The following is a 1,153,433-nucleotide window of genomic DNA, read 5'->3' on the forward strand; positions in this document are numbered from 1 at the left end:
CTACGTTCCACTTAACGTCTGTGATATAAGCAAACCCGACAATTAAACGGATCAGTGGTAATTGAAATTGGAGAGTGATCTTTGTAATATTATAAAAGTGATATCCCTTAAACAGGGATGCATCAAATCCATATCAATCTCATTAATAACGCGTATGTGTATTTGAATTACACAGATTGCGTTAAAAGGTTTGATTTACGACGGAGGTAATAGGAGCTGCTATAGTCGCAAATAAGTCTAAAAGACTATATATTACATCTTCAAAGCACGTCCAATGTTACATACATTCATGATTAAATAATCGACTGCACAAAAGTTTTCAAATCAGGTTTATGGCAACCCAATCAAATTCGTCTTGATTTAGGAAGATCTCTCTGCGTTCTTCGAAACGTAACTTGATAACAGATAACTGATTACATGGACTTGCTAACACTCGTATGTGGGAGCAGAATGAAGAAGCTCAAATTTAATAGAAAGATATGGAGATGAAGCTTTGATTTCTGTCGGAGTTTAAAAGTAGATTTAGTTAACGTGAGGGTGGTTAGAGCCAACTAATAAACTTTTTTTTTTTTTAATTTAAGACGTTTTCGTAATCTAGAATAAATGCCTCTTTGCTCTCAATTGATATGTCTTCATGGTACATATAATTTGCTCAATAAATTTTCAAACGCCGTAAAATATGTAACGAATAATTCTAATTCGAACTTACCTCCCCAAGCATTTGTGGCTGAGCACGAAACTCTACAGAACCACCTGATGAACGTCTTGGTTTGCTGATATCCAAGCGCAATATACCAGGAGGACGTTTGCGGCGAATTCCGTCTATGAGCTGTGTTGAAGGTCGCGGTGGTGGATACGATGAAGATGTTGGCGGTAATGCGTGCGATGATGGCGTTGCATTGTCCATATCTGCGGCATTGTGAATAACTGCAGTCGAAAGTGGAGCAGTGGAGGGGAATGATAGGGTAGCAGTTGTAGCGGGTACTGTGGTGCTCATGGTAATAGCACTGATGTTGGCTGGCGAATTCATTGCAATTGTTGAGTAGTGAGTTTGTGTGGTTTCATAGCACGTGCTTGTTATCATTCCAGAGTTGTTAGCAGTAGCTGGTGTGTCAATGTTGTTAGGCAATATTGAATTGGCATCATCACAATTTTCTGCAGCCTTTTGGCGTTTCATGCTTAATTAAATTCAGTAATTGAATGGTTTTAACTATCTCTATTTAAAATGTGAATGCTTAGAGCGACTTCGCACAAACTTGCTAAATTTAAAAGTTGACGAATCAGTTTTTATCAGTTTATTTGGCTGCAGAGCACTCAAAAATTGAACACGTCCGTTATGCACCGTATTCACGAACAAACTATGGCACTGCTACTAATTACCAGAATGTAGTCAACTGGAAAATAAGCGTCTACGAACATGTGGTTACTGGTCCCTTTTACTCATTTTCAAACTAAGTGCAAACAACATGCTCATACACACATTTATAACCGTTTTTATGTATTTAAAGCCGTCGACAAATTGTTGCTTCCCTTGCGCTACTGTGTCAGTGGCCCATCTACCAGGGGCGTAAGTAGATAAAAAGTCAAAGGGCGTTCGTCTTTGAGTTTGATTAAAAAATTCCTTCATTTGTAGCGGTAAGGTTAGATATTTCAATAGCCTGCCAGTTTACCTGTTGAATAAAGAAATAAGCCCCCATTACTGATACTTAGCATAGACTTGACTTGACTTGGCGTAAACTTGGCAACTTAGACACGATTATACTCCACTTGGCGCATAAAATCTGGCATCATAATCAGCGTTGAAATTTATTTTTAAATAAATGTCAATTTGTATGACAAAATGTCAAAATGAAATGGAAGCAAACAAATGGCATCTCAAAATGTAAACGTCACTTAGAACTTACATAGAAAATCAAAATTCAACAGACTTCTAAGTCAAGTTAAGTTTTGAGTAATCAGTAACATGCAATGTTCATTTAACAGAACTGTAAGTGACAGTTCGCAAGCCAAGTCAAGTCTATGCTAAGTATCAGTAATGGAGCCTATAATTTCACACGCATAGAGAGCTACAGCGGCACTATCAATAATTTCATTGCTATCTTGTGCGCTGTCAAGGCGTCAAAGCGAAGCAACGCTACCAAAATATTTGTGTAAATCTGCCTGGAGCGAATTATTTTGCTATTACAGTGACGATGCCAAAAACGCATCCAACTCTAAAGCTTGACCTCGTGGTACTCTAGCCTACGTTTTTATACTCAACTGAGCAGAGCTCACAGATTGTACTACTTTTGTTATCATAACGGTACCCCGTAACGACATAAACTAATCGAGATAGATATAGACTTCTATATATCAAAATGATCTGGGCGAAAAAAGAAATTCATTTAGCCATGTCTGTCCGTCGGTCCGTCCGTGAACACGATAACTTGAGTAAGTTTTGAGGTATCTTAATGAAATTTGGTATGTAATTTCCTGGTCATCTCAGATCGCTATTTAAAATGAACGAAATCGGACCACGCCCACTTTTTCGATATAGAAAATTTCGAAAAACCAAAAAAGTGCGATAATTCATTACCAAAGAAGGATAAAGCTATGAAACTTTGTAGGAGGGTTGACCTTATGACGCAGAATATAAAATTAGTAAAATTTTGGACAATGGGCGTGGCACAACCCACTTTTAAAAGAAGGTAATTTAAAAGTTTTGCAAGCTGTCATTTGGCAGCTGAGTATGTGATGTTCGGTTACACCCGAACTTAGCCTTTCTTCCTTGTTGAATTTGGTATATTCTTACTTAAAAGAAAATAAATAAGAAAGTCTAAGTTCGGGAGAAACTGTTTTTGTTTGCTGTTTTTGAGCCTACCACTTATGAACTTGAACGGGTAAAAATGTAGCTTAACAGTTGTAGCTGTGAAGCTAATATTTATTCCAAATTTCATTAGGATTGGGAGACTTTTGTTCCACTTATGACTTTAAAATTAATTTGGAAAGAGTGACAACAAAGGGGCATGTTACGCCCATTTTCAAGATTTGCTTCGAACAAGCAAACAGAAATCTCCAGCTTTTCTCATACAAGTTATCCTGTGTAAGCTATCGAATACAAGCTCTACTTTTTAATGATTTGCTTTCAACTCGCCGCCTTTGGGTCGCCTCTGTGTGCAGAAACGCGTTATTGACAAGAATTGCAAAATTTGAATGTGAACTTAGACTTGAAAACTCGGCAGCTAAAGCTATTTTAGAACTAAGATATGCCCCTCTTTAACATGTTCATATTCATATTCAGTTTATTCAATCTATGATTTACATCTTACAGACTAGATATAGAAATTATACAAAACAAAAAAATAGTAAAAAATTATAATATGCATTGATAATAGAAAAAAGTTAAATTAAATATCTAAATGTGAATGCAAAAGTATTTGGGACTTGAAAACATCCCTCGACTGAGAGAAATCAATATTTAGCCATCTCGAAAGTTTATTGAATTCTGCTAGAGAGCGAAGAATAGGATCGAAAAGGACATAGTTCATTCTGAAAGAGGCCACATAAAAAGGTAGGGAAAAACGAAGTGATCTACTGGGCACATTGAACGTGATTTTCCCGAGCAGGTCAGGGCAGTTTACCAAACCTGCCACGAGATCAAACACGAATATAAGCCCGTGCAGGGTTCTTCTAGAGTGCAGGGGTTATGGGTTAATCAACGTACACCGAGATACATAAGAAGGCAGCGGATCCAAGAAATGAAGAGATCCAAGCCCAAAACCGAACAAATTTCCTTTGAACCCTTTCAATTCTAGCCGCATGGCAGCAGTAAATAGGGTTCCAAATAATAGAAGCATACTCGAGCTTTGAGCGAACTAAGGAAATATATAAAGTCTTCCTGGTATAGGGATCCTTAAAGTCCTTAGCATAACGACGCAGGAAAGCAAGGTTTCTATAAGCTTTCGGAAGAACATAACAGATATGATTAACAACAGAAAAATTAGTATCAAATACAACACCAAGATCAACAAATTCGTTGACTGCATTCAAGAGACTGCTTTCTAAATAGAAATGTGAAACAAAATTATTACTGGACTTCGAGAAAGACATGCATGTGAAAACATTTTTTAACGTTTAGGTAGAGCATGTTAGTATTACACCAGTCAACTAGATTATTCAGGTCACGCTGCAAAAGGAAACCAGCTGATGGACTATCAATCCTACGAAAGATCTTCAGGTCATCAACATAAAGTAGAAAATTGGAAAACTGAACGCAGGCACCAATGTCATTGATAAAGAGAACGAACAAGAGCGGCCCAAGGATACTACCCTGAGGAACCCCAGAGGTTGCCACAAAAGTGTGCGACTTACAATTCTCAATATCAACACAAAGGGATCTATTAGACAGATAAGACTTCAACCAACTCAAGAATACCGAATGGAAACCAATGAACTCCAATTTCTTCAGTAGAAGCTGATGAGACACCTTGTCAAATGCCTTGGAAAAGTCTGTATATATGGTATCCACCTGCGAACCGACTTTAAAGACTGATATGCAAAAGTTCGAAAAAGAAGCCAAATTAGTGACTGTAGGGCGACCAGAAACAAACCCATGCTGGCGCGGATCTATAATGCTCTTAACAACAAAGAAAAATGTTTCCTTAATAATTATTTCGAAAAGCTTAGAGCAAACTGAAAGCTTAGCAATGGGTCTGTAATTAGAGACATCATTCTTATTTCCAGACTTAAAGATCGGCGTGATTGACGCAGACTTCCACCTGTCAATAAATAATCCAGAAGATAGAGAAAAATTAAATATGTAGCAAAGCGGAATGCATAAAGTTGAGCTACAATGCTTCAGAACAAATGCACAAAGTCCATCAGGATCACATTTTAGCGAGGGCTTTAACATGCACATAGCTTTACTGACATCCTGCACAGATAAAGACAGTGAACCGAAATCTATGCGTTCAAATAAGTATGAGCTAGAGTGGAGGGTATCGTGAATAGTAACTTCATCTTCGAAATTAGATTTGAAAAATTCTGCAAAAAATTCAACAGTATCATTTAGAGACTGTGAGCAATTGTCATTGTACTTCATGCAAATAGGAATATTGGAAGAACCACGCTTGGACCGAATAAAATCCCAAAATGCTTTTGGATTTTCTTTCAACTCCGATTCTACCTTACTCATATACTGATTATATAAATATTTATCAAGAACATTGAACTCCTTGACACTGTATAAATACTGATCTCTAAGAGCGGAATTCGAAGAATCAGCCTTGTACAATTTTTCATATTTATTACGTTTGTTTTTCAACTTTTTGAGAGTAATATTGTACCAGGGTAATTTATGTATTTTGGGGACTCGCCGAGGTACCTTAACAGAAAAAACCTGAGCCAACGTCCCAAGAAAATCTCGGAACAGACACTAACATCAGTATACTGCAAAATAGTTTCCCAGGGTATAACACCAAAAGTATTATTTAGTTCACTAAAGTCAGTTGACCGAAAATTAAAAGAATGGTTACTTAGATCCGAAGAGGTCGGGATGGAATCAATATTAAAAAGGGTAATGACGAGCGGAACATGATGCCTATCAGGTTGCCACAACGGAAAAATGCTTTCAGAGAGGCTAAAAATCGAATTCTCATCAACAAAAACAAGATCCAAAAGCTTAGCAAGTGCATTAAATACATTATTAATTTGAATGAGATTACAACTTAAGAGGCTATCTATAAAATTTATATAAAGAGTACGCGTAACATTATCCGGAAACATAATACCATTATTTTGGAGATCTAACCAAGTAAAATCGGTGAATAGCATTAGTAACGCGGTAAGCTCAGACAGCTTTGTTTCTCAACATGCGGCCGCGATGGGGCATCGCTCCCCACTTACTTCCCATTACATGCTCAGTGTACTTTCTGTCCATTGCCATTTTTGCCTTGCTTTGATCCTAAATAACACGTTTGCTACATTTCACTTGGTTCTCTCTTTTTTATTTTTTGTTACTTTTTTTCTGCTCCTTGCCGCTTAACTTGAACTTTTTTGTAAGCTAACAACGAACGCTTATCCGAGTCATTCATTGTCATTCATTTAAAAGTGCAAACAATAAGGCGCATAGCACTTGGAAATGAGTGATGTGTATCTACTGCCCCTTGTGGGCGGAATGTAAGTGAGAATGCGACTTAGACTTCAGATGTCATGTGTTTTCGTTTCGTAGGTGTGTTTGAGGTCATAAATAGGCGTTAACATGGCATAAATGCGTCGTACCCACTTACTACTGGAATTCACTGCTCACTTTGCAAAGTAACAAGTGAGTAAGTAAAAGTAAGTAAGTTAATGGAACGTAGGTGAAAATAAACAAAAATGGCTTATGCAAATAAATGTATGTATGTGTTTGTTTAAAATGTGTTGACGTGTGTGTGAACATTTGGAAGTTTGTTAATTTGTTTTGTGTGAAATCGCGTGCATAAACTTTGTACTCAGTGAAATTACTGTTTGGTAGAAACGTTAAAGAATGGCCCTGTCGGACATAAAGCAGGTGATTAAGTTTATGCATTGAAATTTACAAAAATACAAAACAAAATAGAGAACCAAGATAAAAAGGAAATAAAACAGAGAAAAGAGGTTAGAGAACCAAAAGGAAAATGGAAAGTAACGTAATAAACTTGTTAGAGAAAAAAGACGAAAATTATTCCAGTCAGACGTATTAGTTTGTGCGTTCATGGATGGAAAATAAACTGTTTTTCTCCCCAGTCCATGGCGGAACGATACAAGGTGGTAGCATGGTGGCAAACATACAAACATACTTAAAAGTTCCATGTACTTTGTTTTTGTAAACTTGATGTACAAATGTCAAAATCGTACTGCGCCTGAAGTTGATGTATCCAATCAAATAAAACAAGTTTATAATCAGCTGTTCCGTTCTGTCACCTTGTATCGTTACGCCATGCCCCAGTCATTGAATATTCATAAATGTATGTATGTAAAAATATCTTACATTGTGCCATATCTGTTTTGCCTCTGTAACTGTCACTGCCTCCGATATTGGTATAATGCTCTACATGAAATTGTCATTAAAATAATTGAGACATTTAAAGGTGGCACTTATAGCCAGCAAATGTCCTCATTTTAAACTGTCTTGTAGGTCGAATGTGTGCTATAATGAGAATATTGTACACTTACCACGGCTAGTATAAATAAGTTGGAGAATGACTAAATTTCTTAATTTTTTCAAAAAATGTTTCAAATTTACCACAGTAAGTAAGCTAAAGTGGCAACATTGTTCATAATAGAGTATAATCTCAACAAACGAAGATGAAGCCGACGGACACTCGGTCTCTTGTTGAGCCTACCCAGTGTATATTTTTATAAGGGAAAATTTTCGGAAAACGATGTCTTGGGAAATCAATTGCAACAAAAAACAAGTAAGGAAGGCTAAGTTCGGGGGTAACCGAACATTACATACTCAGCTGAGAGCTTTGGAGACAAAATAAGAGAAAATCACCATGTACGAAAATGGACCTAGGGTAACCCTGGAATGTGTTTGTATGACATTGGTTTCAAATGGAAGGTAATAAAAGGTATTTTAAAAGGTAGTGGGCCATTGTTCTAGAATGTGTTTGTACGATATGGGAATAAAATGAAAAGTATTAATGAGGGTTTTAAATGGGAGTGGCCCTTAGTTGTATATGTGAAGGCGTTTTCGAGATATCGACCAAAATGTGGACCAGGGGACCCAGAACATCATCTGTCGGGTACCGCTAATTTATTTATATATGTAGTACCACGAACAGTATTCCTGCAAAGATTCCAAGGGCTTTTGATTTCGCCCTGCAGAACTTTTTCATTTTCTTCTACTTAATATGGTAGGTGTCACACCCATTTTACAAGGTTTTTTCTAAAGTTATATTTTGCGTCAAATAAACCAATCCAATCACCACGTTTCATCCCTTTTTTCGTATTTGGAATAGAATTATGGCATTTTTTTAATTTTTTCGTAATTTTCGATATCGAAAAAGTGGGCGTGGTCATAGTCGTATTTCGGCCATTTTTTATACCAATACAAAGTGAGTTCAGATAAGTACGTGAACTAAGTTTAGTAAAGATATATCGATTTTTGCTCAAGTTATCGTGTTAAGGGCCGAGCGGAAGGACAGACGGTCGACTGTGTATAAAAGCTGGGTGTGGCTTCAACCGATTTCGCCCTTTTTCACAGAAAACTGTTACCGTCCTAGAATCTAAGCCCCTACCAAATTTCGCACGGATTGGTAAATTTTTGTTCGACTTTTGGCATTAAAATTATCCTAGACGAATTAAATGAAAAAGGGCGGAGTTACGCCCATTTTGAAATTTTATTATATTTTTGTATTTTGTTGCACCATATCATTACTGGAGTTGAATGTTGACATAATTTACTTATATACTGTAAAGATATTAACTTTTTTGTTAAAATTTGACTTAAAATAATTTTTTTTTAAAAGTGGGCGTGGTCGTTCTCCGATTTTTCTAATTTTATTAAGCATATATACAGTAACAGGAGTAACGTTCCTGCCAAATTTCATCGTGATATCTTCAACGACTGCCAAATTACAGCTTGCAAACTTTTAAATTACCTTCCTTTAAAAGTAGGCGTTGCCACGCCCATTGTCCAAAATTTTACTACTTTTCTATTGTCCGTCCTAAGTTCAACTCACGTACCAAACTTTATCGCTTTATCCGTCTTTGGCAATGAATTATCGCACTTTTTCGGTTTTTCGAAATTTTCGATATCAAAAAAGTGGCCGTGGTTATAGTCCGGTTCCGTTCATTTTAAACAGCGATCTGAGATGAGTGCCCAGGAACCTACGTACCAAATTTCATCAAGATACCTCAAAATTTACTCAAGTTATCGTGTTAACGGACAGACGGACGGACGGACGGACATGGCTCAATCAAATTTTTTTTCGATACTGATGATTTTGATATATGGAAGTCTATATCTATCTCGATTCCTTTATACCTGTACAACCAACCGTTATCCAATCAGAGTTAGTATACTCTCTGAGCTCTGCTCAACTGAGTATAACAAAGTTACCCAAAATGAAGAAAAACATTTTTCCTTTGAATTGCGCAAAATTTCAATGTTATGAGTAAGGATTTCTTCAGGGCTACCTGGACACTGTGCCCGGGAAAAACCTTACTGGGTCTTTTTACAAGGAGATCTAAGATGCCCGCTTTCAGATCTTAATCGATTGATAGGGGATACCGTTGGTACCTTTTGATATGGTGAAATATTTAAGGATTATTTTGTATAAGAAACTGTTCTGGTGATCAAATGTGGAAGATAGGGCCAGGAAGGACTCGGTTGCTTGTAACTGGTGCAGGGGGGGGGGGGAGCATCGGCAAGATTTGGTGACTCTCACCAAGAGCAGTACACTGCATCTGTAAGATGTTAGTCAAACCGATTCTGTCCTGGGTGCTAGTTTGGTGGAATACACTGGACAATTCACCAAAATATTAATGCCAGTACAACGGACGGTGCCACCTTGGCATTTAATTTCATGCTGAACATTAATGCAGTAGATATTGCGAGAAAGGCGACCGCGACCCGGTCGTGGATCAGGCTTCGTAATATGGGCTATGTGCCTGCTGACTTCAGCTTTCTTACCAGGTTCGACTTTATCTCCGACAGGACGGACTATTGTGTGCCGATAACTGCTCCCTGTACAACCTTTAGCCAATTCATTCCCCGACAGAGGAATTTGGAAGGGGACTATCCGGAGCAGGGGACCAGTTAACTTGTGCACGGATGGGTCGACATTGGACGGAAATTTTGGTAGGGGAGCGAGGGAGGTGGGGTCTTTTGTCATGATCTAAATGTAGGCCGCAAGTTGAAGTTGGCTGATTACTGTAGCGTCTTCCTAGCGAAAGTTGGCGTGATAAAGGATGCGGTGGATGAAATGCTATCCACTGCTACTACTTTTAAGGAATTTAACATTTACTGGGATAGCCAAGCGGCTATCAATGCCTTGAGTTCAACAAAAGTGCGAACAAATGTGGTCTGGGAGTGCCTGGCCTCACTTACGATTGCATCAAACTATTTTATAATTAAGATTTACTGGGTCTTGTGCCAAAATGATATCCCAGGAAACGTCAAGCGTATCTCTTAGCCCGCATCGCATTTTGAGAATCCTCTGACAACCTGTAGTCTGCCCTTGCATAGATGGGCCTCGAATCAGCTCAGCAAGCGTTGGGTGGACAATACCTCTTCTAGGGTAGCAAGATCCTTCTGGTCGGAAGTGGATGAAAGGAGCTCTGCCAAAATGATTGGGTTCGCCTATCATCATCTATCAATTATCATTCGGGTTTTTACAGGACTCTGTTCAATGGAATTCTATGGGATACGTCTCAATATACAGGAAACCTCATCCTGCTGTAGCTGTTGATAAGGTGGAATCATGGATTATGTTTGATTGCTCAGGTTTTGCCAGAACTAAGCGAAAGTACTTCGGTCGCAACTCACCTCGGTTTCCGGAAGATAAATCCAAGGTTGAGTGTGGTCTCATTCGAAACTATATCTTTGCTTTGCAACGAATCCCTTAGTAACAAAATTTACGTCATTTATACAATATTCTCAATTTTTAAAAAAGTTTTTCCTACAACCATTGTCAATTCATACAAGTGAAAAATCTTTCCATTCCTCCATTGCCATACCTACCTGTCAAATAATTACCACTTGTATTAACTCGCAATTACGTGGCTAGATTAATGAAGCGTTTGTATGGCGCAAAATCAATCCCATTTTTCTTCGTTTTCATGAATTTTAAGGAGTTTTTTAGTGCATTAAGTTTAAAACTTTTTGGCCATGCCATTATATATCAAGGAGTTTTTCATCATTACTAATATGGGCTTAATCTTTTAACCAATTAAGGCTGTTTCTTAATGAGTCACATCAGCTATCCCTGTTTTGCGATAGCAGAAGCTGATTGGAGCTACAAACGGAGATCAAGTCTTCCTCCACCTTCCACTCTTTACTACACAGAATACAGAGTTTCTTACTTTAGAAAAATATTGTGATTTTACATTATAATTCCAATGTAGTTCTCTAATGCATCTCTAATCGAAAACTAGGCTCGAGAGCTAGAGTAGAATTCGATAAGAGTCACTAGAAATGCGATTTTGCCACAGTTATCGATTATTTGTACGGCACGATCACTCATCTTTAAGTCTTAAGGAAAAGAAATAAAAATCGAGAAAAGTTGTGCGAAAATATAGGTATTTACAAAATCAGCTTTTCACTTGTAATAATTAAAATTATTAAGTAAAAATGAATAAAAAAAACTTAAAGAGGGAACTGGAATCATGAAGAAATCGTACCCTCATCCATACCTTAAATCAACGCAGAGCTAGATTGAACTCGCCGGTTCATAAGGACCTCACAAAGGCTGAATGAGTGCCTAGTGTTCAATACAGTGTTAATACTGAATAGAGATTTCGATTTATCGAACTTGTTCGAAAAGAGATTTCTCGCGAGTCTTGGCTTATCGCGAGATTCTCGAATCTCGAAATACTCGTAAAGCGAGCTTCTCGAAATTCCATGTAATCCATGCACTGGCTGTTTTATATAGAGCTTACGATTTCTTCTAAAGCATAATCGGGAATTTCTACAGCACCACATTAAAAAACAATCGAAATTCATAGAATTCTGTCAAAGCAGCAATTTAATTGAATGTCGAGAAGCTCGCCAGCATTTCGATTATTTCGAGATTAGATAATCTTGCGAGAAGCCGAGTTCTCGTTTTCTCGATAAAAGAAATTTGAATATTTTGAATAAAATTATATACTAAACTAGCAGACCCGGCAGACGTTGTTCTGCCCTAAATTCAGCCTATCTGCATACATTTTAAAAAGCTTTTTCCGGCTAACTCTGCCCTCGCCCCTCTATACTTTTTCCTAATCTTTGTATTCACTCCTCCCTCCCTATTTTTTGCTTCATCTATCTCCATCTTCGTCTCATTATATCTCTTTCTCAGTCCCCTTCTCCTACTCTCTTTTCTCTTCTCTAAAGTTTTTCTCATTCTTCTTCATATCTTATTGCCAGTCCCAGAGGGTGGTATGTATTTTGTTCCAGTGCCTTTCCGAGTCTCAGTCCCAGTCCCACTCCGAGCCTCAGTCTCAGTCCCAGCCGTAGTCCTAATCACAGTCGCAGTCCGTTTCTGGTCTACTTCCCGGAAAAAAGCATCGTAAATGCTATTATAGGCAAATTTATATACAAAAATTCAAGCAAATCGAATAGGACGTACGTAAATAGGTATGTGGGTATTATTAACTCTTGTCTTTATTTCGGCTTCGCATGCATATTTATCAGTTTTGCCAGGTTGATGCGACTAAATCGAATATCACAATGAACTTTAGAGCTCTCAGCAACAGCTTTCATTTGATATCCATAATACACACACATTTTAGGGGTATCCGGGTCCATGTTTTGGCCTATATCTCGAGGCCCTAGTCACTCAGCGGTTTAAAATTTACCCTGTATTATAGCATACATCAACATCTTCAATTTGATACCCAGAATATAAAAACACATTCTACGTGTATCCGGGTCCACGTTTTGTGCTATATCTCGAGACCTTAGCCTCCCAGTTGTATGAAAATTATCCTGTACTATAGCACTCATCAGCAGCTTTCATTTGACATGCATATTGTATAAACACATTCTAGGTTTATCCGGGTCCATGTTTTGGCCTATATATCGAGAATGTAGGCACACAGCGGTGTAAAACTTACTCTGTACTAAAGCATACATCAACAGCTTCAATTTGATATCCATAATGTAAAAACACATTCTACGTGCATCCGGGTCCACGTTTTGTGCTATATCTCGAGACCTTAGCCTCCCAGTTGTATGAAAATTATCCTGTACTATAGCACTCATCAACAGCTTTCATTTGATATCCATATTGTATAAACACATTCTAGGAGTACCCGGGTCCACGCTTTGGGCTATATCTCGAGACCCTAGCCTCCCAGTTTTATGCAAATTATCCTGTACTATAGCACTCATCAACAGCTTTCATTTGACATCCATATTGTATAAGCACATTCTAGGTGTATCCGGGTCCACGTTTTGGCCTATATCTTGAGACCCTAGTCACCCAGGGGTATTAAAATTATCCTGTACTATAGCACTCATCAACAGCTTTCATTTGATATCCATATTGTATAAACACATTCTAGGGGTACCCGGGTCCACGTTTTGATCTCAAGACCCTACACACGTAGGGAAAAAAAATTAGACGTTGGCCGATTCTCAGACCTACCCAATATGCTCACAAAATTTCATGAGAATCGGTTCAGCCGTTTCGGAAGAGTTTAGCCTCTAAAACTGTGACAGAAGAATTTTATATATTAGATGTATATATGAGTGAAATATCATTGAAAAGGAAAAATAATTAACAAAAAGCCACAAGCAAAAATTAAACAGTGTATAAATATTGCCAATATAGCGACTAAATTTAATGTCGCGTAGCTCGCGAAATTCACGAGTATTTCGAGATACGAGAATCTCGCGAGAAAACGAGTTCTCGATTTCGAAATTCTCGCTTGTGGTCGAGAAGAAATCTTATGCTCTAATACTGAATGAAGAAATGGCAGCAAAAGTTTTATTTTAGTTAGGTTTTTTAGTTTTTATAAGAAGCTTTTGGATTATATTCATGTTAAGTATATAAGATTATTTATTACACATTAAAAGCATTTGGCATAATTAAACAACGAAAATTGCGTTGGTTTTAAATAACTGAACTTTATTGCTCTTCAACTAAAAAGTCACATTGGAAACCCAATTAGAAATTGACGTTAGAATGCGATTAGAACTCACACACTTTTCTCGATATCGCGAACAAAGTTCCCTTATTAAAGCGTTCTCGACACCTCCCCAAATCGTCCTCTAACCTTCTACTTAGAGAAATACATTAGAATTCGATTCGTTTTCTAATCGTTCTCTAACACAAATGCTTGTTGGGTAAGTGGGGGTTACTCCCTTCACACGCTTCTAAATACGGATCTCGATTGAAATATTTTCTTGGTTAGAGCGTCTTCGTCCATGAGACACTGCTCTTTGGTTTTAATAATGACAGAAACAGATACATTTTTTTAGGAACAAGAATAAGATGCACGAAATACAGTAATTTTGCTTATTTAAAGCTTTCTTATTTATCACCAGAGCGCAAACGCTCACACAGTTTTACTCATATAAGAAATTGTTTGGTAATATTTGTCATCTATAAATCTTATAAAATAAAGTCGCTAAATGACATGTATGCACATAACTTCACACAGAATGCTCCGATTGAAAAACGGTTTTTTGCATTTGAAAGCCTAGCTACGTGAGATGGCACAGTTAATATAATTTGAAGATATATATTATAGGGGCGTGGCAAATTGCCAAAATGTAGTAAAAAATCATAAAATTTTTGTTTACACACCTATAACTCATAAACGGATGGATGGATTTAAAAAATTCTACTTTTCGGTAAAACTTTGAAATATTTGACTTCGATCTGCATCAAAAAAAGTACTTGATTCCTTTCTTATATCAGCCAAATTGTTTAAAAAAAAGTAACATTTTTACCAAAAAATGTGTTTGTGTGGTTGCTCGCTGTGAACTGTGCGCCCTAATTGCTTTTGAGTGAGGCATGACACATATATACGTACATATATAGCATTCGCTGCGTTATTTAATTTCGGGCGTAGGTTTATAGGTATGTATGGATGTACATCACTACATCGTATAAAACAAAGTCGCTTTTTCTGTCCCTATGTCCCTTTGAATGCTTAATTTTGATGCGCTTTTTTAAATAGATAAAGAGTGATTGAAGAGGAAGGAAAGGATGAACATATTGGGCTGAAAATTGGTGAAGGGGTAGCTTAGAACCAGGAGACATACATAGGGTAATTTTTATCCCGTTCTCGCTAGGGTGTTGAGATCAAAACGTGGGCCTGGGTAATCCTGGGATATGTTTGTACAATATGGGTATTAAATGGAAGCTGTTTATGAGTATTTTGATACGGGGTATTTTTCGTACCCGCGGGTAACTAGGGTCTCAATATATAAGTGAAAACGTGGACCCGGGTACTCATAGAATGTGTTTATACAATATGGATAACAAATGAAAACTGTTCATGAGTGCTTTAGTAGAGGGTAATTTGCATACCCTGGGTGAGTAGGTTCTCGAGATATAGGCCAAAACTTGGGCCCGTGTACCCCTAGACAGAGTTTATACAATATGGGTATGAAATGAAAGCTGTTTCTGAGAGCTTTAAAGTAATTTTCATTGTTATATTCGATATAGTCGCATCAACCTGTCAAAACTGATAAATATGCATGCGAAACGGAAATAAAGACATGAATTAATAATACCCACATACCTATTTACATACACACTATTCGATTTGTCTGAATTTTGGTATATAAATTTGCCTATATTAGTATTTACGATCCTTTTTTCCGGGAAGTAGACAAGAGACGGACTGGGACTGAGACCCGGAGTGGGATTGGGACTCGGAATGGGACTGGAACAAAATAGATACCATCCTCTTGGACTGGCAATAAATGATGAAGAAGAATGAGAAAAAATTGTGATAAGAGAAAAGAGGGAAGGAGAAGGAGACTGAGAAAGAGATAGAGTGAGACGAAGATAGAGATAGATGAAGTGAAAAAGACGGAGGAAGGAGTGAATAAAAGGATTAAGATAAAGTGAAGAGGGGGGAGGGCGAGTTAGATGGAAAAAGATTATTAAAATTTATGCAGATAGACCAAATTTAGGGCAGAACAATGTCTGCCGGGTCTGCTAGTTTATTTATTTTTCAACATAAAAAATCTCAAGTTAGTTACATCAAAAATAAAATAAAACCATTTATAAGTATATATGTATGCATTCTAAATATATATCAATTTATTTAAATATACTATATTGTATGTACTTGACAGTTAATTAATTTTAAATGCTAAATTTAAGTAAAAAACATTTTCGTGGGTTTTAATGCCTTGGCGCTAATGAGTTTCTTAATTTTTAGAACCAGACTTGCCAAATAATAAAAAAGAACTTCAGTCTTAATATTTAAATGGCGTCGAAATATGTTATAAATAATTGATAAAATAAAAATTAGTTTTTAATAATTTCTTTAAAATTTATTCGACTTTTTTTGCTTATTTTATATTTCCTAAACGCATACAAAATATTTACTTAAGAAATTATCCCTCAAACTCATAAGTATGCGAAAAGTTGCCAATGACTTTTGGCTTTTTTTTGTGTTTTTCTCATGCTAAGCTTATCTTAAAATACAAAATGCAGCATGATATTTCTCACTATAAAAAAAATTCGCACATTTAAATGAAATGAGAATTATTTTTGAGTCTTTTACTTGCTTAAATGTATGCATGTGTGTATTTCTACTTTTAATGTTATTTGTAGGGAAAGCGCTGAAAGTGTGGTTCTAACTCCTGTTAAAGTAATCGTAGAAGATAATCATCTTTCATCATCATCATTAACATTTCTTAACAAGTTACGCCAGCTATCCCTGTTTCACCATAACTAATGACAATTGGGAGCACCGAGCGAGGGAGGTCAAGCCACTCCTAACTCTCGCCGGTCTCGCCCTCCTCTGCTTTCAAATTGTAGTGTTGACTGAAGTAGTTTCTTGGCCGGAGCGTCGTCGTTCATTCGGATAACATAACTTAGCAAGCGAAGCCTTTGAGACTTTGTTCGCTGCACTATCACCGTCGGCATCACGGACAGGACCGTAAATCTTGCTGAGAAGTTTCCTCTCTAACACCCCAAGAGCCACCAAATCTTCTCCCATCACCGTCCAAGATTCCAGGCCAGGCATCAGTTATGATGAGCGACTTGTAGAGCATGATTTTTTTTCGTTGAGAGGGGACTTTACTTTTCAAATGCCTATTCAGTCCAAAGTAGCACTTTTTGGCGAGAGTTATTCTACGTCTGATTTCTAAGCTGACATTGTTTTTGCTGTTAATGCTGTTACCCAAATAAATGAAATTCTTCACAGTTTCGAATTTATATCCAACAACAGTGACATTGCTGCCAAGGTGCGAATACGTCGATTATTTCTTGAATAACAGCAAGTAATTTGAATTGCAGTTGAGAATAAATGGAAAAATACAAAAAAAATTTAATACAAATTTAGCTAAATTAAATATTATAAAAATTGCTGTGATGATTGCAATTGTTAAAGTAACTGTAATTTAAGGCTATAATCATACCTAAGCTAGAGAGCAATTCCCCTCGTCGTATAGACCAATAAGCTTCAATTTGTTTATCCTCAAAGGAATGGGTACAACTTTGGATGAGTATAACAACCTAAACCCACTCCCTCTGTGTAGCGATCAATTTGGCAATTCGTCAGCAAAATCCACTGGGACGGCTATTCATAGCCTCACGGAAAAAAAACTTAAAAGGCTTTGAAGTCAAAAAATATAGCCCTCTGCGCTTTTGTTGACATTTCAGGGGATTTCGATAACACGAAACATCCAGCTATCGAGCGAGCTATGACTAGCAAAGATATTAGGACAATGATAATTCGGTGAATGTTATCAAAAATTAGTCTTGAATTTGGAGGGACAACTGCATCAGTTGTGGCCGCTACGGGATGCCTTGAAGGGGGTGTACTCTTTCTCTACACTTGTCTTATATATAAACTCCTTCAGTTACTGAAATCCAATGTATATACGAGGAAACAATATCAAATCGCATGGAACAAGCCATGCGCACCATAGAAATGTGGTGTGATACCAAAGGAATTTTCATCAATTCCAAAAAAACTTTCCTAGTGCCTTTACCAAAAGAAGAAAATTATTCATGCCAGAATCATCTCTCGGTGGGACCAAAATGCCTAGGAGTTCACGTTGAATGCTCATCTATTCGCTGCCTTAAACAAAGCAGCATTAGCTTTCTTCTCCTATGGAAAATGGGAACAATCTCCCAACGTGATATCAAAAAACATAAAAAAAAAAATTAATTTAGAAATCTGCATTAACTTGTTTGTATTGGCTTCGCGAGTGCGATAAGAGCTTCCTTATTCTAATAGCAAAAGCTGACAGCTGCACTAAGGCTTCAAAATATTTCTGAGCTAAAGGTCAGAAACATGATAGGCCGTATAAAAATAATACTAAAATTCATAAAAAGTTCCATATTTCAACTACAAGATGCAATGGCCCCTACGTCAGCCATAACCTGACAGAATATCTAGAGAGAGGCTTATCCTCATTATGTCAGACAGACAGGCTACCTAGCACGCCTTGCAGTCTTACACAACTACTCATAGGCTATTGGATAAATGCAGGCAAATTATCTAGCCAAATAGGGTGCTGTAGCAGCATTCTATGGTCTAGAGCCCTTCTATGGACTAACAAAGATACCCACTAGGGAACCATAAGTAACTGTGAAACAAAGCAGTTTAAATAACACAAGTTTGAATGTCCAGGGTTAAGGCAGGCTAAAATGTTTACACGAACTCTCCCTGGGCAAAATTACACTACAGTTTGCGATATCACCTAAGTAAGTTAAATCTATCGGATACGCAAATATGTCGCTTTTGTGAGGTGGAGGATGATACGCTGCTTCAAATTCTCTGCGAATGTTGCTTTCTGGAGAGGCAGGGAATCTCCCATTTTGGTGGCCGGACTCTTGATCCATTCAAGATATGGAAGAGGAACTTTAATAAAATAAAACCCTCCACATGCAGTAATAGGATCTAAATAAAGTTCGCAGTGCATCGAGGTAAATAATAATAATTAAAATAATAATATTGATTGTTGATTTCAATGAACTTTCTATGATTTGTCTAAAGTATTCATTTATTTAGCCGGCTCAAGGTCAATTTTAATAAAACTCTAGTTTGTTTTTATTCCCAATATATTTCGATTTCCTTCGGATATCGTCATCAGGGGCTACAACAACAATGTAAGTTAGCTTAAATCTACAAATTTTCATTTCGTACATTCAATTCTTCATACGTACATTATTTTGTTCTTGGCCAAACTACATACGATCGTCCTGTTGCAGCTTTGAACTAATTTTCCCAATTATCTAGTAGGCGTTTGTAGTTGTGTGAGCAGTTTGCAATGTCTCTTTTGTAATTGAGCCTTTTATTTGTTGGTACGTTTGCTATGTGGAGCATCTCTAACGTGAAGCGTTTCTTATAATGCTGCTCTTGCTGCAATACCCTCACAGCATCAAAATCTGCTTTATGCCCACTCTCTGCACAGTGGGCTGCGAGTGCTGTTTTCTGTGCCCTTCCTGATATTATATTTTTCATATCCTATCGATGTCCCGTGCTCTAGGAGTCTTCTTGGACATTGCGGGGGCTTTAAATAATGCTTCTAAATGGGCGATTTTGGATGGACTTAATTACATTAAAGTACATCCCGCCTTAATCAGATGGATCGGCTGCATGTTAAATTGCAGGAAGATTACATCACAATGGGGATTGTACGAGGCCACGAAATCAGTGGACAGGGGAACGCCGCAGGGAGGGGTGCTGTCACCTATGCTGTGGACGCTGGTCATCAACCAACTGCTCAGGCAATTCGATGAGGGACCCGTAAAACTTACGGCTTACGCAGATGACGTTGCAATTGTCATAAGTGGAAAGTGCCTTCCAACGATTAGTTCTTTGATGGATCGGGCGCTTCGGGATATTCATACCTTGGCATCTAATGTCGGGTTGAAGTCAATGCGGAGAAGACGGATATGGTTTTGTTTACAAAGAGGTACAAGGTCCCAAATTGGACCAGGCCTAAGTTAGGGTCTAAATAGGCTGACCTTACAGGAAAACCCTTGCACAAAATATTTAGGAATCATCCTAGACAGTAAGCTGTCATGGAAGCTCAACGTGGAGGAGAGGGTGAAGAAGACTTCAACGGCACTTTATGCATGTAAAAGAATGCTGGGGTGTACGTGGGCCTTATCGCCCTCTCTTTCTCATTGAGTTTTTACAGCGATTGTGAGCCCTATTCTATACTATGGAGTTCTTGTTTGTTGCAAAGCTACACAAAAATCAACATACCTGAAAAAATTAGAGGGGGTATGCAGACTATCAATGCTTAGCATCACGGGAGGCCTGAAAACAACCCCGACGGCTGCACTGTATGCCATTCTGCATACTCCACCTGTAGACCTGCTAGCAAAGAACATAGCATTAACAACTGCAACCAGGATCGGTACCTCGGGGCAGCTTGAGCGCCGACCTTATGGCCATAGTAGTACAGCGTCATCAATCACAAGACGAAAAGACTACCTGATTCCCTATCTGCGCTTCGAGGGAGATCTTAAGGCCACAGTAGAGGTGGACGGTTGGCGCAAGGATGCGCAAATGGCGGACGAGGCGATAAATGTGTACCCAGATGGTTCCAAAGTAGTGGAAGGAGTAGGGTCTGCGGTATGCTGTGCTAATCCGGGAATAAACAGATCATACGGGCTGCTGTAGCGTTTTCCAAGCGGAAATATTAGCCGTAACCAAAGCAGTAGAAACCCTGGAAGAAAATAGCTTAAGCTGCAACCGTGTTAACTTTTCTATTAACAGTCAAGCAGCAATTAAGGCAATAATCTCGCATAGCACAGCATCTAAATGCGTGTTAGAGTGTAAGCAGGCTCTGGAGAGAATCGGGACAGGGAGAAGCATACATCTATCTTGGGTCCCAGGGCATATGGGAATAGTTGGGAATGAAAAAGCGGACGAACTAGCTAAAAAGGGTGCATCCCTTGAAGCTTGCTCCGTAGACGTCCCAATTAGACTGGGCGAGATTAAGCGAAGGGGAGAAGTGCACATGATCGACCAAGCGGGAAAGGCGTGGGTTCAAGCGCGGGGCTGTAAAGTGTCGAAGATTATATGTAGGTCTTACAACCTTAGACTAACAAAGTTACTTCTATCATTAAAAAGAGAGGATTGTAGACTCATGACGGATATTCTGACTGGACACTGCCTTCTGGCGTCACATGCCTTTAAATTAGGCTTGGTCAGGGATAGCAGATGTAGGAAGTGCGGGTTGGAGGAGGAAACGATGGAGCGCGTTCTGTGCTCGTGCCCTGTACTTGCCAGGCTAAGACTCCAGCTATTAGGAGTGATACAGCTATCATATCTAAAAGCAGCAAGTGGCTTAAGTCCTAGGAAGCTTATATTTTATAACATAGGTTCTGGTTTTTGATAGGGTTTTTAAGTTTGGTCGTTAAAATAAACTTCTGGTAACACTACGGACTTAATCGGTCTATGTGAGGTCCTCATGGACCGGCCAGTTCAACCTAACCTAACCTATCGATGTCCCGATATCCTCGTTTTTAGCTTATTCTTCGTGGACACGACATATTCCATATTACATTTCGTGTTTCCGTCGCCAGCACATGGAATCCTGTATATTACGTTATTCTTGTCCATGGTTCCTATTATACTTTTCATACTGCTGAAGAATTTATTCGTTGTGTGAGTCGGTTTATGTGCTATTTTTATACTTTCCTTTATGTGTGTATCAGAGCCCTTTAACCTTTCCGAAAAACGGGGTATATATACCATCGACTTTTATATTTTTGTGTCCACTTCTACGTTTTTTGGGTCTTTGCGTTCGTTGTGTGTGGTTTTATCATCATCTGTATTATTCTTGGATGTAATTCATTCATTTTCAAAACTATGTGTAATTCGTTTTTTGTTTAGGGAGTTTAAGTTTTTCTTACCGTCGCAACACCGTCTGAGACGTACCAGCTTCTTCCATTCAAACTTTCCTATATTTTGTATATTTATAAATGCCTGCAGCTCATGAAGACCCTCATTTAACTTCTTTCAATACACAAAACGGCTATCAACGACGGCACCATAATTTTTTCATAAAACGCATGCAAATTCATTTGATCTATAACAAAATAAGAATTTGCCAACTCGAATATATTTCCTATGTTTAAAGATATTTTTTGTATACATACATACATACATACATATTTGATGTTGAAACACATTTTATTTATTCAATAAGTTTTTCATATGAATAAAATATGAAACCCCCAATTTGATGCACGAGCCCGCCAATTTTCTCGGCTGCCATCAAAAATCAAAATCTGTCTGAGTGTGTGTCAGATTATTGTGGTAAAAATCGTTTTTTTTTTTTAACTCATTATTCAATGGGGATTTGTGACAATGTTCATTCTGTTAGAAAAATGTTTCCTGTAGCTTTCTGCGAATATTCATGAAAATATTTATGAATGGTTTTGTCTATGTAGTGAAAATATTTTTATGTATATATGTATGAGTATATCGAGTGTCTCTTGTTACAATCATCATCATCAATTTTCATTTTGTTGCATATTTCGTTTTTATATAAATTTTGCATATTTGCTGTTTATGTTAAATAACGAATACATACATACATAAATGCGATAGCTATTTGTAACATGAATTTATGGTGGGATGACATGGCGTATGAGTAACATAAATTTTCCAGTAATAATGTACTGCTTATTCATACTTTATTTGCGTCGATAATGACGTTTTTTATGCTAATGATTGCTAAAATTGTTGCTTGACTGTTTGATATCATTAAATATATAAACCTAAGCTTTTTTTGTATTGTTTTTTTTTTTTTAGTTAGCCAACTAACAACTTTAGTTGTTGATTTAAGTTATCATACATGGTGGTAGCGTGCTTCGCCTACCACACCGAAGATCCTGAGCTCGAGCTATGGGCAGAGCAGCATCAAAAAAAATTAAGAATCAGGTTTTTAAATTAGAAAAAAGTTTTTCTATAAAGCTTCTAATTGATATTAGAGAAAAATTGTAAGTTTACAAACGGCGATGGTTACTAGGACATGTTTCTGAATTTCACTTCTTCATCAGCTAGCTTGTTCGGGAGCTGAGCGTTGAACTCGAATCTCCAACATTCATATCAGTGCAAGCCTTTAGCTGCTACGCCATATGAATGTTCCATTGTTCGCTGTACAATTGGTCTCTAAGAGTTGCCTTTTTGTTTATATTCCTTTTGATCACCATGTCATATCATATCCACACCATTAGGAATAAACTACATACAGAGTGTATGTGCCTACATGGTGATCAAAAGGAATATAAACAAAAAGGCAACTCTTAGAGACCAATTGTACAGCGAACAACGGAACATTCATATGGCGTAGCAGCTAAAGGCTTGCACTGATATGAATGTTGGAGATTCGAGTACAACGCTCAGCTCCCGAAAAGCTAGCTGATGAAGAAGTGAAATTCAGAAACATGTCCTAGTAACCATCGCCGTTTGTAAACTTACAATTTTTCTCTAATATCAATTACAAAAACCATTGTATAAAGCAATATGAGCAAAGCTCGCTAATTAAATAAATATGATCATAAAGCTTCTAAGTTAAAACTCATATGCCTTGAAGTTGCCGTTCGGAGTCGGCATAAAAAATGGGGCCTACTCCGCAAATTTATAGGCAAAATAAAAAAAACGAGCACGGCGCATATTGGAGAAGAAGCACGCCCCAAAATCTCTTCTTAGGTTATCGTGTCTTGTCTTTGTTTTTATTTTATTTTAACCTAACAAAGTGTACAGTAAGCCTGGATCCGAGTTTATAAAAAAAAGTTTACCTTAAAAATAGGGGCAGCTTATGGTATAAGAACGAAGGTAGATTATGCTTTTTCATCCTGTCATCTCAACTAGTTATAAAAAATCTTTCATATTTAATTGGTTTGAAAAATTAATGAAATGTTTACACCCGCCTGGAAATGCGGAAATATTGCAGGGAAAATATGTAGTATAAAGCAATTTATCAGTTGCTTATTTCGCCATCAGAAACCTTCAAAAAATAGAACCTAACTTTGTACTATTTTCTTCAAACATCTCGGTCGCAAAGCTGCATATTATGCCAATATATCATGGGAAACTGACTTTTCTGCAGACATGGGAGTTTAGCATATTGGCTTGAAAACCGAACTTAACTAAATGAGTAATATTGGCCGACATCTTTCTTCTTGTCCAATTAAAGAAAACCTAGAATAGTTAACGTTTAGATGGAAGGGGTATATGGCCTCAACCACAGCGACCCTGTCAAAATATTGTTGGTAGCGCTCGACTTTGAGATATTTTCAAAAATACCCAAAATATCGCTTTGCTTGAAAATATCCGAGGCTTCACTTCAGACTGAAAACAGTACCTCCACGTGGTTTTATGTTTTCATGCCATTATCATAGGCTTTGACGCATTGAAGCCACTTATCATCAAATGTCTGGTAAATATTAGATTCAGTCAAAAGTGGATCAAGCATATATTTTTCCGAATTGGGAGCATTATTTGAAGAGCTATGTACATTCACAAATCAAATGTTCTTGCCGCCCCATCTTTATCAAAAAGTAAGCTAAAGTTCAAGGCAACATCGCCGAGCATCCACAATTCTTTAAAACCGCTGGTAGCACTTGGTAAGATTAAAATACTACTCGAGTAGCCTTATAAGGCATGCAGCTGACAAGTTTCGAAGCTGCCAGCGCCGTGCTCTCAACACAGTTCGCTAGACATATATGGGACCGCTTCGATATGCTGCTGAAGTTATATGTTAGGGTTTCGTGAAATGGGTGTCCCACTGTCACAAATGACTCAAAAGCTGTCAAATTCAATTTATAAATTTTTACATGTTTTTTTTTAAATTTCGTATTCGTCGATACAGTGTTAAGGCCCTAGAATTGTATTTTTCTATATCAACATCACAACAAGTACAGCTGCGGTCAAAATCTTAGTAGTGGGCATACTTAAACATAATAGATTAAAACGGGTATCGCTTCATTTAAAAAAATAAAAATAGTACCTCCAAATATCTAAAAAATCAAGTCGTAGAACAATTTCAACTTTCAACTTATTTTAGAAAGATAAAAAATATTTAGAAAAACTGAAGCAAATTTTGCCAGGTCGAATACTTTCAAGTGCAACAAATTGTAAGTAAAATGTTGAAATACCCTTCATGTGATGGTTTATTCTTTAGAATTGTAGCACAGTGATGTGGCATTGAGTCAACAAGTTTTTAGCATCTTTCAACTGAGATCGTCCCCCATGCTCTTTTTAAAGCTTCCCATTGTTGCGTATTTGATGCTGCTTTGCGTTGGGAAACTGCCTCCTTGATATCAACCCCCAAATTTTCAATAGGGTTAATGTATAGTAACTGTGGCGGTCATTTTAGGTCTTTGTCTTGCTGGAGAGTCCAAGAAAATGGCATTTTGTCGCTGGCATACAGCAGCACGATGTCCTTGAGTATATCAACATATGAAGCGCAAGTTATAATTTCCCTGACCCAATAGATGGGTGCCACACCTAGCCAAGAAAAGCATGCCCAGACCATAATACTGGAACCTCCATACTTTACGGTTTTTGTAGTATAATTCAGATGGTATTCAGGTGGTCGACTTAGATATTGGCGTGCTCCCTTTCAACCATGCATTACAATCTTCGACTCGGTCGACCATAAAATATTGCAAATCGAAGTATCTTTTGTACATGCCTTTTAGTGAACAACGGTCCCTTTTTTTAACGGTGCGCATCCAGGTCATGCTCACGCAAACGTCTGGGATCACTGTCAACGCTTAAAGACACTTCTAGGGCATCTTTGATCTCAGTAGCAGCCGCAAATAGAAACTGCATTGGGTATTTGATGACGGGCTTAACTTCTCTTACCGACATTGCTGACTTTCTTTTACGCTTTTTGTCACTTGGTTAGTACTTGATGACATTACGTACCATTTTTGGTGAGCAACCAATGAAATTTGGCACTTCCACGTAAGATTTGCTATTAGAATAAATTTTTTTTGAGAGGGCGCGCGGCTCAGGTGTGAAATTTCTCTTTCTTTCACACACTAATAAGATGTCCACTGACCAAAAAGCCGTTGGAACTTAAATTTTATACAAATTAACAAAACCAACCGGTTAATCCTAAAACATGATTCCATATTTCTTAATCTAATATATTTTACAATCGATACCGAAAAACTGTTGTGATAAAAAAAAAATATGTTCACTAAAATGAGATGAGCCATAAGCACTACTAAGATTTTGATTGCATCTGTATATACTAACGCCTTTTATCTTATCTTTTAACAAAATAAGAATGTCAAAACAAAGTTCTAAAGACACAATATGCTTCTAGGATAAACTTTTTGTAAAAAATACTTGATATTATCTTTAAAATAAACCAAGGACTACCAATGGGACCACCAACATCCCCAGTGATTGCGGATATTATAATGGAGGAACTCTTAGAAAAAACGATAACAGGATTACGACGTCCCCCAAGACTACTGACCAAATATTTTGACGACTTATTTGCCATAGTTAACGAAAACGAAGTACAAGACACACTGAGTGCACTAAATTCGTTAGACAAGCATATAAAATTCACGATAGAGCTCGAAGAAAACGGAAAATTAGCTTATCTTGATTCAGTTATCATCAGAAGACAAAATCAATCAAAATTAAAGTGTTACCAAAAGCCAACCTCATCTGGACGAATCATCAGCTTCAATTCAAAGTACCCCAAAACGATGATAATGAATAGAGCAATGGCCTATATACAACGAATGCTACAAATATCTGACGAAATATACTACAAAGAGATAAAAGCAGAGATAAGATCAATACTAAAAGACAATGATTTCCCGAAATCAGTTATAAATTCTCTATTAAGGCGATCTTCAACAAAAACCCATCAAAATAGCTCAGAAAAGGCGAAAATATTCAAATCATTAATATATGTACCTGAATTGCCAGAACGTGTAGTGAGATCTGATTGTTATAATAAAGAAAAAGTGAGAATAGCTCATAAACCAATAACTACTTTAAAGAATATATTTAATAGAACTAAACAGAGAATTCCAACACCCGAACAAAGTAACGTAGTTTACAAAATTCCATGTAACGGTAAAACGGATGAGCCATGTAATAGCATATATGTGGATACAACAAAAGGAAAGTTAAAAACCAGACTGTCACAACACAGGTCTGACTACAAACAGTCCCACAGCGCAAACTTTCATAAAACAGCCCTTATGTCTCACTGTAAAAGTACCGGGCATTCTCCTAACTTTAACAGGGCAAATATACTTGTACAAGAACAACACTACAGAAAACGTTTTACATTGGAAATGCTTCACATAATCAACGTACCTACTAACATACTAATGTACTATAAAACGGATATAGACCACAGCGCATTGTACAGGTATTTGTTAGAGAGCAAGCGACAACAATAGACACATTAGACGGATCAGATATTTATCATGTATGTGATTTTTTGTTTACAAAATTTTTATGTTGTACATTGTTTTATATTGTGATGTTGTTAATAGTGTCCTGAGGATGGTTACCGAAGTGTAACCGAAATATATTGACAAAAAAGATGAAACGTTTGTGTTTTAATTTGGACCTTGAGCCGGCAAAAAACATAGATTTAAAATAAACCTCTCCTATACGTATTGGATTGGGTAATGCTGTTCCTCATTTTGATGTCATGAGAAACTTCAATCTGTTTTTTAATCAAAAATGGCAACCTCATAATGACAATCGAATTACATTCTTTCTTATAACGAGGGCAGCTCAGTTATGGATTATATACGAAACTGATTTAAATATGCTTTAAAAAATGAGTATAAGTATTTCAAAATAAATATTTTGTATTTTCTAGTTAGCATACTTTTAGTTCGAGATTGTAAAAAAATGTAAATGTATGCATGCAACTTAAAGTAGAAACTAAAACAATAAAATTAATATAATACTTGCTAAATATTCTCAGCCTGGCTTTTATTATAATGTCGTGTTAATTTTTTAAAAAAACATTTAAATTTGTTCGTGTCTAATACCCATTTCACACAGAAATTTAATGGAGTAATAATTCTGTTTAATTTAATAATAATTTTTTTTGTTTTTTATGCTTCATTTACGAACATCTTTCAGCATGATTTAATCACTAGAGATTTGTTCCTTAATGTCAGCAGAGCTTTGACACTCCCAAATTAAAGTATCAGGACGCGAGTTGCTTTTACGAGGCAAAAAAAGCGGGAAATAATTCTATCCCCCTCCAACGTCCAATATTCCACGTCGCAAAACGGAGTGGCCGTGGATTTGATCGGCTAGGTTGAGATAATTTGCAGTTCAAATTTTTATACAAAGGGGAATGGGTGAACCTTCTGTATCTTGTAGTGGAGTGCCGTGGTTGACTGTACTATTATAGTGCTATGCATTTTGTGGAAACCATGCTGATGATTGGCTAGGCGAAGATTCGCAGCAAACTGACGGAGCTGGAAGGTTTCCAATGTCTTCGCTACTGGCGAATGTGGTGATACCGTTCGTTATGACTCACCTTCGTTGACTGGTTTTTGAGGCTTGAAAACGTGCTTCAGGTAGCTTACTCCCTCAGCGCCAAGGTGTTTTAGCATGGGCATGGCCCAGGTACAAGTACAAATATGGAACTGTGAGGAGGTGGAAAAGCAAATATCCCGACATAAAAACAATGAGGCACAGAAGAACATCCGACTTTTAAACAAGGAGGCGAAACGATGCATCATTTTTACGGCAAACTTTTAAATATAAATAAGCTTTTGGCATTGACAAATGCAGTTTCACCTGGTGCCGCTATAACTTAGTTACACTTCACTTCAAACGTTTCTCAGGTTTTATACGGACGACTCTTTGTCATTGTCTGCTCTAGTATTATTTATTACAATATGGTTCAGTGGAGGCGACTATGGATGCTATCAAAAGATCAAGAACACGAGACAAAATTTTCGCGAACATTAATGGTGTTTCCGTTATATTTACCAACTGAATGTATCAAAGAAAATTAAAAAGTATGCTGTTTTCCTATAGTCACCACCCTTGATAGCGGAGGAAGGAAAGGAAATGCCCTTACTTAGCTGGGAACTTTAAGAGGATAGTGGTTTGTTATTCATTGGTGTTTCCAAATGCCTTCGGTTACCATTCACAAGAAAAATCTGAAGAAATAATGAAAAGTATGATCCGAAAAGTCACCCCCTTCAACCGGAGTAAGTTCTTATACACAGACTAACTTGAAGCTTTTCAATTAGTTTCGCAATTCCTTTGAGGAATGGAATGGGAAATTTCGATTACATTTCCCATTCCTTTCGAAACTACTGGGAAAGAAATTAAAATTGCGCAAAGTATTTTTTTTCCATTACAAACAAAAAATTTTTTGTAATTGATCCTCAAAAAACGGAATTACTTTTGATGTTTTTTTTTTTGGGGGGAATTGAAATGTAATCAATTCCTTTGCTGTGAAGAACGGGAATTGATTACTTTTTCCAAATACTGAGGAATGTAAGCCATCATCCGGTGGCAAAGAGCTGAGCATGTAATGTAAATGCAACAACAACGATTTGAGCCAGATAATTTGTTAGTTACTTGTCTTTAGTTTGGCAACCCTGCCTTTAATAAACCTACTTTTTCAAAAATATACGTCGCTGCTTAGCCTTTCGCCGTATGAGTTGAATGAAAAACAGCGGCGACATCTGCCTATCACATTTCACGTGTGCGAAAATATCACGACATCTGCGTCTCAAGTCTCTCAATGATCCAGAGCATTCCCGTGAGAATTGGACGTGAGCCGGAGCTGTAAAACTCACTGAATGACGGCAGTAATGGTCAATGTAATGGAATTGAATTTACCCAGCTGGGTATGTACATATATACTACCTAATGTTTGCGCTTAAGAAGATTTAATGTATCAATCTCTATATCTATAAAGAAGAATGTATGTTTGTATGCAGCTTATGAACTGCGAAGCCACTCCTCCGATTTTCTTCATGTAGATTTTAATATTTAATATACTGTTTTTCGGGAATTGGACCAGGTACCGATCTATTCGAAAAAATTTTCTTCATGGTTCGATGTGCTTGAAATTTTATATATATACATACGTAGGTGGTCCATTGCCTAGATTGGTATTGCTGACATATTTTTTCAGGAAATGGATAAGGGACTGACTGGGACAGCGAGCAGGACTGGGACTGGCAAGGAGAAAAGTGGGCTTTTGCCAAGATTAGTATTGCCAACACTTTTTTCCGGGAAATGGACAAGGGACCGACTGGGGCTGGGAACAGAACTGGGACCGGGAAGGAGAAAAAACTAAGAAAGAAATGTAGTTAGACAAAGATAGAGAGATAGGGATATTTTGAGCGGAGTATAAGTGAGGGAAAATGTGGATAGGGAGAAAGATACACATGTAAAGAGAAAAGCAGAGATAGTAGTGAATAAAAGAACAAGGAAAAAACGAGAAAGAGGGGGGAGGGAGATTAAGAGCTAAAAACTTCTTAAAACTTATGCAGATAGACGCAAGTTAGGACAGAACAACGTCTGCCGGGTCTACTAGTATTAAATAAATTTTCCAAAAAATCAGAAAAGTAATACTAAGAGTTTATGTAGTTCAGTACCTATCTGGCCAGTGTTAATTGTTTAGCTCCTATATCTGCTACAAATATTTTTCATTATTATTTGGGAGCAAGATGCCTGCAATTGTCGAAAATTTTGTCAACCGAGGAAAGCTCTTGCGTTAAATCATGATCTTACAGCAACGAAATATGTGCCTATTTTATTATTTTGCGTTAATTATTAAACACAATATATTTTTGGTTGTCATTTGTTACATTGACAGTAAAATCCGACATACAACACAAAATGGAGTCGATTTTTCACTCCATAAGCCATTGTGGATAAGACAAGTGTGATATGTTCTGCATAGACGTCAAAATTCAAATAGAATGGATCACGTGATTTTTAAATTGACTATCGTGATCTCATCCTGTATCCCTTTCTATCACCCACTGAAGTTAGCCGACCGCGTGCGTCGCCACATTGAATATCCTGTCAAAATGCTGCCTAAACGCTAAAAAGTAGTCATTTTGAACATCCTGTCAGGCAGTTGACGGATAAGATATCACACTTGTTTTGTCCACAATGCCATAGGCTTTCAATAAAGCAAAAATGAGAAAAATAAGAAATTTTATTTAGTATGGAAGATTGAGCTCAATAAGGGCTGCCATGTAGAAAACTTGACTAATTCATTAAGCCTCCGTGTGAAATTGGCATAATACATATTGGTATAATTTCATCATAAAAAATTACTAACTTCTTAGAAAATATCTTAACTATTCTTACTCATACGTTTTCATATTATTTTTCTAAATTGTAAATTGACTTAATTCGTTTGATAATTTCGTTTTGTGTCTTATTTTTCATTTCGCAGTTTTTCTTCTCGTAATCTATTATATCTAATGCCATGACTTTAACACCATTCATTGTATTTATGCATGCATTTAATTTCTTAAAATATTCTTAAAATGTCGTTACTTTGCCTAAACGCATGCCGAGCAATTTGCGTTGCTTCTTTGCGCTTAATTTTGTCCAAATCGTGCTGCTGCCTTCGACAAGCAGAAATTCATCACATAAATCATCCGGCTGCTTAACGTACGTAAATTCTTCACAATGGAATTTCTCTGAACGTGAATCGCCTGAAACGAAGCCGCTTTCGGGGCGTGACAATGATGTCGTATGCCAAGGTAATTGCTGAAACCAGCGTGCCACTTTTGCTGTCGATGATAGCTGCATTAAATATAAATCAAATAAAAAAGAATTTAATTTATTGAGTGAAAATAAGAATATTAAGTAGGCAATAAACAGTAAATGACTCTAAGGAAATCACGCGTAATGTACTTAAATCGATGATATTAACTGAGCGCTAAACAGGAGGGAAGTTTTAAGATATGTTTAGGCTGACGGCAGAGTGGTCGCTATAAGTTATGCTATGTGAGGAGTGATTTTTATTTCCATATACTTTACAAGCTCGAAACGTTTTTGGCACCGTGACAACTTTTACAATTTTACATAAAAAATCATTTTCATAGCTTTCTATCTTTTGTTATAGCAACGCTTCTCGCTTCCACTCTGTCTCAGCCTTAGAGTAACATGATGTCCCGACGGGATCTTAAAGGTGGCTCGTAATGCGGAGACTAAGTTGTTCACTCGTAATTCATTTTGACATAAGAAACCCACTTAAAGGCCTGCAAACTAAGCGGCGCAACATGTAGCGGTGGCCGCGCTAGACCTTTTGCCGGTTTGTATTAGTTTCTCTAAAAGAATACATGCAAAGAATATTTTGTCGCGTTATGTAGTGCCATTATGCGTGCCATTACCTTCAATAATATTTTATTATTCAAAATTTTTTTAATCTCTTAAATTTTTAAAAACTCGAGGAGTCGAAAAATATGATTCGCATTTACAACTTCTCTGCAGCGAATAACACCATTTCCGCAATAGCGCAGAATTATCTTATTGGGAGACGTTACTTGTTCTAATTCTGTCCCCTCGCTGAGCTTTCAACTGTGATGTCCCACAAAATGCCAATTGTCCCCCTGTTCAGACCTTTTGAACGCATTTTTAACTGGTTCAGCCGTAGGTTGCTCTAAATAGTCGCTGTCTTTACCGTCATAAACACCTAATTGGTTTGTGTCATCGGTAGGTATCTGTTTGAAAACAAACCGATGAGATGTCTATAATAATTGGTCGGTAACAAATTTTTAATATTCAAAAAATAAATTGACCACTCTCTGATAACAAATTGTTAATTTTTATACCCAGCTGTACTTATACACAGGGTATTATAACTTTGATTTGATAACGGTTTGTTGTACAGCTATAAAGGAATCGAGATAGATATAAATAAATAAATGTAAGGCACGATAACCTCCGAAGAGATTTAAGGCCGAGCTTCTCTTCCAATTTGCGTCGAGCTCCTCTTGATTTTCCCTACAAATTGGACGGACGGGACCTACATGTTTTATGCCGACTCCGAACGGCAACTGGTTGGCAGATGAGTTTTCACTGAGAGCTTTTCATGGCAGAAATACACACGGAGCGCTTGCCAAACACTGCCGAGGGGTGACCCCGCTTAGAAAGATAGAGAGATATATACATCCATACATCAAAATCATCAGTATCGAAAAAAAAAAATTGATTGAGCCATGTCCGTTCGTCCGCCCTCCGTCTGTCCGTCCGTCCGTCTGTCCGTTAACATGTAACTTGAGTAAATATTGAGATATCTTCACCAAATTTGGTACACGAGCTTATATGGACCCAGAGTAGATTGGTATTGAAAATCAGCGAAATCGGATGATAACCACGCCCACTTTTTATATATAAAACATTTTGGAAAACACAAAAAACCTGATTATTTAGCCAATAATATACATTTGACGTGTGGACTGATATTATGACTCTTGATAAAAATTTTAAAAAAATTTGTAATGGGGCGTGGCACCGCCCACTTGTGATAAAATCAATTTTACAAATATTATTAATCATAAATCTAAAATCGTTAAACCTATCGTAACAAAATTCGGCAGAGAGGTTGCCTTTACTATGAGGAATGCTTTGAAGAAAAATTAGCGAAATCGGTCAAGGACCACGCCCACTTTTATATAAAAGATAAAAGTGTCATGGACGAATAAAATAAGCTATATCTTTGCAAAAAAGAACTTTACATCAATGGTATTTTATTTCCCATGCGGATTTATAACAATAAATAGGGAAAACTTCAAATTTTAAAATATGGTCGTGGCACCGCCCCTTTTATGACTAAGCAATTTTCTATGTTTCGGGAGCCATAACTCGAAGAAAAATTTGTTCAGAATAGAACAATATGTATATGTATGATTGCGCAGCCTTGCAACATTATTAAGCACACAAAACAAACAACAACAGTATTTCAAGTATACAGCTGGGTATATAATGTTCGGTTTCACCAGAACTTAGACTTCCTTACTTGTTTCATAACAACTTGATCATTTTTCGATAACAAACTTGTCGATAAAAAATCTTTAGCGCGCGGATAAAAAATTTGTTGCACTACGCTAACAAATAAGCAACATTCCCATAACAAATAAGTAACCCTCCGATAACAAGTTCATACATTTTTGATAACGTATTCATAACTTTTCGATAACAAATCGATAGCTTTTCGATAAAAATCAATACATCGTCGATAAAAAATCGATAAAATTTTCCTTTTCTTTTCTTTACTTGACTTTCTTTATCGTAACCGTAACGATTTTATGTTATCAAAGCACCCGAATCATTTTAGGGATACCAGAAATCTAGTCGGGTCTGCATATTTTGACGATGTGCGCCACCTAGCGAAATGGGAGAATTTTAATTTTTAGAATAGGAATTTCCAAACTAATCGATTGCAAGTTTTCTCATGTTCTACATGAATATCTCGATCCCAGTCCCTTATTGAAACTTTTGTATTAAAACTTCATAGTGACTTAAGCTAAGTTCAAATTGGGCCCTAAGCTAGATACGTTTGAAGTTTGGGTTATCGAAAAAAAGTTTCAAAATTCGTGCGATTTTTTTTATGTCATGATCTCTAATCGACCTAGGAGAGGGGACAGGATGGCCCTGAAAGTTCAATATAATCGTAGTTCGTTCCCAAAATGGGCGGGCTTGTACCTTAATGGTGCTTGTTACAGGATTTATATACGGTCCACGATAACACTACCCAAAATCTTCGGGGAGTGTCCTTATCGCTACAATAACAACAACATTGGCACTAGATTTAGTACTACGACCATACAGAGCAGTGATTGGAAACGCTCTATCTAGCAGCAGATTTGTACATATATAGCATTGTTAATGCAACATTTTTGTGGCTACAAACCATAACAGGCAAACGCATTTTTCATAGCTTTTCAGTACTTGAAATCAGGGAAATGATATGAATATGAAATTCATTCGATAGATATAAGGAAAAAAATTCGAATTCAGAGCTTTGTGCATTTGGCCAAGGAGGTTGAAATACTCGCTGGACGGCGGATAGACGTCCAAAACGCTTTGGGAGAAATACAAGGAGACTGCAGTTGCACATACTCCGTCAAGCAGGAAAGACGTAGACGAAAGCACTGGGCTGCACAATTTCTAAGATAAGGTGCAAAGCTACGATATTAGACTCAAAAAGTGGCTCATTTCTCCGAAGAGAGAGGGTTTAAGGCACACGATGGACATACTAACTGTACACTGCTTTCTGGCGTCACATATTTATATGTTAGGCCTCTTCAATTACAGCAGGTGTAGAAAGTGCGAGCTGCAGGGAGAAACGGTTGAGCGTTTGCAGCTTTCTGCAATCCACGTGAATTTTAACGGACCTTAGACCTTTTGAATATTGAGTAAAATCATAATTTCCCACAACACTTGCATTTATTAAACTTTGCATTTCACGACTACCTACAAAACTTAACTCAAACACTTACTGAAAATTAAGTAATTTTTTTTTACCTTTCGTGAACATGAAATGGTATATTAAATTTGGTTCGATGTTTGTAACGTTGAGAAATATAGAAGATAGACTCACCATTAAGTATACCGAATTGATCGGGGCGACGAACTGAGTTGATATAACCATGTCCGTCTGTCCGTCCGCCCCTCTGCCCGTCCGTCTGTCTTTTTGAACGCAAACTAGTCCCTCAAATTTTGAGATATCTCAATGAAATTTGGCACAAGGATGTATTTTTGTAATATATTAGAAATTTGTCGAATCCGGTAGGATCGGACCACTATAACATATATCTCCAATGCAACCGATTGTTCAGATAAGACGATTTTGGTCATTCCTGCTGTAATTAATGAAGTATAAACGTGAAACTCGGTGATATATATTTTAATATATCATAGAAGGTTCTCTGAAAAAATCACTTTGATCGGAGCTATATATAGTATATATCCCATACAACCGATCGTTCAGATAGAAAGATTTTTGGCAATTTCTCCCTTATTTCCAATATAAAAACGTGAAACTTGGTGATATATATTCTAATATATCATAGAAGATTTCCTGTAAAACTAATTTCGATCGCAGTTATATATAATATATCCCATACAACCGATCATTCAGATACGGGGGTTTTTTGGCATTTTCTTATATTTATCTTAAAATCGTTTAGGTATTTACATCTGTTCACTATATATTTCTTATCTTATATAGCGCATTATTTGGAGATTACGAATGGTATAAGATTATTTTTCAGCCCCATTCATGAAAGGTATGAAGTCTTCGGCACAGCCGAAGACAGTCCCGTCCTTACTTGTTTAATATTAATTTGCAACAACTTTAAAAAAGTAGATGTATATTCCGCCGTGGTGTGATGGTATCGTGCTCCGCCTACAACACCGAAGATTCTGGGTTCACGACCCTGGCAAAGTAAGATACAAATTTAAGAAACAAATTTTTTCAATTAGAAGCAAATTTTTCTAAGCGGGCTCGCCCATCGGCAGTGTTTGGCAAGCACTCCGAGTGTATTTCTGCCATGAAAAGATCTCAGTGAAAACTCATCTGCCATGCAGATGCCGTTCGGGGTCGGCATTAAACAAGTTGGCCCCGTCTTGCCTATTTGCAGGAACAACGCAAATTGGAAGAGAAGCTCAGCTTAAAAATCACTTCGGAAGTTAACGCGCCTTACTTATTTTTTATATTTATATTTGAACAGAACAGCATACTGGGGAAACCACGTTAAAACAAGTAAGGAAGGTTAAGTTCGGGTGTAACCGAAAATTACATACTTAGTTGAGAGCTATGGTGACAACATAAGGGAAAATAACCATGTAGGAAAATGAACCGAGGGAAACCCTGGAATGTGTTTTTATGACATGTCTATCAAATGAAAGCCACTAAAGAGTATTTTAAAAGGGAGTAATCCCTAGCTCCATAGGTGGACGCCGTTTCGAGATATCGCAATAAAGGTGGACCAGGGGTGACCCTAGAATTTGTTTGTACAATATGGGTATCAAAATAAAGGTGTTAATGAGTATTTTAAAGGGAGTGATCCTTAGTTCCATAGGTGGACGCCGTTTCGAGATATCGCCATAAAGGTGGACCAGGGGTGACTCTAGAATTTGTTTGTACGATATGGGTATCAAATTAAAGGTATTAATGAGAGTTTTAAAAGGGAGTGGTGGTAGCTGTATAGGTGGTCGCCTTTTCAGAGATATCGCTATAAAGGTGGACCAGGGGTTACTCTAGAATGCGTTTGTACAATATGGGTATCAGAGGAAAGGTGTTAATGAGTATTTTAAAAGGGAGTGGGCCTTAGTTCTATAGGTGGAAGCCGTTTCGAAATATCGCCATAAAGGTGGACCAGGGGTGACTCTAGAATGTGTTTGTACGATATGGGTATAAAATTAAAGGTATTAATGAGGGTTTTTAAAGGGAGTGGTGGTAGTTGTATAGGTGGTCGCCTTTTCCAGATATCGCCATAAAGGTGGACCAGGGGTGACTCTTGAATGCGTTTGTACAATTTTGGTATCTAATTAAAGGTATTAATGAGGGTTTTAAAAGGGAGTGGCCCTTAGTTGTATATGTGAAGGCGTTTTCCAGATATCGCCATAAAGGTGGACCAGGGGTTACCCTAGAATTTTTTGTACGATGTGGACCAGGGTGACCCAGAACATCATCTGTTGGATACCGCTATTTTATTTATATATGTAATACCTGCCAAGATTTCAAGGGTTCTTTATTTCGCCCTGCAGAACTTTTTCATTTTCTTCTACTTAATATGGTAGGTGTCACAACCGGTTTACAAAGTTTTTTCTAAAGTTATATTTCGCGTCAATAAACCAATCCAATTACCATGTTTCATCCCTTTTTTCTTATTTGGTATAGAATTATGGATTTCGTTCATTTTTTATACCAAGATAAAGTGAGTTCAGATAAGTACGTGAACTAAGTTCAGTAAAGATATGTCGATTTTTGCTCAAGTTATCGTGTTGAGGGCCATGCGGAAAGACAGGCGGACGACTGTGTATAAAAACTGGGCGCTGCTTCAACCGATTTCCCCCATTTTCACAAAAAACAGTTAACGTCATAAAATCTATGCCCCTACCAAATTTCAAAAGGATTGGTAAATTTTTGTTCGACTTATTGCGTTAAAAGTATTCTAGACAAATTAAATGAAAAAGGGCAGAGCCACGCCCATTTTGAAATTTTCTTATATTTTTGTATTTTGTTGCACCATATCATTACTGGAGTTGAATGTTAACATAATTTACTTATATACTGTAAATATATTAAATTTTTTGTTAAAATTTTACTATAAAAAATTTTTTTTTTTAAAGTGGGCGTGGTCCTTCTCCGATTTTGCTCATTTTTATTAAGCACACATATAGTAATAGGAGTAACGTTGCTGCCAAATTTCATCATGATATCTTCAACGACTGCCAAATTACAGCATGCAAAACTTTCAAATTACCTTCTTTTAAAAGTGGACGGTGCCACGCCCATTATTCAAAATTTTACTAATTTTATATTCTGCGTCATAAGTTCAACTCACCTGCCAAGTTTCATCGCTTTATCTATCTTTGGTAATGAATTATCGCACTTTTTCTGTTTTTCGAAATTTTCGATATCGAAAAAGTGGGCGTGGTTATAGTCCGATATCGTTCATTTTTAACAGCGATCTGAGATGAGTGCTCAGGAACCTACATACCAAATTTCATCAAGATAATTTACTCAAGTCATCGTGTTAACGGGCGGACGGACGGACATGGCTCAATCAAATTTTTTTTCGATCCTGATGATTTCGATATATGGACGTCTATATCTATCTCGATTCCTTTATACCTGTACATCCAACCGTTATCCAATCAAACTTAATATACTCTGTGAGCTCATCTCAACTGAGTATAAAAAGGGCCGAGTATACTATATCACAGGTTGTGTGGAAATGTATGAACGGTGGTACTCCCAGAAAACATTTTGAGAACCATTTTTGTAGACAATCGAGATCTATAACTTTTGCTGAGTGATTTTTTGATAAAACTTACCGTTTTCGAGAAAAACTCAATAACCTAAAATTTTGAATTTTTACCTCGAATAGCTTTTTTTAGCTCAAATGTAATAGGTGGGGATTTTAAAATTTTTATTTTTTATGTTAAAGTAAAGGTCATCACCAAAATTTGGCTTTGTCGTGATTTGTAATATTTGTATGTCTAAATTAACCGTACTATACAGAGTTAAAAAAATTAGTACAGTTTTTGATGTTGCGTATTTGCAATGACGTAGCAAATACAATTGGGTATATTTTGTTAGTGCATTGTACAAATAGTCCACACTAGTTTGCAAATGCAATGATGCTAAACCGTTTGCACAAAATACCGAACTCCCTTATGTTGTATTTTAGTTCACTACTTGATATTCAGATTTATATTAATTTATAGGCAGTTTGACTTTTTTCGCAAAATATTTGCTTATAATATTGTTGTTGTATTTGTGGTTGCTAATTTTTTTCTTCTTTATAACATTACGTTGATTATGAATGTTATGGCTTGCAGCCACTTTTAACAGTGGATTTCAACTGTAAGCGGGAGCGTTTGCATAGCCTCTGCTGTATCACAATCTGGGACATCTGGTGTTATTCAGTCGCAGTTTTAGTAACTTGCTCATTGGTTCATGGCATATCAGCGCATAGTTTATGTGACTACGACGAGAGCTATATTTGAGTCTGTGAGTGCTATTATTGGTAAGCGTGATTGGGAATGGGAATCAGATGATATCACGGTTAGTAGTCAGTCATGGTTAATCCTTGCAAGCTGTGCCTGAAAGTTGCTGTGATCTTTCAGTAGCTGTGGCAAAATCATAGGTACGGGAATATTTGGCAACTCTATTTCCGTTATTGAAACGAGTTCAAAAACTGTAATGTTTATTAAAGTAAGACAAGATACCTCTTTCACACTGTGCTACGCCTTAGCTGTTGACATTGGATGTATTGGTAAATAAAAGAATTTAAAAAATTTTAAGTTAAACGGTTTTATTGAAAACAATACTTACATGAAGTAATACTAAAAGCTGTAAAATAATTAGGTAGGTCCTAGGTACTAGTCATCACACTACTCATCAATCTAGGGCGTTGATCAGACAATTAAATAAAAGCGTTGGGCGCGTAAAATTTCTAAAAAATATGAGGCGTAGCATAACCGGATTAAGGTTCAGTTGGTCTTACTTATGACTATCAATAGAAATTTGGCGCGTCCAACGCTTTTATTTAATTGTCTGATCAACGCCTTAGATTGATAAGGAGTGTGATGACTAGTACCTAGGACCTACCTAATTATTTTATAGCTTTTAGTATTATTATTATTTCATGTAAGTATTGTTTCCAATAACACCGTTTAACTGAAACATTGTTTTTTAATTATTTTATTTTCAAGTTTTTATTCTTTATTTAATTGCCTATTATTTCTCATTCTATTTAGTTCATTTAGTGACTCATTATTAAAAGGACTCTTTCCTGACAATTTGTTACAATCTAAGTCCTCAATACATAATCCTTCCAAAGACTTTACTCGACTCTACGCCAGGAGGGAAAAGCTTCCTCGAACTCCAAAATATTTTGATGTCACTTCTACCGGACTATATGTAATATTTGTTCCAGATATGAGCCAAATCGGACATCATAGGTCGCTTTCTATTCATGTATGTATTATGTGTTCCAAATATGAGCCATATCGGACCACAAATACGATTTTTTTGAATATCTCGATCCTTGCGCCACCTAGCGGCGATTTTTTTCATAGGTCGCTTTCTATTCGTGTATGTATTATGTGTTCCAAATATGAAAAAAATGGACCACAAATACGATTTTTCGAAATATTTCGATTCATGCGCCACTTATCGGAGTTTTTTCTTCTTATTATTGCATTGTCATCGGGTTCTGAAGTATTTTCCAAATTTCAAGCTTGTAGCTTATCGGGAAGTTACTTAAATTTCAATTACAAAATTCGTGCCAGCCAGCCTGTCAAGTCAAGCTAAATAAAACCGTTTTTTGTTGTCTTCCTGTTGTTATGTTGGCAGTTTTTCAAACACTGGGGAACTATGAATGTGAAGTGCCGTGTGGACATCATATAGCACCGTATTTTAAGAAACATTTACTGCGTACGTGTCGTTTGTTAATTAAATTGGCTTACAAAGGCAAATTTTTAAATATTTAACGTTTGAATAGGTTTATTGTAATTTTTGTACTTCCATCATTCTTTACCCTTTTACGTCCATGCAAAAAAAAAAAACCCATCTCCCATTGTGTCATTGTTTGTCTTCGCTTATACTCTGTACGCTCGTGGGTTTACTCAGATACTTAATTCTTTGGTTTATGATGTTCAAGGGCATTACTTACTCTTTATTTCCACGCTACCCTAAAAGAATGCTGCGCTGCACAAGAAGTAATAAATTACATCAAAACTCTTAGTGTAAGAAAGCATAAAATCGTAAAGGCTGTAATTGAATATTTTGAAATATTTAAGAACGTGACTACGCATGGTGTGATGAATGTTTTGAGGCCCATCAACAGAGTTTTATATGCGGTCGTAAATATTTCATTATCATATTTCAATTACGAAGCCTTAACGGCTTACACTTTATTTGCGCTGCCGTCATTAAACAATTTGCCTTTAATTAAGTGTGAAAATATATTGAGTCGCAAGTATGATGCATAACCTTTTGTATGTTGAGGTGGTTCGATCTCCGTACTTACTAATTAAAAACGCGTAGCATGTAATAACTGCTGTCAATTGCCCCACCTGTTCTTTTCAATGGAGTCTGATAACAGTTTGGGAAACCAATGACAATCAAGGGATTTCCTGTAAAGTAAAAGCTTCTCTCATATGTTATTAGAAATAGATGATTCCTCGTTCTAATAGATGGTTCGTAAAGGTGTGGAGCCTGTAGTAAGGTAGCACTTTATAAGCGTTCTAACTCAGCCGCTTACTGGGTCAGTTTTTGCTCTGTTGACATCCCATCGGTATAGTATTTCTCATTTTTTTTAGCGTCAGTTGGACAAATCGGACGACGGGCGAAAAAAGAGATAGATTTTAAATAATTCGTTCAGCAGAAAAGTTTTCCACCACTTTAAGCAGACTTACGTCTATGCTTTATCCTGCAAGAACCAGGTAATGCGGATAAAATAGCGATCCTATATCCATGAGTTAGCATGCAGTTCAAGTATTGGGGTCGGCTAAACTGATTGAAGTCATATAAATCTTAAACGGTTAGTGATACTAGAGAAGAACATATGGTAGCAGAGGACGATGGTGGCCCCATTCCGCTTGAAGGACCAGGAGGAAAAGATTTCAATTCCCTTGACGTGACCAATTGATGCTAGTTGGCTGAGCGAAGAAGGTTAGTGGGGTTTTGGTTAAAATCAGCGTATTTATGAATCTGAACATTGAGACTTTTTTCTGTTTAGTTTCAGTAGTGACGACATATCAATTGTTTGTCTGCAGAATGTAAATAAGAAGTTTTCGCTACGTGTACAAAATGATCTTTCAAGGCCGCTCCCATCACACATATGTATGATAAGTGAAAGGAGAAATTTATTCCACGATAGCGCGCACCATGCGTCAGAAAAATTGAATGCAAAGAACTGTTTGGTCTAGCTCTGCCTCCAAGAGGGATAAGGAAACATCTCCATTAGCACTATGATGAGATCCCGCACCTGCTCACGCAGCTATTTGATCCAGAGATATATTACGAGGCCCTAAGCCAAATCCACGCAAAACCGGTAAACGCCTTTTCTAGGTCGCGCCCGGTGAACCTCGGTTATCAATATGCACTATCTTCCCTTGCATTAGCAGAAAGAAGACTACCATGGAGAAACCAATCAACCTGGCTCAAATTTTTTCTTATGTGTCCAAAATCAACCCTGAAAAACGTAGTGTATATTCTGCATGCGATGTGTCCTCACGTGACATCTATGGTCCACCATCCTATAGTCCAATCCTGTTAAAACTGCTAGTTTCCTTGGACTCCACTTTGATTGCAATTTGTGAGTTCTTGAACCCATTGAATGGGTCGAGGCACTTCCAGGCACAACAACAACAGATTGCGTCATGGAAAAGTTTGGATATGAACACAAAGTAAGCCTTATTTTGCCTTTAATTTAAATTAAGACTTTGTGTTGGTAACAGAGGTCGCCTCATTTTTTACTGTTAAGGGGAGGTCTTACACTTAAGCTGCTTGTTGTATTCGAATATTCATTTGATTCACTCACCCAATCTCATGCATATAAAGTTTTATTTTAATAGAACGGAACAGCCAACTGGTACCTGTGTTATATTAAAAAGGCTGATTCCGCGATAGTTGGCGCAGTTTGCATGATCCCCTTTCTTGTGGACGGGGCAAAGAATGCTTAAATTCCAATCGTCGGACAAGTACTTGTCCGACCATATTTTGCAACAAAGAAGCTGATGAATGCGCCTTACCAACTCATCGCTGCCGTATTTGAATAGCTCCGCAGGCAATCCATTAGCGCCCGCGGCCTTGTTGTTTTTTATCTGGTTATTGCTTCCTCATAATCGGATGGGGGTAAATTGACTCTATCATCATCGATTGCGGGGTCGGGTTCATAATGCCTGTGCGGTACAACCCAGTATCCATACTCCCTACATTGTTACCTATTTGATATGTCCACGTAGAATAAACATGCAGGCAAAAGAGTTGAAGTGAACTGGTAACAGCAGTATATCGCCATTTAATATCGGTCAAACGGAATATATGGTCCGATGCCTGAGCTTCGAAGGCGATCTTGGGGCCACAATTGTGTCGGTTACAAATTAGTGGAAGGGGTAGGGTCTGATGTTTACTGTGCCGATCCAGAAATAAGTAGTCCAACAGACTGCCAGATTACTGCAGCGTTTTCAGGCGGAAATTATAGCAGTGAGAAAGCAGCAGAAATTCGAGAGGAAGCGTGCTTGAGCTGTAATCGCGACAATATATATATTGATAGTCAGGCTGCGATTAAGGCAATAATCTCACACAGTACTTCCTCAAGAAGTGTTCTGGAATGAAAAGAAGCATTAGAGAAACTTCGCTCAGGCCGGCCCATACATCTTTACTGTGTTTCTGGTCACAGAAAGTAACGAAAAGGCCAATGAGTTGGCAAAGGAGGGTGCAACACTCACTGAGTCGACGATAGACGTCCCAATCCGTTTGGGAGAAATCAAAACGAGACAGTAGTTGCATATGACCCATCAAGCAGGAAATGCGTGGACAAAAGCACTGGGCTGCACAATTTCTAAGATCATGTGCAAAGCCTACGATATTATACTCACAAAGTGGCTCATACCTCTGAAGAGAGAAGACTTGAGGCTCCAGATGGGCATACTAACTGGACACTGCCTTCTGGCATCACATGCTTATAAGTTAGTCTTCGTCAGTAACAGAAAGTGCAGGAAGTTTGGGATGCAGGAAGAAAAGATTGAGCACGTTCGGTGTTCGTGTCGTTCGCTCGCCAGGTCAAGGTTACAGCTATAAGGAGCGGCAGAGCTGCCAGATCTCGAAGCACTAATTAAGCTGGGTCCTAGAAAACTGCCAGTATTTTCCAAGAGGGCGCTACCTGATTGGGGATCTTCCGTTTGGTCGTCAAACAAGCTCTGTTAACACTATGGACACATTCAGTCTATGTGAGGTCTTTATTGACCGGCCAGTGCAACATAACCTAACTGGGGAAGCTTGCACACTAATAAACACAACTATAAAGTACATTTTTGTGACGGACACGGCTATTCAAAGGTATTTAGTTTTGCCCAAGTAGTGTCAGAGTATTCACACTTTTTCTGTGGCATATATGTACCTCGTTAATTTAAATATAAACCATAAGTTTAAAATAACCACAAATATTTAAAACTTAATACTTTATTACTATATCTGTTATTTTATAAGTTTACAACAGTAATTATTTATTATATTATTTATTTTATTTTATTTCAAGTAAATTTAACCGAACTAAATTAATTATTTTATAAAATATGCATGACTTTTTTTTAGTTCACTATTTTTTACTATTTACAAGACTTTGAAGAGTGATATGTATGAGTGTGATAAAATATGGACTGAGTATTAAACTATTTTTTAGTTAAGTGTTTATCGTTAATGTTTTGCAAAACCTTCCAAGTTCCACCATATGCCAATTGGTCAACCCCGATATTCTGTATATCATAGATACCATCAGGGAGACTGTTGTACAATTATCCTATAAGGAGTTTTGCAAAACAGTGACTATATTGTATATGTGTATATTCAATATATATGCGAATCAGACCTGTAAAGTACTGAGTACATACTTGTGCTAGTACCAAATAAGTACAAGTACTCCAGTACTTAAAATCTAAGTACAAAGCATAAGTACTACAGTACTTGTACTTCGAATCCGAAAGTACAAGTAGATATACTTACGATTAACTTGCCAGTACACGAAAGTACTTTTTCTGATAAAATATGTCAGTTTGAGCATATTGAAATCTGTTCATGTATCATTAAAACACCATAAAACTCTTCTTCAGCCATTTTGGCAAAGTTAGGTGATCGTAAGGGTGCTGGTTGACCCGCTTCAAAACCTTCCAATACTTATCAAAGTACTTCGAAAGTACTTACAAGTACTTTACTTGTACTTCAACAATTCAAGTACAAGTACCTCCATACTTATACTTGTACTAATTTTTCGAAGTAAAAAGGTACTGATACTTGTACTTGTACTGGTACTTTTTCTTTGCAGGTATGATGCGAATATATATGTTCTAATCAAATAACTGCTTATATTAATTGAGCTTTGTTTGCAATTCTTTTTTGTTTTTTATTATTATTAGATTCAAAGTTTTTTGTATACCGTCGGCTTATATTCAATACTTTCCATCAGCAATGTTAACGAAAACCAGTTTTAGGTGGCAAAATTATCTCTGACTCACCTTTCATATACGACATTAATTCCAGGCTCAAACATTAGATCAAAAGGTATTTATTCATATTTTAAAAATTTCACTATCAGCAATGAAATATACACATTTCCAAATGCAAAACTCTATATCAGCATACATTTTAATATTTTTATATCCATATCCATATCATTATTAAGTCAATGTCAACAACAAAGGGAACAGTTATATTGCTCGGAGTCAAATCCACATTACGTAACTTAATATCGCAGTCTGGATCTTCTAGATATCCGATTAAACTCTTCAAGCTCTCTAATGAAGAGCGGCCAATTTAAGATAATTAGATCTCCGAAATTCAATGTAAAATTTATCATAAGAGCGGAGAGTTCTATTTGCAATTTTTAAACATATTTGTATTAGAAGAACTGCACAATCAATTGCACGAGCGATAATGTTGACGACAAACGTTAAATTCGTTCGCAAAATGTTGATAAGCAGCACCTAGCAGAATAGGGTGGTAAGGGGTTCCCCAAACATGAAGGTTGAAGAGCAAATCGAATGAATTTAAGTGGAACTCTTTCAAATATTGCCGAGCGTATGCAGCAGATGGGGTTCCAAATGACAGATCCATACTGTAACTTAGATTGTACTAAAGAACTATACACAACTTTTCTAGTCATCCACATCCAAACTTCTTGGCGCTTCGCCGTAAGATAGCTAAAAAAGCAAGAGCTACACATGAGCTATAGTATGTAGCTGAAAGAGTACTCACAAATTTCAATTTATCGTTAACATCTGGAATTTTCTTAGATGAATGGAAAACTAGTTTTATTCTATATATAAGAGCGGTAATAAAAATGATGCTAAGTTGGAATCACTAAACTGTTGAATAAATAACACCACTATTCAATAATGCAAAATGGTCTTTATTGAATTACTTCACAATAAATAACTCCACTATTGCTCGACATATAGCATGCTTATTCAATACTGATTGTAGCGCCTCTACTATTGCTGCCTTTTGTACTCTTTGATTTCCTCGTTGCATCTTTTAGGCGCTTCTGTTCTAGAATCTACTAGTTGGTTATCTGTTATAATTATAACTACAGATGTACGTGTATAGCTCTCATATGCGCGTGTGTTTGTGAGCGACACTTCCAGAATTATAATTTCATATCTCAGATAAGATATCTGCATGTGTTTGTGCGTTGCTTCTCCGCTGCGTGTACGTACATATGTGTAGACCTAATGATTGAATTATTGATTGCAACAAGTCACTGCTTAGCATCGGCTTAGAGATGGCAGTACCCCTTGGTGTTGCTAATATTCGTAACAATATTTATTTACGATATTATTATTGGCTATATCGATTGTCCCATGATTTTGGAGCCTTTGAACTTTTGTGTTTAATCGCGGAATTTGCGGTAACATAACATGTTTCCTGTTGATCAGTTTAAGTCTAATTATGCTCTAAATGGGCCGATCGCACGCACCCTAATTGCCATCAACTCATTAGACAATGATCATTACATTGATTTTTCCGTATCCCCTTTTGTTTTAAAAATTTGCTATTCTTGCTATTATGTTAATTTTTTAACACTTTTTACTTACGTCTAAGAAACTTTTGTTAATCTAGTCTGCAAGATTATCGTAAATCATAGACTGAATAAAGAAATATGAAATATGATATTTAGAAAACATGGCATGCTAGCAATTTACCACATTTTACACTACATCCGAAAAACTAATATTTTCTTTGCTCTGCGAAAAGCTCCATCAGCTATATTTTTCTAAAAATAATTTTCACTCGTATAGCAAAAAGCACTAACTAACATATAACCTTAACTAAATTGTGTTGATAACAAAAAACTGTTCTGAATACACGGCGGGATTTCTCATAACCCAATGCGAGACTTCGTATTAAAAGTTTACAATATAGCTGTCAAACCGGGTTTTTTTCTCTCCTGTAAAGCTGGGTTTTTGCTGTAAGAGGGTACTGAATATAAGCCGACGATACGTAGAAATTATTCTGTAAAGTTTATTAATACAAGTTTCATTAGATTTTAGAAAATTATCACTAAGCTTGCTGAAGGAATATCTCTATATAAAACGTTTTAGAAAGTACCTTTTTGCATCCAACACTTGAATTGTAATATCTTGATAAGCTTTATAGTAAGCATATATCGGTTGCTGAGAGAAATATCACCCTGTCTTGGATGCCGTTTCGAAAACACCCTGTCTCAGAAAACGTTTGAATTGAATTTGTTTCAAAAACTCCCTATATGTGTACAAATGCAATACATTTTCACCAAAGTTGTGGTGTTTATGAAAAACATTTTGAAATAGGGCAATTTTCTACCGAATTCTAATAAAGGGCGCTATTCAAACGTTTTCTGAGAAAGGATGTTTTCTAAACAGCATTAGAGATAGAGTGATATTACACTCAACCATCGATATAAAAAGAACTAATTAGTTATGTATATGTGGATTGGTTCATGTTGCTTAGCTTAGAAGATATTAACTATTCTAAAAAGGTAGATTATATGTTTAACAATTTGTTATAAGATATGTAAATTTATTTTATTACAGGTAACTTTTTTGAATTGTTTTTTTCTTTTGGAAAAAAGTGGAGGAAATTATTTTGATAACAGAGACCGACACGTTTTAGACCCAGAACTTTTCTGAAGGCCGTCGATATGCTCAATGTGATTCCGGCAGCAGATTTTTTAAATTTATTTCCGTTTTGCGAGATATCTATATTGCAAAGTGCCTAAACGCGTTTTCCAACTACAATAAACCCTTCACTTACTTACTTACTTATTTGGCGCCCAACCGTTTAAACGGCCATGCTCGTCGTTATTATGCATCCCGATAGAAAACTAAAAAAATTTTGAAATTGCTACTTACATCCTATTTAAATGCGTAAGTGTGTTTTCTTTACAAGATCAGCAGTTTCAGGCTAGTTAAATAAGGCTATACATTTTTTAATTTTTTTTGACATATACAATTTTGCAATGTGACCATGTTATTAAAAAGGGCGTCCATTTACGAGTGCGTTAAGACTTTTCTAGACCTGCTTTAAGATTATATTTCCGGCTGGTAAAGACCGTGGTGTGTTAGTTGCGTGCGCCTACCAGACTGAAGATCCTGTGCTAACGCCCCAGGCAGAACTACATCAAAATTGTAGCAACAAGTTTTTTTCAATTAGAAGCAAATTTTTATAAGCGGGGTTGCCCCTCGGCTCAAAATCGCGCCATGTTTTTATTTATTTTTTTTATACTCAGCTGAGCAGAGCTCGCAGAGCATATTAATTTTGTTCGCATAACGGTAATCCGTAACGGCATAAACTAATCGAGATAGATATAGACTTCTATATATCAAAATGATCTGGGCGAAAAAAGAAATTCATTTAGCCATGTCTGTCCGTCCGTAAACACGATAAATTGAGTAAATGTTGAGGTATCTTAATGAAATTTGGGCACTCATCTCAGATCGCTATTTAAAATGAACGAAACCGGACACTGCTACGAAATCGGACTACAACCACGCCCACTTTTCCGATATCGAAAATTTCGAAAAACCGAAAAAGTGCGATAATTCATTACCAAAGACGGATAAAGCGATGAAACTTGGTAGGTGGGTTGACCTTATGATGCAAAATAGGAAATTAGTAAAATTTTGGACAATGGGCGTGGCACCGCCCACTTTTAAAAGAAGATAATTTAAACGTTTTGCAAGCTGTAATTTGGCAATCGTTGAAGATATCATGTTGCCATTTGGCAGGAACGTTACTCCTGTTCCTATATGTGTGCTAAATAAAAATTTGCAAAATCGCATGACGAGCACGCGCACCTTTTACAAAAAAAATTTCTTAAGTAAAATTTTAACATAAAATTAAATATCTTTACAATATATAAGTAAGTTATGTCAATATCCAACTCCAGTAATGATATGTTGCAACAAAATACACCAATAAAAGAAAATTTCAAAATGGGCGTGGCTCTGCCCTTTTTCGTTTAATTTGTCTAGAATACTTTTAATGCCATAAGTCGAACAAAAATTTACATAGATTCTATAACGATCACTGTTTTCTGTGAAAATGGGCGAAATCGGTTGAAGCCACGACCAGCTTTTATACACAGTCGACCGTCTGTCCTTCCGCTCGGCCGTTAACACGATAACTTGAGCAAAAATCGATATGTCTTTACAAAGCTTAGTTCACGTACTTATCTGAACTTACTTTATCTTGGTATAAAAAATGGTGGAAATCCGACTATGACCACGCCCACTTTTTCGATATCGAAAATCACGAAAACTGAAAAGATGCTATAATTTTATACCAAATACGAAAAAGGGATGAAACATGGTAATTGGATTGGTTTATTGACGCAAAATATGACTTAAAAAAAAAACTTTGTAAAATGGGTGTGAAACCTACCATATTAAGTAGAAGAAAATGAAAAAGTTCTGCAGGGGGAAATCAATAGCCCTTGGAATCATGTCAGGAATACTGTTCGTGGTATTACATATATAAATAAGTTAGCGGTACCTGACAGATGATGTTCTGGGTCACCCTGGTCCACATTTTGGTCGGTATCTCGGAAACTCCTTCACATATACAACTAAGGGCCACTCCCTTTTAAGACCTCATTAATACCTTTAATTTGATACCCATATCGTACAAACACATTATAGAGTCACCCCTGCTCCACCTTTATGATGATAATCCCCTTTAATACCTTCGATTTGATACCCATGTCATACAAACACATTACAGGGTTAGCTTTATTTTTTCTGGGTGATTTTCTATTAAATTATGTCCAAAGCTCTTAGCTGAGTATGTAATGTTCGGTTGCACCCGAACTAAGCCTTCCTTATTTGTTTTTTTTTTTATTATATTAACTCGGCCCTCCGAAATAAGTGTGCGATTGCAAGTTTTTAGCTTAAGTAAAAGTTCCACATGTCTTTTAGCGCAAACTTCCACCAAGTGGTACAAAATTTCTAAATATCTCGACCCGAACGCCACCTATTGGAATTTTTCCCCTATTTTATAATCGGGTTCTCAACTACTCATGAAATATGAAGACTGTAGTTCACTCTTTTCTTTTTTCCAACTGATATGTCACTAGCCCAACGGGAAAGTACTTAGAATCCGATCCTAAAATTCCGAATCTAATATGAATTTTCTAATTATCTCGACACGGGAGCAACCTAGCGGAATTTCTTTCCAGCACCAGCAAACGGAACTTTGCAAATAATAAATGTTGGCATTTTTGCATGAAACTTCAAATGCGTCGGTCTATTACATTGTTACCAGATAACAAGTAAGAACGGGACTGTCTTCGGCTGTGCCGAAGACTTCATACCTTTCATGAATGGGGCTGAACAATAATCTGATCCCGTTCGTAATCTCCGAATAATCGGATGTATAAGATAAGAAATATATAGTGAACAGATCTACATACCTTAACGATTTTTAAGATAAATATAAAATAAACAAGTAAGGAAGGCTAAGTTCGGGTGTAACTGAACAAAACATACTCAGTTGAGAGCTATGGAGACAAAATAAGGAAAATCAATCTGGGGTAACCCTGGAATGTGGTTGTATAACATGTGTATCAAATGAAAGTTATTAAAGAGTATTTTAAGAGAGAGTAGGCCATAGTTCTATGGATGAACGCCATTTAGGGATATCGCCATAAAGGTAGACCAGGGCTGCCTCTAGAATTTGTTTGTACGATATGGGTATCAAATGAAAGGTGTTACTGAGCATTTTAAGAGGGAGTGGGCCTTAGGTCTATCGGTGGACGCCTTTTCGAGGTGTCCCCATTAAGGTGGACCAGGGGTGATTCTATAATGTGTTTGTACGATATGGGTATCAAATGAAAGCTGTTAATGAGTATTTTGAAAAGGAGTGATCCTTAGTTCCATAGGTGGACGCCGTTTCGAGATATCGCCATAAAGGTGGACCAGGGGTGTCTCTAGAATGTGTTTGTACGATATGGAAATCAAATGAAAGGTGTTACTGAGCATTTTAAGAGGGAGTGGGCATTAGGTCTATAGGTGGACGCCTTTTCGAGATATCGCCATTAGGGTGGGCCAGGGGTGACTCTAGAATGTTTGTACGGTATGGGTATCAAACGAAAGGTGTTACTGAGCATTTTAAGAGGGAGTGGGCATGAGGTCTATAGGTGGACGCCTTTTCGAGATATCGTCATTAGGGTGGGCCAGGGGTGACTCTAGAATGTGTTTGTACGATATGTGCATCAAACGAAAGGTGTTACTGAGCATTTTAAGAGGGAGTGGGCATTAGGTCTATAGGTGGACGCCCTTTCGAGATATCGCCATTAGGGTGGGCCAGGGGTGACTCTAGAATGTTTGTACGATATGGGTATCAAACGAAAGGTGTTACTGAGCATTTTAAGAGGGAGTGGGCATTAGGTCTATAGGTGGACGCCTTTTCGAGATATCGCCATTAGGGTGGGCCAGGGGTGACTCTAGAATGTGTTTGTACGATATGGGTATCAAATGAAAGGTGGTAAGGAGTATTTTAAAAGGGAGTAATCCTTAGTTCTATAGATTGACGCCTTTTCGAGATATCGCCATAAAGGTGGACCAAGGGTGACTCTAGAATGTTTGTACGATATGGGTATCAAACGAAAGGTGTTACTGAGCATTTTAAGAGGGAGTGGGCATTAGGTCTATAGGTGGACGCCTTTTCGAGATATCGCCATTAGGGTGGGCCAGGGTGACTCTAGAATGTGTTTGTACGATATGGGTATCAAATGAAAGGTGGTAATGAGTCTTTTAAAAGGGAGTAATCCTTAGTTCTATAGGTGGACGCCTTTTCGAGATATCGCCATAAAGCTGGACCAAGGGTGACTCTAGAATGTTTGTACGGTATGGGTATCAAACGAAAGGTGTTACTGAGCATTTTAAGAGGGTGTGGGCATTAGGTCTATAGGTGGACGCCTTTTCGAGATATCCCCATTAGGGTGGGCCAGGGTGACTCTAGAATGTGTTTGTACGTTATGGGTATCAAATGAAAGGTGGTAATGAGTATTTTAAAAGGGAGTAATCCTTAGTTCTATAGATGGACGCCTTTTCGAGATATCGCCATTAGGGTGGGCCAGGTGTGACTCTAGAATGTTTGTACGATATGGGTATCAAACGAGAGGTGTTACTGAGCATTTTAAGAGGGAGTGGGCATTAGGTCTATAGGTGGACGCCTTTTCATGATATCGCCATTAGGGTGGGACAGGGGTGACTCTAGAATGTTTGTACGATATGGGTATCAAACGAAAGGTGTTACTGAGCATTTTAAGAGGGAGTGGACATTAGGTCTATAGGTGGACGCCTTTTCGAGATATCGCCATTAGGGTGGGCCAGGGGTGACTCTAGAATGTTTGTACGATATGGGTATCAAACGAAAGGTGTTACTGAGCATTTTAAGAGGGAGTGGACATTAGGTCTATAGGTGGACGCCTTTTCGAGATATCGCCATTAGGGTGGGCCAGGGTGACTCTAGAATGTGTTTGTACGATATGGGTATCAAATGAAAGGTGGTAATGAGTATTTTAAAAGGGAGTAATCCTTAGTTCTATAGGTGGACGCCTTTTCGAAATATCGCCATTAGGGTGGGCCAGGTGTGACTCTAGAATGTTTGTACGATATGGGTATCAAACGAAAGCTGTTACTGAGCATTTTAAGAGGGAGTGGGCATTAGGTCTATAGGTGGACGCCTTTTCGAGATATCGCCATTAGGGTGGGCCAGGGGTGACTCTAGAATGTTTGTACGATATGGGTATCAAACGAAAGGTGTTACTGAGCATTTTAAGAGGGAGTGGACACTAGGTGTATAGGTGGACGCCTTTTCGAGATATCGCCATCAGGGTGGGCCAGGGGTGACTCTAGAATGTTTGTACGATATGGGTATCAAACGAAAGGTGTTACTGAGCATTTTAAGAGGGAGGGGGCATTAGGTCTATAGGTGGACGCCTTTTCGAGATATCGCCATTAGGGTGGGACAGGGGTGACTCTGGTATGTTTTTGTACGATATGGATATCAAATTAAAGGTATTAATGAGGGTTTTAAAAGCCAGTGGCCCTTAGATGTATATGTGAAGGCGTTCTCGCGATATCGACCAAAATGTGGACCAGGTGATCCAGAAAATCATCTGTCGGGTACTGCTAATTTATTTATATATGAAATACCACTAACAGTATTCCTGCCAAGATTCCAGGGGCTGTTGATTTCGCCTTGTAGAACTTTTTCATTTTCTTCTACTTAATATGGTAGGTGTCACACCCATTTTACAAAGTTTTTTCCAAAGTTATATTTTGCGTCAATAAACCAATCCAGTTACCATGTTTCATCCCTTTTTTCGTATTTGGTATAGGATTATGGCATTTTTTTCATTTTTTGTAATTTTCGATATCGACAAAGTGGGCGTGGTTATGGTCAGATTTCGCCCATTTTTTATACCAAGAAAAATGAGCTCAGGTAAGTACGTGGGCTAAGTTTAGTAAAGATATATCGGATTTTGCTCAAGTTATTGTGTTAATGGCCGAGCGGAAGGACAGACGGTGGACTGTGTATAAAAACTGGGCGTGGCTTCCACCGATTTCGCCCATTTTCACAGAGAACAGTTACCGTCATAGAATCTATGCTCCTACCAAATTTGAGAAGGATTGGTAAATTTTTGTTCGACTTATGGCAATAAAAGTATTCTAGACAAACTAAATGAAAATGGGCGGAGCCACGCCCATTTTGAAATTTTCTTTTATTTTTGTATTTTGTTGCATCATTAGAGTAATAGTAGTAACGTTCCTACCAAATTTCATCATGATATCTTCAACGACTGCCAAATTACAGCTTGCAAAACTTTTAAATTACCTTCTTGTAAAAGTGGGCGGTGCCACGCCCATTGTCCAAAATCTTACTAATTTTCTGCGTCATAACGTGAACCCATCTACCAAGTTTCGTCGCTTTATCTGTCTTTTGTAATGAGTTATCGCACTTTTTCGGTTTTTCGAAATTTTCGGGCGTCCGATATCGTTCATTTTAAATAGCGATCTGAGATGAGTGCTCAGGAACCTACATACCAAATTTCATCAAGATACCTCAAAATTTACTCAAGTTATCGTGTTAACGGACGGACGGACGGACGGACGGACGGACGGACGGACATGGCTCAATTAAATTTTTTTTCGATCCTGATTATTTTGATATATGGAAGTCTATATCTATCTCGATTCCTTTATATATGTACAACCAACCGTTATCCAATCAAACTTAATATACTCTGTGAGCTCTGCTCAACTGAGTATAAAAACAGGTAGGTAATTTGTGTGAGGATGCAAAGCTTCACGTTTTTTGTGGTCTGCATGTAAAAACTATGACTACGAATCACGTATTTCAAAAATATATGACGTAAACGTAACTATTTGATGAAATTTGATGAATTTTGAAGCTTCTAGCCGTAAAAAAGGGGTCAAAATGACAGTTTATAGGGGGTATATACTATATATACCACCGATCTCTATAATTTTTTCAGACAAAAATATATGCTATATACGTAAGTATTCTGTGAAATTTGAAGCTTCTAGCTGTTAAAATGGGGCTAAAATTTGCAAAAAAATATATATATATATATATATACTATATATATATACTATATATACCACCGATCTTTATGATTTTTTCAGACAACAATATATGCTATATACGTAAGCATTCGTTGAAATTTGAAGCCTCTAGCTCTTAAAATAGGGCAGTAATTACGAAAAGTTCCTTATCTGAACAATCGGTTGTATGGGATATATACTATATATACGACCGATCTCATCAATTTTTTCAGGCAACAATACGTGCAATATACGAAAGTATATGGTGAAGTTTGAAGCTTCAATCTGTTAAATTGGGTAAGATATTACAAAAATCCTCTTTTTCTGAAAAATCGGTTGTATGGAGGATATATGCTATAGTGGTCCGATCCGGTCGGTTCCGACAAATGTCTAATCGGACACACAAATACACCCGCTCACCAAATTTTATCAAGATATCTCAAAAATTGAGGGACTAGTTTGCATACAAACAGACAGACGGACAGACGGACAGACGGACATGGCTAAATCAACTCAGCTCTTCAACCTGATTATTTCGGTATACTTAATGGTGGGTCTATCTATTTTCCTTTAAGGACTTACAATTTTCGGTTTCGTGACGAAATTAATATACCATTTCATTTTCATGAAAGGTATAAAAATTTGTAAGTGTTATGACTACCCTGCAAAAATCGCGGTAACTCCATGCATGCATGTATGGAGTACTCGCTATGGACCAAGCGAGAGCTCCAAAATTAACTACAATTCATACAAAAAATATGGTCCAATTAACATTGCGATGTCCTAGGACCGGACTATATACTCCAGCTCCGAATTACATCAGAGTAATCCATGGAGTACCCACAGTCCAATAAACATCGTGTAGTGATTACAATCGTTAAAAACGAGCAATGATCGGCTTACAACATGTTCGTGTAGAAACATGAGTTGGTCCATCGCTGCATTACAGTGGAGTAGAATGGTAATTACTCCAGTGGACCACATGGTCCAACGATTTTTGCAGGGTAATAATGAAACTAACAATTATAATATGAATTCGAAAAGGGTTTAAAATATATTGATAATTAAGGGGCAAATTATGTATAACGCAAAATGTAATTTTTGCTCTTGTGAACCAAAATTGCTATGATATAAGGGCATTCTTTCACTTCAGTGAGTGACAATAAACCTGAATTTCTTTCTAAAATTGTTGTTATTATATAGAGGTAATTGTATATGTGAGTGACAGTGACGAACGGCTTCATACATAATCTGGCCCTTAGTGATTTTGACCAAATTTCGTTTATTATGAATCGCACGGACTAACTTAAATTAACAGATATGAAGTTCCTTCGCGATAGTTACATTTTTATGTTAACTATTTTTTAATACTCTCTTAAAGAATGTACTAATACCTACATACATATGCTAATATATAATTCTATACATATGTTTGTAGTATATAAATAAATTCCTAATTTAAACTTAGCTTATAGCATAATCGGCAAATTTGTGCTGCTTTGATTTTCCTTGGCCAGACCACACTTGAAGAACCGCTTAAAATTGCGCCAACTAAATCTCTATTAAGTTCTCATCTTTCATAGGATAACTTTTGCTGTAACCGCCTCCACCTTTATCTATAACCTCCTGTTATTTGGTGGTGTGACGCGCCCAAGCTGTACGCTGCACCTGACTCATAATTTGGCTGCGATTTGGCACTTTTTCGCTCGTACTGCGTTGTATAAAACTAGGAGTGGCAGAGATCTTGCGCTGATTTGTAACATTGCCCGCTTCATCGGTGACCTTGAGTGTCACCGTATTAAAGCGTTGCTCATTATTACCGCTGCGCATGCGTGGTGATGATGGTGACGTTGAATCTAACGTCGATGAAGAACGGCTAGATTCACGTGTAACCGTTGGACTGCTTGTTGCTATATTACCATTTGATGTCGCTGTTAATACGGGACCACTTAGTGGCTTCATTAGTTGTTCGTCCATTAAATTATTTAGATTCTGATCAATACTACTTAAGCGTAGCGCTTCTACATCCTGCTGCTGGCGATGCTGCAGCTGTGGACTATGTGTGTAAGAGCTGCGCGTGAGTGTGCTCATTGGTGATGGCGTCAATTGGCCTGAGAGTGTACCCGGCGAACTAAGGAAATTGAAATTACTGGCTGTATTGTTGTTGTTTGCTGGACTACATGACATCGGATTGACAAAGAAGAATGAATTACGTGGCGATGGCGTTTGTTGTTGTACATTACCCAGCGTTTGTGTATTAAGCGTTAGTGCATTTGAGCTACCAGCGCCAAGATTTAGCGCTTGCAAACGATTCAAAAGCTCTTGATTAACTTGAAAAAGATCTTTTGATAGCGCATCCTGTTGGGAGTGTGCAGCTTGCGCATTGAGTTGTTGTAATTGATTACTAATGCTTTGCAATTGATTCATTGTAGGGAATGGACTGCTACTGCCACAAATACTGTTATTGTTGCTGTTGCTATTTGTAGAGTTCGCCGTTGTGGCAATATTCAATTGTAGCTGTGATTGCGGCAGTGAGGCGCTAGTACTGGGTGGCGTTAGTTGTTGTTGTTGTGCAAGTGAGACTGGCGGTGATGAGTGCTGGTGCTGCTGCTGCTGTTGTTGTTGTTGCGCAGCATTGATATTTTGGAAATTCTGTATATTCTGAGTTTGTTGATTCAGCCCACTCAGCTGATGACTGAGCGATGTCAGTTGTTGGTTGATGGAACCAAGGCTATTTATTTGTTGAGTGATGGTGGCCAAATTGTTGTTGTTGCCAGTAGCTTGCAGTAGCATTTGCAGCTATATTTTTAAGGGTAAAGAGTTAATTTTTAAATAATTTTTTTTTTGGTTACATGTATTTATATTTTTCACAAAACTCAACAACACAAGACACTGATAATTGAGCAAAGCAAAACAAATATCAAATTAATCGCAAAAAATAAGAGCACAAAAAAAACTTACGCAGACATATTTTCAGCAATTAAAAATTTTACAAAACACTTTGAAAAAAGTTAAAAGAATCATGCGGCATGCATAGTAATATCAAATCTTACGACGATTGCAGGGTTGGGCAGCGTTCAAACGGCGTGCGCTTTTGTGTACTAACCTTCACAATAAAGCGATGGCTTTCTCCTTATAAAAGCAATTGATTCAAAGCGAAATACAAGTCCGTGTATTATACGAGCGAACTAGTGTAGCGAATGTGCCCATCCCTGCTTAAGTGCTAGTGACGGCAGTTATAAAGCAATAAGTCATTCCAAAAATTAACGAAACGCAGTACTTTAACTTAAAATAACAAGAACAACAAAAGCGTTTATTTATAGAATAAGTACCTGTGGTGCCATGCCAATGTTGGCCGATGTTAGGCCAGCAGCCTGCTGTTCACTGTAAGCTCCCAATGATGCCAAATGCTCGAGCAATTCACGGTTCTGCTGCAAAAGTTGCTGTGTGCGTGCCTAAATAAAAAAGTAAAAAAAAATAAAAATTTTTTTTATAAACATTTAAAGTTTAAGCAAGAAAGAAAGTCTTTATTCGGATGAGAATGACGAGACTTTTTTATTATGTTTCAGAGCTCAACACAAGTGTATATTTCAATAAATAGCTTTCTGAGTATGACGCATGTAGCGCTGAAACGCGTTGAAGAAAATTAAACAAAAACAAATTTTGCATATTTAGACGACCAATTAGCTCAACCCAGCAAACCACAAGTGTTTTTTGTTGGAAATTTCTTTCATGTGGGGTTTTCTTTCCGGTGGTAAAACAAGCTGGAAATGTTTCGTTCTGGTACTCTAGTTATATTTCACGTCTGGCTTCTGACATATGTAACAATAATATCTTGACGCAATGTACCTCAGAGTAGATTAAAGCCAAGCTCTTCATCCAATTTGCATCGTGATACTTTTTGGTTCTTGCCACAAATCGGCCGCATGATATCTAAATGGTTTTAGCCCACTCTGGAAGGCATATGCAAGGCAGATGCATTTTTGCTTAGAAGATTTCCTGACCAAAATGCACTCGTAGGGTTTCCAAACCACAACCGAGGGCAGAAACTAATTTTAAGGGGCTTGAGCCGCAGACTTTTGGTGTGGAAAGCGAGCATAGTACTACCACACAACCGCCAAGCGACCACCGAATTAGTGCTTCTAAAAAGTCTTTGGGATAAAGTTAGCTTAGATTAAAGAGGTCGATGTCCAAAACCCTGGAGTTGGTAGCCATTTTCCGTTGGATTGTCTCTAGATTTAATTTTGGGCATTAGCTTGCATGTTGCAAAGGGCATACCTAATAGTCATTTGTCAGAGAGAATCTGCATGGTCGCACACTGCTTAGCAAGTTCGTCTGCAATACAGTTTTCCCAAAATATTCCTGTGTCGTAGAACCCATGTGAGGTGAACACGGTTCTGTCGGGTCGGGTTTAGTGATAGTTCAGAATGGGCAAATGTAAAGGGATATCATGGCCGCTTGTATGTCGCTTACAGATAGGGTGTATCACTACATTGATCTGCTAATCTGAAAGAGAGAGCTGCAACTCTACCATTTACCTTCGGTGGGTATGGAAATGCTCCCCTTAGCAGCTAGGCCTCTATCGGACTCAAATATCTAGTGGAAATGTTCACCATAAAGTTTGGTATCCGCAGCTGTTGTGGTTGCACAGCGGCCTATACTTGGAGTAAGAAAACTGTAATTATTTAGTATGCTATAGTTTAAGTACTCCAACTGGACGACTCTCTTAAATGCAGGGATGACGTATCCGATATTCGCTATCCTACAAGATCCAAGGGAAGGATGTAAAAAATGATCTCAAGAGCATTGCTTGGCGTTGTTTTTAAAGAAGCGGTATTCATTCCCTCGCTGCGTATGTAATAGGGCAATCACTATTAATTTTAAGATACACATGTCTTAGAGCACCAATTCTGCTGATCATACTTCACAGATCTGTATACTTTATCCAACAAGTTATAATTTTATGCTTTGCTTAGGGCTGCTGATCATACGAAAATACGAGGGCTAGTGTCCAATTATGGTCAATGGTTCTTGCACATAAATAATTCAATGTACGCCTTTTTTTGACGCTGAATGTCGTTACCATTCCAGTAAAGCTTTTTGTCCAGAACGATGCCTAGGAATTCGGGCTTATCGGTCCGTTTAAAGCGCACACCATTGTGTTATGGTGAGTTTAACGGTGGTATATTGCACAGCTAAATATATAAGACAAGATAAACTTTTTCGTTAATTGACGCCCAGTCGCTATCGGGGGGATCAAAAAGGAAAAATATCGCAATGCTACATGCATCAAGTTACACAAAGTTTAATCGCATATGCCACAATATTCCCGTTCCACACACTTATATGTCTTAATAAGTTTGTGATGAACTTTATAATATTATTGAAACGTCAACATAGGTTTAGTAGGTTGGAGTCAATATGAGGAGAGGAAGAAACTGGGACCATAAAACATGAGGTTTTATGTTAATATAGTTTTAGCGAATAACGCGTATTTCTTCTCTTCACAAGGAAATTAACAGAATTTGTGCTTACCTGAGCTTCGATGCGCGCATTTGTTTCGGATATGAGCTGCTCGCGCACCAACATCAATTGCGCCAATGCTTGACGCGTTTGTATGGCCTGTTGTTCTAATTGATCCTTTAGCTTGCTTATCTCATGACTGGGTGATGGGGGTGAAGTTGGTGATTTATCTTCATCAGCCATCTGTAAGTAAAAAGAAAAATTTTCTCCTTATAATGAAATTTTGCGCCCAAGTGTGTCGTATCAATGTGAAGTTTTGATCTTTAAGTTGTACCCATTGTTTCCAATATACTACGAATAAGAGACCTTATGAATTGCCTACTTAAAATAAGTTCGATGTAACTGATTGAGAACAACGTAATTAATAACTGTGTAAGAAAAGAGGGAACTAGAGGTTACAGAGTACCAAAACAAAGCTGTCTCCAGTATTAATTTAAAATCTACATATTGCAGCTATGACGATGAACCTCTCATCCAGGATATTTATAATATAAAAATGAGTCGCGGAATGCGCTGCTAAGCGCAAAGCTCGATAACGATTGAAACGATTTCGCTAATTCATTTTTTTAGAATATTCCTTGAAGTACGAAGATGGTTATTACATGGACTTGGGCTGCGACTGCAACTAGAACTGGTATTGGGACTGGGAATAAGGGATGGAGAAGAACTAGAGAAAAGAGAAGTGAGGAAGAGAGACTGAGAAAGAGATAAAGTTTGACGAAGTAAGAGAAATAGGGATAAATGGAGGGGAAAAGAAGTGAGGGAAAAGACGGAGAGAGAGAAAGAGCAGCAGAAAAACAGAAGAGCAAAGATGAGAGTGAATAAAATGATAAAGAAAATGGGGAGAGAGGGTGAGGGAGAGCAAGAGATAAGAACAACGTCTGCCAGGGCTGCTATTATATTATAAATACGATCGACCTTGACGTTTTTGTCAACCTCACTTACGCGAGGAGAATCCTGTTACAAATATGAATGTATTATACACATATTAAGCAGGTGAGGCTTAGGCAACCCCAAGCTCCTCATTGAACTAGGTGCTGGGAGGCGGGTTGGCCTAGAATGTTTAATGTGGTCATATAAATCGTTCCCGAGATTGTGGGGCTAGTACTTTTATGATGCTTTGTTACCGGAACGTAAAGGATCTCTATCCGGCAAAGGGCCATCAACGTCGATAACCAAAACCTTCGGGGAGTGTCTTTTTCGTTAATACAACAACAACACAACTACTAAGGCATGACATGGCTGCATGCGTTTGTAACACTTCAACCATCGTAGGAGTGCGGGTTCAAATCCCACTCCCGGGAGAAAAGGCTTTGGAGAGATTTACAAGGTATAATCGAAACAGATGCCGCCTTGTTGGTCCTGATGTTACGTTGTTTAAATTTTTCCAAAATTATTAAATAAAATTATAAATTAAGAATTGTTTCAAATAAATGTTTTCATATATTTAAAAGCAATGATGCCAGTCCTCGCTTATTTCATACAAACCAATATCAAGAAACAGTTTGGTGAACTTTCAATTTTGTAGTTAAAATGGGGAAGGCTTCTTATCTGAATAATCCGTTGTATGAAATAAATATGCATTCATAGTCCGATCCGCTGGTTCCGACTTACTCATTCACGCATTTTCATAAAAATTTCTCATAAATTTAGGGACTAGTTTGCGTCCAAACCGAAAAACGGACATGAATAAATCAGCTGAGCTCGTCAACGTGATGATTTCGATATATCTATTCGTGGTTCTATCTCCTCTATTCAGTTTTCAAGAATCCGAACAAATTTAATATACTTTTTCATTTTCCAGAAATTTATAAAAAAGGAAAAAGCTTTGCTTTTTTAGTACTGCTCTTAATTTCAAAAGAAATATAGCAACTCGAGCTAAAAGTAAGCTTAGAAACTAATTTTGTACCACTTTCTCTTTCCCTTAATATGTATATCTCATTAAAAAGGAGAAGGTTGAACTGGCCGGTCCATGAGGACCAACAAAAAGGAGACACGAATTAAAGATCGAGTGTTTCTCCAGGAAGCAAACACGCGGTCTTGTAGTAAATGTGATGAAGGGAACACACACCCATTTAAAAATTGTTTTTGGGAATTAATTAAGTATCCAGATGCTTCAAGCGACTTTAGCTGGGAATATTTGTGCTTTATTTCTTTCTTGTACATAAGCATATAGTTTGCGTAAGGTGTTACTGAACATTCGTGAGGCATAGGAGAAGTTATGGGGAGCTTTAGTTTTCTTATGAGGTATTCTAGAAACTTGACAGCAGCAGTAGAATGAAAACGTGCCTAATTCTGTGGTCATTAGCAATAATCGCCTAGGTCCCCTGTAAAACGATAGGACCGCTTGGGCGATTATTCCTTGTGACAACAAAATTTATCACTTTTCGGTTTCCCAGACAACTCCTTTGAAAGGATTCTAGCCTTCCTCGCTCAATGAACTATTATTCTTAGATTCGCTAGAAGTCTCTTGGCGGTCGCCTACCAACCCAAAAATCGTGGGTTCAATTCCCGGTCGAAGTAACATCGAAAATTTAGAAAAACTCTCCGGGTGTATTTCTGCCATGGAAAGCTTCTCAGCGAAAACTCATCTGCTTTGCAGATGCCGTTCGGAGTTATCATAGAACATTTAGGTCCCGTCCCGCCAATTGAAAGAGAAATTTGGTCTAAAATCTCTTCGGAGGTTATCGCGCCTTGCATTTATTTTTTTAGATGTCTCTATGATACAAAAATATTTGCACTGTTGTTAGATTCAAATAAATAAATAAATAAAAAATATTTGTAATGTACACAGCAATACAAAAATAAGATAAGTATGCACCAAACCGTAATCTACGCATATATGTATACATACATGTATGTAAAGTTAAGCAAGAACATTCAAGGAAAAAATATCGAGTTTATGAACGTACTTAATTATCTGTTTATTGCGTTTCTGTATTTGGAAAACATGCAAATAAAAATTAATGCGCTTGCATAAACAAACAACAAAATCAAAAAAGTAAAAGTAATTATTATTTACAAGCTTAAAATATGTACACTAGGGCGGGTCGATTTAAAAATCGCTCATTGCTCTGTGAAAATCGTATTCCAGGGATCAAAATAAGAAACTTTGCCGAAGGAACCATACCTCTAAAAGGAATTCTGGTGTCCCCCAATTTGGGTCGAACTTTTGGGTAGGGGCAAATTTTGAAAAATCCCACTTTGATCCATTTAGAGTGCACCAATCGAGTCCAAATGTATGACCGACCCCCACTAACTTTGGAGGCCCGACCCACCGATGCCAGTGGCACACCCCCTGCAACCTCCTGGGAGTTCACCATACAAACATTTCAAATTATTTTATTGCAAATTTTTTTATTTGTTTATACGTAATAATAAAATGTTACGTATACGCAGTGGTACACCTATTTTCAGTTGGTATGGATATGTGTGTGCTGATTTTTTCATGTAAAGTGCAAAACCGGCGATTTTTTGAAATATTTGTATGGTGAACCCCCGGGGGGGTTCCAGGGGGTGTGCCACTGGCATCGGTGGGTCGGGCCTCGAAAGTTAGTGGGGATCGGTCATACATTTGGACTCGATTGGAGCACTCTAAATGGATCAAAGTGGGATTTTTCAAAATTTGCCCTTACCCAAAAGTTCGACCCAAATTGGGGGACACCAGAATTCGTTTTAGAGGTATGGTTCCTTCGGCAAAGTTTCTTATTTTGATCCCTAGAATATGATTTTCACAGAGCAATGGGTGATTTTTTTGCCTCCCCACAAATCGACCCGGCCTAATGTACACACACATAAACACAGTACATATTTACACTGCAGTGGTGCGTTTTACATTCAATAAAATCGAGCCGCCACTGCGTATACGTAACTTTGAGTTTATGAACTTATTGCGTTTAACCTTTATTTTCACCGTGGCATTTGGTATAAAAATTTAGTAGAAGTGGTGGAATGAGCAATTTGGCCAAAAGAAAGTAGCGTTAAATGAAAATTCCAAAACGAATTGCGATTTTGCGGCCAAATACATCATACAAATTTCAACAGCTCGTATAATAATCGAAATTATTTTGCAATGTTTGCAATTCATCATTCCGCTACGCCAAAACTTACACACGTGTGAATGATGAGCGCATAAGCTAATGCAACATACATATGTCTACTAAAATAGTTCGCTTTTCTTTTTTTATGTTTTTATAAAAATACGTTCTTATTTTGGCGCCGTCTGCTTCTTAAAGTAAATATTTAAACAAAAATTCTCATTTATGATGAATGCAATTAACTTTTAGTAGTTTGAGGAGGGTATAAAAGAGCGGTGCAAAACCAAAGTGTTTTTAAGTTAAAATTACATAAATATGAGAAAGCAAAATAAACAAAAATTCTTAATGACGTGTACAGAAATCTTTATTTATCGAAAGAGTTGGTCAGCGATTTATAGAATGGTGCAGTTGTAAGCTCACAAGTAAGGACGGAACTATCATTGGCTATGCCGAAGGCAACATACTTTCATGAATGAAGCTGAACGATATTGTGTTGAAATTTCAAAAATTCATAAAGTCTAAACAGCCAGTTACATAGACGACCGATTTTTCCAGACAGCAATTTCAAGCTTCTAGCTGTTAAAATGAGGAAGGAGTTACGTTTAACCTTTCATCTGAAAAATCTTTTATATCGTATATATAATATATATATGACCGATCTTAATGATTTTTGGAGGCAAAAACTTATGCCGAATTTGTAAGCATCTTGTGAAACTTCAATTTTTCTAGGAATAAATGACAAATACCTTGTTTTTCAAAACGTAGTTTGTATGAGGGATATATGCTGTAGTGGTCGGGTCGGTTCCGACAAATGATCAGTCGGACACCCAAATTTATCAGCTCACCAAATTTCAGCAAGATTATCTCAAAAATTGAGGGATGAGTTTGCGTTCAAGCAAACAAAAGGGCAGTCAGGCCGACAGACGAACATGCCCAAATCAACTTAACTCGTCATCCTGATCATTTTGGTATATTTATTGGTAAACCCACTTTTCTCCTTTAGAGACTTACACATTCAAGGTTCCAGACAAAATTAATATACCATTTAATTTTCATGAAAGGTATAAAAAGTCTTCCTACATTTCTAGATACAGGAATATTCTTCATTTCACACAAGATTTCAGGAATGATCAAAATAAGGGTCTCGAGTGTATGGAATTTTCGCGAAGAAAAAGCAAAGAAAGTGCGTTTCCTTTGCTCATAAAACCGTGAAGTAATGATAAATGCTGAAACCAAGTAAGATGCATTATTAGCTTGCATTGCGTAAATCGAGATCTACAGTAAGACGCAATCCAGCAGTTGTTAGGGAGCTCTGTGCAGTGCACACCAGTATACTCGCGTAGAAAAAGGGCACCTATTTTAATGATAGAGTTGTCCCTTTAGATACATATGAGGAGGAAGCAAAGCACAACAGCATCGGTGGACCTATCATGGATCCCTTTGGAAGCTAACACAATGGAATACGATGTGGAAAACGAGGGATTGAACGTTTTTTTTCTTAGCGCAGAACAAAGCTTTATAGCTTAAGAGCTTCCGTAACCCTCCGACGACCCCAAGTTCCTCATTGAACTAGAAAGTTGGGGGCGGGATAACAGAGATGGTTTGATGATGGATTGATTATATTAATAGTTCCCGAAATGGACATGAACATAATAAGACTTAATTATTTGTGTCAATTAAGGATAAAGGAAAAAAACTTTGTTACTCCTGAGGAAAGGCATATTGAAATTTTTTCAGAGGGAGCCTCATACACTTCTTGGCGTTGAGAAGCTACTCACGTTTTCCAAGCTACTCAGTGAGAGCAATCGTCGAGTTAATCATGTTACTGAGCATGATAGGGTTGCGTTAACATTACCAAAGGAGGAGAGTGTCACGCCTGGTTAAAAAGACAGAAATATATGACCTAGCAATGCAAGAACGGGTAACTTTAAACTTGATATGAGTAATTGCCAATTTTTTTTTAAATTTGGTGGATGACAAAGAAACAGCCGAGTTGTTCGATTATGGATGCAAAAAGTTGATAAAGAACATTCATCAACCCGTATGCAAGATATGGTTAGATCTCAAGTGTGCAAGGCACGCACATACATATATTTCTCAAGAAATGCAATCCCGAAAGCTGTGGGAAGCAGCAGGAAGCTTTATGGGATTCGTTATTTCCGACAACTATGAAAAAATAATTATTATTTAAAATGAGCTTTCTTTATCCTGATGTTGAAGGAGATAGCTCCAGCAGCAGATTTTTACCGCAATGGTACTATCATTAAAGCAGCGTGTAAATTCTGGCATATACTGCTGGGGGTAAAGGTTCGCTCTTGAGGTGAAGCGGAAGAAGATGAAATATAAGCTGCCAGTAACTAAAGGATCATCGAATTAGCGACTTAACCATCGCTTTCTACTTAAGAAATATAAAATCGAAACTGTAAGTGAATTTTTTAAACTAGAAACCTAGATTAAATAACAGCGACGATTTAGTCGCCAAAGAAATTCTACGGAGAATCGCGCTTGCTGACTGGGTAGATAATTAGGTTAGGGTGGGGCCTTTATTATGTTGGCAAATGACTTGGCGAAAACTTTGGTCTTCTTTATTGCACACCAACTGGCGCCAGTTAACTGGTAGTATGAAGACGCAAGTAAGCTATACGGCTATGTACCCAAAATTCGATTCAAAATCGCGAAAACCATCGACAGGTACAACGATGGGGCTCTCCCTAGTGGAGATACATATATACTAACGACCATTAAAACTTTAAAAATAACTAATTTGCTACTTACCATCAAACTTGGCGATTTACGCATATTTGAACTGGTCTGCGGTACTAATTCCAAATGGTTTGGTCTTTGTGGAGGCTTGATGTCTGTCACCGCGGTTAAAGACTCTGAAAGAAAAAACACATTGTATTTGTATTTCAGTTTTGGGCTGTTGGCACTCATTGCGTAAATAGTTTGTAATATTAACGTAGGTTTAAAATCATTCGCGAAATCATTTTTATAAAAATAAATTTATTTCTTTTGTTTTATTTATTCGAAATAACTTTTTGTATATACAAAAATTATAAAATTATAACAGGGCGATGTCTGTACATTGAACATATTTCAGAAAATTGATAGGAGAGGTCCATATTGGCCCCCTGCATTCAAGCAGAACAATTTAAAATTTTTTTTATGTCTATATGTTTTTACTCACATCAATCAGAAATCTCTGATTAGGATTGAGGTCTTACTAAAATCTTGGGATACATTTTAGACTCCAATATCTCGAGGGTCTTGAAAGCCAAAACATGGACCCGGTTATTATAACTTTCATGAACATGAAATGGTATATTAACTTTGGTCCGATGTTTGTAACGTTGAGAAATATAGAAGAGAGACTCACCATTAGGTATACAGAATTGATCAGGGCGACGAACTGAGTTGATATAGCCATGTCCGTCTGTTCGTCCGTCCGTCCGTATGTCTGTTTGAACGCAAACTAGTCCTTCAAATTTTGAGATATCTCACTGAAATTTGCCACAAGGATGTATTTTTGTATTATATTAGATACTTGTCGGATCCGGTAGGATCGGACCACTATAACATATATCTCCCATACAACCGATCGTTCAGGTAAGACGATTTTGGTCATTCCTGTCGCAATTTAAAAAGTATAAACGTGAAACTGGGTGGTATATATTCCAATATATCATAGAAGATGTCCTGAAAAAATCACTTTGATCGGAGCTATATATAGTATATATCCCATACAACTGATCGATCAGATAAGGGAGTTTTTTGCCATTTTTTATTTTATATTTATCTTAAAAATCGTTTAGGTATGTACATCTATATATTTCTTATCTTATACATCCGATTATTTGGAGATTACGAACCGGATAAGATTACCCTCCATAGCCCCATTCATGAAATGTATTAAGTCTTCGGCACTGTTGATTATGGCTTTAACAATTTTTTTTTAAATTTTCGAGACTACTCAACCCGCTTCCGAGATATAGACCAAAATATGGTTCAGGTATTTTGTTATAAATAAAACTATAATTCAGGTCATATGAGTACCATCCGTTTCGATATTACTTGGCTTTCGTGTCTACCAACAACATTTTTTGGTAATGCATTTATGAAGCATATTTCAACTTCGACCTGGAGTATATTTTGATGATAAAAGCATAAGACAAGATATTATAGATCCTAGCTAGCACAATTTATAGTACTTCGGAAAAAGTTTAAAGGGAGGAGGTAGTTTACGCAATGGTACAAGTCTTGAATGGACAAAGCTTCGAAATATTGTCAGAGAAGCAAAAGTGTTAATAAATTGTGGAGCCTTTATAACAGACACAACCATACTCCCAGGCAAAGTTCCTACATGTGAGAAGTTTACCGTGATCACCGGTTACTAGGTTAGAAATTTTCTTTGTAGTTTGCAGTGTTGAATATAAAAGTGGTTTTAGGCAACCCAAAACTAAAGTAAGGATTCCTTATTTCAAAGTACGCACGCAAAGTAGCGGGCGACAGATAGCATCGTGACGAATATTAGCATCACTAAGCTCCTACTAAATAAATGCACAAGAACAATAGAGCAGCCAGTATTATGTATATAATGTATGTCGTCATCAGCCGAAGTAGTTACACACACATATACACGCATATGGCTATGGGAGAAGCGTGGACTACAGATATACATGTATATAACTGGTAACTAACCACGTATGCGCTACAACTGTTCGCGAAATTACTAGGCCTTTGGAGAAATGGGTAAACGAGGAAACCGAGAGTATAAAAGCAGCGCAAGCTGAGTAATAACGAATCGGTTTTGATTTAAACACGCTATTGGTTTTAAGTATAATTGTGAAGTACTACCAAAGCAATCTAAATAAAGACCAGTTTGCAATACTGAACACTGGAGTGATTTATTCAACAGTTTAGCGATTCGAACGTTAGCAGAATGTTTCAAATAAGCGGAATTTCGCAGAATTCGTTACAGTATTAAAAAATGTTGATTTGAGTACTTCTTGCTACATTTAATGTTGCGTTATACATATTTCTAATCGTACAAGGTCTAATATTTGCTCATTAAAAATAATGTTAAACATATAAAATTTTACTACTTACACTACATAAATACATAAAAGTACCACGAAAAATATATTTACATATATTCGGCAATAAAATTTTGTTTACTTTTTCAATTAAACAAATCTCGTGCGGATAGGGGTAGTTTATCTTGAAAGCGAATTAAGTCGATTTTAAGAATTTGTTGCATAAATAAAGCAAGTAAAAAATATTAAGTAAATACACTGTACAACAGGAGGTTTGCTACAAAGTAACCATAATATTTTCTGGAAGGTGGCATCCATCTCACAGATAAATTTTTCTAAACAAACTTTTAGTCCAGCTTGTGTAGTATCGAATATGTTTTTTCTAATTGCTGTTTTTATGTGCAGGTCCCTTTTTCGCTCGTATTTGGAATACAAGATTCGTGCTATTAGCGAGCTTTGGGTATTATTGGTCTTAGTGCTTTTGTTTAGCTACATTTTGTTAAAATAATCTGTTAAAAATAAACAATTGTGAGCACACAAAGAAATATATTTGTACTATGCCACTATTGTGAATATTTGATTAGAATTAATACTGCATTACCGGCAGTTGCTAACATTCGCCAGATGGCAGCGGAAGCGCATATAAGTTTTTATTGATAGATGATTGATTGACTGAGACTGGGGATTTTGAATTTTGTTGCGCAAGATGCACACGTGCCCGGCTAACTTGTACTATAAATTTGAGTTTAGAGTTTAAACTTGGTACAAGGTATCCTTCTGCCATGTGTGCGGAATCCTAAAGGGATGAGGCTCTAGTTCCTAATAAATATTGTAACTCTTACAGATATCTTACGTCTTGATAAAAGACCATTCGTCATCCCCATAATCTTTAAATGGAAATATAAAATAACTCAGAAGTGCTGCATTATAAGTAGGAGTAGTAGTAGTGATTTATTTATTTTCTTTCAACTAGTAATTACAAAAGTAAAGCAAAATGAATTAAAACTATAAATATATAAAAAAAATTAAGATCCCAGACAACAACAATAAATTTTGTGTGTCTTAATATCACTTATAACTAAACAACCCATTTAGGAAAATTCCTTGACAATAAGTTCTCTACACTTAAGGCAATTTCTTATATAAACAAAGAGTGAGTTATAGTTACAATCCTTAAGAATATTCACCACCTTCTGCAGATCTAAAACTTTATCACCAAAACAATTTAAGCGTATGTCTTTATATATAGGGCATATCCTAATGAAGTGATGGGTGTCTTCAGCTGCACATAAATTGCAGATAGAAAAGTTTTTGGAAAAAACATTTTTAAAACATCGAGCATTAAGCTATAGCAAGCCACCACTTGCTCGGAAAATCAGACTTATGGCGTACCCAGAATACTCATCGCTAAAATAGGTAGAGTACATAGGGAGCAAGTCGGAGTAAAGATCATGTGACGACTGAAAGGGACTATCGGCATAGTCTGCAAACTCCTTTTGAATTAATTTCTCTAGTAAAATTGCTATGCTAATATTAAGCGAGGCGGAAGAAAAGTCAGACAGAGGCACCATGTCGACACTTTTATAAACATTTCTCCACTTTTTGACCCAGTACTACCCCTGTCCCACTGTCTCCTCTGCTATAACTCGGGGCAGTCTATTTGCTGCCAAACTTAAACAGCGCGCAATACAAAGCATGTGAATGCGTAAGGTGTTACTGAATAGCGACGATAAACCTGATACAAGGTGTAACATATAGTTTTGTGTATTAGCTGGTAAAAAAATTAACTTTTTTAAAAAGAAGCGAAAAAGTTTCTCTACACATTCAAACTTATCAACACCGCAGACTTGCGCACCATAAAACATAATGGACCTACATGCTGCCTCGAAAATTTTGATCTTATTTGAGATACAAATGCGAGAGCTATTTAAGTATTTTGACAAGGTAGCATTTATCGCTGTTTTAACCTCAGCTAGTTTTGCCTCGAGGTGCTTTGTAAAAGATAGTTTGTAATTCAAGAGAACTCCCAGATATTTGTACTCATTTACAATCTCAATAAACTCGCTACCATAAGACCAACGAAAAGGAGGACACCTGCTACATTCCCTGAACACTAATATTTTAGATTTGGCCAGGTTGTATTATAAGTATGTTCAGCGAAATTGATGTGTACGAATTCCGCTTTACGAAAAGTACCATTCGTGCGCCACTTAAGAAAAACTTCTAACTTTTTTGCACTGTGTAATTGGGAATATGCAAACATACAGACACTTGAAGTATTCTTTTGATACAATTCACAAAGGTGATACAGCCCAAATTACATTCAATTCTTTTAAAAAATAGCCAGCAGAAAAGTGAATAGAAATATACCACCTCATGCATAAAAAGTGATAATTTTTTTTTCTTTATATTTAAGTTATTTCGCGCGTGTATAATAAAACCGAATAAAGACCGAATAAGATTTGAATTATTTGGCCTGTTGGGAAGCTAAAACGCCAACGTCTATTTGTTCAGTGCGCTTTGATAAATATAGTTTCAATTTACTAAATTACGCGAATTCTCCCTTATTTTAATGTCTATATGTACATATTGTAATAAATATTAGCAGCACTAAGGGATACTATCATCTCTAAGCTGATGCTAAGCAGTGACTTGTATGCACATCAATAATTCAATCATTATGTCTACACATATGAACATACACGCAGCGGAGAAGCAACGCACAGCCACATGCATAAATCTGAAATACTCCCGAAAGTATGCAATGGTTGTGCAAGTGTCGCTCACACATACATGCGCATGGGGTTTGAGAGAAGCTATAAAATCATGCACCTGTAGTTACAGCTGAGTAATTTTATAGCTGATAACTAACTAATAAGTTCTGGAAATAGAAAAGCCTAGAAATATGCAACGAGGAAATCAGACAGTATAAAAGGCAGGAACAGTAGAGGTACGAATCAGTTTGTTTTAAACACGCTATCAGTTTCAAAGTGAAGTTTTATTGTGCAGTACTTTCAAAGCAGTCTAATAAAGACCATTTTGTAATACAGAATATTGGAGTGTTTTATTTAACAGTTAGTGATACGAACGTTTGTAGAAGGTTACAAATAAGCCGAATTGCAGTAAATTCGGAACAATATGTTTTAGTTTCAATATGTGGCGTGTTGCCATGTGTTTTTCGTGTCCCGTTGCGTTCCATTCTATTTGTTCCGTTAGTTCGCGTTACTTCAATCTTTGTTTCACGGTTATATGGTGTCACACCATTTCAATTTACAACACTTCCTGTTGGGAGTGCAAAAACTCTACCTAAATCCAGTTTAGGGAAGCATTGCACGTCTCAACTCCACCAATTCGCTAGAATGGAGTTTAAGTGCCACTTTTTAGTTCCATTTTAATTTTCGACTCAACCAAGTCACGCCCGAAAATGTTTTGATTGAGCTGAAGCTGGCACTGCCCGTCCACTTTGACGAAAGGACAAGAACGGAAAAGGAAGCGAAAATTTGTTCAGAAAAGATCTTTTAAAGCAAAAGTTGCCTTGTTATTTTTTTTTTGAGCAAGAAAACATCAATTTTTAACTTAGAAGCTCGAGTTTGAGCATGTTTTACGTATGAGGCGCACAATTTCTGAATTTTCTTCCCTCTGCGGCGCCCGAATCATAACATAATGCCCGACGCTGTACGCTCTCGCGTTTATGGGCTGGTAATAACAACAGAGAGATCCCATATGAAGTATCGTTGTTTTCTTTCATATGCAAGTGGCTATATTAAATTTCATATACCCTTTATCTTCTACAAAATAGAACGTTACAAATTTCAAAAGCAAAATTCCTATCTGAAATATATAATTCCTACTTCATTCCGCTTACTTAAAATCTTTTAAAATAATTTTAATTATAGCATTACAAATTATTGTGAGGGCAGAAATATTCGCAGGTGATTTAAATTTTTTGTATAATACATGAGCACAGGTGAGCGGCTATTAAGCATCAAAAATTTAAGAATTTTGTAAATATTTTCCATTTAGTTAATTGAGTGTTCGGCCATGCACATAATTGCACGATTACGGCATTTAATATTATTAAGTGGCGCATTGAAAATGTTATAATTGAATAACTATAATAATTAAGTTAGTACTTATACAATTCGCAAGGGATTAACATCAATGTCATTGGTAAGTGTGCTTTTAAGTGGATTACATGTACATATGCCTGATTTCATTAACATCAAGCGAGTTGTATAGTTCATTATATAAAATACTAGCGGTCTTGTCCGCAAGAAGAAAATAAAATATATGAGATATTCACTTTAATCTGCTTATCAAGTTATTTCTTTGAAATAAAATTGTGTGTCTGATATATTTAATTTTTGTAATATATTAAAAAAAAAGGCCCAAAAAGTCCCGACATAACAACGAGGCGATTCTAGACTTATCCAGAGAACTACACAGAAATGATCCCTGAAGGGTACCCAAATGATCCCAAAATAGTCTCGGGAAGGTTCCGAAATTACCCTGACGGGCGCCCGGATGGATCCCAAGCACCATCCGTGAAAGGTCCCTAAATTATCCCGAAAAGTTCCGACATGACCCCGGCATGATCCCGGACAGATCCCGAAAACCATCCAGAAATGATCCCGGAAGGTCACGAAATGAACCCGAAATAGTCCCGAAGAAGTTCCGAAATGACCATATCCGGATCCCTGATGGATCACGCAAATCATCCTGAACGGATCCCTAAAATCATTCAGAAATGATGCCAGAATACTCCCAAAATGATGCCGAAAAAGTCCCGAAATAACCCTCACCGGATCCAGGATGGACCCCGAAAACTATCCAGAAATGATTCCGGAAGGGATCCTGAAATAGCCTCTAAATGACCCTGACGGGATCCAGCAATGATCCCGGAAGGATACCGGAAAAGTCCCGAAATAACCCCGACGGGATACCAGATGGATCCCGAAAACCATCCAGAAATTATCCCGGAGGGATCCCGGAAGGATTCTCGAATGACCCTGATATAGTCCGGAAAAAGTACCAAAATAGCCCTGGTGGGATTCCGGACGGATCGCAAAACTATACAGAATTGTTCCCCGATGAGTCCTAAAATGATTTCGAAATAGTCCCGAAATGACCCCAACGGGATCCCGGATCTCGAAAACAATTCGGACGGGATAAAAAGTATCCTATGTCCATCTCCTGGTTCTAAGCTCCCTCCCCACTAATTTTCAATAAAATCGATTCATCCGTTTTTGAGTTATAAATAGTTTAACTAACACCACTTTCTTTTATATATGTATGTATATTAAGCTGGGTCGATTTATTAGCCGATATCGCGCCATCGATTTTTCGATAGGTTTTGAACTCAGGAAAAAAAGCTCCACTACGCATGCCCAAGAAAAGAATTTCCGAGCCTGCAAAATTTAATTTTTTTGACTTTTTTTCTTTGATTTTTAAGGTTTTCTTCATGACCTATTTAAAAAATCTTTTAGAATATACTTATTGGTGGGTCTAACGGAAACGTATGCATAAAAAATGATTTGGAACCTTGAAAATGAAAAAAAAATCGATTTCGACCAAAAAAAGTCCCAAAAACCTAAAAAAATTTTTTTTTTAAATACTGTTAATGCCAACATTTTTACCGCATAATTTTAAGTGGGATAGAAGCTATGACACAAATTCATTTTCATCGGCAACACTTTTGCACGTTTCTGAAGAAACCCTTAAAAAAAATTGCGAAAAATAAATTTGTTCACCAAAACACTCCTCAAAACCCAAAAACATATTTTTTTTTAAAACTGTTATAGCCATAGTTTTTAGCGGACAATTTTGAGTTGGACAGGGTATACATGAAAATCTTAAAATCAAATGAAAATTTTTTAAGTAGGTTATGAAGAAAACCTTAAAAATCAAAGAAAAAAAGTCAAAAAGCTGAAATTTTGCAGGCTCGACATTTTTTTTTTGGGTATGCTTAGTGGAACTTTTTTCCTGAGCCCAAAACCTATCGAAAAATCGATGGCGCGATATAGGTTAATAAATCGACCCAGCTTAATATACATAGATTAGAAAACTAATCCCTTAGCAATTGTGTTGGGGCATCCACTTTTTTAATTCATTCCTACGTCTATAATTTTTCTAAATTAGAAATTTGGTTGTGAGAAAGGGAGTGATAGTGGAAGTTAGAAGATAAGTGGGAACGAAGTTGAAGCAGTAGTAAGGAACCGAGATGGTGAGTGAGAGGAGGAGAAGTAAGAGTAAGAAATGTAAAGTGAAAGAAAGGAGAAAAAGACAGAGATAAGGAATTAAATTTTAGGGCAGACCAACGTCTACCAGGTATTTCGATTACCATATAAAGGTGTAACTGCAAGAACTTAATTTTCGAATCCAGTACCTTTCCTGCAGCGAATCGCACTCGTTCCGAAATAGCGCAGAACTGTCGCCTTTAGGGGCCATACCAATTCTAGCTCTGTCCTCATTGATACTTTTAACATTGTGACGAATGCTTTTTAAACGAATTCTTAATTAGTTCAGTCGTAGGTGGTTCTGAAATAGTGGCATGATTTTTTAGTTTTTATACTCAGTTGAGCAGAGCTCACAGAGTATATTAAGTTTGATTGGATAACGGTTGGTTGTACATATATAAAGGAATCGAGATAGATATAGACTTCCATATATCAAAATAATCAGGATCGAAAAAAATTTGATTGAGCCATGTCCGTCCGTCCGTCCGTTAACACGATAACTTGAGTAAATTTTGAGGTATCTTGATGAAATTTGGTATGTATGTTCCTGAGCACTCATCTCAGATCGCTATTTAAAATGAACGATATCGGACTATAACCACGCCCACTTTTTCGATATCGAAAATTTCGAAAAACCGAAAAATGCGATAATTCATTACAAAAGACAGATAAAGCGACGAAACTTGGTAGATGAGTTGAACTTATGACGCAGAATAGAAAATTAGTAAAATTTTGGACAAGGGGCGTGGTACCGCCCACTTTTAAAAGAAGGTAATTTAAAACTTTTGCAAGCTGTAATTTGGCATTCGTTGAAGATACCATGATGAAATTTGGCAGGAACGTTACTCCTATTACTATGTGTACGCTTAACAAAAATTAGCAAAATCGGAGAAGGACCACGCCCACTTAAAAAAAAATTTTTTTTTTTAAGTAAAATTTTAACAAAAAATTTAATATCTTTACATTATATAAGTAAATTATGTCAACATTCAACTCCAGTAATGATATGGTGCAATGAAATACAAAAATAAAAGAAAATTTCAAAATGGGCGTGGCTCCGCCCTTTTTCATATAATTTGTCTAGGATACTTTTAACGCCATAAGTCGAACAAAAATTAACCAATCCTTTTGAAATTTGGTACGGGCATAGATTTTATGATGTTAATTGTTTTCTGTGAAAATGGACGAAATCGGTTGAGGCCACGCCCAGTTTTATACACAGTCGACCGTCTGTCCTTCCGTTCGGCCGTTAACACGATAACTTGAGCAAAAATCGACATATCTTTAATGAACTTAGTTCACGTGCTTACTTGAACTCACTTTATCTTGGTATGGAAAACGAACGAAATCCGACTATGACCACGCCCACTTTTTCGATATCGAAAATTACGAAAAATGAAAAAAATGCCATAATTCTATACCAAATACGAAAAAAGGGATGAAACATGGTAAGGTAATTGGATTGTTTTATTGACGCGAAATATAACTTTAGAAAAAACTTTATAAAACGGATGAGACACCTACCATATTAAGTAGAAGAAAATGAAAAAGTTCTGCAGGGCGAAATAAAAAACCCTTAAAATCTTGGCAGGTATTACATATATAAATAAATTAGCGGTATCCAACAGATGATGTTCTGGGTCACCCTGGTCCACATTTTGGTCGATATCGGGAAAACGCCTTCACATATACAACTACCACCACTCCCTTTTAAAACTATCATTGATGCCTTTAATTTGATACCCATATCGTACAAACTCATTCTAGAGTCACCCCTGGTCCACCTTTATGGCGATATCTCGAAAAGGCGTCCACCTATAGAACTAAGCCCCACGCCCTTTTAAAATACTCATTAACACCTTTCATTTGGTACCCATATCGTACAAACATATTCTAAAGTCACCCCTGTTCCACCTTTATGGCGATATCTCGAAAAGGCGTCCACCTATAGAACTAAGGCCCACTCCCTTTTAATATACTCATTAACTCCTTTCGTTTGATACCCATATTGCACAAACGAATTCTAGAGTCACCCCTGGCCCACCTTTATGGCGATATATCGAAACGGCGTCCACCTATGGAACTAAGGATTACTCCCTTTTAAAAAACTCATTAACACCTTTCTTTTGATACCCATATTGTACAAACAAATTCTAGGGTCACCCCTGCTCCACCTTTATGGCGATATCTCGAAACGGCGCCCACCTATGGAACTAAGGATTACTCCCTTTTAAAATACTCATTAACACCTTTCTTTTGATACCCATATTGTACAAACAAATTCTAGGGTCGCCCCTGGTCCACCTTTATGGCGATATCTCGAAAATGCGACCACCTATACAACAACCACCACTCCCTTTTAAAACCCTCATTAATACCTTTAATTTGATACCCATATTGTACAAACAAATTCTAGGGTCACCCCTGCTCCACCTTTATGGCGATATCTCGAAACGGCGTCCACCTATGGAACTAAGGATTACTCCCTTTTAAAAAACTCATTAACACCTTTCTTTTGATACCCATATCGTACAAACACATTCTAGAGTCACCCCTGGTCCACGTTTGTGGCGATATTTCGAAACGGCGTCCACCTATAGAACTAAGGCCCACTCCTTTTTAAAATACTCATTAACACCTTTCGTTTGATGTCCATATTGTACAAACATATTCTAGGGTTACCCCTGGTCCACCTCAATGGCGATATCTCGAAACGGCATCCACCTATGGAACTAAGGATTACTCCCTCATAAAATACTCTTTAATGCCTTTCATTTGATACGCAAGTCATACAAACACATTCCAGGGTTTCCCTCGGTTCATTTTCCCTTATGTTGTCACCATAGCTCTCAACTGAGTATGTAATGTTCGGTTACACCCGAACTTAACCTTCCTTACTTGTTTTTCTTCAGTTTTAATACATTATTTAGCTCAGACTATACATTTTTGTATTCCCTTTTGCAACACTGCATCCAAATAGCCCCATTTTGGTGGTAGTCATCAAATCTGAATTTCGAAACTATCGCTTTGCGTGACTGTCTTTCAATTTATATTACTTGCTGTGTTGAAAATCTTAGCTGGCGGTATGGGGAATTCCTGAATGTTAGCGTAAGTTGAGTGTAAGCGTAATGTCTGGAAGAGGTTGATGTATGCAGTAATAAGAACGTAGATGTAAGCCTAAAATGTGAGAATATAATATTGTAGGAGGTCTACAGAATATGAGAGTATAGAGTGTTAGGAAGAAAGAAAAGGAAAGGCGGGGGAGTAAGAGAAAAAAAGGAGATGAAAAAAAAATTAGAAACCAAAGCACTGGGCGCTATGAAATCGAATTTTTATCGAAGTGTAGTCTGCCGATAACAACCGAGCTATAGTATTTTTATCGACGGGTTAGGGATGTGCTATCCTATTCTTTAAGACAAGTTATCGGCTTGTTATCCATTTGTTATCGGTTTTTTGTTGATGGGATTTCGATTTTTTGTCAGGTAATTATCGTTTGTATTAGATTTTTTTACAGAAAATCTGCTCTATTCCCTACATTTCAGTGCATGTTTCGCAGGTTTCAGTAAACAGAGCAAATATTGTTCGGTTTCGCACAACGTACTAAGCAATATAAAAGAGTTGCGGCAAATTTGGGTTAGGTTGAAGTGGCTGCAGTGCAGGCACTCATAGGAAAGTGCCAGGAAGTCCAATTTAATACCATAAAAAGGCACCTATCTTTTTCGAACCATTTCGGGAATTTCATAAAGGCTACCCAACCAAAGATGTTGTAATGCACTATATGGCATATATTCTTCATAGAGGGAGCTCATCGGCAAATATCTCATAGTTTGATGCCGGGGAGTTTCACAAGAGGTGAACTACCGTTTACTTCTCTTCGTCATTTTTACAACTCCTACAGCACCGACGATGGCCTTTATAGCCTTTTTGCATACCTTCCAAGAAGGCAGCATCTATGTGGTACTCTATACAAGTGTGGACATTTTATCCCTGATTTGGTTTTGAACGGGATATCATAAGATCACGCTTTATCCAGGTTAGCTTATATGTTCGAAAACTTCGTGTTTGTAGCCATCTAACATTGGCTTGTCTGTAGCTGTACTCTTTCAACATTAGCTTGCATATGGCAAAGAAAAAACCTAAGCGCTCTATGCCAGAGAGAATTTGCTTTTTTTTTTACCCTGTATTGCGATATTTTATGCAATATAGTTAATCTCAATGTTCTTGTGTCCTGTGACCCATGTGATATGTACACGGTTCCGTTGGCCCATCTCGTGAAGAAATATGCAACAGAGTAATGTTCATTTAGAATTGACTCAAGAGCCAAATGATTTGAAAGTCGCTTGGCTGTCGCTAAAATAAATATTTCCTTGTCGATAGTGTATTTTGCTATTCAAACTACGGCTTTCAAGATAGCTGATATTTTTTTCTGAAAGACAGTACAACGATCACAATGATGACAGTCTGAAAGAGAGTTGGAGTTCTCGGTCCTTTGAAAAGACCCCACTTTCAGCCCTACTATATGACTGAGAACCATCGATGCATATAGAAATACTGTCGTCAGCAGCAAAGCAACCATCCGAAAGTTCCCAATTATCCCTCCTGGGAATTTTTATCATCAAGCTCTTGTCAGAAACTGTTGAGAGTCTGTGCTTCTAGGAAGAAAACTATATTTGATGTATATTGGCAGGATTTTCCGTTATCCCTTGTCCAATTTGCTTTGGCGTCAAACCAGTTTCGGCGTCTTTCCATCTTCAGGAGAACGAAAAATGACACTAAAGAGGGAACAACACCAAAACCGATTTGTCACCAAATCAAATCAGATAAGGATTGACGGAAAATCGTTACAATACTCATGAACTATCCACCCTAAGTAAAAATCAACAAAACAAAATGAATCAAAACTATGCTTGTTTAGCATGCTAGAGTTTCCTATGCTTTCAGTACTCCAACTGGAGGTTTTTTTAAGCGCACGGCTGACGTTGCCTACTAGGGCCTACTGCGAAAATTATGTATAACGCAACGAGTAACTTTTTCCTTCCTTTTTCTTTTAAGGCATTGATAAGCGCAATACAAAGCTTTGTAGCTTCAAAGCTTCCACAATCCAATTGTCAGCCTCACCTACGCGACGGGAATCCTGTTACGAATATGAATGTATAATACACATATTTAGCAGGCGAGGTTCTGGCGACCCCAACTTCCTTAAGAAACTAGGGGTGGGGGCGGGATAGATTAGAAGGTTTAATGTGGTCATATTAATCGTTTCCGAGATGGTCGCGATAGTACCTTAATGGTGCTTTGTTACCGGAATGTACCGGATCTTTATCCGGCAAAGGACCGTCAACACCGCTAACACTCCCAAAAACCTTCGGGGAGTGTCTTTGTCGTTAATACAACAACAAGTAATTTTTTCTCGTGTAAGTAAACACGTGACAGTAAACTTAAATGCATTTATGAAATTTATGTGTTAAATAGTGTATATTGCAAACGATTTTCCATCATCCCTTATCAAATTTGGTTTCGAGACAAACCGGTTTCGTCGTTGTGCCATCATCAGTGCCGATCTTCGTTCTGATCTGTTTGACCGCCTTTGTGGGTTTGTTGTTTTGGTGCGTTTATTGTTTTGCGTTTATTTGTTGTTGTGTGTTTGTCTGTTGTACCTGTGTGATTGCTTTGTTTCTTGTGAACATGTTTTAAAGGCTTAAATATTGTGTCAGAAATTGTGTTTATCTGTTCGTTTATTATTCAACCGTCGAATGTTTTCTGTTTGTAGATTTCCATGTTTTCTACTAGGTTGAGACCGCGACCTTTTGCTTGATGTGAAGAACCCTAACTGTTTTATTGATGTTTGCTGGGGAACATTCATTTTGGAACATGTGATTCGGTATAATGTTTGAATGTCATATTTTTTTGTTGTAATCTCGAATGTGTTCTCTGAAACTCGTTCTTATTTGCCGTCCTGTTTGTCCTATGTAACGGTGTTGGCATCCGCAGGTAAGCTTGTATACGCCGTGGCTCCTAAACGGGTCCTCTGAGTTAGTGTTAGTTCTTAGTTTTCGCCCTAGATTGTTCGAAGTTTTGAACGCTGTGTCGATGTTGTATTTTTTAAAGAAGTTTGCCAGTTTATATTTCGCTTTTCCAGTATATGTTATAGTCGTCCAGGTGTAATTTTTTTCCTTTTCATTATTTCCTTTTGGTTCTCCATGCGTATTATATAGTGGTGACTGTGAGTGACTGCGACGGAAAGTGTCACGGCGTCATGCATAATCTGGCCTAAATTTTGTACCGTGAGTTATACTAAAGCGATTAACTTAATTGCTTCGTTTTGTTTGGATGCACACTCTGTTTCTGGTTAAGTTACCTCTGACGAGTACTTAGCTCACGCTGTTTTTGCAAAGAAATTTCCATATAAAAAATTTTAATAGTGTTGCAATTCACATAAGACGTTGATATATAGACACATCTTAGTTACAAATAGAATTTTTTTTAAATCAAAATTTTGTCTTTTTAATTTTATGATTTCAAATATAAAAAAAAAATATGTAAGGGCGGTCGTTCCACTTTCACATTCTCACATGAACTCAGTTTACCTATAGGCTGACCATACTTAAGTATGTGAGTGTGATGCCAGTCTAGCCCCATCCACTTGCGTCATCTGTGTGCGTGTACTGAAGTGAACCCTAATAATGAACTTTGAAGCATGCAAGTCAAGTCCTTTGTAAGGTAATTTAAACTCACAACTATTTCTTTATGTCTTCTAAATAGTAAACAAAAATTATTATTTCAATTATTATTTCAATTTTAAGTCCAATTTGCAAAATAAATGAAAAGATACTAAAAATAAAATATAAACTAGAAATACGTAAAAATATTATTCAACACGTCCAACTGACAGTTTACGGTTGCTCCAATTTCCTCATTCTAGACAAAATTTGGCTAACAAATTCATAAATTCAATTTTAATTAGCCGCAAGCGGCAGTCAACATTTCAACACTATGCGGGGAAAATTTTGTGGTTTCAAAATAATTTTTTTTTTGCAATTATCTTAAGTTAAAACCAAAAAAAGATGAGCTCATTTCTCATCCAGTTATGACGTGTCATTGTGATTGTGGTAGGTGGTCGAAAAGCGTGGCGGTGGCGGTGGGAGATGTGATTAGTGACATGTGCGAGACCATCTGTGCCAATCAAAGAAAAAGTTATTGTGTAAACATTTTTAAATTTATTTTTTTTTATTTTATTTTACTTAGTTCATTTCTGATAAATCACACTTTTCAACATTATATATAAAATAAATTTGCATATATATCGCTCAGTTACTTCAATAGTGTCATAACTCAAAAAACACAATTTTCCAGGAGAGCCATCCAAAGATTTTAATTGCCACATGTTGCGCATATAAAGGCATATTTTCATTTTTATAACAAGTGCTAAATTTTTAACTGATCACGAAGATTTTTTTATACAACATAGATCATGATATTGGGTACGTTTATATATTATTAACTCAAAAGTCGTGTTTTTTGAGTTATGACAGTATTGAAGTAAATGAGCGATATATTTTTGTTAAAACTTTTCGTTTTTTGTTCATCCGAATTTATTTATGGGCATTTGTAGCACTTATCAGCGCTGTTGCGGCTGCTTTTCAGATCGTTTTCTTTTTTGGTTTTTTCTATTGTTTATCTGTCATCTCCTCAGCCATAAATAAGCTTTTGTAGTAATATAAAAAATGTATGAGACTAACGAGTACTAAGATTTGTGAGCTCAGGTGGCATTAAGTGTTGATGATGGAACTAAGTGTTATTGAAGTAAATGATTTTATGCGTAATGATGTCATGGTTGTGATGCTTGCTTGTCAATTTAAATGGCTGTGTTTTTTATCTTAAAGCACTGCACAGTGGGACGAAATAACAGCTAAGTGAAAGTAACAGTGAAAAGTAAAGCATCACTCGTTATTATTGGAATGCGTTTTATGAAAAACCAAGTGAAAGTGTCTTAATTTGGGCGAAACTCACAAGTATATACCCCGATGGGGTGAGGTCTAGAGTTGTTCGAAAACGATATAAACCACGTCGGTACACTCGTTCAATTATGTGCCAGTGAAATGCTTAATATAACGGCTAGGGAGTGAGGTGTGTGAATTATTTTTCACTTGATTTTTTTTCTAATATTTGGTGCATAGTGAAAATTTGGTCGATTGTAGGTTTATCAAATTTGTAGCCGTCCAATAAAGCCAAAAATGGGTCTTTCAAACTTTTGTTCGAGTGCTGCATTCTTAAGTATAATACACTGAAAGAAATGGTGCTAGTAAAATCAACAATATGGTTCTGTTGTTCTTGACTTAATGGAGATTCGGTGAAATTGATCGAATTACGGTTAATTGGACCGAGTTCTTTAATTAGTTTAGTAATTTCAACAGAAGAGGAATTGTCGCTCTTAAGTTAACAATATTTTGTAAAATTGACAGATTCCTAAACAGTCAAACTGCATTTTCTGTTAACACAACTGATCTTACAGGTCATTTCAACGGCGATCATCTGTCAATACATGATCAAATTTCGAAGAGCATTTTACGCTCACTGCGCTCTCTAACTTGTACTTATGAAAATGGTGCCACTTGCTAAAAAACACCAAAAAACGAAAACCACCAAATCGAAAAAACACTCAAAATGGGAAAACAACAAAAAACTAGTTTTTCAGATATCAATACAAACCCCTTTTTTGAATTTACTGTGCAAAAAATTATGAGATACCGGGACACCTATTTATCGGGTATAATTTTACAACTTCTCGCCCTAGCGAAATGCAAAATTGCGCCCTCTCGTTGCAAAAGTTTTGCTTGAACGAACATGATTTTTCCAAAGTTAGTAACATTTTGTTCAAGTCTTTTATGAATTTTCACTCACGCCAACGTATCTAATAAGATTATAAAAAACATCCTTTTTTAATGTTGATGTTTCAGACAACATAAAAGTTTAAGTTGTTTTGGAATCGTTTCAACTTAAAGTGTTACGAAAATTAAACTTGCCGAATTACATGTAAAGTTACTCCAGTGGTGAATTACCTTCCTGCTATATGATTCTTTACTTTTCTATAACTTACAAGTTCTCTTTTTACAATGTTACGTCAAACATTTATACTAAAAGTTTTGTTCGAAGCAATCAAGTGTGGCAACTACATGCGAGAGAAGAAATTGAGAATGAGCTGAGCTGCAACGGAAGGAATTGAGAAACAGTTTTGTGACTACTATTTTCATTTCTATATTCATATGTATGTATATGTAGCAAGCATGTGTATTTATGTATTCACATATTTAGGTATTTATATGGCGGCCGCCGTGGTGTGATGGTAGCGTGCTCCGCCTACCACACCGAAGACCCTGAGTTCACACCTCGGGCAAAACAACATAAAAATTTTAGAAACAAGCTTTTTCAATTAGAATAAAAAATTTCTAAGCGGAGTTAACCCTCGGCAGTGTTCGGCAAGCACTCCGAGTGTATTTCTGCCATGAAATGCTCTCAGTGAAAACTCATATGCCTTGCAGATACCGTTCGGAGTCGGCATAAAACAAGTAGGTCACGTCCCGCCAATTTGTAGGAAAAATTAAAAAGGAGCACGACGCAAATTGGAAGAGAAGTTCGGCCTAAAGCTGTCGAAACACCTTTTTCTTGTTCAGTTGACTACTAAAACGGTCAATTACGAATCAACGATTTGTGCACAGTTGATTCAACATCTTGTTGCGATGGATAAAAATTGACAGAAATTTCGGTTGAATTGACCCGTATTTCGGTTGATTTTACCAGTATTTTTCTTTCAGTGTATGCTTGAGAGGAGCTTTTATATGAAACTACGAATGCTGATTCTATGAAAGCTGGAGTATTTTACAAAATGTTTTTTGTGGACTTTGCAAAGAAAACTTCGATACAACAAAGCAAAGGTATATAGGTCCATAATTGAGCCATACTTCATATATTGTTCTACTATTTTCTTTATCTTAAAGGATTCGCAAATCGATAAACTACAAGAAATGCAGAATAAAGCTATATTAGGTAAATGTTTTGATACCCCCATTAAAGATATGCTATAAAGTTTGAATTGGATGAGCGTAAAACAGCAAATATTTTTCCACAGTATGAAGTTTATATACAACATAAAAACCGGAAATTTGCCTGATTATCTAAAAACAAGTATTAAATTTAACTGCGAGGTTCATGACAGAAATACGAGGCAGAGAAATGATTTTAAATTACCTTATTACAAAACGCAGTCGGAAAGAGATAGTCTGTTTTAAAATAAATAAATGTAAGGCGCGATAACCTATTTGTTTGTTTTATGCCGACTCCGAACGGTATCTGCGAGGCAGATGAGATTTCACTGAGAGCTTTTCATGGCAGAAATACACTCGGAGTGCCTGCCAAACACTGCCGAGGGACGACCCCGCTTAGAAAATTTTTTTTCTAATTGAAAAACCTTATTTCTAAAACGTTGATGTTGCTTTGTCCGGAGTGTGAACCGCATTCGGTGTGGTAGGCGGAGCACGCTACTATCACATCACGGTGGCTGCCAATAGTCTTTTTTACAAAGGGTTAAAATGCGTCAACGAATTTCCTGCAAATATCAAATACTAATTTAAGTTCAATTTCATACATAGTACATATTGTTAATTAATGCAATAATACTGTTAAGTGTTGATCTAGGCTCTAAGAGTCGTAATAAATAAATAATTATAAATAAATAACCGTCAAGCATGCGCTCGTCCTTACAAACCCATCCCCATCGTATTTGAATAGCTTCGCAGGCAACTCATAAGCACCTCTTTATAGTAGAAGGGTGAGGGTGCAGTAATTTTACTGTATTCGATTGTGAAGGTTCGAGTGCATCAATGTACATGAGTCAAAGCGAAATTTAACCAGCACCCCATACTCGCTTTCTTTGGCCCCAATTGATGATGCTAATGGACACATCATCACCTTGGTGGGGTTGGAGGCCTATCTAAAACCTCCAACTCCACATTCCAATTAAACAATTATTTCGCATTTGAATATCAACAACAGCCAACATGATGTCCCGAAGGTCCTATCCAAGTGAGCGGAATGGGAGCAAGCCCTGCGGGAAATCTGCTCCCATAGTACCAATTACCAGCTGAAGCTACTTCCAGCTGAATTTTCGCCTACTCCAAATCGGCTGTCGAATATGTAAACATCGATTATCAGGTCGACAAAACCTTCGGGTAGTGTCTTTATCATTAATGCAACATTTTTCGCTTGCCCTTTTCAAACAGTGCCGAAAATTCATTTCCGATTTTCAATCGTGTTAACGTTGCCGCATTATGCCCGCGGCGTTTGTTCTCAACGTGGGTTTAAAGCGGCGTTTTTACTTTTAATCTTACTAGGAGCTGTTTCGTGATCGCCGGTAAAAAACTCCTTTCCGACGACGGTACGAAGTGCTATAGATATGTGCTCCATTTGCCTCCGCGAAACTCCAATTACACTTCTAAAACCCTGGAGTAATGCGGGCTCTCTATTGCAACGTGGTAGATTTACTATCATGACATCTGTGACTCAACGTCCTTCTCCTCTGTCATCCTCACTTTTCCTGGCTTTTTTTCTACACTTCGACCATCGCATCTCTTCGATGGCAGTGATGTCAACTTATGGCTACACAAGCCCGAGAATTAGTCGATCCAGTAATCCAACGTAGGCGCTATATCTTCTGAGTCAAAGTGTGGGAAATACTAATGAGGAAACCCAAGGAATGACGAGAACGCAAATTCGACTCATCGACCACTTTTTGGATCCCATTCAGCAAAAATCTGTTCGACATATCACGATTCACAGCGAGGAGCAAACCCAGATCGAACGTTTCAAAACGACAAACTGAGGGGCTAATTGCTGCTATTGACATATATCAACTTCAAGATCTCAACTTCACGAGTCCTGGGTTTTTATTGGAGCTGTCATTGTAAGTGTAAAACAGAAATACAATAATTTCACGGCAACTAATAAAATGGCGGAAAAAGATCGTCTATTGGTAGACAAAAGAAACAGAAGAGGCAATACAACACTACTAGTAGGCTCAGGAGCATGGGGCAAGCCATTGTCAAAGTAGGTGCATAAACAAAAAGAAAATCACAGTTCAGAGCCGCTTTAACGAAATGAGAGTTATAGGGTCTGGGATACAAGTTATTACTGACAAAGATTGGGATTCTAAACTCGCAGTTTGATACAAGCATAATGGATAATATACAAAATGGACATTTGCTCACAAATCAGTACGGTAAATATCAAACAGAGCGACTTTAGGCCTATAAAATGCACTCGATATGCAATCGAAGGCGCCTTACAGCATTCAGAAAGGTAACATCAAATCTATATGAGTTGTCCCGCTATTAACCTTGGACGTAAGATACACTTTAAATATCATATATTCTGACCACATTAAAGCAGCAATTCTAAATCCTATCTATAGCACTCTAGCTGATGCTGTTTTGGATATGCATCCGTTGTAAAGAAAGTATTTTTAACGTCCATTAACTCGAGATATTTACAAAACTTTTTCGTTTTTTATAATTTCACTCTGCCCTTGCTCCATTATACTCTGCTGGCCCAAACTCGCAGCACTAATTTTTGTGGTTAAAAAACATGTTTTTTGTAGCTTTTGCGCTAATCTTTCTATTTTTTGACTTTTTTTGTTTAATATGTTTTTTAAAACTTTCGCTGGTGAACAAATAACGCAACATCTGTTATGACTTTTTACTTTTGCTGCTTTTTTTTCTCGATCCGCAATGAAAAATTTAAATTTTTTGTTAGCTTATGACGTCAAACTACCACCTCCATGCTTTTTATCAGCTTTTTGTGTCATTGCTTTGTTGTAAAGGATTTTTTTTAGAATTGTGTGTTTGGGCTACAATTTAAAAAAATGTTTTCAATGGCGAACCACAATTCGCATGATGTAGCAAATTTTTTGTTTGATTGCTTTAAATTATGATGGGTGATATAGCAACGAATTAGTCGTGGCAAACTTGTGGTACTAAAAGTAGCTCAAGATGGTTTATGCAATGAATTGTAAGCCAGAAAAATACTTCGATTTTACAGAAAACTTATGAAGAAATTTTTGAAAAAGTTGTATTATTGGAAAAAACTTTTTAACAAGGTTTGCCTACACTCCAAAACAATGGTACACTCCCAATCGACAGTTCTGCATTATTTTTATACTCAGCTGAGCAGAGCTCACAGAGTGTATTAACTTTGTTCGCATAACGGTAATCCGTATCGGCATAAACTAATCGAGATAGATATAGACTACTATATATCAAAATGATTTGGGCGAAAAAAGAAATTCATTTAGCCATGTCTGTTCTTCTGTCCGTTCTTCTGTCTTAATAACACTTGGTATGTAAGTTCCTGGGCACTCATCTCAGATCGCTATTTAAAATGAACGAAATCGGACTATAACCACGTCCACTTTTTCGATATCGAAAATTTCTAAAAACGGAAAAAGTGCGATAATTCATTACCAAAGACGGCTAACGCGATGAAACTTGGTAGGTGGGTTAACCTTATGACGTAGAATAGAAAATTAGTAAAGTTTTGGACAATGGGCATGGCACCACCCACTTTTGAAAGAAGGTAATTTGAAAGTTTTGCAAGCCGTAATTTGGCAGTCGTTGAAGATATCATGATGAAATTTGGCAGGAGCGTTACCTCTATTCCTGTATGTTTGGTAAGTACAAATTAGCAAAATCGAATGACGAACACGCCCACTTAAAAAAAAAAAAAAAGTTTTTAAGTCAAATTATAACAAAAAATTTAATATATTTACAGTATATAAATAAATTATGTCAACATTCAACTTCAGTAATTATATGGTGCAACAAAATACAAAAATAAAAGAAAATTTCAAAATGGGCGTGGCTCCGCCCTTTTTAATTTAATTTATCTAGAATACTTTTAATGCCATAAGTCGAACAAAAATTAACCAATCCTTGTGAAATTTGGTGGGGGCATAGATTCTATGACGATAATTGTTTTCTGTGAAAATGGGCGAAATAGGATGAAGCCACGCCCAACCGTCTGTCCTTCCGCTCGGCCGTTAACACGATAAATTGATCAAAAATCGATATATCTTTACTAAACTTAGTTCACGTACTTATCTGAAGTCACTTTATCTTGGTATAAAAAATGGCCGAAATCCGACTATGACCACGCCCACTTTTTCGATATCGAAAATTACGAAATATAAAAAAAATGCCATAGTTCTATACCAAATATGAAAAAGGGATGAAACGCGGTAACTGGATTGGTATATTGACGCAAAGTATAACTTTGGAAAAAACTTTGGAAAATGGGTGTGACACCTTCCACATTAATTAGAATAAAATGAAAAAGCTCTGCAGGGCGAAATCAAAAGCCCTTGGAATCTCGGCAGGAATACTGTTCACGGTATTACATATATAAATAAATTAGAGGTACCCGACAGATGATGTTCTGCGTCACCCTGGTCCACATTTTGGTTGATATCTCGAAAACGCTTTCATATATACAACTAAGGGCCACTCCCTTTTAAAATACTCATTAACAACATTCATTTGGTACCCATATCGTACAAAGAAATGCTGGAGTCACCCCTGGTCCACCGTTATGGCGATATCCCGAAATGGCGTCCACCTATAAAGCTATGGCCCACTTCCTTTTAAAATAATCTTTAATACCTTCCATTTGATACCCATGTCATACAAACACATTCCAGGGTTACCCTAGGTTCATTTTCCTACATGTTGATTCTCCCTTATTTTGTCTCCAAAACTCTCAGCTGAGTATTTAATGTTCGATTACACCCGAACTTAGCCTTCCTTACTTGTTTCACCATACTAACATCGAGATACACCTCGAAGGCGGTAGTGCATTTTCAAAAGCAGCGAACCATTTTTGGTGTTGGACAAATCATTTGAGGTGATTCCAATTTTTTAGAGAAATTAGCAGTGCATTATTCTCATTATTATTAAATAAATAAATTATAACGAAATAAAATGAAGCGAGCTGAAATTCGTTGTATACGTACATATATAAAATGAATTTCGTTCATATAAGCATATATTTAAATGACCAATATACCAGGGATAAAAGCACTTGTAATATTAATAATAGAGTTTTTATATTATGCATTTATATAGTTAACGCATGTTTTTGTTATCAAATTGAACAGGTACTAATGCACTACATTTTAGTGTGCCATACAGAATGTTTTCTGCTAGTTTAAATAATGAAACAGCAAAACCGTATCCTTTTAATCATCATAGCAAAGAAAAAATCAGCGAGTAAAAATTTTTCCTCGAAGTCTAGCGAATATAACAATAATCTTAGCCATATCAAATCTTAGAAAATTTAGTACGTTAGCTAATAGCGGGCCATAACTTGCATGCAGTGTATACCTACCTACTTGCATTTCTAAAATTTTGGAAAGAAACATGGTTAACTCAATAATTTATTTAGCAGTCGAGAATACCTCAATGAGTTCCACAAATCAAGATCTAGATTTCAGTTTATTTTTTTCAAGTGTGATTAGTAGAGAGAACCGTTCAGATAGAGAGCGTGTAGGAGATGAATTGCAAAGGTATTGCTTGTGTAAAGTAAATCCTGATATAAATTTTGAGCCATTGAAATGGTGGGATCACTATTCATCAGAATATCCCAGCCTATCAAAATTTGCAAGAATGATTTTGTGCATTCCTGCAAGCAGTGCCCCATCTGAAAGAGTTTTTTCACTCGCGGGAAATATTATGACTGACAGAAGGAATCACTTAGGGCCAAAAAGCTTAAATAATTTATTATTCTTAAATTCTTTAAGTAATTTTAAAAATAATATTAACTAAATATATAATTAGATATATATGCATTTTTTTGTATCAAGAAAACTCATTCAACTTAATTTTAAGATTTTGTACTTTTGTACGTGGAACTATTATAGTTTTAGAATAAAATTATTTAAAATATATTAAATTTTGTTTTCAATCAAGACATAAGTTTGATAGGAAGAATTGGTTTTTATTGATAAAATATGAGAATACTATTTTAGTAACCATTTTCAGTATATGAACGAAAATTTCTGTGTGTGCGTGAAAAACTCGGAAAGGTATGCAATATTTTTTCGTTGTATTATACAGGTTGGTTTCACCACTTTAACATCGTCATACATCTCGAATGACATTGCTGCCTTCTAAAAAGCAGCGAATCATTTGAGGTGATTCCAATTTTCAGAAGAGTTTAACAGGGGATTTATGCTTACTTTTTTTTAAATAAAGTAAGAAAAAAAGATAAGACAAAAACATAAAACATAAATTTGCCTGATGATGATTACGTTGGCGGTTTTCGAAATGGTTCCATCGCAATATGCCAGTAAATGTTTCTTTCTTTTCAGTTTCTCTTAGAAAACATAATAACTGAAATTCAATTATTATAAGCCGGTGTTAAGCTCATGAATTCTTAAATATAATTATGAAAAAAATTAAATAAAAATCCCTGAATGATTACTTTTATTTAAATTTAATTTTGCCCTTGTGAATCAGCTGGTAAAACATTCCTACAAAATGAACAAAAATAAAATTAAAGAAAAAAGAACTTTTTTAAAAATAAGCTTTTATTATTGGTTAATAAAATTAACTAAAAAGTAAAAAATAAAATTAAAGAAAAAAAACTTTTTTAAAAATAAGCTTTTATTATTGGTTAATAAAATTAACTAAAAAGTAAATAAAATTAAAGAAAAAAAAAATTTATAAATAAGCTTTTATTATTGATTAATAAAATTAACTAAGAAGTAAAAAATAAATTGACTGTAAAGATATATAATACTTTATAAGTTCATTGTAACTTTTAAAGATAATTAGGCTTCTTCGTCTGAGACAAAAAAATTCCATATTGTAAAGTATTGTTAAATCTTAAAGTTTATATCACAGTCCTAATTGTTCTAATAAAGCGTGTTAAATTTTGATTGTATAATTAATAACATTTAGGACCTCCTTTTCTTGCTATCCCAATGTAACACGCTTTTATTAGAACAATTAGGACTGTGAAATAAACTGTAAGATTTAATAATTTAGGTGTAAAGTTTTAATGTTATAAATATATAATTATATACAATATGGAATTTTTTTGTCGCAGACGAAGAAGCCTAATTATCTTTAAAGGTTACAATGAACTTACAAAGTGTTATATTTCTTCACAGTCAATTTATTTTTTACCTCTTAGTTAATTTTATTAACCATTAATAAAAGCTTATTTTTAAAAAAGTTTTTCTTCTTTAATTTAATTTTTTACTTTTTAGTTAATTTTATTAACCAATAATAAAGGTTTATTTTTAAAAAAGTTCTTTTTTCTTTAATTTTATTTTTGTTCACTTTATTCCGCCGAGTATAGGACAAAAACGGTCAATCCCCCAGAGATCCATTGTAGAGGGATAAGGGCTTCAGTACAACAAGGTTCGCCCTGGTACTCTGAGGCGCAACGTTAGCGATATGAAATTTTCATACACCCTCATATCATTCAGCCCTAGGCACGTGCTCACCTTGGCATTGGGTAATATCCCACAAATCTTCTCTGTGGCAGAGATCGGCATCAGGTAAGTTTTTTGATACTCTAATAGCAGCTAGCCTGATCTAATCGTTTACATACAAAAATTGATCTGTAAGTATAAGCTATGATGCATATGGATACAAGCGACAACGGTCTCTCACGAACTATTTTCCGTTTGGCCTGCTTTTGTATGAAATTTTAATTGAAGTAAAAGGCAAAAGTTTGCTTCGATGGGTGAATTTCAAAGCGCAACTGTTAGCTCAGCTAATCAGTTATCAGCTGAGTGAAAGAAATTGTGCTTTTGAAACGATACGTTGAGCCAACTGTCAACAACCAATCGATAAAAACGTTGAGTGAATGGAGCGGAAAATTTTTATGCTCACTGATTTGTCGTAAAGTTGCAACTGTGCGTTCCAAGAAGTTATCACTAATCAACTTCGCCGGCAGTTGTGCTTTTGGATGTATTTGATAAAAGGTGTTTCACTTCGGATATCAGCATCTTCGGTTGTCAGATATTTCACGTTCAACACTAACGCGCTCAGGATGAAAAAGACTCTCAACCGAATTACTGATACGAATCGCTACGTTTAAATAACTCTGACTGAATATGAGTACACGATTTTTTATATCATGATCCGAATATATTGTGGCATATTCATAATCGAAATAAAATGTGACTAAGTTAGTTGAAGCATTTTTGACAGAGAGCACATATAAAATTGTGTCAAACAGTGTTAACTAACTTAAAATCATATTTTAATGTGACTTTGCCTACGACGCGTTCAGTTTACAACTCCTCATTGCAGATCTCTTCTCTGTTTTAAAATAAAATTCCAACTTTCGCTTAGCTAAAATTCCATCGCCAAAAATTTGTAAAACAAAATCAAGTGCGCAGAAAAGTATGCAACATTCAGCGATAACAACCTAAATTCTACGTTCGTTGTATACACAAACAAAGCGAAGTTACCTGCGTTCTTGAGGACTTAGGCTTTTATTATCGCCAAAAATCTCTAAAACAAAATCAAGTGCACAGAAAAGTATGCAATATTTAGCAATAACAGCCTAACTTCTACTTTCGTTGTATACACAAACAAAGCGAAGTTACCTGCGTTCTTGAGGACTTAGGCTTTTATGTCAAGGTGAGCACAAATCTTTACCGGAACTTAGGTTATCGATTATTTTATCGAGTTTCGCAAAGTAATATTGCATTGTCATCGGAGTTATTCATGCGCGCAAAATTTCAGCTCAATCGGACACCGGGAAGTGTATCAAATTTAACTTGCAAGATTTGATTACAAACAACGGCCAAGTGAAACTAAATAAAAGCTTATAATAATGAAAAAGACGTATCTGAGACATTATGTTAATAAGACCGTATCTGAACGAAGTCGTTAATAAAGTCGTAATAAGGTCGAGATATGAACTAAATTTAGTTCAATTTCTTTTGAAAGTTGGTTAAATGCTAAATTGCTAAACTATACTATAGAAGACACAAAATCAATATTCTGGATTACCAATTTATGTCTTTTGTACATTGTGAATAGGAAATAAAGTTAAATTCGAAACTGTTTAGACAAAGAAAAAAATTACTTTCTCAGTTGCGACCTCTTTAAAACCTGAGGAACGACTTTATTAACGACTTCGCTCAGATACGGTCTTATTAACATCACTTTTAAGTTACGACCCTTCTACTAAAATAGGTCAATAAGTATACATGTATATTTCAATGCATAAATATATAGTTAAAAATCATACTAGCGGTCTATATAACGTTTAAACGTGGTTCAACCATTTTTTTTTTACATTAATTGTGTAGCTTCATGAAAGAGGCTTCAAGTAATCGTCAAAGGCATAGGTGCATATAATACCAATCGCGCATACTAGTAAAGTATTCGCTGCATTAAAGCAAATTCACCACAGGCAGTACATGCTTTGACATCAACAGTCACCAACACCACGCTACGTGAATCATGTCTTAAATCCCACTCGCATTTTTGGTGCACAGTGCTGATTCACCAATCGTTTTTTTTGCGAGTGGCTCATTTTGGATTTTGATTGCAATCATGCAAATCACGGCTAAGGACGATAGTATAGACCAAATTATTAAAAATCTACCTTTTTTATCCAGCTCGTCTTCGCTCAGCTGCAGTTCCGATACACGTTCTATATCAAGCAGCTCCGATGAAACATCTGAGCGTTCGTCGTTGTGATCCAAGGAATTCTTATGAAGATTGAACTTATGACATACTTCAAAAGCTTGACCGACTGTACGTACAATACGCATCGCCTGTGACTGAAAAGTTAAAGAAAAAATAACGTTGATTTAAATTTTTAAATTGAACTACATATATGCATATGTGGAAGAGATGTTACGAAACTAAGTTTACCGAAAAAATGATCGGAAACGGATTTTACAAATTAGCTCTCATTGGTTAGAGTACAATTAAATTATTTTAAATTTTAAGCAATTTTAAGTATTAATAAACTAAATAGAAATAAAAAATTCTAACTCAAACAAAAGCTGAGATGTTTCGGTATCGAAATTAACGTTTCGTAACATCCTTTGCCTTAAGTATTAAATAAACATGTAATATGTCCGTGCTTTGCTTAGTGTTATTTTTCATATGTTTTCAATTAGGAAATAAATTCGAAAGCTTTGACGACAACAGCCAAGGACCAACTTCTTTTCGAATCACTTTTCAAAAAGCCTTTAAATTTATAATATCACCTGCCCTGACAACACCGCCGATGACCTGAAGTATAGGATGCAAGTAGGCAAGTACACCACCATACCTCATTACAAATTAGGAAGTTAAGAAATAGCAATTTGTGTCACTTGGAGCTCTTCGGCTACAATATTCCGTAGAACTAAGAATACATCACTCTAACAAACAAATATACTACATAACCTTTAGCAACACTTTATCTCACCTCAAAATTCAATGGTAAATTCGCATTATCGACATAATAGCATCCTGTTGCATCCATGATTGCTTGATTACTAATTTGTGCAGGATAATTGCGGTTATCAGTCGAGGATAATGCCATTAGAGCTGCACAACTGCTGCTGCTGCTGCTGCTATTGCTATTGTTGCCGGCACTCAAATTACCACACATCACTTGGTTCGCATTCCCATTTGTAATTACATCATTGTCGACAATAAGACAGTTGCTGAGCTCCTTTGTTGTACCGTCAGCTTCCACCATTTCTAACGCAGCATTCACTACTCTATTATCAATAGGATCAACACTGTTTGGACGCTTTGCGGGTGAGCTGCGACGACGTATACGCCCTCTGTCGGCCACTGGTTCACGGAATGAGAGTTTTTTGCGAGGTTTCTCAGCGCGCGTTTGCTCACTGTTTGCTGTCGACGCGCCAACTGCACTACCACCCGCAACGCTTCCTGCACCGCTTGTCATACTGCTGCTCGAACTACAATTACCTAATTGCGCGTTGTCATAGTCTGTAAATGATTTACGACGTTGTATTTGTGTACGCTGTTCGCTGCGTTGAAATAGTTGATGATGGCGTCGTCGATTTTCTGGACTATCGTAGTGCAGTGTAGTATTATAATCACTTCCACCGTTCATATTTACATCTCTAGCAAGGCTCATTAGAGCTTGCGAAGTGTTTTGCTTTTGTAGTATATCACGTTTGCTTACATCGTCAGCGTGCGAGTGATTTTCTATGACGCAACTTGACGTATCGTAATTGCGCGCATTCATTTGTCCATAATCGTAATCTTCGGTGTAATTGTTATGATTGTAATACTGATTACCATTGAGTTTTTGCGCAGACGTTGATCTACGGTCTGGTAGAGGTGTTGCATCTGGCGTTAGCTTCTTAAACTTTAAACGTGCTCTCACTATACTTTCACTGCGCTCATGGCGATCACGACTGCGCTCACGATCTCTGTCGCGCTCACGTTCTCTATGCTGATGATTACTTTTTTGCTGATGCTCCTTCTCACTCAAATGGTTTGCAGATACTTTACGCTTTGCTTTGCTCAGTTCTCGTTTAACTGGCAGCTCTTTCTTTATCAGATAAACAGTATCCTCATCGTTGAAGAGAATATGTCGTGTTGGCACATACGCAGCATTGCCGCCGCTTGAGGCTGTACAATGCAATCGCTCATCGCTAGCTTGCTGTGATCTTTGTTGACCGACTTCATAGTGATTGGCTTCATCTTCGTCAACTCCATCCACGAAGTCATCGGGCGTGTCTTTGTTTTCTTGCTGGTAGGCTTCCTTGGCGCGCATTATATTTTCTATGAACGTATCATCCATGAAACGAGTACGCCCATTTTTCTTCTTATCGCCACTCAATTCATTCTCAACTTTGTTTATGAGCTCATGCAAGTCCAAACTTTTGTTGCGTGCTACTACCTGTTTGGGGTTTTTGCGTTGATTCAACTTTTTCAGCGCCGTCTCCCCCGGCGTCTTCTCTTTATTTAACTTATCGCCGCCGAGTATATCGCGTATAAGTCCACCGCCACTACGAAAGATGTTCCTATGATAATGAATGTTTGCGTCTTTGTCAGCTGTTTTTGTACCAGAGTTTGACTTAGTTTTTGGATTTGTGGCTTCGTCTGCGTTCGTTGACTTTCCTTGCGTTAACTTTTGCTGCTGATCCTCTTTTCGCTGGTGAATCAGTTGTGAACTTTGTACTTTATCGGCAGGTTTTTTGCTGCGACCCCAAGGTAGAAAATCTAATGCTTTTGTAATGGGACTGCGTATGCCATCTGGCGCCTCCGACGCACTACGATTACGCCAAATGCCGCGCTTCAATGACGTGTTACCCGTAGCTTCCAATGCTGTATGTGGGCCTCCAATTGGTAATGGTTTGCTGCTTGTCTCATGCTTCATCATTTCGTGTTCGTTTATTACCGCCACTTCGCAACACTGAAATTTCGGTATACCAATTTACATTTATTGCGTAAACTTTGCTGTTAGTGTGTTTGTATGTTCTCACACTCTCGTGCTTTATAAAATAAATTTTTGTTTTTGTATCGAAAATGATATATTTATTTTAAAACAGACACTTAATGTTTGTCATTTGTTGTTTATTCGTTGTCAAAGTGTGCCAGTTGTTGTTTTTGATGTGTTTAATTTTCGCGAGCGCCAAGTTCACACACACCAACACACTTACGCATAAAATAGTATTTAAATTATAAAATTTTCAATGGCGTTTTTTCGCACAAAATAAGCAAATTTTGAAAGGCTGAGCAGGCACCTTCACGTAGTTTATTAACTTTTTATTTTCATCTTTGAGTTAAGCTATTTTTACTTTATTGCTTTTTTTCGTATTTTAATATTTGTGGAAATTTTGCATTATTTTTCTGGGAATTCTCACGTTCTAAGTATGTTGCCAAAAATTTTTTCAAATTCCTGCAAATCATCACAAATGTTATAAATATTTAGGTTGTTCCGTAAGTTTTTTAGTATTTTTAATTGTTTTCAAATGTTTTCTTGCCGTTAGTATTTGTAGGCCAATGTGTTCTGTTCTTATGTAGTTTTTTGGATATGCCATAGTAAAACTCGCGGACGCGCAGAGGTTATTCTGATCGAACTCTACTCATAACATTCCCATATTTTCCATAGTGTCAGAGACACACACTTACTCGAGTACATATACTAAATCCGCTTCAACCAAGTGAGGATTTAAGATCTTCTTGACACAAGCCAGTGGCATATCACTATTAATTTATCCCCCTCACTCACTCAGTGTTGGTGGAGTGGCTTTCCCAGTGAAAAAGTTCCCGGCTCAAAAAAAAGTACACCGTTAAAAAAGGTTCGCCGGTTTAAAAAACTATGTTCTTGTTTCTAAAAGGTTCCCGGTTTTGAATAGAAATTGGTTGTGAAAACTTTCTCGATTCTCAATAAGTTCTAAACAAGTTTCCTCTAATAATTACCTGGTTCTAAAAAAGTTCCCGACTTCAAAAAAAGTCCCCTACTTTATAAAATAATCTTGTTTGATCCATGGGCTGAAGAGGATTGCACCTTGAAGGGACAGCGGTAGCCCCTTTAGCTGACGAATCGGTCTACGGCTGGAGCCAGGGCTGAGGGGAAAGAAGTAGTCGGTTGGCCGTACGGCAGCAAGCCCCCTTCTCTTTGCTTGGTCACGGACGTGATAACCTTGAAAGCGGTGTCCATTGACCCTGCGGCACCCCCTTTCCATGCTCGCTGGAGATCACCATCCCGTGTTAGCAAACTAGATTAAGGTTCCGGGGAGCGGTGCACAAGCTCTGCACTTGCCGATATGTAGGCTGCGAGGTAGATCTGGGTCCGAAGGCACCAACGCTTCGCAGTTGTGGAACCGGGCCGGCTGGAGTAATGGCTGAGAGGAAGGGGTGGGATGTAAATAAGGCGGCGAGCATCCCCCCTCTCGCTTCTGAATGAGTACCCGGTTCTAAAAAAGTATACGCTAATAAGTTCCTGGTTCTAAAAAGGCACGTGGTTGTAAAAAGTACCCGGCTTAATAAAATCAACCTGTTCGAAACACTACCCGGTTTTAAAAAGCTTTATTTGAGATTTATTCTGGATCACTTCACGATGATTTTAAGGATTATTTGGTGGTCCTCACGGCTTCTTTCGAAGATCACTGTGGGGTCTAGTTCAGAGTCCTTCCAGGGTAATTTCGGGATCATCGGCGAGCCATTTAAGGATCACTTCGAGGTTTACTGGATTCTTTTGGGGTTGATTTTGGGGACTACTTTAGGGCCCTGCCGGGACCATTACAGTAACAAATTTATAAATATGTTTTGATCCCGAAATGACCCTGAAGAAAGCCTCCAAACAGCACTAGAAGACCCCAAATATACCCCAAAGTGATCCCGAAATTACCCCTATATGACCATATATGAGAAACCCTGGAATAGGAGCAAAAATCTTCCGGAAATGAACCCCAAACACCCCAAATGATTCAGAAAAGCATTTGTAAGCCTATAGAAACCCTCGAAAGTGTTCCCAATATCATGGAAAAATTACTTCAAGTTTATTCCATAAGGACTCCAAATATATCTTGATGCGATCCCAAAAAAAGAGCTAAATAAACCCTATAGGAAACCGAAATCATTCCGAAACAGATTCCAGAACCATCCCTAAATCAACCTCGGCTACAAATAATCGCCTACTGGAAACTCTGAAATCTTAGAGTGATTCACAGATATCGTGTACTGGATAAAGACTGTGAATACCATAACCTACAATATCGCCGTTTCAAATTCATCAGTTGTCTGCGTGAGAAGAAGAGAAGAAGTCATGCACTTGTGTTTAAAGATTTATTTTACATCATTTTACTCATATGAGTGTTTGCGAACCTATGCGCAGTACATATACCTACATACATATTCAAGGAAATGCATTTAGAACGTCAGCGTTTGTAGACGTATATCAAAAATGAATCAAATGTTAATGATGATGAGGTTGCTACATGCAGAATACCTATTTTTGCTGAAATACTCAATTTATTAATTAAGTTCTATCAAAAATATCTAGAATACGGATGAGTCATTAATGGGTCGCATTACAGTACAAGGGTTAAGCATTTAAAATTTTCATCAAATACATTTCACTTTGTTGTTGGTGTTTATTGTTTAAATCCGTTACGTGTGACTATAAGCAGCAGCAGAGTATCCCATTAATTTTGTCAGCACGATAGAATTTTGAATAAATATTTATTGATGTGCTATTATCAATGAAATAATTTTAATTAAGTTCATTACTCAAGAACACAAAATTTGAGATAAAGTGCAAACTTGAATTTGTTTAAGTTTAAATAATTTTCTATTTATAAAATAAAATAATCCACAGGCCATACATTTGAAAAGTCATTCGGTGAAACATTGTAGTAGAGTTTTGTGAATACGAATTCTACCTTAAACAACGCAACCAAAAGCTTTCTTCGATTGCACCCAACTCTATAGGACATTATGGGGGCTATCTGCCAAAACGGTATTCTGGACAATTAATACTCTTGTGGAGCTAGTAGTCACCTATGCTTTCTTGATTTGGTGTCCGCAGATCACATAAAGTAGAGCAATAACAAAACTAAGCAAACTGCTCGACTAGTTTTTGTTGGCATATCCATGCGATGAGCACGTCACCTGCTGATGCACTTAGTGCCTTAGTGGGAGTACTTGCCTTTCCTATCCCAATAGCATAAAGGCATAATTTTCTGCACTAAACTTCAAACTATCTCCTACTAAAGAGTGATAATCTGACCCATACTGTTGTACGGGTTAATTTATGGTAGCCAACCTTGATTAAGGCGTCAAACTTAAAATTGATGGGTAAAGTCTACAGATCTAGTAGAATAAGCACAGGTGGAGCTCTTAAAACTACGCTTTGCGAAGCTCAACAGATCATTCATGACATCCTTCCATTGAATCTAGCAGCTTATCGAGCAGCGACGACATCAGCCCGCGACAAAGAGAGTTGTCTAATTGGAACAATAAAACCAAAGGACACTCTAACATACTAAACAAATACAGTTTTCTACCTCCCTCAGAGTAATGTTTTCTAGGCTGCAGTATGAACCTTCATGACGGCCGCAGTTAGGAAAAGGACAAATAATATCGGCAACGAAATCTTTATTTCAGCGACCGACATGCTGTTATGAAATGCGTTCGTTTATGAACTAACACTAAACTATCGCCGATATCTTTAGGAGACGGCCCAACATAACCCTGTACACATAAAGTGGGTTCGGGTGCACAGGGACATCGATGGAATTCAGATGAACTCGCCAGGCAGGGTACGACCATGCAGATTCTTTCTGCCCAAGAACGCTTAAACATGCCCCTTGCCACATGAAAGCAAGTTTTAAAGGAGCCACCGTCAATATTCCTCATTTTGTAAGTATATTTTCTAAATATCTCTTAATATATTGACCTAAGTCCTATCTAAAGACTCTTTTATCCTAAATATAACACCTTAATAGAGCCAAAATCTTCAATCAACTTTTATATCTCTGAGTTAATGGGAAGTTTCTTAAACTCGAAGGCAAAATTTCCAAGTTCTGAGGTTTTTTCTCAATCCTTGGACCTCCTAGAAAAGTTTTTTTGCCTCACCTTAAATGGCAATTGGGTTCTAATGTGTGTTACAAGTTTTAAGGCCCTAGATTCCCGCGAAGTTACTCAAAAATGGATTGCAAGATTCTCAAATTTTGTATGGAAATTGGCTGAAAAACGTCAGACGAGGCTAATGTAATGTAATTAAAAATCAAAAATTTTCCATTTTGTTAACCATTTTGTCATTTTACCCTTAGAATGCTTTGTTGCTGAAATACAACACCGAGCAAATACGCTTTACCGTCGTGTCCTATATTTTCATTTGGATTGAAACGGTATGTTGCAGAAATGCAACAAGTCGCCGCAAAGGGTTAAGATTTTCTTATATATTCTTATTCTGAGTGTTTACAAAGCAAACAATCTTCGAAATTCCAGTGGGCTTAATTAAAATTTATAGTTTTTTTGATCGCTTATTATTGTTTTACCTATTCATTAAGAATTAAAAATTTATGATTTATTTTAAAGTAGTTAGAATAAAATTCAATAAATCTTTTATAAATATCCACTAATGTGACGCAAGTAAACTTATGATGTAATGCATTTACACAATACTAAAACAAATTAATTTTAAAATATTGAAGCAAAAGCTCATTGACAGTTTAAACAGCTGAAAATAAAATTCAAGGCTTTCTATTTTGTATTTACTACTAAAAATCAGCATAGTGGGGGACCAAAAAATATTTACGGTAAATGCAAGTAAAATTCAAAAATGTTTAATTGCCAAAAATTTAATATGCGTAGTAAAAGCTATGGCGTCACCGGGTCTATTCTGCATGAGCAACTCTTGTGGCTATTAAGTTAGAACTGAAATAGTCGTATTCTATGTTGCTGTTGTTGTATTAACGATGAAGACACTCTCCGAAGGTTTTTGGGAGTGCTATCGATGTTGATGGCCCTTTGCCGGATATAGATCCGGTACGCTTCGGTAACAAAGCACCATTAAAGTACTAGCCCGACCATCGCGGGAACGATTTATATGGCCACATTAAACCTTCAAGGCCATAGCTCCCTCCCCACCCCAGTTCCGTGAGGAGCTTGGGATCGCCAGAGCCTCATCTGTTAATGAAACAGGATTCGCCGTGGGTAGGTGAAGTTGACAATTAGGTTGGAGAAGCTATATATTGCGCTGGTAACCTCTTGAGGGGGTTGAAGATCTTTAATTGATAATTATCAACAAGTTAAAATTTGCCAACACTTTCAGACTAATAAATGCTATTATAGTAGACAAAAATGTGTTGGTGATACAAAAGTTCAACAAAGCAAAATCTACTAATATCTTTCATAACTTCTTTCATACGAGATGGTCGGGCTAGTACTTTAGTGGTGCTTGTTACCGGAATGTACCGAATATGCATCCAAGAAAGGACCGTCAACATCAATAATACTCCCCAAAACCTTGGGGATTGTCCATATCGCTACAACAACAACAAGAAAAACAAATAGCTTTTTTATCAGTTTGGTTTTTTTTTATCGATGATGTTATTGCGCTCTCTTAACCACCTTCGGCCTATCTTTTCATCGCCTTCCCTATTAATGGCGCTAAAAAAAAAAAACAATAAAATTGGATCCATTGCAGTTATTTACTTTATTTTTTTATATTTTTGGCAACCAATTTAATAGTTCAGAATCTATTGTCAGCTAAAAATACAATCCAACCTAACGTGGATCGTAAAATTCATTGTTTGTTTCATTTGCTATCGTATTATAACGAATTTAGTGCAATTCCGCTTATTTTCAACCTTCTACTAACGTCCGTATCGCTAAACTGTTGAATAAATAACTCCAATATTTAATAATGCAAAATGGTCTTTATTAGACTACTTTGAAAATACTTCACAATAACACGTATACTTCGCAACTGATAGCATGACTAAATCAAATTGATTGATTCTTACTCAACTTTCGCTCCTTTTATACTCTCTGCTGTCTCGTTCGCATACTTCTATGCGTTTCTACTTCTAGAATTTACTACTTAGTTAGCAGCTATAAATTTACTAGCTATAAACTACAGATGCACGTTTATAGCTTCTCGCATAGCCATATGCGCGTGTATATGTGAGTAATACCTCCACCGGTTATTGCATAATTTTGTGAGTATCTCAGATATATGCATGTGTTTGTGCGAGAACTACTTTGCTGATGATTGCATACTTTTGTGAGTATCTCTCCGCTGCTGTATGTACATATGTGTAGACATAATGATTGATTTGTTTATGTAGATACAAGTGACTGCTTAGTATCGGCTTAGAGATGATAGTATCCCTTAGTGTTGCTAATATTCATCACACTATGTTATAATCACATTTTGTTTATACGTAAGGTTGCCTATCCGTGATCGCATGTTACGATTCCAGCCCAGATTAAAAAACAACAAAACCCCGCGCCCTAATGGATTGCCTGCGGAGCTATTCAAATGCGACGGTGAGGAGTTAGTAAAGCACATGCATCAGCTTCTTAGCCAAACATGGTCGGACGAGTGCATGTCCGACGATTGGAATCTAATTGTTCTTTTCCCAGTCCACAAGAAAGGGGATCCTTCAAACTGCACCAACTATCGTGGAATCATCCTACCTAATATCGCAAATAAGGTGCTGCCAAGTGTATTGTGCGAAAAATTGAAGACTATTGCGAATGGGCTGATTAGACCTTATCAGTGCGGCTTCAGGCCCGGAATTGACACACATCACCTCTTCCCTTATTTTAAAGCCGCCTTCGACAACACGAAAAGTAGCTGCCTACATGCCGCTATGTCTAAATTTCGCTTCCTACCAAAAATAAGTATGTTTTGTTCCTTTTAGTTTTTCCATCAAAATAAAAATAAAATAATTTAATAAAAGATTACAAATTATTGTGAATACGTCTCAAACTCATTAGATTTACAAATGTTTTTTTTTTTATTGAAACCATTTTTCTTAATTAAATTTAAAATTCGTCTACATCAAACGTTCGGGAGTTGTTTGACGAATTTCAAATATCCAATAAAATGCTGAACAGAGCTCACAGAGTACATCAATTTTGTCCGTATACCCCGTAACGGCATAACCAAATCGAGATAGATATAGACTTTTATATATCAAAATGATCTGGGCGAAAAAAGAAATTCATTTAGCCATGTCCGTCCGTCCGTCCGTCTGTCCGTAAGCACGATAACTTGAGTAAATTTTGAGGTATCTTAATGAAATTTGGTTCCTGAGCACTCATCTCAGATCGCTATTTAAAATGAACTAAATCGGATTATAAACGCGCCCACTTTTTCGATATCGAAAATTTCGGAAAGCCGAAAAATTGCGATAATAAAAACGGATAAAAGGATAAGACTTGGTAGGTGGGTTGACCTTATGACGCAGAACAGAAAATTAGTAAAATTTTGGGCAATGGGCGTGGTACTTCCCACTTTTAAAAATAGGTAATTTAAAAGTTTAGCAAGCTGTAATTTGGCAGTTGAGTATGTAATGTTCGGTTACACCCGAGATTAGTTTGTTGTTATTTTCGTGCACAAAGATATACCGGCATATCACTTAATACATATCACGACTGCGCATTCAATACAAAACCGTTGACATATTTATTATAATTTGACGACAGATTTTCACATTTGGAAATAACACACATACATACATTTTACAAATTAAATATGCACAAGCTGTAACATAAACACAAATATAAAAATATACTAAATTAAGGTAATATAAATAAATAAAATTGTACGTTAATATTAATTAAAACTGCTCACATAGCTATAAAAAGTAACAAAGATCCAAATTTTGTTCTTGCGTTCAGTTGGAAATATTTGTGAAATTGCATTGCTGAATGTATGAAATTTTTGAAATATTAAATTAAGGCTTTCGGCGGCCACCGTGGTGTGATGGTAGCGTGCTCCGCCTATCACACCGTATGCCCTGGGTTCAACTCCCGGGCAAAGCAACATCAACATTTTAGAAATAAGATTTTTCAATTAGAAGAAAATTTTTCTAAGCGGGGTCGCCCCTCGGCAGTGTCTGGCAAGCGCTCCGATTGTATTTCTGCCATGAAAAGCTCTCAGTGAAAACTCATCTGCCTTGCAGATGCCGTTCGGAGTCGGCATAAAACATGTAGGTCCCGTCCGGCCAATTTGTAGGGAAAAATCAAGAGGAGCACGACGCAAATTGGAAGAGAAGCTCGGCCTTAGATCTCTTCGGAGGTTATCGCGCCTTACATTTATTTTTTTTTTCTTTCGGTATTTCTGTTGCTTATTGAAATGTGATGTTCTTAGTAAAAACTTTTAAAGCTGTTGGTGTCTTATTCTGCCTTCAAGTGCTAGGCCGTAGAGAGAAAATCCGGGCCCGGGACTAAACAATTTACGGCTATAAAAAAACCACTAATACATTTGATTAACTTGAATTAATGGCGTCTCATTCATAAATCATTATTGATGGTTTACAGCAAAAAAAATTTTTGCCACATCACTAAATGTTTTTGGACTAAGAGCTGAAACTAAAATTAACTAAAATTAATATTTACTATTTATACTATTTTATTGTAACGTAGAAATAAAATCCTCTTTTAACAGCCACATATTGTTTCAAATAATCTTTTCTAGTTATATATTTGGTAATATTTTAGAACATTTCTGATAAATTTAATGATGATTATAAATTTTAATTACTCAATATAGAAGGTTCGGATATCAAAGAGTGGCTTTATTTGCTGCAAATTTTTTTATAATAATATCAAAATTTAACTGTCTTGCCAAAACGGATTCAACACAAAGCGTCCTGAAACTCGCTCTTGAGATGAACGCAATCTAGGCAAGTTTTTGATTCTTGAAAAGACGCTGAAGGAACGTTCTGCACTAGCTACAGTGACAGGTATAGTGCAAAATATATGTAAAGCAACACAAATGTTGGGGAAAATCGGATAAAGATTTTGAACATATGTAGATGGCATTTAGCAATTCCAATAGTGACAGACCTTTATCAAAATTTGCTTCGTAAAAGTGTTTCAAGTGAATTATTTCGCATTCTAAGCTTTGAGAAACGTCCGACTTGTATTTTTCGACAAATTTTGCTGCGCTCGCCCGTACCGTAGTTTCATCCATGTCTTCAAACTGCCACAAAAAGGAAATCATCTTGCTCAAATTTCTCATAGCTGCCAATCGTTCAGTATTGTTTTTAAAATCAGACTCTGGATAATCCTTAATCATCTCATTTCCATTATCTTCAAAACGTCTTTTGGGTTTTCTCTTTCGAATGTCCTGAAACTTTGGCGAGATATTAAATTGAATAGCAACTGCTTTGCATTGGTTTAAAATTGTTTCCCATTGGTTCCTGATCAACTTCAAATCAGCTTATAAGGCATCTAGATGTCATCTTTTTCAAACGAATTTACAAAATTAAAAAAAAAAACGAAGTCTATATCTTATCTGCGTTTCCGATATGGCTCACCTCCAGCTGAAAATTGCTGCAGTTTTGTTTCTGTTATTGCATGTTCTTTTTTATATTTTTCACCTTTATATTAAGTCGCTTTCATGTTTGTGCCCTCATTTCCATACGAATTTTTGACCCACGGAAAAGTCTTTTTCGGTAACTTCCAGTTGAGCTAGACGCTTGATACTTAGAACATAGTTTAGATCTGAGAGACATTACAATGCAAGTGAAAAAAAATCCGCTAGGTGGCGCACGGATTGAGATATACAGAAAATGGAAATTTTGCGATTGACTTTTAACTAATTTTCGGTGATCCAGAGACTTGAAACTTAGCAGATAGTTTGCGAGTCGATGGCACTACAATTCGTGGAAAACAAAATGCCGCCAGGCGGAAGACTAATCGAAATAAACGAAAATCCCTGAAAAAACGCAGGAAATCTTGCAATCGATTTTTGAGTAGCTTCCCAGTGAGCTGGAGATATGAAACTTGAGCCGTAAGTCAGAACCCGGTGACAATGCAATATTTTATCAAAAAATTCCGCTAGGTGGCGCATGGATCGAGATATTAGGAAAATTAATTTTAATTTGAGAATCTTTCAATCCATTTTTAACTAACTTCCCGGTTAACAAGAGACTTGTAACTTAGCACATAGCTCGAGACCCGGTGACAATACAATTTGTAGAAAACAAAGTTCTGCTAGGTGGCCTGCTAATTGAGATAACTGCAAATCCCTGAAAAAACGAGGGGAATCTTGCGATCGATTTTTGAGTAACTTGTCGGTGAGCTAGAGACTTGAAAGTTGAGCCGTAAGTCAGAACCCGGTGACAATATAATCTTTTATCAAAAAAAAAAAAAAAAAAATCCGCTATGTGGCGCATGGCTCGAGATATTAGGAAAATTTGTTTTAATTTGGGAATCTTTCAATCCATTTTAAACTAACTTCCTGGTTACCTAGAGACTTGAAAATTGGCACTTAGTTAGAGGCCTTGTGACAATAAGAAAGTGTCCCTAATTTCGTGGTACTAAGGATTTTTCTGACTTTCTACCTCTCTTGCGTTAAAACAAATGCAGGAAAGCTAAAAGCTAAATTTTTCCCATTTAGTTGGTCAATTAAGATAAGTTTCCACATACTTTCAAATAAAACTAACAAATGTTTTAATATATGTAAATCAAAATGTGTGAGTACCTCAAATGTACCTAATTTCGTGGCAAACATTTTTTTGATGTACCTAATTCCGTGGTATTAATTAAACTCTAATTTTATCGAAAAAAAAATAGTTAAATAGTTAGTTAGTTAGCACAAATTGATTTACTGAAATTCATATTCAGAAATTTTAAATTTAAAACTATTTTTTTTTTTTTGTAAGTTTGTTTAATGGTGTGTTCAGTTTATACTTATATTTAAGAATTCATGAGCTTAACACCGGCATATAATAATTGAATTTCAATTATTATATTTTTTCTAAGAGAAACTGAAAAGAAAGAAACATTTACTGGCATATTGCGATGGACCATTTCGAAAACCGCCAACGTAATCATCATCAAGCAATTTTGTAATGTTATCAAAGGTTTTACCGGGATTCGAACCGTGAATCACATGGTGAAGGCTACTGCAGTTTCACCATGTGATTCACGGTTCGAATCCCGGTAAAACCTTTGATAACATTACAAAAAAAATTGCCTGATGATGATTACGTTGGCGGTTTTCTAAATGGTCCATCGCAATATGCCACCAAATGTTTCTTTCTTTTCAGTTTCTCTTAGAAAAAAACATAATAATTGAAATTCAATTATTATAAGCCGGTGTTAAGCTCATATTTTTTTTTATTGTTATTTTATTTATGAAAAGAAAGAGTTTCAAGACCAAAATGAATAAGAAAAAAAAAATTAGCTTAATGTACGTACTTTTCAAAAACTTTTTATTTTTATTTTTTTGTTGTTGTTTTCTTTTTGATTTTTTTTTTATATTTTTTTTTGTATTTTTTCATTAAATCTAAGATTTCTTAGAACTTTAGACATTATTGATATGAAATAAGTAACATTAAATGAAAAAGGTTTAAAACAAAAATAAATAATAAAAAAAAAAAATGTATTCAATTGATGTAAATTATTACTTTTCTAAAAATTACTTTTATATATTATTACTAAAAATGTTTTATTTTTATTTTTGTTTTTTTCATTAGTGACATCATTAAGCGTTTCTGTCAAATCTTCTTTTGTGTAACGAGCTTTTGTCACTTTTTGTATAAAATTAAGTTATTAACCCAATAATCAGCGAATAGAGGTCGAATTAAGTTTGAGCCAGTTTTCTTAAATTCATTTGAAAAAAAAAAAAATAAAAAATGCGCGCATAAATAGCTCTACTCCAAAGATTCGTGCTTTCCTGCTGAAATGTAAATGCGCAGTATGCCACGAAATTAGGGGCATGCTCAAAATTTGGTGTACGTAAATTCGTGGTATCGCTTTAAGCGGTAATTTGAAATTTATATTCAAATTTTTTTTTCTATTTGATATTGTAAAGTTTTTCCCAAAACAAAAAAAAACAACAACAAATACCAAGTGTCTCTTCAAACCGCCTTACAAACAGGCATAACTTCAACACATAACTAAATACGACTTATGTGATGTGTGGAAGATAATATATGCCAAAAGAAGGCAATTGGGAAAAACTTTACAACAACTAAGGCATGACGTAGCTGAATGCGTTTATAACCATTTCAACTATCGTAGGAGTGCGGGTTCGACTCCCACTCCCGGGAGAAAAGGCTTTGAAGAGATTTACAAGGTATAATCGAAACAGCTGCCGCCTTGTCCGTCCTGATGTCACGTTGTTTAAATTTTTCCCCAATTATTAAATAAATTATAAAATTAAAAATTGTTTGAAATAAATGTTTTCATACATTTGAAGCGGGCAATTCCCGGCTAACTCATATAAATGAAAAATTATTGAATAAACAAAAGTTCTATAACGCCATTATTTCGTTAAAATGTTGTGCCTTTTGATTAAAATATTGATGAATAGATTAATATAAGTGTGCCACGAAATTACATGAAAATCTTCCTCGGGGGTATATTTAATAACTAAAATACTTAAAAAAAAATAGGGTTTCTTATGAAATGTTAAAGAAAATATGAAAAACATAAACTATTATATTACCCTAATTTCGTGGGTTAGAAATATTAAAAAAAAAGTTCAAAAAATTATTGCAATGAGTTTTGCAGTAATAGAAACGTTTAAGAAATGTTCACAAAATACCAAAAAATTATCATCATAAAAAAAAAATTTGACCGATACAATTTTTATAGGCTTAACAAAATACAATGGTAAGGAGTCCATTTTACTTAAGAGGCCTCTTTACAACAGCCTCATTTTCCGAGCTTCCAACTTTATATTGCTTGATATTTAATATTAGGTTTAATATTAAAAATTAGTAAAATATCAATTATTATACCGTAAAAACGAATCTTCATTATGAAATTTTCACTTTAAAGAAACACTCCCCAATTCCTTGTTTGGAAGAAAAAATCGAAATGCCATGAAATAACGTACTATCACGAAATTAGGGACACTTACCTTACAAATTATAGAAAACAAAGTTCTGCTGGGTGGCACGTTAGTCAAAATAACTACAAATCCTTTAAAAACGGGGGAATCTTGCGATCGATTTTCGAGTAACTTCCCGATGAGCTAGAGACATGTAATTAGGGTCGTAAGTCAGAATCCGGCGACAATGCAATATTTTATGAAAAAATTCCGCTAGATGGCGCATGGATCGAGATATTGAGAAAACTAGTTTTAAATTGGGAATCTTGCAATCGATTTTTAACTAACTTCCTGGATATCTAGAGACTTGAAACCTGAAATATAATTTAAAACTCGGTGACATTGCAATGTTTGATCAAAAAGTTTGAGTTACGTAACGCACAAGTCGAACTATTTAGAAGATTGGGCCATACCTTCATGGCTAGCCTCCTGAGCGTTGTAGGCGTTGTAGAATTCCACCTCGTTGAAGGCCCAACTCAATGCACGTCCTTGCATACTTTTAGGCGTACGCGACTTTCACCACGATTCTTTTAGACTTTCAGGCGTATGCGAATTTCACCACCATTTTTGGCTGTGTAAATTAAGTAGCTGGCAAACGAGGTGGAATTCTCTTGTTATGATGATTCACCAGCAATGAAAATTCACTACATCATAATTGTGATTATATTCACCAACAACGATTGCGTTGCACTATTCGGCTTCGCCAATTATTAGAATAATCGCCAACAAGAATCATTCACCAAATTCATCCCCTTTGTCCAACTCACCCTCTCCACAAATATCAAGAACATCGAAGGGCTATAATAATTCACCGTATATTTATACATAGCACACATACATCCTTCTACAGTCACCTAAGCGGAGTATAGATATAGACGTAGTACGTCCGAGCAACGCCAAAGAACGGGTAGCTGTTTTGAACAAATAAATAAAGATAAGAATTTTCACTTAGGAATTACTTAAATTACTAATGCTTTTTTGTAGGCAGTATTAAAAAAATTGAATATAAAAAGATGATAAAAAAATTTTAAGGACTACCTTTATACAAATGGACCAAAAATAGAAGGCGATTTTTCCTTTAATACAGACATAGTCTTGTTGAATTTTGACTAAAAAACTTTAACAATAGCTCTTGTAAAACAGTTTTGGGATTCAAAGTTATAAAGGCAGAGCGCGTGTTTAATTTTTAAGTAATCAATTAGTTAATCCCAAGTACATGGTTTGCTTTAAATTGAAAGACTGCACTCCACCTTTATAGTTTTGAATCCCAAAATTCTTTTACAAGAGCTATTATTAAAGTTTTTTAGTTAAAATTCAACAAGACTATGTCTGTATTAAAGGAAAAATTGCATTCTATTTTTTAGTCTATTTACATAAAGGTAGTCTTTAACATTTTTTTATCATTTTTTTTTTTTTTTTATGAAATTAAATATTGTAACGAATTTGTTGCAATTCCCCTTATTCGCAATCTTCTGCTAACGTTCAAATCGCTAACCTGTTGAATAAATAACTCCAATATTGAATAATGGAAAAATGGTCTTTATTAAAGTACTTCACAATAACACTTATACTTTGCAACGAATAGCTAGCTCAATTAAACCAAACTGATTGATAGCTCAAATGAAACTGATCTATTTCCCGATAGATTGCGTGCTTAATCAAAAACTGCTTGTAGCGCCTCTACCGCTGGTGCTTTTATACTCTGCGGTTTCCTCGTGGCATCTTCTAGGCGCTTCCAGAATTTACTTAGTAACCGCCATATAATTATAACTACAGATGCACATATATAGCTTCTCATATGCTTGTATTATTGAGCGACACTTCCACAATTACAATTGCATACTTTTGGGAGCATCTCAGATATCTGCATGTGTTTGTGCATCTCTTCTCTGCTGCCTGTACGTACATATGTGTAGACATAATGATTTATTCGTTTATGTAGATACAAGTGACTGTCTGCTTTATTGCTGTTGTTACTTCATTTACTTAGCATCAGACTAGCGATATGAGTATCACTTAGTGTCACTCATATTCATCACAATATGTTAGGGTATGTCCCAAACGCACTTCGGATTACTTTGTGCCACTTTTAGCTATGATTATTTGTACGGATTTCACCCAATTTGGTGATATTATAGATATTCCATAATTCGAATGGATATGACGCCTTCTTTCGACGTTGCTGTGTTCCAGGCTGAACAAAATTTCAGAAGTCAAAATTCAGAATGTAATCAGACAGCAAAAAACATAAAATTTTGCGCAAAATTTGATTCCTTAATTTTGACTTCTGAATATTAATTTCTGAATTTTTGTTTCCGGATTTTTGATTTCTGAATTTTGGCTTTCTGAAAAAAAGGGTTCTGACTGATGTTTTCTGAACAAATGTGTCTACGAATTTTTGTTTTCTGAATTTATGGCGGGAACTAGATTCGGACCTCAACATCTATGGTGGCGTCTCTAGCTTGGAGTACTACGTTTATTTCATTAATGGTAGGCAGTATTTTGAACCAAATTGAGGACAGCAAGATACACTCGAAATTGTTGATGTACTTGAGAATGCCGGTAATATCTCCGTATGCTTGTGCAGTATAATTCAGCTTAAGTAATGCGTTTAGTGCTTGTGGTAAACTTGGCACATGGTTTGCGAATGGTCTAATTGCCTCAATTCTAGCCGACCACCTAGTGTCTGAAAGACTGCGATGAGAGCTCGGTAAATTTTTTTTTTTGAGGATGTTCCATCGTTGTGGACTGCTGCTGAAAATAGTAAAACATTTTTGTACAACTCCGAAGAAAGTAATTGCAGCCGCACAACATTCTGCAGCATAAACACCACATAAATTGATACTATGGGTTGCACAGGGCGAGTAATCAGCATTAGAGTTTTTGTCGAGAATGTGATGTAGTGCTCCGTGGTAAGCTGCTTTCATATTGGCGCCGTTATCGTACCCTTGTGCATGACAATCTTTTAATGGGATTTCATGTTTACTTAGAGTATGGCAAATTATATCAGCGATTTTCTGACCATTTTTTTTGGTTACAATTCACGAAAGCCAAAACCCGTTATTGAATTGTAAAATTAGTTGCTTTCGAATTGAAATGGAGTTAGCGCAAAATGAACGTAGTTAACGTGACTAGCATCAGGCATACCATCAAAGATAATAGCAAAATACTTGGCTTTCTTGACTTGATCTAATATAGTTTCCCTCATGTGCTTTGCACAAATTTCTATAACTCGTTCTGAATGTCTAGGGAAAGATAGTGAACTTGTAAACGTTTGTGCTGCTGTTGTGAAATCCTAACCTTCTCCAAATGATCTCTAAGTATCGGATCATAATGGCTTATTAGATTTTAGATGCCCAAATATATCCATTGTTTCGTTCACCAAGATATATGCTTTCGCCTTTGCCCTCTTTCATCCAAAAATAAAATAGTGTCCAAAATTCTATATACAATTTCTTTCCACTTTTGAGTTTCAGTGATTAGCTGTTTATTGATAACTGTATCAATTGTAGCCTCCTTTTGAATTAGATTTTGTACAGATTTTGAGTATTTTCGTGTGATGGCAGTTTATCGTATAGCTTCTTCCATACCTGGAATTTCGAATATCCGCCAGGTCGATTTAAAGTATTGGTGCTTAACAGACGATATTGTAGGCAATAAAAAGCATTGCTACTGGCACTCCACACTAACCAGTCACGCTCAACTTTCTCTCCATTTGGCAAACTTCTGTTTAACAACGAGGTAGGAAATGCCTCGGCATCACGATCACGTGGAAAAATAACAGGACACTTTTGATGACCTCGACGAAATATTTCGTTAACTTCTTCAGATCGCAAACAGTCATTATTCACCGTACCGATATCGAAGTCGTTTAAATAATATGAACTTTGATACAGAGTTTGTGTTATTGTTGGAAGACTTTTTGAAGATGAACCTTCATCAGTGTCACCACAAAAACTTTACGATTTCGGATTCATGTAAATATACATTTTTGTTTGATGTTTTTATTGTCTCGTCACTGTTCGAAGTCCCAGGCAAAAAATCATTATCAATATTCGTTGCTTTTGAAATTCGGCTTAAAATTTGCACATGGAACAATTGAAAACTCTCCTGAATTAAAAAAATGTCTTAGTACCTCTAAATCGCGGGCTCCCTGAGAAACCCCGGGCCCGGGGGAATCCCCCTCCATTCCCTCTCCCCTCCCGTCGGGCCTGTTCAGGTGACGTATGATGAAGAATTAGCTTATCGGCATTTGGTGTGCATATTCAGCTCAGAGAGGAGAAAGCCTAAATTCAAACCATACACTATTTGATTCTTATAAATTAGATTTATTTAAAAAAAACATGCAAAGTTTTGTTTAGTAAATTTGTAAAATCTATTTGGCTGCAATATTTAAAATTTTCACAACAAAGGATTCACATTCGTAACAAAACAATTCAAGTAAATATGTAAATGATGCTCAATTTATTTATTTTTCTCCGCTACGTTAACATGATTTGAATTATGTTTTGTTTATTTGTGTACACCAACTTAACATTTTCATGCATTTAGTTTTGGAACGCTTTTATCGTAAGTGCATATGTACATATATTCATATGTGTTGATGTTTGTACAACTATTTACATTACTAGTGATCAACAAGCAATAATCAAATCAGCCGACATCGGTTTAACGGTGGCGCCCACTGCACGAACGCTGTGTGATTACTATTTTCGTCCAGTTTTGGCCACTTGGAATGGAAAAAATTAGAGAGACATATGTACATATCAACGGCGTACTGCATTCATGTAGTATATAGCACAAAATAATCTTCCAGATAATTTCAGACTATATAAAGCAATGCATGGATTGTGGGAGTATGGAGGTACAGGGGACGATACTTGGTAAAGGTGAACAGTTTCCACAATAAGACAAAATTTATAAATATGAAGGTACTTCGGACTTTGGCTTTTGAAGTTTTTTTGTTTACCCATTCACATACAAAATTTCGCGAAACACTGCTACAAACATTTACCCTATACAACAAAAATACTTGCTAATATATTTTGTGTCATATTCATTTGTTATAATATTGCAGTTTTTAATTGCGAAAAATGTTACTAAAAAGTTACCAACAAGTGAGCCAATTAATTTCACTTGCAAAGTGTGCCAGCACCCTTAACCAAAGCAAATGTCAAATTCTTCTTCTTGTGCTTTGCTTGCAGCAAAAATTGCAAGTATGTCAGATGGCGCCAGTTTCGCTCAATCTACCGTTCTCCATAAAAACACGTGCAATCTACTTGCATAAGATTGAGTAAAACGCTTATGAGCTATTGAGAAAAACTGCTTATGTGACGGGGCTTTGACATTAAAAAGTGTGAAAATATGCACAATAATGGGTTTTTATAAACGATATTACAAAAAACTAGATAAGGTTGCCACATTTCGTAAAAATTCTTCAAACTGAATCCTGTTACAAGTAGCTGTACCAAATTGGCCTTTTCAAGTCTAAACTACTCGTTTTTTGTCCCTACTTTACTCCGAAGTTAGTTGAACTAATTTGCAAAAAAGTAGTAAGTTGGTACTGAGAAAATTGGAAATGTAAACATATTGTAACGAATTTAGTGAAACTCCGCTTATTTTACACCTACTAACGTTCGTAACGCTAAACTGTTGAATAAATAACTCCAATATTTAATAATGCCAAATGGCCTTTATTAAAGTACTTCACAATAACACAGATACTTCACAATCAATAGCTTGCTTAAATGAAACTGATTGTCGTGCTTCTACTGTTGCTGCCTTTTATACTCTGTGATTTCTCGTTCGCATCTTCTAGGCGCTTTCATTTCCAGAATCTACTAGTTGGCCATCAGCTATAAAATTACTACGTTTATAACTTCTCATACGCGCGTGTATGTGTGAGCACAATTTTAATTGCATACTTTTGGGAGTATCTCAGATAAGATATCTGCATGTGTTTGTGCGTCTCTTCTCCGCTGCGTGTACGTACATATGTATGTGTAGACATAATGATTGATCTATTGCTGTGCATACAAGTCACTGCTTAGCATCCCTTAGAGATGACAGTACCCTTTAGTATTGCTAATATTCGTAACAATATTAATTATACCTGCTGGTTTCTGTCTCGGTTTTTATTTGGGTTCTTGTTTTTATTCCTATTTCGGTTCAGCATTTAGTTTCAGATTAGATTTTGGATTCGGTTCTGATATTGATTCTAGTTATGAATTCGTATTCAGATACAGATCAGATTTTGGTTACATGTTTGACTCCACTTTTTTTGCTTTCGGTTTCAATCCAGTTTAAGTTTTGGTTCCCGTTTCGGTTTTATTTCAAGTTCCAGATCCGTTCCTGCTTCCGGATTTGACTCCGGTTTTGTTTCCCAGTGTGGTTCCCCTTTCCGCGGTTTAGATTTCTGCTCAGTTTAGTTCTGAATTTGGTTTCGGCTGGGATTTCAAATCCGATTGCTGTTTAGTTTTAGTTTCAGATCCGGTTTAAGCGCCGATTTTGGTTTGTGTTCAGATTCTGTTCCAGATTTGATTCATCTATGGTTTCTATTGCAAGTGTGATTCTGGTTTCCTCGGTTTCAGCTTCTATTCAGATTTAGTTCAGATTTGGTTTCGAATTATGTTTCGGCTGTAATTTTTGTTCTGGTTTCGATTATTGTTTGGGTTCATCATCTATATCGACATTATTATTATCTGGTACGGTTCCAGCATCATTTATTATTTATTCTTCGGTTTTGAGGCATTTCTGTGATGTGTAAATATTTTGCCACATAAGTCTTCCACGTTCATTCACGTAACGATTCCATGGTGTAACGGAAGGTAAAGTAGGTTATCTATAACTAAAATCCACAAGAGAGACGAGAGTTGACCCTTTAGGGCTGTCTTCCTTAACTGCAGATTGGTTATTCTTCTCTTTCAGAAGGCCAACATCCAGAGATTAAGGAATCAGTTTTTATCCCTGCCAACCATATCTCGTTTGCAGCCTGATTTGTCATAAAAATTTAGCTCCTAGTATAAATGAAGGCGCAGATGGGTATATTGATGTGTAAACAGCTTTATCTACTGTATAGGGAGAGTGTTAAATAAACATATGGGAATTGTAGGCGTAATGTGTGGGATCGGTGGGAGGAAAATAAAGATGATATAGGAAACTAAAATCGAAACCGCAGACGTAACAGGACACTTGGTTATCAATGATTTCTTAATGAAATGTTAATGGTTTGTTATCCATTTATTATCGGATTGTTATTGGCGAGCTGTACGCGAATTATCGATTTGTTATAAATTGTTTTTAGCGTGTTATAAATATGTTATAGATAACAAACATCATCGATGAATGAACAAAAATAACCGATTCGTTATAGAAATAGTTAACGATTTCTCAACGAAAGTTTATCGAACTATTAGTAGGTTTTTATCGAAAAATGTTGAATTGCAATCGAAATTTCATCGATTTTTTATCAGAAATTTTGGTACTCGTTATCGAAAAATATATATTTGTCATATTATTTCATAAAATTCCTGTGAATACAGCAAGGCCTGAACGATCATTTTCAAAACCAAAATTGGAAAAAACCTATTTAAGAAACTCTATGAGACAGGATAGGTTATGTAATTTGGCTACTCTGTCTATGGAAAATTCTATGGCCCGATCTTTAGATTTCACGGAACCGAAATCTCGAAAAAGATTTTTTCTAAAAAATATCTTATTAAAGTTAAATTTTTAATTGTAAATGCACGCAGGTTTCCTTATGATGTTGTTCCTTCGACGAAAAAGCTAGCGAATAAATGATTAATGCATTGAGATATTATGTTCTATGGATGAATGTGAAGTCTTCAATACACTTTGGGCTAGAATTGACTGCAGACCACTCTCTCTTGTCTAAGAGAGGAGGCCTATGGCCATTAGTGTGACATATACAACGTGTAATTGAATACGCTGAGAATCTCGAAGTTTATTAAAATTAACTGAGTACAACATGAGGATTTTTATTGATAGAGTCCCATCAAAAGAATACGCCACGCGCCCCAGATGGTATAGTTACTCCACTGAATATAAATAAGGCCAAGTCGTCGATAGACAAAGGCAGATGTTGCAACCCCCCCCCCCCCCCCCTTCCGGCATGAAAATGTGTTTAACCTCTGTCAAGTTGTTTGGAATGTAGTCCATTCTGATGAAATTAAGTGATATTAAAACTATTTTGTAAAATGTCTGGTATATACTAAAATCAAATTTTATTTGATACGATTCGCATATTCACGATAGTATTAAACACAAATTTCATATAAAACCAAAGTTAAGTCAGTGTTGGCCCTATACGTTGTTGTAGATTTAAACGTGTACATTCAAACTAAACATGAAACAAATAAGGAGGGCTAAGTTCGGGTGCAACCCAACATTAAATATTAAGCTGCCAAATTACAGCTTGCAAAACTTTTAAATTACGTTCTTTTAAAAGTGGGCGGTGCCACGCCCATTGTCCAAAAGTTGACTAGTTTTCTATTCTGTGTCATAAGGTCAACCCACCTACCAAGTTTCATCGCTTTATCCGTCTTTGGTTATGAGTTATCGCACTTTTTCGGTATTTCGAAATTTTTGATATCGAAAAAGTGGGCGTGGTTATAGTCCCATTTCGTTAATTTTAAATAGCTATCTGAGATGACTGCCCCGGAACTTACATACCATGTGTTATTAAGATATCTCAAAATTTACTCAAATTTTCGTGTTTACGGACAGAAGAACGGACGGACGGACGGACATGGCTAAATGAATTTCCTTTTTCGCCCAGATCATTTTGATATATAGAAGTTTATATCTATCTCGATTAGCTTAAGCCGTTACGGGGTACCGTTATGCGAACAATATTAGTATACTCTGTGAGCTCTGCTCAGCTGAGTATAATGAGAAAATTAATAAAGCAAAATATTTCGATACATCAAAGAAAAAAGTAAAATAATACAAAATCACAATTTCCGCCACGAGCATGCGAATGTTACGCATACGCCATGGACACCCCCATTACCACATATACATAAATTCCATGTTTTTCTTTAAATTTATGTTATTACTTTTACATTTATAAATTACATTATTTACATTGTTTTTTTTAAATAAAAACTCATCCTTTTGGCCAACATTTTGCCCTTCCATTAAAATTTATTCAGCACACTTAACACACGCGTATATTTGCCCTCTTACCTGCACCAGATCTTCATATTTCCTTTGTATACTCTGTATATACTTTGCCGTTGGGAAGCTCATTTAGCTTTATTTATGAACCATTGACATAAATACGAATAGAAGATATGTGTGTGTCATGTTTTTCCACCTCTTTGCATATTTCACATATAATAATTGGCGATATATGAATTTGGATTTTCTGTTTACTTTTTTCTTCTTTTATTCAATTCATTTTATAGTGAAATTTCTGTGCTATTTACGTAGAATTTTGAAAAATAATTACAGTGAGTGACCATAACTATTAATAGACAGTAAGTATAAATGTATTGTACTCTTACATACCTATATTTACAATACACACAGATATACATAATGAGACTAATTAAGTTTGTCGGGACAGTTTTTAAATACTTTTGTGTGTATTTACATACATATGTGAATGGGTTATTCCAAGCATATTTTTTGTTTATATATTGTAACGTTGCATTAAAAAAGTACGACACCCACTAAGCTTTACATACACCTTACAACATACTACAAAAAATTACCACAACAAACACAGACCAGCTGAGCAACAGGCAGCGAGCAGCAGCTGATCAAATAACAACTGATTTTCACCAGCTAATGGCATGGGAAATATAATTCAATACTATATATAAAGCCAATAATATTTTGGCGAATATTGACATCACTAGGCTGTTAGTAAATAATAACGCAACAACAAAAACATGAAGCAACCACACTTGTGTACATGAATACATCAATCTATAAATTAATACGCTAACAAAATTTCCATACAATCAATTGACAGCCTGTTTCGCATAGTTAGCGTACGTAAAACCACATAATGGTTATATGAATCGATTCGTATGGATCAGCCGCAGTGTATAGGCCTATTTTTTTTTAAAAAATATTACTCTATTTGTTTATAATTAATAGAAAAATTTTTTATAAATTCGAACAATCTGTGCAAATATCGAAATTGCCATCTATAGGACCCATTATGTTAGTGCTCTAAGACACAAACCCCGCTGAATTGGAAATTCCAAAAGCTGCATTGTCGCGTTGCTCAAATGTTTCACCTACATATGTACATATTCGTATGCGCCAAACGGTGAGAGAACTACTGCCTCACTCTTTTTCAGTTCAAATAAAATATTGTTTCCCATTGTTGCCACTTACCTACATTGGTCTGTACCAAAATCCTTAAACAATTGTTCTAAAATAATTGTTAGCATACAAAAAACTTTAAAGAGAAGTAATAACTTAACCGGCCCATTTTTTTGGACAAATTTTACTTAGACATAAATGCAGAGGTCTTTATTTAACAAATTCTTTGTTTTTTATATTATGTGCTTTCAAAAAAACATGAAATCACGAATAATGAGTCAACTTTTGTTCAAGTTCACTAAATTTATTTATTTATAACAATTAATTGCAAATTTGACCAAAATGTTTTTGCATTTCCAGATTTTATGCTTATTTTAGATATAGCAAGTCTCATACTGAACAAAAAATAAATAAATTACAACAAAGATATTAAATTAAAATTTTTATATTGTCTTTTATGCTAATTTATTTTGATATTTCTTATTTTATTTTATTATATTATCTTTTATTTCAACTTAGTTTATTATTATTTAAATGCAACAAAAGTTATATAAATCGATTCATATGGATCAGCCGCAGTACATAGGCCTATTTTTATTGACAATTATTACTCTATTTGTTTATAATTAATCGAAAAAGTGTTTGGTAAATTCGAACAATCCTCCAAATATCGAAATTTACTGTCGTGCACAAAAGCGCGCCATCTGTAGGATCAAGTATGTAAGTGCTCCAAAACACAAACCAACATATCATTTAGCCCCACCCAATTCGAAAATTGGAAAAGCGACTACGCAGTGTTGCTCAAATGTTTCACCTACATACATAAGCGTACATGCCAGACGATGAAAGAATAAACCATGGTTTCCCTTTGTTGGCACTTACCTATAGTGGCCTCTTCTACCAAAATCGTAAAAAAAATTTCCAAAATAATTTGTAGCGTACAAACAAAATCTTAAATAGAATTAATTTTTGACCGGCCCATTTTTTGTGGCAAATTTCACTTACACAAAAATACATTGGTCTTTATTTAACATATTCTTTGTTTTTGTTGTTTCAAAAAAACATGAAATCACAAATAGTGAGTTAACTTTATTTATAACAATTAATGGCAAATTTGCCCGAAAATGTTTTTGCATTTCCAGATTTTATGTTCATTTTAGATATAGCACGTCTTATACTGAATAAAAAAAAAATAAATTTGCTACAAAAATATAACATTAATTTTTTAGATTGTCTTTTATGCTAATTTATTTTATTTCTTATTTTATTTTATTATATATTCTTTTATTTCAACTTAGTTTATTATTATTTAAATGCAACTTGACTGAATCGAAAAAATACTAATTGGTCGATTTTCGACCACAGGCGGTACTAGTCATCATTAATAGACATACATAGAAGGCGACGAAGAGATAACTCACTCACACACATGTAGTCATCAGCGGAAGTTATTTCTCACACATACACACGCATATAGCTCAATTACCAAGCAGGAGATACAAGAGTTCTAGAAGGCGAAACTTCTAGACCTTAGCAGAAATATGCGGACGAGGCAACAGAGAGTATAAAAGCAGCGCACGCTGAGGAATGATTAATCAGTTTTGATTTAAACACGCGATTGGTTTTGAAGTATAATTGTGAAGTACTACTCCCAAAGTAATCTAACTAAAGACCAGTTTGCAATACTGTATATTGGAGTGATTCATTCAACAGTTTAGCGATTCGAACGTTAGCAGAAGGTTTCAAATAAGCGGAATTTCGTAAATTCGTTACACGGGAGCTGGGGCAGTGCATAGCAGACGAAGGCTTTGGTGATAGCGGAGAGTGCAGGAGGTCGACGTTTTGGCATACCGTATTCTTCCCACTCGGTACTAACCTTAACTGGCAGATGATTTGTGTGTCTGGGAAAATGGCAAGTAGGCTTTGAACGCAACCGCTCCTCTCATCCAACAAAATTTGGTACAGCAACTTCATTGTCTTGACACCAACGATTCTGTTATGTGAAACCAGCTGAGGCGGAGTTGTTCAAGGAAGATTTGCTAATTCTAAAATAGAGCGCGAGTGTCTACTTAGTGGCTCCAGCTTAGAGCGTATACTAGCGCGTATAACTGCAACATCATTTGGAATAGCTACCAGGTTGGTTTGAGTAGGGGATTGTGTTTATCGGTAGAGCCAGCTTATAAGATGAGTCTGCTTAGTGTCGTCTTAAGTGAGTGCCCTACTTGAATAACTTGTCGACCGCCAAAAAGGAGTACTGAACGAAGGACACTTTCCCCAGTAAGAGTCTCATAGTTCGTTTCCACTGTGACCGTGGATCGCTGGGCAGTTGCCGGCCGCTAACATACCGACGTCCAGCTCCTGGCTTAAGTATAACTCAGACCATATTACTCTCTCACACCCTATTTTGCTTTTTGTGAGTATGTGTATGGGAAATTTACACATACATAAGTACTGTGATTTTATTTAATAGGTGTTTATGGAACCAAATTCTAACCCTGAATTGAGAACTTTGAACAAAAAATTTTTTCTCGACACTTTTTATGGCTAAAATGATGGAATGCAGACACTGGTAATTACGAAATATTAGAAAGTGAAATCAGAAAATATATTTGTTTACATATTTTTTTGTATGACGGCCGCAGTGGTGTGATGGTAGCGTGCTCCGCCTACCACACCGAAGATCCTGGGTTTAGGTGCTGGGCAAAGCAGCATCAAAAGTTTTTATAAGCGGGATGATCGGCAATGGTTTGGCAAACAGTCCGAGTGTATTTCTGCCATGACTTGCAGATACCGTTCAGAGTCGTAAAACATGTAAGCTCCATCCCGTAAAATTTGTAGGAAAAATTTGAAAGGATCACGGCGCAAGTTGGAAGATCTCTAGAGGGGGTATACCACGCCTTGTATTTAACATTTTTTTATATCATATTCCTTTTGAGAGTGTGGATTTATTTTTATAAGTTTTAAAAATTTTATAAAAACATAGCTTTAAACTCTTAATTACGGAGCGAAACAGGAACACTTTAGGGATTTCCGAAATTTCTGTTCTAACGTGGAAATCATTACAGTTTAATATGTTTACTTTTTTTTAGCAAAGTTGATTTATATTTAGTATAATTGATTCAAGTCATTGCTCAACTTTACATGGAATGACCCATGTAACACAATTGTGCTTCTTAGCCGTTTTACTTAGTTTTTGCGTCAAATTTGGCATCCATCAGCACATTTTTAATGTCGTCAACAAAAGACAAACAAATACACACAAACACACATACAAATTCAGTTATAAGTAAATTGCTAATCAGCAGACCAAATTTACGTTTATTACTTTGAACGAAAATTAAAATTTCATGGTTTTAACGATCGAGGAAAAATATATTCACATGTCAAATTTTGGAAGTATGACTTTGATGGCGAGACAAAATTTTTCGCGTAAATCGCAAAAGTTTTGATTAAATTGCAAAAATGTTAGCAATTTAATATTTTCACTTTTAGTAAGATTTGCGTATTATTTGTTGACACACCTGCGCCCATTTATAATCACTGATGTGTTTCGAAGCAAACATTAAATTTTATTTGAATATCAAAAATATTTAATAATATTTTTTATTGCTTTTGCCTTTTTTATGGGTTTTTTCTTATGCTCAGAATTGATATCAGATCGAGGTTGTTGCCTTAGTGGCACAGCTGCAATTTGTTCAGTTTTCCTCCAGTATACCTGCTGCTTTGAATACGGCTACCAATTTCGTCTGAACTACAAAATAGTGACAAGCCATATTGTAGGATCGGCTTATTACCAGATCAGTAAACTACAAGCCAGGCTCTAACCTCTCCATGCAGCGTATCATACCGTACTTCCACACACTTAGCAAAAGTTTTTGTTGTTGTTGTAGCGATAAGGTTGCTCCCCGAAGGCTTTGGGGAGTGTTATCGGTGTGATGGTCCTTTGCCGGATACAGATCCGGTACGCTCCGGTACCACAGCACCATTAAGGTGCTAGCCCGACAATCTCGGGAACGATTTATGTGGCCACATTAAACCTTCAGGCAATTCCCTCCTTCCCTCAAGAAACTTGGGGTCCCCAGAGCCTCGTGTGTTAGTGAAACAAAATTCGCCGCGGATAGGTGTGGTTGACAATTGGGTTTGGAGAAGCTATATATTGCGCTGGCAACCTGAAGGGTTGCGCTACACAGCCACTTGAATCTGGTATTTTAGTCGCCTCTTACGACAGCCATACCTACCGCGGGTATATTCTGATCCCCTAACCCGCTGGGGGTAGCGAAAGTTCCTCGTCTGTAGAGAAGCTCTGATCTCCATAGAAGCTTTAGTACGGGATCAGGCGATGTTGTGGTTGTTGTAGTAGCGATAAGGCACTCCCCGTAGGCCTTGGGGGTGCTATTGATGTTGTTGATCCTGATGCAGTTTCGGTACGTTGCGTTAACAAGCACCATAAAGGTACTACCCCGACCATCGCGGGGACGTTTTGGTATGACCACATGGAACTTTCTAGGCCATACCGCCCTCACCCCTGGATCCATCTGGAGTTAGGGGTCGCCACAGTCTCGGCTGTTAATGAAGCAGGATTCGCCTGGGGTAGGTAAGGTTAACAATTGGGTTGGAGAAGCTATATATTGCGTTGGTATGTTCTAAGCCCCCTAACCCCCTGGGGTGGGATCAGACGATCTTCTTAAATAATGTGAGTTTTCTCTATATTTTTATCTGCACTCAATTCGCACCGAAGCTTTAAAAATGGCTTATTATCTACTTATGGGGCGGTTTTTCAAAGCCCCGCTATAATGGAAATTGAAAAAGTGGTAACCGGGAGTATATAAAATATGATGAAAGGATATAATACCTCTTTTAAAATAAAAGAAGGTTAGTATTTGGACCGGATTGACCTTATTCATATATCCAATATATAAAACAGTTTGCAGGTTTGAAAAACTTGGGAAGTAATAAGTGGATGGACGTATAGAAAAAGGGGATTAAGATAAATAGCAAGAGGAAGTCGAAGGTAAAGTGAGTGGGAGGAGAGAGAAAATGAATTTAAGTTAAAAGAAGGAAACAAGAAGGGCGGAAAACGGGAAGAAATACCAAAGTGGAAAGGGAAAAAGAAACAATGATTGAGAGAGGGGGAGACATTAGAAGAAGATTGGGAAGGTAAAAGAGAATGAAAAAGATATTGGAAAACGGAATGAAGGAAAAGGGAGTGCAAGAGAAGAAAAAGAGAAAAAAATAAGAGAAAACCAAAAAATCGTGAAAAGAGCTGTCTATATCTACATCAAAATTACTGAATTGACACGAGTGATCATTGTTAATAAAACTAAGCACAAGTCAACATCAAGTCTATGTGCCTAAATGTTTGTGCAAAGTTTCTGGAAAGGTGGTAGTGTACCGCGATATTTGCAATATCAAGAGCCACATATCCAGATTATAATGAGAGAAGGACATAGGATCTACTTAGTAGATCTACAGCCGCACCCATAAACTTAAAGCTTTCTGCGCCGGCCAATCAGCTTTAGGCATGCACGCGGAAAGGTGGGCTATTTGGATTATTACCACGATTATTAAATTATAAAGTGGTAGCTACTGAAGATACTGTTAACCACATACTACGTGGAAAATCTCTGTACGAGGTATCTAAAGCTGAGTTTCTCTTTCAATTTGCATCATGATATTTTTTAATTTTGCTACAAATTTGCGGGACGGGACCTATAAGTTTTATGCCGTCTCAGGAAGACAATGGCAAGCAAATAAATTTTCACTGAGAAACCTTTCATGGCAAAAATACGCTCGGGACATTTGCCAACTACTATCAAGGGGTGACCCCGATGAGACACTTTTTTATACCGCTTGTCGTTTTTTTGTACATCTCGAAGTTCCTTCTCTTGGAGAAGGAGTTAACATTTTTTCCTATGCCGAATACTTCACGATAATAACACGATTCAATGACACTCAGGTATACAAAATTAATGAGCGTGCCAATTGTATCACGGGTTTCATGCCGCCCACAAATTCGGTCTGGATTTTTAAAAATGGACACGTTTAGACAAACCACCGTCAACGTTTAGACTATCCACCTGGCTCTCCTCTGGCTAACCATTTTCATCTTCTTTTATTTCCTCTCCATTCTACATTTTATAGTTTACTTTAATCGGGTCTTTTAATTTCCCTTTCATTCTTCCATAAATCTTTTCGTTTTTTCTCTTACTTTTCTTACATCCAAGTTTTATTATCACTCTACTCCTAATCTTATCCTGATATTATTCTTAGTCTTCATGTACACCTCTTTTCACTAATTTATCTGAAACAATTACCCTTATTCTCACTTTTACTTTGCCTCTTCCTCTTGGTCTCTGTAGCTTTCCCACATCCCTTCAACTTCCTCTACTTTTTTTTTTGCTATTGCCTCGGTTCTCTCATCACTTCTCTGTCATGTTTCCGTTTCCAATGAGTGAGATATATCGAGTTTGACTTGACCTTTGTGTCGATCTATTGTGCATAACCTTTCAGCATAATTTTTGTACGTGAAGACTTTTAATGTATCTAAGTACCTCTTCGTGCTTTTTATTTCATATCACATTGGGATTGAGAGTCAAACCACTTAGCTGGGAGAGCCTCTGCCTTGCCAGAGCGATGCATTCGCAGAGAATGTGAACCGGCGTTTCATCCTCCAGCCTCACAGAAACAAAAAAATTGAGTATCGAATAGATTTAGCTTACTTAAGTGATATCGTAGACCACAGTTCTCCGTATAGTACCCAGTAAGAGTTCGTAGGTCCTCCCTGCTTAGATTAATGAGTTTGACTGATACTTTCGTTGCCGGAAGTATAAACAGTTTGGCCTGACGTCTGAATTGTTTTGTTTCCCAGCTACTTATGGTTTTCCTGGTGTGTGCTTTTGTGAGTCCACCCTGTTTCGCTAGGTAATCTATATGCGCATTGCCTTCATGTTCCGATGTCCGGGAACCCATCCTAACAAAACCTTGTTTTTGCCTCCCAGGCTACACATTACATTGCTAAAGTACTAAAAGAGTAACAAAATAGTACCAAAAATTTTCCCTTCCTACTACTTTAAAACTCATGACTGGATTATTAGGGACGTACAATTTTTTTTGTTGTACTACTGAAATTACCTGCCTGGTTTTATAGCGTCATGTAGTTAACTGTCACCTGTTTGGAAGAAAAAATTCCGGCAATGTATTTTTTGTTTGTTTTTGAAATGAACTAGACCTTACGATTTCTTCTCGAACACAAGCGAGATTTTCGAGACCCGAGAAATCGAGAATTCGGCTTCTCGCGAGATTCTAGTGTCTCGAAGTACTCGCAAATATCGCGAGCTTCTCTACATTCTTATTTAATCGCTGTATGGACAATATTTATACACTTGGTATTTTTTACTTGTGACTTTTTTGTTGTACATATTGCTTGAATGGCATTTTTATTATACATATAATTTTGTTCGCAATATATTGCGATGAATATTAGCAACACTAAGGGATACTATCATCTCTAAGCCGATGCTAAGCAGTGACTTGTACGCACATCATTCAATCAATCATTATGTCTACCCATATGTCCATACGAGCAGCGGAGAAGAGACGCGACGCACAAACACGTGCATATATATTTTCTGAGATTCTCACAAAAGAAGGCAATAATTTGTGCAAGTATTACTCACGTATACACGCGCATATGAGAAGCTATAAACGTTGTTGTGACTGGTGATTTTGTTGCTGATAATTAAATAATAAATTCTAGAATATAAAAGCCTAGAAGTATGCAACGAGGAAACCAGACAGTATAAAAGGCAGCAACAGTAGAGGCACGAATCAGTTTGATTTAAGCATTCCATCTGTCGAGCAGTAGAAATGTTATTTTGAAAGTAGTCTAATAAAGACCATTTTGCATTATCGAATATTGTAGTTATTTTATTCAACAGTTTAGTGATTCGAACGTTAGCAAAAGGTTGCAAATAAGAGGAATTTCAGTAAATTCGTTGCAATATTATTTTTCAACGAGACATCAAGAACACGGCTTCTCGCTAGATTCTCGAATTTCGAATTACTCATAAGGCTCGCGAGATTCTTGAATCTCGAATTACTCGTAATTTTCGTAATTTAATTTAATTTAATTTTAATTTAATTTAATTTAAATTTCGTAAAATTACTCATAATAATCGCGGTATTATTGACTTTAAATTCAGTCGCTGCATTGACAATTTTCTATACATTTCGGCGGTTTTTACTTGTGGTTTTGCGGTCATTTAGGCTTGTGTTCCAGAAGAAATCGAAAGCTCTATATAAAACAGCCAATGAATCGATTAAGTTGAATGTCGAGATGCTCGCGCGCCTTACGAGTAATTCGGGAGTCGAGAGTTTCGCGAGCCTTATGAGTAATTCGGGATTCGAGAAGATCGAGAGCTTTACGAGAAATTCGAGATTCGAGAATTTCGCGAGAAGGCGAAACTCGCGAGAAATCTCTTCTCGAACATATTCGAACTAAAATGAAACTTAAATAGCCTTGGTAAATGCAAAACGTATCGTATTTGTTACTCCTTGGTGATAGACTATAAAATTATATGAAAATTGCTGGCAGCGTATAATGTTTTTTATTGCATAGTTTAAGCGATTATGCGACCATTAACCGATAAATATAGTCGTTTTATGATAATCTTTTTTTCTTTTGGTAGTGATGAAGTTGGCTGCAGTCTTCTCTTGTTCACACTTAAGATCTGTTGATTTTATTCTTAACGTGCTTATATAAGCTTCTACCACATAAAAAAGCGTTACTTATACGCACCGGTACTCGTTTTTGAAGGTGGTATGGCTATATTTGCGCGTGAAACTTTGGTTTTTGAAAACAAAAAAAATCAGCTTATTTAGCTTTTGTCAAAGAAAACAAACATTTTCTTACGAATTCAACAAATTTTTGTCAACATTGCCCGCATTTATTTTGTTTCAACTTCACAATTTCTGTGCGTTGTTTTTCGATTGCGAAATGAAACGATTCACTTAAATACATTTTTTTCTAACAATAATTTTTTTACTGGGTTTTAGTTTGCTATTTAAAGTTGCAAACGTACAATTAAAGGTTTGAATACTTTGTGATTTTTTTAAAACCAACAACGACTTTCAAAGTTTTAATTTAATTACATTAGAAAACTTTTTATTTTCTTTATTTTTAAGTTTTGTTTTCAATCGCGAAGTTTTCAGAGCAATTTCTTTTGCTTATTTAATTTTCATTTTGTTTCTTTGCAACAAAAACATTTTTTTGTACTTTTCATACTTTCTTTCCAAAAATCATCAAAACATTTCTATAAAGAATTTCACTTCACTCCAGCTGCATTTTCTGCTGCCCGCGTTTTTCACTGTTTAGCCGCATTGTTAAACTTTTCCTTTGTATTTACCACAAAATACTAAATTCGGATAATCGCGCTAATTGCCCGTCTGTGTGCGCTCCGTATTTTGGTGTTCGTTCCGCGATATCCACTGTTCAGCTTTAGCGTTGGATCGAGACACGCATCGTTAATTTTCTAAATTTCCATTGGTGATGTTTGCATATGTAAAGCTCTAAAAGCTTTTCCATTTCAATATTCTACTTTCCTCGCATAAACAATCTCTTTTTTAAATGCTTTTCCCTCTCCCTCTCTCTATCTCTCCAGCGCGTGTTTCTTTCACTGCACGGTGGGTTAATGTATCTAAAAATTCTGCACAATTTTCGTTTTTATATTCAGCAGATCAGTGTTCGAAGATATGCTTATAGTTTGAGCAGCATTTGCATTGCGGTTCCATCAACAACAATAACAGCGACAATGGGAACAGTCGTTCATGGTTAGATACAATAGTGCCTTATTTCACATGTGTATACATCTAAATTTGTGGGTAAAACAAGTAGTGCTAATTTTCTGCGCCACAATTTCATGAGTGTAGTTAAAGTTATGCACTTAGAAGTCCATATAAAGATTAAGTGCATATGTGTATACATGTAAAAAAAAACACAGCTAATAGTACATTATGAACCTAAGTTAAAAGTTCAAGTTAATCTTCCTGCCAGAATTGTTTCTCAACAGTAAAATTGAAGTTGATAACAAAGATTTTTGATTATATTTGAATGCTTCGATAATTCCACATTGGCCATCGAAATTTTTTCTTGAGCTCATTTGTGTTAATTAAAATTAATTTTTTATTTGTTAAAGGCTCATCCAATTTCAAGACACCCGGTCCGCGCAGGACATGATTTTTGATTTCGATGAAATTTAAATATGTTGTTCTTTGGTTAAAATAATGAAACTCGTGTTTTTTTTGCCTCAAAAAAGTGTTTTGTCAGATTGATCGGCAATTGAATTCGGTAAAATGCAATTGATATTTTATTCACCTATTTTTTCAACTGTCAATAACTTTGTCAAAAATTAACCGATTCTCATGGGTTTTTCTTTGAAATGTTCGCTATTACATTTACTTTAAAAATTTTTATAAACAATAGTATATAATTTAAAACAAATTTTTTTTTGTAGTATTTATGACCTTTTTCAAAAATTAATTTCTAAAAAAGTTATCATTTTTTTGTTTAAACTTTTTCTATATCGAAGGAACAGTTCATATTTCTACTTGGCCAAATGCCTATTAGCCAAAATTCGTTGTTTTCGAGATATGAATTTTTGAATATTAAACATTCCCCCCACCCCCAAGCCCCCCCTATATTGATGCAATGCATAACAGCATACAATTCAAAAATCAAAAATTAGCTGATTCTCATGATTTTTTCTTTGACATGTTCGTTATTACTTTTAATCTTAATATTTAAAGATCACTTGTCACTATGTTTGGCGCCAATGGACTCCTAAACTACTGCACCGATTTTGAATTTGTTTTGCACCCCGTGTGTAGTTTGATCTACCTTGAAATATAGGATAGGTTATATCTGAGTTTATAGTTGCAATATTATTTTATTGCAATTTTTTTTATTTGTTTATACGTAATAACAAAATGTTACGTATACGCACCGGCACTCACATTTTCAGGGGTGCGGATATACTTCCGTGTAATTGGTTGGAGTTTAATTAAACAACGTGCTTATCAATAAAGAATATTATAGCGAATGATATCAAGTATAGCACATCACCAGGCCCGCCGAGAGGGTGGGGTTTCTAAGGGGGCCCGCGATTTAGAGGTACTACGACATTTTTTTTAATTCAGGAGAGTCTTTAGTTGTTCCATGTGCAATTTTTAAGCCGAATTTCAAAAGCAACAAAAATCTGCATTTCGTTTTAATATTATAGTGAAGTGTGAAAAATAAAAATCTATATATAAAAGGAAATTCTAAAATGTGTGTTAGATGGTCGCCGGTGTTTGAGGAGATGCGTCCCGTCGATCGATTTTGTTCAAACTTTCACACAAGTTGCGTAAACCTCACGCGGTGATTACTACATAGGTTTGGTTGCGATCGAAGTACAGGGTCTCGAGATATAGGCCGAAACGTGGACCCGAGTTCCCCTAGAATGTGTTTATAGAATATGGATATCAAATGAAAGCTGTTGATGAGTGCTTTAGTACAGAGTAATATATTATCCATAGACGGACTGGGACTGGGATTAGGACTAGGACTGGGACTGAGACTCGAAGTGGGACTGGGACTGGGACTGGGAATGGGACTCGGACTGGGACTGGGACTGGGACTGGGACTGGGACTGGGACTGGGACTGGGACTGGGACTGGGACTGGGACTGGGACTAGGAATGGGACTGCGAATAAAATACATACCACCCTCTGGGGCAGCAATAAGGGATGCAGAAGAATAAGAAGAGAAGAGAAAAGAGAGAAGGTGATTGAGAAAGAGATAGACTGAGACGGAGATGGAGATAGATAAAGCGAAAAATACGGAGGGAGGGGTGAATAAAAGGATTAGGAAAAAGTGAAGAGGGGGGAGGGCAGAGTCAGAGGGAAAAAGCTTATAAAAATGTATGCAGATAGGCCAAATTTAGGGCAGGACAACGTCTGCCAGGTCTTCTAGTTTTAATATAAATTAATAATCAATAGCATATAGTAAAAAAAAAATATTTTTTTTTGGTATTTATTAAAAATTTATGACTTTTTTCAAAAATTAATATTTCAAAAAAAGAAAATTTTTTTTATGTCTAATTTTTTTTCTGTTACGAGTGAACAGTTTATGTTTCAACTTGGGTAAATATCTATTAGCCAAAACTCGTTGTTTTCGAAATGTGAATTTTTGAATTTTAAACTTTTCGCCATATATTGAAGCAATACATACAGCATAAAGGGCGATCAATGCCAAATGCTTAAAATTAATTAAAATATCACATTTATTATTGAAAACATTCATTGGGTTGGTGCCGTGTTGCAGAAATGGCAGAACATGCTAACCACGTATATAGGGATGGTTGCAAATTAATGGAAAGAGTTGGGTCTGCTGTTTACTGTGTCGAACCAGAAATAAGTAGATGCTACAGGCCGCCAGATTACTGCAGCGTTTTTCAAGGGGAAATTATAGCAGCGAAAAAACCAGCAGAAATGGAAGGCGTGGAGGAAGCGTGCTTAATCTGCAGTCGCGCCAATTTATATACTGATAGTCAGGCTCCCATCTCACACAGTATCTCACCAAGTAGTGTTCTGGAATGCAAAGAAGCATTGGAAAAACTTCGCTCAGGCCGGACCATACATCTTTACTGGGTTCTCGGTCATAAAGGGATAGATGGTAACGAAAAAGCCGATGAGTTGGCAAAGGAGGGTGCAATACTCGCTGAGTCGACAATAGACGTCCCAATCCATTTGGGAGAAATCAAAAGGAGACAGGAGTTGCATATGATTTATCAAGCAGGAAAGGCGTGGACAAAAGCGCAGGGCCGTAAAATTTCAAACATCGTGTGCAAAGCTTGCGATATTATACTCACAAAGTGGCTCATATCTCTGAAGAGAGAAGACTTAAGGCTCTCGATGGGCATACTGACTGGACACTGCCTTCTGGCGTCGCACGCTTATAAGTTAGGCCTCGTCAGTAACAACAAGTTTAGAAAGTGTGAGCTGCAGGAAGAAACGGTTGAGCACGTTCTGTGTTCATGTCCTGCGCTTGCCAGGTCAAGGCTCCAGCTAGTAGGGGCGGCAGAGTCGCCAGATCTTGAGGCAGCTATTAATCTGGGTCCTAGAAAACTGCTAGTACTTGCCAAGAGGACGGAGTTTTTCTATAACATATGTCCTGCCACCTGATTGGTGTTCTTTCGTTTGGGCGTCAAACTAATTCTGGTAACACTATGGACATATTCAGTCTATGTGACGTCTTTATTTACCGGTCAGTTCAACACAGTAGCAACACAATATGACTAGCTTGGATTCTGGGCCACAAATGGCAATGAAAGTGAACAAGAAAGGGGCATGGCCGGAAAAGTAAATGGTTTAAGTTTCATAGGAACTAAATTTCTTAAGGCAACAGGAATTTTAAGTGTCTATCAATTCCTCTAATCATTTTCGTATCCGATGACATGAACACTCATTATCCTCGGCTCATAAGAAGTGAGAACGTGCGCACATATTAGCATTCCATGAATATGAATATTATAACCGATTTCGGCGATAACCGATGGTACCCGGCATAGATGAGGCATATGATCAAAGTTATACTTAGAAAGGGTGGAGCTGCCGATCACACAGATTCAATTGATATCAACAAAATAATCAGATTTGAAAAGCGATTTTATCACCGGCCTAATATCCATACATACATATGGAGTATTCCATCCCATTTCGACCAATTTTGAACCCGACCCCTTTAGAACTGGCTGAAAGTTTTTCTTCTTTTTCTAGCTTACGAAAGACGTTTTTCAGAAGTTTTTCAAATTCTTTCATCCAACTAAAAAAAGTTATGAATTTAAAAAAACACCGTTTTTGTTTTCAAAATGCTATAACTTTTTCAAAAATTGACCGTTTGGGATCTTTTTTTTTAATTTGTTTTTAAATGTGCTTTTCGGAAAAAATTCAAAAAAATTTTTAAAGTTTTTTTTTGTAATTTTTCAGTTTTTCGAGATTTTTCGAATTTCGCCCTTTTTTTCTCATAAAAAACTTCAATCAATTCTGCAATCATCCCCACTAATCCCGGAGTAGGCCGAGAATTTTTTTTTTCAACTAAATAAAAAAAAAAATCTCGGCCACTCCGGGATTAGTGGGGATGATTGCAGAATTGATTGAAGTTTTTTATGAGAAAAAAAAAAAGAAAAAAGGGCGAAATTCGAAAAATCTCGAAAAAAATTGCTCGAAATGGGATGGAATACCCCATATGTATCCACATATAAGAAGGCGCACACGCTTCTGGGAGTTCACTTATATGTAGTGACGTGATAATTTCTTTGTTCTCCTCAATGTTTCTAAAATTTGTGTGTGCCTTTTTTATTTTTCCTCGTCATTTCTGGATTTTTGTTTTAGCTACACGAAAACGTTACTTGCTTTATGAGTGTTCCTGTGATAGATTGGTGATCTAATTGTTGATTCTCAAAAATAGATTTTCTTTTGAAATATGCATTTTTTCTTCAAAAATAAATAAAAGCAATCCATTAGCGTTCTGATTGTTAGTGATTTGTTTTTATTATAGTCGCTGGTGGCTGCCATAGCTATTTATAACTGAAAAAAAAAAAAAAAATGTGTTTATTGTTATTGTTTTATTAAGTTGTTCCGTCGGCATGTTACCACATCAGCTTTTAAATCCATATGTTGGAGTATTTATGTCTGCATTTACCTTTACAGGTATTGAGTTAGATGTGTAAAATTTCAACGATTGCCTTTGTAAACATTTGCAGTTACACTTTGTTGCACAAATAATATTAGGGTTATTCGATTTTTAGGTTTTGTTAGCAAAACTATGTTTATATATTGCAGTATTATGATTTTTTCAGGCCAATTCAATATGTTTTTTGATGACTTTAATTTTTATTATACTCAGCGTGCTTTGAACACAGAGTATATTAACTTTGATTGGCTAACGGTTGGTTGTCAGGTATAAAGGAATCGAGATAGATATATACAGATATATACTTCCATATATCAAAATCATCAGTATCGGAAAAAATGTTGATTGAGCCATGTCCGTCCGTCCTTCCGTTAGCACGACAACTTGAGTAAATATTGAAATATCTTCACTAAATTTGGTACACGACCTTATCTGGTCCCAGAATTGTATTGAAAATGAGCAAAATCGGATGATAACCGCGCCCACTTTTTATATATATAACATTTTGGAAAACACAAAAAACCTGCTTATTTGCTGCCTGAACATGTTCTACTACATCTAAAGACCCTAAAAGAATCCTTCAAATACGGTCCCGATTTGATCCCAACATGTTTTCTTAAAAAATGTGCGGAATACATTTACCAGCCCCTTACTGATCTGTTTAACCTCTCTTTAAAAAATGGCATTTTCCCGACGGCTTGGAAGGAATCTTTTCTTATCCCACTCCATAAAAAAGGAAGCAAGTCGTCTATTGAAAACTAACGTGGAATAGCAAAGCTCTCCGCTATCCCTAAGCTTTTCGAAGCAATCGTTACTAATCACCTTACATTTTCGATTTCCACATTGATAGATAGTTCTCAGCATGGCTTTTGTAGAGCGAAATCAACCACAACCAATTTGCTTTAATTTACAACTCACGTCTTAATGGGTTTAGAAACAATCGGTTGAAGAACGTTCTATACTCCAGGCGGATTTAAATCGTTTAGCTACTTGGTATAATGCGAATTTTATGCCTCTCAACATAGAAAAATGTAAATCCATGTGTTTTTCACGTGGGAAAATACAGCCAGCTTCCTACACAATTAATGGCCAAACTCTGGAAAGCGTTGATGTTTTTGTCGACTTGGGAGTTACAATGAATTGCAAACTTAGTTTCAACCCTCATATTAATGCCACAGTCAATAAAGCGAGAGGAGTTTTAGCATTTGTGAAAAGATGGGCAAAGGAGTTTAGTGATCCTTACGTCACAAAAACCCTTTTTACATCATTGGTGAGGCCGATATTAGAATATGGATCGATAATTTGGAATCCGCGTTATCAAGTTCATGTGGATAGACTAGAAACAATTAAAAAACAGTTTTTACTCTTCGCCTTGAGAAATCTTTAATGCGACTCTCCGTATAATCTTCCTCATTACACTAATCGATTAAAACTAATAAATCTTCCTACAGTTTCAAGTCGTAGAGAAATGCTAGGTGTACTATTTATGGCTAGACTTTTAAATGGATCGATCTCAAGCCCATTTCTTTTGAACGAAGTAAACTTGAATGTTCCATGCCGAGTTTCAAGGCATTATAAACCTATAATTCTTAAACAATGCAGAAGCAATTTCCAACTACACGAACCTTTTCTATGTTTGTGTGAAGATTATAACCCGGGGTGGGCGTGAGCTTAGCACCTGCTAAGCGACCACATATGTATACGATAAGCGAGAGCACAATGGCTACTTCGTCAAAATCAACGACAGCTCTTTTAGTTTGATTTCGGTGGTCGTACAGTGAGGAAGTTTTGCACGCGCGCTTAAAACAGAGTACCAAAGAGTGCGTGTGACACGTGTTCACCGTTCAAGCATTGAAATCAAACTAAATAAATAAATGATTTTGCTTTCGTGCTCGCTACGCGTTCGTGTTTACTAACACATTCTCAATTTGATAACTGTGTAAATGTAGTGGTGCCCACCGCTGATTATAACTCTCACTCGAGAATAATTGATGTTTCGGACTCGCTCTTTGCCATAAAAAAGACGGTTCTATCTTCTCTTAATAATTAAAAAATTATATTTATACTTTGAGTCTATTGTATTTTGTGAATCTATATTTCTCAGCTGATGAGTTTCTCTGTAGCTGAGCGGTATCTCGGCGCTAAAGAAGCCACTGCCTCTCAAAGACTCGGTAACAAAAAAATTATAAATAACACATAAATAAGAATTACGATACAAAAAAAAAAAAACAGGATTGGCCTGGTTTCATCGGGCCACTTGAGGGCAGTGCGCTGCCACAACGTCCGAAAAAAAAAATACACCAAGAATGTTGAAATTTGACATGTGGACTGAAATTTTTTTAAAATGGGCGTGGCACCGCCCACTTGTGATAAAATGAATTTCACAAATATTATTAATCATAAATCAAACATCGGTAAACCTATCGCATCAAAATTCGGGAGAGGTTGCTTTTACTATAAGGAAAGTTTTGAAGAAAACTAACGAAATCGGTTAAGAACTACGCCCAATTTTATATAAAAGATTTTTAACAGGGTCGTGGACGAATAAAATAAGCTATATCTTTGCAAAAAAGAGCTTTGTGTCAATGGTATTTCATTTCCCAAGTGGATTTATAATAATAAAAAGGAAAACCCTCAAATCTAAAAAAATGGGCGTGACACCGCCCCTTTTATGACTAAGCAATTTTCTATGTTTCGGGAGCCATAACTCGAAGAAAAATTAACGGATCGTAATAAAATTGGGCATACAAATTTTCCCTATAGTACTAAATATTTCTAGAAAAAATGGACGAGATCGGTTAAAGACCACGGCAACTTAGATATAAAACAAGCTTAAAAGGGACGTAGACTAGAATAATAAGCTATAACTTAGCAAAAAATAGTTTTGAATCAATGATATTTCACTAATCAAATTTTATTGTAAGAGGAAATGGGGAGACATTTTTTTTTAAACGGGCGGTGCCACGTGTTATGTAGAAAAGTAATTTATCTGAAATGAAATGTACATTTGAAGCTCATGCTGAGTATATAATGTTCGGTTACACCCGAACTTAGACACCCTTACCTGTTTGTTCTTTGCTTTTGTTTTGTATGGCCCAAAGAACTAATAATTTGCAGATGTACTTATAGACTTGCCTCATCTCAAAATTGACGTCATTACTTTCCACTCAATTGTGCACGTATAAACAAACATATACATATGTGTATACTTTATAGCTTCTGTTTAAGAGTTTTTTAATGGTGATTTTCCTTCGAAACTGCTTTCTCAAAACCGTGCCGCATTTGCGGAATAATACGTAAGTACTTTATTAAAAAAAATAATTAATAAATGTGAGGCGCGATAACCCCTCAAGAGATTTAAGGCCGAGCTTCTCTTTCGATTTGCGTCGTGCTCCTTTTTAATTTTTTCTACAAATTGGCGGGACGGACTGGTTTTATGCCGACTTCGAACGGCATCTGCAAGGCAGTTGTGTTTTCACGGATAGCTTTTCATGGCAGAAATATACTCCAAGTGTTTGCCCTGCTTAGAAAATTTTTGTTTAAATTGAAAAAAACTTGTTTCTAAAATTTTGATATTGCTTTGCCCAGCGGCGCGTGAGCACAAGATCATCAGTGTGGTAAGCGCAGCACGCTACCATCACACCACGGCGGCCGCCAATTTATTTTATAATTCCTATTATTTTTAGACTTGACGTCATAAATCAATATTTCAACATCTTGCCTAATATCTAAAGCAATTATAATTGTGTGCAGTGATGGGAGTGATTATTTGCAGAAATGTTTGCTTCTTTTGTGGTCAAATGATTGAAAGTCGAAATGAACTTTGTTATCATCTAGACCCGTGCGCCACTTAGCGGAATTTGTTTTTTTTCATTTATTGCATTATCCTGCTCCCTTAACTGCAGCAATGTTGCATGAAAAAGAGCAACACACTATCAAAATCGTAAAGATATGTTAAGGAACCTACGTATTGAAAGATTATTTACAAAACGTATATTTGTAGGTTTCCAAATCATACATAAACTTAATTTATAAAGACTTAAACATTGCCTCAAAAACTTTAAATTTGTTACAGTGTCCTATTACCGATGTGACTCAAAATAGAGCCAGGATACATTTCTTACCTCATGTAGAGCTTGCAATTCCTTTAAACTGTGTATAGGAGTTGATGTGAAGCACTCGATATGAGCGAAATATTTAGTAGGGTATCCATTATTTTTGCTATTGCTTGTTGCTGAGAAGAATTAGCAGCACGTTTTTATTTCTCAAATATCTGACTGCGAGAGTGACTGTAATAACTGCTCATCCATTTTCCGTCACTTAAAGGTTTGCCGACTGTAGCATTTAGCACAAACGTTTTATGTTGTTTAACAGAACGAGTCCTTTTCTCGCTTTTCTCGCTAACTCATGAGTACTTATGATACTCTGAACATCGTAACGTGGTTTGACTTAAAATCCCGTTATATATAGCAGTGCATTCCTCATACATTCAATACAAGTTATGTGGTTTGCGCGAATCATACCTAAACTATTATGGTCCTATCGCTGCGTTTTGTGATTTAAAAAGTGTTCTAAAGAAGGGTTTAAAGGATCTTCGCTTTCACTTCGTCTCATCAAAAAAGCCGTTACAGAAAAACTGTATTTTTAGAGGGTAAAACAGATTTTACAGATAGGTATCCAAGCAATCAAGAGCAAATTTGGAGACTAAAAAAGAGCGCATGCCTGCCAAATCCTATCAAAAACAAGTAAGGAAGGATAAGTTGGCGTGTAACCGAATATTACATACTCAGTTGAGAGCTATGGAGACAAAATAAGGGAAAATCACCTCGTAGTAAAATGAACCTAGGATAACCCTGGAATGTGTTTGTATGACATGTGTATCAAATGGAAGGTATTAACGAGTATTTTAAGAGGGAGTGGGCCATTGTTCTATAGATGGACACCATTTGGGGATATCGCCATAACGGTGGCCCAGGGCTGACTCTAGAATTTGTTTGTTTGATATGGGTATCAAATGAAAGGTGTTAATGAGTATTTTAAAAGGGAGTGGGCCTAAGTTCTATAGGTGGATGCCTTTTCGAGATATCGCCATGAAGGTGGACCATGGATGACTCTAGAATTTGTTTGTACGATATGGGTATCAAATGAAAGGTGTTAATGAGTATTTTAAAAGGGAGTGGGCCCTAGTTCTATAGGTGGATGCCTTTTCGAGATATCGCCATAAAGGTGGGCCAGGGGTGACTCTAGAATTTTTTTGTACGATATGGATATCAAATGAAAGGTGTTAATGAGTATTTTAAAAAGGAGTGGACCTTAGTTCTATATGTGGACGCCTTTTCGAGATATCGCAATAAACGTGGACCAGGGGTGACTCTAGAATGTCTTTGTACGATATGAGTATCAAATTAAAGGTATTAATTAGACTTTTAAAAGGGAGCGGCCCTTAGTTGTATATGTGAAGGCGTTTTCAAGATATCGACCAAAATGTGGACCAGGGTGATCCAGAACATCATCTGTCGGGTACCGCCAATTTATTTATATATGTAATACCACAAACAGTATTCCTTCCAAGATTCCAAGGGCTTTTGATTTCGCCCTGCAAAATTTTTTTTCTACTTAATATGGTAGGTGTCACACCCATTTTACCAAGTTTTTTTCTACAGTTATATTTTGCGTCAATAGACCAATACAATTACCATGTTTCATCCCTTTTTTCATATTTGGTATATAATTATGGCATTTTTTTCATTTTTCGTAATTTTCGATATCGAAAAAGTGGGCGTGGTCATAGTCGGATTTCGGCCATTTTTTACACCAATACAAAGTGAGTTCAGATAAGTACGTGAACTGAGTTTAGTAAAGATATATCGATTTTTGCTCAAGTTATCATGTTAACGGCCGAGCGGAAGGACAGACGGTTGACTGTGTATAAAAACTGGGCGTAGCTTCAACCGATTTCGCCCTTTTTCACAGAAAACAGTTACCGTCCTAGAATCTAAGCCTCTACCAAATTTCACAAGGATTGGTAAATTTTTGTTCGAATTATGGCATTAAAAGTATCCTAGACAAATTAAATGAAAAAGGGCGGAGCCACGTCCATTTTGAAATTTTCTTTTATTTTTGTATTTTGTTGCAACATATCATTACTGGAATTGAATGTTGATATAATTTACTTATATACTGTAAAGATACTAACTTCTCTTTTAAAATTTTAATTTAAAAAATTTTTTTTTAAAAAGTGGGCGTGGTCGTTCTCCGATTTTGCTAATTTTTATTAAACAGACATATAGTAATAAGAGTAACGTTCGTGCCAAATTTCATCATGATATCTTCAACGACTGCCAAATTACAGCTTGCAAAACTTCTAAATTACATTCTTTTAAAAGTGGGCGGTGCCACGCCCATTGTCCAAAATTATACTAGTTTTCTATTCTGCGTCATAACTTCAACTCACCTACCAAGTTTCATCGCTTAATCCGTATTTGGTAATGAATTATCGCACTTTTTCGATTTTTCGAAATTTTCGATATCGAAAAAGTGGGCGTGGTTATTGTCCGATATCGTTCATTTTAAATAGCGATCTGAGATGAGTGCCCAGGAATCAACGTACCAAATTTAATCAAGATACCTCAAAATTTACTGAAGTTATCGTGTTAACGGACAGACGGACGGACGGACATGGCTCAATCGAATTTTTTTTCGATACTGATGATTTTGATATATGGAAGTCTATATCTATCTCGATTCCTTTATACCTGTACAACCAACCGTTATCCAATCAAAGTTAATATACTCTGTGAGCTCTGCTCAACTTAGTATAACTAGTGGATTAGAGGTCAAGGTATTGCTCAGAAGCTGGCAGAAAAAAGTGGATAGTTGAGCATATTGTGGCGAATATTAGCATCACTTCTACGCTGTTAGCAAATAATCACAACAAAAAAACAGCAAACAGCCACTCTTATGTACATGTACACATTAAGGCAAGCGACGCTTACGTACATAGAAGGCGACGAAGAATATCTCACAAACACATATTTAGTCATTAGCTAAGAGAAGAAGTAGTTACTCATACATACACATGCATTTGGCTAGAATAATATCTTAAACTACAAATATATGGCGGGGTAAGCAAGCATTAGGTGCAGCTGTTCTAGAACACAGGTTCCTGAAACGACTAGACCTTAGGAGAATTGGCGAACGAGGTAACCGAGAGTACAAAAGCAACGCAAGCTGAGGAATCAGCTATTCAGTTTGATTAATACTCGCTTTTTTCTGAAGTACGTGATATTGAAGTATAATTGCACTATTCCCAAAGTAGTCTAAATAAAGACCATTTTGCAATACTGAATATTGGAGTTATATATTCGACAGTTCAGCGATTCGAACGTTAGTAGAAGGTGCATAGTTAATAGGAACTTCTCAGAAATCTTTACAATATATTGAGCTAAAACTAATTATATTTTGTCCAATTCATATGAAATTTTTATGAAAACTCAAATACGCATGCCACAGGACATGATGACTTAAGTTAAAAATTGCAGCTAGCTATATTTTATTTCCCAGCAACAATGGGATACTTCCATAAATTTTTAAATATCGGGATTACGATTTGAGCTTTATATATCCAATTAAGTTGATAATATTCAATCCATGTATCTTGCCAACCTATTAAAATAAGCAAAATTTAATTCACCGTTTGCTCCATATCATAAAACATCATTGTATGTGTGAGGTTTAAAGCTACAGCTCAAAGGGAAGTTTCTTGAAACTAGATCCCAAGATTTCCTGTTTCTAAATATGTATACCACCCGGACGCAAACTTTTGGCGTTTTCCCCTATATTTGAAACTTTTATTATCTGCTCATCAACTAGAAGTGAGGTCATTCGCTTTACAACTCATTAGGAAGTATCTCAAAAATTGGTCGCAAGATTGCATCCAATCCATAAAATTTTGCTTAATATCTAGATCTGTACGGAAAACAGCGGATATGTTTTTATACTCAGCTGAGCAGAGCTCACAGAGAGTATTAATTTTGTTTGTTTTGTCCGTCCGTCCGTCCGTCCGTAAACACGATAACTTGAGCAAATTTTGAGGTATCTTGATGAAATTTGGTATGTAGGTTTCTGGGCGCTCATCTCAGATCGCTATTTAAAATGAACGAAATCGGACCATAATCACGCCCACTTTTTCGATATCGAAAATTTCGAAAAACCGAAAAAGTGCGATAATTCATTACCACAGACGGCTAAAGCGATGAAACTTGGTAGGTGGGTTGAATTTATGACGCGGAATAGAAAATTAGTAAAATTTTGGTCAATGAGCGTGGCACCGCCCACTTTTAAAAGAAGGTAATTTCAAAGTTTTGCAAGCTGTAATTTGGCAGTCGTTGAAGATTTCACGAAGAAATATGGCAGAAACGTTACTCCTATTAGTATATATGTGGTAAATAAAAATTAATAAAATCGGATGAAGAACACGCCCACTTTAAAAAAAAATTTTTATACACAGTCTACCGACTATCCTTCCGCTCGGCCGTTAACACGATAACGTGCGCAAAAAACGATATATCTTAACTAAACTTAATTCACGTACTTATCTGAAGTCACTTTATCTTGGTATAAAATATAGCCGAAATCCGACTATGACCACGCCCACTCTTTCGATATCGAAAATTATGAAAAATTAAAAAAATGCCATAATTCGATACCAAATATGAAAAAATGGATAAAACATGGTAATTGGATTGGTTTGTTGGCGCAAAATATAACTTTGGAAAATACTTTGTAAAATGGGTGTCACGCCTACCATATTAAGTAGAAGAAAATGAAAAAGTTGTGCTGGGCGAAGTCAAAAGCCCTTGCAATCTTGGCAGGAATACTGTTCACAGTATTACATATATAAATAAATTAGCGGTACTCGACAGATGATGTTCTGGTCCTGGTCCACATTTTGGTCGATATCTCGAAAAGGCCTTCACATATACAACTAAGGGCCACTCCCTTTTAAAATCCTCATTAGTACATTTAAATTGATACCCTTTTCGTACAAACACATTCTAGAGTCACCCCTGGTCACCCTTTATTACGATATCTCGAAAAGGCATCCACCTATAGAACTATGGTTCACCTTCCATTTGATACCTATGTCATACAAACACATTCCAGGGTTACCCTAGGTTCATTTTCCTACATGTTGATTTTCCCTTATTTTGTCTCCAAAACTCTCAGCTGAGTATGTACTGTTCGGTTACACCCGAACATAGCCTTCCTTACTTGTTTTCCCTTTTTTTGTCAAGGAGCTATGTTACAAATGTAAGGATTCAAGCCTTCAACTCAATGAGAAGTTACTGAAAAATCCACCGCAAGACTACAAGCTATGAAGAGATTTTCCAAAAATCTTTAAATATCTCGATCTTTGTCCCATCTAGAAAATGTTGTATCTTTTTACTTAAATATATTCGTAGATCATCTTATTATTAAAATTAAATATCACTAGAAAACTTGAAACTTGACAGCAAAATTTCCAAATATAAAAATATCACTATTACTGCGCCAGTTGGCAACAGTTTTCATTTTCGTGAAATTGCATTGTCATCGCGTTCTGAAGTAAGTTTCTAGTTTCAAGCAATTACTCAAAAACCCACTGCACGATTCTTCAATTTTGTACTGAAATTTGCGTACAAACATGAAATACAAATTTCGAACTCTTTAGGATTTTTGTTTTAACACTTCTAGAATTGCCTTCCCTGAACGTGTATTAAGATTTAAAAACGGTGTTCTCCGGGCAATTCCGGCATAGATGTCTGACGCCACGTTGTGGATATCACTGAAGACCCCTTTGTATTCTTCTGCTACATGCGACTGCGATCTAAGGTGCCGTATTTCTTCATTATGTTTGCGGAGGCACTCACCCTCCGAGGCAAGGTCTCTTCAGTCAGATGTCTGTTGGATTTCTGTGTATTCAACAGAAATTGTTTGTTCAGCATTCCATTTATCTTCTTAATGGGGAGTACTCTGGCTTCACTGTGCAGGTGGTGTTCTGGAGACATAAGAAGACAGCTCGTTGCGGTTTTGAGAGCGGTGTTTGCACAGGCCTGTATTTTGTTTCAGTGAGTAACTTTTAGGGTCGGCGACACTATCGGAGATTAGTAGCATGCAAGCGGCCCGCTAATTACTTAGTAAGTGGTAATGAGCATCTATTTATCTTTACTTCATGTGATGGTAGCAAGAGATTTGTAGATTTTATTACGGCTATGGATTTTAGGTACAAGTGCGCATTCACGCTCGCTGAAATTTAGATACAGATCGAATTTGTCTTTGTCTCAAAACCAACAGTTAGGTTCAGTTAGAATAGTTCATCCAATCAATCTGTACAAAGCAATGTAATTATAAGGCTTATACAGCACCAAGTGTAATGGTAATGTGCCGGCCTATCCTTTCAAAGTTCGCTCATATCTAACGAAAGGAGTGCATTAACAACTGTACAGTAAAGTCATATTTCTCTAATTACCCTGTCCTCTTATCTAAACCGGCCAAGTACATGACTCGGGAATACGAAGAGTAACGCTTCCCGCAGAAGCGTTTGTATTCCCGTGGTGTTTCTAATATTGTTTTTATAATTACTGTATTTATCGGAATCTTTCAAAAGCTTTAGCGTAATTTAAGAAAATTTTGTTATAAAAGAGGCACTTTCTTCGACTTAAATAGCCAACCCTCGTACACTTAAAAAATATTGTTATTATCAGGCATTGCGGTACATTTATTTTTAAAATATTTTCAGTTATTTTTCAGCGCAAAAATTACTTTGACTTACTTTTAAATTTTGGCAAAAAGCCAAGGAGGAATGTATGTACGTGCGTTAAGGTGTTTCGTTTTATGACGACATTTCTTCTTTTATAGACCTTACTAAAAATATTTCTTTTTTATAGAACTGATAAAATTATACCATTTAAAATACTTTGTTATGATAGGATTTTCTTTAAAAAAAAAAAAAAAAAGATAGGGTCTGCCAATTTTGCGATACATAAAATTTTATAATAAAACTAGCAGATCCGGCAGACTTTGTTCTGCCCTAAATTTGATCTATCTGCATACATTTTAATAAGCTTTTTCCGTCTAACTCTGCCCTCGCCCATCTACACTATTTCCGAATCTTTGTATTCACTCCTCCCTCCGTATTTTTCGCTTCATCTATCTCAATCTTCGTCTCATTCTATCTCTTTCGAAGTCTCCTTCTCTCTCTTCTCTTCTTTCAAGTTTTTCTCATTCTTCTTAATATCTGATTACCAGTCCCAAAGGGTGGTATTTATTTTGTTCCAGTCCCATTCCGAGTATCAATCCCAGTCCCAGTCCCACTCCGAGTCTCAGTCTCAGTCCCAGTCCTAGTTCTAATCACAGTCCCAGTCCGTCTCTGGTATACTTCGCGGAAAAAAGCATCGTAAATACTAATATAGGCAAATTTATATACCAAATATCAGGCAAATCGAATAGGACGTACGTAAATAGTTATGTGGGTATTATTAATTCATTTCTTTAATTCGGCTTCGCACGCATATTTATCAGTTTTGCCAGGTTGATGCGACTAAACCGAATATCACAATGAAAATTACTTTAAAGCTCTCAGCAACAGCTTTCATTTGATATCCATAATACACACACATTCTAGGGGTATCCGGGTCCATGTTTTGCCTATATCTCGAAACCCTATTAACAAAGCGGTGTAAAACTTTCTCTGTACTAAAGCACACATTAACAGCTTCAATTTGATATCCATAATTTAAAAACAGATCCCAGTGTTACCCTGATGCACGTTTTGGCCTATATCTCGCGACCCTAGTCACCAATAGGTATGAAAACCACTCATCAACAGCTTTCATTTGATATCCATATTTTATAAACACATTCGAGAGGTGCCTGGGTCCATGTTTTGGCCTATATCTCGAGACCCTAGTCACCAATAGGTATGAAAACTACCCTGCCCTAAAGCACTCATCAACAGCTTTCATTTGATATCATATTGTATAAACACATTCTAGGGGTGCCCGGGTCCACGTTTTGGCCTAAATCTCGAGACCCTAGTCACCCAGGGGTACGAAAATAACCCAGTAACAAAGAACTCATAATAAACAGCTTCCATTTGATACCCATATTGCACAAACACATCCGAGGATTACCCAGGTCCACGTTTTGATCTCAAGACACTAGCGAGAACGGGATAAAAAGTATCATATGTCTGTTCTAAGCTACCTCTCCACCAATTTTCAATCAAATCGGTTCATCCGTTCTTGAGTTATGCGCAGTGTAACTAACACCACTTTCTTTTATATATATAGATTTTGAATTTTTTCTAAAAAAAAAATCATAACTCAAGAATGGCTAAACCGATTTGGGATTTCAATATCGACTAACCATCATCTCTATTTACTGTATCTTTCCTAAAAATTTCATGGTATTCTGTCCAGCCGTTCTCGAGTTATGGAGTGACAATCAAAATGTACACTTCCTTTTATATATAGACAAGTAAAGTTGTCTAAGTTCGGATGTAACCGAACATTATATACTCAGCGTGAGCTTCAATTGTACATTTCATTTCAGATAAATTACTTTTCTATATAACACGTGGCACCGCCCGTTTAAAAAAAAATGTCTCCCCATTTCCTCTTACAATAAAACTTGATAAGTGAAATATCATTGATTCAAAACTATTTTTTTGTCAAGTTATAGGTTATTATTCTAGTCTACGACCCTTTTAAACCTTTTAAACTTGTTTTATAGCTAAGTTGCTGTGGTCTTTAACCGAACCCATCCATTTTTACTTGAAATATTTTCTGCTATAGGGAAAATTTGTGTACCCAATTTTTTTACGATCCGTTAATTTTTCTTGCAGTTATGGCTCCCGAAACATAGAAAATTGCTTAGACAAAAAAAGGGGCGGTGCCACGCCCATTTTCAAAAATTTTAGTGTTTTCCAATTTAATGTTATAATTCAATTAAGAAAGTAAAATAATATTGTCATAAAGCTCTTTTTCGCTAAGATATAGCTTGTTATTTACGTCTACAACCCTTTTAAAAATCTTTTATATAGAAGTGGGCGTGGTCTTTAACCGATCTCGTCCATTTTTCCTAGATATATTTCCTGCTATAGGGAAAATTTGTGTACCCAATTTTATAACCATCCGTTAATTTTTCTTCGAGTTATGGCTCCCGAAACATAGAATATTTCTTAGTCATAAAAGGGGCGGTGCCACGCCCATTTTCTCAAATTTGAAGTTTTTACTGTTTATTGTTATAAATCCATTTGGGAAATGAAATACCATTGATATAAAGCTATTTTTTGCAAAGATATAGGTTATTTGTAAAATTTATTTTATCACAAGTGGGCGGCGTCACTTCCAATTTAAAAATGTTTTTCAAATTTTTATCAGTCCACATGGCAAAATTCAACATTCTAGGTGTATTATTTACTAAATTATCAGATTTTTTGTGTTTTCCAAAATTGTATATATATAAAAAGTGGGCGTGGTTATCATACGATTTCGGTCATTTTCAATACCATACTATTATGGGTCCAGATAAGCTAGTGTACCAAATTTGGTGAAGAGATCTCAATATTTACTCAAGTTATTGTGCTTACGGACGGGCGGACGGACGGACGGACATGGCTCAATCAAATTTGTTTTCGATACTGATGATTCTGATATATGGAAGTCTACATCTATCTCGATTCCTTTATACCTGTACAACCAACCGTTATTCAATCAAAGCTAACGTGCAAAGCACGGTGAATATAAAAATATAGAACCGAATTAAGATACCTTTTTACTATAGAGTACCTTTAAAAATTAAAGGATAACAAATTCTAAAGTTGAAATCCTGAAGGTTTTGCTTATATCACATTTTTTTAGCAGAAAGTTTTTCACGCACAGTGCTTTACCAATTGAAGTTGTAAATGATTTTTTAAGAATTTTTGTTTTTTTATAAAAAATTTCAGCTGAAGCTGGGAAAAATTTGTTCTTATGTGAAAGGATGTGCTATTGGTCCTATTTCAGCTTTTTTATCATTCAGAATGAAATAAAATTAAGAAAAATTACAAACTAAGGAAAAGATGCATTAATAAAATTTTCGAAAATTATTTTACTTTACATTCCAGAACAAGAAGAGATATATCCACCAATAGGTTTACGTAGGTTAGGTTAAACTGGCTGGTCAATAAAGACCTCAATACACGCCATACACGAACATAGCACGTGCTCAGCCATTTCTTTTTGCTGTATGCACTTCCTACATCTGCTGTTATTGACGAGAACTACCCAGTTAGTATGCGCATCGTGAAATTTAAGTCTTCTCTCTTCAGAGATATGAGCCAATATGTGAGTCTAATATCGTAGGCTTTGCACGTGATCTTAGAAATTTTGCAGTCCCTCGGTTTTGACCACGCCTTTCGTGCTTGATGAATCACATGCAACTCCTGTCTCCTTTTTTATTTCTCCTACACAGATCGGGACGTCCACCATCGATTCAGCATGTGAGGCATGAAGCACTGTATGAGATAGTAGCGTCTTTGTCCATTCGCATAACATGAGCCATTTCATCTTTTCTCGACAGAGTCCATAATTCCGAGCCATACATCAGGACAGTTATTAGAGCATGACGATATTATTGAACAGCAAAATAAAATGGTGAAGAGCCATTTTCGGTTAAATCGCCATAAGCCAAGCCATCCCAAAGATAAGTGTTCACAATCCGGCAATACACAGCAAAACCGGAACTCAGTGGCAACTTCTATACGAAATAATCTAATTGTTTGAATTTTTACTTTTCTATACCTAAGCCCGATGTACGTTTTGGAAGTGTCTCCGTACTAAACGTACTATATTTTCAACTATACTATATTTTCAATAGTAGTTTTATTGATGATCCCACCTTTTCCAAGGAGCAGGCTTCCTTGGATTTCGATGAGGTTATTATCATAACTTTGGGGTCGTAACTTGGGTGGACAAGTCTTTTGGTTAGGGCGAAGTAATTCTAATTTTAAAACAACAACATCGAATTACAGAGCCTTCTTTTGTTAGCGACCGAAATCCAGAGTAGGGCTAGGAATCTTCCCATGTGCCGTGCCGCAACACCGTTTTCCTTAATACTGTCGTGCATGCTCAAGGAGCTGCGAAAGAGCGGTCTTGGCCTTAGTCTATGTCCATAAAACATGATGACTAGTTCAATGGATTCTTCACTCGTTTGTATAGATCAGAGGTGCACAACGCCAACATAGCTTCGTATATAAAAGTAAAAGTCTTTGTAGTAGTATGTGTGTTTGTGCATAGACTTTACGAGTGCGAAGTTTACTACTTGAGCTACAAGCGAAAACTGGCTCACTTGCATATACTGCTGAATCTAAATAGTTTTAAGATACATTACGAAGCTCTTGAGAATACCTCAGATATAATATTTTCCAAGCGGATGTATTAGCCGTAACCAAAGCAAGACGGGGAAAACTATACAGCTATATTGGGTCATGGGAATGAAAAAGCGTTAAAAAGGACGCGTCCCTTGAAACTTTTTCCGTAGATATTCCAATTAGATTGGGCGAGGTTAAGAGAAGTCGAGAGGTGCATATGATCGGCCAAGCAGGAAAACCATGAGTCCAAGCGCGGGACTGTAAAGTGTCGAAGATTATGTGTAGGTCTTACAACCTTGGACTAACTAAGTTGCTTCTATCATTAAAAAGAGAGGACTGTAGACTCATGATGGATATTCTGGCTGGACACTGCCTTCTGGCGTCACATGCCTTTAAATTAGGCTTGGCCAGTGATATCAGATATAGAAAGTTCTGTTTGGAGGAGGAAACGATCGAGCAAGTTTTGTTCTCGTGCCCTTGCATTTGCCAAGCTAGGAATCCAGGTAACTGGAGTGATACAACTGAAAGATCTAGAAGCAGCAAGTGGCATAGGTCCTAGAAAGCTTCTAGTATTTGAAAAGAGAACGAAGTGCAGTCCCCATGGACCGGCCAGTTCAACCTAACCCAACCTCAGATATATGTAGCTCTTACTCGCGTAGAATAGCGGAATTGCATATCCGGTATAACTTAGCTACAAAGCAAATCGAACTTAAGTTTGAAAAGAAAAATTTTAAATCGGCTTTTTGAGCCAGCCTAATGTACTAACTATGACAGTATGTATATGAAAATTTTCATGTTTGGGTTTTTTAAATTGAAAAACTGCAGCAGAAATAATACAAATATATACATTAGACTGGGTCGATTTGTTAACCGATATCGCGTCATCGATTTTTCGTAAGGATTTGGGCTCAGGAAAAAAAGTTCCACTACGCATACCCAAACAAATAATTTTCGAGCCTACAAAATTTTATTTTTTCTGGCTTTTTTCGACTTTGATTTTTAAGGTTTTTTTCATGACCTACTAAAAACATTTCATATGTATACGCTGTCCGACCCAAAAATGTTCGCTAAAAACGTGATGGCGAAAGTAAGTGATAAGCTGACTAACAATTTCAATCCTATGGAATATGAGGTAATCGAGAGGAAAGGCAATGATGTTTTAGTACTTGGGCAGAATAAAACGCGTAGAAGGAACATTATTCATTTGAAGAAAATTCCGAGTGATGATACCGAAAGAGATGATTTTGCTGAATGACACGAAGCAGCTGCTTCTGGGCAGGCAGACGTTTCCGATGCTGCTAAACCACTATTAGTGCTGAAGCTTAAAAATATTGGAGGGATGTGGAGATTTTGTAGTTTTGGAAGCGATGGCAATCAAGTTGGCGATGATGAAATAAAATAATATTTTGAAAATTGGAATTGTTGAAAAAGATATTATATGTGTTTGATATCTAGAAGAGGGAAGTTTGTTTGAGCATTTAAATAAACATTAAAATATAATTTGTTTTTGGTGAAAATCGGTGAGTATTACAATTACAACCATGGCGCGATGTCGGTTAACTTTCGTCCATACAAATCGACCCAGGTTAATATAAATAAATGTTTATGTAGGGGGTAAGGTAAACGTCCAAAGCTGTCATCAAAATGTGTATTAAGTATTGCAAAAAAGCGGCATTGCAAAATAAAAATAAGCACATCAAATCTGCTTAAGAAATTTAGCAAACACGGACATATCTATTTAGCTTTAAGGTTATGACTTGTGATACGCACCTTTTTATGACTTTTAAAAACTGAACATTTGAATGTGTCTGTGCTGGCATCTCGTGCAATATAACTGAATATCTTGAGATCGCTGCTATCGTGGGACACATAAAAAATTCTATAAATGGGATGATTGAGTAATTCGATTTCTTCCGCATCATTTGTCCAATTCTTTTTCTGTAACAAAGAAAAGCATTAACTTGTGATGTTTTTGAAAGGTAGTAACATTTGTTCGGATATTTACAGTATTTGTTTTTAATACTTCCGCTGTTACTATTATATCAATATGATCATATGTATTTAATTAGCGAGCTTTGCTCATATTGCTTTATACAATGGTTTTTGTAATTGATATTAGAGAAAAATTGTAAGTTTACAAACGGCGATGGTTACTAGGACATGTTTCTGAATTTCACTTCTTCATCAGCTAGCTTTTCGGGAGCTGAGCGTTGAACTCGAGTCTCCAACATTCATATCAGTGCAAGCCTTTTTAGCTTCTACGCCATATGAATGTTCCGTTGTTCGCTGTACAATTGGTCTCTAAGAGTTGCCTTTTTTGTTTATATTCCTTTTGATCACCATGTAGGCACATACACTCTGTATGTAGTTTATTCCTAATGGTTTGGATATGATTTTTAGGCGTGCTTTTTGAAAGGTAGTAACATTTGTTCGGATATTTACAGTATTTGTTTTTAATACTTCCGCTGTTACTATTATATCAATATGATCATATGTATTTAATTAGCGAGCTTTGCTCATATTGCTTTATACAATGGTTTTTGTAATTGATATTAGAGAAAAATTGTAAGTTTACAAACGGCGATGGTTACTAGGACATGTTTCTGAATTTCACTTCTTCATCAGCTAGCTTTTCGGGAGCTGAGCGTTGAACTCGAGTCTCCAACATTCATATCAGTGCAAGCCTTTTTAGCTTCTACGCCATATGAATGTTCCGTTGTTCGCTGTACAATTGGTCTCTAAGAGTTGCCTTTTTTGTTTATATTCCTTTTGATCACCATGTAGGCACATACACTCTGTATGTAGTTTATTCCTAATGGTTTGGATATGATTTTTAGGCGTGCTTTTTGAAAGGTAGTAACATTTGTTCGGATATTTACAGTATTTGTTTTTAATACTTCCGCTGTTACTATTATATCAATATGATCATATGTATTTAATTAGCGAGCTTTGCTCATATTGCTTTATACAATGGTTTTTGTAATTGATATTAGAGAAAAATTGTAAGTTTACAAACGGCGATGGTTACTAGGACATGTTTCTGAATTTCACTTCTTCATCAGCTAGCTTTTCGGGAGCTGAGCGTTGAACTCGAGTCTCCAACATTCATATCAGTGCAAGCCTTTTTAGCTTCTACGCCATATGAATGTTCCGTTGTTCGCTGTACAATTGGTCTCTAAGAGTTGCCTTTTTTGTTTATATTCCTTTTGATCACCATGTAGGCACATACACTCTGTATGTAGTTTATTCCTAATGGTTTGGATATGATTTTTAGGCGTGCTTTTTGAAAGGTAGTAACATTTGTTCGGATATTTACAGTATTTGTTTTTAATACTTCCGCTGTTACTATTATATCAATATGATCATATGTATTTAATTAGCGAGCTTTGCTCATATTGCTTTATACAATGGTTTTTGTAATTGATATTAGAGAAAAATTGTAAGTTTACAAACGGCGATGGTTACTAGGACATGTTTCTGAATTTCACTTCTTCATCAGCTAGCTTTTCGGGAGCTGAGCGTTGAACTCGAGTCTCCAACATTCATATCAGTGCAAGCCTTTTTAGCTTCTACGCCATATGAATGTTCCGTTGTTCGCTGTACAATTGGTCTCTAAGAGTTGCCTTTTTTGTTTATATTCCTTTTGATCACCATGTAGGCACATACACTCTGTATGTAGTTTATTCCTAATGGTTTGGATATGATTTTTAGGCGTGCTTTTTGAAAGGTAGTAACATTTGTTCGGATATTTACAGTATTTGTTTTTAATACTTCCGCTGTTACTATTATATCAATATGATCATATGTATTTAATTAGCGAGCTTTGCTCATATTGCTTTATACAATGGTTTTTGTAATTGATATTAGAGAAAAATTGTAAGTTTACAAACGGCGATGGTTACTAGGACATGTTTCTGAATTTCACTTCTTCATCAGCTAGCTTTTCGGGAGCTGAGCGTTGAACTCGAGTCTCCAACATTCATATCAGTGCAAGCCTTTTTAGCTTCTACGCCATATGAATGTTCCGTTGTTCGCTGTACAATTGGTCTCTAAGAGTTGCCTTTTTTGTTTATATTCCTTTTGATCACCATGTAGGCACATACACTCTGTATGTAGTTTATTCCTAATGGTTTGGATATGATTTTTAGGCGTGCTTTTTGAAAGGTAGTAACATTTGTTCGGATATTTACAGTATTTGTTTTTAATACTTCCGCTGTTACTATTATATCAATATGATCATATGTATTTAATTAGCGAGCTTTGCTCATATTGCTTTATACAATGGTTTTTGTAATTGATATTAGAGAAAAATTGTAAGTTTACAAACGGCGATGGTTACTAGGACATGTTTCTGAATTTCACTTCTTCATCAGCTAGCTTTTCGGGAGCTGAGCGTTGAACTCGAGTCTCCAACATTCATATCAGTGCAAGCCTTTTTAGCTTCTACGCCATATGAATGTTCCGTTGTTCGCTGTACAATTGGTCTCTAAGAGTTGCCTTTTTTGTTTATATTCCTTTTGATCACCATGTAGGCACATACACTCTGTATGTAGTTTATTCCTAATGGTTTGGATATGATTTTTAGGCGTGATGTTTTTATTATGGATTTTCACTTACTTTTCTTCTGCGTTTTTTCAGTACCACTCTTACGCCATTCACCGAAACATTAATGGTGACTTTACGCTTTTTCAGGTTTTGTACCTTGCATTCGTACTGAAATGAAAATAAGAAAAATTTGTTAACATAGTTTACAAAAAGAACACGTAAAAAGCAATATTTATGTGATCGTTAACTTTGCAAACTTTTCCTCAGTCACCACTGAAAGTAAAGTCATCACTCTTCCCAACAAATCCCTAAATCAATTGGAGCTTTCATAATGACATTTCTAAAGTTTATCTAGATTTTAAATTGACGTTTTAACTTAATTTCATTATTCAAGTCTTCATATCAAACTAAGCAAAGCATGATCTATCTAATATATCCTCATATACATATATGTACATATACATATACATACAAAAATTTAATATAAAATGACTGTCAGCGTGACAAAGGACTAACTACTCAACTGTAAAGGATTTGGGTTATTTCAAATCGGATTTGGTTTGCATATTAAATAGGCATTAATGACAGCGTTGCAATCGCTTAGCTTACAGTTGGTACCGGCACTTCTTATGTGTTTGTTGCTTTGTTAGTTATGTATGTATGTATATGAGATAATTTATGTAAATTCATTTCTGCTATCTATCACTATTGATTGATGGTTATGTAAAGAAAGGAAAGCTTTCATTTACGGCAAATAAGCGCAAAAAACTGAAAGTCCCCGATAGCGTGAAAATTGTATTTTAAGATAATTCTAGATTTCTAAAGACTGATATGAATAAAAACAGGGCAATACAAGTAAGGGCGTACTGTCTTCAACGGGGTGTAGTCTTACAACTATCTTGAATAAAGTGGAAAATTTCAACGCTCAATGCACAATAACTCACAACAGCAACGGAAGCCATTTCAATTATACCGATATGTGTACGCTGACGAAACAGCTTTTTAAAATAACAGACCGGCTTTGCAGAGAAAGGGAAATTCACAGGACCAATGCTTTTGTATGGAGGTCATGTATTAGTTTAAGCTGAACTAGCCGGTCAATAAAGACCTCACATATTGACTGTGCATGGTGTTGCCAGTATTTGTTGTTGTTTGTATCGACGAAATTTTTCAGCGTCACTGCCACGAGTTTCCTTGATGAATAATATCCGTGTGTCCCTTTGACATCTCCTAAATGGATTGGGACGTCTACTGTCAATTCATCAAGTGGTGCACCCTATTTTGCCAACTCATAGACCCTTTCATTACCCTTTAATCACTTTATGACCAGGAACCCAGTAAGTGCTTATAGTCCATCCTTGGGCCAGTCTCCAATCTTCTTTGCATACCAGGACACTTCTTGATAAAAAAGTGTGCTGGACTATTGCCGACTACAGCGTGAGCAGGCTTCCTCCAGAATTTTCTGTTTTTTCATCGGGGCTTTATCTCTAGTTATTTGATATATAATATATATAAATTTTCCTAATATATACTTTAATATATAAAAAACACGCGTCACTATGTTTGGCGCAAATGGACTCCTAAACTACTGACCCGATTTTGAATTTGTTTTGCACTCCGTGTGTAGTTTGATCTATCTTGAAATATAGGATAGGCTATATATCAGTTCATAGTCGCAATATTATTTAATTGCAAATTTTTTTATTTTTTTATATTAAAATTTTTTTATAATAAAATGTTAGGCATACGCACCGGTACTCACATTTTCAGTGCGGATATACTTCCGTGTAATTGGTTGGTGTTTAATTAAACAACGTGCTTATCAATAAAAAATATTATAGCGAATGATATCAAGTATAGCACATCACCAGGCCCGCCGAGAGGGTGAGGGGGGCGGGGGGCTTCTAAGGGGGCCAGCGATTTAGAGGTACTATGATATTGTTTTTAATTCAGGAGAGTCTCTAGTTGTTCCATGTGCAATTTTTAAGCCGAATTTCAAAAGCAACGAAAATCTGCATTTCGTTTTAATATTATAGTGATGTGTAAAAAATAAAAATCTATATATATAAAAAGAAAGGCTAAAATGTGTGTTAGTTGGTCGCCGGTGTTCGAAGAGATGCGTCGGTCCATTTTGTTCAAACTTTCACACAAGTTGCGTAAATCTCACGCGGTGGTTACTACATAGGTTTGGTTGTGATCGACGTACAGGGTCTCGAGATCGAGGCGGAACGTGGACCCGAGTTCCCCTAGAATGTGTTTATAGAATATGGATAACAAATGAAAGTTGTTGATGTGTGCTATAGTAGAGCTTTGGAGCTTTGGAGATTGGAGCTTTGGAGACAAAATAAGGGAAAATCATCATTTAGCAAAGTGAACCTAGGGTAACCCTGGAATGTGTTTGTATGACATGTGTATCAAATGAAAGGTGTTAATGATTATTTAAAACGTAGTGGGCCTTAGTTCTATAGGTGGACCAGGGGTGACTCTATAACGTGTTTGCACGAAAAGGGTATCAAATTAAATGTACTAATGAGTGTTTTAAAAGGGAGTGGCCCTTAGTGGTATACGCGAAGGCGTTTTCGAGATATCGACCAAAATGTGGACCAGGGTGACCCTGAACATCTTCTGTCGGGTACCGCTAATTTATTTATATATGCCATACCACGAATAATATTCCTGGCAAGATTCCAAGGGCTTTTGATTTCGCCCTGCAGAACTTTTTCATTTTCTTCTACTTAATATGGTAGGTGTCACACCTATTTTACAAAGTTTTTCTAAAGTTATATTTTGCGTCAATAAACCAGTCCAATTACCATGTTTTATCTCTCTTTTCATATTTGGTACAAAATTATGGCATTTTTTTCATTTTTCGTAATTTTAGATATCGGAAAAGTGGGCGTGGTCATAGTCGGATTTCGGCCATATTTTATACCAAGATAAAGTGAGTTCAGATAAGTACGTGAACTAAGTTTACTTAAGATATATCATTTTTTGCGCAAGTTATCGTGTTAACGGCCGAGCGGAAGGACAGACGGTCGACTGTGTATAAAAACTGGGCGTGGCTTCAACCGATTTCGCCCATTTTCACAGAAAACAGTTATCATAATAGAATCTAGAATTTCACAAGGATTGGTAAATTTTTGTTCGAATTATGGCATTAAAAATATTCTAGACGAATTAAATGAAAAAGGGCGGAGTTACGCCCATTTTGAAATTTTCTTTTATCTTTGTATTTTGTTGCACTATATCATTACTGGAGTCGAATGTTGACATAATTTACTTTTATACTGTAAAGATATTAAATTTTTTGTTTAAATTTGACTTAAAAAATTTTTTTTTTTTTAAATGTGGGCTTGTTCGTCATCCGATTTGGCAAATTTTTATTTAGCACATATAGAGTAATAGGGGTAACGTGCCTACCAAATTTCATCGCTTTATGCGTCTTTGGTAATGAATTATCGCACTTTTTTGGTTTTTCGAAATTTTCGATATTGAAAAAGTGGGCGTGGTTGTAGTCCCATTTCGTTCATTTTAAATAGCGATCTGAGATGAGCGTCCAGAAACCTACATACCAAATCTCGTCAAGATAACTCAAAATTTACCCAAGTTATCGTGTTTACAGACGGACGGACGGACGGACGGTCGGACATGGCTAAATAAATTTCTTTTTTCACCCAGATCATTTTGATATATAGAAGTCTATATCTATCTCGATTAGTTTATGCCGTTACGGATTACTGTTATGCGAACAAAGTTAATATACTCTGTGAGCTCTGCTCAGCTGTGTATAAAAATGAAAGCTGTTGATGAGTACTTTAGTATAGAGAAAAATATTATCCAGAGACGGACTGGGACTGGGATTAGGACTAGGACTGGGACTGAGACTCGGAGTGGGACTGGGGCTGGGGTTGGAATAAAATACATACCACCCTCTGGGACAGGCAAAAAGGGATGCATGAGAAGGAATTGAGAGAAGAGAAAAGAGAGAAGGAGATTGAGAAAGAGATAGAATGAGACGAAGATGGAGATAGATGAAGCGAAAAAGACGGAGGGAGGAGTGAATAAAAGGATTAGGAAAAAGTGAAGAAGGGGGGAGGGCAGAGTCAGACGGAAAAAGCTTATTAAAATGTATGCAGATAGGCCAAATTTAGGGCAGGACAACGTCTGCTGGGTCTTTTAGTATGTATATATAATGAAATGAAATAATTTAAAATGAAATAAATGAAACAAAATAAAGGTATACAACAAAATAATATAAATTAAAATAAAATAAGATGTATAATGTATAGCCCGAAGTGGAGCTTAAGGAAAAATAAGACAAAAAAAAATTTAACAAAATTTATAAAATAAAATAAAATAAAATAAAATAAAATAAAATAGAACATAAAAAAATTTGTTCGAATAAAATAAAATGAAGTAAATAACAAAATAAAATAAAATTAAGAAATTGAAAAACAAATAAAGTGAAATAATTTATTTAATAACTTGGGGAAAATTTTAAACAACGTGACATCAGGACGGACAATGCGACAGCTATTTCGGTTATACCTTGTAAATTTCTTCAAAACCTTTTCTCCAGGGAGTGGGATTTGAACCCGCACTCCTACGATGGTTGAAGTGTTACAAACGCATCAGCCATCAGTCATGCCTAAGTTGTTGTAAATAAGTTGTTGTAAATAATAGAAATTGTTGTAAATAATTATAAATTAACAAGTAAGGAAGGTTAAGTTCGGGTGTAACCGAACATTGCATACTCAGTTGAGAGCTATGGTGACAACATAAGGGAAAATAACCATGTAGGAAAATGAACCGAGGGAAACCCTGGAATGTGTATCAAATGAAAGGCGTTAAAGAGTATTTTATGAGGGAGTGGGCCATAGTTCTATAGGTGGATGCCATTTAGGGATATAGCCATAAAGGTGGATCAGGGTTGACTCTAGAATGCGTTTGTACGATATGGGTTTCAAATGAAAGGTGTTAATGAGTATTTTAAAAGGGAGTACTCCTTAGTTCCATAGGTGGACGCCATTTCGAGATATCGCCACAAAGGTGGACCAGGGGTGACCCTAGAATTTGTTTGTACAATATGGGTATTAAAAAAAAGGTGTTAATGAGTATTTTAAAAGGGAGTAATCCTTAGTTCCATAGGTGGACGCCATTTCGAGATATCGCCATAAAGGTGGACCAGGGGTAACCCTAGAATTTGTTTGTACAATATGGGTATCAAAAGAAAGGTGTTTATGAGTATTTTAAAAGGGAGTAATCCTTAGTTCCATATGTGGACGCCGTTTCGAGATATCGCCATAAAGGTGGAGCAGGGGTGACCCTAGAATTTGTTTGTACAATATGGGTATCAAAAGAAAGGTGTTAATGAGTGTTTTAAAAGGGAGTGGGCCTTCGTTCTATAGGTGTTCGCCTTTTCGAGATATCGCCATAAAGGTGGACCAGGGGTGACTTTAGAATATGTTTTTACGATATGGGTATCAAATGAAAGGTGTTAATGAGTATTTTAAAAGGGCGTGGGGCTTAGTTCTATAGGTGGACGCCTTTTCGAGATATCGCCATAAAGGTGGACCAGGGGTGACTCTAGAATGAGTTTGTACGATATGGGTATCAAATTAAAGGTATTAATGAGAGTTTTAAAAGGGAGTGGTGTGAAGGCGTTTTCCAGATATCGACCAAAATGTGGACTAGGTTGACCCAGAACATCATCTGTTGGATACAGCTAATTTATTTATATATGTAATACCTGCCAAGATTTTAAGGGTTTTTTATTTCGCCCTGTAGAACTTTTTCATTTTCTTCTACTTAATATGGTAGGTGTCACAACCATTTTATAAAGTTTTTTCTAAAGTTATATTTCGCGTCAATAAAACAATCCAATTACCTTACCATGTTTCATGCTTTTTTTCGTATTTGGTATAGAATTATGGCATTTTTTAATTTTTCGTAATTTTCGATATCGAAAAAGTGGGCGTGGTCATAGTCGGATTTCGTTCATTTTTCATACCAAGATAAAGTGAGTTCAAGTAAGCACGTGAACTAAGTTCATTAAAGATATGTCGATTTTTGCCCAAGTTATCGTGTTAACGGCCATGCGGAAGGACAGACGGACGCCTGTGTATAAAAACTGGGCGTGGCATCAACCGATTTCGCCCATTTTCACAGAAAACAGTTAATGTCATAAAATCTATGCCCCTACCAAATTTCAAAAGGATTGGTTAATTTTTGTTCGACTTATGGCGTTAAAAGTATCCTAGACAAATTAAATGAAAAAGGGCGGAGCCACGCCCATTTTGAAATTTTCTTTTATTTTTGTATTTTGTTGCACCATATCATTACTGGAGTTGAATGTTGACATAATTTACTTATATACTGTAAAGATATTAAATTTTTTGTTAAAATTTTACTTTAAAAAAATTTTTTTTTTAAAAGTGGGCGTGGTCCTTCTCCGATTTTACTAATTTTTATTAGGCGTACATATAGTAATAGAAGTAACGTTCCTGCCAAATTTCATCAATATATCTTCAACGACTGCCAAATTACAGCTTGCAAAACTTTTAAATTACCTTCTTTTAAAAGTGGGCGGTGCCACGCCCATTGTCCAAAATTTTACTAATTTTCTATTCTGCGTCATAAGTTCAACTCATCTACCAAGTTTCGTCACTTTAGCTGTCTTTTGTAATGAATTATCGCACTTTTTCGGTTTTTCGAAATTTTCGATATCGAAAAAGTGGGCGTGGTTATAGTCCGATATCGTTCATTTTAAATAGCGATCTGAGATGTGTACTCAGGAACCTGCATACCAAATTTCATCAAGATACCTCAAAATTTACTCAAGTTATCGTGTTAACGGACGGACGGACGGACGGACGGACGGACGGACGGACATGGCTCAATCAAATTTTTTTTCGATCCTGATTATTTTGATATATAGAAGTCTATATCTATCTCGATTCCTTTATATATGTACAACCAACCGTTATCCAATCAAACTTAATATACTCTGTGAGCTCTGCTCAACTGAGTATAAAAATTGCTTCAAATATGTAAATGTTTTCATACATTTAAAGCAGTAAATGCTTAAAACTCATATAAAGTTAAAACTATTACTAGTGATGAATTAAGCACTATTTTAGGCAGCTTTCAAGGTTATTTTAACTAACAAATTCGTGAAACGAACTGATAAAAATCAATAGAAAATCCGCAAATCTTAATTTCTTAACAATGTCGCCAAAAATGGGTGTAACAGAATTTGCTAGGTCCAGACAACGTAATCCCTCCTATGCTACAAGGAGTTTGTTAAACAGTTATAAAAAAAATTATTTCTAGCATGAAATAGAAATACGTACCGTGCCATGGATAACGGTTAAAATAGTTTGCATACCAAATGATGGATGCCTCAAACTTACGTCGTATGAGTATAAACTTTCATTAATCATACTAAGTATGCTCTCAGACCATATCTGTAAAATACCATGTATAAATATATTGTGACGAATTTACTGAAATTCCACTTATTCCAAATCTTCTGCTAACGTTCGAATCACTAAACTGTTGAATAAATAACTCCAATATTGAATAGTGCAAAAATGGCCTTCATTAAAGTACTTTCAAAATAATACTTCTATTGCCCGACAGCTAGCGTGCTTAAATCAAACTGATTGTCGTGCCTCTACTCTTGCTGCCTTTTATACTGTCTGGTTTCCTCGTTGGATATTTCTAGGCTTTTCTATTCTAGAATTTATTAGTTAGTTATCAGCTATGTTATTACCAGCTATAATTACGTTTATAGCTTCTCATATGCGCGTAAATATGTGAGTAATACTTGCACAAATTATTGCCTTCTTTTGTGAGCATCTCAGATAAGATATAAGCATGTGTTTGTGCGTCTCTTCTCCGCTGCTCGTATGGACATATGGGTAGACATAATGATTGATTTGTTAATCATACATACGAGTCACTGCTTAGCATCGGCTTAGAGATGATAGTATCCCTTAGTGTTGCTAATATTCGTCACAGTATGACGCAACAAGCGTAGAAGTGGACGGGGCTCAGGAAAAACACATCACAAATATCTAGTAATCATACTAGGTAGTAAATTCTCGTTGAACTTCTTGTAGAGCAGAAGTCGATAAGAGCTTCCAAAAAACACTCAAAGAGAGCAAATCTCATGTCCAAATATTAAACACACAAAGTATTCATAGATTTTACAATTCTAACTACTTTAAGGACAACAATAGAACCTTTTATATAACAATTCGAAAACAAAGCGCGTTGTTAGTGGCTGCCTTCATCTTGTTTGCCAAAACTCCTTCCGAAACCTGTGACAAAATACTTTGCATAAAAACAATATAAATAAAATTTCTATTGGAAAAAGTGTAAAAATTAGTCACCTACTGTGGGATTTTAACTTCGATACTCTTTCACTTTATGTTTTATTCAATTTAAATGTGTTAGAATCTTGCGGGCATGCAATTTCTTGAACTTCTGAACATAAAAAATTGTGTGACAAAAGACTACAGCTACGTTTATTTACATACCCAATGAATGTTTTTCTATTTCAACTTAAGAAACTTTTTGTAAGTTTTGCTTATTTCCAATTTCTACTTTTTCTTTTATTTCACTTTGGGCTTCATTAGGCTTCTAAGACGCACACGGGTAGAATGTACAATACAAAAGCAACATTCATTATTGTGTACTTCAGCATGCTGTGCTTACCTTTCTGTTTGCCCTTTCTGCCCACAAACGTCATACAAAACTTAGTTTTAGTAAAATTTAACAATTGTTGGTTTGTGAATATGAAACCAACCAACAACTAAATAACTAGATTTTTTTTGTCTATTCTCTTTCTTTATCGAAGAAAATCTCTACGGTTTCATTGAATTTGGCGTGCCATAAAAAGTTTTCAGGTATCTTCATGTTGAATGCCAAGGGCGTGTTAGTTCATGACATTACTATTCGTGTTGTATTCCTAAAAGTTGTAAAGTGAATCTATTTTCGTATTACCTAAAGGTAGCCATTTATATAACTTAGTACATGGAAACACTTACATATGTATGTACGTATGTATCTGCTAGCTACTTTTATGCTGCCTTAGTAAAAGTGAAAAAGAACTACTCTTACATATGCAAAGGATTTAACTTGAATTGTAGAGATTTCATATGATGGCTTACCAGCTTCATAAATTTGGATTTTATTTATCTATGTCGAGAAATGAATTGCGCAACATCATCGTTCTAAATTTTGTATGCTGCTCGTTTATACACATACATACATGCGGCTTAAAAGAAGAATAGAACCACGTATGCACATATCCATTCATCTGCATATAAATGTATGTAGCAGAGGTGCCAATAGCGGTTAAGAATAAGAAGGATTACGGATATTTTGATCTTAGTTTCGTGGAATCCGATTGTTGCCGGAATTGGATTTGAAAATGAATATTGCTGCATTGAATTCAAAACACTTTGGTTTGGTAAAACAAGTAAATTGTTTTTTGGTCTATAAATCGAGTTTCAATATCAAAGCGAAAATTTCCCAATCCGTGGCAGATTCTGATTCCAATAACAATTGAATTCCATCACACCCCTGGATAACTGATTTTTGATCTTCTAGTATTTTCTAAGAGAACGAGTTTTTTATAATATAAGCCCTTGTGCCTAATTTAGGTTTTTCGGTTTGGTCGTCAAACAAAATGGGGTAACACTATGGACACATTAAGTATATGTGATATAATTTTTTACCGGCCAGTCTCCCTTATATTAAATGAGATAAAAAAGCATAAAATTTGCAGAGTTCTTCTACGCGTTTCAACGTTTTAAATCCATCCTCAAGTAGCCTATTTATCTGGCTGTAAAATTAACGCTCGGATTAGCGGTGAATAAATTCAACACATCTTAGCGTTGTCGTCTGGCCAGACGAAATTTGACACTCTAAATTTTATCCACAAATATTAAAATCTTGAAGAAATCTCTTCGCATACTGTGATTACCAAGAAATAAATTTGAATTTTTATTGATAAATTTTGAGGTTTTATAGGCTTAAAAATATGTTCGTCTAGCCCGACGACAACGCTAAAATGTTACATAATCAACTTTGGTACAAAAAAAAAGATAAAATAAAAAGAAATAATATCGTTTTTCGAATTATTATAAAGACCGCCTCTAAACTTAAAAAGTCACTAAAGCATTTCATGATTCACGAAAATAAAACCTCCTCGGCCAGACGCCACAATATATCGGAGGGTTAAACATTAACTACAATTTCTCACAATAATTTTTTGTTGGCGTAATCTTTTGTAAATATAATTGTGAGTAATTATAGTTAATGTTTAATTTTACAGCCAAATAAATAGGCTATCTGAGGATTGTATCCTTTTTATCGCATTTAATAAAAAAGGCGTGAGTATCAAACACTCGTTAAGTTCATTTTATAAGGTTAGGTAAGGTTGAGCTGACCGCTCTCAAATGTCATGACATATTCAAAATGTGTCCATAGTGTCACCAGAATTTGTTTGAGGACCAAACAAAAAAATCCCAATAAGGCACCAGTACTTATTTTACAAAACAACTCCGTTCTCTTAGAATATACTAGAAGTTTTCTGAGACCTGCTTAATAGCTGCGTCGATATCGAGAAACTCTGCCGCGCCTATTAGCAGTAGTCTTAATCTCGTGATCGCTTTATACGAACAAAACACGTGCTCAAATGTTTATTCCTGCAGCTCTCACTTCCTACACCTGCTGTTACTGACGAGGCATAGTTTATTAAAATCTGACGACAGAAGGCAGTGTCCGGTTAGTATGCCCATTATGAGCCTGAAGTCTGCTCTCTTTAGAGATGTGAGCAACTTTGTAAGTTTTATATCGATTACAATCGGTAGCTCTTTAATAAGAAATCGATAGCTTTTTGATAAAACAAAATTGGTGGATTTTTTATAAGAAATCAATAACTTTTCTATAACTAATCGATTATTAATCGATAAATTTTTGACTAAATATTGTTGAAATTTCGATCAATGATCGACAAATTTTGGATGAATAATCAAAAATTTCCAAATTGCAAATCGATAATTTTTTTATAGCATATCCACGGGTTTTTGATGAGCAATCGATAATTTTTTGATTAGAAATTGATAGCTTTTCGATAACCAGTCGATAACACGCCGATAACAAGCTAGTATAACTCCGGTGAAAAATCGATAACGATAAAATATATATTTACGAAATACTGATAAATGAGCAATAACTTTTGTTTTTGATAATTAGTCAATATACTACCATAACCAGGGTTAGGATTTTAAGGCATTTGCCTATTTTGTCTGCTTGGCCCTATCTGTAAATGAAATTAAGAATTACGCGTTTGACATCTTTTTATTAGAAATATAAATTCTTGTTTTGCCTTTTTTGTGCTTTTTTTGATTTTATCGCCTTTCTAGGTGCTTTGCCTTTTTCTAGCATTTTTATATTAACCATGCATTGCCTTACGGGCTATTTATATAAAATCGTTTTAATTTCAATATTTTCAAGTGCAGAACACATTTTTATTTCAGAACAATTTTAAATTACTTAAAAGTTGGATTTTAGGATATAGATTTATGCCGATTTTCTCTTTTAAATAATAAATGCCTTTTTTTTTGCCTTTTTTGAAAACTCATTTTGCCTATTTGCAAATTTTTGTTGCCTTTAAATCCTAACCCTGACCATAACGAATCGATCGTTTTTTTGATAACATGTCTACAAATTTCAATAGCCAGTCTATACCTTTTTGAAAACAAATTGATAGCTTTTTGATCAGAAATCGATTTTATGCCGATAGCAAATCGGTTATACCTCGATACAAATAGAAACTATTATACCGATATTTCTTAAGTAAATAATCGAAAACTTTTTGTTAATATAGAAATAACTTTTCGATACCAAACCGTAAACTGGTCGATAATAAATAGATATGTCAACGATGGAATTTTTATCGATAGCAAGTTTATTAAACTTCGATAACAAATCGATAACTGGCACATAAGACAAAACACCTATAACAAACTGATAACTTGCCGAAAAGAAATGGATAGATAACCCGTCGATAAAAATCCGATAACTCCTTGGCAACAAATCGTTAACAATTCGAAACCAAATTGATAAAGTCCAATGCGATTTGGGTTCGACTTCAGTTTTCACTTCTGATATTTCCTTTCCTCGCCCCACCTTTCTCTTTCCTTATCCTTACTTTAATTTCTTTTCCTTGACTTCCTGCCTGATTTCGCTCATATCAACTCTACCACGTATTTCCATTTACCCACTTCTTAAAAACTAAAATAAGTGGGAGCCCCGCAAAGGCATCCTCAGTAAATAACAACTACATAGAAAGACCTGGCATCCTGGAGTATAAATTGGAGGCATTCTGGTAAAAACATTCTGAGTGACGTGATTCAGGCAGACCCTTTTCTCCACAACAGCCAATTGGGAACACCAAGCTTATCTTCTCCTGTTCCTCACAAATCAATTAAAGATTCACCTTTCTCTGATTCGCAATATGAGTGCCGATATGAATACTTTCTGAGGCGAAGCGTCTTCTTTCATAATCAAAATATCTCCGAACCAGTGAAGCCTTCTGGCAACACGAACAGAAGCATACATCTTCTGGACAAGTTTTCTCTGCAATACTCAACGGCCATCTCTGCTTTGTTTATGACTTCGAGCCTTGAAGAAAAGCTTTGATGACAGACTTGAAAAGTGTGTTTTTTTTCAGCGAGGACTTTGCTTTTCAATACAAAGTTTCTATCGTCCACTTCTCACATATAAAAAGTACTTACACAGCAGATAAACAAAATGATACGTGAAATATGGAAGGCATTAAAACAATTTTTCTTACGTTTAAACAAGGGCGGCTTTAAACTCAAAATTAAATTGAATTGAATATAGTCTTGATGGGAAACAACGCAAAACCATATGACGTATGCGGCCGTCTTGGTGTGGTGGTAGCGTGCTTCGGGCAAAATAACATCAAAATTTTAGAAATAAGTTTTTGCTATTAGAAGAAACATTTTCTAAACGCGGTCGCCCCTCGGCAGTAGTTTGACAAGCACTCCGAGTGTATTTTTACCGTTTTCCTTCTCCGTGAAAACTCATCTGCCTTACAGATGCCGTGCGGAGTAGGCATAAAGCAAGTAGGTCCCGTCCTGCCAATTTGTAGGAAAAATCAAGAGGAGCACGACTCATATTGGAAGGAAGCTCGGCCTAGAATCTCTTCGGAGGTTATCGCGCCTTACATTTTTTTGTTTATATAACGTTTTTTAGCTGTTTTCTGTTTTTTCCATGGAAGTAGTAACTTTTTTTGGAAAAGCCTCCTATATGACTCAGAAGTCATATAATATTCCAAGATTTAAGTACTATAAACCCGTCAAACCTCACAGAAATTTAATTTTTTTACAAAAAATTGGAAATGAAGTAATTCAAAAAAGTTTTTGTTTGTTTTTTGCATTCTTTGAAAGCATAAAATTAAGGGACCAATCATCACGGCTATAAATCTATAAAAGCCTACCTATGTAGGGAGTTTTGAAAGCGCACATATGTGCTTATGAGCAAAAAACGCATATATCATAAAATGGTAGAGTTATTAGAAGCAGATGTTAGCAAACAATTTTCAACACAAAATTCATAAAAAAGAAATAATCTTTCAGTCTTCTTAAGTTTGAACCCGAAGCTGTAATACATTTCATATGCTTCAAATGTACACCTACCTACATATGTGGCAACAACCTTACCGTCATAAAATGTATATGTATAGAAACATATGTATGTATGTTCATAGAAAATATGCATATAAAGAAGTAAATAGAGTTAAAGTAGCGCAGACAAATTTATTCCAGCTTTTTCGTACCCTACAGGGAACCAATAGCAAGGAAAATGGTTCTGGGCGAGAGCTGGTTCATTGATAAATTATGGATTGAACCTAGAATTCAACAACCGAAGAATACTCGCAGCAATAGACCTGTCAAAAGATTTTGAGACATTCAATAACGGCACGTCATGGCAAGACTGGGAAATATCTTCCTTTCCACCTAGTCTTAAAAGGTGTACCGCAAACTTCTTGAGTGGTCAGCAGGCATCGATTCAGTTTAGGGACCAAAAAATTCAAGCAAAGCAGAACTAAACAATGATATGTCCTAACCGCACTTTTGTTTAATTTCTACAACTCGTAGCTGCCCTCGCCAGCAGAAAAAAATATGATTGTTTCCTACGCCGATGACTGCACGATATTGCCAGCAGGACAAAACTCTTCAATGGTTAGATATTGCTTTAGGATTAAAACTTTCTCCTTACCCTTCTTATTTCTTGATCTCACGTAACTTGGCAATACCAACAACCAAGATGTCAGCGACATTATTCGCGGCGTAGCAAATAATGTCGTGGCAATATTGAATATCCATTCAAATGGCATTAGTCCAGCGACTGTTCGACACCCAAAAATACTGAGTGTGACTGTCGATAACGCACTCAAGATTGAACCTGAAATTCAAAGTTAAAAAAATTCTCAAGTCCGTTGCTGGAAGCGTTAAGAGCATTAACACAAAGAAATATAGAGCAACTTATATAGCAATTGAGCAGCCGCTTGTGCGTAACGAATCTCCGATATGAGCCTTAAGGAATCATTCTGGGGAAAGCAAATTACTTACTTACTTAATTGGCTCTTAATCGTTTAAACGGTTATGGCCGTCCAACAAGGCGCGCCAGTCGCGTCTTCTCTCTGCCCATTGGTCATACCAAGGGAATTTATATCGTTTTCCTCCTGGTCCTTCCAACGGACTGGGAGCCGCCTTCTTCCTCTACTTCCATAGACGTGTTCCGATAAAATACTTTCTTAGCCGGCACGTCATCTTTCATTCGCATAATATGACCTAGCCAGCGCAACTGCAGAGTTTTAATTCGCTGGACTATGTTAATCTGCGTAAAGCTCGAACAGCTTATCATTAAATCTTCTTCGGTATTCGCCAACGCCAACGCGTAGAGGTCCGTAAATTATTCGCAGGACTTTTCTCTCGAAAGCTCCCAGAGCCGCTTCATCTGATGTTGTCATAGTCATGCTTAAGCACCGTATAGCAGCACGGGTACGATTAGAGGCTTATAGAGCATGACTTTCGTTTGCCAGAAGAGGACTTTACTTCTAAATTGCCTACATAGTCCATAATAGCATCTATTAGCAAAGAGTGATTCTTTGCTGAGTTTCAGAGCTGGCGTTGCTGTTTGTGTTATAGCTGTTCCCCAAATACACGAAGTCTTTTACTATTTCGAAATTATGGCTGTCAACAGTAGCGTGGTTGCTAAGGCGTAATTGGGCTGACTCTTTTCTAGAAAATGAGCAATGAGGCTGGAATTCTCCCCAAATCCTGGGCATCTCAATAGATATGTGACCTTGCCTCCCAGGGATATAAGGAATTATCTCAGCAAGCACTACTTAGAGATCTTGCACTAAAAAATTCAGCGGTGAAACACAAAAATCTCACGAAGGCCCGCAGCTTCATCCATAATAAGCCGGCAATCTCTCAGTCTAATACAGACTAATCGCAGTGTAGGAAAGCAGGTTTCGTAGGAAACCGTGCTTCAATCTGTCTCAACTTAGATCTGTATTCTGCAACAGGACAAAGTCTAACTTATCCAACGTCGACTTAAGTAGTCTTATGTCCTGCAATCGCTTAGACAAATTTGCGCAACAAATTCACGCCAACCATCTTTTCAATTGAAATGTGGAACCAACGCCTCTAACAGCCACATCTCTCTACTTTGTTGGAACTTTAGCTTTATAGGACCATCGTTGTATGGGTGCAAGAAGAAGTAGCTAAATGAGGGAAGATCGGATCTCCTTTTGTGCTTTAAATTTTCGTCAGCTATCGGAAACAGCACTGACTGGCGTGAGTTGCTATGAATCGGCCGAGTAGCCTAGGCGGTTGTGTGTCAATTAAGGATGATAATGATAATCACTCTTCTCATGCAAGGCCACTTCATTGTAAACATCTGACTTTCAGGTATTTAGTTCAACTATTTACAGGTAAATTTTTATTTCCAATTATAAATTTGTCTGTAACCTCAATCAAACTCTTATAAGATTAATGGAGACAAAGTAAAGTGGGTTATATTCAGTTAAATTACTTACGCTTTCTTAAATAAGTCATGGCTACGTTATGTAGATACAAGTAGTAATAAGAGTATGCATATAGAGAGGTGTTCTTATTAGCGGTGTAGTAAGCAATCTAGTAAAAGAGGACAGATCTGTTAGCTATCCCTCAATAGTTTACTACTTTAGTCAGATTGTCTTTAGTTTTAAACAATTAATATGTATATCATTGTCTGATGAACTGTCTGGGTATACAAATTTCCATAAATTGTTTCTTCCGTAGCTGGAAGGATGAGGATAAAACAGGCAGACTCGAAGAGCTTACAGGCGAAAGCAAAAATACGCAACAGGCTTAACTGTAACTGTGCACCCTTTGTGTAGCCAGATTCACTGGACTAAAAAAAGTAGCCACAGGCTTTAGCAAAAAAAGAATGCACTGTTTAATAAGAAAAAAAGGCGAGACATGTCCAAAAATCTACAATATTTTAATTAACAATAGCGTTCTATCAAAAACTATAAAGAATAATAACAGATCGAAAAGTGCAACTGGTCACCTTCAAACGAATGAACTCAAATTTTTAGCAGTGCCACTGTTTTGTACTTCCTAAACAAAGCCGTTTCATGCAAACTAATTCTACAATATATATTTCCTGCAGGGTATGTACATAGATATAGGCAAAAATAGAAAAAAGTATGTTCACATGTATGCTTCTAAGTTATTTTTGTCTTCATCCCTATGCTACAATTTTCCCATTATTTTACTCCACATGTTTTCATACTCAGCTGAGCAGAGCTCACAGAGTAAATTAACTTTGATTGGATAACAGTTGGTTGTACAGGCATAAAAGAATCGAGATAGATATAGACTTCCGTATATCAAAATCATCAGGATCCAAAAAAAATTTTATTGAGCCATGTCCGTCCGTCCGTCCGTCCGTCAACACGATAACTTGAGTAAATTTTGAGGTATCTTGATGAAATTTGTTATGTAGGTTCCTGAGTACTTATCTCAGATCGCTATTTAAAATGAACGATATCGGACTATAACCACGCCCACTTTTTCGATATCGAAAATTTCGAAAAATCAAAAAAGTGCGATAATTCATTACCAAAGACGGATAAAGCGATGAAACTTGGTAGGTGGGTTGAACTTATGACGCAGAATAGAAAATTAGTAAAATTTTTTAAAAGAAGGTAATTTAGAAGTTTTGCAAGCTGTAATTTGGCAGTTGTTGAAGATATCATGACGAAATTTGGCAGGAACGTTACTTGTATTACTATATGTATGCTTAATAAAAATTAGCAAAATCGGAGAACGACCACGCCCACTTTAAAAAAATTTTTTTTTAAAGTGAAATTTTTACAAAAAATTTAATATCTTTACAGTATATAAGTAAATTATGTCAACATTCAACTCAAGTAATGATATGGTGCAACAAAATACAAAAACAAAAGAAAATTTCAAAATGGGCGTGGCTCAGCCCTTTTTCATTTAATTTGTCTAGGATACATTTAATGCCATAAGTCGAACAAATATTTACCAATCCTTGTGAAATTTGGTAGGCGCTTAGATTCTAGGACGATAACTGTTTTCTGTGAAAAGGCCGATATCGGTTGAAGCCACGCTAAGTTTTTATACACAGTAGATCGTCTGTCCTTCCGCTCGGGCGTTAACACGATAACTTGAGCAAAAATCGATATATCTTTACTAAACTCAGTTCACGTAATTATCTGAACACACTTTGTATTGGTATAAAAAATGGCCGAAATCCGACTATGACCACGCCCACTTTTTCGATTTCGAAAATTACGAAAAATGAAAAAAAAATGCCATAATTCTATACCAAATACGAAAAAAGGCATAAAACATGGTAATTGCATTGGTTTATTGACGCAAAATATAACTTTAGAAAAAAACTTTGTAAAATGGGTGTTACACCTACCATATTAAGTAGAAGAAAATGAAAAAGTTCTGCAGGGCGAAATCGAAAACCCTTGCAATCATGGCAGGAATACTGTTCGTGGTATTACATATATAAATAAATTAGGGGTACCCGACAGATGATGTTCTGGGTCACCCTGGTCCACATTTTGGTCGAAATCTCGAAAACGCTTTCACATATACAACTACCACAACTCCCTTTTAAAATACTCATTAACACCTTTCGTTTCATACCCACATCGTACAAACAAATTCTAGATTCACCCCTGGTCCACCTTTATGGCAATATCCCGAAAGGGCGTCCACCCATAGAACTAAAACCCACTCCTTTTTAAAATGCTCATTAACACCTTTCGTTTGACGCCCATATTGTACAAACGCATCCTTTATAACGATATCCCGAAAAGGCGTCCACCTAAATAGCTAAGGCCCACTCCCTTTTAAAATATTCATTAACAGCTTTCATTTGATACCCATATCGTACAAACAACACATTCCAGGGTTACCCTAGGTTCATTTCCCTACATGGTGATTTTCCCTTATTTTGTCTCCTAGCTCTCAGCTGAGTATGTAATGTTCGGTTACACCAGAACTTAGCCTTCCTTGCTTGTTAAATTAGCTTTTGAAGTAAGCAATTTCAAGTTAATATTGGTTTTTAGCCATACAGAACGACGAGCTAAAAAGTGTGCATGCTCTCTAATATTCCAATATATTTTTTGCTCATTTAAGCATGTGCCATAAAAAGTGTAACGAACAATAAGTTTGCTATTGACTACCGTTGACAGTGACCTCAATTTGAAGGAGTAACGAAATAACAACAACTACGAAACAAATGTGAGTTTGTCGTGACAGACAAAATCGATTTACCTTTTTTTATTGGTATTTTTTGTTTGTGTTTTTTTTTTTGTTGCTATAACTTGTTATTACGAGTTTTATGAGGCGCATAATGCGTGAAATATACGGATATATGTGATTGCAACATCCTTTGAGCCCCCAGAAGGATGTTGCAATCAACCAAACTGAAATTTTCCATAAAGGGGAAAAAAATATTTTTAGCCATTTACACAAGAAAATTTGATTGGGTTTTTTGTTATTTCAGTTTGGAAGTATTCAAAAAAGAATACGGCATATTAAAATAAATATGTTGCTTTTAAGCGAGGTGTTCCATACCAACATGCAAAGCAATGCTCTGAATTTAACTATTATGTTATAGCTAAACTTATTTTTTTATTATTATTATTTTGAGCTAATTATTTATGGTAAATTATTCGAGCTTCACTTACTGTAACATAAACTATTTGTGATTAAACATTATTTTCTAATTGCATGGTTTTAAAGTTATTTCTAACCTTTATTTATTTAAAATTTTTTAGTTATTGTTTTTGTGCTGGTCAAAATAGTCACATGGTCAAACGGAAATTTCCAAAACGGCCACTACACCGAATTTTGAAAACCCACAAAGCCAGTTGGCCTAATAGCGAAACGACCTTATGACCAATTCATATACCCGCAAGCAAAGTTCGTCTTATGTCCGTTGGCTTTATGTCACCCCAAGGTCAAATTATTGCATAGGTCCACTATACATGTGCAAAGTTTCTATAGAGCTTATGGCAATTTTAAACGACCATAAGGTCAGCTGATCTTATGCCCCTTAACTTTTTGACACTCCGGCTTAATTAGTGCCTTTTCATTGGTCCTTGACATAAGTGTAAAGTCTCGACTGACCCAAATGCCATTAGAAGTATTCATGAAGTCAATTGACCCTATTATGTCCGCCGAATTTAGGTCACCTCACCATCAAATTATTTTATTGTCATCGGTCAGTGATACGTCAGCGATACGTGACCACCTAAAATGGCCATAAGATCAATTGACCTTGTGTCCGTTGACGTTATGTCACCCCACCATCAAATTATTGCATTGCTTTCCGTATTTGATAAGTGTGCAAATTCTGAGTGAAATCTGTCCGTTTAAAGTGTCCCATACGGGTCAGTTACATACAAACATACAGCTGAAGTTAAAATTAGGGTGCTAAAAAGGCCTATGTACTAAGTGGTTAGTCTAGAAAGCTGTTTTCTTTACTAGAAAAATTTCAATTTTGGCTATTTGGGAAGAACTTCGTTAACATCTAAGCGGTAAAAACCGGTAACGACAAATAATTCTCTTACTATCGGCTTATTATCGAGGTCAAGTAATTGGTTAATTATTGGCATGTTATCGGCGCATCATTGGCTTTTTGTTGGTTTCTTATCGGCTTGTAGTCGACGGGTTACAAGCTGGGTAATACTCCGATAACAATTTGAAAACATTTTCGGTAAAAATCGAAAACTTTTCTGTAAAAAATCGAAAACACGCCGATAATAAAAGACAATTTTTCGTTAACAAGCCGACACGTCTTTAACTTTGCGATAAATTGTCGAAAGTATATCGATAAAAACTGATATTTCGGCGATAAAAAAATCAATAGCTCTTCGTAACGTCGTTAGGATCATCGTTTATAATATTGCAATAGCAAATCGATAACTCATCGATAAGAAATATGCAATACCCCTATATCCCATGGAAAACAGACTGATAGCTCATCGATACCAAACCGCTAACAATTCTATAACAACTTGATAACATGTCAACCCGTTTCGCTTCCGCCTTGGGCTTTGACTTTTAATTCTTCCTTTCTTTTCTTTCATTTCCTTTCTTTTAATTTCTTTTCTTTAGTTTCCTTTTCTTTGCTTTCTTTTCTTTACTTTACTTTACTTTACTTGTCTTTTATATTCTTTTCTTTTTTTTTCTTTTCTTTTCTTTTCTTTTCTTTTCTTTTCTTTTCTTTTTTTTCTTTTCTTTTCTTTTCTTTTCTTTTCTTTTCTTTTCTTTTCTTTTCTTTTCTTTTCTTTTCTTTTCTTTTCTTTTCTTTTCTTTTCTTTTCCTTTCTTTTCATTTCTTGACTTTTTATTTCCCATTTTAGGGGTTTTTGGACAAAATTAATATGCATCTATTAATATATTAAATATTTATATATATATAAATATTTATTGATCTTTATAGTATATCTCTTAATTATAATGAATAGAACATAATTTTTAAATAAAATGTCATGTATATAAAATAATTGAAGGAAAAGTGTCTATTTCGGTATAAAGAAAATTAATTAGTAACAAAATTTTAAAAATTTTTTTAAAAATTTCGAATTTTTTTCCCTTTCCTTTCCTCACCATGGTGAGACCTGTTATGCTCATCAGGCTCAAAAGGCTGAAGTCGGATCTCTTCGTATCTAACTCAACTAAGCGACATTTCTGAGTTAAAAGACATGGAGAAGATAAAATTTGGTATCACAAATTCTAACATACAACCTTTATAAAAAATCTACCAGTTACTATTCTGCAAACTTTTAAAAATATTATTTGAAACCGCTTTAGTGTTCAAATCAATTTACAGAATGTGGAGTTCCTTATTATCATTTCTAAGCTCCTCCAGCGTCTGCAAACGATCCCAAAAGATTGTAAATCCAATTCGAAAAAGTTTGGAAGAAAAAAAGTGGTGCGCAGCACTTAAATGGATATAGAGTTTTTGAAGAGCTTACTGCTTTATGTTTGATAATAATGATATTGTTGGCCCCTAGTTTTGACAAATTTTGCACAAAAGCATGCAAAGGCATAGTAAATATAAACTCACAGTAATTGTTAATCAACGCCTTAAGTAAAATGTTTGAAATATTCATAGTTGTGAGAACAACAAATGTTTAATGCCTTAATAGCTGTATAGCCTGCGCTTTTATTCGTCGACATTTGTTTACGCACATATGTACACACATATGTATACTAGGCTGAATAAAAAATTAAATTTTTTAGGGCCGCTTTCTTAAGTAAACTTTAAGGTTTATCTGTACGATTAAAATATTTTTTCTGATCAAAACCTTAATTTTTAATAGCATACTGTGTCTTGATCAGCTTATGAATGAATCAAAGGTATGAATTGAGTTAATTCTATTCGAAATATTCATATCCGTAAAGTAGATATGGTCCTTGCATAGTTGGTTTGAAGACTTTTTGTTTAGGGTGCAAAATATCAAGTGTGATTTTCTGTACACTTGTAAGTAATCTCAGGTAATATTAGCCAACGTGAATGATATGCTGTACCCCGAAAATCTGTTCATCTGAGAAACCCAACAAATCTAAATTGGTGTTTATCTCTACCCTGTTTGAATTAATATTTCAGAATGGAGACTGCACTAGGAATGATCGCACCATGATGACCTGTCGTACACTCAGCTTATCAGGTTGTGCGTGAGCAGCTGCGCCTATCGGGTTGAAATTGAAGCCAGTTCTTTCCTCTTTGTAAGAAGTCCCGAAAAGACAAAATTTAGACTGGCCCAAATAACGTTATGTAAGTTACGTTAGGTTGAACTGGCCGGTCCATGAGGACCTCATATAGACTGATTGAGTCCGTAGTATTACCAGAAGTTTGTTTTAACGACCAAAGTGAAAAACCCTATCAAAAACCAGGACCTATGTTATAAAATAGAAGCTTCCTAGGACTTAAGCCACTTGCTGCTTTTAGATATGATAGCTGTATCACTCCTAATAGCTGGAATCTTAGCCTGGCAAGTACAGGGCACGAGCACAGAACGCGCTCCATCGTTTCCTCCTCCAACCCGTACTTCTTATATCTGCTATCACCGACCAAGCCTAATTTAAAGGCATGCGACGCCAGAAGGCAGTGTCCAGTCAGAATACCCGTCATGAGTCTACAGTCCTCTATTTTTAATGACAGAAGCAACCTTGTTTAGTCGAAGGTTGTAAGACCTACACATAATCTTCGACACTTTACAGCCCCGCGCTTGAACCTACGCCTTTCCCGCTTGGTCGATCATATGCACCTGTCACCTTCGCTTAGTCTCGCCCAGTTTAATTGGGACTTCTACGGAGCAAGCTTCAAGGGTTGCACCCTTTTTAGCCAGTTTATCCGCTTTTTCATTCCCATCTATTCCCATATGCCCTGGACCCGAATGTAAATGTATGCTTCCCCCTATCCCGATTCTCTCCAGAGACTGCTTACACCCTAACACGCATTTAGATGCTGTGCTATGCAAGATTATTGCCTTAATTGCTGCTTGACTGTCAATATAAAAGTTAACACGCTTGCAGGCTAAGCTATTCTCTTCCAGGGTTTCTACTGCTTTGGTTACGGCTAATATTTGCGCTTGGAAAACGCTACAGTAATCCGGCAGCCTATAGGATCTGCTTACTTCCGCACAGTACACCGCAGACCTTACTCCTTCCACTACCTTGGAACCATCTGTGTACACATGTATCGGCTCGTCCGCCATTTGCGCACCCTTGCGCCAACCATCCACCTCTATTGTGGCCTTAAGATCTCCCTCGAAGCGCAGATAGGAAATCAGGTAGTCTGTTCGTCTTGTGATTGATGACGCTATACTACTATGGCCATGTGGTCGGCGCTCAAGCTGCCCCGAGGCACCGAGACTGCTTGCAGTTGTTAATGCTATGTTCTTTGCTACCAGGTCTACAGGTGAAATGTGCAGAATTTCATACAGTGCACCCGTCGGGGTTGTTTTCAGGGCTCCCGCAATGCTAAGCATCGATAGCCCGTCTAATTTTTTGAGGTATGTTGTTTTTTGTGTGGCTTTCCACCAAACAAAAACTCCATAGTATAGAATAGGGCTTACAATCGCTGTAAAACCCCAATGAGAAAGGGAGGGCAATAAGCCCCACGTACACCCCAGCATTCTTTTACACGATAGAGTGCTGTTGAGTCCTTTTTCACCCTCTCCTCCACGTTGAGCTTCCATGACAGCTTATAGTCTACGATGATGAAAAGTAATCGGAGAAATATGTATGGAAGAGAATGAATGGTCTCTGACTACGTTTTTGGGCTTTAAATAGCAGTAGTCAATGTACCGAAGATACGTACTGTAGTCCTTCATCCATCATCAAACTAATGTTCCAAAAATAAACAATTTTAAAGTCTGCTGATTTTTTTACAGAAACGCTTATAAGAGCGCGACGTTCAATATGTGAGTATGCAGGTGTTTTACTTAGATAACACGAGCTCGCCCAGGGGTTGAAGCTAAACGACAATAGACGTAACTTAAACAGAAATAAATAATTTCAGGGTTTTTGAAAAGAGCTTCGCCAACTTATTATCATTAACATTTGATACCGTGAAGTAATTGTTCTACAATCGGCTAACTATCGATAGAGGATTATTTTCGTTCATTCATTGTTTTGTTATCGGTTAGTTATCGCCGAGTCATCGACTTTTTATTGGCTTCTTATCGGCTGGTTATTGAGAGAGGTAGGAGATGTGTCATCGATTTTGTTTGAAATTTAATCGTCCTAAACAAATCGATAACATTAATATTGAAACTTGGGGATCCGCCGATAAGAATCAAACCGATAAACTTTCAGTAACTCTTCGGTAACAAATCTATAAAAAGCGGTCAACAAATGGGTAGCACTCCGATACTAACTTACTACGATAACTTTTAAATAGAAAATAGACAACTTTTGCATAATAAATCGATAACATACTAACGACTTTTATTTAGATTAACAATCGATACCTTTTCAATAATAAGTCTTTAACCTTTCAATAAAATATGAATAACTTTTTGATAACGAATCGCCAAATAATCATAAACTATTCGATAATAAATCTAAAGCGTTTTGATAACAAGCCAACAACCCGTCAATACAAAATCGATAACTCAACGAAAACCTTTGTTTTCGATTGCAAAATGTTTAATGCTTGGATAGCAAATCAATAACTCATCTATAAGTCGTTCGTAGCACACTTTTAACAAACCAATAACCAAATGATAACACGCTGTTAGGTTTCGGCTTTTTTTCTTTAGTTTTAGCTTCTTATTTTTCGCTTCCTCTCCTGTCGTTGTTTTCTTTCTTTGCTTTACTTTACTTCACTTTACTGGCCTTGGTTTACTGTCTGATCGCGCTCATATCAACTCGACCACGTACGATGTTGCCATTTCTTCTTATTTTTGTTTAAACGATTAGAAAAAAGTGTTGCTACATTGTATCTACTACACTAACGGTTACATTCTGTACTCCCCCATACTGAATGCCAGTGCAACACACTGTGCCTACACTTACATTTTACATTCTGGATGCCACTATATTGTAGGAAAAGCTGTTTTCACAAGAATAGTTGTTGAACCACCCTAATGTGCATGTATACACATATGTGTAAATTTTACCACATGCGGCCAACATGTACATATACGCATAAAAATGTATGTGAAATCAGTGCCCGAAATCCTTGTATGTATAGATATGGTTGAGTGGCTGCATAACCTTTCGTTCAACCTGACAAAGACATGCATATAAAACTATTACAATACTCAAATCTCACCTACACACAAAGGACTCTTGCCTTCGGTCATACAGATTGTAATGCATACTAACAATATAAACACGCACTCACATACACACCCACAGACGCCAACTTGCACAGCATACAAATCTGTGTTGTCTTTCTGCTTGATTTATGATACGAACTGCCTGAAATCGTCAGCATTCTTTTGAATAACGAGACCACTACTATCATTTAACGAAACTTCCTTCAATTCAAAAAAGGAAATCTGCTTAGGAATAATTTCATAGTGTGCAATTTATATATGTAGTGTGTACGTAATGGTATTTCACTAATAGCATACTTTCCTGCATTGTGGTTGTTTTCGTTATTGTCTTTTGTTTTGTGTGAACTTGTGGCTGTAGGGCACGTCTAGTCATTGCTGTTGCCACTACTGTAAAGAGCTGTTAATACTGATTTTGTTGCTTCACTTAGGTCCTTTTTACATAAACAAAAGCATATCCTTTTCATTTAACTATATGCTCAATCTGTCATGCCTGTGTAGGAGTGTGCGTAGTTAGCTTAGCGTAAACACAATATTCCCCAAGCACGTTTTGACGAAGCAGTGGGAAAATGTTTGGTACGTCACAAATACCATGGCGTATGAGCAACATTAATATTAATTTAAACGCATTTTGTTTACATTTTCTTTAACGCTCTAAAGATTTCATATCATCATTTTGCAAATGATGAACATTATAAAAATTTATGAAAAGTTATTCAAGGTGATAAGTGTAGCAAGATTACGCTTACACCCCGTAAGATATTAAAGCAAAAGGACAAGTGAAATTAAATGCCAATGAAGTCACCATTTGATTCCCATTAATTTCAATCCGTAGTAAATAATATGCGTGGCATAGATATTGCGTTCTGTTGGCGCACTCAGTTTTTGTACAAAAAACTTGGTATACAGAAGATAAGGGGTGCAGAATTGACGATATTAGGGGCAAATTTGGCAGGCCAAGTTTTGAAGGAAATGCAAACTCGTTTTACAGCGTTCTAGCCCCTGTTCCCCGACGATGAGGACTGGCAGATTGTAGAGAAACTCTAGAAGAGGTAATGTACTCTAGAAGGGTGATGCACGCATAAAACCAGAAGACAAACGTGGATATCAGATATAGAAATGAGAAATAAATAAACAGTTGTTACAGAACGTTGTTCGTGAAAAGTCCAGAACCTAGGAGAAATAGGCGAACGAGGCAACTGAGATTGCAAAAGCAGCGCAAGCTGAGGAATAATCAATCAGTATATTTTAAAACGTTGAAATTGTAGTACGTCAGTAATGTTATTAAAAATCTATTTTGAATTAACCACAATGCGATCAATTTTACCGTACGCCACCAGCTTAATTTCTTTTGTGTGGTATTTCTGCTGTAAATGTAGGGCTCTTATTTAAGTGGGTATTATTTTCTGCTCTACAACATTGAAATAGTGAACTATATCGCAGTTTCAGTTTATATATACATAAGTAAATATGTTACTTTGTATTATCTTTCTTTTTATTTCATAGACTTATTTATAGACTTATTTATATAGATTTTATTTATTTTTATTTCGGCATAGACTCAGCGCCTCGTACTCAAGTTATAATGAAACTGCAATGCCTATTGCTTAATATCACAAGCTTTGAGTAATTATAGTTGTTAATTTGTCAAGTTTTTTATTCAACCAGATCTTAAAATTTCCCCTAAGAATACAAAATGATTAGTTTATACTCACTCGAATCCGACGCATGGCCTGTACGATTTCGGCGCGAGTATTTGGACGCGAAACCTCCTCCCAGCCGACAAACTGCAAGAAACAAGGACAAAAATTAGCAAATCAATTATTTATGAGCAAAAATAAATCACTGTATATATAGGTAGTAATGTTGTATAAATAGGATATCATTGTATGTCGTAGCCAAAAGTAAGGCTTGCTTAGACAAATACCAAACTTAAATCTTTATGATATTTCAAGAAGAGCAATGCGAAAAGGGAATATATTTTATATAATATTTGTGTATCCCCCAGACTTTGTTCTGCCCGAAAATTGGTTTGCTTAGATTTGAATGTTGAGCCTTTCTTCTCGTCTTCATACTTATTCCTTTCGCTTCTAATCCAACTTCCATGTTTTTTACAATTCTTGTCTATTCCCTACCTCATTTGTCTTCCTTCCACTCCTACCTCCAAACCGATTGCAACTCCTTTATCCACTCCTACTTCCACTAAACTTCACATTCCCATTTCTACTTCCAGTCCTAGCCTAACTCCCATTCCCACTCCCCCCGTCCCGTCAATTTTCTCATACATGGAAACTCTATACCATATACCGAATACCTGCTTCACCTCGCCGACCAATTTTAATACTTTCGTTTGTATAAACCTTTATAAAACTTTTGAAACTAACGCAATTTTTAAAATGGAATAAATTTTTTAAATGAGATAAAGACAGATAATGGACCAATTAACCTACCCTATAATATTCCTCCCTGCAATTTTATTACACTAGTAGTAAACCGATGTATTTGTTATATTGTAGCTTTTCCAAAAAAAAAAAAAATTCTTTCCTGCCTTTCCCCTCTTCTCTATATATTTAATCCCTGTCTCTCCTTCGCAATTTCTTCCTTTTACATTCTCGATTTTTTTGTCTTCTACTCCCACTTCCTTTCTCCTACTTCAACCTTCCTCTATTCTTCTTCATCTTCTTCCTTGCACATGCTTCCTCTTCTTCCCATCTTCCACTCGAATTTTCTTAATTTTTTCCTCCCTCTTCTCCTCACACTCACACCTTCTTCCTAACCTGGCCTTCTCTTTCTTTCCCTCTTGTATTACCACTCTTACCTTTTATTTTCCTCTTTCGAAAGGCTGCCTCAACAATGCATTTAAAATTTCAAACAAATCTCACTTTAACTAACATTTTTTGGAATAAATCGTTACCTGGTCCAATCCCTGAAAGAAAAGTTTCTCAAATAGTGACAAAGTCACGGAAGTACCCCCATACTAAATTTCAAGCAAATCGCGCCATACACTATTTTATTTAGAATACGTCAGCCCATCGTTTAAGTGAGTTTTCCAATTGGAACAATAAAACCAGAGGGCACTCTAAGATACTAAGCAAATACAGTTTTCTTCCTTTTAGCACGGATCGCTGTGCGACCACAAAAGTTGTGGAAAGTAACTTTATTGTCAACATTCCCAGTAGGGCTGATTGGTCTGCATTTCCATACATACCGTTCAAGACGCCTCGACGTATAAGGCAGAATGGAATCCCTTGTTAGGATAAGGACACACAATATCGAATGATGTTCTCTCGAGATAGCGAAAATCGACACTGGTGATGGCACAACGCCGAAACCGGTTTGTCTTGAAACCAAACTTGACAAGGGATGACAGAAAATCGTCCCAATATACATCATTTATCCTCACTGTCGGAAAATCAACAAAACAAAATAAGTCACACACAATATTAGCAACGAAATCTTTACTTCAATCGATAGTCAGGCTGTTATCAAACCTCTTACTCATTCAACTCTAAACCAACATTAAACGTGCGCTGATCTTGCCAAGAGATGGCCCGAGAGACCCGCGTGTACCTTACATAAATTCCGCTGGCCAAGAACATCGAGGAAAACTGCACTGCAGACAAACACGCCAGGCAGGGTACGACAGCAGATCCTTCCTGACCACGAACGCTTGGATATGCTCCTTTTCACATGCAATCTAATGCTGAAGTAGCACATCCACCGTGAACCCGACGAAAGATAGTTACAAAGACCGAAGTGTCGGACATTGAAAGAAACCTGGCCAAAATGGCATCCTAAAAGATCACAATTTACATCCATAAAACTTCCAAACTTATAGAAGTACACTGGACACTGCCTTATAGGTTGGCATGCACAAAGGTGAGAAGCACCTTATCGTCGCTGTTGCAGCAGTTGCAAACCCGACAAAGAGGATAAAACAGCAGTTCACCTCATCTGCAACTTCCCATGCGCTGAGTGGCGCAAGGTAGCGTATCCTTGGAGGTCCCCTTCTGGATAATCTGAGTCAGAACAAGAAGTTCGAGATCAAGGACTTGGTAGCTTTTATCAGATACTCAAAATGGTTCGAAGAGGAAAGGTATTGGTGTCCTTTCGTCGGTTAACAATGGGTCAAAGTTTACTATCCTTAACGAGCCCTCGGATAACCGCTTCAACCTAACCAAACTTAACACGCTATTTACTCTCACAGTTTTCAGAAGGGTGACCCCTTATCATGCAATTTCTTTAACTTGATGATGGAGAAAATTATACTCGCTTCAGAACTTAACCGCACTGGAACAATATTCTCTAAAATCGTATAATTACTGGTATATGCTGATGACATTGATATCATCGGCCTAAACACCCGCGCTGTTAGTTATGCTTACTCCAAACTGGAAAAAGAAGCGGTAAAGATGGGTTTGATGGTGAATGAGGACAAAACGAAGTAAATGCTGTCATCGAGCAAAGAGTCAGCGCATACGAACCTTGGCAACCACGCTACTGTTGGCAATGCTACTTTGGACTAGGTAGGCAATTGAAAAGTAAAGTCCTCTCTCAGCGAACGAAAATCATACTCTACAAGTCACTTATCGTACCCGTCCTGCTATATGGGGCAGAAGCATTGATCATGACAACAGCAGATAAAGCGGCATTGGGAGTGTTCGAGAGAAAAGTTTTTCGAAAGATTTATGGACCTCTACGCGTTGGCGATGGCGAGTACCGAAGAAGATTTAATGATGAGCTGTACGAGCTATACACAGACATCAACATAGTCCAGCGAATTAAAACGCAGCGCTGCGCTGGCTAGGCCATGTTATGTGAATGAAAGATGATGTTCCGGCCAACTAAGTGTTTCTATCGGAACCCGCCTATGGAAGCAGAGGTAGAGGGCGGCCCCCACTCCGTTGGAAGGACCAGGTGGAAAATGATTTAAACTCCCTTGGTGTGACCAATTGTCGCCGGTTGGCGGAGCGAAGGAGCGACTGGCGCGCCTTGTTCGACGGCCATAACCGTTTAGACTGTTAAGCGCCAATTAAGTAAGTAAGTAAGTAAGTACTCTCACTTAAGTTTTCCAACTGTTCCATGAAACGCTATCAAAAACTGCAGCCGACTTAAACAAGAAGTCAAAATAATGTAATGTTCATGACACATGAGTTTAAGCCTAGCTGTGTGATTTGAAATAAGAAGTAAATAAGATGGCAAAACTTTTGAAAGTGACTAAATTAATATGTAGATAAGCAACAAAAACGCTGTTCAACAAATAACCCCAAGCAACTTCTGTGTATGAATGTAAGACAAATGTAACAAATGCCTAAGGTGGAATGTCAAGGCACCAAAGTTAAGTTTGACCTTAAAGAACATTTAACAAGAAACAAATACTGAAGAAGACCTTTTGCGGTCAAACACTTTTGTTTAACAAAATTAATTTTTGGGTAAAAATGAAAATAAGAAAGTAGAAAGAGATGCGAATAGAAAATTAACCCACAAAACACAAATTCAATATAAATTGACATAGGAATGACAAGCTGTTAATTTAGAAAATTAAGAAAAGTAAGAGTTTTGTCAGTGTATAAGTATACTGTCAGTAGTAATGTGTGTGCCCGGATATTAAATTATTATAAAAGTTAAGCAGTTGGGAAGGATTTTGCATTGGTAAGCAGTTGCAATGGATTTAAAAAAATGCTTTACTTCTTCATATAGATGTCTGGATTGGCACATGGCGTGAAGCCAAAGGGAGAGCGGGCCTAACCACTCACCACCCTTGCAATACAACCTATCCCTGGTATATTTACATACAACTTTCAATAAAATATCTTAAATTACAGAGGAACAGAGAGACAAAAAACAGTTTACAATTATTTTTGTTTTATTGGCCCATTGATAAAGGATTCCAGGTCCGATTCGGGCTCGAAGCCTATGACAATAATTAATATGATTATTATTTAATTTAATTTATTATACTCAGTTGAGCAGAGCTCACAAAGTATTATAACTTTGATTGGATAACGGTTGGTTGTACGGATATAAAGGAATCGAGATATATATAGACTTCCATGTATCAAAATCATCAGGATCGAAAAAAAAATTTGACTGAGCCATGTCCGTCCGTCCGCCCGTCCGTCCGTTAACACGATAACTTGAGTAAATTTTGAGGTATCTTGATGAAATTTGTATGTAAGTTCCTGGGCACTCATCTCAAGTCACTATTTAAAATGAACGAAATCGGACTATAACCACGCCCATTCTGGACAATGGGGGTGGCACCGCCCACTTTTAAAAGAAGGTAATTTAAAAATTTTGCAAGCTGTAATTTGGTAGTCGTTCAAGATATCATGATGAAATTTGGCAGGAACGTTATTCCTATTACTATATGTATGCTTAATAAAAATTAGTAAAATCGGAGGACGACCACGCCCACTTAAAACAAATTTTTTTAAGTCAAATTTTAACAAAAAATTTAATATCTTTACAGTATATAAGTAAATTATGTCAACATTCAACTCCAGTAATGATATGGTGCAACAAAATACAAAAATAAAAGAAAATTTCAAAATAGGCGTGGCTCCGCCCTTTTTTATTTAATTTGTCTAGGATACTTTTAGTGCCATAAGTCGAATAAAAATTTACCAATCCTTGTGAAATTTTGTAGGGGCTTAGATTCTAGGACGATAACTGTTTTCTGTGAAAAGGGCGAAATCGGTTGAAGCCACGCCCAGTTTTTATACACAGTCGACCGCCTGTCCTTCCGCTCGGCCGTTAACTCGATAACTTGAGCACAAATCGATATATCTTTACTAAACTTAGTTCACGTACTTATCTGAACTCACTTTGTATTGGTATAAAAAATTGCCGAAATCCGACTATGACCACGCCCACTTTTTCGATTCCGAAATTACGAAAAATTAAATAATGCCATAATTCTATACCAAATACGAAAAAGGGATGAAACATGGTAGTTGGATTGGTTTGTTGACGCAAAATATAACTTTAGAAAAAAACTTTGTAAAATGGGTGTGACCCCTACCATATTAAGTAGAAGAAAATGAAAAAGTTCTGCAGGGCGAAATCACAAGCCCTTGGAATCACGGCAGGAATACTGTTCGTGATATTACATATATAAATAAATTAGCGGTACCCGACAGATAATGTTCTGGGTCACCCTGGTCCACATTTTGGTCGATATCTCGAAAACGCTTTCACATATACAATTACCACCACTCCCTATTAAAACCCCCATTAATACCTTTAATTTGATACCCATATCGTACAAACGCATTCTAGAGTCACCCCTGTTCCACCTTTATGGCGATATCCCGAAATGGCGTCCACCTATAGAACTATGGCCCACACCCTTTTAAAATACTCTTTAATAGCTTCCATTTGATACACATTCCAGTGATACCCTAGGTTCATTTTCCTACATCGTGATTTTCGCTCATTTTGTCTCCATAGCTCTCAGCTGAGTATGTAATGTTCGGTTCCTTCTTTTTTCTATTTCACCTCCGAATTTCGTGTGATGGGCAATGGTGTTGCTCTTTATATTCAGTACAAAGTTACTTAAAATAATTGGAAAGTGTACATCGAAAAGCGGGTACGGAAGGCCTGCATCGCCGTCTAGGCCTGCAAATCAATGTTTGGTAAGAAATGTGAATTTAAATTTAATGGTACTTTGGATGTACGAGGCGGTGGTGCGACCGGTGCTTACCTATGGTTCCATAGTCTGGTGGGAAGCTCTAAGTAAGAGCTACAATCTCACCAGTTTACAAAAAGTCCAGCGCGCTGCGTGTGTTGGTGCCATAGGGGCCGGACGCACTTGCCCCACAACTGCTTTAGACCCCATTTTGCACCTGCTTCCGATCGGCCTGCATATACTTTGTAAATCGTCACAAACCGCACTGAGACTCAGGAAGTCTGGGTGTTGGGGGGATACTCAATAAGGGCATAGCAGTATCCTAAATAAACTTCCGGATGGTACATGTAGTACGGAGATAGATTACTACCCTCGCAAACTGAAGTTTGAGTACGGCTTTAATACCGCCATTCCAAGCAGGAAGGAGTAGAAGAGAAACCCGGGCATAAGGGTCGACGACACCCAAATCTACACTGACGGCTCCAAGATGGAATCAGTAGTGGGGGTCGGAGTCTTCTCTGAGTCCCTAGATTTGTCTGCATCATTCAGACTCCCATCGCACTGCAGCGTGTCTCAAGCATAATTCCTTGCGATTTGGCAAGCCGGCAAATCACTGAAGAGCTTGAATATAGCTGGTAAAGTTTGCAACTTGTCGGATAGCCAAGCAGCCATAAAAGCGCTTTCCTCGCCTCACATTAATATAGGGGGATAGAGGGTAACGAGAAGACCGACGAGCTAGCACGCAGGGGCTCATCGGGATGAACGAGGAAATAACCAGTGTCGAAATAGGCATACCCTTAGCAGTAGCCAAGGGGAATATCCAAAGCTTCGACTTGAAGAAAGAACAAACAAATTGGAATAACATTACCACCTGCGCAATATCAAAATCCATTTGGCCAAACTATAATGGAAAGAGGACGAGAAGTCATCTGAACAAATCCGGGGCTAACACACGCAAACTGATAGCAGCCTGCACCGGTCATTGGGCAGTAGGTACGCATGCGGAAAAGATGGGCATTCCGTATAACGAATATTGGCTAGAGCTCGGCCAAGGTTCCTTGGAGCACCATTTCTAGAAGACCTCAGAGGGTTATCGGTGACAGCAATCCCAAATATTCTTAATTTTATCAACAACTCTGGCTGTTTGTAATACATTGACCGTAACATTCCGTAGGTTTTTAGACGAGTTACATGGCATCAAAACGGCTTTAAATAGCAATTGGGCGACCAGGGTCGCAGCCATTTCACCTACCTACCTACCTACTTAAAATAAATTACAAGAGTTTTCACAAAGTTTTTTTTTTGCACTATTTCTAATTTCCGTAACTTTAAAATATACATTAAAAACTTTAGGTAAGCTTCACATCATGCGGTCCGGCCACATATGTATGTACCTGTATAAGTATGTGTTGGCCAAGGTTGCATTACCATGTTTTCATTTGGGACCAAAATTTATCGAAAAAAGCACCAAATCTCAAAAAAGGACCACATTTTTGAGTTATTTTATTGGTACACTAACAATTCTGCAATTTACTAGAGTGTCGCATTAGTTGTAAAATATAAAAATTTTAGGATGTTTCCTTGGTTTCCTATATAAAATTTTAATAAATATAGCGAAAAGAAGAAAATTGGCTCTAATTTAAACAGCACAAAAGCAAATAATGTGTACCTTTTTTTAATAGATGTTTTGACACCGCTCTCAAGTGGCCCAATGAAACCAAGCTTATTCTGTACAATTTTTTTTCTTTTTTTTTTTTTTTTTGAAATTGTGAAATATGAATATTTATAATTTTTAATCTTAGATTTTTCTCTCTTTTCTTTGATGGGCAGTGATTTGTCAAGCGTCGTAATCCAAAACTGCTCAACTAAATAGAAAAGAAATATTAGAAACCCACAAACACTATATTAGTTATTTGGGTATAACATTTTCACATTTCTAGGATAAGTCTAAGTCTGTGCAATATCGGAACCGGATTATGTGTAATAAGGTACGAGAAACTATTTAGTAGTCTTGTTATTGAAGTTTATGGTGTTCTGCAAGCAACTGCAGGAATAATTTTACACAAAACACTTCTCCCGAAATCAAATATTTTTTGCATTTACTTCAAAAGCTGAATGTAAAATAAAATTTTTTAATCGCAATTCGTTGTACATTTATAAAGTTAACGCTTTCGAAAAGTATTTCTGTCATACTTTTACCTAAAGGACATATTTATTTTGCAAAGAAACTTAGTTTTCAAATATATTGTTGGTTACTGTTCTAACTAGAAAAAGCGAAATAATTAAAGACATTATTTTTCTCAGGAATGTTGTAGCTTTAATTTTGAAATTCATAGATATCAGATTAAAAAAAAACAGTCAAAGATCTTCATTGATATCATAAATTAGCTATAACAAGTAAGGAAAGTTAAGTTCGGGTGCAACCGAACATTACGTATTCAGCTGAGAGCTTTGGAAACAAAATTAGGGAAAATCACCAAGTTGGAAAATGAACCGAGGGTAACCCTGAAATGTGTTTGTATGACATGTGTATGTACTAAAGAGTATTTTATGAAGGAGTGGGCCATATTTCTATAGGTGAACGCCATTTAGGGATATCGCCATAAAGGTGGACCAGGGGTGACACCAGAATTTGTTTGTACGATATGGGTCTCAAATGAAAGGGGTTAATGAGTATTTTAAAAGGGATTAAGTCTTAATTCTATAGTTGGATGCCTTTTCGAGATATCGCCATAAAGAATGTGTTTGTAGCAAACGAAAGGTGATAATGAGTATTTAAAATTAAAGGTATTAATGAGGGTTTTAAATGGGAGTGGTGGTAGTTGTATATGTGAAAACGTTTTAGAGATATCGACCAAAATTTTGACCAGGGTGACGCAGAACATCAACTGTCGGGTACCGCTAATTTATTTATATATATAATACCACGAACAGTTATCCTTCCAAGATTCCCAGGGGTTTTGATTTCGCCCTGCAAAACTTTTTCGTTTTCTTCTACTTAATATGGTAGGTGTCACACCCATTTTACAAAGTTTTTCCTAAAGTTATATTTTGCGTCAATAGACCAATCCAATTACCATGTTTCATCTCTTTTTTCATATTTGGTACAGAATTATGACATTTTTTTCATTTTTCGTAATTTTCGATATCGGAAAAGTGGGCGTGGTCATAGTCGGGGTTCGGCCATATTTTATACCAAGATAAAGTGACGTCAGATAAGTACGTGAACAAAGTTTAGTTAAGATATATCGTTATTTGCGCAAGTTATCGTGTTAACGGCCGAGCGGAAGGACAGACGGCCGACTGTGTATAAAACTGGGCGTGGCTTCAACCGATTTCGCCCATTTTCACAGAAAACAGTTATCGTCATAGAATCTATGTCCTTACAAAATTTCACAAGGATTGGTAAATTTTTGTTCGGCTTATGGCATTAAAAGTATTCTAGACAAATTTAATGAAAAAGGCCGGAGTTACGCCCATTTTGAAATTTTCTTTTATCTTTGTATTTTATTGCACCATATCATTACTGGAGTTGAATGTTGACATAATTTACTTTTATACTGTAAAGATATTGAATTTTTTGTTAAAATTTGATTTAAAAAAAATTTTTTTTTTTTAAAAGTGGGCATGTTCGTCATCCGATTTCGCCAATTTTTATTTAGCACACATATAGTAATAGGAGTAACGTGCCTACTAAATTTCATCATGATATCTTCAACGACTGCCAAATTACAGCCTGCAAAACTTTTAAATTACCTTCTTTTAAAAGTGGGCGGTGCCACGCCCATTGTTCAAAATTTTTCTAATTTCTAAGTTAATATACTCTGTGAGCTCTGCTCAGCTGAGTATAAAAATTGTGACACAAACACAAATAAGATATTTCAGAGATGATATTCAGTTGCTAAAATCTCGAAAAGAAATAAGGAAATCATCAAAATTAGCTGCTCTTGCTTCATTTTTAGACGAAAATGATATTCTTAGAGTAGGAGGTAGAATTCAAAATTCTTCGGTTCCATTTGAAGCCAAACACCCTATATTATTACCGTAAAATGATCCAATAACAGCACTTATTATGACGGAAATACACACAAACACATTTGCATGTAAGTCCAAAAGTCTTGTTAGCTTTAACGCGACAAAAATATTGACCCTTGCGTGGGAAACAAATAGCCTCTAAAATTGTAAATTCTTGCTATAAGTGGTTTAGGATTAATCCTCGTTCCATACTTCAGTTTATGAGGAGACTGTCAAAAGAAAGGGTAACAGAAACGCGAGCTTTTGAAAATATTGGCATTGACTTCCTTGATCCAATAACAATTCATCACAAATTAATAGGATCTAGAACAGGTAAAGGCTATGCGTGTATTTTTATTTGTTTCGCTAGTAAAGCGGTTCATTTAGAAGTAGTTAGTAATTTATCAACCGCCGCATTTTTAGGAGCTCTAATGAGGTTTACAGCGCGTAGAGGAAGTCCTATAAAAATTTACTCTGATAACGCGATTAATTTTATAGGGGCGGAAAACAGTTTGAATGATGTTTATAAACTTTTTAAAGAAAAATATCACATTAAGCAAACAGATGAGTTTTGCTCAAAGAACGATATAAAATGGCAGACGATACCAACAAGATCGTCTCATGTAGGATGGTTATGGGAAGCAGGTGTTAAAGTGGTGAAAAAACATTTTAAATCAATTGAAGATTATAATTTTACTTTTGAGCAACTGTCAACAGTGACAGAAAGAGAAGCTATCATGAATTCACTAACTTTAACATCTCTCTCCGATGACCCAAATGATTTACAGGTTTAAACACCATCACACTTTTTAATAGGACCATATCAAAACATTTTGATAGATAATAAAAATAATACTACGTATAAAAACTATAGAGATGGGTGGAGAGATGTTCAGAAATTTATTATTGAGATGTGGGAAAGATGATCCAAAGATATTTAGGAAAACTGCAAGAACGATATAAGTGGCAGTACCCAAAAACAAATATAATGCCAGGAAGGTTAGTGTTATTAAAGGAAGATAATGTGACACCTCTTAATTGTAAAAGTGGTAGAGTAATTGACGAGAAATTAGGTCCAGATAATTTAGTCAGGCTGCTAACTATTAAAACGGCTCTGGGGTTAACTTAGAGGGCCGTACAAACCATATGCCCATTTCCTGCAGATTCATTTAAAAGAGAGGAAAATGAAATTGACGCTAGCATTAAGAAATCAAATGTAGTATGTGCGAATTCAGCACTAGTTAAACAAAATAAATTAAATATATATTGTGTGGCTTTTCACCACAATAGTCTCGGAAATTCTTGAACCCATTGAGCTACTATGAGCTGGAGAGAAGTAACACTTTCCAAATTTTTGTCAAAAATTTTAAAGGTGTTATCTTTTGTTTGATTGGTTGTCTTCTATACAATCTCAATATCTCTCGGTATGCACGAATATAAATTAAGGGAGTGGCAAGTACACTTAATAAAAACAAATAAGTCTCATTATTTTAATTATTTTTCAGTCATTGTCATATTTCTTAGAGACACACGTGTATTTGAAATATATTCTTATAACTCGACTAATGACAAAAATCTATTACGAAGAGTGTTTGATAACCGATCGAAATATCTAGCCACTAAAAGAAGACTTTCTTTTCCACAAGTCCGTTGTTTCTTCAAAAATTAATGACAATGTGTTTCGACAAAGATCCAACCTTTCTCTTTTTAATTACTCACCTAAATTATATCCTAGGTGAAATGTTATTATTCTGCTACATTTTATTGGCTGAGACATTTTTGTGGTAAGAATCCCATTGAAGTAAATTAAAAATTATATGTGGGTTAACGTAAGTGTGGCAAATTTTGTGAGCAGCATTTTGAATTTTTGCCTCAGTGAAAAAGAAAGAAAAGTACCAAAATCGTGGCTACTGCCTAAAAAGTACAAGAATTGAAAAAAGGGACTAGCGGACCAAATGTGGTTGCAAGGGACCATTTTTTGTCCAAATGGACCAAAGTGGCAACCGTTGTACTGGCGTATGATCTCTATTAAGGTGCAAATATATATGGGTGTGTAGAACAGAGATGCATAACGCCAGCAGAACTTCAAACACAAATTCAACTTTTGTATTAGCACATGTGTGCCAGGTGAACCTAGCAAAAAATTTGAACCTTATATAAGCTTATGGACCAAACCACATAAGATTTACACTATGCCTTATCATAAGATAGTGCTTGCGACTTAAAATTAGTCTTACACAAGGCGTTATAATAAGGTAATACATGAAGTACAATAACCTGGGTACGTATTACGTTTTCGGTAAAAGTCTAGACAGAGGGTCAACTGCTAATACGCGTCCAAAAATATTCGGAGAGGTAAGGTGTATGATGTACTTTTTTTGCCTTATTCTGAGGTTTATCTATCAGGAGTGAAACCAGTATTACTTATTGCTTACCACCGCTTATGCCAGTTTTTGCTGAGAAAGTTTACTGTTTGGAGTACAAGCGAAAGCTTGCTTTGCTGAATCTACATTGACGCACTTACACGGCAATAAGGTGAAAGCTGAATAGTTTTCCGAAGCTCTCGAGGTCATAACTGGTGTAGCGTCGAATCAAACATCGTTGGTTCAAGGGATTCATTTATGTGATATTGGGATAACTAACTCAATGGTCTTATGTCATATAGGAGAGGACTAGTTTTTATTTGCCTAAAGTATTAAAATGTTTTCCATTAGAAATAGTTTTATACGCGTTCAAGTGTTTTCGTACTTGTCCATGTTAGTGTTTAATTACGACCATGTGCAAAAGTTATTAACGAAAAATACAGTAAAACATCTAAGCCATAAACTCGCGTAAATAAAAGGGTCTTAGTTCTGAAAAAGAGCAACAAGCGATTTACATTACTCACTCTATTTTTTGCAATTTGATAAAAGGTCGACGTATTTTACTACTTTTATGAATATTTTGTATCTTTTCGTGTGGCTTGATAACATAAAAGGATTTATCGCATGCGCGTGTTTGAAAGTTGATAAATTCTTCAAGTATAAAAAAAGAAAATAAAAAATTTTAAGCATTTCCTTTATACAAATGGACAAAATCAGCGAAAAATGTATCCTTATATTAAAACATATTCTTGGTGAACTTTGGCTTTAAAATTTTGACATAGAAATTGTAAAAATATTGTAAGGAATTTAATGCAATTCCCCTTATTTGCAATCTTCTACTAAAGTTCGAATCACTAAACTGTTGAATAAATAACACCACTATTCAGTAATGCAAAATGGTCTTTATTAGACTACTTTCAAAATAACACTTCTATTGCTCGACAGATAGCGTGCTTAATCAAAACTGATTCTCGCGCCACTACTGTTGTCGCCTTTTATACTGTCTGGTTTCCTCGTTTCATGCTTCTAGGCTTTTCCATTCCAGAACTTACTAGTTAGTTATCAGCTACAAAATCACCAGCCACAACTACGTTTATAGCTTCTCATATGCGCGTGAGTAATACTTGCACAAATTATTGCCCTCTCTTGTGAGCACCTCAGATAAGATATATGCAGGTGTTTGTGCGTTGCTTCTCCGCTGCGTGTACGTACATATGTGCAGACATAATGATTGAATTATTGATGTGCATCAAGTCACTGCTTAGCATCGGCTTGGAGATGACAGTACCCCTTAGTGTTGCTAATATTCGTAACAATATTTATGAGAATTAAAAACACAAAAGTGGAGCGCATATTACTTGGCTTGGAAAGTTGGCAGACAAGGAGTCAACTTATCAATATATATAGTCAACTAATTGCGCTCCACCTTTATATTTTTATTTCTCATACATATTTTTACAATTTCTATGTCAACATTTTAAAACCAAAGTTCAGCAAGAATGTGTCTTTATATAAGGATACATTTTTCGCTGATTTTGTCCATTTATATAAGGGAAGTAATGTATGTCCTGCGAGCGATGTGTCTCCATATGATACTGACAATCCTTTCAGTTTTAATGTGTAACCTGCGCCTTCCTTGGGTTCGACCGTGTTGAAACTGCCAGTTTACTTGGACTCCCGTTAGAGGTCTTTGATGACAATTTTTAAGTGGTCGTGCTCACTCAATGGGGCGAAACACTGTTAACACAACAACAACAACAGCATAATCACTCAACAGACCGCACTTAGTCTCTTGGGTAAGGCAACATCATACCCGTGCAAATTTCCTCGAGTACCCTATATTCGGTTTGATTGTCACCAATGTCTGCTCTCTGAAAAAGTTGCAATTTAACGCAAAAAAACTAAAAATTTTAAATTCTTTAGTCTGAAGACCATTGGAAAATCGTTCGCGTGCACATATACATTTTTATACTCAGCTGAGCATAGCTCACGGAGCATATTAATTTTGTTCGCATAACGGTTATCCGTAACGGCATAAACTGATCGAGATAGATATAGACTTCTATATATAAAAATGATCTGGGCGAAAAAATAAATTCATTTAACCATGTCCGTCCGCCCGTCCGTCCATCCGTTCGTAAACACGATAACTTGAGTAAATATTGCGGTATCTTAAGGAAATTTGGTATGTGAGTCCCTGGGCACTCATCTCAGATCGCTATTTATAATGAACGAAATCGGACTACAACCACGCCCCGAAAATTTCGAAAAAACGAAAAAGTGCGATACTGCATTACCAAATACGGATAAAGCGATGAAACTTGTTAGGTAAGTAGACCTTATGCCGCAGAATAGAAAATTAAGAAAATGTTGGAAAATGGGCGTGGCACCGCCCACTTTTAAAAGAAGGCAATTTAAAAGTTAAGCAAGCTATAATTTGGAAGTCTTTAAAGGTATCCTGATGAAATTTGAAACGTTACTCCTATTGCTGAATGTGTGCTAAATAAAAATTAACAAAAATTAGAAAAAATGTTTAAAGTAAAATTTTATTAAAAAATTTAATATCTTTACAGTATATAAGTAAATTATGTCAACATTCAACTCCAGTAATGATATGGTGCAACAAAATACAAAAATAAAAGAAAGTTTCAAAATGGGCGTGACTCCAACCATTTTCATTTAATTTGTCTAGCATACTTTTAATGCCTTAAGTCGAACGAAAATCTACCAATCCTTGTGAAATTTGGTAAAGGCATATCTTCTATGCCTGTAACTGTTTTCTGTGAAAATCGGCGAAATCGGTTGAAGCCGCGCCCAGTTTTTATACATAGTCGACCGTCTGTCCTTCCGCTCGGCCCTTAAGACGATAACTTGAGCAAAAATCGATATATCTCTACTAAACTTAGTTCACGTACTTATTTGAACTCACTTTATCTTGGTATTAAAAATTGTCGAAATCCGACTATGACCACGCCCACTTTTTCGATATCGAAAATTTCAAAAAAATTTAAAAAATCCCATAATTCTACACCAAATTCGAAAAAAGGGATGAAACATAGTGATGGGATTGGTTTTTTGACGCAAATATAACTTTAGAAAAAACTTTGTAAAATGGGTGTGATACCTACCATATTAACTAGAAGAAAATGAAAAAGTTCTGCATCGCGAAATCAAAAGCCCTTGGAATCATGACAGTAATACTGTTCGAGGTATTACATATATAAATAAGTTAGCGGTACCCGAAAGATGATGTTCTGGGTCACCCTGGTCCACATTTTGGTCGATATCTCGAAAGCGCCTTCACATATACAACTTAGGGCCGCTCCCTTTTAAAACCCTCATTAAAAACTTTAATGTGATACCCGTATCGTATAAACACATTATAGAGTCATCCCTGGTCCACCCTTATTGCGATATCTCGAAACTATAGACTTATGACCCACTACCTTCTGAAACACTCTTTAATACCTTCCATTTGATACACATGTCATACAAACACATTCCAGGGTTCATTTTCCTACATGTTGACTTTGCCTTATTTTGTCTCCGAAGCACTCAGCTGAGTATGTAATGTTTGGTTACACCCAAACTTAGCCTTCCTTACTTGGTTTTTTTTTTTTTTTTTTGATAAACGATAAATGAAATGGAAAAACTTAAATTCGATTTGTTTGTTTATAAAGCTTTTTTTGGCCGAGTCAGCGATGCAACATGTGCGTCACAAACCAAATAAAATTCTAAACAATGCTAAAATTAGAAATCCTGCACTTTTATGAGTTTGGTTAAAAAAGCAAAAGCACGAACGAAATCATTACTAGAAGGTACATAAATATTGCATAAAAGTTGCGTATACGCACTGCTGGCCACAAACAAATGAACACTTTTTATACCGTTCATGAAAATGAAATAGTATATTAAGCTTGTCACGAATCTGAAAATTGTAAGTCCTTAAAGGAAAAAAGATGGACCCACCAATAAGTATACCGAAGTAAAAAAGATGGACCCACCAATACGTATACCGAAATGATCAGGATAAAGGGTTGAGTTGATTTAGCCATGTCCGTCTGCCCCTCTGTCTGTTTGTATGCTAACTAGTCGCGCAATTTTTGGGGTATCTTGATAAAATTTGGTGAGCGGGTATATTTAGGTATCTGATTAGACAGTTGTCGGAACCGGCCGGATCGGACCACTACAGCATATATTCTCCTTACAACCGATTTTTCCGAAAAGAGGATTTTTGTCATATCTTCCTCAATTTATCACACTGAAGCTTCAAACTTCACCATATGCTTTCGTATATTGTACGCATTGTTGTCTGGAAAAATGAATGAGATTATATGGGGTATATAATTTATATAACACCGATCTCTATGATTTTTTCAGACAACAATGTATGCTATATACGTTAGAATTTGGTGAAAATTGAAGCTTTTAGCTGTTAAAATGGGGAAGAAATTACGAAAAGTTTCTAATCTGAACAATCGGTTGTGGGCTATATGCTATATGGATATGCTATATATACGACCGAATTGTAATTTCTACCTCCTTACGTTACGTTTACGTTATTTATTTATTTAATTCATTCATGCATTCGTACATGCTTTCTTACAGACAAGTTAAATATAGGAAACAATTCAAGCTTAAGCTTATATAAGCTGTTATAAAAATTAAGAACATTACTGAATCTATTTGCTAGATGTATAGTCCTAGTTATAGGTTCATTCATAGCATAATTCGTTTTATGAGTTATTGCGACGAATAATCTATTTTTCCGAAGATCACGCAGTGGAATATATGGAATGAACAAATTAGATAAATCGGAGCAATTTATGCTCAAGTTTATTACATTAGAAGAAAATTTTTCTAAGCGGGGTCGCCCCTCGGCAGTGTTTGGCAAGCGCTCCGGGTGTATTTCTGCCATGAAAAGCTCTCAGTGAAAACTCATCTGCCTTGCAGATGCCGTTCGGAGTCGGCATAAAACATGTAGGTCCCGTCCGGCCAATTTGTAGGGAAAATCAAGAGGAGCACGATGCAAATTGGAAGAGAAGCTCGGCCTTAGATCTCTTCGGAGGTTATCGCGCCTTACATTTATTTTTTATTTTATTTTTTTTTATTACATTACAGGCAAGCATTAGTGAGATACAAGTTCTTCTGTCGTATAAAGCCTGAAGACCAAGCAATTTGCGCCTGTTGGTATACGATGGGAGACCGTCTGGCCAGTGACGCATCCGTAAAGCAATTTTCGTAAAAACTTTTTGAACTCTTTCAATTTTATAGGAATTAGATTCATAAAGAGGTTTCTATATTATTGAACAATATTTAAGGCGACTTCTGACCAAGGAGATATAAAGTGCCTTCGACGTCATAGGGTCCTTAAAGTCACTGGTGTTTCGTCTAATGAACCCAATCATTGCAAAGCACCTTTCAACAATGAAGTCAATATGACTGGAAAAAGAGAGTTTGGAGTCAGAAATGACACCCAAATCTTTAATCTTTTGACAACGGTTAAGAGATTTAGCATTTAGTTTGAAGTTAAAATATGTCGCAGTTGTCTTTTTGGAATAAGACACAACGCAGCATTTGTTTGTATTTAAAAATGAATTATTGTCTGCGCACCAACCGGCAAAAGAGTCCAGATCAGATTGCAAGTTAGTGCAGTCAGAGCTATTACGATCGTCAGAAATAGTTTGACATCGTCCGCAAACATCAAACATTTTGCGAATTTGAATTTCTGGGCCAAATCATTTATGAAAATTAAGAATAATAGAGAACCACAATGGGTACCCTGCGGAATACCTGACCAGGCATTTATATACAGAGATGACTTGTCAGCTTCAGTTGCACATAGAGCTTTCTGTTCGATAGAAAACTCGTGAAGAATTTCAACAAGTTTCCATTGATTTCATACATGGCTAACTTACGTACTAGGATAGTATGATCCACCTTGTCAAATGCTTTCGAGAAATCAGTGTATATGACGTCAAGTTGCTCAGAGTTCTCTAAAGCACCCACAAATTGATTAGTAACTAAAGCTAAATTTGTGGAAGTAGACCTACCTGAGAAAAATCCATGCTGACACTCCACTATAGCCTTGCCTACGTAATCGAACAATTTTCGTTGAAGTACGTGGTCGAATATTTTTTCCAGAGTACTCTCTTTGAGATAAGTTATTCATTTTCCTAACTATTTCATGCAGACAACAAAAAACGTGAAACTTCGCATCCTCACACAAAGTAGCTTCCTAGTTTTTATTTTATATTTATCTTAAAAATCCCTTAGGTATGTACATCTGTGCACTATATATTTCTTATTTTATATAACCTATTATTTGGATATTACGACTGGGATAAGATTATTGTTCAGCTCCAGGCAGTCCCGTCCTTACTTGTTTTATTTCATTTTAAGTGCAAATTTTATACTTCTATTTATGCATTTATATTTTTAGCTTTATGTATTTTAATAAATGGATCAACTCAATTCGGTTCTAAACATTTGTTATTATCAAAATATATTTTCGCACCTCTTTTGTAAGTATGTTGTTATGGATATTTATTTTTACGATTTTATTTCGCAGCCTATAATGCCAACGCATGAGCACAGCGGTCGTAAATATCAGCCTAAATAAGATTGGATACTATATAAATATAACTTTACGATGTAAAGGCAAAATTAAAATGAAATTCAGGCGAGTGCGAAAGTATTTTTAAATTAAAGAGGTTTTCATTTGCGAAGAAATGAAAATTGGTCGACCTACATTAAATAAAAAAAAAAAGCCTCCTTGCTAACTTATTGTGTGCTCTGGTGTGTAGGCGATTGTATGAATGACTTAAAATACTTGGTACTAAATATTTGCAACCGTAGCCGAAGCCATAACTGCTACCGTACACATAATCGTAACGGTAGCAGTCAGCTTTAGCATCACCGCAACCGTAACTGCTGCGATAGCTATAAATGGCATGTTTTCTCTTCATCTTCCTTTCGACCTTCTTGTGCTTTTCCTTTTGCCTCCCCAACTCCTTTACTTTTTTATGTCTAAACATCTTTGCTTTGCTGGTATGGGCGAGTCCAGAATGTAAGCGTAAGTGTTGTTATATGTAGACAAACGAAGGTAAGGCAATGTAAGACAAGGCAAGGAAAAGCAAAGCAAGGCCAGGATAGGCAAAGCAAGGCAAGGCATGGAAAGAAAAGGAGAGATTTATTAAAGGTGTGTTATCGACGATTTACAAAGAAGTTTTCGGTTTGTAGTCGAAGTGTTATCAATATGCTTTCACTTACAAAGATTCTCGATGAGCTTTTGTTTTTTTTTTATTGACGACTTTTCGGTTTGATATCGAAAAGCTGGCGACAATTCGTCGGAAAGTTTTCGATATGTTATCAAAAAGTTATGGAGTGGTTACCAAAACATTATCGGTTTGATGATGGTGCGTTGTCGATTTATTATCGATATGTTTTCAAAAAGTTTATGATTTGTTATCGAAAATCTTTCGATTTTTTATTAAAAATGTATCGACTTGCTTTCCAAAAATTATACATTTGTAATGGAAATGTTATCGAGTCAAGTTTTCGATCTGTTATTGGGTTGTTACCAATTTGTTATCGGCTTGTTGTCGATTTGTTAAAGATGAGTACGAAATCGAAAAATCCGATAAGAAATCAATAGGGATTAACTTCATTCTTTGAGTAAGCTCTAGTATGTTTACACAACGAACTTCACGAGTACTTGGCACTCACGCCTTTTTTATCTTCTCATAAATTGATTGTCGGCCGCCTTAAAACAATTATTTTTCATTAGATAGGTGTGGTTTGTCAAACCTACCGAGTGTAAAATTCATCTGCTTGTAAACTGCCAATTTGTCGAAAATGTTAGACGAAAACTTTCTAGAGAAGCTTGGACTAAATCTCTTCGGAGGTATATACCGTTTGCATTTATTTTGTTTCATCATTGAAAATGGTGTCAGGGCTCCCGCGTCTTCTTGGTTAGGCAAATGTCAAGCTTTATTTCGGTTTCGTGTCGTTTTTAGACATCAAGGAACTATTTACGGGTCTTTGTTAGAATCACTTTACGAATGAATTCAAGATTTTTTGCGGGATAACTTTGGGGTTATTAAAGTATGATTCAGGCTCGATTTGTTGTGATAACTTGAGGACTATCTCTAGGTATCTTCGGGATTGCTGTCGGTAACAATACCTGTTTCTTTTCGGTATCTCTTCTGGGCTATTTCAAGATAATTCCGATACTATTTTCAAGTTTATTTCAGGAATAAGTATCGATTTGGCCTTTGTATTTTTTCGTCTTCATGAAGGCGAATCTACTTTTTAATACTGCAATCTATAACTTTGAGTGACTGAGTGACTGTATATCGGTGGCGGCGCTGGAAATCTAATTTTAGTCAAAACTAATCCCTCCTGTCTTGCTCAAACTGTACGAATTTTTAAATTTGAACAGAGGTATTTTCTAAGCTCTTAAAGAGAGGGTATTTAAGCAAGGTTTCGTCACACATTACACCTCTAGTAGGTCGGTATTTTTTCACTTTGCATTAACGAGGAAAACAACTTCAAAAGCGCAACTTCCAATTGAAAAAACAAATTATTTAGATGTAAGAGAAGTCAGATTTCTGCTTTAAGTCAAATTTTTTGGTAGAATGAAGCTGCTTATTCAGTCAACCTCAATCTGACTAATCTAAAGTGGTCCTATTCAATCTCGCTATGTATATGTAGTGGTTGAAGATACCACATAGTAGGGATTTAGCGTGGTCATGCTACCGCTAAACTACACCGAATTAAACTACAAATTTGAACGCACCAAGGCGAACCAATTTACCACATTTCCCAATAATATAAAACACAAATTTTAGCCCATTGACTATATTTTGAAATAATTTGTCTTCGTTTTTTGTTTTTGTAGCATAATACAAAACAATACTCACTTTCATCATGGTCTTTACCCGATATTTACTCAACCCAACATTAAACAAAACTAAATATTTATTAATGAACTTCCAAGTGTTGGGGCCGTACCTTCGTATGCGCGCTCCGTGTATGGGTCAGAAAATTTGTGCAATATTTTTTTTTTTCATCCACCTTACCCTGTTTGAGGAAAGCGCACATTTTTTATTTTTTTTGCTTACATTTTCTTTTACTTGCTTTGTTTTGTTTTCTTTTGGCAGCGGATTTCAATATTTGTGTTGAAAAAAAAACGCAAATAAAATTAAAAGAAAATGAAAAAAAAAAGATTCGCTTTTGTTGCAAAATAAAATTACTTGCGGCTAATTTGCATATAAAGTGGCACGAGCACGTTTTTAACTGAAGTGCTTTCCATTTTGGCTATCTAACCCTTTTAAATTTAATTTAAAAAATAATTATCATCCATTTGTAAGCAAAGTTGTAAGGGAAAGAATACAAAGCAAATACATTTTATTTTTTGTTAGAGATTGGAAAAAAGTAAAAAAGTTGGAAAATAAAAGCAAAAATGCCATGCAAACTAAATAAAGCCATTCAGCGTTTCACTTTGCTTTATCTTTAAAAAGCTGCTGCGCGAGACGAGTAATTAGGACGTTAAAAGTTTCCATTAACTCGCTGAAGTAAAATTAATAAATCGATGTTCAACGTAAGTAATACTAATTACCTAAGGTATTAAGCCTTTTACTCTTGCCTACACAACAAAATGTGCATATGTTGTATTTGCTTATTTTAGTGTTAACACATAGAATACTCTCTATTTGTTTAAGCAAATTTTTAGTTAAATGGAATATTTGTAAACGTGCTATACTACTAAACTTGTATCAGTACCACTATCACAGAAACTGCTCAATCGATAGCGTACTATATTAAAATTATCTATCAAGTCTTGAATATACTTTTGCCACTTTACGTAATGCAATACGCGATTATCTAACCTCAGAGGTAGCATATAATTTATTTTTTTTACATTCCGGCATTACTTGTCCTGTAAAAAATCCAGACACAAATCGTATAAGGATGGATTGGATACATTAACTCTGCAACCTAGAACATTAAAAGGAAACAAGACAGTAATGTGTTGATTCAAATCTGGTGCAATCCAACAACGTTGAAACCATGCTTTCTCATGAGATACTGACCGTAATTGGTCAGGCATCGAGTTGATTGGAATCCGTACACTGAAAGAAAACTGCTGGTAAAACCAACCGAAATACGGGTCAATTCAACCGAAATTTCTGTCACTTTTTATCCATCGCAATAAGATGTTGAATCAACTGCGCACAAATCGTTGATTCATAATTGACCGTTTTAGTAGTCAAATGAACAAAAAAGTTGTTTTGACAGCTTTGTACGAAAGTGCCTATGTTGCCATATATATAAATAAATAAATAAATGTAAGGCGCGATAACCTCCGGAGAGATTATAGGCCGAGCTTCTCTTCCAATTTGCGTCGTGCTCCTTTTTTTTAATTTTTCCTACAAATTGGCTGGACGGTACCTACTTGCTTTATGCCGACACCGAACGGCAACTGCGAGGCAGATGAGTTTTCACTGAGAGCTTTTCATGGCAGATATATACTCGGAGTGCTTGCCAAACACTGCCGAAGGGCGTCCCCGCTTAGATAAATTTTCTTCTAATTGAAAAACCTTATTTCTAAAATTTTGATATTGTTCTGCCCGGGGCATTCGGTGTGGTAGGCGGAGTACGATACCAACACACCACGGTGGCCATATACATACATACGTAAATATGCGAATACATAAATACGCATGCTAGCTACATATACATACATATGTACGCACTTACTAAACGAACTTCAATTGGACGTACATCAAATATGCTGGCACACATTAAACATTACACACTTTATTATTTTGTTTTAATAAACGCACTTTCATCACATTTTATATTTTATAATTTATTTAATTTATAGTTTTGAACTTCGCTTTGCAAATAGAAATGCAAATAGTAGTTACAAAACTGATTCTCAATTCTTTCAGTTGCAGCTCAGCTCATTTTCAATTTCTTCTCTCACATCTAGTTGCCACACTTGATTGTTTCGAACAAAACCTGTAGTATAAATGTTTGACATAACATTTTAAATAGATAACTTGTAAGTTATAGAAAAGTAAAGAATCAAATCGCATGAAGGTAGTTCACCACTGAAGTAACTTTACATGTAATTCGGCAAGTTTAATTCTCGTAACACTTTAAGTTGAAACGATTCCAAAACAACTCAAACTTTTATGTTGTTGGAAACATCAACATTAAAAAAGGATGTTTTTTATTAACTTATTAAATTCGTTCTTCCTAAAAACTTGAACAAAATGTTACTAGCTTTGGAAAAATCCTGTTCGTTCAAACAAGCAAGAGGGCGCAATTTTGCATTTCGCTTGGAGGTGAAGTTGCAAAATTGTACCCGATAAATAGGTGTCCCGGTATCTCATAATTTTTGCACAGTTAATTCAAACAAGGGTTTTTTGTTTTGTATTGATAACTGAAAAACTATTTTTTTTTGTTGTTTTCCCATTTTGTGTGTTTTTTCGATTTGGTGGTTTTCTTATTTTGGTGTTTTTTTTTTAACAAGTGGCACCAGCGCCATAAGTACTAAGTAGAGAGCGCGTGAGCGTAAAATTCTCTTTGAAATTTGCTCATGTATTGACTGTTGATCGCTGTTGAAATGACCAGTGATATCAGTTGTGTTAACAGAAAAATAAATTAGATTGATTAGGAAACTGCAAATTTTACAGAATTTTGTTAACTTAAGAGCAACAATTTCTCTTCTGTTGAAATGGCTAAACTAATTTGTTCTCTTGACAAATAACTCGGTCGAATTTACCATAATTCGATCAATTTCACCGAATCTCCGTTAAGTCAAGAACAACAGAACCGATTTGTTGATTTCACTTTCAGTGTAGCATTCCAACAGCGCAAGTCATGTTGCTTTTTTTTTTTTGTGACAGCATACAACACTATACTAACGGAGTTCTGCCGCATTCCGAAGACATGCTGATTGGAATCTTGTTTGCATTCCCACGGGAAACCGATCGGAAGTCTGTGCACTCCGAATGCTTGCTGAGCGGAATGTGATGCGTTCCGCCAGCATAAGATTGTCTTTTTTCTATTATTTCTATATATTCAGAAATTCGATTGTATTGTTATATATATTATTTGTTCTACTATATCATTGTTGAAATTTCGATATATTTAAATTTTAGCGTTTGAACTGCATACATATTAGGGTGGGTCGATTTGTATGGACGAAAGTTAACTGATATCGCGCCATCGATTTTTCGTTAGGATTTGGCCTCAGGAAAAAAAGTTCCATCACGCATACCCAAAAAATAGTTTTCGATACTGCGAAATTTTATTTTTTTTTATTTTTTTTCGACTTTGATTTTTAAGGTTTTTTTCATGACCTACTAAAAAAAATTTCATATGTATACCCTGTCCGGACATTTTTGGGGCGGACAGGGTATACATGAAAATTTTACAATCAAATGAAAATTTTTTAGTAGGTCATGAAAAAAACTTTAAAAATCAAAATCGAAAAAAAGTAAAAAAAAAATGAAATTTCGCAGACTCGAAAATTATTTTTTTGGGTATACGTAGTGGAACTCTTTTTCCTGAGCCCAAATCCTATCGAAAAATTGATGGCGCGATATCGGTTAATAAATCGACCCAGTCTAATACATATGTATATTTTTATCACGTAGTCGACCATTTTACGTATGTTGTTGATTTTAAATAAATAAATAAATTTGGAAAATAAATAAGGGATAGCACAGTTGCCAGACCTCGCGGCAGCAATTAAGTTGGGTCCTAGAAAACTTCTGGTATTTGGCAAGAGGACGGAGTTATTTCATAACATAAGTCTTGGTATCTGATTGGGGTTCTTATGTTTGGTCGTTAAACAAATTCTGGTAACACTATGGCCACATTCAGTCTATGCGAGTAAAATTTAAAAAATTATTAATATAAAAATTATTTATTTATTATTTGGAATTGTTGAACGCTAACCTAACTAAACTGTTGAATAAAACACTCCAATATTCTGTATTACAAAATGGTCTTTATTAGACTGCTTTGAAAGTACTGCCCAATTAAACTTCACTTCGCAACTGATAGCGTGTTTAAAACAAACTGAATGCCCATGCTACAGCTGGCGCTACTTTTATACTCTTCGGTTTCCTCGTTTGCATATTTCTGGGCGTTTCTACAATTTACTACTTGTTTACCAGCTATAAACTACAGAAGCACGTTTATAGGTTTTTATATGCGCGTGTATATGTGAGTGATACTTGCACAAATGGTTGCCTATTTTTGTGAGCATCTCAGATATATGCATGTGTATGTGTGAGAAATACTTTGCTGATGATTGCATACTCTTGTAAGCATCTCTTCGCTGCTGGCATGCACATATGTGTAGACATAATGACGAATTTGTTTATGTACATAAAAGTCACTGCTTAGTATCGGCTTAGAGATGATAGTATCCCTTAGTGTTGCTAATATTCGTCACAATATTTTTCTCGTGAAATGAACTACACAACCATCTGCCTTTCTTTTTTTTTTTTTGGAAGTAGACCAGATCAGAACGATTAATTCAAAAATAAGTGGCGTTCTAGAAAGAAAGGCTGAGGAAATGCAAACCGGTTGGAAAGGAGCAAAATAAAAACAAGTAAAGGTGTCTAAGTTCGGGTGTAACCAAACGTTATATACTCAGCGTGAGCTTTAGTTGCACATTTCATTTCAGATAAATTACTTTTCTACATAACACTTGGCACCGCCCGTTTAAAAAAAAATATCTCCCCATTTTCTCTTACAATAAAACTTGATAAGTGAAATATCATTGATTCAAAACTATTTTTTGCTAAGTTATAACTTATTATTCTAGTCTGCGACCTTTTTAAACTAGTTTTATATCTAAGCTGCCGTGGTCTTTAATTGATCCAGTCAAAAAATGGACACGCTTTTATTAGCTTGGCCTGTATGTAGCGGAATCTTTGAGCTTAATTTTCACCGGTTTCTAGAGGTCTGATTAATTTGAAACTTTGCATACGTATCAAGGACCGATGACAATGAATTAATGTGATGGTGTGGTGACATAAGGTCAACGGCCATAAGGTCAAATTGGCCTTATAACCACTTTTAATGACCATAAGTTTGATTGAAACTTTGCACACATATCACGGCTCGATGACAATGCATTAATATAATGGTGTGTTGACATAAGGTCAACGGCCATAAGGTCAATTGGCTTTATTACCACTTTGAATGGCCATAAGTTTGATTGAAACTTTGCACACGTATCAAGGGTCGATGACAATGCATTAATGTGATGGTGGGTTGACATAAGGTTAACGGACAAAAGGTTAATTGGCCTTATTACCACTTTGAATGGTCATAAGTTTGATTGAAACTTTGCACACGTATCAAGGCTCGATGACAATGCAATAATGTGATGGTGGGTTGATATAAGGTTAACGGACATAAGGTCAATTGAACTTATGGTCACCCCAAATGGCCATAGATTTGAAACCTTTGCACACAATGCGAAAATCGCATTCCGCATCTACGAAAGAGCATACTGAAGCCCTTTTTAACACGCTTTTATTAGCTTGGCCTATATGTAGCGGAATCTTTAAGCTTAATTTTCACCGGTTTCTAGAAGTCTGATCAATTTAAAACTTTGCATACGTATCAAGGACCGATGACAATGCATTAATGTGATGGTGTGGTGACATAAGGTCAACGGCCATTAAGTCAATTGGCCTTATTACCACTTTGAATGGCCATAAGTTTGATTGAAACTTTGCACACATATCAAGGCTCGATGACAATGCAATAATATGATGGTGTGTTGACATAAGGTCAACGCCCATAAGGTCAATTGAACTTATGACCACCCCAAATGGCCATAGATTTTAAACCTTGCACATAATGCGAAAAACCCATTCCTTTATAATGATAGAAGTGGGTACATGGCACATCTACGAAAGAGCATAACACGCTTTTATTAGCTTGGCCTGTATGTAACGGAATTTTTGAGCTTAATTTTCACCGGTTTCTAGAAGTCTGATTAATTTGAAACTTTGCGTACGTATCAAGGATCGATGACAATGCATTAATGTGGTGGTGTGGTGACATAAGGTCAACGGTCATAAGGTCAATTGGCCTTATTACCACTTTGAATGGACATAAGTTTGATTGAAACTTTGCACTCGTATCAAGGCTCGATGACAATACATTAATGTGATGGTGCGGTGACATAAGGTCAACGGCCTTAAGGTCAATTGGCCTTACTACCACTTTGAACGGCCACAAGTTTGATTGAAAATTTGCACTCGTATCAAGGCTCGATGACAATGCATGAGTGTGATGGTGCGGTGACATAAGGTCAACGGCCATAAGGTCAATTGGCGTTATTACCACTTTGAATGGCCACATGTTTGATTGAAACTTTGCACGCGTATTAAGGCTCGATGACAATGCATTAATGTGATGGTGCGGTGACATAAGGTCGACGGCGCTAAGGTCAATTGGCCTTATTACCACTTTGAATGGCCATAAGTTTGATTACAGCTTTGCACACGTATCAAGGCTCGATGACAATGCATTAGTGGGATGGTGTGGTGACATAAGGTCAATGGCCGTAAGGTCAGTTTGCCTTATTACCACTTTGAATGGCCATAAGTTTGATTGAAACTTTGCACACGTATCAAGGCTCGATGACAATGCAATAATGTGATGGTGGGGTGACATAAGGTTAACGGACATAAGGTCAATTGAACTTATGACCACCCAAATGACCATAGATTTTAAGCCTTGCACATAATGCGAAAAACGAATTTATTTATTAATGATAGAAGTGGATGCATGGCACATCTACGAAAAAGCATACTGGAGCCCTTTTTAACACGCTTTTATTAGCTTGGCCTGTATCTATCTATGTATCCATGTATGTATGTAACGGAATCTGGAGTAGAGCCGAGAGCCCCGGTAATGCAGAGCTACGAACTCCGTTGCACCTTTTGATGCATTTTAAGATAGGTACTTTTAGCTAGTGCAGGCCACCAGACCAAGGCACGATAAAGAAGAATCGGGCGCACAATAGCTGTGTAAATCCAGTAGGTCACCTTAGGGGAGAATCCCCAGGAGGTGCCAATTGCCCTCTTGCAGGTGAACAGCTCTGCTGCTGCCTTCTTGAATCGCTCCACTATATGGTCACTCCATAATAGCTTCCTATCCAGAATGACTCCCAAATACTTGACTTGATCGCTAAACGCTAAGAAAGTAACCCCAATTCTTGGCGGTGTAAGATTTGGTACTTCGTACACCCTCGTGAAGAGGAAAAGCTCGGTTTTATCCGGGTTGACTTCCAAACCTGTGGCGGGTTGTACTCCTGGAGCAGCTCCAGGATGTCAGCTGGGTCCGTTGGCGTCTCTGGAACCCAGGCTCTAGCCATTGGTCGTGAGGGGATATCACGCTCCTCCAATACATTGAGGTGCGCGCCCGGATATACCACCCCTATCAGCGTGACGGCGGCCCTATAGAGGTTTATTGACCTGGCGTCGTCACAGGCAATTAGCTTGACATTACCCTGGAACAACCCTGCATCGGTGTAAGATGGCGGTGGACCAGGGTTGTCTTTCTTAACCTTAACGGCCACCGTAGCGAGCGCGGCCTCCATCCACTTCCACTGTTGTTTCGGGATCCTGCCATCTTCGCTGCTCTCGTCTATAATGCCAATGATCTGCCGACCCTTGGCAATTTCGGCGGAAGACCGCGTCCAGCCTCCCTGAGTCTTGGCCCTTTTCGGTGCCGTGGGGTTGGATTCATCCATGGACGCTGACGTTTCGAGGTTTCATCACTCTCGACTAAAATTTTTAAAATTACTTGAAGTAAAAAATCAAAAATAAATAATTGTTTAAAACAACAAAAAGAAAACACGTTTTTATAGCTAATTTTCAATTGAAAAGAGTTTATATAACAGTAGTAGAAGGTCAAACAGTCGTTTATAGTTATTCACCTCAAAATAAAATTATAATAAAATTTAAAATATTAACAGAATAATTTAATTCACAGTAAAAAGCGTGGGGTGCTTGATATTGAATGTTACAATCATTTTATTGGCAACTATCTGAGTGGAAAGATATGAAATGTAGTCAAATACACCCCACGCTTTTTAATCTGAATTAAATTATTCCGTTAATAACTTAAATTCAATTATAATTTTATTTTGAGGTTATTAACTATAAACGATTGTTTGACCTTCTACTACTGTTATATAAACTCTTTTCTATTGAAAATTATTTTCTATATTTTAGTTCGGTTAGCTATAAAAGCGTGTTTTTTTTAGTTTTTTTTAACTACTGTTTATACTAGAAATATTTTCTGCTATAAGGAAAATATGTGTACACGATATGTAAATTTTTCTTCGAGTTACGGCTCCCGAACCATAGAAAATAGCGTAGTCATAGAAGGGGTGGTGCCACACCCATTTTAAAAAATTTTAGTGTTTTCCAACTTAATGTTATAAATCCACCAGGGAAATGAAATACCATTGATATAAAGCTCTTTTTTGCAAAGATGTAGCTTATTTTATTCGTCCACGACCCTCTTAAAAATCTTTTATATTAAAGTGGGCGTGGTCCTTAACCGATTTCGTTAAGTTTTCTTCAAATGCTTCGTTATAGTAAAGGAAACCTCTCTGCCGAATTTTGTTACGATAGGTTTAACGATTTTTCATTTATGATTAATAATATTAATGAAATTGATTTTATCACAAGTGGGCGGTGTCACAACCATTTTAAACAATTCTTTCAAATTTTTATCAGGAGTCTCAATATCAGACCACACCCAAAATTTTAAGAATTGGACGTTGTGGCCCCGAAGTGGCTCAATGACGACAGGCTAATCCTGCTCATTATTTTTTATTTATTAATTTTATATGAGTCGGTATCAAGACCTCGAAGAGCGCACACATCCGGAGCATTGAATCGAGTTCTTGTACGAGGAGAGAGCCGTGTTGCTGATGTGCCTTTTTATTCGGGAACCTATGTAGTTGTACTGCATATGGTCATATTTAAAGCAGCCGCAAAGCCAATTAGCCTCAAGCCTTCAAGGAATGTTTTGGAGGATACATTTTTCGACCCTTTTCTTGCCTACACTGGTGTGGAAACGCCAAGCACGGTTTTAATATTATGGCGTCAGCAGACATCGTATGTATTTTCTAGTAGCTATTCAAATAAGGGTAATATGAGGAAAATCTTATTATCTAGCAACAGGATCTTAGCGGTTCGAAATATGCGCAATTGCTCGAAATTTTTCACACACCCGAGCATTTCTGAATATGTAAATATCTATTTACTTACAAACAAATATGTATTTGCTTACTTATGTACATTAGGGTGGTTTTATCTCATAGGGTAAAACATGTCAGAATTTGTTTGGGGGCACGCCCTAAATTGTTTCATTTTGTTGGATTTTAAGATTGCCAAAGTTTTAGCAAAGATGTTAAGCCGTGCCACTGGGGCCTCAAAGTTTTGAAAATCTCGATTTTTTGGCAGTTTGGCTACTTCTGCGACCCATATCTCTGGAACGGCTAAAGCTATTTGGCCGTGTCATACATCAAATTAAAGGCGATACTGTTGGTAATATTTTATATGTAATACAAAATTACGTATATAGTACTCAATTCGAGATACTGAAGCCAGTGTCCCTAAAAACATGGCTAAGTACCTGGTACCCCGTAGAGCGAAGACGCGTTATTTGTATTATTATTGCTTTTTATGGACAAATATTTGTATTTTGGTATCACATTTCATTTAAATATGTTTGCTATGTTATACCGGTTATTTTTTGCTCATACTGTGTCACTGCTGCCCTAAGCTTTGAGGCCCCAGTGGCACGGGTTAACATCTTCCAATTGTGATCAAACTTTGGCAATCTGAAAATGTAACAAAATGAAATATTTTAGGCGAGTGCCCCCAAAAAAAAAATCCGACATTGATTTTTTAAAACCACTCTAATGTACAACAATGAAACCATAAATCACTAAGTTTTTCACTTGGCAACTTTTTAGCAGCGCATCGACTGTCCAACGCTTCACTTCACTCCGCTTGCAATGCGATAACCGCAAGTTTAACTTGCTGAAATCAATTTCCTGTCATGTTGCAATAACTACTTTACAACAAAAAGAACATGTTTCCCCTGAAGGATTTCAACAGATGGTGTTAAATAACAAAAATGAAACGAAACAAGTAAGGACGGGATTGTCTTCGGCTGTGCCGAAGACTTCATACCTTTCATGAAAGGGGCTGAACAATAATCTTATCCCGTTCGTAATCTCCAAATAATCGGATGTATAAGATAAGAAATATATAGTGAACAGACATACATACCTAAACGATTTTTAAGATAAATATAAAATAGAAAATGGCAAAAAACCCCCTTACCTGAACGAACGGTTGTATGGGATATATATTATATATAGCTCCGATCGAAATGATTTTTACAGGAAAATCTTCTATGATATATTATTTATTTATTTATTATTTATTTATTTATTTATTTATTCATATTATAGTCTAGGAAAATCAGAACCTCCTTATAGATTATTTACTAATATATCTTAACTAATAAATATTAAATATTCAAATTATTTCATTCAATAGCAGTTTAAACCTAAATTTATTTAATGCAAAATCAATATCTATATAATACAGCAAATTAAACTCCCTCATTGCCCTATCAATTGGAAAATTGGAAGCATAAGTCGTTCTAAATCTACCTAACCAGAAAAAATCGTGACATCGAAGGGTTCGCGATGGTACATTGAACCGTATACGTTCTAAAAGATAGGGCAAGTCAACCGTCCCATTGATGATATCATATAAAAATGTCAATGAAAGTATTAATCTTCTACTCACTAAAGATTTAAGGCTAACTAAAAGACACCTAGAACTGTATGTTGGAACAGGATCGTGAAAACGCAAAGACCGGAGGGCAAATCGCAAAAATATTTTTTGAATACGCTCAAGTCGGTCTATATGGCAGGCATGGTACGGCCTCCAAATGAAAACAGCATATTCTAGTTTAGACCGCACCAGGGTTGTAAATAAAAGTTTTAAAGTATAAGGATCACTAAAATCCATACTGAAACGGCGAATGAACGCGAATGTGGGATAAGACTTCGCAATGACATAATTAAACTGACTGTGAAATAGAAACTTCGCATCAAAGACTACACCAAGATCTGATATTCCATCAACAACCCTCAGCGTAGAGTCCCCAATATGATAAGAAACAGGAAGAACATTTCGAGTTTTAGCAAAGGTAATACTAAAACATTTACTTATATTTAAAAGCAGACGATTCCGTCTACACCAGTCCATTACGTTATCAAGTTCAGCTTGGAGCATAGTGGACTCAGATTGAGTCGTGATTGATGCAAAAATTTTCAAGTCATCAGCAAACAATAAGAATTCAGCATAACTGAAACAATGACGTATGTCATTAATAAAAATAACAAATAATAAGGGACCCAACACACTCCTTTGGGGTACACCAGAAGTAGCAGTAAACGATCGCGAACAAATACCATCTACCACAACAACACAGCTACGATCTGCCAAGTAAGACCTCACCCAAGATAGCATACTAGAATGGAAGCCCAAGCCAGCAAGTTTAGATATTAGTAATGAATGGTTGACTTTGTCAAAAGCCTTCCAAAAATCGGTATAGATAGTATAAACTTGTGCCCTCCTATTAAATGAAGAAATATAGAATTCAGAAAATACTGCTAGATTAGTTACAGTTGATCTGCCAGGCATGAATCCGTGCTGATTAGGTGAAATCAATGTCTTTACTGCGAAGAATATTTTATCCTGAACTACAATTTCAAACAATTTCGAAACAGTTGAAAGTTTAGAAATAGGACGAAAGTTGGCAACATTGCTTTTATTACCACTCTTGAATATCGGGGTAATAGACGTTACCTTCCAAGCGTTTATGAAGTCTCCATTCCTGAGAGATTTATTAAAAATTAAAAAGATTGGATAGGCAACTGCTGCAATACTTTTAAACAAAAAAGAACAGAACCCATCTACATCCATTTGCACTGACGACTTGATCACCGAAATGCAACAAACGACATCTTCAAGAGTCAGGGACAATTGACCAAAATTAATAGGGGTGCCATTTTATATACTGTCTATTTTATTCGAATATATATTACCAAGTTTCACGTTTTTATATTGGAAACTAAGGGAGAAATGGCCAAAAATCTTTCTATTTGAACGATCGGTTGTATGGGATAGGTATATACTATATACATATAGCTCCGATCAAAGTGATTTTTTCAGGAAATCTTCTGTGATATATTAGAATAAATATAACCATGTTTAACCTTTTTATATTGGAAATTAAGTGAGAAATGGCTAAAAATCTTTCTATCTGAAAGATCGGTTGTATGGAATATATATTATATATAGCTCCGATTGAAATGATTTTTCATGAAATCTTCTATGATATATTAGAACAAGTATCACCAAGTTTATCGTTTTTATATTGGAAATTAATGGAGAAATTGCCAAAAATCTTTCTGTCTGAACGATCGGTTGTATGGGATATATACTATATACAGCTCCGATCAAAGTGATTTTTTCAGAAAATCTTCTATGATATATTGGTGTGATGGTAGCGTGCTCCGCCTATCACACCGTGTGCCCTGGGTTCAACTCCCGGGCAAAGCAACGTCAAAATTTTAGAAATAAGATTTTTCAATTAGAACAAAATTTGTCTAAGCGGGGTCGCCCCTCGGCAGTGTCTGGCAAGCGCTCCGATTGTATTTCTGCCATGAAAAGCTCTCAGTGAAAACTCATCTGCCTTGCAGATGCCGTTCGGAGTCGGCATAAAACATGTAGGTCCCGTCCGGCCAATTTGTAGGGAAAAATCAAGAGGAGCACGACGCAAATTGGAAGAGAAGCTCGGCTTTAGATCTCTTCGGAGGTTATCGCGCCTTACATTTATTTTTTTTTATATCACAGAGTTTCACGTTTATACTTTCTAAACTAAGGGAGAAATGGCCAAAAATCTCTCTATCTGAACGATCGGTTGTAAGGGATATAACTATGTATAGCTCCGATCAAAGTGATTTTTTCAAGATATCTTCTATGATATATAAGAATATATATCATCCAGTTTCACGTTTATACTTTCTTAATTGCGGCAGGAATGACCAAAATTGTTTTATCTGAACGATCGGTTGTATGGGTGATATATGTTATAGTGGTCCGATCCTACCGACAAATGTCCAATGTAATACAAAAATACATCCTTGTGCCAAATTTCATTGAGATATTTCAAAATGTGAGGGACTAGTTTGCGTTAAAACAGACAGACGGAAGGACGAACAGACGGACATGGTTATATCAACTCAGTTCGTCGCCCTGATCAATTCGGTATACTTAATGGTGAGTCTATCTTCTATATTTCTCAACGTTACAAACATCGGACCAAAGGTAATGTACCATTTAATGTTCATGAAAGGTATAAAAAGAATTTAAATGAAAATTGTTTGAGTTACTTTAATTACGATTAAGAAAGTGTGAAAATTACATGCCATAAAAAGGGAAATTAATGAAATACGTCATATTTGATGGTACGGAACAGCTGTGAATTGCAATAATTACAAAGTTCAAACGATTTTAATGAGCCGCCATGGCGTATACGCGACTATAAAAAAGGTGAAACAAATGGTAATTTGTTTGTAAATAATTCATTCTCGTTGTACCAATGCACACCAACGCAATTATTTTTAACAACAAATAATAACAAGGGGTCAAGTGAACTTTTTAAACAAACTTTTTAAATTAAAAAAAAGGGTTCACATCAAAAAAGGCGCATCAGAAAATTAATAACTCTGTAGAGATTTCTGATTAGCATACTCTATAATACAAAAATATGAAAATAAAGTAATCATTAAATTGCTTATTCCTTTTGTTAAAAAAACAGTTGAGACATAGATTAGTTTATTTATAAGACTGTGGTTTTCTTTTTCATTAGAATAAAATGATGGTTTCATTTGTGGTAATATAAGTTTTGTGTAAAAAAAAAATATTGAAATGGGACGAAAGTGAAAACATTTGCAGTACAGTCGGAAAGTATTAGAACAAAATGAAAAATGTTGTTTTTGTCGGTTTATCGTATCATTTATTAAAATATTATTCACATATACGCAATAGTTTTGTACATTTCGGCTGCATGTTAAATTGCAGGAAGATTATATCACAATTGGGATAGTACGAGGCTACGAAATCAGTGGAGAGGGGCACGCTGCAGGGAGGGGTGTTATCACGTCTGCTGTGGACGCTGGTCATCAATCAACTGCTCAGGCGATTCTATGAGGGACCCGTAAAACATACGGCTTACGCAGATGGCGTTGAAATTGTCATAAGTGGAAAGTGCCCTCCAAAGATTAGTTCTTTGATGGATCGGGCGCTTCGGGATATTCATAACTGGGCATCTAATGTTGGTTTGAAAGTCAGTGCGGAGAAGACGAATATGGTCTTGTTTACAAAGAGGTACAAGGTCCCAAATTGACCAGGCCTAAGTTAGGAGGGGTGACCTTACATGAAAAACCTTGACCAAAATATCTAGGAATCATCCTAGACGGTAAACTGTCATGGAACCTCAAGGTGGAGGAGAGGGTCAAGAAGGCCTCAACGGCAATCTATGCATGTAAAAGAATGCTGGGGTGTACGTGGGGCTTATCGACCTCTCTTTCTCATTGAGTTTTATAGCGATTGTAAGTCCCATTCTATACTATGGAGTTCTTGTTTGGTGGAAAGCCACACAAAAAACAATATGCCTCAAAAAATTAGAGAGGGTATGCAGACCCTCGATGCTTAGCATTGCGGGAGCCCTGAAAACAACCCCGACGGTTGCACTTTATGCCATTCGGCACATTCCACCTGTAGACCTGATAGCAAAGAACACAGCATTAACAACTGCAACCAGGCTCGGTGCCTGCGGGCAGCTTGAGCGCCGACCATATGGCCATAGTAGTATAGCGTCATCAATCACAAGACGAACAGACTACCTGATTCCCTACCTGCACTTCGAGGGAGATCGTAAGGCCACAAAAGAGGTGGACGGTTGGCGCAAGGATGCTCAAATGGCGGACGATGCGATACATGTGTACGCAGATGGTTCCAAAGTAGTCGAAGGAGTAGGGTCTGCGGTATACTGTGCTGATCCGGAAATACGCAGATCCTACAGGCTGCCGGATTACTGTAGCGTTTTGCAAACGGAAGTAGTGGCCGTAACCAAAGCAGTAAAAACCCTGGAAGAACATAGCCCAAGCTGCAATCGTGTTAATTTTTATATTGACAGTGAATCAGTAATTAAGCCAATAATCTCGCATAGCACAGCAACTAAATGCGTGTTAGAGTGTAAGCACTCCCTGGAGAGAATCGTGACAAGGAGAAGCATACATCTATATTGGGTTCCAGGGCATATGGAAATAGATGGGATTGAAAACGCGGACGAACTAGCTAAAAAGGGCGCATGCCTTGAAGCTTGCTCTGTAGATGCCCAATTAGACTGGGAGAGATTAAGCGAAGACGAAAGGTGCACTTGATCGACCAAGCGGGAAATGTGTAAGTCTTACAACCTTAGACTAACAAGGTTGCCTCTATCATTAAAAATAGAGGACTGTAGACTCATGGCGGGTATTCTGAATGGACACTGCCTTCTGGCATCACATGCCTTTAAATTAAGCTTGGTCAGTGGTAGCAGATATAGGAAGTGCGGGTTGGAGGAGGAAACGATCGAGCACGTTCTGTGCTCGTGCCCTGCACTTACCACGCTAAGTCTCCAGCTATTAGGCGTGATACAGCTGTCAGATCAAGAAGCAGCAAGTGGCTTAAGTCCTAGAAAGCTTCTAGTATTTGCCAAGTATTTGGGGGACACTCCATTGTATAAAGGTCACCTGCGATTTTTTTTCGTTCTAAATAAGAAGTACAGAGTATTGATATATGTTTCAGATCGTTATCTTGTTGGTAAATGAATCCACGACCAACCAAATTAATGCCAAATGGTATTGCATGGCGTTGGAGTATATTGCGATAAAGCTCTTTTTTTATAATTCCTTCAATTTTTTTTAGTTAACAAACGCTAGCGTAGCTGAAACAGCCCCAAACCATCACTGAGCCACCGCCATGTTTCACAGGAGGCACAATGCATACTGGAAACTGCTATGAATCTTTCACTGACGTTTCTGCGAACATATTGACGCCTATGGCTACCGAAAAGTTCGAATTTGATTCGTCTGACCATAAAACTGATTTCCACTGGTTAATCGTCCAGTCAATATGTTCTTGAGCGAATTCCAGTCTTTTCAGTTTATTTACTGGCCGTAGAAGTGGCTTTCTGACGGAAATGTGTCCAATCATACCTTTTTCTTTAAGCCGGCCTCTGATTGTCGTGAGCGATATTGGTGAATCCAAGTATTTATTTTGTCCAGTATTTTGTTGCCGATTCTTTGATTTGTCTTTTTTGGTCGACAAAATCGTTTTCTGTTAGTATTTTGTCCAGTTTCCCGATATCTTCTAATGGCCGTATGAACTCAACACAGAAATATTTTCAAAACTTAGGCTATTTCTCGATAGTGTTTCCCTGTTTTTTTGCAAAATAATAACGTGGGCTCGATTTCGACGGAGGTTTCCTTTCGCGTGGCCATTTTCAATCTGGAAAGATACAATTCAGAGGCTATTTCAACATCAACACCTTTTTTTATCTTGTTCTAATACTTTCCGGCTGTACTGTATGTTACTAACTTAACCGGCAAAGGCAGTCCAACAAGGCGCTTCTTCATTACGCTAACAGACGAAAATTATTGACACAACGAAAATTTAAATCGTTTTTTACCTGGTCTTACCAGCGAAGGTAGCGCTGCAATCTTTCTCTGATTCCATTGACGTATTCCGATAAAAATACTTTCTCGCCCGGAGCATAATTTTTCATTCACAAAACTTGGCCTAGCCAGCGTAACCCCTGTATCTTAATTCGCTGAACTAAGTTGGTGTCTTCCTTAAGCTCGTACAGCTAATCATTAGATCTTCCTCGAAACTCGCCGTTGCCGACGCGTAGTTCTTTCGAAGAACTTTGCTATCCAATACTCTTGACGTCGTCATGGTCTATGTATCTGCATCATATAGCAGGACAGGTACATTAAGGGACATGTAGACCATGATCGATGTTTACTGTTTACTTTTAAATTGCCTACCTAGTCCAAAATAATATTTATTTGGCAAGATAACCTCACCGCTAGATTTCTAGACTGACAAAGTCCTTTACTGTTTTGCAATTATGGCTTCCAACAGTGGCGTGGTCGTCAAGGCGCAAATGCGATGACTCGTTGCTCGTTGAAAACAGTTACTTCTTTTTGTCCTCATTCACCATCAAGCCCATCTTTTCCGCTTCGTTTTTCAGTATGCAGAACTTACGGCGCGGCTGTTAAGGCTGATGATATCAATGTTGTCAGCAAACGTCAGTAATAACGGTTAAGTTCTGCAGCTAACACTCAATTTTTTTCAGCATTAATTAAAGAAATCGTACAAAAGATGATCACCCTGTCTGGCATCTCGTTTAGTTTCGATCGGCCTTACCCAATTCTGACCAGGCTGATGGTGTTGTTTGCACAGCCGTATAAGTTTTTTGGGGGAACCAAATTCAGATAATATAGTGACATATATGCTGTAGAGAAGTGATGTGTATCAATTTTTCTCAGTTTTTTTCAAGATTTGGCGCATTGTGGAAATCTGGCCGATGCTAGTTTTATCAGGTATGAAGCCGCACTGCTAAGGCCCAATCAGCCCCTTTCATGGTGGGCTTAAATATTTCGCACAACGCGCTTGACACAACCTTATATTCAATACTAAGAAGACTGTTTCCACGATAGGTTGCGCAATATGCAGTATTCCACATCTTGTGGACTGGGCAGAAAACATTTAGATTCCAATCGTCGTGCTGATACATACGCCTTACCAACTCCTCATAGCCGTATTTGAATAGCTCGGCAGGAAATCCATAAGCGCCGGCGGCCTTTGTTGTTTGTTAATGTTTTGTTGCTATTCTGACTTCGTCATAATCGGGTGGGGAGAAATTCCATCAACATCGATTTCGGGATTGGGTTCATCAGCCCTGTGCGATACATCCCTCGTAAAATGTTCAAGCATATGTTAAGTCATCACTGATCTATAGGGAAAATTCCAGGCTTATAAAAAATAAGAAGGTGTATTTTAACGCATTTCTTCCCGTTACTCAAAGTCAAGCAATCAGTATATAAGATCTTTTTCAAAATGTATCTCCCAATTTTTCTCTCTCTTACCCTTCCTAATTTCCTTATATCCCCCTCTTCTTTTTTACACCCTCTACCTCTTTCCTTCTTTTTTCTTAGATCCCTAATTCCTCTAATTAATTATTCTTTGCTATATTTTTAAAATTTTATTCTGTCACACACAATTCATCTCATAACTTAATCAAAATATTTTAGCTGCACAATTTTTGTCTATCATCTCATATAGATTGCTACTTTTATAATGGAATGCTTGAATTTGATAAAAACTTTTAAATCACTCAATGCAATCGCTTTAACTTTTTGTGAATTCAATGCTATGACCAAACAAAAGTTCTGCACTTAAGTATGTACATGGCGTATGAGTAACTTTTGCCGACATACAAAATTTGTCGCACTACCCATTGGCGCACGTGAAATTGAAAAAAAAAATAAAATTGTATTTAAAATTCTTAGTTCTGAAATATCAAAAACCTTCCTCTTGATCGAAGAAACCTATAACCAAAATTTGGTGATGATAGAAGTGTGGGGAATGCATTTCCATAGGGAACACACACACACACAGATAGATAGATTTATTATCTCAGAAAATAAATTGAAATTTAAAAATACTCCCCTGAAAAATTATAAAATTTGATTTTATTTATGAAACTTTGGCGCAAACTGGAAACAAAATGTGCCTAAAATGTCTAGTACGTGCTCAAATGATATGTTCTACGAATATTTGACAAACTCTTACGCACATTTCAGCTCAAAGGCAGCGATAATACAACGTGACCGTCATTTCAAACCTCCACGTAATGACCTGCTGATTACATATGTGATAAAGAGAGAGACAGAGACAATTTAAAACTTCATTTCATTAACATACAAACCCATTTACAAATGTGTATGTATGTATGTATGCATGTATGTACCTAAGCACGTAAGTACACATTAAACAATCAGCAAGTTCAGATAGTCAAAATTATCAGGCTAATGAGATTGTAAAAAAGTTATATATGTAAAATAAAACGCTTCAATGATAATTTGTTTTAATTAGTGCCTGTTGACGACTTCTGATACGTGCACACATACACACGAACGAAAAAAGCGGATATTAAAATAAATATGGTTGTGTATTTTTACCAGGACCCAAAAAATAGTTGAAAGCAACCTTCCCTGCAAAAAATACGATTAGTCTGGGATAAGTCCGTGATGAGTCGCAAAGGAGTATGCCAGTTTTGATCTCTTTGTATGCGTTGAACTGTTACCTTTTGTTCGAGCATGTCCTCTGAAGAGACTGAAAGAGATAGATAGGAACAATCGAATGGTTTACCTGGACACCAAATCTACGCCCGCTTTTAAAAACGTAACACAAAATATTATCCGAAAATTTTATCCTAACTCCGGCGTAGTCGTTAAGTCCTGATAATTTAGGTTCCCTATAGGGCCCTGCGTTTCTCTTAAATAATTCGATTCAATCATCTGTAATATTTTTTATTTTATTCCTAGCTGTTTTTTTTTTTTTAATATTTCTTAAAGTGGGCTACATAGATATCAAACAGACTAATCCCAACTGCACCAAAAAGGGACTAAAGAGGATCAATTATACCCAAATTTAGACAAAAGAATTCAATTGGAGACCAATCCCTTTAGGCATTAATCTCACAATTTTTTGCATGGTATCTATAGTTTCGTGTTTTCATAAGAACTTTTAAAGTTTTACATACATACATACACACTAAGTAGCATTAATACAAGCTAATGAGTTGGGAACATCATAATTTTTTGTGGAGCAAGAAATTAAAAATTAAGTTAATTAAATTCCCGACAAGCGCATATACGCATTCACATACAACAAGTTTAAACTAAACGGAAATTGTGCTTTTATTGGTACTATTGCATACTTTTAGGCAGCAGGTTAAATAGTTTACGAATTGTATTGAGTATATCCCCCCCTTTCTAAGATTTTATATGAATGAAACTTCTGTTTAGGCGTAACCACCCTGCAGTCAAAAACTAAAGTAGTCAGCAAGCATTCTTGTTCGTTGATTACAATTTTGTGGGGCTATTCATACTAGTAAGTATTTTATTTGGATTTTGTCTGTCGAACTCGATGAAATGCGCTAATGCTTTCTGCCGACAATTTGCAATACATGTTTCAGTTAACAAGGCAAACACGCGCACATACAACGTCACCGTTATTTCTGCAGATTGAAGAAGCCATTAAAAGGGCCAAGCCATTCATATCGATAGGCCCAGACGCAATAGCTATCCTGATGCTAGAACACCTTGGGCATAAGGGCATCAACTACCTAACGTATGTTTTCTACTTGCCATTTCAGAATAATAAAGAAGGGCAAAGATAATCCCAATACTAAAGACCGGAGTCGTATCTACCGATGTCATTCATTTAAAGACAAATATTCTATTACCCAGCCATCAGCATGGCATCCATAAAATGCATATCACTAACACCGCGTCAAATACCATTAACATTAATTTAATATTGGGGACTGCAACAACCAAACCTCCAGCATGGGATGGCGCTCGTGGCACTTGACCAGTCAAAAGCTTTTGACACAGTCAACCACCACGCACTACTCCAAGAGAAACAAGTAGACATCTCCGTAAGCACTATGATGAGATACGGTACCTTCTAACTCAATAACTAAACCAGTTCATCCGGACTAACAAAAGGAGGTCCTAATCCACACTAAGTCGGGAATTGGCATGCCCAGAGCGCTCTGGTATCAATATACCCTTGGTTAAACTAATTAGTATGTCAATTGGTATAATATTGATGTTTACAATAATTAGTATGCCATCTGGAATAGCTCCTGCGAGAGGCTGACTAGTGTATTAATAGGTATGACCCTGTTGCATATACTGACTAGTATGTCGTCTGGTAAGATTCTGGTGCATGTAATGACTAGTTTATCAACAGGTGTGATGCTGATGCAGACTGGCAATTGCTATTTCGTGGGATTTCGCCTTGTTAAAAATACTAGTTGCTAACATGGAAAAAAGACGGAAATTTGAAATTTTTGGTAAACTAGTATTCTTCTGGTATACAACTAGTTGGTTCGATTTCAGGGCATTAGATGTATTTATGGTAGGCTTTCAAAATAAATTTAAAACATTTGGAGCTGGGATACCGGTTTATTTAAGAAGGAAAAATGTTTGAATTTCCTTAAAAATCGATATCAATCTAGCAGGCTAAATGTATATGTGAATGAATATCACACAGCACACCGTAGATCAACTTAATTTCAGAACAAAGTAAAAGCAGTTTAAGGGCTACTTCGTAAACGTGTTAAACCTACCAAAATTTCGCAAATTTTAGATCCTAGCACTTCTACACTGGTGGAATGCACTGGATTCCCCGAGCACCACCGAAATGTTATTGTCAGTGCAACGGAAGGCGCTGGTCGGTATCAGCGGTGCTCTTAGAACAACACCTACCTTGGCATTGAATGGTATGCTGGACATAAATCCAGTAGATAATGCACGAAGAGTGGCCGCGGCTCGGTCGTTGGTCAGGCTTCGTGATATGGGCTATAGGCTTTCTGACTTCGGACACTCTAGCCTTCTTACCAGATTCGACTTTATCCCTGACAGGACTTTATCCCTGACCGTATCTGCTCCCTATACAACCTTCACCGCAGTAATTCCCACGAGAGATGATTGAGTAAGAGCATTCATCTGGGGCAGTGGACCATTTAAATTGCTCACGGATGGATCGACGTTGGACGGAAAGCTTGTGGGGGGCTCTTTGGGCAAGAGCTAAGTGCACGCAAGTTGGCTGATCACTGCAGCGTCTTCAAAGCGGAAGTTGCTGCGATTAAGGATGCGGTGGATGAAATGCTATCCATTGCTACTACGGTTAGGAAATTTAACAACTACTCTGGTCTGGAAATGCCTGACTTCGCTTGCGAATGCGTCGAACTATTATATAATTAAGATTAAGATACTAAGACTCAACTATCAATGGTCATTGGGGGTTTGACAGGGTACTGCCCCATGGGAATCCGTGCGGTACATCTCAATATACTGGAAACCACACCTTGCTGTAAATGTATGGAGGATGATGAGGTGGAATCATCGCATGACTTTATGCTTGATTGCGCAGCGTTTGCCAGAACTAGGCGAAAGTACTTCGGTCGCGACTCGCTTGGATCTCCGGAGGATTTATCTAAAGTTGAGATCGGTATCATTTGTAACTTTATCGATTCTCTAAGTAGCTATAGCTACGTCAACGTTATTTTATTGTATGTGGTATCACAACGGACCTTCATGTTGTCCAAGTGAGATTCCCCTATCAGGGCAGCTATCATCTAACCTAACTTATATCGAAGTGACGCTTTCGCATTTAATATTGACTATTCTCATTTTCATATGACGTTGTTGCATTGACAATTGAGTAATATTATTGACATATTTTTTTCCAACTGACGTTTTCTCATTTCCATATAACAAGTTCTCATTTACAATTTCCTGTACTTCCCTTCAAGTGACGCTTTCTCATTATACTCAGCTGAGCAGAGCTCACAGAGTATATTACCTTTGTTCGCATAACGTTAATCCGTAACGGCATAAACTAATTGAAATAGATATAGACTTCTATATATCAAAATGATCTGGGCGAAAAAAGAAATTCATTTTGCCATATCCGTCCGTCCGTTCGTAAACACGATAACTTGAGTAATCTGATGAGGATTGAGGTATCTTGATGAAATTTGGTATGTAGGTTCCTGGGTGCTCATCTGAGATCGCTATTTAAAATGAACGAAATCGGACTATTACCACGCCCACTTTTTCGATATCGAAAATTTCGAAAAACCGAAAAAGTGCTATAATTCAATACCAAAGACGGATAAAGTGATGAAACTTGATAGGTGCATTGACCTTATGACGCAAAATAGAAAATCAGTAAAATTTTGGACAATGGGCATGGCACCGCCCACTTTTAAAAGAAGGTAATTTAAAAGTTTTGCAAGATGTAATTTCGCATTTGTTGAAGATATCATGATGAAATTTGGCAGGCACGTTACTCCTATTACTAAATGTGTCCTAACTAAAAATTAGCAACATCGGATGACGAACACGCCCACTTAAAAAAAAAATTTTTTTTTAAGTCAAATTTGAACAAAAAATTTAATATCTTTACAGTATATAAGTAAATTATGTCAAAATTCAACTCAAGTAATGATATGGTGCAACAAAATACAAAAATAAAAGAAAATTTCAAAATCGGCGTGCCTCCGCCCTTTTTCATTTAATTCGTCTAGAATACTTTTAAGGCCATAAGCCGAACAAAAATTTACCAATCCTTGTGAAATTTTGTAGGTGCATAGATCCTATTACGATAACTGCTTCCTGTGAAAATGGGCGAAATCGGTTGAAGCCGCGAGTTACCATTCAAATCGATTTCCTTGAAGAGGCCAACAAGCCGTTGGCGATAATTTTTCGGACTTTGTTAAAAATAAACAAGTGAACGGCGCGATAACTTCCGAGGATATTTAAGGCTGAGGTTCTCTTCCATCTTGACTCGTTAATTTTTCCTACAAATTCGCGGGATGGGACCTACTTGTTTTATGCCGACTCCGAACGGCATCTGCAAGGCAGATGAGTTTTCACTGAGAAGATTTTCGTGGCAGAAATATACTCCGAGTGCTTGCCAACCACTGCCGAGGGCGACCCCGCTTAGAAGAGGCGTGAACCCAGGATCTTGGGTGTGATAGGCGGAGCACGCTACCATCACACCATGGCGGCCGTCGGACTTTAAGTAAGGATTAAATAATGTCTAAAAGCAGAATAGATTGCATCTAGCAGGCCTAAAAATACTACTTTGGCAGTAGTACAATTACAATACTCGCGTACTTTGTTAAAGCGTGTTAAAATCAAACTAATTAGATATTCCTCATCTTGTGCTGCTTTAATGCTCTCTGTTGCATCGTTCCCATATTTCCCCTAAGGTCTAGACTTTTCACGAACGTGGAACAATTTATCGCATACTTGGTTATTTAGCTATTTGCGTGTGTATGTGCGAGTAACATCTTCTGCGATTAGCTTATGACTACATGTGTGTATGTGAGATATCTGTTCACTTCGAGCTGCGGTTATGTGTGTAAAATAATCTTCGTTGCCTTGTACATAAGTGTGGCTGCTTGCTATTATTGTTGCTGTGATTATTTACTAACAGCATAGTGATGTCAACATCCGTTCTTAAGTAGCTGCTGTTTCGAAAGGAGCCAATCTTTTGAAAACCACCCAACGTTTATTAAAATTTGATTGAAGAAAGTGGAACTCCAGTACCGTATGCCGAAATACGCTCGAAGGGCGTGGTAAATGATTGCCGAAGGGCGGTGCCATTTTAAAATAATTTTTATTCTGTATTTTGATGTTAATGCTTAATTTTTCAAGCACACTACCTCTACATTACAGCGGCCGCGGTGGAATAACGTTTCATAATTTGTGCATGTGTCCTTTTCTAACCACCCCAATGCTCATATGTAAACATTTTAGAGTCAATATACATAATGCACAAAGGTACTTAAAGTGTTGAAAATGAAAAACTACAATTGTGTACTTAAGTGCATTTCAATGGCAGAGAAAGAAGTCGTGTCGAGTGTGCAAATTCATTTTTTTCTTGTTTTGACTTCCAATGGCATTTCAATTTCTTATTGCCGCCTTGAGGGTACTTAAGAATGCATAAAAGTGTTTTGCGTTGCGCAATAGAGGACGACAATAAGGAAATGAGCAGCAGGATGGTGGAAAAATGCGGATGCTGAATGGTGTCGAATGAATATAAAAATGTTTCGAAAAAATAAATATATAAAACATATAAATAAATACACACACATATACAACTTGTTCTTAAATTACTTAAAGTTTGCAGCAAATTCTTTAGAGTTATCCTTTCATTATAACAAAGCGTATATGTACAACTTAACATACGAGTATGTCCTTGCATTAAAACTTGCAAACTGAAATCTTAGTTACGATTTAATCATTTCATAAGTAAATTTTTCCGGCTATAAAATACAAAAGCAATCAAGGAATATTTTGAATGTTAGGATTTTCAAGTAACGACTGGTTTAAAGTAATTAAAAACTAAAGTTTTCGCAGACAGTTTGGTAGATTACAGAAACCGCTAAAGGAGCATATGTATTGACTATCACATAATCGACTTAAAGACAAGACGGTGAGCTTAAGTGGCGAAGATGAAGTCTCCTGGCAATAGAAAACTCGGAAGTGCATGCTAAAGTTGCTCAGGGCTGGCGGTGAAAAGTTTGGAAAGCAGATACATAATTTTACCCCGGCGTTTGTTAACGGCTATTAAAACCCAGGATACGTATAATAATAGTCCCAACGGATTAATGCCTCCTAAATACGTCAAACCGATATCAGGGGCGCATCCACATGACGCACAGATTTTGCTTTTGCCGAGTTCTTGATAGGCAGAGATTTGTTAAGCGTCGAGGTCTAAACGGATTTTTTATACTCAGCTGAGCAGAGCTCACAGAGTATATTAACTTTGTTCGCATAACGGTAATCCGTAACAGCAAAAACTAATCGAAATAGATATAGACTTCTATATATCAAAATGATCTGTGCGCAAAAAGAAATTCATTTAGCCATGTCCGTCCGTCCGTCCGTCCGTCTGCCCTTAAACACGATAACTTGAGTAAATTTTGAGGTATCTTAATGAAATTTGGTATGACCGCTCATCTCAGATCACTATTTAAAATTACCGAAATTGGACTACAACCACGCCCACTTTTTCGATATCGAAAATTTCGAAAAACCGAAAAAAGTGCGATAATTCATTACCAAAAATGGATAAAGCGATGAAACTTGGTAGGTGCGTTAAACTTATGACGCAAATAGAAAATTAGTAAAATTTTGGACAATGGGCGTGGCACCGCCCACTTTTAAAAGAAGGTATTTTAAAAGTTTTGCAAGCTGTAATTTTGCAGTCGTTGAAGATATCATGATGACATTTGGCAGGCACGTTAATCCTATTACTGAGTGTGCGGTAAATAAAAATTAGCAAAATCGGATGACGAATACGCCCACATTAAAAAAAAAACTTTTTTTTAAGTCAAATTTTAACAAAAAATTTAATATCTTTACAACATATAAGTAAATTATGTCAATATTCAACTCCAATAAAGATATAGTGCAACAAAATACACAAATAAAATAAAATTTCAAAATGGACGTGGCGCCGCCCTTTATCATTTAATTCGTCTAGAATGCTTTTAAGGCCATAAGTCGAACAAAAATTTACCAATCCTTGTAAAATTTGGTCGGTGCATAGATTTTATGACGGTAACTAGTTTCTGTGAAAATGGGCGAAATCGGTTGTAGCCACGCCCAGTTTTTATACACAGTCGACCGTCTGCCCTTCCCCTCGGCCCTTAACACGATAACTTGAGCAAAAATCGATATATCTTTACTAAACTCAGTTCACGTACTTATCTGAACCCACTTTATATTGGTATAAAAAATAGCCGAAATCCGACAATAACCACGCCCAATTTTTCGATATCGAAAAATTACAAAAAATGAAAATAATGCCATAATTTTGTACTAAATATGAAAAAAGAGATGAAACGTGGTAATTGGATTGGTTTATTAACGCAAGATATAACTTTAGAAAACACTTTGTAAAATGGTTGTGACACCTACCATATTAAGTAGAAGAAAATGAAAAAGTTCTGCAGGACGAAATCAAAAGCCCTTGGAATCTTGGCAGGAATACTGTTCATGGTATTACATATATAAATAAATTACCGGTACCCGACAGATGATGGTCTGGGTCACCCTGGTCCACAGTTTGGTCGATGTCTCGAAAACGACTTCACATATACAACTAAGGGCCACTCCCTTTTAAAACCCTCATTAATACATTTAATTTGATACCCATATCGTACAACACACATTCTAGAGTCACCCCTGGTCCACCTTTATGGCGATATCCCGAAATGGCGTCCACCTATAGAGCTGAAATACTCTTTAATACCTTCCATTTGAAACAAACACATTCCAGGGTTACTCTCTGTTCATTTTGCTATATGGTGATTTTTCCTTATTTGGTCTCCAAAGCTGTCAGCTGAGTATGTAATGTTCGGTTACACCCGAACTAAACCTTCCTTACTTGTTAATTTTTATTTTCTATTAACATACCCGAAAGGTATTATTATGCCCTAAATTTGGTCTATCCGCATACATTTTAATAAGCTTTTTCCGTCTAAATCTGCCCTCCCCCTCTTCATTTTTTCTTAATTCTTTTATTCACTCCTCCCTCCGTCTTATGCGCTGCATCTATCTCTATCTTCGTCTCACACTATCTCTTTCTCAGTCTCCTTCTCCTTCCCTCTTTTCTCTTCTCTCAAGTTCTTCTTATTATGCTTCATCCCTTATTGCCAGTCAAAACGAATAGGACGTATGTAAATAGGTATGTAGGTATTATTAATTCATGTCTCTATTTCGGCTTCGCATGCATATATATCAGTTTTGCTAGGTTGATGCGACTAAATCGAATCTCACAATAAAAATTACTTTAAAGCTCTCAGCAACAGCTTTCATTTGATAACCATAATACACACATATTCAAAGGGTACTCGCGTCCACGTTTTGGCGTATATCTCGAGACCCTAGTCACCCAGGGGTACGAGGAATACCCCTTATTAAAGTACTCATAAGCAGCTTCCATTTGATACCCGTATTTTCCAAACACATCCCAGGGTTCAGCCTACGTTTGTAATGTAAGCGAAAAAAATATAATTATTTACGACATCACATTAGAAACTTCAAAAATAACAGTATTTCTCCACTATTTAATGGATGTTATTATACATATAAACCTTCCTCTTCAATGACTCTAGCTACTAAAAAAAAAGCCCCATCAAAATCCGTTGCGTAGTTTTAAAGGTTTAAGCATTTAAAGGACATAGGGACAGAAAAGGTTACTTTGTTTTATACTAAGTAGTGATATTGCTACGAGTTAAGATAGGTTAGAACAGTTTCTTTATGGTAAACTGTGAATGTGTTATACCGAATGAACTTCAATGAGAGTTAAAATCGTAACATAAATAACGAAAAGGTTCATTTAATTAGAAATTAGTTCTACATTGCCTCAGAAGACGAGGTTCGTGCGTAGTATTGACACTCGTGATGGGACGTTGAGGCTTAGTTCGCTTGAAATAAAGGGACTAGAAATCAATTCATTTAGTAGTTTAGCCATAAATAGTATGCCTTACATTTCTCTATGACTTGCAAGAGTTGGAAGATTGATAAGTTTCAACCAACTAGTATAAGGGGGAGGATTATACACGGAGTCCCACTGACAATTACTTACAGAAAATAGTAAATAGTATTTTTGTATTGATTCTAATATATTTGCAGACTATTGATTCATATTCTAGTATCGGTCTACAGTACTTGTATCGGATACACAACGAGTTTTGTACGAACGTTCCTGATATGAGGATGAGTCGTTTGAGCCTTTTCTGTGTGTAATTCTTACATTCAGTATTGGGACGAGATGTAAGTTTTGTCTTTACCGCCTTTTTTTTTTTTGTTTTTAGGAGAAGGATAAGTCAGTTATTAATTTTCAGCTCAGCTACTTATTCTAAGCATCGAGCAGTAGATTGAAATGGCATGGAGCTTTGGGTTGAAAAGCCAACTTCTGGAGTCATTAACATTCCTGTGTTGACTTGTGAAGTATTTATGAAAATGTTGGTTTGAAGCCGACTTTGTTCATCTGAGGAGGATGGAACTGCTTAAATTCAATGTGGGCAGGGGATATGGGGCAGAAGTGTAAGCGTTGACTTTCTTATTGGTGTCTTACCGGCTTGACAGAGATAAAGTCTTAGACGTTTCATCGGTTTCCCAAGTACTGTTTAATCGGTATCGCTATCGTCCATATCAAATAGATAACACGTCGAAAACAAATTGGTAACACTCTGGTTAGAAATCTATAACTTTTTGATATCCCCATGATAACTCTTTTATTACAAAACGATAATTTTTCGATATAAAGTCGATAACTTTTTCGGTAGCAAAACTATAAACCTTCGATTAATAATAGATAGCTTTTCAATGTATTTTAATGTATTCATAACTTTTCCATAAAACTTTTTGATAAAAAATTCGATGTAACTCAATAAAAAGTCGTACCTTTCCGATAAAACCCGATTCACTTTTTGATAACATATCGATAACTTTTAGATAAATAATCGATACATTTTAGATATCAAATTCATTTTTAACCTTTTGTAACGAAGCTTTCCCTGTGCTCCGATGCTTCTTAATAAATTGCTGGGGTATACCCGCCGTGTCCAGGGTTCCATACAATAAATTTGTACTGTGGGGCCCTTTTTCAAGTCGTACTTTATTTAAATTCAATTTTTATTCAATGTTATTGATATTCGGTGTCGGCGTGGCCTGGTGGGTAACGGTCCACCCAAGTTCCGTTGGCGTGCCTGCTGGCGTACTTGCTTACGTTGTTCTTACTATGCTTTTGTACCGGCTAACGGTCCACCCTGTCCCGTTAGCGCGTGGTTATGGGACGCTGGCGTTCGTCGCTGCGTTGGCTGTCGTGCTAAGTATGCGGTACTGAGGACGTTCGTTGATGACGCCCTGCTGCCGTTGGCGTTGCACTGGCTGTCGCTATTAGTGAGTGTGATAATGATGATAATGAGTATGCAATCACTGAGGACACTCGTCGGCGACGCGTAGACACTGGCGTCGCGGTTAGTATTTAGTCACTGAGGACACTCGAGACAAAAGGGGTGCAGTTACGGAGGACGCTCGTTGATGGAGCTCTGCTGCTGTTGGCGTTACACTGGCTGTCGCGATTTAGTAGTTGGTCACTGAGGATGCTTGAAATAAAAAGGTGTGAGGTCACTGAGGACGCTCGTTGATAAATATGCGGCCACTGGGGCGCTTGTTGATGACGTGTTGATGCTGGCGTCGGTTCTTCAGCGCCTTACGGGTCTCCTCACGGTCGACAGTGATGATTTGGCGGAGAGCAGACTTAAGCGTTCAGTGAGTGGAGAAAACCCGAATATTCACGTACGCCTCAGTCTGTGTCTACGTCGGGTAGTGATGTATCTCACTGGTGAACACCCCTAACTACGAGCTATCACCTTCCGTCAGTATATCCGACCAGTAATCGCGGCGCCGGGCTATACCGTTTGTTGACGGGGATGGCGTTGTGGCGCCTTACGGGTCACCTGGCGGTCGACTGTGATGAGACGGCGGAGTACAGCCTTAAGCGTTAAGTGAAAGGGGGAAAGCCCGCACGCTCACGTACGGCTCAGTCTGCGTCTACGTCGGGTGGTGATGTCTCGCACTGGTAAAACCCTAACTACGAGCTATCACCTTCCGTCCGTAGATCCGAACAGTGATCACAGCGCCGGGCTATACCGCTTGTTGGAGTCGATGGTGCTGGTGTTGGCCCGGTGGGCTGCGCCGGCGCCGATGATTCTGTAATTGGCCCTATGCTTGTGTCCTCGTCGATGGCCCTGCTGCTGCCGCGGTTGGCTGACTGTGTCGACGTCGGCGTTACTTTTACCACTGCTGCGTCCACTCGCGGTTTTATATAGCGACTGACGGTTGGTGGTGCGCAACCTAAAGCTTGGCTTGGCTCAGTTCGCGTCTAACCTGAAGAATGATGTCTCGCACTGGTAAAACCTTAACTACGAGCTATCACTGTTCAGCTTACAACTGTTCACCACCACGGCTCCGTGCTGGCTGACTTTTCTTGCTGTGGTCGTTGCTATTATAGATTTGAATCATTGTAATAAATGTGTTGATGATTTTGGTGTACTCGCCGACGTGTTGCGAACGTGTTGTTAAGATCGGTCGTATGTCGGTAGAAGCTGTATTTATTGTGTCGCATGTTAGGTATACTGTTGTTTGATGTTGCGGTTGAAGTTGGTATGGCCTAGTCTATTGTGTGTTGTATTCGTGTTTGACTTGCTGTAGGCATAATATGCTTATTGTGTGATCGTGTTGCCGGCTGCGTTCAGCCTCATGTTGCGGTGATGATGTTGTATGTTGCTGGCTTCTCTCAGCCTTATGTTGTATGTTGTTATGACAGTGTTGTGTGGGCCAAATTTGCTGGCAATATTTGGTCTTCACACTTTCTTATTGATAGCTAAATTATAGCATTTTGACAACAAATCGACAAATCGTCGATAACACACCTATAAAAAATCGAAAATTCGTTGATAAGAATTGGACAACACGCCCATAACTCGTCGATGAAGAACTGATAACACACCTTGCCTTCCCTACATTTAGATACAGTGCAGTGACCACATTTACGCCCACATTCTGTCTTACACATAGAGCTTATCCATCTCATACACTGCGCGTATATTCTATATTTCCACACATAGCATACCACTTCAAAAAACTATGCTTATACCTTACATTCTTGATTCCTCCATACCAAGGTAATTATACATCAATAATGCCTCGCTAGACTGGCATAACTCCAGATGTTTAAATAAGAGGGACGAAATCACATTGATTCCATATACATAAATAAGTTGACCTTTGCATTTAGGAGATAAAAGTTGCTCGATGACATGTAGATGGGCACCTAAAATTTACATATTTTATTATGTGAGAACTAAAAAAACCACGTCTTCCTCACATCGAAATTAATATTTTCAAAATGGGTTACCTTTTAACCCCTTAATTGCCCTCAATTGGTAATTAAATACTCCAGAGGCGCTATCAAATTCAAATAATATTCCATTAATACCATACAGTAAAATACCAAACTAGTCCGAAAGAATGCTAGCCTGCAACTAGAATTCCCTGACTGTTATCATAATAACCATAAAAAGAACAAACAGATGCTGGGTTGGTCACAATCTTTCACGTGCAGAGGAGTTAGTGGATAACCTACTGTGCGTCTGTCCAGTGCAATGTCAAACCGAATGAAATTTCCGGTAAAACCTGTTTCCCGAAACCATCCCAGAAATCAAGAACTCGAGGCAGGTATTTATGTAGCGCGAAGGCATGGTGAGTTTCTGAGCAGTTAGTCCCACCAGTTCGAAAGTAGCGGGTTTGTACTGGTTATGCCTACCTCCTTAATTTTGCTAAAGTGTTTATCACACAAGGGGAGGAATCGGTTCAAACTACCAGCGGCTACAAACATGAAAGCTAACTACTTGGGTTGCCACTCTTTATTGTTTTAAGATATTTTAAGCTACTCGGCTTGTCTGTACATTATGAATCATACTCAAACATATGTATGCACGTTACACATGTATACAAGTTTACCGAAATGATTGCTTACTTTGTGGTCAATCTAGTATTATCTCCCAAGTCTACAGCCAATGTTTACACAGGTAAGTATTCGTAAGAAAATGGTTTCCCATTGAATTGTAAAAGGCTTAAGGTGAAATTTGTATTCCTAAGACCAATACAAACAAGTAAGTAAGCAAGATATTGCATTGAAATTCAATTTCATTGCTTTACAAAGGGCAATGAAGTTTCAGGCATCGGTAAAAGTACATATTGCCTTTATTTACATATCAAATAAAATTCCTGCCTCAAAGGTAAGCAAATATTTTCATTTTCCTCATACATGATAAATCCTTATCGTGACCTTTCACTAACCTTTGGTGAACTGTAATTTACATATGTGTCCCAACACCATCCCGGGATCCCGGTACCTCGGTCTATTTTAAGTCACGAAAATGCCGCGCTTGTTGAAAATAGCATTTTGGTATCTCCATTTAAATAATTTTAGATTTGTTCCACTGATATTTCTCTTCTAAGAGCAAAAGATACATTAGGGAAGAAACAAAGGTAAAAACTCTCTGGCAAAATCTTTTGCTAATGTCTTCTAATAGTTTTTATTGAACAAAACCTAAATATAAAGGTTTTATAGATATTGCTGTTTAAAACTCCGAAAACAGGCGTATCCACAGGCATAAAAAACCTAGGTTAGGTTAGGTTGAACTGGCCGGTACATGAGGACCTCACATAGACGGATTGAGTCCGTAGTGTTACCAGAAGTTTGTTTTAACGACCAAACTGAAAAACCCTATCAAAAACCAGGACCTATTTTATAAAATAACTCCGTCCTCTTGGCAAATACTAGAAGCTTCCTAGGACTTAAGCCACTTGCTGCTTCTAGATCTGACAGCTGTATCACTCCTAATAGCTGGAGTCTTAGCCTGGCAAGTGCAGGGCACGAGCAAAGAACGTGCTCGATCGTTTCCCCCTCCAACCCGCACTTCCTACATCTGCTATCACTGACCAAGCCTAATTTAAAGGCGTGCGACGCCAGAAGGCAGTGTCCAGTCAGAATAACCGTCATGAGTCTACAGTCATCTTTTTTAATGATAGAAGCAGCTTTGTTAGTCTAAGGTTATAAGACCTACACATAATCTTCGCCACTTTACAGCCCCGCGCTTGAACCCACGCCTTTCACGCTTGGTCGATCATGTGCACCTCCCGATTTCGCTTAATCTCGTCCAGTCTAATTGGGACGTCGACGGAGCAAGCTTCAATGGATGCGTCCTTTTTAGCTAGTTCATCCGCTTTTTCATTCCCATCTATTCCCATATGCCCTGGGACCGAATATAGATGTATGCTTCTCCCTGTGCCGATTCTCTCCAGAGACTGCTTACACTCTAACACGCATTTGGATGCTGTGCTAGCGAGATTATTGCCTTAATCGCTGCTTGATTGCCAATATGAAAGTTAACACGATTGCAGCTTGGGCTATTTTCTTCCAGGGCTTTGGTTTCGGCTACTATTTCCGTTTGGAAAACGCTACAGTAATCCGCCAGCCTGTAGGATCTGCTTATTTCCGGATCAGCACAGTATACCGCAGACCCTACTACTTCCACTACTTTGGAACCATCTGTGTACACGTGTACCGCCTCGTCCGCCATTTGTGCACAATTGCGCCAACCGTCCACCTCTATTGTGGCCTTAAGATCTCTCTCGAAGCGCAGATAGGGAATCAGGTAGTCTGTTCGTCTTGTGGTTGATGACGCTATACTACTATGGCCATATGGTCGGCGCTCAAGCTGCCCCGAAGCACCGAGCCTGGTTGCAGTTGTTAATGCTATGTTCTTCGCTAACAGGTCTACAGTTGGAATGTGCAGAATGGCATACAGTGCAGCCGTAGGGGTTGTTTTCAGGGCTCCCATAATGGTAAGCATCGACAAAAATCTAAATTATACTATATTTTCTCGGAAAATTCGATATAGAGGACCCGAATATGGAGTCAAAAGACTCGCGTTAGCTCACGGTTTTGAGATATTCGAACCTAAAAGTTAATATGCAAGGTTTTTAGGTAAATCTGAGGTCACGTCCCATCTAGAGAAATTTGTCTGCCTGAAAGAATCACTCGTACCATTCAAATTTCATAACAACTATTTAGAAAATGTTTTTTGCTTCTGAGAAATCGTCTATGAATTTAATGAAAACAAAAAAGGTTTCTCAAAAGGTCAAATCATGTTTTAGAGAGCTGCGGTAATTTTTCAGGTACAATAAGGATCTAAAAAAAAGATTCTAGCAGTGCTATTATCTCAAATCTTCAACCATTGCCCAGTGCTATTTTTATACGTTGGCAACACTGTTTGGATAAAACAGCAGATTTTATGCTCAGCGGAAAATCTCATTCAAAATCAGAAATTAACATATAGCTTGAGATAAGGGCGAACTAATGGTGACTTATAACCATAAAACCGTAACCAGATAAAACAGATGATCGAACCTGCCTTAAGGAAATCAATGTAATCGATTGATGGTGCCATACCATAATGCTAACCCCATAACCATACCATAGCCAACCAATTGGTTTTCGGTTTCTCGCCATATCCATAACCTAAAAATATTTGAGTTGGTGAATTTAATAACTTTTTGTATATTTTATTCGTTGTTTTGGATACGTTATGACTAAGAGACTTATTTTTTGTGGAATATGTTTGTAATTGTTTGCGTTTTCTTCATTTTTATGAAACTTTGACGATTTTTAGGTTAAGGCACCATTAATCGATGACATTGGAGATGGTTATGGATATGGGTATGGTTACGACTATGGCGTTAGGGTTAAGGAAGTTTAATTTGCACTTTATGTGTTGCAATTTTTGTAAAACACCATAAAAAAAAAAATGTCGGTACAATCCCGGGATTGCGTGATTGAACGTTCAGATTCCAAATATCTCGAAAATCGTCATCCCTAGTAAGCACATCCATAGAAATAGATATATTTGCGTACAGTAGTGCGAGTTAATATTTATAAGGAATAAATAATATAGTGGCAGCGGCATACTTGAATTACAAGAGTTTTAAGGCCTGTTCAGAAAAGAAAGAGTGCACCCCTAATTGAATATTTCTAGAAATGTATACGCCAGCTCATTATGAGTAAAGCACTGTTGCAGAGTGTGGTCTAACTATTCTGGATTTTATGAAATTCTGCACCGTCCAGTAAGTTTGAGTAGTGAATAACTCCACAGAATTTAAAAAAATTTCAGAAAACCAAAAACTATTTTTCTTGAAAAATGTGTACGAATTTCAAAAAAAAAAAAAAAAAAAAACAAAAAAAACTCGTAAAAACAAAACTCTGCGAATATTAAGAGATTAATTCATTCATTTAGCAGCGAGTATTGGCGCTATTGTAGAATTTCTTCGATAGGTCATAGAGAACTTTATGGTATGTTGTGCTCAATATTTAAGATTTTTGAGTTGGCTCTCTTTTGGTTTGGTTCGGAACGCGGTAAGTTTTACCAATAAACGAATTAGATCACAACTGTGAAGTTTTAAAGTAGTAAGGAGCATTATCTATTAAAAATACCGTAACAGGGAATAACTTCAATCAGTTTTTTTTAAGCAGTGCATCCAATGGGTTCGTGCAATCACAAATTTTCATCAATATGCTTCAACGGGAGTCCAAGGAAACTTGCTATTTAAACAGGGGTGGACCATAATGAGAGGGGCGTTAGAGGCGTTGGTTTCACATTACAATTGAAGAGATGGTTGGTGTCATGGGGGACACATTGCATGTTAAATATACTACACCGTTTTTAGTTTGAAAGTTACAATTCGTATTCAGAAGTTTGATTTAATATTCAGAAAATTACAATCTATAATCAGAGTTTCCGCTTGATATTCAGAAATTTCTATTTCACATTCAGAAAGGAAAAGTTAATATCAGAATTTTCATAAGTCTCAATTTATATTCATAACTCCATTTCATATTCAGAAAGTAACATGCAAAACTTAGAAAGTTTCAACTAATATTCTAAATTTCCATTTAAAATTTAGAAAATTTCAAACCATGTCAGAAAGTTTCAGCTTATATTCAGAACGTCCATTGAAAGTTTCTGAAAATGAATTGTAACTTCCTGAATATGAAATGAAATTTTCTGCAACTTTCTAAATATGAAGTGTTGTTTTCTAAACATGAAATGGAAGTTCGGAATATTAACTGGAATTTTCTGAATTGGAATTGTTATTTTCTGAAATGTAAATTTCTGAATATGGAAGGAAATTCTGAATATAAATTGCAGTTTTCCGCATATAAGTTGTAGTTTTTCGAATACGAAATGCAACTTCTGCAAATGTGTTATAATTTTCTGAATACGAAATGAAAATTCCAAATTTGAATTGTAATTTTCTGAATATGAATTGCATATTTCTGAATATACATAAACTGAAAAAGGTGTAGCCAACTGAATAGAGGGGAGATTGGTGACGAACTAGCAGAAGCTTAAAATGTAATAGAAACAGAAGAAAAAGGTGTTTTTTTTTTTTTAAAGCACAATAACTAACTGTGCATATTATTTGTTGTTGCTAAGCAGAGATTGCCCCTTAAGGCGCAAGGTACAAAAATATTGTGCTTAAAAATTGTAATTAAAATTTTTTTTTTTTTTTTTTAATTTTGGAAAAAATTTACCCAACGCGAAATCATCATGAATATCGCGACAGCTGTTTTGAATGAATATACTTTGTTTATTCCTTCAAAGCTTTTTCTCCAGGGGGTGGAACTCGAATCCACACTGCTGTGATGCTTGATCTGTTGACAAACAGACTCAACTAAAGCCATATGTTGTTGTTATACTACTTTTTCCCAATTGCATACTGCTGCATATACATCTTTATATATAAAAATTACGTGCCACATTGTTTGTCCGCGATGGACTCCTAAACTACTGAACCGATTTTGAATTTGTTTTGCACCCCGTGTGTAGCTTCATAAAACTTGAAATATAGGATAGGTTATATCTCAGTTTATAGTCGCAATATTATTTTATTGCAAATTTTTTTATATGTTACGTAATAATACATAACAATAAAATGTTACGTATACGCACCGGAACTCATATTTTCAGGTGGTGCGGATACTCTTCCGTGTGATTGGTTGGTGTTTAATTAAACAACGTGCTTATCAATAAAAAAATATTATAGCGAATGATATCAAGTATAGCACATCACCAGGCTCGGCGGGATGGGGGATTACCCCGGATCAGGGGTTTCTGAGGGGGTTCGCGATTTAGAAGTACTAACGCATTTTTTTTTAATTCAGGAGAGTCAGCAGTTGTTCCATGTGCAATTTTAAGCCGAATTTCAAAAGCAACGAATATCTGCATTTCGTTTTAATATTATAATGAAGTGTAAAAAATAAAAATCTATATATATAAGAGGAATGGCTAAAATGTGTGTTAGTTGGTCGCCGGTGTTTGAAGAGATACGTCGGTCGATTTTGTTGCAGATAGGCCAAATTTAAGGTAGAACAAAGTCTGCCGGGTTTGCTAGTATACATATATAGATTATTTCTGCATGGATAAGTAAAATTTACTGCAGCTTCTATTAATTTACTACCAATATATTTCGTTTTCCAATTCAAATATGTCCTCAAAAGCACCAGAGCTATTATGAAGCTAATAAATATATGTTATGTAGAAATAGTTATTATTGTTGGAGATCTGTATTCGAAAATTTAACAAATTTAAATATCAGCAAGAAAGCAACAAAATTGCAGGTTCGAGGCATAATTTCCATAATTAAAAGAAATTTTGCTTCAACGTACAGTTCAAATGTGGCAGCAACAACAATTGAAAGACTGTGATATTGTAAAGGCTTACGGTTGCTACAGCTGCCTTTTACATTTGTCAGTAGTAAAAATAAAGCATGTGTACCTAACAATTTTATTGTATTCATACATTTGCTGGCTCATATAAACATATTTACGTATGTTAGCGCATAAGTACATATTTTTTACTAGATATAAGCGAAATCTAAATAAGAGTAATACACAACTCCCGCAAAGACGCCATTGCGCACGATTTTATGTAAAAACTTACTTATATAGTAGCTGAAAATAGTTAAAAAGTACAAGTGTAGAATTTTTGTTTGGGTACTTGCAAATTCTACACTTCACTATACCTGCTCTTACTACCTATTGTAATGCACTTTTGTCTAGGGAGAGTTAATGTTGCAAAAACTTATAGGTCACTAACTGCAAACATGCATATCAACAAATTTGTAAACATAGATACATATTCCCTTGGAAGCAAAAGTAGGACATGCATACTGTGCTGAAGTAAGTACATATGTACATTCCAAATTGGGCTCTTAAAAATATTGCACTCTTCGATTAATCGAGTACTCGAAATTCACTATTTGAAAAGTTGATTTATTTAGATTATTTGAATAATCACAACTCAACCATTATTTGATTTTCAAATCGAACTTCGATTTTGTACGAGATATGCAATGCATGTACCACACGTTTCTTGTTTGTTAAATTTTTTTTAATTTGATCGATTAAAAAAATAAATAAATGTAAGGTGCGATAACCTCCGAAGAGATCTAAGGCCGAGCTTCTCTTCCAATTTGCGTCGTGCTCCTCTTGATTTTCCCTACAAATTGGCCGGACGGGACCTACATGTCTTTATGCCGACTCCGAACGGCATCTGCTAGGCAGATGAGTTTTCACTGAGAGCTTTTTATGGCAGAAATACACCCGGAGCGCTTGCCAAACACTGCCGAGGGGCGACCCCGCTTAGAAAAATTTTCTTCTAATTTACAAATCTTATTTCCAAAATGTTGATGTTGCTTTGCCCGGGGTGCGAACCCAGGGCATACGATGTGGTAGGCGGAGCACGGTACCATCACACCACGGTGGCCGCCAGTAGATATAGAAATCTTGCCTCAAAAATAATGTCCACAAATAAAACAAATATTTAGAGAGAAATCAATATTTATGTGAGAAAGTCAAAAAATGGTCAAAAATCTAATTTTGTCTTTACTTTTGGCGAACCTATTTGTGGCCATCGCAAATATCTTTGCCTTCAAAAATAAAGGGCACGTATTCACTCCAAAAATATCTTTGTACGATGTAAAGTATGCTCGAGATGTGATGAGTGACCATTGGCTGGCATGAGAGCTCTGAGCGCCGATTTCTCGCATAAGTTCTATGAAACTCAAACAAATGTATGATGCCCTCTTGGATCCAGCCAAGTATTTTATTACCTTTTTGTATCACTCTGTACAAAACACATTGGATTTTATTTTAACATACACCTTATTAAACGCAAAAATGCGGATGGGTCTTGCGAACGAAAACATACTTCAGTGACAAGAAACGAAATATTTCCCGGGAGGTGGCATGGGTATTAAAGTCATATGCATATTACCAATGCAATTTTATTTTTGAAATAGTCCCCATATGATCCCAAAAGTGATCCCTTAATGACCTGGTGAGATTGTGCCCAAGATCAAAAGAAAATTACCACGAAATAGTCTTCAAATGATCTGAAAATAGCTCCAAAATTATGCCGAGTGAGCTTCAAATAGTCTTCAAAACCATCCCGAAACTATCCCGAAGTGATTCCTTAATGACGCCGGGAAATCACTGAATTAGTCCTTTATATTATCAAGAAATCACAACAAATTGGCCTCGAAGTAGCCCTGGACGAACATGGCTTCTAAAGCGAACCCTTAAACATTCTTAGAGTAATCGAAATGATCGCGAAATGACCATAGATGGCAATGGCGACCCTACCGTTCTGCTACAAAAAGCATAACGGTAGTGGGTTGAGCACCTCTCGTTTGTCGAGGTCACGTTACAATTCTTTCAATGTCGAATAGCTGCGGTGTGGACTTAACCCCGCCGACCCTGCCGTATGTGCCATTTTATTCCCACTTAGCTAACTAAGTTAGGGTTTTGCCGCTTATTTATCACTCCATGGAACAAGCGTATATCATCCCGGTGTTTTGTCATCCGCGGCTGTATTTTTATAAGTCGCTCTAATTCATCCAAATTATACAAAGTTTATATTTTCGATTTTCTTCGTTTTTATTTTTGTTTATTTATATTATTATGTTTTGTTCCTTACCACTCTGGAGTGTATAAGAAGCCATCACTCCAATACGTGAGTAAATAAATAAAAGTACGTCGACCTGTACGACGATTTAGGCAGCCGGTTCTAAGCCAGAATTTTTAAACCCGCGCTGCCGGTGAAAATAGCAGGCATAGTTCTGCATCTAAACACATTCCTGGTGGAGATGCTAAAGTGCACCCTAGAATCTTGAGACATTTCGACAAATAATAGAGCCTTAACTATACCGCAGTCTCGTTAAACGTTTTAGTATCCTGTCTCCTATAAAGCAACCTAAGAGGCGATCCTTTATATGTTCATTTAGCCATGCACAAGTAACCCTTGCCTGACCTAAATAGAAATTCTATTGAATTATTCTACGACCATTATTGCTTCGAAACCACCTACCCATACATTCACATATGTCAGTATGAACGTCTGCATTTAAGTGCTACTAGTTGTTGTAGTTGACTAACATGCAACAACAAAGGTAAATGCGTATGAAAAAGCTTCAATTTTCCAGCATTTGCCATTGGTGTCAAAAATTTCACGCTTGCAACACATTCCTAAATGGAAAAGCTATCTATTTTGTAGCATTTCATTACGCTTAATAGCTGTAGCAAATCGCCTTTTAAGCATGGCTCAAGCGCTTGCCATTGCCATTGCTCTGCTCTGCTGTGCTCTCATCACACGATGCTTTAATGAGCAACACAAAGAAAAATCATTTACGCTACGCTACGTTAAGTTGCAACATCGAAAGGGAATGATGCTAGTGAATCCTTTGCAGCAAGCAACAGAGGTATAACTGAATACATATAAATATTTACGTTTGTAGCAAGTTTTCATATTGAAGGTGCACTTAAAAAGTGTGAATGAAGCGTAGAGTGCAGGCCACAAATTAACGCTACGAGACGAAACCTGGCAGCTGCTTTTGTGGCAAGTACTTGCGTTTATGACAAGGCCGCTTGCACTAGACAAGGCTGGCCATGCTACAATTTTTCGACCACAATTTATTATGAAAATGTACCAAACCTAGATAAAAAGTAGTATCTACAATTTATGAATGTTAAAACAGAGGGATAAAAAATCCAACGAGAGTAAGAAAAGTCAACGACTTGTATTCCTGTTCACGAGAGTTCGTGGAAGAGCCATTTCTTTTGGACTTTAGTAATATGTGCGAAAAATTCGGCTAGAACAAATGAGCGGATTGCTTATATAGAACTATGTAGGACAACTGGTACGCGCTATACTTTAGCTCCTTCTTTGAGCTTAAAATTTGTGAAATAGCCTAAAAACTGTGAGAGAACATACAAGCTGTAATATACCATACGAAAGATAGTATACAGAGACCTCGAGAGTTTTATGGAAGGATTTTAATAGACCCCTCTGTTCTTCCAATGTTAGTTTGATCCTACTGGTGGCATATTTACCAAGAACAGTTTTTGAAAAAATAATGGAAAATGTTTGAATCGAAATTTTACACCACCACATGCATGGACTTTAGCATCGCATAGTAGTTACTCCATATTTTCTAGCATTCAGATGGTTGGAGCTATGGCTATGAGATTATACGTTCTAGTAGCTCAAGTGGCGCCTCCATATACTCAGGATGGTCAACGATAGCTTCTCAGCGCACCTTTTGACGCTCCTTCAACTTCAACTGTTTCCATATGTTGTTGACCTCTTCAGCCGCAAACAAGAGATAATAGTCTTTGTAAGACCCAGGGTTTCAAGAATCTTCTTTGCTAATGTGATATTTTTTGCTATCCAAGATAATGGCTGCTGATTATGTAGTAAATATTCCTGCTTTCATTTCACTCAGTGTAAAGCAGAATACGACCATGCCCATATGTGACATCCATTTAGTCCGACTTCATTTAGCCTTGAGAGACTTTTGCACATTTCCGTAAAGGAAGACCCGAATGAGCCAATAATGTTAGTTTTTGTTAAAGCAGCCGTTTATGCCTCATTATCCAGTTAAATCAATGATTTTTACATCCGTATCGTTTGTTTTAACGCCAGATACCAATTTTTGTCCAAAACAAATTCGTAGCCAATAGAAACCAAAAAAATGACTCTATACTTTTTATTAAGGAACATATTATGTATAACCCAACGAGTAATATTTTCTAGTGTGAACCGGAGTTTTTATGATATAATTCACTTCAGTGAGTGTGGGTAAACCTGTGTACCTTTGTGAAATTTTCAGTATTAGTGGTGAATGAGAGTGGCAGTGACTGCGACGCAGAGTGTCACTGGCCCTAAGATTCTAGCTAATCGTAGAACTGAAGAGATTGGGAAGTCAAATGTATCAAGTTTGGCCAAAACTGACCGAGAACAACAAAAGGGACGCCTCAGCAGCTAGATATAAGCCACAAGTTGAGGCTAGCCAATCACTGCATAGTACTTCAAACAGAAGTTGCTTCAATTATGGATACGGTGATGCTACACAGAACCACTACGATTAGAGATTTTTAGCATATACTTTGATAGAGAAGCAAAATCTGAGTTTGTTTTGAATATGGTCGAGGGTGATATGGTACTGTCGGACTTCTCTTTCGATTACTTCGAACAATTTATTATAAGGATTATAAAAGGTTTACCGGACCCTACTAGTATCTCTGCCCCCAAATTAGCTCCAATTCAGAGTATGTAAGCGCTTGGCTGAACCTAACTCTTGCAGATCAGCGAAATCTTTCTTATCGACAATGCATTTGGCGCAGTCTGCTGAGATTAAAGGGTTCGCAAAAGTTCAATCAACGGATAATGGGAGGGGATCACTTCCCAATATAAATTCCATCTATAGTTCATAATGTACCGAAAAACTTTTCCAGCTACGCGTGCATGGCAGATTGCGGTAGAGTAATCGACCTTAAAAAATTTATCCAGGCTCTAGATCAGTTCTATTTGAAGCTATATTGGTTCCTAGCAACGATTCTCTTAGTTGGTAAAGCTTTTGTGATAGTCATTCCACGTGATTTCCAATGAATCTTTATGCTGCCCAAAAAAAGCTTCCTCTGCTAGGGTAACTACTACTCAACCAAATCTAACCTTACTAAGCACAACTTTCATGCTACTTATTTTTCCTACCGCAATCTCCGCCAAAACAGCGATCAAACCAGAAGAAAAGTTTACAGAGGGCAAATGGATGCTATTTTGTGCCAAATAAACCAAAGTGGCAACCGTGATATAGACAAACATAAGTAAATTACGAATGTAGGTGAACCCAACTACAAAGGTTGATATGTGGGAGTAGCATAAACGCGATGCACCCGTAACCTCTTACCCACATTTGACTTTTCAAGTGGATTCGCGTTAAGAAGCTTGATTTTTTTTCGCGCAACCATTGCAATTGTGCCTTTAATTAAAATACTTGCACTGAGATCCTTGTACTAATGAGGTACTCGTACAAGCGTGCAAAAGCCGATCTCTTACCACTCACAATAACACTACAACGAACAGTTACAACAAAACAAAAACGAGTAAGGAAGGCTAAGTTCGGGTGTAACCGAACATTACATACTCAGCTGAGAGCTTTGGAGACAAAATAAATGAAAATCGCTATTTAGCAAAATGAATCTAGGGTAACCCTGGAATGTGTTTGTATGACATGGGTTTCAAATGGAAGGTACTAAAGAGTATTTTAAAAGGGAGTGCGCCATAGTTCTATAGGTGGACGCAATTTCAGGATATCGCCATAAAGGTGGACCAGGGGTGACCCTAGAATGTGTGTTGTACGATATAGGTACCAAATGAGAGGTGTTAATGATTATTTAAAACGTAGTGGGCCTTAGTTCTATAGGTGGACGCCTTTGCGAAATATCGCAATAAGGGTGAAACCAGGGGTGACTCTAAAATGTGTTTGTACGATACGGGTATCAAATGAAAGGTATTAATAAGGGTTTTAAAAGGGAGTGGCCCTTAGTTGTATATGTGAAGGTGTTTTCCAGATATCGGCCAAAATGTGGACCAAGGTGAACCAGAACATCAGCTGTTGGATACCGCTAATTTATTTATATATATAATACCACGAACAGTATTCCTGCCAAGATGCCAAGGGCTTGCGATTTCGCCCTGCAGAACTTTTTCTTTTTCTTCTACTTAATATGGTAGGGGTCACACCCACTTTACAAAGTGTTTTCTAAAATTATATTTTGCGTCAATAAACCAATACAATTACCATGTTTCATCTCTTTTTTCATATTTGGTACAGAATTATGGCATTTTTTTTTTAAGTGGGCGTGTTCCTCTTCCGATTTTGATAATTTTTATTTAGCACACATATAGTAATAGGAGTAACGTTCCTGCCAAATTTCATCTTGATATCTTCAACGACTGCGAAATTACAGCTTGCAAAACTTTTAAATTACGTTCTTTTAAAAGTGGGCGGTGCCACGCTCATTGTCCAAAATTTTACTGATTTCCTATTTTGCGTCATAAGGTCAACGCACCTACCAAGTTTCGTCGCTTTATCCGTCTGTGGTAATGAATTATCGCACTTTTTCGGTTTTTCGAAATTTTCGATATCGAAAAAGTGGGCGTGGTTGTAGTCCGATTTCGATCATTTTAAATAGAGATCTGAGATGAGCGCCCAGGAGCCTACGTACCAAATTTCATCAAGATACCTCAAAATTTATTCAAATTATCGTGTTTACGGACGGACGGACGGACGGACATGGCTAAAGGAATTTCTTTCTTCGCCTAGATCATTTGGATATATAGAAGTCTATATCTATCTCGATTAGTTTATGCCGTTATGGATTACCGTTATGCGAACAATGTTAATATACTGTGTGAGCTCTGCTCAGCTGAGTATAACAACACAAACAAATAAGAGTTGCATTAATTCCGCACAAGTGAAAACTGAAATTGCGCGAATATTTAATTTATGCAATTCAAGTGCAGAATTAAGAAGGAAAATAAAAAGTTTTGAATAATAATGAAATTCATTTAAATTTTTTTCGTTTCATTATTAAATCGCTCAATATTTTCATTCACAGGGCGTGCAATCAAGAGATACTTAGGTTAAATTGTGGTAGTAGGTGTTAAAGTTACATACGTACCTACATACGTACATACATTTATACTATACACAGTTATATCTAACCGACTTTCCACTTCTTTTCGCTATATCATACATACATATGCATTTACAGCTGACTGACCTTAGCTTTAGTGTCGCCCTCTACAAAGTCATATTCGTGCCATCGATTCGTGAATTGGAAGCATATAAGCGGCAATTAAAATGGCATTTTGGCGACGATAAATTCGAAAATTCTAACAAACAATTCAAATGCCGTGACAATTTAGCGTAAAAAGCTTAGCAATGACCTCTACTCTAAGCCTTCGTGATCATTTGCGAAATGTCCCAGCAGGGAAACTGAGTATTCGATTGTCAATAACTTATCGCCTTTTTGATGTGAAAACAACTTTGCTCATTTTTCGGATGAGGGCGCTTTTTTGAAATTTTCAGCATGTTAAGCCAATTAGTAGGAAGTATCTTGGTTATTTTAAATAGGCTTTTTTCCTCAAATATTAAATACCAAACCGCCGCGGCTAAGCCATGTTATGCGAACGAAAGATGTCGCTCCGGCTAGGAAAGTGTTTCTATCGGAACCCGCCTATGTAAGCAGAGGAAGAAAACGGCCCCACTCCGCTGGCAGGATCAGGTGGAGGACGATTCAAACTTCCTTGGTGTGACCAATTGGCGCCAGTTGCCTGAGAGAAGAAACGACTGGCGCGCCTTGTTGGACGGACATAACCGTTTAAAAGGTTAAGCTCTAATTAAGTAAGTAGGTTAGGTTGAACTGGCCGGTCCATGAGGACCTCACATAGACTGATTGAGTTCGTAGTGTTACCAGAAGTTTGTTTTAACGACCAAACTGAAAAACCCTATCAAAACCCAGGACCTTTGTTATAAAATAACTCCGTCCTCTTGGCAAATACTAGAAGCTTCCTAGGACTTAAGCCATTTGCTGCTTCTAGTTCTGACAGCTGTACCACTCCTAATAGCAGGTACAGGGCACGAGCATAGAACATGCTCGATCGTTTACTCCTCCAACTCGCACTTCCTACATCTGCTTTCACTGATCAAGCCTAATTTAAAGGCATGCGACGCCAGAAGGCAGTGACCAGTCAGAATACCCGTCATGAATTTACAGTCCTCTCTTTTTAATGATAGAAGCAACTTTGTTAGTATAAGGTTGTAAGACCTACACATAATCTTCGACAGCCCCGCGCTTGAACCCACGCCTTTATTGCTTGGTCAATCATGTGCACCTCTCGCCTTCGCTTAATCTCGCCCAGTCTAACTGGGACATCTACGGAGCAAGCTTCAAGAGTTGCGCCCTTTTTAGCTAGTTTATCCGCTTTTTCATTCCCATCTATTCCTATATGCCCTGGGAACCAATATAGATGTATGATTCTCCCTGTCCCGATCTCCCTCGAAGCGCAGATAGGGAATCATGTAGTCTGTTCTTCTTGTGATTGATGACGCTATACTACTATGGCCATATGGTCGGCGCTCAAGCTGCCCCGAGGCACCGAGCCTGGTTGCGGGTGTTAATGCCATGTTCTTTGCTACCAGGTCTACAGGTGGAATGTGCAGAATGGTATACAGTGCAACCGTCGGGGTTGTTTTCATGGCTCCCGTAATGCTAAGCACCGATAGTCTGCATACCCCCTCTAATTTTTTGAGGGAGGTATGTTGTTTTTTGTGTGGCTTTCCGCCAAGCAAGAACTCCATAGAATAGGGCTTACAATCGCTGTAAAAACCCAATAAAAAAGAGAGGGCGATAGGTCCCACGTACACCCCAGCATTCTTTTACACGCATAAAGTACCGTTGAGGCCTTCTTCACCCTATCCTCCCCGTTGGGCTTTCATGACAGCTTACTGTCTAGGATGATTCCTAGATATTTTGAGTAAGGTTTCTCCTGTAAGGTCGCCCCTCCTAACTTAGGCCTGGTCAAATTTGGGATTGTACCTCTTTGTAAACAAGACTATGTCCGTCTTCTCCACATTTACTTTCAACCCGGCATTAAATAGCCAAATATGAATATACCGAAGCGCCCGATCCATCAAAGAACTAATCGTTGGAAGGCACTTTCCACTTATGACAATTACAACGTCATCTGCGTAAGACGTAACTTCTACGGGTCCCTCATCGAATCGCCTGAGCAGTTGGTTGATGACCAGCATCCACAGAAGAGGTGTTAGCACGCCTCCCAGTGGCGTGCCCCTGTCCACTGATTTCGTGGCCTCGTACAGTCCCCATTGTGATGTAATCTTCCTGCAATTTAACATACAGCCGATCCATCTGGTTAAGGCTGGATGTACTTTAATGTAATTAAGACCATCCATAATCGCCCATTTAGAAACATTATTAAAAGCCCCGGCAATGTCCAAGAAGACTCCTAGAGCATATGCCTTATATTCCAGGGATTTCTCTATGCTTATTACCACCCTATGCAATGCGGTGTCTACCGACTTGCCTTTGGTGTACGCATGCTGTGTTGTGGAGAGCAGCTTTTCATCCACGTTGGACTTTATATATACATCTATCAGCCTCTCAAAGGTCTTGCGCAGAAATGATATTAAGTAAATGTGTCTATAGTCTTTGGGATACACGTGACCGATCTTCCCCGCCTTTGGTAGGAAAGCTACACGAGCAGTTCTCCAAAAGTGCGGCACATGATTCAGCCTTATGCACCCATCGAGTATTATTTTAAGCCATTCCACGACCGCCATACTTGAAACTTGTAGCATGGCCGGGAATATGCCATCTGGGCCCGGCGATTTAAACTTAGAAAACGACTTCACTGCCCATTCGATCTTTGTATCGGTAACCAAGCCCGGTACTACCCGCTCCGTGATTGAAGTGTGAGTGATGTCTGCTGGCTCTTCTAAACCTCCTCCCGATGGGAAATGTGTGTCGAAAAGCACCTCAAGGGATTCCTGACTATTACGTGACCATTCCCCTTTCTCTTTCTTTATTAGTCCTTGGACTATGTTTGCCCTTGCTTGAACTTTTTTCAACAGTGCTGTTTCGCTGGAGCACTCTATGTCCGCGCAGAAACTTTTCCATGAGATTCTCTTCGCCCTGAAATTTTCACGCCTGTAGATCCTCAGTAGATCCCTGCACTCGTCCCGACACGCTCCACTTTCCGCGGTCTTTGAGAGCTTAAACATTTCTTTTACCTGTCTTCTTAGAAGACTCAGCTCATTGCTCCACCATGGCGGCTTTGCTTTTCCTCTGAATCTTCTTAGAAGGCAAGCTTTGTTATACGCAGTCATAAGCGTCCTTGTTATGAATTCATTCGACTCCTCCAGTTCCTCTACATTAGCAACCTCTTTGGGTTGTCCCAGTTTTATTTCTACATGCTTCTGGAATTTAGTCCAGTTCGTTGACCTAGGGTTTCTAAAGGTTCCTCCCTTCTCTACCCTCTTTAGGGGGATGCTGAAGCTGATATACACACGGTCGGAGAAGGATGGTCTATCAAGAACCATCCAATCATACCTTGATATATCACGCTCGGAGCTTAATGTAATATCCAGAACATAGCTGGATGTTGGACCAATGTATCTAGGGATATTTCCCCTATTGGCAGTCTACAAATTGGTTTGCAGGATGTACCAAAATAGAGCTTCACCTCTCTCGGTCGTATCTGATCCTCCCCACGCAATGTGGTGCGCATTTGCATCTGCGCCTAAGACCAACCGCCCTTGGCGCCCTTCCTCCTGTACTAGCCGTTTTGCTCTCCATACGTGGAGCCTCCGCAGCATGGGCCATGTAGCAGGATGCCAGCATAAATGCCTGCTTATTCTTTTGCTCAACGCCCATCACTACGAGGTCCTCAGTAGTGTAATTAGGCAGCATATATGAATGCAGCTATTTCCTTACCATTACTACAGCTCACACCCGTCCTTCCGTTTGCGCGTAGTAAACGCCAAACCCGCGCGTGCTAAGTTCAGACGAACCCTCCTCAAGGGTTAGGAGGAGTTCGCTCGATGCCACTTTACTGTGTAGGAGGTTTATCTGTAGGACTCGCAGCACCATTGGGCTGTTTGTCCCCTCCAGCACCTCCGTCGTGACGTCGTCGAACTACCCTTGCCCTTTTGGTTTAGAGTATTCCAGGCCCCCTTCAGTCTCTCGTAACTGTTGTGCCGGGTGTTCCTCTGTGCGAGTCACAGCACCATTTGGGGGTTTGTCCTCTTCTAACACTTTCGTGGTGACGTCGGCTACCTCCACATATTTTTTTTCTGACATGCTTTTGAGGTCCTTTTCAACTTCGCCCACCTTTAGCGTGTTAGGAGTTTTATCCTCGGGACTTCTTTTCATGAGTCGCATGTATTTTTTGCCTGTACCAAAGGATATTTTGCCAAGCTGCGTGTACAATATATCCTCCGCCTGCTTGTTTATTTGGCAGATGTAGAACTGAGTTTCCTCCGTAGGCCGGGATACAGTAAGTACCTTCTAATCCTGTGTGGGTATGATTGGATTCTGATTCTGCAGAAGTCGCAGTGTATCCTCCGACTTCATCGCGCATGGTATACATACCTTAACTTTTGGTACCGTGGGGATTTGCGCTTTATCCACCACCTCAAAATGCGCTTTCGTGCCTTGCCTTTGGAGGTTTGGAACCACTGCCTCAAGCCACCGCAAGCTCGTGATGTTGTCGCACGCTATCATCTTCACACCATAATACCATCCCCCCAAATCAAAGGTTGGAAGGGGCTTACTTGGTTGTTCCCGCATCATCTTAAGCATTAAGCTAATAAGATTTTCTACAGATCTCCACCTTTCAGTAGTCATCTCTCCGAAAGGACTGCTACGATCAATAAGCACCACAGTCAGTGACTGCTTTGCCACATCACTCATCTTCTCGGGAAATGCCAGAGTCTTATTGTTATCTCCCTTTGGCACCTCCGAGAAAGCCGGAGTCTTAGCGTTAACTCCTTTTAGCACATCCGAGAAAGCCGGAGTTTTAGCGTTATCTCCTTTTGGCTTATCTCCTACTTCCGTGGTTGGAACTTCCCTCTGTCTCGAGGTAGTTATTACCTCGCTATTGTGGCCCATCTTTCTTATAGCTACTTGTCTTGTCTATGCGACTGCCTTTCCTCGCGGTTCTGGGGCTGGGTCCTTACTGCCTCTTGAAAGCAGGCTTGTCGCCTACCGCCGAACTTTGCCTCTTCATTCTGCCATTCGACGCTTCTTCCTCCTCGTACCGGTTGCAGAACCCAGGGTTTCTCGCAGCAAACCTTTCGAACTGCCTTCGACGTACTTCTACCGCCTCATGAGCTCATTCTAAGCGCTCGATCTCCACTTCTGTTAAGCCGACCACTGCTCTCAAGCATTGTACAATTCTAAGTGCTGCACGGTACAGCGAGAGAGCCCTTTTACTTCCTCTGCTCCGTACCCTTCTCCACTCTTCTACTTCGTTTTCATTTGTGTGCATCTCCAACATGAAGTTCATTGAATCAGCACTACTCTAGCTCCCCGAGTCCGACGCATCGCTTAATGCGTATTTGTCGTCCTTGGCTTGCGACTCAGTCTTCCTCTTATCATCGTCCTTATTACAATTAGGTAATGAGTCGTTCATGTGGTAAGGCCATCAATATTTCCCGAGGTTGCCCGGTAACGGGAGGGCTCCGTTCGAATATATCCGAATTTATCCCCTTGCTGCAAAACGTCCAATAGGCACAGTCCGCATAACACCCTGGATTAGGGGGTTGGCAGTTCTTGGTCAGCGACATCCCGCCGCCCTCCTATGAGGCAAAACGGCGTAGATGTAAGTCCTAAACAGCTCCGCCTCATAGTCGGGCGCTATGGAGTTCGAGTAAGCCCTCACAATAACGACAAGATGCCTACCCTAGTGGGGGAATTAAGTAAGTAAGTAAGTAAGTAAGTAAAATTTTAGCCGCATTGAAGCTGGGTAACAATGACGATATTTGAGCATTAGTCAGTAAAACCTATAAGTGAACGTCTCTTTCATTTTAAATCAGAACTATTTGTATAGATTAATATGGAAGGCCCTGCATTGGAAACCGAAATATCTCATGTCTTTTTATAAAGAACAAAACTGACGCCTCGCAGCAAACAAAAAACTGCACACCTCGCTTTCTGCGCAAATTGAAAAATCATTTAGCTAAACACGAAAATCGTATATTAAATGAAACAAAATGCTGTGCAACATTTAAACGAGCATTAAGAAACAATTTAACTTTTGCATTTAAAACTTTTTGCTGTGCTCAATTAGAAAAAAACAGACAAGCAAATGGCACAAAGACTATTATTTCGCACAAAACAAATGAACAATGTGCACCAGAGTGTTGCAAGAAGAAGGAAGCAAAAAAACCATCAACATTAATTGCCAACGTTGCCACGTTGTTTGTTTTTTCTCCGCTCGCCTCTTTTCATATGCCGTTGACCATTTTGTGCTGTTACGTTTTTTGCTTGCCTCATTTTTACGGAATCTCCTCCTCTTGTACTATACGCACACTCATTTGTCTTAAATTGTGCAAAATGGTGGACTTGAGTAGTATTTAATGAGCATACTAGCACAAAAAAAAAACAAGTAAGGACGGGACTGTCTTCGGCTGTGCCGAAGGCTTCATACCTTTCATGAATGGGGCTGAACAATAATCTTATCCTGTTCGTAACCTCCAAATAATCGGATGTATAAGATAAGAAATATATAGTGAACAGATGTACATACCTAAACGATTTTTAAGATAAATATAAAAAAATGAAAAAAAACCCTCTTATCTGAAGGATCGGTTGTATGGGATATATATTATATATAGCTCCGATCGAAATGATTTTTACAGGAAATCGTCTATGATATAATAGAATAAATATCACCAAGTTTAACGTTTTTATATTGAAAATTAAGGGAGAAATGGCCAAAAATCTTTCTATCTGAAGGATCGGTTGTATGGGATATATACTGTATATAGCTCCGATCAAAGTGATTTTTTCAGAAAATCTTCTATGATATATTAGAATATATATCACCAAGTTTCACGTTTATACTTTCTAAATTGCGGCAGGAATGACGAAAATCGTCTTATCTGAACGATCGGTTGTATGGGAGATATATGTTATAGTGGTCCGATCCTACCGGATCCGACAAATGTCTAATATAAAACAAAAATACATCCTTGTGCCAAATTTCGTTGAGATATCTCAAAATTTGAGGGACTACTTTGCGTTCAAACAGACAGACGGACGGACAGACAGACATGGCTATATCAACTCAGTTCGTCGCCCTAATCAATTCGGTTTACTTAATGGTGAGTCTGTCTTCTATATTTCTCAACTTTACAAACATCGGACCAAAGTTAATATACCATTTCGTGTTCATGAAAGGTATAATAAAAGAACCCAGTGCCATATTTAACGCTGGAAAAAAAGTGGGGTATTCCATCCCATTTTGACCAATTTTGAGCCCGACCCCTTTAGAATTGGCTGAAAGTTTTTCTTCTTTTTCTAGCTTACGAAAGACGTTTTTCAGAAGTTTTTCAAATTTTTTCATCCAACTCAAAAAAATGTATGAGTTTAAAAAAAACACCGTTTTTGTTTTCAAAATGCTATAACTTTTTCAAAAATTGACCGTTTGGGATCTTTTTTTTTAATTTGTTTTTAAATGTACTTTTCGGAAAAAATTCAAAAAATTTTTAACGTTTTTTTTTTGTAATTTTTCAGTTTTTCGAGATTTTTCGAATTTCGCCCTTTTTTTCTCATAAAAAACTTCAATGAATTCTGCAATCATCCCCACTAATCCCGGAGTGGGCCGAGAATTTAAAATTTTTTTTGTATTTTTTCCGAAAAGTACATTTAAAAACATATTTAAAAAAAATGATCCCAAACGGTCAGTTTTTGAAAAAGTTATAGCATTTTAAAAAAAAACACCGTTTTCCAACTCAAAATAAGTTTTAAATATTTCAAGATCCTATAACTTTTTCAAAAATTGACCGTTTGGGATCATTTTTTTTTTAATATGTTTTTAAATGTACATTTCGGAAAAATACAAAAAAAATTTTAAAGTTTTTTTTTCAATTAAACAAAAAAAAAAAATTCTCGGCCCACTCCGGGATTAGTGGGGATGATTGCAGAATTGATTGAAGTTTTTTATGAGAAAAAAAAGAGCGAAATTCGAAAAATCTCGAAAAACTGAAAAATTACAAAAAAAAACTTTAAAAATTTTTTCCGAAAAGTACATTTAAAAACAAATTAAAAAAAAAGATCCCAAGCGGTCAATTTTTGAAAAAGTTATAGCATTTGGAAAACAAAAACGGTGTTTTTTTTTAATTTTATGAATTTTGAGTTGGATGAAAAAATTTTAAACACTTCTGAAAAACGTCTTTCGTAAGCTAGAAAAAGAAGAAAAACTTTCAGCCAATTCTAAAGGGGTCGGGTTCAAAATTGGTCGAAATGGGATGGAATACCCCATATATATAAGACTATAGTCCAAAGAGCGGAAAAAATAGAAAACTGTGCGTCTTCACTGACACTGAATTATTAATGCATATCATGCAAAAAAGATAGTTTGAAAAAGAGAAAAAATAATTGAAGATTTATGCAATGCATATTTACATTTGAATGTGAAAGAAGAAGAAATACAACAAAAATGCATTGTGGCCTTTAAATAGCATTGCAGTTAGAAGAGGAAATGCATGAAAAATAAGATTTGCATACGCTTAGTCAATGCTTTTTGCACAAAAATATTATCTTACTTAAGTTCAGTTTCTATGGGCAAGGCTTTCATGCTAAAGACCTTGGCAAAGTTAACATAATCAAAAACCAATTGTTTGACTATGGTATGATTATGGCTAGGGCTTTGTAGTATGAGACATTTCATCAGCTATATTGATTTCCATAAGATTGGTTGGATCAACTATTTTATATGGATATGGTTTTGGCAAATTTGCTAGGGTCTTAGGTAGGTTGATTCGTCGAAAGCCAGAAAGAATGGTTGAGAAATTGAATATTAAAGTAGTAAAACGTTTGGTGGTAGCGTGCTCTGCCTACCAAACCTTAGATCCCGGGCAAAGCAGCATCAAAATTTTAGAAACAAGTTTTTTCAATTAGATACAAGTTTTTCTAAGCGGGGTCGCTCCTCCGTAGTGATTTGGGAAACACTTCGCGTGTATTTCTGCTCAGTGAAAACTCATCTGCCTTGCAGATACCGTTCGGAGTCGGCATAAAACAAGTAGGTCCAGTCCCGTCAATTTGTAGGAAAAATTAAAAGGAGCACGATGCGAATTGGAAGAGAAGCTTGGTCTAAAATCTATGCTTAGGTTATAGTGCCTTGCATTTATTTAGTTTTATTGAAAAAAAAAAAAGATATCGATTTTCACGTTTTTTTTTTTTTTTAAGAATTTCTAGGCTGGCACTTGGATAGCACAAATTTAAGGAAAAAACAACTTATTGAATTCGATTTGGTTCTTAAATCATGCTGAATTTTACCTATTCGGAACAAAACTTTTTGTTGGTCTTGAAATTTTATGAGTCGACTTTGAGTCAAACTTGAAATCTTGGATTAATAAACAAATTGAGAACGAGATAGTTTGCTTTTCTTCGATCTTGCAGAACTGGGCTTAAGTTGACCCCATGCCTTGATGCAGGATTCAACAAAATCGACTTTAAAATATATATGATTTTTTTGAATATCTCAATAATTGCGCCACCTAGCTGGAATTTTTTTTCATAAAGCGATTTTTATTTCTGTATGGAATATGTTTTCCAAATATGAGCCAAATCGATTTTTTAAATATAGCGATTCATGCGCTCTCTAGCGGATTCTTCTCTTCTTCTTATTGCATTGTCATCGGGTTCTGAACCGTATTCCAAGTTTCAAGTTTGTAGCTTATCGGGAGATTATTTAAATTTCGATTACAAAATTGGTAAACAACGCTCGCTACACAGAGTCAAGCTAAATAAAACCGTTAAAAAAAAATTCTCCGACAGCTTTTAGAAATTTTTTCACTCAATAAATTAAAAGGAACGCAATTAAAAACTACTGGCGTGTGTAAAAAAATTTCTTCTAATTAAAAATTTGTTTCTAAAAATTTGATGTTTTTTGTCCGGGCGTGAACTCGTGATCTTCGGTGTAGTAGGCGGATCATACTACGTTCACACCGAGTATATATATCTGCGGTGTGTAAATATATATCTGCTAAAATATGATAATATTTTACTATAACGATCGAAAAGTACACCGATAAATTTTCAAGTAAATTTCACGCAAAGGCATCCAGAAATTATGTAAGGAATTTTTTAAGTACGTAAAGAAGAATTTAATACATTTTGGTTGTAAAACTGGAGAAAAGTTAACTGAGCAGGGCTGGCTACCAGCAAACGTTTCACTAATTGAGTGAAGGCAATTGCAGCTTAGTATAATCACGCTATCGCCGGGTATGTAATTCATCGTTTACTTCTGAGGTCGTCAATCAATGTTGCTCGTAAATCAACGACTACACCGTGTTAATCAACGACTTAATGATGGTAATACTTTTCTCAACACAATAACAGTTTCAGTTTTAGTAATCACTGACTAACTTCGTCCACAACCACATGAAATACAATACCAGGCATTGTTTATATATTGTAACGAATTTTGGGAAATTCCGCTTATTTGCGGCCTTCTACTATCGTTCGAATCACTAAACTGTTGAATATATAACTCCAATATTCAATAATGCAAAATGGTCTTTATTAGACTATTTTCACAATAACACTTCTATTTCTCGACAAATAGCGTGCTTAAATCAAACTGATTACTGCTTACTCAGCTTTAACTCCTTTTATACTCTGTGATGTCTCGTTCGCATACTTCTAGGCGTTTCTATTTCTAGAATTTACTACTCGTTTACCAGCTGTAAATTTCTCAGCTATAACTGCAGATGCACGATTATTATAGCTTCTCGCATAGACATATGCGCGTGTATATGTGAGTGATACTTCCACAGATGATTGCCTACTTTTGGGAGTATCTCAGATATATGCATGTGTTTGCGCGTATCTCTCCGCGCTTGTATGGACATATGTATAGACATAATGATTGATTTGTTGATGTTCATACAAGTCACTGCTTAGTATTGGCTTAGAGATGATAGTATTCCTTAACGTTGCTAATATTCGTCACAATATTTTTAATATGAAAAAAATTCGTCGCCAGAATTGAACTTTTGGCTTCCAAATCAAAAACAGAAAAGCGCGAGGAAGTTTTATTTGGCAAAATGGCGGCAATTTAAAAATTCTCATTCCTCAATTATCGTTAGCTCTAGAAGAAGAGTATTTAAAGACTTTTTTGCGGAATAAAAAAAAATTGACTAGAAGTAAATTCTGCGCGATTATTTCGAGGTCACCTGGAACAAATCATTGCTACAGAAATTGGCACTTACAATCCTTAACGCCATTACCTTTAATATAACAAAATTTAAGGACAATTTTAAAATTTCCGACATCCACCAAATTCTTAAAAATCCAGCAAATGTAGGTAATCACAAACGTACCATCAGCAGTCCGTTCGTGTCATTGGTAGTGCATTTTGTGTCTGCGCAAAATTAAAAAATTTTATATTGAATAACTTTTGGTTTAAGTTACAGGAAGCAAAAAATTTCATATACATTAATATCTGCTAATAATAGTAATTCCTTTGACAGGAATAATTTTCCCTTCTACCAACTACTCACTTCCTTTTCATTGTATACTCCTTTGAAATTATTTCTGAAAATTTTGTGATGGTTTTGTGCGTAGTTAAATATTTCTTTAGATCGTAAATGTATGTCAGTTTGTGGGCCTGTTGGGTTCGTATTAACTTTATGCAAGCCACGAGGATGTTTGTCAACCAAAGCGCACACATATAGCATATATACGAACTTTCAGTGTGCTCATTCATTCATTAACGGCAACTTTAAGAGCCGACAAACCGCAGCAACAGCGTTAAGTCAAGTTGGCAACAATGACAACTGTCAAGAGGCGTATAATAAAAGTCTTACTGTCAGCGTAACTTAATGACTGTGGCGAAAGTTATTCGTTGTCGGTACTTTAAAGTTCGTTTGCTTTGGGAAAATTCTTTTGTGAGGGAATTTATTGTTTTATTTCTTAATTTTATTTTTTTTTTGCTTTCATACAGATTCTGTGCGAGTGTGTTGCACGACATATACGAGTACTTTTTATTATGTCAAAAGTTTTGTGACGAAGAGAAATATTTTGTATTTTATATTGTTCTAGAGGGAGCTGAATTACAATGTGGTATTTATAGCGGTAGGGGAGTTGGGTTTATGAATGACTACTTGATTTCTTGAAACGAAATCAAGGAAGTCAAAACTTGGTTGAGGAATACAGCATTTTTGTTTTTGTGATACATTTTGTTTTTTAATAATTTACACACAGTTGCGATTAGGAAAATAGCAGTGGCAGCGCGCTGCCCTCAAGTGGCCCAATGAAACCAGTCTTTGATGGGCAGCGGTTTGTCAAGCGTCGAGATCTGAGACTGCTCAGCTACAGAAGAGATATCATCAGCAAAGCGTAATGCTTAAAGAGAACAGAAGCAATCGTTTTATACAATTCTTTATTAAGAGTGGTGAGAACAGTTTTTTTTTATAGAAAAAAGGCAGTCCGAGCTACCAAATTTGTTTAAGTGAGAGTTATAATCTTGGCATAAACACCGAAAAGGTTCATTTAGTTCGAAATTCGTTCTACATTGTTTCAGCAGGAGAGGTTTGAAGTGTCTCGAAGTGTCCCGAGAGGGAACACAAAAGCTCACTTCATTCAGAAGGAATGGGCTTGAAATTGATCCATTTAAAAGTTTTGCCATAAATATTACACCAAGCATTTCCCTTCGACTAGCAAGAGTTGAAAGATTGATAAGCTTTAATCGATTAGTATAAAGTGGAAGATTATATAAAGAGTCCCATTGAAAATTTCTTAAGGCAAATAGTAAAAATTGTTTTTGTATTGATTCGAGACTGTCTGCATGGACTTGATAACGCGTATTCCAAATTACTGAGCCATATTCTAACACTGACCTAACTAATTTTGTAAAAAGTGGTTTAGTTACGTAAGGGTTGTTAAATTCGTTTGACCACCGTTTAACAAATACAAAAACACCTTTGTCTTTATTCACTGTAGCATTAATATGAAGGTTGAAACTAAGTTTGGAATCCATCATGACTCCCAAGTCAACAAAACTATTTACAATTTCTAGGCTATAGTTGTTAATTGTATATGAAACTGGCGGCGAAATTCTCTCAGAAAAACACATAACTTTATATTTTTTAAGATTGAGCGGCATATAATTTACATTGCACCAGGTAACCAAGTTCCTCAACAGACGCGTATGATTTGAAAAGTTTTACATCGTCAGCGAACATCAAGATTTTTAAGTATTTTATTGTATTGGATAAATCGTTTATGAACAACAAGAACAGAATCGGACCAAGATGGCTGCCCTGAAGAACACCAGAAGAAACATTGATGACCCCAGAAAGTATATTTTTAAAGATAAATTTTTGCCTACGATTATCAAGATACGAAGAAATCCAACATATAAGACTTGAAAACCAAGTTGACTGAGCTTATAAATAAGTAATGGGTGTGATACTTTGTCGAAAGCTTTACTAAAATCGGTGTAAATTACATCAGTGTGAAAGCCTTTTCTAAATCCATTGGAAACGTGGGTGGTAAATTCTAGTAAATTGGTGATAGATGATTTGCCCTTACAGAACCCATGTTGCGAGCTTGCAATTAAGGGGGAAATAGAGAATGTTAGGTGCTGGGTAACAATAGCCTCAAATAACTTTGGGATAGCGGATAACTTTGCTATTCCCCGGTAGTTTTCTATTGCAGACCTGTTTCCATTTTTATGTAGCGGGATAAGAAAAGATTTCTTCCACATTGTTGGCAAAACACCATATATTAAACACCATTTTATTAAAAAATTCTCAAATACTCTTCTTCTAGGGAGCACAATTATAATGGGGAATAGGAATTTTAAAATTTTCGCTAATTTGCCGAATATAACTTCTTAGCGCTTTTCTGCTTTTGTTTTGGAAGTCCAAAAGTATAATTCTAGAGACGAATTTTTTTTATACCTTTCATGAGAATGAAATGGTATATAAACTTTGTCACAAATCTCGAAATTTTAAGTCCTTAAAGGAAAATAGATAGGCCCCCCCAATAAGTATATCGGAATGATCAGAATGAAGAGCTTTAGCCGTGCCCGTCTGTCCGTCTGTCTGTTTGTATGCTAACTAGTCCCTCATTTTTTGAGATAAAATTTGGTGAGCGGTTATATTTAAGTATACGATTAGACATTTGTCGGAACTGGACGAATCGTTTTGATGTTGCGTTCCTAAACTGGATAAATGCTTGCCAATAACTTAAATAGTTAGCGGTTTACCTTTTGAGACTTGACAGAAGGGTATACCCTTTGAAGTCTTGCAGGGAGCTCAACGGCTTTTTTCATTACTTTTCTTTAAAGTCTTTGTAATAAAAAAGTATTCCATAGAAATTTTTTTTAAATTCCGAATTTTCCTTTTAACCCATTTGACAAGCAGGGGGTTAGTAAGGTATAATTGAAACAGCTGCCGTCCTTTCCGTTCCGATATAGCAATTTTTCAATTTTTCCCAAAATGATAATAAATATAGAATTTATTTTCGTAAAAATTACCACTGCAATTTTCATGTTCTCAGCTGTTGTTATCCCCAATCGGAAGGTTGGCTACTTGCTAGTGAGCTTATGCTTAAGTGGAAGCAAACCCTAAGCTAAGAAAGTTTAGTAGTTGGGTTTCAAAATATACGGTGAGGGCATAAAACATTTCCCTTCCACGAAACCCAATCAAAAATAAAAAGTCTAAGGACTTAGCACAAAAAAATATTGACCCGACCTGTTTCCACTTCAATTATCGGGACACCAAGTTTAACATATCTGTACCTTAATACTACCAACAAATTCAGTCTTACTTCAATCATGACATTGTCTTTCACTACCACAACCTATATTACGTTTCTGTCAATACCTTTTCATATCTCTACACCTCCATCTCACTTTTCATCTACCATTATCACGTCCTCACTTTCTTACTTATTCTTCCACTCCCTATGTCTTGCTCTTCAGCTTCATCTTCACCTTCTCTTTTTCCCTCCTCCACAAACCCCTTCCTCCGTCTTTCGATCCTTCTCTCTATCTTTCTCTTCTTTCCATTCTCCACCGTTTTTGCTTTCCTTTTTCAGTGCGTTTTTACATTGTTCCACATTCCTTTTTTGTTTCCTTCTTCTTTTCTTCCAGAGATGGTTTCTTTATCTACTTCCTCTACATGTCTCCCTTTCTCTTTTTTCTTAACCGCGAAGTTTTAGCATTCGGCATACTAATAATAGTTGGATGTACTATCAACAGGGGGAGCCTTCAGAGAAATCACTGATTTGGTCACAACGTGCCCTAAAATGCTGATTAAATTCGGCGAATCGGTGATGGTTGGAAAATCCGCTAGCAACAGAGGGAAAGTACTGATTATGTTTGAGCAACACGAACAGCTACATCAGAAGAGGGATGACTTCTGAGAGTCCATCGGAAACCATCGACCTATGGCTAGAGAAAATAAAACGGATTATACTGAGAGTTATAATCTGCGACAGTAGCGTGAATTGGTGGTGTACGCTAATGATATTGACATTATTGCCCATCCCCCCAGCTGGTTAAGGGGCTTAGAATATATCCGTGGCTAATATGCCCGTCATAAAAAGCTACTTAAATACCCCAATGATTCAAGGTGTTGTGAGCGAAATGTATAGCTTCTCCAACTCAATTGTCAACCTTACCTATCCGTGGCGAATTCTTTTTCTTTAGCAGCCAAAGCCCCGGCGATCAGAAGTCCCTAATAGACTTAGGGGGTGGGTGGGCTGTCATGTAAGGTTCAATTTTGTCATACGAAATCGCTTTTGAGATGGTGTGGCTTGTACCTTAATGGTGTTTGTCCATATTCGACACCATCAACATCGAAAACTCTACTCAGATCCTTCTGAGAGGGTCTTCATCGCCACAACAGCAACAACTTCATTGGTCTTATCACATTCGCCGTTAGCTCTACTTTCTCTTGCCTATATAAAGAGGACAAAAAGCGGAAAGAGAAAGCACATGTTACTGCTGTCAGAAAACTTATGGTCCGAAATTTTTCAACATAAAATCGATGGTCCTTCACATGATGCCTAGGCGGTTAAAGCCGCTTGAATTTTTCTCTTAATAAAAAAAATTTCCGGCTAAATTATTCATATTTAAATGTCTTCCCAAATTTCAGACTGTCAATAAACGGGCAGGCGCCATTCACCTCATGCTTTTACTACAAACCACATTCATAACTAACTAACCAAAAAGAAAGTTTGAAACCTCAAATTAGTACATTAAAAATTTGCGGAATTTGTCATCCTTTTGTACTAAATGATAAAAAATCTTAAACTAAACATTTAACTATTTTGCTTTATAGACCGAAATATTGCTTCTTTTATCTTAGCCGATCTGTGACAAATTAGTTTTGCAAATATTGTAGTAAAAATTACAAAACCAATTAGAAATTACACGCCAAAATTTGCTTGGTGACACTGGGCACATGTTTATACCCCGTTGCACTGGCGCATTAGATATGCAAATTTTGGTCGCCAAACGATGCACTGGCACGGGATAGAATTTTTACATATCAAAACATACAAAAGGTAAACTTTCCGGCTTTTCCTTTAATGGTGCTTGTTACCGGGACGTACTGAATCTATATCCGGCAAAGGACCATCAACATCGGTAACACTTCCCAAGGCCTTCGGGGAGCGCCTTATCGCTACAACAACAACACAACTTTTGCAATAGCTTTTACATTTTCTGACCGTTGTGAGAACTTAAATACCTGACAGCGCAAGGTCCTCCTATTATTATTTCATTCCCGTATATACACTTCTTTAAATAACGAGCATTTTAGCGTGGTGATAATATTCCAGCTGCTGCGGTAATAGAGGCGTGTAAATTCTTCAGATGCAATATTGGGCACCAGTAGCGTACGAAAGGCTGTGGCAGCGTATTAAACAATTGAGTTTCCAATAAATTTAAGGAGCGATTGAGTGCCTGACTCTGCATAAAAATCTAAACATTGAATAGAATCTAAGAGCAGGTGACAGTGTAATTTTTTATGGACTTTACAAAGTTTTCAATGAGAGCGTCAGACTTGTCAACAATATAGAAACTGGAGCGCGATCTTACAATTTCTGTCATTGGATCAAACCACCCATTCTCACAGCGCTGTATGAGCTGGGTTTCCATCGGTGAATTCTCTAGGTGTATAAGTGTTCAGAATAGATAGTTTGTTGAAAGCTGAGTGAAAACTATGTGATATCCAACGCAGGGATTCACTTTGGCGATGAAAGAAAATGTAAAATTTTTCTGGCATTGAGCATAGAACACCTAACGTAAGCGTGAGCAGCTGCGATGTGAAGGATTCGCATAACAATCTCGTGCACTCAATATCCCTTTTTGGAAAATATGTAAGTCACCTTTTCTCACTTAAGTATAGATTTGAAGAAGGTGAGCTGGTTGGAAAAGTGCGAGTGAATAGTAGGCTGTTGAGTGCTGCGGCTTGGTCGCTGAGCTTTAAATCCAAACTGGTATAAGATGCAGGCCTGCGAAAACGACTTGCTGTCACGTAATATCTTCTTATGTCCATAGAACATCATCTACATAGTGAGGTGGAGGTTCTCACTAGAGAGAATAGAGAAACGAAATACGAAATAAACAGTTTCTGTTAAATAGCCCGAAACCTGGGCATGCTCACCGACATGTCATTTAAGGGACCCCCTGGGCATGAGGAGTCATCTCTACAAGCACTGTGAAGAAATTCGGCACGTAATAATGCAGCATAAACAGGCCCTCAGTCTAATCTATTAAACCCGTTCTCAGTGTTGAATACTCGAAATTCGCAGCAAGAGACTGCAGGCTTACCAAAGCGCGCCCGTTAGTCACTCTGTCACTCTGGCACAACTTCGGCCTGGATACTGCAATAGGTTAAACTCTTACTTATCCAGAATCAACCACGACATATGCATTATAGTGGGTCCTTAACGGTATATATTAGGGTGGACCTTATCTTTTCGACGTTTAAAAAATTAACTGGGCACCCCATAAAATCATTATTTACTCAAAAATGCTGGTGGCGGTACCGCAGATCAAACTTATAGAAAATCATGTAATAATAGAAAGATAAAACAGGAATAAAAATGGAAATTAAATTTTTGATGTAGGTCTATCAAAAGGTCTACTTATAAACTTCAATATTATCGAAGTTATTTTGGAGCAAACAAATTTTTGAAAGTTACACGAAAAGGCAAAATAGTAAATAATACCGTAAAATGGACATGTGCATACAAAATTCAATACTCGCTAGCAACTTTTAAGTATTCTTCAAAAAAAACTGAGAAAAATACTGAAATAGTTTCGTAGGATAGAGAACGCAATGAGATGGTGCCCAGCCAAAAATAATTTTTTTTTTGCATCCGTATTAGGACCACCCTAGTATAAATAGTTTTTATTTTTTGCAAATACTAAGTTCAATGGGCGGAAAATAAAGTGTAAATAACACTCGAATTGAATAACTCATAAAACTGTCAACTTGCATTTAAAAATTTTTAAAATCATACGCATTCAGGGTGCAGCAGTTTATATAAATTAATTGATAGCCGTTAATTTGAAAAGAATTTGCAGAACAGGATTATGAAGGTAATAATAAGAAAAATTTCGCGAAGTTATCGATTTTCAAAATCGGCGAGGTATAGCTCGATTTGTTATCGAAGTGCTATCGATAACCAAAGTTATCAATGAGTAATCGAAGAGCTATCGGTTTGTTTTGGAAAATCTATGAAATTATTACGGAAAGGTTATCGATTTAATATGGCAAAATTACCGATTATTTTTAGAAAAATTGTGGAAACGTTCCCAACAAAAATTACATCTTATCAAAAAGTTATAGATATGCTATCGAGAAGTTGTTGTTTGTTATAATAATGTTATATATTTTTAATGGGAAATGTTTCGATATGTTCGCGAAAAGTTATAGATTTGTTTTTGAAAATTATAGATTTGTTATAGAAAGAGTATAAATTTTTTATCAAATAGTTTTTTGTTTGATATCAAAGATTTATCGTCTTTTCTTCGGAGTGTTATCGGCATGTTATCGATTTGTGATAACGATTAATCACTTTATTTTTATCGGAGTGTTATCAGTATGTTATCGATTTGTTATCAACAATTCATCGCTTTGTTTTGAAACAGATACCAATCAAACTTCAATATAAAATCAATAACACATCAGTAATATTTCTATAATAGGCCGATAGGAAAAAAATTGGAAATCGATGGCATGGCTATAATAATTCGCTGTCGATACTAAGCCGATAACAAACAATATATTGTCGATATTGGTTTTTACAGTTAAGAAGCGGACGAAGTTCTTCTTAAAAAGCCAGAAATTTTTGGTTTCTGGCAACATTGCTACTGTTGTGGTTTAAATTCAAACCTGGGCGAGCTTTAGTTAACTAAAAACAACAGTTTTCTTGACGTACACCTGTTTTTACACATCGAACTTCCCAAGTGCTTGGTACGCATGCCCTTTTGTTCCTTATTACAGCATTGTTATAGAATTCTGAGCTATGTTCAACGTTTCAAGGCTGTAGCTTACTTTGAAGTTCCTTAAATACACATCTCAAAATAGTCGACCGCTAAGTTACCAACAAAATATCACATTCCCTACGCCACTGTACAGTCGTCTGAAGTATTTAGCTGGTTTCATGAATCTAGCCTTACAGGAAATTACTTCAAAATCCATTGCAGTATTTCCCCAATTTTGAACTGCAATTGACGGACAGGCATAAACGGACTTAAAAAAAGGTTGTAAAAAAGGAAGAAAATTACGGCTTTGAATTATCTCACTAATGGTCATATTCGATTCAAGTGGCGTAACTATACTATCTGGGGCCGTGCCAAATTCTTTTGATGGGGTATATCAAAAAATCGTCACGTTGTACTCACTTTTATTTTAACAAATTTCAAGATTTTCAGCGCACTTAATTACACGTTGTATAGGTCCCACTATTGGCCATAGGCCTCTTCTCTTTGGCAAAAGAGAATTTTCGATATTTCTGTTCCGCAAAAGTGTCGATAAGGTCATCAATGTTTAAAGATCGGGCTATAGAATTTTCAATAGACAGAAATGATCGTTCAGCACTAGCTGCAGTCACAGGAATTTTCCGAAATAACAGTAATGCAGTGCATACTTCTGGAAAGTTGCAAGACATAAAAATATTTTTTATTATTAATAAATTAGCAAGGTCTCTAATAACTACACGACGATTTTTCTTTTCGCCTCTGAAACTGGGTGAAAAACTGAGAACTTCTCTGGCAAATGATTCAGATATGTTTTTTTTTTTTTTATGATGCACCAAAACACTGGAATTTGAAACAATTTTATTCATTGGAATCAAACGCGATTTCAGTTGATTTATAATGATATCCAATACTCGATGAAATATTGTAACGAATTTAGTGCAATTCCGCTTATTCGCAACCTTCTATTATCGTTCGAATCTCTAAATTGTTGAATAAATAACTCCACTATTCAATAATGCAAAATGGCCTTTATTAAAGTACTTCACAATAACACTTCTACTTCTCAGCAGATATCGTGCTTAAATCAAACTGACTCGGATTCTCAGCTTTGCCTCCTTTTAAACTCTGTGATTTCCTCGTTCGTATACTTCTAGGCGTTTCTAGAATTTAACTTAGTTACCAGCTATAAAATTACCAGCTATAACTACAGATGCGCGTGTATATGTGAGTGATATTTGCACAAATTAGTGCCTACTTTTGTGAGCATCTCAGATAAGATATATGCATGTGTTTGTGCGTTTTCTCTCCGCTGCGTGTACGTACATATGTGTAGACATAATGATTGCTTTGTTTATGTAGATACAAGCTATTGCGTGTTTTATTGTTGTTGCGGCTTTATTTACTTAGTATCAGATTAGTGATGTGGGTATCACTTAGTGTCACTAATATTAGTCACAATATGTTCACTTTGAACAAACTTGCAGCACCTTGGAGACGTTCATCTTCACAAAGGTCATCTAAATGGCGTTTTACCAACCTCTGGCGAGTTTTAGAAAATTCTGAGATGACAAGCCATTTTTCTGCTACACTAAAAATCGATCTTTAAATTTTCAAATTCATGTCGATAACTTTACAGTTCTTCTACACATTTTCATAAGGTATTGGAGAGATCGGTAGCTTTAGAATGAAGTGCTTTAGAGGCTGCATCGATAGTACTTAGGATCTTGGATAACATAACAATATTGTAGTTTTCGATCTTGTTTTTGAATGAAACAGTTTTATTTCTTTCATCTGATTTGCGATTTAACGGAATATTTTCGTTAGCGCTTTTTGCACTTCAAAAAACCGAGCCTTTAAAGCAAAAATGTTGTTTTTAATGCTATTGAAGTTGAAGCCTCACTTTCTTTATTAGGTACAATATTGGTAAAATATTCCATCTTTCGATACTATGCCCAAAAAAATTATAAATTTGTTGAATTTTGTCAAACAAATCTTTGCACATCAAAGAGAGAGGTTATTTTTGTTTAGTTTGGTTGAAATGCTAAACGATTAACCGTCCTGTGCATAGATGGGTACCCGGAAACCTTTTGCATATTCAAAAGCCATATTTAAATAATCTACAAATAGAAACAAGTTAAAATTTTATGGCATCCTATGTGAATAAGTTTTCTACAAAAGGGAGAGAAAATTTTTTCAAATATACCTTCATAAAGATGATTTTTTTTAATAAATTAGTTTTTTATTACTAAAATTAGTTTTTTCTTACTAGTTCTCATGGCTGGGATACCCAGGTACCACTAGTAGTTCTCACGTATGAACTGCCTTGTGGTACCCGGGTACCCAGCCATGCGAACTAAGAAGAAAAATTATTCATGAACTGGACGGTTAACTTGAAACGGGGAGGGAGGGATGGCCTACAGGTTTAATGTGGCCATATAAATCGTTCCCGAGATGGTCGGGCTAGCACCTTAATGGTGCTGTGTTACCGGAGCGTAACGGATCTGTATTCGGCAAAGGACCATCACATCGATAACACTCCCAAAAGCCCTCGGGGAGCAACCTCATCGCTACAACAGCAACAACAACATTAACTTGAAGTTGTATTATGGTCTTTAGTTGTCTAACTTTGGATTTTTAGCAGAACTTATAAAATTATACTTTTCAAATAAAATAAAATACTCAGTTACAATGTAAAAAAATTTGTTTGAGCCCGCAGCCTCTTGGCCCTGCGCCCTCTTGGGTCGGGGGCCTGTGCCATTTTGCCAGCCCTGCCACCCTGACGTAACAATAGCCACTGTTCGGTTCCCTTCAACTTGGTCTCCCTTATTTATTTGAATTTTTGGCATATGGACTATCTAAAAACTATTGCTTGAGTGAATCAATTTCAGTCTCTAAGTAAAGCAATTTTGAATTTGAAAACATAATAAAAAATCTTAAATACCTTGAGTGGAGAAATTTGTAATTAGTTTTCCATTTAGCTTATGGTATTTTCGTAAAATTAGACAAAAATAAAAGCTTTCCTTACGAAGAAAAAAAATAATCAACAGCGAACCATGAAAATGAAATGAAATTAATTAAATTAAATTCCAAAGCACTGCTTGCTATCGATTTAATATTTGCTTGAAAATTTGGCTAATTTTGAAATTTATTGCTGTGCAACATAAATACCAAAAGCGCCCTTCGACGTCGCGGAGCATTTCTAGCACATTTTTTTACGTTTAACATAGAAATTTTCAATTACCTTGTGCCGAATTGAAATTGCAGAAAAATGTCCAAAGAAGAACAGCAATTAAAGGAGGCTGGAATGGTAAGTAGTAAAATAAATGCAATTTACGTGCCTTGTACTTAAGTGCTTACGGCCGAAAGCGAAGTTAACAAAAAAAAAAAAGATAAAATACTTAAAGTTTCTTTTTTCATGTTTGCTGCATTACACTTGAACGCCTAAGATGCCCGGCGCATAGCAAATCAGAGATGTGATTCTAGTTAAGCCCTAAATTCAACAACACCAGAGGCATATTTATTAGAATTTATGTTGTACTTGTACTTAAAAAAATAAATAAATGTAACGCGCGATAACCGCCGAAGAGATTTTAGGCTGAGCTTCTCGTACTTACAATGCCTATTAATTTTCCGTTAGTGGAAAATTCCAGCGACTGTACTAAAACAACAAAAATACGTAGTTAGAAAATCTATGTAAAACATGGCAAATTACATGAAATTTATGTTTGCAAATTACGAGTACAACCAATTAACGCTATACAAGAGCTACAAGAACTACCGCGGTTACGATAAAGTCTACAAATTTCACACCTCATCGCGGTAAGTTATGTGAAAAGAGGCACAGTGGGTCTGACAAGAAATTACATATTACAAGAAAACAAATTAGACATACTATGGCAATTCCCTTCCTGCGTTATGTCTCTTAGAACCACAATAGCAGTGGAAGGTTGGCGCAAAGGCGCTTAAATGACAGACGAGGCGCTACACGTGTATAGCGATGGTTCCAAAGTAAACGGAAAGCAGATCCGGAAATAAACAAATCCTACAAGCTGCCAGATCACTTTAGTGTTTTTGAAGCTAAAATAGTAGCCACAACCAAAACAAGCTTAAACTCAATTTTTACATTGGATAGCCATGCAACAGTTAAGGCTCTCATGGCACAACATCTAAAGTGTTCCCTCAATCCCTGGAAAGAATGGGGATAGTGAGAAGCATACATCTATATAGCGGCCCTGGGCATATAAAGATAGATGGAAATGAAAAAGCGGATGAGCAAGGTAAACAGGGCGCATCGCACGAAGCTTTACCGTGGACGTTTCATTCAAATTGGGCGAGATTAAAAGGAGGCTTGAGCTGCACATGATCAACCAAGCCGGAAAGTGGAATCAAACGCCGCGCTGCAAAGTGTCCAATTTCAAGTGCAGGTCTTACAACCTTAGATTAGCAAAGTAACTATTTTCTTTGGAAAAGGGGACTGTAGTCTCATGATTAGTAGTCTGTACTGGACTGATGCCTTCTGGCATGCTTTAAATTAGGTTTGATCAGTGATAGCAGATGTATGAAGTGCGGGTTGGAGGAGGAAACTATCGAACACATTTCATGCTCGTGCCCTGCGCTTGCCAGGCTAAGACTCCAGCTATAAGGAGTGATGCGGCTGTCCGATCTAGAAGCAGCATAGGACCTAGCAAAGTTTCTAGTATTTGCCAAGAGGACAGAATTATTTTATAATAAAGGTCCTGGTTTTTGATAGGATTTTTCAGTGTGGTCGTTAAATAAACTTCTGGTAACACTAAGGACTCATTCAATCTATGTGAGGTCCTTATGTACCGGCCAGTAACCTAACCTGGTTTCTGATAGGGTTTTTCAGTTTTTCATCCGTTCTTCAGTTTCGAAGGCTTCACTTCTGGACAGCCAAAAGTGGCCTTACCAAGAATCACAAATTCCACAGTTTCGACCACCCTCTCTAATCGACACTGGCTTCACACTCTTTGCGGAAGCCGAGTATGTGAACGTCAATATAAACAGCAAGCTTTGCTGGAAATCTTATATCGAACGTAGGGGAAAGAAAACTTACACAGCTTTCTTTTCATGTAATCTAAACATGTTAAATGAGAAAATACGGCCGTCGTCAAACAGCTTTAATATGGTGACCGGCCATGGACAAACAATATTAGAAAGATAATTAGCCTTCGGAGGGGAACAGGTGCGCTTGGGTGGTGTCCAACTGATGCACTAAATGTTCTCCTAACTCAGCTAAATGTATAAGAACCTTGACATACGTGAAATTACAACTTTTTTGACTGTAAAATTTCGTGAGACTGTTGGAACTTGAAGCGGTATGGCCATAGGGTAGCCTCTGAAGGCTTCACGGTGTGGCTCCGTTATCAAATTATCACAGGCCATCACTAAGATTTGACATAACACCTGCTAAGGTGAAATTCCCTTAAAGAGGGATCTGTAGACAAGATTTGATTCAAAGCATGGAATTTCACTTTACACAGGATGGGTTCAAAATGAACTTTGGCGTGGGAGTTGATGTCCCCAGTTGATGCCCCATCACTTCGTGGTAAGCTGTCAGCAGCTACAAAAGGTTGTCTGAAGCCACAGTTAATTGCGCAAACATAACTCGGTTATAAATTTCTAATCACAGGAGCATTGAGGACTACAAGACGAACTTGCAAAGACATACGTACTTCTGGATACTGTGGAGAGACTCTATATGAATTAACCCTTCACATCAATCAAAATTTCTATATATTTCAGTTTGCACGAGATAGCGGTATGCAACTACTACTATTCGAACACCTACAAGATCTACTCAATAGGCCAAGGAAAGACAGACGTTTTTAATATCACTGACACGATAACCAGACTCTGGCAGCTTGGGCCAATGGGGATCTTTTTAAGAGTTTCAAACTGTGGACAGTTGCATACTGCCGGAACTTCAAGAAGTAGTTAAATACTCCCTAAAAGATATCGGTAGGTTCACTGACCGAAACATTCATAGATAGTACGGGGAATCCGAATATCATTTATATGAGGTCGATAAATAAATTTGTTCAGATGCTTTCGTAATGATGGAAATACAGCGACATCTGCCGAAGCCATACTCGATTGCATTCCAAGTACAACCATAAAATTATTTTATTACTAAAAATGTTTCGGAACACAAGAAGCACTTCTTAGATTCAGGTACCTCTTCAGGTTTTTACTCCATTCCATGGATGGATTAACAGTCACGCCACCTAAATGGTAAGGTTTTTGGCTTGCCAGAGCGAAGCCTTCGAAGAGTGTGAACCGGCCTTTTATCACACAGTTCTTAGAAGCAACGGATAAATTTTTCGGATAGATTTAACTTAATTAGGTGGTACCGCATGCTACAGCGTCCCGTATAATACCCAGTGAGTATTCGTGTGTCCTTTCTGCTTACATAAGTGAAGTTTCTTATACCCTATTTGCAGGTAGTATAAACAATGTGGCGTGTCTTTGCCCTGGGCATTCAATCCAGTGCGTCGGAACTGCTTATTTTTCCCAGTAACTTATGGCTATTGACTCTTACGTCTACCTTTAAGAGTCCACAGAATGGCTCTGGATAGAAGGTTGCTGTAGCTAGGTAGTCGCTGATGCATAGGAACACATCCTAAAAAAGCTTTGTTTTTGGCTCCCAAATAATTTAGGACTCCTATGCACCTATGCATTCATCCACGTGCAAAGCTTCCTGGCTGTCTGACATAATGCGGTTACTCCTCGAGAAAGAATTCCCTACCGCAAACTATTACTGCATACATTTTTGCCTGAAAAATAGTGGGCTAGCATCCCTTTGGTATTGATTTTTTTAAAGTTCGGTCCATAGATGCCAGCCCTAGCTTTTCCGTAATTAAATTTTGATCCATCCTTGAACAAGACCTTTGAGTTCGAACCAGTGTGTGTATTCTATCGTTCCGAAAGAGTTTTGTCCACAATGGACAGCTCGAAATTCAGTGAGATTCTGCGCGTGGGGACCAAGTTGTTGTTGTTGTAGCAGTGCTTCGCCCATCCAATAGGTGCGACCAATCACAAATTGTCATCAGTGTCCTCTGTGTGGGGCCATCGTATCACGTTGTTTCACTACGGGATTTCTTATGCATTTTCGTAATACTTTCATGTGCCCTATTATGTTTTCGCTCTTAAGATCAGAGATATTTTAAAGTCTAAGCGCAACAAGTATTTCCCATTTCTCTATTTGAATAGGGAACGTTCTCATCGCACCCGTTAGGCCAATAAAAACTATTCGGTGCAGTTAATTTTGCTACTGACGTTCATTACGTGGTCTTCGGCCACTAAACTAAGGAAGCATTGGTGATTATTGGCTCCACAACAGTATTAATTGTTCCATATACCGTTTTAGGAAATAACCTCTACCAAAAATTAGCAAATGTATATAATCGAAGGCATTTAAAAATTTGATTCATTTAAATAAATCATCGTACTACTGTATAGCTCTGGAATGCCACACAAGTTAAAGGTTTGTACTAGAAATGCACTCATGTTAGACCAGGACGATGTGCTTTAGTGCCCTTTGGGACTTCAGGTGATACGCTTATGTACTCGTGAACTGATTTTCGTTTAAAATTTTTATTGAGAAAAAAACTGCTCTTAAATTTGCATAAATATCTGGAAGAGCCATTCGCCAGGGTATAGAGCGTTCACATTGCTGCACTGAATTTCAGGTGAACTACAAAGTATTTACGTGTATACATTAGGGTTGTTTTATCTCATAGAGTACAAAAACAACGCAAGCTGAGTAACAACGAATCTGTTTTGATTTAAACACGCTATAGTTGTGAAGTATAATTGTGAAGTACTACACCCAAAGTAATCTAAATAAAGACCAATTTGCAATACTAAATATTGGGGTGATTTATTCAACAGTTTAGCAGAAGGTTTCAAATAAGCGGAATTTCCCAAAATTCGTAAAAATATTATTAACAATATCGCCTTTAATTTGATGTATGACGTGGGCAAAGAGCTTTAGCCGTTCCAGAGATATGGGCCGCCCAAGTCGCCAAACTTCCAAAAACTCGAGATTTTCATAATTTTGAGGCCCCAGTAGCACGGGTTAACATCTTCCAAGTGCACAAACTCTAGCAATCTTAAAATCCAATAAAATGAAACATTTTAGGGGGGTACCGGCAAAAAAATCCGACATCATTTTTTTAAAACCACCCTAGTATACATATTTATGTATATATGTATTTATATACATTAATTACCAATCTTGCTGCGTACAGGAAGCACAAAGAGTATATATTTAAGCTGAGCCACTGGTTATTTAGCTGTATATTAAAATGAGCACATCAATGTATGAGGAATGTATATGTGTGTGTGTAGCCAAAAAAGAATAAAAATTATTTGCATCGCTCTTCAAAAAGTAAAGTCAAAACTTTTGAGGTGCAAATTGTTTCGCTGCATACGATAAATTCCGTTATTCCAACTTTTTGTTTAATGAAAGACAACAAAGGAAATGAGAAAGATAACATACGCAAAAAATAAATAGCAATAATAATAATATACGAGTTTAAGACATATTTCTGTTAAAGCTGAGCGACCAATCGAAGGAACTTTAGTTTTTATACCTTTCATGAACATGAAATGGTATATTAACTTTGGTCCAGTCTTTGTAACGTTGAGAAATATAGAAGACAGACTCACCGTTAAGTATACCGAATTGATCAGGGCGACGAACTGAGTTGATATAGCCATGTCCGACTGTCTGTCCGTCTGTCTGTTTGAGCGCAAACTAGTCCCTCAAATTTTGAGATATCTCATTGAAATTTGGCACAAGGATGTATTTTTGTATTATATTAGACATCTGTCGGCTCCGGTAGGATCGGACCACTATAACATATATCTCCCATACAACCGATCGTTCAGATAAGACGATTTTGGTCATTCCTGCCGCAATTTAGAAAGTATAAACGTGAAACTCGGTGATATATATTCTAATATATCATAGAAGTTATCCCGAAAAAAAGCCTTTGATCGGAGCTATTTTTAGTCATATCCCATACAACCGAGCAACTTCCCCCTTAATTTCCAATATAAAAACGTTAAACTTGGTGATATTTATTCTAACATATCATAGAAGATTTCATTAAAATATCACTTCGATCGGAGCTATATATAATATATATCCCATACAACCGATCGTTCAGATAGAAAGATTTTTGGCCATTTCTCCTTTAGTTTCCAATGTAAAAACGTGAAACTTGGTGATATTCATTCTAATATACCATATATTTCCTGTAAAAATCATTTCGATCGGAGCTATATATAACATATATCCCAACAACCGATCGTTCAGAGAAGGGGGTTTTTTGCCATTTTTTATTTTATATTTATCTTAAAAATCGTTTAGGTATGTACATCGGTTCACTATATATTTCTTATCTTATACATTCGATTATTTGGAGATTACGAACGGGATAAGATTATTATTCAGCCCCATTCATGAAAGGTATGAAGTCTTCGGCACAGCCAGTCCCCCTTACTAGTTTTCTTTACATTATGCATATGTATGTATTCTCGTATGATAAAACAAACAAATTTGTATAAATGTTTCTCCATATTATGGTGGCTCGAAAAGGTTAAGCTTTAATTAATTATGAGCCAATGCGAATTCGTTTTTCTTCAAAAGTTCTGCTATAGAGATTTGCTATAGACGAGGTGTGTTCAAAAAGTATCGCGAATTTTCAAAATTTATTTATTTATTTATGAATACCTATTTTGTCCCCTTCAAAGTAATCCCCATGAGATATTATACCAATGGTTTTTCCAATCTTCGAAGCACTTCAAAAAATCATTTTTTTTTTTTATTTTGTTCAGTTCCCCCTTCGATGCCGTCTTTATCTCGTCAATCGTAGAGTAGCGTCGTCCTTTCATAACCCTCTTCAGTTTAGGGAACAAGAAAAAGTGGGCCAGATCTGGGGAATATGGTGGCTGCGTCGTCATTAGTGTGTTGTTTTTGGTCAAAAAGTCGCTTCGAAATTGAGCAATTTTGATAGGAATTTCTCGGGAGACTCGTCTCATGCCCAAATCATAGATAAAAATCGAATGACATGCGCCAATCGATATGTCTAGGTCCCCAGCCACTTCTCTAACGGTGATTCGATGATTGGCCAATACCATTTTCTTCACTTCATACATTTTTTCGTCTGTTGTTGAAGAGCCCGGGCGTCTGGCACGCTATTCGTCGTTCACAACTTCTCGGCCTTTTGTACAACCGATAAACGTTGCTTCGCGTCAAAGTAGCTTCTCCGTATGTCGTATTCCACATTCGGAATGCATCCGGGCACTTAATTTCTTTTTTCACACAAAATTTAATACAGGTTCTTTGATCCATGTTTTTTTTTTTTTTTTTTTTTTGAATAGGTAAAAATCGAAGACGAGTTAAGCACCTTCATGCAAAGCAGCTGTCAACAATTAAGTGAACAGCTAAGGGTTAAACTTTATCTACACTTCTTAAATTGCTGCGCAGAAAATTAGTACTCCTAAATTTCGATACGCTTTATACTCAGATGTAACTCAAATATGTGTCTATGTTTCACTTCTACACTACCTCTACGTATTAGCTCTACAAATGGTGTCTGCCCACCATTCACCGCAACCGATTCAGCTATAGGTTATAGACTATGCTAACAGAGGTCATTATTACATCATTGTAAGCAGAAAACGTTTCCAAGTGCTCTATTAAAAAAATTTTCCAGAAAAACTCCTATATGAGTATAAATTTTGTGTATTATGGCGTGAGATAGTGAGCTCATGAAACCACTTTTCAAATAGGGCGTCCTTCAACTGAGTTCTGATATAGAGAGTTTTAAAAAAACTTAAGATAGGGCTTATTTTAAATACATATAGAGAATTTTTGAGCCGTCATCGGGTGAATTTTTTCATCTAGTAAAATATCTACATCTGCGTGTACAATTTATTTAGTGTGCCACGAGTAAATTTCAAACGTTGTTCTTTTTCGGATCACTCTTATATTCATACGTACCTACACAATTAAGCAGTTCTTGTCGCATCCCTGCAAAAAATCGTGCGAAAAATTCATAAAGAGAGCAGTCTGCGATTGATTTCCTTTTGTCCACATTGGGGTATAATTGATCCCCTATAGTCCCTTTTGGGTATATTTGGCATCAGTCAGTTTGAAATTTATGTAGCCAATTGAAAAAAAAAAAAAAACAAACAGCAACGAAATGAATAAAATAAAAGATTAAATGTGATTGAAAAGCGAAGAATTAAGAATAATGTATTAGAGTTTAAAAAATTTTAAAACCCGTAAGAAATTCCGCACGAGTAGAAAGAGGACTTGTCCGACAGTACCCATAGGCGAACAAAAGAGACTTGTGTGACTGTGGCTGTAGAGGTACGAAGAGAATATGTCCGACACTACCAGTATGGATATAAAAAGGGCCTGTCGGACACTTACTATAGGGGTACAAAGCGAGCTTCTCGTACAGTACCCAGAGAGGTAAAAAAAGGAAGTGTCGAAAATTACAAAAAGGATCTGTCGGACAGTACCCGAAGGACTTTAAAGAGGACTAGTCCGAGCCTACCGTTTAAGCAAAAAAGGTACAATTGGTCTCTCCATAATACATGCTCAAAACAAAAGGGGCCACTCCGACCCATATAAAGTGACGAGAACTGGCATCCTCTTTTGCGACTCATCCCGGGTTCCTTCTAGACTAATTGCATTTTTTGCAGTGTTATAATAAGCTCGAATGCGCTTATTTGACTGATTTTTTGATCTTCTCTTTAACTAAAATAAAAAAAACAACAATAAGAATGCACCTTTATTATTAATGATCTGCAAATTTATTTCGTGACATGTCAGTACATTTCCGTTTCTTGTTTATTCTTTTTCATTCACACAACTGACAAATTCTTTATGCAATTTATTGAAGTGCAGCGAAGCGTTAATGAATTTTATTGGAATTCCGTTGAACACAAAAGCCAGCTACACCAAAAACTACACACAAAGACAACAAGAAACCGGTTATGTCCAAAACTCACATAAGAACGGTAAAAAAGAACTGACAATTGACGGGAAGTGTATATTACATGAATTAAACGGTTAAATTTGATCATTAAAGGGAATATGGTAAAGTATTAAATTATTGTTTGCTTCTGGTATGGCTTAATGCATTAGACACTGCTAGTTGAAATTTATTGTACTCTGTGCGCAACTTACGCTGGATTGATTGTTATGCTGAAAAAGTATAAAATTTGAAGATTATAGCAAAGCTGTTCAATTGACTCATCCAACTGGTATATTTGCCAAACATTTACTATCGAAGACAAAGTAGCAGCTTATCGACTGCTGACCTCACCCTATCTCCGCTGTCTTTTCGATAACGCCCTATCCAAGTAAATTTTGTAAAACGCACTACGTCAAAATTTCTTTGAAAAAGCAGAGTCTTAGAATTTCGTTAAAAACGCCTTATATACCTATGGCTTTTATGAAAAGTTTCGTATATAGGATCGCCCTATCCAACCAAACTCTGCGATTGGTCGTTTTTGAAAAATATGCCGAGATAGGGCGTTTTTGAACTGGCAGCCGAAACATGGTGATATTCCACTCAGTGGCCTACATATTGTCCGAAGTAGTGGAATACTTCATTTCTTTACGTAGAGTTGATAAAGAAGATTGGTGAAGAATTTTTGGTGGAACATAATGATGGATGTTTAGTTTTGCCAATTGGTCGTTATATATGGATACTAGAAGACCCGGCAGACGTTGTCCTGCCCTAAATTTGGCCTATCTGCATACATTTTAATAAACTTTTTCCGTCTGACTCTGCCCCCCCCCCCCCCATCACACTTTTCCCTAATCCTTTTATTCACATTCGGAGGGAGGGTCTTTTTCGCTTCATCTATCTCCATCTTCGTCTCATTCTATCTCTTTCTCAATCTCCTTCTCTCTTTTCTCTTTTCTCTTCTCTCAATTCCTTCTCATTCTTCTGCATCCCTTATTGCCTGTCCCAGAGGGTGGTATGTGCTTTGTTCCAGTCCCAGTCCCACTCCGAGTCTCAGTCCCAGTCCCAGTCCGTCTCTGGATAATATATTACTCTGTACTAAAGCACTCATCAGAGAAAATGAGGAGAAATTTTTCTTTTAAACGAGCGGTGCTCCGTGTTATGTAGAAAAGTAATTTGTCTGAAATGAAATGTACAATTGAAGCTCACGCTGAGTATATAATGTTCGGCTACACCAGAAATTAGACATTTTTACTTGTTTATTTTATTTTACAAATGTTCACTACGTATAAACTTATCTTGCCTTTTAAGAATATGTTGGTGTTAACTTTTTAGACTTTCTCAGCTCAATCGTTCATTCCCAAGAAAATACCAGTGAACATCCATTGCAGAATCGTAAAATAATTGGGTAAGGTGCCATCAATAAGTTGCTTAAAGCAGAATTACGTATATAATTGAAATTTTCAATACTATTATGTATGAAAAAGTTCATGTTGGATTATAATTGGCAAATAGCTATTAAAGCTGTAAAGAAGGAAGAAACTCTATAAATAAGTTGATAACGAAGAAGCACAGGTGTCAATGATAACATCAAAGTGAGTTAACTTTTCTCATTTATGTTGAATATGCACTCAAAAAATTAGTTTTTATAATTTCATTGTCAATGCTTTGCCTCGAAGCAGCAAATATCATTATCTTTTAACTGACTTGCAAATTCATTGGTGTTAATTACGCCCGCGGTGTTTGTTGTTGCAAATATCAAATGGTATGTAAGAGATGTAGTTGTTTATGTATATATGCATATATTCACAAATGTAAGTTTATATATCGATACTCAAATTTTAAGTAAATATTAATTTCACAAAAGCCATTTACCTAAATATTTGTGTGAAACTTCACACCTGTTTTATCACTTATAATTATACAAAAATTACCCGCAAGCATTTCATTTCATTTAGGTAGAGAGACAGATTTTCATTTAAAATATACTGAACATATATATAAATTTTTCCTATTTAACAGTTTATGATAAACTGAAGTCAGTGGGTCCAGATTAAAGGAAACTACACTTTCTGGGGGTTCATCATCAGTAATTGGCGCTTAACCGCCTAAGCGATTTTGGTAGTTTTCTAGCAACTCAAGCCAATTGGAAGCACCAAGGGTGGCCAAGTCTTCCTCCAACTGCCTCTCCCAACTCAGTGGATGTATCCCTCTTCTACTGCTTCCGAACTGCGGTTTCTACTGAAATAAATTCTACTCCGGAGCGTCTTCGTCCATTCGCTTAACATGACCTTGTCAGCGAAGCCTGTGGGTTTTCATTCGCTGCACTATCGTCCTATCTGCGTGAAGCTCTTATTATTCAGCTCTTCATTATACCTCTTTCAATATTCGCCATCGGCATTACGGTTAGGACCAGAAATCTTCCAGACAACTTTTCTTTCGAACACTCCAAAAACCGTCACATCTTCTCTCGACACCGGCCATTATTCCGAACATATATCAGAACAGGTATGATGAGTGACTTGTAGGGCGTGATTTTTTTCGTCGATAGAGAAGTCTAAATTCGGGAGATCTTCAGCTGTAAACATCCCTCTTCTGATCGCTAAGACACTAGTCAACCCCCCATCGTGTTAAGAGTGCTTAAAATATATACGAAGTAGATGATTGCCAGCGCAATTTGTAGCTTCTCCAACCCAACTGTAAACCGCACCTACCCGTGGTGAATACTGCTTCTTAAGCAAGCGAGGCTCCGGTGCCCCTAGTTCCGCATGAAGCTAAGGGGTGGCAATGGAATGGCCTGGAAAGTTCATATTAAATCATTCCCGAGATGGTCGAGCCATCTTCGGATTTTACCGGATCCATATCCGGCATAGGAGCGTCTGCATCGGGAAGTGACTTTATAGCTACTGTAAAAACACCTATACACCGATACACTGTGCACCGAAACCCGATCCTGTTCACCGATTGCTGCAGCAACCGTAAGATGTCCATCGATTCTACACCTATCACCCCTTCCTTTAATCAGCGATTGGTTACAGTTCCTGCTGAGCAAAGTTTTTAACCAGGTCAGATGAAGTACTTTCTTTGATTTGAGAAAGAAATAGCGCATTTGCACCTTTGCAACTACGTCACTGTTGACAGATATAAATGAGACACCTTGAAGGACTTCATATAGCAGGGCAATGTCAGCTTAGAAAGCAAACGGACTATTACTTTTGTCAAAAAGTGATATTTTGGACTGAGAAGAAAATCTGAAACTAAGCGCGAAGAAAAATATCAAGCTCTACAAATCGCTTAGCTTACTTGTTTTGATATATTGCTCGGAATCATAAGCTGTCGTCAGAAGATGAGATTGTTCCTGAAATGTTCAAAAGGCAGTTCTGCAGAAGGTTTGTGGTCCCAATGGCGATTATCAAAGGAGCTATAAAGAAAGGTGTATGAGCTGTACGCAGATATAAAAATAGTGGACCAAGTAAAAGCCCATGGGCTTCGCTGGCTAGCTCACATCATGCGAATGGACGAAGACGTTCTGTCCTAATAAATATTTCAACCGACACCAGAACTAGGGAGCAGAGTAAGGAATGGATCTCCTTTGATTTGAGAGAAGAACGTGAAGACTTGATCTGCCATGGCGTTCCCAATTGGCATCAGCTATGGCAAAACAGGGATAGCTGGCGTGACATTGTGCCCAAATCATTTGGACTGTTAACCGGAAATTAATGATAGTGGCGTTGAATTTCGCTTTTCGAGTGAATTTTTGTACAAAATCATGTGTACTTTCTTCAACCGCAGAAATAAAGATTTAACATATGTTTATTTTGCTAATGTACTTAATGCTGTCTAGATTTAAGTTCATCTGATGTTTACAAGCAGCAACTGACGGGATTAATTTGGACAGGAAAAGCCGTTAGGCAGCTAATCTCCTATTTAGTAAATAAGTAAGTACTCCTAACTTACGACTAAGTAATCCAGTCATGTACTGAGAAGAACAAAAGTTTTTTGAGAGAGCACTGAACCTTACGCTTGGTAAGTTAAGCAAAATCTGCACAAAGTACTTTAACACGATTATGAGCGACTGAGTTATGTATATTGGGTACTTAACAGAAACAAATATTTAGCTACAACGTTTAGTATATATACATACATACGCATTTATAAAGAAGTACTTGTTGAAACATCGTTTTAATACCTGAAAAGAAAAAATAATGAATTATTAAAAAAAAATTAAGCATTGGAAATTCAAATGTACAAAACTTCAATGAAACACGCAATTGAAAGCAACAATAACAGTAAGCCATATACACTAGACTGGGTCGATTTTATGAGGTGGGTTTGGTCAAAGGCTGAGGTATGCTCAAGTCAATCCAGAGTCGGATGGAGGTCCCACTTCCCCCACCTAAATAAATACACAGTAAATTAGTGTTTTGATTTCGAACACACACACACACGCGGTTCTCAGGCTAAAATATCCACAACTTTGACTCCAGGAGAGAGAGAGAGAGGGGGAGATGTTCACTAGGTAGTGTCGCTGACAATATAGTGTAACCCAAGGACTACGGCTCTCCACAGAGAGAGGGAGATAGAGTGCTAGCTGAGCGGTGCCTGAGATGGTGAAGACGACGGTGGCTCTCGCTAAGGGGTGCTAACGGCGGTAGTAATGACAGTGGTAGTTAGGATCACGCCCGAAGAGAGAGTACTGAGTGACGGTGGCTCTCACCAAAAAGCTATGACGACGGTGGTGGCTAGACTTCGGGATGGGATGTCCAAGGATCGGGATGGCGATGATGTTGTACCTACGGCGAAGTGTCTATTAGTATGAGGCTAACTAACTACAATATATTGGCTCGGGTATTCGGCTAGAGTAGTAGGGGAGTTTGTCCCACCGCAGGCGTTGGGAAGTGTTCCCCTCTTACCTGAGCCGTGTATCCGTGCATTACCCTTCCTCTGAGTAATAGGGAGGGTGAGTCCCGTCTTACTCAGAGGAGATGATAACAAAATATTAGGGTTACCCAATAGGCCGCGGGGGGAAGTACCATCAGCAGAGCCGACCTTGTAACTTTACCCCCCGTCGACCCAAAGGGAGCCCCTACAATGTATTTATATTGGCTCGGGCAGTCTGCCAGGGTAGTGGGGAAATCCGCCCCGCCACTGGCGTTGGGACGGGTTTCCTTCCTACCCGAGAGGGCTGCTCGTGCATTACCTTTCCGATGAGTAATAAGGGGTGTAAATCCCGTCTTACTCACCGGAAATGTGGGTAAACCTGCGGGGTGTCCGATAAGCAGGGGGGCGTACCATCGGTGGAACCGACCTTGTAACGCACCCTCCTAACCCAAAGGGCACCCCTTGTCGACCGCCAGTGGCGGCCGACACGCACTTCACTTACCTACGGCGAAGTGTGCCTGGTGTATTCCGGCCAATCAATTTTATTCATAGGTAACTACACCGTACGCCCTGGGTTCAACTCCCGGGCAAAGCAACATCAAAATTTTAGAAATAAGATTTTTCAATTAGAAGAAAATTTTTCTAAGCGGGGTCGCCCCTCGGCAGTGTTTGGCAAGCACTCCGGGTGTATTTCTGCCATGAAAAGCTCTCAGTGAAAACTCATCTGCTTTGCAGATGCCGTTCGGAGTCGGCATAAAACATGTAGGTCCCGTCCGGCCAATTTGTAGGGAAAATCAAGAGGAGCACGACGCAAATTGGAAGAGAAGCTCGGCCTTAGATCTCTTCGGAGGTTATCGCGCCTTACATTTTTTTTTTTTAACTATGAACACGTTGGGAATTATGCTCGCATTGTCGCGCACAGCGCGCCACGAATGAAAATTCCGAAGCATTGTGCGTTCACCATCGCTGGCTTGCTTTGTGCTTGCGCGATGGTTGTTGGGCCGGTATGTATGTATATATGTATGTCGATACATACACTACTAGGGGTGAGCAGTAAGTGGAAAATATGATGTTAGGGGTGGGCGCAAAATAGGAAATAGATATTGTGGCGTAGCATTTGCTACGTTACAGTCCCCCTCCTACTTCGGCGGACGAAAGGTTGTGGTATTCTAGGGTTTTTGCGCGGAGGCCTGAACTACCATGGGCAGAGCCCAGATATGTTTTATCATCGGTTGAATCCGATGGCTCGGCCGACATGTGTGTATATGTGTTCGTTGATGTTTTTATTATTATGATTGATTGATTTTTTTTTTCTTCTTTTTTCAACAATAATGTGTACATTTTATTTGTGTTTAAATTTACATTGCAAGTAGAAATTCATTTTAAATTTACATTTCAAGATTAAGGTATTTACATTTCATGTATAGAAAACTTATCAAACTAGGTCGGATCTTGCTTCTCCTCAGCCAGCGAATCGTACCATCTTGTAGTGTTCTTTCAGCTTGATTATGGCGTGATCTTCGTCCACCCTACGCGCCGTGTTACACCCTTTTTGCGATTTAGCCATAGTCCGTGCAAAGAAGTCTGGGCGTGGTTTCCATTAATAGTATCGTGTGGCTCTCGGTTTGGTGCATACGGTATAGTGTCACCAGCGGTTGGTTTGTCGCATACGATGGAGTTTAGATGGCCGGCTATTAATGGCGGGTTCCAGAATATCTTAGCGTCCAGTATTCGTGGCTTATTTGCGGGCCACGGTACTGCGTCGAATGGAGGCGGTTCTTCGGGCATGGCATATTTTGTTCGTGCTTCTCTCGGCCCAACGAAGTTGCGGTTAAAATTTATTTCGGCGGTTGATTTGTGTTGGGTCGTATTTATGGCGAACGCTTTTTCTGGTAATTCCCGTTGCCAGTTCCGATGGTCTTGTTTCGTACGTTGTGCCACCCTTGTTTTCATAACGCGATTAACGCGTTCGGTAGGATTTTTGTGGGGGGGCCCACGGTTTGGTAAATCGGTGGGTGATGTTATGATCCTTCAGGATCGTTGCCGGAGCGTTCGTGACGATTTGCTCACCATTGTTGCTGAGGAGGATGGCCGGGTAATAACTTTGTTTTAGTGTTGTGCTGTGTATGTGTTCTGCGGCAGTGTTTGGCCCTTTTAGGTGTGTGGGTGCTTTTTGATGTGTTTCTATGAGCTCTAGGGGATCTATCTTTCGCTCTTCGTTGAGGTGTTCCGCTTCTCTTATGTAATGCAGGGGGACGGGTGCGTTTGCTTTGGTTGCACCGGCTGTGGTAAGGGGCTTTCCATCCAGTGAGACGGTAACGTTGCGCTTTGCCAAAAAGTCCATACCCAGGATAACACTCTCGGCCAAATTAGGGATAACAGACACCAACGTACTGGCTGTTTGATCATTGTATTTGACCTTGACCGGGTAGGAGTGTGTGCTCACAATGCACGATTGGTCGGCGAGTTGCACGTTGCGACGATTGGATAACGGTGGAATCTTTCGTCGTTCCAGATGCCTTCTTACGGCTTCATTGATGTATGTCACGGTGGCCCCCGTGTCGATCAGGGCGCGGCACAGCAATCCTTCGATGGACACCTGTATGTAAAAACGTCCGTCGTTCCCCATTCCTTTGGCTACGGATGATAATAGTGCGGGTGTTATCGGATTATTTCGGTTCATTCCGTAGCATGCACAATCCCTGGAGAGCGTTCCGTCTCTGCCGCATCTAGAACAAAAAAGTCGTCTTTTGTTGTTGCAATGGGAGCGGCGGTGGCCGCGTTTCTTGCATCGTAACTGTCAGTGAGTGTCGATAGGGTGTTTGTTATTTGATCATTCTGCTCCTTCAGCTCCTCGATTATTACTGTGCTTAAGCTATGTGCTAACAGTCGGCTCTGTTTGGCTTCTTCGCTTCGCAGCAGTTCGTACTCGTCGGTGAGCTCCATAAGCTGCTCTATCGTTTGGAACTCGCCCCGCTTCACAAAAAGTCGATACTCCACCCGTAGTCCGTCATATATGCGTTCTAGATGATCTTCTTTGCACAAAGTCGGGTGGCGGCGAATCATCGTCTGGAGGGCGAGGATATAGTCCTTGGCATTTTCTCTGCTCGTCTGTTTTCTTTGGCGGATAGCGTCCTCTAGCTGGCTAATGTGTCGCTTCGGCAAAAAGAATTTTCCGGCTTCGGAGCGGAAGTCAGCCCATGTGTATAGTTGTTGTTTTCGCAGGCGGAACCATTGAAGGGCTTTGCCACGCAGTATCTGTGGAAGGGTTGGGAGGAGTTGATCTGGCTTAATCAGATAGCATTCTGCCAGTTCCTCAATCCTTTCCACGAAGTCGTATAATGTGTCGCCTCCAGCGTAATGTACATCCCAGCGGCGGACTGTATTCATGACCTCCGTGTTACTTATGCCGCTCTGCTCGCGCTGGGGGGATATTGTTTTGATTGTGACGGCCGGCGTGGTATTTTGCGTAGATGTGACTGGCCGGGCCTCTTCGGTGGCGATCTCCATCTCTACCTCTCTCAAAAGATTTTCTGTTGACTTACGCTTTCGTTGGTCTCGGACGTATGCGCTGAGTGTGCTGCGCAATTCGGCGACGGTATGTCCTTCGGTGTAGATTCGGTAGCGTTTGCATTCTTCGATTAGCCTCTCCTTCTTCAGCAGGTAAATCCAGCTTAGAGAGTCGACGTTGAGCGTGGTGGTGGTGGTTTCGCTTATCTTTGTGTCAATTGTTGGTTGTGTGTTCGGTGAACCCGTTCCTACAGTGTTGGTGCTCTCGGTGGTTTTGGCACAGTCGCCTGAGGACACGAGTCCCTGCTCGGGCGCCATTTATGAGGTGGGTTTGGTCAAAGGCTGAGGTATGCTCAAGTCAATCCAGAGTCGGATGGAGGTCCCACTTCCCCCACCTAAATAAATACACAGTAAATTAGTGTTTTGATTTCGAACACACACACATACGCGGCTCTCAGGCTAAAATATCCACAACTTTGACTCCAGGAGAGAGAGAGAGAGGGGGAGATGTTCACTAGGTAGTGTCGCTGACAATATAGTGTAACCCAAGGACTACGGCTCTCCACAGAGAGAGGGAGATAGAGTGCTAGCTGAGCGGTGCCTGAGATGGTGAAGACGACGGTGGCTCTCGCTAAGGGGTGCTAACGGCGGTAGTAATGACGGTGGTAGTTAGGATCACGCCCGAAGAGAGAGTACTGAGTGACGGTGGCTCTCACCAAAAAGCTATGACGACGGTGGTGGCTAGACTTCGGGATGGAATGTCCAAGGATCGGGATGGCGATGATGTTGTACCTACGGCGAAGTGTCTATTAGTATGAGGCTAACTAACTACAATATATTGGCTCGGGTATTCGGCTAGAGTAGTAGGGGAGTTTGTCCCGCCGCAGGCGTTGGGAAGTGTTCCCCTCTTACCTGAGCCGTGTATCCGTGCATTACCCTTCCTCTGAGTAATAGGGAGGGTGAGTCCCGTCTTACTCAGAGGAGATGATAACAAAATATTAGGGTTACCCAATAGGCCGCGGGGGGAAGTACCATCGGCAGAACCGACCTTGTAACTTTACCCCCCTCGACCCAAAGGGAGTCCCTGGAATATGAGTAAGGCTGCCCAATAGGCCTGGGGGGGAAGTACCATCGGCAGAGCCGACCTTGTAACTTTACCCCCCGTCGACCCAAAGGGAGCCCCTACAATGTATTTATATTGGCTCGGGCAGTCTGCCAGGGTAGTGGGGAAATCCGCCCCGCCACTGGCGTTGGGACGGGTTTCCTTCCTACCCGAGAGGGCTGCTCGTGCATTACCTTTCCGATGAGTAATAAGGGGTGTAAATCCCGTCTTACTCACCGGAAATGTGGGTAAACCTGCGGGGTGTCCGATAAGCAGGGGGGGCGTACCATCGGTGGAACCGACCTTGTAACGCACCCTCCTAGCCCAAAGGGCACCCCTTGTCGACCGCCAGTGGCGGCCGACACGCACTTCACTTACCTACGGCGAAGTGTGCCTGGTGTATTCCGGCCAATCAATTTTATTCATAGGTAACTATGAACACGTTGGGAATTATGCTCGCATTGTCGCGCACAGCGCGCCACGAATGAAAATTCCCAAGCATTGTGCGTTCACCATCGCTGGCTTGCTTTGTGCTTGCGCGATGGTTGTTGGGCCGGTATGTATGTATATATGTATGTCGGTACATACACTACTAGGGGTGGGCAGTAAATGGAAAATATGATGTTAGGGGTGGGCGCAAAATAGGAAATAGATATTGTGGCGTAGCATTTGCTACGTTACAATTTATTAACCGATATCGCGCCATCGTTTTTCGATAGGATTTGGGCTCAGGAAAAATGTTCCACTACGTACACCCAAGAAAATAATTTTCGAGCCTGCGAAATTTCATTTTTTTTTTTACTTTTTTTCGACGTTGATTTTTAAGGTTTTTTTCATAACCTACTCAAAAAATTTTCATCTAATATATAAAAATTTCCTGTCACGGTTTTATAGGCTGAACTCCTCCGAAACGGCTGAACCGATTCTCATGAAATTTTGTGAGCATATTGGGTAGGTCTGAGAATCGGCCTACCGTTACCTTTTTTTTTTTTTTTTGCTACGTGTCTAGGGTCTTGGGATCAAAACGTGGGCCCGGGTACCCCTAGAATGTGTTTATACAATATGGATATCAAATGAAAGCTGTTGATGAGTGCTATAGGACGGGATGATTTTCACACCCCTGGGTGACTAGGATCTCGAGATATAGGCCAAAACGTGGACCCGGATACCCCTAGAATGTGTTTATACAATATGGATATCAAATGAAAGCTGTTGATGAGTGCTATAGTACAGTATAATTTTCATACAACTTGGGGGCTAGGGCCTCGAGATTTAGCCCAAAACGTGGACCCGGGTACCCCTAGAATGTGTTTATACAATATGGATATCAAATGAAAACTGTTGACGAGTGCTATAGTACAGGATAATTTTCATACAACTGGCAGGCTAGGGTCTCGAGATATAGCCCAAAACGTGGACCCGGATACCCCTAGAATGTGTTTATACAATATGGATATCAAATGAAAACTGTTGACGAGTGCTATAGTACAGTATAATTTTCATACAACTTGGGGGCTAGGGCCTCGAGATTTAGCCCAAAACGTGGACCGGGTACCCCTAGAATGTGTTTATACAATATGGATATCAAATGAAAGCTGTTGATGAGTGCTATAGTACAGTATAATTTTCATACAACTTGGGGGCTAGGGCCTCGAGATTTAGCCCAAAACGTGGACCCGGGTACCCCTAGAATGTGTTTATACAATATGGATATCAAATGAAAACTGTTGACGAGTGCTATAGTACAGGATAATTTTCATACAACTGGGAGGCTAGGGTCTCGAGATATAGCCCAAAACGTGGACCCGGATACCCCTAGAATGTGTTTATACAATATGGATATCAAATGAAATCTGTTGATGAGTGCTATAGTACAGGATAATTTTCATACAACTGGGAGGATAGGGTCTCGAGATATAGCCCAAAACGTGGACCCGGATACACCTAGAATGTGTTTTTACATTATGGGTATCAAATTGAAGCTGTTGATGTATGCTTTAGTACAGAGTAAGTTTTACACCGCTGGGTGACTACGGTCTCGAGATATAGGCCAAAACATGGACTCGGATACACCTAGAATGTGTTTTTATATTATGGGTATCATATTGGTGCTGTTGATGTGTGCTATAATACATAGTAAGTTTTACACCGCTGAGTGACTAGGGTCTCGAAATATAGGCCAAAACAAGGACCCGGATACCGCTAGAATGTGTGTGTATTATGGATATCAAATGAAAGCTGTTGCTGAGAGCTCTAAAGTTCATTGTGATATTCGATTTAGTCGCATCAACCTGGCAAAACTGATAAATATGCATGCGAAGCCGAAATAAAGACATGAATTAATAATACTCACATACTTATTTGCATACGTCCTATTCGATTTGCTTGAAATTTCGTATATAAATTTCCCTATATTAGTACTTACGATGCTTTTTGCCGGGAAGTATAATAGAGACGGACTGGGACTGGGACTGGGATTAGGACTAGGGCTGGGACTGAGACTGAGACTCGGAGTGGGACTGGGACTGAGACTCGGAATGGGAATAGAACAAAATACATACCTCCCTCTGGGACTGGCAATAAGAGATGAAGAAGAAGCAGAAAAACTTGAGAGAAGAGAAAAGAGAGAGAGAAGGAGACTGAGAAGGAGATAGAATGAGACGAAAATGGAGATGAAGCGAAAAAGACGGAGGGAGGAGTGAATAAAGGGATTAGGAAAAGTGTAGAGGGGTAGAGCAGAGTTAGACGGAAAAGCTTATTAAAATGTGTTTATACAATATGGATATCAAATGAAAACTGTTGACGAGTGCTATAGTACAGGATAATTTTCATACAACTGGGAGGCTAGGGTCTCGAGATATAGCCCAAAACGTGGACCCGGATACCCCTAGAATGTGTTTATACAATATGGATATCAAATGAAAACTGTTGACGAGTGCTATAGTACAGTATAATTTTCATACAACTTGGGGGCTAGGGCCTCGAGATTTAGCCCAAAACGTGGACCGGGTACCCCTAGAATGTGTTTATACAATATGGATATCAAATGAAAGCTGTTGATGAGTGCTATAGTACAGTATAATTTTCATACAACTTGGGGGCTAGGGCCTCGAGATTTAGCCCAAAACGTGGACCCGGGTACCCCTAGAATGTGTTTATACAATATGGATATCAAATGAAAACTGTTGACGAGTGCTATAGTACAGGATAATTTTCATACAACTGGGAGGCTAGGGTCTCGAGATATAGTCCAAAACGTGGACCCGGATACCCCTAGAATGTGTTTATACAATATGGATATCAAATGAAATCTGTTGATGAGTGCTATAGTACAGGATAATTTTCATACAACTGGGAGGATAGGGTCTCGAGATATAGCCCAAAACGTGGACCCGGATACACCTAGAATGTGTTTTTACATTATGGGTATCAAATTGAAGCTGTTGATGTATGCTTTAGTACAGAGTAAGTTTTACACCGCTGGGTGACTACGGTCTCGAGATATAGGCCAAAACATGGACTCGGATACACCTAGAATGTGTTTTTATATTATGGGTATCATATTGGTGCTGTTGATGTGTGCTATAATACAGAGTAAGTTTTACACCGCTGAGTGACTAGGGTCTCGAAATATAGGCCAAAACAAGGACCCGGATACCGCTAGAATGTGTGTGTATTATGGATATCAAATGAAAGCTGTTGCTGAGAGCTCTAAAGTTCATTGTGATATTCGATTTAGTCGCATCAACCTGGCAAAACTGATAAATATGCATGCGAAGCCGAAATAAAGACATGAATTAATAATACTCACATACTTATTTGCATACGTCCTATTCGATTTGCCTGAAATTTCGTATATAAATTTCCCTATATTAGTACTTACGATGCTTTTTGCCGGGAAGTATAATAGAGACGGACTGGGACTGGGACTGGGATTAGGACTAGGGCTGGGACTGAGACTGAGACTCGGAGTGGGACTGGGACTGAGACTCGGAATGGGAATAGAACAAAATACATACCTCCCTCTGGGACTGGCAATAAGAGATGAAGAAGAAGGAGAAAAACTTGAGAGAAGAGAAAAGAGAGAGAGAAGGAGACTGAGAAGGAGATAGAATGAGACGAAAATGGAGATGAAGCGAAAAAGACGGAGGGAGGAGTGAATAAAGGGATTAGGAAAAGTGTAGAGGGGTAGAGCAGAGTTAGACGGAAAAGCTTATTAAAATGTTTGCAGATAGCCGAATTTAGGGCAGAACAACGTCTGCCGGGTCTGCTAGTTTGATTGTAAAATTTTCGTGTATACCCTGTCCGACCCAAAAATATTTTTTTTTTTTTTGTTTTCAAAAGAACTGTTATCGCCAACGTTTTTAGCGGACATTTTTGGGTAGGATAGGGTATACATATGAAAATTTGTTTAGTAGGTCATGAAAAAAACCTTAAAATCATGAAAAAAACCTATATCGGTTAACTTTCGTCCGTAAAAATCGATCCATCCTAAGAGCAGAAGATGTTACTCACACATACACAGGCATATAGCTAAGTAGAAGAAAAATATAAACTACAGATACACATTTATATAGCTAAATAACGAAGTATGAGATACAACTGTTCTAGAAGGCATGTTCGTGCACGTATTGACCTTAGGAGAAATGTGCGAACAAGGTAGCCGAGAGTATAAAAGCAGCGCAAGCTGAAGAATCAGGAATCAGTTGATTTTGACGGGCTTTGGTGAAGTAAGCGATAATTGCAATTTTATTTTTCCCAAAGTAGTCTAAATAAAAGCTTAATTTTGCCAAACTGAATATTGGAGTTATTAATTCGGCAGTTAAGCGATTCGAGCGTTAACAGAAGGTGCATAATAAAATTCCCAAAATTCGTTACAATAGTTAAAAATTGAAACAACGTGACATCATGAAAAGACGACAGTTTTTTCGATTATACCTTCAAAATCTCCACAAAATCCTTTCTTCCGAGAGTGGGATTCAAATTCGCACTCCTGCGTTGTTTGAATTGCTACAAACACGTTTATCAAACACTGTCCCTTGTTGTTGTGCTACTTTTCCCAATTGCCTTATTTGAATAGTTTATTCTTTGGATTTCTTTAATTCATAAATAATATAAGATAAAAAATACTCCTCCTTTTTTATTTATAAATGGTGAGATAATTATTATTCGAAAATGATAAGTAAAGAAAGAAAAATAGAAAAAAAAAGCTGGAAGAGAGAGATAAGTAAATTTTATATATAACGAAGTTACAGATCATGATAATAGTCGTATGAGTGATGAAGCCTTTGTTCATACCAAGGAATTGTATAGAAATTTACGAGACTAAATATGACGATATTACATCTTATATGATGGAAACTACTTCAACAAGCCCAATGAGGCTTTATAAAGGATGTTTAATTAAGTGTCTGGGAAAACTGTAAGTAAATAGCTTAAACTTGATAAGTTTCTGCACTAAAACGCAATGACTATTCGAAATGAAATGTGATAAAGGTTCCTCTTCCATTAATTGGTACTAAAATTAAAAAGACGCCAAATATACCACCCACAGCCTTTTGTAGGTACTTAGAATAGATATGTAGGTTAGAATATCTTGACCTAGTCGGCCAATAAAGACCTCACATAGACTGAATGTGTTTTTAGTGTTACCAGAACTTGATTTACGATCAATCAAAAAAACTCCAATTAGGAACCAATACTTATGTTTTAGAATATCTCCGCCCTCTTGGCAAATACTAGAAGTTTAGATCGAGGATCTAGCTTAATTGCTTCCTCGACATCTGGCAACTGTATCGCCTCTAGTGGCTTGTGGCTTGGCCTTGCGAGCGCAGGACATGAACAAAGAACATGCTAAACCGTGTCTTCCTGCAGCTCGCGCTTCCTACATCTGCGGACGAGGCCTTACATATAAGCATGTGACGCCAGAAGCCAACTAGGCAGTATTATTATCGTGATCCTGAAGTCTTCTCTCTGTGGAGATGTGGGAAACTTTCTTAGTGTAACGTCGTACGATTTTCACACGATCTTTGAAAAATTCAGCCCCACGCTTTTTTGCATGTCTTTCCGACTTGATGACTCATATTCAATTCCTGTCTCCCTTTTATTTCTTTTAGATTGGAACGGCTACCGTCGATTTATCGAGTGCTGCACCCTCGTTTGCCAAACTCATAGGCCTTATTGTTAACTCTTCTTATGAACGGGAACCCAGCATAGTTGTATGGCCCGGTCCAAGCTCTCAATGCTTCTTTGCATTCCAGTGCATGTTTTGATAAAGTACTGAGAGTGAGTACTAAGATTATTGATTTAGTTTCCGCTTAACTTTCATTATATATATTGACGCGACTCTAGCTAAGAACGTTTCTACGTTTCTGCTGCCTTCTTGAAGGCTATAATTTCCACCTGATCTAGCAGCCTTTAGGATATACTTATTACTGGTTAACACAGTAAAAAACCGACGGACCCCCTCCGTTAATTGGGAACCCACCGGGCTCTATTTTGGCGCTAAGATCTCTTTTGAAGCTCAGTCACGAGACCACTTAGTCTGTTCGCCCTATATTTAATGGCGCTATACTGATTTGTCCATACGACCTGCACTCAAGCTACCCCGAGCACTTGTTTAGTTCATACCATTATATTTTTGGCCATTAGGCCTGCAGGCAGGATTGACAAAATGTAAGTATATGCTTCTGTCAGTGTTGATGATTAACCCGACTACAGAGTCCCAGGCTGTACACTCTTAAGAGCTTGATTCAATAGAAAACTGATACGTCATCTGCATACGTCGTGAGCTCGACTGGTCCCTTTTCAAACAGCCTTAGCCATTAGTTGATGACCAGAGTATACAGCATTGTTTCCCTGTTTACAGATTAGGTGACCTCTTGGGTGGGTAACCCATTGCGACATGTTCATTCTACAGCTTAACATGGAGCCGTTCCAATTTGCTGAGTTTAGACTGTCGAAGATTACTCGTTTGAACACATTATGGAAAGCACTGGCGTAGTCCAGAAAACCACTGAGGACATACTGTTGGCATTTCAGGGCTTTCTCTACATTCATGACCCCCTACGCAATGTAATAACGACTGAATTAAGTGTATGGGTCTATGTGTTGAATCCTGATAAATATAAGAGGCGGCGTTGTGTTCGAAAAAACCGTAAGGGATGACTTGGCGATGTAACAATCATTTATCAGGTAGAAGGTATCATTGGTTTATTTCCAGCCCTTGAACATCAGTCTCGTACTTTGCGTGACGAGTAGAATTAAAGCATAACTAACATTTTTAGAAGCCAAAGCAATTTCTTGTTCTGATTCTTTAGATCTTTTCGCAAAAACCACAACAACAAAAAACAGCATGAAACGTGCGACAAATTCTAATCTTCCAGTTTTTGCGCACTTCCTTCTCTTTTATTTAACAAACATGTCTGCGCTTTTTTAGCCGTTATCGCTAGCTAAGCCAAAATAAAACAAGTAAGGCGGGACTGTCTTTGGCTGTGCCGAAGACTTCATACCTTTCATGAATGGGGCTGAACATTAATCTTATCCCATTCGTAATCTCCAAATAATGCGCTGAATAAGATAAGAAATATATAGTGAACAGATGTACATACCCAAACGATTTTAAGATAAATATAAAAAATGGCAAAAAACCCCCTTATTTGAACGATCAGTTGTATGGGATATATATTATATATAGCTCAGATTAAAGTGATTTTTTTGGAAAATCTTCTATGATATATTAAAATATATATCACCGAGTTTCACGCTTATACTCTCTAAATTGCGGCAGGAATGACCCAAATCGTCTTATCTGAACGATCGGTTGTATGGGAGATATATGTTATAGTGGTACGATCCTACCGGATCCGACAAATGTCTAATATCTCAAAATTTGAGGGACTAGTTTGCGTTCAAATAGACAGACGGACGGACAGACGGACATGGCTATATCAACTCAGTTCGTCGCCCTGATCAATTCGGTATACTTAATGGTGTCTATCTTCTATATTTCTCAACGTTACAAAAATTGGACCAAAGTTAATATACCATTTCATGTCCATGAAAGGTATAAAAATCTTATCTTTGCAACAGACGCACGCCAACACATACACTTCCAGCTCATCTCCTTTTTTGCCCATTCGCATAATCTTCCATAAATGGATAGCAGTATTTATGAACAACGAACAAAAAACTTCACACAGTCGCTTTCTTCAATACCAGCATGAAACTAGAATTTCCATTGTCATCACATCATACGCCAAAAACTCTATGGCTTTCACTGAAATTTTTCCGGCAACACTTTATTTACTTGGCCTTTTGGACCAACATCGCATGGCAGCGCATCGCATATATGTTGACCTAGCAATAACCAGTAAACTCCAATGTGGCTAGAAAAGGACTCTGTTAGCTTTTGCCTTGATTTACACAATGAAAATATTTGAAGCGACGAATGTGATTTGTTAGTACAATACCTTTCATTTGGTGTTTGATTTTTCACTATCATCAGAGTTTTCACTTTTCTTTTATTATGTGTGCATAAACTTTGGTGTGACCGGAGAATCATAAAAGAAGGCCGGCCAAGTGATTGGAGGAGTTTTAAAAATATATGCAATTGCATCGTAAACAGTGATGTGTACCCACAATTGTTATTGTTTACATATAAATAGCCATGCTAAGATGACTACTGGATGCGGCCACACGAAGTGGTCTGTTTATGAGAATTGCTTTAAAAGTGAAACGCATTTCAATACGAAAGCGTCTGACACAGTCACATCAACTGACACAACTTGGCAAACAGATAGAAATCGACAGGTAAGCAAATAAACTAAAAGTAAACATGAAATTAGACAGTGTTATTTGACGCATTTGTATGCATATGTTTGTCATATGTATACAGATGTATGTGCGTACCAATGTGTGATTGCCTAGATATCATACGAACACGTTGCTTGACGTTTGACATTTGGCATTTGACATACCACAGTCAATATTGAATCAGTCTTAGTGCGATACAAATGAAAGAACGTGATGCGGATATGAATTAAATTTCTTTAATGGGTAAGTGCTTATTATTGTTTTTGTTGTTGTTGTTGTTGTTGTTGTTGGAGCAGGTACTGGCTAACTAGAATATCCAATCAAGGTATTCCATCGACTGTCACTACGTTATGGTAGTCATAGGAACAGCTGTTTTAAAAGACTTGCACCACACCAGAGTTTGGCGTACTGCTTTAAATTTAAAAAATAAACTTTTTAGGTACCTAAAAGTTTGTTTGGAACTCTTATTTAAAAAGAGCTTGTAAACTTTTTTGATGTGTACACATCTTTGCAAACGGTATGGAGGAATTCGAATGTAAGCGTAAAATGAAAGTATAAGCGTAAGCGTAGTCTTTGTAAGAGGTATTGCCACTACATTGTAGCGTAGTGTAGTAGCAAGGGAAGTGGTACAGTTGATAGGAGAGAAATCACAGAGCAAATTTTTAGAATATCCACAATTTTCGTGCATGCAGGTGTGTGAATAGATGTATGCAGTGCTGTTTCTTGCATATAAAGAGCCAGAGATAAAATGGCAAGCAAGAGCGACTGCGTGTAGTTACTGATACACAAGGTCTTTACAAAAACAATCCACGTGGTAAAGTATTCAGGTCAAGTTGAAATTCGCTCCTTTTTAATTTAGCATTTTTGTACATTATTTGGTTATATTTATATTAAATACTAAAGTGTTCAATCCACAAGAAAGGGCATCCTGCAAACTGAGCCTACTATAGCGGAATCAGCCTTCTTAGTATTGCACATATGTAAAGGCCTGCCAAGTGTATTGTGTGAAAGATTGTAGACTGCTGTGAATCCGCCGATTGGATCTAATCAGTGCATCTGCAGGCCTTCCATCGATCAGATTTTTACAGTGAGCCAAATCTTGGAGAAATCCAGTGAATACAGAATTGACACACCTCAACTCTTCGTTGATTTTTAAGCCGCCTTCAACAGCACGAAAAGGAGTTGCCCATATGCCGCTATGTCCGAATTTGGTTTCCCCGCAAAACTCATACGGCTGTGCACAATGACGTTGAGCAACAGCATTAGCTCCCTCAGTCAGAATTTGTTTCCTTCTAGGAGGAGGAGGGACTGGGTTATACATAGAATGGTTTACGAAGAGGGTACCCCATAACGAATGCAATAACAGAAATTATAGACGCATTTAAACAAGGCGAGACAGCGTCCAATAGAGCCAGACCTTTAGTCTTGCCCGTTGTTGTTGTTTTTTTTGTAGCGATAAGGACACTCCCCGAAGGCCAGTTCAATCCAAGCTAACAGCGTCGCTTTCGCAAGTTGTCTCGTGTTTATTCAGCATTTCGCTAAGAGTTTACTATGCATTTTCACTTCTAGGGTAAAAACTATGAAAGGACTAATCCTGGATAGTTGAAGTGTAAAGCTTTAGTATGAAATGTTAAGCTTTGTACAGGGAGCAATATTTTCTATTAAAAAAATTCCTATCAAAGTTGTAATCCTTACAGAGTTTTCTACGGCTTGACCAATGAAATGAACCAAAAAACAAACGAACCAACATAAATTTACACAAACATCATACTTGAAGAAAGCGCAAGATGATGAATGCAATTTGCCTGTAGTTGGCATCGCTGTTGCAGATGTCTCACTTTCCATTCAATTACATTTTTAGCCATAAATAGCAAATATTCAAATTTTTCTTATTCAACGAGTGTCATTTGTAAAATTTCACTAGCTTTAAGTTAAGAGATAAACGAGATGTACTTAAAGGCGAAACATTTATGGTATTCCACAGATTTTTTAAAAATTTGCAACGCAGAAGGGGATGTTCACTAATCCTTGCATATTAAATACGAATACCTATGTTTGAATTATCGAAGCGTTTCTGCTGCGGGACTAAAGTTGATTTGATGTTTTGAATTGTAAGGAAAAATGTTATAACTCTTTGAAGTATTGTAGAAAGAGTTGCTTTTATGACAGAAAATTTGGAAAATAGACATGTATACAAATCCATGGAAAATATTATAGTTATAGATGTAGACAAGCGAATACCCCGGCCCACACAAGTTGAAATGAAACCAGAGCTAATGCTTTACGATTACAAATACTTTGCCACGAAAACAAATTTTAATTAAAAATCTACATGTACGGATTGAAAACTCAATTATTTCTCTCAGCTGAAGACAGTCCCGTCTTCACTTTATTTATTTTATTTTTACTCGTTTTATTATTTGGCCACAAAGATTTCTGCCAGTTATTAGGCATCCGTTATGTAGTCGGCACTTGCATACGGGACCATCGTACGGTACTGATTTGGAACTCGTCATATGCCCTATATACACGAACGATCTTTATGATTTTCCCAGGCAACAATATATGCCGCAAACTTAAGCATTTAATGAAATTCGAAGCCTCCATCTTTTCAAATAAGACAGATATTACGAAAAGCTTATTACTTGAACAATCAATTGTATGGGATATATGCTTTATTTACAAACGATCTCAACGGTTTGTTGAGACAGCGCCAAAGCATGAATATTGAAGCTTATATATCGTATACTGAGGAATATGTGACATAAGACGTATTTTCTGAAAAATCGCTTGCATTAATGATAAATGCGAAAGTGCTAAAATCCGGAAGGTTCCAAAAAATGTGTCTAATAGGACACACTCATCAAATTTTATCAAGATATCTCAAAAATTTAGAGACTAGCCTGCGTTCAAACAGACAAAAAGACAAACGAACAGACGTTTCAATGAACTTAGGTCGTCATTCTGATCATTTCGGTTTGCTCATTGCAGGGTCTGTATTTTCTCCCTTAAGGACTTAGAACTTTGGACTTTGACAAACTGAATGTATTTCATTTTCATGATATGTATAAAACTCAGATAGAATGGAGCCAAACACCTAAATGGAAAGGCAAATCGTCGTAACAAAAACTTGTAGAAAAAAACTTTAAGGAAACTATAATTCTGGGGAAGAGTTTAAGAGTACAATGGAGGGATGAAGTCAAGTTTTCGAGCCAAATTACTTGCAGTTTAAAGAACGGTCATAGCTCCCATATTGGTGTGCGAATTGGCTCTCTGATACTATGTTCCACTGTAGCATAAGATTAAAGTATAATTTCGGCCATATTGACAGCATGCGCTATATGATGCGGTAGTTTAAATGGGACGAGTGATATAAAAGGCTAGCAAGAGGTCACCTTGACTTTATTTTTAGAATAATGTGCCTATGGGAATATATGCCCCTAAAAGAAAGCGAGAAATTTGTGACCAAGGTAAACAACAAAGCTGCCTTTAAATGTGTTAATGCAGTTTGAGTTACACCAAGAATTCGGAAAGGTGAACCGGTTTTATTTTGATCCATATGCACACAATCGTGTTTTTAAGCTTTTAAATTATCAAAAATTAATAAATAAATAATAAATAAAATAATAAGCAAATATCCTTCAGCGCAGCTAAGTACCGCCTTGCTCTCCTTTTTTACTTTTAATAAGTTAAAATGTTCCAGCTGAGAATAAGTCGAGGATAGCCAGTCCAGCACGAGGTGAAGATATTGAAACGAATTTTGGGGCATTCCGCTTATTCCAAACCTTCTGCTAACGTTCGAATCGCTAAACTGTTGAATAAATAACTCCAATATTCAATAATGCAAAATGGTTTTTATTAGACTACTTTGAGAGTACTTAACAATAACACTTATACTTCACAACCAATAGCGCGCTTAAATCAAAATTGAATACTTACTGTTCAGCTTGCGCTGCTTTTATACTCTCCGTTGCTTCATTCGCATATTTCTACTAAAGTCTAGACGTTTCGCCTTCTAGAACTGCTATATCTCCTGCTTGGTAATTGAGCTATATATATGCGTGTGTATGTGTGAGTAAGAACCTCGGCTGGTGACTACATCTGTGTGTGTGAGGTATCTCTTCGTTGCCTTGTACATAAGTGTGGCTAGCTTTAATAAGTGTGAATATGTACATAAGAGTGGCTACTTCATGTTTTTGTTGTTGCGTGATTATTACCTAGCCTAGTGACGTCAACATTCGCCACAATATTTACTTCTATATAAAGCACAACCGGAGAGATTTTTAATTTTTTTTTTTTGCTTTTTTATGTATTGCACAAATACGATTATTTAAGCAAAGCAAGTATAACAAAGGATTTTCTTAAACCTTCCCATTAAGTTTATTTATATATTCATTCTTATTTTGTATTCGGTCAGCCCGAAAAACTTTCAAACAACAGAATAGCTGAATAACATTTAACTAAAATATAATACAATGTTCTACTTGTAGTTGCAAACAGTGCACATTCACACAATTCTTGTTAAACAATTCGGGAGCATTTTTCGAAAAAGTTTAAGTGCAAGTTATGTTAAAGGATCCCCAAGAAATTCAAGATGCACTGGAATGTTTACAAGTCAACTCAAGTTTAATCAAGCAACAACAACAAAATCTTTTGACAAACGGTTATTCTTGTATTTGAGATGTAGCGAATATTCGCATACACACGCGTTGACTCGCATCGGCTCAAGTCGAGCTATTTGCAGTAGCATACTTTGAAGGAAGTGACTACGCGGACCCGTGGAACAAAATTTGAATACTGTAGAATGTCTATATAGGTTTAAAGCTGGAATGGTACTCAGACGACCAAGGCTTACAAAGATGCCACTTGAAAATACCGATTGAATTTCCAATATAAACTCAACTCAGATAATTAACTACGCTGTAGAGAAAATCTACAGTTCAAAACTGCTGCGCTTATAGTGCATTCAGAACCACTACTAGTTTACTCTATATCTCTTTTCTATGCTTTTAACTGCAGAATTCAACGAAGCGATGTCCTAGGTGGTGGAAATTGTCTACGCTGTCGTTCCGAGCTATTTCGAAATTTCCGCTTAAGAACTAGTTGGTTTATTGGTACCTTTTCGATCATTCTGAACTAGCGGAAAAGTTTACAGTTGAGATCTATTTATTTTCTTGGTATTATTTCGTCGGTTCGCAACCAGATCGTTAAAACCAGCGTAAACCGTTAACCACTCCATAGATATCTACATTGGATATATTAACTCCCTTTTAAAGATAGTTCTGATCCAGAAGAAAACTCGAAATATTTAAGTTGGTAACTTTCTGTATTGTTGGACTTCCGCCGCTCTCTAAATGAATATCCATGGATCGGTCTAACACCGAGTAGGCGATACAAAGTATTTCAGCCCAGAAACCCTTTCATTAGCGTGCGTACACAGCCAATGAATATTTCGGATTTCCCAAAACTGCCCTCTGAGAGACTTGGGCATGTTTAATATGAATTGACTCAAATATAAGTTCGTTTTCATTGTATAAATGTAGGCTATTGAGTTTGTACCAAAAAAATCCCTTGTTGGAACCCCTTTCCTGCCAATTTGCATATCTATATGTTATGGAGTTTACGTTAGGGAAAAGCTTTTAAGTGTAGGGAAGGAAAGCATACTCATATTCGAAGCTCCTTAAAGCCAATAGTTTTTGTTTTTTTTTTGTAAATAGCATAGTAATATATGTGACCCGGCCTTTGAAAAGGTGGCTTATGACTCAAAAAAGTAATTGCGAGAAACAGCTGTTAAACATAAACAATGCAATTCTTCAGTTTCTTAGTAGTTTTCTTTTCTTTTTTTTTTGGGTCATAAGCCACCTTTTCATAGGCCGGTTCACATATGTTAAATATGAAATTTAAAAGCCCACAATGTCGAAAAAAAAATGTAGTACTTATTTGGTAGTTTAGGTCTAGTTTTGAACCAGAAATTTCTATCACTACTTACTCACTTCCGTACAAGGAAGATACATACATACGTTTCATGATTCAATAAACCAGAGAGGTGAAATCAATATAACAAAATGGAGTTGCATTTGAAAATACTCACACTCATAAACTTAAATGTTGCTTCATGACTTATATTGATTTTTTCAGTATCATAAAAATAATACCGCATGAATGTCTTTCTGAAATATGAAATAAAGCGCCTGAGATAAAACGAAAACGTTTTAGTCTACGGAACTGAATGGTTGGATCTTCAGAGTATTACATTGTCTACAACTAAGTATTATGGAAACATACTAATGAAGTCAATGAGATGCTTGACGAACTGGAACATTATTGTGAGTATGCGTATGCGTATCTGGGAGAATTTTAATACAAAAACTCGGAATTTACGGTAAACCGTACTAAGAACCAAAAGTTTATCTATGTAATTCAAGCCTTGTGAAACGCTCAATGAGCAAAAAGAGGTGGCTGGTGTAGGAAATATATAGGGGCAGAATCAACGCAACTATGGTTCAACAAATCAGAGGTTATATATTCACCTAATGGCAAAAATAACGTAGGCTTAGCAGAGCTTTATCATTTTATTTTTTTTTTAAACAGCTCAGGCAAACCATGGCAACCTTTAGACAAACGTGAAATACTCCCAGCCCTATGAGCAAACACGACAGACATTGCTCTGCCTTTCCCTATCTACGCACCTGCCTCTTCTCTGCCTAGCCATCTTCCCCTTTTATTTCTTCTTCCGTCTGCATTTTTAGTATGCCCTTATCAGCTCATTCAAATTCTCTATCCTTCTAATTCGTCCGTAAATCTTCCTGCTTTTTTTCTTGCTATTCCCGCTCTTGCTCTTATCCAAGCCTAACTCTTACTATTACTCTTATTCGTTTCCTTATTATTAACCCTCCTGCTATCCTCTTTTTACTCTTTATCTAAAACCTTTACCCTTATCCTTGCTTTTACACTCACTCTCACTTTTTGACTTCCCTTCAACTTCGCCTACCTTTTCTTCACAATTCCTCTGTTTTCTCTTCTCTTTTTTATCTCTCCGTTTCCAATGTGAAAATATATCGAGTTTGGCTTTTTTTCGCACATTACATTATGAATTTAGTGAAAAAATGCAAAATAGTTCCAAAAATGTTCCCTCCTTACTACTGTAAATTTAATGGCCGGATTATGAGGGCCCTAAAATTTTTGAATTCACATCTCTGGTTTTATTGCATCTTGCATACGTATGTAATTATATATTTATTGTATTGTCAAATTTGAAAATTGTGATTCCGATTCCTCTTCCAATAAACTCGCTTCCGATACGTTACTGTTAAATGCCACTGAATGTTTGTAAGACGGTACCTAAATAACTGGCATTTCACATAAAGGTCTGCCCCTGATGTTGGCACGCAACTTAAATATCAAAGGCAAATACAAAGAGCAAGCAACGAACGAAGGTGAGATTTCTTGTAATGAGTTAGGTAAACTTTTGTTTAATTTTAAGTAAAAATAATTGTTTATTTTACAATATTATTTTGCTGGCTTAGAACGTAAATGTGATAACCAACAAAAACAAAGTTATACATGACAGCCAAGGTTAGGCTAGGTTGAAATGTCCGGTGAATAAAGACCTTGTATACCCTAATTAGGTACGAAGAAGTAGCTGGAGCTTGAAAGCAATACACGAACACAGAACGAGCGCAACCGTTTCTTGCTGCAGATCGCACTGCTTACATTCGCTGCTACTGATGAGGACTAACTTGTAAGAATGCCCTCAACTCTCCCCTCTTTAGCGATATGAGCAACTTTGTGAGTCTAATATCGTAAGATTTGCAAATGATGTTAGACATTTTGCAGCCTCGCATTTCTGTCCACGTCTTTCCTGTTTGATGGATTAGATGCAACTCCGATCTCCTTTGGTTTTTTAACATCTTTGTTCACGGTATGGAGAAATCCAGAACGTAAGAGTAAGGTAAGTGTAAGCGTGAGCGTATACTTTGGAACTGGTGAGGTACATGGTGGTATATGTAATGTAAGTGTAAATGTGGTGTGTGGTAATGGGAAAATAGAGAAAGTGGGAACGATGTAATTAGTAGAGTTCATATGAGCGAAATCAGACACCAAATTGAGGCAAGGCAAGGCGTATTATCAAATTTTTATCAAAGTGTAAACTGTTTGTTATCGATAAGATATCAGCTCATAATCGACGGGTTTTGGGCTAGTTGTCAATTACTCGTCGATGGGTGACCGGTTTGTAATAATGATGTTTATTGGAACGATTTTCCGTCATCTCTTGTCAAATTTGGTTTCGCGACAAACCCACAAAAAGGTCAAACGATTAAAATTACGGACTTTTACCTGCCTCAGTCAGCCACACAAATCGATCAGTAAAACCCACCCTCGGATCTGAATGAGCACACACATAACTAAATATACACAAGCATCAGTTTTGACAATACCTGTTCATGTACCTACGAACTATAAATACGGGACAAACGACAACAACAGATCAGAACGAAAATCGACACTGATGATGGCACAATGACCAAACCGGTTTGTCTCGAAACCAAATTTGACAAGGGATGACGGAAAATCGTTCCAATATGCATCATTTATCCACCCTCTTGGAAAATCAGCAAAACAAAATAAGTCGGTTTGTAATAACTCTGTTATCGACAAGCGATTTGCTATCGATGTGTCATAAATTGGCTATCAATAACAAAGTTTATCATTGAATTACCGATTTTTTATCGAAGAAGTATAGGTAAGTTATCGATTTATTATCGAAAACTAATCGATATTTTGTCAAAATGTTATCGATTTAGTTTCAAAAATTTTCGATATGTTACCACAAAGAGATTGACACGGTATCGAAAAGTGGTCAGTTATTTATCAAAATGTTGCCTCTGTTGTGGTATAACCTCACCATTGGGAAAGCTCTAGTTAATTTAAAGTAAGAGCTTACGATTTCTTCTCGAACGCGAATTTCGAGGCCCGAGAAATCGACTATTTGGCTTCTTGGGAGATTATTGTATATCGAAATGCTTCTCGACATTCCATTTCATCGCAGCACGGGCAGTATTCTATGTATTTCGATGTTTTTAATTGTGGTGTTGTGGAAATTATTTCTTCTGCTCCAGAAGAAATTGCTAGCTCGATATAAAACAGCCAATGCATCGATTAAATCGCATATCGAGAAGCTCGCGAGCCTTACGACTATTTCGAGATTCGAGAATCTCACGAGAAGCCGGGACTCGCTAAAAATCTCTTTTCGAACAAGTTCGAGAAATCGTAAGCTCTTTTTAAAATATTAGTTTTCTAGACTCATACATACCTGTATGTTAATAAATCGCACTTCACAAATACATGGTAGGTGTGTTAACGACGATTTATGGACGAGTTGTCAATTTCAATTTGTTATCGAGAAGTTTATATCTTCTTTCGAAGAATTATTAATATACATATTTGTTATCAGGGTGTTACCAATTTCTCTTTGGCATGTTATCGAAATTTATCGGTTTACTATCGACAAGTTATCGATTTTCGTTGAATAATCTAAATATATCTGAACGAAAAGTTATCGATTTACTATCGAAAGTTAATTGATTATTTACCATAATGTTATCAAAGGGTTATCGATTTGTGGTCAAAAATTTATCGATTGGCTATCAAAACGTGATCAATTTGATATAGAAACATTAACGGTTTCTTATCGGATTGTTTTTGTAATTGTCATCTCTTTAGTCTTTTAATATAAATACATGCTAGCGTATAGTCTTTACAAATAATAATGTTCAAAATTCGACTCTGCAAGCTATTTATTAAAGCCAGGCACTTTATTATGCTGAATAAGGTCAATAGGAAAAATTAATCCAGTGCATAATTTTAAAAGTTATAACTCGTTATCTGAAATGCTTGCAATATTCCTTCAATTCTTCATTAAAGCATTGAAGGGCATTAAAAACCACTATTTCGCTGTTGTAGTTGTTGTTGTTTTGATGTCAAAAATGTAGTAGAATAAATATTATGCCTTTGGCAAGGACAAATAGACGATTGCAACAAAACTTTTGTGAATGTTATTGTTGCTGTAGTCATTTTCACTACTCATATACAATTAAGTTTAATTTAAACAAAACTTCCAGTTGCTGTTGTTTTTAGTTACATTCACAATTTCTATGCAGTTGACGAAATTGGAGTTATGTAATTTAAAAATTCAATTCATTCAGTATTTATACAGAGAAGGGGGCGCAAGCGAGGAACACAAGCACTGAACCATCGAATTATGGCAAAAGTTCTAATCGAATTTATTCAGCACAAATTTTCAAACCCAAACTTTATTCTCATTTTTATATTTTTTGCTTTCGTTGCGAAGAAATCGTACAAGGACACACTTTTGAAATATCGCGCGTTTTGTAGTGAAGAAAAATCTTTTATCGCACTTTATTTGTTAGCGTTGCTAATGCGTCGGAATCAAAGAAGTTTTTCTGAAGTGTAATTATGAAACTTTTGACCAAAGTAATAAAAGCCACAAGAAATCGAAAACTACATAGTAAAGCGTTCAGAGAAGTTTAAGAAGAAAAGCTCAACAACAACAAACTGCCAAGGCATTCAATTTTGACTTCGAAATTAAATGCCATGTATGAGAGTTAGATATATACATGTACATATTAGGGCGGGTCGATTTAAGAATCGCTCATTGCTCTGTGAAAATCGTATTCAGGGATCAAAATGAGAAACTTTGCCGAAGGAACCATACCTCTAAACCAAATTCTGATGTCCCCCCCCCCCCCCCCCCTTTGGGTCGAACTTTTGGGTAGGGGCAATTTCAATTCAACTTGCTGTGTCTTGTGGTGGCTTAAAAAAAACAACACAAGCAATTTTACGATCTGCAATTGTGTCACAGTGATACCTTCATTTTTTAAAACGGGCGAATAAAAAACCCACACAACTATGTTTACGACATGCAAATGCATCACAGTAATGCCTTGGTTTTAAAAGGGGGTTGTAAAAACGCTAATTTCTAATAATTTTTTTTTATTTCTTTTCTATTACTAAGTTAAATTCATTTTTTCATTTACATATGTTCTGACTAAATAAATAATAGAAAAACATAGGCATTTCAAAGTGGGATTTTTCAAAATTTGCCCCTACGACCCAAAGAGGGGGACATCAGAATTCGTTTTAGAGGTATGGCAAAGTTTCTTATTTTGATCTCTAGAATATGATTCTCACAGAGCAATGGGCGATTTTTTTGCCTCCCCACAAATCGACCCGGCCTAGTACATATGTATGTAAATGGGCCTTTACTAATGGCAGTCAATCTCGGCACTTCCTCTATTTCTCTAATAAATATGGAACATTCGTTTTCTCTGAATTCATTTCTTAGAATAGACATCATCCCGCAACGAATCGTTCGCTTCCAGGAAATGGCCCTGAACTACATCTGTGGTTTATTGTTGCAGTACCTAGGTTAGGTTAGGTGGTAACTGCCCTGATAAGGAAAGCTCACTTGGACAACAAACATAATACAACAAAAATAACGGTTATTTAGATCTAGCTAAAAAATGTTGTCAGAGATTGGTACCTTTTTATAACCAACGTGTACTTGTACAAAAGAATATTCCAATAACTTTGATTGGATAACGGTATTGCGTAGTTTCATAATAGAATCGAAACAGACTACCAAATATCGAAAATATCAGCATCGAAAAAAATGCATTTAGCCATGTTTGTGCGTTGGTCCGTCCGCCCGTTAACACGATAAATTAAGTAAAAATTGTGATATCTTAACAATTGTATGCTGGCTTATCTAGGCGTAGGATAGATCCACTTTAAAAATGTGCGAAATGGCACCATAACCACGCCCACTTTTAGAGGAAATCGATATAGAAATTTCGAAAAATGAAAAAAATGTGGCAATTCATTACCAAAGATAGACGAGGTGCTGGAATTTGAAAAACTGGTTGACTTTATAACTAAATAGAAATTTTGCTAAATTTTGAAAAATGGGCGTGGCACTGCCCACATTTAGAAAAAGAAAGTTTGAAAGTTTTTAAACCGTTAATAAAAAAAAAATTTTTTTAGTCTAATGGTAACAAAAAATGTAACGCCCTTTCGACATGTTACTTAATTATAATGAAAAATCGCGAACCGGAAGCGGGACGGCACCGAAAGAAGGGCTGGGATCCATAGTAGTTTTGCGCACAAAACATGTTTGCATTGCCGGCAGCGTACAACAATTTTCCTGGGTGGCTCCAACAGCGGTTGGGAAATGAAAATTATATCCATCCAAAATAGCTTTTTACAATATTTTTTCGTTTTTACAAAATCATCAAAATTACACTTAAAAAGACTGATCAGATTAAATTTGATTCAGATAACTGCGTTGTAGATAATTGGAGCAGTTTTCTCAACCTCTTGTTCAGCAGATTCCATAAAATAGACTCAACTATCGCAAGACCTTTTTTTGACACGATTGTATGCATTTAGCTCTGATCCGGACTGGTTCTAAAAAAGTGCCCGGATCTGCAAAAGTACCAAATAGCATTTGGATTCGAAAAGTACCTGGGTTTTAAAAAGTATCAAGATATAAAACCGTACCTGGTTCTTAAAAATTATAAGGGCCTTACAACAGTAAAATAAATAGTATTAAAATAAGGAACCGGTTCGAAAAAGTACCTAGATTTTAAAAATTTACCGGTTTTAAAAGAGTACCTGAATATGATAAAACCACGGTTTTAATAATAAAAATAACTCGGGCCCGAAATAGTACCCGGTTCAAAAATATCCGGTTCTGAAACAGTACCCAGATCCGAAAAATACCAGATTTTAAGAAGATATTCGGCTTAAAAAAATACCCGGATTCGAAAAGGCACTTGTTTTAAAAAAGTACCCAGATCCTAAGAGATACCCGGTTCTGAAAAAGTACCCACATCCGAAACAGAACCCGGCTCTCAAAAGCAGACGGTTTTGAAAAAGTGCACGGCTTTTAAAAAGGTTCATTTTTTACAATAATATTTATTCAATCAAGTTAATGAACGCTTCTACTAATTTCTCAGGGTTTTTTTCTTTTTCAGCTGGGTTATACGGATTTCGAATTACTATACTAGATCCCCAATATTGTTCCTATGAGAATTCAAACTTTTGTTATACAAAAAAAATTTGGAATTCTTTCCAATAGACGTTACCTGAAGATCTTCACACTGATGTCGTTTTTCTCCACTTTACGATTCCGTGTTCGAGTCATTATGGCTCTCAAAAACTTAGTTAACGTATTCCGAACTGTTTCGAAGTTGATATCTTGGACAAAGTGCGGGTTTCCCTCGCGTATTATAAATTTTGCGACTCCATGGTCAAGAATAGTCTGTTATAGGTACATGAATGCGGTAAATTCAAGATTACTCCAAAAGCTAAAGTCTTGGTTTCCTCCAGCCCAGACGCTACTTAGGTTACTGGAGCTTAAGCTGATTATGCCGAATATTTACCACATCTCCTATCTCTCGTTCTATCCTGAAATAGTATGCAATCCGACTGAGTTCGAATGGTCAACCAAGATAGCTTCATATCCCCAGAGTATAAAAAAGAGGATTTAGGTGTGGGAACAAAACATAGCCTCATCATTGCAGTCCTACCCTGCATCAGAGTCGCACACTACCAAGTTACTTTCTACTCGTATTCGCTTAAGTATTTGCAGTAAAGTTCCTTTATTTTATTACATATTTATATCCGCTGTCAAGCCATCTGCTAAAATTTCTCTACATTTTGCTTTCAATAATTTTTAGCTCAACGCAAAACCAAATGACTGGAGAACGCAGCTTAGATAATAATTATCTTATAATGTTGATAAATTAATAATGATCAACTTTATAAACTTTAAGTCAATTTAATGTCATTGGCAAATGAAATAGTGGCGCATAAAATAGCAGGCGAGACAAAATCAATTTCGCTATTGACAACCAACGAGACTTTGCTAAAAGCTTAGAGAATTTGCAAATAGGCGAGAGGACGGTGGCACATAAACAGATGCAAATACGCCAACACAATAAACTGAAGCGTAAATAATAGTGAGGGTGAAGAAGTCAAACTCTGCGGAATTATTCACTTTAGATGGCGTTGCAGATGTAAACGGCAGTGATGTGAAATCAAAAGTGTCAGACAACTAAGCGATGCTAAAACTTGCCCTTGAAATTACTCAAGTGACAGTCGAAAACATTATTACTCAATTATGGCCGTACGATGAAAGATAAGGAATGTGACGGAATTTTCGTTTTCCATTGCTAGGATGAGGCATTCAGCTGTGCGAAATGAAAAATAAGAGCAGCCAACGGTTGTTAGTAAAGATGAAGGGGATAAATATAAATTGTGTTTTAGACAGCTATTTCACTGAATAAATCCCTTTCTACAAGAAGATGAATACAGCAAAGTAGTGAGCCCCTTGGGGGTGGATACATTCTTCCAGAATTTAGAAATCTCAAACCTTTACTTTTACCCATACCTTTACCTTTACCTTAACCTTTTCGTTAACCTGCTGGGTATATCTCACGATATGACTTAAATCATAACAGGTCATAGCTATTGCAGGCAGTACCTGTGTGTTAAATTCCTCGAATACGATACACATCCATGTGACGGCAGGAATGCCTGTTGTAAGAGGAGACTAAAATACCAAATTGATTCAAGGTGTTGCATTCCGTAACCCTTTCAGGGGGTCGCAGGGCAATATAGCTTCTCCAACCTATTTTCCAGCCTCACCTTCCCGCGGCGAGTCCTGTTCCTTTAACAGCCGAGACTCTGGTGACCCCAAGTTCTTCATGGATCTAGGGGCTAGGAGTCCGAGATGGCCTTGAAGGTGTCATGTGGTCATACTAAAATCGTTCTCGAAATGGCCTGGATAGTACCTTAATGGTGCTTGTTACCGGAACGTACCGGATCTGCATCAACTATCAACAACGATAACACTCCACACACAGTCATGATAGATACCTTTACCTTTACCTTTACCTTTACCTTTACCTTTACCTTTACCTTTACCTTTATCTTTACCTTTACCTTTACCTTTACCTTTACCTTTACATTTACCTATACCTTTAGCTTTACCTTTACCTTTACCTTTACCTTTACCCTTACCTTTACCTTTTCCTTTCCCTTTACATTTACCTTTACCTTTACCTTTACCTTTACCTTTACCTTTACCTTTACCTTTACCTTTGCCTTTACCTTTACCTTTACCTTTACATTTACCTTTACCTTTACCTTTACCTTTACCTTAACTTTACCTTTACCTTTACCTTTACCTTTACCTTTACCTTTACCTTTACCTTAACTTTACCTTTACCTTTACCTTTACCTTTACCTTTATCTTTACCTTTACCTTTACCTTTACCTTTACCTTTACCTTTACCTTTACCTTTAGCAAATCGATACAATATCAACAACCAATACAACTTTAATTTTTACTGATCGAAGCAAGCTGGAAACCGAGGAATGTGGCTGCACTTTGGTTGTTTTTCAATCAAACGGCGCCCAATATAAGGAGACATTTAAATTACATATCGTTTGCACTGTCTTTCGAGCCGAGGCCTTAGCTATAGATTCAGCTCTAGCATGGTTCCAAACCCATCTTTCGTCTACCAGATTACACATCTTAAGTGACAGCCAGTCAAGTCTTGACGCTATTAAAGATCGGAGCAACACGAATCCACTGAGTGCATCTATACACGAAAGATTATACAAATTACGTCAAAACTATTCGGTTGAGTTACCACGGGTGAAAGCTCATATCGGTAACATGAGCAATGAGCTTGCAGATGAAGCGGCTAAAGAAGCAGCGGCGCTAATAACAACTCCTACGTATTACGCATGTCCACTCAACTACGCTAAGCGTTGTGAACATCAAAAGATTGCTGAAACGAGGCATAGTGAGTTTCTGAACGAACCAAGCGGAAGCGACACTAAACTGTTCTTTCAATCTCCAGCGGAAGCGGAAAGTTATAGTCAAATGCTGGATATTTTTATTCATGATGTCGCAGTTAAGCTGCAAACGGCGGCTATTATTTATCAGCCTCTAAATCAGTGTCTCGAGATATTAAATGCTTCTTCATTGCAATACAAATCACAGACAATCTGGAGTCTGTTCTCGTAGATAATTTTTCTTGAGACGAGAACTATGATTGATGGCTCTATGTTATCCAATACTCGTAAGCGTGATTGCGAATGACATACTGACACCATCAAAATCAGTTACTGCTATTAATTCGAAGCTAACCTGCGACTTCCTCTGATGTTTCATTTACTGTAGCAAAATTATGAGTACATGAATATATTCCAGCTCTACTGTGATGTAGCTGCTGTTGTCCGTTAAATTATTGTAATTGCCCACCAGCAATCGGAGTGAGACTGAACTAATTATTGCCTCGTGTTGTAATCCATAATTGTCGTCTTTTTCTCTCCTTCTTCAATCCACTTACAGCAGCACTGATCGAAGGACCGAAAAATGGAAACAACTTGCGTTAGGCAAGTCGATTTGCCTTAGGCCTTTTTAATTTGCTGAAATAAATTTATATTGAAGGTCTTACACACCCTGGCTAATCTGCCGTTAGTCTTATTCAATGAGAATTTCATATATTCACAAACAAATCCTGACATTTTGACAAAAACAAAAAATCGGAATAAAATAACTCAATTTTCTAATTTCTTTTTCCTCCTCTTCGTCTTGGTTGCTGGCATGCCACTTTAAGTGTACAAAAATGTTTCCAATGTTCTTTTAAAGCTTAAATCAGGTCACTTCTTTGCTTTAAAAATGCTGCAGCAACTTATATGCTAATATTTGTGGTAAAACAAAGATGTTAGCAATGCAATCCAATAAAAATGTCATCATTACTTGTCGCCTTGCTGAGACATTCTTGGGAAGCACATAGATTTCTTTGAAATTTCGTGAAGCGCGCAAAATATCGCAGCCAAAAAAGATGCTTACAGCAAATATGTTTCCACACCACAAGCAGCATGAATTGTTATAAGAAGTTAATTGGCCAATTCCTGTATTATGGGAGTGCCTGCGAAATACACTTTTTCGCAATAATATCTATTGTCAAATTTGAGATTGGAAATCATCAAAAAGAGAAACAATTTCCAAGACCTTCTTAATGAGGTCAACCCTAACAAACTCCCTCTTCTCTTCACTCAAATGCACAAATAAAAAGATGTTTATATTTTTTAGTTTTTTCCGGAAACGTTATAATCTCCTTTAATATTATTATTGAAAAAAATGGAAACTTTCACACAATTCACTTTTTACAAATTGGTAACTTCAAATACCAATAACTCTATATATGTATAAAAAATTTATACAAAAGGATCGAGTCCCCGGTTGCCGATTGATAGTGCAAGACTAATTCGTTGAAAAAAGGATCGTTGCTGACGATGGCAGTGCTTGTGAATTTGCACCTTTCTACTCGCCGCGCACGGCTGCGCATAAGAATTTCGCCGCCGTCTGGATCTTATTGGAGGCGACTTAAACACCGATGTATGCAGCAGAACCACATCCTGGGACCGGGGTTAGGTTCAATACCTTCCCGGAGCAGGAGGTAATGGAGCAGTCCAGCTGCAAGGAGCTGCTCCAAGAATGACAATTTTTGAGAGGGACGCAACAAAATAATGGGGTTACACTGAAATGAGCGCCCTTAGTCGGGGAAAAAATTCCGACTCGCTCCGGTACATAGAACCGTCTGCCGTGGGAAGCGCTTTCAGGGGCTTTCGATAATACGAAACGTAAAGCCATCGAACCACCTATGATTAGCAAGAATATAAGCCCTCTGATCATTCGCTGGGTGCTATCCGTGCTAAAGAGAATAAAAATCAGCTGGAACAATCGAGTTATTTGTAGCCATTAATACTATTAATATATAACAATCTTGAATTACTGAAAGCTTTACCTTTACAATAAAATTTTAGAAAGAAGTTTTTTTCAATTAAAATAAAGTTTTTTTAAGCGGGGTGCTCCTCTGCAGTGGTTTGGCAAGCACTCCTAGTGTATTTGTGAAATGAAAAGCTTCTCGGTGAAAACTCGTATGCCTTGCAGATGCCGTTCGAAGTCCGAATAAAACATGTAGGTCCAGTCCTGACAATTTGTAGGAAAAATTTAAAAAGGAGCAAGCCATAAATTGGAAAAGAAGCTCGGCCTAATATCTCTTCGGAGGTTATCGTGCTTTAAATTTATTTATTTATTTAATTTGATACACGAGGGTATGCAGATGACTTAGTATTCTTTATGGCAGGGATGCATGAGGAAACAACAAGCTCTGCGCATCATAAAGGGGTGGTGTAATAATAAAGGACTGTCTATCAAACAAAACGGTCCTAGGGCCTTTTACCAGAACAAGGAAACTATCGATGAAAGAACCATCTTCAGGCGGCAACAAAATTGGATTTTCAATGGAAGCAAAATACCTAATCTACACTGGACAGAACCCTCACGTGGAATGCTCATCTGGATGATACCTTAAACAAAGCAAAAAGAGGTTTCTTCGCCCACACTGGTAATACATGAGGGCTATCTCCAGCTTTAATATTTATTACTTTACGGTAGACTATGTCTACGATGAGGCGCCTTGTGTTTTATCCAGCAGTCTTGTATAGTATATATATAGTGCGCTTAGGAATAGCGCAAAGAAAACGTTTATTAGGATGGGTTCTCTGGCATCAGGGACATTAAGGCAATGAAGATGCAGACTACTTAGCCAAGCAGAGTGCCAAAGCAGCATTCTATGGTATAGAGCCCTTAATTGGACTCTCAAAAGCACACACTACGGAAGCCATAAGTAATTATGAAACAAAGCAGTCCAGAAACTTGATTGAATGCCAAATCGTTAAATTCGCAGCAATGAGATTATCAGGTGAACTCGTTAGTCTAAGCAGAAAGAACATACGAACTCTCACTGGGTACTAAGTATATGGGACACTGTAGTCTACGATATGAGCTGAGTAAGTTAAATTTAACCAATAAAAAATCTGTTTCTCTGGAAATACGTCGCACTGACAAGGCAGATAATCATTCCATCTAAGTGCCGTGACTTCTAAAACCTTTGCAACAGGGTGTAAAAAACCTGAAGAGGTAAGCTAATACATAAATATCCTTAACATACAGTAATACGCTGATAACTTGACAACCAATCCATTCCACCTTCAACAAGGGTGTCGACCTTTAGGTTTTTCGGTAGAGAGGAGAACACGTAGCGATAGGTACGTGTAGGCAGGATGGTTACCAAATATTTTACACACACGCAAAAAAAAGTGTAAAGAAAAAAATTTACGTCAAAGCTATCCTACAATAATACAAATCAATATCCTGGAAAAGGAAAGGTCCCCAAACGCAAAATGGTTTTCAAAATCACTCTGAAGTAGTCTAGAATTTATTATAAGTAAATTGCTGAAGAAAACAATTCCAAAGTTAACTGGAAATTACATCAAGCAAAAACGAAAAAATTCCTGCCTCAACGAGGTCGGAATTTTGCAAATGTTCAAATCAGATCACAAATTGATCCAAACCATATTTATCGATATCAGAAGAAAAATTCTAGTTCCTAAAATAAATAAAAATTAAGAGCTCAATACGAAGCTAAAACTGCTGCACATTGACGATAAACAGCGCTATTCAAATGTTTTGCTTCAATAGCTTTTTTTCTTAACCAAACTTTTCCGCTTTGGTCTTGATTGACGATTTACAGGAAATGCCCATCTAACAAATTTAGTTTCATTATAAAACAAGTAAGCAAGTCTAAGTTCGGGTGAAACTGAACATTACATACCCAGCTGTACACTTGAAATGTTGTTGTTGTTTGTTTTGTGTGCTTAATTGGATTATAAGGCTACGCAATAATACACATAGGTTAGGTGGTAGCTGCCCTGATAAGGATAGCTCACTTGGACAACACGAAGGTCCGTTGTGATACCACATACACCAAAAATAACGGTGACCTAGATCCAGCTACTTAGAGAATCGTTGGGTAGCAACGATAAAGCTCCGAATGATACCGATCTCAACTTTGGATATATCCTCGGGAGATCCAAGTGAGTCGCGACCGAAGTACTTTCGCCTAATTCTGGCAAAAGCTGGACAATCAAGCATAAAGTGATTTGGTGATTCCACCTCATCATCCTCCATACAGCTGCAGCAGGATGGAGTTTCCAGTATATTGAGACGTACCGCATGGATACCCATGGGACAGTGCCCTGTCAAAACCCCAATGACCATTGATAGGTGAGCCTTAGTGAACCCAATTATTTCAGCAGACCTCCTGCCATCCACTTTCGGCCAGAAAGATCTTGCTACCCTGCAAGACGTGGTATCCGCCCAACGTTTACTGAGCTGATTCGAGGCCCAGCTATGGAGGAGCAATCCACAGGTGGCCAGCGGGATCCCGAAGTCCCTACAGCCATCTTCATCCGGTTCAGTTGTACCGATGCGGGCTAAGAGATCCGCTTGACAGTTACCCGGGATATCACTATGGCCCGGGACCCAGATAATCTTAATTGTAAAATAATTCGATGCAATCGCAAGCGAGGTCAGGCACTCCCAGACCACCCTCGATCGCACTGTAGTTGAGCTCAAGGCCTTGATAGCCGATTGGCTATCAGAGTAGATGTTAAATTCCCTAACCGTGGTAGCACTGGATAGCATTCCATCCACCGCATCCTTAATTGCAGCAATTTCCGCTTGGAATACACTGCAGTGATCAGCCAACTTAAACTTGCGGCTTAAATTTAGCTCTTGACAAAAGACCCCCCCACCAACCTTTCCATCCAGCTTTGACCCATCCGTGAACAAGTTAACCGGTCCCATGCCCCAGATAATTCCTCTTCCCCAATCCTCTCTCTCTGGAATAACTGGGGTGAAGGTTGTATAGGGAGCTGTTATCGGCATACAGTAGTCCGTTCTGTCCGGGATGAAGTCGAAACTGGTAAGAAGGCTAGAGTGTCCGCGGTCAGAAAGTCTATATCCCATATCACGAAGCCTGACCAACGACCTTGCCGCGGCCGCCTTTCCCGCAATATCTACTGGGTATATGTTCAGCATGACGTTCAGTGCCAAGGTAGGCGTTGTTCTGAGAGCGCCACTGATACCGATCAGCGCCGTCCGTTGCACTGACACTAACATTTTGGAGGTGCTCGCCGTGTCCAGTGCTTTCCACCAGACCAGCACCCCATATAGCAGAATCGGTTTGACCACCATCTCATAAAGCCAGTGTACTATTCTTGGCGAGAGTCCCCATCTCTTTCCGATAGCTCCTCTGCAGCAGTACAAGGCAATGGCGGCCTTCCTGGCCCGATCTTCCACATTGGGTCTCCAGGACAGTTTCTTGTCCAAAACAATCCCCAAATATTTAACCCTATCAGAAAGTACCAACGGTACCCCTCCAATCGAGGGAGTTCTGAAATCGGGCACCTTATATCTTCTTGTGAAAAGGACCAATTCCGTTTTTCCCGGGTTGACCGCCAATCCACATGATTCAGCCCACCTAGCCACAGTATCCAGGTAGCCCTGAAGAACATCGCGCAGGGCGCCCAGAAATTTGCCTCTGACTAGGATAGCGAGGTCATCTGCATAGGCAACCACCCGACAACCATTGGCTTCCAGCTCCACAAGAAGCTCGTTGACTACCACAACCCAGAGGAGAGGAGATAGGACACCCCCCTGTGGCGTGCCCCTGCACACCTTCCTCTTAATTATGGCCCCTCCCCACTCCGCTGCGACAATTCTGCCGCATAGAAGTTTGCTAATAAATTCAACCAGAGCCGCCTCGACTCCTAAACCCACCAGAGCTCTTTCGATTGACCCCGGTAAGACATTGTTAAAAGCTCCCTCGATGTCTAGAAAGGCACCCAGAGCATACTCTTTGTGTTCTAGGGACCCCTCTATTTGCTTTACAATCGAATGGAGAGCCGTTTCCGTCGATCTGCCCTTGCAGTACGCATGTTGTGAAGCCGACAGTAACCCCCGAGGTATCCTTTCCCGTAGGTACAGGTCAATCAACCGCTCAAACGTCTTAAGAAGAAACGACGAGAGACTGATTGGCCTGAAATCCTTAGGTGATACATGAGAGCTTCTGCCGGCCTTCGGAATGAAAATAACCCTAACCGTGTGCCAAGACTTCGAGATATAGTTAAGCCTGAGGCAGTTAGTATATATGATGGCCAACCAGCGGCAGGAAATCCCCAAAGACCTTTGAAGCTGCGCAGGAATGATTCCATCCGGGCCCGGAGACTTATAGGGCTTGAACGACCCTATAGCCCAGGTTATCTGACTTTCCCGTATTGGAATGGCAGGCACTTCTGCATGGCCAACGACCGCCGACCATGCAGGCGAAGATCCCTGCGCAACTGGGACATCGGGAAAATGATTGTCCAGTAAAAGCCTTAGGGACTCCTCGCTACTCATCGACCAGTCCCCACCATCATCTCTCAGATACCCCAGAGGAGCGGGGTTCCTAGAGAGTATTTTTCTAAATCTCGCGGATTCATTGCAGCCTTCTACGTTTTCGCAGAAGCTTCGCCATGCATCTCGCTTGGCTATCCTTATTTCATATTTATAAATCCCCAGACTCACCTTATAGAGCTCCCAGTCCGAGGGTAATTTACTCCTCCTGGCTCTGTCGAAGAGCCGCCGACTGGACGCTCTTAGGTCGTCAAGAGAATCCGACCACCAGGGCGGCTTGCCCTTCCCCCTGTAAGTTTTCAATGGGCAGGACAGCTGAAAGGCGCTATTGCCTGCCGAGGTGAAGTTTTCCACCAGAACGTCTATCTCAGATTCGGACAGGCCCGAACTAATGATAGGCACCGCAGGCAGTAGCTCTCCCAGCTTCCTACAATACAAGTCCCATTTAGTACTTTTAGGGTTCCTAAAAGATATTTTACCGGGACGTTCTTCGTTCACTGAGAACTGAATATATCGGTGATCAGAGAAGGAGTGCTCGTTGAGAACCCTCCATCCAGATATCCGACCTTCCAGTTCTCTACTAACCAGGGTGAGGTCCAGGACCTCCTCCCTTAACGCAGTAATAAAAGTCGGGTCATTCCCCCTATTACATATACAAAGTCCCTCATCTACAATAAAAGTAAATAAAGACTCACCTCTAGTGTTGGTATCCGAGCTTCCCCAAATGCTATGATGGGCATTTGCATCGGCACCGATGATCACGCCAACACCTCTCCGCCTTGCTTCAGCGGTGATTTCACCCAGTATCGCAGGTGGTGGTCCCACTACGTCCCCGTGGGACATGTACGCTGAGACCACCCACATTTCATTACTTCCTCGCTCGAGGCAGACCGTGGTTACGTCAGCATTGCTGAAATTAGAGAGAATAAAAGCTTTAATCTCTTTTTTAACAAGCACACAGGATCTAGGCCTACTTGCCTCCCCATGCACCAAGGTGTTGAATTTTCCAGTCCTTAATCCAGAAATCTTACTGCCGTTACTACTCAGCCACGGCTCCTGGACAAGGACTATATCCACTCCGCCTTTTTCAAGGCAGAGCAACAAATTTGCGGAAGCCGCCTTAGAGTGCTGAAGATTGATTTGACGGATTTCCATCAAAAGCGCTCTTCTTCCGCACCCCATCCTTGGCGGATTCGTATTAGTATTGTCCATTCTAAAAAAGTCCCCCCTCAAGGCCGCTATCCGGAGCCGATTGTGTAGTCGCCCTTTAACGATCTCGTGGTTATCTATGCTACGCAGGGAGGCCACGCGAGGGTTGACGCATTACCTTATGAGTAATGCGTTCAGAGCCAGACCGGACGCGAAGCGGGAAAATCTTCAACCGCACCTACACCACCAACTTAACGGCGACGGAGCCGGAACGTACCTTGAGGCCCGCCACGGTTTTAACGGGACGTGGGCAGGTGCAGCATTAGCCTACCAGCCATTTTGGTAGGGTTTCACCCCGACCTACTAAAGTGGCAGAATACCGCACCTACCAGCCCAATGGCATCAAGTCAAAATGTGATGTGAAATCAAAGTCCTAAAACAGTCCAGTTCGTCACCGTTGTGTACCGATCTTGACTCTCCCTCCCCTGAGCTCGGCACAATGACTCAAGGGGTGCGGGTTTTATCGAGTTATCCTCTCTAGATCCGCCATTATCAGTAGAAGCAGGGGCACCTCGTGCAGGACGTGATAACTAATCACGCGTGACATTCGTCACTATGGCCGGTCTAAGACTGATATCAGTCCCTGATCCAGAGCCTGAAACCACTTATGATATCCAAGCCAAGTATCTTAGCCCCTAATAATACACATACATACATATGGCTCTATTCTGCACAAATGTTTCTTAAGAGAAGCAAAAAGGATACAGAAGCTTACACCAATAACCTTTAGCGGGTAATAATGTAGTTTTCCTCCAGATATGGAGATTTCCCCACTGTTTATTTTCAAATAAAAATATAAAAGAACAATAAACATAAACATTCAAGTGCCATTGTACTACAAAGTGTTATTACAAAAAAAAAGGGCAGGGTTATTAACGAGATTTTCAAACTTTTACTAGAAATAGCTTATTACCTGCACTTTTACAAAATCTTTTACATAAAAGAAGGCGATTTAACCGATTTAGTCCATTTTTACTGAAAATATTTCCTGTTAAAAAGCATACTTGTGCACCAAATTGTTCGTCGATTTATGGATCCAGAAACGTTGGGATATGCATTGTAAGAAAGGGGCAGTGCCACGCCCATTTTTCAAGATTTGAATTTTTTCCCATTTCTTGTTATAATGGCACAAAGTGTGAATGGTACAAAACTACTTTTCGCTAAGATTTAACTTATTATTTTTGCCTACGACCCTTTTTAAAGTCACATATATAAAAGTGGGCGTGGTCCTTAACCAATCTTATCCATTTTTACTAGAAACATTTCCTGCTATAAGGAAAATATGTGTACCCAATCTGTTACGATATGAAAATTTTTCTTCGAGTTATGGCTCCCGAAACATAGAAAATTGCTTAGTAATAAAAAGGACGGTGCCACGCCCATTTTTTAAATTTGAAGTTCTTCCTATTTACTGTTATAAATCCACTTGGGAAATGAAATACCATTAATATGAAGCTCTTTTTTGCAAAGATATGGCTTATTTTATTCGTCTACGACCCTTTTAAAAATCTTTTATTTAAAAGTGGGCGTCGTCCGTAACCGATTTCGTTAATTTTTCTTCAAAGCATTCCTTATAGTAAGGACAACCTTTCTGCTGAATTTTGTTGCGATAGGCTTAACTGTTTTTGTTTTAAGATTAATAATATTTGCAAAATTTATTTTATCACAAGTTGGCGGTGCCACGCCAATTTTAAAAATATTTTTAAAATTTTTATCAAGAGTCTCAATATTAGCCCACACGTCAAATTTCTTTCTAGATGTATTATTTACTAAATAATCAGGTTTTTTGCGTTTTCCAAAATGTTATATATATAAAATGTGGGCGTGGTTATCATCCGATTTCGCTCATTTTCAATACCAATCTATTCTGGGTCCAGATAAGCTCGTGTACCAAATATGGTGAAGATATCTCAATATTTACTCAAGTTATCGTGTTAATGGACAGACGGACGAACGGACGGACGGACGAACGGACGGACGGAATTGGCTCAATCAAATTTTTTTTCGATACTGGTGATTTTGATATATGGAAGTCTATATCTGTCTCGATTCCTTTATATATGTACAACCAACCGTTATCCAATCAAAGTTATAATACCCTGCGTACAACTACAGCTGAGTATAAACATAGCAGAACATATGTATACTTACGATAGAAACTTATATAAATATTTTTACTATGTATGTACTTATACACTTTTATGCATCAAATCCCAGAAGAAAACTGAAATATAAATAACATAAAGTTATTTAGATAATGCAATTCTGTTTCAATATGAAAGAAAATCAAAAATTTGATTAGAAAATCGAACAACCCACTGAGCGGATTACTTGTATTAGTACATACTAACATGCTCGCTCGTACAATAGATGCTTAACTGACGTTGACTTGAGAGCGAGTAGCATGAATTTTGGTTACGTATACGCCATGGCGGTCAAAATGGAAGACTGCAAGAATTTAATATGGAGGGAAGCAAAGATAAGCAAAAAAGTGAACATAAAAGAATGACCGCAGAGCATGAAATTGTTACACAAAAAGTGTGAAAGATAACAAAGAATATTGCTATTAACGGATAAAGTAGGAAAAACTATTTTGTGCTTCATTGTAACAACGAAAAAGGGGCGACTTTTTTTGTGTACTTTTCGCTAACAACAAACTACTTTGAGTTGTGAAACCGTATGTATGTATTTTCTTACGGAACATAGCCCTGCAACAAATAGGATTAGTCTGGAATGGGTCATCATCAATAAATGTAACCCCATTTAATTTTCCCATGCATCGAGGTAAACAATTGAATAAAATTCAAACGAATGAAGACAAATTACCAAAGTAGAATAATAATCTTTTCATAATATTTGTTATAACCCAGACGAACAAATCTACTAAATACTCCAAATATAAACTTTTTCATTTAGCCTACATAAAACTATATTAATTCAAATAAACAAGGTTACAGTTATAACGTAGTCCAATAGTTAACCACATACACACACACACACACAACTAGCTAATGATTAGCTATTATTACCCACAAGTATCTATGAATTGGGTATTTCCTATAAACAATTGACTAATTAAATAAATTTAGGTATCCAGCAATGGATCAAACGTTTATTATGAAACTAACAAATACATAGGTCTAACAAATATGTATATGTATAAGTACAAGCAAGACCTAATTAAGTAGGTGTGAGCTCTGAAACTACATAACTAAGATTATATATATTAATTGACCACATTGATTGTTGTTTTTCAAGGATGCTTGCATTTTGCATGTTTTACTTAAACTCTGCTTATGGCATACGAAATTTTTGGATTCATATACATACATATACACCTAAATAAGTACAAACCACCTACATACACATTTACCCTGCAAAAAATCGCGCGATTAATCTCTAAAGAGATTGGTCTCCGATTAATCTCTTTTGTCTACAATTGGGCATAACTGATCCCCTTTAAAAAATTTCTACTTTTTTGAATTAAATACATACATTTTCATAGCAAAAACATGTCTAAATCTTCCATGGTATATTTTATTATCTTACTCACATTTGGTCATACAAATTTTAACTTAAAAATCTTCAAAAAAAAACATTTGTAACACATGAATTTAAAATCTGCTCCAACCTTTAAATATTTGCCTATCAAAAAATTACATAACAGATGAATTGTAGGTTGCCATGAAATATTCGTAATTATTGAACAAATGATTGAAGATTTAATGGAGATTTAACTTAAATCCTCCCAGATGCCTAAATCTCGAATAAAGCTCTAAGTGTAGATATGCTATTAAAATGGATCGGTGAGTATCACTCTACATACCAATGGGGTAAAAAACACGATTGACCCCTATTTGAGTCCTTATTGAACCGAAAAGAGACTAGGCTTCATATGTTCCCATATGGGTACAAAGAGGCAGCCCAAGAGCTATTATCCCAAACAGTCTACGAAGGAAGATATGACATAGTGGTACTTTCTGAACAATACAAAAATCGCCAGGAGCAGGGTTGGCACTCAGATTCGGCAGGGAAAGCCTCAATTTGGGCAGCAGGGAAATTTCTCCCACAGGAATATATGACGCCAATGGTAGCAGGATTCACGTGGGCAAAAATCAACGGTATATATGTCTTCAGTTGCTATGCCCGTCCGAGCATGACCATCGCCGAGTTCGAACACATGATATACGGGATCACCATTGAAGCACGAGGTAAACACCCGCCTTTAGTGTGTGGAAACTTCAATGCATGGTCATCTGTGTGGGGAAGTAGACGAACCAACAAAAGAGGGAGATTTCTTCTCGAAAGCAAAATGGTCCATAAGCAACGTCTACACACACAGCGACCACAAATCTATTAGCGTAGAGCTACTCGAAACTCCACGAAAGGTAGCAGCAAAACATCGACAAAGCAGGAAATGGAAACAGCACCTTTTCGACCCACAAATATTTGATATTATCTAGAAGGACGCCATAGAACGAGGATCGCATGCGGAAGACCAGTCGGTTCAAGTCACTAAGTCGCTATGTATGGCATGTGATGCTGCCATGCCCAGAAGTCGCGGAAAAGCCTAGCACACTCCGGTATATTGGCGAAATAACGAAATTGCGGAAGAGCGTAGAAAATGTCACAAAGGACGAAGAATAGCGCAGAGGGCACGCTCATCACCACGATATGCGGAGTTACACAGCACGTATGTCGCACAAAGAAAGGCACTTAAAACTGCCATAAAAAAGAGCAAGAAGTTATGTTTTAGGGAACTGCTGGATAATGTCGACCTAGATCCTTGGAGATCAGCTTACAGAACTGTGATGGCCAAAGTTAAAGGACCGATATCGCAGCAACCTACGTGCCCGATACTAATGAATTCTATTGTTGAAATACTTTTCCCGGCGCAAGATTGCTGGACTTATCCAAGGGAGGATCTAGAAAGTACTGACATTCCGCGAATTACAGAGCAAGAGGTGCTGGACGCTGCAAAAAGCGTTTGCTGATAACAAGTCCCCAGGACCCGATGGAGTACCAAACATAGCCCTTAGAGCCGCGATCACACCTAGGGCTACATTATTTACAGATGTTTTTAATGCCTGTATGCAAGAAGGCGTGTTCCCTCGCCCGTGGAAACGACAAAGACTTGTCCTATTGCTGAAACGTGGTAAACAGCCGGAGCAACCATCCTTATATAGGCCACTTTGTATGCTGGATTCCCTAGGAAAGATATTCGAGCGTATAATTAGTGAGCGCATACAGCTGACTCTAGAAAGACCAGGCGGCTTATCGAATAATCAATATGGAATTCGCAAATCAAGATCCACTGTAGATGCAATACAAAGAGTCGTCAATATAGCTAGAGGTGCTATCTCTGGAGGCCAAAATAAAAGGAAGTTCTGTGCACTGATTACGTTAGACATCAAAAATACTTTTAACACTGCGAACTGGATGCAGATAATGGCAGCGCTGCAAAGCTTCGGCACACCAGCTTACTTACGCAGAATTATAGGTAGCTATCTTAAAGACAGAGTACTTTTTTTTGACACGGATCAAGGAGCAAAAGAGTACAAAATCACTGGAGGCATCCCACAGAGATCTGTTCTCGGTCCAACGCTTTGGAATGTAATGTATGACGGGGTGCTAAAGATTGATCTACCAGAAAACAAGCAAATTGTGGGATATGCTGATGATATTGCAGTGGTAGTATTGGCCAAGAAACTGGACCTGCTTCAAGCATTATATAATGACGCCGTAGCAAGAATAAAGGAATGGCTGACCAATACGGAACTGAAGTTGGCTAGCCAAAAGACGGAAGTGGTATTAGTAAGCTGCAAACAGTCGGCGAATGAGGTAGTCTTAACTGTCGGGGATCATCAATTCAATTCAAAGGATTCTCTAAAATACTTAGGAGTGCACATTGACTCTAAGTTAACTTTTAAAGAGCACTTCAGAGCGGTGGGGGAGAAAGTTACCAAAGTTAATGGAGAACTTGTGCGAATAATGCCCAACATGTCAGCTATTGTCCACAGTAACCAGCTCAATAATACTATACGCAGCACCAGTATGGTATGGATCTAAACGGACCCATCAAAAATTAATATTAGCAGCGTACCGACTTGCTGCTTTAAGAATAGCAATTGCTTATCCGACTTTGTCCGACGACGCGATCCTGGTTCTTACACGGAAAATCCCAGTGGACTTACTGGCAAGCGAAATGGCAGATCTGTGTAACACTAATATCGAGCGACCATCTGAAGAAGCCAAGAAAAGAGCAAGAACAAAAACAATAGCTAAGTGGCAAGAACTGTGGGAGGCCTCGAGTAAAGGGCTACTAGTTTGGAACGTAGCTCAATGGAATGATCGGAAGCACGGCGAACTGAGCTACAATCTGACGCAGATAATGAGTGGACATGGCGGTTTCAAAGAGTATTAATGGAAGCGTAGGATAAAGGAAGATCCTCTTTGCCCAATGTGTACCACGGAGTTAGAAAACGCAGAACATGTCATGTTCCACTGCCCCCGTTTCCACAAGGAAAGACTCGCCTTGCATGGAGTCTTTGATGAGGAACCTACCACGAGAAATTTAGTATCACAAATGTGCAACAGGAAAGAGTGCTGGACTGCAGTGAGTAAAATGGCATTTATAGTAATGACACCCCTGTTGGATGCTGAGAGGGAGCGCAGAGAAATGCTTATGCGAAGCAGTGGCGTTTAAATCGATACTCAGAGCAAATAGCGGGAACCTGGACGCAGGGACAACAGTAGGCTCTTAAAAAATGAACGCCACCCTGAAGTAATGCGAAAGTGGTACCGGGGTGGGCGATGGTTCCAAAACGGGGCTGATTTTTAGTCTACGGACACACGGTTGGTGCGACGGCAGCAATTATGGTGCATTAGGCATTTTTCACCCCCCCCCCCCCCCCGCAAAAAATAAATAAAATTTAAAAAAATGGGTACAAAGAGGATTGGTCCTATTTACTCCTCTCGGGTATAAAAAGGTACAATTAGTCTCTTCATAGGACATGCTCAAACAAAAGGGAACTCATACAAAGAGATCAAAACTGCATTGGTCGCATACTCCTTTGCGACTCATCCTGGATTCATCCGAGACCAATCGCATTTTTGCAGGGTGTGTTTACATACATAAGTATGTATGTGTGAAGGTTTTTATGTTTGATGTGGCTAACCACAAAATCGTTCGCAATTTACAATGCTACGTACCAAACTCAACGCAGCTCAATATAAAAGTTTTCTGTTGGAAAATAAGAAGAATGCTTATGCGAAATATTTCTAGAGCCAACCGTTTATGTTATCATTAAGTACTGGATTGTATATTAATGAGTGCAATATCATGCTATTTTTTTTTTTTTTTTTTTTTTTTTTTTTTTTTTTTTTGTACAGTAGCTATAAATCATGTATGTATGTATTTGAGGTGGAAAAGCATTAGCAACATTATTTCCTTTTAGATATAAAATGATTCACGCCGCGCGAGAGTGGAAAGTGCCTTCGAGAGGAGCTTTGGAATATACACACCTGAGTGTGAAACAAGGTTATGGTTCTGTTAGCATATAGGTACAAGGTTCCAAATTGGATCTAGTAATGATCTTAGACAGTAGAAGAAGCTTAACGTGGAGGAGGGGGTGAAGAAGGCCTCGACAGTACTTTATGCATGTCAAAGAATGCTGAGTTGAATGTGAGTATATTGTCCTCTCTTTCTCTCACTGGGTATCTACAGCGATTGTAAAGCCTGTTATCTACTATGGAGTCCTTGTTTGGTGGGCAGCTACATAAAAAGGAACGTACCTTAAAAAATGTCTGTTTATGAATTACCGCTGAAAAAAACACCGAGAATTTCATTGTATGCCATTTTTTACATTCCACCTGTAGACCTGGTGGCATGGAATATAGCGTTAACAACTGCTCCGTGCACACACCAAATGGCCATAGAGGTACAGCGTCATCAACTACAGGACGAACAGACTACCTGACTTCGTATATGCGCTACGAAAGGGGTCTTAGAGCCACAATAGAGATGAGTGATGGCTCTAAAGTAATGGAAGAAGTAGGGTCTGCCGTATACTGTGCCGAGGCGGTAACAAACGGATCCTAAAAGCTGCCAGATTACTGTAGCGTTTTCCAGGCGGAAGAAGAAGCCATAAACAAATCAGCAGAAACACTGGAAGAAAGTAAATTAAACTGCAGCCTCTTCAACTTTTATATTGACAGCCAAGCAGCAATTAAGGCAATAATCTCGCACATGACAGCATCTAAAAGTATGTTAGAGTGTAAGCAGTCTCTGGAAAGAATCGGGACAGGGAGAAGTATATATCTGTATTGGGTCCAGGGCATATGGGAATAGATGGGAATGTATAAGCGGATGAACTAGCTAGAAAGGGCGCATCGCTTGAAGTTTGCTCCGTAGACGAACCCAATTAGATTGATCATGCGCGGGCTGTATAGCGTCGAAGATTATGTGTAGGGCTTACAACCTTGGACTAACAAAATTGCTTCTATCATTTAAAAGAGAGGATTATAGACACATGACGGGTATTCGGACTGGGGACTGCCTCCTGGCGTCAAATATCTTTAAATTAGGCTTGGATCAGATGTAGGAAGCGCGGGTTAGAGGAGGAAACGATCGCGCACGTTTTGTGCTCACGCTCTGCGCTTGCCAGGCTAAGACTCCAGCTATTAGCAGTGATACAGATGCCAGATATAGAAGCACCAAGTGGCATAAGTCCTAGGAAGTTTCTAGTATTTTCCAAGAGAACGGAGTTATTTTATAACATAGGTCCTGGTTTTTGATAGGACTTTTCAGTTTGGTCGTTAAAAGAAACTTCTGGTAGCACTACGGACTCATTGAGTCTATGTGATGTCCTCATGGACCGGCCAGTTCAACCTAACCTAATGAAGAGATTAAACTTTCAAAAATCCAAAGATAAAGCAAGAAAGTTTTGAGCCATTTTCGCTTATGCGTCCTTGGATCCTCCAGAGCTTCCTTAGGCACGAACTCTACGATGCAGCATGTGATTACCAATGCAAATGCTTTTAAATGGGCGTGGCGCTGAATTTGTTTTACATGTCGTTTAAATCAGTGTTTAACAGCGTTGAAGAGAGTTGATGTATGATGTTTTTTTCTGAATTTGAGTTTCCTACAAAGCTATTAGTAAGAATTTATTACTAATTAATTACTTTGGGCAAAACTACCATCACTGTAAGGATAGGCAAAGCCTTCTTCGTGTCAAACGAAACTAATCGACATTTCCTACGATTTCTTTAACCCAATTATGAAGAAGTTGCTTCTAGCAGCAAATCTAAACACGTCGTTAGTTCCGTCTTCCCTGGATTGCATAAAGAGGCAAAAATAAATGGTTGTTGCCGTAAATTCAAGGAAATTGCAGAGCATTCATGCCTTGGCAGCCACTCCATATTTAGCGGACATAAATTCGAGAGTGTGAAGTGTTATGTCTATTTCGAAACCAGCATGAGAACGAAGATAATGGCAGATTATAAATCAAAAGGAAAATGGCCTAAAAATATCTCTATGTACACTCGTATTCGTGGAGTGGAAGAGGTAGACCTTCACTAAGTTGGAAGAGGCAGGTAAAGGAAAATTTTATCTCCCTTGGTGCTCTCAATTGGCATCAGTTACTGCGAAAGAATGATAGCTAGTAGGGCTTGTGACGCAATGGCCAGAATCGTCTAGGCTAGAATCGTTGAGCGCCAATCGTTTATTGTGAGGACGATTATTGGGCTATAACAATATTAAGGACAATATAACAGAATGCGTACAAAGTTCCGACAAAAATCTAGACAACACATGAGTATTTAACAAAAAATATAATAAGTTTTCACAACTCGGTGTATCGTTCACCTGTTTAAAAATTTCCTATATTAGAACTTTTTAAAACGCCCTATACTTTCATTTCATTTCATTTATTTAACAAATTTGAACAACTAAGAACTTAAAGTCGTTTATATGAACATCAACTGACATTAAAAACCTATGCTAATACATTTTTGGCGGCCACCGTGGTGTGATGGTAGCGTGCTCCGCCTATCACACCGTATGCCCTGGGTTCAACTCCCGGGCAAAGCAACATCAAAATTTTAGAAATAAGATTTTTCAATCAGAAGGAAATTTTTCTAAGCGGGGTCGCCCCTCGGCAGTGTCTGGCAAGCGCTCCGATTGTATTTCTGCCATGAAAAGCTCTCAGTGAAAACTCATCTGCCTTGCAGATGCCCTTCGGAGTCGGCATAAAACATGTAGGTCCCGTCCGGCCAATTTGTAGGGAAAAATCAAGAGGAGCACGACGCAAATTGGAAGAGAAGCTCGGCCTTAGATCTCTTCGGAGGTTATCGCGCCTTACATTTTTTTTTTTTTTTTAATACATTTTATGTAAATGAGAAGTTCTCAATATAAAATTTGAAGAAAATTAAAATTTACGTACTGACATAAAATTATGCGTTTTATATATGCTTTTACTTAAATTAATCTTATAACTATTACAAATTAACCTAGACACATGAATAGCGGAGGTACAGAAAACGATGAAAGGAGAAACAAGGAAATTAGATGACATTAAGATTATTTTAGAAAGAGTGTTTTAGTCAAAATATAGAAGAAATATCAACATTAGCGAAGTATTTAAGTATAATGCTTTTGAAGTTGCTATTATTCAGCCCTACTTTAATTGATTCGGGAATTGAGTTCCAAAGTCTAACAGCGCTAATAAAAAACAATCTGCTGGACGTTAAGTATTTGAGCATTGGAACTACCAATCTACGGTTTATATGAGACCTGGTAAAATGCAGTTTGTCATAAAGATACTTGGGGACTTTACATTCTAATAGTTTAAACATTAACATGCAGTTTCTGGCAGCCAAGTAAATAGGGATGTTGCATCCGACAATTTAATCCCTCCAGGGTGATATGTGATCGTATCGGCCTACCCCATACACGTACCTGGTAACATTATTGAAGGATACATTGATCTTGTTGGCGGACTCCGAGTCAAGTTTTGTATACACAAGTTCAAAATATGTGAAGTGGGGTACAAATAGCTGCATTGCAAGCTTGCGACGATTTTCCTGTGGTGTGAACGGCGCCGATATGCGTAAGGTCCGTAGTATTACATAAACATTGCAGACTACTTTATTAACATGGTCGAAAGAAGTTAATTTGTTATTTAATACAAAGCCTAAATTTTTAACTTTGTCAGTGGTACTAAGTGCCTGCGAGCCAATCTTTAAAGATGGAATACTTTCAGGGTCGATTTCATTTTTGGATATCGGCATAACGTACGATTTTGCAGCGTTAAGACATAAAGCATTGTTTTTAGCCCAACAGGAAACAGCAGACAGATCACAGTTTACTTTGAAGCATATGTCTTCAACGAGGCCAACACGATTAGAAAAGTACAACTGAATATCATCAGCATATGCGTGGACGTTAACATACTTACACACGGAAAATACATCATTGACAAACATACTAAATAATAGAGGACCAAGAACTGATCCCTGAAGACCACCTGCTTTAATGGATTTGAATTCTGACGAAGCTTTCTCTCCTCTGACCTTTTGCTCCCTACCTTGGAGGTAATTAGCCATAACTTTAATGGAACTATCAGAAAAGACAAAGAAGTGACGGAGTTTCCAGCACAACAGCTCGTGGTTTACAAAATCGAATGCCTTAGAGAAATCCAACATGTAAAGAACGGTTAGGTCGCCATTATCAAATGGCCCTCTGATGTCATCCATGATTTTTAACATAGCAGTGGCACAACTGTGTTGACGCTTAAAGCCAGACTGTAGAAGAGAGAGTAATTTGTTTTCTCTAACAAAATTAGATATTCGTTCAGCCATTAAAGATTCACACACTTTTGAGAACGATGGTACGATACTAATCGGTCTGAAGTCCGAAGGATCCGCAGCAAGCGGTTTCTTAGGGACAGGCACAACTATTGCTTTCTTCCAAGCAGAAGGAAAACAATCACTTGCCAAACAGTGGTTAATAATGTGGGTCAGAGGATTTACAATAAAATGAAGAACAATTTTTATGAATTTTAATGAAACCCCATCATTACCCACGGCACACGATTTTATAGACAAAATATAATTTAATACGCCACCCTCACTAACACACTTACACTGAAACGTATTAATAAAAGTATTGACTAGTTCAGGCATCTTCTCAGGAGACAGAGCTGGAGTTGTTTCTGAAACCGATGAAAAAGTTATTTAGTATGTCAGGGTCAATACAGCGTTCCACCTTATTTCTCCCATGGACCTTTAGGGTTTTAAGGTTACGCCATATCGCTTGGATTCAATATCGATAGTTTGTATCAATGTCAAATATGTCGAATACACAATTTTTGACACGATTGCCAATTGCTAAGTCACACAAGAGTCGTAGTTTCAAATTCTTCATATTCAATTTTTTTGTTTTCTAATACCCTAAATCTATAATACTGTGCCATGGTCCACATTACTATGCCGGTAGTAAGTAAATACTGCATAACAACAACAACAATATCGTAAGCAGATGAAACAACAAATAGCTACGCACACATGTACATAACAGCTAAGAGCGTAGACGACATTTCTCACACATATACTAACATAGAAAACAATAGCGAACATGGGATGCAAAGATATGAAAGAAATCAATTACCAACTAATCGAGAAGGATGTTCGCGAAAAGTCTAGGCCCTGGGAGGAATATGCGAACGAGGCAACTGGAAGTATAAAAGCGACGCAGTCCAACTGATGGTGAATCTATTTTATTTTAAAAGTTATAAGTGAAGTACGCGAATACATTATGTAGTTGAACTACCATAGTAGTGCTATAAATATGCAGATCATTTGAGTTTATTTATTCGAGAGTTCAGTGATTTGAACGATAATAGCAGGCGCAGAATTAAAGATAATTTCTTGAGATTAGCTGCAATACTTAGTTAGCGATATCATAAAATATATAAAACTCTATCATGGTAAAATCAAAATATTGCAATTCCAGTTGTTAACTCAACGATTAAGATAATGGATTCATTCTGATATTTGTTTAGACTGCAACGAACATGACAACTGTGGTTTATTATGCGAAAACCATACATTAATTTAATAAATTTATACTTGCTTCATGTTTTTATACCTTTCATAAAAATGAAATGGTTTATTAAGTTTCTCACGAATCTCAAAATTGTATGTTCTTAAAAAAGAAGAGATCATTAGGTATACCAAATTGAGCATGCTGAAAATCTGGTTTGATCTAGTTATATCTGTCTGTCCGTTTGTCTCTTTGAACGCAAACTAGTCCCTTAACTTTGAGATAACTTAATAAAATTTGATGGGCGGGTATATTTAAGTGTCTGATTAAAAATTTTTCGCAACCGGCCTGGATCAACTTTAAATTTCATCGAGTATTTACGTATATGTTATTTATTTTTTAGATAAGAAATTCATGATCATAGCTTTCTCATGCAGACAACAAGAAACGCGGAACTTTATGTGAAGATTACCGATCCACTATTTATTTGATATTGTGGCGAATATTAGCATCAATATTATGCAAAAAAAGCAAGCAGCCACACTTATGTACATGTACATATTTAAGCAAGCAACTACACTTGTGTATAAGGCAACGACGAATATACCACACACATAATCTTCAACTCGAAGCCAAGAGATTATTTCAGATACACATATGTAGTCATCAGCTAAGACCAGAAGTTGTGTCTCACACATACACACGCATATAGCTAAATAACCAAGTCGAAGATACAACTGTTCCAGAAGGCATGTTCGTGAAAAGTCTAGACCTTTGGAGAATTATGCGAACGACGCAACAGAGGGTATAAAAGCAGCGCAAGCTGAGGAATAACTAATCAGTTTGATTTAAACACGATAGTAGTGAAGTATAATTGTAATTGTAAAGTACTATTCCCAAAGTAGTCTAAGTGAAAACCATTTTGCAATACTGAATATTGGAGTTATTTATTCAATGGTTATGTGATTCGATAATTATCAGGAACTCCCAAAAATATGTTATAATATGTATCGAAAATATCGCTTATATATATTCCTGCTTTATATATTACCCATCTTATGGAGCCAATTCCGCTGGTCACCTGTGGTTCGCTCCTGCATAGAAGGGACTCGAGTCAGCTCGGCTAGCGTTGGACGGACAACACCTCCTGAAGGGTGACAAGATCTTTCTGGCCGTAAGTGGATAGCAGGAGGTCTGACGAAGTATTTGTGTTCACTAAGGCTCATATATCAAAGATCATTGCGGTTTTGAGAAGGCACTGTCAAATGGGAATCCATGCGATACGTCTCAATATACTGGAAACCACATCTCGCTGTAGATGTATGGAGGATAATAAGGTGGAATCAGCGAATACTTTATGCTTCATTGCAGAACTTTTGCCGGAATAAGGCAAAAGTACTATGGTCGCTACTCACTTGGTTCTCCGGAGGATTTCGTCAAAGTTGATAGCGATCTCATTCGAAACTATATCGCTGTTACGCAATAGTTCTCTAAGTAGCTGTGCCTGCGAAACCGTTATTTTATTTTATGTAGTATCAAAAGGGACGTTCGTGTTGTCAGAATGAGCTTCCCTTACCAGGGTAGCTAACACCTAACCTAACCTATAGCCAATTTATCAGATATAACGAGTGGAATAAGATTATTTCTTCTTAGCTCTATTCCTGAATGGTATGAAATATCCGGCACAGCCGGAAACAGCATCGTCCTTATTGCTTATATGAGTTGGCATCACGTTTCCATTTGCAAATGCCATAAAATTTATTTCAACCAAAAATTTCAAATTCATACAAATCAAATTAGAAATCGTTCATGCTGCATAACTGTTTCCGCGTCATTGAACAAGTTTTCCACATTTTATGCAAAATACACACATGCTTACAACTACATACATATTTAATTACATTAAAAGAATACTAGCAATTGAATAACTGTATATCGATTACAAAATTCACAAATGTAATTAGCCGTGCTTATTTACTTAGTGTGCAAAATGCGTTCATAAAACCGCAAAACTATTTTAATTGTATCGCAGTTCGCAACTTTGTGACCATGAAAGAGTTTGGTATGAAGTACGCTTCCAATTTTGCGGTTTTGCGGTGACGCTACGGATTTTAGCGACTCAGTTAGTAAGTTAGTTTTATCACTTTGTATTACGTACTAGCCCACATGCACTCTTTTGTAAATAATTACATATAGACTAAATTCAATAATTTAATTGCTATTGCTTTAATGCATTCACTTTACAAGAACAAACGTGATACCAGACACACAGGACATTAGAGATGGGTTATTTGTCTCAACGGCTCATAGTAATATCAACCGTTGCCGAAATGGTCGGCGTTGTACCTTCATGGTGATAGTTTTGGGAACGTATTGGATAATATGCATGAAGGAACCATGAGCACACGTCACTTTCTAAAATTTGTTGGAAGTTTCTATATTGCATATGGATCAATTATGAAGGCCTTTCTTTGGGTAACTACCGTAGAGCCAGTCGCACTAGTTCCGAACTATCGCATAAAAAGATGGTTGTAGTTCTAACTCAGTCCCATTTCAGTGCTGACACTTTTAACATTGTGTTTTTGACCTTTGCCGACCTTTTAAACACGTTGTTAACTGTTCTAGTCATGGGTGGTTTTGAAATAATCGCAGCCATTCAGTTTAGACGTCTGCGATGTGGGTACGAATATGACTGTTAACTGTCCCGCTCTGTATCTGACTCCACAGTTTGTAGGCAGTCATTAAACCTGTAGTGCGAAACTGTCGCTTTGCTAGACTGCCTACCACTTTTTCTTCAGGAAACTTATACAAGACATACTCCAAAATCAATCTTGGCGGCTTAAGTGCTGTAGAATTGTTGGGTAACATCTGAGATTGATCGCACTTGTCACCGTTTAAAACCTAGAGATTTCAGATGACTAGATTCCAGCATATAAATAGAGGTTAGGTTAGGTTGATAGCACATGCACAAGCACTTTCCTCACTTGCATTCGAAGATATTTTTGCCCATTGCGAATGACCTCAGTGAGCGCTGGGTGCCGGCACATTCGTCCAACCTGAAAACTTCAAAGCAGTAGATCCACCTTCTTTATCTCTGACAGAACATCATCTGGTCATCAGCAGCAAAAAGGCGACACCGTCGGAGCATCGATGCAAAAGCTCAATAATATCTGATAGGACTCGTAAATACTCTGCACTCACTATACATGTATTTCGCTTGAGGAGGAAGTTAGCTCCTCTCATATCCAAACTACTTTTAATATCACCAGGAACAGTGACAAATAGATATACACTTTGAGTGCCAGCGAGGATCGGCACGTCTACACGATATCCGACTTTATCAAGTTGGGTTCAAATATCTTTATTTCAGCATATCTGTCGACGAAACTCCTTACATAGGTGTCTTGGATGAGCATGCTTGCTCTCTCTATGACATGGACCTATGTTTGAGAGATACTACGTGAGTCAGTACGATAAATAATACCGCCGGGTATGGAAGCATTATAATGACTTGAAGAGGGAAGAGATATGCTTACTTAGAAAAAAGAAACGTGAGGCCGAGTAGGGTAAATGGATCGAGCTTCAAATACTTCCCAATAAGAGAAATACCCGAAAATTAAACCAGAATATCCAGGGACTGATGAAAGGTTTTAAGAGCAGGGAAAATTGTTAATGAGTTCATAGGTTAGTTGTTCTACAACCCAACTGAAAACCCTTTCAAAAGCTAGGACTTACATTATACCCCAGTGGTTAAGAGAGCTCAGAATATACCAGAAGGAAGTTATGCCTGTCGTGAGAGGCAACTGAAGTACTAGATTGATTCAACGGGTTGTGTAGCGCAACTATTACAAGGGGTTGCGAGCGAAATTAATAGCTTCTCCAACCCAATGGTCAACTTCACATACCCGTGGCGAATCCTGTTTCTTTAGCAGCCGAGGTTCTGTTGACCGCAAGTTCCTCATGGATGTAGGGTGTATTCCTCATGGATGGGGTACGAACCCCATTTTTTTTCGATCTCAAAGCAGCTCTTGACAGTACGATGAGGAGTTGCCTATACGCTGCTATGTCTGAATATGAGTTCCGTGCAAAGCTTATGTGTACCATCGACTTCGCAAGATTTTCGTCCTGGTTATGGCTTGGAATCATAGACGATATAGAGAGAAGACAAAGTGGCGCTTATAGTAGTAATTTTAACGATCCATCTAGTGTTGACAACTGCGTGTGTCGCAGGCTGTAAATATGAGCAGAGACCAGCTTACAGAAGCATAAAAGCTAGGCTGGTTAAGTCATGTTTTTCAAATTAAAGAAAAGTAATCGGGACTGTAGATGAAAAAGAGGATATCCATTAAGTTAAGGCTTGTTGTGTTTTTAAATCCCCGTTTCGAAATATTGATAGCAATCGACAAATGCAAGGTTAATTTTTGTTTTTTTTTTTTTTCAAAAATTTTAACTTTATCTGCGTTTTGCTGCGAGCCTCCACAAATGATATGCGAGTACATTCTTCGTTTTACTCATATTCTTTCACAAAGAAGCCAATGCCCTGAAGCAAAGCGACTATCTCTAAAGAATACAAAATAAAATTTTCATCAATTATTTGCTTCATGTTCTTGATAAAGTGGGATTACAGCAGCAAAAGAAAATGCAAATAAAATAAAAAAGTTGTTCCAAAGTGTGAAGTGTCATGTGAAGAACACTACGAAAGTTTATTGCGTGAGAATGTGACATTCAAGTGTCATTGTGATTGAGTGGCAAAAATCAGCAATTCCGATAATAAAAATTGCAAGCAATTTAAAGCATTAAATATTTCATATACAACTATATGGAAAAAGATGGCAGAATTTTGTAAGGCAAAAAGGATACCTGCAGGAAAAATATTAAAAGCAATTTAACTAAAAGTCGCTTTTACAGCAATTCGAAAGTGAAATCATATATCACGGGCAAAGCGACATCAAACATTTAGAAACACGTTTTTTCAATTAGAAGAAAATTGTTCTAAATGGGGTCGCCCCTTGGCAGTGTACTTCTGCCATGAAAAGCTTGTCAGTGAAAACTCATCTGCCTTGCATAAGCCGCTCAAAGTCACCATAAAATATGTAGGTCCAACTATAGGATAAAATAAAAAGGTCCAACTATAGGATAAAATTCCAACTACTTTTCAATCCATTTGGAAACAATAAATATCACATCGCACAGAATTATGTCTTTATAAATATAGATATATATACATGTGTATATTAGGGTGGTACTTATAAATCAAATACACAATTCTTCCTCATCCTTTCAGATGGTAATACCTATGCCGAAAACATCACATGTATTTCGAGTCTGATTGGGGATAGCACCGTGGCCAAACTTAGGAGACTGCAAAAATTAATATATGAAATTTAATCCCAGTTAATCGGTTCCAATCAGGACCAAAGTTTACCTCCTTTAATTATCACTACAATTCTATCGATTTTGGGTATTAGAAAACAAAAAGTATAGGTTAATGGTTTTGCGTGTGAAAAGAGACACATGATCTTTGACCCTGACACGACTTAATCTTCTTTAATTGGGACGAAAACTTATGGGTCATATTTGTGTCCTTGGTGTTACCGTTTGAAGGGGTAAGGCGGGAAAGATCTGTAAATTGATTTATTAGGATTACCCAGCAAAGTTAAAATTCTGCATATATATTTTGCATCACTCAAAAAGCCCCTTGAAAATCGTTCCACTCTAGCATTGGTAACCAACTATTAAAAATGGCTAATTTCCGACAAAAAGAACAGTTTAGAAAAATTACTAGATTCCGAAGAAGTAACCGGTTCGGGAAAAAGTAACTGCTTCCGAAAAAGTAACCGACTTCGACGAATCATTCGGTTTCGAGAAAATAACTTAATCTCCGAAATTAACCGAATCCGAAAAAATCACCGGTTCCAAAAGAGTAACTTTATTTACTTACTTAATTAGCGCAAACGATTGCTTCTTCGCTGGGTTAACTAGCATCAATTGGTCACACTGAGGGATTTTAAATCGCTTACCAACTGCTCCGTCCAGCGGAGTTGCTGCGTTCCATGTCCTATAGGCTCGATATTTATTTTGTTCACGTTGTAAATAGGGTCGATAGGGTGATTTAGTTGGTGACAATGTCTGGTATCGCAAGGGGTAGAAACTGGAGAGACTAGGCAGACTGTTGGTTTTTTTTATACCTTTCATGAACATGAAATCGTATATTAACTTTGGTCCGATGTTTGTAACATTGAGAAATATAGAAGATAGGGTCACCATTAAGTATACGGAATTGATCAGGGCGACGAACTGAGTTGATATAGCCATGTCCGACTGTCCGTTCGTCCGTCTGTCTGTTTGAACGCAAACAAGTCCTTCAAATTTTGAGATATCTCACTGAAATTTGGCACAAGGATATATTTTTGTATTATATTAGACATATTTCGGATCCGGTAGGATCGTACCAATATAACATATATCTCTCATACAACCGATCGTTCAGATAAAACGATTTTGGTCATTCCTGCCGCAATTTAGAAAGTATAAATGTGAAACTCGGTGATATATATTCTAATATATCACAGAAGATATCCTGAAAAATCACTTTGATCGGAGCTATATATAGTTATATCCCACACAACCCAGCGTTCAGATAGAAAGATTTTTGGCCATTTCTCCCTTAATTTAGAAAGTATAAACGTGAAACTCGGTGATATATATATCATAGAAGATTTTCTGAAAAAATCACTTTGATCGGAGCTATATATAGTATATATCCCATACAACCGATCGTTCAGATAGAAAGATTTTTGGCAATTTCTCCCTTAGTTTCCAATTTAAAAATGTGAAACTTGGTGATATATATTGTAATATATCATAGAAGATTTCCTGTAAAAACCATTTCGATCGGAGCTATATATAATATATATCCCATACAACCGATCGTTCAGGTAAGGGGGTTTTTTGCCATTTTTTATTTTATATTTATCTTAAAAATCGTTAGGGTATGTACATCTGTTCATTATATATTTCATATCTTATACATCCGATTAGTTGGAGATTACGAACGGGATAAGATTATTGTTCAGCCCCATTCATGAAAGGTTCGGCTGTGCCGAAGACTATCTTGTTGCATATCTCATCAATGAGGGGGCCGGGACTTATTGCTATTATCGCTCAGTCATCGGCGTAGGATACAACAATCAAGTGGCGAAGGGAGCTTCGATAGTTATAAACTAAATGAAAGTGGTGTTAGGAAAAACCCAAAAACCAACAGCTAGTTTTAACTTGTAAGGGTAAGGCAGATTAAAAATCGCCAAAAGCATACCGGCCATTAGCAGTAATTTATTTATTTTCTTCCAACTAGTATTTACAAAAGTAAAGCAAAATGAATTTAAACTATAAATATATAAAAAATAAATAAGGATTCCAGACAATAACAACAAATGTTGTGTGTCTTAATATCACTTATAACTAAACAACTCATTTAGGAAAATTCGTTGACAATAAGTTCTCTACTCTTAAGGCAATTTCGTACATAAATAAAGAGCGAATGAAGTGGCACCTTCTTCAGCTACACATAAATTGCACATAGAATAGATTTTGGAAAAAACATTTTTAAAACATCGAGCATTAAGATTTAGCAAGCCACTTCTTGCTCGGAAAATCAGACTTATGGCGTACGCAGAATAAAAAAAAAAATAAATGTAAGGCGCGCTAACCTCCGAAGAGATCTAAGGCCGAGCTTCTCTTCCAATTTGCGTCGTGCTCCTACATGTTTTAAGCCGACTCCGAACGGCTTCTGCAAGGCAGACGGGTTTTCACTGAGAGCTTTTCATGGCAGAAATACACCCGGAGCGCTTGCCAAACACTGCCGAGGGGCGACCCCGCTTAGAAAAATTTTCTTCTAATTTAAAAACCTTATTTCTAAAATTTTGATGTTGCTTTGCCCGGGGTGCGAACCCTGGGCATACGGTGTGGTAGGCGGAGCACGCTACCATCACACCACGGCGGCCGCCAATAATACATCACTATGCCTATGCGTACGCAGAATACTCATCGTTAAAATAAGTAGAGTACATAGGGAGCAAGTCGGAGTAAAGATCATGTGACGACTGAAAAGAACTATCGGCAGAGTCTGCAAACTCTTTTGTAATCAACTTCTCTAGTAAAATTGGTATGCTGATATTAAGCGATGCGGAAGAAAAGTCAGACAGATGGACCTACATGCGGCCTCGAAAATTTTCATTTTATTTGAGGTACATATGCGAGGGTTATTTATGTATATTAACCAGGTAGCATTTATTGCTAGACATTTCCACGAGTCTGCCTGCAAAAATTCAGCTCGATTGGATCACGGAAAAAGGGTTAAAAATCGATCCAAAATCTTTCACACAGGCGGACAGATGACCACTACGAGTTCATAATTTATACACTGAAAGATAAAGACTGGTAAAATCAACCGAAATACGGTCAAGAAAATACCTATGTTGCCGTATAAATAAATAAATGTAAGGCGCTAAAACCTCCGAAGAGATCTGAGGCCGAGCTTCTCTTCAAATTTGCGTAGTGCCGCTCTTCATTTTCCCTAAAAATTGGCCGGACGGGACCTACATGTTTTATGCCGACTCCGAGCAGCATCTGCGTGGCAGACGTGTTTTCACTGAGAGCTTTTCATGGCAGAAATACACTCGGAGCGCTTGCCAAATAATGCCGAGGGGCGACCCCGCTTAGAAAAATTTTCTTCTAATTTAAAAACCTTATTTCTAAAATTTTGATGTTGCTTTGCCCGGGGTGCAACCCAGGGCATACGGTATGGCAGGCGGAGCACGCTACCATCACACCACGGTGGCACTTACTAACCGAACGTCAATTGGGCTTACATCAAATATGCTGGCACACATTAAACATTATACACTTTATTATTTTGTTTTATTAAACGCACTTTCACCAAATTTTATATTTTATAATTTATTTAATTTATAGTGTTGAACTTCGCTTTGCAAATAGAAATGAAAATAGTAGTCACAAAAGTGTTTCTCAATCCTTTCAGTTGCAGCTCAGCTCATTCTCAATTTCTTCTCTCGCATGTAGTTGCCACACTTGACTGTTTCGAATTTGTAGTATAAATGTTTGACATAACATTATAAAGAGAGAACTTGTAAGTTATAGAAAAGTAAAGATTCAAATCGCTAGAAGGTAATTCACCACTGGATTAACTTTACATATAATTCGGCAAGTTTAATTTTCGTAACACTTTAAGTTGAAACGATTCCAAAACAACTCAAACTTTTATGTTGTCAAAAACATCAACATTAAAAAAGGATGTTTTCTATTATCATCTTAAATTACTTCTTCGTAAAAACTTGAACAAAATGTTACTGTTCGTTCAAACAAAACTTTTGCAACAAGAGTGCGGAATTTTGCATTTCGCTTGGAGGAGAAGTTGCAAACTTGTACCCGATAAATAGGTGTCCAGGTATCGCATAATTTTTTGCACAGTAAATTCAAAAAAGGGGTTCTTCGTTTTGTATTGTATTGATAATTGAAAAACTAGTTTTTTGTTATTTTCCCATTTTGTGTGTTTTTTCGATTTGGTGGTTTTCTTATTTTGGTATTTTTTTTAAACAAGTGGCACCATCGTCATAAGTGCAAAGTAGAGAGCGCAGTGAGCGTAAAATTCTCTTTGAAATTTGGTCATGCATTGACTGTTGCTCGCTGTTGAAATGACCAGTGAGATCAGTTGTGTTAACAGAAAAATCGGTTGGAGTGACCAGGAATCTGTTAATTTTACAGAATTTTGTTAACTTAAGAGCGAAAATTTCTCTTCTGTTGGAATGACTAAACCAATTTGTTCGTTTGACAAAGAACTCGGTCAATTCGATCAATTTGGCCGAATCTCCGTTAAGTCAAGAACAACAGAACCGATTTGTTGATTTTACTAGCACCATTTCTTTCATTGTACATAAAAAAAAATCTGACGAGTACATGAAAATCTCCGATACACGTGTATTTTTATTTTTTATCCCCTTTACGAAAAAGTATATTTGGTTCATAGGACAGAATGTGTGTAACGCGGTGTAATAGAAGGTAGACTAATCTAGAATTTCCTTAAACACCTTACAATTTTTTACTTAACCAAAAGATAAAACAAATTATTTGCCCACCCTATTGGATACACATAGTATGTGACTATAAATAACAAATTGAAAATCGCCAATTTTTGTCACAAATCACTTATACATTGTAGAGAAAAAAACGTTATTCATATTGATAATTTATTGTGAAAACTTTTAGTTTGAGATACGAATTTAAATAATTTACGAAGGCTTAATATGGATTTATGTACAACGCCCACATGGTCATTCAATTTCGCGCACCTAAGTCAACTCAAGCGATCAACTCAAAAATTCGCCATGTTCAGGAAACGCGAAAATTGACTGCTTCTCTCATTTGCGCCAATCCAATTTTTATGTTTTGCAAATTTTTTTTCGCTAATAAGTGAAGGTAGTAGTAAATTGAGTAAGGAGTTCGGTACGTATTGAATCGGGAAGCCCGGAGGTACCCTAAGCTTCAAAACATCTGATTTTTGACTTAGCTTACTATTGTTCTTGGTGTGCGTTATGTGAATACATGTATGGGTGGCATGTCCAAACTCTATTCAACTTTACATTCTAACAGATATTTTGCGTCATCCTCATCACACGCATTGTCAGACACATTCTTGCAATAAAAATAAAATTTACACATTCCAGCGTTAGAATATGACATGCAACGTTTCTAAATTGCACTGATGCTAGAAGAGAGAACAGAGCTAGCATGTGGGCGGTTGTATCATGTTGCATATGTATGCATGTGTTTGTGCTATGTGACACAACTTCTTGATTACAATATGACGCTTCCCAAACGCGCATGTTGCCGTAATAAAAACTAAAATTTGTTTGGGTCGTAAAAATTTGACTCGCATCACTGAAAACTGTTCAGCTCAATTGTCTCAAAAGCATCGGCTGTTAACAGCAATCATACACTCCTACATATGTATGTACACATATGAAGAGTTTTAGCGAGACTTCGCACAATATAATTTAAAATCTCGACTGTATCAGAAAATGCAAAATAACGATAAATCTTGTCGGGATTTTGTGGTATATGATGTATTAAGATAGGTCAGTTATGTCGGATTATATATTTCGGGATTTTGTTAGTTGGTATCAGAATTAGTTATCATTTTATATACCCTTCTAGTAGCATCCTTGTACCAAAAACAAGACGTAAATTTTATTTTGAAATTATTGTTAGACGCACAAACTTAATCTATTGAGGCAACGAGAGGCAAGCACGGAATGGTTGTCAAAAAGGGAACAAACTAAAAGTATACAATGGGGGTCCACTTCTAAAACATGTCCAAAAAAGTCGGGTAAGGGTTTCAAAATACGCATTTTAAGATCGGTACCAATCCGAGGGCGGAACTTCAGTGTGTTACTTTGTCAAGAGATATTGACAAATAAGGTGGAATAGTTTCTGTTTCGAAGTGATCCGGTGTTATTTGTAGTTCCACCTTTCTTCGATTTTTTGTACGAGTAAGGTCTAAGCTCTCTTGATTCGACAGGCGAATAGTTTTTTTCGTTATAATTATATTATTTGTTGTTTTAGTTGACTGCGTGTTATTTTAGAGATAGGTCACAATGCACCTGTTAGACTTTGTATGTAATCATTGGGAGCGAGCACTGGGGGCTCTAAGGTATTGGCTGCGGGTTGAGCCACCTTATTTTGCTTTGAAAATCCCCGCTTTGAGATATAAATTTTAAACTGTGTCTTCAGAATATTTCACTTACCAGTTGAGAATTACATGCGCACTCAGTGGCTATTGAAACAAACGAAAGAAAAATGCTCATAGTTTAAGGCACTTAAACAAGTGTTAAACGTTGACACACGATCATATCCTTTAGGTTAGGTGGTAACTGCCCTGATAGAGGAACCTGACATGGCCAACATGAAGGTTTATTGTGATAATACATACTACATTTATGCGTAGCAACGATATAGTTTCGAATGAGACTGATCTCAACCTTGAATAAATCATCCGGAGATCGAAATACTTTCGCCAAGTTTTGGGACAAACGTTGGGCAATCAAAAATAAGGTTATTTGATGATTCCACCGCATCATCCACACAGCTACAGCAGGATAGGGTTTCCAGTATATTGAGATGTACCGCATGGACTCCCATTGGACAGTGCCCTGTCAAAACCACAATGACCATTGACAAATGAGCCTTAGTTAACTCAATTATTTCGCGAGACTTCCAGCCATCCACTTCGGGTTAGAAAGCTCTTGCTCCCCTGCATGAGGTGGTGTTCCCCCAATGCTTGCTGAGCTGACTCGAGGCCCATCTATGTAGGAGCAAACCACAGGTGGCCAGCGGAATCCCGAAATCCCTACAGCCAGCTTAATTAGGTTCAATTGTACCGATTCGAACTAAGACATCCGCTTGATAGTTGCCGGAGATATCACTAAGGCTCGCGACCCAGATAATCTTAATTATAAAATAGTTTCATGCAATCGTAAGCGAGGCAAGGAAATTCCACAGCACTCTCAGTCAATTTAGTTGAACTCAAGACCTTGGTAACCGCTAGGCTATCAGAGTAGATGTTAAATTTCCTAACCTTAGTAGCACTGGGTAGCTTTTCATCCAGTGTATCCTTAATCGCAACAACTTCCGCTTGGAAGACTCTGCAGTGATCAGTCAATTAAACTTACGGTTTACATTTAACACTGGACAAAAGACTCCCCACCAACCTTTCCGTGCAACTTCGACCCATCCGTGAACAAATTATCCGCTCCCCTGTCCCAGATAAATACTCTTCCCCATTCCTTTTTCGGGTAATCCCTGTTGCACAGGGAACAGTTATCGGAATACAATAGTCCGTCTTGTCAGGGATAAAGTCCAACCTGCTAAGAAGGCTAGAAAGTCCGAAGTGAGAAAGCCCATAGTCCATATTTCTTTCCTTCTTCTATCCTTCTCCAATTTCAACGATGTAGCGAAAGTCAGCCTTGAGCTAGGCGACAATAGTCTTTTAGATTGTTCCGACATATATTCCCTGTGATTGGGACACATCACCGCCGAAACAAGTCAGGGAGAACTCGGCCTGATTGCTTGTACTCGATGGATACAAAAAAATCCCACAAAATCTAAATGAGCTCGGATACCAAAATGCGTGGTGGGTCTTATTTACTTTTACTGTCTATACAGGGGAGGTAAGTGAAAAGGTGGGCATCTTAATCAAGTAATAGGTCGAATATGACTTTAGGACCTGCATCGGAGGAAATAAATGACGTTGAAAACATTAAAGGGGAAGGGCAAACTCTTTTGCAAATGGAATAAGTTACCCTTCGACTGGAAGCTTTTGGGCGACCCTAAGAGGAGAAATCAAGATAGCCAAGCTAAATTCTTCGAGGCGCTTCTGGAAAGACGTGAATCTGTAATTAATCCACCATGCTCCGAAAAATTCTCTAAGAATCCTTTTTGGTTGCTAAAGGTATATGAAAGTTGGATGGACATAAAAATTAGTGATTTAACGTAAGTATCTGCCGTTGTTGGCCTTACGTCACGATGCATCAATGCACACGGGTCATAGCAGTGTATTACCAGCTCGCAATACTCGCTTACCTTGGTTTAAATTGATAATATGAGTGGATACAAAGTAACCTTGTTGGGTTGGAGGCCTATCCAGCACCTCCTCCAATCTATGGGTCATAAGAACCAGTTTCAATGCAGTTTCATATTCGAATTAAACAAACCTTTCGCATTTTGATATCAAACACATGCACCGTGATACTCAAGAAGTGCCTAACATAGTTGAGCAGATCCGGGGCAGGCTCCGAGCGTTCATCTTCTCTCCATGGTACCAGCTTTGAAGTCTTCGGTCATTCTCTCGCAACCGAAGCTACTTTCGTTTGAATTTGTTAAGACGCTTCCATATGACTGAGTTGACGCCGTGCAGTGAAACTGCAATCTGCCTACTACTTCTTTGGTGCTATCGCCAAAGCAATATCCCAGTAAAAAGTCATACTTATCTGCAAGCCAATCTGTCAGCTAATGAAATGCTGGACAGACATATCCTTTTATGGCGTGGCAAAATCCTTCTGGCCGTAAGTGGGTGGCATGCGCTCTGACGCATTCATAAAGTATACTACGGCACATTTTTCCTTGGATTCTCAATATATTTTAATACATTTCTATATGCTAGCACATGGGTAGTGACGAGGTCAAGAAAGCTAGTGATTTTTTCTTTTGCCTCGATTCCCTAGCATCCTTAGTTCGAGAATGTCAATGTTAGTTTACGTGGTGGCTTAGCTTAGGTTTTCCTACCAACAAGGCTACCACTCATTCACACCTAAACTTACCTAACTGGTTGGAAAGCTAAGGTATGCATGCCTTCATCTTTCCACTGTCTCGGTTGCAAGTAATCAATTTTTCTGTAGCAGACAGCGTATGCATGGCATTTATGATGGTGCCGCTTTGATGCCAACTTAATTTTCCACAAATCATATTGCTTCAGATGTGTCTGCATATTGTACAGCAACATGCATTTGATGTCTGCATGTGTCATTATGCGAACGATCTACTTCTGCTCCAGCTGAAAGTTGTCGTTGTAAGACGTAGCATTTATGTAAATTAAGGTTGCGTGTGCGCATATCTTTTATCTTCTAGGAATGCCACTCATTGTCGAAATTCAAACATTTTGAGGGCATTCAATTATGTCGGAATTTTTTAAATTATAATTTTTTTTTTTTTTTTTTTTTGTTATCTTGTTCTTATTGTTATAGTCATCACTTTCAACATCGTTCTTAATTTGGTCGCCTTTTGGCTATTTATATAACGTGTGGCTTTCATCTTTCTCTGAAAATTTCACTAATAAATCGGGAAATTTCGCATTCGTGTTTTGAGTAGTTTCCCATGGAGTTAAAGTCTTTAAACTTTGAATATACTTCAGAGCCGGATGAATGTGTGGGAAAAAAACTCTTGCTCAATGGCGCCGGTAACATGATATTTAAAAAAAAAACTTGTCCAAATCGGTGGTGGAGGTTGGTCAGCCGGTGGAAACTGAAACGGCAGTGCCAAAAATCCATTGGATTGCTTAGTAGATGATGAACCGATATCAAACTAAACGCTTGAAACGATTAAAGTGGAGCTCAAATATATTCGTAGTTACAGTGCGAGTAAACCCCCAGTGCCTTGAAGGCGAGTAGGTTGTGAACCGTAACGGTGCGACCGATTATATCCCTTGATGCATCAAATTTCTTATGGTAGATTTGATAAGAGCGAATGGAGAAAGAAAACCAAATCGATGATACATACAGATGAAAGCGAAACGACAAAAGAAAGAAAGTACACAAACGCAAAGAAGATTAAGGAAATAATAAGAGCAGTTTAATAAAAATGGCAATAATGATGTGGCTGATAATAACGATGCTTAAGACAAAAATGATTAACTGAGGAAAAGGAAAAGAAAAAAGGAATGGAAAGGGGCAGAGGGGAAGGGATAGGATAAAAGAAAATGACATGAGGGGGAAGGAAGATTAGAAGTCAACTCCGAAGGCAGTATATGGGCGTGTTATCTATTTCTTATTAACAAGTTATCGGCGTGTTATCAAGGAGGTATTGACTTGTTGTCGACTTATTATGAAAACGTTACAAAGTTATTATCGATGACAAAGACATCGATAAGTTATTACATTTGTATCCACGTGTTAGCGACATGTTATAGAAAATTAATCTATTAGCAATATAAAAATTGTCGACTACTTATCGACATTTTCTCAAAAAAGTTATCGATTTGAAACATAAAAACTGTGGACAGCTTATCGACATGCTATCAAAACGTTATCGATTTTTTATCGAAAAATTTTCGTTTTGTTATTTTCGTATATCGAGTTGTCAGCGAAAAGTTATTGAATTGATTACTAAATGCTATCGATTTATAACCTAAAAGTTCTCGATAACTTATCTATACGTTATCGAAAAATTAACGATTAGTTTTCGAAAAGCTTTCGGTTCTTCTGGACGTGTAATTTTGTTGCCGAACAAATATCCGTTTGTTATCGGGAAGTTTTCGATTTGTTATCGAAAATTTATTGATTTGTTTTGATAAAATATGTTATCGATTTACTAACGAAATTTTACCGATTTTTTAATTACCGATTTACTATTGAAAAATTATCGATTTGATATCGGAGTGTTAACAAATTATTACCGGCGTGTTATCGATTTATTACCGACGACTGATCGGTTTGTTATGAAACAGATATAGAAGTCGATAAGAAATCAATAAGACCCAGATCACTCGACGATAACAGACCGATAGCCAACCGATAACTCGACAATAATTCGCCTTGGATAATAAGCTTATAATGACAGTATAACTTGTCGGTTTCGGTTGTTTCCGATAAGCAACCGAGGAATCTCCTCTCAATTAACCAGAAATTACTTGGTTCTGGTAAAGTCGCCTTGGTTTTGGTGTAACTTCAACTCCTTTGCAAGCTCTAATTAATCTGAAAACATTAGTTTTCTAGACGTACTGTATGCTTACACATCGAGCTTCACGGGTACTTGGTACGCACGCTTTTTTCTCTTTCATTGGCTTACATATTTGGTCAACGACATAGTTACTTCCTCCTCTCTTCGCCACGCTCCATAGCCTGCAGTACGAAGCTCATCGATTTCTGCCTTTTTTTTTAAGTCTTCATGCGTATAATTTTTTCTCCTAAAATATTCCTTCTCTCTAGCCAATTCAAAACAATAAGCACACTAAAGCTTCAACAAAAAAGAACATGAAAAATGAAGACCCCTATAACAACAAAAAAAAAGCACCTTTAGCAAGCAACAAACGAACATCCACAAATTACATTATCTGCAAATAAAATCCTTTGCCAAAGATAACCCCAAAACAATTGAAACTTGGCTGTGGCTGCGGTTAGTTGACAAAAGGGAGCGCATCTTTATCACCTAAATTGTAATTTTCTACCCACAGTTTTTGGTTTTTTGTCGATTTTATTTTGATGTTCGCTTTTGTGTAATTGCATGCGTTTAAGATAACAAGAAACTTTTGCAATTTTCAGCATGGCTAATGGTTAGTGACAAAGGAATAACATATTTCAAATTCAAACGTAATAGATATATACATTAGAGTGGTCCTTCGTTGTATGGAGAAAATAAAAAAGTGTTTGGATTTTCGATCTCACCCTCCTAAAAAAATGCGAATAGCGCAATAACGAATAAACACAAAGTCATATGCCAAAATAAAGATTTAGAGGTTACGAAGTCAACTTGAAGTTCTGTTTATATTCATTTATCTTAGACACGTTTATTCCTTTTCAAATCAATTGTTGTACCTTTAGTTTCTTGCTTTTTTCAAATGAAATCGGTACATTAATAACAGAGCCTCAGACAAAGATATTATATAAATGGAAACAGTTTTTCTTCATTCAATGTATAGCAGAAAATGGCCAACACCGGTGTCATAATCGACATCCGTACTCCCTGCGGGTTAGGGGGCCTAGAATATACCGAACGTAAGAGGCGACTAAAATATCAAATTGATTCAAGGGACTGTGTTGAGCAACCCTTTCAAGGTAGCCAGCGCAATATATAGCTTCTCCAACACAATTTTCAACCTCACCTACCCGGGTGGAATTTTTTAGCAGCTAAGGCTCTGGCGACAGCAAGCTCCTTATGGATGTAGGGGGTGGGGACGGGACAGCCGTGAAGGTTCTATGTGGTCATACTAAATCGTTTCGAAGATGGTCGGGCTAGTACCTTAGTGGCTCTTGTTACCAGAACGTACCGGATCTGCGTCTGGCAAAGGACTATCAACATCGATAACATTCTCCAAAATCTTCGGGGGGTGTCCTTATTACTAAAGTCAAACTGAATGAGCTTCGAGCCTGCGTATTTGAAATATTTCTTAAAATTCATAATAAAAGTAGGACGACTTTGCGCGCAATTTAAATCTTGGCACCTCTTTTGTTTCAAACTTTTTTTATTATCTGACCAACTTTTGTAAATTTAAATGCGTTTGAAAACAACATTTTTAGAGTGAGAGACAATTCCGCCCACAATGAAAAATTAGAGACGACAAAAAAAATGTAAAAATTCGCACTTTTTACGATTTATTGAGTGGACTAGAATTTGCACATACAAATTTTAGAGCTATTTCTATATTTCTAGAGGTTGAAAGTGAGAATCGAAACACTTTGGGAAATAAGGGTCACCCTAATAAACAATACTGTTGCAGAATATGCACGAACTTGTTATAGCGTCGTTTCAGTATGAATGTACTGTCATTGCTTGTATTAATATATTTTTTTTTTCATTTTTTTATCTCAAAGGAAGCTATTTTATTATGCTTTTATTTGTGCGAGGCCAACAACCAAAAGATAAAACTACGCAAAGATTTACAGATGCAGACATGTGTAAAGGATTAAAGCAGCGAAGTTCGTAAGTCCTATTGATTTAATTAAAGTCGCCAAAACATTGCGGTTACAATTAATTTAAGCCGTTTTGGTGGAGGGAGGTTATTAAAGTAATAGTTAATTTTTCGCCTCATGCAATAAGCGCTTAAGTCGACATAGGAAAAAAGTGGTAAAGAGTTGTTGGAGCTAAGATGCTAGCAAAGGAGTTATAGCGTCGTTTCAGTAACATCATTTCAGGCTAACATCATTTCTTCAACATCAAGACTATGCAGAGTCTCCCTTTAAAACTATCAAAACTCTATTCACTTCTCCTGTAGAGACTTCAACCCAATCGCTCTCTGCAGCGAAATGGTTACTACTGAATGGAACGATATGGGCACCCGTTATTGCTTTATTCCACATGATATCACGACATCTTTGTAGTAATTGAAATACTGAGCCCTACACAAATATTTCAGAATCTTAACTGATGGCGCCAACACTGATAATTGGCCAGTTTTTAACATTTGCAGTCAAGCTTAATTTTTCGTTAGCGATTATCGGCTTCTCGCGAGATACTGGAATCCCGAAATGCTCGTTAGGCTCGCGAGCTTCTTGGCATTCAATTTATTATTATCTCAGTATATAAAAATCACGTGTCACTATGTTTGTTCCCGATGGACTCTTAAGCTACTGAACCGATTTTGAATTTGTTTTGCACTTCGTATGTAGTTCGATCTAACTTGAAATATATGATAGGTTATATCTCAGCTTATAGTCGCAATATTATTTTATTGCAAATTTTTTTATTTGTTTATGCGTAATAATAAAATGTTACGTATAGGCACCGGCACTCACATTTTCAGGTGGTGCGGATATACTTCCGTGTAATTGGTTGGTGTTTAATTAAACAACGTGCTTATCAATAAAAAATATTATAACGAATGATATCAAGTATAGCACATCACCAGGCCCGTCGAGAAGGTGGGGGGATTAGCCCCGGGCCCGAGGTTTCCGAGGGGGCCCGCGATTTAGAGGTACTATGTCATTTTTTTTTTATTCAGGAGAATCTTTAGTTGTTCCATGTGCAATTTTTAGAGGGTATTTTTCATACCCCTGGGTGACTAGGGTCTCGAGATATAGGCCAAAACGTGGGCCAGTGAATGCTTAGACAGTGTTTATACAATATGGATATCAAATTAAAGCTCTTGATGAGTGCTTTAGTACAGAGTAGTATATTATCCAGAGACGGACTGGGACTGAGATTAGGACTAGGACTGGGACTGAGACTCGGAGTGGGACTGGGACTGAGACTCGGGGTGGGACTGGGACTGGGACTGGAATAAAATATATAAAACCTTCTGGGACAGGCAATAAGGGATGCAGAAGAATGAGAAAGAATTGAGAGAAGAGAAAAGAGAGAAGGAGATTGAGAAAGAGATAGAATGAGACGAAGATGGAGATAGATGAAGCGAAAAAGACGGAGGGGGGAGTGAATAAAAGGATTAGGAAACAATGAAGAGGGGGGAGGGCAGAGCCGGGCGGAAAAAGGTTATTAAAATATATGCAGATAAGCCAAATTTAGGGCAGAACAACGTCTGCCGGGTCTTCTAATTTATTATAAGATACAACTCTTCCAGAAGGCATGTTCGTGAAAAGTCAACATAGAGTATAAAAGCAGCGCAAGTTAAGGACTAAGCAATCAATTTGATTTTGACACGCTATAGCGAAGCCTTCACGCATTGGAGTTGTGAAGTACTACTCCCAAAGTAGTCTTAATAAAGGAAATATTGCAAAAAAGTGCAAAATTAAGCAGAATTTTCAAAAATTTGTTACAGTATTTAGAAAAAAAAACCTACATACATTGAAGAAATTTTAATAAGTTTATTCGAAAAAATAAACAAAAATTTGCTTACAAATAAATTTTTATTACGGGTCTCGCCCAGTTCACCTCCCCTCACCCACCCATGGATCCCCCACTGCATATTCCTTTTCCTTTCCTTAGTCTTATTCCTTTTTCTCTCCTGTTCCTATTCTGGTTTATTTTCCTTTTTTTTCACCACTTCTGTTCCTACTGCTCTTTCTACTCCTATTACTATTTCCATTATCATTCCACTACCGATTTCTATTCGTTTATCTATTACTATTAATCCTATTCCTAATCTTATTCCTATTCCGATGGCCACCGTGGTGTGATGGTAGCGTGCTCCGCCTGCCACACCGTATGCCCTGGGTTCGCACCCCGGGCAAAGCAACATCAAAATTTTAGAAATAAGGTTTTTCAATTAGAAGAAAAATTTTCTAAGCGGGGTCGCCCCTCGGCAGTGTTTGGCAAGCGCTCCGAGTGTATTTCTGCATGGAAAGCTCTCAGTGAAAACTCATCTGCCTTGCAGATGCCGTTCGGATTCGGCATAAAACATGTAGGTCCCGCCCGGCCAATTTGTAGGGAAAATCAAGAGGAGAACGACGCAAATTGGAAAAGAAGCTTGTCCTTAGGTCTCTTCGGAGGTTATCGCGTCTTACATTTATATTTATTTAATCTTATTCCTATTCATATTCCTCTACCGACTCCTATTTCTATTCCTATGCCCTTTCCTGTCACTATTCCTATTTCACTATCTATTGCTGTACATGTTTCTATCCTTCTCATATTTACCTACTGAAAAGCTTCGTGGAGTAAACTCATATTTAAATCAATCAAAAGATGTACCTTCCACCAAACAAAAACCATCTCCAAATAAAAAAGAACAAAAACAGTGGGTGCGGCCACCCTATTTCGTGGACGATCAGGGCAAAGAGTTGAGAGGCCACCATTAAAGAGCAAACATTTCTTTATATAATGGAAAGCTCGTAAAAGCATAGCGAACGGAATAAGTATTTAATAACAACAGTTCCCTTGACAACTACAGAACTTTATTTATCCTCCTTATTTGTTTTCGAAGACACTAACACAGTTTAATATAAAGCAACATGTAAGTTGGACATTTTATATCCAACGCATTATCCTTATTTGTCCGTGACAACAAGTCAAGTAGTATTGACTCAAAAACAAAACAGAAAATAGCAAGTGTGTAAATAAAATAAATCGTATTTACGCTACGTAATCTTTCTTAATATTGTGAACAGTCGATTGACATTGTGGCTATGTACAATAGACTGGACATATTTTGTATGAAAAAAATAAAAGTTTTTAAAAAAGCAGTACCGCCCCTCAAATTATTCTTTTGTATATAGGTAATTAATTTCCAAACTCTTGGGCAGATAACTTCAGTGCCACGTACATTTCCATTGAAAATGCCAAGAATCGGGTTTTTTGTTATTTTCGAGAGCCATGCCCGACAATACCTTATAAAAATTCGTTAATACGCTATTTCTCTTCTAAAGTATATTTATATAACAATTAAATGAATGACAACAATTTTTTGAAACGGGCGTGGCAGCGCCTCTTATTTGATCATGCATTGGCTACAGTTTCTGGAGCCATAACTCGAGCACCGATTGACGTAACTTAAACATTTTTAAATGGGGGCAGAAACCCTTTAGACTTTTTTCCTGTACAAAGAGGAATACTTCCTATAAAAGACTCAAAATCATTAAATACACACCCCTCTTTCGATAATACTTAGGGCTAAGCAACTGAACTAAAAGAACTGTGCGATAGATCTCTAGCTGAGTATATGATGTTCGTTTACATCCGAACTTAGACAACCTTTCTTGTTCTTCTTCCATGTTTGTTAAAACTGTTTTATGGTTCTCCATTAATGAAAAAAAAAAACACTTATTTGCTTCAGGTCGATTCTTAGTAGCATTTATTTCTCTTTTTGATCCAACTTCCTCACTTCACAAAAAATAGCCATCAGTGAGTTTCTAGCTTCGTATCCCGATCAGTTCTCACAGGAATGCTCTGGAACATTGGGAGATTGGAGAAACTGACTTCGTGATTTTTTTTGGTACAAATGAGTTATGAAACGCAAAGGTCGCCGTTGTGTTTCATTTAAAATGGCTAGAGGCCAAGCAGCGACATCTATTTTTGAAAAGGTAGGTTTATTAAAGGCAGCGTTGCCAAACTAAAGACAAGAAATTAACAAATTGATGGGTTTGATGGTGAATGAAGACAAAACGAAGTACCTGCTGTCATCGAGCAAAGAGTCAGCGCATTTGCGCCTTGGAAACTACGCTGCTTTTGGCAGCCATAATTTTGAAATAGTAAAAGATTTCGTTTAGTTGTAAACCAGCATTAACGCAAGCAACAACATCATCTCTGAAATCCAGCGAAGAATCACTCTTGCCATTAATTGCTAATTTGGATTAGGTAGGCAATTCAAAAGTAAATTCCTCCATCCGCAAACAAAAATCATGCTCTACAATTTACTTATCGTACCCGTCATGATATATGGTGCAGAAGCATGAATCAGATGTAGCGGCTCTGGGTGTTTTCGAGAGAAAAGTTTTCAAAACATTTGCGGACCTCTACGCATTGGCAATGGCGAGTACCGAAGAAAATTTAATTATGAACTGTACGAGCTTTACGCAGACATCAATATAGTCCAGCGAATTAAAACTTACCGGCTACGCTGGCTAGGCCATGTTATGTGAATGACAGAAAATATTTTTATCGGAACCCTGCCAGGAGGTAGATGGCGGTCCCCACTTCGCTGGAAAGACCAGGTGGAAAACGATTGTTGTGACCGAAAAATCCTTTGTTGTGACCGATTGGTGCCAGTTGGCGGAGCGAAGAAGCGATTGGCGCTCCCAATTGGACGGATATAACCGTTTAAACAGTTAAGCGCCAATTAAGTAGAAGTAAAGGGCTGTCGTACAGTTTATTTAGTTTCAGTTTTTTGACACTAAGTGTTGTCAAAAGGGAGGTGTTTACTAAATGTGTTTTGGCCGATTTAATTGGAAATATTCATATTTATAATAAAAATATAGAATATAGAATTTCTTCACAATAGTTAAATTCTTCTTCCAGTAATGGCTATCGAAACGCAGAATAATGAACGGTCAAAGAAGGAGTGGTGAAATACCTATTTTAAATATTTTAGTTTATTAAATTTCTTGTTGAAATGGTATTTTGAAAATAAATAAAGATTGATATGAAGATATTTTTCGCAAAGATATTACCTTTCACATTGGCCTATGATCCTTTATTAAAAACAAGTAAAGAAGGTTAAGTTCGGGTGTAACCGAACATTACATACTCAGTTGAGAGCTATGGTGACAACATAAGGGAAAATAACCATGTAGGAAAATGAACCGAGGGAAACCCTGGAATGTGTTTGTATGACATGTGTATCAAATGAAAGGCATTAAAGAGTATTTTATGAGGGAGTGGGCCATAGTTCTATAGGTGGACGCCATTTAGGGATATAGCCATAAAGGTGGATCAGGGTTGACTCTAGAATGCTTTTTTGTACGATATGGGTATAAAATTAAAGGTATTAATGACGGTTTTAAAAGGGAGTGGTGGTAGTTGTTATGTGGTCGCCTTTTCAGAGATATCGCGATAAAGGCGGACCAAGGGTGAATCTAGAATGCGTTTGTACAATATGGGTATCAAAAGAAAGGTGTTAATGAGTGTTTTAAAAGGGAGTGGGCCTTAGTTCTATAGGTGGACGCCTTTTCGAGGTATCGCTACTTAGACTTTGTTTGTACGATATGGGTATCAAATGAAAGGTGTTAATGAGTATTTTAAAAGGGCGTGGGGCTTAGTTCTATAGGTGGACGCCTTTTCGAGGTATCGCCATAAAGGTGGACCAGGGGTGACTCTGGAATGTGTTTGTATGATACTGGTATCAAATTAAAGGTATTAATGAGAGTTTTAAAAGGGCGTGGTGATAGTTGTATATGTGAAGGCGTTTTCCAGATATCGACAAACATATGGACCAGGGTGACCCAGAACATCATCTGTTGGATACCGCTAATTTATTTATATATGTAATAACTGCCAAGATTTCAAGGGTTTTTTATTTCGCACTGCAGAAGTTTTTCATTTTCTTCTACTTAATATGGTATGTGTCACAAGCATTTTACAAAGTTTTTTTTAAAGTTATGTTTCGCGTCAACAAACCAATCAAATTACCATGTTTAATCCCTTTTTTCGTATTTGGTATAGAATTATGGCATTTTTTCATTTTTCGTAATTTTCGATATCGAAAAAGTGGGCGTGGTCATAGTCGGATTTCGTTCATTTTTTATACGTCAACTAAGCTCAATAAAGATATGTCGATTTTTGCTCAAGTTATCGTGTTAACGGCCGAGCGGAAGGACAGACGGCCGACTGTGTATAAAAACTGGGCGTGGCTTCAACCGATTTCGCCCATTTTCACAGAAAACAGTTAATGTCATAAAATCTATGCCCCTACCAAAAGGATTGGTAAATTTTTGTTCGACTTATGGCGTTAAAAGTATCCTAGACAAATTAAATGAAAAAGGGCGGAGCCACGCCCATTCTGAAATTTTCTTTTATTTTTGTATTTTGTTGCACCATATCATTACTGGAGTTGAATGTTGACATAATTTACTTATATACTGTAAAGATATTAAATTTTTTGTTAAAATTTTACATTAAAAAAATTTTTTTTTAAAAGTGGGCTTGGTTCTTCTCCGATTTTGCTAATTTTTATTAAGCTATATATAGTAATAGGAGTAACGTTCCTCCCAAATTTCATCATGATATCTTCAACGACTGCCAAATTACAGCTTGCACAAGTTTTAAATTACCTTCTTTTAAAAGTGGCCGGTGCCACGCCCATTGTCCAAAATTTTACTAATTTTCTATTCTGCGTCATAAGTCCAACTCATCTACCAAGTTTCGTCGCTTTAGCTGTCTTTTGTAATGAATTATCGCACTTTTTCGGTTTTTCGAAATTTTCGATATCGAAAAAGTGGGCGTGGTTATAGTCCGATATCGTTCATTTTCAATAACGATCTGAGATGAGTGCTCAGGAACCCACATACCAAATTTCATCAAGATACCTCAAAATTTACTCAAGTTATCGTGTTAACGGACGGACAAACATGGCTCAATCAAATTTTTTTTCGATCCTGATGATTTTGATATATGGAAGTCTATATCTATCTCGATTCCTTTATACCTGTACAACCAACCGTTATCCAATCAAACTTAATATACTCTGTGCAAAACAAAATGTTTATAGAATAGGCGTGGTCCTTAACCAATTCGGAAGAAATATGTGTACATGATTTTGACCTGAGACGTCAATTGGTCTCCCAAAACGTCGCAAAATGCTTGAAGAATGGGAAGCGTCACCTCTATTGCCAAAAATTATAAGTAAAACAGCTTATTTGCAACTTTTCATAAGATTTGTCGGGCATTATTCTCGAAAATTAAAAAAAATGGATTTGGGCATTTTCAATGCTTAAATTGCGGGGGCGATACAGTCTTTTTGCGGAAAACAAATTTTTAAGACCACTCTAATGTACAACCATCACCAGCCGGGGGCGTCATGAATATCAATGATGGGCGTTACGTTTAAAGCCACGCCTGCCTTTGAAGTTAAAAGTTAATATGAATAACGGTAAACTACAATTTCAACAATCTTTCTAAAACCGAAAGAAACTTCATGAACTATTGAAAATTCACAAAGCGCTGCGGCATAATATAACGGTAATAAAAAAAACCACAAAATAGTTAAAGCTTTTTTCGCGCCAATTCTTTAGTACACAAAGAGACAATTTTATTCACGAAAAAAAAATTTAAAAAAAAATATTTTCAGTTTTCATGCATTGAATGGCTCAATATCTCTCTTTTTCTTCCTGCTATCTCTCCCTTGAACCCCCCCCCCCCCCCTTCCCGCACTCCTTTTTTACATAATATGAATGCGGCTGCATAAAGAATGTTGTCTCAAAATGATGGCGAGGTTTTATATTCTCTTTTGCTGTAATGCTGCAGTAAAAAAGTAAATAAAATATTTTAAAATTCTTTTTAACTGCATGTCACTCGTGCCGTATTCGTTTTTCTTTCGCTTGTTAAAAAAAAGTGTATACATTGCAGAGCATTTAAGCTGCCAATTCCACGTTTTCGCAATCATTGGAATGCGTTTTTGCTCAACCGCTCATTTGAAATTTATATACAAAGGTTTTCGTAGTCTGCGAAATATGGTTTTGTTTAAGTTTGAATGAACTTAGCGTAGATATGGCGATAGTACAGCGAATAAAAACCCAAAGACTCCACTGGCTGGATCAAGTTATATAAATGGACGAAGACGTTACGCCCAAGGAAGTATTTCAGTCAACACTGCAGTTTGGAAGCAGAGCAAGGATTGTACCTCCACTGAGTTGCGAGATACAGGTGGATGAAGGCTTGACCTCCCTTTGTGCTCCCGTCAGTTGGCGTCAGTTATCGCGAAGCAGCCATAGTTGTCGTGACTTGTTACGAAACGGCCAAAATCGCTTGGCCGATTAAGCACCAATTAATGATGGTGCAATAATAATACCCAATGCGTGACTTAAACTGGCCTTTGGATGACAATCAAGTACTCTTAGAAGAGGCGCAAAGCTGAAGTAATTCGCACGCAGCATTCCAATACGGAATGTAGTGTGAATGCGGAGAGCTCTGTTAGGTATATGAAAGTCAAATGCCCAAGAAGTTCCGAACAGTCAATGGCACCGGATATTATGTCAGAAATAAACGTTGATTTTTGAAAAAAACGCCTGGCTGTTTCGATGGTCTACGGAACGGAACTAAATTGGAATATAAAAAAACAATTTAGTATGACAACATCTGCTCATGTGGTGAAACCAATCTTGGAATATGGGTCGCGTTTGTAATGAACATTGTAGAAATAGCTAGGTATCCGAGGGAAAGGAAGCTAACACCGTAATTTTTCATCAGAATCGGCCTACAAACACTCTGCATTGATTTCCTTTGAGTTAGAGATATCTTTCTCCAAGTAATCCCTATGCGTAGTTGAGCGAAACCAACTGGAAAAATGCACCTAATAAAAAATGGACCAAAAATAAAAATGGTACCATATAAAATATACCAAAGCAACACTAAGCGAACTGGTATACCAAAAAGCATAAATGGAATCTACTACAATTTTCCAATTGGTACACACCAAATGTCATTACCATATGGCGGATATGTGGTTTAGACTGGAAGTAGAGTGAGCTGTCAACCAGAATGTGTAGCCTCTTTCTTTTCCAATTGGACCAGCAAGGAGATCGGATGTATGGTGAAAACGTGTTAATTAACATAAAGTTAATGTAAAGTTTTTAGTTTCAAACCGCGCTTCAGTATTGAAAAACCATCAATTATTTTAACCACTAAAAAGTTGTAGTGTAAAATAACCGGAAGAAACCATCACAGTGTTTGCAACTTTAATAATTCTGTCGAAAATTTTTGGAAGCAACTTTCAATTCTATGATGAGATGGAACCACAACCGGCATAAACCCAAGGATTTTGCATCCTCATCTTCAACACCCACTATGAAAAATTTGAAAACCGACCAGAATAAGTTGTAGAAGTGCTCATATCTATTTTTTCATTAAAAGAAAACATCGGGTAATTGGAAAAACGTGATCCGATAATCAGATTCTCCTGGCCATGATGTTCGCCGTTGAATACCATAAATTACTATTTCTGCTTAAATAGCATATATAAGGTTGCGCTCGAGAAATTTATAATAAACTTAATTTTTATTTGGATAATCTTTCGATTAATACTTACCGTAGCAATCAATACTTACCTTAAATAATTCAATCGGTACCTAAAAACATTAAGAAATATTTGCTTCATATGCATTTGATTCCAAATTAATCTGAGTTATCAAACCAAATTATACAACAAAAAGTATGTATACCCATTAGCCTATTGCTTAGTCAAAATCGATTGTTAGTTATATGCCTGTATACATACACCTTCATATATACATGTTAAAATTTTAGACTGAGTTACAAACATATATGTATGGAAATCTTCACCCACTTGTTCCCCACTAATCTTCTCAACATTGTTGTTTTCATTTTTTTTGCGATCTCTTCTGTAAATTCAATTCATAAAAACTTTCATGGTCAAGGTCATATTTAGTCATTTGCAAAGAGAAGTAATCTCATTATTTGTCTTTAAGTAATTCTTCTCGAGCTCTGTGAGCATATACCTCCTTCTATATATACATTTAATGTGCGCATATTAGACTGTTTCAAAAAAAGCGTTATATGGAAAAATCATGCGTTACCCTAATAATTGATTGATCGTAAAATTTTACCATAAACTAGCAATAACGACGATCATGGAAGGCCTTCTACGCATCATCGATAACAATGTAAGTACTTTTTATTAATCTTATGTATCGCATTCAAGTTTTCCATAATTTTGCAATTTAATTTATATATGTGTGATATGAAAGCAAATTGTGGTGGAATCCCGTAAAACGTAACCTTTAATTCGTTTATATATACGTGATTCTAAAAAGCCAATTTTGAGTTTCAGAACCACAATTTGTATGGTTTAATACGGTGAAAAGATATTCTCAGAATTTTCTTCGCCTTATTAACGAGGTAATGTAAATTTGTTTTTTTAACTTTGTTTATCTTTGAACACTATCCACAGTACGTTCCTTATATATGACCAGTAGTCTTCCTATTTAAGATCGGCAATAAAGTCTTTAAAATTTTTGCTATATATTACATTATATTGATAACTTTTTATTGGACGCTACTGTGTCGGAATTTTTCATCAAGTACATACCTACATAGATCGAAGCAGCTGAGCTTCTCTTTAAATTTTTTTGATCTTCCTTTGTATACCTATATAGGTGCATAATGTTGCTGCATTTATACATATGGCAACCAAAATTAGGTCATGGAGCACATGTGTGTAATAAGCAATGTTGAGGTAGATCAGGGATTGGGCTACCACCAAAAAAATCATGTTAGTAATTATGTAATCATATCTAATTGAATTCTAGAAAAACATTGTAAATTGAATAAATAAACTTATTGTTAGGTCAAGGTTGGTTTCTTATTTTTGAAAGATCCATTTCTATACAGAAAATCACTATATTAGACACTTTTATTGTAAATTTACTCAAACGTTAGCTTTGGAATTTATGTAACGTTTCGTTTGTATTCATTTATCAAGACCTTCTTGCAAATTCTTTACCAAATTAGGTTTAGATTAGTACGATCATAGTAAGAACGCTTTATGTAACAATATTGTAAAGTTAAGAAAAAAGAAAGAAATATATATAAACATGAAATGTTATTGAATTTAAACTTTAAACTCTAAAAAAGAAAATCATGGAGTGCTAATTTAGGAACAAATGTTTTCCGGGTAATAATGTGAAAGGGCAAGTTGAACCAAGGGGCCTTATAAACATACATTTTAGGCGCTTAAAGGCCAAGGCAGGGAGGGCATGGAAGCGCGAGCGCAATTACACCAGTGTAGCTTTCCGTGTATGAACATATTTAGTTTCCGTATTTCCAGCTGATCTGATTCCAATCCATCACACCATCCACCCTTTTCATTAGATCTTTTCCACTACATTATTCACAGGCATCAAATAATTTTTGTAATAACCAAAAAAATAGGGGCTCTGTAATAGCAGTGTAATGACTGAGATCTTAAGGAAGAGGTCGCGAACCGCCCCAACCACTGATTGTTAGCCGCAAAGACGGGCCCCGAAAGACCTCGCTCCCAAGGATAAAAACCTTAAATAATCTTATGTAGACAGACGACGTACCCCTTTAATGTCCGCTTTCATTTCGTAACTTTATACCCACAAAAAGCGTTGACATGGCAAAAATGGATACGCACTAGTGTGGAGACAAACGAGAATATAATAACCAAGTAAAAAAAATTTTGGAATTATGCAATAACATTACACGCTATCAATTTCATTGTGATAGATTAGAGTTCGTGTAACATTTTTTTTTTTTTTACTTTTTGTGTTGGAAATCTTACCATGGCATCCATAACGAAACCTTCCTCCCTACTGTAGCCCCCTTAAAATTACTGAATTGCCCACACTACAAGTCGTAGAGAGATAATTTGTTTCGTTTATGAGAAAACTTACAAGAAGGGTAGTAAACAGCCCATTTTAGCTAATAGGATACTGGTTTATTTCACTTTTGGGTCTCACAGACATTTCAAGTAACTTCCTAAAGAGCATGCAGATCAAATTTTGAACAGTAATGCGATAAGCATTACAATCATTTCTAAAGTTCCGACTCGCTCTTCATAATTCAATAGCCAATACTTACATTTACAAAGCAACTTGGGCGAGTGGATGTGAAACACGTCCTTTCCAACCTCCTCAGCACCATTCTTAATACAGAAAGTTTTACAACCATGAAATAAATAAAAACAAGTAAGGAAGGCTAAGTTCGGGTGTAACCGAACATTACATACTCAGCTGCCAAATTACACTTTGCAAAACTTTCAAATTACCTTCTTTTAAAACTGGGCGGTACCACGCCCATTATCCAAACTTTTACTAATTTTCTATCCTGCATCACAAAGTCAACCCACCTACCAATTTCATCGCTCTATCCGTCTTCGGTAAGGAATTATCGAAATTTTCGATATCGAAAAAGTAGGCGTGGTTATAGTTCGATTTCGTTCATTTTATACATCGATCTGAGATGAGTGCCCAGGAACTTACATACCAAATTTTATTAAGATACCTCAAAATTTACTCAAGTTATCGTATTCACGAACAGACGGACGGACGCGCATGGCTTAATGAATGTCTTTTTTCTCCCAAATCATTTTAATATATGGAAGTCTATATCTATCTCGATTAGTTTATGCCGTTACGGGGTACGGTTATGCAAACAAAAATAATATACTCAGTGAGCTCTGCTCAGTTGAGTATAATAAATGCAAGGCGCAATAACCTCCAAAGACATTTTAAGTCGAGCTTCTCTTCGAATTTGCGTCGCACTCCTTTTTCGTTTTTTCCTAAAAATTGGCGGGATGAGACCTACATGTTTTATACCTACTACGAAAGACGTATGCAAGACAAATAAATTTTAACTGAGAAGTACATTAGGAGTCTTTTCCAAGTTAGTGCCGAGGGGAGAGCACGCTTAGAATTTTTTATACTCAGTTGAGCAGAGCTCACAGAGTATATTAAGTTTGATTGGATAACGGTTGGTTGTACATATATAAAGGAATCGAGATAGATATAGACTTCCATATATCAAAATAATCAGGATCGAAAAAAAATTTGATTGAGCCATGTCCGTCCGTCCGTCCGTCCGTCCGTCCGTCCGTTAACACGATAACTTGAGTAAATTTTGAGGTATCTTGATGAAATTTGGTATGTAGGTTCCTGAGCACTCATCTCAGATCGATATTTAAAATGAACGATATCGGACTATAACCACGCCCACTTTTTCGATATCGAAAATTTCGAAAAACCGAAAAAGTGCGATAACTCATTACAAAAGACAGATAAAGCGACGAAACTTGGTAGATGGGTTGACGTTATGACGCAGAATAGAAAATTAGTAAGATTTTGGACAATGGGCGTGGCCCCGCCCACTTTTACAAGAAGGTAATTTAAAAGTTTTGCAAGCTGTAATTTGGCAGTCGTTGAAGATATCATGATGAAATTTGGCAGGAACGTTACTACTATTACTCTATATGTGCTAAATAAAAATTAGCAAAATTGGATTAAGAACACGCCCACTTTTTAAAAAAAAAATTTTTTTAATTCAAATTTTAACAAAAAATTTAATATCTTTACTGTATATAAGTAAATTAAGTCAAAATTCAACTCCAGTAATGATATGATGCAACAAAATACAAAAATAAAAGAAAATTTCAAAATGGGCGTGGCTCCGCCCATTTTCATTTAGTTTGTCTAGAATACTTTTATTGCCATAAGTCGAACAAAAATTTACCAATCCTTCTCAAATTTGGTAGGAGCATAGATTCTATGACGGTAACTGTTCTCTGTGAAAATGGGCGAAATCTGTGGAAGCCACGCCCAGTTTTTATACACAGTCCACCGTCTGTCCTTCCGCTCGGCCATTAACACAATAACTTGAGCAAAATCCGATATATCTTTACTAAACTTAGCCCACGTACTTACCTGAGCTCACTTTTTCTTGGTATAAAAAATGGGCGAAATCTGACCATAACCACGCCCACTTTATCGATATCGAAAATTACGAAAAATGAAAAAAATGCCATAATTCTATACCAAATACGAAAAAAGGAATGAAACATGGTAACTGGATTGGTTTGTTGACGCAAAATATAACTTTGGAAAAATCTTTGTAAAATGGGTGTGACACCTACCATATTAAGTAGAAGAAAATGAAAAAGTTCTACAAGGCGAAATCAACAGCCCTTGGAATCTTGGCAGGAATACTGTTAGTGGTATTGCATATATAAATAAATTAGCAGTACCCGACAGATGATTTTCTGGATCACCTGGTCCACATTTTGGTGGATATCACGAGAACGCCTTCACATATACATCTAAGGGCCACTCGCTTTTAAAACCCTCATTAATACCTTTAATTTGATATCCATATCGTACAAAAACATACCAGAGTCACCCCTGTCCCACCCTAATGGCGATATCTCGAAAAGGCGTCCACCTATAGAACTAATGCCCCCTCTCTCTTAAAATGCTCAGTAACACCTTTCGTTTGATACCCATATCGTACAAACATTCTAGAGTAACCCCTGGCCCACCCTAATGGCGATATCTCGAAAAGGCGTCCACCTATAGACCTAGTGTCCACTCCCTCTTAAAATGCTCAGTAACACCTTTCGTTTGATACCCATATCGTACAAACATTCTAGAGTCACCCCGGGCCCACCCTAATGGCAATATCTCGAAAAGGCGTCCACCTATAGACCTAATGCCCACTCCCTCTTAAAATGCTCAGTAACAGCTTTCGTTTGATACCCATATCGTACAAACATTCTAGAGTCACACCTGGCCCACCCTAATGGCGATATTTCGAAAAGGCGTCCACCTATAGAACTTAGGATTACTCCCTTTTAAAATACTCATTACCACCTTTCATTTGATACCCATATCGTACAAACACATTCTAGAGTCACCCTGGCCCACCCTAAAGGCGATATCTCGAAAAGGCGTCCACCTATAGACCTAATGTCCACTCCCTCTTAAAATGCTCAGTAACACCTTTCGTTTGATACCCATATCGTACAAACATTCTAGAGTCACCCCTGGCCCACCCTAATGGCGATATCTCGAAAAGGCGTCCACCTATAGACCTAATGTACACTCCCTCTTAAAATGCTCAGTAACACCTTTCGTTTGATACCCATATCATACAAACATTCTAGAGTCACCCCTGTCCCACCCTAATGGCGATATCTCGAAAATGCGTCCACCTATAGACCTAATGCCCACTCCCTCTTAAAATGCTCAGTAACACCTTTCGTTTGATACCCATACCGTACAAACAGTCTAGAGTCACCCTTGGTCCAGCTTTATGGCGATATCTCGAAAAGGCGTCCACCTATAGAACTAAGGATTACTCCCTTTTAAAATACTCATTACCACCTTTCATTTGATACCCATATCGTACAAACACATTCTAGAGTCACCCTGGCCCACCCTAATGGCGATATCTCGAAAAGGCGTCCACCTATAGACCTAATGCCCACTCCCTCTTAAAATGCTCAGTAACACCTTTCGTTTGATACCCATATCGTACAAACATTCTAGAGTCACCCTTGGTCCACCTTTATGGCGATATCTCGAAAAGGCGTCCACCTATAGAACTAAGGATTACTCCCTTTTAAAATACTCCTTACCACCTTTCATTTGATACCCATATCGTACAAACACATTCTAGAGTCACCCCTGGCCCACCCTAATGGCGATATCTCGAAAAGGCGTCCACCTATAGACCTAATGCCCACTCCCTCTTAAAATGCTCAGTAACACCTTTCGTTTGATACCCATATCGTACAAACATTCTAGAGTCACCCCTGGCCCACCCTAATGGCGATATCTCGAAAGGGCGTCCACCTATAGACCTAATGCCCACTCCCTCTTAAAATGCTCAGTAACACCTTTCGTTTGATGCACATATCGTACAAACACATTCTAGAGTCACCCCTGGCCCACCCTAATGACGATATCTCGAAAAGGCGTCCACCTATAGACCTCATGCCCACTCCCTCTTAAAATGCTCAGTAACACCTTTCGTTTGATACCCATACCGTACAAACATTCTAGAGTCACCCCTGGCCCACCCTAATGGCGATATCTCGAAAAGGCGTCCACCTATAGACCTAATGCCCACTCCCTCTTAAAATGCTCAGTAACACCTTTCATTTGATTCCCATATCGTACAAACACATTCTAGAGACACCCCTGGTCCACCTTTATGGCGATATCTCGAAACGGCGTCCACCTATGGAACTAAGGATCACTCCTTTTCAAAATACTCATTAACAGCTTTCATTTGATACCCATATCGTACAAACACATTATAGAATCACCCCTGGTCCACCTTAATGGGGACATCTCGAAAAGGCGTCCACCGATAGACCTAAGGCCCACTCCCTCTTAAAATGCTCAGTAACACCTTTCATTTGATACCCATATCGTACAAACAAATTCTAGAGTCAGCCCTGGTCTACCTTTATGGCGATATCCCTAAATGGCGTTCATCCATAGAACTATGGCCTATTCTCTCTTAAAATACTCTTTAATACCTTTCATTTGATACACATGTTATACAACCACATTCCAGGGTTACCCCAGATTGATTTTCCTTATTTTGTCTCCATAGCTCTCAACTGAGTATGTTATGTTCGGTTACACCCGAACTTAGCCTTCCTTACTTGTTTTTTTCTAATTGAAAAAACGTGAAAAGATAACACCAATGTTGACAAAACCAGAAAAGACGTGAAAATAAATGGTTCACTGGAAAAACTTTCACAGTTGTATGTTTTCCTAGCTAATTCCTAACATATATATGGAAAGGTTTAGATCTCTTCTTAAAAGATATGCAAAGAAACTGAGAATCGTTTATAGTCTTGTAAGCGTCCAAAGGAACGAAAAAATGTTTTTTTACCATAACTCACTATTTTGGAGATGTCTGGGCAGTGGCGTAGTAAGGTTTTCTTGCGCCCGGGCAAAATTTATTTTTTTTGCCGCCCCCGCCAACCACAAGAGTATTTGAACTGCCACTCGCAAGTTTGGAAAAACACCTTTTCCATACGAGATTATAAAATTAAGTAATCCTAAAGCAGCTTTAGGTTCAATTTCTTTTCTACTGCGAAGTAATATTTTGCAGTCACATATTTCGATAAAAATTTCAAACGTCTAAGAGAAAACAAAATTTGAAATTATGGTCAATTAGTCGTGTAAATCTGGAACGTACTTCTTGTTTGAGACGATCGGGAACACTTTTCATAACGCTAGAAATTTCACATTCTGCGGCAAGACCAACATCTCTAGCCGATTCTCCGGAAATTTTGTGGTGCCTTCGATTTACTATATCAATGTCCCATTTTTCGCAAAGATACTTCGCTTTTCTATTGCTTCTTCACAGAGAGAGTCTCGAATTTCCAATAGTTCAGTCGCTAATGATTTAAGATCACTATACGCTTCTCTAAAATTCATCGCCGGATCTTATAATATGAGCTGCATACGATCAATCCTCCTTAAGATTTCATACCAGAAATGAACTAATGTTATGAAACTAAAATTTAGTATATTTTGCAACAGAATTGTAGCTTCGCTTCTAGTGCCACTTGTGGTGTTAGTGTCCGCTGCTAATTGTTCTATGTGTTCTAACACATTCTCTAGCCCATCGACGAAACGCTAACCGCTTGTATTATGGCGCTCCATTGTTTTTCAGATTCACGTTTAACAGTCTTTGTTAAAGCATTTTTTAATAACTCCCATCGTAACGTTGAACGTGAGAAAAATAAAAATATGCTTTCAATTATTCCAAAACCTGTCACAAGTATTCCGGATATATGCACTTGAGGTTTACGCCGATCACTTTATCGGCGGCGGCGGCGCAGGCTCTATTATATACCGGCGGCGGCGGCGTAGGCGGCGCGCCGGCATACGCCGGTGTTCTGACTTAAAAAGCTTGATTTTTCAATTTAAAAAAATAATATTTAGTAAAGGTTTTGGGTAAAAGTCTAGTTGAGGGGTCGACTGCTAATACGCTATCAGAACCATCGGCAGGGGTGACAAAAGACGGGTATTGATATCGACAACAATAATCCGAAGGCGGAAGGGAAAAATTGTATCTCTGTTCGGAGATATTTGCAGTTGAAATTGGCGATTTTCATGTGGTTGTTGTAATGTTGTCGTACCCACAAAAAAAAATTGTGAACAGAAGTGTTTTACGCGAATATAGTTTTGGTCTCCAAACCGGTATTAGACGCACCCAGGGTAATTTTTTATAAGCGCGGCCGAAGGACCGAAGGTGTTTTGCACAAAAATACTATGGATCCCACCCCCGGTTTCGGAGGGACCCGTGGGTCATTTTTCGGTTTTTCGTTAATATCTTTTGAACGAGTCGTTTGACACCATTCTCGATATTTTTGGTAGCGTATTAGCAGTCCACCCCTCAGCTAGACTTTTACCAGGTTTTGTTTGTATGTATTTAACGAAATCAACGTTTTGGCCATTTCTGAAAGATCCGGGGTTTTTGCCTCAAAATCTCACAGATCGGTTAAACATTTTCAGGAGTAGCCCCTTGCGGAGGGATTGTACCTCGTTCGCTTAATTCAGAGAGGCTTCGAACCTAACCCCGGTCTTTGGAATTGGTACTGCTGCGTTTGCTGGAAAGAAATAGAGATACATAAAATGGTCACACTTTTGTCTGTATAGCTCGTGCAAAGCGTAGTTTCACCTGGGGTTAACTCCTAACAATCGTCGCGAACACAATTTCTTTAAATCATGTGCGAACAATAGCAAACCCAACCACCAGTCGCTACCACGCCTCCTGACCCTCATACCATATGCCAGCACAGAAGCTATAGGACTGCGACTTCAAACTCATACCTTCGTCGACGTCACTTTCCTAGAAGCTCTAGGTGTAGCTCCGAAGACTTTCTAACAGATGTTTTCATCGCGCTATGCTGCCGAGCTACACCAGAGAAACACCTTGAAACGTTAGAGAGTGACTATTCGGCCAAGGATGCCGTCCTCGAAATCATAAGCAGTCTAAGTGGATGTCACTGCGTAAGTCATGGATGAAAATCGTATAATCCTCGGCGCTTCTACATAGTTAAAATTTTACAAGGACCCTAGATAAAAATTTTTAAATGTAGACCAAATTTTGCAGACTTTTGTGTTTACAACATTGATTTCAATAGTCTTCGTTAAATCAAAACGATATTTTAGAATGAAAGTCGACAGATTTTAAATTGAAAGATCTTAATTGCTGTTTTCCGGCCTCATGATATAAGAGCTCATTATGGATGACCCCGTAGCTTCAGTTTTCAGACTAGTTCGACTGTCCACTACGTTAGTGTAGTGGCACACACGGTCATTAGTTCGACTGTCTTGGGAAAGCTTTTACTTCACCACTTTGAGTTTTCTTGCGAAGGACAAAGCCTCACCTGGTAAATATATGTGCCCACATATTCACATTTGTAAAAGGAGTCGTAACGTATAGGTGATACTTAAACTTGGTTCATAGGCTATAATCAATGTGATTCACCCCAACGGACTAGTTTTGGATAGGGCCGCCAACTTTAGGAAATGTCAAACCTGGAGACTTGGGTGTTGAAGGATGAGTGTGAAAATCAAAATTAAAATTACAGATGCTATTGTATAGTTTGGCAAATAAATAACAGATGTTTGAATGTAAGCCCAAGTGATTTTTCAAACCTCTCTCATACGAACATATATCCTCAACTAAGTATGAGGTAAGAAACATTTCAAAGGAGTGTTTATGCCCCTTGAACCTACTAAAGGATTTTGCATTATTGATTTCGCTTATTCTTTCAGCCAATCGCAATATAAAATTCTTTAAAAAATCGGCTCCTTTTTAAGGTAACTTGATTTTTTTAACAACTTGAGGACAATTTGAAAACATGTTCGCCTTGGGTCATTTTATTTGATTTATTGTTCATTATTAATTTTTTGAAAAAAAAAAAAAATATGCAAAGTGAGCTTATAAATTTATTATATAACTTTTCCTTTAGTGTTTTGTTTTAATAACTTGGTAAATTGGATGACGCAAAGTCCTTGTTAAGCTGACATCGAAAGCGCCTGTTTTTTTAAATAACTTTTGAACAGTTAGGAAGAGTGAAATTTCGCAATTAGTTTCTTATAACTGGCAGTAATGCGCATCCGTTGATACCACCTTTGACCATATCCGACCAATTTTCGACATGAACAATAAATGGCCTAAACAGTCTTAAACGAGTAGAAAATACAGTAAGGCGCGGACCCCGCCGCCGACGCCGCCACGCCGATGTTTTTGACATTCGGCGGCAGCGGCGGCGTTTATCGGCGGCGTATATCTCTAATATGCATGCACTTTTTAGTATAGAAAATTTTTTTCTAGAAATCAGTTATAATAAAGATAAAAATTATCCAGGAAGCTCTGCTTTGCGGACCATTTGGCGCCTCTCTGTGAGTAGTTCCCGGGCAAGATGCCCCGCTTCCTCCCTTCCCCCCCCCCCCCCCCCACACCACGCCACTGGTCTGGGGGAAATCTTATATGCAGTTATTATTAGATTTTCAAGATCTACAAGAAAAATGGCATCATCCACCAGTTATTTTCACTTTTGTAATTTTTGTAACACTGTGCAATGTAAGCTTAAAATCTGTTATACAGGTTGTAAAAAAACATGTTGAATACTTTTCCCAAACTAGGTATTTTGGTATCCATATTCAGCTTATGTTTGTTTTCATAAATTTTCTTGTGTCGCTCTTATCGCAATCCATAAATGTTTGCAGGAGGTACATGCATTCATAAATCAAGCTAAGGAAATAAAAAGCACTTGACGCAAAATCACACTCAAGTAATGCCCGCGCAAGGCGCAAACAGCAAGGTGTCATTTAAATGCTTTCCCTTATGTTTATGCGTGTGTGCAAGGCAATAAAAATTCAAATACAATAACTCGTATTTTCATTTGCGCCCTTTGCGATTTCTTCAACTTAAACTGCCACACGCATTCAAGCACTTTTTTATGTTACGCATACGCCATGGTGTGCCGTTGAATTGTTTACCTAAATTTAGCTGACAGCAACAGCTGTAATTTTAAATAAAATACTTTGATATGAAAATTGTTTGCAAAAATTTTGCTTAAGTGTATATTTGAACATTTACATTTTAACTCTGCATGAATATCACATTAAATGTAACCAAAACGCTCAAAAGCATTTACGACGAAACTACTTAAGCAATAAACTCGTACACTTGCACAAATAAAAATAGCATAAAACTGAATGTGCGTTAAGCGTTACAGTGCCACCTCCCAACAGATTACATACTAGCCATTTATGGCAACTTATAAAACATGTGTATGTAGTAACTTAATATTGAATAACTGCTTGGGAATATGTTTATGTACTCGACCTTCTTACGGCGCTATTTAAGTACTACGTCTGTAGCTCAGTATGTAACTGCAGAGGTAACAAACTTAAGTAGCATCTGCTTATGTATTTAGTTGTATCTTATTAAAAGCTATTCTTCGCACAATCTTTTACGTTCTAATGTTTTTTTACTTATAAATAAATAAATGTAAGGCGCGATAACCTCCGAAGAGATCTAAGGCCGAGCTTCTCTTCCAATTTGAGTCGTGCTCCTCGTGATTTTCCCTACAAATTGGCCGGACGGGACCTACATGTTTTATGCCGACTCCGAACCGCATCTGCAAGGCAGATGAGTTTTCACTGAGAGCTCTTCATGGCACATATACACTCGGAGCGCTTGCCAAACACTGCCGAGGGGCGACCACGCCTAGAAAAATTGTCTTCTAATTGAAAAACCTTATTTCTAAAATTTTGATGTTGATTTGCCCGGGGTTCGAACCCAGGGCATACGGTGTGGTAGGCGGAGCACGCTTCCATCACACCACGGTGGCCGCCGTGGGTGGCCGTTTTTTACTTAATCTATCTTTATTTCCTTCATCAATGCGCCCTTAATAACATGTTGTCCTGTTTAATTGTACTGCGCCGAGTGGCCGTATTCTAGTAATTGCTGTTTACTTAACTCTATAATATGCGGAATTTTAAAGGATTCGCTTTGTCGAAATTGAGAAACTAAAGGCATAATCATCATTAATTCGCGCAAAACCGCCTAAACGATATTAGCCATTTCATAACAAGTCATGCCAGATTACCCTGTTTAGCGATAACTAAAGCCAATCGAGAGCACCAAGGGAGGTAAAATCCTCCGCCACCTACCTTTCTCAACTCAGTGGAAGTGTCCCCCTTCCTTTGCTTCCAAACTGCGGCCTCGACTGAAACCCCTTCTTGGCCAGAACGCATTCATCCATTCGCATAACATGACCCAGACAGCGAAGTATTTGGGTTTTTAGCTGCACTATCGTCATATCTGCGTAAAGTTTACAAGTTTAGCTCATCCATATACCTCCTTCGATACTCGCCGTCGACATCACGGACAGAACTTTAAATCTTCCGAAGAACTTTTCTATCGAGCACCCCAAGAGCAGTTTCAACATATCTCCACACCGTCTATGATTCCGAGCCATACCTCAGGACAGATATTATGAGGGTCTTGTAGTGCGTGATTTTTATTCATCGAGATAGGACTTTGGGTCTTCCTTAACCCTCTGAAAATAATAGTTCATGCGACGGTTGATTTTATATTTTAATCTTATTTCCTTCTAAGGTACTTATTCTTATACAAAACTAAATTGAACAGTAATTTTACCTAACGGAATTATGTTAGTTGAAAAAAAAGTATTTATGCACGTTAATATCGATGCACTTATGTACATACTTCATTACTTACGTACCTATGTAATTACATGTGTACATACCGAATAGAGATTAAAAGAGTATACAGGGTGATTGTAATGTTAATATGAAATATCGGAATAAATATACCCTTTACCAAGTATAGTTATTGAATGTGCATATAAGTACGCTACAGGACTTTACTTTTCATTTACCCACTCAGTCCAAAGCAGCAATTATTGTCAAGAGTTATTCTCCGTTTCATTGCTGACATTATTATGCCTTTCATGAAAATGAAATGGTATATTAATTTCGTCACGAAACCGAAAATTGTAAGTCCTTAAAGGAAAATAGATAGACCCACCATTAAGTATACCGAAATAATCAGGTTGAAGAGCTGAGTTGATTTAGCCATGTCCGTCTGTCCGTCTGTCTGTTTGTATGCAAACTAGTCCCTCAATTTTTGAGATATCTTGATAAAAATTGGTGAGCGGGTGTATTTGGGTGTCCGATTAGACATTTGTGGGAACCGACCGGATCGGACCACTATAGCATATATCCTCCATACAACCGATTTTTCAGAAAAAGAGGATTTTTGTAATATCTTACCCAATTTAACAGATTGAAGCTTCAAACTTCACCATATACTTTCGTATATTGCACATATTGTTGCCTGAAAAAATTGATGAGATCGGTCGTATATATAGTATATATCCCCCACAACCGATTGTTCAGATAAGGAACTTTTCGTAATTACTGCCCCATTTTAAGAGCTAGAGGCTTCAAATTTCAACGAATGCTTAGGTATATAGCATATATTGTTGTCTGAAAAAATCATAAAGATCGGTGGTATATGTAGTATATATATGGTGGTATATATAGTATATATATATAGTATATATCTATATATATATTTTCGCAAATTTTAGCGCCACTTTAACAGCTAGAAGCTTCAAATTTCACCGAACACTTACGTATATAGCATATATTGTTGTCTGAAAAAATCATGGAGATCGGTTGTATATATAGTATATATCTCATACAACCGATTGTTCAGATAAGAAACTTTTCGCAATTTCTACCCCGTTTTAACAGCTAGAAGCTTCAAATTTCACCAAATGCTTACGTGTATAGCATATATTGTTGTCTGAAAAAATCATAGAGATCGGTGGTATATATATTATATACCCGATATGAACTCAATTTTTGCCCCCTTTTTACGGCTAGAAGCTTCAAAATTCATCAAATTTCATCAAATAGTTACGTTTACGTCATATATTGTTGAAATACGTGATTCGCAGTCATAGTTTTTACACGCAGACCACAAAAAACCAGAAACTTTGCATCCTCACACAAAGTGTCTACCTGTTTTTTATTTTATATTTATCTTAAAAATCGTTAAGGTATGCAGATCTGTTCACTATATATTTCTTATCTTATACATCCGATTATTCGGAGATTACGAACGGGATAAGATTATTGTTCAGCCCCATTCATGAAAGGTATGAAGTCTTCGGCACAGCCGAAGACAGTCCCGTTCTTACTTGTTTTTTCTGTTAATGCTGGTTCCCAAATAGGCGAAATCCTTCGCACACTTGAATTTATATCCGTCAACAGTGATGTTGCTGCCAAGATGCGAATGCGTTGATTCTTTCTTGAGTGAAAGCAAAGACTTCGCCTTGTCCTCATGCATCGTAAGACCCACTTATTTAGTCCAATAATATCAATATTATCAGCATATGCCATAAATTGTACGATCTTATAATAGATTTCACCATCACTTAGTTCTACTGTTGTAAATCAACGCCGTGTGACAAACCATTATTAAGGGAACTAAAATTCAGACATAGCAGCATATCGGGCGCAAAAGCTTCAAACATAAACTTCATTACTTTACCTGATTACCACAAACATTGTGGATACATCCAGTCAATGTGAGATTCCAGATTGAACTAAATTCGAGTCAATTTGCTTACATCAGTCCGTTTTCTCTACTTGGATTTGCTAATACCTCTCCCGACTAAATCCTATTATAGATGTTCTAAGACCGAAGGCGAAGAAACTTCTCCTCATCCAAATGGTGGGATCAATCACAAACTGTCATCTATATTATCCAACGGAAGTTTTAGAAAACTTGCAGTTTCAATAGCATTGGATCATAGGGGCATGTGTATTAAATTAGTTTGCTCCAAATCTAAATTTAGACATGCTACTATTACTGCCGAAGAGTTTGATGCAGCCATCAAACTTGCTAAACTAAAACTAATGAACGCTCTTCTAATTGAAATAACTTGTTTCTAAAATTATGATGTTGCTTTGCCCGGGCCGTGAACCCAGGCTGTTCGGTGTAGTAGGCGGAGTACGGTACCATCACACCACGGCGGCCGCTCTGGATATGGTAGGCACAAAAACCCAGCCATATGCCTTGAGGCAGAATTTCATTATATCCTCCTAATAGTAGCCCCGATTGGCTTAAGCCTGGTGCATTGCACTAATGACCTTATCCCTTCTAGCAATAAATGTCCCCTCATTTTCTGTTACCCAGTCTGTCCGCCCGATCATAACTTCCTCTCCCCTGTTGCTTGGGACCCGGGCCAGTTGGAGCTGATAGTTCAGCTCAGTCAGTGTGCTGGTATGGTATATACTTTATATCTTTTTCTGAAAGGCTACCTACTTGAGTACATCAGAGAGTACATCATCTCTCTGAAGTTGAGAGACTGGTATTTTGTCTCTTAATTCCTCTATGTTTCGGGATGAAAAAACGTTTCCTTTGCCCGAGTTCTCCTTTGCACTATTTATGAGGGTTAGTTTGGTTGACTGCTTTATCGCTATGTGTAGCGGAGTTGGGTCGAAGAGAGACTCAATCGCTGTTGTGGCACATATACGCATAGCCTCCATGATGCATACACACGGCAGTCCTTGGAGTCTCGTCAGCGCCTGCCTCGTTTCCAATCGAGTCGTTCTCGATTCCCTGGCTATTGAGCTATTAGTTTTTAAGGATTTTACTATCATAATATACATCAATCTCAGGGCAATTGGGCTGCAGCCCCATGACCTACTTGCTAGACGTTCGCGTGGTTAGGTCAGGCTGAACTGGCCGGTCCATGAGGACTTCACATAGACTGAAAAAGTCCGTAGTGTTACCAGAAGTTTGTTTTAATGACCAAACTGAAAAACTCTATCAAAAACCAGGACCTATGTTATAAAATAACTCCGTCCTCTTGGCAAATACTAAAAGCTTCCCAGGACTTAAGCCACTTGCTGCTTCTAGATCTGACAGCTGTATCACTCCTAAAAGCTGGAGTCTTAGCCTGGCAAGCGCATGGCACGAGCACAGAACGTGCTCGATCGTTTCCTCCTCCAGCCCGCATTTCCTACATCTGCTATCACGGAGCAAGCCTAATTTAAAAGCATGTGACGCCAGAAGGCAGTATCCAGTCAGAATACCCGTCATGAGTCTACAGTCCTCTCTATTTAATGAAATAAGCAACTTTGCTAGTCTAAGGCTTTAAGACCCACACATAATCTTCGACACTTTACAGCCCCGCGCTTGAACCCACGCCCTTCCTGCTTGATCGATCATGTGCACCTCTCGCCTTCGCTTAATTTCGCCCAGTCTAATTGGGACGTCTACGGAGCAAGCATACCATAAGCGTTGCTTTCATAACAGTTTGGTGTCAAAGGTGACCTCCCAAGTACTTTACTCTGATCCCATATTTTAGTGCTACTCCATTTATTGTTATTACTCTTAGATCTGTAAAGTATCTTATGGTTAAAAGGATGATGACCGTCATTGGCGGGTTTTTGAAAATCCACACACTGGCCACCATCTCTTTGTTATATTTAATGCTCTATGCATGATATCACATAGCGTGCTCTCGAATTAACAAATTGCATTAATTACTGTATCATCCGCGTGACCCATTGCCTGAAAGACTTTGCCAGAATTCATCCACAACTAGGCTCCCCTGAAGGGTTGACAGAACTTCTCCTTAGGGACACTCCCTCATGGTATTGACCTATACTGCGTTGTTTCCCAACTCGGCTTCAGCTGTTGCCGTGCGAAGTAGATTGCCTATCCATTTTTGTATAAGCCCGTGAACAATTATTTTCTGCAGTGCTATATTTACGCTTTCGTGAGACATATTGCCTATAAGCACAGAACACTGAAACCCTCCTTCTCCCATATGTCACTGCAAATCTGCAGCTTGCAAACCAGAAGCGTGGCTTCCGAAAATTATATAGCATCGCCATTAACACTCATTGCGACGAGATGAATGCATTATCTGCATTGGTACTATGCTTACTGAATTAACCTACACAGTGACGCGGAAAAACTCCTTTTAAAGGAGAGGGACGAAATCCGAAACTACACCCTAATATACAGCTTACTTATGAGGCCCTGGGAGGAGTGATATAAGAGGACTTCTCCGCAAGAACTACGAAGAGATCCGGCATACTGGAATTCGGACGTTTGAAATGAGCACTCAGTTTCTTAGATAAAGAGGCGCCAAAGTTTTTTATCGATAAATAACTGGCGAACCAATACCCTTAGAGCCCAATACCCGAAATTTGAAGTAGTGGAAAACAAACTCGCTATAGATACAAACGTCACTTTGGCGAAACTATTATATGTATACTTTAATAAGTTGACCTCTTACTTACATATACAGAATCAACTCTGACATATGCATGACCTGCGTATAATGCGTTCCTCATTACACCAACCACATTTTCAAACGTAACATGCAACCAACGCCTCGAACATCCATAACTTTTTGTTCCAGCCCTATTAAAACTGTAAGTTTCCGTGAATTTCCTTTAGAGATTATGGATGACAATTTTTGAATGATGGCAATTTATGGATGGGAGAAGACCATATAGCCAGAATTGCTCATGGTTTTATTAAATGTTTAATTGGAATACTTGAAATTGTTTCTCTAATTGTTTTTGCCGTTACATTTACAACATATTTTGCTTTACGTATGTATTCTATTCCAACAGCCTTTTGATAATTTCAATCTCTTCGGCTTGATTCACTTAACAATGGTTGAGAGCACAATAATTTCCCATCGATACTAAACATACAAGTAATAAAATTGTCTGGATACTTTTTCTAGAATATGTAATAAACCCTAAATGCATGCATTCCACACATATGTACTTGGAAATTAATTGGCGTACATGGTAAGCTCATTCATACGAATACTTTCATTATTGTGGGAATTTCAAAAATGCCATCTTTATCACTTGTGTAGATATGTATGTATGTTAGGCCGGGTCGATTTGTGGGGAGAAAAAAAAAACGAATTCTGATGTCCCCCCCTTTGGGTCGTAGGGGCAAATTTTGAAAAATCCCACTTTGAAATGCCTATGTTTTTTCTTTTTGGAGTTTATTTTTCTCTTTAGAAATTTGTTTAGTCAGAACATATGTAAATGAAAAAATAAATTTAACTTAGTAATAGAAAAGAAATAAAAAAAAAGTTATTAGAAATTAGCGTTTTTACAACCCTCTTTTAAAACCAAGGCATCACTGTGATGCATTTGCATTTCGTAAACATAGTTGTGTGGGTTTTTTATTCAACCGTTTTAAAAAATGAAGGTATCACTGTGACACAATTGCAGATCGTAAAATTGCTTGTGTTGTTTTTTTTAAGCCACCACAAGACACAGCAGGTAGAATTGAAACTGCCCCTACCCAAAAGTTCGACCGAGAGGGGCGACATCAGAATTCGTTTAAGAGGTATGGTTCCTTCGGCAAAGTTTCTTATTTTGATCCCTAGAATACGATTTTTACAGAGCAATGAGCGATTTTTAAATCGACCCGTCCTAATGTATGTATGTATCTATGCACTCATATACATTTCTCTTTTCTTATATAGCGGTATATTCAAGCGATATATGTTTATTGTCCATCAAATTGACAACTTGCAACGTTTTATATATCTACCAGTTACTGAAATGTAAGAGCATATTTTACAAGCTTTTACTATTATTACTCGCATCACAGCTGTCACTCAACAATAAATTACATTAACTCACACAAACTTACGTATTTATTTATTTATGTAGCTTTCTAAGATTTATGTCTATATGCTTTTAAAATATTTATTAGCACACAAGCTGTCGTTGGAGTGTCTGTGTGTGTGTGTTCAGGTCTCAGATTATTTATAAATCAACCATTATTTGTAGTTTTTTTTACGCATATCCTTTTAATTACTCACTACGCCTAGCAACAATAAAAAGGGAATCGCACGTTATAAATGGATTAACTAAATACATGCACTTGTTGGCGATCAATCATAGCGATATACATAATGTTACGAATATTAGCAAAACTAAGGAGTGCTGCCATCTCTAAGCCGATGCTAAGCTGTGACGTGAATTCACATCCATAGATCAATCATTATGTATCTACATAAACGAAACAATAATTTCGTCTACACATATGTACCATGTACGTATACGAGCAACGGAGAATCAATGCACATGCACATGCATATATCTGAGATACTCCTGAAAGTAAGCAATGAGAGAAGCTATAAATCGTGCAATTGTAGATACAGCTGAGAAGTTTGAGAGCTGATGGACTAGTAGATTCTGAAAGCGCCTAGAAGATGCGAACGTTGAAATCAGAGAATATAAAAGGCAACAAATGTAGAGGCGCTGGAATTCAGTTGGATTTGAGCTATCAAGCTGAAAGAAATACTCCTCAGCATTGCAAATTCCTTCAAATACCATAGCTACACTTAGTCGTTTTTGTAGCTGAGATTTATCGCCAGAAGTAGCCAATCCACGGACTTCCAACTCCTCCTTCAGTTGCTGGATCGTCAATTCACTCAACTTTGCCATGTCCAAGTTGTATTCCCAATCTTCGGAATTTATTAAAGTACTTCACAATAACACTTATACTTTGCAACTAGCTGGCTTAATAACCAAACTGATAGCTTAAATGAAACTGACTTTCAAAATAATACTGCTATGGCTCGCTAGATAGCGTCTTAATCGAAATTGCTTGATAGCTCAAATCCAACTGAATTCCAGCGCCTCTACATTTGTTGTCTTTTACACTCTCTGATTTCAACGTTCGCATCATCTAGGCGCTTCCAGAATGTACTTGTCCATCAGCTCTCAAACTTCTCAGCTGTAACTACAATTGCACGATTTATAGCTTCTCTCATTGCATACTTTCAGGAATATCTCAGATATATGCATGTGTTTGTGCATTGATTCTCCGCTGCTCGTATACGTACATGGTACATATGTGTAGACGAAATTATTGTTTCGTTTATGTAGATACATAATGATTGATCTATGGATGTGACTTCACGTCACTGCTTAGCATCGACTTAGAGATGGCAGCACTCCTTAGTTTTGCTAATATTCGTAACAATATTACGAACGCAGTAAAGAGAAAGAGCAAAAGAATAAAACCTACTTTAATTTCATTTCATAAAAAAGGCGTGAGAACCAAGGAGTTCTCGATGTGCAAGCATAAGGAGTACGTCCGACAGGGTAGTGCTTTTAAATTAACTAGAGCTTGGCGAGGGGTTGAAGTTGAACCCAAATGGAGATAACTTTACCACAAAACCAAAAATTTGAGAAGAGAGTCCAACAACTATTTAACAGTAACAACCCATATCGACGAGTTTTCACTCTTATAATTAGCTTTTTGCCGACATCGTAATTATAATCGAGTTATCGTGTCGTCGGTTTTTATCTATGCTTGCTATCGGCTTACTATCGCTGTGTATAATTAAACTCAGCTGAGCAGAGCTCACAGCGTATATTAAGTTTGTTCGCATAACGGTACCCCGTAACTTGATAAACTAATCGAGATTGATATAGTATTATATATATCAAACTGATCTGGGCGAAAAAAGCAATTCATTTAGCCATGTCCGTCCGTCCGTCCATCCGTAAACCCGATAAATTTGGAGATATCTTAATGAAATTTGGTATGTAAGTTCCTGGGTACTCATCTCAGATCGCTATTTAAAAGGAACGAAATCGGATTATAACCGCGTCCACTTTTTCGATATCGAAAATTTCGAAAAACTGAAAAAGTGCGATAATTCATTACCAAAGACGGATAAGGCGGTGAAGCATGGTAGGTAGGTGGGTTGGTCTTATGACGCAGAATAGAAAATTAGTAAAATTTTGGACAATGGGCGTGGCACCGCCCACTTTTAAAAGAAGGTAATTTAAAAGTTTTGCAAGCTGTAATTTGGCAGCTGAGTATGTCATGATGAAATTTGGCGGCAACGTTACTCCTATTACAATATGTGTTCTGAATAAAAATTAGCAAAATCGGATGACGATCGCGCCCACTTTTTAAAAAAAATTTTAAAAGTCAAATTTTAACAAAAAATTTAATATCTTTACCGTATATAAGTAAATTGTGTCAACATTTAACTCCAGTAATGATATGGTGCAACAAAATACAAAAATAAAAGAAAATTTTAAAATGGGCCTGGCTCCGCCCTTTTTCATTAAATTTGTCTAGAATACTTTTAATGCCATAAGTCGAACAAAAATTTACCAATCCTTGTGAAACTTAGTAAGGACATAGCTTCTATGACGATAACTGTTTTCTGTGAAAATGGGCGAAATCGGTAGAAGCCACGCCCAGTTTTTATACACAGTCGACCGTCTGTCCTTCCGCTCGGCCGTTAACACGATAACTTGAACAAAAATCGATATATCTTTACTAAACTTAGTTCACGTACTTATCTGGTATTAAAAATGGGCGAAATTATGTCTCCAAGGCTCTCAGCTGAGTATGAAATGTTCGGCTACACCAGAACTTAGCCTTCCTTACTTGTTTTCAGTTGAAGTTTTATCCGTATTTTCTAATAAAAAAAACCGAGGAATTGTCGTTAACCAACCGATAGCAAGTCGATAGCCATCTGTTAACACTCAGAAAAGAAATCGAAAACTGTTTTATAACAAATCGGTATCTTTATAATAACAGATCGTAAACATAATAAAAAGTCAATGAATTTTCGAGAAAACATCACTTAACCATAACACGCCGACAACAAATTCGTAATAGTGCGATAACAAATCGATAAAAGAGGATACATTTTCGGTGAAACACTAAAAACAAATCGATATCATAATATAGCGAATCGGTAAGTTTTTGACAACAAATTAAAAATAATTGTGTAAAAAATTACCATAACTTTTCGACAACAAATCGATAACACGCCGATAAAAACTTTTTTGCACTCCGATTGTAGACCTATAAGAAATCCGTATATTTTTGATAGCAAAATGGTAAATTTTCGATAAATTATCGATAGCCTAGGTTAAGTTTAACTGGACCTCACATAGTCTGAATGTGTCCATAGATTTAATTACCATAATTGGTTGGACGACCAAACAGAAGAACCGCATTCAGGTGCCAGGACTTATGTTTTAAAATAGCTCCTTCCTCTTGGCAAATACTAGGTGTATTGTAGGATATAGCCTAAAAGTGGCCTCAAGATCGGACAAATCTGTCGCACTTATAGATGTAGCCTTTATCTGGCGAGCGCACGCCATAAACAAAGAATGTGCTCAATTGTTTCTTTCCGCAGCTGGATATTCATACATCTATTGTTACTGACGGTACCTAATTATTAAGCATATGACGCAAGTTGAAAATGTTCCGCTAGTATGCCTATCATGAGCCTAAGGCCTTCCGATGGATTCGCATAAATAACCGAATGACTTCAGGCCAACCAGCCTTGTGTCCTTTTTCATCAAACCCCTAGAAAGACTTATGTATGTAAACACGAATCCAAAGTCAGATCTATGAAAACAGATCTTGACGATATCGTCACAAAAATAAAGCATGTTATTTTCTTAAAAAACTTTACTCTGGCCATCTAAAAGAGAGAGAGTTTAACAACTAAATTTGGTCCGGAAGACAGGCAGCGAGCAAAACGCTCAAGAGCAGGGGCAAAAGGAGGTAGAAGTATACTACAGATGATTGCTAAGCATATTGACTTCTCGATGCGCCACAGTGGTGATATAGATGCTAGGTTATAGTGATCTATCTGGCAGCTGTGCTGCAGATCATATGAACTTAAGAGCAGATGCACTGCTTTCATTAAGATGTAGAACGTAACAATTGCATGCCAACAAATTATGGCCGTTTAAACGTTTTTTTTAATAGTTATCATTTAAAAAGGTTGTCTCATTGCCTAAGAATTTGCTATATTTTTCATTGAAGTGCGATATGGTATAAGTACCCCTTTGTTACAAGGCAGGCTCTCTTTGCTAGTTGTACTTTAGGGTAATCAAAACCTGCCGATGAAGTCCTAAAGCGAGTTCTTCAATTGATTATGTCGAAATGGATTTGCATGGTTTCGGTCCGCTCAGCATCATAAGGATGATTGGTGGCTACCAATAGGATGTTTGACTTCCGGAAATATATAGTGCGCTATTTCAATCACATTCGAAATCATTCTCATGGCAGAATTTTTCCTCACATGAGTGAACTGGTCCATGAACACTGGATTTGAGGATTAGGAATAATAGACGGGTCTATGTTCAATACCGTAATTTCGGGATCAGATGACCTACTACCAAAGCATACATGTGAGTAAACTATATTACACATGTGAATGTAAAAATTATTGTTGCCATATTAATAAATCATATTCTTCGGAAATGATTTAGGAAGCGTTCTAAATATGATGGGATATAATAAATATAGTTAATCTAAACGTATCTCATTATTTATGTATTGATCGTAAATCATTGTGTTTTTATCACTGTCATCCTTTATTAGTTGCTTCCGAAGGGCAACTTTCCAATATTCCAGATTTAATTACAATAAATTCAATGAGTAGGCATTTCTTTGCACTATTGAGCAAATGGGATAACCATTGAGTATTCTATATTTAAACTAGCAGACCCGGCAGACGTTGTTCTGCCCTACAGTTGGCCAATCTTTTTAATAAGCTTTTTCCGTCTAACTCTGCCCTACCCCTCTACACTTTTTCCTAATCTTTTTATTCACTCCTCCCTCCGTCTTTTTCGCTTCACCTCCATCTTCGTCTCATTCTATCTCTTTCTCAGTCTCCTTCTCTCTTTTCTCTTCTCTCAAGTTGTTCTCCTTCTTCTTCATCTCTTATTGTCAGTCCCAGAGGGTGGTATGTATTTTGTTCCAGTCCCATTCCGAGTCTCAGTTTCAGTACCAGTCCTAGTCCTAATCTCAGTCCCAGTCCGTCTCTGGTCTACTTCCCGGAAAAAAGCAACGTAAATACTAATATAGGCAAATTTATATACGAAATTTCAGGCAAATCGAATAGGACGTATGTAAATAGTTTTGCCAGGTTGATGCGAATAAATCGAATATCACAATGAACTTTAGAGCTCTCAGCAACAGCTTTCATTTGATAACCATATTACACACATATTCTAGGTGTATCCGGGTCCATGTTTTGGCCTATATCTCGAGACCGTATTCACCCAGCTGTGTAAAACTCACTCTGTACTAATGCATACATCAGCAGCTTCAATTTGATACCCATATTGTAAAAACACATTCTAGGTGTATCCGGGTCCACGTTTTGGGCAATGTCTCGAGACCCTAGCCCCAAAATTGTAAGAAAATTATCCTGTACTATAGCACTCATCAACAGCTTTCATTTGATATCCATATTGTATAAACACATTCTAGGGGTACCCGGGTCCACGTTTTGGGCTATATCTCGAGCCACTAGCCTCCCAGATGTATGAAAATTATCCTGTACTATAGCACTCATCAGCAGCTTTCATTTGATATCCATATTGTATAAACACATTCTAGGTGTACCCCGATCTACGTTTTGGGCTATATCTCGAGACCCTAGCCTCCCAGTTGTATGAAAATTATCCTGTACTATAGCACTCATCAGCAGCTTTCATTTGATATCCATATTGTATAAACACATTCTAGGTGTACCCCGATCTACGTTTTGGGCTATATCTCGAGACCCTAGCCTCCCAGTTGTATGAAAATTATCCTGTACTATAGCACTCATCAACAGCTTTCATTTGATATCATATTGTATAAACACATTCTAGGTGTACCCGGGTCTACGTTTTGGGCTATATCTCGAGACCCTAGCCTCACAGGGATATGAAAATTACCCTCTACTAAAGCACTCATCAACAGCTTTAATTTGATATCCATATTGCATAAACACATTCTAGGGGTACCCCGGTCCACATTTTGGACAATATCTCGAGACCCTAGCCTCCCAGTGGTATGAAAATTATCCTGTACTATAGCTCTCATCAACAGCTTTCATTTGATATTCATATTATATAAACACATTCTAGGGGTACCCGGGTGGGATTCAAGGGGTTGTGTAGCGCAATATATAGCTTCTCCAACCCAATTGTCAACCTCACCTTCGAGCGGCGAATCCCGTTTCACTAACAGACGAGGCTCTGGCGACCCCAAGCTTCTCATGGAACTTGGGGGTGGGGAGGGAGGGATGGCCTGAAGGTTTAATGTGGCCATATAAATCGTTCCCGAGATGGTCGGGCCAGCACCTTAATGGTGCTGTGTTACCGGAGCGTATCGGATCTGTATCCGACAAAGGACCATCACATCGATAACACTCCCCAAAGCCTTCGGGGAGTAACTAATCGCTACAACAACAACAACAACAACAGGGGTACCCGGGTCCAGGTTTGGCCTATATCTCGAGACCCTAGTCACCAATAGGTATGAAAACTACGCTGTACTAAAGCACTCATCAACAGCTTTCATTTGATATCCATATTGTATAAACACATTCTAGGAGTACCCGGGTCCACATTTTGGGCTATATCTCGAGACCCTAGCCCTCCAGTTGTATGAAAATTATCCTGTACTATAGCACTCATCAACATCTTTCATTTGATATCAATATTGTATAAACATGTTCTAGGGGTACCCGGGTCCAGGTTTTGGCCTATATCTCGAGACCCTAGTCACCAATAGGTACGAAAACTACGCTGTACTAAAGCACTCATCAGCAGCTTTCATTTGATATCCATATTGTATAAACACATTCTAGGAGTACCCGGGTCCACGTTTTGGCCTATATCTCGAGACCCTAGTCACCCAGGGGTATGAAAATTATCCTGTACTATAGCACTCATCAACAGCTTTCATTTGATATCAATATTGTATAAACACATTCTAGGGGTACCCGGGTCCACGTTTTGATCTGAACCCTAGACACGTAGCGAAAAAAAAGGTAGACGTTGGCCGATTCTCAGACCTACCCAATATGCTCACAAAATTTCATGAGAATCGGTTCAGCCGTTTCGGAGGAGTTCAGCCTCTAAAACCGTGACAGAAGAATTTTATATATTAGATATGATATGGATTTTTCATAAATAATTAACTTTAAAGGTTGTTTGCGAATACAAAAGCTGAAAAGAAACAAGTAGGGAAGTCTATGTTCAGACGAAATCGTACTTTTGATACCCAGCTTCCCCCTGTCGGGTAGGCGTTAGAATATACTCACGGGAGTCATACCGATCGTAAATGGCGATTATAATACCATGGCTAACACATTCCATGAGTGGTGTATCGCTCGAAAGCAAGCAATGTGGGCGTTGCCTATCAATTACGTCACTCAATTATAGTCATTAGTAAAAACTGTAAAAAGAAGCGGACCAAGACTACATACTTTTTTTTTTAGTTTTTGTTCTTTACTCTACATTGTTATCATCGGGTGACACATCACTTTTGTGTGACACAGAGCCAAAGTCCAGCCAAAATATAAACAAGTAAATGTATGTAAGGCGCGATAACCTCCGAAGAGATCTAAGGCCGAGCTTCTCTTCCAATTTGCGTCGTGCTCCTCTTGATTTTGGCTACAAATTGGTCGGACGGGACCTACATGTTTTATGCCGACTCCAAGCTGCATCTGCAAGGCCGATGAGTTTTCACTGAGAGCTTTTCATGGCAGAAATACACTTGGAGCGCTTGCCAAACACTACCGAGGGGTGACCCCGCTTAGACAAATTTTCTTCTAATTGAAAAACCTTATTTCTAATATTTTGATGTTGCTTTGCCCGGGGTGTGAAACCAGGGCATACGGTGTGGTAGGCGGAGCACGCTACCATCACACCACGGCGGCCGCCAGCCAAAATATAGTTGGAACATTATGACGACGTAGGAATATCAGAATACGTTTTTAATGACACTTTTTCACGAAAATTTCTGTTTTAATGGTTCTCAGCGTAAAGGGCGGTGTAGATTTACGCCTAAATTCATATAAAGCTTACCAAATCAGAATTTTCCTGCCAAACTTTTGCTTCTGGATGATTTTTCCGAATCAGAAATGTCCTCAACAAACCCTGCAGGCAGTAAAATTGGATACCTGGCAACGTTCTCAGGTCCATTTTTAAATATCGTTCGTCATCTATAATCACACAAAGATTTTTATCTGGCACTTTGGTTTCATAGAGCTTACGTACAAAGAAATACTTTTTGGCTTCTGTTTTTCACTCCGTTTTGGAACTTTTTTCTTTTTGTACTTTTAAATACTATTTCTCCGCTTGATTCGTGCGACTTGCGCATATGTGGTTTTAGTTGTTTGAGATTATCTGTTGTTGACATGGATCGGCTTTTCCTAATTTAGGATAAAACATTATTCTCAAATTTTTTGAAGCGCAAAACCATTCTTAGGGCAGTGTTCCTGTGACTGTGTAGTTAACATTTGGATTAGTCGTCCAAATGAACAAAAATTTATTACGTGACTCCTCCATCTTACTGATTTTTCTCGTTGTTGAAACGTATAATAAAAAAATTTGTAGGGCGCTCTAAATTATCAGAACTTTCTGTATCAGTCTTTATATTGTAACGAATGTTAGCAGCACTGAGCGATGCTATCGTCTCTAAGCCGATGTTAAGCAGTGACGTGAATGCACATCAATAATTCAATCATTATGTATCTACATAAACGAAACAATAACTGCGTCTACATATATGTACCATGTACGTATACGAGCAGCGGAGAGTCAATGCACAAACACATGCATATATCTTATCTGAGTTGTCACAAGAGAGAGCAATAATTTGTGCACGTAGTTGTGGCTGGCGATTTTGTAGCCGAAACCAACTAGTAAGTTCTGGAAATCGAAGAGCCTAGAAGTATGCAGCGTAAACTATAAAAGCGGCGCAGGCGAGTAAGAAGTAATTCAGTTTGAGTTGAGATATCAATCAGTTACGACTAAGACGATATCTAGCGAGCAATAGCAGTATTATTTTGAATAGTAGAGTTTCATTTGAGTTATCAATCAGTTTGGTTATTAAGCCAGCGAGTAGCAAAATATAAGTGTTATTGTGAAGTACTTTAATAAAGGCCATTTTTCCATTATTCAATATCGGAGTTATTTATTCAACAGTTTAGTGATTCGAACTTAGCAGAGGATTGCAAATAAGAGGATTTGCAGCAAAATCGTTACAATATTATGACGTTATCCTGTATGTCGAATTTCTCACTAACGGTACTTACCCTTTAAAACTAAGCGTAGCTTCGCAATGCTGACTTTACTTACCTGAAAATAAAATAAAAATATTAATTTAGTTTTTTCATTCAATCGTTAACAAAGAATATGGGTGGAAATATTTGAGTCTATTATGCCCACTTGCCGAAGGACGAGTTATCTTTTTAACGCAGAGTTTATTTTAGAAGTTTGTAAAAAACGTTTTAGTTGAACTCCATGTCAGGTAACTCTGAGTAAACAAAATAACTTAAAAGTGGGCTTTAGGGTAAGAAAATTTAGTTGCACAATTTATATCTGGCAACTTTGCCGAGATAGTATACTGTATCTGTGAGCACACACGTTGTTAATAAGAAAAGAAAAGTAAAAGCGTGGGTCGCGTCAAATTTCTATTGATAGTCAACCGCTCATATCTTTACAAATTATATTTTCATACATGCATAAGTAAGACCAACTGAACCTTAATCAGGTTATGCTACACCTCACGTTTTTGAGAAGATTGGAACATGCAAGGTATGGATTGCCATGTTCTGTGCTTGGCAAAAAGATCGGTTCATTTAGATGTGGTTACCGACTTAACCACGATTGCATGCATAGCCTGCTACGAGCGATTTGTTTCCCGCCGCGGGCGTTGTGAGCGAATGTACAGCAGCAAAAGAGATAAAAAGGGCAATTGACAGAATGCACAAAGAAGACGTTATTCAGCACTTATCGTCGAAGAAAACGGAGTGGCGATTCATGACACCAGCAGTGCCTCACGAAGGAGGAATATATGAAGTCGCTGTGAAATCGATAAAACACCACCTAGCTCGCGTCATTGGACTAAGAGTGCGGCCTTTTGAGCAATTTAGAATACTACTTGCTCAAGTTGAAGAGATGCATAACTCTCGGCCATTACATCCGTTAAGTGATGATCCTGACGATCTACAGGCACTGACGCCTGGTAATATTTTGAACGGGGTGCCACTTGTTCTCGGTTCAAGACAAATCATCCGCTAGAGGCGTGCAGTTGTGTCAAGAGCGACAGCGAATGGTAAAAACCTTTTGGGAGCGGTTGCACAACTCCAAGAGCGCAAAAAATGGCGCAGATCGTCCGAAACGGTGCATCTGGGCCAGCTAGTTCTCGTAAGGAGCGACAATTTTCTGTCTGCTCAATAGACCAGTGGACGCATAATACATCTCCATCCGAGCGAGGACAATCATGTACGCTCAGTAACCATTCAGACAGCAACGAACACACTTCGAAGGCCAGTGTAAAAAATTTGCATTCTGCCTGTTGATGTCGCTAAGGGGTGTTTAACTAAACAAGAATGTCGCTGGAAAAACGTAGGTTTTCGACGCGAGTGTTTAATATCTGTTTAGTATCTATGAAATATTTATCATGCGATAGATCTGGTAACCTGCAAGTTCAATAAAGAGAAAATGAAGGTCTGGCAGCCCTGCTGGTATATGTCAGATTTATTTGGATTTTTTGGAGAAACACACAAGTGGTGATTGATTTTTTATTTATTCGTTTTATTAGAAGTATTGCTTGCTGAGACTTTACCGCGGGGTTTGAGTGAAACAGTAAACATAATTTTAACAACTAATAACAGTCAATTGAACACGGGATAATATTTATTTAAGCACAGCTGAAAATTAGACAAGTGTCTTGTACAAATTTGCCTTAGAGAAATAATAAAATTTATAAAACTGTTTATTTTGCAATTCTGCGTCAAATTGTTAAGATCAATTGTTCAAATTACCGTTAAAGGCTTTTTGTAGATAATTATGTCAGGTTTGAATTTAGCAAACAATTATTTTCATAACATATACATTAGGCCGGGTCGATTTGTGGGGAGGCAAAAAAATCGCTCATTGCTCTGTGAAAATCATATTCTAGGGATCAAAATATGAAACTTTGCCGAAGGAACCATACCTCTAAAATCAATTCTGATGTCCCCCCCTTTGGGTCGTAGGGGCAAATTTTGAAAAATCCCACTTTGAAATGCCTATGTTTTTTTTTTTTTGGAGTTTATTTTTCTCTTTAGAAATTTATTTATCCAGAACATATGTAAATGAAAAAATAAATTTTACTTAGTAATAGAAAAGAAATTAAAAAAAAATTATTAGAAATTAGCGTTTTTACAACCCTTTTTAAAACCAAGGCATCACTGTGATGCATTTGCATGTCGTAAACATAGTTGTGTGGGTTTTTTATTCAACCGTTTTAAAAAATGAAGGTATTACTGTGACACAATTGCAGATCGTAAAATTGCTTGTGTTGTTTTTTTAAGCCACAGGTAGAATTGAAATTGCCCCTACCCAAAAGTTCGACCCAAATGGGGGGACATCAGAATTCGTTTTAGAGGTATGGTTCTTTCGGCAAAGTTTCTTATTTTGATCCCTAGAATAGGATTTTCACAGAGCAATGAACGATTTTTAAATCGACCCGCCCTAATATACATGTATAATATACCAAAAAAAAAAAAATTAGTGCAGTGTTAACACTTTTCGGATTAATCTTAAGATTAAAACTTATTTGCGTTCGTTGTATTGAGTAATGACAGATGCGAGCAGCAAGCTACAGTGGTGTAGTGGTAGCGTTATACGTCCTTCATACCGAACGTCCTAAGTTTAAGTCCCAGTCGAATAAACTTAAACACTGTGTCTTTATTATCATACCTTTCATGAAATGGTATATTTAGTTTGTCACAAATCTCAAAATTGTAAGTACATAAAGAGAAGAGATGGACGCACCAATAAGTATACCGAAATGATCAGGATGATGATGTAAGTTGATTTAGCCATGTATGTCTGTCTGCTTGAACGCGAACTTGTTCGTAAATTTTTGAGATATCTTATTCAAACTTGATGACGGCTAGGTATTTGTATCCGATCAGGCATTAGTCGGATCGGAACACTATAGCATATATCCGCCATATAACCGATTTTTCAGAAAAGGGGTTTTTTGTTATATCTTCCCGAATTTATCAGACAGAAGCTCAAAATTTTACTATATGCTTTTATATATGGGACATATTATTTTCTGAAAAAATCGTAGAGACCGGTAGTATATATAGTATATATCGAATCACGGTTGCCACTTTGGTCCATTTGGACCAAATATGGTCCCTTCCTACGCCATTTGGTTGGCTGGTCCCTTTCTTTCAAAATCGGTCCTTCTTAAACAATAGCCACGATTTTTGTACTCTTTTTCCACTCACAAAAAAGTCAAAATATTGCTCACAAAATTTGCCACACATTAATGAATATAAAAAAAATAAATGTAAGGCGCGATAACCTCCGAAGAGATCTAAGGCCGAGCTTCTCTTCCAATTTGCGTCGTGCTCCTCTTGATTTTTCCCTACAAATTGGCCGGACGGGACCTACATGTTTTATGCCGACTCCGAGCGGCATCTGCAAGGCAGATGAGTTTTCGCTGAGAGCTTTTCATGGCAGAAATACAATCGGAGCGCTTGCCAGACACTGCCGAGGGGCGACCCAGCTTAGAAAAATTTTCTTCTTATTGAAAAATCTTATTTCTAAAATTTTGATGTTGCTTTGCCCGGGAGTTGAACCCAGGGCATACGGTGTGATAGGCGGAGCACGCTACCATCACACCACGGTGGACACGATACATTCATGAACTCACATATAATTTTCAATTTCATTGCAAGTCTTACAACAAAAATTGCTCAGTTAATAAAACGTACCAAAATAATGACATTTCACCTGCGAGATAGTTTAGGCGAGGCATTAAAGAGAGAAATGTTGGATATTTTGGAAAACACATTGTAATTAATTTTTGAGAAACAAAGTCTTGTTTTAGTGACTACATATTTCGATCGGTTATACAACAATTTTCGTAATAGATTTTTATAAATTGTCGAGCTAAATGAAATTATGTCAAATACACGTGCGTCTCTAATAAATATAACAATGAACTGAAAACTGAGTAAATTAATGAAAGTTATTTGTTTTATATTAAGTGTACTTGCCACTCACTTAAATTATGTTCGAGATATTGAGAGCGTATGAAGAACAATGCTCAAACAAAAAGGAACACCTTTAAAATTTTTTACAAAAAGTAATTCTATGCAAAAAATTTTGAAAGCACTACTTCTCCAGCTCAAAGCAGCTCAACGAATTTAAGGAATTCGAGGACTATTGTGGAATAAATCCACCTAAGATACTTGAAAACTAAGTATATTGACATAAAAAATATTTTCACTGAAAATAAGACATTATTCCCGTAGGTGCTTGCACGGCCCCATAAACTTCATTAAGAACACTGTTAACTAGTTTCTCGTACCTGATTACATACATCTATCCGGTTCAGTTATTGTACAGTTGAAACTTTAAAATCTGAGGCCACGGGCTAGATTAAGCAAATCTGAGTTCAAAACAAATAAATCTTACCTCTGGTATGAAGTTTAAAAGTTAAGAGAAAAAGTTAGTATCTACTAACATAGCATTAACATAATTGCGTAGTTTAATTTACGATTTACTGAATTTGCCACAACGAAAATTTTTAAACCGTTCCCTACTAAAACTCAACCGCGCTATACATTTTATCTACTTTCAATCAAGCAGAATTAGGTTCTTATCTTTTGGTTGGCGAAGGACATAGAGTTATACTAAAAATGTGAAAATGTAACACAAAAGCTACACATAATACTTCTTTGTGTAGTTTGCATTACTACCAAGTGTCTCATATTCGTTATGTTTATTAAAAATTTATTTAGGAAACCGTGCAGTCAACCTAAAATTTTTCAATTTTTCAACGAATATGGCAATCTAGTAAGTTGCCGAATTCTTTGTATACCAATAAAATAAAACTAAACTTTGGTCCTTTTTTTTGATATTTGGTCCTTTTTTCGATAAATTTTGGTCCCAAACGAAAACATGGTATGGCAACCGTGTATCGAATACAACTGATTGTTGAAATGAGAAGCTTTTCTGCTCCACTTAAACAGCTACAAGCTTGAAATTTAATCAAATAATTGCGTATACGTCATATGTGCCCTGGAATCATGAAACGACCCTATTGTGCGAAAACAAGTTTTCGATAAAAACGCGTTTAAAGTTTTTGTTTACCTTGACTCTGTGTAGCGGCCGGCCGTTGTGATCGAATTTTGTAATTAAAATTTAAGTAACTTCCTGATAAGCAACAAGCTTGAAACTTGGAATATAGTTCAGAACCCGATGACAATGCAATAATAATAAAAATAACTCCGACAGGTGGCGCATGGATCGAAATATTTCAAAAAATCGTATTTGTGGTCCGATTTGGCTTTAAATGCGGTATTTTCGGTACGGTACGGTATTTTCGCACAATAGGCTCGTTTCTTGATTCCAGGTCACAAATATTGTGCACATAAGTAATTCATGGTCATAGCTATTGCACGCACACAACAAAATTCCTATTTTACGTGTTTTTACGGGACACATGTGCACTTTTCAAATTTGGATTCCCCTACACTATATAACGTACCGTGCTCCAACTCATCCAAACATCCTGGATTCAAGCCCCGGGCAAAGTAACTCCAAAAATTCAGAAACAAGTTTTCTCAATTAGAGAACTTTTTCTAAGCGTAAACGCCCCTCGGCTGGGATTTCGAGTGTATGTCAGCAATAAACAATTTTTTAATTTGATTTCTTTCAAACTAATACTAATTTTAAATTCTTCCAATTAAGTACGCATTTCAAATATATTAGCATTGAAAACTAATAAGGTGAGCAGTTCGAAAATCGGCGAGAATTAACGATTTTCGATGGAATGCCCCTACTATTGACATTGTCATTGTTTTTTATTCGCCACGCGTAAGCAAAATACGTTTAAGCACCAGCGATCGTGGCTACCAATGAAATAAACACTCAAAAAAAACTTTCTCAGAAGATAAACATTGGAGGGTTTTTTTGCAATAGGCAAAGACATTTTTGCTCAATTTATGATATGATTTTTTATAATAAATAAATAAATAAGTGCAAGGCGCTATAACCTTCTGAGAGATTTTGGTCCGAGCTTGTCTTCCAATTTGCGTGGTGCTCCTTCTTAATTTCTCTACAAATTGTTCGAAATTTTTATAATAATGAAGAAAACTTCCATGTATATTAGAAAGGATTTTATTTTGTTTTTAGACAAATTTTATTGTTTTGAGAAGAAATTCCTAGTGCGAAAAATCATTCCCATTTGGAAGAAAAAATTGTTTGATATCTGTGTCACATATTTACAGAGCTGCGATGGCTTTTGGAGGTGAGGGATGAACTTTTCCCCAGTTCACCAAAGTGTCCTGCCCCCTTCAACATGTATCCACCAATGGTTTAAGGAGAGGTTAAACAGATCAGTAGGAAGTTGCCAGATATATTCTGCCCACTTTTTGGAATTAAATCAGGGCCGTATGCAAAAGATTCTTTTAAGGTCTTTAGTTGCAATAAAACATCTTCAGGTCATAAATGTGGAGCAGATATTGAGTTACTTGGATGCAGTTTATAATGATATTTCCCAGGCGAATCAGTCTCAACGGAATAGTAAGAAATGTTATCTTCAAACTTGATAGCGTAAGGAAAACCCCTTATCCTACATTTGGAATTTACAAACCATAAAACGCATTGCAAAGAATTTTTTTTCTCATTTTACAGAAGCAAGCTTTATAGCACTTTTTATTAAGTTCAAAATACTTATTACGCAGTTTAGCATAACGAACGTAATCCGAATGTAAACAAGTCTTCTTATATAATTTTTGTTATGCAAAAATTTTATTTTTTTGTGAGATTAATTATTTTTTATAATTTATACTTATAATAGATAATTTTGAGGTCAATATTATTGAGGAATAGAATTACTTTCTATTATTTAAAGCGTAAGCCCCGTATTTGCTCGAATCCAATACAAGTAGGAAGTGATACGAGTACGTAAAGCTGGTGCATTACTTTCACATCCTTTATTTGAACGAAGAGACATAATACCAATTTGAAGCTTTGAAGATGCCAACACCAATGGGCCACCAGAATCACCACTACAACTTCCAATACGATTGACAGTGCCAGTACAAATTTTACCGTTATCGATCATAAATGAGCCAAATTCTTTAGCACATACTTCGTTCGAGACCACTCTAAAATTGGCAAACTGTAAAATAGGTGAAATCGATGCGCATCTATCAGAGGTATAACCCCATCCAGAAGCCACTACAGTTTTATGAACGTAAGTGCGATAGATTGAATCACATTTTGGTAGGGACACCGGTTCAATGGCATCTGAATAAATTACATATGGAATTTTGATCAAAGCTATATCATTTCTAGCAGTTGCCATATCGAACTCGTGATGAACTTTAATGTCACATTTGTCTACCTCCATGGGTGCAATGGAATCTAAGTACGTGATGCTGCCTAAGTATACGATCACCTTCACAGCACTGAAATTGAAAGAATTTACTAGATCTGATTGCGCATCGACAGTACGTTATTGGGTGATTAACTTATTAGTTGTTTTCTTCGCCAATTGTCTCACACCCTAGAATATACAGTACATATAATTCAAAGCTTACGTTAAAGTACAATCAGCAGCCGTCAGCACCCATTCATGGCTTATTAGAGATCCACCACAAAAGTGATAATTTTGACCATCATATAACTTCAAACCAGCTTGATAAGGAAATTGATTGGCCGCAGCTGTTTCACCGTTTGCTATACGTGAACTTACAACTACGTTTTGCACCATAGATCCCAACCGTTCACGTTGTGCATTTCTAGGTTCCCGAATTTCAAACGCCGAGGCGATGCATAGTAGGAGCGACAAAGTTATCGACGATTTCATGTTGCTGCTGTTCAAGCAAATTTAGACTGATAAAAGAGATGGTCATTTTTTTTCTAATTTATAGTATAGTTAAGAGGTGTACTATGGAGTTATTTGCATAATTTTGTCACAAAAGTATGTATTTCGGCAAGGCACAGTACAGTATTTGCTGGATATAAGTACCATTAAAAATGCATGAGATGCAATAGCAATAAGCGGAAAATGCTTATAAAATAACCGGCTTTCAAGCGCAGACTGTGCTTATACAGATATTATCGTTAACTCGCATGTTTTAAAGCCATTTTCGTCATCTTCGGCTAAAGCTAACTGATACTTTATTTGACAAAAATCGTAAGTAGATCTGTCAGAAAAAGTACAAGTTAGCGTTAACTGGAGCCGGTGAAAAAATCTCTTAGTACGCAAAATTGCACGCGCTCAATAACATTTTGTTTGAACAGAAAAACCAACAAAATATTATGGCGAGTATTTGTATCACTACGCTGTTAGTAAATAATCATAACAACAACAGCAAGTACTGAAGTCTATGTTTGGCAGAAACTGAACATTACATATACAGCTGTACACTTGAAATGCTTCTTGTTTGTTTTTAATAGTGCTACAAGGCTGCGCAATAATACATATACATATGGTTCTATTCTGAACAAATTTTTCTTCGAGTTATGGCTCCCGAAGAAAACTGCTTAGTCATAAAAGGGGCGGTGCCACGCCCATTTTTTAAAATTTGAAGTTTTTCCTATTTATTGTTATAATTCCACTTGGGAAATGAAATACCATTGACATAAAGCTCTTTTTGAAAAGATATAGCTTATTTTAAAATCTTATATAAAAGCGGGCGTGGTCCTTAACCGATTTCATTAATTTTTCTTCAAAGCATTCGCTACAGTAAAGGCAGCCTTTCTGCCGAATTTTGTTACGATAGGTTTGACGATTTTTGATATATAATTAATAATATTTGTAAAATTGATTTTATCAAAAGTGGGCGGTGCCACGCCCATTTTAAAAATTTCGATTTCTATCATTTTCAATACCAATCTATTCTGGTCCCAGATAAGATCGTGTAAAAATTTTGGTGATGATATCTCAATATTTACTCAAGTTATGGTGTTAACGGACAGACGGACGGACGGACATGGCTCAATCAAATTTTTTTTTTCGATACTGATGATTTTGATATATGGAAGTCTATATCTTCCTCCATTCATTTACACCTGTACAACCAACCGTTATACAATCAAAGTTATAATACCCTGTGTACAAGTACAGCTGGGTATAAAAAGCAAGCAGCCACTCTTATGTACAAGAGGCGCGTATATCATCAAAACTCGAAGCACGAACGCTCAAGAAAAAAAGTAAGGAAGGCTAAGTTCGGGTGTAACCGAACATTACATACTCAGCTGTTAGCTTTGGAGACAAAATAAGGGAAAATCACCATGTAGGAAAATGAACCTAGGGTAACCGTGGAATGTGTTTGTATGACATGGGTATCTAATGGAAGGTATTAAACAGTATTTTAAAAGGGAGTGGGTCATAGTTCTATAGGTGGACGCCATTTAGGGATGTCGCCATAAAGGTGGACCAAGGATGACTCTAAAATTTGTTTGTACGATATGGGTATCAAATGAAAGGTGTTAATGAGTATTTTAAAAGGGAGTGGTGGTAGTTATATATGTGAATGCGTTTTCGAGATATTGACCAAAATGTGGACCAGGGTGACCCAGAACATCATCTGGCCAAGATTCCAAGGGCTTTTGATTTCGCTCTGTAGAACTTTTTCATTTTCTTCTACTTAATATGGTAGGTGTCCCACCACATCCATTTTACAAAGTTTTTTCTAAAGTTATATTTTGTGCCAATAAACCAATCCAATTACCATGTTTCATCCATTTTTTTCATATTTGGTGTTGAATTATGGCTTTTTTTTCATTCTTCGTAATTTTCGTTATCGAAAAAGTAGGCGTGGTCATAGTCGTATTTCGGCCATTTTTTACACCAAGATAAAGTGAGTTCAGGTAAGTACGTGAACTAAGTTCAGTATAGATATGTCGATTTTTGCTCAAGTTATCGTGTTAACGGCCATGCGGAAGGACTGACGGACGACTGTGTATAAAAACTGGGCGTGGCATCAACCGATTTCGCCCATTTTCACAGAAAACAGTTAACGTCATAAAATCTATGCCCCTACCAAATTTCAAAAGGATTGGGAAATTTTTGTTCGACTTATGGCGTTAAAAGTATCCTAGACAAATTAAATGAAAAAAGGCGGAGCCACGCCCATTTTGAAATTTTCTTTTATTTTTGTATTTTGTTGCACCATATCATTACTGGAGTTGAATGTTGACATAATTTACTTATATACTGTAAAGATATTAAATTTTTTGTTATAATTTTACTTTAAAAAAATATTTTTTTTAAAAGTGGGCGTGGTCCTTCTCCGATTTTGCTAATTTTATTAAGCGTACATATAGTAATAGGAGTAACGTTCCTGCCAAATTTCATCATGATATCTTCAACGACTGCCAAATTACAGCTTGCAAAAATTTTAAATTACCTTCTTTTAAAAGTGGGCGGTGCCACGCCCATTGTCCAAAATTTTACTAATTTTCTATTCTGCGTCATAAGTTCAACTCATCTACCAAGTTTCGTCGCTGTATCGGTCTTTTGTAATGAATTATCGCACTTTTTCGGTTTTTCGAAATTTTCGATATCGAAAAAGTGGGCGTGGTTATAGTCCGATATCGTTCATTTTAAATAGCGATCTGAGATGAGTGCTCAGGAACCTACATACCAAATTTCATCAAGATACCTCAAAATTTACTCAAGTTATCGTGTTAACGGACGGATGGACGGACGGACGGACATGGCTCAATCAAATTTTTTTTCGATCCTGATTATTTTGATATATGGAAGTCTATATCTATCTCGATTCCTTTATATATGTACAACCAACCGTTATCCAATCAAACTTAATATACTCTGTGAGCTCTGCTCAACTGAGTATAAAAAGATGATAAAAAAAATTCAAGGACTACCAGTCCCACCAATTTGTAAGAAAAATTGAAAGGAGCCCAACGTAAATTAGAAGAGAAAAAATTAAATGTCCTATACAAATTTTTTATACTCAGCTGAGCAGAGCTTACACAGCATATTCATTTTGTTCGTATAAGGGTACCCGGTAAAGCATAAACTAATCGAGATAGATATAGACTTCTATATATCAAAATGATCTGGGCGAAAAAAGAAATTTATTTAGTCCGTCCGTCTGTCCGTAAACACGATAACTTGAGTAAATTTTGAGGTATCTTAATGAAATTTGGTATGTCAGTTCCCGGCAACTCATCTCAGATCACTATTTAAAATGAATGAAATCGGGTCATAACAACGCCCACTTCTTCGATATCGAAAATTTCGTAAAACCGAAAAGTGCGATAATTCATTACCAAAGTCGGATAAAACGATGAAACTTGGTATGTGGGTCGACCTTATGACGCAGAGTAGAAAATTAGTAAAATTTTGGACAACAGGCGTGGTACCGCCCACTTTTAAAAGAAGGTAATTTAAATTTTATGCAAGCTCTAATTTGGCAGTCGTTGAAGATATAATGGTGAAATTTGGCAGGAACGTTACTCCTATATGTGTTCTAAATAAAAAATTTGCAAACTCGGATGACGAACACGCCCACACTTAAAAAAAAAAAATTTAGTCAAATTTAAAAAAAAATTGAATATCTTTAGAGTATATAAGTAAATTATGTCAACATTCGACTCCAGTAATGATATAGTGCAACAAAATACAAAAATAAAAGAAAATTTCAAAATAGGCGTGGCTCCGCCCTTTTTCATTTAATTTGTCTAGAACACTTTTAATGCCATAAGTCGAACAAATATTTACCAATCCTTGTGAAATTGGTAAGGGCATAGCTTCTATAACGATAACTGTTTTCTGCGAAAATGGGCGAAATCGGTTGAAGCCACGCCCAGTTTTTATACACAGTCGACCGTCTGTCCTTCCGCCCGGCCGTTAATACGATAACTTGAGCAAAAATCGATATATCTTTACTAAACTTAGCTCACGTACTTACCTGAACTAATTTTTATTAAGTCTAACATACTTATTACGCAGTTTAGCATAAAGAACGTAATCCGAATGTAAAACAGTCTTCTTATATAATTTGAAGTAACATGACTTTTTGTTATGCAAAAAATTTATTTCTTTAGTAATGACTCAAACCTGTCAGATTAACCATTTTTTTTTTATTTATACTTATAACTAATAATTTTGTGGTCAATATTATTTAGGAATACAAGTAATTTCTATTATTTAAAGCCTAAGCTCCGTATTTTCTCGAATCCAATCCATGTAGGAAGTGACACGAGTTTGTGCAGCAGGTGCATTACTTTCACATCCTTTGCTTAAACTTATAGACATAATACCAATTTGAAGCTTTGAAGATACCAACACCAGTGGGCCACCAGAATCACCACGACCAATTCCAATACGATTGACAGTGGCAGTACAAATTTTGTCGTTATCGATCATAGATGAACCAAATTCTTCAGCACATACTTCGTTCGAGACCACTCTAAAATTGGCAAACTGTAAAATAGGTGAATTCAATGCGCATCTATCAGAGGTATAACCCCATCCAGAAGCCACTACAGTTTTATGAACGTAAGTGCGATAGCTTGAATCACATTGTGGTAGGGACACCGGTTCAATGGCATCTGAATAAATTACATATGGAATTTTGATCAAAGCTATATCATTTCTAGCAGTTGCCATATCGAACTCGTGATGAACTTTAATGTCACATTTGTCTACCTCCATGGGTGCAATGGAATCTAAGTGCGTAATGCTTCCTAAGTATACGATTACCTTCACAGCACTGAAATTGAAAGAATTTACTAGATCTGATTGCGTATCAACAGTACGTTATTGGGTGGTTAACGTATTAGTTTTTTTCTTCGCCAATTGTCTCACACCCTAAAACATACAGTACATATAATTCAAAACTTACGGTAAAGTACAATGAGCAGCCGTCAGCACCCATTCATGGCTTATTAGAGATCCACCACAAAAGTAATAATTTTGACCATCATATAACTTCAAACCAGCTTGATAAGGAAATTGATTGACCGCAGCTGTTTGACCGTTTGCTATACGTGAACTTACAACTACGTTTTGCACCATAGACCCCAAGCGTTCACGTTGTGCATTTCTAGGTCTCCGAATTTCAAACGCCGAGGCGATGCATAGTAGGACCGAAAAAGCTATCAACGATTTCATATTGCTGCCCTTCAAGCAAATTTAGACTGATAAGAGTAATGGTAATTTTTTGCTTATTTATAGTATAGTTGAGTGGTGTACTATGGGGATATTTGCATAACGTTGTCAGAAAATTATGTATTTCGGCAAGGCACAGTACAGTATTTGCTGGATATAAGTACCATTAAAAATGCATGAGATGCAATAGCAATAAGCGGAAAATGCTTATAAAATAACCGGCTTTCAAGCGCAGACTGTGCTTATACAGATATTATCGTTAACTCGCATGTTTTAAAGCCATTTTCGTCATCTTCGGCCAAAGCTAACTGACACTTTATTTGACAAAAATCGTAAGTAGATCTGTCACAAAAAGTACAAGTTAGCATTAACTGGAACCAGTGAAAAAATCCCTTAGTACGCAAAATTGCACGCGCTCAATAACATTTTGTTTGAACAGAAAAACCAACAAAATATTGTGGCGAGTATTAGCATCACTATGCTGTTAGTAAATAATCACAACAACAATGAAAAGCAAGCAACCAAGAGGCGCGTATATCATCAAAGCTCGAAGCACGAATTCTCGAGAAAATTAAGCAGAGATTCTATTGGGTTGGTTGCCATCAGCCGTTCACTGGGTGGATTGCCAATTGCGAGGTTTGCATCAGAACGAAAGGTCCCAAAACCCGAAGTCATGGCCAGATGAAGCAATATGCCTCAGGTGCACCATTTGAAAGGATCGTCATGGATGTCGCAGATCCATTTCCTACTAGCAACCGCGGAAACAAATATGCACTGGTGGTTATGGATTATTTCAGCAAATGGCAAGAGGTATACCCAATTCCAAATTAACAAGCGGAAACAGTAGCAGAAGTGGTTACAAACAATTGGGTTGCCATATATGGTGTACCAAAGGAGTTAAATTCTGACCACGGCAGAAATTTTGAATTGGCTATGTTCCAAGAAATTTGTAAGACATTGGGCATTCGAAAAATACGGACAACTGCCCTGCATTCTCAGTCCGATGGTATGGTGGTACGATTCAATAGAACCATGGAGGAACATTTAAGGAAAGTAGTAGACAAGTTCCATAAAGACTGAGATACACACATATCATTATTCTTGATGGCTTACCGATCGGCAGTGCATGAGACAACGGGTCAAACTCCCGCAAAAGTAATTTTTGGCAATGACCTTCGACTGCCAGCTGATTTGAAGTTTGGGATAAATGACAATGCGAAGAGAAATGCCAAGAAATCAACTGGTGTCTTGGAGGAAGAGATGAGGGAAATACACGATCTTGTAAGACAGCGAACCAAGATTACGAGTGAGAAAACGAAAACCAGATACGATAAAGCAATTAATTCGGAAGGTTTTCGGGAAGGAGATTTGGTGCTGTTATACAACCCACACCGAAAGAAAGGTTTGTCCGCGAAGTTTCAGTGCAATTGGGAGGGCCCATACAAAGTTTTAAAATGAATGATCGATGTAGTTCACCGCATACAAACCATTGGAGAAACACGAAAGAAAATGAAAGCGGTTCATTTGGAAAGGCTGGCAGCGTTTAGATCAGAAAATTTGTCTAATCTGGACGATCCAACTTAGGTGGAGGGCAGTGTGGCGAATATTGACATCACTATGCTGTGAGTAAATAATCACAACAACAAAAACATCAAGCAGCCACACTTACGTACATGTAAACATACAAGGCGATGATGAATATTTCACACGCATAACCAGTGGCTTAAAGCAAAGAAATTATCTCACATATACATACATATATAGTCACCAGTAGAGCAGAAGTGTTACTCACACTTACACGCGCACATAGCTAAATTACCAAGCAGGAGATACAACAGTTCTAGAAGGTGAAACGTCTAGACCTTAGGAGAAATATGCGGACGAAGCAACAGAGAGTATAAAAGCAGCGCAAGCTGAATGACTAACCAGTTTGATCTAAACACGCCATTAGTTGTGAAGTGAAGTATAATTGCGAATCTAATTGTACTACTCCCAAAATAGTCTAATAAAGACCATTTTCCAATACTGAATATTGGAGTTATTTATGTAGCATGCTTAGCTTATTTAAGTTAAGTTGATTACTTTATTTTATTTCAACTTAACTGTTATACCACTTTGATTTTAATATGTATGTATTCCAATATTTTATTATCAGTTTTGATTTTTCTATTTTCAAAAATTTTCATTATTACTGAAGTTAGATCTTGATATACAACGTTCTTGTTAGTTAAAATAAATATTTTAATAAACTAAAAAATTTAATTAAATAGGATTATTACAATTAATTTTATACTGGCGATTACCCACAATTGGTGATCCTGCTCAACGTGAATCTACATGCGTCACTACCAAAGAACAACATTTTAGTCAAAACCATAAAATTTTGTACAAACTAATTAAAGATCGAGCAATTAATTTGTATACCCCTGCCATTAATATACTAATTATCAACGAATGACAATTAAATTTAATTTGATATATGCAAGCTTCAACATCCAAAGAATATGAATGTGTGAACATTATATATGCGTTTATAAACATACATATATCCTGACTTATATATAAAGTGCGTTGTGTTGTTCTATACAAAAAATAAAATAGTGTGAATTTCATCTCCAAGAAGTGTCGAAAAAGGGGTATTCTTAAAATAGAATTTAAATAATAATAAAAAAAAAGATTATTTGTAGTTGCTTCGGCCGGAATTTGAGCCCAGGACGTTCGGTTTGAAAAGCGAATGACGCTTCCACTACACCACTGCGGCTCAATACAACGAGCAAGAGCATTGTTTCCAAAATTAGGTTAAATATCACTCCGAAAAGTGTAAGAACCACACTTTATTTTTTTGTGAAAACTTACGAGAATTATTCTTTAAAATTGAATCCAACCGAAGTGTACACAAAAATATTTCCAACTCTAATATATACAAAAACATATTTCAAATATAAAATTATAAACTGCGTACCTACATATCTACGAAATGAAAAGTTTTGCTTTTATTGGCACACGAGTTTAAAAGATAATAGTTAAATAAATACACATAGAAATATTTGCAACAAAAAAACAAGTAAGGACGGGACTGTCTTCGGCTGTGCCGAAGTCTTTATATCATATCATATAGTGAACAGATGTACATACCTAAACGATTCTTAAGATAAATATAAAATAAAAAACGGCAAAAAACACCCTTATCTGAACGACCGGTTGTATGGGAGATATATGTTATAGTGGTCCGATCCTACCGGATACGACAAGTGTCTACTATAATACAAAAGTACATCCTTGTGCCAAATTTCATTGAGATATCTCAAAATTTGAGGGACTAGTTTGCGTTCAAAGAGACAGAGGGACGGACAGACGGACGAACGAACAGACGGACATGGCTATCTCAACTCAGTTCATCGCCCTGATCAATTCGGTGTACTTAATGGTGAGTCTATATTTTATATTTCTCAACGTTACAAACATCGGACCAAAGTTAATATACCATTTCATGTTCGTGAAAGGTATAAAAACTACATCGGTTATAGCAACAACAACATTAAGATCTATAAAACTAAGATTAGTAGGAACAATAATATCAATGCTAGGAATAACAACAACAACAAGATAAACAATAATAACTACAGAAAGAACAATAGAACATCGTTATCTAATATATAAAATTCTTCTGTCACGGTGTTTGGAGGCCTAACTCCTCCGAAACGGCTGAACCGATTCTCATGAAATTTTGTGAGTATATTGGGTAGGTTTGAGAATCGGCCAACGTCTACCTTTTTTTCGCTACGTGCGTGGGGCAGAAGCATGTACCATGACAACAGCAGATGAAGTGGCTTTGGGAGTGTTCGAGAGAAAAGTTCTTCGAAAGATTTATGGACCTCTACGCGTTGGCGATGGCGAGTATCGAAGAAGATTTAATGATGATGCTATACGCAGACATCAACATAGTCCAGCGAATTAAAACGCAGCGGCCGCGCTGGCTAGGCCATGTTATGCGAATGAAAGATGATGCTCCGGCCAAGAAAGTGTTTCTATCGGTACCCGCCTATGGAAGCAGAGGTAGAGGGCGGCCCCACTCCGTTGGAAGGACCAGGTGGAAAACGATTTAAATTCCCTAGGTGTGACCAATTGGCGCCGGTTGGCGGAGCGAAGGAGCGACTGGCGCGCCTTGTTGGACGGCCATAACCGTTTAGACGGTTAAGCGCCAATTAAGTAAGTAAGTAAGCATAGGGTCTTGAGATCAAAACGTGGACCCGGGTACCCCTAGACTGTGTTTATACAATATGGATATCAAATGAAAGCTATAGATGAGTGATATAGCACAGGATAATTTGCATTCCCCTGGGTGACTTTGGTTTTGAGATATACGCCAAAACGTGGACCCGGGTACCCCTAAAATGTGTTTATACAATATGGATATCAAATGAAAGCTGGTGATGATTTCTATAGTACACGATAATTTTCATACAAATGGGAGGCTAGGGTCTCGAGATATAGCCCAAAACATGGACCCGGGTACCCCTAGAATGTGTTTATACAATATGGATATCAAATGAAAGCTGTTGATGAGTGCTTTAGTAGAGGGTAATTTTCACACCCTTGGGTGACAACCCTTGGTGACCAAAACGTGGATCAAGGTAACGCTAGGATGTGTTTTTACATTACCGGTATCAAATTGAGGCTGCTGATGAGTGCTTTAGTACAGGGTAGTTTTCATACCTATTGGTGACTAGGGTCTCGAGATATAGGCCAAAACGTGGATAAGGGTAACAGTAGGATGTGTTTTTACGTTATGGGTATCGAATTGAAGCTGTTGATGTGTGCTTTAGTACAGGGTAGTTTTCATACCTATTGCTGACTAGGGTCTCGGGATATAGGCCAAAACGTGGACCCGGATACCCCTAGAATGTGTGTGTAATATGGATATCAAATGAAATATGTTGCATCAACCTGGCAAAACTGATAAATATGCATGCGAAGCCGAAGTAAAGACATGAATTAATAATACCCACATACCTATACAAACACGTCCTATTCGATTTGCCTGAAATTTGCCTATATTAGTATTTACGATCCTTTTTTCAGGGAAGTGGACTAGAGACGGACTTGGACTGAGACTAGAAGTGGTCTGGGACTAGGACTCGGAATTGGACTGGAACAAAATACATACCACCCTCTGGGACTGGCAATAAGGGATGAAGAAGAATGAGAAGAACCTCAGAGAAGAGAAAAGAGAGAAAGAGAAGGAGACTGAGAAAGAGATAGAGATAGAATGAGACGAAGATTTATATAGACGAAGCGAAAAAGACGGAGGGAGGAGTGACTAAAAGGATTTGGAAAAAGTGATGGGGGGAGAAGAGTTAGACGTAAAAAGTTATTAAAATGTATGCAGATAGGCCAAATTTAGGGCAGAACAACATCTGCCGGGTCGGCTAGTTGTTAATATACAAATTAAATATCAAACCATAAACTCATTTCAAAATATTCAGTTCATATTTCGTTTCAAAAATGTGATACCTCCGCACATTTAATACGTCATAATGGATGTATATATATATGCTTGTATGTGCTGTATGGGCATTATTCCCTTGCAAATTCGGATTTTGTTGCATTCTATGTCGGCAATAGCACCAGTGACATGGATGTGTGCACGCAAGGAAGACCACAATGATCTTCTAAACGCCGACCGGGATCTTTGCTCCAGAATAGACTGTTCCCAGCGTCTTACACAGCGCAACAGTTCTTGCGTTCTTGCATAAGCGAGAACCTGGTTTGCTTCCATCTTGTGCCACTACTACGCAGCGTATTATCCGAATACTTCATCAATACGTTGAAAGCGCTATCAATTTTTTTTTTCGGACGCACAGCTACTGGTCTTAAGAAATCGTAACACGATCACTTCCAGGGTCCAAGATTCCTATAAGCATCCCGTCTAGGGCCACTTAAGGAAAACTAAGTTTGTCTACCCAGTATGATTTTGGCGCTCCTGCGAGTATGATTTGACATCCTCCTTCAACTTCTGGTGTTTGAGGGGGATAACACTTTTCACTTTTGTCCTGAAAGTTTGCGCCTTTGCGAACGATTTCCGAGCGTTTTTCGATAACGTATCAGCACTTTATTTCATTTATCCAAGTTTTATCCAATGATACCAGATTCTAAGACCGTTGTTACAGCCGTGGAAGGACCGGTTGCAGTACCGGCTTTCAAAGACACTCAACATCAGTTGGCGCTTTGGTGGTAACCGTTGCCAGCGGAACCATACTGGTGCTGGCGCCCACAAAATTTCCATTAGCGTTTTTGTTTTGTGAGCTTTCCCTGCACTATACAGGTCGATCCTATCCGTATTTTCCGCGCCGGTCATTGTGGCCACCTGAGCCAAGGGAAAAGGTCGTAGGCCCCTTTGACAGCCGTGGAAAGACAGGTTGCCGTACCGGCGCTTGGCCAATGTTCGACATCAGCAGGTGCAACGACGCCCATTTTTTCAGCGCAACTCGCAGCAACACTGGTATTGACCTCCACCAAGTCGCTTTTTCCTTTTTCTAAGGTTGCTGTCTTTGCCGTTTGCCCACTAAAATGTAAATGCTTTGTTCCTTTAAAATTGTATTCATCTGTTTGGTACGGCCCTTTGCTAAGCAATTCCATCTTAAGGTAGATAAAATGCGGAACTGTGTCATCCAGCACGACATAGCACTTTCGAAGTTAAAGCCGTAATTACACTCTGTGGTAACCGGCTGTTATGACCTTTTGGTTATTTGATCTGAACCAATTATATTGGGTCATATGGATCGAGGTCTAAGGCATTTTTGGAAAGGTGGGCAGTGTCAACCGACTTTTGGGAATCGTTTGTGGAATGTGTTCGAAATTAATTTGGAAATAATTTCAAATGATATCCGTACTATTTATGGATCACTCGGATGTTTCGGAATAATTAGTGGAATATCTTGACATCGTTTTAGAGTGATTCCCGGATTTTAACGGGGCTATTATGGGATAATTTCCCAAACCCCTATGTATCACTTTGGGATTGTATTCAGGCTAATTTAGGGACCATTGCGCTACTACAACGGAAAAAGATAAGCCAATAAAACTGACTAATGGGTTTGATTTTATTAAATTAATATTTTCGTTAAAATTTATCGCTATATGGTTAATTTACAGAGATTCTTGTCAAGAGAACAAACCCAAGAAAAACTGTTGGTCTCAAACCAACAATTTTCTGTTATAATGACATATTCTCAATCGATCTAACTAATTTTAATGTTAAAGCTACTGATATCTTTAGTTATTTCAACAGCGAATAACTGCCAATGGACACTCGGAAATACCGGGCAATGAGAAGACTGACGAACTTGCAAGAGGGGACACATCCGTTCCGCTTTCGTCGTCCTGGAAGGGATTGAGCATGCCGCTCGCTACCTGTAAGCTCACTTTGAAAGGAAGTTTCCTTATGGAAGCGGGTGTGAGATGGAGCAGTCTCGTATTCTGCTACCACACTAAGCTCGCGTGGCCTGAATGGCACGCGAGACGTACAAGAAGTCTCCTGCTTCTTAGAAGGGGGTACATATCTCTGGTGGTTGGACTTATAACCGGCCACATAGCAATCGGGAAGCATGTACAACGGCTGGGTGCTCCTCATAATGACTACTGCAGGAGCTGCAAAGATGAAGAGGAGATAGAAACAGTCAAATATTTTCTGTGCAACTGTCCTGCGCTTTGGCGCCAGAGGAAGGAATCTCTGGGATCTCCCATCTTTGACGATCTGGCTAAGTTGGAAACTAAGAAATTCCTGTCATTTGCTGAATCCAACTGTTGGTTTGAGTAGGGAAGAGATCCACGTGGTATCACAATGGTACCTGTTGGGCCTAAGTGCACTGGTGCTCGCACCGGTGGCCACTCTAACCTAACCTAACCTAACTGTCAATATTATGCAAATAAATGAACTTATTTTAAAAAGAAGCTTACACTCATGGCGATCACTGCAAATCTCGGTTATATTAACAGTTTAAATTGGTATACTTAGGGCGAGAGTAATTATTGTTAAGTTAGCAGAGCTATTGCTTACGTGTGCTATTTTTTTTTTTTTTTTACTGTAAAAACTACACTATGGACAAATTCAGACTATCTGAGATCTTTATGGACTTGCCAATTCAACCTAATTGTAAAAACGGCCAATTCAGAATCAACCATTTGTGCGAAGTTCAATCAACAGCTATTTGCTATGGTTAAAAATTGGCAGACATTTTTACTTAATCGACCCGTAAATCGGTTGATTTCACCAGTTTTTTCTTTCAGTGCATTTACATCGAATTTCGGGATTTACCGCAGCTTATTTTGGCTTAGTTTGCGAATTATTAGTTAGTTTCAGAATTATTGTCCCAGATTTGTATAGAAGGTTTTCTCTCAACATTCGCTGGTAGCAATATTTGTTTAAATCTTCACAACTCTGACCAGGGCCAATAACATTTAGCATGTCGGCAGTGATCACCAGATATGCATTTTAACATGAAAAAGAACTCTCAAGCATGTCATAATCATTCGCTCCAACATTTCAATTTGAGATGTGAATATGATTTCCTTGAAACTTCATTCAATAAAAATGTATCGCAGTAAATGCATACAAATATATATTTTGCATATGTATCTGTAATTAAATGGAAGCATTGAATATAAATGTAAACCAATTTTATGAATATACGAATATACATCGAAATTACAATACTTATGTAAGTTGAAACAAGTAAGGAAGGCTAAGTTCGGGTGTAACCGAACATTACATACTCAGCTGAGAGCTTTGGAGACAAAATAAGGGAAAATCACCATTTAGCAAAATGAACCTAGGGTAACCCTGGAATGTGTTTGTATGACATGGGTATCAAATGAAAGGTGTTAATGATTATTTAAAACGTAGTGGGCCTTAGTTCTACAGGTGGACGCCTTTTCGAGATATCGCAATAAGGGTGGACCAGGGGTGACTCTGGAATGTGTTTGTACGATATGGGTATCAAATTAAAAGTATTAATGAGGGTTTTAAAAGGGAGTAGACCTTAGTTGTACATGTGAAGGGGTTTTCGAGATATCGACGAAAATGTGGACCAGAGTGACCCAGAACATCTTCTGTCGGGTACCGCTTATTTATTTATATATGTCGTACCACGAACAGTATTCCTGCCAAGATTCCAAGGGCTTTTGATTTCGCCCTGCAGAACTTTTTCATTTTCTTCTACTTAATATGGTAGGTGTCACACCCATTGTACAAAGTTTTTTCTAAAGTTATATGTTGCTTCAATAAACCAACCCAATTACCATGTTTCATTTCTTTTTTCATATTTGGTACAGAATTATAGCATTTTTTCATTTTTCGTAATTTTCGATATCGGAAAAGTGGGCGGGGTCATAGTCGGATTTCCGCCATATTTTATACCAAGATAAAGTGAGTTCACATAAGTACGTGAACAAAGTTTAGTTAAGATATATCGTTTTTTGCGCAAGTTATCGTGTTAACGGCCGAGCGGAAGGACAGACGGTCGACTGTGTATAAAAATTGGGCATGGCTTGAAGCGATTTCGCCCATTTTCACAGAAACTAGTTACCGTGTTAGAAACTATGTCCGTACCAAATTTCACAAGGATTGGTAAATTTTTGTTCCATTTATGGCATTAAAAGTATCCTAGACAAATGAAATGAAAAAGGAGCCGAGCCACGCCGATTTTGAAATTTTCTTTTATTTTTGTATTTTGTTGCACCATATCATTACTGGAGTTGAATTTTGACATAATTTACTTTTATATTGTAAAGATATTAAATTTTTTGTTAAAATTTGACTTCAAAAAAATTTATTTTAAAAAGTGGGCGTGTTCGTCATCCGATTTCGCGGATTTTTATTTAGCACACATATAGTAATAGAAGTAACGTGCCTACCAAATTTCATCATGATATCTTAAACGACTGCCAAATTACAGCTTGCAAAACTTTTAAATTACCTTCTTTTAAAAGTGGGCGGTGCCACGCCCATTGTCCAAAATTTTTCTAATTTTCTATTTTGCTTCATAAGAGCAACGCACCTACCAAGTAGAAAAGACCAGAGTGTTTATGACATGGTCGTTCAAATGCCACAAGCGAAATCAAATTTCTTGCGAATATTTTCACAACACAACAAACACATATTTAAATTTATGCACGCTTATACACACACTTATACATACATGTCTCGATTCATACAGCATAGTTCTGTAGCATATGAAGAATCCATTGACACATGCGTTCACGTATGTATGTATGTAAAGATATGGCTTTATCGTTCACCGGAATGGCAATTCGATAAAGGGAAGCAATTGGATAAAGGGAACCACCAATGTAAAACGATGCCAATAAATGCATTACACTTTTTGCCACTGGTTGCACACGTCATTGACCAACATCAATAAACATTGGCACCCGACTTTCTTTTTCAAATGGCTTTCGTCCCTCATAAGTGGCAATATCAAGATGTCATTTATACTCGGCATACCCTACAGAAATTTTATTTTTCTTAACCATTCGACTAAAAGGAAGTTAAAAGTTAGCTGTTACCACCAGATACAATCAAAATTGTTTATTTAAATATTTTTGCTTACTATATGGGGGAAGCCAGAATGAAAGCGTAAAAGTGGTCTTTTAAAGTGATATGATATGTGGAGGTGTACAGAATATTAGCGTTAGTGTAGTCAATGCATTGCAGTATACTGCGGTAATGATGTGCATGGTAGAGTTGGTTTGATCGAAATCAGACAGCAAATTAAAGCACGGAAAAACAAGTAAGGACGGGACTGTCTTCCGAAGACTTCATACCTTTCCCGTACGTAATCTCCAAATATTCGGATGTATAAGATAAGAAATATATGGTGAACAGATCTACATACCTAAACGATTTTTAAGATAAATATAAAATAAAAAATGGCAAAAAATTTCCTTATCTGAACGAGCGGTATAGGATTATATATATCTCCGATCAAAGTGATTTTTACAGGAAATCTTCTATGATATATTAGAATATATCACCAAGTTTCACGTTTTTATATTCGAAACTAAGGGAGAAATGGCCAAAAATCTTTCTATCTGAACGATCGGTTGTATGGCATATATACTATATATAGCTCCGATCAAATTGATTTTTTCAGGATATCTTCTAAGATATATTAGAATATATATCACCGAGTTTCATGTTTATACTTTCTAAATTGCGGCAGGAATGACCAAAATCGTCTTATCTGAACGATCGGTTGTATGGGAGACATATGTTATATTGGTCCGATTGTACCGGATCCGACAAATGTCTAATATAATAGAAAAATATATCTTCGTGCCAAATTTCATTGAGATATCTCAAAATTTGAGGGACTAGTTTGCGTTCAAACAGACAGACTGACGGACAGACGGACATGGCTATATCAACTCAGTTCGTCGCCCTGATCAATTCGGTATACTTAATGGTGAGTCTATCTTCTATATTTCTCAACGTTACAAACATCGGACCAAAGTTAATATACCATTTCATGTTCATGAAAGGTATAAAGAGGAAAAAAGGTACGGAAATGAAAGATTAAAGGTCAAAACCCAAGCTAAAACCAATGCCAGAAGCGAAACCCGAAGGTGTGTTAGCAACTTGTTATCGATAAGTTATCGGCTGGTTATCGATAGGTTATGGGCGTGTTATACATATCTTATCGACAAGTTATTTGTGTGTGTTATAGACGAGTGATTCATTTCTAAGCGAAGTATGATATATTTGCCATCCAAAGGAGAGGTTATCGATTAGATATCGACTTTTTATAGACGAACTTACGGTTTGTTACTGTTATCGACTATTTATCGAAAAGTTATCACCTGTTTGACGGCCACCGTGGTGTGATGTTAGCGCGCGCAACACCAAAGATCCTGGCTTCACACCACGAACAAAGCAATATAAAAATTTAAGAAACAAGTGCTTTCAATTAAAAGAAACTTTTCTAAGCCGGGTCGCCCCTCGGCAGTATTTGGCAAGCACTCCGAGTGTATTTCTGCCATGAAGAGCTTCTCAGTGAAAACTCATCTGCCTTGCAGAGTCAGAATCGGCATAAAACAAGTAGGTCCGGTCTCGCCAAGTTTTAGTAAAACCTAAAAGGAGCACGACGCAAATCGGAAGACAAGCTGGGCCTAAAATCTTTTCGAAGATTGCCGTGCCTTACATTTATTATATTTTTTATCGTCTATTTAAATATGTCGATATGTTATCAAAAACGTATCGATCTGTTATTGAAAGTTATCGATTGGTTTTAATAGTACTACCAATTTGTTTCTGGCGTATTATCGATACATTATTAATGAAAAGTGAGTGACTAGTTATCAAAAAGCTATCAATTTGTCAAAAAGTTGTTGAGTATGAAACGAATTTCCGACATGTCCTTAAAAAAAATGTTCAATCTGTTATCAAAAGCTTATCGATTTCTAAATGATTGTTGTCAATTTGGTATCGCCGCTTCATCGATTTGGAATCAAATTTAATCGATTTGTTATCAAAAACCATCGATTTTATATCGAAAAGTTACCGACTTTCTGTTGGAGTGTCGACGAGTTGTTATCGACAGCTAGACGATTTGTTATGAAACAGATGCCGATTCACACTTCAATATTGAACCGCTGACACATAGTAAACTGTCAATAACAAGCCGACAAGAACCAACAAGAGGGAGATAACTAACGATAACAAACCGATTGTTCGACGATAATAAATTGACACTAGTAAGTAGCCGAGGGAGCTTTTCTGGAAAAGCCCGAAACTATTTGTTTCTAGAAAAGTTACCCTGTTGTGGTTTAACTCCGAACCCTGGACGGGCTCTAATTAACTTAACTATATTTTTTTTTTATTTATTATGATTTGTAGGCTAGTCTGATCTAATTTATGCTGGTGCAAATAAAACCATTAATTCACCTTAGGCCCGACGTAAAAAATATTGGTTTCATAAACGTATACCCATTTGAGAACTTAGTTCATATGCTTTTTATTTTGATATGACAAATTACTAAAATTTTTTCAAGGCTTAACACCTTCATAGAAGCCTAAAATATCAGATTACAAAATGTATCCCAAAATTATTGTAACAGTCGCAAAATGACTCCAAAACAGTTATGTTCAGAAATTCTTCCGAATAAAATGCTGTTATGATGATAAAATAGATTCGAATTGGTCACTAAAATAATAATAATGATTAATAATATTTGCAAACTTTTTTTATCACAAGTGGGTGGGGCCACGCCCATTTTCAAAGGTTTTTTTTTCAAATTTTTATTTGGAGTCGCAATATGAGTACTCATCAAATTTCAACATACCGATTTCGCTCATTTTAAATAGCGATATGAGATGAGAGCCAAGGAACCCATATACCAAATTTCATTAAGATATCTCAATATTTACTTAAATTATCGTAATCACTAACAGACAGATGGGCGGGCATGGCTAAATCAATTCCTTTTTTCATACTGAGCATTTTGATATATGGAAGTCTCTATTTACTTCGATTCGTGTATGTCCTTACGATCTACATTTTCGGGAATAGTTTGTGTTTAAAATATGCCATAGTAGGATTAGAAAAGTAATTTTTCTGAAATGAACAGTAAAATCGAAACTCACGCTGAGTATATAATGTACCGCTACACTCGAACTTAAACACCCTTACTTATTTTATATAAAGCTTTCCGCCATTTTCAATTAACTGTTCTCATTTACAATTAACCGCTTTTAATTACAGTTGACATTTTCTCACTTAAAATTGCTTATTCTAATATCGAAGTGACGCTTTGCCATTTAAAATCGACTATTCTCATTTAAAACTGACTCTTCTCTATAAAAATTTACTGTTGTATGTAAATGTAAATGGTGTAGCTTTTATTCGTTCAATTAACTGTGTAAAACCATAAAATACTGTAAGGAATTTTGGGAAATTCCGCTTATTTTCAACCTTCTACTAACGTTCGAATCACTAAACTGTTGAATAAATAACTCCACTATTCAATAACGCAAAATGGCCTTTATTAAAGTACTTCACAATAACACTTCTACTTCTCAACAGATAGCGTGCTTAAATCAAACTGATTACTGATTCTCAGCTTTACCTCCTCTTATACTCTGTGATTTCCTCGTTCGCATACTTCTAGGCGTTTCTAGAATTTAACTTAATTACCAGCTATAAAATTACCAGCTATAACTACAGATGCACGTTATAGCGTCTTATATACGGGTGTATATGTGAGTGATACTTGCACAAATGATTGCCTACTTTTGTGAGCATCTCAGATAAGATATATGCATGTGTTTGTGCGTTTCTCTCCGCTGTGTGTACGTACATATGTGTAGACATAATGATTGATTCGTTTATGGAGATACCAGTGACTGCTTGCTTTATTGTTGTTGTGGCTTTATTTACTTAGTATCAGATTAGTGATGTGAGTATCACTTAGTGTCATTAATATTCGTCACAATACGAATAGTAGAAAAATTTTACCACGCTAAGTCCAACAACACCTCGTACTAACTTTAAAATATTTCTGTACTGTAACTCAGTTTAAACGATGTTGAAAAAAAAAAAAAAAATAAATGTAAGGCGCGATAACCTCCGAAGAGATCTAAGGCCGAGCTTCTCTTCCAATTTGCGTCGTGCTCCTCTTGATTTTTCCCTACAAATTGGCCGGACGGGACCAACATGTTTTATGCCGACTCCGAACGGCATCTGCAAGGCAGATGAGTTTTCACTGAGAGCTTTTCATGGCAGAAATACAATCGGAGCGCTTGCCAGACACTGCCGAGGGGCGACCCCGCTTAGAAAAATTTTCTTCTAATTGAAAAACCTTATTTCTAAAATTTTGATGTTGCTTTGCCCGGGAGTTGAACCCTGGGCATACGGTGTGATAGGCGGAGCACGCTACCATCACACCACGGTGGCCGCCATATTAAGTGGAAGTAAATGAAAAAGTTCTGCAGGGCGAAATCAAAAGCCCTTGGAATCTTGGCAGGAGTACTTTTCTCTGTATTAAATATATAAATAAATTAGCGGTACCCGACAGCTTTCATTTGATACACATGTCATACAAACACATTCCAGGGTTACCCTAGGTTCATTTTGCTAAATGGTGATTTTCCCTTATTTTGTCTCCATAGCTCTCAGCTGAGTATGTAATATTCGGTTACAGCCGAACATAGCCTTCCTTACTTGTTATATATATATTTTGGCAAACACAAACTATTACTTAGTAAATAATACACCTAGAATCTTGAAATTTGACGTGTGGACTGATATTAACACTCTTGATAAAAATTTGAACAAACAATTTTTTAATGGGCGTGACACCGCCCACTTGGGGTAAAAAAAAATCAATTTTACAAATATTATTAATCATAAATCAAAAATCTTCAAACCTATCGTAACAAAATTCGGCAGAAAGGTTGCCTTTACTATAAAGAATGCTTTGAAGAAAAATTAAAGAAATCGGTTAAGGACCACGCCCACTTTTATATAAAAGATCTAAAATAAGCTATAAAAAAAAAAAAAAAATGTAAGGCGCGATAACCTCCCAAGAGATCTAAATCCGAGCTTCTCTTCCAATTTGCGTCGTGCTCCTCTCGATTTTCCCTACAAATTGGCCGGACGGGACCTACATGATTTCAAGCCGACTCCGAACGGCATCTGCAAGGCAGATGAGTTTTCACTGAGAGCTTTTCATGGCAGAAATACACCCGGCGCGCTTGGCAAACACTACCGAGGGGCGACCCCGCTTAGAAAAATTTTCTTCTAATTGAAAAACCTTATTTCTAAAATTTTTGATATTGCTTTGCTCGGGGTTTGAACCCAGGGCATCCGGTGTGGTAGGCGGAGCACGCTACCATCACACCACGGTGGCCGCCAGCTATATCTTTGCAAAAAGAGCTTTATATCAATGGCATTTCATTTCCCAAGTGGATTTAAAACAATAAATAGGAAAAACTTCAAATTTAAAAAAATGGGCGTGGCACCGCCCCTTTTATGAATAAGCAATTTTCTTCGGGATCCATAACTCGAAGAAAAATAAGTTCAGAATAGAATCATATGTATATGTATTATTGCGCAGCCTTGTAACACTATTAAAAACAAACAACAACAGCATTTCAAGTGTACAGCTGTGTATGTAATGTTCGGTTTCACCCGAACTTAGACTTCCTTGCTTGTTTATTTATTCGTTTTATTGCAAGTATTGCTTGCTGAGACTTTGCCGTGGGGATTGAATAAAACAGTAGACATAATTTTAACAATTAATAACAGTCGCTTGGACTCTTAAAAATATTTATTTAAGCACGGCTGAAAATTAGGCAAGTGTCTTGTACAAATTTGCCTTAAACTAATAATAAAATTTATAAAAGTGTTAGTTTTGCAATTCTGCGTCACAATGTTAAGATCTATTGTTAAAATTACCTTTAAAGGCTTTTTGTAGATAATTATGTCAGGTTTGAATTTAGCAGATAATTATTTTCATAACATATACACGTCTTTAATGGGTTTAGAAACAATCATCATACCGACGTTATATACACTGATTTCAGCAAAGCATTCGACAAAGTACGCCACTCATTACTTGTTTATAAACTCGAATTGCTTGATTTTCAACCTGGCCTAACTCGCTGGATCTCCTCCTATCTTTGCGGTAGAACTCAAGGAGTCATTTTTAAAAACATTTGTTCGGATGTCATCGATGTTCCCTCCGGTGTGCCTCAGGGCAGCCATCTCGGCCCTATTCTGTTTTTGATCTTTATAAACGATGTTTCCACAACTATAAAATATTCTAAAATTTTAATGTATGCCGACGACGTAAAACTTTTTAAGTCATACGCGTCGGTTGAAGAACGTTCTATACTCCAGGCGGATTTAAATCGTTTAGTTACTTGGTGTAATGCGAATTTTATGCCTCTCAACATAGAAAAATGTAAATCCATGTGTTTTTCACGTGAGAACATACAGCCAGCTTCCTACACAATTAATGGCCAAACTCTGGAAAGCGTTGATGTTTTTGTCGACTTGGGAGTTACAATGAATTGCAAACTTAGTTTCAACCCTCATATTAATGCCACAGTCAATAAAGCGAGAGGAGTTTTAGCATTTGTGAAAGGATGGGCAAAGGAGTTTAGTGATCCTTACGTTACAAAAACCCTATTTACATCATTGTTGAGGCCGATATTAGAATATGGATCGATAACTTGGAATCCGCGTTATCAAGTTCATGTGGATAGACTAGAATCAATTCAAAAACAGCTTTTACTTTTCGCCTTTAGAAATCTTCAATGGGACTCTCCGTATAATCTTCCTCCTTACACTAATCGATTAAAACTAATAAATCTTCCTACAGTTGCAAGTCGTAGAGAAAAGCTAGGTGTACTACTTATGGCTAGACTTTTAAATTGGTCCATTTCAAGCCCATTTCTATTGAACGAAGTAAATTTGAATGTTCCATGCCGAGTTTCAAGGCATTATAAACCTATAATTCTTAAACAATGCAGAAGCAATTTCCAACTACACGAACTTTTCTATGTTTGTGTGAAGATTATAACTCTCACTCGAGAATAATTGATGTTTCGGACTCGCTCTTTGCCATAAAAAAGACGGTTCTATCTTCTGTTAATAATTAAAAAATTATATTTATACTTTTAGTCTATTGTATTTTGTGAATCTATATTTCTCAGCTGATGAGTTTCTCTGTAGCTGAGCGGTTTTAGATCTCGGCACTTAAGAAGCCACTGCCTCTCAAAGACTCGGTAACAAAAAAATTATAAATAACACATAAATAAGAATTAGAGTACAAAAACAAAAATACAAAAAAAAAAAAAAACGTATGTATGAATTAAAAAAAAAAAAAAACAAAAAAAAAAAAAAAACAGGATTAGCCTGGTTTCATCGGGCCACTTGAGGGCAGTGCGCTGCCACAACGTCTGAGAAAAACAAAAAAAAAAAAAAAAAAAGAATATACACAAAAAAGTTTAGTGCAGTGTTAACACTTTTCGGATTAATCTTCAGATTAAAACTTATTTGTGTTCGTTGTATTGAGTAATGACAGATGTGAGCAGCAAGCCGCAGTGGTGTAATGGTAGCATTCTACGCCTTTCACACCCAACTTCCTAAGTTCAAGTCCCAGCCGAATAAACTTAAACACTGTTTCTTTATTATCATACCTTTCATGAAATGGTATATTTAGTTTGTCACAAATCTCAAAATTGTAAGTACATAAAGAGAAGAGATCGACCCACCAATAAGTTTACCGAAATGATCAGGATGATGATGTAAGTTGATTTAGCAATGCCTGTCTGTCTGTTTGAACGCGGAATTGTCCCTCAATTTTTGAGATATCTTGTTGACATTTGATGACGGGTAGGTATTTGCATCCGATTGGATATTGGTCGAAAGCTAACGGATCGGAACACTATAGCATATATCATCCATATAACCGATTTTTCAGAAAAGAGATTTTTGTAATATCTTCCTGAATTTATCAGACAGAAGCTCAAAATTTTACTAAATGCTTTTATATATGGGACATATTACTTTATGAAAAAATCGTAGATATCGGTTGTATATATAGTATATATCGAATCACGGTTGCCACTTGGGTCCATTTGGACCAAGCATGATCCCTTCCAACCCCATTTGGTCCGCTGGTCCCTTTTTTTCAACATTGGTCCTTTTTAGGCAGTAGCCACGATTTTTGTACTTTTTTTCCATCAGGCAAAAATTCATTAACTTACATATTTTCCAATTCCCAATTTATTTAAAGGACAGTGTATTAGTGCAATAAGATCGAAAAAATGATCTTTTATAGCACAGTAGTTTGGTATAGACAGAATTGTATAAGTTTCATTAAGAGCTTAAAACTAAGTATTAACATTTGTCAGGTGAATCATGCACAGATGCTTAGAACTATCAAACCAAATACATAATACACGTCAGATTGTTATATAAATTCAGTAAATTAACTGTCTTATAATATAATAACTTGATGTAGTACGTATAAGATTAGAGAGCAAATCTTTCGGAAAAATTATAATAGTAATAATTAAAAAACAAAAACAAAAAAAAAAATAAATAAATAAATAAAATCAGCGAAAATGCGAATATAATATTTTCTTAAAGTTGCCTTTGTTTAGATTTGTCCGAATAGATGCCGGAATAGAGTTCCAAATTCGAATAGCATTGACGAAAAATAGTCATGCAGAGGAAAGAAGAGAGTAGGTAGGAACAGTAAGGTCCTTTATGCGGGAAGATCTAGGAAAAATTAGTTTTTCATACAGGTAGCTAGGCTCCTTCATAGTTATAAGACTGAAAAGAAATATACAATTTCTAACTTTTAAATAGTCTAGTATTTCACATCCTAGGAGGTGAGACTTCCAGTCGGAGATGGATTCATATCTGTGATATTATTGAATACCACTTCAATTTTATTGGCACATAGGGAATCCAACTTGCTATATATGAGTTCCGGGTAGCAGATGGTCGGCATGATAATTTGTAGGGCTAGTTTTCTTCTAATAGTAACCGGAGTGTAAGAAGCAGAATATCGCAAGTTCCTCAAGACATAATAAACTTTACGTATAACAGAATTTACGTGATCAGTGCGTGTTAGGCCGGAATTTATGATAAAGACAAGATTGGTCACTTTTGATACAAAACGAACACTCTCATGACGTATAAACAGTGGTGGAATAGCTGAGTAGTCCAGTCGTCTATTACATATTGGAAGCACATATGATTTGGCGCAGTTCAGACGAAGATGACAGATCTTCGTTGAAGTCAGCACATAATACATCCGTCTTATCAAGAGGCCGCAACATGTACAATTGTATATCATCTGCATAAGCGTACATTTGAACATGGCAACACGTGGAGAACACATCGTTGACAAACATACTGAACAAAAGTGGACCCAATATAGAGCCTTGTGGAACACCAACCGAAAGAGGACGCAGATCAGAAGTCACCGAGCCTACTTTTACACACTGAGATCTCCCTTCCAGATAACTCTTCATTAAACGTGCCGCGGATTCACTAAACCCAAAGAATCTCACAGGCTTAGCGCACAGCAGTGCATGGTTTACCGAATCGAATACCTTAGAGAGGTCAAGTAAATAAAGCAGAGTAAGGTAGTTCCTGTCAAATGGTATGTGGATGTCATCAAGTATCTTAATCATGGCGGTAGCACAAATATGTTTGGCTCTAAAGCCAGACTGAAATGGAGACAGCAAGTTTGAGTTATTTAAATGGATATAAATTTGTTCAGACATTATGGACTCAACTACTTTGGACAATGCGGGCAAAATACTGATAGGATGGAAATCATTAGGACTGCACGCAGAGGCAGATTTAGCAACAGGAATCACCGTCGCAATTTTCCACTCATCAGGAAAGCAGGATGTGGTGAAGATGTGATTTATAACATGTGTGAGTGTTGGTATGATAGTAGGCAGAATAATTTTAATAAATTGTATAGGAATTGTATTTTGAACACAGATTTAGCAACATCCAATTTAGACAAAGCACTAAACTCAAACATTTGCCCAGCATAGTTACCACGACACGAATAGCTGGGATAAGGGGTCGGAGAGCTAGAGGGAGAGGTACGGCAAACAAATGCGTCATTCATAAGGGCGGGTTCAAGCGTGCACTCAATATTGCGACTAGCGTGTATCTTAAGATTTCTAAGATTTCGCCACAAAACACTGCATGGAAGTGCAGGGTCCAGCTTTTTTGAAAAATATTTACGTTTAGCCTGCTTGATGACGAGAGTGGTTTCATTTCTGGCTGCTTTAAATAACGTCCATTTCTCTACCGTGCATACTCTCTTCCAGGCAGAATACAATGTTTTGCGCTTTCTGATTGCGTTCAAGACTACTCTATTAAACCATGGGGAGGAAGGGGCCTTGCGTACACTCGTGCGCATGGAAACGTGAGATATAAAAGTTTGTAGTATGTTATCGTTAAGAAAAACAAGCTTCTCATTAACCGAGCAAAGACCCCAACATGCAGCCCAGTTAATTTGGGAAATATCATCCACCAGCCGGTCAACATTTAACATGCTATGGTCAAAGAAACTGTACGGACGAGTCACTACATTATTATGGTCAGGCTGGATATCGAAACAACAGAAAAGCATGTCATGGTCAGATACAAAAGACAATTGGTCAAATTTTAAGACAATACTAGGGTCAGATACCATAAAATAATCAATAAGGCTCGGACAACAGTTTTTCCCATACCTCGTCGGAACATTAGCATTTACAAACGATATACAAACACTAGAGACTTCCACCAAAAGACGCGAAGTACATAAGTCACTACAAAGCAAATTGACATCGAAATCACCACAAACAATAATATTACCATAGTCAACAGCATAAGAGGACAGGACATTAAAAAATTCACTAATATTGCAATATTTAAAAAAAAAAAAAAATAAAGAGATCTAAGGCCGAGCTTCCCTTCCAATTTGCGTCGTGCTCCTCTTGATTTTCCCTACAAATTGGTCGGACGGGACCTACATGTTTTATGCCGACTCCGAACGGCATCTGCGAGGCAGATGAGTTTTCACTGAGAGCTTTTCATGGCAGAAATACACCCGGAGCGCTTGCCAAACACTTCCGAGGGGCGACCCCGCTTAGAAAAATTTTGTTCTAATTTAAAAACCTTATTTCTAAAATTTTTGATGTTGCTTTTTCCGGGGTGCGAACCCAGGGCATACGATGTGGTAGGCGGAGCACGCTACCATCACACCACGGTGGCCGCAATATTTACTGGGACTATAAACACAGGATACAAGTGTTTTAGATGTAGGGCAAGACATTTCAATGAGCAAGAATTCAACATTGGTACCGGATGAACGAAAAATTACTTTAGTTTTCAAATATTTTTTGCAAGACACACCAACACCGCCACCCCTTCTATTCTTTCTATCATTACGATAGAGCGTGTAGCTATTAATATCAAAAAGCGAGTCATTCATATCACAATGAAACCAGGTTTCCGACACACAGATTATATCCACAGATTAATATTCAAATGTTTTTCTCATGACATCCATTTTTTCAGAGTTCAAGCTGCGTGCGTTGAAGTGCACAACATTGAGCCCTTTTTGGCGAGCACATAAAACATTAACCATCGCAACACTACAACAATCATCAAAGCTATTCTGTTCAGTTGTGTTAGCCACAGTCACAAAAGAGACTAGTGAAGGCAACTTTAAGCAAACGATTACTACCACTGGATCGAGATAAACACAAATTCAGATTTGCAATCTTTACAATAAAAACAATAGGTACATAGTGAAATGAAGTAACAGATAATTACAAAATAAATAAAATAGCTAAACTAACGAAACGGCATCAGATCGCCCTCGCACATAATTTTTACGGCAGTGTTTTGGTCTTTCTTAACAATAACATGCCCTCTTACAGTATGCGCAGCCAACAGTTTGCCCTCTCTTCGTAATTTGATAGCCTCTTGCAGCAATCGTCTATTTTCTTCAGTGAGGCTTTCGTAAATATAGAAGTATCCCTCAATACCAAGAGTAGAGAGTGGTATTGCTGATTTTATACGCCGCCGGTATTCGCGGAAAGCATGCAAAGTGCGATTTTCAATTTCCTTGCAATTCTTACCACAAAAATTGCTCAGTCAATAAAATGTACCAAAATAACCTGGAAGATAGTTTGAGCGAGGCATTAAAAAGAGAAATGTTTCATCTTTGGGCAAACACATTGTAATTAATTTTTGAGTAACAAAGTCTTGTTTTAGTGACTACATTTTTCGATCGGTTATACAACATATTTCGATTTTAGATTTTTATCAATTGTCGAGATTATTTTTGCAACAATTTTAAAAATAGAAATTTATTTCACAGAAATAAAAAATGTGCTCTTAAAGAGTTTTTAATTACAAGCAAATTGGTGTTTGAATTGTCAAAATCGGTGGAGCCTATCGGCTGCTATTCAACTTTAAAAGAAAAAGGACAAAGAAAATTTAAATGGCGATAATTAAGGATACAGTATTTTTTGGAAAAATCGAAGACGAACATTTTTTTGTATTATCTTTGTTGCTCAAAAATAAATTATGACATTTTTCGGTGATCACTTTCAGAAATTTTGCTTCCAAGTTCTCTTCTTGGAACATTAAAATTAATTTTCTCAAGAAGAGCAGCACAATCTGTATCCCCATGGATGATGCAATATAAAAAGTCAAAGAAAGAATAGACCTTCTCGCTTCTAAAAGTTTAAGATTTAAAAGAAGTAAACGTACATTAAATAAGGGAAGAGGTGAGGAGAGTAAATCTAAGTGATCGCAGACAGTATTTAAGGAAAACTTTTTGAACTCGCTCAATCCTGTTAATTTCAAACTGTTGGAACGGTCGCCAAATGATAGTGGCATACTCGAGATGAGATCATACAAATGAACTGTAGAGCAATTTAAGTGTATACGGGTCAGAGAACTCGGAACTATTACGTCGAATAAAACCAAGCATTCCAACCAAAATGGTTTTCATGGCTGTTGAAAGAAAATTTAATATCATAAACCACACCAAGGTGCTTGATTTTATCAGCAGTCTGCAGTGTATTGTTATCAATGGTATATGCGCTATTAAACTTAAAGCGCAATTTAGAGTATGTCCCGTGAAAACATTTACTAATATTTAAAGAAAGGTGCGATCTAACGCACCAGGTATATAGACTATTAATTTCACATTGAACATATCACGAGTAAACTTCATAATGGAGACAACTTTAAGATCATCAGCATACAAGAGAAACCTAGCATATGAAAAGAAGGTGCTGATGTCGTTGATGAACAGGACAAAGAGCAAGGGTCCAAAAATACTACTAAATTTAGTGAAAACCCAGACAGGAAAGTTTATGAATATGGATCTCATGTGATAACTAATCGAAAGCTTTGGAGAAGTCAGTATAAATACAATCCACCTGGTATCCAGATGCAAAAACATATATACAACACTCACTAAACTCCACTAGATTGGTGACCGTCGGACGTCCCGCAACAAAACCATGCTGCTTGTCACAAATTAGGCTCTTCACTGAAAAGTATAACTTGTCTTTTACAACACATTCAAATAACTTCGAGACAGTAGTAAGCTTTGATATAGGCTACAGACATCACTCTTATTTCCAGATTTGTATATAGGAGTTATCGATGCAAGTTTGCAAATATCAATAAATTCCCCGCACTGAAGTGACATATTACACAGGATCTCAAGAGGCAAAACTAAGGCCGGACAACCTTTAATCAAGGCACTTTAGAGACCATCACAATCTGTCTTGACCGATTGCTTTAATTTAGTAATATCACTTGAGATAACGTCAAATGAAATTGACATTGAACTGAAATCCAGAGAAGAATTTAAATCAGATACAAAATCGAAAGAAGGGGCATCATCGTAGGATGAAAAATTAGCGCCAAAAAGTCCAGAAACAGTTTCACTACCGCATTAGGATTTGTAGCTACATTATCTTGGTAAAAGACAGAAGCAGGAACCGAGGAGCAGGTCCTTTTAGATTTAATAAAAATTGCAAAATATTTACTTAATGTTTTGCTCAAAGCTAAGAAAATTTTGAAAGCATTACTTCTCCAGCTCAAAGCAGCTCAACGAGTTTAAGGAATTCCAGGACTATTGTGGAATAAAGCCCCTAAGATACTTGAAAACTAAGTATCTTGACACAAGAAATATTGTAACTGGAAGTAAGACATTATTCCCGTAGATGCTTGCAGATCCCCATAAACTTCATTAACAACACTGTTAACTAGTTTCTCGTACCTGATTACATACATCTATCCGGTTCAGTTATTGTACAGTTGAAACTCTTAAGATGCTTGCTTTTAAATCTGAGGCCACGGGCAGGATTAAGCAAATGTTAGTTCAAAACTCACATTTACTGAATCTAGCCTCTGGTATAAAGTTTAAAAGTTAAGAGAAAAAGTTAGTATCTATAAACATAGCATTACCATAATTGCGTAGTTTAATTTACGATTTACTGAATTTGCCACAACGAAAATTTTTAAACCGTTCCCTACTAAAACTCAACCGCGCTATACATTTTATCTACTTTCAATCAAGCAGAATTAGGTTCTTATCTTTTGGTTGGCGAAGGACATAGAGTTTTACTACAAATGTGAAAATGTAACACGAAAGCTACACATAATACTTCTTTGTGTAGTTTGCATTACTGCCAAGTGTCTCATATTCGTTATGTTTATTAAAAATTTATTTAGGAAACCGTGCAGTCAACCTAAAATTTTTCAATTTTTCAACGAATATGGCACTCTAGTAAGTTGCCGAATTCTTTGTATACCAATAAAATAAAACTAAAATTTGGTCCTTTTTTTTGATATTTGGTCCTTTTTTCGATGAATTTTGGTCCCAAACGAAAACATGGTATGGCAACCGTGTATCGAATACAACTGATTGTTGAAATGAGAAGCTTTTCTGCTCCACTTAAACAGCTACAAGCTTGAAATTTAATCAAATAATTGCGTATACGTCATATGTGCCCTGGAATCATGAAACGACCCTATTGTGCGAAAACAAGTTTTCGAGAAAAACGCGTTTAAAGTTTTTGTTTACCTTGACTCTGTGTAGCGTCCGGCTGTTGTGAATGAATTTTGTAATTAAAATTTAAGTAACTTCCCGATAAGCAACAAGCTTGAAACTTGGAATATAGTTCAGAACCCGATGTCAATGCAATAATAAGAAAAAGAACTCCGATAGGTGGCGCATGGAAAGAGATAGGAAACTGCGGTTTGTTCCATTGGAAGGAGTGTTAAATTTCCTATAAGAATAACTCAAAAAGTGAAGAACGGTATTTTCGCACAATAGCCCCGTTTCATGATTCCAGGTCACATATATTGTGCAGATAAGTGACTCATGGTCATAGCTATCGCACGCACACAACAAAAGACGTATTTTAGCGTTTTTACGGGACACATGTGCACTTTTCAAATTTCGATTTACCCCTACTCTATATATCGTAGCGTGCTGCACCTCATTCAAAAATCCTGGGTTCAAGCCCCGGGCAAAGCAACTTCAAAAATTCACAAACAAGTCTTCTCAATTGGAAAACTTTTTCTAAGCGGAGTCGCCCCTCGGCAGTGATTTCGAGTGTATGTCAGCAATAAAAAAATTTTTTATTTGATTTCTTTCAAGCTAATACTAATTTTAAATTCTTCCACTTAAGTACACATTTCAAATATATTAGCATTGAAAACTAATAAGGTGAGCAGTTCGAAAATCGGCGAGAATTAACGATTTTCGATGGAATGCCCCTACTATTGACATTGTCATTGTTTTTTATTCGCCACGCGTAAGCAAAATACGTTTAAGCACCAGCGATCGTGGCTACCAATGAAATAAACACTCAAAAAAAACTTTCTAAGAAGATAAACATTGGAGGGTTTTTTTGCAATAGGCAAAGACATTTTTGCTCAATTTATGATATGATTTTTTATAATAAATAAATAAATAAGTGCAAGGCGCGATAGCCACCGAAGAGATTTTGGTCCGAGCTTGTCTTCCAATTTGCGTGGTGCTCCTTTTTAATTTCCCTATAAATTGGTCGGAATTTTTATAATAATGGAGAAAATTTCCACGTATATTAGAAAGGATTTTATTTTGTTTTTAGAAACGTTTTATTGTTTTGAGAAGAAATTCCTAGTGCGAAAAATCATTCCTATTTGGGGGAAAAAAATTTTTTGAGTAGAACTGATATCTGTGTCACAGATTTACAGAGCTGCGATGGCTTTGGGAGGGGAGGGTTGGACATTCCCCCAGTTCCCCAACGTGCCCTCCCCCTTTCAACGTGGATCCACCAATGGTTTAAGGAGAGATTAAACAGATCAGAAAGAAGTTGGTAGATATATTCTGCACACTTTTTGGAATTAAATCAGGGCCGCATGAAAAGATTCTTTTAAGGTCTTTAGTTGCAATAAAACATCTTCAGGTCATAAATGTGGAGCAGAGATTGAGTTACTTGGATGCCGTTTTACAGAAGTAAGCTTTATAGCACTTTTTATTAAGTTCAAAATACTTATTACGCAGTTTAGCATAACGAGCGTAATCCGAGCTCGGAATCGTGAGCGCAGAACTCGTAAACTGCGTCACCCGGAAAGAAAGCGGTGAAAGAAAGCGGTGAAAAATATGCGCATATTCTAAAATCTTTTTAAATTAGTTATACGCACTAAATATTTGTGAAAAATATACATAAAAACTCTAAAATTCAACTACAATTAGCGGACATAAATGTTCTGCAGTTATTTGATGCAAAAACATTGTAAACTACTTTTATAATAAATTTTGTATATGTGTAAAGAAGAATGGAGAAAAAATGTGACAAATGCAAAAGTAATATACGAGGAGAAGCGTCAAAAATTCGGTGTGAAGGGGTGTGTGGTAAATATTACCACCTAACAACAAAATGCTCAGGCTTGGATCAATACAGCGTCACCAAACTTGAAGAATGTGAGATGCTTAGGTTTATGTGTACTGACTGTGTGCAGTATGTACATAACGTTGATGACATCCTTAAAGATATGCAAATGGTGGTAAAGCAGAATGGACAACAATTAGCAGAGTATAGAAGTGAGTTTGATAATTCACTAAAGAAAAATGAGCGAGAGATTAAACAAGTACTTAAAGCAGTGGAAGTTGCATTTAGTGAAAGAATCAAAGCAATGCAAAAAGCTCAAGAGTCTTGCGAAAGAAGTGTGAAAGAAGTAAACAAAATCCGTGAAATAGCAGAAGGGTTCAAGCGAAGCAGTGAGCAAGTATGCGAAGAGTTAAAAAGCAATAAAAATGACAATAAGAAAATGATTGAAACAATTAGTAATGAAAATAAAAAAATATGCACAGAAATAAAGAGAAACGGCAATGTCGAAGCCAAGGCATCGTATGCAGCTGTAACAAAAGCGTTGCCAGAGATTAGAAAAGTTGTTCCCTTAATAGTTAAGCCAAATACAAAGCAAGGTGCTGAAAAAACCAAAAATGATCTAAACTTGAATGTCGATCCAAAGGAGCTACAAATTACAAATATAGTAGCAAGACAAAGCGGTGTAGTGATTGTAGAGAGTGCAAATGACCATGATCGTGAGAAAATAAAAAATGCTATTGAGAACAGCCTCGGAAATAACTACAATGTGAAGATTCCTATGAAAGTGAAACCAACCGTTATTGTAACTGGTATAAATTTCAAGTATGATAATGATGAGCTTACCCAGAGAATTAAACGTCAGAATAATTGTCTATCCGAAACAGATATAAAAATTGTCAAGCAGTATGAAGTTAAAAAAAATGAGAAAATTTACTATAATGCCGTAATTGAAGTGGAGGTTGAAGCTTTTATGAATATACTAGCCGGAGAAAGGCTCAATGTAGGCTGGGAGCGGTGCAGAGTATATGATGCAGTGCAAGTACTATGTTGCAAATGCAAAGGCAAGGCTTCAATCACAAAGCCAGTGACTGCAAAGAAAAAGAAGTATGCACAAAATGCTTGGGTGAGCATAAATATGTGGTATGCAATAAAGAAGCAATAAATAAATGCATCAACTGCATCAGGGCAAATAAAGAATTAAATTTGGGACTGGACGAAAATCACGATTCCATGGACAGAATGTGTCCTGTGTATCAACAAAAGCTCATAGCAAGGAAGAGGAAGATTGGCTATTAGCAACCAACGAGGGAATCTGTAACCACAAAGCACAAGTCAAAAACTAAAACAAACCTGCGTAACAAAGAGCTCAACTTGGACTGTATATATCTTAATATTAATAGTATTACAGCAAATAAGCTAGAGCTGGAACATCTTATAGAAATAAAAAAACCCAGCATTGTTTTATGCGCGGAAACATGTACAACAGATAAAATCATGGATTCTGAGCTATGCATTTCCACATATAAATTCATCCGCTGCGATTCCCACAGTAGACATACAGGTGGTGTTCTAATGTATGTACATGAAAATTTACAATATAGCATAGTGTGTAATAAAGCTATTGACAGTAATGTGTGGTGCATTGTCATAAAACTTAAAAAATATGCGTTAAAATGGCAAATTGGTGTACTCTATCACTCACCAAATAGCAGTGATGCTGACTTCATGACATACTTAAACAATGTCATCAATGAACACCTCAGGGAATCTGACAACATTATAATAGTTGGAGATTTTAACATTAATATGAATATATCATCAACATACTCAAACCAGCTTATAAGTTTATTTGCACAAATGGCTATGGTACAAAGAATAAATTTCAACACAAGAATAACTGAGCACTCCTCTACGAAAATAGACTTACTTTTCAGCAATAATGAGCAAGTTAAAACTGAACATGTAAGTGGATATAAAATTTCCGATCATGAAACAATTCATTTCAAAGTACCAACAGCTAAATATTGCAAAATGAGAAAAGTTGCTACTGTCACCAACTGGGAGTACTATAGCGCAGAAAATCTTTTAAATCTGCTGCGAACGTGCGACTTTAGCTCTGTGTCTCATGTAGGCATAGAACGTAGAACTGAGATCCTGAACAATATTTTAACTGAAGCTATGCAAGCATTGACGTATGAGAAGAGGATCCAAATACAACTGAGGAATAAGTGGTATGACCGTGAGCTAAAGGAACTGCACAAAAGAAAATTTGAATTCTATAATACTGCTAGAAATACTGGCAACTGGGTGGATTATAATGGCATAAAAAAAATATATAAAAAAACTGTTATGTATAAAAAGAAGAAATATATGGAAGATAAAGTGCTCGATAGTGCAGGAGACATGAAGCGGATGTGGAAGTCTTTAAAACATCTTGCTGAGCTCACCGATGACAGAAAGGTCGTTAGCAAAATAGTAATTAACGGTGAATGCCTCGAGAAGGAATACGATATAGCCAATGCCCTAAATACATATTTTGTACAGAGCATAGCTGAAATTAATAATAGCATTGAAATAATTCCAATTGCGGCAGAAACAAGTGTAAATAATGCAATTGAAACTTTTCAATTCACCGACGTAGAGTTAGATGATATAATGAACATTACTAAATCTTTTAGAAACAAATATGGTGGAAAAAAGCTTTTGTCGGAGGGGGTATTTAAAGATGCCATGATTTACATTGCTCACTTCTACAAAGATATAATAAATGAATCAATAAACAGTAGCATTGTTCCAAATTGCTGGAAAGTATCAACTATAGTACCTGCGGAAAAAGTCAAAAATACAGTAAGGCCAGAGGAACTGCGCCCAATTAATACGCTACCCGCAGATGAAAAAATTATGGAAACGGTGGTTAAAAATCAATTAGTGGCATATCTAGATAAATACCAAATTATTATACCTGAACAATCTGGGTTTAGGAAAAGCCATTCTTGCGAAACCGCACTGAATATGGTTATTGCGGAATGGAAAGAGGATATAACTGATAAGAAAGTTGTGATCTCAGTCTTTTTAGACTTAAAACGTGCTTTTGAAACTGTGGATAGAGAGGAACTGCTGAATGTTATGTTTAATAATGGGATAAGAGGAAAATCCTTGGAATGGTTCAAAAGCTATTTGAGTAATAGAAAACAGAAGACGATAATTGGAAGTGCAGTTTCACCGGTTGCTGATGTACATATTGGGCTACCGCAAGGTTCAGTATTGGCACCGCTATTGTTTACAATATATATTAACGATATTAAAGAATGCTTGAAATATTGCAATATTCGACTATTTGCGGATGATGCATTGATAACCATTAGTGAAAGAAGTGCGGGCTTTGCGGTATCGAAAATGCAAGAAGACTTAGACTCCCTTTACAAATGGCTATGCCATAGAAAGTTGAAAGTGAACGTGGATAAAACCAAAAGTATGATATTTTGCAAAAATCAAAGCATTATGGGTGCCAATAACCTTAGCAATATTACTCTGAAGATAAGAAATGTTGAAATTCAGCAAGTAGACAAGATCAAATACCTAGGAGTCTGGATCGACAAAAACCTTAGATTTGGAGAACACATAAGTTATTTAGAAAACAAAATTGCAAAAAAAATTGGTTTTATGTACAGAACTTGTAAATATATTAGTCAACGACACAAATTATTAGTGTATCGATCAATTATTGAACCGCACTTTATCTATTGTCCAACAATCCTGCTATTAGCAAATGACACACAAATAAAAAAACTGCAGATACAACAAAACAAGGCAATGCGATTAATTTTAAAATGTTCGCTTAGAACACCAAAAACTACAATGCTAAATATGTTAAACTGGCTCAGTGTAAAACAGTCGATATATTATTTCACATTGAAATTTATACATCATATGAAATTAGGAATAACACCGAATTATCTCAACGGGAGAATACATTTTAATCATGAAATACATAACTATGGAACTAGAAGCAGCGGAAATATAAGACTGCCTAGAGTAAGAACGGAGTTCGCGAAGAAGACTTTAGAATATATAGGTTATAAAATGTACAATGAATTACCAAATGCGATAAAAGACTGTGAAAATATTAATAAGTTTAAAGCAAAATTATTTTTATACTGTAAGTCATTAAGCATGTAATGTATACAATTTATTTATATATATATATATATATTTTTTTTTTTTTACCTTGAACTAGGTCTTAAAGACCGTAAATAAATAAATTATTATTATTATTAACTGTCAGCGGGTGGTAACATTGGCATCCGACCACCTGCTTATACTTATTTCGCTCAAGCGTACCGCCGACTTCATCGTCACAGAAAAGCGCACTTTCATTAACTTTGAAAAAGGAAAGTGGGACGAATACCAGTCCTTTACAGACAACCGCTTTGCTGCCCTCCCTATCCCGTCTGATGCCCGTCAAGGGGAGCGTGCTTTCCGCAAGGTCATAGAATCCGCCTCGGGTCGCTTCATTCTCGCCGGTAGAATTCCCGAAATTCGGACCCACTTGCAGGCGGAGGCAGCAAGTTTAGCAAGAAAACGTGAACTTATAAGACAGATCGATCCCAGCGACCCCCTAATAAGGGATATAAACAAATGTATCAGATTGGTTGTGGATGAACACAAGCGGGCGAAATGGGAGGAGCACCTAAGCGGTTTTAACCTCTCAGCCGGTGTAGGTAAACTTTGGTCCACCGTGAAGTCCCTTTAAAATCCGTCTAGGCACGATGACAAAGTTTCCATCGCCTTTGGCGATAAAGTGCTGTCGGATGCCAAAAAAATGCGCGAGCGCTTTCTGCCGACAATACGTAATGCATTCTACGGTCGACAAAGATAGACGGAGGGCCAACAGACACGCACATAAACATAAATTCAGCGCGTCACGAATTACCATGACAGCCAAAGAGGTTGAGGATGCCAACGGTCATGCCAAACCATCCAAAGCAGTGGGCCCAGACGGCATAGCCACGCCGATGCTTAAAAGCCTAGGGGAAGATGGTTTCAAATATTTAGCGCATGTCTTCAACCTGTCTCTTTCCACCTTTGTCATACCCGAAAAATTGAATATAGCCAAGGTGGTCCCGCTAATAAAGCCTGGGAAACCAGCTAACATAGGAGATGCATATCGCCCGATATCTCTCCTATCGCCAGTAGCCAAGACGCTTGAAGCTATTTTGCTCCCCTACTTCAAAGAAAATTTGCAGCTAGCCTATCATCAGCATAGCTTCAGAAAACTCCATAGCACCACCACCGCGCTAAATGCCATCAGCACCCAGATAAAATGCGGTTTAAATCAAAACCTCCACCATAGAACAGTACTTGTTACGCTAGACCTATCAAAAGCTTTTGATACGGTCAACCATTGCACGTTAGTGCAAGATCTGGAAGGGTCTACCCTTCCCCCATGTCTTAAAAAGTGGACCGCAAATTATCTGGGTGGTCGGCAGGCATCGGTGCAATTTAGAAATGAAACATCAAAACCAAGAAGAATTAAACAAGGGCTGCCACAGGGTGGTGTCCTATCCTCACCATAATGAGTTGCTATCGTTTCCTACGCCGATGACTGCACAATAATGGCCACAGGCCCAGGCCCACAGATCGATGAGCTTTGAAACAGAATAAACGGCTACCTCCCTGATCTCCAGTTTCTTCGCCTCGCAAAACCTGGCATTATCACCGGCTAAATCCTCCGCGACCTTATCTACAACATGGACGTCCCAAATGTCGACCATTTTGAACATCCACGTCGATGGCACTATTCTACCGACTTTAGTACACCCCAAAATCTTGGGTGTGACGTTTGATCAGGATCTACATTTTGGTGAGCACCAGCCACAATTGTGCCGAAAATCCAGAGCCGTATTAAATCCTCAAATCCCTTGCTGGCAGTACTTGGGGAAAAGACAAATAAACGCTCATTACCACATCCAAAGCAACTGGCCAGCCGATTGCATGCTACGCGTCCCCTATATGGTCGACAAGCCTAAACATTACCCACTGGAAGAAGCTACCGGCCTGCCATGATACTGCTCTCAGAACCGCCACGGGCTGTCTTCTTATATCCCCGGAACACCATCTACAAAATGAGGCGAGAATACTTCCCATCAGGGAGAGAAATGAGATGCTAACCAAACAGTTCCTGTTGAATACCCAGAAACCTGGGCATCCCAACAGACATCTGATTGATAAACCAACACCGCCTAGGGACTCAAGGAGTCATCTCCGTAAGCATTTTGAGGAAATACGGCACCTGAGAACTCAGCCGTATGAAGCAAAAAAACACAAGCTGGTCCTTGGTGAACTCCACAAATAGGCGTCGGACCTTTATGCCAGGAATTGCCCGGTGAATCCAGTACTCAAAGAACAGTACCCAAAACTTGCGGAAGAGGAACTCCCCAGGTAAATGCGAGTCACTCTAGCTTAACTTCGTTCTGGATACTGTAACAGATTAACCTCTTACCTATCCAGAATCAACCCCGACATACAAAATGTATGCCCCGCTTGCAATGTGTGTCCCCACATGACACCAACCATCTCTTTAATTGTAATGTGGAACCAACGCCTCTAACACCCCTTTCATTATGGTCCACCCCCAGCAAGTTTCCTTTGACTCCCGTTAGAGGATATTGGTCAAAATTTGTGATCGGTCGCAACTATTAGGTGGGGCGAAGCACTGCTACAACAACAACAACAGCGTAATCCGAATGTAAACAAGTCTTCTTATATAATTTGAAGTAACATGACTTTTTGTTAAGCAAAAATTTTATTTCTTTAGTAATGACTCAACCTTGTGAGATTAATTATTTTATATAATTTATACTTATAATTAATAATTTTGAGGTCAATATTATTTAGGAATAAAAGCACTTTTTATTATTTAAAGCGTAAGCCCCGTAGTTGCTCGAATCCAATCCAAGTAGGAAGTGATACGAGTATTTAAATCTGGTGCATTTTTTTCACATCCTTTTTTTGAACCAAGAGACATAATACCAATTTGAAGCTTTGAAGATGCCAACACCAATGGGCCACCAGAATCACCACTACAACTTCCAATACGATTGACAGTGCCAGTACAAATTTTATCGTTATCGATCATAGATGAACCAAATTCTTTAGCACATACTTCGTTCGAGACCACTCTAAAATTGGCAAACTGTAAAATAGGTGAAATCGATGCGGATCTATCAGAGGTATAACCCCATCCATAAGCCACTACAGTTTTATAAACGTAAGTGCGATAGCTTGAATCACATTTTGGTAGGGACACCGCTTGAATGGCATCTGAATAAATTACATATGGAATTTTGATCAAAGCTATATCATTTCTAGCAGTTGCCATATCGAATTCGGGATGAACTTTAATGTCACATTTGTCTACCTCAATGGGTGCAATGGAATCTAAGTGCGTGATGCTGCCTAAGTATACGATCACCTTCACAGCACTGAAATGGAAAGAATTGACTAGATCTGATTGCGTATCGACAGTACGTTATTGGGTGATTAACTTATTAGTTTTTCTTTTCGCCAATTGTCTCACACCCTAGAATATACAGTACATATAATTCAAAACTTACGTTAAAGTACAATGAGCAGCCGTCAGCACCCATTCATTGCTTATTAGAGATCCACCACAAAAGTAATAATTTTGACCATCATATAACTTCAAACCAGCTTGATAAGGAAATTGATTAGCCGCAGCTGATTGACCATTTGATATACGTGGACTTACAACTACGTTTTGCATCATAGACCCCAAGCGTTCACGTTGTGCATTTCTAGGTACCCGAATTTCAAACGCCGAGGCGATGCATAGTAGGACCGAAAAAGCTATCAACGATTTCATATTGCTGCCCTTCAAGCAAATTTAGACTGATAAGAGTAATGGTAATTTTTGCTTATTTATAGTATAGTTGAGTTGTGTACTATGGGGATATTTGCATAACGTTGTCACAAAAGTCTGTATTTCGGCAGGGCACAGTACAGTATTTGCTGGATATAAGTAAAATTAAAAATGCATGAGAGGCAGTAGTAATAAGCGGAATATGCTTATATTAAAACGAGCTTTCAAGCGCAGACTGTTCCTGTACTGATATTGTCGTTAACTCGCATGTTTTAAGGCCATTTTCGTTATCTTCGGCTAAGGCTAACTGACACTTTATTTGACAAAAGTCGTAAGTAGATCTGTCAGAAAAGTACAAGTTAGCGTTAACTGGGGCCTGCTTAGTACGCAAAATTGCACGCGCTCAATAACATTTTGTTTGAACAGAAAAAAATAAAATAAAAAAATTTTAAGCACTTCCTTTATATAAATCGTTCTCGAGTTGGTCGGGCTTGGTACCTGAGCGTACTGGACCTGCATCCGGCAAAGGACCATCATGATTTTCTCCTTTTCTTACATTTTCTAGGTTTCTTAACCTATATGTTAAGTTTTACGCTTGTGGCTCAATGAGAACTTACATAAAAATCAATCCCAAAATTCCCTCCGTTCCGTTTGCTTTTCCTAAATATCTCAGTTCGTGCTCCCCCCTAGTGAACACAATGTGTCATCGGCTGTCATCGACCTATGAACTAAGCTTTAAATTTTTAGCATCTAGCTTATCGAGAAGTTATATAAAATCTGGTTGAAAATTTTCAAACTTTTATCTAAATATTTCGATCCGTGCGCCGCCTAACGGATTATTTTTATACTCAGTTGAGCAGAGCTCACAGAGTATATTAAGTTTGATTGGATAACGGATGGTTGTACAGGTATAAAGGAATCGAGATAGATATAGACTTCCATATATCAAAATCATCAGTATCGAAAAAAAATTTGATTGAGCCATGTCCGTCCGTCCGTCTGTCCGTTAACACGATAACTTGAGTAAATTTTGAGGTATCTTGATGAAATTTGTTATGTATATTCCTGGGCACTCATCTCAGATTGCTATTTAAAATGAACGATATCGGACCATAACCACGCCCACTTTTTCGATATCGAAAATTTCGAAAAACCGAAAAAGTGCAATAATTCATTACCAAAGACAGATAAAGCGATGAAACTTGGTAGGTGAGTTGAACTTATGACGAAGAATGGAAAATTAGTAAAATTTTGGACAATGGGCGTAGCACCGCCCACTTTTAAAACATGGTAATTTAAAAATTTTCCAAGCTGTAATTTGGCAGTCGTTGAAGATATCATGATGAAATTTGGCAGGAACGTTACTACTATTACTCTATGTACGCTAAAAAAAAATTAGCAAAATCGGAGGAGGACCACATCCACTTAAAAAAAAAAATGTTTTTAAAGTAAAATTTTAACAAAATATTTAATATCTTTACAGTATAAAAGAAAATTATGTCAACATTCGACACCAGTAATGATATGGTGCAACAAAATACAAAGATAAAAGAAAATTTCAAAATGGGCGTAACTCCCCCTTTTTCATTTAATTCGTCCATAATACTTTTAATGCCATAAGTCGAACAAAAATTTCCCAATCCTTTTGAAATTTGGTAGGGGCATAGATATTATGACGTTAACTGTTTTCTGTGAAAATGGACGAAATCGGTTGAAGCCACGCCCAGTCTTTATACACAGTCTTTCGTCTGTCCTTCCGCATGGCCGTTAACACGATAACTTGAGCAAAAATCGATATATCTTTACTGAACTTAGTTCACGTACTTATCTGAACCCGCTTTATCTCGGTATAAAAAATGAACGAAATCCGACTATGACCACGCCCACTTTTTCGATATCGAAAATTACGAAAAATGAAAAAATGCCATAATTCTATACCAAATACGAAAAAAGGGATGAAACATGGTAATTGGATTGGTTTGTTGACGCAAAATATAGCTTTATAAAGAACTTTGTAAAATGGTTGTGACACCTACCATATTAAGTAGAAGAAAATGAAAAAGTTCTGCAGGGCGAAATAAAACACCCTTTAAATCTTGGCAGGTATTACATATATAAATAAATTAGCGGTATCCAACAGATGATGTTCTGGATCACCCTGGTCCACATATTGCTCGATATCTGGAAAACGACTTCACATATACAACTACCACCACTCCCTTTTAAATCCCTCATTAATACCTTTAATTTGATACCCATATCGTACAAACACATTCTAGAGTCACCCCTGGTCCACCTTTATGGCGATATCTCGAAAAGGCGTCCACCTATATAAATAAGCCCCACGCCCTTTTAAAATACTCATTAACGTCTTTCATTTGATACCCATATCGTACAAACATATTCTAGAGTCACCCCTGGTCCACCTTTATGGCGATATCTCGAAAAGGCGACCACCTATAGAACGAAGGCCCACTCCCTTTTAAAAATACTCATTAACACCTTTCGTTTGATATCCATTTTGTACAAACATATTCTAGAGTCACCCCTGGTCCACTTTTATGGCGATATCTCGAAAAGATGTCCACCTATAGAAATAAGCCCCACGCCCTTTTAAAATACTCATTAACGCCTTTCATTTGATACCCATATCGTACAAACATATTCTAGAGTCACCCCTGGTCCACCTTTATGGCGATATCTCGAAAAGGCGACCACCTATACAACTACCACCACTCCCTTTTAAAACCCTCATTAATACCTTTAATTTGATACACATATCGTACAAACACATTCTAGAGTCACCCCTGCTCCACCTTTATGGCGATATTTCGAAACGGCGTCCACCTATAGAACTAAGGCCCACTCCCTTTTAAAATACTCCTTAACACCTTTCGTTTGATACCCATTTTGTACAAACATATTCTAGAGTCACCCCTGGTCCACCTTTATGGCGATATCTCGAAAAGGCGACCACCTATAGAACGAAGGCCCACTCCATTTTAAAAATACTCATTAGCACCTTTAATATGTATGTATTTCAATATTTTATTTTCAATTTTGATTTTTCTTTTTTAAAAAATGTTCATTATTGCAGAAGTTAGATCTTGATATACGACATTCTTGTTCGTTAAAGTAAATATTTTAACAAATTAAAAAATATAATTAAATAGGAATATTACAATTAATTTTATACTGGCGATTACCCACAATTGGCGATCCTGCTCAACGTGAATCTACATGCGTCACTACCAAAAAACAACATTTTAATCAAAACCATAAAATTTTGTACAAACTAATTAAAGATCGAGCAATTAATTTGTATACCCTTGCCATTAATATACTAATTATCAACGAATGACAATTAAATTTAATTTGATATATGCAAACTTCAACATCAAAAGAATATGAATGTGTGAACATTATATATGCGTTTATAAACATACATATATCCTGACTTATATTTATATATGCATATCAAATAGATTGTATCGTATTTTGTACACACAAAAAAATGTTGGTGCCAAAACCCCACTGCGTTGTGTTGTTCTATACAAACAAAAATAGCGCGAATTTCATATCCAAGAAGTGTTGAAAAAGAGCTATTTTGAAAAAAGAATTTAAAAAATAATAAAAAAAAAAAAAGATTATTTGTAATTGCTTCGGCCGGAATTTGAGCCCAGGACGTTCGGTTTGAAAAGCGAATCACGCTTCCACTACACCACTGCGGCTTGCTCTTTACATATGTCATTACTCAATACAACGAGCACAATTCGAAAGCACACCAAAATTAGTTCGCATATTACTCCGAAAAGTGTTAGAACCACACTTTATTTTTTTGTGTATACAAAACCTACAAGAATGATCCTTTAAAATTGAATCCAAACGAAGTGTACACAAAAATATTTCCAACTCTAATATATACAAAAACATATTTCAAATATAAAATTATAAACTGCGTACCTGCATATCTACGAAATGAAAAGTTTTGCTTTTATTGGCAAACGAGTTCAAAAGACAATAGCTAAATAAATACAAATAGAAATGTTTGCAACAAAAAAAAAACTACATCGGTTATAGCAACAACAGTATTAAGACCTATAAAAATAAGAGTAGTAGGAACAATAATACAATGGTAAGAAACAGTGATAATAATCATGGTACATTTGTACCTTTTTTGGTACATTTCGCTTCCCGAAAGTACGTTTGTACTACATTGACATATTTGGTAAATTTTTGTAAAACACAGCACTACACTGCAAGTCATTTGCAAAGCAGCTCTGAATGTACAAAAAAAATTTTAATTTTTCGAAGAAAATGTATAGTTAAGTTGTTTTATTGCCGAGCACAATTTGCCATTTGCAATTATAGATCATTTAAATATGCTTAAGAAAAAAAGCATAACTGATTCTAAAATTGTGAACAAATTTTGATCAAAAGAATTAAAGCACAGAAAATAATAACTCTAATAACAAGGCCAGAAAATTATAAATCCATAATTTCGTTTTGTCCGAAGAATTATTACTCTCTAATAATAGACGAAACGACTGGTATATGTATATCAAAAAATTTGGCAGTTTCGATTCGAATTTTTAATAAAAAGTGCATTGATAGATTTTTAAATTTGATACCTTTGACCGATTGTAGCACGGAGAGTATTTTTAATGTCATTATTAAATCTTTGAAAGACCATTCAATACCACTTGAAAAAATTATTGGTTCCACTGCCGACAATTCCTCGGTTATGATGGCAGCAAAAAGCCGAGTGCAAGCAAGTTGTTCCAAATCTGCATGTTAATCGATATGTTTGTCACATTTTAAATTTAGCCTCAATAGATGCTTGTGATGTATTTCCCTGCAAAATTGATAAATTTTTAAAAGACGTAAACTATCATGGAGAAATATGCGGACGAGGCAACAGAGAGTATAAAAGCAGCGCAAGCTGAGTAATAATGAATCAGTTTTGATTAAAACACGCCATTGGTTGTGAAGTATAATTGTGAAGTACTACTCCCAAAGTAATCTAAATAAAGTCCAGTTTACAATACTGAATATTGCAGTGATTTTGTTCAACAGCTTAGCGATTCGAACGTCAGCAGAAGGTGCAATAAGAAGCAGGATTTCACAAAATTCGTGACAGTATCATACACCACCACTGGACATACACATGTCTACACCACAGCGTCATACAAATGACTTGCTTATAGATTTACAAGGTAATGCCTTTTAAGATGGCCTTGTAAATCAATTTGACAAACAAAATAACACTGAAATATATGCTACTTCAGTGAAACTTGCCCAGTTTTGGACGTATTGCCCTGAAGCGTGCTTTATCCATACTGAAATTCAATTTGGCAGGAAAAATATAACGCCGATAAAATATGAATATGTTATCATTGCACTTCCTCAAGATGTCAATATGACAATTTTGGATTGGTTTCAAATCCTACTAGCGGTAATAAATTTTCTTTTCTTTTTTGCTCTTTGAAGGAAGTTAACTTCAGTGAAAGGATACACAAGAATTTGAAATTTACAAAGGTATTATTAACCCCGATGCAGTTGTTTCTGAGTTCGCCTTGTGGAAACAAAATTGTGTTAGGAAGAACTATTGAAGCCCTATACCAATTTAACAAAGAATATATTACTGGAAAAAGATTCTTATTACAAGTTTATGCGACATTGCCGGTAACTACATGCTCGGCTGAAAGATTTTTTTCAACACTTAAAAGGATAACAAGTTGTTTACGTAATTCCACGGGGCAGGAAAGACTTAATGGCTTAGCTATAATGAGTACACATCTTCGGTTTCAAATGGAAACGGACGAGGTAATAGATCACTGCCCAGCGAAAAAGTCCAGACGCCTTAATTTAATATTAAATTGAAATTCTAACAAAGATACCTTACCTACTTACCTTACATGTTTGAATAATAAGTAAGAAATTGCAACATGTATACTAAAAAAATTTGTTTAAGTTTGTAACGTATGAAGCGTATTATTGTTTTACCCATTTGTTGTTTCTTTAAAAAAATTACTTGTGGTAATTTTATATTTATGCATAGTTTTCATTTAAATGCATTACCATTTGTGCACCTAAGCAAAGCAATATGTCATTTTAAGAATGGTCCCCCAATGTTGATCACATTTGCTTTATGTATAAGGATCTGGTCGGTGACAGTGTCATATTTTGTATTGGGCAAATTTGCTACACCAGTTTGCAAATGCAATGAAGACCATTGCACCTTACCTTGAACTATCCTTATACATGTTTTTTTATACCCAGCTGTACTTGTACACAGGATATTACAACTTTGATTGGATAACGGGGAGGTTGTACAGGTAAAAAGGAATCGAGATAGATATAGATTTCCATATATCAAAATCATCAGTCTCGAAAAAAAAAAAATTGAATGAGCCACGTCCGTCCGTCCGTCCGTCTGCCCGTTAACACGATAACTTGAGTAAATATTGAGATATCTTCACCAAATTTGGTACACGAGCTTATCTGGACGCAGAATATATTGATATTGAAAGTGAGCGAAATCATATGATAACCACGCCCAGTTTTTATTTATATAACATTTTGGAAAACACAAAAAACCTTATTATTTAATAAATAATAAACCTAGAATGTTGAAATTTGACGTCTGGAATGATATTGAGACTCTTGATAAAAATTTGAAAAAAATTTTAAAATGGGCGTGGCGGTACTTGTGATAAAATCAATTTACAAATATTTATTAACCATAAATCAAAAATCGTTAAACCTATCGTAACGAAATTCGGCAGAGAGGTTGCCTTTGCTATAGGGAATGATTTGAAGAGAAATTAACGAAATCGGTTAAGGACCACGCCCACTTTTATATAATTATTAGAAATTAGACTTCCTTACTTGTTTAAATTTTTTTTTGCATACCTCAAGGTTAGACCAAATAAGATTCTGAACTACAACAAATGGATTTTAAATTCATATCTATATTTTCCTTCAAGTAATCTATATATATAAAAAATTAATGTCCGTTTGTGTGAGGCTTATAGAACCAAAATCTAGCCGGTCGATTTTGTTCAAATTTGGTTGCGATCGACGCACAGGGTCTCGAGATATAGGCCAAAACGTGGACCCGGGTACCCCTAGAATGTGTGTGTGATATGGATATCAAATGAAAGCTGTTGCAATAACCTGGCAAAACTGATAAATATGCATGTGAAGCCGAAATAAAGACATGAATTAATAATATACACATACCTATTTACATACGTCCTATTCGATTTGCCTGAAATTTGGTATACAAATTTGCCTATATTAGTATTTACAATCCTTTTTTCCGGGAAGTAGACCAGAGACGGACTGGGACTGGGATTAGGACTAAGACTGGGACTGAGACTCGAAGTGGGACTGGGACTAGGACTCGGAATGGGACTGGAACAAAATACATACTACCCTCTGGGACTGGCAATAAGGGATGAAGAAGAATGAGAAGAACTTTAGAGAAGAGAAAAGAGAGAAAGAGAAGGAGACTGAGAAAGAGATAGAATGAGTCGAAGAAAGACGGACGGAGGAGTGAATAAAAGGATTAGGAAAAGGTGATGGGGGGAGGGCAGAGTTAGACGGAAAAATGTATTAAAATGTATGCAGATATGCCACATTTAGGGCAGAACAACGTCTGCCGAGTCGGCTGGTTGTTAATATAAAAATTAAATATCAAACCATAAACTCATTTAAAAATATTTAATTCATATTTCATTTCAAAAATATGATACCTCCGCACATTTAATAAGTCATAATGGATGTATATATGTTTGTATGTGTTGTATTGTGTGTGTATTGCAAATCTAAGATTACCATATACTCAACTTTAAGCTATAACAGGAAATTTTGAATTCGACTCTAAGTTGTTCAAGCGCGGGCCCAATCATACACTTACATTTTTACAATATCACAATTCTTCAAATACTTCAAGGCTTTTTTTTTGTGTAATTATAAAAGGTCATAAATCCAATTCATCCTTCACGTAGTAACATCCCCCAACAGGTTGGGGTCCATCGACTTCGGCGCGGCTACTGAATTGCCAGTTTCCAGCATCAAAAATACACCAAGCTACTTGGCTGTCTCATTGTCTAAGAACACAAAACCAAAATTCGGATTTTGTTGCATTCTATGTCGGCAATAGCACCAGTGACCTGGATGTGTGCACGCAAAGAAGACAAAAATGTTCTTCTAAACGCCGACCGGGATCTTGGCCCCAGAATAGACTGGTCCCAGCGTCTTATACAGCGCAAAAGTTCTTGCGTTCGCACAAGCTAGAACCTGATTTGTTTCCATCTTGTGCCACTACTACGCAGCAGATTATCCGAAGACTTCATCAATACGTTGAAAGCGCTATCGATTTTTTTTTCGGACGCACAGCCACTGGTCTTAAGAAATCGTACCACGATCACTTCCAGGGCCAAGATTCCTATAAACATCCGCTCGAGGGCCACTTAAGCAAAACTAAGTTTGTCTACCCCAGTATGATGGGGTATTGGCGCTCCCGCGAGTATGATTTGACGTCCTCGTTCAACTTCTGGTGTTTGAGGGGGATAACACTTTTCACGTTTGTCCTGAAAGTTTGCGCCTTTACGACCGATTTCCAAGCGTTTTTCGATAACGTATCAGCACTTTATTTTATCCAAGTTTTATCCGCTGATACCACATTCTAAGACCGTTGTTACAGCCGTGGAAAGACCGGTAGCAGTACCAGTTTTCACAGACGCTCAGCATCAGTTGGCGCTTTGGTGGTAACCGTTGCCAGTGAGCCATATTGGTGCTGGTCCCCACCAAATTTCCATTAGCATTTTTGTTTTGTTAGCCTACCCTGCACTATGCAGGTCGATCCAATCCGTATTTTCCGTGCCGGTAATTGTGGCCACCTGAGCCAAGGGAAAAGGTCGCGGGGCCCTTCGACAGCCGTAGAAAAACAGGTTGCTGTCTTTGCCGTTTGCCCACTAAAATGTAAATGCTTTGTTTCTTTAAAATTGTATTCATCTGTTTGGTACAGCCTTTTGCTAAGCAATTCCAACTTAAAGTAAGGCAGATAAAATGCGGAACTGTGTCATCCAGCACGGCAGAGCACTTTCGAAGTTAAAACCGTAATTACATTCTGTGGTAACCGGCTGTTATGACCTTTGGTTATTTGATCTGAACCAATTATATAGGATCATATGGATCGAGGTCTAAGATATTTTTGGAAAGGTGGGCAGTGTCAACCGCCTTTTGGGAATTGTTTGGGGAATGTGTTCGAAATCAATTTGGAAATACTTTCAAATGATGTCCGTACTATTTATGGATCATTCGGCTGTTTCGGAATAATTAGTGGAACATTTTGACATCGTTTTAGAGTCATTCTCGGATTTTAACGGGTGCTATCATGGGATAATTTCCCAAACCCCTATGTATCACTTTAGGATTGTATCCAGGATAATTTAGAGACCATTGCGCTACTACACCGGAAAAAAGATGCCAATAAAATTAACCAATGGGTTTATTTTATTGAATTAATAAATTCGTTAAAATTTAACGCAATATGGTTAATTTACAGAGATTCTTATCAAGAGAACAAATTTTTAGTAATTTCAACACAAGAAAAACTGTTGGTCTCAAGTCAACAATTTTCTGTTATAATGACATCTCAATCAATCTAATTAATTTTAATGTTAAAGCTACTGATATCTTTAGTTATTTCAACAGCGAATAACTGTCAATATTATGCAAATAAATGAACTTATTTTGAAAAGAAGCTTACACTCATGGCGATCACTGCAAATATCTGTTATTTTAACAGTTTTAATTGGTATACTTAGGGCGAGAGTAATTATTGTTAAGTTAGCAGAGCTATTGCTTATGTATGATATTTTTTTTTTTTACTGTAAAAACTACACTATGTAGACATTCAGTCTATGTGAGGTCTTTATGGACTTGTCAATTCAACCTAATTGTAAAAACGGTCAATTCAGAACCAGCCATTTGTGCGAAGTTCAATCAACAGCTATTAGCTATGGTTAAAAATTGGCAGACATTTTTACTTAATCGACCCATAAATAGGTTGATTTCACCAGTTTTTTCTTTCAGTGCATTTACATCGAATTTCGGGATTTACCGCAGCTTGTTTTGGCTTAGTTTGCGAATTATTAGTTAGTTTCAGATTTATTGTCCCAGATTTGTGTAGAAGGTTTTCTCTCAACATTCGCTGGTAGCAATATTTGTTTAAATCTTCACAACTCTGACCAGGGCCAATAACATTTGGCATGTCGGTAGTGATCACCAGATATGCATTTTCACATGAAAAAGAACTCTGAAGTATGTCATAATCATCCGCTCAAACATTTCAATTTGAGTATGTGAATATGATTTCCTTGAAACTTCATTCAATAAAAATGTATCGCAGTAAATGCATACAAATATATATTTTGCATATTTATCTGTAATTAAATGGAAGCATTGAATATAAATGTAAACCAATTTTATGAATATACGAATATACATCGAAATTGCAATACTTATGTAAGTTGAAACAAGTAAGGAAGGCTAAGTTCGGGTGTAACCGAACATTACATACTCAGCTGAGAGCTTTGGAGACAAAATAAGGGAAAATCACCAATTAGCAAAATGAACCTAGGGTAACTCTGGAATGTGTTTGTATGACATGTGCATCAAATGAAAGGTGTTAATGATTATTTAAAACGTAGTGGGCCTTAATTCTACAGGTGGACGCCTTTTCGAGATATCGCAATAAGGGTGGACCAGGGGTGACTCTAGAATGTGTTTATACGATATGGGTATCAAATTAAAAGTACAAATGAGGGTTTTAAAAGGGAGTAGCCCTTAGTTGTATATGTGAAGGCGTTTTCGAGATATCGACCAAAATGTAGACCAGGGTGACCCAGAACATCATCTGTCGGGTACCGCAAATTTATTAATATATGCACTACCACGAACAGTATTCCTGCCAAGATTCCAAGGGCTTTTGATTTCGCCCTGCAGAACTTTTTCATTTTCTTCTACTTAATATGGGAGGTGTCACATCCATTTTACAAAGTTTTTTCTAAAGTTATATTTTGCGTCAATAAACCAATCCAATTACCATGTTTCATCCCTTTTTTCATATTTGGTACAGAATTATGGCATTTATTTCATTTTTCGTAATTTTCGATATCGGAAAAGTGGGCGTGGTCATAGTCGGATTTCGGCCATATTTTATACCAAGATAAAGTAACTTCATATAAGTAAGTGAACTAAGTTTAGTTAAGATATATCGGTTTTTGCGCAAGTTATCGTGTTAACGGCCGAGCGACTGTGTATAAAAACTGGGCGTGGCTTCAACCGATTTCGCCGTTTTTCACAGAAATAAGTTACCGTCCCAGAATCTAAGACACTACCAAATTTCACAAGGATTGCTAAATTTTTGTTCGACTTATGGCATTAAAAGTATTCTAGACGAATTAAATGAAAAAGGGCGGAGTTACGCCCATTTTGAAATTTTCTTTTATTTTTGTATTTTGTTGCACCATATCATTACTGGAGTCGAATATTGACATAATTTACTTTTATACTGTAAAGATATTACATTTTTTGTTAAAATTTAACTTTAAAAAAATTTGTTTTTAAAAGTGGGCGTGTTCGTCATCCGATTGATTTTTATTTAGCATACATATAGTAATAGGAGTAACGTGCCTACCAAATTTCATCATGATATCTTCAACGACTGCCAAATTACAGCTTGCAAATCTTTTAAATTACCTTCTTTTAAAAGTGGGCGGTGCCACGCCCATTATCCAACATTTTTCTAATTTTCTATTTTGCGTCATAAGATCAACGCACCTACCAAGCTGCATCGCTTTATCCGTCTTTGGTAATGAATTATCGCACTTTTTCGGTTTTTCGAAATTTTCGATATCGAAAAAGTGGGCGCGGTTGTAGTCCGATTTCGCTCATTTTAAATAGCGGTCTGAGATGAGCACCCAGGAACCTACATACCAAATTTCATCAAGATACCTCAAAATTTACTCAAGTTATCGTGTTTACAGGCGGACGGACATACGGACGGACTGACATGGCTAAATTAATTTCCTTTTTCACCCAAATCATTTTGATATATAGATGTCTATATCTATCTCGATTAGTTTATGCCGTTACGGATTACCGTTATGCGAACAAAGTTAATATACTCTGTGAGCTCTGCTCAGCTGAGTATAACGAGCACATACATACATACTATTTAATGCATAATACAAATGCGCACACATAAATGCATACAAATACATACTTGACATATGTAGTTGCATCTCCTTGTAAGATCCGTTACTGCCGCGGTTGCAGACAAGACCAGAGTGTTTATGACATGGACGTACAAATGCCACAAGCGAAATCAAATTCCTTGCGAATATTTTCACAACACAACAAACGCATATTTAAAACAAGTAAGGAGAGTTAAGTTCGGGTGTAACCGAACATTACATACTCAGTTGAGAGCTATGGTGACAGCATAAGGAAAAATAACCATGTAGGAAAATGAACCGAGGGAAACCCTGGAATGTGCTTGTATGACATGTGTATCAAATGAAAGGCATTAAAGAGTATTTTATGAGGGAGTGGGCCATAGTTCTATAGGTGGACGCCATTTAGGGATATAGCCATAAAGGTGGATCAGGGTTGACTCTAGAATGCGTTTGTACGATATGGGTATCAAATGAAAGGAGTTAATGAGTATTTTAAAAGGGAGTAAGTTCTATAGGTGGACCTAAGGGCCTAAGTTCTATAGGTGGACGCCTTTTCGAGATATCGCCATAAACTTGGACCAGGGGTGACTATAATGCGTTTGTACGATATGGGCATCAAACGAATGATGTTAATGAGTATTTTAAAAGGGAGTGGGCCTTAGTTCTATAGGTGGATGCCGTTTCGAAATATCGCCATAAAGGTGGACCAGGGGTGACTCTAGAATGTGTTTGTACGATATGGGTATCAAATTAAAGGTATTAATGAGGGTTTTAAAAGGGAGTGGTGGTTGTTGTATAGGTGGTCGCCTTTTCGAGATATCGCCATAAAGGTAGACCAGGGGTGACTCTAGAATGCGTTTGTACGATATGGGTATCAAATGAAAGGTGTTAATGAGTATTTTAAAAGGGAGTAATCCTTAGTTCCATAGGTGGACGCCGTTTCGAGATATCGCCATAAAGGTGGATCAGGGGTGACCCTAGAATTTGTTTGTGCAATATGGGTATCAAACGAAAGGAGTTAATGAGTATTTTAAAAGGGAGTGGGCCTTAGTTCTATAGGTGGATGCCGTTTCGAAATATCGCCATAAAGGTGGACCAGGGGTGACTCTAGAATGAGTTTGTACGATATGGGTATCAAATTAAAGGTATTAATGAGAGTTTTAAATGGGAGTGGTGGTAGTTATATATGTGAAGGCGTTTTCCAGATATCGGCCAAAATGTGGACCAGGGTGACCCAGAACATCATTTGCTGGATACCGCTAATTTATTTATATATGTAATACCTGCCAAGATTTTAAGTGTTTTTTATTTCGCCCTGCAGAACTTTTTCATTTTCTTCAACTTAATATGGTAGGTGTTACATCCATTTTACAAAGTTTTTTCTAAAGTTATATTTCGCGTCAATAAAACAATCCAATTACCATGTTTCATCCCTTTTTTCGTATTTGGTATAGAATTATGGCATTTTTTTCATTTTTCGTAATTTTCGATATCGAAAAAGTGGGCGTGGTCATAGTCGGATTTCGTTCATTTTTCATACCAAGATAAAGTGAGTTCAAGTAAGCACGTGAACTAAGTTCATTAAAGATATGTCGATTTTTGCTCACGTTATCGTGTTAACGGCCATGCGGAAGGACAGACGGATGTCTGTGTATAAAAACTGGGCGTGGCATCAACCGATTTCGCCCATTTTCACAGAAAAGAGTTAACGTCATAAAGTCTATGCCCCTACCAAATTTCAAAAGGATTGGTTAATTTTTGTTCGACTTATGGCAATAAAATTATTCTAGACAAATTAAATGAGAAAGGGCGGAGCCACGCCCATTTTGAAATTTTCTTTTATTTTTGTATTTTGTTGCACCATATCATTACTGGAGTTGAATGTTGACATAATTTACTTATATACTGTAAAGATATTAAATTTTTTGTTAAAATTTTACTTAAAAAAAATTTTTTTTTTAAAGTGGGCGTCGTCCTTCTCCGATTTTGGTAATTTTTATTAAGCGTACATATAGTAATAGCAGTAACGTTCCTGCCAAATTTCATAATGATATCTTCAACGACTGCCAAATTACAGCTTGCAAAAGTTTTAAATTACCTTCTTTTAAAAGTGGGCGGTGCCACGCCCATTGTCCAAAATTTTACTAATTTTCTATTCTTCGTCATAAGTTCAACTCATCTACCAAGTTTCGTCGCTGTATCGGTCTTTTGTAATGAATTATCGCACTTTTTCGGTTTTTCGAAATTTTCGATATCGAAAAAGTGGGCGTGGTTATAGTCCGATATCGTTCATTTTAAATAGCGATCTGAGATGAGTGCTCAGGAACCTACATACCAAATTTCATCAAGATACCTCAAAATTTACTGAAGTTATCGTGTTAACGGACGGACGGACGGACGGACGGACATGGCTCAATCAAATTTTTTTTCGATCCTGATTATTTTGATATATGGAAGTCTATATCTATCTCGATTCCTTTATATATGTACAACCAACCGTTGTCCAATCAAACTTAATATACTATGTGAGCTCTGCTCAACTGAGTATAATTATGCACGCTTATACACACACTTATACATACATGTCTCGATTCATACAGCATAGTTCTGTCGCATATGAAGAATCCATTCACACATGCGTTCATGTATGTATGTATGTAAGGATATGGCTTTATCGTTCACCGGAATGGCAATTGGATAAAGGGAACCACCAATGTAAAACGATGCCAATAAATGCATTACACTTTTTGCCACTGGTTGCACACGTCACTGACCAATATCAATAAACATTGGCACTTGACTTTCTTTTTCAAATGGCTTTCGTCCCTCATAAGTGGCACTATCAAGATGTCATTTATACTCGGCATACCCTATAGAAATTTTATTTTTCTTAACCATTCGACTAAAAGGAAGTTAAAAGTTAGCTGTTACCCCCAGATACAAGCAAAATTGTTTATTTAAATATTTTTGCTTACTATATGGGGGAAGCCAGAATGTAAGCGTAAACGTGGTCTTTGAAAGTGGTGTGATATGTGGGGGTGTACAGAATATTAGCGTTAGTGTAGTCAATGAAATGCAGTATACTGCGGTAAAGATGTGCATGGTAGAGTTGGTTTGATCGAAATCAGACAGCAAATCAAGGCAAGGAAAAACAAGTAAGGACGGGACTGTCTTCCGAAGACTTCATACCTTTCCCGTTCGTAATCTCCAAATAATCGGATGTATAAGATAAGAAATATATAGTGAAAAGATCTACATACCTAAACGATGTTCAACATAAATATAAAATAAAAAATGGCAAAAAATCCCCTTATCTGAACGAGCGGTATAGGATTATATATAGCTCCGATCGAAATGATTTTTACAGGAAATCTTCTATGATATATTAGAATAAATATCACCAAGTTTAACGTTTTTATATTGGAAATTAAGGGATAAATTGCCAAAAATCTTTCTATCTGAACGATCGGTTGTATGGCATATATACTATATATAGCTCCGATCAAATTGATTTTTTCAGGATATCTTCTAGGATATATTAGAATATATATCACCGAGCTTCATGTTTATACTTTCTAAATTGCGGCAGGAATGACCAAAATCGTCTTATCTGAACGATCCGTTGTATGGGAGACATATGTTATAGTGGTCCGATCCTACCGGATCCGACAAATGTCTAATATAATAGAAAGATACATCCTCGTGCCAAATTTCATTGAGATATCTCAAAATTTGAGGGACTAGTTTGCGTTCAAACAGACAGACTGACGGAAAGACGGACATGGCTATATCAACTCAGTTCGTCGCCCTGATCAATTCGGTATACTTAATGGTGAGTCTATCTTCTATATTTCTCAACGTTACAAACATCGGACCAAAGTTAATATACCATTTCATGTTCATGAAAGGTATAAAGAGGAAAAAAGGTACGGAAATGAAAGATTAAAGGTCAAAGCCCAAGCTAAAACCAATGCCGGAAGCGAAACCCGAAGGTGTGTTAGCAACTTGTTATCGATAAGTTATCGGTTGGTTATCGACGTGTTATACATATCTTATCGACAAGTTATTTGTGTGTTATAGATGAGTGGTTCATTTCTAAGCGAAGTATTATATATTTGCCATCCAAAGGAGAGGTTATCGATTAGATATCGACTTTTTATAGACGAACTCACGGTTTGATACCGTTATCGACTATTTATCGAAAAGTTATCGCCTGTTTGACGGCCACCGTGGTGTGATGTTAGCGTGCGCAACACCAAAGATCCTGGGTTCACACCACGAACAAAGCAATATAAAAATTTAAGAAACAAGTTTTTTCAATTAGAAGAAACTTTTCTAAGCCGGCCATGAAGAGCTTCTCAGTGAAAACTCATCTGCCTTGCAGAGCCAGAATCGGCATAAAACAAGTAGGTCCGGTCTCGCCACGTTTTAGTAAAACCTAAAAGGAGCACGACGCAAATCGAAAGACAAGCTGGGCCTAAAATCTTTTCGAAGATTGCCGTGCCTTACATTTATTATATTTTTTTATCACCTATTTAAATATGTCGATATGTTATCAAAAACGTATCAATTTGTTATTGAAAGTTATCGATTGGTTTTAATAGTACTACCAATTAGTTACTGGCGTATTATCGATACATTATTAATGAAAAGTAAGTGACTAGTTATCAAAAAGCTATCAATTTGTCAAAAAGTTGTTGAGTATGAAACAAATTTCCGACATGTCCTTAAAAAAAATTTTCAATCTGTTATCAAAAGCCTATCGATTTTTAACTGATTTTTGTCAATTTGGTATCGCCGCTTTATCGATTTGTTATCAAATTTAATCGATTTGTTATCAAAAACCATCGATTTTATATCGAAAAGTTACCGACTTTCTGTTGGAGTGTCAACGAGTTGTTATCGACAGCTAGACGATTTGTTATGAAACAGATGCCGATTCACACTTCAATATTGAACCGCTGACACATAGTAAACTGTCAATAACAAGCCGACAAGAAACCAACAAGAGGGAGATAACTAACGATAACAAACCGATTGTTCGACGATAATAAATTGACACTAGTAAGAAGCCGAGGGAGCTTTTCTGGAAAAGCCCGAAACTATTTTTTCTAGAAAAGTTACCCTGTTGTGGTTTAACTCCGAACACTGGACGGGCTCTAATTAACTTAAAATATATATTTTTTTTTTATTTATTATGATTTGTAGGCTAGTCTGATCTAATTTATGCTGGTGCAAATAAAACGATTAATTCACCTTAGGCCCGACGTAAAAAATATTGGTTTCATAAACGTATACCCATTTGAGAACTTAGTTCATATGCTTTTTATTTTGATATGACAAATTACTAAAATTTTTTCAAGGCTTAACACCTTCATAGAAGCCTAAAATATCAGATTACAAAATGTATCCCAAAATTATTGTAACAGTCGCAAAATGACTCCAAAACAGTTATGTTCAGAAATTCTTCCGAATAAAATGCTGTTATGATGATAAAATAGATTCGAATTGGTCACTAAAATAATAATAATGATTAATAATATTTGCAAACTTTTTTTATCACAAGTGGGTGGGGCCACGCCCATTTTCAAAGGTTTTTTTTTTCAAATTTTTATTTGGAGTCGCAATATGAGTACTCATCCAATTTCAACATACCGATTTCGCTCATTTTAAATAGCGATATGAGATGAGTGCCAAGGAACCCATATACCAAATTTCATTAAGATATCTCAATATTTACTCAAATTATCGTAATCACTAACAGACAGACGGGCGGGCATGGCTAAATCAATTCCTTTTTTCATACTGAGCATTTTGATATATGGAAGTCTTTATTTACTTCTATTCGTGTATGCCCTTACGATCTACACTTTCGGGAATAGTTAGTGTTTATAATATGCCATAGTAGGATTAGAAAAGTAATTTTTCTGAAATGAACAGTAAAATCGAAACTCACGCTGAGTATATAATGTTCCGCTACACTCGAACTTAAACACCCTTACTTGTTTTATATAAAGCTTTCCGCCATTTTCAATTAACTGTTCTCATTTACAACTAACCGCTTTTAATTACAGTTGACATTTTCTCACTTAAAATTGCTTATTCTAATATCGAAGTGACGCTTTGCCATTTAAGATCGACTATTCTCATTTACAACTGACTATTCTCTATAAAAATTTACTGTTGTATGTAAATGTAAATGGTGTAGCTTTTATTCGTTCAATTAACTGTGTAAAACCATAAAATACTGTAAGGAATTTTGGGAAATTCCGCTTATTTGCAACCTTCTACTAACGTTCGAATCACTAAACTGTTGAATAAATAACTCCACTATTCAATAATGCAAAATGGCCTTTATTAAAGTACTTCACAATAAGACTTCTACTTCTCAACAGATAGCGTGCTTAAATCAAACTGATTACTGATTCTCAGCTTTACCTCCTTTTATATTCTGTGATTTCCTCGTTCGCATACTTCTAGGCGTTTCTAGAATTTAACTTAATTACCAGCTTTAATTACCAGCTATAACTACAGATGCACGTTATAGCTTCTCATATACGGGTGTATATGTGAGTGATACTTGCACAAATGATTGCCTACTTTTGTGAGCATCTCAGATAAGATATATGCATGTGTTTGTGCGTTTCTCTCCGCAGTGTGTACGTACATATGTGTAGACATAATGATTGATTCGTTTATGGAGATAGAAGTGACTGCTTGCTTTATTGTTGTTGTGGCTTTATTTACTTAGTATCAGATTAGTGATGTGAGTATCACTTAGTGTCATTAATATTCGTCACAATACGAATAGTAGAAACATTTTACCACGCTAAGTCCAACAACACCTCGTACTAACTTTAAAATATTTCTGTACTGTAACTCAATTTAAACGATGTTGGTCGAAACATTTTATATTTATGTGCCTTTTAGTGGTTAGTACTCGTAAATTAAAGCAGCGGCAATTCTTGTTAAACTACATTTTACATAAATATGTATGTGGTGGGTGTGTGTTTTTGTGGTCCAATGAGTAATGGAAGCGACTATTGGAGGAACCCACTATCGCTTTATTATGTCGTAATCGAATAAAAAGGACATATCCGATATTTTTCTGATGCCAAGGTAGTAAAAAAACTTGTTGGTATCTTATATGTACGTGTATGTATGTATGCTTATGTGAACACGTATTGAGATATGAGAATCGTAAATTTCCAATAAAGTAAATACGAGAATAGTAAATGTTGAACTTTTAAGTTGACAAAATGCTGTTGCTCGCAACGTGTTTGCGACGCACAAAGGGGGCGGATAACGAGGGTCAGAGGAAAGTGTCACCTATGTAAGGAGCAATTTAGTAGTGTGTAAAAAATGTAACACGTAAAGAACAATTGCACAACGAAATATATAGCGAAACAACGATAAAATGTGTATGGCTTCCGACAATGAAAAACGCGTTACAGCAATAAAATGGAAATATTACATACACACATACATGAATAGCGCAATAAAGTGAACTTATAACAGAGAATATTTAGCGACCTTTACGAATTGCAGATATCTTGGTAAGAGTAAACGTGCTACTCAGACTATTAAATTTAAATCGATTCGAGCAACTGACGGAGTGAATCAAAAATTTTGCAATTGAGGGAAATTAAGTGTGAACAATAAAAATCACATTTGATACTACATAGAAACAATTTAGTATAGTTGAAAATAAAGACGTATTAGGGATGATGTAGAGCTTCGGTTTGGAGTGCAATATGCCGATTCCTCATATAATAATAGGCTTTGATTTCGATTTCAGGTCCGATTATTTGGAATCTAAGCTATAACGGAAGTCGATCAGAAGAAAAAACCTTTGTCAAACGATAGCAGAGTGCTCTGCTTTGGAAACGTTTTACAGTTATGATGTGGATATAATTTTGTGTTCTCGTTAATTAAAACTCCATCATCATTTTTCAACCCAATTGCCAACCTCACCTACCCGTGGCGAATTCTGTTTCATTAACAGCCGATGCTCTGGCGACCACGAACTTCTGATAGATCTAGGGGGAAAGGCGGTATGGTATGGCCAAGAAGGTTTCATGTGGTCATACCAAATCGTTCCCGAGATCGTCTGGCTAGTACTTTTATGGTGCTTGTTATCGGAACTTACGGAATCTACATCCGAAAAAGTACCATCAATATCGAAAACTCTCCCCAAGGCCTTCGGGGATTGTCCTTATCGCTACAACAACAACAACAACAACAACATAGGCTTGCACACCACGGAAACATCCTTATCCATGGAGTGATACGTCAACACTAATATGTAACTTTGCGCCTTAAGGGAACAATCCCCCACCAAATATAATGACTGCGCGTCCAGCGTCAGAGATAGCTATCTCCCCTAGTGCGCGCAGTGTCTTTTTGTATGATCACTCTGCAGAGCGAATCATCATTTTCCTACGACCACCGCTGGAATAGCAGCCACCGCTTAAAGTTAACACCTCTCTCCTCAACTTCCTTCATTAAAAACGGCGTTCTAATCAGCTTCAGCTCCTCTAATAGTATTCACTTCTTCGCCTCGCTGGGCCTGTTGGTCGCACTGATACTCAACTAGTGCCGAATGTTTTTATACCGCTGCCTTTTTGTTGCCGTCCTTGATAACGCTAACACCATTTTCAACCACCGTTATACCGCAGAGCAGCTTTATAAGTCCGATCTTTCCCACTGCGGTCCATAGCTGCCTGAGTTATTCAGTTACACCCGTGATAGTTTGCTTAACTGTTGCCGTCTACCGACTATCCAAGAGTAGGAGTAGATCTGACACCTCACTTTTTGCATATTTTGTCTTTTATATTATATCACATATCTACTGAATAAGAAATTCAGTGAAATTTGATTTGAAAAAAAAAAAAAAAAACCGTTAGCTTATAATAGCCAGTCAAACAGTTTCTCTCCATGTGGCATCACAGGTATACAAATTAAGTTTTGTAAGTAACAGATATGGAAAGGTTGGCCTGCAGGAACAAAAGGTTGCGCACATATTGTGTTCTTGTTCTTGGCGAGCTACTGATGAACGTGGTGTTTCTAGAAGCATTTTTCCGACAATGGATACTCATAAGGACAAGGATGAATAAAAGCGAAGAGAGTTGAGATGGCGCGGAATGCCCTGATGGACGTCAAAACCGAGCTTAATTTTATAAGTCAGAACGACATGCTTAGGACACAAGATCGCTATTTCAAGGTACTACAATATGTGCAGATATACTGAGGAATTTAGGAACTACTTAAAAAGATGTTATCCAACGCGCGATACAACTGACAGACAAATATCAGTGTTCCGTACTGCCATCTACGGCAGGATATGCCATATACTTTTCATCACCTTCGAAAAGATGTGTCTGCTTTCGTGACATAAAAATCCTACATCGTCATCCTAATAAAAGCATCGTCATCCTAATAAAAGCATCGTCATCCTTAGAAAAAATCGGCTCTTTACTCACCTTCTCTAATCGTTTGGAGATCACAGACTCTTAGATGATGCAGAAATCTGAGTTATTACCATGGAATACGGATGTATGGAACTGCCGTTACCTCAGTCCAGCGCAGAAAATTTCTGTAGCTTATCGCCCAGTTGCATAATGATTGAAGCTATTACGTGGAGAGGCTAACTTCTAGCTGATAGAAGTTTAACCATACCTGGTTACTTACGTAGATATCTCTACAGAATGTGAAAGATAGTAAAGAGAACAAATATGGACGGAGTAGCCCACACCTTCTGCGAATGCGAACACTTCTCTCAATATTACAGGATCGTATGGGATACACTTGGCAAGCTATCCCCGTGTACTATAATCAACATATTTCCTAAGGAAGTGACAGATGAGACATCGTCAACAGACATCACTTTTCACCAAGCGAGAAATGGGCTGCGGACTTTTATAAACTTTGATGCATGTGGGTATGTAAAGATGTAAATTGATATTCCTATAAAGTAGCAAAGAGGAAACAACACTTTTGAAGCTAGTGAAAACTTGCAACATTCCTTCAAAGGTATTTCAATTTCAACTAAACACCACACTACATTAAAAGTCATAACAACAAAAAACATTAAACATTCAATCAGAGATATCAAAACGAGAAAAAAATTTCATCACCAGATTTGGTGTTAACTTTCTTCTAAGCGAAACATACCAAACAGTGATTACTATTTTCTTCCATCAAATAACTAAGCTGAGCACTGAGTTTGTGTTTTTGTTGGCTGTCGCAATAGCAATCACTTTACGAGCTTTATCAACAGCGCAAAAAAATAACAGCAACAAAAACAAATGACAACAATGAACATAATCAAACACAGTCATCACATTGCATTGTTTTTTTCAAGTTCAATGTTGAATTCATACTAACTTACATTTTTTTTAAGCGATGGCAGTTAAAGGCCAAGGTAGCAGCGAGGCAAACTAACAACGTTAAACGGCGATACAACAACAAATATGAAAACACGCAGCATCATTACGCAGCACTCACCAGCCGTAATTGCATCCAGAATAAGTGAATGGACAGACAAGTTGCCATGTTGACGCATTTGGAATTACCTTATTAGGTGGAGCAGTGAGCAAAAAATAGAAACGATAACAACAGCAACAAAAAATCACATGAAAATACGTAGTGAAACTGGCAAATTGAAACCATTGCAACTTGATCCACACTTCGTCATTAAAGCAAGCAATGATTGGGCCCAAACGACAAGTAAAATGTAACAAAAACAAAATTCACTTTATATATATGTAGGAATGTAAGTGTATGTGTATGCATTTGTCGTAAAATTACGCTATGCTAACGTAAACAACAACAAACCAAATTTTAACATAATTATGCCACTGCGTATACGCAACCTCAGTCTCAATGGCCAGCATCAGTGTTGCCGCTGAAAATTTTCAAAAAGTCGCACAGAAAAGGGGCCTACTGAAAAAAGGGGCCATTATTTTTTTTCAGTTGCAATGTTATTGCAGCGCCTTTAACTCATATTTTATCAAGGAAGAGCAGTTTACTTTTTTTCTGTTCTCCCATGGATTTCTCATGTGTGGCAATTGAAGAAATTTACTAAAGTTCGAAGATATTTATTTGATAAAATAATAAAAATACATACAAAACGTAAATTTTATTTCAGTAACAATGCATTAAGTATCATTATTTTGGTAAAACTAATGCTACCATCTACATAACTAAAAGTGCATATCAATTCATTATTTAGTTGACTTAAAATTTAGTTACCAAGTATTTAGCAACCAAGTATTCTACAGGTACCCAAGAGCCAAGGTTTTTCCCTTCCTTTATATTCAGCAATGTTAGCATTACATGTATCAATTTGCAAACGATGTTTTATCTTGTCCTCAAAAAGTGAGATTTTTGAAAAAAGTATTTCTGCTGATGCACTGCTATGTGGCAGCGTTAATATATTTGCAACAAATAAATACAAATTCTTATATATATGGGGTATTCCATCTCATTTCGACCAATTTTGAACCCGACCCCTTTAGAATTGGCTGAAAGTTTTTCTTCTTATTCTAGCTTACGAAAGACGTTTTTCAGAATTTTTTCATCCAACTCAAAAAGAGTTATGAATTTAAAAAAAAAAAAACACCGCTTTTGTTTTCAAAATGCTATAACTTTTTCAAAAATTGACCGTTTGGGATCTTTTTTTTTTAAATTTGTTTTTAAATGTCCTTTTCGGAAAAAATACAAAAAAAATTTAAAATTTTTTTTTAATTTTTCAGTTTTTCGAGATTTATCGAATTTCGCCATTTTTTTTTTTTTTTTTTTTCTAATAAAAAACTTCAATCAATTCTGCAATCATCCCCACTAATCCCGGAGTGGGCCGATTTTTTTTTTATATTTTTTTTATTTAATTGAAAAAAAAATTTTCAAAAATAAAAATTGTTTTTTATAAATTTATTTATATAACAAAAAATGTTAGAAAATGATTTTAAGTATTCTTTTCTTTATATATTATGGTAATCTACGATTAAAACTACTCGCTTTCGCTGTCCAGCAACTGCATTAGGCCGGTATACACATTCATTCGTTATTTTAATCGTAGATTACCATAATATATAAAGAAAAGAATACTTAAAAATCATTTTCCTACATTTTTTTGTTATATAAATAAAATTGATAAAAAAAAATGTATTATTGAAATTTTTTTTTTCAATTAAATAAAAAAAAAATAAAAAAAAAAATCGGCCCACTCCGGGATTAGTGAGGATGATTGCAGAATTGATTGAAGTTTTTTATGAGAAAAAAATGGCGAAATTCGAAAAATCTCGAAAAACTGAAAAATTTAAAAAAAAAAAAAACTTTAAACATTTTTTTGTATATTTTCCGAAAGGACATTTAAAAACAATTTTTTAAAAAAAAAGATCCCAAACGGTCAATCTTTCAAAAAGCATTTTGAAAACAAAAACGGTGTTTTCTTAAAAATTCATAACTTTTTTTGAGTTGGATGAAAAAATTTGAAAAAATTCTGAAAAACATCTTTCGTAAGCTAGAAAAAGAAGAAAAACTTTCAGCCAATTCTAAAGGGGTCGGGTTCAAAATTGGTCGAAATGGGATGGAATACCCCATATATATGTACTCATTTAAATTATCTTTAATATTTTCAATGCTGTACCCAAACTGTTCTTTATCGGTTTGTTCGAATATCTTTTTGTATGCATTATCTTTCTCCTTGCATTCTAAAAGCTTAAGCTCCTCACTAACTACTTCAGGATCTTCTTTTAAATGGGAATATTCAAACACCAAATCAAAAACTCCTATATCCTCATTTGATTTGATCAGTAATGGATCCAAATAACTTAAAACCTTGAGCTTTTTGTCAGAAATGTCACTCCTTGCAATATTCGGTAACAAAGCTTTCGATAATACTTTAAAATATTACGCTTCACGCATTTAATTTCATTTTCAGAAAAGTTTTCCTTTAGCAAGACTTTGAGTTAAGTCCAAGTTCGTTTCTTACATTAATTTTTTCATCATAGGTATATCTATACTCACTTATCCATACGAATTTCTTAGCAAATGATTCCAAAAGGCGAAAGCGGAGGATAAATATATTAAGAGCCACCAGCCTGCTGCGAGTTGCGCGTAACTCGCTGGAAATCAAAAAAACGGATGCCTAATGTTTTCTAAGAGACACATTTTTGATTTGTCTCGCATTTATCCATGAGATGTAGGCACCTTGTGCAACTGTGATTTTTGGAAAGAGAATTAATTAACTAATTCAATGCAGTCGGAAAAATAAACACAAATACCCCACTAAAATGTATAGAAGACATTTTATGCAGATCTCGCCCAAAAAAAACCAGCTACCTCCTCTTAGAAAATATCGAGCAAATGGTTGCGAGTAACGAGTGACGTCTCTTATCATAATTTATCCTCTTTGGCGAAAGTAAATCAATAGTTTCTATACTAACGCCGTATGTCAAAGTGATCAAATTTTACAGGGTTGCAGTTATAGTAATGACGCGAGTGATAATTTGGATTCCTTAAGTGTTGCTGATGCAAAAGTTAAGTAATGAGAAGGAGTATTACAAACTCTTTACGCAAAAATAATGCATCATAGTTTTTAAAAAGAAAACGGGTCAAAAGTCGCCAACATTTTCAAAAAGGCTCAAATATTGCATATTTTAAAAAAGGCGGTGTCCGAGGGAATGGCTTTTAGAAAGGGTCAAATTGTGACTAAAGTCGCACCAACAGCAACACTGGCCAGCATTCAATTTCAATGCATGCGTGTTTGCGTGTGTGTGTGTGTGTGTCTATGCATTGATTAGCAATCCCAATTATGCTTAACAAAAACAAAACAACATCATTAAAACAAACAAACCAGTAAGTGTGCAATTATAACAAGTACACATGTATGTTATTATTATTGTGCTAATTTCAAATTAATTTCGCTCGTCGAATAAAATTATTTTCTAAATCGTAGCAAAATTGGAGCGCATGAAAGTCGTCAATGGACATTGAAGTAATCGTTTGTTGTGTTATTACTGTGGCTTAAACAAGCAGACTAATTTGGTTTATGGATTGAATGGCACAGTTGAGCACAATTTGAGCCCATCAACTACTGAACTGGATTAAGATATATAAATCAAATTAATCTCACACTGTGTGATGAATGCTTATCTAGCACTGTTGGTATTTCCGGCAGATGATATGCAATAAGGCATATATATTTACTCTTATTTCAGCATATCCCATATACATTCATATGTACAACAAGTAACTTAGAGCATGGTAATTTCATTTGACCACTGAACGCTTATATAGTTGAGATTTTAATGCTTAGCAAAAGCTTCTCTATAGCTATGCCTCTTTCATAACTTAAGACTTTAACAAAGAAAACAACTTTTGCACCTGTAAACTAAGAAAGTTGGAAAATTAAGAACTTAGTGGCCTTAATAATACTGCACAAAGAAGTAAGAATATTTTCTTGCAAAAGACTCATCATGGTATTTTTATTTAACGTAGCACAGTCCATTTTCGATGAACATACTTTGTTATGCTATCTTTTTATACCTTTCATGAACATGAAATGGTATATTAACCTTGGGTCGATGTTTGGAACGTTGAGAAATATAGAAGATAGACTCACCATTAAGTATGCCGAATTGATCAGGGCGACGAACTTAGTTGATATAGCCATGTCCTTCTCTCCGTCCGTCTGTCTGCTTGAACGCAAACTAGTCCCTCAAATTTTGAGATATCTCAATGAAATTTGGCACAAGGATGTACTTTTGTATTATAGTAGACATTTGTCAGATCCAGTAAGATCGGACCACTATAACATATATCTCCCATACAACCGATCGTTCAGATAGAAAGATTTTTAGCAATTTCTCCCTTAATATCCAATATAAAAACGTTAAACTTGGTGATATTTATTCTAATATATCATAGAAGGTTTCATCAAACAATCATTTCCATCGGAGCTATATATAATATATATCCCATACAACCGACCGTTCAGATAAAAAGATTTTTGGCCATTTCTACCTTAATTTAGAAAGTATAAACGTGAAACTCGGTGATATATATTTTAATATATCATAGAAGATTTTCTGAAAAAATCACCTTGATCAAAGCTATATATAGTATATATCCCATAGAACCGATCGTTCAGATAGAAAGATTTTTAGCCATTTCTCCCTTAATATCCAATATAAAAACGTGAAACTTGGTGATATATATTCTAATATATCATAGAAGATTTCCTGCAAAAATCATTTCGATCGGAGCTATATATAATATGTAATATAACATTTAATATATAATATATTTTTTATTTTATATTTATCTTAAAAATCGTTTAGGTATGTGCATCTGTTCACTATATATTTCTTATCTTATACATACGATTATTTGGAGACTACGAACGGGATAAGATTATTGTTCAGCCCCATTCATGAAAGGTATGAAGTCTTCGGCACAGCCGAAGACAGTTCCGTCCTTACTTGTTTTTCACTTAAAGATTAGAGGATGACAAAGGTCTTTTTTCAAGTATTAAAAAATTTGGAAGAGTTACTACTTTGGTCGGGATACCAACGGGCCAATGTCTGATGGGAATACATTGCGAATGCATTGGAATTGCAACCAACGTTTTTTGTCGAAGCTGCAGGGATGATGAGAAGATAAAAATCGTCAAGCACTTCCTCTGTAGATGCCCTGCTCTGGCCAGTATACGTATGAAATATTTGAATAAGTATTTCATTGACTGCTTAGCAGAACTTGGCTCTGCGGAAATCGAAAATATTCTACGCTACATCAGAAGGACAAATTGGTTCATATTCTTGCATACCTAAAGAGGAAGTGCTATAGCCACACAGTGTTAACACAATGGGCCAGCCGGCCTAAGTGTGTCCCTCACATTGTTTGGGGGCGGCCACTTTAACCTCACCTAACCTACTACTTTGGTGCCATTGAAAACACTGTACCCTACACAAAGCTTAACATTTCTTACTAACGCTTTAACTCTTTACAATTACTCCTTCCATAGCGTTTTTACCACAAAAGCTCATATGTAAATATTTGCACCAAGTTTCATCAGCATGTTGCAACTACTTGGTGTATATGGATATCACTTGGATTGTCGCTGATAAAATAAGACCGATTTCACGGCAGTTAGAGAAAAGTTTGAAAGGAGCCGTGCGCAAAGAGAAGAACGCAGCGAGTCCTGCCAGTTGCCAGCGAGTGATTACCAAAGACCACAGACTTTAAAAAAGTATTTTATAATTTTTAGAATCAACATGGACAGACATATTTACTTATACACCCTTACTCATACTTTACTACTCTATACAGAAGTCTATGCCTCCAGCGGTTTCAGGATCGTAGAATAAATCAACGTTATGCTTGTCGTAAAACGGCAAAAATACATAGATCTGAAGGTTTGAAATTTTTTTAACAATTGCAACAACATTCTTCCTGCATTTGTACTTTTCTTATTTGGGTGTTGACACGAAGATACAAGGCTTGAAAAATTTTTGTTTAGCTCTTTATTCCTGTCTTTCCCCAAAAGGAATTTGTCTACATTCACTTCCCATTCTACTTAACCCTTCCACTCCTAGTGCCTACTCACGGCTCTCTAGTCCCTACAATTAAATCATTTTCTCAAATGTTGAAACTCCACAAAATTTTTATACTCAGCTGAGCAGAGCTCACAGAGTATATTAATTTTGTTCGCATAACGGTACCCCATAACGGCATAAACTAATCGAGATATATATAGACTTCTATATAGACCTCTATATATCAAAATGATCTGGGCGAAAAAAGAAATTCATTTAGCCATATCCGTCCGTCCGTCTGTCCGTCTGTCCGTCCATAAACACTATAACTTGGGTAACTTTTGAGGTGTCTTAACGAAATTTGGACGTAAGTTTCTGGGCACTCATCTCAGATCGCTATTTAAAATGAACGAAATCGGACTATAACAACGTCCACTTGTTTGATATCGAAAGTTTCGAAAAACTGACCAAATTCGATAATTCATTACCAGAGACAGATAAAGTGATGGAACTTGGCCGGTGGGTTGACCTTAAGACGCAGAATAGAAAATTATTAAAATTTTGGACAACGGTGGTGGCACCGCCCACTTTTAAAAGAAGGTAATTTAAAAGTTTTTCAAGCTGTAATTTGGCAGTGGTTGAAGATATGATGATGAAATTTGGCTGGAACGTTACTCCTAATCTCCTATTACTATACGTGTGCTAAGTAAAAATTAGTAAAATCGAATTGCGAACACGCCCACTAAAAAAAAAAATTTTTTTAAGTCAAATTTTAACAAAATATTTAATATCTTTACAGTATATAAGTAAACTATGTCAAAATTCAACTCCAGTAATAATATGCTGCAATAAAATACAAAAGTAAAAGAAAATTCCAAAATTGGCGTGGCTCCGCCCTTTTTTATTTAATTTGTCTAGGATACTTTTAATGCCATAAGTCGAACAAAAATCTACCAATCCTTGTGAAATCTGGTAGGGGCATAGACTCTATAACTATAACTGGTTTCTGTGAAGATGGGCGAAATCGGTTGAAGCCACGCCCACTTTTTATACACAGTAGATCGTCTGTCCTTCCGCTCGGCCGTTATCACGATAACTTGAGCAAAAATCGATATATCTTTACTAAACTCAGTTCACGCACTTATCTGAACTCACTTTATCTTGATATTAAAAATGAACGAACTCCGACTATGATCGCGCCCACTTTTTCGAGATCTGGAATTTCGAAAAATGAAAAAAATGCCATAATTCGATACCATATACGAAAAAAGGGATGAAACATGGTGATTGGATTGGTTTTTTGATGCAAAATATAACTTAAAAAAAAAACTTTGTAAAATGTAAATATTAAGTAGAAGAAAATGAAAAAGTTCTGCAGGGCAAAATAAAAAACCCTTGAAATCTTGGCATTAATTTAGCGGTATCCAACAGATGATGTTCTGGTTCACCCTGGTCCACATTTTGGTCGATATCTGGAAAACGCCTTCACATATACAACTAAGGGCCACTCCCTTTTAAAACCGTCATGATAACCATATCGTACAAATACATTCTAGAGTCACCCCTGGTCCACCTTTATGGCGATATCTCGAAGCGGTGTCCACCTATGGAACTAAGGATCACTCCCTTTTATAATACACATTAACGCCTTTCATTTGATACCCATATCGTACAAACAAATTCTAGAATCAACCGTGATCCACCTTTATGGCGATATCCCTAAATGGCGTCCACCTATAGAACTATGGCCCACTCCCTCACAATATACTCCTTAATGCCTTTCGTTTGATACACATGTCATACAAACACATTCCAGGGTTACCCTAGGTTCATTTTACTACGACGTGATTTGCCCTTATTTTGTCTCCATAGCTCTCAACTGAGTATGTAATGTTCGGTTCACCCGAACTTAACCTTCCTTACTTGTTTTGTTTCGTTTAATATACAACGTGAAATTTTCCGGTTCAGTCAAGTTGCATTTAAATAATAATAAACCAATTTGAAGTAAGAGAATATATAATAAAATAAAATAAGAACTAAAATAAATTAGCATAAAATATAAAGAATGTAATGTTATATTTTTATAACTTTTTTTTTTGTTCAGTATAAGACGTACTTTATCTAAAATGAGGATTAAATCTGCAAATGCAAAAACATTTTCGGGTAAATTTGCCATTAATTGTTATAAATAAATTAGTTAGTTTCAACAAAATTAACTCATTATTTGCGATTTCATGTTTTTTGAAAACAACTAAAATAAAAAACAAAGAATCTGTTAAATAAAGACTTATGTATTTAGGTGTAGGTGATATTTGCCACATAAAATGGGCCGGTCAAAAATTAATTCTATTTAAGATTTTTTGGTACGCTATAAATTATTTTGGAACAATTTTTTAGGATTTTGGTAGAGGCAATTATAGGTAAGTGGCAACAATGGGAAACCATGTTTTAATCTTTCACCGTGTAGTGCGTACGCTTACGTAGGTTTGTGTCTTAGAGCACTTACATAATTTGTCCAAAGATGGCGCGCTTTTATGCAAGAAATTAAATATCCATATTTGGAAAGATTGTTGGATTTACAAAAAACTTTTTCTATTAATTATAAACAAATAGAGTAATATTTGTTAACAAAAATAAGCCTATGCACTGCGGCTGATCTATACGAATCGATTCATATCACTTTTATATGATTTTACGTATGCTAACTATGCGAAACCGCTTTTCAATTGTTTGTATGGAAATTTTGTTAGCGTATTAATATATAGATAATTTTTAAATCAAACCTATGTTTGATGTTGAAGACTTCATTTCCCATGGGAGACACAAATTTCACTTTATCACTTACACACAAACGGAAATGTTTATTTGCCATACCAACCCACACATACAAACATACGGTTGCAATTAAAATGTTAATCCTTTCCTTTGCAGTCATTCGTTTCAAATAAAAGATTCGCGTTTAATCAAAGAATCAAAGACGCTCAAAGCGACTGTCTTAATGAGAGAATCGCGCTGAATTGCAGATACTTGAAATGTGTTCTTTGTTTTTATATTTTTTTTTCCTATATATTTCTTCGTTAATTTCGACTGCAATTACAACGTTAATTACCGCTGTGTCTATCAGCAATGCTACTAAAATGAATTTCCTTTGCCATTATGTAAATTCGCTACACTTCAACTCGTATTTGTGGCACATTTATTTTCTGTGTTTATAATTTGTGATCGCGTATGTTTATATATCTATTTAATCAACATGCATACCCTGTAGGGAAATCATCAGCATCTTGCAACAGCAAAAATCGCTTTATTGCTGAGGTGACTTTGAGTCTGGCACAGTAGTCATGCATGCTTCGCGACAGCTGACACCAGTTGGGAGCACCTAGGGAATCAAGCTTTCATCACAACTCATTACTCGTCTTCCTTCCTCTACCGCTAGATTTGGATGCAGATAGGAATAGTTTCTAGGACGGAGTTGTTTTTTACACTCACTTAACATTTTCCAGCCAGCGAAGCCCTTTGGCTTTTATTCGGAACATCACTAAACCTCAGTCGATACCCTATGCTGAGATGACCCCCTCCCCAATATTCTAGAGCCACCTTTTTTCAGACTACTCGAGCCTCGGCATAGGTATGGAGGCAGACTTATAATAGATTGCGATGGGTTTAAGATATCGCCCGGTATGAAGTCTCCATGCCTTAAGCCTTGTTTTATATCTATGGGCTGATAGAAATATTTTCTAATCATTACGGAAATGAAGGTGTTGGTAGTGTTAACGCTGTAAAACACAGTCTCGATCCCTAGTATGGCGATTTTAGAAAATCCTACTTTCAGGTTCTGACATTATTTCCGATGGATGAAGCCGTAAAAGACTTGCCCTATAACTTATCCATGAAGTATAACAAGATGGTTGACAAAAATAAAATGGGATCAAACTTCTTCTCTTTATGCTCCATCTTGTAAGGAGACCACTCAAAGTTTTTGGGGAATTTTATCGATGTCAATGCCCTTTGTCGGATATTGCGATTTATTATATAATACATCATTAGCTCGACAATCTCGGCAATGAGTTTATATGATCACATTGAACCTCCTAGGCCATCCAGCTTCCTTCTTTCATGAAGAACGTGGATTCGCCATAGTCTCGCCTGCTAAACAAACAGGATTCGCCACAGGTAGGTGAGGTTGGAAATTGGGTTGGAGAAGCTTTAATTGCGCTGGCAACCGCTTGATGTGGTTGCGCTACACTTGCTTCTTCCTTCTAGCGACTCACTTGAAACCCTTTTGTGGTTAAAAATACACCAAAATATTTTTCCATGCCACAATTGCTGTTGTGGGCCCAGTAAGTACACAAAGTTGTGCCACCCTTCATACAGAGTGAATTCTCTCACACAACACTATGTTATATGGTATACTACAGTGAAATAATTTGCGCTCACTAGACTGTCCTTTATTTTCTCTCTCTAGTCAATAAGTTTTCCATAAGTATCCCATTGAAGCTCGAATTAAAAGATATCTAATCACTAGACCAGTAATAACCATAATTTAAACTGTATCTGCGGTGATAACCATAGTAGTGGTGGTGGTTTAGTCGTTGATTAACGAGCAACGGGGCGAGACATAAACAGCAGCCGCCTCCAATGATGCAACGAGGCTTGCCTAGTCTACCAAATGAAAGAGAATAATAATATATTTGAAGTTAGCGCGTATAATTATTTCACTAGTTGACGGCTTCTACTCTAGACCAAAAAGTCATGCCATCTTTCTACACAGCTTTAAACTTGATGCATATGTAAGCAGTAGTTTCCATTTTGAAGACTTTCTATTTTCTTTACAAAAAAAAGGATCAATAGGAACTAATAGCTCCTCTTACTAGGTTGTGTTATACGCATGAGCAAAGACGCTCCAGTCAAGAAAGTATTTCAATCAACTCCCGTATTTGGAAGCAGGAGAAGGGCAGATTCGCACTTCGTGACATATTACGAATCGGATAAAAGTCTCAGAGTGTATTTTCTGGAGCAGAAAGTGTTGAACATCTTCATCGTAAATTAATGTCTGAACAATCATTTCATCAATTGAATTGTTAAGCGATGCGAGGATCTGCTGAAATCGGGAACACTTCACCTTGCATTGGACGGAGAAATGAGATCAATATCTTCTACATCTGGAGTGTCAAAGTATTGCACTCATGACTACAGCCCCATGGGAGTAACCGAACCCCTCAGTAAGCAATTGTTCATGGGTTAATCTTTTTTACTTTCATCTGCCCTCGTTCACCGTCAATCTTATTTCAAATCTTTACCTAAATATTTATTTGTCAACACTGAAAGAAAAAGACTAGTAAAACCAACCTAAATACGGGTCAATTCAATCGAAGTTTCTGTTAATTTGTATCCATCGCAACAAGATGTTGATTCAACAGTGCACAAATCGTTGATTCGTAATTGACCGTTTTAGTAGTCAAATGAACAAAAAAAAGTTGTTGAGACAGCTTTGTTCGAAAGTACCTATGTTGCCATATACATAAATAAATAAATGTAAGGCGCGATAACCGGACGGGACCTACATGTTTTATGCCGACTCCGAAGGGCATTTGCAATGCAGATGAGTTTTCACTGAGAGCTTTTCATGGCAGAAATACACTCGGAGCGCTTGCCAGACACTGCCGAGGGTCTACCCAGCTTAGAAAAATTTTCTTCTAATTGAAAAACCTTATTACTAAAATTTTGATGTTGCTTTTCCCGGGGTGCGAACCCAGGGCATACGGTGTGGCAGGCGGTGCACGCTACCATCACAACACGGTGGCACTTACTAACCGAACGTCAACTGGGCTTACATCAAATATGCAGGCACACATTAAACATTATACAATTTATTATTTTGTTTTATTGAACGCACTTTCACCAAATTTTATATTTTATAATTTATTTAATTTATAATTTTGAACTTCGCTTTGCAAATAGAAATGAAAATAGTAGTCACAAAACTGATTCTCAATTCTTTCAGTTGCAGCTCAGCTCATTCTCAATTTCTTCTCTCGCATGTAGTTGCCACACTTGATTGTTTCGAACATGTAGTATAAATGTTTGACATAACATTATAAAGAGAGAACTTGTAAGTTATAGAAAAGTAAAGATTCAAATCGCTAGAAAGTAATTCACCACTGGAGTAACTTTACATGTAATTCGGCAAGTTTAATTTCCAAAACAACTCAAACTTTTATGTTGTCGGAAACATCAACTATAAAAAAGGATGTTTTTTATTATCTTATTAAATTATTTCTTCCTAAAAACTTGAACAAAATGTTACTAACTTTGTTCTGTTCGTTCAAACAAAACTTTTGCAGCAAGAGTTCGCAATTTTGCATTTCGCATTTCGAAGTTGCAAAATTGTACCCGATAAATAGGTGTCCCGGTATATCATAATTTTTTGCACAGTAAATTCAAAAAAGGGGTTCTTCGTTTTGTATTGATAACTGAAAAACTAGTTTTTTATTGTTTTCCCATTTTGTGTGTTTTTTCGATTTGATGGTTTTCTTATTTTAGTATTTTTTTTTTTTAACAAGTGGCACCATCGTCATAAGTACAAAGTAGAGGGCGCAGTGAGCGCAAAATTCTCTTTGAAATTTGCTCATGTATTAACTGTTGATCGCTGTTGAAATGACCAGTGAGAACAGTTGTGTTAACAGAAAAATCAGTTAGATTAACCGGGAATCTATCAATTTTACAGAATTTTGTTAACTTAAGAGCGACAGTTTCTCTTCTATTGAAACGCCTAAACTAATTTGTTCGTTTGACAAAGAACTAGGTCGAATTAACCATAATTCGATCAATTTCACCGAATCTCCGTTAAGTCAAGAACAACAGAACCGATTTTTTGATTTTACTAGCACCATTTCTTTCAGTGAACTATTAATCAAATCTACTCCACTTTCGTTTAAGTTAGTTCTATTTTGGTTACTGTTATTGTACCTGCTAAACCGCTCTCTAAAATGTCAAGTCCTTTTCCGGAAATGAGTGTTATGCGCTCTGGTCCTAGCACCTTCTGGCACTAGTACGGCTGCCTCGGGAACGGTTTTTTTTTATCCCTCGCACATCTTGGTCTGTGGATTAGTAACCTCTTATGACAGGCATGCCTACTGCTGGGAGATTTAAAGCTACTTGACTCGCTGGAACAGCAAGTGATATCTTGAGGTGTGTCTTGAGGCAAAATAAATTTGGCTCCCTATAAATATCCGTACCAAAGACCACTAATCCTATACTTTTCCTATGCTTGAGCGGTATGTTGTCCCTGCTTTGGTTAAACTCTATAGCTCCACATACATCTTATAGACTTTAATAACGACAAAATATTTTTGCACATTCCTGCACAATCCACTAACTGGAATTTTTTTTTAGTTCACCGAATTATGGTTTGTGAATGAGAATTCTGCTGCTTTTCGAATCGATTTCCAATTAGATCCACCAATTTTATACACAATTGCAATCAGCATTCTCCACCTTTGCTAAAATGCGAAATGAAGCCCCAGCTATGAGTGCAATTTAATTATAACAACAACAATTAGCATTGGTGGGCATACAAGCATACATACATGCATGAATATGAAATTTTGTGTGCGAGATTTAATTGAGTGCTAACGGCATACCGACTCAATGGCCTACACACACATACGCATACACACGCACAGACGTTGCATATCAATTGGCTGTTAACTTCATAGAATGCCGCTAACAAAGGCTAAACAATCAATTGCAACACTGAAAAACGTACAAAAATTGGTTGGCGGCTAATTGGCTGGATGGTTTGACCTGCTGATTGAATTCGGTGTCAAGTAGCGGTAGTTCATTTCCCTCTTTATATGAGTTTTTCATAATTACACCTGCAATGCATTGGAAGAAAAGCAAATTGAATTCATTTTTGATGTGTGAAACAAATGAATATTATAAAAAATTAAGTTGAATGAATTTTAATTGTTAATTAAGTATATTATTTATGTATAGGAATTTGAGTGTCACAGATGGCCACAAAATTTGACAAATAACAATTCTCAATTAACTGTGGCTTTTCCAACTTTATTTGTGTAAAGAACAAGCGTATTTGAAACAAGTAAGAAAGTCTAAGTTCGGGTGAAACCCAACATTCTATACAAAGCTGTGCATTTAAAACGCGGTTGTTGTTTGCTTTGTGTTATAGGGCAGAGTAACAACAAAGGGGTGGGTCACGCCCTTTGGAAAGTTTAAGATTATTCTTAGCTCAACTACACCACTATTGAGGTAGACTATCAGTCAAATGTAGTCAAATAACATAGAGTTATTGGAAACTTTGTTAAGGTTAGACCTTTAGGAAAAGTGGTCTTTAGCCGATTTCAATTATCTTCACTCAGTCTATATAATTTTGCCAAATTTCAATGCAATATCTTTATTCGCTTTTGCTTTACGCCTTCTTAAACTTTCAAATTTTCTTCCTCTAAATATGGGTAGTACCACGCCCATATTCCAAAATTTTTTAGAATTTATATTTTGAGTCATTAAACTGATCCACATACCAGATTTTATTAGCATTGCGGTATTCTTTTTATACTCAGCTGAGCAGAGCTTACAGAATATATTAATTTTGTTGGCAAGACGGTACCCCGTAACGGCATAAACTAATCACGATAGATATAGACTTCTATATATCAAAATGATCTGGGTGAAAAAAGAAATTAATTTAGCCATGTCCGTCCATCCGTCCGTCCGTCCGTCTGTCCGTAAACACGATAAATTAAGTAAATTTGGAGGTATCTTAATGAAATTTGGTATGTAAGTTCCTGGGTACTCATCTCAGATCGCTGTTTAAAACAAACGAAATCGGACCATAACCACGCCCACTTTTTCGATATCGAAAATTTCGAAAAACCGAAAAAGTGCCATAATTCATTACCAAAGACGGATAAAGCAATGAAACTTGGTAGGTGGGTTGTCCTCATGACGCAGAAGAGAAAATCAGTAAAAATTTGGACAATAGGCGTGGCACCGCCCACTTAAAAAAAATTTAATTTAAAAGTTTTGCAAGCTGTAATTTGGCAGCTGAGTATGTCATGTGCGGTTACACCGAACTTAGCCTTCCTTACTTGTTAAAATTATTTAATTTTTTCCATTTTTCTAAATTTTCGATATCGAAGAAGTGGGCGTGCGATTTCGCTCATTTTCAATACCAATTTTTTTGAGTCCAGATAAGCCCGTATACCGAATTTGGTGAAGATATCTTAATATTTTCTCAAAATATTCTGCTAATGGACGGCAACGGACGAACGGGCATAGCTTAATCAAATTTTTTGCCGATACCGATGCTTTTGATAAATGGAAGTCTATATCTATATCGATTCCTTTATGACTGTACATCCAACCGTTCTCCAATCAAGATTATAATACTCTGTATACAAGTACAGCTGGGTATAAAAAGTGTTTTATTACTTTGGTCGATTTTTTCCAAAATAAATTTGCTTATTTCCCAAACTCGTTTTCACATTTCTTAAATACATTTTCCATTTTCTCAAATAAATTTGAAGAAGGCCTAGAGTTCATAGTTGTTTTTTATTTATGAGACATTCTTCTCCTATCCCCTTCTGTATCGCATACACTTATTCCCACAAACTCTTCCATGCGTGTTGTCACTCCCAAAGCCACACTTGTTTCAATTTCGACTCCATTGAACATTGGATTCCATTCCCACTCCCTCCAATACTCCTCAACTACGCCCCCACCCCTTTCACTTCAAAATTTGTGTCTACCTGCTCCAGATTCTCGCGGTGATATATCAAATTCAGCCTTGGAACCTCCACTTTATCCGAATATCTACAAAAAATCCAGATTGGCGATAAGATAAGTGCTAAACTTGAAACGTGTAATATGTTGGTACTAAGAAAATAGTGAAGCTTAAAATATTTCACTTTCGAACTCCACATTTCATTTGTATTCAGTTTGAGAAGGGCTGGAGTACTGCCTAACTAAGCAAGCGTGGAACTGACACAACGTCTTTTATAGACCATATCCTAGTGACCAAGTTTTGAAAGTATTGTCAAACTTAACAAGGTAAGACTTTGTCAACTACTTATACAACTAACTGGAGTCTTCTAATACGTCTACAATTATTCATTTCCATTCCAATTCCAAGTTAACTCCCCGTGCTGTTGATGTCGTTGCAGCGGTATTTCGCCACATTACACAGACACTTTCACTCGAAATTGTCAGATGAATCGTCGTAGAGTAATTCAAGAAAGGAAGCAGTTCCTACACTGACCGTAAACAAGTTTGATTTGTCGCTCTCACAAAGCAAAAACAGTTAATTAAGTCATGCAGAAACACAGCGAAGAGGCGTATGTGGTGCCTGATCCGGTCATTCGGTCATCAGAGGTACAACCTTAGCGAGCCAATCTAGTTGAGACCACAAAACAGCAAATCATCAAACCCTGCGCGATTCTTTAAGATGTAAACGCGATAAATGGTCGAAAATTGGGAGGTATTGTCATAACTAAGATCAGACATGAAGTACCCAGCGCCAGCGAGCTTCTGAACGTTGAGTCATAGGAGCCAAATCTTGAAGCAACAAGTTAAATTAGGCCTAATGAGGCCCTAAGCAAAATCCAATATACAATATCCTACTCTTGCAGAAGAGGAAAGCACACTACCAAGGGAGACATGAGTCACCATGGCCCAACTTCATGGTGGATACTGTAATAGGTTAAACTCTTACTTTTCCGGAATCAACCCAGACATACACATACATGACACCAACCATCTTGCCAATTAAACTTATCTATGGCTCACCACTGTTGAAACTGCTCATTTCCTTGGACTTAGGGGACTTTGATGACACAATGTGAGTGGTCGTGCCCCTTGAATGGGGAGAAGCACTGTTAACATAACAACAACAACAACCGATGTTTAATATGGCAATCTTAAAATTGTATGTTACACCTACTACAGGATCCTATTAAGGTCACATCTCTACGTAAAGCACAGAACAGTGTTTCATCACTACAAATATCCGTGACTGTAGCCATCATTCGAACGCAATATGACCACCACTCATTAAACTGAAGGAAATCACATTTGCATGCTTGAAGGTCAAAAAGCGGAAACGTGAAATTATATTTCTTTGCGCGACCTTTGCGGTGTCTATTCAATGCAAGTTATAACAGCTTTCAGCAAATTATATTTCTGCGTTTTCATTTTGTAACTAAAATAATTTTGTCAATTTAAAATCTGAACTCTTCGCCCGCCCAAGTCAAGAGCAATTCATTTCATTGGGAGCCTTGTATTTTGCGAACTATCTGTACCAACAATCAAAGCATCATAACTTTTCTAGTTTATTTTATTTACTGAAACGTGAAAGTTTTTAAACGATTTCAAAACTTTAACCAACATTCACCACCTTACATCAACACTTAGTGGCATCCGTTTAGCTGGTTACAATTTTCGTCAGTATTAGTTGGTCAGTGTATGTGTGTAACTACTCGACTCGGTAGTAAGTATGTACTCTTGTCTTTATGGGCTTAAGTATGAATGTTTATGCACGCATACACTTCGTGACATGCTGTACAATGCAATGCAATTCAATGACAACTTTAATGCTTTTAATGTACTTTTACAAGCGCACACTTCCCTAACTCTCCCTCTCTCTTGCCACTTTCATACGCCAATTCAATGTTCAAGTTGTGCCATCAATAATGGATGTCACTGAATAGCCGCAACTTCAACATGTAACATTGCCGGCCAGTGCAATAAGTCTAACTTTTATGTGTGCAATATTACCTTTAAGGTGCACTCAGACTTGTAAAGTTTTACAGTTTAGGTGTACACAGCCGAAAATAAATTTGAATGTATGCTTGCAAAAGTAGAGAGAATAAGGTGTGTATGCGAAGGGATTGAGCTGCAAGCCAACAGCATTAGCGCCGGAAAATTTTAATATATACTTGTGAGATCGACCGCGACAACCGAAGTCCTTTGAGTGCTTGAAGTATACAAGAAACACTCCTCTGCGCCCTTAAATGAAGGAAACATTCAAGAACCAAGAAGTGAAGCTAAGCCTGAGCTTACAATAGAAGACGATGGAATAAAAATTGCCTAAGGCATGACGTGGCTGAATGCGTTTGTAACACTTCAACCATCGTAGGAGTGTGGGTTCAAATCTCACTCCCGTGAGAGATTTACAAGGTATAATCGAATCAGCTGTTGCCATGTCCGTCCTGATGTCACGTTGTTTAAATTTTTCCCAAACTTTTTTTCAATTCAATGCTATGACCAAACAAATGTTCTGCACTTAAGTACATGCATGGCGTATGAGTAACTTTTGCTGACATACAAACTTTGTCGCACCATCCAGTGGGGCACATGAAATTGAAATAAAAAATTTAAATTTAAAATTCTTAGCCTTGATCGAAGTTGGTAATGATTGAAGTGTGGGAAAAACGTTTCCAAAGGGAACACACACACAGAATTTTATTTTTATAAATATAGATATAAAGAAGAGACGAACCTAATTAACATTTTCGATAAACATCAAATAGATAAGTGTTTGGGGTAATCAGTCCTCATACAAAGTTTCACGGTTCTTGTCGGTTGTCTACATGCGATAGCTATAATGATGAAACTTTTATCTGAAAGCAACTTGTATGTAATAATTACTATGTATACGACCTTGCTATATGATTTTTTTATACAAGAATAAAAGCATCTGGTGAAGTTTGAAGCTTGTATCCAGAGGAAGAAATGGCAAGAAAACATCTTTTCTGAAAAGTCGATTGTATGGGAGGTATATGCTATGGTGATCCGATCTGGTCAGTGCCGACATATATTTTAACGGACACCATAATATATAAGCTTACCAAACTTCATGAAGATGTCTCAAAAATTGAGTGACTAGTTTGCGTTCAAACACAGAGACAGACTAACGAACATTGCTCAATCAATTCAGGCCGTTTCTGTTGTTGTTATATTAACGAAAAATACACTCCCCGAAGGTTTTTGGGAAGTGTTATCGATGTTGATGGTCCTTTCATAGATCCGGTACGATCCGGTAACAAAGCACCATTAAGTTACTAGCGCGACCATTTCGGGAACGATTTATATGATCACACTAAACCTTCTGCACCATCGCGCTCCCAGCCCCTAGTTCCATGAGGAGCCTGGGGTCGCCAGAGTCTCGTCTGCTAAATATTTTTATGATACATTCATATTTGTCACAGGATTCCCATCGCGTAAATGAGGTTGTCAATTGGGTTGCGGAAGCTTTGAAACTATAAAGATTTGTATTGCGCTTATCAACCCCAGGCCGTAATCCTGACCATTTCGGTATGTTCATTAGTGGATCAATATCATCTTCTTTAAGGATATATGCTTGAGATTCGGACCAAACTTAATATATTAATTTATTTTCATGAAAGGTATACAAAGTTGTGAGCACCGTGAATGTGATGAGTAAGCATACAGATGCACGTCTAGAGAACTAATGTTTTAAAATTAACTTGAGCTTTCCCGGGGTTGGTTCCGTCCCGACAATTTGTAGGAAAATTGAAAGGAGCACCACACAAATCGGACGAGAAGCTCGGCCTAAAATACTTTTCGAGGATATCGCGCCTTATGTTGGCCAGGGTTGACGTTGAACCACAAATGAAGTAGCTTTAACGATAAACCGATAAATTTTTGTTAACATATTGATAACTTCTCGATAATTGATCGATATTTTTTTAATAAATAACCGAAAACAACGCGTCCGCCGTGAAATCTATAAATTTTCGATAACAAATCTTTAATATTGCGATAACTCTTTAACAGCGTATTTGACAGCTTGATAAATAAGTAGTCACTTTTTGATAAGAAATCGTACATTTTCGGATAATCATTTTTATTATCGACCAGATCACTATTCGACATCGTTATTATGTTACTCTTCTTCATCATCATCCTGTTCTGGTTTATCTTCCTTACTTTTACAACTTCTCTTTTATCACATCAGTTTCTCACTTATTTATCATCCATTTCTTTATCTACCTACTTTAATTTTCATTAACCGATTTGCTGTCTGATTTCAAATATATCTACTCTACCGCGTACATTATTACAACATTATGCGACAGAGTAGTGGTTACGCTTACGATTACATTCGGTATTCCCCCATACCGTGAGCGAAAAAGTTTACACACCAAAAACCACAAATCCGCTAGCTCCGAAGAATTAGTATTTGCTTTTTTATTGTGATATCACAAGCTGAAGTGAGTTGGAGCCAACAGAAAGCAAAGCATAAGTACATTCCGCTGAAAGCAGCAATTGCGCCAGCTTCATCATACTGTAGCGAATTTTGGGAAATTCCGCTTATTTGCAACCTTCTAATAACGCTCGAATCACTAAACTGTTGAATAAATAACTGCACTATTCAATAATGCAAAATGGTCTTTATTAAAGTACTTCACCATAACACACCTACTACTCGACAGATAGCGTGCTTAAATCAAACTGATGCGTCGTGCCTCAGCTGGTGCTGCTTTTATACTTTTTGGTTTCCTCGTTGATATATTTCTAGGCGTTTCTCTTTCTAGAATTTGCTACTTATTTTCCAACTATAAAATTACCAGCTATAACATAACTACAGATGCACGTTATAGCTTCTCATATGCGCGTGTATATGTGAGTGATATTTCCAACGATGATTGCCTACTTTTGGGAGTATCTCAGATATATGCATGTGTTTGTGCTCTCCGTTGTTTGTATGGACATAATGATTTATTTTTTGATGTGCATACAAGTCACTGCTTAGAATTGGCTTAGAGATGATAGTATCCCTTAGCGTTGCTAATATTCCCCAAAATACATATGGGTCATTATTTTACAAATCGTACGTTATTTTACAAACCTTTTCGCAATTTAAGTCAACACATGCATCAGGATTTCCTAAAAAAATGTTTTTCAGTGATCTGCATGTGCTCAGATTCGATGGGTAAGCAACACATTCAAAATGCTGAATCTTTGATTCCACTTGTCGTATCCTGTTCATTTTTGTTGTATTTTGAAGGTTATAATATTTACTTTATAACTGCATTAAAAAATATTTAATTAAAAAAAATCAAAATAATGAATAACAAAAGAATTCTGAATTAAGGAAATGAACGATGTTTCTACATTGAAATAAAATTTAAATCTGTTTTCAATCTTACATCTACTTATACTAATTCTGACATAAATAATAATTTCGTAAAACTAGCTACCTGCTAAGTGATTAGTACCTTTATTTACAAGTACATATATGTAGGTATGTTATAGTTAAGTTGACTATGCATACACTGGCACGCGTTGGCTGTATACAATTGTAGCACGTATGTCTTCAAGTAAATGTAAGCAAGTTACTCGAGGTCAGGTCACAAATGAGTTAATATCTTTTGAACCACCAAATTGTCCAACTTAAAGTAAAAAGGTTTTTTAGATAAAATGTATCGCATATTATATATATTTTATCGAAAATATTCGTGTGGAAAACATTATATAAGAATTATTTAACAAATTCATTTTTTATTCATTATTTTGATTTTATAAAATTAAATATTTTATTAGTGCAGTTACAAAGTAAATATTGTTACCTTCAAAATAAAACAAAAACGAATAAGACACGACGAGTGGAACCAAAGATATGGCATTTTGAATGTGGGCGAGTTTGCTTACCCATCGAATCTGAGCACATGCAGATCTCTGAAAAAAAATTTTTTTCGAGGAAATCCTGATACATGCATTTGCTTATTTCGTGCGAGCAACTTAAAAAAAATTTCAGCAGAATCAAAATTATGAAATCTGTAAACTAATACCCAATCTTTGTAAAATAATACCCATATTAGCGCATCGTAATTTGCTTTATTACCTACCACTCATTGTTGGTTAGTTTTTCATTTGCTAAAGCTTTTCGTTCCAAAATTTCCACCTGAAAACACTATTCTATTCAGCTGTTGACTTCTGTCATTTGCCAAGTCTGAATGCAGACTTATTGTACAATTGAATATTACGGTTCAACCCTCTTTAGAGCACATGAGTATGTTTATATATTGCGCTAGTGTCTTAACCAATGTTGTAGAATACTTATGTGTATGTAAGCGACAGTCAACTGAAGCGCTCAAGCAGGAAGTTAAGTTCATTATAAGGAAATATTCTTAAAATTTAATTTCCATTGTCGCTTTCGATGACCTTTAATAGGCTTTTGTTTTCTACATTCTGCACTCATGTATGTTTGTGTGTAAGTACTTAGTCGAAAGCTTAGAGCAAAGAAAGTTAGCCTTTTCCTACGTTTCTATATTCTTCTTGATAAAACACTAAAACACTTTGCTTTTTTGTCGCTTAAGACGTGATTAACTGAAAGTGATTAAGTAGCGAGTTTGTCCTCCAACTTCTGAACTTTGAAAACTGAAACTTTCTAAGTGGATTTAAGGTATTCTTTAATACTCTTTCACACACGAAACGGAAAGGAATTAAAAGAACGAAAGAGAAAAATTAAGAGAAGGAGGAGAGGAACGGAATTATTAGAAGTCGAAGCTGGAGAGTGTGTTATCAATCTGTTATCGAAAGGTTAACGGTTTTTGAAAGATAACTTTGTTAGCGACAGGTTATCAGTTAATTATCGAAAAGGCATCAACGTGTAATAAAAAAGTTATGCGTTTGTAGTTGAAAAGTTGTAGTTTGGTTTTTTTGGGGTTTTTACCAATTTTTCATCGGCGTGATAACAATTTCTTATCGATCGATTTGCTATCGGGGTGCTAACGATTGAATATTGGCGTTCTATCTATTTGATATCGAAAATGAATCGATTTGCTATCGAATTTTTATCAAACTGTTTTTCGAGCAATCCATTTCGAGGGATGAATGGCCAGCGGGTGCCTAATTTAAATCCTGACCGTGGTCGATTGTATAAGCGGCTTCTCTAGCTATAACGAACTTAAAAGAAAGAACAAAAACTAAAAGCAAACAGAAAATGAAGAGCACAGTGACTGGCATGGCATTGACAGAAGCAATGACTACAAACAACAACACAAATATATCAGTTGGGTACCAACCACAGATTGGGAATGTTTCTGAGAAGGGAAGCGGAATGCAAAAATGAAGCGGTTCGGAAAAAGGCCAAAGGTGTGGAGACGGAGCAATCATCTAGAGGAATTTTGGTGAGATTAGGAACCTGCAAGTTGCTATTGTGGATGCTAACAGCCGATCAGCAGCAGTAATCTAACCAGAGAATTTATACACAATTGTGTCCTGCGCACGTGCGCGAGAAACCGACCATCTAACTTTCGGTGGGACCGATAACCTTCTGGCTACAGAGTCAATTAGCTGAGAGGTCAAAAACTTCAAGCGGAAGCTAATACCTGCTACTGAGGTTCTAAACAGATAGCAAGATCGTGTTGGATCTTCCGCACCATAAATTGTAAATCTCTTCAGCCACTTTGTTACAGGAATCACCAGCATCACCAAAGATAGCAGCTCTAACACCAACATCAGCGCCTGCAAGAGTCACAGCGGCAGTTTTAGTAAAGACTGCATTTAATTTGAATTTATCAGAGTCGTCCGGAAATATGGCTGGAATTTTCAGTTGGCGTCCCTTCAACACTTTTATACTCGGCTGAGCAGAGCTCACAGAGGATCGTTTTATTTTCGGATCAGCACAGTATACCGCAGACCCTACTCCTTCCACTACTTTGGAACCATCTGTGTACACATGTATCCCCTCGTCCGCCATTTGAGCAAACTTGCGCCAACCGCCACCTCTATTGTGGCCTTGAGATCGCCCTAGAAGCGCAGATAGGGAATCAGGTAGTATGTTCGTCTTATTCCTGGGTACTCATCTCAGATCGCTATCTAAAATGAACGAAATCGGACTATAACCACACCCACTTTTTCGATATCAAAAAACCGAAAAAGTGCGATAATCCATTACCAACGATAGATAAAGCGATGCAACTTGGTATGCGGGTTGATTTTATGATGCAGAATAGAAAATTGGTAAAATTTTGGTCAATGGGAGTGGCACCGCCCACTTTTAAAACAAGGTAATTTAAAAGTTTTCCAAACTGTAATTTGGCAGCGGAGTATGCAATGTTCGGTTATACCCGAACTTAGACTTCCTTACTTATTAAATTAAGTATGCTTTCGTAATCTGATATATAACTCTGCCGAATGGTAAAGCCTTGCGTGAGTCGGATGGCACCAAACTACATTATTTTATCTGTTGGCAAGCCTGACTTTTGGCGGCCGTCGCGGTGTGATGGTAGCGTGCACCGCCCACCACACCGAAGATCCTGAGTTCACGCCCCGGGAGACACAACATCAAAATTTTTGAAAAACTTTTTTCAATTAGAAGAAATTTTTTCTAAGTGGGGTCGCCTCTTGGCAGTGTTTGGCAAACACTCCAAGTGTAGGTATTTCTGCCATGAAATGTTTTCCTGTGAAATCTCATCTGCCTTGCAGGTTCCGTTCCGAGTCGGCACTAAATAAGTAGGTCCCGTCCGCCAATTTGTAGGGAAAACTAAAAGGAGCACGACGCAAATTGGAAGAGAAGCTCGGCCTAAAATCTCTTCGGAGGTTGCCGCGCCTTACATTTTTGTTTAAACCAAACTTTTTAGTAGAAAAATGTCCGCTATTGAAATTTTCCATTTACTTATGTAAATGTGTGTATGCATAGATAGAATCAGTAACTCGTTTGTGTATCTGCTTCCTTATAGAAAAGATACACACATACCATATATCATCACATTATCTCTCCTAACCCAACTAATCTCCAAATCGTACCCACACAATGATAATTCAATTTGACCTGCCTTTTCTATTGTTGCTGCTGTTGTGATGAATGACGTTGCATTCGAACTACTAAGAAATTTAATTAAACGCTTGCCGGCATCAGTGTTCGGAAGTACAAATTTTGATAAGAAGTATATTTGCAGAAAAAGTAGTAGATATGGAACAGAAAGGAGATTCCGATGATATTTCGTGTAAGGTTAAACACCATTTATTTAAAGAAGTGACAAACAAATCCTAGGGGTCAATTTCAATGCTAAGAGTATAACATTTTCCCTTTCTTGAACCCCAAAGGCATTTGTATGGGATATCTGTTATTGATTGATACTTTAATTGTCCTTGCAATATCTTTAACTTATTCTCAAAGGCGCACGTAGCCTTTCTCTGCACTGACCTCGAAATCAGTAATCTTATAAGAGGCTTTTGAAAAGTATATACTTTACGTATCTATGAAGAACTATCTGCGCACGGATGTTCAAGGCTTTGATTATTCGCGCGCTTTCTCTTTCTAGTATTTATCAACACTCGTTTGACCTGTAAACCCCTTAAGTAAGTGTGATTGTAGTAGAATTAAAGAGTCAAGTGCCAAAAGCAAGCACACCTCTCGCGCACTTTTTGAATTTCCCCACCACAGTTTCTCTCGAAACTAATTAATTCCGTGTGAAAGATGCTAGTGCAGTTTGGAAGGCAGTTGGAGAGTTTGCAATTGCTATTGTGACGAATATTAGTGACACTAAGAGATACTCACATCACTAGTCTGACGCTAAGTAAATGAAGCCACAACAACAATAAAGCAGGCAGTCACTTGTATCTACACAAACGATTCAATCATTATGTCTACACATATGTACGTACACGCAGCGGAGAGAGACGCACAAATACATGCATATATCTTATCTGAGATACTCCCAAAAGTAGGCAATCGTCTGTGGAAGTTTCACTCACATATACACGCGCATGGGCTATGCGAGAAGCTATAAAAATCGTGCATCTGTAGTTATAGCTGAGAAATTTATAGCTGGTAAACAAATAGCAAATTCTAGAAATTGAAACGCCTAGAAATATGTCAACGAGGAAACCAAAGAGTATAAAGCACCAGCTGAGGCACAACGAATGAGTTTGATTTAAGCACGCTATCTGTCGAGAAGTAGAAGGTTGCAAATAAGAGGATTTGCACTAAATTCGTTACACTATGATATCACCCCTGGTCCGACACTGCATTCTATATTGGACCTTTCTGTATAGAGTGGCATTTCTTCCACCCTTGCTTGCCCTGCCGCTAACAATTTTAGCGTCGAAGTACTTCACGCTTAGGAAAAGCGACATAATAGTGCCATTAAATGGCAGTAGTCGAACCTGAGGGATTTTGTTATTGTTAATGAATATTATCTGTGCTGTTCTTACCGAGCTAAAGTTTAGTCCAGTACGGCAGCCCACCGTAATGAAAAGGGAACATCTTTTGAACACATTTTAGCTTTTTCAGCATCAATTGCATATGTGACTGTTTGCGTCAGCCTTTTGGAGGCATTTCACAACTCCCCTGATTTCGAACGTTTTTCCTTTTCCTTATCTATGAAGGCTACTAAGGCGTTTTGCTTCTAGTGAGGTGAACTTTCAACGGGGGCTGTGTCTTCTAATAGGCCAGTTTCGTTTAACATGGCTTTAATATACTCATGCCGTACTTTTATTATTATTGATCTTGTGTCAAAGTCTAAGAACCGATCCAGCATCTTCAGCATGAAGAATGTATTAATATTATTTCAATTCTACGCGATGTAGGTCACATCGGTGCTCGCATTGTATACCTTTCCGGCCGGATGACTACTGAAACATCTACATTCTGCAGCACCACCGAAGTCATGCCATGAGGTTCGGATTCTTTTAAAGGATATAGCGCAAGTGACGGGTTTGAGCCCCAACATGGTGATGTATTTATTTCTGCGAGGTGGCTGTTGAAAAAAGTCAATGGAGCACTCTACTGAGTCCATCCTTGTACCATCTTTTATTCTCACAAAGTGGTAATGGAATGGAAGTTGCTCCTCGCGGGTATTATCGGTTGAGCAAGTGAAGGTTCGCACTTTAGTATCTCTGTAGAGAAATGTAACTCATTTTATGTGATTCTAACTATTGTGCTTCAATCACAACAGACTGCCAATGATTTTGCAACTCGACTCTCACACCTGCTCTCTGAGAGCACAACTCATCCTGAAGGAATACAGGAGCAGTGGAAGCATATCTCCAAAGCACTTCGTACTGCCGTCGAGGAAAAAATTGGTTACAGGCGGCCACGAAAAAACAACTGGTACGATGAAGAATGCGGCGTTGCAACCGAAAGAAAAGACGCTGCCTACAGGGCTACGTTAAAAGCGAGCGCGACAAGAGGAGTGTGTGAACGCTATCGTGAGTTGAAAAGGGAAGCGAGACGCGTTTTCAGGAAGAAAAAAGAAGAAGCAGAAAGGCGAGGGTGCGAGGAGATTGAGCTGCTAGCCACCAGGAATAAAGACCAAAAATTCTACCAAAAAATACGGCGACAGACGGAAGGTTTTAAGACCGGGGCAAACTCATGTAGGAATGAAAACGGCGACCTTGTAACTGATGTCCAGAGAGTGCTTAGATTATGGAGGGAATACTTCTCTGCTCTCCTAAATGGAGGCAGCAATTCACCGCGCAGAGATGAAGAACCCGATCCCGCAATCGATGATGATGGAATATATGTCCCCCCGCCCGATAATGACGAAGTTAGAATAGCAATAACCAGACTGAAAAACAACAAGGCCGTGGGCGCTGATGGATTGCCTGCGGAGCTATTCAAGTTCGTCGGCGAGGAGTTGGTAAGGCGCATGCAGCAGCTTCTTAGCAAAATATGGGCGGACGAAAGCATGCCCGACGGTTGGAATCTCAGTGTTCTTTGCCCAGTCCACAAGAAGGGGGATACTGCAAAATGCACCAACTATCGTGGAATCAGCCTTCTTAATATCGCATACAAGGTCCTTTCAAGTGTATTGTGCGAAAGATTGAAGCCCAACGTGGACCGGCTGATTGGACCTTATCAGTGCGACTTCAGACCTGGTAAATCTACCATCGAACAGATTTTCACAATGCGCCAAATCTTGGAAAAAACCCGTGAAAATAGAATCGACACACATTACCACTTCGTCGACTTTAAAGCCGCCTTCGACAGCACGAAAATGTCTGAATTTGGTTTCCCCGCAAAACTTAACACCATCAGCTCAGTCAGAATTGGGAAGGACCTCTCCGAGCCGTTCGAAACTAAACGAGGTTTCAGAAAGGGTGACCCCCTATCGTGCGATTTCTTTAATTTGATGCTGGAGAAAATTATACTAGCTGCAGAACTTAACCGCACTGGAACAATATACTATAAAAGCGTGCAATTACTGGCATATGTTGATGACATTGATATATTCGGCCTAAACACCCGCGCTGTTAGTTCTGCTTATTCCAAACTGGAAAAAGAAGCGGTAAAGATGGGTTTGATGGTGAATGAGGACAAAACGAAGTACCTGCTGTCATCGAGCAAAGAGTCAGCGCATATGCGCCTTGGCAACCACGCTACTGTTGGTAGCCATAATTTCGAAATAGTAAAAGACTTCGTTTATTTGGGAACCAGCATCAACACTAGCAACAACATCAGCACTGAAATCCAGCGAAGAATCAATCTTGCCAATAAATGCTACTTTGGACTAGGTAGGCAATTGGAAAGTAAAGTCCTCTCTCGGCGAACGAAAATCATACTCTACAAGTCACTTATCGTACCCGTCCTGCTATATGGGGCAGAAGCATGGACCATGACAACAGCAGATGAAGCGGCTTTGGGAGTGTTCGAGAGAAAAGTTCTTCGAAAGATTTATGGACCTCTACGCGTTGGCCATGGCGAGTACCGAAGAAGATTTAATGATGAGCTGTACGAGCTATACGCAGACATCAACATAGTCCAGCGAATTAAAACGCAGCAGCTGCGCTGGTTAGGCCATGTTATGCGAATGAAAGATGATGCTCCGGCTAAGAAAGTGTTTCTGTCGGAACCCGCCTATGGAAGCAGAGGTAGAGGGCGGCCCCCACTCCGTTGGAAGGACCAGGTGGAAAACGATTTAAACTCCCTTGGTGTGACCAATTGGCGCCGGTTGGCGGAGCGAAGGAGCGACTGGCGCGCCTTGTTGGACGGCCATAACCGTTTAGACGGTTAAGCGCCAATTAAGTAAGTAAGTAAGTAACTATTGTGCTCGATTTTGAGATCCGCGCTCTACCAAGGAGAGGCTTTGCTTGTGCAATATTGCAAGAGCATGGTTCAGTTTGTTCCCTACCTAAAACTGCTCATGCGGGCCGTTATTATTAGTGTAGGGCGCTTTAGGATAGGTGGGATGTACTTCCATTCCTCGAAGTCTCCTTTCTATGGATGTTTGCGCAAATATTCCTTTCTATTATGCACATAGCATAACAGAATTCTGTAGGCGGAAATCAAAATAATTCCAAATGCTAGAGAATCATATTGTTGCGAATGTTGACATTACTAGACTGTTAGTAAATAATCACGCAACAACAAAAACATGAATCAGCCACTCTTATTACCGTGTACGAATTAAAGCTAGCAACACTTATGTACAAGACAAGGAAGAGGTATCTCACACACAGATGCAGTCATCAGCCGATTTTCTTACTCACACATACATACGCATATAACAGAAGATACAACTATTCTAGAAGGTGAAAGGTCTAGACCCTTGCAGAAATATGCGTACGAGGCAACTGAGAGTATAAAAGCAACGCAAGCTGAGTAATAACTAATCAGTTAGCAAGCTATTGCTTGTGAAGTATAATTGTGAATTACTCCTCCCGAAGTAATCTAAATAAAGAGCAGTTTGCAAAACTGAATATCGGAGTGCTTTATGCACAGTTCAATGATTCGAACGTTAGGAGAAAGTGTTTATGATATAGATATCCCCAGATTTCGTTACAATATGTTACTCTGTCCGTGTGGCTTCCTAAACCAAAAGTTCTAAACTTCAAAAGTAAGATGGTGATCAGATTTTCGCGTGATTGCGAGTCTCGTGAAGCCTTAATATTTCAGTACTATTAATAATTTAGAATCAGCTAAAGCTTCTTTAGAAAACCTCCAGTATAATGAAGCCAGCTCTACTACTTTAGTGATAGGAGTCCGAACACTGACCACTAATGCCTGCTTGTTTGCAATACTAACATAATTATTCTGTGAAATTAAATTTCATTGAACACCCAGTGCGTGAAATGGGTGGGGTGAAGATCATGATGATAGCAATAAAATATTACACCCACATAGACAACACACAAACAAGTAAAATTGTAGCCAAGTGAAAAACAAAAAACACAAGAAACTGTTTGTTGATCGGGCGTAATAGAACCACTGGCATACTGACAAATTCACAGCATCATTGGCCTCAATGCCAGTTAATAGCAAAGAGACATTTCAATTAAGATTAATGTCGCACAAAAAAGGGCAAAAACAATGGGAGCCGAAAAGGCGATAAAATAAAGGGAAGCCACAAGAATAAACTGTCAAGTGGAAGAAGAGCACATAATGAGTATTTTTGTATTATTATGTAGGAGTTAAATGTGTGCGTATGTCAGTGGGGTAGCCAGGTTTGGAAGTAGCCAGCAAAGAACTCTTAAGCTGAAATTTGTGTCCGATATAGGAAATACCTAGCGTACAAACTAAAAATAAATCCGACGCTGTGTTGTATGAGCGCGCTGCTTAAGAAGTCATAGCACAGCATAGCTCTCGTGTGCACCACTGCTATAGGTATGAAGTACCCCAATCAATGGATTCCATTTAAAGTTGTAATGAAAAATTAAATAAATGAAAAGCTTTGCTGCTGATGAAGTGTGCGTTCGACAATTCCAATTTCATTCAATTAAGCCATTGTTGTGTTGAAGTTGCTGTGAGTGTGGATATTGGTTTGGAGTTAGTTGTTCATCATGGTTTCATAGAGAAAATATAATATAATTGGTGCTCAATTGAGTTAACTATTGTTATTGATATTAGAGAAAAGTTACAAAATTGCATTAACATTATCTCTTTTTAATCAGCCAGCTTTACGGGTAATCGAATATCAAATGCTGTTTTGAAACCCAATGCTCCTTTCTACTTGACATGAATGAAATGAGATAGGAAATTAAGGCGGGGAAAGGGCAGTTTGTTACAGGTTTGTAATCGACGAGGAATAGACGAGCTATCCTTTTATCATCGAAGTTTTTTAAATTTGCTATCGATAACTAAGGTAAACGGGGAGTAAACACTAAACATGAGCTATCGGTTCGCTTTCGACTTGTTATCGATTTTTTATAGAAAACCAATACATATTTTATCAAAAAGTTATCAATTGGTTATCGAAATGTTGACGATTGTTCAGAGGGTTTAACAATTTTTTATATGCATATTTCCGATGTTTAACGTTATAAATTTTCTACCCAAAAATTATCGATTTGTTATCAAAATAATTTAGAACATTTATCGAAAACTAGCGATATGTTATTAAGAAGCTATAGAAAATGTATCGTTTTGTTAATATCATATTATCGATTCGTTATGGAATTGTTATAAATTTACTATCGATAACTAAGTTTATCGAGGAGCTATCGATTCTAATAGATGAGTTAACGCTCATTTATCAACTTGTCGAACTTTTAGATATGTTATCAAAAATCTATCAAAAAGTTAACAATTATTTACGGGAATTTACCAATTTATTATAATAAATTTTTGATCATCATGTTATCGAAAAGTTATCGATATGTCATAAAAAATTATAGATCTGTTATCGTCATACTATTGATTCGTTATTGAATTGTCAAATCAAAAAGCTATCAACTTTTTATCTAAAAGTAATCGATTTTTGATCATCACATTATCGAAAAGCTATCGATATGTCATAAAAAACTATAGATCTGTTATCGTCGCACTATTGATTCGTTATTGAGTTGTCAAATCAAAAAGTTATCAACTTGGTATCGAAAAGTATCAATTGGTTATCAAAATGTTATCGAAAAGCTATTTATATATCATTAGAATTTATCGAAAAATTTATACAAAATATATCTATTTATTATTGTGATATTATCGACTCGTTATCGATTTATTATCGAATTGTTTGAGTTTTTTCACTAAAGTTATCGAAAAGCTATTGATTATTATAAATGAGTTATAGGGTCGTTATCGAAGGAAAAAGGAAAAAAAAAAAATTTCAGATTTTTTCCGATTTGTTAACAATTTTTTACCGAAAGGTTGCTAATTTTTATCAACCTGTCTTAGATTTTTTATTTATTTTTTATCGAAAAGTTGTCGATTTATAATCAAAAAGTTATCAATTTGCTATAGAAAATGTATCGATTTATTATCAAAATACTATCGAAAGTTTATCGAAAAGCTATCGATATGCTATTAAAACTTATCGAAAAGTTATCTATTTGTTCTCATCATATTATCGATTAGTTATCCAAAAGTTATCAATCTTCTATCGAAAATCTCGATGTCACTATTCGCAGTATTACAAGTTGGTTATCGACGTGTTATAGATTTGCTAGCGATGATTCATCGGTTTGTTATGACAGAGATACCGTAAAAAAAAGTCGGTGTCGAATCAGTAGCTTGACGAAAAGAAGCCAAGAATAATGATTTAAGAATTCGATATTTCGACGATAACAAGTCGATAACTGAACGTTGAAAATTCGTTATCGATAATAAACCGATAGTATAGTAACGAAATCGATTGTTACCAATAAGAAGCCGACCTCTTCTCAAAAAACCTGAAATTTTTTGCTCTTTTCTATCTTTACTTTTCTTTTCTTTTCTTTTGATTTCTTTTCTTTTCTTTTCTTTTCTTTTCTTTTCTTTTCTTTGTGGCCTCACATAAGACCAATCATTTGTTCAATATTAATGTAATCCCAAGCCTCTAACTGCAGCATCTCTGTGATACAACCTTATTAAACTTATTTAGAAACTTGGAAGTCAAAGTCCTTAAGTTTGACGACAATTAATGAATTTCGCGCTTGCTGAAAAGGCTTAGCATTGCTAGCACAACATCAACTATAACATTTCACTTACGTCTATGTTCTACACCAGCGTCAAGCAATCTTTGGTATGGAAGATCACTACAGCTTATTCTAGTGATTAGAATTAGCCTTCTCTTACATTTTACCATCTTTAGTATTCTCATCAAGTTTTCAGCTTTATGGAATTTCCTCTAAATGATTCCGATTTTCAAATTCCGTATAACTGTTTACGACCATATCGGTATATGAACTGCACAAACCAACAAAGTTGTGAGCATTGAAGCGCTTGAATTGTGTTTGTCCACCCAGAGCACGAAAATTTGCAAGCTCTAATGATTTTGCAGCATGAAGCAACAATACTCTTTCAAACTACAATGTGGTTTGCGTTAAGATTAAAATACGTGCCAGAGATGATTGCACTTTGTAAATAATATATAGCAAATTCACTTGAAATAGACAAACATGAATGATGTAGCAAAATAAGTTTTATGGGGTGCACTAACACATTTACTGATTGGTTAACTGTTGGCATACATGTTGTTGTGTTGTTGGTATTGTTGCATGCCACTTGATTAGTTTCACAAAATTCTAAACTGAAGTGTGACAATGAAGCATCATCGCAGCAATATCAATGAGCAAAGAGTACAAGCAGCAACACAAGAAAGAACAACAGCAATTGTAAAAACTATAAATTGAAAAAGTTAACCAGCATGTGTATGTGTGTGTGTTTGTGCGTGCATGAAGAGTTGTGTGTGATGCGAAAGAAGAAGATGAATTGAATGTGCTTGAAATTTCAAAATCATGAATGCTTATTTATAAGCGTACAGTATTGTGTAATGCAATAGCAACCTGAAGTAGAACATTTTAGAATAGAAGCTCAGAGGGTTATCTACCTTCCTTTCTTCAAAAAGCGAGCAAGTTCTTCCTCCATTGTGATATCTGGAGCCTAAAGGCTTGATCCTCAAAGCGGTGCGGCTTTATCGCGGCCGTTAGGCGTAATAAAGCGTATGGGAAACAAAATTGTGTGGATCTCTGCAGTATATTGGTCTCAGAAGCATATTCACGGCTATTTTCCGGTCGACTCCTCACAGGGGCGGTCGCTACTTGCTGCTACAGGTGTCTGTTGATAAGAATTTTGTATGAGGGAAAAACTTTACAACAACTAAGGCATGACATAGTTGACTGCGTTTGTCACCATTTCAACTATCGTAGAAGTGCGGGTTCGACTCCTACTCCCGGGAGGAAAGCCTTTGAAGACGTCTACAACGTATAATCGAAAAAGCTATCGCCTTGTCCGTCCTCATGTCACGTTGTTTAAATTTTTCCCAAATTATTAAATAAAAGGTATTTCATTCACTCCAATAACTCTTCAAGGATAATCACCATGGGTACTGCACCAAGGATTGAAATCTTCTGAAAAACGTCTCTTGAATAATTCATCACCAATATTGGTTCGTCGTTACCCGGTGAAGTTTCCCCCTTAATCAATATTAATTTAAGATCCTTCTCTCAGGATTCCACGGTAGCAAAACCGTTCTGGCCGTTGGTGGATGACAAGAGGTCTGGAAACTTGTCTCCGAATGGCGATACAGGCTCAGATAGCGACGGTCTCCATGAAACGTCGGTAAAGGTTCCCGAAAAATAATGGTGAGTATATCTTACCCCGAAATTAATGCTTACTATACGCAGTTGGCGGCCACTGTGGTGTGATGGTAGCGTGCTCCGCCTACCACACCGTATGCCCTGGGTTCGCACCCCGGGCAAAGCAACATCAAAATTTTAGAAATAAAGTTTTTCAATTAGAAGAAACTTTTTCTAAGCGGGGTCGCCCCTCGGCAGTGTTTGGCAAGCGCTCCGAGTGTATTTCTGTCATGAAAAGCTCTCAGTGAAAACTCATCTGCCTTGCAGATGCCGTTCGGAGTCGGCATAAAACATGTAGGTCCCGTCCGGCCAATTTGTAGGGAAAATCAAGAGGAGCACGACGCAAATTGGAAGAGAAGCTCGGCCTTATATATATTCGGAGGTTATCGCGCCTTATATTTATTTTTTTTTTTATACGCTCCCATTTGACCTAAGAAAAGAATACCTTTGAGAAGTTATGACAACTCAGCCGTCACAGTGCGTATAACAAACTCAGTGTTATTCTCAGACAGCCTCAACATAAAGTATAAAGTCCTTTTTTTGTTTTTTTTTTTTTTTTTTTTTTTTTGCGGGGAGGCTGAAAAATGCCTAATGCACCATAATTCCTGCCGTCGCAGCAACCGTGTGTCCGTAGACTAAAAAACAACCCCGTTCTGGAACCGTCGCCCACCCCGGCACCACTTTCGCATTACTTCAGGGTGGCGTTCCATATTTCTCATTTTTTAAGAGCCTACTGTTGTCCCTGCGTCCAGGTTCCCGCTATTTGCTCTGAGTGTCCATTTAATCGCCACTGCTTCGCATGCGCATTTCTCTGCGATCCATCTCAGCATCCATCAGGCGTGACATTACTATAAATGCCATTTTGCTCACTGCAGTCCAGCACTATTTCCTGTTGCACATATGTGAAACTAAATTTCTCGTGGTAGGTTCCTCCCCAAAGACTCCATGCAAGGTAAGTCTTTCTTCGTGTAAACGGGGGCAGTAGAACATGACGTGTTCTGCGTTTTCTAACTCTGTGGTACACATTGGGCAATGAGGATCTTCCTCTATCCTACGCTCCATAAATACTCTTTGAAACCGCGATGTCCACTCATTATCTGCGTGAGATGGTAGTTCAGTTCGCCGTGCTTTCGCTCATTCCATTGAGCTACGTTCCAAACTAGTGTGAAAGTCCAACGCCCTTTACTCGAGGCCTCCCACCGTTCTTGCCACTTAGCTATTGTTTGTGTCCTTGCTCTTTTCTTGTCTTCTTCAGATGGTCGCTCGATATTAGTGTTATACAGATCGGCCATTTCGCTTGCCAGTAAGTCCACTGGGATTTTCCGGGTTAGAATCAGGATCGCGTCGTCGGACACAAAGTCCTAGCGTTCCTCAGTGGTGTATATGAGTTCCTTATTGCTTTGGGCTCTACATCTATGAGTGGGTTTTCCAACTATATGTACTATTATGTATAAATGGTAGCCGGGGATCCTGAGTATTTTCATCAGAGCGGCACAATGAGAGTCCAAGCGTTTCTGAATGGTATGTTTAAGTCAACCTTAGCATTACAATCAGGTAGCGGCGGAGAGAGGTGATCCTCGGTCACCCTGGGTGAAATGTCCGAGTCTCACCCCATCCCTTTTAGTATTTATTGGGATTAGGTTGCTGAGGAAACTCTTCAGTACCCACAGAGAGCCCCAGACTAGATTCCTCGCGATCTTGAAAGCTGTACTTAAGCCTCCCTTTGCATTTGACTAGCATTCTATTCAAGAAGTTAGGAAGAGAGGCGTTCTTTGTCCACCCTGGGTGATATATCCGCGTCTCATGCCGACTTTAATTATATTTATTGCGCCTGTGATTTACTATGTGATGCACTTCATCTTCAGATGCTCTGTAAAATCAAGTCACATAATTACGATGTGGATGTGGTCCGACTGGCATTGGAAATCGCCGTTATAAATGGTGGGAGGGACGTGGTGCTATCCAGTGCGTCATGTTCAAGGGAAGTTTACATGTAAACGAACAGTCAAACAGCTACTAAGGCATAGGACTCTACATATATGCGGTCAAGCGGCATTGACGAGTGCAAATAGTCACACGCACGAACCGGAGGTGTATGACAGAGGAGATCTCAAATCTTTCTAAGCGTTTTCGCAACTCGGCAGTGATACGGCAACACTCCGAGTGTATTAATGCCGTTCGCAGTCGGCATAAAACAAGCAGGTCCAGTCCCGGCAATTTGTAGGAAAAATTTAAGGAGCACGGCAAATATTGTAAGAGAAGCTCCGCGTAAAATCTCTTCGGACGTTATAGCGGTTTACATTTATTTATTTATTTTGAGGCAGGAACTTCAATTTAACTTGTGGCCAACTAAGATGGTCACAATGTCAATTGGTGTTATGCTCATTGAACTTATAGCTCTTCTGTTTGGACTATAATTTTTTACCATACACATATGATGAAATTACTAAATCTTTTCGACCCTTTTGAATGACACGAAAATGATTTTCTCCTACAACCATCATAAATTAGTCATAACTGCGACCTGAGAAAGAAAGTGTAAAATTTGACCAGAAAAGGGAGTTATAAATGTGCTGTTAATATGCACCGCGAGCAGGGTACCATTTTCCACCGAGTATTTCATTCAAGTTAAGTCTTATATGATATTTGGCAACCACAGTACCGACTCATCAAATCCACGATCTTCACAATAGTTCCAGCGAAAACAGGCGCCAGTATCGGAGCCACAAGGCTTTTTAAGACGCCTTACATATGTTTGTGAGTATATAATTCTCTCTTGCACGTAAATCAATAGCTTAAGAAACTAAAGAAAGAAAAATTTATCCGGTTCTAAAAAGTACCATGTTCTAAATTGCACCCGATTCTGAAAAAGTATTCGGTTCAAACAAGCAGCTGACTCTAAAGAAGCAACTTGTCCTTAAATGTAACCAGTTCTGAAAGAGTACCCGGTTCTGTAAAAGTACCCGGTCATGAGAAATACACGGTTGCTAAAAATACCCGGTTTTAGAAAGTATTCGGCATAAAAAGAGCTTAGCTAAAAAAATAACCCGGTTTTCATAGCTACCTGGCTCTTAAAATGTATCTGCTTCAAAAAATGATCCAGTTATTAATAAGTACCCGCAAAAGTACCCGTTTATTAATAAGAACCCGATTCCAAGAAAGTTCTCTGATACGCAAAAGTACCCGGTTATTAACAAGTACCCGATTCCAAGAAAGTTCTCGGATCCGTAATAGTACCCGATTATTAATAAGAACCCGATTCTAGGAATGTTATCGGATCCGCATAAGTACCCGGTTATTAACAAGAACCCGATTCCAAGAAAGTTCTCGCATGCGAAAATTACCCGGTAAGTACCCGATTCCAAAAAGTGCTCGGATCAGCAAAAGTACTCGGTTATGAGAAGGTATTGGGCTCAAAATGGTTTTCGATTCTAAAAAGAGCGAGGTTCTTAAAAAACTTCGAGGCTCTGCAAAAGTATCCGCTTCTGGGAAAGTATTCAAATCTGCAAAAGTACACGGTTGTTAAAAGAGCCAGGTTCTAAAAATAGTACCCGGTTCTGAAGAAGTATCCGGATACATATTCAACAAGGCACCCGGTCCTAAAAAAATACCCAGTTCAAAAAAGTGCTCGGTTTTAAAAAGTATCTGGTCATAGGAAGTACCTGGTCCTAAGAAGTACCTGGTTTTGAAAAAGTTCCAGTCTCAAAAAAGTACGCAGCGCTTAAAAAGCTGGCGACTATATTAAATATGCCTCTACATACATAATTATTAATTGGCACAAAAATATATATTCGCGTTTTGTTGTCTTCTTAGTAGCACTTTATTTTGAAAATAGCTATAGCTATGTGCATTTCTTGTTAGTGTAGCTGAACTTGGCCGTACTTCTTATGCCGATCACGAATGTAAAAAGCCTTGCAAAATTCGAAATGCAATACATACAAGAAACAAACAAACCAACAACAAAAATTTGAATTCGTAGCATAACAAAGGAAAAGAAAATACAACGAGCTCCAAAAGCGAGACACGCGACTAACATACGCTATCAATGAGATCGAAGAGTGACACAGCTGCTGCGAGAAGGCACAAATAGACAATGGCAATGTTAGCGAAGTTGGTCACAGAAGACTTGCCTTTTCGACTGAGCAAACATAAGAAATAGTCGTCGATGATGACAGTGTTGCTACTCGTATTGGCAGCTGCAATAAAGCACGATTATGTATTGTTTATAAAGGCGTGCAGCGACAGTGACCTTACTGCCTTTGACTCTACGGCATTGGCTTTGTTACGGCCTTTTGATATGCGCGTAGCGTAAAGATGTGAAATGGCAAAGCAATTACGTTTTTGTAAGAATCGTTAGATGGTTGAAAGTGTCTGAGAAAGGTGAAAAGTGGGTGGGTGTGTCAAAGTTCGGTTGCAACCAGTGTGGCGTTGACAATGCTGCGGGTCATCAGGCCATCTTTATAGTTGGATCAATAGTTTGTTGCTAACAGCATTTTTGTTTACTTTGAATGCGAAATAAAATGTTTAATAGCATTCACTTGGAATCCAAGTTCAACTAAAGCAAGCTTACCTACTATTAAAGATACGAAAATTTAATGAAAGGATTGAAAACTTAATGCAAAAAGAAGAAAAATTTTAATTTAAGCAAACTTTTAAAGCAGTAAAAATAAACTATTCTAACTTCTTTATTTTATAAATAAAAAAATTGAGCTGTGAGGAAAGGTGTGATGAATAAGTTAGGTTAAGGCCAGTTGCGGTGCTTCTTCTCAGGTTAAGTATACCTCACTCTTCTGGTCCATTGTGTTACTTTATTCTCTAACTGATTCCTTATCTGTGCTTCCAGGGAGATCTTAAGGCTACAATAGAGGTGGACGGTTGGCGCAAGGTTGCGCAAATGGCGGACGAGGCGATACATGTGTACACAGATGGTTCCAAAGTAGTGGAAGGAGTAGGGTCTGCGTTATACTGTGCTGATCCGGAAATGAGCAGATCATACAGGCTGCCGGATTACTGTAACGTTTTCCAAGTGCAAATATAAGCCGTAACCAAAGCCGTAGAAACCCTGGAAGAGAATAGCTTAAGCTGCAATCGTGTTAACTTTTATATCGACAGTCAAGCAGCAATTAAGGCAATAATCTCGCATAGCACAGCATCTAAATGCATGTTAGAGTGTAAGCAGTCTCTGGAGAGAATCGGGACAGGGAGAAGCATACATCTATATTGGGTCCCAGTGCATATGGGAATAGATGGGAATAAAAAAGCGGACGAACTAGCCAAAAAGGGGCGCATCCCTTGAAGCTTTCTCCGTAGACGTCCCAATTATACTGGGCGAGATTAAGCAAAGGCGAGAGGTACACATGATCGACCAAGCGGGAAAGGCGTGGGTTCAAGCGCGGGGCTGCAAAGTGTCGAAAATTATGTGTAGGTCTTACAACCTTGGACTAACAAAGTTGCTTCTATCATTAAAAAGTGGGGACTGTATACTCATGACGGGTATTCTGACTGGACACCGGCTTCTGGCGTCACATGCATTTAAATTAGGCTTGGTCAGTGATACCAGATGTAGGAAGTGCGGGTTGGAGGAGGAAACGATCGAGCACGTTCTGTGCCCGTGTGCTGCACTTGCCAGGCTAAGACTCCAGCTATTAGGAGTGATACAGCTGTCAGATCAAGAAGCAGCAAGTGGTTTAAGTCCTAGGAAGCTTCTAGTGTTTGCCAAGAGGACGGAGTTATTTTATAACATAGGTCCTGATTTTTGATAGGGTTTTTCAATTTGGTCGTTAAAACAAACTTCTGGTAACACTACGGACTCAATAAGTCTATGTGAGGTCCTCATGGATCAGCCAGTTCAACCTAACCTAACCCTCTCTAACTGTAATGAGAAATTTTCGGACAAGGCAGACATCAATCTTGGATATTCCTTCCGGAGCGCCGAATACGTCTCTTTCGATGTAATAAGGTTGGCTCTTACATATGTTTGTAAGCTCAGTATAAGGTGACGGGATGATTCCACTTCGCCTCCACTTCCACTCAGCTCAGGATTAGGAAATGAAGGCACTTGACGCTTGAACTGCCCTCCCTTTTAACACTCTAACTATACTGGATAAATCAGCTATAGTAAACCGAAATAGCTCCGCCGAGCGATTGGAATTTACAAACGCAAAAAAACCTCGCAATCTTCACAAGACGTGGCCAGTCTTGTACTTGATTAGCTTACTTGAGGCCTTCTTGTGCAGACCAACAGAATTCCAAATCATCCACTGCCAGCCACTTTCAGTTCACACGTTCGTGCTCGGGCCAAGACCTCAGCGTAACATGCTTATACCCTGTCTCCCTAACAACTTCTATCAAAGAGCTTTTCGATCACTGTGTGAGAAAGGTTAAGCAATCTCGGGGATAACCCTGTACTATACAGAGACCTTAGCATTTTGGTAGCCACCTAAGTAAATCAATGTAAATACCCATCTAATGTCCGAAAGAAGCTGCAGTGATTGGACAACTCAAATTTTTAATTACACTAAAATTTTAAGAGAATAATCGTTCATCTTATACAGGCTAGTTCCATCCACGAAAAAGTTCACGAAACGCAGACTGCTGAATCAAGCAAACCGGTCGGATGACGAAACAAAGCAGTTTGTCCTTCCAGGGGCGAATTTAAGGGTGGTCATATTGCTTCTAACCCGTGTCTCGAAGACTTTATTTCGCCCAGTTAACAGTGATTTTGCCCATAACAACAGCTGGGTAAATATTCAATACATCGCTTTTCTCAGCCAGCACCAATCGATACACCGCTTCCAACCTGTTGGCAGTGGAAAGTAGCAGAACATTAGAGAAAATAGTAACGGAGAGATTACAGGAACAAGTATATGCAGTAGCACATAGCTTGTAGACTTTAGTGTGATTGGAGTCTTGGCTTGCTGCTCACAGTTCATTGTGGTCTCAACGATATTCTGCATAATCGGAGCCTGACCGAAGCAGATGTGCTTGTGTGTGGGGCTTTGCGTGAAAATTCATTGCACGAATGAAGGATATACATATCCAGAGCTCTCGGACATTAGAAACCCCAGTAGTTAGAGGACTGTTACTCATGATGGAGACTTAAATTTCGGCGAAGTTCTCACCACTATACGAGTGATGTGCGAATGTATGTGTACTTGGGCTCTTTAACCTAATCTTACCCAAAGTCGCCAGTTCAAAATACATGGGTAGATACTCAACTGAAAGTAGCTTCCGCTACGAAAATCCGACAACAGGACGGGAGTGCGATTGAGCTTGCTTCAACGTGCTCATTGGAATAGGCGCTTCTAGGGTATCGATTTGGCTCTGATTGATATACCAAGTTTCTAGCTCGAATATGAAGTTGCATTGCAACTAGATCCCATGACGCCTAGAAGCGATGAGGTTTAAGATAAGCCGCTAACTTGACAAATATGGTGGTGTATCCTCTCTCGTAATCAATAAGGAACAAGTTAATGAAGCTTGGATGGTGCTGAAATGTTTCATTGATCGGTGTGCATTGGTACTCATTTGAAGCTTATTGCCGAGGAACCGGCTTGTTACCGTAATCTCATCAGCTTTTATTCAATTCCTATCAGCTTTTTACCGATTTGATATGGAAGTTTTATCGGTATCTGGTTCATTACTAACCGATGCGTCGCCGATAACAAATCGATAACAAGCCAATAACAAATTGAAAATGGCAAATCCATTACTTTTTGATAGCAAATAGATAACACTTCGATAGCAAATCAATAACTTTTGGACAACAATTCGGTAAGTCTTCGATAAAAAAATCTATAGTTTTTTCTAAGCAGATGCATAATTTTTTGGCAACATATCCATAACACGCCAATAACAAATTGCAAGCATTCCTATAATAAACCGATAACTTTTTGATAACAATCGATAATTTTGTGATAAATAATCTACTGCTATTTGAAAATAACTCGATTAATTTTCTATAAAAACCCGATAAAACGTCAGTAAAAAATCGATACTCCATCGGCAAGTTTGTTATCGGTAACAAGTTTATAACAATTTCGTTACAAATCGATAACTCATATATGCCTCTTCGATAATACACAGCTGTCAATACAAAACAAATCGATAACTCGTCGACATGAAATGGTAAATACGCCCATATTCCGTCGATAACAAACCAATAACTATTCGATGAGAAACCGATAACACTTCAGTAACAAATTGATAGCTAGACGATCGGTTACGATTTCGGTGTCGGTTTTCGCTTTGATTTTGTCCTCCAGTCTTTCGTTTTCCTTTCTCCTCCCCTTTTCCTTCTATTCTTTTCCTTTTGTATTCTTTCTATAATTTCGCAATGATGCTGCAAATGATCTCATATAAAAAAATTTTATAATCTTTGGTCCATCACAACAAAACGTGAACATGAACAATTAAAGAAAATTATAAGAAATAAAAAACTTGACACAAATTCCTTTGCATGTGTTTACGAAACGCTCTAATATACTACTTAAGAGTGCTTAGGAAACATCACTCACATACACACATACATATAAACAAACAAATTTATGATATTAATTAATGTCGAGTATACGCCTACGCACTCATTCCATTAAAATATATTCATTTCAATGGACAAAAGTAAAGAACGCACAATAATAGTGTTAACAGCACACATTCATAAGCATTTCTCATCCGTGAAAAATCCATCAAAAAATGTTTGACTTCATTATTTAGGATAAATTTATGGGACTTTGCATATATATATATATATATATGTGTATGCACTCAAAAAAAAATCGCTCAAGACAGGCAATAACATATTGAGTAATAAATATAAATTTTAAAGCTAACTCTGTTGTTCTTCCGGCATTTATTATTAAAACATATTGGCGTGCGGAGCAGTGAGAAGACGGCCACGTAAGTGGGGAAAGCTTCTGATCGCCATTCAGCAGGGAACGACCAGGATGATTACTTTGCATGTGGTTCAAGCAGCTCACTATTTCGGTCGCTTGCGGCTAAATATATATATATATTTTTTTGGGTAGCCACTGAGCAGCCTTTTTGTGGTAAGGTAATACGAAAAGGCAATAGCCTAGCTAGGCCACTTCGTCATAAAAGAGTTAAGGGCTTGCTGGGGGACTTCATCAGCAGCGTCTGGTTATCATAAGTTGCGGCTGCAAGCGGGCGTCTCTGACAAAGCGGTTCGCAATATAATCGTGCAAGTAATACTTACATCCCCGCTGGGCGGGTTGTGCATTAGGCTTGTAACTTGTCACCTCAAACCACACTTCAATGAAAAAATACACAAAACCTCGGATAAGAAGACAACCCTTCACTGAGGATGGCCCATGCAAACGTTTAAAGTCTACTCTTCTAAATGGAGAAATCGGGAACAGCGACGTACCGCCCAGGTATTATGAACCTAATCCCGCAATCGATGATGATGGAATTAATATCCCCCTATCTTTGAGACTTCATCAGCAGCGTCTGATTATCATAAGGTGCGGCTGTAAACGGGCGTCTCTGATCAAGCGGTTCGCAATATAATCGTGCAAGCAATACTTTCATCCCCGCTGAGCGGGTTGGGCATTAGGCTTCTAGCCCGCCACAAAAGGACATAAAACCCCTCGCTGAGGACTAACCATGTAAACATTTAAAGTCTGTTCTTCTGAATGGAGAAAACGGAAACAGCGACGTACCGCCCACGGATTTTGAACCTAATGCCGCAATCGATGATAATAGAATTAATGTCCTCCTATCTGATGATAACGAATTCAGAATATCAATAATCAGTGCAACAACCACAGTGGAGCTATTAAAATGCGGCAGCGAGCAGCTGATAGGGCGCTTGCATCAGCTTCATTCAAAATATGGTAGGAGGAGTGCATGTCCGACGATAGGAATCTAAGCGCTCTTTGCCGAATCCACAAGAAGGGGGATCCTGCGAACTGCGATAACTATAGCGGAATCAGGCTTCTTAAAATCGCATATAAGGTCCTGTCAAGACCTCGGCACTCATCACCTCTTCGTCGATTTTAAAGCCGCCTTCGACAGCACGAATAGGAACTGCCTATATGCGCCTATATCTGAATTTGGTTTCCCCGCAAAACTTATGTATACGGCTGTGCAAGATGAAACCAATATTCTAGTCAAAATTGAGAAGGACCTCTTCGAGCTGTTTGAAGCGTAACGAGGTTTAAAGACGGGGTGACGTCCTATCTTGACGTTTCTTTAATTTGCTGTTGTAGAAAATGTCGCTGCAAAATGTAACCACTCTGGAACAATATTATATGAAAGCGTACAATTACTGACGTTTACTTATGACAGTGACATCATCAGCCTGAAAATGCGCGCCGTAAGTTCTGCTTACTTCAAACTGGAAAAAGAAGCGAAAAATATGGGTTGAATTCGGACAAAATGAAGTACCTGCTGTCATCAAGCCAAAAGTGAGCACATTTGTGCCTTGGCAGTCACGTCACTGTTGACAGCCATAACTAAGACACCTTCGTTTATTTGGGAACCAGCAATAACACAAACAACAGCATCAGCATTGAAATCTAGGGAAGAATCACTCTTGCCACTCAATCCTATTTTGGACCAGGCAGGCAATTTTAAACTAAAATCCTCTCTCGGCAAACCAATCAAAGTCTCATATATAAATATCAACAGAAATCAGCTGTTCTAGCAATCAAACATCTATAAATGACATGCGATTGCGCTGCCATCTGGCGAATGTTAGCAACTGCCGGTAATGCAGTGTTAGCTCTAATCAAATATTCAAAATAGTGCCATAGTACAAATAGATTTATTTGTGTACTCACAATCGTTTATTTTTAACAAATTAGTTTAACAAAATAAAGCTAAACAAAAGCACTACGTCCGATAAAGTCCAAAGCTCCCTAATAGCACGAATCTCCATCTTCGCAACCAAAACTGTATTTATAGTTTTGGATTCCCAATAAGGGCGAAAAAGGGACATGTACATAAAAACAGCAATTGGAGATAATATATAAGATGGGATGACTATAAGTGTGTTCAAGAGAAAGATTCTCTAAAAAATTTACGCACTTCGACGCGTTGGCGACGGCGGGTACCAAAGAAGATTTAATGATGAGCTTTGCGAGCTTTACGTAAGGAAGTAAGTAATATATAAACACATTTCATATAACGTGTGTGAATGGATGAAAATAAAAATTAAATAACTGAAAATTTGGTGCAGAGGTGGTAAGAATGAAATATCCAAATACTTAAGTCAAATTAATTTGTTGCTATTATTAGAAACCCCTTTTCTCTCAGTGTTCCCACGTAATTTACCTGCGCACCAAATTATTGTTATTTTTCTCGGTTATGACAGCTGCTATTTGAGAAACATTGTTTGGGAAACAAGCCTACATATTCGCTTGTGTAAAAAAACAAAACGAAATATGTGAACGCATTCAAACAAATATCCATTTGGACGCTGATTTTCTTAAAAATTATATTCTAATAATAAAGGCGGTGGCCCCAATACGTATTTATTTATAACAATGTACAACAATTACGATCGAGCAGACCATCTGATTCCGAATCTGCGCTTCTGTCATCCGACCGATACTGACGTATGGAGCTCTTGTCTGGTGAGAGGTGCTAGAGTAGAAGAGCAGGCAACTGAGGGTTGGGAAGCTGCAAAGGCTAGCATGCCTAAAATATCAGCGCAAGAGCAACGCACCGCAGAAGGGGTTAGGCGCAATTTGTCACCTCTAGCAGTGTTCGGGCAGGAATTGACCGCAGAAGAGTCCCTTTCGACTAAGAGAATTCAAAATCCACGGTTACGCGACAATATAAGTTGAGTTAACAAGGGGACTAAGAAACGGGATCATAACTGACTTAACATCCGAAATTGACTATACTACTGCTGTTGTTAACTTCCAGGTTCAGAATATGAGATAGTCGTCGTGAGTAGAATGGAAGGAAGGTGTAGACATTAGTGAGGTATAATAAAATCTACGCAGACGGCTCTATTATGGAGAAGGGAACTGGAGTTGGAATGTACGTAAAGCATCTGCAAGTGAATCACTCGCACCGACTTCCCGATATACGCAGTGTCTTCCTAACGGAGGTCGATGCCATAGGAAAAGCAGACAGGCTGCTAGGAGACTACGAACTCAGACACCAATACTACCATCTTTGTTGACAGCTGTCTGCATCACTTATGTCCATCTCGTACGACCAACGGACTTGCTGTGTACCAACGTTGATGACTGCGATGCTTCTAGATTTTTATAGTTACATTTGTATAGGAGACGAACTACCTTCCCTACATAACAAATCTGAAGTGAAAGTACTTACGTTTGCCATCGCTATTGGCCCGGTGATCCGACGGTGGCGTACACCAAGCTTCCTCTTCAGCAGATGTCAGGTTGATAGGGAATTTAACATTTACTTGGACAGTCAAGCAGCTATTAAGGCCTTGAGCCTAACTATAGTGCGATCGAGGGTGGACTGGTAGTGCGTGAATTTGCCTGCGGTTGCAACGTACCATTTTATGATTAAGCTTATCTGGGTCTCGGCCCATAGTGATATGCCGGGTAACTGGTAAGCAGATATCTTGTCCTGCATCGGTACAACTGAACCGTGTGAAGATGGCTGTAGGGATTTACTGATTCTGCTGGCCACCTGTGGTTTGCTCCTCCATAGCTGGGCTTCGAGTCAGCTCAGCAAACGTTGGGCGGACGCCACCTCTTGCAGGGTAGCAAAGACACTGCCCCATGGGTATCCATGCGGTACGGCTCAATATACTAGAAACTCCATCCTGCTGCAGCAATATGAAGGATGTTGTGGTGGAATCATCGAGTCACTTTATGTTTAGTTGCCCAGCTTTTGCCCGAACTAGGCGAAAGTATTTTGGTCGCGACTCACTTGAATCCGCAGAGGCTGTATCAAAGGTTGGCATCGGTCTCATTCGAAGCTATATCTTTGCTACGCAACGACTCTCTAAGCAGCTATAACTTACTTCACCGTTATTTTATGTGGTATCACAATGTTGCTGTTGCTGTTGTTGTAGCAGTGCTTCGCCCCATCCAATAGGTGCGACCGATCACAAATTGTCATCAATATCCTCTAACGGGAGTTCAAGGAAACTTGCTGTTTCAACAGGGGTCGACCCTAATGAGAGGAGTGTTAGAGGCGTTGGTTCTACAATACAGTTGAAGAGATGGTTGGTGCCATATGGGGACAAGTTACAAGCAGGGCATTTTTTTTTTTTTTTGCTGGGGTGTGTTCTCAGGTGCCGTATTTTCTCATAGTGCTTACGGAGATGACTCCTTAAGCCCCTGGGCGGTGTTGGCTCATCAGTCAGATGTCTGTTGGGATGTCCAGGTTTCTGGGTATTCAACAGGTAAGGTTGTAGCTGCCCTGGTAAGGGAAGCTCACTTGGACAGCATGAGATCCATTGTGATACCGCTTCGCCTTACATAATCCAGAGCTGTTAATTAATCAGCCAATAAGTAATTCATTTTAGCGTACAGTTCATTATTTATTAAAATCATAAAACTTAGTCAAGCTACTTAATGGATTATCATTAACAGAGCCTTCCGTCTCACTTACCTCAAAGCAACTTCGTCTTTTGTGTGTCTTAGTTTACCTTTGCAATTAATGTTAGTAGCATTTACCTTTCTTTCAATTTTCTAATTTGTAATTACTTCTGTTGGCAATATTTTTTATTAGCAGCTAGTAAACAATATTATTGCTCACTTCATTTGCACTCAACGTCCTTCGTTTAGATAAATGTGCAGGTTTTAATAGGAAAATTTGTTGCAAAAAGTTCAGACTAAAGAAACAAGAAGTCAAACGTGTAACTAATGAATGAATGACCTATGCGAATTGGGTCTAATTACTTTCTTAATCGAGAAGCACCGGAGTTAAGAAAACTTGAATGTAAGTTAAGGTTGCATTTCCGATGGTCTTTTTTTTCACTTAGTAAAAAAAAAATATAATTTCGCTTGAGCAAACTTTACGACATAAAAGCAGAAACGATAACAAAACCGGTGTCGTACATTAAGCAGAAAAAACAAGTAAGGAAGGCTAAGTTCGGATGTAGCCGAACATTAAATACTCAGAGAGGCTTTGGAGGCAAATGTTGGAGCTGAATGTTGATATAATTTACTTATATACTGTAAAGATATTAAATTTTTTGTTAAAATTTTACTTCTAAATCAATTTTTTTAAGTGGGCGTGCTCGTTGTTGTTGTTGTTGTTGTTGTAGCGATCAGGTTGCTCCCCGAAGGCTTTGGGGAGTGTTATCGATGTGATGGTCCTTTGCCGGATACAGATCCGGTACGCTCCGGTACCACAGCACCATTAAGGTGCTAGCCCGAACACCTCGGGAACGATTTATGTGGCCACATTAAACCTTCAAGCCATCGCCTCCCTCCCCACCCCCAAGTTCCATGAGGACCTTAGGGTCACCAGAGCCTCGTCTGTTAGAGAAACAGGATTCGCCGCGGATAGGTGAGGTTGACAATTGGTTTTGGAGAAGCTATATATTGCGCTGGCAACTTGAAGGCTTGCGCTACACACCCCTTGAACCTGGTATTTTAGTCGCCTCTTACGACAGCCATACCTACCGCGGGTATATTCTTACCCCCTTACCCGCTGGGGGTTGGGCGTGCTCGTCATCCGATTTTGCAAATTTTAATTTAGAACACATATAGTAATAGGAGTCAATTTCCTGCCAAATTTCATCATGATATAATCAACGATTGCCAAATTACATCTTGCAAAACTTTTAAAGTACCTTCTTTTAAAATGGGCGGTGCCACGCCCATTGTTCAAACTGTTCCTAATTTTGTATTCTGCGTCATAAGGTCAACCCACCTACCAAGCTTCATCGCTTTATCCGTCTTTGGTAATGAAGTATCGCACTTTTTCGGTTTTTCGAAATTTTCGATATCGAAAAAGTGGGCGTGGTTATACTCCGATTTCTTGCATTTTAAATAATGATCTGAGATAAGTGCCCGGAAACTTACATACACTGAATAAAATGGTGCTAGTAAAATCAACAAATCGGTTCTGTTGTTCTTGACTTAACGGAGATTCGGTGAAATTGATCGAATTATGGTTAATTCGACCGAGTTCTTTGTCAAGCGTACAAATTAGTTTAGTGATTTCAACAGAAGAGAAATTATCGCTCTTAAGTTAACCAAATACTGTAAAATTGACAGATTCCTAATCAATCTAATTGATTCTCTTGCTAACACAACTGATCTCTCTGGTCATTTCAAAAGCGATCAACAGTCAATACATGAGCAAATTTCAAAGAGAATTTTACGCTCACTGCGCTCTCTACTTTGTACTTATGTATGCTGTGTACTATATGTATGCACATATTTACGTATGTATATGGCGGCCGCCGTGGTGTGATGGTAACGTGCTCCGCCTACCACACCGAAGACCCTGGGTTCACACCCCGGGCAAAGCAGCAAAAAAATTTTAGAAATAAAGTTTTTCAATTAGAAGAAAATTTTCCTAAGCGGGGTCGTCCCTCGGCACTGTTCTGCAAGCACTCCAAGTGTATTGCTGCCATGAAAACATCTTAGTGAAAACTCATCTGCCTTGCAAATGCCGTTCCGAGTCGGCATAAAACATGTAGGTCCCGTCCGATTATCGCGCCTTACATTTATTTATTTATGTACATGGCAACATAGGTACTTTCGTACAAAGCTGTCTGAACAACTTTTTTTGTTCATTTGACTACTAAAACGGTCAATTATGAATCAACGATTTGTGCGCAGTTGATTCAACATCTTGTTGCGATGGATAAAAATTGACAGAAATTTCGGTTGAATTGACCCGTATTTCGGTTGATTTTACCAATCTTTTTCTTTCAGTGTACGAAATTTCATTAAGATACCTCACAATTTACTCAAGTTATCGTGTTTACGGACAGACGGACGGACGAAAATGGCTAAATGAATTTCTTTTTTCGCCCAGATCATTTTGATATCTAGAAGTCTATATCTATCTCGATTAGTTTATGCCGTTACGGGGTACCGTTGTGCGAACTAAATCAATATACTCTGTGAGCTCTGTTCAGCTAAGTATAAAAATGATAACTGTAATGGTTTAATTAGAATTCCAACTAACTTCTTGTCATTCTTTCAACTTTAGTCTTGCTGATGTTTGCTTAAGCTTTACCTTCAGAAGAGCCTCAGTTGTCGAGTTACGTAATGAGTACAATAAAATGTCACCGTCTTCTCACAGCATCATCTATGTAGATAATATTAAGTACAGTTACCTTTTGTTTGAGCTCAGCACGGCGGTGTGCTTATTGCCACACGCGACGACCACACAATTGCGTCAAAGTCATTAAAAAGAAATTTAATGCAACCATTATGCGGGCGTGTGGCAGCAACCAAACATAAGCTTTGTGCATTAATTAAGCATTTCTGCATCCACAAAATGATAATTTTAATTACTGAGACGTTGATGGAAATTCATTCTCTTTGTGATATGTAGTTTCTTTGAAGGTTTTTCTTATTTAAAGCCTGTTGTGTGTTAAATAATGGAAAGTGAGAGTTGAGCTTTTAATCCAATTTCAAAGGGCTAATTAACTAAATTCCCTAAGGAGTTAGTAGAACTAGATTTTATACTTACTTGGTATAGACTTTTACCAAGTGCATCTCATGGATGCGCAAACTTTTCTTATGACATTTTCTTGTCTTGGAAAAGTGTTACCTCAATTTTGCACACTTAAATTCTAACTTTTGAACTAGGTTATCTTCCGCTAATCGAAATGGCTCTATTTGTAGGTATTGGTACCCCTTTTCTTATTAAAAGGAAAATATTTTGTGAAAGCAACACATAAGCTTACTATACAGCTGAGAAGAATCCACAGAGCGACACTATTTTCAGAAAATAAAACCCTCTTAATTTTGTAACTTTTTATTTGGTGGTGGTACAGAAAAGACAAATGTACAAATACCTAGGAAGTGATGCCTGTTTGCTTATGGGCCTAGTTGAGTAGAATACTAAACGGGGAGTGTAATTTTTCAAACCCCTCCAAACTCTTGGGCTCCGGTTTTTACACCTTTGCTCACTCATTCCACTGTATCCCAGTTGGGTATGCGTTGATCAAACCTGGTCTTAGTATTTTACTCAAAGATAACTTTCGATAACAGAGCGATTACTTTCTGATAACAAATCGGTAAGTAAATCGAGGAGTTTTCGTTATAAAATCGACAACTTCTCGAAAGCACATAACAACCTTTCTTTTCATGAGCTTAACTCCGGTATACAATAACTTTTATTTAATTATCATTGATATGGGAAGAACTGGAAAGCAAGAATTACTTACTGGCATATCCCAATGGTAACATTGCCTTGCGATAGTCAAGTGCAGTTTCTTCTGAGTTATTAGTCTATTGATAAACTTTTCGATCAATAACTTTTCGATTACTCACCGATAAAAAATCGATAAGCCTTCGGTAAAAACCGTTAACGCATGGATAGCATTTTTTATCAACAAAATTTTTTAAAGCAACTCAAAGACTCGTATAGACATACCTAATCGAAAAAGCGCTGATAGCCATAACTCATCGAGATGAAATGGATGACACGCCTATAAGCCGTCGATATAAGCCCAACAACTCGCTGATAACTTTTATCACATCTCAAAGCAGCAACCCCAGAAAGCAACTTGTATTTGCCACGGGAGGGATTTATTTTATATTTATACTAGAATACAGACAGAAAGCTTTGCCAGAAAATTTGTTTGCCTACATTTAAATGTGCGCCATGCTTCTCCTCTGCGCACCGTTTTCCATTCTCTTCTACTTTATCTTCTTTTTTGCCCATTCCCGCTCTTGCTCCAAGTCCCACTCCGCTCATACTCACACTCGCCATCCCACTTCCACTCCCAGTTCTACTCACACACCCACTCTTACTACCACTGACACGCCCTTTCTTAATCCCACCGCCACCACCACACCCTCGCACGCTCCCAGTTCCACCATCACTTCCTTTCCCACTCTCCCAACCTCTCTCACCCGAATTTTTTCATACCTGCATTACCTGACCGACCGATTTTAATATCTTTCTTTTTAAAAATTTGAATCTGTAATTAACGCAGCTACAATTTTTAAAATTGCATTAATTTTTAATTTTAAGATATGGATATTAAATCGACACGTTCATATGCCCGATATTATTCCTCCTTGCGCTGTGTCTACTATCCGAGTCAACAGAGGCATTTGTCATATTATAGCTTCTGCCAAAAAAAAGTTTGCCTTGTCTTTCCTTTTCTTCCTCCTACCCAAATTTGATCTATCCCTCGTCCGTATCGTCCTCCTTTTATTTTATAAATTTTACTCTTTTCTATTCCCATTATTCTTCCTCTCCCTCAAATTTTCTTTATCTCCTTCCCTTCTCTTGCTTCCTGACCTTCTACCTCAGGTTTTCTACATTTTCTTATCTTCTCCTTCTCTTCTTCTCCATCCCCAATGTCCCTCCTATCTTATTTTCTTGTTTCTTTTCTTCTGCCTTTGCTCTTCTTCCTTACCATCGGCCATATTGTAAAATAAGGCAATAACGAATACCGCTATGTTAATGAAATTCAGTAGGTGGGTTGTTTTTATGATGCAAAACATAAATTAACAAGCAAGGAAGGTTAAGTTCGGGTGTAACCGAACATTACATACTTAGCTGAGAGCTATGGTGACAACATAAGGGAAAATAACCATGTAGGAAAATGAACCGAGGGAAACCCTGGAATGTGTATCAAGTGAAAGGCATTAAAGAGTATTTTATGAGGGAGTGGGCCTTAGTTCTTTAGGTGGACGCCATTTAGGGATATAGCCATAAAGGTGGATCAGGGTTGACTCTAGAATGCGTTTGTCCGATAAGGGTATCAAAAGAAAGGTGTTAATGAGTATTTTAAAAGGGAGTAATCCTTAGTCCCATAGGTGGACGCCGTTTCGAGATATCGCCATAAAGATGGACCAGGGGTGACCTAGAATTTGTTTGTACAATATGGGCATCAAACGAAAGGTGTTAATGAGTATTTTAAAAGGGAGTGGGCCTTAGTTCTATAGGTGGACGCCGTTTCGAAATATCGCCATAAAGGTGGACCAGGGGTGACTCTAGAATATGTTTGTACAATATGGGTATCAAAAGAAAGGTGTTAATGAGTTAAAAGGGAGTAATCCTTAGTTCCATAGGTGGACGCCGTTTCGAGATATCGCCATAAAGGTGGGCCAGGGGTGACTCTAGAATTCGTTTGTGCAATATGGGTATCAAACGAAAGGAGTTAATGAGTATTTTAAAAGGGAGTGGGCCTTAGTTCTATAGGTGGACGCCTTTTCGAGGTATCGCAATAAAGGTGGACCAGGGGTGATTCTAGACTTTGTTTGTACGATATGGGTATCAAATGAAAGGTGTTAATGAGTCATTTTAAAAGGAAGTGGGCCTTCGTTCCATAGGTGTTCGCCTTTTCGAGATATCGCCATAAAGGTGGACCAGGGGTGACTTTAGAATATGTTTGTACGATATGGGTATCAAATTAAAGGTATAAATGAGAGTTTTAAAAGAGAGTGGTGTGAAGGCGCTTTCCAGATATCGACCAAAATGTGGACCAGGGTGACCCAGAACATCATCTGTTGGATACCGCTAATTTATTTATATATGTAATACCTGCCAAGATTTAGGGGTTTTTTATTTCGCCCTGCAGAACTTTTTCATTTTCTTCTACATAATATGGTAGGTGTCACAACCATTTTATAAAGTTTTTTCTAAAGTAATATTTCGCGTCAATAAAACAATCCAATTACCTTACCATGGTTTCATCCCTTTTTTCGTATTTGGTATAGAATTATGGCATTTTTTTCATTTTTCGTAATTTTCGATATCGAAAAAGTTGGATTTCGTTCATTTTTCATACCAAGATAAAGTGAGTTCAGGTAAGCACGTGAACTAATTTCATTAAAGATATGTCGATTTTTGTTCAAGTTATCGTGTTAACGGCCATGCGGAAGGACTGACGGACGACTGTGTATAAAAACTGGGCGTGGCATTAACCGATTTCGCCCATTTTCACAGAAAACAGTTAACGTCATAAAATCTATGCCCCTACCAAATTTCAAAAGGATTGGTTAATTTTTGTTCGAATTAAGGCATTAAAAGTATCCTAGACAAATTAAATGAAAAAGGGCGGAGCCGCCCCCATTTTGAAATATCCTTTTATTTTTGTATTTTGTTGCACCATATCATTACTGGAGTTGAATGTTGACATAATTTACTTATATACTGTAAAGATATTAAATTTTTTGTCAAAATTTTACTTAAAAAATTTTTTTTAGAAGTGGGCGTGGTCCTTCTCCGATTTTGCTAATTTTTATTAAGCGTACATATAGTAATACGAGTAACGTTCCTGCTAAATTTCATCATGATATCTTCAACGACTGCCAAATTACAGCTTGCAAAATTTTAAATTACCTTCTTTTAAAAGTGGGCGGTGCGACGCCCGTTGTCCAAAATTTTACTAATTTTCTATTCTGCGTCATAAGTTCAACTCATCTACCAAGTTTCGTCGCTTTAGCTGTCTTTTGTAATGAATTATCGCACTTTTTCGGGTTTTCGAAATTTTCGATATCGAAAAAGTGGGCGTGGTTATAGTCCGATATCGTTCATTTTAAATAGCGATCTGAGATGCGTGCTCAGGAACCTACATACCAAATTTCATCAAGATACCTCAAAATTTACTTAAGTTATCGTGTTAACGGACGGACGGACGGACGGACGGACATGGCTCAATCAAATTTTTTTTCGATCCTGATTATTTTGATATATGGAAGTCTATATCTATCTCGATTCCTTTATATATGTACAACCAACCGTCATCCAATCAAACTTAATATACTCTGTGAGCTCTGCTCAACTGAGTATAAAAAGAGTTTTAGGATATGGACGTGGTACCACCCACATTTAGAAGAAGAAAATTAGGAAGTTTAGCAAGCCGTAAATCAAAAGCCGTTAAATATATTACATTGAAATTTGGCAGAGACACTATCCTTGCCCAATTACATAGACTGAGTGAATATAATCAAAATCAGATAAAGGCCACGCCCACTTTTTCTAAAGGTCTAACCTTAACAAGGTTTGCAATAACTCTATGGTATTTAACTACATTTTACAGATATTCTACCTCAATGGTGGTACGGTTGAGCTAAGAACAAAACTTAACTATTAAAACTATTAACCGCATAAAGCAAACAACAGCAGCGTTTCAGTTGCACAGCTGGGTATGTAGTGTTCGGTTTCACCCGAACGTAGCCTTTTTTGCTTGTTATATATAGGATGAACCTGTTCAAAATGCTGCCCAAATAATCAATTTTAAACAAATTGCACTGTTAATCAGACTTTTTGGAATGGGTCTCTCCCTGGTCCACATTCCGGAAAGAAGCTGGTCAAGTAAACACCCTTGTACCAAATTTCAAAGAAATCGCCCCATAAACTGGTTTTTTTAGTTATTTTTTTTTTTTTTGGATAAGGTCGGTCGGGTTCACTTCCCAAAAAAAGAAAACTGAGCAAGTTGTAAGCCTTCATCATCCTTAAATATCTCTGAACACACAAACAATTTCATTAAAACGATATCCAGCTGTTAAGAATGAGATGAGCCACCACCACTCGTACACAAGAAAAATATCTATATCTGTACTAGCAGACCCGGCAGACGTTGTTCTGCCCTAAATTTGGCCTATATGCCGTCTAATTCTACCCTCCCCCTCTTCACTTTTTCCTAATCCTTTTATTCACTCCTCCCTCCGTCTTTTTCGCTTCATCTATCTCCATCTTCATCTCTTTCTATCCCTTTCTCAGTCTCCTCCTTCTCTTTTTTTTCTCTTCTCTCAAGTTCTTTTCATTCTTCTTCATCCCTTATTGCCTGTCCCAGAGGGTGGTATGTATTTTGTTCTAGTCCCAGTCCCACTCCGAGTCTCAGTCCCAGTCCGTTTCCGGTCTACTTCCCAGAAAAAAAGGGTCATAAATACTAATATAGGCAAATTTATATACCAAATTTCAGGCAACTTGCATAGGACGTATGTAAATGGGTATGTGGGTATTATTAATTCATGTCCTTATTTCGGCTTCGCATGCATATTTATCAGTTTTGCCAGGTTAATGCGACTAAATCGAATATCACAATGAAAATTACTTTAGAGCTCTCAGCAATTTCTTTCATTTGATATACATATTACACACACATTCTAGGGGTACCCGGGTCCATTTTTCGGCCTATATCTCTAGACCGTGTACGTCGATCGCAACAAAAGCTATGTAATAACCACCAGGTGAGGTATACGCATCTTGTGTGAAAGCTTAAAAAAAATAGACCGACGCAACTCTTCAAACACCGACGACCAACTAACAAACATTTTAGCCTTTCTTTTTATATATATAGATTTTTATTTTTCACACTTCACTATAATATTAAAACCAAATGTAGATATTCGTTGCCTTTGAAATTCGCTTAAAATGTGCTCATGGAACAACTAAAGACTCTCCTGAATTAAAAAAAATTGCTTAGTACCTCTAAGCACGGGCCCCCTCAGAAACCCCGGGTCCGGGGGTAATCCCCCCACTCCCCTCCCCCCGTCTCGACGGCCCTGGTGATGTGCTGTACTTGAAATCATTCGCTATAATATTTTTATTGATAACCACGTTGTTTAATTAAACACCAACCAACACCACGGAAGTACCACCTGAAAATATGAGTGCCGGTGCGAATGCGTAACAGTTTATTAATACATATAATCATTTAAATAAAATTGCAATAAAATAATATTGCGAATATAAACTGAGATATAACCTATCCTATATTTCAAGTTAGATCAAACTACACACGGGGTGCAAAACAAATACAAAATCGGTTCAGTAGTTTAGGAGTCCATCGCGGACAAACAACGTGACACGTGATTTTTATATATAAAGATATAAGATGTTCAAATCAAGATTTTTTAGTCGGTAGAAAAAAAAACACTTTAAGAGTTTCGAAACTTTTATAAATATTTGGCTCTTATGCATACATATGTAGATACTTACATGAAAGAAAAAAAATTTTGATATCTTTCATTGATGCTTACCTGAAATACAAAAAAAAAATATTATGTTAATTATTTGTCGAAAAATTAATAGACATTATTGTACAGTGTTTAATAACTCAATATTTTCAAAAATTGCTTGGCAACTTCACGCATTAAAGAGTTATTCTAAATAGTTTTTTTATTACATTCGCAGCAACTTAATCCACCTAATTCACAATACTACAACTAAAAAAACAAATAAACACAACAAAATTTTTAACAACAAACATAAAAATTTGTATTGGCTCCCTACAGATTTTCATAATTCTACTTTCTAACCCCTGCATAATGCCACAAACCATAATCTTTTTTTGGTTTCTGCATACTCGAAACTCAGTTGCAGCAGGCAGATTCATCATTGGCAGAATTTTATATTTAACGTTTTTTGTTTCTTTTTTTAACGCTTTAATCTCCCAAATGCGGCATAAAGTATATATTGACCACATGTGGTAATAGCATAATAAATAATTTATCTGCTCACACGCACAGAGCCACATATGTTTTTGCACAATATTTTGCCTAAAATAAAAAATAAGAACAAAAATACAAATGATTCTGCTATGCCTTCAAAAGTTCAAGGTAAAATTGAAACAAATCAGCATTGATTGAAATTATTTGTTGCTTTAAAATATGTGTTGTACAATTAAAAAAATTAAAAAATAAATGTAAGGCGCGATAACCTCCGAAGAGATCTAAGGCCGAGCTTCTCTTCCAATTTGCGTCGTGCTCCTCTTGATTTTCCCTAGAAATTGGCCGGACGGGACCTACATGTTTTATGCCGACTCCGAACGGCATCTGCAAGGCAGATGAGTTTTCACTGAGAGCTTTTCATGGCAGAAATACACCCGGAGCACTTGCCAAACACTGCCGAGGGGCGACCCCGCTTAGAAAAATGTTCTTCTAATTGAAAAACCTTATTTCTAAAATGTTTGATGTTGCTTTGGCCGCTACCATCACACCACGGTGGCCGCGTGTTGTACAACTGGGTGCGAAATAATAGCAGTGACTTATGAAATTTTTAGTTATAGTTTGTTTACACTTAAAAAAGCATTTGTTATTTAAATTTTCCTGCACCAGAATATGGGCCCGAATGCTTCCGCTTTGTATTTAAATAAGTTTATGATACAGTTGGCGCATTCATGAAGTCCCGTTACCTTTTGCGCCACGCAGCTGTTTTTTTATTGTGATTAAAAATAGCAGTGCAATCGATGTTGTCATTCCTTTTTAAGTGATTTTTTAATTAATTTCAAGTCGTATAATCTTGGGTCCAGGCGAGGGGCTGTAAAGTATCGAAGATTATGTGTAGGTATTTACCTTAGACTAACAAAGTTGTTCCTATCATTAAAAAGAGAGGATTGTAGACTCATCACAGGTATTCTGAATGGACACGTCCTTCTGGCCTCACATGGCTTTAAATTTGGTTTGGTCAGTGATAGCATATGTAGGAAGTGCGGTTTGTAGGTACACACGATCGAGCACATTTTGTGCTCGTGCTCTGCTCTCGCTAGGCGAAGACTGCAGCTATAAGGAGTGATACAGCTGTCAGATCTAGAAGCAGGTCCTAGAAAGTTTCTTGTATTTGCCAAGAGGACGAAGTAGTTTACTAATATAGTTTCTGGTTTTTGATAGGGTTTTTTAGTTTGGTCTTTAAACAAACTTGTGGTAGCACTACGGGCTCACTCAGTCTATGTGAGATCTTCGTAGACAACCAAATTGAACGTAACCTAACAAAACTAACTAAGTAACATATAAACTCATAATTTTTGAGCCAATAATTTCTCGAAATGGGCCATCCACTGTTCTAAAAACAAGAAAACTCATGAAAATGTTATTGCAGAATGCAAAATGTTCAGGTTTATGAAGAGTTTGGTGGGTTGTTGCGCCAAAATGATAGCGAATGCGAAAATAATCCCGAAATAAATCCCGAAAGAAGCCGGAAAAGGGAAGATCATTTGTAATGTGTAGCCTTAACTGTAGGGAGGCCTTTTTATGCCTCGAAAAAAAATTAAGAATAAGTTAGACCTTAATATTAACTCACGCATAATCAGAAAGAAGTTGATCGCAGCTAAACTTTTTGTCAGAAGCCCAATAAATGTGCCTCTACTTCAACACCGCCTTGAGCAAGCCAGAATTCAATTTGACGAAGAGCATCTGTACTGGCAAGTCGAAACATGACGCAATATTCTATGATCCGATAAAACCATGTTCATATTATTTAGCTCAAAAGAGCACCGAAGGTATGTACGAAGGCCAGAAAATGATTCTTTTAAACTCAGATAAGTTTCACGCACGATAAAACATGGAGGTGGCAAAATCAATGTGTGAGGATGCTTCTCTTACTATGGCACAGGCCTGCTATATTGGATAAATGAGAATATGGATGCCAAATTGCGAGTAGAGGTAATGAAGTGGACTTAACTAAAACATGCAGAATGGAAGATGCCGCTGAAATGATTTTATAAACAAGGAAACAACCCTAAGCATACCAGCAAGTTGGTAAAAAATTTGTTTATTTTAAAAGGAGCTGAGGTCATGGACTCGCCATCTGAGTCCTCTAACCTACACCTCATTGAGAGTCTTTGGTCAAGAAAGCAGCGGAGAAAGATAATCCTTCAAACACGAAACAGCTGTGGAGTGTTGTGAAGAAGGCGTGGAAAGACAATTTTCTCGAGAAATGCAGGCGTTTGGTGAACTCTATGCCGAGAAGATGCGCTGCTATGTTACACAACAATGGCCATATGCAAAAGTGTAGAAAATAAGCTATTTATTTTAACATTTTTATTAATCTGAAGGAAACTTTAATTTTATTTATAAACTCCTTGCAAGCTTGAAAATGAGCAAATTAAACTAAATAAAGAATAAAACTGAAAACGACCTACACTGCTTTTTTTCTACGTTAAATATTCTGCTTACCTGCCACTGCTATTATTTCCAACACATTTATATGTATGCTTATTAAGCTGGGTCGATTTATTAACCTATATCGCGCCATCGTTTTTCGATAGGATTTGGGCTCAGGAAAAAAAGTTCGACTAAGCATACCCAAAAAAATTATTTTCGAGCCTGCAAAAGAGTTTTTTGACTTTTATTTTTCTTTGATTTTTAAGGTTTTTTTCATGACCTACTTAAAAAATTTTCATTTGATTTTAAAATTTTCCGACTCAAAATTGTCCGCTAAAAACTTTGGCGTATTAGGCATAGATTGCTGTCTGAAAAAATCATTAAGATAGGATAAGATTTATAAAATATATCCCATACAACCGACTGTTCAGGTAAGAGGATTTTCATCATTTTTGTCGAAATCGATTTTTAGTCCGATCTTGATGATTTTTTGAGACAACAATTTATGCCCAATACGTAAGCTTGTGGTAAAATTTGATGTTGCTAGCTGTTAAAATTAGGCAGAAATGGCGAAAGCCTTCTTATTGAACAATCGATTGTATGGGAGGTATATGCTATAGTGGTCCGACCCGGTCGATTCCGTCAAAATATGCCTGCTTACCAAATTTCATCAAGATATCTCAAAAATTGAGGGACTAGTTTGCGTTCAAACAAACGGACAGACGTACAGACGGACGGACGGACAGGCGGACATGGCTAAATCGCTGATCATTTTGGTATACTTATTGGTGGGTCCAACGGAAACATGTACATAAAAAATGATTTGAGCCTTGAAAATGAAAAAAATCGATTTCGACCAAAACAAGTCCCAAAAACCAAAAAAAAAATTTTTTTTTGTTAACTGTTAATGCCAACGTTTTTATCGCATAATTTTAAGTCGGAGAGGAACTATGAGACAAATTCGTTTTCATCGGCCACACTTATGCACGTTTCTGAAGAAACCCTTAAAAAAAAAATGGCGAAAAAATATATTCTTTCACCAAAACACTCAAAACCCAAACAATATTTTTTTTTTTTTTTTTTTTCAAAAAACTGTTATCGCCAAAGTTTTTCGCTGACAATTTTGAGTCGGACAGGGTATACATCAAAATTTTAATATCAAATGAAAATTTTTTAAGTAGATCATGAAAAAACCTTAAAAATCAAAGAAAAAAAGTCAAAAAACTCAAATTTTGCAGGCTCGAAAATTATTTTTTTGGGTATGCTTAGTGAAACTTTTTTTTCCTGAGCCCAAAACCTATCGAAAAATTGATGGCGCAATATGGGTTAACTTTCGTCCATGCATAAAACCCACCTTAATGTTTATTAATGAATAATTTCCAATCGCATTTGTTCTACCCCATCTCCAACTTTCTCCATTGTATGTATGTATGTATTTTAATTTTCAATCAAATTTTCTGCTTGCTCTACACCACTGCTTTTTGACGGCAATAAAATGAAATCATTTTGGATATAATGCACGCTTGGTGCTGTGCTTTATGAGTACGCTCTGGCGTATGAGCAACTTTTCGTTATTCTAAGGCTAAGTTTATGATAGAGCGTAATCGCATCGTGCGATGCGACGAGAATCGCTGTTAGCGATAAATTATATTAGTGCATATGGAGATGTTTATGACAAAGCGATTTAGCGTAAAGCGAGTTGAGCGATCACAAGCGACAAAGCGACGAAAATTTGCAACCAAAATATTTTGATTCAGTTGAGCGAAACTAGCGAAACAATATGAATATTTTTATTGAAAGGGTACGTGACAGGGATGGTTTTGGGGACTCCCTAGGGGTCATTTGGGGGTCATTCCGGAATGGTTTTGGGTACTCCCTCGGGGTCATTTGAGGGTCCTTCCGGGATGGTTTTGGGGACTCCCTCCGGGTCATTTGGGGGTCATTCCTGGATACTTTTGAGGACTCCTGGGGGTCCTTTGAGGGTCATTCCGGGACCTTTTGGGGACTCCCTCGTGGTCGCCTGGGAGTCAATCCGTGATGGTTTTGGGGACTGCCTCGGGGTCATTTGGGGGTCATTCCGGGATCTTTTTGGCGACTCTTTCGAGGTCATTTGGAAGTCATTCCGGCATCTTTTTGGGGACTTCCTGGGGGTCATTTGGGGGTCATTCCGGGATGGTTTTGGGGACTCCCTCGGGGTCATTTGGGGATCACTCCTGGATCTTTTTGGGGACTTATTTAAAGTTAAGGATTACGGAAAATGGGCAGCTATTGCAGCCGTAATTCATCCGCAATTCAAAACTCAGTTGATAGGTTGCCTCTAGACCGAAGCACAGAAAAAATTTAGCTGCCTATTTTCCTCAATCCTCAACTTTAAATATGTCCCCAAAAAGATCCCGGAGTGACCCCAAAATGACCCCGAGGGAGTCCCCAAAACCATACCGGAATGACCCCCAAATGACCCCGTGGGACTGCCCAAAAACATCCCGGAACGAGCCGCAAAAGACCGCGGGAGGACCCCAAGGGAATTCCCAAAAACATCCACAAACGACTCCCAAAAGACCCCACGAGACCTCCGAGGGAGTTCCCAAATGACCGCAAAATGAACCCCGGGAGGATCCAGAGGGTGTCCCCGAAATTACCCCAAAACCCTGGGAATGCTCCCCAAAATCATCTCAATATTACACTTAGAAGATTCAGAACTACACGCGCACTGGTTACGCATATGGGTATATTTTCAGGGCATCTCGAGGGTTTAACGCCTATCCCTGGTACGTGACAAGCAGTGTTTGAGGAACTTGCGTCATGCAGATTATCGCAATCGCAATATAATTAAAAAGCTTGGGAGGATGTAGAAAAAGAATGCGGTTTTACAGGCTTTGAATATAAATTATGGAATTCACTACAATATTTTCTTTCCTTGGCGATTGGATGCACTTGATTTTTTTTTTTTTTTTTTCTTATGTATGCTTTTTAAATATTTTTTTCGTAACAAAGAGCTATTTTCTAATAATAAAATTTTACGAGTTAATGTATGCATGTTGCTTTCTCTACACTGCCACAACGTGAATAAAAAGATGTTGAGTTATATTGTTGAGCATTCCATCGCTTGCGATTTCGCACTCAATCGCCAGCGATAGCGCTAGCGAAAATATAACAAGCGATAGAGAATTTCTTGTCGCATCGTGCGATGCGATTACGCTCGATCATAAACGTTGCCTAATGCACATATACATACATAAATGGCAGTTATATTAATTTAGGTTTTTTTTTACTGTTTTTCATTCACCGCAAATATACTCTACATACAAACAAACAACAAACTTACATACATATATACATACACATGCATTCAGTATTCCCAATTTAGCTTTTAAAGTTGTATATTTTCGTTTCCGTGTAACCTTCACCGCAAATTCTGAAGTGTGCTCCAAATCCAACTTTGTTCTTTTTTTCTAAATACTTTATTTACGTTTTGTTTGTGTTTTATAGTTTGTTGTTTTATTTATATATTTATTTATTCTTTTTTATGCATGTAAACTTTTGTATAAATTTGCAAAATTTATTTAATTACACCCAGCGGTAATGTAATATGCATTTGTTTGCCAACAGATTTACAAAAAAAAAAATTTTTGTATTGTTTCATTTTAATTCGCTCGATTTTATGTCAATGCGGAAATATGAGCAAAGCACAGGTTTGATACATTTATTTTAGATTTTTTTATACACTTTTGTTCATATTTTGCCTTTACTTTTGTTTGACTAGAAAGTAAGGGTTTTTCATATACATATATATATATATATATATCTCCGCAAGTACAGAGCCTACAAAAATATAACAACACAAGTAGGGAAGGCTAAGTTCGGGTGTAGCCGAACATTACATACTCAGCTGGGAGCTTTGGAGACAAAATAAGGGAAAATTACTATGTCGGAAATGAACCTAGGGTAACCCCGGAATGTGTTTGTATGATATGGGTATCAAATGGAAGGTATTAAAGAGTATTTTAAAAGGGAGTGGGCCATAGTTCTATAGGTGGACGCCTTTCCGAGATATCGCCATAAAGGTGGACCAGGGGTGACTAGGGGATGTGTTTGTACGATATGGGTATCAAATTAAAGGTGTAAATGAGGGTTTTTAAAGGGAGTGGCCCTTAGTTGTATATATGAAGGCGTTTTCGAGATATCGAACAAAATGTGGACCAGGGTGACCCAGGACATCATCTGTTGGATACCGCTAATTTATTTATATATGTAATACCACGAACAGTATTCCTGCCAAGATTCCAAAGGCTTTTGATTTCGCCCTGCAAAACTTTTTCATTTTCTTCTACTTAATATTGTAGGTCTCACAACCATTTTACAAAGTTTTTTCTAAAGTTATATTTTGCGTTAATAAAACAATCCAATTACCATGTTCCATACCTTCGACAGCTTCGATATCAAGTAGATAAATTTTCGATAAAAAATCGACAAAATCCTGATAATAAATTGATAATAGATCGATAAAGGAGCGATACCTTTTCGATAACAAATCGATACATTTTTTGATAAAAATCATTAACTTTTCGAAAACAAATCCATAACATCTGATAACAAATGTATAACACAACAATAACAAATCTATAACTATTCCATAACAAATAATACATTTTTGATAAGATTTTGATAACTTTTCGATAAATCATCGGCAACTTTTCTATAGCCTTTGTTATGGATAGCAAATTTATAACACTATTACTCTTTCCCATGTATCTCGTCGATAAAACATCGATAGCTCGTCGATAAGAAAAGAATACTACCCCTATATACCGTCGATTACAAACCATAAACACTTCAAAAATAATTCAATAACACACCGTCCGGTTTCAGTTCCGGCTAAATTTTGACTTCTAATCATTCATTTCATACATTCTGGATTCCGCCATGCCATGAGCAAAAATATTACACAAACAAAAAGAAGTTGTGTGAAGGTGACTTAAATTTTGAATCCGTTTTTTACGCGCTTTTGTTAATTTAAGAAAAATTTCGATTGCAGTGCCCTCTGTAGGTAAATAATTTGGTCCATGCGCAATATGTGGGTAACTATACCATCAGCTTTCTATTTAAGGCTAACGTCTTTGAAATATTAGACACGCTAAAACTGTATTGAAAGCTATGTATGTTTAGAACATAATATATTAATTTTATTCGCTTAACAGTAGATTGTAACAATTTTTGACACTTTTCAAAACAGAAATATGAATAAGGTTCAATGAGGTTGAACTCGCCGGTCAATTAAGACCTCACATAGAGTGGATGTGTCCATAGTCTGGCCAGAATTTGTTTGAGAATCAAACGGAAAAACTAAACTGATTATTTAAGCTTATATTATAAAAAGTAACTGCATCATCTTAGCACAGGTGTAAGCTTGTTGACGACATTAATGTTTAGCTTGTTACAGTATCCAGAACGAAGTTGAGCTAGAGTGACTCGCGTTTCCCTGGGGAGTATGCGTTCCTCTTCCGCAAGTTTTGGGTACTGTTCTTTGAGCACTGGCTTCACCGGGTAATTCCTGGCATAAAGGTCCGACGCCTGTTTGTGGAGTTCACTGAGGACCTGCTTGTGTTTTTTTGCTTCATACGGCTGAGTTCTCAGGTGCCGTATTTCCTCATAATGCTTACGGAGATGACTCCTTAAGCCACTAGGCAGTGCTGGCTCATCAATCAGATGTCTGTTGGTATGCCCAGGTTTCTGGGTATTCAACAGGAACTGTTTGGTTAGCATCTCATTTCTTTCCCTGATGGGGAGTATTCTCGCCCCTCATTATGTAGATGGTGTTCTGGGGACATAAGAAGACAGCCCGTGGCGGTTCTGAGGGCAATATTTTGGCAGGCCTGTAGCATCTTCCAGTGAGTAGTTTTTAGGCTTGGCGACCATATAGGGCACGCGTAGCATGCAATCGGCTGGTCAATTGCTTTGTATGTGGTAATGAATGTTTCTTTGTCTTTTTCCCAAGTACTACCAGCAAGGGATTTGAGGATAAACTCCGACATACAAAATGTATGCCCCGCTTGCAATGTGTCCCCACATGACATCAACCATCTCTTTAGTTGTAATGTGAAACCAACGCCTCTAACACCACATTCATTAGGGTCCACCCCTGTTGAAACAGCAAGTTTCCTTGGACTCCCGTTATAGGATATTGATGTCAATTTATGATCGGTCACATCTATTAGGTGGGGCGAAGCATTGCTACAACAACAACAAAAAGAACAACAATAATGTTTCGTTCGTAGTTCACTTTGTTTATACATAGGTCTATTAACACCCCTTATATGTAAGTAAAAAGGGTGTCACTCTAACGGAAGTGCAGTGTTTTGGGTGTAGATGTAGATCGCTGTTACTGACCGTTTTCTATATGAAGACCACTTGAGCTGCTTTCCAAAGATGCAGACTTCGTTTAGTTAGTGAAAAAGTACTTTAGGCCATTCTACAATCGTTGCACCAGTCATCAGCACCATACCAGGGAATATCACATTTAATTCACAATACAGTGCTTTAAATTTGGCAAACGTTATTCAATTTGTCACCAGTCCTGGTACTCCTCGCTCCGTATTTGGAGTGAAGATGTTGTTGCAAAACTATTATCATTTCCATATGAGAGGTATGTATTAAATAGCGCCTCAGGTGGCTCTTCACTACTACGTGACGATTTCCCGTCATACTTTTCAACAGTTCCTTGACTTTATTTCTTCTAAATAGGAATTTTGTCAGCCTCGCCACTTCACTGGAGCTATCTTTGTTTGCACATACATTTTTCCATGAATTTATTTCTGAATTCTTCATTGTGTGTTCTACCATAGTTGTCTCTGAACATTTATATAGTTTGTACCAGTCTGTTGTCCAAGGATTTCTTTAGGTTTTCCCTAGCTCTACTCTCTAGCGGCACATTGAAGGTGATATATACATGGTTATCAATATCATCCCCTCTCCAAACGTTGTAAGGCATAACAGATGGCAACTGTCGAAAATTGCGGTAGTAGAGAGTCCTCAATAATATTGATAAATACATCTATAATTTGAACTGTTTTACTCATACCCAAATGTACCACCGAATATAAAAGCAACTTTCAGTAACATTTCCCTCTAATATTTAATTTCCTTTTATGAAATTGCAATTACTTTTTTTGTGTAGTAGCATTTTTTTAAGCGATAATTTAGTTTCCTTACATTTTCAGACTCAATTATGAAGCGTTTTGAAATTTTCAATTTCCGTTCAGCAATTAATTATAGACGAGTGTTTATGTTGTTATGCCCCTTTTGTCGTTGCTTTTGTGCCTTCACATTTATGCTACCACCTGCTACACTCCTCATTCTTCTGTAGATCATGCAAAATTGTATGTTTGTCAACGCATTACATTATACATATTCTTACGGCAAAATTGCATTTGACTTGAGTTTATTCTGCCTCCTACGCTAAAACAACTAAAAATGTGCTGCATTGTTGTTGTATTCATTTTCTTACTTACTTATATTGGCTCTGCGTAATTGCTCAATTATAACCAACTTCCATGCACTAACTTATATGTGTCAATTGTTTGTTTAGTTTAGTGTACATACAGGGTGTAGCAATTATTACTTTGAATATTCTTTTTCTTTAAAAAATGCATTGCATCGTCACCTTTATAGCTTCACCATGGATATGTTTGACATTATTTAGCATAATTTTTATTATCTCTAATAAAGTTAAAATTATACTGAAGAAAAGCAATCCTTCTCATAACTTTATTTCACATCCAATGCTTCAGTTTGCATGGAGAAAACAAAAATGCCTTTAAGTTCTAGATAAGTGACGCGTTGAATGATCGGAGGATCGTTGGACCAAACCTCTCCATCAAATATGCCACACATATAAAGTGTCATATAGTTGTATTGTATATCTTCCTCAGAAAGTCGAACGGAACTACGCCTTTGCTTATATTTAATTATCTAATCAAAAACACCCCATCCCTCCTTATATGGCATTTCTCAGTAGTACCGTAAGTACTGCGAGTGTCGATATATTAAAAAGTGCTCCAATTATTCTCATCGTAGAGCTGTCCTTAGTAAGCCTTATCATAAAAATCTATCCAAGGGTAATAGACCTAATAAGGACCCATTATCACAAATCTTGTTTATGCTAGGATAAAAAAGGAATTTATTGGCTCCAGAGAAAACTCTAGTTACTAACTTAATACACGGTCTCAACGCATACAAAAAACAACAAGTTAATTATAGCAATGCGGAACCGGTTCTGGTCTTAGGCAGGATTGAATGCAATGTTGCATGGATTCAACGGTTACATTACTGGTGAATGATGGGACATTTCTTGGGAAACTTTTCGTCACTCTGGCCTTTCCCGATCCCTAAAACTAATGTTACTAAGATAACTAAAATTTGCTCCGTGGTTTAAGATAGACAGCAGCAGAGGTAACTTAAAACGAAACAAATTTTGTTTGCGAAGAGTTTTGTCAACTTCTTATCGTCAACAACAGATACCAACAAGTTTTTGCTATATTACCGGCTTATAATCCATATCGAATTCTTATCGCTGAGTTTTCAGTTTATGTTGATTAATGACGAAAAGCAGTAAAGCAAATTTATATGTTCGGAGCTCCACATGAGTTATCCAATGATTGGTCATTTGCAAATAATTTTAATGGTCTTTGATTACAAACGCCTTTGCAAAGTCTATCAATTAACCTGTTCTTAGTATGTATGTACCATTATAACCGACGTCACTACTTCACCCGCACTGTAAGTTGATCCACTGCTATTGCGATATCACTTTGACTGAATCACACACTACGCATTCAAGCTTCTAATGTACTCTTATACCCAGAGTGTACTTGTACACAAGGCTATTCTAACCAAAAATGAAAAAGAGGACTGGGGCCGGAAGGTACACAAATCATCAGCAAGTAAATCAATCGATTTGACTCCCTGACTCAAGCTATGCCTTCAGGCGCAGGTCTATGCCATAGAAAGAGCAGCCAGACTACTCAGTCCCAAACATCAATACAATGATCTTCCCACGTGATAAAGTCTAATTTCGTGAGGAGGTGTCTAGCCTCGCTGTGTCCATGAGGCACTTAAATGTCTCCCTTCGCTGGGTCCTAGGACACGGCGATATTGAAGGGAATGAATTGCAGATCAGATAACGTAATTAACATAAGCGGGGCGGACAACTCCGTACAACCACCGCCAGATTATCTCCTACCTAGGAAAATCTAGGATGGACGACCAAACAGGATGATTGCGAGGTCTCAAGGTCCTTATCGCCAAATTCTGGATAAGAAAGCAATTTTTTTCTTTCTCAAACCAAACAAATCTGCAGTGTGAATACTTACGGCGGTTATTGCGCTGCCGCCACAATGCCTCTAAAGTGGCTATTACCAACAAGCTCCCTCTGCAAATGCTGTCAGGATGAATAGGAAGCCTAGTTAATCCATCACTTTCTGTACCGATGACCAAGACTGTGAACAAGTCGACCCAGATTTCTGGGTGCATGGTTCTACGACGGTCTGACAGAGGTTGGGAGAGTGGATCTTTCACTCATACTTAAGTTCATCAGATAAAGCAAACGGTTGGTTGAGCCCCACTAGGAAGTAATCTGGTTGGGCGTACGTGCGCCAGCGTCAGTCACTGAGAACATACACAATGGCAAAAATTTATCCGGGCAGAAGTATGGGAAACTCCTACGCTCGCCCTCTTAACCTAACCCAACCTAACCTGATAATTTCGTTTGGATAATGGTAGCACGAAGTGGCACACAGGAATCGAGATGGATTCAGATTTCCTTTATATCCAAATTATCAGCATATTTGTCCGTTAACACGATTACTTTACTTGTCGGTTTGTTATCGACGGTTTACATATGTGTCATCAATATTGAAGTTTTGTCATTATCTGTTCAATAGCAAACTGGTATGTCGTGGTAACTTTCCGATAACACATAAATAACTTTACGATAGCAAATCAACTACTTTTTGTTAGTATATCAAGAATTTTCGATATCAAATTTCTAAATTTTCTATAACAAGTCCACAATTTTTCTATTACAAATATGTAATACGTCATTAACAAATAACCGATTTTTTTTTTCGATAACACCCCGAAAGACTGCTAACACTCAGATAGTAAAAGGATAACTTTTCTTAAACCAACGGAGCACTTTTTGATAGCAAATCGATTATCGACCACTTTTCAAAAATGAATTGATAATTTATTCATAAGAAATAAATACATGCTCGTATTCCATCGATAACAAATCACATCAATAATAAACCAGTAGCACATCGATAGCAAATCCATAACACCCCGTCCATTTTCTAATCTTTAAACAAACGAGCGCAGAGTAGCCTTACAACCGAGGCGATTCAATGGCGGTTGCGTTGATAGTTTGGGGCTGTTTAAGCTACGCTGGCGTTGGTTAACTAAAAAAAATATTTAAGGAAATAAGAAAAAAGAGCAGTATCACAGTATACTACAACGCCATGCAATACCATCTCGCATTAATTTGATTTGTCGTGGATTCATTTATGAACAAGATAATGATCCGAAACATACATGAAAGCATTGTACATCTTATTTAGAACGAAAAACGACGCAGGTGACCTTTGATACAAAGGAGTGGCCACCAAAACCCCCAATGTAAATCCCATCGAGCTATTGTGGGCAGAATTGGATCGACGTGTGAGAGATCTAAAGTCAACAAGCCTTCCTGACATCTGGGATTGTTTGAACGTTGCATGGAATAATATTCCACATCAAACACTTCAAAAACTCATCGAAAGAATGCCGAAATTGTGCGCTGAGATCATTAAAGAAAAAGGTGGCCATTTTCAAGAAAATCGTTTAAAGTAACATACTTACTATTTTCTTATAAATTTTAATGGAACTTGCAGTAAAATTCATTAAAAATGTCATACGATCATAGAGCTACGTTGAATGTACAAAACTACTGCGAATATGTGAATAACATTTAAATAAATGATACGATAAACTGACAAAACAACTCTATTCAGCTTGTTCTAATACTTTCCGACTGCACTGTATATTATGCAAATATGTGTGTGGCATGCAACATGAGTAGTTGCATATGTAAATAACTTTCAACGTTGCAAGCTAACATAAAAGTATGTGTGTACATTTTGCCAAGTATTTGTTATGTGTAAATATATTGAACGTTGCTCCGCACAAGTACGAGTATTTACAGTTATCTTGCTATGAGCATTTGTTGTATTCTGCCAAGGTGTGCTATATTCTTTTCTGCGGCATTCCTGTTGTCATCGTTAGAGGCAAAACTCTGCATACAACTTAGCAGCTACTAAATTGCATAGCTTCATTACGTCCAACTCATTATCGATGCAGTCAATGTTAGTTTTAAACAAAATGCCAATTGTAATCAATAGTTGGAGGAGTACTTTGACATATTTTCTTAACGAGCTACGTGTTTTTTTTAAATAAGTATAAGTTTCGTTTTATGCATGGAGGATTTAGTTCTTTTTTACAGTTTTCTATAGAGCTGAATTTAAAAAAAAAAATTTAATGTGATGACTTCTTAAAAAATTAAGTTTATTTTATGTTTTTAGTAGAGCTTACGATTTCTCGAACATGTTCGAGAAGAGATTTCTCGCGAGACTCGCCTTCTCGCGAGATTCTCGAATATCGAATTACTCGTAAGGCTAGCGAGATTCTCGAAACTCGAATCACTCGTAAGGCTCGTGAGATTCTCGAAACTCGAATCACTCGTAAGGCTCGCGAGCTTCCCGACATTCAACTTAATCGATTCATTGCCGTTTTTTATAGTGCTTACGATATTTTCTGGAGCACAAGCCAAAATGTCTGCAAAACCAAAAGTAAAAAAAACGCCGAAATGTATAGAATATTGCCAATTCAGCGACCGTATTGAAAGTCGAGAAGATCGCGAGTATTACGAGTAATTCGAGATTCGAGAATATCGCGAGCCCTTAGAGTAATTCGATATTCGAGAATCTCGCGAGAAGCCGTGTCAATATAATCAACAAAAAAGTCACAAGTAAAAAAAAAACAAGTATATAAATACTGTCCATAGAGCGATTAAGTAAGAATATCGAGAAGCTCGCGAGATTTACGAGTACTTCGAGACACGAGAATCTCGCGAGAAGTCGAGTTCTCGATTTGTCGGGTCTCGAAAATCTCGCTTGAGTTCGAGAAGAAATCGTAAGCTCTAGTTTTTAGCCTAGTGATATGCAACTTGCGAGCATCAACCGTATTCAAAAACAGTTAACAATAATTCAGGATTGCCAAAAGCTAAGTGGAGAAAGCCACGAATCTATTGATTTATATTGTTTTTTAATAGATTGAATACAACCTGAGACATACCTATTTTAGTAAATACTAGCTTTACCCGGCGTACGTTGTAATGCCCGAGATCGAATGAGTGTTGTGTTATTTTTTGTTTTTTTTTTTTTTTTTTGATAATTTAGTTTGTTGTTCTGTAAATTTAATTGAATTTTGTACGCATATTTGGTGAAATTTTCGTTTAAAACATTTTACAATTGTACTAGCTTTTTCCCGTGGGTTGCACCCCACGTTTCTATAAAAAACACAAATTTTAAAGTTATTTTAAGGATGTGTATTTGCGAATTTAAGTACTGCTGAAACCATAGGTTATACAATATTTTTTGTAAATTATTTGGAGTATAAATAAAAAGATTTTTTGATGAGCCAACTCTGGACCAGGCTACGTATAATTGGCCATGGGTGAAACATGAATTGGTAAGAGTGACTCATACTACAGCTAATGACTGTCCTTGAGCTTTATTGACAGACTTTGCGAAAGCCAACTTAATAGGAAATTTGAGGCGTTTGAAATTTAAAGGCATATCTGTCAGTATTAATTGAATCCTTGGTATGAAAACTTTGCTCTTTTCGAAATTTCCGGATCAAATCATTGCTTCAATGACATTGGAAATTTTGTGATGATAAGCCTTGTCGCATTATATAAGCGCGGAGGATCCAAATTACGAAGCATATTATTATGGACCCTTTTTTAAGGATCAATCGATGAGGAGGAATTGCTGGTGGCTCTAAGGAGTTAAGAAACTCAACCGGACAATGCACAGCTTGCGATTCTTCCACGACAGTGTGAATGCATTCATAAGTAGTTTTGTTTGTTTGAATTTTATATAGATATAGAAGATGTAGACAGACTGAAATTAACAAAAAAAATTTAATGGCGGCAGAATACTAAACGTCCAAACGGAATAACAGCCAAACTCAAGTCTGTAGTTAAACTTTAGCTTTTAAAATAACCTAAGTTTGTACGCCAGCCATAGTTCTCAAAAATCCCATTTGTAGGGAAGGTGCCACGCCTGCTTTTCCCCAATTCCACATTTTACTGGAGGTGTTAGGATTTAACGCCATATAGTTCCTTACCAATTTTTATTATCCTACCATTACTACATGCAGAGATATAAGGTATGATATATTCCATTTGTATGGGAGGTGCCACGCCACCTTCTCTCTCACCCCATATTTTCTTGATAGTGTTAGGGATTGACCTTATATAACTCTTTACTGAATTTTAATGCTCTAGCATGAATACTTTCAGAGTTATGCAGTATCAAAGATTCCATTTGTATGGCAGGTGCCACGCGCCTTTTATATATCGAAATTATTTTTAGCTTATGACCATCCCTGGAAGGTTTCCAGTGGGTTGTGCAAATTTGGTTGTGATCGGTCGATCCGTTTAGGACGCAACCCGATCTACACCTACATACATACATATGTACATAATTTGAATTTTATATATATTGTAACGAATTTAGTGTAATTCTGCTTATTTGCAACCTTCAACTAACGTTCGAATCACTAAACTGTTGAATAAATAACTCCAATATTCAATAATGCAAAATGGCCTTTATTAGACTAGTTTCAAAAAAACACTTCTATTGCTCGACAGATAGCGTGCTTAACTCAAACTGACTTGTCGTGCCTCAACGGTTGCCGCTTTTATACTGTGCGGTTTCCTCGCCGATATATTTCTAGGCGCTTCTGTTTCCAGAATTTACTAGTTAGTTATCAGCTATAAATTTCCCAGCTATAACTACATATGCACGATTTCATAGCTTCACACGTGCGCGTGTATATGTGAGTGATAATTGCAAAAATAAATGCATACTTTTGGGAGTATCTCAGATATATGCATGTGTTTGTGCCTTGCTCACCGCTGCGTGTATGGACATATGTGCAGACATAATGATTAATTTGGTTATGTGCATAAAAGTAACTGCCCAGTATCAGCTTAGAGATGATAGTACCCCTTAGTGTTGCTAATATTCGTCACAATATAGATCTAATTGTAATGCAAGTGGGTACACAATATTTTTGGTTTTTCCGTTCGGTGCAAAGATAAACACATTTTTTGGCGTTCCAACTCTAGAGCAAGGAACATATTGCTGGCAATGGGAAAAGCACGGACTCTTTAAATTTAGGCCTGCAACAGTAAGCGACTGTCTTTGTGGGTTGTTTATTGTAATTGCAAAAGCAAGGCGTACAGGAAACTGAACGCGCTTAAATTTGAATGGCAAGTCTGTAGGAATCATTGGGATCCGTGTTATGAGCACACCGTCACCTTTGCTTTTACCGCTGATGATTGTTTCTTCGATTACATTCGGCATTAATTTCTTAACTCAAAGTCTGGTAATTTTGGTGGGTCTAAATTCCAAAAAAGCATGATCGGTGAGCCAATTTGTAAAGTTAATATATGCGCAGGCATTCCAGATGTTTCTAAAGAGTTTAGAAATTCAATTAGATAATTTACAATTTGATCTTCATCTGTAACTGTGTCGATCGATTTGTATTTCGTCACTTCACCAGGAATTTGGTTTTGAATGCGATCATTGATTTTGTTAACATGATCGTTTTTGGGAGCTAAGATTGCTCGTTCGCATAGCCAAAAAAAAATTTAAATTCTTTATTCTGAAATATGAAAAACCTTCGTCTTGAAGCCGAAATTTGGTGATGATTGAAGTGTGGGAAATATGTTTCCATAGCGAGCACACACACAGAATTTGATTTATATATACATCTATATAAGATTTGTTACTTCAAAAAATATTTATAACAATTTGATACATTTTTTAACAGTCAAACAAATTTATTGACATGAGCATAAATATATTAGTGCAAATAGAGATTTCCGGGTGTTAGTCAAATACCAATATGAATGAAGGTTGAAATATACGGGCTAAAAAAAATGTATTATACTCAGCTGAGCAGAGCTCACAGAGTACGTTAATTTTGTTCGCATAATGGTACCCTTCCACGGCATCAACTAATCAAGATAGACATAGATTTCTATGTATCAAAATGATCTGGGCGAAAAAAGAAATTCATTTAGCCATGTCCGTGCGTCCTTAAACACGATAACTTGATTAAATTTTGAGGTATGTTGATGAAATCTCGTATGTAAGTTCCCGGACACTCATCTCAGATCACTATTTAAAATGAACGATATCGGACTATAACCACGCCCACTTTTTCGATATCGAAAATTTCGAAAAATCGAAAAACTGCGATAATTCATTACCAAGGCCGGATAAAGCGATGCAACAGGGTCGGTGGGTTCAACTTATGACGCAGAATAGAAAATTAGTAAAATTTTGGACAATGGGAGTGGCACCGCCCACTTTTAAAAGAAGGTAATTTAAAAGTTCTGCAACCAGTAATTTGGCAGTCGTTGAAGATATCATGATGAAATTTGGCACGAACCTTACTCCTATTACTATATGTGTGCTAAATAACAATTAGCAAAAACGGATAACTTAAAAAAAAAAATAATTTTAAAAGTCAAATTTTAACAAAAAATTGCATATCTTCACAGTATATAAGTAAATTATGTCAACATTCAACTTCATATAGGGTGCAACAAAATACAAAAATTAAAGAAAATTTCAAAATGGGCGTGGATCCGCCCTTTTTCATTTAATTTGTCTGGAATACTTTTAATGCCATAAGTCGAACAAAAATTTACCAATCCTTGTGAAATTTGGTAATGACATATCTTCTATGACGATAACTGTTTTCTGTGAAAATGGGCGAAATCGGGTGAAGCCACGCCCAGGTTTTATACACAGTAGACCGTCTGTCCTTAGGCTCGGCCATTAACACGATAACTTGAGCAAAAATCGATGTATCTTTGCTAAACTTAGTTCACGTACTTATCTGAACTCGCTTTATCTTGGTATAAAAACTGCCCAAAATTCGACTATGACCACGCCCAACTTTTCGATATCGAAAATTACAAAAAATTAAAAAAATGCCATAACTCTATCTCAAATACGAAAAAAGGGATGAAACATGGTGATTGGATTGGTTTTTGTGACGCAAAATATAACTTTAGAAAAAACTTTGTAAAATGGGTGTGACACCTACCATATTAAGTTGAAGAAAATGAAAAAGTTCTGCAGGGCGAAATCCAAAGCCCTTGAAATCACGACAGGAATACTGTTCGTGGTATTACATATATAAATAAATTAGCGGTACCTGACAGATGATGTTCTGGGTCACCCTGATCCGATATCTCGGAAACGCCTTCACATATACAACTAAAGTTCACTTCCTCTTAGAACCCTCATTAATACCTTTAATTTGATACCCATATCGTACAAACACATTCTAGAGTCACCCCTGGTCCACCTTTATGGCGATTTCTCGAAAAGGCGTCCACCTATAGAACTATGGCCAACTCCGTTTTAAAATACTCTTTATTACCTTCCATTTGATACCAATGTCATACAACCACATTCCAGGGTTAGATACCCTAGGTTAATTTTCCTACATGGTGATTTTCTCTTATTTTGCCTCCAAAGCTGTCAGCTGGTATGTAATGTTGGGTTACACCCGAACTTAGCCTTCCTTACTTGTTTTGTTTAACTTTGATATCAATAAAGATAAAGACGCTCCCCAATGGTTTTTGGGAGTGCTATCCATGTTGAGGGTCCTCTGGCGGGTATAGATCCGGTACGTTCCGGTAACAAGTATCATTAAGATATAAGCCCGACCGTCTCGGGGACGATTTGATTGAGCCACTGAACCGTCTAGGCCATCCCGCCCATCTCCTAGTTCCGTGAGGGAGTGTAGGTCGCCATAGCATTGGCTGCTGTAGAAACAGCATTCGCCACGGTTGGTGATTTTAACAATTGTTTTTGGAAGAGTTATAAGTCGCGCTGGCAACCCCTTAAAATGGTTGCGCTACACAACTCATTGAATCATTAGGGTATTTTAATCGCTATTTATTTTGGGTATATTCTATGCCGCCTAACCCGCTGGGGCGATCAATAGAGAGGTGCTGCCTTGGAGTTTTCTACGGTTTTATATTTCTTTTTTGATGACTTTACTGATTGCGACACAATCGACAACAATTTGGATCACTAAAAACTTTTTTTGAGTGAACTATGGATATCAGTCAAAAGGTGCACACTTTGAGTTTGCTACAGGTAGAAAATGGGCGTGGCTGCGCCCGTTTTTCGAACAAGCAATTTATTAAAGGCTCGTACACTAGAATAATAAGCTATACTTTAGCGAAAAATAGTTTTGTATCAATGATACTTCACTTACCAAGTTCTATTGTAAGAGAAAATTGGGAGATATTTTTTTTTTTCATATAGGCGGTGTCACGCCCCTTTTCCGATCAAGCATTACACAATATTTCTATAGCCTCAAAAAAAGTTTATCTGAAATTAGCTGTACAATTGCAACTCACGTTGAGTAAATAATGTACGATTACACCCGAACTTAGACACCCTTACTTTTTTTTAACTTCTGGACAAAAGATAAGGTCTAGAAAACAATTGTACACATGCATATACGTGCATACTAGAGATATACGCCGCCGATAAACGCCGCCGCCGCCGCCGATTTTGGTCGTTTTTCGCACGCCGCCGCCGAATGTCAAAAATATCGGCGCGGCGTCCGGCGCGTTACTATATTTTCTACTCGTTTAATACTATGTTCAAACAGAAAAATAAATTGAGGAAATTTCGATTTGAATTGAGTGCTGTTCATACAACTCGATTTAGCTTACACAATAGTAATTTGATAGCTGGTTGGCTCATCTCTACACCAAGAATATACCTTTGTTCAGACTGTCAAAATGTGCGTGTTGGTATTAGGCGAATGAAATGGAATGAAAACATAAAACTTTGAAATTTTTGTGTGTTGTAAGAAAATGTGTTCAAAGTTTAGGTTTCATTTTGAGTTTGCCATCTTCTTTTGACAATCCCTACTCCAGTGAAATGAAAGACATAAAATCTGCTAATGAGATGCGCCAACCATATAGTTCAGCCATGCGCAACTGACGTTGAAATCTACTCAATAAACACACTATACAAGGTTGCATTTGCAGTTTGAAACAATTTATTACGCAATTTTTTTTAAATTGGCAATTTGTTATTACAATTTATTATATGATAAATTGCGTAATAAATTGCCCAAATAGTATAAATTGCCAATTTGGTGTGTGTTTGAACATAGTATAAGACTGTTTAGGCCATTTATTGTTTATGTCGAAAATTGGTCGGATATGGTCGAAAGTGGTATCAACGGATGCGCATCACTGCCAGTTATAAGAAACTAATTGCGAAATTTAACTCTTTATAACTATTCAAAAGTTATTTAAAATAACAGGCGCTTTCGATGTCAGCTTAACACGGACTTTGCATCACCCAATTCAACAAGTTATTAAAACAAAACACTAAAAGAAATGTTATATAATAAATTTATATGCTCACTTTGCATTTTTGAAAAAATTAATAATGAACAATTAATTCAAATAAAATGACCCAAGGCGAACAGGTTTTTAAATTGTCCTCAAGAATAAGCGAAATCAGTGATGCATAATCCTTTAGTAGGTTCTAGGGGCATAAACACTCCTTTGAAATTATTCTTACCTCATTCTTAAGTTGAGGATATATATACTTATGAAAACGGTTTGAAAAATCTTTAAGTCTTGCATTCAAACATCTTTTGTTTATATACGAAACTATACAATAGCGTCTGAAATGTTAATTTTGATTTTCACACTTCATCCTTCAACATCCAAGTCTCCCGTTTTCATATTTCCTAAAGTTGGCGGCCCTATCCAAAACTAGTCCCTTGGAGTGAATCACATTGATTATAGCCTATCAACCAAGTTTAAATATCACCTACACGTTACGACTCCTTTTACAAATGTGAATACGTAGGCACATATATCTACCAGGTGAGGCTTTGTCCTTCGCAAGAACACTCAAAGTGGTGAAGCAAAAGCTTTCCCAAGACAGTGGAACTAATGACCGTGTGTGATACTACCCTAACGTAGTGGACAGTCGAATTTGTCTGAAAACTGAAGCTACGCGGTCATCCATAATGAGCTCCTATATCGCAAGGCCGGAAAACAGTAGTAACAACTTTCAACTTAAAATCCGTCGACTTTCATTCTAAATTTGATTTAACGAAGACTATTGAAATAAATGTTGTGAACACAAACGTCTGCAATCTTTGGTCTACATTTTAAAAAATTTATCCAGGGTCCTTGTAAAATTTTAATCATGTAGATGCACCGAGGATTATACGATTTTCACCCATGACGCAATGACATCCACTTAGACTGCTTATGATTTTGAGGGCGGCATCCATGGACGAATAGTCACTACCTAACGTTTCAAGGTGTTTCTCTTGTGTATCTCGGCAGCATAGCGCGACAAAAGCATCCGTTGGAAAGTCTTCGGAGCTACACCTAGAGCTTCTAGGAAAGTGACGTCGACGAAGGTATGAGTTCGAAGTCGCAGTCCTATAGCTTCTGTACTGGCATATGGTGTGAGGCTCAGGAGGTGTGGTAGCGACTGGTGGTAGGGATTCCTACTGTTCGCACATCGGGAATTGTAGCTCTTAAAAACAGCCGAAAAAACTGGAGGCGCCCTGAGCCACGAGAGTCATGAGTATTATGATTTAATGATTTAAAGAAAGTGTGTTCGCGACGATTATTAGGAGTTAACCCTAGGTGAAACTACGCTTTGCACGAGATATACAAGCAAAAGTGTGACTATTTTATGTATCTCTATTTCTTTTCAGCAGACGTAGCAGTACCAATTCCAAAGACCGGGGTTAGGTTCAAAGCCTCTCTGGAGCAAGCGAACGAGGGACAATCCCTTCGCAAAGAGCTACTCCTGAAAATTTTTGAACGGTCTGCGAAGTTTTGATGAAAAACCCCGGATATTCCCGAAATGTCCAACACGTTGATTTCCTTAAATACATATAAGCAAAACCTTTCCTAAATATAATTTTTTTAAATAGAGAAATCAAGCTTTTAAAGTAAGAACACCGGCGTATGCCGGCGCGCCGCCTACGCCGCCGCCGCCGGTATATAATAGAACCTACGCCGCCGCCGCCGATAAAGTGATCGGCGTAAACCTCTAGTGCATATGAAGAAATTGTATTACTCACTAAAATACACGCTCTAAATGCTAAAAGCCTCAAAAGATTCCATAGCAACAAATATAAGTAAGCATTTATTCAACTATCAAAACCATCAACGCTAATGATTGAACACTTTTTTACTTAAGTTGAGGCACTTAGCACTCGTTGCAAACGCGGCTATAGACTCTGCAGCCAGCTGAGATCGATGATTGCACAATAAACTTTTGGCGGCAAGAGCTAAGCGTTTGTCTGTATGTATGCGACGCCTGCATATTGGTTTATTATAGCCAGGCGGCATCGACATGTCTTGTCTGCATTGCGCTATTCCCATAGCAAAATTTAACAACGGTAAGTGGCCACAGCGCTGAGTTAAGAACTTCAACCGTGCGTCAGTAAACCCTGTGTGTGTGTGTGTGTGTGTGTTTGTGTGTGTGTGCGTTTGTGTGTGATTCTAACTCAATGAGACTTCGCTCACAGTTGGTGTTTTAATATTCCATAGCTGTTGCAAAACCTTTCAGCATTGCAGACAAGCAATGAAAGCTCATGTGGTGGAATACAGTGCATTAACCCTGCGGGAAAGCTCGAAAAAAAATACATAAGACTTTATGTAGCAGAAAGTATTTGCTGAATGGCTAAAGTAAAGTAGCGGGATTTAACCAATATCAAATTTAAAATTATACCCTGTTCTTATTGGTTATTAACACTTTCGTATCACGCTTGACGAGATGATGTGAGATATTTGTATCGACATATGGTATGCCATGGAGGGCAATGCTCTATTGGAAATGGTAGTGGCCTAGCATTCATCAAAACCATTACCGCGCAGCTTGGTATATTTACGAGTGTAATATTATGCGTGCACCAGTACTAGGGATGTCTAAATTAGTTGCCCCAATATGGATATAAAGATCTTATAAATAACAAGTAAAGAAGGCTAAGTTCGGGTGTAACCGAACATTACATACTAAGCTGAGAGCTTTGGAGATAAATGTTGGAGTTGAATGTTGACATAATTTACTTATATACTGTAAAGATATTCATTTTTTTGTTAAAATTTGACTTTTAAAAATTTTTTTTTAAGTGGTTGAGTTCGTCATCCGATTTTGCTAATTTTTATTTAGCACACATATAGTAATAGAAGTAACGTTCGTGCCAAATTTCATCGTGATATCTTCAACGACTACCAAATTACAGCTTGCCAAACCTTTAAATTACCGTCTTTTAAAAGTGGGCGGTGCCACGCCATTGTACAAAATTATAACCAATTTTCTATTCTGCGTCATAAGGTCAACCCACCTACTAAGTTTCATCGCTTTATCCGTTTTTCGTAATGAATTATCGCACTTTTTCGATTTTTCGAAATTTTCGATATCGAAGAAGTGGGCGTGGTTATAGTCAGGCTTCGTTCATTTTAAATAGCGATCTGTGATGAGTACCTAGGAACTTACGTACCAAATTTCATTAAGATGCCTCAAAATTTACTCAAGTTATCGTGTTTACGGACGGACAGACGGACGGACGGACGGACATGGCTAAATAAATTTCTTTTTTCGCCCAGATCATTTTGATATATAGAAGTCTATATCTATCTCGATTAATTTATGCCGTCACGGATTGCCGTTATGCGGACAAAGTTAATATACTCTGTGAGCTCTGCTCAGCTGAGTATAAAAATTGGTATCTTTGTGTCCTATGGGCGTCCATAGAAGTCAACGATTTTGACCAAAAATTTACAGTAAAAAAATGGGGTCACCCATTACTTTTCTTTCCTTATAAACTTTTGGTAAAGTGGGCTGTGCCGAAGGCGAAATAAATTTCAATTTGTCAAAAAAAACCGAGTACATTTGGCACAAAGTATTGATAGAGTATTGAACTGGCCGGTCCATTAAGATCTCACATAGACTGAATGAGTCCGTAGTGTTACCAGAAATTTGTTTAACGACCAAACTGAATACCCCTATCAAAAACCAGGGCACGAGCAGAAACGTGCTCGATTGTTTCCTCCTCTCGCCATCTCTTTATCTAGCCCAATTTAATTGGGGCGTCTACGGAGTAAGCTTCAAGGGATGTGCCCTTTTTAGCTAGTTCATCTGCTTTTTCATTCCCATCTATTCCCATATGCCCTGGACCCTATATAGGGAGAAATACCTGCCCCGATACTTTCCACAGACTGCTTTCACTCTAACACGCATTTAGATGCTGTGCTATGCTAGATTGTTGCCTTAATTGCTGCTTGGCTGTCAATATAAAATTTAACACGGCTGTAGTTTAAGTTATTCTCGTCCAGTGCTTCTACTGTTTTGGTTGCGACTAATACTTCCGCTTTAAAAATGCTACAGTGATCTGGCAGCTTGCAGGAACTGTTATTTCCGTATCAGCACAGTATATCGCAGATCCTACAGAAATTTAGGTGAGAGAAGTAGAAGGAATGAGAATGAGAGTGGGAGTGAAAGCGGAAATGAAACACCACTTTTCAAATTTGGGGAAAGTCTACAGGGTATGCTAGTAGTGAATTATATTCAGAAACAGACTAAGGGCAAGATCATCTTACTGCTAGAGTTATTCCTCTGTTGAGACAGTGGGACTTTTCAACCCTACAACACAACGACTCAGATATCAATTGCTTCGTTGACAACGTTTTATCCGATCACAAGGGATGGCTTTTTGAGCTCGAAGTACACACTTCAACAAGGCAAACTACGAACTCATTCATTCTGTGTGAATTCAGTTCTAGGTGTTGTTATCCCAACAGCTGATTGCTCCTTCTTGATTATTTTCCACACAACGCTTGTACTTTAATATGTCAGTTAATCGAAATCAATTAAAATTTTCTTTTGACTTGACATTCTTCTGCACGGCGAATCGGTTGAATTCACTTTGCCACCACCTGGTATGGATTCGCATGGTTTATACTCAAAGTGTATTCAGTACAAATTGAGGGCACGGCGAATTTGAACGAGGTGGTGATATTCCATCAGCTAATTGCTTGTTCCTGTGACTTTGCTGACAAAATATGGTACATAGAATGTCAGTAAAATGAAATCGACGCTAATTCTCTTTTGATTAGACATTCTGCTGTAAGGCAAATTGGGTTGAATTTTCTTTGCTTTCACGGCGAATTAGTACTGAATACGCTTCGCTATCACCTTGCATAGAATTGCCTTGCACAAAATCATTTATCTCTTCATCCAAGGCGAATTCATACCAGATGGTGGCAAAGCGAATTCAATCAATTTGCCGTGCTGACGAATGACAAGTCAAAATTTAATTTTAATTGATTTCTATTAACTGACATATTAAAGTACTAGGCGCTGTATGGAAAATAATCAAGAAGAAGCAATCAGCTGTTGGGATAACAACAACTGGTACCTAATTCGCCTTGTGTTCATCTCTACTTTGAAATTTTAGCTAAATTATTCTAATATTCTACAACTTAAATTAAGAAATGGCAAAAGCGCGAAATTTAAATGACACAAATGGTGAAAATCGATAGTTTGTCAAATTGTCACATACATTCCATAAATTTTCTCTGCAAATTGTGAATTGCACTGTCGACAATAAATTTATATTGCACTTGTAAAAAGTGTTTGCCCCGCAAACGTTCAGGTCGTCTGGTGCTTGAGCGCTGTGCGTTTGCAGTCATTTGCCTTTATTTATTTTGTTATTTATTTATTTTAAAAATTCATGCTTCACGACAACACACAAAACGCTGACGCTTCACTGTGAAGTGAGATGTTGGTGTTTATAAGATTTATGTGCGTACACCATGCCACACCAACATCTACAATAACAAAATATAAAAACTTCAGAGTTGGAAGACATTCGCTGTTTACTTTTCAAAATAATGCAAATTCAGACTAAACCAATAAAGGAAGAACCAATAAATATTTATGTATGAAAACAAGAAAATGAAATCTCAAATAATAAACGAAGCTTTGCTGGTAAAAATAAAAGATTGCGCTGCACGTTTGTGTGTATCTAATACGCGTCACTGAGCTTGACAGTTGTGACGTCACGGTATTTGCAATTTTCGCAGTGCACTAAAGACTTTCAAGAAAATTTGTTTCTTCTACTTATAATCTCACTGACGTGGTGTCACAGTCTTGCAATCTCTCGTATTTAACAAAAAGTTTGTGAAACTTGAAAGATTTTAATTCGCATATTCTTTCGCAGCACTATATAGAGTAAGAACGATTAAGAACCATGGTACTGCTGCTATGACAAAAGTGGACGGAAACTAAACTTTTCAATCTAAATATATACCAATGCCTTCAGATTAAATAGGCTTTTTTTCTGAAGCAAATATATTATAAACTGGAACATGATCTTCCCTTCTTTAGAGTTAAAAGGATTTAAATATTTCGTCCTACCGGTCATTGCAACTTCCAAAGAATTCCATTATGGGAACCAACATAGAGCTAATTGTATGATATGGATTTTGCGGAAAGCTGTGATAGTAGCCAGCCTATACAGAGTCAAGTAGATGTCCAACTTCCTATACTACCGATAATATGTTGTTTTGTTTTTATTGTTTGCAGATTAGGTTCTTAAATATTTTTGTAGCGGTAAGGACACTCCCCGAAGAGGAGTGTTACCGATATTGATGGTACCAGGCATAGACCCAGAACGTGCCGGGAGCAAGCCCTATTAAGGTACCTGTCCGACCATCTCGGGAATGATTCAATATGACCACATTGAACCCTCTAGGGCATCCCGCTCCTCATCCTCTAGTTTCATAAGAAACATGGGGTCGGCAGAGCCTCCTCTGCCAAAGAAACAGGATTTGCCACGGGTAGTTCAGGTTGACAATTGGATACTTAATGAGTTTTAGAAAAATACCGTATGATGGGGAGGGCGGAAGCGGTCAGGTGAAATAGGTGGGCTACGCCAAAATTATCGGTGAAGTTAGCTTAAGGTCTTAACCAGAGACTTCTTCCTCACGAAGAAGAATGATACATACAATTTTGACAATTGAAAACAGAAATTTTGTATATAAGTTGTGCATTGGCCAGTTTTTCAATAACTCTTTAAATTTGATCTATTTATTCCAACGTTAAGTAGCCTAAGAGCTGTAATAGTTAAAAATAAACTGTTCTCAGGGAAAAGGGCAAGAAATTAAACCAGAAATAGTCCGAAAACAGTGTCGACATAAGTACAAAGAATGGCGCAATTACTCTAGGTGCCCAGCGACGGAGCGAGCACTTTTGGTAAGCCGGCAGGAGCGGATGGCCCTAGGCAAATTTAACTGTGCCTACTATCTAGCTGGGGCAATGGGTGCGGCTATGGCGTAGGTCACCACTCTCTTACCTGAAGGACGGAACGGGTGGTTTGGCTATTTGTCTTCCCGCTCGAATGACCGCACGACTACCTCTACACGCGCGGATTGATGCGTATGCACAAGGAGCTACCGTTTTACCTATAAAGTGCACTTCTTTTCCACCCAGGGATCAGTCTACGGAGTCTCGGCTGGCCTCTATTAGCATCATTTATATAACATCTCCTTTAGCACCTGAAATAAAAGGCCCCAAGTAGTACCGGAAGAAACCGCATTTCTAAAATTTTAAACGTCTATTTAGATTCACATAGACCTAGAGGCCGCCGTTTTGTGGTGGTAGCGTGCTCCACCTATCACGCCGAGGGTCCTGGGATCAACTACAGAGCAAAGTAACATCAAAATTTGGAAAACAGTTTTTCAAACACAGATTTGGCAAACACTGCTAGTGCATTACTGCCATGAAAAGCTTCTCAGTGAAAATTCATCTGTCTTGCAGATTCCGGAGTCGAAATAAAACATGTAAGTCCCATCCCGCGAATTTGTAGAAAAAATTAAAGGGAGCACGACGCAAATTGGTAGAGGATCTCGGCCTAAATATCCTCGGAGGTAAATCGCGCTAAGTATATACATATGTATATGTATAGACCTTATATCATTGGTCGTTGTCAATATACTTAAAGCTATAACGCTTAAAAACAATGAAAAGCTATATTTTCTAAGGGCGCGGAACACCACGTCTAACCTCTGGGTCGTCGACTTTACTATTCTATATACCAAGTAGAGGAGTAATGTATACTGCGAAACGTGAAAGAAAAAAAAAGGGAAATTTGCCGAGCTCAAAACGCTACATAGTTTAAAAAATGCTCAAAACCTCTGTCAGGCGTTGAGGGAAACTAGAAATGGTCCTATGTATGGGCCTGATTCCTACAGGAAAAACAATGTTGAGCCGAACGGCGATTTTCACAGTCCGCTTATTTAATCGAGACGCTTATGAAGCCCATGATGCTCTAACCGTAACTGGATACAAAAAAGGAAAGCTTGACCATAATTTTAGAAGATTTAATTCTGTAAGGAAATTCATATCTAGAAGTATTCACCAAAAAAAGGAAAGTTCGCAAAAAAAAGTTCAAAAAAAGCACACCACTTCGAACGCTGCTGCATAAGCCGGAAAACTAAGATAAAGTCCAAATAAGGTAATTTTATTTTCATATCTAAGTTTCCCATGAAGTGCTAAAAATGTTTATGGCTCATGCGCAAATTACTCAGTAGCAGCACATAGCGTCCACAAAGACTCTCATGGTGCAATGCGCACGTGTGCAAGTGAGCCCAAATGAAACTGCAATAATAACGGCGAACTGAAATTGCGACTGTCGACGTTAATGTTGACGTTGTGGTTTGGCTGACTATTATTTAGCCGGAAATACAAATTTCCAACAATGTGTCACACAATGAGTCCCCATTTGCACTCGCATTGCATTTGCGTGCAACGAACCGACCAAATGTTACACCGTTCCAGGTGGCCTAAAAAGATATTACACATAGCAGTTGGTGTTTCGTATTCAATAGCAAAGATAGAATGCTTCATAAAGTGTGACGCCACAGTTAGCCAAATGTGCTACGCTACCACCAAATGCCTGCTTACTCATTGAGCGTAAAGATCGAGCGCGCTATTCGCTTAACGCTTTTTTATTTGTTTTTCGTGCTTTGAACTCGTATTTGTTTATTTTCCATTGTTTGTTGTTATTTTATTGTTGCTGCTGTGCTGCAGTTTCATTTTGGTCATTCAATTTCAAGTGAGTCACACGCGCTTTGTAAACGGGACGAAAACACCCCGTAGGGAAATTGTATCATTGATCCAAAATGTTAGAGATCGGGGTTGAAAACAGAGAGCAAATAGTTGAGCTTGATTAAGCAGGCTTGGATGAGTTGATAAATATCATCCGACGACTCACCTTTAGTAGTTGAAATAAAATGGTACACTATATAACTCCGTTAGGTGGGTTTTGTAAAAGGCTGAGGTAACATTCATTCGATCTAAGGTTAAGTAGGGATCTTAGAAACCGCCACCGCATAAAAACGCAATAATAATATAAAGATATACACGCATACGGCTTGAGGTGTTAGGAGGGGAGCAGCTTTCAGTAGTACCAAGAGAGTGTAATTGGCGGAAATTACCCCTACGGCAATCGGACAACAGTTGTAGCAACAGAGGGTGTAGCTTGGGCAACAGCTGAGCGACGGGGCGACCAACAGCAACCGTAAAGCGATAGAGCACATGCCAGTGGCAGAGCCAAAGGAAGCGTTGCTGATAATGAGCAGCTGTGGAGATAAGCCTTCCAGATGAGCGAGCTCGGAGTTATTACCTACAACGATATCTTCCACAATGGTTGCTCTTCATGTAATGGTTTCGGGGTCGCTACTTGCGAAAAATGTCGGTTAGTGCTGGCTAATTCGCCGGAAACCACTGCCTTCAGTGTCGGGATGGAAAGCGGAATCATACTAGCGGGAACATCATACGCCGATCCATGAGCTGAGAGAAAGTGCACCATGAAGGCACAACAGTAGCCCTCTGAGCTCACGCATCAGTTTGGACACGAGTAAAATACCATAAAAGGTGCTTGCAGCAACAACTGTGACCAGTACCATGACAGTCCCTCTGCCACTCAGGAAGTAGTACCACATCACTCCTTGCCCACCACGATCTTTCTAACTGGACGGTGGCGGATTGAAGGTGGAGTTTCACTATCCAAAAACCTGTAGGCCGATCCATGTGTTGAGGGGAAGTGTTTCACAAAGGCACAATGACCGTCTTAAGTCACGCATTGGTCCACGGTTAAGTGGCCTCAAGCCGGGGGCCCCCTCTCACTTAACTTGACCACTTAACATGACCGAAACGACCTAAACTGCGCGGTCAGCTCCTCCCGAAAGAAAGGGTGAGCAGTGCCATGTTAACACCCCTTCCCCTCGGCTAGTACTATCGACTGGCTCGCTGAATATTACCTATCCCATGTTGGCACATTAAATATAGGAGACGTGGACCAGCGCTACACTGCCACTTCGCAGTCGTAGAACCGGCTTGGCTAAAGCTAGGGCTGAAGGGAAGGTGTTGGGTAGCAATAGGGTGGCGAGCCTTCCACTTAGCTTCGACACGGGCGAGATAACCTAAAAGGCGGGGCCCGTTGTACGCACAAGCCACGGGTGACCACTTCCGCTCAGCCAGTTAGAAGAAGAGAGCAGAGTTTTCTTAGTGTAACGTGGGGCTTTACGAGGAGATTTCGTTTTTTATCGTACTTGGGTTGCATTATAATAGAGATTGACTGACTCTAACTGCATATTAATCCGCGAAAAAATGTTCGAAGTCTTATCGAAGTATTTCCGAAAATTGATCGGGTACGTTCCGGAAAATGGCACCATTAAGGGACTAGCCCGACTATGGCGGCTATGATTTGATATGATAACGTTGAACCTTCTAGATCATCCAACTCCCCTCTTCGTGCGGAACTTGTGATCGCCAAATCCTCGCCTGCTAAAAGGCATAATTCACAACGGGGAGGTGAAGTTGACAATTGGGTTGAAGAATCTATGAATTGGTCTTTGATTATTGTAGTTGTTATGTTTGATCATGTTGTAACTTACAGCGTCGACTCGGCTGATACCAAGTCTAGGATACACAGTGAGATTAGACCGTAAAATTAAGTGAAGCCATAGGAAGCTTTTGCCTCAAATCTTCATGCAAGCTTTTGCCATTAAAAATAATGCATAAAGGGTCTGTGGATACTACAAAAGATAGTTTTAAAGATCTTCTTCTCTAAAAACTTGACGAGCTAAAATCTAGGTATAGGGCTCCACATTAAATTAATGCTATCAACTGTTCACTTTAACATAACGATTTTAACTTGTTGATTATATGATTATAGATAAAGACACTATCCGTTTTAGCAGTGTGATCAATGTGTATGGTCCCTTGCCGAGAATAGCGCTGGTGCTTTCGAGAACTGGCATTATTGGAACTAGCGCAACCATTTCGGATACGATTTGTTATGACCACGTTGAACCTGACGGTTCACACTATTGTACTCAACATACCTATATAATCTAAAAAGTACCCATTTTCCTTCTTTGGAAAAAAATGGCAAAAATAACAGAGTGACTTCACACTTTCGGCGTCAATCGTGGTGTGATATTAGCGTGACCCCTACCACACCGAACGTCCTCGATTCAAGTCCCGAGCAAAGCAACATCGAAAATTTAGAAAAACTTTTTTTCAACTAATTAGAAACAAGTTTTTCAAGGCAAAGTCGCCACTCGGCAGTAAAATTGCAGCTGCTCTTCGGAGTTGGTATAAAACATATACGGGACGTGTGTCGCCAATTTGTTGGAAAAAGTTAAAAAGAGCACAACGCAAATTGGACGAAAAGCTGGTCCACAAATATCTTCGGAGGTTAATCACGCCAAGTACAAATTTTTTTTTTTTTCATGTTATCGAGAAAAATTCTCCAATAAAAATGTTTCAGTCATGTGCGTCAATTGTTGTTCATCATTTTTTATCTTATTCATTGTATTTCTCATTGCACTTTGAAGTTTACGCCTTAGGCTTAGATTACTTTCAAGTTATTTGTGCTGAATGATGAGAATTGAAGATGATTGAAAAAGCGATGTAGGAAATTTAAGTCACGATATGATTTTTTTCACACATTTACTACTTAAACAAGTAAGGAAGGCTAAGTTCGGGTGTAACCGAACATTACATACTCAGTTGAGAGCTGTGGAGACAAAGTAAGGGAAAATCACCATGTTGTAAAAAGAACCTAGGGTAACCCTGGAATGTGTTTGTATGACATGTGTATCAAATGGAAGGTAATAAAGAGTATTTTAAGAGGAAGTGGGCCATAGTTCTATAGATGGACGCCAGTTAGGGATATCGCCATAAAGGTGGACCAGGGGTTACTCTAGACTTATTAGAATGTGTTTGTACGATATGGGTATCAAATTAAAGGTATTAATGAGGGTTTTAAAAGGGAGTGGCCCTTAGTTGTATATGTGAAGGCGTTTTCGAGATATCGACCAAAATGTGGACCAGGGTGATCCAGAACATCATCTGTCGGCTACCGCTAATTTATTTATATATGTAATACCACGAACAGTATTCCTTCCAAGATTGCAAGGGCTTTTGATTTCGCCCTGCAAAACTTTTTCATTTTCTTCTACTTAATATGGTAGGTGTCACACCCATTTTACCAAGTTTTTTTCTAAAGTTATATTTTGCGTCAATAGACCAATACAATTACCATGTTTCATCCCTTTTTTCGTATTTGGTATATAATTATGGCATTTTTTTCATTTTTTGTAATTTTCGATATCGAAAAAGTGGGCATGGTCATAGTCGGATTTCGGCCATTTTTTACACCAATACGAACTGAGTTTAGTAAGGATATATAGATTTTTGCTCAAGTTATCGTGTTAACGGCCGAGCGGAAGGACAGATGGTCGACTGTGTATAAAAACTGGGCGTGGCTTCAACCGATTTCGCCCTTTTTCACAGAAAACAGTTACCATCCTAGAATCTAAGCCTCTACCAAATTTCACAAGGATTGGTAAATTTTTGTTCGACTTATGGCATTAAAAGTATCCTAGACAAATTAAATGAAAAAGGGCGGAGCCACGCCCATTTTGAAATTTTCTTTTATTTTTGTATTTTGTTGCAACATATCATTACTGGAGTTGAATGTTGACATAATTTACTTATATACTGTAAAGATATTAACTTTTTTTTTAAATTTGAATTTAAAAAAAAAAATTTTTCAAAAGTGGGCGTGGTCCTTCTCCGATTTTGCTAAGTTTTATTAAGCAGACATACAGTAATAAGAATAACGTTCCTGCCAAATTTCATCATGATATCTTCAACGACTGCCAAATTACAGCTTGCGAAACTTCTAAATTACCTTATTTTAAAAGTGGGCGGTGCCACGCCCATTGTCCAAAATTTTACTAGTTTTCTATTCTGCATCATAAGTTCAACTCACCTACCAAGTTTCATCGCTTAATCCGTATTTGGTAATGAATTATGGCACTTTTTCGATTTTTCGAAATTTTCGATATCGAAAAAGTGGGCGTGGTTATTGTCCGATATCGTTCATTTTAAATAGCGATCTGAGATGAGTGCCCAGGAACCTACATACCAAATTTCATCAAGATACCTCAAAATTTACTCAAGTTATCGTGTTAACGGACAGACGGACGGACGGACGGACGGGCATGGATCAATCAAATTTTTTTTCGATTCTGATGATTTTGATATATGGAAGTCTATATCTATCTCGATTCCTTTATACCTGTACAACCAACCGTTATCCAATCAAACTTAATATACTCTGTGAGCTCTGCTCAACTGAGTATAAAAATTAGTACCAACTTATTTGTACAAAATTGAAATTTTTCCCGCAGGGCATAGCATATGCTGCATACACAGCCCTATGCATATGAGCCCAAAGTATATGCATGCGGATTGCTCGTTAGGTTGTCTGACACAAATTTTAGCTGCAAAAATAATGACTGTAAAATAGGTAATGGTCGAAAGAAATTTTTCACGTGGTTCCCAAAGCGACATGTAAAACGTTGGAAGTATACGAATATATCTGCATACATACCTAAATACTTTTTAAATAGACAAATGTGCATTGACTTTTATGTTTTGTTTTTCGACTCGAGTACTATTTATGTGGCATAGGTGGTGTCTACATCAAGTTAATAATAGATTTTTATGCGCTCATTTTATGCCTACTAAAGTTTCATGTTGCACACGCTTAGAAACACTTTGACAACGAAATGTTATGCAATCAACTTTTTCAGCAAGTTTTTTAAGATTCGTGAGAAATTTCTTTTCATTGAGATATGATGCATAGAAATTATCATCAGAGGTGGAGGTAGAGTTAGAGTTAGAGATAGAGGTAGATATAAAGCGCGTTGTTGTTGTTGTGTTAACAGTGCTGTTCCCCATTCAATGGGCACGACCACTCACAGATATCATAGGGAGAGAGGTGTTAGAGGCGTAGGTTCCACATTACAATTGAAAAGATGATTGGTGTAATGTGGGGACACATCACATGCAGGACATACATTATGTATGTCGGGATTGATTCTGGAGAAGTAAGAGTTTAACCTGCTACAGTATCCAGAACGAAGTTGCGCCAGGGTGAGTCGTGTCTCTCTTCATTTATAACAGGATTCACAGGACGCGACCTGGCAAAAGCATTTACCGATTCCGGATTTGGCTTAAGGCCAGCTTATGCTTGTCTGTGTTAGCAGGTGCCGTATGTCGTCATAGTGTTTATAGAGTGCATAAAGGGCGTAATATTGTACACCGCGAAAATTGCCGCATAGTCTCCGTAATCAAAGTATTGTACATCGAATCATTCATGGAGATAAAGGACTTACAATTTACAATAATTGACAATTATACCCCCTTACACCCAGAAAAGAGACCGAGGAAGAACTCGAAAAACGAAAACAAGTTATCAAGCACACCATCCCATCCAAGCACATAACGCAATAGCACGAGGGAGTCATAAGCTCAAAAGAGGCTAGAGTAGCAAGTAAGCCGAACCCAAAAATGCGAGTAAGGAGAAAATGATGAAAACCGGGCCAGATGGAATCCTGATTGCCAAGGCAGAAAATGCTACTAATGTTGACATACTGCAAAAAATAAAGAGGGGCGGTGATTTAAAAGCCCGTGGGAATGACATCAAACCTACTAAGAACAGCTAAAGAAGATTTGCAATAAATACGAGTAGGATGGCTATCCTGTCGAATAAGAGAGGTGAAACAAGAAAGATATTGCTCTAGATGCTGTGGCTATTAACATGTAGCTCAAAAGTGCAAAGAGGCTATAGATAGGTCAAAACTTTGCAGAAAATGTGGTGAAGAGTTCCATAGGGCCGCGAACTGCTCGAGCGCTCAGCTGGCACTTTTATATGCCCATAACGGGTGAAGCAATCAGACTGCCGTAAGACATTATTGCAACTCAATTTAAACCACTGTAAAGCGGCTCAAAACCTCTTATCCCAAACTATGTTTGAAGGAGCATTTGATACGCGGTACTTTCTGAACCGAACAACAATATTTAGGAGCGGGGAAGTCTCGATTTGGACAGCAGGAACACTTCTTCCGCAGGAAATGATGACACCGCTGATCATAACTAGCGCAGAGTTTGAGAGCATGATTCTTGGAATAGCGATCATTAAAATATTTCAGAGGATTGCTTAAAACCTTGGTTTGAAACTGGGTTTTAGAAGCACTTCAAATTTGTGGGCGAGGAAGTATCTGAAGTTAGAGGAACCTCTAGTTGACAGGAATGAGCCTGCAGCCTACAGAAATACAACTCTATTGATACCAAATGCTTATCCGATGGTGCATGTAGATATTATGGTCGATCTATCCCAGAAATTCGCAGTAAATCTTCCCGCAAGCGAGTTTGCTGATTTCGACAAGATTGCGTTCATTTGCGGAAGCACACAAAATGGCAACCAGTGCGAGGGTTGTCAGTTGGTTACAGTGCTGCCCGGGTTTTATATGTTCACCGCCTTTGGGTTGGTAATTTTCTAATCTTCTTAGATTCCGGCAATATGTACCTGCAAACCCATATCTACTAGAGCTGTTTCTTAGCAGCATGAAGCATCTCCTTTCAGTTACTAACGGTCTTGGAGAAATCATCAGCCACGGGTGCTGCTTCACTCGTTCAGTAAATGCTTATCTGAGACTCTCATACTGAGTCTTCAGACTGAACTCTACAGGTCCTTTCTATACCCAATATTTCCGGTGGAGAAATACGGGTCATGAAGATAGACTAAAAGCAATAGCTCAGCGCCACCAAGAGAATACTAGCTTTAGCGCCACAGTCTATTTGGACCCGTCGATATAGAAGTAGATTTCCTCCTTATTTCACTTCAGGGAACCGCACCTCAGCGAATTCGTGTTAGCTTAAAATAGGAATCACATCGGTTAGCCGGCTGAGGATTCCACTGTGACCATGATATCTCGACATCTAACAGCTAGCCTATGAAGTCATGGTGCCCAACAGGTTGCAGTTTCACGTATGTGAAGGTGCGGCACATTCGCACCTTAGCAGCCACTTCATATTGACAGATATAAATTTTAAATTGTATAGTACTTCATCTATTTGGAAACCTGCATTAACAGCGAAAGCAATGCCAACTAAAAAATTAAACCGAGAATATATCTTGCCAACATGAGCTACTTTGAAGTGAGTAGGCATTTAAAAGTTAAATTCCTTTCTCGTCAAACGAAAATCACGCTCTACCAGTCGCTCATCATGACTGTCCTCAAGTGTAGGTCGAAATCATGGATGGTGTCGAGAGAAGATGAGATGGCTTTTGGAGTATTGTACTGTGATGCAAACGACGAGTATCGAAGGAGGTATAATGATAAGTTGTATGAACTTAACGGAGGTATGAAGCGAGTGCACCGAATAAAATCCCAAAGTCTTCGCTGGCAAGGTCTTGTTATGCGAATGGACACAGACGCAAGGCCAAGAAAGTATTTCAGTCGATACTGTAGTTCAGAAGCGGAGAAATTTAGATACCTCCATTGATTTGGAGAGACAGGTTGAGGAAAACTTGACACCTTCCTTGATGCTACCAATGTGCGTCAGCTATCCCGAAAAAAAGGTAGCTGGCATGACTTGTTACGAAACGGTTAAAATCACTTAGGCGGCTAAACTCCAGTTAATGATAATAATGAAAGTCCACAGTCACCTGATTCAGGATTGCCGAAGTGAACTAAGGGCCATTTTCACTGTGAAAGAAACACATCCCACAGGTTTATTGAGGGGGAATTTTCTGCGTTGAACACCATATCTTGTGGTTAATCCGTCTATAAGGAGAAGTGGTTTAAGTTTATTTCATATTCTGCTTTAATTGTCGTTATGCCAAATGGCCAAATTATGCGTCATTAAATTGTTTGCCTGGGAATTCATTGAAGCTTTTTCGATTAAAATGGTGAAGTTATTCTTTTAAGGCTGCCCTAAATAAATTACCAACATCGACCCACAATAGATATCTAGATTCTATTCAAAGCCCATTTTCAAAATCAAAAAAGGCCAAAAACTCTTTGCTTTTAACTGGAAGGGAGATATGAATATTACGGTACATCCAAAAAAGGACTAAAAATGTGTACAAAGCCAAAAAACATAAACTGACTAGTTGCCAGTTATGCTCTTAAATACCGTTGGCTGAACTTCATTGGATAATTAATTTCAATTAGGCATAACTTTAACTACAACCAGCTAAGTGCTAACTCCTCATCAAACCAAACCATTTAAATTTTTATTTATGCAACGCTTAGTTAGTGGCCAGCCCATGGTACAATTACCAGGTAAAAGCATCAGAGTTGCATTTTACATGTTTTTTCATTCGAAGGTGGTCATAAAATGTCAAACTTTGTTTATGTTTACATTTTTCGTTTATTTACTTTTGATGTGAAAATTTCTTAATACGCAGTGGTTTTTAAATGTTTTGCAAATTTTTGTAAAGAAAGAAAACAGAATTTACTTGTGTTTTGTGCATATTTAAATATGGGAAAGTGTTGTTTGTGCAATATTAGAAGGGAGAAAGCGGGTGTGAAGCTTTTCACAGTCCCGCAAGATCCAAGGAAGAGAAAAAATTGGGAAAAGGCTTGTGGCGTTAAGTTTCCGCAAAACGGCTTCATTTGCTCGCTCCATTTTCAAGCCTCTGACCTAATTGTGGGAGCGCAAAGAGTAAATTTGATGCCCAACTCCACTCCGTCGCTATATTTACCGGCTTTTATGTAAGTATTCAGTTTCCCGATTGGTGCAAGATAAAAAATGAAATATAATTTTATTTATGACTTAGGAGTACTAATCAAGAGTTTGTTAAAAACGAAAGTTGTCTCGTCGTCCCCAACCGTAATTCCTACGGTGATCTACCAAAATTTCGGACAATACTTTCGCCGCTACAAAGTGAACCTTTCATCTCTAATATGAAAGAAAAGTAAGATAATATATGCAAGTTATTTGATAAAGTCCCTTCTACATGTTTGGTTTTTTTTGTTTAAGTGACACGTTTGGAGCGAAAAGCCAATACTTGGCACGGAAAAATTGCAGCACACAAACGGATATACATGATGTTCAACAAATAAGCTGTGAAACCCAGACGCAGTAAGTTCCCGTAGTTTATTCACTTTACATTTTAGTCTTTCTAATACCTCATATAAATTTAATTTATTTAGTGAAATATTACTCCAGTGTGCAATGGAATCAGAAATTACCCGCTTGAGGGTGGAAAATCTTAAGCTACGTGAGGAGAATGAAAAATTGAAAGGAAATATTGCCAACACGGCCATCGTAATGTCTGCCGTGGAGTCTGTTTTTACAGAAGGACAGATGCAGAAGATGTTGCTACGTGGTAAGTGTTTTCCGTTACCTTGTATTGTATATATACTAATTGGCATGCGTAGAACTTAGGAGTAAAGTACCATAGCTTTTATTTGTGCATAGAACTTGGGATTGGGCTTAAAACCATTTATGTATTCAACATTACAAATTAAAACAAAATAGTTCCCACCCAGTATTTATTGAAAGTTTTGATCAAAAAATATTTAAATATCATACCTCAAGATGATTAAAAATGTTCAAATTTAAAAGCATTTTCTGTTCGAAAATTAACGTATCGTCTAGAGAAAAATGTACCATAAATGTGATTATTCTTGAATAATCATTTATGATTCCTATTTCGAAACGCTTTTTATTCATATTTGATATCATTGTAAAATTGAGCTTTAATAGTTTTAGAGTAATATTTGACTGCTTTTCACAGTCATTTTCTGATCATATTCGTGAATATATTTCAATCGTTTTGGTTGAGATTTGATTGAATCATTTTGGAATGCCATTATAATGCATTTATTCTTCATATCTCATTCAAAATAGGATACTACATAATAATCTTATTTCATCAGGGGAAGAAAGCATGCAAAAGTGAGCTATTCGAACCACAGCTAACTCGCAAACAAACTTGACCGATATACACCTGCGACTGCGGGATGTTGAAGCCGTATCCAGGTATGTCAAGATAGTTTCACTTACCTGGGGTTCAAATAGCTCACAACCTATGTATTGTCCAATCATTATGTATTTTCTGGGAAGCTGAAGGAGAGAAATGGTTGGGGAAATCTTCGTTCACAAGCAGCATTACATTATTTTTGTCTTGAATAATGAATATCTTCTGCATAAATAATAAAATTTTTATATATTTTTTTTTAGCTTCATGAAAAAATATGTGTATGCGAAAAACAAAGATTTTTAATGAAAAGTAAAATTTCAACAAGTATAAAATTCATTATTCAGTCAACATACATATTCATACAAGATTCAGAAAGCAGAATGAAAAATTATTATAAATTTTTGATCACCTAAAGTAAACACATTTGATTCAAATATGATTCCAAAATGTGATTGAAAAACTATATATACGAAAAACGGCCCTTATCAGGGCTACCACTAACCACCAAAGAGAAAAAATTGCGAATCAATTATACCTACGCAAAACGGCCCTTATCAGGGCCACCAAGAGAAAAATTTGATAGACAATTATGTTTTACATATTACTAGCAGACCCGGCAGACGTTTTTCTGCCCTAAATTTGGCCTATCTGCATACATTTTAATAAGCTTTTTCCGTCTAACTCTGCCCTACCCCTCTACACTTTTTCCTAATCTTTTTATTCACTCCTCCCTCCGTCTTTTTCGCTTTATCTCCATCTTCGACTCATTCTACCTCTTTCTCAGTCTCCTCTCTTTTCTCTTTTCTCAAGTTTTTCTCCTTCTTCTTCATCTCTTATTGCCAGTCCCAGAGGGTGGTATGTATTTTGTTCCAGTTCTATTCCGAGTCTCAGTCCCAGTCCCACTCCGAGTCTCAGTCTCAGTCCCAGTCCTAGTCCTAATCCCAGTCCCAGTCCGTCTCTGGTATACTTCCCGGAAAAAAGCATCGTAAATACTAATATAGGCAAATTTATATACGAAATTTCAGGCAAATAGAATAGAACGTATGTAAATAGGTATGTGGGTATTATTAATTCTTGTCTTTATTTCGGCTTCGCATGCATATTTATCAGTTCTGCTAGGTTGATGCGACTCCGAATATAACATTGAACTTTAGAGCTCTCAGCAACAGCTTTCATTTGATATCCATAATACACACACATTTTAGGGGTACCCGGGTCCACGTTTTGGCCTATATCTCGAAAGCCTAGTCACCCAGGGGTATGAAAATTATCCTGTACTATAGCACTCATCAACAGCTTTCATTTGATATCCATATTGTATAAACACATTCTAGGGGTACCCGGGTCCACGTTTTGTTCTCAAGACCCTAGGCACGTAGCGAAAAAAAGGTAGACGTTGGCCGATTCTCAGACCTACCCAATACGATCACAAAATTTCATGAGAATCGGTTCAGCCGTTTCGGAGGAGTTAAGCCTCTAAAACCGTGACAGAAGAATTCTATATATTAGATAAATTTACTTTTGGATTATTTATATCCTTATTATTATATTATTATAATTATGGTTATTTTCAGGGCAATACATAGAAAAAAGGGAATGACAAGAAACCAAAACCGTAGTATAACCGATACGGAAACACTCAAAACCGAACTTTTGCCATAGCAGGTAACAATACCAGATCCGGCCTAAAACCTAAATTGATACAAAAGCCTCCTGGTTGTTAGAGCAAATTGTTGTGAAAATTTCATATTTCGCAGTTTTTTCAAACATTTTACGAATTAATACATTAAAAATTCTTTCTGTGAAATGAAATTGTGATATTTTAAATTTATTGTGAAATCAAAAAGTATGTAAACATATTAATAACAAATATCAATCTAATGTTTACACTCAGAAAAACATTTTGTGAGGAAGCTTCGAATTAATTACACAAACAAAAAATAATTGAAAGAAAAACATGCCCTACTACATAGTAAGCTTGCATTTTCATTAATCTTCATACTAGGTACAATTTCATGTTTTCCATCGCATCAGCAATTTTATGGCTTTACACCAGCATTATAATTCCTTTCGTCATGAGCGGTAGGCGTTTCAGTAGTGTTGTCCTCAATTTGCTTTTCCAAATTTGTCATTTCACTGCTTGTATTAGTTGCATTTGGAACTTCTTCAGCTATCTTCACGTTAACCAAAGAACGTTTGGTAGTAGTGCAGTTTGGGGGCCCACCCTAAAGTTGGGCCAAGATTTTTGAGTGAGGTATCAAAAGACGCGTATTAATCTCGAGAACAATAATCCGAAGGCGGAAAAGAGCCCAGCGGGTCAGGGGGTTAGAATATACCCGCGGTAGGTATGCCTGTCGTAAGAGGCGACTAAAATACCGGATTTGCCTGAAGGTTTAATGTGGCCATATAAATCGTTCCCGAGATGGTCGGGCCAGCACCCTAATGATGCTGTGTTACCGGAGCGTACCGGATCTGTAAACGGCAAAGGACCATCACATCGATCACTCCCTAAACCTTCGGGGAGCAACCGTATCGCTACAACAACAACAACAACAAGGCGGAAAAGAAAAATTGTATCTCTGTCCGGAGATATTTGCAGTTGAAGTTGGCGATTTGCATATGGTTGTTGTTCTGTTGTACCCACAAAAAAAATTTTGCATCACCGTGGCGGTTTTTCGTTATTATCTTTTGAACGGGTAAAAAAAGTTAACTTCCGCTTTCAGATTATTGATCTAGACGTGAATACGCGTCTTTTGATACCTCACTCAAAAAAAAGGACAAATTTTAGGGTGGGGCCCCTAAACTGCACAATTACCGAACGTTTTTTATTATCTTTTTTCCACTATCTTCCTCAACGCGATTTCGCAACCTTTTTAGGGGTTTTCTTTTACGTTCATGAACTGATTTTGTCTTACTGACGTCCGTTATAGTGGAATGCTCCTGTAAAACCAAAATGAATATTATCTTTTTTTATTATTTATGCAATTTTGTGTTACAACTCACTTTAAAAGGTCTTTCTTCTTTTGTTTTGCCACCAATTTCACCAGCGCATTTAACAGCACCACATAAACAAACTTTTATCTCATTACCCAACAGATCAGCCCAATGATAATTGAAGGTAAGCTCTGTGTCCTACAAAATAAATTTTAAACAATAACTTTTAACACTCTTAATATATATTTGAAGCTAGAGATAAGCGCTCTTACCGCTGGTATATCTTTTATAGCAAAAAGTCCAATGCGATTTAATCCATTTACGGACTACTTTTGTGTCTCACAATTTTGCACAAGTAATTTCTCAATAGGACTTATAAACTTTTTACTTGCTACAGCTAATGTAGTCGGTGAAGGCGATACTGCCTGGTTACGTGTACGTCTCGTAGTCGTTGCATCAGTCAAAAGCTCACTATCGCTACCGCCTATATCTGGACTTGTAGTATATATAAGCAATTCGCGGCGCCGTGTACTTCTTTTTTGAAGTCCCCCATCACTTTCGCTACCGTTATATGCAGAACCAGTTCCTGTTGGCGGTGTTGTAAATCCAATATATTTTGGGCTTAAATCCGAATACAATTCGGCCAGTAGGTCACGTTTTCCTTAAAAACCAAAACAAATATCAGAAAGATAACTACAAATTGTTAAGGCAAATAGCCTACATGCAGCACCAAATCAGTACAGGTACATTACCACTACGTATACCACGCTCTTGTCCAGATCCACTCTGTATATAAAGTGCCCAAATACCCTTTGGACCATATAATTTATGGCCAAATATTGACATTAAATCAATGTTAATTGTATTAATTGGAATTTTGCGAACTGCGTGTGCTGCGTCGGTGTGAAAGAATATATTTCGTGAGCGGCAAATATTCATCTATGGGCAGAAAATCAACATTTACCAGTTAATTTTCTGTTTTAGTTTTCGGTTTGTTGACAAAAATTACAAATGACATTTCCTCTTCCATCACTTTGGACAACAAAAATTGAAAGACCGATTGACAGTTTATGTTCCAGCGGCAACAACAAAATACACGGGAGGGTTGCATTTTTGCTAATGCTTCTACCTGGTAATTGTACCATGGGCCAGCCCCTGCACCTCAAAACGCCGTTAGTTGATTATTGCCTGGTCATAGTCGCAGCTTTGGCAGCATTTGCGATAGCCATAAATTTGCAAATATTAGCCTTAACAGCGGCAATGTAGCACAAATGCACAAAAGGTTTAACCTCACAACACCAACAAGCGAATAGCTCAATGTGCTAAAACAATCAACGCGCCAAAATGCAGATTTTTTGCCTGCCATCCCTCCTTAGCCAGTTGCCACATTCAGCACTGCAACAAAGCGTAGACATATAACGGTTTTACTGCTTCCGGTTTGTGCAAAGGAAAAATTTAAAATGTAGTGGACAAAAAGTATTAACTGTAATAAAAATAAACGCAAGCTAGCAAAAAGTTTCAAAGGCACACGGCAAGAAACAAATTTGGGTGTACAAAAAGGAGGAGAAAAGAAAAAGTATTTATAACAAGTAAAGGTGTCTAAGTTCGGTTGTAACCCAACATTATATACTCAGCGTGAGCTTCAATTGTACATTTCATTTCAGATAAATTACTTTTCTGCATAACACGTGGCACCGCCCGTTTAAAAAAAAATGTCTGTCCATTTCTTCTTACAGTGAAACTTTTTAAGTGAAATATCATTGATTCAACACTATTTTTTGCTAAGTTATAGCTTATTATTCTAGTCTACGACCCTTTTAAACTTGTTTTATATAAAAGTGGGCGTAGTCTTTAACCGATCCCGTCCATTTCTACTAGAAATATTTTCTACTATAGCTAAAATTTGTGTACCCAATTTTATTACGATCCGTTAATTTTTCTTCGAGTTATGGCTCCCGAAACATAGAAAATTGCTTAATCATAGGGGTGGTGCCACGCCCATTTTTTAAAATTTAAGGTTTTTGCTAATTATTGTTATAGATCCACTTGGGAAATGAAATACCATTGATATAAAGCTCTTTTATGCTTATTTTATTTGTCCCCGACCCTTTTAAATCTTTTATATAAAAGCGAGCGTGATCCTTAACCGATTTAGTCAATTTTTTTTAGGAATTTTTTTACGATAGGTTTAACGATTTTTGATTTATGCTTAATAATATTTGTAAAATTGATTTTATCACAAATTTTTTCTAATTTTTATCAAGAGTCTTAATATCAGTCCACATGTCAAATTTCAACATTCTAGGTGTATTATTTACTAAATAATCAGGTTTTTTCTGTTTTCCAAAATGTTATGTATATAAAAAGTGGGCGTGGTTATTATCCGATTTCGCTCATTTTCATTACCAATCTATGCTGGGCCCAGATAAGCTCGTGTACCAAATTTGGTGAAGATATCTCAACATTTACTCAAGTTATCGTGTTAATGGACGGACGGACATGGCTCAATAAAATTTTTTTTCGATGCTGATGGTTTTGATATATGGAAGTCTATATCTATCTCGATTCCTTTATATCTGTACAACCAACCGTTCTCAATTCAAAGTTAATATACTCTGTGTGCAGAGCACGCTGAGTATAAAAAAATAGCGAAGGAGAACAGCGAGCATAATAAAGTAAAAACCAAAACAAAAAGAAAAGCAAGTAAGGAAGGCTAAGTTCGGGTGTAACCGTACATTACATACTCAGTTGAGAGCTATGTAGACAAAACAAGGGAAAATCACCATGTAGGAAAATGAACCTAGGGTAACCCTGGAATGTGTTTGTTTGATAAGGGTATCAAATGGAAGGTATTAAGGAGTATTTTAAGAGGGAGTGGGCCATAGTTCTATAGATGCACCCCATTTAGGGATATCGCCATAAAGGTGGACCAGGGCTGACCCTAGAATTTGTTTGTACGATATGGGTATTAAATTTAAGGTATTAATGAGGGTTTTAAAAGGGAGTGGTGGTAGTTGTATATGTGAAAGCGTTTTCGAGATATCGACCAAAATGTGGACCAGGGTGACCCAAATTTATTCGGGTACCGCCAATTTATTTATATTTGTAATACCACGAACAGTATTACTTCCAAGATTCCAAGGGCATTTGATTTCGCTCTGTGGAATTTTTTCATTTTCTTCTACTTAATATGGTGGGTGTCACACCCATTTTACAAAGTTTTTTTTTTTTTTAAGTAATATTTTGCGTCAATAAACCAATCCAATTACCATGTTTCATCCCTTTTTTCGTATTTGGTACAGAATTATGGCATTTTTTTAATTTTTCGTAATTTTTGATATCGAAAAAGTGGGCGTGGTCATGGTCGGATTTCGGCCATTTTTTATACGAATACACAGTGAGTTCAGATAAGTACGTGAACTGAGTTTAGTAAAGATATATCGATTTTTGCTCAAGTTATCGTGTTAACGGCCAAGCAGATGGACAGACGGTCGACTGAGTATAAAAACTGGGCGTGGCTTCAACCGATTTTCGGCCTTTTTCACAGAAAACAGTTGTCGTCCTAGAATCTAAGCCCCTACCAAATTTCACAAGGATTGGTAAATTTTTGTTCGACTTATGGCATTAAAAGTATTCCAGACAAATTAAATGAAAAAGGGCGGAGCCACGCCCATTTTGAAATTTTCTTTTATTTTTGTATTTTGTTGCACCATATCATTACTGGAGTTGAATGTTGACATAATTTACTTATATACTGTAAAGATATTAACTTTTTCTAAAATTTGACTTTAAAAAAATTATTTTTAAAGTGGACGTGGTCGTTCTCCGATTTGCTAATTTTTATTAAGCATACATATAGTAATAGGAGTAACGTTCCTGCCAAATTTCATCATGATATCTTCAACGACTGCCAAATTACAGCTTGCAAAACTTTTAAATTACCTTCTTTTAAAAGTGGGCGGTGCCACGCCCATTGTCCAAAATTTTACTAATTTGCTATTCTGAGTCATAGGTTCAACTCACCTACGAAGTTTCATATTTTTATCCGTCTTTGGTAATTAATTATCGCACTTTTTCGATTTTTCGAAATTTTGCAAAAGTGGGCGTGTTTATAGTCCCATATCGTTCATTTTAAATAGCGATCTGAGAAGAGTGCCCAGGAACCTACATACCAAATTTCATCAAGATACCTCAAAATTTACTCAAGTTGTCGTGTTAACGGACGGACTAACATAGGTCAATCGAATTTTTTTTTCGATACTGATGATTTTGATATATGGAAGTCTATATCTATCTCGATTCCTTTATACCTGTACAACCAACCGTTCTCCAATCAAAGTTAATATACTCTGTGAGCTTTGCTCAAGTGAGTATAAACCCAAAGCGCGCTGACTGACCCTTCAAGACTATGTAAACGAACACCGCAGAACAAAGCCAAAATATTTAGCTACGCTAGCGCAAGTTCTTGGCTTAATTCAACAAAGTTTGTTGTTAGCGACTGATTTTCGACAGCTGCGTCAAAATATTGCACTTCATTTAATTTTCATTACATTTGATTTAGATTTTTAAATTTATTCCCCAATTGCTGCTATACCACAGTAGAGTAGCTTCCTGCTTTGCAATGGGTGGTAATTGGGCTCGATTGAACTGCTGCCGGGGATAACAGTCGCTTGATGAATTTAATACGCACCACTTCTAGCAACCGACTTCTGCGGAAACATTTTTTATTACCCCTTGCACCTCCCAACCTATGTGACTGCCTAGATAGGCAAATATGTTCATGCAGTGATAATCGTATTTCCTTTGCCCATTTTCTATGTGTTCGAATAGTCCGTGATTTATAAAAGTGCCTCGAAATGACTAAGCAATGTGGGTAAGATTCATGAATTAACCAGCTAAGCGATTTTAGTCTTTGTGTAGCAAGTTATGGGAGAGCATCACTTCGATTGTTCGATAATAGAAATGCTACCCGTATGATATCTCCCTTTCTAGGAAAGGAGCAACAGGGAGGAGTGTTCCCGCTGAAAATGCTGTAGCCCCCTTAACACCATTTGTTAATGGGAAAATTTAAAGATATAACAATCCCGGTTAAAACCCATGCACATGGAAATCCATCCAAGTTAGCTCAAAGGTATAGATTCTCGAGTCCTAACCATCACCAAAGTATCCGGAATTTAAGCAGAGGAGCGCAGGCTGGAGAAGAGGGGAGGTGTTTAACCGACTCCTGCTTTTTCAGAGTGGATAGTCGACTTTCGCTGGCAAATGAACTGAGTCAGGACGAAGATTGCTGCCCACGACCTAATACTTGAAGGTAAAAGTAAGCACTCATTAAGCCAGACGAGGCGAAAAAGGCGAAGGGCAGCGAAGCACTAGAAGAAATAACCCCTCCGTGTGGTCCCACCTATCTCTGGATGCTCCAAGATGCTGTGATCGACAGTGGTCATCTTCTTCTACTTGTAGCAATGAGGAGATTCCCCGAATAATTTTGGGGCAGTCACCACTTGTGGTTACACACATATGCTTCATATGAGACCGAAGCTGCTCTGAAATTATCACCTGTTTCAGGAGGTTTTGTAACCATAGTTGATAGATAGTTTGGAATAGAAAAACTCTATCATCTTGAATTGTTAAGAGAGAGGATTTTGAGCTCTACTTTCATGACATACCCGGAAGACGTGTCCTGCCCGAGAATTGACTTGGCAACATTTGAAAAATGGTTGACCCTCCAATCACTCCTCTTCTCATCCTCTTCTATTTTGTCTTCAATTCCACCTTATTTTCCTATTCTTCCCGTTCTTTGGCCTTCTCCTACATTGTTACACTCACACGCATTCAAACACACACTTTCAGTTCCGCCCCACTTCTACTCCCATTACAGCTCTCACTCCCACTCCCTACATCTCTCCAACCTCGATTTTCTCAGCTGCGGAATCTCTATACCAAATATTGAATTCTAAATACCTGCAACTAAAAACTTCGATGTTAAAGCGAATTTACATTTTTCCTAAAGAAGGCGTGGCACGGCCCATTAATAAAAATAGTTTAGCCAATAGACTCCAATTTTTAGCAAACTGGAAAATACCGGGTGATTACGAGAGCCTGCTGTGAAAGTTTGGTAAAGAATTCTCAAATTTGAAAATTTTCAGAAGTACAGATGGATTAGAGTTCCTTATTGATTTTTTCATCAGGATTTCGAAAATCTAGTAAGTATGAGTTACAAACTATGTTCCATGATGTGAAGACGGTTCTGTTAATTTTAATGTTTACATTTTGGCTTAACAAGCTCTCTTTATGTGTAGGAAGTTTAACTAGATCTGAAAAAATTTTATATATCTATGTGCTACCCATTTATATCAGTGGCGGATCCAAAACCCCTCGAAGCTTTGTAAATCTGTGATGTGATGATATCAATTTTACACAGAAAAAATTTTTTTTCAGACGGGAAAGATGGGGATTTCTTCTCAAAACATTAAGCTTTTCTATAAAGTAAAAAAAAAAAAAACCTATCTAATATGCACGGAAATTTTTTTCACTGTTATAAAAATCCATATAATGGATTGAGGGAAAGACTTTGCCTAATGCAAAAAATTCCTCCAATGATTCTTTTAGTCTGTCCTTAATACGATGGTTTCACTTTTGTGGAAGTTGACAATAAAGAATATTTAATGAAGCTATGCAGTGGCTTCTTCGTTGGAGTCGGCAATAAAGTATTATCTTCGGAGTAATGCGTCCGTTTCAGCCTTTGAATCAGACAATAAAGCATTCTCTTCGGAGTAATGCTGTCTTCTTCGATGGAAAGTTGTCAAATAGTTTACTCGTGGTATTTCCACGTGTGTAAACTGCCTCACAACTCATTCTCTTCTATGCACAAATATTTCAAAGACTCTTCTGCGGAAGGTCAAAGAAAAGGTTGATCACATCCCAAAATTGTGAATGGAGTTTAAAATGCTGCTTGAAAAATGGGTTTTACAAAGAAATATAAGCATATGTCTATCGTTTGTTGATTATAGTTGGTAATTGTAAGAGTGGGTCTGTGCCCACCCTTCTTTTTGAAATGTTTAAAACTGCGTTAGGCTGTGCTGAACTTTGGCATTTGATCTTAAGTAAATGTACTAGTACTGAGGATGTATCTTGCGAGTAATCACTGTCTGTTGCCTCCAACACCATATACTGATATTCACAACGAACGGAGATTTCACTTTATAGATGACGTCGAAGTAGTTACTCACGGCGAAGACATTTTGATCTTATAGATGACACCGATTTAGTTATTCGCAGCGAACGAACATTTTGCATCATGATGTGTTGGAAAGGCTTATCACACTCCCTTTATTGTGAAGCTTTTGTTTTATTGTTGTTCTTGGTGCTCAGAAAGGGTTGTTCACATCCTGTTATACTTGTATTAAAATTGTGGAATAGCATAATGTCTCTGATGAGCCCTAGCATCAGATAACATGTTCGGGTAACATGTGAAATACTTGTGCATAGAATAGAATGATTTATGGAATCAAAGGTGGAGTTACCTAACAAGCGGATGCCATTGTCCTTAAAATGGCGGGAGCTTGATAGACTGCATATCGTACCAGGTATGAACATTTGATTGAAACATCCGATTACAAGTTAAATTCACTGAAAGAAATGGTGCTAGTAAAATCAAAAAATCGGTTATGTTGTTTTTGACTTAACGGAGATTCGGTGAAATTGATCGAATTATGGTTAATTCGACCGAGTTCTTTGTCAAGCGAACAAATTTGTTTATTAATTTCAACAGAAGAGAAATTGTCGCTCTCAAGTTAACAAAATTCTGTAAAATTGACAGATTCCTAATCAATCTAACTGATTTTTCTGTTAACACAACTGATCTCACTGGACATTTCAACAGCGATCAACAGTCAATACATGAGCAAATTTCAAAGAGAATTTTACGCTCACTGCGCTCTCTACTTTCTACTTATGACGATGGTGCCACTTGTTTAAAAAACAAGTACCAAAACAAGAAAACCACAAAATTAGAAAAACACACAAAATGGGAAAACAACAAAAAAACTAGTTTTTTCAGTCATCAATACAAAACGAGAAACCCTTTTTTGAATTTACTGTGCAAAAAATTATGTTGATGTTTCCGACAACATAAAAGTTTGAGTTGTTTTGGAATCGTTTCAACTTAAAATGTTACGAAAATTAAACTTGCCGAGTTACATGTAAAGTTACTGCAGTGGTGAATTACCTTCTAGGGATTTGATTCTTTACTTTTCTATAACTTACAAGTTCTCTATTTAAAATGTTATGTCAAACATTTATACTGCAAGTTCGAAACAATCAAGTGTGGCAACTACATGCGAGAGAAGAAATTGAGAACGAGCTGAGCTGCAACTGAAAGGATTGAGAAACACTTTTGTGACTACTATTTTCATTTCTATTTGCAAAGCGAAGTTCAAAACTATAAATTAAATAAATTATAAAATATAAAATTTGGTGAAAGTGGGTTTAATAAAACAAAATAATAAAGTGTATAATGTTTAATGTGTGCCAGCATATTTGATGTAAGCCCAATTGACGTTCGGTTAGTAAGTGCCACCGTGGTGTGATGGTAGCGTGCTCCGCCTGCCACACCGTATGCCCTGGGTTCACACCCCGGGCAAAGCAACATCAAAATTTTAGAAATAAGGGTTTTCAATTAGAAGAAAATTGGTCTAAGCGGAGTTGCCCCTCGGTAGTGTTGGGCAAACGCTCAGAGTGTTTTTCTGCCATTAAAAGCTGTCAGTGAAAACTCATCTGCCTTGCAGATGCCGTTCGGAGTCGGCATAAAACATGTAGGTCCCGTCCGACCAAAAATCAAGAGGAGCACGACGCAAATTGGAAGACAAGCTCGGCCTTAGATCTCTTCGGAGGTTATCGCGCCTTACATTTATTTATTTATGTATATGGCAGCATAGGTACTTTCATACAAAGGTGTGGCAACAAATTTGTTGTGTTCATTTTACTACTAAAACGGTCAATTACGGATCAACGATTTGTGCGCAGTTGATTCAACATCTTGTTGTGATGGATAAAAATTAACAGAAATTTCGGTTGAATTGACCCGTATTTCGGTTGATTTTACCAGTCTTTTTCTTTCAGTGTTGGTACCAAGAATTCGGCTAAGAAGTGTTGAGGTAGGCAACATGGAACCGATAGTTGGGCCACTGCACATGCAATTAGATCCGTGTCTGACATATTGGAGTTGAGATATCCAATGACAGGTACTCACGTTAAGCATACATATATTGTGACACATACTAATGTAAATTACAAAACGATCAGTGGGGCTGAGTTGATAAAGGCTAACACTATTATAAAATATGAATGTTGGAGATTTCGAGTTCAATACTCAGCTCCCGAAAAGCTAGCTGATGAAGACGTGAAATTCAAAAACACTTCCTAGTAACCGTCGCCGTTTGTAAACTTTGTAACTTTTCTCTAATATCAATAACAATAACAATTGTATAAAGCAATATGAGCATGTCTCGCTAATTAAATAGAGATAACTTAAATTTTATAGTTTGTCTGTTTTTGCTTTTAGTAGTCGTATCTTCCTCATTGCTTTCTTCGCATGGTAAGCCATAAGCAATTTACATACTGCAAGATATCAATTGGGTTTTATATAAAACAAAAAAAATGTATATTAAAGTATGTTTACATACATACATTGGTATAACAGTGTTATTAACACTTAAACATATGTATGTACATGGCTTATTTATCTAATGTTTCCAAACTAAGCCAACCCCAACTGACGTGGGAGCACCAAGTTTTCCGAAGCCACACAACAAATCAACAAGCAACGGTCAACAAAGCCATTAAGCAACCAAATCCAAACAACAAGTATAATCAAGAACAACAACTAGTAAACAAAAGTTAAGTATTTGACTGATTATAACAATAAAACGATGTCATTAAACTTGTGGCATTACATGAAAGTCAGCGAGTAGTTGTGAGGTAAAATCAGAGTGTTGTGCATACAAAGGTTAGTTAGAGCTTAGGGAGAAGCGCACCGCCGGATGTGGCATGCGCACATACATACATACACACACATGTTTTAAAACGATGAAGTAAATACACCACATATTTGATGATAGCTTTATACAACCATATAAAAGAACTAATCTGTAAAATTATAAATTCATACACAAACAAAACAAAAAACAAATAAAAGTTAACTTGAATAAATATTTATAAATTAGGAACTACAAACAAATGCTCACACTAAACAAAGAAAAAAAATTTGTTTTTATTGTGTTAGCGGACTTTTTAGTGAAAAAAGACTTGGTGAAATGAATTTACATTGTTAATTTATTATTAATGCCATGAACGGATGTGTAAGTACATACCTTGAGGGATTAAGAATATACTCGCGGTAGGTATGCCCGCCGTAAACGGTGACTTAAATTGATATCTCGTTCATGGGTTATGCGCTAGGCTTGCCACGTAAAAACGCGCCATTCAACGAAAAACTACCACACACCTAGGGTGAGAACTCCTTGTGTACATGAAATGTCCGAACTCTTTTAGGAGAAGGTACCGATGCGCGGTTGTTTCGGTTGCTTGACGTCCTTGTCAAAGCAAAGGCCGACATCACTGCCATACACAAAGCGTGATGGACAAAGCAGAAGAGCAATAGGCCCTTGCCTTGTCTACTACAGCGGTCAGTTATAGCGAAACAGGGATAGCTGTCGTGACTTGTTACGAAATGGCAAAATTCGCTTAGGCGGTTAAGCGCCAATTAATGATGATGATGTTATTATGTCTAGGTTATGTACATTTTGACGGATATTTTCGAAACCAGATGAAATTTTGAGTTGTTTGTTTGTATGTAACAGAATCTTTGAACAAAGGTTCCAGAAGTTTTATAGATTTGAAATTATACACACACATAATGGACCTATGACAATGCAACAATTTGATGGTGGGGTGACAAAAGTTCTCAGGAACATAACGTAAATTGACCTTATGGCCACTTCAAACGGCCATAAGTTTAATTGAAACTATGCGCCGGGCCGGTATGAAGGACCGATGACAATGCAATAATTTGATGGTGAGGTGACATGATGTCAATGGACATAATGTCAATTGAGCTCATTTAAAACGGCCATAAGGGTGACAATGACAATGCAATAGTTCAGTGGTGGGGGACATATGGTCTACGGATATAAGGTCAGGTAACCTTAAGACCACTTCAAAGGGATCATAATGCCAATTCACTTTATGGCCACTTTAAGTGGCCAAAAGGCCAATTGACTTTAGTACCCTTCAAAATTCAACGTAGTGACCATTTATGAAATTTCCGTTTGACTATTTGACCATTTCGGGAAAAAGACCATAACCATATTTAACTAAAGTGAGGCGAACACAGAGGGGATCTCCTCTACGTATAATGCGTGCAAGTCGTTTCTTTGCTGCGCAGGCTAGCGCCAATTAGTAACACCAAAGGAATTAAAATCGGTTTCCATCTTGTCCTTCCAGTGGAGTAGAGAAACCGCCTTCCTCTTCTTCCATAGGGCTGTTCCGTTAAGAATACCCTTTTAGCCTAGCCTCCTCACTCTCACTATTCCTAGTCCCCTCCATCTGGTTCCGTTTCTAGCTTTCCTTGTCCCTCACTGCCGATGGGCCACTCCGCTTAGAAAAACTTGTTTCTTATTGAAAAAACTTGTTTTTAAGTTTTTGATGTTGCGGCCGCTAATCTGGATTATGTGACGAAAAGCAGTTTTTGCTTCCTCTTCTTACAGCGATAAAGATTTTCCCTGCAGGTTTTTGTGTTTTTTGTGATGCAATTTTTTTCCGGATATCATTCTGGTTCGAAACGGAAATTAGCACTGTTGAGGTACTAGCCCGACCATATCGAGAACGATTTGATATGACGACGTAGAACCTTCTAGGACTGTGGGTTTAAGTCCTCTATAACAACAGAAATAGCCATCGCGGCAATATTCGAAGCCCGCTGAGGTCAAAATAAAAAATATATATTTTCGAAAGGAATTCTAAAGTTGCTTTAGTGGCTCAAATACATCTATATTTCATCGTAATTTTTTTATACCCGCTGTACTTGTACACAGGGTATTATAACTTTGATTGGATAACGGTTGGTTGTACAGGTATAATGGAATCGAGATAGATATAGACTTCCATATATCAAAATCATCAGTATCGAACAAAAATTTGATTGAGCCATGTCCGTCCGTCCGTCCGTCCGTTAACACGATAACTTGAGGAAATATTGACCCAATTTAGTACACGAGCTTATCTTGACCCAGAATAGATTGGCATTGAAAATGAGCGAAATCGGATGATAACCACGCCCACTTTTTATATATATATAACATTTTGCAGAACACAAAAAATCTGATTATTTAGTAAATAATACACCTAGAATGTTGAAATTTGACGTGTAGCCTGATATTGAGATTCTTGATAAAAATTTTTAATTTAATAAAATAAATTTTACTTTTGATAAAATAAATTTTACAAATATTATTAATCATAAATCAAAAATCGTTAAACCTATCGTAACAAAATTCGGCAGAGAGGAGGTGCTTTGAAGGCAAATTACCGAAATCGGTTGAGGACCACGCCCACTTTTATATTAAAGATTTTTAAAAGGGTCGTGGACGAATAAAATAAGCTATATCTTTGCAAAAAAAAAGAGCTTTATATCAATAGTATTCCATCTCCCAAGTGGATTTATAACAATAAATAGGCAAAACTTCAAATTGACGTGGCGGTGCCTTTTATGACTAAGCAATTTTCTATGTATCGGGAGCCATAACTCGAAGAAAACTTTGTTCAGAATAGAACCATATTATTGCGCAGCCTTGCAACGCTATTAAGTACACAAAACAAACAACAACAGCGTTTCAAGTGTACAGCTGGGTATATAATGTTCGGTTTCACCCGGACTTAGACTTCCTTACTTGACTTTGGAGGTCTGGAAAAACTAGCTTCGGACGTTAGACCTGAATATATTTGTTTGGGGCTGGTGTAATGAGTTCAGCCTTCTTTGCTTTCGATGTTAAGAAATATATAATCACAAGAGAGTATAGTTTCTAAAGAGAATGTTTTGCATGAGATCGAACATCGGATAAGTCTTAAATATGAAAGTTTTAAAAACTAAAAACCCTGCCACTTTGAAGCTAACATTAAACTTTTATACGCCTTATTATCTGAAAACAAGACTGACTAGTTCGACTCGTGCTTTATAACAAGCCCGACCATTTCGGGAACAATTTGTTATGGCCACATGCGACCTTCCAGGCCATATTGCCCTCGCACCCCCTAGATCCATTAGGAGTTCCGGAACGTACCGGATCTGCATCCGGCGAAGGACCATCAACATCGATAACACTCCACAAGGCCTTCGTGGAGTGTTCTTATCGCTACAACAACAACAACAGCTCGTGATTTATACAATTTGTGAATACATTTGCATTTTCTTTGTGCGTCTTAAGTACTCAGCGAAAACAGATCCACGATAAAGGTCACATATAAAAGTTCCAGCGCGCACTTATCAGGATGCTGGTAATCTATACAATCACGCTTTAAGACTTTACAACTCTGTGGATATGTTGAGATGGCATGCAAGCGTATAGGCCGTTGTAAGTTTTGGCATCGAGCTGCTACACCTTGCCAAAACTATTTTTATTTATATTAATACTGCTACGAGCAAGAGCGGGCTCGTCATAATTTTACATATCTTTTTTTTTTTTGCTTTTTCTTTCCAGAAAAACAACAACACACTTCAGAATATGTACACTTAAAAGCGCATAAAAAAGGCAGCCAGACAATTCGAAATTTAAGTAAATTTTGTTAGTACCCCATGGCGTATGTGTACCAGAGATCTGTTTTCAGTACTAATAAAATTAGTGCACTTAGTCATGAGCCAAAATATTGTGTCTAAATGTGTACTTAGTCAAGTACAGACAAATACTATGAGTGACTAGCACATAAAATAGAAAGTACATACGAGTACCCCACAACACATATGTCACATACATATATGACATTGTTGAGTATGAACTGAAATCATAGTCGCATTAACTCAGTAGCACGTTGGTTTCGTGTATAGTACACTGTATACTTCGTTTATTATCGGTTTTTCTTTAGCGCTGCATTCAGTTTAGCTTCGTGTACATCGTTGTGCTGCTAGCGTCAGAAGGCTGCTATGACTGTATTCCTTTGATTGTACTGTTTGTCTTACTTGTTACAATTGGTGTTTTCGTATAACACAGTTGACTTTCTTGCTCAGTAAGACAATTGAGTACTGAACTGCTTCGTGGCTTATGAGCGGTTATACATTTTACGAAGCATGACTATGTAAGTGTGTTTTAGTGGACATAAGTGCTTGATATTCTTTTTTTGTGTACGCACTAATACTAATTTTTTGGTTAGTGCACTAATAACCTTAACAGATGAATAATTGCAGCTCACTGATGTGTGTCGAGCGCACTCACATACACGCAAACATCCAAGCATACGCAAATACTCATACACACACATCAACTTGTATTGTTTATCTTTTGGCAGCGCAAATACATGAGTGCTTGTTTTTCTGAGGGATTATAAATATGAAATAACAAGTAAGGAAGGTTAAGTTCGGGTGTAACCGAACATTACATACTCAGTTGAGAGCTATGGTGACAACATAAGGGAAAATAACCATGTAGGAAAATGAACCGAGGGAAACCCTGGAATGTGTTTGTATGACATGTGTATCAAATGAAAGGCATTAAAGAATATTTTATGAGGGAGTGGGCCATAGTTCTATAGGTGGACGCCATTTAGGGATATAGCCATAAAGGTGGACCAGGGTTGATTCTAGAATGCGTTTGTACGATATGGGTATCAAATGAAAGGTATTAATGAGTATTTTAAAAGGGCGTGGACCTAAGTTCTATAGATGGACGCCTTTTCGAGATATCGCCGTAAAGATGGACCAGGGGTGACTCTAGAATGCGTTTGTACGATATGGGTATCAAATGAAAGGTGTTAATGAGCATTTTAAAAGGGAGTAATCCTTAGTTCCATAGGTGGACGCCGTTTCGAGATATCGCCATAAAGGTGGGCCAGGGGTGACTCTAGAATTCGTTTGTGCAATATGGGTATCAAACGAAAGGAGTTAATGAGTACTTTAAGAGGGAGTGGGCCTTTCTGGACCAGGGGTGACTCTAGACTTTGTGTGTGCGATATGGGTATCAAATGAAAGGTGTTAATGAGTATTTTTAAAAGGGAGTGGGCCTTCGTTCTATAGGTGTTCGCCTTTTCGAAATATCGCCGTAAAGATGGACCAGGGGTGACTCTAGAATGCGTTTGTACGATATGGGTATCAAATGAAAGGTGTTAATGAGCATTTTAAAAGGGAGTAATCCTTAGTTCCATAGGTGGACGCCGTTTCGAGATATCGCCATAAAGGTGGACCAGGGGTGACCCTAGAATTTGTTTGCACAATATGGGCATCAAAAGAAAGGTGTTAATGAGTATTTTAAAAGGGGGTGTGCCTTAGTTCTATAGGTGGACGCCGTTTCAAGATATCGCCATAAAGGTGGGCCAGGGGTGACTCTAGAATTCGTTTGTGCAATATGGGTATCAAACGAAAGGAGTTAATGAGTATTTTAAGAGGGAGTTGGCCTTAGTTCTATAGGTGGAAGCATTTTCGAGGTATCGCAATAAAGGTGGACCAGGGGTGACTCTAGACTTTGTTTGTACGATATGGGTATCAAATGAAAGGTGTTAATGAGTATTTTTAAAAGGGAGTGTGCCTTCGTTTTATAGGTGTTCGCCTTTTCGAGATATCGCCATAACGGTGGACCAGGGGTGATTTTAGAATTTGTTACTATGATATGGGTATCAAATGAAAGGTGTTAATGGTTATTTTAAAGGGGCGTGGGGCTTAGTTCTATAGGTGGACCCCTTTTCGAGATATCGCCATAAAGGTGGACCAGGGGTGACTCTAGAATTCGTTTGTGCAATATGGGTATCAAACGAAAGGAGTTAATGAGTATTTTAAGAGGGAGTGGGCCTTAGTTCTATAGGTGGACGCCTTTTCAAGATATCGCCATAAAGATGGACCAGGTGTGACTCTAGAATGCGTTTGTACGATATGGGTATCAAATGAAAGGTGTTAATGATTATTTTAAAAGGGAGTAATCCTTAGTTCCATAGGTGGACGCCGTTTCGAGATATCGCCATAAAGGTGGGCCAGGGGTGACTCTAGAATTCGTTTGTGCAATATGGGTATCAAACGAAAGGAGTTAATGAGTACTTTAAGAGGGAGTGGGCCTTTCTGGACCAGGGGTGACTCTAGACTTTGTTTGTGCGATATGGGTATCAAATGAAAGGTGTTAATGAGTATTTTTAAAAGGGAGTGGGCCTTCGTTCTATAGGTGTTCGCCTTTTCGAAATATCGCCATAAAGGTGGACCAGGGGTGACTCTAGAATGAGTTTGTACGATATGGGTATCAAATTAAAGGTATTAATGAGAGTTTTAAAAGGGAATGGTGGTAGTTGTATATGTGAAAGCGTTTTCCAGATATCGACCAAAATGTGGACCAGGGTGACCCAGAACATCATCTGTTGGATACCGCTAATTTATTTATATATGTAATACCTGCCAAGATTTTAAGGGTTTTTTATTTCGCCCTGCAGAACTTTTTCATTTTCTTCTACTTAATATGGTAGGTGTCACAACCATTTTATAAAGTTTTTTCTAAAGTTATATTTCGCGTCAATAAAACAATCCAATTACCTTAACATATTTCATCCCTTTTTTCGTATTTGGTATAGAATTATGCCATTTTTTTCATTTTTCGTAATTTTCGATATCGAAAAAGTGGGCGTGGTCATAGTCGGATTTCGTTCATTTTTCATACCAAGATAAAGTGAGTTCAGATAAGTACGTGAACTGAGCTTAGTAAAGATATATCGATTTTTGCTCAAGTTATCGTGTTAACGGCCATGCGGAAGGACAGACGGACGACTGTGTATAAAAACTGGGCGTGACATCAACCGATTTCGCCCATTTTCACAGAAAACAGTTAACGCCATAAAATCTATGCCCATACCAAATTTCAAAAGGATTGGTTAATTTTTGTTCGACTTATGGCGTTAAAAGTATCCTAGACAAATTAAATGAAAAAGGGCGGAGCCACGCCCATTTTTAAATTTTCTTTTATTTTTGTACTTTGTTGCACCATATCATTACTGGAGTTGAATCTTGACATAATTTACTTATATACTGTAAAGATATTAAATTTTTTGTTAAAATTTTACTTTAAAAATTTTTTTTTTTTAAAGTGGGCGTGGTCCTTCTCCGATTTTGCTAATTTTTATTAAGCGCACATATAGTAATAAGAGTAACGTTCCTGCCAAATTTCATCATGATATCTTCAACGACTGCCAAATTACAGCTTGCAGAATTTTAAATTACCTTCTTTTAAAAGTGGGCGGCGCCACGCCCATTGTCCAAAATATTACTAATTTTCTATTTTGCGTCATAAGTTCAACTTATCTACCAAGTTTCGTCGCTTTGTCGGTCTTTTGTAATGAATTATCGCACTTTTTCGGTTTTTCGAAATTTTCGATATCGAAAAAGTGGGCGTGGTTATAGTCCGATATCGTTCATTTTAAATAGCGATCTGATATGAGTGCTCAGGAACCTACATACCAAATTTCATCAAGATACCTCAAAATTTACTCAAGTTATCGTGTTAACGGACGGACGGACGGACGGACGGACGGACGGACATGGCTCAATCAAATTTTTTTTCGATCCTGATTATTTTGATATATGGAAGTCTATATCTATCTCGATTCCTTTATATATGTACAACCAACCGTTATCCAATCAAACTTAATATACTCTGTGAGCTCTGCTCAACTGAGTATAATAATAATAAATAAAAATTGTAGACAAAAACAAAAATGTCCAGACGACATCATAGATACCAAAATAAATGTGTCAGTGTAAGTGGCACAGCAGATGATGCACTCAATCACAAAAATATAAACAAACGAACTTGAAACTTTACAGCTGTAACGGCATTTGCTTGGGACTTGAACAATTTTCAAGCATAACAACGGAACTATAAAAAATACAAATCGAATTCTTAATAATCCCAAACCCTGCCGATGGGAAAGTAATTAAATTTTAATAGGTTTTACTTCATATTGATGAAGATTTCAAAATCCGTTTCATTTGACTGCTAGAAAAAGTTGTGCTAAAAAATTATTATTATTATATTTCCTGACTTCATTTGGGTTAGTATGTTATGAAAGTTGGTAAAGCTCCTACTTTTTGCTCTATAATTAAAATAATGGAGAAAGGAGGAATTAATAGAAATTTGCAATTGCTTCTATAGAAGGAGAATTGAACGAGATCTTTAGACTTGAGATCAGTGCGGATGGTGGATGACAGTAGTTCGAAACGCCTCACCCATCTCTGTGAAATTTTCGGGCATCTCCAAAAAATAAAGAAATGTTATTTTAAAACAAGTAAGGACAGGACTATCTTCGCCTGTGCCGAAGGCTTCAAACTGTGGCGAATATAAGCATTTCGATAGATCATTATGCTGCTAGTTAATAAATGCACAACAACAGCAAAGCAAGCTACCACACATACATGTTAAAAGCGAAGCTAAGACCGAAGAGGCTATTTCATTCACATTTCACACACATGTTGTCAGCAGCTAAAAGCGAAGAGCAGAAGTTATTACTCACATATATACACATATATAACTAGACGCGTGAATATCGGATGCAGAAATGAGATATAAATAAGCGACTATTCGAGAAGGCTGTTCGTGAAAATTATAGACTCTTGGAGAAATATGCGATCGAGGCAACACAGAGTATAAAAGCAGCGCAAACTGAGGAATAACCAATTAGTTTGATTTTAATACGCATGGTGAAGTAGACAGCTGAGTCTTCTTAGAGGGCAGGTGAATGAAATTTTTAAGCTGGCAAAAGATGCAGAAACCAGGTGCTGGGAGGAATACAGAGATCCGATGAGGATCTATAAGCGTGAAATAAACGGGTCAAAGCGGGTTCGTAGAAGAAATTCTGTGCCGACATAGAATGCTCCACCGAAACGGCGAGACTGAGGAAAGTCCTATCTAAGGGGGATGCAATACTGGGACTGACAAAAACATGATATTCAGTTGGCGATTAAAGCAACAATCTCACACAGTACTCTATCAAGAAGTGTTGTGGAATACAAAGATGCATTGGAAAAACTTTGCTCAGGCCAGACCATACATCTATACTGGGTTCCCGGTCATAAAGAGATAGAAGGTAAAGAAAAGGCCTCTGATTTTACAAAGGAGGAGTGCAACACTCGCTGAACCGACAATATACGTTTGGCAGAAATTTAAAGAAGACAGGAACTGCATAAGATCCATCAAGTTGGAAAGGCATGGACAGAAGCGCGTGGCCGCAAAAATTCTAATATCATGTGAAAAGCTTACGATATTAGACTCAGTAAGTGGCTCATATCTCTGAAGAGAGAAGACATAATGGTCACGATGGGCATACTAACTGGACACTGTCTTCTGGCGTCACATGCTTAAGAGTTAGGTCTCATCAGTAACAGCAGGTGTAGGAAGTACGCAGGAAGAAACGGTTGAGCACGTTCTGTGTTAATGTCCCGCGCTTGCCAGATCAAGGTTCCAGCTATTAGGGGCGGCAGAGTTGCCGCATCTCGAGGCCGCAATTAAGCTAGGTCCTAAAAATTTTATAGTATATGCAAAGAGAACGGATTTATTCTATAATATAAGTCCTCGTAGCTGATTGCGGTTCTTCCGTTTGGTCGTCAAACAAATTGTGGTAAAACTATGTAAACATTGAGTCTATGTGAGGTCTTTATTGACCGGCCAGTTCAACCCAACCTAACCATTATATAAAACTTATGTCAACATTTTACTTACACTTGCTTACTCTACTAAGATTTTGACCGCAGCAGTATATTAGTACACAACTCAGAATTGTTAACACACGCCACTAAATACATAGAATTTTTTATGAGCATACAAGTACTATTAACATTTTATGATTACATAATTTTGATTTATAAAAATACGAGCCGGGCCCGTGCGCATCTTGCGCAACCAATATAAAAGTCTCCTATCAAATATCAACAGAAATCAGCTGTTCTATCAATCAATTAAAACGTTACATCTTGCGCTGCCATCTGGCGTATGTAGCAACTGCCGGTAATGCAGGGGAAATATTCACAATAGTGCCATAGTACAAATAGATTTCTTTGTGTGCTCACAATCGTTTATTTTTAACAAATTATTTTAATAAAATATAGCTAAACAACCAAAATTGCCAAAAGCTCGCTAATAACCCGAATCTCCGTCTTTACAACCAAAACTTTATTTATAGATTCGGATTCCAAATAAGAGCGAAAAAGGGACCCGTACATAAAAACAGCAATTAGAAATAATATATATGATGTCTGAATTTGCAAGTTTTTTATCCAAACAGAATTCTTGGAATTTTCGCTAAAAATATTTTACTGTATTTATTAATTAATCCATTCAGCGCATTGTATGTGTATGTATGTATAAAAGTTTTTTTTTTTTGTATGGCAGATATTCATATATATTTGTATAGTTTATATAAATTTGCATGCAGGGATATTTTCATTTGATTTTAAATAAATAACTAAGAACACTGTGCGACAAAAAAATGAATACACTTTTTGGAATACACACATTAAGTTTTACGTCTAGTGGAGTATACAAAAACAGGATGCACAGAATTTTTAGAAGATTCTCCAAACTAAGTTAGGATCCCAAAACCTCTCTTTGATAGGTTGACTCAAATATTGGCCTATAACTTTATTTGTGTTAAGGCTATGAACAAATCTTATACGTTCGGAGAAAGAGAGAATTTTAGGCCGTATACATATAGCAACAAATTGTTGATTAACTGTGTTGGCTTAGCAATTAATTACTGTCATTACAAGAATATCAATAAAAACTGTTAAAATAATAGATTTTCGCTATTATCATATATATTGTAACGAATTTACTTGCAAATCCTCTTATTTGCCCTTCTGCTAAGTTCGAATCACTAAACTGTTGAATAAATAACTCCAATATTGAATAATGGAAAAATGGCCTTTATTAAAGTACTTCACAATAACACTTATACTTTGCAACTAGCTTGCGTAACAACCAAACTGATTGAAAGCTCAAATGAAACTCACTCTACGCCTCTACTGTCGCGCCTTTTATACTTTTTGATTTCTCATTGCATACTTCCAGGCTTTTCCATTCCAGAACTTACTAGTTAGTTTCAGCTACAAAATCGCCAACTACGTTTATAGCTTCTGATTTGAGTAATACTTGCACAAATTATTGCCCTCTCTTGTGAGCAATTCAGATAAGATATATGCATGTGTTTGTGCATTGCTTCTCCGCTGCTCGTATACGTACATGGTACATATATGTAGACGCAATTATTGTTTCGTTTATGTAGATACATAATGATTGATCTATGGATGTGCATGATATCACTGTTTAGCATCGGCTTAGAGATTGCAGCACCCCTTAGTTTTGCTAATATTCGTAACAATATTATTCTAATTGCTGTTTTTATGTACGGGTGCCATTTTCGCTCTTATTTGGAATCCAAATCTATAAGTAAGGATTTTTGTAAAAATTGAGATTTGGGCTATTAGCGAGCTTTGGGCAATTTTGGTCGTAGTGCTTTTGTTTAGCTATATTTTATTAAAATAATTTGTTAAAAATAAACGATTGTGAGCACACAAAAAAACCTATTTGTACTATGACACCATTGTGAGTATTTGCACTGCATTGCCGACAGTTGCTACCATACGCGCGATGGCAGCGCAATATCGATTGATAGAACAGCTGATTTCTGTTGATATTTGATAAGAGACTTTTATATTGGTTGCGCAAGATACGCACGTCTCCGGCTCGATAGAATATAAGTCAAATAAGAATAAAGTAGTAGAAGGAACGCTTCTCTGCTCTTTTATATGGGGACAGCGATGTATCATATAGGGATGGTGAGCCCGGTCCCGCAATCGATGATGATGGAATTAATGTCTAGAATAGCCTTAACCAGATTAAAAAACAATAAGGCCGCGAGCGCTGATGGATTGCCTACGGAGCTATTCAAATACGGCAGCGAGGAGTTGCGAAGGTGCATGCATCAGCTTCTTTGCAATATATGGTCGGACGAGTGCCTGCCCGACGATTGGAATCTAGGTGTTCTTTGCCCAGTCCACAAGAAAGGGGATCCTGCAAACTGAGCCAACTATCGTGGAATCAGCCTTCTTAAAATTGCATATAAGGTCCTGTCAAGTGTATTGGGCGAAAGATTGAAGCCCATCGCAAATCGAGTGATTGGACCTTAGCACTGCGACTTACGACCTGGGACCTCTCCGAGCCGTTCGAAACTAAGCGAGGTTTCAGAGTAGGTGACCACCATCTTGCGATTTCCTGCTGGAGAAATAAAACTAGCTGCAGAACTTAACCGCTCTGGAAGAATATTCTATAGAAACGTGCAATTATGGGCGTATGCTGATGACATTTATATCATCGGCCTGAACACCCGCGCTGAGAGTTCTGCTTACTCCAAACTGGAAAAAGAGGCGGTAAAGATGGGGTTAATGGTGAATGAGAACAAAACGTGGTACCTGCTGCCATTGAGCAAAGAGTCGATGCATATGCGCCTTGGCAACCACGCCACTGTTGCTAGCGATAATTTTGAAATAGCAAAGAAAAAACTTCTGCGGCCGCCGTGGTGTGGTGGCAGCGTCCACCGCCTATCACACTGAAGATCCAGTGTTCACGCCTGGGTAAAGCAATGAGTGATTTGGCAAACACTCCTAGTGCGTTTCTGTTTTGAAAGCTTTTCAGCGAAAACTCGTGAGACTTGCAGATGCCATTCGCATTCGGCATAAAATATGTATATTAGACTGGGTCGATTTATTAACCGATTTCTCGCCATCAATTTTTCGATAGGATTTGGGCTCAGGAAAAAAAGTTCCACTACGCATACCCAAAAAAAAATATTTTCGAGCCTGCAAAATTTCACTTTTTTTACTTTTTTCGACTTTGATTTTTAAGGTTTTTTTCATGACCTACAAAAAAAATTTTCATTTGATTGTAAAATTTTCATGTATACCCTCTCCGACCCAAAAATGGCCGCTAAAAACTTTGTCGATAACAGTTTTTTGAAAAAAAAATATATAAATTAGGCTTAGTCAGTGATAGCAGAGGAAACGATCAAGCACCGTTTACGATCGTGCCCTACGCTTGCCAGGCTAAGACTCCAGATATTAGGAATGATACAGCTGCAGATCTAGAAGCCACAAGTGGCATAAGTCCTAGAGAACTTCTAGTATTTGCCACACAGTTCTTTGCAATATTAAAGCAAAATCATTAGGATGAAAATTTTTAATGACACTTCGCATGAAACTGGAAATTTTCGAGGATATCTATATATATAAAATTCAAATTATGTATGTATGTGTGTATGTATGTAAGTATAGGTCGGGTTGCGTCTTAAATGGATTGACCGATCACAACCAAATTTACACAACGCACTTGAAATTTTCCAGGGATAGTCATAGGATAAAAATATATATATATATATATAAAAGGGGCGTGGCACCTGCCATACAAATGGAATCTTTGATACTGCATAACTCTGAAGGAAGTCATGCTAGAACATTGAAATTCAGTAAGGAGTTAAGGAGGTCAATCCTTAAGACCACCAAGAAAATGTGGGGTGAGGGAGAAGGGGCCGTGGCACTTTCCCTACAAATGGGATTTTTCAGAACTATGGCTGCCGTACAAACTTAGGTTATTTTAACAGCTATAGTTTGATTACAGAAATGAGTTTGGCTGTTATTCCTTTTGGACGTTGAGTAATCTGCCGCCGTTAACATTTTTTGTCGACTTCAGTCTACCTACATCTTCTATATGTATATATAAAGTTCAAACAAATAAACTTGAAGTGAAAGTTCAGCATGCAAAAAAACTGGCCCGTGACAAAAATCAAAGTGTATACTACCTGTTATGGAATCGTCACTTAATCAGCCATCAATATAAAGAAGTAAACAGAAAACAGCTGATTAAATCAAGTGTATAATCTAAAATTGGAAATTAAAAGCTTTTAGAAGTGCGATCGTATCAAAATAATTATCTACGCAAAAGACTAAACATATAGTTCACATAAAGTTAATTTTAAAAGTTGAAAAGAGAATTTCTTAACTCCTTGGAGCCATAAGAAATTCCTCCTCATCGATTGATCCTTAAAAAGTGGTCCATAATAATTATGCTTCGTAATTTGGATCCTCCGCGCTTATGTAATGGAACAAGGCTTATCATCACAAAACTTTTACCGAATGTCATTGAAGCAATGATTTTATAGGGAAAGTTCTAAAACAACAAAGTTTTCATACCAAGGATTCCATTAATACCAACAGATATACCTTTCAATTTTAAACGCCTCCAATTTCCTATTAGGTTGGCTTTCGCAATGTCTATCAATAAAGCTCAAGGGCAGTCATTAGCTGTAGTAGGAGTCAATCCTACCAACGCATGTTTCACCAGTGGCCAATTATACGTAGCCTGCTCCAGAGTTGGCTCATCGAAAAATATTTTTATTTATACTCCACATAATATTCAGCCCTATTCTGCATTTCGGCTTGGATTGGAATTTTTTCGATTTGGCAATTTTGGTAATCTGTGTTCCAATCTCTTTCGATCCAACTTCGAATTGTTCGATTTTGTGTATTCTGCATTTCGATCGTAGTTCCGTTTTTCTAAGTTGCAAATTTGTTGGCGGAAAATTATTTTCTTTTTATTTTTTTCTTAATTTATAACAGAATTTTAACAAAAATGTAGTAAAACTTGTTGAGAAAAGTAAAAGGCTTCATGGTGATTGTTTTTTATATGTTTCCAACACAAGTGCAGTATGAGACGTTGGCTAATTTAATGGCAACAAAGCGGTATATGATGACTCCTGGGAAGCGAGCCTTCGCATAAAATTCTTGCTTCGCTTGTATATTCTCCTCTTCACTTTGTTCAAATGTTATCCACTGAGGGCATAATTTTGATTGAATTACATCCAGAAACATAGACAGTGACTTTGACACTGTTGACTCTCCCATTCCTACATTATAATCCGCCCCTATTTCATGCTAGTGGCCTCCGTGGTGTGATGGTAGCGTGCTCCGCCTACCACACCGTATGCCCTGGGTTCACAGCCCGGGCAAAGCAACATACAAATTTTAGAAATAAGGTTTTTCAATTAGAAGAAAATTTTTCTAAGCGGGGTCACCCCTCGGCAGTGTTTGGCAAGCGCTCCGAGTGTATTTCTGCCATGAAAAGCTCTCAGTGAAAACTCATCTGCCTTGGAGATGCCGTTCGGAGTCGGTATAAAACATGTAGGTCCCGTTCGGCCAATTTGTGGGGAAAACCAAGAGGAGCACGACGCAAATTGGAAGAGAAACTCGGCCTAAGATCTCTTCGGAAGTTATCGCGCCTTACATTTATTTTTAGTTTATTCCATGCTGATAACTGCCTTCTGCAAAAAATCTCAAAGCAGCTACTACAATATTAAGGGCAGATGTCGATGCCGAAATCCTTGGACGAATTTGCCCCGCAAAAGTATCTAACACATACTTGGAAGCATCCTTATTAAGACGAAAGTTTTTTTTGAACCTAAATAAGAAAATAAGTCATTAAACTTTACCACTTTTAAGTTCAATTTCTTACAATTCGTCACTCATCTCAAATGGATTACACAAATCTCGCAATATTTGCCTTTCCATTCTCGCCTGGCCATTTTCGTATGCGTTGCTTTCCAACTCCACAAATAATGCCGCGGCTATTGATTCCATTATAATAGACAGCTATAATTTGTGTCTGTTCGTTGGGTCCAGTTATATGCCAAAGCAAGCTGCCGGAGTAGAGGAAGGTGAAGCGAAAACGTAAACAATCCTTGCGGAGAGAATAAATAAATCTTTATAAAGTATATTAGGCCAGTGCAATGAAATTAGCATCCTTAAAATTCAGAAAATGTCAACTATATTCGTGCAGGAATCCGTTTTAACAAAACTTGGTGGCCACGGCAGGGAATTGCCCAAAAGAAAGACAAAAACACACTTACAATTATGAAAGCACTTTACTCAAAAAAATAAAACACTGCGGCAATATATTCTATTGCTTTTTTTTGTACAAAATGGCGTGGATAATGAAATATAAACGTTTTTCAGTGTTTTTTTACACATTTTCTTTAATTTATTTTGTTCCAATGCTCACACATTCCGTACAAACAGCTGATTTCGAAAAATCATTTGCTCTTCCTCTTCTCGTTACGATTCCGTCGTAATGCAGAATACTGAACTTCGATTAAGGCGGAGCGTAGAACGGGAACGTAATCGAAATGCAGAATAGCGGTGATTACAAAAAATATTGTATATCCTATGGTTTTCAGCAATACCTAAATTCGCAAATACACAACCTTAAAATAAGTTAAAAGTGCGTCTTGTTTAGTTTGCGTATTTTTGTAGAAACGTTGGGTGAAGCCCACGGGCATAAGCTAGTATATTATAAACAAGTAAGGAAGGTTAATTTCGGATGTAACCGAACATTACATACTCAGTTGAGAGCTATGGTGAAAACATAAGGGAAAATAACCATGTAAGAAAATGAACCGAAGGTAACATTGGAATGTGTTTGTATGACATGTGTATCAAATGAAAGGTATTAAAGAGTATTTTATGAGGGAGTGGGCCATAGTTCTATAGGTGAACCCCATTTAGGGATATCGCCATAAAGGTGGACCAGGGCTGACTCTAGAATTTGTTTGTACGATATGGGTATCAAACGAAATGTGTTAATGAGTATTTTAAAAGGGAGTGATTCTTAGTTCCATAGGTGGACGCCGTTTCGCGATATCGCCATAAAGGTGGATAAGGGCTGACTCTAGAATATGTTTGTACGATATGGGTATCAAATTAAAGGTATTAATGAGGGTTTTAAAAGGGAGTGGCCCTTAGTTGTATATATGAAGGCGTTTTCGAGATATCGAACAAAATGTCGACCATGGTGACCCAGAACATCATCTGTCGGGTACCGCTAATTTATTTGTATATGTAATACCACGAACAATATTCCTGCCAAGATTTCAAGGGTTTTTTATTTCGCCCTGCAGAACTTTTTCATTTTCTTCTACTTAATATGGTAGGCGTCACACCCATTTTACAAAGTTTCTAAAGTTATATTTTGCGTCAATAAACCAATCCAATTACCATGTTTCATCCATTTTTTCATATTTGGTATAGAATTATGGCATTTTTTTCATTTTTCGTAATTTTAGATATCGAAAAAGTGGGCGTGGTCATAGTCCGATTTCGGTCATTTTTTATACCAAGATAAAGTGAGTTGAGATAAGTATGTGAACTAAGTTTAGTAAAGATATATCGATTTTTGCTCAGGTTATCATGTTAACGGCCAAGCGGAAGGACAGGCGGTCGACTGTGTATAAAAACTGGGCGTGGCTTAAACCGATTTCGTCCATTTTCACAGAAAACGGTTATCGTCACAGAATCTATGCCCTTACCAAATTTCACAAGGATTGGTCCATTTTTGTTCGAATTATGGCATTTAAAGTATTCTAGACGAATTAAATGAAAAAGGGCGGAGCCACGCCTATTTTGAAATTTTCTTTTATTTTTGTATTTTGTTACACCATATAATTACTGGAGTTGAATGTTGACATAATTTACTTATATACTGTAAAGATATTACATTTTTTGTTAAAATTTGACTTTAAAAAAAAATTTTTTTTTTTTAAGTGGGCGTGGTCGTTCTCCGTGTTTGCTACTTTTTATTAAGCATACATATAGTAATAAGAGTAACGTTCCTGCCAAATTTCATCATGATATCTTCAACAACTGCCAAATGCAGCTTGCAAAACTTTTAAATTACCTTCTTTTAAAAGTGGGCGGTGCCACGCCCATTGTCCAAAATTTTACTCATTTTCTATTTTGCACCTACCAAGTTTTATCGCTTAATCCTTCTTTGGTAATGAATTATCGCACTTTTTCGGTTTTTCGAAATTTTCGATATCGAAAAAGTGGGCGTGGTTGTAGTCCGATTTAGTTCATTTTAAATAGCGATCTGAGATGAGCGCCCAGGAACCTACGTACCAAATTTCATCAAGATACCTCAAAATTAGCTCAAGTTATCGTGTTTACACACTGACGGACGGACATGGCTAAATGAATTTATTTTCTCACCCGGATCATTTTGATATATAGACGTTTATATGTATCTCGATTAGTTTATGCCGTTACGGATTACCGTTATGCGAACACAGTTAATACAGTCTGTGAGCTCTGCTCAGCTGAGTATAAAAACAAAAGCCAAATATCTAAACTCCTAAAAAACAAGAAGCAAACCAAATAATGAGCCTGATTTTGTTTATGTATTTCCATTTATATTTTGACATTTACTTGACATGAAAAAATCAAAAGGGACGGCAAAAACAACATTGAAAACAAATCTTTAGCTGGCAAATGGATGGATAGATTACATCAAAGAATATTGAGGCGTATTTCCAAATAAATGACTGCGAATTATTTCGCAACTTTAATGCAGGGGATGTTCTGGTGGCGGTTTTCTATTTTATTTTGATTGAAAGATTGAGATGTTCAAATTAGCGCACGCCTTTCTAGCTTTTAGCTTAAACAGATTTATAAATTATATACAAGTCTGAATAATCATACATATATATGTATGTATGTTATTTGCTACGTGTGGATATATTTTGTAAATTAATCTTATAACAAAATATTCATACATACATACATACATATGAAATTCCAGTGGGGGAAACTTTTGTTTGATTTCAATTTATGCTAAAGTAATGAAAACATATATCTTTCAAAATAAATGGAGCATATTTGTTTACAGTAAACACTTTGTTTATTGTTGCTTTAATAGTAGGACAATTAAGAGATTTTTCATACATTTTTATCACTGTCTAAGTTGTTTTCAAATAATATCGCTCTTGACCATTATGCAATTAAAAGGTGACTGACGTTGGCAGCTTCTCTTTCTAATCCGCCATCTTGAACACCCACTCTGAAACTAAATTTCCGTTAAAACATGAAGGTAAAATGTAGAAAATAATTATGATAGTTCACTTTCTAAACACTTTTTTACAAGTTCGTCTTCTCATTTCCTTTTCCAGGTAATCTGGCTTTTGCTGTCGCGAGTTGGATGCCAATTTGGGTTGCGCATATCCAAAAATTCAAACATGTCTTCCACCTGTAGCAATATTTTTTTATTTTTCGACCGAAAGGCAGGACAGGAGTATAAAACATGTATCGGTCGCAGGCAAAGTCGATCAGTCTCAATTCATTGCAAGTGGTATTGTTGTAGGGGCTGAACCTTCCGGCTTTGCGGCCAAATATATATACGTTTTGTCCCTCCTGGCGTTGAAGTTGGCAGACACGACTTTTCTAACATGTGCGTTACACGCGCTCCTCTTTCTAATACCACAAATCCGAAACCAAGCCTGCGTTCGTTTGCTTGACCACTTCCATTGGTCATATTTACTTTATCGGTACGTCGCATCCATGCATCTTGTTATGTTTTCAATGGAATGTGGTTTTACGTGGCAGATGCTCATGATAGCGCCTAACGCGGTTTGACATGTAAAGTGTAACATCACACCTTTGTACAGATAGCTGCTAGCTGCCAAAGCAATCCATAAGATGTTCTCAAAGATATTTTAATTTTATCACATCACCAAACATTCCAAAAGAATATTTCTGCTCATTCCCACATGAGCGGCCATTATAAGGTTTTCTACGTGGGTGAACTTCTACATACGACCCCAACCTTCTAGGATCTGTGGGTCGACAGAATATCACCCCTCCACTGGTTAGCTACTTAGTAGTAACTATAGGATGGAGTTATAAGACTTGCGACTTATAATGTAGCCGTCACCCGATGTGATGCTGATAAACCTACAACTCCCGACAAGGCAAAAAGTATTATCTCCACTAGGCTTATTAATGATTATAGCAGCCCTACTAAATCTCCACTGACGGACACTTTCAGTTTGCCCAGGCTAAGAGGTCAGCCTAACGTGGACGACGATGAGGTGATCCGGCATTCTAATTTGCAGACTAACACCTAGTTAATAAGAGAATATTCCACCCCCAACCCTGCCGTTCAGTCTGGACACATCCGTGATCAGGTTCACGAACCTCTCGTCCATATTAATTCCCAGCTTCATTCATCCCTTAATGAAATATGAGTCGTGAATGTAGACGGATATTGATCCCGCACACTCCGGAAACTAGCTACATTAAGGTAATAAACCGATCCTCTCGATAACGATTTGATATGCCCGCGTTGAACCCTAGGTTTGGTGATTTTAGTCGATCCTTACGACAGGCATGCCTATCGCATGAGTATCATAAGCCCCTAAATCCGTTTGGAACATTTTCCTTAAGCTTTAGGCTGCACCTTTTTACTTCAATTTCAAACATCCGAGATATCGAAAGTGATTTTGTCAAAGTAGCTGCTTCTTTTACGGCCAGCTAGCTATACTACGTCGAATAGCAGGCAGTATAAGGGGAGGAGTGTGGTCTTCATTAAGTTAACCCATACCGTGCGCTGACTTAATCTTTTTGTAATTCATTTTGCAAAATATTTCAGTTTCGAATTCAAAAATATTAGGTCCAAGAAGCCTTTGAAGAAAGAATAGTGATATATATTTATTATTATGTGTTGTGCAAATTTTAAACTGAATCTGCTAAGGCTGCTGAATTCTCTCAGAAACTTTTTATAGCAGAACTAGAAGTTTATTCGTAGAGCCTGCTATTAACATATATTAATGTAAGAAACTTTTCATGAAACATGTAAAAAATGTACTTATTTCTTTGATACAAAATAGTACTAAATTTAATACCATTTCTCTGTTCCTCCCCTTTCTCTCATCCTTCGTTTTGTATGGGAGTTTTCAAAATGAGCTGTCACTACATAGACCACCTTGTCGTTATTACATCATGGCTCTTGACCATGATTCAATCACAAAAGCATGACGCAATAAAACCAGACAGGTGAAGTCAGTAGTACAACAAGGAAAATTTGAAGGCCTCATAATCTGGTTATGAATTTTTAAGTAGTAGGGAGAGAAATTTTTTGGTACTATTTTCCTACTTTTTTACTACCGTAGTAATGTAATGTGCGGAAATAAGCTAAAATCGATAGATCCCCACATTGGGAACGGGACATGAAAGAAAGGAAAAGATAAAACATAGGAAATGGGAAGACAAAGTAGAGGAAGTTGGAGGGAAGTCGGAAAAGTAAAGATAATAAGAGGAAGATGTAGAGTAAAAGCAAGAACAAGGGTAATGGCTTGATACAACGTAATAAAAACGGGTTAACAGAAATATTAAGAATAAGGAAAAGACGAAGAGTAATAGTGAGAATAAAGCTTGGATAAAATCAAGAGCGGGAAGAGTGAGAGGAAAACTAGGAAGATTAACGGAATAATGAAAAAAAATACAAATTGAATAAACAGATTGAGGTAAACTAAAAAATGCATAGGGTAGAGGAACAGGACTAGACAGCGGAGAGGTATGTGGATAGATAGAGAAATTCAGAACAAAGTCTGTCGGGTCCAACTGGGAGTATTTTATTTTTGTATAAACGTTTACAGGGTTAGTCAGAGCTGTTTAAAAGAAAGGAAACCTAAATCAAAACTGAAATTCATGGTTCCATCTTTCTATCTTCGTCTAACTCAAACTCTATTACTTTCTCAGTGTCTTTCTCCTTGCCTCGTTTTTCTCTGTCCCAATATTTTTTATTCTTCTCCATCCCTTATTTCCCGTCCCAGTACAAGAGGGTGCCTGGTTCCAAGACCAAGACGGGGTTATTGGTTACATTACACATTTGTATAATGATCCCACTGATCTATTTGATTATAAGTCAGCCGCCCATGAATGGTTCAGGTGAATAGCTATCAGAAGTTTTTCTACCATGTGAAGAGGGCGGTGTGACTTAGGAGATTTAACTTGGTCATATCAAATCTTTTCCGAGATGGTCGTGCTAGAAACTTAATGGAACGAACCGAAAATATATCCGGCAAAGGACTATCAACACCCAATATTCTCCCAAAGCGTCTTTACAGCAACAACGTGCGCTATATAGTTAAGACGTTATGCTCCTTCGAACATGCACTTGACGATGTCCTGAACGGGCATCTGAAAAGTTGTAGCAGCTCGCTTGGTATATTTACTGTCAGCGAAGGCTTGGCCAGATGTGTACACGATCTTTTCGGCTTCGGAGCCTCTGCCTACAGTACGCCGCAGCGTCGATTTCAATGTAAGGTGGCCAAAAACGGATCTTCTCACATATCAAAAACTACTTTAGTTAATATTCCTGAAGAGGAGAAGACTGTTAATACATGTCCAAAAATGTCGTGAGAGTGTTCAAAAGACACGATCTAACCTCGGTACCAATAATATGAACAATGACCTCGGCCCGCTCCAAAACCGTGGGTAGGATCCAAGACCCTTTTTCGCGGAACACTTTTGTGCATACAATTTTAAAGGTTTTTTTGTCTTTTTTTTTTTTTTTGCAAATATCTTTTGGCATTAGGGAAATCTTTAAGGGTATTGATACCGAAGCAAAAACCTGTCTTTTGACAGCTCTGTAGGCATTTTTGGTCGGTTATTAGCATTCGACCCCTGTCCTAGAATACTACCAGCAAAACTAATGCGTTCAGAAGAAATTTATAAGCTGCAAACGTTTCAAATTTTAGAGAATCAATTTTTATTTTATAATCTGTATGATGAAATTGCGCAAAAATCGAGCTAAATACACTCCTTTCTGTATTTTTTCATTCTTGAAAAAAGTGGGAATTTAACTACCATCTCAAAAAGGGGCTTTCTTTTATGCCCCATTCTTGTGTGCTTCCATAATATAACCTGGAGCTAAGGGTGGTCGGTTTGACAGCTGGCAAAACATCCATTATGGCTATAGCAAATATAAGCTACGAATCGAGCGTAACTTTTCCATTTTAAATTTTTTCTTTGCACTTTTTATTTTGTTTTGACAGTAGATGATTTGCAGTTCAATATTGAGAAAATTAAATACGGTTTTTGATGTTGCGTTTTTGCAATGACGTAAATAATGTAAACAAGTAAAGAAGGCTAAGTTCGGGTGTAACCGAACATTACATACTCAGCTGAGAACTTTGGAGACAAAATAAGGGAAAATCACCATTTAGGGAAATCAACCTATGGTAACCCTGGAATGTGTTTGTATGACATGGGTTTGAAATGAAAGGTATTAAAGAGTATTTTAAAAGGGAGTGGGCCACAGTTTTATAGGTGGACGCCATTTCAGGATATCGCCATAAAGGTGGACCAGGGGTGACTCTAGAACGTGTTTGTACGATAAGGGCATCAAATGAAATGTGTTAATGATAATTTTAAAAGGGAGTGGGCCTAAGTTCTATAGGTGGACGCCTTTTCGAGATATTGCCATAAAGATGGACCAGGGGTTACTCTAGACTTGTTAGAATGTGTTTGTACGATATGGGTATCAAATTAAAGGTATTAATGAGGGTTTTAAAAGGGAGTGGCCCTTAGTTGTATATGTGAAGGCGTTTTCGAGATATCGACCAAAACGTGGACCAGGGTGACCCAGAACATCATCTATCGGGTACCGCTAATTTATTTATATATGTAATACCACGAACGGTATTCCTGCCAAGATTCCAAGGGCGTTTGATTTCGCCCTGCAGAACTTTTTCATTTTCTTCTACTTAGTACCCACCCATTTTACAAAGTCTTTTCTAAAGTTATATTTTGCGTCAATAAACCAATCCAATCACCATGTTTCATCTCTTTTTTCATATTTGGTATAGAATTATGGCATTTTTTTCATTTTTCGTAATTTTCGATATCGAAAAAGTGGGCGTGTTCACAGTCGGATTTCGGCCATTTTTATACCAAGATAAAAAGAGTTCAGATAAGTACGTGAACTAAGTTTAGTAAAGATATATCGATTTTTGCTCAAGTTATCGTGTTAACGGCCGAGCGGAAGGACAGACGAACGACTGTGTATAAAACTGGGCGTGGCTTCAACCGATTTTGCCCATTTTCACAGAAACCAGTTATCGTCCTAGAATCTAAGGCCCGACCAAATTTCACAAGGATTGGTAAATTTTTGTTCGACTTATGACATTAAAAGTATTCTAAACGAATTAAATGAAAAAGGGCGTAGACACGCCCATTTTGAAATTTTCTTTTATTTTTGTGTTCTGTTGCACCATATCATTACCGGAGTCGAATGTTGACATAATTTACTAATATACTGTAAGGATATTAAATTTTTTGTTAAAATTTACTTTTAAAAAAATTTTTTTTTAAAAGTGGCGTGTTCGTAATCCATTTTGCTTATTTTTACTTAGCACACATATAGTAATAGGAGTAACGTTCCTGCCAAATTTCATCATGATATCTTCAACGACTGCCAAATTACAGTTTGCAAAACTTTGAAATTACATTCTTTTAAAAGTGGGCGGTGCTACGCCCATTGTCCAAAATTTTACTAATTTTCTATTCTCCGTCATCATAAGTTCAACACACCTACCAAGCTTCATCGCTTTAGGCGTCTTTGGTAATGAATTATCGCACTTTTTCGGTTTTTCGAAATTTTCGAAATCGAAAAAGTGGGCGTGGTTATGGTCCGATTTCGTTTCATTTTAAATAGCGATCTGAGATGAGTGCCCAGGAAACTACATACCAAATTTTATCAAGATACCTCAAAATTTACTCAAGTTATCGTGTTTACGGACGGACGGACATGGCTAAATGAATTTCTTTTTTCGCCGAGATCATTTTGATATATAGAAGTCTATATTTATCTCGATGAGTTAATGCCGCTACGGATTACCATTATGCGAACAAAGTTAATATACTCTGTGAGCTCTGCTCAGCTGAGTATAAAAATATGCTACAGAAATTTGCAATGCAATAATGCTAGACTATTTGCACAAAATCCTGAACTCTCTTAATATTTTACCATGAAGCATGTAACCAATTAATATCCATTAAATTCTGCTTAATTTCTAATTCTATTCTTCAATTTAATTTTAGCACTATGCAAATACATCTGAGTAAGAATCAATCTCCAATGAGTAGGAGCGCTTCACTGCATTTAATTGTTTTAGAAATCAAACACTTTTGGTGCAATCGTTATTATGAATGTACATATGTATATACATATGTTTGTTACTGAAAGTCTTGGCATTTGAATTGAAGTGTTTACTTTTGGTTTCGTATTTCAGCGATCAATCATTCCAGTTATTGCAAATTTGCATAAATTCAATATTTTGATTGCTTGCGGTGGAGAAATGGTAACCAAAGTAATTGAAACTTTTTGGATGCATACATGCAAACTGTAGACCGGGCGGAAAAATGCAAATTTTTACTTTTTTGAGTGCTCATAATTTTCTTTGAGTAATTATACAGGGTGGTCCAAAATTGTGTTTCCATATTTCGCCCACGTTTTTTTGGGGCCAAGGCGAACAAGAAATTAGAGCATTTTTTTTTTTTTTTTTTTTTTTTTGATTTCGTAGAATCGATATTTTTTCAATTTTTCAGAATCTTTTTGTAGTGTAACGCAAAACATGTTCCCAAAGGACCGACTGTAATGAGTGCGAGTGAGTTTTGAGCACCGATTTCTCGAAAAGGTTGAATTTAACTCAAATAGATTTATAAATTTTTTTTTTAGTATTATTTACTAGGAATTGAAGGCCCCTACTTGGAATAAAACTTCTTGTAATTTGAGTAATTTGAGATATGAGTTTGAGCCCACAAAGTAAAACACAATGTTTGTTTTTGTATACAACTTTTAATTGATCGATATTGCGACTTCACTTTGAAGTCATCTTCAGGAACGCATGAGTTTGCTTCATCGACCAAGCAAAGCAAATCGTAGAAATATTTTTCGTTATAAGGAGAACAACTTTTGCAAATTTTTTGACGATAGGGAAACCTTTCTTCCAGCTATGAATTCCGAAACACTGTAAAATGATTTGTAAAAAAAGGAAGGTGGTACCTCAAATTTTAGAAACTCTAATATTGTCGGATATCTGAATTTGCTAATTTACATCAAATGTGCATCATAGTGTGTTGAATATTAGCATTTCTAACACCACTATGCTGTTAGTAAATAAACACACGACAGTAAGGCATTTACACACATACACAGAAGGCAATGAAGAATATTCCACACATATAACCAGCAGCATGAAACGAAGATATTATATCGCATACGTATATGTAGTCAGCAAACAAGAGCGAAGAAGAAAGATAAACAATCACACATGACGTTACCATCAGCTCAGAGCAGAAGCTGTTACTCACACATACATACGCATATAGCTAGAAGAAAAACATAAACTGCAGATATGGATGTATATAGCTAAATAACCAAGTATGAGATGCAACTTTTCCAGAAGGCATGTTCGTGAAAAGTTTTAACCTTAGGAGAAATAGGTGAACGAGGCTAACTGAGAGTTAAAAGCAGCGCGGTGCAAGCGATGATCAATCAGTTTTGATTTCGACACGTTATAGTGAAGTACGCTATAATTGTAATTGTGAAGTGCTACTCCCGAAGTAGCATAAATAAAGAACGTTTTGTTATACTGAATATTTGAGTTATTTATTCAACAGTTCAGAGATTCGAGCGTTAACAGAAGCTGCGAAATAATTATCAGAAATTCTCTAAAACACTAGCCACTAACACTGTTCTTTAAATCCGCACTTAAAATCCGGGCCCTGAGGTATTAGATTAATGTGGCGGATGTTTTAAAAGTACCAACACAACAATAACGAAAAGCTAAGCACACATTACCGAAAGCAAGCAATTCTCAATTTCACCTACCTGAGAGAAATTCTGTTACATATATGAATTTTTCATACACAAATTCAGCAGATGATGTTCTGGCGACCTCAAATTCCTAATTGAGCTAGGGGGTGGAGGCGGGATGGCCTACAAGGTTCAATGTAAGGTTCAATTAACCGTGCTTGTTATTATTTCTACAAGAAGAAGAAGATACCGAATACATATACAAACATTACACTGAGAAACGAAGGTAACGGCGTTAGTGTAAACGAAAACGAGAAAGCTAGATGAATAAATATTTATGAGCAAAGTAAAGGCGTCTATCTATGTGTAAATGCCAGTAATGTTAAGCTAATTGTAAGTGAGTTTCGGTGAAGTTCACCCAAACGTTAATTTGTATTGCCATTGTTAGTGGTGCATGAAGCCAACTCCTTATTCACAGCAATTGTGTGTATTCTTTTGACAAATCAGCGAAACGAACAGATGATTACGAGAAATCATAAAATTCGTCACAATATGAATTTTCCAAAATACATTTTGAGAAAATGTGCAGGGAGAATCCTCAGTTTTATCAAAGCTAACAGTAAAAAGTTCTGATTTTTCAAAAGCGATTAATGAGGTCTGTAATGTCATACGATTTTTTTTTTTTTCTTCTTCAACGTTTTTTGTTTTTAGCCTTTTTTCAGCCAGTCCAACGTATGTACAATGCACGAATACATACATACACTGCAGACTTTTAATTTTAATTGGTTTAGTTAAGCAAATTGACGGTCACAGCGATCGTTATAATGTAGATCACACTGCCAATGGGGAAGCAATTTGTTTCAATATGCATATGAATGTGGATATAAATCAAGAGAGATCAATAAAAATGTGCAATTTTTCAATGTCTTCCGTTATTTTTTCTGGTTTTGGTTATTGGTCGTACACAGGTTACCAATTAACAGTAATTGCCCTGAACTACTAAAGGAAGTTTCAAAATAGAAAATTTCGGCTGTGAGTGCTTCCAACGGGCATATGAGAAGTTCAATGATAACCCAAGATTACAATATTTATATTGGTAGGTCAGTACAGTTAGTAATCAGACAGACATTGAAAGACTGGTTGAGACGAAATGAGCACACAACACCTTTTTTTCAAGCGCAGATACGCAGACGCGGCGACGGGGATTGGTCAGGTAATCATTTGAACGATCCTGATGATGTGATGCTGTGAAAGCAGGCAACTCTCAGAGCTGTTGTTCGGGTTTAGGACCTTAAGCCATTCCTAATCTTAAGAGTCTTGAACCACAGTTTGGAAGGGAATAGTGGGCTCGATATAGTGAAGCCAATCAGCTGTCTTTTGTTCTCGGTTGGTCTTCGGGTGTTTACCATGAACTTGCTCAACTTCGATACCTGTTTAGATGCTTCCTCCGCCACATTTAGAGAAGCGTGCAGTTTGAAGTCGAATCTTACGCCACAACAGTTCCCGACCTTCGTCGAGATTATATATCAAAAGAACATTTCAAAGCCAACTTCTAGCGTTGTGCTAATTTTTGCAATTGGTATAAACTGTGTTTGTTTTTTTTTTGCTGCTAGCTAAGTTCCGTTAGGTTCTGTGGCCTGTGTGAGTCTTGTCGCTCTTTTGAGCGTTTCATGATATGATAGAATCTTCTGTGCGCTTCTTACTGTTTTCGGGCAGCAACGACTATGGCTATGTCATCTGCCTTTGGTGCATTTCAATACTAAAAACTTCGTCGTTGCTGAGGTGCTTTGGATAAGGAGCAGCTGGTTGCATGGAATTTTTTCTAGCGCGTCCAGCAAATTTGTCCATCTGGACTGTTGAAAGCATTTCTATCCTTTCAGATTTAAGAGGACTACACCGTTACAATTTGAATCACTTGTTCTGCTAATTTTTCGCTAGTAACGACGTCTTTGCCGAAAATGCCATTTGCAGGACTGAAGTTATGCTGACCGAGTGAGGTTTTGTTCCTTGAAGTATGTCTAACGTGGTTCAAAGAGTATTTTAGAAAGTTTTCCGGATGTATCGGGAATACATAAGGACTGGTATGCTGAAGGAGTGTGTGGGTCCTAGTTTACCCTTGCTTTCTTCCATGTTTCTGGGCACATTGACCTCTGGGCGTATTTTTTACAAGTTATTCTGCCGGGATTCCCTGTAAGGTATAGCATAGGTATGGCTGGGGACAATTATGCATGCAAGAGGATACTACCCACGTGCATGGGGCCTAGCATCGAAACTTTCTCATGGGGTATTTATGGCAATTGTCAAAATATTCTTCACTATGTGGTCCTTTTTCGGTGGACAGCCACACAAAACAGTACGTATACCAAAAAACTAGAGGGGGTATGCAGATTATTAATAATTAGCATAACGGAATACCCAAAAACTACCCCGATAACAGAATTGCATACCATTCTGCACCTCCGCCCGCAGACCTTATGGCCAAAGATATCGCGATAGCCACTTCAACAAGGCTTAAGGCCTCGGGCAGCTTGAGTGCAGGCTCCATAGCTATAGCAGTATAGCGCCATCTAATATCGGGCAAACGGAATATATAGTCCCGTGCCTGTGGTTCAAACGTGTTTAGGGGCCACAGTTGGGCCGGAGAGTTGACGCCATGGTGCAGAAATTACAGAACATACAATTCACGTGTATACCGATGGGTCCAATTTAACAGAAGGGGTCGAGTCTGCTGTTTACTGTGTCGATCCAGAAATAAAAAAATCCAGCCGGCTGCCAAATTACTGCAGCGTCTTTCAGACAAAAATTACTGGCGTGAAGAAAGCAGCGGAAATTTTGAAGGAAGCGTGCTTAAGCTATAGTCACGTCAATATATATTTTTTGATAGTTAGGTGGCGCTTAAGGCTATAATTTCATACAGTACTTCATCAAGAAGTGTTCTGGAATGCAAAAAAAGCATTGGAAAAACTTCGCTCGGCGAGGACTGTACATATATACTAGACTCCCGGTCATAAAAGGATAAAAGGTAAAGAAAAGGCCGATGTGTTGGCAAAGGAGGATGCAACACTCACCGAAACAATGATATACGTCACAATGCGTTTGGGAGGAATCAAAAGGAGGAAGGAGTTGGATACGATCCATCAAGCAGGAAAGCCGTGGACAAAAACGCGTGGCTGCAAAATTTCTAAGATCATGTGCAAAGCCTACTATGTTAGACTTACAAAGTGGCTCATATCTCTGAAGAGAGAAGACTTAATGTTGGGGGCGGCAGAATTGCAAGACCTCGAGGTAGCAATTAAGCTAGATCCTAGAAAACTTTTAGCATTTGCCAAAATTACGGAGGTATTCTATAACATAAGTCGTAGCACCTGATTGGGGTTCTTCCGTTTGGTCGTTAAACAAATTTTGGTAACACTACGGACACATTCAGTCTGTGTGAGTTGTTTATAGACTTCAGTTGTTCTCTAAATTTTTGTGATAAGCTGATGAAACTTGGTGAGTGGGTATATTCTGGTATCCGATTAGACATTTGTCTGAACCGACGGGATCGGATCACTATAGCTTTCATCTTCCTTACAACCCATTGTGCGATAATAGAGTTTTCGAAATTTCTGCCTCATTTTAGTAGCTAAAAATTTCACAAAATGCCTATAATCCATTTCATTCCATATATTGAATATGGTTGTTTGAAAAAATTGTAGGAAACGGTCGTATATATGTGAATATTCCTCACAGCCGACTGTTCAGATAATAAGCTCATCATCGTAGCTATCTCACTAAGGCAACAAGAACCGTCAGGATTATTCTCTTATGATGTTCTCTTATGATGTTCTCTATATTACACATCGTATACCGACGATTATTCGGAGCTCTATTGTAATCGAGTGACATTGAAATTAATTTCTTTCTTTGGAGATTTGTACACTGATTGGAGCAGAAAGCTTTTTAAAGGTTTGTAACACTGTTTTCATAGCAAATTTTTTGTTCGCTTACCATTTGTACGGTCAAGTTCATGACAACAATCGCGTGCATCAATTCTTCAAAGTGCAGTGGCCACAAAATTACATTTGTTTTGTTACATTCATTATTGTCAATTTGTATGGTCGCTTTACTCGTTTTTGTGTTGTTACGAATTGGCTCGTATTACTTTACACAACTCATTTGAACTCTTTGTGGTACAAATTTACATAACAGCAACTGGTAAAAGGAAACACAAACAAAGAGGTATGGGTAAGTACACGTGTACTTTGTGCACAGCGATGGGTATTTGTCGATGTACTTGCATGTAAATTAAACCAGCACTACATAGACTCTATAACCTATCTAACAAATGAGTGGAGTAACAAAAATTATGTTACTTAATTATATTTTCCATCTTCTGGGAAATGATGCTTACTGTAGCTCTTGAAAAATTGGTGTGACAGAAAACGAGAGAAGGTAAAAGTATTGATGAAGCTCATTTCAGTTACTCGTGTTACTAAAAGCGCAGATGCTGAATTAAAATACAAGTTGAGATAGCCTCCATTGAGATTTTAACACGGGCTTCTCTTCCAATTTGTGCCGTGCATAGATTTTTCTTACAAATTGGGTACATGTTTTACGCCAAATCCGAACAGCACCTGCAAGGCAGATGAGTTTTCACTGAGAAAAGCAGAAATACACTCGGAGTGTTTGACAACTTACTGCCTAGGTTCCACCCCGCTTAGAAAAACTAGTTTCTAGTTGAAAAAACCAGTTTCTAAATTTTTGATTTCTTTGCCCGGGACACGAACCCCGGATCTTCGATGTGGTAGGCGGGGCACGCTATCACCACGGCCGCACTCAGCGAGTTAGGGGGGATAGGTGACAGCTATACTAGATTACAGCGAAAATGGAGTGGTAAACGGTAGTAGTCGTTGGTAACGGATATGGAAAGCGAAAGTGGAGCAGTATTAGTAGAGCACCAGATAGGCATCAACACAGACAACAGATAGTGCGCTTGCTTCCCGTACCAAAGATACCAAGCCCCTCGGTTACAAGAAAAGTTTTTAAAATGGGGTTGTACTTGTAAAAAGTGTTATTTCTATTGAGGGGTATGAGCCCGAAAAATACTTTCTGAGTGATTCGCGAGTGTTGTTTAAGTGATCAGTCCTTTTCCAGGTATTAGTTCAGTATGTTCGATTAGTAGCACCTTCAGATACAAGCTAAAATGTTAGCGTGAACCATCTTTTAAGGTAACAATTAACTTTCTAGGTCATTCCAGCACCTAACTCCCACACTAAAACCCCAATTAGCTATTAGGATATGTGTTATAAAACAACATTGTCCTCTTGGCAGCAATCATGGCCCTGAACAAGACGGCCCCTTTGAACCAGACGGCTTAATTTGATTACCTGCTCTTGATTTTGGAAAGATTTGCTTCAAGTGAGTGGGAAAAACGCTAGGTTGACTCTATTTCGTTCAGAGCAACGACATACTTCTGACCGGAGGAGCATAGCGATTTCTTTGCCGAACTTTTTCATTTTACTAAGACTGATTTATTTCTAAAGAATGTGTTAGCCTAAGGCTCAACATATACCAGCCCTTAAATAATTATTTTTTATATACTCAGATAAGTGCCTTATTTGATGTAGACGTCCTTTATGCGATGAAAACTACAATCCTACCAACAAAATATAACTTAAAAGGCGTGTGTACTAGGTACTCGTGCAAAACATCAAAGGTATATTTACCAGAAATTAATAACTTTGATCTTTGGAGAATATCTTCGAGAGCTTCTTATCCTTAACAACAGTGATTGTTTTATTATTGGCTTATTAACGATTGGGAATTATTATCGTTGAATGTCCGGTTTGTTTTCGCCGGTTTACTAGTTTCTATTTAACAAAAAATTTATTACGCTACGCTAAGAAATCGATAACTTTTCGATATAAAATCGAAAACTCTTTGACAACAATGCGAGAACTTTTTGTTAAATTTTCCATAACAAATCTTTTCGCTAACAAATCGATAGCTTTGTGAAAGCATATCGATCGATATTTCGATAGTAAATCGATATTTATAATCGATTTGACAAAGGATCGATACTTAGGAAAACATGTTGAAAATTTTTCATTTAGATCATGGATAACCGTCTTTATCGATAGTATTTTATAACACTTTGACAAAAACTCGATGACTTGCCTACATCTCGTCTATAAAACACCTATAACAGACCGATAACTCTTCAATAAGAAAACAACAAAACGCTTGTATGCCATCCATAGCAAACCGTTATCACTTCGGTAATATTAGCACGCCTCATCTTGCTTTGCCTTAATTTGCTGTCCGATTTCCCTCATATCAACTCTAACACAAACATTGTTCCCACATTAAGTTACAATGTTGCGACTACACTTATGGTTATCCTGCACCTACATCCCGTAGTGCCCTGTATAGCAAACCAATTCCAAAGACAACCATTACGCTAACACTTACCTTATACTTACATTCTGTATTCCTCCAAACCACGTCCAAAGATGTTTACACATCGACAAATGTTTTGGCAATATTGTACGAAAGTGGCAACCAGCGCGCCTGTGTAAAATTATTCCCAACAACTTTCCGAACTTTTGTTCATCTCTCCGCATATTGTTAACAAAGGCACAAAAACATAATACAAGCTTATTTACAATCATCACATTACCATTTCGCGTGTTGCACAAAACCCCTTCCTCCACCCTAATTTATTACAGTCACTCATACGCCCTGCTGGCGCTCTACTAAAACCCCGACCTGCATTCAATGTCATTTGTTTAGCAGCGAAAAATTCATTGCCTCATAGCGTTTTTCACAGGTTTTCTTGGCTTTCTTGCTTTTTTGCTGTTGCACTTTGCTTGTTCTACAAGTGCTACAAAAACTGCAACAACAACAAACACTCTAACTCATTGTGTAAATATGTACATAAACTTGTTGCATCTTTATGAAGTTGTTGCAGTGTTGTTGTTGTTGTTTGCATTGTTACAACTTTGCTCGACTAAAAGGTGAATAGTGTCGTGTTCACTCGAACTGATTATCTCACAACAACAAAACCAACAATATTGTCGATACAATAAAAACAAATTGAAGTGCTATTGTTGTGTTTACATACATTTGTACATACTCAAAATGTTTTCTTGTTGAATCATCATACTAAGTACACAGAGCTGTACCTGTTTAGGCATGCATGTATGTATGTGTGTGTGTAATAACTTCACACACTGCTAATTATACATCATCATGTAAATGGTATTGCATGTAATACTGATCTTATTTATATATTTGATTTTGTGTATGTATGTAGGTATGCATGTAGATTTATGGGGCAATTCATTGGTGTGATGCCATTTCCGGCTTGAATTAAAATTGCAATTTTAGACTTTTCAATTTGTAAAATACAGGTCGCATATGGAAAACTATGTCAATTACAACCGAACGTACTTTCATACTTATTGTAATTAAAAAGCAATAACTCAGTATAATCTAGCAAAAAACTTCCGTATAGTCCTTATAAAATCAAAGTTTATACTTTTTACAAGACCAATTACTTAGCATGCGTGTACAAATAAGAAAGAAATTAAATATAATTGGATCATAAGGATGTAAAAAATCGACAGACAACAAAATTACAGGCTGTATACTTAAACAACCAACCCAGTTAAACCGTGGTAACGGAATCCAATCAGAAACACCAAGGAGGCAATACGATCGTAAGTATTGCAAGTTTGTTGATTCGTCATTGGCTCCCTTCATCCCTGATAGTAGAGTACCTGTAATCCGGCTCGATTTTACATTCGAAGCTGCTGTCTTAGCGAGAGAACGATTTTGAACGACAAATTGACCCAGAATACCGCCAAATAAGTGACCATAACGGGTCATCTTAGAAATCAAACGGGTAATAATTCCTGCCGAAAGATCAGAAGATAGGGAATGGAGGCAGTTTTGCTTTCTTCACTCTTTATAACGTGCAATGTAATATATTTGAGCCCGATATCGGCCGCGGGGATAGAACCGTAAAATGTCAGGGTAAGTCTTTTCGGACCAGTCTTGAAGGCATAACCTGTTGCTCTTTTGGCTACCGTGCTGCTTTCACCAAAAAACCGTATAATTCTTGGCGATTTGTAGGCGAATCATGAACTGTGATATTCCAGCTCGTGAGTAGACCCAAGGTTAGAGTTGATATTGACGGCGCAATAGTGAAAGTTGATTGTTTGGAAGAAAAATTTTGGACTAATCGATCACTTTTCAATAATAAATCGAAAACTTTTTGATAACACGACTATAACAAGAAATGGATAAAACGCGCAAAACCCATTGATAACAAACCACTAACACTTTTATAGCAAGTTAATAACACGTCATCCGTTTTCGGTTCTCGCTTCGGGTTTGGCTTAGATTTGACTTCAAATCTTTCCTTACCTTTCCCCTTCTGTTCCTGTAACACGAGCATTGTTCCCGTATTACGCTTCAGACTACACTAACGCTTACCGAGAGATGTTTACGCCTGAAAGATACTTTGAAAAAGTTCTAAATTAATGCTGTAGTATCTTCTCAAGCAGATTAAATATTCTGTGCCAGTATCGTCTTATCAAGTATGGGAAAAATGAGCTTAGCATTCTTTTTTTCAGCGCAACTAAGCCAATTATTTAAACGGTTTCAGAGTTATTAAGATATAAATATATAATAAGGTGAGAGATTTATTTTATATAGCTCCTTTATCTATATACATATATAATATCTTTCATTCACCCTTACTAGTAGCAATTTCGAACATCCTACACGTGAATTCTTCTTCATTTTATATTTATTTGTATCTATTACCAGCATATCGACCTCAGGTGCTTGTTTGTACAAACAACAAAAACAAAAGATATATATTTACATAATCCGATCTACCGTTCACACGAACGATTACAATTTTTTAGGATACTAAACAATTTTCAAGAGAAGCATAAATCTAAATACTTTAGATTTTTAAGGAATTAAGAAAAAACAAAGCAGTGATGCACAGCGTATGCAATGATTCCAATACCAGCAAAATATTTTTGTTCTTAGATAAAAGTAAGGATACTGGAGGAACATTTTAATAGTGAAACGAACGGTATGTCCTTTCACGAAGTCACCAATATGCCTACAATTTACCGCTTGCAATACCGCGCAAGCCTGATTCAAGCTCGGCACTCCCACCCATATAAGAAGAACACCTTAATGTTGGCTAGCCAACTAGTTCTAGAAAGCTCTTGCAGGCTTATTCTGTGTATTTGTACACTGCGGTGTTGAAACCTAGACACCAACACCAAAGCCTCCAGTTTTCTGCGAAACCTGACATTGTCACCGACCAAATCATCGGCGACCTTATTTACAACATGGACGCGCGTGATGGTCGACGTATATTGAACATCCACGTCGATGGCATCACGCTACCGAGTGTCTTACAACCAAAAATTTTGGGTGTGACGTTCATTACTACTCATTACTACTTACAAAGCAATTGACCGGACGATTGCATGCTACCGTCCCCCGATATGGTCGCCAGGCCAAAAGGTTACTCTTACTTACTTACTTAATTGGCGCTTAACCGTCTAAACGGTTATGGCCGTCCAACAAGGCGTCAGACGCTCCTTCGCTCCGCCAACCGGCGCCAATTTGGTCACACCAAGGGAGTTTAAATCGTTTTCCACCTGGTCCTTCCAACGGAGTGGGGCCGCCCTCTACTTTCTTGGCCGGAGCATCATCTTTCATTCGCATAACATGGCCTAGCCAACGCAGCCGCTGCATTTTAATTCGCTAGACTATGTTGATGTCTGCGTATAGCTCGTACAACTCATCATTAAATCTTCTTCGGACTCGCCATCGCCAACGCGTAGAGGTCCATAAATCTTTCGAAGAACTTTTCTCTCGAACACTCCCAAAGCCGCTTCATCTGCTGTTGTCATGGTCCATGCTTCTGCCCCATATAGCAGGAAGGGTACGATAAGTGACTTGTAGAGTATATTTTCGTTCGCCGAGAGAGGACTTTACTCTTCAATTGCCTACCTAGTCCAAAGTAGCATTTATTGGCAAGATTGATTCTTCGCTGGATTTCAGTGCAGATGTTGTTGCTAGTGTTGATGCTGGTTCCCAAATAAACGAAGTATTTTACTGTTTCGAAATTATGGCTGCCAACAGTAGCGTGGTTGCCAAGGCGCGTATGCGCTGACTCTTTGCTCGATGACAGCAGGTACTTCGTTTTGTCCTCATTCACCATCAAACCCATCTTTACCGCTTCTAAAGGTTCCTCACTGGAAGAAAATACAGGCCTGCCAAAATACTGTTCTCAGAACCGCTACGGGCAGAACACCACCTACACAATGAGCCGAGAACAAACAATTTCTGTTGAATACCCAGAAACCTGAGCATCCAAAGAGACATCTGATTGATGAGGCTACACATCCAAGGGGCTTAAGGGGTCATATCCGTAAGCATTATGAGGAAATACGGCACTTGAGAACACAGCCGTATGAAGCAAAAAAGAACAAAAAGTATCCTTCAGGGATATCCACAAACAGGCTACGGACCTCTATGCCAGGATTTTTCCGGCGAATCCAGTACTTAAAGAAAAATATCCAGAACTAGCAAAAGAAGAACGCACTCTCCTTAGGGCATCCCGCGTCACTCTAGCTCAACTTCGATCTGGGTCTTGTAACAGATTAAACTATTATCTACCCAGAATCAACCCCGACACACAAAATGTACGTCCTGCTTGCAATGTGTCCCCACATGACACCAACCATCTCCTCAATTGTAATGTGAAACCAAAGCCTCTAACACCTCTCTCACTATGGTCCACCCCTGTTGAAACAGAAAGTTTGATGACAATTTGTGATCGGTTGCACCTATTGGATGGGGCGAAGCACTGCTACAAGAACAACAACAACAGGTCGGTGGCAACTCAGTGAGGTAGACAATGACACCACGGCTCTATTGTGAGTTGACAGCGTTGCTTGCGCTGTTAAGTCGAAGGTTTATTGTGTATGGCTCACTGGAGACACTAAATTGATGACAGCAGCGCTGGTGATTCATCTTGTGCAACAGAGTGAGTTGAAATGTTGCCAGATCAAACAAAATGTGTACTACTTAGTATGTTGTTACGGGCGCCCAATTGCGTCACGGATTCATACAATAGTGTGTCAGCTTCAATAACTCCACCCTCGGTGTTAACTTAATAACTCAACATCTCTCACAGCTACACAACTTCAATGAGTGCACCACTGCGCTACATACAGCAGCGAATATGAAAATAGTAGTGTCAATTTTTATCAAATTTTGTCAATTAAACTCTTCTTTTTATTTTATTTTCCATAATTTAAGAGAAAACTTTTCTGATTTTGTAACTGAACCTAAGTAAACCAATCTAAAAAACCTTTTCGAAAAAAATTCCAAAATTAAAAAAACTTTGACTAAAATTTCCAATTTTCTACTTAAAGTTTCCTGAATGTTTTCGAGTAGAGAGTTTTATGGCCAAATCCACTCTAATCCAACAAAGTATAAGTTATTGGTCTCTCAAAATTCGCATTGATTTTAGACTATCTTCAAAATCCTCTAAATAAAGAGTTCGCAATCATCGAAAAAATTTCTTATTTTTTCGAAAACGTTTCGGAAATTTTTTTTTTAAATGGTTCCAGTTACAAAATGCATGAAAATGTTTTCTAAAACTGTCGAAAACAAAATCAACACTTTATTTTATCAAAAACCAAGCAACTTCTCCCAAATATATCCGTACCTCTTGAAAAGGCGGGTACAGGTGCTTATACGTAACATTTTTTTATTATTTAGTACAAATATACGAAGAAAACTAAATGATATAAGCAAAAAAGAAATAAATTGACGAAATTTTTCAAAAATGCCACTTCTATTTTCTTTCTCACAGCTGTATATGAATTCTGTTCGGTCTATGTACTCAACAACTCTCCTCTTTTCGATTAACTATGAATTTATGCAATGCAAATTTTTGAAATAAAATAAATAATAAAATCGTTGCAAACATTTTCCTTGGAAAGGAAAACAAACATTTATTCTTCCTGTTGAATATTTACGAAATATTAAGCATTTATTAAATGAAACTACAATTTGTATGAACTCAATTTATTTGCTTAATTGACCAATTACAAATTTTAAAATTTTTCTGTTTTTGTTTATTTATTGGTTGTATTGATTTGATATTAATTTGAAACTCATTATCAATTCGCATATATGTAAACGGTAGCATAACCGTTAGTTATGGTTAGAATTTTTTTGGAAAATAATTTTCAGTAGGAAGAGAGAGACCCATGGGATTCAAGGGGTAGATAAGCGCAGCTTAATAGCTTCACAGCTTCCGCAATCTAACCTACACGAAGCAAATTCTGTTACAAATATTTAGCAGCCGAGGCTCTGGCGACACAATCTTTTCATGGACTTAGGGGGTCTGCCTCCTAGACTAGTACCTAATGGTGCTTGTTATGGTAGCGTAACAGATCTACATATATCCGGCAAAGGACTATCAACATCGATAGCGCTCCACATAACCATAGGGGAGTGCCTTAATCGCTATAACAATAACAACGGAGAAATCCCACTTTACGCACGTATCCCATATAGACTGATATTTTTTAGAGATATTGGTTTCTTCTCACTCAGGATCTATTTATAAAAACCAGGCATGCTTAACGAACGAAACGATATCATTTCGTTACGATAATCAACGCTAATAAACGAAACGAAGTCACTTCGTTTCGTTTTTTAACGTTAAGATCATCAAATTAACGTTAATTTGACGTTCTTAACGTTAATAAACGAAACGAAATGACTTCGTTTCGTTTATTAACGTTGATTATCGTAACGAAATGATATCGTTTCGTTCGTTAAGCATGCCTGATAAAAACTCGTGAGGGTTCGCTAGTTTTATCCGAAATCCAATAACTTATTGGGATTTCTCGGTGCAGCTCTTGGTGGAACTTTTTGTAAGAGGTATTGTGGTCCCTTTGGACACTGAAAGACGTTTAAAATTTCAATAATCTAGTTATACAAGAAGCAACATAAAAATCGATCGAAAAATTCCAAATCTAGTATGAATTTTCTAATTATTCCGACCAGTGCGTCACCCAGCGGATTTTTTCTTCTTTTGCTGTTTTGCCTCGGTACTGTTAACTATTTTTGCAGTTTTCCGTTTGTATCCAATGGCAAGTCTCTTAAAAATTGATGGTTGCTTTTTTTTTTTTTTCAAATGACTCGATCCGTGCGGCTCCTAGCGAGACATTTTGTGAAAAGTATTGTAGCCTCTTCTGGTCTTTGATATACAATTAAAAGTTCAAGTCTCTAGCTTGCCAAGAAGTTATATACAAATCGATTGTCATATTCCAAACCTCGTGAGAATTTTCTAATATCATTAACCCGTGCGCCACCTAGCGGATTTTTTCTTCTTTTGCTGCATTGTCTCGGTGCTCTGAACTAAGTGTGAGGTTGCAAGTTTTTAGCTCAATGGAAAGCTTTTTCAAACTTGATCGTAAGACACCAGCATTTGCGCCACCTATCGGAAGTTTCCCCCTATTTAATGCATTATCATAGGGTTCTCAACTAATGTGTTATAGGTATTAAGTTTGTAGCTCATCGTGTAGTCTGGTTTTTCTGAATATGTAGATATGTGCGACCCCTAGCGAGGTTTTTTGCTCTTTAGCTCACCGGGAAATTCCATGTCTCTAGTTTATCGGAAAGTTACTTTAAACTCATTACAGTTGCTAAATTTTGACGTTTTGAACTTCTGTTTTGAAGTATGATCCAAATTCTAAGACTCAAGCTCCACGGGAAGTAACTCAAAAAGCTATTGCAAGCTTTTCCAAGTTTTTACCGAAATTTCGCGAAGAAACCTGAAAGAAACTTAGTATAAAGAAAGTAATGGAACACAATTTTATTCTTATTTTTAAAGGCAAGCCTTCAAATAGAGTAAACGGTGGCAAAAAAAAATAAGTACCGGAAATGGAAGCCACCTTAATGTAGACATTTGAAAGAGGTTTAGAGAATTCCAAATCGATTTCGAGTATCTTTTATTACAGTAACACAAATTAGATTGAAAATAAAGCAGCTTGAAATTTAGCACTTAATGACAATAGAAGAAGGTCATTTCCATATCACTTCAACATCTTTGCAATTCCTGTAAGTGCTTAATTTCTCAATGGAAACCAGAATATTCTACGGAGACTTAAATGAAATTGAGACACTTCCATGATTCACTTATAAACACAATTACCCACACAAACTCAAATACATTCGTTCATCTTCATGCTTAATTTAATTTAATGTGCTGAATTAATTATTTGTGAATAGCGTGTAAATATTTCATTGCAAATTCATTACGAGTGTATATGAATTGTAGAGATTTTTTAGTAAAATATTTCCTGCGGCAACACAGTGAGTATAGATGTACTTATATTCAATCGAAGTGCGCTCAGAGATTCGAAGTGAGCTTACAGCACACACCTGAACAAATTTGGATGAAATTGACACAGAGGTGGACAACAGTTTGTGGGGGATCTACAGCCTGTATTTTTTGGTGAAAAAAGAATCAGTGTGGTTCCACACCTTTTGGAAAAAACAACTTTTAAATTCCTTTTAGCCACTTAACTCCAGCAGCCTGGAACAGTATCTTTTAATTGTTATAACTCTGCCTATACTTTTTCTATACCAATAAAATTTGGTATCTGGCTCACACATCATAAATCATCATCACTCTCAATCTATTTGCATCAGGGAGCGCATTCATCTGGATATAACGATTTCTTAAACTGAAGAGTGGCAGCCTTTTCCTACATTCCTACTGACTGAAACCTATTCATAAGTCGTCATTACTCTATGTTTAAGTAAGCTAGGCCAAAAATATTTTGTATATGAGTGACATAAATGGTATTCTAGCAATTTAGGAGAAGAATCGTCATTTCACGGCTTTTTCGGGTTATTTCGGAGTCATTTTGGTATTAATTCTAGATCAGTACGGGACTATTTAGGATCATTTTTGGACAATGTCGATATAATTTTCAGATCGTTTCTGAATCAGTATATTGCACCATTTCGGAATCATTTCTAAACTATTTCAGGATGATTCAAGATTTCAGGACGGTGTTCGGAAACATTTCGGGACTATTTCTAGAGCATTTCAAAATTTGTTCGGGACAGTTAGAGGTTGTGTTCGGAATTGTTTCGGAACTATTTGTTGATTACTTCACGACTATTTAGGTAGCTATTCGTGACTGTTTAAGAGAATTTTTCGGTTAATACTATTTCGGGACTAGTTAAAGACTGTGATCGAGATTTTTTGGAACTGTTTCGAATCAGTTTACTGGTTTACATCGTCGAGATCATTTTGTGACTATATCGGGACTATCTCCGTATAATTTCGCGATTATTACGGATAGGGTATGATGGTAGAGTGATCCGCCTGCTACACCGAAGTTTCTGGGTTCAAATGCCGGGCAAAGCAACATCAAAAATTGAGAAAAAATTGTTTCAACTAGAAAATAATTTCTCTAAGCGGATCGTCCCTCGGCAATAGATGACAAACACTCTGAGTGTGTTTGTTCGACATAAAACATGTAGCTCCGTTCTACCCATTTTGCAGGAAAAATTAAAAAAGAGCACAATGCGAATAGGAGAGTAAGCTCCGTGTAGATATCTTCGGAAGTGAATCGCGCTAGGTACTGGTTTATATTTTTCGGGAATATTTTCGGAACCATTTCGAGACTGTTCGATATACATATCGAAAGTATTGCTACGGATATTTTTGAACTATCGCCGGATAGTTTCGAGACTGTTTTCGGAACTATTTTAAGATTATTTAGGGATCATTTAGTAATAAAGTGCTTTTGTCCTACCTTTTCAAAAAGAGTCCAGTATATTGTTCCTTATCTTGATCATTTTGGGTTTGTCACGATTTTATCGTAATAATTTCGGGTTATTTTCAGGACAGTTTCAAGATTATTTGGACTGCCTCGAAACTGTTGGGGCTATATTGCTATAATTTTATGTTCTACTTCGTTCGTGCAGATTGTGTTGCGGGTATAGGCTTTTTTTATTTATATGAAAGAGGTGCTTGTATTTTTTCAACCCCGTTTTCATTATTCCTTTTGTTGCATTGTCTCGGTGCCCTGCATTTTATGTGAAAGTTCCAGTTTGTCCATGTTCTCTTGCTCTCTTAAGAACGGATCACAAGACTACCCCCTTTCTGTATGATCTTTTTTAAATACATACATCTACTTGTGCGACCTCTACCGCAATTTTTTAAGATAGGTATTTTACTCGCTTTTCTAAACCTTAGGAGATTATTACTACTGAGGGCAACTTTTTGTACATTCTTAATCCGATACGATCCACTACTACATACACTCAGGAAAAATTTTACTAAAAACAAGGATAACAGCTATTAAAATAAGAAAAACTGGGAGTGCGCTTCCGTCATAAAAATGCCTCGCCCAATCTAGACAAGTGATTTTACATAAAAATTAAGATAATTTTCCCTATTCAACTGTCACGGCAGTTGATTTCGAGTCGAGTTAAGATATATGAAGATAAATATTCTGAAGCTCTGTCCAATATGGTGTCCATAGAAATGAATTAGTCCTAGATCATATACTTATAAGTCTTACAAAATATTTCCTATTCTATTGGACAGAATAAATTGATCCTGACAAAACAATTACAAAATCAGAACATTTCTAACTGTGTCTATGAATAAATATGAACGTCGTACAAAAAGCTAAAGCAAAGAAAAACAAGTAAGGACGGGACTGTCTTCGGCTGTGCCGAAGATTTCACACCTTTTATGAATGGGGCTGAACAATAATCTTATCCCATTCGTAATCTCCAAATAATGAAACGATTTTTACAGGAAATCTTCTATGATATATTAGAATAAATATCACCAAGTTTAACGTTTTTATATTGGAAATTAAGGGAGAAATTGCCGAAAATATTTCTATCTGAACGATCGGTTGTATGGGATAGGTATATACTATATACATATAGCTCGGATCAAAGCGATTTTTTCATGAAATCTTCTATGATATATTAGAATAAATATCACCAAGTTTCACGTTCGGTTGTATGGCATATACATTATATATAGCTCCGATTGAAATGATTTTATAATGAAATCTTCTATGATATATTAAAATATATATCACCAAGTTTAACGTTTTTATATTGGAAATTAAGGGAGAAATTGCCGAAAATCTTTCTATCTGAACGATCGGTTGTATGGGATAGGTATATACTATATACATATAGCTCCGATCAAAGCAATTTTTTCATGCAATCTTCTATGATATATTAGAATAAATATCACCAAGTTTAACGTTTTTATATTGGAAATTAAGGGAGAAATTGCCGAAAATATTTCTATCTGAACGATCGGTTGTATGGGATAGGTATATACTATATACATATAGCTCCGATCAAAGCGATTTTTTCATGAAATCTTCTATGATATATTAGAATAAATATCACCAAGTTTAAAGTTTTTATATTGGAAATTAAGGGAGAAATTGCCAAAAATCTTTCTATCTGAACGACCTGTTGTATGGGATATATACTATATATAGCTCCGATCAAAGTGATTTTTTCAGAAAATATATTTTCTAAATTAAGGGAGAAATGGCCAAAAATATTTCTATCTGAACGATCGGTTGTATGGGTGATATATGTTATAGTGGTCTGATCCTACCGGATCCTACAAATGTCTAATATAATACAAAAATACATCCTTGTGCCAAATTTCATTGAAATATCTCAAAATTTGAGGGACTAGTTTGCGTTCAAACAGGCAGACGGACATGGCTATATCAACTCAGTTCGTCGCCCTGATCAATTCGGTATACTTAATGGTGAGTCTATCTTCTGTATTTCTCAACGTTACAAACATCGGACCAAAGTTAATATACCATTTCATGTTCAAGAAAGGTATAATAACTTGAATGCACCAATCATCTAAAACCCTGCAAAAATCGTTGGATCATGTGGTCCACTGGAGTACTTACCATTATACTCCACTGTAATGCAACAATGGACCAACACATGTTTCTACACGAACATGTTGTAAGCCGATCATTGCTCGTTTTTAACGATTGTAATCACTACACGATGTTTATAGGACTGTGGGTGCTCCATGGATTACTCTGATGTAATGCTGAGCTGGAGTATATGGTCCAGTCCTAGGACATCGCAATGTTAATTGGACCATATATTTTGTATGAATTGTGGTTAATTTTGGAGCACTCGCTTGGTCCATAGCATGCATGGAGTACTCGGGATTTTTGCAGGGAATGATCAAAATATCAATTCCAGTAAATCACATTCTAACTACTGCATTAATAATATACACGAATACTTACATACAAATTGAACATACATATGAAATGTTAGCAATGGCCTGAATACCACAAAGTTTCATCACCACACCTTCAATTATTGTTCATTACATGCTATGGAATTGGTTCAATATATCAAAAGAGCTTAGAGAATAATAATTGCTTGACATCATTACTAGAGATTTTGCAAGAATTTGCAATCGGAAAATAAATATTTACACCGTTATGGATACAATTGTAACTGTTAACGTATTGTAATATTTAGTTTAATATTCAGAATGAAGCTTAACTATTTTCCATGCAAAAATTACTTCCTTCATAATTGCCCCTCCCTTCATAGTTGGCCAATTTTATTGCACAATTCGTATTGCCCTTCATTAATTATTGCCCTAAATAAGTTTAACAATTTTTAGTGCACAATTAAATGCATTATTTTAGTATTTCCCAATGTGTGCAAATATTCAACTGCTGAGCTCATAAAAAAGGTTAAATTAAAAGTTAAAATGTTTTTATATCTGCAAAGAATTTTAACTCTCTTTAGGACTAAAAGGCGTCGGATTTTTGACAGATTTTTTTTACGCTAGGGAGCACAACGCAAGTAGAAAAAACGTTTGATATAATCGCTCAAATTTCAATCAGTTTCTTCAACCCTTCTGTAATTTCAGACTTGTATTACCACAATTAAAGGATGCGGCCAACCTTTTCAAGTGGAAGGTGTAAAACCCCCCGCGGGTTAGGGGGCTTAGAATATACCCGCGGAAGGTATGCCTGTCGTAAGAGCTGACTAAAGTACCGAATTGATTCAAGGGGTTGTGTAGCGCAACCCTCTCAAGGGGTCGCCAGCTCAATATATAACTTCTCCAACCCAATTGGTAACTTCACCAACCCGTGGCGAATCTTGTTACTTTATCAGCCGAGGCTCTGGCGACCAGAAGCTCCTCACGGATCTAGACACCTCCCTCCCCCGGGATGGCCTAGAAGGTTTCATGTGGTCATACCAAATCGTTCCCGAGATGGTCGGGCTGGTACTTTAATGGTGTTTGTTACCGACAGAGGAGAAAGACGGTGAGGTGAAAGACACTTTTTATGAACGATTAGAACGCACATACGAGCGCTGCCCCCGTCATGATATAAAAGTCGTGCTTGGCGACTTTAACGCCAGGGTGGGCAAAGAAGGTGTTTTTGGCCCTACAGTCGGAAAGTTCAGCCTACACAATGAAACTTCTCCTAACGGACTGAGGCTGATTGACTTTGCCGGTGCTCGAAACATGGTCATATCAAGCACGAGGTTCATGCATAAAAAGATACATCAAGCTACATGGCTGTCTCCTGATCGAAATACTCGCAATCAGATCGATCACGTTGTGATAGACGGACGGCATGCCTCCAGTGTTTTAGATGTGCGAACGATCCGAGGACCTAACATCGATTCGGACCATTATCTCGTTGCAGCCAAAATACGCACCCGCCTCAACGCGGCTAAAAACAAGGAACAAAAAACACAAGGAAAGCTAGACGTCGAAAAGCTTCAATCACAACAGACTGCCAATGATTTCGCAACTCGACTCTCACACCTGCTTTCTGAGGGCACAACTCATCCTGAAGGAATACAGGAGCAGTGGGAGCATATCTCCAAAGCACTTCATACTGCCGCCGAGGAAAAAATTGGTTACCGGCGGCCACGAAAAAACAACTGGTATGATGAAGAATGCCGCGTTGCAACCGAAAGAAAAGACGCTGCCTACAGGGCTACGTTAAAAGCGAGCGCGACAAGAGGAGTGTGTGAACGCCATCGTGAGTTGAAAAGGGAAGCGAGACGCCTTTTCAGGAAGAAAAAAGCAGAAGCAGAAAGGCGTGAGTGCGAGGAGCTTGAGCTGCTAGCCACCAGGAATAACGCCCGAAAATTCTACCAAAAAATACGGCGACAGACGGAAGGTTTTAAGACCGGGGCAAACTCCTGTAGGAATGAAAACGGCGACCTTGTAACTGATGTCCAGAGAGTGCTTAGATTATGGAGGGAACACTTCTCTGCTCTCCTAAATGGAGGCAGCAATTCACCGCGCAGAGATGAAGAACCCGATCCCGCAATCGATGATGATGGAATATATGTCCCCCCGCCCGATTATGACGAAGTTAGAATAGCAATAACCAGATTGAAAACAACAAGGCCGTGGGCGCTGATGGGGCCGTGCGGAGCTATTCAAGTTCGGCGGCGAGGAGTTGGTAAGGCGCATGCAGCAGCTTCTTAGCAAAATATGGGCGGACGAAAGCATGCCCGACGGTTGGAATCTAAGTGTTCTTTGCCCAGTCCACAAGAAGGGGGATACTGCAAAATGCACCAACTATCGTGGAATCAGCCTTCTTAATATCGCATATAAGGTCCTTTCAAGTGTATTGTGCGAAAGATTGAAGCCAACCGTGAACCGGCTGATTGGACCTTATCAGTGCGGCTTCAGACCTGGTAAATCTACCATCGACCAGATTTTCACAATGCGCCAAATCTTGGAAAAAACCCGTGAAAAGAGAATCGACACACATCACCTCTTCGTTGATTTTAAAGCCGCCTTCGACTGCACGAAAAGGAGCTGCCTATATGCCGCTATGTCTGAATTTGGTTTCCCCGCAAAACTTATACGGCTGTGCAAAATGACGTTGAGCAACACCATCAGCTCAGTCAGAATTGGGAAGGACCTCTCCGAGCCGTTCGAAACTAAACGAGGTTTCAGACAGGGTGACCCCCTATCGTGCGATTTCTTTAATTTGATGCTGGAGAAAATTATACTAGCTGCAGAACTTAACCGCACTGGAACAATATACTATAAAAGCGTGCAATTACTGGCATATGCTGATGACATTGATATCATCGGCCTAAACACCCGCGCTGTTAGTTCTGCTTACTCCAAGCTGGAAAAAGAAGCGGTAAAGATGGGTTTGATGGTGAATGAGGACAAAACGAAGTACCTGCTGTCATCGAGCAAAGAGTCAGCGCATATGCGCCTTGGCAACCACGCTACTGTTGGCAGCCATAATTTCGAAATAGTAAAAGACTTCGTTTATTTGGGAACCAGCATCAACATTAGCAACAACATCAGCACTGAAATCCAGCGAAGAATCAATCTTGCCAATAAATGCTACTTTGGACTAGGTAGGCAATTGAAAAGTAAAGTCCTCTCTCGGCGAACGAAAATCATACTCTACAAGTCACTTATCGTACCCGTCCTGCTATATGGGGCAGAAGCATGGACCATGACAACAGCAGATGAAGCGGCTTTGGGAGTGTTCGAGAGAAAAGTTCTTCGAAAGATTTATGGACCTCTACGCGTTGGCGATGGCGAGTACCGAAGAAGATTTAATGATGAGCTGTACGAGCTATACGCAGACATCAACATAGTCCAGCGAATTAAAACGCAGCGGCTGCGCTGGCTAGGCCATGTTATGCGAATGAAAGATGATGCTCCGGCCAGGAAAGCGTTTCTATCGGAACCCGCCTATGGAAGCAGAGGTAGAGGGCGGCCCCCACTCCGTTGGAAGGACCAGGTGGAAAACGATTTAAACTCCCTTGGTGTGACCAATTGGCGCCGGTTGGCGGAGCGAAGGAGCGACTGGCGCGCCTTGTTGGACGGCCATAACCGTTTAGACGGTTAAGCGCCAATTAAGTAAGTAAGTAAGTAGTAAGTCCTTATCGCCACAACAACAAACAACTTTTGATTTTCAATAACATGGGAATGGCCAGCGCGATTGTAGATGGCTTGCGCAGCTCACAACACACTTCCAGGTAACCATTGACCATTCATTTGGTGGTGAGCTAATGTAATAAGGCAACAACCTAGCAAGACCAGTGTGGCATAAAACGTTTAAGTACTAGCTGGTAGTTTCGATCGGCGATATCGAATCGTATGAGATGCGGCTGCAGCAGTGTCTGTGTCGGATCAAGTCGCTGGCTATACAAAGCTGTAATTTAAGTTCCCACAATGTCTAGGATAATAAGAGAACATTTTTTGATGATGACTTCTTATATATACATTCCCATAATTTGATGTCAGTGATGCATGTATAACTTCCGGTTTCTTAATGAGGACTGTATTTCTGCCTTGCTGGTTTATGTCCTCGTGAATACAAAAGCCCGCATGAACGCTAGGATGTGCGGTAGGCGAGAGGGCAGTTTCGGTGACCTATTCATGGACGCAGAAGTCAAATGTGTTGAGGCTTTGTACTTCGTTAAACTAAAATTGACTCAGCTAAAATGATGCATCCAAAAATATATCAGAAAAATCTAAATAAAAAATTGGAAATTTTCCTCAAATTTTTTCGAATTTCCGAATTTTTTTCGAATCGGTTTTTGCCCTTTTTTTACATTTTTTCCAAAATTTATAGGGATTATTATTTTTTCAATAGACGAAATTTGATAAAAATTGCCACTGCTGCTTCCTTTTTTGTTGTATGTCTAATGAATTGGATCTGTAGAATCGAACCTAACGAGTCCCATTGCACTTTTTCGGGTTTTTTAAGGCCTAAACTATAGCTTCATAGCAAATATACTTTAAATATTTAAACTCACCTTAGCTTGAAATGTGATGCCATGGAAGAAGGCCTGCTCAGCATGCAATGGTACGCGCAAATCCTGATCATCCTGCACCAAATCGTACGGTGTTGACGGCATTCTTAAATAGTTTAATATCACTGATTCAGACCACTTATAGTATCATGAAATGGTTTTCATCTTTTTTTCGCTACGCTTGTGCAATGAGCGGCGAATGTGCCATAAAAAGCCACCGTTGCCACTCGAAATATGCGCACTCATGCAAGAAATCAAAATCACCAAAACCACCGGGCACCAAAATCAACTAAGCACTCAAAAACACCACAAAACAATTATACAACAAATGCGACAAATATTTATGTATATTAATTTGTTGTATATTTAATTATCACTTGCTTTGTGGGGAACACATCAAACGCGCTCAAATATATTAATAATATTTTTTAAATTAATATTTTTTATTCATATATAACTTTTCTATTTTGAATTGAATCGAATCACTTTGGTTCAAATTGTTTGATATTTAAATGATATTTATTTGTATTTATTTGTTAACTGATTGAAATTTGCGTGCATTCAAAATTGGATACAATTTGTTTGTTTTATTTTAAATCTGAAATTAAAAGAGAGAAAAAAGAAATATATTAATTAAGTGAAAATATGTATTATTTATATGCAAAAAATCTGTATATTAAAATATGTAAAAATCAGAGATTGCAAACAACAGTTCCTGCAAACGATATTTTCAATTAAAACAATTATTTCAGGCCGCGGCACAATGAAATTTTTCATGTAGATGCGTTTAACACAAGCTTAAGCATTCCCGTAACATCGCCACAATCAACCACGATGTTGCGTTTGTAAATATGAAGGAACTTCAGACTTGGCAACTGAAGTTTATTACGCCTTGCCCATTCACATACAAAATTTTGCGAAGCGCTGTTATAAACATTCTTCATTGCTAACTTATTTTTTGTCGTATTAATTTTGTTACATTGCAGTTTTTAATTGCGAAGAATATTAGAAAAATTACCAACGAGTGGGAAAAATAATTTCACTTGCACAATGTGCCAGTACCCTAAGCCAAAGCAAATGTCAAATTCTTCTTCTTACGCTTTTCTTGCTACAAAAGTTCGAAGATGGCTACTTTTTCATGTCAGATGGCGCCAGTGTCACTCAATTTACCGTTCTCCATAAAAATACGTGCAACCTACTCATAGTGCATAAGATTGAGTTAAACGCATCTATATGAAAAACTGCTTACAAAGCAAGCAGCCACACAGCGAAGAAGAAAGAGAAAGAAACAGTCACACATCATGTAATCATCAGCTAAGAGCAGTGGGCGGCAAAAATTTTAATGTAAGTGTATTAGTGAGAGCTAGAACATGAGCATCCCAGCAAGAACTTAAAGTTAAAATGACAATGTGCCTTAACTTAATAAATGTCAATTTGTATTACAAAATGTCAAAATGACATGGAAACAAACAAATGGCATCTCAAAATGTAAACGTCACTTAGAACTTACATAGAAAATCAAAATTCAACAGACTTCTAATTCAAGTTAAGTGTTGCCAAGTTTTGAGTAATCAGTAACATGCAATGTTCATTTAACAGAACTGTAAGTGACAGTTCTCAAGTCAAGTCAAGTCTATGCTAAGTTTCAGTAATGGAGCCTTAAGTTGCCAAGTTTACGCCAAGTCAAGTCAAGCCTATGCTAAGTATCAGTAATGGGCGCTTTAGTCGTCGCTTGGCACTTGGCGTAGCAACATCAGTAGTGGGTATCGGCTGATCGGTATCAAAATAGGTATGAAAAATTATGCGCGATGCATATGCTTGTTGTTAGCTCGTTCCTTGCTAGTAAGCGACTAAATGAAAAATCAATTCACCCGCACGATCATCGCTACGATTGCGCTCTCACTAAGTCAGGTGCACTTTCAGTTTTGAATGGCCCTGATCTACATAAACGAATCAATCATAATGTCTATACATATTTACGTACACGCAGCGGAGAGAAAACGCACAAACACATGCATATATCTTATCTGAGATGTGCTGAAAAGTAGGCAATAATTTGTGCAAGTAACACTCACACATACACGCGCATACGAGAAGCTATAAACGTAGTTATAGTTGGTAATTTTATAGCTGCTAACTAACTAGTAAATTCTAGAATATAACCGCCTAGAAATATGTCAACGAGGAAACCAAACACTATAAAAGCAGCAACAGTTGAGGTACGAAGGTCAGTTTGATTTAAGCACGCTATTTGTCGAGCAATAGAAGTGTTATTTTGAAAGTAGCTTAATAAAGACCATTTTGCATTATAGAATATTGGAGTTATTTATTCAACAGTTTAGTGATTCGAACGTTAGCAGAAGGTTGCAAATAAGCGGAGTTGCAGTAGATTTGTTACAATATGTAGCTGACTTAAAGAAACATAAAGACTAATTCATGAAAATTTGTTGACTACTTTACAAATTACCTTAAGCATTCTTTAGCAATGTCTTGCAGAGCAGCAGTTCAGTTTTTGTTTTGCTCAGAAAAAAAGCGAGTCTAGAATTAAATAACCCCAAGTTTTTTTAAAATATTTTAGAAAATTCATATTAACCATGAGGTTATTACGGAAAGCCATCTTAACAGTTTCGTTTCCCTTCATTAAAATATTTCGTTATATAATATGTTTATTCGTTGCTATGTCACCAACGACTGAACGACGGAGAGTAAGAATATGTGTGAAGCAAGTCGGGCTGAATTGAGCTATGGCGCGCCGACCTCTGGTTGAGAGTGAAGATGACATGACTCGCATATATATATGTATATAACAAAATAACCAACTATGAGATACAATTATTCGAGAAGACTATTGGTGAAAAATTTGGAACCTAGGAGAAATAGGAGAACGCTGTAATTGTAGTACGCGAGTAATTTTATTGTGAAGAACTACTACCACAGTAGTGTCGTAAACAAAGAACATTTTGCTATACTGAATATTTGAGTTACATATTCGACAGTTTAGCGATTCAAACGATACAAAAGGGCAGAACTATCAGGAGTTTCTTAAAATTCCTTACAATTAAATCGCGCCTTGTTAAGACGTACATACGCACATATATTTCAGCTTACATAGTTGCTGTAAACGAATAACATACCAGTGTACTGTTCATATGCTTTCACAAATACGGCATTCATTTTGTATGGAAAGAAAGAATAACACCCTATATCGAGGAGATATCGGATTGTTATCGATGGTGTATGAATGTGTTATGTATTTATTTTGTTATCCATTTGTTATCAGCGATGTATAGTAAGCGAATTTCTTATCGAAGAGTTATAAATTTGTTTTCGATAGCAAACGTTAACGATTGTTAATCAGTTTGATATATAAACAAATCAATTTGATATCGAAAAGTTATCGAAAGAGTATTAATATGTTTTAGAAAAATTAAAGACTTTTTTGCGGAAAAACATCGAGTTGCTATCGAAAATCAATCGAAAAATATCGAGTTTTTATCGCAAAGCTACCGAAAAGACACCGATTTCTAAAACAAATCCATAGTTTTTCTATAAAAATCAATTACTTTACGATAATAAACCGATAACGCGTCGATAATTCATAAATAATATACCGATAGTTCGTCCGATTTCGAAAATAAACCGATAGTTTTTAATTAATTTTTACGAATCCTGCTTGCTAAATAATTCTAAATTAGTACCGAAATTATCCCAAAATAATTGGTAACTTAAACGCAAAATGATATTGATTTCACTCCGGAATGATCCCAAGATGACTCCATAACGATCGTGAAATAGTTTCCACATAATCACAAAATAATAACAGACCCGAAGTATTCACAAACGCACCCCTTCCCCAAAAAATCTCGAAATAGTTCATAAAAAATCCAAAATAATTCCGATATTATCTGAAAATAGTACCGCAAGAGTAACAACATTAATACAAAAAGTCTCGAAAGTATAAAAAAATTGTCCTTGTACGGTCCGGAAATGGTATAAAATAGGTTATAGTCCCTGCATGCCCCAAAAATATGTGTTTCTGTTTAAAATTTGGTAAAAGCAATTAACTGCAAACCCTTATAATAACCTATAATGGGCCTAACAGAGCGGAAGAGAGATTTACTATTCCCGAAACCTATTTCGGTCGCAAAATAACAGTAAAAAAAACTTAAGCAATAAATCACACTGCACGATCTCAATGATATTCAAATGGAAATATCATAAAGAAAGACCGAAGAAATGCTAAAATAAATATATCTTACTGAGAAATCCCCTTTTTTGTTCTTGGATATCGGTTGTAACCGAATTTCTTTTTCTGATTAACCGTTAAATGCAATCTCTTGTAAAAATATACGAAAATATTGAACACATGTTTGTACGTACATTTTTACATTTCAAATTTAAATACATTAATATTAATTTGGACTATTTAAATTCTTATATTTCTAGATATACATATGTATGTAAATTTATTAGGGTGGCCCTTGTTTTTCGACTTTAAAAAAAAAATTAATGGGGCTCCTCGTTAAATCGTTATTTACTCAAAAATCTTGATAACGTATATTTTTTTTGTAAGGTTTTTAGAGGTCGCTACCGAAGGTAAAACTTTCAGAAAAATTATTGTAATAATATAATCCTAAACGAGGAAAAAAAGTAAATTAAATTTTTAATGTAGGTTTTCCAAAAGGTCTGTTAATAACCTTAAATATAAGCTAAGTTATTTTGGGACAAAAAAAATCGTTGAAAGTTACTAGAAAATGTAAAATAGTAAAGAGAACCATGCGCCATACGAAATTCAATCCTTGGTAGTGACGTCCAAATATTCTTCAAATAAGTTGAGAGAAATACTGAAATAGTTTCTCAGGACAGAGAACCAATTGATGCCAAAAAATCCAAAAAATATATAATATTTCACCCGTATAAGGACCACCCTAATGTACCTGGTGCTATTTGTATTATAATTATAGGTTCTGTTCGCGTTAAATTTCTATTTGTTGCCAATTTCGTTAGTCAGCAACTAAATTTAAACCTATGACTACCAATAGGCATACATACAAACATTTCATATTCAATAGAGTCACGGGAAAGCGCCGCTTTTGGCTAGTCATGATATTCAAATTGGCAGTAAGTGAGGAAGTAGGTCTACATGTATACACAAAGCTCATATTCGCAAATTACTTCTTATTTCACAATTCCTAGTAGTATTAATTTGATGACGTAAGCACTTTCTACAAAATATATACTATGGAATTAACCCCGCATCTAACAAAGTTTGCACAAATTTGTCTCAAAATCAAAATTCTGCACAACAAATAAACATTCGTCAACATTGCGAGCGAAGCACATAATTCATGTTGCTGCGCCAAATGCTCAGCGACTACTTAACGGAAGAAAATAAAAATACGTGTGAATTGAGTTTGTACAATTGCATTACTGTTTTCCGACCATTGGTCTAGACCCAGGGATAGCTTTTCAAAGATCGAGGAAGACGGTGTTGGTTGTACCTACGGATAAGTCTCATACGTAACATGAACTACTAACTATTTATACAAGACTAATTACATGTCGCACGATGGCTCCACAGGGGTAGTAGGAGGACCAGTCTTATGCCAATTGCCCCTCTTACCCTTGCTGAATGCTCGCGCTTTCATCTGTACAATGCCATTGGGAATACCGGTTGCCCAAATCCAACGTTAGTAAACAGCGTCGTCCCATTTAATAGAGATGTAAACTCTATATATTGGCTTTGGCATACTACCTGGGGAGGGGGAGTCCGCCTCGCTAAAGATATTGGGACGTGTTCCCTTGTCATCAGAACAAAATGCTCGTGCTTTACCAAGGACAATCCCTTCTTACTCAGATCAAATGTGGGCAAAAGTAGGGTTTCTTTATAGACAGTCGGGAAGACCGGTCTCAAGGAGCAGACGTGGTAAATAACACACAGAATACCAACAGCTCTCGGAGGGTATACTAGACTTGATAATATACAGAGATAAGATAAGTTTCGCAGTCAATAGTTGCGCCACATTTACATCGTCCGGCTTACCCGGCGATGCTTCAAAAGCTATGTGATCTTATGCACCTATCGCCTAAGCCTCATGTCTTCATGCTAAAAGTTCTTGAGTATCTTTTTGCCATAGACATTAGCTTAGCAATAAGGGGGCCAAACCTTTTAAAGGCGCATCATGTTTTACTTAAAGGGTAGGCCAATATAAAGTGCTCTCCATCAGCTTATTGGTTCTGGAGAAGAAAAATCACTGCGCTTTCTAGATACAGATAGTACCTTCAATAAAATATTTTTCCCCGGGCACAAGAAAACCTCACTACGCCACTGCACACACAGTTTACAGCTATTGGCCTAGCCATAAGACTTAAAGAGTATAGAAGTTTAATTGAGAAGCAATATGGCTACACTCGACAGCAGACATCAGTCAGGCGACATGGTATGTAATTTAACACTATGGTGTTGCTGCAGGATTCTTCTCCGAAAGGCTAAAAATCAAACCTTCCTTCCGTCTTCTAAGCTAAGCTAGTATCTCTAAAGCAGAACTGGTAGGGATAGAGAGATCCGGTAGCTTCCTGTTGGAGAATTCAATAAGTTGTCGTGAGGTAGGCATATACACGACAGCCAAACAGCGCTCATGGCGTGAGATTCACCATAACCGTCCTCTAGGGCCGTCGATAACTGTAAGATGGTGCTGCGCGATGCAGCAAACTTATCGAATATTGCACTAGCATGCGTACATCTTCACAGGAATATTGACGTCAATGAAAAATCGTATAAAAGGTCGCAACATCGCTGGCCATCACTGAGGCAGTCACGGTCACGACCAGTTACATCAAAAAATAAATACTTGCCCATCTCACGAAAACCGTTATTCGAAGTTAGTATTCTACGCATACATGTAGGATCACCAAATAAATTTAGCCGCATCACAACCAGAAAAGAACAGAGAATTTCCATAGAAAGGCTTGGAAAGAAATATATAAGATTACAACCACAATTACCGGACCTATACATAGAAAGAAGGCACATCTGATGAAAGGTATAAGAGCTATGGCCAATAGGGTTGCAAGGAAACGGTCACAATTTCCCCTGCGAGTGTTAAGGCGGCTTTGTGCTAGTGGAATTAAAATGGCCCATAAATGACATGAACCGGTTTATTGATCTTACCAAATGGTTTGAGTTAAAACGAGCTAAGTGCTCGCAATTCCGTCCATTCCAACATCACAAGATTTGCTCACAATTTCCATCAAACTGTTGATTAAATAGATAAATAATTGGGGCAGCTTTTAAAAATTTCAAATTCTTCAAAAATAAACATTTTTTCAAAAGATTAAAATGTGCATTTGCTAACTCTTTAATCAATTTTTCATTGAGCGGATTAGCAAAATCTTTTTACGCGCACCCCAGAGACGCGTATCTAATGGTAGGCGGTGAGTCAGTTTAGTTAAATATATTGATGTTTCTCCAACGATTTTCTTACCGATAAATCTCAGCCTAAATCATAATTAATCAAAACTCTAATATGACAAAACTGATGAAAAGAACGATGCCCCATGAAGCTAACACCTGTTGTACGTCAGTTTAATTGCTTTTCAACTTTTGGCCCCACATTGATTTCGTCATAATGATAATACATAATTTAGTTATAATAATGAAGTGTAGGTATTTATGTTGATAATAAAGTTCAACGGCATAACTCACCCAATGTCTTGGACATGAGTGCGACTAACCGGTTTGTAAAAAAGAAGAACGAGAATTAAATGTACATGCCATAATCGTACGTACATCAACATAAATATGAATGAATGCTTACGTACAACAGGTACATAACACATTAGTTTATATTAGGGTGATTCAAAAAACACTAAGAAATATAGATTGGTATTGAAAATGAGCGACATCGGATGATAACCACTCCCACTTTTTATATATGTATATAACATTTTGGAAAACACAAAAAACCTGATTATTTAGTAAATAACACACCTAGAATTTTGAAATGTGACGTGTGGATATTGAGACTCTTGATAAAAATTGGAAAACAAATTTTGAATTGGCGTGGCACCGCCCACTTTTGATAAAATCAATTTATAAATATTATTAATCATAAATCAAAAATCGTTAAACCTATTGTAACAAAATTCAGCAGAGAGAATTAGGAATACTTTGAAGAAAAATTAACGAAATCGGTTAAGGACCACGCCCACTTTTATACAAAAGATTTCTTAAAGGGTCATGGACGAATAAAATAAGCTATATCTTTTGCTTTCTATATCATTTTCCAAGTGGATTTATAACAATAAATAGGAAAAACTTCAAATTAAAAAAATGGGCGTGGCACCGCCCCTTTTATGACTAAGCAATTTTCTATGTTTCGGGAGCCATAACTCGTAGAAAAATTAACGGGAGAAAAGGCTTTGAAGAGATTTACAAGGTATAATCGAAACAGCTGTCGCCTTGTCCGTCCTGATGTCACGTTGTTTAAATTTTTCCCAAATTATTAAATAAATTATAAAATTAAAAAATTGCTTCAAATAAATGTTTTCATACATTTAAAAAAAAGCAATATGGGCAATCCCCGATTATTAAAAATCATACAGGTAGAAAATATGACTAGTAAAAATGGACGGTATTGGTTAAAGTGCAACGGAGACTTAGATATAAAACAAGTTTAAAAAGTTTAAAAGGGTCGTAGACTAGAATAATAAGCTATAACTTAGCAAAAACCAGTTTTGAATAAATGATATTTCACTTTAAAAGTTTTACTGTAAAAGGAAATGGGGACACATTTTTCTTTTACCGGTCGGTGCCACGTGTTATGTAGAAAAGTAATTTATCTGAAATGAAATGTACAATTGAAGCTCACGCTGAGTATATAATGTTCGGTTACACCCGAACTTAGACACCTTTACTTGTTGTTGTTGTGCTTATTTACTAACATCATAGTTTATTTATTTATTTATTTAAATAAGTCAATAGACTTCAGTCCTTACAGACTTTTTTTTTTTTTTTTTTTTTTGCGGGGAGGCTGAAAAATGCCTAATGCACCATAATTACTGCCGTCGCAGCAACCGTGTGTCCGTAGACTAAAAAACAGCCCCGTTCTGGAACCGTCGCCCACCCCGGCACCACTTTCGCATTACTTCAGGGTGGCGTTCCATATTTCTCATTTTTTTAGAGCCTACTGTTGTCCCTGCGTCCAGGTTCCCGCTATTTGCTCTGAGTGTCCATTTCATCGCCACTGCTTCGCATGCGCATTTCTCTGCGCTCCCTCTCAGCATCCATCAGGCGTGTCATTACTATAAATGCCATTTTGCTCACTGCAGTCCAGCATTCTTTCCTGTTGCACATATGTGAAACTAAATTTCTCGTGGTAGGTTCCTCCCCAAAGACTCCATGCAAGGTGAGTCTTTCTTCGTGGAAAGGGGGGCAGTAGAACATGACGTGTTCTGCGTTTTCTAACTCTGTGGTACACATTGGGCAATGAGGATCTTCCTATATCCTACGCTTCCATAAATACTCTTTGAAACCGCCATGTCCACTCATTATCTGCGTGAGATGGTAGTTCAGTTCGCCGTGCTTCCGCTCACTCCATTGAGCTGCGTTCCAAACTAGTGTGAAAGTCCAACGCCCTTTACTCGAGGCCTCCCACCGTTCTTGCCACTTAGCTATTGTTTGTGTCCTTGCTCTTTTCTTGTCTTCTTCAGATGGTCGCTCGATATTAGTGTTATACAGATCGGCCATTTCGCTTGCCAGTAAGTCCACTGGGATTTTCCGGGTTAGAACCAGGATCGCGTCGTCGGACACCGTCCGATAAGCACTTGCTATTCTTAAAGAAGCAAGTCGGTACGCTGCTAATATATATTTTTGATGGGTCTGTTTAGATCCATACCACACTGGTGCTGCGTATAGTATTATTGAGCTGGTTACTGTGGACAATAGCTGACGTATAGCTTCGCTCGGACCACCAATGTTAGGCATTATTCGCATAAGTGATCCATTAACTTTGGTAATTTTCTCCCCCACCGCTCTGAAGTGTTCTTTGAAATTTAACTTAGAGTCAATGTGCACTCCTAAGTATTTTAAGGAATCCTTTGAGGTGATTTGATGATCCCCGACAGTTAAGACTAACTCGTTCGCCGACCGTTTGGAGCTCACTAATACCACTTCCGTCTTTTGGCTAGCCAACTCCAGTCCTGTATTGGTCAGCCATTCCTTTATTCTTGCTACGGCGTCATTACATAATGCTTGAAGCAGGTCCAGTTTCTTGGCCACTACTACCACTGCAATATCATCAGCATATCCGACAATTTGCGTGTTTTCTGGTAGATCTATCTTTAGCACCCCGTCATACATTACATTCCAAAGCGTTGGACCGAGAACAGATCCCTGTGGGACGCCTCCTGTGATTTTGTACTCTTTTGCTCCTTGATCCGTGTCAAAAAGAAGTACTCTGTCTTTAAGATAGCTACCTATAATTCTGCGTAAGTAAGCTGGAGTGCCGAAGCTTTGCAGCGCTGCCATTATCTGCATCCAGTTCGCAGTGTTAAAAGCATTCTTGATGTCCAACATAATCAGTGCACAGAACTTTTTATTTTGGCCTCCAGAGATAGCTTCTCTAGCTATATTGACGACTGTTTGTATTGCATCTACGGTGGATCTTGATTTGCGAAATCCATATTGACTATTCGATAAGCCACCTGGTCTTTCTAGAGTCAGCTGTAGGCGCTCACTAATTATACGCTCGAAAATCTTCCCTAGGGAATCCAGCATACAAAGTGGCCTATATGAGGATGGTTGGTCCGGCTGTTTACGACGTTTCAGCAATAGGACAAGTCTTTGTCGTTTCCACGGGCGAGGGAACACGCCTTCTTGCATACAGGCATTAAAAAGATCAGTAAATAATGTAGCCCTAGTTGTAATCGCGGCTTTAAGGGCTATGTTTGGTACTTCGTCGGGTCCTGGGGATTTGTTATCAGCAACTCTTTTTGCAGCGTCCAGCACCTCTTGCTCTGTAATTTGCGGAATTTCCGTACTTTCTAGATCCTCGCTTGGATAAGTCCAGCGATCTTGCGTCCTTACAGACTATGATACAAACTAAACTTAAGAGATACTTATTTGGAAAATAATACGGGGTACTTAGAAAGCAGTAGTGATGCTAATATTCGCCACAATATTGTATTGTTTGTTTCTGAAGCCCCATCCCATTTTCGTGATATTTATAGATTTTTATTTTAGCTATATATAATTGTGGATGATTCATGATGATTTCCATCAGCACAGAAGTTTCTTTCATAACCCAAACTATTCTATAATACATCTGTGGTTATAAATTCGTCTTAACATTTTTCTAATAAACTTTCGGCTCAACCTAATGTATACATATACATGCGGGTAGTTAACAGTTTAAAGTTTGAAATTGTATGAACGTGCTTTCTGTTATCGGTGCGTTACCATCGTTTCAATATATTGTTCTTCTTGTTGTGTATACACCTAATTCGCAATTTGCTTTCGCGTTTCTTTAACTTGTTTAATTAATCCAGTTTACTCCCTGAGAAATTCACAAGTATACAAACATTTGATACATAAAAAAAATTGTTAAATTCGCGAATTCACGTTGTTTACTAATTTTTTGGGCACTCTGCAGATTTTTTTTGGTTTTATGCTTCCTTTTCTTATTTTGGGTTACTTGACTTGATTTCGAATAAGCGTTATTAGCTTATTTTAATTCGGCATTTTATATTCGCTTTATAGCTTTTTTGTTGTTGAACTGGTTTATGGTCGATTAAAAAAAAAAATAAATATATTCGTGTTACCTACTGGCCGATTTATAAATTGTTCCTTAAAAATGCAGTAGTTGTTCGCAAAATGATTTGTAAGCTTTTATAAAAGCCACTAAATTGCGGCACACCTTCCACTGGTTTGCTCTGTATTAAAGAAAAATTGCATAATTTGTATTCGTTCTTTCGTAATTTGCATTGCAAACGAAAGTTGTTGCTATGCGAAGTGAAAGCGCAAGAACAAAACTTTTGCAATGTATGCGATTTCCAATTTCTTAAACGTATTCTAGATCATAATTGAATCTTTTATAAACACTTACGTATTACTCCAAGGAATATAAAGGCAACTTCGATACCAAATATGAACCATTTCATGATTGTTTGGAGATTGGTTTTGAACATTTCTAGACCCTTTTGGAGAATCTCGAGACTTTCTATCTTATGTAAAGTATACTGTAAGAATATCAACAGTTATAAGACTCCTTTTAAATACGTGTATCTTAACTGAACGCAAGATAATCCCGATAAGATCGAAAAGCTTTCTCAAGAACTCCCTGAAGTAAAATAAAAAATAATCTTGAATTCATCCTGAAGTAATCCCTGAAACTATACTGAACTGATCCCAATTGACACCAGGAAATAATCCCTTCGCATACGATCCTGAAGTAATCACTGAAACTATACTGAACTGGTCCCAATTGACACCAGGAAATAATCCCTTTGCAGTATCGTCAATAATACACGATCATCAACTGATCCCAAAATCGTAACGAACTTGTCTGTAAATTGTTGCGAAGTCTTTTAGAAGATATTCCCAACTGAACCTGAAATGATAGAAAATCACTAAAGAAAAGATCTCGACAGATTCGTTTAACTGTTCAAAAATTTAACCGAGAAAATTCTTAAGACTCAAAACGAAAAGCGATAAAGTTTTGAAATTATTCCGAAACAACCCAAACAAATACGCACAAACTGTACCCGCCAAAATCCTCATATCCTCAATAAATCCCGAAGCTAAACCAAAATGTTTACCCAACCTAGGCCCTCTGTGAACTTTAACATAGCTACATCTCCCCTCCGACGACGGTACACTATTGCATTCAAATGGTGGGGGAATTTTTAGTTGTAACCAACATTTTACATTGCGTTACGCATGGTTTGCCTACAAATCCAGCAATATTAGATGGCATGGTAAAGTTGAACTAAACGAAACGTTAAAGCCAAACTAACTAGGTAAAGAACATAAATCAGTCAGTCTTAACGGCTTCCTGGCTCCTGTAGTATCTGCCATGTGGAGGCATATGCCTTATATATAGCAACTACATATACTGCTGCTGGATAATACAGACTCAGAAACCAGTGTAACGAACTTTATTGCCAGTCAGGCTTATTTGAAAGTATTTGCATCCATTTCAATAAAATCGTGGAACTTGGGTATCACTGGTTCTCAATAATTCCCTTTGCTGGGCCTCCGGGTACACGAAATAAAGATGAGCGGGTTAGGGGGCTTAGAATATACCCGCGGTAGGTATGCCTGTCAAAGGAGGTGACTAAAATACCAATGTGATTCAAGGAGTTGTGAAGCGCAACCGCTTCAAAGGATTTTCTGCGCAAAATATAGCTTCTCCAATCCGATTTTCAACCTCACCTACCCGTGGCGAATCCTTTCTTTAACAGCCGAGACTCTGGCAACCGCAAGTTCCTAATAGATCCAGGGGGTGGGAGGGCGTTATGTGCTAGAAGATTTCATGTGGTCATACCAAATCGTTCCCGAAATGGTCGGGCTAGTACCTTAATGGTGCTTGATACCGGAACGTACTGGATATGTATCCGGTAAAGGACCTTCAATATCGATAACACTCCCCAGGGCCTTCGGGGAGTGTCCCTATTACTACAACAACATGAGACGTACAATAAAGGTTGCAAACTGAATATAGAGGAGGCGAGTACTTTTTTGTGATGGTTTCCGTGGTATGGTGATATCATCCTACGCCTACCGCACCGAAGGTCACCGAACATCAAAATTAGAAGAAGAAAAATTTTCTAACTTGGGTTGCTCCTTGGGAGTGGTTTGGCAAACACCCCCCTTGTATTTTTACCATGAAAAACAGTGAAAACTTATCTGCTTTGCAGCTGCCGTTCGATGTCGGCATAAAGCTTGTAGATCCTGTGCCGCCGATTTGTAGGAAATACTAAAAATAAGCACGAAGCAATTTGGAAGAGAAGCTCGGCCTAAATTTTCTCGAAGGTAATAAGCGCCAAGTATTTATTTTTTATTTATTCGATGCCTCTTAGCGCCAGGCAACGCTAACTTCCTGAAGAAATGGAGGAAAGTGCTTTTAGAGCCAGGAACTTCCGTAAACCAATAGGGATAATTGTGAAGTCTCATGGTCGTTATGGTCATGTATCGATTGAAGAAAGTTTGGTTTTTTCTCTAACTTAGTCAGAGTACTTACGGGAATCATACCAGTGCAGAGGCAAAAAGGATTTGAGTCCTGTTTCATTGACAGCCGACCCCAAGTTCCTGATGGAACTAGGGAATGGGGTGGGCGGGATGGCCTAGAAGGTTTAATGTGATCATATAAATCGTTCCCGAGATGGTCGGGCTAGTACCTTTATGGTGGTTTGTTCCCGGAACGTAGCGGATCTATATCCGGCAAAGGACCATCAACATCGATAACACTCCCCAAAGTCTTCGGGGAGTGTCTTTATCGTTAATACAACAACAACAACACTAGCACGTCAGGACGAACGGTTTTTCGACAACTACAGGTAAGAAGCAACATAGATCATTCGCTCCTACTTACGTTTATATGAAAAAAAAGTTTACTTAATGTACATATGTATATTGGAGCGATTTGTAAGAATAAAGTGATTCGATGACTCCACCTCATCATCCTCAATACAGCTAGAGTAGGATGGGATTTACAGTATTTTTAGTCGTACCGCTGTCAAAATTCAAATGACCATTGACAGATGAGCTTTAGTGAACCCAATTATTTCGGCAGACCTCCTGTCATCCACTTCCGGCCAGAAAGATTTTGCTACCCTGCAATGCTGAGCTGATTCAAGGCTTATCTATACAAGAGCAGACCACAGGTGGCCAGCGGAATCCAGAAAACCCTACAGCCATCTTCATCCCGTTCAGCTGTACCCATGTAGGGTAAAAGATCCGCTTGACAGTGGCCGGGGATATCACTATGACCGGGAACCCAGATAATCTTAATCATAAAATAGTTCGATGCAAACGCAAGAGCCATCAGCAACTACAAGACAACCCTCGAACACATTATCAAAGATCAGCGAACTTACTCTAATACTATCATGAAATTACTGGAACGGCATATTAATTAAGGACTACGGTTTTTAAGAAGCGCCCAAAATATTTGGACTCCAGGACAATTAGTTAACAAAATCTTGAAATTTCCACCCGTGGCAACTACGACCACCGCTGGATAAACTCCTGAGGAAAATCGATGAATATGAGATTAGGGCAACAGATTTGCTGTGGACCAACAAACAAGCAGAACTGAAACTGTCACATGTGGAGGAAGAGCACTCGATTAACCACTTTCTCTGCCGATGTCTATGACTGCAAACAAGACGACTCTGGAGCACGGTTTTTGGACAGTCCTGCAGAGGTTGGAAAGATGGATATTTCACTCCTAATTACGTTTGTCGGAGAAAGCAAGTACAGTGTACTCTCTCCTAACGGACACCTTTCTTAAGCGGACACCTCTCATAAACGGACAATTTTTTCAGTACCAAAAAAATCCTTAAGCATTTTTTAAGTTTTTCCTTTTTGAGCGGACAACCCTCCCATAACAGGACGCGGACACTTGTTTTTTTACCCCAAAGGGCTTTTTAATTTCCCATAACCGGATAGCTTACAACACTTTTTTTTTCATTTACTCTTTACCATATTCGTACAGCTGTTTCTGATTCACTAATACGTGCATGGATGTAGGGGAATCCCCTAAATACGAAGAACCTGTTTTCAATACAGTAAAAAACATAAAAATGTATGTACCTATTGCATACATGTAGTTAGTATCTTCTTGTGTGTGTACGTACGTGAATCGTAATGCCTAAAGTAGTGTTGAGTATTAAAGACAAAGTTAATGTCATTGAAATTGATAAGAAAGAAAACCTAAGTGTACGAGAGTTGGCAAAGAAATGTAAGATCAGCAAAACGTAAGCTGGCATTATCAAACGTATTACTGGCATTATCAAAAACAAAGATCAAATTTTAAGTTTGTGGGACACTGACATCAACCCGGAGAGAAAAAGGAGTCTGCTGAAGCCCAAAGGCCTTAGTATTGATAAATTGTGCTACGAATGGTTTGTGCATGCTCGAAATAAGAACATTCCTCTGTAAGGCACACTTAGAAGGAGCAAAGCTAAAGAAATTGCAGTGAGACTCAATTACGACGATTTTAGTGCATCATCCGGCTGGCTGGAAAGGTTCAAAAAACGTCACAACATAACTTTCCGTACAATTGTTTTGAATACTTTGTATACAAAACTTTATTCTTTAATTTATGAACAAAGCTTTATGAACCTCCTAACTCAGTCTTATTTGTATGTATTAATATTCTTGTTTTGGAAATAAAACTGTTTAAACATTCATCAATAATAATTTTCTCATAAGCGGACACCTCTCATTAGCGGACAAATTTGGCAGTCTCTTAGGTGTCCGTTTAAGAGAGAGTACACTGTAGTTCGTTGAGGACCACTAGGAAGTAATCTGGTTGCACGCATGTGCCGCCATCTGGCACTTACTGGCGGGACGGCCTCTTAACCTAACCTATGAACTTGTCAGGATTCTAAATGCAGCAGAAGCCTCTTATTAAGAACTAGAAATATTCTATAGAGGGTATATTTACATACATTCACAAAATATTGCTATTGTTGCAACAATGGACCAAACATTTGCCAAAAACTCTAGGAGACAGGTGTTACTTGAAAATATGAAAAGTTTGCATAACTGCATTGTTTTTATACGACCTTTTATGTGCATATGTATGTATGTGCTACATATGAAAGCTTTTAAAATTTACTGCTAAACTGACCCAATTTAAAACAAATAATAAAAACCTGAAGCCAAATTTATAAAACGAAAACGACTTTTAGTATTTGCTTACGCAGACAAACCAAGATGTGAGGAATGTTAGTATAAAAAGTGTTAATGCTCAATTCCCTTATTTCAAATGAAAGGTATTCCTGGTCAAAGGCAAATTAGTTATATGAAGTTTTTTTAGTAATTCAGAAAAAATTTAAAAATACATGACATCACCCCTGATGAAGCCGATAGCTGTTTCGAATATTTTATTTATTTATTTATTTATTAGTCTACAATTTAAAAATTTATACAAACTAAAATTTTCAATTTACTTAAAATATGTAGCATATGCGATATAAATAACATATTTATTCTACAAATTTATAAGAAGTATAGATTGTTGTGCATCAATTCTTATACATATGCCCAAGCAGGCAGCCGTCGTGAGGATCTCTGAAGGACGAGAATTGCTCAGAAAGGAGCTGTGTGCCCATTAGGGATGTCTTGATTGCCTCATAGGGACATTAATCTTTATCTCACTAAGTAAAAATGGTCTATTCACAATCCCTCCCAATAATTTCACCATTATAAGGAACATAAGCCTTACACAAAAATATAATAAGGTATTCTATGTGGTTGGGCTTTAAGTTGTATTTGACAGGCGCGTACAGGTGGCAACGCGCATGTCAAATACAACTGCGGCCCTCATCACTTACATAAAAAAATGATGTAGATAACTCAATAATAAATTTGCACTGAAAAAGGACGGATCTGTCCAAGTAAAAACTTGTGTTCTTGATTTTGTTCCCGAATAAATTGAAGTGTGGCGAAGCCACCCTATCCGACTGGGTTAAGTGTAAACTTATTATGTCATTTTTATATCAGTGACGTGGGCCGCAGTAGTATTTGACATGCGCGTTTCCACCTGTACGCGCCTGTCAAATACAACTTAAGGCCCAACCACATAGAATACCCAATTATATTTTTGTGTAAGGCTTATGTTCGTTATACAATGAACAATACACCCAATATTTACCTGCGGCTCTCAAGGGAAGGAAGGTTAATAAACTTCAACCGGCTATTATAGGATGGAAGATTCCTTGTTGGATCCCACGATAAGTGACATAACGCAAAAAGCAGGAACTGTTTTTGAACCGATTCCAGCTTGTCACGATAAATCTGATACCGTGGGTTCCAAACAATTGACGCGTTATCTAGTATCGGTCGAACTAAGGCAGTAAAGAGTGATTTTGTGACGTAAGGGTCCATAAATTCGTTTGACCATCATTTAATGAAAGCTAACACACCTCTAGATCGAGTCACACAAGTTTCGATATGATATTTGAAGTCTAGTTTGGGGTCCATTGTGACACCGAGATCGATGAAGCTAGTAACTTGCTCAAGCTGGTAGTCACCTATCGAATAATTATGCACCTGATATGGTTTTCTAGTAAAACTCATGAATTTGCATTTGTTTAGGTTGAGGGCCATTTTATTGGGCTTACACCATTTAACTAAGCTATCCAAAGTAGTCTGTCTCAATGGCTTTGAATGGGTCTAAAGAACTTTACATCATCGGCGAACATTAAAATCTCGGAGCTAGTTAACATACGTGGAAGATCATTGATAAATAATAAAACAATAGCGGCCCAAGATGTCTTTCTTGAGGTGCGCCAGATGTAACTTTAATGAATTGCGATGAGGCGTCTTTAAAGATCACTTTTTGCTTCCTTCCTGTTAAGTATGTGGAGTTCCATCCTAGAAACGTCGACGAAAACCCCATACAGTCAAGTTTGTTAATAAGAATTGTATGAGAAACTTTGTCAAAAGCCTTGCTAAAGTCTGTGTAAATTACATCTGTTTGAAGGTTATTTGTAAAGTTTCTAGAGACTTGCGTTGTGAACTCAAGCAAATTTGATTCGGTTGATTTACCTCTGCAGAACCCATGCTGAGATGGGTGGATTATTGGATATAGTGAGTGAGCTAACTGTTTTGTAACAATGCATTCGAAAAGCTTCGATATTTCACTAAGTTTTGCAATTCCTCTATAGTTTGCTACGCAAGATTTACTGCCACTTTTGTATAGTGGTATTATAAAAGATTCTTTCCAGAAACTAGGAAATATTCCTTATTTCATAGAGGCGTTAAATACATTAGTTAAGGGCTGATATAGAAATGCAGCGCAACTTTTCAGAACAACAGTCGGAATCTTATAAGGACCACTAGAATAAGTAGTCTTCAGGTTTTCTAGCTTTAACAAGTAAGGAAGGTTAAGTTCGGGTGTAACCGAACATTACATACTCAGTTGAGAGCTATGGTGACAACATAAGGGAAAATAACCATGTAGGAAAATGAACCGAGGGAAACCCTGGAATATGTTTGTATGACATGTGTATCAAATGAAAGGCATTAAAGAGTATTTTATGAAGGAGTGGGCCATAGTTCTATAGGTGGACGCCATTTAGGGATATAGCCATAAAGGTGGATCAGGGTTGACTCTAGAATGCGTTTGTACGATATGGGTATCAAATTAAAGGTATTAATGAGGGTATTAAAAGGGAGTGATGGTTGTTGTATAGGTGGTCGCCTTTTCGAGATATCGCCATAAAGGTGGACCAGGGGTGACTCTAGAATGCGTTTGTACGATATGGGTATCAAATAAAAGGTGTTAATGAGTATTTTAAAAGGGAGTAATCCTTAGTTCCATAGGTGGGCGCCGTTTCGAGATATCGCTATAAAGGTGGACCAGGGGTGACCCTAGAATTTGTATGTTCAATATGGGCATCAACCGAATGGTGTTAATGAGTATTTTAAAAGGGAGTGGGCCTTAGTTCTATAGGTGGATGCCGTTTCGAAATATCGCCATAAAGGTGGACCAGGGGTGACTCTAGAATGTGTTTGTACGATATGGGTATCAAATTAAAGGTATTAATGAGGGTTTTAAAAGGGAGTGATGGTTGTTGTATAGGTGGTCGCCTTTTCGAGATATCGCCATAAAGGTGGACCAGGGGGGACTCTAGAATGCGTTTGTACGATATGGGTATCAAATAAAAGGTGTTAATGAGTATTTTAAAAGGGAGTAATCCTTAGTCCCATAGGTGGACGCCGTTTCGAGATATCGCCATAAAGGTGGACCAGGGGTGACCCGAGAATTTGTTTGTACAATATGGGTATCAAAAGAAAGGTGTTAATGAGTATTTTAAAAGGGAGTAATCCTTAGTTCCATAGGTGGACGCCGTTTTGAGATATCGCCGTAAAGGTGGACCAGGGGTGACCCTAGAATTTGTTTGTACAATATGGGTATCAAAAGGAAGGTGTTAATGAGTATTTTAAAAGGGAGTGGGCCTTAGTTCTATAGGTGTACGCCTTTTAGAGGTATCGCAATAAAGGTGGACCAGGGGTGACTCTAGACTTTTTTTGTACGATATGGGTATCAAATGAAAGGTGTTAGTGAGTATTTTTAAAAGGGAGTGGGCCTTTGTTCTATAGGTGGACGCCTTTTCGAGATATCGCCATAAAGGTGGACCAGGGGTGACTCTAGAATAAGTTTGTACGATATGGGTATCAAATTAAAGGTATTAATGAGAGTTTTAAAAGGGAGTGGTGGTAGTTGCATATGTGAAGGCATTTTCCAGATATCGACCAAAATGTGGACCAGGGTGACCCAGAACATCATCTGTTGGATACCGCTAATTTATTTATATATGTAATACCTGCCAAGATTTTAAAGGTTTTTTATTTCGCCCTGCAAAACTTTTTCATTTTCTTCTACTTAATATGGTAGGTGTCACAACCATTTTATAAAGTTTTTTCTAAAGTTATATTTCGCGTCAATAAAACAAGCCAATTACCTTACCATGTTTCATCCATTTTTTCGTATTTGGTATAGAATTATGGCATTTTTTCATTTTTCGTAATTTTCGATATCGAAAAAGTGGGCGTGGTCATAGTCGGATTTCGTTCATTTTTCATACCAAGATAAAGTGAGTTCAAGTAAGTACGTGAACTAACTTCGTTAAAGATATGCCAATTTTTGCTCAAGTTATCGTGTTAACGGCCATGCGGAAGGACAGACGGACGACTGTGTATAAAAACTGGGCGTGGCATCAACGGATTTCGCCCATTTTCACAGAAAATAGTTAACGTCATAAAATCTATTCCCCTACCAAATTTCAAAAGGATTGGTTAATTTTTGTTCGAATTATGGCGTTAAAAGTATCCTAGAAAAATTAAATGAAAAAGGGCGGAGCCACGCCCATTTTGAAATTTTCTTTTATTTTTGTATTTTGTTGCACCATATCATTACTGGAGTTGAATGTTGACATAATTTACTTATATACTGTAAAGATATTAAATTTTTTGTTAAAATTTTACTTTAAAAAAAATTTTTTTTTAAAAGTAGGCGTGGTCCTTCTCCGATTTTGCTAATTTTTATTAAGCGTATACATAGTAATAGGAGTAACGTTCCTGCCAAAGTTCATCATGATATCTTCAACGACTGCCAAATTACAGCTTGCAAAACGTCTAAATTTCCTTCTTTTAAAAGTGGGCGGTGCCACGCCCATTGTCCAAAATTTTACTAATTTTCTATTCTGCGTCATAAGCTCAACTCATCTACCAAGTTTCGTCGCTTTATCTGTCTTTTGTAATGAATTATCGCACTTTTTCGGTTTTTCGAAATTTTCGATATCGAAAAAGTGGGCGTGGTTATAGTCCGATATCGTTCATTTTAAATAGCGATCTGAGATGAGTGCTCAGGAATCTACATACCAAATTTCATCAAGATACCTCAAAATTTACTCAAGTTATCGTGTTAACGGACGGACGGACGGACGGACGGACATGGCTCAATCAAATTTTTTTTCGATCCTGATTATTTTGATATATGGAAGTCTATATCTATCTCGATTCCTTTATATATGTACAACCAACCGTTATCCAATCAAACTTAATATACTCTGTGAGCTCTGCTCAACTGAGTATAAAAATACATCTGTAGCAGATATTAACGGAACTCGTACACAGTCAAGCACTAGTAACCCAGGTGGAGGTCTGGGTTGTCGTGAAGCCGACTCGCATTAGTTTGATTTAAAGAAATTAGCAAACATATCAGCAATTATGACGTCATCACTTGAAATCATGTTGTCAAATTTCATGACAGAAGGAAAACCAGTAGTCTTACGTTTGGAGTTAACAAAACCGTAGAACGACTTCGGATTGGAAGAAAGATGAAGCTTTAGCTTTTCTAAGTAGTTCTTGTAGCATATCTTGCTCAGAGAATTATATTTGTGACGTAAAATAGAATAAACCCCATAATCACTTGACAAGCCAGATTTCTTATATCGCTTAAACCAGCGAGTTTTTTATTTTTAAGTAGTTCAATTCTCTAGTGTACCAGGCAGTTTTAAGTGGTGCTCTAGGACGAGAAGTTTGAGGAACGCAAGTATGAAAAATGCGGTGTAACACATTAGTGAAATGCAGTACACTTTCTTCAACATCTCCGTCATATTGAGGCCAAATTATATTGGATACATTGTCTTTCAACATTTCGAAGTCGGTTTTTCTTAATAATAAACGAACAGAAGACAAATCGTTTTGATTGGAAACAAAATGTTTTAGTTTTCGGGATGTTTCAGCAATAATATCCAATGGTGGGTGATACACGTCCTCGGGCAATACCAATGGGTCACATCGATTTAAGCAAGTTTAGAAACGTCACTAACATATACGAGATCCAAGCATTTACCAAACTTATTTAAACTTATTTAAAACACTTATACCTTGAAAAACTTTTGAAAGCCTTTTCTGCCGGGAATAGGATTCAAAACTACATGTCTGTGCTGATTATACTACTGTTAAATATATTCAGCCAAAGCCTTGCCTTTGTTGTTGTGCAACGTCTGCCAGTTGTCTTCTTTGCATGCTTTGTACCAAAACCCCGATTGTTGTTGGCCGCTCATTTTATGGTTTTGGTTTGTCTTTGTTCTATTTATAGAAACACAAAGAAGGAGACTCCCAAAGTTCCTGTTATCTCTAAAGTGTGGAGACTTAAGGCTCACGATGGGCATACTAACTGGACACTATCTTTGGGCGTCACATGCTTTTAATTGCGGTCTCGTCACTAACAGTAGATATACGAAAAGCGAGATGTAGTAAGAAACTGTTGAGCACATTCTGTGTTCGTGTATTGCGCTCGTCAATGCTCCAGCTACTAGGAGCGGCAGACTTGCCAGGTGTCGAGGCAGCAATAAAAGGGGAATCCCTAGAAAACTTCTAGTATTTGCCAAGAGGGAACGGAATTCGTCTATAGCATAAGTCTTACCTAATTGGGGTTTTTCCGTTTTGTCGTCAAACAAATTCTCGTAACACTATTAGCGCTTTCAGGCTATGTGAGATTTTTATTGCACTTCGTTTGCTTAAGAAAGAGATTTAAACAATGTAATCGCAAGAATTTTCATATTGTCCTTCCAGCTGTGGTTTTCGTTGAATTTTCTTTTATCTTACCAGTTCATTTTTCATCTCAAACAAAAACTATTAATCTCGTTATAGTAAACAGAAAAAATACATTTTTATACCTTTCATGAACATGAAATGGTATATTAACTTTGATCCGATGTGTGTAACGTTGAGAAATATAGAAGATAGACTCACCATTACGTATACCGAATTGATCAGGGCGACGAACTGAGTTGATATAGCCATATACGTCTGTCCGTCCGTCCGTCTGTCTGTTTGAATGCAAACTAGTTCCTCAAATTTTGAGATATCTCAATGAAATTTGGCACAAGGATGTATTTTTGTATTATATTAGTCATTTGTGGGATCCGGTAGGATTTGACTACTATAACATATATCTCCCATACAACCGATCGTTCAGATAGAAAGATTTTGGTCATTCCTTCCGCAATTTAGAAAGTATAAACATGAAACTCGGTGATGTGTATTCTAATATATCATAGAAGGTATCCTGAAAAAATCACTTTGATCGGATGTATATATAGTTATATCCCATACAACCGATCGTTGAGATAGAAAGATTTTTAGCCATTTCTCCCTTAATTTCCAATATAATAACGTTAAACGTGGTGATATTTATTCTAATATATCATAGAAGATTTCCTGAAAAAATCACTTTGATCGGAGCTATATGTATATAGTATATACCTATCCCATACAATCGATCGTTCAGATAGAAAGATTTTTGGCAATTTCTCCCTTAATTTCCAATATAAAAACTTTAAACTTGGTGATATTTATTCTAATATATCATAGAAGATTTCATGAAAAAATCATTTCGATCGGAGCTATATATAATATATTTCCCATACAACCGATCGTTCAGATAAGGGGGTTTCTTTCCATTTTTTATTTTATATTTATTTTAAAAATCGTTTAGGTATGTATATCTGTTCACTATATATTTCTTGGAGGTTGGAGGGTGGGGCCGTGTGTAGAAGTCCACGAAAGTGGGGAAAGCTTCTGACCGCCATTCACCTGGGAATGGCCAGAGCGATTCTTTTGCATGCGGTTCAAGCAGCTCACTACTGCCGGTCGCTTGCGGCCAAGTATCCTCTGGGTAGCCGCTAAACACCCGTTTAGCGGTGAGCTAATGTGAGAAGGCGACAACCTGGCTAGGCCACTCTGACATAATCGGTTTAAGGGCTAGCCGGGGGAGATTTCATCGGCAGCGTCTGTACACCTCTAGGTGCGGCTGCAAGCGGGCGTCTGTCTTGGAGCAAGCGGCTCGCTATATAAACGTGCCAAGTAATATTTTCACCCCCGCTGAGCGGGTTGTGCACTGGGCTTGGGACCCGCCACGTAAAACCATACTCCAATGAAATATAACAACAAGCCTCGGATAAATACACTCTCTATTGATGACGACCATGGCAAACGTTTGAAGGACAATGAATTGAGGGCATGCACCTGGAACGTCCGCTCCCTGAATGGGATTGGTGCAGATGCCCGGCTGGTTGATGTCCTCGTCAAAGCAAAATCTGACATCACCGCCATCCAAGAAATGGGTTGGACGAAGCAAGGAAGAAAGAAGATCAAAAACTGTGACATATATTGGAGTGGCCATGCGAATAAGCGCAGTTTCGGCGTCGGATTCGTGGTGGGAGAGAGACTTTGTCGCCAAGTGCTGGCGTTCACGCCTGTGGACGAGCGTCTCGCCGCTATTCGAATAAAAGCAAAATTTTTTAATATATCATTCATCTGCGCCCATGCGCCGACAGAGGAGAAAGACGATGAGGTGAAAGACACTTTTTATGAACAATTAGAACGCACATACGAGCGCTGCCCCCGTCATGATATAAAAGTCGTGCTTGGCGACTTTAACGCCAGGGTGGGCAAAGAAGGTATTTTTGGCCCTACAGTCGGAAAGTTCAGCCTACACAATGAAACTTCTCCTAACGGACTGAGGCTGATTGACTTTGCCGGTGCTCGGAACATGGTCATATCAAGCACGAGGTTCATGCATAAAAAATACATCAAGCTACATGGCTGTCTCCTGATCGAAATACTCGCAATCAGATCGATCACGTTGTGATAGACGGACGGCATGCCTCCAGTGTTTTAGATGTGCGAACGATCCGAGGACCTAACATCGATTCGGACCATTATCTCGTTGCAGCCAAAATACGCACCCGCCTCAACGCGGCTAAAAACAAGGAACAAAAAACACAAGGAAAGCTAGACGTCGAAAAGCTTCAATCACAACAGACTGCCAATGGTTTCGCAACTCGACTCTCACACCTGCTCTCTGAGGGCACAACTCATCCTGAAGGAATACAGGAGCAGTGGAAGCATATCTCCAAAGCACTTCATACTGCCGCCGAGGAAAAAATTGGTTACAGGCGGCCACGAAAAAACAACTGGTATGATGAAGAATGCCGCGTTGCAACCGAAAGAAAAGACGCTGCCTACAGGGCTACGTTAAAAGCGAGCGCGACAAGAGGAGTGTGTGAACGCTATCGTGAGTTGAAAAGGGAAGCGAGACGCCTTTTCAGGAAGAAAAAAGCAGAAGCGGAAAGGCGTGAGTGCGAGGAGCTTGAGCTGCTAGCCACCAGGAATAACGCCCGAAAATTCTACCAAAAAATACGGCGACAAACGGAAGGTTTTAAAACCGGGGCAAACTCCTGTAGGAATGAAAACGGCGACCTTGTAACTGATGTCCAGAGAGTGCTTAGATTATGGAGGGAACACTTCTCTACTCTCCTAAATGGAGGCAGCAATTCACCGCGCAGAGATGAAGAACCCGATCCCGCAATCGATGATGATGGAATATATGTCCCCCCTCCCGATTATGACGAAGTTAGAATAGCAATAACCAGATTGAAAAACAACAAGGCCGTGGGCGCTGATGGATTGCCTGCGGAGCTATTCAAGTTCGGCGGCGAGGAGTTGGTAAGGCGCATGCAGCAGCTTCTTAGCAAAATATGGGCGGACGAAAGCATGCCCGACGGTTGGAATCTAAGTGTTCTTTGCCCAGTCCACAAGAAGGGGGATACTGCAAAATGCACCAACTATCGTGGAATCAGCCTTCTTAATATCGCATATAAGGTCCTTTCAAGTGTATTGTGCGAAAGATTGAAGCCCACCGTGAACCGGCTGATTGGACCTTATCAGTGCGGCTTCAGACCTGGTAAATCTACCATCGACCAGATTTTCACAATGCGGCAAATCTTGGAAAAAACCAGTGAAAAGAGAATCGACACACATCACCACTTCGTCGACTTCAATGCCGCCTTCGACAGCACGAAAAGGAGCTGCCTATATGCCGCTATGTCTGAATTTGGTTTCCCCGCAAAACTTATACGGCTGTGCAAAATGACGTTGAGCAACACCATCAGCTCAGTCAGAATTGGGAAGGACCTCTCCGAGCCGTTCGAAACTAAACGAGGTTTCAGACAGCGTGACCCCCTATCGTGCGATTTCTTTAATTTGATGCTGGAGAAAATTATACTAGCTGCAGAACTTAACCGCACTGGAACAATATACTATAAAAGCGTGCAATTACTGGCATATGCTGATGACATTGATATCATCGGCCTAAACACCCGCGCTGTTAGTTCTGCTTACTCCAAGCTGGAAAAAGAAGCGGTAAAGATGGGTTTGATGGTGAATGAGGACAAAACGAAGTACCTGCTGTCATCGAGCAAAGAGTCAGCGCATATGCGCCTTGGCAACCACGCTACTGTTGGCAGCCATAATTTCGAAATAGTAAAAGACTTCGTTTATTTGGGAACCAGCATCAACACTAGCAACAACATCAGCACTGAAATCCAGCGAAGAATCAATCTTGCCAATAAATGCTACTTTGGACTAGGTAGGCAATTGAAAAGTAAAGTCCTCTCTCGGCGAACGAAAATCATACTCTACAAGTCACTTATCGTACCCGTCCTGCTATATGGGGCAGAAGCATGGACCATGACAACAGCAGATGAAGCGGCTTTGGGAGTGTTCGAGAGAAAAGTTCTTCTTCGCGTTGGCGATGGCAAGTACCTGCGCTGGCTAGGCCATGTTATGCGAATGAAAGATGATGCTCCGGCCAAGAAAGTGTTTCTATCGGAACCCGCCTATGGAAGCAGAGGTAGAGGGCGGCCCCCACTCCGTTGGAAGGACCAGGTGGAAAACGATTTAAACTCCCTTGGTGTGACCAATTGGCGCCGGTTGGCGGAGCGAAGGAGCGACTGGCGCGCCTTGTTGGACGGCCATAACCGTTTAGACGGTTAAGCGCCAATTAAGTAAGTAAGTATATATTTCTTATCTTATACATCCGATTATTTGGAGATTACGAACGGGATAAGATTATTGTTCAGCCCCATTCATGAAAGGTATGAAGTCTTCGGCACAGCCGAAGACAGTCCCGTCCTTACTTGTTTTAACTGTCCAATGTAAAAGACAATATGTATAAGTAAAGAAAATGTGTCAGCGACAATTATTAATTGTGCCATTTAGGGCTTATATTTTACTCAAAACCACAGACACGCACACATATCAGTATGTGTGTGTGTGGTAACGTGCGTGCGTGTCATATGAAATTTCAAAAATTGATAGATTAGAAAATTTTTAAAAGCGATGAAACAGCTGTGTGTTTTGCTCCGCCTTAATCTCCTTCAATAGATTAATTGAATAAAATTGTATAATAGAAAGTTGTGAAGCTTCATTGATAAGACAAAAACTTTTTACAACCGCATATTTACATACATACAGATATGGATGTATGTGTGTAGAAGAATTAATTTTCATGAATTCCATTGAAGCATGCCGATGAAGAATGAAAATTTCTTTCACTCATTTCAACCAAAAAAAAAATTTTAGTTTTCAACGCATAAAATATTTATTGAACAAAGCAAACACTTTTAATAATTTCTATAAGCATTAACATCTCATAGACACAAACACATGTATGTACATTAGAGTGGTTTTATCTCATAGAGTAAAAAAAATGTGAGAATTTTTTTGGGGGGCAACCACTTAAATGTTTCATTTTATTAGATTTTAAGATCGCCAAAGTTTGAGCACAATTGGAAGATGTTAAGCCGTGCCACTGGGGCCTAAAAATTTTTAAAATCACGATTTTTTCGGAGGTTTGGCGCTTCGGCGACCTATATCTATGGAACGGCTAAAGCTATTTGCCCGTGTCATACATCAAATTAAAGGCGATATTGTTAGTAATATTTAATATGCAATAAAAAATACGTAAGTAGTACTCTGAAGTCGAGATAATGAACCCAATGTCCTTAAAAACGTACCTAATACCCCTTAGAGCGAAGATGCGTTATTTGTATTATTATTGCTCATTATGGACAAATACTTGTAATTTGGAATCCCATTTCATTTAAGTATGTTCGCTATGACCCACAACAATGTTTTTTTATATCAGGTATGTAGTATCTATTTTTTCCTCATTATAACTGGCGACCCCAAGCTTTGAGGTTCCAGTGGCACGAGTTAACATCTTCCAATTGTGCTCGAACTGTGGCAATCTTAAAATCTAACAAAATGAAACATTTTACAGGGGTGCCCCCAAAAAAATCAGACATCGATTTTTTAAAACCACTCTAATGTACATTCTTTATAAGATGTACGAGTATTAGTGCGAGATATGGCATGGAGCCATACTGTTACACGAATAAGTTCCCAAAAAACATTTTTGTCAATTCTCATTTTGAGATACATTTGAGAATAAGTCCATTTCTCACATTTCAAACGTTAGTTTTCAAATGCATTTCAAATAGCCGTTGATAGCATTTTCAAGCTAAATGGCACATTTTTAATATGGAATATTTCTTTATTTTCAAACTGAGAATTTTTGGATTCTCAACTTTTTCAAAAACGGGAATAAAGCGGAACGAAATGGAATCTACTGTTATTCCACTTTCGGTAAGCAAATGTATTATTTGCCTCACTTCACCTTTAACTCGTTTAGATTTATGCATAATGTAGTACAATATCACTTAATATCATTAAAATGTATAAATACTTCCTTATTTTTTCACTATATGTCCAACTTCACTCAATAAATAGCTTGTTTACATTTTCAGCTAAAGTATGCAAATTATAGATCGACGAATTATCAACGGCACTATCGACGACACTATCGATAGCATTGATGAAAAAAAGCATGTTGTACTATGTCTTACTTTATTTTTGAGTTTCATGAACACTTATTGTGTAACCTTAAAATTTAGACACATTGGCGCCAAAAGTATTCACATTATTATTAACGAAAATATTCCATGATATCGATGGTTTTCAACCAGAGTGGAACGAAATGCAAGTATATCTCAAACCATTCTCAAGTTGAAGAACAACGTTTGAGAAAAAGTGGAGAAAATATTTAGTTTCAAATGATTAATAATGTTGAATATGAAACTGAGAATTAATCTTTTCTCAAACATTTGAGAGAAAAAAATTTTCAAGTATGTCTCAAATTATTCTCAAGTTGAAGATCGACGTTTGAGAAAAAGTCGAGAAAAGATCTGGTTTCAAATGACAAATAATGTTGAATATCAAACTGAGAATCAATGTCTTTCTCAAACATTTGAGATTTTTGTTTCCAGTGTTTGTTGGGTTTATATACATATATATATCTATGTATGTGGTAGAGAATATTTTGGTTGAGTATTAATTTTACAAACCTGTAGGCCTTGGAAAATAGAAAATATAGCAAGCTTATTTTCATGCTTTTATTAGTAATAAATTTTTCCATTTAGTAATAAAAATATTATTTATCAATAACTTGTAGGAAATTCGGATGGTATACCAAGTCCTACACCAACTTAACTCGCGTATTCCAAAACAAATGCATTTAGGTGAAATATTAATTTCCTGTCTCTTTCTCTTCGTTTTTCTTTATTCGTTTTCTCTCATTCCCTCTAGCTCTTCTTCTTCTCTCTTCTTCTTTCTGCAGTCTTTCCTCTTATTCCTTCTGTGCCTTCTACAGAAAGTGTTATTCTGATTATTGTCTACTCTTACTCTTACTTCTTTTGTTATTGTTCTAACGGTAAAAGCACACCTGACGGATTTGGGAAGTATTACCGATGTTGATGGTCTTTTCTCGGAAACGATTTGGGTACCCCGTTCCCTCTTTTCTATTTCCATTGTCCTTTCCTCTCCCCTTTACTTCTCAGATCTAGAAAAAGACAATTTTAGTGTGGATTTGAGTTACTCTCCTGATTACTGCACTGAAATCCTTAATAAACTGGGAGCCAAAAATAAGGTTTTGTTAGGATGAGTTCCCGGACATCAGGGACATGAAGGTAATGAACATGCAGATTACCTATAGCAAAGCAGGGTGCTATAACAGCTGTCTATGGTCCAGAGCACTTTTGTGGACTTACAAAAGCACACACCAGGGAAACTATAAGTAACGGGGAAGCTAAACAATTCAGATTGACTGCCCAGGGTAAAGACAGGCCAAACCGTCTATACTTCCGCCAACGAAAGTATCAGCCAAACTCATTAATCTAAGCAAGTAGGACACTGGGTATTATACGGGACACTGTGGTCTACGATATCACCTAAGTAAGTTAAATCTATCCGAACTCAAATATGCCGTTTCTATGAGCTGAGGGATGAAACACGGGTTCATATTCTCTACGAATGCGTTGCTCTGGCTAGGCAGAGACTCTCCCATCTAGGTGGTGTGAATTAATCCGTATGTGATAGGGAGTTAAAAGGCTGAAGGGGTACTTAGATACAGATACATCAAAAGCCTCCACATACAAAATTTGGCTGAAGGGTCATGCACAATAGATCTGCACAAAGATCGCAGTGCTTCCAGGCGCATTGGAAGTTTTGTTAAATGTCTATGTGCCATTAAAAGATTTTAGGGATGATACACACACTGAAGGTCAGTTAAGCGGCACTTATAATTTTTATTGAAAAGTTCAGGCAGTCAACTCCGCTAGGGCCCAGTTGTTTCAACATCAGTGGGCATGTTTAGTTTCAAACGCTTTGGAACTGGTTCTGCCAAACCTTAATGGGTCTCATTCTTGTTGTTGTATTAACTGTGCTTTGCCTCATTAAATGGGCGTGACCACTTACAAATTGTCATAAAATTTCCCTAACGAGAGTCCAATAAAACTAGCAGTTTAAACAGGGTTGAAACATAGGGAAGTTGGTGTTAGAGGCGTAGCTTCCACATTACGATTGAAAAGATGGTTGGTGTCATGTGGAGACACATTGTATGTAGGACATACATTATGTATGTCGTGGTTGATGAACAAGGTTTCTTTATCTTTGCCTCATGTGCTCTCGGCAAGCCACTTGAGGATTTTGCTGAGATTTGTTCTTTAAATGCAATTTCGGATCTGCCTTTTATCCAACGTTATCCTCTCAGATATTTGGTCACTGAGAGTCGATACGTCCACGGCCAATACTTGCGTCATCTGTTGCTACCACGTCGTAAACAGAGTGCCCGCGATGATGATAGTACCAGATCACGCTGTTTGAAGAAAGTAGAAGGACTGGGGAGATAGCTGTTTTTTCGTGAAACTAATTCAACTAATTTAAGGCCAAATCCCGTTGCATTAACTTAATATTCAGTGATAAGCGTTGAAGGTGGTTGAGTCTCTGGGATATATAAGGAAGAGCAAAGGTGGAGCATAAGAGCTGGTACCAGTAGTAGTATCACAATTTACCTAAGCTAAACTATTATTTGTTTTATAAAAATTACTAGCAGACCCGGCAGACGTTGTTCTGCCCTAAATTTTGCCTACCTGCATACATTTTAAAAAGCTTTTTTCGTCTAAATCTGCCCTCCCCCTCTTCAGTTTTTCCTAATCCTTTTATTCACTCCTCCCTCCGTCTTTTTCGCTTCATCTATCTTCATCTTCGTTTCATTCTATCTCTCTCTCAGTCTATCTCTTTTGTCCCAATCCCAGTCCCACTCCGAGTCTCAGGCCCAGTCCTAGTCCTAATCCCAATCCAAGTCCGTCTCTGGTCGGAAAAAAGGATCGTAAACACTAATATAGGCAAATTTATATACCAAATTTCAGGCAAATCGAATAGGACGTATCTAAATAGGTATGTGGGTATTATTAATTCATGTCCCTATTTCGGCTTCGCATGCATATTTATCAGTTTTGCCAGGTTGATGAGCTCTAACTCGAATATCACAATGAAAATTACTTTAGAGCTCTCAGCAACAGCTTTCATTTGATATCCATATTACCCACACATTCTAGGGGTATCGGGGTCCACGTTTTGGCCTATATCTCGAGACCCTAGTCATCCAGGGGTATGAAAATTACCCTCTACTAAAACACCCATCAACAGCTTTCATTTTTTATCCATATTCTATGAACACATTCTAGAGGTACCCTGGTCCACGTTTGAACAAAATCGACTGACGCATCTCTCCAAACACCGGCGACCAACAAGTACACATTTTAGCTTTTCCTTTTATATATATAGATTTTTATTTTTCACACTTCACTATAATATTGAAACGAAAAGCAGATATTCATTGCTTTTGAAATTTGGCTTAAAAATTGCACATGGAGCAACTAAAGACTCTCATGAATTTAAAAAAAATGTCTTACTACTCCTAAATCGCGGCCCCTCTCAGAAATCCCGGGTCCGGGGGTTATCCCCTCCCCTCTCTCTCTCGACGGGCCTGGTGATGTGCTATACTTGATATCATTCGCTATAATATTTTTTATTGATAAGCAGGTTGTTCAATTAAACACCAAGCAATTACACCCATGTATATCCGCACCACCTGAAAATATGAGTGCCGCTGCGTATTCGTAACATTTTATTATTACGTATAAACAATTAAAAAAAATTGCAATAAAATAATATTGCGAATATAAACTGAGATATAGCCTATCCTATATTTCAAGTTAGATCAAACTACACACGGGGTGCTAAACAAATTCAAAATCGGTTCAGTAGTTTAGGAGCCCACCGCGGACAAACATAGTGACACGTGATGTTTATATATAAAGATGAAGGATGGCATTGGCTATTTGTGGGTAAATTTATTCGAGCGTTTGCCGCTGTGATAAATAGGCAGTGCCTTTAAAGGTCCCAGATTAAAGTCAAGAGGAGAATTATATCAAAAATTGTGTAGAAAAGTTTTTTCAAATGGGGCCGCCTCTCGGCGGTAGTTTGGCCAGTCCGCTGATTGTATTTTTTCCAGTGTCTTTTCGGTGCATATGCCGGACATAGTCGGCAAAAAAAACTTAAAAATCGCGTCAATTTGTAAGTAAAATTACCAAATCAGCCTTAATTTCATCGGAAGCATTTCGGGCCAAATTATTTTTTCAATATTATAAATGTGAGTTTTGAAGTAGGGAAGTTTAAAGGTCCAGCCTGAAGCTCTCTGTGACTTGGCCTTGACTAATAATATTAAGTATATGGGCCATATTAACCGAGGTGTAGCAATTTTAGAAATGAAGATAATATTTTTGACCTCGACCAATAATATTTGGTATCTGAGTCATAGAGAGGACAATTTTGAAAAGTGTCTGGATTAGTTCGGAATTACTTCTAGACAATTTCAGAAGCATTTTAAGGGTTGATCTTGGAACTAATTCGTGATTGTTTTTGGGATTAATTTGGTAATATTTCAGGATAAGTTGGGACTAGTAGGGGATAGTTTCGAAAATTTTCAGTGATCATTTTCAGATCATTTCCGGAGGTGTTTAAGCTTTAATTATTGACTTTTTCCAAAGAACTTCCGCATAGCTTTCTTGATAACTTAGTGCTATTGCGAAATTTTTTTAGGGATCATAACTGGACTTTTTAAAAGCATTCAGCATCGTTTCCTAGTAAATTCCGAGATTCTTAGTGTTAAGCTTAGAACTATATCAGAACCATTTAGGTCCATATCCAGAACATTTCGAGATATCATGTTGCGAATGTTTAGGCATAATTTCAGAACTATTTCAGAATTGTTATCGTATTTCATGTGTACGTTTCATTTTGTTGGTGTTGACAGGAATCCGTGGTACTTTAATATCTTGCACTTAAGTAATATCGTGTTGAAAAAAATCTTAATCAGGTTATTCAACTTTTTTATAAATTTAGGTTAGAACTGTTTTACTCTCTTTTATTAAGTTATTTTGAAATTCTTAGCTCAAAACTTCAAAATAATGCTTTATTGCTTGACCACTTCAAAACTTAGGCGTTTATTGCAAAAAATTCTCAATCTTAACATCGCATTCCAAACCACTTCATCTGCTGCTTTCATTCAACCTTCATTGCGTACTGTTTGTTTTTGCTGCAATAAGAAGTTTATAATTCGTTATTCAGTTGTTTCATTTTAATTGTTGTTGTTTATAACATTGTTTTCAGAGCCGGATTAACCCTCAACGGCGCCCAAGGGAACCATCAATTTGGGAGCCCTTTTTCACGTCCGTTCCCTTCTTTTTTCGATTAAAAAATGAAACTAATATCTTTCATAAAAATTTTATTGTCACAATGTAACAATATCAATAAAATTACTATCTACATTTTAAGCATGTCGTTTTCTACATTTGTTTTCAGCAAATTCATCAATTATATCATCAATATCGATTTTGTTCAATGAATCTGACTCAATGTAAAGTATACCTAACATCTCGAGTCGCTCTTGTCGCGTTGTAGCTCTTTCAGCAGCTTTGATTCTTTTTAATTGCGAGAAGGATCGTTCGGCAGAACAATTTGCGATCGTTAATGTTAAAAAATCTGAAGAGCTAATTGTGTTAGGAAATACATCGGCTAATTGATCTTCCATTAGACTTTTATACAAATGACTATGAGATATTTGTGCTTTAGTGTATTTGGAGTTCACGTAACTTCGGAATTGTTTCATTTCAATGAAAAATTCTTCCAAACCTCTAGAATAAAAAATAACTAAGGTATTTATAGTTTAGTGGCGGTCTCCATTACTTAGAGAAAAGTGATGAGAAATGCAAGTCTCTCTGAAACTTCCACATACTTTCACTGTCAAGATTGTCAATGATTTCGAGGAAACCTTTTGTCCTAAAATCATCGCGAGGAGAAAATTCTACTTCTGGAACATTTTCGTCATACAGGTATAAAGGTATCGACATAGATATATACTTCCGTATATCAAAATCATTAGCACGATAATGCGAGATATCTTCACCAAATTTGGTACACTATCTTATCTGGACCCAGAATAGATTGGTATTGGAAATGAGCGAAATCGGATGATAACCATGCCCACTTTTTATATATATAAAATATTGGAAAACACAAAAAACCTGAAGATTTAGTAAATAATACACCTAGAACGTTGAAATTTGACACGTGAACTGATATTGAGCCTCAAATGACTCGGAAATGTCCTTTTTAGGAACCTTGTCTAGTTCGTCGGTCGTCGCCTTTTGAATGCGGTCAATTGAGTTTTATTTATTTGAGTAAAAATTATTTTCAGTTCTGATTATATTTTTCATTCACTCTCTAGAATTTTATGTTTGTAAGAAAATTTTAAAAGTCTTTTTCAATTTTCGAGGGGCCCTAAAATCGGGGGCCCATGCAACTGTCTATTCTGCCTACTTGTTAATCCGGTCCTGGTTGTTTTTGTTATATTTTTTTTTTTTTGTTTTTGTTGCCAATATTGTAGTTCAAATAGTGGTTAGTTGTATTGTTGTTGTTGTTGATGTGTTTGTTTTTGTTGTTATTGTTATAAGTATGTCTTATTATTGACTTACTGCAGTTGTGTTATTGTTTTAGTTTATTACATTTCTCGTTTCAAATTGGTTAACTAAACATTGTATTGAGAAAGAACAAGCAAAGCAAAAGTGAACAAAAACAACATTGCAATAAATATTATGAATAAGAAACAACAGCATCGGCCAATAAAGTTTTACTTGAAAGGGATGTAATGGTTCACTAGTTAAACTTTTATACTCAGAGCTCACAGAGTATATTAACTTTGTTCGCATAACGGTAATCCGTAACGGCATAAACTAATTGAGATAGATATAGATTTCTATGTATCAAAATGATTTTGGCCAAAAAAGAAATTCATTTAGCCATGACCGTCCATCCGTCCGTCCTTAAACACGATAACTTGAGTAAATTTTGAGGTATCTTGATAAAATTTGGTACGTAGGTTCCTGGGCACCTATCTCAGATCGCAATTTAAAATGAAGGAAATCGGAAAATTACCACGCCCACTTTTTCGATATCGAAAATTTCGAAAAACCGAAAAAGTGCGATAATGCATTACCAAAGATGGCTAAAGCGATGAAACTTGGTAGGTGGGTTGATCTTATGACGCAGAATAGAAAATTCTTAAAATTTTGGACAATAGGCGTAGCACCGCCCACTTTTAAAGGAAGATAATTTCAAAGTTTTGCAAGTTGTAATTTGGCAGTCGTTGAAGATATCATGATGAAATTTGGCAGGAACGTTACTCCTATTACTATATGTGTGCTAAGGAAAAATTAGCAATATCGAATTACGAACACGCCCACTTTTAAAAAAAATTTATTTTAAAGTCAAATTTTAACAAAAAATTTAATATCTTTACAGTATATAAGTAAATTATGTCAAAATTCAACTCCAGTAATGATATGGTGTAACCATATACAAAACTAAAAGAAAATTTCAAAATGGGCGTGGCTCCGCCCTTTTTCATTGAATTCGTCTAGAATACTTTTAATGCCATAAATCGAACAAAAATTTTTCAATCCTTTTGAAATTTGGTAGGGGCATAGATTTTATAACGCTAACCGTTTTCTGCGAAAATGGGCAAAATCGGTTGAAGCCACGCCCAGTTTTTATACACAGTCGTCCATCTGTCCTTCCGCTCGGCCGTTAATACGATAACTTGAGCAAAAATCAACATATCTTTACTAAACTCAGTTCACGTACTTATCTGAACTCACTTTGTATTGGTATAAAAAATGGTCGAAATCCGACTATGGCCACGCCCACTTTTTCGATATCGAAAATTACGAAAAATTAAAAAAATGCCTTAATTCTATACCAAATATGAAAAAAGAGATGAAACATGGTGATTGGATTGGTTTATTGACGCAAAATATAAATGTAGAAAAAACTTTGTAAAATGGGTGTGACACCTACCATATTAAGTAGAAGAAAATGATAAAAGTTGTGTAGGGCGAAATCAAACGCCCTTGGAATCTTGGCAGGAATACTGTTTCTGGTGTTACATATATAAATAAATTAGCGGTACCCGACAGATGATGTTCTGGGTCACCCTGGTCCACATTTTGGTCGATATCTCGAAAACGCCTTCACATATACAACTAAGGGCCACTCCCTTTTAAAACCCTCATTAATACCTGTCATTTGATACCCATATCGTACAAACACATTCCAGAGTCACCCCTGGTCCACCTTTATGGCGATATCCTGAAATGGCGTCCACCTATAGAACTATGGCCCACTCCCTTTTAAAATACTCTTTAATACCTTCCATTTGAAACCCATGTCATACAAACATATCCCAGGGTTACCCTAGGTTAATTTTGCCAAATGGTGATTTTCCTTTATTTTGTCTCCAAAGCTCTCAGCTGAGTATGTAATGTTCTGTTACACCCGAACTTAGCCTTCCTTACTTGTTTTTTATTTGTTTGAATATATCAAACTAGTTATAATGTACATATGTATTATTGTATCTTTGTGGCCAATCAATGGCCATTAGTGCAGTGATGCAACTAAATGTTGGCATTATTTAGTAAGAATCATTATAAGTACGATTAAGAGGCAGACATCTGAAACATTATTTCTGTCGAGTTAAAGTTGCACTCATTTGTTCTAGGCTTTTCGATGGTGTAGTGAGTAAATGGGTTTAAGCGCTGTACAAATTCCCTGCAGTCAAACGAACTAGTTGCATACTAGAAGAATACAGTTTGTCAAAACTTACAACTAGTTATAGTTCTGTCTTTTTCCATATTAGCAGCTGGTATTTTTAACACGGCGATGTTCTATGAAATATCAATTGCCAGTATTTGTATCAGCATCATACATGTTAAAAAACTAGTCATTATATATACCAGAATCCTACCAGATGTCATAGTAGTCAGTGCATGCATCAGGCTCATTCCAAATTACACAGCCTCTGCGCCATCGTTATACCAGATGACATACTATGTAGTTATTGTATACACCAATAGTATACCAATTAACATATTAGTTTATGTAACAGTATATTGATAAAAGCGTTCACCTGCCGAGACCTAGCAAAAATATTTACCGACATAGTGTGGATTATCTAAATCAACTGACTGAGTTGGTAGGTGCCAAATCTCACCATAGTGCTTATTTATATTTCTTTATTCCTCTGTGAGGCGGGGCTAGATCAAGCAGTTGTTGTGCTGGGATGCCCCGATTCGGGATATATTAATAACAGCGTTAACAAGGCGCGACATGGCGAAGACTTACCAACTCAGTGCTAATTAGACTTAGGACCTCGTTTTGTTTATCTGGATCAACGGCTGAGTTGGTAGGTGGCGTATCCAATCGTCGCGCCAACGAAGTTGTTTCCTTATCCCTCTGGGATACGTAACTTTTTATTTTGCAACTTATTCGTCTATTGAGGGCCAGGGCCTCTTGCCATGTTGGTAGCTCATTCTGGTGGTGAAGGGAGCTTTGATATGTGTAATTTAAACAGAATCGGGAATAGGACACCACCAATAGGTTTTGACGTTCCGTTCGTAAAATGAATGAATGACTGAAATGAGAGCGCTCTTGAGAGAAAGGTCTGCTCAATATTTGTACATCTTAAATGTTTGGTAACTGATAACATCAACGAGAGAGCAAGCGAAACTAATTTTTTAAAACAAAGAAAAAATTGCAGTTAACTTTTTGGAAGGCTGTGTTACTTTGACGTGGTATTTAAAACTGGTCTAGAGTAAAGGACTGAACTGAAGTTCGATCTTGTTCGTGAATATACAGACATCTTGGGATGTGAACTAGATGCAAGTACAAGGCGAATTCAGTACCAGGTGCAGGTGCTGTTATCCCAACAGCTGATTGCTTTTTCTTGATTATTTTCCATACAACGCCTTGTACTACAACATTTCAGTTAATCGAAATCAATCAAATTTTTACTTTTCACTTGACATTTGTCGTCACGGCGAATCAATAGAATTCGCTTTGCCGCCACCTGGTATCAATTCGCCTTAATGCAAGTATTGAACTATACACATTTCAGCCTTTACTTCTAAACAACCTCTCACTTAGAGAGAAAATTTGTAGAGGTGCGCGAACTACACCGCCGGAAATGGGAGATGGTAAATTAGAGAGAGTGAGGGGGATAGAGCGATAACTTGAGTAAGGGGAACGGTTAAGGAAGGAAATAGAGGTTTTAAAATAATCACAATAAAATGAATAAAAATTGCAGAGACATCTGCGTGGAATAATAATCCAAATCGTATCCAACAAAAATGGGCAGTCAAAGAAGCCATTAATAATAGCATAACTCGAGCATAATAGGAAGGTTTACGATCCGAGAAGTTTAACGGTCCACTTGATCCCCTTATAAATACGCCATATTTTAGGTGAGATGTGTAAAATATTTTGAAAGTGTAGGGGTCTGAGAATTTGAAATCATTGCGCTTCAAAAAGCCGAGCAAAAATTAAGATTTAGAGGTTATGAAATATATGTGGTCACAATAGCTTACAAATTCTCGGCTTCTCGCGACATTCTCGAATCTGGAAATACTCGTTAAGCTCGCGAGCTTCTCGTCATTCAATTTAATTGCTACACAGGTAGTTTTATATAGAGCTTACGATTTCTTCTAAAGCACGAGCAAAAACTTCCACAAAACCACAAGTAAAAAGCACGATTATTCGGATTCCGAAATTCTCGCTTGCCTCGGAGAAGACATCGTAGGCTCTAGTGCTTGCTAAGTAAAAACTTACTGTGAAAGGTAGTATCAAGTTCCTTAATCTACAAAGGCATTGAAACTCACAATTAGGTTTGTGACCCGGTCTATGAAGAGGTGGCTTATGACTAAAAAAAAATTTTCCACTTTTTTCTGGCTTCGATAGTTTTTGAGACGCTCTTTCACGTGGTGAAAACTAGAAAGTCCTAACTTGCTTAGAAGTGTACTAAAAATGTAGGGTAAGAAGAGCACAAATAAAAGACGATGAAGCCTTTGCTTCCTTCGATGCCACTTTGGTGGCCGGTGGAGCATCCTCAGATTTTTTGATAGCATTCTTTTCGATGGCAATGGAGCCAAAATATCGGTCAGAAACTGGTTTCATAATGCAAAAGAAAAAGTACTAGTAAGTTGCATGACGTTCACAATCCCTTACACCAATTGGGTACTTAGTCGTAATTTCTACAGTTATACCTGCCGCGGATATATTCCAAGCTCCCCTAACAAGCTGACCAGGCTTTGCTAGAACAAGGCGAAATCAGCTCGGTCGGGACCTATTCGACTCTTCGGAGGAAACACACAAGGTAGGTGTCTGTCTTATTTGTAACTGAATCGTTGCACCCTAGCCACTGGCTGAATAATTGTAAGCCAGTATCACCGTTAGAGAGTGTGGTAACTCAACGGACGAAAAATGTGAACAAATGAGCTGCGAGTTTTACGAATCAGGAATTTGTATAAAATTCTAATGTGGAGATACTGCTTTGCCAAGAAAAATAAGAGACTTACTACGCCTTGCTAAGCAAACGATATGGGTAAGTTTGATGGTTGGAGTAGCAAGTGGTATCAAAGTGGCCCGCAGCTCAAACTGTGTATATCTTCATTGGGTGGTAGGTAGGCACATAGGAGCCGGCCCGCTATCAACCTACCTGTCTGAAATTGTGTCGTTTCTAGTGCGCTATTGTCGTATACAACGAAATACAATTTTTTTTTTCTTTGCATACTCTGATCTTAACAACACCCAGCCTTTGTTTAATGTGCAAAACGCGTACAAAAGCCGCTGAACTACTCGACATCGTAGGACCGCGCAGTGTGCCGCGGACAAAACTCTTTTTTTACCACACTGCTTGCTGGTAGGTGGGTCGGTTGATCACATCCAACAATGTCAGTGGCAGCATACATAAATACTTTGACTACAAGACATACTCCGCAACTAATCGTTGGACAGGCGGGTCATTGCTGCAGGCGGGCACGTATTCGTAAATGTCTTCTCTTATTTTGTCGATTCTAATTTTTTAAAAATGTTGAAAAATTGCAGCGCTACACGTAACAAAAAATCGTACATGTAAACATATACATACATATATGTACAAACATACACGTCTAAAAATGAAGTATCTATGGATTTGGTTGCATGGTCATTGACGGTGCACATGCACTCAACACATAACAAACACTGGCGGCGACGATTCGTTATGTTCACCAGTTGAATGCTCCAAGCCATTCAAAAACGCTGGGGCACAGCAGAGCATTCATACGCACACGTGCATTCGAACATACATACACGTGTACATACCCACAGACGTACGTATTGCAACGGCTTAACAAAGAAGCATAGTTCTAGTGTCAAACTTTTTTATGTGGTTTCTTGTTTTTGTAATATTGTTTTTGTTGTCATTTAGCTTTTATCTTTTGATTCTTGGTGTGCATGCCGTTGACTGGACATGATCAATACACTTCAAGTTGTATATACTGTACATATTAGGGTGGAACATAAATAGTGGCGTTTTTTTTAATGGAGCAAAGAAAAACTTGTTTGTAGGCACTCGGCTCGGTAGATCCACATACGAAATATATTATTGGCCAAACACTGCGCCTAAATTTGAACCATACAAATTTTTCATGCGGAAACATCTTTTCACACGGTATACAGGAATCCAGAATGTAACCGTAGGGTAAGTGTAGGCATAAGCGTAGTTTTTGGAAATAATATGCTATATGGAGCAATAATAAACGTATGTCTAGGCTTAGGAGAATACAGAATGTAAAAGTAAGCGTAGGCACTGCTCGATTTGTTATTGAGGGGCTAATGATTATCGATTTGTAAATTAAGTGTTACTATTTTGCCATCACTAACAAAACTTATCAAAAAGCTAATGATGTTTTATTGAGTAGTTATGGGATTGTTGTCGAAATTTTATTGATTATTTGTCGAAAAGTTATCAATATGTTGTTAAAAAAGTTATCGATTTGTTATCGGAGTGTTTCTGGTTTCTTATCGGAATTTTATCGATAAAATAACGAAAATTTATTGATTATTTGTCGAAGTTATCAATAGCCGTGTTTTTTAACACGCGTATATCCGCTTACGCTTAAACTTTATATGGACTGCTAAGCGACAAACTTTAAATACACCTCTGAAATTGCTGCGCATAAATTTTGTCTTACTAAATTTCAATACGTATTATACTCAGGTGTAACTGAAATATGTGTCTTTGTTTCACCCTCTATACTAATCCTATGTATTCTATGTGTGTCCACAATTCATCGCAACTGATTCAGCTATATGTTATACCCTATGGCCATCAGAGCGTTGTGTCTCCGCTTTTCGGTACACCCTGTTGCTGTAGTTAGTTGTTTAACCACAGCTGCTAGATGGGTCACCTAAGCATTATCTAAGCGAGGATAGGCGTTTTTTTACGCGCAAACGAAACGTATACGCGTGTAAAAAAAAACACGGCTAATATGTTGATAAAAAAGTTATCGATTTGTTATCGGATTGTTTCTGATTCCTTATCGGAATCTTATCCATTAAATAATGAGAATGTATTGGTTTGTTGTCGATAACATATCGAATAGATATAAAAAAGTGTTGATTGGTTATCAAAAGGTTGTCGACATGTTATCGAAAAGTAATTAATGTACCATCGAATAGTTTTCGGTGCTAGCTATCTATTTGTTTTAAATTTTTTATCGATTTGTTATCGAAAAATAATCGCTTTGCTATCAAAAATTTATGGACTTGTTATCTTTAAGTTACCGGTTTCAATTCGGGGCAATATCAATTAATTATCGACATATTATCGATTTCCTATCGACGACTCACCGGTGTATGAATTGTATACCGATAAAACTTCAATATAAAATCAATCTTATAATTAACCAATAGGAAGCGAATAGCTAATACTTCATTATAGATAGTAAGCCGATCGATGGTTACCGATATACATGCGAAGCTCTCCAAAGTCCGAAATTATTTGATGTGATAAAATTGTCTCGGTTTAACTTCGACCCCTGGGCCAGCTCTAACTAACATATAAACATAAGTTATCTAAAAGTAGACTCGCCTGTTTACAGAACGAAACTTGGTAATCACACCTATTTTTTTTTTTTTTTTTTTTGTAAATACCGACGAAATTGGTAGGCCGCTGCCAGAAAATTGTAAGTTTTTCAGGGCAGGATATAGACGCATCAATACGAGTAAGTGTACTGAAATTATAAGGGTGGTAAGCCTAGTCGATTTAGACATATTCGTCTGTATGTCTGTTTAAACGAAAAAAAGTCTTTTAGTTTTTAAGATATCTTAGTGAAATTTCCGGTATAACGGAAAAAGTTACATGATAAATGCGAGTAAACCCGCCTTAAAGTTTTCGAAGAACACTTGACTGGGCAATTGTTTGGATAAGAAATGTCGATATTATGCGCTGAGTGTTGGATATTAGAGTGTAAGTTTATATTTCCTGAAAAGATTAACATTTACAGATATCGGGAAGCAACAGTTTTTGGATGCGCCTAGCAAGAAATATTGCTGTGGCCAATTCAATTAAAAAAAACTTCAATCTTTTCGACGCACGCTATTGCATATACATGATATGGAGTTTTTAAGTTTCTCATTCTCTTTCTCACTCCTCCTACCATTAGCCCAACTAAGTATTTAGCTAATTCTAGCTATTCGTTCTGCTTCAACATTATTTCTCCAACTACAAAGCGTTTGGCATTTATGCATTCTCTGTATATGCTTTTGTCCACACATCATAAATAATTACAGTGTAGTGCAATAAAATCGGGCCGTATTTTCTTCGGTTAAGCGCTTGTATGATGCTTAGGATTCGACACAAACTATTTTGTCACAAGGGAACAACAACAGATCAATGAGAACTCCAGCACAAATTTTTGTTGTGGTTGTTATAGCGATAAAGACACTCGCCGAAGGTTTTGCGGAATGTTATTGATGTCGATGGTACTTTGCAGGATTTAGATCCGGTACGTTCCGGTAACCAGCTCTATAAGGTACAAGCCCGACCATCTAGGCCATCACACCACCCCTTCCCTCTCCCTATGGTTCGAGGAGGAACTTGGGGTCGCCAGAACGTCGCCTGCTAAAGAAACAGGATTCGACACGGGTAGGTGAGGTAGACAATTGGGTTGAAGAAGCTATAAACTGTAGTGCACAACCCCTTTAACATCAGCGTAAGTCGAAGATGTAAGTGATAAAATTCGTCTAGTCCTGTTCTTCCCAAAAGATTTGTTTGTCAATCTGTACCTTATAGATATCTAAGTCGTTCTGAACAACATACAGCTTTCTGAGCGCCTGAATGATCGCGTCTGCATTAAAACACCAGATCAAATTTTAAAACTAAAGAAGCGACCATCGTAACATAGTAGGCAATTTCATTGCCGTTTTCTCAAGTTCGATACCAAATAAAAATCGTATCTTACATAGCGGAAACCGTTTGGGTTGTGATAAAAGATGTAGCTCACGCCAGCTCAAAATAAAATTTGCAAGCAGTACATTGAAAATGAGAGATTAAACGCCCATATATGGAAACTCTCCCAGTCGTATGATTTATTTAGTGCTATCCGAGCCAGACCATTCCTAAAGCTTCGAACACCACCTCACGGTACTCAAAGGTGCAAAAAGTAGCAAATTTTCAAATTCGTTCAGCGCCGGCAGATCAAAACTCCTGGTACCAATTGGTGCAAACATTGAAACCCGCAATCGGTTGCAGTACAAATTCCTCCTTATATTGAAGATCAACCACAGCCAACACCAAATTCCATGACTGTGCATTTCCAATCACAAATTGCAAGGGATCTTGTCGTCGGTTGTACCATATTTAAAGTATCTTGTTGGGCCGGTTAAACAGCCACAAGATTCATGACTGGTTGATTTGTTCATACAGCTTTTCATTGTCTACCAAAATGATCATTAATGACTGAGACAACCAGTCTATCCAATTTACACACAAAAAGTAGCTTCTCCAAGCAGTAATGCGTCGAGGGACCATATTCAGTTAGTAGAAAACATAAGATCTAATTATACGTCGCGGTTACAGGCGTACAATACCTACCTGACCTGCTGTTTTCTAGAAGTGTCGATGATATCCCACAATTTTCCGATAGTTAGCCCTTGGACGAATCCAGCACAATATAGGGTAAAACTTGTTCTTGTAAAGATCATTCTTAACAAGCGTTAATTGCAACACAACCGGTATAAAGTGCGGCTATATAAGGATTACTTTTACTCCAGCTTTGCCTGTTTCCCATGAACAAGAAAAAGCATGTTCTAGCACTAACTATCAAATATTCTAGCTGTCGAAAGAATTATTTGGCATCGCTTGCGCAGATCGACGTCTCCAGAGCACTTACTTTGTAGTTCAGCCACAAACACAGACATGTGGCCACATTCAAGCATGTCGTTCGCGACGCAATCGCCTAAAGCAGATGCGTAAACTTCTCAAATAGTTTCCAACCTCCCACACATCGCAGCCCTACTCATTGTGTGTTAAATATACATCAGCTGTTCGAAATCACGTCCATTCCGACAGCACTAATAATCAATAGTTACTTTGGGCAGTTGGCTTGGAATCACGTCCTTTCCAACCTCCCACACATCACAGCCCTACTCATTGTGTGTTAAATATACATCGGCTGCTGGAAATCACGTCCATTCCGACAGCACTAATAATCAATAGTTACTTTGGGCGGGTGGCTTGGAATCACGTCCTTTCCAACCTCCCACACATCGCAGCCCTACTATTGTGTGTTAAATATACATCAGCTGCTCGAAATCACGTCCATTCCGACAGCATTGATAATCAATTCCGTTGCTCGGCATCACAGTCCATCCCGACAACTGATTCAATAATATATTGTAACGAATGTTAGCAGCACTGAGCGATGCTATCGTCTCTAAGCCGATGCTAACCAGTGACGTGAATGCACATCAATAATTCAATCATTATGTATCTACATAAACGAATAAATAATTGCGTCTACACATATGTACGTATACGAACATCTGAGCGGCAATGCACAAATACATGCATATATCTTATCTCAGTGGTCACAAGAGAGGGCAATAATTTGTGCACGTAGTTGTGGCTGGCGATTTTGTAGCCGAAACAACTAGTAACTTCTGGAAATCGAAGAGCCTAGAAGTGTGCAGCGTAAACTATAAAAGCAGTGCAGGCGAGTAAGAAGTAATTCAGTTTGATTTGAATTGTCAAGCAGTTACGAGTAAGACGATATCTAGCGAGCAATAGCACTATTATTTTGAAAGTCAGTTTCCTTTAAGCTATCAGTTTGGTTATTAAGCTATTCGTTGCACAGTTTGAGTGTTATTGTGAAGTATTTTAATAAAGGCCATTTTTCCATTTTCAATATTAGAGTTATTTATTCAACAGTTTAGTGATTCGAACTTAGCAGAGGATTGCAAATAAGAAGATTTGCAGGAAATTCGTAACAATTGGTGTCAGAAGAGGAATTGTTGAATAAATTCCGGAGGACAACAAGGACATGGCAAAGTTCAGTGAATTGAAGATCCAGCAACTAAAGAAGGAGTTGGAGAGCCGTGGATTGAATACAAGCGGCGTTAAACTTGAACTTCAGGCACGGCTACGAGAGGCAATGGAAGCGGAAGGAATTGATGTGGAAGAGTATGACTTTCATCTTGATGGCGAGGAAGTAACAGAAATTGAAGAGAAAAACGAAACATCGCAGACGGTTACCAGCACAGTTTTGAACATGATATTGGCTGCAATATCTGCACAAACATCGACTGTAGCATCAATGTCGTCACAAATGTCATCACAACTGGAAGAGCAGAAGACATATATGGCATCACAACTGGAAGAACAAAAAACGTATATGTCATCTCAACTGGAAGAACAGAAAACGTATATGTCATCTCAACTGGAATCACAGGAGACACGTATTACATCCAAGATGGAAACTCAACTGGCAGAGCAGAAGACATATATGGCATCCCAACTGGAATCACAGGAGGCACGTATTTCAGAAATGACGTCGCAAGTGTCATCTCAACTGGAAGACCAAAAGACATATATGGCATCTCAATTGGAAGCGCAAGAGGCACGTATGTCTGAAATTTCGGCAGAAATTTTGGAACAGGTATCATCAAAACTGGAAGCGCAGGATGCAAAAATGGCTCAATTTCAGGCAGAAGTAGATGATTTAAAAGGTCGTATGGAGCAGTTACAACTAAATCGCCCAGCTGTTTCAGCGAGTAATCCAAAGGTAAAGACACCATCCTTTGACGGTTCTGTTCCTTTTCAGGTCTTTAAGCTACAGTTTGAGAAGACCGCAGCAGTGAACCAATGGAATGCTGAAGATAAAGTTGCAGCTCTGTTCGTGGCACTGAAAGGGCCTGCCGCGGAAATCTTACAGACCATCCCAGAGTACGAGCGGAACCATTACGAAACATTGATGAGCGCTTTAGAGAGACGTTACGGAAGCGAGCATAGGAAACAGATATTCCAAATTGAGTTGCAAAACCGCTACCAAAAAGCAAATGAGACATTGCAGGAGTTTGCTTCAGATATTGAAAGATTGGCTCATCTTGCAAATGCGGACGCACCCGTGGAATACACTGAAAGGGTAAAGATTCAGAGCTTTATAAATGGCATACGGGACGTCGAAACAAAGCGAGCTACATACGCAAACCCAAAGCCGACATTCGCAGAAACGGTGTCACAAGCTCTGATTCAGGAAACAGCGTCGCTTCTGTGTAAGCCAGTTTTCAAAGCACGCCGTGTGGAAGTAGAAAGGCCAGAGTGGGTAGAAACAATTTTGGAAGCACTGAAGGGATCTCAACAGAAGAATGCCGGAGTTATTAAATGTCTCAAGTGCGGCAACCCAGGTCACATTGCACGTCATTGCGATCTTGGTCCTAATAGTTCCAACAATGTGGGTGGCCGTAAACGCAAAGCTGGAGGAGATGAGCAAGAGCGAGTAAGAGGTAGAGAGCTAGATCCAGCTATTGAATGCCCTGTGATATCTGTGTCGCAAATTGGAAGGAAATCAAGCAGTCTTACCGTCAGAGGGAATGTGGATGGCAAAGAACGAATACTGACTGTAGATACGGGCGCATCTCATTCCTTGATCCGATCTGACTTGGTCAACAGGAGAGTAAAACCGTTACCTGGAGCAAAGTTGCGTACGGTCACTGGCGAGTATAACCAAGTTCAGGGAGAAGTGATATGTGAAGTATTGATTGGGAAGGTCATGGTCCTACACAAATTTGTTGTGGCGAAGATTGTTGATGAAGTTATATTGGGAGTAGATTTCTTGGTTGACCATGACATCAAGATCGATATGCAGAGAAGGGTGATGCGTTATGAGAACCAAGATGTGCCACTTAACTTTAGTTTGGAAAAAGGGTTCAGCAGTAATCGAGTACTGGTGGAGAAAAGTCAACAAAGGCCACGAAAGTCAAAGGTAAAGGTTGATGAAACGAATGGGCCAAACAAAGCGAAATCAAAAGTACCTGCGACAAAAACACCGGCATTGACAAACCCTAATGGACGCACTAAAACGACTGCAAGAATTTTGCAGGAAGCATGCAAGGGTGGTTTCAAGCCATCGCGCACTTCTGTTGGGAAACGGCGGAACGATACTGTCAAGCCAATCCGTCAAGCGCAAGCTCTGCGAAGTAGTTCATTGGTCAAACAACAGAGTGTGAGGAAACGACTAAGGATAATGAGTAGTAAGATCAAACGCAGGTACAATGAGAACAATAATTCGGAAGGGTTCTTGGAGGGAGATTTGGTACTGTTAAACAACCCTCTCCGGCGGAAAGGTGTTCCAGCCAAAATTCGGTGCATTTGGGAAGGCCCGTACAAGGTTGTGAAGAAGATCAGTAATTCCATCTACCGCATACAAACCATTGGGAAACCACGAAATAGAAAGGTGGTTCATTTGGAGATGCTAGCGGCGTTTAGATCGAGAGATTTGTCTGATCGGGACGATCAGACTTAGGTGGAGGGCAGTGTAACGAATGTTAGCAGCACTGAGCGATGCTATCGTCTCTAAGCCGATGCTAACCAGTGACGTGAATGCACATCAATAATTCAATCATTATGTATCTACATAAACGAATAAATAATTGCGTCTACACATATGTACGTATACGAACATCTGAGCGGCAATGCACAAATACATGCATATATCTTATCTCAGTGGTCACAAGAGAGGGCAATAATTTGTGCACGTAGTTGTGGCTGGCGATTTTGTAGCCGAAACAACTAGTAACTTCTGGAAATCGAAGAGCCTAGAAGTGTGCAGCGTAAACTATAAAAGCAGTGCAGGCGAGTAAGAAGTAATTCAGTTTGATTTGAATTGTCAAGCAGTTACGAGTAAGACGATATCTAGCGAGCAATAGCACTATTATTTTGAAAGTCAGTTTCCTTTAAGCTATCAGTTTGGTTATTAAGCTATTCGTTGCACAGTTTGAGTGTTATTGTGAAGTATTTTAATAAAGGCCATTTTTCCATTTTCAATATTAGAGTTATTTATTCAACAGTTTAGTGATTCGAACTTAGCAGAGGATTGCAAATAAGAAGATTTGCAGGAAATTCGTTACAATATGTATATAAATATTTTATAATATAATCTTGCTCACTATGTATGCTTGTTAATTTTACACTGTAATCCGCATTTATATTCATTCATTCATTCATATTTAGTCTGATTGATTGTAAAATTTGTAGACATACAAATAAATAAATAAATAAATACCGAAAATATGTGCACTTAAACAAGGCATTGATTGTGCCGCCTTTTGGTAGGGTAAGTGTGAAGGGATCACTTTCTGTGTTCTGTGCAGTCCCTTCAATAACCATTCGATAACCATTTCGTTTACCAACTGTTTTTGGTGTGTCCGAGGACTGATCGCACTGCCCTCATTTCGAAGTCAGTGGTATGTTTTCCACCACCGTATCTCAGGTGAAGTTTTGCATCGGTCAACAATTCACCAAGTCTTTTTCGCAAAGATCCACCGCTTATTTTAAAGTTCGTGGACTGGCAGTGAATACAACCCACGGTTTGTACCCCACTTTCTTAAAGGCACTTTTGCGTCCGTTCTTATTTTAATTTGCTGCTACTCGACCAGTTATATCGACACCTCCCAGCGGGTTAGGGGGCTTAGAATATATCCGCGGCAAGAATGCCTGTCGTGGGAGTGAACTAAAATACCCAAATAATTCAAGGGGCTGTGTAGCGCAACCTTCAAGAGGTGGCCAGCGCAATTTATAGCTTCTCCAACCCAATTATTAACATCACCTACCCATGGTGAATCCTGTTTTTTAAGCATCCAAGGCTCTTGCGACCCAAAGTGCAGCATGGAACTAAGGGGTGGGGCAGAATGGCCTAGAAGGTTGAAGGTGGTCATATTAAATCGTCCTCAAAATGGTCGGGCTTATACCTTTATGGTGCTGGTTACCGGAACTTACCGGATCTACATTCGGCAAAGGGCCATCAACATCAATAGCGCTCCAAAAACCTTCGGATAGTGTCTTTATCGCTACAACAGCACCAACAACATCGGTTCGACGATCTACGGGTTATACAACATCGCTTCACTGTTCATTTCTTCATCACTTATTTGGTATGGATCCATCGTTTTTCTTGTACAACAACGCATTGGTAATCAATACTCTGATTACTTGCCCACCGCCCGTTTTTGGGCATCTATACATCGGTCCTGATAAGTACCGACACATCCGTATCACATCCATTGGAATTTAACAACGGCTTACCCTTCGCCGACTCACTGACCCTGTATATCGTCGCATCCACCTTGCACCAAACCCATCTGCTGCTTGGTAACATTAATCATCCACCAACCACCTGTCATAAATACCACTGCTCGGTTTGACATCAGCCAGCTGCTTCTCGGCTCACCCTACATCGATTCCACCTGTAATTCCATGATGCGATTCAACATTCACCTCTTTAAGCGGACGTTTGACATCCGCCACCCGTCTACCGATCCTACCGGCAGACACGACTAATTACCACACCTGCTAGGGGGAGCCAGTGGGGTCCCATAACTGAACTACTGCTATACTATACCAAATCTAAGCTAATGAATCCACAAAATTTTTGCTATAGAAAACCACAATTAGATTGAAAAAAAAAACAACATAATTCAAGCTATAATTGAACAGGAAAGCGCTGACTCCATTATATCGCACACCACTGTACATACAATACGTGCATATTATAAAACATAAGAATGCACACACATACATATGTACATGCAATGTGTACATTAGTATTTATGATTCTTTTTTCCTTTGAAATTCTTTACTCAACTTGATTGTTTAGTATTCAACGAAATAAAAAACTGCATTTCAACTTGGGTAGGGTCTTTCGTATCTTCAAGTGTTGTTGCACTTAGCCACGAAGCTCTGAAAAACTTGTTTCTTTCGATTTGGTGTCGATGTCTTTTGGTCCCGCTTGCTAATGCGATCAATAAAATTGTGCTTGCACTTCCCTGCCGCATGCCCCTCCCTCTAGCCAGGTTTTAGGCGTTGGAACTTCCGCTACGTTGTTGGCTAGTGTTGTTGTTTTGGTTTTTCATTTCTTTGACTTTTTATTCTTATTGTAACTATTGTTTTAGGCGTTGTTGCTTTCTACTACATATTGTTGTTGTTGTTGTTATTAATGTTGTTGTTATTTAACAGCAATTTACTTTGTGCAAGAGCACACACAAATTGTTATCTCAGTGTCGGAGTTGTTATGCAGTTTTTCAACTTTTATTTATTTCTGCTTCTTCTTCCTCTGCTAACGTACTGTTTTTATACTCAGCTGAGCAGAGCTCACAGAGTATATTAACTTTGTTCGCATAACGGTAATCCGTAACGGTATAAACTAATCGATATAGATATAGACTTCTATATATCAAAATGATCTGGGTGAAAAAAGAAATTCATTTAGCCATGTCCGTCCGTCCGTCCGTCCGTCCGTCCGTATGTAAACACGATAACTTGAGTAAATTTGGGGTATCTTGATGAAATTTGGTATGTAGGTTCCTGGGCGCTCATCTCAGATCGCTATTTAAAATGAATAAATGAAATCGGACTACAACCACGCCCACTTTTTCGATATCGAAAATTTCGAAAAACCAAAAAGTGCGATAATTCATTACCAAATACGGATAAAGCGATGAAACTTGGTAGGTGCGTTGACCTTATGACGCAAAATAGAAAATTAGAACAATTTTGGACAATGGGCGTGACGCCGCCCACTTTTAAAAGAAGGTAATTTAAAAGTTTGGCAAGCTGTAATTTGGCAGTCGTTGAAGATAATGAAATTTCGTAGGCACATTACTCCTATTACTATATATGTGCTAAATAAAAATTAGCGAAATCAGATGACGAACACGCCCACTTTAAAAAAAAAAAATTTTTAAGTCAAATTTTAACAAAAAATTTAATATCTTTACAGTATAAAAGTAAATTATGTCAACATTCGACTCCAGTAATGATATGGTGCAACAAAATACAAAGATAAAAGAAAATTTCAAAATGGGCGTAACTCCGCCCTTTTTCATTTAATTCGTCTAGAATACCTTTAATGTCATAAGTCGAACAAAAATTTACCAATCCTTGTGAAATTTGGTAGGGACATAGATTCTATGACGATAACTGTTTTCTGTGAAAATGGGCGAAATCGGTTAAAGCCACGCCCAGTTTTTATACACAGTCGACAGTCTGTCCTTCCGCTCGGCCGTTAACACGATAACTTGAGCAAAAATCGATATATCTTTACTAAACTTGGTTCACGTACTTATCTGAAGTCACTTTATCTTGGTATAAAATATGGCCGAAATTCGACTATGACCACGCCCACTTTTCCGATATCGAAAATTACGAAAAATTAAAAAAATGCCATAATTCTGTACCAAATATGAAAAAAGAGATGAAACATGGTCATTGGATTGGTTTATTGACGCAAAATATAACTTTAGAAAAAACTTTGTAAAATGGGTGTGACACCTACCATATTAAGTAGAAGAAAATGAAAAAGTTCTGCAGGGCGAAATCAAAAGCCCTTGGAATCTTGGCATGAATACTGGTCGCGGTATGACTTATATAAATAAATTAGCGGTACCCGACAGAATATGTTCTGGGTCACCCTGGTCCACATTTTGGTCTATATCTCGAAAACGCCTTCACATATACATATAAGCTAATCCCTTTTAAAACCCTCATTAATACTTTTAATTTGATACCCATATCGTTCAAACACATTCTAGAGTCACCCCTGGTCCACCCTTATTGCGATATCTCGAAAAGGCGTCCACCTATAGAACTAAGGCCCACTACGTTTTAAATAATCATTAACGCCTTTCATTTGATACACATGTCATACAAACACATTCCAGGGTTACACTAGGTTCATTTTGCTAAATGGTGATTTTCCCTTATTTTGTCTCCAAAGCTCTCAGCTGAGTATGTAATGTTCGGTTACACCCGAACTTAGCCTTCCTTACTTGTCTTTTTATTATTTTATGTTGTGTTGTTCATGCAACAATTATTTAAGATATGCATAAAATAAATACAATAAAAACAATGCACACAAAAGATAATAAAACTTTACTCAAAACAAAAACATCAACAACAGCAATAATAAATTGCAGCTTCGCAAAATGAAACTGAAATTGTTTACGAATACAGTTGCAAAAAAAATTTAATATAACAAAAAAATGCATTTGGCTCCTGGCTATAAATACTCATGTAGGTATGTAATTGAAATCGAATTGATTCTTTCATACCCATTGTTACTTTAATTGCGTTCAATTATATAAGCAATAATAAAAGTCAGCGTCGTAAAATATCCGATTACGTGAAATATGAGCCATCAAGTAAGCAGAGCTGTTTTTTGTTCTTGGCTTAAGGCAAGAAGTACCCCGCTGCTTATTCATTTGTCAAACTCACAATCTCTGCAACTTTGAAGTTTTTCATTCAATCTCGGCGATGAGTTCATCAGCATGTGAATGAAAATGACCGATCGCAAGAGAGTTTTGGTGTTTCATATCGAGCTAAGATCCATATGAGACGTAAAACTAATATATTGCCACTGTAGATGGTTTTACAATGTTGTCATCTGTTTAGAAAATTAACTGCCACTGCTTTGAATATGCCATTCACTGCGCTCCCATTCAGAATTCCTAAATTTTGTCATAATTATGAACACCATTTTGGTCACAGCAGTCCAACAATTTATGCCTTTGTACATCGTGACTGTCCTCGCACTCTTTCATAGCGTCTCTAATAAAACAGTGAGCTTGACCACTTGACTCTTCTTCATCGACCGCGAACAATTTTTCGATACATCTCCTGACGGGTGACGAGCTTTCATCTTTGGTCGTATCACTGGCAATTATTTTCTACTCCACTTCTCCAGGGCCGATTCGTTGTACAATACCTTGATTATGGATACCGAGTGCTTTCGTTTCTGTATTTTCAATCATCGATAGATCTTTCCAATTTTTGCATCTTATTTTCACTACCCACTGCATAAATATTTGCCCTAGGCCTCAGGATTTCGACTCAACACAGGAGTGCTTGTTTTGGACTTGCTGTCGGAGTTCCCCGATCTTGCCCTTGGGTCAACAGCTGAAGGCGCTCCTTACATGCTACTGACCTCTGCTCCCTTTGATGGTCTTATGTGACTAAGAAGCATTGGGAAGTACTGGCTGTCATCAAGAATAAAGTCAGCTCATTTGCGTTTTGGCAACCACGCCACTGTTGACAGACATAGTTTCGAAATAGTAAAAGACTTCGTTTATTTGGGAACCAGCAATAAGTTAAACTACAAATCAAGTGAAGAATCACTCTTGCTGATAAATGCTCTATTGGAGAAGAGAGTTGTTTTGTGGGAAGTATAGAATCAGCAGATATGAGTAAATGTGTAATTAATTTTCTTTGCTAATTTGCAAAGTGTTTACAAAAACAAATGCGGATACCCAAGTTGGAGTTGCTGGTTGCAAAATGAAATAAAATACAATAAAAAAATGAAACTAAATAAAATAAAGTAAAATAAAATAAAATAACATAAAATATAATAAAATAAAATATAATGCAATAAAATAAAATAAAATAAATTAAATTAATTAGAAAAATATAAAATGAAATAAAATAAAAAAATAATAAAATATATAAAATTAAAACAAAATAAAAATAAATGAAATAAAGAAAAATAAAATAAAATATAATACAATAAAATAAAATAAAATAAATTAAATTAAATTAATTAGAACAAGTAAGGACGGGACTGTGCCGAAGACTCCATACCTTTCATGAATGGGGCTGAACAATAATCTTATCCCGTTCGTAATCTCCGAATAATCGGATTTATAAGATAAGAAATATATAGTGAACAGATCTACATACCTAAACGATTTTTAAGATAAATATAAAATAAAAAATAGGTAGGTACTTTGTGTGAGGATGCAAAATTTCAGGTTTTTTGTGGACTGCGTGTAAAAACTATGACTACGAATCAAGTATTTCAACAATAAATGACGTAAATGTAACTATTTGATGAAATTTTATGAATTTTGAAGATTCTAGCCGTAAAAAAGGGGCAAAAATTACAGTTTATATGAAGTATATAATATATATACCACCGATCTCTATGATTTTTTCAGACAACTATATATGCTATACACGTAAACATTTGCTGAAATTTGAACATATCTAAACGATTTTTAAGATAAATACAAAATAAAAAATAGGTAGGTACTTTGTGTGAGGATGCAAAGCTTCACGCTTTTTGTGGTCTGAATGTAAAAACTATGACTACGAATCACGTATTTCAAAAATATATGACGTAAACGTAACTATTTGATGAAATTTGATGAATTTTGAAGCTTCTATCCGTAAAAAAGGGGCAAAAATGACAGTTTATATGAAGTAAATAATATATATACCACCGATCTCAATGATTTTTTCAGACATCAATATATGCTATATACGTAAGCATTTGGTGAAATTTGAAGCTTCTAGCTGTTAAAATGGGGCAGAAATTGCGCAAAGTTTCTTATCTGAACAATCGGTTGTATGAGATATATACTATATATACAACCGATCTCTATGATTTTTTCAGACAACAATATATACTATATACGTAAGCATTTGGTGAAATTTGAAGCTTCTAGATGTTAAAGTGGGGATAAAATTTCGAAAATATATATATATACTATATATATATACTATATATACTATATATATATACTATATATATATACTATATATACTATATATATATACTATATATACCACCATATATATACTATATATACCACCGATCAGTATGATTTTTTCAGACAACAATATATGCTATATACGTAAGCATTTGGTGAAATTTTAGGCTTCTAGCTGTTAAAACGGGGCAGAAATTGCGCAAAGTTTCTTATCTGAACAATCGGTTGTGGGGATATATACTATATATACCACCGATCTCATAAATTTTTTCAGGCAACAATATGTGCAATATACGAAAGTATATGGTGAAGTTTGAAGCTTCAATCTGTTAAATTGAGTAAGATATTACAAAAATCCTCTTTTTCTGAAAAATCGGTTTTATGGAGGATATATGCTATAGTGGTCCGATCCGGCCGGTTCCGACAAATGTCTAATCGGACACCCAAATAAAACTGTTTGATGTTATCTACCTTGGAATTTGAATCAGGGATCTTTGATGTGGTAGGCGAGCACACTGTCACATCCACTATTACTTATGACCTATTGCTTCTTCCAGTGAAGTCTTCTTTTCTTAGCAAATTCAATAGCTCACTGAAAACTGGTTCAAGTAAGACTTTGAAAGCATACGAAAAGGACAACGAAGCAAGGATAGAAAAATTTATTGCGTTTACAGATATACGCAAAATAAAAACCGGTTGGTTAAGCTCACCAATACAAACCGTAATTACACTTTATACATACTACATTCTTTAAGCAGATACATGTACATATGTTTGGCTAGCAGCAAAATGAAAGTTAAATGAAGTAAAAACGCATCATTGCAAAAAAAACTCCGTAGACAAAAGAGTATAAAAGATTTATACATACTTGTTTAGTTTACTTATATAATAATACCCAGAATATACAATAACCTTTACTTCAACTTCAGGTACAATACAGAGTTTATGAGGTTGAATGATGCTTAGGACGCCATTATAGTGAAGTTGATTGTAAGCAATGCACCAATGATGCAAAAATACGATGAACATGATTAGATTGGCTAGAAATAATTTCATTTTCATTTACAAACATATATACTTACATGTAGACACTATATCTTTACATACTGAAATGCTGTGCTCAATGGGGGGAATTGTTGAATGCGCGGATGAAAGTCAGAGTTAATGAAGCCAATTTATGCAACACGAAAGAGATACGATATTACATCATATATTGAGTTGAGAATATTGTATGTATGTATGTGTGTCTGTATATTGATACGCAGGTGTGTATATATATGTACATAAATAGAGATATATTAATAAATTTAAAAGAAATATATAAACAACTATTCGCAATATGTTACGTGGTAATAAACAAACGAAAGTGCTAAGTTTGTAAGTTGTCAATGGCGCCTATCGTAAGCGCACAATCACGATGAAGAATTGCCTCACTTGGCTACAAAACTTGTTTATAAAATATCAATTTATGAACGAAGAGTTTTTTTAGTTAAGAAGATCCCTTGAAAGGATAGCCAATATCAGCAAGAAGACCTGCCATTGTGCTTCTAAATACAGCTGTAATATTTTTGATGATGATAACAGAGAGCAAATCAGTTAATGGGAACTAATGAAGACAGTCCTTATATCATCGAAAATTAATATACAAAATAAAATAAGTAAATGTTAAGAGGACGAAACCGAAGAAGAGGGGGAAGAAAAAGAGAAGCATAAGAACAATTTTGATCATTATATGGATCACAATAACGAAGCTTATGGTTATCGTACTGCTTGGGAAACCAGCCATGGGAATAAAAGGAAAGTGAAGACAAGGAAAGTATGGGAATGAAAAGAAAGGGAAAGGAAAGGAATGGAAAAGCAAGAAAAGGAAAAGAAAGGAAATAAAATAAAGGAAAGGAAAGGAAAGGTAAATAAAGGAAAAGAAAACGAATGGAAAAGAAAGAAAAGGATAGGAAATGAAATGAAACTAAAGGAAAAAGGAAAGAAAGGCAAGGGAAAGAAAAGAAAAGAAAAGAAAAGAAAAGAAAAGAAAAGAAAAGAAAAGAAAAGAAAAGAAAAGAAAAGAAAAGAAAAGAAAAGAAAAGAAAAGAAAAGAAAAGAAAAGAAAAGAAAAGAAAAGAAAAGAAAAAAAATAAAAGGAAAGCAAAAGAAAAGAAATAGAAAAATAACAGAAAAGAAAGGAAAAGAAAAGAAAAATGAAAAGAACAGAAAAAAAGGCAGACACGCAAAGGTAAGGATGGGAAAAAATAAAAGAAGAGGAGAGGAAATGCAATGTTAGAAGTCAAAACAAAAACCGAAGCCAAAACCGGACGGTGTGTTATCAACGTTATCGAAGTGGTATCGGTTTGTTATCGATGAATTAGCGGTTTGTTCTCGGCTGTATGTGGGCGTACTTAGAGACCAGTTATCAATGTGTTTTCGACGAGCTATACACGACTTAAGGATTTTTTATCGAAGCGTTACAAATTTGCCATCAATAGAGAAGCTTATCAAGGATCGATAATCGATATCTTATAAAAAAGTATCGTTTTTATATCGAATAGTTTTCGATTATTTATCGAAGAACTCCGATATGCCATGAAAAACGTTATCAATTGTCGCCGATTTGTAATCGGAGTGTTACCAATGTATTATCGAAAATTGTTTCTTTTGCTATCGATAACAAGCTGATACCTGAATGTACCTTGAATCTGTAGACAGCACCCTTTTTTTCAGAGGCGGGCCCATAGTCCCAGTTGCTGTTTCAGTTCCGCTAGAACGCAGTATGCGATAAATATCCTCTTACTCTCGTTTACATCGTTAGTGTTTAGGCGAATTTAGTAATTTTTAAATGTCAGTTTCATGAGTACATTGTGCGCAATCTCGTTGCATACCTTTTCTGACATAAGGTAATGCTTCAAATGGATATTTGAGCCTCACTAAGAGCGCTTATACAGCATTCTTGTAATTTGCCAACCATCGATAACAAAATTATCAATTTGCGTTCGAACTTCCTGATCAGAATACAACCAAGTAGGTAAGGTTGGGTTGAGCTGCTCGCCTCTTAGCGATAAAGGCATATACTAAGGTTGATCATAGTGTCACCGGAGACAGCCTATGAGGATACGTGCTATACATCATATTTGCTGCTTTCAGATCTTAAAGTTTTAGTTTCTTAGTGTAAAGTTCCTTATTGAGAGTATAGGCTTTACAATCGCCTTAAATACCCCACGATAGAATGAGGGCGACAGGCTTTAACTGCACTGCAGCTTTCTTTTACATGGGTATAGTGCCGTTGAAACTTTCTCTGTTCTCTACAGTCAGGTTCCGTAGCAGGATAATGTTTGGAATCATTCTTAGATATTTTGTTACTTCCTTATCTGGCTATCAAGGTTACTCCTTCTACCTTAGATACAGTAGTCCAAATCGAGGCCTCCATATCCTAGCAAACAAGATCATAACCGCCTTCTCTGCAAGTGTTTTTGGGCTGGAACCTGACACTGCAGATTACCATACTACCAGGCGCGGCGAAATCGATGAGTATATTTCCGTAGAGAGATGTTATATCGACACTGCTTAACACCCTTATTTAATATGATTTGATATCGTCTTATATTATAAACCTGCGACAGTGACAGCCAAAGCAAATGTCAAATTCTTGTTATGCTTTGAGTGTTGGCTACTTCTTCATGTCAGATGGCGCCAGTGTCGCCCAATCTGCCGTTCTACATAAAAATACGTGCAATCTACTCATAACGCATAACATTGAGGTAAACGCATCTATATGAAAAACTGCTTATGTGACGGGGCTTTAAAAGAAATTCTTGGCAACAGAAGAAGAGCATCTTGGCGTTGTACGTCACCACAAAGAAGCATCCAATAATCAGACATGAATACGCACCAACGGATAGAAGATATTCATGCAAATGGAAGCAATATACAACAAGAGACTTGCTATTTTTAAATAAGAAAAAAATGCAAAACAACAAAAATAAGAAATGAGAATGAAAAGAGCATCCATGTAATGAATTCAAGCAAATCGAAAGCGAAGTAGCGCCCATAAGAATAATGAAATGAAAGGCGCATGTGAACGAGAAAAATGGTGTAGACGCAACAACAGACAGACAGATGGACAAACGAACAGAGCACGTTGGAGCATAGACACTGTGAAATGGACAAGTCATGACGTTGTTGGTTTATAGTTGGGTAGAGGAGCAAATCTTGTGTAGCAAATCAGATGCGATAAATAAGTGATCGTGAGGTAAAAGATTTATTAGAAGCGCTCCTTTGTATGTTTGTTTGTATGTGTAAACATGTTTCTGTGTAGGTATGCAAAACTGATAAGTTCACTTTTCAAATAATACCTGACGGCAAAATCGACCTTGAAACTATGAGGTATTTAGTATCTTTGACATTTGTATGTACAAACAAACGTATGTATGTATGCATTAGGGAGGGTCGATTTAAAAATCGCCCATTGCTCTATGAAAATCGTATTCTAGTGATCAAAGTAAGAAACTTTGCCGAAGGAACCATACCTCTAAAACGAATTCTGATGTCCCCCCCCCCCCCCCCCTTTGGGTCGAACTTTTGGGTAGGGGCAATTTCAATTCTACCTGCTGTGTCTTGTGGTGGCTTAAAAAAAACAACACAAGCAATTTTACGATCTGCAATTGTGTCACAGTGATACCTTCATTTTTTAAAACGGTTTAATAAAAAACCCACACAACTAAGTTTACGCCATTCAAATGCATCACAGTGATGCCTTGGTTTTAAAAGGGGGTTGTAAAAACGCTAATTTCTAATAATTTTTTTTTAATTTCTTTTCTATTACTAAATTAAATTTATTTTTTTATTTACATATGTTCTGACTAAATAAATTTCTAAAGAGAAAAATAAACTCCAAAAAGAAAAAAAACATAGGCATTTCAAAGTGGGATTTTTCAAAATTTGCCCCTACGACCAAAGGGGGGGGGGGGGGGGGGACATCAGAATTCGTTTTAGAGGTATGGTTCCTTCGGCAAAGTTTCTTATTTTGATCCCTAGAATATGATTTTCACAGAGCAATGGGCGATTTTTTGCCTCCCCACAAATCGACCCGGCCTAGTATGCATGTATAAATTTTATTTAGTATATATACATACATACGTAATTGTTTAAGTGGGTTTCGCAAAGTATTAGCAATTTTATGGATTACATAAATATGACATAAATGATTTGTAAAAGTATTTAGTTATAATTTGTTGGTTTATAAATAAAATTTTTTTTAATTCCGCTTTTACCACACATGCATACATATTTACCACGTATGTATATAAAAATAAAAAACACAAAAACTACCCACTTAAATATAAACTGCCTCATTATGTTTATATTTCATCGTGAGCAGATGCAGACATGCAGTACGAGGGCTGGAAATAAATTAATAACCTCCTGCGGTATTTACTGGGTATGTTGTATGCATGTGTGAAAATATTTATCCCGAAATAGGTACTAAAGATAAAGTAATAAAACATAAGGAAATTAATGACGTCTCCACCGTTGGACCATAAATATTCTTATGCACATATAGATAGCTGTATATATGTAAGTTTTAAACGTGCATATTTATGTATGTATATTAGACTGGGTCGATTTATAAACCGATATCGCGCCATCGATTTTTCGAAAGGATTTTTTGTTTTGTATTTATTCACGGTCTTTAAGGCCTAGTTTAAATTAAAAAAGAACAAGTTCATTACAAATTTAGTGGTGTGTATGCATAATGGAACTTTTTTTCCTGAGCCCAAATCTTATCGAAAAATCGATGACGTGATATCGGTTAACTTTCGTCCATACAAATCGACCCAGGTTAATGTATATGCATTCCCCATGCGGCCACCGTGGTGTGATGCTAGCGTGCTCCGCCTGCCACATCGAAGATCCTGGGTTCAAACCCCGAGCAAAGCAATATAAAAATTTTAGAAACAAGTTTTTTTAATTAGAAGAAAATTTTTCTAAGCGGGGTCACCTCTCGGCAGTGTTTGGCAGGCACTCCGGGTGTATTTCTGCCATGAAAAGCTCTCAGTGAAAACTCATTGCCTTGCAGATGCTGTTCGGAGTCGGCATAAAACAAGTAGGTCTCCGCCCGCCAATTTGTAGGAAAAATTAAAGGAGCACGACGCAAATTGGAAGAGAAGCTCGGCCTTAAATCTCTTCGGAGGTAATCACACCTTTCATTTTTATATACATTCCCATATGTATGACCGCGGTTGTACGAGGTTCCGTCACGCATTCAAACGAAACTTGGGCATATAGGAGGCTTTATTTCCTTTTCCTGATATGAAATGGTTAAGTTTAAGTCAACAGAACTGATCAGCTGGATCTTCATAGTATAACATTGTCCACTACTACGGAATGTGAAAACATACTGCTGACATCAAACAAATGATTGACGATCTGAAACAATATCATGAAGTTGCGGAAGTATCTGGAGGGCTTGTAATACGAAAACCCGGGATTGGCGGTATACGGTCCCAAGACCCAACATTTATCTATATAAAAAACAACCGTTGAGCTAGGCTCACTGAGCGGAAAGGGGTGGCTGGTGTAAAGATATATAGCGGACGAGGTTTAACAACAACGATGCTTCAACAAATCAGAGCTTACACACTGAAAGAAATGGTGCTAGTAAAATCAACAAATCTGTTCTGTTGTTCTTGACTTAACGGAGATTCGGTGAAATTGATCGAATTATAGTTAATTCGATCGAGTTCTTTGTCAAACCAACAAATTAGTTTAGTCATTTCAACAGAAGAGAAATTGTCGCTCCTAAGTTAACAAAATTCTGGAAAATTGACAGATTCCTAATCAATCTAACTGATTTTTTTGTTAACACAACTGATCTCACTGGTAATTTCAACAGCGATCAACAGTCAATACATGAGCAAATTTCAAAGAGAATTTTACGCTCACCGCGCTCTCTGCTTTGTACTTATGACGATGGTGCCACTTGTTTAAAAAAAAATACCAAAATAAGAAAACCACCAAATCGAAAAAACACACAAAATGGGAAAACAACAAAAAACTAGTCTTTCAGTTATCAATACAAATCGAACACCCCTTTTTTGAATTTACTTTACGGGACATCTATTTATCGGGTACAATTTTGCAACTTCTCCAAGCGAAATGCAAAATTGCGCCCTCTTGTTGCAAAAGTTTTGTTTGAACGAACAGGATTTTTCCAAAGTTAGTAACATTTTGTTCAAATTTTTACGAATTTTCACTCACGCGAACAAATTTAATAAGATAATAAAAAACATCCTTTTTAATGTTGATGCTTCCGACAACATAAAATTTTGAGTTGTTTTGGAATCGTTTCAACTTAAATGTTACGAAAATTAAACTTGCCGAATTACATGTAAAGTTACTCCCGTGGTGAATTACCTTCCTGCGATTTGATTCTTTACTTTTCTATAACTTACAAGTTCTCTATTTAAAATGTTATCTCAAACAATTATACTGCAAGTTCGAAACAATCAAGTGTGGCAACTACATGCGAGAGAAGAAATTGAGAATGAGCTGAGCTGCAACTGAAAGGATTGAGAAACACTTTTGTGACTACTATTTTCATTTCTATTTGCAAAGCGAAGTTAAAAACTATAAATTAAATAAATTATAAAATATAAAATTTGGTGAAAGTGGGTTTAATAAAACAAAATAATAAAGTGTATAATGTTTAATGTGTGCCAGCATATTTGATGTAAGCCCAATTGACGTTCGGTTAGTAAGTGCCACCGTGGTGTGATGGTAGCGTGCTCCGCCTGCCATACCGTATGCCCTGGGTTCGCTCCGCGGACAAAGCAGCATCAAAATTTTAGAAATAAGGTTTTTCAATTACAAGAAAATTTTTCTAAGCGGGTCGCCCCTCGGCAGTGTTTGGCAAGCGCTCCGAGTGTATTTCTGCCATAAAAGGCTCTCAGTGAAAACTCATCTGCCTTGCAGATGCCGTTCGGGGTATCGGCATAAAACATGTAGGCTCCCGTCCGGCCAATTTTTGGGAAAATCAAGAGGAGCACGATGCAAGTTGGAAGAGAAGCTCGGCCTTAGATCTCTTCGGAGGTTATCGCGCCTTACATTTATTTATTTATATGGCAACATAGGTAATTTCGAACGAAGCTGTCGCAACAACTTTTTTTTTTCATTTGAGTACTAAAACAGTCAATTACGGATCAACGATTTGTGCTCAGTTGATTCAACATCTTGTTGCGATGGATAAAGATTAACAGAAATTTTGGTTGAATTGACCCATATTTCGGTTGATTCTACCAGTCTTTTTCTTTCAGTGAAGATTTACCTGATGGATAAAAAAAGCTTTATTTTTTCAGAACTTTATTTTAAACAGCTCTGGCTAACTCTGAAGACGTTTACACAAACATGAAATATCCAAAGCCATATGACCAAGCCGGACAGACATTGTTCTGACTTTCTCTATCTATACACCTGCCTATCCTCTGTTGTTGTTGTTGTTGTTGTTGTAGCGATAAGGTTGCTCCCCGAAGGCTTTGGGGAGTGTTATCGATGTGATGGTCCTTTGCCGGATACAAATCCGGTACGCTCCGGTGCCATAGCACCATTAAGGTGCTAGCCCGACCATCTCGGGAACGATTTATGTGGCCACATTAAACCTTCAGGCCATTCCCTCCCTCCCTACCTCCAAGTTCCATGAGGAGCTTGGGGTCGCCAGAGCCTCGTCTGTTAGTGAAACAGGATTCGCCGCGGATAGGTGAGGTTGACAATTGGGTTTGGAGAAGCTATATATTGCGCTGGCAACCTGAAAGGTTGCGCTACACAGCCGTGTTCCGCAGTGTTGCCTTCGTAGATGAACTGGCCGTCCTTGGCAATGGTGGAATTTTTAAACCAGATGGGTTTTTCTGTACACGGCAGAGCTGAGCCATGTAGGCTAGCTGTCGAACCAAGAAAATACGGAATCGGTTTTTTCAGGATTCCTTTAATTTCAGGAATACCACAGTTACTTTGGACTGTAAGCTATCCTGGCGAATAAAGCTAGGAAGGCCTTTGTTGCCTTGTACAACTAAAAGTTTGCCATAATCAAGGGTTGTATCCTTTTCGCTTTATGAGATGGTAGCCGATTCTGCTCTACGGCAAGCATTATAAGTGTCAGTACAGCAGACAGCGTTTGTTGGTATCAGCCGCGTTCTTTGAACAACACCCAACTTGGTATTGTGGGTGGCTTTAGCATGCACGGTTATCAAGCCATGTGATATGGGATATGGATTTCCTAACGTCGGGCACTTTGGCATTCTGGGCCACTCCATAAGCTTCAACATAGTCATTCAAAAGAGATAAGAACGGCTGATGGGATGATTTTCAGCTACTAAATATGGTTCTAAAATTTAACATATACTTGGATAGCCAACAACTCTTACAATTTTGGGATTGCTTGATCTAGCTTGTACGCGCTTACAACTATTTTAAGACTATAATCATTTAGCTTAGAGACATATTAGTATCCCGGGAAATCGCCATGGGTAGACCTCCGTGGAATTCGAGGACCATCTGAACACCGATGTGCTCTTTTCGAGTCAGCTTAGCAAAAGCTGGTCATATGCCTCCTCTTGCAGTATAGCGATATCTTTTTGGCCCCAAAAAGAATAGCAAAGGGTCTGCCCTGTTTATAAAGTTTATAAAGACTCATCTATGAATGCTGATTTGGGCTATGATAGGTTAGAAGAAGAACATGCGGGACTATGGATATATTGGTATTCTTGGTGGGGCTGCATGCAATAAAATGAGCTGGAATCAGAAATAGGCGAAACTACTTCAACCTCGGTTTTTTACATACATTAATTTATATCAGCCAGGCTCGAGACGCTCTTATTTAAAATTGTATCATTATTCATCAACGATTTTGAAGTAGTTATGGCTTACTTCTTCTAATAGGTAGCTACCACTCAATCTAACCTAGCCTGCATTGTGCAAACAATTATGGTCTTAGGGATCTGCTGGCTTAGTTATGCTGGGTGAAAAACTTCGGCCCAGAAAGTATTGACAGCAGAGGAAGGGAGAGATCTCCCATATCTACACTGAGTTGATAAAAACAGTTGGAGGAAACCTTGATATCCCTGAATAAATTTGTTGTACATTTTTAGATAATAAATTGCCTTAAATTAACTTTACCTTACATCCAGTTCAAGCTTAAACATTTATTGCATAGCTTTTAAATCATTGAAGGCGCAACAGTTTCTACTTAATTGGTTTACTTTTAGCTTTTGCTTTGACGTCGTCTTCAGAACCCTCAAGAAAGCATCCATACATAATACATACACGCACTTACACCAATACATTTACGGCTATTTACTTCTACAAAATTTTCTCTTTGTGGCCTGTTTCTCATTTAAATTCCTTTTATATTTTTCCTTTTTGTGGACTCGAGAATGAAGCTATAAATTTGTATATCTTGAACATTGCTATGTAAGTATGTATGTATGTGTATGTTTGTAAGTATGCATATAAATTAAAATGGGCATTACAATTTATTTTTTTTATAATACACGCTATATATGTATGTATAGATGTATGTCGTAGATCAATGCAATGTAAATCCCATGATATTTGGCTCTTTTTCAGGATGCAAACTATTAAGGCGACAGCCGTGGTGTGATTGTAGCGTGCTACGCTTCCCCCACCGAAGATCGTATGTTCAAGTCCCGGGCGCGGCAACATCAAAAATTTGGAAAATTTTATTTTAATTAGAAAGAAGGCCGAAGCAAAGAGGAAGAGGAGCTCGGCCTAAATCTTCTAGGAGGTAAATAACGTCAGGTATTTATTTGTGTATCCAACGTGCACTAGTGCGCAAGGGTTTGGTTAGGTTAGGTTAGGTTAGGTTAGGTTAGGTTGAACTGGACGGTCAATAAAGAACTCACATGGACTGAATGTGTCCATGGTATTACCAGAATTTGTTTGACTACCAAACGGAAGAACCACAGTCAGGTACCAGGACTTACGTTATAGAATAACTCCGCCCTCTAGGTAAATACAAGAAGTTTTTTGGGACTTGGCTTAATTGCTGCCTCGAGATCTGGCAACTCTGCCGCCCTTAGTAACTGGAGCCTTGACATGGCGAACGCAGGAAACGAACACAGAGCGTGCTCAACCAGCTCGCGCTTCCTGTACCTGATGTTACTGACGAGACCTAACTTATAAGCATGTGAGTCCACAAGGCAGTGTGCAGTTAGTATGCCCATCGTGAGCCCTAAGTTTCTCTCTTCAGAGATATGAGCCACTTTTTGAGTCTAACAAGGTAGGCTTTGCACATGATCTTGAAATTTTGCAGCCTCGCGCTTTTGTCCACACCGTTCCGGCTTGATGGATCTTATGCAGCTCCTGTCTTCTTTTAATTTTTTCCAAATGGATTGGTACGTCTATTGTTTTTTCAGTGAGTTCGGCACCCTCCTTTACCAACTCATCAGCCTTTTCGTTACCTTCTATCCCTTTCTGATCGGGAACGCAGTAAAGATGTATGTTCCGGCCTGAGCGAAGTTTTTCCAATTCTTCTTTGTATTCCAGAACAGTTCTTAATTAAGTACTGTGTGCGATTATTGTCTTCATCGCAGACTGACTACCAATATATATATATTGACGTGACCTACAGCTTAATTACGCTATAATTTCCGCCTGAAAGACGCTGGAGTAATCTGGCAGCCTTTAGGATTTACTTATTTGTGGATCAACTCAGTAAATAGCAGACCCGACCCCTTCAATTAATTTGGAAACAACCGTTCACACATTTATAATATTTTCTGCCATTTCTGCATCGTGGCACCAAGTCTCCGACTCAATTGTGGCCCAAGATAACTTTTGAAGCTCAGGCGCGGGACCATATATTCCGTTTGCCCGATATTAGATGGCGCTATACTGCTATGGCCATATGGCGTACACTCAACATGCCCTGAGGCCTTAAGCCTTGTTTCAGTTGCTAACGGGATGTTTTTAGCCATTAAGTCTGCAGACGGGATTTGTAGAATGGCAATGCTGCTGTCGGCGCAGTTTTTAGGGCACAAGGGTATTATAACTTTGATTGGATAAAGGTAGTACGTAATGATATAAAGGAATCGAGATATTTAGATATATCTCAAAATTATAAGCTTTGGAAAATATTTTGATTAAGCCATGTCCGTCCGTCTACCCGTCTGACCGTTACACGATAGATTTACTAAACATTTAGATATGTTTACGAAATTTGGTCTGGACCCAGAATAGTTTTGCATTGACAATGGACAAAATCGAACGATAACCACTTCCATTTGCGACCTTTATAACTAGAAATATTAGTTTGGAAGAATTTTGGAAAAATGGGCATGGCAGCGCATATATTTAGAAAAAGAAAATTTGAAAGTATTCTAAGCCATAAATCCTATGCCGTTGAAGATATCGTGCTGAAATGTGGCACGGGGGTTGTCCCCGCCTTTATACACTTCGAAGTCGAAAATCGAAATTACGAAAAATGTAGAAAACTGCGTTAATTAATTATCAAAGATAGATACGGAATTATATGAGTTTTATCTACTCTATGGTCAAGGGAAAATCTGAGAACTAATGCTTATCCTTTCATTGAATATTAAGTTAGTTAATTAGTTTAGTTAACATAAATTAAAAATATTTTAGGTGTTTTTAAATAACACTTCATCTAGAGTGAGATTTGCGCATTCACCTTAACATATTTATTTTCATTAACATTAAAATAATATAAAATATTTCGTAGTTGAAATCACTGCGAACAGCTGCATAACGACCAGATGAATGTGGAGAAGGAGCAAATGATATAACGCAGAATAACTGTATCAAAATGAAGTAATGTTTGCACCTGTAGTAAGTATGTATGTATTTCGGTATGTATTTAAGTATGAGTGTTTATTTGTACTTATGTATTTGTGCTTACTTAAATGCACTAAGAAATGTATCGTTAAACGAGATCTAAAATGAGGTAAGTTAAAAAGTATTTTTATATACTAGATTTAGGAATACCTTGACTTTTTAAATACTAGAAATTTCATTGGAAAATTAATCTCTTTTGAAATATATCGCGCCAGATTATTATGCAAAAAATTTTTAGATGCGGGCCGCCTCAAACAAGTTTTCCTTGGGCAAATTAAATACTTTCCTCGTTTGAGAGCAGGTTGTGATTTTAAAGTGGTCATAACTTCTGAACGGGTAAAGATATTTTACCCATTTTTGTTTTGAATAAATCATATGACCACTAATTTCCGATTCTACGATTTATTCATAACACAAATGATTAAAATATCTTTTCCCTTTTCAGAAGTTATGACCAATGAAAGAAATGATAGTGTGGCGACTCACGAACGTACGTACCAAAAACGTGTCAGCTGACACGACCTCTCTTATGAGTGTGCAATGTAAACAAAAACTCACCGACGTGCAACGCCCGTACGTACGTAGCCCGGAACTTAGAAATCGAAACAATTTTGATTTTTCCGTAAGAACGTGTCAGCTGATCGCTCTCTAACTAAACAGAGTTGCCTAGTAAACTTTTGTGCGCTAATTTTTGACCGTTTGCAGTTTTATGCAAAAACAACTAATTAAAAGTGCAGATTATAAATTTGTGATCTATTTATATTTATTTAATATTAATTCCAGCCTTTTATAACATCAAAAATTAAATTGGAAAAAGTTGATGTTTCCATAAGCATGCATGCAAAATGGTCAATGGCAACAGTGCTTATCTGTAAACAATACACACACAAATATGTTATGTACATGTACACGGACGCACACATTGATTCCTACGCGCTTGAGGGTTCGGTCAAACGTGTTTCGTACGACAAACGTCCGTACGTACGGCACACGTCGATGGGTAATTGCCGCATTAGCATTTCGGTTCTTCTCTGTACTGCAACTATTGCACAACAACAATAAAGCAAGCAGCCACATGTAAACATCAAAGCTGAGGGCGAAGAGCATATTTAACATACATATATGTAACCGGCAGCTAAGAGCAGAATACTCCCACACACACGCATATGGCTAGAAGAAAAACATAAACTAACGATATACATACATATATATATATATCCAAATAACCAAGCATGAGATACAACTGTTCTAGAAGTCATGTTCGTGAAACGTCTAGACCTTAGGAGAAATGGGCGAACGAGGTACCCGAGAGTATAAAAGTAGCGCAATCTGAGGAATCAGTAATCAGTTTGTTTTAAACACGCTATTAGTGGAGTATAATTGTGAATGTGAAGTACTATATAAAGACCATTTTGCAATACTAAGTATTGGAGTTATTTATTCGACATTTCAGCGTTTCGAACGTTAGCAGAAGGTGTATAATTATCAGGAATTTCCCAAAACTCACAATTTTGTTTATCAAATTATGCAATTTTTTTAAAAACCAAATATAAGAAAACTGCCAATATTTGACCCGCTTCCAAAATGTTTGTTAGTCCCTATATACCCTGCAGTCCAAAAGCCAAACCACTTAGCAAAAGTGGTGAATATCAAAAGTGAATATCAATTTTTTATATTTCATGATTGAATTTGCAACAAAATTAATTTTCGCTAATTTAGAAATTTTTGCATGATTTTTCAACACGAATATGACTACCGTACCATAAACTAGTATTTTAACTAGTAGGATGCTGATGTATGTACCGACTTGTATATCAAAAGCTGATGTCTTAATCGACTCGCATGTCAACTGATATGACTTTTGTTCATAGGTATGAAGGTCTGGCATAAACTGACTAGTACGCCAACTGATATGATGTTGATGCAGAGACTGGCAATCGATATTTCTTAGGACATCTTCGTGTTAAAAAAAATTGTACCAGTTTTAATAAGGAAGACATACATAACTCGAACTAGTTGGGATATTTGGTAAATTAGCGATTAATTGTGCGAGAGGTCGAAAATGGGATAAAACTTAAATTAGCAAAGAAAGCAAATACAATACAATAGCACAATGGTTAGGCGATTGTGATTTCAGCAGTTTGACCGTGGTTCCATCCCCTGTGAAATATCTTGGAACAAAAAAAAACATTACGAAATTGCCTGACGATGATGACGTGGCGGTTTTCGAAATGGTACCATCGTAGTATACCAGTAAATATTTCCTTCTTTTCAGTTTTCCCAATAAAACCAAAATAATAATTGAATAACAATTGTTATTTACCGATATTAAGCTCATTAATTCTTAAACATCTTAAGTAAAATTGAACACACCATTAAACATGCAAACATATTAATATTCATCTAGCATATAACTAGTTGGTTTGACTGCAGGAACTAGCGCACCCGGCAGCTATTGGCCTTATACTCATGCTTCCTTTATTCGCTGCATTGACAAACCCATTCCTACCCCCACTCTCACTACTACGTATACTCCCACTCTCAATACTACACATGCTCACTCCGATCTAAATTTGTCTCTATGCCGAATACCTAATAGATGCCTGCTTCAAGTAATCGCAGAGATATAGCAAATTAAAAATTTTCCTAAAAGGGGGCATGCTACCAGCTACTTTTCCAAAATTCTATGCAGATTATTTTGCATGCCAAATGCCGATTATTTTGCCGCCGGCTTCTTATAGCCAAAACAATATAGAGTGACTACGAGAATCTACTGTAAACAATTTCAACAAGATCTTTCCAGAACTTTGGACTTACTTACTTAATTGGCGCTTAACCGTGTAAACGGTTATGGCCGTCCAACAAGGCGCGCTAGTAGCTCCTTCGCTCCGCCAACCGGCGCCAATTGGTCATACCAAGGGAGTTTAAATCGTTTTCCACCTGGTCCTTCCAACGGAGTGGGGGCCGCCCTCTACCTATGCTTCCATATGCGGGTTCCGATAGAAACACTTTCTTGGCCTGATCATCATCATTCATTCGCATAACATGGCCTAGCCAGCGCAGCCGCTGCGTTTTAATTCGCTGGACTATGCTGATTTCTGCGTATAGCTCGTACAGCTCATCATTAAATCTTCTTCGCTACTCGCCATCGCCAACGCGTAGAGGTCCATAAATCTTTCGAAGAACTTTTCTCTCGAACACTCCCCAAGCCGCTTCATCTGCTGTTGTCATGGTCCATGCTTCTGCCCCATATAGCAGGACGGGTACGATAAATGACTTGTAGAGTATGATTTTCGTTCGCCGAGAGAGGACTTTACTTTTCAATTGCCTACCTAGTCCAAAGTAGCATTTATTGGCAAGATTGATTCTTCGCTGGATTTCAGTGCTGATGTTGTTGCTAGTGTTGATGCTGGTTCCCAAATAAACGAAGTCTTTTACTATTTCGAAATTATGGCTGCCAACAGTAGCGTGGTTGCCAAGGCGCGTATGCGCTGACTCTTTGATCGATGACCGCAGGTACTTCGTTTTGTCCTCATTCACCATGAAACCCATCTTTACCGCTTCTTTTTCCAGTTTGGAGTAAGTAGAACTTTAGACGCCGATAGGAAATACAGACATACACTCATACAGGCATGCTTAACGTTCTTAACGTTAATAAACGAAACGAAATGACTTTGTTTCGTTTATTAACGTTGATTATCGTAACGAAATGATATCGGTTCGTTGCTTAAGCATGCCTGCACTCACATTGCGACAAAATCAATGTTTTTCTGTGTATTCGAGAGATTAATTGAACCGCAAACAGAAAGAATTTTTCCTGTTTTTTGAAGTTAGTCTCTAAAACATAGATAAGTACTGCCCAGGTTCAAAAATTTACTTTTTGTAAGATTTTTTTTTTCTATTTTTGTAATCATTGAATAGTTTATATTTTTATCTCGTTGAGTGAATGTATCCCCTTCCGGGAGAGTGCATTCACTGTAGACAAAAATGTCTACCTACGCCTAGCATGTGTGAACTTCAACAACGGGAAGAAACAATCTAAAGAGATTTACATGGCATAATCGAAACATTTGTCGTCTTGCCCATCCTGTTCGGGTTGTGATAAATATTTTTTCAAAACACTTTACAAAATTAATGCTGTTTGAAGCAGAGCCAACCAAATTTTACACTAACAACCAACATGAATTCTATTGTTAACAAAAATTTAAAATTCCATCATCCAAATGCTGTATTGGTACCTACATAGTATACGTATGTATGTCAGAAGTTCATTTCTCTTGATGTCATAAAAAGCATTTAGTGGGCCAAAATATTCATAATACATATAAGCCATTTCTACTTATACACAAGAATGGATGTTCTATGTTCAAACGACGACGACTTTTAAAATTTGTTTATAAAACAAAAGCATAATTTTTTTATTTTATTCTTACATTAAGTTAATGGACATTGGACCACATGAGTGTGTTTTTGAACTATAAAAATCATTAATCGCTATTAATATCTATTATAAAACAAATACTAAAGACGGATTAGGTGAGGTTGAACTGGCAGGGCCGTTAGTACCTCACATAGACTGAACGAGTCCATAGTATTACCAAAACTTTGTTTAACGACCCAACTGAAAAACCCAATCAAAAACCAGGACCTACATAAAATGCCAAAAGCTTTCCGGGACCTATGCCACTTGCTGCTTATAGATCTGACAGCCGTAGCACTCATTATAGCTGGAGTCTTATTCTGGCAAGCGTAGGGCACGAACACATGACGTGTTCTATAGTTTCCTCATCCAATCCGCACTTCCTACATCTGCTATCACTGACGAAGCCTAATTTAAAGGCATGTGGCGCCAGAAGACAGTATCCAGTCAGAATACCCGTCATGAGTCTACACTCCTCACCTTTTAATAATAGGAGTAACTTTGTTAGCCTAAGCCTGTAAGACCCACACATGATCTTCAACACTTTGAACCCCGCTCAAGGGCCCACGCCTTTCCCGCTTGGTCGACCAACATGATCGATCATGTGCACCTCTCGCCTTCTCCTCATCTCGCCCAATCTAATTGGGACTTTTACGGAGCACACTGAAAGAAAAAGACTGGTAAAATCAACCGAAGTACGAGTCAATTCAACCAAAATTTCTGTCAATTTTTATCCATCGCAACAAGATGTTGAATCAACTGCGCACAAATTGTTGATTCGTAATTGACCGTTTTAGTAGTCAAATAAACAAAAAAAGTTGCTTTATTATACTTTACCCATAGTTTTGTTAATTTAATACTTATTACTTTCGCTCTAAGAATACCAATCAAAACTGTTAATATTGTGACGAATATTAGTGACAGTAAAAAAGTAAATAAATCCACAACAACAATAAAGCAAGCTGCGACACTTGTATGTACGTAAACAAATTAATCATTATGTCTACACATGTTTCCATACAAGCAGCGGAGAGAAACGCACAAACACATGCATATATCTGAGATACTCCCAAAAGTAGGCAATCATCGGTGGAAGTATCACTCACATATGCACGCGCATATGGCTATGCGAGAAGCTATAATTGTGCATCTGTAGTTATAGCTGATGAGTTTATAGCTGGTAAACAGGTAGTAAATTCTAGAAGACAGAAACGCCTAGAAGTATGCGAACGAGACATCACAGAATATAAAAGGAGATGAAGCTGAGTAATCAGTAATCAGTTTGATTTAAGCACGCTATCTGTTGAGAAGTAGAATTGTTATTGTGAAAATAGTCTAATAAAGACCATTTTGCATTATTGAATATTGGAGTTATTTATTCAACAGTTTAGTGATTCGAACGTTGGCTTACTAACTTACTTAATTGGCGCTTAACCCTCTCAATGGTTATGGCCGTCCAACAACGCGCGCCAGTCGCTCCTTCGCTCCGCCAACCGGCGCCAATTGGTCACACCAAGGGAGTTTAAATCGTTTTCCACCTGGTCCTTCCAACGGAGTGGGAGCCGCCCTCTACCTCTGCTTCCATAGGCGAGTTCCGATAGAAACACTTTCTTGGCCGGAGCATCATCTTTCATTCGCATAACATGGCCTAGCCAGCGCAGCCGCTGCATTACAATTCGCTGGACTATGTTGATATCTGCGTATAGCTCGTACAGCTCATCATTAAATCTTCTTCGGTAGTCGCCATCGCCAACGCGTAGAGGTCCATAAATCTTTCGCAGAACTTTCCTCTCGAACACTCCCAAAGCCGCTTCATCTGCTGCTGTCCATGCTTCTGCGCCATACAGCAGGACGGGTAACGGGAATTCGAACGTTAGCAGAAGGTTGCAAATAAGGAGAATTTCTCTAAATTCGTTACAATTGGTGTCAGAAGAGGAATTGTTTAATAAATTCCGAAGATTTTGAATACAACAAGGACATGGCAAAGTGGCGCGAATTGAAGTAACGGGAATTCGAACGTTAGCAGAAGGTTGCAAATAAGAGGAATTTCTCTAAATTCGTTACAATTGGCGTCAGAAGAGGAATTGTTTAATAAATTCGGAAGATTTTGAATACAACAGGGACATGGCAAAGTGGCGTGAATTGAAGATCCAGCAACTGAAGAAGAAGTTGTAGAGCCGTGGATTTAATACAACCGGCAATAAACTCGAACTTCAGGCACGACTACGAGAGGCTATGGAATTGGAAGGAATTAATGTGGACGAGTATGTCTTTTATCTTGATGTGGAAGAATCAACAACAAAAATTGAAGAGCAAAACGAAACATTGCAGACAGTTACCAGTGCAGACTTGAACATGATATTGGCTGCAATATCTGCACAAACATCGAGAGTAACATCAATGTCGTCGCAAATGTCATCTCAACTGGAAGAACAAAAGACATATATGGCGTCTCAACTAGAATCCCAGGAGAACCGTATAACATCCAAGATGGAATCCCAAGAGACATGAATAACATCAAATATTGAAGCACAAGAAACGAGTATTTCAGAAATGTCGACACAGATTACATCAAAGATGGAATCACAACTGACAGGACAAGAGGCACGCATGACAGTACAACTCGAAGCGCAGGAGGCACATATATCATCAAAACTCGAAGCGCGTATGGACGAGAAAATAACGCAGTTTGAGGAAAAAATCGAAGCCGAGGTGGACGCTTCGAGAGGTCGTATACAGGAGTTACAATTAAATTGCTCAGCTGTTTCAGCAAGCAATCCAAAGGTAAAAATACCATCCTTTGAAGGTTATGTTCCTTCCCAGGTCTTTAAGCTACAGTTTGAGAAGACCCCAGCAGTGAACAACTGGAATGCTGAAGATAAAGTTGCAGCTCTATTCGTAGCATTGAAGGGGTCAGCAGCCGAAATCCTACAGACGATTCCCGAAGGAGAGCGGAACAACTATGAAGCATTGATGGCCGCTGTCGTGAGACGTTATAGAAGCGAGCATAGGAAACAAATATACCAAATTTAGTTGCAAACCCGTTACCAAAAAGCAAATGAGACATTGTAGGAGTTTGCTTCGGATGTTGAAAGGTTGGCTCATTTGGCAAATGCGGACGCACCCGTGGAATACACTGAAAGGGTAAAGATTCAGAGCTTTATAAATGGCATACGGGATGTCGAAACAAAGCGAGCTACATACGCAAACCCAAAGCCAACATTTGCAGAAACGGTATCACATGAATTGACTCAGGAAACTGCCTAACTATTGAGTAAACCAGCATACAAAGCTCATCGTGTGGAAGTAGAAAGACCAGAGTGGGTAGCCGCAATTTTGGAAGCTTTAAAGGGAACGCAACAGAAGAATAATGATGCAGTCAAATGCTTTAATTGTGGTAAGCCAGGGCACATTGCACGTTATTGCAGTACCAACTCTAATAGTTCCAACAATGTAGATGGCCGTAAACGCAGAGCTGAAGGAGATGAGGAAATATCTCCAAGTCCACCCAATCGTTAAACTAAAGCAAGTCAGCCGCAAGGGGCGAAAGCTGGCTCCCGCAATCGAATGCCCCATAATCTCTATCTCGCAAATTGGAAGAAGGTCAAGGAATCTTACTGTCGGAGGACATGTGGATGGAAAGGAACGTTTACTGACTGTAGATACGGGTGCATCTCATTCCATCGTTCGATCAGATTTAGTCAACAAGAAGATAAGACCATTGCTTGGAGCAAGATTACGTACAGCCACGGGAGAGAACACCCAGATAATTGGAGAAGTAGCATGTGAAGTAGCAATTGGGAACGTCACGGTACTACACAATTTTATAGTGGAAGAGATTGTTGATGTAATCATAATTCGAGTGGACTTCTTAATCGACCAAGGCTTCAAGATCGATATGCAAAGCAAGACGATGCGATATAAGAACATGGTTGTGCCACTTAACTTCGGCTACGAGAGAGGCTCGAGCTGTAAACAAGTGCTGGTGGAAGAGAGTCAGCAAATACCACCGAAATCCGAAGCAGTCATATGGGCAAAGGTTGATGGAGATTGTGGGACAAACAAATTGTGGGTTGTCGAAGCAGCAAACAAATCAGCACTAAACATACTTGTAGGAAAAACCCTGGCTATGACAAAACAAGATGGACGTATTCCGGTAAGAGTACTCAATGAGTTCAAGTCACCACTCAAACTGACCAAAGGAGCTATTTTGGGGCTGAAGAGGCTGAAGTAGTTATTAACTGTGAACAGCTCCAGGAACACGTTTCATCTAGTAATACGGATATTTCAAATAACATCACGGCATGGACGGAGAGACTAGAGGAAGCCTATCAGAGTAAGGCAAAACAACTGCTCCTAAAGTATGCCAACATATTTGACCAAGATGGCTCCCAACCAGGCCGCACCAACTTGTAAAATGTCAAATTGACACTGGAGATGCGAGGCCGATCCGTCGAGCTCCTCGCAGTGTTACACTGGCGAAGCCGGAAGTTGTGAGTCAAATCGTACAAGAAATGAGCGACAGCGGCGTCATCGAACCATCAGCTAGTCCATGGAGCTCACCTGTGGTACTTGTGAAGAAGGATGGAAAAATTAGGTTTTGCGTGGACTATCGAAAGTTGAACGACGTTACGAAAAAGGATAGATACCCATTGCCAAGAATTGATGACACACTGGACTCGCTATCTGGTACGAATTGGTTTTCCACACTGGACTTAAAAAGCTGCTGCTGGCAAGTGGTGGTGAAGGAGGAAGACAAAGAGAAAACAGCCTTCGGTGTCGGTGATGGTCTTTGACAATTTACAGTGATGCCTTTTGGACTTTGTAATGCACCAGCTACTTGTGAGAGACTCATGGACCAGGTACTGAAAGGACTACATTGGAAAACATGCTTGGTGTACCTAGACGACATCATCGTATTGGGCAACAACTTTGATGAACATCTTAAGAACTTGGAGGAAATTTTCCAGAGAATAGCTGGGGCTGGTCTGAAACTAAGTCCCAAAAAGTGTTGGCTGTTTAAAAGGGAAGTAAATTATTTGGGTCACAAGGTAACGACAGAAGGCATCTGTACTGCGAATGAAAAGATAGAGGCAGTAAAGGATTGGCCAAGACCACTGAACCTGCATGAATTTCGTTGGGCTGTGCACATATTACCGCCGATTAGTACCAAACTTTTGCAGCGTATCCCATAGCCTCCATGAGCTTACAAGAAGAAATAAAGCTTTTGAATGGAAGAAGGAGCAAGAAGTGGCTTTCCAAACATTGAAGGAGCGTTCGTGCACTGCCCTAATGTTGCCATATCCGATTCCAGGAGCAACATTTATTCTATTATGCTATAGGAGGCATTTTATCACAACTGGTCGATGGACAGGAGAAGGTAGTTGCATATTACAGCCGTTCAATTGGAAAACCAGAGAAGAACTACTGCGTTACACGGAGAGAGCTGTTGGCATTGGTATAGTGCATTAAACATTTTCACAAATACCTCTACGGCCAGCGATTCCGCGTCAGGACAGATCACACAGCGTTGAAATGGCTTCTGCAGTTCCGTAATCCGGAAGGACAATTGGCACGGTGGATCGAGCGACGCCAAAGCTATGACTTTTCCATTGAGCATCGAAAAGGTAGTAACCCATGGAAATGCTGATGCAATCTCACGAAGACCATGTAGTTTGGAATGCAAACACTGTTCAAAGGCCGAGGCTAAAGAAGACATTATAGATGTCCGGCTATTGACTATAACATGTACAGATGAATGGGACAAGGAAAAACTAAGGAAGTGTCAGCTAGAAGATACAGATCTGTCACATGTTATGCAAGGGCTCGAAAGAAAAGAAAGACCAAATAGAGAGGATATGTCAGCAGAGAGTCCCATTGTGAAGTCATATTGGGCACAGTAGAACAGTTTAGAGTTGATATCCGTTTGCTTGCATCGAGTATGAGAGAGTGAGGATGGTCAAAGTAAGAGGAAACTGATAGTTGTTACAAGGAAAAGGATTCCCGACGTTCTCAATGAACTACATAACGGTCCAAGTGGAGGTCATCTTGGAATTACGAAGCCGCTCGAGAAAATTAAGCAGGGATTCTATTGGGTTGGTTGCCGTCAGTTACCGAGTGGATTGCCAACTGAGAGGTTTGCAACAAAGGCCCAAACACGAAGTAATGGCCAGATGAAGGAGTATATTTGAGGTGCACCATTTTAAAGGATCACCATGGATGTCGCAGGACCATTTCCTACTAGCAACCGCGGAACAAATACATACTGGTGGTTATGGATTATTTCAGTAAATGGCCAGAGGTATACCCAATCCCAAACCAAGAAGCAGAAACAGTAGCAGAAGTGGTTACAAACGATTGGGTTGCGAGGTATTGTGTACCAATGGAGTTACATGCTGACCAAGGCAGGAATTTTTAATCAACTGCGTTCCAAGAAATGTGTAAGAAGTTGGGCATTCGAAAAACACGGACAACTGCATTGCATCCTCAGTCCGATGGTATGGTGGAACGTTTCAATAGAACCTTGGAGGAGCATTTAAGGAAAGCAATAGACAAGTACCATAAGGAATGGGATACACACATATCATTATTCTTAATGGCTTACCGATCGGCAGTGCATGAGACAACGGGCCAAACTCCCGCTAAGGCAATTTTTGGCAATTACCTTCGACTGCCAGCTGATTTGAAGTTTGGGATAGATGCTGATGCTGAGAAATGTCAAGAAATCCACTGGTATCTTGGAAGAAGAGCTGAGAGAGATACACGATCTTGTAAGGCAACGAACAAATCACCAAATTTTATTTTTTATAATTTATTTAATTTATAGTTTTGAAGTAGTCACGAAACTGATACTCAATTCTTTCAGTTGCAATTTCTTCTCTCGCATGTAAAGTTACCACACTTGATTGTTTCGAACAAAACTTGTATATATGTTTGACATAACATTATAGAGAACTTGTAGGTTATAGAGAAGTAAAGAATCAAATAGCGGGAAGGTAATTCACCACAGGAGTAACTTTTCGTATAATTCGGCAAGTTGAATTCTCGTAACACTTTATTTTGAAACGATTCCAAAACAACTCAAACTTTTATACTGCCGGAAACATCAACATTAAAACGGATGTTTTTTATTATCTTATTAAATTTGTTCGCGTGAGTGAAAATTCGTAAAAACTTGAACAAAATGTTACTAACTTTGGAAAAATCCTGTTCGTTCAAACAAAACTTTTGCAACAAGAGGGCGCAATTTTGCATTTCGCTTGGGCGAGAAGTTGCACAATTGTACCCGATAAATAGGTGTCCCGGTATCTCATAATTTTGTGCACAGTAAATTCAAAAAAGGGTTTTGTATTGATAACTGAAAAACCAGTTTTTTTGTTGTTTTCCCATTTTGAGTGTTTTTTCGATTTGGTGGTTTTCTTATTTTGATGTTTTTGTTTTTAACATGTGGCACCATCGTCATAAGTACAAAGTAGAGAGCGCAGTGAGCGTAAAATTCTCTTTGAAATTTTCTCATGCATTGACTGTTGTTCGCTGTTGAAATGACCAGTGAAATCAGTTGTGTTAACAGAAAAATCAGTTAGATTGATTAAGAATCTGTCGATTTTACAGAATTTTGTTAACTCAAGAGCGACAATTTCTCTTCTGTTGAAATGGCTAAACTAATTTCTTCGCTTGGCAAAGAAATCGGTCTCCCTTAGGTCAAGAACAGCAGAACCGATTTGTTGATTTTGCTAGCATCATTTCAGTGCAAGCTTCAAAGTATGCACCTTTATAAGCTAGTTCATTTACTTTTTATTCCCATCTATTTCCATATGCCCTGGGATCCAATATAGATGTATGCTTCTTCCTGTCCCGATTCTTTCCAGGGATTGCTTACACTCTAACACACTTTTAGATACTGTGCTATGCGAGATCATTGCCTTAACTGCTGGATGGCTTCCAATATAAAACCAACGCGGCTGCAGTTTAAGCTATTTTCTTCCAGTGTTTCTACTGCTTTGGTTACGGCTACTACTTCCGCCTGAAAAACACTATACTGATCTGGCAACTGTAGGGTCGTTTATTTCCGGATCAGCACAGTATACAGCAGACCCCACACTATCGCCTCGTCCGGCATTTTGGCACCTTTTCTCCAACCATCCACTATCTATTGTGGTTCTAAGAGGATCTTGGAAGCGCAGATACGGAATATAGTCTGTTCGCCCTGTAATTTATGACGTTAAACTTCTATCGCCGTATGGTCTGCGCTCAAGCTGTCCCGAGGCGCTGTGTCTCGTTGTAGTTGTTAACGCTATGTTCTTTGCCACTAGGTCTACAGGTTGAATGTGCAAAATGGCATGCAGTGCAGTTGTCGGGGTTGTTTCCAGGTCTAATGCTAAGCATTGGCTTGCTTAATCTCACATTTTAGTGACCGGCTAGCCAGAACAATCGGTTCACCCGTTCTAGACATTTTCCCTTGGTATTTTTTAAGTCGTTGGACTACGTCAACATGCATCAGACTATTTAAGGTCTTATGGCCTGGTAAAAATGTTCATGAGTTTTAATACAGAAGCGAGCACCGCCACAATCGCGCAAGATGCTGTGTTTGTATATACATATGAACAGAACTTCAGACTTATCAGTTGAAACTTATTTGGACTTGCTCATTTACATAAAATATTTCGCGAAGCGCTGTTATAAACATTCTCACTATACAAGAAAAATACTTGCTAACATATTTTGTCTTCTATTCATTTGCAGTTTTTAATTACGAAAAATTTTGGAAAAGTACCAACAAGTGGGAAAAATTATTTCACTTGCGAAGTCTGAAAGCACTCATAGCCAAAACAAATGTCAAATTCTTCTTCTTATGCTTTACATGTAGCAAAAGTTGAAAATTGCGGACCTTTGTATGTCAGATGGCGCTAATGTCGCTCGATTTACCGTTCTGCATAAAAGTACATGTAATCTACTCATCTGTCAGCGCACGATACTACGACAAAAATCTTATTTGCCGGGCCTATTAATGAGAATATTATCTAGGAATACTAGAACATGTCGCCCAGGGTTCTGGCAGGAGTAAGAAAAAATGCCCATAAAAAAGTTCTTCTACTCTGGCGGTCGACATTTGGTCGAAATCATTTTTTCGTTTATTAAATAAAAATATTTCACAAAGATAAACAAACTTTTCCATTAAATAAAATACAGAGAACAATGGTTTAGTGATTAATTATACGCCACCTTGTACACGGTTACAAATTATAACCTAGTTTTAGGCACTTTTTCAAACATTTTTGTAGTAATTTTGAAACTCTTGAATATACAACAGAAGATTTCAATTATACTTACTTTAGATTTCAGACTAAACTGGATAAAATGTTAAACAAAAATATTTCAGTCCTCAATTATTTTACCTCGTAATCAATAAGATTTTGAAATCTGATTTGAATTTGAGGGCTGAAATATATACGAAACAAAAACCAAAATTGTCAAAATGAATTCAGAAAAAGTTTATAATTTTGAAAATCGGTTTGAATTTTTGGTTTTTTTTTTTTTTTTGTTTGTTTTTTGTAGTTCAAAAAAGTTTTGAATAAAGGCTTAAACTTTTAACGTGTATAAATTGGCTATTTCCTTTTTTTATAGCTTTTGTGATCATAAATAAACATTTTCAGCCACAGTTGTAATGTTCTGAATTCCACATAAAACTCTGAAGTAACACTATAAACTAAAATTGTTATTTCTGAATTATAAGTAAAAAATCTGAACTTCAATTGAAATTTCTTGAACTTCAATTGAAATTATTTTAAGTTCAAATAAAACTTTCCGACCTATAACTAGAGCTTACGATTTCTTATCGAACACAAGCGAGATTATCGAGACCCGAGAAATCGAGAACTCGTGTCTCGAAGTACTCGTAAATCTCGCGAGCTTCTCGACATTCTTACTTAATCGCTCTATGGACAGTATTTATACACTTGGTTTTTTTTACTTGTGACTTTTTTGTTGATTATATTGCTTCAATGATATTTAACTCAAACCATATTTATTATACATATAATTTTGTTCGCAATATTTTATTTTGCAACCAGACATCAAGAACACGGCTTCTCGCGAGATTCTCGTATCTCGAATTACTCGTAATTCTCGCGAACTTCTCGACTTTCAATTCAGTCAGAATCCCCGCTTATTTTACACCTTCTACTAACGTTCGTATCGCTAAACTGTTGAATAAATAACTCTAATATTCAATATTACAAAATGGCCTTTATTAAAGTACTGCACAATAACACTGATACTTCACAACCAATAGCTTGCTTAAATCAAACTGATTACTCAGCTTTAACTCCATTTATACTCTATGATGTCTCGTTCGTATACTTCTAGGCGTTTCTATCTTCTAGAATTTACTACTTGTTTACCAGCTATAAACTCATCAGCTAACTACAGATGCACAATTATAGCTTCTCACATAGTCATATGCGCGTGTATATGTGAGTGATACTTCCACCGATGATCGCCTACTTTTGGGAGTATCTCAGATATATGCATGTGTTTGTGCGTTTCTCTCCGCTGCTTGTATGGACATTTGTGTAGACATATTTGTTTATGTGCATACAAGTGTGGCAGCTTGCTTTATTGTTGTTGTGGCTTTATTTACTTAGTATCAGATTAGTGATGTGAGTATCACTTAGTGTAACTAATATTCGTCACAATACATTTTGGACATTTTGGCTTGTGCTCCAGAAGAAATCGTAAGCTCTATATAAAACAGGCAATGGATCGATTAAGTTGAATGTCGAGAAGCTCGCGAGCCTTACGAGTAATTTGAGAAGGCGAGACTCGCGAGAAATCTCTTCTCGAACATGTTCGAGAAATCGTAAGCTCTAGCTATAATAATAAGTTTCCGAACTTTCAATAAAATTTTTTAGCTTCAATTGATAATTCTGAGCTTCAATTGATATTTTCTGGAGTTCAGGTTGAAATTTCTGAAAGACAGTTGTAATTTTTTGAACCAAAAATAAAAATTTAGTTGAAATTTTCTGAACTTCAAATTAAACTTTCTGAGCTATAATAGTAATTTTCCGAACTATCAATAAAATTTCTAACTTCAATTGATAAGGCTGAACTTCAATTGTAATTTTCTAAATTCCAAACGATACTTTCTGAAAGACAATTGAACTTCAATTGAAATTTTCTGAACTTAAATTGAAATTTTCTGAATTTCAAATTAAACTTTCTGAACTTCAATTGATAGTACTGAATTTCAAATGTGAATTTCTGAACTTCAATTGAAACTTTCTGAACTAAAACTAAAAATTTTACTTTTGACGATAAAATTAATAATAATTTTTTTTTCAAGTTTTTGTATTACCAATTTAAGAAAAAATGGAGTAAAAACTGTGGGTGTGGAATAAATTAAATAAACCTTTAAAATAAGAGGCCGCGGCTTAAACGCCCCCTAAAACAGGAAACCCTAATACGTACACACAAATTTATCATAATATGTACCTGATTTACATATTATACATGGGGTACGCTTTTTGTTTTTTTTTTTTTACCTTTTTTGCAGCGCAAGTTAGCGATCAAAAACTCGTTCACACAATCACCACCGGCGTTTTTGGTTTATTTTTTTACACTTTTTGTGTTTTGTTATTTTTTCTGTTATATTTTACTTCTGTTGGTGTCTCCGAAGTTTGCACTTTTTGTTTGTACTTTATTATTTTTTTGTTTTGTTTTTTATTCAACAGATTTTTTGCTATTTGTTTATCACTTAATACGCTTTTGGTGTCTTAGCAGCTCACCACTCAATTTTTTCAAATTAACTGCCAATTCTTAGAAGCGTTAAGCTAAAAATTTCCGAAACAAACTGAGTGACAATGGAACTTTGGTTTTTTTATGCGATAAGGCTTTTTTGTTTAATGAATTTCACATTTGCTGATCATGCACATTTTTTTGTTTATAAATAAACTTGTTAATGTAAACAGAAATTTATTGTAAAACTATTTTGCGGTATATTAATGCATCAAAAATTATTTTTTTTTTTTTTTCTCACAAAATTCTAACAATAAAATATTCAACCGACGGCTTGAAAGTCACACGAGCGTCCAAAACAATGAACGACGGAACGCGCGACAACGTTAATGAATCGGCGTCGTCTTCACTTTCGTTCTTTAACTAGAACCGGAACGCCAGCAACACGACTTGAACTTCTTTTTAGATTTGTACTTGCAACTCAATTCGTTGTCGTTAAGAATTTGCAGCATTTGCAACTTGATTTTAGTACAAAACGCACCCAGAACATTTAAGGTGTACTAAAAACGCACACACACACACATGCACCCGCTTCTTTCATAGAAGCATATTAGTGTGTAGTTGTGTTCGATTTGTATTTAGCACTCTGCACGGCACGCAATATGAATCCTTTTTGAATGATTTAATATACGCAAGAATGTAATTAGACGCATAAAGCAACTATCGTACCGTCAAACTGGAAGAAATAGTTAAAGCGAAATTAATTTAAATGTATAAACTAAATTCGTAGTTTGAGTTATAACACAGCAACATCGATTTCGATTAATTCGATATTTTTCTTCTTTTATTAGATTTTTAACGCCGCGGAAACTCGTAAATACGATTTCTACACAATTAACTGTTTAAGCGTTAAATAAAACTCGCACACACAGTAACAACAGAGTTCCAACTGGTATGGCCACCGAACAACAACTGACATAGCACAAGCACTCTGTTAATGTTGCCATTGTCGCTATCATCCCATTTTGTTGTCTCTTCATAATTTTTTTCACGTTTTCCTATCTTACCGCTTTCTGTTTGTTGCCTCATGCAGCCGGCAGCTGTTTTTTGTTCATTCGTTTTCTATTCGTTCGTAATTCGTTTCATGACATGCTGTGAGTACATGCCTCCCCCTTCGCACCCACAACGGGTCCACGCTGTACAACTTCTATAAACATAAATACATTTTTGATTTGTTTATTTGTTGGTATTTTGTTAAGTGCAGGCACAGAGCAACTGACTGATTTGTGTTCGTGCGTACATGCATTGGCATATAGAGATCTTGCATGAGATATATAGAAAGAACCTGTTTCATTTGTGTATATAAAAAATATTGGCCATAACGAAAAATTGCTACTTCCTACTGTGCAAATAATTAAATTGCGTTATCACCCTGTGGTGCTTTTGCTTTGCATCTGTCAGATACTTATTTTGCTTTTGTGTAGATTTTCTGCTCTCTCGTGACGCTATGAAATTAACCAATCGGCGCGCTTGAAAACAACGTGCTTTTGTGTTGCAACCTTTGCGCATCCTTCTGTTTTGATATCTATTTTCGTTTAAGGGTTGCCAGGAACCAGCTTTTTACCATTACTTGGACACTTTTTTTTGTGCTTTTGAAGTACTTTTTTATACTCAGCTGAGCAGAGCTCACAGAGTATTTTAATTTTGTTCGCATAACGGTACACTGTAACGGCATAAACTAATCGAAATAGATATAGACTTCTATATATGAAAATGATCTGGGCGAAAAAAGAAATTCATTTCCCCATGTCCCTCCGTCCGTAAACACGATAACTTGAGTAAATTTTGAGGTATCTTGATGAAACTTGGTATGTACGTTCCCGAGCACTCATCTCAGATCGCTATTTAAAATGAACGAAATCGTACTATAACCGCGCCCACTTTTTCAATATCGAAAATTTCGAAAAACCGAAAAACTGCGATAATTCATTACCAGGGACGGATAAAGCGATGAAACTTGGTAGGTGGGTTGACTTTATGACGCAAAATAGAAAAATAGTAAAATCTTGGACAATGGGCTTGGCACCGCCAACTTTTAAAATAAGGTAATTTAAAATTTTAAATTTAATTTGGTAGTCGTTGAAGATATCATGATGAAATTTGGCAGGAATGTTACTCCTATTACTTTATATGTGCTAAATAAAAATTAGCAAAATCGGATGGCAAACACGCCCACTTTTTTAAAAAAAATAATGTTAAAAGTCAAGTTTTAACAAAAAATTGAATATCTTTACAGTATATAAGTAAATTCTGTCAACATTCAACTCCAGTAATGATATGGTGCAACAAAATACAAAAATAGAAGAAAATTTCAAAATGCGCGTGGCTCCGCCCTTTTTCATTTAATTTGTGTAGAATACTTTTAATGCCATAAGTCGGGCATAGCTTCTATGACGATAACTGTTTTCTGTGAAAATGGGCGGAATCGGTTGAAGCCACGCCCAGTTTTTATACACAGTCGGCCGTCTGTCCTTTCCATAATGACATACCAAATATGAAAAAAGGGATGAAACATGGTGATTGGATTGGTTTTTTGGCGCAAAATATAACTTAAAAAAAACGTTGTAAAATGGGTGTGACATCTACCATATTAAGTGGAAGAAAATGAAAAAGTTCTGCAGGTCGAAATCCAAAGGCATTGGAATCATGACAGGAATACTGTTCGTAGTATTACATATATAAATAAATTAGCGGTACCCGACAGATGATGTCCTGGTCCGATATCTCGAAAACACCTTCTCATATACAACTAAGCTTCACTCCTTTTAAAAACCCTCATTAATAACTTTTATTTGATACCCATATCGTACAAACACATTTTAGAGTCACCACTGGTCCACCTTTATGGCGATATCTCGGAAGTGCGTCCACCTATAGAACTAAGGCCCACTCCCTTTTAAAATACTCATTGACACCTTTCATTTACATTATGGAGTAACCCCTGGTCTACCTTTATGGCGATTTCTGGAAAAGGCGTCCACCTATAGAACTAAGGCCCACGCTCTTTTAAAATACTCATTAACGCCCTTCATTTGATACCCATATCGTAAAAACAAATTCTAGAGTCAGCCCTGGTCCACCTTTATGGCGATATCCCTAAATGACGTCCACCCATAGAACTATGGCCTACTCCCTCTTAAAATAATCTTTAATACCTTCCATTTGATAAACATGTTATACAAACACATTCCAGGGTTACCCTGGGTTCATTTTCCTACATGGTGATTTTCTATTATTTTGTCTCCAAAGTTCTCAGCTGAGTATGTAATGTTTGGTTACACCCGAACTTAGCCTTCCTTACTTGTTGTAACTATTAGCCAGTGATCTGTCGTAATGATTGAATTTTAAATACCAATTCTTCAACGGCCAGCTTTTCTGGTACTGTGGTGATTCTGTGGATAGAGGGTTCAACATCACTGAACATTGTTTCGAATGGCTTGGCGAGGTTCTTGTCAATTCTTGCTCAGTCATGCACTCGTTTCACCATATTTTGCACAGAAGTATATGCCTTGCCCTCACCAACTTCCCCCGCCGTATTTGAAAAGCTCCGTAGGCAATCCATCAAAGCCCGCGGCATTGATGTTTGAAGAACCGGGCCTTAGTATATAAGATATTAAGAAAATTTTGGTTCCAGGGAACAATAATTTATGTTTTGAAGTAAAAGCTGGCAACAAGGATGTGTGACGAATGCTGCGTATGAGCAACTGTTTTCGTTTCACGCTGAAGCGCGGTATACAGATCATAAGAAAACTACCAAAAAATTTTGATTTTATCCTTCTAAGCCAGGATTGGGGCCTATTTGGAAATATATACATGTTTTCTTTTTTATCACTAACTAGCAGACCCGGCAGACGTTTTTCTGCCCTAAATTTGGTCTAACTGCATAACCCCCCTCTTATATTTTTCTTAAACCTTTTATTCACTCCTCCCTCCGTCTTTTTCGATTCATCTATCTATATTTCGTCTCACTCTATCTCTTTCTCAGTCTCCTTCTCTCAAGTTCTTCTCATTCTTCTTCATCCCTTATTGCCAGTCCCAGAGGGTGGTATGTAATTTGTTCCAGACCTATTCAGAGTCCCAGTCCCACTCCGGGTCTCAGCCCCAATCCTAGTCCTAATCCCAGTCCCCGTCCGTCTCTGGTCTAGTTCCCATAAAAAAGGATCGTAAATACTAATACAGGCAGATTAATACACCAAATTTCAGGCAAATCGAATAGGACGGACGGATGTATATAGGTATGTGGGTATTATTAATTCATGTCTTTATTTCGGCTTCGCATGCTTATTTATCAGTTTTGCCAGGTTGGTGCGACTAAATCAAATATTACAATGGAAATTACTTTAAAGCTCCCAGCAACAGCTTTCATTTGATATCCATATTACACACACATTTTAGGGGTATCCGGGTCCACGTTTTGACCTATATCTCGAGACCCTAGTGACCCAGTGATATAAAAATTACTCTGCAGTAAGGCACACATCAACAGCTTCAAGTCGATACCCATAATCTAAAAACACATCCTAGTGTTACCCTGATCCACGTTTTGGCCTCTATCTCGAGACCTTAGTCACCAATAGGTATGAAAACTACCCTGTACTAAAGCACACATCAACAGCTTCAATTTGATACCCATAATGTAAAAACACATCCTAGTGTTACCCTGATCCACATTTTGGCCTATATCTCGAGACCCTAGTAACAAATATGTATGAAAACTGCCCTGTACTAAAGCACTCATCAACAGCTTTCATTTGATATCCATATTGTATAAACATTGTCTCGAGGTATCCGGGTCCACGTTTTGCCTAAATTTACTAACTTTCTATTCTGCGTGACAAGTTCAACTCACCTACCAAGTTTCATCGCTTTATCCGTCTTTGGTAATGAATTATCGCACTTTTTCGGTTTTTCGAAAAAGTGGGCGTAGTAATAGTCCGATATCGTTCATTTTAAATAGCGATCTGAGGTGAGTGCCCAGGAACCTACATACCAAATTTCATCAAGATATCTCAAAATTTACTCAAGTTATCGTGTTAACGGACAGACGGACGGACGGACGGACATGGCTCAATCAAATTTTTTTTCGATACTGATGATTTTGATATATGGAAGTCTATATCTATCTCGATTCCTTTATACCTGTACAACCAACCGTTGTCCAATCTAAGTTAATATATTCTGTGAGCTCTGCTCAACTGAGTATAAAAATATTCCGAGTTGACTCTGAAAATAATTTCGAGTTTGTTCCGAAATAGTTCCGGAAAGGTTCCGACCACAATCCACAAACAGTCCTGATTTTTTCTTCTTCTGAAAACAGCCTCCAAATAGCTCCGCCATGCTCCTGAAATGATGCTGGAAAGAATTCAAAATTGATAAGAGGATGGTTATGAAATAATTGCGAAATACTGCTGAAATCACTCGGAAATGGTACTTATTACTTGAACATACCGCATATATATCCGACAGAGGACCATCAACATCGATAGTACTCCCCAAAGACTTCAGGGAGCTCCTTTATTACTGCAAGCAGAAGAAGAAGTAGATGTCACTGAACATCAGATCTAAGCCGCCCATGAAGATCAGTGTAGGTCGGTCTTATATCCTTTTTTTTAGAATGTCCAAATCTGCTAATGTACCAGAGGAAAGTTCAAAGTAAGCATCAGGACTATTATGAATATGGAGGGAAGTGTGGCATGCAGGGCATTGACAGCCCTAAGCCCAGCTAATTTTTCTGTTCAAAATGGCGCAAAGATATTTAACTTCTGTTAACAATAATATTCATTTCTAAAATCCAGTTAATAGATTAAATTTGAGCAGCCCGTTAAGCAAACATTTAAAAAATACAAATAATACCAGTCGTCTACAAAAATGTTTGAAAAACACTATTGAACAAATGATTTTAGTAACCGAACAGCGATTGAACAGGTGATCGAGCCTGTTTACTATTGTGAACGTTTTTATCAGACATTCGCCACTTGTATGAATTCACAATGCCCGCAGCTTAAAGTTTGTTTCCAAAGACCCCGTTACATAAGCGGGAGTCATTGGTGCCGTATGTCGTATCGATGTAGTCGTAAACCAAAAACCAATTGGTTGGCTACGATACGGTTACGATTTTAGCGGCACCAATAATCGATTGCATTGATTCCCATAAGATTGGTCGTAACAGCTGTTATAAGGTTACGGATACGGTTACCGATAAAGCACCAATGGCTGCAGCTATAAGCAATTTTTCATATGCTGGCTGGCAACAGCACAAAAAATGCTGCTGGTAACCATAGCACCGGGTGGTTACCATAGCAATCGGCGCGAGCGGAGGTAGTCCATGGCGGAACGATACAAGGTGGCAGTATGGTGACATACCTACAAACCATGGTTCAACTATATATGGTTGGCTCATCTGTAAAGCAACAAAATAAGTCTGTTCAAATTGTCAAAATCTGTGTATTGGTGTTGGTGCGAATGGTATGGAATGGAAACATAAAACTTAGCAGTTTTTGTATGTCTAAGGAAATGTTGCCAATGTGTTGGTTTAATTTTGAGTTTGCCATCTCCTTTTGACAATCCCATCGGCCATGCAATGAAATAAATAAAATCAGCTGATGAGATGAGCCAACCATATAATTGAACCATGCCTACAAACATAAATCAAAATTCCGTGTACATTGTGAATGAAACTAAGTGTGATATCTTCTGCATAGACGTCAAAATTCCAAAGAGATTGGATCACCTGACTATCGCTGTCTCATTCTGTATCTCTTTCTATCACCCGCTGAAGATATGCGCCGCCTTATTGAACACCCTGCAAAACGCTAAAAAGTAGCCATATTGAACATCCTGTCAGGCAGTTGACAGATAAGATATCACACTTAGTTTCATTCACAATGTTCGTGTACTTTGTTTTTGTAAATTCGATGGACAAATGTCAAAATCGTACTGCGCCGGAAGTTGATCAAATAAAATAAGTTTATAATCAGCTGTCCCATGCGTTGATGAAAACCTAAATTCATTGTGAATGATAACTAAGTGTGATATCTTATCTGTCAAATACCTGACAGGATGTTCAATATGGCTACTTTTTAGCGTTTTGACAGGGTGTTCAATATGGTGGCGCCTATCTTCAGCGGGTGATAGAAAGAGATACAGAATGAGACAGCGATAGTCAAATACAAATCAGGTGATCCAATCACTTTGGAATTTTGACGTCTGTGCAGAAGATATCACACTTAGTTATCATTTACAATGTCTAAATTTTTGGATTTTTTCGCTTGGCATCTGGTCTATTTGATCGTGGCCAACGTGATTGACAAGCATTAGTGTGTTAGTTTTGTGTGAAAGTGAAATGAGCAATTTCGCGGAAGAAAAAGATTTTACGTTGCGGTTTATTGAAACCTATAAATGCTCCTTTAAGAGGTTCTCATGCGTAAAATGTTTACGTTTTGCATACAAAGTTTTCATACACAATTTTTATACTCAGCTGAGCAGAGCTCACAGAGTATATTAACTTTGTTCGCATAACGGTAATCCGTAACGGCATAAACTAATCGATATAGATATAGACTTCTATATATCAAAATGATCTGGGTGAAAAAAGAAATTCATTTAGCCATGCCCGTCCTTAAGTCCTTCCGGTCGTCTGTAAACACGATAACTTGAGTAAATTTTGAGGTATCTTGATGAAATTTGGTATGTAGGTTCCTGGGCGCTCATCTGTGATCGCTATTTAAAATGAACGAAATCGGACTGCAACCACGCCCACTTTTTCCATATCGAAAATTTCGAAAACCGAAAAAGTGCGATAATTCATTACCAAAGACGGATAAAGCGATAAAACTTGGTAGGTGCCTTATGACGCAAAATAGGAAATTTGAAAAATTGTGTACAATGGGCGTGGCACCGCCCACTTTTAAAAGAAGGTAATTGAAATTTTTTCAAGCTGTAATTTGGCAGTCGTTGAAGATATCATGATGAAATTTGGTAGGCACGTTACTCCTATTACTATATGTGTGCTAAATAAAAATTAGCGAAATCGGATGACGAACACGCCCACTTTATAAAAAAAAAATTTTTTTAAGTCAAATTTTAACAAAACATTTAATATCTTTACAGTATAAAAGTAAATTATGGCAACATTCGACTCCAGTAATGATATGGTGCAACAAAATACAAAGATAAAAGAAAATTTCAAAATGGGCGTAACTCCGCCCTTTTTCATCTAATTCGTCTAGAATACTTCTAATGCCATAAGTCGAACAAAAATTTACCAATCCTTGTGAAATTTGGTAGGGACATAGACTCTATTACGATAAGTGTTTTCTGTGAAAATGGGCGAAATCGGTTGAAGCCACGCCCAGTTTTTATATACAGTCGGCCGTCTGTCCTTCCGCTCGGCCGTTAACACGATAACTTGCGCAAAAAACGATATATCTTTACTAAACTTGGTTCACGTACTTATCTGAGGTCACCTTATCTTGGTATAAAATATGGCCGAAATCCGACTATGACCAAGCCCACTTTTTCGATATCGAAAATTACGAAAAATGAAAAAAATGCCATAATTCTGTACCAAATATGAAAAACGAGATGAAACATGGTAATTGGATTGGTTTATTCACGCAAAATATAACTTTAGAAAAAACTTTGTAAAATGGGTGTGACACATACCATATTCAGTAGAAGAAAATGAAAAAGTTCTGCAGGGCGAAATCAAAAGACCTTATGAATACTGTTCGTGGTATGACATATATAAATAAATTAGCGGTACCCGACAGAAGATGTTCTGGGTCACCCTGGTCCCCATTTTGGTCCATATCTCGAAAACGCCTTCACATATACAACTAAGGGCTACTCCCTTTTAAAACCCTCATTAATACTTTTAATTTGATACCCATATCGTACAAACACATTCTAGAGTCACCCCTGGTCCACCCTTATTGCGATATCTCGAGGAGGCGTCCACCTATATAACTAAGCCCCACGCCCTTTTGAAATACTCAGTAACACCTTTCATTTGATACCCATATCGTACAAACACATTCTAGAGTCACCCCTGGTCCACCCTTATTGCGATATCTCGAGGAGGCGTCCACCTATAGAACTAAGCCCCACGCCCTTTTGAAATACTCATTAACACCTTTCATTTGATACACATGTCATACAAACACATTCCAGGGTTACCCTAGGTTCATTTTCTAAATGGTGATTTTCCCTTATTTTATCTCTAAAGCTCTCAGCTGAGTATGTAATGTTCGGCTACACCCGAACTTAGCTTTCCTTACTTGTTTTTTTTTTTTTTTTTAATTTTCTTTCTTTTTTTCCGCCAAAACAACTGCAGTTACAAGCAATAAAAAATCGTCATCCGATGACATGTTTACTAGAGCTGGATTCGATTCGATTTATTAAGAATCGATTTTTTCGATTCGATTCTAGAAAAAATCGATTTAATCGATCAAATCGAACCAAACCAAGTTTATTTAAATGTTGCTTATTCTTTGCAACAGTGTACTTGCTTACGTACTTAACAATTTACACGATTTTTCCCGAAAAATAAATACGGCAATTCGTGTCATAGTTTGCGTAGTTTCAGTTAAAACCTTTATGACAGTATTTTTTTAGCTTATTGAAAATAAAAAGGAATAAGGAATTTCGTTGACGGAATTTCATGAAAATTGTCACTTCTGTTTTCGTGTTTGCTGCTGTCTATGTCTTAAAAAGTATTGATTTCATATATTTGTTAAAAGTGTGCTTCTTAATGTTACTCGTTAAGGCAAAACGTATCCTCGGTACGCAACCAAGCATTGTGTAAAAGATCTGAATCCGTTATCTTCGCCAATCCTAAAGGGTTGTATATCAAATATATCAAAATATATTAACAATATTGATCATTGTCCTGAAACCTTTGATTTTAAAGAAATACAAATTTGCAAACTAAAGGCAATTTGTAAAAAACTTAAGAACAAAAAGGATTGGAATAATGTGAGCCCAAAGATCATTTTGGACAACTGGAATGTGCTTGGGCCTTTCTTAGCAAAATTAATAAATCATTCATTAATGAGCGGAGTATTCCCAAATGAATGGAAGGACTCATTTGTAGTGCCAGTTGAAAAAATCGCTAAAACAAAAAAATGTGAAGAGTTTCGTCCAATAAATACTCTTAAGATATTTGAAAAAATAATGCAAAGTGTTGTGAAAAATCAACTACAAACGTACCTAGAAACTAATAATATACTGTCTCTAAACCAGACCGGATTTCGTAAGAATCATTCATGTGAAAGTGCAATAAACTTCGTCATAAGTGAGTGGAAGAAGCGTCCACGAAAAACAATAATAGCAGCGCTATTTCTTGATTTTAAAAGAGCATTTGAAACAATAGATAGAAGTATTCTAATAAAAAAGCTGTATATGTTTGGAATAAGAGGAAAAGAGCTACTTTGGTTTAAGGACTACCTTACAAATCGTAGACAGCAAACAAAAATAAAATCCACAAAATCAAATTTTTCATATGTGAATACAGGGGTGCCCCAAGGATCTCTTCTGGGAGCAATTCTGTTTATAATTTACATAAATGATATAGAAAAAGTGATATCAAAATCCAAAGTGGTAATGTATGCAGACGATACATGGTATATACAGAATCAGAAACAGTGGAAGAATGTAAACGAAAGTTAGAATGTGATATAGATGAAATTATGAAATGGCTTAAAATGAATAGGCTCAAATTGAATGAACAGAAAACAAAAGTAATGGTGATGAATACAAATAGCGAAATAAATTTAGTGATAAATAATACTAGTATTGAGCAAGTAACCAATATGAAATAGTAGGGTAATAATAGACAATGAGCTCAAATTTAACAATCACGTGGACTATTTGTGTTAAAAAACTGCAAAAAAAATTTACTTCTTTAGAAGAATACGAAATAAATTAGACACTTTAACAGCAATAAAAATATACAATACAATCATAAAGCCACATTTTGAATACACACACAATTCTGTACACATCTTGTAACCAATCACAAATAGGAAGAATACAGAAATTACAAAACAAATGTATGAGATCAATAATAAAGTGCCACAAATACACCCCAATAAGTCACATGCTTGAAACATTGAAATGGCTAAATATTGAGCAAAAACTGATGCTCAATACACTAATAATGATTTTTAAAATTAAACAGAACATGGCGCCGATGTATTTAACAAGTTGCATTCAGTATGTTAAAGATACACACCAATATGCTGTGCGGAATGCTAATGACTTTCGACTAGGATTACAGCGGACTACTGCAGCCCAAAACACATTATTATATAAAGGCCTTAACATATTTAACTCGTTACCTGATTATATCAAAGGAGATAATAATATTATGAATTTTAAACGGCTATAATACTTTTTTATTACTTTTTACTTTTTATTACTTAATATATATATATATATATCATACACGTCTGTGAATTGAAAATGAATTTGTGATATTTAAAATGTATTGTGAAATCAAAAAATATGTAAACATATTAATAATAAATATCAATCAATCTATCTATCTATGGCAATAATTCTAATCAAAGCTCAATCCGTTTGTTTTTTTCGCTCATCTACAGACTGAGACTTCCATATGTTGTTGTTATTAACTTCAAAAAAGGATTCTATAAGAGCTGTTGGTGAAGACATTTCCATCAACGTTGGATGTAACCGCTTCAAGTGATTTAACAAATTGTATTTGTATTTCCACCTGTTTTGCATTTTTTTCCGTAGGATTTGCATTTCGCAGAATCGCCCTGCACTTGACTAAAATACTTCCAGACAACAGATATGCGAATCCTTGGATTACTTATAAGATTTAATTCCCTTTCAGTCACTTTCAATTGGCTTACTAGAATCTAAGACTGAAGCAGAATTTCGTACTGAACACAATATCATACCACAAAATATATAAACACTTTTCAATATATTGCTTACCAGAAGTGCGAAGAAATTTCTTCATCTTTTTCTTATCTCTCGAAGCCACCAATACAATAAAGCTAAATTTATTGTTATGGAAACGCATCTACAGTGGAAGCAGTAAGGAAGGCGGTCGGCATGATGTGTTGGTGCACAGTGGCTAGTCATTGTCGGCTGGGGCGGGTCCTTGCCAACCTTACTGTTCCTGCGCCATAAACAGAAAAAAGTTCATATCATGCCTATCAAAACTGAAAGCTGTCAAAATTAAAAAGCCTTGACAGAAGCGCAGAGAGCGACTCAAAACGCTTATAAATTCAAACTAAAACAACATCCGGCCGAACCGGATGTCACGGACAGACCGTTAACATTCAAAAAATTTAAACTTTAAAAAAAAATCAAACGCAAAAAAAATTTACCGAACCGGAACATGGCCGGTTACTAAAGCTGAAATTCAAAATAAAAAAAATGCTGAAAAATTAAAAGAAAACAAAAGGGAATAAACAAAGAGGGCTGAAAATATAGAGGGGCGCCGCGGGTGTTGTTGCGACGCCCGGTGCTATGCCCACCCCCAAAATCCATGGCCACCGACGCACCTAAATTTCGGTGGCCCCTTACCTGGTTTACCTAAGTGCCTTCTAAATAAGTGGCGACGCCAGCATTCCCATTTTAAATTACAAAATTTATTTAAAATTCATTATAAAAAAAAACTGAAATATCATTAAGTATGTCTATGCGTTTTAATCTTCGCGAGCTTCCTGCTCATAAGGCAATACAATCTGATTCTTTTTTTTTTTTATTTACTTTCGTTAAGTCTAAGTTATAATTTTGGTTGGCTTACATAACTATTTTATAAATTCATAAACGTATATAGGTTGGCACCTATCGGCATAATAAATTTATTATATTAATGTGTTTGGTATCTTTGTTTCTAAATACCCTCTTTAAATGCTATTCTGCTTTGCGTACATAAATTCTGTTATCTGTCTAATAGCAAGTTTTGATTAAGTTAACTTACTATTGATGTGTTTATGTACATAGAGCAGCCTATTTAACTTATTGGGTAGGTAGGGATTAGTAAGATTTTGAAGCTGCACATCCGTGCATTTCTTTACATATGAATTGATTTCCTTATCTCTGCCAACAAGGTACCCAACAAAAAAATATCCAGTTCATGAACTACGGTACATGCATGTCTGTAGGTACGTATGTTAGAAGTGAAGGAATCAAAATATATGCAGAAAAAGGAAATGGATATTCACTGGTAGGAGTGATTAACCATACCAAAAAAAAAAATATATATATATATATATATTTCTTTATTCGTCCAAATGGCATTGAATGGCCTAGGCATGTATATGTATTGTAACGAATTTCCTGCAAATCTTCTTATTTGCAACCCTCTGCTAAGTTCGTATCGCTAAACTGTTGAATAAATAACTCCAATATGTAATAATGCAAAATGGCCTTTATTCAAGTACTTCACAATCACACTTGTACTTTGCAACGAATAGCTTACTTAATCAAACTGATATCTTAAAGGAAACTGACTTTCAAAATAATAGCGCTATTGCTCGCTAGATATCGTCTTACTCGTAACTGCTTGACAATTCAAATCAAACTGAACTCTTCTTACTCGCTGGCGCCGCTTTTATAGTTTACGCTGCATACTTCTAGGCTCTTCGATTTCCAGAACTTACTAGTTGTTTCGGCTACAAAATCGCCAGCCACAACTACGTGCACAAATTATTGCTCACTCTTGTGACAACTCAGATAAGGTATATGCATGTGTTTGTAGTTTACAGTCTCCCGCACACACATAAGCGTATAAGTAAATTCATCGGTGTGTGACATCTCATCTCTTGCTGCCTTGTATGTAAATGTTGCTCGTCGGAATGTGTACATATGTGTAGACGCAATTATTTATTCGTTTATGTGGATACATAATGATTGAATTATTGATGTGCATTCACGTCACTGCTTAGATCGGCTTACAGCTGGCAGCACTCCTTAGTTTTGCTAATATTCGTAACACTGCCCTCCACCTAAGTCTGATCGTCCCGATCAGACAAATCTCTCGATCTAAACGCTGCTAGCATCGCCAAATGTACCACTCTTCTACTCCGTGGTATCTCAATGCTTTGTATGCGGTAGATGGTATCACTGAGCTTCTTCACAATCTTGTACGGGCCTTCCCAACTGCACCGAAATTTGGATGGAACAACTTTCCGCTGGTGAGGGTTGTATAACAGTACCAAATCTCCCGCCAAGAAACTTTTCGAATTATTGTTCTCATGGTACCTGTGTTTCATCGTACCACTCAATACCCTGGTTCGTTCCTTTACACTCTGTTGTTTGGCCGATGAACTACTTCGTAGAGCTTGCGCTGGACGGATTTGCTTTGCATAATCAGTATCGTTCCCACGTTTCCCCACAGTAGTGCGCTCTGGATTGAAACTACCCTCGCATTCCTTCTCGAAAATTCGTTGCTTCATTTTCCTGCGTCTTTTAGGTTTTGTCAATGCCAGTGTTTCTCTCGCAGGTACTTTTGATTTTGATTTATTTGGCCCATTCGATCTATCAACCTTTGCCTTCGACTTCCGTGGCCTTCGTCGAGTCTTCTCCACCAGTACCCGATTACTGCTGAACCCTTTTTCCAAACTAAAGTTAAGTGGCACATCTTGGTTCTCATAACGCATCACCCTTCTCTGCATATCGATCTTAATGTCATGGTCAACCAAGAAATCCACTCCCAATATAACTTCATCAACAATCTCCGCCACAACAAATTTGTGTAGGACCATGACCTTCCCAATCAATACTTCACATATCACTTCTCCCTGAACTTGGTTATACTCGCCAGTGACCGTACGCAACTTTGCTCCAGGTAACGGTTTTACTCTCCTGTTGACCAAGGCAGATCGGATCAAGGAATGAGATGCGCCCGTATCTACAGTCAGTATTCGTTCTTTGCCATCCACATTCCCTCTGACGGTAAGACTGCTTGATTTCCTTCCAATTTGCGACACAGATATCACAGGGCATTCAATAGCTGGGGCAAGTTTTCGTTCTTTACTTTCGACACGCTCTTGCTCATTTCCGCCAGCTTTGCGTTTACGGCCACCCACATTGTTGGAACTATTAGGACCAAGATCGCAATGACGTGCAATGTGACCTGGGTTGCCGCACTTGAAACATTTAATAACTCCGGCATTCTTCTGTTGAGATCCCTTCAGTGCTTCCAAAATTGTTTCTACCCACTCTGGCCTTTCTACTTCCACACGGCGTGCTTTGAAAACTGGCTTACACAGAAGCGACGCTGTTTCCTGTATCAGAGCATGCGATACCGTTTCAGCAAATGTTAGTTTGGGATTCGCATATGTAGCCCGCTTCGTTTCCACATCTCGTATGCCATTTATAAAACTCTGGATTTTTACCCTCTCGGTGTATTCCACGGGTGCGTCCGCATTTGCGAGATGAGCCAACCTTTCAATATCTGAAGCAAACTCCTGCAATGTCTCATTTGCTTTTTGGTAGCGGTTTTGCAACTCAATTTGGAATATCTGTTTCCTATGCTCGCTTCCGTAACGTCTCTCTAAAGCGCTCATCAATGTTTCGTAGTGGTTCCGCTCGTACTCTGGGATGGTCTGTAAGATTTCCGCGGCAGGCCCTTTCAGTGCCACGAACAGAGCTGCAACTTTATCTTCAGCATTCCATTGGTTCACTGCTGTGGTCTTCTCAAACTGTAGCTTAAAGACCTGAAAAGGAACAGAACCGTCAAAGGATGGTGTCTTTACCTTTGGATTACTCGCTGAAACAGCTGGGCGGTTTAGTTGTAACTGATCCATACGACCTTTTAACGCTTCTATTTCGGCATCAATTTTGTCCTCGAGTTGTAAAATTTTTGCATCCTGTTCTTCCAGTTTCACAAAGAGCTGTGATGATACCTGTTCCGAAATTTGTGCCGACATTTCAGATATACGTGCCTCTTGCGCTTCCAGTTGAGATGCCAAATGTGTCTTCTGTTCTTCCAATTGTGATGTTATACGGGTTTCCTGCGATTCCAGTTGGGATACCATATACGTCTTCTGTTCTTCTAGTTGAGATGACATATACTTTTTCTGTTCTTCTAGTTGAGATGCCAGTTGAGATGTTATATCTGTCTTTTGCGATTCCAGTTGAGAAGCCACTGTCGATGTTTGAGCAGATATTGCAGCCAAAATCATGTTAAAATCTGTGCTGGTAACCGTCTGCGATGTTTCGTTTTTCTCTTCAATTTTTGTTGTCTCCTCCCCATCAAGGTGAAAGACATACTCTTCCACATCAATTCCTTCTGCTTCCATTGCCTCTCGTAGCCGTGCATGAAGTTCAAGTTTAACGCCGCTTGTATTCAATCCACGGGTTTCCAACTCCTTCTTTAGTTGCTGGATCTTCAATTCACCGAACTTTGCCATGTCCTTGTTGTCCTTTGGAATTTATTCAACAATTCCTCTTCTGACACCAATTGTAACGAATTTCCTGCAAATCTTCTTATTTGCAACCCTCTGCTAAGTTCGTATCGCTAAACTGTTGAATAAATAACTCCAATATGTAATAATGCAAAATGGCCTTTATTCAAGTACTTCACAATCACACTTGTACTTTGCAACGAATAGCTTACTTAATCAAACTGATATCTTAAAGGAAACTGACTTTCAAAATAATAGCGCTATTGCTCGCTAGATATCGTCTTACTCGTAACTGCTTGACAATTCAAATCAAACTGAACTCTTCTTACTCGCTGGCGCCGCTTTTATAGTTTACGCTGCATACTTCTAGGCTCTTCGATTTCCAGAACTTACTAGTTGTTTCGGCTACAAAATCGCCAGCCACAACTACGTGCACAAATTATTGCTCACTCTTGTGACAACTCAGATAAGGTATATGCATGTGTTTGTAGTTTACAGTCTCCCGCACACACATAAGCGTATAAGTAAATTCATCGGTGTGTGACATCTCATCTCTTGCTGCCTTGTATGTAAATGTTGCTCGTCGGAATGTGTACATATGTGTAGACGCAATTATTTATTCGTTTATGTGGATACATAATGATTGAATTATTGATGTGCATTCACGTCACTGCTTAGATCGGCTTACAGCTGGCAGCACTCCTTAGTTTTGCTAATATTCGTAACAGTATTTTATCTTAACTGAGTCTTACTGAATGCTATGTTGCTTCAATTGTAGGCAGTAAAAGTTAATAAATACGTGTATAATATTTAGGTATGTGTTCGTGTTAATTGTAAAATACTTTATGATTGTCCAGAATCAAAAAAAAAATTGTCGGGAAAATATTGCAACATTGGCATAATTGGTGCTTGCAAAGCGTTGCACGTACGTACATACAAATAAACCATAATGGCATACGTTTAAAAGCTAATCGCATTACTATACAATTTGGTTGGATTTATACATTGAAAATATTGTAACGATTTTACTTGCAAATCTTTTTATTTGCAATCTTCTGCCAACGTTCGTATCGCTAAATTGTTGAATAAATAACTCCAATTTTGAATAATGGAAAAATGGCCTTTATTAAAATACTTCACAATAACACTTATACTTTGCAACGAATAACTTGCTTAACAACCAAACTGATTGATAGTTCAAATGAAACTCTATTATTCAAAATAGTACTGCTATTGCTCGCTAGATATCGTTTTAATCGAAACTGATTGACAACTCAAATCAAACTGAATTACTTCTTACTCGCCTGCACCGCTTTTATAGTTTACGCTGCATACTTCTAGGCTCTTCGATTTCCAGAAGTTACTAGTTGTTTCGGCTACAAAATTGCCAGCTACAACTACGTGCACAAATTATTGCCCTCTCTTGTGACCACTGAGATAAGATATATGCATGTGTTTGTGCATTGCCGCTCCGCTGCTCGTATACGTACATATGTGTAGACGCAATTATTTATTCGTTTATGTAAACACATAAAGATTGAATTATTGATGTGAATGTTTGTAGTTTACAGTCTCTCGCGCGCACATAGGCATATAAGTAAATGCATCTGTGTGTGACATCTCTCTGGGCTGCCTTATATATGTGTATACTTGATTTAATTATTAACGTAAATACTGCTTGGCATGGCCTTAGCATCGCCTTAGTGATGGGATAATTTAGTGATGCTAATATCGGTGACAATATATTACGCTTTAGCGAAGTTTGTCGCCTTGACATGACAGTCTATTTTCTGGCAGATAATTCCAATGGTCTCCTTTAAATTGGCTTATACTAGTACAAAGGCATAGTGGTATATAGTTATGATAGGTACATCTGCGAGTAAAAAAAGTAGCAAATTGGCTTGCAAGTTGCAGCAATTAATCTTCTATTTCCATTTCCCTCAATTGTAAAACCGGGTTTACTGATTTAAACGACAATGACTGTCAACCAATTTCGAAACCGTTTTGGAGCGCGATGTAGTCTAATTTAAGACGAGTTCCAGGTTATATATATAATTCTGTTCCATACAACAATGAGAATTTTGCTTTGAAAATGATAAAAATTGCGTATCATTGTTGCTGCAATTTTATTGCTCGCAGGTGTATGTACGACATCCTACATTATACAAGCGTTTACATATTAAAATCTAATCCACTGTTAAAAACAATTTAACTAACTTTTTAACTCGGTAAAATATGTCGAATACAAAATCAAAACATTTACAAGTGAATTATCTAAATTTTGTACATAGTTTTGGCTGCCTTAGCTATATGACCATTTCATATAGGGTGGTGCGTATGCTTTGGTTATTCCTCATCGACCTGGTGCCGGTGGCAAACCTTCTTTGTTTTGTTAAAAAAAAACTTGCAGCGCTATTTATAAGTTCACTCAAGCGAAGGCAAAATATAAAGGAACGGACTCACCGCTTTAACCGCTGATATTCGCTGTCGCAATTGGCCTGACCGCAGGCCTAGGTTTGCTGCCCTGTGGTTGTCATTGTAGCTGATATATTGTAGCCCGTATGGTCGGAGCTGGTAAAGATGCGGCTATGTTGTTGTAGCCGTTATAGTCGTAGCTGATAGGATCACGCTAGTATCGTTATAGCCGGTATGGACGTAGCTGATGAAGATGCGGCTAGTATTGCTGTAGCCGTTATAGTCGTAGCTGATAGGATTACGCTAGTATTGTCATAGCCGGTATGGACGTAGCTGATGAAGATGCGGCTAGTATTGCTGTAGCTGTTATAGTCGTAGCTGATAGGATTACGCTAGTATTGTTATAGCCGGTATGGACGTAGCTGATGAAGATGCGGCTAGTATTGCTGTCGGTGGTACCGCCTGTTGCAGGTGTTAACATTAGTGGCCGCAGGCCTATGTTCGCGGCCCCGCTGTGCGCGTTGCAGCTGGCGGTGGCGGTACGTCTGGTGGTTGTTGCGCTCGTGGTTGGAGCTAATGGATGGGTTGGGGGAGATACTACTGATGGTGATGCCCGTGATAATAGTAGGCGCCGTTGGTGGTGGTGGGCGCTTTGGGTCAAGGTAACCGAGTGAACCGGCTGGCGATAAAGCTCCGCGCTACCCTGTAGGAGCCGGATGACTTGGCTCTTTGACGTCAATTGTATTACGCGGCGGCGTACTGCTGGCCCTGGAGGCGGAGGTGGTGTCGGACGCTTTTCCGCAGGTGGTAGTGTTCTTAGTAAACGTAGAGGAAGAGGTCTATCTCGCTAAGTGTGACTGCGGACGCCGACCTACTTCAACTGGACCTTGTGTCCACACAACATAACCTGCGCAGAGTTTGTTATCACCCAAAATAGCCGCGTAGAAACGAGATTTGTTGGAAAGAACGGTTTCGGTGCTTTGCGCTATTAACTCTTTCCTCGTTTCTCGACAATTTCGTGTGTAGGTGCACAGCCGGCGAGGATGTTTTTCGATCACCAAAATTGTACGCCCTTTCACTTACTTATCTTCCCGGAAACTCTTTTTCAATCTTTTTCTAGTGATGGCCGGTCTGTCTTTTTCCTTCTTTTTCGATACTTTTTATCGCAACTTTCGCCACATCACTAGGTGTGTTCGCGTGAACACGCTCCCAAGTGGATCGTAGCCGTAGACCGTAGCAGCAAACCGTAACATTATAAAAAAAATTACAGAATATGTATTTCCTCAAGCATCCGTAAAGTAGATAGTGATGAAAACTTCGATGCCTAAAGAATCGAACGATTTAAAAAAAAAATCGATTCTACATTTCTAAAAAAAAGATCGACTAAGAATCGAATCGAAATCCAGCTCTAATGTTTACGTCCGCACGCTACGAATTTTCAATACAAATGGCGCTTGATGCTTTCTGCTTGTGTGATGGCCGGCAAGCGTCAATCACCCGATACGCACACAACCACCCGTTGCTATGGTTACCAGCCATTTTTGTGCTGTTGCCAGCAAGCAATATAGCTGCGTTTAACTGAATATTATGCATTATGAGTAGATTGCACGTATTTTTGTAGAGAACAGTAGATCAAGCGACACTGGCATCATCTGACATGAAAAGTAGCCAACTTACAACTTTTGTTGCAAGCAACCCATAAGAAGAAGAATTTGACATTTGCTTTGGCTAAGGGTGCTTTCACACTTTGCAAGTGAAATTATTTTTCCTACTTCTTTGCAACTTTTCTAACATTTTACGCAATTTAAACTGCAATATAACAAATAAATATGACACAAAATACGTTAGCAAGTAGTTTTGTTGTATAGGGAGAATGTTGATATAACAGTGCTTCGCGAAATGTTGTATGTGAATAGGCAAGGTGAAATCAATTCCAAGTCTGAAGTTGCTTCATATTTATAAGCACAACATCTTGGTTGATTGTGACGATGTTACTGGAATGCATAAGCTTGTGTTAAACGCATCTATACGACAAAACGGGCTTGAGCCGTTTGGTTGACATTACAGTAGACGCTCACGAATTAGAACCACTTTGTTTTTAGGGTGATTCCTGGACGTTTTATACCTTTCATGAAATGAAGCGTAATATGTCACGAAAATTGTAAGTCATTATTTGTAAGTTGTAGATTTGAAGTATTTTTATAGAGAACGGCAGATTGAGCGACAATTGCACCATCTGACATGAAAAAGTAGCCAAATTCAAACTTTTGTTGTAAGCAAAGCATAAGAAGAATTCGAAATTTACTTTGGCTAAGTGTGCTTTAACACTTTGAAAGTGAAATTATTTTTACCACTTGTTGGTACTTTTCTAACATTTTTACCAATTGAAACCTGCATTTTAACAAATGAATAAGAGACAAAAGTATTTTTCTTGTTTATTGAGAGTGTTAATAACAGTGCTTCGCTAAATTGTATTTAAATGGGCAAGGAGAAAAAACTTTAATTGCAAAATCTGATGTTTCTTTATATATACAAACGCAACATCTTGTGGGATTGTGGCGATGTTACTGGCATGCATAAGATTACCTTGAACGCATCCATATGAAAAACTTCATTTTAGCTCGGCCATTAGCTTTTCACGCAGTAAATTAAAGTTCGGTTACTCTCATACAAGTTATATGCATATGAGGTCATTTGAAAATTTTTCCTGTTTTGTGAGTAAACTAAGTAACTTTCACTCATTGAAAATGAGATGCTCAATTTTTTTTTTTTTTGGGACCAAAGCAAATAAAATGTGAAATTTTGACCGGGGAAGGACCTGGAAAGGCTATATATTTCTTATATTTTTATGACACTACTTTATTTTCCTTGGATTCCAAGCTTGAAATACTGACGAAACTTTGCCGGAAAGTCAAATTACAGAAACAATTTCTAACCAGAGCAAGAGGGGCAATATTGCTCATAAAAGAAATAAGTTTGCACGTTATTGTTGACTTTTTTCATTTATTTTCCACCAAATTTTTTCCAATAAAAAAAACAGCGGATAGATTTTTGCACATTTTTATACTCAGTTGAGCAGAGCTCACAGAGTATATTAAGTTTGATTGGATAACGGTTGGTTGTACATATATAAAGGAATCGAGATAGATATAGACTTCCATATATCAAAATAATCAGGATCGAAAAAAAATTTTATTGAGCCATGTCCGTCCGTCCGTCCGTTAACACGATAACTTGAGTAAATTTTGAGGTATCTTGATGAAATTTGGTATGTAGGTTCCTGAGTACTCATCTCAGATCGCTATTTAAAATTAACGATATCGGATTATAACCACGCCCACTTTTTCGATATCGAAAATTTCGAAAAACCGAAAAAGTGCGATAATTCATTATAAAAGACAGCTAATGCGACGAAACTTGGTAGATGAGTTGAACTTATGACGCAGAATAGAAAATTAATAAAATTTTGGACAATGGGCATGGCACCGCCCACTTTTAAAAGAAGGTAATTTAAAAATTTTGCAAGCCGTAATTTGGCAATCGTTAAAGATATCATGATGAAAGGAACGTTACTCCTATTACTATATGTACGCTTAATAAAAATTAGCAAAATCGGAGAAGGACCACGCCCACTTTAAAAAAAAAATTTTTTTTAAAGTAAAATTTTAACAAAAAATTTAATATCTTTACAGTATATAAGTAAATTATGTCAACATTCAACTCCAGTAATGATATGGTGCAACAAAATACAAACATAAAAGAAAATTTCAAAATGGGCGTGGCTCCGCCCTTTTTCATTTAATTTGTCTAGGATACTTTTAACGCCATAAGTCGAACAAAAATTAACCAATCCTTTTGAAATTTGGTAGGGGCATAGACTTTATGACGTTAACTCTTTTCTGTGAAAATGGGCGAAATCGGTTGATGCCACGCCCAGTTTTTATACACAGACGTCCGTCTGTCCTTCCGCTTGGCCGTTAACACCATAACTTGAGCAAAAATCGACATATCTTTAATGAACTTAGTTCACGTGCTTACTTGAACGCACTTTATCTTGGTATGAAAAATGAACGAAATCCGACTATGACCACGCCCACTTTTTCGATATCGAAAATTACGAAAAATGAAAAAAACGCCATAATTCTATGCCAAATACGAAAAAAGGGATGAAATATGGTAATGTAATTGGATTGTTTTATTGACGCGAAATATAACTTTTGAAAAAACTTTATAAAATGGTTGTGACACCTACCATATTAAGTAGAAGAAAATGAAAAAGTTCTGCAGGGCGAAATAAAAAACCCTTAAAATCTTGGCAGGTATTACATATATAAATAAATTAGCGGTATCCAACAGATGATGTTCTGGGTCACCCTGGTCCACATTTTGGTCGATATCTGGAAAACGCCTTCACACCACTCCCTTTTAAAACTCTCATTAATACATTTAATTTGATACCCATATCGTACAAACTAATTCTAGAGTCACCCCTGGTCCACCTTTATGGCGATATCTCGAAAAGGCGTCCACCTATAGAACTAAGCCCCACGCCCTTTTAAAATACTCATTGACACCTTTCATTTGATACACATATCGTACAAACATATTCTAAAGTCACCCCTGGTCCACCTTTATGGCGATATCTCGAAAAGGCGAACACCTATAGAACGAAGGCCCACTCCCTTTTAAAAATACTCATTAGCACCTTTCATTTGATACCCATATCGTACAAACAAAGTCTAGAGTCCCCCTGGTCCACCTTTATGGCGATACCTCGAAAAGGCGTCCACCTATAGAACTAAGCCCCACTCCCTTTTAAAAGACTCATTAACTCCTTTCGTTTGATACCCATATTGCACAAACGAATTCTAGAGTCACCCCTGGCCACCTTTATGGCGATATCTCGAAAATACGACCACCTATACAACAACCACCACTCCCTTTTAAAACCCTCATTAATACCTTTAATTTGATACCCATATTGTACAAACAAATTCTAGAGTCAGCCCTGGTCCACCTTTATGGCGATATTTCGAAAAAGCGTTCACCTATAGAACTAATGCCCACTCCCTTTTAAAATACTCATTAACACCTTTCGTTTGATGCCCATATTGTACAAACAAATTCTAGGGTCACCCCTGGTCCACCTTTATGGCGATATCTCGAAACGGCGTCCACCTATGGAACTAAGGATTACTCACTTTTAAAATACTCATTAACACCTTTCTTTTGATACCCATATTGTACAAACAAATTCTAGGGTCACCCCTGGTCCACCTTTATGGCGATATCTCGAAACGGCGTCCACCTATGGAACTAAGGATTACTCACTTTTAAAATACTCATTAACACCTTTCTTTTGATACCCATATTGTACAAACAAATTCTAGGGTCACCCCTGGTCCACCTTTATGGCGATATCTCGAAAATACGACCACCTATACAACCACCACTCGCTTTTAAAACCCTCATTAATACCTTTAATTTGATACCCATGTTGTACAAACAAATTCTAGAGTCACCCCTGGTCCACCTTTATGGCGATATTTCGAAACGGCGTCCACCTAGAGAACTAAGGCCCACTCCCTTTTAAAATACTCATTAACATCTTTCGTTTAATGCCCATATTGTACAAACAAATTCTAGGGTCACCCCTGGTCCACCTTTATGGCGATATCTCGAAAATACGACCACCTATACAACAACCACCACTCGCTTTTAAAACCCTCATTAATACCTTTAATTTGATACCCATATTGTACAAACAAATTCTAGAGTCAGCCCTGGTCCACCTTTATGGCGATATTTCGAAAAAGCGTTCACCTATAGAACTAATGCCCACTCCCTTTTAAAATACTCATTAACACCTTTCGTTTGATGCCCATATTGTACAAACAAATTCTAGGGTCACCCCTGGTCCACCTTTATGGCGATATCTCGAAACGGCGTCCACCTATGGAACTAAGGATTACTCACTTTTAAAATACTCATTAACACCTTTCTTTTGATACCCATATTGTACAAACAAATTCTAGGGTCACCCCTGGTCCACCTTTATGGCGATATCTCGAAACGGCGTCCACCTATGGAACTAAGGATTACTCACTTTTAAAATACTCATTAACACCTTTCTTTTGATACCCATATTGTACAAACAAATTCTAGGGTCACCCCTGGTCCACCTTTATGGCGATATCTCGAAAATACGACCACCTATACAACAACCACCACTCCCTTTTAAAACCCTCATTAATACCTTTAATTTGATACCCATATCGTACTAACACATTCTAGAGTCACCACTGGTCCACCTTTATGGCGATATTTCGAAACGGCGTCCACCTATAGAACTAAGGCCCACTCCCTTTTAAAATACTCATTAACACCATTCGTTTGATGCCCATATTGTACAAACTAATTCTAGGGTCACCCCTGGTCCACCTTTGTGGCTATATCTCGAAACGGCGTCCACCTATGGAACTAAGGATTACTCCCTTTTAAAATACTCATTAACACCTTTCATTTGATACCCATAACGTACAAACGCATTCTAGAGCCAACCCTGATCCACCTTATTGGCTATATCCCTAAATGGCGTCCACCTATAGAACTATGGCCCACTCCCTCATAAAATACTCTTTAATGCCTTTCATTTGATACACACTCCAGGGTTTCCTCGGTTCATTTTCCTACATGGTTATTTTCCCTTATGTTGTCACCATAGCTCTCAACTGAGTATGTAATGTTCGGTTACACCCGAACTTAACCTTCCTTACTTGTTTTGGTTCATTTATTTCACAGGCGCGTTGATTTTCTTTACATATTGGTCCACAAAATTTTCAAAATAAAACTACAATTTTCATTTGTCTGAAAAAATAAAGATAAACGGCCGATGGGCAAGAATAGCTATCGGAAAACAAACTGGCTCGGTTGTTTTCAATGAATTACAATACTGAAACCGTATCAAGCGGGAGGGCGGCAAAAAGTTGAAGAAAAAATACATACAAAAAAGAAAAAATAAAGTAGTGCCATAGAGTTATTGCACTTAATTTTTTACGTACGCTTGTTTTTTACATTTTTTATTTTTGTATCTTCGTTTTATTATGCGAAAAAATTTATGTCTGAATACACATTAACATGCCCCAAATTTTTCTTTGGTCTGTCAAAAAAAAATTTTTAAAGAATTTGGCACAGGGCCTTAATCGGTGGCAAAGTACCTTAGAATATAAATATTTGACAGAATATAATTTTCAGTTCTTGCCGTTTGCTATTGAGATAAAAAAAGGTCGTACTAACAACTCACTACAGTAAATTCCTTTCGATTGATGCAAGCTTAAAGACAATCAAAGTTTCATTTTTTTGAGTTAACTGTAGTGGGAAAACTTTCAAGGTGCAATATTTTAAAGTGACCAAAACGCCAAAACAGCGCAAAAAACTAATGTGCGCCGATCTTGAATGAATGCGAAGTTTATTTGGCCACCTTTTATTCAAAAAGTTGTATATCAGCATTAAGAAATGCAACCCTGTGTAGTTTCCATACCATCACTTTAACATTCCACAGCCCACATTTTGAAATGTCAATCTGATATAAACGTCAAATCGGCCGAATTCATCTTTCTTTCATTTTCCCATCATTAAACCAAATGTACGTAAAAATTTTCACTCAAATTTTAAGCGGTGAAATAATTAATTTACAGTTTTGTTGTGTGAAATACTCATCTTATATCTATATAAATAGTGCGCGCTTATGTCCACTACCAACATTTTTATTAATTCAAGAAGATGGTCTAGATATTTTACGATTTCTGCTAACCGCATTTTCTCCATATTCTAGCACTCTGTTAAAGAGCTGAAAAATGGTCAACGGACGCATACCGTCTGTCTTCTCGAAGACTTATGTGACACCACGTCGCCCCTATGAAAAAGCACGTTTGGATCAGGAATTAAAAGTTATAGGTGAATATGGTTTGCGCAACAAGCGCGAAGTGTGGCGTGTCAAATACGTTTTGGCCAAAATTCGTAAAGCTGCACGTGAATTGTTGACTCTTGAAGAGAAAGATGAAAAGAGATTGTTCCAAGGTAATGGCAGTAGTAAATAAAAGTAAATTCCATTTAATATACAATTTGATGATTTACTATACATATTTCTGACACCTCTTGTCTGAAAAACTTTGAAGATTTATTGTTAGCTGAATATTGCTTTGCACAAAAGCTTGGTCGTTTCCTATAGAATCAGTATAATTTACATTATTTCTATATTCACAGGTAATGCCTTGTTACGTCGTTTGGTACGTATTGGCGTGCTGGATGAATCGCGCATGAAGCTCGATTATGTGTTGGGTCTTAAAATTGAGGATTTCTTGGAACGTCGCCTACAAACACAGGTTTTCAAATTGGGATTGGCTAAATCCATCCATCATGCGCGTGTATTGATCCGTCAAAGACATATTCGGTAAATATCTGCGAAAATGCACACAAGTGCGTCGTTGGAATCAGACAATTAAAAAAGAAATGTTCAGTAAGACCACTTGGGAGTCGAACAGCTTGTCTGTACCGGCTTCCAACGTCTTTAATTTAGTTCGCTTTATATATAACGAAATTAGTAGCAAACTAACAAAGCGTAAGTAATACAACTGAACGATATGCATTTCTGGCTTTTATGTATGCATACTTAACTTGCTTAAAATGATCTGTCTTTAAGTGATTTATTTATTTTCTTTTATTTCTTTACAAATAGCGTTCGAAGACAAGTGGTGAACATTCCATCATTTGTGGTGCGTTTGGATTCACAAAAGCACATTGATTTCTCATTGAAATCGCCCTTCGGTGGGGGTCGTCCAGGTCGCGTGAAGAGGAAGAACATGAAGAAGAACCAAGGAGGCAGTGGGGCAGCTGCTGAAGAAGAAGAAGATTAAACCAATTTTTTACTAAAGACTACGCAAGTGTGTAGTATAACGTTAAATAAAAAGTATAAATATGAAACCTGTTCGACCGTTTATTTGGGCACCAAGCAATGGTCATAAATTTTCTGGCTTACTATAAAAGTGCGCTTTGATCGAGCTTCTAAAAAGTATCATTTAAGTTCAGTTGGTTGATAAAGTACTTGGAAAAAGGTACACGTTAGTTTTGTATTGAATACTGCTAAATGTTTTGCCGCAAATTTTCGGTAAAAGTCTAGAACAGGGTCAATTGCTAATACGCGTCTGAAAATATTGGGATAGGTGTCAAAAGACGCGTATTGACTTTGACAACAATAAACCGATGGCGGAAAGAAAAATGTTAACTGTCTGGAGATATTTGCAGTTGAAGCTGGCAATTTTCATGTGGTTGTTGTAATGTGCAATGACGACAGTTTTTTGTAGAAAGGGATTTTGCATTTAATTTTGATACCACCCCATTGGCGAACCCACCAGGGTAATGTATGCGATGTCGCACCGTGTTTCTTGGCGTAGTTCGCTAACACCTTTAAGAGACTTGTATGGCCACATGAAAATGGGATTCAAGGGGTGGTGTAGCGCAATATATAGCTTCTCCAACCCAATTTAACCTCACCTTCGAGCAGCGAATCCCGTTTCAGTTGAGGCTCTGGCGACCCCAAGCTCCTCATGGAACTTGGGGGAGGGAGAGATTGCCTGAAGGTTTAATGTGGCACTTCGTGTACTGCCCGTCCATTCTATTCATAATATCGGATAAAGAAGTAGACAAGCTTCAAAATAGATGCATGAGATTTATTCTTCAGAAACCTAGAGATACACGAACGGCTGACATGTTGAAGACTTTAGACTGGTTAAGTGTGAAACAAAAGATTTTTTTCCACTCCATGAAATTCATATTTAATATCAAACATGGAAATGTACCTGAGTATTTAAATAAAAATATAGCATTACTTGAGCAGACTCACAACATAAATACGAGGAGCAAACGTAATTTCAAATTGCCGTTTTTTAGAACTGAAATTGATCAACAGAACATTTTCTACAAGGGTCTGAAAAGCTACAATGATCTGCCTATGGATATAAAAAGTTGCAACCAAATAACAGTATTTAAAACAATTATATGAATATTGTAAAACCTTAGCTATAAGATAAAAAACTGTAATGTTTTCAAATTTACGAATTAGGCTTCTGGCCGTAATAAATAAATAATCTAATCTAAATCGTTCCCGCGAATGTCGGGCTAGTACCTTAATGGTGCTGTTAGCGGAGCCTGTCGGATCTGTTTCCGGCAAAGGACCATCACATCGATAACACTCACCAAAGCCTTCGGGGAGTAACCTTATTGCTACAACAACCACATGAAACTTCTGTGCCATGCCACCCTCCCACGGTCAGCGCCTCGGCTGTTAAAGAAACAGGGTTTGTCGCGGGTAGATGAGGTTGACAATTGGGTTGGAGAAACTATAAATTACGTGGGTAACCCCTTAACCAACTCACTAACAGACGAGGCTCTGGCGACCCCAAGATCCTCATGGAAGTTGGGGGTGGGGAGGGAAGGATGGCCCCTGAAGGTTTAACGTGGTCATATAAATCGTTCCCGAGATGGTCGGGCTAGCACCTTAATGGTGCTGCTACCGGAGCGTACCGGATCTGTATCCGGCAAAGGACCAACACATCGATAACCCTCCCCAAAGCTTTCGGGAGCAACCTTATCGCTACAACAACAACAACACAGGCATACCTGCCGTGAATATATTGTAACCCGCGGGGGTCTGATAATGTGCTGCGTTAGCGCAGTGAAAACTTTTGTTTCGTTTTATTTGTCAGTGATGATAAATGGTTGGTTAACATTTCATTAAACAAACGCGCGATGTTGCTACAGCTGCTAAAACTTTGCAGAATAACGTGATGCTTTGACATAAACGGTAACACTGTCGCAACAACTGCAGCCCGAAAACTCATTGCGGCACTATATTATCGACAAAGTTTCAAAATGGGTCCATAATTTTTTTCTTCAATATCTGGTTACCTTGGCAGCTGTCAAAAATTTATCAAGATCAGGCAACTCTATTAAGACGTTGCAGTTATGGCGGAACTATACAAGGAGGCAGCACGGTGACAGCTGATTTGCTTTTTTTTAAATTCGATTTGATACATCAACTTCCGGCGCAATACAATTTGGCCATTAGTCCATCGATTTACAAAAACAAAGTACATGGATCTTTTATTTATGTTTGCAGGCATGGTTCAATTATGTACAGGTTGGCTCATCTCATCAGCTGATTTTATTTATGTCATTGCATGGTCGAAGCGATTGTCAAAAGGAGATGGCAAACTCAAAATCAAACCAACACATTGGCATCATTTTACTTACACATACAAAAACTGCTAAGTTTTATGTTTCCATTCCATACCATTCGCACCAACACCAATACACAGATTTTGACAATTTGAACAGAAATATTTTGTTGCTTTACAGATGAGCCAACCTGTATATAGTTGAACCATGGTTTGCAGGTATATCATCATGCTGCCACCATGCATGGTTCCGCCACAGTTGTGGAGATAAACAATAAAAATCCTTGACCTTTAACTTCATAAGGAGCGGCAAGAGAAGAATTATAGACGTCGAAAATTTGGATTTGCTGATAAAAATTATAAGACGTGTTTATAATAGAAATTTTAAAAATATATGCAGCACTCGGGTAGGTATAATGTTGCTTTGAACGTCATAAAACCAATTAAAGTTGTGAAATTTAGCCTGAGAGAAAATGCCGAAAATCGAGAAAGTGAAAGTAAATGTTAAGGAGCGGGTGGACGATAATATTTGTGACTTGAGCTTGAGTGGAGTAAATGAGGTGCCGGTACGAGAAATAGTAAGTATATATTTTCAAAAATGTAGCCATCATTATGTTTTGTAAGTTGTATTAGGCCTATAAAGAATTATTAAAACGCGAAAATTTGCATATGTGATTGTGTCGAATCGATATCCCAACAAATGTGTGATATACGCGTGAATTTCACTTTCATATCTCACCCCCACACCTTATCAAACCGCCTTGCACTTTCACAATGCACTGATGTCTGGATACAAAACGAATTGTTGTGGTGAGACTCACCCTCGTTTTACACCTAAATGCATTAAACCCGGCGTTCCATTCAACCTTAAGGGTGTTTTCAATGTGAATGTGTTTTTATATTGGCACATCAACAACTTTTGCTTGTGTATGTTTTTTTGTGGCCCTTATTAGTTACGTAGCGATTTGCAAATTGAGTATGAATACATAGCATAGCACTTCTTTTGTATGGAAAAAGTAGTAACTTTCTTATTTTATTTCCAGGCTTCCTTCAAGCGTGTAACTGTGTTGGATCTATCGAGCAATTGCATTACTTCATTGGGTGTAAGTTGATGTCATTTTACTTTTGAGTAAATAAATTTACTTTCCATTTAGGTAGATAGATAGATAATTAATTGAGGATCGCACTGCGACCATTGGTCTATTGTGCCCTCATCTGCTTCACAACACCTCATCCAAGCCGACATCTCTGATGAACCCTAGCAGTTCACCTGGCTTGAGGGATTTGATGTGAGAAACTTCTGGCCATGGTGAGCCCATAAACTTAGCTCTACGTCTTGAGATTGCATCACACTCCAGGAGGATATGGTCCGCCGTCTCCGCTGATCGATCACAAAATCGGCATGTGTTGTTCGATATTATACCCAGCTTTTGCATGTGGCTGTTCAGTCTACAGTGTCCTGTAAGAATAGCTTAGATTGTCTCAGGCCTGGCATATTACGCCATTGTTCTTCCCTATTTTCCTTTTCTTCTGCTAATAGATGCCCCCTAATTTCCTGCGGGCCTACTGGCAGGAACGGCTCAGGACCAATAGGTCGTATCGTTGCTGCCTCTCTGGCCAGGCTGTCCGCCTGCTCGTTTCCCTCGACTCCCCTGTGGCCAGGAACCCAGGCCAACAGTAATTCGTTGTGTGCTCCTATTTGATTCAGCTTTTTCACGCATTCAAGGACTAGTGCTGATTTTATTTCAAATGCCGAGATAGCCTTGAGGGTGGCCTGGCTGTCACTAAGTATGGCAATTGAGGATATCATCCCTCGGTAGTTGAGAGATTGGGATCTTCTCTCTCCATTTCGGTAAGGAGTGAACTGTGAAAAGTATACTTCTTTTGGAATAGGAAAAAACTTTAATCCAATGTTGTGGATAAAAAAAATAATAAAATGCTCTGCCAATAGGCTGAATTTGTATGTAAATGTCCTATTTCAAGAAGAGAGTTAATACAGAATTTGCTAAGAAACTTATAAGTACAAACATTCTGAAAAATAAAATTCGTTGGATCGATTCTGATTTCAGATTTCAGATTTCGTTCTCCAAAATGTATACCAGTGTAGGTGTTGTTGTTGTTGCTGTTGTTGTAGCGATAAGGTTGCTCCCCGAAGGCTTTGGGGAGTGTTATCGATGTGATGGTCATTTGCCAGATACAGATCCGGTAAGCTCCGGTAACACAGCACCATTAAGGTGCTAGCCCGACCAACTCGGGAACTATTTATATGACCACATTAAACCTTCAGACCATCCCTCCCTCCCCACCCCCAAGTTCCATGAGGAGCATCGTCTGTTAGTGAAGCAGGATTCGCCGCGGATAGGTGTGGTTGACAATTGGGTTTGGAGAAGCTATATATTACGCTGGCAACCTGAAGGGTTGCGCTAAATAGCCCCTTGAATCTGGTATTTTAGTCGCCTCTTACGACAGGCATACCTACCGCGGGTATATTCCGACCCCCTAACCCGCTGGGGAGTCAGTGTAGGTATCGGTTTGGAATATAACGTTGAAGTTAGAAAAAGAAAACGATAACGTCGAAGGATTTAAGGGGTTGTGTAGCGTAACTTTTCAAAGGGATGCCAGCCCAATTTATAACTTCTCCAGCTCAATTGCAAAAGTTGAACCGTTGTTGTGTTAACAGTGATTCGCTCCATTCAATAGGTGCCACAGCTCAAATTGTCATCAAAGTCCTCTAACGAGAGTCAAAGGAAACTAGCAGTTTAAACAGGCCTCGTTATGCTTATCTGTATCAAACGGTATATAGCCGTGCAGGTGCCGGATCTCATCATGGTATTTACGGAGATGTTTCCTTATTCCTCTTGGAGGCGGAGTTCAGGTCTATCACCTCACCTGGTGATATTTTCAGCAGGCGAGAATCTGGCTTCTTCATGGAGGAGGGGTTGGATGTCCTAAAAGGTTTAGCGTGGTCATATAAAATAGTTCCAATGTGGCCGGGTTTCCACCTTAAAAGTGCTATTTTCGAAACATACCGTATCTTTATCCGACAAAGGACCAGCAACTTACCTAAAACATCCCAAAACTTTAGGGAGACTCCTTATCGAAAAAGAAGGACAACTTAGTACAATCCCAGTTTGTATTCGCTATGGGCACATAAACACTTGACTAAAGAAAGATTCTCTAAAGTTAGATAAAATGTTGGATACTGTGTTTGATGCGAATCTTCCACCAAATTTTATCCCGCCAATAATTGCCAAATTTGTTAGAAAAAGAAAAACATTTTCATCCAGCATATAAATTTTAAAAGCTGAGAAACGCCGCTTAAACTTTTAAGTTAGGTTAGTCTGGGTGCCAGAAAGTTTAGATTTAGACAAGTATTAACAAAAAAACCAAAACTAACTGCATTACTGATAATTTTCTTTTATTTTCAATTTAGAAAAGTTTCGTCACACTCACAAAACTCATCAGGATCGATTTGAGTAAAAATCAATTACGATATTTGCCCGAAGATTTCGGTTTATTACGAAATTTGCGACATTTGGATTTATACGATAATAAATTGGAGCATTTACCCTTAAGCTTTGGAAATTTAACTAATCTACGATATTTAGATTTGAAAGGAAATCCACTCACGCCTGCACTTGCAAAGGTAGTTGGATTTTGTCTAACCACAAAGGAATGCCAAGATTCAGCTAAAAATACTGTAATTTTTACATAAAACTGAATACGCTTTGTTATTCTTATTCAAACTTCTTGCATTCACTTTCAGGTAAAATTCTTAGCACGCATGCAAGCTGAAGCTGAAAAGGCTAAAGATCAGTATAAACTTGAAGCGCTTACTACCATTGCCATGCCAACTGAAGATGCGAATGCCGATGAAAAGTCATACGAGAGTCAAAAACAAAAAAAATCTGCCACTAAAAAGGTCAAATCTAAATCGAAAAAATCGTCCAACGCAAACAATAATAGTGATCTAAATAATGAAGTGAATATAGCACCAATAAATATGAGCAATAAATCATCTAAATCAAGAAAGAATCAAAATGGTTCTTCAAAAAAATCCATTAATAAATCTAGCACAGCACTTGCAACTATTTTCACATTCGTTTTGCTATTGGCAATCAACATTTTACTTATCTATATGATTATGTTTAAAAATCCAGAAATTGCTGATAAATTAATAGAATTTATACCACATCAATATCGTGATTGGCTAGTAACCAAAACGGAAATATTTCGTTTACGTGTCGCTGACTTGATTTCAGAATTTCGTACAACGCCACAAGAACAATGACGGTACATTTATTTGAAGCCGTAAGTAATGTAACGTGCTTCAAATGTGTTTGATGATATTTAAAACACAATAGATGATGCTGATTTATATGAAAAATAATTGAATAATTCTTGAAGAAATTTTAAGGCCAAAATATGATGGAAACGAAAAGAATGCATGAACATGAATTGATTACCTGAGAATTTCGTCTCGCACAACCAAAGATCATTCTAAATATATATGTATTTAAGTTGAAAACTTAACTTTTAAAAAATGTAATGAAGTCGTTACAATAACAATTGGAGGACATAGTCTGTGCGCGTAGTGTCTACATACTTAGCATGATCGATCTCTATCTATATGACAATGCCAAATGTCCTATATCAGAATTTATTTGAAGAATTCCATGGATAAAAGTATTTTTAAAAACGCCCTGTTTCAAAATTTTATTGAATAAGGTCATATTTAACAAAAAAAATAATCCGCTCAGTCGTCGAAATCGAATCACCCATTGTGCTCAGTAGAGTATTAACATTAGTTAAGGTAGCTAAGGATTTTATACTGCCAAACAATTCAATCGTAGAATTAATTATTACCATTATAATTAGATACTATTCTTAAAATTTATTAACTTTGAATCACATACATATTTACAAAAAATACGTTTAGCATATAACATTGGGTTGGATCGATTTGTATCGACGAAAGTTAATCTATATCGCATCATCGATTTTTCGATAGGATTTGGGCTCAGAAAAAAAAGTTCCACTACGCTTACCCAAAAAAATAATTTTCGAGCCTGCGAAAAAAAGTCGATTTTTCGACCAATATTCTTCTAAATCTCCATAAAAGAATTTTTTTTCAAAAACCTGCATTGCTAATTTTGCATTTGCCAATTGACACGAAAAAAATACATAAAAAATGATTTGGAGTTTTGAAAATGCATAAAAAATCGATGAAATTTCGTTTTATTATTTTTTTCTGGGTATGCGTAGTACGACTTTTTTTCCTGAGTCCAAATCCAATCGAAAAATCGATATCGGTTAACAAATTGACCCAGTCTAATATAACATTATGATTAATCCACCTCAGCAAATGTACACAAATGTTAACTACATATAAATTAAATAATAGAAGGCTGCCTATGCAGCTAAATTGATCTACGGAATAAGGCTACAAAATCTCAATTACCAAATACTTATTACAACAATAGTTCGCAGTTACTTCAATAGTTCCACTTGAATAAAAAACTACTTACTACACTCACATAAAAATCCTAAGCAATAGACTAGATATATAAAAAAAACAAGCCATAAACTAAATACTAATTGCCAATAAAATTGAATAAAACGTAAAAAATCAACTCAAGCAAAGCTAACAAATTTCTTTTGAGCCACATATTCGATTTGTTAATTCCATAGCCACAATAAGAATTCTCTAAGAATTCGTTGCGTCAATAGCTTTCTTTTTTTTTAATTTTATTATATTGTTGACTGATTGTAATAAGTTACCTTTTTTATATTCTATTATATACATAATTATATCTACTTATTTAAGTTCATGCATGTTTTCATGAGAGTTGGACGATAAGGATTGCGATTACCATTGCAGTAATCACAATTTCAGCACTTTCAAATTACGATTACAGTAATCATTAAAAGATCTTATCATCATTGGTATTGTAAAGAAAAGTAATCGAACACGCTTATAATCCTTATCGCTTGCACATATACCCAAATACATAGTATACGTATTTACATATTTTATTCAGTAGCAAACCAATTACAATTTTTAAATAAGAAATATAAATTTTAATCATTATAATAAAGCCATTTTGCTGTATTTTTGTTCTATTTACACAATTTCAATCACTTGCTGCAAGAAAAATTAGAAGTTTTTAATAAATAACGTATAGTTTAAAGGATTTGTGTATAAAGTTTTATGAAAAATGTATGCATTAAATTTTTTATCAAATGAATAAAAATCACATTTAGTAGGAACATAGAAATTATAATCTTATTTTTTCGGAAATATTATTGTGGTGTTAATGATTGTTAATTTTACTTTACGATGTAATGTATTTGTGGGCAAGCTGTGGCGCTCAAAAGCGAATCCTCGCTTGAGTTACAGTTCCGGTTCCGTTCAAAGCTTCGATTTTAGTTCCGATTCGTTTTCGGATGCGGCATTGCGTTCTTTGTATTTCATTTATTTCTTGTTGTTGTTGTAGCAGTGAAATTAAATGGGGTTATACAGAAATAACAGCCATTGGTCGGGATAAATCCCAAGTCGCTCCGGTACATAGAACCGTCTGCCTTCATTTCTTCCTGTTATTTTCTCTTAAGTTTTGTTTTTCACTTTTCTTTTTGCTTTTTCCTTTCCTTATCCTTCCTACGTTTTTTCATTTTATAAATAAAAAATGTAAGGCGCGATAACCTCCGAAGAGATCTAAGGCCGAGCTTCTCTTCCAATTTGTGTCGTGCTCCTCTTGATTTTCCATACAAATTGGCCGGACAGGACCTACATGTTTTATGCCGACTCCGAACGGCATCTGCAAGACAGACGAGTTTTCACTGAGAGCTTTTCATGGCAGAAATACACCCGGAGCACTTGCCAAACACTGCCGAGGGGCGACCCCGCTTAGAAAAATTTTCTTCTAATTTAAAAACCTTATTTCTAAAATTTTGATGTTGCTTTGTCCGGGGTGCGAACCCAGGGCATACGGTGTGGTAGGCGGAGCACGCTACCATCACACCACGGTGGCCGGTACTTTTCCTTTTTATCCTTTTTTCCTTTCCGCTTTACCTGTACCTTTACGTTTTCCTTTAACTTTACATTTACCAGTACTTTTATTTTTACCTTTGTCTTTACCTTTCCCTTTATATTTCCCTTTGCCTTTCCCGTTTACCTTTAGCTCCCCCTTTCCCTCTCCCCTTATTTTTAATTTGTATACTCAGCTGAGCAGAGCTGACAGGGAATATTAATTTTGTTAATCACATATCGGTAATCCGTTACGGCATAAACTAATCGAGATAGATATAGACTTCTATATATCAAAATGATCTGGGCGAAAAGAGAAATTCATTTAGCCATGTCCGTCCGTCTGTAAAAACGATAACTTGAGTAAATTTTGGCGTATCTTAATGAAATTAAAAATAATAAATCGCTATTTAAAATGAATGAAATCGGACTGGTTTTTCGATATCGAAAATTTCGAAAAACCGTAAAAGTGCGATAATTCGTTACCAAAGACGGATAAAGCGGTGAAATTTGGTAGGCGTGTTGACGTTATGACGCAGAATAGGAAATTTTTATAATTTTGGACAATGGGCGTGGCACCGCCCACTTTTAAAAGAAGGTAATTTAAAAGTTTTGCAAGCTGTATTTGGCAGTTGTTGAAGATATCATGATGCAATTCGGCAGGAACGTTACTCCTATTACTATATCTGTGCCAAATTAAAATCTGCAAACTCGGAGGACGAACACGCCCTCTTTAAAAAAAATTTCAACTCCAGTAATGATGTGCGGCTCCGCCCTTTTTCATTTAATTTGTCTAGAATACCTTTAATGCCATAACTCGAGCAAAAATTTACCAATCCTTCTATGACGATAACTGTTTTCTGTGAAAATGGGCAAAATCGGTTGATGCCACGCCCAGTTTTTATACACCGTCGACCGTCTGTCCTTCCTCTTGGCCGTTAACACGATAACTTGAGCAAAAATCGACATATCTTTACTAAACTTAGTTCACGTACTTATCTGAACTCACTTTATCTTGGTATTAAAAATGAGTGAAATCCGACTATGACCACGCCCACTTTTTCGATATCGAAAATTTAGAAAAATGAAAAAATGCCATAATTCTATACCAAATACGAAAAAAGGGATGTAACATGGTGATTGGATTGGTTTTTTTGACGCAAAATATAACTTTGGAAAAAACTTTGTAAAATGGGTGTGGCACCTACCATATTAAGTGGGAGAAAATGAAAAAGTTCTGCAGGGCGAAATCAAAAGCCCTTGGAATCATGGCAGGAATACTGTTCGTGGTATTACATATATAAATAAATTAGCGGTACCCGACAGATGATCTTCTGGGTCACCCTGGTCCACATTTTGGTCGATATCTCGAAAACGCATTCACATATACAACTAAGGGCCACTCCCTTTTAAAACCCTCATTAATACCTTTAATTTGATACCCATATCGTACAAACACATTAAAGAGTCACCCCTGGTCCACCTTTATCCTCTTCAGACCCTGGGGACACATATGTGCACTTTTAATTTCATACAACTTAATCATCTTAGTGACATCTTATGGTAAAGGTTTGTACTACAAATTCTTCTAAAGCTATCAAAGGTTCCACTGTTTATCACTAGGTGGCCCTAAACACTTATTTTTTTATGTATTTATCTAATTTGAATTTGACAGTTGGGAATTTTTGCAAGAGACGCCTACTCAGTAACTTTGAAATTCTATAAAAAATCAATTGTTCACTTTTTTTTGGTAATTCAAAGTGGATACTACAGTTGAAGTGTTGGATTATCGTGTGAAAAGGTAAGTTTTACATTTTTCTTAATTCTACCCGCGTAACTTTTCCTTATTTTCTGTGGTGCACATATGTGTACCTCAGGACTAAACATTAGTTTTGTGTAATGTATGACCAATTTTCAGTTTCAACATGGACGACCGAGAAATTGAGGCTTTATTGAATGATAGCGACTTGGACTTCTCTGGAGATAGCGATGATGAGTACCTACTTACAGATTTCATGGAAACGGACAGCGAAGAAGGTGCAGATGTCATGGAAATGGGTGGAGAAGAGGGTGCAGATGTCATGGAAATGGATGGCGAAGAAGATGCAGGTGTGGAACTGGTACAGAATTCAGGAGAGGAATCGCAGAATACACTGCGTTCAGCGTTGTGGCGCACTACTGAAATGACTCCTCGTGGGCCAGATATTTCAGAGGATGTACTTGTTTCGGAGGGTCCTTCAGACATGAATATATTGTACTGCTTTTTTGAGTATCTGGGCCTAGAATTCTGGGAGTTAGTAGCAGAGCAGAGCAACCTATATTCGGCACAAAAGCGGGATTTAAAATCGTTGAACACGAACGCTATTGAAATAATTAAATTTACAGGCGTGCACTTGATGATGGGCAACCTCAAATATCCCCAAGGTAAGCTTTACTGGAATAGAGATTTATGTGTGCCTATTATTGCGGATACAATGAACCGAGACAGATTTTTTGGCTTCGAAATTATCTACACTTTGTAGATATATATAAGCCAAATGTCGATGACAAACTATGGAAAATAAGACCACTAATAGACCCCATTTTGAAGAAATGCTATAAGTTGCCACGGTCTAAGCATATGTCCATAGACGAACAAATGATTCCATTTTCAGGATGATGTGAATTTCGCCAATATGTGCCATCTAAGCCAAATCCTCTTGGTCTTAAGAACTTTGTACTGGCTGCCCGAGATGGGCTGGTGTTGGATTTTGAGATTTATGTTGGCAAAAATACTCTACCCAAGAGGTTGTGAAAAGTCTAGGACTAGGAGCAGGCATGGCACAAAAACTTTGTCGCCCAATTTTAAAAAATTATGGCATTTTTCTGACTGGGACTGTGATGATAAATCGCATTGCCACAGTAACAAAGAAACTGAAGGCTGATAAGGCTCTGCAAAGAGGACAGTGGGATGAAAAAGTAAGGAGTGACGAACGAGTATGTGTCGTCAAATGGATGGATACAAAGCCTATAACAATGCTGTCGACATGCACAGGAGGTACTCCTGCAGATACCTGTAAACGTTGGTGTAAAAAACAAAAGCGAAAAATTGATGTAGATCGGCCAGCAGATATTAGATATTACAACACCTGTATGGGTGGGATTGACTTATGCGACATGTTAATTGCTTACTACCGGTGTAGTATGCGAACAAATAAATGGACAGTTAGAACTTTCTGTCATTTCCTTGGCCTAATTTCCGTCAATTGTTGGATTATGGCGTTGCTGTGCTGAAGAAGACATCCAATGCAAGGACAAATCAGAGCTACTCCCATACAGACTTAATCTGGCCAAAGCGATGATGAACTATGAAGGCGGAAGAGTTGAACTTCCTGGAACTAGTTCTCGTTTCAGCACCAGTGCAAACCAGCACAAATCGAAGCCAGACTGAACAATGTCGGTTATCAGCCGAGATTCGGAGATAATAACTTCGCCTCAAAATGTTGTCATCCGAAGTGCTCTTCACGCTGCCGCTACCTATGTATTTTAAAAAATAATTCTTTTGAAAACTATCACACCGTGAAAAATCTCAACTCGAAATAACATAAGTGAGACCTAAAGTACACATATGTGCACCCGATTTTTCCATACTTACAAATAAAAATTTTTATATCTTTAAAACATGTGTTTTTTTATACCTCCACAACTACAAAAAACCAAAAAAATATTAAAACCATGTTTAGATCATGCTCGGGTCTGAAGAGGTTATGGCGATATCTCGAAACGGCGTCCACCTATATAAATATGGCCCACTCCCTTCTAAAATACTCTTTAATGCCTTCCATTTGATACCCATGTCATACAAACACATTCCAGGGTTACCCTAGGTTCATTTTCCTATATGTTGATTTTCCCTTATTTTGTCTTCAAAGCTCTCAGGTGTAATGTTCGGTTACACCCGAACTTAGCTTTCCTTACTTGTTTTCTTTTACTCTTCCCCTTTTCGCTTTCCCTTTCTTTTTTGCCTTTTCGTTTCCCCTTCCCTTTCCAATTGTCTTTATATATCTCATTCTATTTCTCTATACATTTCTCTTTTTCACTTTATTTTTTTCTTTCTTTTTCTCCTTCCTTTTTTTTAATTTTCCATTGTCTTCTTCCTTTTACGTATTTTTTTATTTTTCCTTTTAGGCTGCTTTTTAATTTCAATTTCATTTTCATTTTATTTTTACTTTTCTACTTTCTTTTCTCCTTCCTTTTCCTTCCTCCAGTATCTTACGAAGATGATTCTTCGGTGGGAATATAACCGCGGCTTTACTGTTACAATCAGTCAGTTCGATGATAAAACCCACGGAATCAATGATTGTTTTAGGCGACTTTAACCAGCCACATATATCTTGGAATACCGTTGATCACAATATTGTCCCCGTATCATCCAAGATGCATAACAATGACTTTTTGGATGGAATTACTGATCTTTGCCTTAATCAGATCAACTTCTTTCCAAATAAGTATGGAAAATTCTTAGACTTAGCATTTGTTGACGACATATCTAAATTCTCTATAAATCGGTGTAAACCTCTTGTTTTGCCAGAAGACGCTTACCATCCTTCGCTTGAGATAACTTACGAAATCATAAGCAACGAAGTCGGTTGCACTAACAAAACATGTGCCTCTACCAGATGCTTTGATTTTTACAAAACTAATTTCAACAACTTAAATAAAGAGCTTTCTGAGATAACTTGGCCTCGATATAAAGAGGATGTAGAGGAAAACGTTTTACATTTTAATAAAACCATTTATACTTTATTTGAAAAACATGTGCCCAAACGCAAATGCTCGTACATTGAACCAGTGCAAGCTTGGTTTACTAAAGATTTAAAAGCTTTAAAAAATAAGAAATCACGTTTATTCAAATTATATAAGAGAACCGGTCTACATTCATTATGCACAGTACGCTATTTTCCGTCATAAGTATTTTGAACTTAATAAAAAGTGTTATAAAGCTTACATATGTAAAATTAAAAGAAACATTATTTGCCACCCGAAGTCTTTTTATGATTTCGTAAATTCTAAACGCAGAACTAACGGATTTCCTTCTGCCATGAAGTTTAGAAATAGCATTTCCAGCGACGATCAAGAGATTGCAAACTTCTTCGCTCAATTCTTTCACTCTAATTACTCTGCTGTTGTTGATTCATCACCTACAAATTATCCGTATGAGCTCCATTCTAGTAACTCAATATATGCCCCACATTTGCTGCCTGAAGATGTTCTACTACATCTAAAGACCCTAAAAGAATCTTTCAAATACGGTCCCGATTTGATCCCAACATGTTTTCTTAAAAAATGTGCGGAATACATTTACCAGCCCCTTACTGATCTGTTTAACCTCTCTTTAAAAAATGGCATTTTCCCGATTGCTTGGAAGGAATCTTTTCTTATCCCACTCCATAAAAAAAGAAGCAAGTCGTCTATTGAAAACTATCGTGGAATAGCAAAGCTCTCCGCTATCCCTAAGCTTTTCGAAGCAATCGTTACTAATCACCTTACATTTTCCATTTCTACATTCAGCATGGCTTTTGTAGAGCCAAATCAACCACAACCAATTTGCTTGAATTTACAACTCACGTCTTTAATGGGTTTAGAAAGAATCATCATACCGACGTTATATACACTGATTTCAGCAAAGCATTCGACAGAGTACGCCACTCATTACTTGTTTATAAACTCGAATTGCTTGGTTTTCAACCTGGCCTAACTCGCTGGATCTCCTCCTATCTTTGCGGTAGAACTCAAAGAATCATTTTTAAAAACATTTGTTCGAATGTCATCGATGTTCCCTCCGGTGTGCCTCAGGGCAGCCATCTCGGTCCTATTCTGTTTTTGATCTTTATAAACGATGTTTCCACAACTATAAAATATTCTAAAATTTTAATGTATGCCGACGACGTAAAACTTTTTAAGTCATACGCGTCGGTTGAAGAACGTTCTATACTCCAGGCGGATTTAAATCGTTTAGTTACTTGGTGTAATGCGAATTTTATGCCACTCAACATAGAAAAATGTAAATCCATGTGTTTTTCACGTGGGAACATACAGCCAGCTTCCTACACAATTAATGGCCAAACTCTGGAAAGCGTTGATGTTTTTGTCGACTTGGGAGTTACAATGAATTGCAAACTTAGTTTCAACCCTCATATTAATGCCACAGTCAATAAAGCGAAAGGAGTTTTAGCATTTGTGAAGAGATGGGCAAAGGAGTTTGGTGATCCTTACGTTACAAAAACCCTTTTTACATCATTGGTGAGGCCGATATTAGAATATGGATCGATAATTTGGAATCCGCGTTATCAAGTTCATGTGGATAGACTAGAATCAATTCAAAAACAGTTTTTACTTTTCGCCTTTAGAAATCTTCAATAGGACTCTCCGTATAATCTTCCTCCTTACACTAATCGATTAAAACTAATAAATCTTCCTAGCCTTGCAAGTCGTAGAGAAATGCTAGGTGTACTATTTATGGCTAGACTTTTAAATGGATCGATTTCAAGCCCATTTCTATTGAACGAAGTAAACTTGAATGTTCCATGCCGAGTTTCAAGGCATTATAAACCTATAATTCTTAAACAATGCAGAAGCAAATTCCAACTACACGAACCTTTTCTATGTTTGTGTGAAGATTATAACTCTCACTCGAGAATAATTGATGTTTCGGACTCGCTCTTTGCCATAAAAAAGACGGTTCTATCTTCTCTTAATAATTAAAAAATTATATTTATACTTTTAGTGTATTGTATTTTGTGAATCTATATTACTCAGCTGATGAGTTTCTCTGTAGCTGAGCGGTTTTAGATCTCGGCGCTTAGCCACTGCCTCTCAAAGACTCGGTAACAAAAAAATTATAAGTAACACATAAATAAGAATTAGGATACAAAAAAAAAAATAAAAATAAAAAAAAAAAAAAAAACAAAAAAAAAAAAGTATGTATGAATTAAAAAAAAAAAAAACAGGATTAGCCTGGTTTCATCGGGCCACTTGAGCACAGTGCGCTGCCACAACGTCCGAGAAAAAAAAAAAAAAAGATATACTTGTAAATGACTTGCTGATGTTGGATTCTGACGAAAATGCCTGCTGTAATGTCTGCAAGGTTGCATTCCTTTGAGTTTACCGCGTTTACACAATGAAATGTGCGCGTAAATTTACACAAATTGTGTAAATGATTTTTCATACAAAATTTGACAGCTCGTTTACGCACTAGATAAATTTATACGTTTACACACTTTATAAGGCATTTATAAGGTTACATGAGTCCCCCTATTATTTTTCATTTTAACTGCCGTTTAACTGTCTTCATGCTTTCTTATGTTTAGTAACCTTCGCTGGCTAATCTTCATCATCTTCAAAACAAAGGTTTCCCGTCGCGCGGCTTGCATTTTTTGTCCGTTTGTATGCTCTTGGAACAACAAAATGTACTCTAGGTTAGACAGCAGATCTATTGTGCTCGCAGTTTGAAGCTGCTCTTTCAACGCGTTAGTTCTGGTTTTGTGCTCGCAACGCGGCATTTGGCATTTGTTCATTTACGTTCGTTGTAAAATTAGCGGCAGTGGCGGGTGTGGTGCGGCTTTATTAGTCCGGTGTTTTTTTTTTTTCTTTTACATTTCCCTTACGATTGTAAATTCTACAAAAGCAATGCTCAGCCAGTTGTTTTGTGCGCACATTCTTATTTATTTGTTGATAATTAGCTGCGCTACATCGAAACGCTATAAACCCAATTGGGCTAGTCTTGATACACGCCCCTTGCCGAACTGGTATGATGAAGCGAAAATTGGCATCTTCATACACTGGGGCGTATATTCCGTGCCCAGTTTTGGTTCCGAATGGTTTTGGGAAAATTGGATCAGTGAGTGTTAGTGCAGATGAATACCGACATCTAATTGTTTAATTTAATTTTAATTTATTTCAGATTTAAGAGCTCCAAATTACTTGAGTTTTATGAAAAACAACTACAAGCCTAACTTCTCTTATCAAGAGTTCGCTCACGAATTCACTGCTGAATTATTTAACGCTACTCAATGGGCACTTCTCTTTCGTGACAGTGGGGCAAAGTGAGTCAAACTACTTACACACGTAGAGCATACAGGGCAAGGATGATATATGGATTTTTTTCATTTTGTACCAAACGAGAAAAAAATGTACCAAATCATCCAAAAATGTACCAAAAGTATTTGGATGTGAATTTGAAGCAAACTGGAGCTATATTCTGCTTCTTTATCCAAAAACTGTTTTTAGTCAGGACACTTTCTTACACAAATTAAAGGTAGTGTAACGAATTTGCTGCAAATCCTCTTATTTGCCCCTTTTGCTAGGTTCGTATCGCTAAACTGTTGAATAAATAACTCCAATATTGAATAATGGAAAAATGGCCTTTATTAAAATGCTTCACAATAACACTCAAACTGTGCAACGAATAGCTTAATAACCAAACTGATAGCTCAAATGAAACTCCACTAATCAAAATAATACTGGTATTGCTCGCTAGATATCTTCTTAGTCGTAACTGCTGATCAACTCAAATCAAACTGAATTACTTCTTACTCGCTGGCGCCGCTTTTATAGTTTACGCTGCATACTTCTAGGCTCTTCGGTTTCCAGAACTTACTAGTTGTTTCGGCTACAAAATCGCCAGCCACAACTACGTGCACAAATTATTGCTCTCTCTTGTGACAACTCAGATAAGATATATGCACGTGTTTGTGCATTGCCGCTCCGCTGCTCGTATACGTACATATGTGTAGACGCAATTATTTATTCGTTTATGTAGATACATAAAGATTGAATTATTGATGTGAATGTTCGTAGTTTGCGCACATAGGCATATAAGTAAATGCATCTGTGTGTGACATCTCTCTGGGCTGCCTTATATATGTGTATACTTGATTTAATTATTAACGTAAATACTGCTTGGCATGGCCTTAGCATCGCCTTAGTGATGGGATAATTTAGTGATGCTAATATCCGTGACACTGCCCTCCACCTAAGTCTGATCGTCCCGATCAGACAAATCTCTCGATCTAAACGTTGCTAGCCTTTCTACTTCCACACGATGAGCTTTGTATGCTGGTTTACTCAATAATGACGCCGTTACCTGAGTCAATGCATGGGATACCGTTTCAGAAAATGTTTGCTTTGGGTTCGCGTATGTGGCTCGCTTCGTTTCGACGTCCCTTATGCCATTTATAAAGCTCTGGATCTTCACTCTTTCCGTGTATTCCACGGGTGCATCCGCATTTGCAAGATGAGCCAATCTTTCAATGTCCGAAGCAAACTCCTGCAAAGTCTCGTTAGCTTTTTGGTAGCGGTTTTGCAATTCTATTTGAAATATCTGTTTCCTGTGTTCGCTTCCGTATCGCCGTTCTACAGCAGCCATCAATGCGTCATAACTGTTCCGTTCGTACTCTGGAATAGTCTGTAAGATTTCGGCAGCTGGTCCTTTCAATGCTACGAAGAGTGCGGCAACTTTATCTTCCACATTCCAGTTGTTCACTGCTGCGGTCTTCTCAAACTGTAGCTTAAAGACCTGGAAAGGAACAGAACCGTCAAAGGATGGTGTTTTTACCTTTGAATTACTAGTTGAGACTGCTGGGCGATTCAGTTGCAACTGCTCGATACGTCCTCTCAAAGCATCCACCTCGGCCTCGATTTTTTCTTCAAACTGTAAAATTTTTGTATCTTGCGCCTCCAACTTCGAGGAAATACGTCCTTCTTGCTCTTCCAGTTGAGCAGAGATTTGCGATGATATCTGTGCTGAAATTTGAGCCGACATTTCGGATATCCGTGCCTCTTGTGCTTCAATCTTCGCTGTTATACGGTTCTCCTGCGATTCCAGCTGAGATGACATTTGCGACGACATTTCGGATATACGCGTTTCTTGTGCTTCCATCTGGGATACCATATACGTCTTCTGTTCTTCTAGTTGTGATGACATATTTGTGGATATTTGTGATGACATTTCTGTTATACGTGCCTCTTGTGCTTCCAGTTGAGATGCCAGTTGCGACGACATTGATGCTACTGTCGATGTTTGTGCAGATATTGCAGCCAATATCATGTTCAAGTCTGTGCTGCTAACCGTCTGCGATGTTTCGTTTTTCTCTTCAATTTTCGTTGTCTCCTCGCCATCAAGATGAAAGACATACTCTTCCACATCAATTCCTTCTGCTTCCATTGCCTCTCGAAGCCGTGCCTGAAGTTCAAGTTTAACGCCGCTTGTATTCAATCCACGGCTCTCCAACTCCTTCTTCAGCTGCTGGATCCTCAATTCACTGAACTTTGCCATGTCCTTGTTGTCCTCTAGAATTTATCCAACAATTCCTCTTCTGACACCAATTGTAACGAATTTGCTGCAAATCCTCTTATTTGCCCCTTTTGCTAGGTTCGTATCGCTAAACTGTTGAATAAATAACTCCAATATTGAATAATGGAAAAATGGCCTTTATTAAAATGCTTCACAATAACACTCAAACTGTGCAACGAATAGCTTAATAACCAAACTGATAGCTCAAATGAAACTCCACTAATCAAAATAATACTGGTATTGCTCGCTAGATATCTTCTTAGTCGTAACTGCTGATCAACTCAAATCAAACTGAATTACTTCTTACTCGCTGGCGCCGCTTTTATAGTTTACGCTGCATACTTCTAGGCTCTTCGGTTTCCAGAACTTACTAGTTGTTTCGGCTACAAAATCGCCAGCCACAACTACGTGCACAAATTATTGCTCTCTCTTGTGACAACTCAGATAAGATATATGCACGTGTTTGTGCATTGCCGCTCCGCTGCTCGTATACGTACATATGTGTAGACGCAATTATTTATTCGTTTATGTAGATACATAAAGATTGAATTATTGATGTGAATGTTTGTAGTTTGCGCACATAGGCATATAAGTAAATGCATCTGTGTGTGACATCTCTCTGGGCTGCCTTATATATGTGTATACTTGATTTAATTATTAACGTAAATACTGCTTGGCATGGCCTTAGCATCGCCTTAGTGATGGGATAATTTAGTGATGCTAATATCCGTGACAGTAGATTAACAGGGAAATATGATTTTTGAAGAAATACTTTTCCAGTAAAAATAATAAAAGAAGTTTATCAATTTAAGCGTACAATTATGTATATATAAAAACATTTCTTCAGTAAGGAACATAAAATTAATATTTCAAAAAATTAACAGCTGCGTACAATGCAAAAGCATTTCATAAAAACATTTTAGGTACAAAAGATTTAGATTCAAGTATAAAAGTTGACAAATTGTCGCCTACATCTATACTAATAACTCATGTTTCAATCACTACATTAACAGTTCTTCTTCTTTGAGTTCTTTAAATACCTCAGTTGACAAAAAGTTTCTTTTCGTATCTTCATATATTATGACAACTATTGTTAGTTGATTTCATCAAGTCTTTAGTTTTTATTAATTTCGAAACTGTGTTTGTTTGAATTCAATTTCTACACTTAGTTTTAATTAAATTTTGTATACAAAATATCCTTTCTACGTTTGTGGATGAATGTAGAAACGACAATATGCCTTGAACTATTCTATAAATATTGGAAAACATTTGCGCATTTCATTTATTTTTAACTGATCTTAATTCTTCCCAAAAGCTGCATATACTTAAATTCTTGAATTTTTTAAGGCTCTCATGCGCTGCTAAAGCTCTAAATTCAGAATTAATTTTCCCTATTTTATCAAATGCAGATTTCCGAAAATATACATTATAAACACGACTTTGCAAAATTTCAGATATAAGATTAATATTTTACTTACTGCTTTTATTTTCAAATACGTAAAGATTAGAATAATACTTGAGTGCCCCAGAATTCTATCTATGACTGTTTGTCTAGAAAGCCACCTTGTGGGAGCGTACTTTAGTATAACATGCATTTCTGTACCGAAATGTTCTTGAAAATTCTGAAAGTCTGCCCTCCCAAGGGGGCTGTTCCAAAAATGATAGTTTGCGTCTTTTAAAAATGTATCAATTTTGTTGGGAAATACATCACAAGCGGCCATTGAAGCTAAATTTAAAACGTGACAAACACATCCATTAACATGCAGATTTCGAACAATTTGCTTCAGCCTTGCTTGCACTCCGCTTTTTGCTCCCATCATAACCGAGGAATTGTCCGCAGTGAAACCAATCAATTTTCATGTGGTATTGAATGGTCTTTCAAAGATTTAATAATGACATTAAAAATACACTCCGTGCTACTATCGGTCACAGGTATCAAATCTAAAAATCTATCTGTAATTCGAATCGAAACTGCCAAATTTTTTGATATACATATATCAGTCGATTCATCTATTATTAGAGAGTAATAATTCCTCTGACAAAATGCAATTATGGATTTATAATTTTCTGGTCCTGTTATTATAGTTATTATTTTCTGTGCTTTAATTCTATTGATGCAAAATTTGTTCACAATTTTAAAATCAGTTATGCTATTTTTCATAAGCATATTTAAATGATCCATAATTGCAAATGGCAAATTGTGCTCGGCAACAAACAAAACAACTTAACTATATATTTTCTTCGAAAAATTTAAAATGGTTTTGTACATTTAGAGCTGCTTTGCAAATGAAGTGTAGTGCTGTATTTTACAAAAATGTACCAAATATGTCAATGTAGTACCAACGTACTTTCGGGAAGCGAAATGTACCAAAAAAAGTACAAATGTACCATGATTATCAACACTGATACAGGGTAGGATAAAAGCAATAGTAGTCGGACGGAGAATTAAGTTTCGTAATAAATAAAAAATAAAAAAAATAAACACTTTAGTTAAATACTTTATATATGTACATTAGACCGGGTCGATTTATTAACCGATATCGCGCCATCGATTTTTCGATAGGATTTGGACTCAGGAAAAAAAAAGTTCCAGTACGCATACCCAAAAAAATAATTTTCGAGCCTGCGAAATTTCATTTTTTTTTTTTTTTACTTTTTTCGACTTTGATTTTTAAGGTTCTTTTCATGACCTACTAAAAAAAATTTAATTTTATTGTAAAGTTTTCATGTATACCCCGTCCGACCCAAAAATGTCCGCTAAAAGCGTTAGCGATAACAATTTTTTAGTGGACATTTTTGGGTCCGACGGTATACATATGAAAATTTTTTTAGTAGGTCATGAAAAAAACCTTAAAAATCAAAGTCGAAAAATGTAAAAAAAATGAAATTTCGCAGGCTCGAAAATTATTTTTCTGGGTGCGACATCGGTTAACTTTCATCCATACAAATCGACCCACCCTAATGTGCATATAATAATTATTAGCGGCCACTTTTCTTAGAAATCGAACATAAAAGATTCGGTTGTCGGAGAGTCAAGTAATCAACATAGTTTTGATGTATATCTCTGTCTGCTCATCCGCCTCCCCTGCTTCCAGTGTGTTATAATTATCATCATTTGGACTTATATTCCCGAGTTGCTGATAAATGCTGGCCATTATCGAACATAGCAGGTCTTCTGACATCATCAAATACCGTATGAATACCTGGTCTTCAGTATGGTGCTTTTTTGCCTTGCCTTGGAAAGCTAGGAGCTACATCATATAGCCATCCTAGGATAGCGTGGTCTTTCCCAATCTGTTTGACTCCGTTGTCCGATGCCGCTGAGTCGAGAAACAAAAAGGCGCAGTTCCCTTCTTCCCGTCGCTCATCTTTCTGAAGTAAGCTGGATTTTCCGTGTTATCTCACTTTTAGCTTTTTAAGGACTTTTTCAACCCTCTCTTCTGTGAGTCAAAATGATGCGCTCTCACTATTTTACTTTCCCTGCTTTATTTTTTGCTTTTACGGGTTTTCTACAACTAAATTTGTTCGATTCCAATACTTTCCCGTGTATTGAGCTCAATCGTTTTATCTGCAGTAGCGAGGACTACTCGCTATATAGCTTCTGTCGTCGAATTGTCTTTGACCTGCTTCCACCGCCTAACAGGTCAAGGCCGGGTACCCGTTTTCCCGGTAGGTTAGGTTGGCCACGGCTCCCAAGCGCTGGAACTCTAAAGCGTTCCGCTCTTCCTTCGCTCTCCTTTTAATGGCAAACCGGCAGCTCCTCCTTCCACGACGAGTTAGCTGATGATGCGGTCGGATCGGATCGGCTTTCTAATGAATTATGCAGTAAATATCGATAGGATTTGGGCAGAGCTTTTTTCCAACTTTCGGCAGCTGCAAGGCAGACGAATTTTCACGGTGAAGCTTTTAACGGCAGAAATACACTCGGAGAGTTTGTTACATTTTGCACTAGATTTGATGTATGCTTTTGGTAAATCTTCACGTCTACGCTTGAACAGCTCGCCAGGTATCTTGTAGTTGCCAGTAGCTTATACCGTCCTCGATAGGGGGATTAGGTTCATCGTGTTTATGCTACTTATAAGTATGGAGATGTATTCCCTCCACGATTTATGTACAATCAGGACGTCGTTCATCAAAGTACCTATGTTGCAGGAGCTCATGCAGGTCTTGAAATTTTCTGTCTTCGTTTCGCATTGCTTCGCGGATTTAGTGAGAATACGTTCACCCACTGCTCGGTAGCTCCGTTAAATCGAAAATTTCCCATATCTAGCAGGTTCGGGGGCCGAGTGGACTGCCTCTTGCAAGAGCAACTTTTCGACTGCAAACTTTTGTTTAACTTCCACAAGATGGTACCCAATCTAATATTGAGACCTCAAAAAACACTACTAGCTTACTTGTTTCGTTCAGGAGGCAGTTATGTGGACGTTGGTCCTCTCGATGAATAAAAATCCCGATCTACAAGCCTCATCATACCTGTCCTGATGTACGGCGTGGACGGTGTCGACAGAGGATGAGATGGCGAATATCGAAGGAGGTATATGACGATAGTGCAGTGAATAAAAACACAAAGGCTTCGCTGGCTAGGTCATGTTATGCGAATGAACGAAGACGCTCCGACCAAGAAAGTATTTCAGTCGACACGGCAGTTTGAAAGCAGAGTAAGGGAGATATCTCTACTGAGTTGGGAGAGGAATACTTGGTGCGGTTAAGCGCCAATTAATGATGATGATGAGGATGGTGCATACTATTGCCCTAGAACCTAGTATAACAGGTGCCAATATTTTAGGCCGACGTAGACAACAGGTATAGGAGTCATGAAAAGATGGAAGCTGACTTCGAGTTGAAAACCATTCCTTGTCGAGTCTGGTATTGAAGCCGCCTGGTAGGATTTTAATATAATGAGCGGTCATATGACTGGTTCAAGTTCTTACAGAAGGAACCCTAATACGCATATTTCTACATTTTCTTTGGTACGAAGGTACAGATAAACGATATTCATCACAACAAATCCACCTCCGCTGTCACGCTTCTCTGTGATCTCTGCTCGCTGATTTTAAAAATAGTCCCAAAAATAGTTCCCAAGTGGTCGCAAAGTGACAATGGTCTTGAAGTGACCTTTGAGTAATCTTTGTCAAAATACCGAAACAGTGACTAAATGATTTCCACCAACGCTACTGGCCACTACCTAATATTAGTTCGGTATTTTAAGGATAAGTGCCATGGAAGTTTCTAGATTGATATTTTTTGTCCTTTATGTGTGACTAAGAGTGAGAGAGAGTTAATCAAGAAGAAAAAAAGGCCCAGTGATGGTGATGTCAGTCAAGCAGTCGTCTCTTCCATAATTTGTCAGTGTACAACAATAAAATTTTTCTGCGACCCTCCTTTGATTAAAACATTTTATTGATTAGGAGTTGTTAATTCTTTTCTCCCCTTTCAGATATGTCGTACTAACCAGTAAACATCATGATGGCTATGCTCTCTGGCCTTCTACAGCATCTTTCAGTTGGAACTCCATGGACGTTGGTCCAAAACGAGATATCATACGTGAGTTGTAGTTTCACGCCTTCACGCAAAGTTTCCCATTCAATGAAAGTTTCTTATATAATTTCCAGGTGAACTCTCTTCCGCAATACGCCAGCAGACCTCCATAAAATTTGGTCTATATTACTCACTTTTCGAATGGTTTAATCGTCTCTATATTAATGATAAGCTGCATTTATTTTTGGAACAAAATTACGTTAGTCGAAAAATGCGCCCAGAACAAATGGAATTAGTTAATGAATATTTGCCGGATGTTCTGTGGTCGGATGGCGATTGGGAGGCTCCAGCAAAGTATTGGAAATCGGAAGAGTTTATTGCTTGGTAAGTTGAAATTTTTGAAGAGATTAAAATTACAAAGGTGATAAGATATATTTTTATTTGTGTAAATGTAGGTTATATAATGACAGTCCTGTACGCGATACCATTGTAACCAATGATCGTTGGGGCTTTGCCACTGCTTGTCGTCATGGTGATTTTTATAATTGTCAGGATCGTTATAATCCTGGCGTTTTACAAAAACACAAATGGGAAAATGCCTTTACTTTGGATAAACGCAGTTGGGGTCAACGTTTTGATGTGACACTTCAGGATTTCATGGCTTCGGAGGAGCTCATTGCTGGTAAGCTTTAAATAAAAAAAAATTAGAGGTTTACTAAATTTCTCAATGAGTCCAACCATAATTTACGTGCCGCTCATTTAGCTGCTTTTCGAATCCCCCCTCCCCTCCTGCGTGACGAACCTTGAAGCGTGTTGGCTTGTATACGTGAAAGAGCATGACGCTGACCTTAATTCCCTTCTCCACCTGTTTCTCTAACGTCTATCACGTCTTTTTTCATGCTCAAGACCTTGTTTGCTACGTCTTTGAGCTTTTATTCGTCACACTATTCACATGTGTGCTTAAAAATCATACGGCTCATCATTTTACCCTCTTTATTACACACCATTTACATCACGGATAGGACTACAAATTTTCCGTAGAAATTTTCTCTCGAAAACTTCAAGGGCCATCCCATTTTCTCCCGCGATGTATGTATGTATGTGATTCCGAGCCAGGGCAGTTATGATAAGGGACTTGCAGCTCGTGGCTTTTGTTCCTCGATAGAGGGCGTTGAATACTTTAGTTTGCCTTCTCAGTCTCAAATAGCACTTGTTAGCAGGATTTATTCTTTGGGTCGTTTTAATGCTGACATTGATTTCGCTGTTAATTAATGCTAGTTTCCAGATAGATAAAGTCTGAAATTATATCCCTCAACAGTGACGTGACTGCAAAGATACGAATTCACCAATTTTTTCTTGGATTACTGCAAGTACTTCTCCTTGTTCTCTCACAAACCTCACTTTTTCTTGATTCTTTATTCAATCCATAGCATCCCATCTACCGCATCCTTAATAGCAGCCACTTCCGTCTGGAGGGCGCTGCAATTGGGCCGCCTTAACTTCAGGCTAACATTGAGTTCCTAGCAGAATATTCCTTCAGCAACCCTCCACTTCAGCCTCGATCCATCCTTGAACAGCTTAACCAAACTCCATTTTAATTCCCATGTCATTCCTCTCCAGTGAGAGGATATTAGTAGAGAATCTGATGCACGGTAGTCCGACCTGCCAGGGATGAAGTTGGAGCCGAATACTAGAGTGCCCGTAAATTACAAGCTTATGTCCTCAATCTAGAAGCCTAATTGCAGCTCCCGATCTCCTTCTACATTCTCGGGATTAGATAAAAAAGCAAGAAAAGTGGCTTTTGCCGTAAATGAGGACACGACAAAGTACTTGTTTTCATCCAAGAAAGGATCGGAGCATTGGTGCCTTGGCAGCCACGTCACTGTTGACGGATATAAATTCGAGACTCTGAAGAATTTCATCTTATCTTATCAAACGGGGAATAATTCTTGCCAACAAGTGCTATTTTGGACTGAGTAGGCAATTGAAAAGTAAAGTCGTTTCTCGATGAACAAAACTCACGATCTACAAGTCCCTCTTCCATACCTGTCCTGATGTATAGCTCGGAATCATGGAGGGTGTTGAGAGAAGCTGAGGTGGCTCTTGATCCAGAGAAAATTTCTCCCGATGATGTATTTCCTGTCGGTGATGCCGACGGCGATTATAAAAGGAGGTATAATGATGAACCGTATGAGCTTTACGCAGATATGACGATGGTGCAACGAAAAAACCCCAAAGGATTCGCTGGCTAGGTTATGTTATGCAAGTGGACGAGGATGCTCCGGCCTCCACTGCGCTGGGAGAGGCAGGTGAATGAAGACTTCACCTCCCTTGGTGGTGCTCCCAATTGGGGCCAGTGGTCAGTTATCGCGAAACAGCGATAGCTGGCGTGAGTTGTTACGAAACTGGCAAAATCGCTTAGGCGGTTGGATGGTAGGTGTTACTCTTACCTTCGCCTATCACTGCCCCGCTTTCATCATTTTCTCTTGCCATTTGCCCCTCGATAGCCGCCTGTAGCGTACTCACCTATCATTTCATGTGTCTTTCTGCCATGATAAGCTTCTCAGTTAAAATTCATGTGCCTTGCAGATGCGGTTCGGAATTGGCTTAAAATATGTCCCTCCAATTTGGATGAAAATATTGAAAACGAGCACGACGCAAATTGGATGGGAAGCTCGGCCTAGATCTCCTAGGAGGTAAATCGTGCTTGTACTTTTTTTGTTTAACTGCCCCAGGACAGATCCTGAAGGTCTTGAAGAAAGACTTGATGTCTCTTAAAGGAATTTTTTACCAAAATATAAAATGAGAGCACAATCGCTTCATTTATTAGTGATTAAGAATGATGCTTAAATAGGTTGACAATAAGAAAGGAAAAAAAGCTTTTCCATTAATATTTATATTTATACTTTCAGAAATTGTTAAAACCGTTAGCTGCAATGGCAATGCACTAATCAATGTCGGTCCCACGAAGTATGGTACAATTTTACCCATATTTGAGGAACGTCTGCGTGATATGGGTAAATGGTTGAGTGTTAATGGGGAAGCTATTTATGGCTCGAAACCATGGATTTATCAAAACGACACCATCACTCCCAATGTTTGGTATACACAAATGATGGATCCCACCAATACTACATCAATTATTTATGCAATAATTTTGGAATATCCATATGATACAAACGAAATCGATTTATATCCGTTGGGTAATTTGAAACCGGATAATAATCCCTCAGATGTTTTATTGTACGGTTATGAGGATGGAATGATTGAGCTTAAAACGGGAGATATGAATGTTGCACTTTTAGGAATGGAGAACACTGAAATTAATGTAATTAAAAACAGATATAGAGACATTATTTATTTAAAACTGATTGAAATTCAAATTTTATTTTATTTATTTGCAGTGGTCGCTGAATGGCAACAAATTACATATTGTATTACCGCCAAAGAATCATATTGATAAGAATGGTCTGAAATTTGCTTGGACATTTAAGATTACCAAAACTACGCACAACTGGCGTTAAAATATTTTTAAGACATATTATGTATTTATACTTTTTCACAATTGTATATGTAAGTACTCATTTACGCAAATTATAAATAAATAAGAAAAAAAAAGGTAAGGCGCGATAACCTCCGAAGAGATTTTAGGCCGAGCTTCGCTTCCAATTTGCGTGGTTCAACTTTTTTAATTTTTCCTACAAATTGGCGGGACGATTGTTTTATGAGGACGCCGAATCCGTATCATTTTTAAGCAGAAATGCATCCGGAGTGCTTGCCAAATCACTGCCACCTCGCTTAGAAAAAATTGATGACAGTACCATATTCTGATTTCCTGATTATACTGATATTCAAATCCTGATAACCTCATAGCGCTATATTTGCGATAAATTTTGTGCCACACTATTCAAAATAAGGTGAGAAATGTGTCGAGGGATGGGGTGTTCAAAAATGGAGGGATGGGGTGTTCAAAAATGGTATGCCGATAGTGTCAAACTCAGGGCACCAGGCTGAGCCGTGTTTAAGGAAATCCTTACCCTTCCATTTGACCTCTGAGAGGGTTGACCGTTTAACTGTCATTAGTCATGCGAACAAATATGATATTTAAACTACAACATATTGAGGAAATTGGGGAAAAAGAAACGGAAACTGGAAGATGAACTTTCAAGCCCGTAGAATGACTGCACGATAGTGTTACGAATTTCAGTCACCCAAAGGTAACGTTCGATGGAACTCTTCCCTTCAAAGCACCGAAATTTAATCTAAAGTACAAAGCCGCAACAAAATCCTCAAGCACTCCCCCAAAGAGGATAGATATAATAAGAGCCGCCACTCGTTATTTTTAGGCATTTACTCGATGTAAACTGTGAGGTAGTCGCAACTATGTCCCGCCTATGGAAGCAGTGGTAGAGGGCGGCCCCCACTCCGTTGGAAGGACCAGGTGGAAAACGATTTACACTCCCTTGGTGTGACCAATTTGCGCCGGTTGGGGGAGCGAAGGAGCGACTGGCGCGCCTTGTTGGACGACCATAACCGTTTAGACTGTTAAGCACCAATTAAGTAAGTAAGTATAATGATTTCTCGGTTGAGCCTTAAAAGTTTAATATATTGGGTACGTTAACGCAACTTAACTTAAGAGACGTTTAACGCATCTGATTAAAATTAGGAAATTATTTTGTTTTGGGCTCCCTTAGGAGAATAGAAAACCAGGGGAAGTCTTTGTTGATCTTTGAATTTTTTTAACCTTTTTCTTTTACGTAAGAGTATTATTCCTAATAGTCTTGTGCCACGGAATGAAATAAAGCGGTATATCAATTTAGCCAGCAAGAACGCAATTAAGTTAAGTTGCCCGACCGAGGTCCCACACCCGAAAATATTATAGGTTGTACTACTCTCGAGTTTTACCAAGTATATAGTATGGCATTTGTGGCCGGTAGCCAGCGGTATTGATGCAGACAAATAATATAATTGGTACCAGAGGCTATTCTACAGCAAAAGAGCTAGCAGGCGATGTATCATATACCAACAAAAAATACCCTTTACAGCTCCGGTTGTATGGAGACTATGACCAAAGATTTGTGATGAATTGAAAGAACTGGTGCTTAAACAAGACTATGGTGACTGGACCTGTGATGGGCCATGACTAGGAGGGGATCCCGATATTCGCATGTGAAAGAGAACATTTTGTAAACTTTGTAAATGTTGAGATTGGGATAGTTTTGCGAACTTTTTGAGATAATTTCAAGAATGTTTAAAGATCAATTCCAAAATCATTTTGAGACTGCTTCGGGACTATTTTCGGTAACATTTAGGGAATTTTAAGCGTAACGTAACTTTAACCTTACATTTAAGCAATACATACATTAGGTCGGGTCGATTTGTGGGGAGGCAAAAAAATCGCCCATTGCTCTGTGAAAATCATATTCTAGGGATAAAAATAAGAAATTTTTACCATGCCGAAGAAACCATACCTCTAAAACGAATTCTGATGTACGCCCCCCCCCCCCCCCCTTTGGGTCGTAGGGGCAAATTTTGAAAAATCCCACTTTGAAATGCCTATGTTTTTTCTTTTTGGAGTTTATTTTTCTCTTTAGAAATTTATTTAGTCAGAACACATGTAAATGAAAAAATGAATTTAACTTAGTAATAGAAAAGAAATTTAAAAAAATTATTAGAAATTAGCGTTTTTACAACCCCCTTTTAAAACCAAGGCATCACTGTGATGCATTTGCATGTCGTAAACATAGTTGTGTGGGTTTTTTATTCAGCCGTTTTAAAAAATGAAGGTATCACTGTGACACAATTGCAGATCGTAAAATTGCTTGTGTTGTTTTTTTTAAGCCACCGCAAGACACAGCAGGTAGAATTGAAATTGCCCCTACCCAAAAGTTCGACCCAAAGGGGGGACATCAGAATTCGTTTTAGAGGTATGGTTCCTTCGGCAAAGTTTCTTATTTTGATCCCTAGAATACGATTTTCACAGAGCAATGAACGATTTTTAAATCGACCCGCCCTAACATACATAGTTTTTTTTTTTTGCTAGTTTTCCTGTATCCAATCCTCGTGAATGTCTTAATAACTATTGTGATCGTGTACATATCTGTGCCAATCCTCTTGATTTTGTATGTGTTGATGACTGTGATGTTGTGCAAGCCATACTCTCGGTAAAATCCAATGCTGCTGGATTTGATGGAATCAGTGCAAAGTTTCTTAAAATTATACTACCTATGATCCTGCCGCATGTGACCTACTTAATAAATTCTATCTTAACAACTTGTGTTTTTCCTAGGTGTTGGAAAGCTGCCAACATTATTCCTGTACATAAGAAAAATAATGAGTACAGACCCATTTCTATCCTACCGTTCCTGTCAAAAGTGACTGAGCGTATCATGCATAGACAAATAATGTCATATGTGCGGGATAACAAACTCCTTACAGACCAGCAGTCTGGTTCCAGACCGAAGCGTAGTTGGACTTCGGTACTGTTGGACGTAATCGCGAGCATTCGGATGGAAATTGATGGCAGTAATCTAGCCTTTTTAACACTGCTCGACCATTCCAAAGCATTTGACTCAGTCGACCACGACGTTCTATGTTGTAAGCTTAAAAATTTGTTTAATTTCTCTGGTCATGCCATTGCTTTGATTGGGTCTTACCTTGCTGACAGATGCCAATGGCTTGTCAATAAATCCTGACAAATCGAAATATATTGTCATTCGCAGGAAGACCTCCGATACACAAGCTTTAAACAAGGTAATGTTGGGCGGAGCAGTCATTGAATATGTTGACACAGCAAAAAATCTTGGTCTAATCTTTAACAATACTTTGACGTGGAATAATCACATCTTTAGATCAGTAGGTAAAGTGTATGAGATGCTTCGTACACTCTTACTAGCACAGTACTTCACTCCTTTCAACATTAGACTAATTCTTGCGAAAGCGTACCTAATACCAGAGAGGATAGATAGAATAAGAGACGTCATTTCATGCTTTTTGCGAAATTTATTTGTAATGTCCCATTTGAAGGGTAATTTTAAATTGCTTCTACCCATTTTCATGAGGTATTTTTGATAGTTTTAAAGGATCGTATTAATTAAGCAATTCATCCTCTTTCCAACAATTACAATATATATTAACATAAACTTCTTAAAAATGTGCAGAAGGCAATTTTCTAATACCCGCCAATCAGGTACATTACAAATAAAAATTGAAATGACGTCTCTTATTCTATCTATCCTCTCTGCTAATACCTACGCTACTGTATGGATGTGAGATTTTTGCTAACTGTGACTATGTATGTAAGAACAAAATTAATGTTGTTTATAACAACATTGCCAGATATGTATTTGGGCTTAAACGACTTGACCATGTGTCTGCTTATGCCAAAAAGTTGCTAAACATTTCCTTTGAAAACCTGTTAAAAGTCAGAGTGCTAGTATTCATACATAAGGTTATCCATACTAAGGAGCTAAGCTACCTGTTTCTCCAATCTTCAAGGTCAGTACAGCTTGTCTATACTAGACACAGAACTCTCACCTCTGAACACCAGTTCTTTATAAGTGCGGTTCGTCTTTGGAACTCTCTTCCTGTTAGATTAAGGCAACTAAATAATACACTGCTTTTCAAAAACGAGGTGACCAGTTTTTACAATAATTACAATAATGGATAAATACTAGTTATTTACAACATGATTATATATGAACGTATATGTATTCTTTTACAATCTATATATATATCTATTTTCTATAATATGTTAATCTTAATTATTATTGGTATATTTCACTTTCCTTCCCTCTTCTTCTGCTTCTACTTTCATCCTTTCTTTCTGTTTAATTAATTACACCTAAGAAGTTAAATTGTATATAACACGTGACTGGGACTTTAAGATAATTTTGTTTTAAATTGTTGTGTCAGGATAAACATTTATATGTTAATAATAATAATAATTTTAGAGCCATATACATACATATGCTTTAGAGCGGGTCAAATTGTAAGGATGGATTTTTTTTCATCAGGAGTATAGCTAAAACGTAATCTGTATATGATTCTAAGAAAAATTTGTTCAAGACACCATATCTGTAAGTCCGATTTCTAGTCGCCGACTTTTGCAAAATGGATATTTTCCCATATGAATGTAGGGTTTGGCCAAAAAATCTGCATAGCTTCTGATATAATTATAGGAAAATATCGTATTGGGCTTACTTTAAAGGTATTTTACGTACATTTCAGAATCTGTATTAATATCTATGGCGTTTTTGAATATCAGGCTATCATCAGCTAGATATCAGGCTTAAATTATGAGAAATTAGCCTAAAATGAACTTTTAATAAAATATCATTTTTAACAAATTTCTTATGGAAAAATTGTTTTTCTTTAAAGCTAAAATAAGATCAGAATATTTCCAACAACTTTCATTCAGACAGTTTTTCTTTTTTCGAATTCGTTTTAGTAGAAAAAATTTTCAAAAAAAACCTATATTTTCAAGCAATAAACAAAACAACACAGTTTTTATAATTTTAATGTAATTTTTTAAAAAATTATTTTTTTATTTAGAATTGACCATTTTAACGTATTTTTCAAGATAAAAGTAATGTTATGTTATTATTTTTTCAAAATATTTTTTGCTCTCCATTTGTGGTTGTTTTTCACGACTTTCTGCTGTAACAGCTATAACACCTTCACGTTCTTTCTGGTTCTTGTATATGCTTTGGAATATTAGGATCATCTGGTGTTGGCTCATCCTAATCTAAGAATTGTACCAAGTGATCGTATGGAATAGTTCTGTGAATGCCGGTTCATATAGTAAATTATCGTCATTCGGATCAATCATATCAGTATAATCTAAAGCATTAAAATTGATATTATATTCTTTTTAAACTCTGAGTTTAGTTGGATCAAGTTTATTTTCTCGATAGTATAAAATTTTTTTGATAACATTGTTAATAAAATGTTTTCTGGATGAGCGTAATATGAATTATTTTGGATTACACCTTCTACAATATTAAGTAAATTACGTGGTAGGTATCGTGTCCAACGAATAAACTTTGATAAAAGTACACTGCCGTATATAACAGAATTATAGTATTGTACATTGAGATACATTGGCACATAACTTCTAATAATATAAACTGCTTGAGTTTTCAAATTTTCCGATGGTGTATTAGTTGTTGTATATAGACGTAATACCCTGCTTGCTTTGGTTAGTCATCGAGAATATACAACTGGTCCTGGTTTTATGTTAGATAAATCAGCTGAAACAGCACCATTTGAAATTGCTTTGGCCATTTCAAATAAATATTTAAAATCTGTAGATAATTCACGTTCTTGTTCATCACTGATCATACAAGGCATATTTTCAAATGCTACATGAAGGTTTTTTTTTTTTTTCTACGTGAAGGTGTTATGGCTGTTACAGCAGAAAGTCGTGAAAAACAACATCGAGAAGAGAGGGGAAATACGATTTTAAAAAATAATTACATAACATTAATTTTTATTTTGAAAAATACGTTAAAATGCTCAATTTTAAGTAAAAAATTAATTTTTAAATAAATTACATAAATTACAAAATTTTAAAAATTGTGTTTTTTTTTGCTTATTGCTTGAAAATATATAATAATATTTTTTATTACTAAAATGAATTCGAAAAAAGAAAAACTATCTGAATGAAAGTTGTTGGAAATATTCCGAACTTATTTTAGCTGTAAAGAAAAAAGAATTTTCCATCAGAAATTTGTTAAAAATGATAATATAGTAGTTGAAAATTCATTTTAGGCAAACTTCTCATAATTTAAGCCTGATATCTCTACTAAAATTCAAAAATACTATAGATATTAATACAGATTCTGAAATGTACGTAAAATACCTTTAAAGTAAGCTCAATATGATATTTTTCCTTTAATTATATCAGAAGCTATGAAGATTTTTTGGCCAAACCCTATATTCATATGGCAAAATATCCATTTTGCAAAAGTCGGCGACTCAAAATCGGACTTACAGCTATGGTGTCTTCAACAATTTTTCTTAGAATCATATGCAGATTACGTTTTTGCTATACTCCTGATGGGAAAAAAATTTGACCATCTCTAATATGCACATAGTTTAATGTTATTATTACTTTTAATTATTGCCCAAAAAGGCTTAAAATTCTCGTTACGTACAAAAATGTAAGAGCAAATCCAATGGTGAAAACGAAAGTGTTCAGAAAAAATAATGACAACAGCTCCCCCCGGAAAAATGAATTGGTGACTACCGACTACTACATAGTACGGCTTTTAGTAATGTATACCTGCTCGCCATGTAAAATCATAGGGACCTTTTCTTGTGGAGCGTAACATATATTGACGGGACTAACTCTTCTATATTCTTGGTCATAAGGTCTTCAGGCGATATGCGCAAAATGCTATGCAATGCTGCTGTCGGAGTAGTTTATTAGGTTCCCTTTATGTTTATCATTGGTAATCTGCATTACCACCCTAGTTTTTTGACATAAATAAGTACTTTTTTATGTGGCCATCAACCACACAAGGAACCCATAGCAAATAATGGGATTGGCCGACAATACTTGTTACATCTCAGGACAACTGCTTGTTGAATATTGTATGTAACGTACCAGTGCCGATCCCGCACAACTAGTGAACTTAGTAGTTCAATATTTGAACCTTCTGGGGTAGAGTCTGTCTGCATGTGTACGACAGTACATTTCTCTTAGCAAACCCAGAGTGGTGTCGTACAAAAATACACTCATGAATCATACCCAAATTTGTTAATTATTTACACCTGACATACATTTACTGCATATGTAGATATGTATGATATATGTACATATGTATGTACATATTTCTACAAATTGTAAACCAATTTATATAAACAAAATTACAAGTCATCATGATAATTTAACGAGACATACTACATATATATCAGGAGTATTCTAATATGTATGAAAGTCATCGTAAAATGTATGAAGAGAGACACACAAACCGGCTTAAGAGTGTCAGACGAAGAATCGGGAGACTGATGAAGGATGTCACTCATAACAGGCAATTGGCGCATGGATTCCCAAACTACACGAAAAGCAACTTTTATATTAAATAGTTTTCACCTTCTAATGGCGAAGTTTAAACCAAAATAAAACAAGTAAGGGTTTTGTCGAAGACCTCATACCTTTCATGAATCAAGCTTAGGCTGTATTATATATTTATCGAAGTTGATTTAATCGAGTTACCAAAAAGCTAATAATTTAATTTATAAAATAACATCTACCGGATACTTACTGTGAGCTCCTTAACTATAATTAGATGTAGCAAATTTAATATCATTACCTGACTGATTTGTGATTGATTTCTAAATAAAATTATCAGCTTTTTTTAATTTCTCTTAATCAACTTTGATATTTTGTTAGAGATCGAGTTAGGTGACTTTAAAATAATGTCACATATAATAATAATAATGAAAAACAGATGTAAGCGATCAGTGGCGGATCCATGAGATAGGAATTGGAATATAAATAATGATTTTCAAAATTTTTTCTTATAATTATGTATGCCATTTGGTCGTCTTATATTCGATACCCTCCATCAGCAATTTTTACTAAAATAAGTTTGTAGATGGTAAAATGATCGCTCACTCATCCTTTGTATATGACAGTAGTTTCAGAATTTAAACTAAGTTCAAATAGTATTAATCTTCATGTTGAAAATTTCCCTATCAGCAATGAATTTGAATAGCTCTAGATGTCTATTAAACTAAATTAAGTTGAGCTTAAAAAAAAACTAATTTGAATAAACGTGACTTTTTATCATCCATTGGGGTAGTTCATATTCCAGTGTGCAACAGCCGGCTGGGTATTGGATCAAACCAACTTTTTTGTAGAGATTGAGGCTTATGTAGACAAAGTACTATCTCTGTTTTTCGCAGTTAGCCTCCAAAAAAAAACAGATATTGGCTTTCGAAGTTCGTAATTCTACATTTCGAAATTGTATTTTTTTTTGTTAACGCGTTCAGAAAATTAAAAAAGTAAAAACGTGGACGTGGGTCGCCTTTTTCTTTTATTTGAATGGCCGTTTTCTTTTTTTGAAAAATTACACTACGAGCAATTCCAGTGCAGACATGAAAGTAGTAGCCACTATCATGGGACTATCTGACTTTTCACCTCGTATTCCAGCTGTTATACTAAATTTCTCAAAAAAAGAATTCAACCCTTCAAATAAGTGAAAAGAGCGGACCACGACAACATTTTTACTTTTTTAATTTGCTGAACGCGCTAACAAAAAAAAATAAAATTTCGCAATGTAGAATTTCGAACTTCGAAAAACGGAGATAGTACTTTTTATATTTAAGCCGCAATCTCCTCAAAAATGTTGGTTTGGTCCAATACCCACAAAAAAGTTGATTTTGTCGCATAGTGTTATTAGCAATTCAAAATATATCTGTAAAACGGTTTTTTTCGCTTTGTATGGGGGATATATATTTGGTTCTATCCTGTCGATTCCGACAAATGTTTAATCGGACATCAAATTATGCCGCTCACCAAATTGCTTAAAGTCTCTCAAAAATGGAAGGACTAGTTTGCATTCAAACAGACGGGTGGACATCACCAGCTTCGGATGAGGATCCATCATTTCTGTATACTTACACTTCTTACTTAATTTCCATGAAAGGTAAAAAATACAAACAAATCATATAATATACATAAAAGAATCCAATTTTTTAGTTGTACAATAACACTGTGGAAAAAATTCAGGTTAGCAAAAGTTAGGTCGATTCTGAGAGTGAGAGGTGAAAATAGAGGCTAAATTAGAAGACCCGTATCGCGGCGTTTGTTTATGTTAGTTCGAATTATTTTTTAATCGACCTTCGAACTTTGCAGTCAAATGCCGATTTTCAGCATTTTGTTTGTATGGTTTTTTGGCTATAACTCGTCGCCTAATTGATATTTTTTCAATTTGTTAAAACCAAATTATTGCCAGAGACCTGCGCAACAATAAAAATTAAAAAAAAAAAAATTATTTAGAAAATTTTTGTAGTGCTTATGAAGCAAAATGTTGGATTTTTTTTAATGCATTTTGAACATACTTTCCACATAACTAAGTCTTTTTTCTTTCTGTTTGATCTATATTATGCTTCTCAGTTTGTTCAATAAATTTCATTTGAAAAGAAAACAATCATAATACAAAACTTGCGTTTTCCAGCTTAATATATATTTACTTCTCATTTCTTATGTACCAATTTTTTCAGTGTTGGTTTTGAAGAAACATTGAAAAAGAAATTATAAAAATACGGAACAAAATATAATTTTGAATTGTTAGTTATGAAACGTTTTTTTAAGTAAAAAATTAAATATATTAAATTAATGATTTGGCCAGTCGCCGTTTAGCAGGCGCCTGTGGATCAACATCATTGCTCTCTCTAATATCTTGGTCATCGTCATCATCGGTTGTGTACTGATATCTGTTTGAAGATCAATACTTCGGTATGTTGATACTGGAACGAATTCTGAGTGCGGTAATGGTAATTGGACACTTGGCACTGTTACATAAGTTGTATTTTTTGCTTTCCCTCTATTAAAAATTTTATGGTAGTTGATATATCCATAGCAATTTTCTAGTTGATGCGGACTGTTGTTTAACCACATCATTGGTATACCAAAAGGCATAGCCTTCTTCTTTTCACTTTTCCATTGCATAGGACTTGAAAAAAGCAAACTTTTTTAGGGACATAGTTTACGTCAGTGATAAACTTGCGAGAAATATTGTTTATAGGCATCCAAAAAAACAATCACTCGCATTGCCACATTTTTCATCACTTGCTATGAAACGTCCACAAACATTACAAAAATGGTCCATTTTACATTTTGGTTCCGACATTTTTAATGCAGTATATATTATACAATGTTGTTTTTGTTATTTTTATGAAACCGATGCACTTAACTTAAATCACTCACAAAATGAAATAAGTTCCAAAAAAAATTAAGAACGAATTTTATCACCACCGAGCGAAAATTAAAATACACCAGCTTCGGCCAAGTTTCGAGTTTTAACTGAATCTTTATTTTTGATAGCCATCATCCGGTGGCAAAATCATGAGCCAGGTAAATAATTTTGCATGTAAGTGCAACAACAACGGTTTGAGCCAGATAAATCCAGATAGAAGTCTGGTTCAATTTGTGATTTTGCAAAAATATAGCTTATTTTATTTGTCCACGATCCTTTTAAAAATCCTTTATATAAAAGTGGGCGTGGTCCTTAACCGATTTCGTTAATTTTTCTTCAAAGCATTCCTTATAGTAAAGGCAACCTTCTGCCGAATTTTGTTACGATAGGTTTAACGATTTTTGATTTATGATTACTAATATTTGTAAAATTGATTTTATCACAAGTGGGCGGTGCCACGCCCATTTTAAAAAAATTTTAAACATTTTTTATCAAGAGTCTCAATATCAGTCCACACGTCAAATTTTAAAATTCTAGGTGTATTATTTACTAAATTATCAGGTTTTTTGTGTTTTCCAAAATGTCATATATATAGAAAGTGGGTGTGGTTATCATCCCATTTCGCTCATTTTCAATACCAATATATTCTGGGTCTAGATAAGCTCGTGTACCAAATTTGGTGAATATATCTCAATATTTACTCAAGTTATCGTGTTAACGGACAGACGGACGGACGGAAATGGTTCAATCAAATTTTTTTTTCGATACTGATGATTTTGATATATGGAAGTCTATATCTATCTCGATTCCTTTATACCTGTACAACTAACCGTTATCCAATCAAAGTTATAATACCCTGTGTACAAGTACAGCTGGGTATAAAAATATGTCCGATACTACACACTTGAAATTTGAGGGAAAAATTAAGTTAATTTGTTTACACCTATGAATTTACTTATTTTCAGTTAAAAATAATTAAATGATATTTGATATCTGGAAGCATGTGTACATACATACATAAGTATGTATGTATGATAGACTGGGTCGATTTATTAACCGATATCGCGCCACCGATTTTTCGATAGGATTTGGGCTCAGGAAAAAAAGTTCCACTACGCATACCCAAAAAAATACTTTTCGAGCCTTTGAAATTTAATTTTCATTACACATTATTTGAAAAAAAAAATTTAAAACATTTTCACCACGAATTTTTAATAAATACATAAAACATTATTTGGAGCCTTGAAAATGAATGCATGTATGTATGCTGAAAAAACCCTTAAAAAAATTGCGAAAAGGGTAAATTTTTCGACCAAAACACTCCCCAAAACACAAAAATCGAAAAATCGATGGCGCGATATCGGTTAACCTTCGTCCATACAAATCGACTCAGGTTAATGTATGCATATATTTACATCTGAAAACTATTATACCTTTCTTACAAATGGCCATATTGTTATTGTGTGGTTATGTAAACAATTTTTTGTTGTATGAGTTTGAAATATTTAAAAAAATGCAATTCATTCCTTCGATTTCATCATCCCCGTCAAACATCTGCACACAATTGTAAATACGGTAAGAGAGTTTTGAAAGTTGACTCTCTTTGATTATTCGCTCTCAAAGGACTTTAAAAAACAAATAGAAAAAGAATTTCGACCATATGTGTATGTATGTATGTGAGTATATACTTAATTTAAAATTGGGTCTTGCAGGTATGTAGGTATATATGTACGTATTTAGGTTGCGGTTCACTGGCATTAAGGATACCTGTTTGTTGACGTCAAGTTCATCTATGATTTCATCATTGTTCCTTTGTTTAACAAAAAATGCTGCTTTGTTCAAAAAGAATAAATGTAGTCATAGGTTCAATTAAATTTCATATCAGGTAAAGACACATTAACGTTATTTACAAAGCTCGTATAGGCAATAGCAAACACTGAAAGCAAATCAAGTACGTTTACCCATTTCTCTATCAGACGGCAGGTCGATTATGATATTGTGACGAATATAAGCATCACTAAGCTGTTAGTAAATAATCACGCAACAACAAAAACTTGAAAAATCATCATTTTCATAGATACATACAAGGCAACGAAGAGATAACTCACAAACACACGTAAACATCAGCCGAAGTAGTTACTCACACATACACACGCATATGACTATGAGAAACGCAAAAACTGATGATCAAGCAGGAGATTCTAGAAGGTGAAACGTCTAGACTTTTGGAGAAATATGCTGACGAGACAACAGAGAGTATAAAAGCAGCGCAAGCTGAGGAATGACTAATCACTTTGATTTAAACAAGCTATCAGTTGCGAAGTGAAGTATAGTTAATTGTGAAGTATAGTTGTACTTTCCCCAAAGTAGTCTAATAAAGACCATTTTGCAATACAGATTTTTTTGGAGTGATTTATTCAACAGTTTAGCGATTCGAACATTAGAAGGTTTCAAATAAGCGGAATTTCCCGAAATTCGTTACAATATTAATGGCAATATCTTTGCACGTCATGAACGCATATTCCTTGCGTCCCTAAATATTTCCCAACCCCATTTGTGGTTTATAGTAAGTTTTTCAATGCTGCCGATCGATCGTCAGACATGTGTCTTTAGGTCCATTCTGATTTACAAGTAGATATTAAAAAATTTGGGCCAGGACACTCGACCTAGGTACAGACTAATGGAAAACGCAATGTTTCTACTCACGAAGTATTTTCCCTTACTTCGACGGATAGTCAGTATAGCAAGTTTGAAGAATACCCGGTTTTCTTCACAGCAGAGTTAAAATTTACAGCAAAATCTCAAAAAACAATGAGGCCCCAGGTTCAGACGACATCCCGGCGTAAGTCAATAAGAATATTGCAAAAATGGGTCCAGAAGATATGCTGGATATATGCAACTAATGTCTGAGAGACGGATTGTAGCTAGATAAATGGGGAAAACCAGCAGCTATTGTGAATTGGCCAGGGCATACCGCCCGCTATGTATGGCTGACACAGCCGGAAAACTTTTTGAAAGGCTCGTACAACATACGCTTAAGAACAAGATGGACTAAGCAGTGTTAATACAACAACAATAACCTGGACTATTACCTAGGCAGCACAACTTTACGCGCAATCGAAAATGAAAGTACTAGCGTCGAATTAGCACAGAAAGGTAGATTCAAGCGAGTTGTATTCCTTGAAACTTTCGATGTAAGATACGCCTTCGTCAGTGCGAGACAGACACACTTGGTTGACTTAGAGCAGCGAATCCAAATTCCATCAAAGAACCAGTTAGAAACGCACTCAGAATATCTGTAAAGGGGTGCAATCGTCGTTTCGTTGTTGTTGTTGTTGTAGCGATAAGGTTGCTCCCCGAAGGCTTTGGGGAGTGTTATCGATGTGATCGTCCTTTGCCGGATACAAATCCGGTACGCTCCGATACCATAGCACCATTAAGGTGCTAGCCCGACCATCTTGGGAACGATTTATGTGGCCACATTAAGCCTTCAGGCCATTCCCTCTCTCCCTACCCCCAAGTTCCATGAGGAGCTAGGGGTCGCCAGAGCCTCGTCTGTTAGTGAAACAGGATTCGCCGCGGATAGTTGAGGTTGACAATTGGGTTTGGAGAAGATATATATTGCGCTGGCAACCTGAAAGGTTGCGCTACACAGCCCCTTGAATCTGGTATTTTAGTCGCCTCTTACGACAGGCATACCTACCGTGGGTATATTCTGATCCCCTAACCCGCTGGGGTCGTTTCGTGGGACATCACAATACGTAAAGAGCCAGTTGGAAGCAATTCGAGGAGACATAACTCGCACTAATACTCTTAAGGCGATAGTTCTGCGCTAGTTTTAAAACTAGTATGATACGCTGCAGGATACATTTAGCTTAGACCTCAGAGCTATTGGTACAAGTGTGTCTACCAGAAGTTCTGCTCTGCATGTGATTAGCACAAGTTCGGAGGAAGTCATTAAACGTGTAGTGCGAAATTGTCGGTTTGCATAACTCTTTTAAATTTCTAAACGGTTTTTACACTAAATAATCAAAGGCAGTGACTACTTCAGTACCATATACGAATGAGCTAGTTCATAAGGTGAGCAAAGGGTATGCAAGGGCGACATTGTCATTTCGTAGGACATCAAAATATTAAAAATGTCAGTAGAAGGCACTGCGAGGGGACCGCATTTCCTTTCTAATAGAGATGCAGAATACGGCCCAGGATCTTTATCAGGCGAAGGACCATCAACATTGATAAAACTTCCAAAACCTTCAGTGAGTCTCCTTAAAGAAGAAGAGTACGCAAATTTCGAAGAGAAGCTCCGTTTTAATATAGGCTGAACTTATGTAAGTTTTTTTTAAGTTAGTACTGTTTCCAAATTTGACACCAATCTCCAGAGTCTATAAGTGTCAAAATTGCAAATGGTCGGAAATTATTTCAAACAGAAACTATGAATCTGTCAGTAATGGGGAGTACCTCTAAAAGTGTCCAAACGAATTTCTATCGTGCGGTGTCTTAGAAGTGATGCTTAAGACGATAGTCCCTACAGAAATATTTAGTTTAAGATCGTACTTTATTTTGACTGAGTAGTGTTCAATAAAGAAATAAAAGCGTTTTTCGACTAACAAAAATTATGATTTCGAAGTTTTTTTATTGTCCTGAAAAATGGCCGCGGCGCATTGATGGTGACAGAATCAGATAGCATGAACCTTGCAGTATTCGAGATATATGTATGTATGTTGAATCTATCACAGTCTTCTTTACTAGAGCTCTTCGCTATGAAGTTCCTTGAGGGTTTCTAAATATTGGTGTAGGGCAAACTATGTACCACCACAAAAAGGCGAACAGTTTTTCACTCTCCCCTACACATAAATAAACTCGAGTCAAGTAAAATGTATGTATGTATGTATATCTACATATAAACACAAATGTGTAAAGGGCCCATTACTGATACTTAGCATAGACGACTTGACTTGGCGTAAACTTGGCAACTTAGCCACGATTATACTCCACTTAGCGCATACAATCTGGCATCATAATCTGCTGTTTTCCAGCTGCCATTTTATTGTGAAATATTTGCTACAAAAAGTGCTGGTTTTTAAACAAAGTACTATAATTAATTTATGAGTGTAAAAATTGTTGAAAACAATCAGTAAATGTCAACTTGCAAGACAAAATGTCAAAATGAAATGGAAACAAACAAATGGCATCTCAAAATGTTAAGGTCACTTAGAACTTACATAGAAAATCAAAATTCAACAGATTTCTAAGTCAAGTTAAGTGTTGCTAAGTTTTGAGTAATCAGTAACATGCAATGTTTATTTAACAGAACTGTAAGTGACAGTTCTCAAGTAAAGTCAAGTCTATGCTAAGTATGAGGAATGGGCCCTTAAGTATATACTAACAAAGGTCCATACTTCTCGCCGGTTAAAGCCAAATGTCACTAGGAGATTCCAATAGTCAGACTGTGTGTGTTATTTTATGTTTCCGAGAATTCTTCTTGCTAATTAGTTCTCTTTTCAAATTTAAAAACTGGAAAGTAGAAAGGGAAAACAAAGTAAATTCTGCATGCTAAAGGGCAAAAGAGTGCGAGAGTGAATTTTGTAACGCTCTAAATGGGGAGTAAACACATAATGCCCACGTTGCTTTTGGTTCTCATATAATGCGTGGCAAATCTTCTTCTTCGCTACAACCAAACACTTCTAAACACTATAATGCTCAGCAATAGCGCTGTATTAGGCCCATATTGGTATGCACGTCTGCTCTGTGTTAGCGCGCGTACAAGTACTTAAGTGACATGTGCTAGCCCGCCGCACTCAGTAGCTGTCAGATTTTAAAGAGAAACTGTTCTGTATGGTGCACTATTTAGTAAATGGGGTGAAGATTTCGTTTGCTTTTCTGAATAAAATTTTGTGTAATACATAGTTGCAATTTAAAAAATCTTATTTTTGTGCAATAGTTGTTAAGTGTTTTAATATTTAAAATATAAATATTATATCAAGATAGTTTATAAAATATTTTCTCAAGTGTTATAAAAAGGCAAGGTGCATTTCGTTTACAAAAAAAAAAAATCAGCAAATTTTGCAACAGTAAAAAAGGTTCGTGACACGAGTGTGAAAAAGTTGTTGATTCTTAAAATAAAAGTGCCATACAATTAAATTGACTGCATAAGAAAACTATCAAAAGTAACGGTGGACCTAATATAGCAGTAATTGTGTACGAATTTGTAAGGAAGGAGCTTTTGCAATGTAAGTTGAATAGTTTATTATATAAATCAAAATTGTCTACAAAAGATTCATCTCCACTACAAAAATTACTTGTCACATAATACCTATACATATACATACATACGTACCTATTTATTTATAGCATCTCTTCTATTCAGGCGCCGATTCTTCGTGCCCTGCTTCTTTTGTGCGAACCAAAGAAATGTAAGCAAAATATTATCTTTGTGCTCAAATTGAGATGGTGATGAGAAAAATAAACGAAATTGAAAGTTTTAACAAAAGCCTTGATTCAGTGCGGTCAAAAAGTTGAAACTGCGGTTATAAATACGATTAAAATATGGTGTTATTTCCTGTTTAACTTAACGGACACTCGCAATAGATGTACAAAGGCGACTTAACGCATTTGTCAGTCTCTTTTTTATATGCGTGTTTCAGTACCCTGTAGGAAAGCCACGGTGAAATGCGCTTGTCTTAAGAAAAAAAGTTTAAAAGAAGGTACATGAAAAAGCTCTGCCTAAAACTCCTAGAAAATATATCGCGCCTAGTTATTATCATTATTATTATTCAAGTTTCTGAGCAAAGTGGAAAAACTACAATTGTTTTTCAAGCGAAATAAAAAAAACTACAAAAAAAGTTTTATATTCAGATCATAATAAAAAAGTTCATAAGAAAACTATCTTTTATTTTCCAAGCGCAAAAAAATCTAAAATTTATAATTTTTAACGTGTTTTATTTAGTTGACTTAACGGCTGGCTGGCTGGCCGGCAAGAATATTGTAATTGAAATTTAAGTAACTTCCCGATAAGCTACAAACTTGAAACTTGGAATATAGTTCAGCAACTGACGACAATATAATAATAAGAAAAAACTCCGATAGGTGGCGCATGGATCGAAATATTTCAAAAAATCGCATTTGTGGTCCGATTTGGTTCATTTTCTGAACACATGATACATGAATAGAAAGCGACCTATGAAAAAAGATCGCCGCTAGGTGGCGCAAGGATCGAGATATTGAAAAAAATTGTATTTGTGGTCCGATTTGGCTCATATTTGGAACAAATAATACATACATGAATAGAAAGCGACCTATGATGTCCGATTTAGCTCATATTTGGAACAAATATTACATACATTCCGGTAGAAGTGACATCAAAATATTTTGGAGTTCGAGGAGGAACAAGCATACGTGGCGCAGAGTCGAGTAAAGTCTTTGGAAGGATTATGCAGTGAGGACGTAGATGGTAAGAAATTGCCAGGAAAGAGTCCTTGTAATAATGAGTCACTAAATGAACTAAATTGATGAGAAATAATAGGCAATTAAATAAAGACTAAAAACTTGAAAATAAAATAATAAAAAAAAATGTTTTAATTAAACGGTTTTATTGAAAATAATACTTACTAGAAGTAATAATAATATTAAAAGCTAGAAAATAATTATGTAGGTCCTAGGTGGTAGTCATCGCACTCCTCATCATTCTAGGGCATTGATCAGACAATTAAATAAAAGCGTTGGACGCGTCAAATTTCTATTGATAGTCATATATAAGACCAAGGTTGTGCTACGCCTCACATTTTAAGAAATTTCACGCGCCCAACGCTTTTATTTAATTGTCTGATCAACGCCCTAGATTGATGAGGAGTGTGATGACTAGTACCTAGTATTATTATTACTTCATGTAAGTATTGTTTTCAATAAAACCGTTTAACTTAAAAAAATGTGTTTAAATTATTTTATTTCAATTTTCAAAATAAAACCACCTCTTCAGTATAATTTTTTTTTAAGTTTTCACCAACCACTATCTCAGACTATGGAGTCCTTGTTTGGTGTACGGCTACACAAATAAGTACCTTTCTCGAAAAATTGGAGGGTGTGTGCAGCCTATCAATGTTTAGCAAAACGGGAGCCCTAAAAAGGACCCCAATGGCTGAACTGTATGCCATTCTGCACATTCCACCTGTAGACCAAATGGCGAAGAACTTAGCATTAACAGTTGCAACGAGACTCAATGCCTCTGATCTGCCATATCACTTTTAGACGGAAGAAGTAGCATTGACTTAAGGGGCTCAAGATGGGTATTCTTACTAAGCACTGCCTTCTGGCGTCACATGCCTCTAAATTAGGCCTAGCCAGTGGCAATAAATGTAGGAAGTGAGGGTTGGAGCAGGAAACGATAATAAAGGACACATAAACACACTTTTTACAATGAATAAGTCGAGAACATTGTTGCTGATTAACAGACCTTCAAGCACCTAGCAATAAATACATATATATGCATTGGCTGTCACAGTAAGGGACAGACCCATTGTTCTGTTTGTGGCCCAAGGAATCATAATGATCCTGTTTGTATCCGAAGTGTCGTGATGATAACTCTTCTTCGGCCCGTCTTTCGCCTTAAAGATTTTGTTGTAGGCTTGTATTTTTTAAACCAATACGGCTGGATTTACCCAAATAAATAGTTCCTTATGCAGTCCCATTTTCTCACTTTGTACTTGTTGTATGACACCCATTTTATCAGGAAAGGGCGAATAGGTTAGCCAAGAAGAACCAATTCCTGTAGCATAAACGGTAGACGTGATCATGAGATGGAAAGAACGCAGGGGTTGTACATTACCAATCAGGCACGAGAGGCGCTGAATCGTTGAAAATCATGTGCAAGTTTACGACTTTGGGCAAAGTTTATCTTATCACTTAAGAGACAGGACTGTAGGCTCATTATTCGTACAGGGCACTGCAGGTTCGCTACATATTGTATGCGTACCCTGCTCTCGCCAGTTTAACGTTCCAACTCTTAGGAATAGCGGAGCTTTCAGATATCGGAAGAATACTAGTCACGGCCCTAAACTTGTGATTTGATATGGTTTTAATTTTTCGCGTCGAAATAATTTCTTTAACGCTATGGATACACACAGTCACATATGTGAGGTCATTAGGACCAACCAGTTCCTGATTAGAAGGTTAATGAACGAATGTATGCTTGTTGTTGTGGCTCCAGACTACCACTGGCTCCACGGTACTACCATTTTTATACTCAGTTGAGGAGAGCTCACAGAGTATATTAACTTTGATTGGATAACGGTTGGTTGTACAGGTATAAAGGAATCGAGATAGATATAGACTTCCATATATCAAAATTATCAGGATCGATAAAAAATTGAGCCATGTCCGTCTGTCCGTCCGTCCGTTAACACGATAACTTGAGTAAATTTTGAGGTATCTTGATGAAATTTGGTATGTAGGTTCCTGAGCACTCATCTCAGATCGCTATTTAAAATGAACAATATCGGACTATAACCACGCCCACTTTTTCGATATCGAAAATTTCGAAAAACCGAAAAAGTGCGATAATTCATTACCAAAGACGGATAAAGCAGTGAAACTTGGTAGGTGAGTTGAACTTATGATGCAGAATAGAAAATTAGTAAAATTTTTGACAATGGGCGTGGCACCGCCCACATTTAAAAGAATGTAATTTAAAGTTTTGCAAGCTGTAATTTGGCAGTCGTTGAAGATATCATGATGAAATTTGGCAGGAACGTTACTCCTATTACTATATGTATGCTTAATAAAAACCAGAAAAATTGGAGAATGACCACGCCCACTTTAAAAAAAATTATGCGAACGAGGAAACCGAAGAGTATAAAAGCAGCACCAGCCGAGGCATGGGCAATCAGTTTGTTTTAAACACGCTATTAGTTGCTAAGTGAAGCTTAATTGTGAAGAACTTTCAAAGCAGTCTAATAAATACCATTTTGTAATACAGAATATTGGAGTGTTTTATTCAACAGTTTAGCGATAGGAACGTTGGCAGAAGGTTGCTAATACAGCGAATTACACTAAATTCGTTACAATATATTTTTTCGTAAGATTTAAATTTAGAAAAAAAAAACTAATCACCGATTGCCATTAATGAAGAAAAGAAAAACCTTTAACACAAGATTCTGTAAGTAATTTACATAACTCAATGCTTTAAAATTAATTCAGGTGATTTTCAAAAATCGCTGACGCCATGCATGCATATGTACATATGTATAAATAGACAAATTTCTTTTTGTCATTAGCAATTTTAAATAGGCAAGACCCACCTTTTGGGTAAGCAAAAAAAATTAAAACAAAACACATTTCTTCTAAGAATATTTATTTAACTTATTGCGAAAGTGCTCAGGTACCTAATACTTGTTTTCGTTTATTCACAAAATTGTTTTTCCTTGCTTCTTCCTGCACCTTTTCACCGAATTTTGTTTAAACAATTAGTTCTATATTTAGGTACCTACTATGCTTATTTACGTTCTAGAAAATTAAAATCTTTCTATTTTGGTATTATAAAACAAATATTTTGTTTCCAAGTATGGTCTGAATAGATATGAGCACAACCACGATGTTACAGTCTGCGAATAAACCGTTTGTTTTACTATAACGGTGAATTGGAACACTGTTTTTATCCATCACAAAAATCCCTGGAAAGAATCGGAATAGAGAGAAGCATACGTCTACATTGGGTCCCAGGGAATATGAGAATGAAAAAGCGGATGAACTAGTTAAAATGAGCGCATCCCTCGAAGCTTGCTCGGTAAACGTCAATATCAGATTGGGAGAGATTAAGAGAAGGCGAGAGTTGCTCATGATCGACAAAGCGATTAAGGCGTGAACCATGGGCGGGGCGGGGCTGTAAAGTGTGGAAGATCATGTGTAGGTCTTACAACCTTAGACTAACAAAGTTATTCCTATCAATAAAAAGAGAGGACTGTAGACTCATGACGAGTATTCTGACTGGACACTGCCTTGTGGCGTCACATGATTTTAAATAAGGATTGGTAAGTGATGTAGATGTAGGAAGTGCGGGTTGAAGGAGGAAACGATAGAGCATTCTTTGTTTTCATGCCCTGCACTTACCAGGCTAAGACCCCAGCAATTCGAAGTAATACAGCTGTCAGATATAGAAGCAGTAAGTGACATAGGTCATGGTTTTTGGTAGGGTTTTTTAGTTTGGTCATTAAATAAACTTCTTTCTTTTCAATTTCTCTTAGAAAACATAATAATTGAAATTCAATTATTATAAGCCGGTGTTAAGCTCATGAATTCTTAAATATAAGTATAAACTGAACACACCATTAAACAAACATACATAAATATGTACAACTGAGCCTGAGTTTACAAAGCTTCTCATTCGCAACGAAGAAGAACTTTACAAAAACAAATCTACATGGCACACAAATCAATATAGAGACAAAATGTCTCAATTGTGTTGTTAGTGTAGAAATGAGAAAAACTGAATTAAGCATGAAAACAAATACCAGCAGGATGGTCTAGTGGTTAAAGGCTACTGCAGTTTCACCATGTGATTCACGGTTCGAATCCCGGTGAAACCTTTGCTAACATTACAAAATTGCCTGATGATTACGTTGGCGGTTTTCGAAATGGGTCCATCGCAATATGCCAGTAAACGTTTCTTTCTTTTCAGTTTCTCTTAGAAAACATAATAATTGAAATTCAATTATTATAAGCCGGTGGTAAGCTCATGCATTCTTAAATATATGTAAGTATAAACTGAACACACCATTAAACAAACATACATAAATAAACTTCTGCCAACGCTATGCACTCATTCAGTTTATGTGATGTTCTCACGGATCGGCCCGTTAAACCTAACCTGCCCATTGTCAATTCACAATTGACAGTTTCAAGATTTAAATCAACAAAAACGAATTTGATGATAGGCAGAGGTATCTATGTTAACTTTAAAATAATGGCTGTGATGGTTGTTGATGTGACAGAAACTTCTGCGTCGTTATGTCGTAAGAACAAAGTAGTGAGCGTCGCGAGTTTCTCTTTAATATATATGTATAATAACATATTTGGGTATTATTGACAGTTGCTCGCTGTTGAAATGACCAATCGCATCAATTAGATTTAATGAGAAATTTTCGTTTTTCAGAATGTTGCTAACTCGAGACCAACAATTTCTCTTCTGTTGAAATGACTAAACAAATTTATCCTCCTGACAAAAAACTCAGTTGAATTAATCATATATTTGTCAATTGAAGAACAAAAAAATAAAACCCTAATTTGTTGTTATTTCTTTCCGCGTTCCATCTTTATCGTGGGTCTAACATTTCTAACAAAGTGCCCGTACGGCATTGTGTAATCTTCTTTGACCGCACAGTCACACTTCTCTATTACGCTTTATCAGACTTTCCTCTTGGAAATTATTATATTAACGCTTTATTGAGATTACTCTTTAACGGCTGGGATGGAAGTGTGGCTGCGATTCGACTTTGAGGGAAAGATATCCTTAACGACGTTCACTGCTCCGTCGATATTGTTCCAATAGCCTCGCCAAGAAATGGACAACTATATGCTATTTGTACTACAAAGTTTGTCAATACCTTTGCCTAGTATCATAATCAAAATTAGTGGCATTTATTTATTTTTTTATTTTATAGTATTGTAACGAATTTTGGGAAATTCCGCTTATTCCAAACCTTCTGCTAACGTTCGAAACGCTAAACTGTTGAATAAATAACTCCAATATTCAATAATGCAAAATGGTCTTTATTAGACTCCTTTGAGAGTAATTCACAATAACTCTTACTTCACAACTAGTTGCTTTTTTAAATCAAACTGCTTAGTTATACCTCAGCTTGCGCTGCTTTTGGTTTCCTCGTTCACCCATTTCTCCTAAGGTCTAGTAATTTCGTGAACTTCATGATTGGTTACCAGCCATATACAGTATGTATATTTGTAGTTTGTAGCCATATGCGTGTGTATATGTGAGTACTACTTCGGGCGATGACTACATGCGCTTGTGAGTATCTCTCCGTCACCTTTTATGTATGTGCGTAAATGATTGATTTGTTTACGTACACAAGAGTGGTAGCTTGCTTTATTGTTGTTGTGCCTTCATTTAACAACCGTTTAGTGATGTTAGTAACACTTAGTGATGTTAGCAATATTTAGTGATGCTAATATTCGTCACAGTATTAAGGAGTTTTGATATATAAAGTCCTTTGTTCAATTCTGCTGAATTTTTTTGTTAAATTTCTGCACTTTACCGTATAAATTCAGCATACATAATATATTCATATAGCGAGTATACAAACTAGGGTAATCCTTATATATAAATGAAATAAATGATTTTTTCTACTCTCACGCCTTCAGGCGGTAATATCTATATCTATATATTGACAAAGGTTATAGCGTGTCCCACAGGGTTGAAAGTTAAAATTACTCTATCGATAATACTATAGTTGACATATAACTTTTGGTCCCAATTGGAAACGGTTAAGGAGTGTTATGCAAACTACTAAATAAATTCAAGTTTGAGTTTCTACCACTGAGCGACACCTCTAAACCGTTTCCAATCGGGACCAAAATGTATACTTATGTGATATCACCAACTGTAGCATTACCGATTTTGAGTATTTGAAAATCAAATATATTATTTTAATTTTTTGAGTCTCCATAGAGAAATCTGAAGGCTGACCCCTGTGCGACGCGCTTTATCCTATGACAATCGGAACCATAATTTATATGTAATAGTTTTGGCCAAGGTCATACCGTTTGGGGGGGGGGGGGGGGGGTGTGACTGGAATAAATCATTTATATGATTTATAAGGACCACCCTTATACATACAAATGGTCACACACATATGTATCTACGTCACTTATTTGTAAACAAGATTTGCTAAAAGTTTCAGCATCAAAATCGTTAAATTTGATACACTTTGCCACGACCGCATTATCAATAAGTAGCCAATTGTAGTTTTAACAAGTTGTTGACGACACTAACAAAAAGTCGCAATCGAACTACCCGCAAATGAACTAAAATTCATTAAACGTAAAATGTGACTTTTTGTAAACAAAACACGCGTCTTGTATTAACAAATGTATGTACACAATGTGTCAATTTGTTGTTGTTGTTTAAGGCCCTTTTATTTGCATTGTATAATTTACCGAACAGATATAGCACAATACTAAGGTAAATATATGTATGCCAGTCAGTATGTATGCTCATATGTTTCTTGTATGTATAAGACATATTTGCTATAGCATTCAAATAAATATTTACAAGGTAGTGCCCGCCCACTTAAGCGTTTAATTTTCATATTTTACTTTATTTTCCTTCTCATTTTAATTTTTGCAATTATTTTCCATTTACAAATCAGCTATAAATACAACTACATAAGTTGGCATGGTGTACATATGGGTGTTTCGGCGAAAACGTGAACTGAGAGCAAAAATTTTAAGTTGTATTTAAGGCCGGAAACTAAAAAGAAGGTTTAGACCCAGAGAGCGGGCTATACTTTTCTGATTGTGCTTATAAACCTTTTTGACACACTTTAGACAGGCGTTAGTATAATTGCGAACAGAAAACGATCGTGTTGTTGTTATAAATTCACTCCCCTAAGGTTTTTGGAGTCTTATCGATGTTGATGGTCCTTTGCTGGATGCAAATCTGTTATGTTCCGGTAACAAGCACTAATAAAGTACTATCCCTACAATCTCGGGAACGATTGATCTGGCTACCCCTTTAAAGGGTTTCGCTACACATCCCCTTGAATTAATTTTGTATTTTAGCCGCCTCTTACTACAGGAATACCTGCCGCCGGTATATTCTAAGCTTCATAACCGAATTTATTTTTCGATGTTTCAATTACACAATACGACAAATTACCAAAGAAGACATGTTATTTATCAGAAAGCTCACTTCGTAGAGATAAATTTGCTAATATACTTATAGTCCAGTGCGTCTGAGCTCTTTTTATTTGCACTTCAAGGTTAAGGCATCATAAGGGGTCTTTGAATACATTGTACTAGTCCTAAAAGAGTTACTACTTTGATGCCCGAAGAGATATTGTTCCTTAAGTAAAGCTCAACATCTCATACTTACACTTCTTCTATCCACCATTAGTCCCTCCAATGTTTTTTTTTATCAGGGATGAAAAATGCTGAGTAAATCTTTAGCAACATGTTGTAACAACTTTATGACGCTTCTGGGAAAATTTGAAAAGGTAGTGGGGAAACAAATAGTAGCATATCCAAGTGTAGGTATGCAATTTTAGTCATTTTATAAAGACTAATATCTACTTGGAGATCCAAGTTAAATTCCGTAAGGACTCTGCATATATGGTCGAAGGATCATCCTTTAAATGCAAGTTAAATAGAAACTAGACGTGCTAGACTATGAGTACGTCTACTCGGAAGATATCATCTGTAAGATACAAGCTTTCGGCAACATGCCATGGTAACGTTATTACAAAAATGCTGTTGTACAGTTACTTTAGTTGCAATCTGCAAACAAATATTACAGACAATATAATTTTTGCTAACTTCAACTTCGTATAGAGACTTTTAATGCGAATTATGTCAAATAAAAGACTTGGACGTATTTCTAGCTACTTATCTGCAATTTTTTAATTCAACCCTAGAAGCTGGGCATATATCGTTTTGGAAACCGTCCATTGCATAATTATCATCTAACATATTTTAAACAGCTAGCCAGCTTATAAGGAAGTTTCTTGACATTTCATCTCCAAAATGCCTTCATCGGTACGCCACCTAGCGGCTCTTTTTTTAATCTTAGATCGTCACCCAGTTGAGAGCCATGTTCCACATTTCCAGTATCTAGCTTACGCCGAAACCCCAAACAAGCGATTTCGGAAAATCGTTCCAAAATTAATGCTAACTCTTACCCCGCTGGGAAAATCAACAACGAGGATGTCTTGCTTACCGCAATATTAAACTAGTTATGAGTTAGTATGAAACTTTTACTACTTGTATGAAACTTTGTACTTGTATGAAATTTTGTACTTGTATGAAACTTTTTACTACTTGTATGAAACTTTTTACTTCTTACATGCAACTTTGTACTTGTATGAAATTTTGTACTTGTATGAAACTTTTTACTACTTGTATGAAACTTTGTACTTCTATGAAACTTTGTACTTGTATGAAACTTTGTACTAGTATGAAAGTGCGCCCCTATTACAAAAAATTACAAAACCTGCACATGGGGATAGTCACTAGGACATGTTTCTAGTGTTAAGGCAGCCATTATGGGAATTCCCTCTGCACGCTTTATAAAAGCCCCGTTACATAAGAAGTTTTTAATATAGATGCGTTTAACGCAATCTTATGCATTATGAGTAGATTCATGTATTTTTTTTGAGTACGGCAGATTGAGCTACACTGGCGCCAGCTGACATTAAAAAGTAGCCTACTTCAAACTTTTGTTGCATGCAAAGTATAAGAAGAATTTGACATGTCTTTTGGGTATAAGTGCTGTAACACTTTACAAGTAAAATTATTATTATTTTAACAAATGAATAGGAGACAAAATTTGTTAGCTAGTATTTTTCTTGTATTGTGAGAATTTTTATAACAGTGCTTTGCGAAATTTTGTATGTTAATGGGCAAGGCGAAGTAAACTTCATTTGCTAAGTCTGAACTTCCTTTATATTTACAAACGCAACATCTTGCGTGATTGTGGCGTTGTTACGGGCATGCATAAAATTGCGTTGAAGGCATCTATATCAAAAACTTCATTGTGGCTCGGCCCTAATTTGTCTTTAACTTTTGCTGCATTTCCTTTCATACACACTTGGTACATTGTACATATGTATATGATCTATGTTTTAATCTCAAATTATGTGGCATATTGTTATTTGATTATGAGTTATATACCATGCTTATCGGAACGTTACTTAAAAATTGAAAGCAAAATTTCAAATTTCGTAGAAATTTCCTAAATATATCGGTCCGTACGCCGTCGATATACATATATATTAGTGCGCTGGAAACAACCATATTTATTAGGCAAAGTGTCTGTGTGTAGTAGAAAATTTACAATGACAGAATGTGTAGTTAGTTACATGTAAAGTAATTTCGTAAGATCAATTAACGTTGTTCTAAACATATTTAACTTATTTTTACGAGATTTTTGATGTTCTTAACTACGGGTGAAATAGCTTTACTAATATCCCTATAGCGTTTTTTGTAATGCACCGCATGGTGGGATTTTTTAAAGGTTTTTTACTAAAACAAAACATTTTAGAAAAAAATGAATTTTCTTATCAATGTATTTTTTATTAACTTATAGGAAGTATACCCCTATTCTACTTTTTCCATCTCATGCCACAAAACCGACAAAGGCTACCTAACAGAATACCACTGTTCCACAGAAATCCATTCATTGTATGTTTTTCTTGAGTTTCCTGTGTCTGTTTAAATACTTTGAGATATAAGGGGCAAAATTTACCAAATGCACTTGACTGATAGTTTAGAAGAGTTCAGACAAATATGCACTGAATGAAAAAAAAACTGGTAAAATCAACCGAAATACGGGTCAATTCAACCGAAATTTCTGTCAATTTTTATCCATCGCAACAAGATATTGAATCAACTGCGCGCAAATCGTTGATTCGTAATTGACCGTTTTAGTAGTCAAATGGAGAAAAAAAGTTGTTGCGACAGCTTTGTCCGAAAGTACCTATGTTGCGGCATTTGCAGGGCAGATGAGTTTTCACTGAGATCTTTTCATGACAGAAATACACTCGGAGTGCTTGCCGAACAGTGCCGATGGGCGAACCTGCTTAGGAAAATTTGCTTCTAATTGAAAAACCTTATTTCTAAAATGTTTATGTTGCTTTGCCCGGGGTCTTAGGTGTGGTAGGCGGAGCACGCTACCATCACACCACTGCGGCCGCCATATACATAGGTAAATATGTGCATGCGTAAGTACAAAGTAGAGAGCGCAGTGAGCGTAAAATTCTCTTTGAAATTTGCTCACGTATTGACTGTTGATCGCTGTTGAAATGACCAGTGAGATCAGTTGTATTAACAAAAAAATCAGTTAGATTGATTAGGAATCTGAATAATTTTACAGAATTTTGTTAACTTAAGAGCGACAATTTCTTTTCTAACTAAACTAATTTGTTCGCTTGACAAAGAACTCGGTCGAATTAACCATAATTCGATCAATTTCACCGAATCCCCGTTAAGTCAAGAAAAACAACCAGTACCCAACTTATAAAATCGAAACTGGAGTTCTAGCAGCAAATAATTTACTGCAATAATTAATTACATGCTTTATGAGTAGAAATAACAGAAATATAAATAGAAAATATGGTTTTTAATAAGCTTATTCACATTCACATTTCCTTTATTTTTTTGTTTGTTTGTCTCTATTGATTTTCTCTTAACAAATTAGCATGATTTCTATTTACTATTTGGCCCACGTGATGCAACATCGGATTATAACTGTATGTAATTGTAGGTGAATTTCCAGTTATGAATTTAATTTTATGCATACTTATATTTTTATGTATTGATAAATGGTCATCAAAGTGCATTTGGTAAATATTTATTTGAATATGAAGGTGTGTCAGTATAAGCTGTTTTGGGAGCTTTTAATAATTAAAAGGTTTCTCAGGATAGTCGAATAAATGCTACTTATGAATTCCTTTCTGAATACCACATTGGCTTTTAATCGGCCTAATATTAATATAATCAACAAACCAAAATGAATTTTATAGCAGTGCTTTTTTTTGGGTTTCTTAACTATGCTATCCTTTTTAAACCTTTCTGAGCCATTTGAAACTATTATTGGAGAGAGGCAAAGATTTCTTTCGGCCTCAAAAATTTAAGTCACTTTTAAGAAGTAATTAGTCGTAATAGCCTCTTAGTAAACACTAAATGATAAAATTATTCTAAACTCTCTTAAAAGTGATTTTTCCAATCCTTTTGATTTTTGAAATTTAAAGCTGTTGAAAGAAGTCAAGAAGAAATATTGAACCAAGATCGAATGTAAGGCGTCCCTGCAATACTTACTTCAAGAAAAAGTAAGGGGATGTCCTATAATCCATAAAATCGAAGCAAAAAAACAAAAAAACAAAATATACTTCCAGACACCAAGCCAGAGATCTTATCGTGAGGAACTAACTACGCGAAAAAATTCGAAGCCGGTGAGTTTCTAAGCTAACCGTGGTCGTGTTTTTATACCCAGAGAATCAACTTGTCAGACCAACGTAACTATTAGATATTGTTGACAACGTTTGAATAACAGTGGAGCCTGCTGATGAGACGTAAGTTTCCTTTAAAATTAACTTATGTATTATTATTATCTCATCGCGAAATGTAACCACTTCGTTAACGTTATAAACGTTATGAAACGCTTGTTCCTAAAAATAATTTCACTCCCACACAAACGAACGCGTGCTGTGGTTTTGATAGCACACTTCTTGCTAAAGTAAACGAAATGAAATTTAATTTGATAATTGTTTTAAAAGTAACATTCGTGTTTCAACGGAAATGTAGGAGTTTCTTGATTAACGTGAAATTTATCGTTACGATGTATCCTTGATGTAGTAGTATATTTTATATGACTTTTATCTTTTTAATATTTTTTATTTAATTATATGTAATGTATTATCAAGTTATCAAGTAATCAAAAATTGTCTTTCTTTGATATAACAATTCAAAAATTAACTTAAATCTATATTTTTCTAACTTAACAAAGCTGAAATAATTAAAGCATAATTATAAACCCTTTTCCCTTCAGGAAAATTAATATTGTGACGAATATTAGCAACACTAAGGGATACTATCATCTCTAAGCCAATACTAAGCAGTGACTTGTATGCACATACACAAATCAACCATTATGTCTATACATATGTCCATACAAGCAGCGGAGAGCAACGCACAAACACAAGTATATATCTGAGATACTCTCGATTTAAGCACGCTATCTGTTGAGAGGTAGAAGTGTTATTGTGAAGTACTTTAGTAAAGGCCATTGTGCATTATTGAATAGTGGAGTTTTTTATTCAACAGTTTAGTGATTCGAACGTTAGTAGAAGGTTGCAAATAAGAGGAATTTTAGTAAATTCGGTACAATATTAAATAAATTAAATGTAATGCGTTTCTTTTGTTTTGTAATGTCATTTGTGCTACTGTTAGTATTAGGTGTTTGTGTTGTTTCAACTATAGCTGGTTTGAGTCTATCTATTAAAATTGTTTTAATTTCATCACCTATTTTAATTTTAAAATATTTTGTATCGTTTTTCACAACTTTGTATGGTACTTCAAATGGTTGCTGCAAATTCCTTTTATTGATAACTCTTATAAAAACATATTTAAAATTTTTTAAATCCCTTGGTATATAAATGCCAGTATCAGAATTTTGATTATGTCTTAAATTTGAATTTATACTTTTAAAATTCTCTCGTAAACTACCTAAAATATTTGTGGGAGAAAAATTTTCTTGAGAAGGAACTACTAATTCAAAAATAACTTAAATCTGTATTTTTCTAATTTAACAAAAAGGTGAAATAATTAAATTATATAAAATTATTATATAAACCCTACACTTGGTTTCAAGTCAACGTAATGAAGACTTGGATACATTTCTTAAATTCGCCATTCAAAATTTCGTTAGAAATCTGAAAGGAAAAGGAATCTGCGTTAGAAGCTCAATTTCTTCGAGATACATAAATGTTGCGTTTTCGTGTGGACCTCCACAATTTTTGATTTTACTAACGCCATTTCTTTCGCTGTATGTGTTGAATATATTTATGTGATTACAGTGTAATCATTACATCAATTAATTTGCAAGATGCTTTATTTTCAATTTGAAAAGTTGTTAACTTACCTAGTTATATATCTCTTTTATTAGTCGTGTTTTCTTACATCTATATATATATAACTGCGTTCGTGGGGAAAAAAACGCTTATCATTACTCCGATAATATTTAGGAGGCACGCGCCTCAGTTGGTCATTGTGAATAACCTGAAGCTAAATCAGTTGCGATGAAATAGTGATCTCACACAATTTTCGATCATAGAAATGGAGAATAGTGCAGAGATAAAATGGAGATACACATTTCAGTTGCAACTGAGTATAGTGCAGCGGTCCTCATTTAGTGAAATAATTATTGGCGCCACTTCACACGTATTATTATTCTCTTTCGTCTTTAGTTGTTGCTGAACAATCAGGGTATCAACATCGGATAATGGGTATTGTTTATTTACGCATTTACGAAAAGATATTGTGACGAATATTAGTGAATCTTGAATCAATGATTCAAGCTACCCAAGAATAGTTTTAAGATTCATATTTGTTATTTTAAGAATACAAAGAATCCTGCATTGTTTACTTGATCAAATACTGGTGCATCTATTCAAATGTAGCTTAACTAGAGTCTTGATGGAATTTTCCATCAAAAAGAAATTGATACCTTTGTTTCAAGGCCAATGTATTTGACAACATAATGACATTAGAATGTAAACAAGTATTGTAATCTTATAAATAAGAGTCAATTGCAAATAAACTTCAGTTTTTGAGTAACCACCAACTAACTTGTTCAAACTCGGCCTCAAGGCCTTAAATAAAAAAGTATTTTTTTAAAAGGTTGAGCCACTGAACTCAACCATACGTCCTATCTAGGGTAATATACCAATACGTAAATGGTTTATTAAAAATAAAACAAATTCAATGTGTATTTAATACTGTTACAAACAAAAGAAAATTCATATTACTATAGAAAATCTACCATTATTATATTTTATTCGCATTATTTTTTCTCTTAGTTTGGATAGCTTTGAAATATAAAACCTATCGGTATGCTCCCATATTTTCGACTCAGGTGGTAGTATAGTTTTTTGATTTCAAATAGGCCAATACCAGTCGTAATTTTCTCAACGCTTTTACGGACATACCCATTTTCTGCAACACAGCGTGCGAATATTTCCCCTATAGATTCTTTTTTACCCAGAAACTTTGCAAGCGGGCCGGTGGAGATGTTTCCTGAAGTGGATGGTGCGCATTCAATGTCTTTCATTTCAAATAACCGTTGATAGCATTCTCAAGCTAAAAGGCACATTTGTAATATGGAATTTTTCTCTATTTTCAAATTGAGAATTTTTGGATTTTCAACTTTTTCTCAAACGAGAATAAAGCGGAACGAAATGGAATCCACTGTTGTGCCACTTTCGGTAAGCAAATTTTTTATTTGCCTTACTTCACTTTTAACTCGTTTATATTTATGCATAATGTAGTACAATATCACTTAATATTATTAAAATGTATAAATACTTCTTTGTATTTTTCATTTTATGTTCAACTTCACTCAATAAAATCGCGTGTTTACATTTCCAGCTAAAGTATGCAAATTAGAGATCGACGAATTATCAACGGCACTATCGACGACACTATCGATAGCATTGATGTAAAATAAGCATGTTGTACTATGTTTTATTTAATTTTTGGGTTTCATGAACACTTATTATGTACGTTAAAATTGGCGCAAAAAGTATTCACTTTATTATTAACGAAAATATTCCTTGATATCGATGGTTTTCAACCAGAATGGAACGAAATGCAAGTATATCTCAAACCATTCTGAAGTTGAAGAACAACGTTTGAGAAAAAGTTGATTGAATATTTAGCTTCAAACGATTAATAATGCTGAATATCAAACTGAGAAATAATGTTTGCTCAAACTTTTGAGAGAAAAAAATGTTCAATTATCTCTCAAATTATTCTCAAGTTGAAGATCGACGTTTGAGAAAAGGTCGAGAAAATATTTTGTTTGAAATGTTGACTCAAACTGTGAATCAATGTTTTTATCAACAATTTGAGATTTTTGTTTTCAGTGTTTGTTGGGACATACGTGTATTGTAGTTGCCGCTTCAATAAAAACAAGATGATAATACAAATTATCCCGCGTTCCAATTGACAGTGATCTAGATCTCGATAGAAATTTAACATGTTGCCGTATTTCAATAAAATTTCAAAGGCCTTTATAGTCCTTCTGAAAACCGGTTAACCGAAGAAAAAAACCGGGTTATTCGATATTCGAAATTTTAGGATAAAAAAAAAACGGCCAAAAAATTAAGAAAAAACCGATTTAAAACCGGTTCGAATAAACCGGGTAGATCACCCTAGTCCTATCTCATTGATTTTTCATCAACAACTAAACCACTACCAATAAGATGATTTTAGTTTTGTGTGAGTACATACAGCTTTGAGTATGGGGACTACTGGTATAATGCATACTGAAATTTAGCAGTACTAATTATCTGAGCAAAAACCTCATAAGTGTAGAAAAAGTTACACATTTAAAGTTTAAGTGCATATGCATATACATTTATTTCCAGAATAGGCTTTGTATTGTACAGTTTAAAGGTATCTGCTTTTATTGATTTTTAAGAGGTTGATGTGATTAAGTAAATTTTTGTAAATGGTTTTAGATTGACGAGTTCGTCAAAGGTTTCGAAAGACAGCAACAGTAAGTTCAATAAGTTATAGTTATTTGTTTCGGACATACCCTCATGCTTATACATAAAGGCATTTGTATATTCATTTAGAGAGGACAAAAGGAAATGGTGATAAACTTTTGGCGCTAGAACTATGAACCGTCTTCATGACGTAAATACTTGGCTGATCTCTGTACACATTTATCTATATTCAAATGTATGTGCTTACACGTACAAATGTATAAATTTAAATGCACGAGTGTGGGACTCAAAAGCCCTAAACGGCCAGCAGGCAGATTAATGTATGCAGACCTTGAAAAATGTAGGGCTTTAGTACGTTACCTAACTATTTAAATGAACTATGAGAACTAAGCTGCTAAGATACGTTTATGAATGCATTATTTATAGAAGTATATATATATATATATGTATATACACAGGGCCGCAGAGAGCTGAGCCAGGCCCCTGGGACAGTTCGCATTTACGGCCCCTCTAAAAAATAAACTCAATCCAGTAAAAAAAATAACATAACATACATAAATTTTTCAATTCACATTGTCAGTTTTATTTCATATAAATTAAGACTTACTGGAGCACTTGCATAAATGAAATGTTAGATTTCATTGTTTGATTTGCATACATTAACTTTTTCTAAATATGTACATTTTAAGAGCTTGAATCAGCCAAGGAAAACTTTCCGTGCTTTTTGCTCTGCGAATATGGAAATTACTGATTCAAAAATAATGCTGCGAGCAAGGCTGGACTCCAACGCCAATGTTCTAAGGCTTGTCAAGCAATTTTGGCACATAGTAGAACGTAAACAATTCTTCACGCGAGACAATAGACTAAAAGAACGCTCCCCTTCAGCCACACTGACTGGAAGTGTGCAAAATATTCTTAATGGCTTTGAGATGAATGATTTCATCTATTAGATACGTAGAAATATCGATGCCATAAATCATGCAGAATGCCGCTCCCATTTCTCTCAGCTCTTCTTCCGTCAGATCCTGATACTTCCACAAAAAACTAAATTTAATCGCAGTGTCATTTACGGCTTCGAAACGTTTTGTCATGCTACCAATCAAGCAGTCCAAAAGAACGTAAAAAACTTGCTGTTTGAATTGAGTTTCGGAATCACACTCAGGTGATTCGCCAGGTAGTTCATCGAACTGGCGCTCTTATCTTCCTTCTTTTCTCTGCGAAGGTATTCACAACTCCTATACTCCCTGCCAGAACCTTACATTCTTGAAGTATGATCGACTATTCATCCCTGAACTTCTTCAACTCATCAATCAGGCTACGTATATTTTCTATTTCCACGTCCAGTGTGGCATTTCTAGCTTGCAGTGCCAGATTTCGATAGTTGATTACCGTCAACACATAGTAGAACGTAAACACCAAAATTTCCCCATATATGCTTCAATACCTTTCAAATCCGTTACTGTTTCTGAACTCAGATTCAAAAGCTTGATTTCATCAATAGCTTTCAATATTTCGGGAATGTGAGTTGCGAAAGGTTTCACACTATCCACACGAGCAGACCATCGTGTTTGTAACATTCTGTGCAAGGAGCAATTAGTTTTTTCTTGAGAATTTCCCATCTCTGAGGGTTTGCGCTACATTTTATTTCGAATATGACTATGCCCCATAGTATTTGATTGGATGCTTATGATTTTAGTTTAGTGATTTGCAATTTTAAACCAATTTTTTGTAGCAACAAAATATTGTAACGAATTTTGGGAAACTCCGCTTATTTCACACCTTCTGCTAACGTTCGTATCGCTAAATTGTTGAATAAATAACTCCAATATTTAATTATGCAAAATGGTCTTGATTAGACTACTTTCACAATAACACGTCTACTTCTCGACAGATAGCGTACTTAAATCAAACTGATTACTGATTCTCAGCTTTACCTCCTTTTATACTCGTTGATTTCCTCCTTCGCATACTTCTAGGCATTTCTAGAATTTAACTTGGTTACCAGCTATAAAATTACCAGATATAACTACAGATGCGCGTGTATATGTGAGTGATACTTGCACAAATTATTGCCTACTTTTGTGAGCATCTCAGATAAGATATATGAGTGTGTTTGTGCGTTTTCTCTCCGCTGCGTGTACGTACATATGTACGTATAGGCATAATGATTGATTCGTTTATGTAGATCAGGGCTCTTCAAAATTGAAAGCGCGCCTGTATTAGGGAGAGTGCAATCATCGTGCGTAATTAATAATTGTTCATACATATTTTGATACCGATCAGCCGATACCCATCACCGATGTTGTTACGCCAAGTGCCAAGCGGCGACTAACTCAATTAACGACGACAGAGCGAATCATATGCGTATGAATTGAGAGGGCACAATTGTGCTATGAAATGAAGAGCCCTGATGTAGATACAAGTGACTGCTTGCTTTATTGTTGTTGTGGCTTTATTTACTTAGTATCAGATTAGTGATGTGAGTATCACTTAGTGTCACTAATATTCGTCACAGTATGTATGTATCTAGGAAATCCTAGTTAGAGTACTATGAACACTGCTTTGCCTTGCCGTGCCCCCAAAATCCTTCCAGGCCCCAGGGCAATTGCCCAGGCTGCCCCCCTATCCGAGACCCAGTATATACATGTACATACAAATTTATATACATGAAAATATCTATGTAACCCTATCTATTTAGAAATGTGTCAGTGGGTTGTAAAAATGCGCCGCAAAAAACTGCAAAAGTTAATGGAAATGTGCGAATATTAATACCTCGGATGCTTTATTTTTTTTTTAACTGTAATTTTGTGTTTTTTCAAATGTGACAAATGTGAATGTAACTTTAATTTACATATGTATGCTCGACAATTCTTATGCATGTGAAATTTTAATTATTATACGGTAAGAGTTTTGTTTGGTGTGTGTGAATGATGAATGACTGGCTTAAATTCGCACTAATTTGGGTGTGAAAAATCGCTTGAATGTGGTAATTCAATATATATACATACTACATGCACTGTATGCCTACTGTTACCTTTAGATAGCAACAATTAGTACCTAATGTATCTACCTAAAATGTTCGTAACAGTGCGTTTCCAAGCCAAATTTAAATTAATAGTTTCCGATTGTGTTCAGGCTGAATTCACTTCAGAAACGTTCTTACGATATATGAACGTTATGACGTAGAAACGTATAAGTAGGTATCTGTACGCAAGCACTCCTGAAATAGCACATAGGTAGTACTATTTTTGAGTACATATGTACATATAACTTATATTTTGATATTACGTCATCAATTTGACACTGATTCATTATTTTTTTTATCTTATCTAACTAAATACCTATATATATCAATGATAATCATAAATTTTGTAAGCAAAAATTATATTCTACGCGATTTATGCAATCAATGGAAATGCAATGGTAAAAAATGTCATGACATACAAAAATAACTATATGTTTACTTAAATACATGCATACATATGTCATAAACATATATATTTCATATAAAGCAGATGCCTGTAGTTTTTGTATGTTATTATAATAAATATAGACGCTCTAATCAGCGGACATCTGTTATAAGCAGGGCAACCCAAAGTATGGAAGCATATTTCTTATAAGGCACGTAAAGAAAAAAAAATCAAATAAGTGCACATAAAAATATGAAGTTGAGCATATTTTTTAATAATTTGCAAATAAATTTATATATCGTGTTTATACATATGCATTTAAAATTTTTATTTGCTAGTATTAAAAAAACTAAAATGTACATATACAAACATCGCCCTAGAACCTTTGTTAATGACATTCGTTGTACTTAAGTATATGCAAATATTTTGAAATAAATTGATTAAATATGAATTTTTATCTCCTTTGCAATTTTTTAAAATTGAATTCGTATAGGCCAATCTTGGGGTACCACAAAGCCAGATCCTTATGTTATTTAAGCCCGACATGAGAACGTTTATGATATGTAGAGTATTTTTAGAAGCCAGACATCAATTGTTAGCGGGTTTTGCCAAATTGCTACATTCTTAATTGTTACATTGTTCCATTCTTACTGCTCATAAAGACCCTAAAAGTATACTACATATACATATTTCGAGTTTAATAGGCGCTTATAATAGCCTAAAATAGTTGTTTTTTTTTCATATTTTGGGTTGCCCTACTTATATGCAAGCATCATATTTCATCTCTCAATGTTTTAATGCGTCAACTTTAATCAGTTCAACAAGGCATCAAGTTATTACGTTTTATCACGTCTTGTTTTGTTATTCTGGAAAATTTTGGAAAATGCAATTAATTGTTTCCCATTTTTTTATACCCGGCGTGTACTTGTACGCAAGGGAATTAATACTTTGCTGGGATAACGGCTGTACGTAATGGCATTAAGGAATCTAAACCAATAGATGTACCTATGTAGACTTCCTTATATCAAACTTACCAGCATCTAAACAGATTTTGACTGGATCATGTCCGTAGGTCCATCCGTTGACACTTTAATAAGAGTTGAAATTGAGATGCCTTTACGAAATTCAATTAAAAATGGGTGAATTCGGACGATAAATTTAAAAATGTAAAACATTGAGAAGCCGTTGATAGCATTTTGAAACTTTGCAGAAGTATGGTTCTTCGTATTTTATTTGATCTGAGCAAAACAGGTGGACGACGAAAATATTTTTACTTATCGTACGTTACTACAATACCAGTCATACGGTAGCGCAAAGCCTTACAAAAATTCAAAATTAAATTACAATGTGCGTGGCCCTGCTGCCCAAAAATACAAAAGTCTTAGAAATTAACTGAATTCTTTCTGTGGAAGACAATAATACAATTACTTGTCTTAACAGTAACTTTACGTTAGGAGAAAATAATTTCATGAATTAAGTGGGGATTGCCCTCATTGCTTTTAAATATATGAAATGATTTATTTGGAGCAATTTTTAATTTTAATATATTTAATAATTTGGGAAAAATTTGAACAACGTGGAATCAGGACGGACAAGGCGACAGCTGTTTTGATTATACCTTGTAAATCTCTTCAAAGCCTTTTAAGGCTTTCTGGCCTGTCAACTCAAGAAAATGTATAAATTAATAACTTAATAATCATCTTACTTACCTTAAGAATAATACTGAAATATTATTTCAGTAGAAAGAACAACAATTGCTAAAGGGCAAAACGATTACTGATCGAGGGGTGCTTGCATAGCTACCTACCAAAAGCATTGGCCTTAAAAACAATGTTATGACTAAGGCATCGAGTTCTAGGAATCCCGATCCTAAGTTCCGGGTTTACATTTTAAAAAATTCCGTGGTTTCTGGATTTCTTTGGGATCTCATTTTACAAATTTAAATATCTTTATTATTTTATGTTAAAGAATAAACCAGACTCCCTGATGAAGATGTTATAAAAAACACCGAAACACGTAGGAGAATAAGAAAAATCAAAAGTTTTTGACTTTTTATTTATCGGCCCAAAAGCTCCTTTTGGAAAAATTAATCTTTAATTAGTTCATTTTTTTTTCAGTTTTAATTTCAAACCACAAACCAGGAAATCCTCTTTTCCTGTTAGAGTAAAGCTTTCTTTAGATGTTACAAACTTCAATGATCCGATTTAAAAGGAAACTGATGACTTCTAATAAATGTTTTTTGGTAAACTACTCATATCTGCATACGTTACATCATGATAAAAAAACCACAAGGTATAACCGCTTGTGGCATTACCAACGCTCATCCGCAATGAAAAATATTTTTTGACAAACAGAAACAAATTTGAATATTTTTTCTGGTTTTCAGGTTTTTCAAAAATTGACCGTTTGGGATCTTTTTTTTTTTTAAATTTGATTTTAAATGTACTTTTCGGAAAAAATTCAAAAAAATTTTTAAAGTTTTTTTTTTGTAATTTTTCAGTTTTTCGAGATTTTTCGAATTTCACCCCTTTTGTTTTTCTCATAAAAAACTTCAAGCAATTCTGCAATCATCCCCACTAATCCCGGAGTGGGCCGAGAATTTTTTTTTTGTTTAATTAAAAAAACAAAAACTTTAAAATTTTTTTTGTATTTTTTCCGAAAAGTACATTTAAAAACATATTTAAAAAAAAAATGATCCCAAACGGTCAATTTTTAAAAAAGTTATAGCATTTTGAAAAAAACACCGTTTTCCAACTCAAAATAAATTTTAAATATTTAAAAAAAAACGGTGTTTTTTCAAAATGCTATAACTTTTTTAAAAATTGACCGTTTGGGATGATTTTTTTTTAAAGATTTGTTTTTGAAAACAAAAACGGTGTTTTTTTAAAAATTCATAACTTTTTTTGCGTTGGATGAAAAAATTTGAAAAACTTCTGATAAACGTCTTTCGTAAGCTAGAAAAAGAAGAAAAACTTTAAGCCAATTCTAAAGGGGTCGGGTTCAAAATTGGTCGAAATGGGATGGAATACCCCATATATACTTGCTGATTCGTAAAGAAAATAGCGAATTATGTCGAGCCTCACTTACGTCCCGTGTGGACACCTTTAAAATTTACGTAATTCGGTGTTTTTCTGTCTTATTTTAGCTTTTCTACAATGTTATCATGCAAAATATGTATTATGCAAAATTTTTTGCACTTTGATCATGAAATAATCTCATTTTCTAGAAACAACACTTATAGGTTCACATACATACATATTTACCATATATACATTGTACATACACAAATGCAAACGGAATAGGTTATTTTCGAATATTTGTGACGCGCCTCTCATCTCATTCAACTCAATAAATACGTAAATACTTATGTAATAAATAAATATTTTGTTAAAACACATCTCGTTGTTGTAAAATATTAGTTGCGAATTGGCATTTGAATATCCATCAACAGCTAAAATAATTAGAAATAGTTCTTGCAAAGTGCCTCATGACGTTGAAATGCACAATGCACTTTCCTATGTTTGTATGTATTAGTATATTAGAGTGTCCGCGAGTTTTGCGTTTATTAAAAAATTGTACTAAACTTTTCATGCAGAACAATTCTTGTGAAATTTTGAACATGATGAAATGAATATTCAGGTGTTCTCATCCCGTTGACGTTTTCCTTTATTCTGACTAGTTCGGCATGTATATTTTAGAGGGTTGTCTATCATACAGAACTGCCTTTCAGTTCTACTACGATCGGAGTATATTTTACTATATGTTTAGAAATATTATAAATATATAAGCCGCTACTAGAAAAGTTTAGCCAAAAAGATTAACGTAACTTTGTGTTCCCCAAAAGAATATAGAACCAATTTTGCAGAAAATAAATTTTTTGGGGAATTTTGTACAACAAATGAAGCAATTAAAATTTAGTACTTTTGTAATACAAGTAAATACTGGAAAATAGAGATACCGAAAAAGTGAGGTTATGTTGTTGACATCACCTTTATTATTACATCATGATTTTAAGTTTCTTACACGTCTTGAGGTTTTCGAAGTCAAATATCACAAAAATTAAAATAAAACAATGAAAGCGTTGCCTGAATAAATGAACGAAATTGGCAAAAACTTTATATTTTAACTGACATTGTAAATAATAACAAGAAAATTGAGGAAATATTCGTAAATGGTCGAAATTTATACAAGTAAGAAAATTAAAAAGAAAAAAAAAACAAGTAAGGAAGTCTAAGTTCGGGTGAACCGAACATTAAATACCCAACTGTACACTTGGAATGCTGTTGTTAATTGTTTTGTGTGCTTAATAGTGTTAAAAATACATATACATGTGGTTCTATTCTGAACTAATTTTTCTTCGAGTTATGGCTCCCGAAACATAGAAAATTGTTTAGTCATAAAAGGGGTGGAGCCAATATTTGTAATATTGATTTTATCACAAGTGGGCGGTGCCACGCCCATTAAAAAATTTTTTTTCTTCAAATTTTTATCAAGAGTCTCATCAGTCCACACGTCAAATTTCAACATTCTAGGTGTACTATACACTAACTAATCAGGTTTTTTGTGTTCTCCAAAATGTTATATATATAAAAAGTGGGCGTGATTATTATCCGATTTCGCTAATTTCAATACCAATCTATTCTGGGTCCAGATAAGCTCGCATGCCATATTTGGCGAAGAACCGATAGGAACCAACGAAGTTCTTTTAAAAAAGCTCAAAATTATTTGTTTATAATAAGGTTAACACCAGACATCATCCCGTCGCAAAGATACTGAGCCAGAGAAATAATTTTGCATGTAAATGCAACAACAATGTTTTGAGCCAAATAAATCCAGATAGCCTGGTTCAATTTGTGAGCCAGATAATTTGTTAATTTGTTATCTTAAGTTTGCGCTGCAACACACTTTTTCGCTGATTGGCATTTATCCGCATGAGGTAAATGAAACACAACCGCGGTATCTGTCTTTCACAACTTATGTGTCATGACCTCAAGTCTCCCAATGATCCAGAGCATTTCTATGGGAATTGAGGGTGATACGGAGCTAGAAAACTCACTGGATGATGGCTACTGTTGTGGTTTAACTACAAGCCCTGAGCGAGCTGTAGGTAATTTACTTGGCATTCACGTCTTTTTTCTTCCTCTTTTTCCAAAAAAAAAAAAGCGTTTGTGCTTCATCCTATGACCCATTACATGTATGCAGCCGCAAAAAGTATGCTCGTAAATTGGCTAGCAATCCACCAAAAACTGTACCCGTTAATTGGCTGCGATGAAACACGTAAAATCTTCAGTAACATTTTCCAAGAACAGCGGGAGTTTTTTTGACCATTCCATTCCGAATCGTACCTATTTATCTCATTGCCCATACTACTCACACATATAGGGCAAATGTACACAAACTATTAGACTCTACTGTTCGTACAACTTTTTTGGGGACAAGGTGGGATTTTTTGTTGTTGGACGACATTTTGCAAATTGGATATATTGGTCGGCACCATAGCTCCGAAATTGTTTGCTTAAAATTTTTGTAAGCAATTTCTAAGAAATTAATCATTGTGAAATATATGTACACATATTGGTGAAACGGCTTCCCTGTCGACAGAAAAATATTTCCCATTACTTGTAGAAGTTCAGGCTAAATCGTTTCCGAAGTATATTGCTCCTAATCATTATATTAATATTTCATATTGGTAGATATCTGCCCTCGGTTGGGAGGTAAAATTTTGTATCCAAAGCACCGGAAGTAATGGTTTGCACCCCCATTTTTGTAGAAGAGTACTCATGGAATCAAACGATGATCACTGTTCCTACAGGGATTCCTTTTAGGCACGAATTTCAAATTAAGAATACATATTTTCGTCCGAGTTACATCAATGGATAAAGCACGCGGCGGTTTTTAAAGCTGTTAACGAAGCATTTTTAAATGTTTACTACGAATTACAGAGTGCGGCACTTACGGGGTTGTTAAGCTAAGATACTACACATGAGGCTCTCTAACTTCATCGTCTCCTGAAGGGCTATCGAATAAAAACTAAACCTTATGTATCACGCATTTTACAGCATCTGAAACACCTTGCAGGTATGGAAGGTCGCAACGTAAGCACTTTAGCTAAACAGATGGATTTGGACTCACATTTTTCTGCCAATGTTTCATCTTTCGGGTCATATTATGAATGACACTGCCCTGGCGTAGACTTCCAAGCTGAATTCGAAAAAGGTGTGCCTGGCGTAATCTTTATGTTCACAGTATAGATTGCTCCGATTTTCCAAAGAACTATCAGCACTATTTTCGGGTCCACAATATTTAAATTTATTCACTTTCGAATTTTGAGTTCTGTCTTAGTTGCGTTTGGGTTTCTATGAAACAAAAATATTATATTATCACCTGTATTTAATTAGCGAGACTTTTAAAAAGGCATCTGCCTTTACACTAGTATGAATGTTGGAGATTCGAGTTCAATACTCAACTCCCGAGAAGCTAGCTGATGAAGAAGTGAAATTAAGAAACATGTCCTAGTAACCATCGTCGTTTGTAAACTTTGCAATTTTTCTCTAATATCAATAACAAAAATATTATAGATACGATATTATAAATACGGTAACTGTCACATTTTTCGCTTCTATAAAACAGGCCCAGGTACTTGCGGAATTTCATTGCATCTGCGCAGAATTGGTGACCATACACGAGTATAGCATCCGAATCGAGAGAAAACAGCTCTATTATGGGTGACATTAGTCCACCCCGGTTTGCCATTAATCGGCTCAAGATCACGATATCCGTTTTCGGTGTTGCCACCGCAAGACAGCTTTCATTCATCCTACTACAAACTGCTTATTACTCGATTTATCTGCTAAAGCCACAAAGTGTTTTGTGGCATGTGCAACCCAAAAAGGACTGCCGTATGTAGCACTGTAGAGGCCAAGACATAGCATCGATGGCTGTTCCGGACTTAAGCCAGCGATATTTTAGATGACCCCTTAATATGGCAAGCAGATGTGGGGTATCTCATCCCTGGTGCTAATAATGAAGTGATATCTGCAGAATCCCTTACGTTTGGGTGACTAGTCAATTTAAGTTAACTAGAGCTTGCCTGGTTGAAGTTAAACCAAAACAGGGGCACACAAGAAGAGCTGCATCGTAGTCTCATTTCTAACACCCGATACCAACAAATCATTTTTTTATTATCGGCTTGATATCGACAGCGTATAATTACTAGGGCGTTATAAGTATGTTACAGGCTTGTTGTAGCCGAGTCATTGGCTTCTTATTTGTTTTTTATCGTTTTTTTTTTTTTGATAACAAATTGGCAGCACTCCAATAATCAATCGGAAACTTTTTTGTAACAAATTGATAACTTTTTGATAACTTATCAATAATTTTTTGATTTATAATCGATAACTCTTCTTGTTAACAAATCGATAACATTTTGTTACGTATCTATAATAATCGATAATAAATCAATAGTTTTTCGGCACGTCACGGCCTGTCAAACCTAACTTTAAGATCCTTTAATTTTAGTATTGCACATCAAAACTATATTTGTTCATTATTTGTTCATTATTTGTCTGGATATGAGTGAAATTAGAAGAAAGCGATGCATTTGAAATCATCTAATATCGGTATACTCATATTATAACTATTATTATTGTTGTTATCTTTACTACTACGAAATAAATACAATGTTGTAATGAAAATAATAACCACGCTTAACTTTACCTTTATAAAAATAATCAAAAGACTTAAGCAACGAACCAGATTTACTTACATATTTAATTCAAATCGCACGTCACTCAGTCCAAATAAATTTACTTTAGTGATGGTGTAAGATTTATTACAGATTTACATAAATTACCCCATTTTGCAACTATTGAAGTAGCTGATTTATTTATATTATTCGAATAACTGCAAATCAACGATTATTTTTCTTTGTTGAAGCATTGTTAATTTGATCGATTAGTATATATGTGACCCGGCCTATGAAAAGGTGGCTTATGACTCAAAAAAGAAATTGCGAGAAACAGCTGCTAAAGATAAACAATGCATTTATTCAGTTTCTTAGTAGTTTTGTTTTTTTTTAGTCATAAGCCACCTTTTCATAGGCCAGGTCACATATATTGAAAACTTGTAATGATGTCCCCTAAGTAAAATGTTTCGAACTTTGCGATTCCGGTGAGAAAAGCCTAAGTAAGCATACAAAACATTCGAGAAAAATCAACATTTTGGTAAGAAAGTAAAAAAAATTGCAAAAATCCTAATATTTTTTAAAATGTTTGGGAGCTTATTTGTTGTCATCACAAATATTTTTATACTCAGTTGAGCAGAGCTCACAGAGTATATTAAGTTTGATTGGATAACGGTTCGTTGTACAGGTATAACGGAATCGAGATAGATATAGACTTCCATATATCAAAATCATCAGGATCGAAAAAAAATTTGATTGAGCCATGTCCGTCCGTTAACACGATAACTTGAGTAAATTTTGAGGTATCTTGATGAAATTTGGTATGTAGGTTTCTGACCACTGATCTCAGATCGCTATTTAAAATGAACGATATCGGACTATAACCACGCCCACTTTTTCGATATCGAAAATTTCAAAAAACCGAAAAAGTGCGATAACTCATTACCAAAGACAGATAAAGCGATGAAACTTGCTAGGTGGGTTGAACCTATGACGCAGAATACAAAATTAGTAAAATTTTGGACAGTGGGCGTGGCACCGCCCACTTTTAATAGAAGGTAATTTAAAATTTTTGCAAGCTGTAATTTGGCAGTAGTTTAAGATATCATGATGAAATTTGGCAGGAACGTTACTCCTATTACTATATATGTGCTAAATAAAAATTAGCAAATCGGAGAAGGACCACGCCCACTTAAAAAAAAAACTTTTTAAGTAAAATTTTAACAAAAAATTTAATATCTTTACAGTATATAAGTAAATTATGTCAACATTCAACTCCAGTAATGATATGGTGCAACAAAATACAAAAATAAAAGAAAATTTCAAAATGGGCGAGGCTCCGCCCTTTTTCATTTAAGGCGTCCACCTATACAACTACCACCACTCCCTTTTAAAACCCTCATTAGTACCGTTAATTTTATACCCATATCGTACAAACGCATTCTAGAGTCACCCCTGGTCCACCTTTAGGGCGATATCTCTGAAAAGGCGACCACCTATACAACTACCACCACTCCCTTTTAAAACCCTCATTAATACCTTTAATTTGATACCCATATCGTACAAACGCATTCTAGAGTCACCCCTGGTCCACCTTTATGGCGATATCTCGAAACAGCGTCCACCTATGGAACTAAGGATCACTCCCTTTTAAAATACTCATTAACACCTCTCATTTGATACCCATATCGTGCAAACAAATTCTGGAGTCAACCCTGATCCACCTTTATGACGATATCCCTAAATGGCGTCCACCTATAAAACTATGGCCTACTCCCTCATAAAATACTCTTTTGTGCCTTTCATTTGATAGACATGTCATACAAACACATTCCAGGGTTTCCCTCGGTTCATTTTCCTACATGGTTATTTTCCCTTATGTTGTCACCATAGCTCTCAACTGAGTATGTAATGTTCGGTTACACCCGAACTTAAACTTCTTTACTTGTTTTAAAAATAAGAGAGATATTCGGACTTTTCCAACGTATCACACCTGATCTGTTTACGATGAAAAGTACGCTCAAGATGTGATGTGCGACAGTCGAATGACGTGAGAGCTTTGAACACCGATTACTCGATAAGGTTTTATGAAATTCCATTTCAATGCCATTTTGTATTACACTGTGCATATCATATTGGATTAAATTTAAATTCACCTAATTATCGCAAAATTGTCTTTACGAAAACATACTTGAGTGACAAAAAACTAAATATGTCCCGGAGAGTGACAATTTTGATAGCCAGTAACATACTACCAATATATTTTTCAAAGACATGTCAACGCCAATTTCGTAATTACTTACAGAGTATTTCTCGATAAATTCGGGGTTATCACAGAATTTTTTTAGCATTTCCGATAAACACCAGACTTGTGCGGCATTTATTTGGATAATATTTTAAATGATTCTGAAACTATTTCAAAAAATTTCCATTGCGTCAATCCCTGAATCTTTCAAGAAACAGTCTTGACCTACGATCAATAGCAATGAAAATACTGGCAAGATAAGCTGGGCATTTCATTGCAACAGTCATGAATGCAGCATTACAACAACAGTGTTTTTTAAGTGACAACATAATTGCAATCTCATATATCTTGTGATCAAAGGAGCCTTAAAATCTGCAAGTGAGAAGAAATATGCAATTTAGGTTAAATTTAGAAGCCGTTTGTCAAAGCAGCTGCTGTTCTATGTTGGGATAAATGACCGTGAAGGAACCTGAAATAGTCTCCAAGGTCATCACGAAATGACCACAAATTTGTCTTAAAACGACTTCGGAAAAGCCCCGAAACAGTTTCCGAAACCATCCCAAAATTTTGGGCAAAATGACCCTGGAAGTACGCTGAAATAGTCTAAAAGATTATCACGAAATTACCGAACACCGAAATTGTCTCGAAAACCATCCCGAAATTGTCCCGAAGTGATCCCTAAAAGGCTTCGGGAGAGTCCTGAAATAGTCCCCAAAGCCATAAGGAAATAACCATAAATTGACCTCCGAAGAACCACGAAATAGTTCCCATATGATTTCTCAAAACCATTCCGAACTTAAGCCGCGGTGGTCCCTAAATGACACCGAGAGAACCCCGAAATAGTTTACAAAATCATCAGTAAATAACCACAAATTCATCTCGAAATGGCCCAAAAAAACCATGAACCAAAAAAAAACATGATCCCGAATGGCTCCTAAAACCATTCCCAAATGACCTTCTGGGAGTGACTAAAATGATCCCGAGACAACCGTGAACGGCAATACCGCTCATTACTTATTATACAATGGCTCTACTCTAAAATCTACTCACATTCAGAACCGGAGCAGCAGCAGAACATATTTTTTGTTGCTATCGCTGCTCTGAAGTAGCAAATACAAACATTGCTTAAAAATAAGAACTATTGAGTTGTTATGCCTAATGTTTAGCTATGTATGTATATTTCAATATTCGAATAATCGTTCAGTAGCAATTATTCGAATAATCGACAAAGTGTAATTGTTCGAATAACCGACGATGCACGATTATTCGATTTTAGTTAATCTACTTCTGAAAATTTAATATTAGGGATTCCAAATAATTGGAGTATTCGATTAGTCGAATATCACGTTAGTCGAATGCAAGTAACTACGCATTTGTGTTTAATTGAGTAAAACAAATTATAAAAATTATTGTCGAGCTCTTTTCGAAACGTTGTTGTATCCAAATTCCAAGAACTATTTAAATTCATCCATTCATTCATTTAATTGGAAAGTAATGTAGAGAGAACTCTTGTCAAAGCGTTTAAATTTTTTCTTAAATTTTTTTTTTTTTTGAAGAAAATTACGAAATTCTTAAATTTATTTCAAATTAGCGTCTCGTATTGTAGATAAACAAAAAAAGCTTTTACTTGTATTGCGTCATACTCGTACAATCATAATATCATTGCTTACAAGTTTGTAAACAAACCGTTAGATATTTTCCATTGAAATGTTTACCCAGAGCAGCGAAACAATATTGCATTTCTTTGTAATTCGCAAATGAAAGAACTGTCCGGGGAGAGAAAATACACACAAAAAACCATTTCTGCAAATGAGTAACTATAAGAGAAGCCTTGACTTTTACGATATTGTATGGAACAAAGCCGTGGTATGTTGTTATATGTACATTTGTCGTACGTATGTAATCATGTATACTGTGCTTATGTACTTAGTCATGGGTACTTGAAAACATACATAAATACCGAGGCTTTAAAATATATTAAAAGTGGTAGTTTTTTTCACGAATCTTTTCAGAGAGTACTATTGAGGTATGGTCTAAAAATGTTTCCGTAAAGACTTAGTTATTGAATTGCATTCCTAATTCAATACCTACCGTACTGTATACTAGATTTATTAATATCCCCACTAATCAACGAGAGAAGACTTTATAAAAGTTTAAACTTGCATTGGCAGAAGGCTTTATAAAAGTTTAAAATTGCGTTTTCTGAACATTGTGATGTTTTGAGTTGATCGCTGTTTTGATCTACATACCCAATAAACATTTTCGTCAATTCTCAGTTTGAGATACATTTGAGAATTAGTCCATTTCTCACATTTCAAACGTTAGTTTTCAAATGTATTTCAAATAACTGTTTATAGCATTCTCAAGCTAAAAGGCACATTTTTAATATGGAATTTTTCTTTATTTTCAAATTGAGAATTTTTGGATTCTCAACTTTTTCTCAAAGGAGAATAAAGCGGAACGAAATGGAATCCACTGTTGTGCCACTTTCTGTAAGCAAATTTATTATTTGCCTCACTTCACTTTTAACTCGTTTAGATTAATGCATAATGTAGTAAATATCACTTAATATTATTAAAATGTATAAATACTTCCTTATTTTTTCACTTTATGTCCAATTTTACTCAATAAATCGCTTGTTTACATTTCCAGCTAAAGTATGCAAATTAGAGATCGACGAATTATCAACGGCACTATCGACGACACTATCGATAGCAGTGATGTAAAATAAGCATGTTGTACTATGTTTTATTTTATTTTTGGATTCATAAACACTTATTATGTACTTTAAAATTTAGACACATTGGCGCAAAAAGTATTCACATTATTATTAACGAAAATATTCCATGATATCGATGGTTTTCAACCAGAATGGAACGAAATGCAAGTATATCTCAAACCATTCTCAAGTTGAAGAACAACACTTGAGAAAAAGTTGAGAGAATATTTAACTTCAAATGATTAATAATGATGAATATCAAACTGAGAATTAATGTGTTCTCAAACATTTGAGAGAAAAATTTTTTCCAGTATGGCTCAAATTATTCTCAATTTGAAGATCGACGTTTGAGAAAAAGGCGAGAAAATATTTTGCTTCAAATGATAAATAATGTTGAATATCAAAATGTGAATCAATGTTTTTCTCAAACATTTGAGATTTTTGTTTTCAGTGTTTGTTGGGTAGGTATGCGATATGTACATACATACATACATGCGTATGTCTTTGCCTCTGACGTGTTATTAAAGCAACTATTTAAAATGTTTTATTTATATTTGAAAGAATTGAATTTATTGAAATGTTTGAACAGTTGTGATAGAGACTTCTAAATGACGTTAATTTTCATACTATCAAATATTTACAGTATATTTACTACGCGTGCCTTATTAACACTTGAAAGTCTCGTCACATAAGTAATTTTTCATTTAGATGCGTTAAACGCAATCGTATGCATTATGAGTAGATTGCACGTATTTTTATGGAAAACAGCAGATTGAGCGACACAGGCACCATCTGACATGAAGAAGTAGCCAACTTTCAACTTTTGTTGCAATCAAGTCATAAGAAGAAGAATTCGACATTTGCTTTGCCTAAGGGTGCTTTCACACTTTGCAAGTGAAATTGTTTTTCCCACCCGTAGGTACTGTTCTAACAATTTTCACAGTTAAAAACTGCAATTGCACAAATAAATAGGACACAAAATATGGTAGCAAATATTTTTCTTGTATAGTGTCTTTTGTCTTTTGGATTTCTCCAAGGCATTTGACTCTGTCAACCATAGCCTTCTATGTGATAAGCCATACAAATATTTCGGTTTTGATGAAAACGCAGTTAAGCTGGTAAAGAGCTATCTTAGCAACAGAACTCAAAAGGTTAAAGTCGGGAACAGTCTCTCTGTAGCGGCGTTTACCAGGTCTGGAGTACCACAGGGCTCTGTCTTGGGTCACCTTCTTTTCAGTATCTTTATAAATGACATATTTAATGTCTGCTCTTATGCTCGACGGCATGCTTATGCGGATGATGTGCAATTATATATTTCAAGCCATATCAGCTTGGTTCAGGAGTTAACAGATAAGCTGAATGCGGACTTTAGCTCGATTATGGAGTGATCTAGGTCAAACCTTCCGTGCCTTAATGCTCAAAAATAATATGTTCTTCCAATATATAAAGATAAGAACCAGATTTCTGATATCCCACACCTTTACATTGGATCTGCGAGAATTCAGTTAGTCGAAAAAGTACGAAATCTGGGCTTTGTAATCAACTCTAAGTTGTCCTGCGAAGACCACGTCAATCAAGTTGTCGGAAAACTTTATTATACATTGCGGTGCCTTAGAGTGTCATCAATTTTCGTACCTTCTGATACAAAGAAAAAGCTTATTCTGTGTCTTATTGTACCTTACATAACCTACTTACACCCTAGGGGTCGTTTATAGCAATTTAGATGCTATCTCCCTTCATAAACTCAGTGTCGCTTTCAACCACGCCACTAGATATGTGCAAGGTTTGAAGAAATTCGCTCACTTATCTACGTTGAGAAACTCAATTCTTGGATGTGACCTAATAAATTTTATCAAAGCGCGTAATTGCATTTTTATGTTTAAATTGCTAGCTTACAAAAAGCCGGGTTATTTTTACGATAAGCTTACGTTTTCCAAAAGCACACGCTCCTCTAATTGTATTCTTCCAAAGTTTAATTATTTAACCTCTTCCAGGCTTTTCTTTGTTAACGGCGTTAGGCTATGGAACTCCATTCCTCCGTCTTTAAGGAACTCAATGAGAGAAAATAATTTTAAAAATCTTATATTTGACTATTTTAGTGATCAAGTTGCATAACACGGTTTTTATAAATTTTTCTATCTCATATTTTTAATTTTTATATAAGTATTTTCATATACATAAGTTTTATGTTTGTATTGCGCAATAAATGATTTTAATCTTATTGTGCTAATGTATTAAAGCTGATAACTAATAAATGATAAATGAGAATGTGTATAACAGTGCTTTGCCAAATTTTGTATGTTAATGGGCAAAGCGAAATAAGCTTCAATTGCTGAGTCTGAACTTCCTTCATATTTAAAAACGCAACATCTTGCGTGATTGTGAGATAAAAACGAAAACGTCTAAGAACGAGTAATAAAAAGTAGGAGAGAGAAAGATTTTGCTGCGAATAATCTAGTTTCTAGCAATCGAATATATTTGTTAACGTGTGGATTAAATTTTTTGCTTGGTTTATTCTATATTGTGCCTATATGTAATCCCTAGCGAAGCCCTACATAACGATTAAATTTTAGAATAACAAGAGAAAATCAAAACTCCTATGGAATTGTAACATACGATCACTGATCGAAAACTGTTTTCACTCAAGCGATATGAATTAGACTATCCTACATTTAAAACAAAACAAGTAAGGAAGTCTAAGTTCGGGTGTAACCGAAGATTACATACTCAGCTGAGAGCTTTGAAGACAAAATAAGATAAAATCACCATTTAGCAAAATGAACCTAGGGTAACCCTGGAATGTGTTTGTATGACATGGGTTTCAAATGGAAGGTATTAAAAGAGTATTTTAAAAGGGAGTGGGCCATAGTTCTATAGGTGGACGTCATTTCATGATATCGCCTTAAAGGTGGACCAGGGGTGACTCTTGAATGTATGTTGAACGATATGGATATCAAATGAAAGGTGTTATTGAGGGTTTAAAAAGGGAGTGGATCTTAGTTGTATATGTTAAGGCGTTTCCGAGATATCGACCAAATGAGGACCAAGGTGACCCAGAACATCATATGTCTGGTACGGCTAATTTATTTATATATGTAATACGACGAACAGTATTCCTGCCATGATTCCAAGGGCTTTTGATTTCGCCCTGTAGAAATTTTTCATTTTCTTCTACTTAATATGTTAGGTGTCACACCCATTTTACAAAGTTTTTTCTAAAGTTATATTTTGCGTCAATAAACCAATCCAATTACCATGTTTCATCTCTTTTTTCATATTTGGTATTGAATTATGGCATTTTTTCCATTTTTCGTGATTTTCGATATCGAAAAAGTGGGCGTGGTCATAGTAAAAAGATAAAGAGAGTTCAGATAAGTACGTGAACTAAGTTTGGTAAAGATATATCGATTTTTGCTCAAGTTATCATGTTAACGGCCAAGCGGAAGGACGGGCGGTCGACTGTTTATAAAAATTGGGCCTGGCTTCAACCGATTTCGCCCATTTTCACAGAAAACAGTTATCGTCTATGCCTCTACCAAATTTCACAAGGATTGATACATTTTTGTTCGACTTATGGCATTAAAAGTATTTTAGACGAATTAAATGAAAAAGGGCGGAGCCACGCCCATTGTGAAATTTTCTTTTATTTTTTTATTTTTTTGCACCATATCATTACTGGAGTTGAATGTTGACATAATTTACTTATATACTGTTAAGATATTAAATTTTTTGTTAAAATTTTACTTAACAAATTCTTTTTAAAGTGGGCGTGTTCGCCATCCGATTTTGCTAATTTTTATTTAGCACATATATAGTGATAGGAGTAATCTGCCTACAAAATTTCATCATGATATCTTCAACGACTGCCAAATTACAGCTTGCAAAACTTTTAAATTACCTTCTTTTAAAAGTGGGCGGTGCCGCGCCCATTGTCCAAAATTTTACTAATTTTCTATTTCACGTCCTAAGCTCAATGCACCTAGTAATTTTCATCGCTTTATCCGTCTTTGGTAATGAATTATCACACTTTTTCGGTTTTTCGAAATTTTCGATATCGAAAAAGTGGGCGTGGTTGTGGTCTGATTTCGTTCATTTTAAATAACGATCTGAGATGAATGCCCAGAAACCTATATACCAAATTTCATCAAGTTACCTCAAAAGTTACTCAAGTTTTCGTGTTTACGGACGGACGGACGGACATGGCTAAATGAATTTCTTTTTTCGCCCAGATCATTTTGATATATAGAAGTCTATATCTATCTCGATTAGGTTATGCCGTTATGCGAACAAAATTAATATACCCTGCGAGCTCTGCTCAGCTGAGTATAAAAATAATGTATTATGGATCTAGTGAGCACGCGTTGTCGCTAGTTCCCATATTTCATTAATCCGATACACAATTTGGGAGCTTTTGTGCTGGTCTCAAGATACCTTGTTTTACCACTTACAGTTTGAAATACATGATATAATGTTGTCACTCTGAAAAGCTCCAAATTAAGCTGGAGTCATTGGTGCCGTATGTCGTATCGCTGTATCCGTATCCCTAACGTAATCAGCTGTTTATCGTTACGACGGTAAACCAAAACCCAATTGGTTGGCTACGATAAGGTTACGACTTTAGCGGCACCAATAATCGATTGCATTGATTCTCATAAGGTTGGTCGAATCAGCTGTTAAAAGGTTACCGATACGGTTACCGATAAAGCACCAATGTCTCCAGCTTTATACAGAGTATTTATCATTTATGCTGTTTGCTACAATAATGTTTTCAGCGTTCCTTACTGTCTTCACGACAAGGAACAGCTACTTCTGGACTTCAGAGGGAAATCAGATATTGATCCCAGTTCTGAAGATATCTAGTTTTCTATTTAAAATTATTGTTAGTAAAACTGAAACACGACGTAACTCATAGTAAAGCCCAAGGAATGCTATTATTTTTTATGCTACGGCTCTGCTCTTTGTTCTGTTAATGTTCAGTATCGGAGCTGTAGCAAAGCATAATTTGCGTTGCTACTGATACTCTGGAGTAGCAAATGCAAACACTGACTATAGGTTGAACTGGATGGTCAGTAAAGACTTCACACAGACTGAAACCAATAATAGACCTTATGGATACTTGAGAAAGAAGATTTGACTTTATATTTCGGAAAATGTTAGTCATATTTGCAAATATCGTTGTTATTGTAACCATTTCAAACTTGAGGTTGTATATACTTATGTATATTGGTCATAGGGTCAGTTGACGTTATGGCCGTTAACCTTATGTCACTCCTCCAAAATTCAAACAATTGAGTGGAACAAAATTTCTTCAGCGTTGCATTCAGAAAGTGATCACTCAACGCTGATCAACAGATGTGTTTGCTGAATGCTCCCATTGTTACGATATTCAGAATAATGCTTTGAAATTTATTTTGACGCTGTCGTCGTTTAGTTCTTTAGTTTATTTTTGCTGAATTCTGCTGCAATTAAATTTTTACACAGTTGAATAATTTATGTCCCACGCATCTTTAAAACGAAATATTTGTATTTAATATGCTATGTCTGTATGTGTAGATACTTGAGATGTGTCACCAAACACTGAACATTCATCAGTTACAAGCGCCCAACTAACGAATGTATTGTATTTATCTGCGAAGTATTGCAAGCACGTGTTTCACAGCGTCTAATAAATATGCCCACATGTATGTATGTATGTAACCGGATACAAAAAGTGAAGCAAAAAATAAAAAAATAGGCAATACACAAATAACACAAGAGCTAACTTCTTGACCAACTTTTTCAGATACTTCACTATACTCTATATATATATACATATTTGAGTAGGAGAACCGAAAGCGATTTTGCCGGTTAGCAAATCGCAATTTTAAGAGAACCAAAGTCATGCGCACTTTTCGCAAAGTGCTGGTTCGTCGTCTATTTAAAGAGCAACCGTTGGTTGTAGGCAGCGTTGCCATGTATTTTTTTTCCAAGAAGTCAGACGCCGCCCAAAAAATCTTCAAAAATCGTCATATCTATGGCAACAAGCAATAACAACCAAAGTTGAGTTAGGACGAAGTTGGGTTATTACCAGGGGACGTACGATTGTATTCGCCGGAAACAAAAATGAGATCGCCGGATTTCATTCAACATTATTTACTTTAAAAGCGCCTTTTTGGAAATTGTCTTTGTTATTTTTTGTTGCCATATAAACATATAAACCCGTTTTTAATTCATTATTTTATAAATAAAAAAAACCTCTTAAAATATAAATTTTGTAGTACATACAAAAGGTACTTGTTTTCAGTCATTTTAACATTTTTTTTTTTTTCTTTGAGCTCGAATCGAACCTCGCATAAACTCCGATATCAGTTTAGTTTCTTAGTTATACATTTTCGCGTTTATTTTTTTATACTCAGTTGAGCAGAGTTCACAGAGTATATTAAGTTTGATTGGATAACGGTTGGTTGTACATATATAAAGGAATCGAGATAGATATAGACTTCCATATATCAAAATAATCAGGATCGAAAAAAAATTTGATTGAGCCGTGTCCGTCCGTCCGTCCGTCCGTCCGCCCGTTAACACGATAACTTGTGTAAATTTTGAGGTATCTTGATGAAATTTGGTATGTAGATTCCTGAGCACTCATCTCAGATCGCTATTTAAAATGAACGATATCGGACTATAACCACGCCCACTTTTTCGATATCGAAAATTTCGAAAAACCGAAAAAGTGCGATAATTCATTACAAAAGACAGATAAAGCGACGAAACTTGGTAGATGAGTTAAACTTATGACGCAGAATAGAAAATTAGTAAAATTTTGGACAATGGGCGTGGCACCGCCCACTTTTAAAAGAAGGTAATTTAGAAGTTTTGCAAGCTGTAATTTGGCAGTCGTTGAAGATATCATGATGAACTTTGGCAGGAACGTTACTTCTATTACTATATATACGCTTAATAAAAATTAGCAAAATCGGAGAAGGACCACGCCTACTTTTACAAAAAAATTTTTTTTAAAGTAAAATTTTAACAAAAAATTTAATATCTTTACAGTATATAAGTAAATTATGTCAACATTCAACTCCAGTAATGATATGGTGCAACAAAATACAAAAATAAAAGAAAATTTCAAAATGGGCGTGGCTCCGCCCTTTTTCATTTAATTTGTCTAGGATACTTTTAACGCCATAATTCGAACAAAAATTAACCAATCCTTTTGAAATTTGGTAGCGGCATAGATTTTATGACGTTAACTGTTTTCTGTGAAAATGGGCGAAATCCGTTGATGCCACGCCCAGTTTTTATACACAGTCTTCCGTCTGTCCTTCCGCATGGCCGTTAACACGATAACTTGAGCAAAAATCGGCATATCTGTAATGAAGTTAGTTCACGTGCTTACTTGAACTCACTTTATCTTGGTATGAAAAATGAACGAAATCCGACTATGACCACGCCCACTTTTTCGATATCGAAAATTACGAAAAATGAAAAAAATGCCATAATTCTATACCAAATACGAAAAAAGGGATGAAACATGGTAAGGTAATTGGATTGTTTTATTGACGCGAAATATAACTTTAGAAAAAACTTTATAAAATGGTTGTGACACCTACCATATTAAGTAGAAGAAAATGAAAAAAGTTCTGCAGGGCGAAATAAAAAACCCTTAAAATCTTGGCAAGTACTACATATATAAATAAATTAGCGGTATCCAACAGATGATGTTCTGGGTCACCCTGGTCCACATTTTGGTCGATATCTGGAAAATGCCTTCACATATACAACTACCACCACTCCCTTTTAAAACTCTCATTAATACCTTTAACTTGATACCCATATCGTACAAACTTATTCTAGAGTCACCCCTGGTCCACGTTTATGGCGATATCTCGAAAAGGCGTCCACCTATAGAACTAAGTCCCACGCCCTTTTAAAATACTCATTAACACCTTTCATTTGATACCCATATCGTACAAACATATTCTAAAGTCACCCCTGGTCCACCTTTATGGCGATATCTCGAAAAGGCGAGCACCTATAGAACGAAGGCTCACTCCCTTTTAAAAATACTCATTAACTCCTTTCATTTGATATCCATATCGTACAAACAAAGTCTAGATTCACCCCTGGTCCACCTTTATTGCGATACCTCGAAAAGGCGTACACCTATAGAACTAAGGCCCACTCCCTTTTAAAATATTCATTAACACCTTTCTTTTGATACCCATATTGTACAAACAAATTCTAGGGTCACCCCTGGTCCACCTTTATGGCGATATCTCGAAACGGCGTCCACCTACGGAACTAAGGATTACTCCCTTTTAAAATAGTCATTAACACCTTTCTTTTGATACCCATATTGTACAAACAAATTCTCGGGTCACCCCTGGTCCACCTTTATGGCGATATCTCGAAACGGCGTCCACCTATGGAACTAAGGATTACTCCCTTTTAAAATACTCATTAACACCTTTCATTTGATACCCATATCGTACAAACGCATTCTAGAGTCACCCCTGGTCCACCTTTATGGCGATATCTCGAAAAGGCGACCACCTATACAACAACCATCACTCCCTTTTAAAACCCTCATTAATACCTTTAATTTGATACCCATATCGTACAAACACATTCTAGAGTCACCCCTGGTCCACCTTTATGGCGATATTTCGAAACGGCATCCACCTATAGAACTAAGGCCCACTCCCTTTTAAAATACTCATTAACACCATTCGTTTGATGCCCATCTTGAACAAACAAATTCTAGGGTCACCCCTGGTCCACCTTTATGGCGATATCTCGAAACGGCGTCCACCTATGGAACTAAGGGTTACTCCCATTTAAAATACTCATTAACACCTTTCATTTGATACCCATATCGTACAAACGCATTCTAGAGTCACCCCTGGTCCACCTTTATGGCGATATCTCGAAAAGGCGACCACCTATACAACAACCACCACTCCCTTTTAAAACCCTCATTAATACCTATAATTTGATACCCATATCGTACAAACACATTCTAGAGTCACCCCTGGTCCACCTTTGTGACGATATCTCGAAACGGCGTCCACCTATGGAACTAAGGATTACTCTCTTTTAAAATACTCATTAACACCTTTCATTTGATACCCATATCGTACAAACGCATTCTAAAGTCACCCCTGGTCCACCTTTATGGCGATATCTCGAAAAGGCGACCACCTATACAACAACCATCACTCCCTTTTAAAACCCTCATTAATACCTTTAATTTGATACCCATATCGTACAAACACATTCTAGAGTCACCCCTGGTCCACCTTTATGGCGATATTTCGAAACGGCATCCACCTATAGAACTAAGGCCCACTCCCTTTTAAAATACTCATTAACACCATTCGTTTGATGCCCATCTTGAACAAACAAATTCTAGGGTCACCCCTGGTCCACCTTTATGGCGATATCTCGAAACGGCGTCCACCTATGGAACTAAGGGTTACTCCCATTTAAAATACTCATTAACACCTTTCATTTGATACCCATATCGTACAAACGCATTCTAGAGTCAACCCTGATCCACCTTTATGGCTATATCCCTAAATGGCGTCCGCCTATAGAACTATGGCCCACTCCCTCATAAAATACTCTTTAATGCCTTTCATTTGATACACATGTCATACAAACATATTCCAGGGTTTCCCTCGGTTCATTTTCCTACATGGTTATTTTCCCTTATGTTGTCACCATAGCTCTCAACTGAGTATGTAATGTTCGGTTACACCCGAACTTAACCTTCCTTACTTGTTAGCATATTTATTTGTCGTTCAATATTATGACAGGAAAAGTTATTAAATTTTAAATAATCTTGGACAGCAATATTCCTTTTAATGTATCAGTTTCCAGACGGTTTCGGATTTGGGTTTTGTTTAAATTTATTTTAGAAAAAATTCGTTCTACATTCGCTAAAGAGTGTGGTAGGCACATTAGATCTGCAACGAATGCACATAAATTAGAAAAAGCGTATGTAGAGTCAGCTCTTTTGATAGTAGTAATAGTTTTCCAAAAAACTTCTGGAGGAACCTTAGAAATGTGAAAATACGTGTTAAATTCTAAAAACGAATTCTCTATACTACCTATCAATATCCTGCACAATTTTCTGATCGATTGTGTGAGAAAAATGTTGCAACAACATATGCAAAGAACACATTTTTTTTCCAGCAACTTCTTTGAGATCCATGAAACTTAAGTTCTGTAGAACAACATTGTTAAAATCAAAACTCCTTTTAATTTGATCACACAGTTCAATATAAAAAATAATACAATCTTGTTAAAATTTGAATTTTTCTTGCTCGGAAATGTTAGAGGCGATAAGCTTATCCATCGCATAAACTCCTATGTAAATCTGATCACTTTGCAATATATTTGAAATGTTTTTATAATCTATAATTTCAATGTCTAATGTAATATATTCCGGATTTACAAAATTATACAATATACTTAAATTCTTTTTTATTCTGAATACATATTATGTACTTGAAGCCCCTCACTCTGGAAAATTTTATTAACTTTATTAATATTTTGAAGGATATACTTCAAAAAGGAGAGATAAATTTCATTCATATCATCCAAGTTATCAAGAATGGTTTTTGCACTATCTATTTTTCAACATTAACAGCGAGATTAAAAATTATTTTTAATAGTTCACAAAGTTCTAATACTTTGTAAACTACTGCTCCTAAGGATAGCCAGCGAGTTTGACATGGATGTAGCATCTTTTTTGGCTGCAATTCCAAAGCGCAATTATATTTTTCAATTGAATACTTCTCTGAGAACTATTGGAAACATAATTATATACATTGCCCACCAATGTTTCTACCCTGCTGGGTAGCTTTAAGCAGGCATACGAAGAGCAAAGTGCCAAAGAATTACATATACATTTAAAAGTAATATCTTACATAGAAGGCAGGCTTAAATCGTCATTTTTCATCACAAAATCGTCCAAGCGTCATACTAGATGAAAATCGTCAAAATTTCGACGGCGTTGTCAATCTGTCAACGCTGGTTGTAGGATGGTCACGTTTTGTAGCAAGTTTCTCAGAGCAAAGAAATGAATAGGAAATGCATACTTATGTGCGTTTCCCTACATGAGTGGACACGGGCACATATGGTGGTGGGAGATAGGGCCGTTACCCCAGCTAAGACTTAAAAAACGAGTATGAACTGAATTTTAAATATGGCATGGATATCAGAGCATATTTCTCGACATCTGGTAGTTATTTAAAAATTTTATGTATGGTTTAATCAAATAATTTGCTAAATCCCTTGAATGCTAAAAGGCAGATGTGTAAAATTTGTGATTCTTTCATAGGTCTGGGTTAGTTTAAAAATAATATACATTCTGCAAGCTCTTAAGCTAAAGCGAGCCTGTGATTACTTTTATGCACAGCTATCTTAACAATTTGATTAGTTGGTCTGTTAACGAGCACCAGCAATGAAAACTGGTCTTTGGCGGGGTCCTGTTATGCGAGTGAATAACACAAGCCGACACATTTTAGACCCCAAAATGAGCCAATACTTTACTAAGGGCGTTCATTACGGCACGTTTTATCTGAATCCGGTGTCAGAATTTTAAAATTGCTTCTGGTTTTGGATATATTTGTGCCTGAAAGCGCTTTAAATACATTTTCCGGCTATATTTACTATGCTCCCGTGTCACGAAAACTTATTTTTATTATAAAACATATAAAATTTGACAGTGCTACTATTTTCCTTGAAAATTAAGTTTTATTTCCTAAAAGGCTGTCTGTTATTTGAGATATTATTCTTTAAGGGCCAATTAATGGTGACTTATAACCATAAAACCATAACCAGATAAAACAGCTGATCGAACCTACCATATGGAAATAATCGATTAATGGTGCCATACCATAACGCTAACGCCATAACCATACCATATCAAACCTAAAAATATTTGAGCTTGTGAATTTAATAACTTTTTGTAGATTTTATTCATTGTTTTGGATACGTTATGACTAGGGGACTTATTTTTTGTGGAATATGTTTGTAATTTTTTGCATTTTCTTCATTTTTATGAGGTTAAGGCACCATTAATCGATCACATTGGAGATGGTTATGGATATGGGTAAGGTCACGACTATGGCGTTAGGGTTAAGGAAGTTTAATTGGCCCTTTAAACCGTATTAGGTTTGCGATACTCTGTCCTCTCTCTGCAAAATTTTTTCACAAATTTGAAGTCTAATTTTAGGCACGTAAGTCACTTAATAACGGTATTTAGCTGATTTGGTTTACCATGCAGTTGGAAATATCGATTACTTCATGTGTGCTATAAGATTGCTTTTGTTCGCAGCTATCAGGGATGTAGAGTACAAACACGGACGTATAGAGTATCACAAGCAAACATAGGGAAAGTTTAAAAAACGTACGTAACAGTTTTTCGAAAACAATAACCAATATGAAAAATCTGATTCGGTATTCAGATTTATCGAACCGAAAACCGTTCGAAAAGTATGCATTGTCCAAAATTTTACTAATTTTCTATTTCGCGTCGTAAGTTCAACTCATCTACCAAGTTTCGTCGCTTTATCGGTCTTTTGTAATGAATTATCGCACTTTTTCGGTTTTTCGAAATTTTCGATATCGAAAAAGTGGGCGTGGTTATAGTCCGATATCGTTCATTTTAAATAGCGATCTGAGATGAGTGCTCAGGAACCTACATACCAAATTTCATCAAGATACCTCAAAATTTACTCAAGTTATCGTGTTAACGGACGGACGGACGGACGGACATGGCTCAATCAAATTTTTTTTCGATCCTGATTATTTTGATATATGGAAGTCTATATCTATCTCGATTCCTTTATATATGTACAACCAACCGTTATCCAATCAAACTTAATATACTCTGTGAGTTCTGCTCAACTGAGTATAAAAACGTCGAAAGTGTGTCGACTCTCACTGTCCGTTGTTACACTAATAAAGGAGCACATAAACTTTACTGACCCGTTTGTCATGACCAAATTTGATCTTTTTAGAAATGGAAAGTTTTCATTGTTTTATCAAATTCATGTGATTTTATGTTAGATTTTACAATTGCTCAATTAAAAATTGATTGCCGGCGTATTTAATTGAAATCTAAATCTGACATTTGTTTGAGCGAAAGCAACATTGGGGATTGTACCAAAAATGAATTTAGTTAAATTCAACAAGCAATTATTGATTTCAATTAATATGCTATGATAAGTTTTAATACATATAATTACAGTTATGTGAATTAAAACAGAGCCCTTGTTAGTTAAAATATGAATTAAAATGATTTTTCGAAAATTGTAATTATTTATGGCTTTTTATTTTTGGATTTGCTATCCTGAAGACGAGAATTTCCGGCATGAACTAGCCCCTAGAAATATTTTTGTATATGTAGCTCTATCAAGGAAGGGTCCTTTGGTTTCCAAAACGCTATATATTATAATTCGGTTGAAGAACACCCTATCTCAGAATTATTTTCATAATTTCAAATAAATTCAATGTTTATTGAATTTAAGCTCAGATTAGGCAGATATTAGAAACAAATTCTGAAATAGGACGTCTTCGAAACAGCAGCCGTGATACTCCACTCAGTAGTCAAATTGCTCTGTGTTGGTAGTGATACCATTATTTTGCTCATTACTGTACATTTTACACATCCATATGTACTTACGTGCGTATTGCAAGTAAGCAAATTTTGTTGGTGCCATCAAAAAGTAAAGAATACAATTTCAAATCAAGGCTACGCCGAAGGCTATTGACACTAAATCGGGGCACTTGGCAAATTACTGACATTTCTAAATGCCTTGCCCGATTGGTGGAACAAATATACACACATATAAACATCTCATGTTTCTCGATTTGATGTATTTATGTGTTTCTAAGTGCACATAAAATTTGGCTTATATAGGGAATTGTAAATATATGGGGGTATTGATGTAAAAGTGTATAGATATAGATATATATCTATAGATATATACATAAGAGTGCATATTCAAACAGTGCATCTCTCTGAAAAGCCTTCGTAAAGTTCAAAATGTGTGTATTTATGTATACTCCTCTCTACCCACCTATTACCTGTATGACACTACTTTATTTTAGCTTTAACGGGACTTCACAATACAAAAACAATTTCTTTCTTTTTTCTACCATGAGAAAGCGAGTCCAGTTTCCCCCAAAATTAGTAAGTTTGACCTGTTTTTGTTTATGTCTTAAATTTTGTTTTTTCATTAACATTGTTAGCAATAAAAACAGTGGAAATAACACGGGAAAATTATTTCGGCTTCGGATGGTTCAATTCTTCACAAGAAAGTTGATTATATGTAGTTTGTTTTAAAAGTAAAAACAAAATTTTTTTTGTCAGATAAAATAAAGAAAAAATCACCTAATGTCAAAAAAGCCTATCGAAATACAAACTGGCTCGTTTGTTTTTAATGAACTAGGTTGTATTTCTCTTGTATTTCGTTAATTTTTTGAAATAAACTTTACACACTTACACTAGTAATGAAATCGTATTAGGAGGGAGGGCGACAAAAAATATAAGAGTAAATAAAGGAAAATTACAGAGAAAATAAAGTAATGTCATATAGGTATAAGCTAACCTTCACCCACAAATGCATAGGCGTCAGCGAAAGGCGCTTACTTAGTTTGTGCTCTCTGTTTGTACTATGATAAACTGTTTATTTATTTATTATAATTAGGGGGACTCATAAAAGCATATAAATTTATAAGGTGTAAAGTTATATCCATTTCACACGCTGTTATATGAAAGTACCTAGTTATATTCTTGATAAACTTATTGCCAAAAAAATGTTTAATTGTTATACAAATTAAAAACTGCCAAGATTAAGTGAAAAATCAAAACTAAAACATCATTACTAAGAAATTCTTGTAAATAACTTGCTGATGCCGGAGATTTCTGATGAAAAGGTCGGAAATTATGCTTGCAAGGTTGCATTCCTTTGAGTTTACCATGTTTACACCATGAAATGTGCGCGTAAATTTATACAAACTGTGTAAATGATGTTTCATACAAAATTTGACAGTTCGTTTACGCACTAGATAAATTTATACGTTTACACACTTTATAAGGCATTTATAAGGTTAAATGAGTTCCCCTATTGAAAACAATACTTATATGAAGTAGTAATAATACTAAAATGTAGAAAATAATTACGTAGGTCCTAGGTACTAGTCATCGCACTCCTCATCAATCTAGGGCGTTGATCAGACAATTAAATAAAAGCCTTGGATGCGTCAAATTTCTATTGATAGTCATACTTATATAAGACCTACTGAACCTCAATCAGGTTATGCTACGCCTCACGTTTTTAGAAATTTCACGCGCCCAACGTTTTTATTTAATTGTCTGATCAACGCCCTTGATTGATGGGGAGTGCGATGATTAGTACCTAGGACTTACCTAATTATTTTGTGGTTTTTAGTATTATCATTATTTAATATAAGTATTGTTTTCAATAAAACTGTTTAACTTAAATTTTTTTTTTTAATTATTTTATTTTAAAAATAAGTTGAATAAGTTGTTCAATAAAGGCAGATATAATAAATTCTTATAATTTTTTGGTTTCTATTCATTCTTAAGTTCATCTAGATCCCACATTCTTATAGTTCTATCTACGCCTATGCACAGATGGGTATACACTTACATATGTAGATATGTACATATATAAACATAAGGCAATGAGACTTCGTAAAAAAAGTGGCAAAAGTTTTTCACCGCTTTGGCTGATGCAACATTGCGTGCTGATTTCTAGACACCTTAAAAATGATATCGAATTTTAAGATACACCACCTACATTCAGATATGCATGTGCGTATGTAAATGTATCTTCTAGGTTTTATTTTCTTTTCTTTGGTATTGAATTTTGTTTGCCCATTTCGCGGTTTTAACGTTTTTAATTGTCAGTAAATGACTTTCTGTTTTGACCCAGTAGGAAAATCTACACTGAAAGAAAACGACTGGTAAAATCAACCGAAATGCGGGTCAATTCAACCGAAATTTCTGTCAATTTTTATCAATCGCAACAAGATGTTGAATCAACTGCGCACAAATCGTTGATTCGTAATTGACCGTTTTAATAGTTAAATGAACAAAAAAAGTTGTTGCGACAGCTTTGTACGAAAGTACCTATGTTGCGGGATTTACAAGGCAGATGAGTTTTCACTGAGATCTTTTCATGGCAGAAATACAATCGGGGTGCTTGCCGAACAGTGCCGAGGGGCGACCCCGCTTAGAAAATTTTCTTCTAATTGAAAAACCTTATTTCTAAAATTTCTATGTTGCTTTGCCCGGGGTGTGAACCCAGGGTCCTCGGTGTGATAGGCGGAGCACGCTACCATCTCACCACGGCGGCCGCCATATACATACGTAAATATGTGCATACATATAGTACACAGCATACATAAGTACGAAGTAGAGAGCGCAGTGAACGTCAAATTCTCTTTGAAATTTGCTCATGTATTGACTGTTGATCGCTGTTGAAATGATCAGTGAGATCAGTTGTGTTAACAAAAAAATCAGTTAGATTGATTAGGAATCTGTCAATTTTACAGAATTTTGTTAACTTATGCGACAGTTACCCACCGACGTGTGCCATACGTAAGGACGTTTGTCGTACGAAGCACGTTTGACCGAACTCTCAAGCCCGTAGAAATCAATGTGTGCGTCTGTGTACATGTACATAACATATTTGTGTGTGTATTGTTTACAGATAAGCACTGTTGCCATTGACCACTTTGCATGTATGCTTATGGAAACATCAACTTTTTCCAATTTAATTTTTGATATTGTAAAAGGCCGGAATACATATTAAATAAGTATAAATAGATTAAATATTTATAATCAGCACTTTTACATAATTATTTCGAATTATTTCCGCAATTTTTCAAACTTTAATTAGGCGTTTTTGCATAAAATTGCAAACGGTCAAAAATTAGCGCACAAAAGTTTACTAGGCAACTCTGTCTAGTGAGAGAGCGATCAGCTGACACGTTCGTACGGGCGTTGCACGTCGGTGAGTTTTCGTTTACATTGCACACTCATAAGATAGGTCGTGTCAGCTGACACGTTTTTTCTACGTACGTTCGTGGGTAACTGCCGCATAAAGAGCGACAATTTCTCTTCTGTTGAAATTACTAAACTAATTTGTTCGCTTGGCAAAGAATTCGGTCGAATTAACCATAATAATAATACTAAACTTTTATGTAATACAAAAAAATTTAACAGGAAAATATCCAACTATTTTTGTTGGTGCAGCGACAATTAAATTTTTAAGTACACTTAATTAAAGAAACTTGAAAGCTTTTGCTTAAATTTTATTTTCATGCCGTTCCATCTGTTGTGCCCATTTATTTAAATGAATACCAGTGCGAGATATATGTATTTATTTTACAGCAATTGTTATTAGCCAATATGACACATTTTTATGAACATATGTCAGGTGCTTAGAGACCCAGCCAAGAATTTTATAAGCATCGTAAGAATCGTATAAAGAACAGACCGCAATGATGCTTTGCTCTTACGAACCTAGTCTAGTTATGAATGAGAATAAGTAAAGATGAGGTTATATAGTATGTATCTCCAACATAGAATTCCTGAAAGATAATTTGCAGATCCAGCTTCATTTTACCTTTTATGGACTTGAAATGGTATATTAACTTTGGTCCGATGCTTCCGATGGCCGAAAGAAAAGTTCCACGGAATATTTATGGTTCTGTCCGTGATGTCAACGTTATCGTTGTTTTTGTTTTGTATCGATAAGGACACTCCCCGAAGGCCTTGGGGAGTGTTATCGATGTTGATGGTCATTTGCCGGATGCAGATCCGGTACGTTACGGTAACAAGCACCATACATTTACTAGCCCGACTATCTCGGGAACGATTTGGTATTACCATATGCAACCTTCTAGGCCATACCGCTCTCCCACCCCTAGATACATCAAGAGTTCGGGTCGCCAGAGTCTCGGCTGTTAATGAAACAAGATTCGCCATGGGTAGGTGAGGTTAACAATTGGGTTGGGGAAGCTATTTATTGCTCTGGAAACCCATTGAGAGGGGTTGCGCTACACAACACCTTGAATCAATTTGGTATTTTAGTCGCCTCTAACTATCCTTGTAACGTATATTAAGTGAAAATGCTAGAAATACGCTGCAAATCTTTTCGCAGCTGGCCTAAAGACGGGAAAGTGTCATTATTTTTCGCGGGCAGCCAAGCCGCGCTAAAGGCATTGGGCTCATGTGACGTCAGCACAAAGTCGATCACTGAATACCGCAGATCCCTCAAGGAGATGGCACAGCAGTTCAGTATCAGCCTTATATACATAGGTATCTAGACACAGAGATTTTGAAGATAACTGTAGAAATAATGAGCTGGACAGGAGAGGTACGAACACCACATCCTACCCGAAAATTATTCAGTTGGTATGCCTATGCTGATGAGCTGACCGTCATGCGGTAGGTATGGCTCCTTTTAAATTCCGGGCGAACACAGCCACTATAAACTCTGGCCAGCGCTTTCAACATGTAAGTCATCAATGTTGATTTGGTAACCCTATTATACAGAGAGAACGAAAATCGACACTGATGATGGCACAACCCGAAACCGGTTTGTCTCAAAACCAAATTTGACAAGGGATGACGGTAAATCGTTCCACCCTGTCGGAAAATCAACAAAACAAGATAAGTCAGAATGCGACACTCTTATGACCCTGAATAAGTAGGAACAAACTATAGTAAGGGTTACATATCATTTTGAGCATGACAATGGGCTCACTTGTGGTCTACATGTCGGTCTGGGAGTGCAATTTCTCGAACTAGCCCTAACTTCACATCATACTACCATATCACGTTGTTTTTTTCTGGATATTGGACCAAACCATCTTTTTTGTAGAGTTGTATCACATACATATAGATATTATTCAGCTTTCGAAGTTCGAATTTGAACCCTTTATAATAAATTATATTTATTTATTGTATTTAAAAAAAATTATTGTTGATTTGCATAAATTGTTTTCTTTTCAAACTTATATAAAAGATATTGTGAGAGGTCGAAAAAGCAGATATTCGAAAAAATTTAATTAATATTGCATACAACTCTAACAAGAAAACAAGACAGACCGACTACAATTTTTTTTATTGTATTTTTAAAACAATAAATATAATATAATACTATGTACAAACATACACCAAATTGGCAATTTATACCATTTGGGCAATTTATTATCCAATTTATCACATAATAAATTGTAATAATAAATTGCCAATTTAAAAAAAATTGCATAATAAATTGTTTCAAACTGCAAATGCAACCTTGTAAAGTGTGTTTATTAAGTAGATTTAAACGTCAGTTACGCATGGCTCAACTATATGGTTGGCTCATCTCATTAGCTGATTTTATTTTTTCCATTTCACTGGAGTAGGGATTGTCAAAAGAAGATGGCAAACTCAAAATGTAACCAAAGCATTGAACACATTTTCTTACAACACACAAAAATTTCAAAGTTTTATGTTTTCATTCCATTCCAATCGCCTAATACCAACAAGTAAATTTTTACAGTCTGAACAAAGGTATGTTGTTGCTGTAGAAATGAGCCAACCAGCTATCAAATTAATATTGTGTAAGCTAAATTGAGGTATATGAACACCACTCAATTTAAATCGAAGTTGCCTCAATTTATTTCTCTAGTTGAACATAGTATAATAACTTCGAAAAAATTAGGGGGTGACGCAAAAAAAACCATCTTGGTAGATAACGCACACCCTAATCGGCATATACATGTATTTAATGGCGCCCAACATAAAGTTTGCAAATGCTTTCAATATTTATATTCACTAGCCGTGTGTTTAAAAATAGTCCAAAGAATTTAAGAACCTTGCCAAAAAATGCATACAATGCATGAAGGTTTTTACATTATATATTCACCTCAAAGCTAAAAACGTCGAGCGATCCCATAGAAGGACTAGTAACATTTTGCTAACTTGGTAACCATTTTAAGTACATCCAGCCATGACCAGATGGATCGGCTGTATGCTAAATTTCCGGAAGATAACTTCACAATAGGAAGGATATGAAGCCGCGAAATCAATAGACAGGGCACGATGCTGCAGGACGAGTTATTATAACATCTGCTGTGGAAACCGGTCACTGCTCTGGCGGTTCGATGAGGGACCCGTCAAACTTACGGCGTACACAGGTGATGTTGCAGTTGTCATAATTGGAAAGTGCCTTCCAACAATTAGCTCTTTTACGAGTTGGGCGTTTCGGGAGATACATACGGTCTCGGCTGCTTTTTATGCATGTGAAAGAATGCTGGGGTATACGTGGGGTCTATCGCCCTACTTCTCTCTCTCTCTCTCCCTCTCCCTCTCTCTCTTTGGATACCTGCAGCGGATTAAAAGGAGTAGATTTTTCGGTACACATTCGATTCGAAAATAAACAAGTCCACAGGCTCCCAGACCAATGTATTGTTTTTCATACGGAAGTAGCAGCCGTGACTAAAGCAGGAGATAAAAAGCTTAAACCGCAGCCGCGTCAACTACTAAGTTGACAGCCAAGCAGAAATTAAGCCAATAATCTCTCATACCACAACATCTAAAAGTTTGTTAAAGTTTAAGCATTCCAGAAAGAAAATGATAGGGAGAAATACAAAACGATTTTGGGTTCCTGTGCATAAGAGAATAGATGGAAAACAGATGAGCTATCCAAACAGGGCGCATCCCTCGAAGTTTGTACTGTAAACATCCCAATCCTATTTTTCAAGATAAAAAGGGAAAAGGAGGGGCTGCAAAGTGATGATCTTACAACCTTAGACTAAAAAAGTTACCCTTATAATTGAAAAGAGGGGAATTTTGCCTCATGATGGTTATTCAATTGCTTTTATATTAGGCCTTGTGAGTGATTGCATATTCAGGAAGTGCGGGTTGGAGGAGGAAACGATCGAGCAGGTGTGCTCGTGCCACGCACCATCCAGCTATTAGAAGTGACACATCTGTCAGTATAGAAGCAGAAAATTCCGTAGGTTTTAGAAAGCCTCTAGTATTTTATCAAGAGGATAGAGTTATTTCATAACATAGGTTCTGGTTTCTGATAGAATTATTCAGTTTGGTCGTTGAAAACACTTCTGTGAGTTCACGAATGTCACATTTCGTTTTGTTTTTGGATGTGTTTTCACACTCTAAGAGAGAATTTTGCCACCAAGTTCTTGTCTGTAGTAACTAGGCAATTGCATCCAAATCTGCATTGTTAAAACTTACACATAAAAGCACATGACAGCTTCTTTAAAAAAATAAATAAAAAGTTCGCACTCATAATTCAATCTCTTGTATCGCTTTGGCTACCACTTCAAAGTAAATACTTTTCATAAGATAAGGCAAATTAATTATTTTCTTCCTAATCTTATCATGAGTAATTAAATCCCTATTAGCTTTTAACAAAGAGTAGCTGGTGCTGTATTTATCAAAATAACGCTACCACTTATAATGCTTATCTTATGTCGATACGACTCGATCAACAGTAAAGCCTCTTTGAGTGACTCTTATGATATATTTTAGTTCGATATTCATTCTTTATTCATAAACTAGCAGACCCGCCAGACGTTGTTCTGCCCTAAATTTGGTCTATCTGCATACATTTTAATAAGCTTTTTCCGTCTAAGTCTGCCCTCTCCCCCTCTTCTCTCTTTCTTAATCCTTTTATTCATTCATCCCATCGTCTTTTTCGCTTCATTTATCTCTATATTCGTCTCACTCTATCTCTTTCTCCGCCTGCTTCTCTCTTCCCTCTTTTCTCTTCTCTAAAGTTCTTCTCATTCTTCTTCATCCCTTATTGCCAGTCCCAGAGGGTGGTATGTATTCTGTTCCAGTCCCATTCCGAGTCCCAGTCCCACTCTGAGTCTCAGTCCCAGTTGTAGTCCTAATCCCAGTCCCAGTCCGTCTCTGGTCTACTACTCGGAAAAGAGGATAGTAAATACTAATATATGCAAATTTATATACCAAATTTCAGGCAAATCGAATATGACGTATGTAAATAGGTATGTGGGTATTATTAATTCATGTCTTTATTTCGGCTTCGCATGCATATTTATCAGTTTTGCCAGGTTGATGCGACTAAATCGAATACCACAATGAAAATTGCTTTAAAGCTCTCAGCAACAACTTTCATTTGATATCCATATTACACACATTCTAGGGGTATCCGGGTCCTATACCTTATTTGGCCTATATCTCGAGAACCTAGTCACCCAGGGGTACGAAAAATACCCCGTATCAAAGTACTCATAAACAGATTTCATTTGATACCCATATTGTACAAACATATCCCAGAATTTCGTGGTCCACGTTTTGATCTCAAGACCCTATCCAGAACAGGATAAAAAGTACCCTATATCCGTCTGCTGATTCTAAGCTACCTCTCCACCAATTTTCAGCCAAATCGGTTCATCCGTTCTTGAGTTATAAATAGTGTAACTAACACCACTTTCTTTTATGTATATACATCACATTCGAAACTTCAAAAATAACAGTATTTCTCCACTATTTAATGGACGTTATTATACATATAAACCTTTCTCTTCAATGACTCTAGCTACTAAAAAAACCGCATCAAAATCCGTTGCGTAGTTTTAAAGGTTTAAGCATTCAAAAAGACATAGGGACAGAAAATGCGACTTTGTTTTATACAATGTAGTGATAAGTAGACGGTTTTTATAGACAAAAAAGTAAATTTAGCCTCTGTTGTTTATGAATGAAGCCGACTAGTATTTGACGCTTTTTTTGTGTTTGTACTATTTTTTGTTATTTGGCAGTGGTTCCATTTTTAGTACTATATACCTATATTCGAACCAAAAATACATATGTATATTCGTACTATTTAACAAATTCTTTGTTGACTTTTGTATCAACAAGTAAGGAGGTCTAAGTTCGGGTGAAACCGAACATTACATACTCAGCAGTACACTTGAAATGCTGTTGTTGTTTGTTTTCTGTGCTTTATAGTGTTACGTGTACAAGGCTGCGAAATAATACATATACATATGGTTCTATTCTGAACTAATTTTTCTTCGAGTTATGACTACCGAAACATAGGAAATTGCTTAGTCATAAAAGGGGCGGTGCGCTTCCCATTTTTTTAAATTTGAAATTTTTCCTATTTATTGTTATAAATCCACTTCGGAAATGAAATACCATTGATATAAAGCTCTTTTCTGCAAAGATATGACTCATTTTATTCGTCCACGACCCTTTTAAAAATCTTTTATATAAAAGTGGGCGGTGCCACGCCCATTTTAAACATTTTTTTTCAAATTTTTATCAAGAGTCTCAAAATCAGTCCACACGTCAAATTTCAACATTCTAGGTTTATTATTTCATTTATTTTTGTGTTTTCCAAAACGTTATATATATAAAAAGTGGACGTGGTTATCATTCGATTTCGCTCATTTTCAATACCAATCTATTCTAGGTCCAGGTAAGCTCGTGTACCAAATTTGGTGAAGATATCTCAATATTTACTCAAGTTATCGTGTTAACGGACAGACGGACGGACATGGCTTAACCAAATTTTTTTGGATACTGATGATTTTGATATTTGGAAGTCTATACCTATCTCGATTCCTTTATACCTGTACAACCAACCCTTATCCAATCAGAGTTATAATACCTTGTGTACAAGTACAGCTGATTATAAAAAATGGGACACCCAAAATTAAATAAATTCTTTGTACTTATATGAAACCGCTGATAGATAAGTATATACACATGTTGTATTTTTAGTACATACATTGAAAATTACATAATCGGTTTTCAAGTTTATTGAAGCTTTAGCTTATGTCAAATATATATTCAAAGTTAGCACTTATACACATGCATATGTGTTCATAAACCGTACTGGTTAAATTTTGTTTATTTGTTGGATATTTCGGTGTAGAAACAAATTACGAGTAGATGAAGGTGAAGGCAGCCGGTTCTATGTACCGAAGCGATTCGGGATTTTTCCCGACCAAGGGCTGTCATTTCAGTGTAACTTCCTTTAATTTGTTGCGGTCCTGTATATCCTTGCAGCGGGACTGCGCCATATTCTCCTGCTCCGGGAAGGTATCGAACCCAACCCGGGGCCTATACCTGATCCCGGTCCAGAGAAATGGTTTTGCTGCGTTTGCCGGAAAAGAATGTTTTTAGGGCGGTCACACTCTTGTCAGTGCCTCACGTGTAAGGGATGGCTACACCGGACGGGATGTCCTGGACTAGACCCAAAAACCCGTCAACTTTGTAGCTTTTACAAATCTTTTGTGGCACCATGCTGTTCGCGCCCAAGGGAATCTCGCCTTCCTTCCTCCAAGTCTTAAAAGGTGGACCGCAAATTGCCTGTCTGGTCGGCAAGCAGCGGTGCAATTCAGGAATGTAACATCTAAACCCAGAAGAATTAAATAAGGGGTACCACAGGGTGCTGTCCTATCCGCGCTTTTGTTTCTTACTTGCTCGATTCTAAACGCACCTGAATTTTTCGCGCATCATATTCTCGAATACTGGTCTGATGTATCGACATCCTGTACTTATTGGCACCATCGCTTCTGCATTAAAGTATGTGTGTATATTTGTTTGCGATGTTTTTTAGTTCATCGGGCTATCGATAATCTTTCTTGCATTCCTATCCAGAAGCCATACTGGCCTTATGACAATTATTTATGTATATATATCCATATAGTAAATCATATTTTCATATTTTGGGAGGAGGTAACACTGCACAATATTGAACGTACTGGGTTGCAAATTTCCTGAAAAAAATCTTACATTTGCCCTGCAAAGCTAGCTACTTAAAATAAAAGTTAGGCCACCCATTTCTGAAATTAAGTGCTTTTTCGGCAAGAAGTGTGATTGTGTGAGTCGCAAATCAACTGCCCAAGGCTTATTCGGCTATCGAGTTGGTTTGTTGTTTTTGTTGTTGTTGTTGTTGTAGCGATAAGGTTGCCCCCGAAGGCTTTGGGGAGTGTTACCGATGTGATGGTCCTTTGCCGGATACAGATCCGGTACGCTCCGGTACCAAAGCACCACTAAGGTGATAGCCCGACCATCTCGGGAACGATTTATGTGGCCACATTAAACCTTCAGGTCATTCCCTCCCTCCCCACCATCAAGTTCCATGAGGAGCTTGGGGTCGTCAGAGCCTCGTCTGTTAGTGAAACAGGATTCGCCGCGGATAGGTGAGGTTGACAATTGGGTTTGGAGAAGCTATATATTGCGCTGGCAACCTGAAGGGTTGCGCTACACAGCCTCTTCAATCTGGTATTTTAGTCGCCTCTTACGACAGGCATACCTACCGCGAGTATATTCTGATCCCCTAACCCGCTGGGGGAGTTGGTTGGTCGTGTGTGTTGTTGATTTCACCATAGGAACGCCTTACACTTTTTAGGTGAGGTTAGATTTAGCTGGCAGTCCCAGTTAGTATGCCCATCATAAGCCTTGAGTTTCATTATATACCACTCCTATCTCGACAATACTCTAAAAGTCGCAACATTAGATAATACTCAAAACAAAGTTTTGCCAAATTTATCGATACCATATGTTAGCATGGAATGCCCCAAATATATCTATTTACTAAGAAAAGGAAGCAATGCAGTCACGTGAGTTCGTCGCGGTGTGGGAAATGACACCGTTGCGTTTTAAATCATTTGCATTTATTTTTCCAATAGCGTTGAATAACAAATTTGTATACTTACGTCATACTAAACAATACCAAGCACGGACTTTAACATTTCGAAGCGTTACACTTACGGCGGCAAATGGTTGAAATGTTGATATTTTGATGGAGTGGAAATTTTAGGCGTGCAAACAGGTATTCTATGAAAACAGAAATTTTGCATCTTCCAATGCCTTCCTCATATGCGACAAAGCAATTTTTATGCCTTTCATGAAAATTAAAAAATATATTAAGTTCGGCACGAATCTCAAAATTGTAAGTCCTTAAAGGAAAGGAGATAGTCAGACCAATAAGTTAACCTGAATGATCAGAAGGACATCCTGTGTTGATTTAGCCATGCGCGTCTGTCTGTCTATTTAAACGCAAACTAGACCCGCAATTTTTGAGATATCTTGATGAAATTTGGTGAGCAGGTATATTTTGGTGTCGGATTAGACAATTGTCGGAACCGACCGGATCACATCACTATAGCATATATCCTTCATACAACCGATTGTTCGGGGAAGAGATTCATCGCCATAGCTATGTCATGTAGACAACAAGAAACGTGAAATCTTAGTGAGTGATGGTAGCGTACTCCGCCTACCACACTGACGGTCCTGGCTTCAACTCCCGGGCAAAGTAACAACAAAAATTTAGGTCGCTCCTCGAAAGTTATTTGGCATGCACTTAGAGTGTATTTCTCCAATGAAAAGTTTTTCAGTAAAAATTCAATTAATATGCCGTTCGGAGTTGGCATAAAACATGTACGTCCCGTCCTGCCAATTCGTAGTGAAAATAAAAAGGAGCACGACGCGAATTGGAAGAGAAGCTTGCCCTAAATCTCCTCAGAGATACATCGCGCCAAGTATTTATTTTTCTTTATTTATCGAAAACGTAACTTAGGTTTAGTTGTTGGAGTTCAAGTACGTACGTTCGTAAAAGAAGTGAAAGTGCAAGAAAGAGAGAAATCCATGGCACTCGCCCACTTCTAGATTAGATTAGGTTGAATTGGCTGGTCCATGAGGACCTCACATAGACTGAATGAGTCCGTAGTGTTACCAGAAGTTTGTTTAACGACCAGACTGAAAATCCCTATCAAAAACCAGTACCTATGTTATAAAATAACTCCGTCCTCTTGGCAAATACTAGAAGCTTTCTAGAATTTATGCCACTTCCTGCTTCTAGATCTGGCAGCCGTATCACTCCTTATAGCTGGAGCCTTAACTTTCATCCGCTATCACTATAAGCGCCGACTACTAACATCCGTATAGTTTTTCCCTTCTCAGTTAGTTCCCAGCGGGGCATGGACAATTATCTTTAATAATATTAAATGTGAGCTGAAATATTTAGGGTGGTGGCCTTAACAAAGCCGATTATGCAGATATGACGAATTACATAAGACTATTGCTCAGCTCCATTTATAACAAGTAAGGAAGGTTAAGTTCGGGTGTAACCGAACATTACATACTCAGTTGAGAGCTATGGTGGCAACATAAGGGAAAATAACCATGTAGGAAAATGAACCGAGGGTAACCCTGGAATGTGTTTGTATGGCATGTGTATCAAATGAAAGGTATTAAAGAGTATTTTAAGAGGGAGTGGGCCATGGTTCTATAGGTGGACGCCATTTAGGGATATCGCCATAAAGGTGGATCAGGGTTGACTCTAGAATTTGTTTGTATGATATGGGTATCAAATGAAAGGTGTTAATGAGTATTTTAAAAGGGAGTGGGCCTTAGTTCTATAGGTGGACGCCTTTTCGGAATATCGTTATAAAAGTGGACCAGGGTTGACTCTAGAATGCTTTTGTACAATATGGGTATCAAATGAAAGGTGTTAATGACTATTTTAAGAGGGCGTGGGCCTTAGTTCTATAGGTGGACGCCTTTTCGAGATATCGCCATAAAGGTGGGCCAGGGGTGACTCTAGAATTTGTTTGTGCTCTATGGGTATCAAATGAAAGGTGTTAATGAGTATTTTAAAAGGGAGTGGGCCTAAGTTCTATAGGTGGACGCCTTTTCGGAATATCGTTATAAAAGTGGACCAGGGTTGACTCTAGAATGCGTTTGTACAACATGGGTATCAAATGAAAGGTGTTAATGAGTATTTTAAAAGGGCGTGGGCCTTAGTTCTATAGGTGGACGCTTTTTCGAGATATCGCCATAAAGGTGGACCAGGGGTGACTCTAGAATTCGTTTGTACGATATGGGTATCAAATTAAAGGTATTAGTGAGGGTTTAAAAGGGAGTGGCCCTTAGTTTTATATGTGAAGGCGTTTTGCAGATATCGACCAAAATGTGGACCAGGGTGATCCAGAGCTTCATCTGTCGGGTACCGCTAATTTATTTATATATGTAATACCACGAACAGTATTCCTTCCAAGATTCCAAGGGCTTTTGATTTCGCCCTGTAAAACTTTTTCATTTTCTTCTACTTAACATGGTAGGTGTCACACCCATTTTAACAAGTTTTTTTCTAAAGTTATATTTTGCGTCGATAGACCAATACAATTACCATGTTTCACCCCTTTTTTCGTATTTGGTATATAATTATGGCATTTTTTTCATTTTCCGTAATTCTCGATATCGAAAAAGTGGGCGTGGTCATAGTCGGATTTCGGCCATTTTTTACACCAATACAAAGTGAGCTCAGATAAGTACGTGAACTGAGTTTAGTAAAGATATATCGATTTTTGCTCAAGTTATCGTGTTAAAGGCCGAGCGGAAGGACAGACGGTCGACTGTGTATAAAAACTGGGCGCCCCTTCAACTGATTTCGCCCTTTTTCACAGAAAACAGTTATCGTCCTAGAATCTAAGCCTCTAGCAAATTTCACAAGGATTGGTAAATTTTTATTCGACTTATGGAATTAAAAGTATCCTAGACAAACTAAATGAAAAAGGGCGGAGCCACGCCCGTTTTGAAATTTTCTTTTATTTTTGTATTTTGTTGCACCATATCATTACTGGAGTTGAATGTTGGCATAATTTACTTATATACTGTAAAGATATTAACTTTTCTTTTAAAATTTGAATTAAAAAAAAATTTTTTTTTAAAAAGTGGGCGTGGTCGGTCTCCGATTTTGCTAATTTTTAGTAAGCAGACATATAGTAATAAGAGTAACGTTCCTGCCAAATTTCATCATGATATCTTCAACGACTGCCAAATAACAGCTTGCAAAACTTCTAAATTACCTTCTTTTAAAAGTGGGCGGTGCCACGCCCATTGTCCAAAGTTTTACCTTTTTTATATTCTGCGTCATAAGTTCAACTAACTTACCAATTTTCATCGCTTAATCCGTATTTGGTAATGAATTATCGCACTTTTTCGAAATTTTCGATATCGAAAAAGTGGGCGTTGTTATTGTCCGATATCGTTAATTTTAAATAGCGATCTGAGATGAGTGCCCAGCAACCTACATACCAAATTTCATCAAGATACCTCAAAATTTACTCAAGTTACCGTGTTAACGGACAGAGGGACGGACGGACATGGCTCAATCGAATTTTTTTTCGATCCTGATGATTTTGATATATGGAAGTCTATATCTATCTCGATTCCTTTATACCTGTACACCAACCGTTATCCAATCAAAGTTAATATACTCTGTGAGCTCTGCTCAACTGAGTATAAAAAGAGTTAACCGAAGGCAGTGCCGTCTTTACTTGTTATATTTTACAAAGTGTTGCTGATAAGAAGAGGTATAAGTAATTCGAGCATTCTGCTAGGTAGGTATTGGATTGGGCCGCTCGGAGGTGTTTACAACTTCGAATTTTAAGATTTTTGAGTTAGCTCTGTATTGCCTAGGTGTGCCATATAATTTCTATCGAGAAAGGTTCTTATTCAAAACGGGCGAATCGGTCAGTAATTATAACCCTGTATAACAGAAATTTTGCAATAATTTTCAAAAACAATTTATTTTAGAACATTTAAAAATGTGAAGCGAAAAAACGGGATCACTAACAAGTATGCCAAAAGTTGGGAAAATCCGCCGATCCATCAGGAGTTAGGAAAAAGTTGAAACTTTTCAGGAAAATCAAAATTGCTATAACTTCGCAAAAAAAATTAAAATTCGGAAAAATCAACTTTGTTTTTTTTGTTATTTATGTTAGGCAAAAATGTTATAAACCGAAAAAAACATTCCAATTTCTGATACACTTCAGAAAATTTAACCCTATTAAGTCAGCTTCCTATTAGCTTTTGAGACTAGCACACGTTTACCTCTGAGAACTAAACTTTTAGCTTCGCTTTGCGCTTCACAAACTCTATAAAGTAAAACAGTTCATAAGCAATGCATTGAACTTATCGGTCAAAGTCAAGGTCTGGGCAAAGTTCTATTTCAATAGAGCCTTAGTTTGAGGTAATGATAAGAGTAATTGCATATGTACGTTTGAGGTCCAACGGAAGTTCAATATAATATGTATCATCTATGGTTTTTTTTTTGGTGCAGTAGCAGCCTAGGTTTAGATTTATGAATTTGTGTGTATATAAATAATTAAGTGCTACTTTTTTCATCGGTTATTCACAAAGGACACTATACGGAGATGTTTTTTATTTCGCACTTAGCACGGTCATTCTGGCCCCACATGCCCTCTTCATTCATATTGTCCGAAATGAAGCCGCATAAGCAATAGTCATAGCACTTTGTCGATAGCTATAAATATGAGCCAAATCACGTTGGAATTAATTAATAACAAATAATATAAATTTCTATCAGAATTGATGTTTTAATTTGTTATCTTTGCATTGCATTAAGCATGCGTAAATGATATTGATTGAAAATATTCCGCCTCTTATCTCTTGTTTTGTTATTGACCTCTCCAACTAAATAGAATCACAAGTTAATCTCTATTCCATATATATCTATGTATGTATACACTATATGCATATTGTACTAGCACAAGTGCATAGTTCGTAGAGAGTAGAGATAAGAAAGGTAATAAAATGTTACTTATAAACTATCAATGTAAAAGTGCTATTATACTTTGTACCACATACATACATATATAAAAAATATATTCATATGATCGCTTGAAAATATAGTACATACATATCAGGAAGCTGTTATTCTCTGCTCTGAAAGGAATACGTCTATGATAGATAGACCTGAAATTAATATCAACAAATTTTTAGAAATGCGTAAGGCAACTAAGGCCATGCATACCTGATCAGATACATAAATATATGGTTATAAGGAACTGGATGTCGTTATCAACCAAATTTCTTATTTTTGGCCAATGCTGTTCTTTTTTTAATACGGAAGATACAGACCAATGAGAAATTGCTACCGAAAGTTAATGCAAATCATTTCAACAAGGTATGCAGGATATAAGTGGGCGTTGAAAAAAAACAATTTTCAAAATAGTTTAATATATATTTTGGGTTAATGTATAAGATTGGCCTTTTAAAATTTTAGCATGGTATTTTTATAACTTTACAAGATATCAGAGTGGTTATTGTTGTTGTTGTTGTACCGATAGGGACACTCCCCGAAGGCCCTGAGCAGTGTTATCGATGATGAAGGTCCTTTGCCGGATGCAGATCCGGTACGTTTCGGTAAAAAGCACCATTTAGCTACTACCACGACCATTTGGGGAACGATTTAGTATGACCACATGAAACCTTCTAGGCCATAACGCCCATAACCCCCATAAGGAACTTGGGGTTACCAGAGCCTCGGCAGTTAAAGAAAGGATTCACTGCGGGTAGTCGAGGTCGACAATTTGGTTGGAGAAGCTATATTTTGCGCTGGCAATCTCTTGAAAGGGTTGCGCTACACAACCCCTTGAATCAATTTGGTATTTTATTCCCCTCTTACGACAGGCATACCTGCAACGCGGATATTCTAAGCCCCCTAACCCGCTAGGGGTAACAGAGCGGTTATTCTCGGAGTTTTGTGGTTTTCGCTGGAACAGTTCAACTTTAAATAAGGAATGTGCACACCGAATTTTGCATAAATCAATTTATAGGAAATATTTGATATATAAAAAGTCAGTGTGGTTATATACCGATTATGTCTACTTTTAGTATAAGCCTTACTCCTTGTCAGAAGAAGTAGTATGTAAAATTTCACCAAAGAAACGGTAGGGGCTACCGATTGAAATGTATATAGCCAAAGACGAATGCGACATACATACCGACGGACGGTCGAGTTCGATCTGGTTAATGCAACAAATTTAACTATTACTTGTTCATCTTAATGTCCTGCATTCGCATCTGTTCTACAAATCACAACTATCTCTTCAAATACGGAAAAAATCCAAACTCGATATATCTCCTTATTGGAAACGGGGGCATGAGAAAAAAGAGAAAAGATAACAGAAGAAACAGAAGTTGGAGAGAAGTCGAAAAAGTAAAGCGAAAAAGAGGAAGGTGGAGAGTAAAAGTAAGAATAATGGTAATGGTTTGAGATAAAATAGTGTCACGCCTATTAAAATGCATCCCTACAATTCCAACACTGACAACACGACTCTACCGGCGTCACTAGTAAACGAATATCTCCGAAGAGCCGTTCAGACGAGTACGAGCGGTGCGGTTTATTATAAAATATCGAATATTAATTTATAACTTTGTATTCACAATACATTTTCTACAATGTAGAAACACGAATAACGAACATCCTGATACGTAAGTAATATATCGTGTATATACATGTGTGTCGACATTCGGTATATATACGACAATAGTAAGATCTCTTAAGCGAATTCCAAGGAAACCGGCAGTTTAGCAGAGTTTTTTGAGTTCGGTCAACGGAATAGTTTCTACGCCAAAAGCAATTTTGAAAAATTATTTCAGCACTTTAATACTGTCCAATTCTCTATAGAAATGTTCCCACACAATTTGTATGGAAATTTGAACAGTGCAATAGAATTCTTATAATTTATTTTTGGAAGCATAATCCAAACTAAACATTTGAGCTGGCTCTTAGGAAAACAATTTTTTTTACACTTTACATAAGGGATATATATTGGCATACTACGGCTTTTTCTAGATAGGTAAGAATTTGAAGCACATAACATAATCTAGCTCTAAATACAGACAAGTCCTTAACATCTTCCCAATTAGGTTCTTTTTCTGCTATACATTGTGATTAACCACTAATTATCCTGCGGGCGGGAGTTGAAAATACTCGTGCTGGACCTTCTGTGTCATGTGGAAATTTATCTTATTGTAGTGCTTTCGAGGTAGAAATCTTATTCTCCGTAAAAGTGGCTCTGCGTGAAGCAGTGATACCATTATACATATATTCAGTACAAATATCTATTATTTGCTTTATGATATACAAAGTTAAATACTCTCAACTTTATATGGATCGTTGTAATACATAGGTACTTTGCTCTGAGTTCCATTTACGCTGTAAATATTAGCGACGTGGGCTCTCTAGCGAAATATCACACCCAACTACGCCGCAAATAATTGTTTACACAAATGAAAACAATACAATCAATGAACAATTTTTCAATATAATAGAGGTTCAATTGTAATTTAATTTAATTTTATTAATTTGTGCCAAAAGGGCATTTTCTCATCGTAAGGTGGTGGTTCCAATAGCAAACCGGCAATTTAAATAATATTACATCGTTCATGCAATTAAATCAAAGTGCGCGCTTTTGTGTCGTCATTTATCAATGCGATCAACTAAAAAAAAAACATTGTTCAGAAAACGGGAAAGACTGAGCCAATTTTTTTTTATTATTTATAAAGTATTTTCTCGGTAAGTTGTGTAGCTATTAGGGGGACTACTAACGCATATACATTTATAAGATGTAAAAATATATCCGTTTACACACATTGTTATATGCACGCACTCAGTCATTTTCTTGATAAAATTAATTGTCGACCAGCTGTATTATTGTCAAAAAAATTGTTGTTATTACCCAATAAACACTGAAAAAAAATCTCAAATATTTGAGAAAAAATTGATTCTCAGTTTGATATTCAACATTATTTATCATTTGAAACAAAATATTTTCTCGACTTTTTCTCAAACGTCGATTTTCAACTTGAGAATAAATTGAGACATACTTGAAAATTTTTTTCTCTCAAATGTTTGAGAAAACATTAATACTCAGTTTGATATTCAACATTATTTATCATTTGAAACAAAATATTTTCTCGACTTTTTCTCAAACGTTGTTCTTCAACTTGAGAATGGTTTGAGATATACTTGCATTTCGGTCCATTCTGGTTGATAACCATCGATATCATGGAATATTTTCGTTAATAATAATGTGAATACTTTTTGCGCCAATGTGTCTAAATATTAAGCGTTCATGAAACCAAAAAATAAAATAAAACATAGTACAACATGCTTATTTTACATCAATGCTATCGATACTGTCGTCGATAGCGCCGTTGATAATTCGTCGATCTCTAATTTGCATACTTTAGCTGGAAATGTAAACAGGCGATTTTATTGGATATAAAGTGAAAAAATAAGGAAGTATTTATACATTTTAATAAAAGAGTGAATTCCATTTCGTTCCGCTTTATTCTCGTTTGAGAAAAAGTTGAGAATTCAAAAATTCTCAATTTGAAAAAAAAAAGAAAAATTCCATTTTAAAAATGTGCCTTTTAGCTTGAGAATGCTATCAACGGTTATTTGAAATGCATTTGAAAACTAACGTTTGAAATGTGAGAAATGGACTGATTCTCAAATGTATCTCAACCTGAGAATTGACAAATATGTTTATTGGGTATATTCCTGTAATTGACTTGCTTGGTGTTGGAGATTTCTGATGAAATTGACGGCTGTTATGTCTACAAGGTTTTATTTCTTTGAGTTTTCTCGTTTACACAATGAAATGTGCACGTAAGCTTATATAAATTATGTAAATAATTTTTCATACAAAATAGGGAATTTATAAGGATTAATGAGTACCCCTACTATTGAATTGATTATACCGACTGGTAGGTAAGGAACAAGAAATCCGGTAACATGAGTAAATTTTAAGGCCCAGTTTTTCAGTACAAGTTCAACTCAGCTTGTCAGTTAAACTACGCTTAAAATTATTCTGCAGTTTTTCACTAAAGTTTAAGCTGAGCTTAAGCGGCCGATCTCGCAGGGTTAAACTCTAGTTAACCTATCAGTTATTTGCATTCGTTCAAAATGGCGTCGAATATACCCAACAAGCATTTATTTGGGCTTGAGTTACATTAGAGCTAATGTTGATAACTAGGCATACTTCTAAAACTTAAGAGTTGTTTCAAAACAATGGCTCAACTCGAGAATCATATCGTACTCAGCAAAAGAAGGAATTTTTTTAAAGCAAAAAATGCTACATATTACTTAAGTTGAAACAATTTTATTTCCAAAATGTGGTCCTTTAACTGGACTCAAATGTAAGATTTCATACTAAAGTATTTTCACGAAAATAAAATAAAATATATATGTTTTATTTTTGATTAATTACGCTTCATTACTGCTATCAACCAGGTGTTTGATTTCACAATAAATAGCTGTTGGCTTTGGTGGTAACTCCTTGGAGATTTTTTTTTTAACTTCCCTTCAACTCGATATCCAATGAAAGATGTGAACGGAAGGAACGTGTTGAATATTAATTTGAGAACTGTACATTTCTCAAAATCTCTCATAGTTTCATAATGATAATAACGTTGAAGATCAACTCGAGAACTCTAAATTTTACAAAATTTCTCAAAGGTTGGATAGTGATTGGAGAATGAAATTGGATATCAACTCAAGAACTATCTGGTTTAAGAATAATTAAATAATAATGTTTGATATCCCCTCCGAAAGTAGATATATATTTCGCTGGAGAATTTTTTTTCCATGTTTGTTGGGTAAACGAAATCCAGCTGTTCCCGGATCTACAAATTATTTAGATAATAAAAAAACCAATTTTGTCGCACAAAAAAGCATACCCCAAAAGCGGCCCTAAACTGTGACTGAAAACCTGCTCAGTAGTTTAACTGAAGTTTAAATTTGACTAGAGTTTAAGCAAACTTAGTTTTAGCTTAGCTTAACCGGGTCTAACTTCGAAATTTTTGAGATAACTGCAAATGATTTATGATTTATCTTACGGATAAAATAATTTCTTGTGAATAAAAATACCGGGTGGATAAGCTATAGCCCTCTAGTTTATAAAAAATAAAAAAATGTATTTTTTATGAGTCAACGGTCAAAACTTGACACTGCCTTTATTGTGATTTTGTATAATTTCATAGCTTCTTTAAATTGCGTAAAACGATGGAGCTTGCTTGATGTTCATAATATTATTTGCAAAAAGGAGCCAACCCCAAGATAGATTTTCTTTTAAAATATTTTTTTTTCAAAAATGTTTAAAGGGCAGATAGAGTTAAATTTTAAATACCCTAATATTATTATATTATGTTTTACACAACATAAACATACATATGTATATATAATAGGGCAAATAAAATACTAAAATTATTCAAGGGGTTTCCGGCGCAATTTATAGCTTTTCCAACCTAATTGTTAACCTAACCTACCCGTGGTGAATCCTGTATTTTTAACAGCCGAGGCCCTGGCGACCCCATAATTCTCATGGATCTAGATGTTGGGAGGGCTTTATGGCTTAGAAGGTTTCATTTGGTTATACTAAATAGTTTCCAAAATGGTCGGGCCAGTACCTTAATGGTGCTTGTTATTTTGTTTTATTTTTATTTATGTCGAGCTGTGGATTGATTCGAACTCAGATCAAAGTCAGCATTATTTTTCAAGGTCCTTTTCAAAAGCAAGTGATTTAGAGCGAATAGTATCCTAAAACATTAACACAATTTTTTTTTTTAATTTTATTCCAACTCTTTCTAAATATCGGCCACGGTATGTATTATGTGTTCCAAATATGAGCCAAATCGGACCACAAATACGATTTTTGTGAATATCTCGATCCATGCGCCACCTAGCGACAATTTTTTTGCATAGGTCGATTTCTATTCTTGTATGTATTATGTGTTCCAAATATGAGCCAAATCGGACCACAAATCAAAAAAGATCAAAAAAGTTAGTACTGATTTTATGCTATTTTCAAAATTTAAATCGAATTTTCTCAAAAACGGCTCGGTAGAAAAAGCTTAAATTTTGGATTCTGACTTAATTTGGTCCATAAAATAAGAATCCGCGAGAAAATCGGTTGTGCTTTGACCCTTCAATTAAACTTGCTTCAGGCACACCGTGTGGCTTAAATAAAGCTTTTAAATTTAAAGTGATTTTATTCTTCCCATCAAAATTTGAAACATTGTCAGCCGAAAAAATGCTGTTGCATGGTGTCAATTATGTACGCTGCACGTACCGGGTATATTGGAATATAAATTTGTTAGAATATTAACACATTCATCAACTCATTCAACGGAGATTCGGTTTGGTGCGCACGAGTTTATTACACCTCATTAATTATTTCAATACACACAAATGAACAGCAGAGTGTGCTTAATTGATTTCTGAAACTTTTTATAATGGTATGTAGCAACCCTGGTAAATTGAGCCTGCCTTTCATCCGAAGGCCAAGATTAAAATCTTGAATAAAGAGTATATGGAATCTTCACTTCACTTCAGCCTACAATATCCAGGTATAAAATGCATTAAGAGGACGGGCTTATACATATACTCCGATATCCCAGCGCTTATGACACGTAACTCCCTGAATGCATAGTGATCCAGTCATGGCGCATCACCGATTAACATCAATTAAAAGGTCCACCTGTAACAAGTACAAGAAAACTACCGTAGAGTATTGCTACTGTTCGGAGAGCGAAATCTGGGCCTACTACAATGAAAAAGAAAACTGTTAGCCCGTAAAGTAAATTTAGGATATAAATCTTCAGTATCCCTACCATAATAACAGAACACTGAACCAACAAGTGCAATGCAGAGGGATACCCGTCATTGAAAGGTGTAGGCGTTGCGGCTTTGAAGGCTGGAAAGAAATGGCCTATCACTTGCTGAGCGTGGCAAAGATCTCAAGCAAGTTTGTGTTGCCTAACCTGAATGAATTTCCAGAATGCTCCTGAAACTATTTCAGATATTTTCTAGGTTTAAAAAGTTTATCAGAACAACACAATCAATGAACAGCAACAAATTAATTGGTTTGATTGGGCCCGGCTTTTATGACTGAGAGGATCAACAGTTAACCAAAAATCCACGGTGCCAATGCATAGCACAACACATTCTGCAGCAAATTTTGAAAACTTCACTAGCTGTTTTTCATCAAAAGCTTTTTAATAACTTGTAATAATGTACCTCTGACCCCAAATGGCATCTGTTAAGGCATATGAATTTGCTGAGAAGCAAGAGCCTACCGCCGAGGGGCGACCACGTTTTAGAAAAAAATTTTAAAATATGCTCGGAACAATCAGTCAGTATTCAAATAATTCGGGGTTAAATGGTAAAACACCAATTTTTGGATTTTAGAGCTCAGCTCTATAAATTATAGTCCATATTTAGAAAACCACGCGACAACAGACGCAATCTCAATCCTCAAGATTTTCTAGGTTCAAAACATAATGTGTTGTTTCTGTTTGTTTAAGGGGAACTACACTTGTGGGAAATTTTATGGAATACTGGTGGTGTGAAGAGAATGTTGTTTTCAAATTTTCCATGTTCTCTTTCAGAGCAGTGTCTATATGCATTATAGCGTTCCGATATTGGCGATATGGATTTCTTATAATAGCTTGATATCAATCTTATAAAAATTATATAAAAGCCCATTCAGTTAATATCAATTTTCAAATTATTTTCATTACAGAATCAGGCACAAGTATTGCGACAGTGCATTGGAAGTTGAAAGCTTTGAAAACTAAAACACCAGCAAAATGGTGAACATAGCGGTAAGTTTCATACTTCGTAATTATTATAAATTCTTTGATGTGGTTCGCAGCACATCTTGATCTTATCAAGTACAGATCCGAGCCCAATTATTATTGCGTAACCACTCTGTACTCTTACTCTGTATCGCGATGCGAAAGACATTTCCTTTCTATTTGAAAAAACAAAAAAGGAAATAATTTGACAGATTTCGAAACGCATTTTCTCTGTTGTTTTGTTAACAGTGCTTCGCCCCATTTAATGGCTGCAAACACTCACAAATTTTCATTAAAGCCCCCAAACGGGAATCCAAACAAACTAACAGTTTCGATAGGGGTGGACCATAGGGAGGTTGGTGTTAGATGCGTAGGTTCCGCATTACAATTGAAAAAATGGTTGATGCCATGTGGGGACACATCGCATGCAGGACATACATTACGTATGTCGGGGTTGATTCTGGACAAGTAAGAGTTTAACCTGTTCCAGTATCCAGAACGAAGGTGGGCCAAGGTGACTCGTGTCTCCTTTGGTAGTGTGCTTTCTTCTTCTGCAAGAGTAAAGTATTGTATTTGATACTGGGGCTCACCGAGCGCATCCTGGCAAAAGCGATTTGGTTTAGGGCCTTCTCATGCGTCTGGATCAAATGGCTGTGTTGGCAGGTACCAGATCTCATTCCCTTAACCCTCTTGGAGGCGAGGCTAGATCAAGCAGTTTTTTTTCTAGGGAGTCGTGGTTTGTGACAATCAAGCACAAACTGTATGTTCAGCATTTCCTTGTGTTCTTTAATGTTAAGCTCTTTGGCCTCACTATGTAGGTGAAATTCAGGGGTCATAAGGAGACATCCCGTCGAAGTTCTAAGTGCAGCATTTTGGCAGGCCTGTAGCCTTTTCCAGTATGCGTTTTTAAGACCAGGCGACTGTGAAGCGTAGGACATGAGCGGCCGGCCAACTGCTTTGTACGTGGTTAGCAATGTTTCTTTATCTTTTCCCCAGTTGCTGCTGGCAAGCGACTTGAGGATTTTCTTGCGGCTTTGTACTTTAGATACAATTTCGTTGGCATGAAGGTCAGAGTATTATCCAACATTATCCCTAAGGTCTTTGGGTGGCTGACAGTCGGTAGCGTGAGACCGTCGATGTGAACGTCAAATATTTATGTCATCTGTTCCTTTCACGTCGTAACCAAAGTGCCCGTGGATTTGGTCGGTGATAATGCCAGGCCGCTTGAGGCTAGGTTAGGTTAGAGTGGCCGCCGGTGCGAGCACCAGTGCACTTAGGTCCAAAAGGTCCCATTGTAATACCACGTGGATCTCTCCCCTACTCAAACCAACAGGTCGATTCAGCAAATGTCAGGAATTTCTTAGGTTCCAACTAAGCCAGATCACAAAGATCGTCAAAGAAGGGAGATCCCAGCGATTCCTTCCTCTTGCGCCAAAGCGCAGGACAGTCGCACAGAAAATGCTTGACTGTTTCTATCTCCTCTTCGTCTTTGCAGCTCCTGCAGTAGTCATTATAAGGAGCACCCAACCGTTTTGCATGCTTCCCGATTGCTATGTGGCCAGTTATAAGTCCAACCACTTGAGGCTAAGAAACTAGAAAGCCTGGGGAGATAGCTGTTTATACTAGTAACTAGTTCGTCTATTGCCTTACTCTCGCATCGCGATACAGAGCAAGGCACTGGCGTCAAACACCGGCTTAGTTAACTGCATGGTTTTTTTTTCAAATAATTATATTTTTTATTTATTTATAGGATAGCGGCGGCAAACATGCTCCACAAGAAATGGAACAATTCCTGCCTGGCGACGGCGCCACAAAGTGAGTACAAACAATTATTAATTTCATTAGAAACATCTAAAACTTTTAAATTGGGCATGAATATCTCTATTTGTAGCAATTTGTCAAAAATTCACATTCATTTTTTAAACTTTACTTTCGGCGTTGATTTATTTAAATTTCTAGCTTTTATATTCGCATTTCCTTCTTTAATTTGCTTTACATGCAGCTTTTGCGGCGCTGCAGAGCTTTGTTAATTGGGTTTGTCTCATGAATCCGATCGGCTTTTAAATGCAAAGTCAGCAATTTTAATTGGTGTTGCGACACTGAATTGTGAGGCCAACGAACATATGTTCATATGTGTCTATGTATGTAGTACTCGTATGTATGTATGTATGGTCAATCACAAAAGGTTTTTGTTACAATTTAATCGACGGTAAGCACGCGATCGTCTGACATACAGACAATTCATGAATAAATAAAATATGTGATACTTAGATGGTCACATACGATTCAAATTTTCAATTAGAGTATACGATTTTGATAATGCTTAAGGTATTTGTATGTACATTAGGGTGTCCTTTACTTTCTTCGTTTCTTTTTTCTTGTTGCGGGTTTTTAAATCTTTACTTTTCATACATCGCAGAGTACGCACAGCTAGGATGACATTCAGATATATTGGTGTAATTTTAAAGCTTGGGCAGGTTATGAGTAGGGATGCTACCTCGGCCATAAGAACTACTAGCAATGAGTGGGATTATTCGTCAAGAATGGCGAAAGAAATGTTGCGACTAAGCCAAATGACTATAAAACTAGCGAAGTTGTTCATATCTTTAAACTAGCCGCCCCTAGTAGCTGTAGCATCTTAAAGATATGAACAACTTGGCTAGTTTTATATTCATAGCAGAGTTAAAAATGAACTAAGCTTAGTCCTGGAATAGTTTTGCCGTTTGCAAAGGGGACAGAGTTATTTTTATTTGCACATAAGTCCTAGTTCCTAATTGTGTCGTTCGGTTTTATCGTCAAACAACTTCTGGTAACGTTATTTTGCTAACACTTTTTGACCGGCCAGTTTAAACTAACCTAAACTTAGTTAAAAGACGTTGAACAAAAAAATCAGTTTCATAAAGATTGTTCCTCTCTTAGACATTCGAAACTAAGCGAGGTTTCAGAAAAGGCGCCTATCACACGCGAGATATCTTTAACCTGATGTGAGATAACATAATTCGAACAGTACAACAAAATCGCAGTGCAATATGTTGTGTCTGCTCCGGTTTGGGCTAAGCTGCAAAAAGTGAGTCTTGCGGTGAACGAGGACAAGATGCTTGCACGACTAGCAAGCATCCCACTCTATAAGTATCTCATCGCATCTGTCTTAATATTTATGTAGCTCGAGTCATCGTTGTCGGCCCAAAAAACATTCATATCGTTACCTAAATTTTGGGCATTAGAGTATTTGAGCATTCGCACTTAGTTGAGCTAAGCAGATGTTTTGATCTCTTTTGATACTCCCTATTGATGATTGAGGGTAGTTTGATGGCAGTCTATTGCTTACTATAGGGAAGATTCTAGGTTCATATTCCGGGACAAGTAATATCAAACTTAAAAATACTTAACAATTATTTTTTTAAACGGATCTACCCGTCTGCCGTGCTTCGGCAAACCGCCAGAGTATTTTTTTTTTGCTGTGAAAGCTTTTTAGCTAAAAGTATTTGTTTAACGTAACATCCTTCAAAGTCGGGATAGAAACTCTATGAAATTTTAAGATACAAACTAAGTAAGCGAAGTAAAAAACTCCAAGTTATAGAAGAATCTCTGACCTAAAACTCGATTATTATTTAGACCAAAGAAGTTAAGTCATACCTTCTCCCGATAGACCTCTATGGTAAACTCTTAGCAAGTTGTACGGCAGTTAGACTTAATGCAGTATTTAACTGCAGCGATTGTTCTGAGGGTTATCCCCAAAAGCTCCATAAAGTCTTCATTCGATCATCAGAGGGAAACGAATGGTTGGATATCCTAGAGTTTACGGCCGTCTACAGGGATGACTCCAAACTGAATGGCAATAAACAGTGGTACCTACTCAGAAAATATTCTAGAATCATTAGGTGTAAAGCTGCCGAGCTTTAAGTGAGCTTTTAAAGTGTCATTCAGCCGGCGTTAATACCCTTAAAGGAAGCCGTTCAATAGCTACTATCAAAGAATCAAGCATTTGTTGCAATTTAAACTGACAGTCAACCAGCCCTGGAGGCAGTCTGAAACAATTTACCGAAGCTAGTAACAGATCACAATGGTGTACTTGGGCACTATGCTAACAGAACATAATCATCTTGGTGAAATTAGTCCTCTTCCATCTGCATGCACATATGGGCTCGTGTCACTTTTCGCCAAGAAAGCCAATGTCAAATGTACATTGGAATTTACATATGAGGTATCCAGACAAATTTCGCTCCATATAAATGAGAACAGAATTAGTTTCAATATAAATCTTAATCGTCTCTACCAAGGCCTTTAGATTGGAATATTAACGGGGCGATGGAATTCCCATCAAATTATGTCGAACCTGTAGGGACAAAGGGAAAATTGACAGTTTTGAGCACTTACTTCGCATGTGCCTTGCTCTGGTCAGTAGACCTATAGAATATCTAAGTAGGTACTTCATCGACTGTTCCGCGAAGCTGAGCTTTGCTCAAGTCGAAATTATTTTGAGCCACATAAGACGATCGAATTGGATAAATTTCCTCTGACCAAAGCGGAAGGGCTATAGCTGATCCGGTAGTATCACAATAGGCCAGCCGGCGTAAGTGCGCCCCTTTTCGTAGGTGTGGGGAAACAATTTTAACTTAGTTTAACTAAAACTTAAGTATTGAACGACGACCTGGGTTCCCTTCTTAAACGGTTTTATTTGGCTTGACTTGACAGGCTGGCTGGTTGGCTGGTTGGCTGGCTGGCTGGCACGAATTTTGTAATTGAAATTTAAGTAACTTCCCGATAAGCTACAAGCTTGAAACTTGAAATATGCTTCAGAACCAGATGACAACGCAATAATAAGAAAAAACTCCGATAGGTGGCGCAAGGATCGAAATATTTTAGAAAATCGCATTTGTGGTCAGATTTTTTTTCATATTTGGAACACATATAAATACGTACATTAAGAGAAAGCGACCTAAGAAAAAAATCTTCAGGTGGCGCAAGGATCGAGATATTAAAAAAATCGTATTTGTGGTCCGATTTGGTCCATATTTGGAACACATAATACATACGTGAATAGAAAGCGACCTATGATGTCCGATTTGGCTCATAGTTGGAACAAATATCACATATAGTCCGGTAGAAATGACATCAAAATATTTCGGAGTTCGAGGAGGGACAAGCATACGTGGCGCAGAGTCGAGGAAAGTCTTTGGAAGGATTATGTATTGAGGACGTAGATGTTGTCAGGAAAGAGTCCGTGTAATAATGAGTCACTAAATGAACTAAATAGAATGAGAAATAATAGGCAATTAAATAAAGACTAAAAACTTGAAAATAAAATAATACAAAAAAAAAAAAAAATGTTTAAGTTAAATGGTTTTATTGAGAACAATACTTACATGAAGTAATAATAATACTAAAAGCTAGAAAATAATTAGGTAGGTCCTAGGTACTAGTCATCACACTCCTCATCAATCTTCGGGGCAGCTTGAGCGCCGACCATATGGCCATAGTAGTATAGCGTCCTCAGTCACAAGACGAACAGACTACATGATTCCCTACCTGCACTTTGAGGGAGATCTTAAGGCCACAATAGAGGTGGACGGTTGGCGCAAGGGTGAGCAAATGGCGGACGAGGCGATACGTGTGTACACCGATGGTTCCAAAATAGTAGAAGGAGTAGGGTCTGCGGTATACTGCGCTGATCCGGAATTAAGCAGATCCTACAGGCTGCCGGATTACTGTAGCGTTTTCCAAGCGGAAATATTAGCCGTAACCAAAGCAGTAGAAACCCTGGAAGAGAATAGCTTAAGCTGCAACCGTGTTAACTTTTATATTGACAGTCAAGCAGCAATTAAGGCAATAATCTCGCATAGCACAGCATCTAAATTCGTGTTAGAGTGTAAGCAGTCTCTGGAGAGAATCGGGACAGGGAGAAGCATACATCTATATTGGGTCCCAGAGCATATGGGAATAGATGGGAATGAAAAAGCGGACGAATTAGCTAAAAAGGGCGCATCCCTTGAAGCTTGCTCCGTAGACGTCCCAATTAGATTGGGCGAGATTAAGCGAAGGCGAGAGGTGCACATGATCGACCAAGCAGAAAAGGCGTGGGTTCAAGCGCGGGGCTGTAAAGTGTCGAAGATTATGTGTAGGTCTTACAACCTTAGACTAACACAGTTGCTTCTATCATTAAAAAGAGAGGACTGTAGACTCATGACGGGTATTCTGACTGGACACTGCCTTCTGGCGTCACATGCCTTTAAATTAGGCTTGGTCAGTGATAGCAGGTGTAGGAAGTGCGGGTTGGAGGAGGAAACGATCGAGCACGTTCTGTGCTCGTGCCCTGCACTTGCCAGGCTAAGACTCCAGCTATTAGGAGTGATACAGCTGTCAGATCTAGAAGCAGCAAGTGGCTTAAGTCCTAGGAAGCTTCTAGTATTTGCCAAGAGGACGGAGTTATTTTATAACATAGGTCCTGGTTTTTGATAGGGTTTTTCAGTTTGGTCGTTAAAACAAACTTCTGGTAACACTACGGACTCAATCAGTCTATGTGAGGTCCTCATGGACCGGCCAGTTCAACCTACCTACCTCATCAATCTAGTGTGTTGATCAGATAATTATATGAAAGCGTTGGACGCCTCAAATTTCTTTTGATATTCATATATAAGACCAACTGAACCTTAATCAGGTTATGCTACGCCTCACATTTTTTGAAAATTTCACGCGCCCAACCATTTTATTTAATTGTCTGATCAATGATTGATGAGGAGTGTGATGACTAGTACCTAGGAACTACCTAATAATTTTCTAGCTTTTAATATTATTATTACTTCATGTAAGTATTGTTTTCAATAAAACCGTTTAACTTAAAAAATGTTTTTTTTTTTTAATTTTTTTTTTTTTCTAGTTTATCACACCATTGTTCTTTATCCGATACCGTTCTTTACTTTTTCATTTATCGGCGCCGGAAATGGAACGTGGGGCCTTCTGAATCGCAAGCTTACTAGCAACAATACCGCGTCATGAAAATCTCGGTGATATATGAATATAAAGTTATAAATATCAACAACTATTTGCAATAAAAATTAATTAAAACGAGATAAATATCACGTTATTAGCGTGCGTTTGCGCGTGTCATAATCTAGACAATAATATTTATAAATATTTCAGATTCTAGCTGCACTATTTAATTTTAAGTAAAAACAAGTAAGGAAGGCTAAGTTCGGGTGTAACCGAACATTACATACTCAGCTGAAAGCTTTGAAGACAAAATAAGGGAAAATCACAATGTAGGAAAATTAACCTAGGGCAACCCTGGAAGATGTTTGTATAAAAATGGGTATCAAATGGAAGGTATTAATGAGGCTTTTAAAAGGGAGTGGACCTTAGTTGTATATGTGAAGGCGTTTTCGAGATATCGACAGAATGTGGACCAGGGTGTCCCAGAACATCATCTGTCGGGTACCGCTAATTTATTTATATATGTAGTACCTGCCAAGATTTTAAGGGTTTTTGATTTCGCCCTGCAGAACCTTTTCATTTTTTTCACAGTAGGTGTCACACCAATTTTAGAAAGTTTTATATAAATTTATATTTTGCGTCAAAAAACCAATCCAATCATGTTTCATCCCTTTTTTCTTATTTGGTATAGAATTACATATGGCATTTTTCGAAATTTAGTATATCGATAAAGTGGGCGTGGTCATACTCGGATATCGCTCATTATACTCAGTTGAGCAGAGCTCACAGAGTATATTAAGTTTGATTGGATAACGGTTGGTTGTACATATATAAAGGAATCGAGATAGATATAGACTTAAATATATATCAAAATATTCAGGATCGAAAAAAAATTTGATTGAGCCATGTCCGTCCATCCGTCCGTCCGTCCGTTAACACGATAACTTGATTAAATTTTGAGGTATCTTGATGAAATTTTGTATGTAGGTTCGTGAGCACTCATCTCAGATCGCTATTTAAAATGAACGATATCGGACTATAACCACGCCCACTTTTTCGATATCGAAAATTTCGAAAAACCGAAAAAGTGCGATAATTCATTACAAAAGACCGATAAAGCGACGAAACTTGGTAGATGAGTTGAACTTATGACGCAAAATAGAAAATTAGTAAAATTTTGGACAATGGGCGTGGCACCGCCTACTTTTAAAAGAAGGTAATTTAAAAGTTTTGCAAGCTGTAATTTGGCAGTCGTTGAAGATATCATGATGAAATTAGGCAGGAACGTTACTCTTATTACTATATGTACGATTAATAAAAATTAGCAAAATCGGAGAAGGACCACGCCCACTTTTAAAAAAAAATTTTTTTAAAGTAAAATTTTAACAAAAAATTTAATATCTTTACAGTATATAAGTAAATTATGTCAAGATTCAACTCCAGTAATGATATGGTGCAACAAAATACAAAAATAAAAGAAAATTTAAAAATGGGCGTGGCTCCGCCCTTTTTCATTTAATTTGTCTAGGATACTTTTAACGCCATAAGTCGAACAAAAATTAACCAATCCTTTTGAAATTTGGTAGGGGCATAGATTTTATGGCGTTAACTGTTTTCTGTGAAAATGGGCGAAATCGGTTGATGTCACGCCCAGTTTTTATACACAGTCGTCCGTCTGTCCTTCCGCATGGCCGTTAACACGATAACTGGAGCAAAAATCGATATATCTTTACTAAACTCAGTTCACGTACTTATCTGAACTCACTTTATCTTGGTATGAAAAATGAACGAAATCCGACTATGACCACGCCCACTTTTTCGATATCGAAAATTACGAAAAATTTAAAAAATGGGATGAAATATGTTAAGGTAATTGGATTGTTTTATTGACGCGAAATATAACTTTAGAAAAAACTTTATAAAATGGTTGTGACACCTACCATATTAAGTAGAAGAAAATGAAAAAGTTCTGCAGGGCGAAATAAAAAACCCTTAAAATCTTGGCAGGTATTACATATATAAATAAATTAGCGGTATCCAACAGATGATGTTCTGGGTCACCCTGGTCCACATTTTGGTCGATATCTGGAAAACGCCTTCACATATACAACTACCACCACTCCCTTTTAAAACTCTCATTAATACCTTTAATTTGATACCCATATCGTTCAAACTCATTCTAGAGTCACCCCTGGTCCACCTTTATGGCGATATTTTGAAAAGGCGAACACCCCTAGAACAAAGGCCCACTCCCTTTTAAAAATACTCATTAACACCTTTCATTTGATACCCATATCGTACAAACAAAGTCTAGAGTCACCCCTGGTCCAGAAAGGCCCACTCCCTCTTAAAATACTCATTAACTCCTTTCGTTTGATACCCATATTGCACAAACGAATTCTAGAGTCACCCCTGGCCCACCTTTATGGCGATATCTCGAAACGGCGTCCACCTATGGAACTAAGGATTACTCCCTTTTAAAATACTCATTAACACCTTTCATTTGATACCCATATCGTACAAACGCATTCTAGAGTCACACCTGGTCCATCTTTATGGCGATATCTCGAAAAGGCGTCCACCTATAGAACTAAGGCCTACTCCCTCTTAAAATACTCATTAACTCCTTTCGTTTGATACCCATATTGCACAAACGAATTCTAGGGTCACCCCTGGTCCACCTTTAGGGCGATATCTCGAAACGGCGTCCACCTATAGAACTAAGCCCCACGCCCTTTTAAAATAATCATTAACACCTTTCATTTGATACCCATATCATACAAACAAATTCTAAAGTCACCCCTGGTCCAACTTTATGGCGATATCTCGAAAAGGCGAACACCTATAAAACGAAGGCCCACTCCCTTTAAAAATACTCATTAACACCTTTCATTTGATACCCATATCGTACAAACAAAGTCTAGAGTCACCCCTGGTCCACCTTTATTGCGATACCTCGAAAATGCGTCCACCTATAGAACTAAGGCCCACTCCCTCTTAAAATACTCATTAACTCCTTTCGTTTAATACCCATATTGCACAAACGAATTCTAGAGTCACCCCTGGCCCACCTTTATGGCGATATCTCGAAACGGCGTCCAACTATAGAACTAAGGCTCACTCCCTTTTAAAATACTCATTAACACCTTTCGTTTGATGCCCATATTGTGCAAACAAATTCTAGGGTCACCCCTGGTCCACCTTTATGGCGATATCTCGAAACGGCGTCCACCTATGGAACTAAGGATTACTCCCTTTTAAAATGCTCATTAACACCATTCATTTGATACCTATATCGTACAAACGCATTCTAGAGTCAACCCTGATCCACCTTTATGGCTATATCCCTAAATGGCGTCCACCTATAGAACTATGGCCCACTCCCTCATAAAATACTCTTTAATGCCTTTCATTTGATACACATGTCATACAAACACATTCCAGGGTTTCCCTTGTTGTTGTTGTTGTTGTTGTAGCGATAAGGTTGCTCCCCGAAGGCTTTGGGGAGTGTTATCGATGTGATGGTCCTTTTCCGGATACAGATCCGGTACGCTCCGGTACCATAGCACCATTAAGGTGCTAGCACGACCATCTCGGGAACGATTTATGTGGCCACATTAAACCTTCATGCCATTCCCTCCCTCCCCACCCCCAAGTTCCATGAGGAGCTTGGGGTCGCCAGAGCCTCGTTTGTTAGTGAAACAGGATTCGCCGCGGATAGGTGAGGTTGACAATTGGGTTTGGAGAAGCTATATATTGCGCTGGCAACCTGAAGGGTTGCGCTACACAGCCCCTTCAATCTGGTATTTTAGTCGCCTCTTACGACAGGCATACCTACCGCGGGTATATTCTGATCCCGTAACCCGCTGGGGGATCCCCTAACCGGAGGGTTTCCCTCGGTTCATTTTCCTACATGGTTATTTTCCCTTATGTTGTCACCATAGCTCTCAACTGAGTATGTAATGTTCGGTTACACCCGAACTTAACCTTCCTTACTTGTTTTTAATATCAAGATAAAGTGAGTTCAGATAAGTAAGTGAATGGCCGTGTTAACGGCCGAGTGGAAGGACAGACGGTCGACTGTGTATAAAAACTGGGCGTGGCTTCAACCGATTTCGCCCATTTTCACAGAAAACAGTTATCTTCATAGAATCTATGCCCCCACCAAATTCCACAAGGATTGGTAAATTTTTATTCGACTTATGGCATTAAAAGTATTCTAGACGAATTCAATGAAAATGGGCGGAGTTACGCCCATTTTGAAATTTTCTTTTATCTTTGTATTTTGTTGCACCATATTATTACTGGAGTTGAATCTTGACATAATTTACTTATATACTGTAAAGATATTAAATTTTTTGTTAAACTTTGACTTTAGAAAAACATTTTTTTTAAAGTGGGCGTGTTCGTCATCCGATTTTGCTAATTTTTATTTAGCACACATATAGTAATAGGAGTAATCTGCCTGTCAAATTTCATCATGATATCTTCAACGACTGCCAAATAACAGTTGCAAAACTTTTAAATTACCTTCTTTTAAAAGTGGGAGCTGGCACGCCCGTTGTCCAAAATTTTACGAATTTACAATTCTGCGTCATAAGGCCAACCCACCTACCAAGCTTCATCACTTTATCCGTCTTTGGTAATGAATTATCGCACTTTTTCGGTTTTTTGAAATTTCGATATCGTAAAAGTAACCACGCCCTCTTTATATCGTACAATTTCGTTCATAGCGATCTGAGATGAGTGCCCAAGAACTTACATACCAAATTTCATTAAGATACCTAAAAAATTGACTCAAGTTATCGTGTTCATGGACGGATGAACAGAAGGACGGACGGACATGGCTAAATGAATTTCTTTTTTCGCCCAGATCATTTTGATATATAGAAGTCTATATCTATCTCGATTAGTTTATGCCGTTACGGGGTACCGTTATGCGAACAAAATTAATATACTCTGTGAGTTCTGCTCAGCTGAGTATAAAAATAGAAAAATAGTTGGCAATGTTTTTAAATAGCAACGCGCCCTTTGTTTTCATGTAAGACTTCCGCTTGTGCAAGCTTTTTGATATGTGTGAAAACTGTCTTATTTTTCTTCCTTTTATTATTATTTTAGTTTTTCTCTCCCTCCAAATAAACTACCAAATAATGTCTCTTAAATTTCTAAAAAATATTTTAGTTTTCTCATAGTCCATTTTAAAGTTTTCTTAACTGGAGTGTATTCCGCATCTTTGAAGGAACGTTCTGGAAACATAATAAGTCCGTTGGTGTGACCTCATACCATTCATCATCATTAAATGGCGCCTAACGGCCCAGGCGGTTCTGAGTGCCGATTGGGAGCAGAGTGAGATCTAGTCTTTCTCCAACAGTGTCTCCCAACTCAGTGAAAGGCTCACACACTCTGGGCCGCAGCGATAACATCCATCTCACATAACAAAACATTTCATACCAACGTTAAGCGCATGTCGTTTATCATTCTATGGAATAAATTAAAATTAAATATTGGATATATTCCGTCGTTACTTGTCAAATTTGGTCTCGGAACAAACCAGCTTCAGCGTTGTGCCATCATCAGTGTGAATTTTCGTTCATCATTAAACTTTCTTCGATACACCCCAAAATCGAAACCGATCGCCATGTTATTATTATTATTTGTTATTATCCAAGTGTTACGGATAAGTTATCAGTTTGTTATCGATCAACTGTGTACACATATCCATTTCTTATCGATGGGCTTATCTTTGTTATAGGTGTGTTATCGAAAAAGTAGAGATGAGTTATCGATTTGTTATCAAAGTGTTGTCGGTTTATTATCGAAAAGTCACTTTTTCCTTACTTTATTTTATTTTATTGAGCATTTTACTTATATCTATGTATGTATGCACGTACAGGGTCACAAATTTCAAATTTAGTAAAATCCTTCATAACTAATATATCGAAAATTAATCGAAGTTATACAAAAAATTATCGATTTGTTATTAATTTATTATCGGGATATTATGAACTTGCTTTCGGCGTTCTATCGATTTAATATCGAAAATTTATCGATTTGCTATAACAAAAATATAGATTTGTTATCGATATGTTTTAGGTTTGTTATAGATATATTATCAAAAAATTAACGATTAGTTATCAACAGGTTATAGATTTACTGTCGGAGTAGTGTTAATGTGCAATTGGAGCTTTTACATTTTTTACAAAAATGTGTCGATTTATTTATGTGTAAATGTGTTTTAAAAAGTTGTCGGTTTATTATCGAAGATGTATCAATTTAGAAAAAAATATATTTTTTATCACAAACTTGGCGATTATTTATCGATATGCTATTAAAAAATTATCCATCTCTTATTTTAGTTTTCTAATATGTGATCGGCGAGCTATCGAATTGGTTTCGATAAGCTATCGATTTGTTATCAATATGTATCGATCTTATGTAGAAACGTTATAGTTGTGTTATCGATTTGTAGTAACACTTATTAACAAAAGTGGTTCTATCTTCTGCCTTCTTGGAACACTCAGAATACCAACTTTTATTCTTAACTGTATATCGTATATCAAATTTTCGCGAAGTTCATTTCTGATATGAGGAAAGGGAAAATGGAAAAAAGTTTCGGCATAGAAATTCTAGTTCGTGATTGCTGAAATGGGAACTATAAGAGTACGCTTACACAGCCACCTACTTTGATCGCCCGATGCCGGTCGAAATCGTCCGATCAAAATAAACACATGTATCTCATGTATTTAGATGAGCCTGTGTACATTTCAACCGATCACCGAATTGTTGTCGGGCGTTGTCATTTTTCACTGCCGATAAATTCGCGCGTGTTCAATTTTATCGTCCGATAAATTGAGTGCATTTACTGAGAAAAATCAATCATTTGTGCGATGTACTGAAAAATTGATTAATTGTGTGCAAAACAGGCGCCCTTTATGGGATAAGCACATAAAAGCATAAACGCAAGTGTATTTTTTCGAAAAAGTAAAGTGTAGGAAAAAAAGCTGCCGTCCGATAACACTGCTCTACAAAATTAAACTTTTTGCATTACCCTGGATCACCAGTATTTTTTTTTCATTTGCTGTAGTCCCCTAATTATAAAAGTGGTCGAAATTTAAAATTCTATGGATACGTTTTTGTATGTATAAACGGTAATATTATTAACAATTAAGTGAATGAAGGGAAAATACGTATTTTTAATATTTTTGTTTATTTAAGATACCTTTATTAAAGAAATTCTACAAAATTTAGTACTTGAAATATTTAAAAATAAAAATAAAAAACGATAGGTAGTTATCGTAACCTGTTTTTCTAATAAATTTCTTTCGGGATGCAAGTAGCTCTGACTTATCTTTTGGAAGCTCTAGGTCTCTTATAAGATCGTTTAACAAGGACTTCGTCAGAGGCTTTGGGCAAAATCCATCTGATACGCTGCAGATTTTTGAAGACGAAGAAATAGGCGATGGAGGAAATTCAGTATACGTATTATGTTGATTTTAAGGACATGGAACTCCATCTGAATCTAGCACGGGAAGAGTAAAACCACTAGCTGAAATCGTGGGATAAGATGAAATCATATGTTTTCCAAATGCTTTTTTTAGTTAAACAAAAGTAACAGTTAGCATCATGATCACATGTTTCTCTCCACATTATAGGTTTTTCAATTTGCATGTTTTCTCTGTGAAAAATGAGTATCATAAATATTTTTAATTAATAAATGTAATTGTTACTTACTGAGGGTAGGATTTCCATTTATTTAAAATATATATACAGCTATCACAAATTGAATTTGGCGTCTAATATTGGCTCAAATTTTCAACATCTATTTTAAAATAATCCTTATATTAATTTTGTAGTGAAATAGGAAATTTCTCCGCCCTTTTGCTGTAGTGTAAAGACCTCATACATAACAAAATATATTCGGGTAATTTTTGCAGACTAATTTCTACTGTTATTATTCATTTTTTTTAAATTCACTAACCAATTAATAGTTTTTTGCTGTTGTTGACAACTGGACTTTTCGCGATCAGGAATGCTAGTTAAATAACATTGAATGAACTAAATGAATTACTTTAAATAGTCGCAGGCCACTTCGATTTTCAAAAGTATATATCTTTTTTTTCTTTAAATTTGTCACAATCGGCGACAATATACCATACAGGGCAAGCATCTAATGAGTCTGTAAATTTTTTTACCACTACCTGCGAAAAGGTTTGAAAAATAGGGGTTTTCAAAAAAACTTCATAGGCTATGGGAAATGGCCTATGCAGGCAGGGATGTTCAGTATGTAGGTATAACAGTTTCTATGACGGAGTGATAATTTGATTTTTTTGTTTTTATGATTTAAGCATTCTAAGAACATCGTAAGAAATGCCTCAAGGAAAAAGTTGTATATATTTGATAACAAATATATATGAAAAATTTTTTTTTACATTTTTATGTGAATAACTCCACAACCGTCGATCATATAAAAAAATTTTCTTATCAAGACTTGAAGATTAGATAAGTAATTTCCAAGATATGATAAAATAAATGGAAAGACCTCTGTGAAAATTCGTGATTTTAGAAAAAGAAAAAAAATCGTATCCATAGAATTTTAAATTTTGGGTGTTTTTGTACTTAGGGGGCCCATAATACATCGAAATTAAATAGTTAGACTTCAAAGTAATTTCTCTTGTTGACTAGTGTAATCGGCTGCAATTTTAACACCAGCCCGGCCGACTTCATCAGCTGATTGCAATTTTTCGGTTTATCGGTAGCTGTGTAAGCGTACCCTAAGAATCTAAAAAATTTGCTCAAAATTGGTATGTAGCCTTGTCCAGTACTTAATTCAAGTCGTTCCCACTGTTTCGCCACAACCTTATTCGCTATACCGGTACCTAAAAGTATGCTTCTTTTTGATACTGCAGACATAACGGCGTGCGCCATTTTTCCATGCGCAGTATATCTTCCATAAAGGTGCATATATGTATATTACATGTATGTATGCATGTATGTATGAAAAATTTACAGTCACTCATACAAATTTGGCATAAATGTTTGTCCGAAGCTTGAAGATGTACGCGACATGGCTGATGCAATTCCTAAAGAAATTCATGTAAGGCCAGCGATCAGCACCAAAATTGGTTAGCTGAGTGAATTCATGTTTGTGTGCTTGTATGTGTATGTGCTGTTGTATGCTTTTTTACAAACATTTCAATTATTGTTGTCAGTATGTTTTGCAGCAATCACTCAACTTGCGGCTTGATAGAATTGGATCAAAAGCAGCAAAATGTAAAGGGTGTAGCAATTTGTCATTGCACAGATTATTAATTTAATTTGTTGTTTATTATGTAAGCACGTGCGATTGGTTGTACAGCCTAGTCAGAACTGGAGATTGAAAAGGTATATTAGCTCGATACAAAAATTATTCCCTCCGCATATGCTCTCTTCCTCAGGTGTTGTCATTAGGGCTGTGAACTGCGTCCGGATTTTTCAACTATCCGAATAAACCGGATATTCGCAAAACCGTATAGCTAAGCAAAAAATCCGGCTATCCGGATATTCGGATTCATAAATGGGAAATGCGGATATCCGCTGTTCGGCTATCCGGATACGTAAACGGAAAATCCGGATATCCGTATGTCCGGATACTGGAATATAAAAGTTGAATATCTGCATATCAGAATTGAACGAAGCAAACATCGAAAAATTATTAAATTAACTTCAAAAATTAAAAGCTACAATTTTACAAACAAGTAAAAATAAGAACAGTGCCATTTGTTTATATTGTGAAAAAACGCTGTCAATTGATTTAAATGCCCCACGAATTTATTTTTATTAATGTTAAATAAACATAAATGGTACATCAATTCTTTGCTTTCGCTGGATATCCAAAAATACGAATATTAACCGGATCTTCATAAATCCGGATATCCGGATAGTTTCACAAACGAATATTAACCAGATATACATGCCGTCCGGAGTTTATCCGTATCAACGGATATCCGTATGGATATCCGGGTATTCGAATATGCTGATAATCCTCGCCCTAGTTGTCATGCATGAAATTCTCAGGGAATGAAAAACGGTACATTTTACTTAAATGCCTGGCCTAGTTTTTCAATTAAAGGTAAAGTTGCTTGAGCACACCTAGCACACCTCCTTGAAATACCCTTCTGATAACTACATCCAAGTAGGCCAATGCAGTTCCGTCTGATATAGCAAACGATGGATAAGTGGAAGTAATGCGAGTCGGACCGAAAAAGCTTCGCTCACTTCTGGCAAAAGCTGGACAGTCAAGCATCAATGGGCTCGATTACCTCATCTGATCACCCTGCAATTAGCTGTAGCAGGAAAGGACTTTTAGTATTTTGAGACGTGCCACATGTACTCGTACTGAACAGTGATCCATCAGAGCTTCAACATGTATAAATGAGCTTTAGTAACCTCACGATTTCAGCCGACCCTCATTTCGCTTCCTTACAAGAGAAAATGTGTGCACAGCCTTTGCGAGTCTCCTAGCTAGGATATCCAGGATGGCAACTGTTGGGATATCACCACTCCCAGGAATCCAGATGATATTTAATATAAACAAATTCAAGAAAATCGCAAGCAAGGTGGGTCACTCGCACACTACTAACGATCGCACCGTAGTCGAGCTTAGAGCACTGACTGCCGCTTGACTAGACGAGTTGCTGTACAATTTTTTAACCGTGCTAGCTTCATATACGCTGCAGAAATGGGGCATCTTGAATTTGCGGCTTACTTCAAGCTTCTGGCAGAACATTTTCTCTTCCTTCTTCGACCCATCCGTGTTAGGCTGTTCAATCCATTTCATCCCCACAGAAGCCATTGTTGGCACACAATAGTCTATCCTAGCCCGTGTAATAGAGCTTGGCATGAATGTTGGGGTGCTTATTCCAGCAAGCGCCGTTTGCTGTACGAACATCAAAATTTTGCCAATGCTCGCCGTATTCAGCGTGTTCCACTAGAGTGCACGCTATAGAGAAGTACAGGTTTGAACACCATCTCGTAAAGGCAACCGAGTCCCCCCTAGTTTCCTGACAAGTTATTTCCTACATCACAACAGCTCTAACAGAAAGTACCCACAGTCCACCATCTGATAATGCATTCCAAGCCATCTGTGTAGGCAAGAACTCGGTGGCCTCTAGCTTGTAGGCCCACAGGAAGATCGTTTACTATCACAGCTCAAAGTAAAGTCGATATAGCACCTCCTTGTAGGGTACCTCTGTATACTTTTCTCTCAATTTTAATCTCACCCCTCTCCGTAGCGAAAATATATTGCACGACTTTTTAACCAAACAGTGCTCTTTCGATAACCCCATCCATCGCATCTGCACCAATTCTCAGGTCTGCTTCTCTCTGACTGTGATCTTGACAGAGATAGCCGGTGGCATGCCTTCCGTGCTCCAGTCTTTGGCTCAAATATATTGTCACGGATATTAACATCACTAAGTTATACCATCACTAAGGCGATGCCAAGGCCACGATAAGCAATATTTACGTCAATAATCAAATCATGTATACACATATATAAGGCAGCCGAAAGATGTCACACACAGATGCATTTACTTATACGCCTATGTATGCGCGAGAGACTGTAAACTACAAACATTCACATCAATAATTTAATCATTATGTATCTACATAAACGAATAAATAATTGCGTCTACACATACATATGTACGTATACGAGCAGCGGAGCGGCAATGCACAAACACATGCGTATATCTTATCTGAGTTGTCACAAGAGAGAGCAATAATTTGTGCACGTAGTTGTGGCTGGCGATTTTGTAGCCGAAACTAACTAGTAACTTCTGGAAATCGAAGAGCCTAGAAATATGCAGCGTAAACTATAAAAGCGGGGCAGGCGAGTAAGAAGAAATTCAGTTTGAGTTGAGCTATCAATCAGTTTTATTAAGCACGCGATCTGGCGGCCAATAGTAGAGTTTCATTTGAGTTATCAATCAGTTTGGTTATTAAGCCAGCGAGTAGCAAAGTATAAGTGTTATTGTGAAGTACTTTAATAAAGGCCATTTTTTTATTATTCAATATTGGAGTTATTTATTCAACAGTTTAGTGATTCGAACTTAGCAGAGGATTGCAAATAAGAGGATTTGCAGAAAATTCGTTACAATATTATTGCGGTAATTATTCATCCATGGCTTCGGTATAAGGACTATATCCATTCCGCTTGCTGAAAACGCCATAAAGTGTTGAGTATTTGTCTGATCATCATTAAGCTTAATCACCCCTTCATGGCAGGAAGCCAACCGTGTTTTCACTGTACGAGTTACCAGCATCAAGGTATTGTCGCCTATGATCTTTTTATTGTTATTCTTATAAAGATAGACATTTTACGAAAGTTTTGGCGAGTATTTCTTTGCGGCATGGTTTGGAAGTTAGCGCTATCAACATACTAGTCCAAACATCTGGAAAACAATTTCATACGACCATGTCGAACCTTCTAGGTCTGCGGGTTTTATGACAGGTATGACTACACGGGAATATAGTAACTCCCTTAACCCGCTAGTACGATCCCCAACGACCGCATCCGTCTTCTTATCAGCCTCACTGATCATCAAGTAGCCGTTTTGAAGTTTCAGCATGGGCGTTCCTATTAAAACACCCTTTAAAAATGCATTCATACCTTGAGCATGTGTACATGTGTTTTACATTTCTCTCTCTTGTTTTTGTTGTCATACGAAATTACTTTCCCGCGCACCAAAGAGTCAGACAGTCACTTAATAGTACATAATGTGTATCATTATGACGAGCTATGTTTGGTATTTGACCATATTGAATTCGAGCTAAAGCGAGTGGCCGTCGTACATATACGACAATACCCGCCAAACAGCCATTGGACACCCGCCACTGCGAAGCTCTGATATGCAGCGAAGAATGCAATTCGATGTTGGTCGGTAGTTGAGGAGCGTGATTAGCGCGCATTTTTTTTCTGCAGACATTGCGCATTTCTTGTAAGTCATAGCCGCAGCCCACAACGGCCGCAAGCAGACGTTGCAATAGTAAGCAGCAGCAATCCAAAGCCCAAGCCGAATGCACAAAACTGCCGATACAGAATTTCACTATAAAATAAATTGCAGACAGTATTTTGTTTTTTAATATGATTGTTCAGTTGCATTCGAGTGATTGATCGTTCGTGTAATTTGTAAGATTCGATAGATAGAAGATAGAAGGCGACAATTGAAGTAAATAACGGAAGTCGGCGATAACTTGGTTTAGAACGCATTTGTGGCATTACAAGAACGGAAAAAATACTTTGAATAGATATTTACTAAAAAAAAACGTGCAAATAGCTTACATAAACATATGCAGAACTTAAATATATGTGACACGATGCAAACTGGGGACATAGCAGCGCTTGAGCGGAGGTTGTGGAGTTGAAAATTTGTTTTTCTAATATTTTTGTGTTACTTGATAAACATTTTAAGCTATTTTTAACGTGTAGCTTAAATAACCTAGAGCTGGATTCGATTAGATTTTTTGAAAACTCGATTTTTTCGATTCAATTATCAAAGAAAACAAGTAAGGAAGTCTAAGTTCGGGTGAGACCGAACATTACATACGCAGCTGTACACTTGAAATGCTGTTGTTGTTTGTTTTTTGTGCTTAATAGTGTTACAAGGCTGCGCAATAATACATACATATACATATGGTTCTATTCTGAACTCATTTTTGTTCGAGTTATGGCTCCCGAAACATAGAAAATTGCTTAGTCATAAGATTGGCGGTGCCACGCCCATTTTTTAGAATTTGAAGTTTTTCCTATTTATTGTTATAAATCCACTTGAGAAATGAAATACCATCAATATAAAGCTCTTTTTTGCAAATATATCGATTATTTTATTCGTCCACGACCCTTTTAAAAATCTTTTATATAAAAGTGGGCGTGGTCCTTAACCGCTTTCGTTAATTTTTCTTCAAAGCATTGCTTATAGTAAAGGCAACCTCTCTGCCGAATTTTGTTAGGAAAGGTTTAACTATTTTTAATTTATGATTAATAATATTTGTAAAATTGATTTTATCACAAGTGGGCGTTGCCACGCCTATTTTATCAAGAATTTCATTTTCAGACCACACGTCAAATTTCAACATTCTAGGTGTATTATTTGCTAAATAATCTGGTTTTTGTGTTTTCCAAAATGTTATATATAAAAAAAGTGGGCGTGGTTATCATCCGATTTCGCTCATTGTCAATACAATCTATTCTGGGTCCAGATAAGCTCGTATATCAAATTTGGTGAAGATATCTCAATACGTACTCAAGTTATCGTGTTAACGGACAGACGGACGGACGGGCGGACGGACATGGCTCAATATAATTTTTTTTCGATACTGATTTTGATATATGGAAGTCTATATCTATCTCGATTGCTTTATACCTGTACAACCAACCGTTATCCAATCAAAGTTATAGTATCTTGTGTACTAGTACAGCTGGGTATAAAAATCGATTTAATGGAGTCGAAAAAGTTGGCTGCTGCTGAATTGTTTACAGGATTTTGAAGATTTTAAAAGAGCTCGTGTGTTTTTAATTTTATTTATAGCAGTAGTGCAGAAACCGACCTCGGGTGCCAAGGAGCATGAACAATTTTTGTTTAGCATATTCCAATTTTGTGCGCAGAAATTTCTTCAGTAAGTTCTGCCTTCTCTGCAATGTTAGCTTAGATATCAAACAGAGAATAACTGTTGTCAAAAGCGTTCTATACATCTCTTATCATATTTGTTCTGATCTATGGGTCGTAATCATGGACTGTGTCTAGAGGCAAGGGGTGGCCTAGTGTACGAGAGAAAAGTCCTGCCGACGTTTGTTTGTTTAATGGTGTGTTGAATTTATACTTATTATTTAAGAATTCATGAGCTTAACACCGGCTTATAATAACTCAATATTCAATTATTATATTTTCTAAGAGAAACTGAAAAGAAAGGAAGAAACATTGACTGGCATATTGCGATGGTACCATTTCGAAAACCGCCACGTAATCATCATCAGGTAATTTCGCAATGTTATCAAAGGTCTCACCGAGATTCGAACCGACGATTTATAATGCTCTACGTAATGCCAACCGCTAGGCACCCGTATTGGGTAGTGGGAGACCTTCACCAAGAAGACTTAATCTCTCTTGGTGTCAGTTATGTTGAAACAGGGAGAGTTAGTGTTATTTGTTATGCAACAACAGCTAGGAGCCAATCGATTGTGATAATTAACTTCTTCATCTTTCCCTTTCTCTCTTCCGAAGCCTCCAACAGAATGGCGCATAGTCATAGTTTATGGTTGTAAATTAAGTAAGATGATAAAAACATAGAAGCCTGAAAAAATCAGACGTTTTTAGAAAAAAAAAATCGATTCTTCATTATTTAAGAAAAGATCGACGAAATCGAATAAAAATCGAATCGAATCGAAATCCAACTCTACCATAATCATACAACACAAATTAAATGATTAATTTTTTGTTTTTTTATTCTTTTTTTGTGCTTTCAGATATAAAATTCAGCCGCGTAAAGATGTCGAACAGGCGCAGGCGTCATCAGATTTCGATCCTTTCGCGGAACGTAAAGTTGAACATCCAACAACGTAAGTGTTTAAAGCTTGCTTACTTAATTCATTTGCTCATTAAATAACCTCTGACAACAAATTTTTGTTGCATACTTTTAGTGATAATGAAACTCTCACGCATTTGTTGAAGGCCTCATTGGGCACTGGCATCCTTTCCATGCCAATCGCTTTCATGTACTCGGGTCTTGTGCTTGGTATTGTTGCGACGATCTTTACAGCTTTCGTTTGTACACACTGCAGTTATGTACTGGTGAGTATTGTAAATTTCATAAATACAGACGCACATACATACATACATAGATTACGTGCCGCTATATACAGTCACTCACTGTCAAAATGGGATTTAGCCAAATTGACAGTTTTGCAAAATATTGGTTGGTTTTTTTTAACTTGCATATACTAAAACGCTCATATGCAATTCCACGTAGTAGTTGTTGCTGTTGAAGCGATAAGATCACTCCCCGAATGTTTTGAGGAGTGTTATCGATGTTGAATGTTCTTTAACAGATAGAGATCCGGTCTTTCCGAAAAAAGCACCCTTAAGGTACAAGACCGACTATCAGGGGACCGATTTCATATGACTACATTGAACCTTCTAAGCCATAGCGCACTACCACCCCCTAGTTCCATGCGGATAAAATTTTGCACTTATCCGCCCATATGAAGTTTAAGTGCATATGCGTAAAAAAAAAACACAGCTATTTTTTTGTATGCATTAGGTTTTTTAAAGAGATTAAACTAAAATAAACCCACACACTAATGTTGATTTTAATCATTATTATACTCAGCCGCCATTTCTACCCGTCAGTATGCCCGTCCCACTTGTATACTTACAAGATAAGAAAGAATCAGGATATCTTAAAAATTTGGCACATGAGTTTGTCTAGATCCACAAGTTTAAGTTGGCTGTTCACTGCAGCGTCTTCCAAGCGGAGGTTATTATAGCATGCTGTCTAGTGCGTCTACGTTTAGAGAATTCAACATCTACTCCAATAGCCATGCGGCTATTAAAACACTTCAACTGTGATGCGATAAAATGTGGTTTGGGAATGTCTTACCTCGCTCGCGGTTGCATTGGACTATTTCAATATAAATATCATCTTTGTTCCCAGATACAGCAATATACCTGACAACTGACCTCCTAGCACGCATGGGTGCAACTGAATCGAATATAGATGGCAGTAGGGAATGCAATTTATCCCTGCCACTTGTGGTCTGCTCCTCTATAGATCAGCCTTAAGTCAGCTAAGCAAACACGAGGCGGACACTATCTTTTGCAGGTTAGCGAAATCCGTTTGCCCGGAAAAGAATAGCAATTGTTGGGTGTGCCAAAGCTCAGCCATCAATGGTGATTGGGTTTTCGACATTTCTCTGTCCAATGGGGTATATGAAGTACGTCTCATCATACTGGGAACCCCTCTTGCGGCAGCTGCTTGGAGGGTGACGAGGCGGAATCATCGAGACACTTCATGCTTCACTGTTCGTTCTCGACTCATTAGGATATCTGAAGGATCATTCTTATTCGAAACTACATCGTTGCCCCGCAACTGTATTCTAAATAACTATAGCTTACGTCGGCGTTATTTTATGTGGTATATTCATCTAGTCCGCTACCACTCAACCTAATCTAATCTAATCTAGATTGTTAACTGCTAAATCTGTCGGTCAGGCATTTTATTCATGCTTTTTCTGCGTCTCTAGAAACTTTTCATAATTACCGATTATCGAAGGGAAAATGTCAAAGTATAAAAATAAAGATACACATATGTAAACTTGGTTTCATCTACTAATATATTACTGATGCCGTGGTGGGTATATATGTGACCCGATCTATGAAAAGGTGGCTTATGACTAAAAAAAAAATTTTCCACTTTTTTATGGTTTCGATTGTTTTTGAGAGGCTCTTTTAAGTGGTGAAAACTAGAAAGTCCTAACTTGCTTAGAACTGTACTAAAAATGTAGAGAAAGAAGAGCACAAATGAAACACGATGAAGCCTTTGGTTCCTTCGATGCCACTTTGGTGGCTGGTGAAGCATTCTCAAATTTTTGATAGCATTTTTTCGATGGCAATAGCGCCAAAATATCGGTCAGAAACTGGTTTGTGCTTTGCCTTTTGGACATGACTGTTCATAATGCAAAAGAAAAACTACTAAGAAACTGAAGAAATGCTTTGTTTATTTTTAACAGCTGTTTCTCGCAATTTCTTTTTTGAGTCATAAGCCACCTTTCCATAGACCGGGTCACATATATCTATATAAAAAAGCCGTGGTTCGATGTCATGATGATGGAAAGTGGTTTTGTAATTACAATACTTTAATTTTTATCAAATTGGATATTGTCCGGCACGTTTCTGCTGCAAAAAAAAAAAATAATAATTTTAGAAATCATTTTTAATTTGAATAATCCAATTCATTTAGTTATAGCTCGTGGTTCATACCCTCTTACTTTTCTTTCTCTCATCGTCTATCTCGCCTTTTCCTCACTTTATTCTTATACCTACCCCTATCTCAATCTCGCTCTTCCTACTCCCACTGCATCTCTTCAGCCCCTTTCCCTTGGTTTTCTCCTCTTCTCCCTCTGAATACTTTCTCAGTACTTTTATCACTCTAAACTGCCACTCTTTTATTATTTTCCTCTCTCCCCATCCCAGCCCTGAACTAGTACGTCTTCCTTTACTTTTACTTCTGCGTATGTTTATCTTCGTCCAGCTCTGTTAACTAGTCGTTCGTTCTATTCCCGTCCTCTGAAACCGGAACATTAATCGAGTCAAAGAGGCAGCCATGTACCAAATTTCAAGCAAATCGAATCATAAGTGCGACGATAGTATACTTTCCGACAAAATGTTACGCTATAAAAAGATCTAAAGAATAAGGTACCTACAGTGGAGTCTGGATATAGTGAACTAATTCCTGCAAGGCCTGTTCACAGTATCCAGGTTGTTCACTATGTTAAGTTTGACATTTTTTTTTTTTAACTTGGTTTATTAGCTTTAAATTCATGTTTGCTTATGTAAACAAAACAGATTATTTGTAGAAAATAATATTTTGAAAAAACATACATATTATTGAAAGAATTTACGAATAGATGTTTGCTTTTTGTGTTCGGGAATTGACTTTTGAACCGCTTTTTCGCGTAGACTTCTCAGTACTAGCATGCCAGCATAGTCAGTTGTGTTAGCTTCAGCCCATGCGATAGCTATATCGAAGCTTTTAATGGCTTCAGTAGCTTTTATTGAATTTCCGATCTGTCCTTCGCCTTGGCTGTCATCACCAGATTCTTCAGTATCCATAAGAGTCATCCGCTTAGATGCTCCCACTGCCTGGTTGGATATAATACTACGAGCATTTTTTTATTCCCGAAACTGTTTATTTGGCCACACCATAAATCTTTGCTAAGGATGAAACACTAGCACCTTTTTTGATTTTTTGAGCAATTTCTAGCAAAACTTTAATGGAAGGAATTTCATCACAGGCATGATAACACTTAATTTATCAGCACATAAACAGTTTTAAAAACACATAAGACTGTACACATTCACTCAGAAGCGTTTTGCACCCGACAAGAGACAAATAAAGACTGTCACCAAATACTTACATAGCAGCAGCTTTTCCAGTAAAAAACATAAAACGAGCAATTTTGGGGAATATCCGACTTTATTTTTGTTTAAGTTTTGTTTTTTTTTTTAACAGTTTATGCTTGCTGTTGCGTTTAGAACTTTGTTCACTATTTCGAATTTTCGATAGTTCACTATTTAGAGTACTCAATGTAAATTTTTAGGCGTTCACTATATCGAGGTGTTCATTATACCGGGGGTTCACTATACCCAGACTCCACTGTACTTTTCAACTTTTAACAAAGTCGGATTATTAGTTTTGGAAAAACGCTAAGACTACTACTACCAATTTTCCGTGCCATTTTCTTAATTTATTCAACGATTTTTGTGGCCCATCCAAAACAACATTTTTTGACATGTTTTGGTTCACCCTAACCATTTTAGATGCTTATATATGTATGTCTTCTAAAGGGAACTCCTCAAAGGATTTGTTTACTTTATAAAATATTTATTTTTTAAGAGTTCTGGACGAATATTTAGTGCAAATGTCAACAACAAATAAAATTTTTTTCCTAATTCAAAAGAAGAGAGACCGCTAGTATAACTGTTACCGACTGCATATAATATTATTTTATGTATGGTTGTATTTACCGAAATTATATACATACATATTTAAGTACTACATTAAAAGCACACGTGTCTATAAAAATAATAAATTGCGGAAATAAATAAATACTAGACTTTGCGTTGTACATCTTTATGTACATATTTATGTTACATATATACATATGTATATATTTGTATAGTCGCATATGCCTATATGTATGTGTTTCTCTTTATTTACAGGTGAAATGCGCACATAAACTGTACTACAAATCGCGTCGCACACAAATGAGTTTTGCTGAAGTTGCTGAAGTCGCTTTCCAAAATGGTCCAAAATGGGCACGTGGTTTTGCGTCGTTCGCCAAATTTTCCATACTTTTTGGTCTCTTCCTGACCTATTTTGGCACATGTTCGGTGTATACAGTAATTGTGGCCAAGAATTTCGAACAGGTAAATTGACTTTCATGATTTTATAAATAAATTCACTTAAATGAGAATTTTTTGAAATTTTCGAACAACGGTTCTCATACAAATATCGAACTCAAAAAAAGTAGTTGAGATCTTGATAAAACACCGACCCGTGGTGGAATCACCAGGTGAAGTAAATAGAATAAAGCTGGAGTCATTGACGCCGTATGTCGTATCGCTGTATCCGTATCCCTAACGTAGTCAGCTGTTTATCGTTACGATGGTAAACCAAAACCCAATTGGTTGGCTACGATACGGTTACGACCTTAGCGGCACCAGTAATCGATTGCATTGATTCTCATAAGGTTGGTCGAATAAGCTGTTATAAGGTTACCGATACGGTTACCGATAAAGCACCAATGTCTCCAGCTTAAGACAGACCATGTACGCTAACTGAAACGGTATGGGTGTATTTTCAACGGTCAGATGAGGGTAAAATTTTTACCCGCATTGAAAAAAAAGGAGTCGAAAAATAAATGGACATTTAAAAACTGCATTTTGCAGCTTAGCAGTGCCGCCTTACGCCAGTGCAAAAGGGGATACTAAGGCCCAGTTCGAGTTAAAATTACTGTTAGCTTAAAAAAAAAAATTAAAAACTCATGTAAAAACTGAGGGTAACTTCAACTTCAGCTGAAGCTTCCACTCAAAAACCGGATATAATAGGGAGAGTTGTTGTCCATATATACGTAAAGAACGTATATACGTCAGTTATTAAGCTAAACTTTACTGCCTCTCGTGGCATTAGAATGAGTTTCGGATTCGACTACTGCTGTCGTAATGATAAAAACTTTAACAGACCCAGTTGGAGGTGAAAGTAATTATCTCAAATGTGTTTATCCCTAAAAATCTTTAAAACTTTCCAACAGACTTTTTGATTTGTAGGAAGTTAGATATTTTTCCTTCTAATAAGTAATACAAACTTTATAAGAAGAGCCACCAAAATTTCGTGACAGTTGAATTCAAAATGTATTTACCAGTTTTGCTAAAATATATGGGGTGTAGACGGCCGCCGCGGAAATCGCGGATACCAGCACATGCTAGATTTCAGGTATTGCCGGAGCCGGATTCATGTATAGCAAATGACTCTAAATATCTTAACATTCCTCTAAATTTTAAATCTTAATTTTAACAGTAACAGTGTTTATCATATTTAGAATACCATTGTTTTAGCGAAATCGTATACATATTGTAACGAATTTAGAGAAATTCCTTCTGCTAACTTTCGAATCGCTAAACTGTTGAATAAATCACTCCAATATTCAGTATTACAAACTGGTCTTTATTTAGATTACTTTGGGAGTAGTACTTCACAATTATATTTCACAACCAATAGCGTGCTTGAATCAAAACTGACTCGTTATTACTCAGATTGCGCTTCTTTTATACTCTCGGTTTCCTCGTTCATCCGTTTCTTCTAAAGTCTAGTAATTTCGCGAGCAGTTGTAGCTCATGCTTGGTTAGTTACCAGCTATATAAGTATATGTATATTTTAAGTTTATAGCCATATGCGTGTATATGTGTGAGTAACTACTTCGGCTGATGACTACATCTGGGTTTGTGAGATAGCTCTTCATCGCCAGTGATGCCAAAACGTCGGTTTTTCTCCCTTTCGTTGGTTTTTTTCAACAAAAAATTAGCTGAATGGGTAAAAGGGACTTCGGCAAGCCAGCAGAACAAAATGTAGGTATTAACATCATGTACGCATTTTTATAAAACAGCTATTAAAGAAATGGTAAAACGTTTGCCTATTCATGATGAATTTATTGAAAATCTTGATTTTTTGAACCCTAAACCCTAGTACGGCATTTGATGTTAAAAAAAAGCTTGAATACTAAAATATCTTCTGTTCTAAAAAAATCAAACTTGATTCTGCCGATTCGGCCTGTCTTGAGTATAAAAACATTGCAGTATTATTCAGCGCCGAAAAAAAAGATTACTTAAGAAATATTCCAATTGATCGCATGTGGCATGAAATTTTGGAATATAGAAATTGTAACAATAAATATGAATTTCCAAACTTGAAAAAAATCATTAATATTGTATTAAGTTTACCTCATTCAAATGCTGATACAGAGAGGGTATTTTCTATTACTACAGATGTTAAATGTAAAAAAAAAAAGAAATAGGTTGGGACCGTTAATATTAAACAGCATAGTAAAGATAAGAACTTCTTTTGTCTCAAGAAATATCAATTATATAAATTTTGAGATAACTAAAAAACATGTACAACTTTATAAAGCCAAATACAAAAAATCTCAGTTTATGTAAAAAAATTTGTTCTAAGTTACAACTAAATAAATATTTGCGTATTCGCTAAATTTTCCATTTTTATTGCAATTATTTTTTTACATATCCATATAAAATAAGGATAATTTATCTTGGTGGGTAAAAGTGAGGGTTTTCTCACTCGAATAAGGGGAAAAATGGGTAAGTGAATCCAATTTCGTGGGTTTTCTTTTCTCGATTTGATGGCATCACTGTTCGTCGCCTTCTACATAAGTGTTGCTTGCTTTAATGTTCTTGTTGTTGCGTGATTATTTACTAACAGCCTAGTGATGTCAACATTCGCCACAATATATTAGGTATAGTACGAGAGCTTTATTGTAATTGTTGTACGAGTGACCAAAACATTTCTCTAAAGTCTTGGGTAGCTGCCCAATGGAAAACGCAAATTCTTCAGAAAAAAGTGTTTTCATTTAGAAACGGTTTTCTAAACCAGTTCATCCCTCGACAGTGGTTTGGTAAACACTCCGAGTGTATTTCTGCCATTAAAAGTTTCTCCCGACTTCTATAGTCTGCTTCTGGATGCCAACCTATGGCCAACTGGGATAAACGTCCAGCCATTTCGTAACGCCCCAAGGAACTGAAGTGACCGACTTAAATAACAGCGTAGTTAATACTCCTTGACTTTCTGATTATAATAATATTGAAAATCTTAAGCTTCTTGAAATTTATTACCAAAATATCTCTGGAATGCGTACTAAGGCTAAAGAAGTATTTTTATTCACGTTTCGGTGTGAGTTCGATGTTTTTGTGCTAGTTGAAACATGGTTAACTAGTGACTTTTTTGATCCGAATATTTTTCATATTTATCGTAACGATAGAGATGCGCAAAAAACAGGCTGTAGTAGGGGTGGGGGTGTCTTAATTGCGGTAAAACGTGCGTTTAGGTCGTCAGTCGTCGCTCTTGGAAACGCAGATTCGCTTTTAGATCAACTGTGTGTCGGCATCTTCGGCACCTTTGGTAGCTTGTTTATCTGCATATCTTACATTCCGCCAAACAGTTCTGAACACTTATATGCACTCCATATCAATAACATTTTACATATCTATGAAAATCATGAAGATGACTACTTCTGCATACTGGGTTATTTTAACTTAAACAAGATCGTTTGGTCTGATCTGCTTATGAACGGTGTCTTAACTGCCTCTAACGCTAGCCTTCCACATGAGATCCATGTTCTAGATAGTCTTTCCGGCATTAATCTATTCCAAATTAATTATATTCCCAACATGCTTGGTAACTTTCTTGACCTTTTATTCATTGATGAGAACTTGATCTCTCAGTTACAAAAGTGTAATTTCCCTATCTGTAAATCTGATATGCACCATGTGCCGCTCTTTTTATCCCTTCAGTTTTGTACATTTCCTACAATCTACACAATCGATTCCCAGTCTTTAAACTTCAGAAATGCTGATTACGGTTCTTTAATTGCAATTTTCAACGAAATTGATTGGAGCTCTATTTTTCTTTCGCGTAATATTGCTGACTGCTATGAGATGTTTCTTGAACAAATTTACTTGGTCTTTAACTCTAACCTAAATCTGATCCCTCCTCGGAGACATAAGTTACCTTGGTATACGAGAAGGCTTAAAAGACTGAAGAACAAACGAAATAAATATTATAAAGTTGTCATGTCCACAAACGATTTTAGCTTCAGAGAAAAGTATATCAGCCTTAGTAAAGAATTCAATTAACTTTATAAAACTCTTTATAACAATTATATATCTCACTATGAGGATGAGTTAAAGTCCAATCCCAAAGCATTCTGGAACTTCATCCGGTCTAAGAAAGGATGCTCGAATATTCCTAGCTGTATGACTCTGGATGGTCTTTCCTCTTCTCTGCATGACAGCGTAATTCTCTTTGCTGATTTTTTCAAGTCCAATTTTGTAAATTATGCTGGCGTTGGCACTAAAAATTATTATGGTGATTATCTTGGTTCGCATTGCGTTGATTTTGGAGCACTTTGTATCACTGACTTAGATATACAGAATGGTATCTCTGCTTTAAAACTGTCTTATAAAAATGATTTCGATGGCCTTACCTCTTTTTTCCTTAAGAAATGCTGCTCATCCCTAGCTTTCCGTTTATCTCAGATAATTAACATTTCCCTTTCCTCCGGTATTTTCATCCACGAATGGAAGGTGAGCTCCATTACACCCATCCACGAATTTGGTAACAAGAATGATGTCAGAAATTACCGTCCAATCTCAAAATTAACCACCTTCTCAAAACTTTTTGCAAAGGTGGTAAAAGATAAGTTATTCTTCGCAGTTAAAGAAATTATTGATTCCAACCAACATGGCTTTGTCTGTGGTCGTTCCTTCGTAACCAATTTTGCGGTTTTTTCAGAGTACTGTTTATCGGCCTTAAGAGTGGATCTCAGGTGGATACCATTTACACCGATTTCTCTAAAGCCTTCGATACAGTCTCTCATGATATTTTACTACACAAGCTTGAGCTCCTTGGTTTCCATTCTGTCTTTCTTCTGTGGTTGCGATCCTACCTCACGAACAGAACAACGTTTGTAGAAATCGCTGGTACTGCGTCTTACTCTTTTGTGGTAACCTCCGGAGTACAGCATGGTAGTATTCTAGGCCCGCTTCTTTTTGTTCTGTTTATCAATGATATCCGGTCCTGATTTAATCACTCGCAATTTCTTCTCTATGCTGATGACTTGAAATTGTATTCTAGAGTTACCTGCGTGGCTGACGCGCTTCAGCTACAAAATGAACTCAACAATCTTACTGATTGGAGTCTCAAAAACAAGCTGTTGCTTAACATAAAAAAATGCTTTCATTTAACCTTGTCGCGTACGCGTAATCGTATAAATTCAATTTACTCGATTCTTAACACTCAACTGTCCTCAGTTGAGGTATTTTCTGATCAAGGCGTTCTGTTTCACTCTGGTTTTACCTTCGTCAGTCATGTGAATACAGTTATCCCTAAGGCCTTTTCGAATTTGGGTTTTTTGAAGCGTTATCGAAAGACTTTAAAGATCTCTATACAAGAAAATCCCTTTTTACTTGTCTTGCCCGGTCTAAGTTGGAGTACGCTTCAATTATCTGGAACCCATTATATAGTTCTCATTCGAACAGAATCGAGCGTGTACAGCGTAGCTTTACTCGCTTTGCTCTCTATCCACTTCATTTCGTCGATCCCTTTCCATCCTATACTGCACGGTGTTTGCTCATAAACTTAAAATCTCTCTCTAGTAGGCGCACAATCCATTCGATAGTGTTCATTTTCGACATTATTAATGGCTTAATTGATTGCGTGAATCTGCTCGATCAACTTTGCTTCAATGTCCCAAATCGCATCCTACGTTCCTTCTACCCTTTCCATCTTACTACAGTTAAATCTAATTACCACTACCTCGCGCCCATTACTAGAGCTGTCAGTGAAATTAACAATATTTACAAACCGCTTGATCTCGATTTCTCAATGCCGAAATCCCAGTTCATCGATAAGATTACTTCATTTTATTCGTAGTACTCAATTCCAGCCTATTTAGTTAGTAAGTAATTTCCTGTACATTTATAGTCTGTAAGATATTGTTATCATAGACCGAATAAAGAATAATAATAATAATAAACGAAAACTCAGTCCCATGCAGAAGAGTCGGTATAAAAGATTTGGGTCCTGCTATGCCAATTTGAAATGAAAAGAGAGCACGATGTAAATTGGAAGAAAAGCTTGGCCTAATTCGTCTCGGTGGTATATCGAGCCTGGTATTTATTTTTTTATTTTTAGCTTGGAATATAGGCGTATATAGGTGTATAACTTAATCCCGACTTACAAAATCCCGAAACACTAAATCCCGAAACACATAATCCCGACACGACCAAATCCCGACAAAAATCCCGACAACATGTAAATTGGGGACTTTAACATTTTTTATATATTTTGTCAGTATTTTTGAATAACCTGGATTCAGTTTTCACTCAGTGATAAAACGATGCCATAAAAAATACACATCTTCGGTATTATTCTATTATTTTAGGCACCCCTTTTGCGTAGGCTACCTTCGGCCGCGCTTCATAAAAATAACCCTTAGCCGATCCAACACCGGCTACGCGATCCACAGTATGTCTGGCCAGAACACTTATCTGCGTAGGCGGCCTTCGGCCACGCTTCATAAAAATAATCCTTAGCCGATCCAACACCGGCTGCGCCATGCACAGTAATTCTGAGTAGAACACCTTTCTGCATAGGCGGCCTTCGGCCGCGCTTATAAAAAATAACCCTGGGCTACGCCATGCCATGGGTGTGTGGTATAACCGTGGCTACCGCCATAGGGGACCAGGATAGGGGACACCCCCCCCCCCCCCCCCCCCCCCCCAAAGGTCGAGAAATTTTATTTTTCAAATACTTTACAGAACAAAAATGAAATATCCAAAGAAAAAAATATTCAAATGTTCAATACTTAAAGTATTTGAAAAATAAAATTTTGTATGGAAAATCTTTAAGTCCAAGGTGTGGAAATGAAAATATCTAGCATCAACACTGCGGGCCATTTTTTTCTCAACGGAATATCATATAGAGTAAAATTTTGCGTATGTGCTTTTCCTTGCGTGCAAAAATGTGCTCAAGAACAATTTTTTTTGCACGGTTTTTGCAACAAATTTAAAAATAGATATTTATTTCACAGTAAAAAAATAGCATAACATACATAAATTTTTCAATTCACATTGTCAGTTTTATTTCATATAAAATAAGACTTACTGGAGCACTTGCATAAATGAAATGTTAGATTTCATTGTTTGATTTGCTTACATTAACTTTTTCTAAATATGTACAACGCTCCCCTTCAGCCACAACGACTGGAAGTGTGCAAAATATTCTTAATGCTATGCAGATGTTCGGAAATAATACTTCCATCTTCAAGTCATGAAATTTGTTCAGAAGTTGAAATGGTGGCAGCGAATCACATCCCAAATTTGCTAAGTGGATGGCTTTGAGATGAATGATTTCATTTATTAGATCCGTAGAAATATCGATACCATAAATCTTGCAGAATGCCGCTGCCTTTTCTCTGAGCTCTTCTTCCTCCAGATCCTGAAACTTCCACAAAAAACTAAATTTAATCGCATTGTCATTTACGGCTTCGAAACGTCTTGTCATGTTACCAATCAAGCAGTCCAAAAGAATGTAAAAAAACTTGCTGTTTTAATTGAGTTTTGGAATCACACTCAGGTGATTCGCCAGGTAATTCATCGAACTGGCGCTTTCTTATCTTCCTTCTTTTCTCTGCGAAGGTATTCACAACTCCTATAATCCCTGCCAGAAACTTACATTCTTGAAGTATGATCGACCATTGATTCCTGAACTTCTTCAACTCATCAATCAGGCTACGTATATTTTCTGTTTCCACGTCCAGTGTGGCATTTCTAGCTTGCAGTACCAGATTTCGATGGTTGATTACCGTCAACACTTTGAGCCAAATGGAGGCTAAGAGGATACACTCAAATGTCCCCATATATGCTTCAATACCTTCCAAATCCGTTACTGTTTCAGAACTCAGATTCAAAAGCTTGATTTCATCAATAGCTTTCTTGGGGAATGTGAGTTGGGAAAGGTTTTACACTATCCACACGAGCAAGCCATCGTGTTTGTGACATGCTGTGCAAGGAGCAATTAGTTTTTTCCTTGAGAATTTCCCATATCTGAGGGCTTGCCCTAAAGATATTATACAATTTCTCAGTCACCTCATGCAACCACCTCCTCTGATCCTTCAATATCGTTGGACGGATTGTATCTACGATTTATGCATGGGAACCTTTTTTTCGGGCGACCTAAACATTCGAAGTTACTTCTGCTGATACGACTAAAACAGAGCTGATTAAATCACTTTCTAACTAAAAGCTGGTACAGAGTCCTTGCTTAAGCTGATGATTTCTTAATGCACAAAATAGTTTCATTGTTTCGGGTCTACGTTTTGATGTAGACAACGGGCCCCAATTGGATATACATACATATTTTTCCCTCTCCTCATAATGTTATTGCAAATTTGCAAATACATTTCAGGTACTTGTACCTCTTAATGCAAAAGCAATAGGGAGGTCCTTACTAATCAAATAAACGATTTTTTTCAGTCTCACCCCTTCAGACCCTGTTTTATAAATAAGATCCCGATTGAAGACGATTAAAAGGAGCTATATAGGATGAAATTTAAGATTTCTCTATTTTTGCCACCGTCCGGCGGAGGGGACCGAAAAAACGTGTATTTGATTTAAAAGGACCAGCCTAATGTATATAGAATAAAGTGTAATTAAAAAAAATTTTTCTTTGCACTTTCAGGTTATGGAACATTGGCTGGGCTATCAACTTTCACTACGTCTACTCATCGCAGCCCTCCTAATACCACTGATTCTCCTATCGTGGATTCCAAATCTCAAATATCTTGCACCCGTATCCATGATTGCCAATATTTTTATGGGTCTTGGTTTGGGTATAACTTTCTATTATCTGGTTGTTGGTTTACCACCGGTAACAACACGTGATTTTGTTAAGATTTCGACACTGCCTGCTTTCTTTGCAATCAGCATATTCGCCATGGAGGCAATCGGTGTTGTAATGCCTTTGGAGAATAATATGGAGAAACCACGTCACTTTCTTGGTATTTGTGGTGTACTGAGTCAGGGTATGTCTGGCGTTACTTTGATTTATATGGCACTTGGTTTTCTCGGTTATTTACGCTATGGCCCATCAACCGAAGAGAGTATTACGCTGAATCTACCAGTGGAGGAGTGGTAAGTTAAGATTGAGCTACAAGTATTGTAAATATAGAGGTTATGATTAAATATGTTATTGTTTTCTTCTAGGCCCGCGCAAGCTGTCAAGGTGTTGATCGCTTTGGCTGTGTATTGTACATTTGGTCTGCAGTTCTATGTATGCCTTGAAATTGCATGGGATGCTATTAAGGATAAATGCACAAAACGTCCAGTATTTGTCAATTATGTTTTGAGGTATGTATGTGATTAATTGGAGTAGTTTGTAATATGTACAGACCCAACTCTGAGGCTGGGTCGGTAACTGGTGGAACGTAAATGTGATGAGGCTGAAACTATGAGGGGTAAAGGTTTTTTAAGCGGGATCGCACCTCAGCAGTGATTTGGCAAACACTCTGAATGTATTTCGCCACTTAAACCTTTCAATGATGCCGTTCGGAGTCGGCGTAAAACATGTAGGTCCCGTCCCACCAATTTGTTAAAAGGACCAACAGGCAAATTGGAAAAGAAACTCACCCTAAAATCTCTTCGGGGGTTATCGTGCTTTGTAGTTATTTTTTATAAGCTAAACTCGAACATATATGTCCAGTACAGAACCCGTAAGGTTATTTATTCTATGGAAATGCGGTCTGGTGGGGAAACGAAAGCGGTCATCGGAATGCTTCCCCCCAGCGGGTTAGGGGAGCCGAATATACCCTCGGTAGGTATGCCTGTCGTAAGAGGCGACTAAAATAACAGATTCAAGGGGCTGTGTAGCGCAACCCTTCAGGTTGCCAGCGCAATATATAGCTTCTCCAAACCCAATTGTCAACCTCACCTATCCGCGGCGAATCCTGCTTTACTAACAGACGAGGCGCTGGCGACCCCAAGTTCCTCATGAGGAGGGAGGGAAGGCCTGAAGGTTTAATGTGGCCACATAAATCGTTCCCGAGATGGTCGGGCTAGCACCTTAATGGTGCTATGGTACCGGAGCGTACCGGATCTGTATCCGACAAAGGACCATCACATCGATAACACTCCGCAAAGCCTTCGGGGAGCAACCTTATCGCTACAACAACAACAACAACATCGGAATGCTTGGGGGCGCCACACTCACAAAAGCTGCAGAAGTTAAGAAATCGGTTCGAAGAGGGGAGGTAATAGCGGCCTTTTGTGATATTACAACGGGTTCTTACACATCGGCTTATGTGTGCCTCCGCGGGAGTCAGTTCAGACCAACCGATCAGGTGTCAGGCTATGAGGGAGGCAGATGAATTACTGCTGCTTAGCTTCAACTTTTTTGTCTTTGTGGAACGGCTAAGTTATTTTGTGTCTGCTCTTCCTTCGATAGTGTAAAGTAAGCAGCTTTTTGGACAGATATGTTAGGCTCTTCACTGCTCTTTCTATCCGTATAAGTATGCGACGGCTGAGCAGAGGGTTTAATATTCATATCACGGCGATAACAATCGTTACGGTTTTGACATAAGAGCCAGAAGTATTTAAATGCATTGAGAGCCTCGACCTACAGTAATGGACTGCAAGGTCAAGCACAATAACTAGATCTAAATAAAGGTCGAAGTGCAGTAAAAATTACTTTATCCTAGGCTTAGTAAAATAAATTTATCCGTAAATCAAGAAGATTTAAAATTTACTAAAGGTAAGATAGAAGCGGTGCAGCGTCCGCATGTTCGCAGGTGAAGTAACAGCATCTGATCTATACGGTAGCGACAACCATTCTTTCTTTCAAAACTCTACCGCTGCTACACTTACGAGCAACTGTCATAGGTATGAATGTGGTGTTGGGGTTGTTCCCTCAGTTGAGAGCTTGATAGTCTTTGTATAAAATTGAGATTTATTGGCCTGAAGTTCTTGCGCCTGACACGTTGATTTACAATCTTCATTCTTTATAGTTTACCAATCATAAATTTTACTTTTCAATTTTAGAACCGTCCTCGTCACTGCCGCCGTTGTTTTGGCCGTTTCTGTGCCTACCATAGCGCCTTTTATGGGACTTATTGGTGCCTTCTGCTTTTCCATACTCGGCCTTATATTCCCGGTAAGTATTTTGAATTGATTTCAATATGTATTTCCTATTGCTAAAATCTCTCGCCGAAAATTTTACATTAGAATATAACAAGCGCCTAACAATATGCAACATCTAATAATATGTGGCTTATGTCCAGTTTTTCAGTGCGATTTTAAACTGCAGTTAAAGTTGACTAGAGTTTAACTCTGCAACTTTGGCCGCGTAAGCTGAGATGAGCAGCAAAATTTTATGTTATCGAACAAAGAGGCAAGTTTAAACTGTCATCATCATCATCATCTTCCTCAACTCCTATTGGAGCATAGGGCCTCGACCACCGACTTAAATCTTATTCTGTTAGGTGCAGTTCTTGTGATGTCAGTCCACGTGTATCCTGCGTCTTCGAGTTCTTTATCCACAGTTCTGCGCCAAGTTTTCGCAGGTGCACCAGGTCGTCGGCTTCTTTGTGGATTCCATCGCAATGCTTGTCTGGCTATATTTACTGGAGGTCTTCTGAGAGTGTGACCAATCCACGACCATTAGGTTAAACTCTAGTCAACTTTAACTGGAGTTTAAACGCGAACTGAAAGACCAGGCATTATATGTACATTTTCCCAGCAGCATAATGGCCAGTTTTTCAGTGCTCGCTTAAATTTAAGCTTAATTAAATTTTTCGACCTTGGCTGCTTCAACCAACATGCTTAGTTGTGCTGAACACCAAGGTATCACAGTTAAACACCTTTAACACATGCTTAGCATAGACCTGACTTGACTTGAGAACTGTGGCTTACCTTTCTGTTTAATGAGCTTTGCATATAACTGATTACCCAACACTTAGAAAAACTTAGCTTGGCTTAGAAGTCTGTTGATTTTTGACGTCGGCACTTTTGGATGCCCTTTATGCATTTAAACTTTATTTTAATGTTTCTTTGAACATGCAGTCTTTTATTTGACAGAAATGCGTTAATTTGCGTTTTTCTTTTAATTTTGGAAGAAATCAAGTACAATGCAGATCGGATGTGCTGCTACGAGATGATAGGTTGCTAACTCAAGCCAAGTCAAGTCTATGCTGTGTATGAGTAATGAAAGTTTGTTGCACAACGGCGGCAGAGTTTCGAATACAAAAAGCAAATTTTTTGTCTTAGTATGAGTTTAAATAGAGAATGGTTGAGCATAGAATTCACGCATGAAATGTTTACTGCTTGAAGTACGCTAATACTGAGACTGCTTGCTTCACAGGCCAACCTAATAAAAGCGCATTTGGGCGGTTTTCTGTCAAAAATATCTCATTCACATACAAATTGTATGAGAGCAAAGGCAATTCGATTTCCAATTTTTGTTTTGCGTTAGATTTCGGTTAGACGATTGCATACATGTTTTTCATTGCCGCAATGCAACGCGTTTTTATACTCAGCTGAGCAGAGCTCACGGAGTATATTAATTTTTTTCCCATAACGGTACCCCGTAACGGCATAATCGAGATATGTAGGTATATACTTCTATATATCAAAATGATTTGGGCGAAAAAAGAAATTCATTTAGCCATGTCCGTCCGTCCGTCCGTCCGTAAACACGATAACTTGATTAAATTTTGAGGTATCTTAATGAAATTTGGTATGTAAGTTCCTGGGCAGTCATCTCAGATCGCTATTTAAAATAAACGAAATCGGACTATAACCACGCCCACTTTTTCTATATCGAAAATTTCGAAAACCCGAAAAAGTGCGATAATTCATTACCAAAGACGGATAAAGCGATGAAACTTGGTAGGTGGGTTGACCTTATGACGCAGAATAGGAAACTAGCAAAATTTTGGACAATGGGCGTGGCACCGCCCAATTTCAAGAGAAAGTAATTTAAAAGCTTTGCAAGCTGTAATTTGGCAGTCGTTCAAGATATCATGATGAAATTTGGCAGGAACGCTACTCCTATTACTATATGTCTGTTAAATAAAAAATAGAATTGACGAACACGCCCACTTAAAAAAAAAATTTTTTAAGTAAAATTAAAAAAAAAAATTTAATATCTTTACAGTATATAAGTAAATTATGTCAACATGGAACTGCAGTAATGATATGCTGCAACAAAATACAAAAATAGAAGAAAATTTCAAAATCCGCGTGGCTCCGCCCTTTTTCATTTAATTTGTCTAGAATAATTTTAATGCCATAAGTCAAACAAACATTTACCAATCCTTGTAAAATTTGGTAAGGGCATAGCTTCTATGAAGATAACTGTTTTCTGTGAAAATGGGCGAAATCGGTTGAAGCCACGCCCAGTTTTTATACACAGTCGTCCGTCTGTCCTTCCGCATGGCCGTTAACACGATAACTTGAGCAAAAATCGATATATCTTTACTAAACTCAGTTCACGTAATTATCTTAACTCACTTTATCTTGGTATTGAAAAATGGGCGAAATGCGACTATGACCACGCCCAATTTTTGATATCGAAAATTTCGAAAAATGAAAAAATGCCGTAATTCTATACCAAATACGAAAAAGGGGATGAAACATGGTGATTGGATTGGTTTTTTGCCACAAAATATAATTTAAAAAAAAACTTTGTAAAATGGGTGTAACAACTACCATATTAAGTAGAAGAAAATGAAAAGTTCTGCAAGGCGAAATCAAAGGCCTTGGAATCATGGCAGGAATACTGTTCGCGGTATTACAAGTAAAAATAAATTAGCGGTACCCGACAGATGATGTTCTGGGTCAACCTGGTCCACAGTTTGGACCTTCACATATACAACTAAGGGCCACTCCCTTTTAAAACCCTCATTACTACTTTTAATTGGATACCCATATCGTACAAACACATAATAGAGTTACTCCTGGTCCACCTTTATGGCGATTTCTCGAAAGGGCGTCCACCTATTGAACTTTGGCCCACTCCCTTTTAAAATACTCTTTAATACCTTTCATTTGATACCCATGTCATACATACACATTCCAGGGTTACCCTAAGTTCATTTTCCTACATGGTGATTTCCCTTATTTTGTCTCCAAAGCTCTCAGCTGAGTATGTAATGTTCGGTTACACCCGAACTTAGCCTTTCTTACTTGTTATTAGGTTGATCTGTTACTGAATCTGTGTCGCTGCGCTCACACAACATGTAGGTGAACGAAGAATAGTTTTCCGAAGCTTTACGAAGCTCTCGAGTGCACTACTGCTGTAGTCACTTGAACAGAAAATAAGTTTTCCACATTATTAGGCGCGTCAAGTATACTTATTAATGATATTTGTGATGCAGACTTAGCAATATCGAAGATTAGAATCTGCTTGCTATACCTTTGATAGCACTCCATAATTTCCAGTGATTAACTTCTTTAAAACATTTCAGGTGTTTATTGAACTCATCACTCACTGGGATACTGGCTTCGGAGCATATAACTGGATTTTATGGAAAAATATTATCATAGGTTTTTGTGGTATTGCAGCATTAATATTTGGTTCGATGAGTGCAATACATGACATTATACTAGTTTACTCGGCCAGCGCTGAACCAAATAGTAGCACATAGAAGCTACTACAGCAATATAAAAGAAAAAGCTCACATCTGCTAATACAAAGGAGTGAACGAATGAAAGAAAGTATCGAAAAGCAAAAAGCGCTTTGGTACATAAATACGCATTGCAACCCCACACTAAATTGCTATACCGTTAGATAATTTAAATGGATTTTTAATATTAGGATTAAATGAAAGTAATGTTATATATATTTTAAGTATAAACTCCTAGTAGATCTAATAGCGTGTATAGTGGATAGCGTGTTAATATTAGACCGTTTTGGAAAAAACAAAATTTTTTTTTTGCAAGTAGGTTGGCAAGTTTTGTTGTGTGGATAAAAGAACTCGCTATTTCCGTATTGCATATTTCGATTTTTCGTGGATATTGTGTTTGAAACTCTACTTTGAGTGACATCTACTCCAAATGATTTCATATTGTTTAAAAAAAATAATAACTCCAAAAAAATCAAATTTGGAAATTTTAAATTTATGTAGCCATTGATATGTAAATAAAAAAATTGGCGCTTCTCAATGTCCTCTAAAACAAAATAGTTGGCTTTTTCCAATTTCGAAATCGGATCTTTCGAACTATCTTCATAGCTAAAAAAAATTACAAAAAGTGAAAATATGGCAGTGATTCGTCTTTTTTCTCTTTTGAATGGTTTTGAATGGTTTTCTCTTTTGAATGGTTAATTTTTTATATAACAGATGTTATACGAAAGTAATTTCTTAGAAAAAATTAAGCTAATACCTATATGCTAAAAGTTTTCGCCCACATTATTTAAACTGGGAAATTAAACATTTGTACCATTCTAGAAAGAGCGGAATACAAAGCAAATTAATAAAATTTAATTATTCAAAAAAGACTATTCTCAAAGGTCGAATTCCGAACTTCGAAAGACCATATCTGTTTTAAAGGCTATCTTCGAAAAACTAAAAATTTTCTTAGTTGCTTTTGACTCAATCTTCTAAAAAAAAATCGGAATGTTTGATTGTTATTTTTATTAACTCGAGAAAAATTAAAAAACAAAAACAAAAAAATAATAATAATCGATTTGAGAATGATCAGAGAACGAGTACAAACTCAATACAATTCGATCGAGGAGCTAAAATTTTCTTAATTTGGGAATTCGAGCCAGTTTTGTGTAAGGAAGTAAAATGTTTGCAATATATTTCGCCTTCTTGCGTCTTCTAGAAAGAGGCCAGTTTGTAATCACCCTCTAATCGGCATTTTTGATGGGAGCATCCTCTGTGGCAAACACTTGGAACACTTCATAGATATCTAAATATGTAGTAACGGATATAAAAAGTAGTAAATATAGAGAGTTTTGGCTGCTTCTGTGCTGCTCTCTTCGGAATTTTAAATTTCATTACTCTTAATCACATATCATCTAAAGAGTGATATATATTTCAAAAATTAGTTGATATCAGAAGTCGAAAAATATATTTTTCTTTCTGAAACGGTCTACACCGTCTTTAAAACAAAGAAAATGGATATGTATATTTTTCGTCATAGAAATATTGTTCTTAAAGTAAGACAAATTTTTGCGCAAAAGAAGCAAACATTTCGAATTTTTTCCTCCTTTTATAAAATTTAGTGTGATCTGTTGAGCTATACTCACAAAAAAAGTATTGGCACTAGGACTTTTTGCAGTTTTTATTTAATGTTGCTTAAGCAAAATAGTTTTCGATATTTTTTTATAAAAACATGTACAAGTTTTTAGCAAAATCAATATAAACTTAGGTAAAAAACCTTACGCGAAATTCGCGAAAATTCGATTTTTAAACACGAATCTACAGTAAAATTTTATAATTTTCACCAAAGAATTTTGAAAATTTTTCTAAGTTTGCTGCTTGGTAAATCATTGAATTTTAGTCTAATAAATTATTAATCTTAAATCCATTAAAATGTTTTAGAATCTGGAATTTTTTTTTTAGCTGAATGGCGCATTTTCTTCTGTACAAGCTGTTGAACGTACTTTTTTTATAAGAAAGAAAATGCTCAGCCCAGCTGACAAAAAAATTACCAAACAACGTGAACTTTTTTAGGGGATTGAGATTAACACTTTATTGTACTAAAATTGAACACTCAGACAAATTATCATAATACTTTGGGAAATTTTTAAAATTTTTCTAAAGATTCATATTTCCAATACGAATTTTCGCAAGTTTCGCGCAAGATTTTGAATTTAAGTTTATATTGATTTCATTACATACTTGTACATGTTTTTATAAAAAATATCGAAAATTATTTGGCTTAAGCAAAACAATGTGAAAACTGCAAAAAGTTCTTGTGTGAATACCTTCTTCGTGAGTGTACATTAATTTCTATTTGGAAAAATCAAATCCATTTTGTTTGCTTTTAAGGAATTTTTTTATATTTAGTTTACATGCATACATGTTTGCACTCGTACTGTATGAGAGTATGCATTTAAGACAAATAAAAAAAAAATGAAAATAGAAAGCAACCAATTAAATAATATTTATACCTTTCATGAACATGAAATGGTATATTAGCTTTGGTCCGATGTTTGTAACGTTGAGAAATATAGAAGATAAACTCACCATTAAGTATACCGAATTGACCAGGGCGACGAACTGAGTTGATATAGCCATGCCCGTCTGTCCATCCGTCTGTCGGTTTGAACGCAAGCTAGTCCCTCAAATTTTGAGATATCTCAATGAAATTTGGCACAAGGATGTATTTTTGTATTATATTAGACATTTGTCAGATCCGATAGGATCGGACCACTATAACATATATCTCCCATACAACCGATCGTTCAGATAGAAAGATTTTTGGCCATTTCTCCCTTAGTTTCGAATATAAAAACGTGAGACTTGGTGATATTCATTCTAATATACCATAGAAGATTTCATGAAAAAATCATTTCGATCGGAGCCATACCGATCTTTCAGATAAGGGGTTTTTTGCCATTTTTTATTTTATATTTATCTTAAAAATCGTTTAGGTATTTACATCTTTTCACTATATATTTCTTATCTTATACATCCCATTATTTGGAGATTACGAACGGGATAAGATTATTGTTCAGCCCCAATCATGAAAGGTATGAAGTCTTCGGCACAGCCGAAGACAGTCCCGTCCTTACTTGTTTTTTTTTTTTAGATTAGTAAGACAGCGGAATTGCGTATTATGAAAGTGCCTCTGTGTAAATTTTAAATAATTTTTAGTAAGCTTTAAATTATATGTATACATGTGTGGTACTTTATGTTTCTCAATTCGACATGTTTACACATACATATATGTATATAAATCTATTTAAATATACTAAATGCAATTTTAGCAAAGTGTTCTTGATGAACAATTAATTTTTAGTAAAATTTAAACCTAAACTATTTTGCAGGCTTCTATAAACAGAATTTCATGTATATATGTATGTATGTCTAACTCTGTGAAAACTAGATATTCACTATATATATATATATATATGTTGGTGTGTTCAATATTGTTTTTAATGTAATAAACAAATTACTAAATGTTTTTCACACAACTTGTAATTTTTTTTAATTTGTTCTTAAACCTTTTTGTAAAATTTCTCAATATAGTATTTGTATATCCCCAAGCCATCCGTTCTAAATTACTCAACATACAGTTTTTTTATTATTATTATTGTATACAATACAAAAAATTCATAATTAAAATAGTAATTATTTTATAGAGTAAAATAATAAAGCAAAGCGATTTTAAACATTAAGCAATTTGCTTGTGGTTGTATAAGCAAAGTTGCAAAAAATTATTAGCAGTTTTACATACACAAAAAAAAAAAAAATATATACCCATTTGCGCATGTTTTTCTTATGAATGTGGTTGCATTTAAAAATGCTCGCAAATTTGTCCACAATTTAAATATCAACGTTTAAGATTTATGCTTAGCATTGTTATTGTAATGGTCAATTTGCATATATGCATACCAAATCAAACTGCATTACAAACATAAATTTGCGCATAAAATTATTATACATTTACATATGTGCGTAAACAAGTACATATATGCATATATTTACATCATATGTGTATTGTATAAGAAAAAAAAATTCGAAAACAAAAATTTATAAATATTATTTTTGATGCGTTTTTTAATAAAGGCCTAACATGAAGCTGCTGAAATGATATTTAAATTTAAACCGAAATTGTTTAAATTTTTTTACTTGATTTTTATTTATTGAATAATTTCCGTAGGGTTGAATTTATAGTCGCTGAATCTGTATCCTGAATACCCCATCTATCTGTGCGAAGGACTGAATCAATGAACTGACTGCGTCTTATAAGTGCGGATTGAGAGCTGGTTAGCCCAATATAAGGACTGAAAGTTCTGCAAATTTAGATTTCTCTATAAGTTGTTTAGTAATTACATAGCAGGCATTAAATAAATTATTTCAGAATAAGCTTCTGAGGAAAATGAGTAAGAAGGATGAGCTACGAAAAAAATGTTATACATTTGGACGAATTATCCCAATGTTAGTTTCAAAAAGTTGGGAAAACTCACAGGATTATCATCTAACACTGCTACAAGAACGATTTTGTACTTAAGGAAGGCTTAGATTGCGCTGGCATTCCCTTGAAGGGGGATTTACCCCCGCTGGGGGTATACCTGTTTTTGTTTTTATAGGGATAAGGACACTTCCCGAAGGTTTTTGGGATTCTTATCGATGTTGATGGCCTTTTGTCGCATGCAGATCCGGTACGTTCCGGTAACAAGCACCATTAAGACACTAGCCCGACCATAACGGGAACGATTTAGTATGATCACATGAAACCATCTAGGTCATCCCGCTCCATGAGGAGTTTGGAGTCGCCAGAACCTCGGCTGCTATAGAAACAGGATTCGCCACGGGAGGGTGAGGTTGACAATTGGGTTGGAGAAGCGATAAAATGCGCAGGAAACCCCTTTAAAGGGTTGCGCTACATAACCCCTTGAATTAATTTGGTATTTTAGTCGCCTATTACGACAGACATGCGTGCCGCGGGTATGTTCTTAGCCTCCTACCCCGCGGGGGGGCATACCTCGTAAATGCATACAGTTTATACGATTTGCAAGTAACACATAAAATTAGATGAGTGTTCCTAATGTGTGCTCTACACATTGGTTAAATATTCTGCCAAAGAAAATGTGATTTCGCAATCAGTTTCTTACTAGTATTCAAAGTGAGAAAAATCTGACGAGGCAAATATTACGGGTTCAAGAGGGCAAGGGAGTGCTTTGAAAAAAAAAATTGTTGCCTTTTTTCAGCCGCTGTAGTTCTTGAGATTAGTGCTTACGTGATTTGGTCATTATTCGGGAGTGGCGCCGAGCGACATTTTTAAATATGTTTGACGATATCATCAGAACTGTCCAGACGCCAAAAAGCTTTCACCATTGATCGTAAGAGTTAGCCACTCTTGTCACCCGATCAGATGTTTAAAACTTAAAGTTGAATATTAAGAGAAGGGCCCCTATTTTCGTACGCTGAAATAAAATTTTGGTTATAACTGCTACAAGAATAAAATACTTTTTAATTAAGACATAAATTACATTTGTGAAGAGATTTACAGTAAACGATGATAAGTAACGCGTGTGTAGATAAGTCTTTGGACTGACACCTTCAAAAGTTGCCTGTCAAAATTTCATTCAATTTCGTAAATTTTTTTACAAGTTACAACGATTTAAGTGAAACAACTTTTGATAGTTTTTAGAACATGGATAATTTATCAATGTTTTCCAATAATAAAAATAAAATGAAAACATTTTAAGCACTTCCTTTATATAAATGGACAAAAATCAGCGAAAAATACCTTCTTATATAAAGACATATTCTTGGTAAACTTTGATTTTTAAATTTTGACATAGAAATTGCAAAAATATTTATGAGAAGTAAAAATATAAAAGTGGAGCGCGCATTACTTGGATTGGAAAGTTGATAGGAAAGGAGATATTATTATATATATTTACATTTTTACTTCTCATAAATATTTTTGCAATTTCTATGTCAAAATTTAAAAATCAATGTTTAGCAAGAATATGTCTTTATATAAGGAAGAATTTTTCGCTGATTTTTGTCCATTTATATAAAGGAAGTGCTTAAAATTTTTAAATTTAATTTTTATTTTTTCCTGTTCTTACATTTTCTCGGTCTACCTGAGAAGTATGTTTTTCCCAACTGCGAGTTTGGGGCATTTATCGCTATATGACTTTACTGACTCATCGCGGATGAGACTGTGAGACTATTTATGTTCACCTGACACAAATGGCTGAGTTCTTGTGGTGGATATCTTCATAGTGCTTGCAGAGATGACTTCTTATGTCATGGCAAGCGGGGTCTCTTCAATCAAATGACTGTTACGATTTTAATCTATCACAATGTTCAGATCGAAGAAGAAATGAAAAAGAGACAGGAGTTTCATATGATGCATCAAGCAGGAAAGGCGTAGACAGAGGCGAGGGGTTGCAAAATTTCTAAGATCATGTGCAAATCCTACGACGTTAGACTCACAAAGTTGCTCATATCTCTGAAGAGAGAAGACTTCAGGCTCACGATGGACATACCAACTGGACACTGAATTCTGGCATCACATGTTTATAAGTAAGGTCTCGTCAGTAATAGCAGATGCAGAAAGTGCAAGCTGCAGGAATAAACGGTTGAGCACGTTCCGTGTTCATGTCCTGCGGTCGTGAGATTAAGGCTCCAGCTACTAGAGGCGACAGAGTTGCCAGATCCCGAGGCAGCAATTATGCTAGGTCCTAGAAAACTTCTAGTATTTGCCAAGAGGACTGGGTTATTCTATTACAAATGTAAGTCCTGGTGCCTGATTGGTGTTTTTTTTTTTTTTGGTCGTCAAACTAATTCTGGTAACACTACGGACACATTCAGTGAGGTATTTGTTGACTGGCCAGTTCAACCTAACCAAATGTAATCATTGTAAAATTATATATCTTATAAATTTTTCCAACTTACTCCAGCGCTTCGTACGAGTCCACATACCACAAATTGCGTAAAAGGTATTTGTTATTTTTAAGTGACTTATTTTCAATTGTAACTCGAAAAGTTAATTTAGTTGAATTTCTTAAAACATTGGTTAGATAATTTGAAATCGTGCTTCGCCAAGTCTCTGTACCCTAACATGTAGCAAATTGGTTTTATCTTCGAAATATTGCTTGATTGCTTCCTCGATTGTTCGAGCTTGATGATGTTTGTTGAGATACCATGGCGGCTCGAGGGCGGCATCATTTGTTATTGCATTTATGGCTAAAGTTAAAATTATTATAGGAATTTTTTTGTTCAACATATTTGCAGCACTGCAGAAATTGTACTAAAAGACTCGCAGGTCATATCATGGAAGTAATACAAATTCCTGTATATATAAGTATGTGTAAGTGTAAAGCAGTTTTAAAATGCAAATCATTAAAACTGATTAGTCAATCATTTGTTTATGTACACATTTTAAAGTCTTCTAATAACTTTTGTTTGAGCAAGACTACTTGATGGCTAAGTCTAATTACATTATATATCTACATTAACAGACGCAATAGTAGAGTCTGAACGAAGGTACGCTTTTGAACCGACGTTGAAGCCGAATCGAACTTTCGGTGTTGCCTTTTGCAGAACTTGAATTCACGCCCTTTGGATCACTCAACAGCTGTCATTTAATGCTTGAAAAATACACAGTCTTTCTTTTGTATATATAATTTTTAAAAAGCTTTAAACAACAAGCCCGAGGTAAACTCCTGTTACAACAAAAATTCGGGCTTGGTATAGAGAGTACGTAGGTTAGAAATGGAATACTTTCCCTGCCCTCGGAAATGGAGACAGCGATTTGCTGCTCATGGAAGATGTTGAGCCCGAGCCCGATATGGAATTCTCTACGCGAGTATGACGGCAAGCAAAAATTAAATAAAACAAGTAAGGACGGGACTGTCTTCGGCTGTGCCGAAGACTTCATACCTTTCATGAATGGGGCTGAACAATAATCTTATCCCATTCGTAATCTCCGAATAATCGGATGTATAAGATAAGAAATATATAGTGAACAGATCTACATACCTAAACGATTTTTAAGATAAATATAAAATGAAAAATAGGTAGGTACTTTGTGTGAGGATGCAAAGTTTCAGGTTTTTTGTGGTCTGCGTGGAATAGCTATGACCATAAATCACTTATTTTAGCAATATATGACGTAAACGTAACTATTTGATGAAATTTGATGAATTTTGAAGCTTCTATCCGTAAAAAAGGGGCAAAAATGAGAGTTTATATGAAGTATATAATATATATACCACCGATCTCTATGATTTTTTCAGACAAAAATATATGCTATATACGTAAGCATTTGGTGAAATTTGAAGCTTCTAGCTGTTAAAATGGGGAAGAAATTGCGCAAAGTTTCTTATCTGAACAATAGTTGTATGAGATATATACTATGTAAACCACCGATCTCAATGATTTTTTCAGACATCAATATATGCTATACACGTAAGCATTTGGTGAAATTTGAAGCTTCTAACTGATAAAATGGGGCCGAAATCGCAAAAAAAAATATATATACTATATATATATACTATATATACCATCATATATATATTATATATATCACCGATCTCTATGATTTTTTGACACAAAAATATATACTATATACGTAAGCAATCGGTGAAATTTGAAGCTTATAGCTGTTAAAATGGGGTAGAAATTGCACAAAGTTTCTTATCTGAACAATCGGTTGTATTAGATATATACTATATATACCACCGATCTGTATGATTTTTTCAAACAATAATATATGCCATATACGTAAGCGTTCGGTGAAATTTGAAGCCTCTAGCTCTTAAAATAGGGCAGCAATTACGAAAAGTTTCTTATCTGAACAATCGGTTGTGGGGGATATATACTATATATACGACCGATCTCATCAATTTTTTCAGGCAAAAATATGTGCAATATACGAAATTATATGGTGAAGTTTGAAGCTTCAATCTATTAAATTGAGTAAGATATTACAAAAATCCTCTTTTTCTGAAAAATCGGTTGTATGGAGGATATATGCTATAGTGGTCCGATCCGGTCGGTTCAGACAAATGTCTAATCGGACACCCAAATACACCCGCTCACCAAATTTTATCATGATATCTCAAAAATTGAGGGACTAGTTTGCATACAAACAGACAGACGGACAGACGGACATGGCTAAATCAACTCAGCTCTTCAACCTGATTATTTCGGTATACTTAATGGTGGGTCTATCTATTTTCCTTTAAGGACTTACAATTTTGGGTTTCGTGACGAAATTAATATACCATTTCATTTTCATGAAAGGTATAAAAAGGCCACGGGCGCTGGTGGACTACCTGCGGAGCTATTAAAATACGAATAAATAATATACGAAATTTTGGCTGCAGCCGAACATTTTTGATAAATTTTGTTTGAAACATAAAAAACGAAACTGGATATTGTATTTAACGTTCAACGAGAGAAAGCAATTTGGTTTTTTACGGATAACAACCGATGTCCAAGCGAAAAAAGGAATTTTTCAGAAAGATTTTTTTTTTCAAAATTTTTTCGGTTGAGTGATTAACTTTAAAATTTTTGGCTCATCTTTCCGAATATAACGCTTATAAGGCCTTATATACGATACTAGGAAGGCTGATTCCACGGTAGTTGACCTAGTATGCAGTATTTCATTCTTATCAGCTGGACAAAGACAATTAAGATTCAAATCATCAGGTGTGTACTCGTAGAGTATGGTTGATACTCTGCATAGAACTCCTCGCCGCCGTTTAGAAGGAAATCAACATGTGCGCCCGGTTTTTTTTTATACCATTGCATAAGGACTCCCCCTAATAGGCTTTATATCACTGACCAAAGTCAATATACTTCAAGTTATAACGCCTGAATGAATAAATGCTTAGAAAACTAATGTTTTATAAAATTACTTGAGCTAGCCCAGGGATGGTAGTTAAGCCACAATAGAGGTAACAAATAATTTCTGACTTTTAAAAAGGAACTTTGTCGGCTTGATACCGACAAGCGATACTAGTAAATTATTGCTTTATTATCGGCTTATTATCGAAAGCGAACAACAATCGCAGAGTTACGAGTATGTTATCGGCTTATAATTGCCGAGTCATCGGCATCTTATTGGTTTATTATCGGCTTGTTATCGATGGGTTAAAGAAAGGTTATAGGTTTTATATTAAAGTTTAGTTGGTCTCTTTTTCATAACAAACTGATGAGTCGTCGATAAATTTTTTTAAAAATATTGTAGCACTGAGAATAATTTTAATTAAAATTGTATTCATTAAGGGGACCTTCAGAATTCTTTAAAAAATTTAATTATTTTTTTTTGTCAATTTAAAATGTTTCAGTGTATTTTTGTATATTTATTGTGATTTGCACTTCAACATACAAATTTTTGAACCGCCCTGATCGTATAGGAGTTTTTTAACATGTCGATATTAACAGATAGCTCGTCGATACCAAACCGTAACACTTCGATAACACATTGATAGCATGCCGATTGATTTCGAGTTCCTTTCATTTTATTACCCTACAATATAATAGCTTTACTTACGCCTACATTCAATATTCTCCCCTCAAACTTACTATTTCCAAACAATACGCCTACGATTACACTTATGTTGCGCATATATTCTGGCGACCCCTCATACATTCTCGGAGCGCTCATCATTTAGGAATCCGATATGAGTCCGAATATGTGAAAAACATGAGCCTCACAAATGTGATCATATAGGAGTCTTTTAAGACTATGGATAGAAATAATTCATAAAAAATTAAATCAAATACATATACAACTTTAAAAGCTAACAGTTTATTGAATCAGCAGCCGTGCTTGCTCTATTTGCTGTTTTGACAGCTGCTCTACTCTGCTCGGATAAACAGACCTGGATAAGCAGACCTATATAAGCTTTTCTCGCTGCTCCCGAATTAATTTGACATGGAAACTTTTTCTTTCTTGAACGCTTCTCTCTTTTTTTATTCCAACCACAAAACTGCATCTGTGACATGCCTTTGTTGGGGTGTGCAGCCCTCCATGTCTTTAATTAGACTTGACGTCGGTATGTCATACTTTGATGGGTTTGCTACAAAATTCCGGTTTCCCAGCCAATATTAAGAATATTGTAATGAATTTTGGGGAGTTCCTGATACTTATGCACCTTCTGCTAACGTCCGAGTCGCTGAACTGTCGAATAAATAACTCCAATATTCAGTATTGCAGAATGATCTTTATTTAGACTACTTTGGGCGCAATACAATTATACTTCACTAATAGCGGCCACCGTGGTGTGATGGTAGCGTGCTCCGCCTATCACACCGTATGCCCTGGGTTCAACTCCCGGGCAAAGCAACATCAAAATTTTAGAAATAAGATTTTTCAATTAGAAGAAAATTTGTCTAAGCGGGGTCGCCCCTCGGCAGTGTCTGGGAAGCGCTCCGATTGTATTTCTGCCATGAAAAGCTCTCAGTGAAAACTCATCTGCCTTGCAGATGCCGTTCGGAGTCGGCATAAAACATGTAGGTCCCGTCCGGCCAATTTGTAGGGAAAAATCAAGAGGAGCACGACGCAAATTGGAAGAGAAGCTCGGCCTTAGATCTCTTCGGAGGTTATCGCGCCTTACATTTATTTTTATTTATTTTTATTTAATAGCGATTTTAAACCAAACTTATTACTTATTCCTCAGCTTGTGCTGCTTTTATGCTCTCGGTTACCTCGTTCTCCCATTTCAGCTAAGGTGTAGACGTTTCACTAACAACACTAGAACAGTTGTATCTCATGATTGGTTATTTAGCTATATACGTGTATATTTGTAGTTTATGTTTTTCTTCTAGCCATGTGTGTGTGTATGTTTGAGTAATGACTTCTGCTCTTAGCTGCCGGTTACATATATGTAAGTGTGGCTGTTTGCTGGTTTTGTTGTTGTGATTATTTAATAACATCATAGTGATGCTAATATTCGCCACAATATGTTTCCCAATTTATAATGCCATGTGCACAAAATCCCTCTGGAACTGGGTAATCTAATCCCCAATAAAAAGCGCATAAATGACACCAAAAATAGTCATACAAGCAGCAGATTCCCATTACGGCTCATATAATAGATGAAATAAGGGTTATATCGCACAACCACTGCAAAAAGGGAAATACACTAACTTAGACATCTTTTATGGCACTTTTTTGACTCCGAACTTTTGCTGGGGGAGAAAAGATGTGTGTTAAATCAAATAATAAAAAAAAACTACCAGTCAAATTTTCTTCCTATTAGCTTTTCATACACCATATAAAAAAAAGTTTATCTAATAATATCTTCATTCTGGAGCCAATCCTGAATTTGAAATTGTGATTCTTAGATTAGAAATACTTCATATGGGATGGAGCAATGTTAAAACACACACAATGTTAACAAATGCTTAAAAGGGTAGATTCTCAATGACAGGTATGTATTTATTTAAAGTCTACAGCACGGGTCTACATTCTGGAGCACAATTGTGCTCTAGTTTCTTATGCGAAATAACAAACACTTTAAATTTTTGTGACACAGCTGGAATCTTGATAGCTAGGTAGAACTGGTGATACTGGTACAAGACGATCTTTTTCGGAGGTCGTTAAATCAACTGCCACTACAACGATGCCCTGAGAGCTTCGTCTTTACTAAAATTTATAAATCGTGTAAAGAAAAATGTATATTGTTTGGAGACACACCCTTACGTACCCACGAAGGGAACCAATAACTTTTAGGAATGACGTGAATCATCAAATTCATGTGAGCATCTGCTTACTGCCGTCACTCAAACACATCATCAATTGTTAGTATTATTAAGTAAACAACATAATTAAAATATATAAAAACAACGAAAGCAAAGCAAATGTTAGTAGGCGTAAAGACCTGATGAATAATCAATCAAAACTCTTTTTGAACATGCATAATTACTGTTTATACATGCCGTATATCTGCATGTCAGTATGTACATGTGTGTGTGTCGATTATGAGTTTAACAAAAAAAAAATTGCCATCATAAATGCACCAATACAATCACAAATGCAAACAATGAAATTGCGATGCTTGCCAATTCGAAAAAACTCCTCTGCTCATTTAACTTTAGGTACCAATGCCAGCGAACAAAAGACTTAAGCGACAAACTCGAATGACGTTCACTTTCAATACGCCAGTTAGTTTGCACATTAAACTTAACGAATGCCACAAGCCATTGACTGCTACATAAATAGGTACAATAGCAATAGTTTTTGTTTTGATTTTTTTTTTTGTTTTTTGTACTGAATGCGGTAAGCCAGAATATCGTGACCAAGTTTCAAATACAGTTAGTATTATAAACGGAATAGATCGCTAGAAATCGATCTAAAACTATAGATATATAAGTATATTAACCTGGGTCAATTTGTATGAACGGAAGTTAACCGATATCGCGCCATCGATTTTTCGATAGGATTTGGGCTCAGGAAAAAAAGTTCCACTACCCATACCCAAATAAATAATTTTCGAGCCTGCGAAAAAAAATGGCGAAAGGGTAAATTTTTCGACCAAAACACTCCCCAAAACCCAAAAAAAAATTTTTTTTTTTCAAAAAACTTGTAGAAACGTTGGTGATAACAGTTTTTTAAAAAAAAAAATATTTTTTTGGGTTTTGGGGAGTGTTTTGGTCGAAAAATTGACCCTTTCGCCATTTTTTTTTTCGCAGGCTCGAAGATTATTTTTTTTGGGTATGCGTATTGGAACGTTTTTCCTGAACCCAAATCCTATCGAAAATCAATGGCGCGATATCGGTTAATAAATCGACCCAGTCTAATGTATATATGTGCTATGTTGCTGTGTGTGCGCGTTATTCTAGAATACCTCATCTTCAGCAATTTATATTTATTTATAAAGATCTATTGATGCTTAAGACATTGAGCCTTCATTTTTACCGCAGCAAATGTTACAGCTAACGGCATAACGAAAACCAAGAAATGCGATCATGCTGAGTTTGGCGGTCTCACCGGCAGGCAGCCAAAATAAAAATAAAAAAATGTCGATTGCAAAACTTAATAACAAGATTAATTATTATAATTTGCATAAAAAATTTACTTTGTACTTTTTTTTTACCGATGCACTTATGTATGGTTGTGTGTGTGTGTATAAACTGTTTCCCCCAAACAACTTTATCGCTACTCCTACGTGATGACTCTACGGCATTCTGTTCTGCTTTTGTGTGTTGGTGGCGCTGGCTGCAGCTAATATAGAGCAACAACGACGATGACACGTTCATCCAATTTAGATCTGGTGCTTTGTAATGCCAAGATAATAATAATTAGATTTTCGAAAAAAAATTTGCACCATTCACTACTAAAACTAAGCTCGAACTTTGTCAGTCATCAGTGGATTGTCTTGCTTGCACCGCCTTGCAATGCAGAAACGTCCCTTTCAAAATTTACAACTAACTACTACCAGCATAAATGTTAATATCTTTCTACAACTCCTCGTAAAACTCCTCAATATTAACGGAGTTAAACAGTCAACTACAGATGCTATCGCACCAGCTCGCCCTATACATCATCGGTATATCGCACTGTGGGCCAGTTGACCTCTTTGGGTTATTAAACATCAATTTTAGAGTTCAGCAAAATTAAATATCTCATTTGAAGAAATAATAAAGGACGGCTATTGAAGTATTACATATTGACATATCTTACAAAAGCTAAACCTGCATAAAATTTGGATACACTCACTGAAAGCACCAGTTTCTCAGTACAGGCTTAATGCCTATCCCCGAACTGAGGCATATGTGCCCTGCAGTGAGTCGCACTAGTTCCGAACTAGCGCAGAACTACTACATTAGGAGACGTTACTATTTTTCCCCCAGCGGGTTAGGGGGCTTAGAATATACCCGCGGAATACCTTTCCTGTTGTAAGAGACGACTAAAATACCAAACTTATTCAAAGGGTTGTGTAGCGCATCCCTTCCAAGGGGTTGCCAACGCAATTCATAGCACCTTCAACCCAACTGTCAACATCACCTACCCGTGACGAATCCTGTTTCTTTGGCAGCAAAGACTCTGCCAACCCCAAGTTCCTCATGGATCATGAGAGGACGGGGTGGCCTAGAATAGCGGTGGGCAAAACGGCTCATATGAGCCTTTTTCTCATACAGGCACGCTTTGCACATTTAAGTGCTGGGTGAGGAACGATAAAGTGCAGGTATGTGGGGCGAAGAACACAGGAAGAAAATAATATACATACATAAATAAGATTGATAAAGAGAGAGCTATGTGGAAAATAGAGCTGCCACCGGTCTTATTATGTTTAAATTATTAAGCGTTTTAGGATAAACTAGCCTTTACCGGCGGCTTCGCTCGCACTAAAGGCCACAAATATGCAATGTCGCTTTTGTGATTCACAACTCGAACTGAATTTTCAGTTGTAATTTTAAAAGTTCCTTTATGATTCAAATCATAAACAAAGCAAGTTTTAAAATTAGAAAAACGGTCGTCGTAAATTAAATACACATGCAACACATGCTCCAACAATTTTTGGAGTGTGGATTTAACGATATATGTATGTGAGCTGAAGAAATTTGAAAATTCCTCCATAATTTGAAATTTATAAATGAAAGCAGTTATGCTTATAATAAAACTGGTAAAATTAGTCGTTGATTATGCGATTGGTACCTTTTTTATTTGTAAACTGATACATTTCTTTCTAGGCTCACGGCAACACTGCCAACAAGTCTGAAAAGAGTTTCGTTTTCCCACGATTGTATACGAAACGTGAATTAGTACGTTTTTCTACTACTACTTCCTCTAATGCTACTACTTTAAAAATATTTTTTTAAATACTTTTATGGACATATTGCAAAATAAATCGGCTTGCATATAATTAAATGTATTTGAAGGTGAAATGAATGTCAATAATGCGCTGCTTAACATAAAGTCGACTTCAGTCTATGGATATTCCGTTTTACGTATTTCTTGCCAAAAAATGTATGTTTTTGTTTTCGTACTATTGCAACACAGTTTGGGAATTGGTTTTCGAGGTTGAGAGAGAATATTTTAATTTCAGTTTTTTTAGTGTTTCCACAACCTTCTTGCGATGAATATCGTTTGAGACGAAGTGTGCGATATTTCCAATTTATTTTTTTACTCCCCTAACACCCCAAAACACACAAACGTCTCACCTAGCACTCGCTGGCACTGAAACTGATTTAGGAGCCGAAAATAGGCCCATCCTTGGCCTAGAAGGTTTCATGTGGTCATACTAAATCGTTCCGGAGATGGTCGGGCTAGTACCTTAATGGTACTTGTGACCGGAACATATCGGATCTATATCCGTCAAAGGACGATCAAAATCAATAACACTCTCTAAAACCTTCGGGGAGTATCCTTATCGCTGTACCAACGGTACTATTTCCGTGTCTGCGCACTCGCAGTGATTTTTATACTCAGCTGAGCGGAGCTCACAGAGTATATTAATTTTGTTCGCAGAACGGTAATCCATAACGGCATAAACTAATCGCGATAGATATAGACTTCTATATATCAAAATGATCTGGGCGAAAAAAGAAATTCATTTAGCCTGTCCGTCCGTAAACACGATAATTTGAGTATGTTTTGAGGTATCTTAATGAAATTTGGTATGTACATTCCTGGGAACTCGTCGCAGATCGCTATTTAAAATGAACGCAATCGGATTATAACTACGCCCACTTTTTCGATATCGAAAATTTCGAAAAACCGAAAAAGTGCGATAATTCATTACCAAAGACGGATAAAGCGATATAACTTGGTAGGTGGGTTGATCATATGACGCAGAATAGAAAATTTGTAAAATTTTGGACAATGGGCGTGGCACCGCCCACTTTTAAAAAAGGCAATTTAAAAGTTTTGCAAGCTGTAATTTGGCAGTGGTTGAAGATATCATGATGAAATTTGGCAGAGGCGTTACTCCTGTTTATTTATTTATTTATTTAAAAAATTAGCATAATCGGATAATCAACACGCCCACTTAAAAAACAAAATGTAAGTCAAATTTTAACAAAAAATTTAATATCTTTACAGTATATAAGTAAATTATGTCAACATTCATCTCCAGTAATGATATGGGCCAACAAAATACAAAAATAAAAGAACATTACAAAATGGGCGTGGCTACGCCCTTTTTCATTTAGTTTGTCTAGAATATTTTTAATGCCATAAGTCGAACAAAAATTAACCAATCCTTGTGAAATTTGGTAAGGGCATAGCTTCTGTGACGAAAACTGTTTACTGTGAAAATGGGCGAATCGGTTTGAATCCACGCTCAGTTTTCTTACACAGTTGACCGTCTGTCCTTCCGCTTGGCCGTTAACATGATAACTTGAGCAAAAATCGATATATCTTTACTAAACTTAGTTCACGTACTTATCTTGGTATCACGTACTTATCACTCACTTTATCTTGGTATTAAAAATGGGCGAAATCTTTTTTCTCCAAAGCTCTCAGCTGAGTATGTAATGCTCGGTTACACCTGAAATTAGCCTTCCTTACATGTTATTTATGCTTTTAACATGCTTGCTTAATTGCAGGAAGTTTAATTTGTAATAGGGGCTGTATAAGGCCACATTATCGGTAGAGAGAGGCACGCCGCAAGGTGTCGTTAGGCAACTGGTCAAGAGGACCGATGAGTGACCCGTCAAGCTCACGGCGTACGCAGATGACGGAAAGTGATCTGGCGTCTCGGCATATACATTCCTGGGCATCTGAGGGCGAGTTGGGTGCCAATGCGGAGAATATGGATATGGTCTATTTTACTACGATGTATAAGGTCCAGAATTAGTCCAACCGTTGGAGGGGAGCCCCTGCAGAAGAAACCTTGTACAAAATATGTAGGATTAATTCTAGACAGTAAGTTGTCCTGGAAGTTCATACACGCATATAAACGAATGCTGAGGTGTAGGTGGTGTCTATCGCCTTCTCTCTTTAATTACATATTTACAGCGATCAATAGACCCATCCTATATTGTGGAGTTCGTGTACAACCGCACAAAAAAGTATTCACCCCATAAAACTAGAGGGGAAATGCAGGCTATCAATGTTTAGCAAATCGGGAGGCCTCAAAACAACCCCTATTGCTGTACTTTATATCATTCTGCACATTCCACCGGTAGGCCTAGTGGCGAAGAACTTAGCGTAAGCTACTGTAACAAGACTCAATGCCTCGGGCAGCTCGAGAACGGACCGTAGGCCATGAGTATAGCTGTATCAAATAGTGGACGAAAAGACTACCTAATTCCCTACATCTAAAATTGTGTTAGAGTGTAAGCCATCCCTAGCAAGAATCAAAATAGGGAAATATGTACATCTATATTGGGTCCATGAACATATGGGAATAAATAGAAATGAAAAATCCGAGTGAGATGCCAATCCCTCGAAACTTGTAGACGTCTCATTCAGAGTGGGTAAGATTAAGAGAGCTTTGAGAGTATCGAAGATTATGTGCAGATCTTTATTTATTTATTTTTATTTATCATTGAAAAGAGAGGAATGTGGAGAGCTCATGTCGGCTATTCTGACTGGATGCTGCCTTCTGGCATCACATGTTTTAAATTGGGCTCGGTCAGTGATAGCAAGTATAGGATGTGCTGGTTGGAGGAAGAAACATTCGAGCACGTTTTGTGCTCGCTTCCTGCGTTTGCTAGGCCTAAACTCGAGCTATTAGAACTGATACAACTGTCAGGTCTAGAAGCAGCGATTGGCATAGGTCCTAAAAAGTTTCTAATATTTGCGAAGACGATGAAGTTATATAATAACATAGGTCCTGGTTTTTGAATTTGGTCATTAAAAAATCTTCTGGCAACACTATGGACTCATTCAGTCTTTCGACGTGTTATTATGGCTTCCCTTCCTGACAAACAAACAACCACCGCCCACACTCCGCCAATTTGTTGATTTGGATGATGTAGTGCAGAATTTGTAATTTCGTGTCGGAATAATCTCGGAACTACTCCTTGACCATTCTACGTTGAGTTATCCTTACCACTAATAGTTTTCACTGCATTGTGCCATCCCATTCAGTCGAAAGAACGAAGTGACAGTTCACCCCGTCCCAGATCGTTTATTTTCCCGGTATAAGCAGAAGTTCGGCTATTATATGGCTTTTTCTTCTCTGTATAAGGCGGAGTTTCTTTGTTAGCTTCTAGCGATGTAACAGGAGAGCTTCTGCTGCCTTGCAATTGAAGCTTTATCGCTATTGAGACTTATTCCCATCATCTACCTCGCAGCTCTAGCAATGCGCTGTCTAAGCCCTGCCCGTTTTTTTTCCTAAGTTGGAAGGTATTACTTATGAACCATTTTTTAATATTTTTTGGGACCTCTTTCAAGGCCAATGGCATAAAAATTGAATAGATTTTCAAATCATCATGCAGATGGAAATTAAAAAAGGCGAAACAAGAGGATACTGCAATTTACAAAAATAACAAAAAGTAGGGCCTTAGAAACTGCATTAACTATTGATTGATTGAATTGCCACTAAAAATTATACACGGTCAAAAATTTTAGTTTATTTCCTAAACCCAGCAAAGTTTACTGCTGGTCTTAAGCTTTTTTATACTACTTTTAAAATCACTATATGCGACCTGGAATCTTGAAACGACCCTATTGTGCGAAAACAAGTTTTGAAACTTGGAACATAGTTCAGAACCCGATGACGATGCAATAATAAGAAGAAAAACAACTCCAATAGGTGGCGCATGGATCGAAATATTTCAAAAAATCGTATTTGTGGCCCGATTTGGCTTCCTATAAGAATCACTGAAAAAGTGAAGAACGGCATTTTCGCACAATAGGGTCGTTTCATGATTCCAGGTCACATCAAGTTTTAACAATTTCTAAGATTTCATGGTTCCAATTTTAGTCCAGACACTTGGAAAATATAATTTTCGATGAAAAGTTTAAAATTAAAACCAAAACGTTTTAACCGTACTGCGTTTTTAACTTTCTTGGCCTATATTATAAATTATGAGGGGATAAACTCAATTTTTAATATATTTGGGTTTAGTCCAGATATTTGAAAAATGGAAATTGTCTGGACTTAAATTTAAATCAAAATGTTTCAATACAAAACTGCATTTAAAAACAAAAACAGTAGGGTCATATATGTAGACCAAAAATTCAAGATTTAAACCAAAATTTTGAACCGTGTACATATTCAGTTTTCAATATCACTTTTCAATAATGACCCACAGTACTCTAGTTTAACATCATGTGATCTGCAACACCATCAGTCTGAGGGCATCATCACAACAACGATTGATGGTAATGATTGCAGATGAAAATGAATACTTGGCACGTCTTTAGTTGTAAGCTTGAAGCAAATTGTTAAAGTTTATGCTCCAGACAATTTATTTCGTCAGTTTTCGTCGTCGTGAGCACATCATTTTCAACCGAGAATCGCAATGGCGGGTCACCTAAGAATTACATTGCGCGCCAAAAGTTTGTATTGAAAAAATTTGGATCTTACAAATACATTCTTTATTTTAATATATAAATTTAAATTTTGGCTTGTGTGAGTTTAATAAAAAAAATTGCATAAATTATTGAAATTTCGAAAATTGCTTCTATAGATTTGTGGTTTTGCATACCAAACGCCAAGCTTACATGAACAAATATTATTTAATTGACATAAAAAAGTAATCTTCCTCTTCGCACCAACCATAAATTTCATCAGTGTTTTTTGTTTTTGCTCATGATCGTCTTTGCATTTAAACAATTAGCATGCAAATAATTTCGGCGATTTAGTGTTTAAAACGCTCAACATTAATCTTGGTTGCAGCTGGAGATATTAGCATATACGTATGTATGAGTACGTGTGTATGTGTGCGTGTTTCTGCATATGCAAAAAATTTATGGTGCTTTAGTTATTTTGTACAACAATACCTAAAACAACAAAATCGCTTTAGGCTAAAGTTTAATAAATGTTTTAAAAATCGTTTTATTTGATTGCAAACTTCGGTGATGCAACAACTACAATTAGCAAAGCAGTGTTAAAAATCAATCAAAGTGAAATTAAAAATTAAGTAAAAACTAATATCGTCAATTAAAAGAAATTTGACATTTCATTGAAATAGCAGTAAGAAATAAAAATGCGGAGACCTCAAGTATATTTATTTGGATTATTCTTGTCATCAATTGTAACCATAACGGTTGCTTTAGAACGGAATCCAAAAGTAAGTTTAATCTACCAAAATATTAATTTAATTTTAACCCTCACGGCGAAACAACGTACTTTTTTGTTAAGGAGGCTTTTTTTAATAGGTAAACTAAGAACTAATGACATTTGTTTTAACATTCTTGCACCGCATACGATTAATGATTAATTCAAATTCTTTTTGTGACATTGAATTTTTAATCACTGCAACGCCTATATCAACTGACCAATACTTTCTAATATTTGGCATAGGTATAAACAACGATTCTCCAAAGTACTTACATAAGTTGTACAATTGGCATCCGTTTTCCTGCGGAAATATGTAAAAAAAATTCCATGGGGTTTGAAAGGCACTTTGACCTTCATTCATTATCAAATTTTCCTTTTTATACCTTTCATGAAAATGAAATGGTATTGTTACGAATATTAGCAACACTAAGGGGTATTGTCATCTCTAAGCCGATGATAAACAGTGATTTGTACGCACATCAATAATTCAATCAATATGTCTACACATATGTACGTACACGCAGCGGAGAAGAGATGCACAAACACATGCAGATATCTTATCTTAGATGCTCCCAAAAGTATGCAATTGTAATGGTGGAAGTGTCGCTCACAAATACACGCGCATCTGAGAAGCTATACACCATTGTGAATGATAACTAAGTGTGATATCTTCTGCATAGACGTCAAAATTCCAAAATGATTGGATCACCTGATTTTTGATTTGAACACCCTGTCAAAACGCTAAAAAGTAGCCAAATTGAACATCCTGTCAGGCATTTGACAGATAAGATATCACATTTAGTCATCATTCACAATGCTGTGCATCTGTAGTTATAATTATATGGCAGTAACTAAGTAAATTCTGGAAGCGCCTAGAAGATGCAACGAGGAAATCACAGAGTATAAAAACATCAACGGTAGAGGCGCAGTAAGCAGTTTCAGTTAAGCACGCTATCTGTCGGGAAATAGATCAGTTTCATTTAAGCTATCAGTCAGTTTGGTTACTAAGCAAGCTAGTTGCAAAGTATAAGTGTTATTGTGAAGTACTTTAATAAAGGCCATTTTTCCATTATTCAATATTGAAGTTATTTATTCAACAGTTTAGCGATACGAGCGTTAGCAGAAGATTGCAAATAAGGGGAATTGCAGTAAATTCGTTACAGTATATTAACTTCGTCAAGAATCTCAAAATTGCAAGTCCTTAAAGGAAAATAGATAAACCCCCAATAAGTATACCGAAATGATCAGGATGAAGAGCTGAGTTGATTTAGCCATGTCCGTCTGTCTGTTTGTATACAAACTAGTCCCTCAATTTTTGCGATATCTTGATAAAATTTGGTGAGCGGGTGTATTTGGCTGTCCGATTAGACATTTGTTGGAACCGGCTGGATCGGATCACTGTAACACATATCCGCTATACAAACAATTTTTCAGAAAAGAGGATTTTTGTCATATCTTACTCAATTTAACAGATTGAAGCTTCAAACTTCACCATATGCTTTCGTATATTACATATATTGTTGCCTGAAAAAATGGATGACATCGGCGGTATATGTAGTATATTTCCCCTACAATCGATGGTTCAGATAAGAAACTTTTCGTAATTTCTGCTCTTTTTTAACGGCTAGAATCTTCAAATTTCATCAAATACCTCCGATTACGTCATATATTGCTAAAATAAGTGATTTATGGTCATAGCTATTTCATAAAGATCAGAAAAAATTTGAAACTTTGCATCCTCACACAGAGTACCTACTTATTTTTATACTCAGCGTGCTTTACACACAGAGTGTATTAACTATGATTGGATAACGGTTGGTTGTACAGGTATAAAGGAATCGAGATAGATATAGACTGCCATATATCAAAATCATCAGTATCGAAAAAAAATTTGATTGAGCCATGTCCGTCCGTCCGTCTGTCCGTTAACACGATAACTTGAGTACATATCTTCACCAAATTTGGTACACGAGCTTATCTGGACCCAGAATAGTTTGGTATTGAAAATGAGCGAAATCGGATGATAACCACGCCCACTTTTTATGTATATAACATTTTGGAAAACACAAAAAACCTGATTATTTAGTAAATAATACACCTAGAATGTTGAAATTTGACGTGTGGACTGATATTGAGACTCTTGATAAAAATTTTAAAATGGGCGTGGCACCGCCCACTTGTGATTAAATCAATTTTACGAATATTATTAATCATAAATCAAAGATCTTTAAACCTATCGTAACAAAATTCGGCAGAGAGGTTGCCTTTACTATAAGGAATGCTATGAAGAAAAATAAACGAAATCGGTTAAGGACCACGCCACCTTTTACACTCAAGATTTTTAAAAGGGTCGTGGACGAATAAAATAAGTTATATGTTTGCAAACAAGAGTTTTATAACAATGGTATTTCTTTTCCCCAGTGGATTTAGAACAATAAATAGGAAAAACTTCAAATATTAAAAAATGGGCGTGGCACTGCCCCTTTTTTTTCTAAGCAATTTTCTATGTTTCGGGAGCCATAACTGCAAGAAAAATTAACGGATTGTAAAAAAATTAGATACACAAATTTTCCCTATAGCAGAAAATATTTCTAGTAAAAATGGATGGGATCGGTTGAAGACCACGGCAACTTATATATAAAACAAATTTAAAAGGGTCGCAGATTAGAATAATAAGCTATAACTTAGCAAAAAATAGTTTTCAATCAATGATATTTCACTTCATTTCACCAAGTTTTATTGTAAGAGGAAATGGATTTTGGAAGAGGAGGACATTTTTTTTAACGGGTGATGCCACGTGTTATGTAGAAAAGTCATTTATCTGAAATGAAATGTGCAATTGAAGCTCACGCTGAGTATATAATGTTCGGTTACACCCCAACTTAGACACCTTTACTTGTTTATTTTATATTTCACGTAAAATCGTCTCGTCGACTAAGTAAAAGAACAACGAAAAAAGTTTCAGTAAAAGTCTAGAACAGGGGGGACTGCGTCCATAGACATCGGAAGAGGTGTCAAACGATGCGTCTTGACATCATTTAATAATAATTCGAAAAATTTTAACACGTTCAAAAGATGTTAACGAAAAATCGAAAAATGACCCCGGGTCCATAGTGTTTTTGCGCAGAACACCTGTCTGCGTTGGCGGCCTTCGGCCGCGCTTAAAAAAAAATTACCCTGGCTGGGCCATCAATGGGGTGGGACCAAAATTAAATCCGCTCGAAATCCCTTTGTACACAAAATTTTTCAGCGCACAATTCCATGAAGGTTTTAAAAGGGAGATGCCCTTAGTTGTATATGTGAAGGCGTTTTCGAGATATCGACCAAAATGTGGACCAGGGTGACCCAGAACATCTTCTGTCGGGTACCGTTAATTTATTTATATACATATGTCATACCACGAACAGTATTCCTGCCAAGATTCCAAGGGCTTTTGATTTCGTCCTGCAGAAATGTTTCATTTTCTTCTACTTAATATGGTAGGTGTCACAACCATTTTACAAAGTTTTTTCTAAAGTTATATTTTGCGTCAAAAAACCAATCCAAACCAAATCCAATCACCATTTTTCATCCCTTTTTGCTTATTTGGTATAGAATTATGGATTTTTTTCAATTTTTCGAAATTTTCGATATCGAAAAAGGGGGTGTGGTCATAGTCGGATTTCGCCCATTTTTAATACCAAGATAAAGTGAGTTCAGATAAGTATGTGAACTAAGTTTAGTAAAGACATATCGATTTTTGCTCAAGTTATCGTATTAACGGCCGAGCGGAAGGACAGACGGCGGACTGTGTATAAAAACTGGGGGTGGCTTCAACCGATTTCGCCCATTTTCACAGAAAACAGATATCGTCATAGAAGCTATTCCCTTACCAAATTTCACAAGGATTGGTAAATTTTTGTTCGACTAATGGTACTAAAAGTATTCTAGACAAATTAAATGAAAAAGAGCGGATCCACGCCCATTTTGAAATTTTATTTTATTTTTATATTTTGTTGCACCATATTATTTCTGGAGTTGCCAGCTTGAAGTGCAAATATCTCCGGATGGAGATACATTTTTTTTTCTTTTCCGCCTTCGGATTGATGTTTTCGAGGTCAAAGCGCGTCTTTTGACACCTCTTCCGTTATTTTTGGACGCATATTAGCAGTCGACCCCTGCTCTAGACTTTCACCGAAGTTTCTGGGTATTATTCTTATTCTCTTCGGTATTAAGACTTTTTCGCATTTCCGCGACATTAATATGAACTGACCTTGTAGTATTCTTTGAATTCCTTTTCAATTAATATCACATTCTCTGTAACAACAAAGGTCACACGCACATCAAAATAAATACACTTTCGCTCTCATAAATTTAAGTGTTGCTTCTTAACTTATCGGCAGCATTGATTTTTACAGTATCATACAAAAGTACTTCACTATTGCCTTTCTAAAACATGACGTAAAGTGCAGAAAAATAACGCCTGTGGTCTGTATTTCTTTTACGGAAGGGTGTTATTTCCTTTTACTGAGACGAAATGGAAAAGCTTTAAGTCAAAGAAAATGATTGGCTGGATCTTCAGAGTGCCGGTGCCAATGAGATGATTGACGATCTGAAAAAATATCACGAAGTTGCGGCTGAGTATTTTTTAATACGAAAACTCGGAATTGAGGTTATGCGGTCCCAAGAACCAACATTTATCAATGTAAGCCAAGCGTTAAGAGGTAGGCTCGTTGAGAAGTATAGGTAGCTGGTGTAAAAATACGTATATAGCGACGATGCTTCAAAAACTCGGAGCATATAGGTTTATCTGATGACAAAAAAGAAATCTGTGGCTTCTCAGAACTTTATTTTAAACAGCTCCGGCTAGCCGTGGAAACATTTAGACAAACATGAAATACTCCCAGCCCTATGATCGAACCCGACAATCATTTTTCTGCCTTTCTCTATCTATCCACCTGCCTCTCTTTTGTCCAACCCTTTCCATCCTCTCTTATTTCCCCTCACATCAGCATTTTCTAATTTACCTTAATCAGCTCTTTCAATTTCCCTATCCTTTTCATTCCTTCGTAAATATTCCCGCTTGTCCTCATACTCTTCCCGTCTCAATTTTACTCTCACTCATTCTCCTGTTGTCTTTACTTCCTCCAGCTTCATCTACTTTTTCTTCCCAATTACTCTAGTTTCTCTCTTCCTTCATGTCTCCGTTTCCATTGTGGAGATACATCTAGTTTGGCTTTTTTCCGCACAATAGTCCCGAAAATTTTCCCTCCATATAACTTTAAAATTCATGACGGAATTATGATGGACGTCAAATTTTTGTTATTGTGCTACTGACTTTACCTGCCTGGTTTTAGTGTGTCATGCACTTTCGCCAAAGAAAAGGACCTCGAAAATCCTATAGTAGCGGTAAATGACGAAGGCATAGGCGCAGTGGAGGCGCTGTTGGAACGGACAAACAGCTCAATTGTGCTGCGAGTTGTCAAAATAACCACAATATTCTAAAAGCAGGGGGGTAGAAAGGGATCTTGAGAACCTGAAAGTAGCGTCAAATGGCGAGGATATAACCGTGAAGGTGAAGGTGTTGGTAGTGGACAAACAGACGAGAGCATTGGCGCAGTGGTGGAGGTGTTGGTAATGTACAATCATCTCAATGATGCTGCGAGTCTTACAAATAACCATAAGACTCTACGAGCAGAGGATGTAGAAACGGACTTCCAGAACCTGAAATCAGCGAAAAAAAATTCATTGTGTGAGCGCCGTGGAGGAGAATTTGGAGAGAGATAAACAGCTCAATTGGCGCTCCAGATTAACCAACAGTAAAGTGGCCTCGGGCGAGCTCCTTCTGACTCTTAAGGAGGGTTCGTTTGACGTGGCGCTGATACAGTAGCTATGGTTTTTATCTGAAGGAAGCAGGGTTAGATTTGCAGTCAACTATAATCGTGCATACTTCAGGACTAAAGACCTAACGGTGGGTGCATTAGAGTGGAAATACAACCAATCCTTATCCTAGCATCCTGGTTCATGGCCCTTAACGTGGGCCGGAAGAGTTCAAAGGCTGGTGGATCAAGAAGGGTGCAGAGGTCGGTTTGTCATAGGAGCAGATGCTAATGTACATCACAGCGTGTCGATAATTACGATAGAGGTTAACCCGTTTTTTGTTATATATTACCGAGTAGTCTACAGGTGGCTAAGAGGGGTAGGGTCCTTGACAAGGTTTAAAAACCCCAGGACAACGGACTGGTAAAAATTCCAGAAATATGTAGCAGGAAGATTGGGATAACCTCAAGAAGTTTTCACAGTAGATGAGTTAGAGGAGTGCAACAACTTCCTATCAAAAGCACTGACAACGGTCTACAACAGAGCTTTTCCTTTCGAGAAGAATCTACATTGCATAGGGTGGCCATGAACATAGAGAAAGCCCAATAATGTGTTGCTCTTTAACATTGCCAGGGCTTCCAACATTTTTGACTAGAATCGGCTCCATGCTAAGCTGTGCAGAATAATCACTTTGCAAGGGAGTTCATGCGAAGCCACAAAATCTGAAAACGATTGCTAAGGCGGTTCGGCTGAGGACCAGTCGATCACTGTAGTGTTGTTCGGACGGAAATTGTTGCCGTGAAGAAAGGTGCAGGAATTCTGTAGAGGCTGTGCTTAAGCTGCAGATGAGTTAATATGTATATATATTGATAGTCAGGCGGCCATTAAGGCAATAATTTCACACTGCAAACAAGCATTGGAGAGACTTCGCTCCGCCCAGACCATACGCCTATGCTGGGTTCACTGTAAAGGTAACAAAATGGCCGATGAGATCGCAACGGAGAGTTCTGCACCCGATTAATCGTCTCTAGACGTCTCAATCCACTTGGGAGAAGTCAAAAGGGAAATAAATTGCATGTTGTCCATTATGTAACAAAGGCGTGTAAAGATGCTGGGATTGCAAAATTTCGAATATCATGTGCAAATCCTACGATATCAGACTTTCAAAGCTGTTCATATCTTTAAAGCGAGAATACTTAAGGCGCATACTAACTGGGCACTGCCCTCTGGCGTATCATGCCTCGTCAATAACAGCAAATGTAGGAAATGCGGTCTTGCGAGGTCAAAGCTCCAACTGCTTGGGGTGGCAGAGTTGCCAGATCTGGAGGCGGATGTAAAGCTATACGGTCCTAGAAAACTGTTAGTGTTTGCCACGAGCCGGCAGTTATTTAATAACATAAGTCCTGGTACCTAATTAGGGTTTTTCTGTTTGGCCATCAAACAAGTTCTGATAATACTATGGGCACATTTTTTAAAGACAAAGTTTCCGCTGTGTTTTGATCCACCTATATAAAGGAAGTGTTAAAAATGTTATATCTTCTTCTAACAATCCATATTTTGCGAGAACGAGGCATAAGTATCTCGATCGGAACTCATTCTACAACGTTAAAGTGTCGTAATAAGATGTTCCGTAACTGAACAGCTACCACCCAATCTAACCCAACATAACCTAGATTTCCCCTATAGTTTGGGATTAAGGCCCACTTGCAGAACGGAAAGTTAACTTTCCAACTCAGAGTTAATCTGATATGAGCGATTGAACTCATACATTTTTGACAAATATTTTAAATTAACTCTGAGTTAAAAAGGTGTCTCTCCGTTCTGCAAGTGGGCCTAAGATATCAACGAAATCAAAATTATATTTTTTTTTTCTCAGAAACGACAAATTTACCGTGAGCAAGTATTGCCCCATGCTGGTGGAAAAATTCCTGATACTGCGTTCGAATCTGACCGTCTTTTCTTGAATCGATTACAAAAAGAAGGAATAGCAGTGCCTGATGGAGTTGTAACGGAACAGCGTAACCCACAAGTATGAGATTTCAACTTAAAAGTCGAATTTTGTAACCACTGTGATATGTATCTTTTTACGTTTTTTTTTTTTTTTCAAGGTATATCAATACTATGACAAAAGTCCACGTTTGGTATTCCGCATAGCGCTCAGTTCGGATGGTCGTTATACACCCGTCGAAGGCCGATATCGCCACCGTAACACGCCGTCAATTGAGACCACTTACCTTTATCCACAAATACATGGACGGCTGAAAGATATTTCCCCGGCGTCGAAGACTGCTTATCCAAAATATCGCCCGCTACAATTGCCCAACTCACAATTGAATCAAGTCAGATTTCAACCAAAGAAGAAAAGTAAGTTTTATTTAATTGTAGGTATATAACATTGAGTTGCTGTATCAATTTCGCTATTGATACCGATGCATTTCACGCAATATCTATTTGGTTTTTAAGTTTTTTTGTCAAGTCGTAGAGCGCTGAGCTCATAAGATAGGCGAGCAGAATGCGCACCCCGCTTCGACTCCTGAAAAAATGTCGGAATTTTTGTTTTAATAATGACGCATTTGTCCACATTTGATTACCTTTTTGACATGCAGAGCATATCAATATTTATTGATGGGACAGGACTATCAATTTGTATTCAATGTAGTAACCGTAGTCATCAAGCAAAAAGTCAGCGCATTTGCGCCATGGCAACCGCGCCACTGGTTTCTGCCATAATTTAGAAATAGTAAAATACTTCGTTTATTTGGTAACCACCGGACCTCTACGAGTTACTTACAGCGATTACCGAAGAAGAATTAATCACGAGTTGCAGGAGCTTTATGAGACATCAACAAAGTCCAGGCAATTGAAACACAGCGGCTACTCTGGCTAGGCTATGTTATGCAAATGAAAGATGATTCTCCGGCTAAGAAAGTGATTTTATCGGAACCTGCCTATGAAATGTGAGGAAGAGGGCGACCCCCACTCTATTGGAAATACCGAGTGGGGACGATTTATATTCCCTTGGTGTGACTAATTGTCGCTAGTTAACCCAACAAAGAAGCGAATGGCGCGCCTTGTTGGACGGCCATAAACATTTGAACGGCTAAGTGCCAATCAAGTAAGTAAGTATCAGTAGTTGTGGATGATGCCGCGATAAACTTCCTTAGTGTAGTCATAAACTCATGTACAGATGTTTGAGATGGATTCCGAATAGTCCAGAAATTAAGAGGAAAATAATCATGAAAAATTTACAAAGGTCATCCCAAAATGGTCTCGTAAGTTACCCTGAAATGGACCTGAAATTAACTCTGCAACATTTTTATACTACTTCTTAACTCTGGCTTTGGCCTTCCAACAAATCGCGCCAGTCGTCCGGCTATTTTGCGTCAATTGGTAGCACCAAGAAAATTAAAATTGTTTTCCATATGGTCTTCACAGCTAGAATAAATTCTAGGTCATTCGCTAACTCGGCCTAGCCAGCGTAGCCACTGCGTTTTAATTCATTGGACTATGTTGATGCCTTCGTCAATAAATCTCGGTATTTGCGTCGCTAAAGCGTAAGATACCCGTAAGTCTTTCGAATAACTTTTCTCTCAAATACTCCCAGTGCTGCCTCATCTGATGTTGTCATGGTCATTATACATGATTCTGCAGTACCAAAACGATAAGTAACTTGTAGAGCATGATCCTCGTTTGTCGAGAGAGGACTTTACTTTTCAATTGCCTACTCAGTCCAAACTATCATTTGTTGACTGGATTTCTATGCTGACATTCCCATTTGTGTTAAGGTTTGTTCCCAAACAATCTACGTCCTTTACTATTTCGAAATTATGGTGATCACCAGTGACGTTGTTGCTGTTATACCAGTGCTTCGCCCCGTCCAATAGGCGCGGTCACTCACAAACTGTCATCAATATTCGGGAACACAAGGAAACTTGCAGTTTCAACAGGACTGGAGATACGGTTGTTAGAGGCGTTGGTTCCGCATAGCAATTGAAAAGATGGTTAGAGTCAATTGAGGGCACATTACATGCCGAACATATGTACATACATTGGGTACGTCGGGGTAGGTTCTGGCTAAGTAAGAGTTTAGCTTTTAACAGTATCCGGATAGAAGTTGTCCCAGAGTAACGCACTACTCCCAGAGGAGATTGCTTTCCCCAACTGCGAGTTTGACATTGAGAATGGGGTTCACCGGATATTTATCGGCATAGGACTATGCCTCCTCATCATGGATTAGACCAAGGGGCTGCTTATGCCCACCAGGTTCAAACGGCTGAGTTCTTATGCGGCGAATTTCTTTATAGTGCTTACGGAGATGACACATGCGCGGAACTTCTTCAATCAGAGTTCTGTTTGGATGCCCAGGTTTCTGATTTTTCAACAGAAACTGGGCCCGTAACGTGTTAAACGATCACGGATGAAAAACCGCTTTCACTCAAATGATAAATATGGGTCTTTCAATATATTTTTAAAAATTTCACGATTTCAGAGCTTTTGTGATAAATAAAATAGATTGCGATCAGGGATCGTAAGACACGATACGGTCCCTGTTTGTTCAGCATTTAATTTCTCTCCTTTATGGCGAGTATTCGCGTCTCACTTTGTTAATGATTCTCTAGAGACGTAAGAAGACATCTCGTGGCAGTTCTGAGTGCGGTGTTTTAATAGGCCTGTAGTTTCTTCCAGTGTGTTTCTTTTAAGCTCAGCGACCATATCGGACATGCGTAGCATACAAGCGGATGGTCAATTGTTTTCTATGTAGCTATGAGCGCTTTTCTTTGCCCCAAGTCCTACCAGCGAGGAACTTGAGAATTTTGTTAAGGCTCTGAACTTTAGTTACAATGGTCCCAAATTTGGCAAAGTGAAAATACTGGAAAGGCCAAGAATATAGTTATCAGGTTTATAGCAAAGCTCTTCAATGGAAGGGCCCAGACCTGTTCCCAATATCATACAGTCATCGGCGTAGGACACAATGGGGAATCCTTCTGTTGGAGACGGGAGCTTTGATATGTAAAAATTAAACAAAGGTGGGGATAGGACACCACTCTGTGGCACCGCTTGCTTAATTCTTCCAGGTTTTGATGTTACGTTCCTGACTTCGACCGATACCTGACGACTGCATAGATAATTTGCGGCCACCTCTTGAGACTAGTAGGAAAGGTAGGCCCTTCCAAGTCTTGCGGTAACGTGCTCTGTTTGTCTATTTCAAAAGCTTTTAATAAGTCTAGTGCCACGAGTACGATGGTAACAGGTACTTCGTTTTGCCCCCATTCACCATCAATTTAACCCATCCTCTCTTCCACATTTTCCAGTTTGGAGTAAGCAGAACTTAGGGAGAGGGGTGTTCAGACCGACGATGTCAATGTCGTGAGCATACGCCAGGCATTACACATTCTTATAAAATAGCCGCCACTCCTCCGTTCGAACTAAGTCATTACGTGCAAGGTTGAGGTATCATACGTGCGAGTTACGTGCATTTTGCACGTAGCGGCATACTGAGGACACACGGTATGGTTTTAAATTTTGTATGCCAAAAATTGTCTACTGTGAATATTTTTACCGAATGTATCTCGCATTTTTTACAAAAAACTTAACGCCGGCACATATGGCTCGTCTTGTCATCGAAACGACTTTCATCACTTTCATCGCTTTCTTCATTTTCGAAGTTTTCTGCTGTTGCTGGTACTTGCTTTTTTATTAAATATCTGATAACAAAATTCTTTAGTGCGTTTTATGCAAAATATTGTGTGATGACACTTGATAATCGATTAATGCTTTATTATCAGCTGATTACCAAGCTGCCACATCATCATAACGAAAAAAATGGAATAAAATGTCGATGTCATTTGATACACACATTACAAATTTCACAATCCGAGTTGCCCAAATAGATTTGGAGCCAAAAAAGGGCAAACATTTTAAAGAGGGCCAAAAAAGGGCTAGGGGCTAAACCCGAATTAAAGAGCTACAATTTACTACCCTTTCCTGGACTACATAATTTCTTCATTGACGTCAAGGTTCAAAGGTGATTTTTTTAAAATACTGCCTCTGGAGGGACTGATTCCAGCGTGCTTTGCAGGAGTAACGATTGAATTGTACTTGCTGCTAAAGTTTATAAAGAAGATCTCACCAGTCACAATGAGACAGTGCTGAAAAATGAGATTTTATTGTGGCATAACCATTGCAAAAGTGATCCATTCAAGAGTGCTCAAACAGCTACTGATGCCCTGAAAATCATTAAATCAGCACACTTTTGTTCATTTTCTTCATATTTCCAAACGTGACGACACTGTTGCAAATATTTGCGACTATCCCCGTGACATCAGCGACCGCAGAGCGTTCTTTTTCTGTTCTAAAGCGCTTGAAGACTTATTTGAGAGTCAATATGTCTGAAAATCGACTGATTGGTCTGGCACTAGGGAACGTCCACAAAGAAATAGAAACGGATATTGAAGAAATAACCGATCTTTTCTGTAAATCGAAGCCCCGACGACTCGAATCTTTGGATTGGTCGATAGAAGATTGAACCAGCAATAAGTGGGTTTGAAAGAAATGTTTTTATGACTATTTTTATATGGTTGTTATATCATTACCTCGAGTGTGCTGAATAAAAGAAGAACTTCATTTCAGAAAATATTGCTTGTACTTTATTATTTTTTTGGCGGCCACCGTGGTGTGATGGTAGCGTGATCCGCCTATCACACCGTATGCCCTGGGTTCAACTCCCGGGCAAAGCAACATCAAAATTTTAGAAATAAGATTTTTCAATTAGAAGAAAATTTTTCTAAGCGGGGTCGCCCCTCGGCAGTGTCTGGCAAGCGCTCCGATTGTATTTCTGCCATGAAAAGCTCTCAGTGAAAACTCATCTGCCTTGCAGATGCCGTTCGGAGTCGGCATAAAACATGTAGGTCCCGTCCGGCCAATTTGTAGGGAAAAAATCAAGAGGAGCACGACGCAAATTGGAAGAGAAGCTCGGCCTTAGATCTCTTCGGAGGTTATCGCGCCATACATTTTTTTTTTTATTTATTTAATTTTTTTAATTTTGAAAATACTCGTTTTGTCATGTCATTTTATATTCTGTATACATTTATTTAACACATCATGGAAAACAAAAAACAAATTTTAAAGTGAAAAAATTTAAACCCCTCCCAGTACCAAATCCTAGATCCGCCACTGGACGCAAGAAGACAGCCCGTGGCGGTTCTGAGCGCAGTATTTTGGCAGGCCTGTAGCTTCTTCCGGTGGGTAGTTTTTAGGCTTGGCGACCATTTATGGGACGCGTAGCACGCAAACAGCTGGCCAATTGCTTTGTATGTGGTAATGAGCGTTTCTTGGTCTTTTCCCCAAGTACTGCCAGCAAGGGATTTGAGGATTTTATTACGGCTCTGGATTTTCGGAACAATAGCGTCTGCGTGCTCACCAAAATGTAGATCCTAATCAAACGTCACACCCAATATTTTGGGGTGTAGGACAGTCGGTAGCGTTGTGCCATCGACGTGGATGTTCAAAATGGTCAACATTTGGGACGTCCAAGTTGTAAATAGGGTCGCGGCTGATTTAGTCGGTGATAATGCCAGGTTTCGCGAGGCGAAAAAACTGAAGAGATCAGGGAGGTAGCCGTTTATTCTATTGCAAAGCTCATCAATCATTGGGCCCGGGCCTGTGGCCATTATTGTGCAGTTATCGGCGTAAGAAACGATAGTAACTCCTTCTGGTGGCGAAGGTAGTTTTGATATGTAAAAATTAAACCATCCTAAGGCACCCCTTGTTTAATTCTTCTTGGCTTTGATATTTCGTTTCTGAATTGCACCGATGCCTGCCGAACCCCCAGATAATTTGCGGTCCACCTTTTAAGACATGGGGGAAGGGTAAACCCATCCAAGTCTTGCAGTAACGTGCCATGGTTGACCGTATCAAAAGCTTTTGATTTGTCTAGCGCTACGAGAACTGTTCTATGGTGGGGCTTCTGATTTAAACCAAAATTTATCTGGGCGCTAATGGCACTTAGCGCGGTGGTGGTGCTATGGAGTTTTCTAAAGAAATGCTGATGGCAGGCTAGCTGCAAATTAGCTTTGAAGTGGGGGAGCAAAATGGCTTCAAGCGTCTTGGCTACTGGCGATAGGAGTGATATCGGGCGATATGAATCTTCTATGTTAGCTGGTTTCCCAGGCTTTAGTAGCGGGACCACCTTGGTCATTTTCCATTTTTCGGGTATGACAAAGGTGGAAAGAGACAGGCTGAAGACATGTGCTAAATATTTGAAACCCTCTTTCCCTAGGATTTTAAGCATCGGCATGGCTATGCCGTCTGGGCCCACTGCTTTGGATGGTTTAGCATGACTGATGGCACCCTCAGCCTCTTTGGCGGTGATGGTAATTGGTGACGTGCTGAACTTATGTTTACGTGCGTGTCTGTTGGCCCTCCGTCCATTTTTGTCGACCATAGAATGCATTATGTATTTTCGGTAGAAAGCGCTCGCGCATTTTTTCGCATTCGACAGCACTTTGTCGCCAAATGCGATGGAACTTTGTCCCCCGATAGGGACTTTACAGTGGACCAAAGTTTACCTACATCGGCAGAGAGGTTACAACCGCTTGGGTGCTCCTCCCATTTCGCCCGCTTGTGTTCATCCACAAGTAATCTGATGCGTTGGTTTATATCCCTTATTTGGGGGTCGCCGGGATCGAGCTGTCTTATAAGTTACCACGTTCTCTCGCTAAACTTGCGGCCTCTGCCGGGAAGTGGGGCCGAATTTCGGGAATTCTACCGGCGGGAATGAAACGAGCCGAGGCGGATTCAATGATTGGCGGGCATCAGTTGGGATAGGGAGGGCAGCAAAGCGGTTGTCTGTAAAGGATTTGTATTCGTCCCACTTTCCTTTTTTAAAGTTAATGAAAGTGCGTTTTTCTGCGACGATGAAGTCGGCGGGACGCTCGAGCGAAATAAGTATAGGCAGGTGGTCGGATGCCAATGTTACCATCGGCTGCCATGCCCATCACGATCTATGGCATTCAAACTTGCGGGTGGACAGTAGGGGTGAGATGTTAGTGGATCAAATTGAAGAAACGACGTTCTGCACTATAAACGGGGACGCCCCCACACGTATGGTAGGAAGCTGTCACAGTTCACCGGGTAGGAGGGGTTTCCCTATTCTGGCTGAACTGCTGGTGTTACTCCAACGTCATTTTTCTTGTCCGCATATTTGGATCTGTGTACCAAATTTCATCCAGAACCAGCCAATCATTCTAGAGAATAAATATTTAAGTCCTAATAATAAGTATTGTTGTCTCTTTATATTGAGTTACTCATTTTTTTTTTTTTAGCGCAATATCTGAATATAACACCCAACTTAAATAGACCACACAGCCAAACCTTTAAGACACAATCATATCAAAACTTCAACATTTTCAATAAACCAATTGTGCCAACTGACTCAGCGGAATTTCGACCAGACAGCGAAACCAACAGCGGTAGTGCCGGTGGCAGAAAAGTTGAATATTATGTGCCCAATACAAGCGCTGCAGCAGCACATGTGAGTTTAGCGCTTCTTTTTGGCTTATGGCGATATTAATTAACGATTTGTAATTGAATTTGATTGTTAATGTTTATTAAATTTTATTTTTACACAGCTATTCAATGATTTTGATGAGCTTTTTAACAACTTCGATTTGCATGAAAATGGAGCGAGCATTTACGACAGCGAAGCAATTCTCACTACGAAACATAAAATTTAGAAATTTCCGATTTATAATCAAATAAGTATGTCTTAATGTATGCCACAGCATTTTGTATATATGTATAAACATTTCTTTAGAGCAATAATACTATGTAGCAACTTTTTGGTTGTATAATAATTTTATTTTGCCAATGAATATTTATATACACACTAGAGTAAACGGCCTACATTTCAAAAGTGAGCTTCGCTTCCTCCCATTTTTCTTCTCTGCACTTGTATGGAAGTGGCGGCCACTGTGGTCTGATGGTAGCATGCTCCGCATACCGCACCGAAGATCCTGGATTCACGCCCAGGGCAAAGCAACATCAAAATTTTAGAAACAATATTTTTCAATTAGAAAAAAATTTTTCTAAGCGGGGTCGCCCCTCGGCAGTGTTTGGCAAGCACTCCGAGTGTATTTCTGCCATGGAAAGCTCTAAGTGCAAACTCATCTGCCTTGCAGATGCCGTTCGGAGTCGGCATAAAACGAGTAGGTCCCATCCCGCCAATTTGTAGGAAAAATTAAGAAGGAGTACGACGCAAATTGGAAGAGAAGCTCGGCCTAAAATCTCTTCGGAGGTTATCGCGCCTTACATTTATTTATTTAGTTGTATGGAAAAGGGAAAAATCTACTACTTTTTGAAAAATATGTATGAAGGACCAGCGTTTAATAGACTTAATTACTTATTTTTTTGTATAAATTGTATATCAAATGAAAGGATGTAAAAGGACCTTTATTACGAGGTATCTCTTTTTCGATACAAGGCCATGTTTAAAAGATAACTGCAGTTGTATGGAAAAGGGAAAAATCTCTATCCCATTCTGTTCTACTTTAACGTACATTTTTTTCTTGGTCTTGTCCATCCCTTATTACATTTATCTCTCTCCCCACTTCAACCACCGCACTCCCACACCTACTTCTACTCCCGCCCCCATCACCACTCCCATTCCTATTCCCACACTCACTCCCGCCTCAACTTCGACTCCCGCTAGCAACCCAATAATTCCCACTACCACCTCTACTCCTGGGATTCAAGAGGTTGATAAGCGCAATATAAAGCCTTATAGCTTCAAAACTTCCTCAACCTAATTGTCAACCTCACCTCCTGTTACAAATAGTAATGTATCATACATATATTTAACAGGCGAGGCTCTGGCGACCCAAAGTTCCTCATGGAAGTAGAGAGTGGGGAGGGCGGAATGACCTAGAAGGTTTGTGGTCATATAAATCGTTCCCGAGATGATCAGGCTAGTACCTTAATAGTGCTTTGTTACCGGAACGTACCGGATCTATATCCGGCAAAAGACCATGAACATCGATAACACTCCTCAAAGCCTTCGGTGTGTGTCTTTATTGTTAATACAACAACAACAACCTCTACTCATAGTCCTTTCTCTCACACTTCTCTTTCTCTTCGTCTCAATGTCCACTTCTGTTTCTTATTTTCCTTTTTTAGCATATGGCTTTTTGTATAGCTCTGCCTTTTCCTCTCGCTCTTCTTCTTAACCACTCCATTAACACATCCTATTTGATACGCATATTGTGAAAAAACACACCCGGGTTCACATTTTGGTCTATATCTCAGAACTGGGTCCACATATAGAATTTAAACCAACTTACAAAGCACCTATGAAATAGATTTTGCATTCGCTTTCATATATAAGGTTATCCTATTCGAAAGGTTGCGGAAATAATACATTTCAAACGAATCGCATCATCGAGGTAAATTTTCTGGAAAGAAAGGTTTCCGAGTATTAAATAGCTGTATTTCGTTGCTAACTAGTACAATTAAAACACTAGCTAGCTTACCGAATTGCATGGAAAGCAAAAATAAAAAGTAATCGAGTTGAGTTGGCTAAGCGCTTTCAGTTGAAACCGCTTAGGTAATTGTCGACCTGATTGATAGTGTTGTATAGTGTTGCATATTCAAAAATAGGGCACTATTGTGAACGAGCGAATGAAATAAACATACGAATGTGCAGATAAACAAAAATAACAAAATAACAGCGTCGCGGCAGTGTGACATACATACAAACAAACACACGCATTTCATGTATTTTGTTTTTGTAATTCTCTGGTTGAGTGTAAAAAACATACTGCGCTAGAAGTAGAAATGTCAAAGCAGCTAAAAAAAAGTTACCACCTGTATGGTTTTGCCATAATGCAACTGTTTAGCTAGTTGGAGCGTTTTTTTCGAACTCGCGTAATAAAAAAAACCCCTAATAAAAGTTTCTCAAATAATAAGCTAGCTAAGACAGTACCCCTGTACTCAATTCGAAGGAAATCGCACCGGAAAGATAAGAAAGAAAACGGATCAAATTGTGAATCTAAAGCATCCTCAAATCCGTTTGAACACACATACACGAAATTTCATCAAAATCGGTCCAGTCATTTAGGACGAGTTTAGTCACAAACACACGTACAGTAGAATATATATATATATTCGTATTAGTACTCTCTCTCTACCTCGGAACATATTAGCAATTTTAACTCAAATGCACAAAATAGTTTGTTTGTTGTCGGTTAAACCTTTTTCCAAGATTTTTGTTTCTTTGTTTTTGTGCACAATTTTTTACATTATAAGGGCATGCGAAACAATTTCGGGAATTTAGTTAAACCTAGGTATTCGAACGAAATGGAAAGCGCTAATATGAAGTATACCTAGGCAAAGCTTTCACTTCGATATTTTAGACGTGGTTTGGAACTGTCAACCCATATATAGAGTTTTTGTTAAAATGTACAGATATATCCAAAATGTAGAGATACACTCACAAGGGGCATCCAGATTTGCCAAAAATTTAATAGTATAACATGGGTATCAAACGAAATGCGTGTGGACCCAGATAGGCAGCAATTATGTTTTTACAATACGAGAATAAAACAAAAGTTTCGAACTAATCTGTACAGCGTCATAGTCAAGCTCTCTACGCTTTACTGATAATGCTACACATACACTCCAAGAAATAATTAATTAAAACTATGCACTTTTTTTCGGAACAGGCTTTAATAAAATTATGTTAAATTATTTTGCTTATTATCTCCATGTGGATGGAACCACTGGTAAAAGCTAGTATAAAATGTTTGTTGAATTGCACAGCCCCACAAAAAAAAGTGGGATGTTTAACGGATTATACAGGTCAATGCAAACAAATCATACCCTAATGTACATACATACTTTCATTGCATAAATATTAACATGGTAACTAAAATTACCTTACTAACGAGATAAATGAAGGTAATAAATAGCTCATTGAATAAACATAACTGTATATAATTGCAGAAGTCAGTATTTAGCTTAGCAACCCCTTAGGGAATCTTTCATATTTTTGTGTAATAATTATTTAATTTTATTTCATGTCTTGTTTAATCAACAACTATATTCTGGTGCTCGGTGAACGACAATTGTTTGTTTTTTTTTTTGTTCATTTCAACATTATAAGTTATTGGAACAATTGGAATTTTTTATAAAAGTTTCCAGTCAGTCGGAGTCGACATATGGGTATAAAACTAAAACTTTATACTGTTTTCACACAGACGGCTTATTGAATAATAAAGGCAGTTTTCTACATTAAGACGCTTATTGAGCTCAATCTTCCCTACAAAATTCGAATCTATTATTATTTCATTAGTAGCTAATCGAATGCCTAATGAAGTCAAAAGCACAATGCAACTCTGTTGGCAGCGTTCCGCTTCCGTTTCCGCTTCTTAGTTTTTGGTGTGTTCAGTGCTTAAAAATGTCATTTGTCAAAGCAAATGTCATTGTCTGCATGTCGGGACGATACAAGGTGGCCGCATCGAACAGCTGATTATAACCTTTTTTATTTGATTTGATACATCAACTACCGGCGCAGTACGATTTTGACATTTGTCCATCGAATTTACAAGTACATGGAATTTTTTTTGTTTGTAGGTATGTCACCATGCTCCCACCTTGTATCGTTCCGCTATGATTGTCTGTCTCATCCTTCACACTAATCGAGCAGTTACTTCTGTGTGAAAGCAAAAAATTTACGATTTCATTAGCAGGTGAAATGAGATCATTAAGTTTCTGTGTGAAAACAGTATTAGGCCCGCAAATCCAAATAAGCGAAGCAATCATTTCTTCTGGATTGCTGAAGGTATGTCTCACTCAAAATTATTATTTGGCACCGTGCCTTAGTAGTAGCAAATGTCGCTAATCACCGCAAAAGTAACGCAAGATAAATTTCATAAACGTTAAAGTAATTTACATCCACATTAGTTATCGCATGGAATATGAAACTATTGGGGCACAATGACACACCTTCTTGGTCAGTTTTAATACGTAATGTACGAAATTGAAAGTGATTGCTTAAGAGCTTTCTCATACACTTTACTGTTGTTTTTAATTGTGCAAGACAATACAAATAAGGAAATTGTAGTAGTCGTAATACTGAATGTCATATACTCAGTTTTGCTCTTTATTCTCAAAGTGGGAGTGACTTTGAATTTTACTGATGTAAGTTGGTGCCCACCGTCAATTGGCTGATTAGATCTAATCAGAGCGGCTTTATAGTTGGTAAACTTCTGCTTACTCCAAACTGGATAAAGAAACGGAAAAAATGGGTTTGATGTTAAATGAGGAGAGAAGGAAGCATTTGTTGTCAACAAGCAAAGTGTCAGCGCATTTACGCCTTAACAACAACGCCACTGTTGGCGAGCATAATTTCAAGTAGTACAAGGCTTCATTTATTTTGGAGCCAACATTAACACAAACAACAACGTCAACCTAGAAAACCAGCAAAGAAACGGCAAACTAAAGTTATGCTCTACGAGTCACTTACTGTGCCAGAAGCATGAACGGTGATAACATCAGATGAACCGGCTCTGGGAGTGTTCCAGAGAAATGGTCTTCGATTGATTCACGAACTTCTACGCGTTGGCGACGACGAGTACCGATGAGCTGCACGAGCTTTTTGCAAACATCAACATAGTACAGCAAATGAAAACACGGCTACTACACTACATTGGGTGGACAATGTTAAGCGAATGAAAGATGATGCTCGGACCAAGAAAGGTATTCTTATCGGAACCCGCCTACAAAAGCCTAGTTTGCTTCAAAATGTATTTATCAAATAGTTTATGAAACAAAAAGCTTTGATCCTATTGCAACTTAATTTGTTCATATACTTATATCGTTAGCTTTATGTGAAAATGTGCTAACTCACTTTTTTGAAAAATTTTATTTTAATGCAGTTTTAAAACTGAATTCAAAATACATCGATCACAAAACACAAATATTTTCATTTTTCATTTTTACGTGCTGTGGGCAATGATGTGTAAATGTTCTAAGTCATCAGCTGTTAAAAAGGATGTGCTAAGTCAACCTGTCAATAATATCAATCTGAATTACTAGTCATTTCTTTGTACGCGCATTTTATTTTTTATTTATTTAATTCATTCAGTCTAAAAGTTACTGCTTTGTTGTTTTTGTTGTTGTATTAACGATGAAGACACTCCCCGAAGGCCTTGGGGTGTGTTACCGATGTTTATGGTCCTTTGCCGAATATAGAGCCTCGGCTGTCATTGAAACAGGATTCGCCACGGTTAGGTGAGGATGACAATTGGGTTGGAGAAGCTATATATTGCGCTGGCAACCCCTTGAGAGGGTTGCGCAACACAACCCCTTGAAATTGGATTCACCCCATTGAGATATGCCTTTCGTGTTTGATAAATGCTTTGCGCTGGCCATAATCTACTTCAATTCTTACACGTGGATAACTGGACATGCTTTCTTACACACTAGTTAAAAATAGAAAACAATTCAAGCTTAAACTTATATAAGCTTTTATTAAAATTAATAACACTACTGAATCGATTTGCTAGATGTAGAGTCCTAGTTATAGGTTCATTCATAGCATAATTCGTTTTATGAGTTATTTCGATAAATAATCTATTATGCCGAAGATGACGCAGTGGAATATATGGAATGAACAAATTAGATAAATCAGAGCAATTCCTATAAAGTTTATTACATTATAGGCAAGCATGAGTGAGATAAAAGTTCTTCTGTCATGCAAAGCCTAAAGACCAAGCAATTTGTGCCTGCTGCTATATGATGGGAGGCCGTCTGGCCAGTGAAGCATACGTAAAGCATTTTTGTATAAATTTTTTGAACTTTCCCACATTATTGAGCAATATTCAAGACCACTTCTGAACAAGAATATATAAAGTGCCTTCAACGTCATAGGGTCCTTAAAGTCACTGGTGTTACGTCTACTGAACCCAACCATTGCAACAAATTTTGAAACAATGAAGTCAATGTGACTAGAAAAAGGGAGTTTGGAGTCAAAAATTACACCCAAGTATTTACTCTCTTGACAACGATTAAGAGATTTAGCATTTAGTTTGTAGGTAAAGTGTGTGGCACTTGTCTTTATGGAATAAGACACAACACAGCATTTGTTCGAATTTAAAAATAAACTATTGTCTGCGCACCATCCGGCAAAAGAGTCTAGATCAGAACAGTTAGAAATACTTTGACAAATAAATAGTATTTTTTGTGAAATATATAGTTTTAGTGTTATATTTCAATCATTAAAAAGGAGGAGTTAGGGTAGGTTAGGTTGAACTGGCCGGTCCATGAGGACCTCACATAGACTGATTGAGTCCGTAGTGTTACCAGAAGTTTGTTTTAACGACCAAACTGAAAAACCCTATCAAAAACCAGGACCTATGTTATAAAATAACTCCACCCTTTCGGCAAATACTAGAAGCTTCCTAGGACTTAAGCCACTTGCTGCTTCTAGATCTTACAGCTGTATAACTCCTAATAGCTGGAGCCTTAGATTGGCAAGCGCAGGGCACGAGCACAGAGCTCGATCGTTTCCTCCTCCAACCCGCACTTCCTACATATGCTATTACTGACCAAGCCAATTTAAAGGCATGCAACGCCAGAAGGCAGTGCCCAGTCAGAAGACCCGTCATGAGTTTACAGTCCTCTCTTTTTAATGATAGAAACAACTTTGTTAGTCTAAGGTTGTAAGACCTACACATAATCTTCGACACTTTACAGCCCCGCGCTTGAACCCACGCCTTTCCCGCTTGGTCGATCATGTGCACCTCTCGTCTTCGCTTAATCTCGCCCAGTCTAATTGGGACCGATTCTCTCCACAGACTGCTTACACTCTAATACGCATTTAAATGATGTGCTATGCGAGATTATTGCCTCAATTGCTGCTTGACTGTCAATATAAAAGTTAACATGATTGCAGCTTAAGCTATTCTCTTCCAGGGTTTCTACTGCTTTGGTTACGGCTAATATTTCCGCTTGCAAAATGCTACAGTAATCCGGCAGCCTGTAGAATCTACTTATTTCCGGATCAGCACAGTATACCGCAGACCCTACTCCTTCCAAAGGGGAGGAGTGATGGGAAAACATATTGAGTAAAAAGTGATAAGCCAGGAGAAAAAAATTGTTTTGAGTGCGGAAATTGTGCTAAGTCATAAAATAGCGGCTGGGTTAGCATACATGATTTTTATTTATCTTTTTCAAAGCTTCTACACTCAAAAGTATTGCAACTAAGGTATCCTCATTCACAGTTAAAAAAAAAAAAAGATTATTTCAAAAATTATTAATTTTTTTCGTCTCCTGCAAAATTCGTAAAAAGTGACTTAGCACATTTTCACATTAAGCTAACGATATATATAAATAAGTCTATTAGGGTGCTCCAGTTTTTATGGGACGACTTTTTTCGACATCGTGCGACAATTGACAAAGCCATTGTGTTTTTGAAAAGAAGAAAATATCGAAAGCCTCAATGTTAGAGTGGAACCTTTTCCATTCTAAAACTCATACTATCAGTGGTTCCTCACTTTTTAGTTAAGACTTACAAAATTTTATTTAATTTTTCGAAAACTACCCTAATGTATAAATCCATATCTATTTCAAAACTTGCACTGAATACAGGCTCAATAATTGCTAACAAAAGTTGAAAAGCTTTTGCAACTCATGCTTAGAGCAACTATTGCACATATGTAGATGTGTGTTTCTAACAGTTTTCGGCTTCATTAGTTATTAAACTTTAAAACTTTGCTTGATAGGCTTTACTTCAATTGGAGCTATGATCAGAAAATTTGTAAACATTTTCGTTTCAGTAAGAAAATTAAGCTACTTCAAGACGGTGGAAATTGGAAAACAACGGAGGATCTAAAATCTTAGCGCGTTCAAAGAATCTTAAATATTTTTGTAATTATAAATAAATTTCCACATACATAAATAGCTGTGTTTAGTGCAAAAAATGAATACGCAACGAGCATTATTATTGAGCAGTTTACTATTTATGTGCGTTTGCATTGCGGTTGCAATATCGGTGGATGTTCAGGTGAGATTAAGTCATAAAATTTAAAGCCTTTTAACGTACTATGTGTGTGCGTATATATATTAGGGTGTTTTACTAAAAAAAATATGTATTTTTCACTGATATTGTTAAGTTAAATATTTTTTAAAGTTATTGTGAAAATATAGCAAAGAAAGTACAAAGAGTTACGCGACCTAGCGGCCAGGCACGGAGCCTCAAAGTGACGAAGATTATGTGCAGCTCTTAGGTCTTATGATTATAGACTAAAACGATATTTTTTTCACTGGGCACTGCCTTTTGGCGTCATATGCTTTTAAATAAGGCCTCGTTAATGATAGCAGCAGTAAGTGCGCGTTGTAGAAGAAAATGATAGAGCACGTTCTGTGATCGTAACAGAACTAGAGGCAGCAAGTAGGATAGATCATAACAAGCTTTTATCATGTGACATTAGGACGGAGTTATTTTGTAACAATATTCTAACTTGTTGATCAGTCTATTTGAGGTCCTCGCGGACCGGCTAATTCAACCTAACCAAAATTTGTGAGAAACTTTTCACTTTGATATCTCTATACTAAAATTTAATGTGCTATTAAGACTCATACTGCAATATCTTCCAGAAATTGTCACAACAAATTTTAAAGTTTCATGTTGGCAAATGAGATTTTAATGTCAAATTTGTCATACTTTTGGATAATTTCCGCTTTCATTTATTGGTTATTTTAATTTTCACTTCGTTGTCAAAACGGAGGGCAAACGCCATTGGCTTTCATTGACAAGCCGTTTTCAGTACTATCACAACGTCTGCGCTCAAATTTGACCTAGTGAAAACCAAGCATTAGTACTTAGATTGTGTTGATATCAAATCCCCAATCTGAAGTAATTTGTTTAAAAAATGTGTACAATTTTTGGCCTGCGCAATTTTGAAGAAATATATATATGACTAATGCTTGATTTTTATTAGATCAAAATGACTGAAAACAAAAACTGTCACAACCTAACTGTCTGGTCAGTTTGGGTCAAAGGCGCTTACATTATGTTAAAAGACTTCATTTCAAGTACCAAACTCGTGTGTTGTAACTGTGCGGTAAACGTAACAGGATTAAACCGCAGAAATCACTCTAAATGGATGTATCCTAACCTACTGACTGCTACCGTATAATATTACCTCGTCTGCAATGAAACAATGTGTAAAGGCCTTAGGCAATGGTGGTGAATGTTTCAAATATATATTTCTAAATCATTTCCAAAACTGAGTTATGAAAAGGTGAAAGGTGGGATTTTAAATGGCCCACAGTTTAGAAAACTGCGTTGTGATCCAGAGCTTCTGAGCCGTTGAAAGCACCTGAAAATCTGCATTGGACGTGTTCGGTTGGGTTAAAAAAAAAAAATTTTTAGGAAACAGAAAGTTACTTAACTTCTCTCAGCTTATTGATTAACTTATGCTACATTTTCAACATCTGGGTGTAAGGGTGAGTATTAAGATGCACTTTCTCCATAACCATCTGCACCGTTTTCTTGAAAATTTAGGTGATATGAGTGAAGAGCAGGGCAAACTTTTGCACCAGGACCTCCATACTATGGAAGATATCAAGGACACTGCAGCAAATAAAACTTTAATGTCATATTTGCCAAAGCCGTTTGGCAGTTGTTGTTATAACTTATTTTTCAATTGTAGTCAAAACGGATGGCAAACGCATTTGGCGTTGTATGACAGGCAGTTTTCATTGATATTGGCCATGTTTTTTTTTACTTGCATAAACATCTGCGTTTGCGACTAAAAGTAAACGCAACAATTTTACAAGTGCAGATAAATTTATGCGCGTAAAAACACATCTGGTGCCGAGTTTGTGGTCAAATTTGACCTGAACCAAGCATAACAAAAATGTATACATATACCGTAGATCGCTTAAGTCAATGACTAAACTGCGCATTTGCGAAGGAAACTATATTATGTAGCCCATATATGTATGAAAATATCGGCTATGAATCATCATACCATTTAATACGCATAGAGCTCAGAAAAGGAAAATATCAGCAATTTTTGATATATCAAAATTGTTTTTAGATATCGAACAATATAAGAACAGAGACTTACAAAAGTGTGTACACTCCAAAGAGACTATAAAGCCATGAGAAAGGGCCTTTTTTCTTAAAATTTTATATATAATCATCCTAGAAAAACTTACCCACCCTAACGCTTTATATATTTACATCGATATTTAGTTTTAATTTATCAAAGATTAAGTAGAAAAACAGAATATGGATATACATTCTTATATAATAAGAACAGATACACCTCGCCTTTGCGGTTAATCAATCAATCACCTATTCATTAATCGAAGCATAATGTTATTCATAAAAGTTTGAATTTATGTATGGGCTACTGTAAGATAGGTTGCATGTGCAAATATGCCTGTATGATCACGTTAAATGGACAGCAAAGGTAGCGTTCACTTTTGACCCAAAAATTAAGTGGTTTCACAAGACAACAAAAAAGTGCACCAATTTAAGAAAGGTTGGTTGGTTGGTTGGTTGGAGTGGTGCGTCACAGTTGACTCCAATTAGCACTCATGCGCCGTTTTGGTAAGTAACGCTGAGATACAGTGCAACCGGATGTATGAAAACTTAAGCATTTTGTAAGACCACCCTTATACAATAAGTTCAATGTACTCGGAAACAAACATTGCGACTTCATATTAATGTCTCATATTTAAGCAGCATAAGACTTATAATACCCACACCTAGACCTAACCTGCATTCATCTTTATCTTACGCGACCCCTTTTTAAAATATGAACCTCTAAAACTTTGAAAAAAAATTCCCTGTTTATACTTTGAAATTACTTTCTCCTCCATATAGATACATATTTGATTGCGAAACGCCATGCTAAATTTTGACATCATGAGAAACTTCAAAAAACTCTTTTTTTTCAAAAGTGCCAAACTCATAATGACAATGTAATTCCCTTCTTTTTTATATGATGATCGAAACTATGAAAACCAATCTTATAAGCATTTTCAAAAAAAAAAATTTTATTCGAGAAAATTTCAAAAATTTTACTTGAATTTCTGAGAATTTTTTGAGTGACAATTTTTTTCACAAGGGTGTTTCAGATTTTCCATATAAAAGAAAATTGCACACTTGCACACGCCATTCCAAGAAAACCATTTCAGAAATCCGAAATCCATACGAACTTTGAGAGACCTACTCATAACTTGTACTTTGTTAGACTAAGGTTAGGTTAGGTTACTGGCCGGTATATAAGGATCTCACATAGACTGAATGAGTCCTTAGTGTTACCAGAAGTTTGTTTTAACGACCAAACTGAAAAACCCTATCAAAAACCAGGACCTATATTATAAAATAACTTCGCCCTCTTGGCAAATACTAGAAGCTTCCTAGGACTTAAGCCACTTGCTGCTTCTAGATCTGACAGCTGTATCACTCCTAATAGCTGGAGTCTTAGCCTGCAAGTGCAGGGCACGAGCACAGAACGTGCTCGATCGTTTCCTCCTCCAACCCGCACTTCCTACATCTGCTATCACTGACCAAGCCTAATTTAAAGGCATGTGACACCAGAAGGCAGTGTCCAGTCAGAATACCCTTCATGAGTCTACAGTCCTCTCTTTTTAATGATAGAACCAACTTTGTTAATCTAAGGTTGTAAGACCTACACATAATCTTCGACACTTTACAGCCCGCGCTTGAACCCACGCCTTTCCCGCTCAATCATGTGCACCTCTCGCCTTCGCGGAGCAAGCTTCAAGGGATGCGCCCTTTTTAGCTAGTTCGTCCGCTTTTTCATTCCCATCTATTCCCATATGCCCTGGGACCCAATATAGATGTATGCTTCTCCCTGTCCCGATTCTCTCCACAGACTGCTTACACTCTAATACGCATTTATATGCTGTATTATGCGAGATTATTGCCTTAATTGCTGCTTGACTGTTAATATAAAAGTTAGCACGGTTGCAGCTTAAGCTATTCTCTTCCAGGGTTTTTTGTTAGACTAAAATTGCATATCTAAAAAAAATTTCAGAGAACCCTGATAAAAAGTTCGAAATATTCGTAAAAAATTGTTAATTTTCGAAATTTTCCGAAAACATTTTTGAGTTTAGTTTTCGTAGCTTCATTGGCAAAATTCTTGAAAATGTTTTCTTAAAATATCGAAAAAGGATTCAATTGAAATTTGGAAAAAGTATGTCCCAACAATTTTTCTGTTCGCCGCTGAACATATAAATATGTATGCAACTTTTCACTCATATGTGAATATAAATATGTACATACATATGTACATAGCTACCATATATATTTATGTTGTAAATTGTAGTGATTTCGAATAACTAATAAATATTTTTTGTGCAGAGCAGCGGAACCGGTCTGCAAATTCAATTGCAAATGCTAGGCCATGTGACCACCAAACAATGATTGAGGTAAATTAATGGGCCACATAGCCATTATTTACTTACAACATTGGGGCACACGTTTGTGCTCCTTTGCTTGCAAAAAACAAAAAACAGCAGCTTATGTAATGCCTATTAGAATTTGGTATGCGAAATCGAAAACGAATGCGACGCTAAACGGTCGCTGAGAGCGAAAGTATAAAGATCTTTGTACAAACAAGTAAGGAAGGCTAAGTTCGGCTGTAACCGAACATTACATACTCAGCTGAGAGCTTTTAAGACAAAATAAGGGAAAACACCATGTAGGAAAATGAACCTAGGGTAACCCTAGAATGTGTTTATATGACATGGGTATCAAATGGAAGGTAGGTATTAAAGAGTATTTTAACAAGTAACAAGTAAGAACGGGACTGTCTTCGGCTGTGCCGAAGACTTCATACCTTTCATGAATGGGGCTGAACAATAATATTATCCCGTTCGTAATCTCCGAATAATCGGATGTATAAGATAAGAAATATATAGTGAACAGATCTACATACCTTAACGATTTTTAAGATAAATATAAAATAAAAAACAGGTAGGTACTTTGTGTGAGGATGCAAAGTTTCAGGTTTTTTGTGGTCTGCGTGTAAAAACTATGACTACGAATCACGTATTTCAAAAATATATGACGAAAACGTAACTATTTGATGAAATTTGATGAATTTTGAAGATTCTAGCCGTAAAAAAGGGGTCAAAATGACAGTTTATATGAAGTATATAATATATATACCACCGATCTCAATGATTTTTTCAGACATCAATATATGCTATACACGTAAGCAGTTGGTGAAATTTGAAGCTTCTAGCTGTTAAAACGGGGCCGAAATCGTAAAAAAAAAATATATATACTATATATATACTATATATACCATCATATATATATTATATATATCACCGATCTCTATGATTTTTTGACACAACAATACATACTATATACGTAAGCAATCGGTGAAATTTGAAGCTTATAACTGTTAAAATGGGGAAGAAATTGCGCAAAGTTTCTTATCTGAACAATCGGTTGTATGGGATATATACTATATATACCACCGGTATCTATGATTTTCTCAGACAACAATATATGCTATACACGTAAGCATTTGGTGAAATTTGAACATATCTAAACGATTTTTAAGATAAATATAAAATAAAAAATAGGTAGGTAATCTGTGTGAGGATGCAAAGCTTCACGTTTTTTGTGGTCTGCATGTAAAAACTATGACTACGAATCACGCCTTTCCAAAATATATGACGTAAACGTAACTATTTGATGAAATTTGATGAATTTTGAAGCTTCTAGCCGTAAAAAAGGGGCAAAAAAATACAGTTTATATGGGGTATATAATATATATACCACCGATCTCTATGATTTTTTCAGACAACAATATATGCTATATACGTAAGCCTTTTGTGAAATTTGAAGCTTCTAGCTGTTAAAACGGGGCAGAAATTGCGCAAAGTTTCTTATCTGAACAATCGGTTGTATGAGATATATACTATGTATACCACCGATCTCAATGATTTTTTCAGACATCAATATATGCTATACACGTAAGCATTTGGTGAAATTTGAAGCTTATAGCTGTTAAAATGAGGCCGAAATCGGAAAAAAAATATATATACTATATATATATACTATATATACCACCATATATATATTATATATATCACCGATCTCTATGATTTTTTGACACAACAATACATACTATATACGTAAGCAATCGGTGAAATTTGAAGCTTATAGCTGTTAAAATGGGGTAGAAATTGCGAAAAGTTTCTTATCTGAACAATCGGTTGTATGAGATATATACTATATATACAACCGATCTCTATGATTTTTTCAGACAACAATATATGCTATATACGTAAGCAATCGGTGAAATTTGAAGCTTATAGCTGTTAAAATGGGGTAGAAATTGCGAAAAGTTTCTTATCTGAACAATCGGTTGTATGAGATATATAATATATATACAACCGAGCTCTATGATTTTTTCAGACAACAATATATGCTATATACGTAAGCAATCGGTGAAATTTGAAGCTTATAGCTGTTAAAATTGGGTAGAAATTGCGAAAAGTTTCTTATCTGAACAATCGGTTGTATGAGATATATACTATATATACCACCGATCTTTATGATTTTTTCAGACAACAATATATGCTATATACGTAAGCATTTGTTGAAATTTGAAGCCTCTAGCTCTTAAAATAGGGCAGTAATTACGAAAAGTTCCTTATCTGAAAAATCGGTTGTGGGGGATATATACATACATACGACCGATCTCATCAATTTTTTCAGGCAACAATACGTGCAATATACGAAAGTATATGGTGAAGTTTGAAGCTTCAATCTGTTAAATTGGGTAAGATATTACAAAAATCCTCTTTTTCTGAAAAATCGGTTGTATGGAGGATATATACAAATGTCTAATCGGACACCCAAATACACCCGCTCACCAAATTTTATCAAGATATCTCAAAAATTGAGGGACTAGTTTGCATACAAACAGACAAACGGACAGACGGACAGACGGACATGGCTAAATCAACTCAGCTCTTCAACCTGATTATTTCGGTATACTTAATGGTGGGTCTATCTATTTTCCTTTAAGGACTTACAATTTTCGGTTTCGTGACGAAATTAATATACCATTTAATTTTCATGAAAGGTATAAAAAGGGATAGTTCTATAGGTGGACGCCTTTTCGAGATATCGCCATAAAGGTGGGCCAGTGTGATTCTAGAATGTGTTTGTACGATATGGGTATCAAATTGAAGATATTAATGATCGTTTTAAAAGGGAGTGGCGCTTAGTTGTATATGTGAAGGCGTTTTCGAGATATCGTCCAAAATGTGGACCAGGGTCGGGTACCGCTAATTTATTTATATATGTAAAACGACGAACAGTTTTCCTGCCATGATTCCGAGGGCTTTTGATTTCGCCCTGCAGAACATTTCCAAGGTCTTCTACTTCGTCACACCCATTTTACAAAGTATTTTCTAAAGTTATATTTTGCGTCAAAAAACCAATCCAATCACCATGTTTCATCCCTGTTTTCGTATTTGGTATAGAATTATGGCATTTTGATATCGAAAAAGTGGGCGTGGTCATGGTCGGATTTCGCCCATTTTAAATACCAAGATAAAGTGAGTTCAGATAAGTACGTGAACTTAGTTTAGTAAAGATATATCGATTTTTGCTCAAGTTATCGTGTGAACGGTCCAGCGAAAGGACAGACGGTCGACTGTGTATAAAAACTGGGCGTGGCTTCAACCGATTTCGCCCAATTTTCACAATAAGCAGTTATCGTCATAGAAGCTATTCCCTTGCCAAATTTCTCAAGGATTGGTACATTTTTGTTCGGCATATGGCATTAAAAGTATTCTAGACAAATAAAATGAAAAAGGGCGGAGCCACGTCCATTTTGAAATGTTCTTTTATTTTTGTATTTTGTTGCACCATATCATTACTGGAGTTGAATGTTGACATAATTTACTTATATACATACTGTAACGAATTTACTGCAAATCCTCTTATTTGCAAGCTTCTGCTAAGTTCGAATCACTAAACTGTTGAATAAATAACTCCAATATTTAATAATGCAAAATGGCCTTTATTCAAGTACTTCACAATAAATAACTCTACTATTGCCCGACAGATAGCGTGCTTAATCGAAACTGATTGCAGTGCCTCTACTGTTCATGCATTTTATACTCTTTGATTTCCTCGTTGCATCTTCTAGGCGCTTCTGTTCTAGAATCTACTAGTTGATTATCTGCTATAATTATAACTACAGATGTACATGTATAGTTCTCATATGCGCGTGTGTTTGTGAGCCACAATTATAATTGCATATCTCAGATAAGATATCTGCATATGTTTGTGCGTTGCTTCTCTGCTGCGTATACGTACATATGTGTAGTCATAGTGATTGAATTATTGATGTGACTTGAATCACTGCTTAGCACCGGCTTAGAGATGATACAATCCCTTAGTGCTGCTAATATTCGTTGCAATGCCCTCCACCTAAGTCTGATCGTCCCGATCAGTCAAATCTCTCGATCTAAACGCTGCCAGTCTTTCCAAATGAACCACTTTCATTTTGGTTCGTGGTTTGCCAATGGTTTGTATGCCGTACACTACATCGTTGATCCGTTTTACAACTTTGTATGGCTAAATAATTAATATAGAGCGGTAAACGACTCAAACTTTGTATGGGCCTTCCCAATTACACTGCAATTTCGGGGACAAACCTTTTTTTCGTTGTGGGTTGTATAACAGCACCAAATCTCCTTCCTGAAACCCTTCCGAATTAAGTGCTTTATCGTACCTCGCTTTCATCATGTCATTCATAATCTTTGCTCGTTGCCTTACCAGATCGTGTATCTCTCTCAGCTCTTCTTCCAAGACGCCAGTGGATTTCTTGACATTTCTCTCCGCATCGGCATCTATCCCATACTTCAAATCAGTTGGCAGTGGAAGGTCATTGCCAAAAAATACCTTTGCGGGAGTTTGTCCCGTTGTCTCATGTACTGCCGATCGGTAGGCCATCAAGAATAATGATATGTGTATATCCCAGTCCTTATGATACTTGTCTACTACTTTCCTTAAATGCTCCTCCAATGTTCTATTGAAACGTTCCACCATACCATCGGACTGAGGATGTAATGCAGTTGTCCGTGTTTTCCGAATGCCCAACATCTTGCATATTTCTTCGAACGCAGCTGATTCAAAATTCCTGCCTTGGTCAGAATGTAACTCCATTGGTACCCCATACCTTGCAACCCAATCGTTTGTAACCACTTCTGCTATTGTTTCTGCTTCTTGGTTTGGGATTGGGTATACTTCTGGCCATTTACTGAAATAATCCATAACCACCAGTACGTATTTGTTTCCGCGGTTGCTAGTAGGAAATGGTCCTGCGACATCCATGGCGATCCTTTCAAATGGTGCACCTGAAATATACTGCTTCATCTGGCCATGACTTCGTGTTTTGGGCCCTTTCGCTCTGTTGCAAACCACGCAGTTGGCAATCCACTCCGTGACCGACTGACGGCAACCAACCCAATAGAACCTTTGCTTAATTTTCTCGAGCGTCTTCGTGATTCCAAGATGACCTCCACTTGGACCATTATGCAGCTTGCTGAGTACGTCAGGAATCCTCTTTCTGGGAACAACTATCAGTTTCTTCTTGCATTTACCATCCTCACTCTCCCATACTCGATGAAGGCAACCGGATATCAGTTCTTAAGATGTTCATCAAAGTTCTTGCCCAATACGATGATGTCGTCCAGGTACACCAAGCATGTTTTCCAATGTAGTCCTTTCAGTACCTGGTCCATGAGTCTCTCAAAAGTAGCTGGTGCATTACAAAGTCCAAAAGGCATCACTGTAAATTGCCAAAGACCATCACCGACACTGAAGGCTGTTTTCTCTTTATCTTCCTCCTTCACCTCAACTTTCCAGTAGCCGCTTTTCAAGTCCAGTGTGGAAAAACATTTCGTACCAGATAGCGAATCCAGAGTGTCGTCAATTCTTGGCAATGGGTAGCTACCCTTTTTGGTTACGTCATTCAACTTCCGGTAGTACACGCAAAACCTCATTTTTCCATCCTTCTTCTTTACCTTTACTACCGGTGAGCTCCATGGACTAGCTGATGGTTCGATGACGCCGCTGTCGCTCATTTCTTGTATGATTTGACTCACAACTTCCCGCTTCGCCAGTGGAACACTACGTGGAGCTTGACGGATCGGCCTCGCATCTCCAGTGTCAATTTGCTGTTTCACAACGTTGGTGCGGCCTGGTGTGGAACCATCCTGGTCAAATATGTTCGCGTACTTTGGGTGCAGTTGTTTTGCCTTACTCTGATTGGCTTCCTCTATCCCCTGCATCCATGCCGTGAAGTCATTTGAAAGATTAGTATTACTAGATGAAACGCGTTCCTGGATCTGTTCACAGTTAATAACTACTTCAGCCTCTTGGCATCTTCCCAAAATAGCTCCTTTGATCAGTTTGAGTGGTGACTTAAACTCATTGAGTACTCTTACAGGGATACGTCCATCCTGTTTTGTTATAGCCAAGGTTTTTCCTACAAGTATGTTCGGTGTTGATTTGTTTGCTGCCTCGACAACCCACAACTTGTTTGTCCCACAATCTCCATCAACCTTTGCCCAGGTGACTGCTTCGGATTTTAGTGGTATTTGCTGACTCTCTTCCACCAGCGCTCGCTTACTGCTGTAGCCTCTCTCGTAGACGAAATTAAGTGGCACATCCATGTTCTTATATCGCATCGCCTTGCTTTGCATATCGATCTTGATGCCTTGGTCGATTAAGAAGTCCACTCCAATTATGATTTCATCAACAATCTCTGCCACTATAAAATTGTGTACTACCGTGACGTTCCCAATTGCGACTTCACATGCTACTTCACTTAGAACCGTGGTGTCTTCTCCAGTGGCTGTATGCAATCTTGCTCCATGCAATGGTCTTATCTTCTTGTTGACTTAATCCGCTCGAATGATGTAATGAGATGCACCCGTATCTACAGTCAGTAAACGTTCCTTTCCATCTACATGCCCTCAGACAGTAAAATTGCCTGACCTTCTTCCAATTTGCGAGATAGAGATTATGGGGCATTCAATAGAGGAAGCCAGCTGTCGCCCCTTGCGGCTGACTCTCTTTAGTTTAACGATTGAGAGGATTTGGAGATTTGCTCATTTCCTTCAGCTCTGCGTTTACGACCACCCACATTGTTGGAACTGTTAGGGTTGGTGTTGAAATAACGAGCAATGTGCCCTGGCTTTCTACTCTTAAAACATTTGACTGCATCATTATTCTTCTGCTGCGTACCCTTCAATGCTTCCAAAATTGTGTCTACCAACTCTGGTCTTCCTACTTCCACACGATGAGCCTTATATGCTGGTTTATTCAATAGGGAGGCAGTTTCCTGAGTCAATGCATGTGATACCGTTTCAGCAAATGTTGGCTTAGGGTTTGCGTATGTGGCTCGCTTCGTTTCGACGTCCCGTATGCCATTTATAAAACTCTGGATTTTTACCCTCTCGGTGTATTCCACGGGTGCGTCCGCATTTGCCAAATGAGCCAACCTTTCAACATCCGAAGCAAACTCTTGCAAAGTCTCTGCCTCAAATTTTTCTTCAAACTGCATTATTTTTTCGTCTATGCGCGCTTCGAGTTTTGATGATATACGCGCCTCTTGTGCTTCCAGTTGTACTGTTATGCGTGTCTCTTGTTCTTTCAGTTGAGTTGCCATATATGTCTTTTGTTCTTCCAGCTGTGATGAAATGTGTTCTCCTGCGATTCTAGTTGTTTTTTCATCTTGGATGTTATGCGTGTCTCTTGCGATTCCAGCTGAGATGCCACTGTCGATGTTTGAGCAGTTATTGCAGCCAATATCATGTTCAAGTCTGTTCTCGTAACTGTCTGCGATGTTTCGTTTTTCTCTTCAATTTTTGTTGTCTCGTCGACATCAAGATGAAAGACATACTCTTCCACGTTGATTCCTTCTGCTTCCATTGCCTCTCGTAGTCTTGCCTGAAGTTCGAGTTTAATGCCGGTTGTATTCAATCCACGGCTCTCCAACTCCTTCTTCAGTTGCTGGATCTTCAATTCACTGAACTTTTTCATGTCCTTGTTGTCCTCTGGAATGTATTCAACAATTCCTTTTCTGAAACCCCTTTGTTACTGCAAATCCTCTTATTTGCAACCTTCTGCTAAGTTCGAATCAATAAACTGTTGAATAAGTAACTCCAATATTTAATAATGCAAAGTGGCCTTTATTCAAGTACTTCACAATAAATAACTTTACTATTACCCGATGGATAGCGTGCTTAATCGAAACTGATTGCAGCGCCTCTACTGTTCATGCCTTTTATACTCTTTGATTTCCTCGTTGCATTTGCTAGGCGCTTCTGTTCTAGAATCTACTGGTTGGTTATCTGCTATAATTATAACTACAGATGTCACACTTCCACAATTATAATTGCATATCTCAGATAAGATATCTGCATGTGTTTGTGCGTTGCTTCTCTGCTGCGTGTACGTACATATGTGTAGTCATAATGATTGAATTATTGATGTGACTTGAATCACTGCTTAGCATCGGCTTAGAGATGATAGAATCCCTTAGTGCTGCTAATATTCGTTACAATACTGTAAAGAAATTCAATTTCTTTTTAATTAATTTTTTTTAAAAGTGGGCGTCTTCGTCATCCGAATTTGCTAATTTTTATTTAGAGCACATACAGTAATAGGAGTAACGTGCCTGCCAAATTTTATCATGATATCTTCAACGACTGCCAACTTACAGCTTGCAAAACTTTTAAATCACCTTCTTAGAAATTTTACTCATTTTTTATTCTATTCTGCGTCATGGTGTCAAGGTCAACCTACCTACCAAGTTTCGTCGCTTTATCCGTCTTTGGTAATGAATTATCGCACTTTTTCGGTTTTTCGAGCTCTGCTCAGCTGAGTATAAAAATATATGTATATTAGGGTGGGTCGATTTGTATGGACGAAAGTTAACCAATATCGCGCCATCGATTTTTCGATAGGAAATTTCTTTTTTAGACATTGATTTTTAAGGTTTTTTTCATGACCTGCTAAAAAAATTGTCATTTTTTTTTCAAAAAACTGTTATCGACAACGTTTTTAGCGGACATTTACAATCGAATGAAAATTTTTTAGTGGGTCACGAAAAAACCTTAAAAATCAAAGTCGAAAAAAAGTCAAAAAAATTTAATTTCGCAGGCTCGAAAATTATTTTTTTGGCTATGCGTAGTGGAACTTTTTTTTCCTCAGCCCAAATTCTATCGAAAAATCGATAGCGCGATATCGGTTAATAAATCGACCCAGTCTAATATATATATATATATACTAGAGATATACGCCGCCGAAAAAGGCCGCCGCCGCCGCCGAATGTCAAAAAAATCGGCGGCGGCAGCGTCCGGCGCCTTACTATATTTTCTACTCTTTTGAAACTGTCTAGGCCATTTATTGTTCGTCTCGAAAATTGGTCCGATATGGTCGAAAGGGGTATCAAGGGATACGCATCACTGCCAGTAAAAAAAATCCAATTGCGAAATTTAATACTTTCTAACCGTTCACCAAGTTATTAAGACAAAACACTTAAAGAAAAGTTATACACATAATAAATTTAAATGCTCACTTCGCATAATTTTTTCAAAAAATTAATAAAGAACAATGAATTTAAATAAAATATCCCAAGTTGAACATATTTTCAAAATGTCCTCAAGTCGTTAAAAAACAAAGTTACCCGAAAAAGATGCCGAATTTTATATCCCGACTGGCTGAAAGAATAAGGGAAATCAATGATACAAAATCCTTTAGTATGCTCCAGTGGTTTAAATTCTCCTTTGAAATGGTTTTCAGCTCATACTTAAGTTGCATATACATATCTTCAACATGTATGAGAAGGATTGGATATTTACCAGGTGAGGCTTTGTCCTTCGCAAGAACACTCAAAGTGGTGAAGCAAAAGCTTTCTCAAGAAGGTCGAACAGACGACCGGGTATTCCGCTACCCTAACGTAGCTCTTATATCATAAGGCGGGAAATGGAGACTATTGAAGTAAATTTATCGAACACAAACGTATGCAAATTTTGGTCTACATTTTAAAACTTTTATCCACGGTCCTTGCAAGTTTAAATTATGTAGATGCGACAAGGATTATACGATTTTCACCCATGAGTTACGCAATGATATCCACTTAGACTGCTTATGATGTCGAGGGCGGCATCCTTGGCAGAATAGTTACTTCCTAATGTTTCAAGGTGTTTTTTTGATGTAGCTCGGAAGCATAGCGCGACAAAAACATCCGTCAGAAAGTCTTCGGAGCTACACCTAGAGTTTCTAGGAAAGTGACTTCGACGCAGGTATGAGTTCAAAGTCGCAGTCCTATACATTCTGTGCTGGAATATTGTATAAGGGCCGGATGCGTGGTAGCGACTGGTGGTCGGGATTGCTATTGTTCGCGCGTCGGGATTTGTAGCTGAAGGCGCCCTTTGGTGCGATTAACAATAAGCCAGCATTGATGCTAATCGGTAAAACTGTGCCGCGAGAGTCATGACTTTTAATCAGGGATGCACCTTAACGTTAAGCTAATCGTTTATCAAAAAATTTCCACCGTTTTCGTTGAAACACTTCGAAATATTATCGATAAAGAAATTATCAAGATAAATTGTATCTCGTTTTTAACCGAAACGAAAAGCTTTCGTTAACGTTAAAAACGTTAACAAAAACGTGATACTTTATGTTTGAATTGTGCTGGCAATGCTATAGCCATGGTGAAGCCGTAAGGTGGTAACAGCGAGCGGACATACACATACAAACTCCATGTAGTTTATTTGCGTAATTCGTTGGTGGTAATGTCAAAAATACTCTGAGAAATGTTCGTACTGTCAAAATTCATGAGAGAAGTTGCAATCAGCTTAGCTAATGCTTTCACCTTTAATGACTCCGCCATCAATCAGCTTTGCCAGCAGAGTTTGAAATTAATAATCAACATAAACGATTTGATTTCGTTTTGATATGGCAGAAAACGAAACGAAATCATTTCGTTAATTTGACGTTCTTAACGTTAATAAACGAAACGAAATTACTTTGTTTCGTTTATTAACGTTAATTATCGTAACGAAATGATATCGGTTCGTTGGTTAAGCATGCCTGCTTTTAATAGACCATCAATAGCAATCGTAAGTCGCCTTTGTGCGTAACCAACAAGGAGCCACAAATGATTCAAAGAAATCGTGCCGACGACGGGTATTATAGTTAGCCCAGAACATCTCCTTCAGTGAAACTACCAGTTACCATTTTAAGTATTTCTCCCTCTCTCTGCAAGAAAATTTTCTGAACGATCTGCGAGAGTCAAAAACTGCGGATCTTTCCGAAATGGCCGAAACGTCGATTTCCTTAAATACATATAAACAAAACCTTTCCAAATATTATTTTTTTTTAATTTTCGCTTTACAAGCCTCCCAGATACTCATCCGCAAGTTAATGATGTTGTTCCAGATCGCCAAACATACCATTGACGGCAGCAGTATGTTTCCATATTCATTAGTTGTGGACAATGTGATACTCTGAAGTCCAGCCATTCAATTCAGAGGTTTACGCCCATCACTTTGTCGGCGCGCCGGACACGCCGCCGCCGCCGGTATATAATAGAACCTACGCCGCCGCCGCCGATCAAGTGACCGGCGTAAACCTCTAATATATACATACATACACATAATGGCAAATCATTCACCTCATATCTACTAAAACTTCTTTCAACTAAGTGACCAACCTACTTCAGCACTCCTCAAAGCCGAATCTTACTAGTAAAAGTTATCAACTTGGCGTCAGTAAATTTCTCAAAGGATGTTAGGTCGTTTAACATTTCCTTCCAGCGGTATGGATACCTCCCTTCTTCATCCATTCCAGTCAACGTAGCCACTGGGTATTCATTCGCTGAGGTATGTCAATGTCTGCATAAAGCTGATAAATAAATTTTCTTAGGTAATGGCCTTCGCCAACGCGTCGAAGAGTTCGAAATACTTTTCTCAGAGAGCAGAACTTATACGATATCTTGCTAGCTTGATTTATGTTTGTCGGGAGAGAGATTAACTTACTCAGTTCACAGTTGAATTTTTCGGCAAGGGTAAATTCCTGCTAGATTTCTTAGACATATTTGTGACAAGGGCATATTGAGTTCAGACATAGCTGCAAATAGACAGCTCCTTTTCGTGTTGTGGAAGCATTTTTAAAATCAACGAAGGGGTGATGTAGACTAACGGATTTTGCGAAGATTTGGCATATGGTGAGAATCTGGTTGTTTTTTCTTTTTTGTAGCAGTTGTGGTCGATAACTAAATTTTTCACGTGGTAAACCGGACTGATAACGCTAACTCAATGTGTTCACGGTAGGCTGCAATCTTTTTATACTCAGTTGAGCAGAGCTCACAGAGTATATTAACTTTGAATGCATAACGGTTGGTTATACAGGTATAAAGGAATCGAGATAGATATGGACTTCCATATATCAAAATCATCAGTATCGAAAAAAAATTCGATTGAGCCATGTCCGTCCGTCCGTCCGTCTGTCCGTTAACACGATAACTTGAGTAAATTTTGAGGTATCTTGATGACATTTGGTATGTAGATTCCTGGGCACTCATCTCAGATCGCTATTTAAAATGAGCGATATCGGACAATAACCACGCCCACTTTTTCGATATCGAAAATTTCGAAAAATCGAAAAAGTGCGATAATTCATTACCAAATACTCATTAAGCGATGGAACTTGGTAGGTGAGTTGAGCCTATGACGCAGAATAGAAAACTAGTAAAATTTTGGACAATGGGCGTGGCACCGCCCAATTTTAAATGAAGGTAATTTAGAAGTTTTGCACGCTGTAATTTGGCAGTCGTTGAAGATATCATGATGAGATTTGGCAGGAACGTTACTCTTATTACTTTATGTCTGCTTAATAAAAATTAGCAAAAACGAAGAACGACCACGCCCACTTTTTAGAAATTTTTTTTTTTTAATTCAAATTTTAAAAGAAAAGTTAATATCTTTACAGCATATAAGTAAATTATGCCAACATTCAACTCCAGTAATGATATGGTGTAACAAAATACAAAAACAAAAGAAACTTTCAAAATGGGCGTGGCTCCGCCCTTTTTCATTTAATTTGTCTAGGATGCTTTTAATGCCATAAGTTGAACAAAAACTAACCAATCCTTGTGAAATTTGGTAGAGGCTTAGCTCCTAGGATGATAACTGTTTTCTGTGAAAAAGGGCGAAATCGGTTGAAGTCACGCCCAGTTTTTATACACAGTCGACCGTCTGTCCTTCCGCTAGGCCGTTAACACGATAACTTGAGCAAAAATCGATATATATTTACTAAACTCAGTTCACGTACTTATCTGAACTTACTTTGTATTGGTGTAAAAAATGGCCGAAATCCGACTATGACCACGCCCACTTTTTCGATATCGAAAATTACGAAAAATGAAAAAAATGCCATAATTATATACCAAATACGAAAAAAGAAATGAAACATGGTAATTGTATTGGTCTATTGACGCAAAATATAACTTTAGAAAAAAACTTGGTAAAATGGGTGTGACACCTACCATATTAAGTAGAAGAAAATGAAAAAGTTTTGCAGGGCGAAATCAAAAGCCCTTAGAACTAAGGCCCACGCCCTCTTAAAATACTCATTAATACCTTTTATTTGATACCCATATCGTACAAAATAAATTCTAGAGTAACCCCTGGTCCACCTTTATGGCGATATCTCTAAAGGGCATCCACCTATAGAACTAAGGCCCACTCCCTTTTAAAATACTCATTAATACCTTTTATTTGATACCCATATCGTACAAACAAATTCTCGAGTCAGGCCTGGCCCACCTTTATGGCGATATCCCTAAATGGCGTCCATCTATAGAACTATGGCCAACTCCCTCTTTAAATACTCTTTAATATCTTCAATTTGATACCTACGTCATACAAGCACATTCCAGGGTTACCCTAGGTTCCTTTTACAACATGGTGATTTCCCTTACTTTGTCTCCACAGCTCTCAACTAAGTATGTAATGTTCGGTTACACCCGAACTTAGCCTTCCTTACTTGTTACAATTAGTTTTACAGGACCTTGCATACGATATTAACAAGGCTGAACCCACTACCTTCGATGCAGTTTGCAGGATATGTTTTTATGTGTATTGGGCAAAGAACTTTTACATTCCAACCGTCAGGTAATCACTCGTCCTCATTATGCATTGAATCTGGTGTACGCTCTTTCAACACCTCCGCAAGCCAGAGGCGCCCACTAGCGTTCGAACGTCGTCGTAGTGATACAGGGAAATTAGTTGCAGAAGGCAGAGAACTTTTTCTTCCATCATCTAAACAGCCACCTGGTCCGTTTGCGTGACAACGTAAATTCACTCCGTGTTAAAAATCTTCGGCCTGTCACCGAATTTTGTGGCAAAATTTTCTGGCAATGATGTTTTTTTATAAGACTGACTGGAGTGGCTTTCGGGTATTTAGCAATAACTCATTCACTATCCTCCCTATTCCAGTTGATATCCATTATTAGAAATTGGACTTCCGCGAAATCTTAAGTTCTGTTATGCTATGCTGGTATAAAACCAAAAATTCCTCCTCATTTTCCAACAGAATTAGCAAGTACAAAGTCCAAGCTAGAGGACATAATCCAATAATCACGTCAAACCATGATATCGAAAGACAACTTAAGAACCTTCAATTTCCCTACTGGTCCCCAGTGGGTAAAACACAGTGGTTTATGTAGATTTGTAGGCTTTAATGCAATTTAATTTTTAAATTTTCCAATGAGTGTCTACCCTTTAATATCGTAATTTGAAGCTTTCATCTCAGCATACAGCTAACTGCTCTAAATTTTTTATTTTAGTCACATACAGTAGAGTATTATCTCCATAATGTCATTCAAGTGTTTACTTTCGAGAACGAGCTTAGAATGCGAGTGGGCAAGATATTTGATTCTTCACAATTTCTATCAAAGAGCTGAAATATTTTTCGTTTTTTTTTTACTTCAAAGGGTTACGGTTACCACTTTCATCCGCCTACTGAAGAACATCGTAGAGAAGAAAAACAAGATTTTTCAAAAATACCCGGAGTTCCTGGTGTTGACTATCCTATTTATCATGAGGTACCGCACACGAATTTCCATTGCGCCAATGTCCCAGCTGTGCCCGGAATGTATGCTAATGTCGAAACTGGCTGTCAAGCCTACCATGTTTGCCACGACGGTCGGGAAGGGCATCAAGGAGCCTCTTTCCTTTGTACCAATGGTACTCTTTTCAATCAGAAGGAGTTTGCCTGTGATTGGTGGTACAATGTTAAATGTGAAGAAGCTACCAATTACTATCAGTAAGTTTATTTTGTTTTTGATTATAACTCATAACACTATGCGACAAAATCAACTTTTTTCTGTGTATTGGACCAAACCAACTTTTTTGAGGAGATTGAGGCTTAAGTATAAAAAGTACTCTCTCCGTTTTCCTAAGCTAGCCTCCTGTTAGCCTCCACAAAATAGATATCGGCTTTCGAAGTTCGAAATTCTACATTTTGAAATTTTATTTTTTTGTTAATGCGTTCAGCAAATTAAAAAAGTAAAAATCTGGTTTCCCTTATTTGAAGGCCTCAATTCTATTTTTGAGAAATTTAGTATAACAGCTGTTATACGAGGTGAAAAGCCAGAACTTATTTTTTTCATATTTTCGAAGCTCTGACTTTTCACCTCGTATAACAGCTGTTATACAAAAGTTTTCAAAAAAAGAATTCAGCCATTCATATAAAAGAAAAAGGCGGACCATGACCACATTTTTACTTTTATAATTTGCTGAACGAGTTAAAAAAAATAAAATTTCGAAATGTAGAATTTCAAACTTCGAAAACCGATATCTATTTTTTGGAGGCTAACTTAGAAAAACGGAGATAGTACTTTGTCTACTTAAGCCTCAATCCCTACAAAAAAGTGGGTTCGCTCCAATACCCAGCCGACTGTTGCACAGTGTAATTAATTTATTATTGTCTTTTATTTCCAGTTTAAACTCGGACCCGGAACATAATCCTTATTTCCCTAAGAAAAAGGAGGAGGAGAATTATCATGACCCTGAAGGATTCTATATTCATGCTTGATTATTTATAAGTGCATCTCTTATCATCCCATTCTATTACCATTTCTGTGTAAATATGATAATAAAATATTTAATTTCATGAGAATTCACGAAAAGGGAAAATACTTTAATCATATCGTTTTGAACCTCATTGCATACTCTTTTATGGCGTAATGGTCTAGACTTTAGATTAACATATTAAGGGCTAATTAAACTTCCTTAACCCTAACGTCATAGTCGTACCCATATCCATATCCCTAACCATCTTCAATGTGATCGATTAATGGTTCCCTAACCTAGAAATCGTGAAAATGTCATAAAAATGAAGAAAACGCAAAAAATTACAAACATATTCCACTAAAAATAAGTCTCTTCGTCATAACGTATCCAAAAGAATGAATAAAATCTACAAAAAGTTATTACATTCACCAACTCGAATATTTTCAGGTTATGGATATGGCGAGAAACCAAAAACCAATTGGTTGGCTATGGTACGGTTATGGCGTTAGCGTTATGGTATGGCACCAAGCATTAATCGATTACATAGATTTTCATAAGGTAGGTTCGATCAGCTGTTTTATCTGGTTATGGTTTTATGGTTATAAGTCACCATTAATTGGCCCTTCAGGCAGGGCATTTTTTAAGTAATACGAACGTGGCCAAATGGCCACGTAGTAGTCCGCCGTGGCCACGTAGTAATCATAATCTGGCCACAACTAAATTTCGAAAATGCGTGAACAACACCTAACTGAAATAATGTCAGAAATTTTCTGAACATACATGATTTCCCCAAAATGTCAAAAAATATATAACTTGCTAATTCTAATGAAGTTTTTGGTACTAATCGAAGAAATTTATCAACGAATGAATGATAGTTAGATATGGGAAAGGGGTAAATACCCAAATGGTAAATACACGGTAAATTGGTTATACATGGTAAAAATGGGTAAAGTCCCAAATATTTACCCAAAATAAATACCCACGACGGCCACCGTGGTGTGATGGTAGCGTGCTCCGCCTACCACACCGGATGCCCTGGGTTCAAACCCCGGGCAAAGCAACATCAAACATTTTAGAAATAAGGTTTTTCAATTAGAAGAAAATTTCTCTAAGCGGGGTCGCCCCTCGGCAGTGTTTGGCAAGCGCTCCGGGTGTATTTCTGCCATGAAAAGCTCTCAGTGAAAACTCATCTGCCTTGCAGATGCCGTTCGGAGTCGGCATAAAATCATGTAGGTCCCGTCCGGCCAATTTGTAGGGAAAATCAAGAGGAGCACGACGCCAATTGGAAGAGAAGCTCGGCCTTAGATCTCTTCGGAGGTTATCGCGCCTTACATTTATTTATTTATTTTTAAGGGTAAAAATAATCTTTTGGAAAATATGGGAAACCAACACACAAATTCATTCCAAAATGTATCCAATTTGTCCTATATTGGTGGGTAGTAATCCATTATGCTATCGGTTGAATTAGTTTTAATCTGTAATCCAGCGTTTTTCAAAAATATTTAGCCAATAATGCTTGCCGTTGCAAATATTTAAGTTTACCCAGTAAACATTTTGAGTCGAAAAAGAGTCGGAAAAATATCTAAATTGAAGCCTTTACAGCCGGTATGTGCTCATTTGGGAGGCCGAAACCAATGTATTTCCTTCTTGCAATGGTCGTCCTATATGAGCCTATTAACGTAAATCATTTGAGCCTAAAAAGATGCTTATACAATAGGGCGGGTCGATTTAAAAATCGCTCATTGCTCTGTGAAAATCGTATTCTAGGGATCAAAATAAGGAACTTTGACGAAGGAACCATACCTCTAAAACGAATTCTGATGTCCCCCCCTTTGGGTCGAACTTTTGGGTAGGGGCAATTTTAATTCTACCTGCTGTGTCTTGTGGTGGCTTAAAAACAACAACACAAGTAATTTTACGATCTGCAATTGTGTCACAGTGATACCTTCATTTTTTAAAATGGTTGAATAAAAAACCCACACAACTATGTTTACGACATGCAAATGCATCACAGTGATGCCTTGCTTTTAAAAGCGGGTTGTAAAAACGCTAATTTCTAATAATTTTTTAATTTCTTTTCTATTACTAAGTTAAATTAATTTTTTCATTTACATATGTTCTGACTAAATAAATTTCTAAAGAGAAAAATAAACTCCAAAAAGAAAAAAAACATAGGCATTTCAAAGTGGGATTTTTCAAAATTTGCAAGTTCGACCCAAAGGGGGGCATCAGAATTCGTTTTAGAGGTATGGTTCCTTCGGCAAAGTTTCTTATTTTGATCCCTAGAATATGATTTTCACAGATCAATGGGCGATTTTTTTGCCTCCGCATAAATCGACCCGGCCTATTATACAATAAAAGAATAGGAAGGGTAAAAATAATGTACAAATGTAATTCATTTTGTATTAAAATGAACAGTGATCGTAACAAAGTTTCAAAATTTGTTCCAAACTCGCTGTGACGAACATAAATAGTTGATAAATGATAATTTTTGCATGCAAGATTAGGAGCTTTTAGGCCTTAAATAAAAGGCAAAAATTAAATTTTCTTTTACCCTCCTACGCGTTTCGACGCTTTTCTGATTCCTATATTGCCCACTTATTTTGGATTCGTTTCGGATTCTTAAATTATGAGCGCCGTGAGCCTGTTTGTTTGGGTAAATATGTGTCCCTTATAAATATTCTCTTACAGTTCTGGAGTTTAATATGGTTCAAAAGCTTCAAAAATGCTATCACCTTAGAGTCTTTTATGACTCCGATTTGATGAAATTATAAACAAACGAAAAATATTAGAATTAGTAAACTAGGCAGCTCCGGAAAAAAACTCTGAAATTTTTCTGCGACAATTTATTCTAAATAAATAATTAACTCAACTAATACTTATTTCATTTCTATCTTATCCTCATGTGAGTTTTATGACATTCTCCCCTATGTTTTCCGCTTCGGATATATGTCAAAAATTCTTCCTAAAAGCCCTGAAGTAGTGTCATTAAAAGGCTCAAAATTAGCAGTATATGACGCCAATAAGGCTCATATATGATATCGGAAGGTCTGTATAAGACTTATGTTAGAGGCAAAATATAAGCATATAGCATTCGCTTCAGGTTCCTAAATGAGTTCAAAACGAGTGCAAACGATCCAAAGTTTGGACTCCTTTCAGACTAATTGTTGACTCCGAGTGTTTGCTGGGTTGTTTGTTTAAAATAAAAACGAAATTTTTTTAATTTCAAATGGCGTATAAATTTAATTGCTGAATTGTAATTCCAAGCAGCCTCGATTCAAACGATTTTTAAATACGCAAAAAAAGATACAAAAAAGGAATATTCCGGGTATTTTCCCGGTATTTACCCATAAAAATGGTAAATACCCGGTAGAATCCCAACTCTAATGATAGTTCATCAAATATACTATCAATGAGGATTTATATGGAAAAGAACATAGGTACTCACGACTTCCGTGACATATATAAATTCTACAAATTCTGCACGTGCTCGAGGGTTTTTTGTCAGCATATAATAAAAAAATTTTGGCCAAGTATGTAATAAGTTGGATATGAAAAATAACTATTCCTGGGATTACTTGTTTTATTGCAAATGTTTTGGTATGAGTGAGTCACAACCACGGTTGCCACAGCATGTTTTTTTTTTGACCAAAAATGGCAATATTCAAAAGCTGACCGGTATGGTCAGTCATGTCGAGGAGATATTTTTCTTTTGGCCACCTAGTGAAAAATCCTTAAAAAATGCCCTGCCTTCAGGTATTACAAATACTACCAAGAACATGGAAAGCACCGAATGGTTCTGATAACAGTTAAATTCTTCACACAATACCTTTACACTGGGATGCATAGTAGGGTGGGTCGATTTGTATGGACGAAAGTTAACCGATATCGCGCCATCGATTTTTCGATAGGATTTGGGCTCAGGAAAAAATGTTCCACTACGCATACCCAAAAATATAATTTCCGAGCCTGCGAAATTTCATTTTTTTTTTACTTTTTTTCGACTTTGATTTTAAAGGTTTTTTTCAATACCTACTAAAAAAAATTCAAAAAAACTGTTATCGACAACGTTTTTAGCGGATATTTTTGGATCGGACAGGGTATACATGACAATTTTACAATCTAATGGAAATTTTATAGGTCATTAAAAAACCTTAAAAATCAAAGTCGAAAAATAGTCAAAAAAATTAAATTTCGCAGGCTCGAAAATTATTATTTTTTGGGTATACGTAGTGGAACTTTTTTTCCTGAGCCCAAATCCTATCGAAAAATCGATGGCGCAATATCGTTGCACCGCGGCCATTGTAGGCACGTCTGCCTCATATCTGCCTACGATTAAGCTCCGAGACAAGGTATATAAACTATTAGTAATCAGTTGATATGTCGGAAATCCCTCCGTGGACAAGGCAAGCGTTAGCCTTTAATAAGGCAAAACTAAATTTTAGTTAGAACAACAACACGCAACCAAACCATCGATTTTTGTAGGTGTTTGTCATAAACAGTGCCGCAGATTTCAGTGAACTCTACCGAGAGTACGGAGAAAGTGGTAGGGAGAGCTTCAACTTTATGAGTCAGGCGAGGGACTTGCGGGTGACTCCGAGCAAAATAGAGGAGAAAAATCCAAACACATCGATTAAGAGAGCCCTCGAGCCCTGTAGCAAGCAGAAAAGCGAGCTCGCAAAGTACAGACAAGTCAAAAACTCGTCATTGGCAAAGCCGCCATTATGTACTAAAGAGCTTAGGATGGCTGGGTTTATGACCATAGCGCCAGGTACAAAATCAAAATGGTCTTTCTAGATTGTCATTTCATTTCACATGTTCCTCCGTTATTCACAGAGATCCGTTATTCAATATTTAAGTTCCGTTATTTCTCGGAATATTAATTTTTTATGGTTTTTAAATGGCACCACACCATGCACAAAATCAATAATAATTTAGTTTTTAAATAGCACCACGCCAGGCGCAAAATCAATAGTAATTAGGTTTTTAAATGGCACCACGCCAGGCGCAAAATAGGCAATATGTATTTCAAAGCTATTTGTAACACTGAACACTACCCTGACTCCAGGTCAGGGAAGCATTGCAACTCCCAACTCCGCCAAAACGCCAACGGTAAGCACAAAGCCAACCTTGAGGTCTATTTAAATTTTCAGCTCAACTAATAAAGCCCGACAAATTGTAGTTGAGCCGAGGATGGCACTGCAAGACTACTCCGGCGAACTGACTAGAACGGAATGTAGGTATGTTTATAAGTTGGGGAAGTCATAATCGCGATTACCTTCGTTTGTGAAATTTTCTTATTTTAGGTCAATTTAAATGAATCTCTACCCAGCAAAATCTGCCTAACCAACTTACCAAATGTACTAAGGCCAACACATATACTTGACCCATACCTTTTTACAAAATTTTTTAGCTACAGCAAAAGCAAGTATAAAGGTCACGGAGGCAGATGTTTCGTTGCTGTCTTCGGTGCTGCCAAACGATTACAGCATTCCTAAAGTGATACTTAATTGATGGAATGTTGCTGTGTTAGATTTACTAATGATGGCCAGCATTTCATTCAACGGATGCGCTAAAATGCCAGAGCTGCTCTAACTTTGTAGAAGAACGCGATGCTCCGTCATAAAAAGCGGATTAGAGGGCTAAGAATATATCCGCGGCAGGTATGCCTGTCGTTAGAGGCGACTGAAATACCAAATTGATTTAAAGCTGGCAACCTCACCTACCTGTGGCGAATCCTGTTACTTTCACATCCGAGGCTCTGGCGACACCCCAGCGGGTTAGGGCGTCAGAATATACCCGCGGTAGGTATGCCTGTCGTAAGAGGCGACTAAAATACCGGATTCAAGGGGCTGTGTAGCGCAACCCTTCAGGTTGCCAGCGCAATATATAGCTTCTCCAAACCCAATTGTCTACCTCACCTATCCGCGGCGAATCCTGTTTCACTAACAGACGAGGCTCTGAGGTCCTTGAAGGTTTCATGTGCTCATACTAAATAGTTCCCGATGGGCGGGATGGTGCCCCGACGTCTTCGGGGAGTGTGCTTATCGCTATAACAACAACAACATGAAAAGTGGCAACTGCAGCTCGAACACACCCCTTATGGCGAAATCAAATCGACAAAACGAAGCAACACGATTTATGTAAATTCACTATAAAATCTCATATAAACTTCCACTGGGGTAGAGTTCTAAGGCAATTTATAAGATAATATTTTTATTGGACAATAAGAGTTCTTTCTTGAAGGCAATTTACAGTTTAGATACCACTGAAGCTCTCAACTCAACAAAAGACGATTGCAGCACTCGAACAACCATCAGCTGTTGCAAGAAATGTAAACAAGCCGCATTTATTTTTATGGGAAACTATGCCCGCTAGGCCTATTGATCTCATGGATATGCCTTCGAGGATTAACGCAACAGCATATTTGAATAAGTTGAAACAGAAATGGTTGACCCTACAAGACACTCCCAAAGTTTTCGCATATAATTTAAATATAACCAAATCTAAATTCTTGGAGGGAAACAATCATGTATATACTGCAGTAAGTGTTGAGCACAAAATAAAACATTTAACCGGCATATAAACAGAATGAATTTAGTATAATCCAGAGCGCACACGCCTTAGGAGATTGCCTCAAACCATAACATGTATGAGACCAGCATTCGATGAAGACCAATTTAATTTCAAAAAAATTAATCCTTTAGAGCTGCTATTGAGCGTGCCATATGAGAGCAGCGACATATCGATGATTATAAATAAAAGTCCGCTTACCAAATACCATACGTTGATATGTCCCGATGTTGCGGCAGGTCAACCACAATGCCTAACGCGTGTTGCTTTGAAGTTTTCTATATCATTTTTATTGAACATAGCGGAAGAAGAAGAAAAGACATTCCGTATTGGTTTTAATAGTCCCGGAGCATTGGCATCTGTAAATCATTTGCACTTGCATTTGTTGCATATCATGCCAGATTTATATATTGATAATGCGGTAAGTAGTAGATGACTAATGCGCGGCTATGCATCGACAGTTCGATTTGGAAATAATAAAGAACTACTAAATTTATAGGAATTGCAAGCGTTAAGCCCTACCAACATTTTTCGGTTAAGCCCAAAGATGCCTACAGAGGCAATCTGTTTCCTCTTTAAAAAGTCTAACGATGATGTAACGTTTAATTTACAATTGGAACATCTTTATAATTTTATAGTCTGGCTATGTGATCACGATATACCTCACAATTTATTTATGACACCTAAATGCAGTCATCCCTTTGAAGATACCTTAAAAGTATTTGTGTTTGCGCGACAAGAATTTTGTTATGTTAAAGATTTAAATACGTATAATATTGGTTTTTGTGAATTAGCTGGCTATGTGACTGTCGGAGGTGAGCGCTGTTTAAATAATTAAAAAAAAAAAGTTATTCCTCTTTAAACTACCTAGATGAACACTTATATGAAAGTCTTACAGAACAAGAGGTGTTAGCCAGAATTAAAAGTGAAACAGGAAATGTATACAAGCAGCAAGTTTATGAGTATTTTGTGAAATGAAAAATACTTTGTAGGATGTTGGGTAAGTGATTGACTTTGTAGTAAATCATAATATAACATTTTATATGTTTATTATTGTAGCTAACAACGCTAAGTATAATCAATAAAGTTGAATACCAGTAGCTTTTACCAAATCAAACAATTAAAAATTTATCTGTATGAATTTCAACATGTATTTTTGGTATAATAACTTGTTTGTAAATACTTAGTGCATACATGTAAAGTAACTTAATTTAAGTTTTTATTTTACTTATACTACATTCTTAGTAAACGTTGAACTTTTACCTCGTACATTTTTGGTATTTTCTTTCTTAAACGGTTTAATACTGTAATCGATTGCAGTATCGTGTCCTTGGAATTTTATCAGTTGGATTAAATCAGATAGTTTATCCTCGCTGATGCACGTGTGAATGATTGTGAAAAGTTGCATGTAGTGATGTAAATTATGTCTGAAAAATATTTACTTTTTGGTTATAAGATACTTGCAAATGAGGCTACTTAAGCCACTGCCTACGAGGAATGCCAAGAAGAATTCAAAATGTTGCATGGCGAAACCTAATTAATGGGTTGTCGGAGCAATTTATAGCTGCTCCAACGCAATTGTCAAGCGAGGCGAAAGGTAAGAGATATTGATAACTGTCAAAGCTTCGGAGAGATTGAACAGGGTATTAGAATATCAGCTTTCCGCGCAGGAACCATAGTTCTTTTCTTAAAGACCGCTCACATTTGCCTTTTATAACAGCTAAATATCTACAAAACACTTAAGCTTTGGTACAATCCGTTTGTATGTTATTGACAACTACATAGTTTCTACCATAAAAGAAGTCTTTGAGTGGTGGTTCCTTTAGACAGGGTGAGGTGCTTTAACACCAACCGCAACAAGACGTGGTTGCACACATATCGTAAACATACTCGATTCACCCGAGCAAAGGCTTAACGATGTCATTATTAAAGCAGCAGCAGCATCGAGAGATGCAAATCGCAAAATTTCAGCGGATCAAGCATGTCGATCAGATGCTATATACCTAATAATACTTACATCATTAGTAAGATTGGTCCAAGCAGTTCGTTCGTTTTGTACAGATGATGTATATAAGCGCGTGTATGCTTTCTGCATGCTAAACAGGAGCAATCTGATACTAATGGTGTAAAGTCCTCCTTTAAGCTAGAAATATTTTTAAACTTTAGTTACAAGTACAGCTAAAGCATACAAGAAAAAATGAATTCATACCTCTCAGTTGTAGTATCCAAAAACGGCTCAGTAACTAATGTTTTACATGCTTCTAAATTAAAATTGAATGTTAAAGCTTTATGATTACTTGCAGCAAAATATGCATACGTTGTATCAAAAATATCCACACCCAGCTCAATAAGTTCCAAAATAACAGGAGGCGTATAAGCGCCTGGCAACATTTTTGGTTTATCAATCGGCAGTTCATTTAAGCAATGTTTCATAATTGTAGTTAATTCATTAGCATCTACTTCTGTGGCGCTTAAACCATAGTTATGAAAACCTTCAAAAATGTAGCCTCCAACAAAGCTATGCTGATCCCCTTTCGCTTTAGCATGTTTAATAGAATCGGAACGCGCAAACGTACTATATCCACCAACGATTGGCACTGCAAATTTTATTGGAAGTCTGTTAGGGTAAAGTGTTGCGAATTATGTAAACATTTTATTTATCTACCGAATAATGTGCTATTTCGTAGAACTTTAGAGTTTTTATGTAGTTCACAACATATATCCATAAATTTTTGGGTGCGTTCAACACTTTTTACTAAACGCTTTTTAGAACTTTGTAAATTTGTATCAGCATCACAGAGGCCTTGATATATATCTGGTCTCCACCTTTCCATATATTTCATGTAACTAAAAACATAAGAAAAACGCTTGAATAGCGGTCTATCGTTGCAATACTAAATTAAGCAACCTTTTCGTGTCCAGTGTCTCCTTTCCGTGTCTAGTAAATAGCGGTACTATATCTTTGTCATTATGCCCACTAGGTGTGATCTCACAAGGATCTCGTATAATCAGCATTGTGAAAGTATCTGGATCAGGATACCCCACATAGCTGCCAAGTAAGCCATGATACAGCAGTTTTGATTCTGTCATACGTTCAATGGTTGATAATGACAATAGCAACGTCGGAGCTTCTTGGGTGATATATCCAAATACTTCGCTACTTAGATATGGAATGCTTCCGCCCTATTTTCAATGTGAGAAAAAGAAAACTTATTGTTTATTCTACCATATTCCTGTGCGCTCATGTCATGCCCATAATCTTTACTTTAGTTGTTTGTACTAGCATAGGCGTTCTTCGTTGTTTGTTTGTTTCCGTATGAAATAGGATCCCAAGACGAGCGGAAGATTTACTTGCATTCTTAACAACAAATCTCATTCTCATAACAACAAAACAACCTTTTAATTAATAAATATTTACTAAATCACATCAATACGAACCAGCTTACACGCGGCAATGGCGGAACTTTACCAAGTAGCGCAACTAACAGCTGATCGCTCAAAATTTGCACACACACACAAACATCACTAATGGCCATATTACGGAAATCTTAGGGAAATTGAAGTTAAATTTTTAAACAGACATAAAATGTTATAATTTTGGAATATATAGCATCTAGGACACCTTAATTGCAGTAATTGAAAGAAAATGTTTGCTTATACTCAAGTATTTAATTATTTTTTCTAAATTTATCTTTAATATTGATGCAATGATTGATCCAATGCAACTCTGGTCTCCCTACTGTTCTTTATTCCACTCCATTCGAGTCATGATTCAATTACAAGAGGTTTGTTCTCCAACTGACAGCAGAGCTTTGACACTCCCAAATTCTAAAATCACTCCGGGTTGCATTTCTGTAGGAAGCAAAAAGGGGAATAATTTTTCCCCATGATGGTAGGAATGGTAGTATACTAGTATGAAAGGTAGTATGTTAATAGTTATTTTGCATTTAAAGTATATATACTTACACGCACAGACGAAATAAATAAGTACATATGTATAATCGTATTACTGTACCTGAATAATTGGCCTCTCTTATAAAAAGATGATTGTTTAGTTTTTTCAAGACGTTATAGTTTCAGTTTTTAATATTTTCTTTAGTTATTAATGATTTTACAAAATTCACTTTTTACAAACATTTAACAATAAATACATGATTGGTATGCAAAGTTATCCAAAAGGAGCGCGTCCGCGATTGCCGGCTATTGGTTTTTGACTAGTTCGTTGCAGTGCATTATTTAGGACGATTTTGAGGCAAAACCCGCGGATCTTTCCAAATTGCCGAAACGTCGATTTGCTTACATACGTATAAGAAAATTCTTCCCAATATTTTTATTTTTTTTACAACCCTCCCAGATACTCATCCCAACTTTACGATATTGTTCCAGATTGTCAAACATATTATTGACGTCAGCAGTATGCTTCCATATTCATTAGTTGTGGACAATGTGTTATTCTGAAGTCCAGCTATTCAGTTTAGAGGCCGATTATAATAGAGCTTTGCCGCCGCAGCCGATAAAGTGGTAGTAAAGCGTAAACCTCTAGAAGATATTCGCCAAATGGTCCCGGTATAGTCTCAAAAACAAACCCAAAATGATCTAGAGATCGTCCCGAAATGATCACGATATAATGGCGAATTGGTCTGCGGATAGTTGCGAAATGATACTGAAACTATGTGTTTACTTATTTAATTTTCACGGCAGAATAGAACACTAAAATATATTTGATATTAAATACCTGTTAAATAATTGTACAAGATTGCATTTATGCTCACTTTCAATAGCGGCTGCCTTTACTTTTTACCGATTTATTTAACTTCTTTATGTGTTGGTACATTCGTGTTTTGAAAAATAATTTTTTTATTTCGATTCCTGCATGTACGTGCTCGGAACAATCAAGGAGTTTTTGCATATAATTTGCGCATGTATTTATTTGATCACCATTAAAAGAAGTGAATATCGTCTCAAGTCTTTTAATAGTGTTCATAAATTCACTGGACGGCTTGGTTAATGCACCCATTGACACTTCGTCTACATACGTAAAAGTTGCCGTTTTCGTAACTTGGTTTGATAATCCAAGTTTCCTTATAAGGAAGCCTGCAATATATTCCAAAGCGTCTTCATGAAATTCGTTAATTGCGATGTCCTGTAGCATCTCTTCTGGAAATGCCAACTCATCCGAAAGTTCGAATTCCTTCAAAACCACCTCTTCATCAGTAAGAATATTTTTAAGGCTTTCCACAGATGTGTCACTGAGGCGAATCCACTCAGTTTCGTCGGACTCTACTTTTCCACGACCAGCTAGGTACTCAGTACTGCGTGCTAAAATTAGGTACATATTGTGCTTAAATAAGATAGGGACGGGGCTGTCTTCGGCTGTGCCGAGGACCTCTTACCTTTCATGAATGAAGCCTAGCAATAATCTGATGAAATTTAAAAAATTCATAAAGTCTGAACAATCACTTTGTATGGGATATAAATTATATATACATATACGACTGATTTCTATGATTTTTTTAGACAACAATGTAAGCATCGTGGGAAATGTTAGAAGCTAACAAAATAAGGAAGAAATTGCGAAAATCCTGTCATGTGAAGATAGGTTTTATGGGAGACATATCCTATGAATATGAAGATATCTAAAAAATTTATGACTTCTTTGCGTTCAATGAGACAGGCAGAAGGACATTGTAAAATCAACTAAACTCATCATCCTCATCAATTCTGAATACTTATTGCAGAATCTATCTTTTTTCCTTTAAGCGCATAGAATTTTAGAGGTTCGGAACAAACTAAATAAACCATTCTTTTTCATGAAAGGTGTTAAAAGAAATAATTGTGAGATGTTACCTAGCAAATACTTTCGTAGTCGGTATTTAAAATGCATAGGGCTGGGGTTGTCAAAGAGGCCACCTTTTGCACGCATGGCGCCGAATAAATGCTCAAGAATGTCTTGATTTAGTCTGTATGTTAAAATATATTGCAGACCATAACTCTCCCTCACGTAGTCGTACAACCCCCTTAGTGCATTATTGCTCATAAGAACCCCTTTTTGAAATGGTAGCAACGACCGGCGAGCATGTGCTCTCATGTTTACTATATATTCGTCCATTTTTGCCAAAATGTGCAACTGCTCAAATATTTTCATTCCGAAAGGTTGCTTTGCTGGATGTGATTGGAGCGTGCTAAACTTAGTGTTAAACACGTCGAACCAATCATTAACCGTCGAAATGAATTCGCCGAGTTGATAGCACCGTCGAATGGCACTTGCGACACTATGCGAAAACAGTTGAGCAGCCAACTTGACTTTTTGACGGCCAGCGTGGTGGGCTGTGAGGTGTTCTTCAGTTATTTTGTACGAAATCGATGCATCTGATCCTGAGGTAAGAGCGAGCAACTGTGCTATAGTGACAGGGGTAAGAAATTTGCCAAAAACATCGTAACCGGTGGTCAGATAATGGTTACGGATAAGTTTTGGTAAGTGCGGAGTATCGGCAAACACGAAAACCTTTCCGCTGATGGCCGGATTTTGGAACCATGGTTGCTCTGAAAAAATATGTTAAATATATGAACTACAAAAACAAGAAATATTTAAATAGACAGTTCAATATACCAATCGTAACGTTTAGCTCTTTCCAAAGAGAAATATTCTTTGAGCCCATGTCGGAGACAACTCCGACCACTGTATATCCCACTGCTTGAATTTTTATTAATAAGTTTTCCAAAACTTGTTTAGTTATTTTGCAGTCATATGCACAAAAAACTGGTTGCTTCCAGGATGACTTTAATCCGCGCACTATTCCTAGATGTACGTTGTTGGAGGGTTTCCGAAGTGTGTCTTGCGCAATATCGTATTCATAAACGGTTTGAACTTTCATCTCATCGAAACTAAGAATACATAACCGGTCTGCAAGAGGCAGTTGGTTTGCGTGTCTCAGAACTCCCAAGGAGAAACCCAAAATTCCTTCTTGGAAGGGCACTTTCAGCAACCATTTTCGAATGGTTGATTCACCTGGCAATGGGAATCCACTTTTATATAAATGACCATATGCCCTGGGGCTTGCAGCATGAAGCGCAATGGCGGCAGATATATCTTCCCAGTCCCAAACAGTACTTCTTGCCGAATTAGATAATTTCTTTACTTGGCCTTTCGTGAAAATTGAAGAAATTCCTTTCTCAAGTTTTTCCAACTCTTCAACGCGCGCTTTTAAGCTTTTGATAATTTCATCATCAGGGGATTTAGATTCACTATATATGCTGACTCTTAAAGGATAAGATAGTAGACATTTTTTTTTTATTTACTGAATATTTACTCTGTTTGGGTTCCTATGTCGATACTCTGAGGAGAGTCTTCGAGTAATTCCACACGCATAGGTAACGCGTCGTTTGCTAACTTTATTCGTTTGGAATTTGGTTCTGATAAATAATCAGCCGAACTAAAATGTAGGATACAAATTTTCGAAGATTCGCTTAGGAGCTCTCCGCACGATTCGGACCAGTACATTCTCTTTAACTCATTCTTGGGGACATGTAACATCTTAAACCCCTCTTGGGTCCAGGTTCTTCTACACAAAGTACAGCTTGCTTTCGGCATTTCACATTTACTAAATCAATAACAAAGTTCAGAAAGCTAAGACTTATATATATAATGATATTAAAGAGTTAATATATGTATTAAACGCGGTTTATTTGTTTCAAATGCTTAAGTAGTTACTTAAACTCAATCATTTCCTGAAACAACATTCTACATTTATTCAAGACTGAAGTGTGGGTCCTTTATTTTGGATAAAGGTCGCAATGTCTACTGAGGAGTACAGGGATATTTTGCGAAATGTTAAGCTGACATATGAATGGAAAAACATGTCACTCACATTGAGTTATAACCAAGATAACGTACAAGACATATTTTTCGGTTGGTATCTCAGTGGTTCAGGAATGGAATTGTCACATGTATGCAATGGCCAAGTCAAACCCCTGACCTCAACCCGATTGAGAGCTTGTAAAAAGGCCTTAGGAGAAGATTGTCATCCTTTTAATTTCAAAACAATGACTTATTTTAGCAGAACACGAAAGATTGGGATGGGATAGCACTCCATTGGAGATCTTGCAAAAAAATTTATTAAAGCCGTGCTCAATAGAAAAGGAAAAGGTATACAATACACTTAAAATGTCCAGAACCGTCGCTCACCGTCCCAGTGGTTTTGGATGGGTGTCCTTTATTTTTGATTAATCTGAAAAATGGTCACGAATAAATTTTAAATTTATGTTTTACAATTAATTGTCTTACCTCTAACTAAGCAATCGAATGCACAACAATTAATCTGCAGTAGCGGGTATTTCCTAATGCTTAACACCTGCAAAATGAAGAATAGTTCCTGTATATTGCTTCATTATTAAATTTTTGTTTAAACTTACCAATTTTCATGTGATGAAAACAGTTTTTTTTTTTCAAAAATAAATAAAAATTACAACGTCAAATAGATATAAGTGTTGCTGAAATATATTTTTATTCTAAGATTTTGCCTTTAAGTCCTTTTTTTAAACAAACTTGCCAAGAAGCAACACAGTCAGGGGATGTCAGTTCAACTTGGGAGCAAGATGGCCGCAATTGTCAAAAATTTTGGCTGTCGAGCAAACCTCTTGTGATTGAATCATGCATTCGAGTGACCATTTTCATGGCCTGCGAGTGCCTTCCACTCTATTCGCAACATAACCTCGAATTGAGCTGCCAAACTATATAGTAAACAATGGTCGGAATCGTACTGCCCTGGAAGTTGATGTATCAAATCAAATTTAAAAAAAGGACAAATCAGCCGTGCTGTGCTGCCACCTTGTATAGTTCCGCCATGCACGCGGCTATTATGACAGATTCCGTTACTGTTTATAGTGATGCCATATGTCTGATAAATTTAATTAGCCCTTTAACCTTAACGCCATAGTCGTAACCATACCCATATCCATAAACATGTTCAATGTGATCGATTAATGGTGCTTTTACCTAAAAATTGTGAAAATTTCATAAAAATGAAGAAAACGCAAAAAATTACAAACATGCACGCGGCTATTATGACAGATTCCGTTACTGTTTATAGTGATGCCTTATGTCTGATAAATTTAATTAGCCCTTTAACCTTAATGCCATAGTCGTAACCATACCCATATCCATAAACATGTTCAATGTGAGCGATTAATGGTGCCTTAACCTAAAAATTGTGAAAATTTCATAAAAATGAAGAAAACGCAAAAAATTACAAACATGTTCCACAAAAAATAAGTCTCCTAGTCATAACGTATCCAAAACAATGAGTAAGACCTATAAAAAGTTATTAAATTCACCAACTCAAATATTTTTAGGTTATGGATATGGCGAGACACCAAAAACCAATTGGTTGGCTATGATATGGTAATGGCGTTAGCGTTTATGGTATGGCACCATTAATCGATTACATTGATTTCCATAAAGTAGGTATGATCAGCTGTTTTATCTGGTTATGGTTATATGGTTATAAGTCACCATTAATTGCCCTTAAGGAAGTTTAATTGGTTCTTTAAACTCGCACTGAAAAACCGAAAATAAACGGCATATGCTGCATTTAGATGATCATTGTTACTAAGGTACTTTGGAATTGAATAAGATGATTTTGGCAAGGAAAAGTGTGGAATAATTTAATTTAAAACTTTGTATTTGGTTCTCTTTTCGAATAGTAAAATAAATTCGGTTCGGTTCGTAGTTCAGTTCAGAGCCGCAAACAGCGGATGGTACGGCTTATGAATCGGATCGGTTCAAACCGGCTTGCAGCACTGTTATCGGTGTGGTCCTTTGCCGATATGACCACTTTGAACCTTCTAGGCCATAATCCCCTTCCACCCTTAGTTCCCTGTACCAACCAGGGAACATGATGAATCCGAGCGCGCAAACGAAGATTTTGGAATTATCGACTAAGACGAAGTGGGAATAACAACAACCAGAAAAAAATGCCATACCGCGGGTTCTGATGGATTGCCTGTAGAGCTAATCAAATACGCCGCGCGAAGCTGGTAAGGCGGATTCATCAACTTCAGACACAGTAAATCTAGCTTCGGCCAGATTTTGAGTAAGCGCCAAATTTTGGAAGAAACGTGAAACAAAAATTTACCCATCAAAATGAACTCAATCACCACGCCGAGAAAAAGAGCTGCATAAATGCGCAATGTCTGAATTTGTTTTCCCCACAAAACTTATACGGCTGTGCATAACGACGCTGAGCAATGTCATCAGCTTAGCAAGAATTGGGAAGAACCTCTCCGAGTGGTTTGAAACTAACCGCTTAAGTAGAATATTTTATTTACAGAGTGTAATAGATATGGTTTGGTAAAATTATGGCTATGACTAAGGTATTTTCCTGATCCGGCGGTTTAAACTTGTTAAAAATGTTTAGGCCCCATTCTATTTTGGTATTTGTCACCAACCGTGGCACTGTTCGCTCCATATTTAAAGTGTCGTTATCAAAATTGTCGTTGTTGCTTCTCAGCTTAGCCGCATCATCTACCGTTGGTAAATGTTTGTCAAAAAGTGGTTCGAGGCGCTCCTCTCTAGTAGGTAACCGTTGAATGTGCCCCTTCTTTATTAGTCTGTGGACTATTTCATCCCTAGGGAGAACTTTTGTCAAACTTGCCGTTTCTCTAGAGATTCTACATACATACTGTAACGAATTTGGGGAAATTTCGCGTATTCCAAACCTTCTGCTAACGTTCGAATCGCTAAACTGTTGAATAAATAACTCCAATATTCAATAATGCAAAATAGTCTTTATTAGACTACTTTGAAAGTACTTCACAACAACACTTATACTTCACAACCAATAGCATGCTTAAATCAAACTGCTTAGTCATGCCTCAGCCTGCGCTGCTTTTATACTCTCGGTTTCCTCGTTCACAGATTTCTCCTAAGGTTTAGTAATTTCGCGAATTTGATGATTTGTCACCAGCCATACACATGTATATTTGTAGTTTGTAACCATATGCGTATGTTAATGTGAGTACAACTTCGGCTGATGATAACATGTGTTTGTGCGTATCTCTCCGTTGCCTTGTATGTAAGTGAGTAAATGATGATTCATTTGATGTACACAAGAGTGGCAGCTTACTTTATTGTTGTTGTGCCTTTATTTACTTAGTATCAGATTAGTGATGTGAGTATCACTTAGTGATGCTAATATTCGTCACAATACATATGTCCGCATAGAAGTTTTCCCATTGCTTTGCGAATTTCGCGTTTGTAGATCCTCAACAGACCCATTTACTCATCCCGGGACTACCTGCATTCTACGACTACTAAAAATATTTTCAAAATTTAAGCTTTCAAACTAGGACATATGTAGTTACTATGTTGACTAGCTGGCTCCCGGTTTCTAATATGCGAGAAATTCGTACTCCCATAAACAGCTTTGTACAAAGTAAATTGTGAGAATTGCAAACCACTACGACATGTAGCTACAAACTCATCTCATCTATGTCAGAGACACTGGCGCTCCAAGGTTCTACCCATCCGCTCAATTCACTCATTGCTTTTACTTTTAGATGAATTCAATTCATTCGATTCAGTTGCGGTAGGAGCTCTGGCGCTAGCCATTTGTCGAAGATTTTGAACGACAAACAATAACAGCGACGGCAACAACGTGTGTGAATTAATTTTGATTTTAAACAAAAAAAGTCTTATTTTTATTCGTTATATAGTCGTATGCCATCACTTTCGCTCATGTGATGATGGTATAATAAACGTAGATACATATGCTCAATGTGGGTGTGTGTGTGTGTGAATATGTAAGAGCTTTTACCCAATTGTGTACATTTTCAAATATTTCCTAATTAAGTTTATAATTAAAATTAATTGAAAAATTACATACATACGCTTGAATGCTTTTTTAAGTGCAGAATAAATATGAATAAATGAGACCAAGCGTTAGTGGGCAGTGTGAACTGGGCATATGAGTACCTACATATAGAGTATGTATGTACAATCCATATTAATATGTTATATGACAAATAACAATTGGATCTAATAGAAAATGTGAAAATAAAATCTAAGTAAAACGGAAAAGGTAAAGTTTGAATGTGTTAAAACCGCAATTTGCGGCTCAATATGGCAAGGGTTGACGGTACCACATGCTTGATTGGGCGTTGTGTGGAAAGTGGGATTGAAATTTATTTACTTTCTACATTTTGCATATGTGGTTAGCATATGTAATACATATTTATATAAGTAGTAGCAATGTACATATGTAAGTACCAGCGGATGTTCATATGTATATTTCTAAATTAATAATCTGCGTACATCGCATACCTAGGTTTGCACATCAAGAAATATGTAAATGAGCATAAAATATATCCAAACATTTATACATGCATACATGTACTATATCATTATATCATCTAGGATTAGAATCTTTCGTTTTAACAACTGAAGTTCAGTTGAGGTCTCGAAGGATACCTCTAGAGATATAAACCAACGAAGAGGCGAACAAAGGCCTCATAAAAAAAGTTTTGTTGAATGGGTACATATTATGTAGCAGTGCCGAATCCCTAGAAGCATTTTTCGCAACCCAGTGTTTGACAGAGGAAAATATCCACTAAACTCGTTATCGACCTTCAAGTGGCAGGCAAGGGAGCCATAGAGGCTCTTAGAGAATGGAATCCGCTGTCAGGGGTACACGGACGATATCGTCATAATTGTAACAAGCAGATTTGAGAGCACCCTTTGTGGCATAGTGCAAAGGGCATTGAGGTTGACAAAATAATGATGCACAGAGGTAGGGCTAAGCATCAACCCTAAAAAGACGGTCATTGTACCATTTACGAGTAGAAGAACACTGGAGGGGATGAGGCAAATGCGCATTATAGATGGAGTACGATTGGAGCATGTGACCGAGCTAAAGTACTTGAGAGTCTCGTTTGACTCTTAGCTACTGTGAAGGAAGCATGTCGACAACACCACATCAAAGGCTACTAGAGCAAAAATGATATGCAAACACATTGCAGGAAAATCCTGGGGATAAAAAAAATAAATAAATAAATGTAAGGCGCGATAATCTCCGAAGAGATTTCAGGCCGAGCTTCTCTTCCAATTTGCATCGTGCTCCTTTTAATTATTCCTAAAAATTGGAGGGACGGGACCTACTTGTTTTATGCCGACTCCGAACGGCAAGGCAGATGAGTTTTCACTGAGAGCTTTTCATGGCAGAAATACACTCAGAGTGCATGCCAAACACTGCCGAGGGGCGACCCCGCTAGGAAAAATTTTCTTCTAATTGAAAAACCTTGTTTCTAAAATTTTGATGTTGCTTTGTCCGGGGCGGCGAGAACCCAGAATATTCGGTGTGGTAGGCGGAGCACGCTACCATCACATCACGGCGGCCTGGGGATGCAGCTCCATAATCTCAAGATGATAATGAGACACATCAGGGTTTATGCGGCAATTGCGTGGGTATCAAGAGCAACTTTGTTGACCGCACAGAAATCACTTACCAAGCTCCTACGATTGATGTGTTTCTGTATTACGGGAGCTATGCGCACATGCCCCATGGCGGAAATAGGGATGCTGCTCTCCACATAGCAATTGAGCAGGCAGGGTGAACATTGCTAAATAGGGATTTGGCAGAGGCAAAGTGATACAACCGTGAAATATGAAAACTAAAAGAGCAGGTTTCACTCATCCAGTTTCCCAGGAATGACACCAGGAAGTTGATTAAGTTTGAGAAGCGCTTCAGAACGGGGGTTTGGCATATTTCCATAATAGAAGCGCCCACCAGGATCACACGCTCTTTCGGTACTCCGCCGGCTCGTCCCGAGGACATCGAAGGTGGGATCTTCGGTCCAAGAACCACCATCGCGGCTATAGAATCATGGATCAGAACACTCACTATAAGGGAAGAGCTCAGACAGGAGGGGCATGTCTCTGAAAACAACAACGGCGCGAAAGTCCAAGACTGTGGCAGGCAAAGGCAATACTAGGAGGATACAACACAAAGCCTTATATAGTGAAGATTAACCTTCCAAAAAGCAGACTTTATTCGCTAAAAACGCAATTTTTCTAGTTCTTTTATTACTGTTTTAACTTTCTAGGGATATGTATATGTACATTAGACTGTGTCGATTTATTAACCGATATCGTGCCATCGGTTTTTCGAAAGGATTTGGGCTCAGGAAAAAAAGTTCCACTACGCATACCTAAAAAAATAATTTTCGATCCTGCGAAATTAAATTTTTTTACTTTTTTCGACTTTGATTTTTAAGGTTTTTTTCATAACCTACTACATAAATTTTCATTTGATTTTAAAATTTTCATGTAGCAAATTTTCCTGTCCGAAAATATTTTTTTTTTTTTCAAAAAACTGTTATCGCCAATGTTTTAGCGGACATTTTTGGGTCGGACAGGGTATACATATGAAAATTTTTTTAGTAGGTCATGAAAAATCCTCAAAAATCAAAGTAAAAAAAGTCAAAAAAATGAAATTTCGCAGGCTCGAAAATTATTTTTTTGGGTATGCGTAGTGGAACTTTTTTCTCCTGAGCCCAAATCCTATCGAAAAATCGATGGCACGACATCGGTTAACTTTCGGCCATACAAATCGGCCCACCCTAATGAACATATATCATATTATGTAATGGAAGAATTGAAAATATAGAACACTTGGGAAATTTTACCCCATATACATGTACTTGTGGGTGGCATAGCTTAATGACGCCCTGAATTTCGGAGGCAAAGCGATGGCTCAGTCACACACACCAAAACTCGTGAACTACTTAATGAAAACTACAAAAAAAGAATAGCGATCATCAATTTATAGCTTCTCTATCTCAATTTTCGGCCTCGCCTATCTGTAGCGAAATATGTTTATTTAGCAGATGAGATTCTGGCAATGCTAAACAACCAGAAAAGGGTTATTAAAATCGGTAGAAATCCTCGAAACCTTGAGGAAGTGTCTTTATCGCTGCATGAAGGAGAATAAGAAGTCTTTCCTTGCCTATTCCTCCTTACTGATAGGAGTTCTCCGCTTTCTTCTAGTGCCCAACACGGGTAAATTTAATCTCATCATTAAATCTCCTTCCACACCATTCTCTGGAACTACCATAAATCTTCCGTAGAACTTTTCTCCCGCATACTTACTAGGCCATCCCAGCTTACATCGACCCAGTCATGATCCCTGGCAGAACAGACAAGAACAAGGCTGTTTTAAAGATAACAAGTAAGGAACCGAACATTACAAACTCAGTTGAGAGCTATGGTGACAACATAAGGGAAAATAACCATGTAGGAAAATGAACCGAGGGAAGCCCTGGAATGTGTTTGTATGACCTGTGTATCAAATGAAAGGCATTAAAGAGTATTTTATGAGGGAGTGGGCCATAGTTCTATAGGTGGACGTCATTTAGGGATATCGCCATAAAGGTGGACCAGGGGTGACCCTAGAATTTGTTTGTACGATATGGGTATCAAATTAAAGGTATTAATGAGGGTTTTAAAAGGGAGTGGTGGTAGTTGTATAGGTGGTCGCCTTTTAGAGATATCGCCATAAAGGTGGACCTGGGGTGACTCTAGAATACGTTTGTACAATATGGGTATCAAACGAAAGGTGTTAATGAGTATTTTAAAAGGGAGTGGGCCTTAATTCTATAGGTGGACGCCTTTTCGAGATATCGCAATAAAGGTGGACCAGGGGTGACTCTAGACTTTGTATGTACGATATGGGTATCAAGTGAAAGATGTTAATGAGTATTTTTAAAAGGGAGTGGGCCTTCGTTCTATAGGTGGTCGCCTTTTCGAGATATCGCCATAAAGGTGGGCCAGGAGTGACTCTAGAATGTGTTTGTACGATATTGGTATCAAATTAAAGGGATTAATGAGAGTTTTAAAAGGGTGGTGGTAGTTGTATATGTGAAGGCGTTTTACAGATATCGACCAAAATGTGGACCAGGGTGATCCAGAACATCATCTGTCGGGCACCGCTAATTTATTTATATATGTAATACCACGAACAGTATTCCTTCCAAATTCCAAGGGCTTTTGATTTCGCCCTGCAAAACTTTTTCATTTTCTTCTACTTAATATTGTAGGTGTCACACCCATTTTACCAAGTTTTTTTCTAAAGTTATATTTCGCGTCAATAAACCAATCCAATTACCATGTTTCATCCCTTTTTTCGTATTTGGTATAGAATTATGGCATTTTTTTTCATTTTTCGTAATTTTCGATATGGAAGAAGTGGGCGTGGTCATAGTCGAATTTCGTTCATTTTTTATACCAAGATAAAGTGAGTTCAGATAAGTACGTGAACTAAGTTCAGTAAAGATATGTCGATTTTTGCTCAATTTATCGTGTTAACGGCCATGCGGACGGACAGACGGACGACTGTGTATAAAAACTGAGCGTGGCTTCAACCGATTTCGCCCATTTTCACAGAAAACAGTTAACGTCATAAAATCTATGCCCCTACCAAATTTCAAAAGGATTGGTAAATTTTTGTTCGACTTATGGCATTAAAAGTATCCTAGACAAATTAAATGAAAAAGGGCGGAGCCACGCCCATTTTGAAATTTTCTTTTATTTTTCTATTTTGTTGCACCATATAATTACTGGAGTTGAATGTTGACGTAATTTACTTATATACTGTAAAGATATTAAATTTTTTGTTAAAATTTTACTTTAAAAAAAAAAATTTTTTAAAAGTGGTCGTGGTCCTTCTCCGATTTTGCTAATTTTTATTAAGCGTACATATAGTAATAGGAGTAACGTTGCTGACAAATTTCATCATGATATTTTCAACGACTGCCAAATTACAGCTTGCAAAATTTTTAAATTACCTTCTTTTAATAGTGGGAGGAGCCACGCCCATTGTCCAAAATTTTACTAATTTTCTATTCTGCTTCATAAGTTCAACTCACCTACCAAGTTTCGTCGCTTTATCTCTCTTTGGTAATGAATTATTGCACTTTTTCGGTTTTTCGAAATTTTCGATATCGAAAAAGTAGGCGTGGTTATAGTACGATATCGTTCATTTTAAATAGCGATCTGAGATGAGTGCTCAGGAACCGACATACCAAATTTCATCAAGATACCTCAAAATTTACTCAAGTTATCGTGTTAACGGACGGACGGATGGACGGACGGACATGGCTCAATCAAATTTTTTCGATCCTGATGATTTTGATATATGGAAGTCTATATCTATCTCGATTCCTTTATACCTGTACCACCAACCGTTATCCAATCAAACTTAATATACTCTGTGAGCTCTGCTCAACTGAGTATAAAAATTTAATTACGTTTGCAGATATTTTGACGAAACGTATACTCTATTTCTTGTTTTCATTAGAAAGGCTCTCCCGTTGGAAATGAGAGCGAGAATCACACACACACGCAGAGTATTTTAACTCCAGTAACAACGTTGTGCGCTTCCAAGCTGATCCATGGAGTATTCTCGAGAAAAGTCCTTTGAAACGAAAGATCGATCGACGGATTTAATTGATTAGTTTCTGAACCATTTTGAGATAACTAGGAAATTATTTTGGGATTATTTAGTCGCTATTTCGTGATCATTTCGGAACTATTTTCGTTCCTTTTCAGGCAGGTAACTCCGATATTGTTAAGTTATTCTGAAATAATTGCGAAATAGTCCCAAAATGGTGCAGATTATAGTCCCAAATATCTCAACCAGAGTATGATTTTATGGTGCAAATTTTGATCAGTAATAATGACTTGCAGATTCTTATATTGACTTAGCCGACGGCATATACATATACCTTCCGGAAACTCTGCTTAGATCAATCAGTTTGGCTGATACTCTCGTCGCTGAACAATTTAGTCTGTCTTTGCCCCCCCCCCCCCCCCCCCCTGCAAAAATCGTTGGATCATATGGTCCACTTGTGTCATACTGGAGTACATACCATTATACTCCACTGTAATGCAGCAATGGTCCAACTCATGTTTCTACACGAACATATTGTAAGCCGATCATTGCTTGTTTTAACACGCTTTTATTAGCTTGGCCTGTATGTAACGGAATCTTTGAGCTTAATTTTCACCAGTTTCTAGAAGTCTGATTAATTTTAAACTTTGCATACGTATCAAGGACCGATGACAATGCATTAATGTGATGGTGTGGTGACATAAGGTCAACGGCCATAAGGTCAATTGGCCTTATTACCACTTTGAATGGCCATAAGTTTGATTGAAACTTTGCACACGTATCAAGGCTCGATGACAATGCATTAATGTGATGGCGTGGTGACATAAGGTCAACGGCAATAAGGTCAATTGGCCTTATTACCACTTTGAATGGCCATAAGTCTGATTGAAACTTTGCACACGTATCAAGGCTCGATGACAATGCAATAATGTGAAAAACCATTCCTTTATTAATGATAGAAGTGGATGCATGGCACATCTACGAAAGAGCATACTGGAGCCCTGTTTAACACGCTTTTATTAGCTTGGCCTGTATCTATCTATGTATCTATATATCCATGTATGTATGTAACGGAATCTGGAGTGGAGCCGAGAGCCCCGGTAATGCAGAGCTCCGAACTCCGTTGCACCTTTTGAAGCATTTTAAGATAGGTACTTTTAGCTAGTGCAGGCCACCAGACCAAGGCACCATAAAGAAGAATCGGGCGCGCAGTTGCTGTGTAAATACAGTAGGTCACCTTAAGGGAGAATCCCCAGGAGGTGCCAATTGCCCTCTTGCACGGTGAACAGCTCTGCTGCTACCTTCTTGGATTGCTCCACTATATGGTCACTCCATAATTGCTTCCTATCCAGAATGACTCCCAAATACTTGACTTGATCGCTAAACGCTAAGAACGTACCCCCAATTCTTGGCGATGTAAGATTCGGTACTTTGTACCTCCTCGTGAAGAGAACAAGCTCGATTTTATCCGGGTTGACTTCCAAACCTGTGGCGGGTTGTACTCCTGGAGCAGCTCCACGATGTCAGCTGGGTCCTTTGGCGTCACTGGAACCCAGGCTCTAGCCCTTGGGCGTGAGGGTATATCCTCCACTACCTTGAGGCGCGCGCCCGGATATACCACCCTTATCAGCGTGACGGCGGCCCTATAGAGGTTGACCGACCTGGCGGCGTCACAAGCAATTAGCTTGACATTGCCCTGGAACCACCCTGCATCGGTGTAAGATGGCGGTGGAACAGGGTTGTCTTTTTAACCTTAACGGCCACCGTAGCGAGCGCGGCCTCGATCCACTTCCACTGTTGTTTCGGGATCCTGCCATTTTCGCTGCTCTCGTCTACAATGCCAATGATCTGCCGACCCTTGGCAATTTCGGCGAAAGACCGCGTCCAGCCTCCCTGCTGCTTGGCCTTTTTCGGTGCCGTGGGGTTGGATTCATCCATGGACCGCTGGCGTTTCGAGGTTTCATCACTCTCGACTAAAACTTTTAAAATTACTTGAACTAAAAAATTAAAAATAAATAAAAGTTTAAAAAAACTAAAAAAAAAACACGCTTTTATAGCAAACCGAACTAAAAAATAGAAAATAATTTTCAATTAAAAAGAGGTTATATAACAGTATTAGAAGGTCAAAAAATCATTTATAGTGAATCACCTCAAAATAAAATTATAATAAAATTTAAGTTATTAACAGAATAATTTAATTCACAGTAAAAAGCGTGGGGTGCTTGATATTGAATGTTACAATCATTCTATTGGCAACTATCTGAGAGGAAAGATATGAAATGTAATCAAATGCACCCCACGCTTTTTACTCTGAATTAAATTATTCTGTTAATAACTTAAATTTTATTATAATTTTATTTTGAGGTGATTCACTATAAATGATTGTTTGACCTTGTACTACTGTTATATAACCTCTTTTTAATTGAAAATTATTTTCTATTTTTTAGTTCGGTTTGCTATAAAAGCGTGTTTTTTTAGTTTTTGTAAACTATTATTTATTAACGATTGTAATCACTACAAGATGTTTATTGGACTGTGGGTACTCCATGGATTACTCTGATGAAATGCTGAGCTGGAGTATATGGTCCAGTCCTAGAACATCGCAATGTTAATTGGACCATCTTTTTTGTATGAATTGTGGTTAATTTTGGAGCACTCGCTTGGTCCATAGCATGGAGTACTCGCGATTTTTGCAGGGCCAGGGCAGCATTGTCTGAACTGCTTTGTTTCTAAGTAGCTTATGGTTTACCTGGTGTGTGCTTTGTGAGTCCACAGAACGGCTCTGGACCATAGAGTGCAGTTAAAGCACCCTGCTTGGCTAGGTAGTCTGCCTCCTCATTACCTTCATGTCCCTGCTGCATGGGACCCATCCTAAGAAAACCTTGGTTTTGACTGCCAGATCATTAAGGCCTTCATTGTATTCATCCACCAGACCGAAGTAATAAGTATTTACCAAGAGGATAAGCTTCTTCGTAGATATTCTCTCCAGCAAACTTTTAATTCATGAATTTTTGCCTGAAAAATAGGGCGAAAGCATCCCAATGTATGGATTCCCTGTTTGCGCTAAAAGTTCTGTCCACAATGGCCACCACAAAATTCATTAAGATTCAGAGCGTAAAGCAATTTCACTTGTCATGTTTCCGCTCTTTAGCTCAGGGATATTTAGAAGTCGCAGTGCAGCAAGGTTTGCCTCTTTCTCTATTATAAAAGGGATGGGAGGTATTCCCACTAAGGGACTAGGCGACGTTCTCATCGCACCCGTTATGCCAACACAAGCTCGTCGATGTAGTTTGCTCTTTTTTAATTGCGATTCTTTACTTGGTCTTCGGCCACCAAACTAAGGAAGCACAGGTGACTGACTACTTATGGCTTTATAACAGTATCAAATTTCCAGTATACCATTTTGAGAGATAGCCCCCATTTTTTGGTATAGAGTCAAGTGTGTACGAAGAAAGCTCGTGTTGCTTTGTTTAAGGTAGTATCTAGATGGGCATTCCACGCGAGGCTTCTGTAGAGTGTAACCCTTAGGTATTTTGCTGCCATTGAAAATCGGATTTTGGTGTCACCCAGGAATGATTCTGGCATGAAAAGTTTTCTTTTCCGAGTAAAGGCACGAGGACGATTTTGTAGGATTGATAGACAGTCCTTTGGTATCACACTAACTTTCTATGATGCGCTGGGCTTGTTGGATATTGTTTCCTCGTGCATCTCTGTGATGCAGATTACTTAGCCATCAGCATAACCTTGTGTCAAATCCATTGGATTTAAGTAACTGAAGGAGGTCATCTAGGACTAGGGTTTACAAAAGAAGAGAGAGTAAAACCCTTGAGGGAAGCCCATAGTAGCCACAACTGACTCAGTTGTCTTTTACAGATCAAGAGTGATTTTTTCTTTTTAGCATGGATAGCACCCAGCGAACGATCATTGGGCTTATATTCTTGCCTATCATAGCTTGTTCGATAGCTTGATGTGTCGTGTAATCGAAATCCCCTGAGATGTCAATAAAAGCGCGGATTTCTATATTTTTAGACTCCAAAGCTTGCCAATTATTTCCATAAGTCTATGAATAGCAGTCTTCGTAGATTTTTCGAACTGATAAACCAATTGAGTCCAATACAGAGGAAGCTTTTTTAGTGTGATCTCCCTAATATGCTTGTCCAAAATTTTCTCTATACCTTTTAGCAGAAACGAACTGAGGCTAGTTGGTCTATACTACGAGGATAGTTTCTCGGGTTTGCCTAGCTCTACCTTAACCTCTGTTCCCTTGTTTGGAATGTAGCCGAGCAGTAGAGATGCCTTACATAGGTTGTATATATGGCTTATTCCCTGCCGTCACAGATAGGGATGGACTCCATCCGTTGACCTGGTACTTAACTCCGTTGTTTAGTCAAGCAAATTCTGGTAACACTAACCACACATGCAGACTATGTGATGTCTTGTTGACGGACCATGTCAACCTAACCTAAACGTTACAATTAATATCTGGTTTAAAGTAAAGTTTACTTTGAAATAAACGTTTCTTCCGCACACAAATGTATGCATATCAGCCCTATTGTTTAGATCTGTACTTCAGTACAATTGATCCTTGATCTGTGAATTTTTAACATGAAAAACCTTATAAGTCTTCAGAGGAGGAATACTTTTAACTTGAGTTTCCTTCAATCTGTAGAACGAAATGCAAAGCAGCAACACCCCAATTCAGGGTGAAACTTAGCACTAAAGCCTGTCTGTGCTGTAATTACATCCACATGTATGAAGGCATCATACATACCTACAAAAATGTAGAAAAAACACGAATACTTTAATTTAATAATTTTGATATCTTCGCTTTCATTCCAGCATATCCATACTACAAAGCCCAAATGGCAACGCTCTTCCTGTTATCTGCTTAGACCAGACCAATTATTCTGCTTTACCACCTCGGACTTTCATACATTTGTGTGTACATATGTATATGTATATGTATGTGCGTACGTACATATTTGAAATATTTAAAAGGCACAACGAGCACTGCGAAATCAACCAACAATTTCATATGAAAGCTTACGAAAGTCGTAGCAAAACAGTGAATGAATGCAAACGCGAAAGGCAGTTTCCTTGCTTTTTTTTACATTTTCACGAGAGTAATTTGCCAAAGAGAACAATAATATATTGCGAAAGAGAGCACTAAAATGCTAAAAACAAGCCAAACCTGAGCATAATAACAATTGCAGAGCTCCAAACAACCGCCCATGAACTAAACAGTTTGAGAAGCCGTCTGCTAAGGTAATACATAGACATGAAATCACTAAAAGTGGCCTCCCGGTCCCCATTAATCTCGCTCACATACAGCTCCATCCATGGGAGGCATTAATAAGGAATACGAGGGTTACTTTTTATGTTTTGAGACGCTGCAATACAAATATAAATTTAGATATTTTGATTTATTTCGAGGTTTTAAGCAAATGGCCGGCCTATCGATCGGCAGTGTTGATTGCATAAACGCAGTTTTCTTTGAGCTCATAGTTTAGGGGTGTCCTCATTCAGCAGTGGGAGCATATCTCCAAAGCACATCTTACAGACGCCGAGGAAAATATTGGTTACCGGCGACCATGGAAGAACAACTGGTACGATGCGTTCAGCGCTACGTTAAAATCGAGGAGTGTGTGAACGCTATCGCGAGTTGAAAAGGGAAGCGAGACGTCTTTTCGGGAAGAAAAAAGCAGAGGCAGAAAGGCGTGAGTGCGAGGAGCTTGAGCTGCTAACTACTAGGAATAACGACCGAAAATTTTACAAAAAAATTCGGCTACAGACGGAAGGTTTTAAGACCGGGGCAAACGGAAACGGACCTTGTAACTAATGTCCAGAGAATACTTAGATTATGAAGGGAACACTTCTCTGCTCTCCTAAATGGAGACAGCGATTTACCGCACAGGGATGATGAATCCGATCCCGAAATCGATGATGATGGAATAAATGTATGAAGTCAGTCTAGTCAGAATAGCAATAACCAGATTGAAAAACAACAAGGCCGCGGGCGCTGCCGGATTGCCGGCGGAGCTATTCAAATACGGCGGCGATGAGTTGATAAGGCGCATGCATCAGCTTCCCCGCAAAATATGGCCGGACGAGTGTATGCCCGACGATTGGAATCTAACAGGGTAAACAAAAATTCCGTGCGAGTTTTTTCCTTTCTCACATTCCTCGTATTCTAAATAAAAATTCCTTGAAAGTTTTTTCACTTCTCCTGTTCGAAAAAGCGGAAACCGGTAATGCGAGAAAAGTAGGTATTATGAATGTGAGCGAGAGGGGGATTTGTTTGCCATTTTTTAGGAGTTTTTTCACTTGTTAAATTAAAGGGAATGCATCAAAATAGGTAAAGTAAATTGGTTCTTTTAAGAAAGAACACATATTTGTACAATTTTGGTCTAAAATATGTACTTTCTACTACAATATTCTTTATGTTAAGTCGAAAAGTATATTAGATTATATCATAATAAAAGCAATAATGCAGGCATCCCGAAATTGCGCAAGGATTTTTTAAGAAGGCTTAAATAGATTTTGGCATATGACGAAGGACGAATTCAACTTGACTTGGCCGCTAGAAAATTGCTTTGCTGAATGGAAGCAGGCAACTCCGGCGGATTTGTGTTACCCCCCGTCTTCCTCTTATGTTCATTTCAGTGAATACAACATGAAATTCAATACTGTGCATTGCTTATATTGTGACGAATATTAGTATCACTAAGTGATACTCACATCACTAGGCGGTTATTAAATAAAGGCACAACAACAATAAAGCAAGCTGCCACTCTAGCTACATAAACACATTAATCATAATTTACCTACATACATACAAGGCAACGGAGAGATACTCATAAACACATGTAATCATCAGCCGAATTAGTACTCCCATATACACACGCACATGACTATCCGAGAGAGTATAAACTACAAATATACATACACGCAGATGGCTGGTAACCAAGCATGAAGTTCACGAAACTACCTTAGACCTTAGTAGAAATAAGCGAATGAAGCAACGGAGAGTATAAAAGCAGCACAAGCTGAGTAATCAGTTTGATTTAAACGTGCTATTAGTTGTGAAGTATAATTGTGAAGTACTACTCTCAAATTAGTCTAAATATACACCAGTTTTCAATACTAAATAATGGAGTGATTTGTTCAACAGTTTAGGGATTCGAACGTTAGTAGAAGGTTTCAAATAAGCGGAAATCCCCTAAATTCCTTACAATATTTTGTTTCTTAATTTCAAACAAATTTGCAACAATAACTAAACATTTCAATTTTCTAAACAAAATAAGAAACGCGCAACGAAAAATTGACAAAACAGCTGACTTCGAAAATTCGAAATTCCTCTTCCCCAATTATTGATCTCCCTAGGAGAATAGAATTGGAGGAATTTTTCATCAGGAATAAATAATCCGCGAGAAAAAAATTCCGAGGGAATATTTAGAATTGTGCTGTAAGTGTTCTTTGCCCAGTCCACAAGAGAGGAGATACTGCAAACTGCGCTAACTATCGCGGAATCAGAATCACTTTAATTGTTACTAAGTTATCATCAAAGTCCTCTAACGGGAGCAGTTTCAATAGGGTTGTGCCATAGGGACGTTGCTGTTATGTGGGGACATACATCTGGATCAAACAGATATGTTTTCTTAGACCACTTGGAGGTAGGGCTAAATCAAGGAGCTGTTTTCTGTTAGCAACCCGGTTATGAAAGCTATTTTCTGTACTCACATTACAGGACGTACTTACCAACCCTCGTACTGAGAATACGTAATACTACCACCAGCACAATTACTATGATGATGATGATGATGAACGCGTAACTCAGTGAGTAAATTGAGTTGGCTGCCATTTGCTACACTGGGGCACATACAGTCATGTGTAAACTCTGCCACACCAGTCGAAACATTTGAAATTGGCATTGTGCTCCTCAGTCTATTTTTGTATAAGTCAAGTGAAGACCGATGTTACGGTGCGCGCGCGGCATTTAAGGGTTAAAAATTTTTTAAATTAATTTTATATTTTGAGCAACAACACCCCTTTTGTTTGTTGCCGGCATCTGGCAATTTGGTATATAGAGATGGAAGCAGTCGCTGACTCTATCATAATCGTAGCACGTTTTTTCCTTAAAACTGGTCGCAGCAAAACTATATACATACGTACATATTTAGAAGACAGCAGCCATACATGTAATTTGTATGAATTTATATATTTTAGTATTTAAGTGTGTGTGTATATAAAATATCTAGGTGCGTTTGTACAGTGAAATAGGCATCGTCCGTCTGCCTCGCCAATGTAAAACTACAACAACAAAATTCGTGTAAAATCAACGAATTTCTCTGCCTCCTCGTAATGAAATTTTCATAGTTTTAGGACTTACCTACCCAAATGCCAAGACTAAATTATAAGACCCAACGATAGACGCACAAAAGGACAGACGTTGTCACACACAACATTAATCACAAGCACGGTTGCCACAGTCTGTTTTCATTTGGGACCAAAATTCGTCGAAAAAAGGACCAAATTTCAAAAAAAAGGACCAAAATTTGTTTTCATTTATTGGTATAAAAACAATGTAATAATCAATAACTTAAAAGGTACAAAACAACGCGACGTTACAAACAAACAAAAAGTGCTTCAATTAAAATGTATGATAATTATTGATGATGATAATTAAATACATTTTCATTTCAGTCTTAAAAACTTAAAGCATATATGTTTATAATATATTCTGGGTTACATCGAAAAAAACGTATAATAAAAACAATTTTATATCGTTCATTGCATAACTTTTCTAGGACCAGCCTATGTCTTTCATCGACCAAACGTAATGAAGTCCTGGGTTTTGCGTACAAATTTCTTTGGCTAACATTATGTGGTTGATTGAAATAAACTCCAATTTATTGCGTAATTTGGCTTTAATAAGAGACAATTTAAAAAGTGTTCGCTCTGCGGCCGCCGAACTATGTGGCAGACTCAGTAAATCATATACAAACCCAAGCAATTCTTCAAAACACTTTTTGTTCATACCATTTCTATAAAAACTTACTTTTTCCCAAAAAGCTAAAACGTCTATATCAGGCTTAAAATCACAATTTAACAGTCTTAAAAGCTTCCATTGTATAACAACAATATCTTGATCGCACTTTATCAAGTACGAAAAGTTATTTATTAACGGTAATATAGAAGTTTCGGTTTCTGCTAATACCTTGTGGGGAGTAATTGTACATAAAACTTGTATATCACATCTAGAAAAATCAAAGCATTTTTGCATTTGCTCTAAGAGTTCAATATAAAAATCTAAAATATTTTTTTTGCCGCAAGTCGTTGTACATTTGTAAAGTTATCGCTTTCAAGGAATACTTCAGCTTTACTTCCAACAAAAATATTTTTTAATTCAAGGTAGTAAGTTTTATCACTTAAATAAAAAATTTTTAAGCATGCAATAGGGGAGTGTAGTAGTTTTACATAAAACGCCAAAAAATTATACGGCTATGCATTTGCTACGTCATGGCAAATACGCAACATAAAATCCCGTAGTTTATTTTTTCAATTTTGAATAGCAAATTAACAACTGTCAAAAGAAAACAAAATATGCACACAAAAATTTTAAACGAAAAAAAGTTGTTCAGGAGAACACTAAATACAGAAAATTCTGAACTCCCTTCATATTTTTGATGTACTCATTATGCATGAAGTTGCTCAAGATAAGCTTGAAGTGTGCTTCAATTGGATGGTATAGGAATGGCAGACGAATCTTTTCTGATTGGAACTCTTTATTTAAGGTATTTTTAATTTTAAGAATATAGGCGAGAAACAGCATATACGCTTTTATTTCGGGATCTGACATTAAATTTGCTAATTGTATTGCACTAACGCCACTTACTTCGAGACACGCACAATGTTACACGACAAAGCGTTCTATGTAAAACCGGCCAATAGCTATCGGCTCTGCTGGTGAGAGTTACAAAATTTGTATCAGTGTCGCATATTGTTATGAAAGTAAAATAGTTCAAATAATCAAATCAAAGTACCAAAATCGTGACGGCTCGCCCAAAAAGGACCAAAATTTAAAAAAAAATAGGACCAGCGGACCAAACGGGGTTGGAGCGGACCAAATTTGGTCCAAATGGACCCAAAGTGGCAACCGTGATCACAAGTATGGATGTACACCCATACATACGTCGTCTCACTTCGTGAGCAAGCAATATTTATTTGCCTTATTGCGTCCCTGACTTCTTGCTTGCCTGTTTCACTGCCTGCCTTCTTACCCCCTGCTTGCTACGCATAATCACTATAAAGGAAGAGGAAATCGACGTAGGCAGCGGTAAAGAGAAGTAAAGCCGGAGGCAGAAGAAAACTCGTCGTGTTGAATGTGGTAGTGAGCAAGCAGCGACCGATTGTAGTGTTGGTTTTTGAATATGTGAAATCGAAATCCTCAAAAACTGCCTACCTATCGGTTCTGCCTCGCAAACTCTGTTAACTATATTTGTACCTCCTTCAGCACAGTACAATTAAACCCGATGTATATTTAGTTTTAAATCGGTGCAGCTTGAAGGTGCGTCACGTTAATATTTATTAGACGGTGTTTATACGGCGAAAAACGAATTAGTTGCCTACGTTACAATACGATGGAAATCGTTTTTTGCTATACGATTTGGGTTGCATTAAAAATATTAAATTAAATAATAAAAAATACTGCAAAATGATTGGAGAAAACTTGTACCACAATAGTATTTAGTTGTTGTTGTATATGTGTTATGCTGCTCAGGTAAAACGGATAAACCTCATACAAGAAATTAATAACGCAAAAAAGCTGTTATGGAAGGTACGAATGATCAGAGTAAAGAAAGTTGCAATATTACCTACCTAATATTTAGTGCAAACGAAGTGGAGATCTAAACAAGAGCAGCAAACTGCCTTTACAACAAATACAAATAGAGCAGTTGAAGGATTAATCAAACAAAAAACATTTCACGGTATGTAGTGCCGTATTTAGCTACAAATACATACATACATACATGGCTGATTCTTTTACAAGTCGCACACTACAAAACGTTACATTTATAAAACGCTTGAAACTTTTTGTACGATTTCTTTATATAAAATTATTTTACCCGACATTTTTATACTCAGCGCGCTTTGCACGCAGAGTATATTAACTTTGATTGGATAACGGTTGGTTGTACATGTATAAAGGAATCGAGATAGATATAGACTTCCATATATCCAAAACATCAGTCTCGAAAAAAAATTTGATTAAGCCAGGTCCGTCTGTCCGTCTGTTAGTTAACACGATAACTTGAGTAAATATTGAGATATCTTCACCAAACTTGGTACACGAGCTTATCCGGACTCAGAATAGATTTGTATTAAAAATGGGCGAATTCGGATGATAATCACGCCCACTTTTTGGAAAACACAAAAAACCTGATTATTTAGTAAATAATACACCTAGAATGTTGAATTTTGACGTGTGGACTGATATTGAGACTTGATAAAAATTTAAACGTTTTTTTTTAAATGGTCGTGGCACCGCCCACTTGTGATAAAATCAATTTTACAAATATTATTAATCATAAAACAAAAACCTATCGTAACAAAATTCGACAGAGAGGTTCGGTTGCCTTTACTATAAGGAATGCTTTGGAGAAAAATTAACGAAATCGGTTAAGAACTACGCCCACTTTTATATAAATGATTTTTAAAAGGGTCGTATACGAAAATAATAAGCTATATCTTTGCAAAAAAGAGATTTATATCAATGGTATTTCATTTCCCAAGTGAATTTATAACAATAAATAGGAAAGCTTCAAATTTTACAAATGGGCGTGTCACCGCCCCTTTTATGACTAAGCAATTTTCTATGTTTCGGGAGCCATAACTCGAAGAAAAATTAACGGATCGTAATAAAATTGGGTACACAAATTTTCCCTATAGCAGGAAATATGTATGTCTAGAGAAAATGGCCGAGATCGGTTAAAGACCACGCCCACTTTTATATAAAAGATTTTTAAAAGGGTCGTATACGAAAATAATAAGCTATATCTTAGCTAAAAAGAGCTTTATATCAATAGAATTCTACTTTTTAAATTGAATTATAACATTAAATTGGAAAACACGAAAATTTTTGAAAATGGGTGTGGCACCGCCCCTTTTATGACTAAGCAATTTTCTATGTTTCGGGAGCCATAACTCCAAAAAAAACTAACGGATCGTAATGAAATTGTGTACACATATTTTCCTTATAGCAGAAACTATTTCTAGTAAAAATGGACGGGATCGGTTAAAGACCATGGCAACTTAGATATAAAACAAATTTAAAAGGGTCGTAGACTAGAATAATAAGCTATAACTTAGCAAAAAATAGTTTTGAATCAATGATATTTCACTTATCAAGTTTTATTGTAAGAGGAAATGGGGAGACAATTTTTTTTAAACGGGCGGTGCCACGTGTTATGTAGAAAAGTAATTTATCTGAAATGAAATTTACAATTAAAGTTCACGCTGAGTATATAATGTTCGATTACACCCGAACTTAGATACCTTTATTTGTTGTTATTGGTTTCTAATCTGACGTCAGATTTTCCAAATTGATTCATGTTTTCGAGATATTCGTGTCTAAATTGCGATAAACGCCGTTTTCTGCTATATCACAGGCCGACAAAAATCCAAATAAATTTTGTAACCAGGGTCCGATTTACGTATTACGATGAGTGACTGAAAACCATTTTCACTTAAGCGATAACTATGCAACTGTCAAAACTTTTTCTACAAATTATAATAAATTATGGATCTTACGAGTACTATTTTTATCGCTAGTTCAAATATGTCATTAATCCGATCCTAAAATTTTAAAATGTCGAAATTTTTTGCAATAAAAAAAACTGAAAATGATTAGTAATTCTAGAATTGTGGATTTTGTAAAAAAATTGGGGATTTTCTGAAAAATTGAAATTATTTGTTTTTATATTTTTAAATTTAGTAGCTAAAATTTGTATGATAAAATAATTTATAAATATTTAAAATTTTGAAATTATTTATTTATAAATTTTATTTTATTTTTGTAAATTATTAATTTAAATTTTTTATATACTATATTTTTTTATTGTTTTTTATTTTTTTTTTATTATTTTTAAATATTAATTTTAAATATTAATTTATTTTTGTTATTTAATTAAGTTATTTTATTTTATTAAATAGCGAAATTTTAAATCTTTTAAATTATTGATAAATTTTTATTTTAAATTTTAATATGAAATTGATTTTTATTAAAATTTCAGAGCTAGGTATTGCGATTTAAAATATGAGTTTCTATCACGGATCGCAGCACGTCATATGGGCCCAGAAACAGCATTAAGCTTTCTCGAAGGTTTCGACGTGGTATAACCGAATCTGAATCAAAACAATATCGGCAACTCAAGTTTTTGAGATATTCGAACCTTAAAGTGCAAAAACACATTTAAGGGTCTGGCAAAGTTGACATAGTCATAAACATATTTTTACTTATCCATATCAATTGGCATCGGTTATTGGTGACTTAACCTAAAATATGTGACGATTTTATCCAAACCAGAAAATAAAATATCCAAAAAGTTAATGAATTCACCAAATGAAATATATATAGGCTATGGATATGGCGAAAAACCAAAAACCAAGTGGCTGGTATTGTATGGTTATACGAGTAGTTGGGGCGATATGGTATGACCTACTACATTGATTTCCATAAGGCTGGTTGGATCAGTTGTTTTATATGGATATGGTTATGTCAACTTTGCCTTACTTTTAAGTTAGATACCTTTGAGGTCATGCTACTTCTATATTTTTATTTAAGATAATTTTTCCTTCTGAAAGCATCGTTCCTACTCTTCAAAATCGAGCTTCTAAAAAATCTTTTTTTGCTTTTGAGAAATCGGGTATTGAACTTATTAAGTTTGGCAAGCTCGTCAATGAGTTTCAATTTTTATCAAAAGCCATAAAAAATCTTTGCAGACTAAATTTTGGGACAATCCCGGGATCCCGAAATTAAACTTTCAGATCCAAAAAATCCCGGTAGACAAAAAATTCAAAAAACCATCATCCCTAGAAGGCACGCATGGTCAAGCTTAACTATAACATACATCTATGTAAACAGATATGAGTTTAAAAATATTTATAAGCAAATAACTTTCGAACGGCTCTGTGCAAAAACTCCTATCTACTACTTTTTTTACTACTTTCCTTATACATATTAGTTTCGTTTAATGTTTTCAATACAAAACAAGGAAGGACGGGACTGTCTTCGGCTGTGCCGAAGACTTCATACATTTCATGAATGGGGCTGAACAATAATCTTATCCCATTCGTAATCTCCAAATAATGCGCTGTATAAAATAGGAAATATATAGTGAACAGATGTACATACATAAACGATTTTTAGATAAATATAAAAAAAAGGCAAAAAAGCCCCTTATCTGAACGATCGGTTGTATGAGATATATATTATATATAGCTCCGATCGAAGTGGTTTTTTCATGAAATCTTCTATGATATATTGGAATAATTATCACCAAGTTTAACGTTTTTATATTGGAAATTAAGGGAGAAATTGCCAAAAAAATTTCTATCTGAACGATCGGTTGTATGGGATATATACTATATATAGCTCCGATCAAAGTGATTTTTTCAGGATATCTTCTATGATACATTAGAATATATATCACCGAGTTTCACGTTTATACTTTCTAAATTAAGGGAGAAATGGCCAAAAATCTTTCTATTTGAACGATCGGTTGTATGGGATATATATTATATATAGCTCCGATCGAAATGATTTTTTCATGAAATCTTCTATGATATATAAGAATAAATATCACCAAGTTTAACGTTTTTATATTGGAAATTAAGGGAGAAATTGCCAAAAATCTTTCTATCTGAACGATCGGTTGTATGGGATATATACTATATATAGCTCCGATCAAAGTGATTTTTTCAGGATATCTTCTAAGATATAGTAGAATATATATTACCGAGTTTCACGTTTATACTTTCTAAATTGCGGCAGGAATGACCAAAGTCGTCTTATCTGAACGATTCGTTGTATGGGAGTTATATGATATAGTGGTCCGATCCTACCGGATCCGACGAATGTCTAATATAATACAAAAATACATCCTTGTGCCAAATTTCATTGAGATATCACACAATTTGAGGGACTAGTTTGCGTTCAAACAGACAGACGGACGGACAGACGGACATGGCTATATCAATTCAGTTCGTCGCCCTGATCAATTCGGTATACTTAATGGTGAGTCTATCTACTATATTTCTCAACGTTACAAACATCGGACCAAAGTTAATATACCATTTCATGTTCATGAAAGGTATAATTAGGGAATATTGCAATCCATTTTTGAGTAACTTCCGGCGAGCTGCAGTCTTGGCTTGCTCTCGAGTTTTAAGGAGGTTCCCAATAACCCAGAGAACTGAAACTTTGAACTAAAATGAGACAGGGACAGATATATTTAGAAATCCCCTTTAGAACATGTGGAATCTTGCAACCTATTTTTGAGTAACTTCCCATAAAGATAAGAAGATACTTCATGATTGAAACAAATTTTCGCTAGGTAATCCAGGGATCGTGAAAATTTAAAAAAATCCACTGAGTTTTATGGAACTCCTCCATAACTCAGAGATCTGAAGCTTTGCACGAAGCTTTGGGCACTAGTAAGTGGTAATATTTAGAACAATAGAGTTTTCTAGATATGACAGGGAGGAGATATTTAGAAAGTCCATTTAGAGCAAGTGGTATCTTGCTACCGTTTTTTGAGTAACTTCTTATTGAGCTAGATTCTTGAAATTAAGAACATACTTCAGAACCCCATGACAATGCAACGAGAGAGAAAAGATTTTCCGATACGTGTGCCAGGAATCGTGAAAATTCAAAAATCTTCCGAATTTGGAAGCTTTGTTTCGAGTTTTAAGGAACTTCCCAATTACCCAGAGAACTGAGGTTTTTAACAAAGCCTCAGACTCCATTAAGTTTTTTTACTTAAGATAAACGATTTTTTTGATATGGCAGGGATCGATGTAGTTATTTAGAGAAAATCCATTTAAATAAATAAATAGAACAAAACATGACCTAGTTAGCGAAGCCTTTGGGCTTTTATTATTATTATATTTTTTGTTTTTGCCACGGACATAATCATAAATCTTCTAGAGAACTTTTCTATCGACACTTCAAGTGTCATCCGTATGCGGCAGCCCTTCATCGTCTCCAATTGGACCATAATTTATGTGATATTTTTGGTCTTTTTATTAGCGGTTGAATGGGTGAGAGGGGAAAAAACAGTAAATATGTTTATAGGGACCACCTAATGTAAATGCATAGCCCATTTTTTTAAATCTTCTTTTATTATCACGTCTTAATATAAAGCCGACTTTTACAATGGCAATCTATCTTTTAAACTCCGACTTAGCTTCTAATGAACGGTTAAACTTTACATTTTTGAAAAAAAAAAAAACAATTCAAAATGACAACATCACTACAAGAAACGCTGATAGTTTTACTAATACACTCACACTTGTAATTGACAATGCTGATCCTGCGATGACGTAAACATTGATACTCAAATTTATGTATGTTCCTTTGTTCGCTCACGCATGTCCGCATGTTCCTAACGACAGCCTATAATCATGAAAAAGGACTCAAACTGGGAAGGCTTCGGACACTTGGTACAGAACAAAAGAACATACAGCAGATACCATAATGCATGTGAGACAGATACATAATTCTCAACGGAATTTTATGTATGCGAGAACAGATTATCCGATTTAATCATGTTGTCACTACTGACTGTCATATGACAATCAAATGATTATCACGGTTGTTTTGTTATTTTTTAAATTCCGCCATTTTCAACCGACGAAAACCATATAAAAAATAAGTTTAAAAAATAAAAAAGAGAGCATTTCAAAGCTCCATGCTAAAAGAAAAAAAAAATCGAAAATAATATTAAAAAATACCAAAAGCTGTCGGAATGTATGGGGCGCACTCAAAAAATTGATACGCGACAAATAATAGTAGTTAGTGGTGATTCATTTTTAAATGTGTTTCCGCATGAGGAAAGCGCTCTTCTGTTGTTTTGTTATTTTCTGAATTTAAATTGAACATTTTGAACTCGAATTCTTATAAAACTATTTTCTTTAAACAAATAAGAAACACGTATGCTTTTATCACGTACAAAATTAAAAACGTAATGAAATAAAGTAAATAAAAAGCAAAAAGCATTGTTTCATTTATGGCGGAATATAACAATGGGCATTTATGATAGTATAACAGTCAAACCTGATATCTACAGTAAACTATCATTTATGACACTTTTTGATAGTTAGAGTGTCAGCACTGATCCATGAAAAGGAATGAGAGTGAGCAGTGCGGCTATATACTTAATCAGTAGGCCATGTTGGTGTATAAGAAGGAGACAAAAACTCACACGTACACAGTTGTTTACATCACATTTGCGCAAGTCCCCTTAAAGCTGGAGACATTGGTGCTTTATCGGTAACCGTATCGGTAACCTAATAACAGCTGATTCGACCAATCTTATGAGAATCAATGCAATCGATTATTGGTGCCGCTAAGGTCGTTACCGTATCGTAGTCAACCAATTGGGTTTTGGTTTACCGTCGTAACGATAAACAGCTGATTACGTTAGGGATACGGATACAGCGATACGACATACGGCACCAATAATTCCAGCTTAAAGCTGGAGACATTGGTGCTTTATCGGTAACCGTATCGGTAACCTTATAACAGCTGATTCGACCAATCTTATGAGAATCAATGCAATCGATTATTGGTGCTGCTAAAGTCGTAACCGTATCGTAGCCAACCAATTAGGTTTTGGTTTACCGTCGTAACGATAAACAGCTGATTACGTTAGGGATACGGATACAGCGATACGACATACGGCACCAATGACTCCAGCTTAAGTTTGTGATAGAAAGTTTGTATGAGGCGCTGATCGTTAGGTTGACATTGCTGACAATCAGATGATAGTCATATGATAGTCAGTGTTCTTGTAGGGATATTGGCGTGGAATTAATGTCTAGTTTTTCAGTGCTGGTAATGTGTATTAGAGCTTGAAGGCAGGGTCGCTTTGTCCTATAACATAAAATTTTGCTGCTCGCCCCAGTTTAAGTGGCCGAAGTGGCAGGGTTAAACTGGAGTAAAACCTCGCACTGAAAATCTGAGCATAAAGGGCCAATTAATGGTGACTTATAACCATCAAACCATAACCAGATAAAAGAGCTGATCGAACCTACCTTATGGAAATAATCTATTAATGGTGCCATACCATAACGCTAACACCATAACCATATCATAGCCAACGAATTGGGTTTTGGTGTCTCGCCATATCCATAACCTAAAAATATTTGAGTTGGTGAATTTAATATCTTTTTGTAGATTTTATTCATTGTTTTCGATACGTTATGACTAAGAGACTTATTTTTTGTGGAATATGTTTGTAATTTTTTGCGTTTTCTTCATTTTTATGACATTTTACGATTTTTAGGTAAGGCACCATTAATCGATCACATTGGGGATGGTTATGGATATGGGTATGGTTACGACTATGGTGTTAGGGTTAAGGAAGTTTAATTAGCCCTTAAGTCTTAGAAGATTTTTAATACGCTATTCCAACGGAGTATACTTTCGTCGAGCCAACATAAATGAATTATTGACCCCTTATAGTTGGCAGAGGGGGAGAGATGAGCCCGAAATGTTTATTTAGCGCAAAGTATGGCAGTTTTTTTTTAGATCAATTAAAATTGTATTTAAGTATTAGGTGAACCGAAACTAACTAGACTAATTGTCGAATACAGAACGGCTTTTCGAAGGAAAAAATTAGAAAACATTATAATTTGTCCAACTTGTGGAAAAATTTTACATTACAAATTGTATAATTACAGTGCTGAGTGAAAGAATACAAGTTAAAATAATATAAAGCAACAATAAAAACAAAACCATATGCACGTAAATAGTTGAAGGGAATGTGTAATAAAATACATACGACAAAGCAAGAAATGTTAAATGAAGGAAAAAAACTTAAAAACTAAAAGTAAAAAGGAAATACGAACGCAACGAGCAGAAAGTCAAAGCAAGAAACGAGTAGCAAAGTAGTGCCAAGAAAACCTAAAATGAAAAACTAAAAGAAAATTCAAGTGAAAATCCACCTAAACACATTGCTTTGCCTGACTGCCTGGCTGTCTACTTCTTTACATATGTACATACATACATACGACATACATAGTTGCTGCTTATACGCCTGGCCGGCCGGACGACTCCGACTCAGCTACGACGCATCAGTCTAGTGGAAATAGCGTTAGCAGCTGGGCACAGCACAAGTAACGCGCCGTAATGCTGAAACACGCCGAAACTAAGCAAATTTTCATTTTAAAGCAAAAAGTGTCGAAAGAAAATTCATAATTTTTTATATGTAAATGTATAAAAGAAAATTAACACCAAAAAAGAAAACAAGAACCCAAACCTAATCCAGTTATAGAGCATGAGAAAAGCAAAAGAAAATTGAGCGTAAATAGATAGAGCAGGAGGCATAGTGGATAAAAATAAGAAATATCTGCACAAGAAAGTGCAATTGAATATTTTTTTGTGTAGTCAAAGTGTGCACGCTCTCAAACCAAACGTCAAATGACAACGCGCTACGCCCAGGCGGGACAAAGGAATAAAATAAAGAAAAATATTTAACTTATACATACACATGCTACCTATTTATGTACATATGCGGTTAATTTAAAAAATAAAAACAAAATAATAATACGTCGTATGGGGTATTCATAATTGTATTAGAGTTTGTATGGATGTATATAGGGTAAGTGTGCCAATGAGCGGATACCATGGAATGAATAATTTTGTAAGTTCAAATTCATATGTTTGTATAGTTATCTTAATAAAAAAAACAAACAAAGATTTACTAGTAAATGGAAAAAATGCTCGAAAATGTCGTAATACAGGGGCGGAAATGTTTGGTTATCTCACTGATAGCTTTCAGATCATAAGAAAAAGAAATTGAAAATTTGAAGTTTGACAATTGTACCATATACAGATGGTATTAGCGATATGTTTTTATAATAGAAAATTTAAAATATATGTATATGTATTTTCGCCCCTGAGGAAGCTAAGGTGCTTAGCGAAACGTTGGGACGTAATAGTGGAGTTTTACTTGCACTAAAAGCAACATTATGGTCAAGAAAAGCCTATCATAACACAAAGAAATTTTTTTATTTAAAAATATATACATATATAGGTGTACATCATAAACAAATCAGCCAAGATCCCGTATTCCGGAATTGTTGTATTTGTAATCGAATTTGAAAAAAAAGTTTGATAACGTAGCGCTTTTGAAATTTTTCGATTTATTACATTTCTCTCATATTTCGCTACCAGTGTTCGGAGTATTTAAAACTGTTACCTGAGTAAACGACTACGGTGGAGTAAAAATAAAATTTTCGGAGTATATATTTTTTTTTTTCCTTTTTGAAAGCGGGCGAACAAACAACATCAAATTGATTTGGTGGCTTGCCAATTCCTTCGATTGTGTTTTCGTCATGAAAAGTTTCTCAGCAAAAAAGTTATCTGCCTTATCAAATGCACATGGAGTCGGCCTAAATCGTGTAGGATTACCAAATAATGCTCCCATTAGCACACAACATTCTGGAAGAAAAGCGGGCTCTATCCCCCCGGATATTTATTATTATTTTCGGTTTATCATACATTTTTCATACTCTTTTAATGACAGAAGTTTTCAAGACCGCGGCAGATTACTGTAGGAACGAAAATGGCAACCTGGTAACTGACGTACAGAGTGTGGGGGAGGACGGATCCGATTACCCGATTGCCGATGATGAAAAACACGCTCCGGTATCGAACTTTGGCCAAGTGAGAATGCCAATATTACGGCGAAAAAATCACAAGTTGCCAAGTAATGACGGGATACCCGCCGGGCTGTTCAAATATGGAGGCGAAGAGTTGGTATAAGATAAAGAAGAAAAAAAATTGGGTCTTGCAGTAAATGTGGACAAGATGAAGTACTTGATGTCATCGTGGCTTTGTAGCCTCGTCACCGTTGACGGATATAAATTGGAGACTGTGAAGGATTTTGTCTATTTGGGAAGCAGCATTAAAAGCAAAAACAATGTCGGCCTAGAAATCAAACGGAGAATAACTCTTGCCAACAAGTGCTTCCTTAAGCAATTGAAAAGTAAAGTCCTGTCTCGACGAACAAAATTCTCGTTCTACAAGTCACTCATCATAACTGTCCTGATGTATGGCTCAGAATCATGGAAGGTGTCGAGAGAAGATGATATGGCTCTTGGAGTATTCGATAGAAAAGTTCTCCGGAGGATTTATAGTCCTATCCGTGATGTCGACGGCGAGTATCGAAGGAGGTGTAATGATGAGCTATATGAGCTTTTCGCAGATATGACTATAGTGCAGCGAATAAAAACAGAAAGCTTCGCTAGCTAGGTCATGTTATGCGGATGAACGGATACGCTCCAACAGTTTGTAAACAGAGGAAAGAGAAGACCTTCACTGAGTTTGAAGAAACAGTTGGAGGAAGCTTTGACCTCGCTTGGTACTCGCAATTGGCGACTGTTATCGCAAAACAGGGTTAGCTGACCTCACTGACTCAACGTACTTCATTTTTATATAAAACTTCAAGAAGAGCAGTATGTTGAATTTAGGCAGGATTTACAGATCGCGTCCGGACACATTTTTTGCTTGCATTTTACTCCTTCTATTCTGATTCCATACGAAAAATGTGAACAAACATGTCTTAAGACTCGAACATGTCTTAAGACACGAACAATCATTCCGTCCAATCGTCACTTGTAAACAACCAGCTTTTCATACGTACATAAGCTTTGAAAACCTCAACCAAAAGATATTAGGTAGTAATACTATTTAGTTTTCAACTCGACCCAAATAAATCGTTAAGATAAAAAGTGTAGTAGGAGGTAAGAGCGGAGCAAAATACTCCGATTGGAATAAAGTCTGAACACTGCGTCAGCAATAAAACATGTTGTCAAAAGCGTGACGTCACGCCGAGAAATCCGATTGAGAACTTGTGAAGTGACTTTAGGAGAAGATTGGCGTCCTTTTCATTTCACAACAAGCGAGTTATTTTGGCAGAAGACGAAGGATTGGAATGGGATAGCACTCCATTGGAAACATGCGAAAAATTATTTTAAGCCATGCCCAATAGAATAGGCAAAGTTATACTAAACGTGGAGGAAATAACGGTGATTAAGAAAACAGTGGAGTAAGGAATTATAATTCAATGGTGTTCTTTGATTTCTAAGAAAAGTCTCATACACCTATTATTTTTACCAATGAAATTTTTTTTTATTATGATACTTGTAAATGGATGAATTGTAATCGATTTCATATATTTAGTGTAAGTTACTAAAGTGATTAATATTACCACACAAAATTTGTTTTGATTTGCAAAATCTTGTAATGATAGAGAACCAAAGCTATGTACACCTATTATTTTGTCCATAAGTGTATTTTCTTATTCTACTATTTATTATGCTTACGAAATTTCGCTTCATTAGAATTCATTGGAAGAATTTAGACTACCACAATTAAGGGATGTGGCCAACCTTTTCAACTGGGAGGTGACAGACCGCCACGAAATTTCGCTCAAAATACGTTCTGCATGCTTCAATTGAAACGTGCAAGTATTTCTTGGGTATTTCTATGCCCCGGAGTGACTCTTGATCAGTCGGTTCAATGTACCGGAGCAACTGCGGGTTTTTGCCCGACCAAGGCGTGTCATTTCAGTGTAGACACGTTTGTTGCGTCCCTCCCTCCACAAATTGTCATTCTTCGAGCAGACCGCAGCAGCCGGACTGCTTCATACTCTCTTGCTACGGAATGGTGTTGAACCTAGCCCCAGACTTGTGAAGTGGTTTTGCGTTGTTTGCCAAAACGAATTTATTTAGAACGTTCACATTCTTTTCGGTGTGGCACGTGCAAAGGATGGTTGCATCTAGCGATGTATTCTGAATGAAATCAAGGTATTCGTCGACCCAGTAATTCCGAAAAAGCACAATGACAAAATATGTGTTGGCTGAGTAGCGCAGTATCTAAATACGACTCTAGTTTCAGATTTGACTTTGCGAAGGCTAATTTTAGCAAACTTAATCAAACTTTATCTACAGTGGCTTGGCCCAAATACGGTGGAGATATTGACCAAAATGTTTCTGACTTTTATACCATCATTTACGGTATTTTGGAAAAACACGTACCTAAGCGAAAACGTGTGTCTACCGAACCAGTCCAAATATGGTTCACTAAAGAGCTGAGGTCCTTAAAAACCAGAAAATCGCACTTCTTCAAATTATTCAAAAGGTCCGGCTCTCACTCTAATTACTTGCACTCTATCTTGTACTCTATTTTGGGTTATAAATATTAAAAAGTGCTATAATACATACATCTGCGAGATAAAAAGGGAAATAACTTGCAATCCGAAAGCGTTCTACGGTTTCGTGAACTCTAAACGAAGGGTTAAAGGGTTTCCGTCTACTTTAAAATACCAGGAAGATTTGTCTAGCGACGACCAAGATATTGCTAATTTCTTTGCAAATCCAACTATTCCGCTGAACTTAGCTCATTTTCAAATGAATATCCATTTCAACTTAACTCACTTAACACAGTTAATATTCCAGCAATATCTCCTCATGAAGTTTTTTCATATTTAATGTCTTTGAAGAAATCTTACAAGTACGGTCCTGATTTAATTCCCACTTGCTTTCTTAAAAAATGCGCTGAACACATTTATCAGCCCCTAACTGATTTATTCAATCTGTCCCTAAAACGTGGAATTTTTCCTTCTGCTTGGAAGGAATCTTTTCTCATACCCCTCCACAAAAGTGGCAGTAGGTCGTATGTAGAAAACTATCGAGGAATTGTAAAGTTGTCGGCCATCCCAAAGTTGTTTGAAGCTATAGTTATCAACCAGCTAACTTTTTCCATTTCTACTTCGATTGCAGAACAGCAAATTGGATTCTGTAAAGGCAAATCTACCATTGCTAATCTACTTGAATTCACAACTCATGTTTCTAATGGATTTAGAGAAAATCTTCACACTGATGTTATTTATACTGATTTCAGTAAAGCATTTGACAAAATATCCCACTCCTTACTTATCTACAAGCTTAATCGGCTTGGCTTCCAACCTGGTCTCACCCAGTGGATCTCGTCGTATCTCTGCGGTTGAACGCAAAAAATTATTTTTAAAAATACTCTTTCTAATGTCATTGATGTTCCCTTTGGCGTCCGACAGCGCAGTCATCTAGGTCCAATTCTGTTCTTGCTATTTATTAATGATATTTGTACCACAATAAAATATTCCAAAATCTGAATGTATGCCGATGATGTAAAACTTTTTAGGTCTTATGTGTCTATCGAAGAACGTCCCTTGCTTCAAGCGGATTTAAACTGCCTAGTTACCTGGTGCAACGTGAATTCAATGCCGCTTAACCTCAATAAATGTAAATTAATGTCCCTCTCTCGGAGATCTTTACCAGCAGCCTCTTATGTAATTAATATTTTGTTGACTTGGGAGTCACGATAGATACTAAACTTAGTTTCAACCTTCATATTAATAAAATAAATAAATGTAAGGCGCGATAACCTCCGAAGGGATCTAAGGCCGAGCTTCTCTTCCAATTTGCGTCGTGCTCCTCTTGATTTTTTCCCTACAAATTGGCCGGACGGGACCTACATGTTTTATGCCGACTCCGAACGGCATCTGCAAGGCAGATGAGTTTTCACTGAGAGCTTTTCATGGCAGAAATACAATCGGAGCGCTTGCCAGACACTGCCGAGGGGCGACCCCGCTTAGAAAAATTTTCTTCTAATTGAAAAATCTTATTTCTAAAATTTTGATGTTGCTTTGCCCGGGAGTTGAACCCAGGGCATACGGTGTGATAGGCGGAGCACGCTACCATCACACCACGGTGGCCGCCAACGCGGTACTGTCAATAAGGATAGAGGTGTTCGTTCATTCGTGAAACGGTGGTCCAAAGAATTTAGTGACCCTTATGTAACTAAAACACTTTTCACCACTTTAGTTAGACCGATAATAGAATACGGATCAATAGTCTGGAATCCTAAATATCGAGTTCATGCAGATAGAATTGAATCTGTACAAAAGCAATTTCTACTTTTCTCTTTAAGAAATTCTCAGTGGTACTCTGCGTATAATCTTCCCCCTTATACTAGTCGGTTGAAGCTTATCAATCTTCCAACTCTTGCAAGTCGTAGAGAAATGCTAGGCGTAATATTTATGACTAAACTACTGAATGGATTGATTTCTAGCCCAATTCTCTTAAACGAAGGAAACTTTAACGTCCCATCACGAGTGTCAAGACATTACAAACCTCTTCTTTTGAGGCAGTGTAGAACTAATTTCGAATTAAATGAATCTTTTCGGTGTTTGTGTCATGATTTCAACACTCATTCTAGTTCATTTGATATAACGGATTCACTTTTTACCATAAAGAAAACTGTCCTATCCTATCTTAACTCGTAACAAAAAAAAACAAATAAAAAAAATAAAAATAAAAATTTTACGTACTAAAATGTTCACTTACTTAACAATATATAGTATATGCATAATTTCTAACTGTTATTTATAATCTCAGCTGATGATTTTTATTCTGTAGCTGAGCAGTTTTAGATCTCAACACTTAACAAACCTCCGCCTATCAACAACTCGGCAAAAATAAATCCGCGCGTCATGCGGATGCGCCCCTCGCGTCGGTCGGGCGGGATTTGGAGGGTATTAATCCGTTGAGTATTATTATTATTATTTGGCGATAAAGTTCTGTGTGATCAAAAAAACACGGCAGTGAAATAGAAGCGCACATAAACACAAACAGAGTGCGTCACCCATCAAACTTGCTTTTCATTGTTCACTATTATCTAGGGTACGTTAATATTAGAGGATAGATGCCTGGTAGAGTCCTGAGTTCAGCTGTGATCGTTTTCACATAGTTTTGTCTGATAATCGAACTGTAGCTCCTTTAAGTATGCTTCTCGTTTCAACTAAATCATAAAAACCGATTATTACTTGGTTCCAATGAGCCATCGACCGCCGTGGTGTGATGGTAGCGTGCTCGTTCGGAGGCGGCATAAAACAAGTAGGTCCCGTCTCGCCAATTTGTAAGAAAAATTAAAAGGAGCACGACGCAAATTGTAAGAAAAGCTCGGCCTAAAATCTCTTCGGAGGTTAACGCGCCTTACATTTACACTTGGGAAATGAAATACCATTGATATAAAGCCCTTTTTGCAAAGATATAGCTTATTTTATTCGTCCAAAACCCTTTAAAAAATCTTTATATAAAAGTGGGCGTGGTCCTTAACCGATTTCGCTAATTTTTCTTCAAAGCATTCCTTATAGTAAAGGCAACCTTTCTGCCGAATTTTATTTTGATAGGTTTAACGATTTTTGATTTATGATTAATAATATTTGTAAAATTGACTTTATCACGAGTGGGCGGTGCCACGCCCATTTAAAAATGTTTTATCAAGAGTCTCAATATCAGTCCACACGTCAAATTTCAACATTCCAGGTGTATTATTTACTAAATAAACAGATTTTTTGTTGTTTCCAAAATGTTTATATATAAAAAGTAGGCGTGGTTATCATCCGATTTCACTCATTTTCAATACCAAACTATTCTGTGTCCAGATAAGCTCGTGTACCAAATTTGGTGCATATATCTCAATATTTACTCAAGTTATCGTGTTAACGGACAGACGGACGGACGGACGGACATGGCTCAATAAAATTTTTTTTCGATACTGTTGATTTTGATATATGGAAGTCTATATCTATCTCGATCCCTTTATACCTGTACAACCAACCGTTATCCAATCAAAGTTATAATACCCTGTGTACAAGTACAGTTGCGTATAAAAGGGGTTAGCTGTAAAAAAAAAATTCAAAAAAAAAACGAAATCAACAGAGCCACCTTGTGGATCCGAAATTGATCTAGATAAATATCAGAATCACAACGTTGTTGTTGCATTTGCATGCTAAATTTTTATCGGTATATGGAGCGGGCTTCACTGTAACGCAATTTATGTGAGAAAAACTAAATCATATCAATTTTATAGATAGGGTGTAGTAATAATTAAAAATAAGCGGTATTTAGAAGGATGTAAAAAATAATATTGGACAAAATATTCTAGAATCTTTCATATATAAAGAGTTCCACACCAAAATGCATGTGTGTTTTTCCTTAATGAAAATGTTCCGCCCATCCAAACCGGAAATTTTTTCTCATTTATCTAGGAACAAGTTATGAGCCACTTATTGCACTTTGGTTTGTGTCCTCCTTATATGTATTTACTTGTAATTTCTGTCTAATAAATAAACTCTCCTTTTTTTATTTCAGAAACATCAAATAACAGTATAACAATATTTAAAAATAAATAATAATTAAACAAAAATATAAGTTAAATATGTGCTAAATAAGCTTAACTGAGAGGCAAACAAAATAATTGAGTGAGCGAGTGAGTATAGCAAAAGATGTCTACAAAATTTGAGAGCTCAAAAACTACAAAAGGCAAAAGTTAAAAAATAAAATGTAAAAGAACTGTTAGAGAAAAAAATAATAAAAAGGTTGAAAAGTAGAAAAAAAATTAAGAAAATAAAGTCTAAGAACTTCCCAAATACATAAAAGGAAGCCAATAATTTATGTGCCATTTTTTGTAACTAAATATATACATACACACATACATATGTACATATATTAGATAATATTTAAATCAGTGGAATAAGGGAAAAGTAAAGTAAAAAATACACAAATACTCATAATTAAGTGAATTAAATAATTTATTTGTTAAAAAAAATCTCTAATTATTTACGCAGCAAAAAACAAATTCTAAAAAAATTGTAAAATAAAAATAAATATTAATTAAAAACATTACAATAATTTAAAAAGTAAAACTAATAATTTAAATAAGAATACAAATAGAAATAAGAGAAACAATCTATTTTCAAAACAAAAAATCAAAATCGGGCAAACAAAAGATCGAATTATTGATTTCCTACGATGCAAAGAAGCTTTAAAATTTCAATAATTTAAACAAAAATAAATAAAAAACTAAACTCACACATAACTGTTGAAATCGTCAAGGTCGAAGAGGTATTCTTAACAGTATTATTAACACGTTAACACACACAATTTCGCCCCAACAGCTAAACACAAGAAAAAAATACAAAACACATTCTACAAACACACGTTGGTTTCAACAAAACAAAAAAAATACTCGTGTCCCCCCACAACGTCGCCGCCAACACAACAATAATAAAGAGCAACAGTAAACCAATACAAAAAAATAAAGAAAGAAAAAAATAAACAGACAAAAAAACAGGCAACAACTGTGCCACACAGCGCGCAACTACGTCACACACGCCACCACGAGATCACGAGACCAGCAACCAACAACAACGTAACGCAGGGGTGGCGAACTAAGTAAGCGGGAGAGCAAAAAAAAAAAAAAAATACACACACACACACAAATAGAAAAACATTGAAGTGTGCAGCTGTAAAAAAATGTCCTGCATATCGAGTAATTTTAGTTCGTTCTTCCTTAATTCACTCAACGATTCATCTGAGTTTGCCAAGTATTTGAGTAATGGTGAGCTAAGATTCTCGTCCTTTGAGGATTTTCAAGTGTTTGGTACGGAAGCGGCGAGTTCGGGAACGCCGCCACCAACAAATACACAACAACTGCCATCAACGCAGCAGGCAGCCTCACAGCAGCTGCAGCAACAACAACAACAACAACAACAGTATTATAATGGTGTTGGTAATGGACCAGCTAATGTTAATGTTAGCGTCAATGGGACGCCAATACAGAGTGCTGGCGGCCTCGGCGCTAGTGTCAATGGTGAGGCGTATAATAGTGTAATAGGTCAAACACAAAATTTAGCCGAAACATCAGCAAATGCTGTATTAGCAGCGACGAGCGCTGCGCAGCATACAGCAGTACAACAACAAACATTGCCACATGGCGCACATATGCAACCAACACATGTGCCACATACACATCACACTCATCATGCACCTTCGCCACATACACATCACCCTTATGCTGGTCATGCACCGTCACACACATCAACAGGCCAACTTGCTACAAATGCCTTTCATCCACATCACAATCATCATGCAACACCACACCTCGCACAAGGTTTACCAACATCAGCTGCAACCTCAAATTATCCCACAACACCACAACGTTGGCCTACATCTACTACGACTGCAAACGGCGTCAATCCAATGGTCACTGCCACACCCGGCACACCGCATACACTATCACAGTTACAAAATAGCAGCAGCAACAATCAAACGGGTACGCCTATTGCCGGTGTCGCCGCCCAGCCTAATCCAAGTGGTGCACAACATTTTGATGGTTCCTTTGAATTTCTAAAATACCTGCGTCACTCAAACGATTACAATGCGGAAGGTCAAGCCGGTGATGCGGGTGGTGGTGGCAGAGCAACACCACAACCTGCACAAACACAAACGTCGACAGCGTCTAGTTTGATTGATTTGGATAGTAGTACGGCACACAAATCTCGTTCATCGCGTAAAGCCGCTGCTTTGCTGTCTTCCGTGTCACGTGCTTCCAATAGTCTCGATGCTAACACATTGGATGTATTCGATCATGATTCGAAACACACAATTTTCGATATGCAACATGTTAATGCGACAAGCGGTTCCAACTCGAATGAATCGTCACTCGAGGTATCAAATTTAGCTTTTCCTAGTTCGCACCTGAATGCCTCCAACTCGAATACTTCTTCAGAGGGCGCTGCTACAGGCAACTCTGATTTTACAATGCTACAAAGTGGTGCAGCGGCAAGTGCACCCAAACCATTGGCTACCTTTACCATCAAAGAAAACTTCGAGGCGCATCCATCACATAAAGTGGAGGAAGGCATCTTTCAGCATATGAATAAGTTACCAGCGAAGAAAAAGGAAACTTTGAAGCAGCTTGGTGTGCGATTCACAGGACAAATGACTTGGTCGGATAAATCGATAATTGTGGACAATTTTGTTAAATTTTGTGAGGTAAGCTTGAACCAACGCTACTTATTGCTAATGTTTATACAAGACAAAGTTTATTGTTATACTAAACTTCTTTAAGAAATCTCAACATTTAGTCCTTTATGGCACAGTGTGTCGTATATGAAGTACCCTTTCAGGACAGTAACAAAATACTCCTCAGACTGTTCTAAACTCTATACAGAGTTAATGCGCAAATCAAAATGATACACTGTTTTAAATGTAGGGCTTACCCTGCAGAAAACTCAACAAACTCAGAAACAGCTTAGTGGTTGTTGTAACGATAAAGACACTCCGAAGGTTTTGGAGAAAGTAATGGATGTTTATGGTCCTTTGCCGGATATAGATCCGGCACGTTCCGGCAGCAAGCACCATTATGGTACAAGCCCGACCATCTCTGGAACGATTTAGTATGACCACGTTAAACCTTTTAGGCCAACCCGTCCTAGGTGTCGCCAGAGCCTCGCCACGGATAGGTGAGGTTGACAATTGGGTTGGAGAAGCTATAAGTTTCGCTAGCAGCACCTTAAAAGGATTGCGCTACACAACCCCATTGGGGTATTTTAATCGCCTCTTAGCGCTGGCATACCTGCCTCGGGACGCAGTGGCTACTATTTAAAGACTGTACGAACTCCAGCTCAATACCAAAGCAATGTCTCCAACTGTCAGTGTCCAATTTTGCACCGCGATGTTATTCTAAGGTATTTTCGCTTTGGTTGGCAATAATAAATGATGGTACCAAACGCCCAACCAACATGTACCATAGGTCCCCTATGAATACTGGACAAAGGTAGTCAACGAAATTCTGGAAACCTTCAGAGAAAATTCCTGCCACGATTAGTCAGCTTATAGAAACGCCATTTTTCGGCATTGAATGGTGAGGAGGGACAAGACGGGCGTGATTCAATCCCAAAAAAGCGGTGTTTATTTTGCTAACAAGAAAAACAAAAAGGTAGCCATTCAGGTGCCTTGTGGACGATAGAGATGCTTGACTCCATCGCATGATATTCGACTCAATCACGTTGGATTTTAATGGGTTTAAGGTGGTCTGGCTGTCAACGAAGATCGTTACATTAGTTTCTGGGACCGTCCTATCCTGGAGCAGTCTGATTGCACCCTTAATGGCATAGACCTCCGCCTCGAAGACACTGCACGAGTCAGGAAGCCGGTACGATTGATTTACCACCAATTGTTTTGAGTGCATTCCTGCTCCAGTTTCGTTTTCCATTTTCGAACCGCCTGTGTAGATTGTAATACCCCTACCATTGTCTAGGCCTTCCTCCCTTTCCTCACTTGATGGATATCTTATGTTCTGCAACTTGAAGTCAAGAACTGCCGGGATATCGTGAGTGTCGGACGTTAGGTCAGTTGCGATTCCGTTTACGTTCAACCCTTCCTTTCGCGGCCACGTACACTTGCATAGGCACCAAGTGAAAAATTATGTTCAACCCTTCCTGAGGTGCGCTGCTCACTTCGACTGATATGCTTGCTAGCCTTTGCACCTTCCCAACCGTATGTTGATTGCTCTTTTTCTATAACACCTTCCACAAGACAAGAGCTCCATACATAAGTATTGCTCGAATGACTGTGTTGTACATGTCATGAATGATATGCGGTGACAGCCCCTAGTTCCTGCCGAAAGCCCCTTTTCAGGTGTAGTAGAAAAAACGACACTACCAAGGGAGTCGCGATACACCCTGGGCTAACATTATTCTGGATACTGTAACAGGTTAAACTCTTACTTGCCCAAAATCGACCCTGACATACGTAATGTTTGTCCTGTGCATGCGATGTGTCCACGCATGACACGAACCATCTTTTCATTCCCTATGGTACACCCTTGTTGAAACTGCTGGTTTCCTTGGACTACCGTTAGAGGACTTTGATGGCAATTTGCCAAATGCTGCTAAAGATTTCTTTGATCTCACCTCAATGTTCCTCTTCCAGCTTAATTTGGTGTCGAGTATCATGTCAGGATGTTTGGCTTCAGACCTTTAGCCAAGGTAAGTTTAAATAGGAGATTTTTATTATTTTTCTGAACAGGATAGGTACAGTTTTTCTTCGGTTTACCCCTAGCCCGCTTTGCTCTGCCCATCGTGAAATATCGCAAAGTGCCCTATTCAGGAGCCCGCTAATCGTTGGTAGGAATTTGCCTGTGATCAGAATCTCTAAAACTTTTTTAGAATTTCATCAACTACCAGTATCCAAAGAAGAGGCGATAGCACGCCGCTCTGAGGTGTGTCTCTGATAGTCCTAAAGTTACGTTGACGACCCTACTCCTAAGCATAGAATCGAGTCTTATGTTTCATGTCACATAAGTGCCCTGTAGATGGGCTCCGTTCAAACGTTGTGAAAGCCACCTACGATGTCGAGAAAGGCAATATCCCCCCAGCGTGTTAGGGGGCTTAGAATATACCCGCTGTAGGTATGCCTGTCGTAAGAGGCGACTAAAATACCAAATTGATTCAAGGGGTTGTGCAGCGCAACCCTCTCAAGAGTGTCCTTATCGCTACAACAACAACAACAGAAAGGCAATGTACTAAGTAATTGAACAGACAATTTTAATGCAACGTTTTTATGTCATTGATCGACTTTATTTTTGCAAGAAGCGCATTGAGGACGTTGTCTATGGCTCAGGATAAAATTGATAAGTTCTGGGCCTGTACATATATTAAGTGCATTTTAATATTTGCAATATAAAGATTAATCTTTCATTTAAGTGTCAAGTCATAGACTTCTCACAATGATAATATGCGGCAATGAATTTATCGATTTTCTTTGTAATCTATATATGTACATTAGGGTGGGTATATTTGTATGGACGAAAGTTGACCGATAGCGCGCCACCGATTCTTCGATAAAAAAACTGTTCATATGTATGTATTTTTTTTTTATTTATTTATTTTTTTCAAAAAACTGTTATCTCCAACGCTTTTAGCGGACATTTTTGGGTCGGAGAGTATACATGAAAACTTTACAATCAAATGAACATTTTTTTAGTAGGTCATGAAAAAAAACCGTAAAAATCAAAGTCGAAAAAAAGTCAAAAAAATGAAATTTCGCATGGTCGAAAATTATTTTTTTGGGTATTCGTATTGGAACTTTTTTTCTTGAGCCCAAATTCTATAGACAAATCGATGGCTCGATATCGGTTAATAAATCGACCCAGTCTAATGTACATACAGCTGTGCTCAAAATCTTAGTAGTGGACATACTCAAAAAGGAATAAATTTTAAAAGTACCTGTAATCGCTTCTATAAAAAAAAATGATTAGAAAACAGTTTCAACCGCAGCACAGCGGCGTGGCAATGAGTCGACAAGTCAACCGAAATGGACCCCAACGCTCACTACAGCTTCCCATAGTTTCGTATTCGTTGTTGCCTTGTGTTGGTTTACTGCCTCTTTGACATCAACACAAAAATGTTCAATGCAGGTTCATATATAGTGACTGTGGCGGCCATTCCATGACGTTGATCTGGATTTTCTCAAACCATCTTTTTTCGACCTTGCTCGTATATGCTGGGTTCCTGTCAAGTGTTCCAAGCAAGTGGCGTTTCGTCTCTGGCATATGGCAGCATGATGTATTTGAGTTTATCAACATGCGAACGGCTAGTCATAACTTTTATAACCCAATGAATTGGGCCCGTGAGTAGCCGAGAAAAGCATGCCCATGCTTTAGATTTTTGTTGCGTGATCCCTTTCCATCATATACGACGATCTTTGACTTGTCCGACCATAAAATGTTGTGCCATTTCACCGAAGGCCAATTCAAATATTCTTTGTTAAATCACAGTCTCTTTTATACATGCATTTTAGTCAACAACGGTACATTTCTAGGACTGTGGTCACCAAAGTCGTGCGCACGTAAACGCCGACGAACAGTCTCAACGCTTGAAGCCATTTATAAGGAATCTTTGATCTCGGTAGCAGACGCAAAAGGAAACTGCTTTGAATACCTGACGACGGACTTAACTTCTTTGACCGGCATTGCTGGCTTTCCTCCACGCTTTTTGTCACTTAGCTGGTACTTGATGGTTAGGTTAGGTTAGTTTAGGTTGAACTGGTAGGTCCATGAGGACCTCATGACCAAGCCTAATTTAAAGGAATGTGACGTCAGAAGGCAGTGTCCAGTCAGATTACCCGTCATGAGTCTATGAGTCCTCTCTTTGTAGTGATAGGAGCAACTTTGTTAATCTAAGGTTGTAAGATTTACACATAATCTTCGACACTTTACAGCCCCGCGCTTGAACCCACGCCTTTCCCGCTTGGTCGATCATGTACACCACTCGCCTTCTCTTAATCTCGATGATGGTATTACGTACCATTTTTGCAGAGCAACCAATGATATTTTACACTTCCACGAAAGTTTTGCCATCAGAAATAAATTTTTTTTTATGACGGCGCGCTGCTCAGGTGTGCAGTTCTTCTTTCACGACATTACTGAATATGGAGTAATAAAAATTTGGCCATTAGCTATAGAATATCAATTAAATAGAGATAGTCGCGATAATATAAATTTTGTATACACTTTTTCTCGCACTACTAAGATTTTGACCGACTAAATAGCAGTTGAAATTTAAATTTCATGCAACAGAACCAACAGGTTAAAGGTTAAGCCTAAGAGGTGATTACATGTTTTCAAGCCGACTTCTTAGACTAAAGATTTTACAGTAGATACCGAAAAATTGTTGTGATAAAAATGCGCCATAAGCACTACTAAGATTTTGACCGCAACTGTACATATATATATATATTGGTAAATGTATCTAATTATTTATGCTGATTCCCCCCCAAACGCTTTCCTAAGTACAGTGAATTATAAGAAATAGCAAGAATGTTATTCAATAATTTAGGGATAAAGTATTTCGTATTCACATCACCTATTCCATTGGTGACTACTGTACCTGCGCCTTAATTGATGTCTTTGTGGCTTTTATACACCCTATACATACGTACACATATACGGTCATTCATAATTGCATGTGCATAGTTAATTTTAATTCAAAGTATACATGTAAATGGAATATAAGGTGGCTTTAATAAATTGTTATATACTGTAACGAATTTAGTGCAATTTGCAACCTTCTACTAACGTTCGAATCACTAAGCTGTTGAATAAATAAATCCACTATTAAAGTACTTCACAATAACACTTATACTTCGCAACTGATAGCTTGCTTAAGTCAAACTGATTGGTCGTGCCTCAAGTGTTGCTGCTTTTATACTGTTTGGTTTCCTTGTTGGCATATTTCTAGGCGTTTCTATTTCTAGAATTTACTAGTTAGTTACCAGCTATAAAATGACAAGCTATTAAATTACCAGCTATAACTACGTTTATAGCTTCTCTTATGCGCGTGTATATGTGAGTGATACTTGCACAAATAATTGCCTACTTTTGGGAGTATCTCAGATGTATGCATGTGTTTGTGCGTTGCTCTCCGCTGCTTGTATGGACATATGTATAGACATAATGATTGACTTGTTGATGTGGATACAAGTCACTGCTTAGTATTGGCTTAGAGATGATAGTATCCCTTAGCGTTGCTAATACCAGTAGGGTACTTAAGTATTAAATGGATATATTTACTTCAATGTTTATAACTTTTGTATTAGTTCATTGATTTTGTTGAATGAAAGCTTATTTTTTTTGTAATAAAACAGGGCTTAGAGAGAAAACAAAAAAATCTGCAAAAACTAACTAACTGATATACGAATACTCACACATATGTACCAGTAGGGTACTTAAGTATTAAATGGGTATATTTACATGAAAGCTTATAACTTTTGTATTAGTCCATCGATTTTGATGAATGAAAGCTTTTTTTTTTTGTAAGAAAACATAGCTTGGAGGGAAAAAAACAAATCTGCAAAAAATTATAACGTTTTCGAGATCCTTCCTCGTTTTTTTATATTTTCACAAAAAAATGGAAAAAATCCGTAATGATTGTTCGTTATCTTTGAATCCGCAGGGCCTAGTAAAAAGTATTGTATGCACAGTTTATAACTTCTTTTATTACCTTTTAAAAGCTTCAAACCGTTTTGGAATTGCTCAATTCGTTCTTGAGATATATATGATTAAGTGGACCCAATTTTTTTTTTTTTTTGTTGGAAAAAACCGTTATTCGTAAATATCTCAAAAACGTTACCATAGAATTAAAAATAACCTTGATTTTCGAAATCGGGGGGTGACTTTACATAGGAATTTCAGTGTAATTATACCTCCCTCGATACTCGTCGCCGGGGCTCACGGACAGGACCATAAATCTTCCGGAGAACTTTTCTCGCGAAAACTTCACGACTTTTCTCATCTTCTCTCGACACCATCCATGATTACGCGCCATACATCAGGACAGGTATGATCAGCGACTTGTAGAGTGTGAGTTTTGTACTCAGTCCAAAGTAGCACTTGTTGGCAAAGTTATTCTTTCTAAGCTGAATGCGCTGATTCTTTCTTGGATGACAGCATGTACTTAGTCTTGTCCTCAATTACCGCAAGACCCCATTTTTTTGCTATTTTATTTAATCCAGAGAAGGCAGAATTTACAGCGCGTTTGTTTAGGCCAATAACATTAATATCATCAGCATCACGGTGTAGTTCTGCTGCTAGCATTATCTTCTCCAGCGTTATTTTAAAGAAATCGCACGAAAGGGAGTCGTCTTGTCTGAGGCCTCGTTTGATTCCGAATGGCTCAGAGTGGTCCTTCCCAACTCTTACGGAGCTGGCGGTGTTGCTCAACGACATTTGGCAGAGCCTTATTAACTTCGCAGGGAACTCAAATAATATTTTCGGGGTTGTGCGCTGGGCTTGGGAAACGCCACGTCAAACCACACTCCAATGAAAGGAAAATACAAGCTTCGGATAAAAAGACAACCCTTTACTGATGACGGCAATGACAAATGTTTGAAGGACAATGATTTGAGGGCATGTACCTGAAACGTCCGCTCCCTGAATGAGATTGGTGTAGATGCTCGGCTGGTTGATGTCCTTGGTGAAGCAAAAATTGACATCACCGGCATCCAAGAAATGCATTGGACGAAGCAAGAAGGAACGAAGATTTAAAATTTTGACATCTATTGGAGTGGCCATACAAATAAGCCCAGTTTTGGCGTCGGATTCGTGTTGGGAGAGAGACTTTGTAGCCAAGTATTGGCGTTCACGCCTGTGGGCGAACGTCTCGCCGCTATCCGAATAAAAGAAACATTTCTTTATGTGTATTTTAAATTTTTTTGGATACAGCAGTACTCTATAGGACCGGGGTTAGGCTCAGCGCCTCCCTCGAGTAAGTGAATGAGGAACAGTCCCTTTGCAAAGAGCTACTCCTTGATGGCAACTTTTGTACTATCTGCAAGATATAAGTCGCGTAGCATTGAAACACCATCCTTTAGAAAAGCAAATTATTTATGGTAATTACGGCGTAAGTCGGCGCGTCGCCGCTATAATACGGACCCTACGCCGCCGCCACCCATAAAGTGATCGGCGTGAGCCTCGAGTATGTAGGTACATATGTATTTATGGCTTATTCGATTTATGTAATTCGGGTTATTTGCAAGCAAAAATATACATTGCTTATTTTACTACATGTGTATGAGTTTTATACATTTTAATAGCATGCTAAATATATAATGTAGTAGCTTATATGCCCGTATATACATACATACATTATATGTACTTTTACACATAATTGTATATTTACACCAAATGTAAACAAACATGTAATGTTAATACATGATTAAGGTAATAATGCGTGATATATGTATGTAGGTACATATTTGTATGAATATCCATATCACACACATTCAAAACTTTACATTTGTCTATCTTTGTCTGTTTAGTATGCAGCCGAGAGTTCATTAAATTTATTACAACAACTAGCTGAAAAGACGTATTCCTTCCTAATGTTGGTTTGAAGGAATTTTATTTGAAAAATTTGTCCGCACAACGAATACATTATCTTAATGTTGTTTCTACCTTATTCCCTTCCTTTCACCACAATTCTTCTTTTTCTTCCTTTTCCTAACACACAAAATCACACAATTTCCTTATAAATTGCAAACGGAGCTAAGTCCGTTATATTGATGCCCATATTGTATAACAAAAAAAATATTATTGGCGTTAAATGCCTCCGAGGAGATTAAGGCTGAGCTTCCATTCTGATTTACGTCGTGATACTTTTACTTTTTCCTACAAATGGACGAGTCGCTACCCGTCGATATGGTACTCATATCAAGTATCTGTCTAAAAAGAAGAACACTTTAAAACTCACACTTACTGAATTTACCCCCGGGAGTCTTTCCGGGTTCATTTCCGGACGAATTTTTGGACTCCTTGCGATCCTTCCGTATCGTTTTGGGAATGATTGCGTGGACTCTATCGGGGTCCTCCCGGAGTAACTTCATGAGGATTTTGGGGACTTGCTCGGGATTCTCCCGGAGTAATTTGGGGGTCATTTCGGGATCACTTTGGGATCGTTTGGAGGTTATTTCGGGTTGATTTCGGGGGCTCTTTTGGGGTACTCATGGGGTCATTTCAAATAATTTTGGGGACTGTACAGGGGTCCTTAAATTTTTTCGAAATAGTTCGATTGCAATTATTGCGTTTTTATTTGGAGCTTCTCATATATTTCTGGATGTTGCCAAAAGCTTACATGTTAACAGAAGAGCTCTCAACTTTATTTTTAGCTTTAAGTTTCACAGAGATTGTGTTTGCCAAACCACTGCCGCAGTGAGACGAAAATATCGAAATGTTCACATAATTTTAAGTAAATTCTTTGTTCTGAGTGTATGCATATCTCATATTTTTTTTTTAAATGAGCGTGACCTCGCCCCGTTCTTGTGCCCCGTTCTTGTACCATCTGAACTTTGATTTTCTTTTCTATTTTGTATACAAATACCAAGCAAAAGAAAGCTAAGTTTCTACATAACCCAACTTCTATGTTTATAAAACTTAATTGTTAGTATAATGTATGTACATATCAGTTATTTATTAATTTAGCACATGAATAGAGGCATGTTATTATATATAAAGTACGTATGTCTGAAGAAATGTAATATTTGTAAACTCTGAAGAACCGTTACTATTTTGGGTGGGGCATTCTAGTCATTTAATATATAATAACCTTATTTTGCAAAAGTTTTTCAAAAATAGTGGGAGAAATTATTTTAAATTTTAGCCCCCATCTGCTCTCAAATTCCTTTGTATATAATATGAATATATATATTTGTCCTACGCTCTAACTAAAACATTATTGCTCACTACCACCCATAAACACTTGTAAATTTAGCTCCCCAGCGACTAAACCACACAAACATTTTGAAGTATCACTTTCTAGCACTCGAGAGCATTTTAAACACATGCATATGTATCTACATATATATGTAGGGACACTTTTCAACACTTAAAGAAACCTCCGACGAAAAGCTGTCAATCTCGATAAGGCACAGCTTCTAAGCAGGTGCAGTGCTCATCTGGGATCCTCCTACTGATGTGTGGTGTTCTTTGGAAAGCTTAAATGAATTCAGATTGTAACTCGCTCTAGAAATTAGAGAACGGCTTCTATAAGAACTTCTTGCTCCTTCCTTTTTGATAAGAAAACATCTTTACTCGCGGAATAAAGAATGTGAATTGTTTAGTAGATTTGAGTGCGATCAGAGACAAAATAAAACAATGGAAATGAATGTAAACCGGAATCAGTATATAAAGATAGGTAAATGGAAATAGAGGAAAAAGAGGAGAAACCGCATAGTAAAGAATGGAAAGGAAAGAACAGGGAGAGAAAGAAAAGGAAGGGAAAGGAAGGGAAAGGAAATCAAAAGAAATGAAGGGAAAGGAAATAAAAGGAAAAGACATGAAAGGAACGAAATGAAAAGAAAAGAAAAGAAAAGAAAAGAAAAGAAAAGAAAAGAAAGGAAAAAAAGAAAAGACAAGAAAACACAAGACAATACAAGACAAGACAAGAAAAGAAAAGAAAAGAAAAGAAAAGAAAAGAAAAGAAAAGAAAAGAAAAGAAAAGAAAAGAAAAGAAAAGAAAAGAAAAGAAAAGAAAAGAGAAGAAAAGAAAAGAAAAGGATAGGAAAGCAAAGAAAAAGAAAGGAATGGAAGGGAAAAGACAGAAAAATAAGTGAAACTGGAAAGGAAAAGAAAAGATATCAAAAAAAGGCGGGAAAAGCAAAGAAAAGGGCACGAAACGAGAATAGAGAAAAGAAAAAATAATGGGAGTGTAAAGGGAGAGAAGGAAATATAAGAAACCTGACCAGAAGCAAAATCTAAACCGGTACTAGAATTGCGCCGAAACCGAACCGAAATCGAAACGGAACCTAAATGGATCGGAACTGGAACCAAGTTGAAACTTAGCCGAGAGCGACACAGAAACCGAAAAGTGAACCGACTTTCACCGAACCCGAAACCTAACCTAGGTAGAAAGCGAATTCGGGACCGAAACCATAACCAAAAATTATAACGAAACTGAAACGCAGTGTCCAAATCGATTCGAAACCGAAATTCAAGTATGCACCTTAATCGTGGCTTGCCGAACAGAAGTCCTATCCTAAGCCGCTAACGAGTAAAAACGGACCGAAAACCGGTACCGAAATCTAAACCGGAGCACAAAAACTGAAACTGAAACCATTCGAAAACTAGAATCGAAATCAGAGTCGTGAATAGAATAATAAAACGAAACCGTAACCAAAATTCAAGACGAAACCGTTCCTGGAACGGACCAAATTTGAAGTTTGCATCGAATCGGATTTGTCACTGAACCGGAAACAGAGCTTTAACCACTAACGAACCCAAAAACGGACCGAAACCGGAACATAAATCGAAATCGAAGCCAAAATCGAGAACGAAACCATACGAAAACTGAAGGTGAAATCAGAACTGAGATTAGAAAATAAACCAAAATCGGAAGTGAAACCTCAACTGAAGGCGAAACGAGAACCAGGACCTTACCAACGCTCAACCTGAAACAACAACTCACACGCGAAAATACTACAAATGTTACCAAAACTTTGAAGGGACCACAAAACCGATTAACTAAGACCAAAGTGTAGAGAAGACTTGATTTCTAAATCGAAATCAAATCTTCACTGAAACCAACGTAGCAGTCTTAGCCGTACGTTGAATATGAAAAAAAAAAAAATACGAAATTGAAAACGGATTTAAAATTAAAATTTAAGAAATCATAACTGGAACCGAAAATTAGGTAGTAAATTTATTGCATTACAACCACTGGGTGAACTTTAGTTATTTTAGATCCATACATACGTTTTCTAGATGTACACTCTTAACTTTCCACATCAAAATTCACAACTACTTCCTCATAACCCGGCCAGGTCTCCAGTGTATGGTGCATCTAGGGGATTTCATTTGCTATTTTTCATATAAAAAGAACCAAATGACAAGGAATTGTCTTTTGGCTTCTGCAGGACACCTCATTTGCTTTACACCTTGCCAACTCGCTTCACGAGAAAGACCATAAGAATCTATCTCAGTGGAGATGTGCATTGCTGTGAAGCTTTGTGGTTATGCCTTATCAAAGAAATCGCTTCAAAATTTTTCTCCTGGGTAGCGATATTATACAAAACGCAAACAGCCATTTTATTTTGTGGAAATATCCTGAAAAATAAAATAAATATTCATGCGATAGATGGTAAGGACGAAATCGCATACAGCTACACAAAGGTATATACATGTGTACATACATATGCATGTTCAAGCAAAAATAGAAAAATTTGTTTAACATGGACATGAATGCATACATATGTATGTATGTATGTGTGCACATTAGTTTCTAAGTAAAATTCGTATAGCATACATGAATAATGACAGTTAATCTAACTTTGTAATGTGTAAGGTGTAAGTCACCACTTTGCCACCCAATTCCATAACTATATATGTATATGTATATACATATGTACATATTTACATACACATATTTAAATGTGAAAGCTTCTTCCCCCTGCTTTTTGTGTCTAATTTTTCAGCTATGCGACGCAATTTGCATATGTAGTTTCAAAAGTTTTTAATATTTAAAATTATAATGTATAGTACATATGTATGTATAAAGTAGGTACAGCTGTAGTGTATATGCACATTAGACTGTCCCAAAAATTACATACAGCTTTCACTTCTCTGCTCGTTCTGTTTCATTCTTTTTCTTGAAGCAGTGCTTCGCCACATCCAATATATGCGATCACGCACAAATTGACACTGATATCTTCTAACGGAAGTCCAAGGAAACTGGCAATTTCAATTCGAGTTGGACGAAACAGACGTGGGTGTTAAAGGCATGTGTGGAACCGCTGCAATTGAACAGTTGGTGTCAAGTGGAGACACATTGCATGCAGGACATACATTGCGTATGTCGGGATTGATTCTGGATCAGGGTTGCGTGATTCTAAAGCCTTTTTGATTTAAAATACAAGTTGAAATCAAAGATACTTTTTAATTCCTTTATATTAGGCGGGTTGAATGTTTGTCCGCTTTTCATCCTGCAATCGATTTTTAAGTAACTTCTCTTTGAGCTACAAACGTTCAACTTTACACATTGGTTAGAACACCGTGTCAATACAGCGAAAGGAAAACAAATCTGTTAGGTGGCGCACGGATCGAAATAATTAGATAAGAATTTGAAAATTTTCAAACCAGCTTTTAAGTAACTTCTCGATCAGCTAGAGACTCTAAATTTCAAAGTTAATTCAGAGGTCAATGACACGATACAAAAAGATTGGCAAAGGGGACGCAGGGGATGAGATTGACGGTAATATCATAATGTATACTAGCAGACCCGGTAGACGTTGTTCTGCCCTAACTTTGGCCCAGCTGCATAAGTTTTAAGAAGTTTTACCTCTTATTCTCCCCATCCCTTTTCCTTATCCTTTTAGTCACTCCTCCCTCTGTCTTTTTTTCGAACCCCAAATCTAAGGACCAGTCCAAGTCCCAGTCAGTCCCTGGTCCATTTCTCGGAAAAAAGTGTCATAATAATACTAATCTTAGCAAAGGCTACCTTTATACCAAATGTCAGGCAAATCGAACCGTTAATAGAATTTGATCAAATAGATCGGTCCCTGTTGCACTTTCCGGCCCTGATCCAATCGGCGAAGTGGTTTCGGAGTTCATAAGCTGCTTCCAAACATACATCCTTCATACATCATCAAGGTAAATATTTCAAAGTTTTAGCGCAAAAATGAAAAGAAATATTAAAATCTATCCATCCGTTTTTGAGTTATCTGAGCAAACAAAAATTCTATGATGTTTTACTACATTTTGGCGATTTGCCCCGCCTCTATAGTATATACCTTCGAGTAATATCGAAAATGACCATCTTACGTAGCTGAGCTTTCAAATGCAAAAACCCGCTTTAAAATCGGAGCATTCTGTGCGAAGTGATGGGCGTTCAACGACATTCACGGACTTAATTTTATAAGATTTATAGATAGATTGCCATGGGGCACTCAATAGGCTTAATGGATTTAGTAGCGGATCTGTAATTTGCACTTAATGGCGGATGTTAGCGCGAAGAAAAGATATGCACTGTTGACAGCCGGTATTGGTGTGCTTCCGACTTGAAAACTTAGCTAAGGTCTTGCTTCCCTTGTTCGTTTCGCCAATGGAATCACCGTGAATCTTGGTGGTGATAAACGGTTGGCCAAAACTGTTAACTTCAATTGTCGATTGTATCAACGTTCGCACTTAATAAAAAAAATCAATAAAGCAAATCATGATTTCGAGAGGAAACTCAGCCTCGAACGAGTGTCAAATAAAGCAAACTTCACACTAAGGAGCAATAAAAAAAGTTGTGCGTAGTTTAAAATATACATTAAGTAAAAGCTTATACACATACATATGTATGTACATATGTATGTATGTATTAAATAATTAAAAATGTACTTTATATGTATAGTCGTACAAGTATATAATACATATGGACATCCATATGTATATAACATTTTATCATTTAAATTACTGTACCGAAATACTACTACAACAACAATAACATTACACTATCACAATCGCTCCATTACAGCGTTATTTAAATATTCAAAGGGTTTAAATTGCCAAAAATACCACATGCGTTAATGCTGTTCGCTGATAGTTATCATCCACCATGCGCACAACTGTCGAAGAGTATGTCCCATTTTGCCTCCATATTTGGGATTTTCTCTTTCAAAAATTTGCTACCTTCAAATACGGGTATAGAATTTTGTCGTCAAACGAATTCGCTAGAGCTCATTTTAAAATTTGTCAAAATAACCTGAGTCTAACACGTCATGGCAAGCTAACACTGAGCTAAAGATATAACTTTCCATTCTGCAAATGGGCCTTATTTCCATAGTGTTACCAAGTGTTACCGTTAAAATTTGAAGCGGAAAATGCGGAATTGGGGCGTTAGTTGGTTGTGTACTGCAATTTATAAGCTTCATAACGGAACGTTATAATAATATTCAGTTCTTAAGAAAGAGAAAAAATTGAAATCTTTATCATCACCATCATCATGAATTGATACTTAACAGCCTAAACGATTTTGGCCGTTTCGTTACAAGGCCCGCTCGCTATCCCTGTTTTGCGATAAATCACGCTATGGAGAGCACCAAGGGAGGTCAATTCTTCCATCATCACATCTGTCTCTCCCAACTGTCTCTCCTCCTGCATCTGCTTTTCAACTGCGTTGTCGAATGAAATACCTTCTTGACCGGAGCGTTTTCTTCCATTCGCACAACATGACCTAGCAAGCGAAGCTTTTGGGTTTTTATCCGCCGCACTATCTTCATATCTTCGTAAAGCTCATACACCTCTTTACTATTCCTCCGTCGATACTTGCCGTCGCCGTCACAGATAGAGCCACAAATCCTTCAAATTACTTTTCTCTCAAACACTCCAAGAGCCATTTCATCTTCTCTCGACACTGTCCATGACTCTGAGCTATATATCAGATATGATGAGCAACTTGTAGAGCGTGATTTTTTTTCGTCGAGAGAGGACTTCACTTTTCAATTTCCTACTCAGTTCAAAGTAGCACTTGTTGGCAAGTGTTATTCTCCGCTTGATTCCGAAATTGACCTAGTGTATTTATACTGGTTCCCAAATACCCGAAGTATTTCATAGTCTCGAAATTATATCCGTTAACCGTGACGTGGCTGCCAAGATGCGAATTTGTCGATGCTTTCTTGGGTGTAAGCAAGTACTTCGTGTTGTCCTCATTTACAACAAGGCACACTTTTTTGCCTCTTTATTTAACCCGGAAAAGGCGGAATTCACGGCGGGTTTGTTAGGGCCAACAATATCAATATCATCAGTAGACGACAGTAATTACTGCTCATATAATAGATTAAGCAATCACGGTTAAGTTTTGCTGCTAGAATTATTTTCTCCAACATTAGGCTAAAAAAAACCGCATGATAGGAAGGTTTCGTTTCAAGTGGCACGGAGAGTTTTTCCCCAATTCTTAAGGAGCTGCGGATGTTTCTCAACGTCGTTTGGCAGAACTTTATAAAGTTTGCATGGAACTTAAATTCAGACATAGCAGCATACAAGCAACTTCTTTTCACGCTGTCACAGGCTGATTGCATCGTGAAGATCTGGATTTACCAAGTCGGAAGTCGCGCTCATAAGTTCCAATCAGTTCGTTGACTATATACTTCAGTCTTGCACAAAGTACACTGTATAGAACCTTCATCGCGATACTAAGCAGGGTGTTTCCCGAATAACTGGCGCGGTTTGCGGGATCACCCTTCTTGTGGATTGGGCAGAGCACACTTAAATTCCAATTTGGATGTATGCGCTCATTCGACCAGTTGCCGCATGCTCTTTACCTCGCGCCTTGTTATCCTTTAGACGGGGTATTGCCATTCTCACTTCGTCATAACCGGAAGCCTAAGTGTTTTTATCGAACTATACTAATAAAAGGTCGTAACTTAAAAATTTTGTTAAAAAGGTCTTTTCAAAGTGCCGGATCTAAGAAAGGCGGCTAAAAACTCGTAGCTGAAAAAATATTTTTTTTTACTGTTAGTAAAATACTTAATTTGGTAGGTTATATGGTTTTATATCTCTTCTTCAATATCGGCTTCTAAAAGCAACTTAAGTGTAACTAAAACAAGTAAGGAAGGCTAAGTTCGGGTGTAACCGAACATTACATACTCAGTTGAGAGCTATGGAGACAAAATAAGGAAAATGAACCTGGGGTAACCCTGGAATGTGGTTGTATGACATGTGTATCAAATGAAAGGTATTAAAGAGTATTTTAAGAGAGAGTAGGCCATAGTTCTATGTATGGACGCCATTTAGGGATATCGCCATAAAGGTGGACCAGGGCTGACTCTAGAATTTGTTTGTACGATATGGGTATCAAATGAAAGGTGCTACTGAGCATTTTAAGAGGGAGTGGGCCTTAGGTCTATCGGTGGACGCCTTTTCGAGATGTCCCCATTAAGGTGGACCAGGGGTGACTCTAGAATGTGTTTGTACGATATGGGTATCAAATGAAAGGTGGTAATGAGTATTTTAAAAGGGAATGGGCTTTAGTTCTATAGGTGAACGCCTTTTCGAGAAATCGCCATAAAGGTGGACCAGGGGTGACTCCAGAATATGTTTGTAAGATATGGGTATCAAATGAAAGCTGTTAATGAGTATTTTGAAAAGGAGTGATCCTTAGTTCCATAGGTGGACGCCGTTTCGAGATTTCGCCATAAAGGTGGACCAGGGGTGTCTCTAGAATGTGTTTGTACGATATGGAAATCAAATGAAAGGTGTTGCTGAGCATTTTAGAGTGGGCATTAGGTCTATAGGTGGACGCCTTTTCGAGATATCGCCATTAGGGTGGGCCAGGGGTGACTCTAGAATGTTTGTACGATATGGGTATCAAACGAAAGGTGTTACTGAGCATTTTAAGAGGGAGTGGGCATTAGGTCTATAGGTGGACGCCTTTTCGAGATACCGCCATTAGGGTGGGACAGGGGTGACTCCAGAATATGTTTGTAAGATATGGGTATCAAATGAAAGCTGTTAATGAGTATTTTGAAAAGGAGTGATCCTTAGTTCCATAGGTGGACGCCGTTTCGAGATATCGCCATAAAGGTGGACCAGGGGTGTCTCTAGAATGTGTTTGTACGATATGGAAATCAAATGAAAGGTGTTGCTGAGCATTTTAGAGTGGGCATTAGGTCTATAGGTGGACGCCTTTTCGAGATATCGCCATTAGGGTGGGCCAGGGGTGTTTGTACGATATGGATATCAAATTAAAGGTATTAATGAGGGTTTTAAAAGCGAGTTGCCCTTAGATGTATATGTGAAGGCGTTCTCGCGATATCGACCAAATTTTGACCAGGTGATCCAGAAATACATCTGTCGGGACTCTTAATTTATTTATATATGCAATACCACTAACAGTATTCCTGCCAAGAGTCCAAGGGCTGTTGATTTCGCCTTGTAGAACTTTTTCATTTCCTTCTACTTAATATGGTAGGTGTCACACCCATTTTACAAAGTTTTTTCCAAAGTTATATTTTGCGTCAATAAACCAATCCAGTTACCATGTTTCATCCCTTTTTTCGTATTTGGTATAGAATTATGGCATTTTTTTCATTTTTCGTAATTTTCGATATCGATAAAGTGGGCGTGGTTATGGTCGGATTTCGGCCATTTTTTATACCAAGATAAAGTGAGTTCAGATAAGTACGTGGGCTAAGTTTAGTAAAGATATATCGGATTTTGCTCAAGTTATTGTGTTAACGGTCGAGCGGAAGGACAGACGGTGGACTGTGTATAAAAACTGGGCGTGGCTTCCACCGATTTCGCCCATTTTCACAGAGAATAGTTACCGTGATAGAATTTATGCTCCTACCAAATTTGAGAAGAATTGGTAAATTTTTGTTCGACTTATGGCAATAAAAGTATTCTAGACAAACTAAATGAAAATGGGCGGAGCCACGCCCATTTTGAAATTTTCTTTTATTTTTGTATTTTGTTGCATCATATCATTACTGGAGTTGAATTTTGACTTAATTTACTTATATACAGTAAAGATATTAAATTTTTTGTTAAAATTTGAATTTAAAAAATTTTTTTTTTAAAAAGTGGGCGTGTTCTTCATCCAATTTTGGTAATTTTTATTTAGCACATATACAGTAATAGTAGTAACGTTCCTGCCAAATTTCATCATGATATCTTCAACGACTGCCAAATTACAGCTTGCAAAACTTTTAAATTACCTTCTTGTTAAAGTGGGCGGTGCCACGCCCATTGTCAAAAATCTTACTAATTTTCTATTCTGCGTCATAACCTCAACCCATCTACCAAGTTTCGTCGCTTTATCTGTCTTTTGTAATGAATTATCGCACTTTTTCGGTTTTTCGAAATTTTCGATATCGAAAAAGTGGGCGTGGTTATAGTCCGATATCGTTCATTTTAAATAGCGATCTGAGATGAGCGCCCAGGAACCTACATACCAAATTTCATCAAGATACCTCAAAATTTACTCAAGTTATCGTGTTAACGGACGGACGGACGGACATGGCTCAATCAAATTTTTTTTCGATCCTGATTATTTTGATATATGGAAGTCTATATCTATCTCGATTCCTTTATATATGTACAACCAACCGTTATCCAATCAAACTTAATATACTCTGTGAGCTCTGCTCAACTGAGTATAAAAAGTAAAATGTTACAGGAAAATTGTTTCAAGGTGCCACCCCATGTTTCATAGCGGCAAAATTCCACCGAAGATAGTTGAGATTATCTCACCTCTTGTATGTAAGATAATGCCAACTTTTTTCCGTGGAATTTTGTCGCTATGAAACATGGGCTACCTTCTCCTGTAAAATTTGTTTTCGTTGGTTACACTAATGACGGTCCAAATACTTCATCCGTATTTTGAGGTAACGATTTGTATACTCATACATACATACATACAGACCATCATACTCAAACCATGCGAATCCTTATCAACACCTAAAATTTTGTATTACAATTGTGAATTATACAATCAACACTTGACTGCGCGTCCGTTCACATGTCCAACGCATTACTACACATGCAAATACACACACACACGCATACACGCCGCGCATATCAGCCCCCATACAAGCGAAACTCAGATCCTTAGGCATTAGAAGTCGATGCTGACTAGTAATCGCGACTGAAGTCGAAGGCAACAGCCTTGCCTTTGATATGACGACAAAAATGTGAATGTTACTGCGGGTGGTGGCTTTCTTGCGGTCCTTGAAGGTAAGATGTTGCTGGGTGTACTAATGTTACTATTTGTTGTATCTAGCAACACAAACGTCTTCAGCTTTTAAATAATAAATTGAATATGGTTGGGGTTAGTTTGGAAAGTAAAGTCCCAAGCTTTCTCAGTTTGAAAAGTATACCCTGCAAAAAAAATGGGAGACAGTCACGCACAGCGACAGTTTCGCACTACAAGTTTAATGACTACCTCCAAACTGGTGCTAATCGGATGCAGAGCGGGTCATTTGGTAGCTACATTTGTACCCAGAATCCTTAAGTTTGAGCTGTATTTATTTAAATCAATCAGTCAATGGCAGCGTCTATCTAAGAAATCATCCACGGCTGAAGCAATTGAAGACGCATTCGTTAAAAGTGTCAGTTGAAAGCACTGCGAGGGGACAGAGTTAGAACTACGGCACTTAATGCGATAGTTCCAAACGACCGCGATTTGCTGCAGAGGTATACATAACGTCAAGCCGAAATAATATTTAGGTTAGGTGAAAAAGGCGTGCGTAGGAATTTCCAACACTTCCACCTGGAGACATTATTGACCATTGTAAGTGCGGCACATTCGTCCAACCAGATTACTTCCTAGTAGTCTTTAACGAACTACTCTGATGAATTAAAGTAGCAGTGAAATATGCACCATCCCAACCTCTAACAGACTTTCGAAAAACCGTGCGCCCCGAAACCTCAGTCGTCTTGTTTGCAGTCCTGAACATCGGCAGAGAAAGTGATGAATAGAGTTCTCTTCTTCATCAACCTGACAGCTGCTGCAGAGGGAGCTTATTTGTATACGCTTCAGACGGAGCATTTGCGCAATAGCGCTACGACTTGTGATGATTTCCATAAGAAATCTCACTGCAGATTTGTTTACCTTGAAAAAGAAGCTAGTTTCCTTAATATAAAAAACATGGCCATACGATCCTCTAGACCTCGCAATCAACCCGGTCAGTCCACAACAAATCCGTTGTCCTAAAATCATATTACTCGATTTTCCTCAGGAGATAGGTCAGCGGGGGTCGTACGGAGCTGTTCGCCTTGTCTTTGTCTATTTCGGAACCTTTCCTGGCCTTCTCATGTGCAAATTCATTCTCTCCGATATCGATGTGGCCAGTAACCCAGCAAAGGGAGTAAGTGAGATGCTTTATGCACGCCAGAGAGGCTCGGCTCTTAGGCATTATATCCCACTTTATCACGTTGGATTTAAATGTCGTTAAGGCTGTCAAAAATATCGTTACATTGTTGTCAGGTACCGTATAATCCTGGAGCAATCTGGCTTCTCTCTTTATGGCAATAACCTCCGGCTGCAGGAGTCAGGGAGTCGGTATGATTTAATTACCTGCAGATGCTTTGAGTACGTTTCCGGTCACACTTGTAGAGGCATCAAGTGAGCAAATGAAAAAGTAAAAATAATACAAGTTTAAATTATGAAATCTAACTAGTCCAAACAAGTTTATATTGATTGACGAGCGCTCCCATCTTAGTCCCCATAGATTAGGTTAAGTTGAGCAGTAGCCACGCCGACAAGAAAAATGAACATTTTTGTGTAACCACACAATGCACGTTTGTGGGAACACGGTAATATAGTTGTTTTGGAACGATTTTTTGTGATCCCGAAAAATTTCGTTATAAAAGGAATGTTATGAAATCGTGCCAAAGAACTCTTACACTGAAAAAGAGCAACAAAAGTAATAATCTATAGCTACTCAGAAAATCGTTACATAGTAAAAGTAAGACCGATATCGACCACCGAAATGTTGGTTTGTTGGTTGGTTGCTGTGCCGCCCCGACACCAAAGATCGGAGCCCAAGTAGTCCATGGGGCGCCATTTTGATGCACATTGCTTCTGGAACCAATTGTTGCTGTTTTAGTATGCCTAGTCGCTACTTCGTTCGAACCATTTGATGCGGATAATGAAACTGCTTATATTTTATACAGAGCATTTATCCACTTCCTTAAGTTCCGGCAGTATATAACTGCCTATAGATAGAAGCCTAGTATGTGATAGAGTTGGGCATTCACACATGTAGTCCGCGACTGTTTGTTGGCAGTCCTCCTCGCCGCAACTCCTGCAAATGCAAAGGGATCTCCATTCTCTCAGCATGCAGCCAAGCGGCCAGTGTCGCGTGATTGTGGCATTTATCCTAAAGATATCTTTCCTTGGCCAATTTAGTAGTTCCTACGGTTTCTTAATTTCGTAATTCGGCCGGGTATTGCTTGGTTATCTCTCAGTTGTCCGAGGAGTACCAGTTGCACCTCGACCGCTTCCGCAGCATCCAGCAGTGCCCCAGCCCCCGAATTACTTTCACCTTGTTAAAGCTAAAGTGGGGCACACGATGATTCCATCGCATCACGATCCATGCAGACGCAGCAGGTAGGACATTCCAATAATAAATACTTAAGTCACTTGTATGTGCACTTGGTTCGTTAGGAGAGCTTTGGACTCGTACTATTTCTGACGTACATAGCTTATAATTTGTTTTTCGCACTGCAGGGTAATTTTCATTTCCGTTAAGCACAGATGTGAAAAACGATTATAGGAATTATGTTCATGTAAATGTGTATGTGTGTATTTAAGTATTTATCTGCATGTGAGTATGAAATCAAACCTCGCATACTCACACACGTTATCCTAGTTACGTGCTCTCGTATTTCTATATATTGTATTATCGTAATTTCATGTATGAACTTGTGTGCACTTAAAATTCTAAACTAACGCGCGTACATACATACAAACGAGGTTTCTAATAATTCTATGCATTTTATCTAAAACCCAATCTCAACCCACTCATCTTGGTTGTACCACAAATTTTAACCCTTGCCTTCACGCCCTCACACCCTCACTCTGTTCTATTGATTTTTAACATAATCAAAACCCAAAATAAACACACACATATCGTTAATTTGCACATACAAATACACGAATACATGAATATGTTAATGTATGTGTTTATTAAGCATTTGTGTGTATTATGTGCTAAGTTTAGAGTTTTTGAGGAATACCGATGTAGGCAATGGGTGACCAAGGACTGTGGGTCGGGCCTATATAAATGCGCACATGCATAGGCACACATGAACTTAACCAAACTTGAATATAATGTACGTTATTACATATATATGTATGTACATTAGCGTGTTTTCTAATTTAGTAAAAAAATTTTCTATTGCATACATACAGCTGTGAAAAACTAAATAGCAACGAAATATTTTGGTTAACTTAAAACGAATTTTAAAAGCGTTTAAAAGAAGGGTGTGAGCACCAAATACTCGCAATGTTCGATGTGTAAATGTACATGTGTACCTCCGGAAACTTTTTTTAAGTTAACTAGAGCTCGGCCGGGGGTTAAGGTTTACCCATAATAGAGGTCAATTTACCAGAAACAAATAGTTACAGTTTTTTTTTGTCGGCTTCTTGTGGTTAATAACCCATTTGGTCTTATAATCGGCTTATTATCGTTAACGAATAGTTATTCGCAACTTATCGGCTTCCCCTTGGTTTCCTATCGGCTTAGCGTAGAAGGGTTACACATTTTTCATCGATTATATATTAAAGCTTTATAGGTATGGGTATCATAAAAAGCCGATGAGTCGTCGTTAATAGATCGAAAACATGCCGATAACAAGCTGGTAACCCACCGATAAGAAATCGATAAATTTTTGATAGCAAATCGATAAATTTTCCATAACACGCCGATAACAAATTGGTAACCCTCCGATAACCAGTTTACCTAAACAACATGATATCCTTTTTCCAATATATCGATATCTTTTCGATAACAATCCGATAAAAACTGGTAACAATCCCATAAATCGATAACATACTGATAACATATCCATCATTTCTCGAAGTTAATTCCAAGGTATTTCGATAACATCGATCAAAAATCGATTTAATTCAATTTAACTTAATTTAATTTGAATGTTTTAGCGACCTTTTTATATGTAAATATGTTGAACTTCAGCTGGCTCGAGGTCAATAAAAATACGTTGAATAAAACCACAGGTTTTTTAACTAATTTATTCCAATATATTTCGGTTATTCCGCGATAACCGTTCTCAAGGATCTGTGTATAAATGTGATATAAACAATTTTCTTAATACCAAAAACAAAGTCAAACCATAAACAATATTTGTATATACATACATTTCTTTGCACGTCTTTATAACTTGACGCGGAGCTTAACACTGTCATTTACTAACGATCAAATATACAGTGTTAAGCTCCGCGTCAAGTTGTAAAGACGTGCAAAGAAATGTATGTATATACAAATATTGTTTATGTTTTGACTTTGTTTTTGGTATTAAGAAAATTGTTTATATCACATTTATACACAGATCCTTGAGAACGGTTATCGCGGAATAACCGAAATATGTATATTGGAATAAATTAGTTAAAAAACCTGTGGTTTTATTCAACGTATTTTTATTGACCTCGAGCCAGCTAAAGTTCAACATACTTAATTTAATTTAATATAATTTAATTTAATTCAACTTTCTCTTATGTAATTTTATTTTATTTTCTTCTATTATATTTTGTTTTATGTTATTGTAATTTTTTCATTATTTTTACTTCATTTAATATTTTTTTTAATGTTATATTGACTTTTAAAATTGTATTTTATTTAATCTTATTGTATTTAAAATATTTTATTTTTTCTTTGTTTATCTTTCTTACTGGATATAAATCTAACCAAATAATGTTAAAAGATGTTACAAGCGAGAAAACATTAAAAAATTTTTTATTAAACCTGAATACCTAACCACGTGCTTTGTTTTTGTAAATACTTTTTGTATCAGCAATAAAAATCACGCATTTGCTCATATTTGCCCTGGCTCTTTATTTCCAACAAAACAGCAGTGTATACATTTGTTCAAGGACTTGCATGCATAAAAATTGTGTGTATGCTCAGAAATTTTAGCATATATATAGGTGACTTGTTTGCCTTGAGTTGTTGTGTGATTTACATCACATCAACTGTACCACGTATCGTGCTACAGTGTAGTGCTTATACTTACGTTCTTGTTCTTTATTATTCCAAACAGCATACCAATAACACACACTGTGCCTATGCTTACATTCTTTAGTACTCCATATAGGACATATATATACCAATATTACAAACTATGTCTGCATTGATATTGTACATATATCTACCATATAGCATGCTACTTGCAAAACCCCCGCTTACGCTTGCGCTTACACTTACACCATACCCTTACATTCAGGATGATGATGTTGACTCATCAAAAACTGTTCCAATTAATATTGAGGAGAAATATGTTGTCGGAATGTATATAGGTTGAACTTGCCGTTCAATAAAGACCTCACACGGGATGCATAAACACAAATTTTAAAATTTTACGAAGAAAAATTATGGCCCACAAATCAAACCATTAGTACTCTTATTAGAGGCCCATTTGGTACCTTTTGTGCCAAGATAAGAGAAAACTGTGTAAGTTGAAGTCGTTACGTCATATCTTATAACTTTAGGCATTCGAAAATGTTGTTTTCGAACCCATGATTATAGACGGGAGACTTTAATGTATTATTTTGGAAGCACTCTAATGTACTAACTAACTATATATATCTGCGATTCTGAAACCAGCAACCCTTTATGGTTACAACTGAATACCTGTTGTTGCTGTTTTGTTTTCTATCGTAATAGCTTCATTAAAAGTTTTTAGAAATACATATTTTTTGTATCTTTTTCTAATGTTCTATGAAATATTATAGTCTAAGAGCCCGTGACTGCCACACCTTTGTCATTTTATAAAAGTTGAAATTTCGTCAGTGCATACTTCCAACTGAAACAGGATCGTTGGTCTATTATAAAACTTGAGTCATGGTGGCTTTAACGGATATCGTGCAAAAATTTTGCAGAAAAATAGACCTTTCTTTCGTCATATTATAAAGACTGATTTTCATATATGGTCTTCGTCACGATATAAGAAGCCACTAGCCTTATTGCCAGATACTTTCCATTGTGGCTTTGTCCAGCCAGACTCTTTCTGTAATGCAAAACTGTACTTTTTCATAAAATGAAATCTGAAAGTTTTTTGCGGCAAACAAGTTTAGAAGGATTAAATGTGTCTGACTAATCAAAACCACTATGGAAAGTGTCTGGCTTCTTATATCGTGACGAAGACCATATATGAAAATCAGTCTTTATAATATGACGAAAGAAAGGTCTATTTTTCTGCAAAATTTTTGCACGCTATCTGTTAAAGCCACCATGACTCAAGTTTTATAATAGACCAACGATCCTGTTTCAGTTGGAAGTATGCACTGACGAAATTTCAACTTTTATAAAATGACAAAGGTGTGGCAGTCACGGGCTCTTACTCTATTAGGCGCATTTAACTTTTTCCATTCTGTTATACCCAACTCACGTTATTTCTTTCAAGCGGAGTTTTTCAAAAATGCTAAAATTAGACTTTTATTTTTGAAACCAATATAAGAGTGCAATTTAATGGTTTTCAGATGGTTATTTAAAAACTCTTGGGGTATTCTATAGCTATACATTTTGACTCAACTTTGAATCAAACTCTAAAGGCTTGGTTTCCTAGAAAGCGGTGCTGCTATATAGCGGCCGCTACATAGCGGTAGAGTACGTTGTCAAAAATGTTGCAATGTAAAAGTAATTATGTGGAAACGAAGAAGACGGTGAAGTTCACCGTAACGTAATTTAGCGACCGGCGCCCCCAGCGGGTTAGAGGTTTAGAATATACCCGCGGTAATTATGCATGTCGTAAGAGGCGGCTAAAATACCAGATTCAAGGGGTTGTGTAGCGCAACCTTTTCAGATTGCCAGCGCAATATATAGCTTATCCAAACCCAATTGCTTACCGTTTCACTAACAGACGAGGCTGTGGCGATCCTATGCTCCTCATGGAACTTGAGGGTGGGGAGGGAGGGATGGCCTGAACGTTTAATGTGGCCATATAAATCGTTCCCAAGATGGTCGTGCACCTTAATGGAGCTGTGTTACCGGAGCGTACCAGTTCTGTATCCGGCAAAGGACCATCAAATCGATAACACTCCCCAAAGCCTTCGGGGATTAACCTTATCGCTACACCAACAACAACAACAACATAGCGATCGGCGATAAAATATTACCGCCGTCATGACGGTAGAAACTCTCATCACCGTTTTTTCCCACCGCTATTGTCAAACCGGTGAACACTTTCTCAAATAGTTGAAATAATTTATAAAATATACAACATTTTTGATTAAAATTTTTTTTTTTTTAATTTTGCAATCGTCGGCCGTAACTTTCGTAGTTTCCAACAAAGCGCTGCTGCTGAAAACGGCGAGTATACAGGCCGCTCTTTAGCACTGCTTTTGGATGATACCCAGCCTTAAGTAATTTTTGCTTAACTTTGTAGTAATTATAAAAGTTTTCAAATTATATCACTTAAAGGCGAATACTCAATGAAATATACAACTTAGGTGTGTAATTTACACAAACAAATAACCACTTTCTAAGAGTGATGGATGGGGCTCCGAAATCACCCGCTTGTGTCACTTTCCAATTTCAGACAAACTATAAAAATCTTTTAAAAAATTTCTATACCATATGTTCTAAGGAGAAACTAACATCCAATGTATACCCTAACGCGACTTATATGTATGTACATATATTTAAAAAAAAAATATATATATAAGCTCATTTAAGCTTGTGACGCTAAAGCTACTGACTGCTAAACTGTAAATACCCCGCAGCGAAAATGTGCGACAGTTACGCAATACACTAGTTTGACATAAGAGGTTTAATGACTACTTTCGGCGGGATAGTTGACAGCCACACTTGTGTGTAACAGCGCTAAAGTTTGAGCTATATGTAAATATCGGAATTAAACAATGAAAAGCTGCGACTAACTCGGGGCCAACTACGACTAAACCAGTTCATTACGCTTTCAAAAGATCTGCTAAGGGCCGTAATTTTCATTTCGCAAGACATCACAATGTTAAAAGTATGAGTTGAAAGCACTGCAAGGAAACAGCATTAGCACCAGTACCGTCTCTTAATGCGATAGCTCTGCACTAGTTCGGAACTAGTGCGATTCGCTGCAGGCTATTTAAATTTTTTTTGCTAAACCTAAAAAACTTAAAAAAATAGGATTCATAGAGGATTGGTACGATTACTTCGCGAATTTCATGAATTAAAAGATAATCATTTAATTCTGACGGATTGTTCCACTATTCTTTAAAAAAAGGCCTCTTTGGACATCTTTAATTTTATAGTTTTTAGACGTTTATCCTCCCCCAGTTGGAATCGTCGTCAGATAAAATAAAGGTAAAAATGCATGTAATAGCTTTTACCATCTGCGCAGAAACGTTTCATGGTACATTGGAACAATTTTCCGTCATCCCTTGTCAAATTTGGTTTCGAGACATACCGGTTTCGGCATCGTGCCATCATCGGTGCCGATTTTCGGATTTAGGGAAAATCGTTCCAATATCCATACATCATTCGTCCACCCTGTCGGAAAATCAACAAAACAAAATAAGTCAGTTCCATGGTACATAAAATTTTGCCTGCGGGTGTACCAAAGTCACAATTTATCACAATTTATCGCAAGGTAACGAAAAACCCATTGCAGCACTCGATGAATGTATAGTAGACTTCAGAATCTGTTTGGGAGAAATTAAAAGGAGACAAGAGTTGCATATGATTAATCAAACAAAAAAGGCGTATGTTAAAGCGCAAACCTAAAGATATCTTATGCAAGTCTTACAATAGCTGTGTTTTTTCTACTTCTATATACGTTTACGCTTAAAGTTTATATTGACTGCTAAGCGACAAACTTTAAATGCACCTCTGAAATTGCTGCGCATAAAATTTGTCCTACTAAATTTCAATACGCATTATACTCAGATGTAACTGAAATATGTGTCTTTGTTTCACCCTCTACAGTAATTCTATGTATTCTATGTGTGTCCACAATTCATCGCAACTGATTCAGCTATATGTTATACCCTATGGCCATCAGAGAGTTGTGTCTCCGCTTTTCGGTACACCCTGTATTGTAGCTGTAGTTATTTAACCACTGCCGCTAGATGAGCCTCCTAAGCATTATCTAAGCGAGATTAAACGTAAGATTAAACGTATACGCGTGTGAAAAAAACGGCTAATATTATACTCACACTATTTCTTCCTTTCCCTCTGACTCGCTCTCTTACATTTTCTTTCGCTCTTTATCCCACTCCCCTTTTTTCCTATTCTATCCCCTTTCTTTCTAACATTTTTATGTCTTTTTATCTCCCCCTTTCCTTCTTCATTCCTTCTACGCTCTTTCTCTGTTTCCCATACCGCTTTCTCGGCATCCTCGCTTTATTTCGCTCATCCTCCATTTCCCTTTCTGCACTTCCTTCATTTTCTAAAGATCTCCCACTCAGCATTCGCCTACTTTGCGCTTTCCTTTATCTTCCGTTTACTCTTGCCCTATCTCTCTTTTTCTCTTTCTTTCCCCACTCGTTTTTTTATCTTCTCCTCAAGTCCTGTACCTCTCCTCTTTCCTCTTCTTTTCAATTCCTCTCCCACTTCCTTCCTAACTCCTTTAGTATTTTCCTTACTTCTTTATACCTATCTTCCCATGCCCTCTTTTATCTTTCCTCCCTTCCTTTAATTACTACCCTTAACCATTCTCCTGCCTGTTCCAACTCTTTTTTCCCTTTCCATTTTGCCTTTTTCTAACCCTTTATAGTTCCATTTAAAAAGGCATGGACAAAAATGAGACGAAAAACGGAGGATAAAGTAGGAAAGAATGGGATATAGAGTGAAAAGGGGAGTGAGGCTCACTTTTTAAATGTGGGCAAAGCATTTTTTATGCCAGAACATGGTCTGCCGGCTACTCCAGTAATCATATTTAACCCCTTAATTATGATAGTTATCTACGAATATGTAGTGTATTTGGACTTCCTATAAAAACGAGCGTGCATACTATTTTATCCATAAGAACTAAATGCCGAAGCCGGCCCAAATTCTGCCCATTGCATTTTGAAAAGGTTTTACTTTACCCCTTTTTAAACGGTTTTATTTAGCTTGACTTGACAGGCTGGCGTCAGCCATAACCTACAAACTTGAAATTTGGAATATAGTTCAGAACCCGATGACAATGCAATAATAAGAAAAAAATCCGATAGGTGGCGCATGGATCGAAATACTTCAAAAAATCGTATTTGTGGTCCGATTTGGATCATATTTGGAACACATAATATATACATGAATAGAAAGCGACCTATGACGTTCGATTTGGCATATTTGGAACAAATATTGCATGCAGTCCGGTAGAAGTGACATCAAAATATTTTGGAGCTCGAGGAGGGACAAGCATACGTGGCGCAGAGTCGAGTAAAGTCTTTGGAAGGATTATGTATTGCGGACTTAGATTGTAAAAAATTGTCAGGAAAGAGTCCTTGTAATAATGAGTCACTAATTGAACTAAATAGAATGAGAAATAATAGGCAATTAAATAAGGACTAAAAAATTAAAAAAAAAAAAAATAATTAAAAAAAATGTTTTAAGTTAAACGGTTTTATTGAAAACAATACTTACATGAAGTAATGATAATACTAAAAGCTAGCAAATAATTAGGTGGATCCTAGGTACTACACTCAAAGAAAAAATCGTTCTAAAGCGAACGAAACACGTCAAAATTCAGAACATTCGTTGACAAAGTCTATTAAGTACGTTTTTTCTTAACTCGCGACCGATGGGCTTGTTTTAAGAACGGTTTTTCCAAGCACACCGTTCGTATTTTATGACCAGTTTGGTATTGATGTGTGAACCTTCTGTGCACATTTCAAGCATTATTTGGGCTTGATTAAGTTTTGTGTTCTCACGCTTCGAGAAGAATTTGTGGTCGATTAAACACTTTTCGGTCTCAATTCTAGAACGTCTTGGATTTGACCTTTTTTTACTAATAAATAATTTGTTGTCATTAATAAAAAATATGAATAACAAAACAAGTTATTATTAAAATTCCAAAAGGTTTGAAAAAACGCATAATATGCATTTTTCATATATTTCTCTTATCGAGAAATGTTTCTTATTTGATGATGTAATTTGAATATATATTTAAAACATTTCATAACAAAGTTGAGAATTACCTGTGCATATGTGAATGGAGCTGAACGAAAAATATGAGTTAAAAAATAGAATATGAAAAAAAACTTCTGCGTTTGACGGCGATCGAACTCCCGCCACACGATCGCAACCGCAACATTATAACCGCTGTGCCACTACAACTGCTTTATAGCTTGTGCCAAATGTTGTATTTAACATTGCAGTGCACACGAATTGTACCGTTTCTTTTTTCTAAAATTTAATTTAAGAACATTGTTCTCATTAATAGAACATTTGTTCATATTTTAAGACCAGCCGTTCTCTTTTCAAGGAAACGGTTGTCAGTTCAAGAACAAGGTTGTTGTTTTGAGAACAGGTCGTTCGTTTTTCAAGAACAAAAAAGGAAGAACATGAAAAGCTTGAATTGAGTCCGGTGGTGCTGGATTTTAGAACGGCGTTTTTCTCTGAGTGTAGTCATCACACTTCTCATCAATTTGGGGCGTTGATCAGACAATTAAATAAAAGCGTTGTACGCGTCAAATTTCTATTGATAGTCATAAGTAAGACTAACTGAACCTTAATCAGGTTATGCTACGCCTCACATTTTTAGAAATTTCACACGCCCAACGCTTTTATTTAATTGTCTGATCAACGCCCTAGATTGATGAGAAGTGTGATGACTAGTACCTAGGACCTACCTAATTATGTTCTAGCTTTTAGTATTATTATTACTTCATGTAAGTATCGTTTTCAATAAAACCGTTTAACTTAAAATTTTTTTAAATTATTTTTTACAATTTTGTTTTCATTTCTTGCCTTAGGGCGTAGCGCCTCTCACTTCGGACTAATAGTTTCGGTTTCATGATACCAAACTTTCATACATATACACACGTATCTATAGCTACTTAATAATACAAACTAGATTTACTGATTTGTTCACAACTAAAATAATTACAATTATCTTTGTTCTTATCTAACAGGAATACGATGTTCAGGATCATCGACCATTTCTTTCACTTAATCAAAGTGGCTTAAATAAGGCGGATCAAATTAAGTTTGCACGTTATTTGGGTCAAGGTCTACCAACATTTACGCTTTTCTGCATTTATAGTAATTTCAAAAACCTATTCTGCACAAAACGTACAGAAATGTAAGTATAAAATTTTTTTCATTTTAGATAATTATTAAATTGGTAATAATAATTACGGTAATTGTGTTTTGTCGTATTTTTTAGTTACATGAAAGATGGTTATAATTTGCCTTACATAATTGACAAAACGAAACGTTTTCTCTCGAGTTCGACAGCAGGTGAGTTCATAGTTATTTAGGAAGAATAAAAAACTAGCAGCCCAAATCTAAATAAAAATTCCCCGTGAGTTGTTTTACTTCTCCCTTTCCTCCTATTCTGAACAATGTTCGAAAAAGCGGTAACCGGTTATGGGAGAAATGTAGATATTATCAATGTGAGTGAGAGGGAGATGTCTCTCCCATTTCTTAGGAGTTTTTTCACTTATTAAATTAAAGGGAGAGCATCAAATTGTTAAAGGAAATTGGTTCTTTTTGGTTTTCTTTTTATTTGTACAAATTTGTGCTAAAATATGTACATACATTCTACCACAATATTCTTTATTTTAAGTCGAAAAGTATATCATAAGCAAGAGCTCTTGGTGTATTTGATGCAGCCATCCAGAAATTGCGCAAGAATTTTTTAAGGAGGCTTAAATAGATTTTGGCATATGACGAAAGACAAATTCAACTCGACTTGCCCGACATAAAATTGCTTTGCTGAATGGAAGCAGACAACTCCAGCGGATTTGTGTTATCCCGCCGTCTTCTTATGCTCCTCTGTTTATGTTGCTGTGGCAGCAATTCATTACTTATTTCAGTGAATACCACATGAAATGCAATACTGTTCATTGTTTATATTTTAGTTCTTAATTTCAAACAAATTTGCAACAATAATTAAACTTTTAAAATTTTTAAACAAAATAAGAAATGCGCAACGAAATTTCAATTGACAAAACAGCTGACTTCGAAAATTCGAAATTCCTATTATCCAATTATTTTTCTCCCTAGCAGAAAAGAATTGGAGGAATTTTTCCGCGGGAATAAAAAAAACCGCGAGAACAAAATTGCGAGGGAATATATAGAATTGGGCTGTAAATAAGTTTCACAAAAATATAGTGTATTAATTTTTACTATCGCAAATCAACTTTATGCCAAATTATAAACAATTCATTCGTTTTTTTTTTCTAAACTTTACCTTCTACCTGTCAGAAAATTTCTAAGGCTCAAAACAAGTCGACTGCTGAGTGGAATATCGCTCTATCTCAGCTGCCAGTTCGAAAACGCCCTAACTCCGAATTCGGCTGAGGAATGCCCTATCTCAAATGTTTTTCACAAACGCCTCATCCAGCGTTAAAATGTCAATTACTGCAAGACGTGGAAGGGTCCACCCTTCTGTATGGTCGGCAAGAATTAAACAAAGGATGCCAAGGGGTTTCTTATCCGCACTTTCGTTTAACTGTTACATATCGAATCTCCCATCCCTTCCTGAAGGAGGTACCGTTGGTACCTACGCCGATGACTGTACAGCAACAGGTCCCGACCCAGTCTTCGATGAGCTATGCTATAAAATTAACGACTATCTCACTGGTCTTTTCTCTTTTTTCACTTCGAAATATCTGTCACTGTGATAGGGCGTTTTAAAGATATGTACGATGATAGGGCTGATTACATTCAACACGGCGTCCACAGACTGCAACCACAATAATGCAAAGCTTGACGATAACCGTAGCCAAGCATTGACTACTTTGAACGCGTCAGCCAAAAATATAAATTATAGCAAACAGGAGCAAAAAATTTAGAAAAATATGTTAATTATGTTTAAAAAAGTCAAAAATAATGATTTTTATTATCTGTTATTTACGATTACTTAGTCTTTATTGACAAAAAACAAGGGCGCCACTTACTGTCGCTACCCAAAAATAGAATTAGGCTTAATCTAACTACAACGGCATTCGTGATTGATTGTCGTGCTGCTCTGTCGTTGCAAAAATAACGGCCCTCATAAGAACATATGTAAAAATAATTTGACAGATGTCGCTTTGCAGCCGCCGTCGTGAATGTAATCAGGCCTGATTACGGATTTTTTTCTGGAATGTGCACAAAAGTATTGCAAACTGGTTATAAGTACTAAAACAGTGATAGACGCTTTTAAACGCAATCCATACGCCAGTGAGATGAAAATATTCCTTGTACTTAGATTTTGGACTAAGTGATAAGTAACTTTACTGGCTTTTTAGGACCATTGTATGTATATTTTTGGTAAATTATATTAATGTATCTATTTTAAAACTTTTATCTATCTAGTTTTTTTATTTCTTTGACTTTTATTAATATGTCTTGATTCCCGTGCTTTTTAGGCAATACTCCAAACAAAAGCAATTCAAACGCATCACATTCACAAACACTACCAGCGCCACAAACACAGCCACAGACACAGCCACCACCACAACCACCGCTGTCCCAATCACAGCCACAACAACATCCGCTACCATCCCAAGTACAATCACCACAACCACTAACACCACATTCGTTGCAACCACCACACGCAGTACAATCACAACCGCTACAACCACAACCACCAAAACCACTACAAACACAATCATTGCCACATCAAATGATGCAATCACATCCACCGCCGCCAAGTCACATACAACAATTGCAACAACAACAACCACAACCACACCCTGTACACATCCCGATGCCAAGTGCAATGAGTTTGCCCAATTAATTTTGTTATTAATATTTATATACAAACATATATACACACATATGTAATTCCTATTTGAATAATTTGCTAAGATAATTAGTTAATCTGTATTATATGCAAGCATGTACCGATAGTCAAGAGCCAGAGATTGCACTGAACATTTGCATTTAATCACGCTCGCTGCATTTGACAGCCGTGAAGCGTTCAGAAAAATGTTTTTGTCCTTTTTTTGGCCCAAGTTGCACAATATTGGCATTACATCGGCGCAATCTTGCATATTCTTGTCATATATTATATGCATATACGTACATGTATGTACTATATTATTATATGTAACTCGTTAGATTTCTAGGACTAAAGTATTTTTTTTCCAAAATAACTATTTGAGGTAAAAAATTATTTATCATCGAAACACACGAGGGGCACTCGATTTGCCTTGCAATGTGCACGGATTGCAGGGGTTGTTCATATCTTACGGCAAAATATAAAAGACTACGAGAGCACCCCATCCCATTGCGAAGTTATAGCACGCATCAGTAAGAAGCGTCAAAAAATTGCCACATAAATAGGCACTTCACAAGGTCTCCTATTCGTCGTATGTGCTATGCTTTAATCACATTTTGAACCATGGAAACAACTCTAATCTTAAAATTTTACATGGATAAGACACTATTGTGAATTGCTCAAAAATAACAAAATATGTATGACCAAAAACTATGAAAAAAACGACTCCGATCTTTTCGTGAGCGAAATGAGAGGATGGAGAGAAATACCGTTGAAGCAGGGTTGATTTTTCCCACAGTCCGCTGCACGAAAATATACATAGATTTGATATGCAATTGCACGAATTGCATATTGTAACGAGTTTTGGGAGATTCAAATTATTTATACACCTTCTGCTAACGTTCGAATCGCTAAACTGTTAAATAAATCACTCCAATATTCAGTATTGAAAACTGATCTTTATTTAGTTTACTTTGGGAGTAGTACAATTATACTTCACAATTAAACTCCACTTCACAACTAATAGCATGTTTAAATCAAACTGATTGGTCATTCCTCAGCATGCGCAGCTTTTATACTCTCAGTTGCCTCGTCCGCATATTTCTACTAAAGTCTATACGTTTCGCCTTCTAGAACTGTTGTATCTCCTGCTTGGTAATTGAGATATGTGTGAGTAACATATATATGTATGTGTGAGTAACAACTTTGGCTGATGACTACATGTGTGTGTGTGAGATATCTCCTCACTTCCCGCAAAAATCGCGAGTAACTCCATGCATGCATGTATGGAGTACTCGCTATGGACAAAGCGAGTACTCCAAAATTAACCACAATTCATACAAAAAATGTGGTCCAATTAACATTGCGATATCCTAGGACTGGCCCATATACTCCAGCTCAGCATTACATCAGAGTAATCCATGGAGTACTCCAGTATGAGACAAGTGGACCACATGATCCAATGATGTGTGCATGTACATAAGTTTGGCTGCTTACTGTATTTGTTGTGTTGATTATTTACTAACAGCCCAGTGATTTCAACATTCGCCACAATATAAATTTTTGTGTGTATTTTATTGTTGTCACTTTACAATCCGTGCAATCAAGGAATTTCGTGCGTTCCTTGTACCATTTGCAAGGCAAAGCGAATCCCCCTATTGACGACTCAAGGGTGTTGGAGCAAAGGGTACCTACCTGCTTTGGCACTGGACGAAAAATCACATTCTGTGTATATCTTGACAACGGAAAGCATTTCGCGACAACACGTCCCTTCCCCCATTGTGTTTCGATAGAAATGAAAATAATTTCCAAATATTTCTTTCTTAAATAATTTTCAAATGCGATTTTGAAAATAGTTATGATTTAAATATATTTTAGTTAATCTCAGGCTATAATTTTTGAAACAGAACTTTGAAAATTAAATATGAAAAGATACTATCCAACTTTATATCGAAGTAAGATTTTTAAAAGTTCTCCTCTGAAGTTTTGAGCTCTCGCACAAAGCCACGCCCAAAGCCACGCCCAAAAGATACCCCTATATATGTACGTAGGGAAAAAAAAACTTTAGGTTTACATCCAGTTTCTGAATCTATGGGTCATACTGAGTAATATTGTTCATAGGTCTGAAATGAATTTCGAGCCTCCCTAATTTTGTTAGAAAATTTTATATCCCAATCCGAATCCGAATTTGACTTTATTTTCATGTATTTTATTTGTGAGAGCCGCTATTCGGATTGGGACATAAAATTTTCTAATAAAATTAGGGAGGCTCAAAATTCATTTCAGACCTATGGTCCCATGGACAATATTACTCAGTATGACCCATAGATTCAGAAACTGGATGTGCCTTTTCAACAATAAATTTGACCCACCCTAATATAAAGGCATTTGAAAAAAAAAATTGTTTTTCTTCAGAACTTAGATGCCTACATAGGGCTTTAAAAATATGAGCTCTTAATGCTAATATTAAGGTGGTCTGCATCGGACTTCTTACTTTCCGATAAAAATGGTGTGGCCTAATTTGAATTCGCAACTTCTTTCCTACAGTGAGCCGTTATACAAATCGGAGAATATGAACCCAAATTTCTCCATGCAACTTGTATGAGGATTAAAAGAGGCCTATGTAAACCAACTTAACATTAAAAGCAAATATTTTTGGAGGCGTACCTTCGCACCTAAACAAAACTTTTGACCATAGTTCCCAGAGAAACCAAAAAAAAAAATTTTTTGCACTTTTAGTTTGGTTTTATCTTAACTTAGTAGTTTTTTATCTTCCTTCAGACTTTCAAATTTTTGTTGATTTTATTGTTGTTTAATTTGTCATTTTTATTTCTATAGTTCAAAACAACAAACAATTTCGCTTTTAAATTTTTTGATTTTGTTAAAACAACAAAAAAGACTACATCGACTGCTAAGTCCAATATCAATATATCGTGGCTGCCGTTTCGAAAACAACCCATCTTAGTAAACTTTTGAAAAAATTCCACACTCGAAATTCGGTTAAAGAACGCCCCATCCAAGAATTCGCTTCAAACGCGCCCTATATTAGCTTAAATTCCATATATATTGACGTGAGTCAGTGTATTCCAAATGTTTTTTTTTTTTCAAAAATTTCAAATCTCAAACTCTAAAGCCCACTTGTAGAATTGCAAGTTATTTTTTTTAACTCAGAGTTAACTTGACATGAGCGTTTAAACTCAAACATTCTTGATAATTTTTTTAACTAAATTTAACTAAAAAAATAACTTGCCCTTTCGCAAGTGGACCTAAAAGAAGTTGAAAAACAAGAAAATTTCCTCACATATTTATGAAATACTAATTAAAGTTAATATTTTTCAATCAAGGCGAATCAATACAAAGTGATGGCAAAACAAGGCGAATCCATACCACGTGGTGGCAAAGCGAATTCAACCAATTCGCCGTGCAGAAGAATGTCAAGTCAAAAGAAAATTTTTATAGATTTCGATTTTAACTCACATTTTGTTGTACAAGGCTTTGTATGGAAAATTATCAAGAAGAAGCAATCAGCTATTGGGATAACACACCTCTACTGAATTCGCCTTGGTACCAGGTGTTGTTATCCCAACAGCTGATTTCTTCTTCTTCTTGATTATTTTCCATATAGCGCCTTGTACTTTAATACCTAAGTTAATCGAAATAAATTAAAATTTTGTTTTGACTTAACATTCTTCTGCACGGCGAATTGGTTGAATTCGCTTTGCCACCACCTGGTATGGATTCGCCTTGTTTTCAATACTGACTTGGTATGCTTACTTAAATTCCAGTTTAGCAAATATTTGTGCTATAAAATTGTTATAGATTAACTGGTCCGTGATAATTGATTTTGAGGAATATGTTTATAAAAACTCCATAGTGCACCCAATTAATTAATTATTGTAGCACTCACCGTGTATGGGTGTTTCCATTGTTGTAATATCTAGAGTTATCGTAATATTATTGGGTTTTTTTTTGCATATCAAAACACAAAATAATGTATCAATTGTTGAAAAGCTTCAAGTGTTATAAAATTAGCCAATGGCAGCTTTCATAAAAAATTTCGACATCCATGTGTATAAAGATCTCATCAAATCTGACACCCTTCATCTAAGTTTGAGAGAGTTGATTAATAACATCAATAACTGACTAGAAGTCCATAAAGCAGTGAGTGGTCAAAACCTCACCTCAAATTTTTTGGTCATTTATTTCACAATCTCTTTTATCAGTCCCCGTTGTTTTACACGCTTTGGCATTATAAATAGATTTGACACCAGTTGGCAAACGAAACAAAATTTGCCGCTAAAATTTTGGTAAATAAAGTTTTATTGTCAAATTTCCGATACCCGTGGGCAATTGTCGTTGCAATTTAACTGCCACTTTTCACTCAAAACGGACGTTGTATGGCAACCCGTTTTCCTTGATATGACCAAGTTTGTGGTCAAATTTGACATAGTGAAAACCAAGCATTACTATTATTAATAGTCTAAATGATATTTTACAGAAACGCTTAAGTTCAATATAAATTTATGGAAACATTTTTAAGTTACAATGAAAGCGAAAAAGCTACTTGGCTCAAAAAAAAATAGATTTCTGTTTATCGGTCTAAGGTTAAATCACATTTACCAAATAGCTCTATATATAAACATACATTGATACAAATATATATGCATATGATGAAAAGTCGTAAATTAGTATTTTTATGTATTTTAAATTTTGAATATGTTTTTATTATTTCTAAGTGTATTAGCAAAAAAGAGATTATCATACATTCAATTAAAAAAAAATAAAATAAAAATATATTACATATTTGTCGAAAGAAAGATCGAAAAGAAAAACGAATTTTTATTCAAGTAAAACCAAATGAGCGTTTTGCAAATAGAACATATTTTTGTTTTGTTTTTCTTTTTTCTCTCGCCTTTTTTATTACCTACTGGACGGTCAGCTAGCACTTTGAAAAGTTTCATTCACCCCTGGTTGGCAATAACTGACACCAGTTAGGGCTACCAGGGGAGATCAAATCTACCTCTCACAACTCAGTGAAGGCTCCTCCTTTCTATGCTTCTATTACGGATGTCGGTCGGAGTGCTTTTTGGGTAAGATCGTCATCTTAAATTCGCATAATAAAGCCCTTGACCTTTTATTCATATCTGTGGGAGGGACTATTAATCTTCCAGAGAACTCTTCTCTTGCAGATTCCAAGTGCTATACTATCCTCTCTTGACACTGTCGTAATTACGAGCCGTACACCAGGACAGATTTGATTAGAGACTTATACCACGGCTTCATCATATCCAAACTGCGTGCTTTCTAACTGTATATAACAAGTAAGGAAAGATAAGTTTGGGTATAACCGAACATTACATACTCAGCTGAGAGCTTTGGAGACAAAATAAGGGAAAATCACCATTTAGCAAAATGAACCTAGGGTAACCCTGGAATGTTTTTGTATGACATGTTTTTCAAATGAAAGGTGTTAATGATTATTTAAAACGTAGTGGGCATTAGTTCTATAGGTGGACGCCTTTTCGAGATATCGCCATAAAGGTAGACCAGGGGTGACTCTAGAATGTGTTTGTATGATATGGGTATCAAATTGAAGATATTAATGATGGTTTTAAAAGGTAGTGGCACTTAGTTTTATAAGTGAAGGCGTTTTCGATATATCGGTCAAAATGTGGATCAGCGTGACCCAGAACATTATCTGTCGGGTGCCGTTAATTTATTTATATATGTAATACCACGAACAGTATTGCTGCCATGATTCCAAAGGCTTTTTATTTCGCCCTGCAGAACTTTTTCATTTTCTTCTACTTAATATGGTAGGTGTCACACCCATTTTACAAAATTTTTTCTAAAGTTATATTTTGCGTCAATAAACCAATCCAATTACCATGTTTCATCTCTTTTTTCATATTTGGTACAGAATTATGTCATTTTTTTCATTTTTCGTAATTTTCGATATCGGAAAATTGGGCGTGGTCATAGTCGGATCTCGGCCATATTTTATACCAAGATAAAGTGACTTCAGATAAGTACGTGAACTGAGTTTAGTAAAGATATATCGAATTTTGCTCAAGTTATCGTGTTAACGGCCGAGCGGAAGGACAGACGGTCGACTGTGTATAAAAAGTGGGCGTGGCTTCGACCGTTTTCGCCCATTTTCACAGAAAACAGTTATCGTTATAGAATCTATGTTCCTACCAAATTTCACAAGGATTGGTCAATTTTTGTTCGACTTATGGCATTAAAAGTATCCTAGACGAATTAAATTAAAAAGGGCGGAGCCACGCCCATTTTGAAATTTTCTTTTATCTTTCTATTTTGTTGCACCATATCATCACTGGAGTCGAATGTTGACATAATTTACTTTTATACTGTAAAGATATTCACCCCTATTCTGCATTTCGATTACGTTCCCGTTCTACGCTCCGCTTCAATCGAAGTTTGGTATTCTGCATTACGACGGAATCGTAAAGATAAGAGGAAGAGCAAATGATTTTTCGAAATCAGCTGTTGGTACGGAATGTGTGAACATTGGAACAAAATCAATTAAAGAAAATTTGTAAAAAACACTGAAAAACGTTTATATTTTATTATCCACGCCATTTTGTACAAAAAAAAGCAATAGAATATATTGGCGCAGTGTTATATTTTTTTGAGTGAAGTTCTTTCATAATTGTAAGTGTGTTTTTGTCGTTCTTTTGGCCAATTCCCTGCCGTGGCCACCAAGTTTTGTTAAAACGGATTCCTGCACGAATATAGTTGACATTTTCTGAATTTTAAGGATGCTAATTTCATTGCACTGGCCTAAAATATTTTATAAAGGTTTATTTATTCTTTCCGCACGGATTGTTTACGTTTTCGCCTCACCTTGCTCTACGCCGGCAGCTTGCTTTGGCATATAACTGGACCCAACGAACAGACACAAATTATAGCTGTCTATTATAATGGAATCAATAGCCGCGGCATTATTTATGGAGTTGGAAAGCAACGCATACGAAAATTGCCAGGCAAGAATGGAAAGGCAAATATTGCGAAATTTGTGTAATCCATTTGAGATGAGTGACGAATTGTAAGAAATTGAACTTAAAAGTGGTAAAGTTTAATGACTTATTTTCTTATTTAGGTTCAAAAAAACTTTCGACTTAACAAGGGTGCTTTCAAGTATGTGTTAGATACTTTTGCGGGGCAAATACGTCCAAGGACTTCGACATCGACATGTTGTTTTTGACCTGGAAACATATAAAAAACAATCATCATCAAGCCTTCTACGTTTCTTAACAAGTTTTACTTATATTTTTGTCAAAATTCTGTTATAAATTAATAAAAAAATAAAAAGAAAATATTTTTCCGCCAACTAAATTGCAACTTAGAAAAACGGAACTACGATCGAAATGCAGAATACAAAAAATTGAACGATTCGAAGTTGGATCGAAAGAGATTGGAACACAGAATACCAAAATTGCCAAATCGAAAAAATTCCAATCCAAGTCGAAATGCAGAATAGGGCTGATTAATTTTTTTGTTAAAATCTTACTTAAAAAAATTTTTTTTTAACAGTGGGCGTGTTCGTCATCCGATTTCGCTAATTTTTATTTAGCATACATATAGTAATAGGAGTAACGTGCCTACCAAATTTCATCATGATATCTTCAACGACTGCCAAATTACAGCTTGCAAAACTTTTAAATTACCTTCTTTAAAAGTGGGCGGTGCCACGCCCATTGTCCAAAATTTTTCTAAGTTTCATCGCTTTTCCGTCTTTGGTAATGAATTATCGCACTTTTTCGGTTTTTCGAAATTTTCGATATCGAAAAAGTGGGCGTGGTTGTAGTCCGATTTCGTTCATTTTAAATAGCGATCTGAGATGAGCGCCCCGGGACCTATATACCAAATTTCATCAAGATACCTCAAAATTTACTCAAGTTATCGTGTTTACAGACGGACGGACGGACGGACATGGCTAAATGAATTTCTTTTTTCACCCAGATCATTTTGATATATAGAAGTCTATATCTATCTCGATTAGTTTGTGCCGTTAGGGATTACCGTAATGCGAACAAAGTTAATATACTCTGTGAGCTCTGCTCAGCTGAGTATAAAAACTAGACTACTCGACAGACTTTGTTCTGCCCAAAAATTGGTTTGCCTACGTTTAAAAGGTGAGCCTCGCTTCCTCCCTTCATCTCTATAGCAAAAATTTTAAATACCTACCTGAGCTGATCAACCGATTTCAATATCTTTGTCTAACCCACTACGTAACTACATACATATATGAAACTAACGCAGTTATAATTTCAAAAGTCGCATTCATTTTTATATGTAAGATACAGATAGATAATTGAGACGTTATCCTGCCCAATATTATTCCTCTCTGCAATGTATCCACGTTTCTATCTTCTTGCCTCTCCCTCTTGCTCTCCATGTATGATCGCAGTCTCTTCTTCGTTTCTTCTCGCTTCCGTTTCTCGATTTTCCTCTTCTCTATTACCACTTTCTTTCCCCAACTTCGCACTATTTTTCGTCATCTCCTTCCCTTTTCATGCTTCCTCTCCTTCATATTTGCCCCTCTGACCTTCTTTTATTTTCTACTCCTGCTTTCTTTCTTTTCCCCCACCCTTTCTCTATTTGGCTTCCTCTCCCCTTTGTCTTTCACCCCCTTTCTGACTCCCGCTTCTATCTCTTATTTTGCTTTTTTTACCTTTGGTTCTTCGTATAACTCTTCCTTTCCCTCTCGCTCTTATTTTTAATCACCATACTTTATTAAAACCCTCACTAACACATCGAGTTTGATACTCATTTATTAAACACACATTCTAGGGTCACCTTGGTCCACATAAAATCCACTTGCAAACCCCTAAGATCTTGAGTTATAAAGTTACCAATAGTTTTTGCACTGATAGAAAGGCTGTCTAAATAGATCATTTCAAACAAATCGCTAGAACTGGTCCACCAGCCGAAAATAAAGGTTCCCAAATATTAAGCTTGTCGCAGAGGAAGCTCTATACTAAATAGTAAGCAAATCGCGCCATAAAAAACAAGTTTTTCGAATAGGCAGGCCACTGGTTTACTTCACGGAAAGAAAATTTCCTTCAATATAAAGCTAGTGTAGGAAGTACCCATGGACCGAATTTCAAGAAATAGCGCAATACATTTTTTTTTTAGAATAGGTCGGTCACTCGTCCACTTTCCGCAAAGATAAGAAGAGAATGAAATCTTAAGCCTCGTAAAATCCCCTTTAACATGCACATCAGTTCTATCAAAATTGGTCCATATTCAGGTATCTTTTGGCCGCCGTGGTGTGATGGTAGAGTGCTCCGCCATCCACACCGAAGATCCTGTGTTCACGCACCGGGCAAAGCAACATCAAAATTTTAGAAACATGTTTTTTCAATTAGAAGAATATTTTTCTAAGCGGGGTCGCACCTCGCCAGTGTTTGACAAGCATTCCGAGTGTATTTCTGCCATGAAAAGCTCTCAGTGAAAACTCATCTGCCATGCAGATGCCGTTCGGAGTCGGCATAAAACAAGTAGGTCCCGCCCCGGCAATTTGTAGGAAAACAAGTAAAGGTGTCTAAGTTCGAGTGTAACCGAACTTTATATACTCTGCGTGAGCTTCAATTGTAGATTTCATTTCAGATAAATTACTTTCCTACATAACACGTGGCATCGCCCGTTAAAAAAAATGTCTCCACATTTCCTCTTACAATAAAACTTGATAAGTGAAATATCATTGATTCAAAACTATTTTTTGCTAAGTTATAGCTTATTATTTTCGTCTACGACCCTTTTAAAAATCTTTTATATAAAAGTGGGCGTGGTCTTTAACCGATCTCGTCCATTTTTTCTAGAAATATCTTCTGCTATAGGGAAAATTTGTGTACCCAATTTTATTACGATCCGTTAATTTTTCTTCGAGTTATGGCAATGAAATGAGTTGGGAAATGAAATATCATTGATATAAAGCTCTTTTTTGCAAAGATATAGCTTATTTTATTCGTAAAGTGGGCGTGAACCTTAACCGATTTCGTAAATGTTTCTTCAAATCATTCCTTATAGTAAAGGCAACCACTCTGCTGAATTTTGTTACGATAGGTTTAACGGTTTTTGATTTATGATTAATAATATTTGTAAAATTGATTTTATCACAAGTGGGTGGCGCCACGCCCATTTTAAAAAATGTTTCCCAATTTTTATCAAGAGTCTCAATATCAGTCCACATGTCAAATTTCAACATTCTAGGTGTATTATTTACTAAATTATCAGGTTTTTTGTTTTTTCCAAAATTTTATATATATAAAAAGTGGGCGTGGTTATCATCCGATTTCGTTCATTTTCAATACCAATCTATTCCAGATAAGCTAGTCTACCAAATTTGGTGAAGATATCTCAATATTTACTCAAGTTATCGTGCTAACGGATGGACGGACGGACGTACATGGCTCAATCAAATTTTTTTTCGATACTGATGATTTGGATATATGGACGTCTATATCTATCTCGATTCCTTTATACCTGTACAACCAACCGTTATCCAATCAAAGTTAATATACTCTGTGTGCAAAGCACGCTGAGTATAAAAAAAGGAGCACGACGCATATTGGATGACAAGCTGGGCATAAAATCTCTTCGGAGGTTATCGCGCCTTACATTTATTTATTTATTTTGGCAGAAATACATTTTTTTAATTTTCGCTTTCTGAGCCTTGATACGGAAAAAAAACTTCCCTTGGGATACCCCTTCCAACAATTTTGGGGCCTGTTTTAGTAGTCGGTCAAAGTATACAAACACTGCCTTTGGGTTTTTCCGCCAAGGAATTCGAAATAACAAATTCTAGTTGAATTTATTTATACGCCAAACATTTATAGGCCTTCCTCCTCCCCCCTACCGGTGTGTGCAATTTTTGTTACCCTAATTTCCATTTATTTTAATCTATTTGTGCTTATAAAATTGCTGGGAAGATTACTATGACGTATCGAGCTTCTTTGCTGTAGCTAAAAATAGTTGGATCATTGCGAAAGCAGCATAAGGCTGAGAAATCTACATACAAAATGATCACCAAATTCATATCGGCAGCAAATTTTTCTGTTTAAGCGCACACACATACATACTTCTTTGTGCAAGCAGGAAAACATTTGGGATAATTTACATACGAAGTATGTCACAAATTATGAGCATATACATAACTTAAAGAAAGACATGGCAATATGAGCAGAAACAACAGTCCGACTACAAACAGCCTATTCTGTAACTCTCAGTCTCTATTTAATCTAATCGAAATAAACCCAAATGCTAAATACATTTTCACAAAGTTTCTGCAAGCCAAGATTGATTGCGAATCGATAAATTCCTGCCAAAAACCAACCATGGCCACAGTGGTCAGCCGTTTCAGTCCTGAAACCGTCGCACCTACACTTGGACCTTGTCTAGGAGAAAAATATGTATCAACGTGCCTTACGAAAGCTAGCTCCGATTTTTTTGTGTCTGATAAATGCTAGTTGTTTTCGTTGTTGTGTTAACACTGCTGCGCCCTAGCAGTTTCAACAGGGGTAGACCATAGGGAAGGAAGCTGCTGTTAGAGGCGTAGGTTCCACATTACAATTGAAAATGTGGTTGGTGTCCTGTGGGGACGCATTGCATGCAGGACATACATTACGTATGTGGGGGTTGATTTTGGGAAAGTAAGAGTTAACCTGTTACAGTATCCAGAACGAAGTTGGGCCAGGATGACTTGTGTCTCCCTTGGTAGTCAGCTTTCTTCTTATGCTTAACGGGATCAAACGCCTGCGAAGGCGGGTGCCGGATCTAATCTTAGTGCTGATTCCTTATCTCTCTTGGAAGCGGGACTACATCAAGCAGTTGTTTGCTGGGATGGCCCGGTTTGTGAGAACTTTACAAAAACTGTCTGTTCAACATTTCGTTATGCTCTTGAATGTTGAGCTCTTTTGCCCCACTATGTAGATGATGTTCAGGGGCCATAAGAAAACATCCCGTGGCAGTTCTGAATGCAGCATATTAACAGGCCTGCAGCCCTTTTCAGTGTGTGTTTTTAAGACCAGGAATCAGACTGGTGACGCGTAGGACATGAGCGGCCGGCTTTGTAAGTGGTTAGCAACGTTTCTTTATCTTTTCCCCAAGCCCTGTCGGCAAGCAATTTGGATATTCTTTTACAGCTTTGTACTTTGGATACAATAATAACTTTTATTCAGAACATACCTGTTTAAAATAAATCTATAGAAATACAAGATTGTTCGACTACTCGGAGCTCGAAGACCACTGTACCAAACATTTGGTGTCATTGTTGAGCAAAAGTTTAGGTTCGGTTAAGAGAGCGTGCATGGTAACTTCTCACACTTCTGCTCGGAGACATATTTGTGAATTGTGAATGCCCTCAGTGAGTACCGGGTGGTTGTACATTCGTCCAACTAGATTACTTCCTAGTAGTTCTTAACGAACCACTTCCTTTCTCTGATGAACTTAAGTACGAGCGAAAGATCCACCTTCAGTCCTGGACATCGGCGGAGAAAGTGATGAATCGATTACTGTTCCTCCTCAGTCTGACAGTTTCTGCAGAAGTAGCTTGTGGGCGTGTGCCACCGTTGAAGCATCGGTGCAATAGTCTAATGAGCTGTGATGACACCCCTAAGCACTCTCACTGCAGATTTGTTTAGCTTGAGAAGGAGGTCTAACTTATAAGCATCTGACGCCAAAAGGCAACGCCCTGTTAGAACGCCCATCATGAGCCTCTCATAAGACACGTTATCTTGCAGATTTTTCTTTGAACATGCTTGTGTGATCATATTCTCCTCATACCTCATATAGTCTTTTTATATCCCTCAATTGAATGGGAACATCTACAATATGTGCATTAGGGTGGGTCGATTTGTATGCACAAAAGTTAACCGATATCGCGCCATCGATTTTTCGATAGGATTTGGGCTCAGAAAAAAGTTCCACTACGCATACCCACAAAAATAATTTTCGAGCCTGCGAAATTTCATTTTTTTACCTTTTTTCGACTTTCATTTTTATGGTTTTTTTTCATGACCTACTAAAAAAATTGATATGTTATCAACAACGTTTTTAGCGGAAATTTTTGGGTCGGACAGGGTATACATGAAAATTTTACAATCTAATGAAAATTTTTTTGCGTAGTAGAACTTTTTTTTTTCTGAGCCCAAATCCTATCGAAAAATCGATGGCGCGATATCGGTTAATAAATCGACCCAGTCTAATGTGCATCCAGTGTTTCATCCTCCTTTGTTAACAAATCGGCTTTTTTCATTTCGCCCTATCCCCTAATAATCGTAAAACTTAATATGAATGTAGGCTTCGTATAAAAAATTCTCTTCAATGCTTCGGGATGAATTGCTATTTCATGTTATTGCCTTAATGCCACCTACCTATGAATGAATATATTGACGCAACTGGTGCTCAAGCGCGCTTCTTCTAGTATCTATGCCGCCTTTATCATGACTGAAATTCCCGCGTGAGAAACACTGCAGTGATCTGCCAACCTTTTCGTAGACTGTTAAAAATACACATAGCGCCCACGGTCCTGTGGTTTTATAATCTGGTTACCGCTATTCTCACTTCGTTGTAGTTGAGGAGGGAAGCATTAATTCCATCATCATCGTTTGCGGGCTCGAGGTGGTCACCTTCCGTGGGTGATTCATCGCTGCCATTATTTAATAGGGAAGATAGGTATTCCCTGCATAATTTAAGTAAACTCTGGACATCGGTTACCAGGTCGCCGTTTTCGTTTCTATAAGAGTTTGCTCCGGGCTTAAGACCTAATCGCCTATTTTTATACTCAGCTGAGCAGAGCTCACAGAGTATATTAACTTTGTTCGCATAACGGCAATCCGTTATGGCATAAACTAATCGAGATAGATATAGACTTCTATATATCAAAATGATCTGGCCGAAAAAAGAAATTTATTTAGCCATGTCCGTCCGTCCGTCCATCCGTAAACACGATAACTTGAGTAAATTTTGAGGTATCTTGGTGAAATTTAGTATGTAGGTTCCTGGGCACTCATCTCAGATCGCTATTTAAAATGAACGAAATCGGACTATAACCACGCCCACTTTTTCGATATCGAAAAATTCAAAAAGTGTAATTCATTACCAAAGACGGATAGGGCGATGGAACTTGGTAGGTGGGTAGAACTTATGACGTAGAATAGGAAACTAGTAAAGTTTTGGACAATGGGCGTGGCACCGCCCACTTTTGAAAGAAGGTAATTTGAAAGTTTTGCAAGCCGTAATTTGGCAGTCGTTGAAGATAACATGATGAAATTTGACAGGAACGTTACTACTATTACTATATGCATGCTAGGTGAAAATTAGCAAAATCAAATGAAGAACACGCCCACTTTTTAAAAAAAAAATTTGTAAGTCAAATTTTAACAAAAAACTGATTATCTTTACAGTATATACATAAGTAAATTATATCAACATTCAACTCCAGTAATTATATGGTGCAACAAAATACAAAAATAAAAGAAAATTTCAAAATGGGCGTGGCTCCGCTCTTTTTTATTTAATTTTTCTAGAATACGTTTAATGCCATAAGTCGAACAAACATTAACCAATCCTTGTGAAATTTGGTAGGAGCATAGATTCTATAACGATAATTCTTTCTTGTGAAAATTGGCGAAATCGGTTCAAGCCACGCCCAGTTTTCATACACAGTCGACCGTCTGTCCTTCCTCTCGGACCTTAACACGATAACTTGAGCAAAAATCGATATATCTTTACTAAACTTAGTTCACGTACTTATCTGAACTCACTTTGTTTTGGCATAAAAAATAGCCGAAATCCGACTATGACCACGCCCACATTTTCGATATCGAAAATTACGAAAAATTAAAACATTGTAATTCGATTAGTTTATTGACGCAAAATATAACTTTAGAAACAACTTTGTAAAATGGGTGTGACACCTCCCATATTAAGTAGGATAAAATGAAAGTTCTGCAGGGCGAAATCAAAAGCCCTTGGAATCTTGGCAGGAATACTGTTCGTGGTATTACATATATAAATAAATTAGCGGTACCGGACAGATGATATTCTGGGTCACCCTGGTCCAAATTTTGATACCCATATCGTACAAACACATTCTAGAGTCACCCCTGGTCCATTTTTATGACGATATTTCGAAAAGGCGTCCACCTATAGAACTAAGGCCCACTCCCATTTAAAATACTCATTAACACCTTTCGTTTGATACCCATATCGTACAAACACATTCTAGGGTCACCCCTGATCCACCTTTATGGCGATATCTCGAAAAGGCGTCCACCTATAGAACTAAGGCCCACTTCCTTTAAAAATACTCATTAACGCCTTTCATTTGTTTCCCATATCGTAAAAGTACATTATAGAGTCACCCCTGTTCCACCTTTATGGCGATATCCCGAAATGGCGTCCACCTATAGAACTATGGCCCACTCCCTTTTAAAATACTCTTTAATACCTTCCATTTGATACCAATGTCAAACAAACACATTCCAGGGTTACCCTAGGTTCATTTTCTTACATGGTGATTTTCCCTTATTTTGTCTCCAAGGTTTCAGCTGAGTATGTAATGTTCGGTTACGCCTGAACTTAGCCTTCCTTACTTGTTTTGGTTAAACTTGACAGCGTTATTAATGACGACTAGGAGCTCTAGCCCTACGGACTCACACCTTTCCGAATCTGCACGGCAGACGAGTTTTCACTGAGAAGGTTTTCAAGGCAGAAATACACCCCCGTAGTGCTTGACAAACACTACCGCCAAACTTATTGGTTTTCTTTTATTTAGTAGTTATACGATAACTACATGTTCTTTTTCATTATATAAATAATTTTTGTTGTTTTATTTTTCAGATCTAAAAAATATGATGAATCAACAATCAAACGATGGCATGGAGTTCGGTTCGTTAGACAGTAGCGGTGCCTCAAGGATTCCAAATAGTTTGGATGCTCAAATACCGCGTCCGGTGCCAAAAGTTTTGGAAAGTTTGATGATTTTTGAAAATTTCGATGTACACGAAACGCACAGAGTCGAGGATGGGGTCTGTACACACATAACGCGTTTGCCGCCAAAGAAACAGGAAATTTTCAAACAGTTCGGTATTCAGAGTAATCAAGTAGTGACTTTTTATGAAAAGTACATAATCATCGAAAACTTCAGCAAATTTTGCAATGTGAGCAAAGATAAAGGAAACGTCATTAATACGCCTACTTATTTACTTATACCTATTTATTATAACTATGCGATTTACATACATACTTTCGTATGATATAAAGCTATAGTATGAAACGAGTGTACATATTGTAACGAATTTTGGGAAATTCCCTTTATTTGAAACCTTTTGTTAACGTTCGAATCGCTAAACTCTTGAATAAATCACTCCAATGTTCAGTGTTGCAAACTGAGCTTTATTTAGATTACTTTGGGAGTAGTGCTTCACAATTATACTTCACAACCAATAACGTGCTAAAAATCAAAACTGATTAGTTATTACTCAGCTTGCGCTGCTTTTATACTCTCGGTTTCCTCGTCCAGCCATTTCTGCTAAGCTCTAGTAATTTCGAGAACAGTTGTAACACATGCTTGGTTAGTTACCAGCTGTATACACGTATCTCTGTAGTCGCGCGTCTCCCAGAGCCATATGCGTGTGTATGTGTGAGTAACTGCTTCGGCTGATGACTACATATCTGTGTGTGTGAGATATCTCTTCGTCGCCTTCTACATAAGAGTGACTGCTTTATTGTTGTTGTGCATTTATTTAGTAGCAGCTTAGTGATGCTAATATTCGTCCCAATATGCATCTGTTATGTTATGTTAGGCCCACTTCAAATTAATGTGTAGGTTTTAGATGGAAATTCGACTTGGTTGTTGTTTTAACAGTGAAAACTCTCCTTGAAGGTTTTTACGAAGTTTTGCGGATGTCCAGTATTCAAACGATTGTAACATAGCTTTTTAGGTTCCATACTCTACGAATCGGCTCCACCAATATGACCGAATGGAAATATTTCCAATCAATTGGATTTCATATAACAAAATTTATCCAGTAGTTCCTGGACAAATTTAAAATAGAATTTCCAAAATTGTATTTAATTTTTCCTGTGATTGAAATGATTTTAACTCGATTGTCTTTTAAACTGTATTAACGGATTCGGTTTTGAAAAATAAAAACTTATAATAATAATTTGTAGCGTTTTACTCTGAGAAGGTTTGGGCCCAGATCTTACAAATTGACGTGCTCTACAAGCCGCGGAACGACCTCGTTTAGAAAAACGTTTGCTAATGTACTTGCCTGACACTTTTCCCCGTACTTACACCTAGGACTTTCGGTATTCCCTTTTTTTTTGTCTAATGGGCGCTTACAAAAGTTCAAAGGCGGCTAGTTAGACGAGCTCTAACGCCGGCTACTCCACCAATTAGAGCGACCAAGCGAGCATACGTCCTTATCCCCTTGACATTTCCAAATGCAACAGAAATACATTCTCGGCCGGAACATCTTTACTACTTCTTATAAGACGGCGCTTTCATTAGCTGAACTAGGTCTATACATATGTATGTTTTAATATTCATCATCGGCACAGCACGCTGTCGTCCATTTTTACGCTGAAGATATCTGGACACAGGTCTAATAAAGCACTTAAAAAATTGTTTGTGTTCATCGAGAGGGCATTGTGGTTGGTTGAAGCGGCTATTCTCCTTTGTCTTAAATTAGGTATGATACGACAGATCGGAAGCAATAAACAAAATAAATTAAAGAAAACTGATTAATGTTCAATAGACCGGTGAGAGTCCCGTTCCACTATATCCGTCCCGTTGAGTGTTTATATATGAGATACTCTCTATGCTTAATATTCTTGAGATTTTCTGGGAATTTCCCGTAAAAGGGGATTCCAAGAAAATATGTTGTGCTTCGATAGTGCGCTGGACAGATGCAACTTTTATCTAGTATTCTAACCGGTCGTGTGAACATTCATCATTCCTCTTTCAATTTTTTTTTTGTCTGATAATTCACTACTCACGGCGTAGTAGCGCTACTTGGACTTAAAGGGCCAATTAATGGTGACTTATAACCATAAAACCGTAACAAGATCAAACAGCTGATCGAACCTAGCTCATGGAAATCAATCGATTAATGGTGCCATACCATAACGCTAACGCCATAACCATACCATGACCAAACAATCGGTTTTTGGTTTTTCGTCATATCCATAACCTGAAAATATTGAGTTGGAAAATTTATTAACTTTTTGTAGATTTTATTTATTGTTTCGGATACGTTTTGACTTATTTTTTGTGGTATATGTTTGTAATATTTTTGAGTTTTCTTCATTTTTATGAAATCTTCACGTTTTTTAGGTTAAGGTAACTTTAATCGATCACATTGGAGATGGTTATGGATATAGGTATGGTTACGACTATGGCGTTAGGGTTAATGAAGTTTAATTAGCCCTTAAAGCCCGAGTTAAAGTTGACATAGTCATAACGCCATAGTTATAACCATATTTTTACTTATCCATATCAAATTGGCATCAGTTATTGGTGCCTTAACCTAAAAATCATGAAAATTTCATAAAAATGAAGAAAACTCAATAAAATTACAAACATATACCACAAAAAATAATTCTGTTAGTCAAAACGTATCCGAAACAATAAACAAAATCTACAAAAAGTTAATAAATTAGCCAACTCAAATATTTCTAAGTAATGGATAAAGCGAAAAACTAAAAACCAATTATTTGGCTATCGTATAGTAATGGCTTTAGCGTTATGGTATGGCACCATTAATCGATTACATTGATTTTCATAAGGTTGGTTCGATCACCTGTTTTATCTGGTTATGGTTAAGTCACTATTACTTGCCCCTTAAATAAGACGCGCCACAGTAGGTGGCTCTCATTTGAGAAAAAGCTGGTTCAAACTTGGAATTTTCACCTTAGTGGTGAAGCACTATTTCAGTCATTGACGAGTGAGCGTTTAGTCTTGCGACTTCCAGTCAAATACTCGGTTTCTTCAGTAATAACTGCTTGATTCCGCTGATCTCCTCAACACTAGTGCTACAGCGTCATCCGCTTAGGCCATCAATTATAAATTCTTATGTACACTCAAAACAAATATGAAATCATTATTTTTTATTATTGTTCGGAATTAATTTCGTTTACTTTGTTTTCTAATATATATTCTACCAGGAATATAAGATATCCGATCATAGACCCTTTTTGGACTTCCATGAGAGCGGTTTACCCAAATGTGAACAGGTCAAATTTGTACGATATTTGGGACAGGGATTACCAAATTTGACACTCAACAAAATATATTTATCCTTCAAGGAATTACTGGGAATGAGTCGCATGGAAAAGTAAGTTTACGAAATGGCGGCTGAGTGGAATGTAACAGTATCTCGACTGTCAATTCAATAAATTTATTTAAAAACGCCAATTCGATTTAAAAACGCCCTATCTCAACATAAAACTAATACATTTTCAATTGAGTAAGATCGTTTAAAAAAAAATAAAAACAGATGTACTGCAGCGAACAGAAACATTGAAGTTGTTATTTTTTATATATATATATTTTTTTTTTTTCAAATTTCGCCAATTAAAATATATTTTTTTATTTGCGATATTTCAAGAAAAAAAACTTTTATGAATTTCGTATAGGAACCTATGCAAACCAATCTCGAAAACATTTTCGAAAATTTTCGAAAATTCGTGAAAATTTTTAAAATTTTTCGAACTTTTTATTTGGATTTTATTGAATCTTTTTCAGCATGCAGTTTTGTAGCCCAATTAATTTTCGTTTAACGAAGTACAAGTTATAATTGTCTCAAAATTCGCATTGATTTTTCACAATTTTCTCAGAAGTGTTTCAGATCTTCCATTTCAAAAAATGTATATTATACGCACGAAGTTCTAAAACACTCTTCGGCACAGAAATTGTTAAAAACCAATGTGCATTTCGAGAGACCATAACTGGGACTTTGTTCAAGCAAAATGAATTGGGCAACAAAATTCCAAAACATTCAGAGGGCTTCAAATAAAAAGTCCGAACATTTCATAAAACTTTATCGAATTTTCGCATTTTTCCGAAAACGTTTTTCAGATTAATTTGTGTAGTTTCAGTTACAGTTCATAAAAGTTTTTTCTTAAAATATTGAAATTAAAAAAAGGAGAATTTAGCTAACGAAATTTGATGAAAATTGCCACTGCTATTTTTTTGTTCGCTGATTCATATATGTCATTATTTTACAAATCGTCGAATTGTACAAAAAACAATTTTCACTTTTTAAAAGATACCAAATTTATTTGTTGGAATCTTTTCACAATTTAAGTCAACACATATATCAGGATTTCCTCGAAAAATTTTTTTTTTTTTCAGAGATCTGCATGTGCTCAGATTCGATGAGTAAGCAAACTTGCCCGCATTCAAAATGCAATATCTTTGGTTCCACTCGTCGTATCTTATTCATTTTTATTTTATTTTGAAGTTTACAAGTACATATACATATGTATGTATGCTGTAGTTAAGTTGACCATGCATGCATACACAGGCAGGCGTTGGTTGTATACAATTGTAGCACATACCTGCTGCAAGTAAATGTAAGCAAGTTGCTCGAGGTCAGGTCAGAAATTAGTTCATCTTTTGAACCACAAAATCGTCCAACTTAAAATAAAAAGGGTTTTTAGATGAAAGTGTATCGCATATTATATATGTATATTTTTTCTATTGGATTTTTTGCGACCTGTGTTCTTGCAACTATTTGGCGATTCTGCTGGCTCAAGGTCTCTTTAAATAAAACACATAGGTTTTTTTCCTTTCCGATATATTTCGGTTACACTACGGAAACCGTCCTCAGGGAACTACAAACGAACAAAAATTTTTTATTAATAAATAAAACCAAAAACTTTACACTAAAATTGATTAAAAATATCACATACATTATTTTACACGTCCTTCCGCCGTGACGTGGAGTTTGGTACTGGTCGTTTGTTTGTTAGTAAATATTTATAGTTGTGAGCGGAATGGTCAATGTCAGTTTTATAGTTCAGTCTAATGTGTTCTGGAGTGTTTACGATATGTAGCATTTCCAATGTAAATCGCTTATTGTAGTGTTGCTCTTGTTGTAGAATGCTCGCGCTCTCGAAGCTCGGTATATGGCCGCTAGCTGCACAGTGAGACATTAGTGCAGTTTTTTGATTATTAGACTCTTGGCAATATTTTAAATCTGATTTGTGTTGTGACAATCTGGTTTTTAATTTTGTTTTTGTTGTTCCTACGTAAACGCTGTTACATGGTTCGTTGTTTTTGCCGCCGCATGGGATTTTATATATGACATTACTTTTTTCGGTTTCGGGTATCTTTGCTTTTGTTTTGTTAAAGAAACACCTTAATGTGTTGTTAGGTTTATGTGCAATTTTAACTTTTTCTCCGTCATAGCAATCAGACTTTGCGAGTCGTTCTGATAACCGCGGTATATATGTTACGGATCTAAAAATGGAAGGTTTTTCTGATTTTTGTATTCCTTTGTTAGATTTTGCATTTTTAATTAATGTTTTAATAATGTTGTTCGGGAAATCATTGCTCTTCAATATATTTTCCGCTTCTCTTATTACCTCGTTGTGGTACGTGTCGTCCGATATACGCAGCATCCGTTGTATACAGCACATTGCTGTATTCATTATCATTGACTTCGGGTGTTTTGAGTGGAAGTTAATGATTCGTCCTGAAGATATTTGCTTCTTATACCACGATAACTTTAGCTGATTTCCTCTTTTTATCACAATGGAGTCTAGATACGGTAGTATAAATATAATAAATAATAAAAAAATTAATAAGATACGACGAGTGGAACCAAAGATATAGCATTTTGAATGTGGGCAAGTTTGCTTACCCATCGAATCTGAGCACATGCAGATCTCTGAAAAAAAAAAAACATTTCAATTATGAAATCTCAAAAGTTCTTCGATTTGTAAAATAATGACCCATATGTAAGGTGCTCTTCTAATAATTTTTGATATGGATAGTTTTTGAAACTACATGGATCAATATTCCACTCATCGATCGATATGTTAATAATATGAAAAACTTAATAAATGAAATTATTTGTTTTTAAATTGCTTCACAGGGCAAATGCCGAAGGTTATAATTTGGAAACAATCTTAAAGAAGAAGAAAAAGATTTTCTACAACCGCGTGCAAGCTGCAGGTACATCAACGTCAAATAATTATTATGACACACCAACAACATACAATCCAAATCAATATTTTAACAATTCGGCTAATCAATTTAATCAAAGAAATCAATATTTTCAAAATTTAACAATACCTATTTGACGCACAACCAACAACAAAATGCTATAGCAACAATTTACAAATTATTCAAATTATAACAGTACAATGAATATTACAAAACAAACAAATAAATATTTATTCAATTACAGTTCAAAGAGAAAGTAGTGAACAAATGCAAACCTCCTCCTCTCCCGTTACCGCACAACAACAAACCTCCGTAAAACCAACACCACAACATTCTGATGGCCTTAAGACCTAGCAATAGCCATCAAATTGTTTGAATGACGAAGTCGAAGAAGATATTTCACTTAGTGTAAAATGTGGGAGAAAAGATACGAAATTGAAACAAAATAATATGAAATTATACTTCCTGGAACTGGACCCGAAACTGTTGTGTCTTCAAAAATTCATGCAAACAATTATGTTAATAAAAAATATAAATAGTATTCGTAAGAATTAAGCATTAAGAAAAGTTATGGTAGAGTTTCAAAATTTGTTTTTCATATAAGGCATTATCACGACAAGTGTTCCCACTTGAAAAACTTGGATAACTCCATATTCACGAAAGCTTGGTGAAACTGCTCCTAACTGTGAAAAAGAAGGGACGCAAATATGAACGGGTTGCATAATACAGGCTCTAGAAATTTCGCGCCTTCTTCATTGAGATTATATTCGATACATTTTTAGTCCAGCACATTTTTAAATAAAGATATTTTGGAAATAGCAAGTGTTTCAAGAGAGTAGACTTGGCGTGAAAAGCCCCATAGTACTTATGCGTGTAAGAAAAATTAACAAACCAAATGAGCGAAAAGAAAAATTAAAATTACTTGATCAAAACAATGCAGTAAACAAAGTGAAATACCCTACGGCACAAATATATATCTTATAACAACACTATTTAACAAAATCAATTTTTTTCTGGGTATTGCAATAACACATTTTTGTTTCAAATCTCATCAAACGCATAACACTAACTATACCTTTTATGAAAATGAAGTTTGTCAGGAGGCTCAAAATTGTAGGTCATTAAAGGAGAAGAGATAAGTCTACCAATAAGTATACTGAAATGATCGGGATGACCATATCATAGACAACCAATTGCTTTTTGGTTTTTCGCCATATCCATAACCTAAAAATATTTGAGTTGGAGAATTTAATAACTTTTTGTAGATTTTATTTATTGTTTTGGATACGTTATGACTAAGAGATTTATTTTTTGTGGAATATGTTTGTAATTTTTTGCGTTTTCTTCATTTTTATGAAATATTCACGTTTTTTAGGTTAAGGCACCATTAATCGATCACATTGGAGATGGTTATGGATATGGGTATAGTTACGACTATGGTGTAAGGGTTAAGGAAGTTTAATTGGCCCTTAGGTTTGCAGCAGTAACTGTAAATTTTTTTAACGAAAAAGCAAACACAAGTTTATATTTTCAGATTTTTTAAATGTTAGTTCAAAACTTAGAGATTTTAGATTTATTGTTCAAATACGTTTAAAATTTAAACCAAATAAAATCAAAATGCGCATAGTAAATTGAGAGGTTTCCACTTTAATATTAAGTAAATGGACGAATGCTTGAAAATTATACTCAAACTTTTAACTGTGTACTTAATGTTGTTCTTGTAGCAGTGCTTTGTCCAATTCAATAGGTGCGATTACTCACAAATTGTCATCAATATCCTCTCACGGGCGTACGAGGCAACTTGTAGTTTCAACAGAGTTGATCCAAAGAGATAAGGGTGTTAGAGGCGTTGGTTCCGCATTGCAAGACATACATTGGAGAAGTTCAACTAGAGTTATGCGCGTCTCCCTGGGGAGCTTGCTTCCCTCAACTGCGAGCTCCGGGTATTTTTCATATTTCACCGGACAATCTTTGGCATAGTAGTCCTACGGCTTTTTGTGGATATCTCCTTGGGCCTTTTCATGCTCCTTTTCTTCATGCTGCTGAATTTTTAAGTGTCGGATTTCTTCAAAGTGCTTACAGATATGACTTCTAAAGTCCCTGCAAGCCGGGGCCTCTTCAATCAGATGTCTGTTGGGATGTCCAAGTTTCTGGGGATTCAACAGAAACTGTTCAGCATTTCATTTCTCTCCCTTAAGGCGAGTACTGCTGTTGTTGTTGTAGCGACACTCCCCGAAGGTCTTGGGGAGTGTTATCGATGTTGATGGTCCTTGCTAGATGCAGATCCGGTACGTCCGGTAACGAGCAGCCTTAAAGTACTAGCCCGACCATCTCGAAATCGAAAGATTCGGTATGACCACAGGAAACCTTTTTGAAATGTTCTGAGGTCAAAAAAAAAACTACGAATCAGTCGCGAAAATACGCTCGCTTCTGAATTTCCGATTAGCGCTCAAATGGAGTGAATGTTCTCATCTCATCGTCCAAACCTACTAAAAAAGTTATGTTCATTATTGGTCTCCTAAACATTTCATAGTGACTAAGCAGGGTCAAAGATAATTTAAACTTTTTTAAGGTGGACGTTTGTTTCATAAGTTAGCTTTATGGAGGTATATGGGTATATGTATATCTAAAAATAACAGTGAAATTACTTTCTAACAACGCTAATATTTCGATTCATCTGAATTTGTTGAGCGCATTCTCCGTACTCAATGGTTGCATCTTTTTTAATATTTCCTTTCACTGTTAGTGTCAGTAAGTGAGTTTTCCAGACCCCATAGGAAATAAATAAGTACACACATACATCATGATGTCTATAAGTGATAGTTATAAATTTATCTAAGAAGTGCTGCAGCCGAATCCTAACATGCGATCCTTGATCGAATGCCGTTTTTTAAATAAAAATAACTCCGAAATGGTGTATCGGTTAAATGAAATATGGGACAACTAGGGACAACGCGGCCTCGACATAAAGAGGATTTAGAGCAAAACGTTTTACATTTTAATAAAACCATTTATACTTTATTTGAAAAACATGTGCCCAAACGCACATGCTCGTACACTGAACCAGTGCAAGCCTAAAGAGCTAAAAGCTTTAAAAAATAAGAAACCACGTTTATTCAAATTATATAAGAGAACCGGTTTACATTCTGATTATGCACAGTACGCTATTTTCCGTCATAAGTATTTTGAACTTAATAAAAAGTGTTATAAAGCTTACATATGTAAAATTAAAAGAAACATTATTTGCAACCCGAAGTCTTTTTATGATTTCGTAAATTCTAAACGCAGGACTAACGGGTTTCCTTCTGCGATGAATTTTAGAAATAGCATTTCCAGCGACAATCAAGAGATTGCAAACTTCTTCGCTCAATTCTTTCACTCTAATTACTCTGCTCTGGTTGATTCATGACCTACAAATTATCCATAGGAGCTCCATTCTAGTAACTCAATATATGCTCTACATTTGTTGCCTGAAGATGTTCTATTACATCTACAGACCCTAAAAGAATCCTTCAAATACGGTCCCGATTTCATCCCAACATGTTTTCTTAAAAAATGTGCGGAATACATTTACCAGCCCCTTACTGATCTGTTTAACCTCTCTTTAAAAAATGGCATTTTCCCGACGGCTTGGAAGGAATCTTTTCTTATCCCACTCCATAAAAAAGGAAGCAAGTCGTCTATTGAAAACTATCGTGGAATAGCAAAGCTCTCCGCTATCCCTAAGCTTTTCGAAGCAATCGTTACTAATCACCTTATATTTTCGATTTCTACATTGATAGATAGTTCTCAGCATGGCTTTTGTAGAGCCAAATCAACCACAACCAATTTGCTTGAATTTACAACTCACACCTTTAATGGGTTTAGAAGCAATCACCATACCGACGTTATATACACTGATTTCAGCAAAGCATTCGACAAAGTACGCCACTCATTACTTGTTTATAAACTCGAATTGCTTGGCTTTCAACCTGGCCTAACTCGCTGGATCTCCTCCTATCTTTGCGGTAGAACTCAAAGAGTCATTCTTAAAAACATTTGTTCGAATGTCATCGATGTTCCCTCCGGTGTGTCTCAGGGCAGCCATCTCGGCCCTATTCTGTTTTTGCTCTTTATAGACGATATTTCCACAACTATAAAATATTCTAAAATTTTAATGTATGCCGACGACGTAAAACTTTTTAAGTCATACGCGTCGGTTGAAGAACGTTCTGTACTCCAGGCGGATTTAAATTGTTTAGTTACTTGGTTTAATGCGAATTTTATGCCGCTCAACATAGAAAAATGTAAATTCATGTGTTTTTCACGTGGGAACGTACAGCCACAATTGATGGCCAAACTCTGGAAAGCATTGATGTTTTTGTCGACTTGGGAGTTACAATGAATTGCAAACTTGGTTTCAACCCTAATATTAATGCCACAGTCAATAAAGCAAGAGGTTTAGTATTTGTGAAAAGATGGGCAAGAGTTTAGTGATCCTTACGTTACAAAAACCCTTTTTACATCATTGGTGAGGCCGATATTAGAATATGGATCGATAATTTGGGATCCGCGTTATCATGTTCATGTGGATGGACTAGAATCAATTCAAAAACAGTTTTTACTTTTCGCCTTGAGAAATCTTCAATAGAACTCTCCGTATAATCTTCCTTCTCACACTAGTCGGTTAAAACTAATAAATCTTTCTACCCTTGCAAGTCGTAGAGAAATGCCAGGTGTACTATTTATGGGTAGACTTTTAAATGGATCGATTTCAAGCCCATTTCTTTTGAACGAAGTAAACTTGAATGTTCCATGCCGAGTTTCAAGACATTATAAACCTATAATTCTTAAACAATGCAGAAGCAATTTCCAACTTAACGAACCTTTTCTATGTTTGTGTGAAGATTATAACTCTCACTCGAGAATAATTGATGTTCCAGACTCGCTCTTTGCCATCAAAAGCGGTTCTATCTTCTCTTAATAATTAAAAAATTATATTTATACTTTTAATCTATTGTATTTGGTGAATCTATATTTCTCAGCTGATGAGTTTCTCTGTTGCTGAGCGGTTTTAGATGTCGGCGCTTAAGAAGCCACTGCCTCTCAAAGACTCGTTAACAATAAAAATTATAAATATAAATAAAACATAAATAAGAATTAGGATACAAACAAAAAAAAAACAAACTATGTATGAATTAAAAAAAAAAAAAAAACAAAAAAAAATAATAATAACAGGATTAACCTGGTTTCATCGGGCCACTTGAGGGCAGTGCGCTGCCACAACGTTTGAGAAAAAAAACGCGTATTCTCTAGATCCATAATATATTATTTTAAATATTTTAAATAGTTGCATAGCCTAATTTCTATCGCTTGAGTGAAAATAGTTTTCGATCTATGATCGTATGCTTCGATTTCTTAGCTGATTTCCTACAATTTACCATTAATTAATAGTGTCTTAACAATTAGAATACACGAGCTGAGTTTGAGTAAGCAGCCACAGATGAAATTGTAAAAATCAAAATAGGAAAACAGCAGTTTTGTATGTACTACTTAAATTGAAGAAATTACGTGTGTGGTGTTATCAGAAGGAAAATTGTCAAGATCGTATTTTCCACACCATTTGGTTGCTCAAGCCAGTTCTTGTCTCAGGTCAGGAAACCCAGATCGCCACATCCCACTGCACTGGCGGATCGAATCATGTGCAAATCCAGTAAGAGGAACCCACTCCTCCCTTCGCGTGAAATTAAGGAAGAATTAAGAAGCTTGTGCTGTGTTTTTGAGAATAATTTAAAGTAAGCTTGCTATAATAAACGAAGTAAACCGCTTTAAATATTAAATTTATTTTAACTTTATTTAATAATCTTTTTTTTTTTCAACCTTGAGAGTGAATAATTGTTAATGATTCAACTTTAAAACAAACCCAACTTGCATTTCGATCATTCTACGTTGTATTTCATACGTTTGTAGACGAAAAGCTTTTCGTTAGCTTAATATCTGTTTCTGTGAATTTGTTTTACATTTACTTTGCTTTTTGTGTACATATAATGCATACATTTATTTCGAATTTTTATGAAGTAATAACATACATATTTTATTATTCGCTTTTTTTGTTAATTTTTTCATTACTTGTTAAAGTGAAATCGAGTTATTTAATAATTAATTTTGTTAGATTTGTAATATTATAGCAAATATCTTTTTAATAACATTCAAGTTTAGAGAATATTCAAGGACTACTCAAATCAAACAACTCGCACCAAGAAATAAGTAATGGAGTTAAAACAAAACAACAAACTCTAATCAAAACAAGAACATGTAAACATAGAATCCTTGCAAAAAGTATCCCAAAAAAAAACTTGATATGAAAGTACGATGAAACATATAAACCGACAAAATCACTGATTAACATATTATTCCTATATACAATACTTAAAATATTATTGAATGCAAATGCAATGAAATCTGCATAATATACATACATACATATTGTAATAAAGATCAACTATATACATTAAATTATATATTATATATATATATAGATATTAATGCATAAAATTGAAATATGAATAAAAAATACTAAATGAATAAACATAAAGAAATAAAACACCAAGTTTGAATTCTTCTTTGTTTTACTATGAAAAGCGAGTTACAAACAACACATATTTTATTTTTTTCGTTTGCGCGATTACTTGGCAACTTCTTGCCAAATATATTAACAAAACATTACACGTGATTATTTCTTATACTTAAGATAACCAGTTCGATAGCAATATGTGTATGTAAGTATTATTAACAAATGTTGGTGAATAACTGCGAAATTGCAGGACCAATAGCAATATAATGACAAATGAATGAAAATTAAAAATTTTCAAATGCAGTCAATAGATACATTTCGCAACGCTTAAGATTTGCTTTTAGATACAGCAGCTTCTCTTTCTATAGCTCTTTGCTTCGCCTTTTCATATATGGGCATTAATTGGCCTTGCTCTCCCAACATTTTAAGTAATTCAACTATGAATGGTAAATAATTGTGCTTACGCCGAATGTTTTCGATCTGTAAAATTTAAATATATTCAACACATTAATAACTTTTAATTCATAAAAAGGATATTTCTTGAACAACTGCCAAAGCTGAATTAATTAATTAACTAGCTACCCTCTAGAGCTACTGTTCAAATCACAGGAACAGGACAGATCTTCCAAGTGGAGCGGTTGGAAGTATTGCAGCGCCCAGAGCGAACTTGAGTTTTGAGGCGAACCCTAATAATCTTAATTAAAGAACTTTATCACCGAGATCGATGGGAAATCTGTTTTTTTTTTTTTGGAAAATAATTTAACAGAGACAATACCGGTGACATCTAGATGGATGCCCTAGAAGGGTTGTTTTGGCGAGATCGATTAGAAATCTTTTTTTTTTTTAAATAATTTAACAGAGACAAGACCAGTGCCATCTAGATGGATGTCCTATAAGGTTTAATTTGGTCATATTAAATCGTTCCCGAAACGTGTGCTTGTTTCCGGAACGTACCCGATCTATATAAGGCAAAGAACCATCAACATCGTTAACACTCCCCCAAAACCCTCGGTGAGTGCCTTTATCGCTAGAACAGCAACAACTAGAACTTTACGATGCGGCATTGCTTTGCCGGATATAAATGGGGTATGTTCAGCTACTAGCTCCTTTGGGTACTATCCCGACCGCTTCGGTAATGAAGTTGGTGCATCTGATAATTCGACACACGTATTACATCATCATTTCATGGGGCTTTTGAAACAAATATATGCGATATTGGTTTTTGAAAAATTATTCCCTGAGATAGGGTGTTTTCGAACTGGTAACCGAGATTTTAATTACCTTATAGCGTTTCCGTTTTTCCACTTCATATTCAATTTTTGAACGCAATTTCGTTATTTCGGTCTGGCGATCTTCACCATCTCCTGTATCCATAGCATCGTCAGCAGTTGCCAACATTTTATCGATTTTCTGCTGATATATTTTCAATCTATCTGACACTAGGGCCATAAGATTGAAATGTATTTCACCTTCGCTATATTTTTGCATACGTTTCTCAATTATTGGGCGTACAACATCAATCCAATTTTGTTCGGAAGATACAGCGCCCAAATCCAATGGACCTTCTTTCAAACCATCCAATTCATATAAACGTCCATTAATTGGTATATATCCAATAAAATGATAAACGTCGTCATCTTTATTTTGATTTTTTGTATCTAGCTCATAAAGGGTTTGTCGTGCAAACGAGTTATGCACTGAGCGAATTTTTGGTGCATTACTTAGTGTAAGGCCTTTTGTATAAGGATCAAAGGATTGCGAAAATTCTTTGAATTCAGTAAGTGTTGGTCCCAGCTTAATGTCTTCATGGTCACAGTTCAACAGAATGCTAAGTATTGCCTGTGTTGCGCATGCATTGTTAATGACTTGCTTTGCAAAGAATATATTATCTAGACGATCATCGCGTACAACGGATCCAGATGATTCATCATCCTGCACCCATTTAAAAAGGAAAATGAGCCCATGAATGGGTTCGAGGTCTTTAAATAGGTCAGGTTCTAAACTCCAAATCTCCTCCACTTGAACGCCTTCACATCCTGAAATTAAAAGCAAATACATATTTTTTAGTATGGTGGGGCTTTTTGATGTGAACTAAATTGTTAATTTTGATTTGCCTTTCTGTGAAAACAATATTGCTTTGCAATTGATGAATTCAGTTCCTGAAAGGCGCATATATAATAAGGTTTTTCAATTAGAAGAAAAGTTTTCTAAGCGTGGTCGCCCTCGGCAGTGTTTGGCAAGCGCTCCGGGTGTATTTCTGCCATGAAAAGCTATCAGTGAAAACTCGTCTGCCTTGCAGATGCCGTTTGGAGTCGGCATAAAACATGTAGCTCCCGTCCGGCCAATTTGTAGGGAAAATCAAGAGGAGCACGACGCAAATTGGAAGAGAAGCTCGGCCTTGGATCTCCTCGGAGGTTATCGCGCCTTACATTTATTTAAGGCGCACTTTACACACTAGACAGTATTAACCTAATTTAAGCAGGGCGAATCCTAATACAATTGATTGTGCTGTCTAGGATCACCGGGTCCCCCTAGATGGGTTGATGCGGTAATATCAAGTCATATATTCATGTACTTGGCAGGGTTTATTGACGGTTTACGGATATCGGTAGTCCAATCTTCAAAACATCTTTTGAGTAAAGAGAGCCACACAATTTAAAGGAAGTCAGTAGACTGGAGAATGGGAGGTAAATGCCGTCATATCCTTAGATCAGCCATAGAGTTGCACCTCGCCATTATATGCGGCGAAAAGCTCAAGTTGAACTATTATCAAAGCAAATCGAGGGATCTCTGTATATTGGAACTGAAATTTTTTAGCATTTTTTATCTTGATGACGGAGGTAGAAACTTGGAGATCAATTAACCAGTAGTATAATATGCAAACTCAATTCACCACATGCATGTATGAATATTTATCTACTTATTAGTAAGGTTAAATACTTTTTCTTTATTGTTTTAAGTAATTAAAATGCTCAGGAGACGATTTAATAAAGTTTTGATAACACCGGCATTCTAATCAGGAGTCTTACCAAATTCACGTATTAATTCCGTAAATACACCTGGGTCGCTCTCAATTAAACACCAGCTGCCTGCGGCGTCCGACATTTCGTTTCCTTTTGAATAATATTAAAATGATTTTTCTGAAATTTTTATTGAAGTCAGCAAACTTTTATGTTCATTAAAATTAAAGATGACAAAAACCTTTTACCTGCCAAAAAAACGAAAAATGCAAATCACAATGTAGGTATAAATAGAGCTGCCAACTATAAGTGACTTTTGTTGACAGCTCGATAGTCCATAGCTATGGTGGGTTTTGAAATATTGTTTACCACTGTGCAAAATAATATCAACTACTGGGCGGAAATAACCAAATCTTAGCTGCCGTTTCGAAAATGCTCTATTTTAAAAAGAGTTTGCATACTGCCTTGTTTCATAATTCGTTTCAAAAACGCCCGATCTAAGCATTCGGGGTAAAAGTATAGAGCAGAGGTCGGCAGCTAATATGCTTTTTAAATGGGGTTACACTGAAATGACAGCCTTGGTCCGGAAAAATCACCAAAAAAACTGCTAATACGCTTCCAAAAATATCGGGAGAGGTGTCAAAGGACGTGTATTGATCTCGACAATAATAACTCGAAGTTTGCAGCAGAAGTTGGCGATTTTCATGTGGTTGTGAACTCATAAATTGTCATCAAAGTCTAACGGGAGTCCAAGGAAACTGGCAGTTTCAACAGGGGCGGACCATATTGAGATTGGTGTTATGGGCGTAGATAGATAGATAGCTAATTAATTGAGGATCGCACTGCGACCATTGGTCTATTGTGCCCTCAACTGCTTCACAGCACCTCATCCAGCAGTTCACCTGGCTTGAGGGATTTGATGTGAAAATGCTCTGGCCATGGTGAGCCCAAAAACTTAGCCCTACGTCTTGAGATTGCGTCACATTCCAGGAGTAAATGTTCCGCCGTCTCCGCTGATCGATCACAAAATCGGCATGTGTTGTTCGATAGTATGCCAAGCTTCTGCATGTGGCTGTTCAGTCTGCAATGTCCTGTAAGAATAGCTGTTAGGATCCTTAGGCTATCTTTCGAGAGGCCTATTAATGCCTTATATCGAGTTGTATTTTACCCCCTAACAGTAACTTAGATTGCCTCAGGCCTAGCATATTGCGCCAGTGTTCCCCTTTTTCCCTTTCTTCTACTAGTAGATGCCCTCTGATTTCTTGCGGGCCTACTGGCAGGAACGGCTGAGGAAAAATAGGTTGTGTCGTTGCTGCCTCTCTTGCCAGGCTGTCCGCTTGCTCATTAGCCTCCACTCCCCTGTGGCCAGGAACCCAGGCCAACAACAGTTTGTTGTGTGCTCCTAGTTGATTTAGCTTTTCAACGCACTCAAGGAATAGTGCTGATTTTATTTCAGACGCCGAGAGCGCCTTGAGGGCGGCCTGACTGTCACTGAATATGGCAATTGTTTCATTGGAGTATTCGCGCTGAAGGTTCAGGTCAGCACACTGGCTTATAGCGAATACTTCCGCTTGAAAAATGCTCGGGTGTGCTCCCAGAGGCGTTGATATCTTGGCTCTGGGTCCAGTGACTCCAGATCCAATCCCCTCTGGCGTCTCCGAGCCATCTATATACTATACTATTATATTTAGCTGATGAATGTACTCAATTCTGCTTTCCTCCCACGTACCCTTGTCTCCCAGTTCTACTTTATACCTTCTCTCATAGACTATCTGCCTGAGGATATCATCCCTCGGGAGTTGAGAGATCGTGATCTTCTCTCTCAATTCCTACATGTTTCGGGCCGATATGACTTTACCTATGCTCGAGCCCTCCTTAGCGAGATTCAGGAGGGTTCGCTTGGCTGACTGCTCTATTGATATATGCAGCGGGGTCAGATCGAGGATAGCCTCCAGCGCTGCTGTAGGGCATGTGCGCATGGCTCCCGTGATGCATACCCATGCCAGTCGCTGAAGTTTTGACAGTGCTTGCCTCGTCGCCGCCCGAGTTGTTCTTGATGCCCAGGCTATCGAACCGTATGTTATCATAGGTTTTACTATCATGGTTTGACCATGATTTGCCTGCTAAACGTTTGCATACCATGATGTACCTCGTGGCCCTAGCTCTCATGGAGTCAAAGTGCTGTTTCCATAGGAGCTTGGTGTCAAAAATGACCCCCAAGTATTTCACCACGGTTCCATGTTCTAGTGCCACGCGAACTATTGTAATTGCTCTCAGGGCTGTTAGGGCCCTTCTTCTGGTGAAAAGGATAATGGACGTTTTAGATGGGTTGATGTTAAGCCCCACAGTGGCACAACATCCCTTTGTAATATTCAATGCTCTCTGTATTATGTCACAGAGCGTACTCTCGAATTTACCCCTTGCAACCTTGCAATTATGACGATGTCGTCAGCATATCCCTGGCATCTTATGCTACTGTCAAATAGCTTTTGCAGGAGTTCATTCACTACTAGGCTCCACAGAAGGGGTGATAGAACACCTCCTTGAGGGCACCCCCTCGTGGTATTAACCTTAACTGCGCTGTTGCCTACATGGACTTCAGCGATTCTTGTGCGGAGTAGATTGTCAATCCATCTCTGGATAGGCATCTGAATTCCTCTTCTCTGCAGTGTTATGTTTACGCTTTCGTGAGATGTGTTATCAAAGGAACCCTCGATGTCAAGGAAAGCGCAAATCACTGTTTCCTCTGTTTCGAACGCCCTCTCTATTTCAGATGTTAATTGGTACAGAGCTGTGTCCGTGGACCTACCCGCTCTGTACGCATGCTGGCTATGATGTAGGGGCCAGCTCTTGAGGGCGTTCGACCTAATTTCTTGGTCTAATATCTTTTCCATTGCCTTCAAGACAAAGGAAGTTAGACTTATTGGTCTGAAGGACTTTGCTTGTGAATAGTCCTTTTTTCCTACTTTTGGTATGAAAACCACTTTTGCTCTTCTCCACATCATGGGTATGTATCCCAGTGCCAGGCTATCTCTCATGATCCTGGCCAGATGTGGGATAATCTGTGTCCCTTGCTGCATTAGCGCCGGGAGATGCCATCCACCCCCGGAGATTTGTATTTCTCAAAGGATTCCACTGTCCATCTGACTCTGGCCTCATTGAAGAGGGAGTTGGCCAATTGCCAGTCTGATGGGGTTGGTTTCACTCTGGGTAACACAGGTTCCGGTACTTGCGAAGAGGCGTAAGTTCCACATTACAATTGAAAAGATGGTTGGTGTCATGTGGGGATACATCGCATGCAGGACATACATTACATATGTCGGGGTTTATTCTGGACAAGTAAGAGTTTAAACTGTTAGAGTATCCAGAACGAAGTTGGGCCAGTGTGCCTCGTGTCTCTCTTAGTAGTGTATTTCTTCTCCTGCAAGCTCTGGCAAAAGCGTTTACCGATTCTGTGTGGATTTGTCTTAGGGGCTGCTTATGCCTATCTGGATCAAACGGCTGTGTTGTCAAGTGCCGGATCTCGTCATAGTCCTGGTTTGTGACAATTTAGCAAAAACTGCCTGTTCAGCATTTCGTTGTACTCTTTAATATTGAGCTCTCTGGCCTCACTATGTAGGAGGTGGTCGGGATCATAAGGATACATCCGATGGTAGTATGTGTTTTTAAGACCAGGCGACCAAATTGGTGACGCGTAGCTCATGAGCGGCCGGCCAATTGCTTTGTACGTGGTTAGCAACGTTTTTTTTTTATGAAGGTCAGAGTATTATCGAACGTTACCCCTAAGATCTCTGGGTGACTGACAGTTGGTAGTGTGACACTATCGACGTCAATATTTGTGACATCTGCTCCTTCCACGTCGTTAATAGAGTGGCCGCGGATTTTGTGGGTGATAATGCCAGATTGTGCGAGGTGAAGAAACTAGAAATATCGGGGAAATAGTTGTTTATTTTAGAAACTAATCCATCAATTGAAGTGCCATGTCTCGTCGCCATAATCGTGCAACGCCGTCATAGGAAATGATTGTAACGCCTTCTGGTGGGGAAGGAGTTTTGATATGTAGAAATTAAACAGAAGCGGGGATAGGACACCACCCTGTGGTACCCTTGTTTAATTTTCCTATGTTTTGAGATTTCCTTCCTAAATTGAACTGACGCTTGCCGACCCTTGAGATGATTTGCGGTCCATAATTTTAGACAAGTGGAAAGGTGTGAGCCTTCTATGTCTTGGAGTAGCGTGCATTGGTTGACTGTGTCAAAAGCTTTTGACAGGTCAAGTTCTACTGACTTCGTGCTACGGTGGGATTATTCCTGATGTAGTCCGTAATTAATTTGAGTGTTTATGGCGTTAAGCGCGGTGGTGGTGCTGTGCATTTTGCGGAAGCCATGTTGGTGTGTGGCTAGACGAAGATTTGCCGTGAAATGAGGGAGCAATACGGTTTCCAATGTCTTCGATACTGGCGAAAGGAGCGATATGACTCGCATTTGTTAACTGGCCTACCAGGCTTTAGTAGTGTAACTATCCTTGCCATTTTCCCTTTGTTCAGGAATGACAAAGGGCTTCAGTGCCAAGGTGTTTTAGCATTGGCATGGCTATTCCGTCTGGGCCTATTGATTTTGAGGGCTTGGCCTTGTGGATGCCGCCTTCAACCTCTGTGGGGGATGATAATTGGTTGCACGTCGTGTTTGTAGTTGTGTGCCCGTCTTTTTGCACGAAGAATGCATTATAAATTGTCGGCAAAAGGCGCTCGCACATTTCTTCGAATCATATAAAGTTTTATCGCCGAAGGAGAAGGATACTTTATCGTTGTGTTTAGTTGGATTGGGCAGGGATTTGTCGATTGACCACAATTTACCAACACCCGAAGAGAGGTTGTAGTTCTTTAGATGATCCTTCCATTTGATACGTTTGTGTTCACTTACCAGCCTCATAATAGCTGTGTTTTCACGTTTATATACGTTTACGCTTAAACTTTATATGGACTGCTAAGCGACAAACTTTAAATACACCTCTGAAATTGCTACGCATAAAATTAGTACTACTAAATTTTAATACGCATTATACTCAGAAGTAACTGAAATATGTGTCCACGTTTCACCCTCTGCACTAATTCCATGTATTCTATGCACGTCCACTATCTATCACAACTGATTCAGCTATATGTTATACACAGAAATACAACAGAGGGCTGTGTCTCCGCTTTTCGGGACACCCTGTAGCTGTAGCTAGTTGTTTAACCACTGCCGCTAGATGGGTCTCCTAAGCATTATCTAAGCGAGGATAGGCGTTTTTTTCACTCGTAAACGAAGCGTGTATGCGTGTAAAAAAAACACGGCTAATATCTATGTTGAGATATGCGAGCACTGCTCGGCCCGGCCATGAGGGGCAATGTTGATCATATAGACAAAAAAAGGAAGCGCCGCTGGCATTACATGTCGCTCGGCTCATTGTCCTTCCTTAATCCGGAGTCATTGGTGCCGTATGTCGTATCGCTGTATCCGTACCCCTAACGTAATCAGCTGTTTATCGTTACGACGGTAAACCAAAACCCAATTGGTTGGCTACGATACGGTTACGACCTTAGCGGCACCAATAATCGATTGCATTGATTCTCATAAGGTTGGTCGAATCAGCTGTTATAAGGTTACCGATACGGTTACCGATAAAGCACCAATGTCTCCAGCTTTAACCCTAACACCATAGTCGTCACCATACCCATATCCATAACCATCTCTGTTGTGACCGTTTAATGGTGCCATAACCTTAAACAGCTGACATTTTCATAAAAAAGACAACAACGTAAAAAATTACAACATATTCCACAAACAAAAAGGCTCTTAGTCAAAACGTTTCCAAAACACTAAATAAACTATACAAAAAGTTGACAAATTCACCAACTCAAATATTTTTAGGTTATGGATATGGCGAAAAACCAATTGGTTGGCTATGGATGGTTATGGCTTTAGCGTTATGGTATGGCACCATTAATCGATTACATTGATTTCCGTAAGGTTGGTTCGATCAGCTGTTTTATCTGGTTATGTATAAGTCACCATTAATTGGCGCTTAAGGGCCAATTAAACTTCTTTAACCCTAACGCCATAGTCGTAACCATATTCACATCCATAACCATCTCCAATGTGAACAATTAATGGTGCCTTAACTTAAAAATCGTGAAAATTTCATAAAAATGAGAACGTAAAATTTACAAACATATTCCATAAAAAATTCGTCTCTTAGTCCTAACGTATCCAAAACAATGAATAAAATCTACAGAAAGTTATTAAATTCACCAACTCAAATATTTTTAGGTTATGGATATGGCGAAAAACCAAGTACCAATTGGTTGGCTATGGTATGGTTATGGCGTTAGCGTTATGGCATAGCACCATTAATCGATTACATTGATTTCCATAAGGTAGGTTCGATCAGCTGTTTTATCTGGTTATGGCTTTATGGTTATAAGTCAACATTAATTAGCCCTTTATAAGCCTTAAGGAAGAAGTGACAATCAAAATGCAACACTGTCTGTTTTCTTGTGGATTTGTAGTGAAATTTTACACGTGGAACTTATAACAGTATTAAATGCATCACTTTTTTATACGAATATAATTGATTACTGGACTTTATAGCTTATGCTTATTTATGGCAAAGCTGCGATAATTCGAATAGAAGTGATATGTTTGTGAAAAAATTATAGCCCGCGTTCTGATACTACACAGGCCTGCAAACTGTACTCTGCACATTTCCGGTATGAAAAAAATGCACCTCTGTATTTTGTCCGCCATGACACAAAGCAAATAGTTTTGAAAACACTTGAGAAAAGTGCAGAGTGATTGCGAATCGTAGAAGAAAATAAAAGTTTTTCAAATGTAATTTTTTCATAAAAATATGTGGAACAATTTTTTCTAAATATCAAAAATTATTAAAGTGATCTGTTTTTCATCGAATAAAACTGAAGGTGGTGAGAAGTTTGCTGCGTTGATATTGGAAAAATGAAGTTCCATTTTTTATGTTGCGACGTCGATGAAAATTTTGCAAATGAAAAAAATTGGAAATTGCGGTGGTGGTGTGTATAATTGGAGTAATTTATGCGATCTGTACAACACATTCAATTAATACCTAAAACTGATTAAAAAAACTAGTATCAAAGTATTATTTATATATAAAAGTCATCACACCCAGCTTTATAAAGTTTTAGAGCTCCAAAATTACGACGCACATTCATATACACTGTTTTTTAAGTGAACTCAAGTGTGAATTGAAAAGGTTGAGAAGGCGAAGGGGGTGGATGAATGATGGTCGTTTCCAAAGATTCCAAGCGGAAACGCAAAGAGTCACCGCCACCGCAACCGACGGCAATAGAATCGTCACCAGAAATGCCTAAACGGTAAGTAATAAAATTAGTTATAGCTAAGCCGGCATATTACAATAGAATTTATCAGAAAGTTGGTGACGGGTTAACTATGAATATGTATTTAATATATAATCTCATTAAGAAAAAAGCCAATGGACATACATTTAGCATCGGTATGTGTTTCTGTACGCATATATATTAGATGAGAACGAGTGAAGCTGTTATAAAATGTTTCATATACACGCAATAAATTCGTAAGTTGGTGCTGAATATTTAGTTGATACATAATGAATTTAGACACATCTTCAACGGATATATGTATGAATGTGCGCGTATAGTTGTCCACCAAAAAATATGAGTGATAACATAGGTTGCATGGAATCGTTCAATTCGTAACAAAAAAATATTTCTTTTATTTTTTTTATATATTTAAAGTCGACGCAAATTCAAAGCGGTCGACTAATTATTATAATAGAACAGATATATATGTAAATACAGAGCCATCCTTAAAATTAAAAAGTTTAAGAGGTACATAGAAAATTAGTATGTTATAAAAATTGGACATCGCATTGTATAAGAAAAAATAAAATTTAAATATCAGGCTAAACCTAAGGTTATAGCAGTATGTAAAGCGGCAAATGAACTTTCAAAGCCAATGCAGTTTTACAAATCATTGTAGAGGTAAATGAAAAGGTACAAAATGTCTGGAGGCCCTAGTAGGAACAGCAAAATTTAGTTGACTGATTATGTCAGGGGAGTCAATCACGCCGATGATGAGCTTGTGAATGAACATAACACCGGGTAATACTCTACGATTCTCTAGAGATGGCAAATTGATTAGAAGAAGCCTATTCCTGTATGGTGCAAGATGAGTACTTGATTCCCAGTTGAGACCTCGTAATTCAAAAATTAAAAACTGTCTCTGGACCAACCCAATCCGATATATATGTATTTTATAGATTGGAGGCCAAACACGTGAACAGTACTCGAGAATAGGACGTACCAGGAAGGTATAAAGATTCTTGGTGAAGTAAGGGTCATCAAACCCAACGTTTGATAAATCTTAGTACACCAGATGCTTTGTTTATAGTGGTTGAAATATGTATGGTAAAACTTAATTTCGGATCAAAAATAACACCTAATCAGTTACAACAGATATCCGCTCCAAAGGGTTGCCGTTAAGTATATAAGATGTCAGGAGCGGCTTCACCCGGTGAAAAGTCATTTGCCTACATTTAGAGTAATTCAAAAAAGTAAATTTGCAGTACACCATCTTTAAAACGAGTCAAGATCGGCCTGAAGCTGATCAAAACAGAAGAAGTTTGAAGGCAGATATTGTAACAATTTTTACATCATCTGCATACATAAAAACTCTAGAATGTAAGATAACCTGTGGTAAGTCATTAATGAACAGGGTAAAAAGTAATGGGCCCAAATGGCTACCAGAAGTTACATCAAACGACTTTGAAAGATTGTTGTTGAAAAAAACTTGTTGAGTCTATTTTCAAGATAACTTGAAATCCAACTTAATAAAGGGGCTGGAAAGCCCAGAACATCTAGTTTGTGAAATAAGAGCTCGCGATTAACAGAGTCAAATGCTTTACTTAAGTCGGTGTAAATTACATCTGTTCGTTTGCAATCTAAAAAACCATTCATAACAAAAGACGTAAATTCAAGCTTGTTGATAGTTGTGGATCTCCGATGCAACAAAACCATGTTGACAAGGTGATATTAAAGAGCTACACAGATATTGAATATGATATGTAATTATCTGCTCAAAAGTTTTAGGGATAGCTGAGAGGTTAGCTATGCCTCTGTTGTTCTCAATATTCGACCTACTACCTTTTTTATGCAAAGGTATAATAAACGATTGTTTCCAAATAGATGGGAATGATGCGGATTCCAGAGATAGTTTAAATAATTTAAAGATAGGCTCAGATAAGCTGACAGAGTACTTAAGTGCACAACTAGGAACACCATCTGGACCCGGTGTAGATATCGGTTTCAATGCAAGAAGACTATGAAGAACAGTATCCTTATCAATAAATGGGTTTAAAATATTTTTAGAACTTTCCAAGCAATATGGATAAACATCAGACTGGACACATTGGGATGAATAGGTTGATTTAAAGAATTCAGCAAATAAATCTGCGATTTCATTATCAGAATTTGCGTTTTTGCACCCATAAATAAAAGTAGATGGCAACCCAGAACTTTTCCTTTTGGCATTAACAAATCTGTAGAAACGTTCCGGTTTATTTTCAAACCTTTTGCACAATGAAAAATATTTGGGTAATGTTTTTCTGGCGGTCACCGTGGTGTGATGGTAGCGTGCTCCGCCTACCACACCGTATGCCCTGGATTCACACCCCGGGCAAAGCAACATCAAAATTTTAGAAATAACGTTTTTCAATTAGAAGAAAATTTTTCTAAGCGGGGTCGCCCCTCGGCAGTGTTTGGCAAGCGCTCTGGGTGTATTTCTGCCATGAAAAGCTCTCAGTGAAAACTCATCTGCCTTGCAGATGCCGTTCGGAGTCGGCATAAAACATGTAGGTCCCGTCCCGCCAATTTGTAGGGAAAAGCAAGAGGAGCACGACGCAAATTGGAAGGGAAGCTTTGCCTTAGATCTCTTCGAAGGTTATCGCGCCTTACATTTATTTTATTTTTTTTTAATGTTTTACAAGACGGTGCACCACCTAATTTTTATCAAATATTATCAAAGCTGGTATCAAAAGACGCGCTCGACCTCCGTTTTTAGAATCCCAAGGTGTTCTATGCAAAAAAACTATGGATCGGGCCCCATATTTCGGACCCTCTCGGGGTCATTTTACGGTTTTTTGTGGATTATCTTCGACAGAAATAAAATTTAAGATTTCCGCTTGCGGATTCTTAAAACAGAGGTCAAACTGCGTCTTTTGATACAACCTTTGATAATTTTTGATAAAAATTAGGTGGTGCACCGTCTTGTAAAACGTTACCAATATTTGGAAGTTTAAAAGAAAGCGGATAAAAATTAATTTCTTATTAAAAATTAGGTGGTGCACCGTCTTGTAAAACGTTACCAATATTTGGAAGTTTAAAATAAAGCGGATAAAAATTAATTTCTTATTTAAGGCTAATGCATCGGAAGTTATTTTCAGGGAACAATTGGTACTTAAATAGTTTGCAACAATTAAATGTTTCGGGCAAGTTTTAGATTAGATTATTTATTTATTACGGCCAGAAGCCTAATTCGTAAATTTGAAAATATTACAGTTTTTTATCTTATAGCTAAGGTTTTACAATATTCATATAATTTTGTTTTAAATACTGTTATTTGGTTGCAACTTTTTATATCCATAGGCAGTTCATTGTAACTTTTCAGACCCTTGTAGAAAATGTTCTGTTGATCAATTTCAGTTCTAAAAAACGGCAATTTGAAATTATGTTTGCTCCTCGTATTTATATTGTGAGTTTGCTCAACTAATGCTATATTTTTATTTAAATACTCAGGTACATTTCCATGTTTAATATTAAATATGAATTTCATGGAGTGGAAAAAAATCTTTTGTTTCACACTTAACCAGTCTAAAGTCTTCAACATGTCAGCCGTTCGTGTATCTCTAGGTTTCTGAAGAATAAATCTCATGCATCTATTTTGAAGCTTTTGGAGCTTGTCTACTTCTTTATCCGATATTATTAATATAATGACGGGCAGTACACGAAGTGCGGTTCTATAACTGATTTATATAAGATTATTTTGTACTTTTTCTGAATGAATTTCGTTGTTCTCTGCATCACTCCTATTTTATTAGCAACTTTTTTAATTGTATAATTTATATAATCTTCAAATTTGAGTTTATTATCAATTATTATTCCTAAGTATTTTATAATGTTAACTCTTTGTATGATTTCATCATTTATTTTTAGCTCGGCTATATCCTCCTCATTGATATTCCTCCTTGTTATTATCATATATTTAGTTTTATTTATGTTTAGTTTCAGTCTATTACCACACAACCATTTATAAAAGTTATTTATAGTAATATGGGGAAGCTTTGAAAATGAGCTTTTAAAAAATCTAAAACCTAATGGAACTTAATCTGCTCTAAAAGGCTTTCTACAAATTATCTTATTTCTTTAAATGAAACAGTGTTACTGGTGTTACTGTGCTCCGAATTTTTCAAATCCAATACTGCAGATATGAAGCGCTCGCACATTTTGGCGACCTCGCTATCTCCGAAGAAGATGTTAGAAATGCTATGTATTCCCTTGAGCCATCGCTAAGTTGTGACATTGATGGGCTCTCTGCATTTGTCTTGAAGTACTGTAGTTAACCTTGATGTTCCCCGATTTGTTTTATCTCCAATTTACCCCTGAGTTCGGGCACTTTTATCAGTAGATAGAAAAATACAAAAAGAAAAATGACGTCTTTAATTATAGACTTCGCTTAACTCACACTCAAAGCTTTTCGAAAATGTTTTTCTAAAGAAAAGTTGTCTTTTGTGAGTAAACACGTTGTAATTAAATTAATATTAAATTAAATATGTTTTAACATGGTTTTGCCCTCTCGACCTAGACATCATATACCCCGATTTCTCTCAATATTGTTTCACCCAAAGTCCTATATAAATCTTGATTTCATAAAAAAAAATAAAAAATAATACTGTTACGAATATTAGCAGAACTGGGGGTGCTGCTATCTCTAAGCCGATGCTAGGCAGTAACGCGAATTCACATCAATAATTCAATCATTATGTATCTACATAAACGAAACAATAATTGCGTCTACACATATGTACCATGTACGTATACGAACAGCGGAGAGTCAATGCACAGACACATGCATATATCTGAGATACTCCTGAAAGTATGCAATGAGAAAAGCTATAAAATCGTGCCATTGTAGTTACAGCTGAGAAGTTTGAGAGCTAATGGCAACTAGCAGATTCTGGAAGCGCCTAGAAGATGCGAACGTTGAAATCAGAGAGTATATAAGGCAGCAAATGTAGAGGCGCTGGAATCAGTTTCTTTTCAGCTATCTATCAGTAGGTTTTTAAGCAAGCTATTCGTTGCAAAGTATAAGTGTTATTGTGAAGTACTTTAATAAAGGTCATTTTTCCATTATTCAATATTGGAGTTATTTATTCAACAGTTTAGCGATACGAACGTTGGTAGAAGATTGAAAATAAGGGGAATTGCTGTAAATTCGTTACAATTGGTGTCAGAAGAGGAATTGTTGAATAAAATTCAGAGTTGCAGAGCACAACAAGGACATGGCGAAGTTAAGTGAATTAAGGATCCAGCAACTGAAAAAGGAGTTGTAAGCCCGTAGATTGAATACAACAGGCAATAAACTCGAACTTCAGACTACGACAGGCAATGGAATTAGAAGGAATTGACGTGGAAGAGTATGACTTTCATCTTGATGGAGAGGAAACGACAAAAATGGAAGAGACAGTTACGCAGACAGTTACGAGCACAGACTTGAACATGATTTTGGCTGCAATATCTGCTCAAACATCGACAGTGGCGTCTCAACTGGAATCGCAAAAGACAGCTATAACATCTCAACTGGCATCTAAACTGGAAGAACAAAAGACAAGTATAGCATCCCAACTGGAAGAACAAAAGACAAGTATAGCATCCCAACTGGAATCACAGGAGACACGCATAACATCGAAGATTGAAGCACAAGAAACGCGTATTTCAGAAATGTCGCCACAGATTACATCAAAGATGGAAACACAGTTAGAAGAACAGAAGACATATATGGCTGAGCAGTTGAAAGCACAAGAATCTCGCATATCTTCGCAACTGTCAGAACAGGAAGCAAGGGTATCATCAAAACTGGAAGCGCAGGATGCCAAAATCGCTCAATTTCCGGCAGAAGTCGATGATTTGAAAGGTCGTATGGAACAGTTACAACTAAATCGCCCAGCTGTTTCAGCAAGCAATCCGAAGGTAAAGACGCCACCCTTTGAAGGTTCTGTTCCTTTCCAGGTCTTTAAGCTACAATTTGAGAAGACCGCAACAGTGTACAACTGGAATGCTGAAGATAAAGTTGCTGCACTCTTCGTAGCATTGAAAGGACCAGCTGCCGAAATCTTATACAGACTATTTCAGAGTAGGAACGGAACAGTTATGAAGCATTGATGGCTGCTGTCGAGAGACGTTATGGAAACGAGCATAGAAAACAGATATTCCAAATTGAGTTGCAAAACCGTCACCAAAGAGCGAATGGGACTTTGCAGGAGTTTGCCTCGGATGTTGAAAGGTTGACACATTTGGCAAATGCGGACGCACCCGTGGAGTACACCGAGAGGGTTAAAATCCAGAGTTTTATAAATGGCATACGGGACGTAGAAACGAAGCGAGCGACATATGCAACCCAAAACCCACATTCGCAGAAACGGTATCCCATGCACTGACTCAAGAAATAGAGTCGCTTTTGAGTAAACCAGCATACAAAGCTCATCGTGTGGAAGTGGAAAGGCCAGAGTGGGTAGACGCAATATTGGAGGCGCTGGAAGGATCGCAAAAGCCGAGTGAAAGAGTTATCAAATGCTTCAAATGCGGGAAGCCCGGTCACATTGCACGTCATTGCGATCTTGGTCCTAATAGTTCCAACAATGTGGGTGGCCGTAAACGCAAAGCTGAAGTAAATGAGCAAGAGCGTGTCGGATATAAAGAACGAAAACTTGCCCCGGCTATTGAATGTCCTGTGATATCTGTGTCGCAAATTGGAAGGAAATCAAGCAGTCTTACCTTACTGCGAACGTTGAAATCAGAGAGTATATAAGGCAGCAAATGTAGAGGCGCTGGAATCAGTTTCATTTGAGCTATCAATCAGTTGGTTATTAAGCAAGCTATTCGTTGCAAAGTATAAGTGTTATTGTGGAGTACTTTGATAAAGGTCATTTTTCCATTATTCAATATTGGAGTTATTTATTCAACAGTTTAGCGATACGAACGTTGGCAGAAGATTTCAAATAAGAGGAATTGCAGTAAATTCGTTACAATACATATCTGGTTTGTCATACATTACGAATATCGGGGTTTATTCTACACAATTAAGAGTTTAACCTGTTACAGCATCCAGAACAAAGTTGGGCCAAAGTGGTTGTTGCAGCAGTACTTCGCCCCATCCAATAGATTCGAACACTCACAAATTGTCATCAATACCGAGATGGTCCGGATAGTACCTTAACTTTTCTTGTTACCGGAATGTACCGGATCTGCATCCGGCAAACGACCATTCACATCGATGACACTCCCCAAAACCTTTGGGGAGTGTCCTTATGACCACAACAACAACAGTGAAAAGAGAGAAAAGTACTGGCGCAAAGCGCCATGTTTAAGACAATTTAAGTTGCTGTCAGGAGGTTGTAGTGCAATTCGCTATAACGCAATCATAGGCCTTCCGAAAAGTAACCTAAGAATTCTAAGAGCTATTTTTACAGCACATTGTAGACTAAGCAGCCATATGCAAAAATTTGACATACAATAGAATGACTCCTGCAGATTCTGTGATCGGACAGCGGATTCGGCGGGACATATCCTCTTGGAATACGATGCAATCCAAAGTCCTAGGGCTAAGATTGTGGGCTCTCCATGGCCAGAGCATTACCACATTCAAACCCTCAAGCCAAGAGAACACTAAGCTTCATAAAGGAAGTTTGGATGAGAAGCTGTGCTGGAGATGAGGGTATAATAGACCCATGATAGCAGTGCATTCCTCAACAAATATCTATCTGTATATCTATATATCTATTTAGTGCGTAAGATTTTTTCTGATCATAGCCTAATTAAAAATAAACATAAACAAAACCATTCACAGGTGTTTCACTCATATTTTCTTACTTTTATACATAAATAGAACTTGAACTAAAGTTTTAATTATCACTTAACTTTAATCCAGTGGTCGTCAGCAAGTGAAATAATTATTCGCGCTCACTTCACACCAGTTATTATTCTATTTTGTTTAGTCGTCGGTGCACAAGAAGAATAGCAACATCGGAGGAGGCTATTGTTTATTTGCGCATTTCCGAAAAGATATTTTGCAAACAAACGCTCATGCGCAAAAGGTTTTCATGGTTTAATGTTAAAAATTTATTTTGTTTAAAATTTTCGTTAGACTCAAGCAATAAAGTAGTATTTGCATGGCATATATACGAATTACTTTTTGTGTGTTAACAAACATGCGTGCATACGTCCTACCTAATTGATTTTTCATCAACAACTAAACCACTACCCCTAAGATATTTTTATAATTTTAGTTTTACTCACACAGCCACAGTTCCAATTTTGGTGGCCACTGCTTTAATCCCTCCAAATCAACTATAATCTATTTTACCTATTCTCTAAAAGGTAATTCTTTACTTTAGGGTACAACTGCTAAAATTCGTCCACAAATATCGGGAGAGGTGTCAAAAGACGCGTTTTGATCCCAGGACCACGAATCCGAAAGCGGAAATTCCAAATTTTATTTCCGGGGGTGGGGTCCATAGTATTTTTACGCAGAACACCTTTCTGCATTGGCGGCCTTCGGCAGCGGTTATAAAAAATTGCCCTGGGTGGGGGCACCACCGGTTAGGAGACCACATCTATATCCGCGCAAAAAACCTTTAATCACAGTTTCTCTTGTGGGTACCCAAATCATCAAAATTACATCAACCACATGAAAAGTTTGAATTTTGTTTGCAAATTTATTTAATTTAATTTATTCATTTAAAGTTGACGCAAACACAAAGCGGTCGACTAATTATTGTAATAGACAGATATACATCTAAATACAGAGCCAATTCTTAAAATTAAAAGGTTTAAAAGAGGTACATAGAAAATTAGAATGTTATAAAAATTTGACATCACATTGTATAAGAAAAAATAAAATTTAAATATCAGGCTAAACCTAAGAGTGTAGCAATATGTAAAGCGGCAAACGAACATTCAAAGCCAATGCAGTTATACAAATCATTGTAACGTGAGCACCAATAACGCAGGGGACTGTTTCTATTAAAATTTTGCCGGCATAGAGGTAAATGAAAAGGTACAAAATGTCTGGAGGCCCTAGCAGGAACCGCAAAATTTAGTTGACTGATTAGGTCAGGGGAGTCAATCACGCCAACATAACGCAAAGTAATACTCTACGATTCTCTAGAGATGGCAAATTAATTAGAAGAAGCCTATTCCTGTATGGTGGAAGATGAGTACTGATTCCCAGTTGAGAACTCGTAATGCAAAAATTAAAAACCGTCTCTGGACCGACTCAATCCGATCAATATGGACTTGATAGATTGGAGACCAAACACATGAACAGTACTCGGGAATAGGACGTACCAGCGAGGTATAAAGGATCTTTGTGAAATAAGGGTCATCAAACTCTTTAGCCCAACGTTTGAGAAAACCTAATACACCAGTTGCTTTGTTTATAGTGGTTGAAATATGTGTGGTAAAACAATTGTTTTTGTTTTTATCGGCCTATTGATAAATGATTCAAGGTTCGATTCGAGCTCAAGGCTAGAACAATAATTTTTTTCTAATGATAATTATTGTTATTTTTTAATTTTTCTAAATTTGAAAAATTGTATTTTTTTTTTGGAATAGTAAGTAGGAAATTTTTCAGACAACCTGCTGTCTCGAATCGAACCTTGAATCATTTATCAATAGGCCGATAAAAACAAAAACAATGGTTAATAAACCATGAGCACTTGGGAATGTCAAAAAAGAAATTGACAATAAACAAAAATCCAGCATTATCAGTGATTTGCAACAGATGGCGCAACACTGAATAAATATAGTTGGTAAAAAGGAATAGAAGTGGCAAATTTGCCAGTCAAACAAACCACCGCTGTATAGCTAAATGGTTAGCGCAGCATGCCTAAAGCGTACTGATGATGAAGGCTTAGCACCCTTCGAAATGGATCTATCTGCGCAACTATGGCAGGTTGTCTGAAAATTTTTCTACTTACTATTCCAAAAACAAAATACAATTTTTCAAATTTAGAAAAATTAAAAAATAACAATAATTATCATTAGAAAAAAATTATTGTTCTGGCCTTGAGCTCGAATCGAACCTTGAATCGTGTGGTAAAACTTAATTTCGGATCAAAAATAGAAAAGAAATAAAATTTTCAATTTCCGCTTTCGAATTCGTGATCCTGGTTACAAAGCGCGTCTTTTGACACCTCCCCCGATATTTTTGGACGAGTTTTAGCAGTTGGATTTTGACCGCTGTAAAAGTAAGAAACACGTGAATGCTATTTGGATGTGTTTTATATATATATTTTGCCAACCCTAATCCATTTCAACCGCTGTATTACAAGGAAGGGCTTCTCTGATATGTGGAAAAGTACAGCGTGTTAATGTAAAATCAGAAATGTATGTGTTTAAGCGACTTAAACTATGAGTGTTTTTCTTTCGTTTGTTTCATAAGTGCTGAAATTCTCATCCGGCATATGAAATATTCTAAAGACATAGTTTTAGTTTTTAATTTAAAATTGAGGTTCTTCGAGTAGAAGATGGGGTGCCAATACCTCAGAGCTCAGTGCTCGCCTTCACATCACATTTTGAAAGGGGTCTTCAAATAGAAGATGAGGTGGCTCATTAGAGCGAAACCTCAAAGTTCCCTATGCTCGCCCCAAATTAAATATATAGAGGTTCTTCGAGTGGAAGATGGGGTGCCAATACCTCAGAGCCCAGTGCTCGCCTCCACATCACATTTTGAAAGGGGTCTTCAAATAGAAGATGAGGTGGCTCATTAGAGCGAAACCTCAGAGTTCCCTATGCTCGCCCCAAATTAAATAAATAGAGGTTCTTCGAGTAGAAGATGGGGTGCCAATACCTCAGAGCCCAGTGCTCGTCTCCACATCACATTTTGAAAGGGGTCTTCAAATAGAAGATGAGGTGGCTCATTAGACCGAAACCTCAGAGTTCCCTATGCTCGCCCCAAATTAAACAAATAGAGGTTTTTCTAGTAGAAAATGGGGTGCCAATACCCCAGAGCCCCCTGCTCGTCTCCATATCACATTTTTAAAGGGGTCTTCAAATAGAAGATGAGGTGGCTCATTAGAGCGAAACCTCAAAGTTCCCTATGCCAAATTAAATAAATAAAGGTGTACCGATGCTTTGCATTTTCCCGTGTTTTTAAATACACCATAAATAAAATTAAAAATAACAAAATAAATTGAATACATTAAAATAAAGATATTATAAATAAATAAAGGTGTACCGATGCTTTGCATCTTCCCGTGTTTTAAATACACCATAAACTAAATACATAAAGGTGTACCGATGCTTTGCATCGTCCCGTGTTTTAAATACACCATAAGCTAAATGAACATAAAATACAATCCATTAAACTAATAATTTATAAAATAATAAATTTAAAAAATGCTTGGTTGCAGTGGGCTTTGAACCCGCAACCCCAAACGTTTGAGTCGGGTACGTCATCCACTGTGCCACGACTCATACGCCTACAAGCGCATCAAATTACTCCCTTATAACTCAAATTAAACTGCTCGCCCTCAACTGCCCCACGCTTAGCTAGTATGATATAAGTGAACTACTAGTGGACTATTAATGTTTAGTCTCTTTGCAAATAAAATGTTTAACTCCTGTTTACACGCGCAAATTCATGCTGACGTAGATGATTCACAGCTATATTTGTTTAACTTTGTGTCAAGTTTAACAGTGATTTGTCATCTCTATCACATAAGCCTGCGAATCCTCTTCCCTTGTTGTTGTTATTGTTGTAGCGATAAGGACACTCCCCGAAGGCCCTGGGAAGTGTTATCGATGTTCGTGGTCCTTTGTCGGATGCAGATCCGGTACTTTCCCGTAATAAGCGCCACTAAGGTATTAGCCCGACACTCGGGAACTATTTGGTATGACCACATAAAACCTGGGCCATCCCGCCCTACCAGCCGCTAGATCAATAAAGAACTTGGGGTCGCCACAGCCTCGGCTTTTAAGAAACACGATTCGCCACGGGTAGGTGAGGTTGACAATTGGGTTGGAGAAGCTATATATTGCGCTGGCAATCCCTTGAAAGAGTTGCTCTACACAGCCTCTTGAATTAATTTGGTGTTTACGACAGGCATACCTGCCGCGAGTATATTCTATGCCCCCTAACCCGCTAGGATCCTCTTTCCCTTACTAATGCATAATCGCATGTACTGTCCATATCAAAAAGACATGTCAACATCCTAGGTCCTCCAAATCTGTATATGAATTATAACTATCCTAAATACGTTTCAAGAGCGTATCTTGGGTTTGTCATGAATTGGAATCTTTCGTGTGATGACCGGATAAATGAGTACCCCAGTAGAGCATCTTTTTTCCTTAGATGGAGTACTAAATAACCCACGACGTCATCCAAAATCATAATTACAATTACTGTAATTGTAATCGCTAAGTTTTTCTGATTAAAATTAAAGTAATCGTAATCGTTATATGATAGGGATTACAGTTACAGTAATCGCAATCATAAATATTATGATTCGTAAAATGTTTAGGATTACAATTACTGTCATCGTAATTTGAAAAATGCGCATAAATGTGGGGATTACAGCTACAGTAATCGTAATTGATATGTAAAAATAGTGGCTCAACTCGAGAATCATAGCGTACTCAGCAAAAGAGGTAGTTTTTTCTAAGCATTATGTTGAAAAAATTTAATTAACAACTTGTGGTTCTCTAATTGGATTCAAATGTAAAATTTCATACTACAGTATTTTGATGAAAATAAAATAAAATATATATATCTACTTTATTTTTGATTAATTACGCTCCATTACTGCTATCAACCAGGTGTTTATTTCACACAATAAACGGCTGTTGGTTTTGGTGGTACAACCTTGGAGATTTTTTTTCAACTCTACCTCAACTCGATATCCAGTGCAGGATATCACCTGGAGAAATGTGTTGAATATACATTTGAGAACTGTACATTTCTCAAAATCTCTCGAAAGTTGGATAATAATTGGAAAATATTAATGACGTTGGAGATCAACTCGAAAGCTCTTAATATTACAAAATTTCTCAGAGGCTGGTAGTGATTGGTTTAAAAATATTCAAATAATGATGTTGGATATCACCTCCGGAACTAGATATATATTGGCTGGATACATTTTTTTTCCATGTTTGTTGGGTAAACAAAATCCAGCTGGTGCCGCAGCTACAAATTATCTAGATAATAAAAAACCAATGTTGCCGACCAAAAAAGGCAACCCCAAAGGCGGCCTTAAACTTTGACTCAAAATCTGCTCAGTAATTTAACTTGAGCTTAAATTTGACTAGAGTTTAAGCAAACTTAGTTTAAGCTTAGCTTAACCATCTACTGAAAAACCGGGCCTTAATGTTTCATTTTCAATTGTATATGTATTGCTTTGAATTTTAAGTGTCTTGTTGTTGTTGTTATTGTAGCTATAAGGACACTCCCTGAAGGCTTTGTGTTTCAAGCTAATGGTCCTTTGCCGGATGCAGATCCGGTACGCACCGGTACCAAGCCCGACCATCTCGGGAACGCTTTGTTATGACCACATGCGACCTTTTAGGCCATCCCGCCCTCTCACCCCCTAGATCCATTAGGAGTTCGGGTTCGCCAGAGCCTCGGCTGTTAATGAAACAGGATTCGCCACGGATAGGTGAGGATGACAATTGGGTTTGGAGAAGCTATGTATTGCCCTGGCAACCTGAAAGGGCTGCGCTACACAAACCCTTGAATCAGGTATTTTAGTCGCTTCTTAAGACAAGTATACCTACTGCGGGTTTATTCTAACCTAACCCGCTGGGGGGAGTTTAAGTTTCTTCTTGTGTTATGATCAAACCTAGATTTAAGAATTATCTGTATTGTTGTTGATCTATATTTTGTTGTACTATAAGAGATCGTGGAAGGATTATGTACCAACCGAAAGCATAATGCCTATGGAGGAAATATTCAGCAGATATACATATTAAGGTCGTTGCTTAGTCGGATCTTATCCTATGTATTGAAATTGCCTATTGTGAATTCTGAACAAGAAAATAATTACTCTATTGGACTTAGAAAGACGGAACTATTTAACATTTCAAATTGATATGCTGACTTATTTATATTTGTATTTTTTTTATATTTTATATACAGGACAAAAGTTCAAGCCCAGCGAAAGTTTGCCCAAGGACAGAATGCGCCAACCTCTTCATATAGCTCAGTTATTGCTGCATCTACTTCTTCTAATACTGGCCCAAGCACATCTTCAGAGGCTCGCGATCCCCCAACTGAAATTTTACCAAACAAACGACCGAAAACTGAAGACTTTCTAACGTTTTTGTGTTTTCGGGGAACACCCGCCTTACCAGCACATTTGGACTTTTTAAATCAAGGAACGAATGAAGCTGAGGATACGGTAAAGAAATCCCCTCCAAAACCTGTGAAAGGTGCTAAGAAAGGTAAAAAAGGCAGACCAAAAGGAAATGTGACAAAAAAGCAAGAACCAAAGCCTTCAACATCAAAAAATGCCACATCAACCGTAGTAGCAGAGCCCGAAACAACTGACACCAAGGTGGAAGAAGAACCAAACTCAGCAGTCCCTACTAAAAAGGAGCAACAAATTGAGTCTATTGATAATAATACAATTACACTCGCAGCAAAAAAGCTCACAGAATTAGTACCAGGTGGTAATAGACGTGGACGGCCCCAGGCCGAGTCACAAACCAACAATTCTAATGACGCTGAAAAATCCAATAATTCCCCAGATACAAAGCGACGTTCAAACAGGGCTACTGTAAAAGACTACCAACCAGTGACGGAACATGAAAGTGAGGAGGAAGATGAATTTTATTCCGCAAAAGATGATGCTACCAAGGTCGAAGACTCGGAAAAAGAATCATACATAATTCGAAAGAGTGAAAGTAAAAAGCCAAAAACCCCAACTATTTTAGAGCGTAAATCAGAAACGCCATCGAAGGAAAGTGAAACTGGACGTTCACGAAAAGGCAGGCCTCCTTCAACAACTAAAAAATTAACAGATTCTACGTCTGAACATATAGCAGAGGAATTAAATTCCATGGATTCTACAAAGGGGACACAAAAATTAGATGAGAAGCCAAAGGCTAAAGAAAAAGTACCAGTAAAACGACCCAGACAAAAGGAGTCACCAATATTTATACCATCGCCCGAACCGTCAGGACGTATGACAAGGCAGCGGGCCTTTTTTGAACCTGTCAAAGTTATACACACCGATGTTACAGATGACGTCACGAAAGTCGTTGAGGAAGAACAAAAAGATGATAATATTGATTTAAAATCAGATAAAGGTGCAACTGCAATTACATCACAACCTCTAAGTAAAATTGCCAAGAAAGGCAAAAAAAAGGAAACTAAGGAGTTGGTTGTTGTTGAAAATAAGGATAAATTGAATGTTTTTGAATTTTCATCAGACGATGAACAACCGTTGGCTAAATCTATAAAGCTTAAAAAGGGTCCCAAGCAAAGTCCAAAGAAAGGAGCGGGCCGCGGAGGAAAATTACCAAAAAAATTAACTCCGAAAAAACTGGACATCGAAGAACCGCCAACTGCTGCTGCCGCTGAAATTCGTGAAGAAATCGAACCAAATTTAGTGGCAAATGGTAAAGAAAGCGAGATATCTGAGGAGAAATTACAACCGTCTGTTAAAGTTAAAGGCAGGGGAAGAGGCAGAATAGCAAAAAAGAAAGTAGATGAAGAGGTTGAACTAAACCCAATCAAAGAATCAGCGCCAGCGTCACCCAAAAATCAATCACCTATACGTCAAGTCACAAACAAAAAATCTAAATCGGATATTTCTCTAGTAAACGGTGAAAATGAAAACGAGGGGGCATCTCCATGTGCACAAGCAAGAGTGCAAAGACCGTCGCGTAAAACAAAGGAGGCAGCAGCTATTTATATGGGAATAATTGGACACAAACTACAGCAAGCAGAAGATGACGACGATGACTTATCGCTAAGTAGTTTTCCAGATAGACCAAATGTCAAAGAAATGGAAAAAATGGAACATGAGTTAAAAAAGAATGCAGGATCAAGTGCAGCAATCACGAATGAAGCAATAAGTTCAATCATTTGCAAAAAGGACTCCCCACCAAAGCCAACAACAATTGGAGAACCATCCGTTAATGCTGAGAAGCCAACAACTGGGAGACGAGGACGTCCGCCTAAGCAACCTAAACAGGCACCTGTAAAACGAGAAATTGAGGGAATGTTGGTGAAGAAAGGTGCAATAGCAAAAATTGCAACGGCTGTCGATTCCGGTACAGTTAATAAACATAAATTTGATAGCAGCAAAGCTGATACCGACGATGAAGATTTTCTGCTGAACAAGGAGCTAAATGAAACTAAACGCAAATTAGAGAAAAGTTTCAGTGACTCCGATGATGAACCTTTAGCAATTAAAGCTAATACAAAACCGAATGATAAGGATTCTGAACAGTCAGATTCAAGAAAATATGACGGTACACCACTAATTATAGCTCCAGCGAACCAATTGGTAATGCTCCCAATTACGACTAAACCGGTTGCGACACCACCACTTAACACAACAGCAACCGCAGTGACTAACGCTTCGCCAATAACTAGTACCATGCCACAGAGTACGACACCACAAATACCAAGTCCATTCAAAACAATTGAAAAGAAGTCTCCTATACCAACATCGAAAATACTAAATGTGCCAGCTACATATGCAATCCCTGCTACGACAGCACCATCACCAACTGTGGCAAATATTGCAATGAATACTAGCGGCTTCAATAAGACTCCAGCATATTTGCCACCAGCATCACCGCATTACCATGCACCAGTGCATGTACGCCCATCCGCTCTTCATCCATTCCCGTCGGCAAAGTCACCAACAGCACCAACAACTACAACGGTGGGAAGTACAACACCGATGCAGCCACATATGCAAACGCCATCACTTCCACCACAATCACAATTGAAATACCAAGCGGCGCCAACAACTTATCCACCCCCAATTGAGGCTTACCCCTCGCCAAAGATTAATCCAAATTTTTTAACCCCAAAATTCGACCGCACAACTTTACCACGCACCAACAATTTTCCCTCACCATCTCCAGTCAAATTCGACCTATCATCCGTTACCAAAGGTGGACTTGGTAGTTCTGGTTTAGCATCGAAAATGTCTATGACGGGCGCAGGCACATCATCTATGGCAGTTGCAGCAACTACAAGTGCTAACACTTCAGCTGCCGCCACTATGGCACTAACAACATCTGCAGATCCATTGAAAGATGAAATTGGCAGTATACTCACAGCCAGTCTAATGCCAAGTAAAGAGGAATCTGGTAAAGTATTTGGTATAGCAAGTGTTAGTTTGGCACAGAGCTCAGGGCCAGATAACACTAAGTGTACACTAGGCAAATGTGGCTCTATACATAAGCCTGTATTGGGACCCGTTGTGCCTACCGAGGGTTATATTGGCGATCAGTTATCGAGTAAGGAACGTCGTAAGGCAAAGGTGAATATGACTCATGAACAGATACAAAAATGGTTGATTGAATGTTCTTCAAATCCGGATGAGATACAAGATGATTTGGATGATGATTACGATGATAATTTGCGACCAAATTTATTCGCAACAACTCCTCCGCCAACACGTGACGACAAGGAGAGTACATCTTTTAGTTCTTCATCGAAGGCTACTCGCGATCTTGGTAAAAGTGAGAGTGCTTGGTCCGCAAAAGGACCCTCACTAAAGGCGATACCTGTTATTGCCACAAGTAACCGAAAGGATGATGGTAAAATTTTAGATTCAGTTAATCCAATGGAAATTGCATCTGATAACGAGAGAACAAGTGGCCAAGCAATAAATCTAACACAAAAGAATAGTGCGAAAGCAAATTTGAATGTAAATACGAGAGGAGAGACGCCACCAACCCCAGTTAAAGCATCACGTACGGAAAAGCCAGAAAAGAAAACCAGCACATTGAAAAAACCCAAAGAAGATAAAAACGCTGGCGAAGCTGCAGCGAGTAAAGACAATAAGCAAAGTAGACTTGACAAGGAGAAAGAAAAAGAAAAAGAGAAGGACAAAGAAAAGGAAAAGGACACACCAACCACAACCAGCGCCTTAACAAAAACAAGTGGCGTTGGCAAACAACTCCCAGCAGCTTCTCCACCTACTATCACAGACAATGCCCCTGCAGCGTCGAAACAAAACCGGAAGAAAGGTACCGCAGCAGTGACGACGACTACCTCCATAGATGAGAAAACCTCCACCACACCAGCTAAGACCTCATTAAATACACATACAGTCTGTAGTACTGCTGCTTCAAAGACACAAAAACGCACGCCTGTTTATAATCAAAAGAATCAACAAAAACAAATTGAACTCAAAGAAACTACAACCACAAGTCACAAGAAGACAGCACCATTTTCTTATGGCGCCTTTTCTGCAGATAATGAAAAATCTATATATTCATTCGATAAAGATGATGACGAAGGGGATGGTACTAAGCAACCACACTCTACACCAACCTTTAAGCGTCAAAGTGCTCGTGACTCGCAAAATGAAGAGTCCTTTTCAAATACTCCCCCTAGTAAGGTGTCCCCGGGAAGAAAACGTGCAGTAGCCAGTGCGAGTACTGAAAGGACTAAAGAAATTGCTGGTAAATCTCAAAATAGTTCAGTTTCGTTAACGCTAAGTCCGGCGGAGAATTGTAAACTGGTAAAAGTAAGCTTGGACTCTGAAAAACCTGGAGTAAGCAAAACTGTTGCGAACGCAAAGCCAACGCCAACGAAGGCTGCCACAAAAAAGCCAGAAACGTCAAATAATGATGCTGAATCAGATTCTGAGGGGCATACATTTTATATACCCCTACAAGGTGTTGGTACTGGTGGCGATGGTGAAGGTGGCATACAAGGCGTTGCTGTAAAGTTGGGACGTGAGGGTCCCGACGGTCCTAACCAGAAGGTTATAATGCATGCGACATTAGTAACAAAAGCGCAAATGGGCTCGAATTCTAAACCACTACCGGAATCTATGAACGTATCCGACATTGTTAAAACTTTAACTTCGCAATCAATTCCAACTACTACGGCATCAAATACAAATAACGCTCTCGAAGATGCTACCAAAAAAGGTGAAAAAGTGCAATCAAATAACTCGGCAGCAGCAAGTGCTGACAAATCTTCATCGAATAGTTCGAAAAATGTGCCAATCGGTACCGTTCAACCACGCTTTAAAGCAGGCGCTGACGCTGCCAATCAACCCTCAACATCAGCAGCAGCTGCGACTGCCAACGCGGTTGGTAGCGGCCTTGTACGTGTCAATTCCAATTCATCATTATTTTCAGGTTCTGCAAAGTCGCGTATTGGCGCTGGTCCTGGTCCATCGACAAATAAAAAGTTTAAAGATGATACCCCAATCAAAATGTCGAATAACACAGCTTTTCCACGTCACGACGATCCCACGCAAATGGTAGAGGCGCCCATTTTCCGACCTACAGAAAAGGAGTTTGCAGATCCTATAGACTTTATCGAACGTATTACTCCAATTGCAGCGCGATTTGGTATATGTAAAATAATTCCACCGCCAACTTTCAAGCCCGAGTGTCGTATTTCGGACGAAATGCGTTTTACAGCTTACAATCAATATGTGCACAAGATGTTACATCGCTGGGGCCCAAGTGCAAAGGAGCTAAGTGCAATTAAAAAATATTTAGCGACGCAAAGTATAGTCATGAATCATCCTCCGTGGATTGGAGGCATGGAAGTGGACTTGCCGCGATTATATCATACCGTACAAGAATTGGGCGGCTTAAAGGAAGTTATTGAAAAAAAGAAATGGGCGCGTGTCGCTGAGGAAATGTGCATACCTAAATTGGCACAGGATCGCGTTACGAAATTGGATGATATATACTGCAAATATTTGCTCCCATACGACACCTTATCGCCGGCTGAACGTCAAAAACTATTCGATGAGGTTGAATCAGATTGGGCAAAACGTGAGGCGCGTGCACGAAGAAATGCCGATCGTTTTGTAAACACTGAAAGTGTTTCCAACGAAGAAGATGATGTCTCATCAGAAGATGACGAGGAATCTGAAGAGGAGGTAGATGGTGTGTCTATGGAATGCATTGTGAGAGGACGTAGTATGCCGCTTAGTCAGTTTTATCGCATTGCACGTAATACTATGGCTTTGTGGTTTAAAAATACCGAACCCATCGTTAATGAGGTGGAGGCTGAATTCTGGCGTCATGTCGCAGTGCGTGATAGTCATGTTTGTGTGCACTCTGGTTCAATAGATTCATCTGGCTGGGGTTATGGTTTTCCCAGTCCTGGACCAAAGAGTAAAGGATCGAACTATGCGCGTCATCCATGGAACCTCAAGGTACTTACAAACAATCCCGGCTCAGTACTACGCTCACTTGGTCCTGTAATGGGTGTAACAGTGCCAACACTACATGTGGGAATGTTATTCTCTGCTTGCTGCTGGTATCGTGATCCACACGGTCTATCTTGGATTGAATACTTACATACAGGCGCTTCGAAATTGTGGTATGGCATTCCAGATGACCAAAGTGCAAATTTTCGTTCAGCACTTACTTCGCTCATTCCCACGCATTGCCAAAATAAAACCATTTGGCTGCCCTGTGACACGGTTATGGTTCCACCGCATATGCTCACGGATCGTGGTGTGTCGTTATGTCGTATCGAACAAAAGCCAGGCGAATTCATTGTTGTTTTTCCACGTGCCTACACCTCTAGTTTGGCTACTGGTTATGTTGTCTCTGAGAGCGTTTATTTCGCTACAACTTCTTGGTTGGATTTGGCAAAGGACGATTTTAGAGTGAGTGTCGAGATCTTTAAACTTTATTTCGTATGTATTTGCATAATTTATTGGGAGCAAGACCGGGGAGAAATCTTGTTATGTTGAATGGTGAAATGGTAAATAATTTCGAGTAAAAATTTATTCGAATGGTTGGAAAAAAAACCCACCAGATATAATTATAATTAAAAACAATTGACTAAAATATTATTAATTTACGACTCGATCTTATTTATTATTTCAAATTAAAAAGTTGGATAGGCCAACGAAAATTATATAATTAGCATATATCTATATGACTATTCTTGATTTTCTTTAGGACATTCATGAAAGCTGTGAGCCAGCAATGTTTTCCTTAGAACAGTTACTCTTTGCATTGGGCTACGATCAACGTGTTACATCTGACACATTACAACAAATGTTACCTATGCTTCAAGAAGTTTATGAGAAAGAATTGGCCGCTCGAGAACAGCTTAAGGTATGTAAAATCTAATATTGTTTGTGTATACTTCCGATAAGATATACATACGTAGGAGGAGATTTAGGCCAAGCTTCAATGCCAATTTGCATAGTGCTACATTTTAATTGGTGGATATTCCGACTTTAAGTAAACTATGCACACAGTTTCAAAATATTCGAATTCAACATCTACAAATTTCAAACATGTATGTATATTAGATTGGGTCGATTTATTAACCGATATCGCGCCATCGATTTTTCGATAGGATTTGGGCTCAGGAAAAAAGTTCCACTACGCTTACCCAAAAAAAAAAAATTATTTTCGAGCTTGCGAAATTAAATTTTTTTGACTTTTTTTGGACTTTGATTTTTAAGGTTTTTTTTATGACATACTAAAAAAAATTCGTTTCATTGTAAAATTTTCATGTATACCCTGTCCGACTAAAAATGTCCTCTAAAAACGTTTACGATGACAGTTTAAGACAACATTTTTGGGTTGCACAGGGTATACATATGAAAATTTTTTTAGTAGGTCATGAAAAAAACCTTAAAAATCAAAGTCGAAAAAATTAAATTTCAACAACGTCCAAAAATTAAAACCAAACAAGATAAACGAAAATGGACTTACATACATATACATATATGTTAAATTTTCTATTATAAAAACATATCTCTGATACCATCTATATGTGGTACAATTGTCAAACTAAACAACAGAATTTAAAGGCATAACAAATAAGCCGCGGAAATGCAATCCGTGTCTTGTTTTATGTTTACTGTTTTGTTCCTTTTCTCCATTATTCGTAAGCTCTCTATAGTGTATCTGATTTTTGTTCGTTTCTCTTTGTCTAATATTTTAACATTTTTCATATCAGCTGAGTGACCGCTTGATGTGGTGTGTTGCGATAGCGCTGTGTTGATTTTCATTTTCCTTATGTCTGCATGCTCATTTAGGCGGATTCCTAGACTTCGCTTATGCGGCAGTTACCCACCGACGTGTGCCGTACGTACGGACGTTTGTCGTACGAAGCACGTTTGACCGAACTCTCAAGCCCGTAGGAATCAATGTGTGCGTCTGTGTACATGTAGATAACATATTTGTGTGTGTATTGTTTACAACAAAGCACTGTTGCCATTGGCCAGTTTGCATGCATGCTTATGGAAACATCAACTTTTTCCAATTTAATTTTTGATATTGTAAAAGGCCGGAATACATATTAAATAAGTATAAATAGATTACGTATTTATAATCAGCACTTTTACATAATTATTTCGAATTATTTTCACAATTTTTCAAACTTTAATTAGGTGTTTTTGCATAAAAGTGCAAACGGTCAAAAATTAGCGCACAAAAGTTTACTAGGCAACTCTGTCTAGTGAGAGAGCGATCAGCTGACACGTTCTTACGGAAAAAATCCAAATTGTTTTGATTTCTACGTTCCGGGCTACGTACGTACGGGCGAGTTCTAGCTCTGCTTTCGTGTGCGGTGAGATTTTGCACGCTGTTGACACGCTGGGCAACTGCGTACTCAACTGCGTATGTCTGAACCCATTATCTTCCATACATAGCTTTTCGGTATCAATTTAATAGTTCGTTTGCCCAGGCATGCTTAACCAACGAACCGATATCATTTCGTTACGATAATTAACGTTAATAAACGAAACGAAGTCATTTCGTTTCGTTTATTAACGTTAAAAGCGTTAAATTAACGAAATGATTTCGTTTCGTTTTCTGCGATATCAAAACGAAATCAAATCGTTTATGTTGATTATTAATTTCAAACTATGCTGGCAAAGCTGATTGATGGCGGAGTCATTAAAGGTGAAAGCATTAGCCAAGCTGATTGCAACTTTTCTCATGAATTTTGACAGTACGAACATTTATCAGAGTATTTTTGACATTACCACCAACGAATTACACAAACAAATTACATGGAGTTTGTGTGTGTATGTGCGCTCTTTGTTACCACCTTACGGCTTCACCATGGCTATAGCATTGCCAGCACAATTCAAACATAAAGTATCACGTTTTTGTTAACGTTTTTAACGTAAACCAAAGCTTTTAGTTTCGGTTAAAAACGAGATACAATTTATCTTGATAATTTCTTTATCGATAATATTTCGAAGTGTTTCAACGGAAACGGTGGAAATTTTTTGATAAACGATTAGCTTAACGTTAAGGTGCATCCCTGGTTTTGCCCCTGGGTGGGCCAAACCGTGACAAGCATTAAATATCACTTGTCGTAACACTTTTGGCACGTATGGTCGCAATGTGCCGGTTGATTTATCACAAACTATTACGATGCCCGATTGTTGATGTCGGTGTTCCACTAACTGCAACGAGGTTTGTTCGCCATCAAGTAATCCTTTAAGTTTGTTACATTTTGTTTGCTCGTCATGCAATTGTTGTATATCTACTGGCGTCAGTAGCGAAAAGGTCTCGACCCTTGAGAGCATATCGGCTACAATATTATCCGCGCCGCTGATGTGTCGTGTGTCCGAAGAAAACTGACTAATGAAATTAAGCTGTCGTGTCTGCCGTGGTGAAAGTTTCTATAGTGTTAACTACTTTGTACTCTTTACTTTAATTTTTAAAATATTTTTTAATTGAGTTTTCATGGTAACTTAAAATTTTTGAATAACTTCAAAAAAAGAAAATTCTAATTAGTATTAAAATATCTAAACTCAAAAATAAACAAAAATAAATTTTTAAAAATAAAATAAATATTTGGTTTATTACCAAATATATTGGCGATCCCACCAACGAACTTTATATGTTTATGTGATGTGCAAAAACAATACCAACAAATTTAAGGAATCGATGTATGTATTGCAAAAATCTTAAAAGTTAATGAACGAAAAGGATTTAAGCACACTACAGCAGAGAAATATAAAAGCCTGTAGAATTTTTTCAACACATTTTCATTACAAAAAAAAAAACAAACAGTGGAATTTACAGTGTTTTCTGTTCCAACGGCAGTGACTATACATGCTTGCCAGTAACTGAATACGGAGTAAATTTTAAAATCACTAATGTACTACGAAAAACTGAACATGATTTAAGACATTTACAAGGTATTTTAACTTATTATTTATGTACAATAAACCTAATTAACAACAACATCATAAAAGAAATAAATAAAAATATTAAATCCAAATACAGTTTACGACAAATTAATTAATAATAAGCCGAAAATGGAACCCAAATTTTACCAGATTTATGAACAAAAATTGAAAATAATCAAAAGCAATTAACTTTTCTACATTCACTTATTCGTATGTGTGTGTATACACATTTATTTATTTATGTAATATTCTGTGCGTACGACATTTATTCCACGCACATATCATCGAAACGAAAATTTATAAAAGTTGACCAAGTATTTTCTCTTATAACAAAGAGATTTTTGTGTGAACTTTGTGTATAATAAATTATTTAATTGAGTATACACTACGTCAACTTTTCAGCGAACAAATCATATTGTATGCCATTTTTTGGAATCATTCGTAACCTGTCCTCTTCACTAATTACAAAGCCATTTCATAACAAAGCCATTGCATAACAAAACCATTGCATAAACATCAACAACGATGTATTTAATGATTATCACGTCAAAAAAACGCAATTAATTCGCTTAAAATCTTTACAATCATCAATCAACTATTTATTTTAATATTTTTTTATTAAATTTAATTTTATGTAAGTACAATTTTTATTTTAATATTTAATTAAAAATTAAAATTTTATAATTTTAAACCTTTTAGATTTTCAAATTTATTTTAAGATTATTTTTATATTTTAACAATTTTATATAAATTATTTAAAGCTACTTTTTTTTTTATATAAAAATAAATATTTTATTTAAATTGTTAACTCCCTTTCCAAAAAAATTCTTAAATATTTTCTAATTTTCAAATTTTTCATTTAAATTTTTTTTTTTTCATATGGTTCTACGTTCACCAATACGAACCCGTAATTTTACAAATTCTGAAAATCAAACTAACAACCATACAAATAACATCATGACTCACAATACAACTCAAAATTCTAACATACAATTCTAATACACCACAAAACAACATCTCTAATATAACACAAGATACTTCAACACAAGATAACTTTACAAATTTTCCTTCTACTAAATCTATTAAATTACCACAATTTTGGCAAGATTGTCCTGATGCCTGGTTTTTACTTATTGAAGGACAATTTGAAATTAATAATACCACCGATGATAATTTAAAATTTCAAAATGTTCTAGTTACCCTTCGACAAGATACTATTTCTAAAGTTTTTGACGTTATTAACCCTCCTCTTTTCAATAAATATGATACAATCCAAAAAATTTTATGTGAAAGATTTTCTCTTAACGAAGAAAGACGATTAGAACAATTATTTTCAAAAACTGAACTTGGTGATCGTTCACCATCTGAGTTATTCAGATTTAGGAAATCACTTATAGGTACTGACTTCATGTAAGTCAAGAATTACTTTTCAAATTATGGATTCGTAAATTGCCACAAGAAATACAAATCCATTTTACTTCTAGTAACAATCAAAATAAAGATGAAGTAATTATTTTAGCTGACAAACTTTTTGATTTAATCAACAAACCTCATTCTTCCAAATCTCCTATAGTTTCGAGTATAAATAATAATATTGTAGAACAATGCGTTAAAAATTTAACTGAATTAACCACGGGTATATTTCAAAATTTAAATAAAATTTCTAATGATATTAATCAATTACAAATCCATTCAAGATCTAAAGATAGAAATAGATCTAAATCTCTAAATTTTTCAAGATCCAGAAATTTTTCAAACAATCGTAATTTTAATTCACAAACAAATATTTGTTGGTATCACAAAAAATTTAAGGATAACGCTCTTAAATGTATACCCCATGCTATTTTAATCAAAATCATAATTCAAATTCTGAACAAAATTTAAACTAAAAAAATCCATTATGACGGTGACGGATAATGGAACTATTATTAAACCTACTCGTCACCTATTCATATTTGAGAAATTCAATAAACTTAATTTTCTTATCGATACCGGCGCAGTTGTATCAGTTATTCCTTTTTCTAAATTTAAAATTTATAAAAGAAATTCGGATCTTACTTTGACTGCAGCAAACGGTTCTTCAATTGAAACTTTCGGTACAAAACTACTTAAAATTGATTTAGGTTTAAGAAGAGATTTGGAATTTCCATTCATTATTGCGAATATTGATACACCAATTTTAGGAGCAAACTTTTTAGAAAAATTCTGAATTATTGTCAATATTAAAAATAAAGAAATAATGGATTCTACTACAAAAGTTAAAGTTGCTAGATCCTCTGGATTTTCTGCTATTTTCTCACTCAAAATTCCTATTGTCGAAAATAAGTTTACAAAATTACTTAATAAATTTCCATCTATTACCTGTGAACCAGATTATACTAAAAAAGTTAAACACCATACGGTTCACAGGATAGAAACAAAAGGTATTTTACCATTTTCGAAACCCAGACGTCTTGATCCAATCAAACTTAAAGTTACTAAAGCTAAATTTGATTTCTTAGTTAAAACGGGTATATGCAGACCCTCAAATTATCCTATTGCATTTCCACTTCATATCGTTCCTAAAAAAGAACCAAATGGTTTGAGACCTTGCGGAGACTATCGAAAACTTAATTTTATTACTACACCAGATCGGTATCCTTTACCACATATCCACGATTTAACAATTGATTTAAAAAACAAACAATTTTTTTCCAAAATTGATCTTGTGCATGCTTACCACCAAATTCCAATGGCAGAAGAAGACATTCATAAAACTGCAATAACTACCCCTTTTGGAATGTTTGAATTAGTAAGAATGCCTTCGGTTTACGAAACAGTGCTCAAACTTTCCAACGCTTTATTAATGAAGTATTTTCTGATTTCCATTTTGTATTTACATACATTGATGACATTCTTATTGCCAGTGATAATGAAGATCAACATAAATCATTTAAAATCAGTTTTCAAAAGACTTGAAGAATATAACTTAAATATCAAACCTTCAAAATGCACTCTCGGTGTAAATAAATTAATTTTTTTAAGTTACGAAATTTCAGGCGAAGGTATTAAACCATCTTTAGATAGAATTGAAATCATAACAAATTTTGAAAAACAAATTTCTATAAATAAATTACAAACATTTTTAGGTATGATAAATTACTATCACAGATATATTAAAATGTTAGCAACAGAACTTAGTCTTCTGCATGAAATGTTAACACATGCAATTAAAAACAAACTCAAACAATTAAATTGGACAAATGAAACCACAACAGCTTTCGAAAATGTTAAAAAACTTTTTGCTAAAAATACTTTACTTACACATTTCGACAAAAATGGTACTTTATCATTAGCAGTAGATGCATCAAATGTTGCTATTGGAGCAGTTTTTCAACAAACTAGCAATAATATACTAGAACCCTTAGCTTATTTTTCAAGAAAATTAACTAAAACAGAAACTAAATATTCAAAATTTGATCGTGAACTTTTGGCAATTTATAATTCAATTAAACATTTTCTTGAAGGTAGAACTTTTACAATTTATACTGATCATAAACCTTTAATTCATGTTCTAAATTCTAAAGAAGATATATCTCCTCGACAACTACGTCATCTTGAATATATTGCTCAATTTACAAATGATATTCAATATATACGTGGAAAAGACAACATAGTTGCCGAAACACTTTCCCGTATTCCAGAAATAAATGCAATTTCAACTCAAGATAATAATTTAGAAACTTTATATAAAGAACAACAAACTGATACATTTTTACAAAAAACCATTTCTGATCAAAATTCTAAAAATAATTTAAAAGAAATTCATATTCCAGTTATTAATTTAAACATATGGTGTGATGTTTCTCTACAACCTTTTCGACCTTATGTTCCACATTCTATGAAAAGAATTATATTTGACAAAATTCACTCATTATCTCATCCAAGTATAAGAACAACTAGAAAATTAATTCAAAATAAATATTATTGGCCTAACATGCGTAAAGAAATTAACGATTGGACTTCATCTTGTATCAATTGTCAAAAATCCAAAATTTCAAGACATACTAAATCTCCTATTCAAAAAATTCAAGTACCATCAGGTCGTTTTGAACATATTCATATGGATATTGTTGGACCTCTTCCAGTTTCAAATGAAAATTGTTATATTTTAACAATTATTTATAGATTTTCACGTTGGCCTGAAGCTTATCCACTTAAAGATATTTAAACAAATACTATAGTAAAAACTTTTATTCAAAATTATATACCACGATTTGGTATACCATTGAATATTACAGTAGATCAGGTTCACAATTCACATCAAAATTTTTTACGGAATTAACTAAACTTTTAGGTTCTCATAAAATTCATACATCTCTACCATCCCCAAGCAAATGGCATGATAGAGAGATTTCATCGAACTTTAAAAGCAGCAATTATAGCATCAAACGACTCTGTTCATTGGTCTGACATTTTACCATTCATTCTACTTGGTTTACGAACTTCTATTAAAGAAGATTTAAAATGTTGTTTATGGCCAAACACTTAGAATAACTGGTGAATTAATTATTTCAAATAGTAATAAAGAACATGATTTTTCTAATGACGCTCTTCATAAAATAAGAGAATATTTTTCGCTTGTTAGTTCTAAAGTTGTTCATCATAACAAAGAAAACTTTTTCGTTCCTAAAAAATTAGAAAATTGTGATTATGTTTTTGTTAAAATTCTTCGTAAATCTAATTTAGAATCATCTTATGAAGGACCTTTTAAAGTTATCTCTAAGAAACAAACATTTACAATTCAATACAAAAATACTATTAAAAATATTTCAATTGATTTACTTAAACCAGCAAACATACTTATTAACACTAATTTAAATACAAATAGAAATACATTAAACAACAAAAAACAAAAAAAGGTTACATTTAATATTAATTAATAATTTGTTTGTTTTAAATTTTCTTGGAGGGGGAGTAAATATAGTGTTAACTACTTTGTACTCTTTACTTTAATTTTTAAAATAATTTTTAATTGAGTTTTCATGTTAACTTAAAATTTTTGAATAACTTCAAAAAAAGTTAGTATTAAAATATCTAAACTCAAAAATAAACAAAAATAAATTTTTAAAAATAAAATAATTATTTGGTTTATTACCAAATATATTTTCTCCCACTTCTGTTCCAATGCATGTGCCAACGGTTTGTGATCCGTGAAAATAATGAAAGCTGTTCCCTCTAAATGATAACGGAAATGCCGTATTGCCTTGTAAATTGCTGTTAGTTCACGATCGTATGCGCTATAGCGTTGTTCTGTTGGGGTAAACTTTTGTGAGAAAAAACCTAATGGCATCCACTTACCCTTAACTAATTGCTGAAGCACGGCACCGACTTCGACGTCGGAGGCGTCAGTCATTAAAGCTATTGTGGCACCTTTCATGGGGAACGCAAGAAGGGCCGCTTCTGCCAATTGTTGTTTCAGTCTCTCGAACGCTTCTGTTGTTTTTCTCGCCCAACGGATCTCGGTTTTATCTCTTTTCTTACATGGTCCCATTAATTTTTGTAAAGGTGCCTCGGTGGCCGGAGCGTAGGGCAAAAATCGCCTATAAAAATTTACTGTCCCCAGAAACCTCAACTCGTGCACTTCCTTCGGTTTTTTGCACTGTAGAATACCTTTGACCTTCTGCGGCAGCGGTCTGATACCATCCGCCGAGACTAAGTGTCCTAAAAACTTCACTTTTTCTAAACCTAGTTGACATTTTTCGCCGTTGATAACTAACCCCCTCTCGCGGTAACGGTCAAAAAGCTGTTTGAGATGCTCCGCATGTTCCTCTGGCGACGTGGAAGCTACGAGTACATCATCTAGGTATGGAAATACAAAAGATACCCCTTTTACTGTTTCGTCAATGTAGCGTTTGAACGTTTGGGCAGCATTCATTAACCCGAAAGTCATATATTTAAACTCATAGTCCGAACGGCGTTAGAATACTGTCTTTGGCACGTCTGCCGGGTGCGCTGGGATCTGGTGGTATGCCTTCTTGCAATCTATTAGTATAGTATTGTATAGTTTATTAATTCAGTCTATGATCAAGAATCCTACAGACTAGATACAATAATATATTAAAAATAAAATAAATATAAATATTAAACATATACAATAGGTACAACATTATGTAAAGAGTAAGTCAAAGGAAGCCTTAAATGTATCTCTGGACGCAGAAAAATCAATATTTAATCTAGTAGAGAGCTTATTTAATTCTGTAGGGGCGCGGAAAATTGGGCTAAAATAAAAGTAATTTGCTCTATAAGAACTCAAGTAAAAAGGCAGGAATGCGCGCAGATTTTTTTGCGACACATTAAACGATATTTTCGCAAGCAGAGTCGCACAGTCCAAAGAGCCCACAATCAAGTCGTACACAAACATAACCAAGTGCACCGTTCTCCTCGCTTCAAGTGATTGCAGATTGATCAGTTGACAACGAGAAGAATAAGAAGGCAGCGGGTTATCAAAATGTATGTAGTTCAAAGCCGAAAACAAATTTTTTCCGAACAATTCACCACTTAAGTCCTGTCTGGCACTGTTTTCGCGTTCAATCTCCTATAATCGCCGCAAGGCCGCCACGTCCCGTTTGATTTCTGCACCATGTGCAACGGGCTCGCCCATTGACTACTTGTGCGCTGACAAATCCCGCGTTCGATTAGGTACTCAAACTCTTTCTTCGCACATTCCAGTTTTTCAGGAGAAAGTCGTCGCACCCTTTGTGCTACCGGTGCACCTCGTGTCTCTATATGGTGTTGAACTGCTGTCGTGGGTATGTTGGCCTTGGGCAAGACATTAGTAAGATCAGGACAACGTGATAAGATCGCATGATAGGGATTAGCTCCCTTTAAAGAGAGTACACTATGTGGCGGCAGTTTGATTTGGCAAAGCGCCCGTCCTAGTATCTGAGGAAATCCGCACCTATTATAGGATGCGCAACGTCGGCGATTATGAAACACCACTTAAATGGTCGTCGTAGGCCGAGATCTAATGTTATCTGTCGTTTGTATGTAATGTATTAATTGTAGTATTGTTCGCAGCAACCACTTTCATTGCGTTTGGTTGCATACTCTCACCGTGACGTTTGGGTACAACCGAAACTTCGGCGCCCGTGTCGATTAGAAATTTCATTGAGGACGTTCTGTCTCGAATGTAAAGGCGGCTGGAGTTCATATCCTCCTTCTACATAGCCGCTTTGTCGAGGGGGCTGACTAGTTTTCCGAAAGCTTTGGTGTGAAAGCGCATGGTGGCCGACACCGTGTTGCGTTCTTGCCGAAAATATGATGATACCAACAGATATCGCGGTTTGTATCCCGTCTGTCCTCACTGCGTGAGCTGGTCGCTCGTGCTTGTTGCCGAGGCGCTCCGATCCGTTGCTGTTTATACGTTACCTCCCGGTTCTCTAAACGATCTAGCCTATCCAGCAACTCTGAAATGGCTGCTGTTACATCGTCACTTGGTTTGCAAATAGCATCGACGCTACCACTCATAGTCGGAATTGCCACTATGTCATCAGCTTTTCTTGCCAACTCTTCTACTTCACCCTCCATCGTTACTAAAATTTGCTGCGCATGGAGGGGCAGTCGTCGCAGCAATAAGGATTTCAACAATTCTTTACCTAGCTGCTGATTCGCCAGGTTTTTCGTCTCTCATAACAAAACTGTAGGCTTTCTCTGGCCCAATTCTCCCAACTCGACTAATCGCCTAAACTTTTTTCTTTTGATTCGCTAAATTCTTCGATCAATAGCTCTTTCAATATGTCGTACTTGTTTGCATTGGGTGAGGGAAATAATGTCGCTGGCATGTGCCAGTACAGCTGAATCGATTTCTGCAACGACTGCCCACCGTGCCACTTGAAATGGAGATACTGCCTCGTGAAATGTTTCTTAGTTCTCATTGGTCATGATTTGGAAAATGCCTCAGCAATGCTTGGTTGTACTATTCTGTTGTCGTCGGGGTCACCACTTATAGAATTTATGTTTATATTTCTATATTTATTAACTCAAATAAAACTAAAACTAAAAAGAACAATGTCTTATCTTAAAAGGGAAAGTCCCAAATTGTATATGCGTTGAAATTCAAAGTATTACTAGACGTTGGCTGTAGTTGGTAAAACTCAGATGTTGCCACATATTGCGGCAGGGTCCGATTTGGGTAGTCACTACACATATATGCAAAAATACAATAAAAGATGGATTTTTCAATATTCAATATTCACTTTTGAAATGTTTAGTAATATTCCAATTTCACACAGAGGCTTAATAAAATAATTAGTCAAGTTTTCTTCCATACAAAATACAAATTCTTAATTATCTCATTATTGGTTTATTGAATGCCTAATCGGGTGAAAAATCCAGTCGGCTTTGCTTGGTGCTTCGAATTTTATTGTCAATGTAACAAGTGACAATCAAAAATAAATTATTTTCAATAACTTACGAAGAATAGAAAAACACGAAAAAATTTCAAAACTTTATTTTCGCTGCATTTGCTGCAAAAGATAATATGGCTTTTTCGAAAATAGGCACATATTTTGTTAGGTGCAACATCTATGGGGAGTTGCGCATGCATTTTATTTTGACGAGCCGGGCCCGTGCGCATCTTGCGCAACCAATATAATAGTCTATTATCAAATATCAACAGAAATCAGCTGTTCTACCAATCAATTAAAACTTACAGCTTGCGCTACCATCTAGCGTATGGTAGCAACTGCCGGTAATATAGTGCAAATATTCACAATAGTGCCATAGTAAAAATAGATTTCTTTGTGTGCGCTCAATCGTTTATTTTTAACAAATTATTTTAATAAAATATAGCGAAACAAAAGCACTACGACTAAAATTAGCTAAAGCTCGCTAATAGCCCGAATCTCCATCTTTACAACCAAAACTTTATTTATACATTTGGATTCCAAATAAGAGCGAATAAGGGACCCGTACATAAAAACAGCAATTAGAAATAATATATATGATTGTATTTGTAGTTAAGAAGGGATCGGCTACTTTCCATTTGAACTATTTTTTGTGAAAACGAAATATTTCTTTGGGGCTGCTGACAGATGTTCGCTTAATAAAGCAAAAGGCCCTGTATGGAAAGGGAAACTTAATTGTTTCATTAAATAGAATTGTGATTCGATTAAGTTCCTGTATGACAACGGTATTGGACTAGATTTACACTGTCAAATATCCGGGCTTTAATTTAAAATCGCTGAATTACCTGCTCTAAACCATTTCCAATTTCAAATGAGTGTCACTTGAAAATAAGAACAGGCAGCTGTAAATGGGAAACCGTCATATGGAAATGATATTCTTGACTTGCTTTTGTTAGGTCTAACTTTAAATATGCTGCCATAGTTTGGAACCCCTTCTAAGCTGTTTATTCGAATAGAATTGAGCGTATGCAAAAAAGATTCGTGTGCATTGTCTCATTTAAGGTTTTCTCGTTGTAGATTGGTTGATATGCAAACTCTTGTAGTTCGGAGAACAATATCTGGATTAATATTTGTGCATGGCTTACTCTGTGGGATGATTGATTTCCATCCCTTGTTAGAGCTTATGAATCTTAATGTCCAAGTAAATTGTTACGTCGCTCTGATCTGTTTTTTGTTGAATTTTGTAGACGTAATTACGCAATGGAAATGATAATAGTCAATTTTAGATGCGACAGCGTCACTTCGATACAAGAAGAGTCATTTGTAAATGTAAGAGCGTGAAAAGAAAATGAGAAAGCGTCATTTGTATATATTTGGGAATAGTCAGTTGTAAATGCGAAAGTGTCATATGGAAATGAGAAAAGTGAATTGTTAATGCGAGAGGTCATTTGGAAATGAGAATAGTCAATGACGCTTTCGCATTTACAATTGATTATTTTCATTTACAATGCCTATTCTCAATTACGTTTCACGCTCTTGAATTTGAAATGACGCTTGGCTATTTACACTTGATAATTCCCATTTCCATTTGACGCTTTCAATTACATTTACTTGTTCTCATTTACTATTGACGCTTTCTCAATTATTTTTGTTATTTTACTATTATCGCATTGATCATTGACTATTCTCATTTCCATAAGATTATTTCGCATTTATATCTGACGATTTCTCATTTACAACTGGAAAAGGTGGCAGCCGCTGTGGTGTGGTGGTAGCGTGCTCGACATACCAAACCGAGGGTCCTGGGTTTAACTCCCAGACAAACTGATATCAACATTTATAAAGAAGCTTTTTCGATTCAAGGTTCGATTCGAGCTCAAGACCAGAACAATTTTTTTTTTATGATAATTATTGTTTTTTTAATTTTTCTATAATTGAAAAATTGTATTTTGTTTTTAGAAAAGTAAGTACAAAATGTTTCAGACAACCTGTCATAGCTGCGCACATAGATTCATTTCGAAGGGTGCTAAGCCTTCTTCATCAGTACGCTTTGGGCAGGCTGCGCCAACCATTTTTCCAATCGGGGTCGCCTCTCGGAGTTGAATTGGCACACACTCCATGCCATGAAAAGCTTTAAGTGAAAATTGAACTGTTTGGAGATGCCGTTCGGAGTCGGCGTAAAATATGTAGGTCCCGTCCTGCCAATTTATAGGGAAAATTAAAAAGGAGCACGAAATAAATTCAAAGAGAAGCTCGGCCTAAATCTCCTCAGTGGTAAATCACGCCAAGATTTTTTTTAAACAGGAAATGGCTCTAAACTGCCGAAATATTTCATTTTTAATATAATATATTTTTTTTAGTGTATTTCTTATTTTAATTTATCATCTTATTTCATTTTAGGCTGCTGGTGTTACTTCGACGGAGAAAGTGACCTGTGAAAAAAGTACCAAGGCGAAAAAGCAACAACCACCTCAAAAATCGATTGAGAGTGAATGTGATCTGTGTCGGGCGAATTTGTATATTTCAATGGTTAAAACTGAAGAAGGAAATATATATTGTTTGCAACATGCATTAAAGAATTTAAATAACGGCAACATACAAGCTAAACAATGCAAACTGATTTACGCTTATAATGTGGATGATATTGAAAGTCTAATCAAAAATTTAAAAGATAAGATTCAACAGAAACGGCACACGCTTACGGGGAAAAAGTCAAAGTAGTATCGAGCCCGTCGAAAACGAAAAAATCTTTGTAAATAAAAAATAATGTATAACACAAATATATGTATATGAATAAGTGGTGATGCACACATGCATGTATGTACTTTAATGTCATCTACATTTGTAGGCGTTGTTACAAACATGCATAAAAATTTGATCAATAATACACAGGCAAAAGAAAAAACTTTAATATAGAACTATAAATTGCAATTATAAATGCTTTGCAAGTGCGCATAGAATATGTAATACATACATATGTATAAAACATACCTAAACACTTACGTTATTGAGTTCTGTTTAAAAGATTTTTTAAATTGAGAAAACACAAAATGGTTTAAAAAACCATTAATAATAAATGTGTGAAAATGCTTAAACATATACATACATAAATGTATAAGATTCGTTTATTTATATAAAAAAATATATTTTCAGACGAGAAAATCTGCGTATACTTATTAATAACTATTTGAACACTTCATATATACCAACTAATAAAATAAAACTAAATTGTAGATTTAATGTATAGAAGAGTTGCAATTTCTAATTTTACGGTGTTTTTTTTTTTTTTGCTAACAGTAGATGCAGCAGCAGTAGATATAGTATATACGAGTGTTTTAGATTTGCATAAAAATGCACTAACTCTCAAAGTGGAGACATTTTATTTTTGATTTTTTTTAAGGAAAATAATATTAATAAATATGCATTTGATGTTAAGCATTGGCAAATTTCCGTGATGTATAAATAAAAACTTGACACTAATTATTTAAGTTCAATTACAAGAATAATTAAAATATGGCAAGTGTTGTTTTTTGTTTTCAAATGCGGTATTTCACTAATTTTGTTTCCGTGTCCACATTTTTTCAATAATTTTCTATCATGAAAGAAATTACAAAAAGAAAAAAAAAAAATTGAATTTTATCTGCTTTTTGTTAGTCCTTTGCATATTATATGTTGTAAGTTCTCTTTATAAATAAACATTTGCATTAGATGTTCAATGTATTCCACATGAAGTGCAACAATAAATATTTCATTAATACTAACTATAACGTTTTTGATGACAACTTTGTACGCTGTATGGGGGAATTCAGAATGTGGATGTAAGTGTAGTATGTGAACAATTTATGTTTATGGTTAAGTTGAGGTGAGCGCAAACAGACACCAAATAAGTTAATGGAAATGAACGAAATCAACTCGATAAATATATAAAGCGAAGGAAAAGTAACTGAAGAGAAGATGAAAGAAAAAGGAGTAACCAGAATAAGCAATATAATAATGATGACGATAATGATGTGGATGATAATAACAGTCATGTGCTTACGCGTCGCCAGTTTAGCCTGATCCAAAAAGAAAAAAAAAAAACACTGAAAAGCTGCTACCCTGCAAAAATAACGTCCTGAGAACTGCAATGGGATGTATTCTTATGATCCATAAACAAGAGGCAAACGAGCTCAACATAAACGTTCTCGAGATGGTCGGGCTGGCACCTTAATGGTGCTGTGTTGCCGGAGCGTACCGGATCTGATCCGGCAAAGGACCATCACATCCATAACACTCCCCAAAGCCTTCGGGGAGAAACCTTATCGCTACAACAACAGCAACAGCTCAACATAAAAGCATAATGACATGCTGAACATACAGCTCCATAACGTTCTAGCCATAACCATACCATAAATGCCAATTAAACTTGATGTGTATTGGAACGATTTTCTGCCATCCCTTCTCGAACGAGAACGGAAATCGACACTGATGATGGCACAACGCCGAAACCGGTTTGTCTCAAAGCCAAATTTGACAAGGGATGACGGAAAATCGTTCCAATATACATCATTTATCCACCCTGTCGGAAAATCAACAAAACAAAATAAGCCAATTAAACTTCCTTAACCCAAATGCCATAATCTTACCCATACCCATATCCATAACCATCTCCAATGTGATCGATTAATGGTGTCTTAACTTAAAAATCGTGAAAATTTCATAAAAATTAAGAAAACGCAAAAAATTACAAACATGTTTCATAAAAAATAAGTCTCTCAGTCATAACGTATCCAAAACAATGAATAAAATCTACAAAAAGTTATTAAATTCACCAATTCAAATATTTTTAGGTTATGGATACGGCGAGAAACCAAAAACCAATTGGTTGGATATGGTATGGTTATGGCGTTAGCGTTATGGTATGGCACGATTAATCGATTACATTGATTTCCATAAGGTAGGTTCGATCAGCTGTTTTATCTGGTTATGGTTTTATGGTTATAAGTCACCATTAATTGGCCCTATAACCAACCAATTGGTTTTTCGCCATATCCATAACCTAAAAATATTTGAGTTGGAGAATTTATTAGCTTTTTGTAGATTTTATTTGTTATTTTGGATACGGATTGACTAAGAGACTTATTTTTTGTGCTATATGTTTGTAATTTTTTGCGTTTTCTGCTTTTTTATGAAAATTTCACGATTTTTAGGTTAAGACACCAATAACTGATGCCAATTGATATGGATAAGTAATAATATAGTTATGACTATGGCGTTATGACAATGACTATGTCAAGCCAGACCCTTTAAGCGCAACGTATGTATATCTTAGCTATCTTACTGGGTTATTACTTGAAATTTGATCAAAAGATTCCACTGATGTTGAACGAGTTTTTCAAATATGTCGCTATATGCCTCACCTAGGGGAATTATTTATGCCTCACACAATTCTGACCTATGCATAAGCTTCAGGTACTCATCATCGAGAAGTTATTGAAAATTCCAACAGCGGTCGATAGACATCGATAGCAGTCCCCAAAAACCTTCGGGAAGTGCCTCTATCGCTACAACAACAACCGGCAGTATTAAGCAAACAATTTTATATCTGCCATGAAAAGCTTTTCAGCGAAAATTCTGTGTCGCATATGCCGTTCACAGTTAGCATAAAACACGACAATTTGTAGTAAAAATTGGAAAGTAGCACCACGCAAACTGGAAGAGAAGCTCAACCTAAATATCTTATTGTTGAAGCGATAAGGGCACTAACCGAAGATTATGGGGAGTGTTATCGATGTTAATGGTCCTTTGCCGGATTTAGATCCGGCACGTTCCGGTAACAAGAACTAAGTACTATAGCTCGACCATCGTGAACGATTTAGTATGAACGCATGGAACCTTCTAGGCCGTACCGCACTCCCATCCCATAGATCGACGAGGAACTTGGAAAGAAGAAAGAAACAAGATTCGCCGAGGGTAGGTGAGGATGAGAATTGAGTTGGAGAATCTGTAAATTGCGCTGGCAACCCATTGAAAGGGTTGCGCTACAAAACCCTTTGAATCAATTTGGTCGCTTCCCAAGGCAGTCGGTTCTATATACCGGAGCGACTCTTCTATATACCCGACCAAGGACTGTCATTTCAGTGTGACCCCATTTAATTTGTTGCGTCCCTCCCACAAATTGTCATCCTCCCAGCAGCTCCTTGCAGCAGGACTGCTCCATATTCTCTTACTCCGGGAAGGCATCGAATCCAATCCGGGTCCGTCTCGTGACCCCGGTCCTGAGAAATGGTTTTGCTGCATCTGCCGGAAAAGAATCTTTTTAGGACGGTCATACTCTGTTCAGTGTGTCTCGTGCAAGGGATGGTTGCATCGGACAGGTTCTGGGCTTGATCCCAAAACCCGACGTCCACGTAACTTTTATAAATATTTTGTGGCTCCTTGCTGTTCACGCCCAAGGGCGTCCCGTAGTCTACGCCTAAGCGCCCCCCCCCCCCCCCCCCCTGCAGTTAACTGTAATGGACTAACTGGGAAGATTACGGAGATAGTCGATTTCATGAAGCGGCACAACATTCGCATTGCTGCGATTCAAGATACTAAACTCACAGCAGGATCTGCATTGCAGACCTGCTCTGGGTATAATGTCCACAGGAAAGACCGAGAGAGCGGAAATGGAGGCGGCCTCGCGTTTATCATACACCACTCTGTGCAATATTATATATTTGATCCTGGCATCGACCGCAGGGACAATGTCCTAGAACGTCAAGGCCTATCTGTCCGGTCAGGCGATGCAAACCTAGAAATCATCAACATCTACATCCCTCCTGCCACCTGTTGCCCCAGTGGATACCGCCCTAATATGAGGGCCTTACTCACTGGCAACAATCGCATTATCTTAGGCGATTTCAATGCCCATCATGATCTATGGTATTCAAACTTGCGGTCGGACAGTAGGGGTGAGATGTTGGCGGATCAAATAGAAGAAACGACGTTCTGCACAATAAACGGAGACGCCCCCACACGTATGGTAGGAAGCTGTCACAGCTCGCCAGATATCTCAATCGTGAGCGCAGAACTCGTAAACTGCGTCAACTGGCAGCCGATGGTAACATTGGCATCCGACCACCTGCCCATACTTATTTCGCTCGAGCGTACCGCCGACTTCATCGTCACCGAAAAACGCACTTTCATAAACTTCAAAAAAGGAAAGTGGGAAGAATATAAATCTTTTACAGACAACCGCTTTGCTGCCCTCCCTATCCCGACCGATACCCGCCAAGGGGAGCGTGCCTTCCGTAAGGTCATTGAATCCGCCTCGGCACGTTTCATTCCCGCCGGGAGAATTCCCGAAATCCGGCCCACTTCCCGGCGGAGGCCGCAAACTTAGCGAAAGAACGTGACATTATAAGACAGCTTGATCCAGGCGACCCCCAAATAAGGGATATAAACCAACGCATCAGATTGCTTGTGGACGAACACAAGCGGGCGAAATGGGAGGAGCACCTAAGAGGGTAAACTTTGGTCCACCGTAAAGTCCCTTTCGCATCCGACTAAGCACAAAGACAAAGTTTCCATCGCCTTTGGCGACAAAGTGCTGTCGGATGAGAAAAAATGCGCGTGCGCTTTCTGCCGACAATATAGAATGCATCCTACGGTCGAAAAAGATAGACGGAGAGCCAATAGACACGCACATAAACACAAATTAAGCGCGTCACCAATCACCATCACCGCTAATGAGGTTGAAGACGCCATTGGTCGCGCTAAACCATCCAAAGCAGTGGGCCCAGACGGCATAGCCATGCCGATGCTTAAAAGCCTAGGGAAAGAGGGTTTCAAATATTTAGTGCATGTCTTCAACCTGTCTCTTTCCACCTTTGTCATACCCGAAAAATGGAAAATGGCCAAGGTGGTCCTGCTACTAAAGCCTGGGAAACCAGCTAACATAGGTGAGTCGTATTGTCCGATATCTCTCCTATCGCCAGTGGCAAAGACGCTTGAAGCCATTTTGCTCCCTTATTTCCAAGCAAATTTGCAGCTCCATAGCACTACCACCGCGCTAAATGCCATTAGCACCCAGATAAATTGCGGTTTAAATCAATACCCCCACCATAGAACAATCGTTTCCTACGCACAATAATGGCCACAGGCCCAGGCCCAAAGATCGATGCGCTATGCAATAAAATAAACGGCTACCTCCCTGATCTCTCCAGTTTTTTCGCCTCGCGAAACCTGGCATTATCACCGACTAAATCTTCCGCGACCTTATTGACAACATGGACGTCCCAAATGTCGACCATTTTGAACATCCACGTCGATGGCACTACGTTACCGACTGTCCTACACCCCAAAATCTTGGGTGTGACGTTTGATCAGGATCTACATTTTGGTGAGCACGCAGCCGCAATTGTTCCGAGAATTCAGAGCCGTAACAAAATCCTCAAATCCCTCGCTGGCAGTACCTGGGGAAAAGATAAAGAAACGCTCATGAATACATACAAAGCAATTAGCCAGCCGATTACGTGCTACGCGTCACCCATATGGTCGCCAAGCCTAAAAATTACCCACTGGAAGAAACTACAGGCCTGCCAAAATACTGCTCTCAGAATCGCCACGGGCTGTCTTCTTATGTCCCCAGAACACCATCTGCATAATAAGGCGAGAATACTCCCCATCAGGGAGAGAAATGAGATGCTGACCAAACAGTTCCTGTTGAATACCCAGAAACCTGGGCATCCCAACAGACATCTGATTGATGAACAAGCACCGCCAAGGGGCTTAAGGAGTCATCTCCGTAAGCAATTTGAGGAAATACGGCACCTGAGAACCCAGCCGTATGAAGCGAAAAAACACAAGCAGGTCCTTGGTGAACTCCATAAACAGGCGTCGGACCTTTATGCCGGGAACTGCCCGGTGAATCCAGTACTTAAAGAAAATTATCCAAAACTCGAGGAAGAGGAATGCATACTCCCCAGGGAAACGCGTGTCACTCTTGCTCAACTTCGTTCTGGATACTGTAAAAGGTTAAACTCTTACCTATCCAGAATCAACCCCGACATACAAAATGTATGCCCCGCTTGCAATGTGTCCCCACATGACACCAACACTCTCTTTAATTGTAATGTGGAACCAACGCCTCTAACACCCCTTTCCTTATGGTCCACCCCTGTCGAAATGGCAAGTTTCCTTGGACTCCCGTTAGAGGATATTGATGACAATTTGTGATCGGTCGCGGCTATTAGGTGGGGCGAGCATTGCTACAACAACAACAACAACAACAACAATCAATTTGGTAGTTTAGTCGGCTCTTACGACAGGCATACCTGCCTTGGGTTTATTCTTAGTCCGCTGCGGAACTCTGCTGGTGGTCTGTTGTGTCTACGCTACTGACAACAATGTTTTTTTGCACTATCACTAAGTTTTCAATGGTTAGTGCATTTTAGTGATAGTGCTTAAACGCCTAACACAACGGGGAAAGAAAGTACTTTACGGAACGACGCATTCACATCAAACCATTCCTGACATAGTCGGAATAGTACTCCCAGTAGCAAAAATGGGCGACAGTCTAGGTAAATGTCTTAATCGGTAATACAGCACCAACTACAAAATCTACTTGCCCTGTATGCATGTACAGTTGCATTTGCTTGAGTCACTTACAATGTGTGGTTAGGTAAAAATTCAGTGAAAATGGAAGGAGAATGATAATGCGAGGCGTCATGTTAGTATATCTGCCACCAAGTCGCACGCCACTAATTTCTGTTGCACCAAGAATTGCACGCCACTAATAGTTCTAATGACAAACTACTTATCCGCGGCGAATTCTGTTCCACTAACAGACGAGGCTCTGGCGACCCCAAGCTCCTCATGGAACTTGGGGGTGGGGAGGGAGGGATGGCCTGAAGGTTTAATGTGGCCATATAAATCGTTTCCGAGATGGTCGGGGTAGCACCTTAACGGTGCTGTGTTACCGGAGCATACCGGATCTGTATCCGGCAAAGGACCATCACATCGATAACACTCCCCAAAGCCCTCGGGGAGCAACCTTATCGCTACAACAACAACATGAGAAACAACGCGGCCTCTATATGGTCGCCAGTCTAAAGGACTACTACAACAACAACAACATGACAAAAATCTATGTCGACTGGACTATCAGTCCTAATAGAGTTTAATGATTCGCATAAGAGATTAAAAATAATATATACGATTTATTTTTATTCTTACTTATTTTATCATTATTCCTAGGTATACGCATACATAAATAGGTACATTTGCTTAATCTTAGTTTATAACGATAACAAACACTTGCGCCCGAATAGATGCGCCTTCTTCTCAAACACAGGCGATTTAATGGGCGTGTTAATTTTATAGAAAGAGTTCATGGAATGCTTAATATATGTCTCATACATTTCATTGAAGAAATTTTTGATACCATCATCATTTTTATTATCATGCACGATGATGAAACGAATCTGGCTGGCAGTGACAAAAGCCGACACAAACCACTGATTAAATCTGTCTATGGACTTAAGTTGCATATTTGCAGTTTTCCACTTATGCTCATCTACAAGATCCAAAGCAGCGTGTGCAATAAATTGGCTTAAATGGCGACTGTCCTCTTTCTGTAAAGAAACATTTCTGATCAATAACTGAACACCTTTTCACATAAGTTTGCTGTACTTACGCGCATTTCCTTATTGACCGTGGTGAACTCCATTTCAAATATGGGATTGTCATTATGACCAACAATTACAAAATAATATGTAGACATTTTTTCTGATTGTGGCAAAGAAATTGCTTTTGTTTACGTCTGCTATTGAAATAAATAAATATATAGGAATGGTTGTTTGTTACACATATTGATGATATTGAGTTATCGATATCGATATACCGATAACAAACTCACGCGGCGCCTATCTCCAGCGGGTGATAGAAAGATGAAAGTACAACCAGCAGTTTTTCGATCAGCTGTTTTTCTGTTTATAAATTGATGTTGGCAAAAATTTTACCAACAGAAAATTGCAGCTCTCAGCAAAATGAAATGTCACTTTACTCTCTCTTTTTCTCCATTTTTTGTTGGAGAGCCGGGTACGCGAACAGAAAAACCTGCAAGATGGAACGAAGCCATTAGCTATCATCCGGTGGCAAAATCCTGAGCCAGATAAATAATTTTGCATGTAAATGCAACAACAACGATTTGAGGCAGATAAATCCAAGATGTCGCTGCTTAGCCTTTCGCCGTATGATGTAAATGAAAAACAGCGGCGACATCTGCCTATCACATTCCACGTGTAGCTGTAAAACTCACTGAAAGACGGTAAACGACGGATATAAATCTCAAATCGCCTACCCAGAGTGCGCATTCACGAGTTCAAAATTACTTCGCTCTGTGCATCGACGACACAGTTGACCCTTGAGCGAATGAAAAAAAGAGCGAGAAAAAAAGAGCTAAAGGAAAAAAAACAGCTGATATAATGTTTACATGCGCATTGCGCAATCTTCTTGTCTGATTTGTGGATATACATAAAGAACTACATGACACCATGGCACCATGATTCAATTACTAGAGCATTGTTTACTATATAGTTTGGCAGCTTAAGTAGAGGTTATGTTGCGAATAGAGTGGAAGGCAGTGGACTAGGCAGCCGAATGTCATATAATGAAGGAATGGTGCTCGGAGTTTTTTCAAAGTTAAAAAAAAAATGATAAAAGCTTTAATAAAAATAAAACTATTGTTTTAATAACAACAAAAAAGCCTTATATATTCTATGTACATAAATTGGTAAGGATTATCTCACTTTAAAATTTGAGTTAAATAATCTAAAGTTTTTGTTTGAAACTGAGTCGAGAACTGTGCGTGTGAATGTGCGAATTTTCACCGATCAGCTGTTAGTTGCGCTACTTGGTAAAATTTACAATGTACTAGAGGTTTGTTCTTCAATGACGGCAGAGCTTTGACACTCCCAAATTGAAAAATCTGGACGGGTTGCTTTTACGAAGTAAGAAAAACGGGTAATAATTCAATCCCCTTTAGCGAAAATTGTATTAGAAAAATACCTTTAGTAGTATATTAGTAGTGATAATAAATTTGTAAATGCCAACAGGTTTTGGAGGAAATAATTCATTTTCTACTAAATATTTCAAGACTTAATAAAGAGCTATGTTGGTTTAGAATGTTATTCAAAAATACACTATATCCAAATTTGTTTCAAAAACTCCCTATATGATCATAAGTTCAATACATTTTGACATAAGAGGGAGTTAATGAAAAACATTATGAGGCGTTCTTCAATATAATTCTAATATAGGGCGTTTTTGAGACAAATCATGAAATGTGAAGTTTTTGAAAAATATTTTCAGATATGACGATATTGAAAAGGCAGCCGACATGGTCTGACAAAAAAAAAATAAGAGAAAATGGCTTATTGTCTTAGAACTTTATATTCCGGTCTTGACTTTGACAGAAGAGTTCAGCTTTTATGAGGCCTTGCTACACAGGGAGTATTCACCTTTTTATTCTAAAATTTCGGAAATCTCCTTTATGTTAAGTATTCATGGAAGTGTTCCGGATAAACCGTTAATTAGAATGTTCGGAACACGACCGTTTGATACTACCTCACGAGGTCCGAATATACATCATATTCAAAATATAAACCGATTTCCCATATTCTTAAATCGAGACGAATGTTCCGAACATACGGAATGAATAAGTTAACATGCTCAATGAGTACATTTCTTTATGGCATCTTCATTATTTACTAATGTCATTTTTACGTGAATCGATTTACTAGTCGAGTTTTTGACGTTGAACGATGAATTTTGAAGTGGTTTAGGTTTCGTATGTTCATAGGTCTACGAAAGTACGCGATTCCTTGGTGTCCGTACTTTTCATAAAACCTATGTTCAGCTACACTAGTAGATCATGGCATAGTTAAGAAATTCTTCATAAAATTAAAATAAACGTTCTAAGGAATTATGCAGTTCAGTACTTATCGGGTATTTGAAAACTGATTGCTTCCTATTTCTACTACTAATATTTTTCGAAAAATCGCAAAGAAACAACACAGTTAACGGATGCCAATTCGATTTGGAAGCAAAATGGCTGCAATTGTCAAAAAATTTGTCTGTCGAGCAAACCTCTTGTGATTGAATCATGCCATGGCACTATCTTATTTTCTCTGTATTTTTCTAGTATTTTCTCTTATATTTTTTGTCGCCCTCCCTCCTAATACGGTTTCAGTACTGGTGTAAATGTGTAAACTATATTTCAAAAAACTAACGAAATACAAGAAAAATAAAAACTAGTTAATTAAAAACAAATGAGCCAGTTTGTAGTTCGATTGTTAAAAATGTAAATGAAAAAATAATTTTTAAAACATTAACAAAAACATGTCAAACTGAATAATTTTGGGGCAATAGTGGTCTTGCTTTCTCATGGTAGAAATTGTTTTTGTATTTTGAAGTTCCTATAAAGTTTCGTCAGTTTTGCTAGCTTGGATTCCAAGACAAAGTAAAATAGTGTTATTTAGGAATTAGGGAAAAAATTGGCGTCTCAAAAATTTGTTAATAAATACCAGTTATTGAAGGGAAAAATTTATATGGGAAATGTTGTTATCTAATGTCCGATTAGGTGTTAAGTACGAAAATAAAGATAATCTTATTATGTGTAAACTAGGTGTTAAGAACCAATTATATTTTGACTATGATATGGCACTAATGAGTCGGGTCGTACGCCTTCCGACAGCACGCTTACAGGTTCATTGTACACTGGCGATTGATTATTCAGCTTTTCTTATCTTCTTGTTGAGTATAGCGCCATCTAGGTGTAGAAGACCCAATTCCATTACAACGCCCTCGGTGGCTACCCGCCAATGAATAGTGAAAATAACGCATTTAAAAAATAATGTGTATGACGGCAGCAAACATTTTTATTCCATAAGGAAAGAAATGGCCATAGAAATTTTCAATGTATACAATTTTCAGAAGAGTAACTTTTTTCTTATACGTCCTGAATATTTGTTTCAATGTAGGTAGGTAGGTGAAATGGCTGCGACCCTAGTCGCCCAAGTAGCTATTTAAAGCCGTTTTGATGCCATGTAACTCGTCTAAAACATACGGAATGTTACGGCCAATGGACTACAACCAGCCAGATTTGTTGATAAAATTAAGAAAATTTGGGATTGCTATCACAGATAAACCTCTGATGTCTTCTAGAAACGGGGTTCCAAGGAACCTTAGTCGGGCTCTAGCTAGATCCGGACATTTACACATAAAGTGTTCTTCTGTCTCCCTGGAATTTGGATCTTTGCAGCTTCTGCAGTAGTCGTTATACAGAATGCCCATCTTTTCCGCATGCATACCCACGGCCCAATGACCGGTGCAGCCTGCTATCAGTTTGCGTGTGTTGGCCCTGGATTTGTTCAGAAGACTTCTCGTCCTCTTACTATCATAGTTCGGCCAAATGGATTTTGATATTGCACAGGTGGTGATGCTATTCCACTTTGTTTGTGCTTTCTTCAAGTAGAAGCTTTGGATATTCCCCTTGGCTACTGCTAAGGGTATGCCTACTTCGACACTGGTTGTTTCCTCGCTCATCTCCGATGAGCCTCTGCGTGCCAGCTCGTCGGCCTTCTCGTTACCCTCTATTCCCCTATGAACCGGGACTCAGATTACGCATAGTTCTAGATTGGTGGGTAACTGGGATATGAGTCGCTTACAAGCCCACACTAATTTTGAGTTAATGTGTGGCGAGTAAAGCGCTTTTATCGCTGCTTGGCTATCCGACAGGATGCAAGCTTTATCAGCTACGTCCAAGCCCTCTAGTGATTTGCAGGCTTGCCAAATCGCAAGGATTTCTGCTTGAAACACGCTGCAGTGCGATGGGATTTTGAATGATGCAGACAAATCTAGGGACTCAGAGTATACTCCGGCCCCCACTCCCGATTCCATCTTGGAGCCGTCAGTGTAGATCGATCGTCGTCGACCCTTATGCCCGGGTTTCTCTTCCACTGTTTCAACGTAATTTTTTTTCTTGTTCTTCTAGATTTTTTTGTTGGTTTTATTACGTTATTGTTGATGGCGTTTAAATTGGTGCTGCTTTTGATCTGAATAATTTAATAACAAATATTTCGTACGTATATAAAAATACTTGTTTGGGACTAAACCTTCCCAAATTTGACTTGATTTCTATTCTTATCTAGTAGATGTTATCACTTTATACATTATTTACCATAAATAATTTCCTTTCATGGAGGGAGGCGCTGTGTGTAGAAGTGCACGTAAAGTGGGAAAAGCTTCTGATTAACATTCGCCAGGGAATTCTTCCAACAGCTCATTACTACCATCTGCCACTGAACATCCGCCCCGTTCCCTTAATTGGATTAGTGCCGATGAAGGTCCTCTTAAAAGCAAAAGATTTGCGATCGACGAAGCAAGGAAAAAAATTGAAAGTTTTGATATTTACGTGATTGGCCATGGAAATAAGCAACTTTTCGGTGTTGGATTCCTGGTGGGAGAGAAGGTTTCGCCGCTATCTTATCACCGACAGAGGAAGAAAATACAGGCCTGCCAAAATACTGCCCTCAGAGCCCCTACGGGCTGTATTCTTATGTCCCCAGAACACTATCTACATAGTGAGGCGAGAGTACTTCCCATTAGGGAGAGAAATGAAATTCTAACCAAACAGTTTCTGCTGAATATCCAGAAATCTGGGCATCCCAACAGACATTTGATTAATGAGGCTATACCGCCCAGAGCATTATGAGGAAATGCGGCACCTGGGAACACAGCCGTATGATGCAAAAAAGCACAAGCAGGTCCTCAGTGATATCCACAGGAAGACGTCGGTCCTCTATGCCGGGAATTGCCCGGAGAATCCAGTACTTAAAGAAAAATACCCCAAACTAGCAGAGGAGGAACGCACACTCCCTAGGGAACGCGCGTCACTCTAGCTAAACTTCGTTTTGGATACTATAACAGGTTAAACTCTTACTATCCAGAATCAACCCCGATATACAAAATGTATGTCCTGCTTGCAATGTGTTCCCATATGACAACAACCATCTCTTCAATTGTATTGTGGAACCAACGCCTCTAACACCCCTATCACTATGGTCAATCCCTGTTGAAATAGCAAGTTTCCTTGGACTCCCGTTAGAGGACATTGACGATAATTTGTGATTGGTCGCACCTACTTGATGGGGCCAAGCACTGCTACAACAACAACAACAACCGACAGAGGAGAAGGTCGATGAGGTGAAGGACGCATTCTACGAGTGCCTGTTATTGTTGTTGTATTAACGATAAAGACACTCCCCGAAGGCTTTGGGGAGTATTATCGTTGTTCCAGTAAAAAGCACCATTAAGGTACAAGTCCGACCATCTCGTGAACGATTTAATATGAAGAACTTGGGGTCGCCAGATAAATAGGTATATTTGTAACAGGATACCCCCCGAGCAGGAGAGGTTGACAGTTGGGTTGCAGAAGCTGTACACTTATAAAGTTTTGTATTGCGCTTATCAACCCCTTGAATCCCGGACCTTCTCATTTAGCAGGGTGCTGGCGCACTGGGACTTTATATTACATAACCTCACTTTCACGAAGATAGCAACATGTAGTAACTTAAAAAAATGATTCTAAGGGCCACTTTCTCCATATTCGGTTTCCACTAATTGATACGTTATATGACAAAAATCGTTCGAAGTTCTTTCAAACAAAGTGCCAGTTAGCGATGGAAGATCATGAAATCGCCCCTAGTAATGTTGACACAAAACGTACATTTGTACATATGTGTGCATTTATGTTTAAAATAAAAATGTGAAGTCTATTAAGAGATATTAACCGAGAGTCACAACGATCATTAACTACTAAAGGTGACGAATGATGATGCCAATGTAAATATTTACTATTTGCGCAGCTCCATATGGACAAAAATCTTGCTTAATGCAATTTGAGTTTATAAATACAATCGGATGAACGTACAGAAACACTTAGTTGGCTACCGTAATTGCGATATGTTGGTTTGTGATTTTTTCAAGACGACATATTTTCAGAATGCAGTGGCTTAATTTTGCTGTAAAACCCAGGGAAGTAAAACTCTCGACCTTCTGAATAGTTCTTTATGTAGTCCAGACTTTTCATTTTCGAAAAGTGGCAATCTTTTATGGCTATTCTTTCATAAAATAACTATTACACGAGATCACTAAATTCACGGACCTTTGAAACTGTCTGCTGATTTTCTTACACTCATGCTTCTCAACTCCACTTTTTTACTTCCTTTATATTAGGTCGGTTGAATGTTTGCTTTCATACAAATCTTGCAATCGATTTTTAAGTAACTTCTCATTGAGCTACAAACGTGAAACTTTAAACATAGGTCAGAACACCGTGACAATGCAACAAAAAGAAAAAAATCCGTTAGGTGGCGCACGGATTAAAATAATTAGATAAGAATTTGAAAATTTTCAAACCAGCTTTTAAATGACTTCTCGATGAGCTAGAGACTTGAAATTTCATACTCAATTCAGAGGTCGATGACACGATACACAAAGATTTGCTAGGGGGCGCACGGGATGAGTTATTTAGAAAATCGTACGAAACGGAGGGAATTCTGGGATTGATTTTTATGTAAGTTCTCATTGAGCTACAACTGTAAAATTTCACAGAGGATAAGACGCCGAGAAAATTAAAGAAAAGGAGAAAAAAATTCCGTTAGGTGGCGCATGGATCCAAATATTTAGATAAGAATTTGGAAATTTGGTATTTTGAGATTGATTTTAAAGTAACTTCTCATTGAGCTGTAAACATGAAACCTCAGAAAGGTTAAGACACCGTGGCAAAGGAACAAAAGGAGAAAACAATTCCGTTAAGTGGCGTACGGATCGAAGAAATTATATATGCGCATAATCATAGGCAAAATAAAATAGGTTTTAAAATTAGTTTCAGCTTTTTTGACAGATAGCTCATAGAAAATTATGTCAAAAAGCTGCAACTATATTTAAAATCTATTTTATTTTGTCTAGGATTATGCGCCATAATAATTTGGAAATTTGAAACCGGGTTTTAAGTAACTTGAGCTACAAGCTAAAAATTTAGAGCTTAGTTCAGATGTCGATGACAGCCGATGACACAATACAAAAAGTTTCGCTAGGGGGCGCACGGACTGAGAATTGGGATTGATTTTTATGTAAGTTCGCAGTAAGCGTAAAACTTAACAGATAGGTTAAGACACCGAGAACATGTAAGAAACGGGAAAAATAAAAATAGAAATAAAAGAAAAACATTTTAAGCACTTCCTTTATATAAATGGACAAAAATCAGCGAAAAATTTCTCCTTAAATAAAGATATATAAAGACATTGCTAAACTTTGATTTTTAAATTTGGCCAATTCGAGTAATGTGCGTTCCACTTTTCTGTTTTTACTTCTCATAAATTTGTTTGCAATTTCTATATCAAAATTTTAAAATCAAAGTTTAGCAAGAATACGTTTTTATATAATGATACATTTTTCGCTGATTTTTGTCCATATAAATATATATAAAGGAAAGGGGTTCAAGATAGGGTGTTATTTAACGGCGTAGTTCAAAAAAAAAAAAAAAACTAGAGTTTTCGAAACTGCAGCCAATCCAGACAATTTCAAATCAAGAAAACGTACCTGCTATTATTCCGTCCCGCCGTGGAGAGGAGTAGCCAGAAACGAATGCGAAGAGATTATTGATTTTATGTATCTACTTTATAGTAGAGAGTCTCTACAATCTTTTGATAGCTTTCAAATCCGTATTTTATTTTAGTTTTATTATAGAGCGCTTTAAAACCCCAAAACTTACTCCTCCTGTTACCTGCACTGTAAATCCACTTGTAATAGAATGTTAGCAAAGTCTTCAAACGTTGGCAAGTGACAAGTGTGGGATGATGACCGGTTGGTTGGTAAGTTGATTGAATGATCGCCGCTCTGTCACTTTGCTCATTACATTCATTCTTTAGAAGTTGTGCCTTTGTTTACTCATCTGTGTGGATCCAAGTTTTAGTCGAAGCGGAACAATCTTGATATTGGCTGCTCCACCGGAAGCCATTTACATTTTATTTGTAGATTTTTTGTTTAAGAGATGCGGTCACATCAATAAGCTTTTTGCGTGTCTTAGATGCTAAGTTATTTAAGAATGTCTTTTAAACTTCATTTTAACCCTAAACTAAACTATCTTAACATCTGTAGTATTGCAGGATGATGCAAGGTTAGATAGAGTAATTCTACCCCGGAATAGGGAAGCTGACTTTGACAGCATGAAGTGCTGTTTTGATAAGTTAACGGTGACATATGCTTTAGTTACTTAGTTAACCGTTGCGAAGCAAATAGTTCTCGTAAAAGCTGTACACTCAAGTATGAAAAGACTAGATGATTCCACCTTATAGCCAGAAAGGATTTTCCAGCACGGTTAGACGTACCGCATTGACTCTCATTATACAAACAAAGCCAAAAACCTAATCACCATTAAAAGATGAGCCTTGGTGAGTCCAACAATGTAGGCAGGCCGCCTGCCGTTAAGAGGAAGTGCCCGCTCAGCGTACAGGAGCAGTTCAGAGATGACCAGCATAATACCGAATTACCCATACACCTCATCCTTAATAGCGTCAACTTGCGCTTAGAAGACGCAATAGTGATCCGGCAGCTAACTTGCAGCTCCCATATAGGTTGCCAGAAAGCAGACTGGGTGAATAAACGAGAATTGCAGTATGTAACAAAAAAAGAGACTTGCCTCTATCATTTGAATCGCCCCGTTCCCATGCATGATGGTGAGCCCTTTGCTCCTGCTCGACTGATATCACTGTGAGGTTCTCAGTAATGAAATTAGGCAGCATATATGAATGCAGCTCACTCCTTACCATGACTGCAGTTCGCACCCTTCCTTCTGATTGAGCGTATTAAACGCAAAACCTTTCCTTCCCACTGTTTCGGAATTGTTTGTAGATTACTTTAGGACTATTTAAACACCGTTTCGGGACTATATGGGGTGACTTTTCGGGGCCATTTCAAAATTGTTTAGGACTTATTCGAGACCGTTTTGGAATTGTTATCCAGATTTTACCGGGACTCCTTCGGATCAGTTTCTTGGTTGTTTTCATAATAATATCGTCGAGACCATTTCATGACTATTCTGCCTATAGTTTCGAGATTGTTTTTGAGATCGTTTAGGAATCATATCGGAAGGATTGTAACGGGATATTCTTAAACTTTCGCCGGATAGTTTTGAGATTGGTTTTGAAATTATTTCAAGATCATTTAGGGATCATTTCGTTTAAAAATTGTTTCAGGGCAGTTTTGGACCACACCATTTTAAAAAATTTAGTATATTCATCCCTCAATCGATCATTGCGGGTTTATCCCAGGACTAATTCGCAATTGTAGGCTATGATTTTGGGATATTTCCGGAGCTGTTTCAAGATTATTTTTTGGACTGTATATCGGTAGAATTTTATGTTGTGCTTTCTTCGTGCGAACTGGGTCGCTGATAGAGGCTAGCATTATTAATAGGGAAATCCAAAATATGCAAAATATACTGATTTTGGGCGCTTATAAAATGCTAAGGTCTTTATAAGCCGTAAATAATGCTTTTATTTTCTAAAAGCACCAGGTGAACTAAAAGTAATCACACTATTGCGAATAGCTATGACTTTTGCAAATGGCGCCAAATGTCACTTCGGCTTTAATATTTTTGAAGAAAACAAACACAGAATACAAATCTGTATAAACCGGTTTTCTCTTCATGAATTAGTCCCTTGTTCTGATGGTGTGCACTGTACCGCAAAATCACCCCATTTTAACCGACTCAGACTTCTTTCGATGTTTCTGTTTTTCTTTTTTGAAGTGGGCTTATGTGAATACAAGCCTCATACTCTAGAAGCCCTTAAGATAAATAAACCAAATTTCTATCAAGGGTTATGGATTCACCATAAAACAGGTCATCAACTCTGGCGGCGACCATTTGGCCAAGTGGCGGGTCCACGGGAGGACTGTGGTAGAGTCACGACTATGGCGTTAGGGTTAAGGCAGTTTAATTTGGCCTTTAACCTTAAGGCCATAGTCGTAACCATACCCATATCCATAAACATCTCCAATGTAATCGATTAATGGGGCCTTAACCTAAAAATCGTGAAAATTTCATAAAAATGAAGAAAACGCAAAAAATGTCCAATTTATTCCACAAAACATAAGTCTCTTAGTCATAGCGTATCCAAAACAATGAATAAAATCTACAAAAAGTTATTAAATTTACCAACTCAAATATTTTTAGGTTATGGATATGGCGAGAAACCAAAAACCAATTGGTTGGCTATGGTAAGTCTTTACCCGCAAACTAGTCTTTATATACCATACCATAACATGAACCCGATACAGCCACTATACGATACATAAAACAATTCTAAGACAGTCTAGAAAAAACAAGTAAGGAAGGTTAAGTTGGGGTGTAACCGAACATTACATACTCAGTTGAGAGCTATGGTGACAAAATAAGGGAAAATAACCATGTAGGAAAATGAACCGAGGGAAACCCTGGAATGTGTTTGTATGACATGTGTATCAAATGAAAGTCATTAAAGAGTATTTTATGAGGGAGTGGGCTATAGTTCTCCAGGTGGACGCCATTTAGGGATATCGCCATAAAGGTGGATCAGGGTTGACTCTAGAATTTGTTTGTACGATGTGGGTATCAAATTAAAGGTATTAATGAGGGTTTTAAAAGGGAGTGGTGGTAGTTGTATAGGTGGTCGCCTTTTCGAGATATCGCCATAAAGGTGGACCAGGGGTGACTCTAGGATACGTTTGTACAATACGGGTATCAAACGAAAGGTGTTAATGAGTATTTTTAAAAGGGAGCCTTCGTTCTATAAGTGGTCGCCTTTTCGAGGTATCGCAATAAAGGTGGACCAGGGGTTACTCTAGCTTTGTTTGTACGATATGGGTATCAAATGAAAGGTGTTAATGAGTATTTTTAAAAGGGAGTGGGCCTTCGTTCTATAAGTGGTCGCCTTTTCGAGATATCGCCATAAAGGTGGACCAGGGGTGACTCTAGAATGCGTTTGTACGATATGGGTATCAAATTAAAGGTATTAATGAGAGTTTTAAAGGGAGTGGTGGTAGTTGTATATGTGAAGGCGTTTTCCAGATATCGACCAAAATGTGGATCAGGGTGACCCAGAACATCATCTGTTGGATACCGCTAATTTATTTATATATGTAATACCTGCCAAGATTTCAAGGGTTTTTTATTTCGCCCTGCAGAACTTTTTCATTTTCTTCTGCTTAATATGGTAGGTGTCACAACCATTTTACAAAGTTTTTTCTAAAGTTATATTTCGCGTCAATAAACCAATCCAATTACCATGTTTCATCCCTTTTTTCGTATTTGGTATAGAATTATGGCATATGGGCGTGGTCATAGTCGGATTTCGTTCATTTTTTATACCAAGATAAAGTGCGTTCAGATAAGTACGTGAGCTAAGTTCAGTAAAGATATGTCGATTTTTGCTCAAGTTATCGTGTTAACGGCCATGCGCAAGGACAGACGAACGACTATGTATAAAAACTGGGCGTGGCATCAACCGATTTCGCCCGTTTTCACAGAAAACAGTTAACATCATAAAATCTATGCCCCTACCAAATTTCAAAAGGATTGGTTAATTTTTGTTCGACTTATGGCGTTAAAAGTATCTTAGACAAATTAAATGAAAAAGGGCGGAGCCACGCCCATTTTGAAATTTTCTTTTATTTTTGTATTTTGTTACACCATATCATTACTGGAGTTGGATGTTGACATAATTTACTTATATACTGTAAATATATCAAATTTTTTGTTAAAATTTTACTTTAAAAAAACTTTTTTTTTAAAAGTGGTCGTGCTCCTTCTCCGATTTTGTTAATTTTTATTAAGTGTACATATAGTAATAGGAGTAACGTTCCTGCCAAATTTCATCATGATATCTTCAACGACTGCCAAATTACAGCTTGCAAAATTTTAAATTACCTTCTTTTAAAAGTGGGCGGTGACACGCCCATTGTCCAAAATTTTAATAATTTTCTATTCAGCGTCATAAGTTTAACTCATCTACCAAATTTCATCGCTTTATCTGTCTTTGGTAATGAATTATTGCACTTTTTCGGTTTCTCGAAAATTTCGATATCGAAAAAGTGGGCGTGGTTATGGTCCGATATCGTTCATTTTAAATAGCGATCTGAGATGAGTGCTCAGAAACCTACATACCAAATTTCATCAAGATACCTCAAAAGTTACTCAAGTTATCGTGTTAACGGACGGACGGACGGACGGACATGGCTCAATCAAATTTTTTTTCGATCCTGATGATTTTGATATATAAGTCTATATCTATCTCGATTCCTTTATACCTGTACAATCAACCGTTATCCAATCAAACTTAATATACTCTGTGAGCTCTGCTCAACTGAGTATAAAAATCCCAGAATAGACCTTGAATGTTCCCGAAATAGTCGCAGAATGAACATACAATACCGAAAAAGACGGAGATATGCCTAAAAGGATCCCTGAAGCTGTCCCAAAATGAAACCGAAGCAATCTGGAAATATCTTGAAACGGTTCCAAAATAGCTCATAATTGATAACGAAATAGCGAAGTGATCTCGAAGTAATCAAGAGAGTTTCTCAACGCGATAGCGGAAACAAGCCCGAACTTATCCCTTTAAAAGTATCTAACTATTCTAAAATAGCATCGACATTAGCCCAAAATGGTCCTGATAATAGTTCGGGAATAATCTAGAAACAATTCCGAAATAGTTCAATACTATACTACAAATGACAAATAAAATTATCGTAAAATGGCTGAAGATTATCTTCGATGTGTGCATACGACTTAAGCTGGAGTCATTGGTGCCGTATGTCGTATCGCTGTATCCGCATCCCTAACGTAATCAGCTGTTTATCGTTACGATGGTAAACCAAAACCCAATTGGTTGGCTACGATACGGTTACGACCTTAGCGGCACCAATAATCGATTGCATTGATTCTCATAAGGTTGGTCGAATCAGCTGTTATAAGGTTACCGATACGGTTACCGATAAAGCACCAATGTCTCCAGCTTAAACCATACGCCGCAACTTTAGAGTACTTCTTGCTCCAGTGTAACCCATCAAATACGGCAAGGCACAATCATTTGCACCCAAAGACTGATCGTCGATTATGTTAACAACTTTCCTGGTGGGAAATTTCTGTTCCCCTGGCACATATCGCTCATTTACTTTAATAGTGTCATAACTCGAAAAACACAATTTTCCAGGAGAGCCATTCAAAGATTTTAACTGCCATATGTTGCACAGATAAAGGCATATTTTCATTTGTATAGCACGTGGTAAATTTTTAGCGGATCACAAAGATTTTTTTATACAACGTAGATCATATTATTGGGTACGTTTATATGTTATTAACTCAAAAATCATGTTGTTTGAGTTATGACACTACTGAAGTAAATGAGCGATATGGTTGAACATGCACAACACGCGTACACCAAAGAATAGGGTATAAAAGGTGTCTTCATAAAGATAACATCCTATATCAGGAAGATTACTTCGCAATCCGCTAGCCGGGGCATGGCTCATAATGACCATCATTAACCGGCTAGGCGACATTGGGCGCTATGTAAGAAGTGATGCCAGACAACTCTATTTTGCGATAACTAATGCTAATTGGGAGCACCAAGGGAAATCAAGTCTTCCCTTACCTCCCCCTTCCTATGCTTCTAAAGGCGGATGCCTATAGGAATACTTACTGGGCCAAGCGTATTTATCCAATAGCATAACATGACTAAGCCTGTGAACCCTTTGGCATTTCTTTGTTTCAATAGATTCACATCTGCGTAAATCTTACACAGCCCGTTATTATATGTCGTCAGAATCACGGACAGGCCCATCCGATGGACAGGCACGATGGGAGACTTATACTTTTTGTTGCTCGTGATAATACTTTCATTTTTAATTGCAACATATTACTTTAAAATTTTCGGGGAGACTTCGTGTGGAGGGGAGGACGTCGAAAGCCTCCACGGCACTCTGCGTACACAAAACAATGATGGGATTCATGTGGGACTATCGCCTTACCTCTCTTGTTTGGAATTTACTACATTAATATAAGGTACTGTGCCTACCTATGATTATAAGCATAATACACATCTTACTCACAACTTTTTGAGGTACCCAAGCCATTAAACACTTATCAGTAATATCAAAATATTTGTTGATCATTTTAAAATCTGAAATGTACACAAATCTGAAATTTCACCCCCTTCATGCAAATAAATAAGCAGCGCTTAATTGTGCCATTAGCAACTGTTAAGCTACCGTTTAAAGTAAACTAAGAACCGAATCTCCACAACGGTCCAAATCAAATAATGAAGGGAGATATTTAAGTATGTACCCATAAGTACAATAATCGTGGTGTCGGTGCTTTTCATTACCTTTGAAGTCGCCACTTATGTATGTATATGACAAACAAATGAATTTTTTTATTGACATGGGAAACGGTAATGTAGTTTTGATCTTTACCGATATGATCATCGTAACCAAAACTCAAGCACATACATTTAATAATATGTAATGGATATTTGCCCGAAACTTCCGATTGAATTACAATGATTGATCGGTAACGGGTCCGATTCCGATGAACACTGATTTTCCAACTCATTTCAAAGTAACTTGGGAGGGTTTTTGGACTCGTGTTGTAGTATTTCTGGATGTTGCTTTTCCGTGGCTTTCTCATCCTCATTCCGGAACTCATCATGAAAATAATTGGCGCTTAGCCGCCATTTTTTATAATCAAACCTTCCTCAACTGAATAGAGGTGTACTCTTCCTTTGCTACAAAATACAGATATTTATAGGAATACTGAGCCAGAACGTAATTATAGGACAGATCGTCTTCATTAGTTCGCACAATATAAGCTTATCAGAGAGTATTTGGGCTGTAATGCTTTGCGCGATATACCTCCGAGACGACTAAGAACGAGCTCCTCTTCCAAAGATTGTTTTTGTTTGGTATTGCTTTTCCCGAAACTTGAACCCATGACCTTCGGTGTGGTAGGCGATCACTCTACTACCACACCACGAAGGCTACGGAAAGTTTATAAATTTATCATTAAACCTCGTTCGATAGACATCGTTGGCATCATCGAATATCCAATTACCATGATTCCGAGGAGTATATCAGGATAGGCATACTAAGAAACATATAGAACGTGACATTTTTCGATGAGAGAAGTAAAATTACTATTCAATTGCCTCGTCAATCCAAACAATCATTTGTTGACAAGGAAAGGCTTAACTTATGGCATAAATTGAAGCCTCTTTTGGTTTCGAGAAGCTCGGGAGCTTCTTCTTATCCTTAAGAGTCTGTCTTAGGTCCTATACTCTTTGTGATTTACCTAAATATTCTCGCTGCCCTTGTATGGAAAAGTAACAGCCTTCGCTGACGACCTTGCTATCGCCTATGGTTCATCGAACTATCTGGATTTGGTAGCAGGAATCAATAATGATGTGCATTTGCTAAGAGTGTGGTTTGCAGCACATAAGCTCTCTGTCAGCAAGAAAACGAAGTTGATGTATTTCAATTTGTATCCAATATCCTCACCTGACATAGCCATTGTATTCCATGCAACTGACTGCCAACGTTTTGTACTAAATAATTTTCTGTTCTGTGCATCGTTTAAAGTTGAAGTAAACTGTTGCGATAAGTGCTTCACTATTGAAAAAGTAAGCGACTTCCAATATATTGGTGTTATTGTTGACCAAAACTTAAGTTGGTCTACGCATATTTCTCGTTTGAAGTCCTACTTGCGATCTTCCGCTCGTTATTTTTACAATTTAATACTATTTTCACACAGACGGCTTATTGAATAATAAAGGAAATTTTCTACATTAAGACGCTTATTGAGCTCAATCTTCCCTACAAAATTCGAATCTATTATTATTTCATTAGTAGCTAATCGAATGCCTAATGAAGTCAAAAGCACAATGCAACTCTGTTGGCAGCGTTCCGCTTCTGCTTAAAAATGTCATTTGTCAAAGCAAATGTCATTGTCTGCATGGCCGAACGATACAAGTTCGCCGCATCGAACAGCTGATTATAACCTTTTTTATTTGATTTGATACATCAACTACCGGCGCAGTACGATTTTGACATTTGTCCATCGAATTTACAAGTACATGGAATTTTTTTTGTTTGTAGTTATGTCACCATGCTCCCACCTTGTATCGTTCCGCCATGATTGTCTGTCTCATCCTTCATACTAATCGAGCAGTTACTTCTGTGTGAAAGCAAAAAATTTACGATTTAATTAGCAGGTGAAATGAGATCATTAAGTTTCTGTGTGAAAACAGTATAAGAAACGTTTGTTCAAACGCAACACTTAAAACTATTTACTACGCTTTAGTCCATTCCAAACTCCTATATGGTATAACCTGTTGGGGTGGCGCTTCAGGTAATAAAATCCAGCAGCTTCTTATATGTAATGTTGATCGTTTTCACAACTCTATGGAGTTGTTTAGGGATCTGAAAGTTCTTCCTGTTAAGCATATGTACTACTATAAAACGTTAAAGATATTTTTCATTCGCTGTGGGTATTTACATAGCCTGGATAGTTAGTCCGGTTAGTTTGGTTAGTCTCGGATAGTTATAACTTGAGGCAAAACTCATATGGACTTGTGTATGCCCCGACCTCTCGATCGTTTCTTGTAAAGCTTTTAATGCGTTGCCTGCATGTATATTAGAAATCTGAATGAGTTTTTGGGAAAGGTTAAATCTTTTCTACTAGAGAAATCACACGAAGACATCAAAATTTTGCTGAACCCTAGCATTTAAAAAAATATATGTACATATTGGATTAATATAATTTATTACTTATTATTTTTAATCAAACTGCACCCCACGCACTATTTTACATGTTTTTATACTCAGCTGAGCAGAGCTCACGGAGTATATTAACTTTGTTCGCATAACGGTAATACGCAACGGCATAAACTAATCGAGATAGATATAGACTTCTATATATCAAAATGATCTGGGCGAAAAAAGAAATTGATTTAGCCATGTCCGTCCGTCCGTCTATCCGTCCGTCCGTAAACACGATAACATGAGTAAAGTTTGAGGTATCTTGATGAAATTTGGTATGTAGATTCCTGAGCACTCAACTCAGATCGCTGTTTAAAATGAACGAAATCGGACAATAACCACGCCCACTTTTTCGATATCGAAAATTTCGAAAAACCGAAAAAGTGTAATAATTCATTACCAAAGACGGCTAAAGCGACGAAACTTTGTAGGTGGGTTGAACTTATGACGCAGAATAGAAAATTAGTAAAATTTTGGACTATTTGCGTGGCACCGCCCACTTTTAAAAGAAGGTAATTTTAAAGTTTTACAAGCTGTAATTTGGCAGTCGTTAAAGATATCATGATGAATTTTGGCAGGAACGCTACTCCTATTACTATATATCTGTTAAATAAAAAATAGAATTGTTTTTAAAAGTCAAATTTTAACAAAAAATCTTTACAGTATATAAGTAAATTATGTGAACATTCGACTTCAGTAATGATATGGTGCAACAAAATACAAAAATAAAAGAAAATTACAAAATGGGCGTGGCTCCGCCTTTTTTAATTTAATTCGTCTAGAATACTTTTAATGCCATAAGTCGAACAAAAATTTGCCAATCCTTGTGAAATTTGGTAGGGGCATAGATTTTATGACGTTAACTGTTTTCTGTGAAAATGAGCGAAATCGGTATAAGCCATGCCCAGTTTTTATACACAGTCGTCCGTCTGTCCGTCCGCATGGCCGTTAACACTATAACTTGAGCAAAAATCGATATATCTTTACTAAAATTAGTTCACGTACTTATCTGAACTCACCTTATCTTGGTATAAGAAATGGCCGAAATCCGACTATGACCACGCCCACTTTTTCGATATCGAAAATTACGAAAAATGAAAAAAATGCCATAATTCTATATCAAATATGAAAAAAGTGATGAAACATGGTAATTGGATTGGTTTATTGACGCAAAATATAACTTTAGAAAATGGTTTTGTAAAATGGGTGTGACACCTACCATATTAAGTAGAAGAAAATGAAAAAGTTCTGAAGGGCAAAATCAAACGCCCTTGAAATTTTGGCAGGAATACTGTTCGTGGTATTACATGTATAAATAAATTAGCGGTACCCGACAGATGTTCTGGGTCACCCTGGCCCACATTTTGGTCGATATCACGAAAACGCCTTCACATATACAACTAAGGGCCACTTCCTTTTAAAACCCTCATTAATACCTTTAATTTGATACCCATATCGTACAAACACATTCTAGAGTCACCCCTGGTCCACCTTTATGGCGATAGTTCGAAAAGGCGTCCACCTGTATAACTATGGCCCACTCCCTTTCAAACTACTCTTTAATACATTCCTTTTGAAACCCATGCCATACAAACACATTCCAGGGTTACCCTAGGTTAATTTTGCTAATTTTGTCTCCAAAGCTCTCAGCTGAGTATATAATGTTCGGTTACACCGGAACTTAGCATTCCTTACTTGTTAAATTCA

The 1,153,433-nt window shown here is 37.1% G+C and overlaps 17 protein-coding genes and 1 long non-coding RNA gene across 44 annotated transcripts; 10 read left to right on the plus strand and 8 right to left on the minus strand.

Moving 5' to 3' along the window:
• Positions 1-30,374: 30,374 nt before the first annotated feature.
• LOC137252876 (capon-like protein) lies at positions 30,375-713,133 on the minus strand. Of its 8 annotated transcripts, none has more exons than XM_067788997.1 (10): positions 711,973-713,133; positions 626,481-627,075; positions 183,917-183,988; positions 156,831-156,926; positions 153,984-154,151; positions 95,887-96,064; positions 67,716-67,819; positions 60,916-61,086; positions 58,713-58,835; positions 30,375-31,611 (listed from the first exon to the last, which is right to left on the minus strand). In XM_067788997.1, the coding sequence occupies exons 2-10, from the start codon at positions 626,580-626,582 to the stop codon at positions 31,345-31,347; spliced, it is 1,281 nt and encodes a 426-aa protein (XP_067645098.1). In that variant the 5' UTR covers positions 626,583-627,075; positions 711,973-713,133; the 3' UTR covers positions 30,375-31,344. The 8 variants fall into 8 exon arrangements, with proteins under 8 accessions (XP_067645098.1, XP_067645091.1, XP_067645092.1 ...); XM_067788996.1 differs by lacking the exon at positions 30,375-31,611 and adding an exon at positions 55,918-58,179; XM_067788990.1 differs by lacking the exons at positions 30,375-31,611; positions 153,984-154,151; positions 156,831-156,926; ... (1 more) ...; positions 626,481-627,075; positions 711,973-713,133 and adding exons at positions 55,917-58,179; positions 96,703-99,159; positions 131,375-131,592.
• On the minus strand, positions 401,150-474,514 carry LOC137253006 (collagenase-like). Its single transcript, XM_067789218.1, has 3 exons — positions 474,408-474,514; positions 401,847-402,141; positions 401,150-401,714 (listed from the first exon to the last, which is right to left on the minus strand). Exons 2-3 carry the CDS (start codon positions 402,113-402,115, stop codon positions 401,150-401,152), a joined length of 834 nt encoding a protein of 277 aa, XP_067645319.1. The 5' UTR covers positions 402,116-402,141; positions 474,408-474,514.
• On the minus strand, positions 406,395-407,389 carry LOC137233841 (collagenase-like). The gene is made up of 2 exons (XM_067757315.1): positions 407,130-407,389; positions 406,395-406,997 (listed from the first exon to the last, which is right to left on the minus strand). The coding sequence occupies exons 1-2, from the start codon at positions 407,300-407,302 to the stop codon at positions 406,433-406,435; spliced, it is 738 nt and encodes a 245-aa protein (XP_067613416.1). The 5' UTR covers positions 407,303-407,389; the 3' UTR covers positions 406,395-406,432.
• On the minus strand, positions 441,688-442,708 carry LOC137233842 (collagenase-like). The gene is made up of 2 exons (XM_067757317.1): positions 442,454-442,708; positions 441,688-442,321 (listed from the first exon to the last, which is right to left on the minus strand). Exons 1-2 carry the CDS (start codon positions 442,624-442,626, stop codon positions 441,757-441,759), a joined length of 738 nt encoding a protein of 245 aa, XP_067613418.1. The 5' UTR covers positions 442,627-442,708; the 3' UTR covers positions 441,688-441,756.
• Positions 565,511-721,003, minus strand: LOC137252877 (uncharacterized). Of its 4 annotated transcripts, none has more exons than XM_067789000.1 (5): positions 720,990-721,003; positions 567,390-567,530; positions 566,910-567,298; positions 566,707-566,835; positions 565,511-566,643 (listed from the first exon to the last, which is right to left on the minus strand). In XM_067789000.1, exons 2-3 carry the CDS (start codon positions 567,481-567,483, stop codon positions 566,964-566,966), a joined length of 429 nt encoding a protein of 142 aa, XP_067645101.1. In that variant the 5' UTR covers positions 567,484-567,530; positions 720,990-721,003; the 3' UTR covers positions 565,511-566,643; positions 566,707-566,835; positions 566,910-566,963. The 4 variants fall into 4 exon arrangements, 3 of the variants coding, with proteins under 3 accessions (XP_067645101.1, XP_067645100.1, XP_067645099.1); XM_067788999.1 differs by lacking the exon at positions 720,990-721,003 and adding an exon at positions 567,602-567,654; XR_010953679.1 differs by lacking the exon at positions 720,990-721,003 and having other exon boundaries at positions 567,359-567,583.
• Positions 721,004-738,591: 17,588 nt separating this feature from the next.
• Positions 738,592-740,010, plus strand: RpS9 (ribosomal protein S9). The gene is made up of 4 exons (XM_067757319.1): positions 738,592-738,673; positions 738,863-739,107; positions 739,294-739,480; positions 739,766-740,010. Exons 2-4 carry the CDS (start codon positions 738,885-738,887, stop codon positions 739,941-739,943), a joined length of 588 nt encoding a protein of 195 aa, XP_067613420.1. The 5' UTR covers positions 738,592-738,673; positions 738,863-738,884; the 3' UTR covers positions 739,944-740,010.
• Positions 740,011-742,481: 2,471 nt separating this feature from the next.
• On the plus strand, positions 742,482-748,510 carry LOC137252881 (leucine-rich repeat-containing protein 59). 2 transcript variants are annotated; one of them, XM_067789005.1, is made up of 5 exons: positions 742,482-742,669; positions 742,725-742,840; positions 743,306-743,365; positions 745,696-745,962; positions 746,029-748,509. In XM_067789005.1, the coding sequence occupies exons 2-5, from the start codon at positions 742,736-742,738 to the stop codon at positions 746,551-746,553; spliced, it is 957 nt and encodes a 318-aa protein (XP_067645106.1). In that variant the 5' UTR covers positions 742,482-742,669; positions 742,725-742,735; the 3' UTR covers positions 746,554-748,509. The 2 variants fall into 2 exon arrangements, with proteins under 2 accessions (XP_067645106.1, XP_067645107.1); XM_067789006.1 differs by lacking the exon at positions 742,482-742,669 and having other exon boundaries at positions 742,676-742,840; positions 746,029-748,510.
• Positions 748,511-756,724: 8,214 nt separating this feature from the next.
• Positions 756,725-768,775, plus strand: Fuca (alpha-L-fucosidase). 2 transcript variants are annotated; one of them, XM_067789003.1, is made up of 7 exons: positions 756,725-757,174; positions 757,232-757,373; positions 765,060-765,166; positions 765,235-765,484; positions 765,556-765,782; positions 768,013-768,428; positions 768,505-768,775. In XM_067789003.1, the coding sequence occupies exons 1-7, from the start codon at positions 756,958-756,960 to the stop codon at positions 768,622-768,624; spliced, it is 1,479 nt and encodes a 492-aa protein (XP_067645104.1). In that variant the 5' UTR covers positions 756,725-756,957; the 3' UTR covers positions 768,625-768,775. The 2 variants fall into 2 exon arrangements, with proteins under 2 accessions (XP_067645104.1, XP_067645105.1); XM_067789004.1 differs by having other exon boundaries at positions 756,732-757,168; positions 768,505-768,774.
• Positions 768,776-784,741: 15,966 nt separating this feature from the next.
• path (pathetic) lies at positions 784,742-902,820 on the plus strand. Its single transcript, XM_067789009.1, has 10 exons — positions 784,742-785,261; positions 856,958-857,039; positions 858,763-858,827; positions 879,445-879,537; positions 879,619-879,769; positions 883,919-884,125; positions 892,728-893,179; positions 893,252-893,395; positions 895,082-895,193; positions 898,507-902,820. Exons 2-10 carry the CDS (start codon positions 857,025-857,027, stop codon positions 898,684-898,686), a joined length of 1,419 nt encoding a protein of 472 aa, XP_067645110.1. The 5' UTR covers positions 784,742-785,261; positions 856,958-857,024; the 3' UTR covers positions 898,687-902,820.
• A 16,266-nt stretch (positions 902,821-919,086) lies between these two features.
• On the plus strand, positions 919,087-935,500 carry LOC137252885 (uncharacterized). The gene is made up of 5 exons (XM_067789010.1): positions 919,087-919,875; positions 927,541-927,693; positions 927,773-928,028; positions 934,988-935,196; positions 935,294-935,500. The coding sequence occupies exons 1-5, from the start codon at positions 919,792-919,794 to the stop codon at positions 935,396-935,398; spliced, it is 807 nt and encodes a 268-aa protein (XP_067645111.1). The 5' UTR covers positions 919,087-919,791; the 3' UTR covers positions 935,399-935,500.
• A 3,652-nt stretch (positions 935,501-939,152) lies between these two features.
• Positions 939,153-963,936, plus strand: LOC137252886 (uncharacterized). The gene is made up of 4 exons (XM_067789011.1): positions 939,153-939,498; positions 943,496-943,722; positions 962,750-963,081; positions 963,759-963,936. Exons 2-4 carry the CDS (start codon positions 943,639-943,641, stop codon positions 963,850-963,852), a joined length of 510 nt encoding a protein of 169 aa, XP_067645112.1. The 5' UTR covers positions 939,153-939,498; positions 943,496-943,638; the 3' UTR covers positions 963,853-963,936.
• A 5,687-nt stretch (positions 963,937-969,623) lies between these two features.
• LOC137233853 (GDP-D-glucose phosphorylase 1) lies at positions 969,624-971,666 on the plus strand. 3 transcript variants are annotated; one of them, XR_010947575.1, is made up of 5 exons: positions 969,624-970,374; positions 970,432-970,824; positions 970,903-971,218; positions 971,294-971,403; positions 971,463-971,666. XR_010947575.1 is itself a non-coding variant. In XM_067757330.1 (5 exons), the coding sequence occupies exons 1-4, from the start codon at positions 970,198-970,200 to the stop codon at positions 971,379-971,381; spliced, it is 993 nt and encodes a 330-aa protein (XP_067613431.1). In that variant the 5' UTR covers positions 969,624-970,197; the 3' UTR covers positions 971,382-971,403; positions 971,463-971,666. The 3 variants fall into 3 exon arrangements, 2 of the variants coding, with proteins under 2 accessions (XP_067613431.1, XP_067613432.1); XM_067757330.1 differs by having other exon boundaries at positions 971,275-971,403; XM_067757331.1 differs by having other exon boundaries at positions 971,302-971,403.
• LOC137233852 (queuine tRNA-ribosyltransferase accessory subunit 2) lies at positions 971,524-973,860 on the minus strand. The gene is made up of 6 exons (XM_067757329.1): positions 973,669-973,860; positions 973,312-973,586; positions 973,069-973,250; positions 972,613-973,000; positions 972,421-972,546; positions 971,524-971,830 (listed from the first exon to the last, which is right to left on the minus strand). Exons 1-6 carry the CDS (start codon positions 973,783-973,785, stop codon positions 971,632-971,634), a joined length of 1,287 nt encoding a protein of 428 aa, XP_067613430.1. The 5' UTR covers positions 973,786-973,860; the 3' UTR covers positions 971,524-971,631.
• An 8,157-nt stretch (positions 973,861-982,017) lies between these two features.
• Positions 982,018-1,080,084, plus strand: LOC137252891 (serine-rich adhesin for platelets). 13 transcript variants are annotated; one of them, XM_067789025.1, is made up of 8 exons: positions 982,018-982,057; positions 1,015,328-1,018,012; positions 1,049,278-1,049,447; positions 1,049,532-1,049,605; positions 1,067,946-1,068,265; positions 1,071,276-1,071,445; positions 1,074,212-1,074,291; positions 1,074,527-1,080,084. In XM_067789025.1, the coding sequence occupies exons 2-8, from the start codon at positions 1,016,492-1,016,494 to the stop codon at positions 1,074,634-1,074,636; spliced, it is 2,445 nt and encodes an 814-aa protein (XP_067645126.1). In that variant the 5' UTR covers positions 982,018-982,057; positions 1,015,328-1,016,491; the 3' UTR covers positions 1,074,637-1,080,084. The 13 variants fall into 13 exon arrangements, with proteins under 13 accessions (XP_067645126.1, XP_067645118.1, XP_067645120.1 ...); XM_067789017.1 differs by lacking the exon at positions 982,018-982,057 and adding an exon at positions 982,065-982,202; XM_067789019.1 differs by lacking the exon at positions 982,018-982,057 and adding an exon at positions 982,213-982,480.
• On the plus strand, positions 1,058,961-1,059,434 carry LOC137252893 (uncharacterized). The gene is made up of 2 exons (XR_010953680.1): positions 1,058,961-1,059,144; positions 1,059,199-1,059,434. It is a non-coding gene; the product is annotated as an uncharacterized lncRNA (long non-coding RNA).
• Positions 1,080,085-1,080,353: 269 nt separating the features above from the next.
• On the minus strand, positions 1,080,354-1,084,052 carry Uch-L5 (ubiquitin carboxy-terminal hydrolase L5). Its single transcript, XM_067789028.1, has 3 exons — positions 1,083,865-1,084,052; positions 1,082,117-1,082,871; positions 1,080,354-1,081,315 (listed from the first exon to the last, which is right to left on the minus strand). The coding sequence occupies exons 1-3, from the start codon at positions 1,083,938-1,083,940 to the stop codon at positions 1,081,163-1,081,165; spliced, it is 984 nt and encodes a 327-aa protein (XP_067645129.1). The 5' UTR covers positions 1,083,941-1,084,052; the 3' UTR covers positions 1,080,354-1,081,162.
• Positions 1,084,053-1,090,595: 6,543 nt separating this feature from the next.
• Positions 1,090,596-1,127,608, plus strand: Jarid2 (Jumonji, AT rich interactive domain 2). Its single transcript, XM_067789029.1, has 4 exons — positions 1,090,596-1,091,185; positions 1,105,257-1,111,956; positions 1,112,255-1,112,413; positions 1,126,248-1,127,608. Exons 1-4 carry the CDS (start codon positions 1,091,091-1,091,093, stop codon positions 1,126,566-1,126,568), a joined length of 7,275 nt encoding a protein of 2,424 aa, XP_067645130.1. The 5' UTR covers positions 1,090,596-1,091,090; the 3' UTR covers positions 1,126,569-1,127,608.
• A 6,400-nt stretch (positions 1,127,609-1,134,008) lies between these two features.
• Positions 1,134,009-1,134,649, minus strand: Trs20 (TRAPP subunit 20). Its single transcript, XM_067757335.1, has 2 exons — positions 1,134,505-1,134,649; positions 1,134,009-1,134,442 (listed from the first exon to the last, which is right to left on the minus strand). The coding sequence occupies exons 1-2, from the start codon at positions 1,134,589-1,134,591 to the stop codon at positions 1,134,107-1,134,109; spliced, it is 423 nt and encodes a 140-aa protein (XP_067613436.1). The 5' UTR covers positions 1,134,592-1,134,649; the 3' UTR covers positions 1,134,009-1,134,106.
• Between the last annotated feature and the right edge of the window lie 18,784 nt (positions 1,134,650-1,153,433).

Source organism: Eurosta solidaginis, chromosome 5, assembly GCF_040869045.1.
Source record: "Eurosta solidaginis isolate ZX-2024a chromosome 5, ASM4086904v1, whole genome shotgun sequence".
In the NCBI taxonomy this organism is placed as follows: Eukaryota; Metazoa; Arthropoda; class Insecta; order Diptera; family Tephritidae; genus Eurosta; species Eurosta solidaginis.

What these genes read in the sequence shown, in the direction of transcription:
- LOC137252876 (XM_067788990.1), bottom strand. Translation starts at nt 98,640, where the DNA reads ATGATGAAGCATGAGACAAGCAGCAAACCATTACCAATTGGAGGCCCA. An exon ending in GTAAATCGCCAAGTTTGATG is followed by an intron (nt 61,087 to 67,715) that starts GTAAGTAGCAAA and finishes TTTTACTTACAG; the next exon opens with ATGGCTGATGAAGATAAATC. An exon ending in ACATTGGCATGGCACCACAG is followed by an intron (nt 58,180 to 58,712) that starts GTACTTATTCTA and finishes TTAAAAATATAG; the next exon opens with CTGCAAATGCTACTGCAAGC.
- LOC137253006 (XM_067789218.1), bottom strand. Translation starts at nt 402,115, where the DNA reads ATGAAATCGTCGATAACTTTGTCGCTCCTACTATGCATCGCCTCGGCG. An exon ending in GCTGCTGATTGTACTTTAAC is followed by an intron (nt 401,715 to 401,846) that starts GTAAGCTTTGAA and finishes TTTCAATTTCAG; the next exon opens with TGCTGTGAAGGTGATCGTAT.
- LOC137233841 (XM_067757315.1), bottom strand. Translation starts at nt 407,302, where the DNA reads ATGGTGCAAAACGTAGTTGTAAGTTCACGTATAGCAAACGGTCAAACA. An exon ending in GCTGCTCATTGTACTTTACC is followed by an intron (nt 406,998 to 407,129) that starts GTAAGTTTTGAA and finishes TTTCAATTTCAG; the next exon opens with TGCTGTGAAGGTAATCGTAT.
- LOC137233842 (XM_067757317.1), bottom strand. Translation starts at nt 442,626, where the DNA reads ATGATGCAAAACGTAGTTGTAAGTCCACGTATATCAAATGGTCAATCA. An exon ending in GCTGCTCATTGTACTTTAAC is followed by an intron (nt 442,322 to 442,453) that starts GTAAGTTTTGAA and finishes TTTCCATTTCAG; the next exon opens with TGCTGTGAAGGTGATCGTAT.
- LOC137252877 (XM_067788998.1), bottom strand. Translation starts at nt 567,576, where the DNA reads ATGAATATTTGCCGCTCACGAAATATATTCTTTCACACCGACGCAGCA. An exon ending in AGAGCGTGGTATACGTAGTG is followed by an intron (nt 567,299 to 567,389) that starts GTAATGTACCTG and finishes TTGGTTTTTAAG; the next exon opens with GAAAACGTGACCTACTGGCC.
- RpS9 (XM_067757319.1), top strand. Translation starts at nt 738,885, where the DNA reads ATGGTCAACGGACGCATACCGTCTGTCTTCTCGAAGACTTATGTGACA. An exon ending in TGAAAAGAGATTGTTCCAAG is followed by an intron (nt 739,108 to 739,293) that starts GTAATGGCAGTA and finishes CTATATTCACAG; the next exon opens with GTAATGCCTTGTTACGTCGT. An exon ending in ATCCGTCAAAGACATATTCG is followed by an intron (nt 739,481 to 739,765) that starts GTAAATATCTGC and finishes CTTTACAAATAG; the next exon opens with CGTTCGAAGACAAGTGGTGA.
- LOC137252881 (XM_067789005.1), top strand. Translation starts at nt 742,736, where the DNA reads ATGCCGAAAATCGAGAAAGTGAAAGTAAATGTTAAGGAGCGGGTGGAC. An exon ending in AGGTGCCGGTACGAGAAATA is followed by an intron (nt 742,841 to 743,305) that starts GTAAGTATATAT and finishes TTTTATTTCCAG; the next exon opens with GCTTCCTTCAAGCGTGTAAC. An exon ending in ATTGCATTACTTCATTGGGT is followed by an intron (nt 743,366 to 745,695) that starts GTAAGTTGATGT and finishes TTTTCAATTTAG; the next exon opens with AAAAGTTTCGTCACACTCAC.
- Fuca (XM_067789003.1), top strand. Translation starts at nt 756,958, where the DNA reads ATGCTCAGCCAGTTGTTTTGTGCGCACATTCTTATTTATTTGTTGATA. An exon ending in GGAAAATTGGATCAGTGAGT is followed by an intron (nt 757,175 to 757,231) that starts GTTAGTGCAGAT and finishes AATTTATTTCAG; the next exon opens with ATTTAAGAGCTCCAAATTAC. An exon ending in TCGGAAGAGTTTATTGCTTG is followed by an intron (nt 765,485 to 765,555) that starts GTAAGTTGAAAT and finishes GTGTAAATGTAG; the next exon opens with GTTATATAATGACAGTCCTG.
- path (XM_067789009.1), top strand. An exon ending in CCTGGCGACGGCGCCACAAA is followed by an intron (nt 858,828 to 879,444) that starts GTGAGTACAAAC and finishes TTGTGCTTTCAG; the next exon opens with ATATAAAATTCAGCCGCGTA. An exon ending in TACTCGGCCTTATATTCCCG is followed by an intron (nt 895,194 to 898,506) that starts GTAAGTATTTTG and finishes AAAACATTTCAG; the next exon opens with GTGTTTATTGAACTCATCAC.
- LOC137252885 (XM_067789010.1), top strand. Translation starts at nt 919,792, where the DNA reads ATGCGGAGACCTCAAGTATATTTATTTGGATTATTCTTGTCATCAATT. An exon ending in CGGAACAGCGTAACCCACAA is followed by an intron (nt 927,694 to 927,772) that starts GTATGAGATTTC and finishes TTTTTTTTCAAG; the next exon opens with GTATATCAATACTATGACAA. An exon ending in ATTTCAACCAAAGAAGAAAA is followed by an intron (nt 928,029 to 934,987) that starts GTAAGTTTTATT and finishes TTTTTTTTTTAG; the next exon opens with CGCAATATCTGAATATAACA.
- LOC137252886 (XM_067789011.1), top strand. Translation starts at nt 943,639, where the DNA reads ATGAATACGCAACGAGCATTATTATTGAGCAGTTTACTATTTATGTGC. An exon ending in CAATATCGGTGGATGTTCAG is followed by an intron (nt 943,723 to 962,749) that starts GTGAGATTAAGT and finishes TTTACTTCAAAG; the next exon opens with GGTTACGGTTACCACTTTCA. An exon ending in GAAGCTACCAATTACTATCA is followed by an intron (nt 963,082 to 963,758) that starts GTAAGTTTATTT and finishes TTTTATTTCCAG; the next exon opens with TTTAAACTCGGACCCGGAAC.
- LOC137233853 (XM_067757330.1), top strand. Translation starts at nt 970,198, where the DNA reads ATGCCCGCTAGGCCTATTGATCTCATGGATATGCCTTCGAGGATTAAC. An exon ending in ACAATCATGTATATACTGCA is followed by an intron (nt 970,375 to 970,431) that starts GTAAGTGTTGAG and finishes GAATGAATTTAG; the next exon opens with TATAATCCAGAGCGCACACG. An exon ending in TGGCTATGTGACTGTCGGAG is followed by an intron (nt 971,219 to 971,274) that starts GTGAGCGCTGTT and finishes TAAACTACCTAG; the next exon opens with ATGAACACTTATATGAAAGT.
- LOC137233852 (XM_067757329.1), bottom strand. Translation starts at nt 973,785, where the DNA reads ATGAGAATGAGATTTGTTGTTAAGAATGCAAGTAAATCTTCCGCTCGT. An exon ending in TGCTAGTACAAACAACTAAA is followed by an intron (nt 973,587 to 973,668) that starts GTAAAGATTATG and finishes CATTGAAAATAG; the next exon opens with GGCGGAAGCATTCCATATCT. An exon ending in GGACCAATCTTACTAATGAT is followed by an intron (nt 971,831 to 972,420) that starts GTAAGTATTATT and finishes AATATTTTTCAG; the next exon opens with ACATAATTTACATCACTACA.
- LOC137252891 (XM_067789025.1), top strand. Translation starts at nt 1,016,492, where the DNA reads ATGTCCTGCATATCGAGTAATTTTAGTTCGTTCTTCCTTAATTCACTC. An exon ending in TCTCTCGAGTTCGACAGCAG is followed by an intron (nt 1,049,606 to 1,067,945) that starts GTGAGTTCATAG and finishes TTTATTTTTCAG; the next exon opens with ATCTAAAAAATATGATGAAT. An exon ending in CAACCGCGTGCAAGCTGCAG is followed by an intron (nt 1,074,292 to 1,074,526) that starts GTACATCAACGT and finishes ATTCAATTACAG; the next exon opens with TTCAAAGAGAAAGTAGTGAA.
- Uch-L5 (XM_067789028.1), bottom strand. Translation starts at nt 1,083,940, where the DNA reads ATGTCGGACGCCGCAGGCAGCTGGTGTTTAATTGAGAGCGACCCAGGT. An exon ending in GGAATTAATACGTGAATTTG is followed by an intron (nt 1,082,872 to 1,083,864) that starts GTAAGACTCCTG and finishes TTTTAATTTCAG; the next exon opens with GATGTGAAGGCGTTCAAGTG. An exon ending in AAAAACGGAAACGCTATAAG is followed by an intron (nt 1,081,316 to 1,082,116) that starts GTAATTAAAATC and finishes TAAATTTTACAG; the next exon opens with ATCGAAAACATTCGGCGTAA.
- Jarid2 (XM_067789029.1), top strand. Translation starts at nt 1,091,091, where the DNA reads ATGATGGTCGTTTCCAAAGATTCCAAGCGGAAACGCAAAGAGTCACCG. An exon ending in TCACCAGAAATGCCTAAACG is followed by an intron (nt 1,091,186 to 1,105,256) that starts GTAAGTAATAAA and finishes TTTTATATACAG; the next exon opens with GACAAAAGTTCAAGCCCAGC. An exon ending in CCGCTCGAGAACAGCTTAAG is followed by an intron (nt 1,112,414 to 1,126,247) that starts GTATGTAAAATC and finishes ATTTCATTTTAG; the next exon opens with GCTGCTGGTGTTACTTCGAC.
- Trs20 (XM_067757335.1), bottom strand. Translation starts at nt 1,134,591, where the DNA reads ATGTCTACATATTATTTTGTAATTGTTGGTCATAATGACAATCCCATA. An exon ending in CGGTCAATAAGGAAATGCGC is followed by an intron (nt 1,134,443 to 1,134,504) that starts GTAAGTACAGCA and finishes GTTTCTTTACAG; the next exon opens with AAAGAGGACAGTCGCCATTT.